This window comes from Canis aureus, chromosome 34, assembly GCF_053574225.1.
Source record: "Canis aureus isolate CA01 chromosome 34, VMU_Caureus_v.1.0, whole genome shotgun sequence".
Lineage (NCBI taxonomy): Eukaryota > Metazoa > Chordata > Mammalia > Carnivora > Canidae > Canis > Canis aureus.
Window position 1 is genome coordinate 25209887 of NC_135644.1, and position 1102029 is coordinate 26311915.

General features: G+C 39.0%; 7 protein-coding genes, 13 long non-coding RNA genes and 8 pseudogenes across 66 annotated transcripts; 12 read left to right on the forward strand and 16 right to left on the reverse strand.

Moving 5' to 3' along the window:
- The first annotated feature begins 9012 nt into the window (after nt 1-9012).
- On the forward strand, nt 9013-9444 carry LOC144304836 (small ribosomal subunit protein uS12 pseudogene; annotated as a pseudogene).
- Nucleotides 9445-25302: 15858 nt separating this feature from the next.
- Nucleotides 25303-148300, forward strand: LY75 (lymphocyte antigen 75). 2 transcript variants are annotated; one of them, XM_077883374.1, is made up of 39 exons: nt 25303-25460; nt 31288-31659; nt 37608-37778; nt 40786-40950; nt 48394-48504; nt 49572-49715; nt 52325-52516; nt 53573-53730; nt 55475-55585; nt 56133-56221; nt 56370-56539; nt 58626-58825; nt 60752-60894; nt 71439-71520; nt 72485-72553; nt 74978-75092; nt 77733-77768; nt 78136-78311; nt 79194-79261; nt 79541-79620; nt 80200-80339; nt 81846-81951; nt 82176-82336; nt 86832-86961; nt 88075-88301; nt 90866-91031; nt 92498-92665; nt 94640-94756; nt 99121-99315; nt 102114-102340; nt 103843-104011; nt 106879-107028; nt 109732-109854; nt 111392-111559; nt 134236-134346; nt 140579-140695; nt 141659-141832; nt 143441-143467; nt 147800-148300. In XM_077883374.1, the coding sequence occupies exons 1-39, from the start codon at nt 25367-25369 to the stop codon at nt 148000-148002; spliced, it is 5625 nt and encodes a 1874-aa protein (XP_077739500.1). In that variant the 5' UTR covers nt 25303-25366; the 3' UTR covers nt 148003-148300. The 2 variants fall into 2 exon arrangements, with proteins under 2 accessions (XP_077739500.1, XP_077739499.1); XM_077883373.1 differs by lacking the exons at nt 134236-134346; nt 140579-140695; nt 141659-141832; nt 143441-143467; nt 147800-148300 and adding an exon at nt 113194-115233.
- On the reverse strand, nt 115105-132738 carry LOC144304802 (uncharacterized). 2 transcript variants are annotated; one of them, XR_013371770.1, is made up of 4 exons: nt 131774-132738; nt 131459-131557; nt 116639-116711; nt 115105-115422 (listed from the first exon to the last, which is right to left on the reverse strand). It is a non-coding gene; the product is annotated as an uncharacterized LOC144304802 (long non-coding RNA). The 2 variants fall into 2 exon arrangements; XR_013371769.1 differs by lacking the exons at nt 115105-115422; nt 116639-116711 and adding an exon at nt 128039-128945 and having other exon boundaries at nt 131774-132721.
- A 2419-nt stretch (nt 148301-150719) lies between the features above and the next one.
- MARCHF7 (membrane associated ring-CH-type finger 7) lies at nt 150720-202398 on the reverse strand. 11 transcript variants are annotated; one of them, XM_077883379.1, is made up of 10 exons: nt 202214-202398; nt 184551-184715; nt 171803-171998; nt 169989-170156; nt 167018-168125; nt 164471-164640; nt 158914-159023; nt 156113-156226; nt 154486-154534; nt 150720-152093 (listed from the first exon to the last, which is right to left on the reverse strand). In XM_077883379.1, exons 2-10 carry the CDS (start codon nt 184701-184703, stop codon nt 152035-152037), a joined length of 2127 nt encoding a protein of 708 aa, XP_077739505.1. In that variant the 5' UTR covers nt 184704-184715; nt 202214-202398; the 3' UTR covers nt 150720-152034. The 11 variants fall into 11 exon arrangements, 9 of the variants coding, with proteins under 9 accessions (XP_077739505.1, XP_077739506.1, XP_077739507.1 ...); XM_077883380.1 differs by lacking the exon at nt 202214-202398 and adding an exon at nt 201693-201936; XM_077883381.1 differs by lacking the exon at nt 202214-202398 and adding an exon at nt 197919-197938.
- A 36-nt stretch (nt 202399-202434) lies between these two features.
- On the forward strand, nt 202435-255480 carry LOC144304795 (uncharacterized). The gene is made up of 4 exons (XR_013371761.1): nt 202435-202584; nt 204058-204236; nt 254273-254420; nt 254502-255480. It is a non-coding gene; the product is annotated as an uncharacterized LOC144304795 (long non-coding RNA).
- Nucleotides 255481-255581: 101 nt separating this feature from the next.
- On the reverse strand, nt 255582-304045 carry LOC144304794 (uncharacterized). 2 transcript variants are annotated; one of them, XR_013371760.1, is made up of 4 exons: nt 303026-303729; nt 299222-299325; nt 261974-262137; nt 255582-261606 (listed from the first exon to the last, which is right to left on the reverse strand). It is a non-coding gene; the product is annotated as an uncharacterized LOC144304794 (long non-coding RNA). The 2 variants fall into 2 exon arrangements; XR_013371759.1 differs by lacking the exons at nt 255582-261606; nt 261974-262137 and having other exon boundaries at nt 299063-299325; nt 303026-304045.
- Nucleotides 303748-597925, forward strand: BAZ2B (bromodomain adjacent to zinc finger domain 2B). 23 transcript variants are annotated; one of them, XM_077883356.1, is made up of 38 exons: nt 303748-303946; nt 375315-375357; nt 466505-466648; nt 484187-484375; nt 488761-488928; nt 489868-490061; nt 500374-500577; nt 500867-501262; nt 503909-504515; nt 506190-506483; nt 507668-507728; nt 508537-508645; nt 508910-509011; nt 520113-520323; nt 525982-526074; nt 526190-526251; nt 530616-530681; nt 532353-532418; nt 533827-533871; nt 534114-534146; nt 535374-535439; nt 547096-547236; nt 549772-550026; nt 550979-551193; nt 552038-552112; nt 553301-553544; nt 558734-558796; nt 559772-559916; nt 575515-576167; nt 576460-576733; nt 576916-577071; nt 577593-577753; nt 580850-581160; nt 581546-581681; nt 585258-585404; nt 592367-592632; nt 592890-593033; nt 596449-597925. In XM_077883356.1, the coding sequence occupies exons 3-38, from the start codon at nt 466507-466509 to the stop codon at nt 596600-596602; spliced, it is 6648 nt and encodes a 2215-aa protein (XP_077739482.1). In that variant the 5' UTR covers nt 303748-303946; nt 375315-375357; nt 466505-466506; the 3' UTR covers nt 596603-597925. The 23 variants fall into 23 exon arrangements, with proteins under 23 accessions (XP_077739482.1, XP_077739483.1, XP_077739485.1 ...); XM_077883357.1 differs by lacking the exon at nt 303748-303946 and adding an exon at nt 373546-373566; XM_077883359.1 differs by lacking the exons at nt 303748-303946; nt 375315-375357 and adding an exon at nt 400267-400355.
- LOC144304993 (5S ribosomal RNA) lies at nt 318624-318739 on the reverse strand (annotated as a pseudogene).
- LOC144304628 (uncharacterized) lies at nt 322717-326378 on the reverse strand. Its single transcript, XR_013371553.1, has 3 exons — nt 326315-326378; nt 325507-325669; nt 322717-322925 (listed from the first exon to the last, which is right to left on the reverse strand). It is a non-coding gene; the product is annotated as an uncharacterized LOC144304628 (long non-coding RNA).
- On the forward strand, nt 330584-331832 carry LOC144304874 (complement component 1 Q subcomponent-binding protein, mitochondrial pseudogene; annotated as a pseudogene).
- LOC144304749 (small ribosomal subunit protein eS1 pseudogene) lies at nt 345512-353528 on the reverse strand (annotated as a pseudogene).
- LOC144304750 (small ribosomal subunit protein eS1 pseudogene) lies at nt 382800-431478 on the reverse strand (annotated as a pseudogene).
- On the reverse strand, nt 489566-501234 carry LOC144304799 (uncharacterized). Its single transcript, XR_013371766.1, has 3 exons — nt 501164-501234; nt 500955-501068; nt 489566-490041 (listed from the first exon to the last, which is right to left on the reverse strand). It is a non-coding gene; the product is annotated as an uncharacterized LOC144304799 (long non-coding RNA).
- LOC144304797 (uncharacterized) lies at nt 559779-569485 on the reverse strand. The gene is made up of 4 exons (XR_013371764.1): nt 569277-569485; nt 567640-568004; nt 564547-564743; nt 559779-559931 (listed from the first exon to the last, which is right to left on the reverse strand). It is a non-coding gene; the product is annotated as an uncharacterized LOC144304797 (long non-coding RNA).
- Nucleotides 597926-599908: 1983 nt separating the features above from the next.
- LOC144304800 (uncharacterized) lies at nt 599909-610099 on the reverse strand. 2 transcript variants are annotated; one of them, XR_013371768.1, is made up of 5 exons: nt 609934-610099; nt 608930-609031; nt 605407-605963; nt 604827-605017; nt 599909-602651 (listed from the first exon to the last, which is right to left on the reverse strand). It is a non-coding gene; the product is annotated as an uncharacterized LOC144304800 (long non-coding RNA). The 2 variants fall into 2 exon arrangements; XR_013371767.1 differs by having other exon boundaries at nt 609725-610099.
- WDSUB1 (WD repeat, sterile alpha motif and U-box domain containing 1) lies at nt 609640-664223 on the forward strand. Of its 6 annotated transcripts, none has more exons than XM_077883387.1 (12): nt 609640-609765; nt 611559-611980; nt 614205-614389; nt 616231-616362; nt 616525-616617; nt 620381-620474; nt 630971-631004; nt 632336-632376; nt 632457-632563; nt 633433-633612; nt 644656-644796; nt 663827-664223. In XM_077883387.1, exons 2-12 carry the CDS (start codon nt 611583-611585, stop codon nt 663982-663984), a joined length of 1563 nt encoding a protein of 520 aa, XP_077739513.1. In that variant the 5' UTR covers nt 609640-609765; nt 611559-611582; the 3' UTR covers nt 663985-664223. The 6 variants fall into 6 exon arrangements, with proteins under 6 accessions (XP_077739513.1, XP_077739511.1, XP_077739514.1 ...); XM_077883385.1 differs by lacking the exon at nt 609640-609765 and adding an exon at nt 610087-610239; XM_077883386.1 differs by lacking the exon at nt 609640-609765 and adding an exon at nt 610601-610840.
- Nucleotides 644810-652854, forward strand: LOC144304790 (exostosin-like 2 pseudogene; annotated as a pseudogene).
- A 2052-nt stretch (nt 664224-666275) lies between the features above and the next one.
- On the reverse strand, nt 666276-668549 carry LOC144304791 (protein TANC1-like). Its single transcript, XM_077883391.1, has one exon. It carries the CDS (start codon nt 668454-668456, stop codon nt 667944-667946), a length of 513 nt encoding a protein of 170 aa, XP_077739517.1. The 5' UTR covers nt 668457-668549; the 3' UTR covers nt 666276-667943.
- Nucleotides 668550-669617: 1068 nt separating this feature from the next.
- Nucleotides 669618-893228, reverse strand: TANC1 (tetratricopeptide repeat, ankyrin repeat and coiled-coil containing 1). The gene is made up of 26 exons (XM_077883375.1): nt 893136-893228; nt 838798-838908; nt 814672-814751; nt 789243-789443; nt 753770-753874; nt 742756-742883; nt 741452-741638; nt 727655-727918; nt 722300-722401; nt 721223-721504; nt 719918-720075; nt 716990-717221; nt 715670-715836; nt 713087-713694; nt 706119-706227; nt 705167-705289; nt 699035-699271; nt 696475-696660; nt 693920-693998; nt 679502-679635; nt 677390-677513; nt 676897-677072; nt 673690-673822; nt 672431-672522; nt 670260-670406; nt 669618-669722 (listed from the first exon to the last, which is right to left on the reverse strand). The coding sequence occupies exons 3-26, from the start codon at nt 814730-814732 to the stop codon at nt 669618-669620; spliced, it is 4140 nt and encodes a 1379-aa protein (XP_077739501.1). The 5' UTR covers nt 814733-814751; nt 838798-838908; nt 893136-893228.
- Nucleotides 682505-685166, reverse strand: LOC144304793 (chromobox protein homolog 3 pseudogene; annotated as a pseudogene).
- Nucleotides 753841-764723, forward strand: LOC144304798 (uncharacterized). The gene is made up of 3 exons (XR_013371765.1): nt 753841-754165; nt 757450-757576; nt 764475-764723. It is a non-coding gene; the product is annotated as an uncharacterized LOC144304798 (long non-coding RNA).
- LOC144304796 (uncharacterized) lies at nt 779232-780439 on the forward strand. The gene is made up of 2 exons (XR_013371763.1): nt 779232-779465; nt 779824-780439. It is a non-coding gene; the product is annotated as an uncharacterized LOC144304796 (long non-coding RNA).
- Nucleotides 893229-910086: 16858 nt separating the features above from the next.
- Nucleotides 910087-957406, reverse strand: LOC144304977 (uncharacterized). 3 transcript variants are annotated; one of them, XR_013371980.1, is made up of 6 exons: nt 957165-957406; nt 947537-947708; nt 936731-936850; nt 917415-917619; nt 912631-912886; nt 910087-910219 (listed from the first exon to the last, which is right to left on the reverse strand). It is a non-coding gene; the product is annotated as an uncharacterized LOC144304977 (long non-coding RNA). The 3 variants fall into 3 exon arrangements; XR_013371981.1 differs by lacking the exon at nt 917415-917619 and having other exon boundaries at nt 957165-957402; XR_013371979.1 differs by lacking the exons at nt 910087-910219; nt 912631-912886; nt 917415-917619 and adding an exon at nt 927549-928958 and having other exon boundaries at nt 957165-957392.
- LOC144304549 (tetraspanin-17 pseudogene) lies at nt 916248-916946 on the reverse strand (annotated as a pseudogene).
- LOC144304979 (uncharacterized) lies at nt 929571-937040 on the forward strand. Its single transcript, XR_013371985.1, has 4 exons — nt 929571-929673; nt 934795-934883; nt 936317-936503; nt 936774-937040. It is a non-coding gene; the product is annotated as an uncharacterized LOC144304979 (long non-coding RNA).
- LOC144304978 (uncharacterized) lies at nt 938437-950021 on the forward strand. Of its 3 annotated transcripts, none has more exons than XR_013371984.1 (5): nt 938437-939848; nt 940870-941155; nt 941862-942018; nt 946070-946122; nt 949582-950021. It is a non-coding gene; the product is annotated as an uncharacterized LOC144304978 (long non-coding RNA). The 3 variants fall into 3 exon arrangements; XR_013371983.1 differs by lacking the exon at nt 949582-950021 and adding an exon at nt 947586-947672; XR_013371982.1 differs by lacking the exon at nt 946070-946122 and having other exon boundaries at nt 949582-950018.
- A 32109-nt stretch (nt 957407-989515) lies between the features above and the next one.
- Nucleotides 989516-1009703, reverse strand: DAPL1 (death associated protein like 1). Its single transcript, XM_077883461.1, has 4 exons — nt 1009550-1009703; nt 1000607-1000694; nt 998185-998245; nt 989516-989801 (listed from the first exon to the last, which is right to left on the reverse strand). The coding sequence occupies exons 1-4, from the start codon at nt 1009605-1009607 to the stop codon at nt 989685-989687; spliced, it is 324 nt and encodes a 107-aa protein (XP_077739587.1). The 5' UTR covers nt 1009608-1009703; the 3' UTR covers nt 989516-989684.
- A 47703-nt stretch (nt 1009704-1057406) lies between these two features.
- Nucleotides 1057407-1062283, forward strand: LOC144304461 (uncharacterized). 2 transcript variants are annotated; one of them, XR_013371370.1, is made up of 3 exons: nt 1057407-1057552; nt 1059673-1059792; nt 1059994-1062283. It is a non-coding gene; the product is annotated as an uncharacterized LOC144304461 (long non-coding RNA). The 2 variants fall into 2 exon arrangements; XR_013371371.1 differs by lacking the exon at nt 1057407-1057552 and adding an exon at nt 1059187-1059417.
- Nucleotides 1062284-1102029: the final 39746 nt, after the last annotated feature.

The window sequence follows — 1102029 nt, forward strand, 5'->3', positions numbered from 1 at the left end:
ATACCAACATTATGCTGAAGCAGAAGTATTAATTCACAGAGTGAAGCTTCCAAAACCTCTTCAATTCTCCTTCATCCTTCCACGCCCCCACCAAAAAAGGTCATATCATATCAGGGGGCTTGGGGACAAATAAGAGATGGACGTTTTGTGAATGTTTGTTATATACAAAACCACTCTAGAACCCGAGGGAAAAACAATCACTAAAATACACTTTTCTGAAAATGCCAATCATACTCTAAGAAAGAGGAAAGTAACTGTTGCCGGGAAACAAGATGGTGACACAGTTATTATTTTCATCTCAGAATGAGAAACGGAGTACCAGAAAGGGTCAAGAATTTGCCCCAAACTTCCCACTAGTGTTTGGGGCATCTGGGATCACTGTCAATCAGATCCTAACACTATATTCCCTCCCCGAATAAAATCTCTGTTAACAAAGAAATAGGAAACCTCACAGGTTAAAGAAATTACTTTTCCCCCACAGCTTTAATTTCTTTCATCACTTTGATTCTGGGCCTTCCAAAAGAAAGTTTTCATTATACTTCCAGATTCACAAAATACACTCAGGGGAACAAATTGAATTTTAAGTGTGTCTTAGAAACCTGCAGCAAACTGTCAACAATAAAAGCAATGTTCTCAGAAGATTATTTACACAGAAGAGCCCAAGATGTATTTACATTGACATCTATGAAGCTGCTATAAACACTAATCTTAACAACTTCTAATGGTTCTCTCCTCTTCTTATATACAAATACACCCCAAAATGTGGAATTATTGTTCCTGACACAGTAATTTGGATACTGTGCAATGTATAAGATGCCTGGCATCATCATAACACTATTAAGGCATGGCACATCCTAATAATTTATTGGATTTTTTTTGACGGAATGATAAGGAAAATAAGAGTTGGCACCATTATTTCTAACAGGCATACAGGTAAGCTGGAGAGATTAAATGCTGACATGGAGGTACATACATGCACTGGGGAAAAGGAGGGAGGAACAAGAAGGACCTTTTAGGTTGTTTGCAAACAAATTTCAGGGAGTTGAAGAAACAGAAGTTGTCTACTTTTTATTGCCTGGGTCCTTATTGCCATAAATCTACTGGAAAATGCTCGGCATCGCACAAGTGATATACATCAGAATCAATAAAAAATGGAATTTACCATGATATTATAACCAAATATCATTCTTTTTTTTTTCAAATATCATTCTTAATAAAATATTGGATCTAATAGAATTGTCCATTTTGGGGTTCCAGGGCAGATTTTTCCTATGATCAAAAGAAGAACACAGCGCCAAAACCATACCTGGTATTTTGTTTTGCCATCCCCCTCCCCCAATCAAAGAAAATGGTTTTCTAAATTGATTATTTTCCTTGTCAACAGATGCAAGGCTTGAAATTTGGTGCCCAGAACATTCAGCAATGAGTAGCTTCTCTTAGCTTAAAGATTAGCTCATTTTTATGAAGCCTTAGAGACTAGTTTAGTTGATAGTTGACATATATTTTGGCCATCTTTGAATACCTTTTCTGACAGACTCACTCCCTAGCCTCTCTTGCAGCTCAGGAGCAGGCATGTGACCTAGACACCACCAACGAGATGCACATGAGTGACACTTCAAGTCAGAAGCAAACACCATTGTGGTAGGCTGAATTATGACCCCCAAAGATATCAGGTCCTGGTTCCTGAAACGTGTAAATGCTGCTGTACATGGTAAAGACCTTGCAGATGTAATTAAATTAAAGGTACTGAGATGGGGAGATTAACCTGCATTATCCAAAAGGGCCACACATGAGTCATATGTATGCTTGTAAGAGGATGACAGAGGAATTTGACATACACAAAGAGGAGAAGACGATGTGACGACAGAGCAGAGAGGGATTTGAAGATGCTAGTCTTGAAGACTGGAATTTTGCAGCCACAAGCCAAGGAAAGCCAGCAGTCATCACAACTTGCAAGAGACAGGGAATGAATTCTCCCTTAGAGCCTCTGGCAGAGCACCACCCTGCCAGCACCTTCCCTGGTTTCTCCCAGTGGTGTTAATTCAGACTTCTGGCTCCAGAATTGTGAGAGAATAAATTTCTTCTGTTGTAAGCTCCTCAGTTTGTGGTAATTTGTTACACACCAGGAACTAATACAAATATGAAGAAACAGGTTCTGCATGGTGCCCACTGTGGAGAGACTGGCTGAAGCACAGCTTTCAGAAGAAGTGGTTTCTGAGGTTCCAGGACTACCTTCAAGAATGTAGGAAACTACCAAATGCGATGCCCAAAAGGTGTGGCTGAGGAATCCTTTGGTACGATTTATGCACTGTCTTGGCTGTGTAGTCTGACTCTCTCAACAATTCTGTGAGCTATTTATGCTTTCATACATTACTTTTCTGCTTGAGCTAGAGTAGATTCAGTTGTCCGCATTTAAGATATGGATCTACACCAACAATTAAATTGGCATTATCTTAAACATGCTGGATTATCCTTACCTATGGCAGGTCACATATAGGGCATTCACTTCTTCCCATATACCTATGTAAAGTCCAATTAAACTAAGAAGTGAGGATAACTATGAAGTAGAAAAGAAAAGGAGATGATACAAGGAGCACATTTAATTCAGTTAGAATAAATTGATTGAGTCACTGTATTTAATCAAAATAATGATGGGTCAAGCCTTGTCTTTGAGGAGGCAAAATGCGTACTTTAAAGATAACGATATTGTAAGTGAATAATATATAGTTCTTGCCCTGGTATCATGTCCTACGGTTTAGTGAAAGAACATGCTTCTCTCCAGGGCCTTGTTACTCCAAGAGTGGCCTAGGAGCTTCTCGCATCAAAGAGGAACTTGTTAGAAACATCAAATCCCAGACCTCAACCTTAACCAGGCTTAATGAATCAGAATCTGCATTCTAACAAGATGCCCAGGAGATTCACATGCATATTAAAGGTTGAGAAGCACCTCATATGGGTACCAGGAGGAGGACTTCCTGGAGGAGATGGCATTTGATTTGGCACGTAAGTTGGTGCTTGGGTTGAGCTATAGAGAAAGACATTTCATGTAAAGAAAACACAAGGCTTCAAGGTGGGAAAATATGGAACATGATGACAGGTCATTAAATGTTTTTTTAAAAATCCCACATAGAGCATAAATAAAGGGGAAATAGGGGGACGCCTAGGTGGCTCAGTGGTTGAGTGCCTTTGGCTCAGGTCATGACCCCGGGATCCTGGGATCAAGTCCCACATCAGGCTTCCCACAGGGAGTCTGCTTCTCCCTCTCCTATGTCTCTGCCCGCCGCCCCCCCACCCCCCGTCTCTTATGAATAAATAAATAGAGTCTTTAAAGGGGGTGGGACGATGTAGGTTAGGATCAGATTGTGAGTAGGTTAAGAGTCAGGTTCTGGAGTTTTCACTTTAGCTTGGAAGCAACAAAGGTGCATGAAGGGGCAGGAGAGAGGGCAATATAACCAGAACTGTGTTTTAGGTAATTTAATCTGACAACACGTGTCAAGTTGATTCAGGAGAACAACTAGAGGATCTTAGTAGGGAACATATGTCAATTGTTCAGGAAACACCAAAGTAAAGAGTATCAAGGAAAAGAAGAATATAAAGTACTGGTCCTGAAAAAATAAAAAGAGCTTGGTACTGTTTGTTTGGGGATGTGAGGGATAGCATAGATAGAAAAATCCAAAGTTCGGGTGTTCAGCAAAAAAAGAGAGAAATTTGGAGGATAATGGATTTAGTAACAATGTAAAAGTTGATGAGCCTGTTCATTTTAATGCATCTTCAGGACATGCATTACATTTGGAAGCATGAGTTTAGAACAAAGCTCAGGAGAGAAGTGGAATCTGGAAAGAGATTTAGTAGAAATTGGCATAAAGGTGATAACTGACACCCAGGCAGTATATGAGCTTGCCAGCTTGACATAAAGTGTGGATGATAAAAAAAAAAAAAAAAAAAAAAAAGACAGACATGGAAAGAGCCAGGAGGAAAAACTTCACTTATGGGGTGGGAGGAGGAAGAAAGGAAAATGTACTAGCCAGGGATCTTGAGAGCAAACCATAGAAACCAACTAACTTTCACACAAGCAGGAAAGGAGTTTACTAATGCATATGGGTTTGCTCTCAGAAAGCAAGAAAGGGGAACCATGCCCAGAAAATAAGAAGGAACCAAATGAGGCCAGCAGTTGTTAGCCAGGACAAGCTCACACAGGCCAGGAGAGTAATTGGTGAGAATATCAACGCAGTGCTGCCTGCAGGACATGTTCAGCAGTGCTGAGGCTGCACCACTTCTCTGGGTAGGAGACATTTAGTGCTACTTCCACTTGCATAAATGATTTCTGACTGTTCCAGGCAGGAGTCTCTGATTGGCAGGGCACAGGCCATGAGCCAGCATGCTAGCAGCTGGAGCGAGGGAGGGAGGAAGGGGAAAGGAGAGAGTTAGAGCTTCCACAGACTGGCTGCTTCTGCCTGCCTCTACACCCCTGCCCCAGCGATTACCCCAAACACACAGAGGTCAGGATGCCAAGCAGCCAAAAACTGGCAAATATTAACTAGAGCAACCAGGAAGGAAAGTCAGCAGAGGAATCAGGAGTATAATGTCATAGGACAAGAAAGAGCAGTGGTCATGTGGTCACCAGTGGCAAACAATCAGGGATGCCAAAGAGGATGCGGGCAAACAGTTCCCGGATCAGGCTACTGAAGTCATCTTTAAGAGAAAACAAGCCAGACTTTAAGAAAAAGGAGAGAGAGACAAGGGTGAAGTGACTACATGAAGGCTACATATAAACTATTCTTTTTTTGTCGTTTAAACGTGGAGATGGAAGGAAAGATAACCAAGAAAGGTTGTTGTAGAATGGGGGATATATGAGCATATTTCAGGCCACTGGGCAAAAACCTGTAAAGAGGGTGACTGAAAATTCTAGAGAAATTAAAGAAGTGAAAGAAGATCCTAGAGGATGTGGGAGGGGTTGGGGTCAAAGATAAGCAGGTGGTGGCAGCAGGAGACAGAAGAGAGAATAGAAATGGGGACAAGCAAATCTTGGTGTGGTTCCTTTACTTTAAGTCACATTTATGATGTGCCTACCCTAAGCAAGTATTGTGCTGGGTGGACACACAATATTGATAAGGTAAGCAATGATCCTCAAGGAGCTGATGAGTTAGTCACATTAAATGACGTCTCATGTTCATTCAACCTTAAATATGCTATAACTTTAATATTTTTTAAGATTTTATTTATTTATTCACGAGGGACACACAGAGAAAGCCAGAGACAGGCAGAGGGAGAAGCAGGCTTCCTGCGGGGAGCCTGATACAGGACTCGATCCCAGGACCCCGGGACCACGACCTGAGCCAAAGGCAGACACTCACCCACTGAGCCACCCACGTGTCCCTAACTTTAATATTAATTGCAAATATCAATAAAAACAAGTTAGAATTTAAAAAGGTCAAACAGGATACAAATTGCTATAGGAATTCTGGGCAAGAAACAGATATTTCCAACTGGGAAGGTTTCAAGGAGGAAACTGGCCCATAAAGGATAAATACACAGAGCAGGGACAATGAGTATTTTGAGGGTCTTCCAGACAAAACAAAAGAGTCTCAACTATAGCACACACAAAAATTTGGACATTAGAGAAGACATTTATCAATTTTGGGGCTTCCCAGCTTCTGAATCTTATTTGAGGTCCCTTCATCTTGTGAGGCGGAGCTGTCACTCTATTAGTTGGAAGTCCAGATCCTCATTTTCCCTGCCACCTTTATATCTGGAGCAGAGGGGCATGGGTTAATCAGGTAGGCAAACCTGCCTCTGAGTCCTGCAATGCCTGTCACTTCACTTGACTCTGTAGCATAATTTTATGATTCCCGTCCACTGTCTAGATTAATTCCCAGAGCCTGGTTCTCCCAACCTCCTAGCAATTTGAAATCTTTTCAATAAATTTGTTTTGTTTTAATTTAGCTATATAGTCTTTTTTTATGTTGCCTGCAGCTGAGAATCCCTACAAACAGGTATGATAATCCTGACCAATATTGATATGATCATAGAAAATCTCATAATCCAGTTTGAATGAAGAATTGCGGGGGACGCTACATACCAGCCAAGGTTGTGTCAGGAAAACAGAATGCTCTCTAGGCACAAGTAAAAGGGGATTTAAAAAAAAAAAAAAAAGGATTATAAAAAACTCTGAAGGTCCAGGGAAGCAAAGGAGAGAGAAGACGTTGCTAAAATTCATGAAATTTATAAATGGGTACATCGTAGAAACCACCACTGAGGATCTCAGCCCTCTGCAGCACCCAAGGAGGTGGTTCTCAGGAGGATGCTTGGAAATCCTGGCATGGCTGCCCGGATGTCTGCCATCTGCAGATGCTCGTGTACTTGTCTGGAGCTGCAGCTGGAGAAAAATGGCTTCTCTTCTTCTACTTTGCAAGTCTCAACCCAGGGCCTCTCATAGAAGGGTTCTGAACTGAAACTCCACAAGGAGTCTGAGAAATGTACTTTTCAAATTTCCAGTCCTGCCATAAAGGAGAGCATTCAGAAGGATGGTCATTGGAAGGATGGGAGAGAAGTGACCCTGCTGTGAAGGTTCAAATGCCAGGGTCCAGCTCTCTTCTAAAGCATCCTGCTACACCCCTCTATCTGCAGAGCGAATAACCTCGAGACTTCCAAGACTCTGATACCTTGATTTTCTCCAGTCTATCAGCAACCTCCACCTTTCTTGCAGTCTTTGTAAAATTGAAAAGTTCCAAAAACTATATGTAAAACTCCAAAACTATACCAACTCCCACTTCCAACAGCTAATGCTTAAGGCTTAATAATAGTCCTTTGAGGTCTACCTGTTTTCTTTCCACCCTCCACACACTCTAAGCAATGGCCTTGTCTCCTACTCCACCGAGCGAGAAAATAAATAATGTAAACTTGGAATTTCCCATGCTTCTTCTTCCTCCTTTCTATGCAAAACCTCCATACTTTTCTGTACCTGATTCCAGTTCTTACCACTTTTCGTAGAGGAGGAATTTCCTGATGCTCAAGCCTGGACTCCCCTCCTATGCTCTAGATCCTTAGGGATTTTGTTATCCTTATTATCTCTCTTGTCCAATTGCCTCAAATTCTCTTTCCTGCCTCATTTCCTGCACTGTATAAAAATGCTCAATTCTTGCCCTACACTTGGCTATTTATTTCCCTTTCTTTCTGCTCTTATCCAGAGGCAAGATATTTGGCTACCTGGAAGAGTAGCTGTCTGCATTCAGTCTCCACTAACTAACCTCATGCCAGAAGACATTATAGCATATTAGTTAGGAGCTTAGCTTTTAAAATGCTCAACATGGGTTCATATTTTGCTAGGACCACTTGTTTAACTGTGTGACCTAGTACAAGTCACTTAGATTCTGCAAGTCTGATTATTTTCTTAAATTGGAGATAATCACAACTTCTCAGGGCTGTGTGAGGAGTACTTAATTAGTTCAATGCCTGGCATATAGTGAGTGTGCATTAAATGTAACCTGTTGCTTACTCCTTTAACCTCTGTGGTCAGGCTGCCCCTCTTCCACTGTTGATACTACCCCCACCAAAGTCTCCAGTGACTTGTTAAAAGTGATGAAAATTTTTCCATTTTTTAAGATAATATTTGATCTGTTTAAAATGTTCCACATAATTGACCCCTCTCTCTTAATTTAAACCCAATCTCCAAACTAGGGTACATAGGATGATTCGCTAAAGTGATAGAAGAAAACATTGCAACTTCTATTGTTTATAAAATACATCATATTTCTTTCTATGCACTATATGCATGGAAAGAAAACTGCCAGTTAAATATGACACAGCTTTCTTGTCATTGACACGTTCAGTTAATATCTATTACATGAACACTTTTACATTTACTTAAATATTTATTTAAACTTACAAATAATGGCAACATGATTGGTTATGACTAAGTTCATGTATTTGTGGACAGTGATGTCATTTCAACTCTGATCAACAGACATTAAAATGGGGGAAAATATGTATTTTATGTGATATACATATACATATATATATTTACACATATATAATGGAGTATTATTCAGCCATAAAAACGAATGAAATCTTGCCATTTACAACAACATGGATGGAGCTAGAGAATATAATCTAAGCTAAATAAGTCAGTCAGAGAAAGATAAATACCATATGATTTCACTCACATGTGGAATTTAAGAAACTAAACAAATGAGCAAAGGGGGAAAAGAGAGAGAGAGAAATCATAAAAGAGACTCTTAATTATCAAAAACAAACTGATGGTTACCAGAGGGGGGTGGGTGGGGAGGATGGATTAAATAGGTGATGGGGATTAAGGAGTGTGTTTGTCATGATGAACACCAGATAATGTATGGAATTGTTGAATCACTGTATTGCACACCTAAAACTAATATAACACTGTATGTTAACTAATTAGAATTAAATAAAAACTTAAAAAGTCAAAAATAAAATAAAATGTCAATATTATGTTAATAATTGTAGAAATTAGATGATTTATATGTGAAGGTTCATTATCCTATTCTTTTGAGTATGTTCAAAATTTTCCATAATAAAAAGATTTTTAAGAATCAAAACTGGCTGGCTCAGTCAGTAGATCATGCAAACATTACATGGTCTCATTCATCTGGAGAATATAAAAAATAGTGAAAGGGAATAAAGGGGAAAGGAGAGAAAATTAGTGGGAAATATCAGAGAGGGAGACAGAACATGAGAGACTCCTAACTCTGGGAAACGAACAAGGGGTGGTGGAAAGGGAGGTGGGGGAGGGTGACGGGCACCGAGGGGGGCACTTGATGGGATGAGCCCTGGGTGTTGTGCTATATGTTGGCAAATTGAACTCCAATAAAAAAAAAATAAATAAATAAATAAATAAATAAGTAAAAAAGATCATGCAACTCTTGATTCAGGGGTTGTGAGTTTGAGCCCCACATTGAGTATAGAGATAAAAATTAATAGCTCTTTTTAAAAATTAATTAAAATTAATAGCTCTTTTCTTAGGCCAGTGGCACAGGCAGGATGGGCAAGTGTTGTAGTCTGTGTACTGCCAGGAAGCTCCACAGCCATGGATCAGATTAGAAGTAGCATGACGAATAGTACAAGAAAGCCCATTTGGGCACAGCTGTGAAGGTCAACCCTTTTGGAGGTGCTTCCCACTCAAAGGGAATTGTGCTGGAAAAAGTAGTAGTTGAAGCCAAACAGCCAAATTCTGCCATTAGGAAGGTGTCAGGGTCCAGCTGATCAAGAATGGCAAAAAGAATCACAGGCTTTCTACCCAATAATGGTTGTTTGAATTCTATTGAGGAAAATTATGAGATTCTGGTTGCTGTATTTGGTCACAAAGATCATGCTGTTGGTGACATTCCTGGAGTTCACTTTAAGATTGTCAAAGTAGCCAGTGTCTCTCTTTTGGCCTTGTACAAAGGCAGAAAGGAAAGATCAAGATCATAAGTTTTGATGGTGAAAACATGACAATAATAAATTTTCATATGCCCCAAAACCAATAATAATAATAATAATAAAACAAAAGGCGTCTTTTAAAAAGTCAAAAGAAAATATGTGTCTTTGAAATGCCTGGATAGCTCAGTTGGTTAAGGGTCCGACTCTTTGTTTCAGCTTTAGGTCATGATCTCAGGGTCTATTAATATATATTACATAGACTAAAATATTATATGTATACAATCCATAAGTAAATATACATGGGGATTGTTCAAAAAATTACTGACTGAATACATAATTTAAAAGGTTTGGAAACCACTGATTTAAACCATGTCTCGATAAGTAATATTCTTTCATTGTTTCCCTCTTCCACCTCTTCTTCTTGACAATCTTCATGCCTCCATCTCTCCTCTTCCCGTCCTTTACTTTCCATGTTAGTATCCGTAGAATTCTTCATTGTTCACCATTCCTATAACTTTACTCCCTGTACACTGATAACTCTCAAAAAACCTCTGTCACCTAAACAGTTTCCTCCTGAGCTCCAGACTAAAGGGATTAGTAAATTTCTCCACATCCATGCTATGGATATCTCAAATCCATCAAATCTAAAACAGAGTTTGTCTTCCCCTTAAACTTCCCCCTCCTCCTCTCTTCCTTATCACAGCAAATGGCACCATCATTTGCCAGTCACCCACTTCAGAACCCTGATTTATTCTTTCAACTCCTGCTTTCTACTTCCAAATAGCTCTAAAATATGTCACCTGCTCTCTTTCTCCAATTTAGGTGATGGCTGCAACAGAAAATATGTTACATTAAAAGCCAATAGTTCCATCTAACAATGTAAAATTAAAATGAAAAAAATAATTTGCATCATTAGTTTATCATGCTAGAGTTACTGAGATCATCAGAATGGCCCAAAACAAAGACATCTGCTGTTAGAGGGTATTTGCCAGGACTCAACACAATATTGTTTTAAGCCAACAATTATCTGGGATGTGAAACCTGATTTTTTTTATCCCATAATTTGGTATCTAGTGACTTAAGTATCTGGCTGTTAGAGAAAATCCCATTACCATTTGGCAAACAATCTCTGACTGGATTGATTAGCCATGAAATGAATGCAAGTGATTTGCACAGCTTAAATATGCACCTAATAGTTTAAATATGAGATGACATTGACAGCTTTCCAAATAGTACTAATATTCTATTAGAGCAATTCACTAATGTATATCAATATAATCCTTACATATTACCATTATTATTCCATTTTTTTTCTTTATACTTCCAGAATTTCCCATTTTTACCTTGACTATATCCCTAACTTCTTCATTCTGAGACTTTTCGGGGTTGAGGAGCTGCAGCAAACACAAGTTAAGCCATAATAATCATTGCCACTTTATTGCTGACCTTATTCTCCTCTTCTACTATTTACAATTTAAATGGAGACGAGTTTGGATGGAAACTACAAAACCCTATGCTGCGGTACATAATTTGAAGAGAAATGCAAAGAATCTGAATTGTACATGGATTGACAGACATTAAAATGAGAAGTTTCTTCAGAATAATTGGGAGGGCCTAACGGTGCCATAAATAACAGTGATATATCTAACCCTTTCAATAGCAGCTTATTATATTCTGTCTCCCTGTATGAGCTGCTTTAGCTCTTATCTTCGCTCTGTTCCCATCATTACTGTCCTCGTTAACACCCTCCTGTTTCTTGCTTGGACTTTCCTAACAGCTCGTCCAGTCTTACCAACTTGGCATTTGTCCACAGCTGCCAGATTCATCTTGTCATCTTTCCAAAATGTAAATCTGATTATATCTTTTTGATGTTTTTGTTTTGGATCAAACCCTTTCAGTCGTCTGCATTGTGGAGAGGATAAAATCCAAGTTCCTCAATGTTACGCCCAGAACCTTTTTTGCCATAGCTCTACCTTACCATCTAGTATCACCTTTGGCTGCTTCCTTTGGGGCAGACAGACCTTACCCCATTCCTGGGTATGCACTCCAGGTCCCAAACGTAATGTACTGTGTCTCTCCACTAGAAGGGCCTCCTACCCCACTCTCATTTGACAGCCTCTATCAGTGCCCAGTAGCAAATGTTACCCCATGGCCTCCTAACTCTGGAAAATCTTCATTACCTACTCATGCAAAATTAACTGCTCACTCTTTTAAGCTAGTATCCTGGCATTAACATGTCTCTGTCTTGCACTAAATCCTACCAAATCATAAATGCTTCTTTACATGTCTCATCTTTCCATTAGGCTTGGAGTTCCTTAAAGAGAAGGACCATATCTTATCCATGTTTTATATCTCCAATAGTGAATTTAGTACCTAACAATTTTAAATTTTTTTTTTATTTTTATTTATGATAGGCACACAGTGAGAGAGAGAGAGGCAGAGACACAGGCAGAGGGAGAAGCAGGCTCCATGCACTGGGAGCCCGACGTGGGTTTCGATCCCGGGTCTCCAGGATCACGCCCTGGGCCAAAGGCAGGCGCCAAACCGCTGCGCCACCCAGGGATCCCAGTACCTAACAATTTTAATAATAAATTTCAGTTATTGCACACTAGAACTATTCCAGGTGCTAATCTAAATGCTTCCCTCGTTTAATTCTCACTGTACCTTCATGAAGTAGGTACTATTACTGGCCCCATAAGAAAAGTAAGGCAAAGTAGGTGCTTAATAAATGTTAATTAATGAATATTATTGCTTTTTAAAAAAAATTAATGTAGTCATGTCATCATTACTCCTAATACTTTCCAGACATTGTTACAACTGCAAGATGATGCCTTGGTACAGGTAAAGTATATGCAATGGCATGAGTACAGCTATTTGGTTTGGGAAGACATAGATTACCTACCATTCTGATTTCCACTCGATGTATACAGACCTTCAAGATTAACTGCTTTGTTTTAGTTATTATTTTTGTTTTTACATGTTATACTGGCTTTTTAAATAATTTTCCCCTTCCTGATCTCATTTATACCTAATCATTATCTACAGAAAGAGTTAGTACTATTATTACTTACACGTTTCCTTAAACTGTCAGATACAGAAATTAAGTTGCCAAGCCGGAGGGGAAAATGCCCACCTCAATACCACTAAGTGGGTAGTTCTTGTGCTAATTTAATATTTATCTGGTTTAAGTTTTTTCTTCAGCAAGTCACATTAGTAAGACAGACTTAAGATTTATCCTAGATCGTGAGAGATAGTTGTTCTGTGGAACTACAGTTTTGCAATTCTTTAGCATATGAATGTAGATAGATTATTAAATGATATGGGTTTTTTCCAGAAAACATTTTTATTTTAACAACTTCAATATGCTGAGCTCAAATGTATAAGAAATGGGGGAATTTGGGACTCGGTGTAAGGTGAGAGGCAAAGGTATTTCTAGTCCAAGGACTGATGCCAAATCACAGTTTATAAAAACTACCTGTTGCCCACCATGATGCCAATGAGGTAGAGAAGTATTATAACCACATCTTCAATTTCTAGACTAATTCATCAGAGATATCCATAACTCATATTGAAAATCACAGAAGGATGAGTTCAATAATAATCTAGTTAATCGTCTCAAGTGGAATCCACACCTCACCCAACAAGGACAAGTGAGGAAAAGAGATAAAAGAGGAAGCAGAATAATAAGGTAGCTGAAACCAAGAATCTGGCCATCTGCTTCTTCAGAGGGAGTCATGTCTACCCTTATTTTATATTTAAGGTATTCCACCATTAAAAAAAAAGCAATGATAGAATAAGGAAACACCTACTTCCCCAGGGGAATGAGAGTACAGCTGAAGTAAACCAGAGGACAGGCCCACCCACAAAAAGTGTGATTTCTGTAAACTTTTGTTTCTATTCTTTTCAACTCTCCTGCTTCTTGCTCCTGGATCCTGCTGCCTGTTGAATTTTTGCTAACTCTGTATATCTCATATACAGATCTTTCAGAGAGAGGCTCTAATTAGCTCCACAAATCATAATAGTCCCTGTTGAGCAACCTCTCACACTAGGCCTGTAGGCCCATTGGCAGTGCTCTGTACAGATCCCATCTGATGGCTGTGCTATGTTAGTGTACTTCAGTCCTGGAGTGCTTTCAATCTCAACAACCAACGCTTCCCTCTCACTGTCAAAGGGCTGCCCTCAGGTTGCAGGAAAACAGTTTTTTCCACATGCATAGAGAGCAGACAGTGCCTGGAAATTCATAATCATAGGCTCAGTCCTTAATCAATGATTGATGAGTAAGGAAATATAAATACCCCACATCCCTCACCCCATAGACAAATACCCCAATCCCATAGACAATGGGATTGTCTATGATGTGACCACTTCTCTCCAATCTTCTCTGCAGAATTGTAACAGTTATCTTCTGTGGGATTTTGCTGGACATTCCATCCTTGTCTGTCTTTCTTCATACAAATCATCCCAGAACATGCTTCTGGAGAACTCAACTCAGAAAAGGCCATTTCATATCCTGCTAAGTCACTTAGAGATTGATTGTCTTTGAGGTAGGAGCTTATCTTTGATCTAATCGGCTATGATCAGAGTTACAGGATCATAACCTGTGCATACCCTTTAACAGGGGCTTTGGCCATGGGCCATGGCAGCCTCTCTGAGTGTGAGAAGTAGAAGCGCAGGCCAGAATACACTCACATTCATCTGGGTAATGTCTCCTGGGCATAAATATGGTAAGGCAATAACAAGTGAAGGCAACAATTACAAACTGTGTATGTCGAATTGAAGAACTTAAAGTGTTTTATATACCTAATGTGGAAATGATGATATGCCATTTGCAATCATAAAGCAGCATGTTAAAATACAAAAAGCAAAGATAAAAGAAACAAACCTGGGAATACAGTATGAATAGGGAAAATACACCTGCAGATATACATGCATGCACACAAACACACACACACACAGGCTCCAGAAATCAACTCTTTCCACTAAGAGCAATGTGGAGTTGAACCACATTTAAAAACCTTAACAGTACTTCCTTAGTTTTCTATTAACTCACAGGGAAGTCTGACCACCCATGGGGCAGAGACCAATTACAGTTATTTACAAGGTAGGAAGGATACACCTTTATTTATGGTTGTATCCTGTTTTTTAATTTTTGAATTGTTAGGTGTCTATCTTTCATTCTGTAAATTGCATACAGCAACCTGGTAGGTAATTTACACACTAAATTACTTTACTGTAAGAATAATAAAACACTAAAAATCCCTTTAACTCAATAACCACTTACACACAGGCATCACGATATAACAGTAGCACTATAAAACACCAATACAATGAATGAAGTCACAAAACATACAAAGCACCTTTGAAGACACTGGAAATAGAAATAGTCATAATTATCCTACCCAAACCTTTTTGTGGTGACGTAGCAAAACACAGTGGTCCATGCTCTACCCACAAAAGGGAGGAGGAAAACACCCAGTGTTTTTTACTAAACAAATGAAGGTTTTACTTTTTACTTTTTAGTTTTTTGAATTATCATCTATTGTTGCCTGACAAGATTATTTTCTTTGCATTGAAATTAATTGTACCAGAGAGTAGGGAATAAAAACCATTAAGACTTGGTGCCAACTCTAGTGGGGATGATGAGTATGCACATAGTTATAATACAAAGGAAAACCTATCAAGCATTCTCATTCTAGCTAATGGAATCAGGGTTGGCTTCAAGGAAAAGCCTATTTGAACTATATTTCAGAGAACAATAGGATTTCCAAAAGAAGAGGCAAGGAACAGGAAGCTCCAAAACCTTATTCCTATGATTACTGTTTTTTACTGTCACAGGTTAAAGTAACTCCTGCAAATCTCAGCTTCTTTCTCTTTCAGAGCCTCCCATTGATCTGCCTTTAGGAAGAGAAGCAGAAAACCCAACTGGGTCTTTTTCTTACCAAACAACTTTAGAAAATAGTACAGCATTATCTGTTAAAACCTGATATATGCATACCCTGTGACCAAGCAATTCTACTCCTTAGAATATACTCAAAACAAATGCATGCATTTGTACATCAGAATCTTTGTACAATGATCAAAGTGCCTTATTTGTATTTGTCAAAAATTGGAATTATCAAATGCATAAACAAATTGCAGTATGTTCATACTATGAGATATATACAGCAACGAAAATGAAAAAACACAGCTACACACAACAATATGAATAGAACTTACAAGTATAGTGTTGAGCAAAGAAATCAGATACAAAAGAATACACAGAGCATGAATCCACCTATATGTAGTTCAAAAACAGGCAACCCTAAGAGGTCTATTTGTAAAAGATCCAACCATAACATAAAGCAAAGACATAACCATAAAAGTGCAAATAGTGGCTGCCTCTAGAGAGGATGAAGGGATGTGTGACAAAAAAGGAACACAGACAATGCCTGTGGAAATGTTATATATTTTTTGCCTAGGTGGTAGTTTCATAGAAATTCACTTTATAATTTATTATACTACACATTTATGCTTTACACATTTTTCGTATATATTTCAAAATAAAAAAATAAAAGGGCATCTCTACCATCAACAATAAGTATTCCTAGAGGAAAGACATACATATGTGGGAATATTATTGAAACAATATAAAACATATGACCAAATCCCAAAGATAAGAACTACTACTATAGGAGGTCAAAAAGGATAGGCTTTGAAGAGTTAAAATTTGCACAGAAGAGAAAGATCTGTCCAGGTTGGCGGAAAAACCTGAACAAAACTTCCTTGTTTTGTTTTAACAAAACTTAATTTCTAGTGGTTGGTATGTAAAACTAATGGATGACAAGGTTGAACAGGTAACATTGGATCAGATTGAGACCCCTCTATGTGATAACATGCACACCCATGTTAATGAAAACATTAAATATTAATAACTACTGTCTATTGGTTGCTTATTTTGTGCTAGGGAATTTATGGCTTACAATAATCTTAAGACTCAGTGTTTTATCTCTTCTTTTTTCCTTTTTTTTTAAAGATCTTATTTATTTATTCATGAGAGAGAGAGAGAGAGGCAGAGACACAGGCAGAGGGAGAAGCAGACTCCCTGTGGGGACCCCGATGCAGGATTCAATCCTGGTACCCCAGAATCACGTTCTGAGCCAAAAGCCGATGAGCCCAACCGTTGAGCCATCCAGGCATCCCACTTATTCTTTTTTTCAATGAGTAAACTGAGGCTCAAATTAAGTGTCATGCCTACGAACCCAGCTAGCAAGTGGTGGGATGAAGACTCACGTCCACATGCCTGATTTCAAAACCCATGGTGGAAATGAGGACCAATCTATTAAGAAAGAGTAATTCTAGTATCAAGTTGTTGTAGTATCAAGTTTCCTACTAAAAGGAAGCAAACATCTTTGAGAAGTGGCTGACACCAGATCTGGGGCAGGAAAAGTACAGGCTGAAACTGAAACATCTTCTCATTCCAGATCAGGAGGAAACTATGAAAGAGTCTATGGCCATGTGGAGCATCAATAAATATAATAAATGAAAGGGATTGAAAAATATCAAATACGAATGAATGATAATTAAAAATTAAAATCTCATTGGTTGGTTGCCTTTAGAGGATGTTATGGACCTCCTCCTTATACTTTCAAAACTGATAAATAAAGGGAAGAATTAAGTTTCCTGTATGATCTGTAGGTCTGGGTAACCAATTAGTTGATAAGGGAAAATTTCTCTTTAAAGAACCATCCAACTAATAAATGAAGACAAAAATGATAGAATATCCCTATTTCTAATTCTTAATGATCACAGTAATGATCATCAATGGCTGACAACATCACCAAACAATGAGAAAAAAATCACATTACGGGCTTCCTGACAGGAAAGCATGGCACATATGAAATAGCACTGTCAAAAATAAATTGAATCTGAGTCTCATAAAGCTTTATACTGATGTATAAGAGTTATGAGGGATAATGGAACATGTTAACACAATAGTGATGCAGTAATCCAAATCCAGACTCTGAGAAATTCTACAAATGAGTCAGCTTTTTCTCACACAATACAAGAGAATAAGGAATGGAAAGACAGGGTTCCTAGAGATTTAAAGATACTTAAGAGATCTCTCAACCAGTGTCAATGTAAATACCTTATTTAGACTCCGGTTCAAAAAACAAATTGTAAAAAGAAAACAAAAATCATTTACAAGATAATAGGGGAAATGAGAACACTAATTAGATACTTAACCGTATTAAGGAAATCTTGTCATTGTTTTTTAGGTGAGATAATGTACTGTGGTTATGTCTTTACAAGATCTTATCTTTCAGAAATGCATACTGACATGTTTACAAATGAAATATGCTTCAAAATAATCTGAAAGGAGTAGAGAGTGGGTCAGAGTAGAGATGAAACAGGACTGATCATGTATTGATAAATGTTGAAGAAGGTGATGGGAACAGTAAATTCATTACACTATGTTCTCTACTCTGGGTGTAGTTTTTATATTCTATAGAAAAAATAAAAATAAAAAGTTTAAAACATGCTCAGAGTCTCTCTTCCTCTGATTCATGGAGAGGGAGAGACTAAAAAATACTAGAGAAGGGAAGAATATGGTTGGGAACACAGAAGTTAAAAAAAGGGATCTGGGTTTTCCTCCAAAGCTGGGATAAAGATGAGTTACAGACAGGAAAAATAGAGACCTGGTGAACTCACATTAGGTGGTCTCTAGCCTATGAGCAAAGTAAGAGGCATATTTTGCTCCATGGAGGAAGCCTACAAAGAGTTGGAACTGAGTCCTAGAATGGAAAAATTTGGATCATTTGCTTCGTGGAGATATTAATGGGTTGACAAAAGGTGAATAATGGTAAAATTGGTAAACACAGTAATGCCCCTCAGCACTAAATAGTGTCATACCTCTCAGTACTAAAATTTCTTAGGATTCTCAATTCTTAAGTGTTTCTAAAAGTCGGTTAGGCAGCATTAATACCTTAACTAAGGTAATCTTAACAAAGGTATCTTAACCTTACCCTTAACTAACAAGTTAGGTGGTCATGAGTTATGAATCAGCTTTGATTGGAGAGTCACATTACACTCTGATTTCTTCACTATCTTCTGCTAAAGTCAGAAGAATAATTGTTATCACGTATAAACCTGACCAGTTTCCCTGAGGAGCAAGGGCTCCTGGGCTTTGGTTATTTATCATTTGAACTGTTGTTTTCTTAGAACAGATTTTAGCAATGGGTTTGGTTATTCCGAGGAAAGAACTCCTAATTACATAAATAAAAAGCAAACCTATCACTCTAATTCTCTCCTCTTTGCCAAAACATAGTGAATGTATGTCAGTAGCAAAACTTAATCCTTCATCACATTTCCCACTTCCAGAAAAATCATCTGTACCATTAAAATTATTTTCTTATTTTCCAAAGAATGCACCTTTAACAAAAATGTTTCCTAGGGAATTCCCATCATGCTTGAGGTGTTGCAGTCCTACCAAAAAACATTACTGATCTTTACAACATACTCCCACCAACTATACAAGTCTTACCAATGCCGGTTTCCTCTTAACCTATGACCCACCCTTGCATCATTGCTTCGCACCTAAATTTCACCCCCGCCTTCTATTGGAGGCAGGTAACCAGCCCTAAGGTGTTCTCATTGGCATTTTGAGAATTTCCTATGAGTCTCAGGGTCCACATCTAACCTCTCTTGTGCTTCTTATAACCATAAAGGTCAGTGAACCCTCTGAGCTCTAGTTTCCTCGTCCATACAATGGGAAGGCACATGATGGACTCCAAAGTTCACTGTGAAGTCTGTAATTCCATAGTTCTTTGGTGTCTGTGCATGAGGTTAGGCTGAGTAGATGAATGAGTCAGCCACACTGGCTCCTTTCCAATTCCTCCTGTCAATATTCTGTAGACATACTGATGGAACATTTCCTCATCTGAGAATTCTACAGTTTAAAGTCTATGAGGTAAGTTCAGTTTATTTTGATAAGAAAAGTTGTTTAATTTTGTTTCTTGTTTTTTAAATGGATGAATTACAACCTTATATTTGCCCTTTGGGGTCTATGTTCATGATTGTAGTCCTCATGAGTTTAGTTATAACAGGAATAAATGCAGATCTTTATTATCATGGTGCTGTGGGAATTGTTTAAAATTTATTCTTAGACCAAGCTCTTGCTTGGGCCTCCTGGGTCCTCCTTACTACACCTGGGACCATCTGTGGGCATCATCAGAACTGCAGTTTAAATGTATCCCACACCAGCTTTCTTTACGCCACAACTCCTCATGCAGTTGAATATGCTCCATTTGTAGTTTCTCTTGTTCACATCTCACTCAGTTTTGGATGCTGTCCTCAGGTACAGTTCTTTCACATGTTGAATCGATATCATCCAGGTCCAGTAAGGAGAACAAAATCCATGCTAGGTAAATAGAAGAAATTTAAAATAGGGAAATAACTTGTTACAGAGATGTAGATGTTGAAAGACCTAAAAATAAGTGCCAGTGAGGTTATCTAAAAAGTACCAGTTACAAAAAGTTACTAGTACCCCCAATACCTGAGGAACAGAGAAGAACTAGTATTACCCAGGTAAGAGCCCAGGCTACCCTGTGGGAGCTAGAATCTTGGAGAAGGAACCACCCAAACTTGCTGGAAGCACTGCACCATTGCCTGGTAGGAATTGGACCACAAAAAGTGGGGCTTCCAGGCAGGAGCTGGAACCATAGAAGAGACACAGTCATAGCTCAGCATGCTCCCAAAGCATAGAGGAAAGAAACACCTTCGATTCTCCCCCTCCCAAACCTCCATTTCCTGCCAGTAACTCTCATTGGCTGAACCTAACCAGAAGGCAGTGCGACGAAAGGGAACCTGAGAATTCAGAGCAAGCCCTTAAGATTGAAAGCAGAGGAGGGCAGAAAGTGGATCTGAGAGAAAATGGGCAAACAACCTGAATACAAATTGGAAAAGGAAATACAAATAACTAATAAACATAGGAAAGTATATTCAACTACTTCAGAAACCAGAAAAATGCAACCTAAAACCATAATGAGATACCATATTGCTCCCCACAAAAATGTTAAGATGCCAAGTATTTTTTTTAAAGATTTTATTTATTTATTCATAAGAGACACAGAGAAAGCGAGGCAGAGACATAGGAAGAGGGAGAAGCAGACTCCATGCAGGAAGCTCGATGTGGAACTCGATCCTAGGACTCCAGGATCACGCCCCTAGCCAAAGGCAGATGCTCAACCGCTGAGCCACCCAGATGTCCCTGATGCCAAGTATGGAAGATGTTCAGCAGTGGGAAGGTTTGTACATACTGCTGGGAGTGCGAACTAGAAAGCACATTGGCATTGTCTAATAATGATGATGATGGTGAACATACCCTATGCTCTAGGAATTCCATTTCTAAGAACACACTCTCAGGAAAATCTAGCCACATACAGGAGACATGTACAATAACGTTCACAGAAGCATTGCTAAGTATAGCAAATTACCCAGCTGGAACCTACTCAAATGTCCACCAGCAAGAGAATGCATAAAGTGTGCTTTATTCTTATACTGGAACATTGCATAAAAATGAGCAAACTATAGCTACATACACAGATGAATACACAGATGAATGTCATAGGCATGATTTTGAGCAAAAAAGTACCCAAAAAAACTTGAAATGATTCCACTTATATAAAATTCAAAAACCTGCAACATTATATAGACTATTTAAGGAATGAATCATCTATGGGGAAACTATAAATGAAGGAATGATAAACAACTCTGAGGAGGGGTTACCTCTGTGTGCAAGTAAGGTGGACATGGTCAGGAGGAGGCCCAAAGCCTAGCTACTATTTTTTAGATATGATACATTTTATAATTAAAAACTTCACTTCGAAGATCTAAAAGCTCATGTTTCCTCTTCCTAATTGTGACTGGGAAGAAAATAATACACTCTCACACATTCATTCACATTCTATAGTTAGATTTCCATTTTGGTATCCTCATTTATGGCTATTAACCTTGGCCTAGTTATATCAATCTTGTCTATGTTGCCTCGGTTTCCACATCTGTAAAATAAGGATGATAATAGTTTCTTCATAGGATGATTATCAGATACAAAAGCACACCGGAGGGATCCCTGGGTGGCGCAGTGGTTTAGCGCGCCTGCCTTTGGCCCAGGGTGCGATCCTGGAGACCCGGGATCGAATCCCACGTCAGGCTCCCGGTGCATGGAGCCTGCTTCTCCCTCTGCCTATGTCTCTGCCTCTCTCTCTCTCTCTCTCTCTGTGTGACTATCATAAATAAATAAAAATTAAAAAATAAAAAAATGAAAAAAATGAAAAAAAAAAAACAAAAGCACACCGGAAATGCTCAACCCCATGGCCTGGCGCCCGGCCAGTGGCAGATGTCTGTTATTTTGCTCACATCATTGCTTCAGTCCATGTAGTGTCCTCCCCACCACCCCTATCTACTGACCATTACTCATCCAAGGACATTCAACATAGTGCCTGAAGACCCTCCCACCCATCCACCCCAGCTGACTTCTCCCTTTTTTAAATGCCTAAACTTCCTGTTGCCCGCACCGGACACTTACCATGTATTTATTTATTCATTCATCCTTTATGAGGCACTTACTGTGTATTTATTCACTCATTCATACAGCAAATCATGGGTCAGGTCCTGGGAACATAGAAGTGCCTAAACAGACACTGCCTTCATGGGTCCTGCAGCCTGGAAAGGGAGCCAGACATTCCACCAGTGAGGGAGTGCATAACTCTTTAATCCAGCTATGCTAGGTGCTATCAAGACAAAGTGTGAGATGCATTGAGAACCTATCACAGAGGAGGTTGACCTAGACTGTAGAGTCAAGAAAGATTTCTTTAAGGAAGTGACATTCAAGGTAAGACTTGAAGGATACACTGCTTTCTATTGTCACCATAGGCAATAAATATTTATTTTTTTAAAGATTTATCTATTTATTCATGATAGACTTGAGAGAGAGAGAGAGAGAGAGGCAGAGACACAGGAGGAGGGAGAAGCAGGCTCCATGCCAGAAGCCTGACGCGGGACTCAATCCCAGGACTCCAGGACCGCGCCCTGGGCCAAAGGCAGGCGCTAAACTGCTAAGCCACACAGGGATCCCCAGTAAATATTTATTTAAAACATATAACCTACATGGAGTATCAGTGCACATGTAACTACAGAAAAAATAGAGTAGTCCCTCCTTACCCATGGGAAATACATTCCAAGCCTCCAAGTGGATGCCTGAAACCATAGATGGGACCAACCCCTATATATACTATGTTTTTCCTATACATACATACATAACCATGATAAAGCTTGATTTATAAATTAGTTATGGTAAGAGATTATGACAATATACTGCAATAAAAGTCATGTGACTCTTTTCTTTCTCTCTCTTTCAAAATATTATACTATACTCATCCTCCTAGTGATGACGGGAAATTATAAGATGCCTACCTGATGAGCTGAATGATGTAGGGACAGAGTTTTAACTATTGACCTTCTGACCACATATCAGAAAAAGAATCATCTGCACTGTAGTTGACTGAGGGTAACTGAAACCACAGAGAGCAAAACTGCAAATAAGGGGTGATCACTCAAGCAGCAAGTGACTAGAATGTACAACATTATCCAGATGTTTAGAATCCCCAAGGGTCAGGGTTTTCTTTGAGAAATTTTATATAAAATGTGAGATTTGAGCAAAGCCTTAACTGGAAGGGTAGAACTAAGACAAGAGAGGGGGGAAAAGAGACATTTTAGATATATTATATATATATATATATATATATATATCCATTTATCCATATGGATATATGGGCAGAGATAGGAAAAGGCAAGACAGGTTCAGACAGGTGGCTTGAACCAAGGAGTGACATAGGAAGGTGACTAAAAGTAAAAGTTCAGATCATAGAAGGGCTTGGTTTATCCTAGATAGGTTTTCTTTCTGTATTATGGGTTTCTTTGAGACTCTCATAAAAACCTTGGACTTCTTCTCTTTCTCAAAAAAAAAAAGTTTTAAGTGTATTCATAATCTATATACAATTTCAGGGGTTCACAATCCCTCTGAATTCCCAGTTAGCACTGAAAGGATGTGAGCAGAAGAAAGGTGACATGTTCCAAACAGTGTTTAAGAGTGTTTCCTTTGCCTAAAAGGGAAATTACTGGTAGGAAGGTCAATTGAGAAACTATTTCAACATAATGCAAGCAGGAGCTCTTGTAGGTCCTATGCTAAGGGGGTGGCTCTAGGAGTTCATTAAGTAGGTAAACTAATGTTTATTGAAAGCTTACTCTGGTACTCAGTGTAAGAAGGTAAAAATGAGAAGATAAGAGCACTGCCCTGAACTAGCTCCAAGCTGGGCAGGATCACCAAGGCAAGCAGCCGTAAATGTGTAAATGCAGAGGGAGTCAGAGCAGTAGCAGATTGTCTTACTCAGAACTTTCCACTGGCAAGTTCTAGAGAATCAAATCAACGTCGCTGATATTATATTCAAGGCACATCACAAAACAGCCACAACTCACCTCTCTGTTGTCATTTCCACTTAAGCCTCTACCACGACTACTTCCAACACAGGCACACACAGGACTCAGCGGGCCGGGCATTACTGGACTGACCTATCCTGACACTACTTTTCCTGCAGGTCCGTCACTATTTTTCTCCAAGTAGCTTTGCACGGTCAAATTCTTATGCACCCCCCGAGGCCCAGTTGTTTTCCTTGAAGCTTTGTCCAGTCTCCCCGTTCATTCTGCTCCGAGTTAACTGTGTGCGGCCTCAGTAACACTGAGCAAGCAGGGATGTTGTCTTTCCATCTCACCCTGGGAGGTGCCCATCCCTGTGGTGGCAGGTGCTTAGTATCCACTGAGCTGAAAGGCCCCGGCAGGGAGAGGATGGAGCCAAGGCGCATTTGGGAGTCACCGTGAAGCCTTGGCGGCTGCAATCAGAAACGCAGCCTAGGGGATCCCTGGGTGGCGCAGCGGTTTGGCACCTGCCTTTGGCCCACGGCGCGATCCTGGAGACCCGGGATCGAATCCCACGTCGGGCTCCCGGTGCATGGAGCCTGCTTCTCCCTCTGCCTGTGTCTCTGCCTCTCTCTCTCTCTCTCTCTGTGTGACTATCATAAATAAATAAAAATTTAAAAAAAAAAGAAAGAAAGGCAGCCTAGATGTCCTCCCCTCGTGGTAGAAGCTGCTCAGGGGACAGCAATGCAGGCGACTCTGGGCACACATCATGTGCCTTTATGGGGTTTGAAAACATAGGACATCTACGACCAGGCAACTAGGGTCAGCCTAGCTACAGGGGCTGCAGACCCCACGGGGACAGGATAAGTGTCACTGTCACACCGCTGGTTTGTGATGCAGACCGCCACATTTCTACAGGATTGTTATTAAGAAAAGAGCTTACTTGCAAAAGTCAGGTGCTTATGTGGCTTAAATCTTTTGGAACTATTGATTGTAGGGTCCCTCGAGTGGCTCTTGCTTTTAATTCTTTAACAACTGCAGGTGAAACTGCAGCGTGCCATTACCTCGCCTTTGCGCTATCCAGATACACAGCCGCAATCGGGACACCTGGATCCCCTGGCTTGACCGCAGCAACAACGCTACGGGCGCAGGTTTCCGCCTTTGGGGCACGAGAGGATGTGGGTGCCCTTGCAGCGCAGTCATGCAGTGAAGACGTCCTCCCACGCGGAGGTGCGCTACGGAGGACCCAGCCCTGACTGCACCCACCCCGCCCACCAGGGCGTTGCCAGGTCCTGCGCGACACTCGGCCCTCTCGCTCCGCGCGCGCTTCCCGCCTCCAGGAGCGGAGCCTGACTCCCGGCTCGCGGGCGCCCGGCCCCGAGGCCCCGCCCCGAGGCCCCGCCCCGCCCCGCCTGATTGGCCGAAGGCGGAGGGGGCGGGGCCGGACCCGGGAGGCGGGCGGCAAAAGCGCCGGCGGAGCGCCGCGAGAGGGTGGGTGCCGCGTGCGCCTGGGGACCCGCTCGGGATGGGGACGCGCTGGGCGACCCTGCGTCGCGCGGCGGAGCTCCTGGTGCTCCTCCTCAGGTGCTTCCGGCCGGCCGAGCCCTCTGGCCGCACAGGTAACCGCGGGCGCGCCAGCCTGCCGGCCGCTAGGGCCCTCGACGTCGTCGGGTCCGCCGACTTTCCGCGGTTCGGGTTAGGGCTGCGCTTCGGGTCTCTTCCCCTCTGCTTTCCTCGGGAGGGGGCTGGAGCCCAGCGAGTGAGCCGAAGGGGAGGGCCGGGGAGAAGGCGCTCCGGGGCTCTCCGGTGCAGGGGGGCGGCGTGGAGGACGGGGGGGGCGCGTGGAGGGCAGGGGAGCGGGGAGGGGATGGGGGAGCGTGGAGGGCGGGGGCGGGGAGGGCAGGGGGCGTGGAGGGGCGATGTGGAGAGCAGGGGGGAGGTGGAGGGGGCGTGGAGGGCAGGGGGAGGACGTGGAGGGCAGGGGGCGTGGAGGGGGTACGTGGAGAGCAGGGGGGAGGCGGAGGGGGCGTGGAGGGGGGACATGGAGGGCGGGGGGCGTGGAGGGCAGGGGGAGCGTGGAGGGGGGCGGGGAAGCAGGAGGGGGCGTGGAGGACGGGGGGGCGTGGAGGGCAGGGCCTTTTTCGTGCTGAGGAAGAAGAGGCCACCGTAGAGAAGGCGCACAGCCCTTTCTGTGCCCGTCCCCCCCCTTCCTTGTCCTCTCGCCTCTAAAAGCTGGCTTCCCTGGAGTAAAGGGCTCCCCAGGACCCCCCAAACCCCATCCAGCCCGTCTCGCCCCTCCCTCGCCTCTTGGTCACCTGGGCCACTGCGTGTCTAGAGGAACTGTCTACCCACAGCGCCAAGGATGATTAATGATTCCCCGACTTTGCTCCGCGTTCGCCAAAGGTGCACGTCAGAAGGAAGTCAGGTTAAGCCATGTCTTCCAAAGTGACCATGATCGTAATTCCGTTATGATGCCCTCCCCGAAAGCCTTGAGCAGCGATCCTTTCTTCTAATTGGCTTATCAGCTCCCAGACCCCCCCACCCCACCCCCAGGAGGCCCAGGGCTGCAAGTTCGAGCGCAGGTCACTTGTCCGCAGACCTCCTTCCTGCCTCTGACTGCGGAAGCAGGACCAGGAATAGACTGCGCTGATGCTCTGGGTAGTGCCAGCCTCACCATCCCCCCCGCCCCCCGCAGCAACCGGGGTTTGCTTTTACTTTCTTTTTGCCTTGGCAGAAGGTGCCCCAGAGGACTCTTAGTCGCGCTGCATAGTGGGCAGTCAGTGAGCCATCACCACCTACCTCTTCTGTTAACTTTGCTGTATTGAGGAAGTAAAAGATGCACAAGGAAGTCTTTGAAAACGGCAGGCTCCTTGTGGCTCTTATTTTCTCCTGGCAGCTAAAGTGGCTTCCTGCCAGATTTACACTTTTCTCAGAGAGTGATAGGAAGAAGCTTCCCAGGTATGAGTGACATCACCCCATCTACATCGAGGGCGTTTTAGTGAATACTGTCCTGATTCACGCTGCTTGAGGGGTGCGAATCCCCAAAGCCCTTCACTGGCTGTGAGAATTCTCTTCCACCTGCCCCACAGTCCACGGAGAAAAACCTCACTGCCACGACTAACTACAGTCAAAGCACACTAACCTTTCAGTCACCAAAGTCTTGGTTTCCCTCTGCCTACTTCCGGTTTAGTCTTAGCTGTTTTGTCTCCCCTACAGAATTCAAGATTAAGGATTAATTTTTGCAATCTCTCCAATCCCTGGCCTTTCTCATCAACCCAAACCAAAGAGCACCAGCTTAACTCCATTATCCCTGCACAAGGTCCAGGCAGGTATTTGTTTTCCTGCATCCTTCCTTACCCTCAGCAGCTGCTCTGGTCAGCTTACATGTACTCTCAGACTAGACCTTGTGGTCCCATTAAGGGAAGCGCTGAAGTTTTGAAACCCCAGCCATTTGAGTAACTTGTTTGGCAGTGTGTCAGCTTCATCATACTGGTAATGGCATGTACTCGGTTACACGTATGCAGCTAGGTTTGTGCGGATAGTCTGGGTTGCTCAGTTGCTGAAGGAGCTCTTCTGTGTCTTTGGGGAAATGCCAATTGCTTAGTTTACTTTTTTGCTTCCTTGGGGAGCTAATAGCTTGAAGTAAACCAATCCTTCTGGGACTCCTGAGGTTCTTACCAGCCCATACCACCCAATCTGAACCCCAAAACTTTCTGACTCCTAGTAGACTATCATGGATCCAAGGTCACTTCCAGACCTGTTTTTGAACTGGCAAACCCAGACTTCTGACTCTTCTACTCCACTTGTACAGTCGGCGCACATGGTGGCAACTCCACAAAATACTTAACATTGGGAGCTGTAGAAGTTCCCCCCTAAAACTAAAAATGCTGCAATCTTCATCCTTTTGCCTTTATCTCCCTTTCCATTTGTCTGTGATTATAAAATGTTGATGTTCAACTTCTCTTTGGAATGTGCAAGGCTCTTTGGTTTAGGTAAGAAAAAGTTACCTAATGATTAGGCAATAAGAGATAGTTTTCCTCTGATGGGTATGGCATACTAAAAATTCATTTTCAGTATATGATAATGCTACTTAACTATTTCGTCTCAGACACAACTAGAATGTTTATGTAAAACGTAGCGTTTAAAACTTGCTACTAGGGATGCTTCTTTTTATCAACCTCTGCCTTTAAGATTTGCCCAAATATTGTATGTGGGAGTAAATATTAAAATTCCCATTTAGGGGAAGCCCTGGTGGCCCAGCGGTTTAGCACCACCTTCAGCCCAGGGCATGATCCTGGAGTCCTGGGATCGAGTCCCACGTTGGGCTCCCTGCATGGAGCCTGCTTCTTCCTCTGCCTGTCTCTCTGCCTTTCTCTCTGTGTGTGTCTCTCATGAATAAATAAATAAAATCTTTTAAAATAAAATAAAACTCCCATTTAGGACCAATATAAGGTAACATGAACAAGATGCAATCATGCTCTGTAATTACCTTTTCAAAATGTAATACATTCCTGAAATATTTTATATACCCTTATTTAACACATTTTCTTTAAAAAGGAATTGTTTTCAGTCCTTCCCACTCTTCAATCCACCATCCCAATAGGGTCACAAGACTCAGGCAGACTGAACAGCTTCTGCCAAGGGTAAGGAAAGATATGGGGAAACACCATGAGAAGACTTATGTATTATTTATGAATGCTTACACATACACTATGTATGAAGGCTAATAGCAAGTTTCCTTAAATCATATCAATAATTAATATTTGTGCTAAGTGACCACTATAGATGTCAAACATTGTACAGACTTGGTTAAAAGACAGATTTAGAATAAGGCAAGTATTTATGACCATAGATGTTTCAATTAGGTAAGAAGTTTGGCAACTCCTTTTTAACATAGCTTATGCATGCTATTCCACACCTTTCCTGTACACTTCCAGAGTTTCTACAAGCTTGTTAAGTCTATGGGTGTCCCAGAAGTAAAACACATAGTAAATGGGAAAGAGTTAATTTTCTTTCCCTTCCAAAGAGTATGAAGTGTCACTGTTCCTTAAGTCCACATGCCTGATACTAAAAGGATTAGAATGACCTAAAATGCTACTAGCATTAGCATGACATAATAAAGTTGTGGACATCTGTTCAAGAACAATATACAATGAACTTAGCAAAGACCAGTAAAACCTGCAAGGCTAGGAAAACTTGTCTTGTGGAAGGCTACAATGTTACTACTATATACTATCTAATATATATATATATTTTTTTCTTGCTTTTATCTTAGATTTGAAGATACAAAAACCCTGGGGATAGTAAGTGACTTCCCCAAGGTCTCCCAGCTAACTGGTAGCTGAGATAGGTCTTCAGTCTAGGACCCCTAAATCCTTATTCCACTGCTTCTACTATACTAAGAACTGTAGCTAATATATTGAATTCTGCAAAGGCTATTTGAAAAGTCTAAGAACTTCAAACCACAAAGGTAGCAAAGCTGCTGCTAGCCTAGTTCACCTATCTGGGTCCAAGGGGCATAGAGCAGAGTTTCCAGAAAAGAGAACAATGAGACCATAGGGCAAGGGAAGGGAAGGTTCCAGCAAGGGTGGTGGATGCCTGCTTTCCTGTGGAAGCTGACTTCTTTTTTTCTGCGTAATTCCTGATACTTTGGAACGCGAGATTTATTTTGGAGAAGTGAGAGAGAATAGTTTAGGAGAGAGAGAATACTTTGAGAGACCCTCATGGGTCTAAGTGGATGTTAAATGTGTGGGAGAAGGACATTGGAGAAACTGTGAGTGATAATCTTCTAAGATAATATGTTTTCCTTTTTTGTTATCTGTCCTCCCAAATTGTGTCCACAAAGTAGAGAGTGGCAGAGAAATGTCAAAGAAAGAAGAGTGAAGGATGGAAGCTGATATGACAAAGACACCTAGCTGCAGCCCTATGTGATATTTTAAAATACAGATTTGAAAGCAGAAGTAATTTAATGTTTTACGGGATTTTGTGGTTGTTCCTATTGTTTCTCTTGTTGCCGCTGCTGTTTAAAACAAAAAAAATTCTCTTTAATTTCAAGTTCAAGCTGAAACTTGACTTAATTTTATAGTTACTATTTATATGGTGAAATTTCCCCTCAAGTCTTTGGTATGAGAATTTTTAACTCTGAAAGCCTGTGAATTATTATTAGAAAAGATATTTAGCGTTAGTAAAATCAGTGCTTGTGAAGCTGGCATCAAAATGAAAGTGCCGTTTGGGAACTAAAGTTTTATAGGTCCTTCTGCTGAACCCTTTGGTTCATTGACAATGATTGTTTACATTTGTCGAAAATATTTCAGTTTTACTCTCACCAGCATGAACTTTTGTGCTATAACTTCAAAAAATTTTTCTTTCTAAAAGCACTGGCCAAATTGTTCAATTGTAATTTGTTGTAACACATGTGAATCTTGTTCCATAAGCTCAGGTGTGCAAGAAACAATGCATTGCTTTATTTTCATAAAACCAAATTAGATTTTATTCTGAAGTCCTATTCTACCAAGTTAACGGAACTTCAGTTTCTATCGTCACTGAAGTCTTCCCTAATTCATGGGAAGGTCTCTCCTTTAGCCTCTAGCTTATACTCGATGCTTCTGAGTTTTCCACTGTGCAAACCTTCTGGGTGTTGGATTCTGTATCTCAGGTGATTTCTGGAGCCTAGGCTCAGCCTCCCTTTATGATCCACACAGTCAGCAGCCCCCTGGGCCCCTCCTCACAGACTTCCCATCAAGTTCCTGAAAGTATGATGGTGGAGCTGACCATGAGTCCCTCCTACCCTCAGAATCCAGACCTTCATTTCCTCTCATCCCTTTACCCCACTATTCTACTTCTGCCCCCTCAGAAGTTTCCCCATCTCCTCTGAGACATGTTAATGCCATGTAATAAATTTACCCTGTCATAGTAGCTAAAGTATAAGCAAAGCTGAACTGCAGCCCTGAATAGGTTCTCGATATTTTTCATTGACCTTAGACCACCTGTCTAAGGCAGATGAAAACTAAAAAGCTTCTTTATATCATTAAATAAAGTATGTGTGGGAAGATATTTCATGGAATAACAATAACAAATATACATATTATTCTAAGTGCTTTACGTAAATGAGCTCATTTGGACCTCACATCTACCATATGAAGTACTATTTTACAAAAGAGAAAACTGAGGCATAGTGGTTAAATAACTTGCCCTGATTGACATGACTAATAAGTAGCAGAGGCAGACTATGAACCCTGGCAGACTGGCTCATGCTCTTAACCCATGCTATACTGTCTCCCTGGCTACCACTGTCCTCTGACCTTGTATAGTACACTACAGTTGATAGAGTGTGGAGGGTGGGAATAGTCCAATGGTGCTCAGACTCTCATCAGCAAGCAGGGGACAAGGCACACTGACCACACAGTTCAGAATCCTGAAATGTCTTCTTTGACTATCTTGACTCAGGCAATGATCCATTCACCATCGTCAGTGAAAACACGGGCAAGTGCGTCAAGCCACTGAATGACTGGATAGTAGCGATGGACTGTGATGGAAGTGGGGACATGTTGTGGAAGTGGGTGTCCCAGCATCGGCTCTTTCATTTGCAATCCCAGAAGTGCCTTGGGCTAGGTATTACCAAACCCACAATTTCCTTGAGAATGTTCAGCTGTAACTCCAATGCCTCACTGTGGTGGAAATGTGAGCACTACTCTCTGTATGGAGCTGCCCAGTACCGACTGGCTCTGAAGAATGGACATGCTATAGCAAGTACAAATTCATCTGATGTCTGGAAGAAAGGAGGCACAGAGGAAAACCTCTGTGACCAGCCTTATCGTGGTGAGTATTGGAGAGGGACTTTAAGTCATTTGCTGTTGTGTTTGGTAAATGTGACATTAAGCATGAACAATTGATTACAAATAAAGTCATGCATTGGTAAGGGAGCTAGCGTTCAATTCCGGGCACTGAGCATTAACATTGAGCTACCTGTGTGAGATCGGTGCTAGTTTTCCCCTTTTACAGGTAAGGCTAGAAGGGGTTAGGTGCCTTGTCAGAGATCACACAGTCACTCTGTAGTAAACCTGGGGTTTGAAATCTCTATGATACATGAGAATATGTATTTCCTATGATTACATTCTGAACTGCAAAAGAAAGGAAACATTAGAGTAACAGGAAATCCTTCATACAAGATGAAATTCAAATGACCTAAAGAAATCAAACCTATTCTAAGGTTAAAAAGAAAAAAAAGGGCAGCCCAGGTGGCTCAGCAGTTTGGTGCCACCTTTAGCCCAGGGCCTGATCCTGGGGACCTGGGATCGAGTCCCACATCTGGCTCCCCAAAGGGAGCCTGCTTCTCCCTCTGCCTCTGTCTCTGTCTCTGCCTCTCTCTCTCTCTCTCTCTCAGTCTCTCATGAATAAATAAATAAAATTTAAAAAAAAAAAAGGAAAAAAATAAAGGAAATGTATCTCTCCTTGCCTACAGATGTTTATGTAATGGAAAAACTTGAAGACCTCATGTGAGTTTATTTTTATTTTTGGCATGGCTGTCACACTTTGATGTTTGTGTTTATGATTTTAAGAGTGGACTTTGCTTTCAAAAATAAATACAGTTGCTTTCAATTGCTTTCAAAAAATAAATACAATTGGCCCTTGAACAATATGGAGGTTAGGGGTACTCACCCAAAAGTTAACTACTAATAGCCTACTGTTAACTACAAGGCTTACTGACAACGTAAACAGTTGGTTAACACGTATTTTGTATGCTGTATATATAACATACTGCATTCTTACAATAAGGTTAGCTAGAGAGAAGAGAATGATATTAAAATCATAAAGGAGAAGCGCCTGAGTGGTTCAGTCAGTTAAGCATTGTATTTTTGGTTTCGGCTCAGGTCATGATCTCTTGGTGGTGACATCAAAGCCTAAGTCTGGCTCTGCACTGAACATGGAACTTGCTTAAGATCCTCTTTCCCTCTCCTCTGCCCATCTTGTCCCCACTTGCACATGACATGTGTGTCTACATGTGTGTGCTCTCTCAAAAAAAAATACTATAAGAAATAGGAAATACATTTACAGTGCTGTAGTATATTTATATATAAAGAAAACACATATAAGTGGGCCCTTGCAGTTCAAACCCATGTTATTTGAGGGTCAACTGTATATGAACATTGCATATGAGAAAGCTGATCATAAACTTTGTTCTGGGTCTAGAAACTGGATTATAACAAATTTCCAAGTTTAAAAAGAATGAATTGATTGGGGTGTCTGGGTGGCTCAGTTGGTTAAGTGTCCGACTCTTGATCTCAGCTTAGGTCTTGATCTCAGGGTCATGAGTTTAAGCCCTATCTTGGGCTCCCGGAGTTGGGCTCCATGCTGGGCATTGGAGCCTACTTTAAAAAAAAAAAACAAATAATGAGTAGGTTTATTTTTTAAACCTCTAAATTTAATCAGGTATCACCCAAATAAATCTTTTTCATCATGTTGCTCTAAATTACATTAAATGTTGATATGTAAATATGTATTTCATCATCTTATTTAAGTCAACTATTATCTCACTTTTGCTCTTTGTAAATTTACCTAGCTTTACAGAGATTTTTCCTTTCTCTCAAAGGTCATTTAAGCTAAATTTAGCACCTTAGTCTTCCAGTTACCTGCACAAATTTCTCTCCTATAGTAACTATTTCTATTTCCTACTGAAAATGCATCTGATTTCTGAGATGTCAGGCTCTATTCTTAGGGGAAAATGTTAAGTTAGAGAATCAGAGACAGGGTTTTCCTTTTCTTTAATCCTCAATCCTTGAGTAGTTGAACAAGTCTGTTTTTGCTAGCCAGCTTCCTCCTATATATGCAGTGGAATATTACCCAGCCATCAGAAATGGAATCTTGCCACTTGCAATGACATGGATGGAGGTAGAATGTAATATGTTATGTATTATGTTAAGTGAAATAAGTCAGTTAGAGAAAGATTACCATATGATTTCACTCATATGTGGAATTTAAGAAACAAAACAGATGAACATAGGAGAAGGGAAGGAAAAAGAAGATCAAATACAGTGGGAGGCAAACCATAAGAGAGTAAGAACTGAGGATTGATGGGGGAGGTCGGTGGAGGGATGGGGTAAATGGGTGATGGGCATTAAAGAGGGCATTTGCTATCATGAGCACTGGGTGTTATATGTAAGTGATGAAACTAAATTCTACCTCTGAAACTAATGATACACTATATGTTAACTAATTTGAGTTTAAATAAAACCTAAAAAAAAAAAAAGAAGCAATTGCTTTCTGGATGCCACTTAATGGCAAGTTTAAATTTTGCACTTTGAAAGCCTTTCTCTAACTTGGTAGCTAAGAGAGAGCATGGAATGAAAGGGAAAATGCCTTTTGAACTGGATTTATTTCATTGTATTTGTTCCGTTCAAACACTAGAAAGGATAATTTTCTTGGTGGGGTCTGTCTCCTGCCCCAAATTCTTCTGAGGGATACAGTTGTAATTATAAATTCCTTTAGTCTCCAGAATTTCAATCTAAAATCTATTTTATGCATTTGTAATATTCTCCTGAGAAGGAGACTTGTGCATTTCACTCAGCTGCCAAAATGATCAGTAGCACAAAAAAAAGTTTAAGAACCCACCTAGGCTACCACCCCACAGAGAGCTAAACAGTGCTACCAGCAAGAGCCCACAGACAGAAGGTGTTTCTTGACTTTACCAAATCCAATATATGGAATACTGGATTTTCAAATAAGAAATTTAGAGATTTCTGAGAAAAGACCCACGTTCCAACTTATCGCCACCTATCTCAAGTTTTAATTTACACAGAAGCCATGGTCAAACCTGCCTCCTCTTCTCCATCCCTTTCCAGGTGATTGGTACCGTCCCAGTTGTGCATGTCAGAAATCTACGAGTCACCCTAGAATGTCCTGCTTTCCTCTCTCACCATTCCAATGTAATCACATATTAAGGCCTGGCAGTTTTACTCCTTTATATTTATGCATTCCTTTCCTGTTTTTAGATTAGAGACTACTGTCTTAAGTTAAGGACTTTATCTGGGACAGTTCATTCAGACTCCTTGTATTGGTTCCTGCCCTGCCTTTTTCCTAGCTGTATAGAGATAAGAAAGATAAGATACTTGAGTGCCAGTAGACTGAAGTCCAAGGTTATCCAGCTTGTTATAGCAAAGCTACCATTCAACCATGACTGAATTCCCCAAATATAGCTTTTTTATATCTACCTTGGTTTTTGCTATATAAGATTTTTTTTTTACTTCTAATATAAGAAAGATTATTTGTCATTGTGTCCTGGGTTGCCTTTCTCTCCAATCCCCGTCCTGTGAGTCGTGTTTATCTTAGAGAAAACTTTGGTTGTATAAATGTTACAAATGAACTGTGTTTGCCTAGCATCCAGGTAAGCATTTATATCATTAAGATATCTTGAGCTCACTCTGACTCTTCAAATTTTGACTTTTTGGCAAATTGAGAGGAAATTGAACTGTCTACATTTTGAACAACTCTTAGGAGCCTGCCAACCCCTTTAACCATAGAAGCTATTTTGCCTCATGAAGAAATTAATGTAGTTTTCCATGTAAGTGATTGAAATCACAAATTTGTACCTATTATAGAATATGCTGTTGTTTTAAGAGTGCTATTACCATAAATTCACACATTCAGACAAGATTCTTCTCAGAAAAAGCATGTCTCTCTAGGGAAACACATGGGATTTAAGAGGTGTAGTAGCAGTGAAGAATGTGTGAGAATGAAACTCTTCATTGAATAGTTAGCATAATTTAGCTGCTACTAATGTGGTTGTTGTTGTTATATGCCTATCATTCTTCAAAGGATATTGTGAATAGGAGAGCTTTTTAATTGAAGCCTAGCTTTGAGCTATGATACATAACTTGAAACCTGAGAAGGCAGCCAGTAAAGTCACAAGTTGTCCTTAATGTGTCAAGGACTCTATATTGAGAGAGCCAGTTCTCATCCCTGTCACTTACAGTTTACTGAATGTCTTACTCTACACTGCAAAAATGGGGATTTCACAAAAAAAGTGTAATACTTGCCCTACTACTCTCACAGGTTTATGGTAAAGAAGGAGTGAAATAAATGTATGTGAAAATACCTCATATAACTGAAACACAAGATTTTTTAGGAAGAAACTGTTGGTTCTACAAGTAATAGTTACTGTGCTCAGAGAATCCTTTTAAGTGCTGTTATATAAGAAGAGAAGTGGTCATGAGCTTTGGTATCCTTAAAAATGTAACATAAGTAATAAGCAGTTTCCCTATGAAATAAAAGGTCAAATCATTTTTTAACAAATATCCTGTCCAAAAGCATTTACATGTCAGAGGAAAACAAAATCAATATTCCTTAAAAGATTATTTGCAAATAAAAGCATCTAGATTATTCTCACTTTTTGCTGTACTGCTGCTTAATATATTCTAAACTGTTAAATTAAGTCTCATACTTCAGTTAAATGAATGTTTGAGAATGATAAAGAATGTGGAATCAAATACTCTCTTAAAGCACACTTTTAAGCGAATCTGTGAGACTTTTTAATGGATTCTAATAGCCTGATAAAGGGTAATAAGATCTGACTATTATGCTTTACCTAAAGCCATTATTTGATCTGATAATGACCTTGGTTTTAAACAAATTAAAGATATGGGAAAAAGTGACCAAAATAATTACACAGCTGTTGTATAAAAATGCCTTTCCAAGAGAACTGTTACCCACATAAGTATTGAGCACTTCCGCTAGTATTTGTAGGCATACTTGAGGTTGGAATAATTTTTCAGTTCCTCTCCATGTATCAGAGGAAATTATTAAAATGAAAAACTAGTTCTGCTACCTTGATGGCCACCAGCTATTCCAATCACTGCCTAGCTAAAGCTGGTTCTTTTATGTTCTGAATTGCCATGCTCTGCTCCTCTCCAAGAACCTTCTCAGAGATCCAGCTGTTCTTTCTCCCACTTCCTCGAAACCCACAACCCCAATTCCTTGTAGAACCACCAGTCTGTGAACAAGGGGGCTGTGTGTCCATCTGTCTAACTACGGTTGTTCCAAAGTCCACACACACACACACCTCCGCCAGTGATTCCAAGGTATTTTCTTGGCCATGCTCTTCCTAAGAAAAGAAAATAGAATATAAATTTAGTCTCATGGATCCCTGGGTGACGCAGCGGTTTAGCGCCTGCCTTTGGCCCAGGGCGCGATCCTGGAGACCCGGGATCGAATCCCACGTTGGGCTCCCGGTGCATGGAGCCTGCTTCTCCCTCTGCCTATGTCTCCGCCTCTCTCTCTGTGACTATCATAAATAAATAAAAATTAAAAAAAAATAAATAAATAAATTTAGTCTCAGGCAGGGCATCCCTTCTGATGAAGTACTCCGCCACCCATGGTATTCAGTTGATCAAGCTGGGATCATTAAGCTCTTCATCACACCATAACAAATGAAGCTTTATATAGATTATCTCATTGAATCTTCTTGAGCAAACCTGTGAGTTAGATACTAATATTCCTTATTTGCAAATATAGGAACTGAGGCTAGTAGAAGTTGGAAAGCTTGCCTATAGCTGCACAGCTGGTCAGTGGGGGAACCAGCATTCAAGTCCAGACCTAAGCAGTCTGCTCCATGCTCTAAATGTTCACACTGCAGCCTACTTAGATACCATATTCTCTTAAGTGAAAACAGCAATCTTTCCCTTACAGAAAATTTAGGAATTCATTAACTGAAAGTGACTGTTTTTAACAGCCACCAGTTTTTAACTTTCCTCTACTTCCTCCCCACACCACAGAGGTATATACCAGAGATGGGAACTCCTATGGAAGACCTTGTGAATTTCCATTCTTAGTTAATGGGACCTGGCATCATGAGTGCATTCTTGACGAAACTTACGGTGGGCCATGGTGTGCAACCACCTTAAATTATGAATATGATAAAATGTGGGGCATCTGCTTAAAACCAGGTATGTATGGACTAGCAGACTTTATATATGGAAAGAAAATGGATACCATTTATGTGATGCAAAAGGGAGAAGGAAGGGTCTAAGAGAACTCAAAAATGACTGCAACAAATATTATCCCAGAGAAAGAGTATATATTTAAGGAGAGAGAAGGAGAGAGAAATAATGTGTAGCTATGAATTTGCTTTCAGAAGCAGGCCAAAGCAAGAACCAAGACAGGATGGTGCCATTGAAGACAAAGGAGTAGGAAGAGGAAGTAGAAAAGGCATGAGCCGTTAGGAAATTACGAGTAACCTTTACTAGAGCAGTTTCAAAAGACCAGTGGTCGTGGAAGCCAGGTTATAGTGGACTAGAGTATGAACAGAAGGAGAGAAAACCTCTTAGGTTTTATGGATTGGAAATGGAGCAAAGGTGGTGTTTTGGGGGTAGATAGGTTGAAGAAAAACTGTTATGATGGTAGAGACTTAAGTATATTTGTGGCCTGAAGCAAAGAGTAAGGGACAACAGAGACCTATATCCCTGGGACAGCATTAGTGACACTGTTCGTCCTGCCATTTCGGTATATTAGGCAGAGCATTTTTTCTAATAGCTTCTTACTAGAAGGAAACTACGCAGGGCGTTCTAAAGAATTCACTGCTCTTTAGAAAGAGAGAGAGACCAAAGTAACATTTGCATCATGATCTGGTATATAACTGAGACATATCTTCTTACCAGCCATATGAGAGTTATATGAGGTCATAGTACCTGACATGTGGTAAGTGCTCCAGAAATATTTTTAAATAAGCAATTGGTTGGAAGAATGTATAATAAAGAGTAAGGGAAAAGCTCCAGACCTACATAATAGTAAATACTTATAGGGCCCTGCCAAGTGGCAGGTACTAGCCTAAGCACTCAAACTGTATTAATCCATTCAGTCTTCACACAACCCTGTAAGGTAGGTACCACTATTTATGCTCATTTTACAGATGAGCAAAGTGAGGCATGGGGGAAGTTACAACACTTGCCTAAGGTCACTTAGCTATACATTTTATATCTAGGATTCAAATCTAGGAAATCCAGTTTTGAAGTCCTTGCCTTAAACAACTATACTATCATACCTTTTCCAGTAGCCAAGCTGGTGATATTACTAATACTGATCCCTCTTTAAAGGAAGCTGAGTTCAAAATGAAGAGTTCTAAGCAACTAGAAGAGGTTATTTTGAGTTAGTGGTTCTACAGCAGAATCACTTGAAAAATTTATTAGAAGAAAAGAATTTTGGGGCCCACCTCCAGAAATTATAATTTGGTAGATTTGGAGTTTAGTGAGTTCCCAGATGATGCTGATGATGCTGGTCTGGGGACCACACTTTAAGAATCACTGTTCTGGGTAGACGCACAGGCTTAGATCCTAGAACCTACTGAAAGATAAAAGTATTTGCTTCGGCTACAATTGATACTAGGCAGTGTTTGGTCAACTAAGTGCTGATTTCATATAAACCTCGCTATAGTCTGGATCAGAAATTTTCAATGTGAAAGGGAGTTTAGAGGTTATCTAGTGTAAACCCTCATTTTTCAGGTGAGGGGCACCAGATGCAGATTGATAACATGGCCTATCAGGGTCAGACTGCATTTGTATGGAGCCTGGAGATTCCAGGATCCCTGACCTTCATTCCTCACTGTACTTATCCCACTTTACCATGCTTCCTTGACTATCATGAGTTTCAATGTCTTTAGCTTCCTTTGGGTGGTGAGGGTGAGAATGGTAGCATTCATATACCTCTCAGACTTATTTTTAGGAAAGAAGCAGGACTATGAATTTCTCAAAGCTGAGGATTGTTAAACCATGCAGATTGTATTTTATAGCAAACATACTGCCATCCCACTGGAAGCTCCTGGATTTACAGACATAAGGCCCCAGTGGTAATAAGGAAATTTTAGGCAATATACTTACAAATCCACCCATTTTGTTTTCACCAAATATCACATTCAACTCAGTTGCTATTTAGGACATTCAAATGTGTCTGAAGAAGCAGTGTGTGCTGTTCAGAAGATCAACAAGACCAGATTTAGACTAGTGTTCTGATTATAGCTCTGTCACAAACACTGCTAGATCTTTGTTTCCATCTGTGAAATGAGAGCATTAGACAAGATGATCTCAGAGGACCCTTCCAGCTTGAAAGACCATAAGTCTAGCATGTGATAGAAGACTGGTTATGGGAAGCCCTTTGGAAAACTCCCTGAGTGGAGCCTTGGGCACCCTTGACATTGTCTATATTGCATTTCTTTTTCTAGAGAGTATTTTTAAACCACTTGTGTCAAGACCTGTATAACTCATCTAAGAAATAATTTGAAAAGTCTGTCTGAAACTATACATGCTTTTTAGATATTTGTTAAAGAAAATAAGCACATTATACAATGAACATGTATGTCTGTATACATATGCACACATATCTACATATACATCTACAATATTATATAATATTAATTTGGGTCATATATTAAATAATCTGTTAAAACATTAAGAAGATGTTTAGACTGAGTTTTTAAAGTAAGGGAGTCACTTAGATTCTAAATCTTGGGGATTTAAGCAGCATGTCTGCACACACACATGTACATACACACAGTGTTTCACTGCAGGCTGTAGGCAAACCCCTCTGCAGTCTGCCACCATTTTCAAGTGATTTTGTTTTCCATCAGCCCAGGAATTTGACAATGTGAGCACATTCAAAGACTCCTACATTTAGGTAGAAGACCAGCATGGGCTAAAATATGGCATTGTAATTGACAGGGAATAAAAGGAGAGTAGAGGATAGGAAAATGGAAGCTTTAATCAGCCAAAGTCATTTGTTTCCCATGACTTCAATTTCTTTGTGTAACCAAAGAGTCAAAATATGGTCTAGCCAAACAATAAGCTTCAATTTTAGTGTATCCTTAGAGTATGGAAATTGAATTGCAGTATTGGTAAGCATTCTTAGTAATATAAAACACTATTCCCTTACTTTATGATCCCTAACATATCTTTTTATCAACAGAAAATGGCTGTGAAGATAATTGGGAAAAGAATGAGCAGATTGGAAGTTGCTACCAATTTAATACTCAAGCCACTCTTTCTTGGAAGGAAGCTTACATTTCATGTCAGAATCAAGGAGCTGACTTACTGAGCATCAGCAATGCTGCTGAATTAACTTATCTTAAAGGTAGGTTTGCATGTGGTAGAGCAAATTGCTGGGATTGTAACGATGGCGTCTGTCTACCTCTATTTTCATATCCAGGTGTGTTGTTTTCTGTATATATTTTTCTGTCTTCTCTTAATTGTCAACACTGAAGCCCATAGGCAGAAATGTATACATATAATCCTATTCTATCCTTTGAAAATGCATTTCATGTTGGAGACTGAAAAGAGGTTAATATTCAGAAAATGGCGGCAGGTAGCAAATTAAACTGCTACTCTAAGCCTAAGTGACAAGATTTTTTTTAAGGTGAACATTAGACTTTGAAAAGTAGAGAGGAAGGTGAAGAAGATGGCCAAGTCACACTAGATGGCATCAGTGACAGGTCCTTGTGTTGAGTAGAGGAGTGTCATCCTCAAAGGCAAGGCAATGTCTAAGAAATCTTAAAGTGGATTTAATGAATGGACACATAGAGTGAATAAGATTTTGTTTTGTTTGTGGGAATTCTTAAATTTTTAATTATGAAAACATATATATATATATATATACACAAAAAATAGAAAGTAACCTGAAAGAGACTTGTGTAACCACTACCCTGACTTACACACTCTATACACTAGACATTTCATTTTCATTATATTGCTTTACATGGATCGATTCCCTCCCTCCTTCCCTTTTTCCCTTATGTTAAAGAAATAAAATGTTAACAGAGTAAAAGCCCCATGTCCATCTCTCAAAATAACCATTCTTTGAGTACTTTTACTATATATATAAAGTATATATATATATATATATATATACTTTATATATATATATACTTTATATTTATATATATTTATATAATAATATATACTATATATACTATATACATACTTTATATATATACTATATACTATATACTATATATATACTTTATATATATATTTATATATATAATATATACTATATAAATTTTTATATATATATTTACTATATATATACCATTATGTTTTCATTATACTATTCTGTTTTTAAATGATATATTAAATATATATATATTAAATGATATAAATACTTATTTGCCCATTTATAGGTTTATCCATTGTCAACTGCTGCTGTAAAGTATTACATTGTATGAATAAACCACAATTTATCCATGCCCTATTGAGAAACAGGTTGTTTTCAGTTTTTCCTATTACAAACACCTCTGCAGGGAACATCCTCATTTGTGCCTCATGGGGCAGACATGTATGAGAATTTCTCTAGAGTTAGGAATTGCTGAGTTATGGGGACTCTTGATTTTATCTCAGGTCATAATCTCAGGGTCATGGGATAGAGAGCCCTGCATGGAACTCCACTCTGTGGGGAGTCTGCTTCTCTCCTTCTCTCTCTGCTCCTTCCCCACCCTTGCTTTCTCTCTCTCTAAAAAAAAATAATAATAATAATAATAATTAAATCTTGGGGTGTTGGGTGGCTCAGTTGGGTAAGCATCTGCATTCAGCTCAGGTCATGATCCTAGGGTCCTGGGATGGAGCCCCACATTGGGCTCCCTGTTCAGTGCAGAATCTGCTTCTTTCTCTCCCTCTCCCCCTGGCCTGTGCTCTCTTTCTCTCCCTCTCTCTCTCTCAAATAAATAAATAAAATCTTTGAAATAAAATAATCTTTTAAGAAATCAAGAAACCCAAGTTACTGAGTCTCTGATAATTTGAATGAAAAAATAAATTATATGACAGTAATGATGTTTCAGACTGAAACTGAGTACTAAATGCTTTTCATACATTATCTTATTTAATATCATATAACAATGCTATGAGGTATAGGTATTTCTATTATTATACTCACTTTGCTGATGAGGAATGTGAGAATCAGAGAGGAAGTGTAATTTGCTCAAGGTCACCTACAAGTAATTAGCAGAGCCAAAATTTGAACACAATCAATCTGACTTGAAATAAAGTGGTAGGGGATCCCTGGGTGGCTCAGCGGTTTGACGCCTGCCTTTGGCCCAGGGCTTGATCCTGGAGTTCTGGGATCAAGTCCTGAGTCGGGCTCCTGGCATGGAGCCTGCTTCTCCCTCCTCCTGTGTCTCTGGCTCTCTCTCTCTCTTTCTCTCTATCCTAAATAGATAAATCTTTAAAAAAAAAAAAAGAAATAAAGTTGTATCCATCATTCATCTATCTGCATTTACCTTTTACAAGACTAGTAAGTTTTTTGCAGGAAGAGTTGGGTCTCATGAGTTTTTCCCTTTTGCACAAAACTCTAAGCATTACTGCTACATATTGCTACATATATCTATTCCTAGATATAATTCAGAGAAATTCTATCACACTGTTTTATAATAAGTATAAATATTTGCTAAATTCAACCTATGAGTAAAACCCTAATATCTCCAGATAAATTACATAATTTAATCATCATCCAACCAGGGACGCCTGGGTGGCTCAGCATTTGAACATGTCTGCCTTTGGCTCAAGGCGTGATCCTGGTCCAGGGATCAAGTCCCACATCAGGCTCCCTGTGAGGAATCTGCTTCTCCCTCTATCTGTGTCTCTGCTTCTCTATGTGTCTCTCAGGAATAAATAAATAAAATCTTTAAAAAAATCATCATCCAACCTCATAAGACAAGTATTTTTATTCCCATTTACAGATAAGGAAATTGGCATTTAGAAATAACATACCCAAGATCACATGGCTGAGAAGTACCAGAATTGGGATTCAAATATCAACATATATGACTCCATAGCTCTTACTTTTTTTTACTATACTATTTGCTTTTCTTACGTATTTTTTTCTTTTCATCATTAATAGTCTAGTAGACTTTTGTCATGCTTTTTAGCTAATGCTTTGTTCAGCCCTCCTTTCTTACTTACAGCTTTACCCTTTTCCTATGTTGTTTGGTCCTTGAATAATCAGACCCTGATGGGCTAGTGGTTCAATGGAATTCTTTTCCAGACCTCACTGAACTTTACAAAGAATATTGTTGAAAGTAAAAAGTGCCAATAAATTTAAGACTCCTGGAATATTGACATTTGAAAACTAATGTTCTCAGTGAAGGACAAAGGTGTGACTATTAAAATCATAACAACTAATGATGCATTGGGAAGAATGAATGTTGCATGATTCCTTTATGCATCATTTCTCTTTAATAACTCATAAAAGTGAGATAATACACTAAGTGGTCCTCCTGTGCTCCAGGCCAGATACTCCCATTTTATGTATATCAATAATTTTAGAGATACACCCTTTCTAATCTTCCAACCTCCTCTTTCACTATGAATGCTGTTTAAGTGTATTGTAATTATTTTAACCTAATTATAATTGCTAGTTTCCCAAGACCCAAGCTGTATTTTTTTTAAAAAGATTTATTTATTTATTATAGACAGACAGAGAGAGAGAGAGCCAGAGACACAGGAGGAGGGAGAAGCAGGCTCCATGCCGGGAGCCTGACGTGGGACTCGATCCCGGGACTCCAGGATCGCGCCCTGGGCCAAAGGCAGGTGCCAAACTGCTGAGCCACCCAGAGATCCCCCCCAAGCTGTATTTTTAACATCTGAATCTCAGAGTATCCAATATTGAAAATTTATTGAAGTTTCTCTTTTTACTGAAAATTGCCATGGGTAAACATTGGGCTAGGGGAGTGAGGCCAACAAAAGTGAATCAGACAGTGATTTTGTGATCTAGATGCTTCATCTACTTGGGGAAATAAGAGCTGTACATATTCAGAGCATAATGGAGAATGTATTCTCAAATGACTTCTGATCTGATAGCTAGTGGTTGGATGGGACTAGAGAATCTACTGCCAGAAAAAAGGCAGAAACAGTCCCTTGAAAATAAGTCCCATGTAATCTAAAAGAAGTTTGTTTGTTTGTTTGTTTGTTTGTTTGTTTGTTTGTTTTCTGCCTGCCCTATACTTAGTTTTGTTTTACTAATACAGGGGCTTCTGGAGTGGATGATTTGGTTTCCTTACACTCACTAGATTTTGTTTGGAAGTTAGATTTCCCATGTCTCTGGCCTTCCTAGAGAACCTCTAACCACATACTCATCCCAGAGCTACAAAACAGGACCCAGTAGTCCCCAGAGCAGGAATAGCACATTTGCATTTTCCTCATTTTCCTCCACCCTGAAGTGTTATTCACTTTGAGTGGCCTCTGACAGGTTCTCCAAGGCTAGGACACTTCTAAGTCAGGGTCCTTGCTGGTGTTGCCTTTCAAATGCATTAGAAGTTCTTCTCTGGCTCATTCCAGGTGCATTACCATGATCAGGCCTGTAGTGTCCCTTGTGGAGAGAGGAATAGAAATAGAGGGTCAAGTCTGAACAGGTTTTAGGGACAGTGACAATTCTACTTCAGTGAACTCACCTATTTGATTTGATTAGGTATGAGGATTTATGCTAGCAGTCATCTGTTTCTTGATGGCAAAGATGGAGGTAAGCTAAGTTCCAAATTCGTCATCTTCTTGCTTGGATTGTATGTAGGAAAAAAGTCTAGCTTCAGATTGTCCAAGCCATAAATGAAATGTCTGCCTTTCATATTTGACAACCTGAATTTTTAGAATCCATTTCACACTCACATTCACCTGGCATAAAACACATAAAGAACATTCCTGTTTTCCAACACGGTCACAATTTTGAAATCCTATGATTCTACTGAAGAATAAGTCATCAGTATGGCTCACGAATAGGACAGTGTAATGAAGCAAATTAGGAACCTAACAGATTCCAAAGTTCATTTTGTTTCTTTATAAATGTGTCCTTACCATGTGCAGGTAAGTGATGGGATTATTCAGATGTCCTGCCGGGGATATCTGAAAAGTCTTCATGGAAGGGAAAGTATTGAGTTTGGATGGGCTAGAAGGATTGGTCTTCCATAGTACCCCAGTTAAAAATTAATAAAGGGAATTCTGAGTGTCCTGTATGATTGAGTCTGAAGTACCATATTTATGTCATAGTTTCCAGAACTTCTTTAGGAAGGCTGGGGAATCAACTGCTTTTATGAATGAGAAATTTACATTAGATTAAATCTTCAATTTGTATGCCAGTGCTTATGCTAACCAAGTGATAGAAAAAGATGAATCGGGATCCCTGGGTGGTGCAGCGGTTTGGTGCCTGCCTTTGGCCCAGGGCATGATCCTGGAGACCCGGGATCGAATCCCACATCGGGCTCCCGGTGCATGGAGCCTGATTCTCCCTCTGCCTGTGTCTCTGCCTCTCTCTCTCTCTCTGTATCTGTCATAAATAAATAAAATATTAAAAAAAAAAAAAGAAAAAAATGAATCCACAGTTCCCTTCAGCATTCTCCCAAGCCATCTACCCAAATACCCACCTTTTACTTCCTTATAGAGTATCCTTACCATCTATTTCCTTGAGAAAAGTGAAGCAAACCCTTAGATTTCCTTCCTCATACTTAGAAATTTATCTGTATCTGTCATCCCTCCAGTTTGCTCAAGGTTAACTCCCTCTCCAAAGCTCTTTGCATCCACACGAGCTGTTTCTTCCCTCTCTTAAATCTTCATTGACTCTCCTCACTCTGCTGACTCTTTCCCAACAGGCCATAAAGTTATTTAAACTTCTACCATTAAAATATAGATAGATAGATGTAGATATAGATGTGGATATATAGATACAGATGTAGATATAGATTCAGATGCAGATACAGTGTATCTTTGCAATTCACTCCCCTAACTTCATATCTGTTCCTCAGTGGAGTGGTAATTAGGCCTCTGCTCCTACCACCCTCTTTCACAAACCCCTGCCCATCCCTTTAATATTGATGTCTGGGTTATTGCTCTTGGCCCCTTTCATCTTTGCTGTTGCTATTTCTGCTCTATACGGGGGGGCTTTTCCACTCCCTTGGTGTCAGTTCTGTTTTAGGCATTTATGTTCTAAAGTCTGCAGTAAGGCAAAAATTGAATATAGTCAAAACTACCCTCAAAAAGCCCTTAGAAGTCTGGATATAGTTTTCTATATGCAAATTATACATATATCAGATATTTTTGTGTGATTTACATGTAGAAAATATCCAAATTTCAAGAACCATTTTTATGTATATAAGGTACACACAAATTATATAAAAGATAATTATATCAATATAAATTTAATTATTTTAAAATTTTATAAATTATATTTTATAGTTTATATAAAAGTTATCTTAAACATGAATATTTTATAAATATTATCATTATAAATATGATTATATTTTATATATAGAGAGATTATGTATATAATTTAATAATGTATCTACATAATTCCCAGAGGAACTAAGAAGCTGTTACTAAGTGTTTAAATGCTGAGAATATTTCAACAAATATATTCCAACCTGTCAGCTCTTCCTATTGTTAGCATCATCCTTATCTTCCGTAGATCATTTCATCAGGTGTTCTATCTCTTTTATATGGCCTTCAACATCTTCAGGTTCTTTTTTCATGATGTTGATAAAGTCTTACCAGGTTTTTGAATAATTTTGTTGACTATCTTGGTACTGGTGTGAAAATCCTTACAATCTTTTCAGTTTACCAATATACGTGGACACATATAAGCATGATTGCATCCATTGCTTGTGCACATATATGTATATTGACTGGCATATCTGCAACTAGCCTCACTATTTATTTTTATTTTTTTTAAAGATTTTATTTATTCATAGAGACACAGAGAGAGAGAAGCAGAGACACAGGCAGAGGGAGAAGCAGGCTCCACGCAGAGAGCCTGACGTGGGACTCGATCCAGGGTTTCCAGGATCACGCCCTGGGCTGCAGGTAGCGCTAAACCGCTGCGCCACCAGGGCTGCCCTAGCCTCACTATTTAAATTATCTCTGCTTCTCTATCTTTGTCTCTTTCTCGCTGATGGCTTCTGATAGTCAAGTAATGAATTTGAGTGATACATCTCCACTGTAGTCTCTGCGTGTATCTCTTGTTCTGTGGCTCCAACCTAAACATCTCCTTTGGACTCTAGGGTTGTATATTCCATTGCCTACCAAACAGTTCCAATACATATTTCTGAAGCAGTATGAGTAACACTTTACCTTTTGAGAGGTCTACATCTGGTTCTGTCCATAAATTGAAGTCCTCATGGGGACAGGGACTTTGTCTTTTGTTTTTTATATCCTTAGTACCAGTTAAATGATATGTGCTTAATGAACTTAAACTGTCAGTCTGGAATACAGTCAGTTCTTCAAAATCTAGATATACAATAGAAACTGTTTTCTTCTGTATCAGTACAAGAGGGTTAAAAATAGTGAAACAGCTATTTTGAGAAGTGAAACAGCTATTTTGAGAAGATTCTGTTCTTACCTTAGAAGAAAGGGACAGGCTAATGGAAAAGCAGAAATGAATTAACTTACTAGCCTTTAGCTGGCTTTGGTGGACAGATAGCCTCCTACGGAATTCTTGCCTTATAATCAAGACCTTGAGATTTTCGCTATCAGTAGAAACTTAAATCTGACTTAGATAATAATTTAGACAATTTTGTCACTTGTTAAAATTATGTGATCCTTACAGAAAAAGAAGGCATTCCAAGGATTTTCTGGATTGGCCTAAATCAGCTGTACTCTACTAGAGGCTGGGAATGGTCAGACCAGAAGCCATTAAACTTTCTCAACTGGGACCCAGGTAACTTCCCTGTCTTCCATCTACTATGCACAGAGCAAAAGCTTCAAAAAAGTAAATGAACAAAAGCAACCTATTCACTGACAGCTTATAAAATTTTCAAATCTTGACAAATGTTATTATGATTACCTCTCAGAAGAATTTTTCCCCCTAATTCCTTCTTTATTGTGATACCATTACAGCCACGTTGAACCATACCATGGATAACTGAGCATTTGTGTCTAACCTTTATGGCAACCGTACATTTTTAGGTAACAGCAGAATAAGCCCCATAACATGACATGTCTGTGACTAACTGTGTTGTCTCATCTGCAACTCAACTTCATACAGAAATATACTCTTACAATACTGCTCAAGTCCTGACAACATAATGGTTCTATTTTATGACATAAATAAATATCTTAAAGAAAACTTTATAGTTAATAAAACCAACAAAACCTTACTTAGCCAAAAGATTTTTCTCCCCAAAAGAAGTTTAGGTACCTTTTTAAAAAATAAAATCTTAGGCTTCTGACAAATATAGACTCTAAACGTTAACACTAGATTCAGTATTTTTTTAAAAAGTGTTCTGTATACATATAAGAAAAATGGGTTAAGTACAATAAAATACCAATAGGTAATGTAATGAAATTTCATTGAATTAATGAATTAATTCTCTATTCAGTTAATAAAATCTTCAAAGATAATTTAACTTTTAATTCAAGGTCTTAAAGAGCATTACAGAATCATAAATTAGTATTTATTGTATAGAGTAGCAGATTAAGAGCTACTATCTGCAGGATATGATATGGAAGTTGATTGGGGGCAGAGATTTGTTTTGGTTTTTGGTTTTGTTTTTTAAATTACCTATAGTGTATCAGAGTGTTTCACCCTGTATCCTGTATTTTAGAAGGAAGACATATTTAAGAACATGAATGTTTATTGAGGCATCTACATCTCAATTTAGTAGAAGGTTTTAACTATTTTGAGTTCCAATATAATCAGAAAATTAGAAATACAAATTATTTTTTCTAACCACCACTTGGCCCTAACCTTCTCTTTTTAATTTTTTTAATTTTCTACTGTTTAAGATATGCCGAGTGCACCAATGATCATAGGTGGATCAAGCTGTGCAAGAATGGATGCCATGTCTGGTTTATGGCAGAGTTTTTCCTGTGAAGTTCAATTGCCCTATGTCTGCAAGAAACCCTTAAATAACACGGTGGAGTTAACAGGTATCTTTCTCATTTCATTGTGCAAATAGGTCTTAAAATTATAGTTTTGTGAAGTCCAATAAAATCCATTTCAGACATCTATTTCCACCTTTCCTTCACCTGATACTACCAATGCCAAAAATTACTTTGTTTAGACCCTGTGGTTGGGTATTATCAACTATATATGCATAAAGCTTTGGTTTGGTATATCCCCATAAGAAGGCAGAGGTATTCTAGGTAAGAAATATGTTTCTATTCACAGAGGTGACTCTTTTTTCATTAGAGCAGTGGTTCTCAGCTTGTGGTTTCTAGACCAATAGTATCAGTGTCACCTGTACCTGTTTGAAATGCAAATCCTTAGGACCCACCTCAGATTTACCGAATCAAAAACTCTGTGGGCCCCAACAATCTGTGTTTTAAGAAGCTTTCCTGGAGATGCTGATGCACATTCACATCTTATGTATAACTTGCCTCTATGAGAAATCAAAAACGGTAGACGGTGGAACTCTCCTGGGATTTCCAGCTCCTGCCCCATGATGCCCATCCCTGTTCTGTCCTTCTTTGCCAGGCTGATTTTTTAGGTTGTTGTGTTGATAAATCAGGTAGAAAAGCAGAGGTGCAGAAGGACAAAATGTGTACAAGGAGGAGGGGTTTCAAGGGATTTCAGGGGTAAGAGAAACACAGAACAGTTGAAGTTTCTGAAGTACAGAGAAACTTCAGAAGCCTTTGAAAGAATAAGAGGAGTGCCCTTACTGTCTTGCACAAGGCCCAGCACATACCTGGTATTTGATTAAATCCTTCTGAACAGGGATCCCTGGGTGGCGCAGCGGTTTGGCGCCTGCCTTTGGCCCAGGGCACAATCCTGGGGACCCGGGATTGAATCCCACGTCGGGCTCCCGGTACATGGAGCCTGCTTCTCCCTCTGCCTGTGTCTCTGCCCCTCTCTCTTTCTCTCTCTCTGTGTGACTATCATAGATAAATAAAAATTTTTTAAAAAATCCTTCTGAACAAGAGAAGCTAATACTCAAACCTGGGAGGAAAAAAGGTTTTAAAATGTCTTGTTTAAAGAATGTTGGGGGAAGGAGATAAAATTTCTTGTCCATATAGGAGCATAAAGCTATTTTTTAAGACTAAAAAATAAAGATTGTCAGATGTTTTATTAAAATACTAGGGGAAAATTAACATTCATCTTCCAAGTTGATTCAAACCAAATTTAGTTCACACACAAAAAGCATAATAGAAAAGACAGCACAGATGAAAATAAACCAGGTGAATGATGATAGATCAAATAAATATCCTATAGTAGCAATTATTAAATAAATCATGATGTTTCCACATGATTGAATAATATGCATTTATTAAAATAACTGTGCCAGCAGGAAAATACAAGAGCAGAACAAAATGATATGCCTACTTATCATTTTAATCTTGTAAAAATATGTTTTCATAGAGACAAAGACTAGAATAGTAAAATGTTTGTTCTAAGTTCAATTATGGGTATTTTTTCCTCTGTTCCTTTATCATAATCATAAAATATAATAATAATTATAATAATAGCATGTTCTATTTCAGAAACTTAAAATTAATTGAGTTATCTTGCAAATGTGAGAAGCTAACTGGACCTGAATTTTATCTTTAAGTAAAGGGCAAACTGTTTATATTTTTAAGTTGCTGTATTTTCATTAAATGGACATTCCAAACAGCTATGAATCCATGAGGTCTGAGTAATTGACTTAATTTCTAATTCTATTAAGAAGGTTAAAAGTATTTTATATGGTTGTATACCTCAGTCTTTTTCTCCAATATTTCTTGACCATCATTTGAGTGAGTTTTAACATGATCTAAACAAAGAATCACTAATTACATGAGGATGTGAATCTAGTAAAGGAAAGGAAAGAAGAGATCCAGAGAGGTCTTGTGCCCTTTCCCTTTATCATTGTCCTCCCTTTCATGTGGAGTTTATAAATGTTTTACTCTATTCCTTAAATCTTTATCCTTTGTCCAACAGTAGGCATGAATGCACATCCCCTTACCAATCTTTTTTTTTAAGATTTTTTTAATTTATTCATGAGAGACAGAGAGAGAGAGAGGCAGAGACATAGGCAGAAGAAGAAGCAGGCTCCCTGCGAGGAACCTGATGCGGGACCCCGGAATCATGACCTGAGCCAATAGCAGATAGTCAACCACTGAGCCACCCAGGTGCCCCTCCTCTTGCTAATCTGACATACATGACCATACATGAATCTGGACTTCATAACCTCTCAAAGTCAGAGACTAGAGGGAAACCTAACAAATCCCATACCAAGGAAGAGATATGTCAGTGACTGACTTACCCCACACCATTCTTCTATCTATTGGGACTAAGGGAATTCCCTCCTCAAATAGTTGGAGCCCAATCATGTAGCACATTTGTATCACATTGCAGTTATATCATTATCTGTATCCCATCACTCTTGTGATGATGCCATGTAGAATGTGAGGCACCACATAAAGTCATGTCCTTATGCCCTTTGACATCACATTCCCTAGTTTTCCAGAATCCTGATGATTTACGAAGGAAGAATTTGGAATGTTTTTGATTCAAAATAGATGTATCTTTACTGGAATATAAATAGCTGCTTTTCTTGCAGATGTTTGGACATATTCAGATACACACTGTGATGCAGGCTGGCTGTCAAATAATGGGTTTTGCTATCTGCTGGTAAATGAAAGTGATTCCTGGGATAAGGCACAAACAAAATGCAAAGCCTTGAGCAGCGATCTCATCAGCATTCATTCTTTAGCAGATGTGGAGGTGGTTGTCACAAAACTCCATAATGGGGGTAAGTTTTTAAATTTTCCTATTTGAGAGGTTTAAAACATTCTAAGGTACCCCTATTTTTAGACTCTTAGTGGGAATGAAAGCCTACAATTTGATCCTTACAGATCAGTACTATCCAATAGAATTTTCTGTGATGATGGAGCTGTTCTATAATCTGTGCTGTCCAGTATAGCTGCCACCAGCCATTTGTGGCTTGTGAGCTTGTGGAACTGATTTTTACTTTTATTTAATTTTTGTTGTTTTACAAATAGGCATATGTAGCTAGAGCTACCAATTTGACAGTATAGCCAGTGATTGAATAATTTCCCTCCTCTCATAAGCTAAATGCTATTTAATTTGCTCCAGATGCTTAAGTGATGATAATTTCATGATTATTTCACTTTTGTAATTATTTAAAAGCTAAAGACTGAAGAACAAAAATAAGCTAGACAGGCAGTATTATATCCTCCTCCTAGGATTCACTAATAGTAATAACTAATAATAAACACCTCTTCTATGTCAGCATGGTGTTAATTGTTTCCCCTGGGAAGGCAGCAGCATCATCCAAGGGTAGGGATGGACGTCAATCCCATTCTGACTCGATTTGTAGAATTTCATTATAGGTTTCCCCTGCTATCCAAAAGTAGATTGTTCTTATGAAATCTTTCATAAACCAAAATGGCATAAAACTAAGAAGTAAACACCATTTAATAAAAGCTAAATCCTCTTCAGATTTCTTTCACTTAGTGAAAACAGGTACATATGTCTTTCGTAAAAGTGAAGTGGCAGAAAGAGCAGAGGAAACCTGTCTACCCCATAAAGCAAGGTTTATCTAAACTAGATAGGGAACACTTAACCTATAGATCATAGCATGGTTGTTCCACTATGTACTCTGCCTATATACGTACTCTGAAAAGCACTCAACCTCTGGACTGCCTAAATGAGCAATGTTTTCATAGATTAATTACAAATACCACTGAGACTCCTAAAACCCCATTATCAGAATGTAAAAATCAGTAACAATGTACATAATGAGGTATGTAATTGAGTAAAAGCAAATAAAATATTTTTCTTTTAGATGCCAAAGAAGAAATATGGATAGGTCTTAAGAACAAAAATGTACCAACTTTATTTCAGTGGTCTGATGGTACAGAAGTTACTCTAACATACTGGAATAAGAATGAGCCAAATGTTCCCTACAATAAGACTCCCAACTGCGTTTCCTATTTAGGAAAGGTAGGAAACCTCCTGTGGCTTATTTATATTCTTATTGTATACCAAATAATAATAGTAAGATGACTTTGGTTGAGATATTTGTGTTTGGGCTGGAAAAGAAAATAAAAGGTAAGAGCCCTATAGATTGTCTTTCCAGAAGCTACTGGAAAAAAAATAGGTAAATAACACAATGACTAAATGAGCAATCCACTTCCTGTCTGAGAGTATCTGGTCTGGTCTGAAACACATAAAAGGAAATCCTGTTAGAACTCAATTTTTATGCCAGATTGATTCTAATAAGCTGCTTTCTCTCTGGACTGTCAATATGATATTTAACATACAGCCACAACTTAAGGGAAAAATCCCATCTTCTTAATTCATGTTTAAATTTTTATATTACTTTGAGAAGTGAAAAACTATTTTTATTTAAAAATAAGGTCTCAAAAAAAAAAAAAAAAGGTCTAAGGGCAGCTGGCTGGCTCAGTCAGGGGAGCATGTGACTCGTGATCTCCAGTTTGTGAGTTCAAGCCCCACATTGAGGATAGAGACTACTTAGTAAATAAATTAATTAAAAATTAGGTCTAATGTTTTTTCAGAAAACATCTTTCTTCTGTAGAATACTTATTTATTAAACATGCTTTACTTAAGAGTCCAAAATAGGCTCTATTTGAGAGAAAAGACATGTGCATCTCTATATTTTGTTTGTACTGCTTTCCTGGGGACTCCTGGAGGCTTGTGTCACCCAAACTTCTAGAGAGAGGTAAATGGAAGTAATAAATGATATGTGTATTTAGGAGTGTTTCAAGATTAAAGAGGTATTTAGAAAGGTGTCAAAGATAAATTTAGAAGGGTGTCACATTTCGTGCTCTATTTAAAAAGATATTTAAGATGTCTTTGGTAGAGTGTCAAAGATAGAGATCCCATAGGCAAGAATAAACTGATAGCATACCTAGATAGCATTCCAGTGTTCAAAACTGACCCTTATCACAATTTACCTTTTGAAATTTAATTTGAAGAAAGCAGGGTGACTTAAGCAAAATTAATGCTAGTAGCATATTTGAAAGGGATTATTTTGAAGTCTAGGCTGAAGTAGAGTGGAAGGAACTTTTGATTTTGGAATTGATTTTGGGAGAGTAGCTGTTCTAACTACCATGATTTTTATATATATATAAATATATATATTTATATTTTTAAATTTATATTTTATATTATATATATTTATTTATATTTATTTAATTTATATTTTATATATATATATATATATATATATATATATATATATATATATATATAAAGAGATATATATAAAGAGACTAAGACAGCATGGTTGGTTGACATATCCAAAAGTTTTTAGCCAAAGGGCAAACTTAGGCCATGTCATATGAAAGAAGACTAGAACACTGGTGACTGTGTGTAGGCTGAGTTCTTCTTTCTTCAACTTCTGTACTAAAAGTCCTTGATGGTTTTACTGTTACTCTAACAAGAAAATAGAATCATTTCCACTATGATCTGGAGGTGGTGTTGAAATAACAAACTGAGCCACAACCTTGCAGGCCTACTGGGTGGCATTTTCTAGGAGTATGTCCCCAGATGTAGTCTTTCATTTATAGTCATTTTCTTTTTCCTTCTTCTTCTTCCTTGCCCTGCCCCTTGCTCACAGTTTTGTGAGAAGAAACCATCTTGATTTAAAATAAGTTAGAGTTCAACTCTAAATATATGGCAAATAATTTCTCTGTGGGAAATTTTTTTTTCTATTTTTAAAAAGCTAGGTCAGTGGAAAGTCCAGTCATGTGAAGAGAAACTTAAATATGTATGCAAGAAAAAGGGAGAAAAAATGAACGATACAACATCTGATAAAATGTGTCCTCCAGATGAGGTATGTAAAATCCCTGTATAAGTTTTCCTAAGCAGCGTTACACCTTCTTGATTGAAGGTGGTAGTTGAGACTGAAACAATTCAGACCTGGAAAGTAGAAGAAATGACTATACCTTCTGTTCACTTATGTTAGAGCAAATCAGAGGGCAGTGAATCATAACATATTGGCATTCTTACAATAAGAAAAAATTTTATAGGAAAAAGTTACCTATTCATGATTTTTATTAAAAAAGTATGATTGTAATCCTTAATGCTGATACCTTTACTTCCTCCAATTATTTTTTTCCTGTTCAAAAATAGTTCAACCAACAATATTATAGTCTTATGAGGAGCTAGGCCTTGGAGGTAAAGAGAAATAAGACACACCTTCCATCTGACACAGGCTCACAGTCCTGTAGGAGTTATCTATGAAGTTGTATCCCACCTTCATCATCTGTATGGATTTACTGGCTATGTCCTTAATTTCTCTAAGTGTGAAATGTTACCAGTGTAACAGAATCTTTCTTGTTAGAAGAGAGACATTAATTGATGTATCTCCTCTGATTTAGGGCTGGAAAAGACATGGAGAAACCTGTTACAAGATTTACAAAGATGAGGTCCCTTTTGGAACCAACTGCAACCTGACTATAACTAGCAGGTATGACCATTAGTAAACATGTGCTGGTGAACTTTTAAATCTGGGTTAGTTTTGCTAAATAAGCTTTCTAAGAAAAAAGGTACATCTTCAATTTATATAGTATTCCATCATTGTTAAAACACCTACTAACTTAACCCTTGTTTTGCAGATTTGAGCAAGAATACCTGAATGATATGATTAAAAAGTATACTAAATCTCCAGGAAAATACTTCTGGACTGGCCTGAGAGATATGGATTCACATGGAGAGTATAGTTGGACAGGTGTTGGTGGAGTAAAGCAAGCTGTAACTTTTTCCAACTGGAATTTTCTTGAGCCAGGTGAGTGCCTTAGTCTTGAAAGTAGTGGAATATGATGATTTGTGAAATGCAGTATACCTTCCAGATGTTGTCTTCACTTAGCTTTGAAATGTGAGGAAAATTATAATCTTCAGGATGAGAGTCTATCAATGGAACCATAGATAGAAGCAGTGACTATGTCTTCCTTATTAAATCCTTAGGAATAACCCCAAAAAGGGAGCTAAAAAACTCAGTTCTCAGAAACCACCTATAATGGCACAAAGCTAGAACCATCAGTGCAAGTTTTTTTTTTAAATCTTTTCTATGTAAGTCTCAAACAGAATCTAGAAGCTTCATTTTGAAGTGCTTTACATTTTCATCTCTTTGCTTCTTCTTTCTCCAAATTTCTCCAAAATCGAATGTGTTTATTTCTATTATTCCGAATGGATGAGAATTAAGGAGGCAATATTGTAGGTATTATTCATTCTGAAAGTTAGTTCATCCTTCTTTAACCAGCTCAAAGTATTGACCATATTTAGCCATAGAATCAGAACCATTTTGAACCAGAAAGGACCTCAGATATCCCTTCTGATTTCAGAGTTGAGAAGATAGTCTCAGAAGGTGATTTACTTAACAAATGTTACCTGGTTATTGGATTGCTAAAATTCAGATCCCTGATTCCTAATCCAGTGCTTTATAGAGGATTTTGGTTTTCTATAAGACTGGAGCTATAAAGCATTCAATTTTTGTTTCTTTGGATTATTTATATTTTCTTGTTTTTGTACGATGTGATCACAAAGACCACTTTTTAAAACCCAGTTACTGGAACATATGAGTGTATAATGAAACACAATACTTGAAATAGAGAATGCCCACAAAATTTGAAATAGATGGTCACCACCATAAATGTAAATGGTATTGATAACAAGGTCATCTTTTTACTTATAGAAGATGGAGGATACAGGTGCTTATCTTGGTGAAATCTCACTTTAGATTATAATGTTCTAATATATAAAACATGGGATTTCTTTTATAGACATTCAGATTTCTTACAGTCAATGTCATATTCTTCATAGATAACCTTCAGTGGTTGGAGAAGAGCTCAGGAAATAGCCACAATGGCTATTCTCTCAGTCCTATAGCCAGAAAGACTACTATTAATCTCTCTTTACTATAATTACTCCCAACTTCAGCCAGCTTGGTCCATCATGGACAAGACTTGGGTAGGGGGCAGAACAGGGGAAAAATAGGACACCCATCGAGGACAACACAGCATTTTTTCTCCCAGTCCCTTGTTCTAATTGCTGTCCAGGTATGAGACATGAGACAATGTTTGTTTGGTGAAATAGAAGTCGTCATTATTTTCCAACTTATGTTCTTCTTGTCTTCTACCCACTTCAAGCAGCGTGGTATAATATAAAAAGGAGCATGGCACTTTGTCAGACAAATCTGGGTTCAAGTGTTGACTCCACTACTCATTAGCTATTGCTGTCGCAAGTCACTTATTCTTCATCTGAGAAATGGATCTGATAATACAAACAATCTCTTAATGTTGTGAATAAATAAATTCTGGCTGCCATAAAATAGACGGAAAACAAATGTATGTTACCATATATCTCCTTCAATATTGTACCCCCTATTCCTTTGGATCTGAATCTGAAAGAGTCTTGTTTCGAGGGTTACTAAATTGCTGAAAAACTTTTCAAATTCATTAAGCTAGTATGAATCCCTTAGGGTATGCTGAGCAGCTTAGTGATTTAGGGTGCACCTCCATATGCAGACCACCTAGATTCTAGTTCTGGATCAACCACTTACTAACATGTGACCTTGAACAAGTCACTAATCCTCACTGTACCTTGATATGGCAATAGAATCCACTCCAGAGGTTTGTTGTAAGGACTGATTCATTTAATCCTGTTAGAATAGTACCAGGGGAGTAATAAACACTGATCTTTATTACCATCATTGTCATTATCATCATCATTATTATAACACATTCCTTTCTACCATTATCTTTTATATCCTTTCTCCAGACCTTGGCCCAAATAAAGGATAAGGACACTAGAAAAATGTTTGGACTTTAATGTTCAAATGTAATGTTTAATTAAACTTTCTGATTCAACCCCAGCTTCCCGAGGTGGATGTGTGGCTATGGCTACTGGAAATTCTCTTGGAAAGTGGGAGGTGAAAGACTGCAGGAAGTTCAGAGCACTTTCAATTTGCAAGAAAATAAGTGGGCCCGTTGAGCCTGAAGAAGTAGTCCCCAAGCCTGAAGACCCTTGTCCTGAAGGCTGGTATAGTTTCCCCTCAGGTCTTTCTTGTTATAAGGTAAAGTAACATTCTCATTCAATTCCTTAATGAGGTTATCTTTCTACTATCCTAGTCCACATACTTGTAGTAGAAATTATGCTCCTCCTCAGGCACATATGTAACCTACCAAGGTGTTTGGGAGCATCACTCATGCCTTTGTCATGAGACAGCTTATCCCCATCTGAATTCATGTCCTACCCAAAAAAGCAGGCCTACAGCCAGAACTGGCTCTTTCCTAGTGTTCTTTTGCCCTGAGACATTAAGTAAGCTACATGCCATGCTGACACTTTGCTTATGATTCTCATATCCTTCTAATCCTTGTCCAATGGAGAATTCTATCACTTCTTATAATTTAAAAAAATCATTTTAGGGCCTGTATCAGTCAGCTGTTCCCAAAAAGAAACCATTACGTAGTATCGTAAAATTCAGTGACTATAACAACAAACATTTAGTCTCATGTCCACAGATCTCTGGGTCAAATAGGGATTGTTTTAGTTCAGGCTTGAATGGTGAGCTCTGCTTTCAACAGTGGGTCAGCTGTGCTGGGCTCCAGGCTATGAGTTGGGATGTGCTACCTTGATCTGGGTCTCAGGCTGAAGGGGCAATAGTTTTTAGGGGCTTGTTCTTACAGTCAATTGTTAAAGCCTAAGAGGCAAGCCTAACCATTTAAGCACATTTCAGGTCTCTATTCACTTTACCTCCACAACATGCCATTGATTGCAGCCAGTCACATGGCCTGAGCCCAAATATAGGTATAGGGAAGTACACTTTACCCACCAGGAGGTCATGGCAAAAACGTAAAATTGTATCACAGGGAACTGAAGATTAATTCAATCTCCTTCTGTTCCTTTTTTGAAAAAAAATTAGTCATCACAAACCAAAGATGGCAAGTTTTGCTTTGTACCTTCTATTCATGTTAGCAGGGCAATCTGCCATTTCATTCATCCTCATCAGAAAACAGGCCTGTACTTGTATAGGTTTCATTGTGCTATGTTCATAATTATGTTTTTAGCATATTTCTCTGCAGAAGTCTACTCCCAAAGTATTCATATGTATCCTTTATAGCCTTACCTACTGGTCCTAGGAATGCAGGAGAATGTGGTGTCTTGTTGGAGCAGTTTCCCATCCTGACTAAGGAAGGTCATCCATCTGACAGCAGTAGCTGGCCTTTAGTTGACACTTCCAGCAGGTCTTGGTTGTATCCCAGTATATGTTTTTTTTAAATTTATATATATATATTTTAATTGAAGTTTGATTTGCCATATGCATATAGTATGACACCCCGTGCTCATCCTGTCAAGTGCCCCCGCTCAGTGCCCATCACCCAGTCACCCCATCCCCCCACCTGCCTCCCCTTCCAGTATCCGTTGTTCATTTCCCAGAGTGAGGAGTCTCTTGGTTTGTCACCCTCTAATTTTTCCCACTCATTTTCTCTCCTTTCCCCTATAATCCCTTTCACTATTTCTTATATTCCCTGTATGTGTGAAACCATATAATGATTGTCCTTCTCTGACTGACAGGTAAAAATAAGAACATTTTCCTGTTATTTTCACACCTATAAGAATCCATTTCAGAAGCCTACACATTTGAATCAAAGAAACAAAATAAATGAACAAGGGGAAAAAAAAGAGACAACCCAAAACCAGACTTTTAACTATAGAGAACAAACTGATGGTTACCAGAGGGGAGGTGGTAGGGGCACAGTGGGTGAAATAGGTGATGGAGATTAAGGAGTGCATTTGCGATAAGCACTGAGTGATGTACTGAACTGCTGACTCACTGTATTGTTCACCTGAAACTAGTAGAACACTGTGTGTTAATTCTATTTGAATTAAAATTCAAAAACTTAATTAAAAACCTACACTTTTTATACGTAATAGACTTGGAAATTATGACTATTTTATGATCATGCCAGAAAAGAGATTAACATTGTGTTTTGTTAAGCTGTTTAATATAGAAAGAATCGTAAGAAAAAGGAACTGGGAGGAAGCTGAGAGGTTCTGCCGAGCTCTTGGAGGACACCTTCCCAGCTTCACTCAGATGGAGGAAATAAAGGGATTTCTTCACTTCCTCATGGACCAGTTCAGGTAATACTTTGAGGATGAGATCTTCTGTGCTGAATCTGATGCTCTCCAGGTACTCAGAATTGACATGTTTATTTTCTAAAGGGTCATTCAGTGCTTGGCAGTCTGTCAATATCAAATATTTTTATGCGCAAGACACTATGAATAATTTGAAGATGAGGGAGATAGAATCACCCTCCTTTATGTAGCATAATAAACTCCAACAATGGGGATAAGAAAAAGTATGGTAAAAATCTAGAACAAAGGTAAGGAGGGACCATGGGAATTCTAAAGACAGATGAATACTTTGGAAGGTATAACTGGGAAAAATGTTATGAAGAAGGATGGTTCTTAGAAGGTAAGGTAGTATTTTGAAAGGTAAGACTAGGAGAAGGAGCCAGAGAAAACAGAAAATTAGCAAAGGTACTGAGACCAGAGTGTACAGATACAGTCAAGGAGAAATGAATCATTCCACTTACCTAGAAAATGAGATTTAGATATGAAATTGGAGCATCCTTATTTGCCAGGGAAGGAGTTTGATCTTAAGTCAATAAGCAAAAGAAAAAAACAAAACAAACAAAAAAATACCCAACAACAAGTGTGTGTGTGTGTGTATATATGGGGGGAGAGAGATGGTAGGTAGATGCAGGGCAAGTAATTAGAAAGTTATTACAGCCCTCTTGTGGAAAACTACTTTGAGAATGGGCAGGAAGAATGTGAAAATAGGAAAGTAATCAGAGACGCTACAAAGAATCAATTAGCCATTGTGATTTTGATGTTACGGTGGAAGGATTCTTGGATGATTTTCCTGATGTCCAATGTGGAGAAATGTGGACCAGGTGATGCTATCATAGGAGAAAAATTTCTCTGAAGCTTTGAGAGCAATCATGAGGGCCTTCAAGTCCACAAATTTCTTTTTTTCTTCCCCAATTTTTATGAATTGAAAAGAAGACCACCAAAATATGCAAATCAAGGATTCAGGGTATACCAGGCAAAATCATGGAAAAGAAATTACCATTTAGACATATCCTGGTGAATACTTTCCTTATCATTTTGACTCAAAAGCCTCAAAGAAAAACAGCAAAACAAACAAAAAAACAGGTACCAAAACACAAAACTCAACTGCTCTTCTTCTCTAGGACATTAAATATAAAAAGATGTTTAAAAACTGACATCTAAAGAGTTTTGAGGTGGAAAATGTTAACAATATATTAATTTTTTAAAACATTTTATTTATTTATTCATGAGCGACACAGAGAGAGAGACAGAGAGGCAGAGACACAGGCAGAGGGAGAAGCAGGCTCCATGCAGGGAGCCTGACGTGGGACTCGATCCTGGGTCTCCAGGATCAGCCCAGAGCTGAAGTGGCGCCAAACCTCTGAGCCTCCCGGGGCTGCCCACAATATATTAATTTTAGTTCTCAATTACATTGCTTTTCATTTGTGAAAATTATAATTGATGTAATCTTAGAACTCACTTGAAAAAAATTCAAAGACACGTTCCAGTTGAGAGATGAATTAAAAATCAAGAACACCTGAATAGGTAGTTTATTTTAAAAGAATTGGAAATAAGAATATATAATATAAAAACATCCCCAGTCTAAATAATGCAATATGTATATGTAACGATAAAAATAGAAAGAAGTTATCCTAAATCCTGAAAAAAGAAACATGAGAATATTTTAATAAGACCAGGTGTTAAACTCTGTTTATAAATTAAAACTGGGATATAAAGAGATGAAATGGTTTTCAGAAATGAAAGTAAAATAAATTCCTCATTTGCCTAGAAGTCATATTTAGAAACACAGATTATGTACATTTTAAAACAGTATGTTCATCTACTGAATATGTAATGGGTGAAGGAAAGGTTTATATAGTAAATTATGAAGAAATAAAATAAAAAACATGAAATCCAGTGTAAAGCAAGATGGCAGAAGACCAAATTTATCTATTTCCAGTTATGTTTAATTCTAAGTCTGCAAATTTCTTCAATAATGAAATTCAGCTATATGCTATTGAAAGACAAATCTTGCCAATTAGTGCCTGTCCAGCTCAAAGAGTATGACGTTCTTTTCCTAGAAGAAAGAAGCTATAAAGTGTTTCACAAGTTGAGAAATTTTGATAAGAACCCATATTTTTAACGCTTCTTTAAAAATTGAAACAAGAGGGCAGCCCGGGTGGCTCAGCGGTTTAGCACCGCCTTCAGCCCAGGGTGTGATCCTGGAGACCCCGGATCGAGTCCCACATCCGGCTCCTTGCATGGAGCCTGCTTCTCCCTCTGCCTGTGTCTCTGCCTCTCTCTCTGTGTCTCTCAGGAATAAAAAAAAAAAAAAAAAAAAAAGAATTGAAACAACAGGACACATTTTTCATCTTGTAGCAGTCCTGAGGAGACAGTGGCCCACCAAGATAGGGCATCATTCTCTAATTTGTGGTGGTCTCTAATTTATTACTCCTTTATCCACTTTACCTTTGTTTTTGTCCCATACTAACCTAAATAGTAATTGAGTTAATAATCACAAACAATACAGTAACTAAAATGAGAATATTAAAAGAATGAGCTAAATTATATTGTGTAAATGTGAACAAAAAGCTAGAATCACAATATTGATATTAGATAAAATACAATTGAAGTAAAAATTCACCAAATGGGGAAATGAGATCTATTTCATATTGAGTAAAGGTACAATCTACAATGAATTTATAATAGTCAAGAGCCATTACATATTTTAAAATAATAGCATCAAAATATATGAAGCAAAAATATTAATTATATTAGTGAAATATTTCAGTAAGTAACAATAGTGGGAACCTTTAACACTTGTCTTATCAGCAAGTAAAACAGACAAAAGAAAATAATGTAGAATATACGAATAGTATAATTAAGATGGTTTAACAATATTCTCCTTGTTCATACATTACAAAGTCTATATTTATTTTCTCTTCAAGTTCTTTGCCTGTGTCACTTACAGTAATTGATCTATTAGGCTAAAAATAAAATCTAAAATTCCAAAGTGGTGTTATTATACAGGTATATAAAAAGTGAAGTTAAACTTATAAATTCAATGTTTTTGAGTAACTGTTTTGGCAAATAAATCAAAACTGTAGAGATGGTAATAACAATACTCACTCTGAAATTCATGGGATCTAGCCAAAGCTATAGTTGGAGGTACATTAATAGCTTTAATAGCTTTAATTATTAAACAAAAATAATGACACAAATACAAGGAAACCATAAGAAAGAACCTAATAAAGATTTTTATATAAAGATACTTAAAATGAAGCCTTAGTGGGGCACCTGGGTGGCTCATTCGGTTAAGCATCTGCCTTTGGCTCAAGACATGATTCTAGAGTCCTGGAATCAAGTCCCACATCAGACTCCCTGCTCATCAGGGACTCTGCTTCTCCATCTCCCTCTGCCTCTCCCCGCAGCATGTGTTCTCTCTTGCTCACTCTCTCTATCAAACAAATAAATAAAATCTTTAAAAAATGAAGCCTTAGGAATTATAAAACCTATTTCATGAAGAAATTTTTTAATTGGTAAGAATACTATGCATAATTTCATGCTGTTACAAATGAAGTTGTTAAAATTAATACTTTTTAGGGAAATGTAAATTGGTATACAATTGATTTGATAAGTGGAAACCCAGTAATTTAATAGCCATGAAAGAAATGGAAAAAATTGACAAGGAATTTCTTCCAAAAAAGAGATAGGAAATATAACATGGTTATATATGTGACTTTCTTCACATTTTAAAGAAGAAATCATTACCTTGTATTTCAGTGATACAAGCAAGAGCTTGCATTCCATTACATAGAAACTGATATAGACATCTGGTTTATTTCACAAACTAGTCTAATCCTGATATCAAAGCCTATCAACAAAAGCACAAAGAATTACAGACCAACCTCTTGACTAGACCTGAAAAAGAAAATACTAATAAGTGATAGAATAACAAACACTGATACAGTCCTTATTATGTGCCAGATAATGTACTGAATGTTTTCTATTAGCTCATTTAATCCTTACAACAACCTATGAAGTAGTACTATTACAATCCCCAAATGCCAACTAGGTGCCCCAAATATCATTCTTTTTAAAATTCGTCCTTAGAACAGATCCAAATTCATCTCTTATGACTACCCAGATCCCAACACTCAATGATGAAAAAATGTTGGATAAGTATATGCTAACTTAGACACCAATGAGATATTAAGTAAAACAAAACAAACATGACAGATGTAATATTAGAAGTGACTTCAGGGGTCACTTGGGTGGCTCAGTCCATTAAGTGTTTCCCTTAGGTTCAGGTCATGGGATTGAACCCCATATTGGGCCCCCTGCTCGGTGGGGAGTCTTTTTCTGCTTCTGCCTCTCACCTGGTTCGTACTCTCGCCTCTCCCTCTCTCAAATAAATAAACTTTAAAAAAAAAGATTGACAATATGATATAGGGATATTTACCTTTTTCTGACTTTTACAAAAATGCTTTTAATGTTTAATCCTTAAATGTGATATGGCTATTGGTTGAACTACACTTTTATTTTTCCTTTAACAAGAATTTGTATTTTAATTAACTGAGCTGCCCAGGTGCCCCAATTATTGTTGATCTTTGTTTGGAATTTATAGCCTGTACATTAAGATTTTCTTTTTAAAAAAGAATATTATTCCATGCAAACAATTACAGTATATTTAGTGGGAGAAAAAGCAAATCATGAAAAAATAAAACATATACTATTTACATTTAAAAGTAGATTACAAAAATACATCAAAGAAAGATAATCATTGTTACCTCTGAAAGTTAAGATTTTGAGTAATTTTTGAAATGTTTAAACATTTTTCCACACTTTCCAGATTTCCATTAATATACCTACTATTGTGTTTTTCTCATTAAGGAAAGGGAAATTTCACTACAATGTGCTGGAAACCTGAGGCAAAATACAGTACATGTGTTCCATAAATATTCATTTATTAAGCATCTATTGTAGAAGTTCAGACATTCTGAACTTTATTTTCTAGCACTAGAAATTATTATACAAGATTTTTATTGCACACTAACCTGAATTAATTTGGATATACAAACTCTTAATTTCCTTTTGAGGTTAGTGTTTCTTAGATACTCCCCACAACCTTGGGAGGAGATTATAATGAATGCAAAACTCAGACCAAATCTTTCCACATGTACAAACATTTATTAAACAAACATTCATTGAAACAAGCACAAAACTTATTTCAGACAATCTGTTTCATAGGTTTCCAACATCCCAGCAGTCTGTCCTAGGTGTTCGAGCCACCATCTTGCAAGGAAGGGTCATTTGAGGTAGATTTGACAGTATTCCTGAGGCGGGATTCTGTTCCTATTATAGTTGGCATCAGGTAGTTCCAATCATCTGACCCAATGACTAGACATGGGTTGATTTAGAGATCAAGCCCCAGATCCATTTCTAATAGTACTGGGTACCAGTCTCACCAGAAAGTAATAACCTTTCATGAAAGGTGAGAGTGTCTCTAAATATTTTAGCTATTCCTCATATCTTAAGTAATTTCAATTTCACCATTGAGAGCCCATTTCTAATATCATGCTGATTAACACGCTTCTAATTTTGCTGATAAACACCTATTTCTGATATTCACTCTGCTAATAACCAAAACCTCAGGTATGGCTTTGGATAACAGACATCTTTGTGGTGGCTGCCTTTGGAACATACTCTAATACTCTGCTGATCCTCCTTGAAGTGAGAATTTTGAGCAGGGCAACTTACTGGTGCTTAGCTCTCAAGTTTGACACACACAATATCATACTGTCTAGACCAAAGTATTTTTAAGTAAAATACTGACATAAACAAAGTGGATTTTCTAACCAATAAGAGGTTAGAAACCTTTATTTTGAACAAGGAGGCATTGATAAGTACTAAGCAATGAGGTTGTAGATATTTGTAGGAATCAAATGATGGAAAATGAAATATCATAAGTGATATAAATGATCATTAAGAGCTTCCATATACAGAATAGATTACACTAAAAAATAAAACTGAAGTGTGAGAGGTAATTAAGGAATTTTTCTTGATTTGTTTCCTTGTTTCTGATCACATTTGCTGAGTTTCCTTTCAATTAAGAAATTAACACAAGTTCATTATGTAAGATTTGGGGAATATAAAGAGTGTTAATGGAAAAGTAAAAGTTGGGATGCCTGGGTGGCTCAGTGGTTGAGCATCTGCCTTTGGCTCAGGGCGTGATCCCAGAGTCCCAGGATCAAGTCCCGCATCGGGCTTCCTGCATGGAGCCTGCTTCTCCCTCTGCCTGTGTCTCTGCCTCTCTATGTCTCGCCTGAATAAATAAATAAAATCTTTAAAAAAATAAAAAATTAAAATTAAAATCACTTCCAATCCTGTATCTGTTATAAACATAGTTAGTGCTTAATGTAAATCTTTCCCATTTTCTTCCATTCCGTGTATATAGTTTATTTTCCAGAGAATGTACAACAATGTTTTTTTCCTGATCACAAAAGTAATATATATTTAATTTAAAAAGTAGAAAGCACAAAGGAAAAAACAAATCACCCTAATCCTTTCATTCATAGGAGCCATATTTCATTTGTACTCTTAACCCAGCAGGTGATACAGACTATGTTGTCTCCTTTAATCAAGAGATCGTTTGCCCACACCATACTTAGAAAGACAATGTATGCCTAAAACCAATATCATAACCATGGCTTGAAAGGGAGGAAGGAGGCAAAATCCATTTACATCAGAAAATGATTGTAAAGCTTACCCCTTGAAGGCTTTACTTACCTTTTTATTGCAGGAATTGACCTTTCTCAGATGTCCATTGCCCAAATTGTGTATTGCATGCCAAGTAGTTAAATCAGATTACTGCTGTACTTCTCACAATCTAAGTTCCCCATCTCTATTTGTATTTCAATGAAAGGATTCATGGTGCACAAAGTCATTACGGCTCTAAGATCTTTGCAACTCTTAATGGCAGCCCACCAGGGAAAGCCATTGTAGAACAAAAATAGTTTTAGGATTAAAGGAGAAAGCCTTGTTTGCAATGCTGTTGCTGCTGTGTGTACTACCTCCTGTGATGTAGCATGAATGGATTTCGATATAAATCTAAGGCTTTGCAGACTAAGCACCCTCATCAAATAGTATTTATCGGGGTTTGTAGCTGAGATACTGTTTTCCTTAGAAACCAGATGCAGCAGGAAATTTGATTGAGAGGAGGAATTTTAACACAGATACACATATTAACCTTTCGTGCAATGTCTTCTTAACCTAATACCCTAAAACCATATACTTAGTGCTTGTAGTAGAAAAATTTATATAGAGAGAAATTTTTCATTTGATTTAATTCTCCAGTTATGATCCATTTTTTCCCTCAAATTTTCTAAATCCACATTAGAGGTGTGCAATGATTAAAGTGATTTTCAATTTCTTCTTTATCTGCCTGTGGATAAACCAGGTCAAACCAGGAATAAGTTACAACTGAGGAAATATTTTCCGCCTCCTACCACACACAGAAAAAACACAAGTAGCTACTATTTTCTATATAACACACTAATGAATTTTGAATTGGAAGCGAAAAGCTATAAATGTCTGGGTTGAAATGAGGTTCAATCTCAGAAAGTAGTGAAGACTAAAAATTTTGGACAATGGGGCAAATTGTGTTTTCTAGGAAACTATTTTTTAGACATGCCACCAAGGAGGCAGAAGAAATGAGCTTGACAGCAGAGGTTTCTAATGAGCAGAGGTGGAGCTAAACGAGGACTGTGTGGAAAGGTTAGAGACAGATCTCTAAAGAGGCTTTCAGTGGGAGCTACTATAGAGCAAATGGAGGTGACAGATGACCTTTGACCATATTCCTGGTTGTACTGTTGATTGTAAAAAGAAGATAGACTATCTAAGCCTTACTTTAGGGAAACACAAAAATGTGCACAAATTCCTTAGGCTCAATTAAATTTGTGAAGATATTTGAAAGAAATCAAGTCACATCCAAGTAAGTAACGAGGAAGCAAATTTAACCTCCTCTGGATTTTACCCATCTGACTTTAATTATACTGTATATGGCAATTACCTAGACTTGTGGTTTAGAAATTCAGCAGTTGGGAAGTGTAATAAATTTTGGAAGCCTGTTAGAAAGCTCTGAATAGTTGAAGACACACTGCAAATTCCTCTTCTAGCTGCTAAATTCAAACTGGATTTAATTGCCTCCACTGGATTATCTGAAATTTACAAATTGGTAATCTTTCTCTAAAAAAAGAAAATAATATAACAATAAAGACTGAAACGGGATTATCCTCATATTCCATTGCAATTAGTTGAAAAGCTTAAAACTGAAAAGATGAAAAGTATTTAAAGTATGGGGGAATGTTCAGTAGAGGAAAGAGGTGAACAAAAGCAATTATTTTATTAAAACATAAGAAATTACTTTAAAATTAAGTTTACTCTAGCTTTGAGTCACCGGCAAATTTTTTGAAATGCAGATTTATATTTTTCAGCTATACATTACAGATATTCCATACATTCTCTTGAGTTTGAGAGTAAGAATTAATTTTAAATTTGGGTCCTATCCCTTTTCTACTATGTGCTATGTTTATAGGCATATAAAAATATATATCTATATATCTAGTTATGCCTATGTAATATACACTCATATGTACTGATCATACATACTACATGCAATCAAAAGGTTAAATTATAATTAATCAGTATTATAAAAAAAAGGTTACATGGATAATAGTCTACTTAAAAAGTATCTACTTAAAAAGCCTAAAAAGGGGGCACCTGGGTGGCTCAGTGGTTGAGCATCTGCCTTTGGCTCAGGGTGTGATCCCAGGGTCCTGGGATCGAGTCCCACATTGGGCTCCCTGCAGGGAGCCTGCTTCTCCCTCCGCCTATGTCTCTGACTCTCTCTCTTTGTGTCTCTCATGAATAAATCAATAAAATCTTTAAAATAAAAGAAACCTAAAGAGTGTAACACACTTTAGAGAAAATTTTCAAGTGGAGTTAGAGATGAAGAAAATGTTTTTATGGTTATAGCACTTCTATTTATATTAGCAATATCTCCTAGCTAAAGAATAAATTTAATTGAGGAAAAGGGATATTTATAATATATGTCCCTGCTTCTATATGTTATTGTATATATCCTTTCTTGGAATGTCTATCCTTCTCTTCTCGATCAATCTGAATATTGACACATGTTAAACACTCAGATTATGACTCAAAAGAAGTATTAGCCATCTTTGAAAGACTCTTTTGTCCTACTAACCTCACAAAACATTTCCTGACTTCCTACATCCACAATAAACTTCTTTCCTTGAATTTTTGTAATGCTCAAAATTTATACAAATTTTATATTACTTGATATCTTTCCAAAATGGTTATTTTCTTTGTTCATGTATATCTTGTTGCCCTGACTAGTTTTTATGCCATTTGAGGATAGGTAATACGTCTTGTACTTCTCTGTATTACCATGGCATCTAGCTCAATGCCTTGTGCATAGAAGTACAATAGTTATGAATGTTAAATATAATTACTTAAACGACTGTCTAATTATGTTGTTCTCATATAACCCATGGAGTTTGGCTTTTAGAAGATACTTATACTTAATCTTTAGGAAAAAGAGGGTGGGGCGCCTGGCTAGCTTAGATGGCAAAGTATGTAACTTTTGATCTCAGGGTTGTGAATTTGAGCCCCACATTGGGTGTAGAGATTACTTAAAAATAAAATCTTAAAAAAAATACTTGTTTACTTTTTACTTGTTACTTTTACTTTTTTTTTAGAGCATATTCTTTTTTCTCTTTCTCTTTTTTAGATTTTTTAAATTTAATTTCAATTTGTCAACATATAGTATAACACCCAGTGTTCATCCCATCAAGTGCCCTCCTCATTGCCCTCATCCTCCCCCCACCCAATCCTTTGTTTCCCAGAGTTAGGAGACTCTCATGGTTTATCTCTCTCTCTTTAATTTTTCACTCAGTTCCCCTCCTTTCCCTTATAATCTTTTTCACTATTTATTATATTCCATGTATGTGTGAAACCACATGGTGATTGTTCATCTTTGATTGACTTATTTTACTCAATATAATACCCTCTAGTTCCTTAATGGTCAGTGAGAATTAAATAATTTTTAAAAATTTTGATCCTGTTTAATAAAAATTTAGCCAGATGATTTGTCCTGCATTTTTGAAAAAAGATATTTGTGTTATAAACACTTTAGAAAATGTCATTGCTATCTTTGTATCAAAAACATTGTCTAATAGTGAAGCTCTCCAGTAAAAGTTTTGGAATAATCATGTCCTTTATTTCCCCTCAAGTGCAAAGTAGAATGTTTTACCTTTCATATGAAGAACATAACTGAAGACTTAGTTTTAAGAAATATGGTATTTTTTCCATAGCTTCCTCATATTTAGAGTTTGGTTTTGTTTTAGAAGGCATCTTTATAGAGCTTAAAATTGTACTTTTCAGTTAGTGACAAGACAAACTTATATCTTAAGCATTCTAGACATGTGAATGCTAAATATTTTTGCCAAATCTGTGCTCAAATTTTTTTTAAATAATTTCTTTTTACATAGTGACGAGCGTTGGCTGTGGATAGGTTTGAATAAAAGGAGCCCAGATTTACAGGGATCCTGGGAGTGGAGTGATCATACACCAGTAAGTTTAAACTTTCTTGTTTGGGATAATATAAAGGGATTATTTGTTTCCATATCAGGTAAATTGATTGTTAAATAATACATCCACATACCATGTAATCATTAAAATTATGAAGAAGTATCTTTATTGAAATGGAAATACATTCACATACATGAAGTGAGGGGAAAAGATACTAACCTTGTTTTTATTTTTAAAAAATAACCATACCTAAATAAATAAATAAATTTTTTAAAAATTGAAAAATAGCCATACATTCTCTCTATAGTCCTAAAAATATAAAAATATGGTTATATAGATACAGTGGTCATCTTTTTCATTTTCTTTGTGCTGTTTTTCATTTCCTTTTTCCACAATGAGAAAGCTTTTACTTTCATTCTAAAAACATAAGAGTTATGTAAAAAAGAATGTATCTTTATTAAAGGAAATAATTTGTTTGGGGAGACCTTAAAAAGACCTTAAATACTATTTCAAATGTTTACATTATCCTAAAGAGAGGTTTTAGGTAATACTTATAGGAGCAAATTATTATAAAATTTATTAAATATTTTCTCCGCAGTACCATTGTGTCAATTCATCATATATACTTTCCAAATGTAAAATTTCATTTGGACTTTCATTTTCAAATAGGAGCATATCTGAAATTAGTTAATTGAATAACTGGCATTTCAACACATGCCAAAAAAAGGTCTTTTGCAAGTTCCTTATTCTCTATAATTCCAGCTGCAAATTTAATGCACTATTAACCTCTACTTCTGAAACTGTAGCTTCCATTGTTTGGAAGTATGATATTTTCTAAGTCATCTCATGATTTAACATCTTGATATTAAAAAAGAGAGAGAAATGAAAAGGTTTTCCTACTGTGACATGTGAATGTGTTTGAGTTATTAAAGCTGCCTAAATTACATCTAAATTGCAAATATTTATACATCAGTCGTAAGTTCTCAAGCCTCTCTTGTTTTCTAAGGTGTCTACTATTCTCATGGAAAATGAGTTTCAGCAGGATTATGATATCAGAGACTGTGCTGCTGTCAAGGTCAGTACAATGGTGGAAAATCTGCATATTTAAAAATAAATTTGGCATTGTGTACAGTCAGGCAACAGATCCACAGAGTGCCTCTTTTAGGTATGGAGCATGATATTAGATGCGATCGGAGGGAAGAACACCCATGGCCCTGCTCTCTCAAGCTACCTAACTTAAACTTAATTTGAGAAAATAAAATCATATTCAAAAAAGGTTGCTCTTATAATTGTAAAGTTATAGTCTCCAATTTAGTTTCTAATGAAACTCAGAAGAGGAAGTGGTTCCTGTGGCCTGTTTCCAAAAGGGATAGGACTTGAACTGTGCTTTTGTACAGATGGGATAAGGTAAGCCTTTCTAATGGGGGAATGGCATGAGGAGGTGGCATAAAATAAAGGAAGAGTGGAAGGGAGAAACTAAGGCAGTGAGGAGAAAGGGATACAGATCAAGAAGTTTGCATCGGTGCCATGGTTGAAAACAAGGTTGGGAAATTAGATTGATGGTAGGCAACAGCATTATAAAAGTTTTTTTGACATGAACCAAGGAGAGTATGAAGAAGACTCATCTCAAGTCAGATTTCAAGATGTAGCAAGTAGGATAAGATGACATAAAAGTGCAATTAGTCATCTTCCTTTGCAAAATTCATTCATTTATTGATTCCATAAATAGTAGTCCAAGCAGTCTATAATGCTCTGGAGGATAAAACAATGACAAGATATAAAACAGTTGTTGTCACAGAACTTAAGTTTAGTAGGAGAGAAGTAAACAAGTAGTTATAGGAGCTATGACAGATGAGGTATACGTTTTATGCAAGAATGAGTATTATAAGGAGATGGTGATGGTGATGGACACTGGTAATCGTGATGATGGTGGCATCAGCTAATACTTGTTAACTTGTGAGCTAGGTACTTATTTCACTTAATACTTAGGTGATCTTGTGAGGTAGATGCTATTACATATTTATCTTTTAAGGAAGAAAGTTGAGTTCTGAGTAAGTGTACAGGGTTATAGAACTGAAATTTAAACCCACGTGCCTGGGTCCACCCTGCTATATGACTAGATGTTTATAGAAATAGAAAAAGGATGCCTGGGTAGCTCAGTGGTTGAGCATCTGCCTTTGGCTCAGGGTGTGGTCCTGGGGTCCCGGGATAGATTCCCACATTTGGTTCCCTATCGGGGTCTGCTTCTCCCTCTGCCTGTGTCTCTGCCTCTTTCTCTGTGTCTCTCATGAATAAATAAATATTTTTTTTAAAAAAGAGAGAAATAAATAGAAAGGATACTGGTTTATGGAGAAAATACTACATTTTAGTCTAGATATTTTGAATTCAAGCTAGTAGTAAGAAATATCCTTTTTCTTTTTTTTTTTTTTTCAGTAAGAAATATCCTATAGTTGAAATCAGAAGACCAGAGTCGAAGGAAGAAATGTGTATTTTTAAAAAAGTGTAAAGGGTCAAAAGTGGGTTTAGGAGAGCTGTCAATGCATAAAATATAAGATGGGGAAGTAGGAGACATATAGATTATACCTTTGCTATGTAAGCCAAGTAAGTGATTACCCAGAAGTGCTGCAGGTTGCTTGAGACAAAGAACTGAGAAGGGCCCTAGAAAGCCCTATTTTCAAAGCAATTGTTCTGGTAATAAACTGTGTGGTATCATGCCATTTTTATAGAATTATGTTTAACACATGAGAAGGTGAAAACTTCAGAGAAGCTTGTAATGCTTCCAGAACACTGATGCAATATACTATGTTCTATGTAAGTAGAGTTCTTATGTGTGAAGAGATTAGAAAATCTACCAAAAAAACACTGATGTGGCCTGTGTCAGGAACAAGGCCAGCCAGGCCAGTGTTCTAGGAGAATCTCCCCTCACTTGGCACAGTACCCACCAGAATCTTGGCCTTAAGAGAAAACTCCAAAAAGTGATGGAGATTCCTCCCAGGTCATCCCCTCCCCTTTCCTTTCTTGCCTGCTTACTGGCTGGAGTACAATTTGTAGAGACCTACTTGGATCATGCAGAGGAGGCTAACATCCTAGTGTAGAACAACATCAAAGCAGGAGCCTGGGTCCTTGGGGTCAGACTCTTATGTCACATTTTCACAGATCTGCTTTAATCATAGTCTGGTGTTTGGAAGCCACTGAAGTAAATTTTTTTTTCTAGCTTGATCTTTCTCAAATTTAAAGGTACAATCTATAATTTCATATCAGCAAAAACAGGAAAAAAACCAATAATTTACATTTTGGACATAAACATGACTTTATGACATATTTCCTCTATCAACCCTTGTGAAGGTTCTTGATTAGGCTGTTAACTATTTAAACACTGTGTTCATTCATTAAATAAATATCTTAGGTGCTAGGGCTAAAAGAGATTTAAGATTATACTTTAGTGTTTTATGAAGTTTCATCCATTTCAAAATATTCTGCAATCCTCTTTCTCCTTTAGGTCATTCAGAGGCCAGGGCGAAGAAGCTGGTATTTCTATGATGACAGAGAATTTATTTATTTAAGACCTTTTGCTTGTGATACAAAACTTGAATGGGTATGCCAGATTCCAAAAGGTAAGTGGTAGTTATTCCTTTTCACAGTCTTCTCATGTGAACATTGTAAATGCTGAGTCCAAAGTACCTAAGAGAGTGTTTTAGACTATAATTATAGTTTTAAAAAGCCCATGAAGATATAGTTAATATATTAAGCTCCATCCTGCCTGATTCCAACCACAAGTACAAGACTGGCTTATTGAGATTAGATGGTACCTTCCTCTTTGATCATGAAAGAATTTTTATAAAAGATAAAATTTAAGATAAATTTAGAGATTAGATTTTGGAATGAGAGATTATTTCAATGAAAAGAAGACACGTAATGTAGGGACACCTGAGTGGCTCAGTGGTTGAGCATCTGCCTTTGGCTCAGGTGTGATCCCAGGGTCCTGGGATCAAGTCCCTCATCAGGCTCCCTGCATAGAGCCTGCTTCTCCCTCTGCTTGTGTCTGTGCCTCTCTCCCTCTCTGTGTGTCTCTCATGAATAAATAAATAAAATATTTTTTAAAAAAGGCCACCACCATATTACCTTTAGAAGACATGATATCCTTGGGGCGCCTGGGTAGCTCAGTTGGTTAAGCATCTGCCTTCTGCTGAGGTCAGGATCCCAGGAGCCCCAGGTCGGGCTCCCTGCTTAGCAGGGAGCCTGTTTCTCCATCTCCTTCTGTCCCTCCTCTCTGCTTGGGTTCTCTCTTTCTCTCAAATCAATAAATAAAATCTGTTTTAAAAAATAAATAAAAGATAAGATATCCAGTATAGTAACTGTCAAGTTTCTTTCACAAAGGCAACTGGTAGGCCATTAATAAAAGAGGGAACTCTGTGTGTGTGTGTGTGTGTGTGTGTGTGTGTGTGTGTGTACTACATCTTCTTTATCCATTCATCTGTTGATGCGCATCTAGGCTCTTTTCATATTTACTGTGGACGTTACTACTATAAACATTGGAGTGCATGTGCTCCAATGTATCACTATTTTTATATACTTTGAATAAATACCTAATAGTGCAATTGCTGGGTCATAGGGTAGTTCTATTTTTAACTTTTTGAGAAGTTCCTATACTATTTTTCAGACTGGCTGCACTAGCTTGCATTCCCAACAGTGTATGAGGGTTCCTCTTCCTCCACATCCTCACCAACAGCTTTTGTTTCCTGAGTTGCTAATTTTAGCCATTCTGACCCATGTAGGATGGTATCTCATTGTGGTTTTGATTTGTTTTTCCCTGATGCCAAGTGATGTTGAGCTTTTTTTCATGTGTCTGAACAGAAGTTTTTTACAAGATTACAATAAACAACTATGCATATTTTTAACTAATTTGACCCATTGTTGATAGAAATTAACCAATATATAGAGAACTGACTTAGAGAGAGAAACCAAAGATGTTGAATATATAGGCAGTGCTCTGAGAAAAGTCTTCTCTACATTAGGCCCAGATACAACAGCAAAATGAAGAACAGCTATTTTACTCTGTAGTTTCTAATAGTCATCAAATTACATCTTTGCCTTGAAACAAGTGTGACCTACAACCAGAATGAAAAGGGAGAGGAAAGCAACTAGCAACCTGCAAGGAGCTGTTCTGCCCTGGAACTGTCTAGATGCTTCTGTAGGGGCAATCTTAAAGTGATTTTCACAGTCTTTGTGAGTTAAGTAGGAGTCTTGTTTCTGGTTTTGTTTGTTTGTTTGTTTGTTTGTTTGTTTTTTATAGAGTAGAGAGTTGAGTCTAAGCAGCAGATCCAAAGTCCCATAGCAGTGAAGGGTCTGAGGGCATTTGGACCCTGACTCACTCAATTTCAAGGCCCATAATGCATTAAAGTATCACATTTCCTCTGTTTCCAACTGGAAATTCTGGGTGATTTTTATTATTTTTCTCCAGTTTTGTCTCTCATCTTCTCAAAAGGTTCAGTACTGGATTATTGTACATTGTTTACAATAATACATTGGGGGTGGGATGCCTGGGTGGCTCAGCGGTTGAGTGTCTGCCTTTGGCTCATGGCGTGATCCCGAGTCCCGGGTAGAGTCCGACATTGGGCTTCCTGCGGGGAGCCTGCTTCTCTCTCTGCCAGTGTCTCTGCCTGTGTGTGTGTGTGTGTGTGTGTGTGTGTGTGTGTGTATGTGTGTATCATGAATAAATAAATAAAATTAAATTTAAAAAAAAGAATACCTTGGGAGAACAATGAATTCTACCAACCAAGGTTTATAGAACAATTACTCAAATTACATTAGATGGAGAAGTAGTTCCTGAATAACCTCATCCTGCAGTAATGATTATCTTTGTGCCTATTCCTTAGTGTTTCTGTGTAATATATACAATATACTCATTTACTTATGTATACTTTCTAATTATTTTTTTTTTTTTACTTTCTAATTATTAGCCATATTTTATCCATCTAGTCTTCCTTTGTGACTTCCGTGATGTAAGGTAGAGAACTACCAGGAATACTTTAATAGTTAACAGATCTACCTTTTTGATTGCCACTAAAACAGTGTTAGCATAGGCCCCACAAAATTCAAACCAAAGCAATCATAATATGAAAAGAAATAATCTGGCCAGAAATGGTCCAACTCAGAAAGTCCTCTTGAGTTAGATTAAAGGCACTTACTTATAATAGGACATCATCTGTAATTGGATACTAATCCTCAGCCTTTTGTTTTCTTTCTTGTACCAGGCCATACTCTAAAAACACCAGACTGGTATAATCCAGGTAAGTTAAGAAAACTGAAACTTAACCAAAGCTGCTTTTATCTTTTCTGTAATGTATTTAGTTAATTATCTAAGCCCATGCCCAAGTGCCAGCTTCTCTATCACATTTTCAAGGGAGATGAAATATCTCCAGGCAGGAAAGGTGATTGGCTGGTGTGCAATGAGGTTTTGAGGCTGGGTTTGTTCTCCTCTGTGAGTACAGGAGGGTGGCAAAGTCTCTCACTGGCTCAGCAATCCTTGGTGCTTTGCAGGTAGCACTGCCCTGGCCAGAGAGAGCAGATTACTATTCATAAATAGTTTTAAACATTAATTCATGCTTAGATGGTGTAGTTTGATCTGTGCATAACTCTGATATTCTTCTTCTTCAGAGCGTCCTGGAATTCATGGACCTCCAGTTGTAATTGAAGGGAGTGAATACTGGTTTGTTGCTGATCCTCACTTAAACTATGAAGAAGCGGTCCTGTATTGTGCTAGCAATCACAGCTCTCTGGCTACCTTGACATCTCTTGCAGGACTAAAAGCCATCAAAAACAAAATAGCAAATGTAATTTGAGAGAATATATTTTAAAATATTTTTCTTATTTTTCTATTTATTCCGTCAAAAATTATTTCAGAAGTCTTGCCAAAATCTACAGAAGTTAAATATTCCTTTCAAGTAAAATCTGCCTTTTTTAAAAACATCCAAATTCATCATTCATGTTAGCAAAGGGGGATAAAACTCCATGTTTTAAAAATATTCAAGATTAGTTATAAATGTCAACTTATAAAATCAACAGAGATAATATAAAATATTCTTTTTTAAAGTTATTAATTAATTAATTAATTAATTTATTTATTTATTTATTTATTTAGTTGACAGAGGGAGAGCACAAGTAGGGGGAGTGGCAGGCAGAGGGAGAGGGAGAAACAGGCTTCCCGCTGAGCAGGGAGCCCAACTCAGGGCTCAATCCCAGGATCCTGAGATCATGACCTGAGCTGAAGGCAGACACTTAACCCACTGAGCCACCCAAGTGCCCATAATATAAGATATTCTAATTCTTTATTATATTTTGTACTAAAAGTTAACTTCATAGTTAACTTGAGTTTCCATTTCTTCAAATAACTAACCTTGTAAGATAGGAAAATAATTTTATATTTTTAAATTTATAATTATTTACAATTGAACACTATATAATCGAATTAATGTATACCTATAATTACAATGACCATGTTTTATAATAGCACATAGTGTTAAGTGAAAAGTTTCCAGCTACTTCTTTTATGGAAGCACCTGGTTTACATAATTTAGAGACTGAAGTAATGGAATGTCTGGAAATGTTAGTGGTTGTGGTTATGGTGGGACAGGGTATTTTAAATAAAAGCTCTTTAGGAAACTCAGCACAAATAAGGATAGGTGATTTTGTCTGTTGGTTGGTTTGTTTTTCAGATATCTGGTGATGAACAGAAGTGGTGGGTGAGAACTACCGACCAGCCAGTAGATCGTCGTTTTATGTAGTATGTGACACCATTGATATTGCCTTTGTAAAGTCATTGGAAAGAAGCAGTCCCAAATTCTCCTTTAGAAAATGGATCGTTATTTATAATTTGTTTTGAACATTCATCAATAAACCGTGTGGACTACAGAAACCAAGTCCTGTAACATATTAGCATCAAGAAAAAAGTGGCATAAAATAATGGCATAACATTAAATTTAGAATTAAAATAACAGTTTAAAAAAAACAGAATAGAACATGTAATACATTATGAGCTGTGAACTCTCTCATTTTTTTTCAGCTCACGATATCCATGGCATCACTTTCCTATAACATTTCGGGAGGAATGCTTGTACATGTCTGCAAAGACTTGGTTTAATGGTAAATTCCAAATCTTTTAATGTTGATTATGTAATATGTGAACTTCAGGTTCGGTTACTAACTTAACCTTATTTTCCTGTTGATTATACGTTGGTTGCTTCATTTTATTTTGGCTTATTGCTAATGACCGTAGTTTAAATTCCAAATGCAAACAAAGTTGCTTTTCATTGTATTTTGACTTCCTTTACCCTATGGTGACTGCTTAGAAATAAACTTACCACTTTCATAACTGAAAAGTATATAAATAAATTTGCAAAGATAAACAGGTAGCAATTCTAAATATAGTTTAGTTCTCTTCCCCCTCATTAGCCTTCACTTTCAGCCTATTTGCCTACCATCAGGTCCTGTGGTGGTAACTGTGGTTCTTATACTAAATGTATGCATTTTTATAGGCAAAGCTGGTATGCTCTACCCTACTGATATAATAATAACAGAAGATAGAAATGGCTAGAGAAGAGGAATATATTTTAACTGTTTGGGAAAGAGCAATCGAAAGAGATTTTCTTTACTACTGGATTGTTTTTAAAATGTGCTGAATGGAAAATTCTCACCCCTGTAATTCTGCTTTTCATTTCTCAGACCTAAATAAGCCAGCAGACTGTAGTACCAAGTTGCCCTTCATCTGTGAAAAATATAATGTCTCTTCATTAGAAAAATATAGTCCAGATTCTGCAGCTAAAATACAGTGCTCTGGGGATTGGATTGCTTTTCAGAATAAGGTAAAAAGGGAATTGCTACATTGTACAAATGATGATTGCTTTCATGATGGTTGTATGGCCTGTAGCGGAATCGCAGCCCATCAAACAACTTCACTAAAGATAGCCTCTGCGTATTTCAGTAACTCACCTGATCCTCTACATTGCCAGAAACCAAGTTAACTCTCAAGCTAGTGATGCCTACAGGTCTTCAAAGTACTGTGTTCTTATCCAGTTGCTACTAAAATTAAATTGCTGATGTTGATTGCTCAATGAATTATAATACTTTAAATAATAAAACTGTCTCTATAGCATGAAGGAAACTGACAATTTCTGGCTGATGTATTTTCCACTTGAAAGAAAGCATCCAAGCAGCATCGACCAATTAAATTAGACCAGCATTTCCAAACTATGTTTTGGCTACATATATGCTAACAAAATGTTAATCATTGATCTTGCCTTCCAAGGGGTTTAATGATTACATAAGTTTGGGAAACGCTAGATTCTATATCTGCCTCTTTGAAATGATTATCTAGATTGGTATATGTATCTCTTTGGAAATGCATTTGGTTGCTAAGTAGAGAGATTGCTATACTATGTTAGAACATCTATTCTCTCACACAAAAGAAGTTTGAGGGTAAGTGGGCTGAAGTTGGTATGGAAGCTCCACAACATCTTCAAATCTAGGCTCCTGTTATCTTTTTGCTCTGCCATCCTTAACATACTGAAGCTTCCAAGCTCAAGTTCAGGGTGTTCTGTCTAGGGCCTTTTCTAGAAGCCACCCAGTGACATAGAGCTCACTGGCCACTCCAGTCTCCAGGGAGTCTGAAAAAAAATTCTGTTGGATGCTTCAAGGAACAGTATTTAAGTTGTACCACTTCACACTAACATGATCATAGTATCAAAAATAAAAAGGAAGATAGGAGTCTTACAACTGAAAACATCTGTACTGAAGCTAAAATAATAAGGATACATTTTGACTTTTTAAAATTAGAACAGTCTTCACACACACACACACCAAGGTACTGGGACTAAATTAATTTACATAATTGAGGTAAGTTTGAATTAAGATTTCCTGCCAAAAGAAAGGGGGATGACTTCTTTTAAAATGCATGTTTTTATATAAGGAGGTGATGATTATCAGTTCAGCCTTTGAAATCAGTTGGAATAAATCTAAACACTGATCATACCACTATCTGTCTACTTCACTTACAAGTAAAGTTACTTAACTGCCCCGTGCCTCAGTTTCCCTATTTGTTGTAGGAATTAAGTGAGATGGTATTATGCAAACTGTTTAGCACATGGGAAGCACTCAATAAGAGGGAGATTTTTTAAAAAAATAATTTGACTGATAGACCACTCTTTAGTTGTTTATATTGACAGTGTAGGTCTGCATATAGTACTACTTTGTAAATTTCCATATCTCACAGACCAAAAATTAGCAGCCCTCTAAAAGATGAGATATTTACTTCCTATGTGAGCTCTTCGGTGCTTGGAATCTTATGCTTCATTTATGTTTTTTGTTTGCAGTGTTTTCTAAAAATCAAACCGAAGTCTCTCACATTTTCCCAAGCAAGTGATACTTGTCACACTTATGGTGGCACCCTTCCTTCAGTGCTGAGCCAGATAGAACAAGGTAACAGAATTGTTTTGGAAACATGTTTTATTCTGATATGGGGGCCAAGTTAGTTCTGAGAGGCTTTGGGGAATTAGCATATTTAAAAATTCTTATTAAATTACTTTATTACAGAATAGGTAAAAGAGTATCGTTGTAGATAAGGAGGAAGTATTCGATGAGATTTTTTTGGTGTATCTATAATTTGAATAAGTCAATACTTTTAAAAAATCTCTTTCTGACAGATTTCATTACATCCTTATTTCCGGATATGGAGGCTACTTTATGGATTGGTTTGCGCTGGACTGCCTATGAAAAGATAAACAAATGGACAGATAACAGAGAACTGACATACAGTAACTTTCACCCGTTAGTAGTTGGTGGGAGGTTGAAAATACCAACAAATGTAAGTTTTTAAAATCAGAAATCTAAATTGCTCAGGATACCTGAGTGGCTCAGTCGGTTGACCATCAGACTTTATTTCAGCTCAGGTCATGATATCAGGGTATGAGATCAAGCCCCCACTCGGGCTCTGGCTGGGCATGGAGCCTGCTTAAGATTCTCTCTCCCTTTCCCTCTGCCCCCACCACCCACTTCTGCTGTGTGCATATATGTGTGCACACACTCTCTCTCTCTCTCTCTCTCTCTCACACACACACACACACACACAAACCTATATAGCTCTGTGAAATACCCAAGTCTTCTATAGATTATTGGATCAAGAATGAGGTTTCTATTGTATGAGTCCACTTATATGAGATATTCAGAGTAGGCACATCTTCAAAGATAAAATGTAGATTAGTGGTTGCCAGAGGCTAAGAAGGAAGAAGGATTGGGAGTGATGCCTAAAAGGTAATGGCATTTCTTTTTGGGGGTGGTAAAAATATTCTAAAAATTGATTGAGGGTGATGGTAGACACATTGATATTTTCTTTTTATTCTACTTTATCTAGTTTATTCTCTTTGTCCTATCTTATCTTAGTCCATTATCACATATGTGAGCCAACTAAATGAGTCTCAAACCATATTTGATCCCTAATCTAGTAAATTGCAGTAAGTATTTCAGCATTTTTTCTTCTAGGGCTTTTTCATATATTATTGTTCTGACATAGATAATATCATAATGTATATAAAATGGTATATATACCATTGTCTACTTTTCTCATTTAGTATTGTAAATAGTTTCTTATACCATTAAAAGATGTACTTGATAAGCATTTTAATAGTTGTGCAATATTTCTTAATGGTATGCCATTATTTTCCAACCAGTGCTGAGTATTTAGGTTGTTTCTATTTTTATATAATTATAAATAGCATTACAATGAACAGTTTTGTGCATAATCTTTGGTTATATTCAGATTACCTCCTTAAGATAGATTTTGGAAGTCAAAGCCAGATCAAAAGATAAAGTAGTTATAAAACTCTATTCACCAAATGCTTTCCAGAAAGGTTTATGAGTTTTTATATTTGTCAGTAATATATTATAATTGCCATTCTATCCATACCAACATATTAATAATTTCTAACATTTGTTGATCACTAATATGTGTCAGGCACTTTGCTAATGCATCATTTGCATTATTTCATTTAATCTGCACAACAGATGTGAAAAGGTCTGTTATTCTGCCTCTAAGAAATGTAGAAACTGGAGTCATGTAACTTGTCCCCAGTCATGCAGTCACTCATGCAGTCGTGACTAGGTCCATGAGACTGCAGAACCCGTGTTTTTAGCTTCTCTACTATGTTACCTCTAAGGGTCATTGTCTTTTAAAAATTCTTGCTAATTTGGTAATTTAAATATATCAATCATATTTTTCTTTATATTTCTCTGATATCTAATGAAAACAAACTTCTGTAAGTTCAGTAGTACTTTGAATTTCATCAAGTATGAATATTCTTATTCTTTTTCAATATTTTTCAAAGCCTTCATGTATTTTCTTTTGTCTTCATGTACTTCTTATTGATTTTACAATTATGTAAATATTAAACATGCTGACTCTTTGTTTCTTGTGTTTATGAAAAATATTCCTGTAGGTTTTTTTCTTAAGCGTAGAATACCAAAAATATTATAGAAGTAAGCTTTGATTTTTTGCATGTGTGTACATTCAAATATGTTTATTTCTCTTTTCTCCTCCATTTTTTTTAGGTTAGAAATTTCATCGTGTAGATGTTAGTTAAATATATGCCTATATTTTCTTTGCCTTTTTTTCCTGACTGCATGATACAGCCATGGTATATAGTGTATGTTGTCAATTGAATACTTCATGCTTTTCCCTAATCCTGTCAAACACCATTTATTGCATATACTTCAACTTGTTAAAAGCAATATAGGATGCCTCCTTTATCTTACATAAAGTGTGAGTGTATGAAATATACTCTTATGTAGCTATGACACTGATCTAAATACTATAATTTTGCATATTAAAAAATATGATAGGAATAATTATCCTGTATATATACCTTTAAAAAATGGTTTTAGCTATTCCTGTCCATTCTTCCAAACTATAATTGTTTGGCCAATCTCCAACCCAAACAATTAAACAAACTTCTGATGAGAATTTGACAACATTTTAGGGACAGTTAACATCTTTTTATTAATCTTTTAACTCAAGAATATGGTATATCCATTTATTCAAGTCTTCCTTTAGAGCCCACGTGAAATTTTTGTAGTTCTGTCTCATTGCCTTTGAGAATGACAGATTTTTTCTTGATTTTCTCACTGATATGTAAGAAGCTATTGTTTGGGTATTTTTATGTATTATTTCACAGGCACCCATCTTACTAAAACCTCTTATTACTTCTAGAGTTTTTCACTAGATTTTTGGGGTTTCTTACTTAGATAATCATAATCTTCAAATACTAGTTTATGCTTCACTACATGTGGTAGGACTTCTAGAACTGTGATAGTACCAGAAGAAATAACTACCATCCTAGACTTGATCTAGATTTTGTAGGATTGTCTGCAGTCTCTCATTGTTATTTATGATGCTCACTCTTTGGGCGTTTTTCAGGGTCTTTTTGGTTTTTTTTTTTTTTTTTTTTTTAAGTAGGCTCTATGCCTAGCATGGAGCTTGACATGGCGCTTGACCTAAGCTGAGCAGAAGAGTCCATGATTAACCAACTGAGCCACCCAGGCACTCCAATGCTGACTCTTTAAGTTATATCATTCTATAACTAGCTTATTTAGAACTTTTGTTCAGGAATAAGTACTGAATTTTCCAAAGCTTTTTTTCTAGCGTCTACTAAAATTGTCATATATTTATAATAAACGATCTTTATCTTATCATAGATTCTAGTTGCTCCAAATGGATTATTATTTTGCTATTATACTGAATTGGACTTCTTAGAATTATATTTGGGAATGTTTTCATCTCTGCTCATGGAATTAATTTTTTATGCTATATTGTCTGATTTTTTTTCCCGATTATGTCAGCTTCATAAGATGAACTGGCTAGCTTTCTGCCTTTGTGTTTTGAAATTATAATCCAGCCTGGAGAATTATTCAGCCTGAAAGTTTGAGGGAATTACCTACAAAATCATGTGATGTTATTTTCAGACATCATTCTCTAATAATAAAGGGATTTGGTGCAGTGGTCAAATGCCTAAATTCCAGAGTCACATTGTCTGGTTTTGAATTTCATTCAATCATTAGTATGGAAGTTCACTTAACTTTTCTTTCTTTCTTTTTTAAAGAGTTTATTTATTTATTCATGAGAGATACAGAGAGAGGCAGAGACACAGGCAGAGGGAGAAGCAGGCTCCCTGCAGGGAGCCCAACCGGGGGCTCCAAGATCACACCCTGGGCTGCAGGTGGCGCCAAACCGCTGAGCCACCCGGGGCCGCCGCCCCCCCCCCCCCCCCCCGCCCCCGTTACCTTTTCTTAATCCTCAATTTCTTGTCTGTAAATTCTGATTCTGTTGTTATATGTACAACACAACGTGAAAATTACATAAGATAATTCATTTAAAGCTTTTAGCTATCTCACATATAGTTTTGAAAATGAACTACTAGTATTAAATTTCAATTTCCAATGAAGTTACTGGTACATTTTGGTGTTTCTACTTCTCCTTATAACAATTATGCTAATTTGTTCTTTTCAAGATAAGTTGCCTATTTCATTTAGATTTTTTTAAAGTATATTTAAGTAAACTACACCCCATGTGGGGCTCAAACTCATGACCTCAAGATCAAGAGTTCCCTACTGTTCCGATTGAGCCAGCCGGGTGCCCCTCATTTAGATTTTCAAAGGTATTAGAATAAAATTGTGTATGCTATTATCTTTTCAAATCCTCACGCCTTATTTTGATTGTGTTTTTACTTTTTTTTTATTCAGATTTTTACAAAACTGGTATGTATTGGTTTTCTCCTCCCTCTTCTCCATCTTCTACTTCTATTGCTTGAGATACATTTACAAATATTACTACATTTTTCCATCCTAGTTTTTTGGAGATCTATTTTTGTTCATTTTCTAATCCACTGTATTCAATTCTTAGTTCATCTTTCCTTTAAAAAACACAATACATTTAATAATACATATTTGCATTATTCCACTATTGGAATATTTGCCCCAAGAAAACAAAAACACTAACGTCAAGAATGATAGCAGAGTGTTAAATATTACTATAATAGTGTTTTCATCTTACTTTTACCAGTTTTTCTTTTATCTGTTTGGAATTTATATTTAATGATATTGCCACTGTTTTTGTTTTATAATTTCTAAAGTTAATTGCCCCTTTTCCATGCTTCAGAAGTTTTTGAGGATTTTCTTGTGATTTCAGGGTCAACTCCTTAATGGAATTTTTTACAGGAGGAAAAATCCAATTTGGGATATAAAGTTCTCTTGCTAGGATCTTCAGACAGTTAGTTTCATGATTATTTGTACATGTTTGCTTTTTTGTTTAGATTTTTGAGGAAGAGTCCCGATACCAATGTGCTCTAATGCTCAACCTCCAAACATCACCTTATACTGGGACATGGAATTTTACTGCCTGCAATGAATACCACACTCTATCTCTCTGTCAGAAATATTCAGGTATAAATTATTATCTAGATATCTATGGTACTTTATGCTGTTGGATAAATACAGTATTTTTTCACAAAAATCTTATAAATGAATTAATATTAATTTATAAACAGCTTTCCTAAAATTTTGAGATAGCTAAATCCATATTGGTTCAGTTAGTCACATTATCTCAAATGGAATATGATTTTTTCAAGTGTCATTGCTTTACTTAATTAAATATCAAAATTAAGTATCAGATGGAATTTATTAATAGGAGTTGCCTAATTATAGTAAGTTATGGTTGAATTTTGTTCTTTTTTCCACTCTGGCATTTATTTTTCAGTTTTTACGTTCTATCTTGGAGAAAGAAGGAGAAAAAATATATTTAATTGACTCTGGTAAAGTTTATCACACACACACAAAAGGTGTGAAGTGTTATAAATGGGTCACTGTATATACCTTACTGTAGCCCAAATAAAAATAAAATGTGGGCTTAAAAATAAGAATCATCCATATTTTCAAAAAGATATTTTTAGAGGTATTACATTGTCTTCATTGATTACAATGTTTTTAACAAATAATTTTTTTTTAAAAAGCTTTGTCATGTAATGAGAACCTCAAGTAGATAATCCATGTACTTCTAAAGAACTTTTTATTAAACCAACCTATGCCTTATTTGTCTCATATTGTTTAGTAATTGCTTTACTCAGAGAAGTACTGTAAAGCAGTAGTTCAATACAACCTCTTGTGTGTTGTTTTGTACATTTTTCTCATCAGAGCTCTCCTTGATGAGATCTTTTGTAAGAGAACACATAACATTTTCTCCTGTTGAAGGAGTTCAAATAAAGGAGGTATTTGACACCAACCTGAAATGGTAATCTAATTGCCAGCTCCTTTTATTTATAGCTTTTTTCCTTCCTAAATCAGATCAACAAAAACAATTTTGTTCTAATTTTAGAAAACAAATGCTGTGGCTCACACATATTACATATTAAGATACACAGCAAGACATACATACCTAGTTCTCCTAACCAAAATCTAAAATAAATGGATAAGTAACATCTAAAGCACTCGTTGTGGAGAAATTTGAAGAAATGTCCTATGACTTGCAGAGTGGGTGTTTTTTTTTTCTTTTACACACAGAAATTGAAAACAGACAAACCTTGCAGAATACTTCAGATACTGTAAAGTATCTAAATAATCTGTACAAAATCATCATGAAGACTCTGACTTGGTTTGATGCTCTAAGAGAGTGTCAGAAAGAGAACATGCACCTGGTGAGCATCACAGACCCTTACCAGCAGGCGTTCCTAACTGTGCAGGCGGTTCTTCATAACTCTTCTTTATGGATTGGACTCTCCAGTCAAGATGTAAGTTTTCAGTCCCAACTGCCAGGACTGGGTGATGAAATGTGAAATTTTTGTTGCACACAGCATTTCTCATATCAGACAAAAAGAACCTGGAGATTGTAAAATCTTACTCCAGTGAGTAAATTTCATGAAGTGTGTAATTTTTAGTGACTGTCATCTTTCTACTGTTCAAAGATCTAGTGCTGTATTGTTTATATTAAGAAAAAGTTGTACTGAACATATGTAGCTGAGCACTTCTTTTTACTCTAGTAAAAGACTGAGTAGGAATCAGGAACTGCCACATCTCCCCAGCCAAAGAAAAGAGACAAAGAGAAGAATTAAAAAATCAGATAGGGTTGAGTGTTGGGATGGGGGGAGGTCCAGAGGGAGAGGAAGAGAGAGGATCCCAGCAGGCTCCACACCCAGTTGCAGAACCTGATATATAGGGCTCCATCTCACAACCCTGAGATCATGACCTAAGTGGAAATCAAGAGTCAGACACCTAACTGACTGAGTGACCCAGGTTCTCCTATAGTGAACTTTTTTTTAAAGAAAATTAAAATCACCTGTAATCCCAGCACTTTGTAATAAATAAGATTGAATAATTTGGTTTATATCCCTCAAGTTTTTCTCTATATACATATGTATATATTTTTTAAGATGTTTGGGATCATACCATTTTCTTTTTCTTCTCCACTTAAGGATTTTGGTCTTGTTTCCTACCCTATTTTAATCTTCACCTATGTTTCTCTTTTTCCTTTCACTCTTTAACATGTTTATTACATTTCTGCATAAACTGCCTTAAATCTTTGGAACATGACCAGATACAAATAAATAAAACTTTACATTGAAAGCAATGGAAGGGTATTGAAAGATTTTAAACATGGTAGTAACAACAGATTTTTACTTAGAAAGAATTGTACTGGCAGAGAGTGGATAAGGAAGTGAGTAATCTAGAGATTTCTTGTAGAAATTCATGCAGGAGCTCATGTTGGTCTGAACTAAGGCCCGTGGCAGTTCTGGGTTTAAAGTCCAGAGAGTGGCTGTGGCAGTGGGTCACTTAAGTATATAGAAGTGGAAGTACATAAACATAGAAGAAGTGAAGAAGGCTTGGGAATTGGGGAGTCATTCACATGAACATTAATGTCCGTAGGTCAATGTTAGGACCAGGAGGACAGAGCAAGACATGGGGCTTCTCCTTAGTGAATGTCAGGAGGAACAAGGAGGCCAAGTCCTAAGTGGATGTCAGAAAGAGGCAAGGAATCTGGTAGTTTGCATAAACCTCAAAGGGAATGACTGAAGGAGATCAGATTCAGCAAAGAGATAGGGGGTGCAGGGATTTATCTACAAGGAATAGAAGTTCCAAAGGCCCAGGTACCTGGGGTAGTTGTGAGTGCAAAGGTGAAGGAACCCAGAGTGATACCAAGTACAAGCAACATCACATGGTCAAAGGGCCACATTTGAGGCCACAGGGCTTTGGGATTAACTGGCCACAAAGTTACCCCTGGAACTCTCTGATGGAGAACAGTTTCAGAATGAAACAGTTGGTGGTGTTGAAACTTAAGCATGTTTGCTATTTATGGTTCACTAAGGATACTGTGTATGGCCTTTGCCCAATATTCCAAAGAAACCAGTGTTGCAAAATTACCTTGGCCTCAGAACAGCTTAGTTTGTTGGGTCAGTGCATAAGGCCTGGTGCTCTCATAGCACCAGGGGGGAGCGCAAACAGGTCTGTACCCTGCAGTCCATCCTCTAGACTGTACCTATTCTGTAAAGCCTCTTTCAAGATAGGTGGGTGGTCAGGCCCTTGTCAGGATGTAAGGATGGATGTTCACAGACTCTGAGTGCACAATAGAATATAATGAATGAGGAAGTTTCTCCATAAAGACAAGTGTAAAAACAGCAGTGTGAGATGAGATCCGCAAGGCCTGAGTCAGGGTTAGGAGGAAGGGAGCTAACATTTATGTAGCATTTCTTGTGTGCCAGCTGGCTATGATGTGTCTTACACATTACCCCACTAATTCTAGCCCTGAGGGGTTTAAGTGTCACATTCACGTAATAGATGACAAGTTGGAAACTCCACAAGGTAAACTCAAATCAAAAACTAATGAATGACTAAGCCAGAATTCCAAACTAAATATGCTTAGCTCCAGAGCCCATGTTCTTTCCACTACTACACGTTGTTTTACTACATGTGGTTTCTTCCAAAAACCAACAGTTCCAGATATGTTGTGTGGCAGCCCAGTATAATGGCTCAGACCGTGGACTCTAGCGTCTGAAGGCCTGGATTAGAGTCCCAGAACTGGGGTATATATTCTGTGGGACTTGGTCACATTAGATGCCTTCGGTTTTCTTATAGGTAAAATGGAAACAGTAGTTCCCATCTCATATCGTTTTCATGACATTGAGTAAGTTAATATTTGCAAAGCACTTAGGACAGTGCCCGGCACATGATAAGTGCTATGTAACTGTGTGTTAAATATAAGGTAAAATTAAGGGTCATTAGACGGACTATGAGGAACAAAATAATACAAAAGGGATAACATGAAGTATTGCCACTTGAAATGTATTTCTGCTGCTTACAGGATGGACTCAACTTTGGTTGGTTAGATGGGAAACATCTTCAGTTTAGTCGCTGGGCTAAAAATAATGAACCACTTGAAGACTGTGTAATATTAGACATTGATGGATTCTGGAAAACATCTGATTGTGATCATATGCAACCGGGTGCTATTTGCTACTATCCAGGAAGTATGCTATGTTTTAGTTCTTAAATTATTATCAGTCTCATGAATAGTGAAATTTGTGGGGAGTAGTTCTGTAAAATCTTGTTTTGAAATTATAATCATGTCCTTTCTTACAACAAAATTTGTGAAAATTCTTATCAGGTAGAATTATTATATATTAAGTACTTGGTCACTGATTTGTTATTTTAGACATTGTTATATATTTATTTTTGTCAGTTGATAATGATAATTGACCTTTGAGTTTTAAATCCCTATTAGCCTCATTTTGGATATATTTTGTTTATATTCTATAAGAACTTCTATCTGTGGGAATTTTTTTGGTAATTCTTATCAACAACTAATATTTCTTTTTAAGAGTCACTGTTAAGATTAATCTGTTTGCAAGTCACAGTAACCAGCTCAAGCTAGCTTCAGCCAAAAGGGAAATTTAGATAGTCAAAAATGAGAATATAGCTGAGCTTCATGAGAATGGGAATCAGAAACTGAATGGAATCAGGAACCCAGAGATACTATCTCCCACCTATCTCTTCTGTTTCTCTCTGTGGATCTGACTCTTTTTTTATATACTTTCTGCTTCTTTCTGCACATGGTAAAACAAGGCAGCTCTGTAGCCTTCAAATATAGCTGTAACTGGCAATGAATTGACTATCCTTGAATTCCACTTTCAAAATTCTTAGAAAGAATCTGATATACCCAACTGAGTAAGGTATGCAATCTCTAGCCTTAGTCAGAGGAAGGTGGTTTTACAACCACCAGGGGCCCACATTTGTGCATTTTCAGGAGAGAGAAGATACTACTTTCCAGACAAAGAAAGTTGTAAGCTGGGAGAGATTCTGAATGGTCTCTACTGCATATTAAATCGGTTTGACTGTCTTTGAGTAGAGCATAGCTATATTTGCATCTTCTTAAATGTATTGCTTTTTCTTAAAATTTTTTAAAGAACCAGATTTTCTAGATGTCAGATTTTCAACTATTTTCTGTTAGTTTTCATTAAAGCAACAACTTAGAAAATCATGTATTTCATTAAAATGTACCCTTAAAAATAAATAAAAAATAAAATATGACTCTAAAATTAGAGAAGATATCAGTAGCCAGAAACTTAAAGATGAGTTTCCAAAGTTATAGTTCAATGCCCATTATGAATATCTTTGTATAGTATCTGAGGTTGCCTCTTGTATTTGAGATTTGGTGGTACAGGAAGACAGAAACTACATTTAACCTAATAGCACCTCATGTTTTATATTCTCCCACTCACTCCACAGCAGGGGAAAGAAATTATGTTAAATAAATTTCTTCCTACAGAAACCCAGTTAAGAGGTCATATTATATTTGAATATAAACAGAGCAAGCATCATTAGGCTATTATTTATTGGCTTCCTGAATATTCCCTACAAATCAAGCCTAATTACCATGAACAGGATTCAACATTTATGTCTACAGTTAGAATTCTTACCACTGTTTTTTTCTTAGATGAGACTGACAGAGAGATCAAACCAGTTGGCAGTGTTCAGTGTCCATCTCCTGTTCTATCTACTCCGTGGATACCATTTCAGAACTCATGCTACAATTTTGTGATAGCAAAGACTAAATATACAGCAACAACACCAGATGAAGTTCATTCTGAATGCCAGAAACTGAGTAAGTCCCTTATGTGGCCATTAGATGTATGTTCATTAAAAAATAAGTCTCACCTGAGTGTGTTATAAATTTTTCTAATTAGCACTAGATCTCAAAAATATTTATCTCCTACTTTCTGCATTATCAATAAGAAAAGGTATTAACATTTGTGGCTAGTTAAAACGGAGAATATAAGAATTACTTCTTTACCCATCCATTAGAGAACTAGTCTGTCTTTACATGAATAAACAAATGAGTTCTACTTAAAAAGCAAAAGAAATGACACTAGCAAGCTGAGAACTGGATGTTAAACCAAGCTAGACTGTGGGCAAAGTAAAAATAGGTGAATTTCGGTGGTCGAAAGCTCATATAAGTAGTCAAAAGCAAAGAAGCAGCTCTGCTTAAAAGAAATGCATATTTCATACTTTCACACTTTCAACTCTTAGGACTCTTCAGATATTCCCTGTGAGATCCACTGAGGATCTGTGACTTCTGAACAGTGGACCTGTGAACTCTGGGAATTTCCTATGGCAAATATCAAAGTATTATTCCCAAAATGTGCTGTGTAGAAAGTAGTCTTAAAAGATATTCTACAAAAGGATCCTTAGAAAAAGAACAAGATTGAGAAATATTATACACCATTGCTTCCTGTTAGATATTATCAAATGTACATTAACATATACTTTAATATATGTTATAAATGAATTCATTAACTTTGTTTAACCAATAATGTGACACTTTTATCCATTTAGTCTTTTTCTGAGAAATTCCTGCTAATTTGCTGAGGAACACCTTTGGGAAATGTTAAACTTTTTTAACCCTAATATAAAGAGTGATCTCTAAAGAAAAGGAAGATCTATCATACAGTCCATCCAAAAGGTTTTATTTATTATGGTTTTGGGCAGTATATTATTAATATGGATAAATTTGTACCAATTCAAAATAAGCTTTAAATGGGAAAAAGTTAAGTGAATCAATGTTTTAAATTCTCTACTCAGCTGCTAATTTTTCACTATTCTATAAGATTAAATTTTTTTTCAAAGATTTTATTTATTTATTCATGAGAGACACAGATTAAGAGAGAGAGAAAGAAAGAGGCAGAGACACAGGCAGAGGGAGGAGCAGGCCCCATGCAGGGAGCCCGACATGGGACTCGATCCCGGGTCTCCAGGATCAGGCCCTGGGCTGAAGGTGGTGCTAAACTGCTGAGCCACCTGGGCTGCCCATATTCTATAAGATTAAATGTAATATGAAAATATTTGGAGTACCTGGATGGCTCAGTTGGTTAAACATCTCACTTTTGATTTCGGCTCAGGTCATGGTCTTAGGGTCATGAGATCAATCCCTGTGAAGAGCTGGGCATGGAGCCTGCTTAAGATTCTCTCTCTTCAGGAAGACAAACCAGGAGAGACTTCTAATTCAGGGAAACAAACAAAGAGTTGCAGAAGGGGAGGAAGGTGGGGGGATGGGGTGACTGGGTGACAGGCAGTAAGGAGAGTACTTGATGGGATGAGTACTGGGTGTTATACAGTATGTTGGCAAATTGAATTTAAATAAAATAATTTTCTTTTTCTTCACTAAAAAAAGCAAAAACAAAATATTTGAAAACTTAATCTATTTATTTTGGTACAGATTATTTTCTTAAAAGGATTTATTTATTCATTTGAGAGAGAGAACAGGAGTGGGGAGAGCGGCAGTGGAAGAGGACCAGGGAGAGAATCTCAAGCAGACTCCCCACTGAATTCAGCATCCTATGTAGGGCTGGATCTCATGACCCTAATATCATGACCTGAGCCGAAACCAGAGTCGGATGCTCAACTGATTGAACCACCCATGTGCCCCAGTACAATGAAATAGTTATATTTATATGTCTGTCTTATTTTTCATTATTGTTTTAGAGTTTATTAAACTGGGAAATAAATGTTTTAAACCTACCAAAATAAAGTGTTCTAGATAAGTAATTATTAAAATGATTGACTATTTTTTATGTAACAGATCCAAAATCACATGTTCTGAGTATTCGAGATGAAAAAGAGAATGACTTTGTTCTTGAGCAACTTCTGCACTTGAATAATATGGCTTCATGGATCACATTAGGTATAACTTATGAAAGTAAGTTGTAAATCTGCTGATTTTCTCGATTTAAATTCATATACCTCATTATGAACTATTTGTTTATTAAGCTACAAAAGTATAGTTCTTCAAAGTATATATTTGTTTGTTTTAAAGATTTTATTCATTTATTCATGAGAGACACAGAGAAAGAGGCAGAGACATAGGCAGAGGGAGAAGCAGGCTCCCCCTGGGGAGCCTAATGCAGGACTCGATCCCAGGACACCGGGATCAAGACCTGAGCCAAAGGCAGACGCTCAGCTACTAAGTGACCCAAGAGCCCCAAAGTATATGTTTATCAATATACAAAATGATAATTATACACTTAGCAGAACTTATATAAATACTAGACAGTTTTTGTATCTCAAATCTGCCATTAAAATGCCTTTACCACTAAGATTAGAGTTAAATGGTGGAAAATAATTTCTTTTCTCCACTATTTCTCCTAGCAATTCAAGACTAACTAAAAATGACCATGCTGCCAAAGAAATCTTCAATAATTACTTTATATCTCTACTATGTATATGGGATGAGTGGGAATGGAATTATACTTCTATTATCATTGCACCTTTGGGTTTACAACTTTGGCTTGGACTGTATGTTAGAAAAATGAGGAACAGTCTGGCAGTGAGATAGAATATTTGAAATTGGGACTAAATACCACAAGTCCAAGGTATAATTGCTATAAATTTTTTTAAAGATTCATTCATTTATTTTAGAGAGAAGAGAGAGAGGGTGCGGGCATGCTCATGAGGTGACAGGGGAGGGGCAGAAGGAGAGGGAGAGAAGCTCCAGCAGGCTCCTTGCTGAGCATGGGGTAGTGCCCATGACCCTGAGATCATGACCTGAGCCAAAATCAAGAGTCGGCCCATTCAACCAGCTGAGCTCCCCAGGTGCCACACTATGAAATTTTTTAAGACACAGACCCTAGTAATAGCAGAAATAAGACCTATTTAGAAAAATACTCAATTGGAGGTGTCCTGAAAATCATAAAAATCGAAATTAAGAAAAAAGTCACTCTGAAACATCACACATCAAAAGCATACATTTAGCCTCAAGGGAGGTAGGCCTTACTAAGGGGCATAGGACAATGACAGCCAAAGGCAGAAGCTAACTTACTCAAATATGAGCATGCCATATTAAATAGCTAAATTAATCAAATATGAGCATGCCATGTTTAAAAATAGCCTTCTCCTTGCAATTTAACCTTTCTTAGAGTTGGTAAGGTTTTTCTTAAATACTTATGATGTGCAGATGAGTTAATAAAAATTAAGCTATCAAGCAACAGGTAGGACTTAAGTTGCCAGTTGAAGATGAGTTCATCATAGTAGGACTTAAGTATCCAAATCCTATCTCCAATGACACTTGAATACCCTTAAAATTAGGAAGGGGAAAAAATGGAGAGAAACTAGGTGGCTAGGCTTTACTTGGAAATGATCAAGGAAACAGTGTTCCATAGGGATTGGGGGAGACCACACCCAGGACATAGAGATTTTAATTTTACCTTCTGATATACTTTTTTAGTTATATTATCAGAAACAACTAAAAATGTATTCTGTATTCTAAAAAGCATTTTCATATCCGTAGACTTCCTTTTAATCTAATCTTAACTTATTTTTATAAATTGTATGAGTAACAAAATTTCTACTAAAATACATAGACCTATGAGTGACATATAGAAAGATATTTCAAGCAAACAGCAAATTTGGTTTATTTTTTTATTTTTTTTTAAGATTTTATTTATTTATTCATGAGAGACACACACAGAGAGAGAGGCACAGACACAGGCAGAGGAAGAAGCAGGCTCCATGCAGGAAGCCTGACAGGGGACTCGATCCTGGGTCTCCAGGATCACACCCTGGGCTGAAGGCAGTGCTAAACCGCTGAGCCACCTGGGTTACCCAGCAAATTTGGTTTAAATCTAATTCTTAGTGGTTAAATTCATGTCCATAGATTAATTTAATTACTTCAGTATACTTAAATAATATTTAATTACAATACCACTGATAAAAAGGATTTTGTTTTTAAAGTTCTGACTTTTCAGAAGTAGGGCCATGAATAGAAATTACTGAGGGAAGCCACTTGTCAAGCCAAGTGAAAAAGTGACCCTTTTGTATAGCAACTTTAGGAATATACCATTGCCCATCATATTGGCCATAAAATTGTCAGTTTAACACTTGGGGAGAGGTTTCCAAAGAGGGCCTGAGACATGAGGTGATAGAGAGCAGCGAGCAAGAACCAGATCACATGTATAGTGTTTCTAGCTGCAGGCAGATGTTTAAGTATACTGCCTCAGAAGACAGTCATCAGTGAAAGGTACAAATAACCAGGACAACAATGGGTATGTGTACTTTATAATGACACCACTCTTTAGGCCGATTTGTAATTTTAATAGGCCTAGCAACTTATTTCTCCAGAAACTTTAATAAAATATATTCCCATACCATACAATTCAGCCATTTAAGGTATATAATTTAATGGCTTTTAATATAGTCACAGGGTTGTGCAGCTACACTACCCCAAAAAGAAATACTCCCTCCTCATTCCTTATCCCCTCTCCCAGCTCCCAGCAAACTACTTACCTGCTTTCTGTCTCTACAGATTACCTGTTCTAGACATTTCATATAAATGAGATCATACAGTATGTGATTTTTCTGTGTGACTAGCTTGTTCTACTTAGCTTAATGGCTTATGCATGTAGCACTGTAGCAGGTATCAACAATATTCTATTGTATGGATATGCTGTATTTTATTTATCAATTCATCACTTGATGGCCTTTTAGATTCTTTTTACTTTTTTGGTTATGAATAAAGCCTCTATGAATATTCACGTACAAGTTTCTATGTGGATGTATATTTTCATTTATCTGGGGTATATATCTAGGAGAGGAATTGCTGGGTCTTTTTTTAACCCTTTGAAGAACTAGCAGACTGTTTTCCTAAGCCACTATACCATTTTCTATACCTTCCAATTTTCCTGTATCTATGCCAACATTTTTTATCTCTTTTTGATTGTAGCCATCCCAATAGGTATGAAGTGGTATCTAATTGATAAAAATTATGTCATTTTTATTTCATTTCCCTGATGATTAATGATATTAAACATAATTTCATGTACTTAGTGGCTATCTGTATATCATCTTTGGAAAAAAGTTTATTCAGATTCTTTACCCATTTTTTAATTATTTATCTTTTTTATTATTGAGTTATATAAACATTTCTTCTATATTCTGGATATAAGTTCCTTGTTAAATAAACAATTTATAAATATTTTCTCCCATCATTTTCTTTATTTTTTTAAGTAAGCTCCATATCCAACATAGAGCTCAAACTCATGGCCTCAAGATCAAGAATATCAAGCTCTACTGACTGGGCCAGCCAGGCATTCCCCCACCACCACTTTCTTGATAGTAGAATTTATAGCAGAAATTTAAAAAAAAAGATTTTATTTATTTATTTGTGACAGCAAAAGCGGGAAGGGTTGGGAGAGAGGCAGATGGAGGGGGACAAGCGACTCCACCAAGCAGGGAGCCTGACTCAGGGCTCCATCTTAGGACCCTGGGATCATGACCTGAGCTGAGGGCAGACACTTAACTGACTGAGCCTCCCAAGTGCCCTGCACAAAAGTTTTTAATTTTAATGAAGTACAACTTACCTATTTTTTATCACTTATGCATATCTAGAAGGCATCGTCATGAAGAAATACTCGTATGATTCATTCTAAGAGTTTTATAGTTTCAGCTCTTATGTTTAGGACTATGATTTATTTTGAGTTAATTTTGTATATGGTAAAAGGAAAGGGTCTATATATATGTTTATATTTATTTATTAATATAAAATATATGTATATTTTTTGCATGTAGATATCCTGTTGTCCCAGGAACTATTCTTTTGCATTGAATTGTCTTGGCACCCTTGTCAAAAATCAGTTGACATAGATGTGCACAATTGTGTATGGTTTAGGTCCAGAGAAGAGATTTCTATCAATAGTTTTGTAATATGTTAATTTTTAAATAAAAGAATTATATTCATTTTCATTGCAATTTAACATATATACAGGAGAAATGAAAATTTGATTAAAAATGATAAAACATAAAGCTATGGCAGGATGGTGAAATCACTTTATAAAGTATAAAATTTATAAGCTATAAATTTTAACTTTTATGTTTATAATTTATGCTTTCCAAGTTAAAAATAAGCATGATTTACTACTATAGTCAGAAAATATTTTAAAGGACTATACTTAATCATACAACTTTTTAGAAAGTAAGTAAAGGAGAAAAAATCAGTTGAGTTTGTAATATCAACTATTATTCAAGCCTTCATTCAATCTCTAAGCATAGAAAAAAATGTTTCTTCCCTAGATAATTCTCTTCTGTGGTCTGATAAGACCATGCTGTCATACACAAATTGGAGAAGAGGAAGACCAGATATAAAAAATGACAAGTTTTTTGCTGGCTTGAGTACTGATGGTTTCTGGGATATTCAAGCCTTCAATGTTATTGAAGAAATATTTCACTATAACCAGAACAGCATTCTTGCTTGTAAAATTGAAATGGGTAAGTATGCTAATGTTGAATTTCCGCTCCAGAGAAAGAGAACATAAGGCCATTAGCTCCATGAATGGGAATCGTGCAACTGTCTTTTTTGAAAGTCTCGTCTATCTTCAGTTCTATGAGAGATACAGGAGTTACAGAGGAAGGAAAAGACACAGTCTGTGGTGTCAGGTTCTTGAACTCAGGGAGTTAAATGTATCTGGGAAGACAGCATTAAACTCCTCAGCATTATTTTATGTAAGTTAGTTTTAGGTTATTTGGTACTGGCTTAAGTTTGTTGGAAAGTCAAACAAATAAATAAATCTCAAAAGAGATCAATGAAAACAGGAGTAATGAAAACCATACTTTGAGGACAAGGTAAGACTTGGTTGGGTCTTGAAGACTGGATAAGATTTTTATAAATAATAAAGTGTGTTTGGGTAAAGTTATGACATTCTCACCTAAAAATAAATGTTTCTTAAATTTGCCTAATTACTCAAGTAAATCTATTTATAAGTGCGTATCAGTTTTAAACTTTCCACAGCTTAGAAACTGTTTTTTTTTTTTTTTAGATTTAATTTACTCATGAGAGAGAGAGAGGCAGAGACATAGGCAGATGGAGAAGCAGGCTCCTGTGAGGAGCCTGATGCAGAACTTGATCCCAGGACCCTGGGCCTGAGCCAAAGGCAGACGCTCAACCACTGAGCCACCCAGGCGTCCCTAGAAACTATTATTATGGCCTCTCTGCTTTAAGCCCTCTGCTAACATCCAGGCTGATCTTCTCCCTTCATAGTATGGCAGATTAACTTTCTGGAGCATCATTTTGATCAACAACACACATCCAGGGTTTCCCTATTACCAATTACCTTGAATTCATGTAAGCTTCTAAGGCATTTTAGAAACAGTCTATTCTAAAATTAAAGGCTTTCTTCCAGCCCCATTTCTTCCCCCATTCTTGGCTCAGTAAGCCTCTTACTGTGTCAGGCTGATCTCTTAATTGTCCCATGTACAGTGTGTGCTTATCCTCATTCGCACCTTTATTTATGTTTTTTATGGACTAGAAGTCTTTTTTTTCAAGATTTTATTTATTTATTCATGAGACACACACACACACACACACACACGGGGGGGGGGGGGGCAGAGTCACAGGCAGAGGGAGAAGCAGGCTCCATGCAGGGAGCCTGACGTGGGACTCGATCCCGGGACTCCAGGATCATGCCCTGAGCCACCCAGGCTGCCCGACAAGAAGTCTTCCACCTTTTTTTTTTTAACTTCTTTAACAAACTTTTTATTTTAGAATGATTTTATATATATAAATCTATATATAAATATAGAAATCTATATATATAAATATAAATATATATATATAAAAGATTTTATTTACTTATTCATGAAAGACACAGAGAGAGAGGCAGAGACATAGGCAGAATGAGGAGCAGGCTCCCCGTGGGGACCCTGGGACACCAGGATCACGACCTGAGCCAAAGGCAGACACTCAACCACTGAGCCACCCAGGTGCCCCGGAATGATTTTACATTTATAGAAAAGTTACAGAGACAATACAGAAAGTTCCCATATACACCATAACCGATTTCCACTATTGTTGACATCTTACGTAATTATGGTACATTTGTCACAACCAGTATGATAGATTACTATTCATCAAAAGTCCATACATTATTCAGATTTTTAAAATTTTTTATTTACTATGCCCTTTCTCTTCAGGATCCTATCCAGGATATAAGTTACGTATATTCATCATGTCTCCTTAGGTTTGTTTCTCTTGGCTATGAAAGTTTCTTAGACTTTTTTTGCTATCAATGACCCTGACAGTTTTGAAGAGGACTGACCATGTATTTTATGGAATGTGCCTCACTTCGGGTTGACTGATGTTTTTTTTTATTTTAACCTTGATCACTTGCCTCTAGATGATATTAGCTTTCTCCACTGCAGAGGTACTCTTTTCCCCATTTCCAATACCATACTCTTTGTAAGGAAGTCACTAATGATCAGCGCACACATACAGACTGAAGGGTTATTCCCCTTTCTGGGAAGGGCATATCTATGTAAATTATTTGGAATTCTACTGTACAAGAGATTTGTCTATTCCCTACCGTTTTTTAACTTATTCAGTCAGTTGTTTATATCAGTATGGACTCATGGTTATATATTTTATACTTTGGGTTATAATCCAGTATGCTACATTATCTAATATTTTATTCAAATTGTTCTAATTCTGGCCATTGGGAGCTCTTAGTTCCTGTGCCTCTCTTTGAAGTACCCTCATCATTGTGGTTTTGTTACTGTTATATTATTCTCCATTTGTTTTTAGCTTACTTTCTGGTTATCTTATTTCTTTCTAGTCCAAATTTAACCTAACATAAATTTTGCAAACATAATTTGTTAAGCAGGCTTTCTTTTCTTTCTTCTTCTTCTTCTTTTTTTTTTTTAAGCAGGCTTTCTGACTCTCTTAATTCAGATGAATCAATCTCTCCTTCTCTACTCAATCACATATATTATAGCAGTTAATTGTTTGATCTGCATTTTAGGTATCCTTTTCTATCTCCAATTCCTATGTGAGCTCTTTAAATGAAAGACAATGTTTATACCTTCTTTTAATCAACCAGAAAATTATAATATTTAAGAACCTATCACATGTGTTGTGGCAATAAGAAAAATGATGTATGTATTTTACCTCCTTTGTTAATAAGAAATCCAGGTTTATTTAACTTTAGAAATGATCACATGTCCAGTCTTACCCAAAATATGTATTTTAAGTAATTTAAACATAATCACTAATGCTTTTAATTTAAATATTATAGTTGACTACAAGGAAGAATATAATGCTACTCTGCCACAGTTTATTCCATATGAAGATGGTATTTATAACGTTATTCAAAAAAAGGTAACATGGTATGAAGCATTAAACATATGTTCTCAAAGTGGAGGTTATTTGGCAAGTGTTCATGACCAAAATGGCCAGCTCTTTCTGGAAGACATCGTAAAACGTGATGGATTTCCACTATGGGTTGGGCTCTCAAGTCACGATGTAAGTCTTGTCTTATTTCCCAGAAATTTTGCAAATGTGTTAGAAGGTTGGAAATTTGAGCATAAGATTTTTTTTAAAAGATTTTATTTATTTATTCATGAGAGACGCAGAGAGAGAGAGAGAGAGGCAGAGACATAGGCAGAGAGACAAGCAGGCTCCATGCAGGGGGCCCAATATGGGACTCAATCTCAAGACTCCAGGATCATGCCCTGGGCAGAAGGCAAGTCGCTCAACCACTGAGCCACCCAGGCGTCCCTGAGCATAAGATATTAGTTCAAAGTGTAACATCAGCTGAAGTCTTGGGACTCAATTTGCATAGCATAGCACTTTTTTATCTCTTTACAACACAAAGCAAATAGAAAACTATATTTGTAGAATGCTGTAGGGCAAATAGCCAGAACCATAACTGCCCTAGACACTGCCATCCCAAGGGTCCAGCAGATAAATATCTCAACAATACCTCTCAGTTGGAGCAGACCAACTGAAAGTGGTAAAAAAGGAATAGCACAGAATCAGAAAAACCTGAGTTCCAGTATTAGTGGTAGGTCTTCCATTTACATGTTCAGTGATCATGAGCAGGTTATTTGACCATTGTAAGCTTGTTTCTTCATCTGTAAAACTGGGATGATAATATTTTCCTTAACATGGGATTATAGTGAAGATTAACACAAAAATGTATATAAGATACCAAATAAAATTCTTAATGTTAGGACTAATAAATGTATTTTCTTCTCACTTTCTCCTTACAAATTGCACTATTTGGGAATAATGTTTTGGTAGTAAACACGTCTTTTGTGCCACTATTTGAATCCTGTTAATATAGTCAGTTACCTATAATAATATCCAATATGCCAAAAATAGGCATCTATTGAGAGTAGAATTGAAGGCATAATTTAAATAATCTTTAGAACAAAGTGAAAAGGATTTTTAAAAGGGTGACAAATCAGGATTATAGAATCAAGGAAAAATCAAAAGTAGCCTTCCCATATGAATTTCTTGAGAAATATTTTCTTCTTCTAGCTCCCTGCTGTTTGATGGCCTTTATAATATGAAAAAATGTAGCCAGAGACACAAACCACAGAACTATAAAACATAAAAAACAATATTCAGAATAATATGAAGGTTGGGATGATAAATCTGTAATTGTGCATGTCATTTAATTTCAAGTGTTATAAAAACTCATCCTTAAAAAAAATAAATCTAGAGACAGGGTATAGTAACTCTGTAAATTTAAAGTCCTACTTAAACTGCACAAGAGTAAATGTCTCAAATCAAAGTGTCAAAAGTAAATCCCTGATTTTGCAAATAGGTCCAGACCTATAACAATTGTAAGCACATAATTAACAATCCATTCCAATACTTCATAAAGTATATGTATTCTTCTTAATATTCTTTTTGAACATTCTTTCTTTCTGGATTCAGGTTATCTCTATCATTCTTTAAAAAATTCTTATGCTAAAAAAATGTTCTAAACCTTTTTATATCTATTATTCTTAAAACAGGGAAGTGAATCAAGTTTTGAATGGTCTGATGGCAGTACATTTGACTACATCCCATGGAAAGATAAACAATCTGCTGGAAATTGTGTTGTCTTGGATCCAAAAGGAATTTGGAGACATGAAAAATGCAAGTCTGTTAGGGATGGTGCTATTTGTTATAAACCTATAAAATGTAAGTCTTGATTTTGAAGAACTATATTGATTGAAATATGACATTTTGTGTTATGTACATGATCAAATAAAGGGATTTTTGTAGATTTTTAAGTAAGGTTTATTCACAAATCCTATAAAAATAATGTTGATACTTTGTGAAGAGAAACAAATATGATATATCCTTTCAAGATATGTTCCCAAAGACTTTTAGTTCCTCTATTACTAAGTATCTATTACTCTAGAATTTGTGAATTTTAATTTCTTAGCAATGTTTTACAAAGGCTGAAATGTTTCTTTTATTTTTTTTATTCTTTTTTTAATATTTATTTATTTATTTTATTTATTATTATTATTTTTTATGATAGACAGAGAGAGAGAGAGAGAGAGGCAGAGACACAGGAGGAGGGAGAAGCAGGCTCCACGCCGGGAGCCCGATGCGGGACTCGATCCCGGGACTCCAGGATTGCGCCCTGGGCCAAAGGCAGGCACTAAACTGCTGAGCCACCCAGGGATCCCTGAAATGTTTCTTTTAAAAAAGAGTTCAGCAGCATATTAATTTGGGAAATACCTCAGGTTTGATTTACCATATTGATGGCTCTGGGAGTTTCTATAGTAAATAAATCTGCTTAACTTTGTGTAACTAAGCACTTTCCAAACTTACATGATTCTTAAAATCTAAGGAAAAAGCCCCTTCCATCAGGGGCTGGACTTGGGGTCATCGTGACAGGCAGAGCCTTGAAGAAGAGCACAAGAACCAAGATCACCCAGGAGCTGCAGGAGCCTGCTGGACAAGCCAAGAGATGGTGGGGGTGGCATCTCTGAGGCCTCTGGTTCTCAGCACTTGTCATGCTTTCTGCTCCAAAGAATCCCTCAAAGAAGATTCAACATTTGTAATTAAACAGATTCAAGCAGAAGGAAATGTGAAAACCTTATCTAGAGAAACAAGTGAATACAAGAAAAGGAGAATGAGATCAAGAATGAGGAATGAATGGATAATCAAGAACTGACATCTCAGTTGTTAGGTACAGAAAGTTAATGTTTTAGAAAAACAATTGGAATACATGAGAAATGTGGTAAAGTATACAAAAGTGGAAAACACATCTGTGTTGGCTAAACAGACTTTATAGGATCAAGTAGAATGACAACATGAACAAACACAGATTCAGTGCTATACTGGCTTGAATAGTATCCCCCTAAACTCACCTCCACCCAGAACCTTAGAATGCAATCTTATTTAGAAATAGCCTTTGCAGATGTAATTAGTTAGATGAGGTAATGCTTGATTAGAATGGGCCCTAAATCCCATGACTGGTGTCCTTATAAAAGGAGAGAAACAGACACAGAGGGAGAAGGCCCTTTGACGACAGAAGCAGAAGTTGCAGTGATGCAGCTTCAAGCCAAGAATTGCCATCAACCACTGGAAGTGAGGAGGCCTGAAAGAGATTCTCCCTCAGAGCCTCCAGAAAGAAGCAGTCCTGCTGACACCTCATTTTTAGATTTGCCTCTGGAACTGTGAGAGAATTAATTTCTGTTGTTTTAAACCACCAGTTTTGTGATAATTTATTATGGCAGCTCTGGGAAACTTATACAAGAGCAAACTTTGAAAATTAAATCTTCAAGGGGCACCTGGATGGCTCAGTCAGTGTAGTGTCCAACTCGACTTCGGCTTAGGTCATGATCTCAGGACTGTGAGATCAAACCCCATGTTGGGCTCCACATAGGGCATGGAGCCTGCTTAAGAATCTCTCTCCCTCTCTTCCTGTCCCTTCCCTCAACCCATCTCTCTCTCTCTCTCTCAAACAAACAAAAACTTAAAAAAAAAAAAGAAGAAGAAAATAAATGTTGGTAAGGATGTGGAGAAATCGGAGCCCTTGTACATTGCTTGTGGGAATAAAAAGTGGTGTGTAATCACTGTGGAAAATGGTATGGTGGTTTCTCAAAACTTTTAACATAAAATTACCATAGGATCTAGTGCTTCCACTTCTGGGTATATATTCAAAAGGGATGGAAGCAGGAACTGGAACAGATATTTGTACAGCCGTATTCACAGCATCTTAATTCACAATGGCCAAAAGGTGAAAGCACCCCAAGCCGTCCACTAACAGATAAATGCATAAGCAAAAAATGGCATATACATACTATGGAATATTATTCAACATTAAAAAAGAAGGAAATTCTGACACATAATACAGAATACAACCTGCATGGTTGAATCTTGAGAACATTATTCTAGGTGAAATAACCCAGACACAAAAGGACAAATACCATATGATTTCAATTATGTGAGGTACCTAGAGCTGTTAAATTCATAGAAACAGAAAGTAGAATGGTGGTTTCTGGGGGCTGGCAGGAATGGGGAATTATTATTTAATGGGTACGGAAGCCCTAGCTCCTCTCTTTGTAGGAGACAGATTTTGCTATGCAAATATACTGCACTGTGTAAACAAATTACCAAATTTTCACTTGTGGATATGATTTTAAAAGTAATTTTTTATATGGCAAGGTAAAACTAAGTTTGTATCATCAAGATAAAAGGAATCCAAAGAAGGAAAGAATTTTAATTATTTCAAAGTACAGCCTGTCTTTGCTTCTTTTTTATTTTGTCTCTCCAATTGTTTTTAAATTAGGCTAATTCCATCTTAGAGGGCTAAATACTTTCTTCTGTTTTCTAAGTTTTAAAAATGTTATTCCAAAAAGCCAATTAGAATGTACACTTTTAGAGTATGAGCTGTAGCTTTCTCTGTTGTGTGTATTGAGTCTAATGCTTCTTATCCACAGGAACCATAGTTTCAGATAGGGCTTAGTGAGATTTTAAAAGTCAGTTGTTTTCTCTGCATTTTCACAATCATGTCTAACTTTTTTTTTTCATGTCTAACATTTTTATAGCTAAAGAAGTGTCCTCTCGTACATACTCACCAAGATGTCCAGCAGTAAAAGGGAATGAGTCCCAGTGGATCCAGTACAGGGAGCACTGTTACGCATTTGACCAGGCATTGCACAGTTTCTCAGAAGCTGAACAGTTCTGTTCAAAACTTGGTGAGTTAAAATTTATTGATTTTCTTGGACTCAATAATTTAATCATTGGATTTTTTTTCCCAAGGAAATTATTTGAAATAATGATTGTATTTTTGAAAATATTTTGGGAACATCTGGGTGACTCAGTCAATTAAGTGTCTGACTCTTGATTTCAGCTCAGGTTATGATCTCAGGGTTGTGGGATTGATCCCCACATTGGGCTCTGCTCAGCGGCAGTCTGCTTGAGAATCTCTCTCTTCCTCTTCCTCTGCCCCACCCACCAATGCATGCATTCTCTCTCTCTCAAATAAATAAATCTTCTTTAAAAACTTCTAAAACAGGGACGCCTGGGTGGCTCAGCAGTTGAGCACCTGCCTTTGGCCCAGGGTGTGATCCTGGAGTCCCAGGATTGAGTCCCACATCAGGCTCCCTGCATGAAGCCTGCTTCTCCCTCTGCCTGTGTCTCTGCCTCTCTCTCTCTCTCTCTCTCTGTGTCTCTCATGAATAAATAAATAAAATCTTTTTTAAAAAAATTTCTAAAACACTCCATATTTATAATAGCATTTTATAACCTATTTTCCCAGTGGTAGGGAAATGGTATTTTATGATATATGAGTTAAGTGGAATTTTGGAATAGCCATCATAAATGACCAATGTAAGAATAAGTATATGGAAAATAAAAGTAACTGGGAAGACGTAGAATAAAAAATTGCTAAGTGAACCATTATGTGAAAATGATAAAATGGTCTAAATATAGCAAGATATGTTTAGATGAAGGGATTAGGACAAATTTTTTTTGTAAAAGTTAAACATTAAATACAAAATTATAGGTTTTTCCACTACGTAGTTATGAATAAGTAAGCTTACTTATGATGAAGCGTGGGTTATTCATCCATTCTGCAACTGAAATTGCCCACATCCTCTGAACAGTATAAGGAACAGGACTTTTTTATCTTCAGATTTAACTATTTTAGAAAGGGCAACAATGATTGGATCTCTCCCATGAGAAATTTACCTTGTAGTCAAACTGTGAGATGACTTCTAGGGAGACTACTGAGAGTATTTCAAAGACCTGCATGCTTGAGTAACCACTTAGCAAGACTAAATGGCATTTATCTCATTTACCCTGCTAAACTGTTATGGGAGACATTTGGCTGATTTAGCAATCTCCTTGTTACTGCTTAACTATAGGATGGAAACTTTGGTGTGGGAGCTCTCATGTGTTATACATGTATACACACACAAACACACACACACACACAATGGGAACTATTGTGAGCTATACATGTTCTGAAAGTCAGAAGCATCTTGCTCCTACAGGAGAAAATAGAAAGTTTTACTGTCATTGTAGTGTAGGGGTTAAGCAGATAAGCCTGGGAGGCAGACAGGTCTAAGTTTTAAATCCCAACTCTTGCACTTACTATCTGAGTGCTATAGAAGTTACATTTTGCTTCTCTTTTCTCATCTAAACAGTGAGAATGAAAATAGTACTAATTTCAAAGGTTGGATTGTTATAGGAATGAATAAAATGAGATAATGTATGCAAATGTAGCACAGTGCCCTGCAAATAGTGAGCATTCAAATTATTCTTATTATTAGAAAAGATTGAGATTGGCTTTCTAATTTTATAACTGGCTAGCTGTGTAAACCTGACCAATTTATTTAATCTCCTTGAGCCTCTGTTTCCTCATTTGTAAAATAGCGATAATATCTTCCCCTACAGGATTATGTAATATTTAACAAGTACGTGCACACTGTAGTCTTCTATGAAGGAATAAAGGCTTGCCTTTGCCCTTCCAATGCTACAACCACAAAAGAAATGCTTTATATCAAGTGTGGATAGGCTTGTCACTGTTGAAAACTATTTGATTCCACTTAGGATTGATTTTCAAGTCTAGTTATTATTTTATTTCTATCCCTTGCCTGATGATGGCGATAATACTATTTTCTATGTGAGTTTAGGGCGATTTATCAAACTTCAAGAGTATTCAATTCCATACTATGTTTAGGAACTTATAATGGGCATAACCAAGTATGCCTATGTATAAAATAATATTAAAGGAGAGGCTAAGGCTCCCCAATATCCCAAAGCTTTTGTTTTCATTTTCTTTTTAATAAAAGCAAATTAAAAGCTGAGTTATTATACAGAAATGGTTGTTGAGAGCATGCTGAAATACATCTTTTTCTAATATTTATTTGTTTATGAGAGACACACACACACACAGAGAGAGAGAGGCAGAGACACAGGCAGAGGGAGAAGCAGGCTCCATGCAGGGAGCCCGACGTGGGACTTGATCCCAGGTCTCCAGGATCATGCCCTGGGATGAAGGCAGGACTAAGCTGCTGAGCCACCCGGGCTGCCCTGAAATACATCTTTCTATAATCACATACCCCACTTCTTATGGCTAGCTGTTCATACACAGTTGTCTCACTGGCAGGCAGTTCCAAGATCAAAATGTTTATCTGGTAAACATTTTGAAGAAACATAAAATTTTTCTATGTAAAGTTCTAATCTAGAAATATTTCTAAAATTTTGGAATCTATTAATGCTATACTTAAAAAAATCTGGCACAGATATCATATTTTCAAAATATTCTCTATGTAAAGCTTGAATTTCTCCATGATCTTGATCATGATAGATTTTTTTCAAATGGCTAGTTGAGAATAAGCCACTCCCCTAGTTTGCATAAACTAATTAGTTTAGGGTTTGTTTTCCTACAACAGATCATTCTGCAACCATTGTTACCATAGAGGATGAAGATGAGAATAAATTTGTGAGCAGACTGATGAGGGAAGATAATAATATTACCATGAGAGTTTGGCTTGGATTATCTCAACATTCTGCCGGTAAGTGGCACACACAGTGTACAAAGAGAGTTCCAGCTTGTCCTAAATACCAACTCAGCCTTTCTAAAGACTGTCAAGTGGTGGTTCTTATTGATAAATAAGTTATGTCTGCTGGCTGTTTTAGAGACTTATAAATTTCTAATGAATATGTGAGGGACTTATTAGTAATGATGGAAAACACTAATGAACTCAGGTTAACACTAATGAAATCAAGTTAAATCAACTAGGATGTTCTAGAAGCTTAAGATGCTTGGATCAACGACATATTTTTTTCTCCTAACCATGACTTACTTTCCTTAGAGTTGTAATGTCTATCACCAGTGTTTTTGTAGCTTATAACTGTTTTTCAAAAGGTTCTCTTCTTTGGTTCTCTTCCCTCTTGTAACATTTTTATCATAGAGAAAAATTAATTCTTAATGGTTATTTTGTTTTTCAAACAAGCTTAGTAAAATTGCAGAGAATTGGTTAAAAAAGATGTGTGGAAGAAATTTTCAAGGAACAATAATGGATTTATTTATTATTTAAATCCATTATTTTCAAGCAATAATGGATAAAAGATTTGAGTGAACTTGAAATTGATAAAGATTGAATTAAGAGTACACATTCAATAGAAAATAGGAAGTGTGTTTTACATTGTATAGCAAGTTGAATTCTAAATAATCGAGATAAATGTGAATTCCAAAATATTAAGTACTTGTCAAAAAGTGAATAGATTTAAAGTTGGTTGTCTAAATGAATTCTAAGTTGTGTTTACACTATTACCACAAGGCGGTGCTACCTCAGCTGGAAAATAAAAATGGAGTCATGGCGGGGAGACCCTCCTGGACCCTCTCCACCCTTCCTCCCCCAGCACGTCTCTAACGATAGGAGTTTTTAAATTCCGGGTAGGGGTGCTGATGGGGATTCAGGTCTTTAGAAATCTATCCCTCACACAATATGCACACACCCATGTGCAAGCATTCTGCACTTTAATCAAAACACCACATTTTATATCAGTGGTGTCTAATGGAACTTTCTGCAAAGATGGAAATGTTCTATTTCTGTGCCGTGTAACAGAGTAGTCACTAGCCACATATGGCTGTTGAGCACTTGAAATGTGACAAGTGTGGGGCAGCCCAGGTGGCTCAGCGGTTTAGCGCCACCTTCAGCCCAGGCCCTGATGCCACGTCAGGCTCCCTGCATGGAACCTGCTTTTCTCTCTGCCTCTGTCTCTGCCTCTTGCGCTCTCTCTCTCTCTGTGTCTTTCATGAATAAATAAATAAAATCTTTAAAAAGAAAAGAAATATGACAAGTGCAACTGAAGGACTGATTTTTTTTTATTTTTTCACTTTTAATAAGCTTCATTTTATTTTTTAAAATTTTTAATATTTTATTTAAATTCAAGTTGCCAACATATAAGACCCAGTGCTCATCCCATCAAGTGAATAGGCTTCATTTTAAATAATGACATAGCACAGTTCTAGGTTCTAAGTGGTATGAGCCACATGCCATTTTACCTTAGAAATTTATAGGCAATAAACTTAATTTCTTTCTTTAGATCAGTCTTGGAATTGGCTGGATGGATCAAAAGTGACATTTGTCAAATGGGCAAATAAAAGTAAGAGTGATGGTGGAAAATGTAGCATTTTGCTAGCTTCAAATGAAACTTGGATAAAAGTTGAATGTTCCCATGGCTATGGAAGAGTTGTCTGCAGAGTTCCTCTGGGTAAGTATGGAACTTTTCCTTAAGAAATATTTTTGCAGAACCGGTCAGGAAATAAATGTGCAACTCAATTATGTGCAAAGTTTTGTACTTTGTCCTAAAGTCCTTATTTATTCCTTTAAGTGTGTCCAAAAAACTTGATGAAGCCATACAGAATCTTTCTCAGAAAAATAGATTGCAAGAGATAGAAATGCCAAGATGTCTAAGACTCCCAGATAAAACTACTAGACAGCTTAAAGTTTGTATAATTCTTTCCTAAGAAAGATAGAAGCTGCCAGAGTACTGGGGAGCCCATTTCTTTGAATATATTCTTAAGATGTATTTGATTCTATCAGTCAAATATGTAAAAGCTCAAAGGTCTAATTCTGTAGTTAGTGTGCTTCCTTTCTCCTCATTCCCATAAAACTCATGATTAACTTAGCACCAATGCAAAACTCAATTTAATTACTTAAAATTTCCTGGAAGGAACATCTAAAGGAAGTTGTAAATTAAACTTAGATTTCATCATGAATTGATACATAAAATAATCATAAAAATCTTACCTTAATTTCATTTCTGGAGAAAGGAGCTCTGAATGTTTCACAGAAATATTTCTGTAGATTTAGCATAAAAATATCCCTTTGGTGTATAAATATTAAAGATAAAACCCCAATGCTAGATGACTGGTTTCTGTACCAATATATCTATTCAGAATATATTCAGGGACATGGCTACTTTAAATTAGGTTATCAGGGAAGACATCTAAGAACAGGAGACTCTGAAGCTGAGATCTGAAACGCCAGCTAAGCAAAGATCAGGGGAGGCACTATGGGGAGAGCTACCGGTTATAACAAAGAGCCTACAGCAGCATGAGCTTGATGAGTGCTCAAGGAAGAGCTGGAAGGTAGGCAGGCACCAGACACCTAAGACTTTGGAAGCAAGGGTCAAGAGGTCAGATTCTATGCTGAGTGAAATGGAAAACAACTGGAATATTATGGGGGAAGCTGGGAAACAGGGTTAGGATGGCATAAACCAAGAGTTCCGTTTTAGCATTTTGAGCTGTCTATATGAAGAAGAGATACTCATATGGAATGTCTAGCATGCAGCTGGACATATGAGAGAGAAGAGAGGTCAGCGTAGAGTTAGTATTTAAAGCAAGAGGACAAATGAATCCATCTGGGCAGCATGCAAAGAAGGGGTCTGAGACAGCATTTGAAATTGAATAGCTAGGTGCTAAATGAAGTCATCCTAAAGTCTTAAATTTTCTTTAAAGCAAATAACACTTTACTTGGGCCTAGGTAAGTCAAACACAAAAATTTACAACTTGTAGCAATTTGCTATCAAAATAAGGTAATATATTGGAAATAATGTTCTCGAAGGAAGGGAAAGTAAGAATAAAGATAATACTCTAAATTCTTTAGAGAAAATTGCTAAAGCAATGAATAGGATTTGAATGAAAAGGAAAAGAGTTAAATTTGAAAACACTTGAATGTTTGATGATGATTTTGAATTCTGTGTTAATGCGCTATAAAACAATCAGCTATTTATTGTGTCTAATTTGTACAGAGTTTACACATGTGACATGCAGCCTAATGTATAAATCAGTAATGATGGCTTTTATATTCTCTCCTCCAATGTCAAACCTTTCCTTATTCCAGGCCCTGATTACAGAGGAATAGCTATCACATTTGCTGTGCTCAGTGTCTTAGCTTTCATCTGTGCACTGATTTGGTTCCTCTTCCAAAGGAACCGGTTGCACTGGGCAGGCTTCTCCTCAGTTCGATATGAACAAGGAATGAATGAAGATGAGATTATGCTTCCCACTTTCCATGACTAAATTCTTCTAAACGTTTGCTAATTTGCACTAATGTGTTGGGAAAATGAGCCATTTCAGATTTTCCCAGCGTCAGTATTTACTCTATCCTAAAGTAGACATCGTAAGTACTTTTACAGTTGTTTAATTGCTGTGCTGGTATCTACTGTGAATTATCCACAGAATGCCATGTTTAAAACTTTACTTAATAGAATGGAGAAGAACCGAAGCCAGAACTAAGGTCCAAATTATTTGCAAGGTAATAAATTTAACATGCATTTTCTCTGTAAGAATGTAGTTAGTAACTAGGATATGTATATGTGAATGGCATTTTAACACAACTGCTTAGAGACTTAAAATTGGCATGGTACTAGGTCATAAATCTACCATTTAGCTTAGGGGTGCCTGGGTGGCTCAGTCAGTCAAGTGTCTAACTCTTCATCTCAGCTCAGGTCTTGATCTCAGGACTGTGAGTTCAAGCCCTGCATTGGGCGCAATGCTAGGTATGGAGCCTACTTTGAATGAATGAATGAATGAATGAATGAATGAATAAATAAATAAATAATAAATATCCAGCCTAATGCAAAATTTGTACCTCAAGGTGAAAATATAACTGTATATATTATCAAAATTATTATTTTAAAAAAAAAACAGAAAATGAAAAAAAAAAGTTTCCTCTCCTCAAATTGTCATGCGGAAAAAAAACAAAAAAAACCCAAAATAGTCATTTGTAGCATTCAGAAGAAATTATTAAACAATGAGATTTTACTTTTTTACACAACAAAATAGTGCTTTTGGCAAGATGCTTCTTATACTGTTCCAAAGATATTTCATACCAAAATTCTTTAAATGCAAATATTTTGTTTTGTCATAGTTATTTATAAAACAATGGCTTTAAAGGAGATTTAGTACTTAACGTTTTCCTAAAGTGTAGGAACATTGTTTTTAGATTGATTTAGATGTACTTGCAGCAGTGTGATTTTTGTCTTGTGTACAGTTTATAACCCTTTCTTCTTAAAGGGAATCAGCTAAGGATATGAGTTCTTGAAAATTTCACAATTTTTATGCTTTATATAACATGTCAAATTTTGACTATGAAATTTCTGTTACTTTGTTGCCTTTTTCTGTGAGCTAAAGAGAAAAGGAGTCTATGAAGGAAATTGTACATCTTGCATTTGTAAAAATGAAAATTTTATAGTGAAACTCTAAACACTGTGATTACTACTAAAATATTTTAGATGATGAATGATTAAGGAAATGCTGTTTTGTGATTATGACTTTAAATTTTACCATCTAAAAAATATTTTTAATAATAGTTTCCATTGAACATGCTATATTCAGTGTTTATATTTATACTTTAAAATATTTTTGTATAATATTCATAGATTTATTTTAAGGTTTAGAGTATTTATACTATGATAAATGCTTAAAAATAATTTTCTGAGACAGTTTTAGTATAGTCTAAAACTATAGTACAGTTGTCCTGAAATATTTTTATTGAATTTGTTAGACTGTTCCTCTTGCCCTCTGATCTGTACAATTTTAATTGTTAAAGATTTTCTTCAAAGAACTAAACCAACTTATTGTGAAAAGTACAACTATACAGGGTACCTACCTGGCTGGCTCAGTCGGAAGAGTATCCAACTCTTGATCTCAGGATTGTGAGTTCAAGCCCCACACTGAGTACAGAGATTACTTAAGAAAATAATAAAGTAGTAAAATCCTTTTTTTTTTAAAAAAGGACAGTTGTATATAATAGTGATGCTGTAATAAAGTTTTATTTTTTAAGTAAAAGTGTTGATCTTTGTTGAAAAAGTATCTCTATGTTGGGTTTTATTATGTTAGCATATAGTATAACAAAAAATAAAGTGTGCTGCTGTTGTAATTCAAGGTATCCTTTATTTAAAGAATAAATACAATTAGGGGTGCCTAAGTGGCTCAAGTGTCAAGTGTCGGTCAAGTGTCAGACTCTTGGTTTGGGCTCAGGTCATGATCTCAGGGTCATGAGATGGAGCTCTGTGTCAAGTTCCACTCTTAGCATGGAGTCTACTTGGGTTTCTCTCTGTCTCCTTCTCTGAAAATAAATAAATAAGTAAAATCATTTTTTAAAAAAAGAAATAATCATCCTATACTCTGAATGTTTGATTTAAGTCTCTTTTTCAGGTGCCTTTGACTCAGCAATTCTTAGCAAGTCTTTTAACTATTGGATCAGCAGAAATCCCATCTATGGCCCATTTACTTCTCATTCTTGGTGCTTCTTCAGGAGATCCTCTCCCCATGTCCCAACCCAAAGCATTCATCAGCCACTAGGTCACTTATTTAGTTCCAGGCTCATATCTCTAACTCCCACTGGAAAATCTACATCAAAGTCCTTCTCAGTATGATCAGAACTGCCTGTATTGTGCTCCTTTTTCCCATTTCGCCTGTTGCTGTTGTGTCAGAACAACCAAAAACAGCCTTTTCCGGTCTTCTCTATCTAATCCAACCCCCACATGTGGTCTGACAAAATTGATCTCTCAAAACCAGGTCCTAAAAAAGCAAGAAGATATATCTAATGATCAGGTCCAGAGGACAAATGTAGAATTGATACCAATGATCACCCTCTTTTTCCTCCCTTTGCCCCACACACAGCATGTTCTCCTCCCGAGGATCCTAGGGCAAGATGTCACCATTATCTGGGAGTTCCCCTCTGCAAATGATTGCAGTAGTTTGGTAACCCCCAATCCTCATACCACTGCTGAGTTTATGTTAGAGAAAGACATTCAGATTCCTTTATCTTTGGTTCATTTAATCCTAAAACCCTTTTGAAGAAATGAAGACTTAATTGTTATTAGTTCAATAATTTTGTCTTGTTTAAGAAGATGAATTTTGACCAGATCTTAAAGACCTTTTTTTAATAGACCTCATGATCTATATACAAAGTTACATCTAATTCCTTGCATATTCTAACTTAAAACATTCTTACAATATCTACATTTCACAAATTTAATATACGTGTATTTCTATTTTTTCTAAGCTAATCACAAGCAGAATTTTAGAAACTTTTTTTCCATTTCCTCCAACCAGTTCTACTTCTTATATTCTCTTTCAATCAATATGAAGACACCATACCCCTCTTCTCCCAAACTAGAAACTCAGAATTCATCCTCAGATCCTCTCTTTCTCATCTCTCTAATCCAACAATTCTGGCAGTTTTATCTCAGGCTTCTCAAAGAGTGGCTGTCTCCAATATCAACTGTCTTAATTCAGGCCTTTATCACTTTTTTTTTTTCTCCCTGGATTATTTGTACCAGTCTCTTCACTGGTCTTCCTCATCAGCCTTTCCTCTTCATCCCATTTTTCCCAGTCCTGGGTCTACAGGAGCTGAAATAAAACAGAAGAGGGCTCACTTTGTGTTTTGATCTAAAGTTACCTAGCCCTCCTCCTTATTTCAGGCCGAAAGGAATCTCAGCAACGATCAGCCCAGGGACCTTTCCCAGGAACTTTATGTAGGCTGACGATCAGTCCTGGGAAGCCCAAGGGTTTAGGCTCCCTGGCCAAATAACCTTTTAATGCAATGTGTAAGACCAAGTCAACATTGCTCCAATTGCTAAACAACAGAGAAGCAAAGTCAGATAAAACTGGAGTCTAGAAATTAGGAAAACACTGGTGATCTAAGCCAGTGGAAATGTAGCTAGTGAAGCCAGAATCCAGGCTGAGCTTCAAAGTGAAAGAGAAACTAGGAAATGGGGAATATGATATTCTGGAAAGTGTGGTGGAGAAGGAAAGGACAGGGATTGGGTCACAGTTAGAGGGAGAAGAAGGGTTGAAGAAGTTGTTTTTTTTTTTTTTTTTTTTCTTTTTCCAAAGAAGGGGGAGGGGGAGAGATTCACAGGTTTAGAAGCTGAAAGGAAAGAAAACAAAACAAATCAAAACACCCCAAAGGTGGACAGAGAAAAGTTAATGATGCAGGGGAGAGAGAGAGAGAGTCATGGAAGATCTTGGGGAAGATGGAGGAGAGGGAAGAGTCTAAGTCCACAGAAAGAGGAACAGGGTTTGGATGGGTTGGGGAAGCCTGCCTTCTTCTCTAAGGCCACACAAGGAAGACCTGCATGGAAGAGAAGGGGAGAGCAGGTAAGTATTTGAAGATTTTTGTCTATACCTGATGGCCCCCCGTCTCTGTTGAGTAGAAGGCAAGGTCTTCTGCTGAGAAACATGAGTAGTAAATTGGGTCTCATCTTGAAGTGAGTAATAAAAAATGTGAAATACTTGATCAGAGGAATAGGGGAAGACAATGACCAAGACAAATAAAAAGATCACAGAAAAGGCATCCAGGGCCCAGATGAAATTAAAGCCATATATTTATACTGACAACCACCAGGAAAATGGATTGGTTTCTTCTACCTGTCCTTAGTTACATCAGTAAAGTTGAACAACAGGAGTCTGTAAAGAAGAAGAGACCTCATCCTCAAAAAAATTAAACATGGAAGGCAGCCCCGGTGGCCCAGCGGTTTAGCGCCGCCTTTGGCCCAGGGCCTGATCTTGGAAACCTGGGATCGAGTCCCATGTCAGGCTCCCTGCATGGAGCCTGCTTCTCCCTCTGCCTGTGTCTCTGCCTCTCTCTCTCTGTCTCTCATGAATAAATAAATTTTTTAAAATCCTAAAAAAAAATTAAACGTGGAATTTACCAGCCAAGATACCAAAGCTGGTATCTTTTACCAGCTGGCTCAGTTGGTGCAGCATGCAACTCTTGATCTGGTGGTCATGGGTTCAAGCCCAATGTTAGGGCTCAAGAAACCATATGATCCAGCAATCCTGCCTCTGGGTGTATATTCAAAGGAAATGAGAACAAGATCTTGAAGGGATATCTGCACTCCCCTGTTCACTGCAGTGTTATTTACAATAGTCAAGACGTAGAAGCTTAAATATCTGTCGATGGATGAATGAGTAAACAAAACTTTATGTATATACATATATCTCACATACATACACAATGGAATATTATTTAGCCATGAGCAAGAAGGAACCTGCCATGTGTGACAATGTGGATGAACCTTGAGAGCATTATAGTAAGTGAAATAATATCACAAGAAAAAAACTATTTTTAAGTAAAAAATTTATGATTATAATGGCAATGGATGTTAACTAAACTTACGGTGATCATTTCATAATAAATACAAATATCGAATCTATATATTATACACCTGAAATTAATATAATGTTATTTGTCAATTTATATCTCAATACAAAAAAAAAGTAAGAGAAAGGCAAATGCTGTGTGATATCACTCATATATGAAGTAAAAAAACAGCTAGACTAAGGCACCTGGGTGGTTCAGTGGTTGAGCATTTGCCTTTGGCTCGGGTCATGATCCCAGGGTCCTGGGATCGAGTTCCACATTAGGCTCCCCGCAGGGAGCCTGCTTCTGTCTGTGTCTATGTCTCTACCTCTCTCTGTGTCTCTCATGAATAAATAAAATCTTAAAAAAAAAACGCAGCTGAACTCATAGAAAAAGAGAGTAAAGTTGTGTTTACTAAGGGCTTGGGGGTGGAGGAAATGGGGAGGTGTTGGACCAAGGGTACAAAGTTCCAGTTATAGGATGAATAAGTTCAAAGGATCTAACATGCAGCATAGTGATTATAGCTAATAATACTGTATTATGTTTTTAAGGTTCTTCCATGTTTTTAACAACCTGACAGTTCATTTTTTTTTAATGCCGAATTTCATTGTATGGATGTACCACAGTTTGTCCATCACCTTGTAGAGGACATCTTGGTTGCTTGCAGGTGTTAGCAACTGTGAATAAAGCTACTATAAACAAACGTATGCAATTTTTTGATATAAGTTATCAATTTGTTAAGGTAAATACCAAGAAGCACAATTGTTGAATTATATGGTAGGAAAATATTTAGTTTCGTAAGAAGCTGCCAAACTGTCTTCGGAAGTGCTTGTACCATTTTTGCATTTCCATCAGCACTGAATGAGAGAGTTCCTTTTGCTCCTCCTCTTCTTCAACATTTGGTGTTGTCAGTATTTTGGATTTTAGTCATTCTAATAGGTGTATAGTGATATCTTATTTTAGTTTTCAATTCTTTAGTAACATATAATGTGTGTTTCCATATGCTTTTTGCCATCTGTAGATCTTTAGCGAGGTATCTATTTAGATCATTTGTATGTTTTTTTTTAAATTGAGTTCCTGAGTTTTTGTTGAATTTAGACTCCATTTTAAAGTGCTCTTTCGGGATCCCTGGGTGGCGCAGCGGTTTGGCGCCTGCCTTTGGCCCAGGGCGCGATCCTGGAAACCCGGGATCGAATCCCACGTCGGGCTCCCGGTGCATGGAGCCTGCTTCTCCCTCTGCCTGTGTCTCTGCCTCTCTCTCTCTCTCACTGTGACTATCATAAATAAATAAAAATTAAAAAAATAAATAAAGTGCTCTTTCACTAACGATATGAGGTCTTACTTGACCCTGTTTTGTGTATTGTGTTGTCTGGTTCCAGATGCCCTCCTCAGTCAATTTACAGTCCTTTATACATATATATTATAACAAGCATAGTTATAGCAGAGCATAGTTTTGGGTTTTTTTCCCCCCTTAAACAACAGAGCCTTATTGTGTTACATTTCTGGAGGCCAGAAGTTCCAGATCATGGTATGGGCAGAATTGGTTCCTTCCAAGAACTGTGCAAGCATAGTTTAAAGACCCTTAATCCAGAAAGCTGGTAACAAAAGTTGTCTGAGGGGGGAACCTGGGTGGCTCAGCAGGTTAAGTGTCTGACTTCAGCTCAGGTCATGATTTCTGGGTCCTGGGATGGAGTCCCCAGGGGGTTCCATGCTCAGGGAGGAGTCTACTTGCCCGCAGCCCACTCGGGTTCTCTCCTTCTCTCGAATATAAATAAAATGAAATCTTAAAAAAAGGTGGAGGAGGGGGAATCTACTCCACTGGGAGGATTCTTTGACACGGAGATTTCTGACCATTAGATGCAAAGAAGGACCGACAGACACTGTAGCGAAGTGATCAAATGAGCGTCACCAATATGAGGCCAAGGGACATGGTGTCTGTCCTGGGCAGGGGGCGTCACTTCCGCGGTACTCTCGCCAAACAAACGTAGTGTGAATCCTGTTTTTTTGTTTGTTTGTTTTGTTTTTTTTTGTTTTATGACTGAGAGAGAGAGAGAGGCAGAGACACAGGCAGAGGGAGAAGCAGGCTCCATGCACCGGGAGCCTGACGTGGGATTCGATCCCGGGTCTCCAGCATCGCGCCCTGGGCCAAAGGCAGGCGCCAAACCGCTGCGCCACCCAGGGATCCCGTGAATCCTGTTCTTACACACACACGCACACGCACACGCTCACGCACACCCGGAGGAAATCTAAGACAAAGTAAAACTGAAGGACGGCGGTCTAGAAGTGATGGTCCGGCTCTCTGAAACGAGGTGGGACGAAGCCCCACACTCAGAGGCGCCGCCCGGGTCGGGCCCACCGGGAGGCTGGGAGGCTGGACGGCCACTGCAGCACTCGACGACGGCCCGGCTCCTGGAGCAGGGAAGCGCCCCTGCAGGGACGGTTGTCCAGGTGGCCCACTGCGCCGGTGCTCCGGTCGGGCTCCGACCGCTCACTGGGGTGATTTATACGCGGTGCCAGCCCCCAGGGAGCGGCTGCAGCGCTGCGGAAGCTCCTCGGACTCTCCGTCCCATCCTCCGGCGTCCGACAGCGGGGCCGCTCCCAGGCCGGGTCCCAAGGGCCGCGCGGCCGGGCTCGCGTCGGGTCAGGCCCCGCTGGCCCCCCCTCCCCTCCCCTCCCCTCCTCCCCTCCCCTCCCCTCCCCTCCCCTCCCCTCCCGTCCGCCCCCCTCTTCCCCCTCCCCTCCCCGCCCCCTGGGGCCGGCCGCGTGGGCGGGGTGGTGCGCGCCCGCACTTCCGAGGAGCGGGGAGCGGGGAGCCGGGAGCGGGGAGCGGGGAGCGGGGAGCGGGAGCCAGAGCGCCGCCCGGGGCGCCCGCACCCGCCGTCATGGCCCGGGCCGCGCTGCCCGCCGTCCTGCTGCCGCTGCTGGGCCTGGCCGCCGCCGCCGCCGCGGGTGAGCTGCCCCTGCCCCCCCGACCCCGACCCCGACCCCGACCCCCGCGGCCGCCCTCACCCCCGCGCAGCGGTGACCGTCCGGCCGCCGATGGCTTCGCCACCCCCCCCCCGTCCGCGCCCCCGGGGAAGGGCTCCCCGAGCGCCCGAGCGCGCCCCCGGCCCGCAGAGCTGCGAGAGCCCGGGCCCCGGTGCGGTCGGCGGCGTCGGGGCTGCGGGGGGCGGCTGCGGGGGGAGGGGGCCGCGGGGGGCCGTGCGCGCTGTGGAAGCTGGAGAGCGGTGCAGCCCCCCTCCCGCCCGGAGCCGGGGGGGGCAGGCGAGGCCGAGGCCGAGGCCGAGGCCGGCCCCCCCTCCCTCCCGCCCGCCCGCCCGCGTCCTGTGACCCGTGGGGGCGGCTGGGCGGTTGCGCAAGTGGCGTCGGAAAGATGGCACGTGATGGGCCTTGCCCGAAACAGATTCGGGGGCGCCTGCGCCGGCACCTCGCGGGCTGCGCCGGCTGCGCGTTTAACGGGTTTTCTGCAGGCGCGTCCGGGCGGCGGGGGAGCCCCGGCCCAACAGCGTGGCTGGAGCACGAACCGGGCCGCGTGCACGCTCGTGTGGGCTGCAGGGAGGTGCTTACTCGAGTGTTTTGGGTTTTTGAATTTCACTTTCAGTTTTTTAAGAGTTTATTTATTTATTCACGAGACACACGAGGGAGGCAGAGCCTGAGGCCGAGGAGAGGCAGGCGCCCCGCGGGGCCGACGGGGGCCTCGATCCGGGACCGGGACCGGGCACGCCCGGGGCGCAGACTGGGGCGCGGGAGGGGGGGGGAGGCAGCAGCGGGGAGGCCGCGCCCGGAGCTCCTGCCTGAGCACTCCCGTGGTCCTCCTGTGGCTCGGAGGGGTGGAGGCCACGTGAAGTGGAGGCCACCTCGGGCGGAGGCCACCTGGAGTGGAGGCCCACGAAGCAGAGGCCACACGGAGCGGAGGCCACACGAGGCGAGGCAGAGGCCACCTGGAGTGGAAGCCACCTGGATCGGAGGCCACCTGGAGCGGAGGCCACACGGGGCAGAAGCTACCTGGAGTGGAGGCCACACGGAGTGGAGGCCACACGGGACGGAGGCCACCTGGAGCGGAGGCCCACGAAGCAGAGGCCACACGGAGCGGAGGCCACACGGGGCGGAGGCCACACGGGGCAGAGGGCACGTGGAGTGGAGGCCACCTGGGGCAGAGGCCACCTGGAGTGGAGGCCCATGAAGCAGAGGCCACACGGAGCGGAGGCCACACGGGGCAGAGGCCACCTGGAGCGGAGGCCACACGGAGCGGAGGCCACACGGGGCAGAGGCCACCTGGAGTGGAGGCCACACGGGGCGGAGGCCACCTGGAGCGGAGGCCACCTGGAGTGGAGGCCACACGGGGCAGAAGCTACCTGGAGTGGAGGCCACACGGAGTGGAGGCCACACGGGGCAGAAGCTATCTGGAGCGGAGGCCACCTGGAGCGGAGGCCACACGGGGCGGAGGCCACCTGGATGGAGGCCACGCGGGGCAGAGGCCACCTGGAGCGGAGGCCACACGGGGCGGAGGCCACCTGGAGTGGAGGCCACGCGGGGCGGCCTTCACGGTTCACGCCGAGCACCGAGTTTTGTCTGGGACCGGCCTGGACGGTTCTGAGAGCCGCCGCCGCGCCCTCGGAGCGTGCGGTGACCTCGGGCTGCCGAGCCTTCGCCCAAGATGGACTTTGCTTGTCAGACTCCTTTTAAGGATCCGTTTCTGGGTGTTGGTATCCCTTTCAGGGACGCTGTTTCGAGCAGTAAACCAGGACGAGCTGTCTTTGGAAAATTTTGTTCTTTCCCTTGTATCAGTCCAGCGCGCTTAGGCGTTTCAGGGGCTCAGGAGGCGCACGTTGACCAAGGTGATGCTACTACTAAGGGGCTCCGAGGACTGATTTAGAAAGAGCACGAGCTCCCCGGCGAGGCACGACCGCAGGCCTCCATCAAGCTCCCTAACTCCTTGCGTGGGGGCGATCCCCCGTGGGGCCATCAGGAGCCTGAAGTGGGGCGGCGGCGGCCACCTGCTGGGCCTCCAGGTCCTGGGGCCCTTCCCTGTGTTCCCGTCTTACGAGATGCAGGGTCCGTGTTGGGACGAGAGAGGCTCGGGAGTGCCCTCCAGGCGGGCTGCTGAGCATCTGGGCCGTGGGATCTAGGGCTGACAACCCTGTGTTTGTCATCATAGTACCTCACAGTAGCTCATGCAGACAAGATCACCAACCATATTAGACCTACGACTACGTCAAGAAAGAACGTCTCCAGCTTATCACAAAATTAGCTTAATTAGCTGAGTGGCAAGATCTCAACGGAAAGGCTCCTGTGGTTCTTGCATGAAGTAGAAGTTTAAGGTTGAAATGGAAACCGTTGTTATCATTCTCTGTTGTTTCGGAGTTTATTACCATAAGTGATCTTATGTTCTTAACTATTATCTTGAAAATCACAATGAACAAAATATTTTTTAAATTCCCGAGTAAGTTTCCATGGGATCCCTTTTAAAAAGTTCTCCTGTAATGGTGCTTGTTCCCATCGTGGGTGATCGGTGTGCTTATTGGGTAGGTGATTTCCCCTGGGCCTGAGATGAGTGAATTTTTAAGCATATTCAGAGAAGTCCTGCTGTGGTCATCCTGTGGATCAGAATCTAGGTCACTCATTTTGAATCGCCACAGCCTACAGGCCCTGGAGGAGGGTGCCCCTGCCTTCCTGGCTCTCACCACTTTACCACTCTCCCTGCTGTTCACTGTTTATCCACACTGGGCCCCTGGGGACTCAGCCACCTGCTGGCCTGTCTGCCCAGACCATCCTCCCCTTCCCCTATCCTTGGCATGGCTGCCCCCACCCACGTCATTCAAAAATCTCTGTTCATGTGTCACTTTGTCGGGCCTTCCCTCAATGGCCCAGTTCTCTGTGGCATGCCCCTATTCTATCTTCTTCCGAGCACTTGACACTGAGTGCATCTTGTTTCTTCATCATCTGCTTGCTTGTCTTCCTCCTTGCCAGAAGAGAGATGTGTAATAGCGGAGACTGTACTATCTTACGAATTTTTGTTTTGAGTCTTTGCATTTTATTCTAATTTATAATAAAAGGACTAAGAATTTTAGATGCTTGATTTTATTTATTTATTTCATTTATTTATTTTTAGATGCTTGATTTTAAAAAGTAAGGGTGGATAATGGGATTTCAGTTTCTTTCAAATTTTTTTATTTCTGTCATGAACCGATCTCACAATTGAATTCAAAGCATTAAATCGTCTTAATTCATTGCTGTGGCTTTTTCTAATTCTTGTAGATGGCACAGTGGTATTTCAGGGGAAATGATCTCAGGTAGATTTTTGTAAATTTTGAGACAGTAATGTTTCTTCTAATGAAAAAGTGAAATTACAGTTAGGCGTTATCTCAGGGCTTCTTTCATTGTTGAGAAGTGTTTAAAAAGTGTGTTTCTGTGTTGCAAACTAGTTTTGCAGTAGGATTCTTGTCCACAATTTTTTTTTTTTTAATGATAGTCACAGAGAGAGAGAGAGAGAGAGAGAGAGAGAGGCAGAGACACAGGCTGAGGGAGAAGCAGGCTCCATGCACCGGGAGCCCGACGTGGGACTCGATCCCGGGTCTCCAGGATCACACCCTGGGCCAAAGGCAGGCGCTAAACCGCTGCGCCACCCAGGGATCCCTTGTCCACAATTTTTTATGATACATATCAAAATACTTATTTTGTTTGTGGGTTATTTTGGATTTTGAGGGCAGATCTTGAGACTGAACCTATAAGAAAATGGACCAGTGCTGCCCGATGAGAGCTGCAGAGGAACGCTGGCACCCCCATTCTATAAATAAATCTCATGGCAGCTCTTCTACAAAGTGACTGCAGGGGAGAAAGGTGGAGGTGGACCTCTTGGAAGGGGGGTTGGGGAGGGTGATGTGGAGAGGGAGTGGAGTGTCAGAGTGGCTGATTTCCTTGGGATTCAGGGAGATTTTGGAGCCCAGACTACAGCCACAGGTCCCCTAGGTTAGTCAGGGACTTGGAACCCCACTCCTGCCTCCATATGTTATAACAAACAGCTCCTCTTCTTTCTCGGTCTCTGCCACAGTTGCTACCGTGGAGGCCAAGTGACTATGACTCCTATCTCAACCGGAGAAAGGCGAAGGTTTTATTACTGACCAGGGGGAAAAATGCAGTCTTTGCCTTCACTTTGTTAACATTCAGAACAAGTATTTCCCAAGGATCACTTCCTCTTATGCTGTGCTGGTTGCTTAAAAGAAATTATAAGGGAACAGAGAGTTCTCTAGAACTGACTATAATGCCAAATATTCCTGGAGATATGCTGTTGTATTCTGTAGCACATGGTAATTTCAGGCAGAGGATCTGTATAGAGACTTTTGGAATCTTAAGTGCAAGCTTTTAAAATTTTTATCAGGCTCCTAAATTTCTATAAATATTGAGTCAATGGAATTATAAAGTTATAACATCCATAAAGAGGGCAGCCTGGGTGGCTCAGCAGTTTAGCGCCGCCTTCAGTCCAGGGTATGATCCTGGGGACCCAGGATCAAGTCCCACGTCGGGCTCCCTGCATGGAGCCTGCTTCTCCCTCTGCTCGTGTCTCTGCCTCTCTGTGTGTGTGTCTCTCATGCATAAATAAATAAAATCTTTAAAAAAAATCTATAAAGAGCCACTTAGGTGCATTATTAATGACCTATCTTTCAGGACAGCTGTGAAGAAGTAAGTGCTAGAAAAAAACTTTGCAGAGAACATTGTGTGCAGGCTGTGTGTGTGTGTGAAGTGTATTTGGCAAAATATATTTTTAAGGAAGATATTACAGAACCTGTAATTGAAAACTTATGGCAGTATTTTGGGAGGCAGGTTTTTAAGGATAACAGGATTATAGCATAACTATAGCTGATAACTTAGCATCGCACAAGGCTTAGCGTAGCTTTCTGCTCATGGAGTGCATGCACTTCAGCAGCTCTCCTCACAAGAGGCATCCAGCCTCTGCTTGAACACATTTCTTCTCAGAGTAAAATATATATGTCTTGAGTCCTTTTAAAGCTTGTTTCGGGGGCACACACTGACCGGTAGCATGAGAAGAAGGGATTGGGGCTGAATTAAGTGGGGTTACTGCTAGTGCTGAAATGAACCGAAGGGGAAGGCAGTTGAAAATTTTGAGGAAGTGAACAGTTTGTTTTGTATTTTTATGGCCATAGCTTCTCAACTTTTTTTTTTTGGTCTTGCTGTGTATTGCTTATTTAATTATTCAACAGTGGTCTTTGAGTTGCTGCAATCCTCTTTATCATCGTCATCATCCTCATTCCCATCTCAGGGGCCCACGTTTGCTATTCCCTGTCTGACCCAGACTTCCATGTGGCTTTTTCCCTTCAGCTCACTCAGACTTTTTACATGTTACCTTGATAATGAGATCTTTCTTAGACACCTTTTAGGGGTGCCTGGATGGCTCAGCGGTTGAGCGTCTGCCTTTGGCTTGGGTCGTGATCCTGGGGTCCCAGGATTGAGTCCCACATCGGGCTCCTCGCAGGGAGCCTGCTTCTCCCTCTGCCTGGGACTCTGCCTCTCTCTGTGTGTCTCTCATGAGTGAAAATTCTTAAAAAAAAAAAAAAAAAGACGCCTTTCTAAAACTGCAGCTCTAACCCCAGCTCTACATTCAGGATCTTGCTTCTCTGCAGGACCCCAATGTGGGACTCAATCCCAGACCTTGGGATCACGACCTGAGCCAAAGGCAGACATTCAACCGCTGAGCCACCCAGGCATCCCTTGCTTCTCTGTTTTAACTTTTCTCCTCAGTACTTATCACCATCTTTGCTTGCTCATCTCCAAGATGGCCCCAGTGATTCTTTCCTCCTGGTATTCATAGTTTTGTGTAGCGCACCCCAGCACTGAACAGGGGTGACCTCTGTACCCAATAGGATATTGCAGAAATAACAGAGTGTGACCCTCAAGGCTGGATTATAAAAGCTATTGCACTTCTCCCTTGTTCTCATTTGAATCATTTGCTCTGAGAGAAGTCACCTGTATGTCATGGGGACCCTCAGGCGACCCTGTGAAGTCCACATGGTGAGAACCTTGGCCACTTACCCACAGCCAGCACCAACCCACCAGCCATCTGAAGGAGCCTTCTTGGAGGCTTCTTTATCCTTCAACTAGCTCAGTCTTCAGATGGCTGCGGCCCTAGCAGAGAGCTTGGCTGCAACTTCATGAGAAACCCCAAGCCAGAATGACCCAGCTAGACAGCTGCTTCCAGATACCTGACGCAGAGGAACTGTAATAAAGGTTTTTAGTTGTTTTAAGTTGCTTATTTGCAACAGATTGCTAATACATCAGCTAAATATAAAATACCACCCATCATGTCTTGCCTGGCGTATCTGCCTCAACTAAACATAAGCTCCAGGACGGCAGGATTCTTTTTCCTTTTTGTCCGCTGTGGCATCTAGGAAGCACCTGGAACATCTTTCTCACAACAGCCGTCATAAGAATAAGTACTCTTGTTATCCTCGTTTTACAAATAAGGAAACTAGGGCGCAGTGAGGTTAAGTATCATATCCACGATGGAGTCAGAGCCAGGCTTCTCCACAGCTTAATGTGTCCCCTGCATGCTATCTCGTGTTAGGTACAAGATGCTAGGATAGTTATTAAGGAGGGGACACTGCAATTTAAGAAATGGTTTCTGTTGTCATGCAGCTAACAGTCCAATTGGGAAAACAGGGTAAATATCAGATAACTGGCACACAGAGCAGAATTTGATGAGTGCCGTATGAACGTGTGTTGGTCTCCAAAGGGTAACACAGCCCCTTTTCCAAGAATAATGGCTACCTGTGGTTCTTACGCATGGGTCCCCATGGCTTGTGTCATCTTATCCTCACTGCTCGAGCCACAACTAATCGAAACAGGGATAATTGCCTAAATCAAAGAATGACTGCTCTAGGCTAGGCAGCCGCTCAAGGGAGTTCCTAGTATAAAAACCCTACGAGGCCTATATACTGAGCTAAAGCCTTCAGAGTTCTTATTATCCCACGTATCCTTACAGCAAATCTCTATCACTGGTGTAACCTAGTCAGTTCTTAGTCTTTGTAGCCAGAAAGCATCTCATACATGCTGTTATTAGAAGTTCAGACGAGTCAGAGGTTACAAGAAGATGAGGGTTGGACACTTCTGACACACGAGCTGCCTCTGAAATAAGAGTATACTTTAACCAATAGACAGTATAGAAGAGTTATAAAGCTTTTATAAAACATAAGAACTACAAGTGTGCAAAGAAGTAATTTGTAAGTTAACATCATTTGGTGTTGATTATATTTTTGTGTATTTAATAGACTTGCTTTATTCCATATAAAAACCGAATTGCAAAATTTATTTTTTATATTCTTGAGTTATCAGTAGAAAATATTATGTGTAGCTTTGACTAGAAATAATATGACAACATTTGTCAGCCTGTGATTCAAGAACTTCCAGTGATATAGAAAGGTGTTTCAGGTGTCATCAACCATGGTAATGGAGTCTGTTTCCATTTAAGTGGTTATTTTTTAATCCTATAAAGATAAAGAGAAGGGAACAAAATGAATCAGAACAAAATAGGAAAAGAAAGAAAAAAGAAGAAAATAAAAATTTGCATTTGCCCTTGTGACTTTCTGTTTGAGTTTCATTCTGGAAGTGACTATTTGTTTTGTCTATCATGTCTTAACATATAAAACATTATCTGGTAGGAGGAAGGAGAGGAGGGAAGAGACCTGCCTACTTCACTCATTGAACATTTGACTCCTTTCTAGGTGCTTGTCATTGTGTTTTCTATGATACTCCCTCTGTTTTGGAATTTCTTTTTCTTTTTCCTTTTGTACATGACAAACTCCTTTATCCTGTAAGTTGTAGCTCAAATTATTTCCTTCTTTTTGAAGTATTTCCTGACTTTATAAGTTATTTACTCTTTCTTTTATTGTTTTATATAGCATTTTACCTATCATACCTCTGTAATATCTGTTATGTGCATGTATCAGACTGAGCACTTTACATGAAGGACTCATTCCTCTTTATATCCCTTTCTCTTTACTCCTTGGCACTGACCATTATACCTGACATATAGGAGTTGCTCAGTAAATGTTCGCTAGATGAGTGATGGGTAGATGGAAGAACAGTTGTTAATAACCTATTCAAAGGTGTGAGAAAGGGAACTCTGCTTTGGGCTATCACTGGGTGAGAAGAACGACTAGAAACTCTAGATGAAATTCCATTAAAACCATATTTGCAGGCACCAGAGAGCTGCTGAGGTGAGCCCAACATTGTGTGTATTAACTTTTCCCTTTATGAGAGTTGCCAAAATCTGCAGAGTTTTGGGCAGTCTCAGGGTGTTAAGGAGGCAAAATTTGAGTTTTAACTGGCCAAAGAAGAGAGGCTATGCTTAGTTCCCAGGCTTTTTATTGGGATTCATGGATATTGAGCTTCCCAAAGGCTACACCTCCCCAGGTCAACTCAATCCTTGACTGTATTAATGTAACTGTCAATACCCAAACTGCCTGCCAGAGTTCCCTCTGGGGGAGAGTAACATCATCTAGGGCCTCTACATTTTTTTTCCTGCACAGTGTCTTAATTGATTTAAAACAAACAAACAAAAACAAAAACCCATGTACCAAGCATTATAAGAAATAGGTCAAAGGAGAAAAGAAACAAAAATAGACCAAAAGGCAACCCAGAAATTAGAGTTATCAGAAATGGACTTTAAAATAACTATAGTAAGTTCAAGAATATAGATAATAAAATTGAGAATTTCACCAGAGGTCCAGAAACTATATAAATATAAATGAATTGAAATTCTATAACTGAAAAAAAAACTACTGACATTATGAACTCAATAGATGGGTATAACAGCAGATTCTTAAAACCTAAAGAGTAGATAATAAACCAGAAAGAACAAGATTATAGTATGGCGAACCAAGAGTATTAAAATATGGGAAAAAACAAAGGAAATATTTGGGACATGGTGAAAAGTCTAACATGAACATGTTGAGGGCAGCCCGGGTGGCTCAGCGGTTTAGCGCCGCCTTCAGCCCAGGTCGTGATCCTGGAGGCCCCGGATCCAGTCCCACACCGGGCTCCTTGTGTGGAGCCTGCTTCTCTCTCTGCCTGTGTCTCTGCCTCTCTCTCTCTCTCATGAATAAATATAATCTTAAAAAAAAAAGGCTTAAGAGACCATCAACTTAAAATAGACTGCTATATACATAGGATGCTTCTATAGGAACCTCATGGTAACCACAAACCAAAAACCTATAATAGGTACACAAAAAAAAGTAAAGAGAAAAGAATCCAAACATAAAGTTAAAAAAGTGTATCACAAGGGAAGGAGCAAGAGAAGAAAGGAACTGGGAAAACGATGAAAGCAACCATAAAGCAATGAAAGAACTGGTGCTAAGTACATAGCTATCAATAATTCTTTAAATGTAAATGATCAAAATGCTCCAATCAAAAGATATAGGGTGACTGAATAGATTAAAAAGAATAAAATAAAATAAAATTAAAATAAAATAAAAAGACTGGGGCACCTGCCCTGCTGGCTTAGTTGATAGAGCATGCAACTCTTGTTCTTGGGGCTGTGAGTTCAAGCCCCATACCAGACATAGAGCTTCCTTAAAAAAAAAAACAACCCAAACCAAAAAAACCCAAGACCCATTTATATGCTGCCTTCAAGACTCGATTCAGACCTAAAGACACATGTAGACCAAAAGTGAAAGAATGGAAAAAAATATTACCTGCAAATGGAAATGGAAAGAAAGCTGGGTAGTAATATTTATAATATCAGACAAAACAGACTTTAAAAGAGAGACTATAACAAGAGACAAAGAAGATAATGATAAAGAGATCAGCCCAGCAAGAGAATCTAGCAATTATGGATATCTGTACACCCAACATAGGAGCACCCAGATATATAAAGCAAATATTAACAGACCTAAGGGGAGAAACTGACAGTAATACAATAATAGGAGGGAGTTTTAACACCCCACGTTCATCAATGGACAGATCATCCAGACAGAAAATAAGGAAACAGTGGCCTTACCACATCAGACCAGATGGAATTAGTAGACACATAAAAAACAAAGCAGCAGAAGATCTATTCTTTCCAGGTTCACGTGGAACTTTCTCCAGGATAGATCACCTGTTAGGCCACAAAACAAGTGTCAGTAAATTTAAAAAGCTTGAGATCGGATCAAGTGTCTCTTCCAATAACATATCTAGTATAAAACTAGATATGAAGTACAAGAAAAAAAAATGGGGGAAAAAACCCCAACCCTGCAAACATGTGGAGGCTAAACAACATGCTACTAAACAACCCATAGTCAAAGAAGAAATCAAAGAGGAAATTTAAAACTACCTTGAGAATAACAGGTGTTGATGAGAATGTGGAAAAAAAGGAGCTCTCATGCACTGTTGGTGGGAATGCAAATTGGTGCAACCTCTGTGGAAAACAGTTTGTGGAGGTTCCTCAAAAAATTAAAAATAGAATTACCATATGATCTAGTAATTCCACTATTGGGTATTTACCCCCCAAAACAAAAGATAATTAGAAAAGATATATGCATCCCTATGTTTACTGTAGCGTTATTTACAGTAGTTGGGATACAGCAGCAACCCGTGTCCATCCACAGATGAATAAAGATCTATACATCACCAGTGGGATATCACTCAGCCATAAAGTAATGAAATCTTGCCATTTGTGACAACATGGATGGACCAAGGGGATATTTTGCTAAGTGAACTAAGTCAGACAGAGAAAGGCAAATACCATAAGATTTCACTTATATGTTAAATCTAAAAGAGTTCCTCTGAGTAAGGACCAGACTTTCAAAGAGGGCAGCAGCAGTATATAGTGAAAGTAGGATGGCTGAGTACTGTTTCTCAGTCAGAGGATCTAAGGGCCTAGCTGTTTCACTTACAGACCTTCAACTGTGCACCCTGTTTTCAGGCCCTCCCTAAGCCCTGCCCCTATAGGTGTGTCTGGCTTCTCCAATTCCTAAACATTTCTGGACTTCTTGCTTTTTAACTCCTGGGATCATACTGCACATATAATTTTACAGCCAGGTTTTTTTTTTTTTTCTAACTCCATGTTTCATTAAGTAAATTTTGCTAAAATACCCCTACCAACTACCTTTAAGCCACCACAATGAGAAAGTTCTAGATTACTACCAGAATTCAAGCCAAGGTAGTCACATGTGTAATGCCCAGTACTTATAGGACAGCAGGAAGGAAAAAAAAAAAACCTGTATACAAAATAAATTGTATCTTGAGACACCTACTCTCGTGCTAGTACATCTTGAATGATTTTTGATTTTTTTAAAGATTTTAAAAAATCAAAGGGGAAGTATGATCCAGGGAGCATACTCCCTTTTAAATTTTTATTTATGATAGTCACAGAGAGAGAGAGGCAGAGACACAGGCAGAGGGAGAAGCAGGCTCCATGCACCGGGAGCCCGATGTGGGATTCGATCCTGGGTCTCCAGGATCGCGCCCTGGGCCAAAGGCAGGCGCCAAACCGCTGCGCCACCCAGGGATCCCAGCATACTCCCTTTTAAAGGCAGTTCTGCACCTTTCACTTCAGCGCAGAGCTCATTATCCAGCAGTTACTGGAAGATAGGAAAATAGCTTGGTGGACATGTATTCTGTGCTGTATAAGAAGCCGACGTAAAAAAAGAACCCACAAAAAAAAAAAAATAATAATAAATGCACCAGGAAAAAAAAGAAGTGCCGTGTTCAAGTAGGAGACAAGTAATGGTCTCCACCATATTCTGAGTTTAGTAAAGTCAAGCTTGTTGAGTTTGTTTATTTATTTATTTATTTATTTATTTATTTATTTATTTATTATTTATTTATTGTTTTTAAGCTTATTGAGTTTAGATGGACATGGGTGATGGTTAAGTTCTCATCTTTTTAGTAAGGCATTCTTTTACTTGTTTACATTAATGTTACAACACATATAGAACTTAAAATAAAACTAGGTAAAAAAACATCATGGTAATTTTCCCTACATAGACCTAAGAGAATAGGGAAGATCAATGCTTTTTTTATTCACCGAAATTCAGTAAAATCCTCCTTTTCTCCATTCTTGCCAGTGAAATCAAGCTCTTAAAGGCTTACTTTTGAAAATAAATTCATGCTAACGAAACTCCAGAGCCAAGGCTTAAAAATATGCACATTTATAATGAACAACAACAAAAAAACCCAGATCAAGATAGAGGCGAAGGAGGTGCCATTCCACTCTACAGCAACAGAGGAGGAGATACGGTTCTGTTTCATAGAACTAGTTCAAGGAATCTGCTTTGATGAGGTGTTGAACTAAGAACATTCATAAGAACATCAATCTTGTTTTCCTGTGTAACATGAAAACTTGTCTGAATATTCATAATCTAGCAACTTGTCTCTGCTCTTGGAAGTATAATTTTTTAAAAAGATCTTGTAAAACTCTTGAGACTTTTGAAATTGTTTCTATATACTGCAAAGATAACCTTCAAAAACCTTGTAATTCTGATTGGTTGTCCTTCTTGATAGTCAGTTGCCTTGGTAATAATGCTGTAATTTACAAGTCTGAGTTCCTAAACACCCTAAAGACTTGTAACTTTGCTCTGTCAAATCAGAAGAGAATCACTGGCACATCGCCCTTTTCCCATATGTAGAATGGAGAAAAATAAATTACTATCACACTAGTCAATGTCTTATTTTAACAGAGAGCTTTGTGGCTAAATTCTTTTTTTTTTCTATGAAAATGTAATATTCTTGATCTTTCGGAATTCATGGAATTCTTCCCAAGTTGTTTAATAATGTTTCTCTTTTCCCATACAGACTGTCCTTCATCTACCTGGGTTAGGTTCCAAGACAGTTGTTACATTTTTCTTAAAGAAGCCGTCAACCTAGAAAGCATAGAGGACGTCAGAAGTCAATGTACTGACCATGGTAAGGAACTTTTTTTTTTTTTTCCACAGTCATAAATGGTGTTCACTAATTTCTTTAAAAAAATGGTTATGTCATATTTCACTTTCACCTGGGTCCTTGTAATAAGTGAACAGTCTGTATAACACCCAAGCTGCACACTGGACTTGGGTATATATTTAACCTCTGAGTTGGAAGACTGCTGTTCGGGCCCCCCTGTCCAGAGCTGTCTGCCAGGAACTTAGCCACAGCAGGACCTTTGTCATGTGCACATCTGTGCGGAGCACTGTGCAGGCACTTCGGATCCTTTGCCCGGGTATAGCTCTCCTAACATACCCAGCAGGTAGTTTCTCATTAGCTTCCTTTTATCAAGGGGAGAAATTAAGTTCAGTTATTTGTTCAAGGTCATGCCGGTAATAACTGGCAGAGCCAGGATTCAAACATGGTTGGATCAGATTTTAGGACCATAGTTTGTGATCACTGTTCTGCCCTGAAGGAGCCCTTTCGGGTACTCGGTGTGGGCACAAGTCAGATGGGACCGTGAAATGAACCTGTGGTAGAGATGTTAGGGAAGAAGGCTCTTTGCCAGCAGATACGCTCAATGTTTTCTGGAAAATACCACTTCACATTGTGAAATATTTCAAATAAAAATGTCATTTTTAAAAAGGTGTGCCTGGGTGCTCTTTTCATATTTGGCTGTTGGGCCCCAAGTACATCCTTGTTGTGAAGCCTCTAATCGTGATTCTCCTAAGTTCAAACTGAAACTAGGAGGTTAAATAGCATCTTTTTTTTTTTTTTAAGATTTTATTTATTCATGAGAGACACAGAGGGGCAAAGACACAGGCAGAGGGAAAAGCAGGCTCCCTGCGGGGAGCCCAATGTGGGACTCGATCCCAGGACCCCGGGATCACACCCTGAGCCAAAGGCAGATGCTCAACCCTGAGCCACCCAGGCGCCCCTAAATAGCATCTTTTTTCAACCGAGATAGCTATGATATGGTGATATAAGAGTCCTTGATTCTTTAGAAATGCCTTTTACTACTCCATGAGATCTAAAATCTCTTGATCATTTCATTAAATTTGATCTTAGGTTTATTAATAACTCCAGCATTTAGAAATGCCCTTTACCTACAAAACCCCACAATTTTCTGACAACCAACCAATATGACATTTTGGTAGAATATCAAATCATACTCATTTATTATAGAAGTAATGAATGTAGGTATAGACATTTTTAATCCTATGAAGTGCCATATAGTACTCAATACATATTGTTCCCTTTGAGAAACTCATATACCTGCCAAATGGTGTTGAACATTAGCTCTTTGAGAACCAGACAAAATTTCCAACCTACCAGTATGGTTTCATTTTACAGAAACTGAATAAAAGGAATTTTTGTTTTGAAGATTTTATTTTTAAGTAACTTCTACCCCTAACATGGAGCTCGAACTCACAACCCGGAGATCAAGAGTCACATGATCCACTGCTGTGAATAATAGGAATTTTTTGAAAGAGGTTTTCCCATAACAATTTTCCATCTCTTTTTGAAGAAATCACTTATGTTAGGTATACTTAGATATAAATTTCAATAACAGAAATTATATTGGAGGTTGAGAACTAAGGATAGACATGTTCCTGAACCACAGGTCGGAGTTCACTGTCCAGCTTTAATATTTATCTTTAGCAGTTAAGCAACTGCTTCCAATACAGACGCATAATTAATACTTGTTGACTGACTGACTTCTACAATTCATGTGTAGTGAGAGTTTTTGGTTTTGTCTTTGTATTTGCCATTTTCCTTTAGCAAACAAAACAAAATTGAAAACACCTAGCAACATTGTGACTTTACCTTGATCGCTTGTTTCAGAGTCCATTAACTCTGCTTGTTCAAGCAGGGTAGCCATTTAGAATTTTAAAATGTTATGTAGAAATTTGCTTCTAAAATTTATCTTGTGTCTAAAAATATATATATCTTTTCCCCAGTTAAAAATTTATCAATTCAGTTTGTTTTAATGTTTACATTTTTTAAGCTTTCTCATACATTTCTGTTAACCTTACCATTTATTTGATACTCCTCCATATTTGTTTCTACTCTGGAAATATTCAGTTTATTGATGAATCAGAAAATTAGCTAAAATTAATGCTGGTATTTATTTTTGACTAGAGTAGTAGTATTTTGGCTTAGAATAGTAGATGGACATGAATTCAAGGTTTGCTATGTATGAAGAAGAAAAAGCAGAAGGAATACTAGAATATACATTTGGATTTGTAAAATCTTCCCAGCTGTATAAAACCCTGTCTTAAGCATATCATTAAGGGTTTAGAAAACAAGTGCTTGTTACCTTTTGGGCTGCAGAGAGCTATATTTAGAAATATTTCCAGGGATTTGTGCTAATTTACTTGATACCGCTCGCTCTCTTTTTATTATTCATAATAAGGAAAATAATTGTTAGAGGCTAAAATTTTTATTTTGCAACATTTACCTTTAATTTATGTTATCATTTTAATAGAAAAAATAAATATTTTCAGTCTTTCCTTTTTGTGATTTGTGAACTCTGTCACTAGCTATAAAAAGAATTAAACACCCAAATTACATCTCAGCAGGTACTGTCACTAGTAATGCATTGTAAAAAAAATTTTCTTGAGCACATGCATTCTTCAGGGACTTATGCTGTCATTTGTTAAAGAAAATGAAAGTGTGTCTTATTTGCCTGACACAGTAATTTAAGTTTATACAGTATTTAATTAAATTACAGTGTTAAGAATCGTTAAAGTTCCATTGGCTGCCACAAGGTCAAAGAAAAGGATGAAAAACTCATCTCTAAACACTTAAGCCTAAACTATAACCTAGTTAAATACTTCCCTTGCGAATTTTTCTAGAGTGGCATTTCGGTCACATTTCACAAGTAAGTACAACTAAGTATCAGGGTAAAACAGCTTAAAAAGTCTCTATGACATTTAACAGACAGGCAGCTGGAAATGATAAGAAAACCATCATAGAGTTTTTAAAAATTGATAAATGACTCTGGGAACCTCATTGAATCCTAACTTTGGATTAAAGTATTCAGTATTTTAAAGGTCAGCCTTTTTTTTTTTTTTTTCTTTTGAAGTTTTTGGTAATAGCATGATTTATGCAGATCACTATACAAAATGAGAAAAACATATGCAGATATTTTAAAAATAAAACAAAATCAGGGGTGCCCACTTGGCTCAGTTGTTGGGCATCCAGCTCTTGATTTTGGCTCAGGTTATGCTCTTGGGGTTGTGGGATCAAGCACCGCACATCAGGCTCCTCACTCAGCAGGGAGTCTGCTGGAGAGTCTCTCTCTTTCTGTTCCTCTGCCCCACCCCAATGTACTGTCTCTCTCCCTCTAAAATGAATGAATAAATCTTAAAAATAAAATAAAACAAAGTCACTCTAAATTGCACTGCCCTAAGGAAATGTAATGACTGTTAATATTTTGGTAAGTATCCTAGACTTCTCCCCCATCCCAGGCAAATTTATAATAATAAATGCTTTCTCTTTTTTTTTAATATGTAAGAAAAGGGATATTTGGGAAACTGCCCCGTAATCTGCATCTTCCTTTAAAAATGTCTATGGCAGTAAAAATACAATGTTTATTTTGTACTAACTACATTAATCTCATATATAGAAATCCCATATAATTGATTTAGTTAATCTTCTAATATTGGCTATTATTTTCAGTCTTTCACAGTCATACACGTGTGATGAACATTAATGGTTGAGCACAGAGCCTATGACTGTTTTAGCATAATTGTTAACGATTGGTGGGTCAAATAATGTGTTTTTAGGGCTTTTGACACATCTTGCCAAATACTTTCCAAAAAGGCTGTACTAATTTTTACTCCACCTAACCAACGTATGAGTTCCTACGTTGTTATACCTAACGCCAGACTGTTTAATCTGTAAGCCTGGAAGTCTGCTTATTTTTAATTTTCATTACTTTACTGGTGAGATTGCATTTTCACACATTTCTTGTGTTTATATTTGCTTCTGGGAGGGTAAATTGTCTTTTTTACAATCTTGAAACCAATTTTTTCTTCTATTAAGGTGTCTGCTGCTTTATTTAGAATGGAGCTTTAGTCTGCCCAGTTTGGGATTTTCTTCTTTAACAATACAGTATGGTTTGGGGGAGATTTTTTTGTCCCTAATTTTCTTTTTCCCTATAGTTAAAATTGTTTTCTGTAAGCCTCTTTTAGAAGATGTGGTAGTGATCACCTAATACAACTTTTCTTTTTTTACCATATCAGTACGTAATAGGAGCTCTTTTTTTTTTTTTAAGATTTTATTTATTCATTCATGAGAGACATACATAGAGAGAGAGGCAGAGACACAGGCAGAGGGAGAAGCAGGCTCCACGCAGGGAGCCCAACGTGGGACTCTATCCCAGGTCTCCAGGATCACACCTCGGGCTGAAGGCAGACGCTTAACTGCTGAGCCACCCGGGCTGCCCAGGAGCTCTGTCTTTCCCTTTAACTGTTAACTTATTATGAAACTACTATCAATTTTAGTCTGATGTCATAAATATAGTAGCCTGTGATGTAAGCCTCCTATAATTCTCAAAGTGTGGTCCCTGGAACAGCATAGTTTCACCTGGGAACCTGTTAGAAATATAAATTCTTAGGCCTCATCTCACTCTGGCTGAATCTGAAACTCTGGATGTGTCCTTCTATTGTTTTAGCAAGTCCTCCAGGTGCTTCTGATGCTTGCTCCAGGTGGAGAACCACTGAACTAAGACAATATTCTGACATTTTCAGGAGACTTTGTTAAGTCAAGCTGATTTTGGAGGGATGTAATTTAATAGGAGGCAAGACTTCCTCATTTCCATGTGTAGTTATATTAGTTGTAGTACAGAGAGTCTGCAAAGTTTAAAATATGTTTAAAAATACTCACTGGAAAATAGGAAAATTTGTTACTTTTAAATTACTGAGGCTGGAAAGTCACATGTTTCTTAGGAACTTTTTTTTTAAAGATTTTGAGAGCGAGAGCGAGAGAGAGAACGTGTGCAAGGGGGAGGGAGATAGAACAGAGAGAGAGGGATAAGCAGACCCTGTGCCAAGCGGAGAGTCTGACACACAGCTTGATGCAGGGCTCAGCCCCAGGACCCTGAGATCATGACCAGAGCTGAAATCAAGAGTCTGTTGCTCAATCGATTGAGTCACCCAGTACCCCCAAGGTTTTATGCTCTATTCCTTAATTACCTGAGTATGGCTGGAAGGCTGTTACATTACTTCTCTACGTTCCTCAGGATTAGGTGAACCCTCCCCACCAGATTTCTGGTTGCTAGGAGTACAAGCCTTGGTGTCATCATTTATTCAACTGTTTTCACTTGAAAAAAATAGAATATCATGAAAGAAGCTAACTCCACTAGCATTTTCTAAGTATTATTCAATTAAGACAGTGGAATGTTTTTTAATTTCAAGAGAATCTTTAGGCTAAGAAACAGGGTTAAATGTCTCTTGGAAAAGTAAAGTTACTCCTGTTATTTATAGGGTGCTGATGTGTACCTGTAGCTTACAGATTGTAAGGACAACAGCTAACGTATGTGAGACATAAAATATAGATGGCCGCTGCTCTTTACTCTTGAATTACGTGGAGGAGTCCCAGGAAAGATCAACTATCCAATGAGAATGAGGACCTCCTTAGCAGTCCATTTCCCAAAACCAGGGCTTTCTAAGGACCACGAAGAAAAGTATGGGAAGGCATAGGCTTCGGCAGCAGGCACATGAAGGCAGAGTCCACACTGCTTGCTGCTGGAACTGCACCAGGCCTTGGAGCTGCTCTGGTAGGTCGCCCTGGTACTCTTCAGTTCTCCGGGGTATGGTCAGAGCTTTTCCTCCCTACACCAGGGAGATGTGCCCAGGAGAAACCATGATTACTAGAGGAAGAGGTAGTGGGGAAAAGTAAAGTTGAAAGATGCAGAAAAATGTTTATTGATCAAGCCTCACATGGTTTTGTCCCCTTTTCTATAAATCACCAACTCTATGTGAATGAAATGAGTGTAAAATGCCCAATTTATCCCATCACTTTACTTTTCTCATGAATATATTTTCAGAAATGTGCATATTCTCAAGCTAAATTTTAAAAAGTTATAAATGAAAAAAAATAAAAAGTTATAAATGTGTGATGTTACTGTAAGTGTATTATAATAATGCATAATCTCTATATATACTTCATGTGATTTTTCACTGATTTTGGGAACATGTTAACTTTTTATACCTAAAAATAATTCCAGGAGCAGACATGGTAAGCATACACAATGAAGAAGAAAATACTTTTATACTGGATACTTTGAAAAAGCAATGGAAAGGCCCAGATGATATCCTCCTAGGCATGTTTTTTGACACAGATGGTAAGTGATATTTACCTTGTAGAAAATCACTTTAAAAAAATGGTAATAAAATTGATGACTTTGAGATTCTTCAGTTCTCTCATTCAAGTTGGTGTTCCTTGTGGTGTCTATCTGGGTGTTGTATTTTCAGTGTGCGCCCATGACCTGACAGTGGCTTTTCCCTGAGCAGCTCAGTGTGTTGCACACAGAAGAGTCAAAGTTGATTCTCTTTTCTGGATTAAAACAGGTTTTTAGGCTCATAATACCTACATAATAAAATGGAACTAAGTTCACTATTAATATTTTAATTCTCTTGGCTATTTCCCAGTGAAAATGTTACTATATTATTTTCCTCTTCGCTTTTTTGTTTTTGTTTTTGTTTTTAGAGAGGGGGGAGGGGAGGAGGAGAAGGAAGAAGGGGGGGGGAGAGAGAGAGAGAGAGAGAGAGAGAGAGAGAGAGAGAGAGAGAGAGAGAAAAGAGAGAAAGAAAATATTCCCAGCAGGTTCCAACCCCAGTGCAGAGCCCAAGGCAGGGCTTGATCTCACAACCCTGAGGTCATGACCTGAACGGAAATCAAGTCAGATACTTAACCAACTGAGCCACCCACGTGCCCCATTTATGGAACCTTCTTGAACCAATACCTTTTGTTTTTTTAAGGTTTTATTTATTTGTGAGAAAGAGATGGCAGGGGGCATTTGTGGGGTGGGGGTGGGAGAGTGACTCGATGCTGAGCAGGGAGCCTGATGCAGGGCTCAGTTCCAGGACCTTGGGATCATGACCTGAACTGAAGGCAGACACTTAACTGACCAAGTCACCGAGGTGCTCCTTGAACCAATACCTTTGATTTGCTTGTTCTAATTTAAATACTACAACCAAAAGTTTGACCAAACATACCTTAGTAATTTCCCTTTAACCCTAGACCCTTTTCTATGGCTGTAACAGTTTAAAACGGTCATAATGATGAAAATATTCTTAACTGACAGATGAAAGTTTCAAGTGGTTTGATAAGTCCAATATGACATTTGATAAGTGGACAGACCGAGAAGATGGTGAGGATTTGGTGGACACCTGTGCCTTTCTGCACACTAAGACAGGGGAATGGAAAAAAGGAAACTGTGAAATTTCTTCTGTGGAAGGAACCCTTTGTAAAGCAGCTAGTAAGTATAACTGAACAGACATTTTTCCATTCCTGGAGGGGTGCAGAAAGTAGAGCTGGTTTTAAGATTTTGTTTGAGACAAGTGTGCCTTAGTAAATTAGATGGAGTAAGACAGACTTCAGAACACAGTAGGATGGTTTGCTCCCAAGTCTCAGAGTCCAGTGTAATTCTCTTACATTTCAGAGGTAGGACCAGATCATGTGAACCAGGCATACTTTTATCCTGCTTATATTTAGAGCCTGAAAGAAGTTAAAATTTTCCGTTGTTTGAAGTATTTATCATAGCCTCTTTGCATATGGTTAAACAGAAATGGTGACGAATACTTATGTCCGACTCCAGAATTCTAAGATTTACAAAGAATTTGACCTTGTACGGGTACTAACATCCTTTGTTTAGGCAAATGAAGAAATGCATTGTATAGTTTATAAGTGATTCTGAATTAAAGTGTAATTTTTCTTCTGACCCATCAGAATGCTTTTTCTTCCCTTTCTCTCCCAAGGGGTCAGCCCTGAACCTGCCCCTGCCCCTCCATCAGCCCAGCACCCCTGGCTTCCAGCTGTCCCCTCTTCCCTATCAGAATGCTATTTTCTGATGGGATGAGCATGGGGTGTTATTCTACATGTTGGCAAACTGAACACCAATAAAAAATAAATTTATAAAAAAATGCTTTTTTCTAATGAAAATTATTGTGTCACACAATATTGGCTTTTTTTTTTTTTTTTAAAGATTATTCATGAGACACACACACACACACAGAGGCAGAGACACAGGCAGAGGGAGAAGCAGGCTCCATGCAGGGAGCCTGATGTGGGACTCAATCCCTGGATCCCGGGATCACAACCTGAGCCAAAGGCAGGAGCCCAACCACTGACCAACGCAGGGGTCCCATGTCCCACAATATTTTGATGTTCTTGTTAAACACCAAAATTTGTCCTAAGTTTTAGAAATAATGTTTTCCTCATTAAAAACACTTAAAATTTCAAAATGTGATTTTGGGATGCTTGATACATGATAGCCACTTCCTCATTTTGCCTCTCTAGTATTTCCCACCTACTTCTACTGTAAACCAATTAATATGTTTCCTTTTTACATTTTTTTTGCTTCAGCAGGGTTTTTAGCTACAGTTTATAGTAATTATATTAATTTTCTCATTGTTTTATTGTAATAGATTTCAATTTCCAATATTCATTGATTTTTTAAAAATTGGTTCTTTTCATATACTAAGTCTCAAGACACCATTATAGAAACCAAATTTTTAATTATAACTTTGAAACATCAGAAATAGTGAACAAATCCATTCTAATGAGGTCACAGGTGTATACTTTAATTTTACTAGGTTTGTTTTCTACAGACTCTACCAAAATACTTTTCCTCATCTTATCACTTTTTTGTTAATCCTTTTCCACCAACCAAGCTAATGCGGTTAGACCTCTACATCTTTAAAAAACAAAAAATTTGTTCAAGATGGAAAACAAAATTGACCAAGTAACAGAAATATGCGTTATATTAATTAAAGGGGTTCGTTTTTAACTATTTTGAAAGTGTTTAAAGGCAAACTTAGAATAAAGCGTACTTCAATTCTAATTTTTATTTTCTTTTGTATTTTAGTCCCATATGAAAAGAAGTATCTATCAGGTAAGCAATAGTCTTTAATTTTTTTTCCACAAGTAAAAACATATTAAGATTCTAATGTTGAAATATTACTAAAGACCCATGAAAATTAATTGTATAACATAAGGTAGAATAACTTTTTAAAGAATTTAGAAAGGGCTCAGTAATAAGACTTGACATTCTAAATATAACTGCAAGTTATGTATGAACTTTTTTAAACACCAAAAAATTTTTCCTACTGACTTTTTTGTAGGCAGTGATTCTATGGTCTTTTATTTAAAAAAAAAAAAAAATTGGCCTCATAGTTATATTTCATGAAGCACCTGTCATAAGGGTTTACTAAATGTACTTTTTTTTTTAAAGAACAGGTAATATATTAAATATATTAACATGGCTCAAAAAGCAAAATTATAAGGCAAACGCTGAAAAGTCTGTTTCCCATTTGCTCCCATCTACCCTATTCTATATCCTTACTGGGCACTAGTTCAGTTTCTTCTTTAAACGTCTTGTGTTTCTTTTGCCAAAATAAGCAAGCTGAGATATAGGACTTATTTTGCCCCATTTATTCACTAATATACTCTAGATATTGCTCCGTATCATTACCTGTAGATTGAACTTCGTTTTTTTACAACTGAATTACTCTTCCATTGTATGGATAGGCATAGCTATTTAAACAGCTCCAGACCCTTCTTAGCTTGTTTCAAAACATTTGCTATTGCAGTGCTGCAATGAGTGACTCTACCTTGCACAAATACATCTAAAGATTGGATTCTATAGATGGATTTAAAGTGGATACACAACTTTGATATACTAACAAGAATTGTACCATTTTGCATTCCCAGAAATGTTATAAAACTTACAGATTTTTGCCAATTGGTTGTATGTATAATTTTTGTTTTTTTCTTTAAAGAGAGTGCATGCACATACACACAAGGGAGGGGAGGGGCAAAGGGAAGGAGAAGGGTTGAGTCCTAAACAGGCTCCATGGTCAGCATGGAGCCAGACACGGGGCTTGATCTCAAAACCCTGAGATCATAACCTGAGCTGAAATCAAGAGTCAAGACACTTAACCAACTGAGCCACCCAGGTGTCCCATTTAATCTCTTTGAGGTACAAGATGTACAAACCTAAGTGTATAGTTTGATGGTTTCTTCTGTATACACCTGGCCAACTACCTCTCAAATTGATACAGAACATGTTACACCAAAAATTTCCCTCATGTCCTGTAGCCCTACCACCACCTATCCCAGAGTTAGCCACTATTGAATTTTATCACTATTGAATTCTATCACCATAGGTAAGAGTTGTTAGCAAAAATATAATTCTACTGGCTTCTTTTACTCAGGATTTTTAAAAAGATTTATCCATGTTCTGTAGGTATTCTACTGATTCTACTATTGCATAGTTTATAAATATATCACCATTTGCCCAATCTTTTGTTATGTATATTTGGGTCATGTCTAGTTTGGTACTAATATGGTAAGAGGTGCCTATGAACATTCTCATTTGGACCTATTTTGTCATTCTCCTAGAATATATTCCAAAAAGTAGAATTGCAAAGGTCATAGGGTAGCTAATATGTTTATCTTTAGTAGAACCATCACATTTTTCAGTGCTTGAATTAATTCCTACTGGCAGTATATGCAAGTTTCATTTGCTCTAGACATCCATCCCATAATAGTCAACCTGATTCTAACCATTCAGATGTTATGTCATTTTAATTTCCCTGATGAATAATGTTGAGCACTTCTACACACTTACCATTTCAATGTGTTCTTTTGTGATATGCCTCTTCAGGTTTTTTATTTCTAACTGGGTTGCCTTCCCACCTGATAGTTTTTTGTTATGAAAAATTCTGGATAGGAGTTGTCACATGTATCATGGATATTCTCTCAGTTCGGGGCTTGCTGTAACTATGATGGTAGAGGAGAAAAGGAGTGTTTGAGAGTTCATGTAGATATTGGAGAACCAAGTTCTCACTCTTCTAGAAAGTAATAAAGAAAAAAATAGCAAAGGGGCATGTGGCTGGCTGTGTATGTAGCTCTTGATCATTGGGATAGGGCGTTCCAGCACCACTTTAGGTGTAGTTTAAAAAACAAAACCACCAAAAAACCCCACCTCAATCAAAGAAGGCACCACCTCATTGCCATTTGGTTGGCTATCAAAAACATTCAAAACAAAACAGAAAACAAATGTTGACAAGGATATGGAGAAAATGGGACACGTGCATTATTGGTAGGAATGTAAAGCGGTACAGACCAACAGTATGGTAGGTTCTCAAAAAACTAAAAATATTAGTACTATGATCCAGCAACTCCGCATCTGGGTATAGACCCGAAGGAAGTGAAAAGAGGTTATCAGAGATTTGTGCACCCATGTTCAGAGCAGCATTATTCACAATACCACAAGGTGGAAGTTGCAACCCAGTGTCCATGAGGGGATGAATGGATAAGCAAGACATGGTGTACATATACACCATGGAACATTATTTAGCCTTAAAAAGGGAATAATGACACATCCTACAACATGCACAAACTTGGAAGACATTAGGTGCTAAGTGAAATAAGCTGGTCACAAAAAGACAAATACTAGGATTCCAATTATATGAGGTAACTGGAGTAGTCGACCTCATAGGATAGAATAGATGGTTGGGGATCAGTGGAGGGAGGAATGAATGGGGTGTTATTAATATATAGAGTCTCAGGGTTGAAAGATGAAAAATTCTATGGATAAATGGTGACACAGCACAACCTGAATGTACTTAATGCTACACTGTCAAAACTGGTTAAGATGCTACATTTTGTTGTATGTATTTTGCATTAAAAAACTGAACCAAGAAAAGCTGTGTAAGCATGTTATTTATAAGCATAGAAGCAAAAAAAAAAAAAAAAGTTAAGAGGAATCCGAATCCAGGGTGAGTAATAGACAGGAGCACAGTACTTGTTACAAATCTTGAACTATGAATTTTAAGCTCTGCACATGCGTGCTTGGGGGGGGGGGAAGGGAGGATTCATAAAGATTGAAACATGTAGGAAACAGTGGGTAAGCTATGATGGTTCTCAAAACCTTTATCAGGAATAGTTGGAAGATTTGGCAACACTTGATCTTTATAAATTCCAGAGTGGTCTCTAAATTCATTAAAAAATATTTCATAAATATATGTAACTACTATGTGCCTGGCTTTCTTAATACATACCATTTTTTTTTTCATTAAAGGTCTCCAATAAGAATACAACCCACACATTAACAAATTGTGACTACAAACTTTTATTTTAGGACCAAAAAGGAGAGGATTCAGCTATGGCCATTTACCTAATTCCTCCTATTATTTAAGAGACACAGGCAGAGGGAGAAGCAGGCTCCATGCAGGGAGCCCGACATGGGACTCGATCCCAGAGATCTGGGACCACACCAAGCTGAAGGCAGACGCTCAACCGCTGAGCCACCCAGGTGTCCCCTCCTATATTAATTTTTTTAAAGCAGCCTGTATTTTATCAGTGACTCTCCTTCACTTTAACAAGTTAACTTTTAGCCAGATTTTCCTTGCTGTGCTTTACATTTTATCATTTTTTAAAAGAGAAAATAATTTTGAGATTTTTCTCACATGCTTTTGGGTGCTAAATATAATACAAGTACTTTGCCCCCCGCCCCGCCCCCCCAACTGAGTTAATTTCCCTGGACTTACCGAAAGATAACAAAGGGTTTTGAATAGTCAAGAACTGCAAAGCTGAATGTATATAATTGCTTCAGGAATACACAGTTACTTGGATAAATTTTTAAAAATTAAAACAAGGTGCCTGGGTGGCTCAGTCAGTTAAGTGTCTGCCTTCGGCTCAGGTAATGAGCCCCGGGTCCTGGGATGGGAGCCCCATGTCCACATCCCTGTTCAGCAGAGAGCCTGCTTCTCCCTCTGCTGCTCCCCTGCTTGTGCTTGCTTGCTCTCTACCAAGAGAAATTTTTAAAGAAAAAAAAAAAAAAAAAAACCATAAGCCTAATATAAACAAATATCTAAAGACAACTAGTCTTGAACAGTATATATTGTCTTAGACCAGGAAGTAAAAACCAAAGGAGACAAACAGAACTGCAGTATATCCTAAGTGTGGGTAACTTCCATTTTAGGATCTTACAGTAGACTGAGTGGCAAATTGTAAAACTTAATTGAAATCTTAAATGACAGCTGTTCAAGCTAAGAAACATAAATCATAAGTGTGTAATCAATGTACAATCAATTTGCCTATTTCCCCAGATAGGCAAATGATAAAACTGTATTTGTATTCTAAGTGCCAAATGAGCAAGTGATTTCCATATAGATGTGTGTGTGTGTGTGTGTATATAATTTTGTCTTTTCCTTTTCAGATAACCACATTTTAATATCCGCTCTGGTGATTGCTAGCACAGTACTTTTGACAGTTTTGGGAGCAATCGTTTGGTTCCTGTACAAAAGAAATTTGGATTCTGATTTCACCACAGTTTTTTCAGCTGCACCTCAATCACCTTATAACGATGACTGTGTTTTGGTGGTTGCAGAAGAAAATGAGTATACTGTTCAATTTGACTAAGATTTTGGAAATCTCAGCTTCAGATGTCAAATACTTTGACAGTGTTCCTGTGCAGGATTTTAATGTAAAACTTGATAATGAAAATTATAGTTTTTATGTTTTTTTCCTTATTCCAGTAAAATTCATCATTCTCATGAGAATCACTGTAAGAAAAACCTATCTTTAGATTCATTGTAAGAACTTTAAAAAAAAGAAATGATCACAAATACAATTTAGTAGTTTTAGCCACCTCCCTAAATGCATTTTTCATTTGAAAAAGTTTACATACAGCTCGAAGTAAAACAGATAAAAATAAAAACCCAGTCTACTGCTCTTCCTTTCTATTTAGTTGAACCACCGTAGTTTAAAGGTGAATTAAAACGCTCTGTAGTTTTAGCAATCACCAGGTCTTTACCAGTTTCTAAGTCTTGCTCCTTTATTAATAAACAAGATATGGGAAGTAAAACTTTTAAATAGGTCCTGTACATTCAGATATCACAATGCTATTTACTGTTGCAGATAATTCCTCTTAATATTTTTATCCTCATTTTTGAGTAGATGTAGCACATTTTACAGACTTTAACAAGCCCATATTCCACATAATTATACAATTTCACTACTTTTAGAACATCACTTTGGACCAGAAATAGTATTTTGCACTGGTCATAAATGGTTAGAACTTCAATGAAATTTTATAAATTTTTTTGAAACAAGAAGATTACAGCCATACCAGGAAAGTGTGGAGGAGGCTGGCAATGAGGCTTAACACTTTTATCACGGAGTCCCTTCAAGGATTTTTCTCCTGCCACCAGATCTGTTCCTACATAAGGTATCGCATGCTCTCCAACCACTGATGAACTATCATTTAATGACATGAAAACTAAGCAAAAACTGTGGAAAAACACTACATACTGCAGTAGTGGTGATGCTCAAAGTTTTATGTAAATGTAATATACCTTTCAAGACAATGTTGAAAAGAATCATTTTGGGGGTAAATGAAAATGAAAGCTGAAGCAAGAGCGATTTCCCTCAGCATCCTTTACAACTTTAGAATATGAAAAGATAAATATAGAGTTCACATAAAATTATATTTATTGTATTTAGAAACTTGAAAGCTCAAGGAAGTAATGTCTCTCCCTAACCCACATGCTATCAATTATCTTGTGGGGAGATACACGGTCTCTCAGCCTTGACCAATGGCAACAAAGTACCAGCCTGTGCCATCTGTTTCCACTGGCACCATGAATAACATCCTTCATCACAATTGATGGCACTGTCCTTTATGGACACAGGAAAAACTACAAAGTGATGACAGGACTACAGTGTGTCTATGTGGTACCAGACGAGCAGATGTTACACCTGCTGTATTACACAAAACTGTGCTCTTAAGTTTTAAATTTCTGAGATCTTGGATATGATCTGTTTTATTATTCATAAGCTATTAACAGTGGTGCACATAGTGAACAATAGACTGGAATTCCTTCCTACTTTTTCTATTCAAATCCTACCAGTCCTTTAAGAACCTTCCTTAAAACTTTCTCTAATAGTCGAATTTCTAAAATGTCCATTATGGTAGGCCCAAGCTACATGTGGCTATTTAAATAAAATATAACAAAATTCGGTTCCTTAGGTGCACCAGGCACACTTCAAATGCTCAAAACACCTTTAGTTAGTAGCTACCTTATTGGGTAAAACAAATTTTAGACCCTTTGCATTATCACAAAGTTTTATTGGACAGTGGTCCTCTAGAATACCTCCTTCCACTTAACTCCCATACAACTAATTTTCTTCTGTTCATTTTGGTAACTTCTACCCAGTAGTAGCTCTTCCAAAATGGCTGCTTTAAACTGAGTTAATTTTCCATATTTGATTTCATTTTTCAAGTAAGTCCTTAAAGGTCCCCGGTAGTGAAGTGTTAAATCTTAATTTTCTTCATCTTTCAGAGTATCTGTAACAGGCCCTTGTATCTATTCAGTGGTCAACAGCTAACTGTATCATTCAAATATGTTATTTATTTTTAACATTAACAGTAACAGAAGCTTGCCTGTTTACATTCAAAATGCATAAATTGCTTTCCTGAACATCTTGGTTCTAGCTACTAAGGACAATATAAATTCTTATGTTTGGCAAGTATCTCGAGAGAACAGTATTAATTGTAACTGCATTTTCCTAGGAACTTGCATTCTTTGTAGTGAGCAGCATATGGCATATGGTCTCTGTTTAGAGCTTAAAAGTAACAATGAAAAGACTTTCCTTATTCCCTCTAATTCACATTTAAAGGATATCAGAAACTTATACAATACTGAAGTATGAAATAGTCATGCTAAGGAACTACAAGAATACTATAAAGCTCAAGCCACTGTGGATCTCTGTCATTAAGCATTAATATAACAAAACTATAAATTGTACACAAATGAAATGTTTTCTATTTAAATAAAAAGTTTTGGGGGTTAAGCAGAAGATACTTAATTTTCATGCTAAGTTCCATTAAAAGTATAAATGTTTCAAACTCAAAGCATCCCTAAAGATCCAGACAATAGATTCTGAAACTGGAATCCTTTAATTTTGTATTTTTTCTTTAAGGCAATGCAAAGGTAACTGGTAAGTTGAGAAAATATTTTAGAAACCATTATATTTTTATATGAAATGGGATTTTAGTTTTTAATAAAGTTCTTGGCTCTAAGGTTTGAGGTCTACTTTGAGTACCAACTTAAAAGGAAACATTTCAAACTATAAAGTAAATCAATCAGTGTGCACTTTATTTCCAGCCAAGGTTTTTACATTAAGACCAACAAACTATGTGAGCAAACTGTTGATTCACATTTGAGAAATTACATGGTTTCTATTTAGCTTCTGAAAATGTAGTTAGTTGCCATAACATAAGACTTTATTTAATGTGAAACCACCTGAAGGTGTTTAAAAGTGTATCCAAGGGTGTTGACAGAGGAAATATACAGTGTTATGAAAGTATACACAACTCATGACCACAGTGTAGATCTATTGCATGGTGAATAGGTAATGTTTATCTGTTCTCCAAAAATAAGTGAAAAATACTAAGTCATTAAATGAATGCTCAGAATTACCAAGGAACAATTAAAAACGACCAGGATCCAAACAGGTTATTTGTATCATATTTATCTAGAAAGAAGTGACAACACTAAAAAACATTGAAAACCAGTGTTTTAAACTTTAAATGCGGGATTTAAAAATATTCCGATAACTTGAGATTGCAGTAATTTTTTTTTTCCAAATAGCATTTGACGGGCATTTCTGATATTTTTTACAGCTGTGATATTCCTAAAAGGAATATCTACATACTATGGCCTATCAAATATAATCTGCATTTTGCAAATCAGTACAAAAATTTTTCCATCATTTATACATTTTATATTTATATACTTTTTAAAAATTAGATTTTATTGCTAAGTGAATTTAGAATTCATATTAAATTTGGAAACCTAATATAATGCTTTCATAACTTATTCCCCAATTGCTTTTTTAGAAACACTGGAAGCAAATGATTATGAAAATGAGACTGCAATGTAAGGCATTTTGAAAGGAAAAATAATTAGGTGCCATTTGCCATTTTATTTCAAAAGCATATTTTGTCCCACTTTTTTAACTAGCAAGAGACTAAAACATGAACCTTTTTCATAAATATGACTACAGTAATCAGAACACAAAAAAGTTGTCAGCATTGCTTAAGTATTTAAAACAAGAGTAACACTTTCCCACTCACCTAAAAGAAAAATACTTTTGATTACCAGTTTATAAACAATAGATTGACTGGCCATGTTAAAAGGTCCAGCAGAATTTTAATTCAGCAATACTTGAGAATGAATATATATATATACACACACACACATACACACATACATATAGGACATCTGTATGTGTGTGTGTGTATATATACACACACATATTTTACACACACACATATGTATATATATAGTCAATGTATTCAATAGGCATTCCCCCACAAAATTAATTCATACTTAATTGCCAGTTTTAATAAACACTTGTTCACAGATCATCCATTTGTCTTATATGGAGTTAGGCAATATCAAATGTTCTGTTATGGTCTCCATCTTCTTCGGAATCATCCTCTGAAGCTGTTGAAAGAAAACAGGATGATCAAGAATGATTTTAAGGGGGATGAGAATGGAAGTGTAAATATGAAGCCAGAATAGCAATGACTTGTAAAATAAAAATCCCAATTTAGTACACTGTTTGGTCAAAATGGTAAGTTATGACAAGGTTAGGGTGGCTTGACTGTGGGTGATGCCCATTCACAACGTTCCCACCCCCACACCTTTTCGTTAGTTTTTATAAAAATGAAAATGCTTAAAACTGTGCTTCCAGAAAAGTCTTCTAAAAAGCTTCTGAGATCAATCTGCGTTCACAGTAGCTAATGATATAGACACTAGAGAAAAAATGAACTTAAGGCAAGTGCTCTCACACACCTGAGTAGAATCTGGTTTATTACCGCTGCATGTTTGATGCATCCGATGAGAATGAAAAAAAATGTACACAGAATAGGTTATGGGTGTTCTTGCAATTTACATCAAAGCTATGTCTATACAATGCCAAGAAAAAGTTCTATTCAGTCAAAAAAGCTTTATATAGACACAGCCTAATTTAAAATAATTGGATTCAATAAAAACCTTTTGTTGAGATTATTCCTATGCCTCCACGCTGTCAGAAATCTCACTTGTGCAGTATTTCTGACATCAATTTATTTAAGTCATTAAAGTAGCTTAGAAGTTTCAAATTAACATCCAGGAATGTCTATAGGAAGGACGTAAGTAAAGAACATGTATTCTATAAGCTGTTCTGTGTTGAAGAAAATGGAAGTACGCCAAAATGAACACCCTGTCAGTATTTCCCCTTTTATCAAGGGCAGAAAGGTTAAATGTATACTCTTCTTGTATTAACACTGGACCCAGTATTTAAGAACCAACAAATTGAATTAACAAAAAATTTATGTTATATGTGTGGATGAAACTTAAGTTTCCATATTTCAGTCTATTTATTAGAAATCTCAAGTCCATTTTTAATAAATGGTATAAAGCATATACTTAGCTCATGAATGAGTAAATCATATGATTAAGTTTTATGCTTATCATGGAGAAATATCAAACTAAGAAAACAGCTTTTCAGGGAACTTCTCATGTTTTCTATTTGAGAAGAAAATTCAGTCAGAAACAACTTTCAGAACATATGAAAATTCTGATACTTATAGACAAACTTGCAGCACCCATATCTTTCACTCTCAGCTGACTTTGGGTATTATATCACCTCCGTGTTTCTCACATACTGGGAATAGACATTGCTATGTTTAGGAAACTAAATTCTAAACGAGAATCTTAGTTTAAAACAAAACAAGCAATCTGGGGAAAACATACACTGAAACAACTTACTATCATCACATCTGGCAAAGTATAAATTATAATTTATCAAAAAGATCTTTGTCTTAGGCAACATAAGGGATCTGAACTAAGAAGGTATAAAAGGTAATACAAGATTTACATCAAAAGAATTCCCATTTTATATACCCCTGACTCCTTTATATACCATTTCACACATACTAAAATGTGAAAATGCATTATCTGGTTGTACCTCTAATCCTTTCAAAACTTGCACACTACAGATAACACTCCAAGTGTTCTGAAGAGGAGTATAGCAGATACAAGTGGAGAATATATATTTTAAAACAAAGAGTGTGATGGAATCTGATCATGGGGCGCTGGTTGCTTTGAGTGAAAAAGTACAACAGGTAGGGTAATCTTGGATTCCCAGGAACTGTTTCGGAGCCACCAATATCTGTGCCCACCTGATATGAAGCACCCTGGAGGCTATAGGACTCTGAGGTTAAGCTTGCAGATGCCTGTAAAGATTTGGGCACTAAGTGCCTTCACATAGGAGCCCAGGCAGAAGTCCTAATGCTGGAATGTGATCTAAGAGATGGGAGCTGCTGGCAGAGCTGGCTGCCTATTAAAGGTCCATGAGGACCTAACAAGGAGCAAAAAAAACACTATGGCTTATGTTATAGACTCAGAATTAGGAATCTTTCATCCCTATTTTCCTGAACTATAAACAAACCCAGGGAAAACCTTTAATGATCTAACAAAGCTGAATAGCCAGTAAAATTTCAAACACACACAAATCTAACAGATTTAGAAGTATGGTTTGACCAGGAAATGTTTTTTTGATTAAAAGTTTTAAAACTAAGGGTTCAAAGGTAAAATTTTATTTAAAATAAAACACTAGTTAAAATACATCCTTCTATATGAAGCTTAAAATACACTATTTTTAAAAAAAAATACGCTTTAAAAAAAAACTGCCACTTGCCCAACCCATCTTTCCCAAATCAATTATTTTGATATTATTAAGCCTGTCAATGAAGTTCTAACTTGGTAGAAAGAGTATATAACAGATTTTGCTCTCTGGGTTTCAATTGCAAAAGTAAATTCAACAAGTCTGGGAAGGGGAAATTCCACCTACTTTCGAGATCTTCCATATGTGCCTGAAGAGTTCTTGCAAGGTTAATAAACTAGAAACAATGCAGAAAGAAATATAGTAGTTTAAATGTTGCAAATGGATCTAAAAAGAGAATCAGTATAGGAGATTCATTTCTACTTTAAAAAGTCAAACACCATTTTAAGCCTTTAAAAAGGGGTCGTTCTACCCCCACATCAAAAATTACAAGCTTAGGATATTATCTTTTAAATGTATATATATATATATATATATAAAATCATTATATAAATGGTCATGTAGAAACTGAAAACATACAATTAAATAATTTTATCTAATGGCATTCTGTCTTCTTGAATAAATACAACACTTCAAAAATTGTGGAGAAAAAAATTAAAACAATTACAACTCGGACACGAATTCACTTTTAGTGATCAATTAAAAAAAAACAAAACATGAATAATCAATATTTTCCTGCCTAAACTTCACAGCTCCAGAAGTAAATTCAGTAAAGACTTCCACTTTAAGAATTTGTACCTTTTACAAAGGCATGAATTAAACAAATCTTACTATATGCATTATATAAGGTTTATTCATTTTGAAAAGTCACCTTTTAAGAAATCAATTTATGGCATTTACTAAATTTAGATTCTACTCTATTCCTAAAGTACTTAGAAGTCAAGAGATCTTTGCTCAAAATTCTGAATCCTGGTGATAGCCTATTCTCTTCTCTCTCAATAATGATAGTCTGTCAAATGACTCACAGGAATAACGTTCACATGATAATTACAGAAAAAATTTTTTTTAACCAACTCAGCAGCAGTATATATGTTGGTTATTTGATAATTTTCAAAATAAAATGGGAATATTACACCTTATCAGAAACTTGGCTCTATTTTTATCAGAGTGAACATTTATTTAAAAAATAGTCTGAAGTATAAGTTTATGAACACGTTACAAGATATGAAGTGTTCACAACACTACCATACTGAGATGTAGACCCTAGCCCTTGCCACACAAAATGGGCAAGGGAGCAGAGTATAAATTTCCTATGGTACACTGAGGTAAGTAGTATCATTTTACTTATGAGCATCTTAAGATAGCTAGCTCAAAGGTTAAGAGTGGACACAGCAAACACACAATAGTCCATATCTTAAGTAGTTTGTAATATGAATGCTTAAAACCTAGTACACTGGTAATCTTTTGTAGGATAGTAACAAATGAAATTGAATTTCCCATACTCTTGGTTTTTGGAGTTCAGTTTCAATGTCAGGTTTCTAAGTTATAACAATGACTGGGATTTTCCCTCCCAAATTAAAATGAGCATTTCCCCTAGGTGTTTTCAATTCCATCCCTGTTTTTCACTGAAACACATTCCAGTTACCTTTAAGAGCTAGAATATTACTCTTTTAAAAATAGCTTTATGAAAGAATTAGGCTGTTTGATACAGAAGGAAGACAGCAATTTCTATTAAATCTACAATATCTTTATTTTTAAGATACATTTTATTTTTTTTTGTTTTTTGTTAAGATACATTTTAATATAAAACCTCCCCAAAGAAAACAGAATGTGAACATATAAAAAAATGTGCTTTCCAAAGCAAACACTTGCAGCATCGCACCCTCTCTCCATCCCCCACTCCAATATTACTTACTCGGACACGTGTGCTTGGTTCATTTGTATTTCCCATCATATCAGAAAAGCTTTGTTCGCACAAGTGCAATAACACAACTAGGTAGAGACCAGAGCTGATAAACTCATACTCAGCCTTCAACAGGGAAGCAATCGAAAAAAAGAAAAATATGGACAACGAAAAATTAGTACAATGAGATTGATACTCACAGTATATTGATAAACTAGAGGAAATGTATTTATATCCAGTTCCTAAGAAGAGATACAGTACTATCTATTAAAAAAGAAAAGTAACTTTGTGGTATCATCTGCATGGAAATTTGCAGTAGGTAAAGACAGTTCTTTGGTTCAAAGCTGTTCTGTTGTTTTAAAGCTAAGAATAGAAATCATGAATATAGTGGTACTAAAAATCTAATCTGTAACTGTTGCACAACAAACTATGTAAATTATATCATTCTTTGATAATTAACTTATCTCAAGATAAGAACTATATTGTATGTTCTTTTTTTTATATTGTATGTTCTTAATACCAAATTGAGCAAGTTATTGGTTACAGATTCTTCAGAAAACTCAACAAATTTTAAATTGATTAAAAGTTTCTTTAAATACTTCAATAACTGCTTATTTTTAACTTAAAAGGAAATCTTGTTTATAGAAGATTTAAAAAAGTTTAATGGTTATCACACTGAAAAAGATGAAGGCACTGGATAATGAAAAAATAAACTGTATTAAAACTAATCATTTAAAATAAGGGTAGTTGTCAGGCCAGTAGAATCCACGATTCACAAAGAACAAAGATACTACAGCCAGGAAGCTTAATCAAGAGTGTCACTTTTATAATGACTCTATCTAGTATTTCCTAACACCTCTAAATTATTTAAGAGGGTCATTAAAATCCTTGAAGAATAATAAAAACATTCGTAGGTATTGAAAAGCCAAAAACCACCTTCAAAAGTCATGGTGGAGCACCTACGAAGAAAGGGCAGGAGAAAACCATCCTTTGACATCTACTCTAATTTTGAGAAAACAAAAACAAAAATCTTTCCATTATTCCACCCCTCCATATTCTTTCTCCCTATTCTTTAAAATACCAACATCCAGCTGTCTAGAGAAACTCAGTAAGAATTTAAGACAATTCCTTACTGAAAGTGGTTTGGAGTACCTTTTGGCATACTCTTCCATTAAAGAATAAATCAGTAATTAGCATTAGGGTAGCATCTGTACTACAGCAACTGCCTAATGTTTCATTCAATGGATCAACTCTTAACTTGGATGTAATCAATCTGCTTCGAGAGATCTGGGAATCCATAAAATTATATACAGATTTTGTGTCTATGTGTATTCTGTAAGGAGTGTCCCTGGTCTTAATCAGATTTTTAAAGGATATCCACATTCCCATATTTAAAAAGTGAAGAGTGTCCACAAAAGATCATATACTGCATGTTTTCATTTATATGAAGTATATCCAGAATAGATAACCCATAGAGACAGAACACAAATTGGTAGTTGCCGAGAGAAGGGGGGAATAGGGAGCAACTGATTAATGGGTACAGGATTTTCTTTTAGAGATGAAAATGTCCTGGAATTAGATGGAGGTGACGGTTGCACAACACTGCAAATGTATTAGTACCAATAAGTTGTTCATCTTAAAATGGTTATGTTATGTAAGGGGGGGGGGCAGTTGTCCATTACTCCTTCATTTAAAAAGTGTTTTTAAAGCATTCATGTGGGCAGCCCCAGTGGCGTGCGGTTTAGCGCTGCCTGCAGCCTGGGGTGTGATCCTGGAGACCCGGGATCGAGTCCCACATCAGGCTTCCTGCATGGAGCCTGCTTCTCCCTCTGTCTGTGTCTCTGCCCCTCTGTCTGTGTGTCTCTATGAATAAACAAAATCTTAAAAAAAAAAAAATAAATAAAGCATTCATGCATTCTCTGACCATCATCTCTCTTTTTACCACAAATATGCTAACCACACTTGGATAGTATGGCCCTAGAATCATCCTTGTAATCTGTTTCAACGTATTCCCACTGCCCTAAATTTTCCTTTAAAGAGGAAAAAATACTGAACTGTAAGCTTTAAGAAAAATGAGTGATCAAATCAATGGGGGTGTGGGGTGGAGAGTAGTGATCAATACAAAAAATCTGAGAAACGAGAGGAAAATATGATATAAAATCTTAATATGATTAGAGAAATCCCAACATTATTCATTATATAAGTAACAGCACTACTGTAGGATACAGTACACTAAAGGAAAAGAAACAATGTGAACTTGGAATAAATTATTTCATGTAAGCTAACTCCTTCAAAATGAAGGTGGAAGCAGAATGGGGGGTAGTGGAGAGGACAGAGGGAAACAAACAGGAGGAAGAATGGGGGGTGGGGAGGGATGTCAGATAGGCATGTAAAAAATTATTCCTAGCATAAAAAATACAGAACTAGGATGCAGATCTGGGAACTGCTGTTTCAACTATTTTCCAGTACTAAGAGGCTTTCACGATCGAGACCGCTCTGGAGAGGAAGAATGGCAGGTCTACTTTAGGACCAACTTCCTAAACCATTATTGTTTCCAGGTTAATTTAGAAAGCATATATTTTACCTTAGAATCTGTGACTTGGTTATTTGCCTTTTGCTTTAAAAAGTTAGGGGTAAAATAATGAAAAAACTACAAAATCATACAATAACTAATGTAATAACAGAAAAATATATTAAAAACATTACTATTATTATTTCAATGCAGGTTTTCTGACCATGATTTAATCTTTTCTTCAAGAGTTGTCCTTTAAGCATAGAATAGACACTTACCAAATTAGGCAAAATATACTAACTTGTTCATTTGCATGAGCTCTATGTAGTTCATGAATATCAAAATCCTCCAGGTTAAGCTGCAACTTCTCTTTACAGAGTTCACAGGTGGTTACAGCCTCTAATGAAGAACCTGGTAAAATTAGAAGTAAAGCTTAGTTCTGCTAGGTCTCCACAAAACAGTTTTCGTTGTAAAGTTTAAGATTTCATTTATTTGAGAGAGACAGTGCACTTGAGCAGGGGGGCGGGAGGGAGGGGGAGGGAGAGGAAGAGGAGAAGCAGACTCCCCACTAAGCAGGAAGCCTGACCAGAGCTGGAGGCAAACAATTAACAGACTGAGCCACCCAGGGGCCCCTCCTTGTAAAGTTTTAAGCTTAGAACATAGAAAATCAAAAGGGAGAAAGGAAGATTGCCTTACTTCTATAAACCAGTAATGTCTCCTAAAATAGCAAATGGTAACACTAATGTGCTTGTTAAGTCCTAAGCAATGGTGTTTGGGCCTACACCCTAGGCCTACTATTTCAGGATTTTTTTTTTTTTTGCCTCCCAGATATGCACGTACATCCCCACATTCCTGATGGTGGGAAGCTGACAGTGGGACGTCATCTGTACTTCCTACTTCAAGTACCTTAGCAAGATGCTATGAAAACAATTTTGAATAATGTAGTATCCCAATGAGTTACCTATACCCAGGCCAGTTTCTTTGATACAACAATAAATACCTAAGACCTTCTGTGCTCTAAGAAATGTGCCTTCCCTGTAAGTGAGGAGGGGAAAAAAAGGAATCTACCTTTGTCTGGATAAAAACAGCCCCTTTCAGCCATAAAAGGAATAAAATGCTGATATATGCTACAACATGGATAAACCTTGAAAATATTATGTTAAGTAAAATAAAGCAGATACAAAAAGGACAAATAATATATGACTCTATTTATATGAAATATGTACAACAGGCAAATACAGAGAAATAGTAAATTACCAGGGATTGGGGAGAGATGGTGGTGGTGGTTGTCCTGCTTAATGGATAGTTTTGTTTCAGGTGATAATAAAATTTTCCAAGTGGATACAACTCAATAGCACTGCTTTGTATACTTAATAATGGTCAAAAGGAAAATTTCACATTATATATAGTTTATCACAATTAAAGGGGGGGGGGAAGCTCCTTCTAGCCTATATGCATTCTGTTATTGGTTACTTAAAATGACTTTCTGATTCAGAAGCAGGAAAAGCACAGTTACAAAATATGGACCTTGAAGATAGATCATTTAGTACAAATCCTTTCACATCTTAGGGATACATTTTTTCTCTTCTAGGAATTAAGTGACTTATAGAACAACCTCTAAAAAATGTCATACAGCTGTCATACAGCTGGGAAAAGTCCATTTATCCCCTACATTGTTTAGTCCAGGACTCTTTTCCATGTATACCCCATCTTGTACAGTAAGCCCTAACTGCATTTGCCTAAACTTGTAAGTCTATAGACTTGCTTTACTCATCTCTGCGAGTCTTGCAGATTTTAACAGTCCATACGTGGCAGCTGCTTAATAAATATTTAAATCAATCTCTACCAGAATGAATCTTCTACCAAATGGGTCTTTATATAAGTATGAGAAAGGCTTGTGAAAATTTATCAGCAAAGTTCAGTTCTTGAGATCTTTACATTCATTTGACTGTATCTTACAAAGTACTTATTAGTAAGATTGATAAGACCCATCGAATTGAATATTTACCAAACTACTTTAAAATGACTAAAATTAAACTTAGGCATCTATATCTTTAAAAATTCTAATGGGTAATGGTGATTAGCAGCCAAGGTTGAGAACCAACATTAAAAAAACTGGAGATCCTCCAGTTAAGTGTTAAGAGTTATTATTCCAATAGAGGTTCGTCTAATTCCAAAAAGCCAGTATTCTTAGCACACTATTCTCTCTGTTTTCCTACCTACACAATACTATCTGTTTATCAAATATTATCAGAAGACGAGTCACGATGTTTTTTATTTTGGTAATGGCTAACATTCCTGGGCCCTTACTAAATATCAAGAACCAGCTTCCATGCTGAACACTCATTTCATCTTAGTAATGCCCCAACGCAGTGACTCATAAAGCCAAGAGGCTGTCATAACACCATACGATTAAGAAAAAGCTGCTACAGATGAAATGGATCTGTCCTACAGCTTTGGGATCAGACTACCTTAAAACAAAACATAACCCCCCTAACCCAAGGAGGCTTTTGCTACCTAGCTACACACAAATTTTCGTAGGAGCCTCATAATGTCCAGCTTCAACAGGTTACCCAATTCTTCCAAAAGATTATTAAAATTATATTAATGCCATTATAAATCACAAATGATATTCCTATGTCACCAACTATTACCAGACCGTCAATCTCATACAATTGTGTACATTAATTAAACCAATCTAATTTCCCACCTTCTCACCCTACTAGTCACTTTCACTATGTCCTCTGGTACTCATGGTCTAACAATTACATTTCTCTCATAACCAGTCTCTTTTTTGATTCATCTCTTCAACTTCATGCCTAATTTATAGTGCCCCTCTAGACTGATACATACTTTTCTGTAGCCATTTTTTCTCACAACCCCTTGTACCTCAGGACCAAGAAGTAGAAATAAATAATGCCCATATCTATTGCTATTGAAACTGGTTAAGTCCCTTTTCTTTCATTAATAACTTTAGCACCTAGCTTTCTAACTTTACCAATTTACTTCTTGGCTATTTCAATATCTACACACATTTTTCATTCTGACTTCCTCTACATCCATGCTTCTAAGTATTACCCTTCCCCACCCCAGCCAACCACTATGGTCATATCCTTGACTTTGTTATCATAGTTTATTACACAACACCTAAGTCTATATTTTAGACATTTTCTCCATTGTACCTACAACTTCTCATCATTCCAGTTCATCTACTCTGGCAATTCTCTTAAGTATCAATGAGACTCAAAGACACTAACCCTGCCGCTTTCTTACTATCCAATTCCTGGATAATTAATTTCCACGGTCACCACAACTATGTCCTTATGAATATTCTTAACTCCTTTCATCATATTTGCCTGGCAAAGATCCCAAACCCAGCAAACTCAAATCCATGTCTATATCCAACCATCTGAAAATGGTTTCTAAAAATATATATACGTCTTACTTTTAAATCATCTTCATACCACAGATTTTTATGGACACTAGTACCTCCAAGAGGTACTAAAAACTTCTTTTAAGTATTATTTTCCCTACACATCAAAATCTCTTAACCTGTCCTAAACACCCTACCTCCTTTTATTAAGAAAACAAGCAATTATGCAGGAATTCAAGCAGGCATCTTCTCATCAAAGCAACAGACTAACCAACATCCATATCAACACCAGCTTTCTAAAGTAATTTTTTTCCTATTAAAAATAGGATAAAACTTGCGTTCTGGATTCCACCTTTCCCTTTCCTTTTCGTGTATCTTCTTCTTCCACTGTATCTCTTATTAAAATAAAAACAGGTCTTAAAAACAAAACATGTCCTAAAATCCCACTTTAAAACAAAAACATGTCCCATGACTCCATTTTAGTCCGCAATTTCTCCCCCTCATCACCAATCTCCTTAACAGTAAAGCTTATTGGAATGCATGGGTGGCTCAGTGGTTAAGTCGGCTTTTGGCTCAGGGGCTGATCCCAGGGTCCTGGGATCAAGTTCCATCCCTGCAAGAAGCCTGCTTCTCCCTCTGACTATAGCTCTGCCTCTCTGTGTCTCTCATGAATAAATAAAATCTTAAAACAAAACTGAAACTAAAACAAAACAAAACCCCAGTAAAGCTTATTGAAAGAAGGATCTATGTGGCTGTTTCCACTGTCTTACCTTGTTTTCTCTCAGTCCCATTAATTATGCTCGTGATTCCACCACTCCACAAAAACTGAAGGATAGGACATTCATGATACCAAATGCCATTTCTTTGTTCTTCTCTCTTTGCAGTACTTGACAGGGTTGACCATACCCTCTTTTTTTTTAAATTTTATTTATTTATTCATTAGAATACAGAGAGAGAGAGAGAGAGAGAGAGAGAAAGAGAGGCAGAGGGAGAAGTAGGCTCCATGCAGGGAGCCCGATGTGGGACTCGATCCTGTATCTCTAGGATCACATCCTGGGCTGAAGGTGGCGCTAAACCGCTGAGCCACCAGGGCTGCCCTGACCATACCCTCTTTAGAACACTTTCTTTTGGCTTACACAACACTGCATTTTCTTTTTTTCTTACTACCAGATTGAGGCTGATCCTCAAATATCCTCTGTTCCCACTAAATGCTGGGTGCCCCAGAGCAGCTCTGTCCTGGCCTCATACCTCTGATACCTATTCTTGCTCTAGGGACCTTATTTAATCCCACAGCTTAATGAAATTATTTATGTGCTCTAATTCCCCAAATGTAACTTTCAGCACCTCCTGAAACACCAGGCTTGTCTAAGTGCCTAGGTGACATTCTTAAAGGCTTCTTTAGTAAGCTGTTTATAGTATGTTTAAAACAGAATTATTTCCTGCCCCACACTCTTCTTTTGAGTAAATGATCTCACCATTTATTTAGTTGCTCAAAGTAAAAAATATGAACTCCTTTCATTATTCTTTCTACCTCCCAAACATAACAGAATCCATCCATTTTTACCACACCATCTCTTATAATACAGATTCCTGGATAGATTCCCTGCCTTTACTCTTGTCACCCTAAAACCCACTCTCCACAGAGCAGCCAAAATAAAATCATTTTACTCCCCTACCTTTCACTAGCTTCCCATCACACTTAGACAAGTAAGTTTAGACCTAAACTTTAGACATTAGTTTAAAAAGTCTTAAATAAGCTAACCTCTGCTAATCTCTCTCCTCTCTCATCTTAACTGTATCATCCTCTCCTTGCCCTAATTATACTCCTGTGACACTGCATTTCATTCAGTTCCTCAAACACACTTGTCATACCACCTTAAAGTTTTCACATTCGATGTTTCCTCAGTTGGAATGCTCTTGCTCTCATTTTAGAATAGTTAGCTCCTCTGTTCAGTTTAAATATCTTCACCTCAACAAGGCATTCCTTTAACACGCAACACCAGCACAAATGCAAGTGCCTTGTCTGTCTTGTTTACCACTCTAGCTTCCACATCTACAACTGTGAATGGCTCCCTAATGGGTACTCAATGAACAATTTATCCCTACAGTAACTTTATCATTACTGCACAACAGCATTAAAAACATTATTTCTCAAGGACACTGACATAGCTGGTAAATTGTAGGTATTATTTCTTCAATTCAAAAGGATCTTACATGATATAAGGATCAACTGTGATAATCAATTATAGTTATACACATATGAAAAAGTAGTTTGTTGGATTAATGAAATATAAAAAATACTCTGATAAATTAAATTTATGTAACACCAACGAATGTGCTTTAATGCTTTTGCTTCAAAAATCAACATACTTTTGATAAGTATAAATTGGACAATTTATAATCAGATTTGCTAACTAAAATGCATTTGTACATACATCTCTTGGAAAACCTGTGAAAACAAAATACATAAAAACGTAAATCTCACCGGAGTTAATTTTGGCCTGTAGCCACTTTTTCATACATTCTTGGTGGACATACTGCAAACTTCCTGTGCACTTGCATGGCTCTATCAGTAAATTAGATGACGATGCAGCGGCCATCTGACAAATCCTACATAAGTCACCTTCTTCTTCTTCAGAATCCTCTAAAAGGAGGCTAGAAAAAAGGAAGGAACATTTCATAAACAGAGCCATAATAATTCATCCTTGTTGGTCATTTCCAACCATACCTAATCTCAAACAACGTCTTTATTTCTAGTCATGTTCTGAGTAAAAAAAAAACAAAACCTTTAAAAATAGCAACCACCATAAAAAAAACTAGTTCAATGAGAATGAAAATTACAATGTTTTACAGGTAAATTAAATAGGCTATATCCTATTATTTACTTTCAAATGCTTTAAGTAATTTTGTCTTTGATATCACACTTAAAGCTCCTTACCTTTCATGATCACTTTATAAACATCCCTAAGAGATTTTTATTTCTACAGTATCATAGACTACTTCAATTCCAACAGTATAAAGGAATATACTTATATACTTAACACTTTTCTCCTCCACCTCCCAAAGAACTTTTAGGACAACATGAATAAATGAAGCAAATGACTTGTTTTTTTTTTTTTTCATTTATTACATATTATCAGAACTACATATATTAAAAACTGATAAAGCTTTTTGTATTAAACTACAGTAAAAATGAATAGATTTTTAAATTCTCCATTTCCTCTACCCCCAATAATGTTATTCAACCATCCTGATTTTTACAGGGCAGGCTTTTAAAGTGTAAAGCAGTTTCCATTAACCTATGTCCTCTATATTTAATAGGCCAACATGTACTGCTTAATTTAAATGCAGAATGGTAGCTATGGTGTGGATATATAATTTTTTGTTAAAATCCCTATTACCTAGTACACTGCTGACATTAAAGAGATAGTGAGTAAATTAAAACAACTGAATCCTAAACTGTTACTGAAATACAACCTGGATCATACAGGTTCCTAATGAATTTAGCAAAAGATGTGTGGAAAGAGGATTAGATGCACAACTATTAGGTGACTATCATGCTCTGGCTGAATTAGAGATACAACCTCAAGCACAAATATTTATGTTTTCCCTTTAGACTTAACCTTCTTTGGCTTATAGCTTCGTATTTTTTACTTGGGGGGCCTATTTTTTTTTTAGACTCATTAATTTACCTGTGGAGTGTCTTGAAATCCTCATGTATGAGCAAAATATATAATAAAGGAACACACACACAATCTTTATGACAAAATAACCAACAAATGCTGCTTTATAAGTGATCTGACCAGACAGGGTGGTACTGGCTTAATCGGTTTCTCTGTGGAAATTATTAAATGAATGCTTTGCTGCTGTTTATATACCACTGCACTGAAATTAACCTAACTTTGAACTCAAGAAATATAATAGTTAATAAATTTCTCAGCAGACAGCTTGTAATCAGAGGGAGTTGCTATACCGACATTAAAGCTAATACTACCAGGGCAGTGAATCTCTCTACAAGGAAGGAAAAATAACAAAATTCAAGTACAGGAAGAGAATACTCCCATGGTACAATCTGTCCTACATAAAGAAATAAAGGGAATATAGTACCCTTATGTCCAACATCTCAGTCTTCCTTTATCCTCAGAGAGTTAGATCTGAATTATTTCTTAAAAAAAACCCAAAAATCTAAAACAGTAACAACCATGCTTCCCAATAACTTCATTACATTAGGCCTTTAAGAAATAGAAAAAAAAAAAAAAACAAAAATGTAAAACATCCCACACTACAGCCTTTGCTTTACCTAGGTCTTTTCTTCCTACAAGTATATTTTACATGTACTATCTTAACCCATTTTATCAGGAATTTATTTTTCATAAAAAAAATTTTTTTTGGTCATAAAAATTATTTTAATAGAAAAACTAAGTACATTAACAAAATAATCAAGTTGGGACTGAAATCTCTGATCTTTCATCTTTTCCAGATTTTTAAGCAACTTTCAACTCTACAAAGATTACATTTGCATAAAAAAAGATTCTAAGCGCTGAATTTGAGCTAGTATTTCTATCAACTATTCACAACATATACTCAGTATATATCTGGACTTCAAAAACAAAACAATTTGTGTAAATGATTTTACTTCATTTTGAAGAGTCTGAGAAATACAAACAAATGGTAAATAAATCTTACTAAAGGCTAGGCAGATTATTTTGATAATCCATGGCCACTGAGGCCCCTTGCCCATTTAGTAATGGTCTACCAAGGGACAGGGCAAGATTTTTATCTTTTTGCTCATCTGTATCAAAAGCTGGTTAAAAATAATCTTTAGACTACTTGTTGATGCAATCTATACTCCCAGTGCCTACGTTCATTTTAATTCTCATCTACTTCCTCTGAGAAGCTAACATCTTAGTGGTATAAATTTTAAGGAAAAGAAATCTGAGATACCAGTGTTATGAAAAATCATTTTAGAAATAGATTTCTTTCTCTAATCTGCTCTTTGCTTTATGGACTCATGACAGGTGTTCAAATTTACCTCTCTTTTATTTTCTGCAGTCTTTCTGGATCTCTTGAAGGTGCACTTTTAGTTTTATCACTTTTTCCATCAGATGAACTCCACCCTGAAGGAATAATATCTACAGTAATCATGACATTGTCGGTCAGATTATTTCCAAGTGCTGGGGGGACTGCAAATCGAAATAAGGAACCAGGAAGGATTCCTGTTATTCCTGTATTTCTTCCACTGTGGGCTGAATCTGATGGGGAGCCACCTGTAGCAGCGTTACTTGATGATGCAGATGCTTGTGCTCTGTTGGCAGTAGCCCCAAGGGGATCACTCTGTGCTTCTAGGTGAACCACTTCATTTGATTCTCTTCTAAAAATATGATGAGATCTAGATGGTATATCAGAGGTAGGTATCCTTGAAGATTCATCTCGTCCCTCTCGTCTCCTTCTGGAGAACAAAGGTGTGCATCTATTTCTAAGTGAGGAAGATAACCACGGTCCTGTATTTCTACCTTCAGATTCTTGGTTAAAATTTTCTGAATCTGGCTCAGAGCTATGATTTTGGCTAAGAGATGACAAACCCCATCTTCGCCTAAGAAATCGAAATCCCTGAGAAGCTTCAGATGCTCTACTATCAGGAACATCGGAAGTTGATGCTGCATTGCTACGAGACTGTGAAGCGGTCAAGATTCTTGGAGACACGTAAGAATTTTCAGAACTCAGTGATCTTGTATTCAAGGAATCCTGGCTAGATCTTCGAGAAAAAAAGGTAGATGACATACTAGAAGCTATACGTGATAGCAATCTCCTAGTCGAACGTCTACTTTCATTGTCAGAAGATTCTTGAAATGATCTCTGAGATGAACCAACCCTATCTGAACTGCTTATGGTTGAGGTTTCATCTCTATTTGATATATAAGAAAATCCAGGCTGTGTACTGCTTTGTGGAGATTCCAATTCCCTTGGAGAAAAATTTGATCTTAGCGAATTTCTACTGTTGTCCCTAGAACATGGTATGGTATGATGTTCAGAAGGCATTTGGTGATTTGTGGATGATGTATTCAACTGTAAAGTGCTCACTGAGTTATCTTTTGGTCTTGCTCCCTGTGAATATGAAGAAGGAACTCTGTCTTGACCATCTATTTTTGAAAGAAAAGAAAGATTACCAACTACATGAAATAAAATGAGTATTATTAAATTTGTATTTAACTAATTACTGCAAAATGAATCATGGGATTCAAACCGAATACTGCTATACCATACACACACAGCAGCTTAATTATGGGAAAAAACATAAATGTATTTTTCTTTCTATACCTCTGATATAATCCAGTACTGTTACTAAGTCAACACTGCAAACTGAAAAGAAAGAAATGTGTCACAGCTTATGAGATAAAGACCTAGATCTACTAACTTGATGTAGGTGTAACAATCTAAATGTCAATCAGAAATTGATATAGTAAACTAATACCTAAATGGACAAGAATTTTAAATGGGCCAAATTATTCAAGACTCTCATGACAAATAAAGGCAAAATAATCCTAGGGAGACAGTGTTCTGGAGATTCTTCTTACTCTGCAATATGCATAAAAGATATTTCACACAAATATTATAATCCTTATAATTTTAGGGCAAACCTTGCTGACAGCTAAAACTTTCTCTAATCTTTTTTCTTTCAAATTAAGAGCAATGGTTGGTTCTCAGACATAACTCTTTTTTTTAACACTTTCTCGGAGCGATGAGTCAGAATAGGGACTTGGTATCTGCAATTTTGAAAAGTATACTACCAGTGGTTCAAATCTTAAAATAGGATGAGAAATATTGTAGCACTCCTTTATAAAGAGTAAGACTGCTACTGCAGTAACACATGGAGCCTCATGAAGGGATAAACTGTTAGTGGCTAAGTCTATTTCTGTCCTATACTTGTAGACCTCTAAGCATAGATGCTACTGATACTATATACTGTAACTCCTCTACCTGATGCCAAGCACACAGATGATTTTATTGATTTTTAAGAGACTTGCCCCAATAAGCTTATTTAAAATAACCTAAACCTTTAAGAACAAATATATTTTCTTCTACATAAATCAAACTCTACTTTTGCCTGCTAAATCTGTCAACTTCAATAAGCACATTTTGTTTTTGTACCATTTTTGTTTTATGGTATTTAATCTTGAAGAAACCTCAAGCTTAGTGTACACTGACAGAAATGGTGTGGATCTTTATTGCAATTGAATGAAAATAAAGGCACACTTTAATTCTAAATTATGCCTTAAAATGTTGATTTCAAGCTCTAATTAGGTCAGAATTTAAGTAGTAACTACACCCTACATTTAACCCCTGAACAACATGAGTTTGATTTGTACAGGTCCACTTACACACGGACTTTTTTTTTCAGTAAACATAGTAGTATTATATATGTACTGTCTCTTCCTTATGATTTTAACATTTTCTTTTCACCAGCTTATTCTAAGAATACATTACATAATACATGTCACCTACAAAATATGTGTTAGCTGTGTATGTTTCTGGTAATGCTTCCAGTCAGCAGTAGGATAGGAGCACTAAACTTTTGGGGGATTCAAAAATTATACATAGATTTTCAAATACACTGGAAGAATGGGGAGACGGGTCAATTCCCTCACTCCTGCATTGTTCAAGGTCAACGGTATAAGGCAAATGATACTGGAGCATACAAAATTACTTAGTATACTTTAGGACATACACATTCCTTTTTTTTTTTGGACATACGCATTCTTAAAAGGAAAAGCACAAGCAAGAAAATTATAGGCAGGGAGAACCTGGATACTAATGTACATCTATTTTAAGCCTTTTATTTTTAAAAAATGTAACAAATAAAGTACTAAAATACATTCTAAGCTGTTTTGAAATCTTCCTAAGATGCACTTTGTATATTCGTTTGTGCTGTGATTTTAACGATATAAAGAGGAAAATGTAACATGATTAGGTACGTTGTATGTAACAATACAATTTATACATACATGATGAAGTTGTGAAATCACCACTTCGGTGACTATAATCCATAAGATTACTAATGGAAGAATCTGCTCTTCTCTCTAAATCTCTTCTCTCTCTCATTAAGTCAGTTCCAAATGATCCAAGTACCATTGATGAAGATCTAGGAACTTGATTATGCCTCCAAGAAGAATCTTAAAATAATTGAAGACATTTTAACTCAGAGAAAGCTTTCAAGGTTTCTGATGACAAATCTTCAGTATAACATAAGGAGGTTATTGTGATTTATTATAGGAATCCTCAAGGTTACATCGTGGCAATCAGAAGCAAAATTCAGCAAAACATAAAATTACTAATGAAGTCACTTATTCACTAATGAATCACTTAAAAAATTTCCTACTCAAACACATTTTTCTTTAACACTAAAACCTACCACCCATCCGTGATGCCAATGTCTCACTTTTTAGAACATCTGACCATACAACGTAAGCATGGTAAAATAATTTACAGAACAAAAATGCAAAGCTTGCAAAAAATACAGAATTTCTTGAAAAATCAATGAAAGTGACGGTGGAAAGAACAGCCAAAATCAAAATCAAGCCATCCAAAATGGAAGATGTTTTACTAGACACTGAAGATATTTTATTAGAAATATTATCATTGACATCACACTTGGTTTACTCTTACTCTAAGAATTAATGTATTGTTGTAATCATAATCTAAATTTTAAATGAAATCATATTTGACAAAATAAATCTCAAAACTTTTCCCCCCTAACTATTTACCTTGAAATTTTGGTTCTTCCTTTCCTAGTCCCAATAGCCTTATTGATTCCTCCTCATTAAGGGAAATGGCCCAGGGTATTTAATGCTATGCCTTCACAGAGTAGAAGAGACAAAAAATATCTGTGCACAATGGTGTTTCTCTACAATGTTAAGGACAAGTCTGCTCTTACCCATCACACTACTCTTAATATTCTTCAGATGGGCAGTGTCTTTCCCAAGGCGGTCCTGCCTATCAAAATAGAAAGGAATCGCTTACACTAATTCAATTGATAATACATAAGCATTTCAAGAATTTTATCTTCCAAATGTGTTATCACAAATTCTGTCTCATCTTAAAACTACTTCAGGAATTCCCTAGTGTTTCATTTGAAGAGGAGTGAGGGTGTGAGGAGAGAGCCTCCAGCCCTCTCAAGGAAAAGAAACATCTTTTCAATTTGTGCAACAAATTTATGTCTGTGAGTACAAAATACCATGTATGGAGCTTTATGGATAAGTCATCTAAATCCCAGAATGGTTAAGTGACTTGTCCAAATGCCATACAGCTAGATGGCTAGAATACTTTCAGATTCCTTATAAAGAACTCCAACTAGAATACCAACTATTTTTGTTTAAAGAATTTGTTTCTGAAAAATAAGTATATACCACACATTTACAAAAGATATGCTTAGGTTAGGAAATATAAATATGTGTCCGTAAATTTGGCTTTCCTAGTATAACAATTAAAAAACTGACTTCCTGTATTAATCAGCAAAATACATGTCAGTCACTTTTAGTGTACATATCAGCAATTCTAATTATTCAAAATATTCTAGTCCTGTTTGTGTTAAGATATTTCTATCAAATTTAGAACAAACTCCAAAACAAAGAGTTAATTTCAGTGCAAACAATAATTTCAGTTGTAGCAGTAACTTAAGGTAGGATTTTGGAAACTCCACTACATTTCTGACCCACTATCTCATATATGTTCTACTTGCTTAATACAACTATGTCTTGGGGGAAAAAGGCTTTAGTTCAAAATGCATATATAGTAACTCTTACACAAACTTAAGTCTTACCTGGTACTGCATTTAAACCATGTCCAATATTTCTCCCGACTGAGGTAGATGTACAATTTGTACAGGAAAGTTTAGGTCTTTTTGAATCATGATCCCGTTGCTGGTTTTGTGATCTTGAGCGTGCTCCCTGAGTTATCTCAGATTCACTATACCATGTAGATTGAAATGGTGATGCAGATGCTGATGCTGATGTGGACTGTAAGTTTCAAAAAAGGGTTTTGATGGAACAACGAAACACTTGCTTTCAGTCTATTAAGTTTAATACCCAATTTTATTCATTCCTCATAAGTACAAATTTTTCTGCCACATAGTTTTTTCAGTCTTTGTTCCTTTCTACCCATGTTCACTTTACTTTATATTGTATTTTGCTGGGTAATCAATTTGATTTAGATTAAATCTTCTATGTAACTATATATAAAAAAACATGGTTAGGAAAAACTGAAGAGCAAAACAACAACAAAAAATCTTATTAACATTTTGTTTCCTTGATTCAATTACTTCAAACTCCTGAGAAATCAGTTTCTTGTTCTAAAGATGGACAGATCAAGAAAAGAATCAATATATAAACTTATGAAAACTACTCTAAAAACAAGACTTTTCAAATAAAAGACTTATCCTGCATCTAATGCCTATTCTAGGAATATAATCTTACAACACTATAAATGGTATTTTTTTTCAAAAAAATCTTATTATCTGAAATATTTTCAAGAGCGAAACAAGAACAGATAATATTAAACATAGTACTTATTAAAACTCTTAGCTCTGGGCAGCCTGGGTGGCTCAGCGGTTTAGCGCCACCTTCAGCCCAGGGTGTGATTCTGGAGATCTGGGATCGAGTCCCACATCAGGCTCCGTGCATGGAGTCTGCTTCTCCCTCTGCCTGTGTCTCTACCTCTCTCTCTCTCTCTCTCTCTCTCTCTCTCTCTCATGAAAAAATAAAATTAGGGATCCCTGGGTGGCGCAGCAGTTTGGCGCCTGCCTTTGGCCCAGGGCGCGATCCTGGAGACCCGGGATCGAATCCCCTATCAGGCTCCCGGTGCATGGAGCCTGCTTCTCCCTCTGCCTGTGTCTCTGCCTCTCTCTCTCTCTGTGACTATCATAAGTAAATAAAAAAAAAAAAAAAAAAAAATTTTAGAAAAAAAAAAAACCTCTTAGCTCAAGGTTTTAACACAATCCATAACATAAAAATCACTCAGAATGTACAAACTATTTTACTTCCCCCTAACTCTTTAATTGGTTATTCAACATAAAGCAGAAAAAGGAAAAGTATTAGTTCGTCCCCTTAAAAATGCAGGTTTAAATAAGAACATAATATTTCAATTATAACTGTTCAAAGTGTCCTCTTCCTTTATGCCTCAATTATAAAAAGCATACTGCACACATTCAGGCAACTGTATTAGTTCATGGTTAGCTCTACAGAATAAACCTTGCACACATGGAAAAGCAGAGGAGCAAAGCTAAATAAGGAGTCGGCCAGATCAGGATTTCATTCATCCCTTGCACAGGGCTGTTTTGCTAACTGAATGTGGCTTCAGCTTAGTACAAACTTGGTCTCACAAGCCTTCTCCACAAATCAATGAGTTGGAATAGCATAAGAGATGAAATTCATCAGATATTTCAAAACCATCTTATACACTGTTATTAGGATATTAGGGACCATATGCTATAGGCCAGTAATTCTAAGACCTTTAAATTTCAGAGACCAAAATTTAAAAAAAAAATTTTTTTAAGATTTTGTTTTATTTATTCATGAGAGACATAGAGAGGCAGAGACACAGGCAGAGAGAGAAGCAGGCTCCAGGTGCCCCCAAAATAATTTTTTTTAAAAGATTTATTCACAAGAGATACAGAGAGACAGAGACATAGGCAGAGAAAGAAGCAGGCTCCCCAAAAGGAGTCTGGTGTAGGACTTGATTCCAGGGCCCCAGGATCATGACCTGAGCCAAAGGCAGACAGACGTTCAACCACTGAGCCACCCAGGTGCCCCAAAAAAAAATTTATTTTTTTTAAAGATTTTATTTATTCATAAGAGACACACACAGAGAGGCAAAGACATAAGCAGATGAAGAAGCAGGCTCCTCACAGGGAGCCTGATGTGGGACTTGACCTCAGGACCCTGGGGATCACGACCTGAGCTGAAGAAGGCTGATGCTTAACCGCTGAGCCACCAAGGCGTCCCAATAAAAATGTTCTAATTCAAAATTTAGAAAGAACTGCCACTTTTGACAAGCAAGGAAATCTAAATTAACAAATACCATCTATTCCCATCCTCAGTTTTGAAAAAGGGCATTTTTTTGCTCCCAAAACATGATGGATTTAAGAGAATAAAACAGAAGACTTTTAAAGTGAATAAACTTTATTTGTAAAATCTCTTATTTTTGCTTTGCATAGACCTGACAAATTGTTATTGAATAGCACTTCTGCAAATATGACTTTGAGAGCTACTGAAATAGGAAATACTATCAGATCAACTACCTCTTAGATCCTTAAAGCACCGTGGAAAATAAAAAAAAGGAATCAAAAAGTAGGAAAATCAACTATGAAGTCACTGAAATAACACAAAATAAATCTTTGTAACAAGGGAACAGTAATTGTAAGATAAAAACTCATCAAATTCAGAGACACTGAGAAATGAACAAAAAAGTCTAAAATTAATCTAATTTTCAGGCACTGAATATTGGTGGGAAAAGACACATTCATTGTTCAGGAAACGATGTTCATGACTCACAATGCTAAAATGCAGGCCATGCAGCCTGTATGTCATCCCAGAGACAAAAAAATGGAAAGGAAAAATAAAGGTTCTGACCAGTATTTCTGCTGGCTTAAGTTCAAAATCAAAACCTTTTTTTTGGCTCCTACCAATTTTGTCCAATGTTCAAATACCGTTGGTCTGCATCATTTATATTCTACCATTCTAAAGTAACAACCTAAGGAATTCTTTTTTTTTTTTTTTTTTTTAAAGGAAGAGAGATTGCATTCCTACCTCACTCCCCAACCTCCAGGGAAGAGAAAGGGAGGGGACAAAGGATTAAATAGCCAATGGCCAATGATTAGTCAAGTCAATCTATGTAATGAAACCTTCCATTAAAAACCTAAAAGAGAAGCGGCTGAGTGGTTCAGTCAGTTGAGCATCTGACTCTTAGTTTCAGCTCAGATCATGATCTCATGGGTCAAATAATAAAAAATTGTTATTATCTACTACCAGGGTTATAAATGGTCTTCCCTTATGACTGAGAACTTAAAGATCTCTCTCACCACAAATACATAGCATGGCATTATTAACTATAATCACCATACTGTCCATTACATCCTAAGGAATATTTTGTAACTGAAGTTTATACCTTTTGACAACCTTCACCCATTTTGCCCAACCCTACCCCCCAGAATCTGGCAAACACCAATTTGTTCTTTGTATCTATAAATTTCTACCTTTATTTTTTTGGGGGGGGCGGGGGGGGGGAGCTTGCGCCCGCGCATGAGCAGGCAGAGGGGGAGAAAGAGAATCTCAAGCAGGTTCCATACTCAATGCAGAGTCCAACATGAGGGTCAATCTCAGGACCCTGAGTCATGACCTGAGCCAAAATCAAGAGTTGGATGGATGCTTAACCAACTGAGCCAGAGAGGCGTCCCCAGTTTTCTTTAGATTCCACATATAAGTGAGATCACTAAGGATTTGGGTTTTTTAAGATTTAAAAAAAAAAAAAAAGTATTTGGAAGAGAGCAAAAGCAGGGGGAACAGCAGAGGGAGAGGGGGAAGCAGGCTCTCCACTGAGCAGGGAGCCTGGCGTGGTGCTGGATCCCAGGATCATAACCTCAAGCAGATGCCTGAATGAGCCACCAGGTGCCGCAGGGATGTCTTTTTGCCTGACATGCTGTCACAATTGGTAGGTATCTTTCCCTTTTATGGCTAGATTATGTTCCATTGTATATACACATAACATTTTCTTTACCCATTCATCTATCAATGGACAAGTAAGTGGTTTCCATGTCTTGCTTGTTGTAAATAATGTTGCAATGAACATGCAGTTGTAGATATCTTTTTGAATTAGCATCTTTCCTTCTCAGACAGATACATGAAGTGGAAATGCTAGATCATATGGTGGGTATATTTTTAATCTTTTGAGGCATCCTCATAGTTTGTCATGGTGACTGACCGCACCAATTATATTTCCACCAACAGCACACAGGGTTCTCTCTTCTCCATACCCTAGACAACACTTGCTATTTCTTTCTTTTGACAGCAATTCTAACAGGTGTGAGGTCTTCCCTGATTAGTGACACTGAACACCTCTTGATATACCTATTAGCCGTTAATGTCTTCTCTGGAAAAATGTCCATTTAGATCCTCTGCCCATTTTATAAAGATATATATTACTTTTTAAAGATTTACTTATTTATGGGGGAGAGGAGGAGGGGAAAAACTCTCCAGCAGCCTCCCTGCTAAGCTTAGAACCCAACATAATGGCTTGACCTCATGACCTTGAGATCATGACCAGAGAGGAAATCAAGAGTCAGATGTTTAAGCCACCCAGGTACCACCTTCCTGCACATTAAAAAAAAAAAAAAAAAAATTTGTTTTTGCTACATAGTTGTATGAATATTTATTTGAGATTAACCCTTATCAGGTATATGATTTGCACATACTTTCTCCTTTTTTTTTTTTTCCACATACTTTCTCCCTATTTTGCAGGGTGCCTTATCATTTGTTTTGACAATTTCCTTTGCTATGCAGAAGCTTTTTAGTTTTGATGCAGTCCACTTGTTTACTATTGTTTTGACTGCCTTTGCTTTTGATGTGAAATCCAAAAAATTATTATGAAGACCCCTGTCAAGGATCTTACCATCTATATTTTTTTCTAGGAGTTTTACGGTTTTAAGTCTATATGTTCAAATCTTTAATCCTTTGAGTTGATTTTGTGTATTGTGTAAGACAGTGGCCCAGTTTCATTCTTTTACAAAATGGCTTTCCAGTTTTCCCAAGACGATTTACTGAAGAGTGACTCTCTGTTCCACACTGTACATTCTTGCCTCTACTGTGGTCAACTGACCACATATGTGTAGGTTATTTCTGGGCTCTTTTACTGTGCTCCACTGATCTGTGTATCTGCTTTTGTGCTAATATCATACTGTTTTGATAATATAGTTTGAAATCAGGGAGCATGATGCCTCCATCTTTGTTTTTCTTTCTCAAGATTGCTTTATCCATTGGGATCTTTTGAGATTCCAAATTTTAGGACTGTTTTGTTATATGTCTGTGAAAAATGCCATTGGAATATTGGTAGAAAATGCACCAAATCTGTAGAATATTTTGGGTAGAATGAACATTTTAACGACATTAATTCTTCCAAAGGCACAGAACAGCTTTCCATTTACCTGTGTCGTCAACTTTTTCCATTATCAAAGTCTCATATTTTTAAGTATACAACATTCACCTCCTTGGTTAATTAATATCCCATGAGTATTTTTTGGTGCAGTTGCAAATAGGATTGTTTTCTTAATTTCTAGTAATTACAGAAATGCAATTGATTTTTGTATATTGAATTTATATAGTACAGCTCTTCAGAATTTATTCAGTTCTAACAATTATCTGGTGGAATCTTTAGGGCTTTTATGAATATTATCATGTTATCTGGAAAAGAGAGGCGGTTTTTACATTTTCTCTTCTCATTTGAAAGCCTTTTATTTCTTTTTCTTACCTAACTACACTGGCTAGAGCTAGCAATGCTATGCTGAATAAAAGTGGTTAAGAATAGGCATCCTTGACTTTTGTTTAGTTTGATCTTAGAGGAATAGCTTTCAGTTTTTCACCACTGAGTATGATGTTCACTAAAGGCTTGTCCTGTACTGTCTTTACTATGTTGAGGTATGTTCCCTCTATACTTTTGCTGAGTTTTTACCATAAATAGATGTTGAATTTTGTCAAATGCTTTTTCTCCGTCTGTTGAGATGATCATGATTTTTATCCTTCATTGCTGAACCATCCTTGTATTCATCATGGTATATAATCCTATTATTGAAGTTGGTTTGCTAATATTTTGTTGAGGATTTTACATATTTGGGACTTGTACATATGTCATCAGGGAAACTGTCCTATAAATTTCTTTTCTTGTAGTGTCCACATCTGGTTTTGTTATCAGAGTAATGGTGGCCCCATAAAATGAATTGGGAGTGTTACCTCCTTTTGTTTTTTTTGAAAGTTTGAGAAGTTAGAATTTTTACAAGTGAAACGATCTGATCCTGGACTTTTGTTTGTTGGGAGATTTTGATTACTGATTCATTTAATCTTCTTACTCATTTCTGGCCTGCTCAGACTTTCTATTTCTTCATGATTCAGGCTTACTGGGTTGTGTGTTACCAGGAATTTACCTATTTCTATAAGTTGTCCAGTTTTAGGAGCATAATTGGTCATTGTAGTTCCTTATGTTCCTTCCTATTTTTTATGGTATCATTTATTTCACTTCTGATTTTGAATCCTCCTCTTCTCTTGGTGAACCCAGCTAAAGGTTAGTCTACTTTGTTTAGCTTTTGAAAAAACATCAGGTCTTAGTTTCACTTATCTTTTGTATTGTCTTTTTAGTCTCTACTTATATACTGATCTTTTTAATTTCCATACTTCCACTAACTTTGGGCTTACCTGATTCTTCTTTACTCCATTCCTAACACTGCACTGGAAGTCTAAGTAATGCAATAAGGCAAGAAAAGGAAATAAAATTTTCAGATTGGGCGTAAGACATAAAACTATATTTGCAGAGGACACCTTCTATGTGGAAAATCTCACAGGACCAACAAAATAGTCCCTCGTAGGGTTACAGTAAGGTTGCAGAACACAAGGTTAATATTAAAAAAGTCGGGGCAGTCCAGGTGGCTCAGCGGTTTAGTGCCGCCTTCAGTCCAGGGCCTGATCCTGGAGACCTGGGATCGAGTCCCACATCAGGCTCCTTATATGGAGCCTGCTTCTCCCTCTGCCTGTGTCTCTGCCTCTCTCTCTCTGTGTCTCTCATGAATAAATAATATTTTATTTATTTTTTTTTTAAATTTTTATTTATTTATGATAGTCACAGAGAGAGAGAGAGAGAGAGGCAGAGACACAGGCAGAGGGAGAAGCAGGCTCCATGCACCGGGAGCCTGACGTGGGATTCGATCCCGGGTCTCCAGGATCACGCCCTGGGCCAAAGGCAGGCGCCAAATCGCTGCGCCACCCAGGAATCCCTCTCATGAATAAATAATATTTTAAAAAAATATTTAAAAAGTCAAATGCTTTCCCATACACTAGTAACAAAATAGTGAAATTTAAAATGAATCGTTTGCAAGTCAGTGATAAAGCAACAAAGAGCCCAATTTAAAGATAAGCAAAAGATCTGAATAGACATTTCTTCATAATTAAAAAAGTAGCTGATTAGCACATGAAAAGATGTTCAACATCATGAGTCATCAAGGAAATCTAAATCAAAGCTGCAATGAGACATTTCACACCCATGATAGGATGGCTAGAATCAAAATGTATGAGACGTGTAGGCAAGGATGTGGCAAGATCAGAACACCTGTAATTGCTGGTAGGAATATGAACTGGTCCAGCTGGTTTGGAAAACAGTCTGGCAGCTCCTCAAAAAACTGAACACAGAGTTATACCAAATGACTGAAAAATCTTATGCTTAGGTATAAACCCAAGGAAACTGAAAACATAAGTTTGCATAAAAACTGCACGAGTATTTATAGCACCATTATTCATAAAAGCCAAAAGATAGAAACACAAATGTCTTATCAGCAGATGAATGGATAAACAAAAAGATATATCCACAGAACAGACTATTATTCAGGTATAAAAGGTATACCCAATTCAATGGAATATTGTTCATCTATAAAAAGGAATGAGGTACTGATATATGCTATTAACACAGATGAACCATGAAAGCATGCGAAGTGAAAAAAAGCTAATACAAAAGACCACAGTGTATGATTCTACTCACGTCAATGAAAAGTCCAACACAGAAAAACAAAGAGACAGAAAGTAGACTACTGGTTGCTTGGTGTTGAAATGGAGGCGCAGTACAGTGATAGCTTAAGAATCTGGGGATTTTTCTTGAGATGATAAAAAGGTTCTAAAATTCACTGCAGCAATGATTTGCGCAACTCTGTGAATATACTAAAAATAAACACCAAACGGTATGTTTTATTTTATTTTTTTAAAGAGTTTTTTTATTTGACAGAGAGTACATGCGTGTTGGCACACAGAAGTAGAGTAGCAGGGAGAGGGAGAAGCAGGATCCCCATTGAGCAGAGAGCCTAAAGTGGGGCTCAAACTCAAGACCTCAGGATCATGACCTGAGCCAAAGGCATGTTTACCAACTGAGCCACCCAGGTGCCCAACTGTATACTTTAAATGGGTGAGTCATATGGTTATGTGACTGATATCTCAATGAAGCTATTCTTAAAGAACCTTAACAATGACTGCAAATACAACCAATACTATCTACTGGACAATGCTTAATCATTTGGAAATCCTTTAATACACAGTAATAGAAACAAGTCCAGAATGTAATATTCTTCTTTGGCTCATTCCATGGATCAATGCCATGACTATGAGGACTGCTAATTCCTGCCTCGAAAATTTTCCAGACCAAAATTATCTTAGCCATAAGCAACAACACGGAACTCTGACCTCTTCTAAATATTCGTGTGCTACAGCATCCACCACCACATTAATCTGAAGTCTTATTTTCTAGTTTCTACTAGGAATATACTAATAATAGGAATACTACACTGAAGACCATGTCCAGTAGATCATTCACTATCCCCTTTCAGACCCAAATGGCAAGCAATGCTTTCTTTGAGGAATTGATTTCTTTTCCTTATGAACAAAACACCTTACAGAGCTGATTCGATTTCCCTGTGACATTCCTGATGCCCAAAACAAGAGTCTATGTTTAGCTCTAAAACAATGCATGGGGGCAGCCCCGGTGGCGCAGCGGTTTGGTGCCGCCTGCAGCCTGGGGTGTGATCCTGGAGACCCGGGATCGAGCCCTGCATCGGGCTTCCTGCGTGGGGCCTGCTTCTCCCTCTGCCTGTGTCTCTGCCTCTCTCTCTCTCTCTGAATGAATAAATCTTTAAAAAAAATAAAATAAAATAAAAAAAATAAAACAATGCATGGCTTATAAACGCCTATCAGTGTTACAACTTTGACCTACTCTCAATATTTTAACTTTATTTGTCCTGATTCCATTTTATTTACTTATTTTTCTGATTCCATTTAAAAACTATTCTCATTTTCTTGTCTACTTGTATTTATTTGTATGCATGCATGTTATTTAGTTCCTTGGCAGCTAACTTTGTATTAGTAGACAAACATGTATTGAAGTTCATTGGTTCTGGGACGCCTGGGTGGCTCAGTGGTTGAGCACCTGATGCCTTTGCCTCAGGTTGTGGTCCTGGGGTTGAGTCCTTCAACAGTCTCCCCGCAGGGAGAGCCTGCTTCTCCCTCTGCCTAGGTCTCTGTCCCTGTCTCCGTCTCTCTCATGAATAAATATTAAAAAAAAAAAATGACCACTGGTTCTTTTAATTCTTGAGATAACATAGTATGCAAATGGTAACTTACATAAATAAATAAATGAAACTTACATAAATACATATTTACAGAATGCTCTCAAATTTTCACTTGTAACAACATGAATTAAAGGAATTAAATTTTCTTTTAAAAATATTTAAAATTCTACTTACTGTTAACAAAGAGATAAGATGATCATGGTACATTTGAACCATTCAAATTGCAACAAAAACTTCAAGATGAAGCAACAGAAATATCAGCAAGGTTAATAATAGAGGCATCCCAGTTTACAAATGGCTGAGAACCAAAAGATCCTCAGAAAATCAATTGTTTGGAACTTAGAATCTATATTTTCCCAAAGAAACAATGCTATCCCTAAGTCTTGGATTCTTAGACCTTAGACCTTAGGTACACTATATATTCATCATGTGACTAGGGGAAACTACTTCCAGATTTCAGATCCTTATCTATGACACAAGTATTACCTATTTAAAATTAAAAGCAAAAAATGTTCTATAAAATGTTAAACACTATATAAATATATGGTATTTCCCTATTATTTAATCCTTAACTTAACTGAAATTGATTTATCACAAGCCTAGTCTTGACCCTTCTTTCTCAAGCTTTAGCTTTACTAAGTGAGATAAGGGGAGTGTTATGTTGCAAACAATTGTGAGAAAACATCAGCAATGTTAAAAAAAGGATTCCCTTTGATATTTAAAGGTCTTATTCATTAAATATATATTTGGTGAGTAGTAGTAATATTATAGAGAAAGACAATTATCATATGGTTTCACACATATGTGGAATATAAGAAATAGTGAAAGGGACCATAAGGGAAGGGGGTGAACTGAGTGGGGAAAAATTAGAGAGGAAGACAAACCATGAGAGTCTCCTAACTCTGGGAAACCATGGGTTGGCTGCAGATGGGGATGTAGGTGGGGGGACAGGGTGACGAGCATTAAGGAGGACACTCGATGAGATTAACACTGGGTGCTATATGTTGGCAAATTGAGTTTGAATAAAATTTGAAAATATTATATAAAATACATAATATGTTATTTAAATATCCTGATGACATATACTATATCTTAAAGGACATAATCTACTTAAACCAATATAAAGCCAGGAAATAATGGTAACAATAGCAATTACAATCCTCATCATTATAAATGGAAACATTTGAACTCCAAGTCCCAGGCACAGTCATTTTAAGTGCTTTAGTGTGTTATTTGTTTCAATTAATTTTAATAATAACCACGTTGAGAAGTTACTATTACCACCACTTTACAGAAGAAACACAGATATAAAATAATTTGTGCAAGAACACAGAAGTTTCAGTTTCTAAACCAAAACTAAAGAGCAGGGTAGTAGTAGTTAAGATTGGAAATATTCCTATAATCCATTAAAAAAAAATAAGATGCTATTTAAAGAAACTGAAAACATTAAGAAAAACTCCAACCCTGATTTATCTTAAGAATCAATAAAAGACACAAATCGTTTTTTATGCTTGCATTTGTTTAACTTCTACAATGAAAACAGACTTTCAGAGTAATCTATGACATTAATAAAATGATGGAATGAATATAGTCTTGAAAATACTTATATTTTCAAGTGAATGTCAGTAAATTTTTTATATATATAGCTAAGACTTTTAGGACCTAATATAATTAACTATAACAATGATAATAAAAACAAATGTAGCAGCTAACATGTATATAGTGTTTATCATGTTGCAGGCACTATTCTCATTCAGTGTAATAATTCATCTAACTTGACTGACTGATATGGAAAATAAGAAAGAAAAGTGTAAAGTAACATGCCCAGGTGCATACAGCTAGCAAGTAGTGGAAGAGGACTCCAATCTAGAAGTACAGTCTGGTTTCAGAGTCTGTTCCTCACTAGTAAGCTATACAAAAAAATTAGAAAAAGAACTGTAGACAAATTTTTTATGAATACAGAAAAAAAATCTGTGCTCTTAATAAGTCATACTCATTTAACTTAGAACTTCTCTACAGAATGCAAATATGTGATTCTGTACCTCAAGCAAGTGTTCTTTTTGTCTAGCAACAGAGTAAAAAAAATACATAATCAATATTTAAAATGAGATTCAGTAAGTAGTTCATAGAAAGTGAGGAAATATGCAATATATGCATTTTAGAGGATATTTTTAGTTTAGTCTTCCTCTGAATATTTTATAAAATGATTATGGTGTTGAAATAGTTTAAAATGAGATTCTGTCATATATCACATGATATATAAATTTATAAATACTTAAATGGAAATTTTCACTAAAGGATTCTCTTTGATTCAAGTTACTTGAACATCAGACTTTTGCACACCACATATGATTTCATTAGCTGTTCATATTATATATATATATTCATATTATTCATACAATAAACTGAAATTTGAAAGATTAGCAATATGAATTGCATTAAACCTAGAAATCATGCCTTCTGAGATTTATAATATTTTATACTACAATCATATTTAAAACACTAAGAAGCCATTTCAAAACAAGTGCTGTCAATCCAAAGGAAAATTAACTACATAAGAGTAGCTTATGTAGATTATGAATCTGCAAACTCATTAACCATGAGTAAAGCCCCAAAATTCATCTAAAACATTCTTAGTAATATATCTTCACAAAAGACAGTTTGTCAATTTAATAATCACCCACCAGTAAAAGCAAAATATTTAGAAGCCACACTAAAGAAAAACACTTAACAATCATTATTCCGCCGCTGCTTTATGTACATGCAGAGAAGTCAGATGAATACATATAATGTTCAAGAAAGGGTACAGGTTTTGATCTTCTGACCAAGTCATCCACATTGAGTCAAATTTATACTTAAACTAATACTTATATGTTTTTAAAATAAGTTTCCAGGTCTTTGAAGTACAGTATATAATGATTTTTCTTGGTTTTTTTTTTTTTTTTCCAGTATATAATGATTTTATATCAGACCACAACGCTGCCTTCATAATTTTGAAGTCCACAAAGACAGAAAATACTGAAGTTTTGTTTCTTGGTGTGAAGAGTCATTTTCCTGCAGATATACTCATGTGTTTTATTAAAGGAAGCCTCAGATCCAGCTGAGGGTCTTATTAACTACAGTTACTACTTTCCTAAAATCTAAAAATCAAGTGGCCCCAGGGATTTTCAAAAAGACTGTGTACATATATTCCAAATTAAGATGTTACCTGATATTCAGAATCCAGTCTAAATGAAGAATCTCTTGAGTGATAGGTATCATTTAAACTATTTCCTCTGCTTCCAGACATCATTCTAGCACTTACAGAGCTAGAAGGTTGAACAGAAATTCTTCTTGGAATCCTTGAAGGTTTAGACTCCATTCTTGAGATTTCCTGTGAAATGCAAATTTTGATTAATTGCCTTTGGGAAAACACACAAACCTTCCATTCTTAAGAATCCTCCTTAATCATTAGTTCAAATCAAGAATTAACCATGCAAATTAACTATATCAGGCATGGTGAATTATGAGACTATCAACAGCCCTCTAAGTTTAAAGGCCATCAAAGGCTTCCCACTGCCCATAAAATGAAGCAAACTCGTAAAAGTGGGATGATGAACTGAAGTTGTTTCCAAAGCCTGGGCTCTTTTCCTCCATGAATTTTGTCTCTCTATGGAATCCAACACTAATCTGTTTTTGTCTGCTATTCTTAGTTATTAAATACTCATTATCATGAACATTAACTATACTATACTATTTGCACACCCTCCCATCACAATATGTTTTCACGGGCCTTTTGTATGTACCTAGAAACTCCGTTTGTTCCCCCTTCAATTACTAGTAATGGTAGGGAACTAACCATTTTTCTTTGTGTGTTTCTGCTCTGTACAAACTTTTAAGACACGCTATCTTATGCTATAATTTGTTTTCCTATCTCCCTTTCTCCAAAGCGAGAATAATTTTTCATTACTAAACATTCTTCAACCTACACCAAGAGTCACAATAGTTTTATGTATTATGTAATCTTTTAAGTATACAGGTATCTCCCACTTTTCAAAAGTCCAGAAAAGACCTACATTAGTACCTGCTTTCACCAACAAAAAGAAATCCAAAGAGAACTTTTGCTTTTATAAAAAGGTGGTGAAAAGTGAAAAAACAGAATTCAGCATTTGTTTCATAGCAAGCCATCATACCAGGCAGTATGTACCCTGAGTAGCAAGTGACAACACCAATCTCCTTCCCCAGGACTACATTCATCATCTCAGCATCAAGCTGCCCAAACTCTAAACTGTGTCTATGAGTTTCTGTACTTTATCTCGATGTATATTGTGCATCCCTTAGCAGGATGTGGCATACAGTATCATAAAACTCTGAGAGAGGTTATTTTTTGGGTCTGGGAATGCTCCGAAGTTTTCCCATACAAACTAATGGTAATTGCTTCTTCACTAATTTCAGCTTACAAAGTTTCACAGAAGTGCTCTACTTTTGGACAGAGGTGGACATCCCTGTGTATATGAATGGAATCATACAACATATTCTCTTTTATGTCTAGTTTTATTTGCTCAATATTGTATTTGTGAGATTCATTTGTATTGTAGCATGTTGCTGTAGTAAGTTCACTCTAATTGGTTAAATGGAATTTCATTGTATCAATACGTGTAATTTATTTGCCCATTTTACTGTGGATGGATGTTGAACTGTTTCCAATTTTTTTTTTTTAAAGATTTTATTTATTTATTCATTCACGAGACACACACAGAGAGAGAGAGAGAGAGAGAGAGAGAGAGAGAGAGAGGAGGCACGGACACAGGCAGAGGGAGAAGCAGGCTCCATTTCATGCAGGGAGCCTGACGTGGGACTCGATCCCAGGTCTCCAGGACCACACCCTGGGCTGAAGGCGGCACTAAACAGCTGAGCCACCTGGGCTGCCCGAACTGTTTCCAATTTTAGGCTATTACAAATAATGCTGCTATAAAGACATTACTTTTATGTATCAAAAAACTTAAATCACAATAATCTCTTCAACTTCTCCCTACCTACTTTAAAGGTCAAAAGTTCCCTTCTTGTCCTGGTAGTGGACTGGCATTAAAGCAACTACAAACAGATGGACTTCACTTATTTGATATTCCAGTTGGGTAAGGTACACTTGCTTTGTTAAAACGTTCAAATTTAGGGGCACTTGGGTGGCTCTGTTAGACATCCAACTCTTGATTTCTGGTCAGGTCATGATCTCAGGATTGTGAGATGGTGCCCTGCCTTAGGCTCTGGGTTGGTCAAGGAATCCCCCTCTCTGTCTCTACCACCCCCCACATTCCACCCTTGTCCTTAAATGGGGGGGGGGGGGGAATAAAAAAATTCAAATGTTAACATTTAAGGTAAAAATACCTAATCTATTTTTGGCGCATAACCTTATTAACTTGCCAACTTGGATAAATCACAACTTTCTACCTTAAAAGTTACTACAAAAGAAATTTCTTTTGTTCATAATATTTACTTTAAATACATGGTATCAGGCAATAACAGTTAAGAGAATGAAGATAGGAAAAAACACCAACACATATGGTCTACATTGCAAGACTTACATAATAAACGTGAAAAAGATGTAACAGATGCATTATCAATTAAAATTCTTCCATTAAAAATATCCAACTTATGACAAACTAAAGTAAGTTATACTGAGATATGATTAAATCAAAGAAAGTTGATCAAAAGGTCAATTTTGAACTTCCAGTTAAAACATGACAGATGAGGCACCTGGGTGGCTCAGTGGTTGAGCACCTGCCTTTGGCTCAGGTCTTGATCAGGCTCCCCATAGGAAGCCTGCTTCTCCCTCTGCCTAGGTCTCTGCCTCTATCTCTCATGAATAAATAATAAAATTTTTAAAAAACTGACAGATTATCCTTAAAGCATCTATTTTGCCCCTCTTGCCAAAACCCTGATAATAAGACAGCGGTAAATGAATCTAAAGGGGGCCAAAGGAGGCAAGAGATTTCAATGTATATTTGGAAAATCCAAAGGAGGAGGAAAGGCACAATAATTAAGCAAAGAAAATAAAACCACACCCTAGGCCCTTAGGAAGAGGTCGAAACTAGAAGCAAAGCATTTGGCCTTAGGACACTAAAAAGAACCAAGACCTGAAGATAGAGGATACCTTAAAAAGAAAAGATGCATAGGGTTAAAAATGAGCAGTAAAAGGCCAAATTCTTCCCCTAGCTTCATTCTCCCAAAAGGAAGGTATTTATAGGATTTCATAGGTAAACCATACCACTCAAGTATACAATCATCTCTGCAGGGGTTAAGTTTAAAAAATAAAACAATATCTATAGGCTCACTGTTGAGACCTGAGATCTATTTCCTAGTCCTATTTCTACAATGTTGCCTTAAAATTAAGGGATTTTATTCTTGGATCACCAAATAAAACACCAGAAGATTTCTGGACATTTGGACTGCTCCCTATTACCAAGCTAGTTTGCCACATGAATATCCCACCCCACAGCAAAGTCTACTAGTCACCAAGACTTTCTAATCAGTTTTAGTGCTTCTTTCAGATAAACGTTAAGGATCATGGACTGTCCTCCAATATGAAAAGATCAGAAAAAAAACAACAAAAAAAGAACTTAAAGAACATTTGGGGAAAAGAACTACTACCCTCAAAGAGATCAAAAGACATCCATTCATGAAATAGGATGCTTAAGAAAGAAACTGGAGTAGGGGACCCCTGGGTGGCTCAGTGGTTGAGCGTCTGCCTTTGGCTCAGGGCATGATCCCAGAGTCCCAGGATTGAGTCTCACATCGGGCTCCCTGCATGGAGCCTGCTTCCCTCTCTGCCTGTGTCTCTGGCTCTTTCTGTCTCTCATGAATAAATAAAATCTTAAAACAAAAAAAAGAAAAAGAAACGAGTATAATAGAGAGCTTATGGACATTCAAAATGGGATACATTTTTAAGAAACTGTGATACAATGAAATAAATTCAACCTAAGCATAAGTAATAAATTGAGGAAACCTCCCAGGAGTAGAAAATACAGCTTTAAAGTAGGAGAATTAACCAGGGGAATTATCTGACTCCAGCCATGATTGATAAAGAAAGAAGAAAATTACCAAAGAAAAGAACTGAATGATACAAATCTCCACATTGAAAGGGATCCAGAATACCCAGCAGGATCAAAGAAAGAAAAAAAAAAAAAAAAGACCAACACTAAGCACAATTTCTCATCTTGAAATTTTATAACAAAAATGAAGAGAAGATCCTGTATTGGCTTCTTAATTACAACTTTAAGAACTCTCAAGACAATGAAGCAATGCCTGTAGTACTGAGAAAAATGTTTAGCCTTGAATTCCAATCTAGCAACTTAATGTGAGGTGAACAGGAGACATTTTCAGACATTCAAGATCTTTTATTTATTTATTTTTTCATTCAAGATCTTTTAAAAAGATCATAAATCAAGACAAAAATCATAGGAAGATAAATGAAGACAATGTCCTAGAAAAACAGGAGTGTAAAGAAAGAAACAGACATGGAACCCAGGAAACAGTTAAAAAAGGAAAAGTCTAGACATAGAACCCAGGAAATAGTTCCAAAAGTATGTAGAAAGCCTAGGGAACAACTACTAATCCAGATTGGACCAGGATTGCAGATAATGAAAGCAAAATTCTAAGGGGGAAGTCACATGAAAACTATTATGGCAAATGGCAGAGACCATAACACAACTGGGGAAAAAACTGCTAAGTACAAAGAACGAATGGCAATTACGTTTTCTTCATTAGGAAAAGTTATTGTACAAGAAACGGGGTGTTTGGGGTGAAACTTGGGTAAATATTTAGTTATAAGGGAAACATAAGGTATTGAATCAGTACTTTTGCTACAGGGACACCTGGGTGGCTCAGTGGCTGAGCATCTGCCTTTGACTCTGGGTGTGATCTCAGGGTGGTGGTGGTGGAAGGGACTGAATCTCACATCGGGCTTCCTGCGGGGAGCCTGCTTCCCCCTCTGCCTGTGTCTCTGCCTCCCTCTGTCTCTGTGTCTCTCATGAATAAATGGATAAAATCTCTAAAAAACATTTTTTTTTTTTTTTTGCTACAAACATGCTGTGGGATGGAAGTGACTGGGGCAATGAAGACAAGGGTGAATAACGAAAATGGATATGATACTTAAAAATCATGAAGTAGTATAAATATGTTCTTTAGAAATGTGAAGGTGAATCCCAGAACAGCTAAAAAGTTGAGGGTCAATGCCTTTGCAAAGGGATTGGGAATGAAGGGTGGGGCAAAGGATTACTCTTTTCCTTCTTAAATTAATATGATCATATCTCCTGGTTGCCCAGTATCTCCAGAAAAGTCCTAATTCGTGCTCATTACCCCAGGACAATTATTAATAGCCTTGGCTTGTTTCTTAAAAGTGGCCTAGTTTGGATAGTAAAGCATACAGTTGCCTAACATAAATCTTTTCCATCTTCTAGCCTTCTTTTTTTTTTAAAAGATTTATTTATTTTAGAGAAAGAGAGAAGTGGGTGGGGTCAGGAGCAGAAAGAAAGAGAACCCCAAAGCAGACTCCCTGCTGAGTGGAGAGCTGGACACAGGGCTCAATCCCATGACCTGACCCAAAGTCAAGAGTCAGCCACAAAACCAATGAGCCATCCAGATGCCCCTACCTTCAGCTTTTTATAAAACATTTAAACTATATTCATATAAAATATTCAATTAAAAAGAAATGATTATGAATAGGACATTTATGGAAAGCATACACAATTAGTGAGAAGAGCAATGGTTACTGATATGTAAAAACTCAAATGATTTAAGAAGCTGCAGATTTATCATTTTATTAAGACAACTATAAAAATTATAAACAAGGGGGAGTCTGGATGGTTTAGTTGGTTAAGTGTCTGCCTTTGGCTCAGGTCATGATCCTGGGTCCTTGGATCCAGCCCCAGGTCAGGATCCCTGCTCAGCAGGGCGTCTGCTTCTTCTCCCTGTTTGTTCTAATAATAATAATAATAATAATAATAATAATAATAATAATAAATATATATATATAAAACTAAACAAGAGACTGTATTTGTGATGAGGATATTAACAGAGAGACAAAATGTTTTTTTGAGATATAGGCCTATAGATGGTTCTACAATGATTATGTTTTTTTTTTTTTAATTTTATTTATTTATTCACGATAGACAGAGAGAGAGGCAGAGACACAGAGGGAGAAGCAGGCTCCATGCCGGGAGCCCGACATGGGACTCGATCCCGGGACTCCAGGATTGCGCCCTGGGCCAAAGGCAGGCGCCAAACTGCTGAGCCACCCAGGGATCCCCTGATTATGCTTCTTCATCATACCTTATAGTTTACTTTGTATTTATACTCAACTTTTATTTGCACTTAATTGCAGAATGAAACTAACCTAGTAGGAAATCTGCTCAAAACAAACCTCTTGGGAGAAGGCAAAGAGGCACAGTCCTCTGAGATACAGAATTTATACTCTATGAAACTATTTTTGGCAACTCCTCTATATAAATTGATTGAATTCTGACAATGTAGGTGTTAGCAGAAAACTTACATAATTTGGTTGCATAAGTTGTAGGTCAAAAGTACAAAAAACTGTAGAAAAAAATAAAATGCGCAGTCCTTGAAAAACTGCTTCCAGACCACTTGCATCGTACTATGGAGACATCAAGCTTATTAGATGCTTAGTGTGTGCAAGGTACATTAACTAATGCTAAACAAGGGGATGAGGTGAGAGGACAACATGGAATGCAAACACTGAGATAGTGACTATGAAGACGTTGTGGTCCGGTAGAGTAAAACAAAAAAAAAAAACAAAAAAAAACCCCACACAAATGACCATTAACTTAAATTGTTGTATGTGTTGTAAAAGAAAGGTATAAGCAAGAACTATCAGAAAAATGTATTTGAAGCTTAGTATTTTTAACCAAGACTTCATGAATACAGCACAAAAAGTTCATTAAGTGCAATCTTACCTCAATAGTCAGTAAAATAATCTTCGTTTTTCTAACACTGTATGTCTTTAAATCTGTATTTCTTTAGGTTTGATTCCTGAGTTAGACAGCTGTTTGGTAATTAGATAAACATTACCTCCAGGGCTGGCTTCATAGGCATGTGACATATACAGGACCCTGCACTTGACAGAAAGCTGTACTACTGACATCTTGAAATTCTTGATAATTCCATCCCGAACTTGTGTTTTTATTTTATTGGGGGGGGGGGGGGGAGGGAAGAATCTTAAGCAGCCTCCATGCCCAGCATGTGGGCCTGATGTAGGGCTGAATCTCATGACCTAAGACCAAGACCTGAGCCAAAATCAAGAGTTTGATGCTTAACCAACTGAGCAACCCAGAGGCCCCTGAACTTAGGTTTTATAATACTTGAAGTCACAGAGGACTGTGGAGCATGAGCTTGAACAGAAGGGATACATGACTATCTGCTAGTTGTACATAGTATGCATGATTGCTATGAAATTTTCACAGCACGCTTAATTCATACTCTCTTTAAGCCTCATGCAAGTCCTAGGCATCAGGAGTCCACCTGAATAGTGTGCTCATATTCCTTATCAACATATCTGAATAAGCTGAGGCACTGACAGCTGCAAAGGGCTGATTCTCCATTCTCCAGATTTGGCCTGAATGCAGAAAGAAGAAAATGAGCGATAAAAATCGTTTGATCCATACTTGAGGTTTTTACTTTATTGAACTTTTCAACTTTGGAAATGAGGGTTGCTTGGGTGAAGATTCTCTGGATCAGATAATTAACTGCTTGTTTACCTAATTAGTTGTGACTTTACTCTGGTTAAGTGTACCCTCCCTCACTTTAAAGCATTTTAATAATGACTGGCATAAAGCAACAGGAATGGAAAATAGATATTCCTACCAACATCACAATTTATGGGGTCTGTTACTCTCATAAACCTGTGACTTGTTAGTTACTAGGAAAATTAACATTTTAAAGATAATTTCATTCTGCTGGGCTTCCTCAGAAACTCTGAAGAGCTCTTTAAAACAAGTTCATGTTTTCCAGTGATCTGCTGAACATTATAAAGAATCTTTAGGGGAAAAAAGGTGTTTTCTACCTATAAACAACACAATTCAAATTTCTTCTGTGGAAATAATCTTGTCTTAAACCTTCTCTCAGTTCAGATAAAAAGCCCAAAGGAATTCATCACTGACTTGTAAAAATCTCTAATTTTGTGCCCAATGTTGCCTGCAAATTATCAAGATCTCATCATGACATGTTAAATAAAACTGAAAAAACTATCTCACAACTTATACTAGAATATAAACACATTAAAATTGAATTTTACAATGTTTTCAGCAAGACTCTACTTGGATACCAGGGCTACTCTGGGTAAACCAACAAAATTAAGTTTCTGATAATACCATGCTAGGCTGTCTAAAGTGAAATCATTAATGGACATATTTTTGTCTTTTGTATTTCATTCTACTTGTAATGGTTCCATTTCCAAACTTTTTTTTATAGGACCTTGCTAGAAAAGAAGTCTAAAATTCTTTGCCCCAGCACCCAGAATTCTAACCTGTTTCCACCTAATTTCCAATTGCCACCTTAAAAAAAACAAAACAAAACAACCTGGTTGCAGTTCAACTTTTAAAAGTTACTGAGTACTTTCAGTATACCAGGTAGGGTGCTAAATTTTAGAAATATTAATAATAAAATCTATTTCCTAAACTCGTATTTCAGAAGAGGGAGTGGAATAAAAATAAGTACATACACAACTTATGAAGGGAAATTAGGAATCCAAGAGATATGAAAATACAAAAGACCCTCCTGCCCTGGGAACATTTGTAATTTCCAGAAAATTTAAATTTTCACTTTACGAGTCCAGCAGAAGAAATCACAGCCCAGGACATGCATGGGGCATGGTTATGTGGATACTGATTTTACTAGTCTCCCAACTTTTCCCTGCTTCAATATTTTTAAGCAAAATAAGACAAATTGAACAAAATTGGGCTTCAATGTTCCCTCTCTGCTGAATGCATAGATAGAAAACAAGAGAACACCACTCCAACTAACATAGTAACAGCGAGCCAGGTAATCTATTAAATCACTTTTCTTGAGTACACCAGAGCTGAGACTACAAGGCAAACAGATGAAATGAACAACAGAATGATAAGCCCCTCAAAAGAAAAAATAAAAACAAAGGTGGCCACCAAAAAGGCTGGTAAGAAACAGCCAAAATTTATTAAATTTTTAAATATCTAAAGGTAAATATTTGCTAGTGTAATAAGACAGATTAGAAATTCTGGGGGCGCCTCAACACAAGGTGAGTCTTTTCCATAGGCCTCATACGAAAGACTGAGGACAGATAAGAGAGATGAAGTCTCATTCTCTGTAGTATGACCATGCAGGGCCTGTCTATGCTTAAGAAAAGAACTTGAAGGAGCTCATCCAGGCCCCAGATCCTGCAGGAGTACAAGGTGGGATTGGCTGTGACTAAGAAAGGAGGTATGAAACCCATTTCCAGCACAGACTCTATACAAGGCAAAGGTCTGTGGCCATTGCAGAAGGGCTATAAAACCTGCTGCCCAAGATCCTCCATCAATACAAGGCAGAAATCAGTTTTTTGTTTTGTTTTGTTTTTGCAGGGGGAGGGGGGGAGATGGCAAGGGTCTGCATGCACTCTGGACTCTAGGAGGCCGGGAGAAGAACAGAACTTTTGGGACCACCCCACCTCTGAGGACTTAGTTTTAGACAGCCTGCCTAAGACTAGAGAAAGATATACAGAACTAAGAACACTCCCTTTTACCATAAGCTTTGCTTTAAATAAGAAAAAAAGGCAGCCTACTGCTGAGAGAGCTACAACAGCCTGAGAGAAAGAGAGAGAGAGAGAGAGATAGATCTCTTTATGGTACAGATGTACAAGGCCTGTGGGAAGTTAAAGCTAGTAGAATACTACTAAAAGAAATCCTCCAGTACCCCAGGCTTCACATTACATAGTAGCAGTCTACCACTGAGGAACTCTGAAGTTAAAGTGATAATAAAGATCAAGCCTGGCTTGGGCGGTCCAGATGGCTCAGTGGTTTAGTGCCGCCTTCAGCCCAGGGCCTGATTCCGGAGACCCAGGATGGAGTCCCACGTTGGGCTCCCTCCACGGAGCCTACTTCTCCGTCTGCCTCTCTCTCTTCCTCTGTGTCTCTCATTAATTAAAAAAATAAAATAAAATAAAAATAAAATGCCTGGCTCAACTACAGACTAAACCAATTCCACTATCACACTAACAGTCTGACTGAAGTAGAATATGTCTAGATCCAAGCTTAAATATTATTTCAGTCACTACTTTTTTTTTTCTTACAATTTTGGCCATTTAACCAAAAATTACAAGACCTCTAAAAAACACAAGGAAAGGGCAGCCCTGGTGGCTCTGCGGTTTAGCGCTGTCTTTGGCCCAGGCTGTGATCCTGGAGACCCCGGATTGAGTCCTACGTCAGGCTCCCTGCATGGAGCCTGCTTCTCCCTCTGCCTGTGTCTCTGCCTCTATCTCTCTGTGTCTCTCGTGAATGAATAAAATCTTTAAAAAAAAAATTAACCCATTGCTATGAGAGTCAGGAAACCAAATGAGCATGGCCCCAATGTGAACAAAGTGGAAAACTGAGGCATTTAACAGTAAAGCAAGCAAAACTGAAGAACTAGGGAAAATAGGCTATAAGAAAATTGTCCAAAATGAAGCATGGAAAAACAGTTGACAGTAAGTATAGAATGGAGGGTTTAAGAGACACTGATAGAGAAGTAAAGAAGTCTACAAATGACCAGGGCAGAGAAAAAAATTGAGGAGATACTGGCTGAAATTCTTTCAACACTGACAAAGGATCAGAGTCAGGAAGCCCGACTGGAATAATTACCAGAGATTAACAATTAGGCCAACTTCTAGATTAAATACTCTCACCACTCCAAGAATTGCATTTAAAAACAATAAAGATCTGAAAATGCCATGAGAGCACTGACTGGGGAATAGCCAAAAGTTCCAAATAAGATTTCAAAGGAGGTAACATCTTAGTTGACCTTTGAAAAATAAAAAGAGACAAGAAGCCATAAAAATGCTAAAGCATGTTGAAGAACTACAAAATAGAAAATAATTTGAGTGTCAGAGTGAAGTTGAAGATCTGGAAGGGGAGAGAGGAACAAAGATCTCTGAAGGGAATAAATATATAAAAATAGATTAGCCCTATATGACAAAGGCAATCTTGTGTCCACTGCTCAGGAGTTTGTCCTTTAACCATAGTCAATGGTTTTGAAACTTTTCACCACCAGTAATTTGTATATTCTCCTACCTTAGGACCCCAGAAATTATGTTCCTGACAGAGCTTTCAAAGATAAAACAATTAGTAGTTCAACAAAACTTTATCCAGTTTTGCCTAATAATAATAGATGCACATACATCTTCCTGCATTTCTCTTAATGCTGAAAGTTAGTAATTAATTTTACTACCTTTGTGGAATAATAGGCAACAATCTAATGCTACAGGTTCAGAAACTACTAAAGATCTTGAAATACCATCAGCTAAAAACAAAACTCTCCCAATTTTGTCCTCAACTAAGGACAAGTTAAGGAAAAAACAAACCAGCTCCAAGGCAAATTAATGAGGGCCTAAAGAAATGGATAGAGAAGGCAGATTAAATACATCAAGTAGAAAAGAATTCTTTGGAGGGTGGGGGGAAATAATTCAGAATACCTATTAAAAACCTTTTTTTTTTTTTCTTGCAGGGAATTTAGAATAGAAGACAAAAAAGCCCAAGATGAGTTTTAAAGAAATTAGTCTGAAGTACACAGAAGAGGCTTAGAAGCATGGTGGAAATAGTTTTGAAAACACAGGAGAGCAGCCTAGGTGATAACAGATTTTCAACCACTTACACTGATCTATATACTTTTCCCCATACACGTATGTTACTTCCTGGCCTTCTGATTTCACTATACTTTCTATATGGTCAGCCTAAGTGCTGCTCCTCCACTGGTTATGCCTGATGAGTAGAATTTAGGGGCGCTATGGAAAAGAAAACTGTAAAGCTTCAGGCCATATAGGAAAACACTTAAGAAAAAAGGAATTCTACCCATTTCTCTAGCTAACAGTAAAACTTTCTTTGAGCATTACCATAAATTGTTTACCAAGTATGACTTGGATTTTTAGTTATCAAACTTGGAAAGCTCATTAGTTCCTAAGGTCAGAGAAATGATAGCGTGTTGAAGTTTTCACTGATTCTGCTTATAAAGAGATCAAATAACATGTATCCTTTCCCATCACTCTCTAGACCACTCTGTTCATTTAAAAAAATTTAAGGGAGAGAGAGTGAGAGAGCACGCACAATAGCAAGAGAGAGCTCAAGCAGGGAGGAGAGGGAGAAGCAGGCTCCCCATTGAGCAGGGAGCTCAATCCCAGGACCCTGGGATCATGACCCCAGCAGAAGGCAGATGCTTAACTGACTGCCCCTAGACTCTCACTCTGTTCCATTACTGTAACGGTCTTGTTCACAATCTGTCATGAATCTCCTAACAGTCATAAACCAAGTAACAAGACTAACAAGACCGCAGGCCCATCTATATTAACAAATAGTATGGCTCACCCCTAAGACTTTCCCTTTTATTAATTAATTTAAGTCAATAAAGATGAAAATAAATATGAAACTGAGGCCAGGCAAGATAAATTAAGCATTGCTCATTTTTTAGCACATGAGCCAATTTCTATTTACAGAAATGATAGTTAAGAACGCAAACTATGAAGTCCATCCTTTACTTGGGGTGATGCTAGACTTAGTTTCTCTAGTATTTAATTTCTTTGCCTACAAAATGGGGATAATATCAACTTCAAAGGTATACTGTGAACTTTGCTAGCATGTAGTATGTATTCAGCAAATACTTGCTCTTATTAAGCAATGCTATCACCATTAAAAGATTTCATGGTGATTTCTGAAGCTGATTTCAATGTCAGCTTAGCAGACATTCTCTTGGTTTTTTCATTACTTGAAATTTGTCTTGGGGTGCCTGGATGCCTCGGTTGGTTGAGCACTGATTTCAGCTGGGGTCATGATCTCGGGGTTGTGAGATTGAGCCTCATACTGGGCTCTGCATTTAGCATTAAGTCTGCTTGTCCCTCTCCCTCTGCTCCTCCCCCACTCTCTCCCTAAAATACATAAAATCTTTTTTAAAATTGCTTTTAACACATAGTAAAAAGAATTTTTAAAGTCATACAGATTTATTACAGGAGGATAATTACCATCTAAAAAGACATACCTTGCTTGTAGAAGCATATGTATAAATATTGGGGAAAAATAAACATTATTAACATTTTATTGTTTATGGTTGGGTTTTTTTCTGCCTTATATTCAGTTTTCCAAAAGTTCCTTAATGTACTTGCTCCTTTTATAATTAAGAGAAACATAATTTGCAAATGAAGAGACTTGTTTTTTTTTTTTTTTTTAAATACCTTAAATTCTATAAAGAACTCCTAGGAGTAATTCCCTAAATTGCAGTACTACTGGTCTACCCTCTTTAGTATCTACGTAACACAAAAGAAAGTAATAAATATTAAACAATAAAGTACAATTCTAGTAAATATTATGTAGAATATAAGGTTAAAATCACTCACAAAATGTTTAGACTACCAGAATATGCCTTAAAAAATTTACTATAAAAATTTCCAAACACGCAATAGAGACAGTAAACCTCCATGTACAGGTCAACAGTCTCCAACAATTATCAACATCTAACCTATCAGTCTATTCTAGCATCCTCTATTTTAAAACAAATCCCAATTATGACATTTTTAAGAATGTCTGTACTTAAACCCCTCCCAACCAAGTATGCGTATTTCTTTACATTGTGATGTTGCTAGAAGTAGAATCTTACTTTCCCCATTCTTTGGATATGGGCCAGTCTTGTGACACTGACTTTGACTATGAGAATGCAGGGTTAAGTGACATTATACGATCTACAATGCTGTAAGAAGTCTTACAACTTCCACTTTCACTCTCTTGGAATGCTGTCTTGAGAACCCCATGCCATTAGGCCATATAAAGCAAAGCCTAAATGTTAACCAAACCAACTATCAGACCTGTGAATGACACCATCTTGGATCTTCCAGTCTGAGAAATCCTACAGCTAAATGCTAGTACATGAGTGAACCCTGGCAAAACCAGCAGAACGACCCAACAGGTGCACAGAACTGTACTAGTAAACAATAATCTTAATCCACTAGGTTTTGAAGTGGTTTGCTATGCAGCAAGAGTGATGCTTCATAACTCATCCTATTTTAATTTTGCTACAATTATTATGTACCCAGTTTCTATGAAAAATCGATTGTTTTAGGGTCTAATTTAGAATTTGTCTTAAGTATCTAGGGGAGTTGAAGTTAGTGAATTACCAATAAATTCAGAGCATGAAGGCCAGAGTTATCACACAAAATACCTATGTATTTCAGTAGCCACTAGTCTTCCAGAATTGCAAATATACTTATAATTCCATCATTATATATAATATTCCATTCCATACCAAGTATTTAGCCTTTTCTATAAAAATCTGCTTCCGGGAGAAAAAAAAATATTTTTTTTTTTAAACGGGAAATGCTGCGATGCCTGGGTGGCTTAGCGGTTGAGCGTCTGCCTTTGGCTCCAGGCGTGATCCTGAAGTCCTGGGATCGAGTCCCACATCGGGCTTCCTGCATGGAGCCTGCTTCTCCCTTTGTCTATGTCTCTGCCTCTCTCTGTGTCTCTTATGAATAAATAAAATCTAAAAAAAGAATAATAAATGGGAAATGCTAGTATTTTATTAATCCTAGTGAAATAAGATCAATAGTGAGATGTGGAACCTATATGTGGTCACAAGAGAAAACACAAAACTCTTTAAAAGTTTTCTAAAAACTGCCTCTGAGTTTCAGCTGACAGATATTTAAGACACAAAGATCTACCCGTGCTTTAAAAAATAATTAGAAAAAGGCTCAACATCTTCACGAGAAAATATGCCTATTATGTTAAATTTACACTACTTCATAAATAATCTCTTCTCCTTTGAAGTAGTTTTGATCTGTAAATGTGAAGTTTCAATCTTCATTTAGAGTGGACACCATTTTAGAGAAAGTGAGAAACACAATACACTGCAGTGCAATGATCCTAATAAAAGGTGAGAACCTAGCTTTTAAGGTCCAAAATTTGGCCTCTTCTAAAGCTTTGACAAAACTGGGTGTAGAGCAGTAGGTGATTTCAAAACCAGGTGTTCAACTTACGTAGTCTAACTGGTAGAGCCACAGAGAAACATATTTGAGAGCAAGAAAAACCAGCTTTGATCACATGAGTTCAGACCAGAATAGAAAAGTTAAGATCAATGAAAATGAAACCTGAGCCAACTTTCAAATTAGAATTTTATACCCACCTTGGGTTCATCTTACTATTAGCAACTGTATTAAAGGTAGAGTTTCTATAAAATGATTTGTGAGAAGATAAATTATTTGACTATAACAGAATTTTGCTTTAGTGAATTCAAACAGATCTTACAAATAATTCAGAATCTTACTCTTTTGATATTATAATCCTAATGTGATCAGGTGTTAATTCTGCTATTTAAGAGTTAAAACGTTCACTAGTTAAGTTTAATTTGTTGGTTAAAAATAGTTTGATGCAAGCATTTCCCTCTGCATTCCACTTATGCATTTCCCATTGTTCTTTATTATTGGCACTTAATTATCAGCAGTAACAGAAGGATGCCGTCAGTAAAGATAACCTAAAAATCATTTTTATTGGGCTTAGGGGTACAATAGCTCTCCATTCCCAACAGCATAGAGCACTTTCTAAAACAGTAGAGGTCTTTCATGTCACCTTCCATTCAATTTGTTGCAGCTATGGGAACAAATTGTCCATTCCTGAAACAAAATACGATACCATGACTTTGCAGTTTCTTTATCAAACTCCTAGTCATCTTCACATCTCTGTTCAAGCAATAGTTCCTGTAAAAAAAACTTCCCCAAAGATTAAACACCCCTCTCCTTTGTGCTCCCACAGTAGTACTATGTTCTTAGACTGAGATAATAGCAGCAGTTGTTTATACATTAGTCTCATGACTAAACTGTGAGTTGTGGAGGGCGGGTGCTTGTCAAGCTCATTCTTGTAATATGAAGAAGCCCTAGTCTAGTAGCCAGAATACAACAAATTACAAATTATCAAAAAATGTTTTACATAAGTTGGTCATTTTACACTATTTTTCTAAAATATTAATAATGGGCAACTCTTGAACATACACCAGATGAAGAGTTGTATGAAATGGATATGGAGCTCGATAAAAATTGGCTGCACTGAGAGCCATGGATGATGTTCTCAGGTGATTATCTGACATCTTCATGTAGAACACATGCACATCTATATAAGGAAATCTTTGTGCTTTACTTTGGAAAATAAGCTCTCTTGCCAGTGTGGCAGAGAATAATCACCTGTATTTAAGTAGGCATTTTTAATCATTCTTATTCAAGACATCTGACCCTGCATGCAACTTTGGAAAAAAGCCAAGATTACACATACCCCACATGCCTACATCTGTGGCATAATACAGAGCAAGGGAAAAATTGTAAAAAGTTGTTACCTAAAAACATTTGCATATAAATGTTTATATACAAAACATACAAATAGAACTTATATAACAATTATTGGGGAGGAGGGGCTATTAAAGGCTGAGTACAATTTTCAGGTTATTCTGACCAGAATATAAACAATTGGACTTTAGGTATCAATTCCAATTGTATATATCCATTAAAAATTCAATCCAAGAGCATTATTGTCCCCTAGGTATTGACTACAGGCTCCCTCATCCAATTTAATCCTCACCTCAACTCTAGGAAAACTGCTATGATTCTAAGGAAATCTGAAGGGGTTAAAAATTATGCCAAAATTAAGAATCAAGCCCAGATCTTCTGAGTTTAAATGCCTCATACACCACAACACCGCTTTCACAGAGAGCTGTAGAGCTGTAAATGAAGTACTGACCCCACTTCTGAAACAAAATGTTTATTCTCATGGAAAAAAAAAATCTAATTACACCATGTGGTTTGCCTTGTTAACAAAAGTATGCTGTTTTTTAAATAAAAATTCGTTTTTTGACCTTACCTTAGCTCTAGACGGAAAGGAGAGAGTAAAGGGAGGTCTGAAAAAAATTTACAAAAAAATAACTAAAAAGTCCTACAAACCTTAAAAAATAAAAGAGATCTTACTAAACTCCATTTCATGTTAGCACCTTGACTCTCAGTAGTGCCGAGCGACACCAGTCGTGACGAATCCATTACCAGGACAGATTTTCCCCATTTAAGAATATCTACATGTGTACGTAGAAAAAATAATAATTGTAGTATTTTGTGTGGTACTTGTTTGTACATGATGTTCACCTTCACTACGCAGCTCCATTAAAACGAGGGGACACTCTCCGACGGTGCCCTCGAGCTCTTCAGCTCTTCCGCCACAGGCCGGTTTCACGCACACCCGAACGCACACACGCCGTCGACTGCTTCCAGTCGGCCTACACGCAGCTCCGCGCAGCACCGAACGACTCCCAAGGCAGCACGACGTTCACGGGACGGAGCGAGCAGTGAGCCCATCGCCGGCGCCGCCCCGGGGCAGGCAAGGCCCGGCCGCCCCGGAGGCCGCCCCCCGCGCGCCTGCCCTCAGGGCCCGCGTCCGCCTGACCGTCCGAGAGGAGGCCGGCCCCGGCCCCTCGCCCACCGCCCGTCCAGGAGGAGGACGTACCGGTCCGCCCCTCTCCCCGTCACAAACTCCGCCGCGAGACCGCAGGCCGCCGGCAGGGGCCCGGCTCGGGCCCGGGCAGCGGCCTCCGCGGCCTCCCCTCCCCCACGCGGCCTAGCCTAGAACCGACCCGACAGGGAGAAGCCCGAGCGCCGCAGCTGCTTACCCCTGCTCCCTCGCCGGCACGGAACGGGGCGCGTCCTGCCCGCCACGACCGCCCCGCCGCCTTCCTCCTCGGGGTTGTGGGCCTTGACCCGAGCCGAGCAGTCCGCAGAGAAGCACAATGGCGCCCGCCCCTCGCCCGGAGCCGGCGCACAGCGGGCCGCCGCCGTTGAAAGCCCCTCCCTTCTTCTCCTCCCGCCCCCGCCCCGCCCCGCCCCGCCCCCCAGTTCACGGGCTGCGCCGACTTCTCGCGAGAGGGGCGGCGCTGCGGGCCCCGAGAGCTGCGGGCGGGCTCGACGTACCCCGCCGCGGGGTGGTGCTCTGGCTGCGGCAACCGTTGGAGGGCTGCCCCGGGGAGGCAGCGAAGCGCCACCGGTAAGCAGCGGCGGCTGGTCGGCTGGCGGGCTGGCGGCGGGGCCGGCGAGGGTGCGGGCGCCGGCGCCGGGCGCGGGGCGTCGGAGGCCTGGCCCAGGTCGGCCGCGCTCGCCCGGCTGCCGAGAGCTCGGATGTAGCCCCGCCGCTCCCCGGCGCCCGAGTCCCGGCGCGGGTCTGCCCCCTCCCGCGAGCCTGCAGGACCCTCTGCTGGAAAAACCTCCTGCTCTTTTTTCTTTTTTTCTTTTCTTTCTTTCTTTTTTTTTTTTTTTTTTTTTTTTTTTTTTGCGCTTGGTAAGTGGCGCAGCGAATGCTCGTGGACTCGAGCGAAGCACCGGCTCCTGCGACCTCGCCTCCTGCCCTCCCCTCCCCGGGCGCGGGCCGGCTGCCCTGGGACCGACCCTCCTCGGGGGCCTCGGGCTCGGGGTGCCCCGCTTGTGCCGTCGTGTCTTTCAAAATCGTGGTACTGATCTTTGAGAGTGTAGCTGCAGATTTTGCAGTAAAAAAAAACAAAAAACAAAAAATTCACTTTTAGAGGGCAGAAAATTTTGAAATAAAGTGGTCTGGTGAAAATGAGGCGAAACTTTCAAGACCCTGTGAAGTGTGGAAAACTTACTATGTGAACGATTAGTAAAAAAAAAAAAAAAAAAAAAAAAAAGGGGAGTAAGAGAAGAAAGCCACAATTTAATGCGGATTTAGATAGTACGTGGATTCAGGTGATACTGTGCGTATTTTGAATAATTTATCAAACGTAGAAGTTCTTTACCTAAGGTAGAGGCGAGTTACGGGAACTTGTAGGCTTACTCATGGCACCTGGTTTTTTTAAGTCACCTGTTTTATTAGGTTTTAAGCAATGCATTGGATTCAAATAATTCCAATGAAGTATGAGATTTATACGTGATTTCTTTGTCATTTTATCCAAAGGCAATGTACTATCACTTATCCCTGTTTCAGTCTGGGAGACAGACTGTCCACGCTTCACTATTACAAGTTGTAAAATAGTATGAATTTTAAAGATTTAAAGTTTATCATTTAAAGTTGGCACATAAATGTCAATCTAGTTTTTTAGAATGTGAGTTAAAGATTAAGCATCTGGTATAGGGTAAAGTGAACACATTATATTTTAGAGGAAATTAATATCCCTTTTTAGGAAACATTTTTTTTCCCCAGCCTGTGTGAGTGTACCTGTAGCATCGTGGCTTTGGATGTACACACCTGAAGCGCCAGACTGCATGAGTACCAATCTGACTCTGATCTTACTGCTTTTGTTGTCTTGAGCAATTCCTTAACTTTGCAAACCTGTCTGTGTAAAATGGGGTTAATGACAATACCTGTACCGCACAGGGTTGTTGAAAGGACTAAATGAGATAATGCATCAGTTCCTGGAACATAATAAGCATTCCATAGCTGTTAGCTAATGCATTCCATGTTTAAACCACCACTAATAATATCTTTCTGGGGCTTAATGTTACATAGGTCCCTTAAGCATCTTCTCAAGTATATTCTACGCTAAGAGGAATGACTGCACCATTTTCCTGAACTATGGCAGTCAGACCTGGTAGCAGTACCTTCTCTACAGAACCCCCAAACCTGGCAAGAATGGTTCAGATTTTTTATGGCTTCATCCCCACCCAGAACTGATGCTATCAGCAGAGGTGAGTGTGGCACCAATTTTCTACGCTAAACATAACTTCCAGACTAATTTCTTACTGATGCTAGTAGTTGGGTAAAGATCACTGATAACTGTTTTTATTCCTTAACAATGGTCACTTACTGCTTGTAAAATACCTTCTCTGAGTTCCCATGTAACTATCATTATCAACAAATAATCATGGAGATTTTCCTATGTTAATGACAATTTGATAGGAATTGTGGATACAGGGGGCCGTTACAATGGTGACTATATCTTCTGAACTAAAAATCAGTACGAAATGATTTGACAGGCAAAATGTTTGAATTCAGAATTGTTTGACCAATTTAGACTCCATAATTGTCGTTTTTGCTCAAAATACCCCCAATTGATCTTCCTTTACTCAATCTGACATACTGTTTTATATCTAAATATCTTGGTTCACCACTTGCCTGCACCACTCATATTAGTTTCCGTTTTCTAAACTTGGCTTCTTCTCTAAATTAGGCTCTTATTTACAACTATTGATTTCCCCTTTCTACTTTATAAATTTGTCATTTGGTTATGGTCATAGCAGCCCTTTCCTCTAATGGCTAAACATTTCTTCAACTACCTAATAGCTTAGAGAATTCTCTTTCAGATATTAAATTTAAAAGTTCCAATTTTCCTTTTTTTTTTTTTGTCATTCCACAATCTAACCTTCTAAGAAGCTTCCCTATGTAAGGGCAATCTTATAGGTACTCTTCACTTTGAATAAACCGTGTGATCTTGAAAAAGTGTGGTCATGTTTGCTTTTTATAAATCAAATCATTTTTAAATGTAGATTATTTTTTAAGTTTTCAAGTAACAGAAGGTAATGCTTGGAATGAGAAAAGAGTGGTTATAGGGAGGTGTCCTTGAAGTGAAAAGAAAGGATGCCAATTTCTTCTTAAGTGGGAATTTTATTGATCCCTGGAAAAAGAAACCTTGTGGCGTCAACTAATTTGGGGATCTACTATTTAAAATTATAGGTAATAAAATAAAAGTTATAGGTAATTTTATTTTATTTTTTTAAGATTTTCTTTCTTTCTTTGAGAGAGAGCATGCAGGTGTATACATGTGGGGGTGGGGGGGGTGGGAGAGAATTCCAAGCAGACTCTGAGCTGAGTTGGAGTCCCACACAATGCTTGATCTCACTATTCTGAGATCATGACCTGAGCTGTAAACAAGAGTTAGGCACTAAATTGACTGAGCCACCTGGGTGCCCCAAGGTATAGATAATTTAAAATACATACTATTATTTAATAATGGATTGAGGACTCTTCTTCTTACTTAAAGATACTGTGCTTTAAATCTTTGATGTAAAAGAATTCCTTTCATTCCAAAAATGGTAAACCTCTGATTTAGAGATTTTGTGAATTTTAATTTTTCCTTTAATTAAAGAGAATTTTAGCAATTTGAGTCTAATAAAAAATACCACATTTAATAAACATTCAAGAAACTCTGTTAGTTGATTTCTGCTGCAATAATTTTCAATCCCCAAAGCTAGTAGTTGAAACAATATAAAAAAAAAAAACCTGAGAAACCTTTTTTTATACATAAGTTCATCAACATCTAGAACTCACTGGTTCTAGGAATAATCATTCTTGCTCATATAGCTACTCCAGAATATATATAAGCTGATCAGAAGCAATTCCCAATTAATGACGCACTTGGAACCCATATGTAAAATACATTTCAGACTGCCTGAAACATAGTTTTAAATAAAGGCAGTTCTTTTTTTTATTAATAATACTAGGGGTTGAGAAAATATGGTACACAGACCAAATCTGGTTCATTGCTATTACTGTAAAGAGTTTTATTGGAACACAGGCAGGCTGTGTTTATGTATTATCTATGTATTCGCGTTGGCCCAAGAAACAGAATAAATAATACATAATAGTACTACCTATTTATGTGTCTAGAGAATTGGCTAACATAGTTGTAGGGGTTATTGGAATTTGTAGGAAAGACCAGAAGGCTTCAACTCAGACAGGAGTGAATAATACAGACTTAAGGCAGAATTTCTTCTCCAGGAAAGCTGTTTTTGCTCCCAAGGCTGAATAGACGAGGCCCATCATATTATCAAGGATAATTTCCTTTACTTAAAGTCAACATATTGTAAATGTTAAGCACATTTGCAAAATATCTTCATAACAATGCCTAAATTAATATTTGATTAAATAACTTGATACTTTACGTTCACTAAGTTATCTCATAAAAATAACCATCACTTCCCATGACTGCTTTTACCCTACAGTGGCAGAATTGACTAGTTGTGTTTGAGACACTGTGGCTCAGAAAGCTTAGAATATTTACTGTTTGGTTTTTTACAGAACGTTTGCCGGCCCCTCTAGTAAACTGAAACCAGATTGAACTGACTCTGTTCCTTTAATAACAGTCAAGGTACACATACATACACATCAGAATGATAATAATTGGCTCTCATGGCTACGTCAGATTACATTTACAAAACTATATGGAGAAGAGGATCCAAATACTGATATAACTTCCTTGGGTATCCCCTCTGGCAAGTTTGGTCACTATCCCCTTCTTAATTTTTCTTCATGTGTATGATTTTATAAGAATGTAGGTAGGTGATTATGCATACTGCCTATTTTATTACAGGCATTTTCTCTTTCCCTTCATAATTTGGCTCTCGTCTCTAATTACTCCTTGATAAACATCCTTGCAAAATTAGTGAGTAATTTTTTTCTATATGATCATCCAGTCTTAAAAGTTCTAGGAGCACTTGGGTGGTTCAGTCAGTTAAGTGTCCAACTCTTGATTTCAGCTCAGGTCATGAACTCAGTGGTAAGATCAAGCCCAACAATGGGCTCTCTACTCTGGGCGTGGAGCCTGCTTGGGATTCTCTCTCTCCCTCTTCCTTTGCCCCTCCCCCTCCAAAGCACACGTCCACACTCTCTTTCAAAAATAAATAAATAAAAGAATAGTTCTGTAAAACGCAAGTGTGCTTTCTCTCTCCGCACATATAGAACTATCTACTCATAGTTTCTTTTACCATTTATTTTATAAAACAACCTCAAATTTCAATGTGCATGTTCATCTTGCTTTTTTCAACCAAAAGTACCTCTTATCCAAATCCCTGTTTATATTGTTTATCCTTTCTTTAATAGCTGTTACCATTCTGTCTTGTCTTCATGGTTTTTTCAGCTTTCTCATCTTTCTCTTGACTTGCTATTTAGTATCTTTTACAAAGATACATTCATATGGTAAAATATGTCTATGATTTCTTTTGTAACTTTTGCGTTTTTAGCTTAGTTTAAAAAGTCATACCTATTCCTAGATTGTATCATGTAGTATCCTAGATTTTCTGGACTGTGTTTAATTAAACTTAAATTAATTTTTGTATGTGGAATAATAAGATACAATTCTATGTTCAATGGATAGCCAGCTATGCTGGTAGTATTTCTTAAATACTTTTTTTGTTTGTGTATGACCTCTGTCACACACTGAATTCTCAAATTTATACTAGATTTATTTCTGGATTTCCTCTTGTGAAAATTAAACTATTCAGAACTGTAAACTATGCAGAGAACTATTATTTTGGTTCCTTTTGAGTCTACTTTACATTTTGTTACTATTCTGCGATTTGATCACCTACTTATTCAATAGTAAGAAATGGTAACTCTATTTCCTCTGGAATCACTTTGCATTATATATAGTGCATGTTATGCTACTAACCTACCTAGAAAACATCTTAATTTTTTTGCACTATTCATTTCCTCTTCTCACCAACTTGCTAAAGCCATTGAATATACTTCGTTATTTAAAAACACCTTATCAATATTTTTATATTTCAAAATAATTTTTTAAAAAACTATACACATACACATATATACTACTTAGATTCTTTATTTTTAAATATTTTATTGATTTATTCATGAGAGACATAGAGAAAGAGGCAGAGACACAGGCAGAGGGAAAAGCAGGCTCGTGCAGGGAGCCTGACATGGGACTTGATCCCAGGTCTCCAGGATCACGCCCTGGGCTGAAGGTGGCGCTAAACTGCTGAGCAACCCGGGCTGCCCAACTACTTTGATTCTTAACTCTGTTTCGTATCCCACAGTCCAGTCTCAGTTTTTCACCATGTAGCCTTGGCCATTCTTGACAGCAAGTTGTCCACTTGTATCATGGACAATACGGAAGAAATCTTAAATTTTTCTGTATTATATCATCATAAGTGTTATGATAATAGTAATATGTTAAAAATATTTCATTCCTAGTTAATGTTTATAATTCTTAGCTTTAGCATAGCAAACAAACAGGTTGGCAGTAGTTGTTGACTTTGTTGTGGCTTGAATATTATTCTCTTCAAAGCTGAGAACCCTCTACTTTAAAAAAATATTTTAATTCAGTTCTTAGAGATATTAATTCAGTACTTTTTGGTTTGCATGCAGTTAACTGTGCTTAAATTGTGGAAAGGCTTTTCTCAGGAAACTGATTATTTTACTGTTTTGAAGTCTATTAAGGTATTTTTTAATCTTCTGAACTTTATCTCAAATAGTTCTTGAATTAAAAGTTTTGAACAGGTGTTTTCATATTAGGGTCCTAATATGTGAATGAAAATACGAAATACAATTTTAATGAATATTTGGTTTCTCTTAATGGTTTTATAAATATATTGATGTGACTGTGTTGTGTTAGACATTATTTTCTTAGGTTAATAACCAAATGTTTTCTTGGTACATCAATTTTGCTATGAGTCATCATGTTACAAATTGCTACAGGACTTCTAAAATACAATTATTTTCATGAAGTTATATATCGGGTTTTAATAGACCTTATTAATAGCTTCTAATCTGAATAAATAAGAGTCAAATTACAGCATTAAGAGATTAATTGGATAGATGAAAACTTGTATCTAAAAAGTTTGAGTAAAGAGTTTAAAGTTATATTTCAGTAATTCTTCCTGATAATGTTCAGAAATAAAAACTGTTAAGTGTTTCGTCTTACCTATACTTGGAAGCAAGCCACATAGAAACTATTAGTATTTATTTTCTTCAATGAAAAAACATGTACAGAAAGATCTAAATATACTACTGCAAAAATTTGCTTCTAAACCAATTAAAGGGGGACGCCTGGGTGGCTCAGTGGTTGGGCATCTGCCTTTGGCCCAGTCCCACATCAGGCTCTCTGCCTGCTTCTCCCTCTGCCTATGTCTCTGCCTTTTTCTGTGTGTATCTCATGAATAAATAAATAAAATATTTTAAAAATAATAATTTAAAAAAGTAAACCAATTAAAGGGAAAGAAAAGCAACTTTTACATACAGAGTACAAGTTTTTACAACCCTATTTAGAAGATTTTTGCTTTCTTGCTAGCAGAACCATGTGTAGAATTTAACCTTTGTTCACAGCAAAATTGGCACAGGCTATCTTTGCAATATTTTTCACTTATTCAGGAAAATGTGGCAAAGAATGAAAATTATTAATATAAGTTAGATGAAAAATGCTTTTTAGAATAAAATGGAAATTTTAAAATATAGAATCAACTATTAAACATTACGTTGTTATTTTTAAAATAGTAAGGGAGCACTTCCCTTTTACCTGAATTGAAAAAATATATTTTTAATTTAATATTTCATCAGTTCATATAGATGAATGAATAAGTTACCATTATTTGTGAAAAAATAAATGACACAGGTTTTTAGTCCTTAAGAATAAAATCAGGGGCAGCCTGGGTGGCTCAGTGGTTTAGTTCCGCCTTCTGCCCAGGGCATGATCCTGGAGATCTGGGATCGAGTCCCACGTTGGGCTCCCTGCATGGAGCCTGCTTCTCCCTCTACCAGTGTCTCTGCCTCTCTCTCTCTCTCTCTCTCTCTGTGTCCCATGAATAAATAAATAAATAAATCTTTAAAAATAAAAAAGAATAAGATCATATATTCCCATTGAAAATTAAGGAAAAATGTTTCCAGTTTCGGTTATACATGTGAGGAGCTTGGAAATCCCACTCTATCCTAACAACAAGTAAAAAGCTCGTCAGACTGAAAAATCTCTTATGAATTCATAAGAGATTGAAACCACACACAAGAACAGGTGCCTGGGTAGGAAACCCTGCACTATAATTAATTGTTGGAGGCTCAATATGGACAATTCTGAGACTTAACAACTCCAGTGAGACCCAGTCATAGCGGGCCCATCACAGTATTGTGAGATTCACCTTTAGGGGTTAGAACAGATTCCCAGAATTAATATTGAAGAAAACTCTTCTTGGACTTCTGTCAAGGAGAAGTCCCTTTCTCCTGGCAAGTGGAAAAGGAACCATTTTGAAATACACCAGATCACTATGTTCTTAACACACCCTGCCCTCAGGGGAAACATTAAGGAAACCTAAACTGACTTATCAGTACCTAACTAATCTGAGTAAGAGAAACGCCCAACTATTGCCAGCTCTACCCATCCTGTCCTTCCTCCAGTAGAAAAAAACAAGAGCCAACTGAAAAGCTCTTGTGAAGTTCACAGTCCATAAGCATTGACTTTCTAAAAGACTAAGACCTAATCATGGAATTATACAATGTTCCCCTCCCCCCCCCACCACTACATTACTGAAGGTTTTATTTGTAGCAGTTCCTTTTACCCCAACATATTATGTCTGACTATCAAGAAAAAAAAATAAAGCAAACCAAAACCAAAAGACAAAACATGATTTGAAGAGATAGAGCAAGCATCAAAACGAGACATAGTGGAGATAGTGGAATTTTGTTATTGTTATTATATATTTATTTTTAACATAGCACCCCACTTTCATATCATGCACATTTTCCGAAGTTTGTGATTCTTACCCTGTTTTTCACAAAACAGGAATTTACAACAACTATGATTAATTAGTATGCTATAGGCTCTGATGGATAAGGTAGACAACACAAAAACAGCTGAGTAATGTAAACAGAGACATAGAAATAGTAAGAAAGAATAGCAACAAAAAAGTACTAGAGAAACACTATAACAGGAAAGAACATCTCTATGGGTTTATTAGTTGACATGGCTGAGGAAAGAATCTCTGAATTAGAGTTTATGACAATAGAACCCTTAATAACCAAAAATCAGAGAGAACAAAACTATAAAAAAAAACCAGCACAATATCCAAGGACTGTGGAAAAACTAGAAAAGGTGCAAACTAGGTATAATGGGACCATCTCAAAGAGAAGAAAGAAACAAACAGCAGGGAGCCTGTATCTCCCTCTCCCTCTGCGCTCTCCTCTCTCCCTCTCTTGTTCTCTCTCAAATAGATAAATCTGTAAAAAAAAAAAAAAAAAAAAAGTTGAAGAAACTTGTTGACAGTACACCTGCCTTAAAAAAAAATTAAAAGTAATTCATTACAGAGTAGGGGAAAGTATTCTAGTTCAGAAATTCAGATCTATGTGAAGAAAGGAAGAGCACCAGAGAAGGAAAAAATGAAGGTAAAATATGAACTTTTATTTTTTTAATCTAATATTATTTTGCTCAAAATAATACCAACAATATATTCAGTTATATATGCTCATGTGTAGGTCTATGTATGCATATGTAAGTGCTTCTGTATACTTATACATAAGCAGACTTCAAAGTGAAGAAAACTAGTAGGGATAAGGAGGATCAGTTTCCAAGAAGACATAACAATTTGTAATATGTATGCATCTAAGAACAGAGCATCAAACTACATGAGGCAAAAATAATAGAACTGCAAAAAGAAATAGATGAATTCATTATCCTTGTTGGAGACTTCCATACTCCTTTCTCAGAAATGGATTGATCCAGCAGATAGAAAATCACTAAGGACATAGCTGAACTCAGTCACATTTTAATCAACTGGATATAATTGACATATTTCAACTTCTTCATTCAAAACAGGGAAATTAACATTTTCTCAAGCTCACGCGGAACATTCACCAAGATAAGCTACATTCTAGGACATAAAACACACATTAACAAATTTTAAAATACAAATACAATGTCTGCCTGTCAGCCCATAATGTAATTAAACTAGGAATCAACCACAAAAAGACAGCTAGAAAATTTTAAAATACATGGGCATCAAGCAATAGACTTCTAGACATAGGAGTCAAAGAAGAAATCTCAGAAAAAATTTAAAATATTTAAAACTTAAAGAAAATACAATTTAAAATTTGTGGGAAGCCACAAGACAGTGCTTAGAGGGAAATTTGTATTATATAATTTGTACATTGGAATAGAAGGAAGGTCTAAATTCAGTAAGTTTCCAGGAAACTAGAAAAAGAAGAGGAAATTAAGTCCAAAGTGAGCAAAAGAAAAATAAGATATAATAATAGAACAGAAACCAAAAAAAAAAAAAAAAAAAAAAAAAAAAACCAATGATTTTGAAACTGGGAAATCAATACAAAAAAATCAACAAAACTAAAAGTCAGTTCTTTAAAAAGGTCAATAAAATCAGTAAGTCTCAGCTAAGGTTAACTAAGAAAAAAAGATAGAAATTAATAATGTCAGAGAGAACATCACTACAGATTCCATGGAAATTGAAAGGATTCCAGGAGCATCTCTAGGCCCACAAATTTGATAATCTAAATGAACCAATTCCTTTAAAGACACATGTCAAGATACACACAAGGAAATAGATTTGGGTACACCTGTATCAAAGAAATGGAATCAATAATTCATAACCTTCCAAAACAGCAAGCACCAAGCTCAACTGGGTTGACTGCTAAATTTAAGAGAGAAATTATATCAATTCTCTCCAAACTCAGAGGATAAAAGGAAAGGAAATAGTTCTTAACTTGCTCTGTGAAGCCAGACTTACTATATAACCAGAGTAATCAGAGCAGTGTGGTATTAGCAAAAGAATAAACATAGATCAATGGAACAGAATAGAGGCCAGAAATAGACCCTCATAAATATAGTCAACTGATCTTTGACAAAGTAGCAAAGGCAATACAATGAACAAAGAGAGTTGCCTCAAAAATGGTGCTGAACCAACTGAGTAAATTTCAAAAAAAAACACCCCAAAAACATAAAAAAGGAACTAGATACACACTTTACACCCATAACCAAAATTAATTTAAAATGAATCATAGGCCTAATATAAAATGCAAGACTATACAACTATAGAAGATAAAACCTTGGATATGGTTATGTCTTTTTTTTTTTTTAAGATTTTATTTTAAAGTAGTCTCTATACCCAATGTGGGGCACAACCTGGAGATTAAGAGTCACATGCTCTACAAGCTGAGCTAGCCAAGTTATGCCTTTCAAATAAAACACCAAAGACATGGTCCATGAGAGAAATAATTGATAAGTTGGACTTTATTAAAATTAAAAACTTTGGCTGTGTGAAAGACTATGTCAAGACAGAAGTGGGGTGGGGACACCTGGGTGGCTCAGCAGTTGAGTTTCTGTCTTTGGCTCAGGGTGTGATTCCAGATAACCTGGATCAAGTCCCATGTCGGGCTCCTTGCATGGAGCCTGCTTCTCCTCCCTCTGTCTGTGTCTCTCATGAATAAATAAATAAAATCTTAAAAAAAAAAAAAAGGCAGAAGTCAAGCCACAGAGTGGGAGAAAATATTTGCCAAAAACAGGCCTGATAAAAGATTGTTATCCAAGATAGACAAAGAATGCCTAAAACTTAGCAATAAGAAAACAACCCAATTTTAAAATGAACCCAGGACCTTAATAGAAACATCACCAAAGAAAGTATACAGATGGCAAATAAGCTTATGAAAAGATGCCCCACGTCATATGTCGTCAGGAAACTGAAAATTAATACAGTGAGATACTACTGTATACCTGTTAGAATAGCCCACTTTCGAAACATTGACAATATCAAATACTGACAAGCAAGTAGAGCCCCAGGAACTCTCATACGACTGATGGGAATGTAAAAAGGGACAGCTACATTGTAAGATAACTTCTCACAAAATGAAAATGATTTTTTTACAAAATGAAACTCTTACACACTACCCATCAATCACATTACTTGGTATATACCCAAAGGATTTGAAAATTTATGTCTATAGAAAAACTTGAATGGGCACCTGGGTGGCTCAGTGGTTGAGTGTCTGCCTTTGTCTCAGGTCATGATCCCAGGTCCTGGGATTGAGTCCTGCATTGGGCTCCCTCTGGGGAGCCTGCTTCTTCCTCTGCCTGGGTCTCTGCCTCTCTCTGTGTGTCTCTGATGAATGAATAAATAAAATCTTAAAAAAAAAAAAAAAAATGCCTGGGTGGCTTAGCAGTTAAGCGTCTGCCTTCAGCTCAGGGCGTGATCCTGGAATCCCAGGATTGAGTCCCATATCGCTCCTTGCAGGGAGCCTGCTTCTCCCTCTGCCTGTGTCTCTGTCTCTGTCTCTCTCTTTTTCTGTCTCTGATGAATAAATCTTATAAAATAAGAAAAACCTGCACATGAATGTTCATACCAGCTTTATTCATAAATGCTAAATCTTGGAAGTAACTAAGATGCCCTTTAGTAGGTGAATGGATAAATAAACTGTGGCATATCCAGGCAATTGATTATTATTCAGAGCTAGAAAGAAATGAACTTCAAGTGTTGAGAAGACATGAAGGAAACAAACGCATATTGCTAAGTGGAAGCCGCCATTCTGAAAAGGCCACGTATTATGAGACCAAGTATATGACATTTAGGAAAAGGAAACATACTGGAGACAATAAAAAGATTTGTGATTGCCAGAAATAGTATTAGGGAGAGATGAATAGGCATACTACGGAGGATTTTTTAGGGCAGTGGAAATACTCTGCGCAATGTTACAATGATGAATATATGCCACTGTACTTTTGTCCAAACATAGAGTGAACTCTAAGGTAAACGGGACTTTTTACATTTTTTTTTAATAAATTTTTAATGTGACTATCATAAATAAATAAAAAATTAAAAAAATTTTTTTAATTATTTATGATAGTCACAGAGAGAGAGAGAGAGAGAGGCAGAGACACAGGCAGAGGGAGAAGCAGGCTCCATGCACCGGGAGCCTGACGTGGAATTCGATCCTCGGTCTTCAGGATCGCGCCCTGGGCCAAAGGCAGGCGCCAAACCGCTGCGCCACCCAGGGATCCCTAAACAGGAGACTTTGAATGATAATGTGTAAATATAGGTTCATCCGTTTAAAGAAAAAAATGCCATTTTTATAAGTGATGTTGATAATGAAGGCTATGTGTGGTGGCAGGATGTATATGAGAAATGTTTGCACTTCTATTTCAATCCTACAACTGCTCTGAAAACATAAAGTCTTGGGGTACCTGGGTGGCTCAGAGGTCACCTGCCGACAGCTTAGGACGTGCTCCTGGGGTTGTGGGATCGAATCCCGCATCTGGCTCCCCATGGGGAGCCTGCTCCTCCCTCTGCCTATGTCTCTGCCTCTGTGTGTCTCATGAATAAATTAAAAAATCTTTTTAAAAAAACCCTAAAAATTCTTTTTTTAAAAAAAATCCAGAAATATGCTAAAATACTGTTCATCATTATTTAAAGAAAAAATTATCACTTAGAGAAAAAATTAAAAATCAACAGATTCGGACACCTGAGTGGCTCAGCAGTTGAGCATCTGCCTTTGGCTCAGGGCGTGATCCCTGGGTCAGGGATCGAGTCCTGCATTGGGCTCCCTACAGGGAGCCTGCTTCTCCCTCTGCTGGTGTCTCTGCCTCTCTCTGTGTCTCTCATGAATGAATAAATAAAAAATCTTTTAAAAAAATGTTTGTATCTATAACAATGCATTTTGGTATTAGCATTGTGAGATGTATATATAAGTTTTATTTATAATAAATTTGTCTTTTTTTTTTTTTTTTTTTGTCTTTTTCTTGGTGGCTGATGACTACGACATTAGTCACATTTAGATTTAATTTATAGAATACTTGGGCACCTGGGTGGCTCAGTGGTTGAGTATCTGCCTTTGGCTCAGGTCATGATCCTGGGTCCTGGGATTGAGTCGTGCTTTGGGCTCCCCAAAGGAGCCTGCTTCTCCCTCTGTCTATGTCTCTGCCTCTCCGTCTGTGTCTCTCATGAATAAATAAGTAAAATCTAAATAATAACAATAACTTATAGAATACTTTATAATACTTTGAATTGCCATTGATTAGAAATTTTTTAAATCCACAGTTTTTATTAAAAACCTAGCATTGTGGGCAGCCCCGGTGGCCCAGTGGTTTAGCACCACCTTCAGTCCAGGGTGTGATCCTGGATATCCGGGATCGAGTCCCACATTGGGCTCCCTGCATGGAGCCTGCTTCTCCCTCTGCCTGTGTCTCTGCCTCTCTCTCTCTCTCTCTCTGAGTCTCATGAATAAATAAAATCTTAAAAAAAAAAAAAAGCATTGGTGTATTCATATCAAAATGAAATTTTGTAGTATTTTTATTTTGTTTCTTATTATTTTTTTAAGATTTTATTTATTTATTTCACAGATAGAAAGTATGAGCGGGGGAGAGGAAGAGAGAAAATGTTAAGTCGACTCCACACTAAGCACAGAGCCTGATATGGGGCTTGATCTCACGACCCTGAGATCACAACCTGAGCTGAAGTCAAGAGTTGATCTCCCAACTAACAGAACCACCCAGGGGCTCCTGTAGTATTTTTCTTTAATCGAAATTTGTTTGCTAGTTAAATTTTCTCTAACATTTTTCATAATTATATCATGTTTGATTTAACCATGAAAGCTCTGTAACACCTGGAATATGTATACATAATATAAATTCTACTTGAACATCTTTTTTTTAAAAGAAAATTATACCACTTTATGAGATTGAGAAATTTTTCATCCTGTCCCATTAGTGTTATGAAGTGAAATTAACATGCTCCTGCCCCCAAATCATAAGTTGAAACCCTAATTCCCAATGTGATGGTATTAAGAGGTGGGAACTTTGGGAAATAAGTTTAGACCGTGTTATGATGGTGGGATCCTCTTAATGGGATTAGTGCCCTTAGAAGAAGAGGGAGAGAACCACGTGAATACATGATAAGGCAGCACTCTAAACCAGGAAGTGGAGCTTCAGTAGGCACTTCCTCTTGGACTTCCCAGCCTCCAGAACTGTGAGAAATATATGTTGTTTAAGCCACCCATAAAAAATATGGTATTTTTGTTATAGCAGCCCCAGCTAACTAAATAAAATAGTATAGAATAAGTAGTGATAAGTAATAGTAATAGAAAATAAAAAGTATGAAGAGATTCTAAGTGGAATTTCCAATTAGTAGAGTTTACTCTTACGTAACTATTTTGTGAATTGCCTGATATTAAGGATGCACGTAGAATTTTTGAGTTGCCAGACTATATTACTTATTTTTAAAATTTTAATTCCAGGATAGGTATCTTACAGTGTTATAGAAGTTTCAGATGTACAGTATAGTGATTCAACAATTCTATACATAACTCAGTGCTTATCAGATGAGTGTACTCTTAATCCCCTTCACCTCTTTCACCTACCCTTCCACCCACCTACCTTCTGGTAACCATCAGTTTGTTCTCTATAGTTAAGAATGTTTTTTGGGGCAGCCCGGGTGGCTCAGCGGTTGAGCACCTGCCTTCAGCCCAGGGTCTGATCCTGGAGACCCGGGATCGAGTCCCACATCGGGCTCCCTGCATGGAGTCTGCTTCTCCCTCTGCCTGTGTCTCTGCCTCTCTCTCTCTCTGTGTCTCTCATGAATAAATAAAATATTTAAAAAATAATATTAAAAAAAGAATTTTTTTGATTTGTCTCTTTTTTCCTCTGTTTCTTAAATTCCACATATGAGTGAAATCATATGGTATTTGTCTTTTTTCTGACTGACTTATTTTACTTAGCGTTATACTTTCTAATCCATCCATGTTGTTGCGAACAGATTACTATTTAAATAATAATTGTAAAAATTGCCTTTACAAATAAATTGTTGGGTTTAATAAATCATTATTCAAATATTTATATTCTACGTTTGAATACCAACTCATTGAGTTATAGTATCTTTCTGTAATTTAAAAGGAAGAAATTGACATTTAAAATTTTTTATAGGAACCTAATTTGAAAAAGATTTTTAAATAGTTAAATTGAGGGATGCCTGGGTGGCTCAGCTGTTAAAGGTCTGCCTTTGACTCAGGGCATGGTTCTAGAGTTCAAGGATTGAGTCCCACGTCGGGCTCCCTGCATGGATCCTGCTTCTCCCTCTGCCTATGTCTCTGCCTCTCTCTCTCTGTATCTCTTATGAATAAATAAAATCTTAAAAAAAAAAAAAAAAGGATAGTTGAATTGAAGATGTAGTTCATACTCTAAATTTCTTATAAAAAGCCATTATTGGGATTCCTGGGTGGCGCAGCGGTTTGGTGCCTGCTTTTGGCCCGGGGCGCGATCCTGGAGACCCGGGATCGAATCCCATGTCAGGCTCCCGGTGCATGGAGCCTGCTTCTCCCTCTGCCTGTGTCTTTGCCCCTCTCTCTCTCCCTGTGTGACTATGATAAATAAATAAAAATTAAAAAGCCATTATTATAGATTGATTTTTTTCAAAAGTACTTTTGCTTCTTTTCCTTTCTTCTTGTGAGAACTGTACAATATTTTTACATTATTTTCATTTGTATTACTGACATGTAGTTGACACAATATTACATTACTTTCAGATGTACAACATAATGTTTTGATAACTCTGTATTATGCTATGCTCACAAGTGGAGTGACTATCTGTCACTGTACAACGCTATTCCCTTTCATCCTCAATGACTTAATTCATTCCATAACTGGAAGCCTGTACTTCCCACTTCTTGTATTTAAATACAAAATGCAGATTTATCAAAATACATGAATAAAAATTTCTATATGTCAAATTATCATAGATGTTAAAGATATGAGATAGAAATACAGTATTAATACCAAATTCTCAAAGCTTTTTAAAAGAATGTTTATCCAAAAGGTGAACAACCACTTCTCTAGGATTACTTAGATTTATGACTTATATAAAATAAATTCATTATTTTGAGGCAATTGGTAAGACACAGAAATGGAAAACTTTATGCTCATATCCTGTGCTGTGTTGTGGTTTCACAGTTTCAGTATGCTTTTTATTAACCTTTTAAAAAATATCTTAAAATAGTTTCCTATTTTAAACACTTTAAGAATTTTAGTAGGGTAACAACTGATTTATACTAGCAATGAAAGGTAGTATTGACAGCTTATGTATTTCACACTTGAGAAAATTTGAAGATGGTTATATTTTCATTACTTCACATATTTAATTTTTAAACAATTTCTAAGCATTCATTCTTATATATTTGACTTTTTGTACCTGTGAGGAGTTTATATTGTAATGTCATATTAGTAAAGTCCCAGGACTCTGACCCTCATAGTTGAAATAATAGCTAAGATCAATACATACGTTTTAGGAATTTTGAATTGATAGGATGCATTACAATACAGGATTAATAAAATCCACTGTAGACTTTGTGGATGTGGTATTACAGCTGGACCAAGCAGTAGGGATATAATTCAAATAGAAGTGAGAAGCAGTTGTGGTGACTGATTAATCAAAGCACAAAGGCAAAATATTATACTTTTTCATTTATTTATTCTAAGCTCTATGAAGAATAGACTCTGAAAATCCAGGGTTTACTTCTAACCATGGCTTTAAAAGAAAAAAAAAAAAAGATTGATTTATTTGATAGAGAAAGTGAGAAAGAGAAAAGGAGCAGGGGGAGAGGGAGAAGGAAAAGCAGAATCCCTGTTGAGTAGGGAGCCTGGTGTGGGGCTTGATTCTATGACTCCAGGATCATGACCTAAACCAAAGGCAGATGCCTAACCCAGTGAGCCATGCAGGTACCCTAACTATGGCTTTTTAATAATATTGTTGATGTGCTTGGGCCAACTTAAATATTGATTTAATCTGCATGATCCAACAAGTCCATTGGAATGGCGTGGCGTGCTCAGTTTAATAAGAGATACTGGAGATTGTCCCTTGGTTGTGTGTCATTGTCCCGTCTGAGTAAACTGAGACTAACTCCATCCTATATTCTATATTCCTTGCTCTGCGACCACGTGCTATTTCTAATATCTGGGATAACCAGAGATAAACCTTGCAAACTGTGGACATTCGGAAAATGTTAAACAAATGAGCAAACAAGGAAGTTTAGGAACTTAATTTTTTGTAAGTTGCTTAAAATAGTAAGTGGTTATTATCTATTAGTAGTGCATATTCACTAAGTATGTTTTGGACAGATAGAGTAAATATTGTTGCTGAGAAATCTTTAATATACTATTTAATTGACAACTGAACAAACAGGGTTGCTGGAAGGGAGATGGGTGGGGGAATGGGGTAACTGGGTATTGTATGTAACTGATGAATCACTAAATTCTACCTTGGAAACTGATAATACAGCATAGGTTAATTGAATTTAAATAAAAAATGTTTAAAAGATACTAATTATGTAAGACATTATACTCATTAGAAATTTTAAAATTATTGTTAGTGTTTTTGGATACTATTATAAAATGAATAGACAAATTTTAACTCCAAGAACTATTAAGAAAGAAAGCATTGATTCAGGGCAGTGTTAAAAGTCACCTCACCAAATATGGTAGGAAGGGCTAAACATTTTTATTATATGAAATAGTAGTAGCTCCTATTAAAATATTTTTGTTAGGAAGTAAAAGGTTGTTTATAATAACTATATGATGCATAGTATTTGATAGAATTAAATAATATACATATATATATATGAGATACAGCTATACTTATTAGTAAAATGGTTTTATATTGAGTGTAATAGTAGGTTTTTGATAAGCTTAGTTTCATAAGATACCAAAATGAGTACTCTGGCAATGGTGGTTAGCAGAGTAACAGGCACTAGCCCAAATGATAATTATTGGTAATTTGCATTGAGGTTTTTCATTCAAATAGTTAAAAGTATTTTGGAAACACTAATTAAATCTTTCACAATCTCTTATAATAGGTATTATCAAATTAATTACATATTTCATATGAAAAAACAACAGCCGAGAGAGGCAAAGTTATTTACCTAAAATCACATATCATTTAACCGATAGAACCTGAATAGTACCAAATTCTTAATAGTTCTAACTCTATATAAAATAAAATTTTAAAAGTGCAGTAACTTAAGGAATATTGTTATAGTTCCAAGAATAAAAATACTAAGTCTCAGCATTTAAAAAAAATGTTTACTAAAGCAAAATATGTGTATGTGTGTGTATATATATGTGTGTGTGTATATATATATATATATATATATATATATATATATATACACATTTTAAGATTTTATTTATTGGGACACCTGGGTGGTTCTGTGATTGAGTGTCTGCCTTTGGCTTAAGGCTGATCCCAGGGTTCTGGGATCAAGTCCCATATTGGGCTCCTGGTAGGAAGCCTGCTTCTCTCTCTGCTTGTGTCTCTGCCTCTCTCTCTGTTTTTTTAAAGATTTTATTTATTTGTGAGAGAGTGCAGAGTGAAAGAAAGCACAAGCAGGGCAACGGGCAGAGGTAGAGAAAAGTAGGCTTCCCACTGAACAGGGAGCCCAGTGGGGCTCAATCCCAGGACTCTGGGATCATGACCTGAGCTGAAGGCAGATGCTTGACGAACTGAGCCACCCAGGTGTCCCCAAAATATATTTTACTAAAGCTAATTCCAGGTTGATTTCTATTATGTATAGGTAAGCATTCTTTAAGATATAAAGAAATAGTAATTTCATTTGCTATTTTAATTTTAATAGTATGGTCCTTAGGCTTCTCACATGGGTTGTGGTCTGGTAAGTAAAGCTCAAGAAAAGCCAAAAGTAGTGTGGGCTGTGAATAAAATACTCTCCTACAGATATTATGATAAACTACTAATTTATTACACTTGACTACTAAGGAAAATAATTTTCTTAGGGGAAAGAGAACCTTAAAAAAATATCTCCTTTTGTATGTAAGACTTTTGTATTATTTTGTATTTAGTTAATAATTTTTCTTCTACAGTAGTCTGATTACATATCACATGGTTTATGAATTATTTGAATGCCATGGTACAGTATCTGTAATAATTCACTTTATACTATACAGACTACTGAGTCAGTGAAGATTAGTCAGTTGCAGTAGTGCTCTCAAGCAATGTTATCATTGCAGTACTAGAATAAGCATGTCCCAACCATTAAGAGCCTGACAGTTCTTCATCCAGTAAAAACAAAATATTTATAAAAATATTAAAAACCGGTTAACTGGGGTAACAACAAAGGCATGAATCTGAATCTCCTCACATATCCTCAAATAAACAATAATGAAGAACAAATAAAATCACACATGACCCATGTTTTAACATAACTAGAACAGAGAGTGTTCAAACTACAGATTATCTGTAAATAGAAAAATGAATACCAAATCATAACAAGCCATCATTCACACCCCTGTGCAAACCATGGTGAGGAGCAAGGATGGTCTACATAAAATTGCACAGGACAAGAAGGGAGCTAGTGACAGGCTTAAGACTGATTAAAATCACTTTCAGGAAAAGAAATTCCTCCCTAAATACTTTAGTTCTGAAAAAAGCTTACTTACAGATCAGAGCACCCTGTAGGAAGGGACTGACCACTTTGTAAACGACCCACAGAAGCAATTTTGGAAAGGCAATTCTTTTGGGGGGAAGAGTGTAAAAAAGGAAGGGGAAAAATGCCCTTTGAAAACTAAACAGTTAAAAGGGGAAAAGAGCAGGAGAGCAAAATTTAGGATCCTGCAAGACAGAAGAATATATTGATTCATTTATTTATTAGAAAGAGTGTTAGTGGGTTAAGGGGCAGAGGGAGAGAATCTTAAGCAGACTTTCTGCTGAGCACAGAGCCTGACACAGGGCTCCATCTCCAGAACCATGGGGTCAGGATCTGAGCCAAAACTAAGAGTTGGATGCTTAACCAACTAAGCCACCCAGGTGTCCCAGACAGAAAAGTATTTTTAAAGACTGAAGAGTAATTCTCTTCACACTGCTCTGCCCTCCAAATCCAATCAGTAAAGAAATCATTCTTTACTAAAAGTAGAGAGCATTCTAGCCTATATAAGATATAGGAATCTTATAAACTGCTTCAGTCAGGCCTGTTAACAGCTATGCAGAGGTGACAGCAATGTAAACTACATAAAACTAATTTCAAAAGAAAAGAGAAAAAAAAAAGAAAAAGAAAAAACAAAACAAAACAAAAAAGAAAACGAGGATAAAAATTGTTTCAGTTGATGAAAATGTCTATTACCCCTCACCCTCCACCAAACAAACAAAACGCCAACCAGACATAAGGATACAAATCTATAGAATAGCATTGAAACTACAAAACTAGGGCAGCCTGGGTGGCTCAGCGGTTTGTGCTGCCTTCAGCCTAGGGCCAGATCCTGGAGATCTGGGATCAAGTCCCACGTCAGGCTCCCTGCATGGAGCCTGCTTCTCCCTTTGCCTGTGTCTCTGCCTCTATCTATCTCTGGTCTCTCATGAATAAATAAATAAATTCTTTTAAAAAAGTTTTAAAAAATTTAAGAAAAAAAAGAAACTAAAAATATAGGGGTTCCTGGGAGACTTGGTCATTTAAATGTCTGACTCCTGATTTTGGCTCAGGTCATGATCTCAGGGTTGTGAAATCAAGCCTGGGCTTGATATTGGCCTCTGTGCTAGGCGTGGAGCCTGCTTAAGATTCTCTCTCTCCTCTCCATCTGCCCCTCCTCCCCCAATTTATGCACATGCACAGGTGCTGCCTCTCCCTCTCTCTCTCTGTCTCTCTCTCTCTCAAAAAAAGTACAAAATAAACATCTTTACGGTCAGCTTATTTTCACAAAGGATGCCAAGACAATGCAATAAGGGAAGAAAAGTATTTTCAACAATGAGTGCTAGGATAAATCATGAGTGCTAGGATAAAACAATGAGTGCTAGGATATCAACATGTAAGGAGATAGAAAGTAGATTTAGTGGTTGCCAGGGACTGAGGAAAGCAGAAATTGGGAGTGACAGCTAACTGGTACAGCATTTCTATTTGGAGTGATAAAAAATGTTTTGTAATTTTACACAGTGGTGATGGATGCATAAACGTGTGAATATACCTAAAACCACTGAATTGTGTATTTTATATAATACTTTGCTAGGAGTGCCATTCCTAGCAAAGTGACTAGGAATGACTTAAAACAACAAAATTTTTTTCCCACACTTCTGGAGGCTAGAATTTTGAGATGAAGGTGTCAGCAGGATTGATTTTATTTTAAGGCTTGTCCTTGGCTTATAGATGGCTGTGTTCTCACCGTGTCATTACACGGTCATGTTTTCATTTGTGTGTTGTCTGTATTCTAATCACATCTTTGGATAAGGACTAGTAATACTGAATTAGAACTCATCCATATGTCATTTTACCTTATTACTTTTTTAAAAAGGCCCTCTCTCCAAATACATTTGAGATATGAGACAAATTCAGCATATGAATTTGGGGGGAGTGAAGAACACAGTTCAGCCCATAACAGTGTAGAAAGCTGAATTTTTATGATACGGGAATTACAGCTTGAATTAAAATATTGTAAGAATCTCCTTTCAAACCTCTCTTTAAATACAGTTGAAAACCTGAATGAAAAAGATAATTTCTAAGGTAAATACTGTTTATTTGAAATAGTCTTTTTTTTTTTTTTTTTTTTTTTTAAGAGAGGGAGAGGGTGAGAGTATGAGGGAGACAGGGAGACAAAGGAGTGACAGAGGGAGAGAATCTTAGGCGGGCTCCATGCCCAGCACAGATCCAAACAAAAGGCTTGATCTCACAACCCTGAAATCATGACCTTAGCCAAAAATCACAAGTTGGATGCTTAACCAAAGTCACCCAGGCACCCTGAGATAGTCTAATTTCTTTCAAAGACATAAAGAATAACAAAGACCTATTTTCTAAAAAAAAGCATCAGGCCCATTTGGTACCACAAGGATATTTTATGAAACATCTAAACACCAGATAGTTTCTTTTTTTAAAATATTTTATTTATTTATTCATGAGAGACACACAGAGAGAGGCAAAGACATAGGCAGAGGGGAGAAGCAGGCTTCATGCAGGGAGCCCGATGTGGACTCAATTCCGGGACTCCAGGATCACGCCCTGAGCCACTCAGGTGTCCCAACACCAGGTAGTTTGCTCTATAAATTGCTCCAGATTATTGAATGTGAATAATAACAATTTTTTAAAAAGATTTTATTTATTTATTCATGTTAGAGAGAGGCAGAGACACAGGCACAGGGAGAAGCAGGCTCCATGCAGGGAGCCCAACGTGGAACTCGATCCCAGGACTCCAGGATCATGCCCTGGGCCAAAGGCAGGTGCTAAACTGCTGGGCCACTCAGGGATCCCCATAACAATTCTTAAAAAAAACACAAAAAGAAATTATAGCCTAAAATCAATTATAAATACTGATACAAAGTACTAGATAAAATATTACCAAATTCCAATACCACATTAAGAAAATACACCATGACCATGTGGAATTTTTTTCTAGGAACAGGAAATTGGTTAAGTATTAGGAAACCCATTAATATAATATTACTGTATTAGATATAAGGAGACAAATCATGTATAGATGGTGAAATGACCTTCCAAAATCAATACCTAGTAAAAACACTCAACAAATAGGAATTGATGAATATTTTCCTTAACATCATTTTAATGGGAAACACTAAAGGTATTTTCACTACTATCATTAGGACAAGGCAAGGCTATCCAGTAACCCTACTACTATTCAACATTTTACTGGAGATATTAGGCAATGCAATTAAAAAAAGTTAAAGAGTAGAGGTATAACAATTAGAAAATAAGAAAACATTTTTTTTGTAGATAAGATAGTAAATCTGGAAAAAACCTAGAGCAAGGTTCAGTAAAATAGCCCAGTAGCCAAATCTGGTCAAATCATTTTGTTTGTGCATTTTCCTTCTACTATCACAATTGGATAGTTGTGGTAAAAGTGGTTTGGCCCAACAAAGCTGAGAATGTTCTAACATTTTATAAAAAAAGATTGTGGACTCCTGACCTAGAGAATCATTATATATTATAAAACTAACTCAAACAAGAAAATAATTCAGTAGCCAACAAGCTATAAAAATAGCACTCAATATATTTCAATAGAACCTAAAATCCTTTACATAGACAAACATTTACCAGTTAGAGGACATATTGATAGGGGAAACCCCAATTAAATACCAACAAAGAAGATAAAATACTTGGGAATAAATATATCAAGAAGTATACAAAAACTATTTGAAGAAAACTAAAACACTTCAGAAAGATACACAATTAGATTTGAAAAAATGAAAAGGCAGTTCTCCTTAATTTGTAATTTTAACATAATCTCAAAAAAATGCCAACATGCTATTTTACAGACCTAGACAAGTTGATAAAGAATTCATATAAAAATACAAATATGTGAAAATAGCCAGGAAATGTTTCAGGCAGGAATCATCAATGGATTCTAAAAACTAAAGCATAAAGAGTTGACAAATGAGGATATTTTTATAGTGTCAAGATACCTTCCCACAAAATAGCTTATTAATCACTAAAGGAAAAAGAAGGAACAACTTTACAGTTGAGGTTCCAACTTAAGTTGTCAAAGTTAACATTATGGAACAAATAGACATCATGCATCCTGATGGTGTGCACTGAGAAGAGCATAACATCACTTCTGTGGTATTCCTCCAAAAATATGTAACCTGATCTACAATTCTATGGTCAATCAATTGTTGACAGCAGAGGAAAGAATATGTAGGAAAAGACAGTCTTGTCAACAAATGGTGTTGGGAAAACTGGATAGCTACATGCCAAAGAATAAAACTGGACCACTTTTTTATACTATACACAGAAATAAACTCAAACTGAATTAAGAACCTAAATATGAGACTGGAAATCATAAAAATCCTAGAAAAGAACACAGGCAGTAATTTCTCTGAGATCATCTGTACTAACATATTTTAGATATTATCTACTAAGGCAAGGGAAATGAAAGCAAAATTGAACTATTGGGACTATACCAAAATAAAAAGCTTCTGTGTAGTGAAGGGAAAGATAAACAAAACTAAAAGACAACCTACAGAATGGGAAAAGATATTTGCAAATGATGTATCTGATAAAGGATTAGTATCCAAAATATATAAAGGACATATATAACTCAACACCAAAAAATAAGTATTCAGTTAAAACATGGACAGAAGACATGAAGAGACATTTCTTCAAAGAAGACATACAGATGACCAACAGATATATGAAAAGATGTTCAACGTCACTCACCATCAGGGAAATAGAAATCAAAACTACAATGAGATATCACCTTACACCTGTCAGAACGGCTAAAATTAACAGCCTAAGAAACAACAGGTGTTGGCAAGGATGTGGAGAAAGCAGAACCCTCTTACACTGTTGATGGGAATGCAAACTGGTGCAGGCCCTCTGATAAACAGTATGGAGGTTCCTTAAAAAGTTAAAAATAGAACTACCCTATGATCTGGCAATTGCACTTTTACCCAGAGAATTTACCTGGAGAATACGAAAATACTAATTTGAGGGGATAATGCACCCTGATGTATATAGTAGCATTATCTATAATAGCCAATTATGAAGAGAGCCCAGATGTCCATCAATGGATGAATGATAAAGAAGAGGTGGTACAGGGTGGCTGGGTGGCTCAGTAGGTTAAGCATCCAATTCTTGATTTTGTCTCACGTTATGATCTCAGTGTTGTGAGATGGAGTTCTTCATTGGGCTCATGTTCAGTGTAGAGTCTGTTTGAGATTTTCTCTCTCCCTCTGCCCCTGCCCCTCACCATGCACTTACTTTCTCAAATAAATATGTTTTAAAAAAAAGAAGTGGTGTGTATACATGTGTGTGTGTGTATATATATACACACACACATATACACATACGTACATATACATATATACAATTCTATTTTACATATATATATATATATAATGGAATATTTTTCAGCCATAAAAAAGAATGAAATCATGCCATTCATAATGACATGGAGAGAACTAGAGAGTATTATGCTAAGCAAAATAAGTCAGTCAGAGGAAAACAAATACCATATGATTTCACTCATATGTGGAATTTAAGAAACAAAACAAATGATAGGAGAAAAAAGAGAAAGACAAACCAAGAAACAGACTCTTAACTATAAAGAACAAACTGATGGTTACCAGAGGGGAGGTAGGTAGGGGATGGGTTAAATAAATCATGAAGATAAATGATGGGGATTAAGGAGGGCACTTGTAATGAGCAGTGGATGTTGTGTGTAAGTGTTGAATCACTAAATTGTAAACCTGAAACTAACATTAACTGTAGGTTAACTAATTGGAATTTAAATAAAAATTTTTTTTTTGGAAAAGGCATGAAGAGACATTTTTCCGAAAAAGAATTACAGATGGCCAACAGGCACATGAAAATGTGTTCAACATCACTCATCATCAGGGAAATGCAAATCAAAACTTAATGAGATATCACCTACCATCTATACAGAATGGCTAAAATCAAAAACAATGAACAACAAGTGTTATTGAGGTTATGGAGAAAAAGGAACCCTGTTCCTTGCCCTGTTGGTGGGAATGCCAACTGGTACAGCCACTGTGGAAAACAATTTGGAGGTTTTTGAAAAGTTAAAAATAGAACTATTCTACCATCCAGTAATCACACTACTGAATATTTACCCCAAATATACAAAAACGACAATTCAAAGGGATATATGCACCCCTATGTTTATTGCAGCATTATTTACAATAGACAAAATTTGGAAGTAGCCATTGATAGATGAATGGATAAAGAAGTGGTATGTACATGCAATGGAATATTGTCAGCCATAAAAGAAAAAATGGAATCTTGCCATTTGTAACTACATGGATGGAGCTAGAGCGTATAATGCTAAGTGAAATAATTTAGAGAAAGACAAATACCATACGACTTCACTCGTATGTGGAATTTAAGAAACAAAACAAACAGGCAAAGGAACAAGAAACAAACTCATAACTATGGAGAACAAACTGATGATTCCCCTGCAGGTGGTGGGTGGGGGAATGGGGAAACTAGACGATGGGGATTAAAGAGTACACTTATGACGAGCACTGAGTAATATATAGAATTGTTGAATCACTATATTGTACACTTGAAACTTCTGTAACACTGTATGTTAACTATACTGGTATAAAATAAAAACAAAGAGGGATCCCTGGGCGGCTCAGCAGTTTAGTGCCTGCCTTTGGCCCAGGGCATGATCCTGGAGACTTGGGATCGAGTCCCACATCAGGCTCCCTGCATGGAGCCTGCTTCACCTTCTGCTTGTGTCTCTGCCTTTCTCTCTCTCTCTGTCTCCCGTGAATAAATAAATAAAATCTTAAAAAAAAAAAAATAAAAACAAAAAAAGAAACTCTGGGCAGCTAGAAATGTGGAAGCCTTTACCATATTGTCATCTGATCAGACCAGCTCAGCATCAGAAACAAACACACATGGGCTCTACAGTGAACTACAAAGGAGGCTCTCCAGAGAGAAACCAAAACTGAATGACTCACCTGGAACACCTAGTGGTGAAACTTAACAAGCCAAACAAATGCAAAACCCTTCTCATTCAGACCTTGGAAGTGGAAAACCCTAGCCCATCCTATTAGTAGCACTGACTAGATGTCACTCTCATTTTCAGTGGATCTGCTTTTTTGTGTGTATATGTGTGTTTTATTTTTAAGGAGAATATAAAATGCAGACCAACTTATCACACACACACACACACACACACACAAATATGTAACCCGAATTTTAAAATTGAAGAAACATCAGCCAAACCAAAACTGAGTGACAATTCACCAAAAGATAATGGACTGCTCTCTTAAAAAATGTTAAGGTCAAGAAAAAGAATAAGGGACTTGTTTCAGATCAAAGACTAAAGAGATGTGACAATTTAATACAATGTATGACACTGGGCTGAGTCATTGGCCAAGACAGAAACGATTATTGTTTTATTTTTATTTTATTCTATTTTTGTCATAGAGGATGTTAATGGAACAACTGGAAAAATGTGAAGGTCTGTAAATTGGATAGTGCTAAGTTAATGGTAAATTCCTTATTTTGATAAATGTACTTTTTAAGTTACTACATTGAAATATTTATAAAGGGGAATGATATCTGCAGCTTGTTACCACATTCAGAAAAGTCTGTGGAAGGAGGAGAAAGAGACTGATAAAGCACATGTTTAGTTTAGGGAATCTGAGGAAATTGTATTTTTTTAAAAATAAATTTCTAAACTTTGGAATTATTTTGAGAGTTACAGAAAGGTTTAAAAGATAGTATACCCTTCACCCAATTTTAGTTTTCTTTGATGTTGTCATTTTAAATTACAGTGGCACGTTTTTGAAAACTAAACCAATATTGGCACATAATATTAACTAAACCCCAAATTTTATACAGATTTCACTTGTTTTCTATGAACTTTTAAATTTTAAACTTCAGACTTTAATAACATTTTATATATTTTTTAAATTTAATGTCCCTTTTCTACTCAAAGATTCAATCCAGCATACTACATTGCATTTATTTGTCATCACTCTCCAATCTCCTTTGGTTTGTGACAATTTATTAGTCTTTTCTTATTTTTCATGACTTTGACAGTTTTGAGGATACTGATGAATATTTCTAAGAATATCCCTCAGTTTTGGTTGTTATATATGTTTCTCATGATCAGACTGGGGTTATGGCTTTTTAGAAAGACTACTGCAGAAGTGAAATGCCCTTTTTATCCATGATATCAGATAGTAGATGCTATCAACAGGGTATCTCTGGTCATGTAAATCTTGATATCTTAGATGAAGTAGTGTATGCTGGGTTTCTCCTCTGTAAAGTTCCAATTTGTCCTACTCTGTTTGGGAGGAAGTCACTATGTCCAGCCCACTCTCAAAGGCAGGGGTAGGAGGGCAGGTTGAGTCTTATCTCCTGGATAGGATAGTTTCTACATGTTATTTGGATTCCTCTATAAAGAATATTTGATTCTTCTCTATTTTTTATATTTCTATGGACTAATGTTTATTTATTTTATTCTTTGGGTTAGCTGTAATATGTTATTTATTTTGTCACTGAAATATTCCAGCTTTAACCATTGGGAATCCTGGTAAACTCCTATGGTCTTTTGACATGTGCCCAGCATTTTGGTTTGAGAGCATTTCTTTGCTTTCTGTTACTATAAAATGCTTCTGTTTTATCTTGTATTTTCCCTGTCCCAGTCCTAAATGGGCTATTCCTCCAGAGGCTTAAACAAGTCTCTTTATTGAAGAATGATACCTAAAAACCAAAATCCTGGCACTGAGTGGTTTGAACTATTTGTAACTTTACTGTAAGTCTAAAATCCTTTCAAAATAAAAAGTAAATTTAAAAATGAGTTAAAAGTTATAAGGTACATAGCCTATTTGTTATTCTTAAGTGTAATACTTTAAATTATGATGTCAGTTACCAAATGTTACCTTTTAAAATTCATTGATGCTTATTCTCTTTTTCTTTTGATGCTTATTCTTTCTAAATAGAAATTATAGTTTAATTCGTACCTAGAGATTAATAATCTTATACAACCTCAGTAGAACATTTTTATACATTTTATTTGCATGTCTTAAAGTGGAGACACTTGGTCATATTTCCTACCTCTTATGAAAAGCATTGAGATCTGTGATTAAATTCATGAAACTATTTACATTACAAAACTAATAACCAAGCAGTCTAGTCTAACATGCATACATAAAAGGGCATAGCAGGGGCATAAAGGAAGGAGATCTTGACATTACTCATAACATTTTCAAGCAAAAATACTGCCAATGTCAATTCCATTTTAGTGAATAAGCATGATGTGGGCAGCTTGGCCTGTTTGACAGGAAATTCCATATAAAAATACGGCATTTCTTGTGGAAGTTTCAAGGTATACTTCTTTGATCTATGAGATATAAGAAGGTTACTTCTCTACCAGATGCTTCTATTCTATATCCTAGGAAGTCATTTTAATTATTAATTTTTTTAAGATTTTTTTTTAACTAATGTATATCCATTGTGGGGCTTGAACTCATGACCCTGAAATTAAGAGTTGTATGCTTTTTTTGACTGAGCCAGCCAGGTACCCCATTAGAAAGTCACTTTAGGAAGTAAGTTATTTCTTCCAGAGACACTTGGGCGGCTCAGTGGTTGAGTGTTTGCCTTTGGCTCAGGTCATGATCCTGAGGTCCTGGGATCGAGTCCCGCATCAGGCTTCCCATGGGGACCCTGCTTCTCCCTCTGCCTATGTCTCTGCCTTTCTCTGTGTCTCTCATGAATAAATAAATAAAATCTTTAAAAATAAATAAATAAATTCTTCCAGAATATAAGTATAATTAAGGAAGGTACAAATGAGGATATAGATATGCTTTAGGTCTTAGTGACACTAAGAGTACTCTAATAAATAATGTAAAAAGGAATCCAATACAGCTACAGTAATATGGATGGAGATAGAGAGTATTGTGCTAAAGTAAAATAAGTCATTCAGAGAAAGACAAATACCATATGATTTCACTTATATGTGGAATTTAAGAAATAAAACAAACGAGTGAAGAGAAGAGATAGAGGCAAACCTAGAACAGACTTACTATAGAGAACAAACTGATGGTTACCAGAGGGGAAGTGGGAGGAAAATGGGTTAAATAGGTGATGAGGATTAAGGAGGGCACTTTTTTTTTTTTTAAGATTTTATTTATTTATTCATGAGAGACACAGACACACACACACACACACACACACACACACACACACACACAGAGGCAGAGGGAGAAGCAGGCTCCATGCATGGAGCCCGATGTAGGTTTCAATCCTGGGACTCCAGGATCATGCCCTGGACCAAAGGCAAGCACTAAACCACTGAGCCACCCAGGCATCCCATGGAGGGCACTTATGATGAGCACCAGGTGTAGTATGTAAGTGTTGAATTACTATATTGTATACCTAAAACTGATATTATACTATATTATCTGAATGAATTTAAATAAAAACTTTAAAAAGACACCTACAATGTAGCAAAGATACATTTTGTATGGTCTTATCCTATTTTTTTAAAAGATATATTTATTTATTTTAGACAGAGATTGAGAGCATGAGCAGGAGGGCCAGAGGAAGAGGGAGAGAGAATCTTAATGCTAAGAATCCATGCCAAGTGTGGTGCCCCACATAGGGCTCGATCTCACAACTCTGAGATCATGACCTGAGCTAAAACCAAGAGTTGGATACTTAACCAACTGTACCACCCAGGCACCCCGTGGTTTTTACATGAATAGAAAATTTCTAGATCATTTTCAGTCGGCAGGTTGTTACCAAATGGTGTGTCATGAAGTCCGTTAAGTCATATTTATTCAAGTTAAATAAGATAACATAAAATGCCAGTGTTGGGACACCTGGGGGCTCAGCGGTTGAGCATCTGCCTTTGGCTCAGGGCATGATCCCAGGTTCTGGGGATTGAGTCCCACATCGGGCTCCCTGCAAGGAGCCTGCTTCTCCCTCTACCTGTGTCTCTGTCTCTCTCTCTGTGTCTCTCATGAATAAATAAATAAAATCTTAGAAAAAATGCCAGTGTTAGGCACATATTATTACTATTACAGAAACTTTTTTATAGTTCTTTATGAGCAAGTGATTTGTGGGTTGTGATATAAAATACATTTCTTATTTTGAATCTAGGTCAAAAAAAAGTATTTTAAAAACATGGTTTGGGATCCCTTGGTGGCTCAGCGGTTTATTGCCTGCCTTTGGCCCAGGGCTTGATCCTGGAGTTCCAGGATCAATTCCCATATCGGGCTCTCTCCATGGAGCCTGTTTCTCCCTCTGCCTGTGTCTCTGCCTCTCTCTCTGTCTCTCTCTCTGTGTGAGTGTGTGTGTGAGTGTGAGTGTGAGAAATAAAATCTAAAACAAACAAAAAAACCAAACATGGTTCTAGGATTGTAGACCAAAAACACTTAAGAGTGGACCTCTAGGGTGTAGGAGAGGAATTTTTGCAAAAGAGGTATTTGGGAAGAAAGGGTCTGGAAACTTTTTTTTTAATTTTATTTATTTATTCATGAGAGACAGAGAAAGGCAGAGACATAGGCAGAGAAAGAAGCAGGCTCCCTGGAAGGAGCCTGTTGTGGGACTCCATCCTGGGACTACAGGATCACGCCTTGGGCTGAAGGCAGGCCCTCAACTGCTGAGCCACTCTGGCATCCCTGTGGATTGATTTATTTTTTTAAAAGATTTTATTTATTTATATGAGACAGAGAAAGAGTGAGCAAGAGAAATAATACAACCTGGGGTGGGGGGGCACAAAAGGAGAAGGAGAAGCAGACTCTCCACTGAGCAGGGAGCCTTATGTGAGGCTCAATCCCAGGACCCAGGGTCCGAACCTGAGCTGAAGGCAGACCTTTAACCACCTGAGCCTTCCAGGCACCCCTCAATCCATAGATTTAAATATCTCCTCGATTCTGGAATTGAATTTTCAGCTATTATCTATTGTATATTGCTCCTCTATTATTCTCTTAAGTAATTTCTGGAATTACTCTTAGATATACACTGTGGCCTTTAGAACTGTCTATCCTGTCTTTAAATATGTTTTCCGATTGTTATTTCTTTTTCTATTGAGAATTCATTGTAGCACTTTGGTAACCAGTGTTGTCTAACTGAAAACTATTTCTTCCACTTTTTCTTCATGAACACCTTTTTTTGTTTATGCAATGGGTAATTATGTGCATTGGAAAAGATGAAAGGGGTAGAGGCAAATGGGAGTGCAGTTTGGCAGTTTCTTAGAAGGTTAAACAGGCTAACTATGCAACCTAGCAATCTTATTCCTAGGTATTCACCCAAAAGAATTAAAACTATTTCCCACAAAAAAACTGCACATCAAAGTTTATCAGTTTTATTCATATTTGTCAAAAACTGGAAACAACACAAATATCCTTCAACTTGTAAATGGATAAGCAAAGTGTGGAATGTCCATGCAATGGGATATTTCTCAGCAATGCAAGGGAATGAAACTGATTAATGCACTGACATGGATGAATTTCATATGCATTATGCTAAGATGAAGAAGCCAGACTCCAAAGGCTCCATACTATAGTAATTGCATTTATATGACATTCTGGAAATGCAAAACGATAGGGACAGAACTAATGGCAGTGGTTGCCAGTGGCTGGGTGACAGAAAAGTTGACAACTGCGTACTGACATCCTAATTTCTAGAACCTAAGAAATATTACCTTATATGGCAAAAGGGACTTGCAAATGTAATTCAGTTAAAGATGTTGAGATGGGCAATTATCCTGGGTTATCCTAAGGTTGTCTAGGTATAAAGATAATTACAAGAGTTTTTATAAGATGTTGGCAGGGGAAGGTAGCAATGTGACAACAAAGCAGAGATTAGAGTAATATGGACAGGCACAAAGGTATTCTGACGATTTTCAGAAGCTGGAAGAAGCAAGAAACAGATTCTTCCTTGAAGCCCCCAAAAGGAAATAGATCTGGCAACACCTTAATTTTAGTTCAATAAAACTCACTTCAGGGTGACTGGCTGGCTCAGTCAGTAGAACATTTAACTCTTGATCTCAGGGTTATAGGTTTGAGACCTATATTATGTATAGAGATAATTTAAAAATAAAATGTTTTAGGGGCGCATGGGTGGCCCAGTCAGTTAAGTGTCCAACTCTTGATTTTGCCTCATGTCATGATCTTAGGGTCATGAGATTGAGTCCTATGTTGGGCTCCACGCTGGATGTGGAACCTGCTTGAGATTCTCTCTCTCTCTCTCTCTCTCTCCTGCCCCCCCCCACCTTGCATGTTCTCTCTTTTCCTCTCAAAAAATAGAAATAAAACCCTGAAAAAATCCTCATTTCGAGCTTCTGACATGCAGAACTATAAATTTTGTTTTTAAAGCACCAAATTGCCATATATTAGCTATTGTAAATAATGCTATACTGAACATGGTGGTACAGATCATCTCTTTGAGATCCTGTTTTCATCTCCTTTAGATATATACCCAGAAATCAGATTGCTGGAACATATGGTGGTTCTATTTTTAATTTTTTAAGGAACTTACATACTGATTTCCATAGTAGTTGTACCAATTTACATTTCCACTAACGGTGCACAAACGTTTACTTTTCTCCACTTAGTGACTAAGTTTAGCTAAAGTTTTGTCACTTTTATTTATGTTTTCTAAAAAGCAGCTCCTAGTTTCATTGACTTTTTGTATTGTTTTTCTGGTCTGTATTTTATTTATTTCTGATCTGATATTTGTTATTTCCTTTCTTCTGCTAATTTGAGGCTTAGTTTATTTTTCTTTTTCTAGTTCCTTGAGGTGTAAAGTGAAGTTGTTTATTTTGGGATCTTTCTTGTTTCTTTTTTTTTTTTTCTTCTTAATGTAGCCATTTAACTCTCTAAAATTCCTTCTTGGGACGCTTGGGTGGCTCAGCGGTTGGGCATCTGCCTTTGGCTCAGGGCATGACCCTGGAGTCCCGGGATCGAGTCTCATGTCGGGCTCCTTGCATGGAGCTTCTCCCTCTGCCTCTCTCTGTGTCTCTCACGAATAAATAAATAAAGTCTTATAAATAAACAAACAAACAAGCTTCTTAGAAATGATTTTGCAGGATCCCATACATTTTTCGTTTTGTTTTGTTTTGTTTTTTAAAGATTTTGTTTATTTGACACAGAGAGAGAGAGAGTGTGCGGGCACAAGCAGGGGAAGCTGCAGGCAGAAGCAGAGGGAGAAGCAGACCCCCTGCTGAGTATGCAGAGATCAATTTCAGGATCCTGGGATCAATGACCTGAGCCTAAGGCAGATGCTTAACCAACTGAGCCGCCCAGGTGCCCCATGATCCCATAGTTTTTGATATATTGTGGTTCCATTTTTGTTTGTTTCAAGATAGTTCTTAATTTCTCTTCTGATTTAGTTTTTGACCCATTGGTTATTCAGGAGCATGTTGTTTAATCTCCCCATATTTAAGGATTTTCCAGCTTTCCTCCTATTATTGATTCTTATTTTTATACAATTATGATTTCAGTCTTAAATTTGCTAAGAATTCTTTTGTGACCTATCATATGATATATCTGGGAAATGTTTCTTGTGCACTTGAGAAGTTGTGTGCATTATTACTACCATTGATGAAGTTTTCTGTATACGTCTGTTCCATTTGGTCTAAAGTATGGTTCAAGTCCAAGTTTCTTTGTTGATTTTCTATCTGGATGATCTATCCATTGTTGAAAATGAGGTATTATAATATACTGTATATAGTATATTTTAGTATACTGCTGTGATAGTATTGCCTATTTCTCCCTTCAAACCTTAATATATTTAGTGCTTTAATGTTAAGTGCATATATATTTAAGATTCTTATATCTTCTTGATTAATGGATTCCTTCATCATTACAAAATGACTGCATCTTGTTATTACTTTTGACTATAAGTATTTTGTCTGATATAAGTACAGTTGATCCTTCAACAATGTGAGGTTTAGGGGCAGTGACCCTTGACAAACTTGAAAATCTACATATAACTTTTGACTCCTTAAAAAGTTAACTAATGACCTACTATTGACCAGAATCCTTTCCAATAAGGTAAACACTCAAGACATATTTTGTATGTTACATATATACTATATTCTTACGATAAACTAGAGAATCATAAAGAAGGGAAAACATTATCATACTGTGTTTATAAAAAAATCACATGTAAGTGGACCTGCACAGTTCAAACCTGTGTGGTTCAAGGGTCAGCTGTATAGCTACCCCTGATCTCTTTTGGTTTCCACTAATGTGGAATATTTTTTGCCATTCCTTTACTTTGTGCCTATATGTGACCTTAAAGCTGAAGTGAGCACCCTGTAAACACCATATAGTTCAGTGTTGTTTTTTTGTCTATCCAGCCACTCTATGCCCTTTGATTTGAGAATTAAATCTTTACATTTAGAGTTATTATTGATAGATAACAAACAACTTGCTAAGGCCATTTTACTGTTTTCTGACTGTTTTTTAGTTTCATTATTCCTTTTTTCCTTTTTCACTGTCTATTTTTGTAGACTAATGATTTTCATTGCTTTGATCTTTTTCTGTCTTTTTGTATATCAACTATAGATTTTTGCTTTGTGGTTACCATGAAGCCTATATAAAATATCATAATACAGTCTCTTTTATCCTGATAACAGTTTAACTTCAGCCACATATAAAAACTCTATCCTTTTACTCCTTCCCCTTTTTATGTTTTTGATGCCATGATTTACATCTTTTTGTATTACATATCTCTTAACAACTTGTTGAAACTATGCCTATCTTAAATGCTTTTGTCCTTTAACCTTTATACTAGAGTCAAGTAGTTAACACATCACTATATTATAATATTAGAGTATCTAACTTGGCTATATGCTTACCTTTACCAGTGTGTTGTATATGTTCCTTTGTTTCCTTTTTTTAAAGATTTTATTTATTTATTCATGAGAGACACAGAGAGGCAGAGACATAGGCAGAGGGAGAAGCAGGCTCCCTGTGGGGAGCCTGTTGTGGGACTCAATCCCAGGACCCCAGGGTCACAACCTGAGCCAAAAGCAGATGCCCAACCATTGAGCCACGTAGGTGCTCCCCTGTATTTTCTTAATATGAATTAGCATCCTTTTTCTTAAGGCTGAATAACTCCTTCCAGCACTTCTTGTAAGGCAGATTTATTGGTGATTGATTTGCTCAGTTGTTGTTTACTAGAGGAAGTATTTCACCTTCAATTCTGAGGGACAGGTTTGTGTGAACTTTCTTGGTTGTCTGTTTCTTTTTTTTTTTTTTTTTAACACTTTGACTATGCCATCGTGTGCTCTTTTGGTCTGCAAGGTCTCTGAAACGTCCATAGATAGCTTTATTGGGGTTCCCTTAGATGAGAGAATATTTTTTCTCTTACTGTTTCAAAATTTTCTCTTTTTCTTCAGTTTTTGATATCTTTATTATGATGTATCTTAGAGAAAACTGTTTTCTACTGAATTTTTTTTAAAGATTTTATTTATTCATTCATGAGAGACACACACAGAGAGAGGCAGAGACACAGGCAGAAGGAGAAGTAGACTCCATGGGGATCCCTGGGTGGCGCAGCGGTTTGGCGCCTGCCTTTGGCCCAGGGTGCGATCCTGGAGACCCGGGATCGGGTCCCACATCGGGCTCCCGGTGCATGGAGCCTGCTTCTCCCTCTGCCTGTGTCTCTGTGCCTCTCTCTGTGACTATCATAAAAAAAAAAAAAAAAAAAAAAAAAAAAAATTAAAAAAAAAAAAGGTAGACTCCATGCAGGGAGCCTGATGTGGGACTCGATCCGGGGTCTCCAGGATCACGCCCTGGCTGAAGGCGGCACTAAACTGCTGAGCAACCAGGGCTGCCCTCTATTGAAATTTTGAGGCAGCCTATTGGCATCACGAGCTTGGATGTGTAGATGTCACCCCAGATTTGGGAAGTTTTCAGCCGTTACCTTGATTCTAGTGGTACAGAGTGCCAGTTGTAGGGGTATGTGCCAGTACCAGGTCCAGCAAGAGCATAATGTCTTTTTGGTTCAGGCTCTTGAGGTACATTATATTGGCAACTCTGTGGTTCTTGGCAAGCAATTGCAGCAAGATCTGTTGGAGTCCTTAGCAAGCCCTTCCAGGTCCAGAACCCAGGGCAAATAGTGGTGAGGCCAGAATCAGTGGTGTGCCCACACTCAGCTATGGGAGTCAGCTGCAGACATACTCATAGTGATGGGGGCCAAGGCAGGCAGCAAGGGCCAGGGCTAATTATGGGCTTACTGGCAGGCACAGAGTCCATAGAAAGGTGTTCTCTCCTGTGGCTGTTCACTATTACTTCAAGAGTACACATTGTAGTGGGGTCGGTGACAAGGATCAGGCTGAGGGTATACAGGTGCACAGCTGGAAGAGTTAGCTACAAGTAAGCTACAAAGTGAGAGCCATGGTACCAGCTGTAATAACAGGAGGCCAGACTTGGTTTGGACCCACTGGCAGCTGCTGCAAGGCCTTGGTTGTCTGTGTGCTCACTTATGGGTGCACACCTACTACCACTGCCCCTTAACCCCACACCACCTGCCAAAGACATGTGCACTGTAGTGGAGGCTGTTAACAAGCATGGAGAGGGGAGCATCCCAGGTGGCTCAGCAGTTTAGTGCTGCCTTCGGCCCAGGGCCTGATCCTGGAGACCTAGGATCAAGTCCCACGTCGGGCTCCCTGCATGGAGCCTGCTTCTCCCTCTGCCTCTCTCTGCCTCTCTCTCTGTATCTCTCATGGATAAATAAAATCTTTTAAAAAATAAAAATTAAAAATTAAAAAAAAAAAAACAGGCATTGGGCCAGTGATGTGTAGGTGCACAGCTGAAAGGACTACCTCTGAATATGGCTGTGGGGGCCAGCCAGGGGGCCTAGGCTGGTGTCTTGCACTTGCAGAGTTGTACAAGTGCAAGCTACCAGACTCTGGCAGGGATGAGAAGGTGCTCAGTCAGGTAGCTTCTTATACTTGTGCAGCTGCAGCGGGCTGTTCTTAGTTAACACTAATTCCTGTGGGGCAAAATCTGGTGAAATTTGCCTAATGGTCCTTGAAGGCTCTACTAGCTGTTGACATGGTCAACACTGAAATCTGATGAATTTGTCTGCAGATCTCTGAACCTAAATCACTTCCCACTGTGTGTCTACTAATAGTAGCTTCTGCTTTTCTTTCTTATACCTAGCTATCTCCATATATGTCAGCTTTGTTAATCTGGGTGGGGTGAAACCAAAGCTGTAACTTCACACAGTATCCCTAAAGGCTGGAGAAGTGGGTTGCTCATCCTGTTCTTCCTTTCCTATCTGGGAAGTTCCTTCTTAATGCTCAACAATACCAGCTTGGAGGATGGAATGATACAGGCAAAATGAAGTTGTCTTCCTTCCCATTAAGAATGGGATTTTTTTTTGGTAAAGCTAATGTAAATTTATAAAGATTGTATTTTGTTGAAAATAATTTCTCCTAAACCAGAAATTGATCATTTGTTGCAACTGGAATCCCAACTCTGATTATGTAGTAGTGGCAGCTTAGAGCTGTGCATTGAGCATTCTGAGGCCACATCAAAGCTCAAAATCAAAGTGTGTCTTGACTGTTAATTGACATATGCAATGAGCAGAAGAAGAAGTAATAGTGGCCCAATTATTTACCATTTCCTTTCTAGATTTTTTAAAACTCCAGTATAGTTAACATACAGTGTTATATTGGTTTTAGGTGTACAATATTGTGTTTCAGTAGTTCTATGCGTACTTCAGTGCTCATCATGCTAAGTGTACTCTTAATCCCCTTGACCTATTTCACCCATCCCCCACCCACCTCTCCCCTGGTAACTATCAGTTTGCTCTCTATAGTCAGACTATTTTTTGTGTGTTTTTCTCTTTTTTCTTTGTTTCTTAAATTCCACATGAGTGAAAACATACAGTATTTGACTTTTTCTGACTGACTTATTTCACTTAGCATTATATTCTAGAGTTCCCTCCAAGTTTCTGGCACATGGCATGATTTCATTGTTATGGTTTAGTAAAATTCCATTGTATATTTATGCCACGTCTTTATCTACTCATCTATTGATGGATGCTTGAGTTGCTTCCATTGGGTTGGCTATTGTAAATAATGCTACAATAAATATAGGGGTATGTGTATCACTTTGGATTAGTGTTTATGTATGTTGATGGTAAATACCCAGCAATGCAATTACTGGATGGGAGGGTAGTTCTATTTTTAACTTTTTGAAAACCCTTCACATTGTTTTCCGTAGTGACTGCATCAGTTTGCATTCCCACCAATAGTGCACAAGAGTTCCTTTTTCTCCACATTGTCATCAACACTGTTGTTTCTTATGTTTTTGATTTCAGCTATTCTGACAGGTGGGAGGTGATAACTCATTGTGATTTTGATTTGCATTTTCCCCGATGATTAGAGATGTCGAGCATCTTTTCATATGTCTTTTGGCCATCTATCTGTCTTCCTTGGGGAAATGTCTCTTCATATCTTCTGTCCATTTATTAATTGGATTATTTGGCCTTTTTGGTGTTGGGATGTATCAGTTCTTTATATATTTTGGTTACTAACCCTTTACCAGACATGTCATTTACAAATATCTTCTCCCATTCCGTAGGTTGCCTTTTAGTTCTGTTGATTGTTTTCTTTACTGTGCAGAAACTTTTTATTTTGATGTAGTCCCAATAGTTTATTTTTGCTTTTGTCTCCTTGGCCCCAGGAGACATATCTAGAAAGATATTGCTATAGCCCGTATCAGAGAAGTTACTGCCTGTGATACCTTTTAGGGTTTTTATATTTCAGGCCTCACATTCAGATCCTTAATCCATTTTGAATTTATTTTCGTGTATGATGTGAGAAGGTGGTCCAGTTTCATTCTTTTGCACACAGCTGCCTAGGTTTCCCAACACCATTTGTTGAAGAGACTGTCTTCTTCCCATTGCATATTCTCACCTCCTTTGTCCGAGACCATATAATTGTGAGTTTATTTCTGGGCTCTCTATTCTGTTCTGTTGGTCTATGTGTCTCTTTCTGTGTAAGTACCATAGCATTTTGATTACTACAGGTTTGCAGTAGATCTTGATATCTGGGATTGTGGTACCTCCAGTGTTGTTCTGCCTTTTCCAAGATTGCTTTGGCTTTTCAAGGTCTCTTGTGGTTCCATACAAATTTTAAGATTATATGTTCCAGTTCTGTGAAAAATGTTGTGGTATTTTAATAGGGATTGCATTAAATCTGTAGATTGCTTTGGGAAGTATGGACATTTTAACAATGTTTGTTCTTCCAATCCACGAGCATGGAATATCTTTCCATTTGTTTGTGTTGTCTTCAGTTTCTTTCATCAGTGTTTTATGGTTTTTGGAATATAGGTCTTTCATCTCCTCGGTTAAGTTTATTCCTAGGCATTTTATTATTTTTGTTGCAATTGTAAATGGGACTGTTCTCTTAATTTCTTTTTCTGCTCTTTCATTATTAGTATATAGAAATGCAATGGATTTCTGTATATTGATTTTACTGAATCCATTAATCAGTTCTAGTAGTTTTTTGGTGGAGTCTTTAGGGTTTTCTATATATAGTATCCTGCTATCTGTAAATAATGAGAGGTTTGTTTTAAAGATTTTATTTATTTATTTGATGGAAAGTGTAGAGTGAGAGAGAGCATGAGCAGGGGGAGGGGCAGAGAGAGAAGAAGAAGCAGTCTCCGTGCTGAGCAGGGAGTCCTATGCAAGAGTTTGATCCCAGCACTCTGGGATCATGAGCTGAGCCAAAGGCAGATGCTTAACTGACTCAGTCCTCCAGACTTCCCAATAGTGAGGGTTTTACTTCTTCCTTACCAGTTTGGATGCCTTATATTTTTGTTTTTTGGTGTGTATAATTGCTGTGGCTAGGACCTCTAGTACCATGCTGAATAAAGGTAGTGAGGGTGGACGTTCTTGTCCTGTTCCTAATCTTAGAGGAAACACACTCAGTTTTTCACCATTGAGTACAATGTTAGCTGCAGGTTTTTCATATGTGGCCTTCATTATGTTGAGATATGTTCCCTGTAAACCTACTTTGTTTAGAGTTTTCATCATGAATGAATGTTGTACTTTGTTAGATGCTTTTTTTATATCTATTGAAATGATCATATAGTTTTTATCCTTTCTTTGGTTGATGTGACACACCACATTGATTAATTTGTGAGACTGAACCACCCTTGCATCTCAGGAACAAATCCCACTTAATCATGGTGGATGATTTTTTAATGTATTGTTGGGTTGGATTTGCTAACATTTTGTTGAACATTTTTGTATCTGTGTTCATCAGAGATCTTGGCTTGTAACTCTCTATCTCTTTTTTGGAGTGTCTATCTGGTTTTGGTATCAAGGTAATGCAGGCCTCATAGAATGAATTTAGAAGCTTTCCTTGTCTTTTTGTTTTTGGAATTTTGGAATACCTATTTTGAGAATAGGTATTAGCTTCCTTTAAATGTTTGGTAGAATTAACCTTAGTTAAGCTGGTTGGTCCTTGACATTCATTTCTTGGGAGTTTTTTGAATACTGATTCAATTTCATTGCTGGTAATCTGTTCAGATTTTTTATTTTTTATTTTTGGAGGGGGGCTCAGTTTCAGGAAGTTAGATGTTTCTAGGAATTTATATCTTTCTTCTAGATTGTCCAGTTTGTTGGCATATCAGTTTTATAATCTCTTACACAATCCTTTATATTTTTGTGATGTTGGTTATTTCTCATCATTCACTTCTGATTTTGTTTATGTGAGTCCCCTCTTTGTTCTTTGATGAGTCTGGCTAAAGGTTTATCAATTTTGTTGATCTTTCAAAGAACCAGTTCCTTGTTTCATTCACTGATTGATTGAGTTTCTATTTCATTTATTTCTGCTGTAATTTTTATTATTTCCTTCTACTGGATTTGGGTTTTGTTTGTTCTTTTTCTAACACCTTTAGGTGTAAGTTTAGGTTATTTATTTGAGATTTTTCTTGCTCCTTGAGGTAGGCCTATATTACTATAAACTTTCTTCTTAGAACAACTTTTGTTGCTCCCAAGGATTTTGGATCACTGTGTTTTAGTTTTCATTTTTCTCCATGTATTTTTTTATTTCCTCATTGATTTATTAGTTTACTCATTTATATTTAGTAGCATGTCACTTAACCTCTTTGTATTTATGTTCTTTCCAGATTTTTCTTTTTTTTTCTTTTTTTTTTTTTTTTAAGATTTTATATATTCATGAGAGACACAGAGAGAGACAGAGACACAGGCAGAGGGAGAAGTAGGCTCTCTGTAGGGAGCCTGATGTGGGTCTCAATCCCTGGATCCAGGATCACGCCCTGAGGCAAAGGCAGATGCTCAACCATTGAGCCACTGAGGCGTCCCTTTCCAGATTTTTTCTTGTTGATTTCTAGTTTCATAGAGTTACAGTCAGAAAAGATACAGGGCATGACTTCCACCTTTTGTTGTTGTTGAGACTTATTTTGTGACCTAACATATGATCTATTTTGGGGACTGTTCTGTATACACTTGAAAAGAGTATGTAATCTGTTGTGTTAGGATGGAATGTTTTGAACATATCGTTAAATCTATCTGGCTCAATGTGTCATTCAAAGCCACTGTTTCCTTGTTGGTTTTCTGTTTGGATTATCTGTCCATTAATATAAGTGGGGTGTTAAAGTCCCCTACTGTGACTGTATTATTATCAATTTCTTCCTTTATGCTTGTTATTATCTATCTGCTTTATATATTTTGGTGCTCCCATGTTGGGTGCATAGATAATTAAAATTGTTGTATCTTCTTTTTGGATCATTCCCTTTATGATTATATAGTATCCCCCTTTGTCTCTTGTTACAGTCTTTGTTTTGTTTTATTTTATTAAGATTTTATTTATTTATTCATGAGAGACAGAGAGAGAGGCAGAGACTCAGGCAGAGGGAGAAGCAGGATCCATGCAGGGAGCCTGATGTGGGACTCAGTCCTGGGACTCCAGGATCATGTCCTGAGCCGAAGGCAGACATGCTTAACTGCTGAGCCACCTAGGGGTCCCACAGTCTGTTTTAAAAAGTATTGCTACCCTGGCTTTTTTTTCACTTCTATTTGCATGATAAATGTTTTTATATACCTTTACTTTCAATCTACATGTATCCTTAGGTCTGGAATGAGCATCTTGTAGGCAGTATACAGATGGGTCTTGCTTTTTTTTATCTATTCTGTCACCTGTGTCTTTTGATTAGAGCATTTAGTCCATTTACATCCAAAGTAATTATTGATAAATATATACTTATTCTATTTTGTTACTTATTTTATGGGATTTTTTGTTGTTGTTGTTGTTCTTCTTTGTTCCTTTATTCTCCTACTCTCTCACGGTTTGCTGGCTTTCTATAGTGATATACTTGGATTATTTTCTCTTTGTTTTTTGCATATCTATTAAAGGCTTTTGATTTGTGGTTACCGTTAGGTTTATATATAACATCTTATGCATATAGCAGTCTATATTAAGGTAATGGTCACTTAAGTTTGAACTCATTCTTTATTCCTTTCTCCATCACGTTTTATGTATGTCCCTACTGTTGTGGCTAAGCCATGTTTTCCTTCAGGCTAGCCATATGCAATGGCTCTCTTTGCTTCTTGTGGGCAGTGTTTGGTCCCTATGTTGTTATTTGGCTAGTCTGGGCCCTTGTTTGTCTTCAGTTGAGTCAGACCAGCTGTTTGCCAGAGATACATAGCACTGAACTGTAGGGCATTTTACCTGTGTTGTCTTATGAGTGTTCATTGATGGGCAAGGCCTGTAGTAAGATCAGATGTCTGCCCCAGTGCATTTCTGGGGCTGCAGTTGTACTGTTGTGAGTTGTTATCTTCCCCTCTGTTTGAGTCAAGATTCACTTTGGAGTGGTCTTGGCCCCTGTGGATACTGATTGCACACTGCCAGGCTTGTGGTAGTACTTTGGGTGGGCACTGGACAAAAGCGTATTGGAGGGGGCAGGTCTACAGGAGAACAGGAGCAAGGAACCCAGTGCCAGCAATTTCCACACTAGTCCATTGTGGGAGTGGGGCTGTAGCTTCCCAAAACTCCTGCCCAGGACAGCAAGAGGGGGCAGATCCACAGAAGCATGTCGGCCTGGGGTGTGATGTTAGCAAGGTAGGTGGAGAGTGTGCTGGTTCCCACAGGAATCCATGTGTCTAGGCTAGAGTTGGGATAGGAAAATGGCACTTGTCAGCTCTTTTTTTTTCCTTAGTGAGGTCTTCCAAAGATCCCTCAGGCTCTGAGATTAGTAAGTAAATCTCCCACTAATATATACCAGGCATTTTTCAAACTGCTGGTTCTGTCTTCTACCTCAGCTGATCTGTTTGTTGTGCTGTCTCTTTAAGGACAGGGACTCTGCCCTCCTAATTCTCACAGAGTGGAACCCACTGATTTTTTAGTTCCAGATTTTAAGCGCCACTGATTGTTGGGATCCTCAGGTTTTCAAAGCCAAATATTATGAGGATTCGTCTTCCTCATGTGGGTTCCCCGTGCCTACCATGCCTGGTGTGAGGGTCTGTTTCTTTCTCCTCTTTGCACCCACTAAGTTTCTCTAGTGGACAGTCCCGTGGGTCATTTGGCTCCTGACCACATCTTTGCCCTCCTGTACTCTTCTACAGGGTCTCTTCTCTATATTTAACTGTAGAGGGTCTGTTCTGCCATTGTTCAGAACTTTCCTGGGTTATTGATACTGATGTGGGTGTTAACTAGTTGTATCCCTAGATCAAAGTGAGCTTAGGATCCTCCTATACCACCATTGTCCTTGAAAGTCTCACCTTTCTAGGTTTCTAAGTAAATTATGATATATGCTCATGTTTAAAGGAGGTTTGATTATTCAGTCTTTCTATATTACTTATCTCATGAATAAGTAGAAATAATTGTCTTCTTAATGCTAATTCCTGAGTAGTGATGAAGTAATTGAGGCATTGAAAATATTTATTTAAGGGCACGTGGGTTGCTCAGTGGTTGAGCATATACCTTTGGCTCAAGTTGTGATCCTGGAGTCCTGGAATCCCTCCCTGGAGAGAGCCTGCTTCTCCTTCTGCCTATGTCTCAGTGTCTCTCTGTGTGTCTATCATGAATAAATAAATACAAATCTAAGAACAGATAAATAATAAATAATCTTAAAAAAAAAAGAAAAGAAAATATTTATATAAGGGCACCTGGCTGCCTTAGTCAATAGTAGATTGTGTTACTCTTGATCTTGGGGTTGTGGATTCAAGCAGCACTTTGGGTGGAGATTGCTTAAAAATAAAATATTTAAAAACATATTTATTTAAATTCTTACTTTTATGAAAGTTACATTTTCATGTCATGTTCTTTATAAATATCTGATTTACAAAAGGCTTCTAATAGTAAATCACCTACATTTAAAAATTAGAAAAGGACCTAGAAAGAAATATTTATGAAGTCTATTCACAATCACTCCTAAGTGGAAACAATCCAAAAGTTCTTCAGCGGCTGAATGTATAAACAAACTATGGTACTTCTCGTTATCCCATACTACTATATTCCATCCTATATATTATATAGAATACTATACAACAAGAGAAGGGAGAGGAGACTGGGGAATCGGTTATATAGCTTATGAGGATTAATGAGCACATTTATCATGATGGAGCACCAGGGGAGGTATGGGAATGTTGAATCACTATATTGTACACATGAAACTAATGTAACACTGTATGTTAACTGGAATTAAAATAAAAATTTTAAAAATGAAAGAGGAATAAGAAATTGGTTTAAGAAACAATAGAAAGGGGATCCCTGGGTGGCGCAGCGGTTTGGCGCCTGCCTTTGGCCCAGGGCGCGATCCTGGAGACCCGGGATCAAATCCCACGTCGGGGTCCCTGCATGGAGCCTGCTTCTCCCTCTGCCTGTGTCTCTGCCTCTCTCTCTCTGTGTGACTATCATGAATAAATAAATAAAATCTTAAAAAAAAAAAAAAAGAAACAATAGAAAGGAATGAACTATTGATAAGTGAAAGAATTTCAAAGAATATCCAAGGGAACAGTGAAATAAAGAAACCCTTCTCAAGTGCTTACAACATGTGTACTTAACTTTATAAACTTCTTTTGCAAGGACAAATGTATATTGATAGAAAATAGATTACTGGTTGCCGAAGGCTAGAGATTGTGGAAGTGTGTGACTACAAAGGTATAGTAAAAGGGATTAAGGTGGAGGGTGATAGACATGTTCTATATCCTGATTATGCTGATAGTAATGTGAATCTGTACATGCACTAAAATTTATAGAACTATCTACTTCCAAAAACCAATTTAATATTAAAATTTTAAATAAATTTTAGAAAAGAATCTAGATGAGGACTTTGAGTTGGCTTCAAGTTGTATGTGTGCTATGAAATGAAAGGAAAATTCTGAGGATTAGAATAAAAGATCTCAGAAATTATATGTTAAAAAAAACCCACATTGTATAGCAAGTGGGCAGTTGGGGTTAGTATTTAGTGTCTTATGAACTTGATTCATATTCTGTAATGGAAAGAGTATAGATAAGCATTTTACTCCAGAATATGTGTTGGCCTTGTAGCATTAAGTAAAATAGATGTTCAAAGAAAATGCTCCATTTTTTTTCTTTTGGCTTCACATAGTTTCTGACATAGTATTAACATCCCCTAGTTGGAATAGCATGAAGTTGGATGATCTAATAATATCTCTCCTGACTGCAAAGTTTGGTTCATTTTAGTTTTTGCCAGATAACTTTTTTGAGTTTTCATGTTTTAAGTATTCATTTTTTTAATACTATGCCAAACAAAAATTTAAGACCACTAGGTGGGGATGTAAACAATACAGCTTTTGTTATTTCTCTTGTGCTAAGAAGTAACTTGATGGGTACAGCTATAAGCGTAATTCCCCAAAAAGAGGGAAGAAAACAAAACAAAACAAAAAACAAAACTGTAAAAGCACTTGATTTTATATTTCTAATTGTTACGGTAATCTGGATTGGGGAAAAATGAAGCTTCTGAAATAAGGATAAAATCATCTATGTTCAAATAGCATATTCTGAAACCATAATTTCTTGGGATGACTCCTCATTGTCACAGTATATAATATTAGTTGTCTTATGGGTTTGTTTTGTTCTAATACATTTTTAATGATAGATATGAAATGAAAAATTCAACAGGATAAATTGTAATTTTCTGTTTTTTATACAATTTATACAATTTTTATAATTTTCTGTTTTCTTGCTTTGATACTATAAAAAAGAATGATCATTTGCCTCTTTTAAAGATATGTTTAAAATCATGTTAGTTTCATGACTTATTACTGATTTTCAGTTTTCTACATGTAATTAGCAAAAACATAGTTATGTTAAGAACGTTAAGAATATCTTAGAGAATTTCTTCATAGTAAAATACCATTGTGCTATGTTGCAAACAGTCTTTTAAAGAGTACTTAGAAAAAAAGGGAATGGAAAGGGCTTTTTTTTTTTTTTCTTCTTTTTTTACCTCTAAAATGAGGACAGCTGTATATTTCAGGAGTTAAAATTATCTTTTTATTTTTTGAGAATTTTCTTCTCTCATACTGTATTTTTTATTACTTTTGGAGCAAATACACGTGATTATTGATAATTATGTGGGCTTTGGTATGAAAACATTGTATCACTGTTGAAGATTCCCTTTAACCACAATACAAGGCTTCTATTCAATAAGGGCTGACACTTGTTTCTTTCAGCAGTCTGTCTTAGATTTTTGGTTGCTTAGTGCTGGTCAGAAATGGAGGTCAGAGAATATGATATATTTAATATTTATTTCTTTAAGTAAATATAGCAATTTTTAAGGAACTAACGATTCTTATAAGTGAATTATCAATTTTTATGACTGCTTACTATATATAACAAAATTTATCATTCCAACCATTTTAGAAACTTGTAACATATAATATAAATTTTAACACTTTCTCTATTTTTAAGTGTACAATTCAGTGGTATTAATTACATTCATACTGTTGTGCAACCATCTGCTGTTTGCAAAACTGTTTTCATTACCACAAACAGAAACTCTGTAACCATTAAGCAATAACTCCCCATTCTCCCCAGCTACTGGTAACTTCTAATCTACTTTCTGTCCCATGAATTTGCCTTGAAAAACTTGATTTAAATATAATTTTATGTTTTTAATTTTTCCATTTGGATGAAAAATATTTTATATGCTGGAGATCTACTATTGTCATTTGGAAGAAGTAAAATATAACACTGAACAGTACTGTATTACACATATACAGACAAGTAGCTCTGAATTATAACAGAGAAACAAGTTACTCATGTCAGTAAGTTTACTAGGCATCTTATTTAATCTTAGGATTTACTTAGTATTTTCAGGAAGAAAAGAGCTTACCACTCTTGAATTCTTATGATGTGCTTTATATTAGGACAAAAATCAAGAATATACATACATACATACATACATACATAATTAAGGCCTTCATTTTAGTCACACTAAGGTGACAAATGTACAAAACAGTTGAACAGAAAATAAATAGAAGTATATGAATTAGAAGGAAAAATGACTAAAACATCTTTCATTTTAATTATTCCATTTGTTTATTTCAAGTCATACATGACACATTAGTTGGAAAATATCAACAGGAACAGCAAATAAATGGCATAAAAATATTTTTACTGATCTTTTAAGAAACTGCCTCTCAGCTAAAATTATTTTTAAAGGAAGGGCTTGCTTGCACTGTAAGATAATCCTTGGCCACTGGAGTTTTCTGAACAAGAGTAAAAACAGAATTTTAGTGACTGGTCAAATATTAACTGTCCACACCTACAGTTTTCTGAAGAAATTTAGACATGATTCATAATTTAATAAAGGGCTTCAGATTTTGTTTTTTCTCAATGGGAAGATACATAGTAAATAGATCAACAAATGAGTGAAATCTTTGTAGAAATTTCTGTACTAAATTTAATAGTTTGATTCATATTGTAATTGAGTATATTGAACAACATTGGTAGATGGAGATAATTGAAGCCTTTCATTTAAAAGAAGCTAAAATTTTGTTATATTCTATAGTAAGTTGATATGCTGGTAAATTTAAAAATATAGTGGATAATGATTAAATTAGTTGAGGAAATATGAAAAACCATCTTTCTGTACATTATTTCAGGTAAAATTGTACCTTAATTATCCCAGAAAAATGACTCAATTTATTTTTAATATATCTTGAGATGGCTTTCCTTGGATTTCATAATTCTATAACTAGGAGGGGTTTTCTTCATAATGTTTTACTTATGTTGCTATGACATTCTTTACCTTTAACTTATTACCTCATATCCTGAGTATAAATGGAGAATAGTTCACTACTGAACACAATTTTTTCCTATCCCTGAGTGAGAGATCCAGAGGAATTTTAGAGTTGTTTGGCTCATTCAGCTTCCATTAAATTACATTCTGTTATGCCTCCTTGTACTGAAGAGGCTGGGAAGCTAAAAATTGCATTTCCTGAATTCCTTGCTTTTGATGTTCTGGATGCATATCAAGTTCCTTCAATAATATGCACTCCTGCAAAACTTGGAAGGAAAAAAGTTAAGGGAAGGCTACTTTTCTGTTCCTCTTGGCTGTTGCTGCTGGGCAACAGGTTCAGGAAGATGTCAGATTTGGGGCACCTGGGTGGCTCAGTGGTTGAGCGTCTGCCTTTGGCTCAAGTCATGATCCCAGGGTCCTGGGATTGAGTCCCACATCTAGTTCCCCTCAGGGAGTCTCTTCCTTCTGCTTTTCCCTCTGCTTATGTCTCTGCCTCTCTCTATGTGTCTCTCAAGAATAAATAAATAAAATATTTTTTAAAAATTAAATTAAAAAATACATTCTTCTTTCTCCCACTCTTTTTTTTTTAAAGATTTTATTTATTTATTCATGAGAACACACAGAGAGGATTGAGAGAGAGAGGCAGAGACACAGGCAGAGGGAGAAGCAGGCTCCATGCAGGGAGCCCGACGTGGGACTCGATCCCGGGTCTCCAGGATCACGACCTGGGCTGAAGGCGGCGCTAAACCGCTGAGCCACCAGGGCTGCCCTCTCCCACTCTTGATGCTCTTGTTGAAAATCAATTTACCACAGGTGTAAAGGGTTTTTTTAAATTTAATTTCAGTTCCTTTCCATTGATATATATGTCTGTCCTTAGGCAGTACCACACTGTCTTGATTACTGTTGCTTTGTAGTAAGTTTCAAAATTGAGAAGTGTAGGTTCTCTAATCTTACTCTTTCTTTATAAGTTGGTTTTGGTTTTCTGAGTTCCTGTTTTCCTTAGGAAACCAGAATCAGGTTGTTGACTTCTACAGGGGGGTAGAGGAGGAAGCTTGGCTATGGATGGAGATTGTACTGAATCTCTTCATCAATTTGGGGACTATTGCCATTATAACAATGTTAAATATTTCATTCCATGAAATATTCTTTTTATTTTTAAATATTTTTCAAAATGTTTTGTAGGCTCAAGCATACATATCTTACCCTTCTTTTGTTAAATTTGTTTTTGGGTATCATTTTTTGAGCACTTCTTTTTGTTCTATTATAAGATATTCTTCATCTGTTTCATATACTTTTACCCTAGCTTTAGAATGAGCCATTTCTCCAAGAAGCCTTGGTTATTTTTAATGGGTAATTGTATTTAAGAAACATTATCTGGATGTTCAGTGTGTTCTAAAATACTTATTTTAGAAAGGAAACTAAGGCCCACTAAGTTCTAATATTCCATTTGTTGGCCTTCTAAAAATAGTATTGTACACTAAAATGAGTTAGAAATTCTTTGGGGGACTCTACTCTCATGTATGAAGTCTGAAAAAAGTAATACAAGTCTGAAATATGTTATTATTGTGAGAAAAAATATTTTCTAAGATGGCTGGAAATACTGACAAAGATGGCAGCTTCAAATAGCTTTTATTGGCTAAATTTTGATAATTCAAACATAGAAAAGAAGATCATTAACCACTTGAATCTGTAAAAAGCTTTAAGTCAATGATGATGCTCCAAAGGAACAAACAGTGTTCAGGAAATCATATATGTATTTGTATGGGGATCTGTGATTCCCAGTTACAAAATATACCTTATGATTACCAGCTAAGTGATAACTTACCAAGGATCAAGAAGTCGACTATGGAGTAATGGATTTGTGTCTGTGGTCCTTAGACCATGCTTAATATAAGAACTTCTCAAATACAAGTGTGGTTGTAGGTATATTGAGAGATCTTTCAAGGAATCTGGGGCCTGGTTCTAGATAAACTGTCAGGGAAGCTTAAAAAAATTGTCTGGGAAGCTTGAGATGTGGACTTGAGATTCTCCTGCCTCCCAGTAAACCCCCAGAAATATGTTAGATGTATGTTATATACATATATCAAGTTATCTGGCAAACACCCCAGATTTTCAAGTAATGCTAGGAGTTAGGAAGCTATAATACTCCCCTTCTTTTTGAAGAATAAAGTAAATGCTGCTTATTCCTGGAAGGACCTTCACTCTGTTTAGCAGTTGCATATTTCCATCAAGATTTTAGAAACTCAGAATGCTTTACTGGATGTAGTGTTGTGTAATTCTTACCTTTTAAAAATTTTAATGGATACTATGCAATTCTGTCTTTCTGTTTTCAGGTCACTCTGAAGTCTGACAACATGATTATATCTTTGGGCAGCTCCCAAGTGTCCAAATTTCATAAAGAAGTAAAACTGTACATTTTTTCTGATGATAAGATTGTTTCCTAAAAAACTAAGGAGTCTGCAAAGCAACTAGAGCAAACAAGTGAATTAATTAATTAATTAATTTATTTATTTATTTATTGCAGATAAATACATGTTTAATGATCCATTGTTCTTCACACAGATAACTACAGAGACTTTATGATCTCAGGATATATAACCATGCAACACAAACCAATCAACCAATTCTAAAATAAACTTGGCTTCTTACAACTATCCTGTAAACACTGCAGCCCTTGTTCCATCCAAAATGAGCCTCCTCTCACATGAAAAGTTATCACAGGGGAATGGGAAACCTAGCTTTGTGGCCAAAAGGAAAAACCAAAGGAAAAACAGTAACTGGGTGAACTGGTGAGAGCAGGATATGCAGTGCCCTTCACTGTGCTGCTTTGCTCTTCTTACTCTTGCTCTTTTTGTCCCTCTTCTTCAGTCCATCCATGTTAGCTCTCAATAGGTTTGAGTAAGCCATCTGAAACTTGTTTACTTCTTTGGAACTCACCACAGTGCTGATCTTCTTTTTCCCATCAGTAGCTCTTTAACAGACACTTGTTGTCTGAGGGCTCAAAGCCCTCTACAGAACCTTTCCTTGGAATGGGTTTAGTTTGACCATCATACTTCTTCAGGGTGATGAACATGCTGCCCGACAACTGGCACTTCTGGAAGAATCTGGTCAGCTCCCTCAGGAACTGCTCACTCCAGCAGCACCATCCCAGCGCCACTAGCTCCCAGGCGTCAGCATAAGGCTCTCCAAACAAGTGAATTTAATAGTGTAACAGGATACAGAGTTAAGATATAAAAATCAATGGTATTTTAATATTACTAGTAGCAAACAACTGGAATTTTTAAAATTCCATTTACAGTTATACCAAAAAAATAATTCTTAGGAATAAATAAAACAAAAGGCATTTACAGCTTCTACCCTAAAAACTACAAAACATTAATGAGAGAATTTAAAGATTAAATTAATGGAGAGCTATACTTTTCTCATGGATTAGAACATTTAAGATTAGTCATATGACTCTTCTAACCAAATTTATCAACATATCCATACAATTTCAATTAAAACTCCCAACTAAAAAAAAACAAAACAAACAAACAAAAACTCCCAACTATTTTGGCAGAACATGACAATCTGATTCTAAAATGTATATGGAAATGCAAGAAAAGAAAACATGAGTAGGCAAAGCAATTTTTAAAGTGGCAAACAAGTTAGGATGACAAACCTAAATGATTTCAAGACTTCAGATAAAGTTACTGTTATCAAGACCACTTCTGGGGCTCCTGGATGGCTCAGTTGGTTATGTGTCCAACTCCTGATTTCAACTGAAGTCATGATTTCAGGGTTGTGAGTTCATGTCCTGCATCAGGCTCCACCCCCAGCACCATGTCTCCCTCTGCTCTGCCCCCACACGCTCATGTGCACTCTCTCTCTCAAATAAATTAAATGTTTAAAAAACTAAAAAGACCACCTGCTGTTGGTGAAATGATCAGCCTGAGGATAGGTAGAAACAAAATTAATCTTAATGTAAACCTACACATACATAATTATCTACTTTTCATTAAGAGTACCAAGTTCCTTTTTTTTTTTTTTTAAGAGTACCAAGTTCAATAAGAGAATGAAGAATATTTTTAATCAATGATGTGGCTAACTGGCTATCCATATGACCATCCACATTTCCTACTGTATTTCATGAGGAGAAATTAACTCAAATTGACTCAAATTAACTCAAAATGAACTATAGACTTAAACTTAGCACTATAAATTTTGGGGTAAAAAAAAAAAAACAGGAGAAACAATTTTGCTACCTTGGGTTGGGAAAATGATTTTTAATTAGGACTCAAGAAGCATGAACCATAATAGAAAATATAAGTTCCTTTTTAAAATCAAAATTAAAATTTTTTCTCTTTGAAAACACCTTTAAGAAAAAGAAAAGTTGGGCACTTGGATGGCTCAGTCTGTTAAGCGTCTGCCTTGGGCTCAGGTAATGATCTCAGGGTTCTGGGATCAAGCTCTACATCCCACTCCCTGCTCAGTGGAGAGCCTGCTTCTTCTCCTTCTCCCTCTGTCACACCTCTCTGCTTGTGCTCTCTCTCTTAAATAAATAAAATAAAAATAAATAAATAAAATCTTTTAAAAAAGTAATTGCTAAAACTTTATTAAAAAAGGAAAAGAAAGTGAAAAGGCAATGCATATATGAAGGAAAGTATTTGCAAACATATTTTAAAGGACTTGCCTTCAGGATATAAAAACACAACCTATTAATAAAAAGAAAAAAAATGATCAAGTTTAAAAATGGGCAAAAGTTTTGCACAGTCACAGCACCAAAATAATACTTGAATTGATAAATAATCACAAGAAAATATGCTCAAATCATTAGTCAACAGAGAAATGTAAGTTTAAATAAATGAGACTCCTTTTATGCTCATTAACATTGTTAAAGTTTAAAAGGTATCAGTACTAAATGCTGGTTAGTATTGCAGTAATTAGAACTGTCAAATTCTGGTGGACATGTAGAATGGTTTAGCTTAGCCATATCTGAAAATGGTTTCCAGTTTCTTAAGTTACCAATAAAATAAAAATAGATAAATTGGACTTCATCTGTAATAAAAACTTTTGTCCTTCAAAGGACGCTATTAAGAATGTAGAAAGAAATGCACAGAATGGGAAAAATATTTTCAAATCAAATATTTGACAAAGGACTTGCATCTTAAATATGTGAAAACCTCTTACAACTCAATAATAAGACAAAAGCCCAATTAAAAAATGGGTGAGGGATCTGAATAGACATTTATCTGGGGTAGCAATGGCTAATGAGCACACAAAAAGATGTTCACTATCAGTAGTCATTAAAGAAATGCAAGTCGAAACCAAAGTGATATACCATTCACTCCCACTAGGTTGGCCACTAAACCTAAGAAAAAAGCCTAAATGAGAATGTAGAGGTGTTGGAACCTTTCGTATATATGTCACTGTTGACAATATAAAATAGTTCAGCAACTATGGAAAACAGTTTGGCAGTTTCTGAAAAAATTAAACAGAATTACCATATGACCCAGTAATATGGTAATATCCACTTGTAGGTATATGCCCTAAAGAACTTAAGACAGATACTTAAACAAGTACTTGTGTACAGGTGTTTATAGCAGCAATATTCATAATAGCCAAAATGTGGAAACAACCTAACTGTCCATCAGTGGATGAATGGATAAATCAGTTGGGGTACAGGCATGCAATGGAATATTATTCAGCCAATAAAAAGTAAAGAAGTAGTGTTACATGCCATAATGTAGATGAGCCTCAATAACATTATGCTAGGTGAAAGAAGCCAAACACAAAAGACTATATATTTATTCTCTAATTCCAATTATGTGGAATATCTAGAATGGATAAATCCAGAGACAGAAAGCAGATTGGTGGTCATGGCAGTTTGGAGAAGGAGGGAATATATAAAAACTACTTAGTATGGGATTTTATTTTGGGGTGATGTAAATAATATGATGGTTGCACAATATTCTTTTTTTTTTTCTGCAAAATAGGAAACCAGTTTAATCCAACTCTTTAAAGGTACAAATTAGAGGTTGCACAATATTCTAAATTTACTAAATGCCGCTGAATTATTCCCCTTAAAATAGTTAATTTCATGTTCTGTGAATTCCCATAGGAACACACACACATCAAGATACCTCTACACCTAATTAGGATGGATAAAATTTAAAAGCTTGACCATACTAAGTTTTGACATGGTTGTGGAGGAGTTGGAACACTCATTCACTGCTGATGAAAATATAAAATTATAAAACCACTTTGGAAAATAATTTGACAGTTTAATAAGTTAAACATACACCTGCTACAGTATTCAACCATTGCACTTTAGGAATATACCCAAGTAAAAAGAGTATATGTTCAGGGACACCCAGGTAGCTCAGTATTTGAGCATCTGCCTTTGGCTCAGCTTGTGATCCCCAAGTCCTGGGATCGAGGCACGTCGGTGATTCAGTGGTTGAGCATTTGCCTTCGGCTCAGGTAGTGATCTTGGGGTCCTGGGATCAAATCCTGCATGTGGCTCCCCACAGGGAGCCTGCTTCTCCCTCTACCTATGTCTCTGCCTCTCTCTCAGAGTCTTTCATGAATAAATAAATAATTTTTTAAAAAAAAGAGTTTATGTCCACATAAACTCTGGTACTGAGATGCTTCTACTAGCTTTATTTGTAATAGTTTCAAATTGGAAACATCTGAAATGTTAGTGGAAAACCAAATTGCGATGTATTTATAAAATGGAATACTCTTAAAGCAATAATATATAAGGATGAACTATCAACACACATGAGAGTATGAATGAATCTCAAAATCATTTTGCTAAGTTAGAAGCTGGGGGATGGAGGGGGAATACATATGATGTCATTTATGTAAAACTCTAAAAAATACAAACAAATCTTTGGTGACATTAAATAAATAGATGTCTGGGGCCAGAGCTGCAGGCATCAGGAGAGAGAAGGGTTTCAAAGGAGATGAGGAAACTTAATGGGGTGATGGATATATTCAATGTATTAATTGTGGTGATGGTTTCACAAATGTATTCGTATGTCAAGACTTATACCTCAATAATCCTGTTTTTAAAATAACAAATGTTGAGAAGAATATGGAGAAGTTGGAACCCTTCTACACTACTAGAGGGGATGAACAATGGTGTAACCACTTTAGAAAACAGTGTGGCAGTTTCCCAAAAGGTTAAACACAGATCAATTCTACAATAAAGTATATGTTCATTAGAAATGAAATCATAGACCCACAAAAGAAATTTCACAGAAATATTCATAGCAACATATGAATAATAGCCAAAAGCTGGAAACAGACCAATTCTATCACCTAATGAGTGGATAAACAAATGTGGTATGTTCATAGGATGGGATATTAATTGGCCACAAAAGTGAATGAGGTATAATACATACTTCAGCATGGTTAACCTTTGAAATATTACACTAGTTAAAATAAATTCAAACACAAAGAACCAGGATTTTATTATTCCTCTTATATAAGGAACCTACAATAGGCAAGTTCATATAGACAGCAATAAGAAGAATCAGTGAACTTGAAAATCATTTGAAAGTACCCTATGTAAGGAATAAAGAGACAATGATTGAAGAAAAATCAACATCTCAAAGAACTGTGGAACAGTGTGACGTATCCCTATATACATGTAATGGGTATCCTAGAAAAAGAGGACAAGTAAAGTAGGCAGGAAAAATTAAAGCAATAAATAATAAAAAGACCTCTCAATTTGATAAGAATATTAATCTACAGTTTGGAGAAGCTCAACAAATCCAAAGTGTGAAAAAAACAGAACCATACTTGAATGTAATGGAACTGTTTAAAGTCAAAGTCAAAAAGAACTCTAGAAAGAAGAGAAAAACAACCTATGAATAAGGGAGCAACAATACAATTCATAGCTAACTCTCTAATCAGAAACCCTGGTGGTAGGGGCACCTGGGTGCCTCAATGGTTGAGGATCTGCCTTTGGCTCACTAGGGTCCAGGGATTGAGTCCCACATCGGCTTTTCACAAGGAGCCTGCTTCTCCCTTTGCCTATGTGTCTGCCTGTCTGTCTCTCATGAATGAATAAATAAAATCTTGAAAAAAAAAAAAAAAGAAAGAAAAAGAAAACCTGGCAATGAGAAGACAATGTAATGACATATTCAGTCTTGGACTTGAGTTTGGGAAAGGCACTGACAACTGTAGAACTCTATATCACGTAAAATTATCTTTCAGAAATGAAAGTAAAAGCCATTCTTAAGAAAACAAAAAAACTAAGCTTTTGTTGCTAACAGGCACTACTAGCATTAATAAAGTTCTTCAGGCTAAAAGAAATAATAGTAATAATAGTTAATAGTAAGATCCACATGAAGGAATAAAGAGTACCAGAAATGGTGTATATATGTGGGTAAACAATAAAAGACTGATACTTTTGTTTTCTTAATTTCTTCAAAAACCACTAAAAAAGTAATTGAAAGCAGTAATTACAGTATTTTGTTGTTGAGTGTAGAACATACATAAAAGTAATATAATTTACATTACTAGTACTAACAATGATGGAAAAAAATGGAACATATAGGAGCAATTTTCTGTAGTAAAGTCAGTATCTGAAGTACATTTTCATAAATTAAAGATTCATTTTGTAACCCCTAAAGCAATGACTATAAAGAAACTTTATTTTTTTTTTAAATTTATTTATTTATTTATGATAGTCACACACACAGAGAGAGAGGCAGAGACACAGGCAGAGGGAGAAGCAGGCTCCATGCATCGGGAGCCCGACATGGGATTCGATCCCGGGTCTCCAGGATCGCGCCCTGGGCCAAAGGCAGGCGCCAAACCGCTGCGCCACCCAGGGATCCCAGTATAAAGAAACTTTAAACGAAATGTAATAACCTAATCAAAAGTGGAATTACATTGTTACAATGAAATTATATATATTTAACATATAAGACCTCAAAGGAGTAATAGAAGATCAAGAAGGACATTTTAAAAAACAAATATAATGATGAAAAATACAGCACTGTCAATAATTATAATAATTGTGAATGGACTTCAGTAGAAAGGCAGATACTTACATTTATTCCTTTTTTTTTTTTTTTTTTTTTTACATTTCTTTATTCCTATAGGACACTATTATGTCCTCCATTTGCCCTTCCAAATCCACTCTTAAGTCTACTTTGCTTTTGACCTTAGAAAACTGATTTTCTGGATTTTATGAGTAAAATAATCCTCTGGCACCTGGTCAATTTCTACTAATGAAGACAGCCCTTCAAATATATCAGAAAAATAGAGTATGTAGCCAAGGTATTTATCCCTGTGGTTCCCTCACTGTTAGGGCACCTTACGCTATCTATGTTTCTATACTGGAAACATTTTCTACACTATTCTTTTCTGATAGTACAGTAAATAACCCCCCTTTACTCAAACCTATGACCAAAAGGACAATAAGAGCTCTACTGGTATTAGCCCTGGGTTATTGTATTGTTCCTTGTGGTTTCTCTTCACCCTCACTTTTATGAATAGTGTCTTTGTATATTAACTTTCTTTGAATTATTCCAAATTGTGCCATCTGTGTGCTGAGAGAATTCTGACTGATATATATAGCTGTGATTGTTTAGGTAGGATGTTCGTTCTCTTTTCCATATTAGCCATCTTCTCTTCCAAGGATTTTTCTGTATTTATATTTTTCTTCATTCTAAAAAACATTAAAAACTCTTTCACGTCTTTATTCAGATTTAGTCTCCCAGGAATGCATATTTTAACTATTTTTGTTATTTTGCATTAGGTAATTCTTCATATGGACTAATTGCTTCTGTATTCATGCTGTCTTTTCTCCTCTGCCTCACTCATGTTGTCTATTTTCTGTCTCTCCTGTTGCATCTTTGAGGTAACCAAACAAATGAATACTAGATGTTTATATTTTGTTCAGAGGAAACTATTTTTAGAATGTATGCTATTTTGCACATCTTTTACTTTTGCTGCAGTGTTTTTTTCCTTTTCTTTTTTAAAGCTGTTATTTTTAAATAATCTCTACACCCAACATGGGATTTGAACTCACAAACCTGAAATCAAGAGTCATGTGCTGGGCAGCCCCGGTGGCGCAGCGGTTAGTGCCGCCTTCAGCCTGGGGTGTTTTCCTGGAGACCCAGGATTGAGTCCCGCGTCGTCGGGCTCCCTGCATGGAGCCTGCTTCTCTCTCTGCCTGTGTCTCTGCCTCTCTCTCGCTCTAAATAAATAAATAAATAATAATAAAAAAAAAGAGTCATGTGCTGAGCCAGCCAGGTGCACCCCTACCCCTACAGTGTTTGTTCAAAGCAATCTTTTCTTTTCTTCTTTTCTTTCTCCTCCCTCCCTCCCTCCCTCCCTCCCTCCCTCCCTCCCTTCCTTCCTTCCTTCCTTCCTTCCTTCCTTCCTTCCTTCCTTCCTCTGTCTCTCTGGCCTACATACTCATGTAAGTCTATCTGGCATTGTTTTCAAGGATAGTATTGAAGAAAGACCCCTAAAAATCCTAACTTTAAAACAACTGCTGGCAAGTAGCCCTTTAAGCATTGACTTTGAAGTCAAGCTTCTTCTTCAGTTTGTAATACCTATAGATGGATCAATTGGCCTGTGTTGTGATTTTTTACATTAATTATTTAACTTTTTATTTGTTTTATATTTTTTAAGTTTTTGTTCCAAGTTAGTTACCGTACAGTGCTATATTACTTTCAAATGCATAATATAGTGATTTAACAACTCCATACATCACACAGTGTTCATCACAAGTCCACTCCTTAAATTGTCATCACATATTTAAACCATCCCCCACTCACCTCCCCTCCGGTAATCATTTCTTTTTTTTTTTTTTAATTTTTATTTATTTATGATAGTCACAGAGAGAGAGAGAGAGAGAGAGGCAGAGACATAGGCAGAGGGAGAAGCAAGCTCCATGCACAGGGAGCCCGACGTGGGATTCGATCCCGGGTCTCCAGGATCGCGCCCTGAGCCAAAGGCAGGCGCTAAACCGCTGCGCCACCCAGGGATCCCAATCATTTCTTCTCTATAGTTAAAGAATCTGTTTCTTGGTTTGCCACACTCTCTCTCAATTTCTTTTTTTTCCATTTACTCATTTGTTTTGTTTCTTAAATTCCCAATATTACTGAAATCATATGATATTTGTCTTTCTGTGACAGACTTATTTCACTTAGCATTATACTGTCTAGCTCCATCCATGTTATTGCAAATAGAATGGCAAGATTTCTATTTTTTATGGCCAAATAAGATTCCAGTGTATGGTGTGTGTGTGTTTGTATGCGTGCATATGTGTACGTGCATGTGTGTGTACCACATCTTTATCCATTCATTAATCAGTGGACACTTGGCTATTGTAAACAATACTGCTTATAAACATAGAGGTGCATGTATCCCTTTGAATTAGTGCTTTTGTGGGACACATGATTGGCTTAGTCTGTAGAGCATGGGATTCTTTTTTTTTTTAATTTTTTTTTTAAGATTTTATTTATGTGTTCATAGAGACACAGAGAGAGAGAGAGGCAGAGACACAGGCAGAGGGAGAAGCAGGCTCCATGCAGATAGCCTGATGTGGGACTCGATCCAGGGTCTCCAGGATCACACCCTGGGCTGCAGGCGGCGCTAAACCGCTGCGCCACCGTGGCTGCCCGAGCATGGGATTCTTGATCTCCAAGTTGTGAGGTCAAGCCCCACATTGGGCATAGAATTTACTTAAAAAGTTATGAATTAGGGGTGCCTGGGTGGTCAGTCATTGGAGTGTCTGCCTTTAACTCAGGTCATGATCCCAGAGTTCTGGGATGGAGCCCTGCAGCTGCTCCCTGATCAGCAGGATCTGTTTCCCCTTTTCCTTCCAACCTCTTGTGCATACTCTCTCTTTCTCTCAAATAAATAAAATCTTTAAAAAATTATGAATTGGGATCCCTGGGTGGCGCAGTGGTTTAGCGCTGGAGACCCGGGATCAAATCCCACGTCGGGCTCTCGGAGCATGGAGCCTGTTTCTCCCTCTGCCTATGTCTCTGCCTCTCTCTCTCTCTCTCTCTCTTTTTCTCTCTGTGACTATCATAAATAAATAAAAATTTAAAAAAATTATGAATTAGTGTGTTTGTATTCTTTGTGTAAATACCCAGTAGTGCAATTGCTGAATCGTAGGATATTTCTGTTTTTAACTTTCTGAGGAGTCTGTATACTGTTTTCCAGTGGCTGCACTAGTTGGCATTGCTGCAACAGTACAAGGGGTTCCTTTTTTTCCACATCCTCACTAACATCTGTTGTTTCTTATGTTTTTGATTTTAGCCATCCTGGCTAGTGTGAGGTAATATCTCATTATGAAAAACGATGATGAGTATCTTTCATGTGTCTGTTAGCTATCTGTATATTTTCTTTGGAAAAAATGTCTGTTCATAACTTCTGCCTATTTTTTAATTTTTTTTTTTTAGGTGTTGAGTTGTATCAGTTCTTTGTATATTTTGGATATTAACCCTTTATCAGATATGTCATTTGCAAATATCTTCTTCCATTCTGTGGTTGCCTTTTAGTTTCGTTGATTGTTTCCTTCATTGTGCAGAAGCGTTTTATTTTGATATAGTCCCAAAGTTTATTTTTGCTGCATTTCCCCTGCCTCAAAGGACCTATCTAGAAAAATGTTGCTACAGCCAATGTCAGAGAAGTTACTGCCTGTGTTCTCTTCTAGGATTTTTATGGTTTCAGGTCCCACATTTAGGTCCTTAATCCATTTTTTAAAAGATTGATTGATTGATTGATTGATTGATTGATTGAGAGTGGTGGAGGGGCAGAGGGAGAGGGGCAGAGGGAATCTCAAGCAGACTCCTTGTTGAGTGTGGAGCCTGATGCAGCTTGAGCCCAGGACTCATTAGATCACAACCAGACCTAAAACCAAAAGTTATATTCTCAACTGACTGAGCCATTCCAGCTCCCTGTCTTTAATCCATTTTCATTTTTTTTTTGTGTGTGTATGGTGTTAGAAAGTGGTCCAATTTCATTATTTTGTAAATAGCTGTTAAGTTTTCACTACACCATTTATTCAAGAGACACATTAGCTATTCTTTCCTACTTTGTTGAAGATTATATAATTATTGTTTTATTTCAGGATTTTCTATTCCATTCTATTGATCTATGTGTTTATTTTTGTGCTAGTACTATATTGTTTTGATTACTACAGCTTTGTAATATAACTTGAATTCTGGAATTGTAATGCCTCCAGCTTTATTTTCCTTTTTTTAAAGGTTGCTTTAGCTATTTGGGATGTCCTGTGTTTTGTTTTGCTTTTGCTTTGTGTTGCATTTTCTGTCAAAACTAGTCTCAGACCTCATTTTACAATGCTTCAAATATATGTGCTGTATTCAAGTCTATCTTTCTACCCTTTTTCCACTCCCAGTATGCATAATTTCATATGTTCCCACCCTGTGCCTTACTTGTTTATATATTTTATTCTGGCAGTTATAGACTCTGAAGATATTACAGAAAAAAGAAGCTAAGGTGAAACCTTTGGCATGCTTCTGATTCTGGATGCCTTTGTACAACTGGGAAATATTATACATTATAACAGAATAGAAGTTGAGTCTTTACCTACCTATGTTAGTCTGTGCTATTCTTGTTCAAAGAATATATTTCTGATTCCATTCCATTGTTACAACAGTGAAAGATCCACCAAGGCTTTGGCTTTTTTTGTTTAAACTTCCTGTACTACTTTTTTTAGGTTAACTCCCAACTCCAGTTAATGTTATTGCTTTTTTTGTACTCCATTGACTCCCAAAGAATTTCAGATATGGAAGAATTTGTTAGAGATTATCTTTAGAATTTTCTGTTTGGTAACAATCTTTAGAATTTTCTGTTTGGTAACAATATGGTCCAGAAGTTAAAGTAAGATTCCCCTGTGAAAAACCAAATGTAATAAAATATATGCAGGTCTTCTGATTACCAGTCCATTGCCCTTGCCTTTATTTCATGCTACATCTTTTTTTTTTTTTTTTGTATTTTTTATTGGAGTTCGATTTGTCAACATATAACACCCAGTGCTCATCCTGTGAAGTGTCCCCCCTCAGTGTTCATCACCCAGTCACCCCATCCCCCTGCCCACCTCCCTTTCCACCACCCCTTGTTCGTTTCCCAGAGTCTCTCATGTTCTGTTACCCTCACTGATATTTCTCACTCATTTTTCTCTCCTTTCCCCTTTATTCCCTTTCAGTATTTTTTATATTCCCTAAATGAATGAGACCATACAATGTTTGTCCTCCAATTGACTTACTTCATTCAGCATAATACCCTCCAGTTCAATCCACATTGAAGCAAATGGTGGGTATTTGTCGTTTCTAATGGCTGAGTAATATTCCATTGTATATATAGACCACATCTTCTTTATAAAGGAGAACTCTCTTGCACTGTTGGTGGGAATGTGAACTGGTGCAGCCACTCTGGAAAACTGTGTGAAGGTTCCTCAAAGAGTTAAAAATAGAACTGCCCTACCACCCAGCAATTGCACTACTGGGGATTTACCCCAAAGATACAGATGCAGTGAAACAGCAGGACACCTGCACCCCAATATTTATAGCAGCAATGTCTACAATAGCCACACTGTGGAAGGAGCCTCAGTGTCCATTGAAACATCTTTTATTATTTGAGCTTATTTGTCAATGAACCCACATTAGAAGGAGTACTAGTATAATGGTCAGTATATCTAGATTTTAATAACAGATATATCACTAATTAGCTAAATGATTTTAGAAGTCACTGAACTTTATTTGTAATTACAACATACATCATATAAGCTGGCTGATCCAGGTTTTCTTTACATTTTAAATTTCAGTTCCAAATAAAATGGAAAAAAGTACTGATACATGGTACAATATGGGTGACCTTAAAAACATCATGCAATGTGGAAGAAGCCAGGCACAAAAGGCCACATTATTGTATGGTTCTTTTTCTATGTAGTGTCCAGGATACGCAAAGCCATAGGGAGAGAAAGTCAATTAGTGGTTTCCAGGAACTCTGGGGGAAGTGGGGAATTTGATAATGACTATTAATGGTTATGGGGTATCTTTTTTTTTTTTAAGATTATTTATTTATTCATGAGAGACACACAGAGAGAGATGTGGAGACATAGGCAGAGAGAGAAGCAGGCTGCATGCAGGAAGCCCGATGTGGGACTCAGTCCTGGGACTCCAGGATCACGCCCTGGGCCGAAGGCAGGCGCTAAACTGCTGAGCCACCCAGGGATTCCCTATGGGGTATCTTTTTAGGATAATGAAAATCTGAAATTAGACAGTGGTAGTGATTACACAAATTTGTGAATATACTCAAAAACACTAAATTGCACATTGTAAAAGAGTAAGTTTTAGGATTCCTGGGTGGCTAGGTCAGTTAAGTGTCTGACTCTTGATTTCATCTCAGGTCATGATCTCAGAGTTGTGAGATTGAGCCACCTGTCAGGTCCGTGCTGGGTGTGGATCCTGTTTGGGATTCAGAAAGCTATACAATCATTCCATTACTGTTTTCTGAGATGGCCATTATAATGCAGCAGCCATTTCCCATTTTTTTCTATATTCACAGAATAAATGGATTAAATTCTTGGATATATCATTCTCCACAGATATGAAGAAAGGTAGTATTACCTTGATAGCATTATGTGTGGGAATTTAGATTTCTATGGTTTTTAGCAGGAATCTTTTAACAGTTGAAAATTAATAGGGATTTCTGTTTCTGAACAAGATGGACTAATTGAACAAGGTTTACCCTCCTACCTGAAATAAATGGAAAAAAGAATGAATTTATGAAACAAATGGTTTTCAAGACATTGGACATGAGGTTAGCAAAGGACATTCTTTCCTGAAAGACAAGGTGAGCCCTATTGTCTCTTGCTGTGTTGAAAGACTATCTAGGCCCTGTCACAAGGTAGGTAAATGGATGCAGAGTTCAGAGAGTTGAGGAGATATTGCTGAGAATCTGTGACAACAGAGAGCCCTGGAATTCACAGGGTGAAGTACTGAAGTGGAGAGAATTACAACCAGAGATTTTCAGAGAACCCCCCTTAAGTTTTCAAGAGTATTGATCAGTATATGAATATGAAGATACTGCCTGAGGCTGGGGAAAGAACCATTGAAAAGGGTTAGAGGGAAGAGTGAAGTTCTGATGGATAGGAATAATGTTTGTTTCTATATTCCAGCCTAGAGAACCCCACAATTCATAAAGCATTGGGTACAGTGTTTTAAAAAATCTTGTCTTAGGAGTGTGCGATACTTAGCCTTAAACATGAATGCTGCTGGGTTCCTACTTTAAAAATCTTAATGTCGGGATCCCTGGGGGGGGGGGGGGGGAATCTTAATGTCAAAACCTGAAAAGATCAAACAGTTCCAAGTAACTTAACTGCATCCCAGGAAAAAAGCTCAAGAATATTTATGGGATTATGAAACTGTCCACCTAATAAAGTAAAATTCACAATTCCTGAAACATGGTAGAAATTTATTAGGCAAGGGGCATCTGGGTGGCTAAGTTGGTAGAGCATGCAACTCTTGATCCTGGGGTCATGAGTTCAAGCCCCATATTGAGGGCAGAGCTTACTTAATTTTTAAGAATGTTTGTTTTAAAGAAAATTACTAGCGTGCAAAGACACAAGAAACTATGATAAACAATAAGGAAATAAATAAATTGCAACTAATTCAGAATTAATACAGATGGTAGAAATAGTAAGGATCAAAAGTTATTATAAGTGTATGCATTTGTAAAAGCTAGAGAAAAGATTGATCATGAAAATGAGTATTTTTCCATAGAATAATGAAGATAGAAAAGACTCAAAATGAACTTCTAGTGCTGATAAATAATACCTAAGATGATAAATATACTAATGGAATTAACAGCTGATTTTATGTTGCAGAAGAAAGATTAATGGAGATGAAGACACAACATTAGAAACTACTAAAAATGAATCACAAAGCAAAATACGTTAAAAAAATTAATAAACATCACTGAGCTCTGGGACAACTTCAGGTAGTGTAGTATATTTGTAATTGGACTTCACAGAGACAAATGGCAGAAAAAATATTTGAAGAAATAAAGGCTGAAATTTTTCTGAATTAGGTGAAAGCTATAAACTTGAAGATTCAAGAAGCTCAATGAAGTCCCAAACCAAGAAACATGAAGAAAACTGCATCAGAGCAGGTCATCATTAAATTGTTCAAAAGAAGTGAAAAAGAGAAAATCTTGAAAGCAGTTTGAGGAAAAGAGACACATGACTTAGAGGGCAACAAACAGAAGAATTTTAGGAGATTTTCAGAAACAATATAATCAAGAAGACCATAGCCAATTTCTTTAAAATACTTAAAGAGGGGGTGCCTGGGTGGCTCATTCGATTAACTGTCTGACTCTTAGATTTGGCTCAGGTCTTGATGTCATGGCTCATGGAATCCAGCCCTGTGTTGTTCTCCACAGTCAGTGGGAGTCTGCTTGGATATTTTCTCCCTCTGTCCTTTCCCCTGCTCACATGCTCTCTTTCTCTCTCAAATAAATAAGTAAATTTAAAATAATACATAAAGGAAAAAAAAAAACCTTAATTCTATAGTTGTTATTATAGAATAGTATAGAATTTGGGATGCCTGGGTGGCTCAGTGGCTAAGCGTCTGCCTTCGGCTCAGGGTGTGATCCTGAGGAATCCCAGGATTGAGTCCTACATCAATGTAGGATGTCTGACTCTCTCTCTCTGTCTCTCATGAATAAATAAATAAAAGCTTGGGCAGGCTGGGTAGTTCAGCCAGTTTAGCGCTGCCTTCAGCCCAGGGTGTGATCCTGGAGATCTGGGATCGAGTCCCATGTCGGGCTCCCTGCATGGAGCCTGCTTCTCCCTCTGCCTGTGTCTCTGCCTCTCTCTGTCTCTGTGTTTCGCATGAATAAATAAATAAAATCTTTAAATAAATAAATAAAATATTTTTTAAAAAAGAATAGAATTCTATACCTAGCAAAAATCTTTCAAACATGGAAATGAAGTCTTTTTTAGACTTGCAGAAGCTGAAAGATAAGTGATTTTTTTATAAAGGTGCAAGGTCAATTTAATGGAGAAAGAATAGTCTTTTCAATAGGTAGAATTGGGAAAATTGGATATCTATGTGCCAGAAGTGTATTTTTATCTGTACTTTGCATGATACCTAAAAACTAATTCAAAATGGATTATAGGCCTATATATAAAAACTCAATTATAAAGATTCTAGAGGAAAACATGAGAGAAAGAGAAAATCATCATGATTTTCCATAAGGTTTTCCAAAAACGTCTGTATCTGTAAAAGTAAAAAGATAAATTGTTTTTTATCGGGAAGAAAAATTTTGCTCTTCAAATATACTCCTAAGGGAATGAAAAGACAGATGACAGTCTGGGATGATAACTTTACAAATCTGATAAAAAGACTTGTATCCAGAATGTATAAAGAGCTCTCATTACTCAGGAATTAGAAAATTTAAAACCCAGTTTTAAAAAGTATAAATGATTTGAACAGACACTTCATCAAAGAATATATAAGGATGGTAAATAAGCATATGAAATGTTAACCAACATTATTAGCTGTGGGGAAATTCAAATTAATACATAAATCAGATTATACCAGATACCTATTAGAGTGACCAGAATTAAAAAGACATACCACCCCTATGTTTTGGCTAGAATGTAAAAGATCTGGAGGATTCACTCATTGCTGGTGGGAATGTAGAATGATACAATCACTATGGAAAACAGTTTAGTGATTTCTTAAAAAATTAAATATATGTTTACTATATGATTCAGTCATTCCACTCCTTGGTATATATTCAAAAGAATTGGTTAAAAAAGTGGTAACATAGATCTGCGAGACACAGAGAGAGAAAGACGCATAGACATAGGCAAAGGGAGAAGCAGGCTTCTTGCAGGGAGCCTGTTGTGGGACTCAGTCCCAGGGCCCCGGGATCATGACCTGAGCCAAAGGCAGATGCTCAACTGCTGAGCCATCCAGGTGTCCCATGCATACAATTTTGTACATGAAATTTTATAGCAGCATTATTTGTAATAGCCTAAGGTGGCTATTGCAATAAAAATGTTAATCAACTGATGAATAGATAATAAAATCTGGTATCTATACAATGGAATACAACTTAACAACAAAATGGAATGAATAGTTAGTATATGGAACCAAACTGATGAATATCAAAAGAATTATGCTGAGTGGAAGAAGCCAGACAAAAAAAGAATACATACCATAGAATTTAATTTATGTAAAATTCTAGAATATGCAAACTGAGTCCATTGTGACTGAAAGCAAATCAGTGGTTGAGGGTCACCAGAGTTGGGTAATGTAGAAAAGTGGGAGGGAGATACTATAAAGGAGCAGGACCTAGTGCATACAGAGGCAGAATTTAAACCCCAGTAATCTAATAACTCTAGGGCATATGCTGTTATAATCAAAGGGAAACTGATAGCAAGCCTAAATTAAATTATGAAGTATTTTAAAAAGTGAAAGAACATGAGGAATCTTTTGAGGGTAACAGATATGTCCATAATGTTGAAAGCTATGTATGTGTGTGTGTGTGTGTGTGTGTGTGTGTATGTATAGATAGATGACAAAATGATCTAATTATAAGTTCTAAATATATACAATCTATTGTATGCACATTACATGAAGTCCTCACTTTGCATACCTCCAATATGCACAGGTTTTAGTGTATCTAATTAAACTATACCCACCCACCCCCCTAAAAACATGGTTCAAATTTAATCTACAACATAACATTCCTTTTAAGTAATTGCATGGATTACAAACTTTTCTCCTAACCATTCAGCTTACAAATCACTATTTAGAGATTCCTGGATGGCTCAGCAATTGGGAGTCTGCCTTCCACTCAGGGTGTGATCCCAGAGTCCTCAGATGGAGTCCCTCCCTCACGGGGCTCCCTGCATGGAACCTGCTTCTCCCTCTGCCTGTGCCTATGCCTCTCTCTCTGTGTGTCTCTCATGAATAAATAAATAAATAAATTCTTTAAAGAAAATCACTAAATAACAGATGCAGGTCATGATAGTGACCAGTCATAGTACTTTTTCCAAAGTTTGTTGATGATTTTTCACTGCATATATATTATTTCATGTACAAACAGCAAAGCATGTAGTTGTGTTGCCTCTTTGCCTCCTCAGTGATCTATCCACATTAACCTTTTGCCAAAATGAATAATCAAAAGAGGGAATTGGCTGACTGATAGAGTTAATTTTATGTGTCAATTTTACAGTGCCATTGGGTGCCCAGATATTTGGTCAAACATTATTCTGTGTGCTTCTGTGAGGGTGTTTTTGGATGAAATTAACATTTGAATCAGTAGACTGAATAAAACAGATTGCTTGACTAATGTGTGTGGCCTTCATCCAATCAATTGAAAGCCTAAATAAAACTAAATGGCTGACCTTTGAGTAAGAGGAAACTCCTCCTGCCTGGCTGATGCACTATGACATTAGTCTTTTCATGCCTTTGGCTCTTCTTGAGTCTTGATCCTGCCAGTTCTTGTATTGAAACTTACAATATAGATTCTCCTGATACTTAGGACTTTGGAATCAGTATGGAACTATATCATCAGCTCTTCTGGATCTCCAGCTTGTCTACTGCAGATCACAAGACTACTCAACCTCCAATATTGCATGAGCCAATTCCTTATAATAAATCTCTTTCTGTATATATACTATTAGTTGTATCTCTGGAAATTCCTGACCAAAATCAGGAAGAGGGATGCTGCTGTATCAAATACCTAAACACGTGGAAGTGGCTTTGGAACTGGGTAATGGGTAGAGAAGCTAGAAATGTTATAAAGTGCATGCTAGAGGATGAATGTTAAAGGCAATTCTGATGCAGCCTCAGAAAGAAAAGAGAGGAGCTGAAGAGAAAGCTTCCATTTTCTTAGAGAATATATAAATAATCATGAACACAACTTTGGTAGATAAATGGGTATTAAACCATTCTTGGTGAAGTCTGACAGAAATGAGGGACAGGATATTAAGAACTGGAGGAAAGGTAATCTTCATTTTAAAGTGGGAAAACTTGGGTAAATTTTGTTCTTGTGTGTTGTGAAAGAGAGCTTCTGAATGATGAAATTGAATATTTGGCAAAGCATATTTCTTTTTATTTTTTAAAAGATTCTATTTATTTATTTATGAGAGGCACAGAGAGAGAGATGCAGAGTCAGAGGCAAAGGGAGAAGCAGGCTCCCTGTGGGGAGCCTGATGGAGGACTTGATCCCAGGACCCCGGGTCACGACCTGAGCCAAAGGCAGATGCTCAACCACTGAGCCACCCAGGCACCCCTGGCAAAGAATATTTCTAGGCAAAGCATTAAATGTGTGATGTGAGTCTTTATTACTTATAGTAATATGTGAGAAGTGAGATAAATTGAAGACAGAATTGTTAAACAAAAAGCAACTAGAATTTGAAAATTTGGTAAATTTTCAGCCCATCCATATTGAAAAAACTGAAAAGCTTGTTCTAAAAAAAATGCTAAAGCTATGGCTGAACAACCATTTGATAAAGAGATCATGGATGCAATTCATGAATATAATTAACCATTTAAGCAGTACCCGGCACTAGAGATGGGATTATACCAGGAGAGACCCTATCAGTTTGAACCAAAGAGGACAGAGAAAGCAGGACAAAATGAAGGATGGTTGTAGGAATTTGTAGATTCCATAGACAACTATGGACCTATTCAGCTGGAAATGTGTGCTATTTTTTTTTTTTTTTAAGAGAGAGATGTCTGGGAGGGATAAAGAGAGAGAGAGAATCTTAAACAGGCTCCACACCCACCATGGATCCTATTGTAGGGCTTGATCTCACTACTCTGACATCATGACCTGAGCTGAAATCAAAGAGTAGGACGCTTATCCTACTGAGCCACCCAGGCAAACTATGAAGGCTATTCTTAAAAAAAATGAAGAATGACCCCAAAACAGATTCAGAGATCTTTAAGGCTGCCTCTTGCACTACAGGCCTGGGGAATAAGTCTGTTTTCAAAGGGCCCTTGAAGAGAGTCATGAGGTTAGGACTGCCCTGCAGAGTTATAGGAGTGAGTCTGCTATTTCAGTGGGCTTAAAAAATAGGGTATTGAGCCAAAGGTGGTGTTTCTCAAACCTGAAGCTCTAATGGAATTTGCCTTGCTAGATTTTGGACTTGCTTATAACCTGTCACCTTTCCTTTCTTTCCTGTTTCTTTCCTCTGCCTGTCCCACTATTGTATTTTGGAACTTGTCTGGTTTCACATGTTTACAGCTGAAGAATTTTCTTTAATGATGAATTGTACCTTGGATCTTACCCATGTCTAATTCAGATACCATTTAGATGAGACTTTGGACTTTATTTTATTTTTAAAAATATTTCATTTATTTATTCACAAGAGACACAGAGAGAGAGAGAGAGGCAGAGGGAGAAGCAGGCTCCATGCAGGGAGCCTGATGTGGGACTCGATCTCAGGTCTCCAGGATCATGCCCTGGGCCGAAGGCAGGTTTTAAACTGCTAAGCCACCCAGGGGTCCAAGACTTTGGACTTTAAAGTTGATGCTGGCATTAAGTAAGACTTTTGGGGGTTGTTGGGATAAAATTAATGTATTTTGCATATGGGAACAGTATCAATATTGGAGTGCCAAGGGTGGAATGTTATAAACTGGATGTTTGTGTCCAACCAAATTTCTTACGTTGAAACCTTAACCCCCAATGTAACTTTATATTTAGAGATGGGTCCTCTAAGTAATTAAGATTGAATGAGGTCATAAGAATGGGCCATGACCCAATGGGATTAATATCTGTTTAAAGAGAGACACCAGAGGGGTGCCTCTGTGGCTCAGTTGGGAGTCAGACTCTTGCTTTGGACTTAGGTCATGATCTCAGGGTTGTGGGATGGAGCCCTACATGGGCTCTGTGCTCAGCTTGGAGACTGCTTGGGATTTTCTCTCTCCCTTCACTCCCCCTCCCAATAAATAAGTCCTAAAGAAGAAGGAGGAAAAGGAGAGGAAGGAGAGGAAGAAGGAGAAGAAGAAAAAGAAGAAGGAGAGGGAGGGGGAGGAGGAGATACTAGAGGTGTGGAGGTGAGGGTGGAGGCCTTAAGGGGGAAAAAAAAAAGAGGGGTCTCCTAGCTGGCTCAGTCAGTAGAGAATCTGACTCTTGATCTCTGAGTGATGAGTTCAAGCCCCATGTAGAGGTTACTAAAAATAAATAAACTTTTAAGAAAAGGAAAATATATCAAAGGCTTATTTTCATTCTATCATATGAAACCATAAGCAGATAACAGCCACCAACAAGCCAAGAGAATTGAGAATGAAGCCTACCTCATCAGTACCTTCTTACAAAATTGAGAAACAAATTTTTGTTGTTTAAGCTATCCAGATGGTGATATTTTTTTATTGCTGAATAGGCTAACACTGACAAAGATGAGAGTGCGGCAAAAACAATAACAACAACAACAAAAAACTCTATGATAATTCTATTAGTGAAATTCAAATCTATCTTAAATAGAGTTAGTTACAGATGAAATACCTGACTGTGGGATTATTGATACTAATGTTATTCAAAAGATTCTAGATATTAAGACAGAGGAATTTAGTGAAAATGAAGTTATCAGCATAAATGAGGAATGTGGTTGTGACAAAAAGAATTAAGATGTCCCAGAAGAAGTCATCCAGTAAAATATTTCTGAAATAACTCTTAGGGATATTTCATGACCATGAAAGCACCAGGCTGAAATGTTGGAAGCTGATCCAGACTTAAAGTGCAGTATAAAAGGAGGTTTAGTTCCAAAATGGAAGAATAGGAGACCTTAGTTTTGTCTGGTCCCAGGAATTCAACTAGATATCTATCAAATTATTTTTAATACCTATGAACTCAACAAGAGATCTATGAAAAGAACTGCTGAAATTGTACATATAGAAAAGTGACCGATTTCTATGAGAATGACAAGATGGAAAACTCACCTCAAAAAAGAAAACAAGAGACATTACTGCCTGCCAGAGACCTAATCAGTATGGACATAAGTAAGATGTTAAGAATTAGGGTTCAGAATAACAGTTAGAAAGATACTAGCCCAACTTGGAAAAAAAACCATAAAAGACACCAGAGAATACCTTTCTGGAGAAATAAAAGAACTAATATCTGGGATCCCTGGGTGGCGCAGTGGTTTAGCGCCTCCCTTTGGCCCAGGGCACGATCCTGGAGACCCGGGATCGAGTCCCACGTCGGGCTCCCGGTGCATGGAGCCTGCTTCTCCCTCTGCCTATGTCTCTGCCTCTCTCTGTGTGACTATCATAAATAAATAAAAATTAAAAAAAATAAAATAAACAATTCTCATTCTTAATATTTGAAGCTTAACCTCTGGAGATTTCTCTGCACTTAAAAAAAAAAAAAAAAAGAACTAATATCTAATCAAGCCAAAATAAAAAAGGCTGTCAATGAGATGAAATAAAAAAATGGAGGCTCATAAGGCTAGGATAAGTGAGGCAGAAAAGAAGATTAGTGAGTTGGTGGGAATGCAAGCTGGTGCAGCCACTCTGGAAAACAGTGTGGAGGTTCCTCAAAAAAATTGAAAATAAAGATACAGTATGACCCAGCAATTACACTACTGGATATTTACCCCAAAGATACAAATGTAATGATGTGAAGGGGCACCTACATCCTAGTGTTTATAGCAGTAATATCCACTATACCAAACTATGGAAGGAGTTCAGATGACTATCGATAGATGAATGGATAAAGAAGATATGGTGTGTGTGTGTGTGTGTGTATATATATATATATATATATATATATATATATATATATATATGTAATATGTGTGTATATATATGTATCTGTACATAATATACATACAATGGAATACTACTCAGCCATCAAAAATGAAACCTTGCCATTTGCAATGATATGGGTGGAACTAGAGGATATTATGCTAAGTGAAATAAATCAATCAGAGAAACACAATAATATGATCTCACTCATATGTGAAATATAAGAAACAAAACATAGGATCATAGGGGAAGAGAGGGAAAAAGTAAAACAAGATGAAATCAGAGAGGGAGACAAACCATAAGAGACTCTTAATCATGGGAAACAAATTAAGGGTCACTAGAGGGGAGGAGGGTGGGGGAGTGGGGTAACTGGGTGATGAACATTAAGGAGGGCACGTGATGTTATGAGCACTGGGTATTCTATAAGATGGATGAATCTCTGAAACCAGTAATACATTACATGTTAATTACTTCAATTTAAATAAATTTTCTAAAAAAGAATGATATAGAGGAAATATGGTGGAGAAAAAAGAAGCTGAGAAAAAGAGATAAGCAACTACTGGATCATTAGGGGAAAATTCGAGAGAAAATAATACCATAAAGTGAAACAATATTAGAATAATTTGGATCCCAAAAGAAGATGAAAGAGAGGGGTGATAGAAATATATTGGAGCAAATTCTAGCTGAGAACCTTCCTAATCTGAGGAGAGAAACAGGCATTCAAGTCTAGGAGGCACAGAGAACGCCTCTCAATATCAGTAAAAATAGGTCAACAGCTTGACATTATAATAGTGAAGTTTGCAAATTTCAGAGACAAAGAGAAAACCATGAAAGCAGCTTGGGACAAGAGGTCCTTAATTTACAAGGATAAAAAACATTAGACTGGCAGCAGACCTACCCACAGAGACCCAGCAGGCCAGAAAGGACTGACATGATATTTAGGGTGCTAAATGAGAAGAATATGCACCCAAGAATACTTTATCAGCAAGGCTGTCATTCAAAATAAAAGGAAAGATAAAAACCTTCCAGGACAAACAGAACCTAAAAAAATTGTGATCACTAAACCAGCACTGCAAGAAATATTAAAGGAGATCCTTTAAGTGAAGAGAGAGCCCAAAAGTAATGTAGACCAGAAAGGAACAGAGACAATATATAAAGAGTGACTTTATAGGTAAGACAATGGCACTAAATTCATATCTTTACTCTGAATATAAATGGGCTAAATGTCACAACCAAAAGACCCAGGGTATCAGATTGGATAAAATAGCAAGACCTATTGATATGCTATCTGCAAGAGACTTATTTGAGACCCAAAGACACCTCCAGATTGAAAGTGAGGAGGTGGAAAACCATTGATCATGCTAATGGACATTAAAAGAAAGCTGGGGTAAGCAATCCTTATATAAGACAATTTAGATTTTAAACCAAAGACTGTAATAAGTGATGAGGAAGGACACTATATCATAATTAAAGGATCTAACTAACGAGATCTAACAATTGTAAATATTTATGCCCCTAACATGGGAGCAACCAAGTATATAAACCAATAAATAACAAAATTAAAGAAAAACATTGATAATAATACGATAATAATATTGTAACACCCTACTCACCCCAATGGACAGATCATCTATCTGTGTAGAAGATCAACAAGGAAATTAGGGCTTTGAATGACACACTGGACCAGGTGGACTTAACAGATATATTCAGAGCAGTCCATCCTAAAGCAACAGAATATAGGTTCCTCTCGAATGCACATGGAACATGCTATTCTCCAGAATAGCATATGGGGTCACAAATCAGGTCTCAATGGGTGCCAAAATACTGGAATCATTCCCTGTGTATTTTCAGACCTCAGTGCTTTGAAGCTTGAATTCAGTCACAATGAAAGAACTTTCGAGTGGAAAGAACTCGAATTCATAGAGGGTAATCAGCATTTTACTAAAGAATGAATGGGTCACTGAGGTCAAGGATTTTTTAAAATTCTTCTTTAATTTCCTGGTAACAAATGAAAACAAAAACACAACTGCTCAGAATCTTTGGGATGCAGCAAAAGCAGTCCTAAGAGGGAAGTATATAGCAATATAAGCCTTTCTTAAGGCACAAGAAGGTCTCAAATATACAACCTAACCTTACATCTAAAGGAGCTGGAGAAAGAACAGCAAATAAAGCCTAAACCCAGCAGGAGAGGAGAAATAATAAAGACTAGAGCAGAAATCAATGGAATGGAAACCAAAAGAACAGTAGAACATTGCAATAAAACAAAGAGCTGGTTCTCTGAAAAAATTAATAAAATTGATAAACTCCTGGTCAGACTTATCAAAAAGAAAAGAGAAAGAACCCAAATAAATAAAATCATGAATGAAAGAGGAGAAATCACAACCAACACCTAAGAAATAAACACAATTATAAGAACATATTATGAGCAAATATATGCCAACAAATTAAGCAATCTGGAAGAAATGGATGCATTCCTAGAGACATATAAGCTACCAAAACTGAAACAGGATGAAATACAAAACCTGAACAGACCCATAACCAGCAAGGAAATTGAAGCAGTTCTCAAAAATCTCCCCAACAAACAAGAGTCCAGGGCTGGAAGACTTCCCAGGGGAATTCTACCAAACATTTCTAGAAATAATACCTATTCTTTTTAAACTGTTTCAGAAAATAGAAAACTTCCAGACTCTTTCTATGAGGCCAACATTACTTTGATCCCAATACCAGACAAAGACCCCACCAAAAAGGAGAATTATGGACCAAGATCCCTTATTGAACATGGATGCAAAAATTCTCACCAAGATACTAACCAATAGGATCCAACAGTTTACTAACAGAATTATTCACCACAACCAAGTGGGATTTATTTCTGGGCTACAAGGGTGGTTCAACATCCACAAATTAATCAATGTGGATTAATTAATCAATCAATGTGATACACTACATTAATAAAAGAAAGGACAAGAACCATATGATCTTCTCAATAGATGCAGAAAAAGCATTTAACAAAATACAACAACTTTTCTTGATTAAAACTCTTGTAGGGATTGAGGGAACATACCTCAATATCATAAAAGCCATATATGAAAGCCCACAGCAGATATCATCCTAAATGAGGAAAAACTGAGACTTTTTTCCCCAAGGTCAGGAAATCCATCACATGGATTTCCACTCTCACCACTGTTGTTCAACATAGTACTAGAAGTCCTAGTCTCAGCAATCAGACAATAAAAATAAATAAAAAAGTCATCTGAATTGACAGAGAAGAAGTCAGACTCTCACTCTTCACAGATGACATGATACTCTATGTGGAAAACCCAAAAGACTCCACCCCAAAACTGCTAGAACTCATATAGGAATTCAGCAAAGTGGGGATCCCTGGGTGGCGCAGCGGTTTAGCGCCTGCCTTTGGCCCAGGGCGCAATCCTGGAGACCCAGGATCGAATCCCACGTCGGGCTCCCAGTGCATGGAGCCTGCTTCTCCCTCTGCCTGTGTCTCTGCCTCTCTCTCTCACTGTGTGCCTATCATAAATAAATAATTTTTAAAAAATTAAAAAAAAAAGGAATTCAGCAAAGTGGCAGGATATAAAATCAATGCACAGAAATCACTTGCATTTCTATACACTAACAATGAGACAGAAGGGAGAGAAATTAAGGAGTCAGTCCCAGTTGCAATTATACCCAAAACCACAAGATAATTAGGAATAAATCAAGGAGGCAAAGAATCTGTCCTCTGAAAACTATCAAACACTCATGAAAGAAATTGAGGAAGACACAAAGGAATGGAAAAACATTCCATCCTCAGGGACGGGAAGAAAATTATTGTTAAAATCTCTATGCTACCTAGACCAATCTATACATTCAATGCAAACCCAATCAAAATACCATCAACTTTTTTCACAGAGCTGGAACAAATAACCCTAAAATTTGGGTGGAACCAGAAAAGACCCCGAATAGCCAAAGGAATGTTGAAAAAGAAAAAGCTGGTGGCATCACAATTCCAGATGCCAAGCTATATTACAAAGTACCATCAAGACAGTGTGGTACTGGCACAAAAACAGACACATAGATCTACGGAACAGAATAGAGAACCCAGAAACGGATCCTCAATTCTATGATCAACTAATCTTCAACAAAGCAGGAAAGAATATCCAATGAAAAAAAGACGGTTTCTCCCAAAAATGGTGTTGGGATGGGGATCACTAGGTGGCTCAGCGGTTTGGCGCCTCCCTTTGGCTCAGGGCGTGATCCTGGAGTCCTGGGATAGAGCCGGCATCAAGCTCCCTGGAGGGAGCCTGCTTCTCCTTCTGCCTGTGTCTTTGCCCCTCTCTCTCTCTCTCTCTCTCTCTCTGCATCTCTCATGAATAAATAAATAAAATCTTTAAAAAAATGGTGTTGGGAAAATTGGACAGGCCATGCAGAAGAATGAAACTGAACTATTTTTTTATACCATACACAAGAATAGACTCAAAATGGATGAAAGACCTAAATGTGAGATGGGAATCCATGAAAATCCTAGTTGAAAACACAGGTAGCAACCTTTTTGATCTCAGCCATAGCAACTTCTTACTAGACATGTCTCCAAAAGCTAGGGAAACAGTGGCAAGAATGAACTATTGGGACTTTTCAAGATTAAAAAACTTTTGCACAACAAAAGAAACAGTCAAGAGGGATCCCTGGGTGGCTCAGTGGTTTAGCGCCTGCCTTTGGCCCAGGGCACGATCCTGGAGTCCCGGGATCGAGTCCCGCATCAGACTCCCTGCGTGGAGCCTGCTTCTCCCTCTGCCTGTGTCTCTCTCTCTCTCTGTGTCTCTCCTGAATAAAAAATAAATAAAATCTTAAAAAAAAAAAAAAAGAAACAGTCAAGAAAACCAATCGTCAACTTACAGAACGGAAAAAGATATTTGCAAATGTCTTATAGATAAAGGGCTAATATTCAAAATCTGTAAAGAACTATCAAACTCAACACTGAAAGAATAATCCAATCAAGAAATGGGCAGAAGACATAAACAAAATATTTCTCCAAAGAAGACATACAAGTGGCCTACAGACACATGAAAAAATGCCTGACCTCATTGGGGATCGGGAAAATACAAATCAAAACCACAATGAGGTACCACCTCACCCCAGTCAGAATGGCTAAAATTAACACTCAGGAAATGACAGATGTTGGTGAAGATACAGAGAAGGAGAATCCTCTTACACTGTTGGTGAGAATGCAAGCTAGTGAAGCCACCCTGGAAAACAGTGTGGAGGTTCCTTAAGATGTTGAAAATAGAGCTGCCCTACAACCTCGCAATTGCACTACTATGGATTTACCCCAAAATACAAATGTAGTGATCTGAAGGGGCATGTGAACCCCAATGTTTATAGCAGCAGTGTCCATAATAACCAAATTATGTAAAGAGCCCAGATGTCCATTGACATATTATGGATAAAGAAGATGTGGGGGACGCCTGGGTGGCTGGGATTCCTGGGTGGCTCAGCAGTTGAGCATCTGCCTTTGGCTCAGGGCATGATCCCAGGTCTTGGATTGAGTCCCACGTTAGGCTCCCTGCGAGGAGCCTGCTTCTGCCTCTGCCTTTGTCTCTTCCTCTCTGTGTGTGTCTCATAATAAATAAATCTTTAAAAAAAGATGTGATATATATATATATATATATATATATACGCACACACACACAATGTAATACTACTCAGCCATTTGCAACAATGTGGATGGAACTAGAGGAAATTATTCTAAGTGAAATAAGTCCATCAAAGAAAGACAGTTACCATGTGATCTCACTTACATGTGGAATTTAAGTAACAGAACAGAGGTTCATGGGGGAATAGAGGGAAAAATAAAACAAGACAAAATCAGAGAGGGAGACAAATCTAAGAGACTCTAATTTTTTTTAAAGATTTTATTTATTCAACAGAGAGAGAAAGAGAGAACATGAGGGGGATGGTGGTGTAGGGCAGGGCAGAGGGAGAAGCAAACTTCCCGCTGAGTAGGAAGCCAGATGTAGGGCTCCATCCCAGGACCATGGGATCATTATCTGAGCAGACACTTAACCGAGTCACTGAGGTGCTCCAAGAGACTCTTAATCATAGGAAACAAACTGAGGATTGCTGGAGGGGAAGGAGGTGGGGAGATAGGATAACTGGGTGATGGACATTAAGGGGGGCATGTTATCTAATGAGTACAAGATATTATGTAAGACTGATGAATCATTGAACTATACCTGTGAAACTAATAATACACTGTTAATTAATTGAATTTAAATTTTAAAAAATGCAGTATGAAATTCATTAAGGAATAGAAAAGCAGGTAACTCCCTACCATAACCTTAAGTTATGCAAGAAAGTGAAGGCAAGTACTGTTCAAACTACTTTTATTTTTATTTTTTTAAGAATTTGTTAGAGAGTGATCGATCATGTATGCACAAACTGGTTGGAAGGGAAGCACGGGGGAGGGAGAGAGATTCCTGAAGCAAACTCCCAGTGAGTGCAGAGCCTGATGTGTGGGACAATCCTAGGACCCTAGAACACCTGGGTGGTTCAGCGGTTAAGACGTCTGCCTTCAGCTTGGGGCGTGAACCTCGTGTCCCAGGATCCAGTCCTGCATTGGGCTTTCTGCAGGGAGCCTGCTTCTCCCTCTGCCTGTGTCTCTGCCTCTGTGTGTGTGTGCATGTGTGTGAGTGTGTTTCTCATGCATAAATAAATAAAATCTTAAAAATAAAAAATCCTAGGACCTGAGATCATGATCTGAACTGAAATCAAGAGTTGGCACCTTGGGATCCCTGGGTGGGCCAGCGGTTTGGCGCCTGCCTTTGGCCCAGGGCGCGATCCTGGAGACCCGGAATCGAATCCCACGTCAGGCTCTCGGTGCATGGAGCCTGCTTCTCCCTCTGCCTATGTCTCTGCCTCTCTCTCTCTCTGTGTGACTATCATAAAAAAAAAAAAAAAAAAAAAAGAGTTGACACCTCAACAGCCTGAGCCACCCAAGTTCCCCTGTTCATACTAGTCTTAATAGTTTCTTTTTTCGGGATCCCTGGGTGGCGCAGCGGTTTGGCGCCTGCCTTTGGCCCAGGGCGCGATCCTGGAGACCCGGGATCGAATCCCACGTCAGGCTCCTGGTGCATGGAGCCTGCTTCCCCCTCTGCCTATGTCTCTGCCTCTCTCTCTCTCTCTCTCTCTCTCTGTGACTATCATAAATAAATAAAACTTAAAAAAAATAGTTTCTTTTTTCAAAGAGGTAAGAAATCATTTTAATCTCATTAAAATATTAAATTTTAATGTACTAAATTAATACTGCTTTTAAAAAAGATTTTATTTAATTGTCTTAAAGATTCTATTTATTTATTCACGAGAGACACAGAGAAAGAGAGAGGCAGAGACACAGGCAGAGGGAGAAGCCAACTCCCGATATGGGACTCAATCCCAGTACTCCAGGATCATGCCCTGAGCCAAAGGCAGGCAGACACTCAACCGCTGAGCCACACAAGCGTCCCAGATTTTATTTATTTATTTGAGAGAGAGAGAGTCTCAGAGCTTAAGCAGGGGAAGGGCAGGGGAGATGGACCAACAGATTCCCTGCTGAGTGCAGGGCCTGACCTCAGGGCTCAATCCCAGGATTCTGACCCAGATCATGACTTGCATGGAATTCAGATGCTTAACCAATTGAGCCACCCAGGCAACCCCCCAAAAATACTGGTTTTAATATTTTTTCATTTCCTTGTAAATTTATAGCCCACAGTAAAAGTTTTCTTTTTTTGACAAAAATATGTAAAGGTTATGGAACAATCATAATTTTTTCCATTAATTATTTAAAATCTTTATATGTTTTGGATTGAGCAGTCATTTTTTTACTGTCCTGCCATCATTGTGCAAAGTGTAAATTACTTGTATATCTCAATTAAAACTGCTAAAAATTGGGGCACCTAGGTGGCTCAGCCTGTGGAGCTTCTGCCTTTGGCTCAGGTCATGATCCCAGGGTCCTGGAATCAAGCCCCATGTTGGGCTCCCTCCTCAGTGGGGAGTCTGCTTTTCCCTCTTCTTCTGCCTGCCCTTCCACTTGTGCACTCTGCCTCTCAAATAAATAAATAAAAATATTTAAAAACCCTGCTGAAAAGAAACTAGTAATAATTTAAAATTTTGATTTTAAATTTAATTGTATTCAGAAGCATCAGAAAGAAGAATATTAAGTATAAATCAAACAAAAATGTTTCATTCAGTTAAATTCAAAAGCTTTGAAAAAAAATTACAGCTACAAGTATAAAAACCATAGGATTATTTCAATATAAACAGAAAAAGCATCTGACAAAGTACAAATCCATTCATGATGAAAACCCTCAACAAAGTAGGTTTACAGGGAACATATCTCCACATAATAAAGTCCACATTTGTAAAACCTGCAGATAACATCACAGTCAATGGTGAAAAATTGTGAGCTTTTCTCTAAGATTGGGAACAAGACAAGGACATCCACTCTCATCACTTTTATCCAACTTAGTACTGGAAGTCCTAGCCACAAGATTATACACACAAAAGAACAAATAATGCATCCAAATTGATAAGGAAGAAGTAAAACTCACTATTTGAAGATGGCATGATACTATGTATAGAAAATCCTAAAGACTCCACCAAAAAACTACTAGAACTGATTAATGGATTCAGTAAAATCAATATACAGAAATCCATTGCATTTCTATATACTAATAATGAAAGAGCAGAAAAAGAAATTAAGAGAACAGTCCCATTTACAATTGCAACAAAAATAATAAAATGCCTAGGAATAAACTTAACCGAGGAGATGAAAGACCTATATTCCAAAAACCATAAAACACTGATGAAAGAAACTGAAGACAACACAAACAAATGGAAAGATATTCCATGCTCGTGGATTGGAAGAACAAACATTGTTAAAATGTCCATACTTCCCAAAGCAATCTACAGATTTAATGCAATCCCTATTAAAATACCACAACATTTTTCACAGAACTAGAACATATAATCTTAAAATTTGTATGGAACCACAAGAGACCTTGAAAAGCCAAAGCAATCTTGGAAAAGGCAGAACAACACTGGAGGTACCACAATCCCAGATATCAAGATCTACTGCAAACCTGTAGTAATCAAAATGCTATGGTACTTACACAGAAAGAGACACATAGACCAACAGAACAGAATAGAGAGCCCAGAAATAAACTCACAATTATATGGTCTCGGACAAAGGAGGTGAGAATATGCAATGGGAAGAAGACAGTCTCTTCAACAAATGGTGTTGGGAAACCTAGGCAGCTGTGTGCAAAGGAATGAAACTGGACCACCTTCTCACATCATGCACGAAAATAAATTCAAAATGGATTAAGGATCTGAATGTGAGGCCTGAAATATAAAAACCCTAAAAGGTATCACAGGCAGTAACTTCTCTGATATGGGCTATAGCAATATCTTTCTAGCTATGTCTCCTGAGGCCAGGGAGATAAAAGCAAAAATAAACTATTGGGACTACATCAAAATAATAAGTTTCTGCACAGCAAGGGAAACAACTAACAAAACTAAAAGACAATCTTTGGAATGGGAGAAGATATTTGCAAATAACATATTTTAGTATTCAAAATACATAAAGAACTTATACAACTTAATACCAAAAAAACCACAATAATTCAATTTTAAAAATGGACAGGAGACATGAGGAGATATTTTTCTAAAGAAGACATCCAGATATCAAGAGACACATGAAAAGATGTTCAACATCTCTAATCATCAGGGAAATGCAAATCAAAATCACAACGAGATGTCATGTCACACCATCAAAATGGCTAAAATGAAAAACACAAGAAATAACAGGTGTTGGTGAGAATGTAGAGAAAAAGAAACTCTTGTGCACTTTTGGTAGGAATGCAAACTGATGCAGCCACTGTGGGAAAACAGTATGGAGATTCCTCAAAAACTCAAAAATAAAAAAAAAAAAAACCCTCAAAAATAGAACTGCCATATATTCTAGTAATTTCACTCCTAGATATTTAACTCCAAAATAAGAAAATACTAATTCATATGGTATGAAGGTATATGCAACCCAAGTTTATTGTATCATCATTTACAGTAGCCAAATGTGGAAGCATTCCAAGTGTCCATCAGTAGTAGATAAATGGATAAAGTGGTGTGTGTGTGTGCGTGTGTGTGTATGTGTATGAATATTAGCCATAAAAAAGAATGAAATTTTGACATTGCAACAACATGGATGGATCTAGAGAATATAATGCTAAGCAAAATAAGTCAGAGAAAGACAATTACCATATGGTTTCATTCATGTGGAATTTAAGAAACAAAACAAAACCACAAAAAAAGAGAAACCAAATAATAGACTCTTAACTATAGAGAACAAAACTGGTGATTACGAGAGGAGGTGGTGGATGGGGGAGCGATGGTTGAAATAGGTGAAGGAGATTAAGAATATGCTTCTCTTGATGAGCACTGAATAATGTATAGAATTTCTGAATTACTGTATTGTTCACCTGAAACTAATAACACTGTAAGTTAACTATATTGGAATTAAAATTTCTAAAAATAAATTTAAAATATTAAAAATTAAAATAAAAACTTTGAAAAAAAAAGTAACAATTAGCACAAAGAATCCCAAATAAAAAATATGTTTAAGGGAGTGCCTAGGTGACTGGGTCAGTGCATCAGGGGACTCCTCATCTCGAGGTTGTAAGTTCAAGCCTAAAAATCGATGTAAAGATTACTTAAAAATGAAATCTTACAAAATTATATGCTAAAAAATTTAAATATGTTAGGAAAGTTTTTATATGACTACTGAGATTTTGTCTAAAGTTTCATTATATTTTTATATTTTTTATATGTTAAAGCCTTTAACTCTTGTTACTTGTGAATGAGTTTGATTTATTTAACAAATCAATCATTCAGTAAATAGAATGTTAGCTCTTAATAAATAGATTTGGTAAATTGGCCTGATCCCTAGTTGATTCCAACCACTTGGTTAAGTTCTATTTGATACTGGGAATTAAATGATAAGCTATACACACTCACAAACTCATATGTAAACAAATAGATATATATATTTCCTGCTATAAACTGAGAACCTGTATTTGACTTAGGTGTGCACAAGGAAGGTCTACAATAGCTTACGCCAAGCACCTTACATTAAGGTGAAAGAATAAAAAATAGTCATTAAACAATCTATGGAAAACATTACAGAAGAAGAGAAAATGAATGTTATCCCCCCAAATCAAAGAAAGAATATAACATTAAAAATAAGAAGAAAGTTTTATAAACATTTTTTATTTCTGCCTCAAGGTTAGAGAGTAATTATGATCTTGATAAAAGTTGAGCAGAAAACCTAAAGTACAAAAGAAAAACGTTAATATTGGATAAAAAAAATATCAAGTGGTATCAGGAAAGATTTCAAGGATAGTAAAATTCTGCTGATAGAATTTAAGTCTTTATTAGTGGCAGTATGTACCCACATGATCATAGAGACAAATCATTGATGTGATATTGAGTTTACGCTGTAAGCAGAGAAAAAGAAGAAAATATGCAAATGATAGTATTTTTTTTTAAACATACCTAACTTAGGTATGTTACAAAATAAGCAACTGGAAAATGAGCAAAAATCAAAAATATTTAATAATTTTTTTAAATCTAAGAATTCCAGTTAAATAAATCAGCCTAATCTAAGAATCAACAAAGAGAACCATTCTTAAATCTACCTAACAGTATTTTTTATTTTTAGATTTTATTTATTTATTCATGAAAAACACAGAGAGAGAGAGGCAGAGACACAGGCAGGGGGAGAAGCAGGCTCCCTGCAGGGAGCTCGATGCAGAATTTGATCACACCCTGGGCTGAAGGCAGGCTCCAAACTGCTGAGCTACCCAGGGATCCCTGTATTTCTGAATTATAATAAGAATAAAGACTCAGAAGAGTCATGTTTCCAATAAGGAAATAAAATATAATTTCCACTATTTTTTTTAATTTCCACTAATTATTAAGAAATCTTGGGACACTTAGCTGGTTCAGTCAGTAGAGCATGGGACTCTCAATCTCATGATCGTGAGTTTGAGCCTCAAGTTGGGTGTAGAGATTACTTAAAAATAAAATCTTTTTTTAAAAGATATTATTTATTTATTTGGCAGAGAGCACAGGTAGGGAGAGCTGCAGGCAGAGGGAGAGAGAGAAGCGGGCTCCCTGCTGAGCAGAATTGGAGGAAAGAGGACATAGGGCTCAATCCTAGATCCTAGGATCATGACCTGAGTGGAAAGTGAAACGCTTAACCACTCAGCCACCTAGGTGCCCCAAAAATGAAGTCTCAAGAAAAAAAAAATCTTTATGTGTTTCAAGCTTATTTGAATGAGCTCAGCTTTCTTGCTAACAGTAAATTCCATGAGAAATAGAAACATTTAGGGAAGGGACACCTGGGTGGCTCAGCGGTTTAGCGCCACCTTCCACCCAGGGCCTGATCCTGGAGACCCAGGATCGAGTCCCACGCTGGGCTCCCTGCATGGAGCCTGCTTCTCCCTCTGCCTGTGTCTCCGCCTCTCTCTCTCTCTGTCTCTCATGAATAAATAATATCTTAAAAAAAAAAAAAAAGAAACATTCAGGGAAAAGATTAAGACTTTTCTATTTAAATGATTTGACTTTCATTTCTGAAAGGAGTATAAAGAAATTCTCAGATTTCCAAGGGCTTAGAAAAAAATACTTCCAAACCTCTGTAGGAAAAAAAAAATCTTTATAAAGACATGACTCCTTAACTGAAAGATGATATATTTTTTTAAGATTTTATTTATTTATTCATGAGAGACCGAGAGAGAGAGAGAGAGAGAGAGAGAGAGACATGGGCAAAGGGAGAAACAGGCTCCTCTCAGGGAGCCTGATGTGGGACTTGATGCCAGGACCCCAGGATCACACCCTGAGGGGAAAGTAGATGCTCAACCACCGAGCTCCCCCAGGCATCCCTCAAAGATGATTTTTAAAAATCTTTGTAAATGTCTGTAATGTCTTTGTTGTAAACCCAATTGTCAATTTGTAATCTTTATTTTACTCAGTTTATTAATGGTATTTGAAACAATTCAGTACTGTGTCCTCCATGAATATTTTTATTTGATGTTTACAACATTACTCTTGGTTTTTCATTCATTTCATGCCCCACCCCCTTAATTTCCTTCCTTGGTTTTTCTTTCTGTATCCAACTTCTAAGTATTGCAGTACCACAGGGCTTTAGCCTGTGTCAGTTACTCTTTGGTGATCTCAACCATTTCATATTTTAAATACTATCAACATTCTGTCACTCATTCATTATTTATATATATTTAAAGTAGGCTCAGCTTGGGATTTGAACTCACGACCCTGAGATCAATAGTTATATGCTTTACCAACAAAACCAGCCAGGCATCCCTACTATCAACACTTTAAATACTATATATAAGGAAGTAACTTCCAAATCTCTATCTCCAGCCTTGGACCTTTTCCCTAAACTCCAAACTTATATAGGCATTTTTGTACTTAACATCTTTTTACCTGAGTGTTTACTTAGCATCTGCAACTTAACAAGTTCAAAATCAATCCATTGATTTATACCAGATCCCAGCCCCTTTACCCAAAGCAGATGCTAACTTCAGTCTTTTAGTTCCCAAGGACAAATATCTATGGAGTCCTTATTTATTCCTGTCTCTTAGAGCTCATATGCAATCCACCAACAAATGTTTTTGACTTACCTTCAAAATCTATTCAGAATCGGAACCACTTTCTCCTACTTCAGTCACTACTGTCAGTTTTAAGTTTAGTATCATCATCCCATGGTTGGATTTTTTAGTAACCTCCTATGTGGTCTCCTAACTTCTATTGTTGTTCTGCTATAGTCTCTTCCAACACTGAAGCAAGAGAGGTCTTTTCCAAAGGTAAGTCAGATTATGTTATTTCTTTGCTCAAAACCACTCTGGTTTTCTAGTTAGGGTAAAATTCCAGTCTTTATATCATGGCTTCAAAGCCCTACAAAATATGACCTTATCTCTTGGTGCTCTTCTTGACCACATTGGCCTATTTCCTGTTCTTGAACAAATTAAATATTTGCAAATCTTGTTCCCTCTGTCTGGGAAGCTCTTCCCCTATATATTTACATGCCTTACTTCTTTTTAGGTTTTTGCTCGAATATCTTAGTGAGGCCATTTTTCACTATTCCTAGAACTTCTTATACATCTCACCTGTACTATTGTTTTTGTCCATAATACTTGTCATAGCCATATATAACAGGAGTCTGCAAATTATGGCCAGTGAGTTAAATCTCACATACCACTTGTTTTTGTACATAAAGTTTTTTCAGAAGGCAGGTATGCCTGCTTCTGCTTCTGCTTCTGCTTCTTCTGCTGCTTCTTTTTTTTTTTTACATGTTGTCTGTGGCTGGGGTTTTTTTCCACTACTCTAGTAGAGTTGAGAGATTGCAACAGAGACACATGGCCCATAAAGCCTGAAACATTTGCTGTTTGCCCTTGATAGAAATTTGCTGACCTGGTATACACTGTGTATTTGCTTGTGTGTTTATAGACTGTCTCTCGCTACAAGGGAGAGGGCAGATTTACTTTTTTCACTGCTATATCCCTAGCACCTATACTAGTACCTGACATATAATAGGTGTTCAACAAATACTTCTGGAACAATTAAATGACTGAATGAAAGAAAAGACATGGCATGGTATAGTAGTTAAAGGATATATGACAAGATTTTAGTAGAAAGAAAATTAAAAAAAAAACGAAAGAAAAATTCTTCTAGATATAAGCTTTGTTATGTGTTATTACCATCTAAAAACAACATGCTTTCAGTTAAGTATATTCTCAATGAAAAGACATTTGTGTAAATACAGTAGAAAGAAAGGGCACCTGGGTGGCTCAGTTGGTTAAGCGTCTACCTTTGGCTTGGGTCATGATCCGGAGGTCCTGGGATTGAGCCCCACATTGGGCTCCCTGCTCAGCAAGGAGTCTACCTCTCCCTCTCCCTTTTTCTCTCGCTCTGGCTTGTGCTCTCTCTCACTCAGTCTCTCTCAAATAAATAATCTTTAAAATAAATTTTAAAAAGAGAAAGTAGAGAGAGCTATTACTCTTCTGATACTTAATGAGAAAACAAGAAGGAAACCCCCCCCCAAAAAAACCCAAAATGTTCACCAGCAGTAACCAGAAATGAGAAATAGGATAGAATCCTATAAAATACATTTTTTAAAAGATTTTATTTATTTATTCATGAGAGACAGAGAGAGAGAGAGAGAGAGAGAGGCAGAGACACAGACAGAGGGAGAAGCAGGCTCTCCACAGGGAACCTGATGCAGGACTCGATGCGGGACTCGATCCGGGGTCTCCAGGATCACGCCCTGGGCTGCCCCTATAAAATACATATCAGAAGAAAGATAGAAACAGAAGATTTGCTGAAGCATAGTATGGTGCCCAAAATCACACCTTTCCAAAAGCTTATCTTAATCTCAAGGTTAATGATGATCTTGAGATTCATCATTACTATACCTCTAATAGAGGATTAGATGAATAGTGTCTCCTTACATTTTTCCCTTTCTTGCAGAAATAGAAACAGCTCCTGGGAAGAAATGACTGCAAGGTGAAAAGTGAAGGATAGGGATGGTTTCTTCGCAGAAACAGAAGCTTCAAGAATCTGAATCCCAAAGGCTTTCTCCCTATGAGAATAAAGATAGGTTTCCTTCCCTAAATAGTTAAGGTGAACCTCAAAGAAAATCTCAATGAGCTCAACTTAATTCCTTCAACAAAAGTTGCACATAAAAGCTGCAACAAAAGCTCCAGCTGAGGGCATCTGGCTGGCTCAGTTAGTAGAGCATGTGACTCTTGATCTTGTGGTCATGAGTTTGAGCCCCCACATTAGGTGTGGAGATTACTTTAAAAAAGAAAAAAGAAAAAAGCTCCATCTGAATTGTCTCCTTCTCCTTATAGCTTAGCCATGCTAAGTAGCTCACAGTTTGTAAATTTCTTTTTTCCATTTTAAAAGATACAGCTTATATTACCTTGTTTCCAGATGATTTTTATCATTTGTTTTGCGTCGTGGAGGATAATTTTTCTCTTTTTGATTGCCTCTCTTTGGTGAAGATGGGAAAGATGGAGAAAGGTTATAAATATATAGGGGGAAAGTGTAAGGTTATAAAAAGTAATTGGAATTCATTCAGGCTAGGGATATTTTAATGTCATTGACTCTAAAAAAAAACTAATGACATTTTTGGTAAACAATTCTGGTAAAATAGTAAAAGCTTCCCAGAATAAACACAAAATTTGCTTTCCAGTATTTGTGTTTCTAAAAGTGGAAAAGACACTAATGCTAAGGAAGTATTAATTCAGCGTTGTACTTCTCAGAGCAAAAAGCAGTTCTAAACCATACAGTTGTCAAATTTATTAAGCCAGAGGCAAAATAATAAATATTATGCCTGGGAATAAGTCAGAATCAACTATTGGCAAAATTCCTTTAATGTGATACATTTGGACACTATAATATCAATGATATACAGTATGAAAACACAGTTACTATTAACATGTGCATGCTAATAGATACTGGACTTTATAGTTGGATGAAACCTTTAATGTGAAGAGTAAGAATGAACTTTTAACCTTTTGTGCCTTTTATGAAAATGAAGTGCTTGACAACTTTTTTTAATCATAGAAAAACCATGATAAAGGGGAAGAAATTTTTAAAATTTGGGTCATAATTATTTTGTGAGCCAAAAAATTTTCTGGAAAAAGTGTGTTGGAATCTATGTTGATGGAATAAAAGCTATTGGATAAGAAACAACATTACTAGTTAAAGAATTAATACCTGAATATTATTTATTATTTCTCATATTGCATTATTCCCAGGACTCAATTAATCTGTAAATAATATAGACTTATCTGATTCAGTTTTTATTTTTATTTGTTTTTTTTAAAGTAAGCTCCATTCGCAGCATGTGGCTTGAACTCACCACTCTGAGATCAAGAGTCACACACTACCAACCGAGCCAGCCAGGTGCCCCAAAATAATAATCTTCTAATATTTGAAAACTATTAACAAGTTAGCAAGAAGTTACTCATATCACTGATGAAAAAGTAAAGTTTCTTTTTTCATTTTCATCTAACTCATTTACTTAAAAGTATCAATGGCCATTTATGTCAGAACTACATTCTTAAACAATTTCAACTATAGGTAATCTACAGATAGGGTTACAGACACAAGAATTTGGTAAAATCAACTGAAGCATTCTGTGAGAATCAACTTGTTATATGGATTTTGCCATACAGTATTTTATATTTTATTATTATTTGAAATTTATTAAAAAAAAAATCCCAGATTTACTACCATACCTCTCTGTTAGGGAAGACCACAATTGCTAGGCCTCAAGGAATGCACCATCCCACTGAGAGATGTCAATACCCTAAAATATCTGGTACAATGTGATAAACACTCTAACAAAGGTATTCAAAGTAAAATGAGTATGCATTAGATTATTTTTTCTGGGTGGAGATGAGTGAATAAAGATATATATGACTCAGTCTCATAATGATTAAGCCTTCTTTGCATTATTATTTGTCTTGATATATTATTTTCAGTATTAAACTTTTTAATAATTTTGCCCTGGAGAGTTTCAAACTATTCAAGGTACTGACACATGCCATTTGGGCAAGCCCTCTGAAATCACAGAAGTGTGGGTCAGGAAGAAATACGTATTTTTTAAGATTTATGTATTTATTTTTAAGAGAGGGAGAGTATGGAGAGGAGCAGAGAGAGACAGGGACAAGCAGACCCTGTGCTAAGTGCAACACCCAATGTGGGGCTCGATCTCATGACTCTGAGGTCCTGACCTGAGCCAAAATCAAGAGTCAGATGCTTAACCAACTGAGCCACCCAGGTGCCCCAGGAAAAAATATTTTAATCTCATATCTGATTTAAAAAATTCATGTGGCTACTGTCCCATTTTATAGTCAACATGTTTCAAGTTGGAAAACAAGAGTTTTATATTCGCTACTCAATTATTTTCACAATATTTTGAAAAATACATACTCAGTGACCCAATTTAATTCCTAAGCACAATTTTCACTACTTCCTTTAAAAACTGGATCAAGGATTGCCTAGCTGGCTCAATTGGTAGAGCATATGACTCTTGATCTCTTAGTACAGGCCCATAATATTTTTAAATTTCCTTTGTAAAAAAATTAAATCTAATGTTGAAATTATTTAATACACACACAAAAACAGATATATATCAGTATATATTGCAACACAATTTCAAATTAGGTCTCTAAGTTACATTTGATATGTTGAGTAAATTACTAATTTGTTTCCTTTATTTATCAGTTTTCAAAATTATGTGTTAGTTTCCTAGCATCCTTCATGAAAAATGAGGTTTTTAAAAAAGTATCATTATAAATGTAATTTTTTAAAGATTTAGTTATTTCTTCATGAGAGACACAGAGAGAGAGAGAGAGGCAGAGACATAGGCAGAGGGAGAAGCAGGCTCTCCGCAGGACCCTGATGTAGGATTCGATCCCAGATCCCGGGATCATGACCTGAGCCAAAGGCAGCCACCCAATCACTGAGCCACCCAGGCATCACTCATTATAAATTTATATATTAAGCCATATTTATGTTTCAGGTGTCTGGGTGGTTTGGTTGGTGAAGCGTCTTACTCTTGATTTTAACTTGGGTCATGATCTCAGGGTTGTGAGAACAAGCCCCAAGTTGAGCTCTTTGCTGAGCAAGGAGCCTGCTTAAGATTCTCTTTCTCCCTCTCTCTCTCTGCCTCTCCCCATTTCCTCTCTGGAAGAAAAAAAGGGGGGTATATTTATGTTTCAATCCATTGTGGTTAGTCTTAACAATGTTCAGATTGTCCCATTTTTGACCAGTGGGAGTCACTTCAGGTTGTCCTCTTCCAATTTGTTCTCCAGCCCTTTAATGTGATGCTAGTAATCTTGAGTTTTGTGTGCGTTTGTGCTTTTATTTGTTTTGTTTTGTTTTAAGATTTTATTCTTTAATGAGAGACACAGAGAGAGGCAGACACAGGCAGAGGGAGAAGCAGGCTCCGTGCAGGGAGCCGGACGTGGAACTCAATCCCAGTCACACCCTGGGCTGAAGTTGATACTAAACCGCTGAGCCACCTGGGCTGCCCTTGGCTTTTCTTTGAGAACAAGAGAGAAGAGAGTAGTGGGAAGGGCAAAGGAAGAAGGGGCGAGAATCTTAAGCATACTCCACGCTGATTGTGGGAGCCCCTTTCAGGACTGGGCCTCACAACTCTGAGATCAGGACCTGAGCTGAAATCAAGAGTCAGGTGCTTATACAAATGAGCCACCCAGGCACCCAATAATCTTGATAGTTTTCATGCTTAATGGTATAATAGGGTATTCTAGGCTTCTCTTGGACATTTCCTATCCCAAACCTGGAGTCAGCACTGAGATCAAGGAATTCTTTTTAAGGGCAAATGGTGTTTAGAAATCATAATATGAATACATAGGTGTGTGCTTGTTGCTTACTGCAATGGTTCCTTTCTCTTAGACTTTTTTTTTTTTTTTTCTCTTAGACTTTTATAGTGGGCAGAGTGATGAGTTCATTCATACATCTAATTCAGGATCAGATCAGAGTTCAAATTTAGGATCAGAGAGTTTTTTATATAACTCATTCATTTTATATCTGTTTCTTTTTTGTTCCATAGCAAAAATTAATTTTTAAAAATACCATCTTTGGGGATCCCTGGGTGGCGCAGCGGTTTGGCGCCTGCCTTTGGCCCAGGGCGCGATCCTGGAGACCCGGGATCGAATCCCACGTCGGGCTCCTGGTGCATGGAGCCTGCTTCTCCCTCTGCCTATGTCTCTGCCTCTCTCTCTCTCTCTCTGTGTGACTATCATAAATAAATTAAAAAATTAAAAAAAAAATACCATCTTTGGGGCACCTGCATATCTCAGTCAGTTAAGTGTCTGCCTTTGCCTCAGGTCATGATCCTAGAGTCCTGATCCAAGGCTCCTGGGATCAAGCCCTGTGTTGGGCTCTCTGCTCAGCGGGGAGCCTGCTTCTCCCTCTGCCCCTCCCCCTGCTTGTGCTTTCTCTTTCTTTCAAATAAATAAAATCTTTAAAAAAATAAAAACACCAACTTTGCTCTTTGCTAAACATCCGTTTCCTTTTTTTCTTCCACCTTGTTTTTTGTTGGTTTTTTTTTTTTTTTTTAAGATTTATTTATTTATTCATGAGAAACACAGACAGAGAGAGGCAGAGGGAGAAGCAGGCCTCTTGCAGGGAGCCTGATGCAGGACTCAGTCCCGGATTCCGGGATCATGAACTGAGCCGAAGGCAGGCACCCAGCCGCTTAGCCACCCAGGTGTCCCAACCTTGCTTTTTTTTTTTTTTTCTGAACTTAATATATACTGTAGTTGTGAAATACTTCATAATATATACATTCCTCATTCATTTTTAAAAATTGCATAGTACTCCACTCTGTTCATGTACCCTACTTTATTCAACTATTTCCCTATGAACATTTGGGTTATTTCCAAACTTAAGCTGTAATAAAATGCTTCAGTGGGTGAGAAATAGTATCTCAATGATTCTTAATTCTCATTTCCCTTAGCAGGGTTGAGAATATTTCTGTTTCAGGGCCATTTGCCTTTATTTTTCTGTAAAATGTCTGTTCAGGGTGTTGGTCTTGCATTCAATTTTTTAAAAAGATTTTATTTATTCATGAGAGACACAGAGAGGCAGAAACACAGGCAGAGGGAGAAGCAGGCTCCCCACGGGGAGCCAGATGTGGGACTTGATCCCAGGACCCCAGGATCAAGACCTGAGCCAAAGGAAGATGCTCAACCACTGAGCCACTCAGGCATCCCTCTTATTCAATTTCAGATACTCTTTATATTTAGGGTCATGGGGGATCCCTAGGTGGCTCAGCGGTTTGGAGCCTGCCTTTTTTGGCCCAGGGTGTGATCCTGGAGTCCCAAGATCGAGTACTATGTCGGGCTCCCTTCGTGGAGCCTACTTTTTCCTCTGCCTGTATCTCTGCCTCTCTCTCTTTCTGTCTCTCATGAATAAATAAATCTTAAAAAAATATAGGGTCATGGAATTGTCTCATATAAGTTATATTTTTTGAGTCCCTCATTTGTCATTGTATTTTGCTTGTGGTATTTTTTTCTTTTTTTTTGCCACATAAAACCTTTTTTTTGAAGTGCCATGTAAAATGTTTTTAGTTTTATGTATTTGAATGCATTTTATGTATTGCCAGTATTTCATATTATTGCATCCAATTTTGACCATTGCTAGGAATGTTTTCCCTACTCTACAATTATAGAGGAATTTACCCGTAAATTCTCCTAGTACTTGTGTAGATCAAATTTTGACATTTAAATATCTGTTCTTTTTATTATTTATTTTAAAGATTTTATTTATTTATTTGACAAAGAGAGAGGGAAGAAGAGATTAAAAGCAGGGGAACAGCAGGGAGAGAGGCAGAAGCAGGGTCTCTGCTGAGCAGGGAGACTGATGTGGGACTTGGTCCCAGGACTCAAGGATCATGACCTGAGCCAAAGGCAGACGCTTAACAGACTGAGCCATTCAGATGCCCCAAATATCTGTTCTTTTTAAAATTTATCCTTACAGATCCAAATTCATCTCTTATGACTACCCCGATCTCCACACCACACCACTTATTAAAAAGTACATTTTTTCCTCACTGCTTTGAGATACAGCTTTTATCTATGTGAAATTTCCATATGTACTTGGGTCAGTTTCTCACATTTCTATTATATTTCATTGATCTTTTTCTCAGATACCAATGCCAACTATAAATTATAAGGGCTATATATATATATATATATATGTAGTGTATTTTAATATCTGATATGAAATCTCCCTACACATTTTTAAAAATTGTTTTTCATTTTTAAGATTTTATTTATTTTTGAGAAAATGCAAAAGAGAGCACAAGCAGAGGGAGCAGCAGAGGGAGAGAGAGAGAACCAGACTCCTCACTGAGCAGGGAGCCCGACGTGGAACTCGATCCTGGGACCCTGGGATCATGATCTGAGCCAAAGGCAGACGTTTAACTGCACCACCCAGGCACCCTCCCCACACACTTTTAATGCTCTTCCTTTTCAGGGCTTTTTTTTTTTTTAATTTCAAATGAATTTGTAATCAATTTTATGCTTATAACAGTTCTAAGGCAGGAGTGCTTATTTGAAATACTGCATTGAGTTTTTTAGAAAATGGAAAAGATACTTGGTTTTCACCCCAGACCTTCTGAATCTCTGAATATTGGGCCTGAGTATGTATATTTTTAGAAACCTTTCCAGTGGATTCTGACAATCCCATTAAAAATGACCTTATATTATAAAGGATAAATTTAAGTTCTAATTCATGATTATTTTATGATTTATTTTCTCTTACATATGCTGGATCTTACTTAATGACTCCAGCATTTATCCATTTTTTTAAGCCAGAAATCCCTCATCTTCCTTCAGTCCTTCTCTCCCTTAAGTCTGTTTTCTGTTGGTCACCAAATCCACATTTTACCTCAAAAACATCTGTCTTGAAATCTCCAATTCCATTCATGGAGTGTTAAGCATTCCGGTTGTACTACAGTCTGTCATTTGCTCCGCCTACACAGTTGTTGGTCCCTAAAAACAAAGTTGATTATGTCACTCCTAGCTGACCTTTGTTGGCTCTCAGGATAAATTCAGCCCCCTTACCATGGTACCTTTGGCTTTCACTGGGAGGTCCCACCGTCCTTATCCTTCCTCATCCCGGGTACCCCATACCATATTCCTGTTGCGGTGAACTTCTCACTAATGGATGGACACCAAACTTGGTAGCTCTTTGTATTTAAACTTAGTTTCTTTTACTTAGGATCTGCCCCTCCCATGCCTTGCTTTCAGTATTTGAGATGCAGTTCAAGTGATATTACTTTGATAAAGCTTTTTTTTTTTTTTTTTAACTCACAGTCAGATATAGTTGCCCCATCCTCTTTATTGTACAATACTTTTTGTATCTTTATAATGTGATTTATGTGAGTCTCTAATCTCCCAGGAATTTCACACTTTCAACATCAACCAGAATGTGAGCTTTTCATGTTTTTCCAGTCTCTAGCAAAGTGCATAGCATATAGGGAGCACTCAAATGTTTGTTCAATGAATGAAAACAAATAACTCTTCATTAGTTTGTACTGATTGAAACTGAAACAAGCTATGACAGTGGCCAGCTTGTTCTACTATTGAGATCTCTCATTCTTTAGGCTTTTTGAATCAGCCTTCTTAGACTTTGTTCTCTGTAAATGTCAATTCCTTACTTTTTGAAGATCCATGTATAATACCTATAGGAATAAATTAGATACTTAACCATCTTTATTTCTATATCTACCTATGTGAAAAGTTCTGTCTTGGTCTAAAAATAGATGCTGCTTTACAGAAGAAAGTGCAACAATTTACATATAGTAGTGGCATAATTAGCATGGATAGGTATTTATCATAAATAGAATTTCAGAAATAATTACCAGTAATATTAGAAAAGAGGTTTGATTGTTAAATTCTTTTGCAATTCTGAAGATGAAGTACTAATTCAGATGATGATCTTAGGTAGAGACCTAAGTGCTACTGGACCAAATTATTTTATAACTGAATATCCCCCTACCCTTCAACTCTATGACTGTGCTGTAATCTATGAAACAATCAAATGTGATAACATAAAAAAGGGATGGAATCATATTAAAAATAATTAAAGCACAACTTCATAGAGAGTATCAAATACTGGAATAATCCAGTTTTAAATTTCTAGTATACCATTTTTTAAAAAAAATAGTTTTAAAGGTATTAATTGGATAATTAATATATTTAAACTACAAAATAGCCCCAAATTATTTTAAACATATATTTAAATATACAAGTTGAAGCTTTTTATTGAAATTTAGAAATTCATCTTATGAATTTAGATATTAATCTGTTTTTCATTAATCAACTACTTTGTTAATTGATTTCTATTTAACTCCAAAAATATTTTCCAAATCATATAATAAATATATATAGTCTTGATAATAAAATATACTTTTAAAATATTTTAAAGACAGTAAAATCAAGTTCTTTATTATCACTACTCTTATCTTTTATTCCAACATTTTGACAACACTGAGTCTTATTTTGTATAAGCTACTTCATCGTTCAACCGAGGAAAAGATAACTGTGTTGTATGTGGCTGCAACTTGAAACTATACATACATACTCTTAAAAACATTTTTTGGATTATGGTTTTAAAATCAACCAGAGGAATGATAGGAATTTTTGATATGAGTTTTTATTTTTATGTAAGTTAATCTCTTTTATTACCAATGTACCAGTGTTTTCTGTTGATTAGGCATATATTCAAAATTTAATAAATGAATTTTTTGTTAAATTTTTTCCCCACAGGTTCCTTCTCTAAAAATAAGCAATATAAACTATGCATCCTTATGAGACCTAGTGTTTGGAAAAACAAAGTGCCATCTTCAACTCAGTATCATTTCAAAATACTATTGGAACCTAAAATTGAACTCTATTTTGCTGAACTCTATTTTGTTTGAAGTATTTAAGTATCCTTAGTTACCAAAATTACTCAAGGGTGCCTTTTAACTTTATTTCAAGAGAAAGCTTTAAGAGAATTCCGTATAAAAATTGAGGCAACTTGAATCTAGCCCTTTTAAAAATTTTTTTTTCAAAGTTGAATACTTTCTCAATAATGCCAGTTAGTAAACTGTCAGAAATGGATTGTTTGAAACATTAATATTATAATCCTTTATATATAGAAATATCAGTGAGTTGCCTTGTTTATTTCCAAATATATTAAAATATGTTTGAATAATGACCACTATTATTTAAAATTCATGAACTTTTTTGTTAATTGTTTTGGCTGGAATATCTAAATGCTGGCATTCACACTTATATTTTAATCTATATTTTTCTTCTGTAACATTATTGGTAAATTTTGAGATTGTGGAACTCTTGACCCAGTCATACATGTACAGAGCTTGGCCTCTGAGTTAATTAAATATGAGTTAATAATATATTATAAGGAAATTATTGTCCTTATTACAGTTATTAGGTAGTTACTCAAATTATAGCTTCAAAGGAATGCAGAGCATGGAAAACTCAGGATTAAATTATGCATTTGAACCTTAGGCCAGCTTTTACTGTAGAGACAGTTTTCTGCTAAGAGAGAAATTGTATGTCATTGAAATTAAATGCTTTTCTGGGGATGGAAGGTTCCAGTTTTTAATGAAATTACTGAGTGTGGTGTAGTGAAATGATTAAAATCTGTATTCCGGGAATGTGGCAGGGAAAAAAAATCAATAAGTGCTAGCGCAGCTTTGCTGCTCAATGTGAATCCTGAGAACGAAATAAACTACTACAAAAATAATAATTAAAAACATATCAGCACATTAATTTATTTAGCATCAGTCTCCTGAGACATCATCTTCACTAATTTTTAGCATACATTTTACTGTGTAATGAGCAGCCTTTTTTTCAAATATCCCTATTAGACAGGCAGTATTTCTGCCCTTCCCCCAGTGCTCCTGCATTGCAATCATTGTACTTGCACTTATTATGTTACAAATGACCGAGGTAAGGCTGACATTCTCAGTGCATGCAAAAAGACCTAGTCTGCCAAGCTTTTTTTTCCCCCCTAATGAAGCAGCTTTGTGAAATCTCCCCATGTGTTAATACTAATGAAGATCCTCCAGCACAATTAAAATCACAGCCAGTGGCTGAAGAGGAAACATAAAACAATAGCATCTTTTAAGATACATTTATCCACAAATGTATGTACAAAATATACATATATGGTCAAATTATTCTTCTGTAGCTTGCCTTTCACTTGCTCTTCATCCTGAAAATTAATTCCTGCAATTTTTAATTATATAAACTTGGAGACTTTAATGTGTTCGGGGGGGGGGGGGTAAAAAAAACACTACCTCAATGAAAAAAATTAAATTATATATATTCTTGTGTAATAAAGCATTAACCAAAGTTAAGATTTTTTTTTTTAAATCATTTTTAAGAAGCTATGGGGTGGTAATACCCAGGAAGGAATAGGGCGTACTTCACCTTTATTTTAACTTTATTGATTTCAGGATGTTGGTATGGGGGAGGGGGGCGAGGGAGAAATGTAAGGGTAAACAACAGAAAGTTGGGAGATTCTGGGGGTAGACAAAACGCATACCTCCTGTGCAGTTTAAGTATGAGGCAATGAAGTATCAGTCTTGATTTCTAAAAGTGTTCAATTCCTACAGTTGGCTACCCACCCCCCTTTTTTACTTCAAAAATTGGAGGGAAAAACTACAATTGAGATTACCTTTTACAGTTTTAGCTTGTAACTTTAAAACGATTTGCTGTCTTCACGTGTTTTATTTGAATTTTAATTCAGTGTATCAACACCACAGCTAGTTTAACTTGCCAGTGTTTGGTCAGTAGCGTTTTATCCCGGGACCATCTTGCGTCCTGATTTTTATTTTGAGTTCCAAACATCCACGAATTCTTGGCACGTTAATTTAGTTGGTTTACAGACTTAACCGAATTCTGGGTTCACGGACCAAAAGGTTTAAGTGGAAATGGTTAATGTCTGCTCCTTCATGTGCAGTTTACGGTTTTTAAAATTGGGTGTCCGATCCTATTTTCTGTCCTAGTTTGGGAAGAAGAAAAAAATTAAGTTTCTTAAGTTTTTCCTGGGACAAGGAACGGTTGCAAACTCAAAGCTGCAGTATTCTTGGGAGGAAGAAGCCGCCCCCCTCCCTCCCCGGCTCCTTTAGGAGCTGATAGGTCATTTATTATTGGAACTGAAATGGTATAAACAATTCTCTCTCTTTTTTCCCTTGTTAACAGCAACTTTCATTGTTAGAGAGAGGAGAGAGAGAGAAGCCTTGTTGGTTGACGTCACTTGGTTCATGAAGCCTTCGCCTAGAAGTGAAGCTGCTGAACAAACCTTGAGAAGAATCCTCTCCTGCTTCCATCTGCGGCCGGATAGGAGCTAAGCAGGGCGGCGGCGGCGGCGGCGGCGGCGGCGGGTCGGGCCGGGCCGGGCCGGGCCGGGCTGGGCCGGGCCGGGCTGCGCTGCCCGGGCGCGGACCTCGCCTCCGCGCCAACTCTTTCTACTTTGCTTGCAAGAATAACCACCGAGACCAGGAGGCGGCGGGGCCCCTGAACACCGAAGTCCCCACCTTCAGCCGCCTGGAAGGCGAAGACCTCGTCCGCCGCAACTCTCAGTTGGAAAGTAAAGGTGAGTTCGGCGTCTCGGGCCGAGCGGGGAGCGGGCGGGCGGGCGGGCGGCGGGGCGGGGGCGGTCCCGGTCCAGGTCCCGGTCCCGGTCCAGGTCCCGGCGCCCCCGCCCTGCCCGGCCCCGGCCCCAGCCCTGCGCCCCAGCCCTGCGCCCGCCGCCCTCCGCCCTGCGCCCTCCGCCCTGCGCCCGCCGCCCGCCGGCCGCCCCTTTGTTGTGCTGGCGGCGAGGCCGGGGCGGCGCTCGGGGTCCCGCGCGGAGTCGGGGCGCGAGGCGGGTGCGGGCTCGGCTCGGGGGACGGGAAACTTTACTCCGGGCTGCCGGGCGGGCGGCGGGCGGCGGGGCCTTTGTGCGGGCCGCCCTGCCCCTCCGCCCGCCCCGCGCCGCCCCGCGCCGCCCCGCGCCGCCCCGCGCCGCTCCGCCGCCCCGCCCGGCCCGGCCCGGCCCTGCCCTGCCCGCCGCCGGCCCCTCCGCCCGGCCCCTCGGCGGCCTCGCCTCCCCGCGCCCCGCCGGCCGCCGCTGCCATGGCCGCCCTCGCCGGGAAGCCCGGGCGCCCGCCGCTGCCGCCCTCCCTGCCTCCGCCCCCTGCTCCCCCCGGGGCCGAGGGCCTGAGCCTGCCCCGGCGCCCCCGCCCCCCCCCGCCCCCCGCGCCGCCCGCCTCGGCTGCCTCGGTGGGTCCGGGAGCCGCGGGGCTCACGGGGGGGGGGGGGGACGGGGCAGGTGGGGCCGGGCCGGGCTGCGGCGCGTCCTCGGGGCTGCGCGGGCGGAGAGGAGCTGCCCCCCGGCCCGGCCCCCCGGTCCCCCCGGGCCCCCGCACCCCGCGGAGCCCCCCGCCGGCCCCGCCGCCCCCGCCGCCCCCGCGCCCCGCACCCCCGCCGCCCGCCGCCCGCTCCTCTCCCCCGTGTTTCTCTTTTGTGTGTCGCGTCCTCATGAAGACGGAGGCAGCTGCAGCCCTTGGCCGAGTTGTTGAAATTTATCCCTTTGTGTATATTACAATATCCTCCATTTTTCCCTGCCCCCTAAACAACAGGCGTTTCGCCATCTTGGGCAATTTTTATTCCCAAGCCTCCTTTTTTTTTATTCTTGAGGAAGGGAAAGAAACCCCAGGAAGGCGGAGAGCGTGCCTGGATGAGACTCAAAGTTTAGGGAATGTTCAGGGGCCCAGTGACGTCATGTAAACTTTACCGAGAAATTCTCCCGAGAGCGAGAGTCCCACCTAGTGTCCCCGGCTGTCCCGCCCGGGGTCCCGCCCGCGAACGGGCCTCGGCGCAGCCCACGCAGTCTGGTTCCGGTAACAGGTGGAGGACGGCGCGGGACGCCGGTGCGGACGCCGGTGCGGACGCTGCTGCGGACGCCGGTGCGGACGCCGCTGCGGACTGTGCGGCGGCCCCGGCGCTCCCCGCCGTCGGCCCGCGGGTCGGTGCTCGGGTTCCCGCTGCCGTTTCCGATCAGCGGCGAGCGCGGTCCATTCCCGGTCGCCCCACTCCGCTGTGGGCTTTTCTCTGACCAGCCCGGTTACTGTTTTGCCCCAGATCCCCTTTTTGTAGTGAAAGAATCTATATGTGTTTTTTACATAGTTCCTGACATTTTAGAAAGATGCAACTACCGAGATACCCCGAGATACTGGGTACTTTTAAGATTCAGTAGCAGATACTAAAAGATTGGCAAAAATGGAGTTAGTATTTAAGAGGAGACCTTTATTTTAAAGTAGACTCTATGACTTCAAGCTGTAAGCTCCTTGTCAGCCATTAGGAAAAAATAAACAATAAAAACGAGTGTTGTTTTAATTTGCTTGTCTAAAATAGTTTTTCACCTCGCAGAAGTTCGGTTGGTCACATGACCAAACTTAATGGTACACCGAGTGGTATATGAATAAGAGGCACTGAATTGGATGGGAAAGTGGGATTCTGTCTCCCGTACTCATTTTCAGTCAGCGTATTTACTTCTCTTCTAACAAGGACATGAAACTGTCTGTATTTAATTTGCATTCTCTTTGTCTTCTGGGTTGGGGAAAAAACACGGACTACAATTAACGAAAAAAAAAAAAAAACTAATAGAAGCAATGCTGAATACATTGAAAAGATTTGTCTCCCATAAAAATTTACATTGTATGTAGTAGTATGTTTTGATCTCTGTAGCGGTCTTCCTCGGTGTTACTATTGGCTACGTTATTTATCTTGGAATTTGCTTTATGTAAAACGCTGTATAGAAAGCTTGACTGAATTGAACGTCTGCCATTTATGTGAATTGTAGTAGGTAGGTGAAAAATGTTTAAATAGTTAAAAGCACATAGAGCAGATGGTTTTAAATTATACATGCAACAAAGGACTAAAAGATTTGGCAGATTATAAATGGCAAGCAACAGAGGATAAGCAGTTTAAGAAAATGGTAGTTAAGTACATTTGATGTCTCACACCTATTGTAAACACTGTACATATTGTCACTATGCTGCATAATCAATAATTTAGCCAACAGGGAGTCATTGGTGAGTTTCAGATAGAAAAGAGTCAAATTTTACAAATGTTTGAAATGGGTGGCTGGATATAAAATTATTTTAAACCTATGGTAACAATGAAGAGTCTCTTAGGGGAGGTGATCAAATTGTATGCTGTAAAAAGAAAGTTATTTATCAGGGCTTAATATCGCTGTATTCATATAATGGTTTGGAGAGAAGTAAGAGTAGGTACATGGCTTTAAAAGCCAGAGAAGAGTATCTTTACTGTTCTTATATGTTAAACTATCGCTGAACTGTAGTAGCATTTATTCTTTCAGACACTACTTAAAATACTTTTAGCGTATTCAGTCTTGGAAACACATTTATTAGAATACTCTTGACATAATTCACTAGGTACTTACTAAATGAAGGAAGAATCTATTTTGTTATTTTTTGAGTTTTGTACATTATGATAATATTTTTTTTTGGTGAATGTAGTTTGCTCTCAATTTTTAAATGTAAAGATTTTTATGTAGTTTTTGCCTTTCTAGAAGGAACTGAGTAATTATAGTTAGCATTTTTCGAGATTTAAAATAACAAAGTATTCAGAAATTTGTTTTTATTTTTATGTCATTTATTTAAAATGCGTTTAAGACTGTAATGGAAACCTTGGAATTTTAATTCTGTTGCCCTTTCTCTCATTTCTTTGTTTGCATGTTTATTATAGAACTGCAGTGTAAAGGAGCAGATGTTTTGCCAAACATCCTGATGTGTTGCTTTTTCTTATGGGAGTGCATAACTGTTCCTTCTGATGCATCAACTTGACAGCTGGTTGATTTCATGGAGCTGCTAAGAAGCCATTAGTGGTGTCATTGAATTGAAACAGAACAGTCACTCCCAGCTTGAACTGCAATTGTTAATGTCTTTGTTGCTACTTTTGTGTTACTATACAAGATGTAGGATATAACAGTTGCATGAAAGTTCCTGTTTTCCGTCTTATCTCCTTGAATTAGTGAAACAATGTGTTAAACTTGATTACTTTTAGGTTTAAAGATTTCTGAAAGGAAAAGATTTTAAATTGTAGTTTCTGAGTTTCTGACCTAGTCTTAGCTAGGACTACCAAAACAAGTGATTCAACACAAACAAAATAATGTGTGATTTTGACCCCTAGTTGAAATTATATCATCTTAATGGTTTTTAATATACTTGATATCCTGAGGGATTAATTAAATTACCTAGTTAGGTATTCTAAGAAGTTTTTGATTATATAAAATTAAGTGTTTCATACCATAAGGTTTTAAAAAGTTGTGCTCTATTTAATAAATGTTGACTTGTTTGATTAAATATTTAACATTTTGTTACGGAAAGTGATCAGAGGAGAAAAGAAGTAGTGAGGAAATGGGCAGTTTTATGTTTAATTTTCTTTATAAGAGGATGAAGATATTAAGTAATTTAATAGTGCTCATTTAATGATTTTAAAAATTGAAATTATATTATTGTACTAGTAACTTTTTATGATACACCTTTCACAACTGGTACTAAGTGGTCTCAAATCGTCCCATTGATACCTAAGTGTTTTCTTTTTTTTTTACCTAAGTGTTTTCTATTTATTTATTTATATGGTGGGAGGGGACATAGAATGATCATTCTTTATTCTTCCTCTTTCCTAACACAGAAAACATAGTTTGTTTTTTTTTTTAAATGTATAAAAAAACCTTTAGGATAAGAAGTGTAAGGATATGTGATGTAGTTTATCACTGTGTCAGGAGATCTCTTCTAGTTCTAGTATTTACTCATTTTTCATTTTTAAAGCTTTAAGTACGATAAACATTTACACAGTTTTGCAAAAGGCATAAAATTTATGACATTTAAAATAGTTTGCCTTTAATAAAACTTAACATGTGAAGTTAGTGATTAGAATATATGATTTGCTGAGTTAAATACCATTAAAAGAACTTTTTATGCAATATAAACAAATTGTAAACACTTCTAATATACTGCTGAGTGATTCTCGAATTATGATTTCCTGAAATTATAAGTTTATAAAGATGTTTTCCTTTTAAATAGATCATACATTTCTAAGACTTCTTTCAAGTAATATGCTTTCTCGACTCTTTTTATATAATAGCCATATATAGTTCCTTAAAAAGAAAATCATTCTGCTACCTTAGCCTGTGATTCAATTTTTTTAAGAAATATACTTATTCTTAGCATTTGTGTCAAGGCAGATGTTCATATAAGCTAAGTTATGGTAAATTGTATATTAAATATAAACTTTCATTTTAAGGGAATCTCAATGCTTAGCCCTTTTTTTACAGGTAACATAGTCTTAATTGTAGTGTGGATCAGCATCCCGTTATTTAAGTAGGAATTGTTCCACATTGGGTGACTCTAAACAGAAGAGTCATAAAAAGTTTAAACTTTATAAGTTTTTCTGTTGGCCCTATTAACTTTGCAGTTATGGGCATAAGTATGATTAATTTATCATTACATATGGAATTATAAAGTTTTGGCAACATCTTTGCTGACAGAAAAACAAAAGGAATTTGCATGACTTTCCAGTCTATTTTGAATGTTATGTGAATTGTGACAGTTCATAATGAACAGTTTGAGATGAAAAATATTTAATAGTCTTGATATTATAGTTTAAACAGAGGTTTTAGAACGAATAGGCTTTTATAAGAGTATGAGGTGAAAATAAAATTTTTGTCACACTTATTTAAAAACTTACTGTATAATATAGGGTGTTTTCTATCTTTTTTTAAATTAATGCTTTTAAAATAGTTGTTTTTATAATTTATGAAATTTGATTTGTATTTTGGTTTTTGAATGCCTTTCATTAAAATAGTGTTAGAGATAATAATAATGAAGGTAATAAATAGATAAAGAACCTTTACTAATTTTGTGTGTGCAGATGTATGCATTTATATTTAAGGAAAATGAAGCATTTGGTTTAAAGATGATTATTGCATTGGTACTTCAGCTATGTGTAGGCATAATTGTGTGTTTTTCCTCTGTTTTCTCCTCTTAACACTTTTCCACAAGCATGCACTCATTAATCAAAGACGGTGCACTCCTGCTGAGGGCAGAGAGGTTCATCAAATTGGCAGTCAGTTTGGTGTAAAGAACGGTGTACTGAAGCTCTTAACTCACTGGGACATAAATAAATCTAAGGTCTTTGTATGCAAACCCTGGAGGTTAATACTGTATAATTCAATGTCCTGTCTTTGTTTTTATGATTGATGTTTTTAAATGTTTCAAGCTTGATGCAAGTCTTCTAGTAGGTCAGGTCTGACATTCTGATTGGCTGAAGTAAGAAAGCATTAGGTTGTCAGAAGGACTTTGAGTATGCTGCAGAGATTTTGATTTTTTTTTTTTCCCCTACGAGATCATTGTCATATTGCCTGAGCTGTTATAGGAATGTACCAATGATTGACATCCCCCACTGTGATAATGGACCCAGTGCATGAAATGCCAATAGTTTGGTCCTATTTGTTCGGAAGCTTACTGCTATTTGTATCCTTAACAGAGCTAACATGTAGAACAAGCAAAACTACTGGGATTTCTCTGTAGAAATAGTGCTGGGATTTGGCTTTAACATGAATTGGTTGCATATTCATAATTTAAGAACAGCTGGTTACAGCAAGCACATAGTCATTTGCAAGCTATTATAAACCATTCCACTCACACATGGAGCCTGTGCTTGGTGATTTTTTTTTTTTTTTTTTTTTTTTTTTTATTGATCTACCTGCATTTAAAATCTGGTCACTGCTGCTACAGAAGCTCTTCATTTTAGCTGTGTTTGCAACATAGAACAGCTTCAATTTTAAATATTTAATTTAAACTAAATGCAGAATAAAAAGAAGCAGCTTTGAAAGAACCAAGTGTAAAAGGTCAATAATGCATTACCCATCATATATCTCATCTTGGCCAAAAACAAACAAACCTAGATTACACAGCGTTTGTGATTTTGGGGAAATATGTTTTATAATTTTATCCATAGATAAGTAACTGAATTATCTTTGTTTTAAAAATGTTGTTAATTATATTTTGCTAGTTATCTATAGTTTTAGGTAACAACGCAAGGAAGGAGTAGACTGTGATTGTCATTGTTATAAAACAATTTCATGTAATATACAGAAACAAGACAGTACTCTTTAGTTTATGGGTGGTGTAAGATGAGATAGAAAAGAAGAGCAACAAGACATTATAATTTGATTAGGATAATGCTACTCCTAAAACCAGAAAGCTGCATTAATTTTTTTAGTAGAAATCTAATGAGGACTCTCTTCTTCTGCTTTTTGGGTCCCTTCTGGAATATTAAGCACAGCTATACTTTTACAGTATTTAAATGATATGTGTAAACTAGTCCACCTGTAATAGTTTCCTGCATGTTGTGCTGCCTAGCAGTGGCTGATGAAAGAGGAGAAAACCTCTATATCCCAAGCTTTCCGTGAGAAGAGTGGGAGGGGAAACATTAAATGTGATTTCAGATATCCTTGTAGGAATCTCGGGGAGCTCTGCCTTGATTTGTGTATGTTAAAATAAGCGGATACATGAGTGATTTACAAGGATAGTGATTATATTGAGCCTTCTACACAACACAGTATTATGTTCACATGTGCATGTATGTGTTTGTCCCCATGCTAGATGATGAAGTAGCTTTCAGCACTTCAAGGTTGAGTACCACTCCTAAGAGTGCATTTTACTCTTTCTTGGCTTCACAAATGGCTGGATGTGTTGGTAATATAATAGAATATATGGCCAAATTTAATCTAGCTGAAGTGGGCTGCACTTTTTTCTAAATAATAAATTCAAAGGTTATTAAAGGACGATGTGTTATGTTTTAGTTTTGAGTTGCATATAATAACTTTATTACACAGTTAATTTGCTATTATTTGAGGTTTCATTAATCATTTTGTGAACTATTGTGTGATTTTTTTCCTCTGCATTTTGAATGTTGTCCTTTCAGTTATTTTCCTGCTCTAAAGAATCTCATCACAGAATAAACTGAGGAAATAAAGGGAAGTAAAATTCAAATAAGTTTTGTTTCCCTTCATCTTCCACTTGATAGATCTGAAGGAGAGAAGTTGTCTACCTTTTTTTGGTTCTCATTACAACAGATAATTCTATTCAGATAAAAAGAAAGGTGAGGTAATGAACTCAATTTCTAAAATATTAGTAAACTGTGGGGGTGGTGGCTGGCTGGCTCAGTCGGGAGGAGCATGTGACTCTTGATCTTGGGCTCATAAGCTCAAGCCCCACATAGGATATAGATATTACTTAAGTAAAACTTTAAAAATAAATAAAATATTACTAACCCAACAAAACAGTAGGAAGTGTGGCCATTACTTGAAAGATGCGTTGACTCAGCAATGACACACACAGGAGATTCACTGGTATTTGATACACTTGTATTGTTTAGTACCAATAATAGGGGGAAATGTGGGACAGCTACTTTCATTCATCAAGTTTGTCCTGAATACAGTGTTCAGCATTTTCGGAGAGCTATGGTTGAAACTTTGTGAAAGCTCAGAATAGGGGCGAGGTGACTTCTGGTTGGAATCATTAGAAAAGGCTCTTTTGGCTTGGGTAGCATTAAATTAGATCAACAGGAATGAGTAAACTGGAATATTTAGAGATCAGGAAGAAAGGATCCAATAAAAGAAGGGAATTATGAGCCCCTCATAGAACAAATAAATAAATAAAGTGAGCTCTATTAGTTATCTGGAGTGGTTGAGTAGCCTTTTTGAGGTTATCCCAACCTACACCTTCCCTCTCAGAAGAGAAAGAAAATGTTATGGGATCCTTCTTTCCTCCATTGCTTTCAAGAATGCTTGGCTTTTTCTGGTGAAGGCAGGTTAATCAGTTTCAAATCATCTGTTTCAGTGATAGCCTTGTTGTTTGTGGAGGCCAGTTTAAAATTGACAGAACTGCCCTTACTGATCAGAGTTATTGAAATACTGTGTTCCTTTCTCCTTCATTCTTTTCCAATGCTTTGTAAATGTTTTTTTTTTCATTTATTTTTTTTTTATTGGTGTTCAATTTACTAACATACAGAATAACACCCAGTGCCCGTCACCCATTCACTCCCACCCCCCGCCCTCCTCCCCTTCTAGTAAATGTTTTTTGTTTTTGTTTCTGTTTTGAAACATAATGCATGGTCATACCTACTAAGAACATTGAGCAAGAGGACACCTGTGTTTCCCTTTTCTCAGTTTATTGGTGAAGAACTAGCTTTCAAAGGGAATTTGATGACTGACCCAATAAACACTTTTACTTCTTTTAGTTACTTTGGGTGAATAAAGAGGATAGACTGGCTAAACTGCCAATAATAGAAATATCCATAAAGACAAAAAGAAAATGTATAGCCGCTATTTATAATTACATTAGTACTGAATTTCACTAATAATAGAAATACCATTTAAAATATATGGGGGTGGGGCAGCCCGGGGAGCTCAGCGGTTTAGCACCACCTTCAGCCCAGGTCCTGATCCTGCAGCCACGGGATCCAGTCTCACGTAGGGCTCGATTTTATTTTAAATAAAATAAAATAATATGAGGCACGTGGGTGGCTCAGTCAGCTAAGCATCTGACTCTTTTTTTTTGTTTATTATTGTTTTTATTTATTTATTTATTCATGATAGCCACAGAGAGAGAGAGAGAGAGAGAGAGAGGCAGAGGGAGAAGCAGGCTCCATGCAGGGAGCCCGATGTGGGACTCAATCCCGGGACTCCAGAATCGCACCCTGGGCCAAAGGCAGGCGCTAAACCACTGCGCCACCCAGGGATCCCTAAGCATCTGACTCTTGATCTCAGTTCAGGTCTTGATCTCGGGCTCATGAGAACAAGCCCTATGCTGGGCGTGGAGCCTACTTAATAAAAGTATGAAAAGGAAAGATTAAAAAAAAAAAGTCATACACAAATGTATAAGGTCTTCATTTTCAGGAGTTAGACTTTTCCTAACTTCATTATTACTCCACTAAGATAATGAAATTCATTTCATTTTCCTTATTTACAATGTTGTGATGACCATTTACTTGCAAGAGATGTGCTAGAAGAAAACCTTTAAGACGTCCACATAATTCTTTCTTTTTTTAAAAAAAATTTATTTATTTATTTATTCATAAGTGACAGAGGAGAGAGAGAGAGAGAGAGAGAGAGAGAGAGGCAGAGACACAGGCAGAAGGAGAAGCAGGCTCCACACAAAGAGCCCAATGTGGGACTCAGTTCTGGGGCTGCAGGGTCATGCCCTGAGCTGAAGGCAGGCGCTCAACTGCTGAGCCATCCAGGGATCCCCCACACAATTATTTCTTGTATGATGATGTGGTATGATGATGTGTTTTGAGATAAATTAAAGGTGGAAATGAGTAGAAATAGAGGGCTATCCAGTGTCTGAGTTTAGAGAGGATCCATACTTTTTCTAGTTTCCATGATGACATGGTTATTGAAACATACTTTTGGACTTCCTTGGGGAAAGGATTACTGTTGACATGAACTATTGTGGCAACATATGAAAGAGCAAAGCCCATTTTGAGCATCTGAAGAATATTGGGGAGCAGCCTATAAGTCACAGGATGATGTGTTTCTTCTTTTATGGGTTAGTGTAGCATACTGGAAGAAATAGGGTATGGCCAGGTAACAGTAACAGGTAGAGTTGTGGGTCAAATCTCTTTAAAAGAGGGGTTACTGTAGAGCAAAAGGAAGTGTGTCTTTAGGGGGTGGATAGTAACAACATCAAAAAGAGGAGGCAGTTTTAAAGAAGGCTTTTAAATGAAGTTAAGAGAAATGGAGCACTGTGACACAATTTAGTCCTCAGTAAAGTCTCAAGATTTTCTCCATTGTGGCCTAAGTACCTTAGCATTAACTTCTTATGCATTGTCATTAATATTTTCAGCAGCTTATTGAGAAAATAATTCTTATCTATAATCATACCTTGGGGATTTGAAGTAGGAATTTGAAGGGTTAGGGAAGGGCTGTGTAAACAGCCGGTCCAGGAAGAGAACATGCAATACTTTGGCCAGTTAGGTGAAAGCTTTCTTTCCCTTCCCTTTCCAGAAAGACTATTCATAGGTGTACTGTCAGAATTCAAACAAGAATTGGTTTAAAGAATTTGTAAGTGCTTTTGTACCATGTGTGAAATGGGACGGTAGGCATAAGGTATGCCAGGGTCCTAGACAGAATAGGAACTTTCCAGTATTTGGGGTTTTTGGGTTGTTGCTTTTCATGGAGTATTCTGTTGACATAGTATCTTGAATTTGACCTTTCTCACTTTAATGCGAGACACTTTTTGTGAAATAGGTCAATTTTTTTTGCAGTTTATTGCAAATATTTTATTCTTAGTAGGTAGCATTTTATATGTTTCAGCTTAAGTCCAGAGGTACCAACTAAATTAATTACATCTACCTGGGTAAAAATGCATGCTGCTTTCTGTATTTGTTAATGTCAGGACTTCACAAGAGACCTGAAAGTAATCCTGTAGTTACCCATGGAAACGAGTAAAAATCACTTATTTTTTCATATTTCTTACTATTGTGATGTGCTCATAGTCACATATTAGGCAGTAGTGACTAGTTAAGTAAATTGGTCACTGAATTGAGAACCAGAATCGGGCTGACATCTATTTCTTAGTAACTAGAAACAATTTAAAGTGCTCAGAAATGAAATGCATAGCCCATAATATCCTCAAGGAGGCATAATTTACTTAGGGAGAAAGGATGTACATAAAGTGCTGTTTCATCTTTTGTGATTTTAGCCCACTGAAATTCAATTATTTACGTTGGAAAAATTGGAACTGGGAAAGGAAAAACAATTTCGGTAACCACCATTCATTCAGTGAAGTTACTTATAGGCAGGATACAGCAGTCAGATACTCTCTGTTCCTGGGTAGCTCTCATGGTGTGGCTCTTATGTCTTAATATAAATATTTTTTTGTATATCATAGTTCCTAAATGCAGGCCAGCTATGAGTATCTGGAACTCCATTACGTGAATGACATCTACTTTAGTGCTGGCAGTCAAACTGTCTGTGTTGGCCTTGTTGAGAGACCATTTATCTGTCTCAGTATGGTTCATGTCAAAGATAATATTTACTATATTTTGATATAACCTACTGACTAGAACCTACCCACATTCCCCTCACCCCCCAATTAGATGAACCTCTACTGGGAGTACATGAGTGGCTCAGTTGGTTAAGCATCTAACCTTTTTTTTTTTTTTTTTAATATTTTGTTTATTTATTCATGAGAGACACAGAGAGGTAGAGACATAGGTAGAGGGAGAAGCAGGCTACCCATGGGGAGCCTGATGGGGAACTCGATCCCAGAATCAGGCCCTAAGTGACCAGGTCCTGAGCTGAAGGCAGACACTCAGCCAGTGAGCCACCCAGGTATTCAACTCTTGATTTCAGCTCAGGTCTTGATCTCAGTGTCATGAGTTCAAGAACGTGAGTAGGCTTGGAGCCTACTTTATTTTATTTTATTATTTTTTAAAGATTTTACTTATTTATTTGAGAGAGAGAGAGAGAGAGAACACAAGTTGGTGGGAGGGGCAGACAGAGAGGGAGAAGCCAGCTCCCCATTGAGCTGAGAGTCTGATGCAACAGTAGGGGGTAAGGGGAGGCTCCATCCCAGGTGCTTAGGATCACAACCTAAGCTGAAGGCAGATGCTGACTGAGGCTCTTACTTGACTGAACCACCCAGGTGCCATAGGGCCTACTTTAAAAAAAAAAAAAAAAAAAATGAGTGTTTGCTGTTATATGAAGGTAGCATGGTCCAGGATAGTTCATATGCTTAAGTATTGCTATTGATACCCCAGAATGTAAAGAGAAGAAATTGGTTTGGAATTAAAAGTGTTCAAGGAGATGGTGAAACTTCAGTTGATTTTTGAAGGAAGTAGTAGGTTTTTTTTTTAATTTAATTTAATTTTATTGATTGATTGATTGATTGATTGATTGAAATAGATATTTTAGAACAGCAACCTGAACAAAGGAGAGGATGATGTAGGAAACTTACCTAACTAAATGTTTGTAATGGGAGATAAAGTTACAAAGGGGAGTTTAGGTTAGCTAATAGATTTTTAAGCAGAGATGTGATGTGATTAAAAATTTAGAAAGATAGATTTGGAAGAAATCTGTTAAATGTGTAGAAAGCAGGGACTATTAAAAGAAAGACCTGTGACTTCTGAAGAAATTCCAGTGATAGGTGGTAATGATTAGACTAATAACAATAGAATGGGTAGAAGGTTATACATGAGCTACATAATACTTTAAAGGAATAGAGTTGAGTAGTGTGGGGAGGTTGAAGATTATATTACCTTGCATGCAAATCTATTTCTTACGAATATAACAATAATTTGATGTAGCTGAACATTTATTTCCTCCTTTCCAGATACTGAAAGCAAGAGGAAGAAAGACTGGGGGTTGGGGGACGCTAGGTAGCTCATTCAGTTAAACATCTGATTTTGGACCAGGGCAGATCTCAGGGTACTGGGATTGAGCCCTGCATTGGGCTCCCCTCTCAGTGGGGAGTCAGCTTGACCCTCTGCCCCTCCCCTTGCTTGTGCTGTGTCTCTCTCCCAACAAACAAGAGAGATTGACTGTGGCTTACCACTTGCCAGTGTTAGATACTGTTTCTAATACATCATAACAGTCTCATGATGAGTTTAGCTTAAACTTTTTTAAAAACCCTTTTTCTTCACTCCCGGTATAACAAAGATGTATGAAGATGAGTACTCACATACAGTTAGCTTGATATTTTCCTTTTTTTTTTTGTATTTATTGCCCTGCATATGTTTAAACCATTGCTAAACATCACTTTCTGAAAACCAGTGGGAGATAGGAGGAAGCATGTTCTAAACATAAACATACCATACTTTTTATGGATCCCTGAGGATAGACTTTCATGAATCCATGCTTTTGCACATGATGTTCCCTGTATACAATTTTTATTCCCTCTCTTTCTGCTTGGTAAAATCTGCTTATTTTCTAAGACTTCTTAAGAGTTATTTTTAAAAAATTTTCCCAACCCTGTACCTCCTCACAGGATTATCTGATTCTTCCCTTGTGCTACACTGGAATGCTAATAGTGGAGCACATGGTTGTGCATACAGATAGATTGATTCCTTACTTCCGACCTTTATAGATATGCTTCAGTGCACATTTTTATGCATAGTACTTTTATTTGTTGCTGTTTGATATTATTTCATAGGATAAATCCCTAAAAATGCAATTATTAGGTTAAAGGCTGGGAATACTTTAAGGCTCTTAATATATGTATTGTGAACTTGGCCTTTGAAAGGATTATATGAGATTATAGTATTTCACTAGTAGTGTATAACCATACCTATTTCACTACACCTTCATTGGATTGGGTCATACTCATCATTTTTAGCCATTTGCCTAGTCCATTGTAAAACAAAAAAAAACTGTACCTTATTTAATCTGCGCTTCTGTGACTAATTAGAATGAACATCTTTTAGTAAATATGCTTCTCTTTTGTGATTTGTCTTTGACATTGCCTGTTGCTACACAGAGGTTTTAGTATGTTGATTATAAGCTATTTATAAATTCTAAGTATTAATGATATTATGCTTTTATTATATTTATTATAATTCTTTAGCTTTTTAGTAGTTTTTTATTTCCAGAAATGTGAAATGTCATTTCTTCATCTTCTAAAACATTCTTTCCATTTTTAAGCTTAAAAAATGTCCTTTTCCCAGGGTACCTGTGTGGCTCAGTGTGTTGAGTACCTGACTCTCGGTTTTGGCTCAGGTCGTGATCTTGGGGTCTTGGGATCAAGCCTTGCTTCAGGCTCTGTGTTCGGCATGGAGTCTGCTTGGGATTCTCTCTTTCTCCCGCCACCCTTAACACCCTCCTTGTGCGCTTTTGTACTGTGATTGCACACCCACCCTCTCTCTCAAATAAATAAATAAATAAATATCCTCCTCCCCAGAGTTTTTTTTTTTCCCAGAGTTTTCATAGACACATTTCATATATTTATTTTGTTTTTTGACATATAATTCTAACCGTTCCTTTTTTTCTTTTTTTTTTTTAATATAGAATCTATTTATTCATGAGAGACAGGGGGAGAGAGAGAGAGAGAGAGAGAGGCGCAGAGACACAGGCAGAGGGAGAAGCAGGCTCCATGCAGGGAGCCCGACCTGGGACTCGATCCCGGGACCCCAGGACCCCAGGATCATGCCCTGGGCCGAAGGCAGGCGCTAAACTGCTGAGCCACCCAGGCATTCCAAGCCTACAGCACCCAGTATTCCCAGGCGGTCTCCCATCCAAGTACTAACCAAGCCCTACCCTTCTTAGCTTCTGAGATCAGAGATTGGGCTCATTCAGGGTGGTATGGCTGTAGACACTTTTTTTAAAGTACGTTTTCTGCCCCAAGTGGTGCCCAAACTCCTGACCCTAAGACCAAGAGCTGTGTGCTCTTGCCAAAAGAGCCAGCCAGACACTCCATTTCCCATTCCTTTTTGCTAGTAGAACTACCCTTTAATGCCCATCTTAAGGCCCAACCTCCTGTTAACAGTATCTGTACCACTAAAAAAATGCTGTATACTCTAAAAAATCTCTATTACGAGGAATGTTGAACTAGATAACTAAAGGTCAACTTTTTGATTTGGTTCTACCTCTTGTAATAGAATTCTTTATAAAAATGTTAATTTTATTAGATAATACTGAGCATATTAAAAATAAATTTTCCTTGATAAGTTTGGGTCATCTTCCTGGTCAATAATTCTATTATACTTACTAGATGTCTGAATTATGACTATTAAAATATAACTTAGTGAGAGTTTATTTTTTAAAGGTTCAAGTTATATTTGTGCCATATTTGTTTATGACAAAAGTAAATTGTGGAAGCAACTCCGTAACTTGCCAGTTTTCCTTCTTAATCATATTCATTGTCCTTTGATTTTTTTCCTTTATATTCATTTTGTTTATTTTCTAGCATTTAAAAAATTGAGGTACAAATGGCATACATTGTCAGTTTCAGATGTACAAGACTTTTAAAAGTGTATTTTTGACTAAAAAATTTCTCAGAAGTTTTGAAAAATACAGAAAATATTAAAAGTCTCAAATGTCCAAAGTTCTTTTACTTCCATTTTTATTTTATACTGAAGTTTATTTAATGAAATGAAAATCTTCATAAATGAAAAGAACCCAGCAAGTTAGTTCCATAAACCTCTCCTCTAAGAAGAAAATGAGGGGCACTAGCATAGAGTGAAATGGTTTTTTGATACCAAGTAAAAACAAATTAAAAAAATCCTATTAAGCAAAAAAGGACATTGGTGACCTTGGCAATAATACTTTTAGTGGAGTGTTTTGGACTAAAGCTAAAGAAATAGGACTGTGGAGTTTGGATAGTTGTTATTTTTTAAGGGAAATGAAATCAGCAAGTTTCTAGGAAGGAAATGTGGGCTTGAAGATGACTTTCTTAATGATGAGAACGAAAATAGAGGTCTAGGGATAGAGTTCAGAAATACTTTGAGAAGAGGGAAGACGTGGGTTCCAAACCCATGTTAGACTGACATTATCTACAAGGAGGGGTACCTCTGTAATTAATGAATGAGAATGAGAAGATGTGGGTGTGTTTAGCAATGAGTTTGGAGCTTTGGTGGAAAGAAATTTCAGAGTTCAAGTTCCAAATATCAGAAATTCTTCAACTACAGGGGTGCCTGGGTGGATCAGTTGGTTAGGCATCTGACTTTTGATTTTGGCTCAAGTCATGATCTCACCGTCGTGAGATTTTTTTTTTTTTTAAGATTTTATTTATTTATTCATGAGAGACACAGAGAGAAAGAGAGGCAAGGGCAGAGGCACAGGCAGAGGGAGAAGCAGGCTCCATGCAGGGAGCCTGACATGGGACTCCATCCCGGAACTCCAGGATCATGCCCTGGGCTGAAGGCAGTGCTAAACTGCTGAGCCACCCAGGCTGCCCACCGTCATGAGATTGAGCCCCTGTCAGGCTCCATGCTCATTGAGGTGTCTGCTTGAGGTTCTCTCCTCCTCTTTCTGCTCCTCCTTCAACACATACACATTCTTCCTCTCAAATAAATAAATAAATCTTAAAAAAAAATTATTGGTGGTATCTGGGTGTCTCAGTTGGTTAAGCATCTGTCTTCAACTCAGATCATGATCCCAGGGTCCAGGAATTGAGCCCCACATTGTGCTCCCTGCTCAACAGGGAACCTTCTTCTCCCTCTCCTGCTACCCCTGCTTGTGCTCTCTCTGTCAAATAAATAAATAAAATCTTAAAAAAAAAACAAAAAATAAAAATAAATTCTTGAATTAGAAATGCCTCTTTGCTGTTTTTTCATAAAACAAAGTTTTAATTTCTTATTTTATCTGATTATATCAGGAGCATTTTCTCATGTCATTGAATATTTTAAACAGTATATATTAGTTTATTCAACTACCCATGTTTGAGGCATTTAAACTTTTTGATTAATGTATATTTCAATATATAATGAAATAATTTAACATCAAATGTCACTAAGTCTCTGTGCATATTGTAATTCATTTCATTAGGAAACATTCCTGGAGATTGAATCGCTGGGTCAAAGCATAATGAATGGTTTACATTTATACAGTGTCATCCTGGTAAATATTAACAACTAGTTTGTGTGTCTGGTGGGGGGAGTGTGATTTGTAATGTGTGTTCTTTTTCCTGGTGTAAATACTCCTGACATGGCCTATTTCATTCTAACAATTAATACCACTGAGCAGAGTTGGGATGTGCAGACACAGAATTATTATACAATATCTGTACCAAGCTGATACAATAGATGTAAATAACCTCCACAGCATAGAGAATAATAAAATGTGGTAAAATAATTAGAAGTGATAAGTTTTGAGTATTTATTACCTTATTTTTAATAACTTATTAAGTTGTAAGTTTATATAATTTAATTTTTTAAGATTTCTGTATTTTATCTATTTTTAATGATTTATTTATTTATTAATGAGAGACATAGAGAGGTAGAGGCACAAGCAGAGGGAGAAGCAGGCTCCATGATGGGAGCCCGATGTGGGAATCAATCCCAGGACCCCGGGATCACTCCCTGAGTCAAAGGCAGACACTCAACTACTCGACCCCTGAGCCACACAGGCATCCCTATGTTTTTATTTTGTTTTATTTTATTTTATTTTATTTTATTTTATTTTATTTTATTTTATTTTATTTTATTTTATTTTATTTATTTTATTTTATTTTATTTTATTTTATTTTATTTTTTTCCTATGTTTTTATTTTTTATTTATTTATTTTTTTCTATGTTTTTATTTTATTTTATTTTATTTATTTTATTTTTTTATGTTTTTATTTTAAAGAGAAAGAGTGAATGTGAGCAGGAGAGGGGCCAAGAGGGAGAGAGAGAATCCCAAGCAGACTCCCTGCTGAGCACAGAGCCTGACAGGGGCTCAGTTTCATGACTGAGACCATGGCCTGAGCCGAAACCAAAAGTCAGATGCTTAACTGACTGAGCCACCCAGTAGCCCCTATATAATTTAATTTTTAATAATGACTGTGTTTAACAACTGGGTTGCAAAATTCCCCAGAATTTTAACAGTTGACTCTTGTGAACTTCTATGAGCAAGCTCCAGAACTTACTCCTGAGTTATCATTTTTTTTTCTTTTCTCTTTTTCCCTTCCTTCTTCTTTTTTTCTTATACTTATTGTGGAGTTCCCTCCCCCCATATTGTTATTTTCAATATAGGAAGACTTAAATACTCAGAAGACCAATGTTGCATTCTTTTTGTGTATGGCTCTACAGTTTGTTTTGCTTTCACTTACCATATATGAAATCTATTTAAGTGAAAGAGATGAAGTGTGAATACCCAGCTTTATTTTTTTTTTTCCCCACAGACTGTTCAGTTTTCCCCAAAACACTGTGGAGTAATTCCTACTGGCCATTGATTGAATTACTCAACTTTCTTGGTTTTTTTCTAATATTTTTTCAATTGATTCTATAGGACTTTTCATATATATATATATCATATATTATGCAAATGAAGATAATTTTGCTGCCATATTTCTAATATTTATAACTTTATTCTGTGTAAAGAATAAAGTTGACTAGTATTAACATTGAGCATGCCTTAATTTTTTTTCTGATTTTGAAAATGCTTCAAATACTTCATCATTGTCTGTGATACTTGCTTTTGGTTTGTTAGATGGGTTTTTGAAAATCACGTTAGGCAAGTATTAATCTATTTCTATTAAGACTTTTTAAAAGCCAGTTAAAAATTAAATGCATGGGCAACTTGGTAATTCTTGATGGCTTTCTCTACCTTGGTGTTTTTTAAGTTTGTTTTTCATTTTAGAATTAGTGCTAGACAGAGGTTTAGATGATGGTTTTTAATATTTGGGATAAGCAACAAGATGAACTGGGCAACAGGAAATACAGTTTGATATGTTTTCTCCTAGAACTTTTTTTGCTGAATCTCAAGAGATCTGTGTTGTAGGTATACCTGTAATCCTATGTTTGAGGGTCAACATGATTGATTTTAGCAGTTCCCGTGCTTCTAGGAGAGCCTGGAATACCTGTGGATGGGAAGATACAATCAGGGGCAGAATGGCTACTCTCTGATACTGTGGAATATGAGTATGGTGAGTCGGTACTTGTGACTGCTTAATCAGATTTGATCATCACTTATAAAGCTGACTCCTTTTCAATCCTAATGACAGGTTGAGGAAAATTAAAACAATGAGGCCAAAAGGTAGCTCTTGATGTCTTTTGGCAGTGTGAATGTGAGTGCCAAGCTCTGTGACTCCCACTTCTCTTATAAGCCTTCCCTGTTCCTAAACTTTATTTTTTTTTAAATTTTTTTTAAATGTTTATTTATTTATGATAGTCACAGAGAGAGAAAGAGAGAGAGGCAGAGGGAGAAGCAGGCTCCATGCACCGGAAGCCCGATGTGGGATTCAATCCCGGGTCTCCAGGATGGCGCCCTGGGCCAAAGGCAGGCGCCAAACCCCTGCGCCACCCAGGGACCCCCCTAAACTTTAATTCTACAGGTTGTGGGTTGGGATATTTTAGAATATTCTTATTTCTTAAAGTCAGCCCTTTATACCATTGGGGCATATGTGTATAGACTCAGAGTCTTGTTATAGTTTTGGTATTTTCCCTGACTTCTTTGATGATGACATTCCTCATACTTATTTTGGTCCTTTTGGGTGGATTTTTGGAAGGGATTATGTGAATGAATGCTGTATTATTGAGATTTTAAAACTCTTTTCACATATTCATGAAATTATCCTCAAGAGACGTTATACTTTCTTACACGCCTTTGGACTTTGAGAATTTTTTTATTCTTAATGGGAATAATTTTATTTAAATATGTATACATAATTTTTTAAACCATTTTATTTATGAGTTAGAAAGCCAGGGTAAGGGCAGAGGGAGAAGCAGGCTCCCCCTGAGCAGGGATCCCAACTTGGAGCTTGATCCCAAGACTCCAGGGTTATGACCTGAGCCAAAGGCAGATGCTTAACGACTGAGGCACCTAGGTGCCCCTAATTTGTATATTCTTAATTGTTACAGATAATCATATGTTTCTGTTTACTGGGGAATTAATTATATTTGTATTTGAATTATTTAGAAGGAATGGCTTTGGTAAGATTTTTTGAGGAATATGATCATAATTTTAAGGATTTTTCTTGATTTCCCCCAAAAGGCTGTTCTTACTAGGAGGTGTGGCTGATTATTTTCATAGGAGCAAGCAAGAATGTTAACCAGCCTCCTTGAATTTGCTTTTGCATGCCTTAGTAAAGCCTATGCACTATTGTACAATTACTATGGCTACAAAATAAACTTAAAAAAAAAGATTTTATTTATTTATTTGAGAGCAAGAGAGAGAGAGAGAGAACATGAGTAGAGTGAGGGACAGAGGGAGAAGCCAACTCCCCATTGAGCAGAGAGCCTGATATGGGGCTTGATCCTGAGACTCCAGGATCATGATCTGAGCTGAAGGCATATGCTTAAATGACTGAGCAACCTAGGTACCCCCACAAAATAAAATTTTAAACTTTTATTCATTTATTTTAAAGATTTTATCTTTTTGAGAGAGAGAGAGAGAGCACACACAAGCAGGGGGAGGAGTAGAGAGAGAGGAAGAGGGAGAAGCAGACTCCCTGCTAAGCAAGGACTCTGTTATGCTCTGTAGATGCTTAACCACTGAGCCACCCAGGTACCCCAAACGTTTTAGCCTTTACGTGTCAGCTAGGACTTTTATTTATTTATTTTTCATTTTATTTTTTTAAGATTTATTTATTTTTAGAGAGAGATCATGAGGGGGGAGGGGCAGAGGTACAGAAAGGAGGAGGGAGAGAAGCAAACTCTTGCTGAGCATGGAGCCCAACTTGGGGCTGGATCTCATGACCCCGAGATCACCAACCAAGCTGAAATCAAGAGTTGGATGCTAAACTGAGCTAGTGAGGTGCCCCTCAGGAACTTTCTTATAAGAGGAGTAATATTTGGATGCATGGAACTAAACGGAGGTACATTCCAAATTGTCTGTAGATAAAGATGCAGAAATTTAGCCAAAGTTTATATGTTCACTATGGATAATGGTAGTCAAAATGTAGATTTTGTTTTCTGATGTTTATAGGTTAGCGTATCACATATTTTATAAATGAACATTAATTTTCTTTTTATTATTTTAGTTGTCACATAGAGGTAAGGGCTTAAACTTTTGTTTCTCTTAGCATTAAGAGCAAGCCCATTAGGTATGAATTTCGGCCAAACTGCATTACATCTTAATTCTTTACTTTGTCATTTACTTATTAAGTATTTTGCTCTAGGCAAGGAACTTTTCGAGTTAGGGTAGGAGAAAATAAAAAAATAAATAACATAACTTATTGATTATCTAATTTAGGAAAATACTAAAGTTTATCAACATGATTTAGCTTGTTTTAAAACCTTATATAGCTTTATACTGTATATCATTTTCCAACCTGCTTTTTCCACTCATCTTTGTATTTTTGTTTCTGTGAGTCAGTAAATTGGGATTGACCTAGGTGGTTTTAACTCAGGGTCTCTCTTGAGGTGGCTATCAAACTTCCACTTGGGATAGCAGTTATCTCAAAGCTCAACTGGGGCTGGAGGATCTAATGCCAAGCTCACATTGTTGTTGACAGTTCCTTGTTGGCTGTTGGTAGGAGGCCTCAGCTCTTTGTCACATGGTCATTTCCATAGAGCTCTTTCTGACATGGCAGCTTGCTTCCCCCAGAGTAATGAGAGACAAAGACAGAGGCAGCAACATAGACTCTTTTGGAGTGACAAAATGCTTTAAGAGAGGAAGAAGAAAATTTTGAGCATAAAGCAACTTGGAAAAAATTGAACAGTTCAAAAAATCTAACAAAGTCATGATTTTGGATACTCCCAAACTTAAGATGACCCCAGGAATAATTAGAAACTCTGCTGAATAAATTTGTAGGCCAGACACATATGTATTTCATTGGTATAAAAGAAATGTATTTATGAGAGGTTCATACCAGTATTAACAGGAGGTTTATTTTCATTCTTAAAGGTGGCTGCTTTGCTTGAAAATAAAAAGCCATATTAGAATCCACTATTTCAAAAAAAATCAAAGTCTAAAATGGAGTCCCAGTTAGGATCGCAAAATATGCTATCATATTTTAAAGCCTTAATTCTAGTACTATCCATTTTATGATGGAGGGTAAATCTGGACACTTGGTGACTTTAGAGTTTTGTTTAGTTTTGGGTTTTGGCCACCCATAGTGGGAATGGAATAAAAATTTTTAGAGGTTATAATGAAAATGTGAAGACTTTTTAATGAAAACAATCAAGGAGAAGATACTAGACTGGCAGACTCCTTCCTTTGAGTATCTTTAAAATTATGTAAATTGTGATTCCCTTCCTCCTTTTCATATTTTACCATTTAGTACTTGACTATCCCTATATAACTTACCTTAAAATATTTGCTTCTGCTTCCTGAGTCTACCTTTGTTACCATAGAAACAGAAGTGGACGAGGGAAATTGGCAAGACAACCAGCAACTGAAATTAATGAGGATTCTAACTCCTCACCTGTAGTTGTTGTGTTTCATTTACAACTCCTGTTTTAAAAATAAGCAATGTAAGGCCTGTTGAGTAGGAGAAAAAAACCCTGAAACTGAACTCTCATTTGCTTCAGACTTGTTCTCTTGCCTAGAAAGCTATTAGGAAAGAATCTTTCTAACAGCGTGGAAAAGAGTTTTCATTCTTGTGAATAGTTAGACTACTATCCATCCATTCTGTGATGTTATACCTTTAGGTGTTTATCAGATATTTTTCATTAATAGGTATTAAAATAACACATTTTCTAGGGAATGAGATGTGATATTATGTGATATAAGCCTCCTGTGGTCAATATGTTTTCGCACATACAATTTAAGTGAACCTGGAAAAATAGATATAGATCTTAAATCTGAAAAGGCATTAAAAACATTATTATGTATAATCAGTCTTTTATTTATCATGTCAAGAAATACTTTTTAAGTATTAAAAAGTATAAAGTTTTAAAATGTAAACTTTTAAAAAGTCTATTAGAAACTTTTAAAAAAGTACTTCTTTGCATTTAAAAAAATTACACAAGTGGGGATCCCTGGGTGGCGCAGCGGTTTGGCGCCTGCCTTTGGCCCAGGGCGCGATCCTGGAGACCCGGGATCGAATCCCATGTCGGGCTCCCGGTGCATGGAGCCTGCTTCTCCCTCTGCCTGTGTCTCTGCCTCTCTCTCTCTCTCTCTCTCTCTCTCATTGTGTGCCTATCATAAAATAAATAAAATAAAATAAAATAATTTTAAAAAATTACACAAGTGATCTCTAATGCCCAATGCAAGGTTTGAAATCACAACTCTGAGGTTAAGAGTTGTGCTCTATACACTGAGCCAGCCAGGTGGCCCTCTTCTTCTTCAACAACAACAACTCCTCCTCCTCCTCCTCCTCCTTCCTCTTCTTCTTCTTCTTTTTTTTTTTTTTTTAATTTTCTTCTTGAAATTTAGGTAAATGTGATGAAGTTCACATTGTGAAGAGATGAACTATTCAAGACCATTAGAAGTTTGCTTCCTTCAATGTTTTTTTCCCTTTTTTACAATTAAGAAATAGCACATTTTAAAGAATTTTTTTGCTTTAGAAACCTAAATTTAAGCTGCTTTCCTCTGGCTGCATCCTATAAAATTTTTAATTATATTAAATCTATAGGCATACCTCAGAGAAATTGTGGGTTCTGTTCAAGACCACAGCAATAAAGTGAATATTGCAATAAAGTGAGCTAAATGAATTCTTTGGTTTCTCAGTGTATATAAAGTTATATTTACACTATAGTGTAGTCTGTTTAGTGTGCAATAATACCATTATATCTAAAAATAATGTACATATCTTTTTTTTTTTAAGATTTATTTATTTATTTATTCATGATAGAGAGAGAGAGAGAGAGGCAGAGACACAGGCAGAGGGAGAAGCAGGCTCCATCCCAGAACTCCAGGATCACGCCCTGGGCCAAAGGCAGGCGCTGAGCTGCTGAGCCACCCAGGGATCCCCTGTACATATCTTTTTTAAATTACTTTTGACTACGTTGACATACAATATTACATTCTTTTCAGGTATACAACTTAGTGTTTGACAGGTTTATATATTATGCTATTACAGTATCATTCACTATGTTCCTTATGCTGTGCCTTTTATTCCCTTGACTTATGCATTCCACAATTGGAAACCTGTATCACCCACTCCCCCTCACCCAATTTGCTTAAGCCCCCTATCCTCTCCTGTATGGCAACCATCAGTTTGTTCTGTATTTGTAAGTCTGATTTTGTTGTTTATTCATTCATTCTTGTTTTTAGATTCTACTTCTGAGTGAAATCACATGGCATTTATCTTTCATAGTCTGACTTATTATAGTTAGCATAACACTCTTATCTATCCCTGTTGTCTCAAATTGCATCATCTCATCATTTTTTATGGTTGCATGGTATTCCTCAGTAGAACTGCTTTCAAAGCTGGAGTCCGTCCTATCAAAGCATACCAGTGCTTTATCATCTAAGTTTATGTAATAGTCTAAGTCTTTTGTTGTCATTTCAGTAGTCTTCACAGCATCTTCACCAGGAGAACATTCCATTTCAAGAAATTACTATCTTTGTGCAGCCATAAGAAGTAACTCCTCATCCGTTAAAGTTTTATCATGAGATTGCACCAATTTAGTAACATATTCAAGACTCTACTTCTAATTGTAGTTCTCCTGCTATTTCCACCACATCTTCAGTTTTCTTTCTCTTAAATCTTGAACCCTTCAGAGTTCATTCATGAGGGTTGGAATCCACTTCTTCTAAACTCCTATTAATGTTGATATTTTGGCCTCTTCCCATCAATCATGAATGTTCTTAATGGCATCTAGGATGGTGAATCATATCTAGAAGGTTTTCTATTTACTTGGCCCAGATCCATCTGAGGAATTACTATCTGGCAGTGATAACCTTGCAGATTTTATTTCTTATATAATAAGACCAGAAAATCAAAATTACTCCTTGATTCATGGTTTACAGAACGGATATTGAATTAGCAGATACGAAAACAACATTTATCTCGTGGGGCATCTCCATCAGAGCTCTTAAATGACCAGTTGCATTGTCAATGAGCAGTAATATTTTGTTTTTGTTTTTGTTTTTTTTTTAGCAGTAATATTTTGAAAGGAATCTTCTTTTACTGAGCCATATGTCTCAATAGTAGGCTTAAAATATTCAGTAAACCATGTTGTAAATAGATGTGCTGTCATCCAGGTTTTGTTGTTCCATTTGTGTTCCATTAGAACACAGAATAGATTTAGGATAATTCTTAAGGGCCTAGGATTTTTGGAATGGCAAATAAGCATTAGCTTCAACTTCAAGTCATCAGCTGCATTTGTCCTTAACAAGAGTCAACCTGTCCTTGGAAGTTTTGAAGCCAGACATTAACTTCTCTTCTCTAGCTATGAAAGTCCTAGATGACATCTTCTTCTAATAGAAGGCTATTTTGTCTACGTTGAAAATCTATTGTTTAGTGTAGCCACCTTCTTTAATTGCTCTAGCTAGATCTTCTGGATAATTTGCTGCAGTTTCTATATTAGCATTTGATGCTTCATGTTGCACTTTTATGTTATGGAGATAGAAGGCCTCTTTCCTTAAACCTCATGAAACAACCTCTGCTAGCATCCAACTTTTATTCTGCGGCTTCCTCTCCTCTCTCAGCCTTCATAGAATTGAAGAGAGTTAGTGCCTTGTTCTGGATTAGGTTTAGGCTTCAAGGAATTTTATGACTGGTGTGATCTTCTATCCAGACCACTAAAACTTTCTCTATAACAGCAGTAAAGCTGTTTCACTAAATTATCATTTATGTGTTCGTTGGAGTAGCATTTTTAATTTCCTTCAAGAATGTTTTGTTTGCATTCGCAATTTGCCTGTTTGGCACAAGAGCCCTAACTTTTGGCCTGTTTCAGCTTTCAACATGCCTTCCTCACTAAGCTTAATCATTTCTAGTTTTTGATTTAAAGAAAGAGATTGTGACTCTTCCTTTCCCTTAAACGCTTAGGGGCTATTGTAGGTTTTTTTTTTTTTTTTATTCATGAGAGACAGAGAGAGAAAGAAGGCAGAGACACATGCAGAGGGAGAAGCAGGCTCCATGCAGGGAGCCTGATGTGGGACTCGATCCTGGGTCTCTAGGATCACACCCTGGGCTGCAGGCGACGCTGAACTGATGCACCACTGGGGCTGCCCTGTAGGGTTATTAATCGGCCTAATTTTTGTATGGTTCTGTCTTGTGGAATAGGGAGGACCAATTTGGGGGGAGAGATCCATCAGTGGAGCAATCAGAACACATCAAACATTTATAAAACTTATCGTCTTACATGGGCATGGTTCATGGCCCCTCAAAGCAATTACAATAGTAACATCAAAGATCACTGATCACAGATAACCATTACAAATATAAAAATAATGATGGGGATCCCTGGGTGGCGCAGCGGTTTGGCGCCTGCCTTTGGCCCAGGGCGCGATCCTGGAGACCCGGGATCAAATCCCACGTCAGGCTCCCGGTGCATGGAGCCTGCTTCTCCCTCTGCCTGTGTCTCTGCCTCTCTCTCTCTCTCTCTCTCTCTCTCTCTCTGTATGACTATCATAAATAAATAATAATAAAAAATTAATAATAATGAAAAAGTTTGAAATAGAGGACTTCCAGTGGGGTACTGGCTAGGATCTTCTGCGTGGGTCAACCTTCATGCCTACACATGTCTGCATCCCCAGTGCAGCCCCCCAGCTTGGGACTCTGCAACCAGTCCAACCCTGCTGCCTCAGCCTCTGCTGCAGTCCGTGTGGGCTTTCCATGGAGCACTTGAGGCCTTTCATGGGGACTTTCATGGTGCACTCTGCCCCCAAATGGGCTGGATCTGCTTGAGCCTCCTGAACTCTTGAGCACCCTGGGGTTATAGCTGCAGCATGCTGCAAACCCAGGGGGACAGAGCTTTTATTGAATTACTGAGTGATGAAATTGAGGAAGAGAAGAGACAGAAGCAGAAGAAGTCTCTCTTCAAGATGTCTGGAGGTTGGAAGCTGGAAGTGAATGGGACAGAAGCCAAAGTAGCTGGGAAAGTTGCTAGAGATCATTTGTTGTCACTTTAAACATTAACAGTAGCATCCTGCCAACATTTGATGGGGAGGAGGAGCCCTCACAAGGGCAGAGGGTTGAAGAGCAGGAGCCTGAACGGACACCCATTCCCAATTTCAGGGTTAATGTTATAAAGAATGGTGGCAAGAAGGCTCTGTTGCTGGACTGTCACTATCTAGAAGATGAGCTTGGGCAAGAAGAGGAGGACAAAAGTGACATCTTCTCCCTCAGAAAAATGAGCTTTCGGTCCATTGGTGAGCCTGAGGGGAAGGACACCCAACACCAATCCCCTGGTTTGGGCTTTACTTGATCCCTTGATGGATTTCCTGGCAGGCTCAGGGGTAGATAACACATTTGCAAAAGAGTAGAGTTCAGCACAGCCCTGGAGCAATGGGAAAACATTCTTTTTCTCGAAGATCCCAAAAAGTTTTATCAAGGGCCATAGAGCAGACAAAACATTGAACATCTTAAATTTATGGCAGGTTTTGCCAGGGAACACACCTATTCTGAAGCCACTCACACACATATTTTGGGATGGTTTTCATTGTAATATCACGGAGAATAATTCAAATTTAAATTATTTCCATTGCCCTCTTATTTACCCATTTATTCTCTACAAATCTTATTCCTAGATTCTTGTATAACATAGTAATGGACAATAAAATTGGTTTATCTCCTTCCTCAAAAAAGAGAAAAACTGGGCAGCCTGGGTGGCTCAGCAGTTTAGCGCCGCCTTTAGCCCAGGGTGTGACCCTGGAGACCTGGGATCGATTCCCACGTCGGGCTCCCTGCATGGAGCCTGCTTCTCCCTCTGCCTGTGTCCCTGCCTCTCTCTCTCTCTGTCTCTCTCTCTCTCTGTCTCTCATGAATAGATAAATAAAATCTTAAAAAAAACAAATATTTCAAGAATTATCAAATTGTGACACAGAGACGCAAAGTTGTTGGAAAAATGGTGCCGATAGCTTGTTCGAGGCAAGGTTGCCACAAACCTTCAGTTTGTAAAAACACACGCTCTGTGAAGTACAACAGAGCACAAAACAAAGTATGCCTGTATTCCCAAAAGGGCAGTGTTTTTGTTTTTGAAGACATTTTTTTTCACATTGTATTTATTTATGAGAGAAAGAGAGTGAGTGATAGTGAGAGTGGGCCGGGGGCGGGGAGCAAAGAGAGAATCCTTAAGCAGACTCTACACTAGGTGTAGAGCCCAACTCGGGACTTGATCTCATGACCCTGAGATCACAACCTAAGCCCAATTAATGAGTTAGAGCCACCCAGGTGCCCCTGTTTTCAAAGAGCATTTACTTGTTTTAAGTGGGTGATTAGCAGTAGTTGCTTTTGCCTGGTTTCTTTTCTTTTAGAATTGTCTCGCTCTCTTTTTTTTTTTTTTTTAAGATTTTATTTTCAAGTAATCTCTACAACACCAAAATCAAGAGTTGCACTCTGTACCAACTGAGCTAGCCAGGCACCCCTTAGTATTGTCTTTAAATCAAGTTCACTTTAAAGGTTGAGAAATTTTTCTTAGACTACATGATTTTTAGGCTCCAGTCTTATATATTAATGGTCTTTGAACTGTTTTTCTGGTGTTTTGTATGTTTTTTTAGAGCTGTTTTGACTGTGCTTCTCTACCAGTAAAAATGTGTTAGGAGCATAGATCACCTATATATGTGCATGTGTGTGTGTGTATATTTTTTTGTCATTTTATTGTTTATGAATTATATATTTACTAATATTCTAGTATATTTATGTAGGATATGTGATATACTAAAAAATAAAATAAAAATAAGATGAGATAAAGATGATATAAAAATATCTTAAAATATTTTGCTAAAAGTGAAGGCTTTAAATTATGAGCCAGTTTCTCAAGGTATACTGAACACTTAGGATGATAGTTGTTAACAGTAATAGATATCTGGGATCCCTGGGTGGCGCAGCGGTTTGGCGCCTGCCTTTGGCCCGGGGCGCGATCCTGGAGACCCGGGATCGAGTCCCACATCGGGCTCCCGGTGCATGGAGCCTGCTTCTCCCTCTGCCTTTGTTTCTGGCTCTCTCTGTCTCTCAGTCTTTCATGAATAAATAAATAAATAAAATAAAATCTTTAAAAAAAAAAAAACAGTAATAGATATCCATATTATAAGAAGTTTATTGTTTTTTTTTTTTTTTTTTTTTTTTTTTTAAGAAGTTTATTGTTAAATTCTTTATTTTGGTGGAGATATCCCCCCCCCGCATAATATGGTTGATAACTAGGAGCAAAAGCATCAGCTTTGGTATTTTTGTGTCATTTCCTGTGATTCTGTTACTTTTCTACTCTTAGTCCTGTTTGGTCTGCTGTAACAGCATACCGTAGACTGGGTGGCTTATAGACAATAGAAATTTGTCTCACAATTTGGGAGGCAAGGAAGTCTAAGATCAAGATCCTAGCAGAATCCGAGTCTGGTGGGAGCCTGCTTTGTGGTCATAGAGTGTAGCCATCTTCTTACTATGTCATCAATGTTAGAGGGACCAAGAGAGCTAAGAGGCCCCAATTCCTTGCATGAGAGCTCTATCTCCAACTGAATCACCTCCCAAAGGCCCTCTCTTCTAATGTTAATACATTGGGAGTTTAGAATTTCAACATAAATTTGGGGGTTACACACACATTCAGACCATTAGCATAATCAACCCATGACTTTTTTGTAGGAATGTTTTTAAGCCCCTTTTACTTTGTGAAATTTGGTTGATGGCCAATTGGAAAGAGAAAAAAAAAATTGCCAATAAGATTTTTGCCTTTACAAGAACTTCTTTGTTCAATATGCTTAGTATTTATTACCCAACCCATCATCAAGTCAAATCATTTTTGAGAGCCATCTCAAGAGGATCTGCCCAGCGTTAGTTCTGAGGTCAACCCCAGTACACTCAGTTTTCTGCTCTCTCATACTCCAACCTGGGGTTTTATTAGATGGATATAATTCCTGTTGTTTTCCTATAGTTGCTTCGTCTTATTATCACATCTCCCTTTTGCATCATTATGTTTCCCTTTCTTGGATTATTACCACAACATACTCAGAAAAAAGGATCCTTCTTTTCATTTCCTTCATTATTGCCATAAATTCTCTGCTTTTTACTTAGCAGAATTTTATTTGCTACCTATAATACTTTCCTACAATTCTTTTTTTTTTTTTTTTTTAAGATTTATTTATTTGAGAGAGAGAGAGAGAGCGAGAGAGCACACATACAAAGTCAGAAGGGGCAGAGAGAATCCAGGCCAACTCTCTGAAGAGCGGGGAGCCTGATATGGGGGCTCCATCTTCGGACCTTGCGATTACTGCTCTGAGCTCACGATCTGAATTGAAACCAAGAGTTAGGCACTTAACTGACTGAACCACCCAGCCTCCCCTCTCCTCCTGTTCTTTCTTGATCTGACTTTAGTCATGCTTTTGCTTCACATCAACTCCACAAAAGTGTTCTTGTCAGTGACCCTGATGACTTCTGTGACTTCAGTCAGTTCTTAGTTCTCACATTCTTGACTAAACCTGTAGCATTTAACCAAGTTTATCACTCTATCCTCCTTTAAACTTTTTGTTTTCTTATGCCTTCCACAACTTCATATTTTGTTTTTCCGCCTAGTTTTCTATTTTCCCTTTCTTCGCTGTTTCTCTTCATGTCTCCATCCATGCCCCAGGCCTTACTCCTTGCACAACTACTGTTCCTTCACTATAATCACTCTCTTGGTGAAGTAATTCTACCCCCTGGATTTAGATAACATTGAAATGCCAAAGTTGCTTATTCCATTTTTTAAGGAGATATTTTTTCTGTTGAAGTATAAGTGATGTATAACATTATATTAGTTTAATGATATTCATATATGATGTGAAATAATCACCCCGTTAAGTCTGATTAACATCTATCACCACACATAGTTAACAAATTTTTTTTCTTGAAATGAAAACTTCTAAGATATATTCCCTTAGCAACTTTCAAATATGCAATATAATTTACTATCCATGTTACCATGCTATACCTTACATCTCATGACTTAATTTACTTTATAACTGGAAGTTTGTAACTTTTGACCTCTTAACCCATTTCACCTATTCCCCCACTCCTGCATCTGGTAACCATCGATCTGTCCTCAGTATGTATTATGAGTCTTTCTTTTCTTTTCTTTCTTTCTTTCTCTCTTTCTTTTTTAGATTCTACATATAAGTGAGATCATATGGTATTTTTCTTTCTTTAACTTATTTTAGTTAGCATTATGCCCTAAGTTCCATCCATTTTGTTACAAATAGCAGTATTTCGATTTTATGGTTGAGTAATACTTCATTGTAAAAATATACATTTTCCTTATCCATTCATCCATTAATGCATACTTTGGTTGCTTCTTGACTATTGTAAATAATTCTGCAGTGAACATATGTATCTGGGGGTGTATATATCTTTTTGAGTTAGTATTTTTAGTCTTCTTCAAGTACCCAGAATTAAAATTGCTAGATCATATATGGCAGTTCTACTTTTCATTTTTTGAGGAACTTCCATACTGTTTTCCATAGAGGGTTTCCTTTTCTGTATATCCTTGCTAGTACTTGTTATTTCTTATTTTTTATATAATAGCCATTCTAAGGCATGTGAGGTGATACCTCATTGTGGTTTTGATTTGCATAATCTTGATGATCATTGATGTTGATTGAGCACCTGTTGACCATCTGTGTCTCTTCTTGAAAAAATGTTTAGATCCTCTGCCATTTTTTAATCAGTTTTTTTTTTTTTTTGCTATTGAGTTGTAGGAGTTCTTTCTATATTTTAGATGTTAATTTCTTATCAGATATATGATCTGCAAATATTTTCTGCCACTCAGTAAGTTGCCTTTTCATTTTTTTTAATGATGGTTTCCTTTGCTATATGGAAGGTTTTTAGATTGATTTAGTACTACTTGTTTATTTTTACATTTGTTGCCTTTGATTTTGGTGTCAAATCCAAAAAATGATTGCTAAGACCAATGTCACCTATGTTTTCTTCTGGAGGTTTTGTGGTTTTAGGTCTTATGTTCAAGTCTTTAATCCATTTTGAGTTGATTTTTTGTATGATGTAAGGCAGTGATCCAGTTTCTTTCTTTTTCGTGTAACCATCCAGTTTTCCTAATACCAGTAATTACATAGATTATCCTTTCCCCATTGTTTATTCTTGCTTCCTTTGTCACAAATTAGTTGACAGTATATGCATGAATTTATTTTTGGGCTTTCTATTTTGTTCCTTTGATCTTTGTGTCTTGGTTTGTTTTAATGCCAATACCATACTGTTTTGATTACCATTGTTTTATAATGCAGTTTGAAATCAGGACGTGTGATCCCTCCAGCTTTGTTCTTTTTTCTCAAGATTGCTTTGGCTATTTGGAGTCTTTTGTAGTTCCATACAAATTTTAGGATTTATTTGGTCTATTTCTGTAAAAAAATGCTGTTGGAATTTCAGTAGGGATTGCATCGAATGTGTAGGCTGCTTTAAGCAGTATGGACATTTTAATAATATTAATTCCTCCAGCCCATAAGCATGGAATTTTTTTTCCATTTATTTATATCCTCTTCAGTGTCTTGCAGTTTTCAGTGTACAGGTTTTTCACCTCCTTGATTAAATTAATTCCTAGGATTTTTTTTTCTTTTATGTTGTAGTTAAAAATGGTTTGTTTTCTTAATTTCTCTTTGTGATAGTTATTTGTGTATCGAAATTAAATAGCTTTTTGTATATTGATTTTATATCCTACAACTTTACTGAATTCATTTGTTCTAGTAGTTTTTTGGTGGAGTCTTTAGGATTTTCTATTTTTAATATCTTGTCATCTGCAAACAGAGACAGTTTTACTTTTCCATTTCTGATTTGGATGCCTTTTATTTTTCTTTCTTGCCTAACTGGTCTGGCTAGAGCTTCCAATACTATGTGGAATAAAATAGGGAGAATTGCTATATGTATCTCTCTCTTGTTCCTGATCTTAGAGGGAAAATGTTCAGCTTTTCACAGTTGAGAACGATGTTTGCTGTGGGATTGTCATATATGGTCTTTATTATGTTGAAGAAAATTCATTTTATACCCATTTTGTTGAAAGTTTTTATCATAAATCGTTGAATTTGGTCATATGCTTTTTCCACATATATTGAGATAATTATATGACGCCTATTCTTCATTTTATTAATGTGGTATATTGCATGACTGATACGTGGATATTGAAGTATCCATGTACCCCAGGGATAAATTCCCCCTGATCATGATGTATGTTCCTTTTTAATATATTGATTTTGATTTGTTAATATGTTGTTGAGGATATTTGCATCTCTGTTTATCAGATAGGTTGGACTGTAATTTTCTTCCTTGTCTGATTTCATTATCATGGTAATGCTGGCCTCATAAAATGAATTTTGGATTGTTCCTTACTCCTTTTCTATTATTTATTTTTTTTTGGAAGGTTTGAGAAGGACCTTTTCTTTTTCCTAATGGAATAAATATATAAGCCTGGAGTTATTTCCCCTGAACTCCATCTTTCATACTAACTGCTTTTGGGGCACCTATACCTATAGTTTTTTAGTGATTTCAGATTTAATATTCTCAGTGTTAAAGTTGGAAGACTGACATTACCCAACTTTAAAATGTACAATAAGCCTACAGTAATCAAGACAGTGTGGTATTGGCACAAGAATAGACAAATAGATCAGTGGAACAGATTGGAAAACTCAGAAGTAGATCTACATCAATATAATCAATTTGATCTTTGACAAAGCAAAACAATAATAAAATGAGGTAAAGATAGTGCTTTCAGAAAATGGTGCTATAATAACTGGATATTCATGTGCAAAAATGAATTTAGATGAAGACTTTACATCCTTTATAAAAATTAACCTAAAATGAATCACAGACTGAAAAATGAAAAGGCAAAATTATAAAACTTCCAGAAGATAACATAGGATAACATCTAGATGACCTTGGGTATGGTCATGCCTTTTTCGATAAAACATTAAACCATGATTCATGAAAGAATTATTAAGTTCAATTTCATTAAAATTAAAAACTCGGTCTATGAAAGATAATTACAAGAGAATGAGAAGACAAGATCCAGAATAAGAGAATATATTTGCAAGAGACACTTTTTTTTTAATCTATTTATTTATTCATAGAGACAGAGACAGAGAGAGAGAGAGAGAGAGGCAGAGACACAGGCAGAGGGAGAAGCAGGCTCCATGTGGAGAGCCTGATGTGGGACTCGATCCAGGGTCTCCAGGATCACGCCCTGGGCTGCAAGCAGCGCTAAACCGCTGCGCCACCGGGGCTGCCCGCAAGAGACACTTTTGATAAAGACCATTATCCAAAGTATACAAAAAACTCTTAAAAATAATAAGAAAACAACCTAATTTTAAAAGGAGCCAAAGATCTTGACAGCTCACCAAATAAATACGTGAAAATGTGCTACATTTTATGTCATGAGAGAAATTCAAACTAAAACAATGAGATACTACTACACACTTGCTAGATTGTCCAAAATCTGAAACATTGACAACATCATATGCTGGAAAGGATGTGGAGCAACAGAAACTCATTCATTGCTAGTGGGAATGCAAAATGGTACAGCCACTTGGGAGTACAGTTTGGCAGTTTCTTACAAAATTAACCATATTCTTTCCATACATTTTAGCAATCATGCTCCTTGTCATTTACTCAGATTAGTTGAAAACTCATGTCCACAAAAAAGGATGAAATTTCATTCATGATTACCAAAACCTGGAAGCAACTCAGATCTCCTTTAGTGAATGGATAAATAATCCAGAAATGGACTGTTATTCAGCATTACAAAGAAATGAGTTATCAAGCTATGGAAAGACATGCAATCTTAAATGCCTATTATTGAGTGAAAGAAGCTAATCTGAAAAAGCTGCAGACTGTATGACTCCCAAGTATATGACATTCTGGAAAGGGCAAAACTGGGGATAGTAAGAAGATCAGTGTTTGCCAGAGGTTAGAAGGGTAGGAGGAATGAATTAGGTATAGCACAAAGGAATTTTAGGACAATTTTACTCTGTATGATGTTATATTGGTAGATGCATGTCATTATTATATATTTGTCCAAACCCATAGAATGTATTTCAAGAGTGTACCCTAATGTAAACTATGGACTTGGCATGATAGTGATGTGTTAGTGTAGGTTCATAAATTATAACAAATGTGCCACTTTGATGGAGCATTTTGATAACAGGTATGTATGTATGGGGCCAGAGAACTCTCTACCCTCCTATCAATTTTGCTGTGAACCTAAAATCTGTACAAGCGAGTAACCAGCCTGCCAACCTGTATGACTTAGAGTCTTACCAGTGGCCTACAAGGCCCCACATAACTTCCTTACGGCCCCTTCCCAGTTTCATGCCACTTCTTACTACATTTCCTGTAGTTTACTCTGGGCCAGCTACATTAGACTCCTTGGTGTTTCTTGTATACGTAACAGATGAACTCTTGCCTTAAAACATTGGCATTTCCCAGTCATTCAAATAACCCTATGGGTTGTTCTCAGCTCTTTCAAAGCATTTGGTCCAAAGTATTCTTCTGCATGACTTTAACACCCTAACTGAAATTGCAAACCTTCCTCCCTGTACTCCCTGCACTCCTTATCCTGTTCTGTGTTGTATTTCTTCCCTTGGCACTGATGGCCTTCAAATATTTCTATTATAGTTTTCTCTCCTAATGAAGGCAAAAATTATTATTTTTGTTTTGTTTTGTTTTTCTTCCTCCTGATGAATAGCATCTAGACAGCACTTGGTACATAGTAGACCCTGGATACGTTTTGTTTTTTTTTGTGGGTGGAATAAATGAATCTCGTACTATTAAAATTGATTTACTTGTCTTTACTCTTAAGAGGCAAGTGCTGTAACATGTGTCTCTTTCTTTTTTTCTCTTTTTTTGTATTTTTTAAATTGAAGTTCGATTTGCTAACATATAGTATAACACCCAGTGCTCATTCCATAGTGTCTGTTTCTTCAGTATTTCATACACATGGTTGTATGACACTTATTCTATTTATAAGACAATATACTTCTCACTTTATACAGGTATAATCATAACAGAATTACACATTGAATTACACATTAGATTTCTTCCCCTTATGTTCATAGGTACTTTTTTGTTGCTATGTATTCTACATAATTATACACATTATTTTGTTATCTTTCAAAATTCTTAGGAAATCATGTAGGCAATTCACAAAATAGAGAACACTGAAAAATTTTCTTGAGTTGATATTTTGCCATTTAACTATTGATTATTATGAGCATTTAAGTTTTTTTAACTTGTACTTTTAAAAAGCAAAATCTCAAGGGATCCCTGGATGGCTCAGCAGTTTAACGCCTGCCTTTGGTCTGGGGTGTGATCCTGGAGACCCAGGATCGAGTCCCACATCGGGCTCCCTGCATGGAGCCTGCTTCTCTCTCTGCCTGTGTCTCTGCCCCCTTCTCTCTCTCTGTGTCTCTCATGAATAAATAAATAAAATCTTTAAAAAAATAAAAAATAAAAAAAAAATAAAAAGGAAAGTCTCAGTGAATGTTCTTATAAATCTTTAATTCAGTAACCTGGAGATATATCATGTTATAAAAAAATGCATGAAGTTTAACATTTATAGAAGAGCCAATCAATATTTCTCTGTTATGAAAAGTTTCACTTTAAATAGTGTGAAACTTCCCTAGTGCATTTATATATGTTTTCTTCTTGGCTTCCTGTTTTTATTGCAGGAAGATATATTTTAAAGATTTATTTATTTTTGAGAGAGTGCATGCATAAGCAGGGGGAGGGGGAAGGGAGAGAGAATCCTTGAATAGACTCACCACTGAGAGCAGAGCCCAACTCAAGGCTTGATCCCAGGTTTCTGAGATGATGACCTGAGCTGAAATAGAGTCAGAGGTTTAACCGACTGAGCCACCTAGGCTGTGTATTCTTTTTAGACCTTTTTAAATGCATATGAATGACTACGTATACACAAAAACTAGTTAATATATGTATTATTGTGTAGTTTATCTTTCTTATCTTGTGTCCCAGAACTCTACTGTATCAGTATATAGGATGTCTTTGTAAAAATCATGCTATGAGGTAAAATCTTTTAATTATTCCTCTATTGATACACATTTCATTTGTCTAATTGTGAGAAATGGTGGGTTATACAAAGTTAGATATTTCTGTTCTACAGTGCATTATGATTCTTCAGAGAGGGTAAATGGTGTGTAGAATTTCCCGAACTTATTTCACCAATAGAACCTTTACTTTCATGAAGCATGTAATTCTTCCAAAGAGCATGTCATATCACTGATGCTCCATTAAATTTATTTGGAGCTCTAGTCAATCTTCTTATTTTACTTATAATGAAACGGAGACTGAGTAAATGGAAAATTAGAACTATACTCACAGTTTCTTTTTTTTTTTTTTTTATACTCACAGTTTCTTGACTGTTTTTCCATGTTGCTCCTGATGCTTTGAATTTAATCTTCACTTAATACTTTTTCCTGAATTCAAATAGGCAAGTGAAGCACAAAAATTTTTTATAAGGAAAAAACAGTTTTCGTGTATTGATACTAGGAAAAGTTAGTGTTTGTATGTTTTTAGGGTGTTTTTTTTATCAGCATGGAGTATCTTGACAGGTAATTAGTGACATGTGAAGACAATTTAGTTTTCAGTCAGGTTGATAGAGCTTTTCTATCTTTTTTTTTTTTTTAGATTTTATTTATTTAGAGAGAGAAAGAGTTGGGGAAGGGGCAGAGGGAGAAGAAGAGAGATTTGAATCTCAAGGAGACTCTGCATTGAGCATGGTGTCTGACGTAGGGCTTGATCTCACGACCATGAAAATCATGAACAAAATTGGAAATCAAGAGACAAGCAACTGAGCCATCCAGGCACCACTTGATACAGCTTTTCTTGATAAATGAACTAGTTCCTTTCTCATGTTTGAGTAATTCTTTCAGCTACTTTAAGAGTAAGAGTCACTTGAAAAGAGGTATTAAGTTTCATCGTGCCTAGTAAATTTCTTAGCTATTTATTTTACTTTTCTTTTTCTCATTAAGGTTAGTAGTTTTATTTCTTATAGTATTTTGGAGGACTCTAGTCATTTTAGATATGTTTTAAAATAGAGATACTGTTGAATCTTTTTTGCCATAATGGTCTTACTTTTGCCTTCCTTTGAGTTGTCAAGTCCTCTAATCTTAGGGTACAATTCAAAGTATGTTTTCTTTTGCTCATATAATGTTTGCTTAGATCAGTTATTTTGTGTAATGAAAACAATCATTGGGGGAGGAATTGATATTCCTCTTTTAGTTCTGTAATTGTTTTAAATTTTTTCTCTTTTTTGTAATAGTTTTTAAAATTTATTTAAAGAATGAAAATAGATTTTTTCTTTTTTTTTTTTTTGAAAATAGATTTTTTCTGATCATAAAGATAATGCATAGTCTTATAGAAAGTTTAAGTAATACATAAAGAATTTATGCAAGAAAGGTAAGGCACCTAAAATCCTTCTATCTGGAGGTAAGCCCTTTAACACTGTAGTTATATTGAACTTTCTTCTTGGTAAGTATACACGCATACATTTATAAATACAAGGTCATACTCTATTGACTTGTTATTTTCCCTTTTACTCAAGAAAGTATGTTGTAGAGCACTTCTTGTGAATATAGAGAATATAAATTACTTCTTAATGAGTACAAAGTCATTTTATGGATATATCCTAATTTAATTAATGCTCATTAATAGACATTTTGGATGGGTTCAAAGTTTTCCAAATTATGAATAGTTCCCACTTGAACATTTTTGTAGATTTGGCTTTATGCTCTTGTGATTATTTTTATAGTGTAATTCCTAAAAGAGAAATTGCTGGATCAGAATTCTGGTACTTGTTGCCAAACAGCTTTCCAAACAATGGTAACAATTTATAATCTCTCTAAAATTATATGAGAGTGTACTTGCTACCACATCTTACTCAATTCTGGATACTTTTTTTTTTAAACCTTTGATAATCTGTTTGGTACATAATGACTCAGAATTGTTCAAATTTGTATATCTTTGATTATTAGTCAGATGTAATATATTTTTAGGGAATGGCCACTTTTTTTTATAAGTGAACTCTACGCTCAACATGGGGCTCAAACTCACAACCTGGAGATCAAGCATCACCTGCTCCACTGTCTGAACCAGCCAGGTGCCCCATTTAATGACCACTTTTGTTTTTTTTGTTTTTTTGTTTTTTGTATAAATTTTCTGTTACAATGTTTTGCTTATACTGGTATTATGCTATTAGTGGCATATATTTATTTCATCCTCACAAGAATCCTTTGAGATAGACCCTACATCTGTTCCAGTCTATAGTTGAGGGAACTGTGATGTGTTTAAGTAACTTGCCCAAGATTACATAGCTAGTGTATGGTAAATCCAGGATTCAAATTCAGATTTTCTATACTCAGTAGGGTCAGCCAGATTTTCCTGAGCTTCTCAGTATATACCATTAGTATAATTCAATTTATGAATTGTTAATACTTTGAAGCTATTTGATTTTCAAGAATTTAGTAAGTTCTAGATTTTTTAAAGATTTTATTTATTTATTAGAGAGCACAGTTCAGCCTAGTATCTTCCTAACTTTAGTCTAAAAACAATTCCTATGAATGAAGGAAGATGTAGGGATTCTTTTCCTAGATGTGGATGTATTTTTGAAGATTTTGTATCCAAAATACATACTTACATATCCATATTACAATTTTATCTTTTGAAATTTTGATATTCTTAAGTACATACTGATATCACTATGAGGGTTTCATGATCACGTTTTTATACTTTTTGTAGATTTGGGCCTACTCTCCCAATTTCTAGTCTGTCAACATGGTTTTGACTCTTAGAATTTTAGGAGTGGAGCATCTGCAGTCTGAATTCCCCATTTTACAAATTAGGAACCTCAGACACAGAGAGATTAGTAAATTAATTAATGGCAAATGTTGTGGTTCAACCTTAACAGCAATTTTACTTATCTCATTTGGGGCATTTGAGTGTTTGCCTATTTTTGGCTGAAGACTTGTTAAGCATTTCCAAGTTAATGAATTCCTCAATCTATTTACCTTTATATTCTTTTTTTAAAAATATTTATTTATTCATGAGATACACAGAGAGAGAGAGAGAGAGAGAGAGAGGCAGAGACAGGCAGAGGGAGAAGCAGGTTTCATGCAGGGAGCCTGATGTGGGACTTGATCCCGGGTTTCCAGGATCACAGGCGCCAAACCGCTGAGCCACCCGGGCTGCCCTGCTTAGTCTTTTGAATTCACTTTCTGAACTTGTTCTTTAATTTTTGTTTTAGAAGTTCTGATTTATCATAGTGATTTTGAATCTTTGTAACTGAAATCAGAAATCAGAGTTGTAGGTACTTAGCTAGAGCCTGGGCTCTATGAAAGATGCTGTGCTTAAGAGTCTTGAGAAACCAACATGAATAACTCTATGCTTGATATCAAGCACCATATAATATGATGAATGTTGTAGAAATATAAGCAATACATTGTTTATATTTAGACACATAAATAACAACCATAAATATCTATAAATAGATGTCCTAAGTTTTGCAGGATGATAGAGAAAGGAGTGGTTAATTTTAACTGGAATAGATGCATAAGAAAGATGTGTAGACTTAAACTTTGTGGTCCTTGATTATAGCCCTGTTGAATTATGAAATCCTGTTGAAGTTTATAATAGTACGTTTGGAAGGGTCTGGGAATGGAGATGAAGGAAAACTTGAAAATGATTGTTACTATCCCACTCTACTGCAGTATATCTTTTACTGCCATCACTCCAGTGAAACAGTTCTTAAGAAAGATCAATAACAATTACTCGTTGCTAAATTCTGTGTGGGAATTTTTCAATTCTCATGTATGATTCTCTGTCGAAATTAACATGTTAACGTCTCATTATCTCTCTTTTTTTATTTTTATTTTTTAAAGATTTTTTATTTATTTATTCATAGAGACACACAGAGAGAGAGGCAGAGACACAGGCAGAGGGAGAAGCAGGCTCCATGCAGAGAGCCTGATGTGGGACTCCATCCAGGGTCTCCAGGATCAGGCCCTGGACTGCAGGCGGCGCTAAACCGCTGAGTCGCCGGGGCTGCCCTCTCTGTCTCTTTTTAAAGATTTATTTATTTTAGAGAGAGAACAAGCACAGGTGAGCAAGCAGGGGTGGGGGGGAGGATGGAATTCTATCCTCCAGCTAAAAAGAAGACTATGAACATTGAGTAGTCTCTGCACAGATGCCACATCTAGAAGGAGGTCATTCTCTGTGCTAAGGTGGTAAAAATATTCCTGCTAATATTTTTAAATGGTTTTTTAAGTCTGATTTGGAAATCTGGAATTGTGAGTTAGAGATCCAATTTAATTTTTCTCTCAAAATTTTAGCCGGTTTTCCCAACATTATTTATTGAATACTTCTTTCTTTCTTCACTAATTTGAAACACCACTTTAAAAATACATACTAATTAATTCACAGGACTGTTTTTGTATTCTTTGAATTGTTTCTTCCATATTCCTTTTTTTTTTTTAACATGACAAATAAGATTTCTTATTTGTCACCATTAAATGTCTGAATTTTAAACAGATTCTTGAACTGGTGGCTCATATCCATTAGCTCATTCCACTTGGGAAGTAGTCTCATTTCCAGTAGCTTTTCTAGAATTACTACCTTCAACATGAAGCTTTATGAGCTTTCCCATTTCAAACTTGGGCTTCTTCAGCATTTTTACATTTCAACAAAGACATCATGGAGTGGATAAATAGACCGGCAAGCCTTCTTTTTAAGTCTTTCCTGATAGTGTCTGGAATCCATTTATTGACCACTTCTTTCAGGTCATTTGTCTGCACCTCTTGGGTCATGATTTCCGTCACCTTTTTCCAAATTTGGCAGACCTGTTGGGACTGAGCATAGGAGGTCTTCTGAATCTGGTTTTTGCATTTTTTTTTAGTAAAACAGACAATAAAATAAATAAATAAAATAGCCATCAGTAATCTTGACGTCAACATGAGCTTCAATCATGCTCTGCCATTTTTTGACCATGGAGCACATCTTGTCACAGGTAGGAACTATGCCAAGGAAATTAGTCAGTTGTTGCCCTGAATGTCCTCAGTTCTAAATGCAACTTCATTCTGTAGATCAGGAAGGCTCACTTCAAAAACATGACCCTTGAGACGATCAGATATGGTTTGGTTCTTTGAGTACTTGTGGCTGGTGTTTTTCCAATATTTCTTAAATTGAACATAGCTGATGCTTTCACATTATACTAATCTTTCCTAGAAAATAAATCAACTACTTTCTTGGCTCCCTTTCAAAAGTAGCTTAGGTTCTTGCTGACTGCCTTGGCACTGCACAGGGAGCCAAGAGTTTCTTTCATATTCTTATTTCTTCCTCAGTACCTCAATTTTAATTGCTAACTTGTATAAGTTTTGATATTTCTTGGGACAGACCTTTTTTTTTTAAGATTTTATTCATGAGAGACACAGAGAGAGCGAGAGAGAGAGAAAAGCAGAGACACAGGCAGAGGGAGAAACAGGCTCCATGCAGGGAGCCCGATGTGGGACTCAATCCCTGGTCTCCAAGATTATGCCCTGAGCTGAAGGCAGCGCTAAACCACTGAGCCACCAGGGCTGCCCTAGGACAGGCCTTTCATCTTTGGTCCTGTATTTTTGTTTTTTCAGGTGTATTTTGACCATTTTGTCAAGTCCCAGAAAATAATCCTTTGAATTTTGACCGGGGTTGTACTTAAATTCACAATTTTTAATTTGTTCTATTTTTATTTCGTTTTATGACCTATACAGTGAAATTTTCCTGGGAGTAGAAAGTAGTCATTTATTCTTGTTTCTTGGTATATGTTTTCTTCATTAATCTCTCACATACTGGGTTTATTTCATGACTTTTAATGACAAAATTTTTATCCAGCTTTTTCTTCTGGTTAAGTCATCTTCTTATAAGGACAGATTCATAAAGACCTACTATTTGCTTAAGAATATACAGGTAGATTCTTCTTGACTTCTTTCCCTGTTTCCCTGGGTACTATTTTGTATCCTGAAGGTTTTGATAATATAGGTTTATTCAATCTCTTAGCTCTTTGTTCAACAGCACAAGAGGTTGGGGGGGAGTACTGGATCATTGTTTTTTTTTTTCTTTTAATTTTTATTTATTTATGGTAGTCACACACAGAGAGAGAGAGATAGAGAGATAGAGGCAGAGACACAGGCAGAGGGAGAAGCAGGCTCCATGCACCGGGAGCCCGACGCGGGATTTGATCCCGGGTCTCCAGGATCGCGCCCTGGGCCAAAGGCAGGCGCCAAACCTCTGCGCCACCCAGGGATCCCCTGGATCATTGTTTTTGACGATTGTTATTTTGTTTTCTTTATGACCATAGCATTCATATGTAGACTCATAACCTTTGGAAAAACTGCCTGCCCAGGCCCCAGTTCTGTTTTTACTCCCACTTGATTGATTGATTGATTGATTTTATTTTTAAGTAATCTCTGTGCCCAGTGTAGGACTCACAACCCCGAACTCCATGAGCCAGCCAGGTGCTCCTTTATTTCCACTGTAGAGTGCCTACTTGGTGAAAGAGAGTTTTGAAAATTTGCCCATTGCCTCTAAGAGCACTTTATCTGATAAGACTGTGTATCCATCCATCTACTCTCCCAACTCCTTATCACCTCTGCAAACAATTGCAGCCTCATTTGCTATTATTTTATACCTGTGAAAAAAACCTTAAGAAGATTGGTGTTTTTCTTTCCTATAGTGTTTCTTCTTTTATATTGCCAACTTGAAAGATCCTCCCTCCAACCACACCCCCAAATCAGAGCAAGCCCTAACCACTCTTTGGAATCTGGGTCACAGGTGAATGCTGAGGAGTGCCTATGTTCATTCTCTTTAGCTGTGCTTTTGCAAAAATGAATATTTTTCATCAGTGGCAGGAATAAGAATATCCCCATGCCATGGACCAGTCTTTTCCGTGGCTCTCTTCAGTCTTCGTTACTTGTTCCTAACACATTTGATCTTTACTTTATTGGTTCTAGATTATAGTTATAAGGATTCAGGCTAAAAAAACGTCTCAGTGAAGAGCTTATCTTGAAAGAGTCAGAACTGCTGTGTATAATAGTATTATTTACTATTTGCTCTCCTGTTCATTCTTTTATACCTCCCCCAAACAAAAAGCTTTTTATTTTTTGAAATTATTTATCTTTTTAAAATTTTAATACCAGAATAGTTAACATATAGTGTTATGTTAGCTTCAGTTGTAAAGTGTAGTGCCTCAACAATTCTATATATCACCAATACTCAATCAAGACAAGTACACTCCTTAATCCCCATCACCTATTTCTCCCATCTTCCCTCCCCACCTCCACTCTGGTAACCATCAGTTCAAAACAAAAATATTTTATTTACTTATTTTTTTAAAAGATTTTATGTATTTATTTATTCATGAGAGATACAGAGAGAAAGGCAGAGACATAGGCAGAGGGAAAAGCAGGCTTCATGCAGGACTCAATCCAGGGACTCCCGGATCATGCCCTGAGCCAAAGGCAGGCGCTCAACCACTGAGGCACCCAACTGTCCTAAAACAAAAAGCTTTTAAAGTCATGTCTGATTCAGTATTTTTGGTGTAGTAGAAATTTTGGAAGTAGAGCATGCTTGCTTATTGTCAGCAAACAAAATGAAGTGCCAAGGTGCCTATGGTCCTATTGCAGGAATTATAGAGATAATCTTAATTTTGATGTAGTAGTAAGGTCACACAGTGCTGCTTTAGGTTCTGCATTACAATTTTTAGTATTTCTTTTCACTTGCCCCTCTGACATGACCAAGAGAAGTCCTTCCCATTGTTTAGGTTTGGGACATGTTGGCATTTAAGTCCTCTGTAGTCTGCCACTTTGTTATCTATATAATTTTGGTAAATCATTTAATCATTCTTTAAGCTTCAATTTCCTTTTCTGTGATGATACTTGCTCTGTGTACTTCATTGATATGTTAAGAAGTAATATGAAAAAATATATAAATTATCTTTATAGATTATAAAATTTCATACGGGTAAACAAGATTTGTGCTAGGATACAATAAAACAATTACTGGAGACAGTGTTGGAGTTCTATCAGAAAATTATTTTTCTACCTGCATCAAGCCCTTCTATGAATATAAAGTCTAATTTACCTTCTTATAATATATATTATTTATAGAGCTTATTAATGATTAAATAAAGCAAAACAGGATAGTACGCAATATGAGAAAGCAACACTATTTCAGCAGTCTAAATATGATATCTTTGCAAGTACATAATATTGGGGAATGAGTTTTTGTCTGAATGTATAACTTCTAATATACTAAAGCTTAGATTTTGTTGAGATGTAATACAGAAATAGATGGAAAAAAGGATTCCAGTCCATGTGTTCAAAATTCGTATTAACCATATTACCATGCTTCCTTCTCATCATTATAAAGTGAGACTAATATAGTAATAATAATAAATAGATAAAAATTTCAACTAAAATGAAAATAAGATTAAAAACTAATGAGGGGCACTTGGGTGGTTCAGTTAGTTGACTGACCGACTCTTGACCTCAGCTCAGATCTTGATCTGAGAGTTGTGAATTCAAGCCCCTCCACTGGACTCTGTCCTGGGTGTGGAGCCATCTTTGGAAAAAAAAGAAGCAATAAACATAAAAAGACTACTGAAAAAAGCAATGAAACAGCAAGGAAGAAAGTAAATCAGAAGTAAGATAAAATAATTTTATTTTTAAAGATTTTATTTATTTATTTGACAGCACAAACAGGAGGAGCAACAGAGGGATTATGAATGATGGAGCCCCATTTTGAGCAGGGAGCCTGCTTCTCCCTCTGCCTGTGTCTCTGCCTCTCTCTCTCTCGCTATCATTAATAAATAAATAAATAATAAATAAATAAATAAATAAATCTTTAAAAAAAGAATGAGTACAGTTATTTAAATCTTCAGAAAAATTTAAAGTTAACAAAACTCTAATCTCCTGTGCATATTTTAATTTTTACTTTTTATGTTTTGTGTTTTTTCTTCCATTCAATACAGAAGCCAGTCCAGGATCAAGCTTTATAATTAATTGTCATTTTTCTTTGGTTTCCTTTAATCTATAACTTCTCAATAGTTTTTTTTTTATCATCTTTAACACTGATGTTTTTGAAGAAAATATCTCCCCCACTTCTTTTTAATCGAATGCCCCTAATTTGGGTTTGTCTGATATTTCCTCATGGTTAGATTCAGGTTATGCATTCCAGGCCAGAATACTACAGAATATTTGCATTGTAAGTGACCACCTTTATGTTCCATTCATTGAAATTAGCTCATTGAACTTTCTTTCTCCTTTGCTTTTTTACTCTTAAGTTGTACTGCACACAATCAGGATGTTAACAGTGTTTTTCAAAGAACATATGGTGTTATGGGGATGGATAGTGGTGATGGCTGCACAAAAATGTGAATGCACTTAGTACCACTGAACTGTACATTTAAAACTAAGATGGTATATTTTATATTTATTTTAATATAATTTAAAAATGGTAAAGAAAAGAATTATAGACCTAATTTTTATATTTCTTATGAACACTATTAGGGACAGTTGCCTGGAAAAAGCCGAATACAAATAATACATGCTTTAAAAATATTTAGTAATTGTTTCATAATTATTAACATCATTATTTTAGTAGTAGATAATGTAGTACAAGAATAGCTTTTATTCTATGTATGATTTGCTTTTCCTATGATATTGTTCTATTTTTTTTTTTTTTTTTTTTGCTTCTTAACTACCACCTTGCACCTTGCAATTTGTGGTTTTAGTCCTCAACATTCTTAAAATGTTTTGATACTTTCTCTTTAATCAGGATAAAATCAGCAAAAGAAAAGTTATTTGTTTAGTAAGTTGCTGTACTTTAAAAAAAGAAGTTATCCTGGGGCTCCTTGCTGGCTCAGCCAGTAGAGCATGTTACTCTTGATCTCAGGGTTGTAAGTTCAAAATCCGCATTGGGTGTAGAGGTTACCTAAAAATAAAATCTTAGGAAAGAAAAAGAAAAATTGTCCTGCTCTTTATGTTCCTGTCTTACCAAAATGCATATTTAATATAGTAAACAAATAGTTGATGACTTACCTTTTAGCGTAGCCTATATTATATGGATATGTGGAATTTTCTTTTCTATTATGATTGGTTCTTTATTGTGGTGTTAATCCTTAATAGAATCAGCCACATAATCCTAAATATAAGAAATCTAAACTAGATAATTATTATTATCACATTTATAAAAAGTAATTTGCTGTCTTGTCCTACTCTTTATTGAAATAATTCCTTTGTGCATCATGGTTATATTCTCCTTTTTAAATCCAGTGACCTTGTCTTAGTCTTTTTTTTTTTTTTTTTGACCTTGTCTTAGTCTTCATCATCATATTACCTAGAGTATTAGCAATGAATCTTAGCTTTTTTTTTTTTTTTTTTTTAATTTTTATTTATTTATGATAGTTACAGAGAGAGAGAGAGAGGCAGAGACACAGGCAGAGGGAGAAGCAGGCTCCATGCGCCGGGAGCCCGACGTGGGACTCGATCCCGGGTCTCCAGGATCGCACCCTGGGCCAAAGGCAGGCGCCAAACTGCTGCGCCACCCAGGGATCCCGAATCTTAGCTTTTTGAATCAAAATTAGTCTGTGACTTATGAAATTCCCATATATAAAAATATTTTCATAAAATTTAAAAGAACTGCCTTTTGGTCCTCTATCTTTAAGAGAATTTTAGATCCAAATGATTTGTTTACCTCTGAGGTATTAGGGGGTAGTATTAAAAGTAGAGCTCTTGGGGCACCTGGTGACTCAGTGTGTTAAGCAATCCTCATTTCAGCTCAGATCACGATTGCAGGGTCATGGTTAATTCCTGATTCTGGCTCTAAGCTCAACACAGAGTCTGCTTGTCCCTCTCCTCCTGCCTCTCCTTCTGTGTACTCCTGCTCACTCTCTCTCAAATAAGTAAATAAAATCCTAAAAAAAAAAAAAAAAAGTGTAACTCCTGAGGGTAACAAGGCCTCTAAATAGTTTCCAGAATCTTAAGCTGAAAGAACAATTGGATCTGATCCACAGTGGTTACTTTGGCTGTACAATCAGTTACAGAGATTTTGAGGCTGTGTCTGTGCTAGGGGCTAGATTCATTTCATTAATTAAACAAATAATTATTTATTGAACATCTATTATGGATTAAGCATTGGGAAAACAGTGATGCACAGTACACATTTCCTGCTCTCAAAAAATAGGGAATGATTACTGACTCTAATTACTCACTCGAAAGAGAAGATGATTATTGTAAAGCTTAGACTCTAAAAATCAGAGAGATCCAATAGAGCTTGTAGTTCTGTTGTTTAAGTGCAGGGCTATTACAAGAAGTGGATTTTTGTTTTCTTTTTTGTCTTTTAAGATTTTATTTATTTATTAGAGAGAGAGAGTGAGAGAGAGATCACAAGCAGGGGGGAGGGGTAGAGGGAAAAGCAGACTCCCCACCGAGCAGGAAATTCGATGCAGGACTCCATCCCAGCAACGTAGGATCATGACCTGAGTCAAAGGTAGATGCTTAATCAACTGAGTTACCCAGCTGCCCCTTGTTTTCTAATTAATTCTAACCATTTTCAGTAAAGCCTGGAGTTACACAGTAACTTTGACGTTTAGAGTTTGGAAGACATAAATGGGTTTTTATAGATCTCTTTAAATTGTGTCAGTTAATAAAATCAAAGCATTTTACATTCAAATATTGGTATTCAGAATCCTCTACATTCAGTTACTGTATCTTTGAAAAGAGATATGTCTTCTAGAATAGTCATAACTTTAAAAGTTGCTAGTAGAATAGTCTTTTGTATAAATTTATTATGGTTTCAGAAATTTGTTAAAGTTTTTTTAAAGATTTTATTTTTATTTATTTATTTTATTTATTTTATTTTTATTTTTTTAAAGATTTTATTTACTTATTTATGAGAGACACAGAGAGCAAGAGAGGCAGAGACACAGGCAGAGGGAGAAGCAGGCTCCAAGCAGGGAGCCTGACGTGGGACTCGATCCCAGGACTCCAGGATCATGCCCTGGGCCGAAAGCAGGTGCTAAACCCGCTGAGCTCAGAGATCCCAGATTTTATTTTTAAAGTGGGGATTGAACCCATAACCCCTGAGATCAGGAGTCACATGCTTCACTGACTGAGCCAGCCAGGCTCCCCCAGAGATTTGTTTTTTATTATTATATAATTGTCTAATTATTTTGTAGAGCAAAGAAATTGAAGTAGAATGTTTTGTAAATAGACATTATTAAATGTATTAAGGGAACATCTGTCTCAAATGGCACTGTTTTGAATCTTTCTATAAATTGCTTCCATGCATTACAATTACTGTATTTTTACTGACAATTGTATCACTCATTTCTAATAAACTGAATTTAGTACATTTTCTACAATCAGGATTCCAAATCTTTTCACTTTCTCAAACCTCCAAACTCTCCATGGTCCCTTGCAATCTTTTTTACAATTAAAAAAAAAAATGTTTAAAACATTCCAAACATACAGACTCTAAAATAGTACAATGAAAGTGTTTGTACTGTACCTACCACCTTGCTTTAATAAATGTTAACTTTTTGCCACATATGGTTCAACTTATTATACATAAATAAAAACAGATACACTTGAAACCTCATATATACCTACATAACCCCATTCTTTTTCTTTCTTCTCTCCATGGAAGAGATCTTTATGTTAGTCACTCCTAGGAAAGTATACCTTTTTTACTATACATGCATATGATATGCAGTATTGTTTGGCATGTTTTAAAACCTTATATAACATTATACTGTATGTATCATTTTCCAATCTGCTTTTATCACTAATCTGTTTTTCAGATTTATCTATATTTATTCATGTACTGTAAGTCATTCATCTTCATTACTGAAGAGTATTTTATTGTATGAATATAATATAGTTAATTTATCTGTTCTAATAATGGATATATAGGGTGTTTATAATTTTTCACTATGAATGTCAAAAGGAACATTCCTCTCCTTGTCTTCTTATGCATAGCTGTGGGAGTTATGAAGAGTGTATATCTAGAATTGGATTTGCACCTTGAAATGATTATCTAATGACAAATTGCTCCCTGCTGGTTGTATGTTAACATTCCACAGTCCATAGGCCTGTGTTGTGACTTGGGACAGCTCTGACCGCATGGCTGGCAGCAGACCACACCCACCTTTCCCTCAGTGTATTCCTTTCACTGCTCCCAAGGGCCCCCTGAGCCCCTGATGTCTCTACATCTGGATAGTCTACACCTACATCCGTCCTGCCGCGGGTCGTTGGCTTTTCTGGATAACATCATCATGTAGGGGGTAATTGCTATGACACAGTACATGCAAACTTCGTATCTTTTTGATCCTTAATGAATTCGATGTTATTAGACATAAAATTTTGCCAATCTGGTTATTAAGTGATTCCTGATCATTATTTTTATTTCTCCCATTGCCTGATTGAATATCTTTCATTCATTTACTAGTCATCTAAGATTCTTCTTTTGTGATTTGCCTGTTGATATTCTTGGCCCATTTTTCGAACTTAAGTTGTCTATTTGTTATTCTATAGTTATAGCAATTGGAGCTATCTTTTCTCAGTGGCTTGTCTTTTCACTTTGATTAAAATGTCTTTGTTGTATAGAAATTTAAAAATTGTTAGTTTTTTCTGTTACGATTATGCTTTTTTTTAATTTAAAAATCTTTTCCCATTATTCCAGTGAATAACTCAAAATTTAGTAACTTAATAACACTTATTATATTTTATGGTTTCTGTGTGTTAGGAATTCAGACAGGGTATAGCAGAGTTTCCTTTTTCTGCTCCATATGCCTCAGATGGAGTGACTGAAGTCTGGCAGCCGTAGGCTGGAATAATCTGGAGATTATTTTTAATAATCTTTACTCATGTCTTGTGTTTGATGCTGGTTGTTGGCTGGGGTCTCAGCATGGCTGCCAGCCAGAAATCCTATACACTTAACTTTTTTTGTTGATTAGAAACTAAAGGACAAAAACAAACAAAAAACTAAAGGACAATATTAAATAAAAATGATAACAACAAACATTTAGTTTTTTCTTGATCCTATTGGGAATACTTCTTTATTTTAGTTATTTGTTACTATCAATAATATGTTGTTGTGTTAAAAAAACTTTTCTATTGTTCAACTAAGTTGGATAAGAGTTTTTTTTTTTAAGATTTTATTTATTCATGAGAGACAGAGAGAGAGAGAGAGAGAGAGAGGCAGAGACACAGGAAGAGGGAGGAGAAGCAGGCTCCATGCAGGAGCCCCATGTGGGACTTGACCCCGGGACTCTGGGACCACACCCTGAGCAGAAGGCAGGAGCTCAACCACTGAGCCACCAGGCATCCCTGGATAAGAGTTTTAATCACAATTTATATTTGAATTTTACAGAATACATTTTTTTTTTTTGCATTCTTGAGAAGATACTGTAATTTTCTCCTTTTAATTCACTAATAGTGTGACTAACATTAATAGCTTTTCAGAAATAGACCTGTCTTTGTATTCTCTGAATAGAAACTGCTTAGAGACACTATGTGGCTCAGTCATTTAAGAATCTGACTCTTAATTACGGCTCAGGTGATGATCTCAGGGCCAGGGATCAAGCTCCACAACAGACTCCGCAGGAGGTGTGGAATCTGCTAAGATTTTCTCTCTCCTGATTCTCTCTCTCCCTTTCCCTCTGAGCACCCCGATGCACCTCCCCTTTCTGCAAGCTTGTGCACACTCTCTTTCTCAAATAAATAAATCTTTAGAAAAAGTGCTTAGTCATGATTTATTAATAGTATTTTAGTATTCTGCTAGATTTGATTTACTGGTTTATTTAAGATTTTGCAACTGAAATTGGTTCGGTTTTACTTTCAAAATTAATCTAGCTTCATAAAATGAGTCTTTTCCTCTTTATCTTCTCTCTTTTCCATAATAAATAAATAAATACTTAATCTAAAAGAAAACAGGTCGAGAGGGAAAAGAAAAAAATACTAATAAAAAAACAACATGATAGTAGATTTATACAGTGTTATTAATAATTATATTTAATGTACATAACCTAAATACTTCAATTAAGAGAAAGATTGTCAGATTGGACAAAAATGCAAGCGCCAACTATATGCTATTTAAAAGAAAAACCCCTTTTAAATATAAAGACATAGAATAAAGTAAAAGAATATAAAAGATATACTCTACAAATAAAAGAAAGTTGGATTAATTTCATTAATTTCAGACTAAGTAGATATCAAAGTAAGATATATTATCAAGACTACAGAAATTAATAACAAGGGGTTGCTTCCATCAAGAATTATGAAGACATAAAAATACTAAAATCACAGGCATCTAAAGAAAGTAACAAAATAAAATGAAAAACTTTATGTGAAATTTGAAATCTTATGTAAAATACATAATTTCCTAGATAAACATAAAGTATCAAAATTGCTTCTGGATTTTTATAAACCTTAGTAAATGAATAATCAAGAAAGAAACAGCATCTGCAATTAAAATTACCTTCCCCTAAGTAAGAAAAAAATAATCTTTAAGGAATGGTTATATTTTATATAGACTTTCTCAGTTTCAGTTTTGGAGCTATTACTTCATTGTGTTTTGGTTTCTTTTGTTGCTGAGCAATGGTCTGTCAGTATTCCTTATGAGATAACATGTCTTTCTCTCTTTGACATTTTTTGTGATTTCTTTTTATCCTACCCTAAAGTTCCACATCTAGGTGATGGGTATAGATATGAATATATTTTTATTTGTCCTTCTTTGGACACAAAATATACTTTGAATCTGAGAAATGAATTCTTTCCTTAATTCTAACAAACACTCACTTGTTGATTCTTCAAATATTGCTTCTTTATTATTTCCTCCACTTCTTTTAGGACCTATGTTGGGGCTTTGTAGTATCTCCTACCAGTCTCTTAACCGGTTTTTTTTTTTTTTTACTAAGTTTATTGATACATAATTCATCTATAAAATGTACCCTTTTAAAAGTAAATATATGATACAAATCAGTGACTTTTAATATATATTCACAGAATTGTATAACCATCACCACTATGTAATATTAGGACTTCATGAAGAAATCCCATATATAAACTAGAGGTCACTCTCTACTTCCCACTTCTCTGACCTCTAGAAACCAGTAATTTACAGGTTTCGTACTCTTATGGACCCTAGAAACTAGTAATTTACTATCCTGGAAATTTCATATAAATGGAACCTTACAATATGTGATAAAGTTGCTTCTTTCTGTCCTTCCCATTTTGTGATTGGTTCTTTCATGTAACATAATGTTTTCTTTTAGGTTCACTCATGTCGTAGCATGTATTAGTACTTCCTTTCGTGTTACTGCTGAATCATCTTTCATTGCAGGGGTATGCCACATTTTGTTTATCCATTTATCAGGGATGGATATTTGAATAATTATGAATATTAAATACTTAAGAAAAATGCTGCTATGGCCATTCATGTACAAAATACATGTCAATTTTTTTTTTTAAGATTTTATTTATTTATTCATGAGAGACACACACAGAGAGAGAGAGAGAGAGAGAGAGAGGCAGAGACACAGGCAGAGAGAGAAGCAGGGAGCAGGGAGCCCAATCTGGGAGCCCAATCTGGGAGCCCAATCTGGGAGCCCATGCAGGGAGCCCAATCTGGGACTCAATCCTGGGACTCCAGGATCATACCCTGGGCTGAAGGCAGGCGCTAAACAGCTGAGCCACCCAGGGATCCCCAACATGTCGATTTTTATGTGATATATGTTTTCAGTTCTCTTGGGTATATACTAGGAGAGGAATTGCTGGGTGACTAGGTAACTCAGTTTAACTTATTGCAGAACTGTTACATATTTTTCAAAGTGGCTGTAACATTATATAATGCAGTGTTCAAAGGCTCCAGTTTCTCGATATCTTCATCAACACTTGTTATTTTCTCTCTTTTTCACTTTAGCTATTTTACGGGGTCTGAAGTGTATCTTTTTTTTTTTTTTTTTTAAATTTTTTTTTTAACTTTTATTTACTTATGATAGTCACAGAGAGAGAGAGAGAGGCAGAGACACAGGCAGAGGGAGAAGCAGGCTCCATGCACTGGGAGCCCGACGTGGGATTCGATCCCGGGTCTCCAGGATCGTGCCCCGGGCCAAAGGCAGGCGCCAAACCGCTGCGCCACCCAGGGATCCCAGTCTGAAGTGTATCTTACTGTGTTTTGGATTCGCATTTTCCCAATGGCTGGTGTTGTTGAGCATCTTTTAATGTGTTTATCATTCATTTCTATATCTTCTTTAGATAAATTTTCATTAAAATCCTTTGCTCATTTAAAAATGTAACTGATTTTCAACAAATTGAGTTTTAAAGGCTTTTAATAAATATATTTTTATATAATTTCATTATTTATTTTAGAGTGAGAGAGTGGACGGTGGGGGATGGGAAGGACAGAAAGAGAGGGAGAGAGACTCTTAAGCAGATTCCACACTAAGTGTAGAGCCTGACACAGGGCTCCATTCACAAACCTGAGATTATGACCTGAGCTGAAACCGAGAGTTGGATGCTTAACTGCACCACTCAGGCGCCCAAGAGGTAGTAAATTCAAATTCTAGAACTTTTGGGGTCCCTGGGTGGCTCAGTCGGTTGAGTGTCTTACTGTCTGTTTTGGTTCAGGTTATGATCTCAGGGTGGTGGGATTGAGCCCTATATCTGGGCTTTGGGGCTGGGTGGAGAGTCTGTTTGGGATTCTCTCCACCTTCTCTCTGTGCCCCTCCCCCTGCTCTCTGTCTCTCTTTCTCAAATAAAATAAAATAACGAAAATCTTTAAATTTCAGAACTTTTTGGAGCTCTGTGTTAGGAACCAGGGATAAAGACTAAATACTTTTTTATTATATCACAAGCATCTGTTATATATGAGACATAATCATTGCTTTTATGAAAATTGGTATCTAGTAAAGGAAACAATAAAAAGATCTCAGTCATTTGAGATAAATTAATTAGTGAAAGAGATATGCACAGTATCTGATGGGGTATTAAGATCAGCACTTATCCAGGCTGTAAGGAGTGCTAAAAGTTGGCATTGGGGTTGGAGGGCAGATGCCAGAGGTTAGAAAAGGGTTTCTGATAGAAGTTGCTTTTCTCTAGACAAAAGAAGAGAAGGCAGAGAGAGAAGGGTAAAAAGTGTCCTGGGGCTAGAAATAACAGGAAAAGTTCATTCAAAATGAGATCACTTTCCCCTCAGGGTGATATATTAGAGAGCCTTTCAAATCAAGTATTACTCTACTTTTTTATCTCTTGCACTCAACTATACAGTGAAATCACATTTAAAACACTGGAATGGTATTGTCCATATTCTTTTTTTTTTTTTTTTTTTTTTTTTTATGATAGTCAGAGAGAGAGAGAGAGAGGCAGAGACACAGGCAGAGGGAGAAGCAGGCTCCATGCACCGGGAGCCCGATGTGGGATTCGATCCCGGGTCTCCAGGATCGCGCCCTAGGCCAAAGGCAGGCGCCAAACCACTGCGCCACCCAGGGATCCCTTCTTTTTTTTTTTTTTAAGATTTTATTTATTTATTCACGAGAGAGAGAGAGAGATGTGCAGACACATAGGGGGAGAAGCAGATTCCCTACTGAACAGGGAGCCTGATGCAGGACTCAATTCCAGGACCCTGGGATCATGACCTGAGTTGAATGTAGATGCTTAACCAACCGAGCCACCCAGGTGTCCCCAAAATATATTTTTTACCATGAGAAATTTTAAGGTTTTTTTTTTAACATGTTTTTGCTTTAAAAAATTCTCAATCTACCAACTTTAAAAAGGAAGCAAACATTTGCATCTTTTTATACTATTTCCTCTTAATATGAGAAAACTTGCTGATTAAATGGATAATTACATAAGTTCAGCACTAAATCTGTTTTTGTGTAGTAAACTTCTTTACTTGTTTTGTTTAGGTATATGATAAGAAAAGGAAGAACACAGCCTGCACATTTTGCTGTATGTTGGTTATTCTTGGGTTGCTGCAAAAACAATCATTATTTCATCCTGAATAGCTCGCTTCACAGTTTATTTAGAAACTAAAGGCAGCTATTCTCTTTGAAATGTTCCAGCTTTTATGCTTATTTAATTCACTAGCAGTTTGAGAATAAAAATCTTTTTTTTAAAAAAAATTATTTACTTATTCATGAGAGAGACAGAGAGGCAGAGACATAGGTACAGGGAGAAGCAGGTTCCCTGTGGGGAGCCCGATGTGGGATTCAATCCCAGGACCCTGGGAACATGACCTGAGCCGAAGACAGACACTCAAACACTGAACCATCCAGGTGCCCCCAAAATAAGAATCATCTTTAAATTTAAATCTTTATGCATTGTTTTGAGAACAGACTGGGTAGCATTAATATGTAATACTGTATATCACTGTGATAATATCACAAATATCGATTGAAATTTAAATCAAGGCATGATTTGTTCTGGAGTAGATGGCATACATTAATTGTTACTTGATAAATGCTGCCTGTGCATCACTAGGTAGAGCAGAGATCATGCCAAATAATGTTAGAGGGTAGGTCATAGAAAACCTAACACAAGGAAAAGAATAGTAAATGGTATGATAAAATTCATTCGCTATGGCAGTGGTGAACTAAAATTATATATAATAAAACTTATTCAAGTGATTAAACTTATTAACAACTCTTCATGATCTTGTCCTCTTCTCCCAGTAAATTCAGTTTTTTTTTTGTTTTGTTTTGTTTCAAATTCTCTTAAGGATCACATTCTTCAGAAACTCACAAATGTTCTTTTCACCATCTTTTTTAGCATGAATTTAAGCTGCTGAATATATCCGGTTAACTAGCTTGATGATCAGTATCTTATATTCCTAGAACTTTAAAGAAAAATGTTGCTTATTCAGACCAGAGTATTCCATATCTTTGCTATTGAAAGAGTCAAACTAGCATTGCCTTTAAAGCTTCAAATGAGACTTCTAAAGTTTTTTTTTAAAGCTTTTCAACCTGCATGAAGAAGTCAATGAGCATGCAGGTATTATATGCTTTACTTCCTCAAGCTGTAATCCATTTGTTAGTTTCTTTTGAAATGCTTCAAGCTGTTTTAATATCCACCTTTTTTTTCTGATTATTTGACAATTGCCAGTTTTTGTTGAAATGTTAAAACAATATGCCTCTTTATGGATACCAACTGTGCATTAAATAGGCAACACATTTGATAGTGAGGAGGAAGAAAATTCACGGGCAGTGCAAGAATTTGTATTGATATTGGTTAGCATTATACAATAGATCCATACAACATGGAGATGTGTTTTCTGCCTCAAAATAGTTTTGATCTTACATCATTTACACAAATTATAATTTATTTTGTCACTCCTAATCAGAACTCATAATAGATGAGAATCTTTAAAAATTCATTGTGAACTAAACTTTACAACAAAATGATAAGTAACTCAAAGAAGGGGCAGAGGATTTAAACATTTCTCCAAAGAAGATATACAAATGGCAATAAGCACATGACAAAGTGCTCAATATCATTAGCCATCAGGAAATGCAGAGCAAAACCATAATGAGATAATACTTCAGACCCACTGGGATGAGTATTAAAAAAATGGAAAATAACAATTGTTGGCAAAGGTATGAAAACTTGGGTATCTCATATACTACTTGTGGGAATGTAAAGTGCTACACCCATGTTGGAAAACAGTTTGGCAGTTACTCAATAAGTTAAATATAGAATTACCATATGACTCAAAATTCCTGTTCTTAGGTATATATATCTAAGAGAACTGAAACTTTACGTCCACACAAAAATTTGTATATGAATGTTTATAGTGTTATTCATAAGGACCAAAAGGTGGAAACAACTAAATGTCTATTAACCAATGGTTGGATAAGATGTGCATATAATTGAATATTATTCATCTGTTTAAAAGAGAATGAAATACTAATATATGCTATAGTATGGATGAGCCTTGAAAACAGTATACTAAGTGAAGGAAGCCACACAGAAAACGTCACATATTATGATTCCATATATGTGAAAGTGTCCAGAATAGGCAAATTCACGGAGACGGAAAATAAATTAGGGATTGCTAGGGGCGGGGAGGGAGAGTCTGGAGGAGAATGGGAAATGACTACTTAATTGGCATGATTTTTCTCTTTGGATGATGAAAGTGTTCTGGAATTAAACAGTTTCTCAACATTGTGAATATACTAAAACCACTGAATTGTACACTTTAAAATTGTGAATTTTATGTAATCGTGTATTTATCTCAATTTTAAAATCCATTTTGATTTCTAACATATTTTGGGGAGGAATGCCTGAAGTAGGTAGAATACTTCTCTGGAATGTTCCACATCTTTTCCTAGAAGTAAAGTTATATGTGACATTCTTGAACTCTATTTAGCTGCTGAAATGCTCTTAAGTATTATGCCATTGGCCGGTCTCTGAGGAATGTTAAAGAAATAGCTGTTCAAAACTGATTACTTTATTTATTGCTAGAATCTTTTTGACAACTCCATAGAAAGACTTTCCTCAGGTCTCAGCAAGCTTTCTTCCTTCAAAAAAATGATTTAACTTTATGAGTACTGTGAATAACCTAAATCAACAAAAGCTGCATATGGCAGTCACTTCTTCGCATTGATTATCAGGAAACCTATCTTGGGTCGCCCCTGTTACAAGGGTTACAGGGCTTTGTGGCATGCATTTTCTTTTAAAGATTTTATTTATTTATTTATTTGTGAGAGACACGCAGAGAGAGAAAAAGAGGCAGAGACATAGGCAGAGAGAGAAGCAGGCTCCATGCAGGGAGCGGGACTTTATCCATGCATGCGGGACTTGATCCTGAGACTCCAGAATCATGTCTTGAGCCAAAAGCAGATGCTCAACTGCTGAGCCACCCAGGCATCCCATGGCATGCATTTTGAAACTAACTTTATTCTTGGCCTAATGTTATTTTTTTTGCTCTCAATTTCTAATTTTAATTTGTGTATTATGTACCTAAATGTATTACTTCATATCTTATTTTAGAACAGGACAGAGTATAAAAATACACAAGGAATTGAGGCACCTGGGTGGAATAGTTGGTTGAGCGCCTGACTCTTGGTTTTGGCTCAGGTTGTAACCTCTGGGTTGTGAGATCGAGCTCTGAGCTGGGCTTCGAGCTCAGCATGGAGTCTGCCTGGGAACTCTCTCTGGCCCTTCCTACTGCATGCAAGTATAAGCATGCACACACACATGCTCTCTCACTCAAATAAATAAATCTAAAAAAATATACAAGAAATAAAGAGTCTTAGAGGGAAAAAAGCTTAAAATGCAAATGTGTTTGAGTAACATAACTAAATTAATTTACACTAATATGTAATCACTTGTCTTTATAGTGTTCAGATTTTTATATAACTATTTAATTCTTGTGGCATTTTTATTTAAATTCCAATTAGTTAACATACAGTGTAATATTAGTTTCAAGTGTACAATATAGTGATTCAACACTCCTGTACAACACCCGATGTTGATCACAAGTGTATTCCTTAATCCCCATCACCTGTTAATAACTGTATAATTCTTAACTTTGTTTAGGAGGCAGGGAAACATTGTAGAAAGTAATTAATAAGCAGAGAGAAGGGAACTCTGGAAATGATGAAGGTTTGTGTAAATAATTGATATGTCAATTGCTTTCTGTTTTGAGTAAAGTGATGAGTGGAGAAGAGATGGTGCTGGAAATCCAAAAGTGGAAATGGGTCAATACAGTGGAGGGAAAAAGGAAAATACAGTGGAGATGCTTTTAAAAATTGCTAGCTTTACTCTTTTATCTAATGTTGATCCTATTTAAGCCCTAGTGTGCATAATCAAATAAAAGCTGTGTATGGCATTATTTTTACACTGTGCAGCTGCATGTGTATAGCTTAGAAGGACATTGCTGTCACATCATAAAATACATCAACATTGCTTTGCAAAATCTTTTTAACATGACAGCCTTTATTATAAAGTAATACTCTTTCTAAGGGATTTTTAACCTAATTATATATATATAATATTTTTCCCCTATGATTTTCAATATAGTTTCCTTATAACCCTTAAATTAATTACATGTCTTATATTTATTATCTTTGCATTTCTAGCAGCAAGGACAGATTTATGCATTTATTAGATGCTTAGTAATCATTGATTTTGCTTCTGTAATTTTCTCCATCATCATCCTTTTTTTTTCTCTACATCATCTCATCATATATACATGCTGTTCTGTTCCCTCATTTTAATACAAAAATATTTCAAGACTCTACATCCCCTTTTAGCTGTAGTACCATTTCTGTACAGTCCTTTAGAGTGAAACCCGAAACTCCTTCAAAGAGTTGTCCATATATGCCACCTCTACGGCCTCATCACACTTTCTTTGCTTTACTTATCCTATTCATGCCTTTGTCTTCAGCATTCCACTGAGAACAATCTTGTCATGGGCACCAGTGAATTTACCTCACTAAATCCAATGGCCATTTCTTAGCCCTCAGGTTAAGTATTGTCCAGCAACATTTTGCCACAGTTGACCATGTCCTCTCTCCTGAAACATTTTATTTGGATACTTAACTTTGCCAAAGCCAAATTATTTTTTTTTTAAGATTTTATTTATTTATTCATGAGAGAGAGAGAGAGAGAGAGAGAGAGGCAGAGACCCAGGCAGAGGGAGAAGCAGGCTCCATGCGGGTAGCCCGATGTGGGACTCAAGCCCAGGTCTCCAGGATCAGGCCCTGGGCTGAAGACAGCACTAAACCGCTGAGCCACCCGGGCTACCCTAAAGCCAAATTCTTAATACTGTCATCACAACCACCACCAAACCTATTTCTACCCATTGTCCTCTATCTCAGTGTGTGACAGCTTATTCACCCAATTGATCCGATGAAAACCTTGAAGTCATTTTGGACTCTGATGCTTTTTTCTCTTAATCCACCAGCAAGCAAATATCTAACCACTTCTACCATTGACATGGCTACCATGACAGTCCCCTCATTTCCGCCTGAATTACTACAGTTCTCTAAACTGGTCTCACTGTTTGATTAATCTCTTCCTTTCCTATTCCCAGGATTATTCTGTATACAGTAACAAGGGTGTTTGTTTGTTTTTTTTTTTAATCAGATCACATCACTCCTTTATGAAATCATCCCTTATGGCTTTCAGCACAGCTGGAATGATATCCATCTATTACTGTTGCTTTCCAAGTCCTCTGTGCTCTGTGCCTAGTTCTTCTACCACTGACTTCTAACTTATTGTGCACCAATACTGTACCTTCTCGTCATTTTTTCAAAACACCTAAGCCTTTCCACCTCGGGACATTGGCACTTGATATTCTTTCTACCTGAAACATTCATTCTTGCTTCATTCTGATCTCTGGGCAGTAATCTTCTCAGATGGGCCTTTCTTGCTATCACTGCATCTCCTTACCCTTCATTGTAGTACTTTTCACTATGAGAAAGGCTATAATTTTTGTACTTTTTGGTTGTTTGTAGGCCTGCACAATTTCTGTATAGGTTCTGTGAAGACAGAGACTTTGTCTTCACTGCCATATTTCATTTTTCACTGCCGTATTTCCAGGTCTAGCACAATGCCTGCCACATAGAAAACTCTTGATTAATAGTTAATAAATGAACAAATGAATCCCTTGATTTGATTAATGTTTTAATGTGTGTATTAGTGAAAGAAAAATTTAAGGTTGGTTTGTGATTTATATAAGATTTTCACTTGTTAATTTTTTTATTATTGTGGTGAAATATATATAACATTAAATTTCATATTTTAGCCACGTTTAGAATATGGTTCAGTGGGGACGCCTCAGTGGCTCAGCTGTTGAGCATCTGCCTTTGGCCCAGGGCATGATCCTGGAGTCCAGGGATCGAGTCCCACATTGGGCTCCCTGCATGGAGCCTCCTTCTACCTCTGCCTGTGTCTGTGCCCCTCTCTCTTTCTGTGTTTCTCATGAGTGAATAAATAAAATCTTAAAAATATATATATATAGTTCAGTGGTATTGAGTATATTTACACTGTTGTACAGCCATCACCACCATCCATCTTCTGAACTTCTGCATCTTCCATAATTGAAACTCTGTACCCATTAAACAAGAACTTCCCGTTCTCCCCTCCTCCAGCCCCTGGCAAATCACCATTTTACTTACTGTTTTATGAATTTGACTATTCATGTACCTCTCATAATAAGTGCCTTACATCACAATATGTTAAGAATCATACTGAGTTTGTCCTGTTGTGACTGGCTGGCTTAGTCCTGTTTGGACAAAATACCATAGACTGGGTGGCTTATAAACAATAGAAATTTGTTTCTCACAGTTTGGGAAGTTGGGACATCCAAGATAAAGGTGTGGACAGATTTGGTGTGTGGTTAGGGCCTGCTTCCTGGTTCATAGACGGCTGTCTTTTTGCTATAACTTCACATGGTGGAAGGGACAAGGAAGTTCTTTGGGGTCTCTTATTTTATAAGGGCACTAATTCCATTCAGGAGTGTTCTGTTCTCATGACCCAATCACCCTCAAATCCCACTTTCAAGTGTCATCACATTAGGGATTAGATTTCAACATATGAATTATGGCAGGGTGGGAGAGGACACAACCATTCAGTCTGTAGCACCAGTTTATTTCATTTAGTATAATGTTTTTAGGATTCATCTAGATTCTTGCTGTTAAATGTTTTTAAGTTGAAATTTTTTTCACTAAGTACATAGCAATTAATTATATCAATGCCTTATACTTCTCTTTCATCTGTGTACCTCTAAAAACTTTATAAGCATAATTAACTAAACTTCACAACCTCAGTGTAAAGTAGATAATTATGGTATCGCAAACTGAAGTTCTAAGAGATTGCCTAAGGTCTATAATAAGTATATGCCAAAATTCTTTTTTTTTTTTAAAGATTTATTTATTTATCATGATAGACACACAGAGAGAGAGAGAGAGAGAGGGGCAGAGACACAGGAGGAGGGAGAAGCAGGCTCCATGCTGGGAGCCCATCATGGGACTCGATCCTGGGACTCCAGGATTGCGCCCTGGGCCAAAGGCAGGCGCTAAACCGCTGAGCCACCCGAGGATCCCCATTATCTGCCAAATTTCTGAATGAGGACCAGGGTTATGTAATTTATTATTGAAAGCTTTAGACCAGATTTCTTGTTTATGATGAAATCATTCAAGGGTTCTAAGAAAAAATAGTGATAATAATTATTTAATATTCATGACAACATTCTTTTATTTTTTTTTTAAGATTTTATTTATTTATGAGAGACACAGAGAGAGATAGAGAGGCAGAGACACAGGTAGAGGGAGAAGCAGGCTCCACGCAGGGAGCCCAATGCAAGACTCGATCCCAGGACCGAAGGATCATGCCCTGGGCCAAAGGCAGGCACTAAACCGCTGAGCCAACCCAGCATCCCCACAAAGTTCTTTTAATAGAAAAGGAAACAATATATATTATCTGAAACCTAGTTTTTTTATTAGTAATGGCAAATTTAGTTATTGGATCTAACAATTTTTTTGCCTTTATCTTGTTACATTGTTTAATTGCCTCATGAATCTTAATAGCCATAGTGTAAATTGGATATTTGAAGTTGGATTAGAATAGTTTCATTTCAATCTTGTTTTTTAAAGATTTATTTATTTATTCATTCATTCATTCATTCATGAGACACACAGAGAGAGAGAGACAGGCAGAGACACAGGCAGAGGGAGAAGCAGGCTCCATGCAGGGAGCCCAACGTGGGAATTGATCCCTGGACCCCGGGACCACACCCTGAGCCAAAGGCAGACACTCAACCACTGAGCCACCTAGTTGCCCCCGCCCCCCCCCCCTTTTTAAGGCAATCTTGTAAGTGGCAAATATTGATTGGTAGGACTAAGACTCTGATTTTGATAAATACTAAAATTTCCCTGTAATTATATTCAGATAATGTGCTTAACTTAGTTAATAGTAATTCCTGTCGGCTTTACCTCTTTGTGTTGCTACAATTTGATTTGAATTTCCTAAAGAACATAGAGAAATAAAAGTACAGTCAAAACAGCATATAAGTTTTCTCAAATGAAACTCTTCATTATGTTACTTCACCCAAGTGATTAGTTCATTTTTGGATATTGTGTATATATTAACCCCAGGAATGTTTCAACACTGATTAGCAGTACAACCCACTTTCTTCCTCTACTGGATGACCATTTATGGCATTAAGGCAGAAACCTATGAACTAGTAAGTAAAGATTTTGAGAAGTGCTAATTAGTTTTGAAAGAATAGGGTGGTAAAGTTGAGGAAACCATGCAACTTATATATACTCAAATTTTTTGAGGATAGTTCACCAAGTCTAATAGCTGGTTGTACTTTGTTTGCATGGTTTCTATTATCAGCAAAATTTTATGAAGTTACCATTGAGCTCTAGCTAAATTTCATGTAATAAGACTTATGTTAGTTGTTGAAAAATTTGGTGAGTTAACCTTTGGGGATTATGGCTTTTCTAGAGACGTTTCAATCATACGTAATAATAAGGATGAGCATTCCATATGAGGAAAATGATTCATTTGAAATCATTGACCATACAAGAAGTGCTTTTAAATTATCTTTGTTTATATTTGGTCTTACCTGATCTAGTAGTACAGACAATGAGTTGTTTAGTTGAAGAGAGTAGTAAGCTTGGAGAGGGTGATAAAAAGTTAAAATCCTGGTAATTCATTTCTTTAAGGCTTTAAAGAGATTATATATACTTTTTTGCTTTTGCTTTTGTTTAGCACTTAAGGAAGCTCTCCTAAGGGAGATCTCACTTTGTTCTAGGTTGTAATATGACAGAAGTTTTATTTTAGTATTATTTTTTGAAGATTTACTTATAGAGAGAGGAAAAAAGCAGGAGGGGGGGACAAAGGGAGAGGGAGAGAGAGAATCTCAAGCAGACTCCCAACTGAATATGGAGTCTGACCTGGGGCTTGATCTGAGGACTCTGAGATCATGACCTGAGCTGAAATAAAGAGTTGGATGCTGGGCAGCCCTGGTGGCGCAGCGGTTTAGCGCCGCCTGCAGCCTGGGGTGTGATCCTGGGGACCCTGGATCGAGTCCCACATCGGGCTCCCTACATGGAGCCTGCTTCTCCCTCTGCCTGTTCCTCTGCCCCCCTCTCTCTCTGTGTGTCTCTATGAATAAATAAATAAAATTAAAAAAAAAAAAGAGTTGGTTGCTTAACTGAGTGAGCCATCCAGGCGCCCCAAGTTAGAAGTTTTAAAATGAAAACCTGTAATTTGCCTTATTCTTACACTTCTGTTGGGAGGCTATAGAGTCATCTCTTTCTAACTTTCTGAGTTTGGGCTTCTGATTATTTCTAAAGGCAGGTGTTGAATTAATCAACAGCAGGTTTTGAACTAAAGGCCTACTTACCCTACCAGAAAGCCTGATGAGGTCTTCAAAGCAAATAGTGCCAACAGTATAGAACCTAGGTATGATGATGCTTTTTGATAAAAAAAATTATAAATGGTCAAAATAAAAATTGAAGGCTTTGAATTGGTGAATCTGTAGGACTCCTTATTTCTTTTAGTTCTATAAGTTATATGAACACTTCATTTTCAAGTCGGTCAGCTGTCAGTTTTAAGGGTAGGATGTTCCATCCTTTTTATTAATTTCAGTGTATTTTAGCATGATTTAATGTGCTATTGCATGAGTAATTGGATGTACTGCCTTCATATTCTCTGTGAACATTAAGGAAAGAAGCACATCAGATATTTTACTATATACCCTGCTTAGACACAGTTGAAATTGAGGACAGGAGGCATTCAGTGAGTATGATATACCAAAAATACGGCTTGGAATTGGAACCCATAGCTATTAACAATGTCTATTTTACTTTCTTTTTCGGCTTTGGATGTCCTCCCCCATGAAAGCAGTAAAACAACTTTTAGCCTGGATGCCAGTGTTTGTACAGATCAGGAGATGATTCTTATTTCTTTATTTGCATGTAAGATTGATGTCTATCCAGCTTGAGAAAGCTGCTTAACAAAGTTTATGTTTTATTGTTTATAATGTCTTTTTTTAAATTTATTTATTTATTCTTAAGAGACACAGAGAGAGAGGCAGAGACATAGGCAGAAGGAGAAGCAGGCTCCCTGCAGAGAGCCTGATGTGGGACTCGATCTCAGATCCTGGGATCAGGACCAGAGCCAAAGGCAGGGGCCCAACCGCTGAGCCATCCAGGCATTCCTATAATGTCTTCTATTTCTATATTCACTTTAGGCTGAGATAGCAGGTTTTTTTTCATATATACCATATTACATAATTAGTTAAAACTTTTGTCTTGCTATTAAAGTTTGCTCATCTGTTTTTCTTAAAACATTATAAGAAAGGGAAAACAGTTAATAGCAAAAGAGGCTCTTAAGAGAGATATGGGCTATCAAAGTTAATAAAATAAATTACTTTTTTTTCTATGTTCTATTGAGGCTTTAGTCTTTTTTTTTTTAATTTTTATTTATTTATGATAGTCATACAGAGAGAGAGAGAGAGAGAGAGAGAGGCAGAGACACAGGCAGAGGGAGAAGCAGGCTCCGTGCACCGGGAGCCCGATGTGGGATTCGATCTCCGGTCTCCAGGATCGCGCCCTGGGCCAAAGGCAGGCGCTAAACCGCTGCGCCACCCAGGGATCCCTTTTTTTTTTTTTTTTAATTTTTATTTATAGGCTTTAGTCTTAATGATAGATGTCTACCCAGCAGAACAAATTAAAGCAAATTGAAACTTTTATTTTTCTTTTAAGATGTATTTATTTATTTGAGAGAGAGAGAGCACGTGAGTGGAGAGGGGGACAGAGGCAAGAGAATCAGACTCCCACTGAGCTCAAAGCCTGATGCAGGGCTCTATCTCATGACCCATGAGATCTTTTTTTTTTTTTTTTAATTATTATTTATTTATGATAGTCACACACACACACACACAGAATGGGAGAGAGAGAGAGAGAGGCAGAGACACAGGCAGAGGGAGAAGCAGGCTCCATGCACCGGGAGCCCGACGTGGGATTCGATCCCGGGTCTCCAGGATCGCCCTGGGCCAAAGGCAGGCGCTAAACCGTTGCGCCACCCAGGGATCCCATGACCCATGAGATCTTGATCTGAGCCAAAACCAAGAGTCCAACTCTCAACCAACTGAGTCACTCAGGTGTCCCTAAGGCAAATTGAAACTTTTTAATAGGCAATATAAATGCAATCTGAAAAGGCTTATAATTCAATTCTCAAAAACCCAAGACTTTTCCCATGTATCTTAGGATACATTAAGGATGATACAATAAATCTTTTTTTTTTCCCCACCAGACATAAACTTGAAAGTTATTCAAAGATAAAATAATTCCTTTCTAAATTTGGAGCGATTTTTCTAAAATGAACATACCATACCCAACACAGTTGAGGGTTTTTTTCCCCACTTCTAAAAAAAATAGAGAAAAACATTTTTGATATTTAGGAGAATCATTTACAGTTCGATCCTGGTGTGCTGTCAGAATTGTTTAATTCTAATATGGTAGTCACTCTCTACCAGTGGCTATTTAAATCTAAATTAAAAATAATTAAAATTAATTAACGTTTAAAAGTCAGTTGCTTAATCATAGTAACCATATTAAAATTGCTTAATAGCAACATTTGGCTGTGAGTTGGATAGTGGACGGCTGATACTGAGCATTTCAATCATTGCAGAAAGTTACATTGCCTGACACTGGATAAAGTATTCCATTGGTGGTAGATTATGTTTTTACCAGTTTCCTCAGTAGTTTTCTAATATTTACAAGTATATTCTTCTTCCCTCCTAAAAAAAAATATTGCTGATTAGGGCCTGTGATTTTTTCTTTTTTTTTTTCTTTTTTTTTGTTTTTTTTATTTATTTTTTTATTTTTTTATTTTTTTTAACTTTTATTTATTTATGATAGTCACAGAGAGAGAGAGAGAGAGAGAGAGGCAGAGACACAGGCAGAGGGAGAAGCAGGCTCCATGCACCGGGAGCCCGATGTGGGATTCGATCCTGGGTCTCCAGGATCGCGCCCTGGGCCAAAGGCAGGCGCCAAACCGCTGCGCCACCCAGGGATCCCTTTTTTTTTTTTTTTTTAAGATTGGCAGAGACACACAAGGAGCGAGACACACAAGGATCCCAAGACCTTGGGATCACACCCTGAGCCAAAGGTAGACACTCAACCACTGAGCTACTCAAGCCTCCTGATTTTTTTTTTCTATTGAATAATTTACCTAATTAAAAATATTAATGGTCAGGATTTGAAATAGCTAGATGAGGGTAGAAGCATGTTTAGAATTTTAAGAAGTCTTTATTAAACCTTAAAAATGTATACCAAAATATATGTAGTTGTGAATCTTTAAAAAGAGAGTGGTAGAAACAGGCTTCCTATGTCTGCAGTCCAAGACTGCCAACACTGAAACGGCCTAGAAGTAGCATGTGATTTGTAAGATTATTTTTTCTTTTCTTTTCTTTTTTTTTAAGATTTATGTATTTATTTTAGACTGAGAGAGTGAGCATGGGGGGAAGCCACAGAGGGAGAGGGAGAGAGAAATTTCAGTAGACTTTACTCCTGTCACAGGGCTCAATCCCATCATACTGAGACCACAATTTGAGCTGAAACCAAGAGTTAGATATTCAACCCACAGCAGGTGTTTCTGTGAGATTATTTTTCATGTGTAATAGAAATAGATTTATTAAATAATAAAAATATTTTTATTGTATAGCCACACTTCGAAAAGAACAAACACAGCAAAAACATTAAACTGATACATAAATGAATGATTAAATATTTAATGACTATTATTTTAATACATTTTTTTATTTTTTTATTTTTTATTTTTTTAAAGATTTTTTTTATTTATTCATGAGAGACACAGAGAGAGAGAGAGAGGGAGGCAGAGACACAGGCAGAGGGAGAAGCAGGCTCCATGCAGGGAGCCTGATGTGGGACTCGATCCCGGGTCTCCAGAATCGTGTCCTGGACTGAAGGCGGCGCTAAACCGCTGAGCCACCGGGACTGCCCTAAATACATTTTAGAGGTAAACAGCATATACTTCTATATTCAGATTGAGGTGAGAAAAATTAGATATTCTGTTCATTTATTCTTCTGAATCTTTTCAATAAACTGGGTAGGGATAGATAACCTTTCTCTGCGTGTGTTGAGACTTCTGTGGTGTCGTCAGGTGAGGGTTAAGACTTGAGTATGTTAAAATCAATTACATAAAGATTTTTGGGGTGCCTGGGTGGCTTAGTCAGTTAAGGATTTGCTTTCTGCTCAGGTCATGATCCCAGAGTCATGGGATCTAGCCCTGCGTCAGGCTCCCTCCCTGCTTTGCAGAGAGAGCCTGCCTCTCCTTCCCCCTTTGCTACTCCCTCTGCTTGTGCTCTCAATCTCTCTCTGTCAAGTATATAAATCAAATCTTTTTTTTTTTTTTTTTAAAGCCTAGCTTTCTGTTTTGGGGCAGAAGAAGAGGAAAAATAAAGATAGGTAAATGTTAATTACTGAAAGATTTCTTATATAATTGTATATCTTGACCTATCCCACAATTTAACACTGGTAGGTGTTCTCTAAGTATAAATATGGTGGAGATTTTCCCTGTGCATATTTACTGAAATGGTGACTTGTAGAGAAATAGCACATAACCAATATATTAGTTGAATTGTGTTTTCATAAAATGTGATATTGCTTTTTATATATGTAATTTGAATACGTTTCCTAGTTTCAAGATGATTTTAAAGAATTACCTTTCCTTGTAAAAGCCACTTAGGATTTTTATGCGAAGCTTTAAGATTTATCTGGCTTTATCTAGTGTCATTTGAATTTTATATATATTTTTTTCTTGCATTTGCAAGTACCCAGTGAACCATGTGTAAAAATTGTTACATGATGAAGGAATGCCTTTGCTACTTTTATGCTATTAGCTTTAGAGCTTTAAATATAGTATGCAGTTTTAACTATATAGTCTTAATTACCTTGTATTTTTTCCAAAAAATAAATAAAAAATAAAACATTTTTTATTCAGTCACAAGTATTGTTTGAATGTAACTATCTTAATAACTTTTAGAACTCTGAATTACAGAGTTTTATACAATGTATGATTGCTTCTTTCATAAGGCTTTTTTGTATTGACATTTTATCATCATGAGATTGTGTGTGTGTTTGTTTGTTTAAAGTAGGGTCCACACCCAATGTGGGGCTTGGACTCACAACCATGAAATTAAGAGTCATATGCTCTACTAACTGAGCCAGTCTGGTGCCCCACAAGACTGTTGATTGCCTTAAGTTGAGAGCATAATGCTCTTGAAGGCAGGTCTTTGGATACAGAGGGTAATATGTTGGCAGAATGGAATGGATGGAAGGTGTGAGATAAGAAAGGAATCAGGGAAAACTCAGGTCTCTGTCCTCGGACAAGTCATGCATCTCTCTAGCATCTATTTTCCATGAGTGTATAATAAGAAATATCTCTTTCCCGCTACTTTGAAAGAATTGTTGATGAAATAATATACAAAGGCCCTTTATGAATATTAAAACATCATAACATTGTGTTTTTTTTAACACGAAACATTTAAAAATTTACCTTAAATCATGCCTCATTAATTGAGAAATATCAAAAAGCTTAGATTTTACAGGGTTAAGAACTCTAAGCTCTCTATAGTTCAGGAAATAGTTTAACTTAAATAACTTCCCTTAGGTTTATAGTGTATACCTCCTTCCAAATGACATTTTCCTTCTGTATAGTTTTGTCACTTCTCATAAGTATGAGCATGAGGCCATTTCTCCTATTAATTGATAATAAATTGATAATATAGTCATAGGACGAACTGCTAATCTGATCGTAGAGAAAAAGTTATCTATAAATAGTACCTGTCTCTCTTGTATATAGTGTATTTAAGATACTGTGATTCTCTTCTTAGTATTTGAAAGCAAATACTTGAAAACAAATAAAAAGCAACACAAATGTCCTATGGTTTATTTACTAATATGTTAACCCTGGGGTGTTACTGATTATAAACAAAACATAATCTATCATGCTATAATAAATAATGACCTATAAACAAACTGCAAGTGTTATATATTTGTATCATACCAATTGTACTTTTCCTGACATATTTAGATTCATTTAAATATGACTTATGGCATTAAGAAAGACAAAAATGCTAAACAAACGCTTTAGCTTCTAAATGACTTACTCAAATATGATTCAGCTGAATGCTATTTCTGTTTTCCTATTGCAGATTTCTCAACAGTGATGTCACAAGATTGACCACATTGATCACAGTAAGACCAAAATAATTAATCTTTTAAGGATGTTTTATTTTTCTCCAGAAAGAGAATTGTATTGGGAAATATTTATAATTTTAAATTATTATTTCAACAGTCAATTGAATATTTACACTTTCAATGAACACTTCACACTTCTAGTTATTTAAATACTAAAAATATTGCTTTAAATGATTTAAAAACATTTAAAATGAAAATTACTTTTAAGGGGCACCAGGGTGGCTCAGTGGTTGTGCATTTGCCTTTGGCTCAGGTCGTGATCCCAGAGTCCCAGGATCTAGTTCCGCATCGGGCTGCCCGCAGAGAGCCTAGCCTACTTCTCTCTCTGCCTATGTCTCTGATTCTCTCTCTGTCTCTCATGAATAAATAAATGAAATCTTTTAAAAAATTACTTTTAATAACTGAAATTATATGCTTAATTATACTAATATATTTCAATATGAATCATAATCTGAACATCATGTTTCTGAAGTTTTTGTTTTTACTAAAAAATGATAGAACATTTAAGGTGACTCCATATTAGGTAAAAATTGACAAAAATAAAATTACTTGAGAGACTGTAATCACTTAATAAGGAAAGACTGTGAAAACAGCCTTGAAAGGACTCTTAAGCTTGCTTAAATTTTTCATTGATATTTAAATTATTTATAGAGAGTCTTCCAAATATGGAGAGTTGCTGAAAAGAGAATTCTAAAAAGTAACTAATACTTTTCCTCTTTAATTTTAAAGTGTTCATACTACTATATATAAGGAAATACATTTTTTTTGCTTGTTTTAAAGATTTTATTTATTTATTAATGAGAGAGAGAGAGAGAGAGAGAGGCAGAGAGAGACCTGCCTTTGGCTCAGAGTGTGATCTGGCAAACTCTGAGGGAGAAGAGGCAAAGGGAGAAGCAGGCTCCATGCAGGGAGCCTGACATGGGACTCCATTCCGGGACTTCAGGATCACGCTCTGGACTGAAGGCAGGCCCTAAACTGCTGAGCCACCCAGGCATCCCATGAAATACATTTCTTAAAGAAAAACCTTTATCCAAGGCCAGTAATAATCAGAAATGTAAACTCACATGTAGATAATCTTTGTATTTATGTTTTAACATTTTTTGGGAAAACTGGTTTATTTTTTTAAGTTGTAACATTTTTCAGAGTCCAGAGAGTACTTCTATTGTATTTTTAAAAGCTTTGTCATCATTGAGTATACAGATGTGAAGATGTTTATGGCATATTCATTCATTTTCCTAAGGGATCACTTTCGCTGTCTCTAATATGCAGCTCTTTGCTTGTTTGTTTTTTTCTTAATCAGAACTTTATTACCCTAACTGAATAGTTTACAACAAAATATTAACATTTCTGTAGTAATCTTCTGTTTAGCATCAGGTGTTTTACAATTAAGGAGATTAACATTAGCATTGGATGAAAAAGATTTTTAATTTGAAAATGCTAACTCTCACTGTACATGTTTAGGGTAATATTAAGAGAATATGTAATTGCAATTGTTCTCAATTTAAGAATTTCAGGAAGAGAGGTAGTGACCAATATTATCTGACATTAAATAAGTTAAAGAATAAGAAGTATTCATTTGAGATGTTTCTAAGTGACTGATAATAGACCATTACTTTGTAAAATATTGGGCTGTGAGGACTTCTCCAGCCCCTTGAGTTAAGAAAAGAGGGTAGACATCAACACTGATTCTGGTTGAGGGAACTGTGCAGAGAATATTTCAAGTGTTGACCATAGGGCAGAAATGAAATGAGGCCAGGGAAGGCTGATATGTTCAGAGAAAATGGAGAGGTTAAGAGACTAATCAGAAGTAGATAAGCTGATGAAATGAGATTATAAAGTAATAGATAAAAGAGTAGAATATTGTGGCTGGGTGAGAGGGGGATATTATAGATTATTTCAGAGCCAAAGTTGTAATGAGTTTTTGTATATTATATAATATACATCTTATTTTTTTCCCCCAGAAATTTTTAGAACACAGGAGAAATTCAATTTTTCCCATGTTATAATCCACAGAAATGTTCTGATCTTCTAATTGATCTCTCATCATCCTGGTCATCATTAATTCCCTTAAAGTCTGTATGTTCTCAGTTTAATCTTATTAAAGCATTGCTCTCTTTCACTTCTCTACTTGAAGATGTTTAGTGATGTACCATTTCCACCAAGGTCAAATCTAGATATTCTAACTTGGTATTCAAGCTCCCTCCTCAATTTGGCTATAAAACATTTCCCAGACAAATATTCTATCATTCAAGAAGAATCCTACACTTTACCCTATGTGGACTATATACTCTATGTTAAATATTCATTTTGGCTCTATGTTGAATACTCATTTTGGCTCCATACTTATCTTCATGTCATTCCCTTTCCCTAGACAATTCTTTTTTTAAAAAAATATTTTATTTATTTATTCATGAGAGACAGAGAGAGGCAGAGACACAGGCAGAGGAAGAAGCAGGGTCCATGCAGGGAGCCGGATGTGGGACTCGATCCCCGGTCTCCAGGATCACAGTCTGAGCCAAAGGCAGGCGCTACACTGCTGAGCCACCTGGGCTGCCGTCTCTTTTTTTTTTTTTTTTTTTTAAGATTTTATTTTTAATCAGTCTCTGTGACCAACATGGGACTTGAACTCACAACCTTGAGATGAAGAGTTAAATGCTCTACGAGCTAAACCAGCCAGATGCCCCTCTCTAAAATATCCTTTTTCCATTTCAGGCTTTTAGTTTTTTCTGATGAACTCAGACTTCTCTAATACCTTGTCTACAGATAATCATTTCTTTGAGACCTTCCTAGTCATCCTAATTGAAAGTAATTCTCAGGACACCTGGGTGGCTGAGTGGTTGAACACCTGCCTTCAGCCTGGGGCATGATCCTGGAGTCCCGGGATCGAGTCCCACATCGGGCTCCCTGCATGGAGCCTGCTTCTCCCTCTGCCTGTGTCTCTGCCTCTCTCTCTCTCTCTCTTTCTCTCTCTGTGTCTCTCATGAATAAATAAATAAAATCCAGAAAAAATAATAAAAAAAAAGAAAGTAATTCTCCCTAGTAATTTGGTAATGCTTAATTTTTTATTATTACTGTGTTACTGATAATATATATTCTCTTTTATATATTTTAATACATATTTTCCAACTGTGCTCAGCAAATGAGTATTCAGCCAGTGTTTGCTGGTAATCGTAAATACTCCAGAAGGAGCTAAATTAGTTAGCATCTTTAGTTTTCCTACATTAAAATTGAAATAAGGATATTAATGCACGAATATCCAGAATTGAACATAGGAAGCAGGGAAGATGGGAAAGAATGTAGGTTTTAGAACCAGAGAGGGTTTGGGGCACCTGGGTAGCTCAGTCAGCCATCTGACTCTTGATTTTGGTTCAGGTCATGATCTCAGGGTCATGAGATCCGGCCTGGCATCAGGCTCCATGCTCAGTGAGGAGTCTGCTTCAGATTCCTTTTCTCTCTCTCTCTCTCCCCCTCTCCTCCTCACTCTCTCTAAAATAAATAAAAATCAATCAATCAATCAATCTTAAAAAAAAAAGAAAAACTAGAGAGAGTTCAAGTATTGATGCCACTAAGTATGTGACCTTCCACAAGTCACCCTCTTTGTGCCTCAGTATCTTCACCTGTAAAATGATGTATTACATACGCTTCAAAGGATTGCTATGCAAGATTTACAAATAATGTTTATTAATTTCTTCCCTCTTACTTAACTTTACATATGGCTCCTTTACACATACATGAAGGGTCATGAAATCAGCTGTAAAGACTTAACATCCAAATTTACCTTACATATTGTGGCCCTTTTGTTTGTAAGTTTCAATAAATGAATTTATATTCTCTATGATACATTTATTTATGATAACTTAATTGACATATGAATTCCAGCAAGTAGACGTGATTAGATCTTTTGATATGATATGCTTTTATTTAGGGAAAGAGTCAGGCCTTACTAGAACATTAACATCTTAAAAGGCCAGAATGAACTTTTGAATGGTTCAGGTTGTGCTACATTCCCCCTTATACAACAGATGAGAAAACCATGGTCAAGAGAGTTTGAAGGGAGGTAATAATGCGTAATGGCTAAGAACATGAACTGAGGTCAGAAAAACAGTTGTTTAAGTTTGTGCTCTGGTACTTATATAGCTCTTGTGATCTTGAGTCAATCACATAGTCTAAGATCCATTTTTTTCCTCTCTAAAGCAGAGATAATATATGTCTAGGAGTGTTGTGAATATTAAGTGATATCATGCTTATAAAGCATAGCCCAGAGGCTGATACATATTAAATTCTTTTGACCCCTAGTCGTATCATCACCTGTAAAGTTACTTTTCTGAAGTCATGTAGTGTGAGATCTTGGCCTAACCCTGATTTTGTTTTATTCTACCAGATTTTATTTTATTTATTTATTTTTTTAATTTTTTATTTATTTATGATAGTCACACAGAGAGAGAGAGAGAGAGGCAGAGACACAGGCAGAAGGAGAAGCAGGCTCCATGCACTGGGAGCCCGACATGGGATTCGATCCCGGGTCTCCAGGATCGCTCCCTGGGCCAAAGGCAGGTGCCAAACCGCTGCGCCACCCAGGGTTCCCCTCTACCAGATTTTAATATTGTTTTGTGATCACATTTACTTTTTTAAAAAAATATTTTATGTATGTATTTGAAAAACAAAGCTCACACACAAAATGGGGAGGCAGAGGCAGAGGGGGAAGCAGATTCTTGACCTTGGGATCATGACCTGAGCTGTAGGCAGACACTTAACCGACTGAGCCACCAAGGCACCCCTGATCACATCTACTTGACTAAAAATCTCTAAACAGCATTTATAGGAGGTATAATAAAATAACTCATAGATTTTTTTCCTTCTCAAATCTTTCCAGATTCTCTTCTTTGAGAGTATTCATGCAATTTCACTTACATGCAGTTTTGTTAATATGTAATTTCATTAATATATTAGCTATATTTTTAAATATTCTGATTTAACCTTTTACTACATATTTTAATAATCTGTGACAAAGTAAATTAAATGGCCTTTTCTGGTTTTGTTTTGTTTTAGTTTTGTTTTTTGTTTTTAACGAGAGAGAAAGAGCACTCACACCTGTGTGTGAGCAGGGTAGGCGGGCAGAGGGAGATGGAAAGAGAGTCTTAAGCAGACTCTGCACCCCAGTATGGAGCCTGATATGGGCCCATCTTATGACACTGAGATCAGGACTTGAACTGAAATCAAGAATTGGATGCTTAACCAACTGAGCCACCCAGGTGCCCTAAGCCTTTTCCATTTTTTATTAATATTCCTTTTTTCCCTTTGTAATTTTATTATAAGTATTACTTAAATTTTGTAGAGACTAATCTCCACCAACAGAAATATTTCACTTAAAAATTTAAATTTGGAAGGAACTATTATACAGTTTTACAATGTACACACTACTAGAAATATTGGTGTAGATAGCAAAAATGTCAGTTACCTACTACAGATAAGATATAACCAAGTGTCATAGTGACTGGTAGTTGTTCCCTAATGTTGGTTGTCCCCCTCTACTCATCTTTTCCCAGCATTTCAATACCTGGAATGAGAATATTTCCCAGCTTCCCTTGCATCTAGATGTGGTCATAGGACTAAGGTTTGGCCAAAGATAAATAAGCAAAAGTACTCTGTACAACTTGTAGAAAGTAGTCTTAAAGGAAGGGTTGCATTCCCTCTTTTTTCTCCCTTCCTACTTGATGATTGAAATATGGACATGGTAATTGGAAATAAGTGGAAATCCCAAACCAGGAATGGACAATGCAAAAAGAGAGAAAGTCTCTAACATCTTCAGATGTTACCCTGTCCATGTCTATACTGGTGTCTCCATCTGAACTTCCTTGACATGACAGGGATAGACTTATTTTTTGTAAGCCACTGGTTTCAGGTTTTCTGTCACTCATGGCTAAAACTAATCCTGACACACTAAAATAACTTGACAAAGAAAGTTTATTACATTGTTAAAATGTCTTTGGTTTGTTTATATTTCATTTATTTTTATTGAACTCTGCTGTCACTTTTTATAGCTTAGATTTTAGGAGAAAAATAGAAAAGGGACTAATTCACTGTGTTTAGGGGAGGAGACTAAGGAAAGCTTTACAGAGAAGGATGACATCTGGGCTAGATTTTTTTTAAAGATTTTATTTTTTTTTTTTTAAGATTTTATGTATTTATTCATGAGAGACACAGAGAGAGAGGCAGAGACATAGACAGCGGGAGAAGCAGGCTCCCTGCAGGGACCCTGGGATCATGACTGAGCCAAAGGCAGATGCTCAACCACCAAGCCACCCAAGTTGGGCTAGATTTCTGAGGTATGAAATAGAAGAAAACACTAATACTGAAAGATATATGCACTCCTTTGTGTGAAATATATATGCAGCATTATTTACAATAGCCAAAATATGGAAGCAACCTAAGCATCCATCAATAGATGAATGGTAGGGAAACTGTGGTAAATATATGTGTATGTATGTACACACACACACACACACACACACAGGAATATTATGTACCCATAAAAATAATGAGGTAATACCATTTGTGACAATATGGATGGAACTAGAGTGTAATGCTAAGTTGAAATAAGTCAGGCTGCGAAAGATAAATACCATATGATTTCACTCATGTGTAAAACACTCCTGTCAAAAAATAAAACATGAATAAACAAAGAAAAAGCAGAATCAAACCTATAAATACAGAGAACAAACTGACGGTTGCCAGAGGGGAGGAAGGTGGAGGAATAGGCAAAATGTGTGAAGAGAGTGGGAAATACACACTTCCAGTTATGGAATGAATAAGTCACAGGAATAAAAGGCACAGCATAAGGAATGTAGCCAAATGATGTTATGATAGTGTTGTATGGTGACAGACGGTAGCTATACTTGTGGTGAGCATAACATAATGTATAAACTTGTTGAATCACTATGTTGTACACCTGAAACTAATGTAATATTTTGTGTCAGCTATGCTCAAATAACATTTTTTTTTAAAGGAAGAGAATCCAGAAAGAGGAAATGGGTTTTATGGATTTGGAAAAAATGTATGTGAGGGACATGCAAATATTTTGATCTAATACTGTTGAAATATAAAAGTTGAGAAAGTAAATGAACCTAAAGTTTAGATTTTGTAGGAGTTTACATATCAAGAATTTGGTAAGTGCTAAATACCTAGCAAAGAGTTCTTTTAATATTTTATTTTTTTCTTCATTTTTACTTTTATTTTTTCAAGGTTTTTCTATTAAATGTTGAGAAAGGAAGAACAAAACTAACATTTATTTATTCACTGTTTTTTAAGATGATAGGTGTTTTCTATTTGAGCCTTTATTATTACAGTTACAGATGACTAAACAGACTCAGAAAGATCAAGTGTCTTTCCCAGTGTTTTTTTTTTTTAAGTTTCCTTTTATTAACCATCTATAACACTTCCATCCAGATCACTACAGCTTAAAATAGATCACTACCCTTTTGCAGCTATTTAGTAGCCAAGAGCAACGGATAAGATCCATACAACAGTTCTGAAAAGTTCTCACTGTCAATTCAGAACATCTGCTTCACTGAGTCTGATAATTTAAAAAGAATGATAAGAAATTAAACATCACAAATATGTTTTTATTTGTCACCATTAAATGTCTGAATTTTAAACAGATTCTTGGACTGGTGGTTCATATCCATCAGCTCGTTCAACTTTAGAACCGGTCTCATCCCCCGTAGCTTTTCCAGAACTACTACCTTCACCATGAAGCTCCATGAGTTTTTCCAATTCAGACTTGGACTTCTTCAGCATTTTTACTTTTCTAACAAAAACATCATGGAGTGGATAAATAGACTGACAAGCTTTTTCTATATCTTTTCTGATGCTGTCTGGAATCAATTTATTTGACCACTTCTTTCAAGTCATTTGTCTGCACCTCTCGGGTCATGATTTCCATCATCTTTTTCCGAATTTGGTGGACCTGTTGGTGCTGAGCATAAGAGGTCTTCCGAATCTGATTATTGCGTTTTTTAGTAAAACCAACACAAAATAGACGAAGCAAATAACCATCAGTAGTCTTTACATCAACATGAGCTTCAATCATGGTCTGCCATTTTTTGATCATGGAGCACATTTTGTCACGGGTAAGATCCATGCCATGGAAATTAGGCAGGCAGTTTTTGCCCTGCACATCCTCAGTGATTAGCTTGAATTTCCTAAAGGCAACTTCATCATTCTGCAGATCAGCAAGGCTAACTTCAAAAACGCAACCCTTGAGACCATCAGACGCAATTTTGGTTCCTTGAGTTCCTGTGACTAGTGTTTTTCCAACATTTCTTATATTGAACATAGCTGGCGCTTTCACATCATACCAATCTTTCTTAGAAAATGGATCAACCACTTTCTTCTTGGCTCTCTTTTTCCGCCTTTCGTAAGGCGCTTGTTCTTGCCGACCGCCAAGGCGCTGCTCTGGGAGCCCTTTCCCAGTGTTTTCTATTGATAGTTAAATGATTATTTGTAAAGTGCAGAAATCAGCCATTTCCAGAAGTCTGCTACATATTAACTGACCTTTATTTTTCTGCCTTTTGTTAATACCAAAAGCATGGGACACCTGGGTGGCTCAGTTGGTTAAGCATCTGCCTTTGGCGCAGGTCATGATGATCCCAGAGTCCTGGGATCTTCCTGCTTCTCCCTCTCCCTCTGCCTGCTGTTCCCCCAGCTTGTGCACTTGTATGCTCTCTCTGTCAAATAAAGAAAATCTTAAAAAAAAAAATAGCCAAAGCAGATGTGTATATTTGGATAAAAGATCCTTCTCTGCTTAGTGCATCTCCAGCAAAAGTTACATCATTATACCATTAATGGAGCTAAAAGCAAGCATGGTGTTTTCCATGTGACTGCAGATATAAATGGTATTGTGCTGCAGAGACCCAACTAAACTTCCTTGAACAAATGGAAGTGTACGATGTTACACATTTAGTTTAAAACTTAATTCTTACTTGAAAATTTTAAATGAGCTGTTTAATAAATTTGCCTGAAAAAAAGCAAAAGACAATAACTTTTTTTAAAGATTTTATTTATTTATTCATGACAGACATAGAAAGAGAGAGAGAGAGAGAGAGAGAGATCGGCAGAGACACAAGCAGAGGGAGAAGCAGGCTTCATGCAGGGAGCCCGACATGGGACTCGATCCCAGGTCTCCAGGATCATGCCCTGGGCCGAAGGCAGTGTTAAACTGCTGGGCCACTGGGGCTGCCTGCAAAAGACACTAACTTAACATAGTCTAGAAATAATTATAGAAGCATGAGAGAATATAAAAGAAAAAAGTTTTCTACTTTGGTTTGGTGTTTTTTTGCTGTAATCAGTAGTGAGTCTAGCACCTAGACTAGATAAATGTTTTCTGAATTAAAGTGACTTGAAATTTTATTTTGTTAGTACATCATTCTCTTCTCTCACAATTTCTAGAACACCAGTGCAGACTTGTAAATGTTGTAGTCAAGGAAAATATAAAATACAAATATAATCTGCAAAAACTGGTTCAGAGGTAAGAATAAAGTTGTTATAGGCTGAGTTATATAGAATAATGAAATTTGATTCTTATTATTATTTTATAAATATACAAAGGAAAAACTAAAGAAAGAATGATTTTGATAAAAATGGAAAATTCTTATTATATAGCATCAAAAGGACACCTCAGTTAGCATGTCATAGATGTTAGGGCTGCCTGACTGGCTCATTCAGTTAAGAGTCTGACTCTTTGTTTTGGCTTGGGTCATGATCTCGAGTTGTGGGACTGAGCCCTCCGTCAGTCTCCAGGGTCAGCACAGAGTCTGCTTCGAATTTTTCCCTCTCTCTCTCTGTCTCTCCTCACATGCTCTGTTTCTCTCTCAAACAAATAAAATCTTTTTTTAAAAAAAAGTTTAATACAAATATTCCTGATGCTGTCCTTATGTGAATGCATTTTCCAAATGCATTTTAAAAACATTACATCAATAGGTATATTTCCATAATATAAGATAGTGCAAGTAAACTTTTCCACATGCAACATATGCCATCTATTTTGTGAATAGCACATCTAATGCTTGCAATTTTATTCTCCAATTTACTTTTATCTCAGGAAAAAATGCTTAACTTTTATTCATAAAAATTCATAGTTTTTGTCTCTTTATTACCCCTATTACTGAATATTTCTGGGTGTCCTTTTTTTTTTTTCACTCTAGATCTTTCATAGTTTTAGTGTCAAACTTACAGAAATGAAATTTTAGAAAACTTACACATTTGGCAATAAACTCAAATGTCACAGTTCCCCTCAAATATTACCTTCTCCTCCTTGAAGTTAGAACTAATATCCTCATCGTTTCTGCCTTTTTAGTATTATATCTGTCATAGCAGTGTTCTTCAATACTACCTTGGATCTGAGTATAGATATATTCTCTGTGGAAAGAGGGTTTCCTATAATAATTTACAAATGTTAATATAAAAGAAATTAATATAAGTATATTCTTTTATCTCTTGGGATCCTTACCTTATACTCAATTACTACCATGTACTTGCAGGACTGTGATTGTGTTTAATTATGTCAGTCTAATAAGAAAAGAACAGAAATAGATTTGACATATATGGCTCATTTGTATCAAGTGAAGGCCAGATGACATCAAGAATGAACTAAATTAAAGCTTTGTAATAGTTTGAGTAGAAAGAAATGGTGGCAATATTAAATGTTTAGGAGACACTAGATTAGAAGATAGGCATGCCAAACTCAAATGTATTTGGAAAATAATGGGGAAGTACAATTAGTACCATATTCCATCATATTGAGTACAATGATTTCATTTTAGCAAAAACATCATATGATAACAACTTGAAATCTGCTAGTTTTGTGGCTTTTTTTTTAGAGAGAGAGAGAGAGAGATGGAAAAAGCACACACAAGTGATAAGAAGGCAGGCAAAAGGAGAGGGAGAGAGAATCTTAAGCAGGCTGTATGCCTATTGTGGATCTCATGACCCGGACAGAGATCATGACCTGAGCTAAAATCAAGAGTTGAATGATTAACTAACTGGACCGCCCACCCACCCATAGTTTTGTAGCTTTTATGTGCATACTTTGTGAATTTGTTTTGGTAGTATATTGAATTAGATTTAATAGCAAGAAGAGTTTATCCTTATCAATAGTTACTTTTCTATGTATTTCAGTAATATAATAATTTAATTAATTTCAATCTATCCTTGTGTTTATAAGACATTTTTTCTCCATTTGTAAGGATCTATATATATCTTAAGTTTTAGAAACATTCTTATAAAGCTCTTATCTGCTTTATGAGATGAGTTGTATGTTTGGTTATTTCACCTGTTAGCCTTTAAAGTCCTTACTATCTAGTAAAGGCATATTATGTTTTATTCATTCTTTTAGTTCCCTTAGAGTCTGTTAGAATGCTTTGTATCCAATAGTGGCACAGCAGAAATTTATTCAATAAACTGTCCTGTGCTGGTGTGTCTCTTAGTATGATAATGTCAGGATGAACCAGAATGGGTAAGTACATAGAAAACATACGGAGAATATACACTTTAACAATTTGAAATTCATACAAGTTAGTAAATTCTTTTTTAAATTAAATATCTCCTAGGGTTTTGATCACTTATCAAGTTGTATGAATTACTTGAAATTGAAAAAGGATCTATAAGATGGTAGGGGGAAAATGAAATATTAAATGGCAGGCTAGAACTGATTGTGGAGATGTAACTAGAATGCTTCAGGGAGCAAGACAGGGCATCGTTGCAAAAATGCAGTTTTATTTTTATATAGTTAGGGCAGCTTGAGCATTGGTTTCCCAAGGAAAAGGAGAAAACAAGAGAGTGGGATGGAAAGGGATATGGGAAGGCACTAAATATGCCATCTTCTTCTACTTCTGGGAAGCCTGAAGCCATGTCCCTACGCAGTGTTCTCTTTAGCTTAGGTGGAATTAAAAGTGGCATAAATTTTCAATCCTCTAGAGTAGTATAGTAAGTATATCTTCTACTTTCTAATTCTGTTATGTTAGATTTTTGCATGATGTTGCCACAGCATAGAGTTTAATTATCTTACTAACTTCTTAAATATCTTATCATTTTCTATTTAAATTGAATTACCTATTCCTAAATTTCAAAGCCATTCAAAGTTCTCTTTGCCGTATCTATGTAACTTTACAACATGAAAAGTTTTTCTAGTCATAACATTCTTTTTTTTTTTTTTTTTTAAGATTCACTTATTTATTTTAGTGAGAGAGGTGAGAGTGCAGTGGGGAGGGGCAGAGGGAAATGGAGAGAGAGAATCTCAAGCAGATTCCACACTGAGCACAGAGCCCGACTCAGGGCCTGATCCTATGACCTTGAGATCATGACCAGGCTGAAATCAAGAGTTGGATGCTCAACCAACTAAGCCACCCAAGTGCCCCTAGTCAGAATATTCTTATGACTAGAACATATAGTGAAGATTGTGTCTGTATCTTTTTTTCCATACATCATTTCCTTTCCTTGAAGTTTTTTTTACCTCTCTTTATCCAATGCCAATTCATTCTAAGAGTGAACTTATAGTCTTCTTATGATAATTGTGACCTTGACGGAGTTCCCTTTCCTCTCAACATTTTATCTTTATTTTCTATCCACAGACGTTTCTTTTACGTTTTAGAATCCTTGTTTCCAGTTTTGTATGTGACAGACATTGGTACCTTGCTATCCTATAGCACTAAACTCAGCATGTCTAAACTTGAACACATTTTCTTCCAATTTCCAGAAACCTTTTCCTCTTTATATATTTCCTGTATTTGTCAATGATACCAATATCCAATTAGCCACCTAAGCCAGAAATATTAGTTATCTTTAACTACTTCCTCAAAAGTTCCCATCAGGTCTGTTATCAAATCACTGCATGCATGCAGTGCAATAATAAGAGTCAGTGTTTATGAGTGCCCACTGTGTCCCAGGTACTAATCTAAGAATTTGATTTTTAGTAACTCATTTAATCTTCCTAACATTATCATTCCTGCTTTATGTAAGAAAGACATGTCTTTGCTAACAGAAGTACACACAACCACTCTGAAGCTGTCCATCCAAATGAAAACAACAGAAAAATTATTGATTATGATCAAGACTAACTTACAAGAAATAGTAAGAATAGAGGGACATAATAAATGACACAAGGGGATAAAATTAGGAAAGTCCATACTGGGAAACTCTAAAAGACAGAAGATCTGTTTTCTTTAACTAAAAGTATTAATGGCATGAGGCTGTGGTAGAAACAGTTACAGATGAAAAGAGACTTCAGGGATATGTCAGCCTATTCTAATCTATATATTATATTTGAGTCCAAATTCAGTTTAAAAATATTATAAGACAAACGTGTACACTGATTCAATATTTAATGTTAAGAAATTATTGTTAGAAATCATTGTAGCTATGATAGTAGTGTTGGACTGTTTAAGTAAAAAGTCTAAGCCTATACCTAAAGGTTTAAGCATCTATGTCAGCAACTTGAGAAAAAAACTACTTTCACCAATCACTTTTTTTACTTGGTCTCTGATTAAAGGCATGACAAAACATTTAGTTCAATCTACTTATTAGACTTAAAATATAATTTGTGATTTTACTAATGCACAATTCTACAGAAACTCAGTATTGTGTCATTTTCTCAGTATTCAGTGTTTGTTTTACAGAAATATGGGTAGTTGAAAGAAATAAAAGCTAATATTCTAGAATTTCTGTAAAAATGATGATGATGATGATAGTCAGCAGTTGAGTGCTTAATTACATGCCAAGTACCCTTTTATGAATTTATTGTTTTAATTTATTTCACCATCCGAACTTCATGAGAGAGGTACTGTTATTATCCTCATTTTATAAAAGGGAAATGAGCTATAGAGAGGTTAAACAGTTCACCCAGAGTTACGTTGTTATTAATCAGTGATGTTCAGGGTTAGAGCCCATTCAGTTTGACATGGTTCTTGTGTCTTCACTATACTACACTGCTCCTCTTTTTGTCATGATGCTGTTAATATTTATCTCATTTACTTCATTTATTTGAGAATGTCTTAATTTCTCCTTCATTTTCAAAGAATAATTTTGCCAGATATAGAATCCTTTGTCAGTAATTGTTTTTCTTTTAGAACTTTAAATATGTCATCTCCCTACCTCTGAGCTCCATACTTTGTGATGAGAAATTGGCTGTTAATTTTATTGAGGATTCCTAGTAAGTGATGTGTTGCTTCTCTCCTGCTGCTTTCAAGATTCTATTTTTGTCTTTCAAAATCTTGACTATGTGTCTCAATGTGCTTCTCCCTGTGTTTATCCTTCCGGAGTGCACTGATCTCTTTGAATGTGTGGATTCATGTTTCTTTCCTTAAATTTGGGAAGTTTTCAGCCATTACTTCTTCAGATATTTTTTTCTGCCCCCTTTTCTCTTCTCCTTTTGAGATACCTATAACATATCTGTTGACTTCTCCATACTTTTTTCTTTCTGTTCCTCAGACTAGATAATCTAAATTGACCCATCTTCAAGTCTGTTGGCTCTTTCTTAAAGTCTGTTCAGTTTGCTTTGAACATCCCCCTCTCCAGTGGTTTTTTCATTTCACCTATTATTCTTTTTAGCTCCAGCATTTTTATTTAGTTTCTCTTCATAATTTCTATGTCCTTACTGATACTCTCATTTTGTTCATATATTTTTTTCCTGGTTTCCTTTTGTTCTTTGTCTTTGGTTTTCATTAGCTCTTTGAGCATACTTAAGCCTGGAAATTTGTTGCTAATAGAACCGCCCTACAAGAAATGATAAAAGGAGTTCTTCAGGCTGAAATGAAAGGACATAGATAATAACTAAGGGCCAAATGAAGAAATTAAAAAATAAAACAACCTCTAATAAGGGTACATATATGGGTGAATAGATAGGGTACATAGTGCTTTGAAGGAAATAAATAGAAGGTCAATGTAACTAGAGTACAGAGAAAAAGGATTATGGTTTGAGATTAACAACCAGAAGATAAAGGGCATTGTAGAATAAGTTAAGGGTTCCCCCCCCCTTTACCTTAAGAGTACTGAGAAATGTTTGAAGTGTAAATTGAAGTTTGCATTGTCAACAACCCAACTTTAATTGAGGCTTAACTTGAGCAACTCACCTAAGATAATACAGTGATCAAGAGGTAGAATAAGGATTATAAACCAGGAATGTCTTTTAAAAAAAAATCTATTTATTTATTCATGAGAAACACAGAGGCAGAGAGAGAGGCTGAGACACAGGCAGAGGGAGAAGCAGGCCCCACACAGGGAGCCCAATGCATCTCCAGGATCTTGCCCTGGGCTGGAGGTGGCGCTAAACCGCTGAGCCACCTGGGCTGCCCAAAACCAGGAATGTCTTGATCTAATATCTTGACTACTGCATTTCTTATAAATACAAATTTAAGTATTCAAGAAATTATAAGCTTAAAATTTCTGTGACCTGAAATTGTTCATTATTATTTTAGCAGATGATATTAAAGTGCCAACTATGTTTGAGGGATGTGATTTTACTTGTTCCAAATGCAGACATGGTCATATTTTTTTTTTTTTTTAGCTCTGCTTGGTGACCTGTTGCTTCCCAATAAACGGGTGAACCCATGATGCTCAATAGTGACCATTAGAGCAAACACATATTTGATCTGTTCCTATGATTTCTTCCACTTTCAACTCCTGTCCTCTAAGAGAGAGTTAAGAATAAAGGCTAACTGTGTGCCAGACAGTTTCCAAGTATCATTTTATCTTGACTTACTGATAGTAAGTAATTGTTCCAAGTTGACATAATTAGTAATTGGTATAACTGGGATTCAGATTCATACTTCATTAAAGTTGGTAATGTACTCAAAGATTCTATCTACCTGAGAAAATATTCCCTAGAAAGGAATTGTGACCCATTTATTCATCCAATCAGTACATGATGTGGTTCACATTCAGTCACTCATTTATTCATTTATTTAACAAACAGTTATGCAGCACTGACTTATATGCTAATACTCTCTAGCTATGTAGTCAATTAGACAAAGTGCCTTCTGTTTACTTTTATTAAGTTTACTTTCTAGTAAGAGAAAAGTAATAAATACATGAAATATTTTTAATAATTGATAAGATCTCCTAACCAAGGAAAATATGATAGCATATATATGGGGGCAGGGTAGAATTAAGGGCAGTATGCATATAAAAGTTGAAGAATGCCTCTGTGAGGAGGCGACACTCATTGAAAAACCATCATCAGAAGGAGCCAGCTGTGTAAGCATTTTAGGAAATAGGAATCACAATGCTAATGAGGTTAGGGTATTATAAACTGGGGAGTAGAGGTAGGCAGATGTCATCAAAACAGAACTTTTTTCCAATGTGAAGAGAAGCCACTGGAAGTCTTTATGGTTGGTGGTTGGTTTTATTTTCCTTCATCTCATGTTTAAATTGAAAATGTTCCACATTCTGCTTTTCTCCTATTGGAGGCTTTTAAGCCATGTCTCGTATGTAGGTGGCTTTAAAGCAATATTATAAATTCTTTATGATTTATATTTTCGGAGGTACTTTGTTTTCTTTTTCTTGAATTATATATACTATTGCTATCAGAGTTAAGAAGTTTCCATCATCTTAAAGAGAAATTCATGGATATGCATTACTCCTCGACTCTAAACATTACATTGTGCCTTTTGAATTACTTCGTAAATTTCTAAAGATGGACGATATGGTGTTTCTATTGTTTTATCTAGGAGTTTAGGTACTAGTGAGGAAACAGACACACAAACCAGTCATTATAAATGTGGTAGATACCATCATAGACATATATGTACGTGTTTTTGGAATATGAAAGGAATAGTGTGATCCCTGAGGATGGGAAAGTCCTCATCAAAAATTTTCATTCTAGGGCAGCCCGGTGGCTCAGAGGTTTAGTGCCACCTTCGGCCCAGGGTGTGATCCTGGAGACCCAGGATCGAGTCCCACATTGGGCTCCCTGCTTCTCCCACTGCCTGTGTCTCTGCCTCTCTCTCTCTCTGTGTCTCTCATGAATAAATAAAATCTTTAAATAAAAAAAATTTCTTTTCATTCTACAGAGATTTTCCATTATGCTGTTTGAATCCTAGTAGGGCTAGGTATCACTATTTGAACAGCAATGTTAGTGCTGCAAAAAATCTTTAGAAAGAGTTTATAATTTCCAGCTATATAGCAAAATAAATAAGTGGTACCTGACTTAGGATATATGAGAAAGTCAAATTTCTTTTCCCAGTGGAGGGTAAAAAGCTCTTTCTTACTGCTGCCCTTTTTCCCTTTTGTTTTCTCCCACCTTTTATCCTCCATTTTTAGAAGCATATACATGTGGTGGAAAGAAGATTAAATATTACAAGTTTTGAAGGAAGGTCTCATAGCAAATTTGAGGGGTGGTTTTGAGGGAGGAAGTATGATTATAAAAAAGGGAATTTATTTATTTTTGAGCTGGTGATAGCCTCTCTGATGGTCCTCAGCTGGGAGTTTAGATCTTACCCCTCCTCAGAATCCCAGCTATTTAATGTTTTCTGTCATAATATTAAGCAGGCACTCTCAGGAAAACATGCAAGAGTGTTAGGAGATTAACGACATACAACTGTAGTGAGCAAATGACACCAGTGAAGAAAACTATGTGCTTTGTGAGTCTGTTGGTCAAGAATCAGAGGAAGGGGGGGTACCTGGATGGCTCAGTTGGTTAAGTGTCTGCCTTCAGCACAGGTCATGATCCCAGAGTCCTGGGATCAAGCCCTGCATTGGGCTTCTTGCTCAGCAGGGAGCCTGTTTATCTCTCTCTCTCTCAGCCTGCCTCTCCTCCTGCTTCTGCTCTCTTGCTCTGTCAAATAAATCATTAAATAAAATCTTAAAAAAAAAAATCAGAGGAAGAATTCTTAGAAGATAAAATTGTATGAAACCTAGACAAATGCCTAAAGGGATAGTACAAACTGACTAACAAATAGAGTACTTGCATGCCAGGATATGAAGAGGAATGAAACCAGCACAATGTAATTTAGAACATTAGTATGCTGAGAGAACTAAAGGAACTGAAGGAGGGGGTGTTATTTCCTCCTTAGCAGTAAAGTATTCAGTCAAAAAAGAGTGTAGTGTTGGGATGCCTGGGTGTCTTAGCGGTGGGTGTCTGCCTTCACCCAGGGCGTAATCCTGGAGACCCAGGATCGAGTCCCACATCGGACTCCCTGAATGGAGCCTGCCTCTCCCTCTGCCTGTGTCTCTGCCTCTCTCTCTCTCTCTCTCTCTGTGTGTGTCTCTCATGAATTAATAAAATCTTAAAAAAATTAAAAAAGAGTATGGTGTTGTACAGAGTGAATATAAAAAGGTAGAAGAAAAATACAGCAGAATTTCAAGAAAGGGTAGCCAGCCTTTATATAATAAAAAATGACCTTTAAAGTTAACTGCACTGGGGAACCTGGGTGGCTCAGTGGCTGAGCTTTTGCCTTTGGCTCAAGTCCTGATTCCAGGGTCCTGGGATTGAGTCCCATGTCGGGCTCCCTGCATGGAGCCTGCTTCTCCCTCTGCCTGTGTCTCTGCCTCTCTCTCTCTGTGTCTCTTCTGAATAAATAAGTGAAATCTGTTTTAAAAAATGAAAAATAGGGATCCCTGGGTGGTGCAGCGGTTTGGCGCCTGCCTTTGGCCCAGGGCGCGATCCTGGAGACCTGGGATCGAATCCCACGTCGGGCTTCTGGTGCATGGAGCCTGCTTCTCCCTCTGCCTGTGTCTCTGCCTCTCTCTCTCTCTCTCTCTGTGTGTGACTATCATAAATAAATAAAAATTAAAAAAATAAAAATAAAAATAAAAAATAAAAAATGAAAAATAAAAATAAAATCATAAGGTTAATTGCACCAGAGTAACTACCCCTGAAATCAGCATCTTCCAATAGAAGATGATTTTTAATGTAGAAAATACTTCATGAGACTAAGAGAAGAGGGTAGCTTGAACATATATATTTAGTTTGGCTAATTGCGGAAGGCCCACTAATTTGATAGAAAAAATGCATTTTAAGAAAACATAAGCAAAGAAATAGAAGAGGGATGAGTAGCAACAAAATTCTGGAAGCTGGAGAGTGGACAGATGAGTAGTAACCAATTTAGAAGGGTTAGAGAACTGAATAATTAGCTGACAATGAGGTGAGCTACAAAGAAATGCAGTTTATACATTTGAAACCCTTGAGTACTCAGGAATGATCAATTCCTGGTATCTCCGGAAGGGAGGCAACAGTGGTGGGGGACATTTTATTTTATTTTATTTTATTTTATTTTATTATTTTTTTTTTTTTGGTGGGGGACATTTTAGAAGTACAGGTCAATCTTTAGAGACAAAGACTGTATGAAAACAATAAAATGTTTATTAAACATTCATTAAACATAGAAAGTCCATTTAACCAGTTATAGTCCTCAGATCTCCTGTACTTAACACAGTTGGATGCCTCCTTCACTCAATAGAAGCCTGGAGGCTTATCTTCTGGAGTGGATCTAACTGAGGTCTTTGGACTTTAGGTAAATGAAACACCTTTGTGGGCAAGGGCATTAAAGGAAGAGGGGGTTTGAGTGAATGCTTATCATATACTGAATATTGTGATCTCCCAGTCACATTTGCTAAGTTGGCTCTAAAAGAAAAACTTAAGGATAAAAACATCAAAGGAATTCCCAAGTGAAATGACTTAGCCAAGTGAAATCCACAGTTGATAAGCCTCATAAAGTTGACAAAATTTCCAATTAAGTTTTTAATGTTCCTTCTAGAATATGAGTGGATACACAAGTGTCATCAGATATTCGAGGAAACCCTGTATTAGAAATAACAAAGACCTAAACAGATAAATAGGAAAAAAAAAAAAGTAGAGGAAACAAAGACTCTTAAACTTTAAGTTTAAGAAAACTTAAATAATAATAATTATTAATAATATTTTTAGAGAAATAAGAGAAAACGATATGTCCATGTCACAAGAGTTTGCTATAAGAAAATGAGTGGGCAAAAACCAGAAAGCACTTAGAAATTAAAATATGAATGATGAAAATGAAAAACTTACTTAGAAGGATTAGAAGATAACATTGAGGCCACCTCATAAAAAATAGATAAGAGGAAGCAGAAAAAGGGAGAGAAATCATTATAGGACCAAGAAAGAAGGTATAATCTAAATTATAGGAGAGGAATATATATTTCTCTAGTGTTTATACATAATATATATTATTTATATTTGGGGGAAGGAGGAAGAGATGCGGGAAGGGAGTAAGAGAAGAAAAAAGTTGCAGAAGGATATCTGTAATAAGTAATTACAATTTTTTTCCTCATACAAAAGATGTTTTGCATATTTTAAATGTTGTTAACCCTGGTGAACTTCTCTCTTTTCTCATTGGAAAAGAAGTTGATCAAGTCCTATTTGCTGCCTTTTCTCTAAGCTTTCTTTTTATTGAGGTGAAATGCATATGACATAAAATTTACCATTTAAAAGTGAACAGTTTAGTTCTTTCATAATGTTGTATACCATCTCTATGAATTTACCTATTTTGAAGATTTAATATTGATGGAATAGTACATATATGAAGCTTTTTGTTTCTGGCTTTATTCACTTGTTTTGGAAGTCCATCTACCTTGTAGCAGGTATCACTTTTTTCATTCTTATTTATATCTGAATAATATCTCACTGTATGTGTATACTACAATTTGTTTATCTGTTCAACCACTGATGGACATTTGAGTTGTCCCACATTTTGATTACTGTGAGTCGTGCTTCTATGAACATGTGTGTACTTGTACTTGTTTGAGTATCTGTTTATTTTTTATTTTTTTTAAGATTTTATTTATTTATTTATTTATTTATTTATTTATTTATTTGAGAAGAGAGAACACAGGCAGAGAGCAGGGGAGGGGCAGAGGGAGAAGGAGAAGCAGGCTCAACATGGGGCATGATCTCAGCAGAAAGAAGGCAGATGCTTAACCAGCTGAGCAACCCAGGTGCCCCTGAGTACCTGTTTTTAGTTCTTTCGAGTATCTAGGAATGGAATCGCTGGATTAGATGTCAATTTTATGTTTAACTGTTAAAGAAACCACCAAACTGTTTTTCCTAGCAACTGAACCATTTCCCTGACCACAGCAATGTATGAGACTTCCAATTTCTTCATTTCCTTGTCAAGATTTGTTATTTGTATTCGTTTGGTTTTTAGTATTAATAGCTATACTAGTGGGTGTGAAGTGGTTACCTCATTGTGGTTTTGATTTGCATTTCACATATTGCTAATGACTTTGAGTGCCTTTTCAAGTGGTTATTGGCCATTTATATATCTCCTTTGGATATATATTCAAATCATTTGCCCTTTTTAAAATTGGATTGTTGTCTTTGTGTTGTTGAATTGTAAGACTTCTTTATATATTTTGGATATTAGACCTTTACCAGGTATATGATTTACAAATATTTTCTCCTATTCTGTAGGTTGTCTTTTTACATTCTTTTTTTTTTTTTTTTTTTAATTTTTTTTTTTGTTTTATTTATTTATGATAGTCACAGAGAGAGAGAGAGAGAGGCAGAGACACAGGCAGAGGGAGAAGCAGGCTCCATGCACTGGGAGCCTGATGTGGGATTCGATCCCGGGTCTCCAGGATCACGCCCTGGGCCAAAGGCAGGCGCCAAACCGCTGCGCCACCCAGGGATCCCTACATTCTTTTTTTTTTCTTTTTTTTTTTTTTAATTTAATTTTATATTTATGATAGGCACACAGGGAGTGAGAGAGAGGCAGAGACATAGGCAGAGGGAGAAGCAGACTCCATTCACTGGGAGCCCGACGTGGGATTCGATCCCCGGTCTCCAGAATCAAGCCCTGGGCCAAAGGCAGACGCTAAACCGCTGCGCCACCCAGGGATCCCGGATCCCTACATTCTTAATAATACTTTTGATTCTCCCAAATTTTAATCCTTTGAAATCCAGTTGATCTATTTTTTTCTTTGTTGCTTGTGCTTTTGGTATCATATTTAAGAATCCATTGCCAAATCCAAGGTCATGAAGATTTAGCACTATATTTCTTCTAAGAGTTCTATTAATTCATTTATGTTTAGATTTTGATACATTTTTTCAAGATTTTATTTTTGAGGAATCTCTACACCCAGCACGGGGCTCAAACTCACAACTCTGAGATCAAGAGTCTCATGCTCTATCGACTGAGCCGGCCAGGTGCCCCAATGCATTTTTTTTTTTTAAAGATTTTGTTTATTTATTCATAGAGACACAGAGAGAGAGAGAGAGAGAGGCAGAGACACAGGCAGAGACACAGGCAGAGGGAGAAGCAGGCCCCCTACAGGAAGCCCGCCGTGGGACTCGAACCCGGGTCTCCAGGATCACACCCCAGGCTGCAGTCAGCGCTAAATCGCTGCGACACCGGGGCTGCCTACCCCGATGCATTTTGAATTAATTTTCAGATACATTACAAGGTAGGGGTCCAACTTAATTCCAATTTCCCCAGAACCATTTGTTGAAGAAACTCTTCTTTCTCCCACTGAATGAATGGTGTTGGTGTTCTTGTCAAAACTCAGTTGGCCATGGATGTGTATGTTTAATTTCTGTGCTATTAATTCTGGGCCGGTGGGTCTGTATGTTTGCTCTCACACCAGTGCCACACAGTCTTGATTGCTGTAGCTTTGTAGTAAGTTTTGAAATTGGGAAGCCTGAGTCCTCTAACTGTGTTCTTCTTTTTAAATATTATTTTGTTTATTCGGGGCCACTGGTAATTCCACATAAATTTGAGGATTTTCTATTTCTGTAAAAAAAAAGCTGTTGGAATTTTTTTTTAAGATTTTATTTATATATTCATGAGAGACACAGAGAGAGAGAGAAAGAGAGAGAGAAGCAGAGACATAGGCAGAGGGAGAAGAACGTTGCATGCAGGAAGCCTGATGTGGGACTCGATCCTGGGACTCCGGGATCACACTCTGAGCCAAAAGATGCTCAACCGCTGAGGCACCTAGGCGTCCCAAGGTGTTGGAATTTTGAGTGAATCTGTACACCACTTTGGGTAGTGTTACCATCTTAAAACTACTAAGTCTTAAAATTCAAGAGCGTTGGATGTTGTAACATTTATTGAGGTCATATTTAATGTTTTTTAGCAGTGCTTTGTAGTTTTCAGTGTATAGGTCTTTCACCTCCTTGGTTTAGTTTATTCATTGGTATTTTGTTCTCTTAGATGCTATTGTAAGTGAAATTGTTTTCTTAGTTTCCTTTTTTTGGATTGTTCATTGTTGGTGTATAGAACACAGCTGATTTTGTGTGTGTGTGTGCATGTATGTTCATCTTGTACTCTGCAGCTTTGCTGAATTTGTTTATTAGTGCTAGTCAGGGCTTTTTTTTTTTTTCCTTTCTTTTTTTTCTTTTTGATCTTTGGAATTTTCTATCTTTTGGATCATGTCATCTGCAAATGGAGATAGTTTTACTTTCCAATTTGGATGTCCCTTCCTTCCTTTCTTCGTCTTTCCCTCCTCCTCCCTCACTCTCCCTTCCTCCCTGTGTCCCTCTCTTTTTCTTTCTCTTTCATTTTCTTTTTTCTCTCTCTCTCTCCACCTCTTTTTCTCCTTTTCTTTTCTTTTTTTTCCTTTCCTTACCTAATTTCTCTGGCTAGAACTACCAGTGGTGAAAGCAGTTCTTCTTGTCTTCTTCCTGCACTTAGGAGGAAAGTTTTTAGTCTTTCACCATTTAGTTTGATGTTGGCTGTGGGTTTTTCAGAATTCCACTTTCATGTTGAGGAAGTTCCCCTATATTTTTAGTTTTCTGAATTTTTTTTATTATGAAAGAGTGGTGGATTTGGTCAAATATTACTTCTGTGTCAGTTGAGATACTAATGTGATTCCCCCCCTTCATTCTACTAATGTAATATATCAGTTGACTTTCTTATGTTAAACTATCTATTTATTCTTAAAATTTAATTGCCTTCTCCAGTAAGCTTTTTCTTACATTCCCAAATTGAGTAAAACATCAGTTCTTTCACTGTGCTAACTTTAAAATGTTACATTTCTTTTTTTTTTTTTTTAAGATTTTATTTATTTATTCATGAGAGACATTGAGAGAGAGAGAGAGAGGCAGAGACACAGGCAGAGGGAGAAGCAGGCTCCATGCAGGGAGCTCGACGTGGGACTCGATCCTGGGTCTCCAGGATCACGCCCTAGGCTGAAGGCGGCGCTAAACCCCTGAGCCACCTGGGCTGCCCTTATTACACTTTATATTGTTGCATCTAGTTGTTGTTTGTAATTTGTTTGCTTATATATTTTTTTAAATCCTAAACCTTTTTTCTAGTAATGTATAATCTTTTTTCTAGTAATGTATAATCATATGGAGCTCTTTAGGAAATATAATCTCTAACCAATTTTTGTATAACATTTAGTAAGTTAATTTTCAGTAAAAATTTTATATATTTGATTGGTACGTTAAAAAATATAATATCCTCCTTTAAATAATCTTTGATAATTTTTTAATATATAAAGAGATGCTTTTTTTCTATTTTGCAAGGGACACAATTTTATTATAGTTTTAATTACGTAAAACATACTTTTTTAAAAAAAGATTTTATTTATTTATTTGAGAGAGTGCACATACAAGAGAGCACAAACTGGCAGAGGGGCAGAGGGAGAGGGAAAACAGATTCCCTGCTGAGCAGGGAGCTTAATCCCAGGACCCTGGGATCCCATTATAAGCCTAAGGCAGCCACTTAACCAAATGAACCACCCAGTCACCCAAGACATAGTTTATCAACTTCCAAGGCCAGGCATCTCTGCATAAGCACCTAAAGGCATTTTTTTAAACGTGGAATTTGCCATGCTAACATTTCTAATTGTACAGTTCAGTAATGTTAAATATATTCACATTGTGCAACCAGTTTCCAGAACTTTTTCATTTTGCAGAACTGAAACTCTATACCCATTAAACAAGTTTCCATTTCCCTTCTTCCTCCATTCCTTGGCTACCACCATTCTGCTTGCTGTTTTTGTGAATTTGACTACTCCAAATACCTAATGTAAGTGGGGTTATATGATATTTTTTTTTGCTAAATTATCACTTTATGTCCTCATTGGCTCATTTCCCTACTAATACACTTCATGCTTCTGTTCTTTAACAAAAGAAGGTTAAAAAAAAAAAAAAAGCATCAGAACCGTCATAGCAACTATATCAGTGTTCAGCTGGGTAATATAGGGATTGCATATCATAAGCACTCATCTGATTGTCACTTACTACCACACATGATATACATATGAGTTTTTCAGCCTATTCGTTTTTGCTTACTACATTATGTTATTTTATTATTATTTTATGTTGTCATATTACTTATTGTATTTATTCTATTGTTAATTGATTTTTGTTATTTTATTTTTATTATAAAAAGATATTTAAACATGCTATCACCTCATTTAAAAATACAAACAATTTGAAACAATTTCTGAAACTCCTTGAGAGGTTTCAACTTATTGTATTCAGTTAAGTTGTAAGCTCTTTGTGGGCAAAACTGCTTTATTCACATATGTCTGTTCACAGTGTTAGAACTTAAACCCTCAGACTCGTTTATAGTAAGTACTTGTTGGATCCAGTATATTTTTTTTTGGATCCAGTATATTTTTAATGTGTATGTGTAGTTATTTGTTCATGTGGTCAACAAATCTATATGATTTTGCCTACACTGTGAGCCAGTTACTTTATATTAGTTGTTCTTTTCTACAGTGCTATTTAATATATGAAGCTTGGGGCCAAAGCATTGTCAAATCACTATAGCAGCAGTAACTCATTTATACCTTTGCTACAAAGGTATGATCAGCCTTTACTAAAGAATCTATTGGACAATTGCAATAATTCTTGGCTGCTTCTTACTATGAGTTTTACTTGGAGAGGTGGAAAAAGAATTGATTTATTTTAGTTAAATGTTAATAATGAAAACAGTGTTCATATCTTTGAAGAGAACTAGGTTCATTATTATCTGAAGTTATACTTGCATTTTTATAGGAATCACTCTATTCTTAACCCAGTTTTCTTTGTCTTATTTTAAGCATTGTATGGTGGTCATTTTTGCATACCAAATATTGGACTTATTAGGCAAATTAAAAGAAAGTTTATTTTTAGTCTCCATACTCTTCAAGTAAAATAAAGGTGTATTTTTAGAGAAGTCATTTTGGAAATCAAAGTCTGTGAGAACAAGGAAGTATTTTCCCAAAGAATAAAAATTTATCATATTCTAATATGTGCAGTACCTGCCAATTATATCTTCAGTTGACTATAATAGTAAGTTTTGAGAATTAAGAGTAATAAGCTCTGGGGTGCCGTGTCCAGCTCAATTGGAGGAGCATGGGACTCTGGATCCTGAGGTTGTGATTTCGAGTCCTACGTTGGGTGTAGAGATTACTTGAATAAATGAAACTTTAAGGAATAATAAGCTTTAATAATGAGGTTTAGTTATTTACTTAATGGAAGAAATGAGTCAAGTTACTAAAAGTTAACTTCCCTCTTTTGTATATTTGTTAGATTTAACTGCTTTCCTGAAAAAATTAAAATTGTTAATTTTAAAATTAGTTTAGGCATTTTAGAATATGACTTAGATTGTAATTTAATGTTTAAAGAAAAACTTGTCTTCTTTTTTTTGTTTGACATGTCCTTTTAGGAACACACTTTGTAAATCCTCCATATATTTTGAATCATGACATCATAATAAATATAAAGTTTTTCTTAAAATTAAAAATAATCATTTGCAAAAATAACTATGAAATATGAATAAAATTTTTAATTGATTATGGCCTCTCTTGTTAAAGGAAACACTCTAAAAATATTTTCTCCTTTAACCAAATTTCAAATCCATTACATTTTCAGTTTATGCTTCAGTGTATTATCAAACATGAATTGATGTTAAGGAATGAATTTTTTGATATGTGGATTAGTCTACATCAAAAGGCAATTTTTTATTATTTCATGTATGTTCATTTTATCTCACTAATAAAGTTATTGTATGTTTAAACATGGAAACCGTATCTTCTTTTGCCTTTCCCTTAGTTCCTAATAATAGGTATTTAATGAATTAGCTAATGATTAATGCAGGATCAGAAATGGAGGGTTAATTCTGAAATTGCTTCTTCTGCCTTTAGTTTTGCAGCGGTTGTGTTTGAGATTGTACTTGTTAGGTAAAAATAACCATACGTATTATTTTTGGATGCAGTACTTTGTATTTCTTAACTTTCATATGTACAAAAATATTAAATCTTCTATCAGTCAGGATTAAGATTATTTCAAAAGATTGCTTGCCTCTACAAGTTCCAGTTCAGAAATTAAGATGCATGCTATGTATATAAAACTAAAAAGAATCTCAAAATCATGTTAAGTCTAGTACTTTCATTTTCCAAAACCAAACCTTAGAGCTACTGACTCTATGTTATACAGCCACTTCATGGCAGAGTCCAGCATTGGTGTTGAATTCCCAGTTCAGTGTTCTTTTTCTTTAAATTAGATGGCTTTATTTCTTTTTAATGTATTCTATTTTTTTCATGTTATTTTAGAAAGAGGATCACATTTCAAGCCTCTTTCTGTTAATAGTATCACCATTTCCCACATCAGTATATGAATCCTGGTATCATGTTGGGTCGCTCTCCTTCCTCTGGCTCTAGATCAAAACTTAAAAGTGTCTGTACTCTGGCTTCATTATCTTTTGCATCCTTTGCATCCTTTTGCCTTCTTTGTTTTCCTTTCATTCCCACCATCAACCTAGTAGATCACGTTTAGATGTTTCTCTAGTTTCTCGGTCTCTAGTATCATGTCTCCTCTTCTCACACATTGTGGACAACATTGCCACAGTAATTTATGAAGTCACGATTTCTTTTTCCACGCCTTTATTTATGCTATTCCTTTTGGGGGGAAGATTCTTTTTCTACCTCTGCGTATATATTCAAATGTTGAACTACCTTTAAGACCAAACCCAAAACTTGTTTCCTTTTTAATACAGGCCATATCTACCTGAATGAGGTGGCACTTAAAATCTAGGGTCAGTTAGTTTCTGTAATCATCAGACATCTAGACTCATGGTATCGTGTAATAAAGTGATACAGCAAGAAGAGACTTTAGATGTCACCTATTCTAGTCACCTCCCTTTATAGTTGAGTAAAAAATTTTCCTAGAGTTAAATTTAAATGGCTAACATAAGCATTTGGAGGGTTCAGAGTAGATATAATTAGACTTCAGTCTCCTAACCTGTAATCCAGAATTCCTTCCTGTGTAACAGTCTTCCTGCAACTATAAAGTGCCTTGTCTTTTTAGGTACTTTTTCATGAGTTCATGTGTAATTTTCTCTACTTGAGGCCAAGAATCTTGTTTTAAACCTTTTTGTAGTCCCCTTAATGTTTTGCATATAATAGGCCGTAACTGAATCTTTATTTTATGGAGAATTACTTTCAGATAAAATTAATATTTTAAATAAGGTTATTATTTCCATTTTTATGAATATTAATGACCAAGGATTATATTGCTTTTATTTAAAAATGGAAGTAGAGTTTTTCATAGTACTTGGAAGTTTGCATCTATTTCTGATATGTTTAACAAACAAAAAATTGTAGGAAAAAAACAAGATATAATTGAAAAATTCTCTGCCTCTCTTTTATTGCTAGGTAGATGGGTTTCACTTGTTATAATATTAAGAACATTGATTTAAGTACAAAACTAGAAATTTTATCAACATTTCTTCATTGCTTTAATGCTTCCAATTTCTAAGAAACTGTTTTATACGAAGTAATTTTCTAGCAAATTGTATTAAGGGTAATAAATATGTTGTTTTGTTGTCTTAGTTACTGAGCCATTACTGAACACTACGTAGTACAGTCTTTTCAGTTTTAAAGTTTTATGAATATATTTGATTTAATGCATGTAAGTAAAGCAACAAGAATTACAGCAGATATATATACTTTAAAATTCTTTTCAACTCAGCATAAATAAAATGGTACATTAGTGGGAAGCTTAAATACCTATCATGTGAATAAAGCATGGGCTTCATGCTTATAGTTGGGGATATATGTATCATTTGCTTTAGATGGCTTACAGAGGTGATATCAAGGTGAAAGCAGGCTTGCAGAATGGTTGGAAATCATTGATATTCTGACTTGGAGGCTGTAAATGGCTCAGTGGCAGATGGAGTCTTTGTCAAGGAAGAAAAATGGCAGCTTTGGAGCATCATAGATGTTTTGCTAGCAGCTCAGCACACAGGCTGTGACCTTCTAGTATTCGGGAGTCTTTCTTATGCTCTAATAAATTGTCCTCAGCTTTTATTCACCCAAAGTAGATAAACAGTACTTATCATATTTCAGTACAAATTGCGGTGTTTAATTATAGAGAGACATAAATATGTTTTATTATCTGGTTTTTAAAGAAGTAAGCTTTTAAGGAAACATGGATTTCTTGTATCAAAAATATTTCTCAGTTATTTTACAAGAGTGAAAACAATAGAGTTTAACTGGGAAAAATTAATTTTATAGAATCAGAGAATACTAAAGCTAGGAAGTATATTAGAAATCCTAGGCAAACTCTCATTTTACAGATTAAGCAACCGAGTCTCAGAGACTGTGATTTTAACCAAGGTAAATAAATTAGTTCCTGAAAAACACTAGGTAACTGTTAGATTATTTCTTGTTACACATATAAAATACATTTAGTTATAAAGGTAAAGGAAACTATTCTCTTTGAATAAAACTTAGAACACCACAACACATACCTACTTATAACAGCTGCATAAGGGTAGATAATTTTAGAGACTTTTATTTAATATTCAGTTGCACATATTTTTATTGAAAAGAATTCAAGTTATTTTAGTCTGTTACCATTAGATTACAGTTTAGAAAAATTTTTGTTGAATGGAGAGTTTATGCCTGAGTTATAAAGTTATATATGCATGAACTTTCTTCTTAGTCCTTAATAAAAACATATTTAAATAATATTTTGTTTAAATCAGAACCAATTTAAGTATATATTTTGTGTTGACTTATTTGAGTATTTTTAAAAGTCTATTTATTTAGAAATGTTGCATTTCATATTAGAATATATTATATTAAATATTCAACTATTTGAAGGGTTTTATAGTGAGATATTTTGAAAAATTGTTGCATGTGTCTGTGAGAATTTCTTCTCGTTTTTAGTGGAATATGTCTCCATCATGAGAGTATATTTTCACATAGAGTATGTTCGGTTGACCAGCTGACTTCTGTTAAATAAGGTGTAACATGATTCAAATTGGAAGTGGAAGCATTACACACCTAAACCTACTAATGCATTTGACAATTGCTAAGGTTACAGGAAGGAATCCCTGTACATCACAGAAGAAAAGGATCCTTTGCTTTAGAGGGTCAAGGTTACTACATTCAGCGCTTCTAGTTGTAGTCTTTTTGTAAGCCAGTATCTAAAGAAACATAGTTCAAGAGAAATTTAACAGTAATTCCTGTGCATTTTCTAAAGATAAAATTATACAGCAATTTTACAATTTTATCAATTTTATTGATTAGGAGAAAAATTTGAAAGGTTAGTGCTGAAACCTTCCAGAATCTTGGAGTAAGTTTTTGATTTTGTTTGTTTGTAAGTTTTATTTGGATAAAACTGGTCAGACCTTAATAGATAGAATATGGGCATGATAAATATTAATTGTTAACATCATAAAGGAGAATACTATTCCTTTAATGGTTATGTTGATATGTAGCTATTTCATCAATTACCTACTTTATTATTTTATTTATTACTATTTTTAAAATATTTTATTTATTCAAGAAAGAGAGCAAGCAAGAGCAGTGGAGGGCGGCTGAGGGAGAAGGAGAAGCAGACTCCCCACTGAGTGCGAGGCCTGAGGTGGGGCTGGATCCCAGGAGCCTGAGATCATGACCAGAGCTGAAGGCAGACACTTAACCCACTGAGCCACCCAGGTGCCCCTACTATTACAATTTTTTAAAAATAACATGGGGCTTGAACTCACAACCTTGATATCGAGTCACATGCTCTACTGACTGAGCCAGGCAGGTGCCCCCCTTTATTTACCTGAATATGAAGTAAATAACATCAGATAGAAGTGATGGTTATTAAATTATTGAACAACTAATTGAGCTTAGTATATACAAGTTTTGTTCACTAACAAAACAGACTTTGCACTCATGGGGCTTACAGCCTGTGAGCAAAAGGGAGAATACTTAATAAATTGATATTTAATATGTTAGATGGCGGGACACCTGGATGGCTCAGTGTTTGCCTGCCTTTGGCTCAGGGCATGATCCTGGAATCCCAGAAGTCCCACATCAGGCTCCCTGCATGGAGCCTGCTTCTCCCTCTGCCTGTGTCTCTGCCTCTCTCTCTGTGTATTTCTCATGAAGAAATAAATAAAATCTTAATATGTTAGATGGCAATGAACACTGAAGAGAAATAAAGCAAATTAAGGGTTATGAGTGCAAGGGTTGTGGAATTAGTATTTGTTACAGAGTGGTCAGTGAAGGTCTGTTTAATAAAATGACATTTTAACAGAGAACTTAAGAAAATGGGAAGAGCAAGTCTTGTGTATATCTGAGTGAGGACTATCCCAAGGAAGGCAGTAAATGCAAAGACATTGAGGAAGACTATGCTTGGCATATTTGAAGAAAAATAAGGAAACCATGATGACTGAAGTGGTATGAGCAATGGAGAGTCGTAGTAAATGAAGTTGTAGAAATTCACATAAACTTACATTTAAGACTTAGTTCTTTTCTTTTAAGACAAGATTTAAAAAAAAAAAAATTATGTTCTAAGCTTAACCAAAGCCCACATTGTTGCTAAACTGGTAGTCCCCAAAGTAGTCTCATTAGAGCATTGGTTGCATGGAGTGAGTATTGCATGAAAAAAAAAAAATCCCATGGTCAGATAAGTTTAGGAAATATAGGGTTAATGTTAAACAAAATGACAAAATTTGTTTAACAACAACTGTTGTGTGTATCTTTTAATGTGCTAATTAAGTTTTGTGAATCTCTAACTTGCTCGACTCTTCCTTCAAAGAGCCTCTTATGGGACTAGTGTTTTTCTTTACTGTGGTAAATACTGTGTTATCCAATACTATAGGTTAACTAAAGATTAATAAAAGGATTTTCTTCAAGTGCTATTTCATAGCTTCTCTATTCACTTTAAGCCAACACCTTTCCCTGCCTGCTTTTTCAGTTAAGACTACATGTCTTTTTTTTTTCTTTAAATATTTCTCAAATCCATCCTTTCTTTTCTATTCATAATGCCTAAATCTTTATGTAGGTTTGCATCATGCCTTACTTGGGCTGTCACTGTAGCCTCCCAACTGGTGGCTCTGCCCCTAGTCTTGCTGTGTCCAAATTCATCATCCTCTCAGTGACAATTTAATTGACATCACAAATCTAACTAGATTATTCACCTACTTAAAATAATTTACTAGCTTCCCATCACAGAATAATTTTTTTTCACACAGAAGAAAATTTAATTTCATTTGCATGGCATGTGAAATGTTCCATAATCTGTCTCTTGCCTACACCCAAAATTTGTCCTAAATCTCCCCACACTTAGGACTTTCTAACTATAAGGCCATGTATATTTCCTTAAGCACACAGTAAGTATATATTCTTTTGCCTTTTTGTTCAGTCTATTATCTCTTCCTGGCACAACCTCCCTTCTGTGAGTAGCCTAATTTTTCTACTTTTAAAGGTTTAGAACAGATGTTATTTTCCCCAAGAATACTCTTTTTCCTCCTTCCACCTAATAATACTCTTAAGTTCTTCCTGGCTAAATCAGGTGCACTGATGTATAATTCTGTCCAAGCACTTAAAAGAATAAAATAAAAATCTGTGTTTTATCCACTCTCTCGATTCTATGCCTTGTATCTATCTTAGGTGCTTATACTTTAAGTGGATACCAAATAAATATTGAAATTAACTCTACTAAATAGTTGAAGACCTTCTGATAAATAGATTTATCAATTTCTCCTTTCTCTAGCTTAAAATTGGTTTGGATTGTAAAATTAAATATATAAAACTTTTAGAAGGAAACATAAGGGAAAATCTGTGGGACCAAACTTGAAAGAGTTCTTATACATGGCACAAAAAGCATAATCCGTGAAAGAAAATATCAGTGCAGATCAGTAAATTGGGCTTTATAAAAATTAAAACCTTTCATTTTGCAAAAGACTCCATGAAGATGATGAAAATACAAGCTACCTAGTAGGAGAATATATTTGAAAACCTTATATCTGACAAAGCACTTATATCTCGGGTAAAAAAAACTCTCAAACTAAAAAAATGCCAACAGTCCAATTAGAAAATGGGCAAGAGAGATGAAAGAACATTTCACCAAAGAGAATATATAGGGATGCCTGGGTGTCTCAGTGGTTGAGTATCTGCCTTCTGCTCAGGTTGTGATCATGGGGTCCTGAGATCGAGTCCCATCAGGCTCACCACGGGGAGCCTATTTTTCCTTCTGCATATGTCTCTGCCTCTCTCTGTATCTCTCATGAATAAATAAATAAAATCTTTTAAAGAGAGAGAATGTTTAAATATCAGTTGAGTATATGTAAAGATGTTCCATGTCACTAGCCATCAGGGAAATGCAAAAATGAGCTATTGCTACTCATGCATCAGAATACCCAAAATAAAAGATAATGACATATATCAAATGCTGGCAAGTATGTGGAGAAATGGGACTTTTATACTTTTCTTTTGGGAATATAAAATGGTACAACTACTCTGGGAAAGAGTTTGGCAGTTTCTCAAAAAAAACACCCAAACTAAACATACCCTTTCTATATGACCAAACCCCACACTCCTGAGCATCCATCCTAGCAAAATGTACATATTTGTCCATAGCAGCTTTATTTGTAACAGCCAAATTTGGAAATAACCAAAATGTCTTGTAGTGGGTGAATGGCTAAATACAGGATGGTGTGAACTTTTTGTGCAATGCTACTCAGCAATAAAAAGGTTTCAGTTATTGATATATGTAACAGTTGGATAGATCTCAAGGGCATTAGGTTGAGGGAAAAAAGCCAATCTCAAAATTCACTATGATTTCATTTATTTAAAGACAAAAGTAGGGGATCCCTGGGTGGCTCAGTGGTTTAGTGCCTGCCTTTGGCCCAGGGCATGATCCTGGAGTCCCGGGATCAAGTCCCACATGGGGCTCCCAGCATGGAGCCTGCTTCTCCCTCTGCCTGTGTCTCTGCCTCTCTCTCTCTCTCTCTCTCTGTGTGTGTCTCTCTCATGAGCAAATAAATAAAATGATCTTAAAAAAAAAAAAGACAAAATTATAGAGATCAAGAACAGATTAGTTGTTACCAGGTTTTAGGGATGGGGGAGGATAGGAGTTTGGGTGTGACTGTAAAGGAGTGGCATGAGAGAGATCTTTGTGGTGATAGAATAGCTCTGTATCTTGACTGCAGTGTTGCTTACATGAATCTACGCATATAAGATGATGGAACTGTATATATACATTGTAGTTAGTTTCCTGGTTTTGATACTTCACTACAGTTACATAAATTATAACCATTGGTAGAGACTGGGTAAGGAATAAATGAGACCTCACTGTACTGTTTTTGCAACCTTATATAATATATAGTTATTTCAAAATTAAAAGTTAAAAATATTCTGTTTCTTCTTTTACTTTTCCACCCATCTCTGAGAAAGCTTTACCTCACAACCTCATGTTCATTGCAGCAGCATTTACAATAGCCAAGACATGGAAATAACCCAACTGTCCATTAATTGATGAATGGGTAAAGAAAATACAGTATTTATATAAAATGGAATATTATCCAGACATAAAAAGAAGGCTAGCCTGCCATTTGTAACAACAGAGATAGACCCTGAGTGCATTGTGTTAAGTGAAATAAGTGAGACAGAAAAACCCATATCATATGATCTCATTTATATATGGAATCTAAAACAAAAGACAAGTAACAAAACCTCAACACACACACACACACACACACACACACACAAATTGAATTTATAGATACAAAGCAAATTGGTATTTGCCAGAGGTAGGGGTGGGCAAAATGGGTGAAGGTGGTCAAAAGGTACAAACTTCCAGTTATAAAATAAATGTCCTAGTAAAAACAAAAATCTTTTTCACCTCCACATTAAACCTAAGAGTTTATTCATGTTTTTTTTTTTCACTTTTTTCCTTTTCTTTGTCCTCTAAAGACTTGTTTCATTGATATTCATAAGACGTATCCATCTTCTCCTTTCTTAACCGGTTTATTTAGGATTGTCTTGTTGTAAATAAAATTATAAATAGAAGTAAATAAACAAAACCTTTCCTTCCCTCAAGTTGTTGTGTTTATATATTAAAGATCTATATCTGTGTTAATATGTGTAGCTTTAGGTCATTTAACTACTGTGTGCTATTTTATTATGTAAACATTCCACAATCTTTTAATTTATTCATTTTCCAATGTTTCATTATAAAAATAGCAATGCAACTTACATTTTTGTATATGTCTCCTTACCCATATATATGAGAATTTTTCTGGGTTATATATGTAGAAGTGGAACTGCTGTGTTATAGATTATATACAGCTCTGATTTACTGTGTATTGCTTAATTTTTTCTATAGGATCATACCAGTTTATACCAGCAGTGCAAAAGAGATTTCCTACTCTACATTTTTGCCAGCCTTTGGGATTTCCTTAACTTTTGCCTTCCCACTCCCGCTATATAGAACTTGCTATAAAGTCCAAAAGATTTTACTTCTATAATATATTTCTTGCTCTACTTTGACCACCTAAAGTAAAGTAAAAAAAAAAAAAAAAAAAGATTCTTCTGATCTTTCATATTCATCTTTGTATTTGATTCTACTGCCACAGCTTTATTAGTCACTTATGTCTTGGACTAAACTATTGCAACAGACTGAATTGAATATTGTAGTATCCCTATTGGAACTCTTTTCTGCTCCAGTCCATCCTACGAGGCCAATATTTCTTTCTTTTCTTTTCTTTTAAAGATTTTTATTTAGTAATGTCTATGCCCAGTGTGGTGCTTGAACTCACAACCTTGAGATCATGAGTCACATGCTCCACCAACTGAGCCAGCCAGGTACCCTGTTAGATCAGTATTTCTAATGCAGGTAGTTTACCATCATTCACAGTGTTATATTTGAATACTTAATATGGTATTTATTGTTGTCTTCAATATGGTCCTAAATACCTTTTCAGCCATATCTTCTACTATTTTCTTCTTCTTTTTTTTTAAGATTTTATTTATCTCTTCATGAGAGACACACACAGAGAGAGAGGCAGAGATATAGAGGGAGAAGCAGCCTCCCTGAAGGGAACCTGATGTGGGACTTGATCCTGGGACTCTGGGATCACTCCCTGAGCCAAACGCAGATGCTCAACTCCTGAGCCACCCAGGCATCCCTATCTTCCGCTATCTTCTACATATGCTTTTTATACTAGCCACACTAGATTACATTCATTTATTTATTGATTCATTCATTCAAAAAGGTATTTAATGTTCTTACAATGTTGTACATGTGTGTTTACACTTCGGTTCTGTAGGTTGTACTGCTGTAAAATGAACAACTCATGATTTTTGTTATAGAGCTTGCAAGTTGCCTCAAGCTATTCTTCAAATATACGCAGTGCTCTTCATCTTCTGCTTTTCAGTATATGTCTGCCCTCCACTTACGATGCCATTTTCTCCAGTTCCTCCACTTCACCATCTTTGTCTTTCAAAATACTACACACTTTCAAAGTCTGCTTTAGATGTCACCCTTCATGAAGCCTTTTCTAAAGTCCTCAGTTAATTATGCTTCCATAGGGATGCCTGGGTGGCTCAGTGGTTGAACATCTGTGGTCCCAGAGTGCTGAGATTGAGTCCCACATCAGGCTCCCGTGAAGAGCCTGCTTCTCCTTCTGCCCATGCCTCTGCGTCTCTCTGTGTCTCTCATGAATAAATAAATAAAATCTTTAAAAATAGTATTTATTACTATTCTGCTTCCATAGCTATAGTGCTTTTATGGCACTTATTATATTCCATATCTGTCTTCGCCCTCCTGGGGTGATAAGTAGAATGGTTTGTCCATTCATCTATTAATGCCCTTGTGGAACTTACCATTATGTCTTGTGTATGGTAGGCATACTATTAACTAAAAAAATTAAAGATCACCTGTGAATTAAATGTAGCTTCAGGGCAGCCCAGGTTTAGCTCAGTGGTTTAGCGCTGCCTTCAGCCCAGGCCCTGATCCGGGAGACCTGGAATCGAGTCCCACGTCAGGCTCTCTGCATGGAGCCTGCTTCTCCCTCTGCCTGTGTCTCTGCCTCTCTCTGTGTGTGTCTCTCATGAATGAATGAATGAATGAATGAATCAATCAATCAATCAATCTTTAAAAAAAAATATAGCTTCATGGGGATCCCTGGGTGGCCCAGCAGTGTAGCACTGCCTTCCGCCCAGGGTGTTATCTTGGAGACCTGGGATCAAGTCCCATGTCAGGCTCCTACATGGAGTCTGCTTCTCCCTCTGCCTGTGTGTGTGTCTCTCTCTCTCTCTCTCTTTCTCTGTCTCTCATGGATGAATAAATAAAATCTTTAAAAATAATTTAAAAATAAATGTAGCTTCACCAATTAGAACAATTTGGAGAAAGATCAATTTTAGTGAGAAAAAAATGCTTAATTTATGTAATTTTATTAATTTAAAACACCAGAGAATAAATTAAACAGTAGGTCTCTATATAGTGATCCTTAGACTGACTTTGATGAATGGCAAACTTTATATATTCAGTTTGTTTTTAGACTCTTACATACTTTCCTTAAATCAGAGTTTTTCAAACTATATTCTGAGGTAGTTCTGTTGAGATGCCTTGGCTACTGCTGGGTGCCTCCTCTGCCACAAAGAGCTGGCCTTCATTTATTTTTTACTATACTGGGCTTCCTAACAAGATTCTATTTAAGAAAGAATCCTTGGGCTTAAAAACTTAAAATAATTTCTAGGAAGTGTAAATACTTCCATTTTATCCATTTATTTAATACTTTCCAGATCTCACAAAAAAGATTATTCCTACACCCTTATTCTTTTATCACCACAATTTTAAATCAGGAGTCTATGTGAATATGAGACTTCAAGTAATTAAGCAAATGGTTTTTGAGTATGACAAGTAAATTGTTGATTCTTTGAATATTCTGCATTTTAATTGTTAGAATATCAGAAGTCACTGGAATTGGTACACAAATTTTTAGGTAGGCTGAAGAATTTTCTAGAATGATCTAGACCTTTTTAAATTTTTATGATACAAAAGATTCTGATTCAGTAGGTTTGGGCTGGAGCTTGAGAGTCTTTATTTTTAAGAAGCAACTGCAATGTTGGTGGTCTGTGGACCACACCTGAGTTGCAAGGAGCTAGATGACCTTCCAAAGCCCATCACTGCATTTTTAAATTACATCCTTTGCCTAATGAAAGTAGGTTTTCAGTATTGCCATAGACATTTGCTTAAACTGGCTTTTTTTCTCTACAATCTGATTTATATTTTGACACTTTAATAGAAATTTCTTGGCTTTTTAGGGAAATACCTTGTATATGAATTAATTATTGTTCTGCAATCAGGTGATTCTTTGCTTAAAATTGTCCTTCACAGTTTTTAAAATAGTCTGGAAAACTATTTGACTGTCAGTGGCAACTTTCAGAGAGTTTTTAAATAAGAAGCATTTAGGGACACCTGGGTGGCTCAGCAGTTGAGCGTCCACCTTTGGCTCAGGGCGTGATCTGGAGTCCCAGATCAGGCTCCTTGCGTGGAGCCTGCTTCTCCCTCTGCCTATGTCTCTGCCTCTCTCTCTCTCTCTCTCTCTCTCTGTGTCTCTCATGAATAAATAAATAAAATATTTAAAAAATAATAATAAGGAACATTTGGCTTATGTTTTTAATATAACTGAAATACTTATTGACTTTTATTTTGCAGGATATTGTTTGAGGTTGCATATTAAGGTATTATAAAAATAGAAACCTTAATTTCATTTGACTAAGGCTGTTTTAGTGTGTATAAGTATTGCTATTTTTAAAAGTTGTTATTATCATGAATTAGTAGCAATTATATACCACAGCAGGTTAGGCTGTTAATTTTATCTGTACCACACATGAATTGAAAACCTAATTGTGTAAACAGTCAACCAATAGGATGGATAGTCATTTAGTTAAATAGCTTATACTCAAAGAGATATAAATCAGTCTTGAAGTACATTAATGCTTTTTTTTAAAGGTATATAATATCAAGTACTTTCATAGTCTTTTGGGCTTTTATAGAAAATTATAATAATTAAATCATAAATTAAAATTAATAAATTTTAAAGAAAATTGTCAGAATTATTCACTTTTGATAAGTGGAAATAGGTGATTAATTTTTTAGACCAGGATAGCAGAACATTTTGGGGGGAAAATTATGATTTTAATCTAAAAGCATTATAATAATTTGCAAGTTGATAATTATATCAGCCTTACATTATTTCACTTAATAACTGTCCGTAGTAGAAATTGCTGGAGGATTTATATTATCACAAAAGTGACTTTAAGATATATTATTTTTAAGTTTCTTATTAAGTAAGCAAGCACTATTAACAAAAATGACCTTAAAATATATAAATTTTAAAAATTTCTTAAGTAAGCACTAATATTGCTATAAAAGTTGTCGTCTAGAATTTATGTCAAATGTTGATAAAAGTTTTTGTAGACCTGATCCAACTATTTCGTATGGAAATAAGCCTCCTTTGTTTCTTCTGGTAGCATCCATTGATTTTGTTTTTCCAGAGGTACATTAATAGTGCTGATAGAAGCAGAACAATTGGAATTTACATTAAAAATAAATGTGATAAAAAAAAAAGCATTACAGTATAATATTATAGTCTTGATTTTGCTTTACCAAAGTTCCGAAACCTAAAGGACAAAAATACTGACAAGGTCAAGAAAAAAATGAAAGAAAGAACAAACGATGCAAAAAGAAAATGACACTGAGGTCTTGGTTTAATACATATGTATTCCAGGTTGATGGTTGATTTCATTAGCAAATCTCATTGTTATGCAATGTCTGTTCTTCTGCAGCAAAATGAATATTGTATTCTCACAGGCACTGTGTGTATCTATTCTGTTGCAATAAATGAAAATATATATATTTGTAGCTTCCTTTGGTTTACTCTTTCCAGTTTGCTTTTTAGAAAAAGAAAGAAAATTGAATTACATTCTTTCTTTTGTTGTTAAATTTGTTCTAAAGCTTTTCAATTTATGTGATAGATATGTTTCCTACTTTTGTTCTTTAAGGTAAACAATTATAAGGTGGTTAATAATGTAACCATTTTAATTATCCTATAACTTTTAAAATGACTAGAATATAATCTTGATTGATTTAAGGTGCTAATTAACATGAGTTTCTTAAGCATATGCTTTCTCACCTTTTTAAATTTTGGGAGTGCTTTTTCTTATTGCAAGAAAAATGTTAAGCAAGTGTACATATTATGACAAATGTAAATACTGCTACCATTTGCAATAGCAAAAATTGTACATTGAGATTACTTAGATTGAGTTTTCTTAAAATAGGAAATTCAGAAATAACAAATTTTGGTGGCTACACATTGGAAAAATTCATTTAACAAGGGATTAGGCTTCATGACTGTTTGGGTGATATATATAAATTCAAATATGGATCAAACTATATTGGACATAGCTGATATAATTTTGGTCATTTTGAGGTCTGACAATTCTATAAAATCTGTTTGGTTTTTGGTAGTGTTCTCAAATGTTGTTCTTACAATTAAATTCTTTTGACCATCTTGAAAGTAGAAAAGCCTAAGGTTTGATTTAATATGGGTTGATTCCATACACCATTTAGAAATTACCTATATGCGGGGCGCCTGTGTGACTCAGTCAGTTAGGCATCCAGCTCTGGATTTCAGCTCAGGTCATGATCTCAGGGTTGAGATTGAGCCCCACATTGAGCCCTGTGCTGGGCATGGAACCTGCTTAAGATTTTCTCTCTCCCTCTCCCTCTGCCCCTCTGCAACCTCCCCTCCATCCCTACCCCCAACCCGATCCTGCCAAAAAAATTACCTATATAGTAAAAATTGGCAACTGGCTCACTTGATGCAATCCTACTAAATATCCTGATCATGGTAAACAAACATGAGCTGTAATAAATATGTACAGTTTATTAATGAATAAATTAATGTGTACTTATGGTGTTTGCATTTTATGATTCATAGTGAGTGATATAAAATCAGGTATTTCAAAATCTAGTAAGGTGGATCCCTAAAATAATTAGAGAATAATATAGAGCTAAATCAGGTGGAGAAAGGTTTTATGGCCCCAAATAGGCTCTGAGAAAGGACCATGCTGAATAAGATCTAAACTGATAATGACATGGAGAAGCAATGGGAAACAGAACATAAACCTGACATCTTTGGGAGACAGAGAAGTGACCAACCCAGCTATAATGGATGATGTGATTCGCACCATACGTAAAAATTTGCCGTACATGAAAATTGGGTTGTAGCATTGTTAAATTTTAGCAGTAGTATTCAGGCCACATATATATGGTATCTAGAGATGCTACCATTGCTAGCCTTATTTTTCTTGTAAAATGAGAGGAGAGGTATTCTGTTTATATTTATTTTACAACTGTCTTTTCCCCTTACCAATAATATAGAAAGCAAATGCTGTAAAAGCATGCAAAGATTCATGCTCTAAAATGAATGAATGCTCTAGAAACCCTAAGTCAGATTTCTTTACCATAGTTAGAAATACCAAACTGAAGAGGAATAAAAGTCATCATAGATTGGGTTTTCAGGCTGTTGGATCGAGCAGGGTTATAGAAAGTCACTAACAAAGAGAGGAACTGTTTTAAGTAAAAAAGAGAAGTTCCCTTTTAAATGTCTAGACTTACCTAACTACCAGTGTCTTCTCTTTCATCTGATGTGGAACCACAGTTATAGTTTGCATGCCCATTTTTACGTACTCATCCAGCAGAAAAACCAATATTTAGAAAATGAAGTATGAATTTGCAGTATGAAAGTGGACTGTGAATCTAACAAAAAATCCTGGGGATTGTTAGTATTTGTTTAAAAACCCAGATTAGATAAATTATCGAAGCTTTCTTAGCAAGATGGCTTATTTTCTGGGTAAATTTCCTTTAGTTATGACCTCAGCTTCCACTGAGGAAATGTTAAAAGAAACTTTCATGTAAAATTCGTTATTTAATTTCTGCAAAGAAGCTGTTGAAAAAAATTATTGTATTGTCCAGTGATACATTATTTGAAAAATATAAAAGAAATATCTCTCAATTCTGAGTATTAGGAAAAGCTCTGGTGCTGGTTTGTAAGATGTCTTATGGAGAATTAAAAATTTTGTAATTTGGTCGTTTCCCACTTGACTTTTATTGCTGGGAAGTTCAGAGCTGAACCCCCTACATATTAGAATCATCTTGTGGAAGGCCTTATTATAGGTGTTTCTGTTTCTTGCTTCCTCTTTATTTTCTCTTTATGCATATTAATTTATATTTTGAAAGCATGTGTTCTACTATTCATATTTCTCTAAGTCACATTGAATTATTTTGGAATAAAAAGGCTATAAATAACCATGTAAAGCTTACTTATTGCTAGCAGAAGACAAGCAATAAAAGCAGGAACCTTCCTTCCTCCTTGTGTCCCCTCCCCTGCCCCCTCTCTTCTTTTTGTATGAATTTCTTAAGTCATGGATGACTAATCTCTGTGGTTTCTTAGACTTGCCAGGGAGTGGGGGAGTCCTTTCTGAAGCTTTTTGCCCATTTGCTCGTATAGTTACTTTATTGTGCTAGGTGTGCCCTACACACGAGTGCCTGACTTAAGAGAATAAGTAGGGCTGAAATACATCCTAGAGGAGGAAAACGTGCCTTTTTCACATATGTCAGCTCAGAGGGGGTCTTTTTCTAACTCACAGGGTATCATATATATTTCCTTGGTTTTTGTCCCAGCCCTTTCAGCTGAATTATAAACTCTTAATACCAAACCTTGCTGATTGTTGAAAAAGCCACCATGAATGAAACAGAATTTCAGATTTATTTTATCATTATCCTCTAACTCTGATATGTTATAGGAAACTAAGATAGTCTTGAATCTTTGAAATAACAAATAATAATTTTCTAATTTAAAATTTAGTTTTGTTTTGGTATATGAATTACAGTCAAAGCTACATATTTAGCAGGAATTATATCTTAAATTTTCTATAAAAGAAATATTAGGGCTTTGTTTTGCATTACAGACAACTGTAGAATATTTTAATTATTTCATTTGACCAAGAAATGCAGCTGGAACTGAACTGGACCTGGAACTATAACTCTGTAGTCATAGTTTTTTTAAAATTTGTTATTTCATGTCATTGTAGTAAAGGTGGTGATTAGTGAGTTGTGTTAATATTTAATATTGAATACACACTCCTTTCAAACGACACATATTGTTTGTAATGAGACATTTTCTGAGATTCTTTTCTCTTGTCACTAGAGTTTTCTCTACTTGGGTGTTCTTTTTGTTATTAATTTTATTGTCACTTTGTTGTGTTTTCTCTTTTAGTACAATAGAATTTTATTTCACAGAGTAAATAAGATTTAAGTAATGTAACATAACGCCTTGATTATGTTGTAAAAAGGCCATTAAAAGTTCTTTGCGTTAAAATTAAAGCATTCTGTGTTTCTAATAAGACATAGATACATGGCCTTAGTATATATAGAATTAAGATAAATGCAGTTTTGTAGATTAAGATTTAAAAATCTTAAATATTTTTAAAGTAGTGAATTAGTTTATCATTTTGACAGAGTATATGTGTTTGCTTTATACCCTTGTTTTATACCCTTAACTTAAACACTCATTCATTTATACTAGAACTTTCAGAGAAGGAAAAAAACCCAGCAATTTGGGGGAAAAAAAAAAAAACTAAGGACAAGAAAACTTAGTCTTCAAACTAACAATATATTTTTAAAGATGCTCACAAGTAAATATTGTTCAGTTTTGTTTTCTTTTGAAATATGAATTTTAAAGGATCCTGGGAAGAGCTTCAAGTTTTATAAACTTTTTGATTCATATAATTGAGGTTTTTTTTTTCAAACACTGCCACATAAATTATAAAGCAGTATTTTTGCAGGAGCTTGCCCTGATAAAAATAGGCTTATGCTTTGAATAAAATTTAATTTTGGCTTTTAATTATAACTCAGAAACTTCTTTTATCTACTTTCATGAAGCAGTTGAAATTTAAACACTTTTCCTTATATTTAGCAGATTTTTTGAACAGTTATTCTTAGTTTAGTTTTTTTTTTATACCTTATTAGCATTGCCTCGTTTCTTTACAATTTACTTGCCAGAAGTAATTTTTAAAACCTACTTAAACAGATTCGTTTTTCAAGCATTCCTTATTATAAACTGTGTGCCTATGCCTGTCAGGAATAAACCCTCCTTAAAAAAGGGAAGAAAGACTGAACTCTTTATTGTCTGTTTTGACGGTAATAAAATGAAGAAAAGAACGATTACTTAGACATCAACCTCACCTGGCTTAGTTTTGTCACGTGAGCATTCACGTTTACTGGTGATCTAAGTGCTCCACCTGCCTTTCAGTTTGTTTACCAGGAAATCAAGATGTGTAAACTGCAGGAAGTACTATTTGACCCTCTCCGACAGTATCTCATTACAATAATTGCTAATCTCTGAATAAGACAGCCATGTTTTGTGAGTAACTGAGAGAGAGAGGTTGTGTTAGGTAGATTTTAGGTGTTTCAACAAACAGAGCATTGTAAATGCTTACTTGGATTATGTTTTCATGATAGCTTTTGATAAAAGACATGTGGTGACCTTTGGGGTCAGCAAAGCTAGGACACAATAGTAGGTATTCTTTCATTCCTTTTAACTGAAAAATATCACGGCTTGTTGTTTTGGAGTGCTGTCACTGCTCTGAATCGAAAGGATAATGGCTACTTCCTGATTAAACCCACTCTCCACAGTAAGCTGTTAATGTTATACTGTGTGTGTTTTTCTCTTGTAAATGCAATAGTATTTGATGTTTTCTTTACTTTTTATCTTTGTCTTTTCATAGATATATCTATATAAATATATCCTGAAGTTTAAGTTTACAATTAGAGTAGAAACTACTGGTTTAAGTTTGGAAAATTTCTTTTAATGAAAAGTATTTCTTTTGGTAGCAACCATCTCATATACTCATTGTAGATTTTTGGTTGAAGAAATTGGCTTTTAAAAAAGACATTGAAATGATAAATTATATTGAACTGTCACTTTCTTGGCTAAGGAAAATGTTTAAAATAACATGTGGTAAATCAGATTAATGTTTTCAGGGAATATTTGACTAAAGTAATTTTATTTTTGTTTCGTAAATTTCACAAATCTATTTACGTTTATCATACTTATTGTTGATAATTGTTTTAATTATTAAATTAAGTTATTGTTCTTAAATTAGTTAAGAAATCCTTGTGATGTAAAAACAGTATTAAGTACTTGGAATATAAGAAGAGAATAATGAGCTGCTTAGTTTTAATCCTAAAGCTGGCAGTCACTCCATCTGTGGTCTTGGGACAATCATTTAAACTGCTTACCTCAGTTTTCTTGTCTGCTGTCCATGTGAGTGTTAAGTAAAATGTGTATGTTTGTTTATTTCTTTATATTAGTACAAACTGTAAAGAAAATTAGTTTTTACAAGTATTTTATAAAATGGAGAACTGACTCCAGAGATAGAGTAGGAAAACATTTAGGAGTCACAGTAGGCAGGGAAATAATATTTTTCTGTTATAAAACAATAGAAAAATTATTTTTATTATAAAACAAGAGAAAATAGGGTTTAAAATAAACATCATACAATTGGCCTTTTAATTTGGACAGAATTGTTAGTTTTGCTCAGTTGAAAATATAACATTACCAAAATATTATTGTTGGATACATGACTGAAATGAAAAGTGAAAAGCTTGGAGGTGATTAGTAAAGTGTCATAAATGTACTTAAATCTTTTTCTCAAAAGTCTTACTTCTGGAAATGAAATTATTCAGAGCAGAGAGAAGAATGTGTGTATATTTTAAAGGCCTATAAGTGTAGTTCATCTAAATAGTAAGATACTTGATTTTTAAACTCTAGAATTAGGTACCCTGGCCATATAAAAGAAAATATATTATTAAATTATTAAACATAGAAAGCAATTGCCAAAGATAGTTATAGAACCTAACATCCAGAAATATTTTAAAATATTCTGAAATAATAAAAATATAATACTTTTATTGAGAGAATTAAGAAACTGTTTTGCAAAATGCTTCACAAAGTTATTTTAGATAAATAATTTTTAATATAAATCATTGGTGCTTTTTAGGATATTCTAAAGATTATGTTTAGTGAATATTTTAGTTTAGTCAAGTTATTGAAGTAGGACTTAAAGTAGTAGTTCTATTTAATTTGTAATAAGAAGTAATAGATGTCAGTTATTGACTGCATAATATATATATCAATCACTGGGCTGATTTTCTTGTAGGAGATACAGACTTTTACCTTTACCCTTTTAGAGTTCCTTGTGGCTGGGCCTGAAAATTAAATAGACTTTTAAGGTAGATCAACATGAGAAAAGCATACAGATTTACTTAATAAAAGTTTTGCGTGACATGGAAGTCTGCATAAGGAATGAAGATCCAAAGAAATGGCAAAACCTATTTGTTTTATATTAAGTTGAATAAAGAGAGACAGTTATGGAAAAGTGACAAATTATGTACAGAGGCTAAAGGGAGAGAATTATTTTTAACAGTCTGTGTAGAATTATCACAGTTTCAATTTTTGTCCTTGATGATAAGAATGTTACTTTCCTTCTGGTATAGAAGGACATCTTTCATAGAGGAATTACATTTTTTGCTTTTAAGAAAAAGAAGGAAGATCAGAATGTTTTTTCCTTATATTTGCTATTTTTCAAAGGCCTTTAACTCAAAATAGTCAATATGCTAGAGTGGCACGTTCTGAATTTTTTCACTATTACCTGCTTTTTATATTCATGGGAATCATATGAGATTGAGATATCATCACTACTCCACTTTTTACTAATAAGGAAATAGTTGTAGGAAATTTAAATAATTTCAACAGTGTTTTATAAGTGCCAGACCCAGACCAAAAACACAGTATCCAGAACTCAGTCTTCAGTGTTATGCCTTTAAGCATTGTGTTTATATTTTGGAGATAATAAAGGTGCTTACATCTTGATTTAGATAGGTTTATTTTTTTCATCAATAAATTAAATAATGCAGAGTACTTACTAAGTGTCAGGCACTCTAAGGAAGTGCCAGCACTACTAATAGAAAGTAAAATAAAACTCCTGTGTTTCAAGAAATTTAAAGTAGTTTAGTTGAAAAGACAGAAAATTTTTCTAACAGCTATTACAGTACCCTGTGATACTGATATAATAGTGGCCAGAGCAGGATGCTAAAGGCAACACAGGAAGTGCCTAATGTATTCTTTGATTCACATATTTTATTTGCATTTTTTGGTGCTATTCTAGGTGCATGAGATGTATCAGTAAATAAAACTTCCAAAGTTCTCTGCTTTTGTGGAATGTATAATGGGGGTGGAGATAAACAATAAACATGATAAATGAAGTACATAGCACATTTGAAGTTGTCAAGTTTAATGGAGGATAGAAAAAGTAGAGCAGAATAGGAAGGCTGTGGTGATGATGGGTTGCAGAGGTTGAAGAAGGATTTATAAAGATGGTGATAATTGAGCAAGGACCAAGGAATTGGTTAGCTCTGTGGAAATCTTTGGGAAGAGCCTTCCGAACAAAGGGCTTGAGGCAGTAACATGCCTGGTATGTTCAAAGTAATGAACAGAGAGACCAGTGTGATTGGAGCAGAGTGAGGGAGGAGAGTAAAGGAAGTATTGACAGAGGTAATGGGTGGAAGGGTTAGATCATACAAGGCTTTACAGACCCTAGAATGACTTCAAGGAGCCATTGCAGGGCTATCAGTAAATCTGGCTTATACTTTTGAAGGATCATTCCAGTTGCTGTGTTGAGATTAGACTATATAGGGAGGCACTGTCCACTAGTTAAAAATCTCATAGCGTAATCTAAGTGACTGAAGTTTGATAGAAGTCAAATTCTGGATTTTTTTTTTTTTTAATTCTGGATGTTTTTAAGGTACAACCAAAAAGGCTTTTGATGGATTGTATCTGGGATATGAGAAAAAGAGAAGACAAAACGACTCTAAGATTTGGCTGAGAAACTGGGAAAGATGGTTTTGCCATCAGCTCTGAGATGGGAAAGGTATTTAGATGGAGCAACTTTGGGACAGAGATGAGCAATCAGGACTTTCGTTTTGGATGTGGTAGATTTTTAAGTGTCTAGTAGATGTACAAGTAGAGATTAAAGAAGGCTTTCCAGAGGAGATGCCATCTAAATTGAGGCTAAAGAATGAATTGGTCAAACAGGTGCCTTATAATGAGATTAAAAAACATCCTTTATACACTTACATGAATCTTGGCATTTTCTACTTTACATATTTACAAACTACAGAGTAACAGCTAAACATCTAAAAAGTCATAACATTTTTAAAAGAAGTAAAATTATTTCAAAGGACAATTTATTCTAGATAGTTAAATTTTCAGAGCATTTCATTAGCTACTATATTAATGAGTTGTACTGGGTGCTATTACAAACGTTGATTCTCACCATAGTGCCATAAAAAATTATTTTTCCCATTTTACACTTGGAGAAACTGAGTCTGAGGGAAATTAAAATTGCCTGAGGTCACTGATATATTAAGTGATGGGTCTGCATTCAAATATAAATGTTTAGTTTCTATTGTCTATGATCATCATTTTAAAAAATATATATTAAGCTTTGTAAAACTTTAAACTTTTGTTTAAGATCTCAGGGAGTTTTCTTTTTTTTTTTTTTTTTCTTTTTTGTTATCTTTATTGTAACTTTATAGTGATACTCTTGGGACATAAGGCTTATAGAATCTCCATCATAGAGTTAAGCCGTTTGTTGGGGAGGTTTTTTTTTTTTTTTTCAATATCTGCACAACTTTCAATACAGTTACCTATTACAGACAGTTCCTCCACTCTTAGCTCTACCCCCATGCGTCGCCCTTAATACATGTTTAGAAAATTACAGCTACTATTATCATCATCTTTATCCCTCTTTCTAATATGCTGTGACCTTGAGAATCACAATCCAAGCTTGTTGGAGTCTTTTGTACATTATAAAACCTCAGAGATTAAGGGCAGGAGGACATTTTAATTAATAAAGAATGAGTTTAACTCCTGTATTTATCTGATGGAAACCCATTTTTGTTTCTTTTCCTTTAATGGCTGCTTTCTGGGGAAGTGAATTTGATAAATAGCTGTGTTTCTGACTGGAAAAGCAATCTTCTCTGAGATGTCAGTGGATATTTTCACTGGAAAAGTGAATATAAGTCATTCTATTTCAGTAGGAAATAGAAACATAGTTGTTCATTGTAACAGATTTACTTTTAGGTAATGATGCTATACTTTAAGAACTTAAACATTTGCCTTTAGATCAAAATATAATTTATGTAATTTATGATATGTTTTCAAAAACACATTCAAGAGAAGGCCATTCACACATTCTGCAGGAAATAAATATTTTAGGGATCCCTGGGTGGCGCAGCGGTTTGGCGCCTGCCTTTGGCCCAGGGCGCGATCCTGGAAACCCCGGATCGAATCCCACATCGGGCTCCCGGTGCATGGAGCCTGCTTCTCCCTCTGCTTGTGTCTCTGCCTCTCTCTCTCTCTCTCTCTATGTGACTATCATAAATAAATAAAATTTAAAAAAAAAAAAAAAAAAAAAAAAAGGAAATAAATATTTTAACAAAAGCATTTTGCACATTTTGAAAAGCATCAATGAAAAAAAACAAAACAAAACTCCACTGTGGATTAAAATAGCCTATAAGCCTAACAGGTTATTTTAAGCATATACTAAGGACATAAGTAGGAAATTTACCTAGTCTTTATATTTCTTTTATGTAACTATATGGCTTTGTTCCAAGTGCACTGTTTTATACATTTCTCAAAATTTTATACTATTTTTTCACAGGAACAAAAATATTTATCCTTCCTATTTCTTTTTCTAAAGTCTTCCTTCTCCTTCATTTTATACCCCAAATACTTATGTATGATATATTTTAAGACTATTGTGATTATTAAATGAGATTTTGCATAAATAAAAATTATGGTTGGCTCTTGTAACTATATTATTTGAATAATCTCATATTTTAGTTAATTCTGTTTAGGATTAGATGTATAAATCCTAAATGTATCTACTTAGGCATAAAAAATACTAGTATATGTGTTAAATGTTTGTATATTCCTCATCTATTTTGTTTTATTTTTTATTTGGACTGTGTCTTTAATTCATTTGGGGAAAAAGAAACACAGTCAGTCAGAACTTTTTCTGGTAAAAGTATTCTATTGCCTATTTTTAATAATTATACTGAACTAAATCTATTACATCCTTGATTAATTGAAGAGTGCCCAGGGAATGAGTATTCTGATTATTTTTTTGAAACAGCTTTCTCTTAACATTTGTTACTGAAATTTTTACTATATATATATTTGTGCAAATGTAACATTACATTATTTTTTAGAGATTTGAAGATGGGAGAGAGCTACTGGGTCTTCATTTGACAATTTGAGCTACTGCTAATCTTGTTTGGTAAACAAAGTATAAACAAATATGGGTCTTGATTTGCTAATATGAACAACTAATCTTGTTTTATAAACAAAGTATAATCAAATATTAAATGTGTAACAGTAATTAAAAAATACCAGTGATGCCAAAAAGAAGAGAGGATTAATTGCTAAGTAATTAAAAAGATAAAATATTATGATTCGGGAATAAGAGAGAAGGGTCACTAGAATGACCAGGGAAGGCTGGAAAAAGAAAAAGGGACCTGATCTTCAAGCATTGAAGAAAAATTTCAAGTGTTAATTTTTTATAACATCTTTACTGAGATATTTCATACACTACAATTTATAATTTACCTACTAAAAGTATATAATCCAATGTATTCCACATTACTAAATTTTTCAAGTTGTGGAAAAATAGATAACATAAAAGTTACCATTTTAACTATTTTTAAAAAAACATTTATTTGAGAGAGAGCATGTGAGCTCATGGGGGGGGGGGGCGGGAGAGGGAGAGAAAGAATCTCAAGCCGACTCCCTCCTGAGCTCAAAGCCCTGTGGTGGGACTCAATCTCACAACCCTGAGGTCATGACCAGAGCCAAAATCAAGAGTTGGTCACTTAACTGTCTGAGCCATCCCAGTGCCCCTTCATTTTAACCATTTTTAAGTGTATAATTCATTGGCATTAATCACATTTACAATGTTGTGCAACAGTCACCACTCTCTTTTTCCAAAACTTTTCATCACCTCAAACAGAAATTCTCTAGCCATTAAGCACTAATTCTATATTACCCTCCTTTTCCCCAATCCCTGGTAAACTTGAATCTACTTTCTTTTTTTTCTAAGATTTTATTTATTTATTCATGAGAGACAGAGAGAGAGGCAGAGACACAGGCAGAGGGAGAAGCAGGCTCCATGCAGGGAAGCCCATGAAGGACTCGATCCTGGAACCCCAGGATCATGCCTTGAGCCAAAGATAGATGCTTAACCTCTGAGCCACCCAGGCATCCCTTGGATGTACTTTCTATCCCTATCAGTTTGTCTATTCTAGATATTTCCTGTAAGCAAAATCATATAATATTTGTCCTTTCATGTCAGGTTCATTTCACTTACTATAATGTTTTCAAGTTTCATCTATGTTATAGCACCTGTTGGAACTTCGTTGCTCTTTAGGGCTCAGTAATATCCTATTATTTATCTATCTTTCTATCACAGATATGACACATATATATGTATGTATATATCACATGTATCTATTTATCTCTTGATGGATTTTTTAAATCTTTATTTATTTATTTTAAAGATTTTGTTTATTTGAGAGAGAGGGAAAGAGCGCAAGCACAAGTGGGTGGAGGGGCAGAAGGAAAAGTAGACTCCCTGCTGAGCAGGGAGCCCGACACAGGGCCCAAACCCTGGACCCTGGGATCATGACCTGAGCCAAAGGCAAATTCCTAACTGACTGAGCCACCTCTTGATTGGTTTTTAAATGTACAGATATCTGTTCAAGATTGTGCTTTCAGTTCTTTTCAAGCATGTATGTGCCTTGGTGTGAAATTGGTAGGTCATGTGGCAATTTTATGTTTAGCTTTTTGAGAAACTGCTGTTTTTTACAGTGACTGCATCAAGCGTTAACTTTTATTCTGTTATACCATAGAGTATGTAAAAGATTAACTGAATCACTACTAGCTTCAGCACATAACTTATACTTTTCTTAAAAGGAAAAGAGAAAAAGGAAACATGTATGTGTAAAAAGCCACCTCTTAAAGTGAATTTTAATAAAATAAGCCTTCTGGTTGCCTGTAATTCCAATTTTGCTGTAATATTTATAAACATGGTCATCAAATCTCTGTTTCTCAGTTCCTAAGAATCTGTTGTGAAACGATAAGTATGGCCATTTCTACAAGTAATTAGTGTAACTTTAGTGTGATTCTGCCCAATGTTATTTTTTAGTTGCCTTTTTTGCATTATAAAGTAAAATCACTTATGTCTAGTTGGAAAATACTCCCAATACACCCTTCTTAGTCATTTTTTATTAATCTTATTTCATTTATGTTAACATTTTATAAGTCTTGAGAGAGAAGACTACTGGCATTTCAGTAGACATTTTTGAGATGACTCTTAAAAGTATAAATTCTGTAATTCCATGTGAGTTAGTAGAACAATGTTTACCTGTCTTTTTTAGATCAGTGAGGAGCCACTAAGCCAAAAGACAGGCTTATTTCACTAGCTGGATAAGGTCTTATAACCCAGGAAATGGGAAACCATATTGGAATAGGGAAACTTTTTTGACTTAATTACAAACATCCCTAGGAAGGATATATAATGTAATAAGCACATAAACAATAATGAGATCACTTGTGGATTCAATATGGGAATAGTAATAATGGATATAATTGGTTACCTTAATAAGAATATTGTTTAGGACATCAGAGAAGTAATTTCAGGAATAAAAGGAAGACTAATTAGAAGCTTCCTTAAAATTTCTCATCAAAAGTGGAGGGAGGCCCCCTGGGTGGCTCAATCGGTTAAGCATCCAGCTCTTGACTTTGGCTCAGGTCATGATCTCAGGGTCATGAGATCAAGCCTCATGGCAGGCTCTGGGCAAAACAGGGAGTCTGCTTGAGATTCTCTCTCTCTCTCTCTCTCTTTTTCTCTCCCCCTCTCTCTCCTTCTCCCTCCCCCTCTCCCTCTCCCCTTACCCCCAACTTGCCTTAATGGTGATTTCAGCTTACTGAGTCTTTCCACACTTATATAAGAACTGAGGAAAAAAAAAAAAAAGAACTGAGAAGGAGGGATCCCTGGATGGCTCAGTGGTTTAGCGCCTGCCTTTGGCCCGGGGCGCGATCCTGGAGTCCCAGGATCGAGTCCCACGTCTGGCTCCCAGCATGGAGCCTGCTTCTCCCTCCTTCTGTGTCTCTGCCTCTCTCTCTCTCTCTATGTCTATCATGAATAAGTAAATAAATAAATCTTAAAAAAAGAAAAACTGAGAAGGAGATTATAAGGTCTCTATGTCATCAACAAGATTAAACTTAGAAAAAAACTTTTGGGAAAACAGTTTCCAGTTGTTAAAAATAAAAAAAAACACAATACGTAATTGACCATAGAATTGTGGTTGACTCAAATATTTGAATAAGCTGCTGAAAATTAAATAATTAAATAAAATATTTTAAATGTTTTTATTGTGGCATTGCTGAATTGGTAAGAAACTAAAGAATTTAAAAGGATCAAAAGCTAAGTGAGGTATAAAATTTAAAGAGGAGATTAGAAGGCAATATTGTTAAAATATCCACAGTGTTAAAAGTGGTCTATAGATTCAGTGCAATCACTATCAAAATCTCAATGGCACTTTTTACAGACATAGAAAAACCAATTCTAAAATTCATATGGAACCCTAGAAGATCACAAACAGCCAAATCAATCTATAGAAAAAAAGAACAAAGCTGGAGGCATCACACTTCCTGATTTCAAAATATATTACAGAGCCACAGTAATCAAAACAGTTAGTACTAGAATTCAGACATATAGACCAATGAAGCAGAATAGAGAGCCCAGAAGTAAATCCATGCATATATAGTCAACTCATCTTGGAAGAGTGCCAAGAGTACACAATAAGAAAAGGCTAGTCTGTTCAGTAAGTGGTGATGGGAAAACTGCCTATCATCTGTATGCAAAAGAGTGAAATTGGACCCTTATTTTATGCTATACACAAAAAATCAACCAATATGGATTAAAGACTTAAATGTAAGACCTGAGGCTGTAAAATTCCCAGAATAAAACTTAGGGGCAAAGCTTCATGACATTGGTCTTGGCAATGATATGTGTCACCAAAAGCATAGGCAACAAAAATAAGAGAGTGAGACTACATCAAACTAAGAATCTTCTGCACAGCAAAGGAAATAGCAGAGTGAAAAGACAATGTATGGAGTAGGAGAAAATACTTGCAAACCACATATCTGATAACAAGTTAATCTTTAAAATATATAGCTGACCCTTGAACAACACAGGTTTGAAGTGTGTGGGTCCATTTACACGTGGAATTTTTTTTCAATAAATACAGTACAGCATTGTAAGTGTGTGTTTTCTTCCTAATGATTTTCTACATTCTATTTTATTTTCTCCTACTTTAAGACTACAGGATATAATATATATAATATACAAGATGTTTGTAAATCAACTATATTATTGGTAAGGCTTCTGGTCAACAGTAGGCAATTAGTAGTTAAGGTTTTGGGGAGTCAAAAGTTATATGCAGATTTTTGACTGCTCAAGGGATTGTGCCCCTAACTCTCGTGTTGTTCAAATGTCAACTGTGTAAGGAACTTTAACAATTCAATAGTACAAAAAACTGGTAAACTGATTTAAAGATGGACTAAAGACTTGAACAGACATTACTCCAAATAAGACATGAGAGCAGCTAACGTGTATATGAAAAGATGTTCATCATCACTAGTCACCGGAGAAACGCAAATCAAATCCACAAGAAGATAGCACTCCACACCTTTTCAGGGTGGCTATTATCAGAAAACAAAATACAAGTGTTCACTAAGATGTGAGGAGTTTGGAACCCTTGCACACTATGTAGAAATGTAAAATAATGCAGCCACTATGGAAAATAGTATAGAGGTTTCTTAAGAAATTAAAAATAGAATTACCATATGCTCTAGCAATCCCACTTCTTGGTGTTTATCCTGAAGAATTCAGTCAGGGTCTTCCAGACATATTACTGCTCCTGTGGTTCATTAGAACTATTCACGGTAGCCAAGAGGTGGAAACATCCTAAATGTACATCAACAGATGCGTGGATAAAGAAAATAGTTACATGAATTTGATGGAATATGGTTCAGCCTCAGAAGGAGGGAATTTGCCACTTTTGGCAGCAGCCACTTGTGCGTTTAGTATAATTATAATTAATTGTTGTCCTTTGTCCCTTCTCACTTTTCTTCTTTTAATTATTTTAGTCAGTTTAGAAGATTACTTACCACGTGGTAGGAAGCATAAGTGAGTCCTACATGTAATTTTGTCCCAGTATCTTAGTATCCCGATGACTGAATGGTACGGTGTTTGAGGTGTGCTTGTGCCAACACCATACCACCAGATGTGGGTGAACTCGACAGCTGGGGGGCATCTGTCTGCCTGCTGTTCTTCCCAGGTCTTCCTTTTTATCTTTCTTCTAAGATTGTCCAGAATTTCTGTTACCTCTTTATTGTAGTGATTTGAAGCCTGAATTTCTTTACTGAGTGAGCTGTTGATCAGTTGCCTAGTAAAATTTTTCTAGTTTTCATAGCAGATTTCTCCAGGTTTTAGATTTCTTCAGTCTATCAGGATACATTTTGGAAGCAAACCTCTTTTTTGTTTTTGTCCTTGAACATCAAGATCTCCTTTGCTGCCATTCAGATTTTCTTTGATGGCCATCAGCCAGCTTTCAGAAGGTCTTCTTATTATTCCAAACTCTATTTCAGGGACACATGAATCTTTAATGTTTATTACCATAGTTTAGTTACCTTATGGGCACCACCACTTCTCTGCTGGCTTATCCTGTAAGTTATTATACTTGATATGGAGCAGGTGGCTTATGTGTGAATGATGGATTATTTATCATTCCTACTAATAGTGCCAATTGTTGGACTCTTAGCTCTTTGGATATTTTGTGTTGTTAGATTCTTTCACTTACCTCATTATTTTCCTTTTGCTTATCCTCCTTATACCCTAGTACACAACTTACTAAGGGTGGAAATGGACTCAGTACTTTCAATTATTTATCTTTGACCCTAAAAGGAAAATACTCAGGATGTCAAAAATTGGGAAAAGGAGAGTAAGACATTGGTGGTAATGATGTTTTCCTTGCTGGCCCTATATTATAATAGATCTACAGGTTCTGAAAGGCAGGCCCTCTTTCCTAGGCTGCAGCCTAAGTATTAAAAGTATTCCTCAAGGTTTTGGGTGTTTCTTCAACCAGGCCTACTTGTTTTATTTTTCCTTGTGGTATTATTGCCCAAGTACCAGGAGATTTTCTTCATTTAATAATAGCTAATAGAAATCTACATCATTTCTCCCTGAAAGTTTTTCTAAAGTCTTTATTTCCTAAGTAGGATTAGTTTGTTCTAATACGTTTATTTTATTAATCATTCCTTAGACATGATATTAAAGCTGAACTTTGTGGATATTCAATTATCCAATGTGGCATATTACAATTCAGATATCCTGAATAGCTGGGACGATCTGTTCTAATACTAAGTCCACTTCTGCTCTCATCATGCTGCCTCCCTCCTTTTGGGGTCAAAGATAAATAACTGAGAGTACTGAGTCCATTTCCACCCTCAGTAACATAGAGCCTCAAGAAGTGATAGATATGTAAGGGTTACCAGGTAAGAGATTCATGGTTGGCTGGGGGGTCTTACCCAGGTAGTCACATGTCCTCGTAGAAACTTTTTTGGAGGTGTGGCAGTCTTATTTTCCCTCCTTCCTTTCAGTGTGCCTACTGTATATATAAACCTTGCCTTAGACAATGTATTTACAGCTGCCTTTATAAGAGTGCTTTGGGAAGAGGCAGAGGACTCTTGGAAAGTAGAGATCTTTGTTTCAGATTTCTCTGACTTGTGACAGAAGGATGACTGAGAGTTCTCATACCTGCCCCTGTTACCAGCCACCTTGAATGCTCACTTGGACACACGATAGACAATCTGTAATACACAGTTAGCTTTTGCATGTGTAACCTATTCAGATCCTTCATTAACACTTGTTTTTCAAGTTGTTGGTTGTTAGTTCTAGTGTATAGAAGCTCTCTTTACATTTATCTGCTATTACCTGCATGAATTTGTCTCTGTGTTTTAATTTTCCCACCTAGCTTTGGGACCTTAAAATTAATTATATTTTCTTGCCTTTCCCTCATGAGATCTTTTCATCTAGGCTGTCTATATATTTTCTTACACTTCTTGTACTCATTTTAATCCCTACCACCTCATTCTAGCAGATCTTTTTATTTTTCTTTTTATTTTAGTCTTCTAGCATTCTAATATTATATCCCAGGCCGGTAGGGCATGAGCACTAGCTGATCATTATTTCCATTTGAACCTCAAAATTGATGGAATTTAACAATGTTGAACTGAAGCTTTTTAAAACACCATGGCAATGGACTTAGAGCTTTCTAAAACTCTTAATGCATAGCTCCCATCCCCAAAGACTCTGATATAACCAGCCTGAAGTTGGACCTTGGCATAAATATAAATATTTTCTAAGATCCCCAGTTTCTAATATACAGCCAGGGTTGAGAATCATTGCGTTGAAGGAAGTCTAGGGTAAAACTCTTATGCAGCAAAGAATTTCTTTAATAGTAAATATTTGAAAACCTAGTAAATAAAGGCACTGTGCTGGAATTCTCTTCTACGAAATAAATCATACACTTGTTTGTTTTACAAGATTCTAAGTTAATATTTTTATTGGTCAAATTTTCCCAACGTGAATGAGTACTTCCAATTGTAGTGGGCTTACTACTTTTATCTGAGGATATTATGTAAGTCATTTTCATAATGTTACTTCTGTCCATCAATATTCAAAATAAATTGATTGTGATTATATAATAAACATGTAGCTTTGTAAATCAACTTCTATTTACTGAGACAGATTTTGAAACATAATTGCTCTCTGCATCTTTGTTTAAAATATATGTTACATAATCAGACTGAATAGCAAAATCAAATTAATTCATGTGAAACTTTGTTAGAGGAATGTTCTGGACCAGCACTTTTATGCATTTGTAGATAATATTTCATACTTATATAAAAATATTTGCCATTTAAGCAGAGTGGAATCTTGTTTATCTGTCTTCAAGTCTTCAATAGGATTCTAATATATGTCTTAAGACAGAGATGTTTAATATGAGACTCATAAACCAAGTGTGACTGAACTGACCTCTCAGGGTCTTGGTATATTTTAAGTAAAATAAAATTAGCTAATGCAAGGGAAGTAGTAACCCTAACATCTTTACTGTAATGAATTTGAGAAGTTTGATATAAATATTGGAAAAGAGTTGATTGGCATAAATAGATCACTTGAATGGCAAGTTAAATTTTTAGGTTTCAACAGTTTATTAAAATTAAAAGAAGGGGCCTAAGTACCAACTGAGAATTTGTACTTTGAACTTTATAAATTAGGTTTTTTGAATGATAGGATAAATTTACTAATAATGAGAAATAATGCTTTTGCTTTATCAAGATTATAGTATATTTAGAAGAAGTTAAAGTTTAAAACATTGGTCTTTTTATTCAATTTACTTATTTGAAGAGATTTTCTGATTTACTTTTTTCCCCAAAGAATTTATTTATTTATTCATGACATGGAGAGACAAAGGCAGAGATACAGGCAGAGGCAGCTCCATGCAGGGAGCCTGATGTGGGACTCAATCCTGGAACTCCAGGATCATACCCTGAGCCGAAGGCAGCCGCTCAACCACGGAGCCACCCAGGAGTCCCCTGATTTACTTTCTTAGGCTCTTGACTTCTTGGAATTAAATAGGTCCCAAATTTGTCAGTCATCTTGGATATCTGTTCATTTATTGATTCAACAAATATTCAATGAACATATTCTATATACTAGGGCTGTTCTAGGCCTCTGAAGATACCAATCTATACCCATATGTAGCTTATATAACTAAGTCTTGTGGAGGGAGTTAGACAATAAGTAGAAAAATGAAATATATAGTAGATGGTATATTTTAGGTGATATATTTTAGATGGATAAAATATATTTTGGATTGTAATAAGTACTCAGGAGAAGTGGTATTGGTGATGTGGTAATTTTTAAAGTGGTCAGGAAAGGCCTCAGGAAGAAAGCAATGTTAGAACATTTGACCATTCTGAACTAAACTTGTAGGAGGAGGTTTTTGTTTTTGTTTTTAAAGCAAGCATTACTAATGTATTTTCAAAAGTCGAGTCCCAAGCATATGGGTAAACTATAGTTAGAGATGTTAAATTAAATCACCCAGTGTCAGATGCTGTTAATTAGTACCTTAGCTGGACGTGGAATCCAGGCCTCTTTATTCCAAGTACTCTTTCTTGTTATTTTGCTCCTTTATTTGGGGATGTGAAGATGAGATGTGGTTGGTTATTATATATGTTATTGTTACACCTTTCTGCTACTTATTGAGAAGATCTGTAATCAGGTAAAATAATAATTTTTAGATGGATAAGAAAGCATAAGCAATCATAAAATTTTTGCTTCTAAGTACAGGATTATAAAAGACCAAGAAGGATCATATAGAATAAGTTGATATTCATACTTAAAACAGAATGGAGACTGCTTCTATGTAAGGTTGAAGTAACTTTTTTCTACTATAATGGTAGTGGGATTGGGTTAACTGATCAAAGACTTGGAATGCAGGATAAAGAATATTTTGTACTAACTTTAACAAGGATATGGGGACTGTCCAACAGAGCAGCCAGAAACATTGGAGTTAGTCTAGAGCATTAAATAGTTATCAGAGGAATCCAAGGTCTTACACAAACAATAAATGGAACCATCAAATCAAAAAAAAAATGAGGAAAAATGAAAAGTTGATAGAAGTGACAGAACCAGAATAGAATCAAGTAAAAACAGGAGAGTAGGTTCAAAATTAGGATCATGATTGACAAGTAGATGTCTAACTGTCCCTCTTATAGGTCCTTAATATTTGTTACTGAGTTTGGAGTGATAAATTGAAGGAAATGTGTGGGCCTTGCTGGCTAACTAACATTTTTCCACTTCAGAAATTGAAAAAGGATAAGCAGTTTGTTTAGTCATTGACAAGCATATTTATGAAGACTTGAAATTATTTCTACAATAAAAATTTGTAAAAAATAGAGGGTTGTTTTCCCTATATCTTAAGTTTCTTTTTCATTTTTTTAAACTGACAATTGGTATAAATATTACCATACATATAATGCAGAGATATTGAAAGAATTTTAAGTAGGAAGTGGCAGGATCAGCTTTTTGTGTTAAAACAAGTATGATTTTTCTTAATAGGATTATTGTGGCTGTGTGGAGGAGGATTGGGGAAGAGAGAAACAGACCTCTTAGAGAAGGTTGTTACAGTATTTTCAGTAAGAATTGATTTAGGATTGTACTTAAGATGATAGTGGGAATAGAGAGAAGATATTGAAGAAGCAGAATCAGCTTAAGAGAGTGAACAGTTTATGTGGTTTAGAATCTCAGGCTTATTTTTCTTTGTTAAATCTGTCTATTATAAAAATCCAGCTAGTCACATGACCATTGGAATGAAGTTGTAGAACAAGTCTGGTAAGTTCTTAGGAACTTATAATGTTGGATAAACCTGTTCAGTTCCCAAACTAAATTAATATAGCGTTAGCAAGTTTATATAAATGTGTACACACACACATACACACCCAGAGAAGCCAAATTAACTACATGGGTGAGTTCTTGAGAGGCTTTGATAACATGAAAGGTCATTCTAGGAACATTCTACATTCGGTCTTGGAAATAGAGGCTGAAACTGAGAATACCGACTAAAATTTCAGTAGAGAATGCATTAAGTCAAACAGCATCTTGTCAACATGAGATCCAAAGTCTTTTTTTTTTAATACCAGCTTTATGGACATATAATTCACATACCATACAATTCACCCGTTTAAAGTATACAATTCAGTATTTAGTATATTCACAAGTTATACGATCATTATCACAATCAACTCAAACATTTTATCATCCCCAAAAGAAACTCAGTACTCAATAGCAGCAATTCTCCATTCTTCCCACAGCCTAAGGCAACTGTTAATCTACTTTCTGTCTCTACAGATTTGCCTTTTCTGGACATTTCGTATATACAGAATCATGCAATATATTGTCATTTGTGACTGGCTTCTTTTACTTAGAATAGTATTTTCAAGGTTCTTCCATGTTGCAGCATCTATCAATATTTCATTCCTTTCCATTGCCAATTTATATTTCATTGTGTGGATATACTACCTTTTATTTATCATTTGACAGTCATTTGGGTTATATCCACATTCATACATGAGTTTTTATGTGGATATATGTTTTCATTTCATTTTGGTATATACTTAAGAGTTCCTGGGTCATATGGTAGCTCTGTGTTTAGCCTTTTGAGGGACCCAAGTATTCTTTTTTTAAATATTTTATTTATTTATTAGAGAAAGAGAGAGAGAGAGAGAGAGAGAGAGAGAGCAGGCAGAGGGAGAAGCAGGCTCCATGCAGAGAGCCGGATGTGGGACTCGATCCCAGGTATCCAGGATCATGCCTTGGGCTGAAGGCGGCGCTAAACTGCTAAGCCACCGGGGCTGCCCAGTATTATTTTTTTTTAATTTAAATTTTAGTTAGTATATAATGCAATATTGGTTTCTGGAGTAGAATTCAGTGATTCATCACTTACATACCACACCAAGTATTCATCACAAATGCCCCCTTAATACCCATCACCCCACCCACCTCCCTCCATCCACCCGCAGTTTGTTCTCTGTAGTTAAGAGTCTCTATTGATTTGTTTCCCTTTCTCCTTTTTCTTTCCTTTTCCCTATCCCCATATGTTCATCTGTTTTCTTCCTTAAATTCCACAGATGAGTGAGATCATATGGTATTTGTCTTTCTCTGACTTATTTCACTTAACATAATATACTCTTGCTCCATTCACAGTGTTCCAAATGGCAAGATTTCTTTTTTTAATGGCTGAGTAATATTCTATTGTATATATATGTTATATCGTTTTTATCCATTCATCAGTCAGTGGACATTTGGGCTCTCTCTATAGGTTAGCTGTTATCGATAATGCTGCTATAAAGGTCAGGGTGCATATACCCCTTCAAATCTGTAATTTTGTATCCTTTGGGTAAATACCTAGTAGTGCTAGATTGCTAGATTATAGGGTAGTTCTGCTTTTAAATTCGAGGAACCTCCATACTGTTCTCTAAAGTAGCTACACTAGTTTGCATTTCCATCAGCAATGTAAGAAGATTCCCCTTTCTCTGCACCCTCACTAACATCTGTTGTTTCTTCTGTTGTTACTTTTAGCCATTCTGACAGGTATGAGGTGGTATCTCATCATGGTTTTGATTTGTTTCCCTAATGATAAGTGATGTTGAGTATCTTTTCACTTGTCTGTTAGCCATCTGAATGTCTTTTTTGGAAAAGTGTCTATTCATGTCTTCTGTGCATTTCTTAACTGGATTATTTGTTTTTGGGTGAGTTTGAGAAATTCTTTATAGATTTTGGATACTAAAACTCTTTATCAAATATGTCATTTGCATATATCTTCTTCCATTCCATAGGCTTTTAGTTTTGTTGATTGCTTCCCTTGCTGTGCAGAAGCTTTTTATCTTGATGAAGCCCCAATATTTTTGCTTATGCTTCCCTTGCCTCTGGTGATGTGTCTAGTAGGAAGTTGATATGAAGGTCAAAGAGGTTTCTGTTTGTGCTCTCCTCTTGGATTTTGATGATTTCCTGTCTCATATTTAGGTCTTTCATCCATTTCGAATTTGTTTATGTGTATGGTATAAGAAAGTGGTCCAGTTTCATTCTTCTGCATGTTGTTGTTCAGTTTTCCCAGTACAATTTGTTGAAGAAACCATCTTTTTTCCATTGGATATTCTTTCCTGCTTTGTTGAAGATTGGTTGACCTTATAGTTGCACATCTATATCTGGGTTCTCTGTTCTGTTCCATTGATCTATGTGTCTGTTTTTGTCCCAATTCCATACTGTATTGATGGCTATACCTTTGTAATATAGCTTGAAATCCTGAATCAGGATGCCTCCAGTTTTTCTTTTTCAGAGTTGCTTTGACTATTTGGGGTCTTATGTGGAAACCTAAGTATTCTTAACTTTTAAACATTTGAAGTAGAATATTAGATAGCTGCTTAAAGCATACTTTTGTAGTCCAAATAAGTATTTATGGTTCTATCATTAGACTGTATTTATTTTAGTGACCAGTAAGCTATTTCGGGATGCCTGGGTGGCTCAGCACTTAAGCACGTCTGCCTTTGGCTCAGGATGTGATCCTGGAGTCCTGGAATCAAGTCCCACATTGGGCTCCCTGCCCCTGCCCTGGAGTCTGCTTCTCCCTCTGCCTGTGTCTCTGCCTCTCTCTGTGTCTCTCATGAATAAATAAATAAAATCTTAAAAAAATAATAAAAAGTAAGATATTTCAAAAGGATACTTAATTTTATCATTTAAATCCTCATTTTTAGAATGATTTTGTAATTGAGCTGACACTTTGTTTTACCCTGTAAGAAATACTCAAAAATACTGGCTCCTGGGTTCTGTTAATTATATTACTGTATGTAACTGTTAAATATTTTCATGTATTTAGTGCAGGTCCTATTGAGACATGTTTGGGATATATACTTAGGGTCTTCTATCATGAAAGTAGGCAGTTAAATTCTCATTGATCAGTGTTTTGGAGGGCCTTGATTCTTCCAAATATAAACTAGGGAGTACTATATTAATATTTGGGCCTGTTGGTACAGTAGAAATAGACAAATGCAATTCAGAAAATAATAAAATTAAGTGGAAAACTATTTGAAAGGATGTAAGTACATAATTTGACTAAATTTTATAGTGAAGAGAATGGTGAAAGGAATTATAACTACTTGTGAATCTATGGAGATGATCAATGTCATAAAGGAGAAGACTTGATCCCTAAATTACTGAGAAAGGGAGTTATAGTCTGAAGAGAATAGATTTTTTTTTGAGTAATGAAAGTTATAAAGTTACGTATTCTCAGGAAAAAGCAGTTTTATTTTGGTTATCTAAAAACTAAACTGAGGGACACCTGGCTGGCTCAGTCGGTAGAGCTCGCAATTCTTGATCCTCGGGGTTGTGGGTTTTTGAGCCCCCTTAGGTGTAGGGACTCCTTAAAAAGAAATCTTTAAAGAGCAAACTAAGCTGAAAATGTCACTGTTACCTAAAAACAAAACCTTAAATTATACTCTTATCCATAGCCAAAGTAATGATAACACTGTTATCATTATCATGGGACATGTTGACAGGGGATAGCCTAATATATTTCAACATCTGTTCATGTTTACCTGTGAAAGAAATCTGCTTAGCAGTGAAAATGCTCTTGACATTTGTCACTTGTTTTTGTTCACATTTAATTTATGAAAGAAATAGTATTAAGTTTTAATGAGCTGTTTTCCCACTCTTGTATATTTAGCTTGAAGAAAATAACGATATTTTCTTCTGAATTTTGGCCATACACATAAGGACAGCAGACCTAGCAGTAGGTGTGCTAGGTAGGCACTCTCTTTACAATAGCTCTTTGAAGTAGGTGTAATTAATCCCATTTTACTGATTCACAAACTAAGACTCAACAGACATACTGGCTATGTTTTGAATGATACAGTGAATTTATAAGATAAATGCAGAGCAGTAATAAGTCAATATAATTAGCAGCTTCCTGGATAGAAACTAAAGTGCTCTATAGTTCAAAGATGGGAAATTGTGGCCTAAGGTTAGTCAGAGACAGCTTGATGGGTAAAGTGACTCTTGGGCCTGTATTTGAAGGCAGATTTGGACTGTTGGAGGGAAAAAACAGAATATGTCTCAGTGGTATAAATAGCATGAGCATGGATGAGAAAAGACAAGACTAACATGACATTTGTTAGAAAGGTTTCTACCAGAGTCTTTTGGTTACAAGTAATAGTAACCTACTAAAATTTATTAGAAGAATGGGTTTTTGGCAGGCTAGAGAGAAGTTTTAGGGAATATAGGAAAATCAAAAAGGCAGGTCTCAGGAAAAGAACCTGAGATTGGTAATATTTTCATTTTCTCTCTGTCAGGACCACTCAGCTTCTCTGTACTTCTGCTCTTCCATTTTTTCCAACCCACTTTTCTTTAGGTTGTATGTTGAGGTAGACTACTTAATTGACTTATTCATTATATCCCAAACACCTAGCATGCTTCATGGCTTAATAAATATTTCTAAGACTCTTGGGTGGTGCAGTTGGTTAAGCATCTGACTCTTGATTTTAGCTCAGGATTATGAGTTCAAGCCCTGTGTTGGACTCTGCACTCAGCGTGGAGTCTCTCTCCCTCGCCCTCCGCCCTTTCCCCCTGCTCTCTCTCTCTCTCTCTCTCTCAAATAAATAAATCAAATGGAAAATCTTTTTAAAAATTAAAAAAATAAATGCCTTCTGTAGGGGTGAACATGTTTCCATACATGGTTAAACTTTGTATAATTACTGTCCTTATAGCATCTGAGTGAAAGAACTTTGATCTATCTTTAATTAGCTGAGTATGCAAAGTAGAAGACTGGCATTTGGGCACCATCCTAGGTGCCCAGCTAATATAATGTCCCATATTTCTTTGTCATAAACTGGAAAGTTATGAGAATAGGTCCCTGAGTCTTAGCAGAAATCTAAGGATTTTGTATAACCACTCTTACGTTAATGGACTATGTATAAAAAGCATGTATTCTAAAAAAAAAAAAAAAAAAAAAAAACCATGGATTCGGCTCAGCATTTTGTGTGTGTGTGTGTAGTAGTAGTAGTAGTAGTAGTAGTAATAGTCATAGTAATCATTCCAGTATAGCAGGTAGTATGATTAGGGATTATAAAATCCTTCTGTGCTTCACCATAAAAGACATACATTACTGGGAAACCAAATAAAGCAGTTTTTCTCAAGCTTCCTTTACAGTGACCCAGAATATTTCCTGTTTTCCCAAAATCATACAAAGACCCCACTAAAAAAGGAGAATCATAGGCCAATATCTCTGATGAACATGAATGCAAAAATTCTCAGAATATTTCATTTTTTATAACATTGATATGTGGATTTCATGACCTTCTAATAAGTGGGTCACAGTTTTGAAAATTTTTCTGCAACTGGGACTAAAGAATTCAATACCATGGCCTAGAATGTAGGGTTCAAAGCCAGTGTTTTCTGTATATTATTTATCTTTGATTCTCTCACTGGAGTATTGGGTTCTTCTGGAATTTTGATGTAAGTTCTAGTATAAATGGGAACTGGGGGCACCTGGGTGGCTCAGCGGTTGAGTGTCTGCCTTCAGCTCGGGGTTGTGATACCGGAGTCCCAGGATCGAGTTCCTCATCAGGCTCCCCACAGGGATCCTGCTTCTCCCTCTGCCTGTATCTCTGTCTCTCTCTGTATATCTGCCATGAATAAGTAAATAAAATATTTTTTAAGGGAATTGAGACACCAAGGTGTTAGCTTCTTTTTCAATTCTTGAAAGTTGTTGACAGGCTTGCCTGGGTGGCTCAGTGGTTGAGCATCTGTCTTTGTCTCAGGGTGTGATCCTGGGTCTTAGAATCAAGTCCTGCATCGGTATCACCTCGAGCATCCCGCTTCTTCCTCAGTCTATGTCTCTGCCTCTCTCTCTCTCTCTCTCTCTCTGTCTCTGTGTGTGTGTGTGTCTCTCATGAATAAATAAATAAAATCTTTAAAAAAACAAAAGTTGTTGACAACTCTACCTGTGCAGAGAGAGTTGTCAGCATCTGTAGAGAGGCAAGGGGAAACCTTTGCAAAGAAATACTGAACAGGAGAATACTCCTGTTCTGTGAAGCCACCTTTTTTTCCCCGCTAAATTCTGTCTCCCTAACTAAGTGCCTTGAGAATATATAGCAGCTCCTCTTCTGACAATAGTAACTGAACCTACTATATTGCAAATAAAACAAAACTTTTGATTTGTACTAGGAATATTTTGTTGGAAATGTTAAGAAGAAATGCAAGTTATAACAATAGAGTTATTTGAGATTAATTACCTCCTAAGTGGATGGTGCAGCTTTTAAGTGAATAGTTTCCAAATGGCTAAACCATCTTAATCTGCAAGTGATTTCAGTGAGATCTTGAGTATTTTGGTAATGGCAAATATACTCTGTGAAGCAATCATGATAGTATGATGATAGTTTCCATTTCCTCCTGAAGGTAACTGCTGTCCCAGATAACTTCTTACATGTCAGCCTTCCTCTAAAAGCTTTGATAGGGTAGTATCTGCCCTGAAGCTGCCAACTCATGCTTTAACAGTTTTAACAGCTCAAGTTACTCAATATGAAGCTGGCTCCCTTGCTAAGCCAGAAAATTTCAATGTCTGAGGGAAAACTATTATTTAGACCAGTGCTATACAGTAGTAATTTGTGTAATGGTAATATGGTAATGTGATAGCTGTTGACCACTTGAAACATGGCTAGTGTGACTTTTAAATTTTATTTAGTTTTAATTAATTTAAATTTAATTATCTACATGTTGTTGGATAATGGATACTCTATCAGACTGTGCAGATTTAGACATTGCTTTTGATACATTGGTCTTGGGTTCATCAAAATTGCTTGCTGTCTAGTTGGATGCTAAATTTTAAGGATCCAATTCCTTAAAAATGGAAATGTAATGAAAAGACTGATTTTTTTTTTTTTTTTTTTTTGTCTAGTTGAAGGCGTAACCACACGGAGAAGAATAATTTAAAGAGATTTTTTAAATATTATAAAATGACTGTATATCCTTAGTGGACTACATGCTAACTACCAAAAGAATTGTGTTTTCAGTAACCATATTCTTGTGTTGGTATTGGTATTATTATTCTGAGACTATTGGTTGTGTACTATGTCATAAATCAAATGAGTAATTATGTGTTGCCTATTAAGTGTCAAGAACTGATATTTGGTACAAGAACTGAGATTTTTTGGCGAGTGAAAAACAAGAACTGCAGATGTAAAAATTGATAATGGTACAATAAAGTCCTATAGTCCTAAATTTAAGTCATAAGCATTGACATGACCTTTGTCCTCAAAGAATGATATAATAATTTTTAAAGATTTTACTTTTTCTATATTTCAGGGGCCTGTAACCTAACTTCATACACTTAGAACTACATGAGGCTTCATGAGGCTACACTCTCTATTCTCACTCTCAGTTATGACTATATTCTTGACCCCTTGTTATGTTTGACTCCCTCTCCTTTTCTTTAACCTTTTGACCTCCTTCACCCATTTTTTCCCACGCTCTACCTTCTACCTCTGGCAACCACCAGCTGTTCTAGGAGCTTGTTTCTTTTTTCTTTCTAATCTTTTTAGATTTCACATATAATAAAGCTCACACAGTATCTATCTTTTTCTTTCTGACTTACTGCACTTAGCATAAGCCCTTAGGGTCAATTCATGTCACTGCAAATGGCAAGATTTTATTGTTTTAAATGTATACCACAATTTTCTTTATCCATTCATCAACAATGGACACTTAAGTTGTTTGCATATCTTGGCTATTGTAAATAATGCTGCATTGAACAAGGTGATGCACGTACCCTTTTGAGTTACTGTTTTGGTCTCCTTTGGATAAACACCCAGAAGTGGAATTGATGGATCATATGGTAGTTCCATTCTAAAAGTTATCAAAAAAATTTCCTACTGTGTCATACCAATTTATATCCCCACCAGTAGTGCAGAAAGGGTTCCCTTTTCTCCACATCTTCATCAACACTTGTTATTTCTTGTCTTTTGATGATAGATAACTATTCTAACAGGCATGAAGATATATGTCATCGTAGTTTTGATTTTCATTAATCTGATGATGAATGATACTGAGTATCTTTCCATGTACCCATTGGCCACCTGTATGTTTTCTTTGGGAAAATATCTATTCAGATCTTCTGCCAGTTTTTAATTGGATTGTTTTGGGTGGGTTTTGTTTTTGTTTTGCTGTTGAATCATATGAATTCTTTATATATTTTGGATATTAGCCCTTTATCAGATATATGATTTGTGGATATTTTCTTCCATTAGGTAGTTTGCCTTTTTATTTTATTGATAGTTTCCTTTGCTGTTTGGAAGTTTTTTAGTTTACTGTAGTCCCACTTGTTTACTTTGTTGTTGTTGTTGCTTTTTCTATTGACATCAGATTCAAAACATTGCCAAGACCTATGTCAAGGAGCTTATCTGTGTTTTCTTCTAGGAGTTTTATGGACTTAGGTCTTAATTTCAAGTTTTAATCCATTCTGAGTTAATTTTTTGTATGTAATTTTATGTATGGTAGGTTAGTGGTCCAGTGTCACTCTTTTCATTGTGGCTCTTGTTTTCTAACACCATTTATTGAAGAGACTATCCTTTCTCCATTGTATACTCTTGCCTCCTCTGTCATAGATTAATAATGTATGCCTGAATTTGTTTCTGGGCTTTTCTATTCTATTCTGCTGATCTATATGTCTGTTTTTATGACAATACCATCCTGTTTTAGTTATTTTGGCTTTGTAATAGAGTTTGAAGCCTTTATGTTGAAGTACATTGCCTCTATACTTGCCTTGTTAGTTTTTATCATAAATGGATTTTGGATTTTTGTAAAATGCTTTTTCCATATTTGTTGACATGATCATATGATTTTTATCTTTCATTTTGTTAGTATGTTATATTGCATTTACTGATTTGTAGATATTGAACCAGCCTCTGAAATAAATCCTATTTGATCATGGTGTATGATCTTTTTACTGTATTGTTGGATTTGGTTTGCTAATATTTGGTTGAGGATTTTTGCATCCATGCTTATCAGGGATAGCAGCCTGTGATTTTCTTTCCTTGTGATATCTTTGGTTCTGTATCAAGTTAATGCTGGCCTCCTAAAATGAGTTTGGAAGAGTTCCCTCTTCTTCTCCTTCGGAAGAATTTCTTTGGGAAATTGCAAAGAACTTGACATTAGTTCTTTGAATGTTTGGTAGAATTCACTAGTGAATGTATCTGTCCCTGAACTTATGTGTGTTAAACAGTTTTATTTAATATGGATTCAGTTTCCTTACTAGTAATTGGTCTGTTCAGATTTTCTGTTTCATAATGATTCAGTCCTGGCAGCTTGTAAATTTCTAGAAAAGAGTCCATTTCTTCTAGGTTGTCCAATTTGTTGGCATATAATTTTTCATAGTAGGTTCTTATGATCCTTTGTATTTCTGTGTTATAAGTTGCAGCATCTCTTTCAATTCTGATTTTATTTATTTGGTATTTCCCCCTTTTTTCCTGGTGAGTCCAGCTGAAGTTTGTTAGTCTTGTTTATCTTTTTAAAGAACCAGCTCTTACTTTCATTGATCTTTTCTATTGTGTTTTTAGTCTCTTTTTCTGCTTTAATTTTTCTTACTCACTTCTACTAACTTTGGTCTTTATTCTTGTTTTTCTGGTTACTTCAGGTGTAAAGTTACATTGTTTATTTGAGACTTCTTGTTTCTTGAGGGTAGGCATTTATCACTATGAAATTCCCTCTTAGAACTGCTTTTGCTGCATCCCAAATTTTGATATGTTGTATTTTCCATTTTCATTTGTCTTAAGGGATTTTTTGTTTTTGTTTTGTCTTGTTTTTTGACCCATTGGTTGTTTAATAACATATTGTTTAATCTCCACATATTTGTGAATTTTACAGTTTTCTTTATATAATTGATTCCTAGTTTTATATCATTGTAGTTAGAAAAGATGCTTGGTATGATTTCAGTCCTCTTAAATACATTGAGACTTGTTTGTGGCCTAGCTTATGAATTCTGGAGATTGTTCCATGTGCACTTGAGAAAAATACATTCTATTGCTTTTTGTAGCAATATTTCATGTAAATCTGATAAGTCCATCTGATTTAATTGTTATTTAAGTTTCAGTGTTTCCTTATTGATTTTCTGCCCCGAATGTTCTATCTTTTGATATAAGTGGGGTATTAGAATCCTTCACAATTCTTATATTGCTGTCTATTTATCCCTTTAGGTCTATTAATATTTGCTAATATATTTAGGCCCTCCTAAGTTGGGTACACAATGTAAGCATGATATCCTGTAGTAGATAGACCTCTTTATCATTATTAATGCCCTTCTTTGTCTCTTTTAAATTTTTTTTTTTTTTATGATAGTCACAGAGAGAGAAAGAGGCAGAGACACAGGCAGAGGGAGAAGCAGGCTCCATGCACCAGGAGCCTGACGTGGGATTCAATCCCGGGTCTCCAGGATCGAGCCCTGGGCCAAAGGCAGGCGCCAAACCGCTGCGCCACCCAGGGATCCCCCCTTTGTCTCTTTTAAAGTCAATTTTGACTGATATTGTTATCTTAGCTTTCGTTTGGTTTCCAGCTGTGTGGAATATCTTTTTCCATCTCCTTACTTTCAGTTCATATGTTTCCTTACATCTAAAATGAATCTCTTGTAGGCATTATACAAATAGGGTCTTGCCTCATTTATGCATTTAGCCACTATAGTGAAACACAAGTATTTTTAACGAATTATTTTCTTTGAATTGTAAAATCTAAAATGTGACTGCCTACTATTTTTTTTGGGGGGGGGGTAACATTGTGATAAGATAGAATTAATAATGTTTAACTGGATTATCTTCACCCTCTAAACAAGTTACCCTTAGGTTAATAAAGAAACATTCTTACAAAGTGAATGATCTTTTTTCTTTGTTTATAATATTAGAAATATTGAGATATTTTAGTACCATTTAAACTCAAATCTTTCCTGGTGTTTCCAGGACTACCTACGATTTCTGTGTTGAAGTGTTTTTGTTTTGTTTTTTTTTAAAGATTGTATTTATTTATTCATGAAAGACACACACAGAGAGAGAGGCAGAGACCCAGGCAGAAGGAGAAGCAGGCTCCATGGAGGGAGCCTGACGTGGGACTCAGTCCCGGGACTCCAGGATCATGCCCTGAGCCTAAGGCAGCCACCCAGGGATTCCCACAGTGTTGGAGTTTTAAAATACTATTTTAATATTCCTGGTGATCAGTTTGAAACAAGTTTTATAGAATACTGTCTCTAATATCAGGATTTTACAATTTAATAGTTATAACATTGGTATTTTTCTTGCTGTATTTTTGTTTTCTTTTTGAATATGACCCATTAACTTAAGGCACATAAATAATGAATACACATTTTCATTTATTCAACAAATATTTAATAAGCAAATGTTTGGACAAGGTACCCTACTAAGACTCTATGGGAACTGTAAGATATTATAAACCTGATTTCTGCTTCCATAATCTTAGAGATTTTGGTCCCATTAACTTACAAATTGCAAGTTCATAATTATAATATAGGATAAAATATAAGTTCAATAAAATAGGCAGTAATAAGATGCTTTTTTAAAGACTATAAATTTCAGAGCTTTGACTTCTTAAAATTGTCAGTAGCTACAGTACTAAGGATTTGGGATCTATGGTTTCCAGCTTGGGTAATCAGGTAAACCTCCATGGAGTGTCATTTTCACCTGGGACTTGAAGAACAGGAAAAAATTGATATGTGGGTATTGAGCAAGGGGTGAAAAACATGTAGAGAGGAAAATACAACTTGAACTAAAATAAAGATTTGGGAAAGTGTGGTGCAAGAATCAGGTGATAATAACATTTGAGTTTGGGTAATATAGAGAGGGAGATTTTGAGAAATGAAAAAGTTTATAAGATAAGCCTGGTAGTTTGGTTCAATTTTTTTTTGTTGTTAATATAGGGAAAGGATGGACAGTGTGTATGTCGTGTGATGTGCCATCACAGTGCTTTCTTTTTCCCCCAGAAGATTATTTTGTAGAGAGAGAAAAGCCACTTAGATGACAGTTCAGGGAAGAGGAAAAATGATAAAAAGAATTAGGATGGTGATAGTGGCTATCTCTAGCATCAGATGGCTATAATATTAGATAATGGAGATTTTTAAATTCTATTATAGTGTGTGAGGAGTTTTAAAGTAATATGGTTGCTGAAAATTTAAATATAATTTCAGTGGGGCACCTGGGTGGCTCAGTTGGTTAAGCATCCAACTCTTGGTAACAGCTCAGGTCTTGATCTCAGGGTCGGGACATTGAGCCCCACTTTGGAGCTACTTTAAAAGTAATAATAAATTTTAAAAATAATAATAAATATAATTTTGAAGCTCTAAAATGCTATAAATTTTTAACAGAATATATTCAGTAGTCACCAACTATGGAGTTAATTGTCTCCTGGTCAAGTATACAAGTGACCCTTGAACAACACAGTTTGGAACTGCATAGATGCATTTATGTTCAGTTTTTTTCAGTAAATTTTTTGAGATTTGCAGCAATTTGAAAAACTCACAGACGAACTCTGTAGTTTAGAAATATCAAAGAAATTAAGAAAAATGTATGTCATGATTGCATAAAATTTAAAGATACTAATCTATTTCATCACTATCACAAAATATAAATCTATTATAAAAAGTTAAAATCTATCATAATGTATACACAGACTATTCATGACACCATTCACAGCTAAGAGAAATGTGAACAAACATAAAGATGTAGTACAGAATTATAAATGTATAAAAATAACTGTGGTACATATTGTACTACTGTAATGATTCTATACCCATCTCCTACTGCTGTCATAGTGAGTTCAAGTTTTGCAAGTATCTACGTAAAACACTGAGTGATGCTAATCATCTCCGCATGAGCAGTTCATCTCTCTAGTAAATTGCATATTGCAGTAAAAAGTGATCTCTCCTGGTTCTTGCATACTTTCATATTGTTTAATGCGATACCGTAAATCTTAAATAACACCTTGGGATCCCTACAAAGTGCCTCTAGTGGATGCTGGAAGTGCTCCCAAGAAGCAGAGAAAAGTCATAAGAAAACAAATTGAATTGCTGATAGGTGTACCATAGGTTGAGGTCTGTAGCAATGGTTGATCACAATTTCAAGATAAATGAATCTAACATAAGGACCATTGTGGAAAAAAAAAAAAAAAAGAAAAATTCAGGAAGTGGTCACTGCAGCTACACCTGCAGGCATGAAAACCTTGCACTTTTTGTGACATATCTTTTTATCTTGTACTGAAAATGCAGCTTTTATGTAGGTGCAGGATTGCTATAAGAAAGGCTTACCTATATACTTAGAGACTTCAGTATAACTTGAGAAAAAAAACAAAATCATTATATATGACAACTTAAAGTAAAAGGAGGGTGAAGAATCTAAAGCTAGAAAATTTAATGCCAGCAAAGGATGGTTTGGTAATTTTAGAAAGAGGCTTGGCTTTAAAAATGTCAGGATAGCAGGAGAAGTAGCTTCTGTCAACCCAAAGGCCCTAGACAAGTTCCCAGGCATCACTAAGAAAATTATTGAGAAGGAAAGATTTCTGCCTGAACAAGTTTTTAATGCAAATTAAAGTGTCCTACTGTGGGGCAAGGGAATGCCACAAAGGACATTTGGTAGTTAAGACAAGCAAGCACCAGAATCAAAGGTAGGGAGGACTGCATTCTGTGCAAATGCAGCCAGGTTTTAAGATCAGGACTGCCCTTATCTGTAAAGCTGCTAACCCTTGATTAAAGGAAAAAGATAAATACCAGATGCCAGTCTTTTGTTTGTACAAGGTAAAGCCCTGGACAACAAGAACCCTTTTCTGGGTTGTTTGCATTGATGCTTTGTCCCTGAAGTCAGGAAGTCCTCTGCCAGTAAGGGGCAATTTAGAAATTGCCTTTTAAAATCTTTTGATATTGGCTACTCAGAGCCCCATGAGTTCAATGCTAAAGATATTGAAGTGATCTTTTTGTCCCCCTGAACACAACGTGTGTAATTCAGTTTCTAAATCAGGAGGTCATGAGAATCTTTAGGGCTAGTTACACATGGTACTCTACGGAAAGGTTTGTCAATGCAATAAAGAGAACCTTGGTAGAGAAAACATCATGAAAGTCTGAAGGATTGTACTATTGAAGCTGACATCATTGTTATAGAAAATGCTGTGAAAGCCATAAATCTGCAACAAATTCCTGCTGGAGAAAACTGTGTCCAGATGTGTTTTGCATGACTTCACAGGATTTGTAACATAACCAATAAGGGAAATCATGAGATTGTGGTTATAGCAAAAGAGGTGTGCAGTGTACGTAAAAGGGTTTCAAGTGGATCTTGGAGAAATTCAAGAGCTAAACGACACCACACCAGAGGAATTAACAGAAGATGACTTGATGAAAATGAGTGCTTCCAAACCAGTGCCAGTGATGAGGAAGAAAGACCTGGAAGAAGCAGTGCTAAACCGACATTAGATAATCTGGTGTTAGTGTTCTAATTACTTAAGACTGCTTTTTACTTCTTTTACAACATGGACCCTTCTATAATATGGGCACTAAAACTAAAGCAAATGGTGAAAGGGTTAATACTGTACAGGAATGTTTCTAGAGAAATTAAAAGCAAAAAGCTCAGAAATTGTAATGTACAGTATTTCTATAAAGTTATACCAAGTGCACCTGCCTCTCCTGCCTCCCCTTCCACCTCCTCTGCCTCTTCCACCTTTGCCACCCATAAGACAGCAAGACCAACCCTTCCCCTTCCTTCTCCCTCTCAGCAATGTGAAGACAAGGATGAAGATCTTTATGGTGATCCACTTCCACTTAATGAATAGTGAATAATCATCAAGCTGTACATTTAATAAAATTATGTTATGTGTATCTTCATGTGAAAATCTAATAACTGTATAATAAGAACTGAATAAGATGTTTTTGTGTCATCACAAAATGTCATCATCATCATCACCCCCTAAGTTTTCACCATGTAGAGCATTGTGTGTAAGACTTGTATGGAAGGGGATAGCCTGTACTTAACATAGGCATAAGGTGAGTGATATTTAATATAAAATCAGTGCATTAGTTTTCTGTTTCATAACTTTGCTTTCAAAGAATTACATTACTGTATGGTATGTCTCTCTCTCATAATCAGAGAAATCATGCATCAGCCTATAACAATTTATTCATTAGTGTATAGGCTTGGTTACTGTGAAGCAATTGTATCCATTATATTAGGCTATCATAAAGCAATCATATTGCTACATTTTCATTATCAATGCATGAGTACCTATAAATAAACATGAATTTCTTTTTCTACATTACCTTTACATTTTTGATGTCTAATGTTTGTTAATGATATATATAATATCTACATTCTTTTTTATCATACATGATTTTTAGAACATTCTCTTTTCTCTAGTTTACTTTATTGTAAGAATACAGTATGTAAAATATAAAATGGGTGTTAATTATATGTTATCAGTAAGACTTTCAATTAACAGTAGGCTTTTAGTTAAGTTTTTCAGGAATCAAAAGTTAAACAGATTTTTGACTGCACTAGGTGGGGGGTGTAGTTAGTGAGTCCCCCAACCCTTGCATTGTTCAAGAATCAGCTATACTTATATACTTGCTTTCTAGAAGATTGGGACGTGTTCAAGTTTTAGAAAGCATTAAACATCAGAAATGCACATGGTTGCTTGCATTTGGGATGTTTGAAATCACCTTTTAAGCCTTTCTATAAATAGGTTCTGTAAGCAATTTGGTTAGATCTATATATTTTAAGCCTAGTTATTGATATCAGTACTCAACTAAAGGAGAGGAAGATATAGTATTAGTGAGTGTTGGTAAGACTAAATTTTTGTGAGCTTGTTTTTTGAATTATTTTTAAGGTTAATATGATCTTGAGATATATTATACAGATACAAGTTGTATAAACTTAATAGTAGCCATAAATAAACTCCTGCAAACTTGTGGGGTTTTTTTATAGATCATTATAACAAGTTGTGGAAAAGCTATTTTTTTGAGAACTCATGCATTCTGAGGAAGGGCAATATAGGTACCTTTTTCTCCCCTCAATTGTACCTTCATTTACAATAAACCTCTAATAAAGTAGAATCTGATCCGGCACGCATATCAGAGCTCTAGAGGTTAGCCCTGGGCTAGCCAAAGTCCTCGTTAATGTGGTAAATGAGAAATGCTTCATCTGTCTTTTATAGCCTCTGTGACAAGGATTGTCAATATTAACTTAAAATTCCTAAAGGTAGATTTCTGACTTATCAGTCTTGCAGGAATTACCCTGAAATAAGACAATAATACTAAGATTTGGTTTAAGTTAGATGAGTTACACCAATACTAGTAAATTCCCAAGAGGTTGGGCAGATTCTGTAGCTATTTCGGACTCATGTAGTATAAACTTTTGTATACAATAAGTGTCATTCTCTAAGTCTTGGATTGAAAAGTGTAACAAGGGGAGATCTGATTAAGTTACATGTTTTATGTATGTATTTTATGTGTAATTTGATCCAGATTTTTTTCAGGTAAAGATTCTTAATTGTAAGTAAATTTAGTATTCACACAAAAACTTCAAAGCATGGGTTTTGCTTAATATTGGACCCTTACATTAATAAAATTTTGTCATAAATTTAGAATAATTAACAATATAGTGTAATATAGTCAGAAGCAAGGTATATCTTTCCAAGAAGTCAAAGTTTTTGACATAGACTGAGAAGAAGGAATAGAAAAGGAACAATACAATATAATTACAAATTTCAGGTTTCTGGAAAAATGTTTTTCTGGTACTTTACAATAGGAAATTCTTAAAGCTTGGATTTATTTGGTAGAAGTGGTATACTTAATTGAAATATGCCCATTTTTATCTAGAACTTAATATTTCTTTAAGTTTATCTAGTTTGGAGTTTGTTCAGTTTCTTAAATCTAAAGAGTTATGTCTTTCGTCAAAAATGGGAAGTTTTCAGGGTGCCTGGGTGGCTCAGTCAGTTAAGCATCTGCCTCTGACTTAGGTCATGATCTTAGGGTCCTGGGATCCAACCTCTAGTCAGGCTCCATGCTCAGTGGGGAGTCTGCTGCTCCCTCTTCCCCTCCCCCCAGCTGGAGTGTTCTTGCTCTCAAATAAATAGATAAAATCTTTTTTTCTTTTTGAGGGTTAGTAAAGTACTTCTGCCAAGTAATTTTTCAGAACAACATCTCACCTCTCCTTTCATGCCTCCAGTGACACAACTATTAGACCTTTTGTTGCTGTCCCACATGTCCCTGAGGTTTCATTATTTGTTTTAATGGTTATTCTCTCTGTTGTTCAGATTGGATAATTTCTATTGATCTATCTTGAATTTCATTAATTCTTTTCTGTATCACCTGCATTCTGCTGTATCTATCCAGTGAGTTTTTAACTTCTGTTATTCCATTTTTTTTAATTTTAAAATTTCCATTGGTTCTTGGTCTACTCTGTCATTGTTGAGTCTTTCTATTTTTCCATTTGTTTCAAGAATGTTTAAAATAACTTGTTCAATAATCAATTTATTTACACTATATAATAGGCATTTAGAAGTAAGAATTTTTCTATGGTTAATTAAACTATTAGTGAATACTATAGCTGAGAGGAAATTGGTTTTCTGACTTGGTCTAGAATCTCATATTTGAGTTAGTGAACAATTAGCTAGTCTAAGCCAATAACATTAATACAGCAGCCTTCAAAATACATATGGTTCTTTATGGAATAATTTTTTAAACATCCTTTGTAATCTGGGGTTCTTGGTTAATTGTTAATGATAATTGGAAATGTAGAGTTTGTGATTGGTTTGAAAGGGTTGTAAGTCCTCTTCCTAAACTATCCTCAAGGACAAGTTTTACATCTGTAAAATCAATTATTATGTTCTTGATCAAGAATTTTTTTCTATACCAGAAGAAATTTTAAGATCATACTTGACACTTGAAATATGTGAGACTTAAGAGTACCAACCTCCTGTGCAGTTGAAAATCTGTGTACAAGTTTTGATTCTCTAGAAACTTAGCCTACTATTGACTAGAAGCCTTACCAAGAACATAGTCAATTAACACATATCTTGTGTATGTATTATATATTGTATCCTTACAGTAAAATGATAGAAAAGAAAATGTTACAAAGAAAATCATAAGGATATCCATTTGCTTTGATGTGGATGGAATTGAAGGGTATTATGCTGAGTGAAATAAGTCAGTCAGAGAAGGACAATCATCATATGGTTTCACTCACATGCAGAATAGAAGAAATAGTGAAAGGGACCATAAGGAAAAGGAGGGAAACTGAGCGGGTAAAAATTAGAGAGGAAGACAAACCAAGAAAGACCCCTAACTCTGGAAAACAAACAAAGGGTTGCGGAAGGGGAGGAAGGTTGAGGGATGGCGTGACTGGGTGACGGGCACTAAGAAGGGCACTTGATGGGACAAGCACTGGGTGTTATATGTTGGCAAATTGAATTTAAATTAAAAGAAAAAATAAATCAATATGTTGTACACCTTAAACTTTGAAAAAATCATAAGGAAGAGAAAATGCATTTAAAGTACTACTGTACTATATCCAGGGGTGCCTGAGTGGCTTAGTCGTTAAGCATCTGACTCTTGATTTTGGCTCAGGGCATGATCTTGCAGTTGTGGGATCGTGCCCTCGTTCGGCTCCACACTCAGTGCGGAGTCTACTTCAGATTCTTTCTCCCTCCCACATGCCCACCGATGAAGGGTTCCATCTTACCCTGAGATTGTGACCTGAGCCGAAATCAAGAGTCAGATACTAAACCAACTGAACCACCCAGGCACCCCTCTATTTTTTTTAAACAACATTAGATCAAACTTTAGATTTGTTGCCTTTTTCATTTCTTATACCATGAATATTTTCTTGTGTTAAGTAGTATTAGAAAATAATATTTTTAATGGTTATTTTAGTGGTTTTAATGGTATCCACTTTAATAAATATTTCAGTTTAATTTGTTGGAACAGAAATTCTTCCCAGATTTTGATGGATCATCAGCCTTCTTAATTTTTCTGTTATTACATTTTCTTTTTCTGGGCTCTTAAAGATATTTTTTTTCTTATAGATATTTTAGAGAGAAAAAGAAAAAGGCTGAATCAGAGACTATTTTTAGATATTTTTAAAAATTTTTATTTTTAAGTTTTTTAAAGTATATTTTCTTTTGTAATCGCTACACCCAACATGAGACTTGAACTCATGACCCTGAGATCACAAGTCACAGGCTTTGCTGAGTGACTCAATCACAGGCTTTTCTCATTCTCTGGTCTTCCTATTTTTGGCCTAAAATTTTGGTGTTTTTTTTTTATTTTTTTTAAAATTTTTAAATAAAACATTTTTTGTTACATTTTAATTGTTCACAATGCTTTATCTATTTCTTCTCTCATTTTTTCAAGTGTTAAAAATATAATGTCTACATTTATTCCTTAGTAATTCAGATTATAATAAAATTTCTTAAATACCAAGAGACTTTTATCCCTGACACTTAACACTTTTGTTATAAGTTACTTAATATTTCTATGTCTGTTTTCTCATCTGAAAATTATTATTATTAATGATGACAATAATATATCTGGAGTTCACTTGCTATAATTAAAATAATATAGGGAAAATACTTATCAGAGTGCCTGATATAAATACTAGGCTCTCAATAAGTAATAAGGTGATGGATGGAGTTACAATAGGGTTGTAAGTGGTGATGATGCTGTCAGTAATAGTAGACATGTATTTGATACATTGTCTCAGTTTTGTCCACATTGTTCAGTTTTAAGTTAATTTACTTGTTATATAATCTGACTACTCATTTTTTTTAACTCTATTTCTTTTCAGTGTTTTTCCCAGTCCTTTATTCAACTTTGAACCTTGGTCCTTTATTCAACTTTGAACCTATTCCTTTTGAACTCTGTGTTTTCCAATATATCTATTATCAATTATATTTTCACTACCATAGATTAAACAATTTCACTAAAATTGTTGCACTGAAAATTGGTGAATGTATTTTTAATTTCTTTCAGATTATTAATTATATAAATAGAAATTCAAAAGAGTAAATAATAGGATCAGCATTTAAATATCCTCATCTTATTTTTTCAAATCAGTTTTTTCACTTTTCTTTAGAGTTTAATGATAAGAATTTCAAAGGAAAACAGTTACGACTATAAAAAATGACTCTATAATTTCCTGTTTTATATTTAGCTCATTCAGCCAAAAAATATTGAGGAGGAACTTTGTAGAGCCTATCAATGATTTTGTAGTCTATCTTAAATATAACTAATGTTTATTGAAAAGCTTAAACAAGGAAGTGCCATTTCTTTTTTTTTTTTTTTAATTTTTTTTTTTTATTTATTTATGATAGTCAGAGAGAGAGAGGAGGAGACACAGGCAGAGGGAGAAGCAGGCTCCATGCACCAGGAGCCCGATGTGGGATTCGATCCCGGGTCTCCAGGATCGTGCCCTGGGCCAAAGGCAGGCGCCAAACTGCTGCGCCACCCAGGGATCCAGTGCCATTTCTAATATATATTTTTAACAAAGTTTCCTCTGTGAAGAATGAATGTTAGCAAGAGGGATTGGGGTACTGGGACATGTTTTGTTTCTAGAGGAAAACTGTTAATGACATGGATCACGGTGGTACTATGGAGATGGAAAACTGTAGATCAATTTCAAATTATGGTAGAAGTAAAGTCAAGAAGACTTGGCAATTGGCTGGGATTAGGCGGTCAGGAGGATAGACATGTACATGCTCATCCCCCTTTATGGGATGTGAATTCTGTGGTTTGCATACAGGGTTTGTCTCATGATTTGCCTCCTCCATTAAAGATACTATTGTGTAAATTTTTCCATCTGATTTGTTTGCATTCTTCCAGTCAGAATGCTGCCAACTTTTATTTTAAAATTCTCTTTGTCTCCTGGTTAAGTTCTGTATTCTTTTTTATAATCTTTCTTTCTCGTGAGCTGTAGACTCACCTGATTAGACTTTGCTTAACTTTCATGCATTGTTTTAGCAGTGGGATCCCAGCACTAAAGTCATACTAATGATGGGTCAGAGTGGAGTGAGTGAAGTTATGAAGGGTAGGTTAAAAAAAAAAAAAAAAAAGGAAACCACAAAAGTAGACAATTTCATTTTAATAATGTTGAAAATGAGTAGAAAATATGAGGTGGCAAAATAGAGATGAGTGGTCAAAGGAGAGTTTTTGTTGTTTTTAAAGATGGAAGAAAACTGAGAAGAATCCAGTTGAATAAGAGATACAGAAAAGGGAAAGAATGATCAGTGGAGTAAAGATTCTGACAAGCTGCGAAAAGGTGATAATTAGTTCAACAGAATGAAGGAAGTCCACCTCCTCCATTTTAACAGATGGGAAGGAAAGGATGAGTCATTAGCTTTTAAATTTTCTAAGAGGAAGAAATTGTTTTGCTATAATGTTGTAAATCCATCACTTAGTTCTTCCCAACCTCCCAACTGGCAGTTACTAATTAAGGTCGATAGAGCCAAGCATTCTATTCAACAATTATCTTAATTTTGTTTATATTTGCTTTTTTGTACTTTTTGCTTTCCTCTCTAAAACAAATGAAGATAGAAAAGAGAGAACTGAGTATCCATGGGGATATTGAAAAGGAGATAATAGATGATAAGATGCGTCACTTACAACTTCCCCAAGTAAGTGATTAACTCAGCCTACCAGGGTCAGGGTATTTGGGGTGCAGAATTAGGAGAATGTTCCTCATAGGAGAATGAGATCTAATTTGAGAACACATTGTGCAATGGCTTGAAATTAGGATTTAAAGACCAAGGAAGAGTGAAAATGTCTACTTCCAGTTGGGGACTCAGATTTTGAAGTCACAACAGATAAGATTGGCCAGATGGCCATGTTAGTAATAAGTGATATGAGACAGAGATCCTTTAGTGGCTTGCAGACTTTTTTTAGGGCAATGGGACCCTTTTTTTTCCAAACAAAATCTCACATGGAATCTCAATATACAAAACAGATAAAAGAGGACCTTTGATGGAATCTAATAGCATATGAGCTAGAATCATACTCTCGACTTTTACCGCTCCTTGCCTTCTTCCAAGGCACTTAAAAATACCTAAGACTCTGCAGAACATTTTTTAATTCAAAAGAAGACAAAAACAGTGCCCCCTTCTCTTTCTGCTCTCCACACTCCAACCTCTGGCAACCACCAGTCTGTTATCTGTATCTATGTGCTTGTTTTTTTTTCTTAATAAAATTTTTATTTTTAGATTTTTAAAGATTTACACACATAAGAGAGATCATATGGTGTTTGTTTTTCTCTGAATTACTTTGCAGAGGTCCATTCATGTTGTCACAAATAGCCAAGATTTCATTCTTTTTTATGACTGAGTAATATTCCATTATATGTATATATCACGATTTATTAATCTATTCATTCACTGATGGATAGTGGAGTTATTTCCATGCTGGCTATTGTAAATAATGCTGCTGTGAACATGGGGGTGCCTATTATCTTTTTGAGTTAGTGTTTTCATCTTGATAAATAACCAGAAATGGAATTATTGCATCATGTGGTCATTATATTTTTAATTTTCTGAGGAACCTCCATACTGTTTTCCTTAGTAGCTGTACCAATTTACATTCCCACAAGCTATGCACAAGGATTCCCTTTTCTCCATACCCTTGCTAATACTCATTATTTCTTGTCTTTTGGATAATAGCCATTCTTAGAGATGTGAGATGCCATCTCCTTGTGGTTTTAATTTGCATTACCCTGATGATTAATGATATTGAACATCTTTTCATGTATCATCAGAGCCAGATGATGAAGAGCTGTTCCTGGGTGATAGCTACAAAAACCAGGGCAGCAGACATAAAAACTAGGATACCATATGTGTATAAAACTCCTCTCTAGGAGACACTAGGACTCCAGAGTGTGACCAATTGTGAGCTCCAAGATAGTACGCACCCTCAAAATTTCTGGAAAAGATTACAGTCAGCCCTTCAATGTATGATTAATTAGAAGCTTGCGCCTTGGGTTGAATTCGTGATTGGCTAATAAACCTCCCTCATAGAAAGATCAAGCTGTGCATCTGTTGCCTCTTCTTGCTGGAGATAGTAGCTGTTTAAGAACCCTTTCTCCACTTATTGCATCCCTCTGGATCCATGAGGGTAAGCCCCTCTGCCCACCAGAGCCAGGTGATGTAGAGGTATCCCCTACATAAAGTAGTCATAAAAATCGGTGTACTAAAAAAAAAAAAAAAATCGGTGTACTAGATAGGGGTGTGATTATTACAGTGTGTGAAATGAGGTAAACAGTCTCCCCTTCCTTCTAAAACTAGGCAATCAAGAGGTGTTCTCTAGGAAGCAGCCTTTAAAAATGGGGCACTAGTTGAATGTAAAGGCTTCCTTCTGGAAGATACTGGTGCTCTGGAGCACAGCAAAGAGGAAAGTGTGAAGATGACATCTGCCAATCTCCATCCCTGTAGAGGGTTCCAGCAGGTTCTTGGATGTGTGTGTTAAATTAGATGCTGCTCCCCTATGCCGATGCTTTAACATAAGCAGGTGAGCCTTCTTCACTTGAGGTCTGGGCACAATTCACTGCCTCCTAGCTGGGTCCTGGGGCAGGTGAATTGTGAGCGTGAGTCCTTTAGGAGCAGTTTCTCAGGTCACTACAGTCTTGTAGGTTTGGGGATGCAAGCCTTGTTGGTTCTCAAAGTTAGTTGTTTTGGGGACTCATCTCAAGTGTGTGTCATAAAAGTTAGGGTGCCCAATGTGGGGCTCAAACCTTTTGCTCCTCAGGGGAAGGAAAACCCTTTGCTCCTCTGGATTTTAAGTTCCTTCCTGGTTGTGGGTCTCCATACCAGGAGTGAGATTTTATAGCAAGATTATATGTCAGCCTCTTAACCTGCTTTGATGTGGCTTTTTTGTTTGCCTAATATCTAGATAGAACTAGACCAATGAAAGAGAGAATAAGGAAAAAGTAGAATTAACTTGTTAAATATTTCCTGTTAGGTTAGCTCTGCTTCTCCCCATTGAAAGGGAGTTTTTTTATTCTAGTTCATCAGACATTTAATACTTGGAATCTTGTTTCTTCAACTTCTGATATGTGGATATCTTGCATAAACTAACAGGACTTCTGTTTGTTACCCTGCTTTATTTTTTCTCAACCTCTTACTCATCAGCCTCAGTTACTCTCTAGAAATATCTTATAAATTCCAGTTAATTTTAGTTGTATTTCCTAGTTAAGCAAAGCTTTATGTCTTTTTGCTTGTGTTTTGGGACCCCTTGCATGTGTAGATGAAAGGAACAATTAACTGGACATTGTCTCTCTTTTTATTCTTTTGACTTTTGTATCCTTGTTAGAAATTTCTAATCCTAGTCAATATTTAAATTCATATACTCTGTCCACAATTGAGCTGATCTATACATGTTAAATTTTGCTCAAATCTTCTATAACATTCTTTTATATCTTAGGATAACCTCTTTCTCAAATGTCTCATTGCAAAGTAATATTTAATCCTTTGGATGGAAAATAATACTCTGAATAGATATTTACTGAACAGTGTGAAAATCACTGCTTTACTCTTGGATAATTTTCTTTCTTTTTTTGGGGGGGGGGGATAATTTTCTTATCAAGTTTCTTGAGGTATAAATAAGATGAATATATCTTGAAAATATTTAGCAGAAATTTATAATTTAGCATTTGGAGATAGAACCAGGCCAGTGAAAGGGAGGATAAGCAAAGAGTGGAATTAAGATGTTTAATATTTTAAATTTTATTTATTTATTTTAGAGAGTCGTGGAGTTGGGCAGAGGGAGAGCAGTAGAGAGAATCTCAAGCAGACTCCCTGTTGAGTACCAGGGCTCAATCTCATGACCCTAAGATTATGACCTGAGCTGAAATCAGGAGTTGGACTCTTAACTAACTTAACCACTCAGGCACCCCAAATTATTAAATATTTTAATGCAATGTGAAGGTTTTGTTTCAGTTTTTACCATCAAGTTGATTAACTCTGATAGTGACTTGAGGGTTAGTTTTGTTCAAACCTATCATCTTTCAGATAAGGAAACTAGTATTTAGTATGTCTGAGACGCTCCAGATCACAGGCTGCAACACAGAGCACCTGACTGCCAGCCCACTTGTGTTTGGGTATGTAATTGTTACTCTTTACAGTGGTGTTAAAATATGTGAAGCAGCAAAGGAAATGGATTCATTTTATATATTTATATTTATATTTAAATTGCATATACTAAATGACTCAAAGTAACCATTTTTTTTTTTTTTTAAGTTTTTTTTTTTTTTTTTTTATTTTATTTTATTTTATTTTATTTTTTTATTGGTGTTCAATTTACTAACATACAGAATAACACCCAGTGCCCGTCACCCATTCACTCCCACCCCCCGCCCTCCTCCCCTTCTACCACCCCTAGTTCGTTTCCCAGAGTTAGCAGTCTTTATGTTCTGTCTCCCTTTCTGATATTTCCCACACATTTCTTCTCCCTTCCCTTATTTTCCCTTTCACTATTATTTATATTCCCCAAATGAATGAGAACATATAATGTTTGTCCTTCTCCGACTGACTTACTTCACTCAGCATAATACCCTCCAGTTCCATCCACGTTGAAGCAAATGGTGGGTATTTGTCATTTCTAATAGCTGAGTAATATTCCATTGTATACATAAACCACATCTTCTTTATCCATTCATCTTTCGTTGGACACCGAGGCTCCTTCCACAGTTTGGCTATCGTGGCCATTGCTGCTAGAAACATCGGGGTGCAGGTGTCCCAGCGAAAGTAACCATTTTTGAAAATGTAGGTAAATAAAAGTTTTGTAAATAGAATGATTGTCCTTCAAACATATTCTATAATTTTGTTTAATGTCTAGTAAGGTGTTTCTCCCTTACCTCCTATGTCATGAAATCCCTTACCAGAAAAGCGTTTGTCTTCTTGGCTTTTGTTTTTGTTTTGCTACTTAAAATCTTGAAATATTATTTGTCTGAGGGTTCAGCTGCCTGGGAGTTATCTAAAGAAATAGTTATATAAAAGCCTTTTTCAGAATTTTTAGAACATAGTGGACTTGTAAATCTACTGTTAGTAGTACTACTAAACCAAAAGGAGCAGCATAGTGACTACCTCCTGATATTGTCCTTGATTATTGTTATTCATTTGAGTTTACATTGGAAGGAGAAGTAAAATTTCACCAAATCTACTTTTGTGCTTTAAATTCCCACAGAGAACTTTTGGTATTGTTGGCAAAGATAAAGACAAGACACCTTCTAGGAGAAATATCTAACTCTGTTTTTATGTTTACTTTCTGAATATTCAATTTATTCTGTAGCTGTGCTTTCAGCACTAAAGAATCATGCAACTAAAACAAAGGGCAGCTGATCACGTTTGTATTTGTTAGCCAACGTGTCTTGCCCTTCCCTAATAGCACCTGTTCAGGTTTACACCTAGCAACTGTCAGTGTTCATAAACTCTGTGATCAAACAAAAGGGCACTTTGATATGCCTGAATTTGAATGGTATGATCATTAAATATTTTTTGGATGGAGTATGGAAAATCATCATGCAGAAAGAAGTTGTTTGTGGTAATTCCAATTTTTGTCTAGTCTCAAATTGTTATTGGTAAATATCATCTTAATAAAATATAGTCAATTCATGCTATCCAGTCTGAGTAAATGTTGATATGTATTAATGACATATCATATATTATCGGTTTCACACAATTAGGACAAAATGTAAAATAATGGAGTTTGACACAAATGATAGGTTGAATATAATGATAATGTTATCATTTATCACAATGTCAATAAATCAGTTTGAATCATCTTATAACAATTATATAGAATTACTACTTAATAGAAAGTTTTAATTAATTGAATTCCAAGTAATAACAATTTTTGATACTTTAGATCAGGATTTCTCAACCTTAGCACTACTAACGTTTTGGGCCAGGTAATTCTCTGCGGGGAATGTTCTGTGCGTTGGAGAAGTTTAGCAGCATTCCTGGACCTATCTCTGCATTGCTAAGATCAAATTAGTTAAAATAAAATAATACATGAATAATATATATAATAGAACTTCTATAGAAAATGGCTGCATAGGCATATTTTTAAAAAAAGAAAGTTACGCCCTTTTCCATTTAAATGAACAAAAGGAACCAAGAATAAAAGACAGAATCCCACTTTTACTGAAACAAAAAAAGGCTTCTAACTTATACTACTAGCTATAGTTCCACTCTTCCTTATTGTTAGGTTTAAATTTTATTTTTAAGCAATGTTATAATAAAGAACCTACTTTTATTTCTGCAGACTAGATTTCAAAAGTAGATTGTAAGATCCAAGTATATGTATGTATATTTTTCATTTTAATGACTATTCCCTGGAAAAGATCTTCAATAAGTGATATGTAGAGACTGCTCATTTTGCTTTCTGGGTTTCACTTGCTTTAGTCCTGAATCAAGTTATAACGACAGAAAGAAATATACATAGGGTTCATAATTTATTATCCCAAAAAGAGTAATGACTATTATTTATTGAATATTTTTATGCCAGGTACTCAGCTAAAGTGCTTATCTATGTTATATCACCAAATTATTTTTGCTGTGGAGTACAAAAGCAAATTAAAAAAAAAAAAACCTTTCCGAGACACCTGGATGGCTCTTTAGCGCTGCCTTTGCTTTGTACCAGGGCGTGATCCAGGGGTCCCAGGATCTAACCCTACATCCAACTTCCTGCATGGAGCCTGCTTCTCCTTCTGCCTGTGTCTCTGCCTCTCTCTGTCTGTGTCTCTCATGAATAAATAAAAATAAAATCTTAAAAAAAACCTTTTTATTATTTTTTAAAATACTACACTTAATTAGTACATTTTAAAATTCTTTAAGATGGTGAGGTTACCAGCTATAAATTTTTTAGAATAACCTTTTTCTGTAAACTCTACCTAGGTAAAGGATGCATATTTTTTGTATATAGTGAAATGAGACTTGTTGGTGAAAACAATTAATGGAGAAAATGTCAGTATGGGCCTTGCCAACAGACCAGCCACACGTCTCCAAGCTCATTGGTGACTGTTTGATGACCCAAAACCTGCCCTTTAAGCATTAGTTTCATGTAACCATCAGGATCAACTACACTTTTCCAAGATGAATGCTGATGAAGAAAAAGAAAAGTTCTTTAAGAATATGGACATGCTCATTTTAGCAGTATCATCATCTGTAGAGATGATCGACACTGGTGCCAGAATATGAAGAGAAGTTTTTGAATTTATATATGATTGGGGGGGATCCCTGGGTGGCTCAGTGGTTTAGTGCCTGCCTTCGGCACGGGGTGTGATCCTGGAGACCTGGGATCGGGTCCCACATCAGGCTCCCTGCATGGAGCCTGCTTCTCCCTCTGCCTGTATCTCTGCCTCTCTCTCTCTCTCTCTCTCTCTCTCTCTCTCTCTCTCTCTGTCTCATGAATAAATAAATAAAATCTTAAGAAAAAAAAACAGTTCTATATATGATTGGGAAACTTACTTAAATGGTTACCAATGATGCTATGTGTCAATCTGAGATAACCTTTTATTATATGTATCGATCTTATGAGAAAAATCATCTAGATACTATATGGATTAAATCAATATTTATATATTAACCCAGCATTATTTTAATTGGCCAGTATTTTTATTTTTATTTTTATTTATTTATTTTTTTTAATTGGCCAGTATTTTTAAATCAAACTATTTTTCTTAGAAAATATAAAGTAATTATGTGATTTGCTTGTAGAATTCCATACAGAAACCTTTTTTATGGTTAGATTTCATGGTGAAAGTTTACTTGTGGTTGATCGTAAGTTCAGTTGTAAATGAGCAGTATCTTTTTTTGTTTCTTCCTGTAAATTGTGTACTTATTAAAGCAGTTGTTAACTTCGTGATTTTCTTGCCTACCTGTAGGATCAGTGTATGCAAAGTATTAAAATAAGCATAACCTATTCTAGATTTTAAAAATTTATTGGGATAACATTCGAAATTAGTTTCACTGGTAGAGTATATGGATATTACAAAATGATCATCACAGTAAGCCTACTTAACATCCATCATCACACAGTTACAAATTTTTTTCTAGTGATGAGGACTTTTAAGATCTACTTTCTTAGCAGCTTTCAAGTAAACACTCTAGTATTACTAAGAACAGTCACCATGCTGTACATTATATCCCATGACTTATTTTATTTTATTTTTTTTTAAGATTTTATTTATTTATTCATGAGAGACACACAGAGAGATGCAGAGACATGGACAGAGGGAGAAACAGGCTTCTCACAGGGAACCCAGTGCGGGACTCGATCCCTGGATCCAGGATCACACCCTGAGCTCAACCACTGAGAGCCACGCAGGTGCCCCTCCCATGACTTACATATTTTAAAACTGGAAGTTTGCACCTTTTGATCGCCTTCACCTATTTCTACTGTAGATTTTTAATGACAATATAAACTTGCAATAAGGCCATTGTAAAATTGTACCTAAAATAGCTAAGCAGATAAATAAAGATACATGTAAGTGGCTCAGTCATTATAATGGGTCATACTAAAGCCATTTTAACTATAGTTCAAACTTGATGTTACTAACAACTCTAAAATGTATTTATCTTTTTGGTGAGGGAGAAGTGCTTGCTGTGATAGAGATTACCAGGTCAGATTCTTGGATGCTTAAGACTTACCAGACTTGGAATTAGGAGATGCAAATGTGGTGTTGTTTTCTTGATTTGTTAAGATAATATGGGTATTATGTTGTAAGTGAATAGATGATGAGGTGATTTAGGAAGAATAAGAAGCTAATATGTTATATGCAAGTCTATTAAAATAAGGTTTGGTATACTTAAGATTAATCTCATTTCATAAATTTGTGATTTAAATTATACTTGTTTTTATTCCATATTTTATCTTTCTGAAGAACACGTTTTGAAATTATTTCATATTTTATAAAAGTATGCTTAAATGTTTGACTTATTTTAATAATAAGATATATTTAATTCTTTGAATAATTCCACTATCTAATACTGAGAATTAACATTTTTCTCCCTCTCATAGACATGGAGTCTGGAGAACGGTTACCATCCTCAACAGCCTCCTCTACTACACCTTCATCTTCTCTACCTTCTGTGGCTTCATCAGTTTCAAAAGGCGGCCTTTCCACGGGAGCTGCTTCACTTAGCTCTACAATCAACCCATGTGGTGAATACCCTTTATTAACTCAGTTTTAGAATGCCTTCCATTTACTAATTTACATTCATAGTGTTTTATTGAACTCTAAATAAAATGTTTTCATTATCTCTGTTGACCTGTTGAATAATAACTAGGTTAAACATCCAGTTTGTGCTTTTTCTGGATTTTACCAGAACACTGAGGTTGCACTTTTCATGCTTATTAGAGTTCTCTTTGAGAGTTTCATTGTAACATCTTATTTGACCATTTCAATTAATAAATGAGCACACACAAAATGTTTAAAACAATAGGCCCATGAGGGAGTGAAGAAATACAAAGGAGTCCTTGGTGGTAAGATTAGGTACCAATGCTATGGACCTTTTATTCTAAATGTGCTTCTGGTATTTGAAATATCCTTCTCCAAACTGCAACTACCCCAGTTCATAGATGTTTACTAAAGGAGATCATTTACTCAATGGAAAATATTTTAAAAATTAATAGCCTGACAAGTTTCTTTTCAACATGAACAAAGTTTAGATTGCTAAAAAGACAATAATAAGAGTTTTATTTCAGAAGTGAAAATATCATAAATTTTATTATGTAGAAGGTATTTTTAATTACTGCCCAAAATCACTCTTTGCCCAAACACAGGTTTGATAGAATACATCCTTTTTTATTTTTATTTTTTTGAAAAAAGAAAACACGTTAAGTGTGATTAACTTATTCCTTTATCAGTAGGAAGCTTTCTAACCTTAAATATTTTTGTCTTATAGATTATTTCATGTTTATAAGCAGTAGAACTAAATGATATCTCACTTTTTTAAAATTAGATTTAAAATTTTGGATAAATGAAATGCATATATATGGAATGTTTGTTGACAAAATACCTTAGTAAATTATCAAACATATATATGTTCAGTTATTCTTTTTAATCAGTGGAATGACAAGAAGAATGTCATTTTGTCATTGATTTATCAGAATAATTTTCTCTAAAATCGGTGATTATAAAATAACTAGGAAAAAATCTTTTATTAAAATAAAATAAAATAAATAAAATAAAATAAAATAAAATTAAAATAAAATAAAATAAAATAAATAAAATCCCTGTTCTCCTGCACTCTGTGCAGTCTTGGTTGAATCCTTGTACAACTTCATGCACACTTCCCTTATATATGAAATGATGAATACCTTTGATGATATGCTGTGTTCAAAAATAGTGATGCTATTTTATCTTAAGTTTGTCTAAATGATTGCACACAATTGTACCTTTGTAATTATTTTCCCCTGCTTTTTATAATTCTTCTTCTCTTTGTTGACAATTCATTTCAGTGGATCTTCCAATCTGCTATGTAACTTTGTATTTACTTCTGAGTTAGTCTTTATATAATGTTTCTAGAGAATTTTTTTTTTAATATTGAAGATTTCAGTAGCATTCTTGAGTTTTCTGGATACTTTGCTGTTACCAATTTCTCATTTTTCTAAATTAGTGACACATGAATTGCTTACAACTTTGATTAGTCACATATTAGGCACTATTTTTTGTTAGTAGTAGTTGGAAGTTGCAAAAGGGGTGGAGTATGCCGAGTTGCTGAGTGGCATCAGAAATTTCCTTGTCTAGAAAGGAATTCATTTTTGTCATTTATTTACCAACTGAAAAAATTCTAGACTTTTTATGTTAAGAATGGAAGCATATTTTATTTCTGTGTTTATTCAGGAGTATATCAGTTATTAACACATTATACTTTCAGTATATATAGCATGAGTTTTTTAAACTTCCTAAGAAAATGCTTTGTTTTTGTTTTTAACTTTCACAGTGTTATGATTTATGCTTAAATTTTATATTAGCTTCCAATTGATAAGTTGCTTAAGAGAATACTCAGTTGTCCCACAAAGCTCTATGTATCATATTTTCCCGTCTTCTCTTATTTGACTCATTCTTTTTGGCACATTCATTCTGATAATTCTCTTCCTTTACAAAAAAGATCGCAAAGTGTTAATGGACCTGAACTCTTTGTCTTAATAAACAAGTTAAATCTCCTCAATTTGTTTGATGTAAGAGACAACAAGAACAGTTTTCATCTTTAAAATGTCAAAACCTCAACAGTTCTTTAGTGGCTCCTTTGAGGACATTCTGTTGTCTTAAACAGTTATTTTAATTGGCCTTTCTCTGTCATCTTCATTAATGGTATGTCTATAGGAATTCTGAGTTACAAAGGATGTAATTCAAACCTGCTTTCAAACTTTGAATGATCAACTAATTTTTTTAAGAGAATACTATGTCAGGGCTTGGGATTAAGCCTACCTACAAGTTAGTCTGTCACTATTATGGATGCTGGCAGAAGACATGAAACTCCTGGGTCAGAAGTTTTATTACTCACCGTCATAGCAAATAACACAAATATCATGTTGGCATTGGCTCCCCACACCTCCCAAGTCCCACAGAGGCAACACAGTGCCCCAGTTGAATTTTATAAATGCAGTGGATTTGTGTCACAGCTGAAGAATACTGAACTTGGGGAATCCATTGCTTTCATAAAAATAGAAGCATACCCACTCTTCATCTTTAAGATGTTGCTTCATCCTTTAGGGTTGCTCCTTACAAATGCATTCCTGAGAAACAGCCTCCTTATAGGGTGGTCTCGGCTTTGCGTTCTTAGCCTACCCAGCAATAACATGCAGAGACCTGGGAGAATTGCATTTTACACACCTTTAATTTTATTATGGTAACTAGGATAGAAAACAACATTTCAGTAATGATTGATTGATCTAAGGCTATCTGCATATGGGTTTTGTTGTTTTTATCAGAAGAGTAATATTTCTTCCCCCTTTAAGTTATGATTTTTACAAAATAACTTGCCTACTTCTAAAAAAATAATTCGGGATAGCTTTCAGTAAATGTATTGGTACAATAAACAAAAAGTAACTAAAATATCAAAATGTAGGTTTTAAAAAGTGAAGAGGTGTTAGCTAAAGAAAGCCAATGTTATTGAACAAAAAAAAACTTACCAAATTAGCCACTAAGAATAAAAGAAAACAATGGTTTGTATGACTCACACACCACTGCTAGTAAGCATATCAGTTCCTCAGAAGAAAACGAAACTTTTTTTCTGGCCCTGAATAGTATAGGAAATGTCACCAGAACCTTTGTATAAAAAGCCAAATAATGGACAGTATCCCATATGCCAGTTTCACAGATATTTACAGTATTCCACATATTGGTTCTGAATGAAAGTTAAAAGAATAATAGTTCCACAATTAAACCTTATCAAATTTGTTTGAAATTTGTGGTCATTGACCTAATACAAAGAGAGAACTTTGAGAAATTTCAGTGATAGTTAAATTGTGTCATAGACTACTAGTTTTCTTTTTCTTTTTTTTTTTTTGTTTTCATTTTTTAAAAAATGGTTTTATTTATTTATTCGTGAGAGACACAGAGAGAGAGGCAGAGACACAGGCAGAGGGAGGAGCAGACTCCATGCAGGGAGCCCGACGTGGGACTCGATCCCAGGACTCCAGGATCACGCCCTGAACTGAAGGCAGACGCTTAACCGCTGAGCCACCCAGGCATCCCAGACCACTGGTTTTCAACCCATTTTTGAGGGCAGAACCTTCAAACAAAGGCTTATAAAAATGCTGAATATATAAAACATAGAGGCTGTTTAAAACTTCTCTGGCTAAAGCCTGAGTATGCCGACTTTTCTTAGAAAAATTAAAGAGGCCGATTTACACATGCATCTTAATTACAGGCCACCTCCCTCTACAGATGCCAAATCATAGTATATTGAGGAAATTGCAAGTTAACCAGTAAAGCCCTCAATTTAGGGTATGTGTTAGTTCTGACAATGCTTAACTATGAATAGGAAAACATGGCAATTAAACACATAAGCTAATAGAAAGGCAGTTTTGGAGTGGGTAATGCCATCATAGACCTGGGCTCCTAATTTTATATTCTGTCTTCTAGATTATGGGACTTTCATGCTCACATGTGTATCCGGTGACTGTAAGAGAGCTGATCCACATACAGCACTATTTTCCAGGAAGGAAGAAGGTGGGGTGGGGGTGGAGCAAAAGTTGCATGCCAGCTTACTTTGACCCCTATTAAGGAGCTTTCCCAGAAACCCCATCCAGAGATTTCCACTTACATCTCTTTTGTCGGAATGATAATCTCGGCTTCAAGGAAGTTCAGGAAAACTAGTTTTTTGCTGAACAGATTGCCATCCTGAAGAAAATAGAGTTATTAAGGAAGAAGAGCATGGATAGGCAATATCTACTATGGCTAAGTGGAACCAGAGGGATGGGAGGTCAAGCTGGAGAATAGGCATTAGCCTATGTCAGATTATTTAGAACTTCATGTGTGATGCTTAGGAATTTAGGCAAAATAAACTATTGATTAAAGATTTTGCAACTGAAATATCTTGAAATTGAATCTTGGTTTATCTGCGTATTAACAATGTGAATTTTGATAAATTTCTTAATCCTCTCTGAGCTTTAGTTGCCTCATCTATAAAATGGATATAATTCTACCCATTTTTCAGCACTATAAGGATAAACAAAATAATGCCTGACATATTAGTAAGGACTTAGTAAATTATAACCATTATTTTTATTTACACTTCATCCAAGTGGAAGGGTTTTATATGATCGCACAGCTTTGAAAATGAAAGCTTGAGCATCGTGTCAAACATCAGTTTACAATGGGAATGAGACTAGAGACAAATACTTTTATTTATCTGGGTGGGAAATTATATGGACCAAAATTAAGGAGTTACTGGAGATGGAGAAAGAAGTTGCAGAGATATTTAGGGAGTAGAATCTTATGGGATATAATGACTACTCAAATTTGGCAAGGCAATGGTTAGAGAGAGAGAGCAGCCCTGACATGACTTGAATAACTGGGTCAGGAGTGATGTAATGAGAAATGTGGAGGAGGAAGTTTTAAAGGCTAAAAGGCTCAGTTATCTTTTTGCATGCTGTATTTAATGGAATATACATCCATTTATGTATCCACACTGGTGTTGGTGGATATTTGAGTTGTTTTTGCCATTGTTATGACCATTAAACATGGATTCCAGTGCACATAAGCACACATTTTTGAAAATGTCTTCAACTTTACAAGTAGTACTAATTTATTTTTCCACCAGCTGTGTATTAAAATTCCTGATGCTTGTCATCCATGCTAACTAACACTTCTCATTGGCCAGCCTTTTTGATTTTTGTCAATGCTATATATAAAGTAATGTCTCATTAAGGTTCCTTTTAATTTTTTTTAGCCTTTTGGATTTCTTCTTTTTTTAAGTGATTATCTAAGGCTTTGGGACATGTTTCTATTGGTTGGTATATCTTTTTCTTATAGATTCATGAGTATTTTATATTTTGGATGCTGGTCCTTTTGTCAGTTATATTTGTGGGAGATATCTTTTCCCAGTCTGTAGTGTGTCTTTTATTCTAAATTGTCTTTTGGTTAACAGAACTTCCAATTTTAATGTAGTCAGATTTATCAGTATTTTTATTTATGCTTATCCTTTTTGTCTTAAGAACTCTTTTACCTTCAAGGTCATACATCTATGTTTTTAAGGATTTTACTTTCCTTTAGTATTACTTTGAAAAGTTTATGGTTATCAGATATCAGGCCGGTTGTGATAGACTGAATTGGCTTTTTGATTTTGGACCTGTGACCAGTGGGGTTGTTGGTTGATTTGTCAGTTCAGCTCATGATAACATGGACCACTAAAGCAATTTAAGCCCAAAGAGATTTAATACTGGGAACAGAGGTGCTTATGAAATTATTGAGGAGCCGGTCCCTCATCCCCGCAAATGATTTCAAGGCATTAACTATTGAATTGGCCTGCTTAAGGAACACTCTGGTTCAGTCAGGACACCACTGTTCCAACTGATGACTCCATGGGTCATACCACATTAGCTGCAATCCAGTAGTCAGGAACCACTATCATAACAGCCTCCAAGATTGGTCTGTGTTGCCTGCTAGAGCTGCACCAGCAAAAAAGCATACCTCATGTGCTACTAATCTGCCAACTTAACTCAGTTTTTAATTCTTTCCAAATACCTCTGATTGTCAGAATCTAAATTATATCCAGAATCCTGGCTGTACAAGAGACTGATAAATGTAGTTTTTAGCTGCCCAGCTTCTGCATCGCAGGAAAGTACACTGAAAGGAGGTTAGAACAAATGCTAAATGAGCCAATTACTTATCCACTTGAACTTACCTAGTGATAGGTCCTCTGCCTATCTCCCAACCAGTGAAGTGTAATAAACTCCTGATACATATAGATGAGCTTTGTTACAGTTTCAGCAGTATTTTTCTTCAGAACATTTAATAGCTCATGTATACTTAGTACAAATCTCTTTTGAAGGGTGCCTAGGTGGCTCAGTTGGTTAGGCATCTGACTTCAGCTCAGGTCATTATCTCAGGGTCCTGGGATCCAGCCCCTAGTCAGGCTCAGTGCTCAGTAGGGAGTCTGCTTTTCCCTTTCCCTCTCTCTCCCTCTGCATCTCTCCAACTTGTGCTTGTGCTTGCTCTCTCTCTCAAATAAATAAATAAAATCTTGAAGAAACAAAACAAATCTCTTTTGAGATTTGTCAGAAATGACATAGTTGACCTCTTTCTCCTTCTTGAAAACCTGTTTTGGGGAAAAGTCTGTATCAACCTGGTATTATTTCTTCCTTTAATTTTTGATAGAATCCACCAGTGAAGTCATCTAGGTTTCTAAGGTTTGGGTGGTGTTGTTTTAACTGTTGTTGGAAGATACTGAAACATGAGTTCAACTTTTTAAATATCAATGTAAAACTGATCAGGTTATCTTTTTCTTCTTTAGTGAGCCTTGGAATTTGTGTTTCAAGGAATTTATCCATTCCATCTAAATCATTGAATTTATGAGCACATTATTGGTCCAAATAATTTGTACCCCATGGGATGCGTGGGTGGCTCAGTGGTTGAGCGTCTGCCTTTGGCTCAGGGCGTGATCCTGGAGTTCTGAAATGGAGTCCCACATGGGGCTTCCTGCAAGGAGCCTGCTTCTCCCTCTATGTCTCTGCCTCTCTCTCTCTTTATCTCTCTATGTGTCTCTCATGAATAAATAAATAAAATCTTTTTAAAAAATAATTTGTGCCCTTTTTTCTTTGTGACTAGAAGTTTATCAATATATTTGAGGTTTATTAATATTAATCCTTTTGAGTAGCTTTTTCATTGATTTTTCTCAGTTTTCTGTTTTCTTGATTTCTATCCTTTATTATCTCCCTGTTTTTCTAGGAGTGTGATTTTTTTTTTGTGTGTGTGATTTATTGAAGGGAAAACTTAGATAATTTATATAAGACCTTTTTCTTATAAATATATGCATTTACTGGTATAAATTTTCCTGTTAAGTACTTTAATAGCTCTATCCCACAAACTTTGATTTGTTTTCATTATCATTCTAGTGAAAATAATTTTTTTTAAGATTTTATTTATTTATTCATGAGAGACATAGAGGGGGAGAAACAGGCTCCCTGCGAGGAGCCTGTTAAAGGACTCGATCCCAGGACCCCGGGATCATGACCCGAGCCAAAGGCGGATGCTCAGCCACTAAGCCACACAAGAATCCCACCTAGTGAAAATAATTTCTATTTTCCTTTGTGAATTTTTTGACCTATGGGTTATTTAGAAGTCAATAAATTGACATTTTTATTTTTTAAAATTGATGTCCATTTTAGTGTCATTGTAATAAAAAAACATACCGACGATGATCTGTTCCCTGTTTTTTTGGCTTTCCACTGTTGAATTTTTAGACTGTTGCCCTGTGTGTCTCCTCCGTGCCTGTGAAAATTGTCAGGTCAGCCAAGTACTTCGGCCAGATGAGTCTTATTCTCTCTGGTTTCCTTGTTCCTAAGATTACCCTCTACTTTCCAGCTGCTCCGCCAGCTTTGGACTCTGTACTCTGACATTTCAGGCTTTCTGCTGTCCAAGCTAATCATAGTGAAGGAATGTACTCAATTAAGAAATATATAAAACTCAACTGATATGCCGTGCGTACCTCTGGCTTTCAAGAATAGATTTTTCTATGTTCTCTACTAGCTGTTCTGCGGGGCCCCTGGGGTCCTTCCCCATACATGCACAGTGTACTTGTAGCTAGGCATTTAGATAGTTTAAGATCTGAATTTGAGCCTCATTCTTTCTATGGTTTGCTCACTGCCAGAATTTCCCCCTTTAAATTTCCTGATGTCGTTTTATATCCAGTTTTTATAATTATTTTCTATGGATAGTTAATATGACCTCTACACTACTACTACAATATTACCTGAAGTTGTCCCCCACAAACAAATCACTTTAAAAAAATTTTCACTTAAGACCCCAGGAGTGGTATATGACTCAGTCTAGACAATCCAAATATCTTATTTCCTAGGCAGTAGTGATTGGGCACATGATGTAAGTCAGACTAATCAAAGACAAAGAAATTATATTCTGGGATTTTTATTGGTGAGAAAGGTTAGCCTTTTGTCCCACAAACCTAGGAGAAAGGACTCATTTGAGGACATGGAGCCAAGAGAAGAAAAAGAAATTAAGTACTGGTAGACTTTGAATCAGTCTTCCTTATCTAAAGTGAGCCTTTCCAAAAGTTTTTAAGTTATATGAATTAATACATTCATCTTTTCACTTAGCCATTTTGAATTGGGTGTTTGGTACCTTTTGACCTGATGCACCCTCCATGATCTAATCTTGGCCTACTTAAGATTTATCTGGTACTGTTCTAATTCTGGTCCCATTATTGTTCAGACTCCCTGGCCTTTCACTTCTTCAGATATAAAACATTCTTTCCCAAATCAGGATCTCAAACATGCCCTCCCTCTGTCTGGAAGATCTTCATGTGGCTGAATTTTTCTTTTTTTTTTTTTTTTTAAAGATTTTATTTATTTATTCATAGAGACACACAAACAGAGAGAGAAGCAGAGACACAGGCAGAGGGAGAAGCAGGCTCCATGCAGGAAGCCTAACATGGGACTCGATCCCGGGTCTCCAGGATCACATCCCAGGCTGCAGGCGGAGCTAAACCACCGCGCCACGGGGGCTGCCCTGATTTTTTTTCTTAAGCTTGTTCTCAGGTTAAATGTCCTGAGACGTTGATTGGAGAATTCTCTTCTTTCTGTAGTGTCTAGGTAATTGTTCTACTATTGTATATTTTTGTCCCTAATAATTTCCTCCATCATACTCTTCACAATATATAATTATACATTTGGTGTTATTTTGGTTATTTGTCCCTTTTTCTACATATAAAGGATGGGAGCTATATCTGCTTTCTTTTATAAGCATATATCCAGTCAGTACCTGGCACAAAATATATGCCCAAGAAGTAATTTTTGAAGAAAGGAAGGAGATGAACTTGTAGGACTTGGATTTGAAAATTAGATAAAATAAAGTATCTTTAATAAGTTTTCTAGGCCATGCTATATTTTGTTCCGGTAGTACCAAATGACTATGCAGATTTTAGTGAGGAATGGGCATTGGTAAGCCTATGGTAAGGAATCTTAAAGGATCAATCGACCTCACTGAAAAGGGAATGAATAAATAAAACCCTGCAAGTCCAAAATTATTATTTTATTAGAACTTCTTATTTAAAAGCTAACCACTGCTTAAATTTACAACCACTAGAGAATCATCAAGAAAATGAGACAGGTCTATGATTATGGGTTTAAGAATAAAGCCAAGGTTTCATTCCAGTTTCCTTTAGTATTTATGTTATAGTATGAGTAACTATTACATTTTAGTTGATTTGTCTATAGTGTAGATATCTATAAATTTCAAATGTTCAGCTGTATATAGCCTTCCTCCCACTCAGGGGGTTTATTTTTGAAATATTTTACTTTGACTTTTATGAGTAGAACTTTATAATTTTAATGTAGAATTTTAACTGTAAATTACTACAGAAAAGTAATGCCTTCAAATCAGTTTAAGTACTCATAAAAATAAACCCAATATTATAGATTAAATTTTATTTTCTTCCAAAAAAAGATATACTGGAGTCCTAACTCCCAGTATCTCTGAATGTGACCTATTTGGATATAGAGTCCTTACAGAGGATCAAGTTATGATGAATTATTAGGGTGAGTTTTAAACCAGTATTACTGGTTTCCTTATAAAAGCAGAAACTTGGACACAGAGACATGCACAGAGAAGCCCATGGTGAGGACATAGGAAGAACACCTGAGGTTACCAAAAGCTAAGAGAGAAGCATGGAACAACAGATCCTTTCTTAGTACCTTCAGAGGGAGCATGGCCCTGTCAACTCTTTGATTTCAGACTTTGAACCTCTGGAATTGTGAGATAATACATTGTGTTCTAAGCCAATCAGTGTGATACTTCATTATGGCATCCCCAGCAAATTAATATACCCCGTATGTTTTTCAAGGTAATTTTTAATAATTTTTACTTATTGTAATAATTTTTATTTATTGAAACAGGTAAGAATTTAGAATTTGATTATTTTTTTAGTTATCTTTTTTCTATTTCATTATTAAAGTAAAGCTGCATTTGAAGATAAAAAAAATATATAAAATATTATATATTTTTACCATTTTTATCCATGAACTCTAAATCCTTTCACTGGTCTAACAAAAATGCTTATTACGAAAGAGGCACTGCTCCTATCTTTACCAAGAGTCATTTGCTAAACTGAATTAAAAGCTGTTTCCATGCCCAGTGTTAGAGAGTAGCACTTTTCATTCCCAAGGTTACTTAGGCTTTTAATGACTTGTTTTCTAATAACAACAAACAACAACAACAAAAACCCTGTTTGAAGGGAAAATAGTAACTTTACATAGACCCTAAGCAGATTACAACTTAATCAAATGTTTGAAGTTAGTATCACCAGTACACATAGCAACATCTTGGACCCCAGGTATGTTGCACCGAGAAAGGTGTCTTGCTTCTTCTATGATGCATAACCTTCTCTAATCATGAGAAAGCATCAGACAAACCCCATATTGAGAGATATTCTATAAAATATTGGACCAATATTCTTCAGTGTATCAAGATCATGAGAGGTAAGACTGAGGAACTGTCACAAAGAAGAGAAAATTAAGGAGATACAGCAACTAAAACTGATAAGATCTGAATAAGTTTTAAGTTTTAGCTAATTAATCAAGATTAATTTCCTGGTTTGAAAATTATTTTTTGTCATGTAAGATGTTAACATAGGGGAGGTTCGGATTCTACTAATTTTGTAACACATGAGAATCCTAAAATCTCAAAATACATGCTTAAAAATAAAAATAAAGACATTATTTCCACGACGTGCATCTTTTTAAAATATTAAAATGTAGGGGTTAACTGAGAAAGTTTTGAGACTGCAGGAATGAAATGAAAATTATTTGCAGGAAATATTTTGTCACCAATAACTATAGAATTATTTGTTCTCTAATCAAAGTTCAAGTTTATAGTTTATATATTTTGAGTTCCAGAATATTTGAAGATGAATATATTTAAGAATTTTAATATGTGAGCCAGTAATCTGAGCATCTCTTTAATTTACAGTAATTTTGGTGATGTTCAATTTTGTTTTTACATTCATTCATTACTAGCATTAAAATACACACATAACCCTTATTTGAATGTGCTGCCATTTTTGATGATTAGCATACCTTACAGGTTGTATTACTAGGGGCTGATTTTGCAATGCTGTAAAATTATGCTTATGATTTTAAAGAACTAGAGACAAGAGTTTGAAGACATGTTGCAACAAGTTTGGGAAGCAATGGAAGATTAAAGACCTTTTTCTTTCCAGTGCACAAAAAGCAACATTCGTGGAGTTCTATCCTAGTAATCAGTCTCCTTGATTTTAAAAAGATTAGATGCTTCAGCATACTTCTTATAATTATTTTCTTTAATTGGCTATCTGGACTTTTTCTGACTGTGAGTAGATCTTGTTCACTGGTAGTTCAGGTTCAAGGCATTATTATAGTATTTATACTATTTTGTTCTTGTGGGAGAAAAACCCTTATTGTGTTGTATCATGAAGTTCACTAACATTAATAAAGATACTTGCAGTTACCACGCCTTATTACTGAGACATGGACATATAACTACTTTAAATCATTTATACATAGATTGGCCAGCAGAATTTGAAAAGCTGTGCTAAACGGTGTTCAGCTTATTAAGTCAGAATTTAGGTATTACAGATGTGTATTAATTTTTATTATGGAAAATTTGCACATTGTTACCTGCCTGTTAAAACAGAAACTAAAAGTTGGATTTATAATATTGAAACTATATTTGAATTTTTTTAAAAGATTTTTATTTATTTATTTGTTCATGAGAGACACCCAGAGAGAGAGAGGCAAAGACATAGGCAGAGAGAGAAACAGGCTCCAGGAAGGAAGCCCGATGTAGGACTCAGTCCTGGGACTGCAGGATCACACCCTGGGCTGAAGGCAGACGCTAACTGCTGAACCACCCAGGCATCCCTATGTTTTAATGTTAATATCTGTTAAAAAAAAATAAGTGTAGTCTTCTAAAAGTATTATTTTATGATATAATTTATTAGGTTGCAAATGTTTTCTCAGAGCAAAATTTAAGTTTTAATCATAACACATTATTTGGGAGCATCTTCTGATATTAGATATATTAATATAGAAAAAATTACTTCTACAAAAATAGAACATTCTAATATCCAAATAATGTTATTTTGTAGTTGTAAGATTAATAGAGCCTGACTCCTGTTGTATTTTGTTTCATGTAAGACAATATCATTCTGCTTTTTTTATTAATACAGAATATGTTTTGTCTTAAATGCAGTTGTAGCATTCACTGAGCCACCACAAGTTCATGAGCAAAAATCACCTTGGCAACAGTAACTTAAAATTTCAAGACAACTAAAGGCTAAGGATATTGTTCTGGCGATGGAACCCAGGGTATAATCTAAACAGCACCCCCTGCTGTATAAGAAGATTAAAGCACAATGTAGATGTCACTAAATCAGCTTCTAATTTTCCAAAGAGCTTTGAGTACCATTATGAATTTTTTTTATAATTGGTGCAGAGAAAAAATTATGAGATATACAGTTGACCCTTGAACAACATAGGTTTGAACTATGTGGTCCCCTTATGGACACATTTTTTTTCAATAAATACAGTATTGTACTATAAATGTACTTTCTCTTATGATTTTCTTAACATTTTTTCTAGCTTATTTTATTGTAAGAATGTGGTATAGGATATAGACAACATACAAAATATGTGTTAATTGACTGTTGATGTTGTCACTAAGGCTTCCAGTCAGCAGTAGGCTATTAGTAAAGTTTTGGGAGGAGTGGAAAGTTATAGGTGGATTTTCAACTGCAGGGCGTGGAGGAACAGTTGGCACCCCTTACCTCTACCTTGTGCAAGGATCAGCTGTATTTTTAACCATTTAAAGAATAATTCCTGGGGTGCCTGGGTGGCTCAGTTGGTTAAGCATCTGCTTTTGGCTCAGGTCATGATCCCAGGGTCCTGGAATGGAGCCCTGCTTTGGGCTCCCTGCTCAGTGGAGAGTCAGCTGCTCCCTTTCTCTCTGCTTCTCTCTCCCGCCACACCTCCCTGCTCATGCTTTATCTCACTTGTGCTCTCTCTCTCTCAAATGGGTAAATAAAATCTTTAAAAAAAATAAAGAGTAATTCCTGGTTGTTCTAGCCTTTTAAAAGAAGAAACAAAACTATCATTTGTCTGTGGCAGGTATTAGGAAAGGTTGCCCTTGCAACTGATAACAGTATGTTTTATGCAGTGTTTTGTAGAGAATAAAAATGATTAAGAGATGGCCTTTTCCTTTATAACTTTATACTCTAGTAATGGTATGATAAAAGATAGCAAGTAATCATGAAAGTTCAAAGAAACCTCAAAACATGTCTGGGAAATTCAAGGATACTTCTTAGGCAATATGCTTTTGAGATGGTTAGGATAGATAGGATTATATGAGGCAAAAGAAGTCAAAAAGCATATTACATAGGCGGGGGTGGGGAGTGAGGTGTGAAGTGGAGAAATAATGTGACCAAAAATACAACAGTGGGAAACATTTGTTAAGTACTAATACCTCACACTTTGCAGGTATTGGGGATACTGAGACAAATGAGATTCAGTTTTTGTTATCAAAATGCTAAAATCCTAGCTTACCATTTATTTGCATAGAAGTGATAGTTAAAACAGTATTTCTACGAAATACTGAGAAAGAAAGCATACAGAAAAAAATTAAGATAGCTGGACAAAATCCTTAAAAATGCTTACTTTTTAGAAAAGAAAATCCGATAAAGCAGACCAGAAATATTATTAAGAGATATAGTTAAGAAGAAGATCAAGACAGTTCCATGACCTGGAGCTAAAGGGTGAACATGGGTTTTGTGTTGTTGTTGTTTCAGTCCCTCACCCTCCCTCCCTTCCCTGAATGTGGGTTTTAATAAGGCAGAGGCACTCAGCAATGCCAGATTTATAGAGAAGTTAAAAATGAGACAAGAAGGCAGCCTGGGTGGCTCAGGTTTAGCACTGCCTTTGGCCCAGGGCGTGATCCTGGAGACCCTGGATGAGTCCTGTGTCAGGCTCTCTGCTTGGAGCCTGCTCCTCCCTCTGTCTCTCTCTGTCTCTCTGTCTCTCTCTGTCTCTCATGAATAAATAAATAAAATCTTTTAAAAAAAGATTTAAAAAATGAGACAAGATTAGTGGGACCTGGTTAATTAGGGAAACTTTAGTAACTTGGGGCTTAAGGTTTGACACAAATATTAAAGATTCTGAGAAGTGGTGAGGGAGTAGACATACAGGTAAGACTTTTCTCTCAAGTCTAATGCAGGAGAGATGGTGATGAGATTAAGAAGGAAGAATAGATAGGGTTGGGGATTGGTAGCAGCCTGGGGGAGGCTGGAGGTCATGCTAAGAAATAAGGAAATGAAAACAGGGAAATTGTGGTTAGAGTGCAACTTCAGAGTTTAAGAGCTTGAAGGTGATAGAATTTTGAGTGATCAAATCTAGAAATCTAGTATGTGACTTGACTTAAATGGAATCAAGGAGGAATAAAGGCCAAGTGGTAATAAAAAAAAAAAAAAAAAAAAAAAGTCAGGACCAGGGGTTGGTGACATAAGACAAGAGGAAGCTAGGAAGTATACTTGTAAATTTAAACGAAGATTCAAGACAACTTTCTGTTCTAATTTAAGTTCTTTGGATCAGTCCCATGGATGTGCCCCTTCTGTTCTTAATGAGTAGTGAATTAATTTGTTAAACAGATATTTATTATATATCTACTTTATATGAGACCACCACTCTAGGTATTTGGGATCTATTATTGACTCTTACATATGACAGTAACCATTTAAATAATACTGAGATATTAACTAACTCGTTTTTTATACATTGTGGTTTAAAAATATAGTTCAGTACTATTAAATTATGTTCAACCATGAGTTTCTTGAGGTCAAGGATAGTCTCATTTCATCCTTGTATGGCAGGTACTAAACATAGCATCTGATACTTAATAGGTATATTCATGAAATGCCTGAATTACAGAAACTTTTGAATAAAGAACAGAGTAATTCTGCAAGATTTTTTACGTGGAATTCATATCTGTGTTTTTTTAAAAGATGATAGAAAAACAATACTAAAATCATATGTAGTGTTGAGACTTTTTTTTTTTAAAGATTTATTTATTTATTCATTCAGAGAGAGCAAGAGAGAGGCAGAGACACAGGCAGAGGGAGAAGCAGGCTCCACCCAGGAAGCCCTATGTGGGACTCGATCCCGGGTCTCCAGGATCACGCTCTGGGCTGCAGGCGGCGCCAAACCGCTGCGCCACCGGGGCTGCCCCTGTTGAGACTTTTTTAATATAAAAGCTATATTTTTAAAGATTTTATGTATTTATTCATGAGAGACACAGAGAGAGGCAGAGACACAGGCAGAAGGAGAAGCAGGCTTCCTGCAGGGAGCCTAATGCAGGACTTGATCCCCCCAGGCCCCAGGAACATGACCTGAGCCAAAGGCAGGCACTCAACCACTGGAGCCACCCAGGTGTCCCGAAAGCTGTATTTTTTTATCTCATTGACTTTGAGATTCTTGCTATAAAGGCAAAATATAGTGATAACCACAAAAGTACCAAATTCACAAATTTTCTGTTTAGGCTGTAATGAACAGAAACAAAGATCGGCTGGCTTAGAAAAGATACCCAAGTCTGTCATTCCCTTGTCCTTCCTTACGGTTCCTTTATGGGCCTTCTTTGCAAAGACACTTTGAGGATCTTCCCTGTGAGATCCAGTTATTATGTTGTTATACCGGAACCTTAACCCTCAATCAGTAGTTTTTACTTTATAAGCTGACATATGATATAACAGATGTAATGTATTTAAATCTTAATACCTTAGTAAAAATAATGTAATGTTATTTCAGCAACTTATATATGTTTTATGTTAGTCTCTGAGGGTAGACTCTAACCTTTTTGATGATTCCTCTTGGTTTTCAGGGAATATAAAAGCAGAGGAGAGATTTCCTTCATAACTAATTGATTAAAAAAGTATTGTTAGTTTTAGCTTTTATTTTTACATTTCTCAATGTATTATATTAAAAGTAATTAAATTGCAATGCACAGTTAGGTATAATATAAACAGAAGATAATATAACACAGAGCATAATACCTTTACCATAGTAAATTCTTAAACTAGCCTGGAGTGTGGGGTTTGATACTCTATTTCCATACTACTAGGCCAGGGAAACTTAATTATTTCCTAGAAGTAAAAGGAGAATTTCCAAGTTTTAACAAATTTTCTGTCAAATCTCTTCCAAAGTATGAAAAACAAGTTGTATTTTTGATTGTATAACATTTCAACCTGGAGCTATGACACTTAGAACTAGATTCCCTTTAGAGTGGAGATTGAAAAGTCACACATTTGAATTGAATGTGATCCTTCCATCACAAAGTTAAAAATTACTTTTATATTGATAACCACCCTACGATGCATTTAGAAATATCTTAGTAAGTTTATTCATTAAATCTTGATGCTGTCTTTTGTATTGCTTTATTAGGGTAGAATATGATCTCTTTTTGGTATCAATTCTCCTCACCTGAGAGGCATTGGACAGAGACCATAGTTTTCTTCTGGCACATGGAACTGGGAATGCTTTGCCCAGAGTGGGTGATAATTTGAGTAATGGCTTGGTGACAAATTCTGGACTTATTTCATTGGTTTTCAACTTTATGTTAATAGAACGCTTTTATTTTCCTTCTTTTGAGTAAAAAAAAAAAAAATCTGATAATACTGTACCTGTATTAACAGAAAGTTCACTTCAGCAGGTCAAACTGTTATAATTAGTGACAATTGTGTACCTAAAACATTATTTTTCAAATCTCAAATTCAACGTAAATAAGGTTATACCACTCATTTTAATTATATTTTGAGTCCTTTCATATTTCTAGAAATATTCTATAGGGTTTGAAGAACAGAAATAGAAAAAGAAAAAATGTAAAATAAAAATTTAATCAATAAGAAATTATTATAAATTTTAACTATGAACGCTGAAATCAGATAAATCTCATCTGTTTTTATAGTACAACTTTAAGTGTGTTTTTTTCCCTCCCAGGACATTTATTCAGAGCAGCTGGGGATCAACCGTTTAACCTGTCCACAGTGTCGAGTGCCTTCCCAATGGTCAGCCACCCAGTCTTTGGTCTACATTCAGCCAGCTCAGGGCATTCAGAATTTGGTGGTTTGGGGACACTTGGTACACCCACAGCCTTAGCCGCACATCCCCAACTAGCATCTTTTCCAGGTAAACATCTGTTACAAACAGTGTTCAAGGAAAGGAGAAAAGCTTGAAAATGTTCAAGCAGTAATTTGTTTATTAAATTGACTAAAAAGAATAGTCTAATGCCTGGTCTATTAAAATTCTTGTACAAGAATTGATTCAATCATATTTATCATGTGCAAAAAAACCCCACACTATGTGTGCTAGATGGCATTGCAATTATAGATGTTCAAGTGTTTAGCTAGAGAAAGGCGCATCTGCTACAAAAGTGAATAATTAGGCCAAGTTTTTCTCATGCTTATTATTGAAATATAACATGCAGGAAAGTGTACATACTGTGAGTGTGGAGCTTAATGGATTTTTCAGCTTTATTTGATTTTTAAAAAATTATTTAACTTATGGTGGAAAGTAAACTCCAGTTCTTATAATGAATATCTCTATACTTTTGAGTTTCACTTCTCTGCACTTTCTAAGGAAGTTGAATTTGGCTCTTAGATTTCTATATTTTTACATATTTGATCAGAACAACTTTAGATTTGCACTAAACAACTTTAGATTTGCATTGTCACTTATATGACAGCAAGACCAGAACTATCCCCAATTTACAGATTATGAGAATTTGAGAGCTCAGTAAGACACCATTCAAAGCTTAAATTGGACAAACATGCTATAATCTGTCTTGTTATATTATTTTGAAAGTCTAAACTTTCATGTGTTTCCAGTGATTGATTTTACTTTAATAAATTTTGTAAGCAATGTATGGTTTGGTGTTATATAAAATAGTTTAAGAATTAGAGCATAATTCTAGAGACAAATAGACCTGAGTTAAAATCTGGCTATGTGACATTTTAACTGTGTGACCATGAACAAGTAATCTGACCACTCTGCCTCAGTTTTCTCATCTGAAAAATGAGGATAGATAATGGTACCTGCCTCTTATGGTTCTTGTGAAGATTGAAGAAAATAAGCCAACTGATTGCAATGTTTAGTATACGTAACTAGTAATTATCATTATTATTTCCTCTTGCCCACTTTAATGGGTAACATATTATCAAGTGCTTCTTCAAAAGGAAATAAGTATCTCATTTTAACTATATACAGAATGGAAAGATGATTAGATGTATATTTCAAGTACTGTTTCTTGAGTCATATTATTCCTTTAATTCAGCTGTCTGGCATAGAGGAGCTGATGGGGAGGGGTAATGTGACTAGAGAGTTAAAGTCTTTTTTATTTTTTTATTTTTTGGAAAGTTAAAGTCTTAAACTAAGTCGTAACGTTTGTTTTAAAAATACTAATAGGAAAAAAAAATAAAATAAAAATAAAAATACTAATAGGAAATTATTTTGGCCAGTTTCTAGCATGGTCGCTTAGCAAGATAATCAATTCAATAGATATTTCCTGAAATATAGGATCTCTGAATAAAAGTCAAAATATATAGTAGTAATGTAGGTAGCTATTGGTGTCTTAAATTTTTTTTTATCATTTTGTTATAGTTTATTATATCATTGCTTTTGAGTGTTTCTAAACTGCAATGTAATTGCTATATTATTAAAATCAAGTACTATCTCTACTGAAATAATAGCTAACAGGTGTAAAGAGTTACTTATCTGGACTTCAATAATACTGATACTTCCACCGAATGAAAAGAAAGTTAATAACTTCTCTAAGCCTATCTGAATTATTCACTCATTCATTTATTGTACAAAGTTCTTTGAGGATCTACCATGTTCTGTGCACTGAGGAATACACTAACATAGTACATGTTGTTTACGGTTTTTAGAAGATGAATAAACAGACAATTATAATACAGTCTAGTGGTGAAAGTATGTCTGTATAAGCATACTTTTTTTTGCCAGAGACTACACCTAGACCTAGAAGATTCATTTGTTCAAGTTGTAGATTTGGCAAAATTTAAATTTAAATTCTCTATAACTGCCTTTATTCAAAAGGGTAATCTAAATGCCAAATTTTTGAAATAACCTAAAAAATAAATGAAGAAGGAAGAAAATATTAGAAATCCTAATTAAAAATAAGTTATTTTAAAATTTTATATACTTATTCTGCATTTCAGATGATCAAATCAATAGATAGAAAATTATGTTATGGACATTAGTATAATATTATTTCCATTTTATATTGAAATAGTATTTCACAGTAATTTCTTTTAAAATATTTATAGTTTTTGGTCATATTTTTATATTACTGTGAATTTCTGTGAAGCATCTGGCTCTATCAAGTATGAAAGATTTTAAAATGCTTCTATATCTTCTAGGCTCTCTATCATCTGAAATATCAGACTCTTTCAGTTGAATATTATTAATGTTGCCAATATGCTGTTACCTCCTTTGAATACATTCAGAAACTCATCATGTACTGGCTTATGTAATCCTTATTTTGTATATTTTGTTTTATCAACAAGTTAGTAAGTGACTAAATTTGTTTTTTGTTTTCTTAAACTTGGAAGATAAATAAGCTTGTCATTTAACAAAAATTACATTATCTCATGAAATATTAGACATTTGTAAAGTTTGTAGTCAGAAGCTCTACCATTTTCATATTTTTATTTGATTGATTTTATTTACTTCTTGTTGTTTAACCTGTGGTGTCAGTTTGTTTATAACATACACATTTTCCAACTTTTTTTTTTCCTAATCCCCATTGTGTACTTATTTATAGCGCTGTTCTAACATACAGTATTATGGTTATGTTTTTTTCTGAGGTTATATCTAAAATATTTGAATCTTATTATACTTTGATTACCTTAACTGATTTGTTGGTTGTTTATGAAGTATATACATTCAGCTGTAACACTTTAATTATAGACTCTATATTAAATAATATAAATATCTTTAGGAAACCTCAGTCCCTTTTTATTAGCTATTTGGAACCTAGGTTTCAAACCTATAAATAATAATAGATTCCAACTGTGCTGATACAAGCCCAAAATACACAGTTTTTCTTCCCACCTAAATACACTTCTTTCATCTAAACAGTGGATAAATGATTAATGCTTTTGTATAGTTATTCTTGGTTCAGTTCCCATCATTCAGGCACTGCTAAATATGCATTGGTGTCATTTCACTAGCAATGCCTTCCTGCAGTGCAGAAGAATAGCTTTTGCAGTTTTCTGCTAATACTGTTTTTAGACCTTTTAGAATAGCAGCTACCATGAACATTTCACTTTTTAAAGAAAACAGATTTTGCCATTAGATAATGAGGGTACACATTGCATTACATTCTATTTTTAATGAAGAGATATTCCTAGAAAAGATTTAAAGTTCATACAATACAATACACTGACAATATTGAATTTTTCCCATACTATATTATTGGGTTTCTTTTCTCTAATTTCCTTTTGGTGGTTACAATCAATGAAAAACATAGCATATCTCTTGGAAGATTAACCTGAAAGGTCATAACTGATTTGGTAATCTGGCCGGTTAGCCAAGTGGAAAAGATTATTTCTGAGATTTTTAAATGGGACAATAAAAGACTTTCTTTTGGATTATTTTCAAAACTCTTCTTTATCTTTACCCTTTTTGAAAAATGTATTCTATAAAATTTGGCTTTTTTCCTATTCTAAAAGTTTTAACTAAGTTTAACTGTTTGAACATCTAAATTGCATTTGATGATTTTCTACCACTGATTCATTTTACATTGATAAAACTGTCATTGTTATCTGTAATTTATGAGAGAAATAGAAACAAAATCCAAGCTTTCTTTATTAACTATATGGTGAGGAATTTTATAAACCTTTTATATTTTAATATGACTTATTTTGGAAATCTTTGAATATTTTTCATTTCTTAGACAAAATAACCTAACACTTTTGCTATCTTTATTTTTGTTTGAGAATAGAATATCTTCCTTTATAAATGTTCTTGAAGTATACTGATTTACAGCAGCAGTCTTTGTATTATTATTTATGATTTATCAGACCCAGATTTAAATTGAGGAAATTCTTGACATAGGTTGTAGATGGTACTTTAAGAATTTAAAGTATTTAATATGTTTAAAATATATTAGTATATTCTTAAATATTGTTTCTATACTAATTTAGAAAAATTATGGTATAAGTTATCAAAAAGTCCAGCAGTTCTTTAATATTCCAATTTTTCCATTTTATTTTTAAGACCATAGACTACCTTTTTTTTTTCATAAACTTAGTCTCAAGGAAGCTGCCAAGTGAAGATCCTTGAATACTAACTTAATGAGGAGAGTAATGAGTGTATAACATCTAATCAGCTGTCTTACAGTTAGATGATCAGACTGTGTATAATTCAGCAATTTTGTTTCAAGATGAAATTTAATATTTTTTTCCAGGAATAAAATATAAAAAGCATTGTTACATTAACTAGAAAATTAATTCAAGTATTTTTTGCTTCTTTGTTTGGTGTTTGGTTTTGAGGTGCAGAATGGTGGCGAACAACAGATGTTCATACTCGTACAGGGGCAACCTTCTTTCCACCGTTACTGGGAATTCCACCACTGTTTGCTCCTCCGGCCCAGAATCATGATTCTTCTTCATTCCATTCAAGGACTTCAGGAAAAAGTAATAGAAATGGTCCTGAAAAAGGTATTCCTGTTAACTTAAGTAATGTTTTATAAATTTTCCATTCCAATACCTCTTTTCAGTAGAGTTTAGGTTTGATAACATTTCTATAACAGTGTACTAGACACTTTCCCACAATGCCTTGCTTACTCCTTACAATAACTGGGAAATTGGGAGTATCCTCATTTCACATCCAAGGGTAAATAAGTGATTCGAGGACTGCTTACATGTCATTGTGGCATAGGCAGGATTTGAACCTAGACCTTTTAACTCCTAGTGCTACTGCTTTTTCCTATCTCATTACCTCCTTTGTGTAACCCAGTATAAGATTTACTTTTTCTGTAATTAAGCATTAAATTTGTCAAAATGAATATCCAACTGCTCCTTTTTAAAAAAAGTGATCATTAATATTTCTGCAGTTGATAACTGTTGTTAGAATAGCATTTACAAATTCTAATAGCATTTTGGATGGTTTATTTTTATCTTTTTTCATTTGGGTAAGAGTTTTTGGTGAGTTTGCTCTGAAAAGGGAAATGTCTGCATTTAATTATATTTCTAAACATTTGTTTAATTGAAGTTAAATTCAGATAAATATCAAATTACCTTTTTAAAGTGAACAATCAGTGGCATTTAATGCATTCATGGTGTTGAACACCCACCATCTGTGTAGTTTCAAAACATCTCATCACTCTAAAAGAAAACTCCATACCCCTTAAGCAGTTTTTCTCCATTCTTCTTTTCCTCATTCTCTGGCAATCACTAGCTTGTGCACCATCCCTACAGATTTACTGTGACTATTTCATATATATGGAATCATACAGTATGTGACTTCTTGTCTGACTTTTTTTCACTTAGTGTGATATTTCAGAGAGTCCTTCATGTTATAGCATACATCATTACTTCATTCCTTTTTATGACTGAAGAATATTCTCTTGGATAAACATGTTTGTTTTTATTTTCAAGGTGTAAATGGGTCAATAAATGGAAACAGTACATCATCTGTATCTGGTATCAACACACCTGTATTATCCACTACTGCTTCAAGTTCTGTGGGACAAACTAAAAGTATAAGCTCAGGCGGAGGAAATCGAAAATGTAATCAGGAACAAAACAAAAATCAGCCTTTGGATGCTCGAGCTGACAAAATAAAAGATAAGGTGAGTTATTCCTTCAAGGACAAATATATAGCACATCTTTAAGCATTCTAAATTTCAAACCACATGAATCTATGGAATAACTTCTTAGGAATTACCAACTCCTACTTTACAGATGTTTATTTTTATGGTTTGATACTAGTGTTATGGCTCAAAAATTCTAACTATCAGCACCAGTATAAATAATACAAATAGTAGTAATAGCTAAGATTTATGGAGAACTTAACACATAACAGCTCTTCTCTAATTGTTTTGCATATAATACCTATTTTAATCTTCTGTATACCCATAATTAGCTAGGTATTGTTATTACAAATGGAGAAACAGAGCCTCAAAATAGTTGGCCAGTAAGTGGCCAGGATTTGAAGTCAAGTGGGCTGACCTCAGAGCCTATATTTTTAGGAAAACAAAAATAAGAAAACATTTTATTATGGGAAACTTCAAATATAGAGAATAGACAGCATAGTGTAATAATTCTGTATACCCATTATTCATTTTCAAATATATCACCTCATGGCCCGTGTTATTTCATTATATCCCCAACTGTGCAGGTTATCAGTTTATGCCTCTCCACTCTAAATTCACCCTTTTCTCCTTTCCTAGTTGGCACAGTGTTAGACCTTGTCAGCAGAGGGTCTTGGAGAAACTCTGGAAGTGGACAGGGCTTCTGTTTCTGGTTCCAGTGTTTTCTTCTTGCCTTATGCCATGGCTGTCCGTGGGTAGCTTTCTCACCAGCTGGCAGCTTCTCTGTGGGCTCTGTTTAGGAGAACTAGTAGTACACACTGTCTAGGGAGTCTCATGGGCATCCCAGCAGGCATCTTAGTAGTAAGTGTTTCTGGGACGCCAGTGGGTGACTTTCTAGCTAATTTTACTGGCACCCCAGCAAGAAGGTTTCCAGCAACTTTTCCTGGCACTCCAGCAGGCATGTTTCCTGTTTGCCAAACTTGAAAGTGGCAACAGCCACTTTCTCTTCAACAAAGTTTGAAGTTCAGCCTTGGGTGAATGAGGTTGGTAGATAGAGGCCCTCTTCCAAGTTTACCTTTATTTTAATACTCTTCCTCCACTCTACAGGAAGTGGCTACTCTCTACATCTGCTATTACAATATTCTTTAGAGTTCTCTTTATCTTTCTTAGTAGTTCATATTCTGCTACTAGTTAATACTTCTATATGATAAAATTCCCCTGTTCAAGTTTTTGCTGTGGTTGCTGCCTTCTGACTAGACCTTGTCTGCCACAGAAAAGATATTATCAGGAGTAGGGTGGATATGCAGATTGCATAATGATAAATTCACTCTAATATTCTGGTTACCCTGAGCCTTTAGATTTCCTCTTCCACATCATGCCAGGGAAGCTGTGACATTTCCACTTTATTAAATGTAGGCTACGACTGAGTCCAGATTTCTTGCATCCAAGCAAGTAACCTGAGATACGTCCAGGTACACGAACTAACACATTATATCCAGAATTTCTAGTAAGTGCACCCATATTAGTGAATTTGGTCTGCTCTCATTTGTAATTTCTTCTTGAGCTGAGTGGTCTTGATTTATTTTGAAATAAAGTCTTAGCATCAACTGCAAACATTTTGGAAACAAAGATAATAACTAGGGGAGTGTCTTCTCATCTCTAAATTCTATAAAAACCGTGTTGAAGCCCTGGTGTTCTGGGGAAATAGAGTCAGCAGTTTGTGATGGTGCACATATCACTTTCTTCACCATCTCAGCTATAATACCAAGGGGACTTTTGACAACACAGCAAGAAGAGCAAGATATGGATGGCCACTGACTGTAAATAGCAGTGATCCAACCTTACATCATCAGATTTCAACAAGCCTCCCGGGTTCTGATTTCAATCTTGAAGAACTATTTTATCAAATTTTCTTTTGCCCTTTTTCAAGACAGCATCAAGCCCCTTAGGTTTTCCAGGATCAACTGAACAAATCAAGATTTCTTTCTTTTTGCCCAGAGTATTTCACAAAAACACTTCCTCTAGATCTTTCAGTTCCTTTTTCAACAGAAGATAAATGTTTTCCATGACACTGTAAGACATATGAAAGTCTAGGAAAAGGTCATGTAGTGAAGCCAAGAAGCTTAATGGTATCCATCACAAAAACTCAACAGGACTGTGCTTGGGCCCAAACAAACATTTTCTTTCCTTTTCAATCCACCCCACTGAGCACTTCAAATCACTCATTGAGCAAACGTGATGAAAGACTCTTGGTTGTTTCCAGGGCTCCAGGGTGGCTCAGTTTGCTAGGTGTTCAACTCTTGATTCCTGCTCAGGTCATGATCTCAGGGTCATGAGATTGAGCCCCATGTCATGCTCAATGCTCAGTGGCGAGTCTGCTTGAGATTCTCTCTCCCTCTGCCCCTCCCCCCACTCATTTGTGTACTCCCTCCCTGTCTCAAATAAATAAATCTTAAAAAAAAAAAAAAGCTTCTTTGTTGTTTCCTTCCAGGGACACAGGTCCAGGGTCATATTCTCCACCTGTTGTTCTTTAACTGTCCTTATTCTTCTTCCTTATGATTTATTTCACTGGCATTCCCATTAGTATGAGCTCTACAAGGCTATGTCAGCACTGCTTCCGGCTTCCCCACAGCCAGACACTGACTAAAACACTACCCATTCCTTATTCCCATAGTAATTTTTGTTAACTTTTATAAAATTAGTATTTTTAACTGGAAAATATATAGTAAATCTCTTTTCACTTTATTTTTTTTTTAAGAAGTGCTTTTGAGGCCTCTGGGTGGCTCAGTTGATTTAAGCATCTCCCTTCAGCTCGGCTCATGATTCCAGGGACCTCAGCAGGGAGCCTGTTCCTCCCTCCTCCCCTCCCCCCTGCCCTTGTATTCTCTGTCTCTCACTCTGCTCTCTCTCTTTCAAATATATAAATAAAACCTTTAAAAAAAAAAGGAGTGTTCTTTTTCTCTTTTATTCAAGTATATTGAACATACAGTGTTATATTAGTTTCAGATGTACAATGTAACAGTTCAGCAATTCAGTACATTACTCAGTGCTCATCAGGATGAAGGTACTCTTGATCCCCTTTATCTATTTCACCTGTTCCCCACTCACCTACCCTGTGGCAGCCACCAGTTTGTTCTCTGTATTTAAGAGCCAGTTTTCTTATTGTTCATTTGTTTTGTTTCTCAAATTCTACATATGATTGAAATCATATGGTATTTGTCTGTCTCTGACTAATTTCACTTAGTGTGATACCCTCTAGTCCACTCATGTTGTTGCAAGTGGCAAAATCTCTTTTTTATGTCACATCTTCTTTATCCATTCATCTATTGTTGAGCACATGAGTTGCTTCCATATCTTGGTTATTATAAATAATGTTGCAGTAAACAGAAGGTGTATATACCTCGTTGAATTCATGTTTTCATTTTCTTTGGATAAATGCCCACTAGTACAATTATTGAATCATATGGTAATTCTATTTTAATTTTTTGAGGAATCTTCATACTTTTTTCCAGAGTAGCTGTACCAATTTGTATTCCCACCAATAGTGCATAAGGGTTTTTTTCTACATAGCCTTGTTAGCACATGTTATTTCTTTTGTTTTTGGTTTTGACCATTTTAACCAATGTATGGTGATAATTCATTGTGGATTTGATTTTCATTTCCCTGATGATGAATGATGTTGAGTATCTCTTCATGTGACTATCGGCCATCTGTAGGTCTTCCTTGGAAAAATGTCTACTCAGGTCTTCTACTCATTTTTTAATCAAATTATTTTTAGTATTGAGTTGTATAAGTTCTTTAAATATTTTGGATATTAACCCTTTATTGGATATACCATTAGCAAATATCTTCTCCCATTTAGCAGGTTGGTTTTTTTGTTTTGTGGATAGTTTCTTTAACAGTGCAAAAGCTTTTTATTCTGGTAATGTCCTAATAGTTTAATTTTGCTTGTGTTTCCCTTGCCTGAGGAGACATAGCTAGAAAAGTGTTTCTATGGCTGATGTCAAAGAAATTACTGGCTATTTTTCCTTGTAGGAATTTTAAGCTTTCAGATCTCATATTTAGGTCTTTAATTTATCCTGAGTTATTTTTGTGCATGGTGTACATTCTTCTGCATGTAGATGTCCTGTTTTCCCAGTACCATTTGTTGAGGAGACTTTTCCTCATTGTCTTTTCTTGCCTTCTTTGCTTTAGAGCAATTGACCCTAGAAGTGTGAGTTTATTATTCTTTTCTCTTGATCTTTGCGTCTATTTTTATGCCAGTACCACACTATTTTGATTACTACAGCTTTGTAGTATATCTTGAAATCTGGGATTATGACACCTCCAGCTTTGTTCTTTCTCAGGATTGGGTTTGACTCTTCAGAATCTCTTGTGGTTCCATAGAAATTTTAGTATTATTTGTTCTAGTTCTATCAAAAAATATTGATATTTTGATAGAGATTGAACTACATTTGTAGATTGCTTTGGGTAGTATGGACATTTTAATAGTATCAGTTCTTTGAATACATGAGCATGGAATATCTTTCCATTTGTGTCATCTTCAATTTCTTTCATTAGTGTTTTGTACATGTCTTTTACCTCCTTAAGAGCTATTCCTAGGTTATTATTATTATTGGTGCAATTGTAAATGGTATTGTTTTCTTAATTTCTCTTTCTGCTACTTCATTATTGATATATAGAAATGCAACAGATTTCTGTAAATTAGTTTTATATCCTGCAACTTTGCTGAATTCATTAATTCTAGTAGTTTTTTGGTGGAGTCCTTTGGGTTTTCTATATATAGTATCATGTCATCTGAAAATAATCAAAGTTTTACTTCTTCCTTACCAATTTGGATGCCTTTTAAGTATTTTTTCTTGTGTAATTATTGTGGCTAGGACTTCCAGTATGATGTTAAATGAAAGTGGTGAGAGTAGACATCCTTGTCTTGTTCTTAATCTTAGAGGAAAAGCTCTCACTTTCTCACCATTTAGTATGATGTTAGCTGTAGTTTTTCATATATGGCCTTTAATACATTGATATATGTTCCCTATAAACCTACTTTGTTGAGGGTTTTTATCATGAATGGATGTTGTACTTTGTCAAATGCTTTTATGAATCTACTGAGATAATCATATGTTTTTTATCCTTTCTCTTATTAATGTGATATATCACATTGATTGATTTCTAGGTTGTCCAGTTTGTTGGTATATAATTTTTCATTCTATTCTCTTATAATCCTTTGTATGTCTATGGTGCCAGTTGTTATTTCTCATTCTTCATTTCTGATTTTATTTGTTTGAGTCCTCTCATTTTCTTGATGAGTTTGGCTCAAAGTTTTAGCAATTTTATTTATCTTTTCAAAGAACCAGCTCCTGGTTTCATTGATCTATTATTCTTTTAGTTGCTCTACTCTTTATTATTTTTATTCTTTTACTGGCTTTGAGCTTCGTTGGTTCTTCTTTTTCTAGTTCCTTTTGGTGTAAGGTTAAGTTGTTTATTTGAGATTTTTCTTCTTTCTTTAGGTATACCTGTATTGCTATAAACATTCCACTTGAATAGCTTTTGCTACATCTCAAAGATTTGAGATTGTTGTATTTTCATTTATCTCTATGTATTCTTTCATTTCCTCTGTGATTTCTTAGTTGATCCATTCATTGTTTAATGATGCATTATTTAGTTTCCATGTAATTGTGTGCTTTCTCATTTTTTTCTTGTCTTTGATTTCTAGTTCCATACTGTTGTGGTTGGAAAAGATGCATGATATAATTTCAGTCTTTCTGAATTTATTGAGACTTATTCTGTGGCCTAATGTGATCTATTCTGGAGAATGTTCCATGTATACTTGAAAGAATGTGTATTCCATTGTTTGGGGATGAATGTACCTCTTAGAAGTGGTGCTAAAATCTAGTAAGATCTGAAATCCCCAGTGCCTCTACAATGTACAATGCATTGATTGAGCAAGACTTAGAGCATGCATATGAAATAGACCCTGTTCTTAGTTATGATAAGGAGTCTACATTGACATTTCTGAACAAAAATCAGTGGTATTAAAGCAAAAATATTTCATGAAGCAGGTACTAAAAAACTTACATAGGCACCTCTTTAATGATGTGAAGAGATGGATTCTATACACACATATGTTGAAATTACACTAGAGAGAGACTGCCTATCAAAGTAAGGGATATTAGAAATTAAAATTTCAGAAAAAAGAGCACCTTTGTTTTTTTTTTGTTTTTTTTTTTGTTTTTTTTTCTGGAAAAAGAGCACCTTTGAATAATACATTGTTTGGCATGAATTTGTAGTCATAGGTTGTCAAGTAAAATGGAGATGAAGGACAATTGGAACTAAGGAAGAAAATCTTATACTTTTCTTTTTTACCCAGTATTTTTCAGTTTTAAAAGCTTTTTATTTTTATTATTTTATTTTTTAAAAGATTCACTTATTTATTTTAGAGAGAGACAGAGAGCATGCAAGTGGAGGGAAGAGCAGAGAGAGAGAGAATCTCAAGCAGACTCCCTACTGAGCATGGAGCCTGACGGGGGGCTTGATCCCACGACCCACGAGATCACAACCTGAGCTGAAATCACAAGTCAGATGCTTAACTGACCAAGCTACCCAAGCATCCCCTAAGAGCTTTTTATTTTTTTTTTATTTTTTTTTTTAAATTTTTATTTATTTATGATAGTCACAGAGAGAGAGAGAGAGAGAGAGAGAGAGGCAGAGACATAGGCAGAAGGAGAAGCAGGCTCCATGCACCGGGAGCCCGACGTGGGATTCGATCCCGGGTCTCCAGGATCGCGCCCTGGGCCAAAGGCAGGCGCCAAACCGCTGCGCCACCCAGGGATCCCCCCCTAAGAGCTTTTTAAACATTGCTTAGGTAACCCTTTTCACGTGCAGTTTGAAAAAATGTTCTTCAGCTAATTTTGATAATCCCTCCTGGGTATTGCTATCTTAGTAGTAGGCATTGAAAATAATAGATTAAGTCTAATTCCCTTTTATACAATGCATGTATATTTAGAATAAATGTAGATATTTTAAATTAAACAATATACATTACAGACTAAAATACACATATAGCCTGTTGAGAAAAGAAAATAAAACCGTTCAAGTTGAGTAAGTTCCACTCCTGCAGTTATAAACCAGTAACAAGTTACTGTTACCACAACAGCCAAACAATCTTTTAAAAACATAAGTGAGTTTTTATGGTTTTAAAATATCCTATGTTATCATTCCCTCCCATAGTTTCCTAACCCACTCAGCCTACAAGACCCTGTATGATCTGACCTCTGCTAGTCCATCCAGCCTTATTTCCTGTGTGTGTGTCTCCCTCTCTCTCTGGTTCCGTGTGCTGTAGCTGATTTAGCTGACCTATCCATTTTTTGAACATGCCAAACTTATTTCACTGCTTTTGCCTTTGGTCTGTCTTTAGTCTGGAAGGCTCTACTGGTTTATCTCATATGAGTGTCTTTCAGTCTCCATTTAAGTCTCAGCTCAGAAAGATCGTACCTAATAAGTGCATCTAAATCTTCACCCCCAGCACACACTGTCTGTCCAACTATCCTGTTTTAGTCAGAGTATGTATCTAAAAACACTTATTTATATTGTTTGTTGATTCTCTTCTCCTTGTTACCACTAGGGCAGAGTTGCTGTCATTCCTTTGTATCCTGAGAGGCGAGTGACTGACTGTGCCTGGTACATAATAGCCTTGACTTTGTATTTATTTTGTTATTGAAAGAAATAAGTGTACAGTGAGATGAAAGTTCAAGGAGAGGGTTCTGAAAAGCTTTCCCAGATTGGAATGGGGTTGGGGGGGTGGTGATAACCTAAGAAGAGACAGGAAAGAGACCTACTACTGAGTTGAGTATGAATACAAAGAACTACACACATACATACAGCTAATAGAGACTAAGGAGACAAAATTCGTAATACTGAATCTGATTTTTTTTGTTTTTCTATAATTAATACCTGGACGTATCTATTCACTTCTACTTTTTTCTAAAATGGGGACTAAATTTATTAACTTAATAAAGCCAAAGACTCTGTAAACTGTCAGTGTATGGTCTGCGAAGACTATCTGCACCAGAATCACATTTAGTTCTTGTTAATGTAGATCCCTGTGTCCTATTTTGAATTGAAACTCAGGAATCTGCTGGTTGTGGCAAGTTTAGCAAGTAAATATTTTACACTCTGAAACTTTAGAATCCACACTTCCAGACCTACTCTTGAGGCATGTAGACTCCATTTCTCATGCCACCCTTAAATTAAAAACTGCACAAATTACTTGGGCATTAAAATAGGGGTTTATTTTTCTCTGGTAAATTACTATATCTCCTTTAGGTTTTTCCTTTCTTAGTCTCTATTAAAACCCAAAGTGGTAACTTCTACTTAGATAATTTTATGATTTTCATAATCTTGCGATACATGCTTAGAAACTCACAATAGATTTTGGTTACAATGAAGGAGCTTTTTCTCTGCCAAATAAATGGTAGGCTTAGTGTTATTATATTACTGTTGTTTCCCTTTAATCTCTACTTTGGTCTGTTTCATCCTGTGATACCCACACTATTCCAAGTCAGTTTCTCATCACTCTTCTTTACTGTGAGGGAGACATAATTCCAGAAATGATGATTACTGTTAGTTGACTTACTGAAGCATGTGTCTCTGGAGGAGGCATTACGTTTGCTAGTTTGGAACAGTTAACACAGGGTACCATTGTAAGGAGAGTATAACAACAGGAATGACTGTCTTCACTCATATGCATTTTATTTCATTTAAATCAAATTTCAGAAAGCACAAAGGAAAGAGTACTAATTTGCAATCTAGAACTCTCACTTCAACTTGGCTTCTTTTTGTAGAAGTGTATTATTGTCTTTCATGCCCCAAACTCATACAGACAGGCTGTATTTCTATTAAGACCATAATTTTGGGGGCACCTGGTGTCTCAGTGGTTGAGCATCTGCCTTTGGCTCAGGTCGTGATCCCTGGGTCCTGGAATTGAGTCCTGCATCAGGCTCCCTACAGGGAGCCTGTTTCTCCCTCTGCCTATGTCTCTGCCTCTCTCTCTGTGTCTCTTATTAATAAATAAATAAAATCTCTTTTTTTAAAAAGGCCATGACTTTTGTAATTCATTGCTTTTGTAGTTTATTGCTGCTATTTTGTTCTTTATCTATCAACAAATCCTATTGAAATGTTCTTATGTAATTTTGGATTGTATTCAATCTTATTGCTTTATCATGTCAGTATTTCTCCTTTTCAGTTTTCCTATTGGCAGAGTTTTAACTTTCCCATTGTTTATATAGCTGTTTAGTCATAAATCCTCTCATAATTTTTCCTTCTTTTTATCCACTACTGTTGTCTGTTCTGGAGTTTGTTTGTTTGTTTGTTTTTTAAGATTTATTTATTTGAGTGGGGAGGGGAAGAGGGAGAAAGAACCTCAAGCAGACTTCCCACTGAGTGCGGAGCCCCACTCGAGGCTCAATCTCGTGACCTTGAGATCGTGACATGAGCTGAAATCAAGAGTCTGAGCCTTAACCAACTGAGCCACCCAGGCACCCCTATTACTGTCTGTTCTTTAAACACAAAACTTGTTTTTTAATGTGATGTAATATCACTTTGTACCAATTTTAGATTTTCTTTTTCCTATATAGCCTTAAATGCTCCAGAAATTAATATCTCTCTTTATTATATTATCTGTCTTTTCTGGAGTGAAATATAAAAAATTAAATTCCTTGCTAAATCAGCCCCTAAGTCTTTTGCTACTTATTTTCTCTTCTCTCTGGTACTTGTGTTAGTTTTTTTTTTTTTTTCCAGTACTTGTTACATATGGAATTACTTGCTTCATATTAGTCATTTGACTACTCTACCAACACTAGAGTTTAAGTCCCTTGAAGGCAAGGACTCTGTCTTAGATACCATTGTTGTCAACACCTAGAAAGGTGTGTTTGGCATGTTATATGTAAATATTTGGTTAAAATAAGAAAGAAGACTAAAGCTAAATATTGAACTTCAATGTCTGTATCCCTTATCATAATTGGAATTGTTTTGTAAATTGCTCTTTTTAATCTGTCATATATTTTGAAGCATGGCAATCATGAAAAGATCATATGAAAAGATATATACTATATCAGTGTTTCTAATGTTCTGTACATGACAAAGCCTGTACTTTTTATTGGAGAATTCCTTTCAGATAAGTTAATTGGATCTGTTTGTTGAATAATTGCCCTTACAACATATGCCTTTTCTTCCCTTTTTTCTAAAATGACATATTTAGATGGAAATATCACTTGAATATTAAAAGAGCATACCTCTTACTGAAGTTTGAATTTTCCCAAAAATAAAGTCTTGCTAAAAACTTGTCTTTACCCAGAAACCAAGGAAGAAAGCTATGGAAAGTTCTAGCAACAGTGATAGTGATTCGGGTACATCATCAGACACCTCAAGTGAAGGCATTAGTAGTAGTGATTCAGATGATCTAGAGGAAGATGAAGAAGAAGAAGATCAAAGTATTGAAGAAAGTGAAGATGATGATTCTGATTCAGAGAGTGAAGCACAACATAAAAGTAACAACCAGGTATAAGTAGTTTCATTGGCAGTATCCACACATTCTTCCTACTTAGGAATTAACTGGTTTATCTTGACTCTCAAAATCTATAAAGTTTAAAGGTAATCATATCTTTAGATCTTAACATTTGCACAAGAAAGGAGATGGAGAAACATTTTTAAAGGGACATTTGGTATATTTTTAGTGAGCTTTATGTAACTGTCATTAGCACTTTTTAAAGTACCCTTTTCTCTCCAACTGCTTGACGTTCTTTGTTTTAATAGATATTAAGAAGTCACCTTGTTATTTTTCTCTACAGGTGCTATTACATGGTATGTCAGACCCAAAAGCAGATGGACAGAAAGCAACTGAAAAAGCCCAGGAAAAAAGAATACACCAGCCATTACCTCTTGTGTCTGAATCCCAGACTCACTCATCATTCCAGTCCCAGCAGAAGCAGCCTCAGGTTTTGTCACAGCAGCTTCCATTTATTTTCCAAAGCTCTCAGGCAAAGGAGGAATCTGTGAACAAACATACAAGTGTAATACAGTCTACGGGATTGGTGTCCAATGTGAAACCTTTATCTTTGGTAAATCAAGCCAAAAAGGAAACTTACATGAAACTCATAGTTCCTTCTCCTGATGTACTTAAAGCAGGGAATAAAAATACCTCTGAAGAATCTAGTCCTTTGACCAGTGAAATGCGATCCAAACGGGTAAGTTAAAAATTATTTAGGGTCAGCCCAGGTGGCTCAGCGGTTTAGCGCCGCCTTCGGCCCAGAGCCTGATCCTGGAGACCTGGGATCGAGTCCCACATCAAGCTCCTTGCACGGAGCCTGCTTCTCCTTCTGCCTGTGTCTCTGCCTCTCTCTCTCTCTCTCTCTCTCTCTGATGAATAAATAAATAAAATCTTTAAAAAAATTATTTATAGAAGAATTTTATTAGAAAAAGAGCTTTTATATAGTCTTAAAATACACAAGTTTAAATTAAATTCTGCTCTTATTTTCATACCTTATTAGTTACCAAGAATAGAATATACACATCAGAAAACTAGATTTCTCTGATTTTTATATTTACATATACATCTGCTTAATATATTCTTGGCAACACGATCATGTCATTTTTTTCCTGAAGTATAATGCTTTAGCAGTAAGGGGAGAAATACATTTGAATAAGATATACTCCACAATTACTTTTGTTTAAGATCAATGTCCTTTTTCCCCCTGATATCAATATATTCTTTTTTAAAGAAATAAAAGAGTAATTTACCTCTGTAGTCATATAATATAACAATTACAAGCATAAAAATCCTGCATGAAGAATCATTTTCCTTTGCTATTTTTATTATTTTTTAAGAATTTTTTCAAAGATTTACTTATTTATTTTAGGAGAGGAAGTGCACATGCTTGAATGTGGTGGGGGAGAGGCAGAGGCGAATCTCAGACTCCCCGATTGGAGCCTGACTCGCTCATCTCACAACCCAAGAGAACTAAGTGGGAACTAAGAGTCTGTCGCTTAACTGCTGAGTCACCCAGGCAGAATACTCATTTTTTAAAAGAATTTTTTTAAGATTTATTTATTTATTAGAAAGAGAGTTCCTTTGCCATTTTTAACAAACTATATGAAATACAAAATATTTTTAATAACTTTTATTAATGCAAATGCCAGAACCACTAATCAGAGAATCTTTTTCATCTTTATTGTCTTGGTATTGATTTTGTATTGCTATATAATCTACATTCATATGTCTAGTAGAATTCCAGTAATTAAACGATCAGTGCCTTTTATTCTAGAACCAATCCAGAGTAGAGAAAAAAATATTATGTTTGAACATAGTATCCTATCTTTTGATTACAAAAATTATCATTAGGCCTCCTCATCATTAGATAACACTTGTACAACTCCTGCAGTTTGCCAGCTATTCCTTTAAGTACTGAACATGCATTTACTCATTGGACACTAGCAACTGTAAGTGTTACTAATAGACAATCAAATTGAGGTTCAAAAAACTTAAATAACTCCCCCAGGATCACACTGCTAGTTAGTGATAAAGTTGGAGTTCACATCTGGGCAGTGTAGCACTAGAATCCTCATTCTTAAACACTGTGATATGCTGCCTTTCTTTCTTAAAAAAGTTGGTATTCTTGTCCATTAACCCTTATTTTACTGTAAAGAATTTAAGAACAAAGTCAGAGTAAAAAACTGGAATAAATCAGGCTGTTTTGAGAATTAAGTGAGTAATTCTCAAGCTTAAGTATATATTAGAATTACTTGGACAATTTTTAAAAAAGAACACCTCAGGACAGCTAAATCAGGATCTGTTGTGTTGAGACTAAGGTATTGCATATATCAAAATCTTCCAAATGTATAGCCAGATTTGGAATCCCTGATCTAAATGGAATGACCAATGGCATAATACCATGCATATGATAACTTGTAATGTACTGCTCAGTCATAAGGACGTATTGTTATTGGCATCACATTATTGACTCTCCATGTGTAAATTAGGCAAACTAAAAGTTACATTGTTTGGGTTATTTTAATTTTTCATTAATGTATATTCCACTTAGAGATAAATTATAGAGCACATCAGGAGTTATTTGCATTTTGAAAGGTTTCTTAATTTTTCAAAGAGTTTCTTAAATGTTTCTTATTTAAAGAATTTTATATGACTGCCTATTAGAAAGTCACTTATTAAACAATTGCTTAGTAATTGTAACCAATCTAGACTTCCTACACATATGATCTTATGTAATTTTCGCAAAATTGTGTGAGGTAAAGAAACTAAAGCTTAAAGAGACTAAGTCACTTGTTAATATCATAGAACAAGTAAAGAGCAGATGGATTTTTAAACCAAGGTCATTTCTTTTTGAAAAGCAGGAGACACTAAGGATTTTGCCCAGGAAACTAACATAGCAAAGGCTTAAATTAAGATGAAATTGGCATCAGCATATAGCATATATTGGGAGAAATGATGGTATATGGCTTAAGTTTGAGCAATATCTTGATGAAAGAATCCAAAAGACATAGAGATATGGCTGACTTGGAAGAAAGAAAAGTAAAAGATGTTTTTAGCGTTTCAAATTTAGATTACTGAGACACTAGGAACAAAAATAACGAAAGGAGGGAGTGAAGAAACCTGTATTTTGAGGGGAGAAAGACTAATGGAATTTTAAATATATTATGTCTAGCCAAGATTCAGCAACCAGCTTGTAGTCATCACTACCACTAATTTTAAGCACTTGTATATCATGATTTAAATTTGTATCTGAGCAGCCATTGTCAGATATGGAAGGCAAATAAAAGTAATCTTTGTTTTTATGGTACATTGTTGTTTTGTATTTTAACTTATATTTCAACAGGAACAATATAAACAGACATTCCCAGCGCAGTTAAAGAAGCAAGAGTCATCCAAGAGCTTGAAGAAGGTTATTGCAGCTTTGTCAAATCCAAAAACAACCTCTAGTTCACCAGCACATCCAAAACAAACAGTAGAAAACAACCACCCTAATCCATTCTTGACAAATGCACTTTTAGGTAATCATCAACCAAACGGAGTTATTCAAAGTGTCATTCAAGAAGCCCCTCTAGCACTTACTACCAAAACTAAAATGCAGAGTAAGATTAACGAAAACATTGCTACTGCAAGTAGCACTCCTTTTTCCTCACCTGTAAATCTGAGTACAAGTGGGAGAAGAACCCCTGGCAATCAGACAACTGTGATACCCTCTGCCTCTCCCATACTGCATACTCAAGGGAAGGAAAAAGTGGTTAGCAATAATGTAAACACAGTAAAAACACAGCACCACCCGCACCCTGCAAAATCTTTAGTGGAACAGTTTAGGGGAACAGACTCAGACATTCCCAGTAGTAAGGATTCTGAAGATTCAAATGAGGATGAAGAAGAAGATGACGAGGAAGAAGATGAGGAAGATGATGAAGATGATGAATCTGATGACAGCCAATCAGGTTATTTTTTATTTTTAAATTTAAAGTATTTATCTAAAAGCTATGTGAACCAAAACATTTTAAGGATACTCTTAGTTCACAGACTTAGTCATTGTCATTCACTGTGTTCCACACAGCTATGTGCTTTCCATAGTGAGCTGGTAAAGTATTAGAGTGATTGAGATTGGAAATCCTAAGTTAAACTCTCAGCTTTGTTATTCATTTAATATTAAACAAATAAAAACTTGAAATGAATATAAATGATGCATGAATGAAGAAATAACCTCACAAATTTGCTTAATTTTCATTTAATTCATTACCACTCATTTATCCTTTCTTTTTCATCTCTTCTGCTTATTGAAATATGTCAGTAGATATTTTGAATGAAGAAGGTAAAATTATAGTCAGTCATTTAGAAAGTACCAAAAACCTAAATCCCTGTGACTATCTATTAGCAACACAGAATTTATTTAATAACGATTACTCTTTGAGTTTATTTTTATTTGCTTTCTAGTTTTGCTTGTTTTTTTTGAAAAAAACTTCTTTCCATTTTTCTTCCCCTTTAACTCTCCTCATTGTTCCACAGAAGATTGAAAGCATAAAATATAAGATAGCATAAATTTTATATACAAAGGTGAAATACAGTGCTCATTTCGGCAGCACATATACAAAGGTGAAATACATATTATAAAAATATTTGAATTTGTTACTGATCAGCCATAAGTCCAATGGTAAATTTTCTGGCTACCAATGTGAATAAGCAAATACAGTCAGTTATACAACTTAAAGTGTCTAAGATAGAAACAATGCTTAGGGTAAGAACAACTTGTTCTGTTAATATTTTTCCTGGGATTCCCATAAACAATTTTGCATGATTGAGCTTGAATATCGTTATTAATAACTTTCAAAGACAATTTTTATAACAAATTGCAACATAGGCAGATGGTACTACACAAAACACAATTCCACAAAAGCTGTTATTCTGAGAACCTTTAAGGTACATTCCAAGTATTAGGTCTGTGTTTATCAGGTTTAATCCAGGAATAGATATTACCTGTCTATAGAAAGAGATGGATTTATAGTACTACATTTCTAGACCAAAACTTAACTTATTAAACCATTAAATAATCCCACATAAATCTGTACCCTGGTCTTTTATGAAGCCTAAGAAGCCTGATGAAGTCTTGTACCTAAATAGAATAAACTGCAGTCAGAAAAGCCAAGAATTTCTCAGAAAATGGTTTTCTTTTACCTCAAAGCCTAGATGAAAAAATGATGGTAGTTCCAGACTTCTTTTCCTCATACTTAACCTAATATACTTCTTAAGCTATTGGAATCTATTAATTTAATCAACTATATTCCCTCTGTACCTTAGTTCTCTATTAAATTAAAAGTGATTTTGAAACCATTCAGCAGAACTCAGCATGTGAATAGTGTCATGTGAGAAGAACTGTTTTATGATTAAAGTGTTGAGTAAAACAGATACTTTTTTTTTTTTAAGAATTTTGAGAATTTGTAGTCTGCATACATTGTACTCAGCTCGTAAGATAGTAATTTTTACATGAACTCTTCAGGAATGTTGATCAGTTGAGTTCAATCACAGATGCTGATTCCTAAACTATTCCATTTAGATACAAACTGCAAATGTTGGTGATTATCTAGTTATAATATACAAATGCTTCTTTTACTTCCCAGAATCAGATAGTAATTCAGAATCAGATACAGAAGGATCAGAAGAAGATGATGATGATGATAAAGACCAAGATGAATCAGATAGTGATACTGAAGGAGAGAAAACTTCAATGAAACTGAATAAAACAACTTCCTCTGTCAAAAGCCCTTCCATGAGTCTCACAGCTCACTCAACACCTCGTAACCTCCACATAGCAAAAGCCCCAGGCTCTGCTCCTGCTGCCTTATGTTCTGAATCCCAGTCACCTGCTTTTCTTGGCACACCTTCTTCCACACTTACTTCAAGTCCACACTCTGGTACCTACACTTTATTTTATTATTGTAAAGTACAAGTCAAACCATAGCAAGAATTCTTATTTATACAGTGTTCTGGGGATGATCTCATTGGAATCAGGTGTTACAGCCAGATTAGAGGTTGGCTGAGAAAGGTCAGCATGGATTTTCAAAGGATCTGACCCATTGCCATTTTTTATTCTGTGCTTCCAATTTAAGAACCTGATTGATGACAGCTCTTGATTTTGATTATTTTCCTGCTTTTGTGTTCAGTTTATGCTTCTAGAATTTAGAATCTAACAGTTGGACTTTTTTGTACTTTATACAAATCTCACTTGGTTACTTGAGATACAATTGCATATTTGCCCAACACTTTGCCAAAGGTCATTTGTGTTAGTGAGAAGCATTATTATTTCATTAATGTGCCACATCTTTTTTTTTCTATTTGACCTTTTATAAACTTCTAGAGGTCTTCATTAAAAGTTTTTACATTAATATTCCAAAAGGACTTTTTATTTCTGTTGCAAGAGCTAAGGAAATCTAGAGGTGTATAGTAAAATATCATGTTGCTCTACTTATTTCACTCTTTTCTTAGAAATGTCTAGTTTTGCATTCAATTGCCACAGACCCGTATAATATTCTACTAATTTAAGATATACATATTTGCATTTGTGAAACTTGGCCATTGACTATGAAGAATTTTATGTACAATCATAATCCTATTCCTTTGTACTTTAGGTTAAAAGATGTAGTAATAGTTTTGGCTATGGATTTATATGAACAGAGGAGTTAAATTATTTTTAAGTGTATGAGCCAGCTGTTGAAATTTTTCAGCATCTTAAAACTCATATTCTCAAAGAAAACAGCTGTACCTGGTTTTCTGAAACCTCTATCTACAATTTTCCTCCTACTTCTTTAGCTATTTCTTTACATACAAAATGAGAGGAAAGCTATGTATTTTTACCTCCCATTGTATTTTATTTACAAAGGCTAGTTATTCTGTAATGCAGACTGAAGAAGACGGAAAAAGATCCTCTGTACAGTGTGTTTTGTTGCAAACCATCTAAAAGTAACCTACAAGTTGTAGAAACACCTTAAGTAAATCAAGTCATTAAGATATATTCTTTAAAGGAAAGTCTGAAAACTATCAAAAAATTATCCTCTATATAAACTAATCCTTTATGTTAACGGGCTGAATTTTCTTGAAGGCACTTCCAAAAGAAGAAGAGTAACAGATGAGCGTGAGCTACGTATTCCTTTGGAATATGGGTATGCAAAATAAGACTTCTCTTTTTGCTTTTCCTCTGCATATTTATGCATGTTTGATTTCTCACTCTTAGCTATTCATAAAAGAATTGAATATACTGCGTAGTATTTATTAGAGCAGAAGAGCTAGAGCAAAGGGCAAAGAAGTTGATCTATCAGCAAACTGAAATTAAGGCTAACGGCAGAGTTTAGGTGTGGCAGAGCTGGGATGGAGTCACGTAGGCCAGTGGGACTGTGATTGGGAAAAAATGCAAGAGAAAATCCTTTGACAGAGGCCAGGGCAGAGACACAATTAGGAAGGAGTAAGAGAGGTTTTTGGGAATATGGAATGAAAGGACAGTAATAGCCACTGTAGGCAAAACTGGGGGACTTGAGCAGAGTTTGGCTAAAATGGCTTCATTGGAAATGATAAGTTTTATGCTCCAAGTACATGATCCTAAAGGAGCAGAGAGCCGGGTTTATGGTACTCTTTTCACTTAGCTTCTCAGATGTAAAAAATTCATACACATTGACACATGTTACTGAATTTGTCCAAATACCCAAAGTAATACTAGTTTTGATTTCTAAGAAATTTAACAGAGTTTGATATTTGTAGCTTGAGTCTGATTAATTTTTAGTGGAATTACTTAGCTAAAAAATCTTACTAATTTTAGTGATAAATGTACCTAAGTTGTATGATTAGGGATTTATATTTATTTATTTATATTTTTCATGTTATCTAAAAAGCATATGTTCTTAAGTTTTTTTTTTAAAAGATAAAGAGCTTTCCTAAAACTAAATATGTTATAACCCTCATTTCTGTTATGTGTAGCTGGCAAAGAGAGACAAGAATAAGAAACTTTGGAGGGCGCCTTCAAGGAGAAGTAGCATATTATGCTCCATGTGGAAAGAAACTTAGGCAATACCCTGAAGTAATAAAGGTACATACTTTTCACCAAATAATATACATTTGGTGCCTGTTAAGCATGTTTATGGAAAAAAGGTGCTCTCCTTTCTCAGATAAAGTTCCTTGATACAAAATATTGTCTTGTATGGGACTAATGTACTTAACCTAAATTGATCTTCTCTAAATCTATAGCCCCTTGATAGAATATGCAAATCATTAGTGTCCTGAAGAAAGCTCTACATCAAAGCTGGGTTGTAATTATTAAAACCTGAAGTGGAAAAATATGTGATTTTTTCAGTATCTCAGCAGAAATGGAATAATGGATATCTCAAGGGACAATTTCAGCTTCAGTGCAAAAATAAGAGTGGGTGACTTCTATGAAGCCAGAGATGGACCGCAGGTATCCATTTTTTAAAAAGTATAGTCTTTAAACCAGAAAGTAGTACCATAACCTAAATGAAGTAAATTTCACTGCACTCCAGAGCATTGCCTTTTGTTAGTTAATTCATACAGCTATACATATAATTTTGTGGTTAACACTCACCAAAGCCTCAATTTACAATATTCCAGTAACAAGGAGCTTTGAACTAATAGCTGTCTTTTTCAATTTTTTTAAGTCAACATTTTCCTGTTTATTAATTTTGTCAACAATTTTACAGTTTATACAGGTATAAAGTATCTGCATGTTCACGTGAAATATAAGAAAATATTAGTTCCCTGAAAGGTAAACTAATTTAAAGGTAAATTAATTTGAATAGGAAAAAATATGTTGTTAGAAGTCAGTCCAAAAAGGAATAAATATGCCATAGTTTTTTGGAAGGATCTTGTCCATCTGATTATGCCATGCTACGTGATCCATTTTCACAAGTGAGGTAATTTGGGGTGGGGGGAAGGTCCCTTAATATTAGGTGAGTGGAATTTCTCCTTTTTACAGAGACTTAATTTTTCAGTTAATTATATACATATCAGAAAATATTACCACAACTTCCTTTTTGCCTGTGGGTTAAGTATACAACCTTACCAATCAGCACAAAGAATCCATCAGAGACATTTCATTTCCTATATGTTTTCTTTATGGTTTTGCTTTTGTTTCTTACTTGGATTCAGCTGCGTATGCTTATTATTCCTGTTATCAGCCCCACTGAAAGAGGTCCTAGTTAAGGAGTGAGGAGACCTAGATTCTTGTTAACCTATGAAGTAGTTTTGTGATTTGAAACATCAAAATAATGCCACATTTTTCCTCAATTTCCTTGCCTGCAAAATAAAGAAAGACAATAATAATTTTACTTCTGCCTCATAGGATTATGATGAGGTTAAAATGAGACCATTTGCATGAAAATGTTTCAAAAGGTTAAATTGCTCAGCCAACTGAAGTTGATATTTTCTTTCTTGATTGAATCTTTCTCCCTTATGGCCCATTCTAATGCACAGAAATAAATTTTTTCCAGTAATATTTCTAGTGTGAATAGGCAGGTTTTTCCATCCTGTCTTTCCCTCTAATTTTATAATTCTAGAAATAAAAAAAAAAAAAAGGCCTTCCTAATTCTACGGGTTTCTTTTGAGACCTCAAAAGTAAGGGAATTTTCTAAGAATACAGTTTCAACCAAGCAGAGACATAACTAGAACTCAAGGTTTCTAACAGTGTTCTTTTACATTCATCATATAACCTATTTTCATTATTGGCTATGACTTTTTAAGGAAGAAGTTATGTCCAGGTCTGCTTGTTTCTTTCCTGGTAATTCAGAATACCAAAATTTATTTCTCTGAGGCTTAGCTTCTTTACTGAAATATATTCTAGGACTTTTCTCTTTTTTTTACACTTAAAAAAATGTTTAAACTTAGACTAAATCTGCTGCCAAACAGATTTTCAGAATTCTATTGTTATTTTACCCACTTCCATATATACTAGATCAGTCTCTTATCACGAAAAATATTAGAAGACAATAATAATTTTCCTTAAAAATTCTAACCATTTTTTAATTGTTTGGCTCATAGTATCAAATCCTTATTTATGCCAAAGATATCCTTGTATTTTTAAGCTGAGTAGATTTTTGTTCTGAGAGGAAAGTTAATTGCTGTTCAATACATAAAGGATTTTTAGTTTTGTATCAGTGATAATTAGACTTAATCTATAAAGTCTCATTAGGCAAAGTAAAATGTTCTTTGACATCCATTCACTTTTTATTAAACATAATCAGTGTTTTCCAAATGTGTATTGCTTTGTTGAGAGATCAATTCATCAAGGAAATATGATGAATTAATAAATCCAGAATATGTTAAGCGGCCAACATTTCAGCAGACTGCTGAGGGAAAATATTAGCAATTTTGAGAGTACTTCTGTCAGTTAAAAAAATTAGTAAGTTGGATTCGTTTCAGGATATTTTGAGAGAACAACAATTAAAGGTAAGTAATCCCAAAAAAGTTAACTCATTAGAAATCCATATAGTACATATAATTGTAGATCCATATATATTTCCATATGTAGCATGATGAATATGTATAAGCATCTAGTTAATTAGAAATGTGTATAATTATGTAATAATTTTATATGAAAATGAACAAAGTTTATATATTTTTGTTAGGGTAACTATGATTTGTGATCATTTGATTGGCCCTAAATTTTGTAGAAGATGTAAAATATAGTTTGGCCTAGCCACTGTCACTATGCAGAAATTACCTGTATGTGTTTATAATATGTCTGCCTTTATACAAATTATGGAAAAGGAATGATGGCTATATAGATACTGAAAAACAAAACTGCATATTGAAGGATTGGGAAGAAACGCATCAAAATTTTAATGATAGATGTAATGGTTGGTGGGTACAATGGATCATTTTTTTCTTTCTACTTGCAAGTTTCACATTGTCTATAATTTGCTTGTATTACATACAATGCAAAAAACAATTTCCTATTAAAAAATAAATTTTTTACCTCTTCTAATAAAGCTAAGCATTCAGTTTTCCAAATGTATGGAGGTTGTACATAATGATTTCAAATATTACTGCTACAGTTTTCCAAGCGTCATTTATCTATTCTGGGTGATTGATAGCAAATGAAATGCTGTATTTGCAGATTCATTACTATTTTTAGTCACTTTCCTAATGAAGCATTTGCATTGGAAAATATATTTTCTCCATCACATTTTTCCTTTATCTCTTAAAATTCTCAAGAATAACCAATATTAGTTCTGTAAGTTCTAATTTTGTTCAAGGTATTTCAAAACTTTCAACAGTGGTATTGCAAAGGTCTGTATTTTACAAATTTAGGAAATGGTAATTTCTACAAGAACTAATTCTAGTCTGCAGTAGAGAACCATGGTTGGGCATCCCTGGGTGGCTCAGCGGTTTAGCGCCTGCCTTTGGCCCAGGGCATGATCCTGGAGTACCGGGATCGAGTCCCACATCGGGCTCCTTGCATGGAGCCTGCTTTTCCCTTTGCCTGTGTCTCTGCCTCTCTCTCTCTCTGAATAAATAAAAAAATCTTTTTTTTTTTTTTTAAAGAGAGAGAACCATGGTTATTTTTATGTTATTTTTCAATCAAGATATTTCTGAGCTGAAGATAGATCATATATATATATTTATTAACAGCAAACATTTGAAAATATTGACTAACTTTGCGTATAATATAGCAAGATGAGAGGTATGAGAGCTTATATTTATTTGAAATTTAAGTAAATCATCACTAAAGGACAACAATCTAATTTCTTTTGAAAAATAAGAAAGAGGGATCCCTCAGTGGCTCAGCGGTTTGGTGCCTGCCTTTGGCCAGGGCATGATCCTGGAGTCCCGGGATCGAGTCCCACGTCAGCTTCCTTGCATGGAGCCTGTTTCTCCCTCTGCCTGTGTCTCTGCCTCTCTTTCTTTCTGTCTCTCATGAATAAACAAATAAAATCTTAAAAAAAAATAAGAAAGAAAAGCTCTTAATTCAGGTAAATAGAGTTGACATAAGAAATAGTTCTTATGTCTGTATTCATTTTTTTCATTTTCAGTGATTATTTCAGTCTATTCATTTTCAGTGTTTATTTATTTCAGTCTACAAATGTGGTAAAGGATTTGTAGAATCAGCTGCTTCTCAGTATCTTCTGATACTTACATGCCAATCACTTCCTATGGGCTTCTGTAAAAATTGTGATTTTAGGGACAATAGACTTCATGGAACAAAATGAACCTTCTTATAAGGCCATGCTTTACTGGCTGGCTATATCTTGTAATGAAATTCTGTTAACTATTTTAGTCAGTGAAACCCCTTTGAAAAGAATATAAAGTAAATAGGTTTCTTACAAACTTATGCTTCATCACATTAAAAAGAATTTGTGGAACTGTTTTCATTTTATTTTGGTTTTGGGTGTTAGAATATTAGTAAGGATGAGCTCAACATAGTTTAGTAAGTATAAAAGTTATATCTATTTTACTTAAATATGATATTTAGGTAAAACGGTATTCACACTTTTCGGAATGTATGATGGGTTCAAGATAAATTGTTAATGACAAAGATTATTTTGAAACATGATAATCTACTTTGAAAAGTATTTTTTGTGAATTATAGAGAAGAAAACATTTAAGCATAAATATAAGTTTATTTTTTCAACCACTAAATTCACAGTCATAGACTAATGAATGTTTACTGTATTCAGGATAGAAAAGGAAAGAAAAAGGAAAGATGCAAAGAAGGAACAAATTAAAAGTGACTTAGAAAATGCTGCCTTTTCTATTTGAGATGTATATTTTTTAGAAAGTTTTTTTTTTCTTTTTAATGGCATAAGGCCATGAGAAAAAAAAATTTATAGTTCTTACTGAAAAAAGCCCTTTTTCTTAGTCATTTAATCAATGAATACTTGTGGCAAATACTTAATGTGCCAGGCATTTTTTTCCCCAGATAAATTTTCCCTGAAGGTGTTTTCCATAAAAACTGTGAACACATTTCTCTACAGAAATGAACTTGAAAGCCTGGCTTTGAAAAAAAAATACTAGTGTTTGTAAGAAACTGGAGAGTACAAAAGACATAAAAGTTATGATCACTGTCTCAGAGAAGATAAAACACTGAGCACAATGCTATCCAGCAAAAATCAGGGTTTTGTTAGTAAGGAATATAGGGAGACTTCACAATAAAGCAGACAACACACAGTCTCTGGCAAGATTGTAATGCTGCTAATTATTTCATATAAGAACAAAAGATTGGGAGTCCGCAACCAGGGTTCTAATTCAACTCTGCTGTTAACTGTCATACCTAATGCAACATAGCTGTGGGCATATATGGACACTGAGAATATGAAAGATCAATACCAGAAATCTATAATACTGAAAATTTATGTCACTAATGTACCAGGTAGGATTTTTGACGGCTAGGCAAGGGGCCTCTACTAGGGGGCCAACTGTATGAATCCAAATGTGGTGCTAAGGAGGTATTTGAAGGTCATGACTCTAAGAAGGTAACCTACTGTGAATACTAGGAAGCATAGCCAGCATTGTGGAATGATTGTATCAAACCACATCTTTCTCAATGTTTTTTTTTTTTTTTTTTTTAAGATTTTATTCATTTATTCGTGAGAGACACACAGAGAGAGGCAGAGGGAGAAGCAGGCTTCATGCAAGGAGCCCGATGTGGGACTCGATCCCAGGACCCCAGGATCACGCTCTGGGCCCAAGGCAAGCGCTAAACCGCTGAGCCATCCAGGCGTCCCCTCAATGTTTTGTGTTTTTTTTTGTTGTTGTTGTTGTTGTTTTTAAAAAACCTCAGTGGTTTTTAATAGGGGACCCATCTTCCAGCATAGGCAATCTTACTCTTTCACATCTTTGAAATGCTATTCACTATATGATATTAATAAACTGTATGATTACAGTAGATTAAGAACCCCTAATTCTGTAAAGTTCATAGTACATAAAGCTCTCACTACCTATCCTTGGCATCATAAAGTAGCTAAAAATAATCACAATGCTAAATTATGCAAGGCATAATTCAAGAAAATTTTGATTTTTCTTATGATACTAACTTTAGTGTATTTCTTAAAGTGGGAAGTTCTATCAAAAATATTTGATGCCTTCACTTTGCTTGTGCCCTAAGATTTTTCTTAGACTCCTGGAAGGCTAATTCAGCATCCTATGTTACTTTGAAAAAACTGAGGCCTACTTTTCTAGGCCTTCATTTCCTCGTATGTAATGTGAAGGATATTTATCCTAGGAGGTCTTTAAGATCAATTCCGTTTTAGGTATGACATTCTAAAAGCTTTTTAATATTCGAATTTTTAGGAAGTAAAGGATTCTGTAAGTATACTTTTTTAAAAAATTTTATCAGAGAGAGAAAGCATGAGCAGGGGGAGGGGCAAAGGGAGAGGGAGAGGGCCCCTCACTGAGTAGGGAGCCCCATACAGGACTAAATCCCAGGACCCTGGGATCATGACCTTAGCTAAAGGCAGAGCCTTAACCAACTGAGCCACCTTGGCATCCCTGAAAGTATATTAACAAAGAAAATGTAATGAAAAAGACCAGTTTTGTTTACTTGAGCTGTGGTTACATTTACTGAGAATTATTTAGCCAGAAATCATTTGGGTAAATGATTGATTCACCAAATGACTTACAGACCTAAAATTGTCAGATCAAATACCTTTATCTGGATTTAAAGTATTCACCTCAGCTATTTTACTACCAGAGGCAAGGACTGGGTTAGAGAAACCGCTCCCGTTCCAGAAAAAATATGAGTAAAGTTCCTCCATTCACTTATATAACATTGAGCATTGGAAAAGTATTAGACATCTCAAATATTAATGTGGGATATTGATACTTAGTGGCGAAGGCCTGCAAATCCATGCTGAAATTGCTGCGGCGAAGTCTTGATGATACTAAACTTAAAAATTCAGTAACTTGGCAAATAGATTACTCTGTGAATTGACTTTTGGTGGACTGATATACTTCTTTTACTTATGTACTCTTTACCCCCAAAAGAAATCAGCCTGGAGGTATATAAAATTAAAGAAAATGGAAGCAACAAAGAAAAATAAAGATAAGCCATGATATCAAATTGAAGTAGGAATGAGACTTAAGAATACATTTCATTAAAACCTGAACATGTTGCTGGCAAACCACAGATTGAGCTGTTAGTGAAATATAGTTTCACTATATTTCTATATGAAATAGAATATTTCTATGTCCTAGTTAATTAGACAATTCAGTGGCTATAAGATAAAGTGAAAACAGGCCAATTGCTCATAAGATGTTCAACTATACTTTAGAGTGTCGTTTGTGAAGAATAATAGAAATGTTGAAATACAAAGTTGTATTTAAATTAAATTTCGTATAATTTTTGGTTTTCTGAATATAGAAAATATTTTTTAATTATTCATTTGAAGTAAATGCTTTTTTTAAAGTTCTATTTAGTATAAGGTATAAAATACCTGAGAGTTAAAAATTTATTTGCAGGTTTTCTCAAGTATTTTTCCATCCTGTATCTTCACTATATTCAGGAAGAAAACCTTATTACCATTTTCCTTTTCCATGTTACCTAGAGACCACTTCAAACTTTAATCACCTTTCTGGTCTCCATTCACACTTCTCTCCTTCACATGCAGGTAGTTCTTCCTCCTTAAAAAAACAATGTTTTTACCTTCCTTTCCAGCTCTAATTCTTTTTTGTTTTTTTAAGATTTTATTTATTCATGAGAGACAGAGAGAGAGAGAGAGAGAGAGAGAGAGAGAGGGAGAGGGAGAGAGAGATTGGCAGAGACCCAGGCAGAGTTGGAGAAGCAGGCTCCATGCAGGGAGCCTGACGTGGGACTCCCATCCGGCGTCTCCAGGATCAGGCCCTGGGCTGACGGCGGCGCTAAACCGCTGAGCCACCTGGGCTGCCCTCCAGCTCTAATTCTAAGCCCTAATTCAGACCATCATTATTTTTTAAAGTGAACAATTCAGACAACTTCTTGTCCCAAACTCTAAACTCTTTTTCAAATTTATTATATACTTGGCATGTGGTCCTTGAATTACCTGCATTAGAATAGCATGAGGTCTGAGTTAAAAGTGCTGGTCCTTTTGGGGAGAAGATTCTCAATTACCTTTAGAGACTGCTATGCCTTGTACAAAGTAGATATCTCAACAAATGTTTAAGTAGTAGAAACTCTTTATAATACATGGCAGTCTTATATTGTACTTTTATAGTGCACTGCGGTGTATGTTATATGGTGTACTTATTAATTATTTTGTTCAGTCTTCTGGAGTAAAACATAAATCTTTTTTCCCCTCTCTCTTTGTAGTATGTATAGAAATGAAGGTCTTATTGCTAAAGATTGAAATTAGTAACTCTTGAAAGCAGTATTACAATGGTAAAATAGACCTGATCTTTCACCATGCCCATCATGTTGAACATCTACATTCTTTTTGTCCACGTCTTTCAAATCTTAGTTAAGAAAGATTATTTTCAGGAACCGTTTACTGTCTTAGTCTTAGAAATTAAGAAAAAGGGACGCGTGGGTGGCTCATTGGTTGAGCACCTGCCTTGGCTCAGAGCATGATCCTGGAGCCCTGGGATTGAGTCCTGCGTCAGGTTCCCCACAGGGAGCCTGCTTCTCCCTCGGCCTGTGTCTCTGCCTCTCTCGCTCTCTGTGTCTTTCATGAATAAATCAATAACATCTTTAAAAAAAAAAAAAGAAACTAAGAAAAAATAATCAGTAATTTTGATACATAATTTCTGATTGACCAAAAGCTTATGGCATACGAATCAGGTAATATAAGTTGTATTTGCTTTTTCTGAGGAAAAGCTTATTGAGAAAACTACCTTTTTTTCCCTTTACAATAATTTTGACTACTCAGTGAATTAAAGCTCTAATTTAAGCTTTAGATTTTCCTAACAGTCCATTTCTCATTTTCTAAAATCCAGGAGTCAGAAGACTGTATATGTAGCACAATATATGCAGTTTTCTTAGCAAGTGTTTATAAATGCCAAGGGCAAAAATGTAAATGATAATGTCAGCATATTTGTCTGGTAAATTTTGGGCACCAACATAATCTATCCTTTTTTTGACACAGGTATATTTTCCTAGCTGAATAAAACATAACTATGTAAAAATTATAACTGGATAAAAAGATAAATTGATAAACCCTTTAAATCTTGGCTAAAGTTGACTTTATTATTAATAAGATACCTTAAAAACTAAATGCAGATTTCTTTACAGACTTCTATTATTAGTCTCTCTTCTACTCCAAGTGTCACAAATGTCACTTTTATATTTTTCAATTTATGTGATGCATGCTGCCTTAGTGCCTAGGAGCATAATAGAAAAATGAAAACCTAAACTAATCAAAAGCTTCCCATACTGGTGAACATAAAATTGTTTTGATGGCTTCCTTCTTAGTGGTTTGTGGCATAAAAATGCAGTTAGTACAATTATTGTTCCTATTGACCTCATTTGAAATATCAGCAAAAAATTTTTACTTTCTACAAAATTTAAAATTATTTTTCACATGAGAAATACTGAAGTGAATTAGTATAGATATTATTTTAAACATATAAATATGGACTATATGCATTACATTTTTTGACAACAATCCTGCTGTGACATAAGTTGCTTTCATAGTTGCATGAATGCAACAACATAATTGAATGTGCTTTCATGGTTGAACATTGTGATAAGTCATTTACCAAGTATAAAAAAAAATCTTAGTAACATCAATTAAGTACATGTAGTGGTTAAGAGCACGGGTTTTAGAGTGAGACAGTCCTGGGTTCAAAATACAGTTCTGGGGATCCCTGGGTGGCTCAGCGGTTTGGCGCCTGCCTTTGGCCCAGAGCATGATCCTGGAGTCCCAGGATCGAGTCCTGCGTTGGACTCCCGGCATGGAGTCTGCTTCTCCCTCCGCCTGTGTCTCTGCCTCTCTCTCTCTGTCTATCATGAATAATAAATAAATAACTAAATCTTAAAAAGAAACAAAATACAGTTCTGTTCCTTGTTGCCTCTGTACCTCAGGAAATTATTTAACCTTACTGGCTCAGAATTTCCTCAGTTGAAATGTAGGAACAATAAAACCCAGATAGAGCTGTTATGAAGATTAAAGTATATAATATGTTGAAAATGTCTGAAACAAAGCACAGTGCTTGAAATGTGGGATATAACTATCATCCATTATGGTAGCAAAAGTAGTATTTGTATTTTATTTTTTGAATGAGATACTCATTCAAAAAATGAATGAGATACTAAGGCCGAGAAATAAGGTAAATATAATAGTATATTTTGATCAACATGTGAGGAATAATAAAAACAAAAGTCAAATTGTATCTATATACTCAGCAGGATTATTCCTATAATGCAGTAGCATTATGCTGGTGTATGTGTTCCTGCTGGGGGTCACACTTGGAAATCTCAAATGTATAATATATACCATGTCCCCTATCATCAGCTTTAGAAATTATCATATGGCCAATTGTTTTATGCCCCCATCTACTTCTACTCTTCCATAATTTGCTGAAGCAAATCTTACACATCTTACTTCATCTGTAAATTTTTCAGTGTGTATGTATCTCTAGAAGATGAGGACTCTTATTTCTACAAGAATATCATTATCACACTTTAAAATGATCATTTCTGGATATCATCAAGTGTTAGGCATTGTTCACAGTTTCAGATGTTCCTTAATTGTCATAATGATCTGGTTTATCTTTTAAATCAATAAATAAAATGTATTTGATACATCTCTTAAGGCTCCTCTAATCTTCGTACAGTTGTTTGTTTTTTTTTTAAGTTCTTGAAATATATTTGTTGAACTGAATACTTTGTAGAATTTCATAAAGACTGGGTTTCACCGTGTGGTTTAACATACACTAGTTATCTTACTTCTTCTATAAAGTTATAGTAAATAGGTCCAGACTTAATCAAATCTAGGCTTGATTTATTTGGTGGGGGGCAAGATTAATTTATAGATAATGGAGTGAACCTCCATCAGGAGGTTGATGTCTGTCCAGTTGTCTCTATTTCTGATGATTGCCAGCCACTCAAGTTCAGTGCTTAGCTCCATGAATTCATCAGGTATTACACAATGTTGATATTCTGACTCTTATATTCCTTCTTGATTTATTAGCTATAATATTTCTATAAAGAGAAACTTCCTTCCATTATTTAGATAGCTTCATGATAGGTTGAACTGGTAACATATGAAAACAATCTATAGGGATGTCATCACACAACTACTATTTCCAAATATCTGTCAACTTTATCATCATTATAGTTCAGAAATGGTGATTGATATATCTCTATGTGTTTATAGATACATATGTTTATAAATATATGTTAATAGACATAGATCTCTCTATATGTTTAAACTTGATCATTAAAGTAAGGATACCAAAGATATGCCAAAGGCAATGAACAATTATAAATTTAATTAAAAAATAAAATTCCTAAGGTTTATACTAGCTTTTATAAACTTCAAGATATCTAAATTGACCTAGAATTTTCTGACATGTTGATCACTTTTGTTCACTTTGATTTTAATATATTATTTCTATAAAATGTTAATTAAAAGGGAATGCAGTGGTGTCTTTTGAAAGAAGAGGATGTCATTCCCCGTATCAGGGCAATGGAAGGCCGTAGAGGAAGACCACCAAATCCAGATAGACAGCGAGCAAGAGAAGAATCCAGGATGAGACGTCGGAAGGGTCGACCTCCAAATGTGGGAAGTGCTGAGTTTCTAGATAACACAGATGCCAAATTGCTAAGAAAATTGCAAGCTCAAGGTAAGAAATATATAATATACTGTAATAATCATACTAAAAAAGTCTGTCTCTTAACGTTTTTGACTTATGAATGATACAGTTCTCACTTTCTAAGAAATAGATATTTGTGTTAGAACTAAAGTAATAAAATAAGGAATCCCACTGGTAACTGGAGTTCTTTGATTAGGTAAGCTCCTTTCAAGAGCCATACTCATAAACACATCATACCCTGTGTGTTTGGAACTACAAATGTGGGGGATAAGCTTTTAAGGCTTGCACAGAAAGGGAATCAACCAGCACTTGGCACATGCCTTAAGGTTGTGCCAACCTTCTGGAAATTCTCATTTTAACAGCTCCAGATTCCTTGAGGTGGTACAAGGGAATAACTCCAAAATATGTGGATCTGTGGAGTAAATTTTCAGTCAGAGAACTCCAATTACTGGTAAGTAACCCCAGTCTTTTTAGTTTGGGTTCTTCTGTAGTCTGGATATATCACATATATTTTCAAAATGGCCAAGTAATAGATTTAAATCAAAAAGTATTTTAAGATCTCTAGAAAGTGTTATGTATCAAGCATAAAGTGCTCATAATAATCTCAAATGTATTATAACTGAAAACTACAATGTAAATTATCAACATGAAGTTCCCATGCCATGTCTGACTCAGAGAAAACTGACTAAAATATTTCTGTTATGAGTTATTAATTACAAATGTGAATCCTCTTAAGGCTATCTAAATATACATCAATACCTGTGTTGGTATATAAACATATATTTCAATATAAAGGTTTAATAATAAAAACTGACTTAAAAAGCTAGGATTTTTACTTCTCATGGTTTTTTTCTGGAGGAAAAGTTTGGCTTATTTCCCTTTATTGTAAATACCATCATAATTCTTTGTTGCTGCTTTGTTTTTATTATAAAACAGACACCCACACAAAAGCTTATAAAACAGAATGCTTTACAATAAAGAGACACTCATTCTCACTCACTATAAAACAAAAGATTCTCATGAGTGGCATCATTATTAACAATATTTTTTGTAAATCTGTTGAGAAACGTGTACGAACACTCCTATATATACACAATATATATATGCACACACATTTTTTTCATTTCAAAAATAAACGTACTTATAGTGTACATCCTGTTCAGCTTACTTTTTTCCATTTAATTTGTGTTGAACATCTTCCTGTATCTGCACTTAAAAATCAACTTTACACATTTAATAGCTGAATAGTAAGTAATGCACTGTGTATAGTTCCACCATATTTCATTTAGTCAGTCTTTTTTGATGACTATTTGAGCTGTTTCCCGGTCTTTGCTATTACAGACAGCCCTGTAGTAAACAGATATTATGCATTTATTCATATCCTTCTATGGGTATGTCTATAGTATAAAATTGCAGAGATAGAATCTTTGAATCAAAGCATATGTGCAAAAAAAATAAAATATTTTAAAAAGCGTATGTGCATTTTCAGTTTTGGTAGCTAGCAGGCAAATATGTCTCCAAAAAAGCTTGCACTAGTTCATACTTCAATTAATAGCAGGTAAATTAACTGCCTGGCATATAACTTAATGTCCTATAATTTTTTCTCTGCCTTAGTATGGTAGTGAAATTTTTTTTAGTTCATTTATTCATTTATTTGTTTAAGTGATCTCTATACCCAACATGGGGCTCAGATAAAGACTTTCATGCTCTTCCAACTGAGCCAGCCAGGCACCTTATTTGGGAAATTTATGTTATTTTATTTAGTTTCTGTTAAGACTTTCATCTCCCTTGAATAGTTACTAGTGAAGGTTGAAAAAAAGTTAATGTATTAACAGATATAGCCATAAATGATAAGTTTTTAAATTAATATTGTTGGTAATCCACTCACTCTTTTGATGAATGTATAATAGTGACGAGTATGCATTGTTTACCTAAGATAAGAAATTAACTGATACCCAGAGCATGAGTTTTTCATGTATATCTTGTGTATCTAATAAAATACTATTAATGCCTAATATCTAAAATAGCAACTTTATATTTGTAAAATTAACTGAATTTTATTTTAACATTATAGGGGCTAATTATTTAACTTTACCCCAATTTTTTTCTCCCTCTAGATTTCAGATTGGTTTGTTTTCTGTTACATTAGCCTCCCTTTTTACGTTGAGTTTGCAAGTTCTGGTATCTTTGACCTGATTATGTATATACGTTTTTCCTCAACAAGTATATAAATATTAAATATTTAACAGAAAATAAATAATACTTACAAACATATATGGTAAAATATGCATGTTTTTCTTGGGAAGAAAGGAATGTGTCACTTTTATCACCCCTTTAACTCCTAAAGGGCTTCTATATTAACAGTTTGGGGGGATTATCTGAAGGGATCCTACAAGTTTCTATTATATTATTATTATCATACTCGGCCTCAATTAAACTAAAAAACTGAACTAAATTTAAAGAAAAATTCAGAACAGAAAAATAAATGCAAACTTTATATATCCAAACATTATGAAATGAGAGCTCTCTAATTTCTCAAGAGAATAAAGATAAGAATCTAAGAAGGTTTCAATATGAAAAAGACTTTAACCTAATAAATAAACTCACCAATACAATTAATACCTTAAATTTTCTAAGATATCAAATAGTACCTCTCCATTTCATATATCATAGAATCTGAGATGCCACAGTCATTTCAATGCACCACTATTTAAAGATGCACTACTAAGAAAGAAAAGTACTGCCAATTTTCAGGCACATTCTGATTTTAGATTATGTTTTAAAATGCATCTCAGAATCAAAGAAATGTGGTATATGTAAAATATCCCTAAACCTGTGTGTAAACTACTTCAAAAATAAAATTTTATCTTTGAAACTTAAATAGGTAATTTCATAATCCATAAATATTTTTCAAATGGATATTTCAAAGATTTTAATTTACTTATTCACGAGAGACAGAGAGAGAGAGAGAGGCAGAGACACAGGCAGAGGGAGAAGCAGGCTCCATGCGGGGAGCCCGATGTGGGACTCGATCCTGGGACTCCAGGATCAGGCTCTGGGCCAAAGGCAGGCGCTAAACCACTGAGCCACCCAGGGATTCCCTCAAATTGATATTCCAAAAGTTGTAACAGATAATCTATTCAGCAACCATAAGCTAAATAAATGAGAAGCTATTGGAAGCATTTTATTTCTCAGAGCCTGAGTGAATTCTCTAGATCTTCTAACTCATTCTCCTTCCTCCATAGTGCTTCTAACTTTTAAAAACACTTTCCAACTACTCATAAAATTTAAGCTATTTGAATATTTTTAAAGATTTAGAGAGAGAGTGAGCGAGAGAGAGCACATAAGTAGGGCAGAGGGAAAGGGAGAAGCAGACTCCTCTGCTGAGCCGGGATCCCAATGTAGGGCTCAATCCCAGGACCCTGGGATCATGTCCTGAGCCAAATGCAGACGCTTAACAGACTGAGCCACCCAGGCATCCTGCTATGTGAATTTTTAATGATAAGAATTTTATCTTCCTTGCTAAAGTAAAAAGATACGGGTTGAACTTTTAAATGATTTTCTGTCCTAAGGGTTTAAAAATGAAAAATACTGTGTAGTTGTGTGGGGCTTGAAGTTGGCCAATACATTCATACACATATACAAACCTAAATATAGCATTTATTTATTGTAAGCCAGACTTCTATTTGAGAGCATCAGTTTTGCTTGGAACAAAAGATCATACCTACGCCACATTTAGAGGAAAATATTCTTTTTAACACTTGACACATCTTTACATTTTAAGGTAGACTTAGGTCTTTATAGCAGAGTTCAGTGAAAGCTTTCAGTTCTTAAATGTTAGAAAAATAGTCATCTGGTACTATCATAGGTGAGAACAGTATTCTTCAGGTAGATTATTATTGGAGTTTGTTGATTCTGCAGCCTACTTTATAGATTTTTATTTCCCAGGGTATTTAGTGAACAAAAGAAGATCTTTTTTATGTGGTTCAGAAATTTTTGATGATGCTTATAATTTAGTATTGAAAATTATTGGACGATTAAAGATATATTTCAGCATTATCTTCCATTTTATCTTTCATCAACAATTCCAGTTTACTAGATCAAATTAGATTTTTTACATCCCATCTCCTTTTTTAAAATACTTGTTGGTAGAAAATCAGCCATAGTAACCAAGGTCACTTCAGCTGTTACAAAGACACAGGTCTAGATTCTTGTCTAAAATCTCAAGGCATTCAATTTTTCTTAGAAGTTCTTAGGACCATACAAACTGTGAAGTCAGAAGGACCTGGGTTTGTATCTTGGCTTTACTATTTAACCTTTGTGAGCCTTAGTTATTTCATCTGTAAATTGGGGATAATGTTGCCTATTTCATAAGATTGTTAGGAAGATTAAACAAGTTCTTATGATTCAATAAATGATGGAAATTATTAGTAAAGCTCAAGTAACTCAGGTGTCAGCCAATCATATTCATTATTGAATATAATATAAAGATTTCTTGAAACTCATCTACAAAGTTTAATGTCTAATGTAAGATGGTATTTTATGAAAAAATATTATGATATACTACTTTTATAGTTAAAAGTATTCTGACCAAGTTTGCCAGTAGAAGAAAGCATGACATTACATGCTTTCTCTATCAGTTACCCACTGCCACAGTAATGCTGGGAAACAGCCAACCACAAAACTTCAGTGATGTACAACACCAAGCATTAATTGTTGTACAGATGGAAGCAGCTGGAGGGAAATTAGGCAGCTCTGCTGATCTTGGCTGGGCTTGTTCACATATGTGAAGTCAACTGATTCCACATGTCCCGACCTTCAGCTGCCTAGCCCAAACATGTCGTTATAGTAAATGGCAAGGTACAAGAGTAAAAATTGAGTACAAGTATATATTTTAAAACTTCTATGTGCATCACAACATCCAGTGCTAACATCCTACTGGCCAAGAAAGATCACATGGCTGAACTCAGCGTCAAGGAACAAGAAAAAGTCTTTCACCTCTTCATAAGAGGAATTGCAAAGTCACACTGCAAATGATATGGATGGAGGGAAGAATGAATAGTTGGAACCATTTTAATTATGTCAGCCTATCACAGTTTCATATATTTGTCTTTAAACATTATGAAGACTAGGTTGTCTTTGAAATTCACTGACATTCTGTACTCTTTTTTTTTTTTTTTTTTTTTTTGGAGATTTAGGCCCTCCTTTATAAATGAAAATGTCACTGGATTCAGAAATTTTACCATTTATATAGCTGATTGAGATACAGTTTTAGAGGCTTTGTATTTGTACTATTTGGGGTTCTTTCTCCTTTTTATATATTCTGTTATCTTTTAAGACTGAAGCTAAATCACTACTTTTGCATAGTAAGAGCTATTTTCCTACAATGTGGGAATTACATGAAATGTGAAAAAAAATATATATACTTAGATTGGCCTCTATGAAGAGGATTAAAAGTATCATTTCTGTGTAGTTCTGTATATGGGATCATACTTGGTGAAATAATTTGGCAGATTCTAGGGGAAATTAACATGAAGTTTCCTGAGACACCATTCTCCCAGTTGGTATCTAACCTTAGGCAATTTTCTTAAAAATTATGTCCTTCATGATACCAGTTTCACAGTTATTGTTTTTAGGTTAGCAATCATGTAAAGTTGTTAATATTCCTTGAAATTTTATGTTTTTCAGAAATAGCCAGGCAAGCAGCACAAATAAAGCTTTTGAGAAAACTTCAAAAGCAGGAACAGGCTCGGGTTGCCAAAGAAGCTAAAAAACAACAAGGTGGGTGACTTAAATGAAAACATACACAGGAAGAGTAAGTATTGGGGAATTCATAAGAAGCTTCTCCTCTTCATTCCCTTGCTGATGATATCTGTACTTTGGTTTTTCACCATAGCAATAATGGCTGCTGAAGAGAAGAGAAAGCAAAAAGAACAAATAAAGATTATGAAACAACAGGTACGTTTATGTGTTGGAACTGATTTTTATAACACAAATGTTATGTTGGGGGTTCTATTAGTATATGTATATATATATACATTTTCTTTTTATTTTTTTTATATTTTCATTTTGATTTCTGTTGTGTATCTTAGAAAGTTGTCCTCTTGCATTAGTTAAAATTCACTTCATCTTTTTTTAAAGATTTTATTCATTTGAGAGAGCAAGTTTGCGTGTACATGCATGAGCGGTGGGGGTTAGGGTAGGGAGCAAGCTCGATCCCATGATCCTGGGATCATCAATGATGTTAGCTGAAGGCAGATGCTTAACTGACTGAGCCACCCAGGTGCCCTAAAATTCACCTCATTTTTTAACCAAGTCTTCTACTTCCAAGTTTTTAGAGATTACCACAAAGTAAATCTCAGTATTTTTCATATTCTGATACTTTGAATATAAGTTGACATCGTGAACAGCTTTCCAATTTTTCAAAGTAGAGTATCAGTAAATGAAGGCTATTGCTTAAATGTTCATATTTTAGTAAGAAAAGCATGTTGTTGTAAAACAATAAAATATGAATAAAAAGTTAAACTCATGTTATACACAATAAGATTTGTCCCCACTGCTTCTGAATGCTTAAGAATTACTACTGCCAAAAAAAAAAAAAAAAAACCCCACAAAAAAACAAGAGAGCACTATTTCGGCATATCTAGTATTCTATCTTATGTCTACTATATCTCTTATCTATGTAGTTTTCAAAATTAAGTATAGATAAATGAAATGATTTTAAAATTTTTACAGGTAAAGCATTACATGACAAGATATTTAGGTTTATTTAAGATCAGAATGTGTGAACTACTCTGTCATCTCCATATATTCACATAACCATTAAAGCAGAAAGGAAATGAAACTACCACTTGTTTAAATATTTCAGCAGCAAGTAGTTATTCTTGAGTATGAAACAAATTAAATTGTGTTGTTATATAAATAACTGCTATATAAATGGGTTGGGCTGGATGTGATGTGTGTATCTCCAAGGTTCCTCCTGTATTGGCTAAGGCAGTGGGATGATGGAGAGTGGATGTGGAATGGGGAGCCAGAACTTAGTCTGTAGTCAGTGAGCCAAGGGTTGATTATGGGCTCTGCTGCTTAATATTTTTGTGACCTTAGATGAGCTGTTTTCTCTTTCTCTTTCTTTTATTTTCATCTCTATTTTCTCCTTGGTAAAAGAAAATAACTGCATCAGTTAATGGTTAAATTGATTAAAATGTCTACCACAATGCCTGGCACAAAAGAAAAGCTCACTTTTTAAAAGATAGAAAACAACAAAGAAGGGGCACCTGGGTGGGTCGGTCAGTTAAGCGCTCAGGTCACTATCCCAGGGTCCTGGGATGGAGTCCTTCTGTGGGGCTCTCTGCTCAGCAGGGAGCCTGCTTCTCCCTCTCCCTCTGCCTGCTGCTCTGCCTGCTTGTGCTCTCTCTGTCTCAAATAAATAAATAAAATCTAAAAATAATTAATTAAAATTTAAAAATAAAACACCAAACTGTACGATATATTCCTTTACTGTAATTCAATGTAGTTGATTGTAAACTTGAACTCTTTCCTTATTTTGTTGATTGTGACTGCTAAAGACGCTATAAGATTGACTTAAAAATATGTAGTCTCATGAATACATTTTTTAAAATACTATATTTACTGCATATTACATATATATGTTAAAATAGTTTCTATTTCATTTAAGTGAAATACTGTTTTTTTTTTTATAGCCTATCCTATTTCCTGATGGCTAGAGACCCATCAAATCCCATCAGCACTCTAACTTTAGCTTTGTGATCCTAAACTCTTGAAGTGGCTACACCCTAAGCCTAGGGTGTAGGCTTATTTTACCCTGCCTACCAAAAAAACATTGGGGTCTCAAGATTCTAGCAACATTAATACAAATGAACTGATATTTAGATATTCATCAGGATATTTGTCTGAGGCTAGTCTCATAATGACTTCTTCCTTGTTGCCAACAAAGAGAATCAAAGTCTAGCATAGGTTTACTCACACAGTTATACAATGCCTATTTTAAAGTCAGCATTAGATCTGGGATAGAATAGTAGCATGTGCTTCTCATCCTCTGGATTATTTTTTCCATCTAGTAGCCCAAAATATCACTGTATAGTCCTCTAATCAATTTTCTGGAGACCTGCAGAAGCATTATTATGAAGGAAAAGGAACAGAAGCAATGGAATCTGACCAGGTCTTCTCTGTATTTAGTATTTGACCTTAGGCAAAATATTTACCCTCTAGGAACTTCAATTTTCTTTTAGGTTAAAAAAAAAAAAAAAAAGATAACTTCAACTCCTATGTTGTTTTTTATCTAATGATCAATAAGATATTTTATGTAAAGTGCCCAGTTCAGTGCTTGGGTACTCAATATTCTAAGGTGACCCAGTATTATAATTTATAAATAAGGCTTATCTCTATTAATACTGATGACAGCACTATCAGATATATGTACACATATATGAATCGCTTGGACATCTAATATAAAGTTCTGACTGAGTATACATAAGCCTAAGATCCCATACCTATCTCTGTCCTGAAGAGAATAATGAATGACTTTTACTGACTTGAGAACATACCACCAACCTTATGATTAACAAAAGCAGAAAAATTAATTCACAAGTATGCTTCACATAGGTCTCAAGTTCTAATCTAAATAAATATATCAAGGTAGAGCCTTCTCTAAGATTTGGAAATGAAATAAAAAATATGTTGAGTTTTGATGTTTGGCAAGCTATAATTAATAATAAGTACCAAGTAGGATCACCAAAATCAAAATTATAGAATGTGATCAATCTTCTAGAATGAGAACAGTAATTTCAGAAATCTCATTTTCCTGCAGTAGAGCCCTGCAGGGAATCAATAACATTAATCTGGGGGGAAGAAAGGAGTAAGTTTAAAAACATTAAACCGTAGCTTCAAAAGGTACACTAACATCTGGACATTGGAGTAGGTATTATAATAGAAAGCAGTATAAATGTGTTGGTTTTAGAAATCCTAGGACCAATACAATTTGCAAGTAGAACAATTTAGGTAGGTTTTTTTTTTAAATATATGTTCTTATTAGTGCCAATTTGGGAATTTCAGAGGGATTTATGAACATGAAATTGTTAACAATACGCTTATAGTATGTTGCATAATTAAAAAAATTATATATAAAGTTCTTATCAATGTTTACATGATCAGTAAATTCTGAAACCATAACTAGTATATTAAATTTAGACAATATGAATACCTAGTATGTCATGTGAATCATTCCCTACAGTGTTAAATTGTTAATTAATCCATTTATTTATGTATTTATTTGTTTATTTGAGAGAAAGAGAGTAAGAGAGAGCACAGAGCACACACGAGCAGAGGGGAGGGGAGGGGAGGAGTAGAGGCAGGAGAAACAGACTCTCTGCTCAGCGGGGAGCCCATCTTCCAGGCTAGATCTCAGGACCCTAGGATCATGACCTGAGCCCAAGGCAGACACTTAACCAACTGAGCCACCACAATAATTAATCCATTTTACATTAATGTTAAGATTACTTCTGAATTTGGCTTATTGTAGTAATTAAAATTAATGTCATGTTATTCACCATGTGAAATAAATTATGGCATGGAAATTGTTGTTAATAATAATCTATTAGAATTGTATGACACTATATACTTTTAAAGGATTTTAATTTCATCATGACATAGTGAGTAAAGGGCAAGCACCTCTCCCTGTTTTATACAAGAGTAGTTATTTGTTCAAGGTCATGCAGTGAATGACAGTAACTCAGGACTAACCTTAAGTTTTCTGACTCCTGAGGTACTATTTTTTCCCTATTATTCTGACCTATATTTACCTCAAATTAAGTTTACTTTTACTTGCATACAGGCTAATGGAGTTTAATTACCTTGGTTTACCTGGTATCTATATACTTATTTAGCATTTGTATTTTATAAATTGTTTTGAGAAACTTTATGAACTCATATTAATTTAAGACATGAATATAGGGATCCCTGGGTGGCCCAGCGGTTTAGCGCCTGCCTTTGGCCCTGGGCGCGGTCCTGGAGACCCGGGATCGAATCCCACATCGGGCTCCCGGTGCATGGAGCCTGCTTCTCCCTCTGCCTATGTCTCTAGCTCTCTCTCTCTCTTTCTGTGTGACTATCATAAAATAATAAAATAAAAAAAAAATAAGGCATTAATATATATATGATGTTAAGCTAAATCATGAACTTTTATATCCAGCATGGGCAATCTTTGATGAATATGCACTTATATCTTAAATCACTTGATTCAACTTAAATACTTTTCACCTATATATTTAGTTTATTGTCATAAATTATCATTATTTTTTCTACAGGAAAAAATTAAAAGAATACAACAAATCAGAATGGAAAAAGAACTTCGAGCCCAGCAAATTCTAGAGGTAGAACTCTTAAATATAATATATTTAAAGTAATATATATTTTAAACTCTACAAAAATAAAAATTTTATGCACGAGTTCTCTCACTCAACAAATTAATATGTTCATCAGAAATTCTCTTTACACGTAACACATAGAGTAAGACCTTATCTGAACCTTATTTAGCAGGCTAATGTAATCCTAACAATAAAAACACAGAAAATCAGACAAGACAGCAAAAAGAAGAAATCTCTGAGCAGCCAATATAGTTGTCAGAAGGTTCATGTGCTAAAACCGTTAGGACTTATAGTCAGATATTTATTTTCAATTTAGAAATAAAATGTTATAAAAGTAAAAGTAAATTTTAAATGTAGAAATAATTTAGCTTATTTTTCTGGTTTCTAATATATCTCTCTTCCCCTGAAGCTCCTGGAGTAGGGCTAGAGGACATAATAATGGCAACAGCAAAAGTAATAGCTGAAAGACAGCAAGAAAAAATGCAGAAAAACTCCAACCCACATATATAGGAATTCAAAATCCTAGCAAGAGTATGTAATTTTATAGTTGAATAGCAAGCAATTTTCAACACCATAATGGCCAAAATACATTACTCTATCGAACTGTGCAGTAAAATAACTGATGTTCAGAACAATGGCCCTGAGTCATCAAGAAAAAGCCAAATTGTGTTAAGTGTACTCTTTCTAAATAGGCATATGTCTCAAAATTGTTTTCATCCAAAATTGTGAAAATAAACTTTTGATGTTTAAAATTATTATAACTTATCAGCTATTCAGGAAACCATTGCCATATAAAACAATTCCCTGACGACTCCAGATAGCTGAGGTTTTCTGTTACAGTTTTATTCTGTCTAGAAATAATAGACATACTTCCTTACCCACTTCAAATTAATTTTAAAATCCCTCAAATAGAAAATATGCCTATCCTAAAGTAAACTGATAATAACTATTGGGTAGTTATAAAACTACTAGATAGTTAAAGACTATAAGATTGTGAATCTCAAATTTGATAGCATGATTTTAATATTCAAAATGTACTTCATGAAATAGGTTTACTTAAAAAAAAGCCTTTATTTAACCACATTGTACAGCTAGAGAAAATGAGATTTAATGATTCATTTAAATCATCTGAGTAATGGATTTCTTTATCTCAAATTTCAAATGTTGAAAAGAAATTTCAAATAAAGTGGACATGTGCATTTTTACTGATTTATTCATAGTTTTTATTTATCTGTTAAAATCCACCCCATTTTCTAAATTTTCTACAGTGATCATGTTTTATTTTTAAAAACAGAAAAAAAAAAAAGACAATACATGCCACAAAATGTTTTGTGATTAAGTTTTAAGTTAAAATGATATCAACACTCAGATATTTCAGACTATTAACGGATTGAAGAATGAAAGTCGACATACTCTTATGCATTTAAGAATTTTTTGCACATACTAATGCTAATCTGTAAATTAAAAATGAAATTAGTATGTTAAATATAATTTTAACTGAAAAATGAAATTAGTTATGTTAAATATAATTTTACCTGGGGGGAACTATGTGTCTACATATATGTTACATATTGTTTTGTACCTTGTGAGACATGTAGCTCCATTTTCAAGTCTGAGATTATTTTTAAGTTGTAGTAGTGCTGTTGCATGACTTTGAGACCTGTTTTGCATGCACAGGCTAAAAAGAAAAAGAAGGAAGAAGCAGCAAATGCCAAATTATTGGAGGCCGAGAAACGAATAAAGGTTAGTTTAGATGAGAACCAGAGTTTTTATTTTTCAGAAATAAAAACTATATGATGTTACACCAGTATCAATTATATGAAAAAGTAGCTCTCCTCAAAATGATTATCTTAAAAAAATGTTTAGCACAGATATAACATGTGTATAATGTGTGCTTTTTTGTATGTATATTGTATGTACATGTTTTTCTGAATTTCATTATACAGGTTTTATGTGATGCTTTGAACTCTTTGAGTAGCAAACATCAAGTCAGAAATGTAAACTATCGCATAATACCTGTATATGCATTTGCTGAACCAGAATAATCTTTCCAGAGCTATTTTGTGTTGTTGATGTTTATGTTTCAAACTGTGTCCCAAATCTGATTCTCTCCTTCAATTATAACCTTATCTTGGTTAATGTCTAGCAACTATTTTAACTATTAAAAAGTGAAGAGCCTACAGAAACAAAAACCTAATTGAGCAACTTTATTTGCCGATAATAAAATTAGCCATTGTTAATTAGTGTAATGTCTCGGTTTTGATTTTCTGTCACGAAGCATTAGAGAGTTGGACCCCCTAACCACACGCACACACACGCACACTCACGCGCGCGCGCGCACACATACGCACATTCTACCCCTCACCTTCGACGCTTTCTCATAATTAATTTCTGAAGGAGAGGGCATCTAGTGAGCCTACTGGTTTTGGAAACAGACACAATTATATCCTATAAAGCCAGGAAACTGTTAGTTATCTTTTGTACATTGATTTTCCTACTTGTTTCTTTAGATTTCTACCTCCTTTTAATTGTTTCCCTTAATATCATCTAGATTTTTATCTTTATAAGAAAATTTAAATTGATGTCATTTGTAGGATTGTTAGCATCAAGTCCAACCCCCTTGGGGGTAGTGCCCTGAATTATAGCTGATCATGAAAGTCTTAAGCTGATCTTAGTCTGTTATTACTTTCATTCATAGATAGTTTACAGAAATGATACCCTTGCTATTTAGGTACAATATAGTATATTTGGGGATTTATGTTCAGAGTTCTCATCAGCTGGATTTGGGGGCTGCTCTATATAATGTATTAAAATAATTTTAAGGATACATGTACCAATTGTATCTGATATGCTCTGACCATTTAGCTAGTCAGTTCAGTGAATGTGCTGTTGAAATATGCTATGAGGTTATTGAATTTTAAGGTGAAATGGCTACTGAATAAGATCCTTGCCATTATCATATTATCTTTCTGTATTAAGTAGAACCATATGAAATTGCCACTATATAAGTAAAAAATGATCAAATATTTGCAATTCCACATGGTTCAACCTAATGCAAGACTATACAATTTCAGAAAAGGAATTGTTAATACTTATGCTATGTTCTAAATCTTCCTTAAAAATTATATATTAAAAGTTTCTTATTTTTAAGGAAAAAGAAATGAGAAGACAACAAGCTGTTCTTCTGAAGCACCAGGTCTGTATGCCGATAGTTATACAATTGTTGAAATGTACATTTTATAATTTTTCTTAAATCTATTTTGGGGAAAATCTTCAAAATGTTTTCTTAAAAGTTTCCTATTTAATTCCTGCTTAAGTTTTCCTTCATCTTATGGTTTATTGCCTTGCTTTGGTATTGGTTTCTTTTGGGGGGTTAAAAATTGGTTTCATGACTCTGTGATTTCTGTTTCATAATGTTGTGCCAACTCTTTCTACCAGGAGTTGGAGAGGCATAGACTAGATATGGTATGGGTATGTTTATTTTTGTACATCTAACACCGCATTGTGATTTGGTTGTGATATGGTTGTCATAGCAATGCATAAAGTGTAGCACTGGCTGCTGTCATATTACATACTGCTGCATGGCTTTACAGCACAGTGCATTGCATACATCTGCTTGTCTGTCTATAAAGAAGATCATCTCCAAGATTTTTACTTGAATTGTGCAAGCCTTATATAGGCTGCTGTCTTAAAATTTACGTTACTGATGTCATGATGAAAGTTGGATCACCATACAATTAGATATGATAATGACCCATATTCTCCCATCATTCTAGATGCAAAACTGCCATTGAATACAATGGGAATTTTGAGTTAGTTTGATGAGAGAATATGAAATCTATTCTGGTTTTATACACAAATTTTAGAAATGATTTTAGAAATATCCCTTTGGGGGGATCAAATACATTTAAACAAAAAGAATTCATTAGCTATAACTGTGATTTTTTTATTTTAAAATAAAATGAGATTATCAAAACTAGTGCTTATCTTATTTTCATTCTGTGCCTTTCAGATTCCATTTATTAGCCCATGGTGCAGCTTTTATGGTCTTACGTAGCGAGCGCATCAAGTGGCAGACATCAGTAAATAGGAATATCCCATTTCATTGGTGTCGGTATATGAACCACGACTAGTTTAACTAAATTGGTATAAAAGCTTTAAAAAATCTTTCTAATTTGTCGGTGGCTTATTGAATTTACAAAATGATAGTGTGCTTGAAATAAAAATAACTTAATTCCAAAACCATGAAGTGAAAGTGATTATAAATCAATTTCTGCCTGACCTAAAAATTCAAGAACTATACGACCTTTAGTTTAATTGGCCCACAGTACATATTTGTGGTTTTTCTAATAGCAGATGTAAGGTAACTGACCTGTTCCAGCCAACCATTATGCTTTTTGTTCTGCCAGCTTTTGAAGGAGCATCACAACTGACCATGAGTAAATCTTGTATGCTTCTGTTTACACTGTCTCCATGTTCATTGCTTTACCTTTTTGCTTTTGATTGTTCTTGTATTTGCTTTCTAAACCTGAACTAAAACATGCACAGACTGGCCATTCTTGTCTTATATTTAGTATTTACTGTGACTTGTCTATAAATGCTAAACATGCTATACTGAGTTTTGTTTTGTTTTGTTTTTCCATTTCAAGATCAAACTGTTAATTTTAGTTATTATCCTAATTTTATCTGGCCTAATAGGAACGAGAGAGAAGGAGACAACATATGATGCTTATGAAAGCTATGGAAGCTCGCAAAAAAGCAGAAGTAAGTGTATGTTTCTGGAAACATGTTAGTATTTTTTCCTAAAGCACTGGTTTTTCTAAATACAGATTTTTCAGAGTATAGGTTTGTCATGGTTTATTGACTTCCATAAGCAAGCCAAATGTTAAAGATAATGACTGTTAGAACATAAAAGAATGTAGGAAGGATTCCAATCTATGTGTTAATTTTCTTGGCTGAGATTTTAATTATCTTTTTCTAATGTAGTAAATGGCATTCGTTTGGCTAAAAGTAGTTATTTATTACTGTAACCAGAGTTTTACAAAATTAATATTACAGCATGCCTAAGCAAGTCCTATGTGTCTTAACTGAATTACTAGTCAATCCAACCACGGACTTCTGCCTTTAGAATCATTCTTTACTGTTCTATGTGTAAAATTGGGTCTGAGTACTTTCCTTAAAATAGACTTTGTACAGATAATTCAGAATAAGGAAATTATTGGAATAAGTCAAAATGAGATTATTTGGGATATAATAGAAATCAATTAAAGGTTAAAATATATATTACAAAGGAATGCATTGTGTATAAAAACAACTGAATGGAGGTATGGCCGCTATATCCAGGCCTTCAGAGTGTGAAAGACTCAGAATTCCCATGCTGACTCTGAACCAACTTGCTTTAACCCTTCAGGCTCACTTGCTTACTCTTTATTTCTTTCTTTCCTTCCTTCCTTCTTTTCTTTTTTTTTCAAATTTTTATTTAAATTCTAGTTAGTTAAAGGTTATTTCTTCTTTTAAATTGAGATAATGATAGGGATCCCTGAGTGGCCCAGCAGTTAAGCGTCTGCCTTTAGCCCAGGGTGTGATCCTGGAGTCCCAGGATCGAGTCCCAGGATCAAGTTCCACATCAGGCTCCCTGCATGGAGCCTGCTTCTCCCTTTGCCTGTGTCTCTGCCTCTCTCTGTCTCTCATGAATAAAAATAAAATCTGTAAAAAAAATTTGAGATAGTGATACCTCCTAGGATTATAAAGTTATCGATTATAAAGTTATCAATTGAGATAAGCATTTAATAAATGAAAATTAATAAAAATGACAGTTTGATCTGGAAGTTTGAGAGGCCTGTATTTCAGTCTTTTGGCCTCAGCTCTGGCTTAAATTATCATTATAGATTTCTAATAAATAGAGACAATAAAGTGTGTTGTTTAGGAAACTGGACATTGTAACCAAATTTCCTGGATTTGAATTCTAGTTTCAGTGCTTTCCAGCTACATGACCTTAGGGAAGTTATTTCACCTGTCTGTGATTCAAATTTTTTGTCTAGAAGATAGAGATGATACCAGTTCCTATTTCATTTTGTAGTAATGATTAAATGGGTATGTATCTGTATGAGCGTAGGTGTAAAGTTTTTGGAACAAAGCCTAGCACTATACAGTGCTTACAATTCCTGATCATTATCTATGTGTTTGCTGTGTAGAATGGGCCTAGCAAGATGTATAGCCAGGTTGGGAACTACTAACATGGATCACCTCCAAGTCTCTTTAAGCAATCACTTTTTGTGACTCTCCTAAACTTCATGTATGTTTTGCCTTAACATTTTTCTACCTGTCTTCTCTTCTAAACCTGTTCATTATCCAGGCCCATTGACAGCCTCTACACCTAACACAGAGGTGGAGCCTATGAGTGAATTTCTAACCATAATCTCTGGAAAATGACAAGCAGAGAAAGAGAAAGGCAACAGATTGTGGAAATTGGTGTGGCAGCTATCTCTGTTCCCTTCTAAAAGCAGTATATGGCGGTGGGAAGAGTAGGGAAGGGGATTAATTAAAATTCTCAAAGCTCAACCTAATTTCCTCCAATCTGGAGAGATTGAAACTGAATGAACAACTCATGAAAAAGACCTAGAATATCCCTCAAGAGACAAGTTCCTCTCCACTAAGTATACTTCTTTCTAGTGGACTGAAATGAATGAGGGCATGTCATTCTGATTTTTCCTGATTGAGAGAAAAGCTAAAGAAAGGCAGAATAATGACAATAACCCACAACATTATTTCCAGATACACCTTAGTAGAAGGGAAACACCCAAGAGAATACTAGAGTAAGATCATTAAAGGGAGTGAACACTCAGGTTCAGAGATACCAAAAAGGCATGACTTGCTCCATTTCCTATTTTTTCTTATTTCCTATTGATTGGGAGGAGAGTGGGAAAAGCTGATGAAAAGAGATGGGTAAGATCTGGTTTGAGTGAAAGATAGCAGCCACAGGATAAATGAAGACAATTAAAATTAAATCTTCCAAGAATCCATGAAAGACCAAGAGCACCTTTCATGGGATAAGATTTACCTTTGACTGGATAAAGCAAATCAGGTACATTGCTTCCAATAAAACATGGAAAGGAATATGAGAAGCCAAGTACAGCTCTCCCTCTCCTAGCTCATTCATCCTCAGAAAAAAGAAACATGAGTAAGATACACATTATTTACCCTTTTATCTGAAGTACTTAAAAAAATAAAAACAAGTATCAGATAAAGTGAGAAGGAACTAAAAACGAAAGCCACCTATATTGGAAAAATACACAATCTTGACTGGGGCCCGCATCAAGCATAAGTAATTAGAAAAGGAATGTCGGGATACCTGGGTGGCTCAGCGGTTGAGTGGCTGCCTTTGGCTCAGGGTGTGATCCCAATCTGGGAATCAGATCCCACATGGAGCTCCCTGCATGGAGCCTGTTTCTCCCTCTGCCTACATCTCTGCCTTCTCTCTGTCTCTCATGAATAAATAAATAAAATCTTAAAAAAAAAAATAGAAAAGGAATGTCAAGGCGAACATGTCAAAGTACTAAACCAAAAAATGTGCATATGTAAAATAATAATGTTAAGCATAATAATTTAAGGAACCTGCCTTCCCTTATTTTCATGCTTGTTTTCCTCAGCCCTTGCTATGCATTCTTCACAGAGCAGCACAGTGATCTTTCCAGAAAGTGAACCATATTACATCTTAACACTATCCAGTGGATTCTCATTGCAATTGTAATGAATTCCAAATTGCTCACCACGACAAAGCAGTCACACATGCTCTGACCTCCGCCTGTCACTCCAACTTGACCTCATACAATTCGCCTCTTAAGTACTATATTCCAGTCATTTTTGTTTATTTATTATCCTAAACAAAGGGTCTTTACCATTGCTGTTCCTCCACCATATATTTTAGTGGTTCTTATTTGTTGTTTAGTTGTAGATCAAATGTTAACTTGTCCAAGAGACCTTCCCAGAACACCTAACTTTGTATTTTTTTATACCCCACTTCTGGAACTCCATTCCATCATCTTATTTATTTTTTTTTTCATCTTTTCATCTTATTTATTTTAAAGTTGTTTATGATCTGCTTCCTCCCTGGTTGTAAGATCTGTGAGGAAAAGAATCTTATCTGTCTTGTCTACCACTATAGAGCCAGGTACAAAGGTGGAGCTTAGAAAATTGTAGTGGAAGGAAGGAAGGAAGGAAGAAAGGAAGGAAGGAGTTAAAATGAAAGGGGCAGTTAAATTAGCGATAAAAATATCATTAAAGAAATAGTACCTTATTATGTTTTCTAGCTATAAAATTCTCTATATAATAATAAAATCTTTTATTTTACTCTAGGTGGTTTTCTTAAAGTCATACATTCAAGAAACTATTATTTAAAATAACATGTGTTATAAATAATCCCTTACTGGAATGTTTAAGAAAACCCCATAGGTAAAACTGAGCTCTTAAAATGTTGCTATCCTTTGGTAACTATAGACTTAGGAACAAGACTAGATAATTTTGCCAGTTATTCTGATTGTAAATTGTGTTCCTTTACTGAATGGTACCTATAGATCTGTGATCAACTAAGTACTCATTTAACTTCTTTTTCTTTTTAATGAATTTATTTATTTGAGCGAGAGAGAGCAAGCAAGCACACAGAGGGAAAGGGAAAGATAAAAGGAGACTCTGCTGATCAGGGAGCCAGAATCAGGGCTCCATCCCAGGACCCTGAGATCATGACCTGAGCCAAAGGCAGATAGATGCTCAACCCACTGAGCCACCAAGGCCCCACGCCTTTTTTTTTTAACTTCTTAAACTACTATTCTGTGCACAGCATTAGGTTAGATACTATAGGAAAACAAAAAATTGAAAAGTATTAATGATTTTTTTTATCATATCAGAGAGATAAAAATTTATAGTATGGATAGTTAGGCAGTAACTAGGCATATGTTTTTACTAGCAATTCAAACTTTCACCAGATCTTTACATCACTGTGCCACCTCAGTGAATATTAACAAAATATTCCTATGTACTTGTTCATTTTCTTATTATTACTTGACATGAAAAAGATGTAACTAGTGTAATGCCAATAATGGGCATATCTTGACTTCATATTCTATTACCTATAAATTTGTTATTAACTATAAAGAAAAACTTAATTGTAAAATTAAAGCCATATGATACATAGGCAGGGTCAGCTAAAAATTCTGAACTAGCCTATATGTAACCTTTGATTCTTTTAATACCTTCAACATTTAATTATTAGATTGTAAAGAAAGAAAAACAGAGAGGATAAACAAAACTGCTGTGAATAATATTTAAAGAACTAGTGAGGTTAAAAAATAAATTGCTTTTACCTTGTTAATTAAAAATCTATAACATCTGAAGTTATTTCAAGAACTTCCCCATATTCATCAAAGTAAGACAGTAATACAAACATTACTTTTATGTTATTTTATGTATACTACACTGATCTTACTTTTTGATTTAGTGTTACATCAATAAATTTTTACTAAAGTAATCTAATTTACCTAGTTTTTCCTTTGTATAAATCTATAATTAGTGGGGCTCCTGGGTTGCTCTTTTGATTAAACATCTGCCTTTAGCTCAGGTCATGACCCTGGGGCTGGGACCAAGGCCCCATATCAGGTTCCCTGCTCAGCTGGGAGTTTGCTCTTTGTCTCCCTCTGCTCCTCCTCCCTGCTTATGCTCTCCCTGCCCAAATAAATAAAAATCTTTTTAAGAAATCTGTAATTAGTAAGAATATTCAGATTTATATAAATTACCTTACTTGTTATTACTCTCATTAATTTTAAAGGGTCATTACTATATCAATCATAGTTCATAAATATTTTTATAGGAAAATGTAAGAAAGAATAGTCTAGGGGATCCCTGGGTGGCGCAGTGGTTTGGCGCCTGCCTTTGGCCTAGGGCGTGATCCTGGAGACCCGGGATCGAATCCCACGTCGGGCTCCCGGTGCATGGAGCCTGCTTCTCCCTCTGCCTGTGTCTCTGCCTCTCTCTCTCTGTGAGACTATCATAAATAAATAAATAAATAAATAAATAAATAAATAAATAAATAAATAAATAAATAAATAAATAAATAAGAAAGAAAGAAAGAATAGTCTAGTGAATAAAAAAAGGCTTATTTCCCAGTATAATTCAAATATAATATGAGACAAATCTGCTTTCATTATTACTAAGCACTAGAAACAGTTAAACACTAGTTAAAGCAATGTGACAAAGTAGCTCAAAATCTCCTCTTTCATTTATAAAAAACTTTAAGCTATTCTAGTCACAAATTTATAGTTACTTTACTCATATTAACTGAATAATCAACTCTAGTAATCGTCAGAGTCTTTTATATGTCTCTCTCCAAGGATTAATAAACTATAAGACGTTGTTAAATACACAGCTATCACAGAATGACTGTGTCAGCACTTTAGGAGACAAAACCATAAAATAGAAGAGAGTAGTTCAGGTTTCAGAAGTCATCTAGTAAGCAATTTGAAAGCAGAAAAAATATATAACCCCTCCCCACCCATGATTCAAGTTATGACTGTTTTATAAGCCTATATTTATATTAATTATTAGTGAAAAAGGAAAATAAGCAGAATTACACATATAGATGGTTTTATTTAAGCAAACCCCTTATTCAGTTGAAGACATTGTAAATACACTTATGTGGCCTACTTGTATATTATATTTATATAATGTACTTATAATGTAATTTTAAAATTAAATGATCTAAAAACAAATATAAAATTATTTTCTATTAACTATCCAATAAAATGTTAAATGTCATAAACAAAGTCAATTTTTGAAAGATTATTATCAACTTAATTTAGGTATATTAAAATCTTCAATTATCTGACTCAAGATTTATTAACAATTAAAAAAAAGAATTATTAACAATTTTAATTTAAGAGACATATAACAGTAACTATTCTACATAGTATTTAGATACAGAATTATACAGACCTATGTAACACTTTGGAAGATTTTAAGAAAATACAATAACTGGGAGGTTTTTTTTTTTATACATTATACCTATTAAACTTTTTATTAAAATATAAAATGTAAAAAAATAAAATAAAAAATATAAAATGTAAGGATCTCTCTTCAGTCATGTGGTTCATAATTTTTTGTTTGCTTAAACTTAGTTTTCATATTTTGAATGTAAAGGTAGTCCCTTTAAAAAAAATTACCTTGATTGTTCTACTCATATTTAGGGTTACCATAAAACACTATTACTTTTAATCTTTATATCTGTCTTCTATAAATACTTATATTATTAATCTTATTTATACTTGTATTCTTCCTACATCCTGAGGTAAACCTGTGTCTCTTAAATTATATTTATGTCTTTGAAATTTAATAAGTACAAGTTGCTGTCAAAAGAAATGTATTCTCCTAATAATGCACAGAACAAACACCTAAGAGACCCAGTAGTCATAAAAAGCAAAAAAAGAGTAGGCATCTTTGCACCATGGTCTCTTAAAAATGTCTTGTTTTGCAGTCTGATAAGTTGTAAAAGTTTACAGTAACAGGTCATTTTACCACATTCATTGTTTGGTTTTTAAACTTCTGAGATTCTAAAATAGAATAAATTTATTTCATACATTTATTATTATGCTGTAGATTTCTGGAAATACTGTCATTTATGCCTTGAGAGTCCCTAAAGCAATCTTTTTATGTGAGTAAAAACTAGTTTTGAAATTTTCACCCTATGTATTTTTCACTGTTTAGGATAATCTAAATTTAATGCCTTTGCTATCAAAAGGTATTTCAACTTTGAAATGAAATGTAAATGACTTAACTAAAATATTAGTAATATTTTGATATAGAAAATTCCATTGCTATAATTACAATGATTAAAAAATATTTTATTATAAATGACATATTCTGAGAATTCATTTGCTTCAAGAATTTCTACATCTAGAAAACTGGAGGGGATGGAGGGATGAAAGCAAAAAAAATTAAGAGAAAGCACGCTAATTGCTTGTCATTATTGATAGTCAACCTAGAATATAGTCAAGAGCTATATTTTATTCATTTGTAGGCAATTTAAGTTATTACCCTGAAATTTAACCAATGTTAATATTGTAAAATATATTTTAACATTCCTTCCATATCATGATAGGTTTCATAATTCTTCTCTGGTATATCAGAAGTTTCTTGTGAATTGACCTTGCAAAACCAAAAAGTTCCATTGTAAAATCCTAATATTTGACATAGTAACAAACCATAATATAATAGAGGTGCTTGGATTGCTCAGTAGATTGGGCTTCCAACTCTTGGTTTCAGCTTCGGTCATGATCTCGGAGTCATGAGATTGAGCTCAGCATCGGCTCCACACTCAGCCCAGAGCCTATTCTCTCTCTCTTCTTCTGTCCCTCCCCTGCTCATGCATGTGAGCACATACTCTCTCTCCATCTTTCTTATTAAAAACATAATATTATAGAAATTAAGCATAGGGTCAAGCACGGTAACTTAATTGGTCAAGAAAAGGCTTAGGTAAAAGATGGTAAATACTGCTCTTTCAAACTGTATACCAAGTCTAAAAGAGTTAGAATACTACACAAGTTTAAACATCGTCAAATTTGGCCTAAAAGAGCACTGCCACTTTAAACTTTAGTTTCTGGAAAAAATTATCAGATAATAAGTCTATTTAATTTTGATATGGGGGGACGCCTCGGTGGCTCAGTGGTTGAATATCTGCCTTCGGCTCAGGGCGTGATCTGAGAGTCCTGGGATCAAGTCCCATGTCAGGCTCCATGCAGGGAACCTGCTTCTCCCTCCACCTGTTCTCTGCCTCTCTCTCTCTATGTCTCTCATGAATAAATAAAATTTTTTAAAAATAATAATAATTTTGATATGGGGAAGGTATTTTCAGGCACATCAAATCATAATATTTGCAATTAAAATGATTAAGAAATTAATAATGTTGGAGTAGATGTGAGAAATATGGCTTGGATATTTTTAAATTCCCAAATATAACTTGCATATTATTAATAAATGTATTAAATTCTGCTTTTGGCTACAAGGTTTGAGTGTAATTGAAAAGAGAAGACATCAGTTACATTTGTCCACAGAATGAAATATAATAAGTGAGAAAAAAATCGGCTATCGAATATGTTTAATGACTAGTTTACAAGTGTTAACCTATCGATATTTATATGGAATATCGATATTTATATGGAATATTTATGTGGAATTAGTCAGCAAATTAATAAATGCTTAAATAATTTTTATATGCTACCCCAAATATTTCTGTTAAAGACATATGACAGCTGTTACAGTTGGTAATAAGAACAACATTGAGACCAGTGGAAGAGGAAAGTTGAACTGATATAAGTTGATAGGAAGAAAGATAAAATCGTTTAAAACTTCCTTGAATAGAACGCCTGGGTGGCTCAGCGGTTTAGTGCCTGCCTTTAGCCCAGGATGTGGTCCTAGAGTCCCGGGATCAAGTCCCACATCGGGCTCCCTGCATGAAGCTTGCTTCTCCCTCTGCCTGGGTCTCTGCCTCTTTCTCTCTATCTCTGTGTGTCTCATGAATAAATAAATAAAATCTTAAAAAAAAAAAATAAAACTTCCTTGAAGTGTTTGGCAAATTGTATTGCTGGGAATTGAATAGGTCCATAAAGAAACAGGTGAATATGTGTATTCCTCTGACCTTTAGAAGCTTACACTAAAGTGGAAGAGATCAACTTTAGACAAATAATTGTCCCATAGTACAATAAATAAGTAATTAATAAATATTTTTTAAAATTGGTTTTGTTGCTTTTCTCCTTGTCTTTCTCCTCCTCTTTCTCCCCATCCTCATCTTTGTCCTTTTTCATCATCTTCATCATCCAAGCAATGACTCAAACTGATCACACTGTCTTCTCAACACAGGTGTATCACACAATGTGATTAGAACATGGGAAATGAACTGAGAATCATGAGATATGGGCCCAAAACTTGTGTAGGGCTAGATTGTGACTGTCTTTATATACCATTTTAAATATTAGTTGATTGTTGAGGGGACCCAGAAGCTCTAGTTCTTTCAGAGTTGTCTTATATAATTCATTGAAGTTCATTTAATCAATAACGAATAAATTCAGCAAATTTACTACATTTAGAGATTTCATGTTTCCTTTTACATATCTCTAATGGAAGTATGCCTTGAAGTCATAAAGTTCCTATAAATTTCTAAAATTTCTTGGAAATCTCCATTTTGTCCTAAAAAGTGATGTCATTTTACTTTCCATGCCATACCAGAGCCATGCTTTTAACTGGAAAACATATTGCCTATCACTAACTGAAAATGATATACAAGAATATATGCCATATTTACCTCATGACATAAATGCAGTCTAACTCATTGTCTGCATATCACTGCAGTGTTATGTACCCCCACATTGCCATCAATGTAAAGTTGGCACAGTGAAGAGAGCATTAGTGTCACACATGCCCTCTCTTTTTGGAAAAGAAATGGTAACCATTTTCAACCGTTTCTAGTGAATTTATTTTTGCAATTATTATTATGAACATTGTTAAGAATTCTGGGTTAGGCCTATATGGTAGAAAAATTTATACCAGCTACTTTGAAACCTATAGAAGACATTGGTCTTTTCTGTTGGGGATTGTAACTCATTATTCTGATCAGTGACCAAAATGTTTTCTCTTTGGAAAAATTCTTAGAGCAATAGCCATGTGTTTATAAATTAATAATCCAATTCTGGAAAAAAAACATGTTCTACCAATGATAATTTGAATTAAAAATCTATAATGCATTGTGCGAGTGTTGCATGTTAATTTTGTATATTTTATGTCATCAGACCCTCAGAAACTGTTTTTAGTTTATAACCAATAAGATTAATTATAGTACTTTTTTGTTGTCAGTAATCTTACAAGATAGCTTCTGAATCATTTTCCTCCCAAATGTCTGTATGAATCAATAACCCCAAAATTTAGAGACAGTATAAATATGAATAATGACTTGAGCATATCATCTAAAAAGGCTTTCATGACCTGGCCTCTGGCTCTTTCATAATATCAGCAATATTCAACCAGCAGCCTACACTCTACTCTTGAAACTACTAGCAATTTTTCAAATACATTGCACTTTCTCTACTCTGCCTGGAATATCCTCTCCCACTCTTGTGTCCCATGCCTTGGGACATGGCATGTCTTCCCACAGCATGCCTTCCCACAGCAGTCAATGTGTTTAGCCATGGTAATTGAAACAGAGATAGCTAGAATATGGGCAAAAATGCTAATATAGTACAGGAAGCAATAAATGCAATGCTAAAATTATAGATTAGAGCTATGAGAATTAAGAGAAATTGGTACTAGGGTGGAGATGGTAGTGTTTATAGAGGATTAAAATCCACTAGATGGGAGTAATGATCTTCCTGATTAGAGTGCACCAATGTAAGGAGGTTAGAAAGCATGATGATCATCAGAAATTGCAAATAATTTGACTAAATCTACATAGAATACAAAAATGGAAGATAAGATTGAAGCAAAAAAGAAAGTTTAGAATTCAGAAGAAGTTATTTTATTTTAATAAAAATAAAGAAAATTGAAAGATTTTTTAATCAAGGAAGAGATATGACTAGCCTTACAAAAGTAAACCCATCATTAATGTGTCAAATGTGTGATGTAATAGACTAGAACTGCCTGCCTAATGATTCCACTGTTATTTCTCATCTAAGAATCGTATTTGAAATATGGCAATAAAGTAATGACACTAATATTATCGTAGAGAATCTCTTGACTTCTTCCAACAGAATGTTGTCCCCTACAACAGGGAGACAGGACGATTATTTCCATGTTGCTGCCACTGAAAATATTTTTTTAATGCTTTTGGAATTGCCTTCAGAATCCATTTTACGTTCTCTTAGATGTTGTTTGTAGTGCTAAATATTTTGATTTTGTCACAGTTGCTATCTTAGAACTGCTTTTGCAAATTCAAGCGTGTTGTTTCTACTTTCATACTGTAAATCCTCCCTTGCTTCAGGGAGCTACACAAAAATTTGTGTTAATACTAGCTAACTGTATTTTATAAATATTTAATTACCATATGCATTTTATATATCTGCTTTTATTAGTAAGTATTTTATTCTCATGCTGTAACCTGGGGAAGGTTACAATATGAATAAAATTTGAATAATGGAATAATCTCAATTGAATCTAATATTGACAATGCAAACACACACATACACATAGTAATAAAATTATTTTGAAACTCGCAGGGTGAAAATAAGTCATTGTTTCTACGTAGTTCCAAATCTATTCCTAAATCTCCTGAGAAAATTCTGTTCATGGAAATAATAACCCTCTGATAACTTTTTAAATTTTTAACCAGAGGTTTTTTCAAACACATACAATTATTAAAGAAACTGTTGGACATGGTTTTCTTTTTAAGGAAAAAGAACGGTTGAAGCAAGAAAAACGTGATGAGAAAAGATTAAATAAAGAACGTAAACTAGAGCAACGAAGATTAGAATTAGAAATGGCAAAGGAACTAAAGAAGCCTAATGAAGATATGTGCTTAGCAGACCAAAAGGTAATTTATCATGAGAAACATTTCATTAATAAGTGTAATTTTTCCTGTATCTCACCTGATTCCTTTGCCAGAGTTGCCACTATGAAAGCCTTTTATTTTTAACTAGAGCAGTGGGTTTCCAAGTCAAGGTCAATCTGCCTTTCCTGACTAGCCACCAGTAAACCTCTCTAGAGCTCCTATGCCAATAATGGCACTTCCTAATATGTAAGTAGAGCATTCCAAACCTTTTTTTTTTTAAAGATTTTATTTACTTATTTATTTAAGAGAGAGAGAGCATGCACGCAAGCAGGGAGATTCTGAGGGGCAGAGAGAAGCAGACTCCTCATTGGGCAGGGATCCCAATACAGGGCTCGATCCCAGGACCCCGGGATCACGACCTGAGCCTAAGGCAGACATTTAACCAACTGAGCCACCCAGGTGCCCCATGTAAACATTTTTAAATTGAAGTAGAAATACTGAAGAAATCTACAAAGATGAATTAGAGAAGTGGATAGGATTTCTAAATGTTAACCCATTTAGGTATAGAAAGCTCTAACTCCTCACCACATGCCCATAGATAATTTAAATAAGTGAAGATTTATAATCTATAACCTCCTTCAATGCTTTGTAATTGTAGCTAACTTTTATTAAATATTTTTACTACATACCAGGCACTATGTCAAGTGCCCCAGATGAATTCTCTCATTTAATCCTCATCACAGTCTTGTGGAACTGGTATTTATGCCCATTTACAGATGGGGAAAACTGAGACACAAAGAGGTTAAGTAACTTGCCCAAGATTGCACTGCTAATAAGTGGCAACTTGGATTCAGTCTCTAGTTTGTTAAATTCCAGAGTCCACACTGTTTATCATCTTGAAGCCAAGAAGTATATCCAATGAAAGTACCTAATATGTGTTTTCTATTCCATCAGGCTTCACAGACATGTAATGTGGCTAAAATATATAAAAGAAATTTGGAAGACCAATTACTATTGATGTCTGGCATGATTTCATATACTTATGAGTAAAAATCTGTTATTATGTTTGACTCTACCTAAGAAGATGGCATTCCTAAAAAATTATATCAATACTGCATATTATCTCTATAATACTGTCTCAGTAATACATTATTATACTTGATTAGCAGCATCTATATTTACTGATAAGTCATATTCATCTAATATACAAATAATGATTTTCTCTTAATCTGTGTAAGCTCTCTTCTGAAGTACTTAAAGCAAACTTTTAATACTCCAGTGAGGATTTAACTATATTAATATTCTATTTATTTACTTAGCATAAATGCTTTAAAAAAGAAAGTATGCATACTAGTTTTAGTCAATTAGATGTTTAAAATTTCCTAAGCCCAGAATGGGTATATATGTTTGTTACTAACACATTTAATAAGTTTTATAGTGAATAAATATTTTTAATCCTAAATGAGCATTATCTCCTTGCATCCTTTATTTGTATTTAAATCTATATGCATTTTATCAAATGTGTGTTCATTTTGTTAGCTTTGTTATATGCATTTCTAGAATGGACATGTATGTGTATGATAGGGTTCAGGAAAAGTCTCTGAATTAAATTAAAACCATTTAATTGGTTGTCAAATGGAACGTAAAAGATTTGTATGGTGTCCGCTATTATCCATATTTCTGTGTTTCCATTCAATATTAGTAGAAATATTTGATTCATTATTTCAGTAAATGAAGGGTAGGGGACCATTTTTGAACAAGACAAATTCAGAGAAATAGAAGTATTGACGTCATATTTTTTCCACTCAAAAGTTAAGATACACTTATTGAATATCATTCATATACAAAAATGTTTTGAATTTAGATTACCTATTTAATTTTTTAAATGTTTATGACAACTAGTACTATAGTCATTAAAATGTTAAAATGTAAACATATTGGAGAAGGAGCAAAGGAGGTAGCTTTTCACTTTTAATATTGAAATTCAGTGTTAATGTTTCACTACATTTAGGAACCCTAGACTGTCACAGTATAACTGAGTTCTTGATAGGGTCATGGGTTCTGATTATGTGGACCACTTATTTATTCATATTCATTAGCCAAAAAGGCTACCACGCCCAACCATACAGCCCACAGATACAAACTGTTAGTTTCTGAGCTCCCAAAGTAGTGTGAAATGTAATAGAAAATCAGTCTCCACCAGTACAAGAAATCAGTACTCTACTAAGTATGTTCACCGGAAGATACTTTTGAAATGTTTCTTATGTTACCTAATTTTTGCTCCAGGTGTATAAACCAATGTTTATCAATATGTTAGTTAAAATTAGTGGGGTTTTTTTGCAAAAAATCTAAGTTCAAGTTGGGTTCAACCAAAATGTATTGTTGGTTACTTGCACTCAAGAGCCTGTCTGTACTTAATATCAAGGGATTGTAGAAATGCCCTCAGGAAATTTATACTCCAGAGAGAAAATCACTGGTATGATGCACAAAAAAAGAAAGATAGCAACTTATTTTACTTCAGAAGATATGAAATCATGGCTTTAAATTTATTTATTTATTATTTTAATTTATTTTTAGCCTTTGCCAGAGTTGCCTCGTATTCCAGGACTTGTTCTCTCTGGAAGTACATTTTCAGACTGTCTCATGGTGGTGCAGTTCTTACGAAACTTTGGTAAAGTTTTGGGCTTTGATGTGAATATTGATGTTCCAAACCTGAGTGTTCTTCAAGAGGGATTGCTAAATATAGGGGACAGCATGGGTGAAGTACAAGACTTGCTTGTGAGGCTCCTCTCAGCTGCTGTATGTGATCCAGGTCTAATTACAGGATACAAGGTAAAAAATATATATATATATATGTAATTTTTTTTAATTTCTACTATCAGTGCATTGTTAGCTGGTTTTAGCGTATTAGCAGAAGACTGCATAGACTGATCCATTTTTTTTCTACGCGTCTCACAAAGTTAAATGTAGATTTGCTTCAGGGTAAATTGATACATACCTAGAAAAACCTGGTTCATAAAGCCTAAGGAATATAGATCATTCCCAAATTGCTCCTTTTTTATCTGTCAGCAAAAACCAAGTTGAGTTAAGGAAATACACATGTGATATTAGACAAAACAATTCATAATTCATAAAGCAATTAGAACTCACATGTGCCTTCTGAAATTATACTGCGTTGTCTCTAAATCACTATGAATAACTGAGGCTAATCAAAGAACTTATAGACCAGCACATTAAGACTCTGTACTGTTCAGTGGATACCCAATAAGTTCAAATTTATCTTAATTTCAACTAAGATACACATTTTGGTCAGCTTTGCTGTAGGCAATATTGTAGAGTGAGAGGCTTCCAGATGCATTTGTTACTTTCTCTTCCATCTCCCTATTCATTCAGTGTATCAGGCAGTAGAACCCATGACACCAGAGAGCCAGAACACAATAGTGAGAGCCTAAATACCACTATTGATAGAACATCTAGATAAAGCCTGGAAAAGCTTAGGATGGTTCCTATAGTCAAAGAAGGTGTGAAAGACTATTTATACCCATGAGTTTACATACTATTCTCCCTCTCTACCTTTTAACCAAGGGTTTAGAGAAGGATTAGAAGGATTACAAGTACTTAAATACTTGGCTATTATCTGTTGTATATTTTTCATCTCCGCTCCATCAAAAAATGTGAATTAAGTCCTTGTTAGTAATATCTAGGTCATATGTAATATCCATATTTTAAAATCTTATTGTGAACGGTTATAATCAACACTGGTAAAAATGTCAAACTTTTATAGGCCAAAACAGCTCTTGGAGAACATTTGCTGAATGTTGGTGTGAATCGAGACAATGTTTCCGAGATTTTGCAGATTTTTATGGAAGCCCATTGCGGACAAACCGAGCTTACTGAAAGCCTGAAAACCAAAGCTTTTCAGGCTCATACTCCAGCCCAGAAAGCTTCAGTCTTGGCTTTCCTGATCAATGAACTAGCATGCAGTAAGAGTGTGGTGAGGTAAGCATATACCAGACTCCTCTGGTGACTGTTTTCTGTTTTAAATTTGTCTAATCACAAAATAATACAAATTTGTGATAGAAAATTTTGGAGTAACAGACTAACACAAAAAAAAATCTATTTGATCTCACCATTCAGAGGTGACTACTGCTAATATTTTTGTGTATTTCTTTGCAGTCTATTGAAACAAAAATTTGGATCATACAATATAGTCTTTGTAACTTGTTTTGTTTATACAATAATTTTGTTATTTATACACTGACTGTAAAAATGCTGTTTTTTTTTGCTCTAGTGCCACAAATGAAAGAATCCAGAACTTTTCTTTATTTGACATCTTTCAATGACATGACTACCTGATTTTCCTTAGTAGCCATTCCTAGAGTTATCCAGCTATTTTTTATTTTATTATGTGCTAATGCAACCTAAATATTTTTAGTTAATTTAATTTATTAATTTGTACTTTCTCAAAAGTACTCAATCTCATTTAAGAGTCAAAGTAAGTTTTCCAATTTAGTATTTCAAGATTTGGTGAGCAAATCCACATTCATCTTATTCTTCCTATTTATTATTTTACAGATTTTAAATACGTTACTTTTAGTCCTTTACCTTTGTAGGAAAAGGATCAATCCAAATATTTTGGATCTGAGCATTTCTGCCATTACTGGATATTTTAAGTTTTCTATATATCTATAAGGATACGATAATATATTAAAATAATCTTCAATTGTTTTTGCTATTCATAGGCAATCATTATTTTTACTTACCAGAAACTGTATCAGTTTATTACCAAATTAATGTATTTCATAATGGATTAACTTATGTCTTTTCATTTTTGCATTGACAGTGAAATTGATAAGAACATTGATTATATGTCAAACTTGAGGAGAGATAAATGGGTAGTAGAAGGTAAACTTCGCAAGTAAGTCCTGTTTTATTAGAATTAGTTTACTATTTTTCCTTTGTACAAGTTCCCCTGTAAAACATACAAATTGCAAAGATAGAATTTCAACTTTATTTTGTCTTAGAATTAGAAAAGGTAAATCTTAATAAAGATGAGATATGAAATTAATGAAACTCAGGGTCAGAATTTGCAGTGGACAAAAGATATAATGAGATTCATTGAGCTCATATTCTTAAAACTTAGAAGACGGTCCATTTGTCTTCTTTATTTCAAAGAAGTCAATCACATTTTCTAAGATTGTTGTTGCTATCAGGTTACTTTTGTCACAAACAGGATCTGTTTGGAACTACCACTTTTTTTAATTGCTTTCTAATTAAAGTTTGCTTTACAGAAGGTCTAACATATCCAAATGTATTCAGCATTAAAACTTAATTAGCTTCCTGCCAGGAAATACAATGCTGAAATTATTCAACTTCTATGTTAAGAGGATAGCTTCTTTATGGTAATTTGAATTGAAATTTATTCAGTCTGATAGCATGAGATCAGGAAGTATCACTTGGCCATTGCTAGAGTTGTCTTTACAGCCTTCTAAGTTTTATTTTTTTTAATGTGTTCTAATTCCAAAGAGATATCCTGAATAATTCTTAAAAGTTAATATATTCTGTAATTTCTGGAAACATGTTTGTTAAATTTCCTTAATTCTAATTTTTATTGACATTGATTTATTCCTTACTAACAAAAATATGGTAAGGTATTTTTGCTTAAAACTCATGTTGTGGTCTTTGGGAAGCCTGGGTGGCTCAGTCAGTTAAGCATCCAGCTCTTGATTTCAGATCAGGTCATGATCTGAGGGTCATGAAATCAAGACCCAGGTTGGCCTATGTGCTGGGAATGGAGCCTGCTTGAGATTTTCTCTTTCTCTCTCTCCCTCTGCCCACCTCCCCCCTATCATGCGCACACTCTTGATCTCTCTGTCTCTTAAAAAAAAAACAAAACAAGGGGTACCTGGATGGCTCAGGTGGTTAAGCATCTGCCTTCAGCTCAGGTCATGATTCCAGGGACTTGGGATCGAGTTCCCCCTACCCCTTGGCTCATTCTCATTCTCTCACTCTCTCTCTCAAATAAAATCTTTTTAAAAACTGTTACACTCTTTAAAAAGTACAGAGGGAAGACTTTACCATATCATCATTTTTTTCATATTTAAAGACTCAGAATCATTCATGCTAAGAAAACAGGCAAAAGAGACACTTCAGGTGGCATTGATCTGGGAGAGGAACAGCATCCACTGGGCACACCTACACCAGGACGCAAACGAAGAAGGAAGGGAGGAGACAGTGATTTTGATGATGATGATGATGATGATAGTGATGACCAAGCTGATGAAGATGATGAGGATGAAGAAGATAAAGAAGACAAAAAAGGAAAGAAGACTGATATTTGTGAAGATGAGGTAATCAAATTTAGGTTGATTTTAAACTTAGCTAAGACTGCATAACATATTGAAAAATCACAAAATCTGGAGTCAAATGGATTTGTGTTTAAATTCCATTTTGACAGTGATTTGCCTCAGTTTCTTCATATGAGAACTCATTGTCATAATATTCACCTCATAAAGTTTTTGTGATAATTAGGTAGATATTGAAATTGAATACAGTGCCTACACATGGAAGTGCTTGTATTGAGTAAAAAAGTGAAGGTTTTACATAATGATTTGAGCATTCTCCAGAGAACTATTCAGATTCTTAATTTCAGGTATTCTCTTTTATTCTAGTAACATAATATCTTACATTTGTACAATCCTTCGTGCCTTAAAAGGTTTAGTGAGATTGGTATATTTCTTAAATAGCAATTTATTATGTGCCTAGCTTTGGGCACTTTTGATAAAAAATAAATAAGACACTGAAAGTCTCTTCTCAATTTACACTCTCACTGAGGAATATTTGCAATAAGTATTTAAGAGCTCACAAGGTTTTTTGCTGAAAAAGAAATAGTCAAGGAGGTAGGAGATTTCTATAGTTGTCAGGGATCCCCAAAATCCCCTCCAGAGCCAGTGACTTAGTAGGAGACTTACAGAACTCATAATCTAATCATACTGTGCCTATGAATTTTTAGAGCAAAAGGAAACAAAGCACAACCAGAAAATGCCTATGGGCCGAAAACCAGAGGAAACCAGGCTCAACATTCTAAAGAGTCTTTTCCTAGGGAAGTGAAACAGAATGGGTTTATTTCTTCCAGCAATAAATTGTGACATGTGTAAAATGTAAAATTAGATACTTAGTGCCCAGAGTTTTTACTGGGGGCTGGTCACATGAGCACCTCCTACATACCATGTGCCAAAATTTCAGACTCCCAGAAGAAAAGTATGAACCACATTGTTAGCACAGTTTAGTGAGCCACTCTTACAAGAATGAAGGAAACCCTTCGAAATCCAAGTTCCCAGACACCAAGGGCCAACGTTGTGAGCAGGCCTTTCAAAGTATAGCAGTCAGACCTTCAGTGTTAACTCTTTTCTACTCATGTAGTAATCAAAATCAAGAAGATCAAACCTTTCAAAAAGGAGACAGTGATAAACAGTATTAAGGCAGCAGGAATCTAAAGTGATAAAGACGGAAAGTGTTCACTGAATTTGGCAACATAGACTCATTCATTGGTAACCAGTGCCAACACAGTTTCATTAGGGGGTTGGGAGTGGAATCCAGGCTATGGATGAGAAAAACAGAAAGTGAGAAAGTGAAAATGACTGCTTTAAGCATTGTGCCTCAGAAGAAAGGATATAGTTCCTCGAGGTTGGCAAAAACCAAGAACTTTTCAGATGTGAAAGACATGAGATGATTTTTGGTTGAAAGGACTAAATAAAATAAGAGAGAGGGTTGAAGATTAAAGAGATGAAAAGAATAATTAATGGTATTAGGTCCATAAAGATTTTGGAGGGGATTCAATCAAAGTAGAAGGGCCAGCTTTGAAGAGTAGGCTACAGGGAAGAAGGCAAGGTCATTGAGGGGTGTATGGGGTGTGTGTGTGCATGTGTGCGTGTGTGTATATGTGTGTATTTAAGGGAAGCTACCATAAACCACAGAAATAGACATATATAAAAGGGAGATAAAGGTTGAAGTTCACTTTTTTACCAGAAAAGAACGCTAGATGTACTGATTAGCCTGCAGAATGGTACTCAAAACACAATATACTGTCAATCATTCCTTCTGCCTTCCATGCTAATGAAATGTAGAATTCTTTTCCTTTCCTGCATCAACTAAGTACTGCTGGAGAAATAAGGATAGAAGACTTCAAGGGATGAATTTATTGATGGAATGTATGAAAATAATATCTAATCAAGACCAATGATGAATTACTGAATCAAAATTTTGACTGAATCTGGATAATGTAGAGGAACTTCTAAGATCATTTGCTATACAATTCTCTTAAGTGAAATTAGCATACATGCAAAATGTTTTCATAAATTCTCCCCCATGTTATATTTTAAACCAAAATTATAAAAATCACCAGAAGGAAGGAAAAAAAAAAAAAATCACCAGAAGGAGCTTTACTTCTTTTGAGTACCAATCTGAAAAAGAGACATTGAGGTTCCTTACAGGAATTAATTATTTCATAATGTACTGTTGAAACCAACTGATCATATGTTTTCATGCTGCAATAAATAGTGAGAAGGGTATATATATTTTGGATATCAGAATTGTAACTCCTCAAACAAAAGATACCATTTAAAACCAATCTGCTTCATTTGGAAAGTGGAGCTATCTCCATAGCAGGAATTAAACCTTTCTGACCAATATTAATCACCTTTTCATAGAATTAGCATCACTCTTCAGCACTTAATGTTATAATTTGTTTTGAAGTGTTAACTCTCATAAATTTTAAAACTCTGTATTAGGTTTTCAGTATATTCTACTGGGACTTACCCCACTAAATTAGTTTATTTACAGAAATTATTTGTTTCACCTGACTTGTTTTTTCACTTGGAATATTAACAAACTATACATTTTTTTCTTTTAAGGGAGATTAAAAATCATTATTAATTATTTAAAAATCATGATTAATGTTTCTTAGACCAGATGTATTATTTAAAGTGGTACTTTATTTTTTTATGAGTGTTGAACTATAGAGTTAATTAGATTGTAGAGTTCATTGATCAAAATCCTGGCAAATGTATAGCTTGTTATTAGTGTGAGAAAACAGTTTAAAAGCTTTCAAAAATAATAAATATTTTAGGACCTAGAAGGCAAATTAGCATTTCCTTTAAATGATTTGAGAGCTATTCTTCACAATGAAGAACTGACAGCTACTTCTCAATTTCCTATTAAATAAAATTTTAACTATTTAATGAATCTGACTGGTAAGATAGGCACATTATTCCTCCAAAAATAGATTTGGTCTCTTGATTCAAGGATAGGTCATGTATGTAGTTACACTCCTTAAAGAATTAATTGCAGAGACCCACATGATCTCTTTCAGTTAGGAAATACTGCCCTTGACTAAGTCATAGCCCTTTGTCCCAAACATGGTCTCCTCTTCTCATTTTTCAATCCCTGAACACATGGAGTCTAATAGTTAGATTTGTTTTGAAACTTTTGTGAGCTTTAACCTCACAATTCAGCATGTAAAGTTATGTGGACAATTACACTCTAGCATATAGAGACATATAATGGCCCTCTCTTTTCGATGAGAAACTATGGAGAATCATGGCAGGGATTCTGTGTTCTTAATTTTGTTGTTTTCTCTCTGGTCTTTTGGGTTCCTTCATATCTCTTAAAATTATAAGGACTATTAGCCAAAGCTCCTTTAAATAAAACTTTGACATTTTACTTCTTTTCCATCATAGGAAAAGTCTTCGAAATGGCAGTTGATTTGGCTGATACATAGCTATTTCAATATCTTATTTCAAATATTTGTTGATTAAATTGCATTTTACATAAGCAAATTATCAAAGATTTATCCTTTGGTCAAAAGATCAGTTTAGAATCCTATCGATACATAAATATCTATTTGAGAATCAAGATTTAGATTGTAGGTTTCTTTTAATCCCAAATAGAAATCATATTACTATTAACGCAAATAATATGCCTAAATGCTTTTGTAATTTGGTTCACTAAATTAGAATAAGGCGTGGATAAAAGAGATATTCCTTTCACTTCCTTTTATTGGGGTGATAACCATACCAGTGTAGAAATATCTATTCATGAGTGTTTGGTTGCAATGTACTTTGTAGAAATGCTTATAGAAAGTGAACATCAAAAATAAGTTTCTGGTTTTTTTAATCCTAAGCTGTACCTTCATCTTCTCATTAAAGTACAATTTTCAGAAAGAAGGAAACTAATCTTATTTGTGTATTAAATGCCAGGAAATATTCTAGTTGCTTTCAGATCTGTTCTTACTTAGTTCTCACAAAAATCCCATGTTACAGATAATGTTATCACCAATTTACAGATAACAAAACAGTCTTAGAAGAGTTAAGTGATTTGCCTATGTGAAAGTCGTGCAGCTGAGATTCAAAGAAGCACATATACCTTCTATTACTTCATGCTTTCTCTCTCAAACATGTAATTCGGGGCTGGTTTTCATATATTTTCTAGAATGAAAAAATTCATATAGTCCTATATGTACTTTCCATTTTTGAAATTAGTACTGTATATAGTAGAGATTATTTTTCTTCTAAAAACTCAATGTGTTCAAAATGTAATTTAACCTTCTTTGCTCTAAAAATGACTCTTTTAAAAAAAATAAATAAATAAATAAATAAATAAAAATGACTCTTTTGATTAATGGTACCAATACTTTTGCAGTTCTCAGATTTAAAGCCTTAACATCATAATTTACTCTTTTCTTCACTCCCTCACCCTTTCCTGTCTCAGATCCTGGACTTGTCAGGACTTAGCAGTTCTAATTATGTAATATCTCTTTATATCCACTTGCTTTTCTTATATCTATTTCTTTGACACCAATGAGGCCCACATTCTCCTTCCCTCTTGAATCATTGCAGGAATCTACTAACAAGATTTACTAATTCTAGTCCTTTCCCTGCTCCAGAACATCTTACAACTGTTATCAGATTAATCTTTGTAATGCATAGTTATGATGTTTAACCTCCCTCAAAGGATATTATTTATTGTCCATTACAATTTAGCCCTAAACTCCTTATCTCATCTCCTACTTTATCTCTTGATGTACCTACCTTTCAGGTCATTGTACGGCAAACTCTTTCTGAAATGCCCTGCCCTCTTTTCTCTGATTGATCAATTCCTAACCATTCTTCGATAGTTGATTAAAACACAACTTCTTAAAACAAAAACAACAACAGCAACAAAAACACAACTTCTTCCATATAGCCTTTATAGATTCCCACCAGAATAAATCTCACCTTCCCCCAAACTCCATGACTCTTAATCTCTATCTTGAGATTCTTATAGCTTCCTACTATTTGTTGGTTTTTATTTTTTAGTATTAATGTTTTGTCTCCCTACCAGATTATTTTATTTATAAAGAGCAACAACTGAGTCTTACTTATTTCCATAGTACCGATCCTAGTACTTTACATATAGGAGACTTTCATTAAATATTTGCTGATTGATTAAAAAAATAAATCTTAAAAACAGGTTAAATGATACTGTATTTTATTATGTATAGGATGAAGGTGACCAAGCAGCAAGTGTTGAAGAGCTAGAAAAACAGATTGAAAAACTGAGTAAAGTAAGCACTTTTCAGATTACAGTTAACATCTTTTTTGCAGTGTTTTAAAGATCCACCTTATATGGAATTAGTTCTTCTGGCTGCTAAATAAAAACAAGCTTTTTTATAAGTAATTAAAATGAGGAGCTCTAGAAACATTCTCACATTATACCTTAAAAGTTTAATGCCAAGGTTAAAAGCCTGAACTTAAACTGAAACTCTATTCTTCAGCTCTTCATTTAAATACAGAATATTGGTGAATGCATGGTTTTATTTCTTGGAAGTAATTACTTTTAAAAATCTAATCAAATATCATGGTAATAGTTTCAGCATCTTATGTTTTATTTTACATTACTATATTAATGTATTTTATTTGCATTGGATTTATAAACTATGTATTTGTGTACTTCTCATTTAAAATACTCAATTTAGAATTGAATTTCAGTAGCGTTAGTGAAGTTTTAAATGAACATTTATAAAAAAGATGAATTTTTGTATTATGAGATTAATATTATGAGATACCTATATATTGTAAAATTCATCCCAAATTTATCCCAAAATTTAGCCATATGTTGCCTAGGTTTACAGAATGAGTATAAAAATGAGCAAATACAGAAATGGTCAATTATATATATGTGAGTATTATTTGTCATAAATCCATAGAATTGAGCCAGTTTGTTCTGGCCAGTAAAATACTTGATCACATTGTTTATGATCAAGCATAAGATGAGCTTTACTATAAGATAACTGATAAAACAGAACAGCTTTTTAATCCATGGTAACAAAAATATTCTAATTACTTTCAAAATAATTTCTAACTTTATAAGTGTTACTAAAATTGAAGTCAGGCATGTAATATTTATCTCCTTTGCTATCTGTTCCCAGTAGTGAAATCTATCTGCTTACTAAAGGCATAATAAGTGTGAAGTCACTTATATATTAATTTTTAAAGCACTTGACACCCATAGCTTAATTATATGCATCATTTTTTAACAGCAACAGAGTCAGTACAGAAGGAAGCTCTTTGACGCTTCTCACTCTTTGCGTTCGATGATGTTTGGCCAGGATCGTTACAGACGCCGGTACTGGATTCTTCCCCAATGTGGGGGGATTTTTGTAGAAGGCATGGAGAGTGGTGAAGGTAGGAACTATTAATCTGTTACAAAATAATATAAGAAACCACATTTTTAAAAAGCCTGTTGCTCCTTCAAAATATTTTGTGCTTCCAGTATCAAATTTGCTTTATGAGTAAACATTGTAAAACCTTGCTTCCCATTTCTTTTGAACTCATAATGCCTCTTTCACTGATAAATATTCCTTCCCTGTTCATGATTTCTCTTCTGCCGCTCTTTCTGACATCAAACATAAACTATTCTTCCCCTATTTAGTGGACTAGGATCTTCACCTGCAGTATTATCCTCTTAGGGTTGCTTCTCCATTTTTTTCTCCCTTCCCATTGTCAAATTTTTAACATGTGGTTTATTCTTTAATCTTTGCAACAACCATCTATCCTAACAGTGTCCCTGGAGATCACTTGCTTGAACTAAGATCCTTTTCATAATCCTCATTCACCTTAAAATCTTGTTCATGTTTGAAATTTATGATCACTTTCCTTCTCTATTAAACTTTGTTCTTTTTTGAGTTTTGTGTTACCACACAGTCCTTGATGTTTTACCTTTATACTATTCTCTTGCTGCCTCCACTTGTGTTACATTAACTAACTCAGTACACAGTGCATTTATGTGCTGGATAAACCTTGAATTGAGCTTCTTAGAACCATATATTTGGATGTTTCCAAATGTTTAAAATCTGATGGGACTAAGAGTATTATATCAGTGCTTATAAGTTTAAGGATGTAGATATAGCTCCATGGTAATGCATGTAGGCAAAAACTTCTCTCAACACATTTTTTTGAATACCCACTTTATGCCAGGCATTTTTAGGCACTACAAGAAGTTCAGAGATACATAAAATATAATCCGTGCCTAGTAGTAGTTTAACAGTCCAATGGAAAGAGGAGATTGATTGATCACATAGATGTCCAGACCCAAATTTTTATCAAGTAGTTGTTTTTAGCAATGGAACCACCCTTTTTTAAAATAAAAATATTTGCAGGAGGGCAGTTAATAATGCATGTAAAGTACTTAGAGTAGTGTTTGGCATGTAAGCATTGTTGGCATATAGTAAACAGTGTTTTACATAATAATATATTTCCTATGACTTCAAATTAGGTGAAGTAAGAGTATAAAATCATGTATTGGAATGATACATGAAAGTCATGCTCTGCCTTTCCAGGGCAAGGTTGCTAATGGAGCCAGAGACAGTACATGGAAGCTTCAGCTGCATTTTATTTCTTTTCAAAAATTGATGTTGATGGGCCTGTATGTTGATTGAACAGAATAGTATGGTGGGTTCCTTTTTTAACTGTTTGCTTAAAATATTTTTACTTTAAAATATTTTATTTTAACATGGAAAAATATTAATAAGTGGGACTACATTAGTCTAAAAAGTTTTTGCACAGCAGAGGAAACCATCAGCAAAATGAAAAAGCAATCTACTGAGTGGGAGAAAATATTTATAAATCTTATATTTGATAAGGGACTAATAACCAAAATACGTAGAGAACTCATGTGACTCAAAGCAGAAAAACGATCTGATTAAAAAATGGGCAGATCTGAATGGACATCTTTTCAAAGAAAACATACACATGGCCAACAGGCACATGAAAAGGTACTCAACATCACTAATCATCAGAAAAATGCAAATCAAAACCACAATGAGATCTCACCTCACACCTGTTAGAATGGCTAGGATCAAGAAGACAAGAAACAACAAATGTTGGTGACAATATGAAGAAAAGGGAACCCTTGTACACTGTTGGTAGAGATGTAAATTGGTGTAGCCTGTGGAAAAAGAGTATGAGGGCTCCTCAAAAAATTAAAAATAGAACTACCATATGATCCGGCAGTTCTGCTTCTGGAAATACTCCTGTGTTCACTGCATCATTATTCACAAGAGCCAAGATACGGAAACAACTTATATGTCCATCAGTGAATGAATGGATGAAGATAATGTGGTCTGTGTGCGCACACACACGCACCATAGGGAATGTTACTCAGCCATAAAAAGAATGAAATCTTGCTGTTTGCCACAACATGGATGGCCCGCGAGAATAATATGCTAAGTGAAGTCAGGTAGAAAAAGACAAATACCATATGATCTCTCTTATATATGTAATCTAAAAAAATAAGAAGAAGAAAAGAAAACCAAGCTCATAGATATAAAAAATTGGTGGTTGCCAGGGTGCATGTGTGAGTGGAGGGGGGTCATAGAAGAAATGGGTTAAATGGGTTAACTGGTTTTTTTGGTTTTTAGTTTAAATAAATTGTTTAAATTTTTTAAATCTTATGCAGAACCCCAGTAACTAACAAAAACAGAATTATTCTGGATGGTGTATTTGGGGAACTCCTAGACTTTCCAAATAGACCTATATCCTAATATATTTGCTTTCCAATAATCCAGGGGTAGTCCCAAAGGCAACTCTAGGAAAAGTTAGAACTTTGCAAATCAGAATGAGGCCAGAGGTAATCAAAGGTATAAAAACAAAGTCCCTATAACAGAGAAATGTTATATAGCCTACTTTAATATTTTATCATAATTTTTGGCATATATGGGCATCTCTACCACTAGACTATGAGCTCTTGAAGGCAGAGACTAATATAGGTTGGGGAACTACACTGAAATAATCTGGGAGTAAGTACACATTGGACTGGGAAAATAAGAAGGGGATGGGGAAATTAATTGTGGGCTCATTCTAGTAGCCTAGATAAAAAGTAGTAGGAAGGCCCTAAGCTCAGGTGCAAACAAGGAACATGGAAGGACTGCGATATATTAAAGGTAGAATTCTTAGGAGAAATTATTGAATATGATATAAGTGGAATCAGAGAGAAATTTGATGAATTAATCCTCAGTGGAAAATTGTGATTTCTTAAAAGCTCTATCAGAGAGGCCAAGAGGAAGAACTTGTTTAGAATGATGGTTTTAGTATAGAAATCTATATTGTATTTAAGTATAATTCACATAGTGTTATTAGTTTCAGGTGTACAATATAATGATTCAATAATTCTATACTCAGGGCTCATCAAGATAAGTGTACTCTTTTTCTTTAATATTATTTATTTATTTGAGAGAAAGAGAACACGAACAGGGGGAGGGGCAGAGGGAGAAGCAGACTCCCTGCTAAGCATGGGGCTCGACCTGGGGCTCATTCTCAGGATCCTGAGATCATGACCTGAGCTGAAATCAGGCACTTAACCAACTAAGGTACCCAAGTGCCCCAAGATAAGTATACTGATAATCCTCTTTTTTCATTCATACCCCAACCCACCTCCACTCTGCTACCACCAGTTTGTTTTCTGTATTTAAGAGTCTGGGAGATTTTTTTGTCTCTTTTTGTCTTTGTTCATTTGTTTAGATTCTTAAATTCCACACGAGTGAAATCCTATGGTATTTGTCTTTTTTTCACTGACTTATTTCACCTAGCATTATACCTTCTAGGTGTATCTACATTGTTACAAATGGCAGGATTTCTTTTTTATGGCTGAGCAATATTCCAGCATGTGTGTTACACCATACACGAAAATAAATTCAAAATGAATTAAGGACCTAAATGTAAGACTCTCCTAGAGGAGAGTACCTCTTTGACATCAGCCATCGCAGCTTCTTACTAGATATGTCTCCTGAAGCAAGAGAAACAAAAGCAAAAATAAACTATAGGACTTTATCAAAATAAAAAGCTTCTGCACAACAAAGGAAACAATCAACAAAACTAAAAGTCAACCTATGGAATTAGAGAAGATATTTACAAATGACATACCTGATAAAAGATTAGTATCCAAAATACATAAAGAACTTATAAAATTCAATACTCAAAAAAACATAATCCAGTTTTTAAAATGGGCAGAAGACATAAATGGATATTTTTTCAAAAAGGCTATAGAGATGGCAAACAGACACATGAAAAGATACTCAGCATCACTCAGCATCAGAAAAATACTGCCATGAAATATCACCTCACACCTGTCAGAATGGGTAAAATTAGCAACACAAGAAATAGTACGTGTTGGCAAGGATGTGGAGAAAGGGGAACCCTCTTACACTGTTGGTGGGAATGCAAACTGGTGCAGCCATGTAGAAAACAGTATGGCATTTCCTCAGAAAATAGAACTGCCCACTAGTCCAGCAAGTACACTACAGGTATTTACCCAGAGAACACAGAAATACAGACTCAAAGGGGTACATGCATCCCAGTGTTTATAGCAGGGTTATTTACAATACCCAAATTATGGAAAGAGCCTAAATGTCCATCAACTGGTGAATGGATAAAGAAGTAATGTGTACACACACACACACACACACACAGTGGAATATTACTCAGCCATTAAAAGGAATAGAGTGTTGCCATTTGCAGTGACATGGATAGAGCTAGAGAGTAGTCTGAAGTTAATCTCTTTTCAACACTGCTGAAATCAGTTCTTTATTAATACGTACATAGATTACTACTGCTGTCCCCAACTCTCTATATACTTCCTTCCTTCCATCATGTCATGTCTCTACTCCAAAACCTTGAATGACTCCCTTTTGCTAATAAGATGATGTAGTAAGCCTGTATACAACCTAGCATTTAAACATTCAAAACCTTCTATAATACTGACTTCAAAATATCTTTGCACTGTTCTCTAATATGAATTAACATAGACCAGTCTACTCACATTGCTTAACACATGTGCATTTCTCCATCTTTACATACTTTGCATACTTTGTTTTGCCACATTCCGTTCAATATAATACTATCTTGCCTTTCCTTCATCTAAATTTCACCTTTCTTGATCCAGCTCAATTTCTAGTCCTTTTATAAATTCTTCTGTAGCTTCTGTAAGTGGAAATAATTTTTAGTCTTGGTGAACTCCTAGAAAACCAAATAATTATACCATTATCTTAACAATTGATATTCATACTGCTTATATTATTTAAGTTTTATAATTGTCATATGTACTTTTGATGCTTCCTACTGTTAAACATAGTACTTTATATATCACAGACACATTAAAAATAAGAAAGTAATTAGGGACGCCTGGGTGGCTTAGCGGTTGACCGTCGGTCTTCAGCTCAGGGCATGATCCCAGGATCCAAGATTGAGTCCCACATCGGGCTCCCTGTAAGGAGCCTGCTTCTCCGTCTACCTATGCCTCTGCCTCTGTGTGTGTGTGTGTGTGTGTGTGTCTCATGAATAAATAAAATAGTACTTAAATGTCTTTATAAGGTTTATAAGAATAACTTATGGGAAACATTTTAATTTTAGACCTCTCAGATTAAATCACATTTATTGAATTTTTATTTATTGGACCTCAGTTTCTGTTCAGGCCCTACCACTTACCCTCTCTGGACCTTGATTTCTCTTTCTACGAAAGAATTTAAATAGGCTCTGTAAAATTCTTTAATTGTTATCATGTCAAATAATGGATTTAAGAGAGCTATAAAATGATACATAAATATTAATGGTACTTTTTACTATATTATTTGTGGTCATTGCATGGTACAGGGGAAAAGTTGGAATAAATTTTCACTTAAAGGTTATTTTCTCATATGATTTTTATTCATTCACTGATGATTGTGAATCAGCTATCAGCACTTTCATACGTACTATGAAAGTTATAAAATAAATAACATGTACATTCCTTCTCCTTATCTGGCAGCTAATTAAAATAGAATAAAACCTTTATGATATTAATCATCAAGTGTTTAATGTGCACTTATATTGTGCCTTGTACTAAGTAGTATGGAGATATAAAAGAATCAATTAACCTGTCTCTATCCAGAAAGAACTCACAATCTAATTGGAAAGATATACCATACATGAGGACAAAGAACAAGAGCATATTAGTGTGCACCATAGGCAAGTAGTATATCTGAGAGGCAAGGCTGATAAGGATGAATAAGTACTAACTGGTAGAAACTACTATAAAATAAGTAGTTATTAAAAGTTAATACAATATTTACAATATGCAGTACTCTATTCCTTGCATTTATCACTTTTTAAGTTATCTAAAAGCACAATATGTTCTTAATGAAGTTTAGATTTAACAACATTCATCCATTTAAAAGTTTACATCCACAAGTTTAAAAAAAATAAGTGCCCAAGTATTTTTTAAAATCCCTATAATAGCTTTATCCAAAGATATCAGATCTTGGATTACCTCCAAAGAAAACTATTAATTAAATTCATGTTGTATAAGATCCAAGATAACTCACACCACAAGTGAAACACACAGTGCACATAACAACAACGTTTATCAGTATGTTAACTCTAGCGTAGAGACATAACAAAGCATATAGGATCTGCTAAAGCCCCCATATTGGTTCCATAGGAGTGTTCAGTTCTAGACTAGACAAGCAACAAGGTCACCTCAAGAGAAAGATGCCTTCCTTCATATTTTGTATTTTTAGATTAGTCCAAGAGGAGATAGAAAACCCTTTGTTTCTCTAAGCAGCAATATATATATCAAAGGACCTCTGCACCTAGAAACAGCAGTAAGAGGTACAAATAAAGGGCAGATCCCACATACTGAGAGCCTTGGGAACAGTGCCAAACATCAGCTAAAGGCCCTGCTGTCCCTCTGCAAACTAGCTCAGTGACTAATCTGGCTTGCTGATGGAGCTCAGGGAAGAGAAGAAGAGCACCTATAGCCAGTTAGCTAAAACTGAGGGTTTATTCCCCTTTAGTCCACCCCCTGACCTTTGGCGTAGCTCACTAGATGTATGCCTTCCCATCTAGAACAGTTATTAATTGGGTTTTAAATGGAGCCTTCTGAAGGAGACATCAGATAAAATTCCAGAAAAAACAATATTCCACACCATTAGTAGATTTAGAGTTCCCCTTAGCCATTTGTCCATAGTACATTCAACAAAGGGTCCAAAACGATGCATTTATAATATTACTCAGGTCAAGGAACCAATGCTAATGTGTTCACTGAATAGAGCCCAAGCCTTCTCGATGGCAGTGTCCCCCAGGGTAGCTGATTTGGGGTCATACCCTCAGCTTCATGGGTGCCGATTCAAGGAAAGAGCCCTGGTGCAAAATAATGAAAGCTCGTATCCCTGTATACCTGTCAACTTAGAGGTAGGTTCTGCTGCTGACATTAGAGATCATAGCTGGGAAAGTCTCCAGTGCCTTTTAGATCTTGAGTCACTATTAGCACCATACTCTAACCAGCTAGGCTAACCAGCCAGTTTGAGTCATGATCAAAGGTCTCATAGTTATTTACAAAGTGTCCAGACAATGTTATGTCCGGGTAGTAGGCAGGAAGGCCCTGTTTTTCACATAAGAAAACAAGTTCCATTGGATCACAGTGCCAGCCAGTCTGGTTCAAGGCTGCATTTTGTATCCACATGGCATTTACGCTCCCCTGGGATTAGCACACTGCCAGTGTGCTGTAGGTCCAAAGTAGATGCCCCTGATGTGGGAAATGGATCACTGGGAGCTCAAATGCCAGGATATGAGTGTCCTTCTGTTTCAAAGAAGATAAAGAGAGTTTTACACAGTATAATTAGTAAGGACAGAATTATGGATAACCCAAGCAAATGAAGACTCTGGAGTAATGAGTAATTCCTGTGGTATTGTCTGGGAGTGGAATACCCAGAAGGTCCTCCATAATTAAATAGGTTGAGGATGACAAATACAACATCCTGATAGCTTTGGAATAAGTGTCATTGCGTGGGATAGCAGTAGAGGGTTATTCAGTACAGTTTGTTACTATCTGCAAAAGGCAACAAGATAATTATTCACGCTACATCCACCCTCTCACCTTCTGTGGTCAGGCATGTTTATGCCCATGCCACGTCCATCATTATCTTTAGTGGTGATTTATACAGTCTGTCCTTCTTTTCCGGAACAGTAAGTTCCTCTTGAAACCAGGAGGTGCCATTTTCCCACCAAAGATGTCCTCTAGACAGAATATACTGTGTGAATATAAGGACTGCAGAAAATCTCCTGCTTGTAGAGTGAGTGCACAACAAAAACTCTTGTATTTAGAACTGTTTTGGAGTACCAAGAGAGAATCAAAATTGCCCCTCCTACTGGTGTTGCTTGTGTCATCTGGAAAGCAAGAGAATATCGACATTTGTATCCATCCACTCATCTGTAATATGAACAACAGGAACCTTCCAGCCCCTGTTGAAAGATACCAAAAAAGGAGAGGTCACAACAAATATGTCCAACTGATAGGTGGACATGCTTGTGCAGGACTTAAAATACTCTAGTATTTCCATGCCAGTTATGCAGTCTGATAAAGGAACAATTGGAGTTCACACAAAAGATCCAAGAGCCTTTTGCAGTGATGGTGATTCTGGGCTTTGAGCCATAGGTAACAACCAGCTCCTAGCCCCAATAAAGGAATTTGGTTGTAGAGGCTCTTTTGCATTCTGAAACAGTAATACTTGGTCCCTCATTTCTAGCAAGCTCCTAAATGTTTGAGGCTCTTCTCCTTTCCAGCAGAGTGAACTGAGGAGTGTGGTTAGCAATCCCTTGGAAGGAGACCCAGAGACAGAGCCCAGCCCTAGTCCTTCTTAGAGCCCAGATCAGGAACAAAGAAAGCCTAGCTTCTGAAGTTGACTCAAACTCATAAGGTGGAGCTACTGACTTAATATTCCCACCCGTAACCCCATTTCAAGAGTTGAAATGATACAGGGTATTCCCTTAGGTTCAACGTGTTCCAAGTCCTTTCCTCAAGAGTCTAGAGACTGTGAGACCGTACCAGATGGTCAGTAGGGGTGAGCCTCAACAGCTGTAGTCTCTGAAATACAGTCCTTCCCAGGCACCTACTTCACCTAATCTTCGGGCGAATACCCCTGTCTGAACAATTCTTCAAGTCTGTGGCCATTGGATCTTTTGTGTCTCATCTCACAGGTCTCTTTATTGACTATCTCACTAGGTCTTTTAGGCTTTTGAAGCGGATAACACTTCCACACTCTAGAATTACACAACCCATCAACTCTGTCTTACCAATCCTTCTCTTTATGAGCAATACTACATTTATTGCTGTGAGGGAGTCTCTGCCAGAAGTCTAGCCTATTTTCTCCTTCCTTTGTTCCTTTTTTCTTTTTATTTTGTCTAGAAACCTGTGCCAGTTTAGGCTGTCTCTTTCCATTTTCTCCCCTAAAATGGGACTTGTATGACCTGAAAGAACTATTTCTTTTCTAACATTGTCTCTCGATGAAGGAGTAAAGTCAAAGCCATTGTCCACTTAGGTGGATCTTTTCTGATTCTGTCATTTAACATTCTTGGCACCAAGAGTATATTGTCTGGCCTTCCCCCTCTCAAGCCCTGGATTTTCTTATAATCATGCTGTATCCTATAAGGATCTAGTCCACATCACATCAAAGAGTCTCAGGCATCTATTTTACCAAAGCTACCAAGCATCCAGTTTGAAAAGGGTCGCAATACCTGTCCCAGCACTACTAGTCAACCCAGACTGCTCATTCTGTAACAAGGGCATGTGTTTCCCCCTCCTCCACTTGTTTAAATCTCACTGTTGTTCCTTCGTCATGCAAACAAGCAAACGAAGCTTCTAAGGATCCTTCCAAGTGCTGCTTATGGTGGCGGACCTGTTGAAAACCTAACTTTTCTTTACTGCTTGTTGCTGGATTTCCTCCTGCTGGTATTCCCACTCAGGCTCCTGTAGAGCATACCTCACAATAATTGGCTTCATGTCACAAGGGCTAGTTGCTTCATCATATCACAACAGAGGAATTGTGGGCGCTTGCCCCACTTTACCTTCTAAAGGGGCTGCCATCACCCTTTCTGGTTCATACTCTACTTTAGGACTCATGCAAATCTCTAAGCTAATAAGGAAGGAGGGATAGAACTGAATTTGAAGCCACCTTATTGCCACTAGACTCCCGGTTTAGTGTACATTTTAAAGCTACTGCCATCCTTGGCACAGCTACTAAGACCATCCTAACTCCAAGTGAATTAAATGCTGACCCCAAGAAGAAAATCTTCCACCCCTGCGTACTCCCCTTCCAGAAATCCATGACAGTAGGACTTTGTTGGACACCAACTGTTATACAGAATGCATGGTTACAAAAACCACTAATGACACACATGGCGCTAACTGTAGCAAAGTTTATTAGTAAAGGCAATTTATAGGCAGAGAAATAATAGTACAAAGGATCTTCAGGTCCCATAGTGGTTCCATAGGACTTGGACATGTGACAAGAACACTCCGAGAGATTAAACACTATACCCTACATCTTGTTCTGCATTGATGGGTTATTAGGAGAAAGGATAGAAAGCAAGCACTTAGTTTCTCTAGCAGTAAACCTCTTAAGGGATCTTCGGGTTTAGGAACAGTCACTAAATGGTATGCATACCAAGAAGCAACGTGTAGATACCTAGTTCCCTGAGAATAGTGTTGACATTAGCTAGCTAAAGGCTCTACAGTCCTTTTGATGGCCCTTAGAAAAGTGGGAAGGAAGTAAGCCCCATGGCCAACTCAGCTAAAACCAAGGATTTGTTTCTATTAATTCACTATATATATTTAACCATTGGGGTAAGTTAGATTGTAGATCATTTATTTGGTATTGGAAGGAAAATGAAACAAGTTTGTTGTTAAATTTACACACACATACATGCACACACTCTGTGATGTGAATGTTGCTCTTCCATTTGGTATTAAGATCTGGTTACAGGGACACCCAGGTGGCTCAGCGGTTGAGCATTTGCCTTTGGCTCAGGGCGTGATCCCGGAGTCCTGGGATTGAGTCCCACATCAGGCTCCTTGCATGGAGTCTACTTCTCGCTCTGCCTGTGTCTCTGCCTCTCTCTCTGTGTATCTCATGAATGAATAAATAAAATCTTTAAAAAAAAAAAAAAAGATGTGGTTACAACATTAGGTCTAGAAGTATAAAACATAATAATTCCTGTTACGGATATGTGGGGGACTCTTACCTGAAGGGAGAGGGTATTATGGTATCAAACATCTTTTTTTAAATTCCTGAATCTAAATTCATTCATTCATTCATTCATTTCTGAATCAGACTGGGAAGGAACAATCCTAGAGAGATAAAATGATGAGAATCTGCTTCCTTTAGTCTTCTCCACAGTAATAGCAAGAAATCTCCTAGGAGCTGGGTCATGGTAGCACTCTCGACCTGAAGACTGTTAACAAGCAGTGCAAGTATTCCTGAGGTTATGCTATACTGAAGAGGAAAGTGCCTTTGAGTCCAGTGAGGAAGCCATTGCATAGAGACCCATATTCCATGCCAGGGTTTTTGCATTCCTTATGTTCTTTATCTGTGTTTTACTTATAGTGAAATAAAATTTATTTGAAGGTTATATAGCTTGCTTCAGCCCAACTAAAGAGAGCCAAAGGAAAAATTTTCACTTGAACTTAGAGTGGTAGACCCCTAGTGTCCAGTGACAACTGTTAGATGAACTGAGAGGGTTCAAAGTGATTCTGATAAAACCCAAGAAGACATAGTCCCTTTCCAGTAGAAAACATGATATTATTTTTAGGATTTGTTTTAATTGAGAAATGGTATTTTGTTTGTCATTATGCACTTACATTTACTACCAGGGAAATGAATCAAGCAAACAGTAGTCCCTATTTCATCTCTTGTCTTTCTCTTCTTCATTCTGTCTTGAAGATGTTTTATTAATACTCATTGGCACATGTCGAGAAGGACTGGAAGGAACCAGGGGGTTGTATGAAATGAAGATAGAAAATTATTTAGAATCAAAGATTTTCTTTAAACTAAACATCCTGTATATGCTTTCCAATTTTTAAAATAATTTTATATTTTAATTAGAGGTTTATCCATTTATAATTAAGCAATTTGAATGTAAAAACTAAAGACAACTGTAATTAGGGTGTTAAAATATATCATCAGCTCAACATACTTTATTAGATATAAATGGGAAGTCATCTACTAATCTCAAACCAGTAAAAATTGGTTGGTTGGTTGGTTGCTTAATCCATTTGTTTTTGGATGTGTAACAGAGGTTTTTTGTTTTTTGTTTTTTGTTTTTTTTTAAGATACTAGTTCTCAGAATAAATCAAGAACAGTATTAGTACTTAGCAACCAAAACTTGTATAAAGCACAGGTGTATGAAGAGAATATTTGTGACTCTTTTCACATTTGCCTAATTAGAGGTGATGAAGTAGTGTTTCCTTCTCAGGACAAATGTGTAGAAGTACATAGAGATTATATGAAGCATAAGATTTTTTGCAAGCTGCCTTTAAGATTTTCTATATCACTGGTTTTAAGCAATTTGATTATATGTCTTGGTGTAGTTATCTTCAAGTTTCTTGGAGTTTGTTGAGTTTCTTAGGTCTGTGGTTTATAGTTTTCCCCAAATTTGGAATTTTTTCGACCATTATTTTCTCAAACTTAATGTCCTTGCCTGCTAATTCTACTATCTTGTTAGTATGTGTCATGTTTTCCTGTGTCTTTGCAGGCCTAATTTTGATTGGATGCCTGACGTTGTGAATTTTACCTTCTTGGTAAAATTACCTTCAGCAATATTTTTTGAATTCTCACAAACATTTTTGAGCTTTGTTTAACTGAAACACAGTTAAGGTACATGGAAAAAGTTTGATCCTTTCAGGTCTTGCTTTTAAAATTTGCTAGGCAGGACTAGGACTGTGCTCAGCCTGGGGCTAATTATTCCCTAACTACTGATGGGAGATCCTTGAGTACTCTACTTGACGCCTGTGAATTTTGAGGTTTCCCAAGCTGGTTGATAGGAACAGATACTATTTCTAGCCTGTGGGAGCACCAGCAGTGTCAACTCTAATCCCTTTCAAGTGGTTCTTTCCCTGGTCTGAAGTGGGTTCCTGACACATCAGCACTGATGCGTATTCACTAAACACTCAAGGGGCCCATCCACAGATCTATGGAGTTCCTCTCTAGGCAGCTCTCTCCTCTCCAGCTCTCCCTGCTGAGCTCTCTAGCCAGTTGGATCTCCCTTGAACTCTCAGTTCCAACTTATCTCAGGAATCCACCAGCTATGCTTAGATTTCTCCCTGTGGTGGAGCCTGGAAACCATCCCAAGGCAGTAAGCTGGAGCAATCATAGAGCTTACTGCATTTGTTTTCTCTCATGGTTATCTCATGTCCAGTTTCCTACAAACGGTTGTGTCACGTATTTTGTCTGGTTTTTTTGGTCATTTCATGCAAGGAGATAAATCTAGTCCCTGTGACTCCCAATTGGCCAGAAGCATAAGTCTGAGGAAGACGCTTTTAATTTGGGGTAGAAACTAATTTCAAGAGAAGGATGTAAGAACTATTTCAAACATTAAGAGAAGACTGGTTAAATGAATCATGATATATCTGTATAATAGAGTATTACACAGCTGATGAAGTAATTAGTTCTATGTTTGCCATTGGAAGCTGTTGAAAGTGTATAGTGAAAAATATTAAATACATTCTTTTATTTAATCATTTAAAAATATTTATTGAGTCCTGATTTTATAGCAATCGCCATGTTAGGCATTTGAGACCCAATAATAAGCAAGGTAGACATTGCTCTAAGTAAAGCTTGTTGATTTAAATTCTAGTGTGTGGGAGGGGGAATGGTATAGAAAATAAACAGATTATTGTGTCTAATGGCAAATTCTGCCAAGTAAATATACAGAATGATATTCTAAGGTGAGTGGAATAGGGACCCTACTTTATTTTTTTTATTTATTTATTTTTTTAAGATTTTATTTATTTTCCATGACAGTCACACAGAGAGAGAGAGAGGCAGAGACATAGGCAGAGGGAGGAGCAGGCTCCATGCAGGGAGCCCGACGTGGGATTCGATCCCGGGTCTCCAGGATCGCGCCCTGGGCCAAAGGCAGGCGCCAAACCGCTGCGCCACCCAGGGATCCCGGGACCCTACTTTAGATAAGGTGATCAGAGAAAAAACATCTGTGATGAAATAACAATCAGAAACATGACGATAAAGAGCCAGTCAATAAAATAGTATTCTAGGGTAGGGAAGAGCAGTGCAAAGGACCCAAGAAAGAAAAGAACTTACATGTTTGGGAAGCTGAAAAAAGGCAGAAAGGAAGAACAAAGGACAGAAGTGGCCAGAGATTGTGGAGGTTTTCAGGAACTAGATTATACAATGTTGTAGGCTTCATGTAGGGGTTTGGATTTTATTCTAAGTCTCAGAAAAGCAAAGAGTAGTATTCCCTTTGTGTAATAGTGTAAAATAATAGAATGCATATAAGATTTCCAGAAGAGTCTACAGGCATGATTGGTTAACCATGGTTACCTCTGAAGAGTAGAAATAGGGATTGATGGAATAAGACAGAAAGGGTTTTTACCTTATATGTCTCATTACTGAATAATTTTACCTTGAACATCTATTACTTTTCAAATCAAGTAGATTTATATTTTTAAGAGTTTTTATGAATTCTTTTTTCTTTTAAGATTTTATTTATTTATTCATGAGAAACACATAGACATAGGCAGAGGGAGAAGTAGGCTCTCCACAGGGAGCCTGATGGGGGACTAAGTCCCAGGACCCCAGGATCACAACCTGGGCCAAAAGCAGATGCTCAACCCCTGAGGCATCCAGGTGCCCCTGAATTCTTTTATAAAAACATTGTCATAAATATGAGTCAGATGTTCACAAAGGAGAAATACCAATAAGCCTATGAAAAGATAATCAGCCTTACTAGTGATCAGAAAAAAATACAATTTAGATTTTCACCTCCCAGATATTGAAAAAGACAAAAAATATCAATGGTATTCAGTTTCACTGAGGGATAGGGAAATAGATGATTTTGTGTACTTTTGGCATTAATGCATATTGATTTAGACTTTCTAGAGAGCAGTTGACAATTTATATTGCAAAAACTCTGAAAAGTACCTAACCTAACATTCAGTGAGGTTTTTTTCTCTAGAAATTTATCCTGAAATCAGAAAAGGTGTTTGTTTGTTTGTTTGTTTGTTTGTTTGTTTGTTTTATTCATGAGAGACACAGGAGAGAGAGGCAGAGGGAGAAGGAGGCTCCCCATGAGGAGCCTGATGTGGGACTCCATCCCAGGACTCCAGAATCATGACACCTGAGCCAAAGGCAGACACTCAACCCCTGAGCCACCCAGGTGCTCCCAGAAAAGAAGTTTTAAAGTCCAACAATACAGATACAAGATCATTCATCATTTACAGCACTGTTATAATAGTGAATAATTAATTAGGACCTATTAATAGTCATCAGCAGAAGACTGATTTTAAATTATGATATATTCCGTTGAATACTGCCATTAAAATGTATGGTGCAGTTATATATTTATTGATACATCAGGATGTTTACAGAGCATTACTCAGTAAAACATGTAGGTTAGAATATTATAATAGGATTTCCTTTCTTTTACTTTATAGGCTTATGTATATATGTGTATGCATAGAGAACTAGAAGAATTTATACAAAAATGTTAATAATTTTTGTTGTGTGTTAAGGCTTTTAATGTTTTAAAATTTTGTAATGATTAATTATAAAATTACATTAATTTTCCAAAGAGCAAACAAATCTAGCCTATAAAAAAGAAAAACATGGAGAATATTAATAATCTAGAAAAGTTTATTTATATATTTATGCATATAATTTGATAAATAGTAATAAAATACAATTAAAGTATAGGTTGGATCTGAGATAACTGATCTTCTTAATATTTTTCACTTTTGTAGGACTAGAAGAAATTGCAAAAGAAAGAGAAAAACTAAAAAAGGCAGAATGTATCCAGATCAAAGAAGAAATATTCGAGACTTCTGAAGATACTTTAAATTGTTCAAATCCAGATCATTGTGAGCAAAAGGAAGATCCTAAAGAAAAAGATAACACAAATCTGTTTCTTCAGAAACCTGGCTCTTTTTCAAAATTAAGCAAGCTTTTAGAAGTAGCTAAGATGCCTCCTGAGTCAGATGTGATGGCCCCCAAACCAAATAATAGTGCAAATGGATGTACATTGTCTTATCAAAACAGTGGAAAACATTCATTGGGCAGCATTCAATCAACAGCAACACAAAGCAACATGGAAAAGACAGATTCTAATAATCTGTTTAGTACTAGTTCAGGTAGTCCAGGGAAGTTCTACAGTCCTCTACCCAATGACCAGTTGTTAAAAACACTGACGGAAAAGAATAGACAGTGGTTCAGCCTTTTGCCAAGAACCCCTTGTGATGACACTTCACTTACCCATGCTGATGTATCTTCTGCTTCTGTAGTGACTCCTCAGTCTCAGCCACCATCCACGTCACCCTCGCCTGGCCCTGCTCCCCTTCTGGGATCATCTGCTCAGAATCCTGTTGGCCTCAATCCATTTGCTGTATCACCTCTTCAGGTTTGTACTGCTGATTGTAACTCATTCCTGTGTTGCTTTATTTAATCTTTGACCCCATGAAAATTCTCACTCCAGGGAATCAATCGGGTATTTGTATTATCCCTGCCACAGTTTGAAAACTGAAGAGTCACAATTGCTACTACCAAGCTTCATTACAACTATGAATTTCTAGTCTAAGGCAGAGGCTTCTTGAATTACCTTTTTTTGTTTTCAGAACTTAAAAAATAATTGTAAATGTTAAATGTTTTTCCCAACTTTTTAGATTGTTACGTTTTAAAATGTTTTTTTGTAGATGAAAAGTGGAGTATCTATGATGGGACTCCAGTTTTGTGGATGGCCCACAGGCGTGCTTACTTCTAATATTCCATTTACATCACCTTTACCTGGTCTGGGATCAGGGTTGGGATTATCTGAAGGAAATGGTAATTCATTTTTGACTCCCAACGTTGCTTCAAGTAAAAGTGAATCTCCAGTGCCACAGAATGAAAAAGTCTCTTCAACTCAACCTGCACCTGTTGAAGTAGCAAAACCAGTAGATTTTCCTAGTCCAAAACCTATTCCAGAAGGTAGGTACATTGAGATAGTTTTCAGCCACTTACTTTATTTCATTGTTAATAGAGTCCTATATTATAACTGAATCTCCGATAGTTATATACATAATTATAATTATAAATCTTTTGATTTGCATTGTGCCATTAATTCATATTCAGGATATTTGTAAGAGATGTACATATTTATCTTGACTTAGAAATGCAGTTTGGTTGGTGGAGAATCATTGATCCAGAGGACCTAAAAGCTTTGCTCAAAGTGCTACATCTCAGAGGAATCAGAGAAAAGGCATTACAGAAACAAATTCAGAAGCACTTGGATTATATTACTCAAGCCTGCATCAAGAATAAGGATGGTAGGTACCTAAAAGAGATTTCTGCTCTCTTGCTTATTTATGAAAATTAATTGTTTTCCATTAAAATGTATTTTAGTATGTCTTAATTTATTACTAACAGGCATTTTTTCTATTTTTCTCAAAAAATAGTAATTATTTACATTTCTCAAATTGGCATTACTTTCTTATAATTTTTTACAACTTTCAGACCTATTGTGTTGTTTCTTAAATAAGAATATTCCTACTTTTAAAACCCTGCATGATATAATGAACACTGGGTATTATATAAGACTGATGAATCACTGACCTCTACCTCTGAAACCAATAGTACATTGTATGTTAACTAATTGAATTTAAATTTTAAAAAAGAAAGGAATAAACCTTTTAGAACCCTGAAAAAAATTTTTTTAAAAAGTAAGCTTCCTACATATGCACAAGTGCATTTATATATATTAAGTTACATGCATGTTTTACCTCTGGAATTTTATTTACTTTCTGAAAGAAATCATTGGGGAATAAATTGGATTTCTTTTCAAATGTAGTTGCCATTATTGAATTAAATGAAAATGAAGAAAACCAGGTAACTCGAGATATTGTGGAGAACTGGTCAGTAGAAGAACAAGCAATGGAAATGGATTTGAGTATTCTTCAACAGGTGGAAGATCTAGAAAGGAGAGTTGCATCAGCAAGTTTACAAGTGAAGGTAAAATTAACTTGGAATAAAATCTGTTTTTAGGATAATGGAAGGTAACTAATATTTATTATCTGCCTGACATATGCCAGTTACTGTGTTAAATATTTTCATTTTATCTCATTTAATTCTCAAAATGATCCTGAATTAATTTTCCCCATCTTACAGGTAAGGAACAAGGCTCAAAGTAAGTAACCTGCCAGTGGTCTTACAATAAGTGGCTAAATGTGGGTTCAAACCAAGACTGTGTAACTCCAGAACCCATGTCTTTTTACTAAATGTTGCTGCCTCCTTAATGACAATCCAAACTATCATTTCTGGTATGCAGTTCTTTACCTCAAGCAGAATTTCAGTTTTACCCATGATGATAAAATGCTCTATTAAACTCCTACAACAGTGTTTCATGTAGGACCAAGAAGCACCTCTACACAAGCCATGTTGTATATCAGACTTTCACTCTGTATAACTTTAATTTAATTTGAATAATGTAAAATTGGAGAATAGAGACGTATATGAATATGTGGCATATTATGGTACACACACACTCGCACATAACATAACATTCTACATATCTATGTAAAGTTTTAATTTAGGTATTTATCTACTGGGCATTACCATTGTCACTATTAGCCTGGCTTCCAAGGGAAAGGCAAAAGAAAGGAAAGCTTTACCTTTGTGCAGGATTTTTTGGTTTTGTAAAGAGGAGTATGAAGGTCTTCTCAATTGACAATAAGGTGATATCTCTGAGAATAAATGGATTGATGGTGCATGAGACAGACACCTGAAAAGCTTTAAAAAATGTTGTTTCCATGTAATTTTATTTGATATTTCACATTTTATCCAGAATGAGAAACTTTTGCTATAATACTATCCTATCTAATAATTAAAATATTTCTTCAAAATTACTGTTATGCTAGCTTTTGGAAACTTTCAGAGATCTCCAAAAAATAACATTTTCCAGAGCTAATAAAATATCCCTTTCTTGCCACAAACGTAATTACCAACTTTAGGAAGTTTATCATTTGGTGAAACTATTGTGCCAGCCAACTATACAAATATTTTTCCTGGTACTCTAATACAATATAAAAATGCCTCATTTATCTGACATTCTCAACAAATGAACTCTTCTACACAAGTTAATTTTCTGGAGAAATGATAATTATTCAATTTAGTGCTAAAATTTTTTTAACATGTTTGTTGGATCGCTTATGTATTACACTGCCTTCTTAAATTGAGAATAAGGAGTTTGATTTAAATTATCTCGGTGACGTGCTATCTTTAGTATGAAGACCAATGATTAGATAATGATTCCCTCGGGAAATGTGAAGAAGTTTTGCTTCTATATTAAATGATCCTAGTGTGCTTTGCTTTTTAACCTATGTATGATATTGGCTTTCTATAGTCTGTTTTCTTTCATGGTCAGTTGTTACTACTTGCTGGTTTAAATTTGATTAGTTCTACTAGCCCTATTTCCCTCCATCTCCCCTCCCCCCCAATCTAATTTGCCAGTTCTGATTGGCTATGTTTTGGAAAAGCTCATCATCACATTTTTTCTAAGTTATATATAAAGTACTTTATATATGTGTGAAGCATTTTCCTGGAGGTATACTCAAATTTTGGTGCAATGACCTTATCACATTATTGGCTCTTAGATATTTTTAGCTGTGTTCTCAGTTAAGTGGAATTTTTTTAAGTGGTGTGTAGCATCTCTTTCAAACTGTAAGAATGAAGCCATTCAACCTGCATCTATGCATACTATTTATAATTTCCTACTTTCTAAATATAAATATTCTACTGAGTTAATGAGAAAGAATTGATCCCAATATACAAGACAAAATAATTATCACTAAAGAGATTTAATAAAAAGCATAATGTTCATTTTGTTTATTTACTCAGTGCCTATTCCATGTCAGGCAGTGCACATCACAAAATTGGATACAAGGTGGTTTCTGTCCTCAGAAAGCTTGTCAAATAATAGGGAGATAAGACATGTATACATTTCCGTAGAATCTACTGACTGATCACAGACAAGTACAGAGTCCTGCGTGAATTTTGAAAAATAATATATGTCTTCTGGTGGGGAGATATGAGAAAGATCAGGGAAGATTTCATGGAGAAGTCGAGAGGGAATTTGAGAAGATGACAAAGCTTCCAATGGTCAGAGAACAGGGAATACCATACTAGGAAAAGCAAACAGCATGAGTGGAGCACCAGGACCAGGAGGCTCAGAACGTATATGTGGAGTGGCAAGTCATGGAATGTGACTCCAGTGAAGGGTACATAAATGGGGAACATGTGAGAAAGAGTTAGATTGATGTACTCAAATGTTATGGTAAAAATACAGACTTTGTTAAATAGTAGGGAATCTTTGAAGGATTTAGGCCAGAGGATTGATATAAGCAAGCTAAGTTGTAAGATCATTTATTTATTCAATCAACATATATATATATATCGAGTGCCATCTGTTTGCCTTTACTCTGCTGGAGATAAAATGACTAACAGCAGACATGGCCCCTGCCCTCATGGAATTTAGAGGTAAAAAATGTTAATCAAATAATCATAGTACTATAAAATTGTGACTACCACAAGGCTATGGAGTACTATGTAGTTCTATGAAAGCCTGTAACAGGGAGACTTAACCTCCTAATAGGAGGTCAGGGAAGGATTCCTTGACATACAGACAAATAAAACAGTTTAGGCAAAACTCCTGTGGCTGAAGGAAAAATGGTAAGTACAGAAGAGTGATGGAAGAAGTGAGAATGAAAAAGAAGAGCAAAGTTCAAAGACTACCAAGAGTTTTCCATTTAAGTGGTCCCATGAAATTAATAAGTTTTTATTCTCAAGTCCTTCAGAATATTTTACTGATATTTCATTACACCTTTCATGAGATCAAAAGCTATTCAATTTTCTTCTTCAAACTTTTCTTACAACTGTTTCTTGTAATTTTCTGTTCTTGTCTCTACCTAGCATTAGGAAACACAAGATAAAAACTTTCAGTAAAGATCCTTGAGATCTGCTGGTGTCTGCTGCTGTATTTTAAGTACAGGTCATTCACACATCAGGAATCTTAAGAGGAAACCATAATAACATTATTCTCTTGATATATAGGGTTGGATGTGTCCAGAGCCTGCATCAGAAAGGGAGGACTTGGTATATTTTGAACATAAGTCATTTTCTAAATTGTGCAAGGAGCATGATGGAGAATTTACTGGCGAAGAAGAAAGCAGTGCACATGCTCTAGAACGGAAGAGTGACAACCCCCTAGATATAGCTGTAACCAGGCTGGCTGATTTGGAGCGGAACATAGAGAGAAGGTATCTGAAGAGCCCCTTAAGTACCACCATTCAGATCAAACTGGATAATGTGGGCACAGTTACTGTCCCTGCTCCTGCACCATCCATTAGTGGTGATGGTGACGGGTAGGTTATTGAGATTAACTTGAAAAATTATTGTGCTTCTTTGCTAATTGGAGCCTATTTTCTATTGCCTGTTATCTATGTATCTTCTTGTATGTCTGTGATCCATATGGATCATGCTATTTGCATGGTGCTTTGTAAAAACATTTTTTTTTGTTATGTGCGTTGATAATCCTGCAAAGTGATCTTACATTTACCTGGTTGTGACTAAGCTTTGAGGCACGTAGCCACAGTCTGTGCACTACATCAAATTTAGTTGCTTAAACCTTATTCTTATTGGCTGTTACGTGTTTTTGTCATTGCTTGGCTTTCAGTGTGATGATTGTTTCACATTCAGTAACCATAAATGTGGATATGACCTACTTAATTTTTCTATATTTCAATGCAGAATTGAAGAGGATATTGCTCCAGGGCTCAGGGTATGGAGAAGGGCATTATCAGAAGCTCGCAGTGCTGCACAGGTAGCTCTGTGCATTCAGCAGTTACAGAAATCAATAGCATGGGAAAAATCAATTATGAAAGTTGTAAGTGTTTTCATTTAAGAAATACTATAACTAATTTACTTTGTCCTGTTTTTCCCAACCTCTAAATCTTTCTTAATTGTACTTATTGTCAAAATAATGTATGCTTTACTTGACAGTTTAAGTCTTAAATACTGTATTAGTTTGATAATTTTCTCCTTATTTTGAGCTTTTTGAAGGAACCTACCAAATATGTTCTCTCTTATTTTTAAAAATCTTGATTCTCATTCCGTTGAATATTGTTTATAATTCTTACTGAAGTTGTTTTCTATTCTGTTCACATGATAGTTGTTAATCTAAATATTTTGAAGACCCTTTCAACTCTTGTAAACATTCCAGTTGCTAACATTATCTGCTACATTCACTGCATTCTTAAAATGTCTTATATTTCTACCAATTCTTTTTTTTTTTGTAATTCTAAGAAATACTAAGATAACTAAATGCAAAATAAGTAGGGAGCTTAGTTCGTGCACTTTCTATCATATATATGACAACGGATGTAGCTGACATGAAGAGTTAGTTCTTTTACTTTATCCTCTAACAATAAAAACTGGTTTTTCACCTTCTTTGCTCAAGCCCAAATAGTTAGCATCATGTAGTGGCCTCTACTTTGTACCAGGCACCAAATACCATATATTCAAAATAATAGCTATATTCCATATATCTTTCAGAGATACTCATTTTAAATCATGTTCATGTCCCTCTTGACTTATATATCAGATATATCCCATATTTATTATATGTGAACTTTTACGAATTACTTTGACATTTGCTTTTGAATTACAGATTAGCTGTAAAACCCAAACATTTGAGATTTGTTTTTATGAATGACTAAGAGAAAAATTCCTTTACTTAAAATAGTTACTCCCCAAAGAAAAGAAGTGATCCTTAAATAATTTAGCATTCTTTGCTCTATTTTAACCTCTAAGTTTAGACTACTCAAGGCCCTACTCATTCTTACAAACAAATTTGGTTGATATAAAATATCCATGGAATAATGAATCTACAGTTTTCACAAAATTCACCCTAAGTTTTAGAGCATGTTCCATTCATCTGGTAGCATTTTTACCAGGTAAAAAGAATTTTTCTTCTAAAACTTATTATTAAAACCAGATTTATTTATTTATTTATTTATTTATTTATTTATTTATTTATGAGAAACACAGAGAGAGAGAGAGAGAGAGAGAGAAAGAGGCAGAGACACAGGCAGAGTGAGAAGCAGGCTCCACGCAGGGAGCCCAGTGTGGGACTCCATCCCAGGTCTCCAGGATCAGGTCCTGGACTGAAGGCGGCGCTAAACTGCTGAGCCACCCAGGCTGCCCTAAAACCAGTTATAAAATCATCTTGGAGAAATATATTTGGTGAAACCTAGGGGTAATGATCAAAAGAGATTGAATTCTACATCGAAATAAAATTGGAGCAGTACTTTTTTCTCATGTACGCCAAAGTGTAGTCATCATGATGTGGTCAGTTTTGTTATGGCCGGTATATAGAAACCCAAAATTTGTACCAAAATCTGCCTTTTGTTTGCTGAAAGTATACTTACTTTCAGCAAACGAAAACTTTATTTCATTTTTGGCAAATTCATAAGCCTTTTTCATGCTATTAATATAGACTTACCTTTATTTAACTCCATCTCTTATGATCTTCATTTATTAATATTTAATAGTATATTATTTGCTATGAAACTATCTTGAAAAGAAGGCATAGTTTCATATTCAAAGATTTATGAGCAATTTTTAACCTTTAACTAGAAATGAATAGTCCTTAGAATAATTCTCATAACAAGTCCTAACAAAATGTTAAAGTATTCAGTACCTTTAGAAATACCCTCTTTGCTAGAGACAAGGCTTACCATCAAAAGAAGGAGCTGTCATAATTTGTGTCCAGGTAATTTCTCTGCCCACAGTATGCTTTATATTGTGGCTAACGTTAAGCATAGGCAACATCTATTTTATGCTGTACATTTCCTCTAACATACTATGAGCTGTTGCTGTGATTTTTCAAAAGTGTTATGAGCTTGATACCTGTCACCCTTTTTTAACAAGTATCAGAAATAATTTTATTTTTAAGTCATAAATGTGAGATGTCAGAGAGACTTTATAGTATTTTTAGTTATCTATTATAATAAATAGAATTTACTTAATATTCATGAATCTGATTTTTTACTTTGCTATAGGGATTTAATTATAGCCTTCCAAACGTTATTTCTCAATATTTTTACAATAGAAGTTGTAAAGATGTAATTTAAATGTGGAGGAGTTAAGGTATTTAGTGATGTGGTATTAGAAAAGGTCATAAAATAAATGCTTACTGTTGGAATGTTAAACTCTGCTGCTTTTGCTCTTAGTACACATGCCAATTTTAGTATTATGTATATTATATATACTTGATAGATACTTAAGCTGAATAGTGTGTATCTGCCATTTCGATAAGATTTTTAAGCTGTCATTGGTGTATATATTGAGTTATGTAAGACAATTTTAGTTTAGACTTCCCTAGATTAAGATTTAATGTTGTATTGAAAGTTTTAAAAAATTAAGTTTGAACAGTTAAGCCATTGTTTTTAAGAATATAAATATATAGCTTTAAATTAGCATAAATGATTTATAGTTTAAATGTTTTTATTTTTGAAATGATTACAAGACATTCTCTACTGTGACTAAGAGTATAAACTAATTGTCAAAACACAGTGTTAGTATTTACTATTTTTTAAAGTCGTCTTGACAGTTTTTCTTTTCTAACTTTGCTTCTTTCCCTTTGTGAAACTTATTATACAGACTATGTATGCATGGTGGGGGGATCTCCTTACAGATTTTGAAGTTCTTAATGATACTAGAAACTTTTTCACAGAGAAGAAATACTTTTGTTTTTAGTTCTACAAAATAAATCATGATCAATTAAATTCTTTGATTTAATTTGTTACCAATTTTTTTTTCTCCTTAGAAATCATTTTGTAGGATTCATTTTCTGCACTTGTGACACATGTTTGATTTGGGTTGAATTCCAAAGTTTCCTGGTTTGGACACATTTTTTAATCAATCACAAAAAGTAGATGGATAATTTAGCCAAAATATAAGGTCATCTTTTTATTATTATATATAATTTTGATACTAATACAAGTTTCCTGATTTTGATCTTAAAAATTTACTCTAACTCTTACTTATTTCTTTCTCAGGATATCATGAGGATGCTAAGATAAGCAAAAGATGAAATACATTAAAAAATTAAAACACCATGTATTAAAGCTATTCATTGCTTTATGTGCTCTAATGTCACGTTAATTATTTCATATGTTAATGTGTACATGCTTCTGAAGTGTGTGCAGGCATTCAACCTCTAGCTTTGTTCTCTGCAGTGTACTTGAAATGTGCATTTACCCCAACTGAACTGCTCACCCCGTCATGTGGTCCATATCTGTGTAATGAGAGATACATAGATTTGTATGGCTACTGTATATTTGTTAGCAAGCGGAATGTTTGTTACTAATAAAAATCAGGACTTACGGTGTGTTTACTATCCGAATAACGATTCTTCATGGCAGAGAGCTAATTTTAAATGATTTCTCATGTATTATAGTACTGCCAGATCTGTCGAAAGGGGGATAATGAAGAACTGCTTCTCCTTTGTGATGGCTGTGACAAAGGCTGTCACACATACTGCCATAGACCCAAGATTACCACTATACCAGATGGGGACTGGTTTTGTCCAGCTTGCATTGCTAAGGTGAGACTGATCTAACACTAAATGTTTTAATTGCCCAGTGAAAATGCAGAGTTGTGTGGGGATTTTTTCAAGATACAATTCATAGGCCATAAAAATCACCTTTTTAAAGTGTACAACTCAGTGGTTGCACAGTAGTCACAAAGCTGTACAACTATCACCACCATTTAATTCTATAGCACTTTTCATGACCCCAACAAAGAGTCTCTGTGCCCAATATAAGCCACTCCCTGTTCCCCCTGTCTCCCCTTGCCTTTGGCAACCATTAGTCTACTTTCTATCTCCATGGATTTGCCTATTCTGGCCATTACATACAAATGGAATCATACACTATACTGCCTTTTGTACCTGACTTCTTTCACTTAGCACAATGTTTTCAGGTTCATTCACATTCCAGCATGTATTAGTACTTCCTTTTTATAGTCCAGTGATATTCCATTATTTGGATGTACCACATTTTGTTTATCCATTCTTCAGTTGATAGACATTTGGGTTGTTTCCATATTTTGGCTATTATGAATAATATGAATACTTCTGTGAAACATTCATACACAAGTTTTTATATGAATAGGTGTCTCTACTTCTTTTGGGTATATACCTAGGACTTAAATTGCTCGGAGAGATGGCAATAGGATATATGTATTTTAGGTCACTTTCTGGTCACACTTAAATTAGAAACCTGTGGACACTCATATTGATTGATTAAAGAGAAGCAATATGATAATAGAAAGTAAGGAGTAGGAAGTGTGAAAGTGTCAGTAGGTATTGAGGGCCAGAGTCTGTTAGGTGTTCCCTAACTCAGTCACTCCCTTCCATGCTTAATGTCTTGGCCAATAATTACCATTAATCATTACCAGTAACTGCCACGTCTCCACAAACTAAATTCCAAACATCCATCTATTTACTGCCTCCTTTCTTTTCAGTCTAGCCTCTTTCACGCTCTAACTCCAATTCTCTGACCTCTAATCCATTTATCTGAACACCTTCTCACTGTCCCTCTACCCCTTCATGTCCTTTCTTTCTTTTCTCCTAACCTCACTTGTAATGTGTCAGCATTTCATTATCATAATCATGCATCCACCTTTATCCCTTATCCTCTGTTCTTGACTTCTCAACACCTATACTTTTATATCTAACTGTGGTTGGAGAAAACACCCAGCCCTTTAAATTTGAGGTATTAAGAGGACCTTTAATGGTGCCTGATGATTTATCTCCAACTCTGTCTCCTCCATCCTTATTCTCAGCTGATGACCTTACTCCCATTTCCCTGTGAAAATAGAAGCCACCAGAAGAAAATATTACAAGAATTTGCCACCACATCCACTATCCTTCCTGTGTCTGTGCTCACATACTCTACCTTCTCTCCTGTTGGCATGAATTGCTAGTGGCTCTGACAAACTCAGTTTCCCCTACTTGTGACTCACAACCCACCCCCTCTTACCTTTTTAGGAGTCTGATTCCAACAGTTCTTCTTCTCCTGCACCATCAGTGTCTCCTCCTCCCCTGAGTCCTTCTTGTCAACCCACTAACATGCTACTATTCCTTCCATCTTGAGAGAACTAAACAAAAACCATCTTCTGGGCTCACTTCTTTCTTGATTCACTTCCCCTATTTCTCCCCTTCCCGTTACAGAAGAACTCATGGAAAGTTTTCTGTTTTGGTTCTCTGATTTTTCTCTTCCAAATCACTCTTGAATTTACTCCAGTCAGATTTTCACCTCCATAGCTTCTCCAAAATTGCTCTTATCATAATCACAAATGACTTCCACATTGCTTAATTCAGTGATCTGTGCGTAGGCCTCATCTAACCTAGTAGGTATATTTGATACAGTGGAGCATTCTGTCTCCTTGAAATCCTGTTTCAGAACACCTGGGTAGCTCAGTCATTGAGCATCTGCCTTTGGCTCTGGTCGTGATCCTGGGGTCCTGGGATCAAGTTCCGCATCGGGCTCCCCCAAGGGAGCCTGCTTCTCCCTCTGCCTGTGTCTCTGCCTTGTTCTGTGTGTCTCTCATGAATAAATAAAATCTTAAAAAAAGAAAGAAAGAAACTGTTTCTACTTGACTTCCAGGATACCATACTTACCTGGCTGGCCTTCTGCCTTTGCTCTTTTTCAGTCTTTTTGCTGGTTATTCTTACCTCCCCAATCTCTAACATTGGAGCACTTTCTTAGCTTCAGAGTTATCTGTAAGATGGGATAGTATCTAATTTGTAGAGAGGTTTTTTTTAAGATTTTATTTATTTATTTATTTGAGAGAGAGAAGGAGAGAGGACACGGGCGCACATGCATGCAGGCGTAGGGACCAAAGGAGAGGGAAAGCAGGCTCCTGGCTGAGCACAGAGCCCAGCACATTGCTCGATCCCAGGACCCCGAGATCATGACCTCAGCTGAAATCAAAACTCAAAAGCTCAACTGACTGAGCCACCCAGGTACCCCTAATTTGTAAAGATTTTTAAAGATCAAATATGGTCAGGTATATGAGAGTTTTTATGACTTTAGAGTTCTGTGATATGTATATTAATGCTTTATTATATATGTGATTTTTATTATTTACATTCTATTTTTATAATATATTTATTTTTTTTTTTTTTTAATTTTTATTTATTTATGATAGTCACAGAGAGAGAGAGAGGTGCAGAGACAGGCAGAGGGAGAAGCAGGTTCCATGCACCGGGAGCCCGACATGGGATTCGATCCCGGGTCTCCAGGATCGCGCCCTGGGCCAAAGGCAGGCGCCAAACCGCTGCGCCACCCAGGGATCCCTTATAATATATTTATATTTACAAGATAGCAGAGGGTCCCACATGGCATTATATTCACTAATAATTTTTAATTTTTCATTACTTATTTTGTCATATCTAGTTAAGTATAATTCAGTAGTAATTTTCACTTATTGTACATAAATTATCTTTTAGCTTAACTGTCAAGTTATAGAAATTTCCTCCAATGCTTTATGAATTAGTAACAAATTGGTATGTTGATTCTTGAATTATCATCTGGTAGACTATAGCAGGTTTTGTTTTCAGTAAATTTGCTCAAGTTAAGATTCTGCCTATCAGTCATTCAAGGAGTGGACCAGAAGATGTAAGATCTCTGATCTAATCCAAGTGCTTCTATGTGATGCAGATTTCTAAGCCTCTGCCCTCTTTGTTTTTTAAATGTAGTGAATTAGATGTAGCATTTCTTATAACAATAAGAAATATTAAACGTTTGATTTTGGTATATAAAGATTTTTAAAGTTGATGTTTTTAAACTATCTTTCCAGTTAAATCAGTTTTTATAATATCTTGTTCTCAAATGGTTATTTATGCATATAGCATTGTGATTAAGTATTTTTACTCTGTGTATATGTATGTGCATGCCAATATATATATACATATACTTTATTATATTTATATATATTTATTAAATTTATAGATTTATTTGTTTTATATATATCTCACAGGATCATAAACTCAAAAGGACATGTATGTATGCGTGTGCATATATATATATGCATATATATATGCACACGCATACATATTTATACATACTCTCACACACACACACACACACACTTGAGGTTTCAAACTCCAATACCTACAAAAGCCAGGCAAATGACACAAAAAGAGTTGAGACTGTAGCAAAATGGAAAGTCATGCCCCAATCTAAATACAGCATCATTACTCAGCTCTAGTCAGTTGTTGTCATGTAGACATGTGGGCCCAATGTTCCAGGATCTACCAGTATTTCAGGATTATAGATTTTTATGGGTATCTGCCCAAATGTTTAATGTTGGCAACAAACTTAGAATTTTTACAAGCATTATATGAGCCAAACAGCAACATGTTCTGTGGGCTGTTTACCCCTGTGAGCCACCAGGTCACATACTTCTGATATGTAAATATACAAACAACAGAAATGTGCATCTGTATGTGTAATCTGATAGGTTCTGCTTTAGATGTACTGAAGTTCCTCTTTGAATTTGGGTTCTGACAAGATGGAGAAAAAGGGTAGGGAGTGGGGCATCTCTGTCCCAGAACAAAGTAATTCAGGTAACAGAGTAACTGTATAAAAGCTTGCTTTTAAAAGAATGTGTATGTGGGGGCATCTAGCTGGCTCAGTCAGTGGAGCATGTGACTCTTGATCTCGAGGTTGTGAGTTCAAGTGCCACAACGGGTGTAGAGATTTCCTAAAAAATAAAAGTCTCTAAAAATAAGTATGGGTATGTGTACATGTAATGAGGCAAGCTGATAAACATTAGTTAGTAAATATATAAACGTCATCATCTTTTTGAAACACGAAATTCTTTTGATTCTGAAAAATTTCATGTTCTTATGAGTTTGTTAGAAAATGATCCCAAGTAACAATTTAGTTCACATAAGGAACTAGAAGTTTTGGCCCCTTATTCATGAAATTTTGTTCTTTTTAAGTAACATAATTCTTCAGTCTAACCTAATCTTCATAAATGGGCTTTTTCTTAATTAAGCATTCTCTTTCTCTTATGACTTGAGCTAGAAGCTTAGTATAATACGAAAACTCAGAATATCAGATATTAGTGAATAAAAATAAACTAAATGGAAAAGAAACTTAGTAAGACATTTTAATTATTTTTTTAAAAGATCTTATTTATTCATGAGAGACACAGAGAGAGAGAGAGAGACAGAGGCAAAGACACAGGCAGAGGGAGAAGCAGGCTCCATGCAAGGAACCCGATGTGGGACTTGATCCTGGGTCTCCAGGATCACACCCTGAGCTGCAGGTGGCACCAAACCGCTGCGCCACCCGGGCTGCCCCATTTTAATTATTTTAATTAGTGACAAGAGATAGTGGTTCTTTGATATGATATGAGGAAGGCATCACATTTATAGTGTGACTTATTTCGGGCAATTAAAATATCTCCTCAACTATACTTGTAACATCCCAATAAAGAGCCAAATAATTTTAATTGCTTATAGGCAATTATTTAAAAGTATTACTAGAAAAGTTTATGAAATCCTCAAAGAAATTAATATGAAATACTCCAAAGAAACGTTTTTAGCCAAATCTATTTCAAGAATATAGCCAACTTTAGATTGTATCTGGACCAAATATCTGACTCTGTGATCTAAGATTTTTTAACAGTGTGCTTAAGAGAAGAGATAATTTTTTTTTGAAAGATGTATTTATTTACTTTAGAGAGAGAGCATGAGCCCATGTGCACATGGGAGGAGGGGCAGAGAGAGTCCTAAGCAGACTCCACATTGAGGGCACAGCCTGACATGGACCCCAAAGCAGGGCTGGATCTCAAGGACCCTGAGACCATGACCACAGCTGAAACCAAGAGTCAGGAGCTCAACCAACTGCACCCCAAGAAGAAATTGTTTTTTATTCTTATTTTTTGTTTTTAAAGATTTTATTTATTTTTTCATGAGAGACACAGAGAGAGAGAGGCAGAGACATAGGCAGAGGGAGAAGCAGGCTCCACATAGGGAACCCAATGTGGGACTTGATCCCCGGACTCCAGGATCATGCCCTGAGCCGAAGGCAGATGCTCAACCACTGAGCCACCCAGGTGTCCCAAGAAATGGTTTTAAAAGAGGGTTAGCACTATTCTGGAAAATCAAAACTAAAACTTTCATTACCAGTGACTGCATATCTCTCCTCCCTGATCTATTGTATTTAACATTTAACTCTCAAAATACGGACTTATTTCCCTATTTCTAAATGGGGGTGGGGGAGCTCATTGTGATATCAGTGTGCTGTCTGCAAGTTCTACGTACATTGGGTAAGGCTACACTGAGATTTTTTTTTTTTTTTATGTACCTTTAGAGTTAGAATGACCTTACCAGTTGTGTGGCTTATCTTTCTTATTTTACAGATGAGAAAACAAGGCCTCATGGGTATTTTTTGGTATAAATTCCATAGCTGGTTACTGACAGAGCCATGGCTAGAATTCATATCCTTAACTATGATCTCTCTTATACTGTGTCTTTATTGTTTTTCTCAAAAGCAGACATCTATTTTTCTCTCTCTGATTTTTCACCATTGCTTTGTTCACACCTGGGAACCACAATTTAGAACTCTCTTTTTATAGCAAATGCTTTTTCTCTTAACAAAAACAAACAAATAAATTTCCAGTAGATTTAATCACTTATAAAGGACTTCTTTATTTGATGACTTTTATATTTTGTGAGCTAGTACATGTTTTCATGTTTTGGCCTAGCTTTTTATTTTTAAAAAGATTTTATTTATTCATGAAAGGCACAGAAAGAGAGGCAGAGACATAGGCAGAGGGAGAAGCAGGCTACCTGCAGGGAGCCCAATGTGGAACTTGATCCCAGGACCCTGGGATCATGACCCAAACCAAAGGCAGATGCTCAACCACTGGGCCACCCAGATGCCCCTGGCCTAGCTTTTCACTTACCTTTTCAACTATCTTATTAATAAGCTCTCTGTTTTAACTTTCACTTTTCTTAATTGTGTTCTAAAAGATAGTTCTTTTTACCTTTAAACTCATTTGGTTAGTGACCTAGATTAAAGGAATACTGCAAAATTCTGTAGTGCCAAAGGTAAATTAGCATGAGATCAGTAGCTTCAAGTTTTAGGAGTTCTTTTTTTTTTTTAAGATTTTATTTTTTTATCCATGAGAGATACAGAAAGAGAGGCAGAGATACAGGCAGAGGGAGAAGCAGGCTCCATGCAGGGATCCCCATGTGGGACTCAATCCCAGGAATCTGGGATCATATAGAACAAAAGGCAGATGCTCAACTGCTAAGTCACCCAGGCGTCCCAAGTTTTAGGAGTTCTTAAGATAGATTTTTCATGCTGTATTAGATTTTAACCTATGTTATGGGAGAACAAATTCATAGATATCTCTTAAAAATAAAACAACCTGTAAATCAGAGATAATATTCTTTGTCCTGTCAGACTTTCATAATTTAAAATAAATGAAGGTCTGTAGACGGTTATTTTCTTATAAAACTCATTTACTTTTTTTTTAATTAAGGCAAGTGGTCAAACTTTAAAAATCAAAAAACTTCAAGTCAAAGGAAAAAAGACCAATGAGTCAAAGAAAGGCAAGAAAGTAACTTTAACAGGGGATACTGAAGATGAGGACTCTGCATCTACAAATAGCTCACTAAAAAGAGGAAACAAAGACCTGAAAAAAAGAAAAATGGAAGAAAACACTTCTGTTAACTTGTCAAAACAGGAAAGTTTTACTTCTGTTAAGAAACCTAAAAGAGATGACTCCAAAGACCTCGCTCTTTGCAGGTATTATTTCAGTTTACACATACAATATACTTACAACATTTCATTTGTTTAGAAACTTTCTACACTATTAAACGTTACTTTTTGACAATTTACATAAATAGGAAAATGTAAACTCTATGGTATAAATAAATGTATTTCATCCTTTTAAATTAATTTGTATTGTTTCTACTTACAAAGAGATTATAAAAACTACGTTTTTAATAAAAATGGATAATTCTAAAACACAGATACTGATTTCAAACATTATTTTTTTTTAGTATGATCCTTACTGAAATGGAAACTCATGAGGATGCATGGCCTTTTCTACTTCCTGTAAACTTGAAACTTGTTCCTGGTTATAAGAAAGTTATTAAGAAGCCTATGGATTTTTCCACAATTAGAGAGAAATTAAGTAGTGGACAGTAAGTAAATCATTTCAGTTCAGTACTTATTGAATGCTTAATATGTTTTGGGTACTCTTCTAGTGACCCAAAAATATATTAATTAAAGGGCCTGCCTTTGGAGAGGCTGTGTGTGTGTGTGTGTGTGTGTGTGTTTACGGTAGTATGGTATGGAAGACAAGTCCACTAAAATTGTTTAGATAATTAAAAAGCAGTGTGATAAAGCTGCTTTTGACATTGGAAGGCCACCAAACCCAGCCTGAGAGGTAAAGAAAAGTAACAGGGAAGCGCCCCAAAGTAAGTAAATAACAAGTTGGAGGTTGTATTGTACATCAATGGAATATTGATAATATCTCATGTGGATTTAACAAAGATTGACTAATATTTCCAGATCATCACAATGTAGAGATAAAAGTTCATTGGAAATTTTAAATATTAAACGTTGTATTATATGTTGTTGGAGAATATGAAAAATGTATTTATTAAATGTGGAAGAAAACTCTTTGTGATCCTACCTGAAGAGTAAAGTGACTTCCTGGCCACAGTTAATATTTGTTAGATCACCTCAAGCTCCCCAGAGTAGCAGTTCTTAATGGAATTTGTTTGGTTCTGAACATTGGCGCATTTTGGAGCCCGAAAAATAAGGCTGTTCACTTGCAAAATAAGCCCACACAAAAGCATTCCTCATTTGAATGGCGGGGAGCTGAGCTGTATATGTTCCCTTCTCCATTCTCTGCTCCCCTTATTCCTTGTGGTTTAGCTTAAAGTACCCTGTGACCGTAATTTTTTGTGACCGGCAAAGACACAAAAAATATGGAGAAAGAAGGAGTTTTACATTGAAAGAATAACTATGAAATAAATTCTAGTTACATTATTATTGTTGCTATTATGATTACCATTATAATTCAGTATGTTATTTAGCTCCTCCTGGGTGTTCTTTTGGTGAAAATCACTGTGCTCCATAATTTACATTCAGTTTGTAAGAGTTAAATAGAATTTAACTCATAATGATCACTGTTCTTCTCACATCATATCAAAGATTTGAGAAACTGGGCAGCCCCGGTGGCTTAGCGGTTTAGCACTGCCTTCAGCCCAGGGCGTGATCCTAGAGACCCAGGATCAAGTCCCCACGCAGGGAGCCCTACGTGGGACCTGCTTCTCCTTCTGCCTCTCTCTCTCTCTCTCTCTCTCTGTCTCTCTCTGTCTCTGTCTCTAATAAATAAATAAATAATCTTTAAAAAAATTAAAAAAAAAAAGATTTGAGAAACTGACCAAATGACCTATTTCTTTCTTTGGAGCCTGAAATATCAGTTTTTCAAAAGATTATGTCTGTTTTGTTTTGCTTTTTTTTTTTTTTTTTTTTTAATTATAGAAGGGACCTACCCAAACTCAGAAAACATTTAGAACCATTAAAAGTACTGGTTCTAATGTGAACCAAAAAGCAATAGCTGCTGTCTAGATATGAACTAGTTCTTTTGCTTTTGCTTTTTTTTTCTATCAAAACAAACATGTTTAAGTGGGTAGCATAATGCTTTATTATCAACATGGCCTGGACAAAGACTTACACAGAAAGGCTTTACTTGTTCCTGGATGGGATATGAACCTAACCTCAGAATCCCCAAGATAAACACTAACACAGAGCTTAGACGTTACCAAACATTGGCATTCCCTTTTGAGAATGAGTCCCAGTGAATGGTGGAAGTCACAGCGAAGCAGCAGAGAGAGGGAAGCAGTTCTATATGATCTTGTTTGTGGTGCCAATTCTGTGGGAAGCAAAACTTAGTCGATTCGAGCTCATCGCACTTCAAGTTGTTTGATTAAACCCAAACTAATAAGTTGGAACCAAAACTCATAAACAATATTTCAAATGTTTAAACTAGAAATTTATAGAATAGAGGGGAGGAAGTACTTACTTTAATGAATCTTTCTGGGTCCCATCAACTGTGGGAATAGTATTTGTTTCACCTGGAATTCTGTCCTGGATTCTAGTCTCCCCAGCATTAGTCATTAACCTTTTCTTATAAGAAGGAACAGTCTAAAAAGAAATATTTCTCAAAGTAACTTTTAAATATTTTATAAAAATTATTCCCACACATGTTATATGATTCCATTTATATTAAACTTTCAGAATAGGCAAATCCATAGAGAATGATAGATGGATTGGTGGTTGCCAGGGATGGAACAAGGAAGAATGGGGAGCAACAGCTTAATGGATACAGGGTTTCCTTTTGGGGCAATGGCAGTGTTTTGCCAAGTAGACAGAGGTTGGTAATAGTAAATACTATGAAAGCACTAAATGCCACTGAATTGTCTACCTTAAAATGGGTAACTTTATGTTATATGAATTCCCCTCTTTAAAAAATAATTCCCAGAACAGGGAAGTGAGGTTATATAAGATCTGAATTAATTTTGTGAGCTCATTACAGATAGAGAAATGTTATTTTATTATTGCACCTAGTAGAGGGAAGTGGGGAGGAGTAGAAGACTATACAGGGTATCCCATCAAAGAAATGATTCCACTTTTACCAGATCTCAGAGCTTCAGTGTGTACCTCAAGGATATTTCTAATACATAAATTACTTACTATTTAGCTTACCATAAGTTATAATTAATTTAAATTTCTAAAAGACCTCTTTTAAACTATATTGGTTTGTCTTGAGTTGGCTTGAAACAAACCATTCCTTTTATCAGTGAGTTTAGGCAGATTCATTCATCTTTCTGTTCTCCACGTTTTTACAGAGAAAAAGGTTTGGGCTTATTACACCAAAAAAGCACTGAAGCCACAGTGTTTCTTATGGAAAGACAGGTCTCCATAATGTTATCTCTGATAAAGGGATAGCACTTATAGCACTTTTTTTTTTTTTGCTTGTTTTGGATTATGATACTCCAGTATGATACTTTTGCTCGAGCAAAAGTGCACATTTGAAGAGAAAAGAACAGAAATGGGAAATGGAGATTTAACACAGAGCAGTTTATCCTGGGAAGTAAAAGCTAGAGGGCAAGTGTAATGTTTATAGTGCATAGGAAGCATTTGTGTTATTTCTACTGTGACTAAATATTTTTGAATGTGGATGATAGGGTACCACAACTGATCAGAGGAACTAATAAACCAGGCAAGTGGGATGAGTCCCGGGACAGAGAATTATGTACGGTCAAAGGAAATTGGATGTGAAGAAAATGCTAGTTAGTTGAAATATATCTTGATCTTCAGAGAAATGTATTTTTTCCATTTAATCTTTTTAAATCCTACATGGGTCAGAACACATGCAATTTTTTAAATGTTTGTGTTTAAGAGAGTATATGTTTTATGTCAATTTAAATGTAGTTATCTTTTTTTTTTCAGTTTTACTTTTCATTTTACCTTTTAATTACCTCTTTGTTTATAAAGCAAAGCCATTGTATAAAAACAACCTCTAAATCATGTGTTTTCTTTCAGATATCCAAACCTTGAAACCTTTGCTGTAGATGTCAGGCTTGTTTTTGACAACTGTGAAACATTTAATGAAGATGATTCTGATATAGGCAGAGCTGGCCACAGTATGAGGAAGTATTTTGAAAAAAAGTGGACAGATATTTTCAAAGTGAGCTGAAGTTATAATAATCTCTCTCTTTTTTTCCTTTTAAACAAGGACAAATGAGACCAGCAATGTGAACTGTATTTACATAAATGTGCAAGGCACATACATAATGACTTTTTTTTCCTTAAAATAAGTATCACAAAAAAAAAAGAAGTATCAGAAGAATGATACCATTTTTAAAGGCTTCACTCCTACAACAACCAAGGCCCTTGGTTATTGGTTTGTGTGATTTATCAGCTAATTTAGGTAGAACAGGGAAGCACACCCAAAGAATTTTCAAAGGAAAGGGTGTTATAGTGCAATAGCAATTAAAATATATCAAATCGCACTGAATATTCAACACCAGAGCTCTAATGTGGGAAATGGTTCTCCTTTCCCTCTCAATAAATATCTATTTTTCATTTTTTTACTTTGTAGTTTATTTTTTAGTGAATGTATTTAATTTTATGAATTATTTATGATTAAACCACATCCAGAATCTTCGTTTTCTGTGAAAAGGAAGAACTAGAAAATTGCTTTAAATCTTGAAAATACAACAAGGAATGTTTTAAAATATAAAACAAAGCCAAGTTAAACTGTTTACACTGATGTGCTATAAAAGCACCAAAAATAAACTTTACTGTAGAGTTACAAGTACATTTATATATATGTGTGTATATATATATATGTTGCTGCATCACTTGTGTAGTTAAATTGTATTTCAAGACAGTGAAGAAAAATTGACATGTATATACTGTTCATTATTGTTTATATTAAGTCTTGTTTTAAATATGTATTATGTGTATATATTGTTTGGAGACATTATTGTTTATGCCTTAGAAGAACTGTAGCATTTTATTTTAGTCTGAAGGTAATTATAGCTATACAGCTTGTACAGTAATTATCCTCTACCAACACTGTGGCGTCTCCTTGATCTTGGTAGTGCCTGCCTTTGAAACAGGGTGTAGGGGATATTAGTTTTCCATTTTTCTATTTTGTTATATAATTTTAAGCCACCAGGGCCTAAATTAAAGTATAATCATTTGTATCCATGTGGAATAAAATTGTGACAATTTCCTACACACACAGTATTTTTTCATAGAAACATTTCCTTCCCATTTGCCTTGCCTCAGAAATAAATTTAAAAGACATTTGTAACCACTGTGTTTTATCTACTGTGTGTTGTGGTGGCCTGTTGGAGGCAAATAGATCAGATTTTTTTTTGTACGTATGTAAGAGTACTTGAAATTTTATTTAAAATAAAATGTTGTGGAAAAGGTAGCATTCTTTTTTTTAGGAGTGTTATTTTTCACTACTATGTGTGGCACGGATACAATAAAAGACTTTTACAAACTAGTTTTTTAGTTTTTCTTAATGAACCTGAATATGTATTCTTTTCAAAAAGATAGTTAATTTAAATTTGATTTTTACAAAATCCTAAAGGTGGAGAGGCAGACGGTAGTTCAATGAACATTGAGCGGGATGGAAGAGGGTGGTTTTAAGTCAAGTGTTGTGCCTTTCATTAGTACCTGAGCCTCTCTGGACCACATTTTGTTGTTGTTGTTGTTGTTGTTGTTTACATTTTCAATATGAAAATATTAGAATACATTTTAAAAGTCTTGTTCTGATATGAGAAATGTCTCTATTGGTAGACATGTAACCAATTGTAAGTTGTTGTCAATAAGAAATACTGATCATATAGATTAATAAGTCATGAGCTACAAATTCAAGCTTTCATGAAATATGATTTGATCCCTTGCTGGGCTCTCAGGAATCATTGCTGAACAAGACAGGGAGAGGCCCTTCATGGAGCTTCCAGCCTAGTGGAGAAGAGGTCCTGAGACAATATCCTTAGAAAATGGCTTTTAATAGTGAAGGGAAAATAGAAACGTTTTGAAGAAAATATTCCTAACTTTAAAATGCTCTGAGGCCACCTGAATATTTTCTAAAATTTCTAGATTGTTTGTGGAGACTTATATGAAAATGAGCTGTTATTATGTAAATATGTCAGTTTCTGTTTACCAAATATTGCACTTATGCCTCTAGGGGCTCGTGCTTAATCAAAAAGACCATGTGGTGAAAAGAACAAGGTGGTGCTGTGAATAAAGTGTCTGGTTTTTGTGTTTATGAACTACCAGATACTCCATGGGGAGTCTTCTTCATGGGGTGTTGTGCCTTAGAGATGATACATGCTTACATTAATTTATATTAGATGCTATATAAGAAGCTTGATAAAAATATGTCCGGTGTCTGAGGAGTTCATAAATGAGAAATAAAATACTTAAACACACAAAGCACAATTTTTCAAGAGTGATAATTTTCTTTTAAAAATAAGTAAGTTATCCCTAAAAAAAGGAAAGCTTAGTAAATATTGGCTCCTTCATTGTTCCTCAAGAGGGGTAGCTGTTCGAGAAGTGGGCATGATCAGAAACAATTGTTAACTATACATTTATGGATCATTTTTTATGTGAATGAATCTTGCACTCACAGTGCCCTGGGTCGGGTAAACCAGTATCATTGTTCCCTTCAGATATAAAACGTTTTCCTAACCCTCTGCTATCACATAATTGCAAGTATATAAAACATACTTCAATTAAGATAAACTACGCTTTAACCTGAACCTTCTCCATTTTAGTTTGGTCGCTCTGTAAATTATAAAACACTGGCTTGCTCTTGTGATTAGATTTAGATCATTACTCAAGTAGTAATCAATTAAGAATAACCAAACAGTACACTACGATTAAACCCAGAAAAATAATCATCTTTTTGAAACAATACATAGAGAGTAATTTAATATTTAGTTAGTTGATAACCATACTGAAAATTAAACAAGTGAAAACTCATCCATGGGTATACCTTAAACTCATAAGAAGTAATTTACTATCAATGCAAGGTGATCGCTTTTTCTTGTTTCAACCCCAAAATGAAATCTGTTCAAAGCACTCATTTAAATCAAAATTATGAAGGATCTCATATGTACCCCCTCTGTGCTCCTTCTCTTTTCCATCACCTCCATCCTTATCACCTTTGAAAAAATTTAAAATCCTGTTCATTTAGCTCAGGGAAATCTGGTATCAATCATTTACTCCTTCTGTAAACTTTATTGGTGGGCTACCTCTCTCAAGGTCATTTATATCTTAAATATCTCCCTTTGAGTAATGAAAGAAGCTTGTGTTCTGTTAAAAGAATTTCATTGCAACAAGGAGACAAAGGAGGTTTTTTAAAAGAATCAAAGTTTCCCTTCCACAGGAATATGATTCATCAAAAAAAAAAAAAAAAAAAAAAAACCAACAACACTGGGAAACTAGTAGAATCTTATCTACTAGGAATTTTGTTTCAATAAAATCTCTTAAATCTCCTGGGCTACATCACAACCTTAAAGAAAAAAAATTTTTTAAGCTTCAACTATATAAAATTGAGGTGACTCTTCATGTCACATTCTTCACAGGATTCTTGTAAAGCCCTTCTTTTATTCTTTTACTTCTTCATTCAGCAACTCTTCAACTTCCTTCCTGTCAAATACAAGTACTTTTAATATGTCTTTCCAGCTAACCTTTTATATATTCATTTAGCAATACATTTATCTTTACAAATAAATGGTGTGGAAAGTAGTGTTTTTTGAAATTTTTATCGGTCGTAGTACACCATATATTTTTCTATTTCTTTTGAGTCGGAAAAAATAATATGGAAATCTAGTTCATTACTCTTGATTGCTGCAAGGTATTCCATCACAGGCATATACCACATTTCACTTTCGAATTTCTATTAAGAATGAAAACCTAAGGGGCACCTGGGTGACTCAATCGGTTAAGCATTTGACTTTTGGGTTTGGCTTAGGTCATGATCTCAGGGTCCTGGGATCAGGCCAGGCCCCCAGTCAGGCTCCGCACTTAGCAGAGAGTCTCCTTGAGGATTCTCTCTCCCTCTCCCTCTGCCCCTCCCTCTGCTCACAAGTGCTCTCTCTTTCTCAAATAAATAAATAAATCTTTAAAAAGAAAACCTAAGTTTCTTGTAATTTCTTGTCACTGCATAAATGTCTTATTGAAGAGATTTCCAAATGATCTTCACTTTCTGGTATTCATGCCCTTGTATAATCTGATTCCACATTGTATCAGGGTTAGAACCATAGCCTGCGAATTCCCAGTCTAGGTCATAAAGTACATTTCTGCTTCCACCTTGTTTTCTTGGATCATTTGCTCTATGTAAACTCAACTATTGTGTTATGAGGACACTCTAGCAGCCATATGACTGCAGCATCTTAGAAGTGGATCCTACAACCCAAGTTAAACATTTGGATGATTAGAGCCCCAGCCATCTGGACTACAATTTCATGAAAGACCCTGAGCCAAACTACCCAGCTAAGCCACTCCTGAGCTGTTTGGTTTGTTGGGTTTTTTGTTGTTGTTGTTGTTGTTGTTGTTTGTTTTTTGATTGAAGGAGAGTTGATATATTAGTGTCAAGTGTACTTCATAGTGATTTGATATTTTTATACAGTATGAAATGATTCCCTCAATAAATTGTAGTTACTATCTGCCACCATACAGTTATTTTAATATTATTTATTATATTACCTATGCTGTATATTATATCCTCGTGACTTTAGAAGTTTGTACCTCTCGATCCCTTTCATCTATTTCAGTCCCCACAACCCCTCCCTCTTCTGATGACAGTATGGTTCCTGTACCTATGAGTCTGTTTCTATTTTGTTTTTCCACATAGAAGTGAAATCATATGGCATTTGTCTTTCTCTGTCTAACCTAATACCCTCTAGGTCCATCTATGTTGTCATACACGTCAAGATTTTCATTCTTTTTTATGCCTAAGTAATATTCAGTTGTGTGTGTGTATACACATCTTTATCCATTCATCTGTTGACATTTAAGTTGCTTCCATATCTTGGCTATTGTTACAATGAACATAGGGGTGCATATATCTCTTCAAATTGGTGTTCTTGTTTTCGTCAGAGAAGTATCCACACATGGAATCGCTGGATCTTTTGGTGGGTTTTAATTTTTTGAGAAACCTCCATGCCATTTTCCAGAGTGGCTGCACCAATTTATATTCCCAGTAGTGTACAAGGCTTCCCTTTTCTCCACCTCCTAGCCAATACTTGTTATTTTGTCTTTTTGATAATAACCCAGGCTAACCAGTGTCAGGTACTAATTGATTTGCATTTCCCTGGCAATTAGTGATGTTGAGCACCTTTTCATGTGGCTGTTAGCCATCTGTATGTCTTGTTTGGGAAAATGTCTATTCAAATCATCTGCCTTTTTTTTTTTTTTAAGATTTTATTTATTTATTCATGAGAGATACAGAGAGACAGAGAGACACAGGCAGAGGGAGAAGCAGGCCCCATGCAGAAGCAGCCTGATGTGGGACTTGATCCCGGGACTCAAGGGTCACGCCCTGAGCCGAAGGCAGATCCCCAACCACTGAGCCACCCAGGCATCCCAATCTGCCCATTTTTAATTGGATTTTTTAAATATTATGTTGTGTGAATTCTTTATATACTTTGGATATTAACCCCTTATTGATGTATGACTTGCAAATATCTTCTCCCGTGCAGTAGGTTGCCTTTTTTGTTTTGTTAGTGGTTTCCTTCACTGTGCAAAAGCTTTTTAATTTGATGGAATCCCATTTGTTTATTTTAGTTGTTGCCCTTGCCTGAAGAGACTGGTCCAATAAAATATTAAGATTGATGTCAAAGAGCTTACTGGCTTTGTTTTCTTCCAGGAGTTTTATGGTTTCAGATCTTACATTCATGTCTTTAATCCATTTGAATTTATTTTTGTATATGGCATAAGATAATGGTCCACTTTCATTCTTTTGCATATAGTTGTCTAATTTTCCCAACACCATGTATTGAAGAGACTTGTCTTTTCCCCATTGTGTATTCTTTCCTCCTTGGTCATAGATTAATTGACCATATATGCCAGTACCATACTATTTTGATTAGCATAACTTTGGATTATACTTTGAAATCCAGAAGTGTGATGCCTTCAGAGTTGTTCTTCTTTCTCAAGATTGCTTTGGCTATTCCAGGTCTTTGTGGTTCCATACAAATTTTAAGATTGTTCTATTTCTGTGAAAAAAAAACATTGGAATTTTGATGAGCACTGACAATCTATAGATTGCTTTGGATACTATGGACATTTTAACTATTAATTCTTCCAGCCCATGATCATGGAATATCTTTCCATTTATGTCTTTCATCAATGTTTATAGTACTTGGTTTTCAAGTCTTGCACTTTTGTCAAATTTATTCCTAGGTATTTTATTCTTTTTGATGCAATTATAAATAGGATTATTTTCTTAATTTTTGATATCTCATTATTAGTGTATAGCAATGGAACTGATTTCTATATGTTACTGATTATTGACTCACAGAAACTATGAGATAATAAATATTGTTTTAAGTCACTCCGTTTTGGGTAATTTGTTACATAGCAATAGAAAACTAACAGACTGTGTGTGATAAGAGTTTCTCTAGGATGTACACAGGTTAGGTAATATGAACACTTTCCATGCTATGGCCCTACTGCTCTCCAAATGATTATACCAGTTTACATACCTACCAGTAGTGAAAGAGGATTCTTTTTCCCTACATTCCAATCAGTGTTCAATATTTATTTGTATTATTTTCACTAGCAATTTATTACAGATTTTGAATTTGAATACCATGTTTTGAAAAGTATCAAGCAATCTAACCATATTAGCTGCTTCAAGTCTGATGTGCATGTTCATAGTTTTGTTTTTAACGTAAATGTCATATCTAACCCTATCTGCTTTCTAGGGTCTGTAAAAACTGCACCAAATTTTATTTTCAGCTGGTGATATTCAGATGAAACATTTGCTCTAGTTAGCTGAGAAAGCTGATCTTGCTAAAGAAAAGCCTGAATAGAAAAGGTGAATAGAAAATATTGAGAGTTCTTAGGTATTGCTAGGACTTGTATAGATTCATGAGTTACTATAGCAAAAGTAGTGCTTGGAAGTATGGTGGGTAAGGAGTTGGCTAAATGCAGAGTTAGAGGAAAAGGTAATTTGGATCCTCTGGACCTTCATTGGAAGAGCATTTTGCACCTTAGCATTTACATCAAGGGGGTAGAGAGGGGCAACTGGGTGGCTCAGTCGGTCGGTTAGTGGCCGACTCTTGATTTCAGCTCAGATTAAGAGCACAGGGTCGTGAGACTGAGCCCTGAGTCAGGCTCTGCACTCAGTGGAGAGTCTCCCTGAGATTCTCTCTCTCCCTCTGCCCGCCCCAATGCACACACACACACACACACACACACTCTCTCTCTCTCTCTAATGGATAAATCTTAAAAAAAAAAAAAAAAAAAAAAAAAGAGGCAGTAGCAAAATTAATATCTGAGATCGTTTGTATTTTACCTTGACCATACACTTGAAAATCATTTGAGTTGTTCTCATTGGATAACTAAAAGTGTTGTGGAGTATACTAGAAGTTGTAGATCACTCATTCTTTAACTTTTAAAAAAATATATATTTATTTATTTGAGAGAGTGCCCGAGGGAGCAGGGGGAGGGGCAGAGGGAGAGAGAACCCTTAAGCAGACTCCCTGCTGGGCAAGGAGCCTGACAGGGCTCAATCCCAGGACCCTGAGATCATGATCTGAACTGAAATCAAGGGTCAGCATCTTAACTGACTGAGCCACCCAGGTGCCCTCATTCTTGAATTTTTTTTAAAAAATTATTTTTTTAAGTAAAAAAAAATTAAATTAAGTATCAAGTTCGATACCTAAGGGTATTCTTATTCTCCCTGAACAGACTCCTTACCATGTCTTTAATAAAAAAAAAACAGCCCTAATAATCATGGTCGTAGATATCAAAGAATATGGTGAATCTTGAGGGAGAACCCAGTAGTGAATGACAAAGGCTTAAGGCTTAGAGCCAATTGGGAATCTATCTTGGGCTCTGAAGTGAAAGGAAAGCTCAGTAAGTCCCTAGATCACCAAAGGATCATGAGATATTTACACAACAGAGGCTTGTATGGAGATAGCATAATGCCTGGAGAGGCTATATACTTATTCTAGTGATTCTTTCAATTCTCAAAATACATTTACAATTCCTTTTTAATACTGCTTTCAACATTTGTGATACACGTTTCTGAGTTCATTAGAGCAAATCTCAATTACTTATTACTTCTATTATATAGAAGTGACTTTTTAAAAAGTCAGATTCTAAAAAAAAGTTAAAAGTAAATAAAAAGATTCTATTCATTAAAAACTATAATGTGGGTGCACCTGGGTGGCTCAGTAGGTTAAGTGTCCAACTCTTGATATCCTTTCAGGTCATGATCTTGGGCACCTGAGGTCAACCCCACTGGGGCTCCGCAGTCAGCAGGGAGTCTGCTCTCCCTCTCTCTCTCTCTCTCTGGCGTCGTCCACTTGCACACATGTGCATTGTTCCTTTCTCCTCAAATAAATGGATAAATCTTTAAAAAAAAAAAAAACCTATCATGTAGATCTTTATTAATATTTGTAAATTAAGTGAAAGAAGGGGGTTATACTATAGAATTATAGTAATTCTGTTAGAATATATTGAATACACTTAGTATGGGGAGAATTCTAAAGGGATGTATAAAAATGTTCACAGTAGTTTCTTCTCTGGTTGGTAGAATCTGGGAAGACTTTAACATCTTTGTCATCTTCCTTATCCATATATCATACCTTTGCAACAAATGTGCATTATTCTTATTTTAACATTTAAAAAGACCCAACCAAGTAAGGTAAATTTAGCTGGTAAAAATAACTGGTGAATACACTGAATGATGCCATTTAAGGATTAAAGATTGAGGCATAACATAGTTGAGGTGTGACTTACTTTCACATCTGTTTGCAAGTTAAATAGTTTTCTGTTGTATAGATATTTTCCAAGTGGAAGATACTTTATTTAGTAGCTGCCTTGTATCCTTATTTCCTTCCATCCATTCTTGTAGATGTTAGTTGACCATACGCTTCAGGGGAAAGTGGGCCCTTTTTTCAGCTCCAAGAGTGTAATTAATGACAATTCTTTTCCTTCTTGAAAGTATTACTTTTTTTTTTTTTTTTAAAGATTTTATTTATTTATTCATGAGAGATAGAGAGAAGTAGAGACACAGGCAGAGGGAGAAGCAGGCTCCATGCAGGGAGCATAAGGTGGGACTCAATCCCGGGTCTCCAGGATCACGCCCTGGCTGAAGGCGGCACTAAACTGCTGAGCCACCCAGGCTGCCCTTGAAAGTGATTACTTAACAAATGGGCATGGAATACAATTCTGGGCAAGGACACATGAGAGAAAGGCTGCTGGAGGACTTCTGAAGAATTGTCCAGAGGAGAACTATTCAAAATGGGCATCAATGTTTGTCATACTTTCTTCTTATGTAATAAAAAACCATGAATCTGAAACCAAAAATTCGGGTTTGTTATTTTTCAGAAATGCATTTAACATTTAACATCTTGAATTCTCTTAAAGAGTTTTAATAATAATAAAGAATTTTAGAAAATGAGAGAAATAAGAAAGAAATTTAAGTTAAATTATGAGTAGTCAGGATTTAAGAATCCATAAACAAGAAAAATACTTCTGGTACCAAAGAGGAAGAAAAGGCCAAAGCATACACCCCCAACACATCCCTGAGTATTTCCCAAGCTTATCCCTTGGCTGGCCCAAGTTTCAAGCCTATTTAGAAGTCATTCCTAGGCCTCCTGTTCTAATCACTCCAGTGCCTATCATCTCTCTTTTGATCTCTTGTCTATTCTCAGTCATATATTTTAGTAATCAATGACTGACTGATTCACGCCCATTCTGTTCCCATTGCAATTGTATTTTGAGAGCATGTATTGCTAACTATGTAATTGAAAAGCTATTCTTTTTTTTTTTTATGATAGTCACAGAGAGAGAGAGAGAGAGGCAGAGACACAGGCAGAGGGAGAAGCAGGCTCCATGCACCGGGAGCCTGACGTGGGACTCGATCCCGGGTCTCCAGGATTGCGCCCTGGGCCAAAGGCAGGCGCTAAACCACTGCACCACCCAGGGATCCCCTTGAAAAGCTATTCTTGGGCAGCCCAGGTGGCTCAGCAGTTTGTTGCCTTGAGCCCAGGGTGTGATCCTGGGGTCCCAGGATCGAGTTCCACATCGGGCTCCCCACAGATAGCCTGCTTCTCCCTCTGCCTGTCTCTGCCTCTCTCTCTCTCTCTCTGTGTCTCTCATGAATAAATAAATAAAACCTTTTAAAAAAACTGTTCTTTATATCATTTTAAATGGCTTTATATTCCGTAAGTGGCACTATTACAAAAAAATGATTGGAAATTAAAGATAAAATAGGATTAATTATTGACCACAGTTACATAATTAAAGCAAAGAATGCATAAAATACAAATCTTTAAGATTCTAAGTTAAAGTTCCAACTATTTGACACTCTGTGAAATGAGATAACCAGTTCACTAAGGTGACCAAAGATTTCTACAAATTCTTACAATGTTTCTTTAGTATATTGGCAAGATATTTTAATTAACATCTCCTAAATCACAAATCCATAGACTAGAGACAAGTTTACAAAAAGACTTTCCTCTCTGAACTTGCCTTTCTCTGAAACTAACCATACTGGTCTCAAGATCTCTGTGCTAAACAACTGGCATGTGTAGGCAGGGAGTTGCTTTTACATAATTTACTTAAAGAATATTGTAACCGATTTGCCCATCAAATTGGTGAAGATTAAATATTACTCAAGTCTGTCAAGAAGGTGGAGAGACAGGCACAACCATATGTTGCTGAGTACAAACCATACAACCCCTCTGAAAAGCAACATGACAATATTTATTAGGAATCTTTATACCCTTATGCCCAGTAATTCCATTTCTGTTTGACAATTTCCTTAGTAAGTGTTCATGACTGTGGATACAGATTTATATACAAAGTCATCTGATCCAGTATTATTTACAATAAGCACCAAAAATACTGAAACAACCGTTCAGCAACAGGGGAAATATTAAATAAATTGTGGTATGTATTGTGGACTCTTAGGCAGAAAAATAATGAAGCTACTAGGGAAATTTTAGATATGGGAAATAGGATATACGTTTGAGTTTTAAAGGCAGTTTCCAGGACTTTCTGTAAAATTACTGATATTTTTATGAGTAAAAGACTGAAAGAAAATATTACTTCTGAATGGGCTTTTTCTTTTTTTGAAGTATAGTTGACATACACGTTAGTTCCAGGTGTACACACAGTGATTCAACATTTATATATATCTTGAAGTGATCATCATGATAAATCTAGTTGCCATCTATCATGTCCAAATTTGTCACATATTTTAACTATATTCTCTATGCTGTACATTGTCTCCTCTGTCTTACTTACTTTAATATCTGTCCCCTATTTTGCCCATCCCTCACCTTTGGTGACCCCCAGCTTGTTTTCTGTACTTATTAGTTGGTTTATGTTTTGTTTTTTAGATTCCACAGGTAAGTGAAATCATACAGTATTTGTCTTTCTCTGACTTCTTTCACTTAACATAATAACCTCTGAGGGGGTTATCTTTGAGTGATGCAATTATTAGGTATCTCTTTTATGTGTATCTTCTATATTTCCAACAAAGAGCTCTATTATTTATACAGCCACAAAATTTTTTCTAGAAAAACATTGTTTTGGCAATATTTGGCATGTTATTAGGTGTTCCAAATCTCAATCATGATATACTCCTTAACTTAAAAATCACAGTAGCATCTCAAATCATGAATTTTGATCTCCCCTTTCGTCTTTTTCATTACAAATAATTTCCAGTGATCTCAATTTCATCTTTAAATGTGAGCATTGTAGGTCATTACTCTTCAAATATATGACTTTGGTTTTCTTTTTTTTTTTCTAATGTTTCCTCATTAAATTCTAAAGTTGCATGGATTAAAAAGCTATCGCCTGATGGCTGATTTTATAAAACAATTCTTAAAGGAAAAGACTGGATTATAGAATACTACCCTTATCATATAACTGCAAACTGGATATGCCCTTAACTTATTTTTAAAGATCTTATTTATTTATTCATGAGACACACACAGAGAGAGGCAGAGACACAGGCAGAAGGAGAAGCAGGAGAGGCAGAGACACAGGCAGAGGGAGAAGCAGGCTCCCTGCAGGGAGCCCGACGTGGGACTTGATTCCGCCACCCCAGGATCAGGCCCTGGGCTGAAGGCGGCGCTAAACCGCAGAGCCACCCCGGCCTGCTCTGCTCCTAATTTAAAAATAAAGTCTGGTCAACAGAAAGCAAAATGATTCCCTTAAAAGCGACATTTGGTGCTATTACTTCAATGACTCCCCGGAAGAAAAGCACCAGTTAGGTTCCAACAGGGTCTTATAACTCTTCAGTACTTACTGATCTTCTTAAGGAGCAGAGTCTCCGTACTACGCAATAGCAATAGCTACTGTGGGCTCCGCGGAGGACTGGAGAAGGACGGTTCGGGAGGCAGCATGTGTTCTGAAACAAGAAGGGGTCTTGTGCATGCTGCTTAGTTGTAGTTTGAAACCGATCTAAGCTCAGGACTGTAGTAGTGTATTTACAATCTGCCCACAGGGTCACTGCAGGAAATTATTTTTGTTTTGACTGATGTTACTATAAATAAGTCCTAATACATAGCAAAATCCTTTTTTAAATGAAATCCTTTTTACTTGACCAAACTATATCGACTTTTTAAAAATCAAGTTTTTATTTTATTTATGATAGTCACACAGAGAGAGAGAGAGGCAGAGACACAGGCAAAGGGAGAAGCAGGCTCCATGCACCGGGAGCCCGACGTGGGATTCGATCCCGGGTCTCCAGGATCGCGCCCTGGGCCAAAGGCAGGCGCCAAACCGCTGCGCCACCCAGGGATCCCTAAGTCAAGTTTTTAGATTTGCCAATAAATATAACAACTAGGAAAATCATCGGCAGCTTTCAAAGTTTCAACAGCTGACTGTATTCCTTAAATATTAAGTAGTCTTAGAATGTTCACAAAATTTTTAAATAAGAGCCACCTGTATCTTTGATTTCCATCTGAACGTAGCCCTACGGCGTCATGCACTTCCCCTGCGCGTGCGCTCAGTTCACAAGTGTTAGCAATGCTTACGAACTTTTTGCTGCACGTGTTTTTAATCTCAAAAGGGACCGGAGGATGACTTTGTGGCCACTTACGGCACCAAGGTCTACCCGCGAGCCTGGAGACACACCGGAAGGTGGGAGGACACGCGCAGTAGGTTCGGGCGCTACCGGCGTCCGCAGGGACCCAGGACGCGCAGGGCCGGGGCTCCGGGCGGGCGGGCGGCCGCAAGCCTGCGCGCCGAGGCACCGGCCGCTGCGGAGCAACCACGGAGGGCGGGGACAGGAACACGGGGGCGCAATACCGGAGCAGGGGACTCAAACACCCGGAGCTGCAAGCCCCGCACAGCCGCCACCACGCCACCTTTGAGCTTCGGGACTCCAGCTCCCCCACCCGGGATCCCGCCAACACAGGCCCCTCCCGAAGCTCAGCTCGCGGGCCGCACGCATGCGCCGTGGCGCGGCGCGCGCTCGGGGCGGGGCCTGGCCCCTCCCTTCCGGTTTCCCCGGCAGCGGCCCGGCCCCGCACCTGCGCGTCACGTGACCCCGCGCGCCCGGCGTCTTCCAGGGGGACCGGGTGCGGCCGGCGGCCCGCGGGGCGGCGGCGGCAGGTGGGTGAGCGCCGCGGGGTCGGCGAGGAGCCTCCGCGCCCGGGCTGTCTGAGCCTGTGCCGCTTGCTCGCTGCCGGCTTCCAAGCGCGCGACGGGGGCCGGCGAGGCCCGGGGGAGCGGGACGCGGCGGGGCGACGGGGGCGGGAGCCCGGGCGAGGGGCCGGGCGGGGGGCGAGGCGGGCCCGGCGGGGGCCTGCAGGGGGCCGGAACGGGGCGGGGGGCGGGGCCTGCGGGGCCGGGTCGGAGGCCGGCGTCCCGGGAAGGCGGGGCTCGGGTCGGCTGGTCGTCCAGTCGGCTGCCCCTTTGGACCCTACGTATGGGGCGTCATCGCGGGGCTTCATTTGGGGGAGACTTGGGGCACACTCGGGCCGGCCGGGCGTCGGGCGGGGCGCGCGTGGGCGCTGCGGGGAGCCCCGCACTGCCTGGTCCCGGTGCAGCGGCACAGCTGACCCCGCCCCAAGGACGTTCCGCGGTTTCTGTTTTGTGTTGTTGTTGTTGACGTTATTGGACTTGATGTTTTGGGGGAAAAAGAGGCTAAAGATTTGGGATACAACAAATATTGGAAAAGAGCTGCCCCATCTGTGTAGCGTTCTGCAGAGATGTAAGCTGTAACGAAGGGTTTGGATTTTAATCTGAATTTGTAAATTTGTTCTCAAGTGCAGTCTGGCTACATTCATTTTTTTTGCCACTCTGTCTCTTTGGTTTCCTTGATCTATTAAGTTGCTTCTTCACCTCAAATCTTTTATATCATTTTATTCTTTTTTTAAACAAGGTGGCAGACCACGGCAGAGCTTCCAGCACCGCCGCTGAAATTTTGAATGAAACCGTTTCTTAGACTTTCTGAGGGAACCACGCAGCCCATGCACCTTAGAGGCGGAGCCGAATGTGGCCCTGGCTCCGTCCGTAGAAGGAACGGCTGAGCCAGTTTGTTGAGAGTGGAAAATCTTTTTGAGTTGAGATGAGCAGATCTGGAATGAGGCATTTTTGAGAAGTGATTAGTTAAGAGAGAGGCTTCAGAGGTGAAATAAATACCCGATGTTTTGGATGTTCAGCGTCAAATCAGTTGGAAGTTACTTGACAAGATTCTTAGGAACTAATGGAACGTGATTGGCGTGTCACTTGTGACTGTGATCGTTATTAGAGTTTATAGTCTTATCGGTGTTTTCGCTCCAAAATTTCTTATCTTGGGAGCAATAGTTCTCTAGGAATGTAGGAGCTTCACTGAGCAAATTCTTAAGTTGATTTTGACTCTTTCGTATGGATTTGAGTTGCATTTATTTGATTCTAAGGATGAAGTAACCTTTATTTAAAAATTGCAGGACATTTTGCCTCAAATAAAGAACATGGTGAAACTAATTCACACATTGGCGGATCACGGAGATGATGTCAACTGCTGTGCGTTCTCCTCTTCCCTCTTGGCTACTTGCTCTTTGGACAAAACAATTCGCCTGTACTCCCTAAGTGACTTCACTGAGCTGCCCCACTCGCCACTGAAGTTTCACACCTATGCTGTCCACTGCTGCTGTTTCTCCCCCTCGGGACACGTTCTGGCTTCCTGTTCAACAGATGGTACCACTGTCCTATGGAATACTCAGAATGGAGAGACGTTGGCAGTGATGGAACAGCCCACTGGTAGCCCCGTGAGGGTTTGCCAGTTCTCCCCAGACTCCACTTGTTTGGTATCAGGGGCAGCTGATGGCACAGTTGTTTTATGGAACGCTCAGTCCTACAAGTTATATAGGTATGGATATTTACACCCTTTCTGTTCTTAATCCTATTAAGAAGTGTGCAAAAATAAAAATAGAATACTTTGATGACATTAAGAAGCAGATAATTTTCACACATCACAGGGAAAGACATTTGACCTGTCTTCTGAAAAATCATAAAAACAGATGTTTTAAATGGTTCTTACAGTAGATTTGCTTGGCTCTGAGAGTTTTAAATTTCCAGTCTTTCTCTTGTAAAATAAGGGTTAATCTTGTTAGACTTTTATGGATTTTTTTACTTTAAGAGCGAGACAAAGAAAACAATCTTTTGAAAAAGATCCAGTAATTTTAGACTTTGTTTTTGTCACTCATGACTCAAGTGTTCTCAGTAACAGAGTAATGGTAAGTAAGTCTCACCTAAGAAACACAACTGTTTCCTGATGAGGATTCTTGCTGGGTGAATGATCAACCCCAGAAGAAAGACCCTTGTGATTAGTGTGGTGTTGTGTTTTCATGTAAAAAGAACAAAAACCAGGGGCACCTGGGTAGCTCAGTGATTGAACATCTGCCTTTGGCCCAGGCTATGATCCCGGGATCCTGGGTTCGAGTCCCAAGTCGGGCTCCCTGCACGAAGCCTGCTTCCCCCTCGGCCTCCGTCTCTGCCTCTCTGTGTTTCTCATGAATAAATAAATAAAATCTTAAAAAATAAACTAATTTAAAAAATCTGAAAAACTCCTTTTAGATGAAAATACATCAATTGATTTTTATTGGTAATGTTCTCTTGGAACTTGCCAACATGAAAGTTATGTACTTTTATGTATATTGTAGTGAACTATGTATCGCATAAAGTTTACCATTTTTAAGTTACAGTCTGGTGACCTTAAGTAACTAAGAGCCATAAACTTTTAAATGTGACCAAGTAAAAAAGCCTAATATACTTTCTCCTGTCCCTGCATCATTCAGAGCACATGCCAGCTGGTAAACAACTGTGCTTATTAGATTTAGGTCTGTGGCTTGAAGGAGGCAGTGTGTTTTAAGTGGCATTATTGAACAGTTTAAAGAGCTCAGAAGGAATGAGGTATCTTTCAAGTTTTTTTTTTTATATGAATGAAATATATCTGTCAACTAAGAAATATTCTTTTTCACTTACCAGGTGATGAATTCTCTCTCTACCATTACTTCCCTAATGTATGCTGTAAAAAGTTGCCACTGCAGTAGATTTAAGTACTGGATGGGACACTGCAGTGATTGCTAGACTTTTAGCAGTTTCTTTTTCCTAGTTGAGAGAATTAAAATCAATATTGTCAGCACATTGCTTCCTTATCTTCCCAAGATAATTTAAAAAACTTGTTCACAGCATTTTCTTTTCATAAGAATTTATATTTATTTATGTTTAATATTTGAAGATTATGCTTCTAGGTAATTTTATTTATGTTTTTAAGATTTTATTATTTGACCGATATAGAGAGAACACAAGCAGGGGGAGTGGGGAGGGAGGAGCAGGCTTCCAACTGAGCAGGGAGCCCAACGCAGGACTTAATCCCAGACCCAGGATCATGACCTGAGTCGAAGGGAGATGTTTAACCAACTGAGCTACCCTACCGACTCAACTTTTGGGTTATTTTATTTTATTTTATTTTATTTTTTAAAGATTTTATTTATTTATCCATGAGAGACACGGAGAGAGAGAGAGGCAGAGACACAGGCAGAGGGAGAAGCAGGCTCCATGCAGGGAGCCCGATGTGGGACTCAATCCCATGACCCCCGGGATCACGACCTGGGCATGAAGGCAGGCCCTAAACCGCCGAGCCACCCAGGCTGCCCTGGGTCATTTTAATACAGAAGTTGAAAGTACTTTTGACCCCAATAATATGTTTTCCGTAAAAATGGTTTTTAAAAAATGTGGGACCACAGTTAATATTTTGGTTGGCAGAGCTTTTTTGTTAAGTTTTATAGATTTTAATACGTTCATACAGAATTGCCATATGGAAAAACGTGAAGATACCTGGACTTTGGTTTGGATTTGTATAGTTTAGGCTTGAATAGGTCACTTAAAATAATGTTTAAATCCTATTTTTGGAAAAGCATATCTAAGTTTATAGCATATAATATTTTATTTCTACTGACCTTTCTAGTTCTCTGATAGCCATTTGCCTTGTTTTTACTATAGCAAGGTTCTGTTAAAAATTGTAATATAAGGTAAAATATACTCTGAAATGAAATGAAGCCCCTCCCCCCACCTTTTTGCTTTTATTTCAGATGTGGTAGTGTTAAAGATGGCTCATTGGTGGCCTGTGCGTTTTCTCCGAATGGAAATTTCTTTGTCACTGGTTCCTCGTGTGGAGATATAACAGTGTGGGATGATAAAATGAGGTGTCTACACAGTGAAAAAGCACATGATCTTGGGATTACCTGCTGTGATTTTTCTTCACAGCCAGTTTCTGGTTGGTTATTTTACTCTTTTAAGCACTAGTAGTCCCTATTTGTAATTTGTGTATGACTTTTAACTCTTTTATTCGTTTTCTTTAGTAAAATGAGAAGGCCTTTTAATTCATTTCTTTTAAGGAAGCATTCTTTTATCTTGATTAAAATGAAATCATGAAGAAATGTCACTAGGGAAAATCAGGCTCTTTAATATATGTTGGGGATGACTCAATTTTGTACAGTAGATCTGGATTCCTTGAATATGGTAATTTAGAGGACTTAACCCTGTTGAGTATGCTGTGGGTTTTAAAATACAGCATATGGCTCTCCAAAGACAAATGTGAAATTAAAAGAATTGGAAACAGAAGCTAAACTTTCAGTTTACCAATTTAATCTTCCAAAAGCTAAATTTATAAAATAAGATGTTTGACAACACAATTAGCTTTTAGAAAAAGAAATACAAACTCCTGAATATAGACAGACTCATGGTTTTAAATAGATAACAGTGAATTGGGGAGCTTTCCTCTATTTCAGGATGTTAGGATGGAAGTTGCTTTTGCTGCTTCCATTGTTGCACCATCAGTGCTGTCCTATTAGCAATGTAATGTGAACTACATTTGTAAATTTAAGACTTCCTAGTAGTAGGTGAAATTAATTTTAATGATATAGTTTACCCAATATACATGTAAAATATTTCAATAATTAAGATATTTTGCTAATTTTTTTTTGGTACTAGGTTTTTGAAATCTGGTATGTATATTATGTCACATTTAAATTTGTTCTAGCCACGTTTTAAGTGTCCAGTAGCCACGTGTGGCTAGTGCCTACCTTATTGGACAGCTCAGGTCCAGAAGGTGGGCAGAATGGTTTTGGCACTCCCCTATTTCATCCATCAGTGACTGATTAAGGTAAGGTATAAAATACCAAATCCAAAACACAAAAGTTCCTAAGTATTGGACACATTCTGTGTCCCTGCCTCCTCAAAGCTCACTTGGCCTCAGACATTCTCTTGCCACTCTGGTCTCCTTTTGTTCCTTGAATGTTTCTAAGATTTTTCCAAGGGTTTTACATATGGATTCTTCACCTGGTTCACTCTTAGTTATCCTTTAGATTTCAAGTAAAAATCACTTCAGATGAGCCTCCCCTGTGCTTACCCATATAATTGTATCCTGGTGCGCGTCAGTGCGAAAACTTCCTTTGAGGAAGCTGCATCTGTGATGTTTAGGTGGAACTCATATAAAATTGAGTTGATGATATCAATATTGGCATTAACCACAAATATTTAGGAACTTATCTAGTGTGTATATAATTATACACTGAAATTATCTCAGCATTAAAAGCTAGTGGAATATTTGTGACACCAAATATACTGATTTCCTTCCCTGATTTAATTTCTACCAAATAAAACAGATTTATGTAATTTTGGATTTATGTAATCCCAGCCTTTGCCTTGATTAAATCAATGGGGAGGGAGGAATCTCATTATTACTCTTTGTGAATTATAGACTAAGTTTTTAAGAAGTGGGTATATCCTTTAAAAAAAAAAGAAAGTTGAGAATAATTAAACATTTAATACTCATACCTTTTCTTCCTAATCTTTTACTATCAAGTGCTAGCTAGCCTCACAGACTCTAAAATTGGGTTGGAGGATGCCCCGGGCTTACTGGCTCAATATTGGCCCATGGACCCTTGATTTAGGTCCTTAGTGGAAGGTAAATGAAAAGGTATTTGGTTGTAGTAACATCAGTGGCCAGAGTTACAATCCTGTGATGTGCCTTGTTTAAAATGAATTCTTTAACCAGAATTTCATTCTGTGGTATAAGTTTAGTTAATATTACTTTTGTCTTTTTTTTTTTTTAAGATTTTATTTATTTATTCATGAGAGAGAGAGAGATGCAGAGACACAGGCAGAGGGAGAAGCAGGCTCCATGCAGGGAGCCCGATGTGGGACTCGATCCCGGGACTCCAGGATCACACCCCAGGCCGAAGGCAGGTGCTAAACCGCTGAGCCACCCAGGGATCCCCTTAATATTACTTTTGAATATGGTTTAAATGAATAGAATTAATAGATCTCAGTATAAAAAGTTGAACATTTTTTGGTTTAGATGTTTTACCAATTCTTGTGTATTTATTTTTAACAAATTTACATTTTTAGATGGAGAGCAAGGTCTTCAGTTTTTTCGATTGGCATCATGTGGTCAGGATTGCCAGATCAAAATTTGGGTTGTTTCTTTTACCCATATCTTAGGTATGTATTCAACAGGTAGTTCTCTAAAATCATTTGTGATCCAGATAAAATTTCTGTTTTAATTAATCTTTTTACTTAAGGAACTCTGGATATCTGAAAATGATTATAGAAATCTGTATTAATAAATGTTAATCAGTAATTACATACATATACATGATTTAAAAATTGGATGCTTACCGCTGATTATGACCTCAACACCATCACCACACACATTCCTGCTGACCAGAGGCAACCACTTTGCACTTCATCTGTTTGCAACTCTTGGTGGTTCTCAGTTTGCATAAATATTGTTTTACCACCATATTTTAAATTTATTCACTGCAGTGACTGGTTTTTGTTTTTGGTTTTTTTTTTTGACAATGCCTGGGAGCTCTTTCCTACATGTATTGCACTGTTCCTTCAGGCATCCTTCAGGCAAGAAATTTAGATTCAGAAAATAGTATTCCTTTAGGATTATTTCTTTAACAATTTCCTCCCATGTCCTCTTTGTAATAATTCTCATGAACTGAGTGTTGGACCTCCTGATTTCTTTCCCTGTGTTGCCTCCCACCCACCTCCCACCACATTTAATCTCTTTATCTTTTTTTTTCTACTGTATGAGAACACTTCTTAACTTTATCTTTTAACCTTTTGAATTTTTTATTCCATCATATTTTCAATTTCTGTAAGTTGATGTTCTCTATTTTTCTCAGTGTCCCCCTTTTATTTGATGAATGTGAAGATTATCTCAAAACTCAGAATATCAGAGGCTTTTTTTATTTTGTTGTTCCCTTCTGTTTCCTGATTATCTTTGTTTGCTTTTGAGTCTTTTTTTGTTTAGTCTGATCTTTCTCTTTCATAGGGTTACCTTCTTTGTCTGGAGATCCTTGTATTCCATTTAATATCTTATTAAATGTATTTTGATCCTTGTATTCCATTTAATCCAATGATCCTTGTATTCCATTTAACATCTTATTCCAATAATAAGATGTTCAGAAGTTCTGTGCATGTAGTGGTTTGTTGTTGCTGACTTCCCTGTAGGACGAGGAAGTGGCTTGTTGGCCCTTACCGAAGAGGTAATAGGGGCTTAGAGAACTGCATAGGCACTGCCAAGGAACTCCCCAGAAAGCCATTAGAAATGTTCTGCTTAGAGAGAAGCATCTGACTTTTGTGAAGCATGCTATGGGTGGGATGAGGGAGGGATTGGAGGTAAACACCAAGTGTTTCATAAACAGACTTTTTTGCTAACTTCTGTATTTTCAGGTTAATATCTGTGTTCCCCAACTATTGATAGTACTAAGTCTTTTTGAGGTATTCTAGGGCAGAATAACTTTCTTCTTGGCCGCAGGCCCTCCCTTTGCACTCTGGGCTGTTACTTCCCTGTAGCACCTCATCAGTTAATTTGCTTTCTGCCTTCTCAAAATTGGCTTTAGTTTCTGGATTGCTGATGCCTCTCTTTCCATTCTCTTCATTGTTGTGCTTTTATATATATTTTTTCGCTTTTATATTTTTATTAATTCTTTCACTATCATTTTAATGGGAATTCTGAAATTATATATGGTCAGTTGGCCATCTTCAGATGCCTAAAAATATAATTTGTTACCTAATAAGCTTCAGTTAAATTACAAACCACATTTTGTTGTTTATAATTGTTGTCAAAGATTAAACAAAGCTGGACACTAAAATGATAAGGATAGATTTTTAACCAGTAATACACTATTGCAATAGGGAGAAGAGTCCAACATAAACCATACTCAACATCAGTTTATACAGAGGTGACTGGGCAATTTGAAGGGAGAATGAGGGAATAAGGAGAGAGGTATGTGGGACTTTGTAGAGTCAGGGAAGTGAAAACTTACAAAGAACAGAAAGGAGGGGGGCCATGTGAAGCTCATCTGGGTTTGCTAACTGGCACTTAGTAGGGAGATTAGGCTCCTGCCCTCCTACAGGTGGGAGACAGGGGTCCTGTCTTCAGATGTTGGCTGGGACGAACAAAAGTTCTATTGGCAGCCTTGTATTTTCCCAGGCTGGTCCTTTAAGGGGCCCAGGGTCATCCTAGGCATGCAGCTGTGGGCTGTCAAAAACTATGTTAGTGTAAGTCTTTATAGGCCCCAGTCAGTGCCTTAGTTCAGAAGAGGGCTCAGAAGAGTCTGGCTAGAGTTTGATAAAAGAGAAAATCTTTGTCATTATACCAGTGTCTAGAGAAGGGCCCATTATCAGGAAATAATTTCTTTTTTGTGGAAATTCAGTTAGTTTATTGCCTACTAGGTTATATTTAGTCATTCTTTTAGTATGTTCAGTGACATACTGGTGAGGATCAGCATTCACTGGTCTGTCCTCTCTTTTTGCTCCTGCCAAAGTAAAATTCTTGTGAGAACCCATGAATATAGTCATATATGGGATGTTCTAAATATGTCTTCAATAACCTTTCAAAAGTAAAGCGTTCCATGCATTGTCTGGAAAATGTGTTTTTATACTGACTCTTTGAAAAACCTACTTAACAGTTTATAAACATGCAGCTAAAGCCTTTTTTATAAAGTGCTTCACATCACTCTCATCTGATTATTTTAATTGCTTATTTGTTAGGGAGGAATAGACAGACTTACAGATCTTATACTTGAGAATATAACCTGTGATGATATTGCAAGTTTTATTGGTTTTCATTTGATTTACGACTTAACATTTTTGCTGTGTTTGATTGATTGTGCCAGTTCCTAATCTGTATATTCCGTAGTGCCTTCAGTGACCACATCTCCTCTCCCAGACAAAAAATACATGTTTTTTTTTTCTATTTGTTGAAACTTTTACCTGCTCTAATGCCCTTTTTGTTTAATTAAATGCTGTTATCTTAAGAGCCATTAACACTTCAAAAAAGTTTTTATTGGGTCTGAGAAAATGAATCCATTTTATTTATTTCCTTCTCTCCTCAGATGAACTTCTTAATAGTAATTTTTATAGTAATTCTTAGTTTGTGACTAAGATACGTTGAATTCCATCAGTTTACCTTTAAAATAGTTCTTGTATTTCCAGTATTTACCGAAAGCATAAAATGGATTTTAGTGTTACCATACTTTGTAGGAGTATTATAAGATATCATTGGAATTATAAGATGTATAAATTATCATTGATTATTTTTTATTTATGGAAGAAAATATTTTCTTGATATCACATTTTAAAAATCGATCTTTGTTGAGGTATTTAGGCAATTTGATTCTTTTAAAGCATTTAGGTAATTGGTATATGAGTGTGTATATATCTGTGTGTATATAAAAATATACATTATATATATATATATACACATAAAAATAATAAAATGTTTTTAAAACTTTCTTTTTAAATAGGCTCCATGCCCATTGTGGAACTTAAACTTATGACCCTGAGATTAAGAGTCACATGCTCCACTGACTGAGCCAGCCAGGAGCCCTAAAATATATTTTATATTTTAAAAAATGAGATGCCAAGGTTGTCTTAATGGCTTAAAATTTTAGATGAGTCTAAAATTTTATATTTTTATGTATTTTATAGTTTAAAATTTTTTATTTTAAAAGTACTTGATCATTATAATCCCCCATCTCTGCTGAGTGCACCATTTTCTTTACCCATTACTGAATTTTTGAAACCACTTCATCACACTGCATTCCAATACCTGACTTGTGTGAAGATTTCTTTCATTTTTGTATTCTTTAGTCATTTAAAGATTATTAAATGAGTGAAGTAGTTTTGACTTGAAAATAAATTCTAAGCACAGTCAGCTTGCTAATTTTTCTTGCCTTGTTATTTGCAGGTTTTGAATTAAAATATAAAAGTACACTGAGTGGGCACTGTGCTCCTGTTCTGGCTTGTGCTTTTTCTCATAATGGGCAGATGCTAGTCTCGGGGTAAGCTATTTAGTTTAATTTCCTTAAACCATTTTGATATGAAATAGAACAGATATACAGAAAAATACATAAAACATAAGAGAATAGTTTGATAAATTGATGCAAACCTATGTAACCACTACTCAGGTCAAGAAATACAGTATCACTGGTTCTGCTTCAGAGGGCTTCACCTTCCAGATGCCCCTTTAGGGTGACAACACTTCTGGTCATATACTGTATCGCTTTTTTCTTTTTACTGATTTAAAACAAATCATATAATGTGTATTATTTTGTGTCTGGCTGCCCTTGGTCAACATGATGTTTGTGGCATTCATTCATATTAATGCATGTAACCGTGGCTTATTGATTTTCATTGCTATGCAATATTCCATTGAGTGTGTATACTATTAATCATTTTAATGTTGATGAATATATGGATTATTTTCGGCTTATTGATTTTCATTGCTATGCAATATTCCATTGAGTGTGTATACTATTAATCATTTTAATGTTGATGAATATATGGATTATTTTCATTTTGGGAGCATTACAATAATAATTTTTTTTTTTAAGATTTTATTTATTTATTCATAGAGACACAGCTAGAGACAGAGAGGCAGAGACACAGTTAGAGGGAGAAGCAGGCTCCATGCAGGGAGCCTGACGTGGGACTCGATCCCAGGTCTCCAGGATCATGCCCTGGGCTGCAGGCAGTGCTAAACCGCTGCACCACCGGGGCTGCCCTACAATAATAATTTTGTAAATCCATCTGTGTTTTCTAGTGTACCTGTTCATGCATCTTTGTAGGAAAAATACATAGGAATAGAATTTATGAGCCACAGAATAATTGTATTTTCAACTTTGGCAGGTAACATCAGATTGTTTTCCAAGTAGCCAAACATCCCTAGAGCTGTGTTATTTCACATCCTAGCTTATACTTGATACTGATATTTTTTATCTTTTTAATTATAGCCCTTCTTATGGATGTAAAGTGTTACCTTACTGCTTTTTAAATTTGCGTTTCCCTAAAACAATGAGATTAGAATCTTTTCAGAAGTTTTTTGGCCACAGGTATTTCTCCTTTAATGAAGTACCTGTTCATGTCTCTTGCTCATTTTCCTTCTGGATTATCTTTTTCTTATTGATCTATTGTTGAGATTATATATATTGTGTCTGTATTTCAATATATGAGCCACTTATTGGTTATATGTGTTGTAAATATCTTTTCCCTTCTGTGGATTTGTCTTTTCACAGCTTAATTTTAATATGGTCTTTTTTTTTTAAATTCTATTTATTCATTCATGAGAGACATGGAAAGAGAAAGAAGCAGAGACACAGGCAGAGTGAAAAGCAGGCAGAGAGAGAAGCAGGCTCCATGCAGGGAGCCCATTGCTTCCAGGTCTCCAGGATCACACCCTGGGCTGAAGGCTGCGCTAAACCGCTGAGCCATCCGGGCTGCCCTTCACAGCTTAATTTTAGTGTAATCAGTTTCTTTATGTTCTGAGTCATGAGAATATTTTCCCATATTATCTTCTAAAACCTTCATTGTTTTTTCTTTCTCAAATTTGATTTGTGTGTATCATGTACAGGAGTCCAGTTTTATTTCTTTCCATGTGGATATCCAGTTGTCCCAGTAATATACATGAAAAGATCATTTTTTTCTCCATGTTCTATCTTATCAGAAATCACTGACTATATATGTGTGGATCTGTTTCTCAGCCTATTTATTTCATTCTATTTTTCTCTTTATCCTTGCTCTAAAACCATTCTAAGCTATTCCTGGATTTTGATATTTCCATATAAATTTTAGAGTTAGCTTGTCAGATTGCTTCCAGCTATCCCCTGTACATATATAGACCCATTGGATTTTGATTGGGGTTATATTGAGTCTGATAATTTGGGGGATAATTGGCATCTTTATGATGTTGAGTCTTTTAATCCAGGAATATGGCATATTTCTCTGTTTATATTTGTTTTGATTTCTCTCAATAATTGTCTTCTCTGTAGAAGTCCTCCTCCTCTTTTATTAGATTTATTTCTAGGCACTTAATTTTTTTGTTGCTATTATAAAAGTCATGGGTAACATAGAGAAGTATATACAGAAAGACAAAATTAAGATCTGTAAGAATTTATGCATTTTTATGTACGAAATCATATCACATAATCATTTTTGTTTCTTCCTTTCTAATCATTGTACCTTTAACATCATCCTATGCCTTATTGAACTAGCTGTCAGTACAAAGGTAATGGAATTAGTGATAACAGCCAACATCTGATTCCTTTTTTGCAAAGGAAAGCTTTCATTATTAAGTGTGATCACTGTAGGTTTGGAGAGATAAACTTTTTTTAGCTCTTCTGTTCCTTCTAGTTTGTAAGAGGTTTTGTTTTGTTTTTATCATGAAGAAGTGCTATGATTTTACCTGATTCTTTTGAAATAATCATATGATTTTTCTCTTTTATTCTATTAGGGTGATAAATTATATTGATTTCTCAAATGTTAAACCAACCTTGCTTTGTTGGAATAAACATAATTTGGTCAAGACTTAACTATTTTTGTATATATCACTATAGAGAAGCCTGATTCTAACTAACTAGTATTTTTTCCACTGGCTGCTTACAGAACTTTCTCTTTGTGATTTTTTTTATACTTGATTTGTATTGAGATTTGGATTTCTTTTTATTTAGTTTGCTTTGGGATCCACTGAGCTTGTTAAATATGTGGAATGATAATTCACCAGTTAAGGGGAAATTCTTATTCATTATCTCTTCAAATATTGCCTCTGTCCTTTCTCTGCTCTAAATCTGGAACTCCAATTAGATGCAAAATATACCTTCATATTATAAACTTTATATCTCTTATTTTCTCTTCTGTATTTTTTAATTGTCCTGTTCTTGTGCTTTATTCCAAATGGTTTTCCTTTTGCTGATGCTCTTCTTAGCTTTATCCAGATATGTTATATTAAACTGGTCTATTGATGAATCCTTAATTTGGATTATTTTGTTTTTTTGGTTCTGGAATTTGTATTTGGCTATTTTTTCAGGTCCACTATATCACTTTTTATGATTTCTAGTTCTCTGTTAAAATTTTTAATCTTGGCTTTTGTTTTTCAAAACTTTGTTCTATAAATCAATTAGTTTGGTACACAGTAGCATGAGTCAGTTACTTTATATTCTATTTATATACTTTGGTATATTTTCTCCTTGCTGCTCTTGGATTTTCTCACTCTTGCCTGTCTGGCGTCAGACATTGAAATCCACATTCATGCTCTTCATGGCAGCTTTTGCTCCATCCAAGATATTTGGGCTGTTGACATTTACTTAAAATACTTTGGACTTAAGCCTGATAGTTCTTTTCCCATATGTTCTCATCCTTGCCAAATAATAAACCAAAAAATTAGATATGTTGCCTTTATTTTAGATGTGACCCTTCTATCCCAAAAGAAAATAGTGCATCATCAAAAAGCATGTATAGTAATTCTTTTTTCACCTAGAATTGAAGTCAGTGATAGTTTAAACAAATTTGGATTATCTTCTTTTGTTTTGGGGGATGTATTGTGCATTTCACTCTTGAGAGGTCAATTGACAAAATGATGAAATGAAATTCAGCAAGTATTTATGACTATCTCATGTGCACAGGTCTCTGACAGTTGCGATACAGCATATAAAAGGAAGTATAAGACAGTGTGCCCTTCAAGATATTTTAATTCTCTATCCTGATGGTCATGTTGATAACTTAATAACATTGTATGATCTAATACGCCTTTGCCTTCTGAATCATAAAAGAAGTATTAAGTGATAGTATAACTTGTGTGTTTAAAACCTATTTGTTATAAAAATGCTATTTTATAGCATTATAATTCCTCATTACCGGGATCCCTGGGTGGCGCAGCAGTTTAGCGCCTGCCTTTGGCCCAGGGCGCAATCCTGGAGACCAGGGATCGAATCCCACGTCGGGCTCCCGGTGCATGGAGCCTGCTTCTCCCTCTGCCTGTGTCTCTGCCTCTCTCTCTCTCTCACTGTGTGCCTATCATAAATAAAATAAAATAAAAATTAAAAAAAAAAATTCCTCATTACCTTGTATATATGTCAATCTTAATATGTTAACTAAGATGTACCCTTTTTAGTCATTGTTGATAAATGTATTTTACATTATTAAATATTTTTTGGGATATGGTATCGCTCTAGGTCACATTCAGATATTTTTTCTGAATATTCTTAATTCATTTGGATAAATATATGGGAAAGTTAGTGAGTTGGAAATGTAAGATAGTGAAATATAAACGTTTAGTTTTTTAGGGAAATTGGAATATATGTTTCAACCATACTTCATGAGTAGATAAAGAACTAGTTCATTCGTCAGTGATATATTCCCTTTGTGACTAAAAGTTATTGGTTAGATGAAATAGATACATATTCTAAAGAGACAGTGGGGGAAAATGAGTAAGGTATCTGAATACAGGTGGCTACACAGGAAAAATGAATTGAGAGAATGGGATTATAGGTCAAGTATGCTAATGAGGTTGTATAGGGCATAGATATAGGGTGACCATGTCAAAGGCATCATGGAATTTATGCAGATATGGGAGGATTGGGAAACAGAAAGGGAATTCCAAAAGGCAGGAAATTCTTGAGTGGATTAAAATGTATGGTGCATATAAAAAGCAGTAAGAGGAATTGAGGCTGGAAAAATAGATTGTAGAGATGATACTAGGATGTTGTTTTAACTTTGTATAGATTTAGGAAAATGATTGAAACTTTTAAGGCAATTCTAATATGCATTGCCTAGCTATAGGAGATGCGTACTAAAGGTGAAGTAAAGAAATTGAACCATGATTTAGGTCAATAGTTCTCATATGTTTTGGCCTTAGCATTCTCTGATATTCTTACAAATTATTGAGGAGGAGCTTAAGGAGCTTTTGCTTGTATGGGTTACATATATCACTATTTACTGAAAATAAAACAAAATTCTAAAATATTTTTAGTTCATTAAAAAAACTCATTGTATATTAACATAACATTTTTTGTTAAGAAAAGTAAAATAGAAGAATGAATTGTTTTCTTTTTAAAAATCGCTTCAGTATCTGGACTAGCAAAAGATACGCGGGTTCTCCTATCTGCTTCACACGTTTCATTAGCTCTCAGAGCTGTGATGGCATCACACATGATGGAGCAAAATATGTAGGAACTTCTTCACTCATCTTTCTCTACACCTCCCCTCTAATAATTTTCCTCTAGCCCCTTGGCAGAATTTGTCTTTTGTTCCACCGTACTTCACTTGATCAACCAGATAAAACGAACATTATATATTTTAGCTTCTATTCAGGCAGGAAAGATCAGTCTTCAAAATTCAAATAGGCCTGCCTCTTTCCATAAATTCTCAGTTCTAGTTGTTAGGATTCTTTGAAAACTAGTTTTAAAATGCTGATCATTGTTAGAGTTTCAGGAGTTCAGTAAATAACATCCTCTTTTCTTCTTCTTGAGTCAAAAACCAGTGAGAGAGAAATACAAAACAGATTAGACATGACTGTAGATCTGCATCTGACTTGCCCACCTGTTCTTGGGCACCATTGGCCCACTGCAGACTTAGTACCCTGTGGGGACAGATAAAAGAGAAAATCCAGAAGGGGCTGGGCCATGTGACCTAGCATCTTTCCCTAAACTTTCCAGTCATCTGTCACTCTTTTTCTGTTAAGTAGGAGAGGGAGAAGGCAGGCCAGGAACCTTATTCCAGAAACGATGGGAAGTTCCAATTAGAAGTTTGTTTTTATCTGTTTTGTACTTGTGGAGGGTAGAATTTTCATGAATTTGGAGTGGCTTTACAAGGCTTCTCTTGCTCAGTGATGACTGGCATAAGAAGGTATAAGAAGGCTTAAGGTCACTTTTCCAAAACTCAGATCATCTCCCTGCCCCCGCCACCCCCCTCCCCCATCTCTTTATAACATTGTTCATAATCCTATAGAACAGGTCAGTTCATTTAATAGCCTAAAAGTACATGATGCAGTTTATCACAGAGGGTTATTAGATATTGCATTGCTTGAAACTGGATGACTCGTGAAAGCTTTAGTGAAATTTGAATAACTATGCCATCTGCTTCATACATTTTTAGGTTAAAACGGACAGGGCATGTCCCCATTATGAATCAATTTTAATACATTTATGGGGGATGATGTTCTAGGAACTATAAAATCCAAAAACTTGGGTTTTAAGTTCACATAGTTTTCATCACTTACTAGCTGTGTGACCTTGAGCAAGTTCTAATTCCGTACCTTTATCTCAGCTTCAGTTCTCTGAATTACAAAATGGGGAAAATAATAACACATTTCTCATAAGATTGTTACAAACCTTAAATGAGAAAATGCAAGCAAAGCATTTATTGCTTATTTGGGGGGGCATGATAATTGTTCACTACATGATTAAATATTATTTTTACGTAATCTGAAACACTGGATATTTTCTGATTTCTGCTTTTTCTGAGTTTTAGACATTGACCTACCTAAGAGGCATTATAAAACAGTTGTTTGAAATTTTACCATGTTTGTTCAGGAAGAGTTGTTGAGGACGTTGTGTCATAGCATCCCCTCTATAAAGACCTTGGGGGAAATAGTTCTTTCAAGTCTCAGTCTGAGGAATTGAAGTCTCTTTTCCAAACTTTGGGCGTGTGTTTTTATCTTAAATTGTGTTAACAGATCATGTTTTCTTTCTTGAATTGCTGTTGAAGAAGCTCAGAACCAAACTTGCAGCCCTCCTGTAGCAGGGTAGACTGGATTTTATGATGTATATTTTGGACACTAAATTTTTTTAAAGATTTTATTTATTTATTTGAGAGAGGACAAGCAAGTAGTGGGGGGGAGAGGGGGAGGGACAGAAGGAAAAGGAGAAGCAGACTCTGCACTTAGTGCAGAGCCCAACATGGGGGCTCCATCCAACGACCCATGAGACCATGATCTGAGCCAAAGTCAGGAGTCCAGCGCTCAACCAACTAAGCTACCCAGGCAGCTCTTGAACACTACAACTTAACCTTCATTTCTCTTGCCTACTCATCGTTGTAGTCTCTTCTTCTCCAGTTTTCTCACTGTAATTTTTCCCTTGTTTTTGCTACATCTTGTAAGAGACTGCAAATACTTTCTGAATGAGAAGAAACATAGATAAATGCATTTAAAATAAAAACATTTGACTGCAAAATAAATCTTTAAACCTGAGGAACACACTTGACCTAAAGAAATGTTGGTGATTTCATTTGATGAGCTTTTTGGCATTGTATAAAGCTAGTTTAGATTAAAATGCTCTAGGTGATTTCTGATATGAGTGGCTGTACAGTATCACTAGAATGTCATGGATCTCCCATGAGTCTATGATTATATGCTCTTCTATACCAACCACATAACTATACATGTTGCTGCTCTCACCCACTATGCCAGATATAATTGACATACGTGTCCTATAGTCTTGAATGAGCAGAGTTGAGGTTTTAGAGTGCCACAAAACTGAAGAAATGGAGTATCAAAAGGCTTGAATACTAATGCCTCCTTTATAAGGAAACACGGGGTTAGAGTGAAAGGCAGATTGTGCTGGAATGTGGATACTGAAGAGTTGGGGTAAGATTTACATAAAGCAGGAAATGTATAATCAGGGGCACCAAACAGTTGGGACTTCTTGTGTGGTGTTGGTTCAGGTTCAATTTAGGGAATATTTTGAGGTTTTATATTATTTGAGTAGTTTCAAAGTATTTTATTTCAAATCTCAAATATTGAAAACTATTATTTTTTCCCTAATTCTGATTTCCTTCCCCCAAATCTAATCAGTTATCAAATCCCATTATATCTTTCTTTGAATCCTATGACCAAATTAGAGGCTACAGGAAGTGAGTTGACAGTCTTTTTAATCTCCCAAAGTTTACAGGTCTCTGTTTATAATTGCCATTCTTGCTTGGAATCCTTAGACTCTTAAGAGCTCCTCCTTGGTCTTTTGTTTCTCAAATTATGTTTATACCTCAGTAGATAGGGAACCTATTCCTTTGCCTTCATGGCTAGCAATCTGTTGCCTACAGGATAGTTTAAATTTCTTGGGTGCTTTGTTTTTTTGTTCTAATTTATATTTTGGGCCATATTGCTTGCTATTCCCGTAGTGGACTCTTGTTGTCCTAATTCCTGTCTTCCCAATATACAACGCACATAAAAAATTACTAATGATCTTCAAGTGATATATTATTAGAACAAGTTAGGTTTTTGTGATTTTTTTTTTTTAAAGATTTATTTGGGAGAGAGTGAGTGAGAGCAGGGGGATGGGCAGAGGGAGAGAGTCTTTCAAGCAGACTCTGCACACTGAGTGCAGAGTCTGATGTTGGGCTAGATTCCATGACCCATCAGATTATGACTTGAGCCAAAACCAAGTGGATACTCGACTGACTGATCCAAGTGCCCCAGGATGAGTTCATTTTAATTGCACTAGTTATGGTCTCAGAAGGTGGAATCTCCTTCTAATTTGCTTTTTTGCGATGCTCCGAAGTAATAGTTTTCCCTAAAAATTTTATATATTCTAGTAATCATACCTTGTACCTTGAGGAATTTAGGACTAAATAAGAGTATCCACAAATTAATTATGTTTACCATATACATAGTCAAACAACATTAGCTGCTAATATTATTTCTCAATGTTTTTTGGCTGGAATTTAGCATTTAATGCTATAACTATTTTTTGACATTCAGAATGCATTCATTCATATGCTTCCTGTTTTCTTGTATTTTATTTTACATTTGAACATTTATTTTTATTTTTTTAAGATTTTATTTATTTATTCATAACAGACACACACAGAGAGGCAGAGACACAGGCAGAGGGAGAAGCAGGCTCCGTGCAGGGAGCCTGACACGGGACTCGATCCCGGGTCTCCAGGATCATACCCCGGGCTGAAGGCAGCGCCAAACTGCTGGGCCATGGGGGCTGCTCACATTTGAACATTTAAAGTGTAATTCCTGTTTTGGAAAAATTCTGCAGTCAAAATCCATCATCTACACTGGATAACCTACAAAACAAGGAATTTTAAGTCCTTCAGAAGCTATGACTTCTGTGGTTGGACTCTTATCAGCTACCTTTTAAAGGAAAAAAAAATTTATTTATTCATGAGAGACACAGAGGCAAAGACAGGCAGAGGGAGAAGCAGGCTTGCTGTGTGGAGCTGGATGTGGAACTTGATCCCACAGGATCATGACGTGAGCCAAAGGCAGATGCTCAACCACTGAGCCATTCAGGTGCCCCTTAGCTACTTTTTAATAAGTACAAATATTAAAGTTGTACACATGGTAGTAACACTTGTATTGTTGTGTTTTCTCACAACATGTATCATGGTGGCATAAAGATTATTTTTAAAGCGGGAAAATATTATAAAGAAATATTTATCTGTTAATTAATGTACTTTGTCATAGTATTGCATTTTTCTCTGATGATCTTTTTCATCAGAATAATCCCAGGGGGCTGTTTTTTAATTTTTATACCACTAAAAGTAATCACGTAGAGTTCATATTAAGTTAAGAATCGTAATTTTCAAAAATGAGTCCCAGTCAAGAGATATGTGTGTGTGTGTGTGTGTGTGTGTGTGTGTGTGTGTGTGTAGAGATTAGTGATTAAGGCATGGCCATATCATTGATAAAGAACAATACTATCTGAAACAAAAACCAAGGAAACAGTACTTTTGACCCTTGAACAACATAGGTTTGAGCTGCATGGGCTTACTTCTATGTAGATTTTTTTTTTATATATAATACAGTATTTTCTCATAGGATTTTCAGATTTTCTCTAGCTTTATTACAAGTATACATTATAGAATACATATAATACTCAAAAATTTGTGTTAATCAACTTCTTGTTATTGGTAAGGCTTCCAGTTAACAGGAACCTTAGTAGTATTAAGTTTTGGGGGGAGTCAAAAGTTATAGATGGATTTTCAACTGCATGGGGTGGAGCTTAATGCTCCTAATCCCTGCATATTGTTCAAGGGTCAACTGTAATAGCATTCTCTTGGACTATTTTTTCCCTTTGAGTTATTAACTGGATATAAGATTGTGTCTTATTTATACATCTTAAATGCTTTCTGTTTATGGCTAGGTAGTATAAATAGCATATACCATTGCTTACTAAAGTTTATAATTTTCTGATAAATTTCACATATAACATTTGATTTTTTGAATAAAAGTTCATACATGGGAACAAAAAGGCTGCATTCTAAATGTTTGCATATCAGGGGCTCCTGGGTGGCTTAGTCAGTTAAGCGTCTGCCTTTGGCTCAGGTCATGATCTCAGGGTCCTGGGATTGAGCCCCGCCTGACACTGGGCTCCCTGTTCAGCAGGCAGTCTGCTGCTCCCTCTGCCCTCTCTCACTCAAATAAATAAATAAAATATTTTTTAAATAAGTAAATGTTTGTATATCCAAAAAGTTATTTAAATGACTTAATACTAATTAATAAATGCTGTACTTTGTTTTTATAGAACTACTCACTCATAATTTCCTTTTTGTTTTAAAGATCTGTGGATAAGTCTGTCATAGTATATGATACTGTAAGTATTTCAAAACCTTCTGTGTGTGATTTGTGTAAATTCTATTAGGCTACTGAGCTTCAAGTTAGTTAGGCAAGATGAAAAAAAATATACTTTTTCTTGTTAGAGTGCCTAAGGGTATACATTTTCAGAAATGCTAAGATAGTTATGCAGGTTAAGGTACAGGTCCTGGGACAAGCCCTTAAATATTTCAGTAGTGATTTTAAGATGGACAGATGTCTAAGATGGACAGGTCTGATCAAAGAAAATACAACGAGGACCAATATCCAAAAAAAAACAAAAAAAAATCACTTCAAATTAATTACTCTTAAACTCTTATACCAAGTTTCCATAGTTTCTATAACAGCAAAGGATGAATGTTTACCCCAGGGTTGGGGAAGGGTTTAGCTGAGAGTCACCTACCAATGGTAGCGTTTGGGCTGGGTTTAAAGTATAAGGAAGAGAAGGTTTTAATGGACTTGGGAAAATGGGAGTCTTGGGTAGATCCATATAAATAAAGAGCAGAGTTGCATAACTATGAAGAAAAATGAACATTTTACATAGAGCGAAGATGAAGTTGATGAAAATATTCTCCAAGAGAGAATGGAGAATGTTGAATGGAGCCTTATAATGATGAGTTCAGGCTGCAGCAGCTTTGCCAGCAAATGAAATAGAGATGTAAATCATCAAAGTTTAGAGGGTCAAGCAAGGAATCTAAACCAGTTCTCCACATGAGAGTTCAAATCACTGAGTACTCTGGCAGGGGATAGGAAAGAATACTCAAACTGAGTAAAGTGGATCCTGAAAGTTTCTCAAGAAATTTTCATGAGATTTTACAAGAATAGCTATAATGTTAAATTTTCTCCATAAATTATGTATGTAAGTCTCAGTTAAATACAACCAATTGTATAGCTGAAACTATAATAATACTGTATATTATTTATACTTCACTTTCAAAAAATTAATAAAATAAATGTGTCTAGATACTAGATGGCCAACTAAGTATATTGAAAATCTAAGTGACTAATTTCTACTCACTGGTCTTGCAATGGATAGAAGTCAAATGCCATAGCAAAAATACAAATCATTTCATGTAACAGATGTTTAGGTTACTATTAGTAAATTCAAATAAATTGGCAAAAGCCAAGGGTCTTTTATACTAAAAATTTCTAGGAAAATGGTCAGCAAACAACAGTGCTAATTATTGAGAAAGTGAAATAAGTTTCAACTTACATTAGTGACTAATAATAATACTAAAACACAGCATTTAAACCGTTTATGTTAGATGAGTCCTTATTAGTAACTTTATTTCCTACTTGAGTAAATATAAAACTGTTTTTATTGTTTTTCAGAATACTGAGACTATACTTCACACGTTGACTCAGCATACCAGGTCTGAACCTAACCTCATTTTGCATTAATATAATTAAGAAAGTAGTCTGAAGATACATAATAGTTGTTTTTATTAACTAGGTATGTCACAAGTTGTGCCTTTGCACCCAATATCCTCTTACTTGCTACTGGTTCAATGGACAAAACAGTGAACATCTGGCAATTTGATCTGGAAACACCTTGCCAAGGTTAGTAAGGGCATCATATTTCAGCCAGTTCAACCCATTCACCATTAAAATTTTAAACTCCATAATTTTTTGAAAAATCACTCAGCTTGCTTTTTCTGAATATAAAGTATGCATCCAAATTTAATAGGATTTAAAAATAATTTTAGAGAAAACAGTGTTTAAAGTAGTTGGTCTATGTTAAAACTGCTGGTAAATGCTTTAGGGTGCATGTTCATGGATATCATACCTCCCATAGTTTTGTGAGCTGTTTATTTGTACTGCAGACTATTCTTTCAGATAAATGTAGCCTGAGAACAAAATAGAAATCGTAGTTTTATTGATTCATTTTAGTTTCGGCCTCATCAGTGTTGACACATAATTTAGGAGTTTTATTTTTATCACTGTCAGAATTAGCCAAATAGTGGTGGTGATATGCAGGTGGTAGAGCAAATAGAGTACTTTTGCTGATATGAGGTTTTTGGTTTTATTTGTTTTATTTAAAGTAGGCTCCATGCCCAGCATGGAGCCCAGTTCAAGGCTTGAATTCATGACCCTGAGGTTGGGACCTGAGTGAAGATCAAGAATTAACTGCTTAACTGACTGAGCCATCCAGGCCCCCCAATATGAGTTTTATATAATAAAAAATTTGGTTTTCTAGAGTGGAAAGAAAAAGTTCCAAAAGAGTAGTATTTAACATATTAAATAATACTGTAGTTATACATAGCATTACTTGATTTTTTGAAATTTCTTCAAAGAATGTTAAAGTGGCAAAACACAGATTTAAGGAAATTTCATTTACTTTTGAATTCTGAGTGATAATATTTATAAAGGAAGTACTTTTCTTCATTGTTATTTTATCTGCCTTTCTGTTTTTTGGTTTGTTTTTAAAGCAAGGAGCACAGACGATCAAGTGAAGCAGTTTATTGAAGATTGGTCAGAGGATGATGTCTCGATGTGGCTTTGTGCACAAGGTTTAAATGACCTTGTTGATATTTTCAAAATTAATAACATTGATGGAAGAGAACTGTTTAATCTCACCAAAGAAAGTCTGGTCGATGACTTGAAAATAGGTAAGATTAGTGGAAGATTGGCAGTATTAAAAGTGACTTTTAATAATTTACTCTGAGGCAAGATGGCGGAGGAGTAGGGTCTCCAAATCACCTGTCTCCACCAAACTACCTAGAAAACCTTCAAATTATCCTGAAAATCTATGAATTCGGCCTGAGATTCAAAGAGAGACCAGCTGGAATGCAACAGTGAGAAGAGTTCGCGCATCTATCAAGGTAGGAAGACGGGGAAAAAGAAGTAAAGAAACAAAGGCCTCCAAGGGGGAGGGGCCCCGCGAGGAGCCGGGCTGAGGCCGGGGCGAGTGTCCCCAGGACAGGAGAGCCCCGTCCCGGAGGAGCAGGAGCTGCACCGACCTTCCCGGGGGAAAGGGGCTCGTGGGGAGTTGGAGCAGGACCAGGAGGGCGAGGAGGCCCTCGGGCTCCCGGGGACAGTAACAGCAACTGCGCGCCCAGGAGAGTGCGCCGAGCTCCCTAAGGGCTGCAGCGCGCACGGCGGGACCCGGCGGGACCCGGAGCAGCTGAAGGGGCTCGGGGGCGGCTCCACGGAGGGGGCTGCGGGGCCCCGGGAGCAGCTCGGAGGGGCTCGGGCAGAAGAAGAGGCTCCGTGCGGAGGGGGCTGCGCGGTTCCAGGAGCAGCTCGGAGGGGCTCGGGCGGCAGCTCCGCGGAGGGGGTTGTGCGGCCCGGGAGCGCGAATCCACCAGCGCAGGCTCCGAGCACAGGGCGCCGGGACACAGCCCAGGATCCGGTCTCCCCCGGGACAGGCAGAGGCCGGGAGGGCCCAGGACAGCAAGGACGCTCCTGCCCCAGCTGAGCACATCAGCGGCCCCGCCCCGGAGCCTCCAGGCTCTGCAGACGGAGTTCCTGCCGGAGCTGAATCCAGGTTTCCAGAGCTGCCCCGCCACTGGGGCTGTTCCTCCTGCGGCCTCACGGGGTAAACAACCCCCACCGAGCCCTGCACCAGGCAGGGGCACAGCAGCTCCCCCAACTGCTAACACCTGAAAATCAGCACAACAGGCCCCTCCCCCAGAACACCAGCTAGACGGACAACTTCCAGGGGAAGCCAAGGGACTTAAAGTACACAGAATCAGAAGATACTCCCCGGTGGTTCTTTTTTTGTTTGTTTGTTTTTGTTTTTGTTTTTGTTTTGTTTTGCTTTTTGATTTGTTTCCTTCCCCCACCCCCTTTTTTTCTCCTTTCTTTTTCTTTCCCTTTTTCTTCTTCTTCTTTTTTTTTTTTTTTTCTCTTTCGTTTTTTTTTCTTTTTCTTCCCTTTTTTTTTCTCTTTCTCTTTTCTTTCCTTCTTTCTCTCCTCTCTTTTTCTCTTTTTCCCAATACAACTTGCTTTTGGCCACTCTGCACTGAGCAAAATGACTAGAAGGAAAACCTCACCTCAAAAGAAAGAATCAGAAACAGTCCTCTCTCCCACAGAGTTACAAAATCTGGATTACAATTCAATGTCAGAAAGCCAATTCAGAAGCACTATTATACAGCTACTGGTGGCTCTAGAAAAAAGTATAAAGGACTCAAGAGACTTCATGACTGCAGAATTTAGAGCTAATCAGGCAGAAATTAAAAACCAATTGAATGAGATGCAATCCAAACTAGAAGTCCTAACGACGAGGGTTAACGAGGTGGAAGAACGAGTGAGTGACCTAGAAGACAAGTTGACAGCAAAGAGGGAAACTGAGGAAAAAAGAGACAAACAATTAAAAGACCATGAAGATAGATTAAGGGAAATAAACGACAGCCTGAGGAAGAAAAACCTACGTTTAATTGGGGTTCCCGAGGGCGCCGAAAGGGACAGAGGGCCAGAATATGTATTTGAACAAATTCTAGCTGAAAACTTTCCGAATCTGGGAAGGGAAACAGGCATTCAGATCCAGGAAATAGAGAGATCCCCCCCTAAAATCAATAAAAACCGTTCAACACCTCGACATTTAATTGTGAAGCTTGCAAATTCCAAAGATAAGGAGAAGATCCTTAAAGCAGCAAGAGACAAGAAATCCCTGACTTTTATGGGGAGGAGTATTAGGGTAACAGCAGACCTCTCCACAGAGACCTGGCAGGCCAGAAAGGGCTGGCAGGATATATTCAGGGTCCTAAATGAAAAGAACATGCAACCAAGAATACTTTATCCAGCAAGGCTCTCATTCAAAATGGAAGGAGAGATAAAGAGCTTCCAAGACAGGCAGCAACTAAAAGAATATGTGACCTCCAAACCAGCTCTGCAAGAAATTTTAAGGGGGCCTCTTAAAATTCCCCTTTAAGAAGAAGTTCAGTGGAACAGTCCACAAAAACAAAGACTGAATAGATATCATGATGACACTAAACTCATATCTCTCAATAGTAACTCTGAATGTGAACGGGCTTAATGACCCCATCAAAAGGCGCAGGGTTTCAGACTGGATAAAAAAGCAGGACCCATCTATTTGCTGTCTACAAGAGACTCATTTTAGACAGAAGGACACCTACAGCCTGAAAATAAAAGGTTGGAGAACCATTTACCATTCGAATGGTCCTCAAAAGAAAGCAGGGGTAGCCATCCTTATATCAGATAAACTAAAATTTACCCCAAAGACTGTAGTGAGAGATGAAGAGGGACACTATATCATACTTAAAGGATCTATTCAACAAGAGGACTTAACAATCCTCAATATATATGCTCCAAATGTGGGAGCTGCCAAATATATCAATCAATTATTAACCAAAGTGAAGAAATACTTAGATAATAATACACTTATACTTGGTGACTTCAATCTAGCTCTTTCTATACTCGATAGGTCTTCTAAGCAAAACATCTCCAAAGAAACGAGAGCTTTAAATGATACACTGGACCAGATGGATTTCACAGATATCTACAGAACTTTACATCCAAACTCAACTGAATACACATTCTTCTCAAGCGCACATGGAACTTTCTCCAGAATAGACCACATATTGGGTCACAAATCGGGTCTGAACCGATACCAAAAGATTGGGATTGTCCCCTGCATATTCTCGGACCATAATGCCTTGAAATTAGAACTAAATCACAACAAGAAGTTTGGAAGGACCTCAAACACATGGAGGTTAAGGACCATCCTGCTAAAAGATAAAAGGGTCAACCAGGAAATTAAGGAAGAATTAAAAAGATTCATGGAAACTAATGAGAATGAAGATACAACCGTTCAAAATCTTTGGGATGCAGCAAAAGCAGTCCTAAGGGGGAAATACATCGCAATACAAGCATCCATTCAAAAACTGGAAAGAACTCAAATACAAAAGCTAACCTTACACATAAAGGAGCTAGAGAAAAAACAGCAAATAGATCCTACACCCAAGAGAAGAAGGGAGCTACTAAAGATTCGAGCAGAACTCAACGAAATCGAGACCAGAAGAACTGTGGAACAGATCAACAGAACCAGGAGTTGGTTCTTTGAAAGAATTAATAAGATAGATAAACCATTAGCCAGCCTTATTAAAAAGAAGAGAGAGAAGACTCAAATTAATAAAATCATGAATGAGAAAGGAGAGATCACTACCAACACCAAGGAAATACAAACGATTTTAAAAACATATTATGAACAGCTATACGCCAATAAATTAGGCAATCTAGAAGAAATGGACGCATTCCTGGAAAGCCACAAACTACCAAAACTGGAACAGGAAGAAATAGAAAACCTGAACAGGCCAATAACCAGGGAGGAAATTGAAGCAGTCATCAAAAACCTCCCAAGACACAAGAGTCCAGGGCCAGATGGCTTCCCAGGAGAATTTTATCAAACGTTTAAAGAAGAAATCATACCTATTCTCCTAAAGCTGTTTGGAAAGATAGAAAGAGATGGAGTACTTCCAAATTCGTTCTATGAAGCCAGCATCACCTTAATTCCAAAGCCAGACAAAGACCCCGCCAAAAAGGAGAATTACAGACCAATATCCCTGATGAACATGGATGCAAAAATTCTCAACAAGATACTGGCCAATAGGATCCAACAGTACATTAAGAAAATTATTCACCATGACCAAGTAGGATTTATCCCTGGGACACAAGGCTGGTTCAACACCCGTAAAACAATCAATGTGATTCATCATATCAGCAAGAGAAAAACCAAGAACCATATGATCCTCTCATTGGATGCAGAGAAAGCATTTGACAAAATACAGCATCCATTCCTGATCAAAACTCTTCAGAGTGTAGGGATAGAGGGAACATTCCTCGACATCTTAAAAGCCATCTATGAAAAGCCCACAGCAAATATCATTCTCAATGGGGAAGCACTGGGAGCCTTTCCCCTAAGATCAGGAACAAGACAGGGATGTCCACTCTCACCACTGCTATTCAACATAGTACTGGAAGTCCTAGCCTCAGCAATCAGACAACAAAAAGACATTAAAGGCATTCAAATTGGCAAAGAAGAAGTCAAACTCTCCCTCTTCGCCGATGACATGATACTCTACATAGAAAACCCAAAAGTCTCCACCCCAAGATTGCTAGAACTCATACAGCAATTCGGTAGCGTGGCAGGATACAAAATCAATGCCCAGAAGTCAGTGGCATTTCTATACACTAACAATGAGACTGAAGAAAGAGAAATTAAGGAGTCAATCCCATTTACAATTGCACCCAAAAGCATAAGATACCTAGGAATAAACCTCACCAAAGATGTAAAGGATCTATACCCTCAAAACTATAGAACACTTCTGAAAGAAATTGAGGAAGACACAAAGAGATGGAAAAATATTCCATGCTCATGGATTGGCAGAATTAATATTGTGAAAATGTCAATGTTACCCAGGGCAATATACACGTTTAATGCAATCCCTATCAAAATACCATGGACTTTCTTCAGAGAGTTAGAACAAATTATTTTAAGATTTGTGTGGAATCAGAAAAGACCCCGAATAGCCAGGGGAATTTTAAAAAAGAAAACCATATCTGGGGGCATCACAATGCCAGATTTCAGGTTGTACTACAAAGCTGTGGTCATCAAGACAGTGTGGTACTGGCACAAAAACAGACACATAGATCAGTGGAACAGAGTAGAGAATCCAGAAGTGGACCCTGAACTTTATGGGCAACTAATATTCGATAAAGGAGGAAAGACTACCCATTGGAAGAAAGACAGTCTCTTCAATAAATGGTGCTGGGAAAATTGGACATCCACATGCAGAAGAATGAAACTAGACCACTCTCTTTCACCATACACAAAGATAAACTCAAAATGGATGAAAGATCTAAATGTGAGACAAGATTCCATCAAAATCCTAGAGAAGAACACAGGCAACACCCTTTTTGAACTCGGCCATAGTAACTTCTTGCAAGACACATCCACGAAGGCAAAAGAAACAAAAGCAAAAATGAACTATTGGGACTTCATCAAGATAAGAAGCTTTTGCACAGCAAAGGATACAGTCAACAAAACTCAAAGACAACCTACAGAATGGGAGAAGATATTTGCAAATGACATATCAGATAAAGGGCTAGTTTCCAAGATCTATAAAGAACTTATTAAACTCAACACCAAAGAAACAAACAATCCAATCATGAAATGGGCAAAAGACATGAACAGAAATCTCACAGAAGAAGACATAGACATGGCCAACATACACATGAGAAAATGCTCTGCATCACTTGCCATCAGGGAAATACAAATCAAAACCACAATGAGATACCACCTCACACCAGTGAGAATGGGAAAAATTAACAAGGCAGGAAACAACAAATGTTGGAGAGGATGTGGAGAAAAGGGAACCCTCTTACACTGTTGGTGGGAATGTGAACTGGTGCAGCCACTGTGGAAAACTGTGTGGAGGTTCCTCAAACAGTTAAAAATATACCTGCCCTACGACCCAGCAATTGCACTGTTGGGGATTTACCCCAAAGATACAAATGCAATGAAACGCTGGGACACCTGCACCCCGATGTTTCTAGCAGCAATGGCCACGATAGCCAAACTGTGGAAGGAGCCTCGGTGTCCAACGAAAGATGAATGGATAAAGAAGATGTGGTTTATGTATACAATGGAATATTACTCAGCTATTAGAAATGACAAATACCCACCATTTGCTTCAACGTGGATGGAACTGGAGGGTATTATGCTGAGTGAAGTAAGTCAGTCGGAGAAGGACAAACATTATATGTTCTCATTCATTTGGGGAATATAAATAATAGTGAAAGGGAAAATAAGGGAAGGGAGAAGAAATGTGTGGGAAATATCAGAAAGGGAGACAGAACATAAAGACTGCTAACTCTGGGAAACGAACTAGGGGTGGTAGAAGGGGAGGAGGGCGGGGGGTGGGAGTGAATGGGTGACGGGCACTGGGTGTTATTCTGTATGTTAGTAAATTGAACACCAATAAAAAAAAAAAAAATAATAATAATAATTTACTCTGAGATTTGTTTTAGTTGTATTAATAGTTTCCTCTTAATATCCTGGCATAGTAGAGAAGGATAGTACATTTTTATTGGAGTATGGAAAAGAAGTGTTCCATAGTATTTCTTTAACTAAAGCCACCATGTAACTAATTTTAAAAATGTATATATTCTTTAAATTGGGACATAATTCACATAAGATAAAACTCACCCTTTTATAAATGTACAGTGCAGTGGGTTTTCTTAGTATATCCACAAAGTTGTCCAGCCATCACCCCTGTCTAGTTTCACAACATTTTCATACCTTCAGAAAGAAACCCCATGCCCACAAGTTGTCGCTCCTCTTTCCTTTTCTCTCTAGCCACTGGCAACCACTAATCTGCATTCCATCTGTAAGGATTTGCCTCTTGACATCTCATAAAAGTGGAATCATACGATATGTGGCCTTGTCTAGCCTCTTGCTTAGCCATGTCTTCACAGTTCATCCCATGCTGTTGCATATATTCGTACTTCATTCCTTTTTATGGCTGAATAATATATTTTTTCACTTTATCACTTTTTGCTTATCCATTTATCAGTTGATTGAATTTGGATTGTTTCTACTTTAGCTATTATGAATAATGCTGCTCTGAACATTTGTGTACAAGTTTTTGTGTGGTAATGTTTCCAGTTTTCTTGGGTACATAATCAGAAATGGAATTGGTGGGTCATACAGTAACTCCGTACTTAACATTTGAGGAACTGCTGGACTATTTTCAAAGCAGCTGTGCTATTTTACTATTCTCACCAGCTATATATGAAGATTTCATTTTCTCCATATCCTCATCAGTACTTTTTTTCTTTTTTTAAATTATAGCCATCCTAGTGGTCTCTCCTGGTTTCAATATATATTTCCTGGTGACTGGTGATGTTGAATATCTTTCCATGTGCTTGTTAGCCATTTGTAGATCTTTCTTGTAGAAATGTCTATTTAATATCCTTTGGTCATTTAAAAAACGGAGTTGTCTTTTTATTCATATAAATTTGGATATGAGACTTACTGGATATATGATTTATAAAATTTTCCTCTCTTTGTGTGGGTTAGCTTTACACTTTATTGATAGTGTCCTTTGAAGCACAAATTTTTTTTTTAATTTTTATGAAGTCCAGTGTATCTGTTTTTCCTGTTGTTGCTTTGCTGTAGGTGTCATAGCTAAGAAACTATTGCCTAATTCCTAGTCTCGAAGATTTACACCTTGTTTCTCTTCTATGAATTTTATGTCTAGTTGTTATCTTTGTGTGTGATCAAGTTTGACTTAATTTTTGAATATAGTGTGAGGGTCAGGGTCTAACATCATTCTTTCAGATGTGGATATCTAGTTGCTGCCCCAGTTCTATTTATTGAAAAGATTATTCATGTGCTTTGGAATTGTCCTGGCACCCTTGTTGAAAATCAGTTGACTACAAATGTGAGGATTTATTTCTGGACTCTGAATTCTATTTCATTGATCTATTAGTCTATTGTCATACTGGTACCACACTGTCTTTTTTTTTTTAAGATTTTCTTTATTTTATTTGAGAGAGAAAGAGAGTGATTGGAAGGAGGAGCAGAAGCAGAGGGAAAAGGAGAGGGAGAGGATCTCAAGCAGACTCTGTGCTGAGATGCAGTGCCTGAATCAGGGCTCTATCTCATGACCCTGAGATCATGACTTGAACCAAAACCAAGAGTTGGACACTTAACTGACTGAGCCACCCAGGCACCACCACACACTCTCTTAATTATTGTAGCTTTGTAGTATGTTTTCAATTTGAAAAATGTGTGTCCTCCATATTTTTTTTTATCTCTCCAAGATTGGTTTTGCTACTCTGGGTCCCTTGCATTTCCATATGAATTTTAGAATCAACTTGTCAGTTTGTCTCAAAAGAAAAAAAACTGTTTTTTTTTTTTTTATCAGCATACACTGTAATATTAGTTTCAGGTGTACAATATAGTCATTCACATCCATACAATACTCGGTGCTCATCACAAGGCACTCGTTAAAAAGCCACCTATTTTGATGTGGATTATATTGAATCTGTGAACTAATTTGGGGATTATTGTCATCTTAATATTAATAAGTCTTCTAATCCATAAGCACAGGACATATTTTGGTATATTCAGGTTGTCTTAATTTTTTGCAACAATGGTTTGTCATTTCCAATAAGCAAGTCATTTTTCCTTAAGTAATATAGTTCAGTGGTTTTTAGAATATCCATAGAGTTATATAACACTGTTTAATTTCAGAATATTCTTATCCTCTCAAAGAACCCATTCTTTCTACCTAGCTCCTGGCAACCACTGATCTACTTCTGTCTTTATGGATTTGCCTATTTTGGACATTTCTTATAAGTGGAACCATACAGCAGGTGCCATTTGTATCTGGTTTCTCTTATGTAACATAAGGTTTTCAAAGTTCATCTGTGTTTTGTATGTGTAAGTACTTCAGTGTGTGAGGTTTCCAATTAATTTGTTCACCTTTTTCTCAACACTTGTTATTTATTGCCTGTCATCTTAATGATAGCCACCCTTATAGATGTGAAGTGGTGTTAGATTGTGGTTTGGATTTGTATTTACCTAAAGATATATGTAGAATCTTTTTAAGTGCTTATTGGCCACTTATGTATCTTCTTTGAAGAAATACCTGTTTAGATGCTTTGTTCTTTTAAAATTGGTTTATTTGTCTTTTTATTTTGAATTGTAAGAGTTGTTGATACATTCTGGATACTAGATCCTTTTCAAAAACTGTCTTAGTGTCATACTCTAATATAATACCAGATACTATTATTAACATACTATAATAAAATCTTAATGGGAAAGCTTAGGAAATAGGATCTCCATAGTGAGATTTATTGTTAATGAAGAGTCAAATAACAACAAAAAAGTTAAAACCATTTAGAGTATAGTGTTATGCTTTCTTAAAATGGTAAATATAGCATGTGAACGTATTTAAATTATCTTGGAATCTTATGGCCTTGTAAGAAGTTAACAGAATGATGGTTTGTGAAAATACTTAGGGTCAGATAGTTTTGTTCTCAGGCCATACTGTGAAAGCTATTTTTGTATCTCTAATAACTTATTTCCTTTATAATTTACTCTTTCATCCTAGAAGTAGGTAATAGAGTGTAGGGGTTTTCTTTTTAAGTTCTGCTGAATTTAGCATCTTTATTAGTTGATTTCTCATTACTCTCTCACAATAAATCTTTACCTTATCACACAGAAGCACTTGACAATGTAAAACAATAATTTCAGATTTCAACAAAGGGTGTTTGAAAACATAAAAGAAGCATAGTAGAAACAATTAATAGGAATAGAATTCTATTTCGATAAAGAATAATAAATTCTTGGATTTAATTAATGGTTTGAAATAGTTTCTGACGGATGAGTCTCAGGGTTAGTAGTTAGAATCATTTTAAACTTCAGTAAAATAAGTTTCAGAACTATCAGGCCAAAGCATAAAATTGAAATGTAATTTAACTTCTGTAGTGGGCTAATAGCAGAATTAGGAAAATCTTTATTATGAATGGAGACAAAAATGTTAACATTCTCTAGTAAATAAATCTGTTTTGTGTTTAAGATTTGGAAAGTTAGCAGATTGAACAAATTAAACAGTAATATTATTTTATTTTATTATAAACAATTTATTATAAACAATAAATTATTAAATAGACAAGGGCATTGATTTTTTTTCACATCATTCTGAAGTATTTTATTTTATTTTATTATTATTATTATTTTTTTAATTTACGATAGTCACACAGGGAGAGAGAGAGAGAGACATAGGCAGAGGGAGAAGCAGGCTCCATGCACCGGGAGCCCGACGTGGGATTCGATCCTGGGTCTCCAGGATCGCGCCCTGGGCCAAAGGCAGGCGCCAAACCACTGTGCCACCCAGGGATCCCTCTGAAGTATTTTAAAGTTCTGGGGTGTCTGGGTGGCTTAGTTAAGCATCTGGCTCTTTATTTCATCTCAGGTTATGATCCTCAGGGTCATGAGATCAAGCCCCATGTTAGGTTCCATTGTGGGTATGCAGCCTGCTTAAGATTCTCCTTCTCCCTCTTCCTCTGCCCCTCCCCCCGATGTTCTTGCACTCTCTCTCTCTCAAAATAAATAAATCTTTAAATAAAAATGTAAACATCTAATAACACTAAACCTCCTAAAATTATACTAAACTTCCTGAAATCAAAAATTAAAATAATTTTTAAAACTTGATAAAAGTAAAAATACAAATGAGTGAAACTTGTGTGTATAGTCTTACACAAACAGGTGAGTTTTATTTATAATCGTGTTTCATGTGAGAATCAGCAGATATGTCCAGTTTCAAACATTTTTTAAATATAAAATGGAATTTTTAATCATTAAACTGAAGATCTTTAAAAATCGTTAGGAAATTTTTTGGTTAAACACAATAACCAGTAGTAACAAGTCTTTTCAGGAGTCTGAAATTCTTCAACTTTCAGAATAAAGTTTTTTAGAATAAATTCTTCATTTGTTGCTGGTTTAACTACATAGTATTCTATACTATAAAGATTAGGGAATTTATAAAGAAAACAGTTTTGTGTGGTAAAACAGTATATCTGAAGATTTTTGGTTGTAATAGATAAAATCTCTATTTGCTGAAGACTTGCATAGAGGCTACCAGTGGTTCTCTCACCCTAACAGAATAATTTCTTTTCAGAATCTCTAGGGCTGCGGAGTAAAGTTCTGAGGAAAATTGAAGAACTCAGGACCAAGGTGAAAGCCCTTTCTTCTGGAATTCCTGATGAATTTCTATGTCCAATAACTAGGGAGCTTATGAAAGATCCTGTCATTGCATCAGGTATGTGTGATGCTTTTCTAAGTTTTAGGGCATTAATTATGTGCTAAATGAAAAAATAATGTAGATATTTCATAGAAGTTTGTGTAAACATGAGAAATTTTTACAGCCTCTGTTTTATAGCTCGAGTAGTTTTTTTTAACTCGTTTAATCTGAGGTAAACTATTGAACATTATATATTTCTTAAAATTGGATGGAGTAGGTTTGGATAAGATTAGAGACAAAAGGGTTCAGTTTAATAAGCTTTACTTGAACTTGTGAAATGTGTTTTTGGTTACAAGAATGCAAGGTAAAATGTTTTTGAGATAGACTGTTGTGATCTCTTATGTTTACTTTATCATGAATGTAAACAACCTTACAGAAATAAGATTTAAAGATTATAAAATTGCATCATTCCACATTAATTTCTAATCTGTCAATAGACACAGATGTATGTAATTTACATAGTTGTAATCAGTGAATCCTTATTTTTTTAATTTTTGTGTAAGACTTTATACATTTCTAAATAGTGACTTATTCTATGTAATTTTCAGTTTTAAATACTTTATTCCAGTGTGGCTCTGTGCTACATTTTGATTCATATACCAAATAGTGGAAATCTTTAAATTGTAAACAGCATTGCACTGATACCTTGGTACTTCCTTTTTTCTGTTATCCATTACTTAGGGTTATTTTTATGGCATGTGTTCCCCCATCACAATGTTTTTTGACCATGAAAAAGAATGGTTTTGATAGATTTTGTTAGAATGTTCTTTTTTTTTTTTTTTTTTTAAAGATTGTATTTATTTATTCATGAGAGAGAGAGAGAGAGGCAGAGACACAAGCAGAGGGAGAAGCAGGCTCCCTACAGGGAGCTCGATGCAAGACTCAATCCCAGGGCCCAGGGATCATGACCTGAGCTGAAGGCAGGTGCTAAACCACTGAGCCACCCACGGATCCCCTTGTTGGAATATTCAATGGACATTTGAAAAGTGTGGTCTTTCCCCATTGTGTAGGATTGGCACTCCTGTTGAAAATTATTTCACTACATATGTGAGGGGATTTATTTCTGGTTTATTTTGTCCCATTGGTCTATATGTTTGTGCTTTGGCCAGTACAATACTTTTTTGATTACTATGGCTTTGTAATATGTTCTGAAATCAGGAAGTATGAGGCCTCCAGTCTTGTTCTTTCTCAGTATTGTTCTAGCTCTTTAGGATACTTTGGGATTCCATATAAATTTTAGTATGGGTTTTCCTGTTCCTATAAAAAGTGCCACTGGGATTTTGATGGAGATTATATTGAAGGTGTAGATGACTTTGGGTAGTATGGACATTTTAATATTAACTCTTCCAATCCATGAATACAGGATGTCTTTCCATTTATTTGTATTCTTTTACTTCTTTCCACAATGTTTTGTAGTTTTCAGTGTAAAAGCTTGCCAGAAATATATTGGAATGGTGCTTAATCTATTGATTCATTCAGAACTGATAGCTCCAACTCATGCATATCATCACACAGCTCTCCATTTTATTTAGGTCTTCTTTACATTCTCTTAGTGCTTTGTATTTCAATATATAGGTTTTACACTTACTTTGCTAAAACTGTCCTTAGGTATTTAGTATTTTTATAACACTATAAATACTAGCTTTTAAAATTTCAGTTCCCAATTCTTCATTGCTCAATATTTTACAATTGATTTGTAGATTGACTTTGTATTCTGTGACTTTGCTTTAGTATATTAGGTGTAATATCTCTTTTTTGGATCCTTTTACCTGATTTTCTGCATACATGATCATATCATCTGCAAGTAGACATTTGTATTGCTAATCTGTATGCCTCTCCTGCCCCTACCACTTTTCCTGTTTCTTGTTACACTGTCCAGGATTTGTAGTACAATGTTGAAAAGAAGTGTTAAGAGTGCCTTAACATGCTCTTGGGGGGAAGCATTCAATTCAGTTCAATCTTTCACCATTAAGTATGATGTAAACTGCCTTCTATCAAGTTTAAAAAGTTCTTTTCTATGTCCAGTTGCTGAGAATATTTAAAATGCTTATCCTGAAATAAGATGGTTTTTCTCTTTTTTCCTGTATTATTAGAGATTACTGTATTAGTTTCTTATTGCTGTCCTAACAAATCACCACAAAATTAGTGGCTTAGCACATTTTTGTATGTCAGAGGTCCAGTACATTCTCATAGATAAAAGTCAGGGTATTGGCATGTCCTGTTCCTTGTTGGAGGCTCTAGGGAAGAATCCATTTCTTGCTCATGTAGATTGTTGGTAGAATTCAGTGTCTTGTGATTTTAGGACTAAGGTCCCTATTTTTTTTGCTAGCTGTAACCTGAGGGCTATTCCCAACTGTGGTAGGCAGAATGGTGGCTCCCCAAGCATGTCCATGTCCTAAAGCCCTAGAGCCTATGAATGTTACATGGCCAAAACGGCTTTGCAGATGTGAAATTAAGGGTCTTGAGATGAGTCTCCTGTAGTATCCAGTAGACCCAGTGTAATCACACGGATCTTTTATAAGTGAAAGAAGGAAGCAGAAGAGTCAAAGGAGAGGTGACAACAGAATAGAGTTTGAAGCTAAGGAATTCAGGCAGCTTCTAGAAGTAAATAAAAACAAGGAAACTGATTCTCCCTTAGAGCCTTCAGAAAGAATGCCACCTTGCTGACACCTTGGTTTTAACCCAGTGAAACTGATTTCATATTTCTGATCTGCAGAACTATAAGATAATAAATTGTGTTACACCACTAAGTTTGTAATAATCTGTTACAGAGGCATAGGAGACTAACACACTGGCTCCTAGAGGCTGTTACATTTCTCAGCATGGGGCCTTTTTCTAGCTTTAAACCTAGTATCTTCCTGTATCACACTGCATCTCTTTGACCCACTTTCCTATATTCCTTTTCTGTTTTTAAGAACTCCTGTGAAAATTTCCTGTCTTAAAATCAGCTGATAAGTGACCTTAATCCTTGGCAAGCTTAATTCTCTTTTGCCATGTTAACATAACATTGTCACAGCTTCCAGGATTAGGATGTAGACATATTTGTGGGTCATTATTCTGCCTAATACATTATATTCATTAATTTTTTTATTGTGGTGATATACAAATATATAAAATCATTTTAATAGTTTTTGAGTATATAGTTGAGTGATATTTGATTCTTCTGGATACCTCATATAACTAGAATTGTGCAATATTTGCCCTTTTGTGTTGACTGACTTAGCATTATGTCTTCAGGGTTCATCCACATTGTAGCATATGTCACAATTACTTTCCTTTTTAAGGCGGAAAAATATTCCATTGTATGTTTATACCATATTTGGTATGTACATCCAACCATGGACATGAAGGTCTTTTCTACCTTTTGGCCATTGTGAATAATGCCACCGTCGACGTAAGTGTACAAATATCTGTTCAAGTCCTTGCTTTCAGTTCTTTGGGGTATATATCCAGAAGACTTGCTCAGTCATACAGTAATTCTGTATTTAATTTTTTGAGGAACCACTATACCATCTTCACAGTGCCTGTACCATCTTACATTCCCACCAGCAGTGCACAAGGGTACCAATTTTTCTTGCCTGTACTTATTATTATTTTGTTTATGATAGCCATCCTGATGAGTGTGAGGTGGTATCTCGTTTCAATTTTGATTTTTGCGTTCCCCTAATGACTAGGATGTTGAATGTCTTAGGTACTTACTGGTCATTTTATATATATATATTTTCATTTTATATATTTTCTTTGGAGAAATATCTAGTCCTCTACCATTTTTCAATTTTTTTTTGTTGTTGTTGAGTTATAGGAGTTCTTTATATATTCTGGATATCCTGTATCATACGATTTACAAGTATGTCTCCCATCCTATGGGTTGTCTTTTCACTCTGTTTTAAGGCCCTTTGATGCACAGTTAATTTTGATGAAGTCCATCCAGTCTTTTTCTTTCATTGCATATGGTTTTGGGGTCATATTCATAGGAAATCATTACCAAATCCAGTATCATGAAGTATTCCCCCTATATTTTCTTCTGAGTGTTTTATTTAGTTTATACATTTAGTTTTTTGTTCCATTTTGAGTTCATTTTTTTATATGGTATACATATTCTTTTGTATGCAGGTATCTACTTTCCCAGCACCATTTTTTAAAGAGATTGTTCTTTCCTCCATTGGAATGGTCTTGGCACCCTTGCTGAAAACACTAGGCTATGTATGCTTGGGTTTCTTTCTGTATTCTGTTGGTCTACATAGCTGCCTTTATGCCAGTACCACACTGTTTTGGTTACTATAGCTTTGTATATAGTAGCTTTTGAAATCAGGAAATGTGAATCTTCCAGCTTCTTTGAGATTGTTTTGGCTCTTCAGGATCTCTTGCAATTCTATATGTATTTTAGGATGGATTTTTCTATTTCTGCCAAAAAATGTTTTTGGGATTTTGAGAGGGAGAATTTGAGAGGTATTATGATGGGAATTGCATGGACTCTTTAATTGCTTTGGATAGTATGGGAATTTTAACCATTGTCTTCCAATCCATGAACAACAGGATATCTTTCCTCTGTGTCTTTAATTTCTTACAGCGATGTTCTGTAGTTTTCAGTATGCAAGTCTTTTACCTCCTTGCTTAAGTTTGTGACTAAGTATTTAATTCTTTTTGATGTTTGTTTTGAATGGAATTTTCTTAATTTCCTTTTTGGATTCTTTATTGTCAGTGTATAGAACCACAGCTGATTTTTGTATGTTGATTTTGTATCTTTTAACTTTTGTATCTTGCTGAATTGAATTTAAAACTTTTTTGTGGAATCTTTAGGGTTTGAATTCACTTATTGCTGGATTTGATATGCTAATATTTTCAGTATTTTTAAATCTGTGTTCGAAAGAGATATTTGAGTTTTCTTTGTAGGAGATTTGATTTATGAAAGCTTCAAATATAGCTTTTATAATAGGTTACTTCGTCAAATTAGATTTCTGAGTATTCTTTCTTGGAGGTTTACATTTTCTATTACCTTTACAATATTCTTGTTGGCATAATTTTAATGTATTTTGTGTTGAATTGTATCATTTGTTTTAATCTTGATTCTCTTTTTGTTTATAATTGCATGGTATTTTTCTTTCAATCTACTTTTAAAACCGTGTACATCTTGAATTTTCATATAATAATCTTTCACCAAAGGTTACCCATTTTCTAAATTTTAACATTATAGATTAATAAAAATGTTCTGATTAAAGTTTATCTAAATCGAACCATCAACTACATCTTTTGGGGGTCTAGATTCTTGCCTTAAGCTTGGTTTGTGTGATTTATCCATGTTGTTATAAAAATTAACAAATTACTGCTTTGTATATGTGAATATACTACAAATTATCCATTCTGTCATTATTAGCTGCCATGAACCTTGGTGAACACACATATGCATTGCTATTGGATATATTCCAGAGAATAGATATGTACAAGCTGTTACCCAGAGTGGTTGAAATAGCTGATACCCCCTCCAGCAATGTATAAGAATTCTAGTTGCTCCCTAGCCTTCCTTATATTTAGTATTATCTGTGTCTTTCATGTTACCCTTTATTATTTTTATTGAAGCAATTGAAGAGTCACACGCAGTTGTAAAAAATAACAGATCCTATACACTTTGCCTGGTTGTTCTATGCCAGCAATATGATAGAATATCACAACTAGAATATAGACATTGATGCAGTCTATCAAGCATAGATTTCCCCAGTACCATGCATGTGCATTAAGTTCTACAAGCTTGTCCCTTTTGGAGATTTGAGCATCAACCACCAATCAACACAGTTCCAAACTTCTAAACCTTCCTTTGCCTTTTTATAGTTTATCTGTCACCTGCTTGCTCTCTTCAGACCTCATCTGTCCTCCATTTGTAAAATATTATATGAATGGAATCATACAGTAAATAACATCTTGGGATTAGTTTTTTTCACTTAGTATAATCCAGGGAGAATTGCCATTCATTTATTTTTAGTCTTCCTGCATTACTTTTAGAGGTGTTCCCTGTGGAAAACATACATATAGTTGAAGTTAAAGTAATTTTTAAAATATCTGTCCTCAGAACGCCTGGCTCAATCAATAGAGCATGTGATTCTTGATCTTGGGGTTGTGAGTTCAAGCCCCATGTTGGGTGTTAGGGATTAAATAAGTAAAAATGAAGGATTTTTTTTTTAAACAATGTAGTAGATTTCTGTATATTGTGATCCATCTATCTACTCATTCCTTCCAGCGTGTTTCCACTTGATTTTGGTTTCTTCTAGCTCTGTTTTATCCTTTCCTCAATTTTTCTGAATTGATTATATGTCCCTTTTGGCTGTTATCCCCCAGTGTTTCTTCTGTGTGTTAAACTGACTGCCTTAGAAGCATTCTTACATAGTATATTTATTATATCTGTCCTTTTAAAAAAAAAGCCACCTATGCTTAATAAACAAGCAATAGAGAAATAGGTTTTGAAAATGTAGAGGCTTTTCTTACTTTGATCTATCCTTCCAGATCTTTTTTTATTTATAATTTTATTCTATGACAAAGGGATATGATAAAAACTTTAAAAATTGTATTTACTTAACAGACCAAATAGTATTCATTAGTATATTTAGAACTACTTCATTCTCAACTACAGGACAGTATTTCATGGTATGAATGTGCCGTAAATTAACTCATACTCTGTTGAACAGCTTTTTCCAAGTAATTCTGTAGAAGAAACTCCTCATATACTGTATACACAGGTACACTTATTTAAATATTCCAACTGGATAAAATCTTAATACTGTTAGATACTGCCCTATTTTAAATTCTTAGTTTGATTTATGCTTCATCTTCTTTTTTAAAATTGGCTTGCCCGTTTCCTGGGTTATCACTCCGCGAATGAGGCAGGATGGGTGCACGCTTCTGGGTTTAGGGGGAAAAAAAACCCACCAAACCAAAAGCACCCACACACCATAAACACAAAAAATGAGCAAGCAAGACGCCCCTTCCGTTTTGTGAGATCCAAGCTGCAAGTGAATAAATCAGCGGGCCCCACTGCAATCTTCTGCACTCGAGCACCAAGAGATTCTGTTCCTATCAATTAAAGAAAATTTTTAAAAAGTTAAAACTTTACCGTAATGAAGTATTACCACATCTGCAAACTTCCCGGACGAGTGATGGGCATTGGAGTCCTTCGTTTCTCTCTGGTGGTCATCCTCGTGCTGCTGCTCATTTGACCACTTTACTTCCAAATATCAAGGAAGACAAGATGCTTACTTTGCGTAGGGAAATAAAATCCCAGGGCAAGTCCACTCTGTATTCCTTTACTCTAATAATGCAGACATACAACAGAACAGATCTCTTACTGAGACTCTTAAATCATTATCAGGCTGTGCCATATCTGCATAAAGTGATTGTAATGTGGAACAATGTTGGGGAGAAGGGACCAGACGAGTTATGGAATTCTCTAGGGCCGCATCCTGTCCCTGTGATCTTCAAACTACAGACAACAAACAGGATAAGAAATCGACTCCAGGTCTTTCCTGAACTAGAAACCAATGCAGTGTTATGGTAGACGATGACACGCTAATTAGCACCCAAGACCTTGTTTTTGCTTTCTCAGTTTGGCAGCAATTTCCTGATCAAATTGTAGGATTTGTTCCTAGAAAGCATGTCTCTACTTCATCAGGCATCTACAGTTATGGAGGTTTTGAACTGCAAACCCCGGGGTTTGGAAATGGTGACCGGTACTCTATGGTGCTGATTGGAGCCTCGTTCTTCAATAGCAAATACCTTGACCTGTTTCAGAGGCAGCCTGCTGCTCTCCATGCTTTGATAGATGAAATCCAAAACTGTGATGATATTGCCATGAATTTTATCATTGCCAAGCACACCGGGAAGACTTCAGGGGTATTTGTGGAACCTGTAAACATGGGCAATTTAGAAAAAGAATCCAGTGGTGGCTATCCTGGAATGTGGCATCGAGCTGAGCACTTTAAACTTGTTAATATCTACGATAGCATGCCCTTAAAATACTCCAACATTATGATTTCTCAGTTTGGTTTTCCCTATGCCAACCACAAAAGAAAAATATGAAACTGAAACAAACCTCAGAACTGCTTAGTATTTGAGTAGCTTCTCTTTGCTAGGGTTGGTGTTTGGTTTGGTTTGGTTTTTTTTTTAAGCAACATCATGAACTTTTTTTTATCCACTATGGAAGTCTCTACAAAGGAAACCATGTACAGTGCTTCTAGGACATAAAATTCACACGAACTTCAAAAACCAAGAAGCTGGTACTCTCTAGATAGGTGTTTTTGTGAGGAGTTTTCATCCACTGATAGAACTCCTTGGTCAGCGATTTTATTGTTTACATTCCGAGACAGTTCTACAATTTCTTTGACTCCTGGCATTTGCCTTAAGGACTTATAACAAGTTGTCTCCAGGATCAGAAACTCCAGAAAAGCATTTCTCAGATTTTTCATTAAAGGATGATTGTTTTCATTTGAAGCCTGAAATGCCTTGTTTGCAAAAGCCTGTGGTGTAGAGAAAATCCATGTGAAGGGAGAATAATCTTCAATCCCTTATAAAAACAAGTGGACAAAAATAAATAAATAAAATTAAAATAAAATTGGCTTTCCCAATTCCAGATAAGTTATAGGATCATCTTGTTATGCTACAAAAGAAAATCTAATTGACATTTTGATTAGAACTACAGAAAACCTAAAAAGGGGGTAGAAATGAAAACTTTGTTAGTCAGGTGTTCCATCTATTTTATTGCTTTCAAGTCTGTTCTGAACATTTAATTCATTTAGGTAGCTTTGTTAAAAAAAACAAAATCAGTGTTCACATTGAAATTCATCATTTCAAGGCTGGAAAAAAAGCTAATAAACCCTATCTGACCATTCTGCTTTTTCTCTAAAGCTTTTACAGTGTTTTATCTCAATTATATAGAGGGAACATACTCTGGTGTCTGTTGTAACTGTGCAAGTATAATGTCAGTTTAATTCTGATTTTGTTTGTTTCAAACAGTTTGAAAGTATTTTTAATTCTCATTCAGAGTGCATAGCCTGTCTTGAATTCTGTGCCTTTTATCTTTTTTGGAAAACTTTCAGCCATTCTCATTCTATATACCTTATCTCTTCAGCCTTAATGTAGAACTACCTTAATCTCTGACATTGCTTCGTAATTTTAATGTCAGTAGTTTTTCATTTCTGGAAATCTGATTTAGCATGTAGTTTAAAGGCACGGATTCTAGAACCAGCCTGCTTGGGTTTAAATCCCAGCTCTGTCACTCCAAGGTCATATAACTAAGGAGTTATTCAAGCATCAGTTTCTTCATGAGATTGTTGTGCAGATTAAATAAGTTAACATAGGTAACAGTGCTTTGGAACAGTAATCATAAATTCATTCTTATTTTAGAAATATTCAGAAGCTGTATTTATTTCCTGAGGTTTGTGCTATCCTAAGCCTGCTCTTTGTTGTCTATGAGTTTTCACCTTCAGTCAAGTATTACCTGTGGAATTTCGGTGCAGGAAGAGGACGTATAGTTCCAGAACGGCATTGGGCTTGCTTTGTCCATTTCCCAGAGCAACAGGGACTGAGCAAGCTTTTTTCTTGGACAAAGGTAATATAAATTCAGAGCCCAAGCCAGTGAGCTCATAAAGGTGAAGCCATTTGAACCTTGAAGTCAGCTGTACATGTAAAAAGACATTTTAGTCACATTTTTTTTTTAAGATTTTATTTATTTATTCATAGACACAGAGAAAGAGAGGCAGAGACACAGGCAGAGGGAGAAACAGGCTCCATGCAGGGAGCCCACGGTGGGACGCGATCCTGGGTCTCCAGGATCACATCCCGGGCTGCCCTTAGTCACATTTCTAAGTATAATACAGAAACTTGGGAGTTTACTTAACCTGGTTTATTACCAGAAATGGAAGTCTAAGAAACAAATCTTATAGTAGGCACCATTTCTTTGCTATTTTACCAATACCTGGTCATCTGAGTATATTAAATCATTAAATATTGTTTACTTCCTCGAACTAGCTGGTACAGTTCTTAATTTGAACAAAAATTTTTAAAAAGTAGGAAAAACAAGCAAACATATTAGTTAATACTGAATGTGTACTATATATTCTTTTAAAAATTGTCATTTTTCCCCACCAGCAACACGTTTGATTTCAACTAAGCTAACTCTAGTAGTAAACTTCACGCATGAATTTTTCAAAGAAACCAGGAGTATAATTTTTAGGTATAAAAATGCTTCAGTGCCTTTTCATTTTTACACGAAAGTCTGTATGTATCTGGAGATAAGGAAGTGGTCTTTGCTTGGTAGCTCTTTACTACTCTGGAATGAACTTTAGTAGAATAGTGTGATACCTTATATATCATTAGCAATGCTAGATCTGATCCAAATTCTTTTCCTGTTAATCAAATAAGACAATACCATGAAAAGCTGCTATTGAACTTTACGTAAAACTGTGGCCAGCGTAACTCACTTTGTTATAGTAGGAAACCTGTACCACCATAGACTGAATGATTTGACATTTTCCTCACTGCCACCACCCAAGAAATTAACAATCCACAAGCAGGCAAGGAAAAAATCATTTATGGGAATTCCATTAAAAGTGACAAAATATTATACGGTAATGTGCTCTAATAGCACAGATAAAATTAAAAATGGAGGCTCAGGTCGTGATCCCAGTGGGCTCCCTGCTCAGCAAGGGAGTGTGCGTCTCCCTCGGCGGGTGCTCCCACTCTATCAAATAAATAAAATATTTTTTAAAAAAATAGAGTAGAGAATATGAAAAATTGAAGATGCTCACTGATTAAGGAGAGACCAAGAAAATACTCAAAAGTTCAGATAGGCTTTTCATCAGTTAATAATCAGCAGATCAAAAATGCCTCCCATAAGCATTAAAATTTATGAAACCAGTTTCTATAGTGAAAATTTATGTGATATATAATAATGAATGATAAATATTATCAATTTATTGTTCCATAATTCTACTGTTTGATTTTAACTCATCCCAAAAGAGAAAAAACGATTTTAGATTAACAAAGCACAATCCAACCTAAAGGATTCAGAAAGGCTAGAAATAAAAGGATCGGCAAAAATGACACAATTGCAAGTAAAAAGAAGGAGTAATTACATGCCTGCAAAAATGGAATTCAGACCAAGAAAAATTTAAGACACAGGGTATTTTCTTGTAATACTGAAGACAATTCTCAATGAAGATAATGACTATTACTAGATAAGCAGTTTCAAACACAACAACTTTTGTAAAGCAGAAACAATTAAGGAAAGAAGCACAGTAACAGACTTGACCATACCTGTCAATCCAGAATAGACCTATCTACCAAATCCTGAACATTCAAAATAGAAAGTACACTTTTTTAAACAGAGACATCCATAAATATTAACCATATTTAAACACCAGATACTACTACTACCACAACTAACACAAACAGCTTTATCTCACCACAATGGAATATAACTAGGAAATTATTAACAAAAGTGGGCCCCTTTCACCTGGAAGGTCAAAAACAGTGTATTATATTTATCTAGCCTGGTGGCAAATGAATTAGCTGTTATTGAACTCAAATATTCCATATAGATGTGCATGTTAATATTATTACTATCAGTAATAGGCCAGTGTGATGGTACTATATAAGATTAAGGTTTTCATTATACTCAACTTTAAGATTTTACTTATTTGACACGGAGAGAGAATGCACAAACTGGGGGAATAGCAGAGGGAGGGAGAAGTAGGCTCTCTGCTGCGCAGGGAGTCTGTTGTAAGGCCTGGTCCCAGAGCCCTGGAATCATGACCCAAGGTGAAGATAGACACTTTAACTGACTGAAGCACCCAGGCCCCTATACTCAACTTTTTAAAAATAAAAATTGAGGGATGGGATGCCTGGGTGGCCCAGCCATTGATTGTCTGCCTTCGGCTCAGGGTGTGATCCCAGTCCAGGGATCAAGTCCCACATCTGGCTCCCTGCGAGGAGCCTGCTTCTCCCTCTGCCTGTGTCTCTACCTCACTCACTCTCATGAATAAATAAATTAAATATTTAAAAATAAATACAGTAAAAATTGAGTATATTTACCTACTCAAACTATTCTTAAAATTCAATAGTAAGACAAATTATCCAATTAAAAATAGGCAAAGGATTTGAATAGACCTTTCTCCATAAGAGATACACAAATGACCAATAAGCACCAGAAAAGATGTCCACTGTCATGATGGAAATGAAAGTCAAAAGCACATTGAGATGCCACTTGGTTACCTGCTAGTAAGACAAACATGTGGTAGAAGGATTTGCAGAAATATTGCTGGTGGAAATGTAAAATGGTATAGCTGCTGTTGAAAATAGCTTGGCAGATCCTCAAAAAGCTAAACATAGCTACCCATGTGATGTAGCAATTGTACTAGATACACACCCAAGAGAATTGAAAACATTCATATAAAAAGTTATACACGAATGCTCACAGTAGTTTAAACTGATAAGAGCCAGAAAGTGGAAAGAATCATTACTGAATGAATAAAATGTGTTATATCCATACAATGGAATATTAATCAGCTATAAGAGGAACAAATACTTATAAACGTGCTACATGGATGAACCTTGGAAACTTTATGCTAAGTGAAAGAAGCCAGACACCAAAGGCCACATTCTGTATGATTCTGTTTATAGGAAGTGTCCAGAATAGGCAAATCTGTAGAGAAAGATTTGTGGTTGCTAGGAGAGGGGAGAGTGAATGCTAAGGGGTACAGGGTTTCTTTATGGAGTGATGAAAACGTCTTGAAATTAGTATAATTCAGAGTTATATAACCATCACCACCAAGAATCACTGAATTGCATACTAAAAAGGGTGGATTTTATGTGAAGTGTACCTCAAAAGAAAACGGCAATAACAGAATCTGGCAGAAAGATCTACCATCCCTCAGACTCTAGAGAACAAAAGGAAGTTGAGGTTATCAGAACCTCACATAGGTCTCCCAGAACCAGAATACAGGCCTTTAAGAAGGGGTAGATACCCAGCTGGTGCCTCTAAAAGGAGAAGGATAAGACCTATTTGGGCAGTACCTACAATGATGCAAGCAAAATATCTGGAGAGTATAACCAACTACCACTGCTGCCAGATGAAGGGCCATGGCCAGGTACTTCACTCTGTTGTCTTCCTATAGAGGTTCCAATTGCAAAATCTGACAAGGAGCCGACTGGCAAAGCAGAAATGTGGTTTGAATTATACTGGCTTCAGCATGCAGAGTCCTCCCTCTCATGCATGAGTTTGGAGCTGAGAGACAACAGCTTAATAAGTCTCATTAGCATTTAGTAAGTCAGATTAAAGAGGAATCAATAGCCTTTATGTGTGTATAAGTATACATGTAAACAAAAGCAATTAAAAGGTATAACATTACCACAACATGGGACCGAGAGAGTATTATGCTAAATGAAGTCAGAGAAGGACAAATACCATATGATTGACTTATATGTGGAATTAAGAACAACAGAAACAGACCCATAAATACAGCTGATGATTGTCAGAAGGGAAGGTGGTAGGGGAATGGGCAAAATAGGTGAAGGGGAGCAGTAGATAGTCATCCACTTATAGAATAAGTCAGGGGATAAAAGATACAGCATAAGGAATACAGTCAAGGATACTGTAATAGCACTGTATATTATGCTATTGTGTGAGCACAGCAGTATACAGACTTACCAAACCATATGAAACAGCATATGCCAACTTCAGTTTAAAAAAGAATGTACAACAGAGGACTTAATATATCAGATAGTCCTGATGAAAATTATAAAACTTCCCTGCAAAGTAAACTTGGAACAAATGGAAAGCATACCATGATGATAGGAAGCTACATGCCATCAGGGTGTCACTATTGGATTTTTTCCCTAGTGATACAGAAGATGATGAATAGGTTCCATTGGAAAGACCACACAACAAGTAACCTAGAAAATAAAGAGGAGTGTCAATAGTCCTATCAGATATCAGAGCATGTTTTAAGCATTTAAAAATAACACAGAATGGGATTGGCACATGCATAGACAGAACACTGGAAAATATGTATCTTTCTAAATCTAGAAATTGAACCACGTGCACTTGAAAATTTAGTGAGTGATAAAAACGGCATATGTTAAGTCCGTGGTAACAATAAATTATTTTAATAAGTAGTGTTCTCACGACTAGCCATACGGAAAGGGATAAGACTGGCTTTATCTTAAACTGCACATCTAAATTTCAAATGAATTAGAGATATAAACATAAAAAAAGTCCCAGAAGAAAATGTAAATAAATTCCTTGATAATCTGGAAATAAGGACACTTCCTAACCTAGATTCAAAATCCAAGAGAAATATGTGAAAAACTGATGAAGTGTTTTTTTTTCCAAAGATATAAAAAATATTCAAGAACTAGCCAATCCTCAAACTTACAGAAAGAGGAGAACTTCCAAACTCATTTTACAAGGGCAGCATCACCCTGATAATAAAAGTTTTTTGATGTAACACAGACAAGGACACTACAAGAAAATTATGGACCAATATCCCTAATGAACATAGATGTAAAATTCCTCAATTTTAGCAAATCAAATTCAGTATATTAAAAGGATTACACACAGTGATCAAGTGGGGCTTATTCCAGGGATGCAAGGATGGCTCAACTTCTGTAAATCAATGTGATACACATTAACAAAATGAAAAATAATAATCCTATCTCAATTGATGTACAAAAAGCCTTTGACAAAATTCAACATCTGTTTATGATAAAAGCTCTCAACAAAACGGGTATAGAGGTAATATACCTCAACATAGCAGTGAAAGGCTGCTATCTTTTCCGCTAAGATCAGGAACAAGATAAGAGAGCCCACTCTACCACTTTTACTCAACATAGTATTGGATGTCCTAGCCAGAGAAGTTAGGGAAAAAAAAAAAAGTAAAAGGCATCCAAGTTGGAAAAGAAGAAGTAAAACTATCTCTATTTGCAGATGACGTGTTTTTATATATGGAAAACTATAGACTCCACAAGAAAACTGTTAAAACTAGTCAACAAATTCAGTAAAGTTGCAGGATACAAAATATATACACAGAAATTTATTGCCTTCTGTATACTAGAAACAAGCTCTCAGAGAAATTATTGAGAACTGCATCAAAAAGAAAATATATAGGAATAAATTTAACCAAGGAGGTAAAAAAAAAAAATCCTGTACATTGAAAACTAGAAAACATTAAGAAACTAAAGAATACACAAAGAAGTGGAAAGACATGGATTGAAAGCATACTGTTAAAATATGCATACTACCAGAAGCGATCTCTGGATTCAGTGCAATATCTGTCAAAATCTCAATGGCATTTTTCACAAAAAATAGAGCAAACAGTGGTAAAATTTGTATGGAATCACAGAAGACCCTGAATAGCCAGAGCAATCTTAAGAAAAAAAGCTGGAGGCATCACAATTCCTGATTTCAAACTGTATTACAAAGGTATAGTTTCAAAACAGTATCGTTTTGGCATAAAAACAGGTAACATAGACAAACAGAACATAGAGCCCAGAAATAAACCCACACATAGAATATGATCAATTAATCTACAACAAGGGAACCAGGAATATACAATGGGGAGAGGACAGCCTCTTCAGTAAATGGTGCTTGGAATACAACAGCCAATATGCAAAAACATGAAATGGGACCACTATTTCACACCATATACAAAAATTAACTCAGAACAGGTTACAGACATGTAAAGACATGAAACCAAAAAACTCCCAGAAGAAAACATAGGTGATAAGCCCCTTGACATCTGTCTTGATAATGAGTTTTTTGATATAACAGTAAAAGCAAAACAATAAAAGCAAAAATAAGTGGGACTACATCAAACTAAAAAGCTTCTGCATGGCAAAAGAAACCATCAGCAAATTGAAAAGGCAGCCTATGAAATGGGAGAGAATATTTGCAAATCACATATCTGATAAGGGTTAATGTTCCAAATATATAAAGAACTATTATTTAGGGAAAAAAAGGATGGAGAAGATCTGAATGTACATTTTTCCACAGATGACATACAGATGGCACAAGTACGCGAAAAGATGATCAACATTACTAATCATCAGGGGACCATAAAACCACAATGAGAGATCACCTCATAACTTAGAAATGGTTAGCAAAAAGCAAATAAATGTTGGTTGACAATATGGAGAAAAAGGAACCTTTACGCACTGTTTTGTAGGAATGTAAAATGGTGCAACCACTATGGAAAATATGGAGATTCCTCCAAAAAATTAAAAATAGAACTACCTTGTGATCCAGCAATTCCATTTCTGGATGGGTATTCAAAGGAAGCAAAATCACTAACAACTTGAAAAGATACCTGTACCCCCACATTCATTGCCAGTATTTATAATAGCCAAGACATATAAATAACCCAAGTGTCCATCAATGGATGAACGTATAAAGAAAATGTGTATGTGCACAACGGAATAGAATTCAGCCATAAAAACGGAAATCCAAGGACGCCTGGGTGGCTCAGCCCTTGAGCATCTGCCTTTGGCTCAGGGTGTGATCCTGGGATCCGTAGTCGAGTCCCCTATAAGGCTCCCCATGGGGGGAGCCTGCTTCTCCCTTTGCCTCTCTCATGAATAAATTAAAAAAAAAAAAAAAACGGGAATCCTGCCATTCGTGCCACCGTGGATAGACCCTGAGGGCATTGTGCTAGGTAAAATAAGTCAGAGAAAGATACATACCCCTATGATCTCACTTACACATGGAAGCTAAGACCATACACTCAACTCATGGATACAGAGAACAGACTGCTGGTTGCCAGAGGCAGGGGGTGGGGAATGGGCCCAAGTGTGAAGGTAGTTAATAGATAAAAACTTCCAGTTCTACAGTTAGTCCTAGAGATGTAGTGTACAGCACGGTGACTGCTTCTCCCTCTGCCTGTGTCTCTGCCTCTGCCTCTGTCTCTCTTGAATAAATAAAATCTATTTAAAAATTTAAAAATTTGAGGGGATCCCTGGGTGGCTCAGCAGTTGAGCGCCTGCCTTCAGCCCAGGGTGAAGTCCCACATCGGACTCCCTGCATGGAGCCTGCTTCTCCCTCTGCCTGTATAAATAAAATCTTTTTAAAAAAAAATTTTTTTTTAATTTGAAATCTAGTTGACACAGTAAGTTTGAAGCACACAACACAGTGACTCAACAAAATGCAGCTGCCCTGTGTCCAGGTAGCGCTGTTAGAGTACCAGTGACTATTCCCTGTGCTGTCCCTTTCCTCCTGTGACTGACTTACTCATTCCTGAACCGGAAGCCTGTACCTCCCTGTCCACTCTGCTCCTAACAGAATTCTTACAAGTCTCCCATCAGAACAAAAAGGAAAAATCCGTAATTATGTGTGAAGATGGAACTTTCTGAGACCTATTGTGATCATTTCACAATATAGTGAAGAATTATGTTATACATTTGAAATGAGCATGTCAATTATATTTCAATGTCTTAAAAGGATGGAACCTTCCTAAAATTAAAAGGGGCCAAAAACATTAACAGTTCACAGGAAAAAGAAAAGCAAATGGCTCTTAAACATACAAAAAGAAAAAATAAAGTTACCTGACATAGCACTGTTCATGAGAGACTGGTGAAAAATCCCGTTTAACGTGTTCTCTTGAAGCTCTTGAGGGGAAAAAAAAAAACCACTCCTCCACAGAGCTAAACAGGAGTTAAAATGGTAGGATTCCTACGGAAGTATTGGCTTATCTAGCAACATTATGTACTCTTCAACGCAGCAGTCCTACTTCTGGAATCCCCCCCCCCCCCCAAAATAAGAGCAACACTATTTGTAAGAGGCGAAGTCTGGAAGCCACCGAGGTAGCCGTCTATACAGCCAAGCATTGGACTTGGGCGGTGGGGGCGGGAGTGGGGCTGGGAGGGGCGGAATAAAAAGGTAAGGGATCTAGTTAAAGCAGGTACAAAACTGTACAGGATGCGAGTTCTATGTACGTGCACAGTGTGTACACACCTACGGGCTTGTATTTTCAAGAAGACAGAAGGACAAACAAAACTCTGCACGGTTACCTGTATGGGATGGGGGGGAACAGGTGTTGGAGATAGAAGGGACTCCTCCAAATGTACCTTGTTTTACATTTTTTTACTTTGAAATCACTTTAATGTTTTACAGAGTTAAATCATGCAAAACCAATCTAAAAATTGAGAGGATAAAGGGAAGCAAATGAAAACAATTTTATGTCAAATTGGTGACCTAACCAAATGGAAGAATTTTCCCCCCACAAGTGATTTTCAAACACAGTATTTCAGTTAGAAAATCCTAGTGTATCTATTCTTGGTGACACAAAGAGCCAGAAAGAAATCGTCTATTTCTTTGATGGTCCTGTGTTAGTGATATAAGGACATTGTTAGTTTGAAACTGTTGTGTGCATTGTAAGTTAAAGCAAATAAATGTGTAAATATAATCAGGAACTAAGATTTTCAGTTTAAAGAGAACGAGCTAAGAGTAAAACGAGCTAAGAGTAAAAAAAAGTAGTGAAGCACAAACTCCAATCTTTATATGTGCAAAGGCAAAGAATTTTGCACAAACATATATTAACAGCCCAGAGAATTTTTTAAATCATAAATCCCTTTACTATCAAGTCCGTCATGGGATGAGCTCTCTAATCTCTTGGTATCCGTTTCCCTGGGTTTTCAGTAGGTCAGGGAGTTTTGCTAAGGCCCTTTTATCTTTAGCCATATGCTGTCCACACGTAGCTAACAGCTCTAATAAGGCAGTTTATCTCACGACCACTCTCCTCTCTAGCTGGCTCTTTTCCTGTTTTCCTTTCTGCTACATCTGAATTTGGAGCACAGTAAAACACGGACACTGTTCCGGGTAATTTGTGCAGTCTCTATGGATCTTAGAGGGCAGAACAGAGGATGTGATGGCAGCAGTATTTTAGGAGTAGGGATACAGCACCACCACTGAAACCACAATACAGGCCTTGGCAGTGGAGTTGGTATACTCCACTCATTTTAGTAATCCCAGCCTCCCTATCCTACACTGCAAATAATTTGTGTGGTTTTCTTTTAGATGGCTATTCATATGAAAAGGAAGCAATGGAAAACTGGATCAGCAAAAAGAAACGTACAAGTCCCATGACGAATCTCATTCTTCCCTCAATGGTACTTACACCAAACAGGACTCTAAAAATGGCCATCAGCCGCTGGCTAGAGACACATCAAAAATAAACTGTTTATATTGTTTATATTCTTCAGTGAGCTCCTTTGAATGATTTAAAGGTAAATGGTAATCAGACATTAAAAGCAAGACAGGAGAAACATGAATTTAGTTACCTATTAAAAACTTTCTTCAAATCATATGGACCAAATAACATACCTGACTTTTCTGGTTTTACTACAATAGCCTTTTTGTATTAGTGAAAGAAATTTTAACCTGTAGAGAAATAAAGTTTCACTTTGACATAAAATTGCAATGCTCAAATTTATTCTTGCTAGATATAGGTCATATTTTCATTACAACTAAAGATTAATCTGAACATAACATTGAAATCCTAGTTAATGGTCATTAATTTGGTAACTCTTTGGAATTCTTTCAAAGGGAATTTGTAACCGAATAGCTGTAGTATTGTTTAGGACTAAATTGAAAAAATCATTTTGAAATGTTTAATGAGCAGTTTCGTTGGATTCTCAATTTGCAAGGTGGTAATGATTTTTCCCCAAAGTCCAAACCTGCGTACAAAGTTAGATGGAATAAATTATGTCAAGTTGACTTTGTTGAAATAAGGTAGCAAACCAGCCTCCTTTTAGAGTTCAGAAGTTATCATACAACAGTCTAAGCTAGGGTAACTATACGTTTGTACACAATAGGCTGGCTTTTAATACAACACCCTGATAAGCATTCCCTTGCAGAAAACTTCAAGGTCACAATGTTGAGGTGGCATTGACTTTACGTACCTGCCCTAACCTGTGTCCCAGAATGGAAGGCATGAGTAGGAAGGCATGTTAGATGGAACTCAACTGTAAGAGCAGTCAGGGCTCAAAAGCCTCATCTAAGCTGTTCAAAAATTCAGAAATGAGAGGGAAAAAGTAATGTGATTATGTATAATTTGGTCTGTTTCTATATTTTACAGATTTATAATTAATTTGCTCTGTCACAGAATTGTGGAAAGCCAACTACCACAAAAATCTCAAAATGGCTTTTCTTTACAGTTGCTTTGTAAAATTTCCATCATCCTAATGGATTACTGAATTTTATTTCCTTTGTGTCCTAGTTGGGATTTACGATCCTGTGATTTTTCTACAAGAGGATTTTTTTTTTCATACCACCCAAGCTTCTTACATTCAAGTGAAGACAAAAAGAAGGCTAGGAACAGGTCCTAGGTGTTTTTCTATTGTGTTCTACAGAGAAAGTATGTTAACATAATCTTAACAAAATATATATTTTTTTGACAGACTTTTCCAAAGGAGGTGGATTGGTTTTTTACATCAAAATTACTAAAAATCATTGACATCACTGATAGAAAACACAATAAAAGATTGGTTATCTTTTAAACGTGTAAAAGGCGGCGACTTTTTCATTTCACCATAGTTTCTTGTTAAGATGGCTGAAAACTAAGACGCCAATAGTTTACTCAAGTGAAATGCTTCCGTTTATGAATGCAAATCCAAAACCAGACAACTCCTCCTCCCCAGACATACAAGCAAACAAACCAAATCCAAAACCGCCCACAGGAAGGGGCCCCACAAGGCCTCTGTACTGCACCCCCGAGGCCGAGCCATTCACTGAGGACTACATGGGAGCAGTGCTCACCTGCCCACAGCCCCATCCTCAGGACTGACTGACCAGTAGCTTCCCAAGAAGACTTCACTTCTTTCTGGGGCAGTGACCAAACATCTTTAACACTTTTCCCTCCCACCTGTTTTTGTGTTTTTAACCCCCAAGTTTAATATATGGCTTTAAAGGAGGACTGCAGATACTTTAGTCAGCCTTACAGCCATCCCCAGACAGGAACCTGCAGGAGTCTTAGGGGATATCCTGACTCAAGATTCCACATCAGGGTTTTATCACAGTACAGCCCAGTTTGATGTTCACTCGCATTCCCACTACTCTGAGACGGATATGTGGGTATGATGTATGCACCCTTTTAACTGAAAGACTACAAATGTGAAGAACGTTTATAATCAACACAGTGCTCGGTGAATTGCCAAAGTGTTTTTAAAGAGTTATACTACTGAAGGTACCTGTTTCCAGGAAAAACAGACCCCAAGATTTCTGGAACAGGAATTCTGTTTCAGGCACAAAGGACTAATGCTAACCATTGAATGTTCTGGGGTATCTCGAAGCTTCACACTTTTTCTGAAATTATCAAATGAGGTTAAACATGTGTCTGATATTATTACTATAAAAATAGACTTTTCACTATTTTCTTTAGGGTAACAAGATCACCCAGGAGTAAGCGAAGGCAGATCGCTGTCATCAGGACAGTCTCTATCCATTGTTTCATTTAATACAAAACAAATTCTATTAATATTCTTTATTCCATATGGAAAAGTACAGTAGTTGTGCAGAAACAAAACTACATAACAAAAGAGTAAGACTTTCACAAATATTAAAGAAAACAATGAACAATAAATAAGCCATAGTACTTATAGCAAAACTCACAGAAAGCCTAAAAAAAAAAAAAGATAAAGCTGTACAAAGTACGCTGTACACACTCAGAAACAAAGGTTGAAGAATGACACCAGATTTCCTATTTGTACAAAACCATGATGATGCTTACAAGAACTTCATGACAACTATTCGTTTTTAAAACATTCTGTAAATATAGAACTTCCTTCTCCCCAATTCTAGAAAATAAATTTCACATCCCAACATATAAAACAACTATACTCCCACCTCTCTCAATTTAGCATTTTAACATCCTCCAATAGCGCACCATTTTCATATAAAAATACCTTTAAACCAAGGTTCATTCCTGTACCTTATCTTTACAGATGAATAATACATCAGTTTGGACTTAAGTAGCACCTCAAAGGTGTTCATATAAACGAGATAAAGTGCTGTTACTGGTATACTGTTAACATGCCCTAATAATACATCGTTCAGTGCAATAACCAGCATGAATGAAGCTTACAAAGAACATGCAAATACATGAGCTTTTTTTTATGATTAAGTATTTGAAAGAGTTATATTTACAAAGTCTGAATACAAGTTGGCTATTTAATATGTACAACACGTGACTACAAAGTAATGATTGTGTAATGAAACAAAAGCAACAACCAACCATACCTTAACTATCCAAATCAAATACTGTCCTTAAAGGACCTTGGAACGCTTGTTCCAGGAGTGCGACACCACTGGTAAAAGCAGTTTGGGAACCAGTTGAGAGCTTATTTACATATCCGAAAGAATGCGGCGTTCTTAGGGTTTTAGCCTAAATCCAACCTGACCATCAATCATGATTCCAAATGGCTTACACTGTTTCCTAACATTAAAAACACCATGAAGTGGGAATATAGTTCCAAAAAAGGCGCTATAAAAATATTTTTGAGGAGAACCATAACATGGAACTAAACGTTTAATCCTCTAGGGAAACTACTACAAAGGGAACAATATTTGGATGTCCTCGTCTTTTGCTAAAACAAAAAGAAACGAAAAAATATCACCTATATAACTTTACAGTCACACATTCAGCTAGAAACTTTTATATGTTTATATATAAAAGTTGGGATTTGACTCAATGGAACGGAGACTTGGAAGTTCCATCTACTCCAAGGTCCGTCATCCGGAGGCCGCGCCAGGGGTCAGGCCCAGGCCCGTCCTCTAGGGAGTATCACGCTCCGACCTCACGGCAAAGGCTAAAGGCGGGTGCGGGCGGGGGGGGGGGGGGGGGGGCAGCTCGGAAGGGAGAAGCGGGAGTTCGTGTCTTTGGGGCGGTCTTAAACGTTTAGCTCCACAGGCATGACTGAGGACAGCTTTTAATTCTGGTCGGCATTATTCACGGTGACTATTTGTCAAAAAAATTTTATTCCACATTTTAAATACATCCAGGACATCTGATCCACCACCACCCCACCCCCAGGGAAAAAGGGAAAAAAAAAAAAAAAAAAAAAAAACACCCCATGGCTGAGGTCGTTTCTCTCCTGAAAACCTTTGGGCCGCCACAGGGAGGCCGCGCGGCGCCGGCTCACACGTTGGACTCTATGAACGACCGCTTTGGCTTCGCCGAGGGGAGGTGGCTCCTGCGGGCCTCGCTGCCGACGCAGGCGCCTTCCTGGCACGGGGCGGGGGCCGCCTTGGGGGCCCGGATGTCCGCGCGGCGCGCCGGGCCCGGCCGGGGCTGCTCCTCCGGCTCCCGCTCCCGCTCCCGGCCCTGCGCCAAGCCGCGGACGCCGCCGCCCGGGGGGCCGGCGCTCAGGGCCTGCAGGCCAGCGGCGGAGGCCGCGAGGGCCAGGAGCCCGTCGGGCAGGGGCAGGGCCCGGGCGCGCGGCGCGGGGTGGCCCTGGGGCTGCGACCTCGCCGTCTTGTCCGTGACGCCCATGAAGGGCGTGCTGCGCGGCCGGGGCTCGGCGGGGGCGGGGGCGGGCGCGGGGGCGGGCGCGGGGGGCGGGGCGCCGGCCGCGGGCTCTCGGACCCGGGCCTCGGGGCCATCGGGGAGGCCGCCGCCGCCGGAGGCCAAGCTGCTGGTGGAGCCGCACATCTTGACGCTGCCGGACGGGGAGCCGGAGGAGCCCGAGCTGGCGACCGAGGCCGCGTGGCTCCCCGGGGCGGCGGGCGCGGGCGGCAGGAGCCGCTCGGCAGCCCCCGCGGGGCCGTGGCCCGGGCCGCTGCCGGCGGGAGCGTGCTGTGCGCCCCCCTGCGCCCTGGCGCCCGCGTGCGGCCCGGTCCTGACGATCTGCGCCTGGCGGGCGGCCGGCGGCACCAGCCCCGGCCCCAGCCCCGGCCCCAGCCCCGGCCCCAGCCCCGGCCCCGGCGGCGCCACGGCCTCCCGCGGGGCCCGCCCGCCTCCCTGCCGGCCGCGCGGGGACGCGGGCCTGACCCGGCGCTGCAGCCCCTCCTGCAGGTTCCGGATGTAGGGCGACGGGCCGCGCGGCGGCGCCTGGGGCCTGGGCGCCAAGGGCGGGGCCGCCCCCGGGGCCCACGCGGCCTCCGCGTCCTCCAGGGCCAGGGCCAGGGCCGCGGGCCCGCCGGCCGCCTCGTCCTCGTCCTCGGCCTCGTCCTCGTCCGACCCGGGGGCAGCGGCGGGCGCGCCCTGCGGCCTGTGCGGCGGGCCCCGGTGCAGCTGCCGACACTCCTCCTCCACGCGCGCCAGCAGCCGCCGCACCTCCTGGTTGGCGGGGCACAGCCTCCCGGCCTCGCGCAGGTCCGCCAGCGCCGCCGCGAACTGCCTTCGGGCAGAGGAGAAGCCGTCACTCGCCGCCCCGGTGGGCGCGCTTCCCGCCCGGAGCAGCGGGGCCGGCACCCTCGCGGCCCCCCGCCGCCCTGCCCCCCGCGGGCACGGATGGACCCCGGAGCGCGGGGCGGGCGCCGATCCCGGGACGTCGCGGCCGAAGCCAGCGCAGCCGTTGCTGACGACGTCCAGGCCCGGCCCGCGGAAGCTCCGATTCAGTATCAAGGGGGTGGGAGGCCCGGGAGGCGCTGGAGGCCGCTGGGGAGCCCGCGAGCCCCGCGGCCAACCCGGGGTCAACCCGAAGCCAACCCGGGGTCAACCCGCGGCCAACCCGGGGTCAACCCGAGGTCAACCGGAATCCAACCCGAATCCAACCCGAGGTCAACCGGAAACCAACCCGCGGCCGACCCGACCCGACCCGACCGGACGCCGCACAGGGCAGAGGCCTCGCGGGCGCCGCCCACAGCCGCCCTACCTGCTGTTTCTCTTGGCCCTCGCCCTGGCGTAGAAGGCTTCGTAGGACTGCGGCTTCAACTCGAGGGCCTTGGAAGCAAATTCTTCGGCCATGCCGAAGTCCTAGCGTGGACAACAAACACGGGTCAGGGCCCGCACGGAGGGGCACCCTCAGACCTCGTTCCCCGGTCAGGAGGCAGCCAAACCTTAACAGTATCTTGAGGAGAATCCAGCAGAGAAACGGAAACGGACGGCTCGGGGCGGGGGCGGGGGGGGGGCGGGGGCGGGCGGGGGCCGCAGAGGGAGGAGGTACTGAATCGAGTCGACTAGTTACGAGTTACCGCGCTCGTCACCGATTACCCGGTTGCGGTTGCGGGCACCGCCTCTGAGCAAACACACCCCACGCCAGGCGGACGGGAAGGCGCGTGCTCAGCCTGGGCGCCCTGGCCTTCTGCTGGGACCGGCCCCCCCAGCGCATCTCCCAGCGCCTCGGGAGGCGCGTCGTGGCAGCGGCCGCCCGCCCGCGCCCGAGAGGAGCGGCTCCCCGCAGGCGGTGTCCAGAGGATGTGCCCACAGATGCCCCGGGAGCCCCGGGAGCGCGGGGCGGGCTGGCCTAGGCCACCGGCAAACACTCCAGGCACAGGCCGGGGCTCAGCTTACGTTTGTTTTTCTCCGGCAGCGAGACAAGTTGAGATAGAGGGACACTCTGAGTTCATTGAAGGGTCGCATGTCCTCTCCGAATCCTTCTCGAGGAAACTTCCTTAAGGCGTACTGGTACCTCTGGGCCGCCTCTTTCATCTTCCCTTTCTAGGAACCAGAAAGCAAAGAAATTGAGCCTTTTCCTGATGTTCCAGGAGGTACAGGCTCCCCCGGGGCCACCACGGCCACCAGGGCACGCGGGTCCCCGGCTGCCCGGCACCGGCTCACTGTCCCCGCGGCTTCTGGCCTCGGGCTTCGGGAAGGAACACAGGTTTTCTAGGAAGCAGCCCATACGTTGCCAAACTGATAACTATTAATACAACAGATTATCCTGTACATATATATTTTTTATTTTTTTATTTTTATTTTTTTGAGAGAGAGAAAGAGTGCACAGGACCAGTGGGGATGAGGAGAAAGGGAGAATTTTAAGCAGACTCCACGCCCAGCACGGAGCCCAACTCCAGCCCATCTCCAGACCCTGAGATCATGACCTGAGCCAAAATCAAGAGTCGGTGGCTGATCTGAGTCACACAGTGTCCCCTGTTATATATTTTTGAAAACCATTTCCGAAATGATCCGTCTCCTACAGATGCTTTAATGCTAAGTGTACTAGAAATCAGATGAAGAAATGATACGGTTCTCAAGGCAAGTACGGTCTTGTGGAGAAACCTAGAGCTCGCTGTAGAATCATAATTTTTCTTTGAAGAGGAACTAAAGTACAGGCTTTAAAAAATCGAACAGCACTGCACGTCATTTTCAAGGCTAAAGAAATCCATTTGCTCAGTCAGTTCCATGGCACAGCAGGTATGAAGTCTGTTGAAAATGGCCTGATATTTCTAACATAATTGCCTACCAAAATTCATATTAAAACCACTTCAAAGACACAACAACACACACTCTGAACTCAATTTCAAAAGGATTCTGAGCCAGAAACCCTGCTGGGTTGTGCTGGATGCCTACTTATTTGTTATTATTTAAAAAAGAAAAGGAAAAAAACTAAATGTAGCCCATGCAACAGCCTCTTGTGAAAGGATTAATTAAAGGGGTCATAATGCAGGTTTTGTGTTTTGTTTTCAAAACACTTGATCATCTCATCACAGACCTGGAAAGAACAGTGATTCACACATAAATGGCCTGAGCATCTCCCTAAACCAGGAGTGAGCAAACTACAGCTTCCCGCCAACCCCGGCCTGCCACCCATTTGTACAATGCAGTCTGACGGACACGGCCACATCCGTTCGTTCATGTGTCACCTGTGGCTACTTTCATGCCCCCGCAGCAAAGCGAGGGAGCTGTGACAGAGACCACATGGCAAAGCCTAACATGTCTGCTGTCCGGCCTTTTACAGGAAAGGTCTGCTGACCTCTGAGCTATAAGGTCTTATTTTGGAAATTTCACTTTAAACTTTAAAAATTTTTACTTTCAAGTTAATTTATTAGTCCTTAAATTTATTTCCATTTCTTCTTTTTTTTTTTTTTAAGATTTTATTTATCTGAGAGAGTGAGAGAAAGAGAGAGTGAAACCACAAGCAGGGGGAGCAGCAGAGGGAGAGGGAGAGGCAGGCTTGCCACTGAGAAGGGAGCCCAACGTGGGGTCGATCCCAGGACCTGGGGATCATGACCTGAGCTGAAGGCAGACGCTTAACCGACGGAGCCACCCAGGCACCCACATATTTCCATTTCTAAGAGAAAACGGTGAAAAAAAGTCAGTCTCCCGAGTGAGTATTTATATATTCCTTGGTCATCTTAAGTAAAGAAAGCTCTGGAAACTGTTCCAAATTGCAGACGCTAAAGGATGTTAAAACTAAGTTAATAGTCGTAGGAGACTTAACGATTCTTTTCTCCTGAAACGTCTCCTGAGCGTCCCTTTCCTGTGTGTCTACGACCCGGTGCACGAAGGCTCTCACGCCTGAGGCCGCTCTGCCTCCCACCAGGGCTGCCGCCTCAGTCACAGCCGCAGAAGTAGTGGCCCCCACGGAGCGCGGCCGCCACCTCCAGGCCCGCCGCGGGGACCCGGGAGCCCGGCCAGGCCGCTGAGCGCCTCCCCGAGCCCAGGGACGGTTGGTCCGGCCCCCGCCAGGCCGAGGGGCTGCTCATGGGCTGCTTGTTGGGGGGCGGGGGGGAACCACTTACTTTGTACATCATGTTTCCTTCCTCCATCAATTTCTGTAAAAGTATAATCAGAATGTCAGGCTTGGAAGTAGCCATCGCCCAGGCGGCATTTCCTGCAAAACAAAGACGCATTCAGGGGCGCAGCGGCGCTCCGGCCGGAAGGAGGTCGAGGCTTCTGAGCCCGAGCGCAGGGACGGTCAACGACGGCGGCACAGTGTGTCCTGCAGCCTCCAGACAACAGTGAAGTGGAGGGGACGGAGTGGCCCCCGGGGAGCTGGTCTCCCTTCAAATCTGCCTCACGCTGAACCAAGCGCCTGGGAGGGAGGCTGGACCGGACACACCTGCGACTCCGGGGCGACGCGCTGGGGACCGAGGCATCGGAGCAGCCATGCCCACCCCCTCCTCAGTTAAACCCAGCTTCCCGGTAATCTCCTCGGCTTCCTGCGGGAACCCTGGGGCTGGGGAGTGGAGGGTGCCGCGCACCAGGCCCGCGTCCCTACGGCTCACAGCCCGCTCCTAAGCGTGGCGGGGATGCTGCTTCAAAAGAGCAGCGTCGGGAGCCACCTGCTCCTCCTCAAACACGGACTCTGCCGAGCCTTAGCACCCTCAGGAAACTATCCACCCCAGTTGTGCCTTGGTTTCCCCCTGTGTAACATGCCGGGGTGATCACTACCTGCCGAGAGCCCTCTTCCGGTTGCTCTGTACCCACACATTCTGAGTGGGGGGTCACTTCCGACCAAACACACAGAAGGGGCTCCCCCCCACACAACAGTCCCTCCTGCCCCATCACGGTCCTCAACTGACCCCCATCCTGTTTCCAGTAAATCCCGTGGCCTTTCCTCCACAGAACTGCTGGGGCTGCCAGTGCCCTACCCGCCCGGCTGGGACGACTCCGGGACAGTGGTTCCCACACTCAGCTGCTCAGCAGAGCCACCCACATTCTTAACCATGATACCTGCCCCCCCGACCCCCCCAAGAGATGAACGGCACGGCTCCCTGCCCTGCTCCTGGGCACTCCTAATGCCCTACAATTCTAGACTGTCCTTCAACACTGGCTGCTGCTTTCTACCCACACTGCAGTGATAATGTTATGAACCACTTAAGTATTTTGGACAACTGTGATCAAATGAGCTTTACAGAGGAGGGAAAAAACACAATCTCTAAGCACCTGACATCTTACTTCTTAATCTGGGAGCAGGTAAGTCTCTAATGGTCCCCGACATACTTTAGAATCTGAGGGTAACCCCCCGTCCTGCTGCCAAAACGGGGTATTTACTGACCTAATTTGGCTCCTTTTCTCAGTAGTGTAACCACTACAGATGTGTTTCGACAACCAATGGCTCTGTCCAAGGGGCGCATGCCGCTGTGGTCCACGTGCTCGATCACGGCTCCCTTCTCAACCAGATACAGGACCTATGGTGGGAGAGACAGAGCCCTGAAGGGTCGCTGCAAGAGTGCTACACACCCACCCACCTCTGCCTCTTGGGGAGGTGCTGGCAGTCTTAGCTTTACTGAGATCCTCTACACCTCTGGCCATTAAGGATCCTAATGTGAAATAAAGCTGACAAGAAACAGAGGAGCTGGGATCCCTGGGTGGCGCAGCGGTTTAGCGCCTGCCTTTGGCCCAGGGCGCGATCCTGGAGACCCGGGATCGAATCCCACGTCAGGCTCCCGGTGCATGGAGCCTGCTTCTCCCTCTGCCTGTGTCTCTGCCTCTCTCTCTCTCTCTCTCTCTCTCTCTCTCTGTGTGTGTGTGTGTGTGTGTGTGTGACTATCATAAATAAATTTAAAAAATAAAAATAAAAATAAAAAAAACAATTAAAAAAAAAAAAAAGAAACAGAGGAGCTGTAATCTCGCTAAAACCCACTCTATTAGCATGAGGAAGGCGGGTGAACACTCCCAAGGAGGGACATGTTAGGTACATGCATCCATATACCACAGATGAGTACATGCACATCCACTTCCCGGGCCACAGAGATGCCACAATCATCTTTTCGTCTCCAATTACTTAGGAAGCAGACTTCTGCAAAGCTCCAATGAGCTGGCAGGCTACAGCAATGGGCACTTCAGAAACACTCAGATCCACACTGCCTGGGTACAGCAAGCTGGAGAAGCTTGCAGCTTGAGATCAGATAAACCCAATTATAACTCACTTTAAGGCTTAGGAAAGACCCTCAATTATTGGGTATGTAAAGAGGCAAGATTCGAGACCATGGTACATAGACTGATTTGATGTAGTATGAAAGCAGTCACTTGGACATACAGAACACAGAAAAAAAACAAAACACTTTGGCTACTCAAATTGTTCTATTCACTAGAAAAGAAGTCTCTAGCCAGCTTAGATTTTCATGTGAATCTGTTAGTCCACCAGGGGTTCAAAATGCCACTAGAGGGATTAATATCCATAATATATAAAGAGTTTCTACAACTCAATAAAAAACCCAAATAGCTCAATTTTAAAGCAGGCAAAGGATGTGAAGACATTTCTCAAAAGATGACACAAATGGCCAACAAACATATGAGAAGATGTCCAACATCACTAATCATCAGGGAAATGCAAATGAAACCTATAAGATATTAGGTTTAAGATGGCTGTTATCAAAAGGAAGGAAGGAAAAAAAAGAAAGAAAAAGAAAGGAAAAAGGAAGGAAGAAAGAGAGAGAGAAAGAGAGGAAGGAAGGAAGGAAGGAAGGAAGGAAGGAAGGAAGGAAGGAAGGAGGGAGGGAGGGAGGGAGGGAGGGAGGGAGGGAGGGAAGGAAGGAGGAAAGGAAGGAAAGGAAGGAAAGGAAGGAAAGGAAGGAAAGGAAGGAAAGGAAGGAAAGGAAGGAAAGGAAGGAAAGGAAGGAAAGGAAGGAAAGGAAGGAAAGGAAGGAAGGAAGGAAGGAAGGAGAAAGATAGATTAAGTGTTGGAGAGGATGTGAAGGAACAGGAACCCTTGTACATTGTTGATGGGAATGTAAAATGGTGTGACCACTCTAGACACAATATGTAGGTTCCTCAAAAAATTAAAAACAGAACTATCGTTTGATCCAGCCATCCCACTTATGGGTACATATCCAAAACAATACAAATAGATTCTGAAGAATTTTCAGGATCTTGAAGATATCTGTGTGCCCATCTTCGTAAGTGCACTATTCATAACAGAGCTGGGAGCAACCCAAATGTTCGCTGACAGATGAAATGATTAACACAATGTGACATACCTACAATGGAATATTCTTCAGCCTCAAAAAGAAAGGAAATCCCAGACCATGCTACAACAGGGATGAACTTTGTGGACATTATGCTAAGTGAAATAAACCAGTTACTAAAGGACAAATACTCTAGGACTCCACCTATATGGTGGCTCCCAGGGACTGGAGGAGGAGAGAAATGAGGCCTTCTTTAATGGGTACAGAGTTTCAGTTTTACAGGACAAAGTGTGGACATTGAAGTATACTAACACTATTGAACTCTTAGAAATGGTTAAGATGGTAAATTTTATGTTGTGTTTATTAACCACAATTTTAAAAAAAAATTACACTAGAATGCTAAGCTCCTTCCCTGTTCCCTAATGCAGATACACTAGGACCTGGTAAGGTAATATATGCTGAAAAATAAAAGTATAGATATGTGAGGTTTAGTTACACAGCTGTTTTTGAAAATCGACATTAAGTAAGTACAATTAACACCGTCCAGGAAATTGAGACCATTTAAACCCAACATCACTGCCTTCTAAAAGCATCAAGGCTCAGATGTGCAGGGTGAGGACAACTTCTGCTCCAAGTTCCCTGGCTTCCAGCAATGCAGGATCTGTCTTCCCTGGCTAATCTGCACATGAAACATATTTAATTCTTCAAAAATGGTAACTCTCAAGGAGTCGAACATTCCTTTAACACCTGCTTGGAGCCTGGGACATGGAACCCGACAAAAGCATGGTTTCTGCACGGAAAGACATTTTGTGGTTCTTAGCTTATTCACGTTTTGCCCCTTCTTATCTCAGACTCGGGCATGTGGCAAAGAGATAAACATAGCGTTCTGGGCATTTTATATTATTTCTAGACAATGCCACATCCATTTAAAAACAAGCCAGATAATTATTTCACTAGTAATTTCCTATATACATGGAAAAAGCGATTTTTAAATGCTCTGTACAGGAATCCTATTTAAATGGGTTCCTAGAAGAAAATAAAACTACATATGCATGTGTGTATACATAGTCAATTATGCATCTGCTGTAGACATAGTCTGTAATCGTGTATCTTGAAGGTTTTGAGAGTCTATTAAAATTTTATACTAACTAACTAACTTTATACTAAAGTTCTAGAACAGACTGCATGCCACACAATAAGAGAAAAAAATGAAAGCTACAACACAGCACGCTCATACACACTGACCACACTCAGACACGGCCTCACACACCCCCGGGAATGGTTGGACCCCCGACTTTCTCCGTGGCACAGGCCCGGCGCGCAGGTGGACAGCGCGACCACCCGCGGGTACCTACGGTCTCTGCGTCACCGTAGAAGGCGGCCAGGTCCAAGGGTGTGCGGCCATTCTTGTCCGTCTGGTCTATCTCGGCTCCCTCCTCAACCAGAAACCGGACCACCGCTCTGTGACCTTTCAGACAAGCCCAGCTTAAGGCCGAAAGACCTTCTTTGTCCAGAGAAGAAAGGGCAGCACCTGAAAAAACAGCCGGTTCACAGAACATGAAGTCGGTGCGACAAAGCCCAGAAGCAAACGGATTCACATCCACCAATCCCTGTGCGGACCCACGGCAAGCAAGCCTAGGAACTCGGGCTGGCAAAGCGATCACCACTGTTGACGCTGAGTAATGGGTATGTACACTCACTACCTATTCTGGTACTTGCCTGTAAATCAGAAAATGACCAACAAAGGGACTTTTCAAACTCGAATCAAAAAGTACGGTCATGGGTCTGGCAAAGCTCTTGGCTTTGTCCATCTGAAAGAAACCTCTGCAGGGGCTCCCATGCTGCTACCTTTGGAAAGGAGGAATTCCACGGTGCTCAAGTGTCCTTCACAAGCGGCCACCATGAGGGGCGTCCGGCCCTGCTTGTCACTTAGGCTCACATCACAGCCACGGTCCAAAAGCAATCTAACGATCTGAAAGAAACACTTGGAATTACAATCTCTCCGCTCCATTTCAGATCTCGTGCTCTCTACCAAGGGCAGATTTTTCTACACCTAAAAGTAGCAAAGGATTCTCTTCTTCAAATGCCTGAGTTGTGGGATTTGTAGGACTTGTGAAATCTTTCCATTGTATTCCTTTGAACAGAATCTTCTTGCAAATATATATTCTTTTTCTGACCTGCCCAATTCATTACTACTTACCTATAAAACACACACACACAAGGCATAACCGGGCACGGAAAGGGGAGATCCTAAGCACAATCAGGCAGTGACCAGACAGCCGCAACGGGGCATATGGGATAAGTGAGCAGAAGGCAAGGAGGGGACAGAGGTCACGGCCCCGTGGTGGTGTAGCAGCTACACCCGGTAGGAGGCACAGGCTGCAGGAAAGCATTCACCCACCCCACACCCCCAAGCAATCTGCTTTTCTAAGCTTCAGGGCTTAGTGGATGGCTTGACCTTCACAGCAGGCAGTTTTTAGCAAAGCTTCCTGGAAGAGATTCCCAGCCTCAGAACTGCGCCTTCAACCAGTGCACGGTGAAAAGGCTGGCGAACAAAAACCAAAGAGCCAGAGAGGTGCCTCATACGACTACCTTCCCAGTGTGAGGGGCTTTATGTAGGGGGTGGGCCACAGTCTCCAGCCCTCTGGCGTGGTGTTTGGTACATGGCCTCAACAACTAAAGGTGGCATATTTCCATTGCTTTCTTATTCTTGATACACTGACAAAAGCTTTCCAAACCTCGCCATGACTTAGGAATATTAAGACCAGGAGAGAGGACTAGCGAGGGCATCATATGGTGTGAGGGTCACAGGGAGCAGATGGCAGAAACCAAGCTCATGGAAATGGAACTGAAAAGCCAAAATCTTCATGGTGAGCGCTTGTAGCTCCTAACAATGGGACTAGCAAGAGGGAGTCACATGATTCCGTGATGTAAAATTGGGTCTAGAAAATTCTTCCTATGATAGATGTGTGGTAAGATCCATTTTTTGTTTGTAGCTTGTGTGGAACCTGATGCCAGGCATGGCGTAGAGTCCATGGCCACTGTTCACAAAATGAATGAATGCCTGAAGTCTCAAGGATCCCCTGCTCCCTTGAATTAAGGCAACAACAGGTAACTCCCTAGTAAAAGAAACCAGCCGGATGGGGTGCCTGGGTGGCTCAGTCGGTTAAGCATCCGACTCTTGGTTTTGGCTCAGGTTGTGATCTCAGGGTCCTGGGATCGAGCCACACATTGGGCTCTGCACGCAGCAGGGAGTCTGCTTGAGAGTCTCTGTCCCCCTCTGCCCCTTATGCTGCGCTCTAATAAATAGGTCTAGAAGGGGAGAAAGAAACAAACAAACCAGCTTGAATCACAGGGTTGGAGAAGAGAGAAAATGTTTTTTCTTTTTAAGATTTATTTGAGGGAGGAGGAGTGTCATGTACACATGAGGGCAGTGGGGGAGGGGCAGAGGGTGGGGGTGAGAGTCTCAAGCACAGAACCCAACATGAGGCTCAAATCCCATGACCTTGAGATCATGACCTAAGCTGAAACCCACTGGACACCTAAGCAATTGTACCACCAAGGTGTCCCCAAGGTTTCCTTTTCTAGAGAGCACAACAGACACCTCCTTCCTCCCAGTACGCTGGACAAATGGGTCACACAATCACGACAACAGGTGTGTCACAGCAAGTCTGTTACCATGACAGGGCCCGCCTGCTCCACTTCCCTCGCTGGGTACAAGGAAGCAGGTCTCGGCCTCCGCCGGCCCCCAGCCTTGCTCCCAGTTACCAGCCTACAACGGCGGGCTGTGCTTGCCTGTCAGACGTTTGTGGTTATGGAGCAGAACTGATGGCACAAGCAGAAGCCAAGTACAAGGAAAAGCCAGGGCTCAGAGGAGCCGCACTGGCCCCAGGGCAGATGGGCAATAGTGAACTCTATCCCACCCATCGTTTCCGAGGCCTTCCGGGGCCCACCCAGTACCTGCCAATGCCCCTGGCGTGCTGCACAGAACAGAGGTGGGACCCCTCTCCTGTTGGTCCGGGACACAGCAGCTCCGTGCTCCAGCAGCAGCTCGCACACCTCCAGCTTGCCTCTTCCGGCAGCAGCCGTCAGGGCTGGGGGAAGACCACAGGGAGGGGAGTCCATTAGTGTGGGGTGGCTAACAGTGGCCACAAATTCTCACATGATCCTCCCACAGACAGGGAGGTGGCTGTGCATCCTCTCCCACCTCTCTGAATCCGCCTAGGCTTTGTGACGGCTTTGACCAATAGAACACACAAGAAATGACGACATGCCAGCGTCTGGGCCAAGTCCTGAGACAGGCAACTTGTGCTTCTCCCCGGAACATTCATGCTTGGAACCCAGGCGCCACGGCGGGAGGCAGCCCAAGCAGCCCTGCGGTGATACACTCACGGGGAGGAGAACCTAGGCCCGGGTGTGGTTCGCAGTCCAGGTGAGCGCTGCGCAGCCAGCCAGCAGCCATCCGGCAAGCAGGTGTGCGCACCACCCTGGTAACGGATCCCCACACAGTCTGGCTACACCAGGTAAAGCAGGTGAGCAGACGTGAGCCATGCCTGCCAAGCCCAGTAGATTCAGGAGCCACTATATTTTTGTTTTATTGTTTTATTTTGTTTTTTTGGTTGTTTTCTCCCCATGGTAAGAGAACCAGAATATAGCTCAACACACATGCATCGATCAGAATTATGATCCAATCCAGCCTCTTCCCTTAAAGGCATAAATTTCAATCAACAAGATCTAGCAATTGCTGACGGAGTCAAGGGCATATCAAATCATTCCTGTCCTTATGGAGTTTGGAATCTCTGTAACCAGTCAAGATTCTGAATTAAGAATGTCAAGAAAGCAAGAAAAGTGGATCAGATTGTAGGGGGTCTTGAGTGCTCAGGGGAACAGCCCAGTGAGACTCTGAGCAGTGAGTGGCCCGCTGGTAGCAGCAGGTTCTGGGGAAGTCAGCCGAGGATAAAACAAAAACAGCATGGAAGGAAAGAGAATACTCGAACAGGTTCTCACGAGGCCCTCACATCAATGACTGTGCCTCCCCACTCCCCAGGTCGTGATGCTTGATGGGGCTGGTGGAAAGAGGGGTTGAGTTACAAGCGGGTCCTCTGCTATATGCTACTTGTGTCATCATCTAGGGGAAAGGACAGCCATACATTTTGGGGACAATCCCAGGCCAGGATGACAAGCTTCAGTGGAGAAAAGGACAGGAAGGGGCTCTGGTGGGATGGTGACACCATAGGAAGGAGCATGTACGATACTGATGAGGAGGGAGGGAGCAAGAGCGATGCTGTAGCTCTGTTCCTGCTGCCCGCCTGGAACAATTCGGTTTTTGTTTTTTAAAGATTGTATTGATTTATTCATGAGAGACACAGGGAGAGGGCAGAGGCCCAGGCAGAGGAGAAGCAGGCTCCCTGCAGGGAGCCCGACACGGGACTCGATCCCGGGAGCAGGACCTGAGCCGGAGGCAGACACTCGGCCGCTGAGCCACCAGGTGTCCCCAACCTCAGGGGCCCGCAGCGACTGGAGGACAAACAAAGGAGGGGACCCGCACACACAGGGCAGCCAGGCACACGACCAGCCGCCACGCAGGACGCCCTGCGAGGGACAGACCAGCACCCGGGCGGCTGATGGGTCCGACGCGGACACTCCACGAGTGTCCGCGTCTGGCAAACAAGCTCCACGGTGTCGGTGCAGCTCAGCGGATCTCGGCAGCGCAGCACATCGGAAAGGACAGCCTGGCACTAAACCAGGCGCCCGGGAAGGCCGCAGCCGGAGCAGCTGGGCAGCAGAGGAGAGCGCCGCCGGGCGGGCCTGGCGTCGGGCTGGGTTCCCGGCTCTCCCCACTCCCCGAGCCTCCGTGAGCCACTTCCCTCTGAGAGGAGAGCGCACCCAGAAGCAGCTGCGAGAGGGCCACACGCAGTCCACCCGGGCCCGAGCCGCCCCTCCTGCACACCAAGGCCTAGCGAGGCGCTCCCGCCTCCCAGGGCCGCAGACCCACAGCACCTGGGTCCCTTCTTCTACCCAGAGGGGGGATTTTTGCCCTCCTAGCTCAAAACCCGAGGCCAGAGGGCACCTCAGGCTCCAGCAGCCGCAGACCTGAGGACACCGCATTCAGAAACAAGCACGACTGTTCCACAGTCAGCTACACACTTGATCATCGGGCAAGACACGGCGCAGGAATGCCAGCTCTTCTGCTGGCAAGGCTGACCTCCGAGCTGACCCCAGACTAGCAAGGCTCGCTAGGAGAAAAGGGGCGGAAGGGAGGAGGCAGGGGCAGTGGGCGCCCTGGCAGGGAGGCAATGCCTGTCCTCTGCCCAATGGAATCTGGAGATGAAGGCAAAAAAAGACCTGGCATGAGACGGAGACTCTAAAATCAATGTGAACACATGGCACTTTCTAGGACTCAAATTGGGGACAATTTCGTTCACTCGCAAATTCCTTAACAAGATGGCATTTTTCTAATTAAATTCCCTCGAAAGCATCGATCATCTGACGATCCTGAATAAATGTACTCGGCAAAACTGTCCTGTTCTCAGAGCAGGAGATTTGTCACAGCAGATGTTCATTTTAAGAGAACCCAACTGACTCTCAATGATAGGAACTTATTGAAAACATCAGATACGGTTCTTTGTAAAATGGATCATTTGCAGGCATCTTTGACATATTCACGTTCTGTGGGCAAAGGTCTCATTTATAAAAACTGTCAACTTGCCAGAACACAGTCATTCGGTAAACAGGGCTGTCTGTAACATTTTATGGCAGACCGGGCACAGGATGACCGGCCTGAGGGTTTGAACAATGGATGGTTACTGCCCTCCCCCCACCTCCGCCCACAAAGCTTTAGTCCCTAAATTTAGAGACTTTGAGAGAAGGGTGACAGGTCAGTGCACACAGAGGTTCCCACTTCCAGAAAGCAACCTTTTTTTTGTTTTCACTTAAAGGAATATAAAACTATTTATTGACCACTGTTTACCAGTATTTACAATAAAGTAAACAATATACAGTTGGATAACATCCTGACTACAAAGTTATTGTTTTTCCTGGTTTTTGCTTAACCAGTAATTCAAATACTGAGAAGATTGAGCCTATGTGTTAGGAATGAGTTGGGGTGAAGAAAAAACATGCAGGTCAAGAATTTGGGTTATAGAAGTCTGTCCACCCATTTATTCCAGCAGGTGCTAAATTGCCAACATTTCTAACCACCTGGTTATGATTAGGTTTCCATGAACGAAGTCTTAAGACACTCCACAAATCACAACCTTTTAGTCAATACAGCACAAGGATTTTTCAACTTCTTGAAAAGAAATAGTTCACTAGAAGGAACCTTTAAATGTCCATTTAACTAAGTTTTGCTTACCTAATTAAAGTACACCAAAACTTGTCTAGTTTTGCCCTTTGGGTGGGGAGGTTGATGGTAGTGATTAAAATTTTCCTTTCAGGGATCTTGCAAATAAACTTGCATTTATATGACTGTAACTAGAGATATGGATTCTGATATGGCTGCTTTTAAATTGTCCAATTTAAACTCTTTACATTATATTTAAATTGTCCAATTAATTACAAAACTTGAAAGGTTAAAGCTTCAGGAAAAATTTCAATGTAACTTTAAGTGATTTATCTCTTAAGTTGCTGAAAATGATAGCATCCCAGAAACATGGGCTTATCCATGGTTATAAAATGCTGCTTTTGTTTTGGTGAATGTTTCAAAAATAACGAAAAGAAAACCATTTATGTATGTACTTTTAAAAGTATACACACAAAAAGGCCCTAAATAAACAAAAAGCCCAGAATGGTCCTTAGGCATATAGGAGTGAAACACAAATTCTGACTGAGTAACAACTATGAAGATTTCCCCCAACATTTAGAAAAGGTGTTCTCTAATGCAGGGGGATAATATGCCATGGTCTCATATATTCTTTTCTGATAAAGGAAACGACTACAGAAAGCTTTTATTTGTTCAAAGTGACCAGTGCTATAGATGCAAAAAACCCCAACAACTCCCTCAATTCTACTTCAAACATATCAAACTTTTCATTAGAATGTTATTTCTTCACACTGATAAATAAAGACCCAGATTTTATTTATAAATATATAAATATGTATATATTTATACATATATAATATATATATATTCCATATATATATACATACATACACACACACACACACACGAAGCAACGCAAACAATTACTGAGCCTCATCTTCTGGACAAGAATGCCAAGTTAGTCTCTCTTCATAAAACGCAATTACAATTTGAGGACACTTCCTATTTGCCTCTTTTGCCAGCCCCAAGTCTGCCTCATCTGAATCTTTCCATTTCATGAGAAACATGAATTCTCCAGTGCCGTCTGTGGCACCAATTATTTATTCAGGATCAAGACTTCTGGCAAAGCCTCTTGGTTGATCAGCAGCATCTCTTTTCTTCTTTGATTTGCTATCATCAGATTTGCTGTCAGATAAAGATTTTCTTTTTGTACCATCTTTTTCTTTACTAGCTTTTTGAGAATTAAGAAGTGCAATTTAATTTTCTTCCCAAGTATTGTCAGCACCTGTAAACCCCTTCCACTTGAGGAAATACTCCACCTTCCCATTCACTACACGGCGGTCCAGTACTTTTGCCACCACAAATTGTTCAGGCTCCGCCTCTTCTACTCTCTCCATCCTGTTTCTTTCTCATTTTTTGCATTTTTTGCAATGTAGTTTTTTTGGAGGCCATTTTTTTTATTGCAGATTTGAAAAGCTACCATTCACCGCCTCAGAGCTGCTCGGGATCCTGGGTCTGCGGCGTCTCCACAACCTTCTCGTACATTCGTTACCCACGGGGTGCTCACGGGATGCCCATGCCGCCCCCCGGGCCAGAGCACGAGAGCACAGTGGGCTGTACCTGCAGAGGGGCAGTGCTGCCGCCAAGCCGGCTGAGAGCAGATGTGGACCAAGTGGCTGGTACACTTACGTTTATTGGTGCACTTGATTTACTGATATATTGGCTTTTCTACCTTTTATAGAAATGGGGCTAAGAGTAAAAAGATGAAAAGTGCCAACATTAGTTAAGAGACAGCAAGATTCTCATAAATGCCCTCTAGTTGCAACCAAGATGGAAACCATGGGATGCGCCAGAGGCAGCCTGACCCTCAACTGGAGGCTCACTGGACAAGCCCCACTCAACTGTAAAGGAGGAGAAAGCAAGTAGAGCGCGCACGGGAAATGCTGGAAAACGCTCAGCTATTTTATCTGAAAGATAAACTGTGATTAGGAACTTTAGGATTCCTTAAAAACTTTTTGAGAATGGCAGCCCCTTTCCCTTGTTTCCCAACAACTGACCGGTTATGATATTATGAGGGGGCCTGCCCCGCGTCCCCCCACCCCCTGCATTTGGCCTCGCTGTCCTCGGAGTCTGGGCTGTGGACAGGCTGGCCCCACGTCCTCTGCCTGCATGAAAGCGGCACTGCCTCAAACAAGAGCTGGGCAATGCCCCTTCCTCCACTTTCTAGGAATGCAGCTAAGATTTATGAAAGTCAAATCTCCCGGCCCTGCTTTTTGTCAGGCATTTGCTTCCATCATTGAGGAGGAGGGAGGGCTTCTGTTCAGAGAACAACTCCCCGGAAGCTATAAATTCTTCATCTCCACAGAGACCAGGTGGTTATTTGATCTAATCCTCAACAAGGTAAAGGGTAAAATGAAACACGATAAAGATTACTCTTACTGAAAAATATCACTGCATTGGGAGACGAAGCCCTGCCAAGCTTCTGGCACCCCCAGTCTTGAACAAAGCCCTGCCGGGTGGGCTCGGCAGCCAGCACTGGCCAAACGCTCCAGCGGCCTCGTAAGTCGTTGCTGGGAACACCATCCTGGTCCTGCCCCTGCCCTAGTGTTCTCTGCCTGCCAGAAGTCCCCCCGGAGGGCCTGTGGCAGCTGGGGTGGAGGGGAGGGCATCTGTGTTACCAGGCAACAGGTGGCAACTGAGCATCACACATACCACTGCCGCCCCAGCACATGGTCCCGGCTCGCAGTGAGCTACCTATGGAGGTTAAAACAAGGCAGAAAGCAAATCTGAGGAGCCGAGATGCTCTTGACATGTCACAAGTTCTGTATAAACACACTGCTGGTCCCCATGCGAGGACTATCAGGAACCTCAAGTGCCAAGGAATTCAATTAAGGAAACAAAATGTACAATCACCATGAAACAGGACTTCACATGTAACCGAAATCCATTTCCATCCCTCATACCTGCAAAATAATTGCAAAGTAACTAAGATTCTATCACTTAAACATTCATTTCAATAATCTATCAAGACCCAAAGTACAACTAAGTGACATTAAATATTAACAATCAATTTCTCACAACCTTGGTGGCATATTGCATCTCTGAACACTTATAACTGCCGAGCTCTGGCTAAAATACTGTGGGTGAGAGTTTTTATTTCATCTTGACAATAATCCTTTGAATTAGAGGACTGTTAGGTCCATTTTATTAAGGTGAAGGAACCAGAGCCAATCAGTATTGGTCAGGAATTAAGCCCAAACAGTTGAATGAACCTGGGTCCACACTTTCAAACTAGGAAGACGCTGACATATTTTAATTTCATACAATGACGCCTATAAAATGCTTCCTACACTGACACTTCATGGCCCTTCTAAATTCATAAATTCATTTAATACACAACATAATTTTTTAAATTTTATTTATTCATGAGAGACAGAGAGAGAAGCAGAGACACAGGCAGAGGGAGAAGCAAGCTCCATGCAGGAAGCCCGACGTGGGACTCGATTCCAGGTCTCCAGGACCAGGCCCTGGGCTGAAGGCGGCGCTAAACCGCTGAGCCACCCAGGCTGCCCTATACAATATAATTTTACGGAGTATCACTCATCCTAATTTTACAGAGAAGGAAAATAAGGCTCAGAGAAGTTCAACAGCTTGCCGAGGTCACACAGCCAGTGGGAGGCTAACCGCTAACTCCAATGCTGCTGCCTCCAGGAAGTCTCCTTTAAAAATATCCAATTAATCAAACAGACCATGAATGCTATGAATGTTGTTGTAGAGCAAGAGTGCCAGAAAGCACTTTTCTTCTCAGGAAGAATTGTTAAGCTTTCTCCCACAGACAATAAGAATAATCTACAATGACTGTGTTCCTTCCAAACTCTGGTCACATGGCATCCTAAGGCCAAAACAGCTCGATCTAGTAAACATTCAGGAATCCCGTGCTGTTCCCCTTGTCCTATTCCTGACTTTAGTTTTTTCTATTCTTTCATGTATTATTTCAAATAAGCCTCTTCAAATCCTTTGAGGAATAATGGGGACTATAAATAACAAATTCAATTTAAGAACAATTTCCTAAAACATGGACAACATAAATCACATTTCATACAGACTTTGTTCTAAAAAATCTATCAGACGAACACAGCTTTTAACAGCTGTCACTTCTAAAGTATGCAGAGAATGCTCACATTTTGTGATAGATCCTCTTACACACCAAATTATTTCAGGCATGTATAATGTGTGGTTCTTCTCTCCTTAACGGGCTGGGAATGCAGGGAGGACAGTTATGTGCAGGACTCCATGCAGGGAGTCAGGGTTAAAGGGGGCATTTCCACAGAATCTTTTTTTTTTTTCTCCTAAAGATTTTATTAAAAAAAAAAAAAAGATTGTATTTTTTATTTGAGACAGAGAGTGACAGAAAGCATGAGCTAGGGGAGGAGCAGAGGGAGACGGAGAAGCAGGCCCCTTGCTGAGCAGGGAGTCCTACTGGGGGCTCCATCCTAGGGCCCTGGGATCAGGACCTGAGCCGAAATCAAGAGCTGGACACTTAAACCGACAACCACCCAGGCGCCCCTCCACAGAAACATTCTATACAAGTTCACGTTCAGCCTAGAAGGAAAGAAGGAAGGAAGGATTCAAGTATTCCAGTAAGAATTTGAAAGAAACAGGGGCGCCTGGGTGGCTCAGCAGTTGAGCATCTGCCTTCAGCTCAGGGCATGATCCCTGGTCCTGGGATCAAGTCCCATATCGGGCTCCCTGTATGGAGCCTGCTTCTCCCTCTATCTCTCTATCTCTCTCTCTCCCTCTCCCTCTGTCTCTCATGAATAAATAAATAAAATCTTATAAAAAAAAAGAATTTGAAAGAAACAACTATGATTTTTCTGTGGAAGTGCACATGAACCAAGGATAGTCCTTCTAGGAGTGAAAGAACAAGCAACAGTGTAGGTGAAGATGCTGTAAGCTACCTGAATGCAGATGAGTACAAGTTTTAATGCTGAAAGCAGGATTTTTTGTTTTTATAGAACAGTTTGGAACTACTCACAAGAAGGGTGGACTCCACACCCAGCAAAAGCAACATTTTGCAAGTGGTGAACAGAATTCCGGCAAGTGGTCAAGCTACCAGTTCATTTGCACCTGAGATACACTCTGTGGGCTTTCATCATGGCCCAGGCCTTCCCCCCACCTGCGGGCACACCCAGGTCAGCTGATTTCTGTGTCCTGTCAGTAGAGAGGAATGGCTCTCCACAGCACGCTCATGCCAGGGGAAACCTTCTGCTAGAGCCAGAAGATGACAGGGTAGAGACAAACTCGCCCCCTTAGTTCTTACCCTAAATCTCTCTCTACTTTAGGGTGACCTTCATGTCCACTTCCTTCCTGCCAGAGCCTGGGCTGGCCTCTCCTCCAGTGTCCTACATTACCCTGCTTTGTCCTTCCCCTTACAGGATCCTAGGTCATCCCACCCACCTCCTCGCCTATACCATCCAGGATCCTGGATTACCACCCTCATCCTGGGCTATCCCCTCCCCGCACCCACTAGGGTCCTGGGTTACCCCTCTGTCATGCTTTTAGGCCAAAAACAATCAAGAATTTCTATCTTTGTTTGGACTGACAAAATCTGAATTTCCACTAATCTTATGCACTTCCTTAAACACTAGGAGAAAGGAATGCCTTGACAAGGATTTTCCCAGCAACAGCCCTGGTAGGAGTCTCAGGATCTCCAAAAATGGACTCTTGTAGGCGTACAACAGCAAGTCACTTCACTTTTCTCGACAGGATACATTTAGAAAAAGTCCTTGACACTAATTCTCCACATGCCCCAATAAGCAATGGACAAACGCTTTTCCTTCCAGTCTCTCAGCTGAAAACCTGCTCTGAGATGTCCATACATATGCAAATGCCAAAATCAACCAAGTTTAAATTTACTCTAAATTGGTACCAAGTAATAAGCCCTCCTCTCCCTAAAAAAAATGTCAAGTAAAATTTGAATGAACAAAAGGTAATTTTTTAAACCAACAATAAGGCATCCTGTTCCCTGGGGTGTATGCACCTTATTTGGGGGCAGCCTTGAGTATAAGCTCAGCTGTCCATGGCCTGGGGCCACCGGTGATTCAGAGCTCAAGGTCACCCCACCTCCGGGAGGGTGGGCAGAGCCACAGAGCGGGAAATTAAAGCAGTTCCAGGGAGACAAGAGGGAAACTTGGAAAACATTGATGATGCAGTACAACTCATTACCCAGCTTCATGGTCCAGTAAGGGAAACAGGTGTGAGTAGCCCCTCCCCCTAAGCACACACCTCCTCCCCAGCCCCCGCAGCTGACAGGGCTAGACTTGTGATTCAGGGTCCAGAGGCAGCCAGGCCCTACCCAGAATTCTGTCCAGAATTAAGAGAATAGGGAGCTGTGATTAGTACACATCCTGAACTGAACTGCCCCAACCTGCCAGGATAAAGGAGGGCCATGGAGCTGAATAATCTACTCCACGTACAGTGGAGGAGAGTCACGTCTTAGAAAGAAAGGCAAATAAGGGGTTTTTAACAGTTTTGGCATTAAAAAGCCATAGTGTTTATAATGACTAAACTTCTTTAGAAAGTATTTACCAACTAAAGTATTTCACCAACTGAAACAGCAAGAGCAACAACACTTAAGGTTTTATTTGAGAGAGGGATTAAATGAGAGAGAGAGAGATGAGGATGTGTGCAAGAGAGACAATGCAAGAGGGAGCACAAGCAAGGGAAGGGCAGAGGGAGAAGCAGAGCAGGGAGCCTGATGTAAGACTCCACCCCAGGACTCCAGGATCATGACCTGAGCCGAAGGTAGATCCTTAACCCAGTGAACCGCCCAGGTGCCCCGAGACAGCACTTTACAGGAAGGATTTCAGCCAGACTTCTTACTTCGCATGACAGGGCATCCCCTTGAAGAAATTAGGGGAGGGGAGCCCGAGGAGCAGTCAGCTGACAGGCACAACAGCATCCTTTCTGGGCATGAAGCCCAAGGCCTCAGCGAGAAAGCTGTAGGAAGGATTTCTGAGGGAACACCGATGAGAGCACCCAGCACCCTGGGTGAGCAGTCAAGCTGGCGGTACAAGGAGGAAGTCGCCACAGACACCATGGTGGGCTGGCGTGGGCCATTCTGTGTCTCAGCTATGCCCACACCATGTCTGGTAGCTAACAGCTGTGCTCCCAAAGATGCAAGCCAGCACCCAACTATGACCTCAGCACACGTGCAGCACGGTGACTGGGACCAGAGCTTCTAAGCCAGCCTGGAATCCAGCAGGACATGACCTGTGCGATGAGAGCCACAAAGAAACTGCAATATCAGGGCCTTATGAGCAATAGATTCCTTACCTCTCCCACCCCAACAACAAAATTTCTCCCAAGTTATTCTGCAAGGTTATTGTCCCCTACCCTAAAAACTCTTTGCTTTTGCTTTCCTTAAACTCACTTGTTCACTCAGCTGACACCCAAGTGACAAGCACCAGACTAGACTGGTGGCTAGTGGCTCCCAGGCTGGGGAGCAGAGTATATTTCCAACATCACAGAAAGTTCTGTTGGGCGACACTGGAATAAATAGTCGCCGTTCACATAGGTGAGCACAAGAGACAGGGAAATGTCTGCCCTCTTAAAGCCCACAACTGGGACGCCTGGGTGGCTCAGTGGTGGAGTGTCTGCCTTTGGCTCAGGTCTCGATCCCGGAGTCCTGGGATCAAGTCCCACATCGGGCTCCCTGCATGCAGCCTGCTTCTCTTTCTGCCTGTGTCTCTGCCTCTCTCTGTGTCTCCCATGAATAAAGATCTTAAAAAAAAAAAAAAACAAAAAAGACCCACAATTTGGGGCAAACAACGTTTGATGTTGATAAACAACATCAACAATCAAATTTATAAATAACTGCAAAGTGAACCAAAGGAATCAAGGGTGGAGATGGCTCTGCTTCCAAGACAGGCACATTTGCACATAAAATGACAAAGGCTGAAATAGAAGGGCCTCTGTTTCCCTACAAAGAACATGAAATTCTGACCCAAAACCCAGACAGCAGGCTCATGGGCTTGAAAGTTGCCTGCAAACTTGGAAACACAGCTCCTCTGACAATTCGCAATAGTATGAGGTCACCAGTGAGGCATCTCTGATCACTTGAGTGGGCTAATTCACAACAAACACAGATACGGAAACCGTAATTCAGTTAGGTTGGGACTTCGTGGGAGCCAGCAATTACTTGTCTTGGCTGAGGAATCCCTGAAACAGAGAGAACACAAGCATCTGATGGGCTCGTATCACGTTCCAGGCTGCCCAGGAAGCTCGGGCCTGAGGTTGTCTGGCCACGTTCGTGGACATCACGGAGCGGAGGCTGGGCAGGGCTGTGGGTGGAGGGCGCACCCCAGAGGCTCCCTCAGGGGCTCCGTGTTTTCTGACGGGTCCCCACCACCTCTCCACCTGAGGCAGGCGCTAAAGAGCCACCAGACTCAGAGCAGGTTTTCAAGGGCCGGACGCTAAACATCAACCAGATGCTGGTGAAAGGGAAACGTACGTAAATTCAGCCTTCTGTTCTTAAATCCAGGAGACCTACCCTGTAGGTTTTCTAAAAGCTTCAAGTTTGCTGCAATAAACCCCCAAATTAAACACTGTCACTATTTTAGATGAACATCTTTAAAATCTATTATACTTTCTTGTCTCTCTCAACCTAAGATAGGAACCGTCCCCTTTTGTGGTAACATTTGATGATGCCAGGTCATCAGCAGGGAGACACTCAGGCACAGAAGGCACGTGACTGTCCCTACTCCCACCTGCCCCGCGAGGACCGGCCTGAGTGACCAGGGACCTCCACAGGTCTACTGGTCCCTGGCTTCCTCCTCTCCGGCTGTCAGCTGTCATCACCTCCCATGGATGACCTGTGGCTTCTAATCAGCAACAGGCATGGAAACGACCCTTGTGCAAAACAAAGGAGATATGCAGGGCCTCTCCTGCCAGAAAAGTGGAGGAGGATTTTGTGCACAGATTTAGCTCCCCCACTTCTGGAATGCAGCTGAGAGATGAGAAGGGCAGGTAGCTGCCATCTGGAAGCAGGGCGGCATCTTTGCAGGGAGACAGGAGGGGAAGGTGAACCAAACACAGACCAAGGAGACCCTGCCTGGTTGTCCCAGCAGCGGGTATTTTAAAGCCAAGCAGTTCATAGCTAAATGTCTACTGAACAGACCTGTATTAACTTCTACAAAGGTTCAAAAAGAAATACCAAACTGTGTTACTCTTTTTGAACCTTTGCCCTCTTCCCACCCCCCCCAACAGGATCACTGAGGGGATCCTACCCTGAAGCTGTGTCTGGAGACAGACAAGAGCCATTCTAGACTGCTTTAGATGCAAAGCACCATTGACAATGCTCAGGAATGAGGACCAGACAAAACCAGGAAACAAAGCTATTGCTTTTACTTCCAAGAGTCCTCAGCAAACAGAAACAGTGCCCGCAGTGGGGCAGTCCACACGGGGACCCAGACCTCCTGGCTCAGCACGAAGTAGAGCCATGCACTCACCTGGCATGTGCCACACTGCATGCCGTCCACAACACAGTATGGAAGTGGATGGACACTTTTGCAAAACTATGGAGCAACCTGGGCTATTTAAACGAGTGGAGGAAAGGCTCCATGGAATCAAGGGCTCTACTTAAATCCATACGCATTTCACCCAAGAATAATCAGATACCACTTGGGGTCCTGCCCTCTTCCCAGAATCAGAGCCCAAACCACCTCTCCCCCAGGTACCACAAACTAGCTTTGAAGCCACACAGGCGGTAGCAGCCCCAGAGCATCAGGAGGCTCTGAAGAGCAGGCCTGTACTCCCTGCTGGGAAACCAAGGTTTTTCCCAAGTGTGACTTAGCTGATCAACTCTACACGTTATCATCTGGCTTGTTAATAATTGAGAGGCATTTTGAAATACTTCTGCACAGGTAAGAAACTGAAGTCATACCCAAGTATACCCTGTTTTACTGTACTTGCTTGTGCACTTCACAGATACTGTGTTTTTTACAAATTGAAAGTTTGTGGCAACTTTGCTCGGAGACTATTGTTGTCCAATAGCCGTTGCTTACTTTGTGTCTTTGTGTAACATTTTGGTAATTCTTGAAATATTTAAATTTTTTATTATTATATTTGTTATGGTGATCTGTGATCAGTGATTGTGACTCACTGAAAGCTTAGCTGATAGTTTCTTTTGTTTGCAAAATGTATTTTTTAATTGAGGTATATATATATTTTAAAGACATAATGCTACTACCCACTTAGTAGGTTACAGTAGAGTGTGAAACATTTATAAATAGCCTGGGAAACCCAAAACTTCATTTTGACTCACTTTAGTGTATTATTTGCCTTATTGTGGTGGTCTGGAGCTGAAGCCACAACCTCTCTGAGGTATACCTGTACACTATGGAGACACACAGGACACATCCTGGAAATGCCTTTTAACACTCTTGGTTATACCTATGAAACAACAACTCGTAACCTGAAGTCTTCTATTTTGAATCCTAATTCAGTCATATGGAAAATTTCAAAGCAGTATTGTCTGTATTAAGCTGACAAGTAACCAACTCAGATCTTCATTCCAATGTACTCACCTCAGGCTTCCCTCCCACACCACAGTTAAGCACCCACGCAGCACACCAGTGAAAAGGGATTTGGCAGCTTGTATTCAGGGTCTTCAGTGGGCCCCATATGCTTGGGGTCCCACTCTCACTCTCCAAGGCCAGCTGAAGCCTCCCATGCCCAACACCTTTGTTTCATGTGAATACGAGGCTGGGAGTTCCCGCCCTGCTCAGACTGCGTTATTCATAGAAGACCAGGCCGGTTAGGATATGGAAGAGTCCACAAAGCAGAAACTACCGTCTTATTTAGGTATTTCTCGCTGAGATTTCGTCAGATGTTTCAGGAACTGCTGGTGTAATTCAAAAATGATTTTATGTGCTTTGAGGAAAGTTTTTACTACTCATCTGGGAAGTTTTAAAAGCTGTAAACTTCAAACGCCTTTTGATAAAATAACAATCGGACTACATGCACCCCAAGTCATTTTTTAAGACAATTTAGGCCAAAATGGAGGCTAAAACATCAAGAAAGCTGGCCCACACTATAAGCAGGGGAATCATAATTACCTGTTTCTCCCCACAGCGCGTCAGTGCCATTGACATCTATTTCGTGTTCCTTCTCCAGCCCCAGCAAGCACTGGACCACCTGTCAGGAGTGGCAAGGTGACTTAATGAGTTCTCAGAGCCATATGTGCTTATTATATCCCACGTACCAAAGGAGAAAGGGTGTTGTTTTTGTAACCATGATTATCTCACACCGCACAAGGAGACAAAATATAATGAAAACTGTTTTCAAGCATAATTCATATGCTATTCACATTTTCACTTTGAGAAGAATTAAAAAAAAAAAAAAAACCCTCCGTGAATTTCAGCAACATTGTTCGGGATTACTAGGTACTCGGAATTCTAATGAATTCCACCATGACCCAAATATGCCAGCCTAATCAACAAAGGACGCGGGAGATCATACAAAGAGCAATTTCTGCATAAAGCACAAGATGGTGAATCCATTTTTTTCACAAAGAAAACAAAGCAATAATACAGCTTTTCAATAAAATAAAATAAATGTTGCCCAGATGATTTTTCTACTGACAACATTCTTCTCTTCCCTAGTTCTTTCTTTCTCCCTCGTCAGAAAGAGCTTCAGGTCACAGTATGGAGGCAGGAGTGTGGGCTCATGGGGAAAGGGCATCACAGGAGCCTCGGGCCAGTGCGCACCCTGTGCCACAGCACCAAAGGAGAGCACTGTCGTGTTCCATGCCCTTTGTGGTAGGCTGCATAACGGCCCCAAATATGTCCACACCCTCATCCTGGATCTGTGACGCTTACCTTATAGGACAAGAGGGAATCTGCAGATGTGATTATGAATCTTGAGAGGCTTCTCCTGAATCTCCTATACATCTGACAAAAATCACACTCCTCAAGAGAGCCCAGGAGGAACCAAGGTCAGAGGAAGGAGATGGGATGACGGAGGTATAGGTTAAAGGGACATACATTAAATGCAGAAGAAGGGGCCACTAGCTAAGGAATACAAGGCTTCTAGAAGCGCTAAAGAAGCAAGGAAAGTTCTCCTCTAGATCCTCCAGAAGGAACACTGGCTTCCTGACACCTGAATTTCAGCCTTCTGACCTCAGAACTGTAAGAGAATGGGTGTGCATTATTTGAAGCCACTGGGGTTTGTGGTCACTTGTTACCACCGCATGAGCGCACAAATACACCCTCCAAGTCTTCTGGAGAACAAGCCCTGCCCTCTTCCAGGAGATGGTTACTGGCCCCACGGAGGCTGCTTCTACACAGCCTTTCTCCCAGCTGGCTTTGGAACAAGCTGAATATAACACGAGTGGAGACAAATGTCACATCTATATGTGGCATTTGCTGTCCTCCCGATGAGGGTTTTTCATACTCTGTGTTCCCACACAGATTTAGGGAGCACTTTAAAAAAGAAAAAACATTTTCAATTGCTGATTTGGGTATTTAACATGCTGTCTGTGCATCTACGTATATGGGTATTTAAAAAACACATTTATAGCTTTATTTTAAAGGAATAATAATAAACCCATTACCTAGCAACATTTAAACTATTGCTATGAAATATGCATTTTTTAAATGAAGTTACTACTTTTTCCAAAACTAAGATATGTAGGTAAGCTGGCTGGCATTGTTTCATATTTTTGTAAATCTCTTTTACATCAGCCTTTATTTCTGCACTTGTTGCAATATATAGTGTTGGCTTAAATACTGTATATGTGTACCTTTAATGTTTTAAATGCCAAAATAAAGCCAGCTTTCAATGCGTCCGTGTGCATGCACAGGTGTGCACATGGGTGTGTGCGCGCCCACATCCGTGTGTCTGCCCTTGTGTCTTAAGTGCCAGTCAGCCAGCTAGCTAGCTGGTTTTGCACCCAAATTCGCGATAAATCATTGTGGGTAGAACCTTAATACTGGCAACTCTAATTGCTTGAGCATAATCCAGAATGAGAAACAGGTGGAAGAGAACAGGTAAAATGTTATTAGATCCCCAGACACAGGGGTCAGGAGATGACAATTAAATCCTCAAAACTCAGAAGTTCCAGCACCTACCAAAAATAAGTGTTCTGTTTAACTACTACATGAGGCTTTCCTTCGGTGCGGGAACTGTGAATGACAAGCATTCTTACATGCTACCAGAACTTTGAAGTCCTATTTTTAAAAATGCTTCAAATACTCAAGAACAATTTTAGAACTAGTATTCCATGTGATTATTTTTTAAAGATCACAAGGACAAAAGAATGAATCAAACAGAAAAAAGTGGAAGACAGCCACACTGGAGGGTAAATGTAGGACAGAAGAGGAACTGGGATCCTGGCAAGAGCAGGCAAAGAACATTAGGAGGCCCCCCCCACCCTCATGTGTGAGCGTGCACACGCACCGAGGCCCTGGCATCCGAGCTCCCTCCGGGAAGGGTGGCACACCAACAGAAGGTCTCGACACACAGTCACACTAACTGTTTTTCCTGAAATCCTCATTTTCTTTCATTCCTTATGTGCATCACAGGCTGGCAACTAAGGTGACCGGAAGCAATGCCAGACCCACCGAGCTATGGCTTTCAATTCCACCAGGAGGGACCTCGTGGCGCGACTCACCGAGCTGTGGCCCATGCTGGCGGCCGCCGTCAGTGCCTGCTGCAGGGCCTGGCTCTTCCTCAGCGCACCCGGCTGCGGAGGGCCTGCCGACCACTCACAGGTCAGCAGGTACCGGAGGATGTCGACGTGCCCCCTCAGTGCGCTGTGCACCAGCGCACACTGGCCTTTCTTATCCAAGTGGTCCACCTGGCAGGCAGGTAAAGGTCAGGGTTTAGTATCACCCCTCCATGGAGAACCCGGGTGCACCCCAAATGAAATGCACAAACCCCAGCCCACTGCAGATGCTTGTGGGGTTCTCCTTCTGATGCAACTTGCTCTAGAGCACTGAATCTCCATTTGAATGACTTCCTTGTAGTAAATGGACCCCAGGCCACCGGGACCCTGTGTAGATCTACTGTCACAGGGCACCCTCAATTCTTGTCTCTCCAGCAAATGACTTAGAGCTCCAAGTTCTCCGGAAGACATGGGCGAGGACACAGATCAAAATCTCAGCCAAAAACCTCTGCTTCCCAACGTTGGCTGCATGAGCAAGCAGTCTCTAATTAAATCTGCTGTGGCAAGCTAGGATTTGGGGGAATAAAGCAGTTCCCACTGAACCGGGGGAACCAGCAGTTCCCACTGAATCGGGGGAACCAGCAAAGGCAGGGATCTGGAAACTCTAGCTATGAACAAGGAAGAGCAGGGAGGGACCCTAAGGGCTATCTAATTGGGGAGGGAGGCCACACACAGGCAGATGACCTGGGATATGTTAGCACAAGACTTGGGGCCTCAAAGCCAGGAAGGCCAGCTAGCCACAGTTAGTGTCTAAGTGCTGCTTACCTCCTACGGGTCCAAGAGGCAGCAGAGGCTGTGTCATTCCCTGTCTAATCCCAGGAATACTGGACTGGAAGAGGAACCCAGAGTCCATCCTCACCCACTTGCAAATTCTGGAGATGCTCTGCACCCCCACCCAAAAGTTTTGCAGGAGCCACCTACATGACACCCAGCTTCCTCCCACAGAGCTTTCAGCTGCAATGGGAGAGGGCCTGCCAGCCTTGAATAAAGCTCAGCCATAAAGGGATTATAAGGGAAAGGAGGGAAACTGAGTGGGGAAAAATTAGGAAGACAAACCGAGAGACTCCTAACTGGGAAACAAAGGGCTGCGGAAGGTGAGGTGGGTAGGGGGTTGGGGTAACTGCGCATTAAGGAGGGCTTTTAAGGGCGCCTGGGTGGCTCAGTGGTTGAGCATCTGCCTTTGGCTCAGGTCATGATCCCAGGTCTTAGGAGTCCCGCATCGGGTTCCCTACATGGAGCCTGCATCTCCCTCTGCCTGTGTCTGCCTCTCTCTCTGTGTCTCTCTCAAATAAATAAAGGAAATCTTAAAACAAAAAAAATTTTTTTAAAAAAGGGCACTTGATGGGACGAGCATTGTGTTATATACTATATGTTGGCAAACTGAATTTAAATAGAAAACATTTTTAAAATCTTAAAAAAAAAAAAAGCTAAGCCACAATTTAGATGGGAGTAATGAGGGCACGAATGCACTCACTGGGAAGGCTTAATTGCAACACTCTCCTTCTGTGAGCTAAAGTTCATTCGTCCCAAATGTTGTGTTTTTGAGGGAAAAGCAAAAAGGCTCCCATAGTTGCAATTCTAATTAATGTCTTTTTGTTGAAATATCCTAAATTAATGAAAAAGACATAGGATAAAGGATAAGACATAGGATAAAGATAAATATCGTAATTAATGATAAAGACAAACACCAGCAATTTATTTCTATTGTTTTTCAAAAGCACATCCCCTCTCTTCCAATGAAATGCTTATAGCAAACCTGAAGAGTTTACCACGAGCTGGGTACTGTTCTCATTTAATCTCTTAACCTTACTGGTCCTACAGGAACTTGTTTAATGACACAGTTAGATTTATTTAGCGCTCGGTCACACAGCTGCCCTGTGCTAGAGACCGTCGTCCTGCTCATTTTACAGAGGAGGAGCCTGAGGCACACAGGCTCCGAGCTGCGCCTACACCCTGGGGCAGGGAGAAGGGAGGACTCTGGGCTGTCCAGCTCCCGCAGGCCGGAGCTCCAGCACGCCCAAGCACACGGCTTCTGAGAGCCACAGAGTTCACTGTATTAAGAGACATGAAATGAAATGGAATAGGCTGAAGAGAGGAAAGAACATGAAACACCTAAAATCTTTTCAACCAATCCAGCGCCGTGTTAAAATCTGTGGCTGAGCTCTAGGTCACCCTTTCCAGGCTTTTGAAAGGATGACCCCCACTCCCACCGCCTGTGGCCAGGGGTGTCCTTGGTGGTCTGCTTCCCCTTGGGCAGTACAAGCAGAGTTAAGAGCTTATGAGCAAAACACATGACCCCCTCTCGCCCCAAGGCTGCACCGAGCACCAACATCAGGCAATGGCTGGCACACGCAGCTCACCCTTTCTGCTGATGTGGCAATTTCTACTTGTTGCAATTTGACAAAGTAGAGAGGCTGGCCCCCTGATGGATAATTCTGGCAAGGCCAAGACGATCTCCCCCCACCCACCCCCGTTCCCCACTCACTAGGGAATGCCACTGGCTTACCCTGGCCCCCTTCTTGGCCAGCAGACACACTAGCTTCATATGGCCAGCTGCTGCAGCATAGCAGAGGGCGGTCATGCCATTCTCGGACATTCCCTCCAGGCAGGCGCCGAATTCCAGGAGCAGAGTGACCACTTCCTCATGGCCGAGGTGAGACTGGACGCACAGGATCGGGGCATTATTTAACACTTCCGTCCTGTAGTTCACGTTGGCCCCTCCCAAAATCAGGAGACGGCTCACCTGTTGGATGATGTCCCCCCAACAAGATTAATTTCTCACGTCAACATCAGTCACAACAGCATTTGTGGAGAGAGAGAGACGGCATCCTTACTTTAGACCAGGGGTTCTCAAACTAGAGTGTGCAACAGTACGGCCTGGGAAGGTACTGATGACGCACATTCCTGGTGGTGGAAATCTAAAATGGTAGCTGCTGGCGGAGCTTCCTCAAGATCTAGCAATCCTGTCTCTGGGAATATATATCCAATGGAAACGAAATCAGGATCTCAAAGAGATCTCTACACCCTCATGTTCATGGCAGCACTATTCACAACAGCCAAGAGGTGGAAGCCAACTAACATGTCCGTGGACTCGTGAATGGAGGAACAGAAGGGGTGCGTCCATGCAATGGAATATCATCCAGCCCTTATGAGGAAGGCACTCCCGTCCTGTGCTGCACCTTGGATAAACCTTGAGGCCGTGACGCTAAGTAAAAACATCCAGTCACAAAAAGACAAACACTGTCGGACACTCCTTACACGGGGGTACCTAGAGAAGTCAAATTTAGAGAGAGAAAAGTAGAATGGGGGTTTACCAGGGGATGAAGGGAAAGAAGTGAGTTGTTTAAGGAGGGCAGTGTTTTAGTTTTATGTGATGAAAAAGTTCTGGAGATCTATTGCACAATAATATGAGTATATGTAACACTACCGAATTCTGCTCTTAAAAACAGTTAGGATGGTAAATTTTATGGGGTTTTTTGACCAAGATTAAAAATAAAAAACCCCACAAAAACCTTTTCTTTAAAAAAGACACTTAAAATGCACATCCTCAGGCCCCACTCCTAGAGATTTCAGATTCAGTAGGCCTGGAGTAGGGCCTGAGACTAGGCAATTTAATGAGTTCCCAGATGATATGGATGCTGTTGGTGAGCAGTCCACACTCTGAAAACTCACTGTTTAAATAAAAATAGAAAATTCATTTTTCTGGCAATTAATCAATCATCATAGAATTAAAAATTTTTTAAATTTAAATCAAATAAAAATTAAATTTAAAAATAAAAATTAAATAATTTAACAGTAATGCCCAAAGTAAACGCAAATACTCTTCTTTACAAGGAAGAGTTCCTGAAAGAAAAATAGAACATGTTAAAATGTTCATTGGACTGTCAGCAGCACAAGACTCCCAGAAAAATAACCTGCTTTTTCTGATCACTACATCCACCACCCAATGAGCCTGCTGCGTTTTTCCAAAAACTACACAATCTCTCTGTGCTTCAGTTGCTTCCTAAGGAAACAACAGTGTGCCATCCCATTCCACCTAAAAGGTACTCTGCTAATAATGTTGGAAGGTGCACTTTTAGTATTTGCTTGCTGAATTCCTCACAAGACTTTCCCTGGAAGGTCTGTGCTTAGAGGCAGAGCTTTCCAAAAGATAACTGTCGTCAACTCATACTTCATCTGCTTCTTGGGAAAAATATTTCCTTTGTTGGTGTAATGTTGCTGGTATTTTTGTCACTTAACCCCCGTCGGTTGATGGCTCTTCCCCTGGCCCACAGTTCTTAACCCTGCTGCACACTGAAACCACCTGGGAGCTTCAAAGTTTCCAATGCTGGTGGCCCACCCTTGGAGATTCTGACTTGGCCATGGTGCCAAAGGCTCCCAAGGGATTCCCGTTGGCAGCCACGGCTGTAAACACATCAGATGATAAATGCAGCTGCAAAGCTGAGGCTTGCTCTGAGCCTGGCACCCTTCCGCTGTGTGACTTGGGGCACACTGCCAACTGCCTCCAGCCTCAGTGTCTTCATCTGAAAAACGGACCAAAGTATTTCACTTCTTGGAGTTGCTGTGAAAATTTAAAAAAGAACATGCCTGGGCAGCCCTGGTGGCTCTGCAGTTTAGCGCTGCCTTCAGCCCAGGGCCTGATCCTGGAGACCCAGGATCGAGTCCCACATCAGGCTCCCTGCACGGAGCCTGCTTCTCCCTCTGCCTGTGTCTCTGTCTCTCTCTCTCTCTCTCTCTCTCTCTGTGTGTGTGTGTTTGTCTCTCATGAATAAATAAAATCTTAAAAAAAAAACAAAACAAAAACATGCCTCACACAGCTATAGCCCTTAGCACAGCCCTCAGCATCCTGTAAGTGCTAAAAAAATATTAATTGCTATTGTCGGTCACCTTTCACAGACTCTGTAGGAGCTACAAAACCCTTGGTCCCTGATCCCTGGAAGGCATAGAAGGGAGCTCTATCCCAGGCGCCTGGCAACCCAGAGGTACCTCTTGCGGTCACTAGCCCAGAGCAGCAGGGAAATCTCCTGCTTATTTGAGGGGAGATGTAGGCAGCTTCTGTTAACAGCTACCAAAGGCACATCCAGAAGTTCTCAGGTGCCTACAGTAGAGTCTCAGTTCCCTGAAAGTAGGCAAAACCTAATAAAAACTCACTTGACCATTGTTAAGAAGAAAACCACGTCAAAGTGGTGTACCTTGGCCAAGCCACATCCCAAACCGGGGCTTTCAAACCTAACATGGTTGCAGTTTCAACCTCCTCCACAAATGTCTTAACCTGTATATATGAAATTTTCCGATGAGTACCACTGAGGTAATCTTCCCATGGGCCTTCTCTATCCGCCAGAGGAAGAGGAGGAAACCTGCAGAGGGCCCCTGCCCTTTCTCCTAAGGGAAGGTGACCTTGCCTGGAACAGTCTCGTCTTTACTTTGGCTGTAACTTTCTTCCCCCACTCTCCTTCCTATGAACACCTTGCATTGTGTACAAGATGCCCCTCTCCCTCTACATGCAGGTGGGATGCTGCCCGAGTCATGAATCCCTTAATAAAGCCAATTACATCTTCAAATGTACTCGGTTGAATTTTGTTTTTTAATATCATGCAATAGATGCCAAATGTTCTTCCACAAGTGGTAACATCTTGATGAGGTTTCTGATCACTGTGAGACAGGCTCTTCTGGTGCCTGCAGTCTGACAGGTGGGAAAACAGAGACTCAGAGGGGTAAGGCACAGGTCAGCTCTGCGCACAAGCTAATTAAGGTCCAGTGGCTCCAGCAGCTCCAGCTAAGGTTACTCTGCATTCAAGGAAGGGGTTTAATGGTTCATCCTACACATTTATTCCTTACCACACAGAAATTTCCTGATCATCACCACATAAGCTCTCCCTGGATAACATCTGGAAATGGCAATATTGCCTATAAACTTCTGGTTTAACAAATGCAAGAAAATAAAAAAGGGGGTTGGGAGAGACAGGCAAAGCCAATGAGATCATGGAAAATAGAAATGGCATCGGAGCCTCAGTTTTTCAAGTACCCCACAAGCTCACAACAACACAACTGTTTTACACCTGTCTTGCCTAATTGTCATGCAGAATATGACTGGATCCTTTCCTTCAAGGAAAGTCAGACCTAAGTCCCTGCCTCATTCCTGTTTCCTCTTCCCCACCTCTGCCTTGGCTGGAACAATCACAGCCTGAATTTTCCCAGTCCACAGCCTTGGGAAGCCCTTGGCTGGCTGCCACTCATATGTGACCGTGTGAGAAAACCACCCGCTGGGTGAGAGCCTAGAGGCACAGGTGGCCTGGACCTCAGTGGGCTGGCATGACCCTGGCCTGGTGAGGGGAGACTATATTGCTAGAAATCACTGGCATGCCAGTAAAATTAAAATTCATCTACTAAGTAATCATTCTGGTGCAAGTCACTTTAATTTACCAAAGTGGCAAACTGCAATTATTGCACAAAATGACATTCATTCCTGTATGACAACATTTAATAGTCTCTAAAAAAAAGTTCCTTAATTGCATGCATAATTTTAAATTACTGTAATTTGTTCAAGATTCTGTGAAAACCCTTTTCTTTTTCCTTGAAAGATAAAAGAAACGGAAGGATAATGGAAAGCCTTAAAATTCTATAACCAAGTTATAAATTTGGGCATCGTGTGGATGTAGGTGACACTGGAGTTGTATAAAACAAAGATAAATAACTCTTAAATTTGTGAGTATGTTGAAAAGGAAAGTCTACTATCTCAGGAGGGTCAAGCTCATTACATTCTTACGCTGTACCTTTCAGTTTACTGCCTTAAAAACTCATACTCAACAGGGTATGACACTTCCCACTGACTTCTCTCCACGTTAAGAGTAACTTCTTCTGTGCCTGTAATTCATTCAGGTAGTGAAACCAGATGTTGCCATTTTTACTATTTTTCTTCCTCATCATTACAGAATTTTACCAATTACGGAGAAGCCAAAAGATATACTTTTAGCTGAAATGAAAGATGAAACAATGTTATCACAGTAACCTCAACTCTCGTTTCTATAAAATTGAAGTAAAACAAAAATTCTTAATATGACTTCTTCACCGCGTGAAATCTAAATTCAGGCACGTTCTCCACCTTTCCTTGCTTCCGGAAGGAAGACTCCCTGTGATCAGTAAGAGCTAGCTCTCCTGAACTACAGGAACCAGCGTCCCTATCCAACGACCTGGCAAACCATTCACGTCAGTTCCGTCGGCCAGTCTGGGAAGTGAGGGAGCGGGGCAGGGCACCCGGTGCCCGTGAGCGGCTCTCCAGGGTGCTTCTCTGTCAGGTCCCCAGCCAAGAGGGGAGTCAGGCGGAAATCCAAGGTGCCCTCTGCTCATCAAGCCTGGAGCCCTAACGGGGCTGAGTCTGCCTGCACCAGGCACTGCTTCTATCTTGGCAAAGCCCCAGCGTGTGTCCATCTGGGCACGGCAGCCTTTCTCTGACCAACACCGAGCTGCTGCACAGGGCATCCGGGCTCCAGCAGAGCAATGCCACATCCTGCACCTGGGCTCCTCAGTCTGCTCATTCTACCCTCTCCGGGCACCAGGAAGGCAGACGAGGGAGAAAGAGGGCACAACTCTATCTACCCACGAAGCATTCTGCAAGATCCACACTCCTAGATGCACAGCTGGGGTGCTGGGGGCGGGATGTGCAGACAGTAGGGGTGGGGGAGTCCCCCAGAAGCGTCCCTGGGACACTCTTCACATGCCCTCCCCCACCGACTTACTATACTCACCCTTCATGCTACTGAGGGGGGAAAAGGAATGACTGTGTTCTCGGAGATGTTTGAAGGGGAGGACCTGGCTCCCTGGGAAAGCACTTCGGAGATTCTGTGTGCAGCACGGCATGTCAGGGCCTGGGGCTGAACGGCCAGGAGCCTGGCTGCCACGTCGAGTGGGAGACATTCGTGATCTTTCTACTTTGTATTAGAGAAGATGGCTCTAAGCTGCTGTAATGCACACCAGTCATCCCCACACTGGTTTTGGGAATTAGCCCTTCCTTGTTGCTCAGACACTTGGCCTTCACGTGTTTTAGGTTCTTAGATATGGTTAAAGGAGGAAGGAAATCTACTCTACAAAGCACAGCAGAGTAGTGTGACAGTCAGCTACTGATCAAGAGTGAGGACGCTCTTGCCCAACAGCGGGCGGACTGCTGCTACATGCTGCGTGGTCACAAATACACATCTACACGTGACTCTTAGCAATAATGTTTTCTCTGTGTACCTATTGCTTCACTGTCGCTCATCAAGCTTAATTTCCTATGAACCATAAAGAGACAATCCAGATTAGAAACCCAGGACGCTTAAAAAAAATCTATTTTCCCTGGAAATCTCCCTTTGACCTTTGGTTTCCTTTGTGCATTGCTTCCTTATCACATCCGCTCTGAAAGAGTCATCACATGCTCACACGGCGGCCCACATTTTCCTGCCCAAGCAAAAGCTAAACTTCTAGAAGAGAACCAGTAATGGGGCACTCAAAGCCCGTGAGATTTAGACCAGGGAAAAAGCAGCATTTGGAGCTCTACCAGCCCCTCGGGCCACCACCCGGGGAGGGCAGGGGGAGGCAGGACTGCTGGAGGGATGTGGGCGGGGGTGGAGGGCTCTGGCTCTCCGTGCAGAGGCTCGCTCACCTTCACGTTGGGAGTGTAGAGGTTCCTGAGAGAGGCGAGGGCAGCAGACAGCCCCTCGGTGCTGTACCCGATCCACAGGGCTTGGAGGTGGCTCGAAGAGATTCCCGTCTTCTTACTGAGGCCCTGGAAGCAATACGAGATAAATGGGCGTCATCATCTCCTTTCTAGGGTGCATCAGGCTGCAAGGGGTCCCCCTGGGAGGGTGCAGCCAGGCACTAATGGAGGGCAAATGCTGTGGCCCAAAGACACCGGACCTAGGAGCCTGACTTCCCTCCGTAAAACCAACAGTCAAGAAATGAGCCCACCTTTGCTACATACACTACATCTGAGGAAAGATATGGCAATGAGGAGAACGTTTCTTGTATAGAAGTTCCACAATCAAATAAAGGAAGAACAAACATTGGAATATCACCATCCTACAACCTTCCATGAAGAGTCCAGTAGTTACTGGTAAAAAGTCGCTAAGAGAAGTAAGCACAAATTTATACCTCCTGATGCAAGAAACCCCCTACAGACTTAGAGTTTAAACTCTAAAGTAATTGTGACACTCTGCCCACAGAAAAAAAAAGAGAGCGCGCGCATGCGCAACAATCAATTCTGAACCTGATTAAGCCTCTGGATATAACTACTACCTGATAGGAAATCCAGAGCAAAGAGAAACATGTTAAACTAGTCCATGAGAAATAAGGACACGATGAGAAAATCCAGGGTGTGCTATACTCCACAGGTGATACAGCTCAGGCTCCTCACCAACCAAATGACCAAGAAACAAAGGGGAATGAATGAAATGGAATCTTGACATGAAAATGAACTTTTTAAAAGAGATTCAAAGGAGGAAAAACAAATGGGGCTCCTGGAAAGCTCTGGGAGGGCTGAGAGAGCTGTTGAAAATCTCCAAAACCAAAAACCTTCAAAATGATGATGAAAGCCTTCCTCGCATGGTGTGCCTCACCTTGAAGATGTGCGCCTTCAGGATGTGATGGCCAAGCTCCATGGTCTGCTGGCGGTTCAGCTTGCCCTCTTGTCGAGAGAACATGAATGCCAGGAGAGCGTGCCCATTCCTAGAAGAAAAAAACATAAAGGCTGGCAACAGAAGACCCCATTCCATGAATGTAGGCTCTCAGGTGTGTTAGGTGTGAACATCTCCACATGGTTCTGAACTGTTCTCCTGGGGCTTCAGCATCACCGCACAAAATAGGAGAAAAGTTGCCTCTTGACAAAAGACGGCCAATGCTGTTTACTCTTCACGTTATTTTAGGCCTTTCTCTGGATTCCCCTCGCTCTGTGGAGTGACCTCTATGTCTATAAACTCTAGCACAGGGCAGGTCTTTATCTTTGGAACCACCCACTCTCTGTCCCTCATCCATCACTCATCACCTTGTTTATTTACATCCCTCACAAAAATGTAAATTCCACAAGATTAAGGGTCTTGCCTAAGGCACATCGATAGTCACAATCCTGAGCAAATGCCCGCCCCTTAGCAACCATTCATACATGTATTTCTTGGATGGAAGGATGTACAGATGGAGTAGAACCATCACTGGACCCGGAATTCAAGCTCCCCTCAGCATAATTACCACTGGGAGTAGATCTGGCCAAAGGAGAAGACCAGAAAATGGGAAGGAAAGAAAAAATCAAGCCATGCAAAGTAACAGCTCACAATGAGAAACACCTAGAATTCTAGGCTTGGATGGAATACAGTTCCTGTCACGGGAAGAAAGCTACGATGTGCAAGTGGGCTTGCTATGTCTGAGCACGCGGTGGACATTCAACTGACACTACCAACTAATCCCCCACTAACCCTTTCATGAAGGAGCCATCCTACCCAGTACGGCTCCCCACACCTACAAGATTCATTCTACCTCCTGTGGGCTGTATGCCTCTGTGTGAGCCAATCTGGGAAAGATGCTAAGAGTTGCTTACTCCAACAGCAGTAACTTCTATACAATGTGAATTATTCTCATTTCTATTCAACCTGACAATTCTGAGATGCTGTTTGGGGTTGGGGGAAGCAAGTAGTTGTAGAGAAAAGGATAAAGATCACGAAAAAAATGCACTGTCTCAAATGTTTTCTGGTAGGTGCTAATCCAGATGATTAAAAGCATGCATCACTTAATACTGTTTAGCTATCCAGTTGCATGCCTATTTTTCAAATAGGTTATAAACCATGTTAGAGGTGAGGAAATCAAGGCAAGTGGAGACCAAGAGATTGCTGACAGTGTTCTGTACGATGTCTTCTAAGGGACCGGAGCTCTTCCATGAGCACACATCCTGTGCTGCTCTGCACACACTCCACCTCCCAGACTTCAATCTTGGGTTTTCCTTCTCAGATGAGATCCTCCCATGTTCCCAGCCCTCCTGCTGTCTGCCACCTGCCAGCGCTCCAAGACCCCATGCCCTCCCTAGTCCCTACCAGGGGCAGGTCCCAGAGTTCACCCCGGCCCACATCTCCCAGCTATAAGCTAAGTGATCTTCAGTCCCCCAGTCTGCCGAGCTCGGTGACCAGGCCAACCGTGTCCACCACATAGACATGCGTGGCTGAGTACCACGGCTGCCTCTTATGGGGGGATGACCATGCACCCTTCAGTGGCTGGAACAAAGGCTTCTACTACTCATCTCAGCTAAGCATGTGGCTTCCTGCATCTCTGAGGAGACAATTCACCATGTAATCACTCAATACCTGCATTCCTCTATATCCCATTTACCTTTTCTTCCCGCCATCCTGGTCTCAGGATCACGTGCCCCCTGTAAGTCTACCTGCACTCATAAGTCTGTTCATTTTCCAAAGCTGCTATATGTCAAGCTTTCACTATATACGAGATGCAAAAACTTAACTGAATTATTTCATTAATCCCCACAACCCTGTGAACCACTAAGTATAATAATTCCCAGTTTGTTTACACGAGGAAATAGAGCCCTGGACAAGTTAAATGATTTGCCCAAAAGATCAAATAGCTGGTAAACAACATGGTGGCAATTTGAACCACAGTCTCTCCAGTGCAAGAGCATACTCTTGATCAGCTCACCATGATTTCTCATTCATTAACATTCATCTCGTAACCTGCACGGTGCTTGATACTGAGGATTCCCTGGGGAACAATGGGAGGCACTTCCCTGGAGGAGCTCTCAGCAACCAGAGGAGATGCGCTGTAAACAAGATTCGGGAGAATGGCGCCGTGAAAGGCCTCAATGGGAATACAGAGGCGGCAAGCTGCCTGCACTCCCTGCCCCCATCCCCTTGCATTTCCAACATCTCCTTCTTGGGAACCCTGGGTGGCGCAGCGGTTTAGCGCCTGCCTTTGGCCCGGGGCGCGATCCTGGAGACCCAGGATCGAATCCCACATCGGGCTCCCGGTGCATGGAGCCTGCTTCTCCCTCTGCCTGTGTCTCTGCCTCTCTCTCTCTCTCTCTGTGTGACTTCATAAATAAATAAAAATTTAAAAAAAAAAAAAAAATCTCCTTCTTCACAAGTTATGCTGCCCCACATTATCTCAACACCATCTCCATCTCCTGTGTTAAAAACAAAACCTCTCCCCTCCACAAACAGTCCTCAGCAATCACGATCATCAGTGGCTTTGAGAGGCATCAAGACATTGTGTGCTTGCTGATCCTCTCCACCCTTCTACCTCCCATCCCAGGAAGTTGGCTCTCTCCTCTTCTACCTCTCACTGCCTGATGGAAGGAATGTGTAAGGATGGAGGACCTCCTCCCTCACTAGGAAGCCATGGGCTCCCTCTTAGTCTTCATCTCTCTTCAGTTCTCAGCAGCTCCTACAACCCGACCTCCTTCCTGGAATCCTGCTCCATGCCCCAGACATCAGGAGCTTCCTTTCGGATAACTACTCTTCTTCAACTGGCCCCCTCACCACTTCTCTCGTCCATAATCCTGCATCTTCAACTTCCCCAGCCTTCAGACCCCCCTGCTCACCCCACCATTGGAACCTGTCCACTGTGGTTCTGCTGACCCCACAAGCTCAAATTCTGTTAAGCAAAAGCCAGCTCCTGCCCTACAAAACCTGTTCCACACTTCTGGTTTTCTTACTCTGCCTAAGACCAGTGCCACTCTTGGTTTCTGAGGCTTAACACCTCAACATCCTCTATAGCACCTCCTTCTCCTTGACTCTGCTCATAAGGCCACACTGTGCCCACCTGTCTCCCGTCAGCAGGGCCAGCCTCTACCCCTCTGCACCCCCAAGCCAGGTCCACCAAGTCTCCGGCGGCCTGTTACACAGATCCCTATGCTCCACACGCCACACTCCCGGGCCATGTAGACAACTGGCATTCTAAACCTGCTCAACTACAGTTCTCCACAGATGACTGATTAAAGTCCACTCTCCCTAGCACATCCTTCTGTTAACTCCTCCATTCCTTGACAAAAGCTCTGGCCAAATTAGACTTGTTGCCAGAATAAAACTTGCTCACTCTGACATGATGCTTTGGACAACTCCTCCTGTCTGCAATAGCATCATTCCACCTATTGAAATCCTATCCATTCATTCCTCAAGTCCGTGACATGTAAAAAAGAGAACAGATGGTCAAATTTTAAAACCCCTTGTGCAACCCTAACGAACTGACGGATCTGAGAAATGATCATCAGTGGCTCAGAGACATTAAGACATTGTGGGCATGCTGACGGAAGCAGACCTACCACTTATTAAATATCCTTGCAAAAAATATTTTAAGATAAAATCTGATCAAGTCTCTAGATTTAACTACCAATTTCAGGAAATAGAGGTGATAAACACATTAAATACCATGAAAATGCAACCAGCAAAATTCAGATTATAGGAAAACATCCAGGACAAATTACTCTGTCATGCTTTTTCTTTAAGATAGAGAGTGCAAGGAGGGGTTGGAGACAGAGGGAGAGGGAGAGAGGGAATCTTAAGTAGGCTCCATCCCCAGTGCAGAGCCTGACAAAGGGCTTAAGGCTAGATCTCACAATCCTGAGACCATGACCCGAGCTGAAATCAAGAGGCGCTTCACCAAATGCATCCCCCAGGTGCCCCTTTGTCATTCTTTTAAAGAAATGCAAGGACAAAGCAAAAAGAGGAGGAGGAGGAAATCTATAGATTAAAAGACACCATAAAACACATTTCATAGATCTTATCTGAATCCTGATTCAAACATACCAGAAAAATATGAAGGAAGTAGAGAAATTTGACCACAGCTAAATCTGTGATAATACTGATGAATTAGTATTAATATTTTAGGTGTGGCAATGGTGCTGTGGTTAAGTATGAATAGGTCTTTTTGAGGTCCATAGTCTGCTACTTAGGGATAAAATGGTACTTACAACTTATTATCAGGAAAAAAAAAAATAACAGATGTAATGAAATGTGAATGATGTTTAAGTTTAGGTGATGTGTTGGGACACCTGGTGGCTCAGAGGTTAAGCATCTGCCTTCGGCCTAGGGTGTGATCCTGGGGTCCTGGAATCAAGTCCCACATTGGACTCCCTGCATGGAGCCTGCTTCTCCCTCTGCCTATGTCTCTGCCTCTCTCTGTGTCTCTCATGAATAAATAAAATCTTTAAAAAAAAAAAAATAGTCTAGGTGATGTGAATGAAGACTAATCAACTTATTCCTTTATCTTTTAAATTCTGCTCCTGTAATTCTAACTCAAGGAATAATCAGACCTGGGAGGAAAATTCTATTGCTTTCCTGCAAAGCACCAAGATATTCGCAATAGGTTTCTTCATTTATAAGTAAATCCAGAAACTGCCAGTCCCCACAGTAAGGGTACCATAAAGCACATTATCATTCACCTATTACAAGGTTTGCACAACTCTGAAAAATGATCCTTTACTAAGATGCTCGCTAAGCGACCGAACTGCTGGCTAAGGGTCCATGATGTGTTAAGGAAAAAACAAAAAAGCAGTTTGGGGATTTTAATATAGAAAATTTCATTTGGCGAATGTTTGAAATGAATGGAAAGAGGCAGAAATAAAAAGTGAAATGTCATTTGTCTGGGTGTTGGGTTCTTCTTTGCTGCTTCTCCATAATTGGGGCAAAATTACAACTAACTGGGGTGGGAAGAGAAATGCGACCCATCTTTCAAGGTCCAACCCAAATGTCCTCATGTATGTGAAACATTTTCCAAAAATGGTCTTCCCTGGCTGGAAGCTTCTCCCTCCTGAAATTCATGTGTGGAGTGTTTTCCTCCCACATGGTCACCGCTATACCTCCCCCTCCTGCATGGGAAGCCCTTGAGAGCCAGGCCCTTGTCCCAGGAATCTCTGTATTTGCCACAGTACTCTATACATGGTGGGTCTGCAAAAACTTTTGCTGAAATGCATCCAGTAGCATCCTTCCACCATCTCTATCTGCTAAATGAAGTTTAAGAGCTACAGGGGTCTTGGGTAAATGCTGATGCGTACAATCCCAAGAAGGAGCAACTGCTTACACTTTGCACCCTACACATCTCTCCTGCCCTGGTCCAGTCCTGGTCCCACCCTGGCTAAGTCCCCATGCCTGCGTATTGGAATGCATCAGCACTCAGAAGCCTGTCATTTCGAGTACACATCTGCCAAGCACGGGTGGTCAGCTGTGCCCTAAGCTGCATAATATCAGTGCCACCTACCACCCAAACCACAGCGATGCTTTACAGTGAATCCAGTCCAACTACCTCTGCCTCTAACCCCAGTAACAAATCTATATGCCCTGCTGAAATCTTTCAATTTGTTTCTATGTTTCTACACACTCAACTACAACCTATCTTCCTAGAAAATGATCTTACTCGGCTAAGTAAGCCAAATATAAAATGGCACACATTTCATCTAGTTATTATAGTCTGGCTAAATAACCCAGAAGTTACAGTTCTTTACCACAAACCAGACCCAAAAGAACAAAACTTTAACCCAATGTTACCTAAGAAAACAACACTACCCACAAAATGAAACAGCCAGACCTGTTAGGTCAATGTTAAGTCAGTCCTCGTGGGAGAAAGGTGGTGTGCGGCTCACAAATGCTTATTTACCATCTCATTTCTGGTCAAATGCTCGGTTCAGCTCATAGGGGACAGTCCAGTGGCTTGCTGGCCCTGTTACAGGGGCAATTCCAACTCACGGGCAGCAGAAGCTATCAATACAGCAGTGACGCAGGCCAGGGCCAGGCAGAGTGGTGGGACAGGAACCTACCCTTACACAGAGATGAAAGCATCTGCACCCTCACCCTCCCTGACATCGCACTCTGACTAGCACAAGGCTCCACAGGGGGCAGGCTTAGCCGCTCCCCTCCCCTGGGCAGTGAGGAGAACTGCATCCTGGGCACCCGCGAATCCTCAGGGGAACCTTGCGCTAGGTCCTAGATGCAGCTGCCCCAGCATCATCTTGTAAACAGGTCATCTGACATCTGAACCTGAGTCCTGCTGAGCCCGAATCCCAATCTGTTACACCATGCTGAACCACAAATGCAAAATAAGGCAGCCAGATGTGATCTCTGTGCTCCTCTCTGGGCCCGTGGACATATCTGGTCCCTGGGACAAGATGCTGCATGCATGCCCAAGAGGTGGCAAGGGAGCAGCGGTGCTGAAGGTCAGACTGCAGGTGAAGAAACTGAGCTGAGAGCAGCCTCTGGAGAAGCCCACTGTTCCCCGGAGCCAGCACCACACTCTCCCATGATTCCCATAAAGGACCCAAGGTCTAGAAGAGAATGGATGGCAAAGAAAGGTCACCAGGTGTTGCCTAGCTTCTCTCTCATCAAATATACTGAGAAATCCCAAAATTCTAGCAATGGAAGGAAGGAAGCTTTTTTTTAGTATGCAGGATATTCCACTGCCCTACTGAATTATTCACTGGGTGCTGCCTATTAAAAAAGGTGAACTGTTGGAGGGAAAGGGGGAGAAAAAGGTGAATTGTGTTTGAAGTCCCTTCCGCAGTTGTGTTAGGCTCCCTGCAGAGCGGACAGCAAGGGCCGCCTACCTGGGCTCACACAGGAAGGCTGTGCTTTCACCGTCTGCTCTCCACACAAGCCACTCCCTGAAGGACGGGTGGCAAAACATGCGGGTTTTGTCTCGCCTCTTAATGAGGAAGCAGGAGAGAGCCTCCATCCTCTGCTGGAAGTCCTCCCATCCCTGCTCCCCTTGGATGTGGCCCGCATTAATAGCCTGGAAGATCTGCTCGTCCGTCATGGGGTGGAGGGAAGCCAGGGCCACGTTTAGAATCGGCAGTGCTCTTTCGAAGGCAGACTGGGTCATGAACTTCATGTTGCACTGCAGCAGATAGAGCTCGGACAAAGACACAGGCACCACCTTGTAGCTGGCACTTTTGATGACCAAGTGTCCCCTTTGGAAGAGGTCCAGGGTGAGTTTGAGGTACAGGTAGGAGCCGAGGCTCCGCAGCACCAGGTGACTGCTCACTTTCCCGATCAGGGCAGCGTCGGCCTTGCCGTTCAGGGAGATGTTGCTGAGGATGTCCTGGCTGCTGTGAACCCTGTGCTGGACGTAGGCATGCAGGTCACTGTGAATGTCTTTGTTGTCAGGGAAGTCATCTAAGGAAAGCTTGACGAAAGGCAGCGTGCTTACAATTTCCTGCAGAAGGGGGAAAAAAAAAAAAAAAAAAAACCCAAAAACCCACAGTGTCACTCCGCAGAGATTTCTTTTTTTATGTTTGCTGCATTTCAAACCAGATTCACTAGTTTTCTTTCAAGGAGGATTTTCATGGATTACAGGGACTCATTGTTTTGTATTAAAACATGTAATAGGATAAGTTGAAGATAAAAAGCTTATGTGAAAGAAATCCTGATGCAAGATCGAATCAATAATGGCTTTCTCGAAGCCCTCATCCGAAGACTCAGAGCCAAGGGAGACGTAAGGAGCCCAGAGCAGACAGTGGCGAGCTGGCCACACCAGCAAAGCGGCAGGGAGACCCTGAGGTGACCTGATACCCATAATCCTTATATTGTGCAGAGGTTATACAACAAGGAAAGACACAAACCAGCACTGTGTATCTAAGAACACGGCCAGACATTGAGATAAGAGACATCCATCATCGTGCATCAGATACTGGGACTGCAGGACTGAGCCAGGAAACCCGAAACTGCCCCGGCCCAGCCTGCCCTGACAAAGCTGCCTACCTTCAGTATAGCCTACCATCTATTTTTTTTTTAAACTGCTGTTCTTCCAAAGTAAACTTTTAAACAGAAGTATAACATACAAACCATCATTGCATGGGGTCATTAATTTTCACAAAGTCAAACATATCTGTGTAACCAGCAGCTAGAAACTGCACATCATCAGCTCCCCGGAAGCCCCATGTCCCCTCCTACCCCGCGCTCCCCTCACCCTAAAGATGAGCACTCTCCTGATACCTCATAGCGGAGAAGAGTTTTTGGGGTTTGTTTCCTTAAGCTTCCCACTATCATTTCTGAAGAATTTAACTCCATGTCCCCATTGAATGTAATAATTACGGGGGGCAGGCTGAGTTAATTGCTCCCATTTGACACAGATGCTAACAAACCTGTGAGAATTTACACAGTTAGTACAGAAAATATAGGACTCCTGCTCCTTTGCTCTGTCGATTGCCAAATTCTGCTTCCTGTGTGATAAATGACTGCAAAGGGTAGGAATCAAATGGCCATAAAAACAAAACATCAAGCTTGGCTGAGGCCTAATGCCACTTTTAATGAGAAAAGAAAGAACTCAAATGCTATTTTTAAATAGACATCATCATAAAAGGGCAAAAATCAAAATCTAAGAGTAATGTCTTTACTAAAAAAGGATAGGGGTAGAGGGAAGGAGTCAAAGGTTGTTAAGATAGGATTTAGGGTTCAAACGAGGGGAAAGATGAGGAAGAGAATTTAAAAAAAAAAAAAAACTCTTCATCTGGCTGCAAGTGGTTTAAGTTTTATGAGGAAAATAAAATGGATCTTCTTTAAGGCCTTAAAAATCTTTCCTTTGGGGGGAAAAAGTCTTTCCTTTGTCTCTTCATTAAAAAAAACAAAAACAAAAACAAAAACAAAAAAACACAAAGTCGCACTGCAACCCCATACAAATACCTACCAGTATAAATAAATTTTTAAAAAAAAATTTTTTTAAGATTTTACTTATTTATTCATGAGAGACACACGGAGACACGTGGAGACACAGGCAGAGGGAGAAGCAGACTCGCTGAGAGGAGCCTGATGTGGGACTCGATCCCGGGACCCAGGATCACAACCTGAGCCAGGCAGATGCTGAACCTGGATGCACCCAGGCACTCCAGTAGGAATAACTTTAAACTCTAGTAGACAAACTGAATTACATCCAGGGCTGGACACCTGCATTATGGAAGTGCAGGGACAGTGCAATGCTAAGAGCAGACTTTCCTGACACCTTGATTCATGTGCCTCGGAAGGTAAAAAGGTGCTTGGTTTCACCCATTTGGGGCTTTGTGGACTAAATATTTCAAAGTCCTAATATAGTTTTCAATTCAGCAGCTAAATGCTTTATAACCATTTATGTTATTAATCACACCGTAAAATTTGGGTACGGGGTCTTGCAAAGAGATTGGAGAATTCTTTCTTACCTGAAAATTTGCTCTTACAGTCACAATCAACTTCAGCCAGGCAGGAAATTTAGAAATAATTTTGGTAATAAATGAGGAAAGCGTATCTCCATAGTCAGGCTTATGAAACTCAGCTTCGTTTAAGCCATCTATCAAAATAATGTATTCTTCTTCAGGAATTTTCTGCTCTAAAGGATAAAATAATTTTTTAATTAAGAAATTATACATTTCTATAAAATGGCACCGCCCAGTGTATTTTAATGTACACTATAAAGCATTAAGGAAAACTAAAAAGGTTTACATGTATTGCAGAAGAAATGATTTTCACAGAAGCATATTTTCTATTAAATTTATAATGAAAACCAAAGCACACATCCAAGAGAAAAACAAATCTTATAAAACAGTTTTCAGAAACATATTGCATTATACACATTAACAGGATTTCACCCAGGTATATAGATACAGTTAGCTCTTCATAAACTCCCGTCACTGGGGTGAGCTACAGCTAAGATAACTAGCACATACAGAGATTAACTCTGGAGAAGACTCTGGATCCTCCCCCATAGAACTCTGTCAATGGATGCCAGGAATAAAAACTGACCCTCAAAGGAGAAGCATCTGGCCCAAGGCACACAACCAGCCAGTGGAGAGAACTTCTCTTTTATAGATGTCTAAAATAGGAAGCCTCAATTGGTTTTCCACTTATTAACACCAATTTTCTGCCCAAGAAAATGAGGAAAAATGATGATTTATCTGTTTCAATCCCCTTTTCTCTAGGGAAGTGCTATATAGGCAGGTAAACTAAGCTCAAAAGGTGAGGAACCAGGAGGAGAAAGGGTAAGAAATACAACCTGTAAAAGCATTAAGATCCCTTACCTGGTCAGTTATTTCAAGGGCAAAAAAAGAGAGAAAGAAATCAAATAGACACTTCTAGAAAAGCCTTTAGGTTCAACTCAACTGAGCAGAGGCCCTGAAAAAAACCTATGCTGGCAAGTTCCCCCCTCAACCAGTGTACTCCCCCACTAGGTAGGAATGGATATAAAATATGCAAGCAACAGTTTCTAGGGCATAAGTCATCTAAATAACCTCCGGTTACAAATTAGCTCCTTTGGAAATATTCAACTGTAGAGTTAATTCTTTATTAGAGAGGTTTCCTTTAAAACTACATCACTCAAGAAGCATGGAAGAGCTTCAGGGAGATGGTTCTGGGAAAGAGCACACAGATTCACCCACACCCTCCCGGGTACCCGCCCTCACTCCCACCCAAGTCCCTTGAAGGACCTTCCTGGGGACTCTAGGCTCCTAACAAGAGAGAGGGTGTGGGTGGCTGCTCAGAAGTACCATTTCTTAGGCTGGTGAGTGGTTCCAGCACGCCCCTCCTGAAGGCAGCCACCGGGTCCTGCACACAGGACCTGAGGCTCAGCATGCTCTGTAGCTGGGGTTCCTTTATCAGTAGGTCCCTGTAGGCAGCCAGCTGGTGGGACCGGCAGAGCAGAGCTGCAATGCTGTGCACAAACTCGGGCACCAGGCACGTGTATGTGTTATCGGCTTGGCAGTAGTGGTAGGCCACGACCTATGCAAGAAGCAGAGCCATCAGCATTGCCTTCCCCTCCTTCACAAGCTCCCCCCACAATCCCAAACAGATGCGACGTTCCCATCTGCCACAACAGTGAAATATGTTGCTTCTATTCACCAACACGGAGTCATTATTTTGCTTAATTGATTCAGTTATTCTCTTATTCACACGGTTTGCCAAGATTTGGGCAGACTTTTAATTGCAGCCACAAATCCATCGTGATTAGCACTGAGATCAACACCAGTTACTCTGTATTGAAAATAAATGAATAAAACTCATTCATAAAACCTAAAGCCTACCCTGGCTTACAGTAATTCCTAATAATCCCAAAGTACTCAATATCCAGAAGTGCCATATTCACTTCATTTCTGCTTTCAAAAACAGCAGCATTTCCTTGGGAAACTTATCTGCTTCCCCCAAACCAGGTTAAGCTGGCAGCTAGGAAAGTCGTGCTGAAAGTCACAACTGCCTTCTTTCCCAGGCAGGAGGGCCGGGCGGCCTGGTTCAAAACCTCAGCCCCCACCCCACACCTGGCACTGTGGAGAAATTCAACAGCTACACAGTTTGTAGGACCAAAATCAGAAATTACCAAATGCCTGCCAATCACGTGAAGGGACACATAGGAGGAGAGGGGTTCCTGCCCAAGCACTTGAGGGATGAGTTGCCACCTCTGTTGGGATGGATTTGAAGTGGCAGCAGGCCACTCATTAGAGAGCCCAAGGAAAAGTGCCAGATGCAGAACTGTCTTGGAAGAAAACTGCTGTAGATACATGAAAACTCATACCCTTCCACATGTGAATAAAGGCAAGAAGAGTGAAAAAGGTAAAAATGTATTTGTACTTCCTGTTCTTCAGAAGGGGGTGAGTGCCTGCTGTTTCCCTGAGCGCTACACAACCCATGAGGTCTGGTTCACAGCTGACGGCGGCACCAGGTTAAATGCCTTGCCAGGGTGACAGAGGCAGTCAAGGGACATTCTGGGATTATATCCCAGGTCTGCAGACCCTTAAAAAAAAGTGGCAAAAGTAGATGTGGCCAAGTCGGAAATGTCACGTGACTTCAGTTCTAGCTTAGATGTATCAACACTCCGAGGACAGCCGACTGCTCTCCCACCTTCCCCTGGACTGACCGCGGGAACACGGAGGAGCCTCGGGCTTGTACAGACCACCACTGAGACAGTGGGCACCACGGTCTGCCCAGCACGGGGTCTGACAAAAGAAGCCTGCCGACCCCACAGTGAGCCATCAAATCAATCTGGAGCCACGGCAGCTTGTTTCCATTTCATAAACTGAATTTTACAGGCTGTGAGAATGAGTAAAGCCCTAAAACACCTTTGCTTCAGTTTGTGTGATTATGGCATGTGCCAGGTCTTCCGTGTCACGTGCGTCACTTACTGTGGGTCACAAAGTGGTTTGAAAAATCACTGTGGCAGGGTGGCTTTGAAGTCTATACTCCATCCCTCAAATCACTCATTTTGTGTGTGGTGGTTTTTTCTTTTTTTCTAATAGATTTTATTTTATTTATTTTTTATTATTTATTTATTTATTTTTAAGATTTTTAAAGAAAATTTCTATTTATTCATGAGGGACAGAGAGAGAGAGAGAGAGAGAGAGGCAGAGACACACAGGCAGAGGGAGAAGTAGGCTCCATGCAGGGAGCCCGATGTGGGACTCGATCCCGGGACTCCAGGATCATGCCCTGAGCTGAAGGCAGGTGCTAAACCGCTGAGCCACCCAGGTATCCCTAGATTTTATTGATTTATTCATGAGAGACACACAGAGAGACGCAGAGCCACAGGCAGAGGGAGAAGCAGGTGCCCTGCGGGGACCCTGATGTGGGACATGATTCCAGGGTCCTGAGATCACGCCCTGAGCCAAAGGCAGACGCTCAACCACTGAGCCACCCAGGTGTCCCCAAGATCACCCATTTTTAATCAGATGACTGCCCCAAATCAGTGGCCAGGGCTACTAATGCCAGTGAGGAGCGGCTCTCACCTGAGAAGTCTGCCCCAAAGTCAGCCCCAGGGGGTACCGTCACTCGATGCTCCTCACACTAGCCACCTCAGGTTCCTCAGCTTTGCAAACTCACACCGCTGCTGCCCAGGGAGCCCAAGCAGGTAAGCAAGAGCGAGTGATGCCATTGCTCTAATGCAGAGGGTGGTTTATGAATGTGTGACAGATGCTGAGCAGATGGAAGATTTCAGAAGGACCCTGGTGACTACGAATCCACAAAGGGAAAGTCAGCCGAGTCTTCCTTATACCATCACAGAAACCTCTGACAGAAGGACGCAGGGAATCAAAGTCCCCAGGCAAGGGAGCACAGGCGTGGGGGCCCAGGTCACATTCAAAGCTCCCCGTTTCCTGCTCTGGGCACCAAGGGAACACCAGCACATGCTTAGAAGGATGGATTTGTGGCACCGGAGATACGACCTGCTGCTTTGAGGAATTCTTTCAATCCATTGTTTAAGATGAATAAAAAGCCCACTGCCAGTGTCTGTAGATATGTATTTTCATTAATACCTTTTACTTGGAGTACTCTATCACTATTTAACAAGAGCTACGTTTTTGCATTAAGCAATTGTGTCTGTTTTAAGATCTCTAAATTCCTTTCTCAGAAGCCAAACAAATCTCTCTCTCTCTCTCTCTCTCTCTCTCTCTCTCTCTCTAGAAGGCTCCCCTAGAACAGGAGCAGATTACCTTAGAAGCAAGGTATTTCACTGCATCCTCTCTCGGCCTCTGGTTCTCAGGACTATCAGACCCAGATCCAGGGGGTGTTTTGGCCGTGTTGGTAACACCTGCAGAAGAACTCGGTGAAAGTAATGGGGTGAAAGGAAGATCCTGGGAGGAATCTGAAGCTGCAGAGAAAGAGGCCAATTTCATTATTACAATATCAGAACAGTGGTACAGACTGAACATATTTCTTGATTAGACCCAGGGAGTATTTTAATAGGTAATGAGTGAACATGGTCCCAAATGTCAAAGTCTAAGGGGAACACAAGTGTCCCTCCCAGGCCTGTCTCCCATCCACCCAGATACTCTCCTGGCAGAACTGCTGTTTCTAGTTCCTTTTGTAAAATTTTTTTTGCTTAAAAAAATATCTTTCATAGCTCACTTGTTCCTGTTCACCATGTAAGAGACACTTTCTTTTAATGAGTTTATTAATAAACAAAATAAGACATGACTAGTCAAATATTTAGTTACTACATCCCATTTTAAGTTAGTTTTTATACTTTGATAAATCCAGCATAGAAGACAAAGGCTGTGGAGAACAGGGTACAAAAGAATTGTGTACAGACTCCTCCTGGCTGCTTCCACCAGGAGCCTAACCCCCTTGGTTTTAGGACCCAAACTGCACTGGGCACCGGATCCAGCCTCAAAGCCCATACACAGAGGGAGACAGGCCTTACAGCTGGGAGAGAACCAGGGAAGAAGGCTGGCCTTGCCCCAGAAGATGGCTCCCTGGGTGCCAGGAAAAATGGGAGGGTTTAAACAGTTCACCCACATGTGCTGGCAGATCTGAAACAGCAGCTGGAAAACCTTGAGGAAAACCGAGAATGGGTTGTCTGTCCATACTTCCACTTGGCAAGTCCAGCTCTTTCCTCAGGGCTAGGTGCTGCTGGGTACCCCTCTCCCCAAGGGGCAACCTCAGGGCTGTTTATAGCAATGACCTGCCATCAGCTTTCCCAGGAGGAGTCAGACTCCAGGAGCACACAGAGGAGTGGGGGTACTGCTGTCCCTAGGAACCCGCTCCTGGTGCCTCCCCACTCCCAAGGCCTGTCCCCGAGAATTCACCTCCCTGGTGAATAGGTCATGGCCACGCACTGGGATTGATTCTACAGATAGGAAGTGTAAACCTGGCTTTCCTCATAATGATTTCCCGTAAGCAGAGCCTGAAGCCACGTGGTCAATACATGAGGAAATAAACACATTTTTTAAAACAAAAACAAAATTATGTCCTTACATTATATCATAAAGCAGACAAGTAGTTAAACATGCACATACTTTTAGGTGGTGAACTGGGGCTGCTGGAAGCAATCTGCCTCATGCGGCTTCCGTGGCAGCTAAGTGCCACCAATTTAGAAATGATTGCTGTCTTCCCAAAGCCCACGTTCCCAACAACCACGGCTCCTCTGTTTTCGGTCAGTTCTCTGTTCCTCAAGTTTTCTTCTATCTGGTGAAAGAGCCAATCCCTTCCCACAAACACAGAGTCTGTTGTTATGCTTGGTACTTCAAACAGCAGGGGTTTCAACAAAATGTCCTGTGGCTTGTAGGGAGCAAATCGTGCTTAGAGGGGGGAAAAAAATTATTTTAGAAGAATGTCATAATTTCACACACTGAAAAACTCAATTTAATATTGCTCGTATATTATACTTAGTATCTGCCTTTAGTTTTATGCCTCAAGAGGATCTGTAAGTATTTCCAATCTAGCTCTATTACTACTTCTGTAATACCTCACTTATAATGCCTGTTGGTTTTACAAAGGGTCCTATTAAAAGGACTTGCTAGTTCTTTCACATCAGGACTCAGGGCAGACATGCAGAGGATTAGAGAAAAGAGATGCAAGTGGCCAAACCAGGGCTCACTGGTTTGTCTAAGAGTTTCTAAGATAGGCTTCTTCCCATTACTGTAGGGAAAGGTGTGTTCCTCAAGGGAGGACCCCAGCTCTCATGTCAGTGTGATGATGTGTGGCCCTGTCAGGTGTGAGGTCTGAAGACCACCCAAATGTGCTTTACAAGGAGGTAGCCAATAGCCCAAAGAAGTGAAAACAAGGCTGATTCTTTGTTGGTATAAAATTAAATTACCCTTCACTTCAAAGCACTGCAGAATTATTTTTCAACTCCAGAAATGAGTTGATCACATGTTTTAAGGAAGAAGCCATTAGTAGATCAACCTTTAGTGTGCTCACATATGCGCACACACACGTGCATGCACACATACATACACACATACGTGTCATGCTTTTAAATGAGCTGGCTTAAGCGCTGGTTATCCAGATCCTCAATGTTGAGTGAATGCATTCATTATATCCTTTATCACAGCAGATGCAAAGATAAGTACCTTTAACTTCCTGTGCCCTACCTCCGGCTGTATTGTGCCACGGCAATCTAATTGATGTTCGAAGAGGGGCATTTCTCTGCCCGTCTAAATAACTCAGATCTTCCAATTTGGTTGAGCTTGTCGCTGTAATATTAAACTCAAGTTTAGTCTTTTCAAAGTTGATTTTAATATCATACCCAAACTACTATAAATTAGAAATCACTAAAGCAATTTCGTTCAGGCTTTCAACAAAATTTACTTCAAGGGAATTTTGGTTTTGCTTGCCCACCCTAGCTTATTTCTCCGGCAGGGAGGTTAACTGAAAAATTGTAAAAACCAAATGTTCCTCATTCTTAAAGTTGTGGTGGTGTGGCTGCCGGAATTCTCCATTATTCTTGGAAGAGATGGACTTCACCAAAAATTTTTATGAAGAAATGTGACCAGCAAGTGTCACTCTGTAAAGCTGCAAAACTTACAGCAAACACACAACATGGTACTAGAGTCTTCACTGCAGCTCTGGAGAGCCTTCTGTGGTTGCTGGAATTCCAACCTTGTTAATTAAGTGAACAGATTCTGCAGGACAATCACCACTGCTTAAACACTAAAAGTCAGCTCCTGACTGTAAAAGTAGCTATGCAGATTTCATCAGAAATAAATGTATTCCTAAACTTTAAATTTTTATGTCTATATTATTTACTATATTATATGTATTTTTTTAATTCTGAAAGGAAGTAACATTTACTTATGTTCAAATCAGTAAGACTCAAAGCACATAGGTACCAGTTAAGATGCAATAAGTCTATTCAAGTATATATACCAGTTGGATTATAAAAACCAATACAAAATAATGTTGCTAATTCTTAGCAAATCTTAACAATACACACACAGTACATTTTTGCCCTAGAAGAAAAAAAAAGAACTTCCTCTTATTTACATATACATCCTAGGTCACGATGAGAGAATTTTAAATAAAATTAACCTGATTTGTTTGTGGGTTAAGTGACCCAACATGCAGTACTGTTGATCCTAGACATACAATTCTCTTCCAGGATAATAAAATATAGGCATCATTTGAGGGTAAATGAGTGAGAGGGAAGAGCTGAATTCCAAGGGCTAAGGCTTCTAAGGACTGGTGAAATCATTAGTGGGACCAAGTTTCAAGGGAAAGAAGTCAAGTTGGGCCATCCGTCTGCTGAAAACCTTCTGGCTGCATAGCAGCCAGCCACTGACCAGTATCATCTGCTCAATCTGGGTCTTCCTTATTTCCCCTCCTGAGGCTTTCATTCTTTTCTTCCTCACTGTTGGCAACCCCCCATCCCCACCCCATTAATCCTTCATTCAATAAGCACCTGGGCAGCTCCAGGGCTGGCTCTGTGGTGGCATGTCCCTTCTTGCCGGTTCCCCAAAGGGCAATCCACCCCATGCCCTTCCCACTTCCCCAGTCCCAGGAGAGACATCTGACACCTTGACTTCACAACAGCATACACTTATGCTCCTGTATCTTTTTGGTGACTATCCACACCCTATTTACACATCGTGTGCATACTTATGTCAATACTCTACACAAATCTTTCCCATTAGAAAGACTCAGGTAACTCCCTATGTAGGAATTCCAAGTGAGCCTAACTTATGGGAATCCAATGGCAACCTCTAGCTTCTCTCTGGATCATTCACTACTAAGGTATGTGATACTTTCTGGAGGGCCACTGGGACCAAACTCATTACCCTGGGTCCCTACAATTCCACCTCCTAGAACATACATTTCTAGGTTCCTGCCTTGGATCTGGGACTCTCCCTGGCCTCTGCAAATGCCCCTCTCCTCAACACACCTTACCATGAACACACCCACATGTTGGAGACTGAGGGACAAGTAGCAGCCACAGCTGTAACCTGTAAACCAAGTTCAGTTCAGAGCTGGAACAGCCACAAATATCTGACCTGTTGCTTCAGCCCTAGGGAATTCAAAGACATCTGGAGCTTCCAAAGGGCTTCCTATTTCCCTTCTTCACCTGACCTTGTAGAACATGACATTCAGTTTATAATTCTGTGACAACTGCAAGGATTAAGAGCACAAGACTATACAAAGGGCATTCCAAAGAGAGGATTGCAAAAAAGCAGCCCAGCTTGACACAGATGCAGGAGATGGTGAGGCTTCAAACACCTCTGTTTTCAGATTTCCAGTCACCACAGCTCTGGCTCTGAAGCACGTAACAAAGTGGCTTCACCCACTCTGCAGCTCTGATTCTTTCAAACAAGATTCAGATGCGGTGAAATGGACCCTGGCTCAGTGGGGCTGAAAGCCAGGAGCTGCCCACTCCCTCTGCTTTCTAAGCTGTTGTCAAGGCCACCGAGAGAGGCTCAGGTTGGGATGGCGAAGCTTCAGCTGCCTGCTTGGCACCCTGGGACTCCTCACCTGGCAGAGCAAGCTCCTTGGGACCACATGCTGCTTTCTTGCACACGCGCACAGTAGAGTCTCAGACGTTACCAGCATGACAATTACACTCACTCTGGCATTCAACAATAAATGTTTCCAAAATCCTCAGCACGACTCAGGGTCAAGAAAAATCAGAGGTAAAGCAATAATTTTATTTGCTGCGATAAACCTACTGCTGGTATCCCTGTAGGTAAATTCTATACTTCTTGCACACACACACACGGTGTCTAACATCTGAGTGAGAAGGGTATTTTAAGATGCTATAGGAAAAGAGTTTTTTGAGAAGTGGGGTCGGGTGGAGGGAGAAGAACAAGAAAACTCTAAACTGAGAAAAAGGAAACACCTGTTGAAACACCACGGACCAACATATCAAAGGTAAATGCCATAAAGTCTAGGCAATAACCAGTTAGAATTTCAAGAAAACTGGCTGGCCATTCCATTTGCTGGTTTCTTGGAAAACTGAATACAGTGTCTGTGATCTACTTAGAAAGCATTTCAAAAGGAAAAAGAAGTTAGTCAAAAAGAGTAGAACCGAGTCACCCAACTTCTAGATTATCTAAGATATCATTTTAAAGGCTTCTCATTCTGTTTTCTAACAAAGGAATGAGGTGTCCTGCCACACATTTGATGTGGTATAAAGAACCTGACTGCAGCATGTGAAACCAATTCCACTCCAACAAATACCTTTACAAAGAAAATCTCTGTATGCTAAAACAATCTCCAAACCTAGTCAACTTATTTTTATAGTCTTTGACATAATAATTTTACTAAATTTACTGTACTAGACACAACAGTAAAGAAACAGCCACAGTTCTTTGTAACAGGCTCACTGACAGTAAAGGCTGGCAACTTCAGGCACTTGTTTCCACACTCTCAACCACCACCACCCAGGGGAGAGGGGGGCCAGATCCCCTGGGGCAGCTGTGAACAGAGGCCTGGCATCATCTTTCCTTCACCTGCCAGGCCTCAACTCTGCCCTCCTAGGCCAAATTTAATTGTCTGATGTTTGCCAAATGGCAATTTGTGTTTATGTGGATCTTCACATGCAAATACTTCCAAGGGACTGCAATAAATGATCCCTGACATATTTTAATCCTTCTAACATTGAGGGTTGGGTACTACCCTGTTTGTGGCAGCTGGCCTTCTAATCAGTAGACGAGGTGCTACACACAGTCTATACAACCTGAATCTTTTATTCTTTTCAATGATAATTGGAAAAATCTTGCCATGACTTCTTAACTGAGTTCAGCTTCAGGGATACAGAAGGTGGGTAATGAAGACTCTCCTGGACTCCAAGCTTGTTAACAGATACCATGAGGTAAGGAACTTGCTTATTTCCAAAATAAGCTTTTAGTTTATAAAATTTGCAACACAGAAGAAACCAGCAAGCCCATTAGGCCAGGCAGCCACTGCTCAAAGCCAGAGGTAAAAACCCTCCCACCATTCCACAGGAGGTCTAGCTCAAGTGTGTACATAGACCCTAATGAATGAGCACAGCTGAAATCAGAAAGCCTTGCTCCATAATCACTGCAGTCTCCTGGAAAAGCTCAGCTCATATCCACTGTCACTCCATGTGGCAGGAGACCACACGAAAGAGACATCAGGCAGAAAACATAACCCCAAATTGGGGGGGGGGGGGGGGGGGGGAGCTTTCAACACTATTCATGTATTAATGTGTGTCCTAATTTTTAAATAGCTTGATTAAATTGAATACAAGTTTGCTATTTTGTTGTAGTCAATAAAACTATCAAGTTCTGGGATCATACAAACGAGCCATTCATCATACCTAGGTAGACGCGACCTAAAACGCCTCTGGTGCAACACTCTATGCGGTCGTCGGTAATGGGAGAGCAGTGGGAAGGCCTAAAAGCTTCTGGAAGAACCATCACTCAGTACGCCTAACGTTCCTCAGAACTGCTCTCTAGTAGACACGCCAAATCCCTCTTCTGGAACAAGGCCATTTACTTCCTTTGAAAGTGAATTAGAGCTACCTCTCAGAATTTCTCCATTAGGGCCACTTATGTATCAGCTGCTTCAGAGTTCCATTGAAAAAAAAAAAAAACGCCCAGAACCACCAGGCTGGCCTGCCACATCCCCAAGGAGCAGTTTAGAAAAATCCTTTGATGTAGGGAGCGAGGAGAACCTAGGTCTTTGTGTTAGGAGAGGAGAAACTTTAAGTGCTATGTTGGTAACAAAGAAAGACTGAAACACTGAAACAAGTCATCTTCTAAATTCAACCCAAGAGCAGAGTTTAAAAACTCGGAACCGTAAAAGCAGACAGGACAGCTCAGAACCAGAGTTCCTTCCTTCCTTCATCCCACTGCTCTCCTTGCTTGACCATCACCCACTGTCAACTAGCAACAGTCACTCCTTGTGTGTCCTGGCCTTGCTCCAACTGCCCCATCCTGCTGAGGAGCATCCGCCTTACCTGCTTGCACTCCCTGGATTGAGAGGCCTCACCTCCACTGCATGTGTTTTAAGCTGTGAGCTCCCTTATAACTGAAGGATACAGAAAGTGGACCTCCCATCTGTATGATGGGCCTCAACTATAAAAAAATAAGTTTGTAAGTTGGATCAGAAATTCCTTGAGTGATAGTAACAAACTCATTCTAAAGAAGAATTCCTATTTACCAAGATGTAATAAAATGTGATAAATTTACTCAGGCTTAAAATATCAAAAACGAAGACAAGTTTTTGGCACTTTTTTCCTTCATACACAAAAGAGCCATATAGTCTAAATATTAGTTTTACAGAATTCCAGAGTGGAAGGATCACTTAATAGACCATTAAGGACAGCCTTATCATGTTTACAGATGAGTAAACTGAGGCCTAAACAACGTAAGTGCTCGACCCACAATTGCAAAGCTGGCTTGTGTCTGGATCAGATTCCCAAGTGGAGAGAGTGAACATGGGGCACTTTGGACCCACTGACATAATCCTTCTGGAGAGAGGCATGGCCTTACCTGCAACTGAGTTGGGCCGTGGCATTACTAGCGAGTTGGAGCTCTGAGAATAAGGGACCGGACCATCTCCAACTGAGGCTTCAGTTTTGGGCAGCACGCTCTCCGCTGACCCAGGGGGCTCCTCTTCTGCCACTGGGGAGCAATTATCTGCCCTGCGATCATGAAGCACTCCTTTCTGTACCCCTAACCTTAGGCTTCCGTCCTTATTCCATTCCAAACTGGAGCCACTCCGGTCATCATTTTCGGATGAACTTGTAATTGTGGCTGAAATGAGAGACCAAAATACTTTGAAGGAGGCCAGGCATAGCTGGGACTGTTGAGAGTTAACACAAGCACACTGCCCTCCCCGTGATCAATGGAAACTTTTCCAGTCCATGCAGATTTTTATCAAAGTATGTTTCATACAATATTTTGGTAAATTAGAAGAATGTTTACTTATCAAGGAAAATAAACTAAGTCATTCTACAAGGGAGGGGAAAAAAAAGCTGGTAAGATAATGAAAAAGCTATCTAAAAGTATCTGATTAATAGTAAATCTATGTAATTTAGAGATGATGTAGCATCTCTCTTTAACAAAGATAAATTGCTCACAAAAGAATTCATGTCTCGTTAAATTCCTTTGAACCTATATATATTTTTTCCCAAATTAATAGTTGTATACGGGGGGAGGGGACAAGGCGATACAACGGTTAATGCAGAAAAGATGCAGGAGAAAATTTATGAAAACAAAAATATAACTATAAAGTCAAGCAGAGAATTTGATCCTTAGAATTAAACTTAGTAAGGTCTGTTCAAAAAGAACCAGAGAGAGTGACTTGACTTTATTCCTTTGGCAGCACAGAATAGAAAACCTCCCAGCACACAGAAAACACAAGCATGGGAAGGGATGCTGGACTACAGAGTTATAATTTAGCTTCTAAGAAAGAAAACCAGCATGGATAACCACCTCGGCAAAAGAGGAGGAATATGACACAAGAAAACAGCAATATTCACCCTACATGGCTTCTACAGCCACTTCCAATGTAAACACCGGAGCCCCTGCAAGCACAGGTTGCCGTGGACCCAACACTGGCTTGTGTCCAAGAGCCACGTCTTCTGACCCTTTGTGGTCCCTGTTTGCATCCCCACAGCCCAGGCCTTTACCGGAGAGAGCCAATGGGGTGTGGCAGATCGGAGCGTATGGAGACCAGCACCTGGATTGACCTACCCGCTATCAGCAGGCTGGTGAATTAGCTCCAACAGCCTGTTATCTAGAATCAAGGGTCTGAGTTTTGTTTTGCTTATTTTTAAGATGCTCTTTAAAGGTTTAGAAGTAAAGACAAAACAATTTCCTTGCTATTGACCGCAGGATACTCTGTCACGATTCTAAAATGGTCTTTACTCCTGTTGCTCCAGTCTGGACTCATTATCCACGGTTTGTCTCCCTATTTAAAAATCCTTCCCGGGCAGCCCGGTGGCTCAGCGGTTTAGCACCTGCCTTCGCCCAGGTCCTGGTCCTGGAGACCCAAGATCGAGTCCCCCATAGGGCTCCCTGCATGGAGCCTGCTTCTCCCTCTGCCTGTGTCTCCGCCTCTCTCTCTGTGACTCTCATGAACAAATAAATAAAATCTTAGAAAAAAAAAAAAAATCCGTCCTGCATGCTGAAGCCTCAGACTATCTCGATCTGGTGTCTTCTTTCTGAGCAGCACAGCACCTGGCACATACTAAGTGCTCAACAAATATTTGCTTATTCAATGAAAAAGAAAATGAACAAACTTCTCTTCCAACTGTGGTCAGAGACACTACACTTAATCTCATTGTTATTGATTCAGGACTTGATATCCTGTCTCTATCCACAATCTAATCTGGGACAGGCCCATCACTGGGTGTCCGCCCTTACTCCCAGCATTTATTTCCAAGTATTCTATCAACAGTATTAAAACTGATTTCTCCATCTATTTGGAATCCATCACAGTCTTGTGTTTTATCAAAGGGACCATTCATATGAACATAAGTATATCAAGTATGACTCTTTCCACCCTGAAAATGCTGGTGGTCGTGGTGGTAATGGCAGCCACTAACATTTAACTTAAGGTTACTATATGTCAGGGACTATGCTAATGCTTTATAGGAATATTATAATTTATTAATGAGATCACTACTTAATAATTATGGATGGAAACCTTATTAATAAGTTGTGATTGTGATTGTTACAGGCCTTCATTTGTAAGTCTAGTGTTCCAGACTCAGAATGCTTTTCCCACAGACATCATTAGGCTCCCTCAACATCTAAGTTACAGGAAAAGTGCCAGCGTGGGAGTGATTTGTTTGGTTTTATTTTGTGGCTGTTTTACTTTGAGGCACATGCTCTTAAGGTGCCCCAAATGTACTCATTTGGGTACTCAGACAATCAAATGGATGTTTCTCCTCATTTGCTTTCCCTAAGTGCCATGCACTTCAGAGTCACACCCCAAGGATCTCCTAGGCCAGACCTCAAGCAGTGGACAGAGGAACTGGGACTTCCCTACCTCCTGTTTCAGGCACAGCACCAGAAGCAGCATTATGGAACAGGGGTGGCCTGGTCAGAGGTCCTAGATGGCGGGCACAGGCCGAAGGTCCTGTTCTTACCGTACAGCCATGAATGCTGGGCTCCTGATAAGGAAAGTTGGGGGGGGGGGCACTCAGCTGCAGGAATGGTAGGGAACAGAAGTCTAAGACAGGGCTGCCGTTTCAAAAGGAGGGTAAGTTAATATTGTGTATCTAAAAAAGAGACTCCCAACTGCCCTCATGATGTTCAGCTAAGACACATTCCACTGTCCAGGTAGGTGACAGGCTCTCAAGCCCAGTGCCCTCCCACTAAGATCGCCCCACTCCACAGGCCACTGCGAGCCAGTGCCAGATGCAGCCTCCACGGCTCGAAGCCCCTCAGTGTGCCTCTATCTTAGTTCAGGCACAGTGAAGCCCTGATGCAGATTCAACGGGGCAGATGGAAGGCCCAACATGCGCAGTTTCCTTGTATGACCCAAGAGACACACAGAACAGGGCAGCTCCACGGTGGCCAAGAAAAAGAAGCTGGTTCCTAAAACTAATGACAGGCTACTCAAAAATACTTATTTTTCTTCCAGGTGAACAAATTCAAACTCCTAATTAAGTTAGCCACTCGTCTTCACGTTAACACACACACACACACACACACACACACACACACACAAAACTACAGCAATATCTTCACTGTGAAGACTTACAAAAAAACGACCCTCAGAAAACTAAGTGATGTTTGACATTTTCTGGAGACTTGGATAATCTTTCAAGTTCCCTCACAACTCAAAATTCTAACACTTTATTCCATCAACGAGTACAGATACCAGCTCTGCCAATTAAGACTTGCCATCATCATTTAGACAGGGTCTCAGCCACTCTTCCAACACACAGTCTTCTGTTAAATGAGTGATTTATCAGGCCTCGAGTTTTATTGAGCTAGGAGGCTAGGCTCCACGCTTCTCACTATTTAGAATTACTTTAGGTTTGGTCCTGCTCATTGATTCACACGTGCTACTTCAGACTCTCCGTATCATTTGAAAACTCCCTTTAACCAGAGACAGCACATTCTCTTCCTCTGGAGTAAATGGCACGTTTAACTAGACCTACTAGTGCACACGGCTTCACTACTTCCAGAGCACGTTCAAGACATATTTGGACATACGCATGATCACCACAACCCTGGACAAGAGGTGGACAGGCTGAGAACCATCAACCCCACTTTATAAATACAGAACAGACTTGGGAGAAACTAATCTCTTTCCCTATATCTTTCTTCTCCCCTACCCCGCTCCCCCCAACACACACAGTTACTGGTACGTCTAACACCAGCCCTTTTGACGGCCCACACACCATGTATTAAAACTTCCTTTGCCTTACATAGCTCTCAACCAGAAGTGTCTATGACTAAAAATATTCTGCAGTTCCTTAAAAACAGTAGCCCCCCAGGCAGGGGCTAGTGGAGGGAAGCCAGTCCTGGGCAGACAGTAGCCAGGATGAAGTTCCCGGCTGACTAGGAGGTGGGAGAGACAGACTACTCAGTCATTAGATGCTTTACTATATAAAGTACTGCAATAAAACTACATGCCTTCCTCCTTCCCGGCTTTCCTGCACCCCCTTCTTTGCCCATTGAAGGTTCTTTCATATATTGAAAGCATAGTTAAAATGTTTTAAAAACAGTGTTAAGTTCAGGACCCAGTAAGCAGTTTGGTGGGATTTAAATCAAGTAATAGGTTTAAAGGAACATTAAGAAGAAAATTAAAACAACTACACTGTCAGTCCATAATTGTTAAGGAACTAAGGGCCACTGACATCAATACTGTACAGAGGCGCCTGGGTGGCTCAGCTGGTTAAGTATCTGCCTCCATCCTAGGTCATGATCCCAGGTCCTGGGATGGAGCCCCATGTCAGGCCCCCTGCTCATCGGGAAGCTGCTTCTCCCTCTCCCTACTGCTCGTGCTCTTTCTTACTTACTCAGTCTCTCTCAAATAAATCTAAAACAAAAAAAATAAATAAATAAATAAATCTAAAACAAAACAAAACAAAAGGATACCATACAGATAGAGCAGAATTCATCGGCCTTTGAGATGAAGAGGTAAAAAGTGCAAAGAGCTTGGGTTTGAACCTTGGTTTCTCCTCAAGAACCCACAAGGGGTTAAGTCTCTCTAGGCCAAGTACTAGGAATGGGTACATTTTTGTCTTTAACTTACAAACATTATCATCTTGTGTGTTTGAGTTTCTCTTTATACTGGCTACTAAGATTCATCAAACTTTAAACCCACTGATAAGCAAAATGAATAAAGTCTTACCAACCTGACTCCCAACTTCATCTTTTCTCTAGTATTTTTATTTTTTTTTATTGAAGTATAAACGAATGTTACATTAGCTTCAGGTGTACAATATAGCGATTCAACAATTCTATACATTGTGCTGTGCTCACTGCAAGGGTAGCCACCCTCTGTCTCCATACAACGCTACCACAAGACCACTGACTACATTCCCAATGCTGTGCCTTTCATCTCCAGGACTGACTCATTCCTGAACTGGACACCTATACCTCCCCACACCCCATCCCCCTACCTCCCTCCCCCCTTTCACTTCCTCCTACTTCCTTTTTTTTTTTATTTTTTTTTTTTAAGATTTTATTTATTTATTCATGAGAATACACAGAGAGGAGAGAGAGAAGCAGAGACACAGGCAGAGGGAGAAGCAGGCTCCATGCAGGGAGCCTGACGTGGGACTTGATCCCAGGTCTCCAGGATCACACCCTGGGCTGCAGGCAGCACTAAACCTCTGAGCCACTGGGGCTGCCCTTCCTCCTACTTCCTTTTCCCAAAATCTTATCTCCGTGGGGGGGCAAGGGGGGAGGGTACTTATTTTACCAAATGTCTATTTGTAAGCATTCCAAATCCACTGGGGAGGGATTAAGTATAAAGTAGCCTTAGGAAATAACAGCAGTGGCTGCCATAAATATAATAGTGTTTACTATGTATGGGCTCTGTTCTAAGCCCTTATTGTATCTCAACTCACTGAATACTCCTACCAGCCCCACAGGCAGGAAAGTTCCATAAGGCCTGAAGCCTTGTCGCAGTGGTCTACACTGTTCTGATCACATCACGCTATCAGAAAAATCTGAGCATACATCCCAAATACTTGTATTTACAAGTTATGTAGATACAGTACCCTAATTTATAATACACAGAAAAAAAATTGGAAAAGACTTTAAAAAAAAAAAAACAGAAATGGACATTTTCTTCAAGCGCTCCATAGATGGTCTGTATTCTCCATTTTCAAAGCCAGGGGTCTCTGAAGAGAGAGTCCTTTGTCCTTCCCCAGACTGTGGAGAAAATCAGATACAAGTGCACGTATGTGAAGTGCCTCGTATCTCATGAGTACCCAAGAATGTTTTCTACCCCATATAACTGAAAATAGAGTAGCACTGAAAAAACAAACATTTTTAAACTTATGTATTCAGTTTAATGATTGACCTAGAGTTTAAAAGTTAAAACACTGGACCAATGAATTAAAGATCAAACAAGAAAAGGACATAATGGTTGCTTAAAAAGTGGGAGAAGGGAATGAAAAACGGAAATCAGCTAGTGTGGAGAGTAAAGATTTGACCTGACAGAGTAAAGATCACGAACAACTCTGGAAGGAGAGACCGGAATCTAAATGCGACTGGGCAAAGAGGAGAGAGACAAGTTAGGGAAGCACCGTGCCCAATACCCTGGTCTTCCCGGCCAGACAGGATTCGCTTCTTCCCTCCCCCACCCCCCACAGCCCCCAACATCTTCCATGGTTCCGGCTGCCATGACGAATTTTGGGTTTCCCCAAGTGGCAAAGGGCAGGCCTGCCGGAGATGAAACCAGCCTGCCTGAAACCTTCAGAGAGAAACGTGAGACTGGGCTTCTCCGTCTGCCCCACCTGCAAACCAACCAACCACACAGGAACACAGTCGGCTCACCTGGAGGCACTGCTTTTACCTCCCTCAGCCCACCAAGGAGAGGACCCCGGGGAAGACCCCCCCCCCCCCCCCCCCCCGGAAGGCCACAGGGAAGGTGGCCTGAGTCACCTGTGGCTTCTCTTTGCACAACTTCCGGCAGAGAGCAGTCGGCCTGTGGCCTTGCCCAGGGGTGCTGTGCTTCGGCTCGCGGCAGACAGATCTCTGTACCACATCTCTGGCTCGGGGTTGCCAGCCTTGCGCAAGGCACGCTCTGCTAGGACATGCAGCGAGGCCAGGGACCCGAGCCACAGCTCACAGTGGCATCTGTCAGTCCCTTGGACTGTGGAAACACCTCAAGGACCGACAGGGAACTGGAGGAGGGGAAGACAGGCCACACTGCCCAACCCAGTCAGACACAGCAAGTAACAGCCTCCAGAGAAAAGCCTGTGGACTTACACAACAAGCAGTTTTCTAGCCATAACACCCAATGCCTTGTTTCCATAAAGCTTCACCTACCCTGTATACTGGAGGCATAGACACTGGAGCTTCGGACACAGTCGAATGACTCCACAGAGTTCTGCACTCTTCCAGTAAAGAGCACAAGGCACCATCAGTGGTTGGTATTATGCACCTACAGCATACATCCCTCCATCAAGAAGTGACAATCACTGCCATGTTTTAAACCTTTTCAGTAATTGATAACTTGTCCAGGTCTCCAAGGGCAGAAGACCACTCTTTGGTTCCACAGGTGGACAAGTTTTGAAACAGATACTGAACCTGAAATTTATTGTACCAGTACTGAACAAACTTGCTCCTGGTACATAGTAGGTGCCAATAAATGCTTGCTGCACCAACAGAACGGCCACCTGAAGAATCCAACCACAGTGTGAATACAAGTACAGCAGGCATTCTACTGTCTCAAATCATGGCTAAGGATTTCTTTCCATTAAGTGTATTACCAAATTACATATGTAAAGACAAATTTTCCTCCCTCACCCAAGAGATAAAAAAAAAGCTTCTATAATTAAGGATGATTTTTTAAATTGCAGGCAATGCAGCAAAATGAATATTAACACAGATCTGAAACACTCTAAATAGTTATTACCAAATCAATTTCAAAGCATTTCAATTTAGTAGCAAGCAGGGCAATACAGGTGGCAACAAAGCAGTATTAGCATAAAATCAAAAGGGCAGGATTTACAACAAGTTAAAAATGAAAATAAAATACAATTAATTCCTCTTTGTATGCGTCTCTCTCTGCATCTGATCATCTCCCCTGGCACACAAAGTCCAGGAAATACAAGGAACAAAAGGTCTCTAGCTACCTCAGGAATCAATTTCATTTACAAGCCCAGAAGGGAGTAGAGTTGAGTCACGGAAGATCAAAGTCAGACCACGATAAACTTTTTTTTAATATCCCAAGCAACTGGCCAGAAAAACAAATATTATCAAACTAGAGTTTCCCTCAGTTGGTTAAGTGCCAGCAGGATGTTCATCAAGTATCCAGTATTTCCTGCAAGCCACTTTTACAGGAGAAATGTTCCTGTGAAGGTATTCCTCTGCCTAAACTTACACCTGCCTTCCAGCTTCAAAGGGAGAAAGAGCAAAAACACAAGCTGCACCCCATCTCCCCACCAGAGAAAAGGGAAAGGCAGCAGGAAGAGCCTAAATTCTTTACCCTCTTCATATTCTCAGTACTTAATCTCCTGAAAGCTATTGGGCCTGTTGGAATGTGGTGGCTCAGGTATTGGGAAGCTGGGCAGGTGAACAACACACCTGCTTTGTGTGGGAGACATGCCCCAGTGGGGGAGATGTGGACACCACCCACTCGGAAAACCCCTCCTCCTTCATAGAGCTGTCCTAACACCAACTCTCAAAAAGAAACAGATCTGGAATACTACAAAAGTAATTTGGAGATTATAAATGTCAGCAGGTACAAGCAGATAGTAGAGAAGGGCCTGGAAGGGACAAATGACTAACTTTTAATGGCCTCTTACTCAGCCAGAATTTTTCTAATTGCTACCTGTAAGTCCTTCTCCTGGGCACATCTATTATTAATGTATAGGAAGGATTTTTTTTTTTTTATCTTGATAGGGAGGCTGGGTTTTGTTTCTCCTCATCCAATATCCATTCCCTTTCTTCCTAAATAGATCAATAATCCTTTTTTTTTTTTTTTAAGATTTTATTTTTTTTACTCATGAGAGACACAGAGAAAGAGGCATAGACACAGGCAGAGGGAGAAGCAGGCTCCATTGCAGGGAGCCTGATGTGGGACTCAATCTTGGATTCCAGAATCATGACCTGACCCAAAGGCAGCTGCTCAACCACTGAGCCACCCAGACGTCTCTAATCCTTTTATTTTTTTAAACACACACACACACGCACACGCACACGCACACGGGGCAGCCCTGGTGGCTCAGCGGTTTAGCACCACCTTCGGCTCAGGGCCTGATCCTGGAGACCCAGGATCGAGTCCCACGTCTGGCTCCCTGCATGGAGCCTGCTTCTCCGTCTGCCTGTGTCTCTGCCTCTCTCTCTCTCTCATGGGTAAATAAATTAAATCTTTAAAAAAATAAATAAATAAAAATACACACACACAAATATTGATCATGATATGGACACAGACAAAAACTAAACAATATGTTTAAATCAAAAAGTGCTTGATAAAACCCACTGATTTCAGTGATGCTTTTTAAAAAATCAGATTGGGGAATACCTGGGTGCCTCAGTTGATGAAGCATCCAACTCTTGGTTTTAGCTCAGGTCATGATATTATTAGGGTCCTGGGATCAAACCCTGCATCAGGCTCCACGCTCAGCAGGGAGGCTGCTTGAGGATTCTCTCTCCCTTTCCCTCTGCCCCTCCCACCACTCACACACTCTCTGGTCTCTAAAATCAATCAATCAATCTTTAAGATAGATAAATAATCGATCAGATTGGCTTTCATACACATTCTAGTGAGTATAACCTAATTTTTTTCTGAACTGAGATTAATACAGTTTACAATTTCCACTTGTTAACAGCTAGAAGCAAGTTTATTCAAAGAAGTGTCACTAAGAAAAACGTATTCTTGGGCATGGAGGAAACATCTATAAAAGCTACTTCTTTACCAAATTTTCCTTTTAGAGCAAGTTATTAAAAAGCTACCTTATGCTGACTGGGTATGGTTTCACATTTAGAAGGTTCTCACCTTGCAAATTTGAAAAATCAGACAATTTCTAGGTAATGCCAATTATTTTAACATGTCAAGAGTAGGACATTTTATATATATATATATATATATATATGAACATGAAACATATCATTTAACTTTAATGACAAGACACAGCTTAAAATACAAATGACATAATATATACGTATGTGTGTATATATGTGTGTATATATACACACACACTTGCACACATACTTGTACTTACTTTAAAATATATACATATATTTATAAAATATATGTATATATATATATAAAATATATACATATCTATTTGTAGGGAATTCAGTTATGCCCATCCAGCTGAGACAGTATTTGTACTGTCTCATGACAGAATTATTATACTTCTAAAGAACATTTTAAGAACTTGGACCTCCTCAAACAGGACGAGGTAGGACTGTCCTCTGCATAACATCATAAAGTTGGAACAGAGGGCACGGAGGTTCTGCTAAGCCCTGACCTCTGCACAAAAAAACCAGAAGGAGTCCAATAAATTCTTCTAATGGTCATTATTCTGCCCTTTCTCCTACTAAGCCATTCCTAAAAAGGGAATTCTCTTCACCTGCGATACATCAAAACCAGCAGAAACAGAGCTGGGGGGGGGGGGGCGCCCTGTGGCAGCCCCATCAGAAGGCCAGCTAATAAGCATGGGGAATGCAACCTCTCCATGGCATCTGTTGGGCAAAAATATATAGGTTAAATATAATCACCATGATGGAAATAAGCCTACATATTAAGAAGAGGGCTAGGAATGTTTAAGGATGGGCTAACACTATTTGAAATTTCCCCTAAGTGCCCTAAATAAACAGTGCTAATAACTGTACATGCAGCTCTGAGCCCATGCGGGCACCTGCAGCTCCCCAAAGATCGAAGTGCCACCCCAACTGTGTGGACTTGTTACCAGCCCACCCGATACTTCTGCCGCTCCAACCCAAGCTCTAGGGATAAACAAATCTTAAACAACTTGAAATGGAAAATTAAATGGAAACTTCTTCCCCATCTCTCCAGAGCCTGTGGAATTCAGAACACGGATCCTAATTAGCTTATTAGAAGCAGCCGCCAGGCCTTCCAAAGCAGGAAGCCAAGGTATCTTCACCTTCATCTTTGCCCACTAAGATCACTGTGTTCTTGAATATTTTATTCGGTTAAACATTTAAGATGCCTAAAGGCTGCCATTCCCAGGCTACACCTTATAAAAACAGTCCTGTTCCTCAGGTAGAAAAACCACACGCCCCACCTCCAGCAATCACAGAACCACAACTGAGTCACAGATCCCTACTCGGTGAAGAGGCCATGAAACCTGCATACCCTGTATTGATTGAGGACAAAGGAAGCTCTCTCCCTCCTCTGCCTCACCACTCCTGCCTCTTCAAAGACCTGTGGCCATAGTCTGCCTGAAGAGGAAATACTTGCTTTTTCTCCTTCTCCTACCAACCACATCTCCCATGTGTCCCCCCTGGCAACAGAATCTAGTTCTGCAGGTCATGGAAGGAGAGCAAACAGAGGAACACGGTCACCAGCACAGCACTTCCCTCTCAGCCATCTATGGTCCTTACTCCCGGCAGGAGATCAGCTAAGGAGAAAGGAGCACCATCCCCAGCGCTGGGGACCTTCCATACAAGAGGGACTTAGATTTGCCCATTACTCCACTTCATCTCAACCGTCACCGTCTTTATGTGAAGCTGAGTTAAGGGAACATGTCTGACTTCAGCCAAGGAATGATGGACGGCCCCAACAACATGAAACCTGTCATTTAACTTTAACGACAAGACACAGCTTAAAATACAAATGACATTAACAGATGTGACAACGCCAACTTGGAATGGGAATCTTGCATAGCTCCTTCAGTAGCTCTCAACTCTTGACTTGAGTAGTACTCAACTCTTCTCTACTAGAAGGCCAGTAGAGAGCCAGAATAATATGAGATCCCCTCCCCCTCCATAGGGAAACAAAAATAATTTAAAAAAATATCAAGTAAATTGAAGGAAAATATTGAGGTGCTATGGAGAGTATATAATAGGGAAAATAACCACTCTGAGATTGGATGGATGTATTAAATCAAATACTAATTAAGAGTGCTGGTATTCCTGCAGCTCGATCTTTCCTTGACAAGGCAGGAAACCAAACTGGCAACTGTTCCTTTTCCGTCTTTAGAATACTTTTTAAGTCGCAGCACTGTATCTCACTGAAAGAGAGAGAAACAGAGAGGGAGGAAAGAGTGAATGCATGAGGGTCCTCTTCAGTCATTGAAAAAGTTCCTATCACAACAAGAAACTGGCTTGGCTATAATCAGAGGCGGGTAATGCCCATGCCAGATCATAGAATGAAAAAAGAACAGGCTATCCAAAATACCATGGAGCACTGAACTCCTTGAACAAGATAAACTCTTGGGAGGAGAGGACATTTCAGGAGAGTGAAGGATGCTGTCAAAGGAGTCAGCTGGCTACTGCAGAATATACCACGGACTCGGCTGTGGTGACAGCTCAGAGAGGGCATGAGCACAGAGCTAACACTGGGAAAAACGAGTTGGACCAAATGGCAGGTGGGGAAGCAGAGTGAGGTGGGAACAGGAAACCAGCAGAGTAAGTGAAAGAATTTAAATTCGCTATGACAACCTCAAACCACCACTTGAACACGATGTCCAGAACCAGGTAGTCTATGGAGACAGACACTGAACAAGTCTGGGGGTGTCTGTAGAATGGAACGTGACTTCTAATGGCTACGGGGTTCTTTTTGGGGTGAAAGGTACTGAAATCAGATTGTGGCAGTGGTTGCACAACTCTGAACAGACCAAATACCATTCAGTGGTTTCAGTGAGTGAATATTATGGTATGTGACTGCATCCCAATAAGATAATCAAAACCAAATGAAACAGAAACCTACCGGGAGGGCCTGATCCACATGAAAACTGAGGGCAGAGGCAGCCACCCTTATGCTAAGGGCCTCTCCGAAAGCTACGGTGAGTTCTACAGCCAGGGAGCCCACAACCCAACCCCAGTGATCTCACAGATCTTCTGAGGCAACCCCCAAAATACACAGTGCATGGACCTGCAACTTGTTTTGAAATAGCAGATAAGACTAGAGATAATTAGGGTTCAAATGTCATTCCCTTCGACTACATACATACTCATGTGGAAGTAAGTGGGGTTCAGTCCACACTAGAATGTAAAGTATCCCTCAAAGACATGTGCGTTAAGTCAGAAAAACAAAAGGAGCTGCATGTTCAGCGCAGCATTGTAATGTGCACCTGAGACCAAAAACTACTGAACTAATCAGAATTCTTTAACAGAGAAGGAAAGAAGAGTGCAAAGAACTCAAATGTTAAGCAAGTGTTTACCGAGCTAAGCACCCTAGGAGTCAGGACTAGAATCTGTGTCTCCTGATCCACAATTCAGGACAACCAGACTTGTGTCGGTGTGCAGGGGCAAAGGATGGAGTCTGAGAAAATTCTGGCCTTAAAAAGAGTGGTCAGGGATCCCTGGGTGGTGCAGCGGTTTGGCGCCTGCCTTTGGCCCAGGGCGCGATCCTGGAGACCCGGGATCAAATCCCATGTCGGGCTCCCGGTGCTTGGAGCCTGCTTCTCCCTCTGCCTGTGTCTCTGCCTCTCTCTCTCTCTCTCTCTCTCTCTCTCTCTCTCTCTGTGACTATCATAAATAAATACAAATTAAAAAAAAAAAAAAAAAAAAAAGAGTGGTCAGATCCCATGAAAGGAAATTCAAGAACAAATACCTGGAAATAAGTGAGGAAATAAAAGGACCTTGAGATTGGGTTGGGAAGACACCTCAAAATGCAGGTTTATTGCCCCGTTCTACGTCCTAGTGGGACCATATCCCCAACAGATGGACTTAATCGATGAGGAGGTCAGATTTTTTAACGTCACAGGCCAGATCCGATCTGGAGATTTTTTAACCAAATGAGCCCAGTGTTATAAAAATAGACACCAAGGAATGTAAAAGCTGATGCTTCATCCTCTCGGCTGTCCACGGAGCCAGTGCCATCTGCAGAGAGCAGGGCGGGCCCTGGCACACCGACCTTCACAGACCATGCTCAAATCCTCTTAAGAAGTGCCTGCTGAATGCTCTGGCTGACGTGCGCTGAGCCGTTACGTTACCGAGCCGTGTGCTTCTTACCTATAATTCCACTGTCCTTGCTTTCCAGGGTGGAACTAGGGCTGCTAATGGTCTCACAGGGACTTTTGTTGGCTGCCGTCTTGCTGACACAGCTATTCAAGGTTGAGCAGGGGCTATCGGTGCTAGGAGATGCGGTGCTGCTTGTTAGTGTGGAGCAAGGACTGATGCCTTGGCTCAGAGCTGTGCACTGCAAGACGAATGGAAGGAGGAGTTAGCACGGCTTCACACAGGATGCTTCTACACAGTCTTTTGTTTCTGACGCCCAAACAGAAAAACTAAAAACAGGAACATGGAAAACAGTTTTGTATTTTTTTTTTTTTTTAAATAGAAGGGGCTTCATATAGATGTGCTCTTTCAAATTTTATAAGAGAAATATCTTTGTCCTGTCCCCCACCCTGTGATGATGATGATGATGATGATGATGATTTTAAAAGGGCAGTCTTAGAAATAATTTAGTGGGAACGCACATTCATAAAATAGAAATAGCAAACAGGCAGACTTCCTTTCATTTAAAGCCTGCAGAAGACAAATGGGTTCTTTGACCTCTGTACGGAAAACCTGGGAACTCTGGTTTTTGTAATGTTTCACGAGCACTGCAGCCCAATTCAACTCCTGAAGATTTATGGGCTCTGCGATCAGGGCAAGGAGGCTGGTGGCCACCGCCATCTCAATCAGTGCGTGACACCCTCCCAGGGACCCTCCCTGGGGGGGTGGGGGTGGGGGCTCTGGCCCCTCATTGCCATGCAAACAGACACATCTCGATTCAGAAGCAGCAGGCTCCTGGTTCCCTAGGATGCCAAGCACTCTCCCGTGCACAAGCCATTTGATTCCATCTTATTTTGTCTCTGCCTCATCTCCTACAATTCCTCATCCCGCTGACCCTCCAAAATCTCAACTGCTTAAACACACACACACACACACACACACACACACACACACACACGAAAGCATATCCCAGAGCAGCCGGCTGAGAAGAACAGCATTAGGAAGATAAAAGTAGCATCATGACTATGGGATTCTCTCGGCCACTTAAATTCATTGAGCTGCTCTTCCCGGGGTGGTAACTTGAAGGTTAATGTGGACACATCCCGAAGTTCTGCACCCTTCTGCCTCTCCACACCACCACCCCCCCCCCCCCCCCCCCGAAGCAGAAACCACAACTGTTGAAGGAAATTTCAATACACGACAGCCCAGACTCCTTTGCCTGAACAGTGACTGCCCCCCTCGGGGAGGCGGAGAAGATGGCTATGCCTTCACGCATCCTCTGAGCAGGTATGATATGCGGTGTCTTCCTCGGGCATTACCATGGTCTCATTGTTTTCTTCAATGGTTATGTGTGTGGCACTTGGGATCCCTTCTCCCAGTAAAAATCCCAGCCTTGTCAACAGTTCTTGAGCTGCCGGAGAACAGCTCGGTTCATTATCGGCCTTTGCTTCTGGAACAAAGAAAGAAAACAATGAAGATGCCCCTCTGGGGAATTTCAGTTTTGCATCTGGAGGAGCTGGCACTACAGCTGCTTGTCTGGTGCTTTTGTGTATTTTTTATAAAATGCACAAAGTTTGACAATGCTGCCGGTCCTCTAGCAATACATTCTAATTAAGAGGCTGTGACAGGTTAAGAAAACAGTAAAAGAGAAAAAACGCCAAGTGCAAAGAGTGAAATATTTGACCTGAATCAGAATGCAGTGTGATTATATGATAGCAATTCCTATTTCCACGGCATGTGAAAAACGAGTACACTACAGGCTACCAAAGGGGCCTGCTTTTCTTCTTAACTCTTTTAAGAGCACAGGGTGGCCAATGCCCACAGGAGCCTAAAATAAAGTTCAACCCAAGTGCCATGCTGGCAGAGACTCAGGCTGCTCAGAGGCTGGGGTAAAACTGGAATCCAAGCTCTGGTTCACCAAAGCACGGGCAGAACTACTTTGGTGGAAACGTGCTGTGCATACCCCACAGCAGTAAAAGTCAGAACCGGGACCTGAACTCAAGGGTCAATCATCAGGAATCCTCTCTCAAAGATTTCAAATCCCAGCGAAATGTGTCCCAAGAGACAAGGCCCAGTAATACACTCTGCTGTTCACATGGAGATAGAGAGCAATCAGGCTGTGTTCTCTGCACACTCCACAGTGATGCATGGAAGCAAGGTTAACCTGAAGGTCACGGGGCGTGCTTGCAACCTTTCCCTTCTCTTCCCCCCTGCCCCCACCCAAGGAGCTGGCCATCTTGCCTTTTGCACTAAGAAGAACTGTATTGTTCGGTTTAAATGTTGAGCTATAGGTTAACCTTGTATCCAAAAGCCTGAGGGAACTTAAATACCGGTGATGAAATGATATTCATGTCATTCTAACACCTCTCCTATATTTTTAAAATCAGCATCCATCAAGGAATGAAATAACGTATAAAGCAAACTCTGCTTACAGAAGTTCAAACTTAAGAACAATATGCAACCTGTTATATACTCACTCATCTTAATGTTTTGTTCCTTTTTGTTAATCGTCTAGAGATGCAAACCCATATGTTCATGAACCAGTTTTTCCTACATATGGAAATCTGCAGATAGCAAGTCTTAGAAATATAACATGAGGAAAGTATAAAATAGCAGTGTTACCTATGAGCTATGATGTCACCACCGAAGTTCAATGCTAACGTCGCCTTTTGTAAGGAACCTCAAAATCAAAACAAGTAGAGCTGAGTAGATTGTCTGTATTAGTCTCACTCGCATATCATTTTTACTCAGTCATGCTCCCAGGGCAGCAACTACAAGGGATCAGGCTGGCTGTACCTTCAAGGAAGGAAAAGCATCCCACCCATTGGTTACCCTCAAGAGCTCCCAATGTTTGTGGCAAGAATTGGGGTTTGCCAGTTTGGATGTTTCTTTAGTTGCTCTTGAAAACTGCAGGGGTAAAATAACCAAGGCTTGGTTGTTCTGGGTTAAGAGAGCCCACATGTTTTTAGATCATTTGTGTTAAACTCACAACAGGAAGGGCAGTGGCCCTAAGCCAAAGGGGGTAAGAGAGCGCCCCAGGGCAGGTCAACCATACCCAACCACACCCAGAAGGCCACTCGACAAAAGGTCCCTTCCCACCAGAGATTTCCAACCATATTTTGATTCCCAAGGTACTTGGGCATTTGGGAGAAGCAGGCAGGAACCAAACCAAATCAGCGAAACTCAGGCACACCCAAGGGCTGAACCACTTCAGAACAGGATCAGTCCCACCCTCCCTTGCCCCAAGGCTCAGGCAGGGCAGCTCTTTTATCTCAGGTGGCAGCTGGACCAGAGGGAGAGAAGAGGATGCAGATGGAAAGGGGAAGAAGTGGGTAAGGGGACAGACACAGCAGTTTCTCTACTCTACACCCCCCTTTCCTTTGAAATTATGTCTAGCCTGCTCTCTGTGAAAGTGCCCCTGAATGTCTAGCTTCTGGTTCAACCTGAAACTCCAGGGAAAGTGCCAGAAACTACTCCCAGTTGGCAGCTGCTGTGGAGACACACAGAACAGCTGCATAGGCTTGGCTGCCACAAAATTTACCCTGACGACAAATGAGGCCATAGCCTATTGCTCACATGGGACTCACTCTAAGATCCTGCAATCCACATAAGTCCCTGGGAGATAGGGTGCCCCCTAAGGAGTCACTGCTTGCCTCCACACTGTGTCCGTAGACACCCCAAATTGCCATGGTTTTCATTAAAACATATATATTTATGCAAAGACAACGGACTCCTCACTCAAGCCTTTCCTCTTCAGACAAGTTGGGAGCTGTGGCAACAGGTTTAATGTCTGAATTGACAGGACACCCGCAAGTTCATTATCAATTTGTTCTCTTAATTATTCAGCCTGGACGTGGATGCCACCAAAGTTCCAAAACCTTCCCTGGGTCCCGGATGAATGAACAGACATCTTTTATTTCAGGCTTAGCAACCAGTAGGTCACTGCAATTTCATTTTGTCCAAAAGCTTTCCAATGGTCTTTTCATATTACTCTCTTTTCTCCAATGTCATTCTAGTGACCTTCCCCTCAGAAGCCCCCTTCAGTTTGAATTCCTTAATCCATGTCAAGCCATCCACATTCTCCCCTCCCTTAACACAGAGCTTTCGCTCTCTGAACTTTTCATTCTGGCAGAAGGACCCTTGGGTGAAGAGTGGCAGTGCCATTTTGGGAGAGATGAGTTGCCTACAAACTCACACTGATAGGCTGCGCTGTGAAATTAAAATGCATTTCTACTTCCACAGTCCACCACCAAATACTGAGATTTGAACAGTCGGGTAAGATTTTCTTAGAGCTCATTCTTACTCCAAAACGACCCCTAAACCAAAATCAATTGGGACATTCTAAATGGAAAGTATTTTATTCGTGTAGTCAATATTAAATCACTCATCAATAATAGGTGTACCTGACCCAAAACCAGTGGGATAAGAACTGGAGAGAAAGACATTATTTCTTACCAACACTTTACATCTCACGAATTTAAATATCCAAAGAATTTATGACTGCTGTATTTGGAGTTGAAAGAATAATTGGCCTCCCACTTCCTGGGAATGCATTAGACAAGTGAAGAGTGATATTGCTTCCCAATAATGTTTTCATGGAATCTTCAATGACACCATAATGGAGTATTCAAGTGGAGAAAGGCAAAGAGAATTTCTTGGGTCATTTCCTGTCTCTTTTTACCTAATCACACTTCTTAGATTTGCAGCACCAACACTCAGGTACAGTCCATAAACTGACCAGCTCCCAGTTACTGCCATCGTAACTTCTAATCCATTTGTGCCCCTTATAACTACCCCCTCATCCTTCCCTATAGTCCAAGAAAGGACTTCTCCCTGCCAAAGCTACTCTGGACTAACAGTGTGAACTTCTCTAACACTCAATTTCCCCATAAGGGAAGTGGCCATAACTACCTGTAGGTTGTGAACTTAAAAAAGTGAGAAAGTACCTTATATACCAAGCATCTTTGAGATATTATATCAAAGTTGGGTTATTATTTCTACCAACCTTTTTTTTTTTTTTAAGATTTTATTTATTTATTCGTAGAGATGCAGAGAGAGAGAGAGAGAGAGAGAGAGAGGCAGAGACACAGGCAGAGGGAGAAGCAGGCTCCACACAGAGAGCCTGACGCGGGCCTCGATCCAGGGTCTCCAGATCACGCCCCGGGCTGCAGGCGGTACTAAACCGCTGCGCCACCGGGGCTGCCCTATTTCTACCAACTTTAACGCCAAGAGCCCACTTTCTCACTATTATTTCTTTTTCTGGTTTCGCACACTTCTCTCTATATTCAATTGTGTCTATATTTCTCTTACCTAACAAAAAGTAGTTTTTGTGCATGACTTTTCTGCCTTACATAACTTTTTCTGAACTTACTATTCCTTCAAAACAACAAATTTCCTACTTTTTAAAAAATTATCAAACTGTTCCCACTCGGCCTATACTTACTGCTTTCATTTCCCATCTCCTCATTCTCTATTCTCAAAGTCCAACTCTGTTAGAACCATGGGGGTCCCTGGGGATGACCAAAGATCATTCTATCAAGAGAAGCTTTATCTGCTCTCATCCTCCTCAAACTCTATGGGCTTGGGCACTGTTGACAATGCTCAGCCACTTACACCATGTAACCTTGAGCAACTGATTAAATATCAGTTTCTAAGATGCGTACCTTCTGAATCAAGTCTGTTAAATGAGACACAGTCCCTTCCTCTACTTCTAAATATCCATGACCTGTTTCTTGCTAAACATCTTGCCCCCCTTGCCTTCTGTTTAGAAGCATTTTCCTGTTTCTTCCTGACTGCTCCTTCTCTTAAGCCACCTTCCCCACTCCTTGAATTTCCAAAATAGTATTTATAGAGGAGCATCTACCCATGAACATGAGCTGACTGTCAATAACTGGTTTCTAACCCTCAATACAAAAACATAGTTATCACACAAGTTAAAGTTCTTCATCCCATTTACCCCATATTGAAACTGTCACCAAATCTTAAACATTTCTCTTTCAAATTGTCTCCTGAACCAGCCTTTTTCTTTCCAGTCATACTGCCACTTATCAAGTCCTCATCCCCTCAAGTCTAGATAACTATCAGACTCTGGGTCAATTTTCTCATCTCTTTTTATTTTCTCCCCATCTTCTTTTCCTTCCTCAAAGCCATTGGGTTCTCAAATTTTTTGTCTCACGGTTCACTCCTAAGAATTGAGGATTTCAGAGAACTTTGGGATATGTGGGTTGACATTTATCATATTAGAAATTAAAACTAAGAATTTTTAAAAATCTATGGTAATTCATTTTAAGTTTGTAAAACTTACATGTTAAACATTTTTAATAAAAAGAATTTTTTTTCAAAGGTTTTATTTTTAAGTAACCTTTACAACCAGTATGGGACTTAAACTAAACAACCCCAAGATCAAGAGTCACATGCTCTAACAATCTGGCCAGCCAGGCATCCCCAAAATATTTTCAATTTAAAAAGTTAAGAATGACACTGTTTTATACTTCTACAAATTCTTTTTAATGTCTGGTTTAATAGAAGACAGCTAGATTCTCATGTCTGCTTCTGCATTCAATCTGTTGTAATATATTTGGTTAAAGCACGTGAAGAACTATGGCCTCAAAGAGATAGGTAGCTGGGAAAGGGAGGAGCCTTCTCAATTAATTACAGATATTTTTCTTTGATACCTCACCAAACTTGACAAGCAGCAATTCTTAAAGGTTAGTTGTAGAGTTGACTTTGAATCCAAATCAATACACTTTTTAAACTCTGTTACAGTAAAAAGTCAATGGTCTATTATAAGCTTCAAATATTTTTACCCATGCATGATTTTTTAACATGCACTGATGATTTGGAAAATATTGGTTTTGCAGATCTTGCAAGTGCTGACACGTTTTATTATATGATACCAAAATATCACATTAATATAATCACCACATCTCAAATGAAAAGTCCTGGGAAGCCATCAAGCTCAATGTGACAGATACAAATTCCCAAAAACCTAATTTTTTCACTTAAAAGGTCACATTTTATCATTAGGAAGTAATCCCTGTCAGTTTTGTTTTTTAATTGAAATGACACACTCATTTATAGCTTCTTTTTGAGAAAATGTGGGTCTAATACCCAATTCTGAATAACCATGGCTTGTCAGTCATTCTTTCAGGCAAAAATGGTGTCCCATTAAAAAAAACTGGCTAGGTCAGCTTGTAATTCAAACAATCACAGAACTGGTTTTCCTTGAGACCACCATCACACTTCAGCATGCAGTAGCAGTGCTTTATGGGGACTTCCCATTTCATCACACAGGCTATTACAAAGATCAGTCAAGGGTCAAGATTTAATAACCTTATTATCAGTGTTTTGTTATTTTTAATGCTAATGCACGGTGGTGAAAAATATTACGCCTAGCTCTAGTACAGCAGGTGCCTCTACTTTGATGTGCACTAAGGCATGAGAAGAGTTACCAACAATTGCTTTTGTACCCTCAGTACAAATGTCAATGCAAGAGAAATGGAAGCATCTTCCTAACAACATTACCTCACAGACCCCAGTGAGGGCCTTGGGTATGCCCAGAAGTCTATAGTCCACACTCTGAGAAGCTCTGTTTTAAGTCTTTAATTGTACTAAATTCTCTCTTTTCTTTAAAATCAATAAAAATCATTGTTGCATACACTTCTCAACCTATTAACTGATCTCTCATCTTCCCTTATCTACTCAAAGCCTTGGGGTAAAAAGGCAATGGTCTATCCCCACCAATTCCATTTCCCTTTCACCTACCCACAACTCAAATTCATTCACGTTCACTAGCCTCCTGAAATAGCCCTGCTAGGCACAGTAATATTTACTTTTTAAAAGGCCGATCTCCCCTTTTGATTTCCCTGTAATTTCTGACCTTGCAAATAATCTGTCCTCCAAGGAGGAAAGTGGCAATTTTCACACACTCAGAGAGGAAATCCATAGTTTCCAGGATTATTGTACGGTCTTGTGGGTTCTTCTATGCTTTTGCTGGCATTTTTCCCACCTAATTCACAGCTCATGAATCCTCACTTCTCTTCTCCTAACGACCTCTTCCCTAGTCTAAGGCACCTCTCATTTCACAACATTCCCTCCAAACAAAAGGGTCCCCAGCTCAGACCCAGAATTCTTGAGATGCAGCTTGATTTTTCAACTGTTCACTGGGCACTTGTGCCTACATGTTCCACTAGCACCTCAAACTCGATGTGCTAGAAACTGATCTCAAACCAAAACAGATGGTTCCCTCTCTTTCAGTGTCCTCCTAACGTCATCTCAAAGCCTTCCGGCTTCTAGGGCCATGTAATTTCTCAAGAATCTGCCTATTCATCACCTCTTCCTTCCTGATCCTGTTCTAACTGGAGACCTTACTCTGTCTTATCTAACTACTGAAATCTCTTCCTAACCCTAGGAAGAAATCTAGGGTTCTAAAATCTCCCTGACCCTAGTCTCCTGCCCCACTGCTTCCTATACTTTGTTGTCAGGTAAATCTTAAGGTAATCAAGTCCTTCCCAGCTCAGCTCCTCCAAGCTGGATTAGCCCAACACTACTCCCACTTATATGATAATTGCTCTGCGTATACAGGTGGTTAATCCCCGCCTGGACTCTAAGGCTCCGTGACGAGAAAACCTATGCCTGATAACCCATCTAAAATAGCATCCAACACAGTGTTTTTCATAGCATCAGAATTAATATTTAAGGAAATGCAGAATGAATGGATATTCTACCCTTAGCCTATCTCCCACAACACACACACACCAGGTACATCCCTCTTCTTTGCGTTCATTTAACCAAAGCCTTACTCAACTATTAGTCAAGCAGCTTATCACCATTCTAAGAAGCTGAACATCTGAAATAATAAAAAAATCCAAGGTGTCAGTATTTGCTTAAACATATCTTAAAAAAGAAACTCCTCCCAAGACAGGGTTGCATGTAATTATTCTGTTTCATGTGTGTTGGTTTTACTTGCTAACTTGACTGCCAGAAAAAAAGTTTCATCATATTCTGAGATTGATCTTCACCAACCAATGACTCATTAGACTAAAACTTTCTCACCCCTCCCCATCGAAGCTTGCTCAAGTAGCTAATGACAGATGGAAGCAAATCTGAACGGATTACGGTTGCCCCTAATTCAAAGAAATATAGCTGCAAATCCTATTATAATTTAGTAATCCTCTCTAATTTATCTATTGTTTTTAAAAATTTTTCCCTTAAGGCAGACGTACTTTCTTGGGGTGAATGACATTCTCCTCCTAAATAATACGTTGGTTTAACAACAGGAAGCTTATTTGGGAAAAACATATTCTATATGACACACAGGTTATTAGAACTATTTGACAGGAAAAAGGGGATTGTATTTTCTTTGAAGAGCTCATTAAGTCCTTTTCCCCCCAAAGTAGAAAACGCTGTTTTTCCTAAATATTTTAGAATATTGAATAAAGTAGAATATGTTTCTCTAAAGATGTTTCCAGGTGAATGTAAACTTCAACAGAGTTTTTGTATATAATAAAAATATTTATCTGCCCATATCATACAACCCACTTTCCAGATGGCTAAAATACGTAAATTCACATAATTACTTATAAATTAACGAAAGTGCTCATTGGTTTTGTTTTACTTTGATTTAAAGTTCAAATAGCTAAGAATCATAAATTTATGGGGCTAAACCACAAAATGAGGCAGCTTAGTCTGGGAAGGGTATTTCAAATATCTAGGAGTAACTCGATATTTCATGAGCCTATGGGAAATTTCTAAAGCATTTCACAAAGAGCTGTTTTCAATACTCTGTCTGGTGAATTCTGAAATGCTGTCATTGACAGCATCCAGAAAAGCATCTTAGAGATTTAAAAAAATGCCCAAAGAAAATATGAAAAGCATAAGACCAAATTTTAAGTTAAAACTTTAGTGAAGATGCTTGATAATCAACCTAGGAAGCAGGGTTTGTCTACCGTACATTAGTACGTGGTTGGGTTAATACTCAAACTCAATTAGTTTTAGTTTGCTCCAGCCTCTCCTTTTAGGTTCATTGACCTGGACATAAAATTTACACTTTAATATGGCAGATTTAATTAACCCTATTGAAATGTAAAAGATTCCATGGGGATTACAAAACACACCATCCTTTACTAATTGTCAAGTGGAACTGTGAAGTGACCACTTTCTCATGAACCAACAGATAATTGTGAGGGCTTCCACCAACACCATGCCTAGCCACACAAGACCATATGCTTACAAACATGAACCATATCTATTTCCCTTCTCTTGAACTTGAACACTTAAAAAAGGGAAAATGTACTGTATGTCTTTAATTCTAGACCAAACTTCTGGAAACTTCTGATCTGTATTCACAGCCCAGGTATGTCATAATTTTAGTCCCCTTGCAGAAAGACAATCTTGAATCTGAGTACACGTGCAAATTGCAGGCTATTCCAGCAACATCAATCTTTACACTTGAATTAGTTCACTTGGCAGCCAATGAAGAGAAGGTCTCCCTCAAGAAAGATAGCCTTCTGCCCTGGGCAAGAGGAGAAAAGTTCACAGTAGGAATTCTTTTTAACCTCTTTTCTTTGCCCAACACAAATCCTAAATTTCTCCCCCATTCTTACCCAGAGGAAGTCCTAAATTCTACACAGCACCTCAGTGATATTCCCCACAAGGGAGAAAGATTACACCAAGGAGTCCAGGCCAGCCAAAACACGAAGGGCATAAATAACCAGACTTCAAAGGTTTTGGAGGGTGCAGATGGAAGTAAAGGGTGGTTTATTCTGAAATGGGTGAACACTTTGGTAGATCTGATTATTGACATTCACTTCAGAGGACCAGGTTTTTATTTTCCTTTCAAAAGCTAGAATAGAAATGAGAGAACAGATCAGAAAATGGACACCCTACCCTGCACACATGAATTCACAACCAAGAGCGTCTTCATGTTTGTAGAATGGCCATCCTAACCAGACACCACTGGAGACTCTCTGCTCTTCACCACCACTCATACCTGGTGCCCTGCCCCTCCTCAGTGCAAATCCTAGTGTGAACCTCATATTCAAACCAAACAGCTAGGTGCCTGCACAGAAGGGAAAGGATACAATTTCTCACACTAAGACACAGGCAACAGCACCCCTTCCCTGCCCAGAACACCCAGCTCCTGGCACCATCTCTTCTCCCACCCATTCCAAACTCCTCTTACTGATGTTTATCTTCTGCCAATTGCTCTTCTTAGCTCATTTTCAGGTTTTTTTCGCCACGACCCTACTCCATTTTCCTAACATGTCCTACTTTGTATCACTCCACACTACATATCAGCAGAAATACAAACTGCAGACACAGAGGTTAGAACATAAAGGAGCTGTACACCTGTGACTATCCACAATTAGGGAGAGGAGGATGCCAGGTATTCCAAAGGGGAAATACAGATGAGTTTTCTCTTTCGGTATTACTACATATACTTGTAACATCGCTTCTCGGCCCTTTGGCTAAGATCAAGTGCATAAACTTGTAACTACATTGAAGGTAAAATGGGCTTTACTACATAGGCCAGGATTCCTAACCACATGTTTCTGCAGGAAAATGGGATATAAGTTCAAAACTTACAAACTAGAGACTATGGAGTTGTGTGTTGAGGACTCCCTGCCACCCAAGAAAGGAACAAATGGTAAATTCCCAAACTTATTTAAAAAATGAACAACTATTAATACATCTGTGAAATACTATAGTTCATAATGTCTGTTACACTTAGTCCCAGATAGAGAAAAAAATATATATATATATATACACACAATATCCTTACTAAAAGATTTCAATTCATTTAGACTTTTGTTGTTGTTGTTAATTCAACATTCTAAAGAAAAATTTTAGATGTTGAAAAAAACAAGAAAAATTTTGGATGTTAAAAAACAAAAAAGCTATCAAAAGCTAACAAATGCTTTTAAGAAAGTTATCAGGAGCTTGTACGGTTAAAGTGTCAGCTTTTCAATCAAAGCCTGCTGTATAGTCCAAAACGAGGGAGTACCGAAAAGCAAAACAGAAAGAGTGCTGGAACCGTCTACTGGCTGGTTTTCCTTATCTCCCCATGCCGGAGAGGTCAAAATTGAGAGGAAATAAGACTCAACCCTTAAACAATGCATATGCACCCACTCAACTAGTCCTCCACGGTGTATATAATTCCAAGAATCTACATTAGCTAATCAGATCTCGGTAAGTGGCCGAGGGGGAGAAAAACCTCCCAAATACATTCAGTTTGGCAAAGCATTCCTACAAGAGGCACTCAAGTTTCACTCAGAAATGGAATGTCATTATGTAAAATCTTGCGGGGGGGAATCATTGAAAACATATTCTTACCATTCTCATTGGGCTCTGCTGCCTTGGACACTTCTCTGAACGGGATTATAACTCCGTCTCCAGGCACTCTGGGGCTTTCCACATACTTGGGCTTCCTGACGGGACCTGCAGTGGAAAAGATCCGAGTGTGGCTAATTTTTTCCAGACGCAAACAAAGCTTCGGAATGTACAGCGTGTGTCCTTCCCCAGGACCCAAATATGCCTAAAGGAGGAGCCGGCCCCTTCTCCTCCCTTGAGCACACGCACGCTCATTTCAGTACAGACGCGGGAACGTCCGGCCTGGGGCTGCCAAAGGAGAAGGGGCAGTAAGCTCCGTTGCGAGAATGTAGGCTCGGACCCAAACCAAAGCGGCTCCTTTGCTGTGCGGTCTCTACGGCTGCCTTTGGTATCCGTCAAGTAAGTGATCCTGACATGTTCAAACCTGGGCAGCTTTTGGCAAAGGTTTTTTTTTTTTAATTTGGAATTGGTCTCTAACTGGGACAAAGACGATCAGGGGTTGCTGGGTATCTCCAGAGTCAGGAGGCAAGGATCACAAACAGCCAGGGTCACAAACACACTCGGAGCGCCACAGAGCGCCGGCACGTTATCACACTGTGACGCACGGCAATTGTGTGGGGCGCAGAGGCGGTGGCTTCCTTGGCACCCGACCGGGCCGCCTTCAGGGAGGCCTGCAGTCAGGCCAGCACGCGAACCAGGGATACAGGAGAGGCCGTCAGTCCCATTTCTCACCTTCCCCTCAGCCTCAACTAAGAAAATCTGGAATTCTTAGCTTAGGAAGACAGAACAGACTCCTCACGGTGCTGGTGGCCACGCACAGGTGCAGCCACCGTGGAAAAGAGCTTGGCTGTTCCTCAAAACGTTAAACACACAGTACGTGGCCCAGCGGTTCCACTTGTGTACTCACGCATGCTCACACAGAGGTCCGTACACCCGTGCTCATGGGAGCACCATCAATAGCCCCACGTCCATCAATTGAAGACAATAAAATGTGACGAATCCACACAGTGCAAGAGTACTGGGCAATAAGAAGGAATGGGGTACCGATTTATGCTACAATAGGATGAAACCTGAAAACACCACTAAGTGAAGGAAGCCAGTGCCCCCAGACCACATATCACAGGAGTCCATACACACGGGATATCCAGACTAGGCAAATTTATAGAAACAAAGAACGAATGGTTGCCAGGGGCTGAGGGATATGCGGGCTAAGGAGGTGACAGCTCAAAGGGGTATGAGACTTCCTTCTGGAGTGATTAAAATGTTCTGAAATTAGTGGTGATGGCTGCACAACCTTGGGAATATACTAGAAACTGCTCTAGTGTATACTTTAAACGAGTGGATTGTAGGATATGTGAATTATATCTAAATGAAGCTGCTTAAAAAAAAAAAAAAAAAAGACCGCTTATTTTGTCTGTTCCTTTCAAACATCACATTACATTTGGCCCAGAATCACCCACGTGACTTTCATTTTCCTTGGTTGCCTTATACTTAGGAGTGTGTTTTTAACAAGGCCACAGAGACAGGCAACAGTTGACACCAGTGAGGGAGAAGCTGGTGGACAGAGTGGTGGACAGAGGTCCACACCCCTCTCCTGTCCAGCCCTGACCCTCTGGGCCCCATCACCACCCTGAAGTGCTTAGTCAGGTGGATCCTGAGCGTTCTTCTGCATCAAACATCCTATGGTCTAAGGAGTGCCGTTCAGAATGTGGTTTGTGGGGACAGATGCTGCCATCTAAAGGCTTACTGCAAAAGCATCTACATTAGTATAAAATTATCCAATTCCCAGCTGCCTACAATGTACTACACATTAAAACAGATGCATTATCAAGGAAGTATACAGTACTTGACAAATAGGGATATTATTTCAGACTTTAGAAATCGTGATTTTCAAATAGCTAACAGTATGTAATCACATAGCTGCCTCCATAATTTATTTAGCTCTGTCAGAAAGGGGATTTTTTTTCAAAAGTTAAACTGGAATGGTTATAGGGGAAGAGGGAGGACACGTTCACAATATGAACGGAAGACGTAGGCTACAGAGAAGAATACAAAGCATTATCCAGATTTTATCTAAAACATACACATATCCCTATATAAATAAGCATGGAAAGACAATTGGGGGAGAAGGGGAAATGGGAAACTAACATATTTGCTATGGAGGAGCCAGAAACTAGGAAGAAGAGCTCTAACAGGGCAGGAAACAGGACCAAGTATGAGAACCTTTCCATACTTTTAGTTCCTGACCTATTCTCTACAGTGAACGAGATCACAGGCATCTTTTCCCCCTACCATCTGCTCTCTTCCATTTAAAGGACTCAGGGGACGTGAAGCCCTGTGTTATTACTGTCTCATGATTCAAACTGCCCCAACCAGCAATGATGCCACCGCTCTAGAGACACCTGTGAGTCTCTGCTCACCTTAACTCTTCAGTGTATAGTAACAGCAAATCTAAGCAGCAGATCTATTTACAGGCTTCAATCCACCTACCGCATATATCCTTCAAAAATTTTCTCCAAAAGTAAGTACTTTCTTAAAATGGATGTACAATGGTTTTTATGAATGTTTGCAACATTGAACCCCAATGTCACCCAGAGCCTTCAAAAAGCACCTATGCCCATCCATGTAATGGTCTTAGGACTGTGTTCTGTTCAGAGGCCAACTGCTAACCATAAGAAATACTCACCTCTGCAGAGTATTAGGAGCAGAGCCTCTGGAATCAGTCAGACCTACCTAGGTTCAAATATGGTCCCCAGCCTCCCCAACTCGGGCCTCAGTAATATCCCACAGTTAAATGATGAACAAGTAAGCCTCTTGTTCCAAGGGGAACATCCATGAAAGCAGAGACCAGATGGATCTGGTTCCCAGGATCAGCACAGTGCCTGGCACAGTAAACACTGATGCAGTTTGAAACACTGCAAGAATTACCAAAATGTGACACAAAGACACGAAGTGAGCAAATGCAGCTGAAAAAATGGTACCAGCACACTTGCTGGACACCGGGTTGCCACAAATCTTCAACTTGCAAAAGTGCAACATCTGTAAAGTGCAATACAGCGAAGTGCAATAAAACAAGGTATGCCTGTATAAACAACTGCTCTCCAACATGATCCTTTTATTTAAATTGCTTTCCACAAACAGCTGAACCTCAAATGCTATAAAACAAGAAAAATTTACAACTATAGAGGTTTTGTTCCTTCCTCCTCTCAATTGCTCATTAGAGAATCTTTGCACACTTTCCATTAAACATAGCAGATGAACACTCGTTTGCCTTTACTCCTTTTCAAAACATCATTAAAGTTGCAGTAAAGGGATTTGAGAGAGACTGATGGGGAAAGAAGACCACCACAGGCAAGAAACCAAACTTCTGAAAGAGAAACAGCTTGCCAAGGAGCAGTGAACTGAGAGGGCTGAAAAAGGTTAGCACTGGGGTCGAGGATGGGAGATGGCTCAGCCTCAGAGATAGGAGGCACCTTGAAGGCAGGGGCATGGATGGGGCCACACAGGATCAGTCAGGGCTTGAGAATCTATTTAAGGGAGAGTCAGACCCTCGGAACCAGGAAGCATTCCCTCTCTCATCCTGGAGGCTGCATCTTTCTCTGGAAGGTCTAAATGCCAATAGAGACCATAGAGACTCAAGAGCTAAACTAAAAAACCGGGATTAACAAAAATTCCACATGCAGATTGGCAGGCCCCAGATGCACCTCCATCCTGAGCTGTGAGATCAGGGGCAGCGAGCTCACACACCACGGCAGAAACGCATTGGAGGAGTCCTCTCTGGGGAAAGTCACCAGGAGAAAAGAACTGTAAGTAACCAGTTGGGGACATGCCCTGAAAGAAACGGCAGGTCCCTGACCAGTCATGGTACTGCAGAGCCCATCCCCAACATGCACCTAGGACTGTCCATCAGCTTCTTTGCTCTTCAGATACAAACTAGGATCAGACAGTCGAGCCAGACCCTCCCCTGAACCTTAGCAACTGAAACAAGAACGGAACTCTGAGGAGCCAGAGAAAACAGGAGGCACACGCTCCAGAATGAGAAGCGTTATTGCTTCTACTACCCAAGGGGCTACCATGACAAGGGCCCCGGGGGTCCACACACTGGGCAGGCTAACTGAAGGAGGGGGGAGACCAGACGCCTCGTCAGCAGGAGCCCTGTGACCACCAGGCACCCATCTTACGCCTGAACTGCTGGTGAACCACAGTGACACGGATTTCTACACCACTGAAACAACTTGCCTAAAATGAAGCGCCCACCTAGTCAACAGAGACATGAACTGCAAATTCCATCTCCCCGCCACCCTCTTACTCAGGGGATACTACTGCCCAGCATCTTTCTGTACACAGCTTTTCATTTAAAATAAAATGCTCAAAAAAAAAAAATAAAATAAAATGCTCAACATTCCCAAGCACGAGCTACCTTATAGTAAAATAATCTCACCCCTTCGCTATCAGGTTAATCCCCACAAAACAAAAATATAATCCTACATAATAATTATGTAGAAAGCATGTATGTCGGTTACTATGTTGCTGTTGTTGTTGTTGTTGTTATTGTTGTTGAGGGGAAGGTACAGAGGGAGGGAGAGAATCTTAAGCAGGGTCCATGCCCAACGTGATCTCATAACTCTGAGACTATGACCGGAGCCAAAATCAGGAATTAGACCCTCAAGGGACTAAGTCACCGAGGTGCCCCCATCGGCTACTGTGTTTTAAGAAAAGGGTTCCTTAGAAACAATAGGTATTAGCATGAAAGACTGCCAGGTATTAGCATGAAAATCGGCAAGGGTAACCTGGCTGGCTCAGACAGTAGAGCATACTGAGTCTTGATCTCAGGGTTCTGAGTTCAAGCCCCACAGCAGGTATAGAAATTACTTCAAAAAAAACAAAAAACAAAAAACAAAAAACAGTGGGAAAATCAGCTTATGTAGAGGCCAACATGTTTCCCCGTCGCAGAGACCTTACCTTCCAGCCACTCCTGGGCAGCTCACCCACAGCACTGGTATGAAGCACTCTTCAAGCATCTACTATATAGAGATCACCTGCGGGGGTGATGTCTTGTTAAAATAAAAATCCTGATGTCCTAAGTATGGCTAGAACCATACTTAGCACCAAGGAATCAAGTAGGAGAGCAAGGCCATAAAAATAAAATACTGATGTCCTAACTAAGTATGGCTAGGCCATACTTCAGCACCAAGGTATCAAGTAGGAGAGCAAGGCCACCACGGGCGGGGCCCCCAAGGAGACCCACCTTTCTACTGTCGGGCCTCAACAGGGTCTAGGGTTGTGTGGTTGGGGCACCAACTTGCTCAGTCTATGAGGCTTTAGATAAATGGGGATTTGTTCTCAGTCATAAATGGGAATCATTCTCGATCATAAGCAACTCTGGATTCTTTACCTCATCCAAGTTCTCCCATTGCCCACCCCCACACTCTACTATGTGATATAGGGGAAAGGTCCTCAACTTTATTATTATTTTTTTAAGATTTTATTTATTCATGAAAGACACCGGGAGAGGCAGAGACACAGGCAGAGAGAGAGGCAGGCTCCCTCTGGGGAGCCTGATGCAGGACTTGATCCCTGGACCCGAGGATCACGCCCTGAGCCAAAGGCAGACGCTCAACCACTGAGCCCCCCAGGTGCCCTGGGGTCCTCAACATTAAAGGGCTCTTAAGATAAAGAGACACAGAACATGCCCCAAAGAGGGCACACAGGGACCCAGCAGGCAGCTTGCCCCAGGAGAGCTCCTGCCAGCTCTTCTCATTATACAGCTCTCCCACATTATACCGTGTGGGTCCGGGAGGGGATCCACTGCAACCTCCCCTCAATCACCAGTCCCTACCCCAGGCAGGCGCTCTCCCCAGTCAGTCCTCTGCCTTTATGTAAATCTCCAAGTGTACTGTTCCCAGCCGCCAGTTTTCCTACTCTTTCGGACATTTTAATCATGCAGCTGACTATTCTGCTGCTTAGAAACTGCCATATAAGGAATATTTTTTAAAAGAGATGCAGAAATAAACCAAACTGGGCTTTATCTCCAGGCAGTGAAAGACAGAAGGGCAGGGGTGACTTTTCATTTCTGAGCACTTCAGTTAAAAATAATTATATATATGTGAAAGCAATATTTGGGAAGCAAGCACCTGAGGCTACTTACTGCATTTAAAGCAGTCTTACATTTTTCACAACATCTGGACACTATGAAAAGTGACACTTTGTATTATCAATCATTTTAGAGGTTTTTTTTTTTTTTTTTTTTTTTTTTTTTAAAAGCATCCTGAATTTTCAAAGAAAAGGTTCCTGTCAATTTTATCTGGTCTGGGGTTTTCATTTTACGCTAGGAAATGTTTACAACAAGAGGGGAACAATATAAAGGATAAGTAAGAGAATCTCCTCTGGGGGAGGGAAGCTTTATCCCTAAAGCACATGTCACTAAGTCAATTCCCAAATGGTGAGCTGTGACACACTATCACATCACAGTTGGGATTTTAAAGGGCACAGTACTGAGAGCTCCCAAAGTCTGACCCCTCCCCCTCCTGTATCCTAAAAGACAAGGGTTGGGGGGAGGAAGAGACATACACTTGGGACTGAGAAAGGGGGAAATCTGGCCTGAGGGCATGAAGGGAACACCATACCTGGGACTGGGCTGCCCTCAGTGAGAGTTTCTTGGAAGGATGTGCTTTGAGGGGAAAAAGGAGCCAGATAATGAACCGACCCAGTCAGGAAGCCTGACCCAAAGGGAAGATAATCTCAAGCACAGTGTGTTGTCTGTTACTTGGATTTCCCCCAAAGAAGAAGAGACGAGACTACAAATAAAAGCCTTAAATGCTGCTTGAGAGGGCTCTACTCCACGGATGGACAAAGGCAGCACAAGGTTCCCCAACCCCACGTGCCTGGGTACTGTGAGGTGATGAGAGGCAAGGCAGCAGAAGCTTCTCTGGTCTGCCCTGAGGGCTGCCAGAAACTTCTAGAAACACTTTTACAACTGCCTGGGGACCTTGTGTAGGGAGAGAAGGGTGATAAATCAGTGCAATCTCAGTTGTTACTGCTGTGTGTAACCTCCTCCATATCCAAAGACAGCTAAGGTCTGAGGAAATTCAGACTAATTCTAGGGAAGGAAAGAAAAAAAGAATGTGAGAGGAAAACAATGAGTCACCTGCAAAGGGTGACTGAAATACGAGAGTTACCTGACATCACTCTCAATAAGCCTCCTTTTTCCTATTCTGAATACCTTATTTTTTAAGAGTGTACTGAGAAGGGCAGACAGCCTTGATTCCCTCACGCAAAGCACAAGGCGCTGTGTGATATAAATGTGCATTGCCATTCAGGCACTTAAATCAAGCAGCAAAAATGGTTTCAAAATGAAGCCACGTTCCTTTCAATAAATCAGCTTTAAAATAAATATTGACAATGATTTTCTAGTCTCAGTTTGTAGTGTGCCTGTTTACAGCACTAGGAGTACAATAAACCCCTAACTCTACAAAATACCCTGAGTAATGTTTCCACTTTCTGCCAATGCAGTTTGATCGGTTGGTCGTGCTATTCCTACACTGTACCTGTTTTTATATAACCAAAGCAGGGAAATACACTCATCCACCTTACTTACTCAACAAGTATCCACTGGCATCCACTGCATGCCAGACATAGTGTGGGAACAAGATATCAACATGCTCTCCTCAAGTTCTCAGCGAGGGGACAAAACTATCATATTGCCTAAAATTGATTTCCAAACACTTCAACATAAATAAGTGGTATAAATGTGTATCAGGTGCCTTTCATCTACTGCCTAAAAGCAATTAGTTGTCTTGCTCTGGAATATAGACTCCAGAGATTAACTAGCCTTTTTTTTTTTTTTTTTAAGATTTTATTTATTTATTTGAGAGGGAGAGTGAGAGCACAAGCATGCATGCACTCACTCGGAGTGAGGAAGGCAGAGAGAGAGAATCTCAAGCAGACTCTGAGCTGAGTGTGGAGGCTGACAGGGGGTCTCGATCTCATGACCTTGGGATCTAGACTCAACTAAAAGCAAGAGCTGAGTGCTTAACCAACAGAGCCACCCAAGCACCCCAAGGTTAACTAGCTTTTAAAAGAAAGACCAGGGGGCACCTGGGTCGGTTAAGTGACTGATTCTTGATTTCAGCTCAGGTCATGATGGCAGGGTGGTGAGATCAGCCCTGTGTGGGGCTCCCCGCTCAGCAAGGAGTCACTTGAGATTCCCACTCTCCCTCGGCCCCTCCCCCTACTTGCTCACAGATGAGTTAAGAGGATTAACCAGAAACATCCAGGAAACACTGTGGCCTAACCCAGGTATGAAAATCTAGCAGACCCTCAGAAACGTGGCCTAGGCTTACTAAATAAAGGATCCAGGTCCAGCTGCCAATTCCAGGAAATTTCCTGATCCCAATGCAAAAAACCAGGAAATTATCTGGCACCCACCCTATGTCTGGTTATAAGCTAAAATTCTGTCTGCGGTAGGCAGAACACCTTGAAAGATGCCACTCCAAGATTCCTGTTCCCTGGTTACCAAATGAAACACAATGTGGATATGGCTGTGAAGTCCTGCAGATGGAATTTAGAATTAAGGTTACTAACCAGGTGACCTTAAACTAGAGAGATTGTCCTGAACTATTGGGTAGACCCAGTGTAACCACATGAGCCCTTAAAAGCCAAAGAGAAGACTGAAGAGTCAGTCTTCATTTCAGGTGCACAGGTGACATGTCCCTGGGGGGCTTCCAGAAAGTCTTACAAGAGCCTTGTATAAGGAGTAGCAAGTCAGTGTCATCTGAGTTATTACTCATGTAACACTGTTCATACCGAAAGAGTATGAGATGAAAAAAGGCAGAAGTTGGGGGAGGCGATTGGAGAGACTCAAAGCAGAAGGATTCAACCTTTCTGTACTTGCCACATTGCTAGCTTTGAAGATGGAAGAAGGGAGAAACAAGCAAAGGAATGCAGCAGCCCCTAGAAGTTGAGAACAGCCCCCAGCCCTAGGGACCTCAATCCTATAGCCATATGGCATAGAATTCGGCCATTGTAAACAGGCGTGGGAGTGTCTCATCCTCTCAACCTCCAGAAAAGCATGCAGCCCGGCCAAAATCTTCAGTGGGCCTTGTGAAATCAGAGTAGAGAACCAGTTATGCCTGGACTTCTAACCTACAGAACTGTGAAATAATAGATTTGTTTTAAGTGTACGTATTTCCACTAATTTCTTAGGGCAACAATGAAAAATTAATATATTGTCTATGAGATAGAGGTAATCTGTATTTGCTGCAGTAATCATGAATGCAAGGTGCTGTCAGGGCCCTGACCCCCTAAAAGAACCAATCTGGAACTTCTAGTCATGTAAAACCATTATATGACTGCAGTGAGCCAGTCTGCTAATGAATCTACATGCGGACAGAACCCTGTCTGAGCCTTGTTTTCTTTCACATCTGAGTTTATAGGGGAGAACTCTCTAGCCCTCACCTCCTCTACCTACTGGTAGCAATTATAATTCACCATAAAGATCTAATGCCTGAAGTTGGTTTTTTCCTGCTGGTAAGCATCATTAACCAAGCCATCCCAAATACATGGTTAACCACAAATCCTGGATTTAAGATGTCCCTAGGAAAAAAATCTGACTCCTTCCAGGAATGGTAATTTTAGAGTTTACCTAAGGAACTAGGGAAGAAAGCCCATAAGAGAAAGGGTCCTCCTGTTACTCCCACAAGCAGGAAAGGAGCCCTGTGGTGTGTGGTAAAGTGGCAACACCAAAAGAGGGAGGCAGCATCCCTGAGAACTTTCTTTCCCTGAAGGTTCAGACCAATCATGGTCAAAAGAATGGTCCCTAGACCAGGAACAAGGGCATGACCAGGGATCATGTTAGAAATGCAAACCCTCAGACCCACTGCAGACCAGAGGGATTCTGATGTGCACTCAGGTTTGAACCCCACTGGGTTAGCCTGTCCTGGGTAGCCATACAACACTGCCCAGGGATATTGTTACAACCTGACTAGGTTGCATAGAGGACCATTAAAAGGGCCCCACTCTGAAAAGGAGTTACCATGACACATCTTAGCAGAATGGTAAAATTTAAAAACAAAAAACTGAAGAATAAAAATTGATGGTGAGGAGACAAACCAATGAGAACTCTCCTCCACTGTTGGCAGGGATGCAAAATGGTATAATCACTTTAGTAAAGAGTTGCCATTTTTATATAAAATTAAGCACACCATGTGACCAAGCAATGTGACCAAGCAATTCCACAATGACGTACTGACCCAAGAGAAATGAAAATGTATGTTAGCCCAAAAACCTGCATGTACATGTTTATGACAATTTTACTGACAATCAACCACCATTAGAAGCTACCCAAATGTCCTTCAACTAGTGAATGGATAAACTATAGTATTTCCACACAATGGAATGATACTCAGCAGTAAAAAGAAAAGCGGTATTGATACCCACCACAACAGAAATGAAGCTCAAGTGTACTATACTCAGTAAAAGAACCCAGACTCAAAAGGCTGTGTACTGTATCATTCCATTTATAGGACATTCTGGACAAGGCAAGCTATAGATTTAGACAACAGATCCCAGAGAGTAGAAGTTGACTACAGAGGAACAGCATGAGGGAAAATTTGGGGGTAAGGGAGCTGTTCTGTACTTGACTCTTGTGGTGCTGATAATACAACCCTATGCATTTTCTCTTTTTTTTTTTCTTATTTATTTACGATAGTCACAGAGAGAGAGAGAGAGAGAGGCGCAGAGACACAGGCAGAGGGAGAAGCAGGCTCCATGCACCGGGAGCCCAACGTGGGACTCGATCCTGGGTCTCCAGGATCGCGCCCTGGGCCAAAGGCAGGCGCCAAACTGCTGTGCCACCCAGGGATCCCAACCCTATGCAATTCTTAAAACCCACGGAACTGTTCAACAAAAAGTAAACTTCATTATATACAAATAAAAATGAAAATTTTTTAAAAAGGGAGGTCTGACTTAGGGTGTCCATCTCTACAGGGAAAAATCACTAACTTGTAGGATGCCTCCATTCTTGGCAAGTATCTCTGACCTACTGAGAGGCAGAAACATTGGGAGGCCAGTTCCAGCATCTACTATCCACTTCTATCTTGGTAAGAAAGCCATAATTTTTAACCGGTCACTGTTTTAAGAAGTACCCAATATTTAGAGAGGCAAAGAGATTACAGAGCGTCTGCTGAGTTGGGTGTTAGGGGTTGTTTACATGAAGCAGATTCTCCAAGACTATCTCATTCTATATTCTTGACTGACTTTCTAGCAACTGGACTATTTTACAGCTCTGCACATTGCCAAAAACTTAATAGCAATGTAAATGATTCCTGTCCATAGCAATGTAAACAAATTTTGTGTGGCAGAGCATATAAATCTCTGTAATCCAAATTCTCATTTAAACTAGCCTTAACATCTTACTCATTCCCTCTTTAATTAATGAGCTAAATAAAATTGTTGACATATGACCTTTGTATTTGCATGTCCTATTTTTGCCTTCTTGAAAATTATACTTCAGCAGCACAGGGAATTAAATAAATCAGAGAGTGCATTTCCCAGCCCGCTTGGCAGCTAGGTAAATGCAATCACTGAGAGGAAATGGAGTGTTGGGTGGGATTTCGAGGAAGAGTGTTTAAAACGAGCCAACCCAGCTGACAGGGGCCCCTTAGGACTCCTCTCACTTTCTTCCATCTGGCAGGAAATGTCGACATGCTAGCTGGTATGCTAACAATCGTACGGGAGCATGAGGTGACCTTGTGGTAGGAGGGTACAGCAGGCTGATAATGGCGCCCAAAAATATGTGCATGACCTAATCTCTGAAACCTGTAAATGTTCTTTATTTGGAAGAGTGGTTTGTGATTAAGGATTCTGAGGTGAAGAAATCTTCCTGGATTATCCAGGTGGGCCCCAAGTGCCATCATGAGTATCCTTACAAGAGATGCAAAGGGAGACCACACAGAGAAAGCCACGTGAGGACAGAGACAGAATGGAAGGAAGTAGCCATAAAAAACGATCACCTGGAGCCCCCAGAAAGTAGGAGAGCAAGAACAGATTTTCCCCAAAACCTCTGGAGGGAGTACAATCGTACTAAACCCTTGATTTCTGAATTCTGGTCTTCAGAACTGTGAGAGAATGAATTTCCGTTGTAAGCCATCCAGTAGGTGGTACTTGGTTACGGCAGTCCCACGCAACTAATGCAGAGGGTAGGCACAAGACAGGGGCCTGGTTCCCTGACCATGGACACCTTAAAGTCACCTTGGCCCTGCATCATCTAACCCAGACTATTAACGAGAGAAACAAATTTTTATTTTGTTTAAGCCATTATGCATTTGATTGTTTTTACTTGAAGCCCAACTTAATCCTTATATAGTTAACACACTGTGATCATCAATCATTGGTCCCAACTCACTGGTCCCAACCTCGACCTGCCTGATCAGCTGATCGATCATACTGGTCATCCCGCAACCTCAGCAAGGTTGTGAATTAAATGAAGAGCTGAAGAAGTCGAACTCAAAGGACTGAAAAGGACTGTGTTACCTTTAAGTTTGCCATTGCAGGGCATAATCAGGGAACATCTAGGAGAAAAATTTTAATGCTTTTAAAATATGGACTATCAGAGTATCTGACTGATTAGCTTTGTGATTCCTATTCAAAATATGTAATTTTTAGCTTTAGCTGAAATTCATTTTAAACGCTTGACTTTAGATTATAAACAAAAAATTTGTAAATGGAGTTTAAAGGTTGTAGAAAGCTACGTTTAAAATTATAACGACAATAGCTTGAAGAGTAATTTGGAACTCTTAACATCATCTGCTATACAGACAAAATGCTGCTCTAAGACATCAAAAGACTCATTTTCACAATGGTCTCTCCACAGTATAAAGTCAGTTTCTCACTTTCAAAATGCTCACTGGAAGGAGTTCAAGATGGAAGGAAGGAGAGCGGGTAAAAGGAAAAATGGACTCCCCCAAATTCCTTCAACTCCAAGTTTATCACAGTCCACAGTGCATGTGGACTCTCACAGCCCTTAGCCAGCCCACAATGCTAGCCATCATTTATTTCTAGTCCTTCAGCTGAATTCTAGAACCTTCCATGTGCCACCACAGTCCCCATGGGCATCATGCTATTCTTCTCAGCATCCCCCAGATAACTCATTTCTCCATGTTTCTATTGTCTGAACAGAGAAGGTACGCTGCTCAGAGCCACTCTCTCTAAGGTCAGGAGCAGCCCATGGTCTTGCTGTACATGGTCAGAGGCTGGTGTGTCAGGCCACACACACGTGGCCTCTAACAATCCAGAGAGTCCCATGAAAGGCTCATCGGAGACTGAAAGCAAGAGCAGAGCTGGGCTTGTGAGCCTGAGGCAAATGTTCTTCTGTGACCTCTGGTGAGAAGCTCACACTTGGAAGCATGTGATGGCCGTTATCTGAAATACCTCTTGGAAACATCAGGAACCTCAGAGAGCAGCAGCAGAGCCGTATCTGGAGGCTTAGCTGTTATCTCTTTCGAGTTTGAACAGGACAAATTGCACTCACAGATGACATAGGTAACCCATGACATCACTGACAAGGAGCCAGCTGAAGAGCTCCTGGCAGAGGACACCTCCTTACAGGCAGGCAGCCTCTAGAGTGACGGAGCCAGTCACAACCTCCTCCAGCAACGTCTTTCTCTCTGTGCTCTGACCCCAGGGACACATGGTCTGTATACGGAGTTACAGTATGGTTCTTTAGAATTTTTTTTAAAGATTTTATTTATTTATTTATGAGAGAGAGAGAGAGAGGCAGGCAGAGACACAGGCAGAGGGAGAAGCAGACTCCACGCAGGGAGCCTGATGTGGGACTTGATCCCCAGACCCCAGGATCACGCCCTGGGCTAAAGGCAGCACTAAACCGCTGAGCCACTGGGCTGCCCTAGAATTTTTTTTTTTTTAATCCATCAAAGCAACTACAATTTCATCTCACTTGCAGAAGCTGATCAAGATTAACATTCAATTCAGAATTCCTGATTCCACACTGACTTACTGCTTCTTGGTTTTTTTTTGTTTTTTTTGTTGTTTTTTTTTTTTCTTTAAACCAATTCCAATAGGCTATCACACTGACCTCCAGCTTAGCACTTGCTAACGGTCAGGTCAACCACAAAGCCCTATGGATTATCCCACCAATTCCCACACCTCTCCCGTGCCCGTGCCCAGAGACTCCTCCTGTGGATGTAAACACTTCCAGGAGCCAGAGTTCCAGTAATCCCATCCCAGCCCCACATCCCCACGGCAGGCATTAGCAGGACCCCTGCCTGCTTTCCACACAGATGCAAACATCTTAAAACCTTTCAGTGAAGAAAAATGACACTATTAAAATAAGTCCCCAACCTGCCTAATCCAAAGAAAAACAGCTCCAGAAGTTCAGGGTTTCAACCTGCTGTACTTTTATGCCTCAGCTGTTAAACAATTTTAAATAATCAGAAAGAAAGCTTACCTTAAGATACCCAGACACCCTTTGGTCTGGGTGATCAAAGTTAGCAGTTACTATGCCAAAAGAAAGAGCTATTAAGAACCTTAACCTTCAAATGTTTACTTTTTTAATCTACACCTGGTGATGCACAAAGCCAAAGTCATAAGGTAGCCTCTTTTAAGAACATGGGTCAGGAGAGTCCCAGAAACAGGCCAAAATTATTCCTGGAAGACACTCATCCTTCAGCAACTACCACACGGTGGCGCTGCTTCAATGCGGATTTCAGACAAAATCCACAAGTGCATTTCTTCACTATCAGGACAATGCTTGCACCCATGAGGAGTTAGGAGAACAAAACCCAGAAATGCTCCTTTTTGATGGTTTCAACTCTGTGGTTAACAGTCTATATGGAGGAATTAAACTGTGGAGGCAGCAGCCCTCTGCCCAGGTTTTAGGCTGGATCTAACAGAATTCTGACACTTTTGGCCTCTGCAGAGCTCCCGTTCACCTAGAGCCCACAAGGCAACACGTGAGGCAGAAGGGCCAAGTGCCCCTGAGGTAGCGATCTCACAGTGAAACCTGAAATGTCACCTACCTGTGAATCTACACTGATATAAGTAACTGAATGGGGAAGAAGAAATGAATCTCCATGCAGAAAATCCCAAATTTATGTAGATACCTCACTATTGAGGAGAGGGAGGAGAATACCCCACTCTTCACATGTGGGCTGCTCACAGCACCTTTCCTCCAGAGAGCAGGATATGGAGACAGCCATAAGAAGACAGAGCAACTTTACTATGGAGAAATGTGGAAACTACTACCGAGGCTGGGTGACCAAGTTTAACATAAACTGTGATAAGTCACGTTGCTAGTATCCACCATCAAAACGATGTGGTAAGAAGGGCACTTTACCTCTGTAGTCTTCGTCTCCAAAACCCCCTAACTACAGTCTAATTAAGAGAGAAGCATCAGACAAATCCCAACAGAGGGGCCTCCTACAAAATTCCAATCAGTATGCATCTGGCAAAGTCATCAAAACCAAGGAAGGTCTGAGAAACTAAGAGGAATCTAAGCAGACATGACAAATAAATATAATGTGGTATCCTGAATAAGATCCTGGATATTAGTTATAAACCAAAGAAATATGAATGAAGCATAGACTTTAGTTGATAATAACGTATCAATATTAGTTTATTGTGACAATAATCATTAATGTACTATGTTAGTAATAAGAAAAACTGGGTATGTGTTAGATGGGAACTCTGAACTACATTTGCAATTTTTCTCTAAATCTAAAACTATTTTAAAATAAAAAGGTTTAGGGACACCTGGGTGGCTCAGTTGGTTAAGCATCTGACTCCTGATTTCAGCTCAGGCCATGATCTCAAGGTCATGAGAGGGAGCCCTATGTCTGGCTCCATGCTCAGTGTGGAGTCTGCTTGAGATTCTCTCTCCCCTTCTCCCTCTGCCCCTCCCCACCGACTCAGTCTTGCTCGCTCGCTCTCTCTCTCTCCCTCTCAAATAAATAAAATCTTTAAAATAAAATAAAAGTTTATGTTTTAGAAAATCAATTCAAAGCTCACATGGTAACTAAGAGATACTTTCACATACAGGACAATGCCTTTATCTTCTGTATTAGGCATTCAGGTTGTGTTCCTGACAGTCCCCTGACACCCACCATAGAAGAGGATTGTTACAGGCTGAATGGTGCTCCCCAAATTTCATAGGCTGAAGTATTATAACTCCTAGTGTCTCCGAATGGGACTGTATTTGGAAAGCAGGCTTTTAAAGAGGTAATTAAGTTAAAAAGAGGCCACTGCCATGGGCCCTTAATCCAATCTGAATGATGTCCTTATAGGAGGAAATCTGGACACACAGACACACACCAGGGATGCACAGGCACAGAGGAAAGACCCATGTGAGGGCTCGATGAATAGGAGGTTATCTGGAAACCAAGGAGAGGGGCCATAGGATGAAAAAAAGCCGCAAGCACTCTCATCCTGGACTCCCAGCCTCCAGAATTGTGAGAAAATACATTTTTGTTGCTTAAGCCACCCATTCTGTGGTACTTTGTTATAGTAGCACCAGCAAACTAATACAAGGGTGAGGAAAAAACAACCACCACCACCACATGGCATCACTGAAGGTCATGGGAATGAAGAGCTTGATGGCTTCCGTGCCATCTGTACCTACCGGAAGGGATCTGACCTAATGTCGCTGTTCTAAGCAGCAATAAGGTGAAACGGAAACGTCTAGGGCTTTGGAGTAGGGCTGACGGAAATCCCAGCCAGTCAGGAACTAGCTGTGTAAACTATAGGCAAATTATCTACTTCTGGGTCTCTCCATCAACTGTGAATGAGGTTAGTACCTACACCTCAGGATCGAATATATAAGTGTCTGGTACATGGTTAAGTCCTACATAAATACTAAGTTTCATCCCCCCCCCTTCCTTTAAGCTGGGAAACTATAAACTATGGTCTCGGGGTCAAATCGGACCCATTGCATGTTTTCATAGATGTTAGTACACCATACCCACGACCACGCATTTATGTCTATGGCTGACCTGTGCTACACTGTGCTACAATGAGAAGGCTGAGTAGTTACAACACAGACCCTATGGTCCTCAAAGCCTGGAATATTTACCATCTGGCCTTTGACAGAAGAAACTTGTCAATTCTATTCTGTCATCAGTTACCCTATTGCCAAAAACGAACACTTTTTATTCCTTACTGTACCTGAACTTCCTAACCACTACCGCAGATGCCATGTCTTAAGAAAAAGGGCGGGGGGAAGGATTTTAAGATTTTATTTATTCACAAGAGACACAGAGAGGCAGAGACACAGGCAGAGGGAGAAGCAGGCTCCCTGTGGGGAGCTCGATGAAGGACTCAATCCTGGGACCCTGGGATCATGACCCGAGCCAGAGGCAGATGCTCAACCACTGAGCCCCCAGGCATCCCTCTTTCCTCCAGCCTTGAGGCCAGCACTCAGCTCAGGCTCCGCACTTCCAACTCCCCAACACTCTTCATGAGCGAAGCTCTGTGGAACATCTAAGGTTCAAGATATTCAAAGTCAAACTCTCCAGCCTGCCCAACCAACCTGTTTCTGTATTCTACACTGTAGTTAATTACATAGCACCTACGCCTATGGCAGGACAGAAACAGCTTGACTTGAAATCCCAGGACCAGCGTTAAAATTCCAACTGTCAGAGCCTTACCTAAATTACAAGAATAATGATCACCTTGGAGACACTTCCTAATAATTACATAGCAGAGAAAGGTAGAGCCACCAGTGCAACAACAATGTTTTGAATCTGGACTCACCTAGAAAACCAAGCTAGATCCCTCAGCAAGATTCCCAGCTGATTTGCAAAGAATTGGTAAAGCGTGTGCAGAAATGTGGACTCCTCAGCTGCTGGGCAGTGTGGGGCAGGACCTCAAGGGACAGCCCATTTACCCCAAATGCTGAACAAATATCTCTCGTGTGCTATGGTATGAAAAGAGGTCTGGCCCAGAGTTGTTCTGCATTTGTCTTCTGTCCCTCATTCTCATGTACAAAAGGTCACCACAACCTATAGATTCTTTTCCCTACAACTTTCTCAAACAAACTTCCACTTCCCTCCATTACCCTGTCAATGCAGAGCTTTTGGTTCCTATACTTCATTTGAATCATTACAAAAGAGTCCCAACCATTTGCCCCAACTCCAAAATGGCCTGTATAAAATAGTTATTGTCCTCCAGCCCCTGTTTATTCCTTCCCTCTACTTAAAAAGTGATCAAAGGACACCACTGCCAAAAGACTAAAGTCTTTCCTGGCTCCCATCGAAGTTCCATGCTCTCCTCTGACATTACTGGCCGCCCCCCTTATGCCTTGTGAGCTACGGCCAGTGCAGCCATCACTCACATTCCTGCATGCTCTCTAGACCTCAAGTGGGGCTGTTCCTTCCCTAAAGAACATTCTTCCTGCCCACCCAACGCCTGTTAGCTATGTAACCCCTAATTTACACGCTAACAGCACCCCCTAATGTCACATGCCCTTGGCACCTTACCAACTGCCCCCAAAGATTCTCACTCTTTTCCATGACATCAGGACTCTGTAGACAGCTCAAAGTCTTACAGGTCATCACTTCTCTCACTCATCTGGGAGGTCCTCAAAGCTTAGGGCAAGGTGTTTGTTCACCTTTCTATCAACTTTACCTCTACCCCACAGCCTAACATAGAGCTAATGCTCAATAAGCCTGTATAAGACAAATGTTTATGGAACCTCACAAAATCACCAAGTGAAAGAATTTTTCCTGTGTCTCTGAGGACATTCAGGAAAAATAAAGGTCACCACCACAAAAAAGTCACATCCACCTACACAGTGTCCTCTTGTGATGAAAGGGATCCTGGAAAAGTCTCTTGCCAACTCAGCTACCAGCAAGTCCAGAAGAACCAGGGGAAGCAAGAGCTCATGAGAGCAGCAGTGTGTAAAGAAGGACTATTTTTAAAGGCCAAACTAAGAATTTCCAGTTTGAAAGGAAGCAGGAAAACTGAACCACAAAAATAATAAGAGTATCCAAATGCAAATTAAAAAGGATTCTCTTAAGCAGTCTGCTAGAAGGTTTCTTTCTCATTTCAGGGAAAATATACTGGACTCAGTAAGTTTTATTTTTTCTTTCCACTGTATCATTATGAAATCTACAAGCAACAGTGAAAAAAAATCAAGGGGACTCACACGTATGAAACTAGTAAGATTTTTCCTGCCTTAAAAGGACCTGTTATTCCCCAAGCAATTGCTTATTAAAACACCACCAACTTAAAAAAAAAAAAAAAATGCAGTAAGACCTAATGTTGAATAAATATTAAGTCTTCAGAAACTGTTTAATGTGTGCTTCCTTGACCTAGCCTGTTGACATCATTTCTTCCTGAGAGTCTTACAGGCCCCAGGTGGCCATTCTGAAGGATCTTTCATAGGTGGGCAGAATCAAGACGGCACAGAGGTGCTAGGTGGTTTCCCTGCCCTCACCCCAAACTCTGGTTATCAGCCTGCTTCCTTGTGAACTGCTTCTCACACTCCAAATCTTGGTTACTTGCATTCTTACTGTTTGATCTTTACCACTTTTTTTTTTTAAGACTTTATTTATTCATGAAAGATGGGGAGGGGGAGGGTAGGCAGAGACACAGGCAGAGGGAGAAGCAGGCTCCATGCAGGGAGCCTGATGTAGGACTCGATCCCGGGACTCCAGGGTCACGCCCTGAGCCACCCAGGTGTCCCTCTTTACCACTTTCAATAAGAACTACAACAGGACCAAGAATAAATAAACAAGGCAGTTGGCTGGGAGCAACACCTACTACAGGAAATGAAAAGCAACGAAAGATCTCATGAGACCTTTCACACGAACTGTGGACAGGTCACCTCCTCTGCAAAGCCACACCCAGAACTTACAGACCCAAATCCAGGTATCAACAGAAAGGTTTTAGAAGTCCCTGCACTGAGAAAGGAGTGCCTTTCCCACTGTCCAGGTCAGTCAAACTTGAGTCATAAGAGGAGGCAGTAGGAGAAGCCAACAAATGGAAAAAGGAGCAAATTACCTGATCTCAGAAGTCAGGAGCTACAGCACTTCTGAGCGTGTATTAGGAGCCAGGCACTTTACCAACATCCCCCTCTACCCTTTCTAAGAACTATGAGGAAACCCAGAATCAGAGAGCTTGTCAAGTCACCTCCAAGGACACAGAGCTACTAAGAACAGGAACTTTGGATTTGAACCCCGGGTCTATCCATCTTTTAAGGGCCAGAAACTTCTCACTACACTACAAACATAGCTTAGATAGAATTTCCCCATTAAGAAGGCAGCAAGGAAAAAGACATGTATAGAAGTTCATCTTATGTAATGCAGAGGATATCTGCTTAAATCTCAACACCGCTTCTAAAAATGATAAAAAACAAAACCATGCTTCCTGAGAATCCTTTTTACGCATATAAATTTTAATGTATGTATGAATGCATATATACATTCATTTAAATTTTAGAGAACACACACCTGACTCTAATAAGAACTCCAGAACTGAGAAAAAAATGTTCTAAATTATTTTGTAAAAGTAAACTACTTTTAATAAAGAAAACCTCCATTAAATTTTTGCTGAAGATCTCAAAGTCCACAATCATTTTTTGATTAACAAAATAGGGAATCTCTAGCCTGTAAGCCTCACTTCAAGACCTCAAATTCCTGGGGGCAGCCTGGGTGGCTCAGTGGTTTAGTGTCTGCCTTCAGCTTAGGGCGTGATCCTGGAGTCCCAGGATCGAGTCCCACACATCGGGCTCCCTGCATGGAGTCTGCTTTTCCCTCTGCCTGTGTCTCTGCCTCTCTCTCTCTCTCTCCCTGTGTCTCAAATAAAGAAATAAATAAACAGGGCAGCCCAGGTGGCGCAGCGGTTTAGCGCCGTCTGCAGCTCAGGGTGTGATCCTGGAGACCTGGGATCGAGTCCCATGTCAGGTTCCCTGCATGGAGCCTGCTTCTCTGCCTCTCTCTCATGAATAAATAAATAAAATCTTAAAAAAATAAAATAAAAATAAAAATAAACAAATAAAATCCTTAAAAAAAAGACCTCTAATTCCTGCATCAAATATTAACAGTAGACTCTAAGATGTGTACAGCAGGCACATATTTTCTTTTGAGTACTAAAGACAAAGACCCTCACATCCAGAGTCCTTGTGAAATCTCGAAATGCCCAAGGCAGAAGTGTCCATAATACTTCCTATATTCTCAGATGACAATTCTCTCCAGTGTTACAAAGGAGTTATGACCTGAGCACAAACTACTTCAACTGCATTCAACTACATGTGCTCCACAAGGTGGGGGAAAGGTTCTAGAGGATGAGACACGCATCTCCTGTTCCCTTAGCACTCTCCAGCTTCTACATACCATCACATAATGGGATACTGTGTATAAGGTACATATTTCTGGCATAACAAGCTACCTACTTCATCTGGCACATCCAAATAAACAATCATCTGTGTTGAATGGCAGAAGAAAAATGACTCATCAAGAGAGAGTATGTCTGCATATACATTTATAAGCAATTTCAGGGATGTTCAAGAGTAACCAGATACAAAGATTTCTGCCTTAAGTGCCACATTTATCATTTACCTACTAAGGAGCAACTCTAACTGTGCTTTGGACATCTAAGTGTTCTCTCAGCTTCCATTGCAGTTTTGCTCCCACTGCCTGGTAAGCAAGTGTGGACCACTCTAGAGCACTTACTCTCCACCAGCTTCAGGAATCACTTGCTCTTGTTTTCATACGAAGCTCACAGGAGCTTCACAGATCACTGAGGCAAGGCGCCATCACACATTCTACCTTTGCTCAGATTTCTTTCCTGCTCAGAAGTGCTTTCTTAAACCTTTACACTTACATCACAGCTCTAAGAGCTGGCTTCCTTTACAGGGCAGTTTTACAGGCATAATCTTAATCACTTTGAACAAATCTCATGCAAAACAAGAGATGAATAATACAAGTAGTTGGTGGTAAAGCTGGAATTGGAACCCAGTCAGTGGGTCAGTCACTGCCTTATACTGCTTTCATGTCCTCTTCACAGAGAATAAAGCCTGCTGCCCATCAAGAGGACACATGCTTGCCAGAAAAACAGATATTGGAAGATGAAATCCCTTGGGGATCGGGGAGACACACCTGGCTGAGGATGGAGAATTGAGAGAACTGATACTGTGGGAATCCATTCTTGGCCACTAAGTCAGACAATGAAAAATGAAGATGGGCTCAAAGGCAGATGACTACCTTGAAACAACCACCACCACGGAACAGCTTGTGTATCAGGCCCTACAATTCACAGTCTACATTTCATTTAAATTTCAGTTACCCTATAAAGAGAAGCACTATTATTACCCCCATCTCCCAGATACGGAAATACCTATAACCTATGCAAGCACACCAAATAAGAGGTGAATCCACTTCCAAACTGCCCAAGATTGGGGTGGACGGAGACTTCTGCACCTATTAGGATCATTAATATTTTAGTTAGCTAAAACCAGAGTCTCACAAGTGTCTCACTGATGGCAGATAATACATTAAGTTTTTCAAAAAGTGAGCTCAATCTGAATAGGCCTATGGCTATTAAAGAAACTGAATTGACAAATAACCTTCCAAATTAGAAAAGCACCAGGCCCTGATGGGTTCATTGGTGAATTCTACTGAAATTTAAGGAAGAGATCACACTGGTCCTCTACAATCTCTTTCAGAAGATAGAAGTAAAAGGAATATTTCCTAACTCATTCTGATTCTATAAAGCCAGCATCACTCTAACACCAAAACCAGACAAAGACTGTACAAGAAGACTATGGATCCATAGCTCTCATAAATACAGATGCAAAAATCCTCAAAATATTAGCAAATCAAATCCAAGAATGTATAAAAATATTTACAGGGGTGCCTGGGTGGTGTAATCAGTTGAGCATCTGACTCTTGGTTTCGGCTCAGGTCATGAGATCAGGTCCCACATCAGGCTCTGCACTGAGCACAGGGTCTAGAATTTAGGTTCTCTCTCCCTCTGCTCCTCCTGCTGTGTGTGTGCACTCACATCTCTCATTCTCTTGCTTTGTCTCTCTAAAATAAATAAATCTTAAAATAAATTAAAATAATTATTTATCACAGGCAAGTGGGATTGATCCCAGGTGTGCAAGGCTGGTTCAACATCAGAAAGTTAATCCATCATATCACTAGGCTAAAGAAGCAAAATCACATGATCATATCAATTGATGGAGAAAATTCATGGTAAAATCCAACACCCATTCATGATTAAAAAAAAAAAAAAAAAACTCTCAGTCAACTAGGAATAGAGGGCAACTTCTTCAACTTGATAAAGAATATCTACAAAAACTCTAATATTATACTTAATGGTGGAAACAAGAAGCTTTCCAACCAAGATCAGGAACATGGCAAGGATATCCTCTCTCATCAGTCCTTTTCAACATTGCCCTCAAAGTCCTAGCTCATGCAATAAGACAAGAAAAGATAAGGCATATAGATTGGCAAAGAAGAAATAAAACTTTTTCTACAGTTGGCATGATCATCTATGTAGAAAATCCAAAATAACGGACCAAAAAATTCGTGAAACAGGGATTATAGCAAGCTTGTAGGATACAGAATATACAAAAACCAATTACCAGTAATGAACAAGTGGAATTTGAAGCTAAAAACAATACTATTTGCATTTGCACCTCAAAAAGTGAAATCCTTCAGTATAAACAAAATATGTAAAAGATCCACATGAAGAAAACTAAGCAATGCTAATAAAAGGAATCAAAGAACAAACCAAGTGGATATTCCATATTCATGGAAGGGAGGACTCTACATTGTCAAGATGCCAATTTTTCCCAACATTATCTATAGGTTCAATCTATTTTAAGATTTTATTTATTCATGAGAGACACAGAGAGAGATAGGCAGAGACACAGGCATAGGGAGAAGCAGGCTCCACACAGGGAGCCCAACATGGGACTCAATCCCAGGTCTCCAGGATCACACCCTGGGCTGAGGGTGACACTAAACCGCTGAGCCACCCGGATGCCCTGGTTCAATGTATTCTTAGTCAAAATCCCAGCAAGTTATTTTGTAGATATTAACCAACTGATTCTAAGCTTATGTGGAAAGGCAAAAGATCTGAAATAGCCAATACAACTTTGAAGGAGAAGAACCAAGTTGGGAGTACTGACACAATCCGACTTCAACATTTACTATAAAGTTAAAGGAATCAAGACCATGTGGTATTGGCATAAAAACAGACAAATACCTAGGGGCACCTGGGTGGTGCAGCTGGTTAAGCATCCAACTGGATTTTAGCTCATTTCATGATCTTAGGGTTGTGAGACTGAGCCCTATGCCAGATTCCTGCTCAGCACAGAGTCTGCTTAAAACTCTCTTTCCCTCTGTCTGCCCCTTCCCTCCCTTCCTGCTTGTGCTCTAAAAATAATTCTTTAAAAAAGGAATAGACATATAGCTCAATGAAACAGAACCACATAAATATAGTCAACTTATCTTTAACAAAGGAGTAAGGGCAATATAATGGAGCAAAGTCTCCTCAATAAATGGTGCTGGAGTGTCTGGACATTCATATGCAGGAAATTAAATCCAGACACTGACGTTACACCCTTCACAAAAATTAACTCAAAATGGATCACAGACCTAATGTAAAAGGCTAAACTATAAAATTCCTATAATATAACATAAAAGAAATCCTAGTGACCTTGACTATGTCAATGATTGTTTAGATACAATCCCAATTCATAAAAGAAATAACTGATGAGCTGAAATTCATTAAAACTAAGTACTTTTCTGCAAAAGACAATGTCAAAAAAATAAGAGTACAAGCCACAAACTAGGAGAAAATATTTGCAAAAGACATATCTGATAAAGGACTATAATCCAAAATATACAAAGAACTCTTAAAACTCGAGAAAACAAACAACTTGATTTTTTAAATGTGCCAAACCTTAACAGATAGATCACCAAAAAGATACACAGGTGGAAAATATGCTATGAAAAGCTGCTCCACAATATATGTCACTAGGAAACTACAAATTAAAACAATAAAAGGGGCACCTGGGTGGCTCAGTGGTTGAGCATCTGCCTTAGGCTCAGGTCGTGATCCCAGGGTCCTGGAATCAAATCCCTCATCGGGCTACCCACAGGGAGCCTGATTCTCCCTCTGCCTATGTCTCTGCCTCTCTGTGTTTCTCATGAATAAATAATTTTTTTTTTTTTTAAATAAGAGACCACCTTATTTTTACACCTATTAGAATGGCCAAAATCCAAAAAACTGACAACACCAAATGCAAGCGAGGATGTAAAAAGCAGGCATTTTTATTCATTGACTGTGGGAATACAAAATGGTATAGCCACTTTGAAAGGAGGTTTATCAATTTTTTATAAAACTAAACATACTTTTACCATATGATCCATCAATCATGCTTCTTGGTACTCACCCAGAAGTACTAAAAACTGATTTCCACACAACTACTGGCACACTGCTGTTTATAGAAGTTCTATTACTAACTGCCAAACCTGAAAACAACCAAGAGGTTCTTCAGGATGTGAAGGGATAACTAAACTGTGGTGCATTCAGACAGTAGAGTATTATTCACCACTAAAAAGATGTAGAGAAACCTTAAATGCATAATTACTAAGTGAAAAAGCCAGTATACTATATGATGCCAACTCTATGACCTTCCAGCAAAGGGAAAACTATGGAGACTGTAATTACAAAGGTGAGGTGCATGGATGGAAAGGAGGGAACACAAAGGATTTTTAGGGCAGTGAAAATACCCTATATGATACCATAATGATGGATACATGTCATTATATGTTTGTCCAAACCCACAGAATGCCTAACATAAGAAAGTAAACTTTGGATTTTGGGTGATGATGGCATGCCACTGTAGGTTCACTGATTGTGACAAACACCGCACTGGGATGGGGGATGTCGATAATGGGGAGGCTATGGCGTTGGGGTGGTGGTAGGGCAGGGGTATGAGAAATCTCCAAACATTTCACTTAATTTTACTATGAACTGCTCTTTAAAAAATTCTATTAATAGTAAGCCTAAGTTCATTAACTATCACTTAGGACCTTTGACCAATAAAGGAGGACTTGGTTGGTGATGGAAGAGACAAGAAAGTTACACCTCCTCAGAGGAAGTTTCCTGAATTTTATTTCTCAGAACGCTTGTACAAACAAAGGGTTCCACGTGTAACTGTTGGCTAGCCACTCTCCATAAGCCACCAGAGGCAAAGCTTACTTAGGTTTAACACTCCAGGCCCGGATGGTGAAGACTTTCCCTATGGTCCTGGTTTTCCCTTTGTAAAGCACTCTGGTCTTTACTGAGCGCCCCTCTAGAGATCACCACTCTGTGTTCTCTTCAGCTCCCCGACGCCAGACTCCGCACACCCTTGCCCCTCCACCTGGAACACAGCCAGCCCATTCCTGCCGACACACACACACACAGATTTGTTTCACAACAAGCTGGAGGATTCAAGCTGGAACATCAATCTTTCCTTCCTGTCTATTTCTACTTTACGGTAACGTTCATCAGTGTTAGATACGGGTACGATGGCTTCTGCGGGCTTCTGTGACGTCTCTGCCTCTCTGAGAATCAGAAATTATCAAAAAGAAGACATTGCCACCCACCACTGCTATCCCTGCCCCCATCTGTTTTCTTGAGGTAAAGAGGCTCATTTCTGAGCATGGCACTGGGTTTGTTGTAGCCGCCATCTGACACCACCACAGGGAGCAGTTGATACTGCTGTAAAGTGTGACTGGATAAAGCCTCCAGTCAGCATTAACCACAGGCGGTGGGAAACATGCAGCAAAGATGCCAAGAGCCTGAGAAAATGGGAGAGTGACAGAAGCATAGAAAAGTAGGATTGAGGGGCACCTGGGTGGCTCCATCGGTTACCGGTTTCCATCTGCCTTAGGCTCAGGTCATGATCTCAGGGTCCTAGGATCGTGCCCCAAATCAGAAGCCTGCTTCTCCTTCTCCCCCCAACTCATGCTCTCTCTCCCATTCTCTTGAATAAACGGAAGGAAGGAGGGAAGGAGGGAGGGAGGGAGGGAGGGAAGGAGGGAAGGAGGGAAGGAAGGAAGGAAGGAAGGAAGGAAGGAAGGAAGGAAGGAAAAAAGAAAGAAAGAAAAAAGAGAAAAGACAAGAAAAGAGAAAAGACAAGACAAGACAAGAAAAGAAAAGCAGAGTTGAGAAGTCCCCTGACCAACCCAGCTGAAAACATACTCCCCTTTGCTCACTGTCTAACAATAGCAAAGCCCTGAGAGAGACATAGGCCCTTAATTAAAGAATCAGTTCTCTTTAGATATGGAGGAGGAAGCTGTTTCTAGCTTTATAAAGTAAATGTAAGATATGGTTACATTGAAATTGTTTATGTGTCCATTAGTATTATTCAACCAATCACATGGGGCCAATGATTGCCAATTACTAAACTCCTATCCATTTTAACAGGTATATACCTATGCCCCCTTACCTATGCCCCCTTTCAGTTGAAAGAAGTGATTAGATCCTATTTTCAAGGCTCCTGTGGGGAAACAAAGACAAGAACCAAAGACAAGGAGCTCTCAGAACGTCAGGGCAGAGACCTGCAATGAATGACTATGCAGAGGGAGGAGAAAGCACAGTGCTACAGGTGTTTGGAAGAAGTTATTTCTCATACAGGGAAAAGGAGAGACACAGGAAGGCTGGACAAAGCAAAAGATGTAAGCCACACATGAGGTCAACTCTGACAGAAGTTCTGACATCAGGCACCGGGAGGGGAATAAGCAAAGGAAGAAATGGAATCTAGGGCTGGTTTAGAGCATAGCAGTATACTTGGTCAAAGGCCATTCAATGGGGAAAAGATGGTCTCTTGAGTAAATGGCGCCAGGACAATTGGATAAACCACATGTAAGAGAATGAAGTTGGCCCCTACCTCACAACATGCATGAAAAAATTAGCTCAAAGGGGAATCTAGGATCTAGGATCCCTTTCCTCTCTTTTAAGAAAACATAGGCATAAGTCTTTGTGACTCTGGATTAGGCAATAGTGCAATAGTGGCATCAAAAGGACAGCACCAAAATAAACCAGACTACATCAAAGTTAAAAACTTCTGCTTGAGGGACACTTGGGTGGCTCAGCGGTTGAGCATCTACCTTCAGCTCAGGGTGTGATCCCTGGTCTGGGGATCCAGTCCTGCACTGAGATCCCTGTGAGGAGCCTGCTTCTCCCTCTATGTCTCTGCCCTTCTCTCTGTGTCTCTCATAAATAAGTAAATAAAATCTTGGAAAAAAAAAAAAAAACTCCTGCTTGTAACAATCAGGAAAGTGAAAAAGACAACCCACACAATACAAGTAAATTTGAATATTGCATAACTTGTAATTAGAATATGAAAAGAATTCTTACAACTTAGTAATAAAACTACAGGGAGATGCCAGTTCACACATAGTAGGATGACAGTAAAAAGAATGACAAAGACAAGCGTTGACAAGAATGTGGAGAAACTGGAAATCTTGTACTCTGCTGGTGGTGGGAGAACAAAATGATGCAGCCACTTTGAACACGTTGGCAGTGCTTCAAAATGTTAAGTATACAGTTATCATATGATCCAGCAATTCTATTCCTAGGTATACACACCCAAGAAATGAAAAGATATATACACACCAACATGCACACAATGTTAACAGCATTATTCATAATAACCAAAAAGTAGAAACCCAAATGTTCATATACTGAAGAAAGGATTTTTAAAGGTGATATATACATTCAATAAAATATTAAGTAATAAAATGGAATGAAGTTCTGATACCTACTTCAATGTGGATGAATCTAGAAAACACTATTATATGAAAGAAGTCGGTCACAGGGGCCCACGTGTTACAGGATTCCATTTATATGAAATGCCTGGAATAAGCGAGTCACAGAGACAGAAAGTAGATTACTGTTTGCTTAGGGCTGCGGGATGGTGGATTAGGGAGAGGGGGAGGGAGGTAGGGAGGAATGTGGAGTAATTGCTAATGTGAATGGGTTTTTTTTTTTTTTGTTTTTTGTTTTAAGGGAGATAAAAAGGTTCTAAAATTAGATTGTGGCCATGGTTGCAGAACTCTGAAAATGCTAAAAACGCTGAACTGTAAACTTTAAATGGGTGAATTATATGGTATGTGATATATCACAATAAAGCTGTTTTTTAAAAATGCAATGGGATAAATCACAATGCAAAAGGATGCAAATTTGAACTGAGAACAAAAAACTTTTGTGGGACATAAAACACTTATAAACCTAATTAAATGGAAAATGATGATCTGGAAAAACGTTTTAGTGACATACATAAGTGATAGCTTTCAAACAAACAACAGGAAAGCTGTGATGATTTGGTAAGAAATGCATACTGCTCAAGCAGAAAAGACAAATACCACAAAAAAATTCACCAAAGAAAAAAAGTACAAATGACCAGTAAGTATATCACAATCCATCCCCAATGTTAGTTTCCACCCAGTAATCCCACTTGCATAGTCTATCCTATGAAAATATTAGAGATACTAAGCTTTAAATTAAATACTAATATACAAGAATGTTCTCCCACTGTTCTTTATTTGGTGGAAAACTGGGAACCTCTTACATGACCAGTGCTCAGGCAAATGGACAAATCCATCACCTATGTGCTACAAAACAGAGCAGGAAAGACATTTAACTAAGTGTTACCTAATAAACCAAGTGTCTTTCTGGGGGTACAAGAAAACCAAGATTTACTCTATCTATATTTAGTACATTTTTATAATGTGTTTTCCTCAAGTATTATTTCCAAGATTTAAAAAATAAACATAATATCGGTGTATTTACCTTCATTAAAAAAGAATATGTGATTATCATATAAATCCTTATGGGTGGTTCTCAAACTTTGCTACATATTAGAATCACCTGGGAACCTTTTTTTTTTTTTCTTTCCAATCCCAATGCCCAGGCCATACTTCCTGTGCATTCAGTCAGAATCTCTGAAGGTAGAACTCAAGCATCAGTACTCTTTAAGCTCTAGGGTAAGGGATCCCTGGGTGGCGCAACAGTTTAGCGCCTGCCTTTGGCCCAGGGCACGATCCTGGAGACCCGGGATCGAATCCCACGTCGGGCTCCCGATGCATGGAGCCTGCTTCTCCCTCTGCCTATGTCTTTGCCTCTCTCTCTCTCTCTGTGACTATCATAAATAAATTTAAAAAATTAAAAAAAATAAAGCTCTAGGGTGAGTCCAAGGCACAGACAAATTGTATACAGCTGAACCTGAACCACAGATGGGGAAGTCAGTGGCACCCAGAAAGGTCCTCAGGTTCACAGTGGAGCAAAGGCATGCACATGGGTTCTATATGTGAGCATAGAACAACAGAAAGTGTGTGTCCACGTCACAGCTGGCCATGGCAGTGAGGTCCAGGCAGCTGCCTACTCCTTGGAGGAGCATAACAGGTCTCCAGGAGGAAACAAAGAATGTTTTCCTATTCACCACAGCAGCACGAGGAACTGTCATTGCTGAAAGAGCCCTAATTGTGGCCCTGACCACTTAGGTGAAAGCAAAGCCTAAAACTGGCCAATGCTATAAGCAGGTTTGTGCTGGGGACTGTGCATTTCCTGGGTTACTCTCCTCCCAGCCCCAAAAATGCCTCACTCAATGCACGTGGGCACATTATGCCCATGGCCGCCCTGTGGGCATGCAACCAGAACACAAACCCACATCATTACAGCTCATGTGTCCACAGTGTACAAGCAGTAAGTACAACACAGACTGGCATCAGAGACATGCTGGGGACCTGGGCTCAGGACAAGGCTTTACCAGTAACTTATACACTGGGGGAAGTTCCATCCCTCCCATATCTGCAAAGAGGCCAGCACGGATGGCCTGACCTGGTCTGGAGGCTTCACTAACTCTAAAGTGTCTATGATTCTGGGCACCTACCTGGCTGGCTCAGCTAGTGGAGTGTGCGACTCTTGATCTTGGGGTTGGGAATTTTGAGCCCCATCTTGAGTGTAGAGATTACTTAAAAATAAAATTTTTTAAAAAAGAAAAAATAAAATGTCTATGACCTTCCCCACATAACAGAGTGTGGTTGTAGCTAAAACTGGAAGCCAGCTGAGTGTTTTTCTGACCATGAACTTGATCTGACTCAGCTGTAATAATTCCCCTGACACAGTAACATGGAAAGAAAGAAAATGGGAATGGTCTGAGAAGTGCAGACAGAAGGGAAGTTCAAAAGAGGAAGGTGACAGGAGGACTTCTCTCAGCCCCTTCTTACTAATTCGGACAAAGCATCTCAGTAGCACTATCCATCTAAGACCGTTCCCAGAAGACGGTTAACTTCAAAAAGAAGCCTCTCAAAGAATGCAGGAGGGAATGTGAAATCAATACAGCTTTTCTGGAAAGTGACTGGGCAGTATGCATCAAGAATCTTTAAAAATGCAACCCATTTAGTTCAATAATTCCACTTCTGGGAACTTGCCACTCTTACGATATCAGATGTGGGTAAAAATTGCTGGACAAAACCATTCACATCAGGAACTCTGGAGACTGGTTGCACAACAATGTGAATGTACTTTACACTACTGGACTGTCCATTTAAAAATAGTTAAGATGGCAAATTTTGTTACTTGTATTTTACCACAATAAAAAATTTTGAGTTCATAGGCATTTAATCACAAAACAAAGCAAAATATCTTGCCTCATGCTACAATTTTAAGAAACCTGAAAAATAACAAATATCTAACAAATGGAAATTGGTTAAAAATCAATCATGGAACATTGGAACAAAAGACATTAAATTTCAAGTTCTTCAAGCAAACTGGAAACTGTTCATGATATAATATTAAATGAAAAGAGGCAGTACATATGGTCTCAGGTCTAGATGGAGTAGGTTTTAAGAATCTTTTTAAATAAAAACGCTAATTTTAAGAAATACTTCTGTGGGGCGAGAGCGAGAGAGGGCCTTGACAGACAATTAACTTATGGTCCAAGAATCAAAGGGCAGAATGACTTCCACTTTACAGCCTGTCATTTTTGAGGTTTCTGCCTTAAACAGACAGCCAGAGAGGTTTTCAAAACTACATCAGGAATCGGAACTGGAAGCGGCAGAGGTTCAACTAGCCAGCACTATCCAGTCTCTCCACAAGTGAGGATGAAAAGAGCAGATCACCCCACTTTCCACCATCTACTGCTATGCCCCATCATAGTATTCTAAAAGCTTGCTTCCTGTTCATGCCCCACCTTTTGAGTGTTTCATAATGGGCCCAAAGTGATTTGAGAAATATAATCCAAATATAAAATAACTAATGATATGACTAATAAATAAATCACAGGAAATGGGCTTTGCTCTTCTCTGGAAGACAAAGGATACATTGCAAATATTAATGAATTCTTAATCCAAAAATGCTTGCAATCACCACTTAACTCTAATGGAGACTGGTCCTTTTGTTTTCTTTACCAGCAAATGTAGTTTACATTCAAGAAAAAAAAAAAAAAAAAAACTTGAAACAATACTCAAAAACTATCTTTAGACTAACAAGTGAAAAAATATATATATGGAGCAAGATAGTAGGAGAGTAAATTATATTAACTAGTGATCTAAGTGGAATGTAAGAAACTCAACCATGAAAAATGCAGGGTCACATTATTGCAAGGTTAATGAAATTGTCTCTGACCCAGAGTTCCCATGGCCCAAGAGCTAATCACCTATTGTATTAAAATACAAACTTCCATTAAAACAAGCTACGGGAATGCCTGTTACACGGGTTTATAGTATTTGACCTTTGCTAGAATAGTTTCAGTTCCTTGACAGTTTCTTGATTAGCATCAATTAGTGAAAAGTTTCTATCCAAACAAGTAAAACAGGTTTAGATTTTTTTCTTTTATAATGCACCTTCTTAAAAGAGAAAGGGGTCTTATCTTAGAAATGAGAACAGAAGTCATCAAGGAAATTCAGAGCTGGGTCTGAGAGATGACAAGATCTGGTGTAAGGGGAGTGCAGGGGAAGGCTCAGCACCTCGGGGCACAGCACCACACCTTATTTACCGTTATCATTAGTAACAACGGTGTGAGGTTTTTAAATAGATGGCTATTTTTAAATCCAATGCACGTTCACAACCATATGCCAACCAATTTTACAGGCAGGTAGAACAGTAGGTCTCTGGAAACTTTTCTAACAATATGGCTTAAACAGAAACCTGTGTGCGTTAGACACTGGAAAAACATTGTTTATTGTCTGATGTATTCTGAGTCACTGCCATTTTTAAGCAAGCATCTCTGCCCTTAGCTTTCCTTTTGAATTAAAATTGCCAAGATAATGAAGCCAAATCACCACTGTGAGACATTAATTTGCTGCACAAATTTGGGCAATGCACAAGCCTGGCTCTGCTGAGTGTATTTCATTTGGACCCAAAGCATCAAATATGGAGAATATTCTCTTCAGTCCATTAAGAGGTTGAATGTTGCACCCCTGCTCCCTTCTATTCATAAGGCCTTGTAAAGAATTTAACAGAACTAAATTTTATTCCTATGGAGAAAAACTATAGAATATTTTCTCAAAACTAAAAATATCAAATTTGGTCAGGACACAGGAAACCAGGCCTCATCATGGATTTCTGAACAGTAAGAGCCTGTGGCCTCAAGACCTTCCCGGATAGCAATACTTCCCATGCCATTCATTGCTATCTAACATCCCACGAAAACCCCACAAAATAAACCCACTGTAACTATGAGGTGATGGATGTGTTAATTAACCTTACTGTCATCATTTTGCAATTTATACATGCATATAAAAAAATCACTATGCTGTACACCTTAAACTTACATGATGTAACACATCAAGTGTATCTCAACAGAGCTGGAAAAATCAAATTTTAAAAAATTTAAAAAAAGATTCAAGTCCCACTAAAACAAACTTCCACTAATAATAAAATTCTATCTGAAATGCATATTCCCTAGACTCTTAGGTATTCACCAGGCCTAAGGCCCAAGCAGCATCAATTCATTTGCAGCAGCACAGGCTTTAGGAGGAAAAATTCTACCAAAGGTCATATCTCTGCACTTAGCCTTGCATTACCCTCAACCGCCCTTAAGAATCCAGACAGGTTCAGAATTCTATTATCTGTTTTATATAGATGAGGTATACTCAAAGAAGACATCGTGCCTAGCCGTGCCCATCAGACACAAAGGTGCACATAAATACACTGATTCAAGGAAAAAGGACAAATGACATGGCTGATAAAGGAAAAAGTAAAATGCTATACACAATCTGTAATTAGAAGAGTAATTCTAGTGGGCTAACCATCAAGAAAGGCAGTGTGGGAACCATGATTTGAAAGAAGGGAAGAAATCCAACAAAGAGATATAGGGGTAGGGAAATGCAAAGAGAAGGAAGGACATTCCAGGAATTTCCCCAAATACTGATAAACAGGTCAAATTCCTTGGCACAGGAAATTGCTTCATACCAAAAAGGTTTCCAAGTTCCAGCTAATGACTGGATTGTAAACAATGTTGTCCAAAATAAGAAAGCTCTAGAACAATAAAAGGTTTTGGACACTCACCAATTCATAGCACCATTTCTAATATTCAAAGCCTCAAGATCTGCCGTCTTAATTTTGACACCACATGAACTGCAGATGTCCACTAAATGATTCAGAAATAATGCCTGTCATATCCCAAGTAATACAAGTACTTACGAAACCAGAAAAACAGATACCAATTCTATAACCCCAAGGCACATTTTAGACCAATTCTGAACTCATTTCTGTATAAATGAGAAGAATCCTTACACTTACTATCAATAAAGGCCCCCAAACTCTCCTGCCCTCAGTAAACAAATGCTCAGCAAAGCTAAAAGAGCAAAGTCTTATGATTGCAGGTATCAGCGTTTTGGAAAGGCTTTCTTCACATCTGAATCATAACTGCTCAAGTTAAGTAACATTTGTGTTTTCACTGGTAATGTTAAGTACAAAAACTTGGTAATGATGAGGGAAGCCAAACTACTTTAAACAAATAATCCATAAGACCTGCCCCCCACGCCTTTACAAGTGTGAATTTTCACAAATTTTATAGTTCAAATGCTGGGTGATGTAATCAAAGAAAGTATATTGGTATATATAACACTTGGCAATAATAAATGGACTGCTGTCAGATTACCTTTGCCAAAATACAAAACTTAAACACACCACAATGAGTTTAGATTATGGCATTTCCTAATTTATGACCAAGAAAACCAGACCAATGATTAACATTAATACTGATAACAAGATCTTGTATCTTTGTAAAAGTCTAGCCTGAGCAATCAAAATATTTTGTATACAGGTTGAGCTAAAGAGAGAAGTCTATTCAAATCATAACTTTCTGTTTTAAAGATCTTCTTCCAGAAATCACTGTGACAAAGAAAAATACCTCCCAGAAAATTTCTTATAAGCACTGGTTTTGCTTACTTTCAATACATGCATTACAGATATAACCAAAATAGCTAGTTTGGGTGTTTTGTTGCTTATTTACCTGGAGATTTTTTATTTGATCTTGATTGCACTGAATGAGACTGTCGAGGCAGCAGAGGTGATGAAGGCAAAGACATGGAGACCCCTTTGGCCAAGCTCACCCTGTAGGTGTCCTCTGCTACAGGAAGGCTACTCACAGAAAAGTCGCCACCATGGCCAGAGGGTAGGACTTGAGGGGAAGTCTCTGGACCAAAGTCACCTCCTGGAATGAAGAGAGAAAATCTTAACTTAGATCATCCATTACAGGTAGATTAATTCCTAAGAACTACATCCTTAGAATAGAATTCCCATATATCTTATGTGCATGTTGTTTTTTAAGTTTTTTTTTTTTTTTCTTTACCACTTGTGACTTTTTACAGTGTGAGAGAAAATTCAAGTTTAACCACTCAAGTATCAGTGAACTCATACCCCTTTCTGGACCCTATCAACTGGCCCAGTTTCCCTCCTACCAATGGGTCCAGAAAGCCACCAATCTGAGATTTTTTTTTTTTTTTTTTTTTTAAGATTCATTAATTTATTTGAGAGAGAGAACAGGAGCAGAGGGGTGGGGGGGGGAGGGGGGGGGGTAGTGGTGAGGGAGAGAGAATCCTCAAGTGGACTCCCTGCTGAGCATGGAGCCCAATGCAGGGCTCAACCTCAGGACCCTAAGATTATGAAGTGAACTGAAATCAAGAGTCAGACATTTAAACCAACAGAGCCACGCAGGTGCCCCCTGAGATTAGATTAAAACCAAGTATGAATGATCCATAAGAATCTATGATTTCAGCTCAAGTAAAGGAGAGGGGTCTTACATAGGGATCATAGAACAGATTCAAATACCAAAGTTCTTTCCAGAACTCCCTGGCTGCCCACCACTTCTCTCCAGTAAGAGAACCCAAGGAAGGGTAACACTACTTCAACATTCCCCCCTAGCACCATATATCTCTTCTCTCATCAGCTCCACTCCACATGGCAGAGGGTCCACCTTCCTACAACTCAACCAGCTCAACCCATAGTCATGGGACTGGAAACATGACTCACTGATGAAGCTGGTTCTCCTTGGTATTCAGCCCCTAAATGAACTTAAGGACAAACAAGCTTACTATCATGAAATTAGATATTCTAGGGTAAGCAGATCCAATGACAAAATACAGAGGACGCAATTACAGTATAGAGAGTACAAAGAAAGGGCGTATGTTGGCTAAAATCAGTTCTGAAAAAGATACAGCTGGTTCTCAAGCATTCAGATAATAAACTGTCCTCTATTACTCCTTCCCCACCCATCACTTCCTCCCCTCCAGGGTGTACTAAGAAGCAACTGAGGATGGGTGAGAAGGGAGGGTAAGTCATTACCCTTTTTTTTTCCCCCATTACCCTGACTATTAAAACCTCTACATGCTCTAATATATAGACAGCAGAACTGGAAAGATATAGAAAGTTTTCCATAAGCAAACTAGTCTCTCTGATAAGTTAACACCCAATTGGTCCTTACCAAGCCTTCCTGACTCTGAAACATCAAGGCTTGGATTTGAGTCAGAAGCTTAATTTTTATAGATCTTTGTGTGTAAGACTCAAAAGGGATGTGACCCAAACCATCAAGTTCAAAGCACATCGCTGTGCTTGTTTTTCATGTTAGGAGGCATGGTGAAAAAGGTAGTCACTCCCTGCACAGACTGGGGTAAGGGTGCAAGGTTAAAACAGGTAGACAGGCTCATGCTTGACTTTCAAAGGCAACTCAAAACCAGCAAAGCTGTGAATGGAAAAGCTGTGGGTCCCACAATGAATAAGTTGGCAACATTAGAAAGGTCATTTGAGTCTCCCCAGGGCCAGCTATACTTGAAGGGATTTTAACAGACTTGGGAAAATAAAGATTTATCAGTAAATGTCCAAGTTATTGGTATTTGAAGAAAAACACAAAATTATCAGGAAACTCTCACTAGAACTTCCAAAACAAAAACATTCACACAAGCATTCTGTCCCTGAGGGAAGGAAGCAGGAATTCTTAGATCCTAGGATCTATGTGAACAGCAACATCACCCACTCTGGTCCTCCTATGACCCTCGCTGCTCACCCTACTTCCTGATCGTCACTGTAGGATCCCATCACCACCAATTCCCAAGACTCAGGAGCTACTCTTCCACCACTGGAGATAAGCCAGAAATCTTTTTGAAACCACCTCCGTGAGGTCTTGAACCAGGACATCAAGTTTCCCAGCTGCCTCTCCTTTGACTATCTGTCAAAAGAAGGAACCCAAAGGCAGAGCTAGGGGTACACCATAATGCCAACGCCTGCTGGGGCTGAGTATCCTCCATATATTGAGGAGACTTGAAGTAGAGGGAAGGAGAGCAGTTTTCTCTAGTCCAGTATCTGGCACACAACCAGTCCCCATTGCCACATTGGGCTCATCTGGGGGATGCAAGCAGGTGCTATGCCTATAAGAATGGTGGCTGGTCACCTAATTCCTGGATATTTGGCAAGGAATTTTAGGAGACAGAAGAACCTGGGAGTTGCTGAGGCCATAGCCCCAAGGGGAACACAAATTGGAAGTGGGGGAGGGCTGAAGAGGTTGTCCATGTGGTTTGCAAAGAGCTATACTGCCCTTATGCCATCGAAATCACAAACCTGGTAGTCAAAACGCTGATAGATAGGAGCAGGGCTGTGACTAGGTAGGGTCTTCTCTACTCATATGCCAGTATTTCTTACCTGTACAAAAAAACCCAAACCAGACTTCGAGCCCCTTAATTTGGATGGGGACACACAAAATTAGGGAGAAATGCCTCTACTGTGACAACACCAGAAAAAAAAAAAAAAAAAAACAGTAAAGCTCATTACTGAGAAAGGGTTTATTTTCTTATTTCTTAAATCCTTAGTATTCTCTAATGCGACATAAACAAAAAAACTGGGGAGTGAAGGGTAAAAAATAAAAAAATTAAAGAGTTTCCTAATTATAAATTCTGCCCATAAACTTTGTTTATATCATGCAAAGCAAATATTTTCATTAACTCCAAGTATGGTGAGTTTCCAAAGCAGGCTGTAACCATGAGGACCTTCAGAACAGCTGCACTCTGATTTGATGTGGTCTGCAATAAAATGAGACTTGGAGATGGGACTCAGGAAGGAAAGGTTTCCATTTCAAGTTTACTTTGACATCTCATCATCATGTCCATCCAAACATGCTGTCCCATTAGTTTGTTTTAAAGACACAGTTGCAGGTGTCTAACCTCCAGCTCCCTTTTATTAAAAAGGCACAAAGCAGGGAGAGAAGTTTTATATATGAAACAAGTGGGGTGATCCAGCAGCCTAGAAGCTGCAGGCAGCATTCTGGAGCCTGGTACTTTAACTCCATGAGAGCAAAGGGGTTCAGGTCAAAGTAAACCCAAGAGCATCACAAGGACACAGGCAATGTCAGTGAAAGAAAGTGAAAATCTCTTAGGGGCCACCACGAGAATCATACAATATTGGTTCTGGGCAACATGACATCAGAAATTCCCTGGCTGATTTAACATTCCTCAGCAGATGCTTAAAGAGGTTTCTAGAGGAATTAAAACCTTTTTCACTGAAATAACCAGCACTGTGGGCACATTTCCCTTTAGCTCCGAATAGTTGGTGTTCTTTGAACTGTGACCTATTTTATTCCTACCTCAATTAAATGATGAGACATGCTTCAATCACCCTATCCATTGCTGTAGCAGAAATGCCAGCCCAGGTAGGATGAGGTATCCTCTCCAGAGCAGGAAAACCATGTTATCAACCACCAGCGATCTGCCAGGCCGCCTCCTGTTCCACTGGCAGGTGCTTCCCATGGAACGTTTATATACCACAGACATGCACATCCACCCCAACATGCTTTTAATCTCAGAGAACGTCGAGTCCAATCAAATTGTTTCAGAGACAAGAAGCTGGGACATGGAGGTGAACAATGAGGAGCAGAAGCCACACACCTAGAACGACCTCCTCTCCCAATTCCCACAACTGGCCAGCTCCCTGCCCCATACATTTAAGAACTTTATTTTGAAAAAAAAAAAAAAAATGGAGGTTCCCCCAAACAGACACGTTTTTAAGTTAGGAGATCTATAAAGGGTCAGCACGTTTTTGCTTTTAAGGTTTAGGCTTTGCCTGTCACACACAGCCTCCATCATAAACCCTCCCCGCCCCTAACACACACACTTTTCTTATTTTAAAATCACCACTTCTTTGATTTCCAAAAATGAAAGACCATAAAGGGAATAGGGGCATAAGGTTCTTCCTCTTTGTAATAAATATAACTAAATACATACATATGCTACATACATACAACACAAAAGAACTATAAATCCAAGTCATAGTTTACAAAGATAATGGAGTTATCAAAGGAGATAAAGCCATCCAATCAGGCATTTTAAATTGGCAGAAATGGCTTTTGATAATGGTTTTTTTATTTTTTTATTTTTTTTTATTTTTTTTTACATTTTTATTTATTTATGATAGTCACAGAGAGAGAGAGAGAGAGGCAGAGACAGAGGCAGAGGGAGAAGCAGGCTCCATGCACCGGGAGCCTGACGTGGGATTCGATCCTGGATCTCCAGGATCACGCCCTGGGCCAAAGGCAGGCGCCAAACCGCTGCGCCACCCAGGGATCCCTGGTTTTTTTATTTAAAAAATTTTTTCCACTGTTACAGACTGTAAAAAGGGATTTAAGTTCATAATGGAAGAAAATGCAAATCTGGGAGATGATGAATGTTTAAAGGTGTCTATGCGGAATGGCAATGTTCAACATTACAGATTCAAGTATATGGAGTGCAGGATTAGAGAAGGCTTTAAAAAAAAAAAAAAAAAAAAAACCAAGAGGGCAAAGAAGCCAGGGAGATGAAAGCAAAATCGCATTTCAGAAAGAACAGACTTGAGAAAAGGAAGGGAGAGCTTAGACATCCAGGTAAATAGATCTACAGATGCAGGAAATAAGATTTCCATTTATTGCACCACTGAAGTGACTAGGTGGAGAGGGGAGGGGGATGGGAGCTCAGAATAGAAAGAAAAGATGTTCTGTTTATCCAGTTCCAGAAAACGGGGCTTGTGCAATACATTTAACTAGGGCATTAAATGTGCTAGGGCATCTTTTGTGCAGTCCCTGCCTGGGAACATATTAATGTTTCTTAAACATATTTTCCATCATAAGGTTTTATAACCACATAATTCATATATATTTACAAAAACCTAGAAAATTGGAAAAGATTTCCTCCCACAAGATCCAAATATCATTTTGGGAGCCTTTGGAAGGCTCTCTCCACAACTGAGAGCACTTTAAACTGTTTTATATCTTACAGGGTCTCCCCAAATAACCAGCCAGAGCTACTGATTGTTAACGTACATTTCAAAAAGAGAGTTATAAGATAAATGTATCCAAGAAAGCAATTTTCCAGAACATTATTCAGAGTCATGACTAACACTCAATACTGCCAAGAGGCAACAAAGCAGCTCATTCCCACCCCACGCCACCCCCCAGTAAAGAAAAACCTGGTCAACAGGACAAGTTTATCCTTTTGTCTTCAAAAATCCACCAAGGGGATTCTAAATGGAGATCAGTAAATGCGATCCTCAGTTTTTATTCTCAATACTCAGTAGTTATAGAACCAAATGTACCTTACCCTGACACAGGCCATGAGGAAAGAGACTGGCATTTCCTCTCTTATTGTCAAAATTCTCCTTTAAGGCAGATCACCAGGCAAGAGTTTCTAAGCTTAAAAAAAAACACAAGATCTCCAAAAAATTCCCACCCCGAGCCCTATTACAACACAATAAATGCTTTCCTTGGCATACTATGTGTTAGGACAGGGTTCAAGGCACTTTATACTCATTATCTCATATCCTCACAAAGACCTTGTGAAGTGGGTGTTGTTTTTATGCTCCTCTGCCAATAAGACCCACCATATGGAAAGCAGGGGGTATCTCGCATGCGGACACTGGCCAGTGGCAAGAGTGGAGTCTGAACCCAGACCGTCCAATCCAGAATCCCTTCTGCCACCCTGAGAAAAGCCTACTGAGCTATGCCTTTCAACATTACATCATTCTGAATAGTTAATAAGGAATGCCAAAAATAGTATATACAGGTCTATATGCAGCACCAGGCCACCGTGAGAAGAAACCTGTTCCCTCATCTATTTTCACTTTTCGTGCTGGCTGGTTAATTAGCTCCACAGCACTCCTGGATCCTTCCATTTGGGAGGCACCCAGGCCCAGATCATTAATTTTCTTTCCGTCAGCCACACCTTATGCTGTCACCATACAAGCGAAGTGGATGGGAGATAGATGTTTAGTCATCAAGCACCTTAAATAGTTTCCTTTCATCTTCTTCTGTGCGGTAAACCCAATTAAACTCTTGCAGCCTTTGGGCCTGCTCTCTGTGCCCAGGGCGGATGCACAGAGTGCCAGTCACACCCCGTTGAACCAAGAATCTGGACCAGCCCAGAGAAAGAAGAAAGTAGCGGGCCACTTGTGGTCAAAGCAACCCAGCAGGGTTCATCTTCAATCTTCAGTCTGCATGGGATCCATTATTCTAGTTGCCTTGTCAGGTATAGTTGGCAGGCCCGTGGAACACACCCCACTCACTCTGCAGATTTGCTAGGCCTGCCGCTCCCACGCACAACTGACGCTGCGATTCCCAATCCCTGCACACAGGGAAGCCAGCGCCCTGCCCAGGGAGGCAGTCAGAGCTGCTCTGGGGTATGGCTCAGGCACTGGTGGCTCTCCCCCGCGCGCTTCTCAGGTGCAGCCTGAGACTGAGAACCACCAAGGCAGGAAGGTGGTCGAATGTGTATGCTCCCGTTCCAAGACAGAGGTGGGAGAGATGAAAAGAAAAGAAACTGGAGGGAATACTCAATCACACAGATGATTAGGATGCGGTATACATTCCTTGAGTGTGTGTCTATATATACCTCCGTGTGCCTGTCTGTATACATACATATATATACACTGTATACTCATATATATAAACAAACATACACAATTGTACACGTGCAGAGGCTTTCTAGGAGGACACACAGGAACCAGGCCCAGTGGTTGCTGCCTCTGGAAAAGGAACGGAGCACGGATGGGAGGTATACACTTTAACATGGTTTACATTTTATGTGCATGTTTCCTGTAAATATTTTAAATTTGTATTCCCTAGGACTGAACCACCTATAGATACCAAGATCTAAAAGGGCCACCCACCATGGCCTGACTTGGCAAATGGATAAAATGAAGATCTATTCCACAAAGACTGCTAGACGTTATGGTGTGTGGGGCTGACTGCTAGGAGGTGAGTTTATTTTCCATTGGCTGAAGAGGACACAGTTCAGGACCCTATTCTGAAGGCGGTCAGATTCTCAGTTCATCGAGCACACTTGCTCCCATCGATAGGCTTTGTGTAGGTACATGTTTCATTCCTTCTCTGCCCACCCTGCACTCTGGCTCTCTTCCAGGTCCAGGGCATCTCTGTTGCTGGCGGTGGGGTGTGGCTGTGCATACCTGTGGTTGTAGCACACACAGGATAATCCAGAGTTTGCCAGGGAGAGGGCAGGAAGAGGAAAGATAGGCTAGAGGAGTGAAGAGGGTGGCGGGGGAGCAGAGGCTGAAAGGGCTAGGAATGAGGCACGACAGGACCAAGGAATACAGAGGTGCAAGGGAGAGGGGGGGCAGCCAGGAGTGCCAAGGGTGGGGTGGTGGGAGGCTAAAGGTGATAGAAGCATGAATTCCCGTTTCCTTTAAAACTGCTAGCAAACGTCTCCCAAAACCCCAATAAGTTGGTTGTAACTTCAAAGTAAAAGACAAACTCATAAATGCAAAAAGCATATGGAAAGATAAGGGAGTGCTAGAAAAGGAAAGAATTCCCAATAATGTTAAGGATAACGATAGGGCAGCTTCGTCGTCATTGCAACAGCTGAGGACCTAAGCACGCAGAGCCCACTGGGTCAAGGAGCTATCAGGGCCCTTACCCCGGCGCCCACTCCTGTCTTCGCCCCATGCCAACTGGCAGGAACCAAGAGATCCATGTAGGGAAAACAGAGCTGACAAGACCTTTCCTCTTCGATGAAAAGCCTCCCCCCCCCCACAAACACCCCCCAAAAAAATAAATGGTGTGAGAATGAGGAAACCTAGAACTTCTGAGAGAGAGGAAAGGGAATATCTTCCTGAAGACTCAAAAGAAAAAAAGGAAAAAAAAAAAAATCAGTGAACTGCATAGCACCCTTGATAGGACAGGATAACACGGCCTCTATATCCTTCATATGCCGTGTTTCTTATTTTCTCTATACACTGGACTCAGATTAAAAATAAGGGAAGAAAGTAAGGAATTTAACAAGCAGGAGCCGGATTATGATCCACATTTCAGGCATAAAGAGTAGAATTAACCCTAGTAGAAAATCCACTCGGTGATAAGAGAACAAGCTTGAGGAAGTCTCCACAGGCACAGAGAGGGATAAAACTTTAATGATGTGAGAAAAGATTATAGATACGAAAAACAAAAGATGTTTTTTCTGGGAAGAAACAAGGACATGATAATTTTAAAAACTAAAAACAAATCATTTTTTTTTTAAGTAATGCATTTCAATTAAAAAGGACCCACCATACCATGTCCTAGGCTGTGTCCCTAAAGGGAACACACCTTGATTCATCCTGGAAAAACTAAATTGGTAGCTTTTTAAAAGATTGTTTTTATTTATTTAAGAGAGAGAGAGCAAGAGAGAGAGAGTGCACAAATAGGAGGAGGGGAAGAGGGAAAGGAAGAAGCAGACTCCCTGCTGAGCAGGGGACCCCCCCCCCCCCATGTGGGGCTCAATCCCAGGACTGTGGGATCAGGACCTGAGCCAAAGGCAGATACTTAACTGACTGAGCCACCCAGGCACCCCGAGAATTTTTTCTTACCATAAACATCCAGGTAAGTATATATTAACAAAAAGAAAAAAGAAAAAATTTTTTTAACTTAAAGGGCTACAAAACCTCAAAAACTTTCAAAGGAACCAGAATTCAACTGCCCTGAGACTATTTATCTTAGGTCCTCAGGCTGCTGTTAACAGCATAGCACAAACGGGGTAGCTTAAACAGAAATTTATTCTATCCCGTATCTGGAGCCTTTAGGTCCACAATTAAGGTGTCCGGCAGGACCAGGCTCTCTCTGAAGGCTCCAAGGGAGAATCTAGTCCATGCCTTTCTTGGTTTCCGGTGTTGCCTGTTATCTTTCGCTGATAGACACATCAATCTCTGCCTCTGTCATCACGTGGCATCCTGTGTCTGTGCTTTTCTTCTAAATGCATAAATTAGGGTCCACACTAATCCAGTATGACCTCGCTTTACCTCAATTACATCGATGAAGACCCTACTTCCAAAGGTCACCTTCACAGGTATCGAGAGTTAGAACTTCAACACCTTTGGGCAGGACACAATTCAACCCACAACACTTCTTTCCAGTAACCAAAAACCAGAAGTCAAAAGCAACATCTACGAAACTGGAGGGGAGGGAGTGCAAGACCAAACCTTATAAAACCACACCAAGTTTTCTATTAAACACAATATCGACCAAAAAACATTCTCAGATATTCAAAGGCTTAGAAAATGCACAGCCCATTTCTTCTTCTTAGGGAAAATAAAAATAAGTGACTTAAGAACCAAAATTAACTATTCAACATTGAAGATACTATCATTAAGGGAAAAAAGGGGGGAGGGGCTATAAACTATTGCCCAAGCCCAACCTTCAAACACTTCACTCAACCATCCCTCTTCTGCTTCTACTCCCTTCTCATTCAGGAAATGTGATTTTTGAACCATATCCTTCACTCCATAGTACAGAAATAATCTCTTACCTTATCTAGCAACCTCTTAAGACAATAGTGCCCTGTGCCAAAACTTACAAACAATGGCTAACATTTTTTGCATGGCTGTGACACTGGGTAGAAAAAGCTCTCTCACACCGCCCCCCCGCCTCCACTGTCTCCTAAACAAGCAGAACACGGGACACCACAACAACCGTCTTCACGGCCAAAGAACTGAAATCATGAAAAAGAAAAATTTGAGTCTACCATATGATCAACATTTTAAAAAACATATGGGAAAAACATTCAAACCAGTATATACAATTTTTGTATATGCTATATGATGACAATAGGAAAATAATATGCACAACCAAAAGCTAGGAGGAGGTTTGAGAAAATGTTGATGGTTATTCTTAAGGGGGCAGAAGTAGCAACAGTTGTTCCCTTTTACATTTTTGGTTTGACATATGTTCTAACGTTTTTATAATGAGATTATTTTATACAGAAACATATTTTATTTTCCATTAAACATTTCTTCGAAACATGAATTTGAACCCATCTCTTTCCATCTCGGGGAGGTTTCCCAGGAAACCCCTGCTGGACACCTGTTAAGTTGTTGCTCTCAAGAAGCCCCTTCCCCAGGAAGGAGGGCTCACTTTTCCTTTATCTAGGCACCTCCAACTACGCCTACTCATCCACCTGGATCAGACTTGCCCTTGTAGCTCACACTGTCCATGGTCATCTTTTTCCCCAGGTCTTACAGACATTGAATGGTCTTCCTTATTGATTGCTCTCACAGTGAAGGCCTGGACTGACTTCTCCCTACACTCACTATGTGGCTCAAGATGCAGTTCCTTACTCTACATACTTCAAAGGAACCACACTGCCCCAGCTCTGTCTACACTCTGACTTCTCTGCATACAACTTCCCATCTCCAACCAATCAATCCTTCTCTTAATATTAAACCTTCTCAAAAACGACACCCTGAATGTAACTTCGTATAACATAGAAAACTCCTTTTTCTGCAGATCTTGGGGATGATGTGAAGAATGATGAGGGTAGGACCACCACACTGCACGTCTCACATCTAGGTGAATGGCGCCCTCCACCTGCAAGGAGGCAGCCCTGTGGACTGCAACCACCCACTGAATATCCAACTCCTAAAGCCATTCTCCACCTCAATTACACACTTAGCCTCGCTATGACTGCTGGAGCTCACTCACCCTTGAATTTCACATTATAGCAAGCACTCAAGCAACACATCAGGATTTATATAGAATTCTCTAACTATATATGTATGCTTATCAAATGTATCTGTCCTCATCATAATGATGGTGATTAAGTTAGCAGTAAAAGCCGTACTTTCTGTACTAGACACTGTACTAAGCATGTCACATACATTAGTTTATTTATTCACCCTATTCCATTTGCGGTCACTGTCCCTGGGCTATGGTTGAGAGAACTAATGTTTATGCAGGCTACTAAGTAAGCTGCCTAAGACCCCACAGCCCACAGTGGTAGGTCTGGATTTGAACCCAGGTAGCCTGACCCGCTGTCATTAGTCTTCATCATGGCTTTACACTAGCCTGCCTCCGTACACTGTGGATTCTCTAACCAAGGTGCGTACCAAGCACTGAACACTGTTTAGTGCTTAAGAAATTCTGACTGTCATCCACAGATAATTTAGCAAGTCATGTTTCCCTGAATGATAATCATAGGGAACATTCTGTCATATTGGACACGATGACATTTTGGGGGTGGAAAAATACGTGGAGGGAAAAAGACTTTTAGAACAATACCATAACCAGCATACCACCCCCTCACTAACTACTCAAATCCAAACTCTGGCAGTCCTATCAGCAATTCTGCTGCCAACAGGCCTCATTACAAGAGAAAGGAAGGATAAGAGGGAGCTGCTACCATTTATCTTATTTCAATTCCTTACAAGGAAAATGGGAACTATAAACATTTGGGGGAAAATACCTCCAAGTTTCTAGGCAGCACTGAAAGTTTCTTTCCCCACAAAAACATGTTAAAAATGCTATATAGCCAATTCAGCACACATTCTAGAAAAAAGCAGACTAAGTCAATTGTGTACATGTGGCTGTTTAACAAGATCCTTTTCAGGCCTCTATGGAGGGGGAGGGGTACAGGGAGTGGAGAGAGAGAATGAGAAGACTACATTTTCTGCATCCGTTATTTTATGTGCTATATTCCTGCTACACCAGCACCGCCAATGGCGGGGGTGGGGGGTGGGGGAAGCATCGCTCAGTTTTGAAAACAGCAGTCTCAATGACATGTCTAGTACAATATCTTAGCAACAATGTCAATATTGTCTCACCACAGCTAACCATATTAACATTCCACTCTAATCATGATTTCTCAAATATAAAATGGAATGCAAGTTACTCCATTCATTCTCTGAGCATCGCTTTGAGAAATACAGCCCTCTAACAATTCCTATAAAGTTGTGCATAAATTAAACATCAAAATCATATTCAATAGCTATTAGTTCTCATGTATCTAACTTGGAAGCAAAAGAATATGCAAATATTGATGAGAAATCGACATAAACACAAGAACCAAATAAAATATACTGACAAATTACTTTGATGAAATCCTGTCCCTGCTTATTTCTGGAATGGAACCCTTGTCACTCATCTCGTTGTAGAGCTGTATTTCAAATTCACCTTTAGAGGGCTGCCAACAACAGGGTTGACTAGATACTAAGGGAGCTCCCTCTCCCAAGAGTTTTCAAAGTCACATACATGTACTTCTGCTACAGCTGGCTGGAGCTGGCCCTGCATAGTCTTAGGAACAAACAGCATCCCGGTGGCTCTCAAACCTAGCTAACCATTCAAACACAGATGCTTGGGCCCTACCACTGGGAATTTGACTCACAAATGCTTCCAGGGAAGCAGCCAGGTTTAGGAATCAATGCACTACTAAACAACTACCCTAGAGCCCATTCTTATAAAGACAAAGTGAATACCAAATCACACAGGCACCACAACTTTGAGTGCACTCACATCTTCTTGGCAGATCCTTGTGTTAGGGGCTTAAATTCTTTCTCCCTTCCCTATCCTGGCCAGCACATGCCATCCCAGACTATTTACAGCAACTGCCCCCACAGTACTCTGCTAAAGCCAGACCATCACCACAGCTCTCCTCCATCTGCACCAGATAAAATGGCCAGGACTATGTCTGCCACAAAGGCAAGGAAACAAAAATATCCAAGACGCTGCCATTCACTAAAGGCTAAAGGGGTCAAGGAGTCGGGGGGAAAAGTGAGTCAAAATGACACAAGTCTACTAAGAGCAAACATAAAATGCTTATTATGGTCCAGGCACTTTCTAAGCCCTGTAACTCACTGAATCATCAGGAAAACCAACAACCCTAGGAAAGAGCTATTGTTATTATCCCTATTCTTCCAAAAATGGAACTGAACTTATACAACCTGGCTACTATACTACAGAGGACACTGGCTTTGGAGACAAACAAAATGGGTTCAAATCTGTGCAGTTACTAGGTGGCAGAGCAAAATCTTAAACTAGTTCTTTAATCTCTACCAATAAGCTATTGATTATGTGGGATAACCATTTATAAACATTTAGCGATACATAATAAATATTCAAAGAGCAACTTTTGTCAGCATTGCCCTATTTTCTCCCAGAGAATTCACTTCTTAGTTTCTCTATTATTTATGAAGAAGTAAAATAGAGATCTCACCCTCCCTCACAACATTTGGGTATCAAAAACTCTCGATATAAATTTAAACATTTATAGGTGTATTTTATTTCCCCACTTTGCAGGAATTTCCCCAAACCAAGAATACCATGTGGTAAAAATGAAACAAACTCCCCAGATCATCAATATTATCAGGCCTGAAGTTAAAAAAAAAAAATTTCATTTCATTTGACCTTTATAATTACTATATGACAGATTATTACCTTCATTTTATAGGCAAGAAAACAGAAGTTCAGAAAAATGAAACACTCGTTCAAAAAGAGCCAGTAGCTACAGTAAACTGGAACTCCAAGTTTCCTGAAGCAAGCCAGCAGAGTGCTCATTCATCTTTGAGATGCTGCTTCCACGAATCAGAAGGGATTTGAAATACTGTTTGGGGAGTGAAACAGCCATGGAAACCATTTAATGGACGGAGGAGCGGGCGGGGGAAAGCTCCAGAATCTCTAATCTTCATAATCTTAGAGCTAAGGATGTAGCTTTAAGAGGTTTAATCAGATTAGCAGCATCAAAACTCTCATACAAAGCAGGAAAAGAAAGAGCGCTGACCTCCCAGAAATAACGATGTGTAACCTCTCAGCTTTCAACACTGAACTTGCAGAATTAAAACAAAATCCTTCACTTAATCCTACCAAAAATGAAGGATGAAATATACATGAATCTTTTTAGATTTTTTAATTCAAAATTAAACCTGACATGTATGGCTTGCTTAGAACTCTAGTTGGTAAACAATTAATGGTTAACCACTTACCAAAATATTAAAACAGATACTGAACTCAACAACAGGTAAGCATACAGGCAGTTTAGAGAAAAAAATTTAAATCTCTAGGACAAAGACTTATATAACATATACTATGTGCCAAGCATGGATTTAAGCACCTTATACATATTAACTCATTTAATCCTCATAAGTGACCCATGAGGCACAGAAAGTTTAAGTAATTTGCTCATTGTTCACAGAGCTGATAAACTATGGAGCCAGGATGCAAATCCAGGCAGTAGGATTTCCGATAGCCCATAAACATAAAAATGTGTTTGAATTCATTCTGAAGAACTGCATAATTAAAACAAGAAGATACAATTTTTGCCTATCATACTGCAAAGATGAAATAATTTGATTACAGCCCATGTTGGTAAGTGTAAATAGGCATTCTCATAGACTGAAAGTGGAACTGTAAATTTAATACCACCTTTTTGAAGGGCAATTTGACAAAAATCTAGGAAATTATAAATCAACAAACTTGTTAACCAATTATTATTCTTATAAAAGCACAAGCAGAAATGTACAAGGCGACTCAGCCTGTAATTTATTTCGTTATTCCCCTATTGATGGTTGTATCCCTTTTGTCATCATTACAATCGGTATTAGACTGTCTAATGTAATGTTAAGCAACCTTTTAAAAACCTATGTATTAGTGAAAAATTTGTAAAAATTCAATCAACGAATTTACAAATAAAACACTGTAAAGTCTGTGTAAGTTTTCTTAAGGATATGTACATATGCACATATATACACAGAAAATATCTGGAAAGATGAAAGAAGAAACCATTAACATTAATTGTCTTTAGAGAGCAAAAGGAAAGCAGAGAAGAAATAAGGATGTGTCTTTATTCTAATACTTCTGTATAGCTTTCTTTTTAATAATTGTATATTTAGCTATTTACATTTATGGTGTTTAAATGGCTTTACAAAAACAAAATATTTGTAACAGTCTCAAAGACACCAAGCAGAAATGGTCCTTAAGATATAGAAAAAGAAGAGGTACTACTCACAGTTACTGAGTCTAGATAAAGACCATATAAGAAACTCAGAAATAATCCTTTGAGGTTGGGGCAGGGTAGAAATCAAAATTCCTGGAGAGAGAAATTATAGATATAAAAGAAATCTACTATCTTCTATCTCAGAGATAGCTTTTCCTTTATATTTATTCAGTGCTAAAAATAAAAATAATAGAGCTAGCCAGAGACATAGTAAAAACCGAACTAATCTGGAGTCAGAAAATATACTTCAATCTCATGTTTGTTTTAACTAGCTATATAACATTGGGCAGTTGTTCAATGCCTCATTTCCAAATATTCCTCAAAAAATGAAGACACTGGAGCGCCTGGGTGGTTCAGTCGGTTAAACGTCCAACTGCTGGTTTCGGCGCAGGTCCTGATCTCAGGGTCCTGGGATCAGGAGACTCATCAGGCCCCACGCTCAGCCTGCTTCCCCCTCTCCCTCTACCACTCCCCACCCCTCCACCCCCACCCATGCTCCGTCTCTGTCTCTAAGATAAATAAAATCTTGAAGAAAAAAAAAGAAACTGAACTCAATTTCTAAGACTCTTCTGGATCTAAAAACTTTAATTCCATTACTTTACCCTAGTTTGAAAAAGAATCCCTACATCTAACAATCTAAGATTATGAACCATGAATTAAAAATTTTATACCTACTAAGGAGATGCTTAACTATCTGGGAACAATCTCTGCCTGCTGGTAGCAACTTGCCAAGAACCAGGCTGTGCATCCAGGTATCAGGAGGTAAGTAGACTTTTTGACTGTGCACAGAGGCAGAATGTTATCAAGTACAGTGGAAAACCTGATGACTAATTCTGAGTTGGTTTTTGCCTTTATTTTGGTTTCTCTATAAATTTCTTAAATAGAAGCCAATCAGATGAGCAAAGTCTCTACCTCAATACACACCTGGAATTTTAAAATACCAGAGACACTTCTACTCATGGAACGCAGACAGGTTTCAGTAACTTCAATAAAAATTCCCCTGTGAGTGATTTTATAAGGAAATCCCACTACTACACACCAGGGGCCATACTAGGAAAAGGGAAGAACCAGACTGAAGAGCCTCTCACATTCCCAACAGAAAAAAAACATACAGTTGACTCTTGAACAACACGGGTTTGAACTACACGGATCCATTTAGACGCAGATCTTTTTCAGTAAATGCAGTATAGTATTGTAAATGTATTTTCTCTTATTTTCTTAACATTTTCTTTAGCTTAATTATTCTTTTGTAAGAATACAGCTTATGATAAGTATACAAAATGTGTCAATTGCCTATTTATGCTATTAGGAAGGTTTCTGGTCGACAACAAGCTATTAAGTTTTGGGAAAGTCAAAAGTTATACTTGAATTTTTGAGCATGGGTGGAGAGGAATGGGGGGGGGTTGGTGCCTCTAATTCCCATATTGTTTAAGGGTCGACTGTACAAGGTCATAAAGAGACAACGAGGAGAAAATATAAAAGGGCACTGAAGATTTAAAAGGTCTATCAATCTCAAAGAAATGCTAATTAAAGACAAATACATGTTTTAACTTATAAAATCAGCAAATATTATTAAAATCTACAAATACCCAACCCTAGTAAAAATCATGCAAGCAAGCACACTCACATATAGCTTATACAGGTGGCAATCAATACAATCCATCTGGAAAACAATTTGGCAAGAGGTATGAAAAGCTTCTGAAAAGGATGTTTCCTTTCATTATTAATTCCTTGCCTAGAAACATTCTACTAAAATAATCAGGTTTGTACACAGATATCTATTTTCCAGAGGCTTGTGTGTTTTAAGATTTTTTTATTTATTCATTCATAAGAGACACAAAGAGAAAGGCAGACATAAGCAGAGGGAGAAGCAGGCTCCCTGTAAGGAGCCTGATGCAGAACTCGATCCCAGGACCCCAGGATCACGACCTGAGCCAAAGACAGACACTCAACCACTAAGCCATCCAGGTGTCCTGAACCCTGGATTTTATCTGAAAGCTTTCCATTAAAATCTCCTTTTGAGATCATGAAAGTATCAAATTTGCAGAATGGGGATTTTCAGCTTGGAAGAAAGCCCTGGAGAAAATAGTACAGGACTCAAAAAGCACTTAATTGTCAATGCTCTTAATGGCAGAGAAGATAATATAGTGTAGAGAAAAATGGATATTGACAACGAGGTTTTAAAAAGACTTAAAAGAATTAGGCTCTAAATATAAATTAGAAAGGCCTTAACCAACCTGTTTATATTTCCCTTCAGTTGTGTTTTTTTTTTTTTAAGACTTATTTACTTATTTGAGAGAGAGTGAGTGTGTGTGATTGCATAAGCAGGAGAGGCAGAGAGAGAGGGACAGAGAATCCCAAGCAGACCCCCTGCCAAGTGTGGACCCTGACTCAGGGCTCAATCCCAAACCCTGAGATCATGATTGGAGCGAAACCAAGAGATGCCCACCCAAGCTACTGAGCCACCCAGGCACCCCTATTTTGAAAAAGATTGAGATACATAAAAATAACTCTCTAAAGAAAGGAAATCTTCAGTAGGTCAAGCATTTTAGGTAATAAAGTATGATATCAGTTAATTGACAGTAGTTCTTTCTTCCTTGGAGGTACCTGAAATATGGTATGTTTTATAATGAAATATAGTATTAAATTTATAATCAGAATAGAGACAAGTGCTATGAGCTGAATGTGTCTCCTAAAAATTCATATACTGAAGCCCTAAACCCCCACATGGTGGTATTTAGAGATAAGGCCCTTGGGAGATAATTAGTTTTAATGTACATCACAAGGGAAGTACCCTCATGATGGGACTGATGTCCTTATAAGAATAGGTCCCAGAGAGCTTGCTGTCTCTCTTGCCATTTGAGGACACAGGAAGAAGGCCAGAAAGAGTCTTCGCCAGAAGATGGAGAGATGTAGATTCTACTTTCCAACTCCATGTTTTCAGCTGTAAATAAAGGTTTCTCAATTTGAAGCTCTATGCCAAGACTAACATTATCCAACAGGTTAGCCCTAGTGGCCATCCATCAGCTGCAGGACATCTGCAAGGTCAAAGCCTCATCCTCTTTAAGAGGAATAGTAAGCTTACAACATCCTTCACAGAAGAAAAAGTCCATCTATGTCATATCTTTTAGCCTATCTCCCCACTCAGAAACTACATTTGCCAAAAGATTATATGAAATCAAGTTTTTTATATTTCTGTAGAATAGAAATAAAACCTTGGAATTCTCTTCCTAGAAAATGCAAATTGGAGACACTCCAGTGGCTTAATTGGTTAAGTCCAACTCTTGATTTCAGCTCAGATCATGCATGATCTCAGGGTCGTGAAATCAAGCCCCTCGCCCAGCTCTGTGCTGTGGAGCCTGCTTAAGATTCTCTCTCCTTCTCCCTCACTTGCTCTCAATCTCTAAAAAAAAAAAAAAACTGTAAAAAAAATCCAAATGGTCACATTAAAATTAAGATATAGAAATTTTTTAAAAAATTTTTAAAGATATTTATTTATTCATGAGAGACCTAGAGAGAGAGGCAGACACACAGACAGAGGAAGAAGCAGGCTTCATGCAGGAAGCCCGACGTGGGACTTGATCCTGGGTCTCCAGGATCCCACCCTGGGCTGAAGGCAGCGCTAAACTGCTGAGCCACTGGGGCTGCCCCAGATATAGAATTTTTATGGGAATTCAGAAACTACACATGACAAAGCTCTTTAAAAATTAGGTATACAGAAAATAAGACCATTGTTTTTGGGTAATTTTACAGAAAAGCAGCTTTAATTTTTTAAGAAGTATTTATAAAATTAGATTTGATGCAAAAAATCAGACTCTGAATTGTAACATTTAATATTTCTCTATTTAGTTTCCTACTGCATTTACACATACAGTTGACCCTTGAACAAAACGGGTTTGAACTACATGGGCCCACTTATATGTAGCTTTTGTTTTTTCCACATTAAAACAGTACTCTAAATATATTTTCTCATCAGATTTTCTTAGCAAATTTTTTTCTAACTTATTTTAAGAATATAGTATATAATACATATAACATACAAAATAGGTGTTAATAGATTATTTTATCAGCAAGGCTTCCAGTCCAATAGGTTATTAAGTAGTTACGTTCTAGGGAGTCAAAAGTTACACGTAGATTTTCAACTGTGTGAGGGTTAGAATCCCTAACCCCTGCACTGTTCATGGGTCATCTACACATACAAAGAGACCCAAGCAAGTAAGTGTTGTTGAGAATTCCACTACAAACTTTATGATGATTCAGATAGGTTGTGACTTGCTGGGGGTCTTATTGGCTGGAAAACACAGAAGATCCAGGAGGTGTCTTAATTTCACCTTCTCTGTCCAGAGCTTTCTCTAATTATGCCCTTCACAAGAAACAGGCTGTTCAGGATGAACCAGCTTGGTCCATGACGTGTAGGCGCCTGACACGTGATAAATGTTAAGTATCTGTTCTCTTCCTTCTCTTTCATCCTTTCTATTTCCCAAAAACATATGGGAAAACTACAAAGAGGATGGAGGGCAGAGCCTCCTACATAGGAAGACCTTCATTAATTAAGAATGTGTTGAAATGAAACATCTCAGAAACTATAAACTATTCTTAAAGCCGCTTACTGACCCCCAAAATCTCTTCAGCAAGGGAGAAAGTCTTCTAGTTTAATTTCATAAAGAAAAAAATAAAATGCCAGTACTTGATACAGGCTGAAAGGTTAAATAAATGATTTCCCAAGTATCAACCACCATACAAGAGACAAGTGACTCCGTTTTCTCAGTTTTGTTAGGAGGGAAAGGGTAAAGATGGCACAAAAGACTTCAGTATGCCAAGACGAAGGCAGAATCTGCATTTGGAGACGGGTAGTCATGGAAAGAAGCTTCCAGAACATCGTTCCTCTGCCTGAGAGTGGGAAAGAATAAAAAGTCTTGGTTTTGTTTGTTCAAGGTAGCACACAGTTTTCTCAGGAAAGCAAAGCTCTGCAGCACATGTAGCAGAAGCCAGGTGTCAAGTGAGACACTTCTGCAAAAAGGTTCTCTCATTTTGCCCTGAAAACATCTCTGTAAGGTAACTTAGTCAAGTTAAGGAATTTGCCCAAATTCATGTAAATTGGGAGGTAATCAATCAAGCTGGGATTTGAATCTGTGACTTCTAATTCCCAAGTTTGCTTTTTCTAGATTTTGAGACATGCAGAAGAGACAACAAAGAGAAACTGGTGAAGGAACCAATCAAACCAGAGGGAACTGCATTCCTGATTCTACCAAAAACCAGCTTGGCCTCTAGCCTGTGTTTATATCATGTCCCAATACTTTACAGAATTTACTTAAGTACCCTGGTAAAGAGAAATACAGTACCTTTAGACTGAATTATTTCTGCCTGTTTTGTTGCTTGGGAAACATTTTTGGAGTCTGTTAACAACAAGATACCAAATATCCATAGCTCAGCAAGACAGTCACTGCACTAAATTCCTAAATAATAGTCCACAACCACAGAAAATGGGCAATGCAGCACAGAATAATCAAAAGCAGCTTCATATTTTCCGGATAAAACAAAGCATCGTTTGTATTGAGGCATTTTTAGAAGGTACCACTGAAAACCAGACTGCAGCCTGGAATGGCTTAAAATACCACATTTAACAATCACATCAATGGCTTTTAAACTTTAGAGGCAAACAGCTTCCTTTTACTACAAATTCAAAGTGAAGGATTAGATGCAAAGCTAACAGATTAATTCAGTACACACTCAAGTTTAGAGACTATCCAATGTCTTAATTAACACCATTATAAGTGCACTTAGCCGACCAGCTGCGTTTTAACGATGAAAAGGTGAGGGTCAAATTTTTTTTAAATAAATTGCTTCAAACTAAGCCCCCCTACTGAAAAGAAAAAAAAAAAAACACAAATAATTAAACTGAAAGGAAAACACTAATAAACAATTATTTTGGCATATTAACCTACCCTTCCTTCATTAGTCTCTTTTTTAATTGAGGCAGTACCACAATTACAAGTTCACCAAACTTTGTTCTTCTGCCTCAACTTGGAGCTACTTCCACACCAAAACAGAGCAACTAGAAAAGGATAGGGTAAAAGGCTAAGGTTTCAAGATTGGCAGAGGGCAGGAGAAGGGATGCATAGAGACAGAGAGAGACCAAAAAAACCAAAATGGTTATCAACTGTGAGCTACAATTATATCAAATAGAATTAAGATTCATTTCTTGGAGAATAGGAAAAAAAAGAGTCCAAAAAACTAGCCAAATCATTTACTATGTGAAGCAGTGGTTATTCTATATGAAATATTTGTGCTTGGCCTTTAAAGTAGAAGGGACCTTCTACTTTATTGTTGATGTTGTGTTGATGACAGAAGTGGGAGGTGAAGCCCACTTTACCCTACAGAAGCTAAGAAGTCAAAATACACGTTTGTCTCTCCTGCAGCTAGAAGCCAGGCATGGGAACCAGGCTCAGCCATTTGGATACACACTTGACCCACACTTTCCATTTTTCCTCGGCTATTCTTAAGCATTTTTTCTTCCAGATGAGTTTTTAAATCAACTGGTTATGTTGTGTTAAAAAAAAAAAAAACTATTCTGAGCAGTGAAAATATTCTGTATGATACTGTAACAACAGATACAGATCATTACACATTTGCCCAAACCCGTAGAATGCACCACACCAAGATTGAACCCTAATGTAAACTATGGGATCTGGATGATCATAATGTGTCAAGTGTAGGTTCATCAGCTGTAACCAACGTACTGCTCTGGTAGGGGGTGTTGATCATGGGTAAGGCTATGAATGAGTAGGGACAGAGAATACAGAGGAAATCTCTGTACCTTCTGCTCAGTTTTGCTATGAACCTAAAACTGCTCTGAAAGAACAATGTCTTTAAAAATAAAATGGTTGGGATTTCATCAGGGATTAAATGGAATCTATAGGTTATTCTATAAGAGACTGTCAAGTTAAGATACTGCATCTGTCCATCTGGGAACAATGTATTTCTTTCCATTTATTCAGGTCTTCCTTTAAGTGCTTCAGCAAAGTTTCATTCTTTTCCTCAATGTAAGGCTTGCAAATTTCTTCGTAGGTTGAATTCTAAAGTTTTTGTTTCTATTACAAAATGGGACTTTTTCCCATGCATTATCTAAATAGTGTTATTGCACTATTTAGAAAAGATATTCATTCTCTACATTGCTCTTTATATCAACTCTAAACTTTTTGGTCCAGATTTGTATCAGAACATTCTCAATATACTTATAGTACAGTGATTATTTCATCTTTAAATTTAAGTAGGTTTAAGAATAGTAACATGAAAGTTTTTTGATAGGAAAGGTCACTTAAGATAAAAAAAAAATGTGGTCTCTTCTCTCTGGAGAGCTTCAAAATAAACATTTGCCTTAGATCAGAGTCCTAACATAAGACAAAGGAAAGGAAAAAATATATACATATGCCCTTACCTAGCTCTCCCCACATTGTGGTTTAATATTGATTTTTACTCCCTCAGGCCTAACTCAAGGTCAAGAGAAACACAGTGCTCATTTGCACTGATGGAATAGTGGGGACAACGCAAATGTACTTTCCCCAAAACATTAAGTTTTTAATATTGTATTCTCTGACACAATTCTACAGCCTCCAGAAAACACTTCTGTTTAGCTATAAGCATTTCCTGGGTTTGTTTGTTTTTTTAAAAAGGTTTTCTATATTTAGAGTTCACTCAATGTTTAGTTTAATACTGTACATATTTCAAATACTTTTAATATACATGTAACTTAAATTTCAATACCTACTAAAATCTTATCAGTAATTTAAAGTAGATATAGGTGACATTTTCTTTTAGAGATAAGAACTGAAAATGTAACAACTTTTCAATATTTCTGAAAAATATCTGTATTCTTTTAAAGAATACTGAATTTAACTCCGTGATTATGCTTTCTAAATTCTCAAAGCTGATTCAATTTAAAAAAAAAAAAAGTGTGGTTCAAGATTGTAAAAACAATCTACAAAGGATATATAAAATGCTGAGCTCAGTATTTTAGACCTAAATATTTCCTAAATTTCTGTAATTGTGAGTTCAAGTACATAGAAATGAATTTTCCTTTGTCTTTGTAACAAAGATTGGTTTTAATTGCAAACAGTAGAGCAATATTTTTCCATATTGCAGGAGATATTATTGCTCAAGTTTCAGGGCAGTCTCCGTAGATCAGTCAGCTTTAATTTACAGAGAAACTTAGCTATGATCTACTTATATAATGAGAGCTGGCACAGAGCTCAACATATGAATGGTCAAATTCCAAGTATTTTCCCCAATCATCTTGTGACATAACTTCATCAAGATTTAAGATTCCATCTGCTTTGTTCCAACTAACACAACCAGGTTCTAGTTAACAGAAAAAAGGCACATACCATACAGATGTTTTATGAGAAATAGTCCCATTGCTTTTTCAAGTTGGTTTGCATTAGTGAAAAGCCATAGTGTGGGAATTATTATGAAGAAATGATTCAGAAAAAAACAGTAGTTGCTCTTAAAGACCAGAGGGGGAAATAAACCCAAAACTCACATGCTTTAAAACTGGAAAAGTTACAAATGCAAACTATGTTCACTGTCTGGCCATTCTGAAAGGCAGGGTGCCCCAAATCATTACTGTACTGTTATTTCACTGGCACTGGTCAAAGAGGATGGTGGGTCTGTTGTGAAAGACTCCCATGACTAAATAGGGAGTTTTGGCTTGGAGACCCGGGCCACTGGTTGGGCATCCCCAGCCAGACAGCTTAGGACCTAACTTTATGCTGGAAATTACAAAGGCATCTAAAGAAGCAAATAATGAAGTCCCTAGGATGAATGTCAGATGAGCCAAAACTGGGGGGAAAATTTTTTTTAAACTGCTTTCAGAGAAATAAAGAGAAAGATATTTTGGCCTTGACCCAGCAGAGGGTGAATGTCCTCCTGGATGGAAATATGTGAACTGAAAATTCTCCATAGTAACAATTCTAATTAATTATTCAAGGTAGGGGGGTGGTTTCTTAAGGTTAAAAGCTGACTATGGTCTCGTTTCTATCATTAAAAACTGATTTTTTTCTTTGTATCCGCTTATGCAGGCATTAACGAGAAGCTTCTAGTGGAATTTTAACAGTAACTTTACAATAAAGATTCTCCTTTTAAAGGAAGTTTGCTGTTTTGCAGACTTTTTGGTTTATGGGATAACAGCAAATTTACTTAAGTTCCATATAACTAAAAAGTTTAAGCCCACTTATTCTATTACCTATGTACAGAAACAACAGACATTAACACTGTCATAACATTACAAACATTATGTAATTATATACATATATTACATAATATGTAATAAAAGGTACTGCAAGATCTTTTCAATTGAAAAGTTAACTGTAAAATTCAGCGATGTTATGGTAATAAGTGTATTTATACTGTAATAGAAATTAAAACTGAAATGTTATTCAATATACAATAATTCAGAAAAGCAACCACTCTCCACTGTGGATTATCGTTAAGTTTGCAGAGTAAAATAGTACATTCCAAGAAAATCAATCCAGACTAACAGATTTTTATTGTACAATAGTAAATAATATGTAATTTTTGTAGAAAAACAGACCACTAAGTGGTCACCTAAATAACCTTAAAAGAGTTTATCACATGGAAGGCAATGAAGAATCACAATGACCACATAAGCACCAGAACAGAACTCTATAAACAGGAATGAAATCCAAGCCAAATTAAGTAGCTCTCATCATAATGAAAACTAGCAGTCTGGCACTGAGTGAGGCTACACCTGTTAGGTGGAAAATCTGATACTCAAAAGGCGAGGACCAGTCAGCCAGCAGTTGGTCAAACATATAAAATGCAATTGCATGTGGGAAAAGGGAAAGAGCTTTCTAGAAACCAAATTCCTGGACACACCTGCTATCCCTCCAGGTCTGTAACTCTGACTGCCTCTGGATCTGAATGTTCTGTTAAAATTATGAACTTTACAAGTCTTCTGGGGAAGGATTTGGTTCGTAAGGCAAACTCAATTTTCAAAGTCACTTCCCATAAGAAAGCTCAGAAATCTATTTCGTTTCTCATAGCTTCCAGTGTTATGTGCGTTCCAACCCAGAACACTCTTTGGACCCATTCCCAATGCAATGGCATCCTCCCAGCCTAGAGTGAGCAGGAGCTGCTGCCCCACAGCCACCTGCTTGTACATACCTGTTTCCTTCCTGCTCCCCTTTCCTCCCTCTCGGCTCTTCTTCAGCACAGCTTTTAACATTTTCAACACTCTTTTGCTTCTAAAAAAAAAAAAAAAAAGGGAGGGGAGGGAAGAGGAATTAAGGGTTGTGAGTTGGAATATAATGTACATACTGACACAAAAGGTAACTTAGGCTCTAACAGATTGTTCAGGAGAATCTAAACATACCTTGAGTTTTACGTTTATTTTCTATGAAGAAACTAAGATGGGGAACTAAATGTTAAAGACCCAAGGAGTGTTTTATAACTTTTAATGAAGTGATCAGAAGTTCACTGGCTTGTTATAAAAGTTTAAAAAAAAAAAACAGCATTCTCAGCATTCCACATCTAATTAAGGTTATGAGGCTAAATCTGGGCACGTTACTGTAAGATGTCTGGCACAGGAATTCAGATCTCCTAACCCCAGTTCATCAAAAGAAAACATTAGAACAGAGAATCAACAAGATAATGGTTAAGAAGAAAGCTACATGGTTAAAGGCATGTTTTGCAGATGCTACTGATTATATAACCACAAGGAAAACATTTTGGAAGTTTATCAGATTAAAACATACCTTATAAGCATTTGCAAAATAAATACAAGGGAAACATTTTAAGCTGATGTCAGGGGACCCAATCAAACAGCACACACTGCAGTGGGTTTTTACTACATACATCGAGGACTTTGGGGGGGATGGGGACGAAAGAAGAACGGTGGCACTACAGCTGAATCCTTTAAATGATAAGCTGCATTTTTAAACAGCGTTGTACTGAGCATGTAAAAACAACACAATGGCCCAGGCCTAAGATGAAACCTAAAACCATCCCTAGAGCAAGAGACAGACAAAAGGACCATTATTTCATCACTGAGTCTCCTGCAGCTCTCTTTTTCCTCCAGTAACTCGGAGGAGATGGCTGGACAACTCCCAGCAGTAACAAATCCAAATGGGTTGTGTTACCCATCACACCCCTGCTAGTGCACCAAGGACAAGAAGGTGGAAGGCAAGCAGGTTGCTCCTGGAAGAAAGAAGCAGCAGAGCGGGGCCAAAAGGGAGAAACTCCAGTGGAGAAGACGCCCAGTCCCACCTGCCCAGGGAGCCCGAATGCTGGAACCAGCGTCCGTGTATACGCGGCACCGGCTGCTGGGGCCAGAGTGGAGCAGGGCCTCCGCGGGGAGCACAGACCGAGGCAAGAGGCCCCGAGCGCTGCCATTCAGTCGCACAACATAAGCACACAACACGGTGACCTTCTTCTCATTTGGTCCAGGCCTGTATTTACTTTTCCAAGTCCTCTGTTTCCCTGACGAAGAAACAGAGACCCTGGAAGACTGACTGCCCAGGGGTCACACAGCGAATGAACAGCAGCGCCAGAACCCAAACCTGCAGGCTCCCAGCAAGGGTCCCCCTCCTTCCATGCTCCGCCTCCCCACTCAGAAGATGAAAGCTTTGGGCAACGGCAATCAAACAAATGAACAGACAAAAATCAACAACCAACCAATCCACCCTGGAGATAACCAGGAAGACAGCATCTTTAAGCAGAATTTGGAGAAGGCGATGGTAAAGTGCGACAGGGTTAAATCACCTGACAAACAAGTCTCTACACACAAAAGGGGCAGGGTTTACAGCCTAATTCTTTTTTAAACTGCTACTTCAGGGAACCCTGGTGCAAAGACTGGAGTTTCACCTGAAGGGCAAGCATGGAAACACAAATTTCTCTCGGTGATCATGCTGAAATATTGTAGGAGAGATGGTGGACAAAATTCAGGGACAGAGGCCTGCTAAGCACAGATATTTTCTTTTCCAAGTAAATCAATCAACCTTCAGGGTTTGTCATTTTGCAAAGACTACATGCTTTAAAAATAAAACAAAGAAAAGTAAAACGCACCAGCCTGCAGAGCTTGGCCGAGGTCCCTGAGTGAGCTCTCCGGGAGCCCTGCACAGGCCTTGATCATGGAGCTCAAGCTCCACCGCAGCACCCAGGGTGACCCCATCATCACCCTGGTCGTCCCCGACCCGCGGCAGATCTGCTGTGCCACTGGGGAGACACGTCCCACAGAAGGACTGGGAGACACTGCCTTCGGCATCACGTGCCAAACACCCGGACTGCCCACTCCGGGGAGCCCAGCTGCTCTCAGGATTGTCGCATCTTCCACATCGGTGGTCCTGAGTTAACTGAAAAGGCGATCAGATGGCCACTGTAATTTTTTCTTTCCAGTTTCTGCTTTCCTCCATAAATAGCAAGTCAAGGGGGAAACGCTTAAATTTATATTCTAAGACCTATTCAAACTGTGACCTGGAGAAACTTCAAATGAGTATACCGGAGTACAAAAGGAACTTTAGCTGCCATTTCTTTAATTTATATACTTTTTGGGGAAGAGAGGAAAGACCAGCCTCTGAAATTCTCTAGTGGGAGAAAACTTCCCAGAATTTTCATTTAAAGAAAATAAAATGTGAGTATATAACATTGACCTCAGACCCATGACCTGAAGGCACCTAGATTTTCTTATTTTTCTACTGTTATTCAACATTCTAAGTCTCCCAAATACCATAGGTTCTTCCTTTTAAAACACCCCGAGGTAACAAAAACTGCCAAGCTTCCTTTCACTGTTTGGATTTCTCATTTAATACACGGAGTCTTTGAGAATAGGCCCAGTATCTCCATGTTTTGTGTTAGAATTCTGCACAGTAAAAAAAAAAAAAAGAATTCTGCACAGTGATTACAGTGATAGATAAGATATAACAAAGATTATCCTAGGTAAAACAGAAAGGATTTCGAAGCAAGACAGAAGCTATTTTGGCTTGCAATCACAATAGCAGCATCGTAACCATGACCACCTTGTCTGAAATCACAGAACACCAGTAGTATTAAAATTTTCCTCTTCTGGAGTGTCATACTGCCTGTTTATACAGTTTCAAGTCAAATCTGTGAGCTAAGGGCAGGGACTATGTTTACTTTTTAATACAAACAGAAGCCAAAACGCAGGCTTCGCACCCACTCTGTCCTCAGTATTTGTTGACAGATTTAACCAGGCTGCAATGAACACAGATGAGCGACTTCCTCCAAATCAAGCAATTAGCCAACATTTATAGCAGTTTATAAGTTACAAGGAACATTCCTATATATTTTCATTTGCAAGGAATGCCAAAAAACACAGTTAAATCCATGTGACATCAGGCAATGAGAGACTGGGGAGGAAAATGCTGCATTTCATAATACCCTTTCATGTCCACACCTTAATTAAAATCTCATGATCACAAAATCTTATTATCCAGTTATCCTGAATGTGTGCACGCTCCGTTGGAAGGAGCTTCTCCCATAAAACAGTTTATCTGACCTCAAAGCAAAGCTGTTTCGAAAGGTGCCTACCTACTTTTATCAACATCAAGCAAACCAGAACAGCAATATTTACAAGTGAAACACTGAAAACTAAGTTGTATATAATTAAGAACTTTCCCCCCAGAAAAGGGAGACAGCAAAAACATCCTCAACTTTAAGGGCTTGAAAAGATTTTTCTAACATACCAAGATTTGACTCATCTACATAATAGCCACGTCTTCTGTATGGCTACCTTTAGAGCTTACTTTCCTTTATTTGGCAACCTTTAATGCTTATTAAAAGAAAGGAAATGTGAGGGGCAGTGTGGGGTCTGAAGCACCTTTCAAGATAAATTATATAGAATAGAACAAATCAAGAAAACAAAGCAGAATAGAGACCACAAAAAGAAACAAAGAGGCCTGCTAGATGGGGCACTGGCTGTTGGCTGGAAATTCATGGAAAACTGCATTATAGAAGCTTCCTGAAAGCAAGAGCCATATCTCAACATTCTTTTAGAGCTCCCACGAGGCTGGGAAAAAACAACTCTTGATGAATACTTGAAATTCCAGTAGGTCTCTCTCCCCACTCCCCAACCTCACTTTTTTTTTTCCTATAATAGAAAAAGCCCAGGAATCAAGGGACTAATCTCAGCCCTGGTCGTCGTGTTGTGACTGGAAACCAGTCACTGAAGTTCTCTAGGATTCAGATGATTTGTTCAGAAAAGCTCGGGAAGAGAAGAGTGACTACAGATCAAGCAACCAGAAAGCAACTGTATGACGTTACTGCCCTATTTCCACTGCTAGTATGGTAACACTGGGCTATAATTTATCCCCAAGGCACGAAGGCTCAGCCGTTCATTCTTCTTTATTCAAAGCCATTCTACAAACCATGCCCCTAATTCTACTGCTCTTTATGGTTAGGCTTGTCATAGGCAAGAAGACGTCAGATCTGAGTATGACTTATTAAAAGCGTAATAAATTTACAGCCCCAAGTAATCTGAATTTAAAAGATTTCTGGGCATGAAGTCTCAATTCAGATGTTTTAAGGTCTGATGCACAAATTAAGTGGAAACTATTAGATTGAAATCACTTTCAGCTCATATTTTAAATATTCTATGGGAAGATATTCTATGGGAAATATTGCTTTGGGAAAAGTTTCTTTAGAAAAAAAAAAATGCTTCTTCTGGGGCACCTGGCTGGTTCATTGGTAAAGCATGGGACTCTTGATCTTGGGGTTGTGATGTCAAGCCACACGGTGGGTGCAGAGATTACTTTAAAAATTTAAAAACCTGGGACACCTGAGTGGCTCAGAAGTTTAGTGCCTGCCTTCGGCCCAGGGCCTGATCCTGGAGTCCCAAGGTTAACTCCCACATCGGGCTCCCTGAGTGGAGCCTGCTTCACTCTCTGCCTGTGTCTCTGCCTCTCTCTCTCTCTCTCTCTGCCTCTCTCTCTCTCTCTCTCTCATAAAAAAAAATTTAAAAAAAAAAAGAAAGAAAAGAAAGAAAATTTAAAAACCTGACTCTCCAAAGCTGGTATTTCAAGTTACTAGAAAATTACTGTATGCAAGTTTGTACATTTTCTCATTTTGTGAACTACTTGGCAGAAAGGAAATTTTATTTTAGGAGGAAAATATGAACAAGTACTTCCTTCTGGCTCCAAGAGACTTTTTTTATTTTGTGAAGAGATTTGTTGAGCCCAACTGTTAACACTACTTCCTCCATAAAGCCTTAGCAGGCCATGGCAGCCAACTCGACGAATCCCTCCCGGCACCCAGCAATGTACCTTATACACAACCAACTCAAAAATACATTTTTTAAATGAATGAATAGCAGGTTGTTATGGAAGGGAATTCAAAACCAATGGTAATTCTCTCCCACAAGGGGTTTGGGCAAACAATTTTAAGAACTATTTTTTGGTACCAACCACTAGTTTCCAAGTTATCTGGTCTATCCACGATGAACAACTCATTTCTACAGCAGGATCTGTTCTCTTAACAGGTCCTTCAGAAAGCTGCAGGGAGGTTTTATTTTGGTATTTCAAATACATGTACAGAAAGCACAAGTACAATGACAGAAAAGCCAAAACCTGAGATCAATACATTCTCCTTCAAACCAGGAAAAGCTCAAATAGGGGATAACCAGGGCAGCACTCCTGGCAATAAGCCTTATGACTCCCAGGCCAATGGCTGGTGTACAAGACTGAGCACCAGTCTCCCAGGATCTCTCTTCAGGTTGGATGCTCCCCAACCAAGCACCTACCTCCCCTCCACCCAACAGCAAGATGCTCCAAACTAGAAGACAAAAGAACTGCAATATTTTTACCACCACCATCCAGACGTTCATAAATATTTAGATTTAAGAAAGCAAAGGCATTTCACAGGTACCCTTCAAAAGCTACCTCAGGACGCCTGGGTGACTCAGTTAAGTGGCTGACTCTTGGTTTCAGCTCAGGTCACAATCTCGTGGATCCTGGGATGGAGTCCCACGTTGGGCTCCATTCTCATTGGGAAGTTGGCTTGAAAAATTCTCTCCCTCTGCCCCTCCCCTCCACTCGCACAAAGCTCCTTCTCTCTCTCTTTCTAGTAAATAAACAAACAAAAAGCCACCTCAAAACTCCTGGAGGACTTCCTACCCACCTGCTTCCTCCACTAGGCTATGAGCCACTGATAGCCACACCCTGCCCCACTCCCCAGCCCAGTATTCGTTGCTTTACTACCAGTAGATACACTGAGGAAGAACATAGTTTTAATCCATCTATAATTCTTAAAGGGAATGGTTCTATCTCAAAATAGACAGCCATCCTTTAATAAACTTTAACAATTTATTTACATTTTAAACAAATTTAAAATATAATAGCCTCATTTAAAATGCAAGGCCCTGAGCATTGGAGGAACTTATCCTGACTCTCCTGGATCAGCAAACAGCAGAGAGAGACAGGGTTATGACCTGATTTTCCAATTAAGGAATGAGCACTGGGCTAGAGATTGTAGTTGTTCGTTGTACACAAATTTCTAAGTATTCATACCCAGCAAAGAGGGACACGAAGTCAAGCATAATATGATAGGGAAGAAAAAGCCAACAAACATAGGCAGGAAGCTATGCCTCCATTTTCTCTATCAAGCAAAAATAAGGTATGAGAGAAACAGGGTGAAGAACAACCTTTGCAGAAGAGAAGGAGGCAAACACAAGATTAAAAGGACTACTGAGGGCAGCCCCGGTGGCTTAGCGGTTTAGCGCCCCCTGCAGCTCAGGGCGTGATCCTGGAGACTCGGGATCGAGTCCCACGTCAGGCTCCCTGCATGGAGCTTGATTTTTCCCTCTGCCTGTGTCTCTGCCTCTCTCTCTGTCTCTCATGAATAAATAAATAAAATCTTTTTTTAAAAAAAAATCAAAATAAATAAAGGACAGCTGAACAGGGACACCTGGGTTGAGCATCTGCCTCCGGCCCAAGGCATGATCCCGGGATCCAGGATCAAGTCCTACATCGAGCTCCTTGCATGGAGCCTGCTTCTCCCTCTGCCTCTGTGTCTCTCATGAATAAATAAATAACATCTTTAAAAAATTGGGATCCCTGGGTGGCACAGCGGTTTGGCGCCTGCCTTTGGCCCAGGGCGCGATCCTGGAGACCCGGGATCGAATCCCACGTCGGGCTCCCGGTGCATGGAGCCTGCTTCTCCCTCTGCCTGTGTCTCTGCCTCTCTCTCTCTCTCTCTCTGTGACTATCATAAATAAATAAAAATTAAATAATAAATTAAATAAATAAATAAACAAACAAACAAACAGACAGCTGAACAGCTCAGACTGCCCAATCTGGGTTGCAGACCACGCCATGGCACCAAATAATGAAACTATGCAACTGCATCCTCTGATGCTCAGCCCCAAGAACTACCCAGAGGACGAGAGGACTGATCAGCGGCTGGCTGTCTGCAGGACTTGTCAAGACTGAGAAGGGTGCTTATGTCACATGCTTGGAGTGCTGTGCCACAGAGGCAGGACTGGACAAGAAGGGAGTGAGACCCAGAGAGGACAGGAATGGGGTCTCAAGGAGATCAGAGAACAAACACAGTCAGACTAAGTGAATGAGGAAGTTGAAAAGAGTCTAGTCTTTTTAAATGAACTTGTAAATTTTGGAGATGGAACCATGCCAGACAATGATAAAGGTCACACGATGGCCAAAAGCTTGGTTTGCTAAAGTGCAAGCCCTCCAAGTGAGGGTTACTGGAAGCTATTTGATTCTTGGTGTGGGGAAGAGCCATTCAGATGCTCACTGCAGAAACAGAGGTAGCACTTGGTATAGCCATTATCCTCATAGCTAGTATTTAATCAGGGTTTACTATATGTCAGGTAAGGAGTGTTACACACATATATAATCTCTTTTTATCCTTACCGGAAAAAAAAAAAAAAAAAGAAGGAAAAAATAACCCTATGAGATAGTTTCCGGATTCTTTTTTTTTTTTTTTTTTTTTTTTTTTTTTTTACAATCAAGGCAACAGAGAGGCTTAGAAAGATGAACCAGTTCTCCAAAGTTACACAGTGTGCAAAGGTAGACCTGGAACTTCTGAAGGCTCAGGCACTGAGTGGCTGCTTCCAATGTCCTCAAGGAACTCAGGAGCAGGGGGCAAGGAAGATGACCAGGAGGGTGCCTAATAGAAGCCTCAAAGACACGGTGGCTTTTGCAGGAGGGTGAACATGTAATTGTTGTGGATCCAGCTAAGGAGAGCTGGGAGAAAGCCAACATCAACTCTGAGCCCCCATGACCAGGAGGTCAAAGCCCATGGAGGACCACCTAGGGTTTGAACATGAACCACAGTCTACAATCAGGTGCCCATCCTCTCACATAGCCCTGTAGAGGCCGTGACTAGGGTCACAGGATATTCCCCTGTAAGGTTTATAGCAACGAGAGACCCAAGCCCCGATCCCCAATGTGGCAGTTATCGCCATAACAGCCATTCGGATTACATTTTCTTCTCTTTCCCCTTCTTTCTATGAAGTTTTCCACTTGTACCATACAACAGAGTTATGAACTCCCAGCTTCCACTGACCAACTTCTTGATGTATAGCAGTGACAACTCCCTGAATAAAGACAGACGGTATTACATAAACAAAATGACTTCAGGCAAGTTATTTTCCGTTTTACGGACTCATCTGTCTAACAGGGATACTATTCCCTTTCCTGCTTGACTGGACAATCAGGCCTCTTCCACCTTGCAGGTGCTATAATTTTACGGGGAAAACTTTATTTCTGGTTCGTAAGATCACTGTAATCACAGTAGCTGATAAACCATCACCACAGATGAAAAAAGGGCCCCTGGCTGGGGTCTAGGGCATGGATGATAAGTCTTTACAGGAAAAGGAGAAGAGACCTTGAAGACATGTCAGAAAGTCCATTTTTCAAAAACTGTTAAAAGGTACTCAATCAATCAATGCCAGCTGAATGAAGTCTGGTATTATAAATCTAAAGAAATTAAATTTTTTAAATTGCACTGCATCTGGCCTCAAAGTGAAAAAGGTCAGACAACTTCAAAGATGCCCTGTGAAAGGCAGCTATTCATTACACAAAGATCTCTTGCTTATGTAGCTGACAGATGGATCTTTCACTTAAAGCCCTGGAACAGAAGACCTCAAAACCCCTCCTCCACTCTGTCAGTGACTTGCTAGGATGCTCTGAACAAGGTTATAACCCACACCCCCTCCAGCTCCTAATTTCATTAGGATGGGCGTTCCCAATACCCGGTGCAGTTTTTCAAACCTCTCCCAGGTGATTGTAATGTGCAGCCAGCAACACCTATTTAACACTAACTCTATACCAGACCCTGCTCTAAGCACTTAGTCCATGCATATTTAATCCCCACAACCACCCTCTGCAGAAGGTACTGTAAATATCTCTATTCTACAAAGACACAGAGAGCCCAGAGATTTGCCTAGAGTCACATACATAGCTCATGGGAGCAGAGCCAGGTTGCCCATCCAGGTGGTCTTGCTCCAGAGCCTAACTATACAGTCCCTTTTTTATGCCTCCTTTTTTGGATAAACATGAGACAGATTAGCTCCCAGGGGCCTGGTGAGGTAGTCAAACAGACAAAACTGCCTAATAGGAGAGAAAAAAAATCATATTTGGCCACACACACACACACACACACGTCCACCACAGAGCAGCATCCCATGTCTCAAATCTATCCTGAAAAACAGAATCTGCCTCTGTTGAGATACCTACTGTGTACTCAAGTTCTGCTAGGTATCTAGGAGTTATTTCAAACACCAGTGTTGTCAATATTTGTGACCTGGAGGTGTCATGCTACAAAATGCAAGCAAGCTCTTTAATTTGTGAGCTCACAGAAGAACAACACTGGAAGTTGGGCCATATTACCAACAGGGAAGAGTACTTGGGACAGAGACCTCAGTGTCACATGGGCAATGCTTCCCCTATTCCTAACACCCAGAGGTTAGGAACAGTGTTATTCAAGAGGAGTTCCAAAACCCCACTGCATAGCTCACTGAATGAATTGCATACAGCTGTTAAAAGGTGATAGGATGGGACAAGGAATGGCCTGGTGTCCAAGCTTTCCTTCTCTGGGCAGTTTTATATAGTTCAAATAGATATAAGGTTTTAATCTTGGATATCAAGTTCTAAAATAAACCTAGGATATGCTTGCCATAGTAACACAATGAAGAGCTAAATGAAATTCATAAAAGTCACACAGCATCATCTCTTCCATAGCTAAAGCAAATAATGTCAACACACAGAGCACTATATACTCTTACCCGAAATTTGGGTTTTTTTTTTTGTTTTTTTAAGACTATTTATTCCTAAGAGACACAGAGAGGCAGTGACATAGGCAGAGGGAGAAGCAGGCTCCCTAGGGGGAGCCTTTTCTGGAATTCAATCCCAGAACCCCAGGATCACACCCTGAGCCAGAGGCAGACCCTCAACCACTGAGCCACCCAGGTGCCCCTCTTACCTAAAATTTGTAAGGGAAGCCATTCTCGGCCATAAACACTTGGTTGCAGTAAGCAGTCTTAAAGGGGACTTTACAGGGGCTCATAAGAAAGGTCACTCAGAAATGAGGAATGGTCATATTTTTAAATTCATTCCAAGAGCCCCAAAATGGGGGAAGGTCAGAGCTCCAGATGATAAAAATCAAAGACAATTTGGGACACCCGCATCAGGTTCCCCGCCGGGAGCCAGCTTCTCCCTCTGCCTATGTCTCTGCCTCTCTGTCTCTCATGAATGAATAAATAAATAAGATCTTAAAAAAAAAAAAAAATCAAAAGCAATTCATGCTATGAAGCAAAAACCAAATATGACTTTTTTTTTTTTTTTTTTAACATTAACTAATCTGGTCTCAATGAGATGAGAGCACTACAAGGGTGCCATCCAAGACAGGAGCTTGTGACCTTTTAAGTGTCATGGATTGCTTCATCAATCCAGATGCTCCCATCAGAATGTTTCTGAATGATTCTGATGAAGACAATACTCTTCAAAAAAAAATAAAAAATCAATTATATTGAAACACAGATATAAAAATATTTAAACAGGAAAACTGAGATAAAAGTAATGTGTACTTCTTAACATACAAGACACAGCAGCAGGTCTAATAAGCTACTGCAGTTTTCTAAGCAATGGTGAACATAAATGATGGTTCGAACTATCTCCCACAAAGTGGTACAAAAATCTGATTTCTACTTGCCAAAGCCAAAGGTGCTGCTGACAGTATGTGACGCTGCCCACTCTCATCACTGAGGGAAAAGCCACATTTTGGTTAGAGATGGTAAAAATAAAGATGTAAATTTTCTTTCCACCCACCCACATTCACAGATCCCCTGAAGTGCATCCAATGACCCCAAGGATTAGAGACCATGACCCAAACAATCAGTCAGACTCAAAGGGACAATTACTCAGACTTGCTAAGTGCTCTGCTAATAGCCCAGGACCTTCTAGAGAAACACAGTAGTGCAGTTTTATCCCACTCGCAGAACCACTGAAATTCAGAAAATTAAACAGTAATTTACTGACTGGCACACGTTAGCAAGATTGGGTATTCCACATATGCACCACCCCTAGCAATTAAATGCCAAGTCCCACGATTAGTTTTCATAGTAATCTATAAAAGTTCTATTTACAAGAAAGCCCACCACCACCAAATTACTAACCCACCCACAAAAACCAGCCCAGTTCCAAGAGAAAGACCTGTGGGAATTTACACTGTGAGACAACAGACGAAAACAGGAAAGCCAGGTTGAGTATTTTATTATGGTTTTGTTGTTTTCTTGGGCACTCTCCTTATCCTTTTTACAAGTGTTGAAGGTCCAGGAGGTATAGTCTTCCAATTATCTGGATCAGGCCTCCTAGTTAAGGGTGGTACACCCAAGGCTTGTCCTCGCCCACCCTCACTACCCCATATAGTCAGGCCATTCCCCAGCTGCATGCCCTAAATCAGGGGATGCCCATATGAAGATAAATATAATTTAGAGTCCAAAATACATGGACTTGCTTTGGGCCACTGCCAATTTCTCATGGATCCTGGGTAACTGAGACGGTTTTTGTTTTCATGGTCAGGACCTACAACAACAGCTGCAGGAGCGTAATACTTTTTCTAGACTAATAAAATTACCTAAGTCTGGCTCACAGTTTTAGCCATGGCAGCAGCTCAACTTCCCAGAAAGATGCAAGCCTCATGCAGCCGCAGCGGAGCTGGGAGGGTAGTGCTGAACTAAATTGGTGGCATTCAGACCCGACCCACTGCAAACAACACTTTGGTGAAATTGTGAATTACAGAATAATTCCCATGCATGAGGATTACAAATGTTATTTTTGGGAGTCCCATGAAAGTTTAATCAAACCTGTGAAGTTCAAGCTTTGCATTTGAAGTTATGTGACATGCCACATACAAACATCAAGACTTTTTCTCTCTAAAACCCAGTGAAAGGTTCAATTAAAGCCCTTAGTAATTCCGCAGTGAAACCTTTGATCACGGAGTCTGTCACCACTTCTCCTAACACATACAAACAGTATGAAACATAGCTCAGGAACCTAGGAACAAAATTGGCATTGTGAAGTGGCAGGGAAACCACACACACACACACACACACACACACACACACACACATCACTTTTCTTTCAAGTTGGGGAAGGCAGGGTGGGTGGGTGACTTTCAGATGCTACAGTCTCCAAAGCTAGAGGGTTCCTTGTACTTGGAGCACAGTTACAAAGATATTTCCTAAATATAAGTGTGTGGTCCCTTTAAGGAAAAACATCCCAATTAGAACCCAGTGAAAAACAGGAACACATGTTTCTTGAATGACTGAATTAGAAACAGTGGATGTGAAATTGTTCTAGATATAATGAAGATGCTGCACAGATGTACTAAGTTTTCATGATCTCAGTGAAACATCTTTCTGCTACAGTAAAATACGGGAGTCTTCAACAGAGCTGGATATAAATTTAAGTATCTGTTCCTTGTTTTTATGCAAACTTCCCAAGCCAACTCCCTCTGCCTTCTCACAAACCTAATAAAACACATATTTCAATGTACTGATAACTCACTGAAAACCACAAAGCCATCCATCTCCAAGTCAGACTGATGGCTCCTTACAATCATCTCTTATCAATACTGTAAATCTGTTACAAATAGAGACCCTTACTCCACAAATTCAACAAAACACCATGAAAACCGCAGCACAGGTGGAGACAAAAGCATCACTCGGTTGATACCGTCAAGTTTTTCCACTGTCCTCACATGAAGGAGGCAGACTGTGGGGCGCCTGGGTGGCTCAGTGGTTGAGCATCTCCTTTGGCTCGGTCATGATACCGGAATCCTGGGATCAAGCCCCGCATGGGGCTCTGCTTCTCCCTCTGCCTTTGTTTCGCCTCCATCTGTCTCTCACGAATAAATAAAATCTTAAAAAAAAAAAAAAAAAAAAAAAAGAAGGGGGGCGGGGAGGAAGGAGAGGCAGACTCTAATTGTCCTCTTTGACAGATAAAGAAGTTGAGACAGCAACTCAGCAGCCTGCCCCAGGCCACCTTCACTCTCAACACTGACTCCACTTCCTCTCTCTCAAAGGCAAGAACACTAGAACTTTGCCTCTGGCACCCTGAGCCTTGGATCCCAAGATCAGATGATGTACAAGACCAGCCTCTAACACACAGAGTGGGGCCTCTAAAGATTGCATTATGACAAAACCTCAATGTACTTGTGATAATCTGATTTTATTTGTAACTATTATCACAAAGTATTTCTAAACATTTATACTTACACTTCTGAAAGAGAAGCAATGTGATTCCAAATTCCAAACCAGTCAATCTCCATTCTTTTCTCTGCACCTTTTCCTTGGGAAAACGATGTGAATACCCACTTCAACTGCCACCTCCACGCAGGCACCTCACAAAGAGATTTCCCCATTGCTTTACCTGTGCTGCAATCTGAGCACTGGATTTCTAACCTGCTGACATCGACTATGGCAACGCAAATTCAACATGTCCAAAACTAAAGTCACCCTCCTCCTCCTCTTCCCCCAACCTCCAACACCCACTCACCAGCGTGGGTTCTGGGTGCCTGCTGACGACACCACCACCACCACCCCCAACCTTCCCCTTTAGTCCACCAGACTCAAGGCCTCTACATCCCCATGGCTTTCTTTCTGGTCGGACAGCCAATCAAATTACTAAGTCTCACCAGTTCCAGCTCCTCTCTACTCCCTCCCATCATTCTGGGGAGGTAATCACCATCCCCCCCACCCCCCCACCAGACCACACGAAGGGCCCGCAGCCTGATTTCTCTAACCTTAGGCCAGTTAAAGGTAATCAAAATCACCCCTAGGGCTTGTTAAACCAGACTGCTGAGCCCCACACCCAGTCTGATGTTTAGGTCTAGTTTGAAGCTGAGACTTTTTAATAAATCCCAGCTGGTGATGACACCACTCTTCAGGATCCAACACCAAAGAACCACTGCTTTAGACTCTCCTCACTCCCTTTCCATCTCACATCAATTCTTCCTGAATTTTTTCTTCATGGACTAGCAAAAGCCTTCTTAAATCTGAAAATATAGGCGTCCGGCAGGCACCTGGGTGGTTCAGTCCATTGAACGTTGAGAGTCTGACTCGATTTCAGCTCAGGTCATGACCTCAGGGTCATGGGATGAGCCCTGCAAGGGGCTCCCTGCTCAGCAGGGAGTCCACTTGAGAGTCTTTCCCTCTGCCCCTCCCCCCACTCACATGCATGTGCAGGCTCTCAAATGAATAAATAAATTTTAGGAAGGGATGCCTGGGTGGCTCAGTGGTTGAGCACCTGCCTTTGGCTCGGGTTGTGATCCTGGGGTCCTGGGATTGAGTCCTGCATTGGGCTCCCCCCAGGGAGCCTGCTTTTCCCTCTGTCCATGTCTCTGCCTCTGTGTCTTTAGTGATAAATTAATTCTAACAAAACACAAAATAATAAATGTTAGGGGAAAAAAGGAAACTGTTGTAGGCCTCTGATAACTGTGGACAAGAAGACCTACTCTTCACTGTGGACTTACTGTGCTTTAGGTTATCTCTGTCACAATTAAAACAACCCTGCAAAATATAGCATTGCCTCCAAATTTATAGGGCAACTTTGAAAAAAACCCTGAGACTTTGAAAGGTTAAGCAATTTCTAAATTCCACAATGACAAATTGGTTTTATGTATTCATTAAAGGGGACTCCTCCTTAAACAAACTCTTGTTACCAAAATCTGATGCAAAAAGGAGAATGGTGATAGAAAACAAAGAGAATGTTCTTCCCAGAACAAAGGTGAGACCTAGGAGGATACAAAGTATAGAACCACCTGTCCAGTATTTAGTTGGTTTTGGTATAGACTCTTCAATTTACCTGCCTCTACCTACATATGGACTCTGCTTTTTTGCAGATCATATCCTTCTCTGTTCTAGCAGTTAAGCTCAAGCTAATAACTAGTTCTATGCTATTCTTATTAACAAAGTCTTCAGGGACACCCAGGTGGCTCAGGGGTTTAGTACCTGCCTTCGACCCAAGGTGTGATCCTGGAGACTCAGGATAGAGTCCCATGTCAGACTCCCTGCATGGAGCCTCCTTCTCTCTCTGCCTGTGTCTCTGCCTCTCTCTCTCTGTGTCTCTCATGAAAAAATAAATAAAATCTTTAAAAAAAAAAGTCTTCATTTGAAAGGGGCTTTTCTGCCTTTGTTATGACCAGCACATGAATGATTCAAGCAGCAAGGATGAGCAGAGATTCAGAAGAGTCTACATTTTCACATGCTGTCATTTAAAAACAAAAAAAGAAAGACTCTACAATAGACTCATTTCAGACCTAAAAGACACCTGCAGATTCAAAGTGAGGGGAGAGAGAAACATTTATCTTGCAAATGAATGTCAAAAGAAAGCCAGACTAACAATATTTATACTGAACAAAATAGACTTTAAAACAAAGACTGTAACCAGAGACAAGAACACTATATAATAAAGAGGACAACCCAACAAGAAGATGTTAACAATTATATTTATTCACCCCACACGAGAGCACCCAAATACATAAAACAGTTAATAACAAAGGAACTAATGGATAATATTATAAAATTAGGGGACTGTAACACCCCACTCACATCAATGGACAGATCATCTAAATGGAAAAAAATCAAGGAAACAATGGCTATAAATGACACACTGGACCAGATGGACTTAACAGATATATTCAGAACATTCCATACTACAACAGCAGAATACATATTTTCAAGGGCACACGGAACACTTTCCAGAATAGATCACATAACAAACCTCTACAAACTCAAGATCAAAATCATACCGTGCATATCTTTTGACCACAACGCTATGAAACTGGAAGTTAACCACAAGATAAAAAAGTCTCTAAAGACCACAAACACATGGAGGTTAAATGATATCCTTACTAAAGAATGATCAATCAGGAAATAATTTAAAAGGTACACAGAAACCAATAACAATGAAAATACAACAGTCCAAAAATCTCTGGGATGCAGGAAAAGCAGTTCTAAAAGGGAAGTTTATAGCACTACAGATCTACCTCAAGATGAAAAATGTCAAATAGTTACTCTAACTTTACACATGAAGAAGCTAGAAAAAAAGAACAAGACCTAAAGCCAGCAGAAGAAAGGAAATAAAGATTAGAGCAGAAATAAATGATACAAGAACTAAAAAACAAAACCAAAAAATAGAACAGATCAATGAAACCAGGAAATGGTTCTTTGAGGGAAAAAAAATTGATCAACATCTAGGAAGACTTAAGAGAAAGGACTCAGCCAATACCACAGAAATACAAATAATAAAATAAATAGAAGTTATGAAAACCTATATATGCCAACAAATTGGGACAACCTAGAAGAAACAGATAAATTCCTAGAAAGATATAAGCCACTAAAACTGAAACAGAAAAAAAAAACGGAAAACTTGGGACAGATAACCAGCAAAGAAATTGAACCCATAATCAAACTCCCAAACAGCTTCACAGGCAAATTCTACCAAACATTTAAAGAAGTGTTAATGCCTATTCTTCTCAAACTATTCCAAAATATAGACAAGAGAAAAAAACTTCCAAATTCATTCTACGAAGACAGCATTATTCTGATACCAGAACCAGATAAAGACTCCACTAAAGGGACATCTGAGTGGCTCAGTCACTTAAGCATCTGACTCTTGATTTCAGGCCAGGTCATGATCTCTCAGGGTTGTGAGACTGAGCCCCACTGGGGGTGGAGCCTACTTAAAATTCTCTCTCTCGCTCTCGCTCTTTCTCTCTCTCACACACGCACACGGCAAGTGTACTTACATACTCTAAAAAAAATTTAAAATGGTCCCACTAAAAAAGAACTACAGGCAGTATCCCTGATGGACATATATGCAAAAATTCTCAACAGAATACTACCAAATTAAAGAGTACATTAAAACTAAATAAATCAAATGGGATTTATTCCTGGGTTGCAAAGATGGTTCAATATTCTCAAGTCAATATGATACATCACATTAATAAAATAAAGGATAAGAACCATGTGATCATTTCAACAGATGCAGAAAAAGCATTGGACAAAATACAACATCAATTTACGGTTAAAAAAAAACCCCTCAACCAAGTAGGTTCAGAAGTAACATACCTCAACATAATAAAAGTCATATATGAAAAACCCACAGCTAAAATCATCCTTAAGAAAAACTGACAGCTTTTCCCCTAAAGTCAGGAACAAGATAGGAATGTCCACTCTTACCACTTTCATTCAACATAATAGTGGAAGCCCTAGGCCATAGCAATCAGACAACAAAAATAAAAGGGGTCCAAATAAGTAAGGAAGAAATAAAACTTTATTTGCAGATGACATGATACTCTAAATAGAAAACCCAAAAGACTCCACAAAAAAACTTCTAGAACTTATAAACAAATTCAGTGAAATCTCAGAATTAAAAAAAAAAAAAAAATCAATGTACAGAAACCTGCTGCATTTCTATATATTAATAATGAAGCAGCAGAAAGAAACTACGAAATCAATCTCATTTACAATTGCACCAAAAGCAATAAGATACCTAGGAATAAACCTAAACACAAGAGGTGAAAGACCTGTACTCTGAAAACTATAAAACAGTGATGAAAAAACTGAAGATGACAAGGAAATGGAAAGACATTCCATGCTTATGGGCTGGAAGAACAAATATTGTGAAAATGTCTATAGTACCCAAAGCAATCTTAAAATTAAATGGGTACTTAAAATTAAAGTGCCCATTTAATACAATCCCTATCAAAGGTCTCACATTTAGATCTTTAGATCTTTAATCCATTTTTCACAGAACTAGAACAACAATCCTAAAATTTGTATGGAACCACAAAAGACCTCAACTAGCCAAAGAAACCTTGAAAGAAAAGCAAAGGAGGCATCACAATTCCAGAATTCATATTACAAGCCTGCAGTAATTAAAGCACCTGGCTGGCTCAGTAGGTAAAGCATAAGACACTTGATCTGGAGGTTATAAATTCAAGCCCCACACTGGGCACAGAGGTTACTTAAAATCTTAACAACTCAAATCTGTAGTAATCAAAACAGTATGGTACTGGCACAAAAACAGACACACAGACCAATAGAACAGAACAGAAAATCCAGAAATAAATCTACAATTGTATGGTCAATTGATCTTTGACAAAGCAAGAAAGAACATTCAATGGGATGAAGAATGTCTCTTCAATAAATGGTGTTAGAAACCTGGACAGCAACATGCAAAAGAATGAAACTGGACCACTTTCTTACACCATACACAAAAATTCAAAATGGATTAAAGATCTAAATGTGAGACCTGCAACCTAGAAGGGAATACAGGCAGTAACTTCTTTGATATTGGCCATAGCAATTTCTTTCTAGATAGGTCTCCGGAGATGAAAGAAAAACTAAACTACTGGAACTACAGCAAAATAAAAATCTTCTGCACAGGGAAAGAAACAAAACAAAAAGGGAAAGTACAGAATGGGAGAAGATATTTGCAAATGAGATGCCTGATAAAGGGTTAGTAACCAAAATATATAGAGAACTTATACAACTCAACACCCAAAAAGCAAATAATACAATTTAAAAAAGGGCAGAAGACATGAATAGACATTTCTCCAAAGACATCCAGATGGCCAACAGACACATGAAAGAGTGCCCATCATCACTCATCATCACTCATCATCAGAGGAAATGCAAATCAAAACTACAATGAGCTGTCACCTCACACCTGTTAGAATGGCTAAAATCAACAACCCAAGAAATGACAAGTATTGGCAAGGATGTGGAAATAAAGGAACCCTTGTACACGGTTGGTGGTAATGCAAGCTGCTGCAGCCACTGTATAAAACAGTATGAAGTTTCCTCAAAAAGTGAAAAATAGAACTACCTTATGATCCAGCAATTACACTACTGGGTATTTACCCAAAGAACCCTACAAAAACCCTAATTCAGAGGGATACATGCACCATTATGCTTATAGAAGCACTACCTACACTAGCCAAATCATGGAAGCAGCCCAAGTGTCTCTTGACTGATGAATGGATAAAGCAGATGAGGCCTACACACACACACACACACACACACGTATATATGTGTGTGTGTATATATATACATATATATACACATACATGTGCATATATAATTCACAAACATATATAAATATGGAATATTACTCCACCACAAAAATGAGTGAAATCTTGCCATTTGCAAACAACACGGATAGAGGTAGACAGTAAAATGCCAAGCGAAATAAGTCAGAGAAAGTATTTGTCTTTTACATTCACTCTTATGTGTAATTTAAAACAAAACAAATGAGCAAAGGAAAAATATAAGACACAAATCAAGAAAAAGACTCTTAGAGAAGACACTGATGGTTGCCAGAGGGGAGGTGGGTTGATGAATGGGTGAAACAGGTGATGGGAGCCCACTTGTGATGAGCACCTGGTGTTGTATGGAAGTGTTGCATCACTATATTGTACACCTGAAACTAATACAATACTGTATGTTAACTAAACGGAATTAAATTTAAAACTTTAAAAGTAGAGGTTTGAGGTGCCTGGGTGGCTCAGTCCGTTAAGCACCTAACTATGGCTCAGGTCATGATCCCAGGATTGTGAGATGGGGCCCCATTTTCAGCCTCTGCTCCTCCCCACTGATTCCATGATTACATGCTCTTGTGCTAATAAATAAAATCTAAGAAAAAAAAAAAAAAAAAAATCTTGTTTTTAGTACCTATTAAGAAAAAATATAGGACACATAATTTTGAATAACACCCAGTTCCTGCCCTCAACAAAGTCAGCCTACCAACCAGAAGTCTCAAGTAGCAGTGGCATTATGGGAACACACAAGAAAGAGTGACATGGTATCAAAGGTTCTGGAGTTGGCAGATCAATCCACAGGTTTAAAATCCCCCAATCCCAACCCCACCTGCTTTACTTGCTCTGTGATCTTCAGATTAAGTTACTGAACTTAATCTCTCTGAGCCTTAAGATCCTGAACTTATGGGGCACCTGGATGCCTCAGTTGGTTAAGCATCTGACTCTTGGTTTTGGTTCAGGTCATGATCTGAGGATTGTGAGATGGAGCCCCTGTTGAGTTTGAAGCTCAGCGTGGAGTCTGCTTAAGATTCTCTCTCCCTCTGCCCCTTCCCCTACCCCCTGCACACTCTCGCTCTAAAATAAATCTTTAGGGGATCCCTGGGTATTTCAGCAGTTTAGCGCCACTTTCAGCCCAGGGCATGATACTGGAGACCTGGGATCAAGTCCCACGTCGGGCTCCCTGCATGGAGCCTGCTTCTTTCTCCCTCTGCCTATGTCCCCGCCTCTCTCCCCCTGTGTCTCTCATGAATAAATAAATAAAATCTTTTAAAAAAATAAATGGTCATAACTGTCTCAGGTTATTGTGTCTGCTTATATAACCCCAACTACCACTTTTGATGACTAGAATCATTAAATGTCAGTGGAATGGCCTTTTCCTTTTTTATTTAGGTTAGTAATATGATAGAAATTGCAAATCAAATCAAGAGATGGGGCTGACTGAGGGAGGATGAAGGATGAGTCACACATTTCTGGCTTGAAGAGTGCCAATGACCAAAGTGGGAAGAGCAGACAGGGAATGAGGGAATGGGGGGCGGGGGGAGTGGGGAATGGACAGGAACAGGCAACAACTGGGAAGGAAAAGAGTTCAGTTTGGATATTCCTACTTAACAGTAAATATGAGTCATCCAAGTAGAAACGTCCACTAGATTGTTTGAGACAAGAAGATGAACTCACAGAAGGACCTGAGGGTCGTTAGCATGTGGGTGGTGGCTGAAACCACAGAAGTATTGAAGTCCCCCAAAGAGGCTCAGCAGACTAAAAGAAAACCACCAAGGATCAAAGCTCAAGGAATATGAACATTTAAGGGCAGATACAGTAGGAGGTAGGAAGAAATTAAAGAAGAAGAAATGTAGTCAGAAATGATGCAAAGGAACCCAGAGGAGAAAGTTTCAAATGAGGAGTGGTCAATACTACCACGTGCTGCAGAAAAGCCAGGTCAGAGCTCTATCAGAGGCCACGTGTAACCTTAACAAGAGAAGTTTCCATGAAGTCGAGGCAATGAAAAGCAGGTAACCGGTCATCTGTAAGGCCCCTCTCTAAACGGGATTCTTTGATCTCAAAATAGCAACTTATTCTCCATCAAATTATAACAAGTTGCAAGGTTTTCTTTCAGAGAAAGGGAATTTGCAAATGAGACAGAGTTATGGGGCGCCTGGGTGGCTCAGTTGGTTAAACATTTGCCTTCTGCTCAGGTCTTGATCCCAGGGTCCTGTGCCCCAAGTCCAGCTCTCTGCTCCGTGGGAAGCCTGCTTCTCCTTCCCCCTCTCCCTTTACCCGTGTGTGTGTGTGTGTGTGTGTGTGTGTACGCGCGCGCGCGCGCACTCTCTCTCAAAAATTTTTTTTAAAAAGAGAGAGAAAGAGTTAAAACATTTAACATGATCTTTGCTATTAAGCTATCGACTTCCTGAAGTTGGTCCCAGGGAAGGAATAAAGAAAAACTAGCTAATTCACTACCACCCAAAAACCTCCTAGAAGAGGAAGAAAAATGTATACCTTACTAAATAAATTTCCTGTCTCATAAATCTGAGGGCAATACCTTTAAATTTAAATTTCATTATTACTTTGAAAAATATGTTACCATAGGTCAAAAAGCTTTGATTTCAATATGCAAATCTCTGCGTACTTGGGGTGAAATTCCATTTAAGCAGTTTTCCACTTGGATTTCTAAATAAGCCATAACTCTTATTAAACTTAGAAAATTGAAAAAAAAGATAAACTTAGAACATTTATCTTCAGTGTCATTTTTCTCATTCCTTGTATACTCACAACAATAGAGAGTGTTGTCCCAGACAATTTTAACTTAAAGTTATAAAATGGTTCTACCATGCAAATTATGGCACAAGAGAATGTTTGGCTTGGCTGTATGAACTGGTTAAACTAGTTAGTAGAGTTCAAAAATAATTCCCCCAAACATCTGCTCAGGCTAAGAAAGAGTCTCTTTGTTTTTAAGTCTGGTCCACATACAAATATTTTTCAAGAAGTTATATACTATCTCCTTTTGAGTTTTAAAAAACAAACATATAGAGCAAGGACTCCCTCCTCATCCCCGAAATTCTACTTCAGCACACCTGGGGGGGTGCCAGTATTCTAATTTTTAAAGTTTCACCTTAGGTTCTGCTGGGTACTCCCCAGCCACACTCCTGCTGAGCAACTTTACCTTTTGGCAAGATCGCCCAAAATTTTAGGGGCACTGTGACCACTGCATTCTTTATGACAAACAAGCAAAGCGTGGCAGGAGGGGGTAGTGCAGAATGGGACATCCTGCCAGCAAGCCACACGTGACAGCTGGCAGAGTGCACCTGCATCTTACATGGACGTTTCAAGAACTCAGAGATTTGGAAGCAGCTATAACCTTGATCCCCGTCTCCTATGGGGCCTCCTTCCAACGCCCACAGAGAAGGAATACAGGGCAGTCTTCAGAGGCCTCAACCATTCTATCCAGAGCTCCTGGGAATTTCTGCTCCGCAGCCTCAATTGTGAGCAGCTGAGCATAAATAACAATCCTCCAAGCTGTGCTCACTTAAGATGGGACTGAAGACCCAGTTCTCAGCCAATGCTCTTCTTTATTTATTTATTTTATTTTATTTTTTTAATGATAGTCACAGAGAAAGAAAGAGGCAGAGACACAGGCAGAGGGAGAAGCAGGCTCCATGCACCGGGAGCCCGATGTGGGATTCGATCCCGGGTCTCCAGGATCGCGCCCTGGGCCAAAGGCAGGCGCCAAACCGCTGCGCCACCCAGGGATCCCCCCAATGCTCTTCTTTAAAGCAAAGGGAATATTTAAGCCCTACTAACTGCCACACATTAGAGATAGAGAATGCAACTCACAATGTGAACAGAACAAAAGTTTTGCCCATCAGAGGAGCCTCCAGCCTCACCAAAACCCTTAAAGTAGGTATTTTTGTTCAAAAATTTACATATAAAACTGCAGTACAGGAAAATCGCAGTACAGAAGAGTAGCAGCTTTCCTAAAGTTTCTAAAGCCATACAACTAAAAAAAATCCTCCTTGAGGGACACCTGGTGGCTCAGCAGTTGAGCGCCTGCCTTCAGCTCAGGTCATGATCCCAGCGTCCTGGGATCAAGTTCTGCATCAGGTTCCCTGCAGGGAGCCTGCTTCTCCCTCTGTGTCTCTCCCTCTCTGTGTGTCTCTCATCAATAAATAAAATCTTAAAAAAAAAAAAAAGGAAGAAAGAAAAGAAAAAAGAAAAGAAAAGAAAAGAAAAGAAAAGAAAAGAAAAGAAAAGAAAAGAAAAGAAAAGAAAAGAAAAGAAAAGAAAAGAAAAGAAAAGAAAAGAAAAGAAAAGAAAAGAAAGAAAAGAAAGAAAAGAAAAAATAAACCCAGGGAAGGGCAAAGACACAAGTCAGAATAAGTTAACAGGACTTCTGTTTTGTGAACTGTCAATATTAACAAGCTATTCACACAACGCATACTAAATATTTTCAGTACTGGGCTAGGAACCATAGAGAGATCCCAAATCTTGAAAGGACAATAAAATTAGAAGAGTTCTGAAAAAAAGAAACAAAAATGTACTGAAGCATCCCTATTAATAAGCATGCTTTAACACAGTAACTAAGACACCAGATTTTTAAAAAATTCTTAAATCTCTTTGAGTAAAAACCCAATTTACTTTCAAAAGCCTCAAAATCTTCAGAGAATAATTCATCTTTGAAAACAGGATCTGTCAGTGGACAGATTCTCTATGCGCCCCACTCACCTTGTCTCACCCCAGACTCCACGTGCTTGCAAAACAGAGAGGCGGTCTCACTCGGGAGGGAACCCAGAAAGCTCCTCTGGACAAGCTGACCACAGAAACCTAGAAAGAGACCTGGAGAAAAGAAAACCTGTGAGCACACTCGCCCTAGGAGACAAGCAGCAGAGAGTTTATAAACCAGCTACAGCTGGGGCGCCTGCGTGGCTCGGTCAATTAATTAAGCGGCTGCCTTCGACTCCGGTCATAATATCTCAGGGTCCTGAGATCGAGTCCCGCATTGGGCTCTCTGTTCGGAGAGGCATCTGCTTCTCCCTCTCCCTCTGCTCCTCCCCTGCTTATGCTGTCAAATAAAATCTAAAAAATAATAATAATAATTTTAAACCAGCTACAACCTCCATGAAACTCCCGACAAAGCCATGATGGAGAGAAAAGAGTCGTCAGCACACGCATCGTCTTAACAGAGGGGAAAGCAAGGTGGTGACCAGTTGGCAAAAGCAAGAAAATTCATTCTTCCGACGCCCTCTATCGAGTTGACAGGGCAGGGGTTATATTTACCAACGCCCTCATCTGGAGCCAGGTACTCGAGTATTTCTTTACTTCTCTCTCTTGGGTTTTCTCTTTAAGTGATACTAATAGGTTTGCAGCCCAGGACACAAAGAAACGTTTCAAAGGTTCAAGACAAGGAGCCAAGAACCTCCCTAGGGCTCCCCGGTCTCCTGCCAGGCTCCTCACAGGCCCCAGCTCCCGCCAGCCCCCCTGAACACACGGCCCGCCTCACACCTCTGCTCCCCCGCCGCTCCTCCCGAGGCGCCCCTCTCCCCCGCTGGAAACGAAGTCATCGTAGCACAGCTCAGGGGCGCCCTGCACGCCCGGCCCACCCGTGGGGCCCTCCCAGGCCTTCCTCTGGCTCAGGAAGCCTGTCCGGGACCTGAGCCGGGACCTGAGCGCCAGCATCCACTTCCTTCCTGTCCTCCCCTCCAACCAGTTTCCCCAGGGCTGGTCTCACCTGCCCCCCCCCCCCCCCCCACTGCTCTGTCACAAGAGGCGGCAGGAGCTTGTTGAGGGAAGGACTCCAGGAAGAGGGCCCCGGTGACCGGTGACCGACTCGGCCTATTTCCCCGGGACGTGTCCCTCTGCCAGGTGATACCCACGCTCCCCCTCGTGGGCCTTCGGGCTCGGTCCAAGTCACTGCCCTCAGGGCACTGCTGCCCCCAGGGACACGATCCCCGCAGTCAGGCCTCGGCCGGCGAAGCCCCGGGCAGGCGGGGCAGCGGCGCCCACGAGCCTTTCTCTGGGAGGCAGCCAGGGACGGCCGCGGGGCGTAGGCTCAAGCCTCCCCCCACTTCAGAAGCCCCAGGAATCTCGCTGAAGGACCCGGAGAGACCTGCACGGACCAGGTGCTCACTTGGGGTCAAACGTTCCCTCCAGAAAGGGCCTCCTCTGGCGTTCAGCGACAGCCCGCAGATGAGCCAGGCCTCGGGGCCCCCGGGGTTGCCGCAGGACCGCACCAGCTGGTGAACAGCAGCTCCCTGGGTGTCTCCGGGCGTCCTGTTATTCGCCCATAAAAGGGATCCCCCGCCTCTTCACAGAGGGTTCTGGCAGCAAGGGAGGGAATCCATCTCCAGCCAACGTCCTTTCTTAGAGCACACCTCAGGAAGAGGCAGGCCTCGCATTCGTCCCAACCACACCTACAAGTATTAAGGGAATGCCCATCACGGCCCACGGCGTGCCGCCTGAGCGCAGGCCCTGTGCCCCAACGATCCACAGATGTGTGGGCGCCCTTAACGTGACATCTGTAACAGGTGCGCACACGCCTGCTTTCCCTCTGGCCCCTTCTCCACCTAGAGCCACCCATCTGTTACACTCCTCCTGTAAGGATGGGGGGGGGGGTTCCTCTCTGAGTTCAAGACTACAAAGGCACCGCTATAAATTACAGACTTACAGAGGTCCCAAGGGGAGGCGGCTTCCTGCAAGGAGAAGGACTGTCCCTACAGCCTGTTTTTGTGGTGATGAGATCACAGAGTTTAGATTCTGTATTTGGTCCTACATGGGTTTTAAGGGCCATATTCAGTAATTACAGAAGGGAAAAAAGGAGGTCAACGTAGACCAGAGGAACTCTGAGTGGTGTTTGAGAAGTTACTTATAACTGCAGTGAGATCACTCACCTCCCCAAACTCAGAACAGAAACTATACTTCGAGTTTTCACCTTTTGTCCTTCAGAATCAATGTTACATTAGATTTTTTAAAAAGGGCAACTTTCTACTTTTTACTTGTTTTTGTTTCGGTATTCCTCCATTCGAAGGGCTCCACTCACTTTCAATGCATAATCCAAAATTTAGGCCCAAGAAAGTTTTAAAAAACAAGCATTATGCCACAAAATATTTTCATGTAAAATTCAAAGACAACAAAGCACATTTACTGGAAGAATTTTTTGGAATCTAACACATGGGAATTTAGAGACCAGATGAATGAAAACCCTCAACTGCCAATCACTAGGTCTTAATTTGCAGATCTAATTTCTAATTGGCTCCTAAAAAAAATAAAAGAAAAAAAAAAAACACCTTAAAATGCTTTTGAGAATTTACTTACTGGTTTACTTTCTGGTCATCACTCTTTTTCTGGTCATCACTCTTACCTTTTTTTTTTCTTTTTTCAAAAATGAGAAAGAGCCTCCCAAGTTGTTTATTCATCAAAAAAAAAAAAAAAAGTTATTATCTCTCAGCTATCTCCCTAAACCCTAGCAGTGGGCCTCCTCACACCACAAAACAAAGACTACTGTGTGTGTTCATGGACCAAAGCGTGTGACCACTGGTTCCGTGTGACAGTCCACATCCTCTGGTTGTACAGGGCTCTGTGGCACCGCAACCGCTCCACCAGAACATGAGGCCCAGACAGGTGAGGAAGGTCACAGCCTGCTGCGTCCGGAGAGTTCACGGGGGCACAGGTCACAGTCAACTGCACAGAGTGGAAAAACAATGCCACCAAAATGCTAAAGCGAGGAGAAGAATGTTCTCGTTTTTGTTTTGTTTCATTTTGAATGCCAGTGCTTAATAGAAAGCAGGCTTAAATAAAGGAAGAAGATAGGGAGAAGGAGAAGCCTAGGGACTTTGCATGCATTTGGGGCAGGAGCAGCAAAAGGCATGATTTTAAAATACCTATTTTCATTTCAAATCCTGCAGATTCCATTTTCCTTGAGACACAGGTACTGCTAGTATCATTCCACCTCACTTACACCGAGGTGGCTTTCAATCCTAACCACCGGGTCAGAATTTCCCAGTGAGCTTTAAAAGTTCTGATGCGCAGAGAAATGAGAACAGAATCTCTGGGGATGAGGCTCAAATGCTGATACTTTATAAAGCTGACCAGCTGATCTTCAGGTATAGCCAGGATTATGAACCACTGCCCCTGCCCTATCCCCAGAGTGTTTTTTTTTTTTTTGATGGTGTGGGGGCAGCAGGAAATATTTATGCTTAAAAAGGGGGGTGGAAGGTCAAACACATGGACCAGGGATAGAGTTGGAGGAAGCTGAAGTGAATAGTAACTTGCAGGTGGTGATCTCTGGAGTGGGTGCAAGGTGTGGCCTGCAGAGCACACTCCCTCAAGGAGAAGCAGGAGTGGGACAGCCTGGGTCGTTCCCCACGTAAATCCTGCACAGCTCTGCCTTCAGGCAAGAAAGAGGTAGCAATTCAAAGCTCATCTGTAAAGACCATTCCCAGGTCAGGTGTCTGCTATGCAAGACGTGATTATAATACGATGGTTTTCCAACGTGAAGAATCTACTGAAGTGTATTTACCCCCATGATTTCCCCTGGTTCTTCTAATAACACTATTTAACAGGTTTGTTTTGTTTTGTTTTTATCTGATGATCTGTATTTCCTCGCTCACCAAATCTAACAAAGCACACACTCATTACAGGATCACTTCCTGGAGTTATATCGCCCCAAAAACAGAGCTTTCCTAGGCTTAAAACCAGCTGGCTCACACAAGGGCTGAACCCAGACATGATTTTAAATTAGCATCGTTATGTTCCTCGAGGTGACAGTGAGTGGGTAAGAGGGAGAACACGGGTATCTGGGTGAAGGATGAGGACTGCAGCAATACCGTCTCCAGTTGAGGAGTTAATTCTATCCTCCCTTCCGTGACCTGCTCTCGACCCGTCCTTCTGAAACAGTGACAAAAATCAGGCAGCCCAACCTGGATGCCTCCTTCCTAATTTGTCTCTCGTGGAAAGAATTAATCAGCTTTGCCTAATCCATCCTTTACCAGTATTTCCCCAAGCACGTCCTGCAGGCCACTGTACCAGAAGGACCTGGGCATCCCTGGACACCAAGCCAGACCACATAAGAAGGGGATCGTACTATCTGGAGTAGAGCCCAAGAGTCTGCATTTTAATCAGCCCCACAGACACAACAGTCAGTGAACCAGTCATCCATTCCTCCTTTGAAACGGGTTCACCAGATGTGCTGCTAAGTCTCTCCATAACGTCTGCCGCTTCCTCATGGGGGTCACAGTCTCCCATGGTAGCTGCTTTCTCCAAAGTCACTGCGTGACCACTTTCAACTACTGCTTGCACCCAGCACAGCTGGCTCAAGGTTCCTGACTCAAGTCACTCTTCGCTGCACCCACCCCCAGAGCAAAACTTCTCTAGCACTTTCGCCTTAGGATTTCGGGTCTGTTAGTTCTCTCTCCCAACCACATGCTAAGCTTCTCGAAGGCAGGTCCACGTCATCCTTCTGTATCCTCCACAGGGCTGGGTACATCTTGGGTTTTGAGAATAGTGCTTGACTGATCAAACCCTTGCCTCAGCCCCGGGTTTTCCTCCTTTCACCTTCTTCTCATTGTCCCAGAGAAAACATTCATTCTCTCCTTTCCACAGCAAAATCGCTTCAGGCGTGGGTAGGAGAAAAGAGTGACACTCTAGTGGGGACATGAAGGGGAGGGGACAGGAGTCATGAGCTAGCAACCTCAGCTACCCAGCAAGCAGCTAGAAACCAAACTTAGTCCTTGCAGCTGCCAAAACCTGCAAAACTTCAGACAGCTCAAATCACAAACACACAGCTCAGAACTCCCCAGCCTCGCCCCACTTCGATCCGACACCTCTTTCGCAGGCCCTCCCCGAGAGCTATTTTACTAGATAAGATTCTTACGGGAGGGAAATATTTGGTTTCCCAGGTCACCGTGAATTAAGAGGGTGATGGGTAAACTGCTAGATCAAGGCACAATGACAGCCCTGAAATGACTGACAGGGACAGTTTATAAGATCCCAAACAGTACATTACAGGTTGTTATAGTATAAATAGACTTTCAATCCCCAAAGTATCCAAGGACACCAAAAAAGGGGGGGGGGGGGGCATTTCAAAACAGCATGATCAGTGGCCCTGAAAGATGATTTGGGGCACTAAGAAAAGGTTATTTCATTTTCAGTGGGTCTCCAAGCCACTCTACCAGGAGAGAAGATGCCCACGTGGCCAAGCTCAGTCTCTAAGATCCACATGTTCTCAAAAGTAAGAACAGACACTGTATCCAACTATCCAATTGCGATGTGCTGCTTCTAGGAGGTCTCCAAAACTACCGAATACCGAGACAGACTTCCCAAGGCAGGGACATAACCCTCAGCATTGCCATGCTGACGGGGAACCTTCTGTCTGCCTACTCCCACCCTTGCCACACACTTGCACTGCTCCTTTCCTTGGGTATTTGTAAGTTAAGCTCCTTACCAGATTTAAACTTCCTGGAGCAGAGGCATACCATGTATGGACACCATGTCCCCCCCGCTCTGCCTCTCACAGCTGATGCCTGCTGACCCTGTGCCAGTTCCCTCTGCCTAGAAGCCCAGATCATCTTAAGGAAGGGGAGATTTAAATAAGTGTGTCTTAAAATACCCCAAGCATTTCATTTTTTTTTATTTTAATTCCAGTACAGTTATAACATAAGCCCAAGCAATTCTACAGTCTTTAAAGATGTTGATTTTCCTGCTTTCTTAAGAAGTTAAAAATACCTAAGTTTAAACATTAGGATTCTATGATCAATGGGGCAAGCCTCGGTTTATCTTAGAATCTAATCTATATGAGACATAGAGCCAAGGAATAAATTCTGCATCACTGCATGTACGTATCTGAACCACACAGGTCAGGATGAGTTTTTCCTTCATCTAAAAGCTACCTAACCTCAAATGGCTTCAATCATTTATCTGTTCAGAACTGATTATTGCACAGCTTCATATTTTTGTCTTGATAAGTAATAGCATTTGCTTTGGGATTAGTAAAGAAAGTACTTTAATGAATGTAACTGGTAGTTCCATAATAAAAGGTTATGGTTTATACTTGGTTCGAGTAATTTTATTTTATCTAAATGGAGTTAAAAACTAAATTTATTTCCAGATTCACAAAAGCAATTCTCAGTTTTGTTTCAAGCTCATTGTTGAATGTGTCCCTTACACTCAGACCCATTCATTTTACAAACAGGCTACAATGACCTACCCAGGGTACTGAGAACCTCTCTATTTTAAGAGGGTGGAGGTCAAGGTTGTCAGGACATCCTGGCCTGGTCTGCTGTTTCCAGCTTCTATAGCCCTTCCCCGCCACAGCTGAGGCCTCCTGACCCTCACCCCACCCTCTTCTTTGGCTCAATCCAGGGGGAATTTCTAGAATAGAGGTTTGTTTGTTTTTTAAGATTTTATTTATTTATTCATGAGCGAGAAGCTGAGACATAGGCAGAGGGAGAAACAGGCTCCCTGAGGGGAGCCTAATGCGGGACTCAATCCCAGGACCCCGAATCCTGGGGCCTTGAGCCAAAGGCATAGGTTCAACCACTGAACCACCCTCAGGGGCCCCTACAATAGAGATTTAAACAGTTTGAGCCAAGCTGCTTTTGCTACTTAACCAGCCCTGATCTTGTGTCCAGTCTCGACTTCTTTCTCCTGCATTCCCCCAGGCCTAACTCACCCTCTAGCTCAGTTCTGATAACCTGCAAGTCTCTGGGGGCTGAGATGCTTCCTTCCCCTCGGCAATCCTCCAAGGGACCAGAAGAGGTTTTCTTCATGTCGGGCTACTCTGATGTGCTGGGCCACTCCAGACCACCCATCTGCCAGGCCACTAGCACTCAAGACCCCTGTTCTTTCCTCCTGGCATACAAGACTTCCTCCCAGCTGCAAACAGTAGGCCTGTTGCCCCACTACATGTCTTCCACCCCTGGGTGGGGAGTTCCAGGCCCAAACTGGGCCTCAGTAGGAAATGACTCAGATCACAAAAAGCTGAGGGTCCCTGGGCCAGAACACAAGTCACAAGATCTGGATCTGAACTTATCAGAAATTAAAATGCCAGCAACAAAACATCAACAAAGCAAGAGAAAACAGGACACATCTCCTCTGAGAAAAATGTGCCCATGCTGAACATGGTGGGTATGCAGAAACCACAGCAGCTTCATTCACTAGTTCTAAGGTGAAACCTGAGGAAAATTAGAGAAATGGCCACTATTGTGTCTTCCCCGGGTGGAGGGGAGCCAAAAGGCTTCTTACAAGCAACCCCAAAGCTAACATTTATGGCTACTAAAATTACAAATATGAAAATAACCAGGTAGGTCTTCTCTCCAAAGAAATTAAGTCGTGTTCTAAAACCCTTTAACAAAGCTAAATTTATATGCATATTTTTATCAACAAATTAAAACAAAAACAGACAACATTAAAAACTCTAGCTGGCTAAACTATATCCCAATTCAAAATGACATGAAAAACTGCAACCTTCATTTTCTGGTCAAAGCTTATTTTTGCAATACCTATCATTTTCTACAGAATTCTAGCATTTTCTGCCTTCCACCACTATTTTATAGAAAGACATTTCCCCCTTGGTTTCGTATCTTTGCTTTTTGATCTTGTTAACAATCCTGAAAATTCCAACCTTGCAATTTTTTCAGTCCTGGGAAGGAATAACACACAGTCATTTAAAAGCCAAAAGCAGTGTCAACACTTCCTCAATGACACAGCTGCTGTGAGTGACCAGTGAATCAAAGCTTGTGGTTTTTTTTCTTTTTGGAAAATGATGACTCTGCCTCAAAATAATTCTCAAAGTTACTAAACTCATAGTCAAAAACAGTAAGGCATCAGTAAAACAAGAAGTACTGGGGTACCTGGGTGGCTCAGTGGTTGAGAATCTGCCTTTGGCTCAGGTCATGATCCCAGGGTCCTGGGATCTAGTCCCACATTGGGCTCCCCGCAGGGAGCCTGCTTTTCCCTTTGCCTGTGTCTCTGCCTCTCTGTGTCTCCTATGAATAAATAAACAAAACCTTAAAAAAAAAAAAAAAAAAAAAAAGGAAGTACTAACTAACTACCTGTGATAAAGTATAGTGAAATACATGAACAAGAGGGTCTTGTCCAATGACTCTGGACAGGAGAGGACCCACTGTATGCTGTGGAACACAAGTTCTGTATTACAAACCTATATGTTTTTTAAGATTTTATTTATTTATTCATGAGAGACACACAGAGAGAGGCACAGACACAGGAAGAGGGAGGAAAAGTAGCCTCCATGCAGAGAGCCCGATGTGGGACTTGATCCTGGGACGCCGGGATCACGCCCTGAGCTGAAGGCAGACGCTCAACCGCTGAGCCACCCAGGTGTCCCTACAAACGTATATTTATACAAACATACACGATCCAGCAACCCCACTTCTGGGTTTTTATCTAAAGAACTAAAATCAGGATCCCAAAGAGAGATTTGCAGATTCCATGTTCATTGCAGCATTATTGATAATAGCCAAGATTGTAGAAGGAGCCTCAACCAGTTCAATGGATAAAGAAATTCTGGTATATACACACATTGAATACTATTAAACCTTAAAAAAGGAAATAAATCATGTCACATGCTAAGACATGGATGAACCTTGAGGATTGTGCTGAGTGAAACAAGCCAGTCACAGAAGGTCAAATAGTGTATGATTCCAACTCGTATGAGGTATCTAAAGTAGTCAAATTCATAAAGGCAAAAAGTAGAATGGCTGGTTACCAGGGGTTGAGGGGAGGGAGAAATAGGGAAATGTTCATTGGGTGTAAAGTGTCAGTCATGCAGGATGAAAAAGTCCTAGATATCTGCTGTACAAGATTGTGCCGACAGTTAAAAATACTCTACTGTACACTTAAAAATTTGTTAAGAGGGTAGATCTCGTGTTATGTACATGTGTGTGTGTTTTACCACCACGATTTAAAAAAAAAAGAAGAAGAAGAAGAAACAGGCTCTGGAATTTATATTATGCTGGCTTCAAAGTTCCCAACCCTTTGACTGCTTCATATTGCCTACATCAAGAGAAGTATATATGACATAGATTAGCATATAATAAAAGGCTAGAGTATAGGATAGGAAGAATACAAAGGGGTCAGGGAACCAAAGAAGGCTGAAGTAGTTGAGGAAAGCATCAAAATGGAGGTAACTCAACCCAACCTCTGAAGGATTATGCTGAGCCTGTGGAGTCTGCAACAAGCCTGGCAGGTAAGTATGGACACTGAGCTGGTCCAAGTCAAGAAGCCATGCTAGGGGATCCCTGGGTGGCGCAGCGGTTTGGCGCTTGCCCTTGGCCCAGGGCGCGATCCTGGAGACCCGGGATCGAATCCCACATCGGGCTCCCGGTGCATGGAGCCTGCTTCTCCCTCTGCCTGTGTCTCTGCCTCTCTCTCTCTGTGTGACTATCATAAATAAATAAATAAATAAATAAATAAATAAATAATAAATAAATAAATAAATAAATAAATAAATAAATAAATAAATAAATAAAAAAAAGAAGCCATGCTAGGAAAGAGCTTTCAAAGGCTTGGAGAGTAATATTATATGTAGAATGAACTCTATACTTCCAACCTATAAATTAATCACTGACAGCTAGAAACTGAAGCAAAACCATTTATAATCTAGTCCTCAGAGTTTCAAATGTTTTCCAAATCCTGGAATAGACCTTGCTATGTGACAAATAAGTAATATAAAAAGTTATAAGGCACAGCTCTCCATCAGGGCCAGTCTGAGTTAAAACAATCAGAAGTTAGACCAAATAAAGTGTATAACATTTCTAAAGAAACGAATAAAAATATGGTATGGGAGTAACGTCCCATTTATCTAACATCCCTGAAAAATTAGGTATGCTAAAAAAATGAATCTTTTAGATAATGAAACTGTTCCCTTTAAGTAATAAAATCTGTGTTAAGGGGCTCCAGAGTGGCTCAGTACATTAAGCATCTGCCTTTGGCTCAGGTGGTGGTCTCAGGGTCCTGGGATTGAGCAGGTCCCTGCTCAGCAGACAGCCTGCTTCTTCCTCTCCCTCTGCCCCTCACCTTCACCCGTGCTCTCGCTCTCTCAAATTAATAAATAAAATCTTTAAAAAATAAAAAAAACCTGTATTAATAGGGGACATCTGCATATAGACTAGTGTTGGACAGATATTACGGAATTAACTATATTATGTGATAACAGCATGGGGGGGGGGGATCTTTCTTATATTTAGAACACATACCGAACTCTTTACAATTACAATTACATAGTGTCCAGTATTTGCTTTAAAATGCTCTAATCAATCCAAATAAATAAATAAATAAATAAATAAATAAATAAATAAATAAATAAAATGCTCTAATCAGGCAGCCCAGGTGGCTCAGCGATTTAGCGCCGCCTTCAGCCCAGGGCCTGATCCTGGGGTCCCACATCGGGCTCCCTGCATGGAGCCTGCATCTCCCTCTGCCTGTGTCTCTGCCTCTTCTCTCTCTGTGTCTCTCACAAATAAATAAATAAAATCTCTTTTTAAAAAATGCTCTAACCACATAAAAACCAGTGAAGGATTAGTAAAACAAGGTTGGCTACATGTTAGTATTTGTGAAGCTAGGTGATCAGTGTATATATATATATATACACACACACACATATATATATAGTTATATATATATATATCAGTTCATTGTATTCTTCATTATATATATATCAGTTCATTATATTCTTACTACTTGTATGTTTTTGGCAATTTCTATAACTTTTAAAGCCCCAGGTTGCCTATTTGGAATAAAACTGTCTCTAACATTTATAACCCAGATTCTAACTACCTTATTAGAGACCTTATCAGGTCTCTCTCAACCCAGAATACCTTTTTACTCTGCCTAGACAACTCCTATTCACCCCCTCAAGACTGTACCACCTTATGTTCACTCCAGATCAGAGGTCTCAATTTTCCCTGTGCTCTCACTATACCCCATTCATCTCTACTCTATACCCCTTATTATACTGTCTTGTATTTAGGTATGAAACCATTTGCATTCTTATACTATAAAAAGAGACCCTAAAGGTGCCTTGTGCACCTGGTTGGTTAAGCATCTGCCTTGGCTTGGGTTGTGATCCTGGGGTTCCGGAACCGAGCCCCGAGCTGGACTCACTCCTCAGTGGGGAACCTGCTCCGCCCTCTCTCAGCTCATGCTCGCTCTCTCAAATAAAGAAAATCTTAAAAAAAATTTTTTTTTAAAGTCCCTAATTCGTTTATCATCATATGCCCAGAGCCTAGCACACAATACACACCAAATAAATATTTGGAAATCTAACAAGACCTAACCTGGAGTCATCACAAAAACCCAGTTACTATCCTGCCAAGGGATCTTAGAAAGGCGTGTCAGGCTGCACAGCATATGCTCTTCCCAAGCTGATGTCCTTATACAGTCAAGCAGGCCTCCAATTTCCAAACTGTCATTTCTATGGATGGAAACCCTGAACACACATCAGTGTTCACAACTCAAATGGCCTCCAGATAAAAGAGCCCTGGGCACACATTTAGGAGACAGGTGCATATAAACACCCATGAACTATCCATTCAGGACTGCTCGGAGGGCTTTTCTGCTTAATTCCACAAGTGCAACTGTCTTCAGGATAACAAGATTGCCAAGTGACACATAACTATCCCTGTACAAAACCTACATCTGCCTGAGTAGCAGATCAGATCACTAAGTGCCAGCTGAGAGGGTGGCATTCTGGTCACTCCCCTGACAAGCCTTGTCACTTCCAGGGAGTTTTACTCCCTACCTCCCCCCAACCAGTAGACTTCAAGTCTTAATGATCCAAGAAAGAACACCTCCAAAGGCTGTTATGAGCAAGTAAAATCATGTATAGCCAGGGTTTCCAAACCTATTTTTATGTAGCAGAACTCTTTTCTTGTACAATGCCAAAAAAGACATTGATTTCTGTTGGAAAAGTTTTCAGGTTAAGTTTTTAAGTTTTTTAAGTGGGAATTGTTAAGTCCCCTTTCCAGTCCTCAAACTTTGACTTAAGGCCTGTATCACACGCTCTAGCCCTTAATTATATGCCACTCCATATTGTTTATCCTTCTCGCCCATGTGGACAATACGGTAAAGTAGAAAAGAAAAGAATTCTAAAGTTATAGTAATTGAAATTCCTGTGCTGGCCTGTCAATATTTTTCATATACTGTTTTTCTTTAACTTTAGAGCAATATTCTTTGAAGTGTGTGTGGGAAACATCAAATTTGAAAATAACATTTAAGTTCAGCAATTCCTTCTGTTTTAATTTCAGTTGTGTTTTATTCCATTTAAATAAAATTAAATTTACTGTCTTATTTTAAATGTGTGCAGTAAAGCTCTGAATGGTAAAATTACTTTTCTGCATTATTTTTTAATTGGTGCCAGAAGCATAGATTACTTCTGTTATTGGGAAAATAACTTTAAAAAAAGAAAAAGCCTTAATAATTTCCAGTTGAGTGAGAAAAGCATCCACACCCTACCCTCCAGCTTCAAATGCAGACTTAAAAACCATGGACACCTACGAAGTGGGGGCAGAGGATCAAATATTAGATGAATGTGACAATCACTGTATCATCCATATGTAAATTACCCATTTTAAGTTAACCATTCTCTTTATATTCTCATTTATAGTATTACCTGTAAGATGATCAGATATTTTATTTTATTTTTTTTTTAATTTTTTTTTTTAATTTATTTTATGATAGTCACAGAGACAGAGAGAGAGGCAGAGACACAGGCAGAGGGAGAAGCAGGCTCCATGCACCGGGAGCCCGACGTGGGATTCGATCCCAGGTCTCCAGGATCGTGCCCTGGGCCAAAGGCAGGTGCCAAACCGCTGCGCCACACAGGGATCCCGATGATCAGATATTTTAGTTTAGGGTCCTGTGCTAATAAGGTAAGGACTTGGGTATCTTAGCCTAATGTAACTCCTGACTCCAGGCATCTCCCAAAGGCACAATATGCTCCAAAATCATTTCAAATACTAGCAAACCATTAGAAATATCCTACTAATGATCCACAGCTCAGAAGATGTTTATATTGAGTGGTAACACATTATTATACTTTAACTTAACAAGCCCTGTTTCCCCACAGATTAACGGAAAGATCCAAGTAGCAGCACTATGGTGCCTAGAAAAAGACCCTGGGACCAGACAGAGGTCAGGAAAAAGGAGACGCTGGCTACCCACTCAACAGTTGTGGGTGTACCACACAATAAATACATGACCTTGAACTAGGTTCTTAAATTCGTCGGCCCTGATCAGCTTATATGCAGTCAGTGAATCAGATTAGGTGTGTTCAAGCCCTTCCAATTTTAAAATTCAATCTAAACCCAAATTCTTTTTTCTTTTTTTCAGATTTTATTTATTTATTCATGAGAAACACACAGAGAGGCAGAGACCTAGGCAGAGGGAGAAACAGGCTCCTCACAGGAAGCCTGATGCGGGACTCGATCCAGGACCCCAGGATCACAACCTGAGCCAAAGACAGATTCTCAACCACTGAGCCACTCAAGCGCCCTCCAAATCCAAATTCTTAATTGACTGAATGAAAAGACATGGGCGTGTACAATCCTTAACATATTGGCTCACATGCAGTAAGCATGTTATAAATGCCAGCAACTGTTATTGAAATAAGGAGGTTTGGTTTTTTATGTGTTCATAATGGCATATATTTGAATTTCTTTAGTGGGATTTTCTAGAGAAAAAAAAAAAAAAAACACTTTGAAGTCCTATTTTAATCAGCATTGTTAAGTCAAAAAAGCCCTTCATGAATTATGAAGCTCTACATGAAAGGACATGAACCTCTCAAAATCGACTTTGTTGTTTCTAAATGAGACTTTCCGTGAACTCCTGCAGCACATAGGAAGAAATCATGAGTGCTGTAAAGACTCACTCAGCACACAAGTACTGAATAGTGCTATATGCAAGCTGCAGCTGGGGAAGCAAAGATCAGCAACTTGCCTCTGGGTCCAAACAATGGCAAGTGACAAGTGTGCCAGGGATCCAACCTGTTGAGGGACCTGAAGAAGTAAAAGGTGATCTGGAAACCTCCAGAGCAGGTCTCAGACTGCAGAACTTCTGTCTGGCCCACATGCTTTGTTTTTGTTTTTAACTGAGTTAAGTGGCCAAGACTTAAAAATAGTGAAGTCAGGGACGCGTGGGTGGCTCAGCAGATTGAGCACCTGCCTTTGGCTCGGGTCATGATCCCGGGGTCCTGGGATCGAGTCCCGCATCGGGCTCCCCCAAGGGAGCCTGCTTCTTCCTCTGCCTGTGTCTCTGCCTCTCTCTGTATCTCTCATGAATAAATTAATAAAATCTTTAAAAAAAATTTTTTTTTAACGCTGGGGCTGAGGATCAGATGCCATGTAGGGTCTGCTCACTCAGTCGCTGGCTCAGGATTCTGTTTCCCTTTGTCCACATCACGTGCATACAACCAAGGGGCCTCTTAGGAATCCAGGCTCTTGTGCAGAGACTACTGGGCTGGCATCTCCGCTCTGCCACGCACTGGCCATGTTATTATCTTAGACAAATTATCTATTTACCTCATGGGGCCGTGAGGCGAGATGTGTTGTTACCTGCAAAGTGCTGGGAGCTGTACCTGGTACACAGCAACTGCTTTATAAATATTAGATGTTACTACTGTCTGGCCCCTGAAGGCATATGAGTTTTGAACTTCTGTCCTAGAGCTTTAATATCCTACCGTTATCTACTACGTGCTTTTATGATCAAAAAGAAAATGGCATATGGTGAAAGCTAGTCAGAGAGAGCTGGAGAATTACCAGGCCTCCCAGCCACAAAGGACAAATATTGTATGACTGCGCTTCCCCGAGTTACCCAGAATAAGCAAAGTCCTAGGGAGAAAGCCGAATCTCTGTTAGAGGGGCACCGGGGAGGTAGGACAGGGGATTGACTGGCTCAGGTAAAGGACAGTAGTGTTAGAGTTTCTCTTGGGGATGAGGAAAAAGTTCTGGAGATGAAGTGGGGTAAGGATTGTGCAAATGATGTGAATGTTCTTGATGTCACTGAAGTATACAGTTAAAAATGGTGAAAATGTATGGGGCCCCTGGGTGGCTCAGGGGTTGAGCACCTGCCTTCCACTCAGGTCGTGATCCTGGGGTCCTGGGATCGAGTCCCACATGGGGCTCCCCGCAGGGAGCCTGCTTCTCCCTCTGCCTGTGTCTCTGCCTCTCACTCTGGTGCTCTCATGAATAAATAAATACAATCTTTTTTTAAAATGGTGAAAATGTGAATTATGCTATATAGATTTTAGCACGTATATTTTTTAAAATTAATTATTAGAGGGAAACCTGGCCAGCTAAGTCGGTGGAACACGTGACTCTTGATCTTGGGGTTGTGAGTTCGAGCCCCACAGTGGGTGTAGAGATTACTTAAAAATAAAATCTTACAAAAAATGAATTATTAGAGGCTACATAATTCAGTCTGCTGCTTTTCACTAGGATTCAATCGTTGATGATCTCAAGCACCCCAAATGCACTATAAGTTCATGTTCTCAAAAGCCACATACTGTATTTCCCATAATAGTTTAGGAAGAACAGTATTAACTATTTTAACAGCTGTGCTGTACAAGAGTGGGCTTTTTCTCAATTTGGCGGCCTCATGGGAATGTACTAACAGCAAATACAGGATGAGGCCGGTGGGACAGACTTTTAATACCTGCCTACAGCAGTCGGGCTGTTCTTCCTTTATTATAAAATGCTCCACACAGATGCCTCTGTCTCTCCTTTCTCTCAACAAATATACAGAATGGGAGGCTTCCTGCCAAGCACTATGTAACTGGCTGCCTTTGAACTATGGGATGCTGGGCAACAGTGACAAGAGGTTTTGATCTCCGTGCCTGTTCTATTAACAGCATTCCACACACACACACACACACACACACACACACACGACTCCTGCCAGGGTATAAATCAACATGCACACGAGAATGTCCTAAACCATTTCAATCAGGGTCTCATTTTTAAATTTCAGCATGTTGACATCTGTCCTTCATTTAAAAAAAAAAAAGGATGTAAAATATAAGCAAACTGAAAACTCCTTTGAAAATTGTATTTAACCTGCGTGCACACACAGTACATTCAGTATGTATTTGTAGTCTTCCAACTCAGAACCACTGCAAATAGTTATTTCCTGACATTTACAGAGCCATTTCCTATGAATTTACAATCTTGAGTCAAACTGGACCTAGTTCTAAGAAGAAACTGCACTACACTTGGAAATTTCTTAAATAAACTGATACCTTTTGGCACAAAGATTGTTTGGAAGGAAAGATCCCTTTAAACATTACTGAAAATTCAAACTCATAGGATATATTTTATGTTTTAGGTATTATATTCTGAGTACCAGCCCAAACTTGGGATGCGAGCTACCTGGTACCTTGATTTTTACTGACACCTGGTTAGTTAAGAGACCAACGACCCAGGTGGCTGCAGGTCCTGCATATAAACCCTCGAATACTGACAATCATTTTTCCCTGATAAGACAAAAAAAGTAATTCAAAATAAAAGGATTATTGGCAAAGTGCACATATATTGGTTTATATCTCTTAAATCAATGTGTACATCAAATCACAAGAATTTTTATATTCCAGAGATCATAGGGGGAAATATAAATGTTTTTATAACAGTTTTAAAAAAAACAGCCTCAGGCAAAACTGTTGTGCTTTAAGAAATGACTTCTATCTATAAACCAGCATGTCAGGGCACCATTAGGAGAGAAACTGGCATATCTGTGAGTAAAAAGTTTGACTTTTCCTGTTCAGGCTGCATAGAAACCAAACAACATATATTTATTAAACAAGGGTGAGAAAGTTGCTGAATTCGAAGACGAAAGGAGAATGTGACCCCAGATGTGCTGCTGTTACGACCTGAAGTCTGTCCTTCCAAAACCCACTATAGTCCTAACTCCCAACACCTCAAAAAGTGACTTCATTTGGACACAGGGTCTTTATACAGAGGTAATCAAGTTCAAATGAAATAAATCACTAAGGTGGGTCCTACAATATGACTGGGGTCCTTTAAAAAAGGTGAAAGTTGGACACAGAGACCTCCATGCACAGAGGAAAAATGATACGAAGGCACAGAGAGAAGACAGTCGTCGGTAAGCCAAGGAGGGAGCCCAGAACAGAAACTTCTTGCACAGGCTCGGAAGGGGCCAACCCCACTGATCCCTTGATCCTGGATCTCCAGCCTCCAGAACTGAGAGACAACACATTTCTGTTGTGTAAGCCTCCTGGTATGTGTTATGACAGCTTTAACGAAATAATATAGCTAATACAGACTAATAGAGCTACCAACCGTGTGGCCTCAGACTCAACAGAACCCAGTCTTCAGGAGCCTCCTCCATCAAGTGGACACAAGACAACACCGTGCAAGTATCCTGAAAATCTGCAAATGGCTATGTAGCTAGTCAGCACTGTGTCAGACAGCGTGGGTCACAGAAAAAACAAAAACTCTCTCTACCTTCTGCTGCAAAGATCTTACCACCTAACTGGCACAAGGGAATGTATAATGCACTGCAAATTGACCATACTGCTATAAATCAAGGCCAAGAATGTATTTTTTTTTTTAAATCAAATTCTTTACTTATCAGCCAACAACCAAAAAAGCAGAGCCAATTTTTAAGACAGGATTTTTTCCCAGGACAAATGAAAAGTATGTTATAAAAACTCCCAGGTCCTGTGAAGTTTGGGTACATCAGGATGTGTTAATCTCTGTGCCTCACCCCCTTGGGACACAATCTTTACTGCAGGAATATGACGTAACTGCCCTCTTTGTGCACCAAAGAGAATACAATATGCCTTCAATATGTCAGCCTGTTTCATCCTCCCTAAATGCATAATTGATTTTCAACATTTTATGCTCCAGTTACTGCCCAAAAGCAGATTGGGACAAGTTCACATGTCAATTGCTCCTTCCTTTAAAGTACAAAGGAGCGATCGGAACAATTAACGAACAATCTTTCATTTTTCTGGGAGGAGTCATTTGTTTATCACCCTCTCACTCACATATATACCCCTCTCATGTATCAGAAAGGATACAGAACTTATACAACCTGGCTAAGAACAGAGCCATATATACCATGAGAAACGACCAAAAAAAAAAAAAAAAAAAGAGAGAGAGAGAGAGAGAGAGAAAGGAATGTTCTTTATTTAGAACATTGAAAGAGCAGCTACTTACATTCCCAATAGAAACAGAATTAGGACCAATGTCAAACAAAAATTAAAAGCTTAAACTTCCCTTAAAAAAAAAAAAAAGTAGAACTATATATTTAGGTCATTTTATTTTTAACCACAGCCTTCTAAATGACCTGAATATCCCAGCATCCACTCTAAATGACAAGTTTTAGAATTTGTATGAATAATTTAGTTGGGCAAATTTGTTTTACTTGTTGAATAAAAATGTTACTTTAGAAAATGACAATCCAAGTGTCCACAATAATTTTCAGTCTACCTTCCATTATTCTTAGGAAAAAATAGTGTGTGAGGGGAGAGAACAAACTTTAAAACTGGGTCTCCTGCAAAAATAAGTAATAAATAAAAATAATAAACTTGGGTCTCTTACACACTAGAAGATTTCAACAACCATATGGATAAGGGCAAGTTCTGTTTACCTGAAGTTTTCAATCTGTTCATCATCTCCCAAAAAGACTAGAAGCACCAACAAATTTTAAAGCTGCAAGACCATGTATTTGAATTCAGCTTCTGAAAGACACTGCTATTAGCACACTTACTGAGACTTTCTTACAGCATGGAGTGAACAATATACGACATAATAGTTAACTATGACTCCTACTAAGATAAAAAAAAAAAACAGAGCAGCTGACCTCAGCAACAACACAGGTAGGGCTTGTTTTGTTTTGTTTTGTTTTGAAATCCAATTTCACTTTCACAAAAGCCAGTATCTCAAGTAGAAGAGAACAATTTATCCAGAATGTTGTTGACTTTGGGAAACAGAACAGCATTTATTGGGGGTGGTGGGGAGGGTGGATACCTGGTTCCTGTTTCCTTTCCCGTGGAGTGCAGGCTCCAGCTACCATCTGGGCCTCCCCACTGGCGCCTCACTCACCCCTTCCTAAATGCCCTGGAGACTTATCTAATCCTTTAGGTTTGGAAACAGAAACTAGGGATTGGGACCCACCCTCTGCCCACTTCTGCTCTTTAGGTGCCAAGCTACTTCCTGGAAGCACACAATTAAGTCTTCTTTACATTCTGGCTATATGGGAGCAGGGCTCCATGTCGGGGAGCCTCAGTGGTCCAGTGTGGCCTATGAGCCACAGTAAGCCTGGCTGCTGTGGGATTCAGTGTTAGGAAGCCCACTGCTGACACATATTTATGTCTTATTCTCCAATCTCAGTTCCATCAGTAAAAAAAAGGTGCAGTCTAAATTCCCAATGTCTTCTTTCCCCTTGTCTCTGTCAGAACCGGTTCAGACAGGAAAAACTGGGGTGTTGCTTATGGCCCTTTCCCCAAATCCTGATAATCCAAAAAATGAGTTTTTTCCTCTTCAAGGGGTAGAATCTGAGATCTTGCTATCTTAAAAGGTCTGTTTTACTTCCAAGTAACCTATGAGAAAACAGAAGAATCCCAAATACCGACTTTTTTTTTCCATTTCATTCAAAACTTAGGATGAATCACTGTTACTATTATTATCACCATTTCTCTCTGTATTCCAGCTCAGCCACTCATTAGTAGTAGCCGAGTGACCTTGTCCACGTGACTCACGCCCATTTGTAAAATGGGCATAGTGATGTCACTACCTTATGGGTAGGATTTAGAGTAAAGATGAGGATTAAAGAAACTTTTGTACCTAACGCACAGGAACGTATGCAGTACGTAGTGGCAAGTAAATGTCACCTCTTACTCTCATCTACTCAAAATGGACACACAGTTATCTCTTCTATTTGAGATAGTCTCTCTGTATGAGACTATCCCAATAAACCTCTTTTTTATTTTTAGAGGAGGAAATTGAGACCTAATGTGAACAAGTGATGTACTAAAGGTCACTCACAGAAAAATTTTTTAAGTTTTTCATTCATTTCCACAAACAGTTCTGAATGCTATCCCCTTCCCACAACCTTCAAACAGGGTTTGGCAGATTATAATCAGTACACTACAGCCGTTCAAACAATGGGTTTATGGGCACCCCTGCGGTAGGACAGGCCCTCCCAGAAGCTCCCAGGGCTTCTCATTCAGAGAGGAAGGGCTCGGCTGCATTCCCATCATGAGTAATGTTTCTGGAATTGACATAACTTTTCCTTGATTCACTCCTGTAGTGAGGTCACTTTTCTCAAGGACTCCCAGCAACCCCAAATCCTTATTTTATCGGTCTCCAATTCTATTCCTGGCACTGGTAAGTATCTGCCAACTATTACAGTTTCTCAAATTCCCCATTAAGCCACAAACACATCAACTAATAATTTATGAGTGACTAAGCCTCTTTTATGTGACATTCAGGACAGGACAGTATTCCTATACTTACCAGTCATGTTCTAAGAATGATATTTTAATTATCATTTTTAAAAACTTCCCCAGAGCCAAATGCTGCCAAAGACCAGGTCCATCTATCTATCCTATCTTTCAAAGAAGCTCTGAAGGGAATAGAAGGTACCTGGCAATGGCCCATATCTGCTTTTCCCTCTGGTTCTGTAATATCTGGCCCACCTCTTTCCAGAAGAGGCTTTTTTCTCTCTTGTTGTGGAATGCCTCTCCAAAAAGTATTACCTTAGTATCCAAGTATTTTATTTGTGGATAATAAATAAAATGCATCACTGCTGAAATGCTGTCACATTGTACTTTCCATTCGGTACTAAGTACACAGTTTTGTGCCTTCTCAAATGAAAATGAAGCTCTGAGCAATCTTTCATTTATTTCTCCAATCTGCTTATAGTTCTTCAAGAAACCATTTGAATTTTCTGTCTGTAATTCCCACTTATCACAGTAGCTCAACCTAGTCCCAGGGACCAACAGAAAACTAGGTGATCAGTCCGCCCCAACCATCTTCCCAAATAAATTCATATTCATCACCACTTGTTGGTGTGAGGCACTTACCAAGGTTGCCAGGCTGAAGACTTCTACGATGGAATGCAAGCTACCACAGGACTCTCCCCAGAGAAGCAAACAACAGTTTGTTCGCTAACTTGATAGTCTTCCCTCCTTGTGATCTTTTAAATCCAGAAACAGGTAAGGTATTTGACAATCTTAGAAAATGTTAATTTGTGCAGAACCTAAGACTATTTTACCAGCAGATATTCCATAATGACAACAGTAAGTGGCCCACTCCAGGCTCTACTCCTGCCTTTCCAGATACCTCAGTGGCCTCCACTGGGGTCTCCCCTGAGGCCACAATCAGCACCTTCTCACCCCCTTTATCCACCCAGCCTCTTGCCAAGTTCAGGTCCAGTGATTTCATCTTACTTCCACTTTCTCGCTTCCAAACTTAACTTCCTTACTACTTCATTCAGGTCTAATGCCTTTCAAATTTAAAGGCGATTTTTAAAAACCTTAGTGTAGGAACTGTATTTTTTTTTTCCCTCTAACTCAGCGAGTCTAGCATAATCAGTCATGAAGAAGTGATGGGACCATTCTAATGGGGACATTTTAATCCTCAGGAGTTTGGTTTATGACTATTTCACCAACATTTCAAGCAGATAGCCAGGCACAGATTTCTGGTTCACTCCACCAAACATCCTACACTCAATCTGCCTGACAGTTTACGTCTCTATCAATTTCTCATCCACATACCATTCCATCTAGCAGACTTCCCTTCAAAAAATGCTATGTGCTTTCTCTTCTGGATTACTTTGAGTCTTTCTAAACCAGGTCAAAAGTGGAGGGACACCTGGGTGGCTCTGCGGTTGAGTGTCTGCCTTCTGCCCAGGGCGTAAGCCTGGGGGCCCAGGATCGAGTCCCACATCGGGCTCCCTGCATGGAGCCTGCTTCTCCCTTTGCCTGTGTCTCTGCCTCTCTCTTTGTGTCTCTCATGAATAAATACATAAAATCTTAAAAAAAAAAAAAAAAAGTGGAAGGTACAGGGTGATCTTCCGGATATAGAAAGGAAACCTCAGAAACATGTCTAATCATGTTTGTCTCATTCTTTTATTTCTGTGTATTTTATAACGACTATAATTCAAAACTATATAAAATACTCAAAATGCTGCAGGTATGAACAAAAGTATTTTACTATGAGATTCCATGTCAAAAATGTTTAGACTACTAGGCTAAATGATGACACTTTTAATACACCTTTCTTGGTGCTCTAGGGACTATTCTTACTAAAATACTGTATTCTAGCTGTTTGGCTAAGAAAATATTTTGTATTCATGCAGTATAACATAATACTATTATTACTAAAATCAGACCTCACTCTTAACTTTCCTATGATATCTCTGAATTATATTTCCTCACACAACTCTACTTTTTTTTTTTTAATAGGCTCCAGCCCAAAGTGGAGCTTGAACTCATGACCCTGAGATCAGGAGCCATATGCTCTACTGACTGAGCCAGCCAGGTGCCCCTCACTCAGTTCTACTTTTATTTTTTTTTTTTTCAGTTCTACTTTTAAAGACATCTCCATAGTAAAAAAAAAAAAAAATGTTTTACTTCAAAATTAAAACCAAGTGAGCAATCAAACATCCTTTAAAAGAGGGACACCTGGGTTTAGCTTCTGCGTTTGGTACAGGGCATGATCCCACACCCTCGGGATCGAGTCCCACATCGGGCTCTCTGCATGAAGCCTGCTTCTCCTCCCTCTGCCTGTGTCTCTGCCTCTGTGTGTGTGTGTCTCTCGTGAATACATAAATAAAATCTTTAAATTAAAAAAAAATATCCTTTAAAAGATAAATGATACCTAAGGCAAGATTTTCAAAGACATAAAGCGCTTAACAAAGTATAGGCGGTGTTCCAAGTTCTTTCTCATTTAATCTTCATAACATTATTACAATTCTGAAACTATATCACATAATTATATTTATTTTCAATAAATTATAAAAATTATTTTTTAATAGATGGAGGAATGAACTTTTATAAAACTCAAGACGTCTCTGTAACCACAGTGAATGATATTTTCAATCAAGAGGTTCTGAAGACAAACTTTTTATTCTCTGTGCCTTCCACTTTATCTACCTCTCATCCAGGAATCCCGGTTACTAAGGGTGAGGCCTTGGGCAGGCAATTTAACCTCCCCGTGCCTCAGAGTCCTTATCTGTGCTAAACTCATCCACTGGAGCGCCTCCTCTGTGCCAGGCACAGTTTCTGGCCAGGGGACAGAGCTGTGAACAAAAGACACGATCCTGTTCTCAGGAGGCTTTCAGAGAACCCCCGTAAGGCACTGGCCCGAAGGGTAACCCCTCATTATAATGCTAGCCATTACTATTTCCCAAACTGCCTTCGTTATTGTTATTTTTGTCCTATTTTCATCCTAAGGTAAATCCCACTTGCCTTATTCTACGTGACACCCAAGTGTTTCTTAGCCAGAGAAGAAAAAGGGCAGAAAAGGGGACAGTTAACTGATTCATCAGAATTTGGCACTGGGGCAGCCCGGGTGGCCCAGCGGTTTAGTGCCTGCCTTCAGCCCAGGGTGTGATCCTGGAGGCCCGGGATCGAGTCCCACGTTGCGCTCCCTGCAAGGAGCCTGCTTCTTCTCCCTCTGCCTGTGTCTCTGCCTCTCTCTGTGTGTGTCTCTGTGTCTCTCATGAATAAATAAATAAATCTTACAAAATAAAATAAAATAAAATGTATCAAAAAAAAAAAAAAGAGAGAGAGAGAGAGAGAACTTGGTACCAGCAAGTGCATGAACTACGTTCCTGTGGAAAGGGCTGTTGCAGAGCTATCTGGGTGCGGCCGGCCCTCGGGGCTAAGACATCCCGCTGGACGAGGTCCCACCACCGACTTCGGGGACAGCGGCCGCCTAGCCGAGCTCCGATCCTCCCGGGGCCCTCCTCGATGCCGAGGCAGGTCAGTTCACACCTGGAGGTTACAGCCGACCTGCCGCCCCACAGCTCTGACAGCTGCAAAATTTGACTGCAGTGCAACCTAATCCCTCAGGACGCCGGCTTCCAGGCTGCCCTTGCAGGGCCCGTCCTGAGAACATCTCTGCATTTATTCGAAATCATTACGTAATCACGGGCCGCGCTCTCCAAAGTCACTACTGTTACACGGAAAGCATCGCTCAAGGAGCCCGCCTCCCGGCACAGACTCTAAATCACCAGCAGCCGAAGAAAGAATCCGCGAATCCAACGTAAGCTCGAGAAGTGAAATAAGAACAGGAACTCTCCGCGGAGCACCTCCTTATAAACAGCTGAGATCGCCTCCCCAGCACCTCGCTAAATCCAAATATCTGAGATAGGCCCCCGTGTCCAGCCCCGGGTCACAATGCCAGCGACCGCCACGGAAGACAGGATACGCCTTGGGAGTTTCAGGTCACGGCCACAAAAACTTCCAGAAGAGCCAGATAAATCTAGAACTTTCTCCTGATGTACCTATTTCATACGATTGTGTTAAAATGAAAGAAAACCCGCAGCAAGACATTTGGCGTGTGCTGATCGGCCACAAAGGCAGAGTTGGCCTCAGTTTGACCTCATCCTTGGTATTTGCTCCGTCAGCACTGGAAGTACAGCCAAGCCTCCTCACCGCTGCCACCATCTCAGCTCCTCCCGAATCCATGCCCCTAAATTCAACATCAGGCTGCTCGCTTCAGATTCTACCTGCAGTAGGAAGGAAGTTCAGGAGGAAGATGAGAAAGGGGGTGACAGGCCTTGCCCGGTCTCTGCCCTCTCCACACCTCCGGCCTCTGCTACCACAGGTCTAAGAAGAAGCTTCCATCAACAAACCTACAGATGGCAGATACCTCCCCCTCCACTCTGCCCTCGGGGGGCTCTCGGCAGCCGCACGCCCTCCGGAGACCGGGTCCCGGTCACGTCAGCTGGCCTTCCCACCAGCTCCGCCGGAGCTCATGTCCAATCTGGACACAGGAGGCCACGGTCCTGCTGCTCCCCTCTTCACCCAACCTCATCACGTCACCCAGCGTTTTCCGTGTCCCAGTCGTCCCTCCTCCAACAACCCTGCCCTCACCCTCTCCCCCACCACTGCCTCTGGAATCTTCTTTCCATTGTTCAACTCCCTAGGGGTTAATGGCAAAGGCTCTGGAGCCAGGGGGATGTGGTGTTGCCCGGCTTGCCATTTTCTGCATATATGACCTTGAGCAAGTTGCCTAATCACTTCAAATTTCAGATTCCTCCTCTGCACAACAGAATTTACATCGTGTCTGAAACTGGAGATTAAATAAAAATACATGTAAAGCACTTCGCGAAATCCTCAGCATATATTCAAGTATGGGCAATAAGTGCCCATTTTATGCCGGGAAAATCATAAATGTTCTCAATTATTATTCCTCCCTTCACCATCTTTTTGTTTTTGATGGTGGTAAAACACACTACAACATAAAATTTACCATTTTGGCCAATTTTGAGTGTACACTTCAGTGGTATTAAGTGTATTCACACTGTTGTACAACCATCACCATCATTCATTCTAGAACTTTCTCAGCTTCCTCAACTGAAATTCTCCGTCCATTAAACCCCCCATCCGTCTCCCCAACTTTAATGAGGCCAAATGAGGCCTTTCTCCACTGGGAGACACTGGCCGAACCCATTTATCTTATAAACTCATGTAAAAAAAAATTCACCCTTCATTGAGTTTGTCACTATCCAGTGAGGCTCACTATCCAGCGGTACCACCCTCCACTCCAATTCACAGCTATCACCTCTTTTTTGATAACTTCTCCTTATACTCTGGAAAAAGGAAGGAGAGACTTAATTTACAATTTTCTCTTCCGCCAAGGGTTAAGACTCCTAAAGGAACAAGAACAAGAGCAAGAGTGTAGGGGCTTAGGGGTGGGGGGATGAACACCCTGGATTAGAATCCCATCATTTATTAACTGTCTGACCTTGACCAATTACTTATCCTTCCTGGGACCTCAGTTTCCTATGAAAAGAAATAATAATTTGCCCATTCACAGAGCTGCTGTTGAATTAACAGTTCAAAAAAAAAAAAAAAAAAAACAGTTCAAAGCACACACAGCAGTTCCTAACACACAGCACTTAGTCATTGACCTGAGTTACCATCACTTTTACTGCACTTGGGCTTCTAACCCTTGGCTCCAGATTCTGGTCAGCCATTCCCAGGACCACACTTCAGAGTCAGAGGGCACAATTCAATGCTCTGGCATGCAGACCAAACCTCCTACCATTCCAGTTCTCACAATCCCTCACTCCCAGGGTACTTGTTCTTTGATGCCCTGGAGCGTATCCCCTTCTTCATTCCTTAACAGCAGGGACCCCACCGGTTATCAAAGGACTCACTCCCATGGCCACCACCCTCCACTCTCTGCAACACTCTCCTTTTGCTACACCTTGGGAATCAATACCACAACTCACTTTCCCCATACCTAAATGCTGAGCCAGAAATCCCCAAAGAGAAATCACTCTACTCCTGGAAAGATACCACTGCAATTGAATGTGTTGGACCCAGAAAGATTCTCATTGGCTTTTTCTAAAAGTCCCCTCCCAACCCCCTCAACAGCTATCTCAAACTTAGCATTCTCCTCAACCCTGCTCTAGCAAATGCCCTTTCCTCCCACTTCACCCAGAAAACCGAACCCAGCAGGCTGGACAGGTTAACGCCCCAATTTCCTGCCCCCAACCTCACCCCTCACCCACCAGCATCCGTATGCACCTCCCCTAGGTTTTCCCCTGCACTCCTTTTCCAAAGCAACCATTACCTGGGCCTCTCCTGAACTTCCCACTGCACTCCATGTTCCCTCCACCCTGTTTCCACAGAAGGTTCACCTTCTAAGTCTCAGCTCCATCCTCTCAACCCACACCTCAGCTGGCTACTCCCCTGAGCTGTGGCTTAAGAATTACCTCCTCCAGGAAGTCTCCCTTCATCCACCCCCACCCCACCCCCAACTCCTTCAATGCCCTACGCACATCTCTGCAAACTTCACTTTGCCATTTCCACTGTGAATCCTCAGTGCCTGCACACAACTTTGAATAAATCAGAGGATGGGTACAGGAGTCTCTGCCTTCTGCTCTGAAGTGTTTCATTAAATGTTTTATTAAAATGTTTTCTTAAAAACATCACCAATTAAGATTCATCATCAGCCACTTACATACGGGCCCGTACATTTTCTTCCTCTGATCTGGACTGGGAAACATCCCCTCCCCCTGCTTTCCCAGAACAAATATTCCTTTGATGAAAGAAAAAACCAGAAACAAAAACACTACTTCCTCCTCAACCAAAACAGAAAACCCAAAATAGCAAGCCAGTTTATGAAAACTATCCAGCTGACATGGGCTTAGGTGGGGATAAGTGCAGTTGTCCGCACTTAAGAGGAGAAAGGGAAGTTTACTTTGGATGGCTACTGGGGGAGGCAATCATACTCAAGTACTAAATAGGAAAGTGGACCAAAGTCAGTCTCGGGTCTATTTATAAGGCAGAGGAGGAAGAGGAAGTGGGTAACTCCAGGGGAAATTTCCTTCCTTTGTCCACTTTTACTTCAGGTATGTCTTCCATTCTAAGCTCTCAATACTAACTTAGGATGATTTAATTTATAGGAAGCGATTTTGAAGGGCCCCAGGGAACTGCAGATGGTACCTCGGGGCCCCATCTGTTTAAGGATGAAGGCTTGGCACGCACCATTACATCACCCTGACCTTCCTCAGCAACTTCCTATCCAACAAAATCTAGATGTTTGCTCTGTCAACAAGATATTTGTGTTTGTCCCTCCTGCCTCCGGCTTTGGTTCCTGATTAGTTTAAAAATCATTATGCACCCAAGCTGAATAGGGCTACTGTTAGCAGCTGTAAGGTCCTCTTCTGGGCAAATCCCCAAGTCTGTGGCCTTCAGGGAGTGATTTCTGTCCTTTCCACATAATTACATACTCTCCTGATTGATGAGCTGATCAGTCCTCCTACCCCTGTTCAGAGCTAAAGCCTCTCTCTTCCCGCTCTATTTATGTTCCCAGGGGACCAGAGAGGAGGGGAGAATGGCCTGGGCAGGGGGGCCTCAGGCTCGCCCCAAAGAAATGCTCAGGCCCCATACAGGTACCTGGGCGTCCCACACTGTCCCCACCCAGACCTGCTGTCCCGTCCCCTCCCGCCCACCGTGTAAGCACAGGCCCACTCCAGTCCCGCATGGCCTGGCAATCGCAGCGGAAGTGGCCACCTCTGGAAGGCACCTCCCTAAACGACCTCCTCCCTAACCGACCTCCTCCCTAACCTGTCGTCCTCCTCTATGCTCGAGAGGGTACAACCAGAGACATAATGTCAACTGTGAGTGCCCGGTAGGTGCTGGACAAGAGCCTTGGCAGAAAGTACACTCTAAGCAGGTTTTGGGATCTTCTTTTGGTGGAGCGGGGGTGGGGGATGGGGGGTGAGGGGTGTCACGTGTACTGATGTTTGGAACTTACTTTGAAATGCTTTTAAAAATAAGATGCATTTCCAGTTGCAATGTGGATAGACTAGAGCATATTATGCGAAGTGAAATAAGTCAATCAGAGAAAAACAACTATCATATGACCTCACTCATATATGGAATTTAAGAAACAAAAGAGGATCGCAGGGGAAGGGAGGAAAAAAGAAAACAAGATGAAACCAGAAAGGGAGATAAAACACAGGACTCTTAATCATAGGAAACAAACCGAGGGGTGTTGGGGGGGGGGGGGGGGTGAGAGGATGGGGTGACTGGGTGATGGACATTAAGGAGGGCATGGGATGTGATGAGCACTGGGTGTTATATAAGACTCATGAATCACTGACCTCTACCTCTGAAACCATAATACATTTTATGTTAAGTAATTGAATTCAAATTTTAAAAAATTTTTTAAGGATTAAAAAAAATAAGGTGGATTGATGCGTAGGCATACAATAAAGCAAAGACCACAAAATCTTAATTGTTGAATCTAGGTGGTGGGTATGTTCACTGTATATTTCTTTCACCTTTTCTTTACATTTGAATATTTTCATAATTAAATGTTGGGGGAAAAAATGTTAGTGTCTTTTGAAAAAATTAATCAAATTCCAGACCTCATTTGGATTTTTCTAGTTTTTCCACTAATGTTCTTTTTCTACTCCAGGATCCTACTTTGTAATTACTCATCATATCTACTTAACTCCTCTCTGTTCTGTCACAGTTTCTCAGTCTTTCCTTGTTTTTCAAGGCTTTGACAGTTTTGAGGAATACTGATCAAATACTGTGGACTAAATCCCTCAGCTGAGATTTCCTGATGTTTTTGTCACAGGTAGACTGTGGTTAGGAAGGGAAACCAGAGAGGTAAAGTGCCCTTCTCATCACATAATATAGGCACATGCTAAGAGCATGACCACTGGTGAAGTCAACCTTGATTATTCAGTTCAGCTAGTGTTTGTCAGTTTTCTTCACTGTAAATTTACCTTTCACCTTTCTGCACTGTATCCTCTGGAAGTGAGTCACCAAAGTCAGCCCACACTCATGGGAATGAAGGAAATTAAGCCCCAGCTCCTAAAGGGATAAGTGTCTACATAAACTACTTGGAACTCTTCTAGGAGGAGGATGTCTCTTTTCCCTGAAACCATATATATTTATTTTATACTTTGGGTTATAACGCAGTACCACACAACTCTGTTGCTCAAATTATTCCAGCTTTGGCTACTAGTAGCTGAGTTTGACTTGTATGTCCTTTAAATATACCTCACCCTTTGTTTTCTGAGTATTTATAATTTTCTAAGACTCTCTAGGCCTACAATTACCCATTTTTCCAAGGACCCCAGGTTATTTTTATTAAAGAATGGTATTTTAAAAACAAAATTTGGGTATGTTGCTGCAACTAGGGTGTCGCTGCTTCCAAGCCCTCTCTGTGGTCAGATCGTATGTCTAATAATCTGCACATGCACACACATCTCTAATGATTTCTGTGTCTACATTCAGCTAAACCTAAGTTCATACAGGTGTCTCCAACTCTAATCCAGTACCACATGGTTCACTGTAGCCTTGTGCCCTTGCTGGTGGATAACTTCTCTCTCCAACAGTAAGAAATCTGGCTCCCAGCATCCACCATCCATTTATTCATTGGTTCAACCCTTGCATACATATAAAGCAGTTTCAGTACTGTTAACCTGCACTCAGTAAGAAACAACCCTACCTACTACAATGCAGCATCTACTCAAAACACCATTTTCCAAAGTTGTCAGGCTCATGCTTTTTGTCCCTCATTCCTTTCAGTGAGGTTTTGTCCTACCACTGTAATATGGGTAGATTCTTTCATCAAAATCTGCATTCATCCTAGGACATACCTGCCCCCACCCACACACCCTTCTTCAGTTTTTTGTTTTTAATTAGTACATAGTTCTTACATTAAATTTTCTTTTCCAGCTGTACTGATGTCTAACTGACAAATAAACCTGTAAGATATTTATTGTACACAAAGTGATGTTTTGATATACACACATTATGAAAGGATTACCCTCGAGTGAATGAATGTATCCATCATCCCACATATTTATCTTTTTTTTTGTTGAGAACTTTAAGATTTACTTTCTTAGCAAATTTATTTCAATTACATGTAATACAGTGTCATCAGCTATAGTCACCATGTTGTACACCAGATCCTCAGACTTTACTCTTAACTTAAAGTTCATACTATTTTGCCAAACTCTATTTCCCCCATCTCCCATTAACTACTTTTCTACTTTGTTTATAGGACTTTTCTTTTTTTCTTAAGAAATGATTTCACATATAAATGATACCCCGTGTTATGTCTTCTTCTGTCTGGCTTATTTCACTTAGCATGATGCCTTCTAATTTCTTACATGTTGTCACATAGGACACAATTTCCTCCTTCTGGGGGGCTTAATATTATTCCAGTGTGTGTATGTGTGTGTGTTTGTGTATTTTTCTTTATGGACACTTAGGTTACTTCCATAAGTTCTTTAGTATCTATTTCATATAGTCTATTTAAATATCTGACTGTATGAAATTGATTTTAACACAACGAAGCTATTGGAGGTCTTTCAATAAAACTATGGAAGGAGAGGGGTGCCTGGCTTGTTCAGCTGGTAGAGAATGTGACTCCTGATCTCACAGTTATATGAGTTCAAGCCCCACACTGGGCATGGAGCCTATTTACAAGAAAATTAATTTTAAAAAAAGGAACATCTAGGTGGCTTAGTCAGGTGCCCAACTCTTGATTTTGGCTCAGGTCATAATCTCAGGGTTGTGAGACTGAACCCTACATCAGGTGCCAACTGGGCAGAAAGCCTGCTGAAGATTCTCTCTCTCCCTCCCTCTGCCCCTCCCCTCCCGAGAAATAAACTTATTAATTAAAATTTTAAAACTGTGAAAGGAGAATGTTCACTGCAGTGTTATTTAAAATTCAGTGATAAGTAGTTTTAAAAATTATGTTATACCTATAGGCTAGAAAATGACTAATACACAATCATTACAAATCATTTGTAAAATACATATTAACGAGACATTATATATCATGTGTATGTAAAACAGCAAACAATAAAAAGTACACGTTATTTAACATATCATGTGTATGTATGCCACTGAAGGAAGGAACACACACCCAAAAAATTGTTTTTTAAGTCCCCCCCCCCTTTTTTTTAGTTAAAAGTAAATAAGAGAAGACTGTTTGTGGTGTGGGAAACTTTAAAGAGGATTCTTCTAAGACACAAGGTGTTGGACCAGACAAAGAGGAAGAAACAAAATCAGTAGCTGTGTCCCAAAGGTCCACATTGCATCCAGGTAGGAAATGTAAAGAAAAGCAAGCAAAAGGCACGGCTGGCGGGTGCCCCCAGGGTCAGCCATAATCAAAGATGAGAACAGTGGTGCCTATGCTAATATGTTTACTACAGACAGAGGTACAGACTAGAAGTGAGCACTGTCTGGGAAGCATCCTGAGAAATGTGGGGCCAGGACAGTGCCTTAAAGGATAGGAAAGATTTAAGTGGGGAGAAGAAGGGGGAGGCAGTGTGAACACAGACAGGTGTGTTAATAAGACCACCTATCTACCTGGAAGTTCTCTCATTATCCCATTCTATAAAAACCCAAAGAAGATCCTACACAATGACGGCCATTTTGGGAGCTTCAGTGTCAAGTGTCCAACCCTCCGGCTATCTGCCCTCTGGCCCAGTGCTTGTAGGTGGGTGGGGAAGATTACCCAATAGGATCTGGTTAGCCTGCAGCTGATTTGATAACATTCAAGTGGCTGATAACAGGAGCCTAGTTCTGGATTTTCAAAGATTAACATTTTTACATTGGAATTTGCACTCCATCCCTACAAATCTCTCTTAAAAAAAAAAAAAGATTTTATTTATTTGAGAGAGAAAGAGAGGGACACCTGGGTGGCTCAGGGGTTGAGCATCTGCCTTTGGCTCAGGGCATGATCGCAGATCTGGGGATCGAATCCCACATCAGGCTTCCTGCATGGAGCCTGCTTCTCCCTCTGCCTGTGTCTGTGCTCTCGCTGTCTCTCATGAATAAATAAATAAAATCTTTAAAAAGAGAGAGAGAAAAAAAGAGAAAGAGAGCCCAAGGGGGGTTGGCAGAGGGAGAAGTAGACTCCCTGTAGAGCAGGAAGCCCAATGCAGGGGCTCGATTCCAGGACCCCAGGACCATGACCTGAGCAAACACTCAACCAAATGAGCCACCCAGGCACCTCTGAAATCTTGCTTTTTAAGAGAAAGTAACACAAACACCGGTAACCATCCATCATCTTGAAAAGGTCAATGGCAATAATGATGGAATTCCAGCTTATCCTAACTTCTCAGTGCACAACACTGTGCCCACCAGCTAGCTGGCCAGTTCCAGGCCCATGTCACACAGGTGTAAACACAGAGAATCTTCATCCCAACGGTAAGAACGCAGCAGGAACTCGTATGTGCTGAACATTTAACTGAGACAAAGATCAGATGTTTCCTGCATTGTCTCTGTCCTCACAACCAGCAAGGCATGGATTGGTCTTGGAAATGGTCTCTCAGTGTGAAAACGGCAGAACCTCAATTCACACTCAGCTCTGTCCAGCTCTAAGCCTGTCGTCTTTCTACTTAGACTGGTGTCATTTGTCCCAACAATCTCAAAGCAGACTTAAACACACCTTTAGTATCACTCCTTTAAAAAAAAAAAAAAAAAAAAAAAAGCATAGGATCCTTTTTTTTCTCAAAATAATAGTTCTTTTATGAGGTAATTCATACATAATGCCAAGGATTCTATTTAAAATCTAAAGTATAATCTCAAAACCCAATACATTAAAGTTGACCAGATATGAATTAGCAAGTCAACTTGGTTACAAGTTGTTTTTTTAAATGATTGCAAATCTAAAACATTAAAAACTCAACATTTTTCAATATGAAGATCTTGAACTGAAATATAAACATTAAGACTCATTTTTTTTCATTCTCACTGAGAACTAATGTAGTCTGTATTCTAAAATAGATTACCCTATTCCTCTCTATTCATTCCCCTCCCCTTCTACGCTCCCCTCCCCACAAAAAGAGATCCTGCCTCTAGAGTGAATCCACTCTGTGATCTATAAACCGTGAATTTAAAAAGGTTGGGACCCATTGATAGTTTAATCTCTATTGTCCTGAAGCAGAAATTCCCCTTGAAAGTTTAAACTAAGTATGTCAAGAACACTAGAATTACTTTGTCCAAACCACCTGAAAAGTTTTTCATATTCAAATTATTTAATTTCTTCAGCACCCTTTAAATGATTAAGAGTGATAATGTCAAACACACACTTGCAGATATTTGGAACATCACTGCCAAACCTTAGCACATTCATTAACACAGGGGACATCAAATGCTATTTGTTAGGTTGTAAACAGGACAAAAGACAATGTCTTCTCCCTACACAAATCAAAGGAGAACTTTAGTAACTTTTTAAAAATTTCACAAGTTTAATTTGGAGAACCTGGGTGTGTCTCAGTCGGTTAAGCATCCAACTCTTGATTTTGACTCAGGTCATCATTCCAGGGTCGTGAGATCAAGCCCCACAATGGGCTCCATACTGAGCATGCAGTTGGCTTCAGACTCTCTCTCTCCTTCTCCCTCTGCCCCTCCCTACTCCCACTCCCACTCATGTGCTCTCTCACTCCCTCTCAAAAAACATAATAAATGAAAATAAACATGCAGAATACATGTAAAGGGTTGAAACATGTAAATGGTTCCTGTATTAGGAAAAAATAGTATAGAATAATTTTTTTAAGTAGGGAAAACTGTTCAATCCTACCACCCAAAGATCCTCCAGACTTTTTTCTACATACACAACCCATTTCAAGGGGGCTACAACCTGTGCATAGACCCTCAAATGTGTCCAACAGTTACATAATGCATACTTTGAAGAAAAAAAGCATTAAGGTGATTATGGCACTCATACTACTCTGTAGCCTGTTTTTCAACTTAACTATAGAGCGAAGACATCATCTCACGTGACCCAACTCAGTTCCCTGTCGCCCTATACAAAAGTTGCTTATTATTCCACTGTATGCGTGACCAAGTTTATCACCAAGCTCCTTTTGAGGCAAATATTTGGTTACCCAACTTTCTTGCTAGTAACCAATACTGCAGTGGATATCCATGTAACATAACTTTATGTATTTACACGGTTATTTTCATAGCATAAATTTCTCGAGCTAGAATTTCTCGTTCAAAGAGCTGGCATGTTTTAAATTAACACACTGAAAGGTTGCCCTCCAGAAGAGTTGTCCCCATTTATTCTCCCAATACTGTATGAGACTATGCATTTCCCCATCACCCATACCAACACTGGTATTATTCTTTTTCACCAAACCATGAGGGAAAAAAGTTATATTAGCATCAAATAAGCCCTGACCAAGCCAGGAGCCATCCTAAAAGCGTTATATGTACTCCGAGAGCCCTGTAGAGCTAGGCACCCACATATACTTTATATCTACGTAACCGATGGTAAACTGGGGAACAGAGATGTTGACTAACTTGCCCAAGGTCGTACGACTTGTCAGAAAAGGCTGCTGGAGTTCGAACCCAGTTCGCCCACTGCCGGAACACACACTAGAGCAATTAAATTTTTCAAAAAGGTCAAAATCCTCTTCATTCTAGATGGAATCCAGCCATCTCTTTCCCAGAAAAAACTACTGAAAATTCTGATTTCAAGAACAGTGGAGAGATGGCTGGGCTCGGGAGCAGTGAATTCAAGGTTGAGTTCGGCCACTACAGGCTGCTGCCACGGGGGCCTGAGAAGACGGCCCGCCCCGAATCTCTCCCTTTGGCTGAAAACTGCACATACCCACCGTGTCTACCTGAAGATGCTGCTGTAACGCCCAAAAGGAACATCCATGCCTTCAAATCTACTTGCTGAGCCCCTTCCCTGTGCCTGCAGTTTGGTGACAAAGGGGCCATCGTAGCTCTGAGGGTCTAGGAAGGGACAAACATCAGCCCAGAAAACCAGCACACCTGTGACAGGGGCCACAGGGAAAGGAACAGCATCCGCCAAAACATAGCAGCTATTCCAAAAGATAAGCAGAACAATTACGCGACACCCGGGAAACCACATGAAATCATATAAACAGAAAAGCCCACTGAGTGAATGTACGTTTGGGCTGTATTTTTCACAAAGGCATATTCAAAGAATGGAAGGGAATAAAATCATGGATGTTGCATGAAACAACAAAAAAAAAAAAAATGTTATTTTCTCTCCTTTTCCAAACTTTACAGAGCATCATTTAACATTTATAGTTCTTAAACCATTTTAATTGCTATGAAAGCACAGATAAATGTGGTTAATTCTGACTGAAATGATGTATGTGGAAGTGGGAAACTCTAAAACACCCCATGAATGGTATTATTGTCAGAGCATGAAATAATCTAGCATTCTGCATAATAGCATTACCGTGCAGTAGCCCAAGTTATTTTTACACTGCTGCTTGGTTTCCACCTCACCTGATAATGTACAACGTTAGTCACTGCTTTACAACATTTGCCTTTTTTAAAGAAATGCGTGCATGTGAAAAAATGGCCAAACTGTACAGAAGGGTCTGCAGTAAAATATAAGACCGTACTCTATCCCAGATCCTGGCATGCCTCTCAGAGGCAATCATTGCTTACATATACTGATATGTACTTACAAAGATACTCTATGCATGTGTGTGTGTGTGTATACACATACATATATATCTTTTTCATTTAATAATATTCTTGGAAGTTTTTCCTTAAGAGCACATATAAACTGACCTCATTCTTTTAACACCTACAGATCACTCTCTTACATGGATGTACCATAATCTATTTAATTCAGACTATCTGCTATAAAAATGCCTGACAATGCTATCAAACACTATTTACGTAACACTTCTTCCTTACATTTTGATTTTCCATGCTAGCAAATTTTATATATTCTAAGTTTTTCAGCAAGGTACATGAGGCCCACCAGCACCTTCACAGACACAGGCTCTCTGGGCTGCACTCCCAGTACCTCCTGCTCCTAGCCAAACCCAGGTGGCATATAGTTCTCCTAAATACTCCATGCATTGCTCATGCTGTTGTTCTAGCTGCAACCCATCCTACCTTCCTTTGCTTGGTTAATTCTTACTCAGTCCTTCAAGAGAGGGCTTAGGTATAACCTCCCTCCAGGAAGAAAAGATTCCCCAACCCGCCGGGCAGGGGAACCTGAACAAATTCAGGATGAATTTGTACAAGTCAGCCATAGCTACTAGAGTTTAAATTTCTCCAGGAAAGAAAACACTGTACTAATCTTTGCACCTGCCAGAGTTTAGTACAATATCTGGCACACTAAATATATTTAATACCACTGAATTAAGCTAGAATGAAAAGGGAAGTTCTTGAACACCTCTTGGGTGCCAAGCCCTACAAACATCACTTCTCACTGAACACAGTGATACCCAGTTTACAGATGAGGAAACTAAGGCCCAGAAGTTAAGAAATCTGTCCAAAGGCATAAAGGGAGAGCTAAAACTTGAAACCAAGTCTACTTTATTCCAGAACCACTGATCTTTCCATTCTGCTTTTGGTCACACATTCTGATGCTGAAAGTTTGGTTGAGAAGCTCAAATATGCAATCCTGGAGGGCAGGACAACCCCATAACTGTTGTGGGTAATCCATGGGCACTACAGTCCCCCAAAAAAGTCAGCCAAAAGCAATCTAGAATGCAGCACTAAAATGGCAGAAAACAAAAAGGAGGTTATGAACAAGCGAATCTTGTCCACAGCATCCACAATGTGCACCTTTCACACTCGGGCAGCGTCTTTCGGGAGCCATTCAAAATAAAGAGGACAAGCCGACTTAAGCAGCCGCGCAGCCCAACATCCCTGCTTAATCCCACAGCTAGCTCTCCCGGTGAGCAGTTTCTCTCCCCACCCCCAGCTCCACAGCATCCACAGTCCCATACCACCAGCTACAGCTGACCTTTTGGGTCTGCACCCATAAAAGATTTAAAAGCTGACCAATTCTGCACAGACAGAGCCGCCCTGGAAAGGCCCACAAGCGGGTGAGGGGCAGGACACAGGCCAGCACTGCAGGAGCAGCACCAGCGTCCTGTGAACCTGCTAGAAGACCCACGGCCGGCTCTAAACCCTCATCTGCAAGCTGAGCAAAGAATGCCTGCCCCTAAGGCCTTTAAGGGTATGAAATCAGACCATCTAAGAATAACCGCTTAGCACAGAGCCTATTCAGTGAATGAACAAACCGATCAGAGGACAAGCAGCCCCTCTCCTATCTTCTCCACCAGGACAGGGATAAGAAAGGGCAGTGGGGAAAGTCCTATAACTAATATAGGAAGTCAAAATGACATTTAGCAAAGGTGGTAACACATGAGGAAGCCACTCCTCTCTCCCACACAAGAAAAGAATGACCCATTCAGCAGCAGTTAATGAACCCAGGCCTCACTCACTAGGAGTGACAAAGCAGCAAAAATTATCCCAATGGTAACCAGACACCAACACAAAAGACACACAGGCTGAAAACAAAACAAAAAAATCATTTCTCTCCTATTATCAGCTACAACCAAACAAGAATGTCTAACTCTTTAGGAAAGGTAGACTATGGTAGGAAATGGTTAAAAGGAAATGCACGACACAGTCAGCCCTGGATACACTGCCGAATGAAAGAAGCAGGCACTGGAGGTGTGTTGAATGAAGCCCATTCCCAGGTCTCACACTCCCTCTCCAGATTAAGGGAGTAGAGCTGGGATTAGGTCTAGGTGTTTTGACTGTACATCACTCAATTCCCCAACCTTCAGAAGTACCCCCATTCCAAAGTCTCAGAAAACAACCTCGGGGAAAGCGGGTAACATTCCAGTGGCCCTGAGACTAAGTCACACTTAGGCCATACTGAGCTTGGGCCTGAACCTAGCTGGTCTGGCTTCAAAGCCTTCACTCACCAAAAACAGGGACACAAAATGGATGAAGGTGGCCAAAGGGCAGAAACTTCCAGTTATAAAATAAGTAAATCCCAGGGATGTAATGTACAGCAGCAATGGTGACTATAGTTAACAATACCGTATTGCATACTTGAAAGTTGCTAAGAGAATTGATCTTAAAAGTTCTCATCACAAGGAAAAATACTGTAACTGTGTGACGGATGTTAACTAACTAGACTTATTATGGTAATGATTTCACCATATATACAAATACTGAATCATTATGTTGTACACTTGAAACTAATATTACATATTAATTATAAGCCAATAGAAAGAAAAAAGACACAAAACAGACAGAGAGGAAAGGGGAGAAGGGGCTAGTCTGGAGTCATGAGTAATACCAAAGCTTTATTCCTCCTCACTCTCCACCTGCCAGGTTCCCTTTTCCAACCTCTTTTTCATAAGCAAGGAAAATACTCATAATCTAATTGTCCTAGAATTTCCTGCCAAAAGTCCACTTAAAAGGCAAAACAAACCTAATGGGGGAGGGGGAAGGAAAACAAACCTAATGGGGGAGGGGGAACTTCCTACTTTTGAGTATTTAATCCAAATAACTCAAAACAGCCTTGGCAAAATTAAATATGAATGTATGTACATTCCTAAAAAATAATTTTCCAAGGTGTCGGTTCTTACCAGAGCTCAACATCATACTGTTTAAGGAGCTATTGAAAGCCCCCCTCAAAGAAGTGAAGTTAAAAAGACAGCCTAGGCCACACAGAGCCAAACATTCTCAACAGTACGATCCTGTTGCGACCTACCTGGCTCAATCTGGGATCCCAGGATCTTTACAGAAATGCAGACCGCCAACCCTCACTGCAGACCAGTGGAAACACTAGCAAGCAAGGCCGTGGAAAGAATCCTTCGGAGTTAAATGCCATACAACACCGTTTAGGCCTGGGGGCTGTGGGATGAAGGGCTCATTACCCATCTCCTCCTACAGAAGTTCTAGTCCAATCCTACCAAAAGGACTTCAAGGAGCTCCTACACGGAGGCTAGGAAGTGCTTCAAGAACCAAAGTTCCAACTGGCTATTGGGGATTTCCAAATGGGTATCCCCAAGGGGCCCCCAACCCTGCTCCTCCCCTCCTGAGAGATGCCTCTGCTATGGGCATTGTGGGTACCTTGCTGCCCACCTGGAAACAGCCTTGCCCTCTACCTTGAGCCAGCTGCTAAGCAGTCCTGGTTTGTCCTGGAAGACGCTTCCACGCTGCTGCAAAAATCATCTCCCATGCTCACTCTCGTCTGTGTGTTCTCATTCCCTCTGTTGTAAAAGCATGGTGGCACAGGACTGTCGACCTGAGTGCAAATCTTGGCTGAGCCCCTCTCCTTTTCTGCAAAATGAAGGTGAGGATCACAGCACTCTATAAAAAGTGCTCTGCAGTGAGGACCTGAACTATTGCACCCTAAATGCACAATAAAAGGTATTGAACTGACAACGGTTCTCTTCCTCCCACGAACATCATCTCTCACCTGACCTACTTCAAAGCCTCATAACAGAGAGCCCTGCCGCCCATCTGTCCCTGCGCCAGTCTCTCCTCCACACCACCGCCGCCTGAGCTTTCCTCCGACACACAGCTCTGATTACATCATCTCCCTGCTCTCAAACCTTTTGACAGCTATCACTTGCTTTACAGGATCAAGTCCATACTTCTTAGCCTAGCATGCAAGGCCTTTTGCAATCTGGCTCCTCTCCCTCCTTGCCACTGTACCCAAATGCCAAGTGCCATCTGTTCTAGTAACCGTACCCCAAACATGACTTGTATTTTCACACCTTCCTGCCTCTGCTGGTCCTGCTCTCTTCACAGAAAGCCCCTCACCCTCTTCCCCACCGGCAAAGTACAACTTTCACCTCCTCCCTGAAGTCTTCCCCAGCCACCAACTCCTCCTCCTCCCCTGCCTACTCTTCTTCCTCTGCTCCTTCTCCCCCTGCCCTCCCTCCTCAACTCTCCTGCTGCACACTTGCCTTCTAACTATGCATGCACATGCACTTGTCTCCTCAGCTTGAGGCACAGAGCTGGGACTCGCCTCAGACGGGCATAATGACAGCCCTCAAGGTATTTGTTGGAAGAATGACTACAAGGCTTCCACCAAATGAAAACAGTTTCTAATTTGTCAAACAGTTAACACCTTCATGGTAACTTTTTACTTCTAAAACTTGTAAGGATATTGTATTCCTTGAGCTAAGATTGCTCTTAATAAAGCAAAAAAGGCCCATGAAGGTGAGATGTCTTTATAAATTCTGTCTGCTTAGAACTCAATCACTATCCCTCTGGAAATGACATCTCCTCCCTTTTTCTATGATGGGTGAGGGAAATCACGCTCTCTGATTCTTCCTGGCTTGACTTTCGGGATGTGGAGCTAGACAACTTAAGGAGTCCCTCTTCTGCTTAAAAGAAAAAAAAAATTTTTTCGAAAGGAAGGGATAAACAAAACTCTTACTTAATGGTAGTGAAAAAAGTGTAACAAGCTCAAGTGTGCTGGACTTGAGTACCCTTAGGGAGTCAGGTTCATTCTCAGAGAACAGGTCTGCCTGGGCAGAGAGTAGTGTGAGTCCTTGTCTTCCTGGGACCTGTTCTTGTATAAGCCATTAACAAAGCCACATGTCCCAAGACTCAGAAACAGCTGGTTGGAAGAGAACATTTAACTGGTTTACCCAAAATGCCAAGGAGTCAAGGCCCATAAATGTCCATTTAAATGGCCTCCAAAACTTCTCCCATTCGAAACTTCGGATTTATTAACTCTCCCTTTACATGAGTCTTTAACAGGGAATAAGCGAGGAAGGAGAATCTTCCCTCCTCCCCACTGTGAAGCTCTGAGGCCCTTCAGGGAAGCACTGAGCCCTGTCCTCTGCAGGAAGGCTGCTCTCCTGGTTGGCAATAGGCCTGTTCATAAACATAGACATACTACTTGAATATGGTGCTACAGGCTTACTTCATCTAAGCAAAATAAAGTGTATTATTCTAAACCACACTCAAGTGAAACTCTGAAGTTTGCAGAGCTTCTCATGTTCTCACAGTCCTTAGTAAATAAATGGATTTTTAAAATACTGATTTTCATTAAAACCAGACAGTTTGTTAGCAATATCCTCATGCCAATAATAAAATATCCTTTTTTCTCTGGTTCCTACTCCTTTATAAATTACTACCTAAAAATGTCCCACTTGTTTGTTCAAAATATTTCATATAAACATCTAATTGTTTTAATGTAAGCAACCAAATAACTATACAGATTATCTTGAAATCAAGGTCTTATCGGTAGCTTAAAATTAGCAATTTTAAAAACACTCAGAACAAAAAAAATAGATAAAATTTTAAAAATAAAAACAAGGGACACCTGGGTGGCTCAACCATTGAGCACAATTTATTTATTGAGCCTTGGGGCCCAGGGTGTGATCCTGGGATCCGGGATCAAGTCTCGCATCGGGTTCCTCTAGGGGACCCTGCTTCTCCCTCTTCCTGTGTCTCTGCCTCTCTCTCTCTCTCTCTCTCTCTCTCTCTCTCGTGTGTCTCTCATGAATAAATAAATAAATAAAACCTTTAAAAAATAATAAAATAAAAACAAACAAAAACTTCCATTCAATTACTGATCCAGAAAGGTGAGCTTAAAATATGGTTAAGAAGAGAAGGAAGAAAGGAGAGGACATTGTGGCACTTATGAGCCAAGTACTGTGCAACATATTTGTTTGGTTTGGTTTATTTTTAAGTTTTTAATTCCAGTTAACAGAATATATTATATTAGTTTCAGGTGTACAACACAGTGATTCAGCACTCCCATACATCACTTGGTGCTCATCACAAGTAGTGCTAAGCATTTTACATGGGTTCTCACCTTCAGTCTTGGCACAAAGCCTATGAAACAGGATTACTAACCCATTTTATGGGTTAAAAAGACAGAGGTCAAGTAAACTGCCCAGAGTCACACGCTAAACCAGAGTTCATCTGGCTTCAAAGATCATGCTTTTATTCACTAAAACCTATATATTTGTATTTTTAAAAGAGGAGAAGAAAAAAAAAAGTACTGTGTATTTTTAGTGTGCTACTATAGTTCCAAACTGCTTACTGTCCAAAGTGCCTTATTATTCACAAGTAAATTTTAATACATAGAACAATATTCCCAACCGCTAAGGGATTAAATACAAGAATGTGCTGGGAACTATCTATGATAGCTACCATTCATCACACAAAGCTACTTTATATATACCATGCTATTTTTCATTAAGACACACAAAATTTCTTTGAGTTTAATTTTTCCCAGACATAGAAGTACTTGGAAGACTATCAAGGGAAAAAAAACTTAAATATCAAATTAAGTTAACAAAGTCAGCTACAATAGGAACTTTTATTTACATGTCTGAGTTTCCAAGATAATGTACATATAAAATTATGACCCTGAGAGTGTACTTAGATTTATAGCTGTACTTCAAATTAGCATAAGCATTTATCAGAAAAATATTCTGTTAAAATTTATCCAACAGAGGTAAAATGCATATTGCTAAATTAATGTGCTCAAAATAAATCTTCATAGAATATGTTTTACACTTACAACTCAGATACTGTCATTCTGAATAAAATTCAACCACCAAAAATGTTTAATGCTCAAATCACTTCACCAAAACATGGTTTATAATCTTAAGATATACTGAAAACTTATAACCATTTAACCAGGCCAACTATTCAGAATAACACAATGTTTCCAACCACAACTGGAATAAAATTAAATTTGTACCCCTTTGCTATACTAATAAAATTAATTTCCAAATGAACTCGAAGGCATTACATATATATATATACACACACATATATGTAATACATATCGCATGAGTATGTTATATATTACATATATACAAATGTATATGTAGATTACATACTAATTATACATATATGACAGATGCATAGTATGTGTAATACATGTGTGTATTACGTGTATTAATGTAGTATGTGATACCTATATGTATTAGATGTATTATTACGTATGTCTACATATATTATATATACACCTATATAAATATGAATTGCTAAATTAAAATGCCTGTTCCCAAATCACAGAAGAAAAGCATAGTCCACGACCTATTCTTGCCCAAAATATTTAACCTGAATTTAAACCAGGCCTTGAGATCTAACCTCTAATTTCTAGGAAATACAGTGCACAAAGGACAAGGTAAACAATTTTACCTTGTAAAGGTAACAACTTTAGGAAACAAGGAAACTATAGATATGGAATATCCTACAAGGTCTCTTCTACAAGTCAGAAGGGAGGAGGAAGGAGTGGTGAGATAGCATTTTTCTACATTTAAAAAGACTAAAGAGACAAAATCAGCAAAAATTCAGTGCTAATATGTAAACCTTGACTGAATCCCAGATCCAAGAAAACAAAAATGGTGACAATTGCCATCTGGGGGACAATTAGATGACATTAAGAAATCACTGTTAATTTTGTGAAAAGTGACAATGAGGTGGTGGGGTTTAAGTCCTTAGTTAGAAATGCATACTAAAGTTTGTCAGGATGGGGATCCCTGGGTGGCGCAGCGGTTTGGCGCCTGCCTTTGGCCCAGGGCGTGATCCTGGAGACCCGGGATTGAATCCCACATCGGGCTCCCGGTGCATGGAGCCTGCTTCTCCCTCTGCCTGTGTCTCTGCCTCTCTCTCTCTCTCTCTGTGACTATCATAAATAAATTTAAAAAATTAAAAAAATAATAATAAAGTTTGTCAGGATGTCTGGGCTTTGCTTTAAAATATTTCAGCAAATTAGGGGCACCTGGCTGGCTCAGTCAATGGAGCACTGGGACTCTTGATCTCAGGGTTGTAGGTTCAAGCCCCACATTGGGTGTAGAGAATACTTAAAAGTCTTTTTAAATCTTTAAAAAAAAGAAAATATGTCAGCAAATTAAACAACAACCCAACACTGTTTCCGGACAAAGATGCTTTGCAAAAAAAAAGTTTCCACAATTCAATTTATTTGGAAAATGCTTAAAACTTTGTTTCCCTCCAAGGGAATTCACAATGAAGATTAGAAATAATGGTACTCAGAAGTCCTACAGTTAAAAAAAAAAAACTACCTACTGTGGTTTGGTAAGCCCAGATCTTACCACTTATTTGAACACAGAGCTTTTTTCACTGCATAACATCTACTAATTTCATGAGAATCAGTTTCCATGGAACCCCCTTTGGGAACTGCTGCTTTACCTAGCTAAATCACTCTCAAGTAAGGCTCTCTTAAGTCCCACGTATGCTCCAAGAACTCTGAATAATAAAAAATTCACAACTGCATCTATTTGCAACTTAGAAGCCTGTCACTTTTTCTGTCTTTGCATCTATCATAAGTATATGTTGACTCTAACATGTTTTAATTTCTAAATCAAATCTTTGTATAAAACAAAATTGCCACTGCAAAAGTTCCCTCCGTGGAGTTAAATTTTGCTATTCAAATCTACTTCCTTTGAAATCCGCAATGAAATAAATCTCAAATTCATAAGTTGTCAAACCACGACACATTTACACTTTCAAAACTTCCCCGAGATAGTTCAAAGGCTCCTCAAACGCTCTCAAATGACTTCTCAAAGTTAAGTTACTGGCTTCATGGTAACAAAACACAAAACAAAACCTGAAATCAAAACTCTCTGACAGTCTTTCAAGGTAGTACTTAAGGACTTCTAACAATTTACCTCCAAGTCCTTTGGAGAACTCATCTTTATGCACCAGAAGTGGTCCTGTTCTTATAAATGGGTCTTTTGGGTACTTGAACAATTGGATTCCAAGACAGACTGACCATATCACAAATTCTATCTACTCCATGGCTAAAAGTATAAAAGCAAGCTTTCAACTAATATCTGCAGTTCATTTGAGTGAAAAATGTGTCCTATTCCATTTAAAAGCCTCAGTACTTAAAAACTTTGGGAATACACTTAAAAGACATAAATGGCTAACAAAGAAATCTGAGCTAGAAGTCACTGCTATAAGGAAACAATAAAATTTGATGTCTCCCTTGCATCTAGGAGGCAATTTACAACATTCAAAACCCTTTCATAGACATTCTGTCATTTGACCCTCAAAACCCTAGAGAGATGTCTGTTTTCCATCATGGTAGCATATATCTAACATGACTCAACTTGAAAGCCAACAACTTGTCAACCCTCAATTATCCTTCCCATGGAGAGAATAACGGCATATGTAATTTGATTCAGCTGAGCCATGAAGCGTCCATCACCTCCTGTCTCCCAGTGGGGACACTCAGGCCAGACCCTTACCACAGGAGTTCCCCCATGAAGGGCTTGGAGCTACTTGCCAACAGCTAACTGTCCACGGGCATTTAGAGCTTCATACAACCCAACCACCAGGCCTTGTCTGTACTCCACAGGGGAGGAGACTCTCCTCTCAACTGACTGCACCTGCCTAGGATTGTCTGATGATGTTTCTGCAGCATCAGTCTTCAGAGCTTCCTGTTTGTACCCATGACACTGTACCCACATGGAAGGAGAACAATGTCTAACTGTGGGCAACACATGTGAGGGCAGACAAAAAAACTTTGGAATAAAAATGCCCTGGGTTTGGATCCTGGATCCTCCTGTCTTGGCCATGTGCATTCCTTGGTCTCAGATTCCTTATACGAACCTGCAGCACTCTACCTCCTAAGGTTATTGAGGGCTGGAGGAGAGAGAACCTCCTACCGCCCCCCACCCCTACTGGCACAGAGCTGAATTTAACAGCTGTGGGTTCTCTGCCTGACTCCTTTTTCTTCCAGGAAAGGGAAACAAGCAATTTAAAAAACTAAGGCAAGACAGGACCCCAACCATCAAGAAGCCCAGGCATCAAAGCCAGGGTGCCTGGCTGGCTCATTTGGTAGAGTATGCAATGCAACTCTTGATCTCAGGGTAGTGAGTTCAAGCTCCATGCTGGGCATGGAGCCTACTTAAAAGCCTATAACCCGGAGGCAAAGTAAGCAGGCCAACAACTTAATAATAAAAGGCAATAAGGAAAAAAAAATTATAATTGTACAAGTAATGTGCTGGGGGATTAAACAGAAAGAATCATGTAAATGCAGAAGGGGAAGATGTAAAAAAATGTTAATGACAAAGCAAAATTTGAGCTAGGCCTTGAAGGACAATGAAAATGTAGTGGGGGGGGTCACCTGCGTGGCTCAGTCAGTTAAGCCTCTGCCTTCCACTTGGGTCATGATCTTGGGATTCTGGGATCGGGCCCTTCCCCTCCCTGCTCAGAGGGGAGTCTGCTCCTCCCTCTGCCTCTCCCCTCCCCCCACCCTCCCCCACTCATGTGTGTGCGCTCTCAACTAAATAAATAAAATCTTGAAAAAGGGGCAGCCCCGGTGGCCCAGCGGTTTAGCGCCGCCTTCAGGCCAGGGTCTGATCCTGGAGACCTAGGATCGAGTCCCACATCGGGCTTCCTGCATGGAGCCTGCTTCTCCCTCTGCCTGTGTCTCTGCCTCTCTCTCTCTCTCTCTCTCTCTCTCTGTCTGTCATGAATGGATAAATAAAATCTTAAAAAAGAAAAGAAAATGTAGTGGGGGATGGGGAAAACAGCCTCCCCTGAGGCAAACTGATACAAAGTATGGGACAGTTATGGAACGGGGATGAGCTGAGTGGCATTTGCAAAGACATGCGTCTGGAAAAGAAAGTCATGAACCAGACCATGGAGAATCTTGAAGGCTATGAATACAAGGAGAACAGCCATGGCTCTTACCTGTCCCCAAATCAGCTGTGCTTTCAGCTACAAGTAACAAAAACTACATAACTACCAAGTGACAGGAAAATATGGTCTCAACTTTTTGGTCATGGAGCCCTAAAAGTAAAAAAATTAAACACGTATCCCCAATATGTTACAAATTGCATATAATTTATATATAATTAAAACACTAGAGTTATGAATTACATGTGTATACTAATGTATGTACATTATAAAACATCCATTAAAAGCTTTTCAATGGATGAGAATGATTCAAACATTATTCTTACCTTTATTTTTATTAATACAAATCCATACACAATTTTTGTGCCAATTTACTAATCTGAGTTAAAAGTCATTTCCTCAGGGCACCTGGGTGACTCAGTCAGTTAAGCTTCCAACCCTTGGTTTCAGCTCAGGTCATGATCTCAGGGTCCTGAGATGGAGCCCCAGGATATGCTTTGTGGGGGAGTCTGCTGGAGATTCTCTCCCTCCCCCGCTCTGCCCCTCCCCTCAGCTCATGCTGTCTCTCTAAAATCTTTTTAAAATATCTAAAAAAATAAAAGTCATTTCCTCATCTCTATAATAAGACACTTTCTTATCCTATAAACTTATATCATTATCCTTAAACTTTCTTTGCAAGAGAGCCACTTGCCCATTTTGTGGGAGTCTGTTTACTCAAAAATAGATAACATAATTCATAAATCCTTCTACACAGAGTTCACCAAAGGCAAGAATAAGAATGAGAGTACCACTGGCACTTCCACCAGGTTATAAAATCATCTCTCATATAGCCTAAGTAACAGGAGACTTTTCAGATATACCAACCAGTATTAACCATCTATTAAATAGGAAAGCAAAAAATAAATAAATAAAAATAAAGCTTTTTTTTTTTTCCTAGATAAGGTTCTAATATTTCCTTCCTTTTCAGACTAGATGGTTTAGTGCACTCCATTTGGAGATAACTGCCTCAAACAATAATAAAAAAAATTTGTCACACAAGTTCTGAGTCACAGTGGTTTCAGGGTTAGTTAATTGAGCAGCTGGAAAATGCCACCATGTTCATAGGCACATCCATCTTTGTACTCTGTGATCCTCTGAGTATTAACCTGTTCTATTTTGCTGACAACTTTCAGTTCCCAGTACAGCGGTACTCCATAGGTATCACATAAATATTCATTAACCAGTCACTAGCAAGAGGTATGGTATTACTAAAGTTGACTGAACTTGATCAAGATTCATCCCTTAGGGCAGAGGACACACCCAACTTACCTTGAATGCCCGGCCAATAGAGAACCAATCAAAAGCAAGATCATGATACCAAGTCATGTGGAAATTATTACAGCACTGGCCTTCCTACAGAATCATGTAACCAACAGAGTGTGAGTAAGCCTAGATCCCAGCAGAAAAACCAGCCAGCTGAGCCCAGCTCCAATTTCTGAATTGCAATCAACTAAACACAGTAGTTGGTTTAAAACACAAGAAGCAAAGGAGACCAGGATAGGGAATGCTGTGGTTTGGGCAACCAAACCATCCCTGGTATAACACTCCATGTACACAGGACAACAGTGAAGAAAAAACTATACTGTTTCATTTCCATGGTTGTTGGGTTTTTTGTTGTTGTTGTTTTATTTAAACATCTAGTTCAGGGTAAGCAAGCACTCAATAAACATAAATAATTGATGTTACTGACCCCAAGTAATTTAGAATAAAGCATGGGGCAAAGAGAGGGGAGTATAACGGGATACGTGAAAATAATGACCAATTTTCGACTTTTCTGCAGTAATTCAATACCCATTATACAAGTGCCTGTATATGCAGCAATTCAAATCCCCAAAGAATGTGGAAAAGTCTCAAGAGTGTGGGGTATACATCACAGGAGCATTAAAAATGTTCTTACCCTCTGGTACATTGGTATGTTGTTATGACCAGCAATACCACTTTTGGAAACATATCCTGCATGAAACAGCTAGCTAGCTCTTTTTGTTTAGACAGCTTCCTCCCTCTTCCATTAACAATAACCCCCTTCTTTGTGGGACACTTTGTCTCCCCACAGTCCCATCTTGTGGGTCTAATGGAGACTGCCAACCTTAACTCTCCTTTGGTTGGCATTAGGCCAATCTGGGTTCTCTCCAGGATTTTCCCAAATTGGAACTAAGAGCAAAGAATCAGTTTCTTGATGATGTGAGGTTTTGAAGCTACCAGCAGCCAGGTGCCCCTGTGTGGGGCAGTGTGCTGGGCCCTCATTCAAAGGGTTCTCATAGCCTAAGAGATCTTTCTTCTCAACACACCTAAATGTCCAAATAGACTGGTTAAATAAATTATGGTAATGTATGTAATGGATTTACCAAAGAGTCACTAAAACAGTACCAAAGAAGAATATACTGATATGACAAGAGGGGAAAAAAGCACATTATATAAGTATATACTATATTCTAAACTGTGCAAATATATGTCAAACCTTTCTCACATTTCTTCAAAAGCACATGTATAAAGGATCCTGTTTTTGCACGAGTATATATGCATGAAAAAAAGCATAACCAGGTGTTAGAGACAGCCCCACCCACGACCCGGACTCACAGAGGTAATAAGCCACTGTCATGATAGGCAAGTAACCCTAGGTGTGCTGGGTGGAGCAGGGAAGGTGGTGAGTCACTGTGGCTCTGGGCTATCTGACTGAACGTACTAGGTTCACATCTACATACAACTGTGGCTGGAAGATTTTTACTAACAAATTCCTTCATGGTAGTGGCAAAAACCTGTGCTAAAATCCAGGGACTGTGCCATCCCTCTGCATTAATTTTCTTGTCCTTGACATTCTTGTCCATGGGACTCTTCCTCCCAGAATATTCTTCTTGATCATACATACCTGCAAGAACCCTTAAAGACAATATCTACTGTAGAGGGGCAAGTGCCATCAATACCACAGCCAAACAAACCAGAAGTCCTTTCACTCACTCTCCACAAGATAATTTTTCCCGAGAGCCTTCTTTATCAAAAGTCTTCCTCTATTATTTCAAATCCAGACTCCCGGGCAGCCCGGGTGGCTCAGCGGTTTAGCACCACCTCCAGCCAAGGGCGTGATCCTGGAGACCCAGGATCGAGTCCCACCCATGTCAGGCTCCCTGCATGGAGCCTGCTTCTCTCTCTGCCTCTCTCTCTCTCTCTCTCTGATGAATAAATAAATTAAAAATCTTTAAAAAAATAAAATAAAATAAAATCCAGTCTCCCGATAATAAAAAACCAGAAGCTCTTCTTCTGTTTTGCTGCTCTTGTTCCCTTCTGGTATGTTGATAGTCTCCCAACTTCACAAGCAAATACTGCTTCATCATGCTCTCTCCACTCACACGCGTGTGAGTGAGCCTTTACAGTCAATCGGTACTTATGGGTACATACTCTCTTTTGAGGTTTAAACCCGACTGCTTAATATTCTAAAGAGACAGTCTTCTGAGAATAAGTTTAAAAAGCTAAAGATGGACAGGCTGCTCAGACATAAAAGAGCCTATAGCTTAGCACATAATTTTATTTTAGAACCTTTTAAAGAAAATCCATACCAGCTTCCAGATGAGTGTCAAGTTGCGCTCAGTGCTCTTAAATAGGCAAGCAGGACACAGTACAAACATTTAGAGTCACAGTGAAAATGGGTCACCTGCAGCCTACTACTTACGTCTTTACCGTTAAACCAACAGCATGAGGGAAGAATTTATGTAGCACAGAAAGTGCTGCAGAATTAGACTTCTCCAAACATCAGCAGAAAGAGCCCAAGAATGATGACACCAAAAAAGGGACGTTTGTCCAAGCTTTGTAATTCCGCTAAGAGGTACCACGATGAAAGGCAAATGATATCTTCATTTCTTATTTTTAAAAAAGACATATGGATCTGAGAAGTGATTTCCTTAAGAATGCTGTCTGGGTTACTAGTCTGGATTATAAATCACACTAGACCCTGAAGCCTACTTAATAAAAAAGAAGTTGAAAATAAACAAATGATTAGTTTGAGGTATGTGAATTTCTGAAGCTCTCTCGGGAAGAAAATTTTATTACCATTGTTACTGATCTGTTTTTAATCTCTGACATCAAAGCATAGATGTTAACCCTGGGGTTCTGAAACCAGAAGAACCCATAAATGAAATACTATAAGAAACTGCCACATATTAGCATTAGTCTGTTTGTCAAGTCTTAGCCAATCCTCAGGTGACTCCATAAATAAAGGGAGAGGGGATAAGGAGAATGAGCAGATCCAGGTACAAGTCCAACTCCACCACTTATAGATGAAACCCAGCAAACTGATCTAAATGGCTCAGCCTCAGTTTACTAACCTGAGAATTAAGGGTTAAAATACATAGGTAAAGCCCTTTGTAAACCCCAAAGCACTGTGCTAATAGTAGGCATTCTGCAACCTGTGCTTAAGCACATTTCTCCAAGTCTTAGAGAAGTTTAGTGTTGAAAGATAATCCCATTTTAGAGATGATGATGATGAAAAAAACAGAAAGGTGTTAGAGCCTTGTATACAAAACACTTTGTAAACTGGTTGGGGGGAGGTTCTAATTTCCCACCACTGAAATACACATTTAAAAGACAGTCAGGGATCCCTGGGTGGCTCAGCGGTTTAGAGCCTGCCTTCGGCCCAGGGCCTGATCCTGGAGTCCCAGGATCGAGTCCCACATCAGGCTCCCTGCATAGAGCCTGCTTCTCCCTCTGCCTGTGTCTCTGCCTCTCTCTCTCTGTGTCTCTCATGAATAAAGAAATAAAATATTTAAAAAATAAAATAAAATAAAAAATAAAAGACAAAGTTATCCTAGAGACTAAAATCCCTCTCCACCAACACACACACACACACACATCCTCTGCTTCATTTTGAATTTGTAAATTTTACTCCTGTAACTAAACTAAACTTTTCATCAGAAAAATTAAAATAAAGCCGCTTCTCTGACCGTGAGGTTCACAGCCTACCCTCAATCCAACCTAGGCAAAACCTTCAGGATCCGGTTGGAAATGTCTAAAGGAAACATTGACATAACATTAACCTCCAGCTGTGCTGGCAGGCGTCATTATAACGTGGATTATAGTTATATCAGCCCAGGGATACTGGTTTGATAAAGAATTAATCAGCAACTCTGAGGGGGAATGTTGCCTAAAAACGGACAATTTAATCAAGACAATTTCATTGTCTTCAAAATTGTGCCCTCAATCATCCAGCATCAAAAACCCAGTATGGCACCAAATAAATGGTGTGTGGTGAAAGAGACAAAATGTTCTTTTTTCTACAGGCTCTTATGGGAAGCAGAAAAGGGCTGACTATGAATCAGTCATGCTTTAGTTCCACGATGGACATAAATTATGATAATTTGGACATTCTGGTGGTTAAACCAGGAAAGCAGAAAAACACTGCTTCCAAGTCCCAGCAAAAGTTAAAAGTTTGTGGCATCACAGCTAAAGAGACAGGGTCATGAAAAAGTAACCTTACATTTATTTCTGGACTTTCCTGCCTCCACTAAAATGGATGACACGATTTCCCATCCCTTATTGTCAGATCACAACAGTCCGGAAGCCTGGACCAAGTTCACTTGGCAGGTAAGAGGAGCAGCGCCAGGAGGAAGTCCTGAAGGATGTCAGATACCGCATTTCCTTTACTCCTGCACACTTTTCATCTCAATTCCACCAGGATCCGTGCACCGGGAGTCCTGACACCCGCCCTGCGCCGTGGCTGACAAACCGCAGAAACCGGCATCCTCTCGGGAAGGTCCCCCGTGAACCTCTAAGTACATTAGACGAGCGAGCGGAACACCCAGGCGGGCTCCGCATCCACCGTCTCTCCGTCGCTCATACACTCCCCGGTTTCAGCATCCAAGAAGCAGCTGTTAAAATCCAGCACTCTTCGCGGTAGCAGATCTGAACCGCCTCGGAGGGCCGGAGAGCTCCCCCCCCCCCCCAGGAGTGCCAGCCTGGCGGGAATAACCGTGACGGGGGGGGGCGGCTGGAGAGATGCAGACTCCCCTCATTTCCACTACAGAGGAATGCCAACTCTCAAAAAAGAAAAGAAAAAAAATCCCACCAACTCTGAGCCCAGCTCCCGGGTTGCTCCTTCGCTCTCAGCCCCTCCGCCTCCTCACTCGAGCGCACTCGCAGCCCCAGGCCCGAGGTCGAGGCCGAGGTCGAGGTCGAGGTCGAGGCCCGCGGCTGGGTCCGACGGGCCCCGACCTGGGGACCCGCCGACGGCGCTGCTCTGGGGTCAAGTTCAGGAGGAGGGCGGCGCCCTCGCTCCCCGGCTGAGCCCCGCGGGACCGCGCTTCCGACGCGCCCCGAGGCCCCGCGGCGCCCACCCGGGCCGCCCCCGCCGCCGCCCCCGCCCCCGCCGCGCGCCCTCCCGTCGCCGCGCCGAGCCGAGGAAGTTCGCGGCGGCTGCGACCCGGAGCCACACAATGCCTGGGGCTTCCTCCGCGGCCGGGCGTCCGGAAGGCGGCCGCGCCCGGAGGGCCCCAGCCGCGCGCCCCGCGCCCCCGCCCCAAGCCTCCCCGGACGCGCGAGCGGCCCCCGAGCGCCCCGAGGGCCCCTGCGCCCAGTGCGGGGACCCGGGAGCCGCGGCCCCCCGGCGAGCCTCGCCCCTCCCGCGCCCCTCCCCGACATCGCGGGGCCCCGGAAGCCCCGGCGCCCCCACCCCGCGGGCCACGCGCCCCCGCCCGCCTCCCGGGGCCCCTCCACCCGCGGGGCCGAGGCCGGGCGCCCGACGTGCCCAAGCCCGTCCCCGACGGCTCCCGGGAGCGCCGGCGCGGAGGAGGGCGGCCGGGCGGGCTCCAGAAACTTTCGCACTTGCCTCGCCGCCGGCCGCGTCGCCCTCTCCTCCCGCGCGGACCCCTCGCCCCGGGGCGCGGCTGCAGCGGGCCCCGCCCGGACCCAGCGAAGCCGGCGGCGGCGCCAGGGCGGCGGGAGTTACCTGCCGGGAAAGTTTCCAGCCCCGCGGCGCGGCTCCCGCCAGCGCCCGGCCTCGGTGCGCCGCCGCCTCTCGGCTCCCGGCGCCCCGCCCCGCCGCCCCCGGGCCCGCCCCCGGGCCTCATTGGCAGCGCCAGGCCCCGCCCCGCGCGTGTTCCCGAGGCACCTTCCCCGCGCGCCCGCCCCGCCCCCGGGGCCCGACCTGCCGAGCGGTCCGGCGGCCCCGCGGCCCCGCAGCCCCGCGGCCCCGCAGCCCCCCGCGCTCCGCAGACGGCCGGGGAGGGCGGGCGGGAGCGAGCCGCGGAGCGCAGTCTGTGCGGCCCCCCGGCTTCCCTCCGCCCGCCCCACGCGCCCGCGCGGCCGCCCACTCTCGGGGGCTCGGGCGAGCTCAGGGAGCCGCGCGGCGCAGGGGGCATCTCCCCGCGCCTCTCCGGTGCCCGGGCGGGGCGGGGTGGGGCGGGGGGGGGCGCGCCCCCTGGCGCTGGGGCTGCCCGGCCGTCCGGCTGCTCCGCGGGGCCCGCCGCGCGCTCCTGTCGGCGGGAGGAGGGAGCCCGGGAGGGGGAGAAACAAAGATGTTATTATTGCTTCGGTCGGGAGCAGTAAACTAAATGCCCAAGTTCCCAAAATGTCTTATTTCCCAGCAGAGCAAAAGCCAGGACGGGGCTCACCGGCACCCCGCAGGCTCCCAGGCGGTGCATTCAAGCCCGGGGGGGGGGGGGGGTCGGCCCCCTCCACACCGGAGGCTGCGGGACCAGCCTCGGTCACCCAGAGAGCAGGCAGGACTGACTGCTGCTGCCGTGTGTGGCCTTCGGAAACTGTACGGGTCACCCCGGTGGTGTGTCTGGAGCTGGGAATACAGAAGTTGCTATAAATGGATTTATTGGCAACCCCTAACCTTGCTATAGCAAGCCCGCCTTTAACTGTGTTTTAAACAAGTTCCCCATAAAAATTTCAACCTCATGCAGAGCTTCCCAATATAAAGATACCCCCGGAGGGGAGTGTCTCTAGTTAGAGCTCTTTACGAAAAGGGACAGAAAGCAAAATGCCACACATCCTTTCTACTAAAGGAAAGACAACTGAAATTCGCTGGATTTTCACCCATAGTTTCAAAGGCCTGATTATTATTGTGCTGATATTTGAGCAGTAAACATAGCAGCCGCCTTGAAGTCTTCCTCAAACTAGAATAGGAATATTTATAAAATATAAACTTATTAAACTGAAAAGTATTGACCTATTTCTTCACTCTGAAACGTCTCATTGCTGAAAAATATGGTGGTATGTTTTAATTTTTCTTGAAATGAAATGCATAAGTTACCAATCTTTCAACAACAGATGAAAAGGCAGACAGCAACCTTAAAAATAAAAGAATGACACAAACAAAAAAAATTCCACAATAGTCTAATCTGAAATATTAAGATATAAATAATCCCAGGGAAACACTGGTACAATTCCCTGCCTCAGACTCCTTGATAATAGGCAAAATGTATAGTGGATGAAATTTATAATTTATATCACCTTCTTTGGTCTTTGGCTCCTTTAAGCTATATGTCCAAGTTTTTTATGAAATTGCTTAAACTGGGCTTTGAAGACAAAAATTCATTTTCCCCCTTCTATCCTCAAAGCTCCCAAAAGTAGGGCAGCCTGGCTAGCTCAGAGGTTTAGCGCTGCCTTCAGCCCAGGGCGTGATCCTGGAGACCCAGGATCGAGTCCTGCGTCAGGCTCCCTGCATGGAGCCTGCTTCTCCCTCTGCCCCTGTCTCTGCCTCTCCCCCGCCCACCCCGTGTCTCTCATGAATAAGTAAATAAAATCTTTATTAAAAAAAAAAACTCCCAGAGTAGTAAATAGAAAATCACATAAAGCAAATATGTTAATTATCAACATTATCTTTAAATTATTTTTGGTTGAGGGGATCCCTGGGTGGCGCAGCGGTTTGGCCCTGCCTTTGGCCCGGGGTGTGATCCTAGAGACCCGGGATCGAGTCCCACGTCGCTCCCGGTGCGTGGAGCCTGCTTCACTCTCTGCCTCTCTCTCTCTGTGACTACCATAAATTTTTTAAAAAATTATTTTTGGTTGAAACATTTTTGTCATTATAGTTCCAGAAGTCACAGTCACTAAAGAAATAACTTCATCACTGCCTAGTTAGGAGTATTTAACATTCTAAACAGGCATACAGCGAGCAATGTGAAATTTGTACACAGAAGGGCCCTGTCTCCCCCTTCTTCCTGTAGTGTTTATATAATCCAAACTACATATGTTATTATGCACAGTCTGATCTCCAGCTTTAAACAGCTAACATTACATACAGTATGTCATACTAAGGACACCAAAGCTGTCTTAAGCTGTGAGTGAAAATGGTGCATTTTATAGAAGACAAGGCCCAAAACACAGAGTAATCGGAATTCATGGGTGAGGGGGAAAGGGGAGGAGATCCATTAAGATTAAGTCTGTAAGAGAAAAATTTGAATATTTTCCAAGAATCTAAAAATAAAAAGTATTAGCTGAGCACAATTTCAAATAACAAATTTCAATGCTTTTTAAATATCTGCTTTTCCCTTTGAAAAAAACATATCTTTAAATAGTTGTTAGGTGATTGTTTTCATTCAGGGGGAGAGGTGAGCAAGAATCACTTCTTGCTTTTCTTATGGCATTTCTGATCAACCCATTGAATTTTTTAAAAACTCGGTACATTTCTGTTGATTCCAGCTGAAAAAAAAATAATTGAAAGACAAATATAAATCACATTCGTGTTATATGTTGAACACATTCGGCAAACATACCTGCAATACATTGGATTTCATTTTAAGATTTTCTGTTGGTTTGCCAGCAATGGTAGCTTTTCTCAGCAGAATGAAAGAAAACAGCAAATAATAAACTGGTTATTTTACTGTATAATTTACTGCCCAGGGCAATAGGCTGAGGAAGGAGTGAGAAAAGAATGTGTCTCATGAGTGTTAGTATGCTTTTTTCCCTTTGCTCAGATTCTTAAGTACTTCTATTTTAAATCGAGCCTAAGTTAGGATCAAAGCCAGTGTTTATTATGGTATGTGTAGTATAGAATACATAGTGAGAAGTGAAATGTTTAAAACAGTGTAGGAATTAAATACAAAAACTGAGAGGGAACTGAAGAAAAATTAAGGCAAGGTAGGAAACCCAGACTCAGTTTGTGATTCAGCCCACAAACACTTTTCGCCTATTTTGGAGCATCTTTTAAAGTTTACATAATTCATTCTCCTTTGGTCCATTCATTCTTCCTTTCCTTTTTAACATTTTAGGGAAGAAAGGCATCTTTAGAGACATGGGGAATACTAAAATAAATTAGGTGGTAGTTAGAAATCCGTTGGGAAAAGCAATGAAATTGCATACCCTACAACAGTCCTTGAGTATGTTACAATTCATGGTCATGTACACATGTGTGTCAGCATCATGGGCAGGGGGCGGCTAACGGCAGACATTCATCCTGGGATATGGAAAGTCTTATTTGTATACAGTTAGCCACACAGTCAAATTAAGAGTCATCTAATGGGACATATAAACCCCTCTGCAGGTCTAGCACATGGCCCCCCACTACACCAGAAACTCATCCAATAGGGCTAGCATTATTTAAACCAATAAGGAATCCCTGAGGGAAGAAAATAGGGAAATAGATTCAAGGGTTCACATTTCCTTATAAGAATATAGGAGTAACTAAAATCCCAGGAGAATTTTGTTTAAGACGGCATGCCATCCGATTAACATTTTAAACATAGATTTAGTTCAATCTTCTGACGGTGAAATGGTCTATAGGGAAAAATAGAAATTTCCTATGTTTAGGAAGGGTGAGGTAATGCAATCAGGTAGTAATCTCTCCAATAAATGTTGTTGAGTCTGGTTAAGATGGCTTAAAAAGAAATGTGCTATTAACTTTGAGTATAACAAATGCATTTTAATATTCTCCACCTTGGGAGTGGTGCTTTCCCTCTTCTCAGCAAGCTGTATGAAAGGCACGGACACTTGAGTCATAAAATCTAGATCCCAGTTCTGACTGTGGCACTTACTGTTTGTGATTCCTGGCAATTTGTTTAGTCTTTTCAAGTCTCTGGCCTCTATCTATGAAACAAGGAGGAGAGCACAGAATCACTCACTGCTTCACGGGTTTGTTCGGAAGATTAAACGAAATACAGTTAGCAGCACCGCATAAATTAGAAAGTGCTCTACAAAAGCAAACTTTCATTTAGTTGACAGTAAGCTATGCTTTTCCCTCCCCATTACCTGGGGCCTCTTTAGTTGGAATAATGACCTAAAGTCTTGATCAGAGGAGTCCAGAATGCCTACATTTGACAAATGTGAAAGCAAACTTGCCTTAAAGATGATTTAGTAGTAGATAATAACTCCAATTAAGCTCTCAGAGACTCATCTGGGGGTAAATTGTCAGTTCTTCTCTCAAACAGAAGCAGTCAGGAGCCATTTACAGAGTTACATTTTTCTCCTGGGTTAAAGAGGAAAAATTGCAGTATATATACAATATAAGTGTACCTCACGTTATGCAAATGAACATATGGCAATACTTAATTACACAATGTATTGATTTAAAGGAACCGTTTCCTTTAAAAGATTCTTGCTCGGATTCTTTGCAAGTGTCGCTACAATCTTATTTACATTATTAATCACTAACCATCCTTTCAATTCTGTGAAATAGTACTGATCAACACTAGTGAGATTATGGGCTTGAACCCATATAAATATTTTCTGTAAGACCAAGCACTAGTCAAACCTCCTTTGCAGTTGCATATTTATTTGAGGAAGTATAAATCAGGAAATAGCATCTAGCAAAAGATTTGCTTTAAGCCAGAGGGTGGGAGTGGGGAGCATAAATATGGAGAGCCTAGCCAAAATGGAAATGTTGGTTTTGTTTAAAAATCAGTTAGGCCTTGTCCCTTTGATGATCAGACAATGTAATCCAGAAACAGATGAGGAATATTGATGATGATAATGATCAATTTCCTAGAACTGAGAGGTTTCTTCCCCAAGAGGGGATGCAAAATAGACAGATGTACCTTCCAAGACACAGTGTACATAAAACAGGATTCCTGTATTTAGGAAACTATTTTTTAAACTAGTCTTGGGATTTTAATATAATAATTAGAAGCTCTATCTAAAACAGTCTATTAAGGATCTGAACATTTTAAATTTGGGGCAGAAATGTTTAAATATAAACTTTTGCTCTACCTTCTGTGTGTGCCATGTCTAAATGTTTCAGTAGCTTTTAGTCATGTCTGCCTAAGAGAAAAATAGGGCACAATGTAATTATCACAAGAAATTAAACCACTGGGCTTCATTAGAGAAGTCACCTCTTACCTAGAGCATTTGCTCTAAAAACCAGCTACTTAGTAAAGATTGATTTGACTACCTAGTGAGCTGTAGCTAAAGCCCTGCTACCTTTCAGTGGATTCAAAGCTCTTCCTAAGCCTCTTTTTGCTTTTACAGCTTCTCTATTGCCTCTCTTCAAGGTTTTCAGTGCCTTTGAAAAGACCTCCTGAAGGGAAAGAGATTACTGATACAATTACAATAGAAACAGGTTAAAACAAGACATCAGGAACCCAAAATAAGACAGCAGTCACTGGGGTTAAAATTAGATGGTGTCCTCATCCGTCTTCATCTTCTTTCTAATTCTTCATGCCCTCATCCTACCCCTAAGAGCCAGTCAGAATGTTAGAGGCCTAAAGCTTCTTGACAAAGAATTGGTACCTGCAAAGGGGGGAGAAAAATGTCCTAATATTTATCTGGGAAGCTATATTTAACTTACCATTCAAAATCAGGTGGCATGTGGAGAAAACTGAATCACTCATCCATTGCCGATGGAAATATAAAATAAAATGGCACTCTTGAAAACTGTTGGGCAATTTCTTTAGAAAAAGCTAAACATGCAACCACCATATGACCCAACAATCGCACTCTGATTTATTCCAGATAAATGAAGACTTGTGTTTACATCAAAATCTATACTCAAGTGTTCATAGCAGCTTTCTTTGTAAGAGCCAAAAATGGAAATAACCCAGAGGTTCCTTCCACAGACGGACGGTCAGACAAACTGTCTGTAGACCATGGAACATCCATGGACTACTAGTCAGCAATAAAAACAGAATGAACACTGATGCCCACAACCTGGATGAATTTCCAGGGGATCATACTGAATGAGAGAAGCCAATTCTAAAAGGTTACATAATGAAAGGTCCATTTACATAACATTCTTGAAATGACAAAATTATAGAAATGGAGGACAGGTTGGTGGTTGCCAGGAGTCAGGGATTGTGTGAAGGGGAGGGAGCTATCTGTGAAAGGACATCAGAAGAGATCCTTGTAGTGATGGGAATTTTCTGTTTCTGTGACTATGCCAACATCAATATCTCTGTGGCAGTACTTTATAGCTTGCAAGATACTACTGTTTGGGATAAACTAGGTAAAGGGTACAGGAGAGCTTTCTATTATGTCTTATAACTGCCTATGTTATTAACAATGATCTCAAAACAAAAGGCTGAATTTTTAAAAAATCAGATGGTAAAAAATGCTCAAGAAGTTGAAAACCAAAATAACAGCCATTAAATAGCCATTAAAATAGCCATTAAAAAAAAGGATCCTGTGTATCATCACTTAGAACGACGAATGTATCAAAAAACAAAGACTGGCTCCAGATGTTGATTGAAACCTAACTTCCAGAGTCCCCTGACAGAGCAATCTGCACAATCAATAATGCCCATAACCAAATGACAGAGTGGCTTAAAAGCTGACAGCTTTTTCTGCTAGATTGTGAGCTCCATGAGGACAAGGAATATGTTGCATGCTTGAGTGAATATAAATTCTGCATTTTTCCAAGTCATCTATTACTGTGTGAAGAATCACTCCAAACTCAGTATCTTTATATAATAATGATCCACCATCTGACTGGGCTCAGCCAGGCAGTTCTCACTCAGGATGCACCATGTGTTGCAGTCAGAATAAAGCTCAGTGGAGTCTGGCACCCGGACTGGAAAGACCCAGAAGAGCTAGGGCCTCTTAGGCATCTCTGCCTGGCTGTAGGTTTTCTCTGTGTGGTGGCCCTAGCAGAATCAGACCTCTTTCATGGCAGCTGAAGGCTTACAGAGTAAGTTCCCAAGACCAAGAGCAGAAACTGCATGGCCTTTTCCAACCTGGACTCAGAAGTCACCCAACCCTTAATGTTCTCTGTAAGAGTTGTCACGGCATAATGAAAAGGCCTTAGACTTTAGAGACAGGCAGACCTGCATTCACAGCCCAGTTCTGCCCCTTTTAGCTCTGAGCCGTTGGAAAAGTGATTTAACTTCATTGCAACCCAAGGTGGAAATGTTATCTTAATAACTGGCATCAGAATTCCCCTTTAGAAGATCTTTACTGGAAAAACATTTATTAGGTCAGGAAGTGAGACCTTTGGTCCCATGTATGAGTTAAGTAGCAAAATATCACAGACACAGGCCAGACTGCTCTGAGTGTGACAAGGAGAGGAATTGTGTTTGCTTCTAAGGAGAGGATGTCAGAGGAAACTGTAAGATAACAAAAGGTATGAAGCAATGTGTATGAGGGATCCCCCCCTACCCTCCACCCCCCTGCACCAAGAAGCTTCCTGCAATGAATGCACCAAGGAACATCTTTTAAATTGTATTTTAGGGATACCTGGTGGCTCAGCCAGTTAAGCATCTGCCTTCAGCTCAGGTCATGATCCCAGGGTCCTTGGATTGAGCCCTGTGTCAGGCTCCCTGCTCAGTTAGGAGTCTGCTTCTCCCTCCCCCTTTCCCCCTCCCACTCGTGTTCTCTCTCTCCGCTGTTCTTCCTCTGCTCTTACTCTCTTCTCAAATAACTTTTTTTAATCTTTAAAAAAATTGTATCTTTTTTTTTTTTTTAATTGTATCTTTTAATATAATCTCTAACCGCAGTGTGGGGCTTGAACTCATGATCTCAAGATCCAGATCCAGCCAGGCATCCCTCAAGAAACATTTTAAGAATGAGAGAGTGTTGATTATTAAGGTTAAAGGTAGGGTGCCTGGGTGGCTCCGTCGGTCAAGCCTCCAACTCTTGATTTTGGCTCAGGTCATGATCTCAGTGTCCTGGGATTGAGCCCTGTGTCAGGCTCCACTCTCAGTGGGGAGTCACGTGTGGATTCTCTCGTGGGAGTCTCTCCCTCTCCCTCTGCTCCTCTTCCCACTGGCGCATGTTCTCTTTCTCTCTCTTAAATTAGTAAATCTTAAAAAATAAAATAAAGTTGTGGTAATGCATTGCTTCTGTGTGTCCCTCTATGCCTTCTGCCCCTCTCTGCAGCCGACTTTGAATTATACTTTTAATGACCATTACTGTAACTGTTTTTGTTGTTGTTATTTTAATTCCAATTAGTTAACATACAGCATAATATTAGTTTCAGGTATACAGTATAGTGATTCACACTTCCACGCAACACCCAGTGCTCATCACAAGTGCCCTCCTTACTCCCCATCACCTATAATCACCTATCCCCCCACCCCCACCTTCTCTCTGGGAACCATCAGTGTGTTCTCTATGGTTAAGAGCCTGTTTCTTGGTGTATGCCTCTCTCTCTTTTCTTCCCCTCTTTGCTCATTTGTTTTGTTTTGATTTTTAAAAGATTTTTATTTATTTATTTGACAGGAAGAGAGAGACTGAGAGCCAGAGAGCACAAGTGCTGAAGGGAGAAGCAGACACCCCACTGAGAAGGGAATTCGATGCTGGGACCCCAGGCTCATGACCTGCTCAGGAAGCAGACACTTAACTGACTGAGCCACCTAGGTGCCCCCATTTGTTTTATTTCTTAAATTCCACATATGAATGAAATCATATGGCATTTGTCTTTCTCTGATTTTTTTCACTTAGCGTATACTCTATAGCTCTATCCATGCAAATGGCAAGATTTCACTCTTTTTTATGGCTGAATAGTAGTAACTACTTTTCAATGTAATGGCGCACAGCAGATAATAGATGGTAACAGGTGTTATGTCTGTGGATAAAAGATTCAAATTTACATGTTTCATAAAAATAATTATTTTTTTGAAATACCAGTTAAGGCCAGAATCAGGAAAAGCTCAGCTTAAAAGGACTTAACCAGGCATGCCTGGGTGGCTTAGTGGTTGAGCGTCTGCCTTTGGCTCAGGGTGTGATCCTGGAGTCCCGGGATCGAGTCTTGCATTGGGCTCCCTGCATGGGGCCTGCTTCTCCCTCTGCCTGTGTCTCTGCCTCTCTCTCAGTGTCTTTTACGAATAAATAAATAAAATCATAAATAAATAAAAAATAAGCAAAAAAAAAAAATAGGCATGTGTGTTTTACCCCAATTTTCTTGAAGATTTTTTTAAAGGTTTTATTTATTTATTTATTCATGAGAGACATACAGAGAGGCAGAGACATAGGCAGAGGGGAAGCAGGCTCCCTGTGGGGAGCCTGATGTGGGATTCAATCCCAGGACCCAGGATCATGACCTGAGCCAAAGGCAGACACTCAACCACTGGGCCACCCAGGTGGCCTGAACTTTTTATTTATTTATTTATTTTAGAAAGAGAGAGGACAAGAGAGGAGCAGAGGGAGAGGGGCAAGCTGACTCCGAACTGAGTGAGGAGCGCAAAGCCTCCTGCCAAGGGGCCCAATTCCATGAGTCTGAGATCTGACCAAAAGCAAGAGTCAGAGGCCTAGCCGACTGAGCTATCCAGGCTACCCTTACCATAAAAACAAAAAACATGAAACACAAAAACCAGGATGGGATCAAGTGTATAAGAAGAACCAAAAGAAAGAGAACAGGATAATAGATGGATTGAAAATGAAAATAAAGTAAAAGGATTGAAAGGAAAATCCATACAAATGGTCCCTGACAGATGGTTTATTTAGGACTTTTCAACCTTACGATGGTAGGAAAGTGAAAACATTCCATAGAGACTGTACTTTATATTTTGATCTTTTCCCAGGTGAGCAATATGTGATGTGATCCTGTCTGATGGCACTGGGCAGTGGTAGTGAGCCACAACTAGCTCCCAGTCCGCCTCAGGATCACAGGGGTAAACAACCAATACAGTTACCACCATTCTGTACCCAGACAACCATTCTGTTTCACGTCCCGTACCATATTCAATACATTACGTGAGCTTTTCCACACTCTTTTTTAAAAAATGGATTTGTGTTTGATGATTTTGCCCAACTATAAGCTAATGGAAGTGTCCTGAGCATGTTTAAGGTAGGCTAGGCTAAGTTATGCTGTTTGGTAGGTTAGTTGTATTAAATGCATTTTTGACTTACGATATTTTCAATTTATAACTGGTTTATTGGGATGTAGCCCCCTGTAAGTCAAGGAATATCGACAAAGACAAATTATTTGTAATAGTCTTGGCTCAAAAAAAAGCTATTAGTTTTTTTTTTTTCCCTTGAACATGAATGACACAGAGGCCTAATTATCAGGTTTATTTGAGTCATCAGCAAAATGGAACAGAAAAGAACAGAACAACCTGTAATAAATCTCACCTAAAAAAGGTGGGAACAAATACAAAATAAGAGATGGATACAAGTAAAGAAGCATCTGAAACCCAGTTCTTTAATGGCAATAATTATGTGCTCTTTTTCCCTTTTAATGTGTAAATAGTTTGATTAGTGAAATACAAATGGAATAAAGAAAAATCGTTTTTAACAACAGATATTAACATGATGTAATATTTGTATGAGTTTCCTGTGGCTGCTGCAGCAAATCACCACAAACTCAGGGGCTTAAAGCAACAGGGATTTCCTTTCTCACAATTCTGGAGGCCAGAAGAATAAGGGTGTCAGCGGGCAGGCTTCTCTCTTCCATCCAGAGGCTGTGGGGAAAATCCTTCCTTACTTCTTCCAGAGTCTGAGGCTGGAAGCATTTCTTGGCATGGCCACATAACTCCAGTTTCTTTCTTTTCTTTTCTTTTTTAAGATTTTATTTATTCATTTGACACAGAGAGAGACAGAGAGAGCACAAGCAGATGGAGAGGGAGAAGCAGGCTCCCTGCTGATCAGGGAGCCTGACACAGGTCTTGATGATCCCAGGACCCCGGGATCACGACCTGAGCCAAAGGCAGAAGTTTAACTGCCTGAGCCACCCAGGAGCCCGGTAATTCCAGTTTCTGGCTCCAATTGCACACGGCCTTCTCCTCCTCTGTGTCTGTGCCTTCTCCTCTTCTGTCTGGCTCAACTCTCTCACTGCCTTTCTTTCATAAGGATACTTGTAATTGGATTTTGGGCACCTACCTGGATAATCCCGGATGATCTAATCCCCAAATCCTTAATGCAATTGAATCGACAGACCTTTTTCCCAAATAAGGGGAACATTCATATGTTCGAGGTATTTGGACACACATATTTTTTGGGGACCCACCACTCAACCCACTATAGTATTTATTAAAACAGAAGAATAAGCTAACATAATTGAATAAAGATTCTAAGACTAGATTTCAATCTACAATTTAATTTGCTAATGAGATGTGGACAGTTTTATTTTTATTTTTTCAGTTAAATGCAAGTAGCTTATTGTATTTAAATAACGCACATATGTGGAGTCATCTAGTGATTTTTATCATAGTAGAGACACACAGAACAATTAGGTAGATGACAAATGGGTCAAATGTTTACAGGTTTAAGAAAATCCATTTCCACTAGCAATTTTTACAAATGAAAAATAAGGCTTTGGGTAGCCATCAAACACATATTACCTTAATAAAACATATATTAGAATTATAAGCCCAGCTTACAAATCAGGGTCTCTTTGGGAAACTAGAAACCAAACTAGGCATTTCAAAGAGACAGCATTTACTCTAGGAAATGACATTGTTGGGAGAACTGAAAGTCAAAAAGGGAAAAGTAGCTAACCCTGAGATTAGTCAGGACAGAAAGACAGACAGCAACTGAGGGATGACAAAGGAGGTAGCCCTATTATAGAATAGGATTGCGCTTCATACTATGTCACTGGGAGTGCTAAACAGGATGCTGGCAACACCAGGGAGAGGGCATCCAGCAATGACGTCACTTCTAGAGATAGTGCCAGAAACAGGAAGAAAGAGAACTATGACTTCTCCCCTCTTTCCTTCGAATGCCTTCTAATTTTCTCCTGGAACCTTCTATTGGCAGAACCTAACAGAAAGTCAGCTAGACATGAAGCCTGGGAAATGAGGTTTGCAGGCTCCTAGCCCCAACATTCCGAAGCAGATTGTGTGGAAGGATAGATGGGGAGCTAAGAGACACCAGGCAAATAAGCAGCACATCCAGCGATGTGGAAGAGCAGGTGGGTTTCCACATTGCTGATGACACGTAAGTCAGAGCACCGAGACAAATAACTCTTCATATCTATTGACCAAAATAATACCACTTTGGGGAACATAACTGAAAGGAATAAAGAAAGAACCTCAAGGAAAAAAAGAAATAAAGAATTTACACAGAGATGTTGGAAGAGGCATCATTTATAATAGCAAAACCATGAAAACAGCCTATATGCCCAACAATAGGGAGATGATTAAGCAAACCATGACAGATCTATGTAATAAAATAAAACTTTTAAAAAGAGAAATACATGTTTCAAATAAGTATGAAAATGTTCATATAAAATAAACTTAAGTGGAAAAAGTAGAACCTAGAATTGTATTTTTACTATCACAATTATAATTGTGTAAAACTCTGTGAAAGTATCTGAACAAAGATCAAGAAAGAACTGGAATGATATAACCGGTTCATAGTTAACGTTTCTTAGGCTTCTTTTCTCCTATAAAGTTGCTTAAGTTGTTAATTTAAAAAGAAAGTAAATAAGTCTTTATTTTTAGATCCAAACCAACTAAAAATGATGTGTTTCATGTTAAGCAGCTTTAAAGAAAAAAAAAACCAACACACACACACTACAACCTGGCTAACCATTCCCACCATAGCACTTTTTACAACTCTGGCATTAATCACTGCCATGGCCCAAGGCCAGTGTCCGATTGGTCTAGAGATTTTATTTTACAACCTGAGAACACTGGCTGGCTCCCAGTGCCTCTGCTCTCCTGCCCTGAGCTGAGCCTTTTTTCTTGTTGCTATACTTCATGTATTTTACTACAGGCCAGGAGCTGTTAAAGTTAACTAAAGCAATGAATAAAGATAACAGGGCAGTGTGAACAGCTCCCCCACCCCAGCATTTTAATGACTATTTAAATTTTTGTCAATATTTGTAGCTTCAAAATGAGGTTTTCTCTCCCTGAGCTCCAAATGCCTATACCATTCCTAAAACAAAACTCCCTAAACCCAGAGGGCAGGAGGCCACACCTTTGAATACCCCTGCCCCCAATACATCCTGTTTCCCAGAATCGTGATGTGCCAAGAAGTTTTTTGCACTCATGAACTCTGCCTCATTAGCAGGCTCATACTGATGCTTGTCACAGCTGCCTCAAGACTATTTGGAGTCTGAGGGTATGTGGTTACATCAGGGAAAGTATGACAGCATAACTGCCTCCCATAGGGACCTGCTGGCAAATTGCCCGAGAGACCTTGGCTGTGCCCGGAGCTGGCTCTCTGTGTGATTGATTAAGCAGTGAGAGGACTCACAGGAGAACCATGCTCCAAACTTGATCAGCTTGCCATTTTGCCTTTTGTGGGTACTTGAGGATCATCTTCCATAGGGTGCCTAGCTTTGGAGTCCAGCTTTGCCCCCCCACCATCCGTGCAACCCTTGGTAAGTGACTTCAGCCCTCCGTGCCTCTATTTCCTAGTGTATAAAATGGGGAACTAATAGTAGTTGCTTCATAGTTCTGTTGAAAAATCTGGGATAATGCCCGTGAGGCTTAATAGAGGATATTGCTAGTTGTTTATCCAAGATCCATTCTACCTTTCTTTCTTTATTAACAAGAAACACAATTTTGTTTGGGCAGCAACAGGCCCAGCTAAAATACTCCCTCCCCAGGCTCCCTTACAGCTAAGGTGACAATATGTCTCTGTTCTATGGGGAAGGAAGGGTTTCCAGAAATACAATAGTTTCTGATTTTAAAAAAGGGTGGGGTGGAGGGACAGAGCCAGCCAGGCTGTGTATTTTGCTTTTTGCTCTTTTTTTTTTTTTTTTCATTCTGTATAAAATGAGAACACCTCGAAGTAAAGCAGCCATCTTGCAACCAAGAGAACAAAAGCTAAGGATAGTACATCAAGGGAACCAAGGAGGGACCTGGGTCCTTGAAGATTTTCTCAAGCAGCTGTGCCAGAAGCGAACTACCTACTTCCAAACTTCTTGAAAAAATGAATTCCATTTGGCTAAACCAGTGTGGTTGGAGTTCTTTCATATGAAGCTGAACGCAATCCTGGTCAAAACACTCAGCATACTGCCTGCCAACAGTAATATTTTACTAAAGATTACCTTTTCTTTTTCTTTTTTTCTTTTTTTTACCTTTTATTTTTCTATAAAGTATCATGATTATGAATCAGCTGTCATTACATTGAGCACTAAGAGAGGGTCACCACTATTATTCTGGAATTCAGTTAGCGATAAATAATAAATAAAATCCTCCATTATCAACTAGGGCTGGTAAACATTCTCATTATTCAGAGACACTGGCTATAATAACGTTTGTTAAAATAAAATTTGCCATTCTCTTGCATTTTTTTTCTTATTGCTACTAGGTTATATTCAATTAGCCCTCTGAGGAGATGATTTTATTGATAAATCTAGTAATTGAATGAAGGGCAGGGAATAGGACATTTAAATATTTTGACTAACATCTATTTTTTTAAATTAAATTTTATTTGGTGAAAAGAAATGTTCCTTTCCAAGAGATACCATCTTTATTTTTATTGATGAATATAATAGATTTGTTTCTTTCGAATGCAACAATTTTTAATGCTTTCTAAGTAAGATTGCTAGTCAGGGTAGGGAGAGGACAATGTTGTTGATTTACCCAAGGGTAAATCTGATGTATATGAAAGCCCTAGGAGATTTCTCAAGATTTCCCTAAGTCTCAGTTATGACACGGTAAAAAGCTTGCCCTTATATCTCTGCTTCCTGAAGCTTCTCTACTTGGGCTGAAACATGGATCCACCTCTAACACCAGAAGAGTTGTTTCTAGATTCAGTCTGAAAATACAACTTTACCATAATACCAGGGAGAAATCAGACAACCTGTCAGATATCTCCACAATCCACTAATTAAATGGTGTTCTTCTTAGTTGTTTTCTTTTTCTTCTCTGTTTTTATACTTTGTTGTTCAAATAGAGGAAAGCAACAGGATAGTCTGGGTTATGCTATAATATTAACACCAAAACCTCAGTGGCTGAAAATGCCAAAATTTGTTTTTCGTTTATTCTATTTCCCCTTGATGGGTCAGCAGGGACACTCTCCTCATGATAGCCATTGAGCCCAAGCTGAGAGAACAGCTACCACCTTGAATGTCGCCTACTACCATGTCAAAAGGAAAGGGCCTTAACTAGCAGTTTCGAGTATGTGTCACTTTGGCTCACAATTCATTAGCTAAAACTAATTTCATGGCCCCACACAACCAAAAGTGAGCCATGAAGTTCAACTCTAACATGTGCTGGAAGGGGGGACCCTGGTTAACAGTAGAGAGTTAGCATTACGGAGGAAACCATTTACCCTCAGCTGCACGTCGTATCACTCACATTATCTAACTCTCATAACAAACTTTGATATTTAACTTTAATTTCCAGATGAGAAATCTGAGGCTTAGACAGCTTGAGTAATTTGACCGAGAATCCCATCTAACATGTACACTTGATTTCAGTTTCATCTGATTCCAAAATCAGAGCTTTTTCCATTATTTCCCTAAACTTCCCAATATCTCCTCTTCAACTGCTCACAACCTCCCAGGCTTGGGGCAGGGGGAGGGAGGGTCAGGTGGGATGGGGGAACAGTGACTGAAGAAAAGGCTTATTGTTAAGAGATAATTCTCTCCACAAAGCCAAATGGTGCACCTTCTGGGGCCTCATTAGTACGATGAAATGACCAACTGAACTAACCTAACCCCAAGGATCTGAAACTGAACCCCAGAAGACCAGAAGCAAAAATGACTAAAATGAGATCGTGGAGAAGGAGATATTAGGGATGCCAAGTGGATCATACAGACATTGCCATAAAAATTGACAAGCAGCATTATGCTATTTCTGTTCCTCAAAAACCTTCAAGTGATCACTCCAGGATGCCTATTACCCAGGGTGATGCCCAATTGCTTTCAAGAGCTCTATTTGCTATTGCATAAATCTCACCTTTAATCCCCAGAGAGTGTAGGTAATTTTGTTAAGTTCGTTGAAAGCATCATAGACACATTTTTGTTACTGCTCTGAATATACTAATTTTGGGAGGGACTCACTTTTTTTTTTTTTTTTTTTTAAGGAACTCACGTTTTGAAGTCAAGCATGCACTCAAGCATGCCAGGGAGGCTGATCTAACCTAGAAGTCTGAGGCAGAGCATGGTTGCATACCATTGACCCGCTTCTTTGAGGGATGTAATTTTCAGCAAAGAGAGGATGATCCTTTAAGCTTTTAAAATAGTTTTTACATTGTGTCTCATTTCTACTACACAGCTAACTGTAAGACCTTAAGTATTCAACTTATGATATAATATAGCTAGATTTTTTTTTAATTTTTATTTATTTATGATAGTTACAGAGAGAGAGAGAGGCAGAGACACAGGCAGAGGGAGAAGCAGGCTCCATGCACCGGGAGCCTGATGTGGGATTTGATCCTGGGTCTCCAGGATCGCGCCCTGGGCCAAAGGCAGGCACCAAACCGCTGCGCCACCCAGGGATCCCTAATATAGCTAGATTTTGACTTTTCTAAGTACACTCTAAAAAAATTATAAACCTGAAGGAATAAATTCTTCTGTACTTGAAAAATGCCTGTGATAAAATGTTAAATGTAAAAGGCAGTCTGTACACTTTTACAGCACGCTGGTTCCAGGACTGTTAAGCACCCAGTATGTACCAGTTTCAATATACCAACCTGGGTGTGCTCGGCTGGGTCAATGCCCCGAATCACCCCTGGTGAAGTCTATTTTAGCAGCATTTGTATTTGAGTCATAGATTGCAGATGATTTTTCCCTCTGCTTTCCAGTTTGTCTTTAGTGTTACTTGTCTGATAAAAAAAAAAAAAAAAAAAAAAATTTTTTTAGCTTAAATAGCTTTAGCATTTACAATATAAGTTTGAATACTTCACATGACGCACTCCCATATTCCTAATAGATTTTTTAAAATGGAAAACACTATGAAGATAGAGTATCAAACACTCAAACAGTACTCTTAAAATAATCAGTAAGGCATGAGAGTTAAAACTCAATTTTAAGAAGAATGTCCTAGAGTTGAGGGTCAACCCCTCCTTATAACAGCCAAAATTTAAGTCACCTGAATAAATAGAGAGACGAGAAGGAAAGGGCACTCTGAACTCTGCAACCTCTCATATTTAAAAGAAGAAACAGAAGAGGTAATTCCAATTGACCCTTTGTGCTTTATGGGTTTTACATCTCTGGGAAGGTTAAGATGACAGCCCATTCTAAACACATGTCCATTTACATTAGCAGCCTTTTCTATGGGTGACTTAAGTGCATATTTGAAACATTCCAACAGAGAAACAAAAAAAGACATCAAAGGGCCAAATAAATCCACACAAGTGTGGGGATTTGAGAGGCAGTTTATTTGGACTTTATCTCATTCTTATTTACCCACCACAATCCAAATGAGACCATAAAGCAGTCAGGACCCAAAAGACCTGCTTTCCATAGTCAAAACAGTATAGATCTCCACTCTTTCAGGAATGTTACAGTGGATGCTTTGACTATGCTACCAAGGGGACTAGGGGAGGATGTTGGGACGATTATTTTCCTATCGTATTTTAAGTGAGTCAAATAGGTGTCAAGTTCCTGTCTGAACTCTAATTAAGCCTGGATACTAAAAATGAACAGAAACAGGTTGAGAGCAGTTTTTATACTACTTGGGTGGTTGGTTAGCTGGAATAGCCGTGACTGGAATGCCCTGAGCACCCCAACTTGGGTTGATGATGTAATTCAAGTTGAACAATTTAACTTTTCAGACAGTTGAGCTAGGTCTAGATTCATAGCCAGCCTACATTCTCTCTTTAATGACTTTTCCCCCTTCTTCTCTTATACTCCTTTCTCCCTTGATGGTATCACTACATATGGAAAACTGCAGATATTTAGTTTATACAACAGGAAAGATTAATATTCACTTTTTAAAAACTCTGGTACATGAATAAAATCCATGTAACAGTACATGCAATACTCACATAAAGAACTCTGGGGCCCTTAACTTTAGTAAGAGCTAAAGAATGTTTTTAAGTGGAAAGAAAGAAATGATGGGAATATTTGCTACAGGATGCAGACATCATTCCCTGGTGCCATTAGCTCAACAGGAATTAAATGTAACTATGAACAGGGGAAGTCATTAAGTCAATGGCTTTTTGGTTGTTGTTGTTTTTTTTTTTTTAGGAAGCTCTTGCTTTGCAACCTGGCTGGACTGATTTGTTAGGTTTGGGCAGGGAGTACAGAGATAAAATAATTGGGTAGAAGAGAAGAAATAATGTGAGCAAAAGACAAATACTGAAGTTCAAATGGGTACAACCCAAAGGAAGGCTATGGAGTGATAAGAAAGAGGCAAATGTTAAATACTTAACTTCTTTAGCTGCTATCTTAACTAGGGCATCGCCATTAATCAAAACTGCAAGTTTAAGTACTGGTTCTTGAAGGAAAAAAATCAGAAAGGGGCTCTTTGTCCTTTGTTAACACAAACACAAACATTTGTACAACAGAGAGAAATGCCTTTCTGTGGCTTTCTCTTTTGCAAGTCAGGGATGACTGGGTAATATTCAGGCAGGAAAACATAATAATGATTGATGCCTGGCAAAGTCTTATATCACTAGGAGCAGATATTTTATATATTTTTGGCCTGTTTCTCTATATACCCAGTCACTTCTGCTAGTCATTGAAAGAGTTTCTTACATGTTTTTTGAAACATATATGATTCTTTCTAGCTTCAGAAAATGATGAGCTACCACTGTTTGCCCTTTTTAACTTAAAATTTTTTTAACTTAAAAATTACAAAAAAAAAAAAAAAAGAAAAGAAAAGAAAAGAAAAGAAAAGAAAAGAAAAGAAAAGAAAAGAAAAGAAAAGAAAAAAATTACAAATGTTGGGCAGCCCAGGTGGCTCAGAGGTTTAGCGCCGCCTCAGTCCAGGAAGTGATCCTGCAGACCCGGGATCGAGGCTCCCTGCATAGAGCCTGCTTCTCCATCTGCCTATGTCCCTGCCTCTCTCTCTCTCATAAATAAATAAATAAAATCTTTTTTAAAAATCACAAATGTTAATTATAAAAATGTAAACAATAAAGAGGAATATAAAAAAAATTTAAAGTGGTGCTCTCCCCTACCCTTCTCTTCATACTCATTTTAGTTATCTATTATTGCATAACGAATTGCACTCCCTCCCCACCTCCCCGCCAAACTTAAAAGCCTAAAGCAATACATATCATTATCTTACCATTTTCTTTGGATCAGAGAGATCCAGAATGGCTTAGCTGGATGGTTCTTGGCTCAGACTTTCTCACAAATTGCTGTGAGGATGCCAGTAGGGATTGTAGTCATCTGAAGGCTTGACTGGGGTTGAAGGATCCACTACCAAGGTAGGATCTACTCATGTACCTGGCCTGTTAGTGCTGGTTGTTGGCAGGCCTCACTTCTTCAACACATGGACCTCACCTTAGAGCTACTAAGTGTCTTCACAAGGTAAGAGCTAGCTGTATCAAGGGTGAATGATCCAAAAGACAGAGTAAGGAGACATCCAAATATCTTTTATAACCTTGTCTCTAGAATCACACACACACACACACACACACACACACACAATCCAGCCACACTTAAGGGGATAGAAATTGGGCCCCACCTTTGCAAAAGGAATACTGAAGTACTTGTGGATATAGTTTAAAACTACCACAGTACTTTCTTTTAGTTTCTTTAAGGTTTTATTTATTTATTCATGAGAGACACAGAGAGAGAGGCAGAGACACAGGCAGAGGGAGATACAGACTCCATGCAGGAAGCCCGATGTGGGACTCGATCCCAGGACCCCTGGATCATGCCCCGAGCCAAAGGCAGACACTCAACTGCTAAGCCACCCAGACATCCCCTACCACAGTACTTTTTAAAGTAAATAGTAATCACTATTAATAATATATTGGTATATAATTTTCTAGACCATTTTTATGTACATATAAATATGTATAATGTAAATATGGATTTATATATTAGATGGTAATTATAATGTATACTAGATTATATATTTATAGTTGTTTTATAAAACCCAGAAAATGCTATGAAATTATTTGCAAATTTTTGTTCATTAGTTTATCAAGGACATCACTTCTCCTCATGCCACAGAGCTTCTTCTAAATAGCTGTGTAGCATTTCATTGGATACTATAACATAATTTATTTAAGCATTTCCCTAAAGATGTACCTTTGGGTTGCCTTCAGTTTTTTGGTACTGTGAATAATGTTGCAGTGGACATCCTGGTACATTAAACCTTATCTGCTTATTTAAGTATTCCTGTATTATATATTCTTATAAATAAAATTGCTATATTGAAATATTTCTGCTTTTACTATTTTGATACATACTATCAAATCACCCTCTAAAAGTGTAACATTTGTTTGGTCATTAAATTGGTTAAGGTAGGCTAAATAGAGCTAAAAATTGCCCATGTATTAAAGACAATAAGTTTCTTTCTCTCTTCTGCAATAATTCAAAACAGATTTTCCAGTCAGTAGCAATGGGACTAGAGGGATAGGTAGGAGGTGTTTGCCCACATAGCTCTTATCTACATAGCTCTTCAGGGATCCAGGATCACAGTATCTCTGCCATTTTTATGATATTCTAAGGTGACTCTTGTTGTCACCAGCATCATTTTAAGCAATGAGGAGGGAGGTAAGAGCATAATGGGATAAGCCTAGAAATTTTTATTGGGCAGGCCTAGAAACGGCATTTGTTGTTTCTGCTCTCATTTCATTGAAGAGAACTACAGAGAATACTGGGAAATATAGTAAAGTTGGGCAACTATATGGCATTCTCTGCCATAGGGATTTTCAAATATTTAAAATTGGCATGTCACAGATGTCAAGTAATTAAAATGGCTGCTAATTAGAAACAACCAGGAGAACCAAGCAGTACATATCTGCTAAACATTAACGGCCATGAAAAATTTTAAATAAAAATCCAAATAATATTTTTCATGGTCTCAAAAGTGTATTTTGTTCTGCAATTTAAATGTTTAGCTTACCCAAATAGAGCAAATTTTGAAAAGGAAAAATAATGAGGATGTTTTTATGTCACTAGATATAAAGACATAATATGAATACAGTAATTAAAATAATGAAGTATGTAGGAATAGATCGATGAGAATTTATAAAACTATAAATTCTGCCAAACTCTCAAGTGTGTTAATCATAATTTTCCTGGAAACCACCCTCTCCAAGTCTGCCATCATCCTGCTTCAGTGTGTCTCCAGGTGTTCTGCACTGCCTGGGGATTCATTTTGTGGCTTTTTAAAAATATGTATTATATTTATTTATTTTTGAGAGACACAAAGGGAGAGGCACAGACATAGGCAGAGGGAGAAGCAGGCTCCCTGGGGAGCCTGATGTGGGACTTGATCCCAGGACCCTGGGATCATGACTTGAGCCAAAGGCAGATGCTCAACCACTGAGCCACCCAGGCACCCCTTTTGTTTCCTTTGTTCCATGCTATCTTTGTTCTTGATTTACAAACTCATTTTGCTGGACCCCAACCATTAATGGCTTCCTGAGATAGGGCACCTAGAAGGTATATCTTTCAAGGCCTTGTATGACTAAAGATACTTTTATTCTTCTTTCAGGCTTGATTGACAGTTTAGCTGGGTATTAATTGATAAGTATTTCCCCCTCAGAATTGTCCCTGGCATCTAAAGTTGCTGTTAAGATATCTAGTGTTACTTTCTATCTATTCCTTTATGTGTCACCCATTTTCTTTCTTAAAGCTTTTGGACTCTACTCTTTTTCCTTGGTGTTCTTGGCAAGTAGATTTGCCTTGCCTGTTTGTCTCACTTATTTCAGTAAGTACTCAATGGAACCTTAGCCTCTGAAGATTCACATCATCTACTTGGGGGGATGTTTCTTCCATCATTTCTTTGATAATTTCCTCCACTCCATTTTTTTTTTAAATTTTTTATTTATTTATGATAGTCACACACACAGAGAGAGAGGCAGAGCCATAGGCAGAGGGAGAAGCAGGTTCCATGCACCGGGAGCCTGACATGGGATTCGATCCCGGTCTCCAGGATCGCGCCCTGGGCCAAAGGCAGGCGCCAAACCGCTGCGCCACCCAGGGATCCCCTCCACTCCATTTTTTATTGCTCATTCTTTTTTTTTAATCCCTCTTTCCTATTAATCAGATGGTAGATTCCTAGATTGATTCTCTAACTTTCTTATTTTCTCTCTGTTCCTTTTCCATCAGTACTTTGGAAAAAAGGCTTAACTTTTGTCAGCCAATAAGATAATAGTAACTACCTTTTAGCTCAGGCTTCCTTGATCATTGTCCTCATAGCTTGGTTATCTGCCTCAAACTTTGTTGTTGGTGTTTTGTTTTGTTTTCAGGGGTTTTGTTTTGTTTTGTTTTAGTAGTTTGTAGCCATCACTGAGAGGCAAGTTAGGGAGAGAAAATTCTTGGATCCATTTTAAAATCTGAGACATTGAGGGCAAAGTGGGTTCATGGCAGGGTCAAAGTCACAGCTAGTAGAGAACACAGCTCTGAAGCTGCCTGAAGCTGTGTCCCAGGCAACAGCAGGCCCCAACCCTACCTCACAGAGCCTTGCATAGAGAAGTGTGTCTTAGCCTAGGTGGGGACATGGTAGACTGCTCCCACCCACCTGGCTACACCCTCTTTGCTGTGCTCTTCCCAGGCCCCTGGAGAGCCTGCCACTCAACAACAGCTGAGATGGTGGCTCCTTGTGCACACTCACGTAGGCATACCCACCCTCCATGCACACAGCTCTAAGCCAGGCAAAGAGACATAGCTTTCTCCATGGGCACGCAGCACATCCATACTCAACCTGTATAGAGCTCAGGTTCAAGCAGAAACACCTGTGTCCTTGCCCATCATGGGCACAGTGGCAGAGGATGTGTATGTGTGTGTGGGGTGGTCCCTAGGTGGGCCAGGCAGGTGGCCACGGCCACTGTGGTAGTCTTGTCGGTCAGCCTTCAATGTCTTGATGTTATCCACAAGGTTCTAGGCTAGAGAGATACCAAAGATCTGGAGGAGGGTGATGCCCACGAGGACCCCAGCCATAACAATCAGGTTTTCCTGCAGCCACTTCTCAAACTGGCCGACGCCGCAGCCTTTGGTGTGGATGGAGCCCTGCTGCTCCAGCTCCAGTCCAGCCGACAGCCTAGCACACTAGGTGTTAAGGACACCTACGGCAGGGTCCCTGTCGCATCAGGAAGAGCACACTGCAGCGCTCCTGACTGGGGCTCAACTCAGCGCAGCTGAAATAAATACCGAGGCTCCAGTCATTAGGTCCTCGGGCTCAGCAGCAAGACGGATATTCCTGAGCGAGGTCAGTGAGGTTCTGGAGGTCAGTGCTGGCCCGGTAGGCCTTGACGTTGTTGCTCATGAGGAAGAAAATGAGCTGCTTTCAAATCCAGCCCTTGACTACGAATGCCAGGACCCCTGCTGCCCGCTCCAGGAAGAGATGGGGAGCCCTGAGAACGACTGGAGCAGGAAGGTCATCTCCCCAAGTGCCTGCAGCACCAACAGCACACCTCCCATCACTCCCAACAGCCACCCGGGCTGCAGGCCTCCCCGATGTGTCACCGGCCGGGGACACCACCTGGCCCCCAGGCCCACGGCCTCCCGACCCACCCCCCCACCCAAACTTTTCTAAGATTTTCTTTCTTTATTTGAGAGAGAGCGCAAGCAAGGAGAGCGGGAGAGGGAGAAGCAGACTCCCCGCTGAGCAGGGACCCTGGCGTGGGTCTCTATCTGGGCACCAGATCCTGACCCCAGCTGACCTCGCTTAACCCGCGGAGCCACCCCGGCCCCCCCCAAGGTGGAGCAGGAGTCGGACAGAGTGGCAGCCAGGCCGCACCCTGACCCCTGGGACGTGCGCCCGGAGGGGCTGCTGCAGGGCCACGCAAGTAACTCGCCTCTGCTGGTAGCAATAGGTATTTTCCGTTCACAGCCAACCTTCCTTCCTCCCCCTCCTCCCCGTTACCTCCTCCTCCACCCCCAGCGCACCTGTGCACAGCTCCCCATCTCCGAGGGCTTTAGCTTTTCCTCTTCTAACAACGGCTTCCTTGTGTTCTTCACAAAACGCCTCTCAGATGCTCCAACTCGCCACCCAACCGCCATCACCCCCTTGCTCCGGGCGCCCTACGGCTTGGCTGCCCTGGCGTCAGGCAACCTCTTCTGGCACAATCGACCGTGACCCGAGTGGGGCTGGCTGGGGAGATAACATCGAGAGGCTTGGGGGCCGGCAAGCGATCAGAGGTACGGCCCGCTGACTGGAGAAGGTTCTCCAGCCTCAGGAGGCTCAATGGGCTCTTTGAAAAGTGGAAATAATTAGAGCCCGCCCATCGATTTCAAAGGATCATCATGAAGATGACGTGGACCAGTCTTATCAGGGGGTGGGGGGGCGCCTTGCAGGCCCCGGGGACGGGGGCCTGCTGCCCGCCTGTCAGAGAGCCAGCAGGTCTGCCTCCCTCCTGCCCAGAGGTCTGGGAGGGAGAAGGGGGAGCTCTCCATTGGGGTGGGGGCGAGGTCTTGGGGGAACTGCAGAGTTCTTGAGGAGGGTCTATTCCGTGATCCTGCCCACCTGGGAAGAGGAGCAAAGGCGCTCTCTTAAAGCACAAGTGGGAAGCCTCCCGAGTGTGTGAGCCCATATGTGTGCATGTGTGTGCGACCGAGTGTGTGAGCCTGTGTGCATTCATGTGTGTGCGACCTAGTGTGTGTGCATGTGTGTGTGACCAAGTGTGTGAGCCTGTGTGCGTGCATGTGTGCACGACCGAGTGTGTGAGCCTGTGTGCGTGCATGTGTGTGCATGTGTGTGCGACCCAGTGTGTGAGCCTGTGTGCATGCACGTGTGCAACCATACATCCACTCCTGCTGCACTGATCAGAGACATGTGAGAGTCTCCAGTGTGAAGCTGCGAGCCCCCGAACTCGCAGAGAGCCTACTGACACGCTGGCGGAGAAAGGAGTGAGAGAGGGATGATGGAGCTGAGAACGAACAGATGGTCTTTAAAAAAAAAAGTTTCCCCTAAAGCTAAAATTTTTAATTAAAAAGACTAATCTTTTTCCTTTTTAAAACCCTTTTTATGATAAAATATACTACACAGTGAAAACATAAAATGTGCAGCTTAATGAGTTATCAAGGTAATATCTGTGAAACCATCACTAAGGTCAACAAATTACACATGGCTAGCACCTCAACAGTCTCCACCTGTCTCTCCAAAATCCGAAAAACCCTCCCTCTGCACAAAGGTAACCATAATGTGATGTTTATAACAATCACACTCTATTTTTTTCACTTTTTTCATCTAAGTATGCACCCTAAAGCACTGTACTTTTTTTTCTTTTAGATTTTATTTATTTATTCATCAGAGAGACAGAGAGAGAGAGAGAGGCAGAGACACAGGCAGAGGGAGAAGCAGGCTCCATGCAGGGAGCCCGATGCGGGACTTGATGCTTGGACCCGGGATCACACCCTGAGCTGCAGGCAGACGCTCAACCGCTGCGCCCCCCAGGCTCCCAGTGTACAGTTGGGAGTGGTATTGTGGGATGAGAGAGTATGTGAATCCCCTACTTGACTACAGAGTGTTTTCGAAGTGGATTCTCAATGTACATTTGTGGAGCAATTCTCCTTGCTCCACATCAAAACTGGTAATTCTTCACTCTGAGATAATGTACTTCTCTAGAAAAAAGACTTAAAAAAATGAAAAAATAATTGTGGTAGAATTAACAGGTTACTCTTTTTGAGTGACTTTACATGGCAAAATAAAGATCTAGTAGTTACCCTTAGGCCTATTTTCCCCCCTGAAATTCTACTGGACCATGACATCTCAAATGCTAGACACCATGATCCCACACAGCATGCAATTGGTTGTTCCTATTTATCTTTTTTATCTTTTTTGACCTCAAAAACCACTTGATACATATAGTATCCAGCTTCCAAGGTGATCCCCCAATGAACTTCCACTCTTGATATTTATGTCTTTGTGTAGACTTCCCATACTGGATAAGAGCTGGTTTTGTGCCCAATTAAAGTGTCGGCATATGGGGCACCTGGGTGGCTCAGTGGTTGAGTGTCTGCCTTCAGCTTAGGACATGATCCCGGGGTCCTGGGATGGAATCCCACATTGGGCTCCCAGCAGGGAATCTGCTTCTCCCTCTGCCTATGGCTCTGCCTCTGTGTCTCTGATGAATAAATAAAATCTTTTTTAAAAATTTAAAAAATAAAGTGTCAGCATATGAATTCACAAGCTAGGTAATAAAAGACATTGCTGCTTCAATACTGTCCTTTTGGATCAATCACTGTAGGGAAAGTCAACTACCATATTGTAAGGATGCTCAAGCAGCACTATGGACAGGACCACTTAGAAAAAGAACCCACTTGGGACGCCTGGGTGGCTCATCTGCCACCGGCACATCTGCCTTTGGCTCAGGTCGTGATCCCGGGGTCCTGGGATCAAGTCCCACATTGGGCTCCCTGCAAGGAGCCTGCTTCTCCCTCTGCCTATGGCTCTGCCTCTCTCTGTGTCTCTCATGAATAAATAAGTGAACTCTAAAAAAAAAAAGGAAAAAGAAAAAGAACCCATTTACTAACACCACCTTGCTAACCAAGTGAGTGAACCAGCTTGAAGAAGGAATCTTCAGCCTCAGTCAGGTCTTTGGTGATTTCAGTCCAGCCTGAGTTTTTCACCTTGACCTCAGAAATCATAAGGCAGACAAGCTATCCCCTTGTGCCCTGTTTGAATCCCTGATCCACAGAATCCATAAGATAATACATGATGATTGTTGTTTTAAGACACCAAGTTTGGGGATGATTTGTTACACAGCAAGAGGTAACTAACAGCACACATGACCACCTAGGAAGTGTCCTTGCCCAGAATTTGAGCCTGAATCTGAATATGCCTATATATTTAAGTACAGATTTAGAAAAAACAGAAGGACAAAGGAATGTGTTAAGCAAGTGCATCACAGGGCTGCAATCAGCAAAATCCAGAATATAGGAAATTTTATAGCACAAATGACCCAATTTCTTCAGCTAGTAAATTAAGGGGGAAAAAGATGAGGAGAGAAATCTAACATTAAGAGGGACTTAGGGGGATCCCTGAGTGGTTCAGTGGTTTAGCACCGCCTGCAGCCTAGGGCGTGATCCAGGAGACCCGGGATCGAGTCCCACATCGGGCTCCCTGCATGGAGCCTGCTTCTCCCTCTGCCTGTGTCTCTGCCTCTTTCTCTGTGTCTCTCATGAATATATAAATAAAATCTTTAAAAATAAAATAAAGGGGACTTAGAAGGTAGGATAGATTGCACTATTCCCCATATACATGGCCCTCTTTTTTGGGGAGAATTATGCTTCCCTTTTCCCCACTGACCTCAGTTTTGGCCATGTGATTTCCTTTGATCAATGAAATGTGAGCAGATGTGATATTTTCTACTTCTGAGTAGAAGTTTTAAAAGTCATTGTGTTTATGGGCAGCCCGGTGGCTCAGTGGTTTAGCGCTGCCTTCAGCCCAGGGCGTGATCCTGGAGTCCCAGGATCGAGTCCCACATCGGGCTCCCTGCATGGAGCCTGCTTCTCTCTCTCTCTCTCTCTCTCTCTCTCTTTGTGTCTCTCATAAATAAATAAAATCTTAAAAAAAAAAAAAAGTCATTGTGTTTTAACCATTTCTCATTCCATCTGCCAGGACATGTGTGTATCCCAAACGAAGACTGTTTCTTCAGCCCATGGCTAGGAGTAAGGAGTATGTGAAGCTGATTCACAGGGGAAATTCACGTGAGCAGGAAATAAACCTGTTTCCACAGCATAATCTAGTGTAATCTGACTCTTCCAAGAAATGTTTCAATCAAATAAAACAGATAAGCCATATTAGGATCTCAATTTATGAGACCATTGTAGAAATTTGATTACTATGATTTGGAAATTTCCCATAATAAAAAGTTTAAAGAAATAGCCTATTCACTTGAGCTCCAGAGTTATCCATTGACTCCCAAAGAGGTACAGAAAATAAGGGAGCTGGGAGGAGGGGCACCTAGGTGGCTCAGTGGTTGGGCCTCTGCCTTGGGTTCAGGTCACGATCCTGGGGTCCTGGGATGGAGTCCAGCATTGGGCTCCCCCCAGGGAGCCTGCTTCTCCCTCTGCCTGCGTCTCTGCCTCTCTCTCTGTATCTCTCATGAATAAATAAATAAAATCTTAAAAAAAAAAAAAAAAAAGGAAGGGGGCTGGAAGGACAGAGCTGAACAATTAAGTCTAGCAAGTTAGTCCACAAAGGAGGGGTTTGAATCTGGCCTCAGGATGAAGACAACAAAACTAATCATTTCCAGTGAGAAAGATTTTTCTTCAGGAGCATTTCAACAATCCAGAGCAATATTAGGGCAAGATTCAGAGCCCTGGAGAGGTGTGGGGGGCTCTGAAGTTGGTAGCTTTGACCTCAGGTGTGAAAGGGAAAGGCGTGGCCTAAGTAGAACCGTGATCTCTTCTCTGCCCGTTGGCCAAAATCACACGCAGTATCTGTCTTCACCAATTAAAACGTCTGATGTGTTCTCTGAGTCCTGGGCATTAAGTTACTGCTTGGAGCTTGGAGATGGGCTGGGAGCTGCTCGATCTGCTCGCGGGGCCTGGAGTTCCATTACTCCGAGGAATGATGCATTCCTTTGACTTACTGACAGATGGTTTTCTATCTTTCCCCTCGTCTCCCATAAAGTGCTCTAATTCACTCCTCACGAGGCTCCAGACTGCACTGCTACCATTTGCACTGCAAGGATAGAATTTCCTGTAAGTGGAGGAGACAAAGTAAGGGAGCGAGGGCCACCTCCCAGCACCACATCCCAGACAGTGGTGTCCAGCGGGGCCGCTTGGGTAGGGGAGGCTGGGCCGAGAGAAAGGAAAGGGGCTGACTTTGAGCCAGATCCCAACTCCAGAGCCCATGTGGCTGCCACGTGGCCCCATGGAGGGTGAAGATGGGCAGCTATGGTGGGGAAGAAAATCTCTTCGTATGAGAGAGGCAGCCGTGGCCTTGGTCACCTCCTGCCCGCCTGCCTAAAGCAGTCAAGTGAGCAGATCCTGCCTCTCATTCCATCCCCAAAACCTAGGGTGCTCCTCTCTAGGAAAGAAGAAGAAAATGGATGGGTACGTGAGGGCAGACACATCTCCCACCCCCACCCCCACAAGACTGACATTGAAGTTTTGTGTTGTTTTGTTCTTCTTTTTTTTAAGATTTATTTATTTATTCATGAGAGACACACACAGAGAAAGAGAGAGAGAGAGAGAGACAGAGACAGAGACAGAGACACAGGCGGAGGGAGGAGTAGGCTCCCCGCAGGGAGCCTGATCCCAGGATCCCGGCCTGAGCCAAAAGCAGCTGCTCAACTGCTGAGCCACCCAAGCATCCCTGTGTTGTTTTGTTCTTGACATTGAAGTTGACAAATGAGTAGGACTGAGCATTAGAAACAGGACTGGGAAGTTATGGAATTGGATGGGAACAGCAGTCAGATATAAAGGGAGCCCGCTGCCCAGGGATTCCTCCAGAGGCGGCTGGGAGCAGTTAATAGCTTCATGCTTATACCCCAGTGAATTGTTATGCCTCCATAATCGTAGGGTTCCTTCATTTCCCCTAATAACACAATAATGAAAAACAAAAAATTTTAGTTTGGGTTTTTAGTGATACACCATCCACTTTAGATTTTATTTTATTTTTTTAAGTAATCTCTACACCCAACATGGGGCTTGAACTCACAACCCCAAGATCCAAAGTTGCATGCTCTCTAGACTGAGCCAGCCAGGCGCCCCTAAGACAACCCCTGTCCTTGGCAATTGCCCTTCTTAATCTTTCCTGCCTTCTGCCTTCTTTCTCTTATCCTGCAGAAAAGCTGTGCCCCCTGCTGCCCTCTGTGCAATTAACTAGAGCCAAACTTATGTACCATCAAGGACACTAAAAATAAATATCTATATTTTCTTTTAATATTTTGCCTACTGTGACCTACTTTTAGCTCAGTTTCAAAAGCAAAGGGGTGAGGTGTGTCCTAAATAAACATGGCATTGAACTCTGTTCTACCGTTTTGGCTGCATGGCTTTTTACCATAAACCGAGGTTGTTTTCTACAGACTGTAAAAGTTTAAAAGATCTTCTGTGTCAATATATTGATACTTAAGCATCATCTAAAATCTGTTTCTTTGAAGACCTTTTCGCACTGATAATCCTGGTATTAAAGAGCTCTAGTTAGTGTCACCTCTGAAGTGCCTGAGTCACATGTACAATCATTTAACATCCCACCCACGTGTCTGAAAACACATTTTTCAACGATTCTAAAATCAAGAGCTGTGAAGATTTCTTTCAAAGAGTGTTTCATCAACTGATGTTATTTTAATTATTCATCTTTAATGAGGGATCTATGAATGTCTTCAAAAAATCAGACCTAATAGGTAGACTGTCACCTAAAAAAAAAAAAAAATCAAGGTATAGTCTGAGGGCTTCACAGGCATTGGGTAATTATTCTCATAATTTCAATACTTCAGTTTCGACAGCAAGATATATGTGAGTACTTTCAAAGTTAGTGTTAATATTCACCCTAGGAGTTATTAATGAACACTTTAAAGTGCTCTAATGGGGAATGCAAACTCCAGGGGGCAGTTGGTGAGCCCTGAAGCGCTCTAATCAGAACTTGGAATCTGTGGCTACTATGGCTCCTTGAACGATTCATTTCTGAATCGACACTAGAGGATTTATTCTTTAGCATAAGGGATGCCAGAAATAGCTTTTTTTTTTTTGTTTTAAGTGAAATGCATGTTTTTGAAGTATGTATATTGAACAGGAAATCTCCCCTTTGAAAGAATGGGGCTTAGGTTTTGCATGCATCCAGAGGCTCGGGTGTCTATCTGGCCTGGCCCTGTGCCTGCCGCCTCGTGCAGGACCCTGTCACCGAAGCCAGTGAGGAGTGTGGCTGGATCCTGCTTTCGACAATGTGATACCTGGTCGGGGCAAACATTCATGCAAGCTTCTGGTGGGGAGCCTTGAGCTCAGGGAGCATATAAGGACCCTTGGGCTCATTTGCTAATCAGTGTTTGTACATGGAACTTGGTCAGACACTGACCTTCACAGACCTCACCAAGCCGCGGCCCCGGGGAGGGCAGGGAGACCCAGGCTCTATGGACGAAAACTGGCAAGACGCTGGCAGTCGTGTACCACCAAACTGGCTTCAGACTGTGAACCAACATTTGGTCCACAAATCGTTACCATGAGATGTGTTTAATGGTGGCGGGGGGAGGGGGGGAAGAGGGCCAAATAGAAAAAAATGTAATTACAATGACAAAGATTCAAGGAGGATTCATAGAGAAAAATGTAGTTTTATCTGGATAACAATAATAATGTAAACAAATTACACAGGCTCACTGCATGTTCTAAACCCTCTAAGCATAAACGCATACATGTATGCATTTAATAACTGCCCCAACTCTGTGAAGAAATACTATTATCGGGACACCCGGGTGGCTCAGCAGTTAAGCGTCTGCCTTGGCCCAGGGCATGATCCTGGAAACCTGGAATTGAGTCCCGCATCGGGGTCCCTGTGTGGAGCCTGCTTCTCCCTCTGCCTGTGTCTCTGCCTCTCTCTTTGTCTCTCATGAATAAATAAATAAAATCTTAAAAAATACTATTATCATATTCTTTTTTTTTTTTTTAAGATGTGTTTATTTGAGAGACAGAGAGAACACAAGGGTGGGGGGAGAGGCAGAGGGAGAGGGAGAAGCAGACTCTCTGCTGAGCACGGAGCCTGATAAGGGGCTTGATCCCAGGACTCTGGCATCAGGACCTGAGCTGAAACCACGGAGATAGTGGCTAAACGGACTGCACCACCCAGGGCCCCCCACTATCATATTCCTAACTGCATTTTACTGACCAGGACACAGGGGCACAAAGTAGGACTTGTACTAAATCCTGCAGAGCGAGTAAGTAGACAAGCTGTGATTTGAACCCAGGCAGTCTGACTCCAGAATCCAGGCTCTCATTGATCTAGAAACCAGAGTTTGGGGGATCCCGGGTCGCTCAGTGGTTGGGCCTCTGCCTTTGGTTTAGGGTGGGATCCTGGGGTCCTGGGATGGAGTCCAGTACCAGGGTCCCCCCAGGGAGCCTGCTTCTCCCTCTGCCTGTGTCTCTGCCTCTCTCTCTCTCTCTCTCTCTCTCCCTCTGTATCTCTCATGAATAAGTAAATAAAAAATCTTCAAAATAAATAAATAAACCAGAAATTTTTTTTGGAATTTTTTTGAAAACTAGCCGTCAGTATGTGCTCAGGACCCACAGGAGTTGAATGAGCTAAAGAAAACTGGACTGGCTCGAAGCGCCCACCGGGAGGAGGGGTTCCGCGGGCTCCCTTGGCTTGGGAACAGGCCCCTGCCAGCAGGAGGTCTGGGGGGCCATGGGGGCAGCAGGCCTTCTGCGGGGAATTAAAAGTGAGGGCCCGTCCCTGGCGGACGCTGGCGGCTCCCCGAGACGCGACACTGAGGGGACGCGGGCGGCGGACTGTCTCCCTCCCGAGCACCTGTCACCTGCCCCCCCCCCCCCCCCCCCCCCCCCCGTCCCGCCGCCCCTCGAGCCTCAGCAGGTGCTCCCCGCGGCGTCCGCGACCCTGGCCCGGTCTGCGGGGCAGAGGCCCCCGCGCATCCTGACGCCCGCGACGCGGCTGGCGGGCCCTCCCGGCCCCGGTGCGTGCGGTCCACCCGCGCCGCCTCTCCCCGCCCCGGAGGGAGCACCGGGCGCATCTGCCCACTTCTGGGTGGGCACGAGCTCCGCGCCCCGGGACCAGCCACGAGCCCCGCAGGCTGCCGCGGGGGCTGGTGCGATGCAAGGTCCTAGGGCCTGTAGGGCTCTTCTGGCCGTCGCTTGCTGCTAGGTTGCAAATTCTTTTTGACAAATCCCCAATATTTGCATGTATCAGATTGATTTTATATAAAAGCCTAATACTTAATTTATTCATCAGATTGGAAATGAGACCAGGAATTGAACCAGACGCTGGAAATTCAAGAGAAAGAAGATACAGACCCTTCCGATTTGCTGGGAGTCGTTTTGCTCGTGGGTAGTAGGAACCCAACTGAAAGTAGCTTAAACAAACAAACAAACAAAAATGTGCTGACTCGTGTACCTGAAAGTCTGAGCATACATTTCAGGCATGGATGGACCAAGGTGCTCCAATTATTTCATCGGGGCTCCTTCTCCTCTTTCCATCCTGCTCATCTTTCGCTCTGTGCACTGGCCCCACTTGCCCTTACTAAACACGCAGCCTCCTCCGACATAACCTGAACCGATGGCTGCAAGAAGCTTCAGCTTACGTCATTCTTTTTTTTTTTTTAAGATTTTATTTATTCATTCATGATAGACACAGAGAGAGAGCGGCAGAGACACAGGCAGAGGGAGAAGCAGGGTCCCTGCAGGGAGCCCAATGTGGGACTCGATCCCAGGTCTCCAGGATCACACTCTGAGCCAAAGGCAGACGCTCAACTGATGAGCCACCCAGGGATCCCCAGATTACATCATTCTTAGAGATCAAAATAGCAGAGGACTAGAGACCCTCTCTCCCTCGGAATCCACCGATCAAAATTTAAAGATTTTGATTGGCTGCAGTTGATGACATTTGATTGGCCACTCTGGCCAGGAGATTATTCAAATTGGCCATGTTTTGGTTACCTGCTTCCCCCTCAGATGACAGAGGTTGGACTCCAGCTGTACAACATGAAATGCATTCCCCACACAGAGAAAGGGGTGAGGATAGAGAAAAACAACAGACATGCACTGTGGTAGCCGGCCTCGAGGAGGACCCCAGGTGAATATTTACATCCTTGCGTCATCTTCCAGGCTATACCACAGCTAGCCTGTGAGACCAATAGAATCCGCACAAACGATGGTTTGTGACCTTCAAGACTAAGTCATAAAAGAATAGTGTGGTTGTAGTTAACGCAGTGGTTCGTCAGAATCACATAGAGGCTGGGCAGCCCGGTTGCTCAGCGCTTTAGCACCGCCTTCAGCCCAGGGCCTGGTCCTGGAGACCCGGGATCGAGTCCCACATCGGGCTCCCTGCGTGGAGCTGCTTCTCCCTCTGCCTGTGTCTCTGCCTCTCTCTCTCTGTGTCTATCATGAATAAATAAATATAATCTTAAAAAAAAAAGGAATCACACGGAGGACTTAAAAAATATACAGATACTCAAATCCTAGCCCTAAAGAATGCAATGACTAGGAATCTCTGGTTTGGGTTTGCGAGGTTGTTTTTGGTTTTTGGTTGCTTGATTAGCTGGTTGCCATCAAGACATGTGTCTGCTGCAGTGTCTTTTGGTATGGTCTTTGGACCACATGCTGCAGAAAGCAGAAAACATAGGCTCTTGGGGCCAAATCAATCCTAATGAAATAGGATATGAATGAGCAGATAGAGTGGAGTCCAAGGATCTGCATTTTAACAAACTCTTTAGGAAACCTTATGCACATTAGTGTATTAATGTGTAAACTTGAGAGATGGGTGACTTGTGGAAAACCCAGGAAAGAATTGTTTTGTGGAAATAAGGAGGTTTAAGGAAGTGGTAAATTCAAAATTGTATATGTATTTTTGCCATACTGATGCAAAAATATGCTTGAATGAAAAGACTAGCAGGAAATACTCCAAAATGGCCATGTTTGTATTATGGTGGTGGCAACTGTAGATACTAGGATTCTGTTTTTGTTTTTGTGTTCTGTAGTGTAAATACATTACCACTATGACTCAGACAATGCTTTTCAGACAGTTTAAGGAGCTGTGTTAATGATGTGGAGAAGTCAAGTTGGACAAGGGTTGAAAAGAGGTCATTGGCCTTAGCAAGTGGGAGGCCATTGGAGACCTTTAGATGAGGGGGTGGAAGCCAGATTACAATGGTTGGATTCAGTGGATGGGGAGGAAGTAGAGGGAGCCAGTATAGACCATTAGTTCAAGAACTTTGGCAGCAAAGGCAAAATTTAAAATAAAATTGTTTTTTTTTTTTTTTTTACAAAAAAAAAGGACTATAAAATACTTGTTTATTATATAAAATTGGGTAATTCAGAATATTAAGAACAGAATAATAGTCACCCACAATCCCACCACCAATGCCAAACCATGTTAACAGTTTGGCATATTTGTTGAACATTTCTCTTTCACAACAATGCTTTGAGGCAGAGAGAACAGCTCAAAATCATCCACATCATTTTCAGTTGAGGAAACCAAGGCTCAGAAAGAGATATTTTCCTGAGGCACTAACACAGTCCGTGATGAAGTGTTTAGTTTCCATAGTGCCTTGGGTTTCCCCAGTGCTCTGACTTCATTTCCTGGTAGCTCTGCCCCCACCCTACAGCAGAATTGGCCAGGCTAGCTCTTTCCTTGTGCCCTATGGTAGCCTGAACAGATGTTTGAGCTGCAGAGCCCCCGACATTCCACTGCACCCATGGATTTACATTCTCAAATCACCCATTAGGTCAGTTCTCTCTGAGAGTAGGACCCAGCTCTCATTCATCCTGGTATTCCTAGATCCTGGCATAGCGTTCGACACAGAATCATTGCACAAGCCGTTTCTGGAATGACAGATAAAAGGTGGTGTTTGGTACAGTAACTGATGCCGTTTTCATTTTCGGTTTTTCCTGTTCCTCCATAAAAGTCCCCCATTCTGGCAGTGGCTGGGGTGTTCTGTACACAGACTGCCTCCGGGTAAGAAGAACCCAGTAGGATCAGAGTCCAATGATTGGCTTTTGATTTTCAAAAGCTCAGGTGGGGTATAAACTACAGATTTAGAAGACTGACTAGGGGGATCCCTAGGTGGCTCAGCGGTTTACTGCCTGCCTTTGGCCCAGGGTGTGATCCAGGAGTCCCGGGATCAAGTCCCATGTCCGGCTCCCTGCATGGAGCCTGCTTCTCCCTCTGCCTGTGTCTCTGCTTCTCTTTCTCTCTGTATCTCTCATGAATAAATAAATAAAATCTTTAAAAAAGAAGAAGAAGAAGACTGGCTAGAAGGCTGTATTACCCTTGACTAAATACTGTCTAACTGGAAAAAGAAAAGAAAGGAAAAGGAAACAAGTGAGATACTGGTGTGAGTTCCCTCCCAGGAAAGGGGCCTGGTGAATTACTGGTGAATCCCACCCTGCTGAATTCCATTCCAGAATAGAGCTTGCCGAGTTAATAAAACACCAGAACACTCCCTGCTTTGGTGTGGTGTTAGAAGAGTAGGGAAGAAATGGCCACGTGGAGAGTCTAGGCCAGCACACTGTCCAACAGAAATATAATTTGAGCCATGTATGTAATTTTCACTGTTCTAGTTAGTACCTACATTAAACCAAGTAAAAAGAAACTGGTGAAATTGATTTTAATAAAGTATTTTTATTTAACCCAGCATATTCAAATATTATTGTTCCAATATGTGATCAATATAGAAATCATTAATGAGATATTTTGTATTCTTTGCACAAAGTGTTTGAAATCTAGTACATGTTCTATAGCCCTAGCACATCCCAATTTGGAGTAGCTATATTTCCGTTATGTATTCAGCAGCCACCTGGAGGTGGAGGAGGCCACATTACATAGCAGGAGTCTGGACAATCAGATGTAAAATGGCCCCATGGAATGCCTAATCTCCCTGCTAAAAATTGGAGCCATAGAATATTTCTGATGTGCTCAGGAATACACTGACAAGGCCCAAAGAGCCAGGGGCCTAAGGACATCATGTTCCAGGCTGATGGGAGATCTAGCACTGATCTGCATGAGCTGAGTGGACAGAGGGCCATCTGGATGTCTCAGTGGATGCCATGGAGTGATAGCAATCCAGGGACCCAAGACCTACCACTCCACATGTGTCTACACTCTGTAAACCTTCAGGAACATGGACACCACCCTGGGGAAAGGTGGAAAGCCCATCCTAACCGTGATTAAGTTTCCACTGTTTAGTGGGATAGGCGCTTCTTCTTTCAAAAGAAGTTCTGTATAGAAAATGAGGTGACACTTATTTTGTGGACTGAGATTCAAACTCACTTCAAAATAATGAATGAGTATAACTAGAAAAAAAAAACAACACCCAAATATCCATCAACTGATGAATGAATACAGTATACCTAAACAATGGGATATTAGCCATAAAGTATTAACTCATGTCACAACATGGATAAGCCTTGAAAATATTATGTTAAATGAAAGCAGCCAGTAACAAAAGGCCATATGTTATGATTCCACTTATTTGAAATGTCTAGGACAGGCAAATATATAACAGAGACAGAAAGTAGATTAGTAGTTGACTAGGGCTGGGGATGTGGAGGGAAGTGGGGTTAACGGCTAGAGGATTTAAAGTTTCTTTTTAGGCAATGACAATGTTTTCAAAGATTGTGGTCATGGTTGGACATATCTGCAAATAGACTAAAACACATTAAATTGTGCTCTTTAAATGGGTGAACTGTATGCTATGTGAGCTATACCTCAATAAAGTTGTTTTAAAAAAAAAAAAGAAAAGAAGGGAAAAGAGTCATGCTCTCTAATTTTGTTTAAAACAAGGAGCAGGGAGCAGGGACGCCTGGGTGGCTCAGGCCTTGAGCACCGCCTTCAGCCCAGGGCGTGATCCTGGAGTCCCCGGGATCAAGTCCCACATCAGGCTCCCTGCGAGGAGCCTGCTTCTCCTTCTGCCTGTGGCTCTGCTTCTCTCTCTGTGTCTCTCATGAATAAATAAATACAACCTTTAAAAATAAATAAATAAAACAAGGAACAAATATCGCGGGGTTCACATCATTAAATCTAGGCCCTGGATATATGGGGGTTCATTAAGCTATATTCCCTTTACCTCTCTGTATATTTGAAAATTTTTTTAACGAAGAAAGGAGGGTAGTGGTTCCAGTTTAACATCCATGCCCTTGGGCATAAATTTGAGAAGGCATTCCCTTGCCTTTACTAATTGCACAATAAAATGGAGGAAGACAGCTTCTTCCTCTCTTTTGTGGGCGCCTGCAATGCAGGGGATTGCCTGAGGGATAGTAAATATTATTTCATTTCCTCTACTCCTGATAAACTTTCTGGGGAGCAGTCAGGTGTTATCTGGAGAAGTTAGCTAATAGAAATGACCCCTCACACTTCCAGGCCACCACAGATGTGAAGGGAGCCCTGCCCTGGCAGAGAGCAGGATCACGGAAGAGATATGCAAAGAAGGGAGCCAGAGGGAGGAAGGAGCAGTGTAGTTGTGGCTTGCTGTGAGAAACTGTCACTTATAACAAGAAAATCCCAGAAAACTAAGAGAGTAGAAGATAATTATTTGCTTTATAGAGATATTTCTAGTATTTTATAAAAACATAAAGTTAGGGGCACCTGGGTGGCTCAGTGTTTGAGTGTCTGCCTTTGGCTCAGGTCATGATCCTGGGGTCTCGGGATCAAGTCCCACATCAGGCTTCCTGCATGGAGCCTGCTTCTCCCTCTGTCTGTGTCTCTGCCCCCCCCCTCTGTATCTCTCATGAATAAATAAGTAAATAAAATCTTTTTTAAAAACCCATAAAATTGATTTTTTCAATAATACATGCAAATACACGTAATGATAAAAGCCAATAGTTGTATAGTGCTATATCCATTGTTCCACTTTCCATATAATTAACTCGTTCAAGCCTCATTATAATCCTCATTTTACAGCTGAGACCCTTGCAGGCTGAAAACCCACACAACTAAAGGACACACCAAGGCTTCCAGTACCATGCTCCTAACTGCTACACTTGACCGTCCCCCTCAATAAGATACGGAAGGGCTGCTCCCCTCCCCAGAAGCCACCACTGCTACCAGCTTCCTGGGGATCCTTCCAGAAGACAGATAATTCAAGGAAACTTTTCTTTTGAAGGCTCATTCAAGCCCCCTTTTCAATCCACAGTTTGGAAAATGGATTCACATGCTCCTTTGCATCACACAGTTAGTTCTGACCCATAAACGGTGAAGTCCCGCAGGCCCCGCAGAGAGGCACAGCCTGTTACACAGCCACCTGTAAGCCTACAGACCCACAAACAAGGGGCCTCTGATTTACTAGGCTTCTCCCCGCTGGTCCGCAGAGCAGTTAATCTTCTGCCCGGGGGCAGCGTTTGACAGCTCCCAAAGGTCCCGTGAAGTACTCTTTTCAAAGTAAAATTCTCAATCAAATAAACTTGAAACAGACTTGGTCTGGATCCAGGTACAGACCTGGCCCCCGCTCTGCCCCCAGGCAGCAGTTGGCTACACTTCACTTCCTGGGTTTTTTGAATCCTCTGGTGCAGACTACGGTTTTCCTTCAATAAAACAGTGATTTAAAACCTTCATTCTTCCTGTTTTAAAACTGTGCCAAGGCATAATCATTCTGTCTTCACCAAGGAGTACACAAAAATCAACCAGGGCTTTACAGTCACTCCCATGGGGGACTGTCAGCTAAATACTCTCTTAAACCCACCCATCTGCTTTTTGAAAAATCTCTTACTTTTATCCAATTAGAACTATTTTTTTCATTCCTCCCCCCCTCCCCCGGAAATTTTATTTTAATTCGAAGCATTCAGTTTCCTTTTAGACATTCAGATTATTCCTGCTCTTATGTGGGTGCCTACAGGTTCTCCCTACCTCTACCAGGGATTTCAGTGGTTTTGATGGTGACATAAAAAGGAAAGTTTTCTTTTCTCTCTGTAAACTCTGACTAAAATAAAACAATGCAAAGGATGAGTTCTTGTGGTGTAGTGGCAGGGGAAGTATTTGTGAGAGGCAAAGGTGTACAGTAAATTTCTAATACCTCCACGATTTAGATTAATGATATTCAGACAAAGTTTGGAACAACCATAAATAAGTAATGAAGAGCATTGTGGATCTTCATCTCAGCCCACAAGTGCAAAGTTAAAGGCTGTCTTTCCATCTGATTGAGCAATCTCAGATGAAATACCAATTCTATTAATTCACTTAGCAAATAGTTACTAAGAACCTCCTCTGTTCAAAGCATTATTTTTTTAAAAGATTTTATTTATTTATTCATGAGAGACACAGAGAGGGAGAGAAAGGCAGAGACACAGGCAGAGGGAGAAGCAGGCTCCATGCAGGGAGCCCAATCCCAGGACCCCAGGATCACACCCTGAGCCAAAGGCAGATGCTCAACCGCTGAGCTACCCAAGTGTCCCTGTTCAAAGCATTATTAATAAGGGTAATAGAAACTTTCTTTGGTTATCAGAACAATTTATTTATAAGACACTACAATTCCAGATAATTAAGAATAGCTCAAATGCCTTAGTATATAAGATGCTGTGGAGAGTGATTTTATTACACTTTTGCATTGTCTTTCAGCGTTTTCTAGCTATAAAATTGTTAAAATATAGATTTCTAAAAATGGCAAAACCATGACTCTCAAGCAAATATAAGATGAACCCATGTTAAAGATTTTACTTAATTTATTATTTAGTGGAGAGATTGGAAATAAAGTATAACTAGTTGAAAAGAAAAGTCAAAAGAACCACCATTTTATTTATTTATTTATTTATTTATTTAAAGATTTTATTTATTTATTCATGATAGTCACACAGAGAGACAGAGAGGCAGAGACACAGGCAGAGGGAGAAGCAGGCTCCACGCAGGGAGCCCGACGCGGGACTCGATCCGGAGTCTCCAGGATCGCGCCCCGGGCCAAAGGCAGGCGCCAAACCTCTGCGCCACCCAGGGATCCCAGAACCACCATTTTAGAGCAAAGAAATGTTAAAATGAATTTACAAAGGGACACAAAACTGGCATTTTTCACTGGGGTGAAGGGGTGTGGGGGAAGTCAATTTAAACTCCCATACCATAATTCTACTATAGAATTTATTTGCATGACAATAAATAATTATTTTGCATTGCTATCACATATCTACAAATTGAGTTATAAAATAGCTCAGTGAAAAATCTGGAATCAGATAAAGCAGTACAGTATAGAAGTATAATTGACATATAGTATCCTGTTAATTTCAGGTGTACAAAATTCGACATTTTCATGTATTATGAAATGATCTCCATGATAAGATACCATCTGTCACCATACAAAGTAATTATAATATTATTTGACTATATTCCTTATGCTGTACATTTTTTAAAAATTTTTTTAAAATTTATTTATTCATGATAGTCACACAGAGAGAGAGAGAGAGAGGCAGAGACGCAGGCAGAGGGAGAAGCAGGCTCCATGCACCAGGAGCCCGATGTGGGATTCGATCCCGGGTCTCCAGGATCGTGCCCTGGGCCAAAGGCAGGCGCCAAACCGCTGCGCCACCCAGGGATCCATGCTGTACATTATATCCTGGTGACTTATTTATTTCATAACTGGAAGTTTGTACCTCAATCCCCTTCAACTCCAACTCATCCTCCTTCTGGTAACCAATTCCTGAATCTGCTATGAGTCTGTTTCTGTTTTGCTTTGTTTTTTAGGTTCCTCACATAAATGAGAGCAATATTCCAGTATAGAAGTGAAAGTGCCTGATTCCAAAGCTTTCAACAGTTTTCAAAAAATATTTAAGGTAACATTTTAAAAAATTAATACGTAGTAAAATTGACATTTTTGTTGATATGCAGTTCTACGAATTTTAACACATGTATAGATTCGTGTAACCACAACCAGAGTCAAGATACAGGACTGTTCTATCACCCCTCAAATCTCCCAGTGCTATTCCTCTGTAGTCCTATCCTTTCCCTACCCCTGGCAACCCCTGTCTGTTCTCTGTGACCATACTTTTGTCTTTTTGAGAATATCAAAATAATGGAATCACAGAGTACGTAACCTTTGAAAGAATTTTTGAAATTAACACAAAAAGTTGTAAAAAATAGTGCATAGAGATCCTGATACTCTTCACACAGTTCTCCCAATGTTGGAATCTTAACCTAACGACAGTGCAATATCAAACCCAGGAAACTGACCTTGGTGCGATCCATGGCCCTCATTCCCTGTTCATCAGTTTTGCATGCATTCATTTGTGGGTGCATATACAGTTCTATACAACTTTATGACGTGTGGATTTGTGTAACCACCACCACAATTGAGACACAGAATTATTCCATCACTGCCAAATTCCTTGTCTTATCCCCTTATAGTCACAATTTTTGGAAACCTTTCTTTATATATCCTCCCTCACACACACACACTTTAAAAAAAGACCTAGTATAATATAATTAAGCAGAACAATCCAACTCTTTTTTTGTAATGTTTATTTTGCTTTTTACTGACATGATTACTTTTAGAAATAGAGAATATGAGAGTTGTCTGGGTGCCTCAGCCAGTTAAGCATCTGCCTTTGGCTCAGGTCATGATCTTGATTGAGCCCCGGGTTGGGTTCCCTGCTCTCTCTCCTGACCGCTCTCTTAATCTCTTAAATAAATGAATAAAATCTTTTCTTAAAAAAAGAAATAGATAATAAGATAATAAATAATATAATAAAAATGTCACTTTGAGGATTTTTTGCTATTATTTTTATTTTGTAACTAGTACTGAAAATAATTTGGTCACATAGAAAGGATATGTTAAAAAGTGGTCTATCCCAGGTAGATCACTACGTGATGTGGGTCATTATTTGGAAACCAGGAACTTGGACTTTCCCAGGCATCAAGATATGCAGTAGTTTATCACTAAAAATGAGTTCAAGCTCTCTTACAGCTGTTGAGTCAAATGGCAGAAACTTAAAATGATTTTTCCTCCTCAGTACTTTTTATTTTAAAAAATTGTAATAAAAAGTATAACATGTTAAACCTATAAAAATGTCATATTTTGGCAGCAAATAGATGAACTATGGAAATGGAATAAGTCAAATCTGTCTTTAAGTTTGAAAAGACTTTTTAAGGGAAAAAAAAAATAGTTTCCAAACCTATAAAAACTTAGTGGTCCCTCTGGGCTCTTTTTCTCCCCCCATCTAATCATATTTATTAGTTTTTTTTTAAAGATTTACTTATTTACTTTTAGAGAGAGCGAGAGCGCACAGTGGAGAGGAGTAGAGGGAGAGGGGGTCCCAAGCAGACTATAGACTGAGCATGGAGCCCAAGGTGGGGCTCGATCCCATGACCCTGAGATCACAACATGAGCTGAAACCAAGAGTCAGATGCCCAAACAACTGTGCAACCCAGGCACCCCTCAGATTTATTATTTTAAGGTAAGAATAACAGCAGACACTCTGACTCTATTTTTTTTCTATTTGCTTATAAATTAAAATCAATTTTACTCATAAATTAGATTGATGCTTAGGAATTACCATACTACTATTCAGTCCTAGTAATTTATGAGGGACTCTGCTTTCTTATTGGCCCCATCCATACTCTCCTTTGTATGTTGTTTCTGTCATGAATTAATATTTATTATAAATGTAAGGATTGTTCTCACCTTTTGCTCAAGTTATCCTTCTTGCATTCTCTGGTCTGTTTAGCCTCTATTTGCCATGACATTTTTTTCCTAACGCCTGGATGGAGACATTCCACTCAGCTACTGATGAAGACCCAGGGGCTGGAATAATAAAGAAACCAAATACTAATGAGAAGAGACAACAAGGGGATGTTTTTACTTTTTCATTTTTACTGACTCTTTTAATGAAAAGTTTGCTTTTTCATTTTTATTGACTCGTTTTATATGTAGTCTCTTTTCTCTATAATTGGAATTATAAGCCAAGATGTGTGCAACTTTCAGAGCTGACTTAATGAACTCATTATTATGATTGGATAAGTACATTGTCTGCGGTTCTTAGCGACCGACTTTGCCCCAAGGTCCATAGGCACGGCTACTAATGAGCGCAGTACAACACTGCTCCTTCAGGTAGGAGGAGTGTTCTCCATCTGCCTCTCCAGATTGACTCTCTACTCTTACCCACCTAGGGTTGCCAGATTTAGCAAAACTGCAGGATGATGAGTGAAATCAGATGTTTCCCCTCAGCTCCTCCTCCTCCTCTGGGTGCTGAAGGTCAGCTGGGTCCCTCCACAAAGCCACAGCTCCTGCAGATTGCCTGTCTTACAGCTAGACTTACTCTCTGAGCCCAGTAACTCTCTTGTTTCTTGACCCTCAGGCACAAGAGTGGCAAAGGCTCTCTCTGTTGTAGCCCCAAAGTCTTCGACCGTCCCATTCTGGTGTTCAAGGAAGGGTCCTTGCACCCTCGTACACCACTGAAAATGGTCCCCTGCTTAAATTCTCCTCTGTTCCCCACTGGAAAGTGCCATCTGTTTCCTGTCAGGACTCTGATTGACATAAAATCTGATTAGCAGAGAATACATTACCTGTTTTGTAAAAATATAAATTGTAAATTGAATCCTAGTTTTTCATTTACATAAATCTCTGTCTGTGGGCTTACAGAGTTTCAAGTCTGCTATAGCTTAATTTATAGTGTATCTTCAACTGAAGGAGAATCCTAATATCTCTGATTTTTGAGGCATTGCAGATGCTTCCATTCATTCACTATTAGATATAAGCCAACAGCAAAGATTTCTATGTATATGATATTGCCCTTCCTTTGATCCCTTCTTTGCATAAATATAATTTTATATTTATGCCATTTTAGTCACTTAATTTAGTTAACTTTTAAGGCTATATAAATGTGTACATATATAGATGTGTGTCTGTGTATGCATAAAATTTAAAAAGAGTGGGGAAATGGTTAAATAATGGTTGAATAAATCATGATAAATTCATACTGTTGAATACTATGTAGTCATTAAAAAGAACGAGATAGGCCTATAAATATGAATATGGATACAGCTCCAAGACATTTGGCTAAGTGAAAAAATCAAGACCAGAACAAAAAATACAGAATCAAATGTTCTGTGTATGTGTAATCGTGAGGAGTAGACTGGGGAGGCTGAGTGTACCAGCCTACAGCCAGCACCCTGGCAGAACAGAGAACCATACTTTTCATGCTTTGCTCTCTCTGCTTACATATGGCAAAGGACTCTTGTGTATCTCTTAGAACATGTGTTCTGTATTCATTTATGCTATCTCCTGAAACCTCACCAAAATGACAGTAAAGACATAAAGTGACAATACAGGGCAAGAAGAACAGAGACCACAATAGAGGATTAGAGACAATAAAATTCTAGAATGTTAAAAGTGGACAAGAGGTAGTCACTGAATTATTAGAGCAGTGAAAATTTAAGCTAACGTTTCTGCAGAGGTGCTTGCCAGTGAAAAGCAAACTGATTCGTGGCCCAGAACACCTGAAAGAGTCAGAAGTTAGAGACCTTCCAAGGAAGGGCAAGATGTGAGACAAACATAGGAAAATTAGTTGAGAGTTGGCACAAGGAGCAATTAAAGCCCACCCACTGAAGCCCAGTGATTACATCCCCAACTCAAGAAGGACATGAGAGGTTTGGTGATGGAGAAATTATGCCAAAGAGACCCTGGACTGAGGGCTGATGACAGGCACAGCTGAAGGTGGGGATGAGGCACTGGACAGAAGACAGTGAGATTGAGTGAAAGGCTGTCTACCACATGGGAACACCCAGGCCTTTTCCTCTCCTTAATCCCCAGGAAGCTGGCAGGGAAGCTTCTAGTTCTCTCCCAGCAGACTGGATAGTATTTCTTTCGAAAAGACCCAAGAAAAAGACCTAATGACTTTTAGGGTTGTCCAGGAAAACGTCCAAGCTCCACCTGATAACCCTACCATGAACCTCACCGTTCGACAAACCCTGTTTGTGGACTTAAAGCTTCCAGTCAGGCTTTTAGCACCTCAGGTTTTTTTTTTGTTGTTGTTGTTGTTGTTGTTTTTAAGATTTTATTTTTTATTTACTTGAGAGAGAGTGAAAGCAAGAGCGAGAGCGAGAGAGCGAGAGAGAGCATGCAGAGAGAGAAGGAGGAGCGGATTCCCTGCCAAGCAGGGAGCCCAATGCTGGGCTCAATCCCAGGACCCCGAGATCACATGATCTGAGCCGAAGGCAGACACTTAAACAGACTGAGCCACCCAGGTGCCCCGAGCACCTCAGTTTTAACACGAACTGGAAGACTTTTGAGGAAAATTTCTTATATTAAAAAAAAGTAATAAAACAACAGAAAAAAGGAAACTCAGGAGAATCAAAGCCTATGCCAGGAGCAGAAGAAACTATGGGACGTCCAGGTCGGGTGGAGGCTGGTGGCACAGGTTGTGAAAGAATTCACCCAAGGCAGAACAATGGAGATAGAAGTTTATGGAATACACTGCAGGGAAGCAGTGGTCAGAACAGCAGAGCAGAGACTGTGATAGGGTGGTGGTGAGGGGCTATAGTTACAGGGCCGAGTGAGGAAGTATGGAAATATGGAATTTCCTCCTTTTGTTGGTCATCTTAGGAATTGTACTTGGTTGTAAGTAGCTGATTGGTCAGTTAGGGTCTATGGCTGTTTTGAGAGGAGTTGTTTAATGAGCCTATTTGCATTCAATTTGGGGGTCATCATGGGCCCTATTACCTTGATCAAGTTTCCATTGCTCAAGCCTGTTGCCTGAAAGCAGCCTCTACAAAAATCTCAAACTATTAATATCCTCCCAAAGGTAAGTGATGCTACTGCTTTCTTGGGATTAAAACAGTGTGCTACGACAATGGAATGATTAAAGAACAAGAAAGTGCTTTAGAAATTAAAAAAATACATATTGATTTAAATTAAAAATTCAGTAGAGATGTTGAAAGAGAAAGTTGAAGAATCTCTCAAAAGTAGAACAAAAAATTAGGAAAGGGAAGAGAAGAAGGGCAATTCAAGAGGTTCAGTATCTGATTTCAAGAAGAGGACAAAAGAGAGGCAGAAATTGTCAGACACTGTTCAAGTCTGGGTTCTCCAGAAAAACAGAACCAAAAGTATAGATACATATAAATGTAATATATTTATTATAAAGGATCAGCTTACTTGAATATGGAGGCCAATCAGTCCCAAGATCTGCAATCAGCAAGCTAGAAACCCAGGAGAGCCAATGGTATAGCTCCAGTTCAAGTCTGAGTCCAAAGGTAGTAGGCAGTCAGGCAGAGAAAGTGAATTCTAATACAACATTTTCTTCTGTGCCTGGAGTTTCCATGAATTGAATGAAGCCTACCCACACTGCTGAGGGCAATCTGCTTTTACTCAGTCTACTGATTCAAATGTTAATCTCATCCAGAAATAGCCGTAGATGCACCCACAATAATGTTCAACCACGTATCTGGGCACATTGTGACCCAGCCAAGCTGACCCATAAAATGAACCATCATGGATAGATATATGAACACATCCCAGAATAGAGGATGGGATTGGGAAATGAAAATGACCCATACCAAGACACAGCACTGCAAATCCCCAGTAGGGATAAAAAGAATTTAAAAGCTTCCAGAAAGAAAAAGAAAGGTCATGAGGAAATAAAGTGGCATAGAACTCTCAACACCAGGCGCTAAACCTTCATAATTCTGAGGGAATATCTTTCCAATCCAATTCTTTGCTCAGCTAATCTATCAAATACGAAGTTAGAAGTTAGAAATTTAGAAAAAAAGATATTTTCAAACAGACAAATCTCAAAAACTTTGCCTTCTTTATATCTTTTTTTCCAGGAATCTTTCAGAACATGTATGCTACCAAAGATGAGGAATAAACCAAGAAAGAGGAAGATGTGAATAAGAATACAAGAATTCCAGCAAAGGAAAGAGGCAAATTGAATGTCTAGAGTCATGGTCAAAAAAATACGAGGCTGACAAAAATCTAGCAGTTCTAGAGATCAACCACTCCAGGTAGAAACAGAAGGATGGAAGGATCTAGGAGAGATGTCTCCATTAAAAGCAAAAGCAAAAGCAAAAACAAAACCTATAAGAAAACTTGAGGTGCTTGACAATGTTGCTGGTAAGAGAATTAGAGAAGTATAGAAAAATAATATGCACATGCACGCACAATCCCCACTCACTCATGCAAAAACAACAAAACAAATAAATAAGCAGTATTTAGCTCCTAGAAAAATGAAAGTATAAAAAAAGAAATGTATACAAAGCACTACTTACTTGTAAGCAATATTTGCATTATTCTATTGTAAAAACTGAATATTCATTTAATACACGATTATGATTCAAATACACGGTACAGTGGGAAGAGCATGAGTGTGTGGGTGTGTACGCAGGAGTGGTAAAAGGATATTAAATACTTATCTTCCATAGCAGAAAGTGAGTACATAATGTCTAAAATTATTTAATCAGTATTGTTATTTTAAAACTAAAGAGTAAAATATAAAAAGAAAAACAGCTATTAAATTAAAAGTTGCCTCTGCCTTTAGGGAATCTAATTCTGGGGCCACCTGTTGTTTTGTTTGTTGTTGCTGTTTGTTATTATAAATTTGGTGGCATTATTTGATCTTCCAAAACAGGTCTGGGTATCTTTTTGTTACCCAAAATATTTTTATAACCAAAAGAAATTGCATACAAGGTGATACAAAACATTTGTGTTAAAGGTTTTCTTAAGCTTTCTGGAATAGGTTGGGTCTAGACAAACAAGATATCTTGATACTAATTTTCTACTGGTTATTAATCACCATTTTCTTGGTTTTTTTTTTTTTAAGATTTTATTTATTTATTCATGAGAGACACAGAGAGAGGCAGAGACACAGGCAGAAGAAGAAGCAGGCTCCATGCGGGGAGCCTGATGTGGGACTCACTCCTGGACCCCGGGATCACGCCCCAGGCCGAAGGCAGACGCTCAACCACTGAGCCACCCAGGTGCCCCTATTAATCACCATTTTCATAATCAGATGGCTAAGACATTAGGGCATGTACTTTATTGTATTATTTAGAAGACATTTCTACCAAAGTAAAATTTTCTATTGTAGGGTAGGAAAAAATCTTTCTTCAACCCTTCTAGGTTCTTGATTGGGATACTATAACAAAAAACAGATTAGCCAGGGAAAGGCATACAAATTTATTTAATCTTAATCTTATGTAATGCAAGAGCCTTCATTAGGAAATGAAGATCCCAGGAAATGGTTAAACCTGAGTGGTTTTACCCTGGGTTTGTTTGGGGTTTTTTGTTTTTGTTTTGTTTTTTACCCCGGGTTTAAGGAAGAAGGGAAAGTCGTGGAAAAATGTGAGAGGACAAAAGTACACAAATTCAGAGTACTAAGCTAGGGGAAGCTTAGCAATGCCTGTTTGGACTCCTCTGTTTTTTTGTTTTTTTTTTTTTTTTTTTTCCGTTTTAGACAGGGGTAGGGACAGGAGGAGCAGGGGAGAGAGAATCCCAATCAGGCTCCACACCCAGCACAGAGCCCAAAGTGGGGCTTGATCCCACCACCCTGAGATCCTGACCTGAGTCAAAATCAAGAGTCAGAAACTTAACTGACTGGTTAAGTCAGGTGCCTCTTCCTCTGTTTTTGAAGGAAAGGATGCTCCTTTTCTCCGAGTATAGGGAGAGCGCTTCTCATCTGAGAGTCTTATGACCTGCTACAGGGCGGAAGGGAAGATCAGAGTCCTTCCTGCACCTGCCATTTCCCAAGTTCCTTTAGCTTGAAATATTCAATATGCCAAGGGGCCATATTTGGGGGTAGTGTGTTCTGAACCCTGTCACAGTCATGAATGAAATGTATTAACTTTCTTTGAAACATTGTTGTTAAGAATCTTTATATAGAATCAGATAATTCTGTAATTCTATTTTACTTTTACATTAATTTTTATCATGTTCTCTTAAAAACCATCAAAGGAAACAACCTTAGATTCATTCTTTAAAAATTAATGAATTATTTAGATATATCCTTAGAGATATTTAGATATATCCTCTCACTTAATTTCCTCCCTCTAATCAGTGTGGGAGTATTAATACCCAGGGTCAAAATCTTGGTTTGGATTTCTTTAAATTATCTTTGTATAAGTAATGCTCTTAAAATAAATGTAGTTGTGCAGAAAACAATCTAGAGGAATATATAACAAAAAGCTAACAGTGAATACTTGGTAATCGAAATTGGGGAGGGTTTTCTAAAATGTTTGATAGTCACAAAGTGTGTTATTTTTATAATCAGAATATATCTAGGGATACCTGGGTGGCTCAGTGGGTTAAGCATCTGTCTTTGGCTCAGATCATGATCTCAGGGTCCTGGGATCGAGCCCAATGTTGGGCTCCCACTCAGCAGGGAGTCTCTTTTTCCCTCTGCCCCTCCCCCTAGCTCATGCTCTATCTCTCAAATAAACAAAATCTTTAGTAGAAAGAAATCAGAATATATCTGTGAATAAGTATGTGTATATGTGTGTGTGTGTGTGTGTGTGCAAAATAAAAAGGGTTGGGCTCTATTATTGCTGTTCTTTCTGGTATTCACCTTTACCACAAAGGGTTTCATGAGCACAAACCTGAAAGGATTTCCTGTTGAACTTCACATGGCATTCTAAGATATGATTTAGCTATTTTGACCGAATGACTCTGAACTGAGGTGGCCAAAGGCAAATGCCCTGCTCTAGACGGTTAGATCCAAATTGGGGTTATGCACGTTAATGGAACGGCCAGGAACGTCTAAGCTAAGCTAATGGGCAATCACTTGTCAGTCCAGTCAGCCACGACAAATACATGTGCAAGCACAGGAAATGAACTTTACACATTAAAAAAACCCACAAATAAATCATAATGATTTATTAATAAACAAAATATATTTCAGTCCCATTTTTTTTCTCTTCTTGTCTAGTCAGGCCATTTTATGTTGACCAGAAAATAGAAATGACAGTTTCATCTTTTTGCTATCACTCTTCTGGAGGAAGAGCATCTTCTTTCACAGTAGCCTCCCATCCCTTTTTCTTTAAGTTTATTTATTTAAAGATTTTATTTATTTATTCATGAGAGACACAGAAAGGTGGAGACACAGGCAAAGGGAGAAGCAGGCTCCATGCAGGGAGCCCGATGTGGGACTCGATCTCAGGATCCCAGGATCACAACCTGAGCCAAAGACAGACACTCAACCACTGAGCCACCCAGGTGCCCCAAGTTTATTTTTAAAGTAATTTCTATACCCAATGTGGGGCTTGAATCTATGACCCTGAGATCAAAAGGTGAAGTTCTCCCATTGAGCCAGCCAGACACCCCCTTCCCTAGTGGCTCTTCTTACCTGAGAAGACATGGACTTGATTCTTTCCTCTTTAATTTCTAGGACAAACAGCTAAAGCATTCTTGGCCTCATGTTCTCAGTTTTTTATGTAATTTTTCCAGTCCTTAGCATACATTTTAGAGACTCTAACAGAGGTTCTGCAAATAATTCATGGTGGCATTGGGAATAGAACTATTTGATAGGGGCACCCGGGTGGCTCAGTAGTTGAGCATCTGCTTTTGGCTCAGGTCGTGGTCCTGAGGTCCTGGGATGGAGTCCCGCACTGGGCTCCCTGCGAGGAGCCCGCTTCTCCTTCTGCCTATGTCTCTGCCTGTCTCTCATGAATAAATAAATAAAACCTTAAAAAAAAAAAAAAAAAGAACCATTTGATAATTTTTGCTCTCTGCCTGCCTCATACGGCGTAGTGCTACAGATGGAATGTATGTATGTCTTCTAATTCATATGTTGAAACTAACCCCCAGTGTGGTGGCATTTGGAAGTGGGGCCTCTGGGAGATCATTAGGTCATGAGAGTGGAACTCCTTTGCCCTTCTACCCTGTGAAGACACAGTGAGGAGATGGCCATCTATGAACCAGGAAGCAAATCCTCACCAGACATTAAATCTTCCAGCACCTTGGTTTTGGACTTTTCAGCTTCTAGAAATGTGGGAAATGTGGGAAAAAAATATTTGTTGCTTAAGCCATCCAATCTTTTTTGGTATTTTTGTTACAGCAGCCTGAATGGATGACCAAGTACAACCTCTTATTTTATATATTTATATAAAATACACACACACACACACACACAGGAAATAAAATAATCTTTGGAGTCCCCGTTGACCACTCTTGGTCTCTGCTGACCTGAATCCAGTTTATTAGCAAGTATTCCCAACTGTCACTTCGGAAGTGCCTGCCTCTGTCCAGGCCCACCAATGTCTTAGTCCTGGTTCTCAGGGGGATTGTCCCACAGAACCACTGGAACAGCTGCATTTTACTCTTGCACACTCTATAGTGTTTTACTACACAGCAACCAGAGTGACCTTTCCAAAGGACAAGTTTGACCACATCTCCCTCCTCTTATTGACTATTAAATTTTAAAGCCAGGTTTGTTGAGGTATAATTTATAAACAGTAAAATTCACCCCTGTAATGTATACAATTTCATGAATTTTAACAAATGTACACCACATCCACAATACAGAACAATCCCATTGCCCCCCCTGAAAGTTCCCTAATCCCCTTTGTAGGCAAACCTTTCTCAACCTACAGTCCCTGGCCACTGATCTGTTTTCTGTCTTTGGAGTATTAGCTTTTCCACAATGTTACAAAAATGGAATCACACTACATGTAGCTTTTGAGTCTGGTTTCTTTCACTTAGCAGAAAGTATTTGAAATTCACTCATTAGTTGCATGTGTCAGTTCTTTCCTTTGTATGGCTAACTGGAATTCCAGCAATATAACTGGTTATCCATCATCAGTTGGTAGACATTTGGGTTGTTTCCAGTTTTTGCCCACTATAATTAAAGCAACCATAAACATTTGTGTTCAAGTTTGTTGGATTTTTTGGGGTGGAGACACTTAATGTATCCCTTTCTCTTGGTTTTAAACATGTAGGAGTGGGATTTCTGGGCAGTATGGTAAATGCATGTTAAATGTTGTAAGAAACTGGTACTCTGCTTTCCAAAGTGGCTAAACCATTTTTCATTCCCACCAGCAATGTATGAATTCCTGTGGCTGCCCATCCTCCTGAGCACTCAGTATTGGCAGGTTTGTTAATTTGAGCCATTCTGGTTTTAATCTGCATTTCTTTAATGACTAATAATGTCAAGCATCTTTTCACATGCTTAGTTACTACCCACATCTTTTCTTTGGTGACATGTCCGAATTTGTTGCTTAGCTAAAAAAAAAGGGGGGGCAGGGGGCTGTTTTGTTACCGAGTTATATTATTATTGAATTAAAAAAATCCTGAATAGATAATACATTCACATAGTCGAAAAACCAAAAATGTTTAAAAAAGTCATTCATGGGGAAGTGCCCAACTCTGTCCCCTTTTAACCTCTCACTATGCAGCCTCAGAAAATGTTCTCATTAATTTATGTTTCCTCCCAGAGTTCCTTTATGTAAATATAAATATATATTCCTATCTCCTCTCCATTCTTACACCAGAAATAGCATACTACGTACAACATTCAGCATCAGTATATCCTGGAAAGCATCCTCAGTGTGTTCTTATGATTACATATGATTCTACTGTGAGGATAAGGCCTATTTAGCCAGTCCCCAATTGATGGATGTTTGTTTCCAATTATTTCTTTACAAATAACACTACATACAATGAATAAACTTCTACACAGTTCTTTGGTATGCACGCAGTTCTGTAGCTGTAGGCTATATTCCAGAAGTAATTTTCAGATTACTATTTCTTCAAGCACGGCTATCTTGATGTCTATGTACATTTCCTCTGTTCATTTTGGCTCAGCTCAAGGGTCTTATGTAAACCTTATTGATAAAAAAAGAAAATTGGTGTGTGTGTGTGGGAATGGAGTGGGCGTAGGGAGATCATAGGTTGGGAGTTCCTCCTAATTCAGACTCTGCTTGCCAAGCAAGGTATAGGAAGAGGAAGGGCCAGGCCCCACAAAGTTCTTCTGTGATAGCGACATTCTTAATCCTGCTCTAAACCTGACTATGTCTGTGTTCTATTTATTTTATCGCAGATATCTCATGCCTATGTCTGCGTCTTTTGCTTCTGATCTCTATTGGACTAAAGATTTTTTGTTTCTGATGTGTATTTCAGTCTCACTAGCGATTTATGGAGTTTGCTCTTCATAAGTTTTTCTTTTGATCATCGTTCACCCTCAGTTAATTTGCTCAAGTAAAGAGCAAAATCTCAGGAGGAGATTAGCAAGAAGGAGAGCAGTTAGTTTTATCAAATGAAGTGTTTCTGAATTTGATCATTCACTCCTCACTCAAGGGGAAATTTAAGCTGTGGTAGTAGCCTCTTTGATATTTAACGATCTCATTGATGGTCTCAGTTATTTATGTCTTAAAGGGCCACACAGACTTTAAAATGCCAATTATTCTTTTAAACCCTATTCACACACTAAAAACAGAAGCTGAGGGCTAAACACAACCACTTACCAGACTGCCTTCTGGTTAGTCCTAAATTTAACTCGAATCTTACCTTTAGTATTAAAGAGACCTTTTAATTTTGATTTTCTTATGTACACCAGGTATTGTGGTCACTGTGAGCTGGTTGTTTATTAGAAGAGGCGACTGTCAAGTGATGTCAGAGGGCTTTGCTCACGTATGTGCTGATTCAGCTCTTCTGTCCAAGTTATTTTCAGAACAAAATGCTGCAAATAGACCATAATATTTTTCTTTCCACATTGTTTATTTCAAGAGACATGGGAACCATCATGAAGAAGATTCATAGGCTTAGAATGTAAACCCTGCAAGTCTGCTTTGAGTTTGTGAAGATGTGATTGTGGAGTCTCTTCTCTGGGTCTCACCTCTGCCCTGAGAAAATGGCAGGCCCTGAAATTTATGGGAATTCTGACCTATGAGGCCAGAAAGCGTCTGAGACCGGAGAAGGTGGGAAGCATAGAGACTGGCCCCTGATGGGGTGCATTTCTCAGAAGAGAAAATAATATTACCTGTAGCTCTAATTTCCACAGCACTGTTTTTAAACACTCAGAGATGTTATTCTTGAAATAACCCCCAGGCATATGGAAGACACTAGATTTAAGTAACTCCCCTTCACTTCCAAATCTTAAGGCTGGAAGCTTGTCATTTTATTTGGGGTGGGGGGGGGGGGTCCTTGAAGCAATTAGAGAATCCCTTGTCTTAAAATTTTACACACAAACTGCACATGCAGGTTCCGAACAAAGTTTTTGGGAAAAATGACTGCTTTTAGGTTGAAATTTACTGGGAACAATTTCATTTCAAAAGATCAATTTTTGCCATTTCCATTAAGCTAACAAGGACAAGGCTGAAAGAAGCCTTAGAGTAGGTCATGAAAGCTCCAGATTAAAAAATATTTTTTAAATGGTCTCATTGAGAAATTTTTCAAACGAGAGTCACACTTGAATGAATGAATGCTGTATCAAATTATCCGGAGACAAAGAAGAGAAGCCATTCTACCAGAACAAATGCAGCCTGCTTTGTTTAGAGGACAAATCATTCTTGCAACCAGTTTGGAAATGTCACTTTTAAGTCAATGAGAGTTGTGTTCAAATAAGAGGGGGAAGCAAGACCCCATTATATTCACTAGGATGTGATGTTTTGCTTCTGAATGGTTTCTACAGTGCATGAAAATTCCTTTTTTTGGAAGGGGGTGCGTCTTTTTAATGTCTTAAACTGTTTTCAGGTTTTACAAAGTGCTTTAGCTTTTAGATTGAAAGGGCAGACACAGTCACCCTGGAACATCAGTGGTCCAACTACAGAAGCTCTGGATTTTTTTGGATAAGACTTTTGAAGTCTTGGTAAAAACAGATTCATTGGCTCACATGAGGAAGTAGTCTTCTGGAAATGATCCAAGGCTTGCAGTCATCCGACCCACCCATTATCTTCATTTTTCTGTGATATCACTACTGGAGCCCTGGCCATAATGGGGTTGATTTGAGCGACAATGGTGTCCAGGGGAATAGGATGTTCAGAGGTGAGAATGAGCAAAACTGATGGGGAAGTCAATCTGTTGCCAGGCATCGACCAGACTGGCTAGCAGCTATGGGGTTTATTTATTTATTTATTAAATGACTTTTATTTATTTATTCATGAGAGACAGAGAGAGAGAGGCAGAGACACAGGCAGAGGGAGAAGCAGGCTCCATGCAGGCAGCCCGATGCGGGACTCCATCCCAGGACTCCAGGGGCACGCCCTGGGCCAAAGGCAGGAGCTCAACCGCTGAGCCACCCAGGTGTCCCCAGCCATGGGGTTTATAAGCAATTTGGCTCTTTTGGTTCATTTTGGAAAATTCTAGATCCCCCAATACTATCGGTTAGGTCATGAAATCAATTCATTTTTGTTACCAACATTCAAAACAATTTTGTTATTACTAAAAGAAACTACAATGCTAAGCAACAGACTAACACTGTCAAATGACTGTATCTTTTGGCAGATAAAATAAAACACTCAAAATGACTGATGATGTTTTTATATCATTTTAAAGTCTGATTTCTTTCTTTCTTTCTCTCTTTTTCTTTCTTTTTTTTTTTTTTTTGTTAAAAGACAAGCTTCTCCATGGAGATAGGAAGATGTAAGCTGGGCTGCAAAAGCTGTCATCCTTACTCAATGACAAGGAACACCGGGCTGACACTAGCTGAGGGAGAAAGCAGGCACTCACTGGAGTCTGTAAAGATCTATCGAGAAATAAACAAGGGATGACACTTGGTGCACTCTTACAGCAGAGACTCAAGTTTTTGAATGATCCAAATAAAAGATATCCTTCCAAAAAGAAAGCAAGTTTTAAAGGAGCACGAATTCTACACATTGTTGATAAAAAATCAAATTCTCCACTTAATTGCATGACTTTCCAATTTGATTTTCTGGTAGAAACAAAGCTTTAGAATAGCAGTGGACAGTCTGTGGACAGGGGACTGTTTAGCTTTGGGAAGAAGCAAGAAATGTTCTTCGTGTTGCTATTTCTTAAATGTGCCTTAAGGTAAGCAATAAATGGCACAAATACCAGTGGCAAGTTTTTCATTGCAAGTCTAATTAATATCATTAGTAATTATAAAAGGAATATTAAAAGTAATCCTAACCATAAACATACATAACATTTTATTACATGCCAGGCACTGTGTTAGGTGCTGATATACATTTAATCCTTAAGCAGTCATCATCGGGTTGGCATTAGTAGCCCCGTTTTACAGATGAGAACAGCAAGGTTAAGAAAAGTATGTCCATAGTTACTAAGCTATTTATTTAGCTTAGTAGAACCAGTATTTGAATCTAGGCAGTGTAACTGCAGAGCCTAAGTGCTTTAAGCTTTAATAAAATCTAGCACTTATGGAGCATGTGTGTACTGTTATTACTATCATTTTACAGATAAGGAAACAGGTAGAAAAACTTTCCCAAGGTCACACAGCTATTAAGGGCGGAGGTAAGATGTAAAGCCAGCCATTGTGACCTTAGACTCTGAATATTTAATGTCTAAGGCTGTATAACTAGTTACAATATACAGATTTCTTATGAGAGTTAGAAAAGGTATTTTCGTTTGGAGTTAAAGAAAAATGGGATCTGCGTGGTTTTGCCTAAGTTGGACATTCTGATGAAGTGGCTGTTTACCACCTTCTCAGGACTAGGCTGTGCTGACTGGATGGCTGGGCTTTTTGCTGGTTTATACTGTCCTCTAGTGGTTGGCAGGAAATTCTGATGCTACTCCTATTTGACAACAAAGGAATAGAATGTTGTTAAGAAGACTCCTTTTAAACATAAAAGTATGAACCTGTGTGGATAGTATTTGTACTTTCAGTCTTTTGACTGAGAAAAATATGTAAAGCCAAAGAGCTACTATGAATTTAATATCTCTTTAATGTGAATGCATTTTTATTCATCTCAATAGGATACATATAGATGAAAACAGGACATATACATATTGTTTTCTTTTTTAATATATTGCTTTCAATGTATATATATGTACATACACATACATATATATCTACATAGATAAACAGATGGGCAGCACGCGTGCACGGGTGTATGTCTGTGTGTGTCTGTGTGATTTATTTAGGTCTTAGCTCTAGACTATGCTGGGTGCACTGATGGATTTGAAAGCCCTCACAGCAGACTTTCCTTCAAGGATCTTTGGCTGTAACTTCAACAAATACCCATACCTAAGGCAATCACAGACAAGGGAACTTGAATGGACACAAAATCTTAATCAGCATATTCTCTTGAATTGAGCAGAGTCCCCATCCCTTGAGTGGGAGAGACCTAAAGAAAATTGATTTTCTGTTTACAAGGAAGAAGTCCTGCTATAAGATACATAGCAGTCTTACTGACATCTCTCTTGTCCCCCATTCTGCATCCCTGGCTGACAGCCTAGAGATGAGAAGGCAGTGGGAACAATCCCCAGGCAGGCAGTATGGAGTGCATTGTCTAAAGGGAATTTAAAAACAACAATAAAAGCAACTAAAAGTAGCCTACTTTTTACTATCACCATTAGCCTGCAATTCTAAAAACTGACAGTGATAAAATAACTCTCCCTGAAATTTTTTTCTGGTTTTAATTCTAAGTAACTACTGTGGTTTCTATTTGGGGTTTTTTATTTTGAAAGATTTTTATTGATTTATTCATGACAGATAGAGACAGAGAGGCAGAGACATAGGCAAAGGGAGAAGCAGGCTCCCCACAAGGAGCCTGATGTGGGACTTGAACCTAGGACCTTGGGACCATAACCCGAGCCAAAGGCAGATGCTCAACCACTGAGCCACCCAGGTGCCCCTGTTTTAAAGATTTTATTTATTTGAGAGAGACAGCACTGAGAGAAAACATGAGTGGGGGAGGGGCAGAGGCAGAAGCAGACTCCTAGCTGAGCAGGGACCCCAATGCTGGGCCAGATCCCAAGACCCCAGAATCATGACCTGAGCCAAGGGAGACACCTCACTGACTGAGCCACCCAGGTTCCAAAACGATAAGCTTTAAATTGTTCTTTAAAGACTTCCACGGAAAAACTGGAGAACACCACCAACTCTGAAAGAACAAAGCATAAGAAAATGGACATTTTTTTCTTAAGATTTTATTTATTCATGAGAGACACAGATAGAGGCAGAGCCATAGGCAGAGGGAGAAGCAGACTCCTCACAGGGAGCCCGATGTGGGACTTGATCCCAGGACCGGGATCACACCCTGAGCCAAAGGCAGACACTCCACCGCTGAGCCACCCAGGCATCCCAGAAATGGACATTTCAAAGAATGACAAGAATGTCTTGTGAACAAAAGATACTGGTCTTGCACATTGCCAGAGGAAATCAAAAGGACAATATCTGAATACTTTACTCATTTTCACCAAGAACTAGACCCTCCTTCTAAAGTAAAGGATCAGATACAATCAATGTTCACTATCAATTAGCCACTTTCTCTGACTTTTGCAAAAGAAAAATTTAGGAAATTCTAACCAGATACAATAGAAATTTATGATGAATATTTTTTTGTGAAGCTAATTTAGGGGATTTTTTTTTTGACTGCAGAGATATTTGAAAACTGCTATGATTCATCCCAAAGAAACACAGACATGGACAGTATTACAATCTCTGGGATTTATTAATGAGATTATTCTGAACCTGCCAATTTCATCAATTATGAAAGAGAGAGCATAAGTGCATGAAATTATGCAATTATGAAAGAGAGAGCATAAGTGCATGAAATTAACCAATTTCATCCTCTGGTTAAGTTTTTTCTTAACTATTTGTATATTTATTGCTTCATTTGAAATATTTTAAATATTAAAATAATTCAAAGTACCTTTGTTTAATATGAGTAGAGAGAGCTATGCTGTCTCAACATGTGAAAGTTGATTTTGGCAATAGTTGGCAAATCTGAAGAAGTGAAAGCTTGTGGTGCAGGAGTGCCTGGGTAGCTTAGTTGGTTAAGTCTCTGCCTTTGGCTCAAGTCATGATCTCTGGGTCCTGGGACAGAGCCCTGCATTGGTCTTCCGATGCTCAGTAGAGACTCTGCCCCTCTCCACTGCTCATTCTCTCAAATAATGAATAAAATCTTTAAAAAAAAATAATAAATTGTGATGTTATTCATTACTGCAACAGACCAGATGTAGGTATACGGTTTTGCCCTCTTTACAAAAATTATATATTTTAGGGGTGCCTGGCTGGCTCAGCCAGTAGAACATGCAACTGTTGATGTTGCCCCTATGTTGGGCCTAGAGTAAAAAAATTACATATTTTAATCGTAAAAATTAAAACAATGATTTTTAAAAAGTAGAAAACTTATTTTTGAAAAGCAATGTATCTATTATTTTTTTAAAGATTTGAAAGAGAGAGCATAAGTGCATGCAAACATGCATGGTGGGGAGGGGCAGAGAGGATTTCTTAAGTGGACTCCACACAGAATGTAGAGCCCAATGCAGGCTCGATCTCATGATCCTGAGATCATGACCTGAACCAAAACCAAAAGTCAGATGCTTAACCTACTGTGCCACCCAGGCTCCCCCAAAGTAATGTATTCTTAAAGCATTACACATTCCCATGGGATGTCTGGGTGGATCAGTGGTTGAGTGTGCCTTTGGCTTAGAGCGTGATCCCAGGATCTGGGATCGAGTCCCACAAGGGGCTCCCTCCACGGAGCCTGCTTCTCCCTCTGCCTCTGTGTCTCTCATGAATAAATAAAATCTTAAAAAAAAAAAAAAAAAAAGGCATTACACATTCCCATTTGTGACTTGTAATATTTATTTTGATTTTTTTTTATTAAGATGTTTTTACTAATGATTATACTCATGACTGCTAATGCCCTATGGAGATAACTGCCTTGACCAAGTCTCTGTAGTGTTTCTGAAGAGGGAGATCAGAGGTGGGATATTTATGAGGTTTCTGGGGTCTGGTTTAAGGTGGGTCTTTTGATGTTAGGCCTGATCAGGATGGACAAGGTTAATGAGGTAATGGTTTAGTATTGGTTAAGACAGTAAAGTTAGGATTTTTGAAGTGACCCTTTAAAAAGTAAACAATCATATGTTAAGTACAGTTGAACTAACTATTGCTTTGAGAAGGAGATATTTACCCAAAGTTGTGGACTCAATGTGTTTTCCTCAAATCCATGTTAGAGTCTTAATCCCCATTGTGATGGTATTTGAAGGTGGGGCTTTGAGACATAATTCTGTTTAACTGAGCTCATGACAGTAGGGCTGCCATAATGGGATTAGTATCTTTATAAGAAGAGACGCCAGAGTTCTCTTCATGCATGTGGACTGTGGGAAAGGACCTACAAGCACATCATGTACATGCCAGGAAGAGGGCCCTCATCAGAAAAGTGGTGGCACCTTTATCTTGAACTTCTCAGCCTCCAGAATTGAGAAATAAATGTCTGTTGTTTACACCATGCAGTATACAGTATTTTGTTTAAGCAGCCTGAACTTAGATACCCCACAAGAGCAAATTGGTAGACTACTGTTTGGATTAATCCATTTCTCAGGAAATTCAACATTACCTATCTCATCAAGAATTTTCTGGAAAAGGAAAGTCCTACTACTCCAGACAGTGAATTGTGTGACTGCAGAATGTTTCAGTTCTCAATGTATGCAATAAATAAGTTCAGTAAAATAAATAATACTGTCTGCATTTCCTTTTTGGCTATCATTATTACTCCTTTCATTTCATGATTACATCTGAAATTCAGTTGTTTAGGGGAAGGGTATTAAATACGATCTATGCTGGTTGCCAGTTATGCAAGGGAGGCCTGCTAGAGGGATTATCTAAAAAGAGCCAATAGTAGTGTGGCATGAAAGAATGGGGAAAACTTTTACACCGCTGGTGGGAATGCAAACTGGTGTAGCCACTGCAGAAAACAGTATGGAGGTTCCTCAAAAAGTTAAAAATAGAGCTACCCTATGACCCAGCAACTGCACTACTAGATATTTTTCCAAAAAATGCACACTTAGTGATCCAAAGGGGCACCTCCACTCTGATGATTATAGAAGCAATATCCACAATAGCCAAACTATGGAAAGAGCCCAGATGTCCATCAATGATGAATGGATAAAGATGTGTCACATATACACAATGGAATACTACTCAGCCATTCAAAAAAAGAAATCTTGCCATTTGCAACAACGTGGATGGAATTAGAGGGTATTATGCTAAGTGAAATAAATCAATTAGAGAAAGCCAATTATCATATGATCTCACTCATGTGGAATTTAAGAAACAAAACAGGAGCAAAGAGAAGAGAGGAAAAATAAGACAAAATCAGAAAAGGAAGCAAACCATAAGAGACTTTTTCTTTTTTTTTTTTTTAAAGATTTTATTTATTTATTCATGAGAGACACAGAGAGCGCGAGAGGCAGAGACACAGGCAGAAGGAGAAGCAGGCTCCATGCAGGGAGCCCGATGTGGGACCCAATTCCGGGTCCCCAGGATCACGCCCTGGGCCAAAGATGGTGCTAAACCGCTAGACCACCAGGGCTGCCCAAGAGACTTTTTTTTTTTTTTTAGACTCTTAATCATGGAAAACAAACTGAGGGTTGCTGGAGGGGTGGGTGGGTGGGTGGGGGAACAGGGTAACTGGGTGATGGGCATTAAGGAGGGCATGTGAGGTAATGAGCACTGGGTTAGTTATATAAGACTGATGAATCATTGACCTCTACCTCTGAAACTAATAATACACTATATATTAATTAATTGAATTTAAATTAAATGTAAAAAACACATTAATTTGTACACTCATGCTCATACCAGCATTATTCAGCATAGCCAAAAGGTAGACAAAACCAGGTCTGTGGACAGATGAAAGTTAAAACAAAATGTGACACACACATACAATGGAATATTATTCAGCCTTAAAAAGGAAGAAGTTCTGTCACTTGCTGCAACATACATGAACCCTGAGGACATGACAGTCACTGAAATAAGTCACAGAAAGACAAATACTATATGATTTCAGTTTCGTGGGGGACCTAGTCAGATACATAGGGATGGGAAGTAGAAGGTGATTGCCAGAGGCTGTGGGAGGGAGACATGGGGATTATTGTTTGATGGGTATTGCATTTCAGTTTTGCATGAAGAAGAGTTGTGGAGATTGGTTGCACAACAATGTGAATATATTTACATTACTGAATTCTACACTTAAAAATGGTAAAGATGGTAAATTCTATGTTATACATATTTTATTGCAACTAAACTAATTTGTTAAATGGAAACACGGACGATTTGCATAAGCTTATTTTGGCATAGCTTCCTTTTTTAAAAAAAGGGAGAGGGCACCACAGCAGCCAACCCTCAGAGCATTTCCTCAACTTGCTGCCATCTGCCAGAAAATTATTCTTTTTTTTTTTTTATGGTAGAAAATTATTCTAATGTGTGTATAATTCCACAGTGATCTCAGTATGAAGGGTGCCCCCTAGAGTTGTGCAACATACTGCCTGCACTGGTTAGAGTCCCTGCCATAGAGCTACTTAAAATGCGGGGGCCCAGAACTCTCCACCTCTGAGAGGCTCTGTGAATGGTCCAGGTGTGAGTAGAGGCTTTTGTAAAATTTAGGAGATGAGAACACACAAGAAATGTCTGATGGGAAGAGTTCGGATTGTTCAAGTTGTAGCAGTTGAAAATGCTGTTTTGTGTCAAAGTAAATAAGGCAAAGATGAAATTTCTCAGGGTGTTCAGCTGGCAAGTCAGGAAGTAGCTCTGAGTCAGAAGTGGTGGGAGGTGATGAGCCATGAAGAGAAGAAGCAATCACCAGGATTGGCCTTATTCACAGATAAAATGACATTACCGGGAATCCCTGAGTGGTACAGTGGTTTGGCACCTGCCTTTGGCCCGGGGCGCGATCCTGGAGACCCGGAATTGAATCCCACATCGGGCTCCTGGTGCATGAAGCCTGTTTCTCCCTCTACCTATGTCTCTGCCTCTCTCTCTTTCTCTCTCTGTGACTATCATAAATAAATAAAAATTTTTAAAAAAATGACATTACCTGGAACACCGAGAAGGCCCTCTGCACAGACATAATTTTACTACTATTTTGGAGTGCCTAAAATTCCAGCTGCTTCCCTTCTAACCAACGGAGGGTTAGAACAACAAACAACGTACACATCACGTGGTTCAAGTCTCTCATTTCTCAGATGCAGTCTAGAATGTTCTATGACTCACCTGTGCTTGCACACTAATTTTGGTGTTTGGCTTTGCTCTCCCTTTGGGCATCCGAGGACAAGAGGGCTCTCAAGGAGGAAGAGGGCATCAGAAAAGAACAGGTAGGGGTCGCCCGGGGGGGGCTCAGGGTGTGATCCCGGGGTCCTGGGAACGAATCCTGCCGGAGGCCTCCTTCTCCCTCTGTCTGGGTCTCTGCCGTTCTGTCTCTCATGAGTAAATAAATAGAATCTTAAAAAAAAAGGGGGGGGGGAGCATAATAGGTAGATGGAATATTCCAGAGACATGGTTACCCCACTTCACAGTTAACATAATTTCCCTTCTCCTCTAACCCCGAAGGCCCAGGAAGGGTAAATGCGGAGGGAAAAGGGGGAGCACAAGAATGTCCGCAGTCCGGGCAGCATAGTAGGGCTAAAGGGAAACGCTCAGCAGCGTGCATCAGACTTTTCATCGGCGTATTCACTGAGTGGAGCGAACACCAGCTTAGGGGAGGTTTCTGTGCTTGGGGATCCTACAGCCCGGGGGGGGGGGGGGGGGCGAATACGTGAATCGCCGCAAAACTGGAGCACGTGGTGCCGACGGATCCGGAGGAGGGAGCCGCGGTCCTCCCACGAGGCGTCGCAAAGCTTCCAGAGGAAGGGATATCGGAGCAGGTTCCTGAGGGCTGAAGAGGCGCCTGGCGGGGGCGGCGGGCGGGGCCACTGCAGCAGCCACGTGAGGGCCGCGCCCGGAGCTCCCCTGCGGCCAGCGAGGCGCCCCGGGCCGCGTGAGGGCGGGCGCTGCACCCCGAGGCCGCGAGTCAGCCCCGGCCGCCGGGCACGCGCGGCACAGGCCCCTCGTAGGACAGGGCGCCGGCTCCAGCGGCGGCGGCCGAGGCGAGGGGCGGCCCAGGTGAGGGGGCGCGGGCGCCGAGCGAGGGGACCCGGGGCGGCCCGTAAGGCCCCGGCCAGCGGCGTCGGCGGCGCAGCCTCCCCCCGGAGCAGCGCGTCCACAGAGCGTGGGTGTCGCCGCCGGCCGGGAGGCTCAGGGACTGGGGTGAGCGCCGGGGGCCTCCCAGCCGCGACCCGAGGGGCGCCTGGATGTGAGGCGACGCCGACGGCCTCCCGCCGGGCGCGCTCCGGGCGGTGAGGAGGGGGAGGGGCGTCCCGGGCCTTCAGGGGACGCCCGGCGGCGGGCGGAAGCGGGAGGAGCCGGACGTCCGGGAGCAGCCGGAAGGGGAAGGGCCGGGGGGAGGGGCCGGGGAGGGCGGGTGTCCCGGGGCGGGGCGCTTGGGGGCCCCGTACACCCGGATGGGAGTCCTTAATATTTTATTTTTATTTTGTTTAATACAAACCCTTGTGTTATTTTTATTATTTTTTAAAGATCGTCTATCCGGGAGGGAGCACAGGTGTCGCAGGGAGGGACAGAGGCGAGAAGGGGAATCTCAAGCGGACTCTCCGCTGAGCGGAAGCCTGACACGGGGCTCGACCTCCTGACCTTGAGACTGTGACCTCCTGACCTTGAGACCGTGACCTGAGCAGAAATCGAGAGTGGGACGCTGAGCCCACTGAGCCACCCGGGCGCCCTGGAAGTTCTCGATACTTTAAACAGCTGTGTCGGGGATCCCTGGATGGCCCAGCGCTTGAGCATCTGCCTTCCACCCAGGGCGGAGTCCCGGAGTCCGGGGATCGAGCCCCACGTCGGGCTCCCTGCATGGAGCCTGCTTCTCCCACTGCCTGTGTCTCTGCCTCTCTCTGTGTGTCTCTCATGAATAAATAAATAAAATATTTAAAAAAAAATAGCTGTGTCCAGCCAGGTGCCCCGGTTGCCGAGCGTGAGCCGGGGGCGGCAGAGGGCCCCGCAAGCCTCGCTCCCCGCAGGACAGACCAACGGGGAATGCAGGCTGGAGGGCCTGGAGGGCAGACGAAACGGTCATCAGAAACGTTTTTAAGCTCTTCACACTTATGTAACTCATTTAATCCTCACAACAATTCCACGAAGCAGACACATTTGTTATCCCTGTTTTATAAACGAGGACGTGGAGGAGTGCCCTGGATCACGGACTCAGGTACACTAGGAAAAGCATCCCACTGTCTCATAAGGATTTAAGAAACAATAGCCACCCTATCACAACCTGCTCTGATTGCCTGAGGCCTCCAACAGCTGTAACCTCGTTTTGTTATTGATGGATTTGAAGGCAGGAGATTAGAGTAGGATACAGGAGGATTTGCCTTAAAAATTTACAAGTGAATTAATGAGAACTGAAAAACAGAATTCTCTGTTCGTGTGTTAAGTAAAAATTAGTTAGTTGCCTGCTCCAGGACATTCCCATCCTTGGAAGATAAGAAGAGGAGCCACTAAGCAGCTTCCCAATCAAGAATAACAGTTTAAGCATCGGCAATACTCCTCAAGACTTGCCTCGGGTCGCCTGGGGGGCTCAGTGGTTGAGCATCTGGCTTCAGCTCAGGTTGAGATCCCAGGGTCCTGGGATCAAGTCCCACATCGGGCTCCCTGCATGGAGCCTGCTTCTCCCTCTGCCTGTGTCTCTGCCTCTCTCTCTCTTTCTGTGTGTCTCTCATGAATAAATAAATAAGATCTTAAAAAAAAAAAAAAGACCCATTGCCTCACTGAGCCCATGTATGTGAAGCCAGTGTGTCATAAACTCTGCCTAATTCCAACCATTCCTCACCCTGCAAGACCTGTCTAAAAAATCATTCAGCCCAGGTCCTGAAAACCTGAAAATATTTTGCCCTACAAGGTAATGTTTATCAATAGGCTTTTCTGGAATTAAGACTTGACACTAAGTATATATTTAACTACATAGCTGTGATTACATTGTGACTCTACCAGTAAGAGGACCCCAACTTAGAGCAGTCTTGTGGGTTTAAGACACATGCATGTGGAGCCTTCCTGCTGCAGTGATCTGTGCTCCAAAACTATAGCCCTAGTCTTACAAGCTGGGGATCCCAGGGGAACTGCTTCCCTGTGGTAGAACATGGTCATTACAATGTCTGGCTCAGGGACCTCCAAGTGCCCAACCATCCACAGCCCCATGAGTTCCTGCCTTGAGCCCAAGTTACCATGAAATATGTCATGAGACCCTGTCAACCTGGCCCTACAGATTGAACCTGAAATAGGGTTCTGACAAAGGCGATTCTATATGTCATGAGTAAAGAGAGCAGAGTTTCTGAGATAGCTGAATATGATAATTAGACCGATAAAGATGCCCAACTAGAACGCTAACTCACCCAGTCTTACTCCCCCTGGGGGTAAGAGAGGAAAGTACGAAAAAATTACAGTAGAAACCAAGAAAAGTAAAGAGAGAACAGCAGTGGAAATGATTGGATTGTTGAGAGGGAACCTGAGTCCTGAGAGTACAGGGATCCTAGGGAACACCAGCTGCTCCGTGCTGGTGGGACTGCAAAATGCCAGTCACAGAGCTGCTGTGTATGCCGGATATCTGCAAGTCATGGCCCCGTTCTCCACGAGGCCTGTGGTGTGGCTCATGAGATGTTCTGTTGTAATAATGATAACATAATAGTTTTCTTTTTTGCTGATAAACAGTTGAGCACAACAATATGCAGAGATCTTAAACGTTCACTTCTACGAACCCATGTTACCACCAACCAAACATGAGAGAACATTTTCATCACCCAGAACATTCTCTTGTGTTCCTGTCTAGTCAATCCATTTTATACCAGAAGTTCTATAGATCGATGTGCCTCTTCTTGTGCTTCATATGCAATGTCCTTTCTGTGTCTGCTGCTTTTGCTTAACATCAAAGGTTTTTTTTTTTTTAACATATGAGTTTGAAGAGTAATCCATTTGCCACAAATATCAAGTGTTGGTTTTTTTTAATGATGTATTCCATTAGAGGGATATACTATAATTTATCTTTTTTCATGTTGATGGGCATTTGGATTGTTTCCAGTTTGAGGCTATTAAGATTAAGGCTGCTATAAATATTCATGTCCAACTCTTTTTGAATATTTTATTGGATACGTACCAAGAAGTGAAATTTTGAGGTCACAGGGTTGATGCATGCTTACATTTATGAGAAGCTGCCAGACTGTTTTTGAAAATGATCGTACCATTTTGCACTCCTTCTGGCCACTTTACAAGAGTTCTAGTTGCTCCTCATCATTTCCAACCTTTAGTATCATCAGTCTTTTTTATTTTAGCTACTCTATTGGATGTAAAAGGGCATCTCATTGTAGCTTTAGTATGTATTTCTCAGGGCACCTGGCTGGCTCAGCTGGTAGAGCATGTGACTCTTGATCTTGAGGTCATGAGTTTGAGCCTCATGTTGGGTGTAGAGATTACTTAATTAAAACTTTAAAAATATGCATTTCTCTGAGGAGTAATGACATTGAGTATTTTTTCATGTGTTGATATCCATCTTTTGTGAAGTATCTAAGTTTTTTTGCCCATTTAAAAAATTGGGTTGCTCATCTATTCCTCATTGATTTGTAGTTCTTTATATATTCTGGATATGAACACTTTTTCAGATAAATATCCTGTACATATTTTTTTCCAGTCTGTGGCTTACCTATTAATTTTCTTATTTGCTTTTTTTTTAAAGATTTTATTTATTCATTCATGAGAGACACAGAGAGGGAGAGAGAGACAGAGAGAAGAAAGAGAGGCAGAGACACAGGCAGAGGGAGAAGCAGGCTCCATGCAGGGAGCCCGACGTGGGTCCCGATCCCGGGTCTCCCGGATCACACCCTGGGCTGAAGGCAGTGCTAAACCGCTGAGCCATCCGGGCTGCCCTATGTGCGTTTTTTGACAAAAGAACTGACATTGTTTTGAGTAGCAGCCACTATACTAAGTGCTTTACCAGTATTGTTTCACTTCGTCTTAAAAGTTTTGTAAGTTCGATGGTAACCTTCCCATTTTACAGATGGAAAAGTGAAGACTGAATGAGGGTAAGTAATTTCCACACACACACACACACACACACACACACACACAAAAGTAATTTCCACACAGCTTAGGGATGGGAGAGTCCCCATTCTAATTAGTAATCGAATCAGTCAGCCCAATTCCAAAGCCTGAAGTTTTAGCCACATACTAGGCTTTGGGTCTTTACCCTTTTGAATTCCTCATGAGCCGCCATCTTTGAAGGCAGTACACCTGAGCCTTTGCTCCTGACAAGTTGAACGAACTTCACCCAGGCAGCTGTGAACTGCATCCCTGGACAGTACAGACCTACTTTTGTAAACTCACAATCCCTGCTTTAACCATTTGCATGGTAAACAGACTCTGATGATGAGTTCTTACCATGATCTCAGGGTGCTTTCCTCCATCATCAATTATTCAAAAGACAAGAAGTTCATTGTGACCATAGTGACCAGCTACGGAATTATTGGCACCATAAAATTGCTTTGAAATGAGGTTACGGAGTCCATGGAAGAGAAGTTTCTTTCTGGGGAGTCATTCAGATTTGAGGCTTGCCTTGTCCCTTTCTTAATTCTCGCTTATTATTTACATGTATTATTTACATACAGCGACCACCTCTTAGCTTGCCCCTCACCCCCCAACCTTGCTGGACAGTCTCTCTGGGCGGTATTGTGTGGATAGCCTTGTCACCACTGCTAAATATTTATGTTCTTTGTTATTGTAAGAATCTCTGGTGTCCAGTAAAACATCATTATCTTGCATTACACAGTGCTTTGCCACAACTCAATGACTTAAAAAGGCTTGATCACAGTAATACTTGAATGTTCATAATGACAACCAGATATCCCATGCGCTTTGAGTGTAAAATGTCAGGGGACAAGGGGCTTGGGGAGGCCTGTGTCCTCTTGGCAGTTTGGAACTCCGCAACAAAGGGAGCCAACAGGGCTTTCCTAAAATGATAGGTAAAGAGTAAAACCAAGGGTGGAGGCTCTGCACAGTGGGAGGCCTATAAAGAAGTGGGAAGAAGCTATTCAATATGAAGCTTCCAAAGGGCAAAGGAGGTCCTGGAAATGCTGACAGGAGTGCTCCAGAGTATGACCTCCCCCCTCCCAACCCCCGCCAGTCTCCTGAGTTTTGTGCTCTGAGCTCCTCCAGAGCAATGTACAGACAGAATTGGGTTACTCTCACTTGAAATGATTTGTTGCTCATCTTGGCTTGATTGGTCTTGAAATAATCACTTTACAAAGATGTGCAATGCCTGGTACCACTATTTCCTTCAATTCGTGTTCCTTTTCACTCACTCTTAAATGCCCAGATTGGGAACCATAAAAGTCTCCTCTTTTTGGCTGTCTGGCTTTGTGCTGGCATTAAAATCCAATCAAATAAACCAGACAAAAACGCCCTTAAACCTTTTTTTCTACTATCTGTTGGATGCCAAAGCATTTGATGGGTAACTGAACAAGTTCGAGTTCAAGAGAGGAGACTAAATGTAGGGTACAGCCAAAAGGCATCCTCACTGTCTGTGAGACTTTGGGTAAATCACTTAATCTTTCTGAGTCTCAGTTTCTTGGGATGATAATAATACCTGCTGTATATATTTATTATGGGCATTAAATGAGGTGACAAATATATAAAAAGCCACTTGGCATATGATAGCATTTATTAAATGTTAGTTCTCCTTCCTCTTCTGTCTGGGCTTCACTTAGTTCATCTATAAAATAGGACTTGCCTCATAAGGATCAAAGGAGAAAATCGACACACAGACACTTTGTAAGCTGTGAAGAGCTCCACGTGGTAGTTATTGTGAAACAGGTCATTATGTTTTCACCATATTTGAGTCAGTTACTCCTTTGTCTTTCAGATATTCCTTAAAGTCAAAACAGAACATGCACAAGAGGTTATCTTTAGGTCCCCAAACCTCCATTTTTTGAAGGGACTAGAATATAAACTATGAGGGTTAAGAGCTTTAAGGGTTAGTAGAAAAGAAAAGAACAGCATGGGATCCCTGGGTGGCGCAGCGGTTTGGCGCCTGCCTTTGGCCCAGGGCGCGATCCCGGAGACCCGGGATCGAATCCCACGTCAGGCTCCCGGTGCATGGAGCCTGCTTCTCCCTCTGCCTGTGTCTCTGCCTCTCTCTCTCTCTCTCTCTCTCTCTGTGACTATCATAAATAAATAAAAATTAAAAAAAAACAAACAGCATTTTAATGGGAAGGGGAGAATGTCTCAACATCCTTCCAGACAAAAGGACATTTCGAGTACCATCTTCAAAATCTAGCTTGAAAAGGTATTGTATTATGAAGATGAACTGTCTGTACTTTACAATATTGTAGAATCTCAGAGATGAAGAGGCTCTTACTCTTTGAGGAATTGGCTTTAAGTTATTTGCTTTGAAATTATCCTCTTAATTCCTGATCAGAATAAAATGTTAGGTGGAAGTTTCACCTGGATACTAACATGCCATAGATATGGCACTCCAAAGGAGGCCCCATAACCATAAGTAGAATGAAGAAGCAGTTCGAAGACTCTTGATCCCTTACCCCAGAGGGAGGGCCCTAGGGACCCCTATGGAGCAGGGACTGAGGGGGTGTGGCCTTGAGAACAGAAAGCATTCAATATTTCCTGAGAGTTGTACAAGCATTCTTGGATGGGAATCACTGGAAAACCTACAAAAAACCCCAAAAGGAAAAGTCAGTTGTGATTAAGCCTTTTTTAAAAAAAAGATTTTATTTATTTATTCATGAGAGACGCAGAGAGAGAGAGGCAGAGAGAGAAGCAGGCTCCATGCAGGGAGCCCGACGTGGGACTTGATCTGGGGAACCCGGGATCATGCCCCCAGCCGAAGGCAGATCCTCAAGCCCTGAGCCACCCAGGCATCCTGTGATTAAGCCTTTGTCAAAGACTTGGAAACTTGCCCCCTCATGTTAGCAAGCTGGGGCCCTGAGTGCAGAAAGGGGAAGTTGACCACAGTCCCCTCCCCTGCTGTAGGTTTTCCCTGTTAGCAGCCCTAACTCTATCAGAGTTTCGGTTTTTACTTTGATCCGGCTTCCTAATTACTGAACAGAAACAGTGTATGTGACCCAAAGGGACCATAAAAAATTAGCCCCTGAAGATCTGAGCATGAATCGGAGGCCAGCAGCCTGCCTGAGTTTTTGGGCAGCTCCACCTCTTGAAGGATCATTAAGATGTGTTTGGGAGTGTGTTTTGATTGTCACAGTAATTAGTGAAGAGGGAGCGCTACCGGCATTTAGAGGGCTAGAGCCTGGGATGCTAAAAATCCTGAAAATTGTCTGGCTTGAAATACTGACAGTGTCCCCGCTGAGATAGTAGAAGACAGTAGAAGACAGTAGAAGACAAAAATAAAAGCATGTTTTGATTATATCATAATTCATAATTCGTGCTTATTCACCATATCCATTTCACTTGGGTTGAAATGGTTTTGTAGGCTCTTTACAGGACTGGAGAGCTCTTCTCCATGGCTGTTCAACTATGTCCTGGCTGCTTGGAATGCAGGCCATGGAGCGGGTGAAGGATCCAGCAGGAGGGCCCTGCAGTGGGGGTGTTGCAGAGCCCCAGCCCAGATTAGACCCGCTGTGGTACCTGAGGACGAGGCTCAGTCCCAGATGTGAGGAAACACAGGCCGCCCTGGTGTGGTAGGCTGAAGGAAGTCACCGTCCTAGTCCCGAGACCTGTGACCATGCTACCTCACAAGGTGAGGAGACTTTGCTGCGGCGATTAATGTGAGATCTTGAGACTCAAAGATTAACTCAGATTATCGGGTGCGGACAGTGTATTCACAAGGGTTCTTATAAAAAGGGAAGCAAGTGGATCAAAGTCAGAGAAAGATATGACAACAGAAGAAGAAGGAGGGTTGCAGGTGGCCTCTGGAAACTGGAAGAGACAAGGAAATGGCTTTTCCTCTAGAGCCTCCAGAAAGGAACACAGCCTTCACAACACCTTGATTTTGGTCCATGAGACCCATTTTGAATATCTGATCTCCAGGACTAAGATAGTCAAACTGTAGGGTTTTGGTTGTTGTTGTTTTAAAGGTTTATTTATTTATTTGAAAGAGAGAAAGAGAGCATGAGTGAAAGGGGCAGAGGGAGAGGGAGAGAGTCCTAAGCAGACTCCACACTGAGCGTGGAACTTGACACGTGGCTTGATCCCATAACCCCAAGATCACAACCTGAGGTGAAACCAAGAATTGGACGCTCAACCGACTGTGCCACCCAGGTGCCCCATGTTGTTGTTTTTTTAAAGCCACTAAATTTGTGGTAATTTGTTACAGCAGCAGTAGGAAAACCAATGCAGCTGGTTTATTTATTTATTTAATTTTTTTTGCAGCTGGTTTAAAGTGTAATAGCAACCTTCCTACTGAGGAGACCTGTAGATCTGAGTTTTTCCAGAAAAGCCTCCACCCCCTACAACACACCTCTCTCTACCATTTTCGAAGATTTCAAGGAGTTACAAAAGCCTGTCAGTATCTCCCGCCAGATCCTGTGGACATTTGTAGTCACGGCACATTGCCATGTGATAGAAATGTGTGTGCACTGGGACGAGCATTCAAAGTAAATAAAAAGGATTTATATATATATATATATATATTTAAAGATTTATTTATTTATGATAGACATAGAGAGAGAGAGAGGCAGAGACACAGGCAGAGGGAGAAGCAGGCTCCATGCAGGGAGCCCGATGCGGGACTCGATCCCAGGACCCCAGGATCGCGCCCTGGGCCAAAGGCAGGCGCGAAACCACTGAGCCACCCAGGGATCCCCAAGGATTTTTATATTATATGCAATTTTCCTCACTAAAATTTCTCCCTCTCCACATGGATAGTTGAAAATGTAGCCCAGGGGCCCTTGGGTGGCTCAGTCGGTTAAGCATCTGCCCTCAGCTCAGGCCATGATCCTGGGGTCCTGGGATCGAGACTGCTTCTCCATTTCCCTCTGCCCCTCCCCCTGCTCCTTCTCTCTCTCACTCTCTCAAATAAATAAGTAAAATCCTTTTCTTTAAAAAAAGAAAGAAAAGGCAGCCTGAGTGGCTCAGTGGTTAAGCACCGCCTTCAGCCCAGGGCGTGATCCTGGAGATGGGGAGTGAGTCCCACATCGGGCTCCCTGCATGGAGCCTGCTTCTCCCTCTGCCTGTGTCTCTGCCTCTCTCTCTGTGTGTCTCTCATGAATAAATAAAATCTTAAAAAAAAAAAAAAAAAGAAAGAAAATGTAGCCCATTGCATCAAGGATATCAAACTGCTGTGATTTTCACAAAGACTTCCCTCACCCTACCAGTTCCTAGACTGGATCCAGTGCAGCCTCAGGTCTTATGGAAGTCTCAATGAGCAGGGTGAAATAAGTATTAGAGAAAATTAGGGGCACCTGGGTGGTGGGGGTCCATTAAGTGTTGGACTCTTGATTTTGGCTCAGGGCATGATTTCAGGGTCGTGAGATTGAGCCCCGTGTGGGGGTCTGTGTTCAGCGCCAAGTCTGCTTAAGACTTTGTCTTCTTTTCCCCTTTGTCCCTTCCCCCCTTCTCTCTTAAATAAATAGATATTTAAAAAAGAGACAGAAAATTAGGTAAACGTTGCAAAAAGAACCTCCTTTACTCAGCGGAGCAGAACCTTTAAAATGGTAATTCTATCACCGTTTCCAACATTCTACTACAACCAACTAGACTTTCCCCCTCTTTCTTCAGACCATAGATGAGTATTTAGCTATAAGCTTGAAGATAGAATGAAGCTGGACTTTTGGTTTATTTGACAAGTAAAGCTTAGCATCAGATACTTGAATCATTAAGGAGAAAAGACTAGACTAATGCGTCGTAAAACTAAAGATTAACCAGGAGTCAACATAGATTGCCTTATAACCTGTTTCACTCATTTCGGTAGGAAAATGTTAATTTCCTCAGAACTGGATATCATGCACTGAGTATGGATTCCCTGAGAAGGTCTGTTTTCTCTCAGGAATACTTAGTCTGGCACTGGGAAAATGAAAACAAGTCTTAAAAAAAAATCTTTCCTGGGTAGTAATTTTCTCTGGAGACTTAAAAAAAAAAGAGGCATTTATGAAAAAGAAAACCTGTCTCTGCAATCTCACCGTGAATGTCAAATAAAAATGCACAGAATAGGCACCCCGGGTAGCTCAGGTCCACCTTTAACTCCCTGAAATCAGAAATTTTCAAATGATAATGTCTCCTTTTGTCAACTGAAAACTTGGGAGGGAGAAGTTTATATATGTGCTTAACAAATAAAAAAAGTAAGCAGTACAGTACAGATTGCACATATGGATCCTAATTTCGCTAAAGTCTGCAAACGTGAGAAAAATAATCAATGTTGTTAATCAATGTGTAATTATGTTAGTATTCTATGTGAACTTACTACTCAATATAATAGGCCCACGGGCTACATTAGACGAAGGTCCAGTTATGGCAGCAGGGGCATTTGGCATCTGTTATCCTTGGAGGTTCTCTGGCTCTCCCTGAAGACTGGCACCTCACTCCTCCATCCTACGGCCTCGGCCTCTTTATCCTGGTGACCTTGTCAGCAACCTGTCCCCTTCTCTAGCTCTACTGAGCCACCACCTTCATGGCCTGACGCCCAGGGCTCTGACCACCTCCTTACAGCCTCTCTCCCACCTCACCAGCTCTCTGACCTCGGGGAGACCTCTTTAACCCTGAGACCTCCTTGCTCTTCTCACTGTGGGCACCTTCCGTACTTAGCATTTCCAAATCAGACCACTCAAGAACTCACCTGAGAATCAGGGCTGTATTAGTGTCCTAGGCTGAAAAAGTATGGTACCCTCGTCCTAGGTGTAATGCGAAAGTAGAAGGAAGTCCAATTTCTGATTTGATTCTAATAGTGATTGTTTTAGTGTTTGTCTATTTGTTTTAGAGAAGGGGTAGGAAGAAGTGAGGGGAGTACATTCTTTTCTTTCTAAGATTTTATGTATTTATTTATTAGAGAGAACACGTTCATCAGTGGGGTGAGGGAGGGCAGAGGGAAAGGGAGAAGGAGAAAAAAGTCTCAAGAAGACTATGCTCAGCCTGGAGCCCGATACGGGGCTCGATCCCACAACCCTGAGATCATGACCTGAGCTAAATCCCAGGAGTCTGACACTCAAACAACTGAGCCATCCAGGTGCCCCAAGGGAAGAATATTCTTAGAAAAAAATTCTTTTTTCATTTCTGGGGGTCTCTGTATTGCCAGTACTTCAAGTATGATTTTAGTCTGTTCATTGGGTAATTGGAATCATTTTACAACTCTTCTCACCCCCTGTGCAAACTACTCCTCCACTATCCAGCCCGGCAGCACCCGGCACTAGCACCCTGTGCTCTCACGTCAGCATGCCTTGGAATCTCCTGAGGTGTTTGCTCTCGTTGCTTGCTGCTCACCTCAGCTCCCAATGGCTGTGCAGACCTGGAGGCCTGCTGTGACCCGGATGGCTCACTCCAGAGCCCTTAGCTTACAAGGCCAACTCATCCGTCACCACGGTGACTCTGGGGCTTGCAGGCCAACTGTCTCCACTCATTTCTCCAACTCCTCTGAGGCCTCAGTCCCTCTGTCTAGGCTTGTCCTACTGAAGTTGCTGCCTGAATACTGCTTCCCAATGCTGGCTTGGAAGACACTTCCTCCCAGGGTTCAAGAGGGAAACAGGACATGAGGGATCCCTGCCTGCCCCTCCCTCCCTCCCACTTCAGACCTATCTAGGGGTTTAGAACTCACTCTCCTGGGCGCCTGGGTGGCCCAGTCAGTTAAGCGTCTGACTCTTGGTTTCAGCTCAGGTCATGATCTGATGGTCCTGAGATCAAGCCCCACATTAGGCTCTACATTTGGTGGGGAGTCTACTTGTCCCTCTCCCTCTGCTCCTCCCCTTGCCCTCTCTCTCTCTAAAAAACAAAATTTTGGGTGGCTCAGCGGTTTAGCGCCTGCCTTTGGCCCAGGGCGTGATCCTGGGGTCCTGGGATTGAGTCCCACATCGGGCTCCCTGCAGGGAGCCTGCTTCTCCCTCTGTCTACGTCTCTGCCTCTCTCTCTCTCTCTCTCTCTCTGTGTCTCTCATGAATAAATAAACAAAATCTTAAAAAAACAAAGGACTCAGTCTCCTATCACTCTTCCTCTTCTCTCTGCTCCTGTCAATCAACTGATCAAACTCCTTCCTTGAGGGAAAACAGCTCCTACATCTCCTAGAATTCCTTTTCCTATGGGCTCTGTGAAAGCACTCTAGGTATCTAAGAGAAGCTTTTAAAATACAGAAACACTTTTCTCTCTCAAAAAGGTTTGGCTCTTGGCTCTGAAAGATTGAAATTCAAAACTATTGTTCCTGCCGGGTTCTTTTAAAAGGCATGTACTGAATATCACAACTGAGCAATGATTTTTTTGTTGTTCTGAACTCTATCTCACCTCCCTCTGAAACAAGCTTCAGCGAGTTAAAAGGTGTTAGGCTGTAAAGAACTAGGGGAATAAAAGAAAATACTTTGGGTGATATTAGGAAAAAATAAACCATGCACACAGACACCCCCTACTGCCATGGGCTGTTGAGAGTTTGTTTTGGCCTGGACAAAAACATCTAACTTAAAAAAGAAAAAAAAAAAAAAACCCATCTAACTACTTGTCAATATTTTCAGCTGGATGAGTTCCTCTAAAAGGCTGTATTTCTGTCTTCTCTTGGAGTCACAGCAACTCTGGGCTGTGGCAGTCACCAGGACTGGGCCGCCCCAGTTTGCTGAAGCCCCCACAGCCTTGCTCCCATGTTTGCCCCAGGACCCGACTCCAGAGGGCATTTGTAACCCTTGCCTTTAGCAGAGCTTTTCATTTAGCCTCAACCTTCCTGTCGAATCTCTTTAGTTATTCCAGACCTTTCCACCTTCCTTTAAACTCCTTACTCTCCTCCCACCGCGCCCCCCACACTCTCACCAGATGACCTACTGTATTGAGAAAACTGAGGCCAAAATTACTGACTTCTTCTATCTCCTGTCCAACCTTCAATTTCCCATGTCCATACGGTCTTGCCTCCACTCTCAGGATGGATAGTCCTCCTGTCACTCAAAGTGACCACTTCAGTTGTGCTATTTAAAAATCTTAATGTTGGTGGCGCCTGGGTGGCTCAGTTGGTTGAATGTCTGGCTCTTGATTTCTGCCAAGGTCATGATCTCAGGATCATAAGCTTGAGCCCTGAGCCTGGATCCACACACTGTGTGGTGTCTGCTTGAGATTCTCTCTCTCTCCCCCTGCCCCTCTCCCTGCTTGCACACACACACACACACACACACGCACACACACACACACACTCTCTCTCTCTCGAAATAAAATCTTTAAAAACTATAATGTTGGGGTGCCTGGCTGCCTCATTCGGTAGAACATGCAACTCTTAATCCTGGGGTTGTGAGTTCAAGACCCATGTTGGGAGTGGAGCCTGCTTAAAATTAAAAAAAGGAGAAAAAAAGAAAGATAAGAAAAGCAGGCAGGGCACCTGTGCAGCACAATGGTTTATGCACCTGACTCTTGGTTTTGGCTTAGGTCCTGATCTCTGGGCCCTGGGATGGAGCCCTGTGTTGGGCTCTGCACTCAGCAGGGAATCTGCTTGAGATTCTCTTTCCTTCTCTCTCTGTGCCTCTTGCTCATGCTCTCTCTCTCTCTTAAATAAACAAATAAATCTTAAAAAAAATAGCAGGCAAAGAAATAAATAAAAACCATAATGTTTTTATAATTATAGAAATGACATACCCTAGGGCAGCCCCAGTGGCCCAGCGGTTTAGCACCGCCTTCAGCCCAGGGCATGATCCTGGAGACCCAGGATCGAGTCCCACGTCGGGCTCCCTGCCTGGAGCCTGCTTCTCCCTCTGCCTGTGTCTCTGCCTCTCTCTCTCTCTCTGTCTCTCATGAATGAATAAAATATTAAAAAAAAAGAAATGACATACCCTAGTAACTATTCAACCAAAATTAAAAATAAAAGTAATCTCCTTCACAAACTCACAATGATACTATTCCCCAGAAGTAAATACTGTTAAATTACCGTTAAATAAATGGCAGATATCTTTCTGATTTGCACACACTCATATGCACACACAGAAATAATCAAATATAAACCTAAACATATATGTATGCACAAAATTCTATTGTATTTTTCCAACCCTGTGATTATGTAATGTCATATAATTTGTTTTTTTTCTACCTAACAGTGATTATGAATGCCTTTATGTGATAGAACACGTAAAACTACCTTCAGTAGCTGCATAATGTTCCCTTGTTTAAGCATGCCTTACTTATTAAAACCTTTTCAAAAATTACAGAAAGAGGGACGCCTGGGTGGCTCAGAGTGTCTGCCTTTGGCTCAGGGTGTGATCATGGAGTTCCAGGATTGAGTCCCACATCGGACTCCTGCATGGAGCCTGCTTCTCCCTTTGCCTGTGTCTCTGCCTCTCTTTCTCTCTCTCTGTGTCTCTCATGAATAAATAAATAACATCTTTTAAAAAAAAGTCAAAAAATTACAGAAACAGTGTATGCTTACTGAAAATAATCCAAATTTTGCAGAAGTGTAAAAAGTACGAGATTCTTTCTGCTTCATACTCCTCCACTCCCATTCTCCCAGAGTAATTATTATTAACTCTTCATGGGGAATCTTTATAAACTTTTTAAAAAGTCAGATGTATTGAAGTGTAATTCATATACAGTAACGTTTACCCTCTGTAATGTATAAATACATGCAGTTGTGGGACAAATACCACAATGGAGTCATGCAACATTTCCATCATGACAGAAACTTCTCTTGTGTCCCTGTATAGGCACCTCCTTCCTGACCTCCAGCCCGGACAACTACTGATCTGTTTTCTGTTCCTACAGTTTTGCTTTTTCAGGAAGGTCCTATACATGGAATTATACTGTGTGCAGTCTCTCGAGTGTGGCTTCTTTCACTTAGCATAATGCATCTGAGATTCGTCCATGCTGATGTGTTACTGAATCCTTATTTTGTCTAATACATGGAAATAGTTTTTGTTTCCAAAAATGAGGTCATGCTACACCTAGAACTTAGATCTCTCTATCTCTATCTAATGTGTATATATATTATTTATTTAAGTATTATAACCCAACTTCACCTAATTTGTTAAATCTAGATCTAGTTTTTTCTTTTTCATCGCTTCCCAGTATTCCATCATATCCTTCCTACATAATGTGTTTCATTGTTCTTTTAATGGACATTCAGGTCGTGTCCAATTTTTCACCATTTCAGGCAAGTATAAAAATATTAACTAGTAAAACATACTTATTCATAATTTCTTGCATATGTATAGAGGTATTTCTGTAAGACAGATTTTTATTTATTTATTTTTAAGCATCTCACTTAAATAACTATTTTTTATACCACTATTTAATCACAAGTTTTAGTAGCATTGCCACCTAGGTAAATTTCTCCCAGATCTATTCTTTTTTTTTTTTTTTTTTTACATTTTTAAAATTTAAATTCAATTAGCCAACATATAGTATAACACCCAGTGCTCATCTCGTCAAGTGCCCCCCTCAGTGCCGGTCACCTAGTCACCACAGCCCCCTGCCCACCTCCCCTTCTACTACCCCTTGTTGTCTCCCAGAGTTAGAAGTCTCTCATGGTTTGTCTTCCTCTCTAATTTTTCCCCACTCACTTTCCCTTCTTTCCCTTATAGTCCCTTTCACTGTTTCTTAGATTCCATGTATGAGTGAAACCATATGATAATTGTCCTTCTCTGATTGACTTACTTCACTCAGTATCATACCCTCCAGTTTCATCCACGTCTAAGCAAATGGTGGGTATTCGTCTCTTCTGATGGCTGAGTAATATTCTATTGTTATATATAGACCACATCTTCTCTATCCATTCATCTGTAAGACAGTTTTTTAAAAGTGGAATTGCTAAGTCAAAAGTCAGGTACATTTAAAATTTTAATAGATACTTCCAAATTGCTCTCTCAAACTATTGCATATATTTAAATTCCATCAATCCTGTTTGTGAATATCTTTTTTCTCCATAACCTCACCAACAACAGATAATAATCTTTCTAATTTTTGTTGATCATATTGGCAAAATGTTATTACTGTGTATCTTTCATCCTTAATGAGATAGATCATTAAATATACATTTATTAACTATTTGACTTTTGTCTCTATGAAATGCCAGTTTGTAACTTTTGTCCATTTCTCTATTAGGTTGTCATTTTTACCTTATTTATTTGTTTGTTAAAAAGATTTATTTAGTTATTTGAGAGAGAGAGAGAGGGAGAGAGAGAGCGTGCTCACAAGTGGGGTGAGGGAGAGCGGGAAAGGGAGAGAATCTCAAGCAGATTCCCCACCGAGCATGGAGGCCAACGAGGGGCTCCATCTCATGGCCCTGAGATCACGACCTGAGTGGAAACCAAGAGCCCAATGCTTAACCAAAAACAGGGTGCCTGGGTGGCTCAAAGTGTCTGACTCTTATGAATGGATAAAGAAGATGTGGTGTATATATACAACGGAATATTACTCACCCATTGGAAACGACGAATACTCACCATTTGCTTCGATGTAGATAGAAATGAGTGGGAGAAGAGAAAATGAGTGGGAAATATCAGAGAGGGAGACAGAACATGAGAGACTCCTAACTCTGGGAAATGAACAAGGGGTAGTGGAAGGGGGAGGTGAGCAGGGGGATGGGGTGACTGTGTGACAGGCATTGAGGGGGGCACTTGACAGGATGAGCACTGGGTGTCATACTATATGTTGGCAAATCGAACTCCAAGAAAAAAAAAATATATAAAAGTGTCTGACTCTTATTTTCAGCTCAGGTCATGATCTCAGGGTTGTGAGATTGAACCCAATGTAGGGCTCCATGCTGGGCAAGGTGCCTGTGTAGGATTCTCTATCTCTCTCTCCCTCTCTCCTTCCCCACCCATCCACCCACTGCTTGCAATTTTGCACGCACTCTCTCTCTTTAAAAAAAAAAAAAAGAATTTGAAGGAATTCTTAGGTAGACTTGAAATGTTTTTTTCAGTCTTTACTTGTTTATGGGGTCTATGGAAGCTGTTTGCTTTCTTATCGATTCTGTAACACCTTTCTTTATGATCCCTGGATCCTATCATATATAGGCAAATCTTTCCACTCCAGGATTTTAAAGCTATTATCAACTCCAGAGCTTACTAATTCTTTGCTGATACACATGTAAATTGTTTCAGATTTTCCCTATTATATGCAACACTGTCTTGAACACCCTTGTACATATCTCTTTGCCTTTGAAGAATCTTGTATAGTTTTTTCCTCCTTTGTGAGCATTTTAATAAGTTTTTTGGTAAGATTTCTTTTTGACAGATAAGTTCTAGAAGCTGGATCAAAGGATAGGCTTATTTCAAATTTTATTTATTAGTGCTCTTGGAATTCACATCCATCAGACTATTTTGGGACCTTGTTCTATGAGGTAGTCTCTCTCACATAAATCTTTAGCATCTCTCAATCTATGGGCTCTTTCCTTTCAGCCTATGAGTATGCTCTGGACTCAAATTTTCCTAGAAACAAAGCAAAATAAAACAAAATAACTTCTCTTGAGTCTGCACTTTTTCTAGTTGCCATCACATCTCTCTTCTTGTTGAAAGGATGGCCTACCCTTCCTCATTGTCCATTAGTACTGTCCACTGCCATCTGTTTTCTACCCCTTGTAGTCCTCTGATGCTGTCATGGAAAGGACACCCAGGGACCTCCAGGGGGTTTTCCCAACTTCATCTATTAGCCACTCCCTCCTCCTTGTTACTTCCCAAATTCTTCCTCCATGACACCGGCTCTTTCCTGGTACTCAACTTCCTGGTCAGACTTCTTTCTCCATCTCCTTTGGGTTCCTTCTACCAAGGCTCACTTCCTTAACTTTGGTGTTCCCACCATTCTGTTCTTAATCCAATGCTCTTCTTTCCATACATGTCCACCCCACTGATTGTATGTGTGTACTCTCATTAACTTAATGCCACAGGCAGGCTGAATAATGTTCCCTACCTACAGCCAGATCCTAATCTTTAGAACCTGTGAATGTTACCTTATTTGACAAAGGGGACTCTGCAGATGTGAAAAAGTTAAGTCTCTTAAGATAGGGAGATTGTAATCACAGGTGTCCTTCTAAAAGGGACAGAGAGAAACTTGACTACAGGAGAAGCAAGCAAGATTCTATAATGCTGGCTTTGAAGATGAACGAAGGGCTGCAAGCCAAGGAATATATTTGGCTTCTAGAAGCAGAAAAGTTAGGGAAAATTCTCCCCTAGAGCCTCCAGAAGGAAATAGCCGTGCTGACACCTTGACTTTTAGCCCCGTGAGATAGATTTTAGATCTCTGACCTTCAGAACTTTAAGAGAATGAATGTGTATTGTTTTAAGACATGAAGTTTGTGGTAATTTGTTACAGCAGCCTCAGGAAATGAACACAATGCCCAAATCTGGATCTGATACCAGAACTCTCCTCTGATCATCAGAGTCATAGCTGCATCTGCCTGTTATTCTCAAATTCAACGTGATCTAGACAGAACTTATCATCGCCCCCTCTTCCATCTAGAATGTTTGATTTAATGGAACCACTGTTCCCTGAGTCACACAAGTCAGAACCCAATGGTCTTCCTGACCTCCTCTTGCCCACAGCCATTAGTCTTCAAGGCCTGAAGTGTTTTATTTAAATATGCACCCTCTTCTCCAACCCTATGGATTGGACGGATCCCCTCCTCAAACCTATCCTCCATGTCAAAGCCAAGATGAGCCGTCTACGAGGCAAACCTGCCCAAGCTCCTTCCTTTAACAACTGCCTAGAGTCAAGGCCCAGCTCCAGAACAGATCACACAAGGCCCTCCCCTTTCTAGCCACATCTGTTAACACTTGTGAACTCGAGTGGCACTGAGCCATTTGCCATTTCTCCATCTGTACTGGGTAGTTTTGTGTCTTCATGAAGCTTCATGACCTGCCTGTCTGCTGCCCCATCCTTCTTTCTCTGGTTAGAGAGAACTTATAACTTAGCTCGTTTTCTCTAATGAGGCAGGGCTAAATGTCCTTCCTTTGTTCTCTGGTAGTATTTTGTGTGTGCCTGCTATAGCCAGCAGTTTCCACATGAAAGGGACACTATTTGTATGTACCTTGAAGCCAGGACCAATGTCTTACCCATCTTCTAAAGCAAAGTAGGTTTACAAGGCCTAGTAAATGTCTGTTGAACTGAACTGAAATGCACTGCAGGCAGAAAAAAAAAAAGTATTTCACTTGTTCATAATATTTCAAAAATTTAGAAAGTTTTCTTTTATAAACTTAATTTCCTCTGACAGTTCTGGGCTTCAGCCATGTAGTGCAAAAAGCAAAAGCACAAAACAAACATTGTCCGAAAATTCCCAGAGTGAGGCATTTAAAAAAAGGAACAATGAAAATATAAGTACATTCTGTAGTCAGCGCATCTCTTCAGTGTTCTTTCAAGAATAGTATTTGAAATTTTATTGTTCCTTGATGTTCAGAACTGGTCAGAATATTTTTTAAAATGTCTAGGTATTTTGGATTTGACCTTTAACAAACCTAGAAGTTGACTTTTCTAGTCAGCTGTGAAATGTAAATGCAAAGCCCATATAATTCAACCCACAGCCAAGTATTAGGGTTGGGCACACATTCTGTGTACATAAAGGAAGTAACTATTATAGCTACTTCTTTATAAACAAAGATAATGTCCTTTTTTATTTTTAAAGATTTTATTTATTTATTCATGAGAGACACAGAGACAGAGGCAGAGGGAGGAAAAGCAGGCTCCACGCAAGGAGCCTGATGCAGGACTCGATCCCAGGACCCCAGGATCATGACCTGAGCCGAAGGCAGATGCTCAACCACTGAGCCACCCAGGTGCCCTACAAAGATAATATCCTAAAGTGATAGAATGGAGAGATCTACATGATATATGCTAGGTGACAAAAGCAAAGCACAGAATGGTGTGTACAGCACAGCCCATTTCTGTAAGGAAGGGAGGAATAATATATACCCCTGTGTATAAAGAATCACTGGCTCTGGGAAACGAACTAGGGGTGTTGGAAGGGGAGGAGGGCGGGGGGTGGGAGTGAATGGGTGACGGGCACTGGGGGTTATTCTGTATGTTAGTAAATTGAACACCAATAAAAAATAAATAAATAAATAAATAAAATCTTAAAAAAAAAAAAAAGAATCACTGGAAAGATAAATCAGAAACTAATCAATGTAGTTATCTCCAGGTGTGAGGTAGCTAAGTGGATGGGGATGGGATAGAAGTGACATTTCTTAGTATCTACCTTCTAAGAGTGTTCAGATTTTTAAAAAGATTTTATTTATTTGAGAGAGAGAGAGAAAGAGAAAGAGAGAGCACAAATGGAGGGAAGGGGCAGAGGGAGAGGGAGAAGCAGGCTCCTTGCTGGTAGAGAACAGATGCGGGGCTCAAGACCACAACTTGAGCTAAAGGGAGATGCCCAATCGAATGAGCCACCCTGGTGCCCCAGTTCAAATTTTCCAATCATATTAAATGTATAATCTATTTAAAATAATTGTGGAGCATCTGGGTGGCTCAGTCAGTTGAGCCTCTGTCTTCGGCTTAGGTCGTGATCTCAGGGTCCTGGGATCGAGCCCTGCATTGGGCTTTCTGTTCAGTGGGAAGCCTGATTCTCCCTCTCCCTCATTCTTTCTTGCTCAAATAAATTAATAAAATCTTTAAAAACATAATTGTGAAAAAATAAAGTAGTATCAGATGTAGGCCAGTAGTATTCCCAAGGTGATATGTTACCAGTTGAGAAGCAATAGTGTATTCTTAGTTCTCTGGCCTAGAGTCCCCTTTTTTTTAATACTTGACTTAGAAGTAATTTCAAATTTTTAAAGAATTATAAAAACAAAAATAGCACAAAAAAGAACTGTGTGTCTTTTACCAGATTATTAGCATTTAATCCCATATGAGTGCCCTCTATCTATGATCCACTTCTAATTTTGTGTCTGAACCATCTGAAGTTCACAATCCTCTACCTCTAAATATTTTAGCACACATTTCTATAGAATACAACCACAGTGCAGTTCTCAGGTTCATGAATTAACAGTGATATGAGATGAACCAGAGAGTCTTCTTGTGGAAACAGATGTCTCCTAAACAGAAGTCCCATCTTAACTTGTATATTGTACAAAATGGACTTTGGGCAATCTACTGTCATAGGTCAGGGCAATTGAGTGTGTCACTGAGGAGCTCATCCATTACTTCAAATAGTGGCCATCAGTCAGTCACAGAAGATCTGTTTTTCCTCCTCTCTTTGGTATAAATCAAGCCATCCATTTCGAAAAGCCTGCAGCTTCCCCAAAGTTCCAAATAAAAAAAATTCTACGTGCTCCCATTATAGATCAGGAATGGGGTTGGAAAAAGATTCCTCAATTTTGCATTGTTTAAAAATAATTAAAAATTTTTAAAAGATACTGTTTATTTGACAAAGAGAGAGAGAGCACAGCAGGGGAAGCAGGAGAGGGAGAAGCAGGCACCCCGCTGAGCAGGGAGCCTGATGTGAGGCTTCATCCCAGGACCCCAGGATCATGCCCTGAGCTGAGCAGACAATTAAGCAACTGAGCCACTCAGGCGCCCCTAAAAGTAATTTTAAAAATATAAATATCACCTGTTTCAAATCTATTTGTGTGCTTCCATCTGCAACAGTGGTAGATGTGGTCAGGTTCTGGACTTGCCTTGTCTCTGACTTTGTTACTGGGCTTGCTTCTGTTGGAGAAAGGAGAAATATGGATGTGGAGGTAGGCCTGAGAGGTCTACAGAAGGAAGGGTGCTGGCCTTGCTCCCCAGGACTCAGCCAAAGACCTAGAGTCCATCCCAGCTCTTTCAGTCTACTTGGAGATAATATTTTGGAACCCAAGATCTAGGTTTGTTGTTGTTTTTAATTTCAGAAGCATTCCATAAACACATTCAGGTCAGATGTCATGTTCCAGGTAAGTGACATTGAAGAATGATTCTGTCCTTGATACAATCCTTGTGAAAACTTGGATAGCAGTAAGGAGGGGACCTAGACTGGGGTTTGTGACTAGGTTTTGGGGAGGGTTCTTCCCTCCTACTCCTCTATTCCGTTACCACCCCTGCACTCCTGAGCCGCCATCCACAAAACTCAACCTTCCTAGGCCACTGTGGCAGAGGGACACATTGTGCTGTAATTTAATCCTTTATGGATGGAAACATGGGTTTTTCCTAAAAACATTTATTTTGGCCTATTACTGTACAATACCTTGATGAAAATTGTTCTTTTGGTATATATCTCTGCTTGTGATGGTTTTTGTGGAGTCAATTTCTAAAAGTGGGGTTGCAGGATCAAAACGTGTGTCTCTATTTTTGACTTTTGATACCTCCTGCCAAATTGTCCTCCAGAAGTGTGCAACAATTTACAGTCCCACTAGCAGTGGATGAGAATGTGGTATCCTACTTTCAGGACCCACCTGGTCTCTGGAAGCTTGTGGTTAAAAGTCCTGGCTGAGACGTCAGTCTGTCTAGGCTCATACCCTAATTCTGCAACCCACTAGTTTTGCTCTTTATTTATTTTTTAAAGATTTTATTTATTTATTCATGACAGAGAGAGAGAGAGAGAGGCACGGACACAGGCAGAGGGAGAGGCAGGTTCCGTGCAGGGAGCCCAACATGGGACTCGATCCTGGGTCTCCTGGATCACACCCTGGGCTGAAGGCAGGAGCGAAACCGCCGAGCCACCCGGAGATTCCCAGCTTTGCTCTTTAGTAAATGATATAATCTTGCTAAATATTTCCTTTTCCCTCCAAAGGGAATGATAATTATACTCTTCTCACAGGGCTGTTGTAGAAATAAATGGAATACTGGCACCTGTTACTGCTTCAAGCTCCAGTCCAAGCCCCAAGAATAGCCTTGCAGCTGCCTTGTCTAGTCTGAGCCGTGGGGCGGAGCCAGGCACCAGTACTGTGAACAGTAGCCTGAGTGTGGGGCCTTGGATGGGAGCTAGACTATAAAAACAGCATCAACCTTTATTACCTTCTTTCTGTGTGTCATGACACATGACTGATATTTCACTTTTTTTAAAGATTTTATTTATTCATGAGAGACAGAGAGAGAGAGGCAGAGACACAGGCAGAGGGAGAAGCAGGCTCCCTGCAGGGAGCCCGATGTGGACTCGATCCCGGGTCTCCAGGATCACACCCTGAGCCAAAGGCAGACGCTCAACTGATGAGCCACCCAGGCATCCCAGGAATGATGTTTGAAAACTAAGTTTTCTGTTATTATTATTTTTTGGTAACGAGTTTTTTTTTAAGATTTATTTATTTATTTGAGAGAGAGAGTACAACAAGAGGGGCAGAGGGTGAGAGAGAAAGAATCTCAAGCGGACTCCATGCTGATCGTGGAGCCCTACTTGGGGCTCCATCCTATGACCCTGAGATCATGACCTGAGCCATGACTAAGAGTCAGATTAACTAACTGGCTGTGCCACCCAGGCACCCCAGTAACAGTTTTTTTTTGAGGTCATGTATATATCATATACTTCACCTACTTAAGTGTATAATTCAATGGTATTTAATATTTTCAGAGGTGTGCAACCGTAAGTGCAATCAATTTTAGAATATCTTCATCACATCAAACAGAAACCCTATAGCCTTTAGCTGCCATTACCAAACTTCTGCATCCTCCCTTCCCCCAGCCCCAGGCACCTCTAATCTGCTTTCTGTGTCTATAGATTTGCCTACTCTGGACATTTCACATAAATGGAATTATACAATATATGGTGCTTTGTGACTGGCTTCTTTCACTCAGCACAGTGTTTTCGGGATTCATCTGCGCTCTAGCATGTACCTATACTTCATTTCGCAGATGAATATCCCAGTGTATGGATATACTACATCTTGCTGACTCATCCATCAGTTGATGGAAATTTGGGTTGTTTTCCATTTTTTACTATAACAAATAATGCTGCTATGAACATTTGTATACAAATTTTTGCGTGGACATGTTTTTATTTCTTGGGTATATACCTAGAAGTGAAATTACTTGGATACTTGTTGCTTTTTAATATAAATAATGTTGTAATGAATATCTTGACAAAAAAGACTAGGAAAAAATATCCATGCCAAAGGAAAAGAATAAAGATCCAGGGGGTGTGTGGGGCTTACCTTCTCTGACCAACGCACTTGGGATCCGTAAAATGGGTTATTATAAATATTAGAGGTCAGCTATTAGAGAAGGTCCTTGGCACACAGTAAATTCTCAGGGACCGACAGCTACTGCTCCACGCTCGCCACACCTCAAAGCGAGAATCCACGGGCCTCGCCTCTTCATCAGTCCATCCTGTCAATATCATCCGATTTTCCTGGTTTTTAACTTTTACGACCTTGTATTTTGTTTCGTCAGTCCTGCCATGAGCCTTAGGCTGGTCCCGTCCGTGGGAACTAAAGCCAAGCCGGGCTGCGCCCAGAGTAAGCCGATCCTTCCACCCGCGGGGCCTCCGCGCAGGCTCCTGGCCGCCGACCCGGCTCCGCCCCGCTGCAGGCCTCGCTGCCGCGGGGACCCAGGCCCCGGGGTCACGGGGTGTCTGGACGCAAGGAGCCAACCGCAGCTCCGCAGGTCCGTGGCCTGGAATTGTCTGCACAGCGCACGACTGAAAACAATTGAACCGATGTGCCACAACCAGGGGATGTCACACAAAACGTCCTCAGATTGCTCTAGAAAGAAATCGGGTGTGCAGACATCGGCCGCATCCCTGCAGGGAAAAGACAGAGGCGCTGGGGCGCCGGGGGCTCAGCGGGGGAGCGCCCGCCTCGGGCCCAGGGCGTGACCCGGGTCCCAGGATCGAGTCCCGCGCTGGGCTCCCCCCCACCCACGCCGGTGTCTGGGCCCCTCCCCTCTGTGTCTCTCAGGAAGAAGCAAATCTTCAACGAAGCCAGGCAGACTGGCTCGCCTGCGCCGCTCCCCGGGGCGCTGCAGGGCTGCGGGCGGAGAGGGCGCGGGGGGCGCTGCAGGGCTGCGGGCGGAGGGGGCGCGGGGGGCGCTGCAGGGCTGCGGGCGGAGGGGGAGCAGGGGGGCGCTGCAGGGCTGCGGGCGGAGGGGGAGCAGGGGGGCGCTGCAGGGCTGCGGGCGGAGGGGGCGCGGGGGGCGCTGCAGGGCTGCGGGGGGGGGGTGGCGCAGCACGGCCGTCGGCCAGCGGCCCACGGGGCCAGGCGCCGTGTCTCCTGTCCCCCTCTTTCCTGCCGTGGCCCGTCCCTTCCCAGCCCCGCGCCCCGTGTGACCTCGCGCGTGTGTGTCCTCGCGCTGTGCTGAGCGGGCACCACGTGGCGCAGCCTCCCTGCCGAGGGTCCGGCGCCGCGCCGAGCCCGAGCCCGTCCCCGCCCCGTCCCCCCCACCCCCATCCCCCCCACCGCCCGGGGGGCCCGGTGCCCGCCGAGCCGCGCGTCTCCCCCGGGGCTTGGCCCGTCCGCTGCGGCGCCTCCGCCTGCTCCGGGCTCTTGGGGACCCACGCGGCATCTCCCCCGGAAAGGCCCTCGCTCTTCTAACCGGCCCTGAGTCTTGAACAGAGCGTCCTCGTTCTTACACGCCCGGGGCTGCTCTTCACCCGCCCCCCCCCCCCCGCCCCCGCCCCATCTGTTCGTGGATTTCCCTGTGCCTGATGTCTCCGCAATTTCCGCAGCTCCTGATGGTCTTGAAGTAATGCCCCCAGCCCCTGGCCTGGAGTCCCTTCTTCTCCAAGTGTTCCTGGATTTTGATCTCCTGTTTGATTATCAGCCGCCAGGCTCCTCACGCTACGTAGGAGGCCAGGAGGTCATTCAGGTCTTGCATGGTCTCCTTCTTAGCCTGGATGCCCCCTATGCCTGCCAGACCCCCAGCTCTCCTGTGGCCAGGCCCCCAGAAGCTGATGGAGCAGGATATGGAGAGATCTGGGAGCCTGAGCCCCTGGTGCCTGCATAGACGCCGACCAGACCGAGCTGGTGGCTGGGTGACTGCACAGAGCCCAGGGACCGATAGTTGGAGGAGGAGGTGGTGAAGCTCATGCTGTTTGGGGAGTAAGACAAGAGGCCAGGACTCGGGCTCAGGCCACCACTTTTGCAATTATTTCGCTTGATTTGGAAAGCCCTTGTAGAAAGCATTCCTGTCTCTGTTACTGCCTCTGGTAGGCTGATAAATACTTCACACCGAGGTCCCCTTTTGTTCATCCACTGCCCTAGCTCCTTTCCCATAACGCACATGGCATCTCCCCCAGCCTCAGGCCTGTGCTGTGCCCAGGGGAGGCATGCTGTGCATGTTTTCCTTTTTTGGCTTTCTTTTTTCTTTTGGGGATTCATATCTATAAATTATAGATTTTCTCTCAATCTAGTTCCATGATCTTTCAAATTTCCATATTGTGTCTTTTATTTTTAAAAAGATTTTATTTATTTGAGAGAGAGAGTGTGCACGAGAGAGTGAGCACAAGAGCGGGGGAGGGGCAGGGGGAGAAGGGACTTCCTCCCCAGCAGGGGCCCTAGTCAGGGCTTGATCCCAGGACCCCAAGATAACAGCCTGAGCTGAAAGGCAGACATTCACTGACTGAGCCACCCAGGCGCCCCTCCGTATCATATCTTTTAAACAAAAATCTGAAAATCTGAACTCAACTGGCTCTTCCCCTACTGAGGGACTTGATTAATCCTAAACCAGTCCTTTCACACAGATTTCTCTCTTCAAATGCAGCTCTATTTTTAAAGTCAAAATTACATCCAGACCCTCTCTGTTTGGAGACTGCTAAGCGTCAGCTCCAGCCTGTGTTCTCATGGGTCATGGAGACAGCTCTAGATTTGAGATGAAGAGATTCCCAGAGAAATTTCTCCACTTACATTATAAAACCTTGGAATTTCTTAATTTCTCTGAGGCTCATGTTTGTTGTCTACAAAGTGGAATAATGATAACTACCATCTTGTGATTCTTGTGAAGATTTCATGAAATACTATATGCAAAAGCGGGTTCAAAATTCTATCTGTATTCTATATTTTTAGTTGAAGCTCTGCTCACCCTAATTCCATGTGTTTTCCTTTCAGTCCTTCAATATTTCCTTTGGAAGTTCTCCACTTTTTCCTTTGGCTCGTTTTTCTTGGATCAAGTTCTCAGTCACTTCAGTCTAATTAATTAATCAATTACTTATCCATTCTATCATATTTGGATGAAAATGTTGACATCCTGACAGTCTGATATCAGACTTTCTGGGAACAGGGAGATTATTTGGGTGTACGATAAACTCCCTAAGGACCTGTTTTCCAGGAGTCAAGACAACGCAAGAAGTACTAATTGCTCAGATTAGTATTTCTAATACTAATACTTGCTGGTGTGGAACTGAACAGAAATCAGGAGGAAGGGAAGAGCAGGAAAGTAAGGAAAGTGGGTGGGAGAGGGGAAGCCGGCAGCAAAATGGCGGGAGGAACAGGGGCCTGCCAGGGGTACAATGAACAGTGAATAGAATCCTGGGTTGGGGGGAGGGGGAAGGAGTGGAAGGTCATACACATAAAATCTGATATCTAATATTCAATAGTAGGTTGTCTGGTTGCTGTGATATAAACTCTCTGCTAAATCTTTGGTACGCTTATCACCCTCTGGGGTAGGCTTTTGGGGAAATCATAGAAAAGGGTGAATCCCACGATGAGATCAGGATGGTGGGACTCAGGAAAAGCAAATTCACTGGAGATCAGAGGCGACCAGAATGACCCCCCTGGAGAGTCACAGAGATTGTGGAAAGGCTTTGAACATCCACTAGGGGTAGGATGGGGGCTTGAGCTCAGCTGATCTATTTGAAGGGGATGGTGACTCCAGTGCATACAGATATTCACTTGAAAACATAATATGTACCCAAAGCCAGCCATATCCTCCTCAGCCTTGGGTTCCATCTAAAGAAAGCCTATCACCCCGCTATTCCTCTGAGTAACCTCACAACTAGCTATTATCACATGTTCTCAATATTCTTTTCCTCATCGAGAACTAATTTTCCCTAGTGATTTCTTCCTGTACTCTTGTTTACTCCCACCAACTTTATGTTTACTTATTTCTTTCCTTCAGCCTGAAAACCATCTTCATTTCCTACCTCCCTTTCTGAAGTTCCACCTCTCACTGCCTTCTCAAATTTCATAGCAGTTGCTTCTGTGGGCACAACTGGCTCTGCTGTGTGTGCATGTGTGTGTGTGCGCGCGTATGTACTTGTTCGGTCTCTTGTGGCTCACAGAGCAATGCCAGTCATGCTTTTATCATGAAAGATTCTTGGATTGTTTATACAATACTCCCTTTTGCTCCACAATGTTTGTAAAGTTTAGTTTACACAGAGAGAGAGAACACATGAGTGTTTATCTATTGGAGATAACATGCTAAAGTATTTCTAGATGAAATTGTGCTTGGCATTTGCTCTAAAATAATCTAGAAGGAGAGAGGAAGAGGGAGAAGTTGGGGGCTGGATGCTATGGATTCAAGAAGTTGGCCATGTTGTTGAAGCTCTGTGATGAGTACCTGAGGGTTCAGTATAATATTCGTTCAACTTGTGCGTATGTTGGACAATTTGCATAATAAAAACCTTAACTAAAGACTTTTTTTTTTTTTATAAAGACTTTATTTATTCATGAGAGACAGAGAGAGGCAGAGACACAAGCAGAGGGAGAAGCAGTCCCAATGCAGAGAGACCGGTGTGGGACTCAATCCGGGGACTCCAGGACCACATCCTGGGCCACAGGCAGGCGCTAAACCGCTGAGCCACCCAGGGATCCATAAAGACTGTGTATTAAAGATCTGCACGCAGGTTATTCATCTCCATAGCAAACACATTTTTTTTTTACTGTGCCTAACCTCCTCCCTGGCATGCTCCCCATTCTCACCAAACCATCTCTAAACTCTCCTTTCATGTGGATGTGTTGGCTATTTCCCTTTGGTCTAGGGTCTCGTGGTAGGCAGGGGCAACTTCTTACTCACCTTTGTGTTCCCATGCCTAACACAGAGTGTGCTGAACTGAGCTGACCTGAGCTAAAGAATCCTCAGCCTTGCACCTCCTGACACAGCCCTCCATCGCGTCATGGTTTTTGCTGGGCCTGTGAACCTACCCCAGGGGAACCACAGCACATCCATGCAGGACTTACTCCTCAGCAGGGAGAGGGAATGGCCCCTTTGGCTTTTTACATGTGCAGCCATATCACCACAGAGCTCTTTTACTGGCCTGGTCCTTTTCCTCTAAACATTCTCTGAGATAATTCCAATTGCTTTTGGATCTGAAGTTCACAACCTTCTTACTTTCCATGATTTGGTGATTTGAGTGATTGCAATTGTAGGCCTAAATTCATGCTGGGCTCCTTACTGCAGAGCCTCCATTTGGGCAGCCTATCTTTCCTTGCAATCCATCTTCCAATCCAGAGGGAGAGGATGCCATGTATCCTTCTTCTTCCATTGGGGGGTTGGTCCTCCCATCATGCTCAGGAAAGGTAAAGCTCGCAGTGCTGCCATCTTAGCTTGTCATTTCCTTTATCACCCTCCCCGGGTTACTTCCCACTGCCGTCTGGGCCCAGTCTTCAGCTTTTCCTTTAATTCCTATTCTAGGCTCATTTTATACCATCTCTTATAGTTCTCCTGCTATTACAGTTCTGGCAGCTTCTAGGACAGTCATCCTGGTACTATCATGCTCTCACTACTCTTGAAATGGCTTATTACAAATCTCAGTGTCCCTTTGTCTTCTTCCTAGTGTGCCACTGGGAAGGTAAAACTGGAAATAGGTGGGTCAGGTATTATTATGCCCATTTGACAAGAATCAGAAAGGCTGGGTGGCTTGTTTAAGGTTTAAGAATTAGTAAAGGTCACTGGTACCCCGGTGGCTCAGTCAGTTAAGTGTCTGCCTTTGGCTCAGGTCATGATCTCAGGGTCCTGGGATGAAGCCCCATGTCTGGCTTCCTGCTCAACAGAGAGCCTGCTTCTCCTTCTCCCTCTACCCCTCCTCCTGACTTGTGCTTTCTCTCTCTCAAATAAATAAATGAAATCTTAAAAAAACAAAACAAAACAAAACAAAAAAACTAGTAAAGGGCAGAAGTAGAACCCTAGTCTTCTAATCTCAGTCCAGTTTTCCAGCTAATTTCCATCAACCTATTTATACTTTGCTACTGTCCTCTGGGGAGTCATGGCTGACCTTGAACTTCTGTGCATTTACAAGAACAAGTGAGCCTTGCAACACTTACCTTTCTGGAATATTTCTGACAATGGTCCAGAGGACTGGGAACTGAGCTAAGCCAAAGTGAGATGGTTAGGACTGTCTTATTGATTCATGCTGGCACTGTCTGAAGTCTCGATATTGCCTCAAACAATTTTCTTATTTCTGAAAAAGAGCCAAACAATGCAGGGGAAGGAGCAAGATGCATCAGCATGACTACTGGACTTTAGCCAAGTGCTTCTGGAGTTCCAGGAATTGGAGATAGGCATGGCACCAGGTCATACTCCAAGGGTTATCAACCTATAACATGATGGACTAGAGTACTGACCACTTTCCTGGGTCACGACAAGTGCTAATTGTTGGAGAGCATTATTAATGAGGGGTGTAGGTGGTGGAACTATAAGTGACAGCTAAGCTTTGTGGATAAAGAATGTGGTTGTGCCCTACCATCACCTGAAGATAGCCTTGGCTATTCACATGTGAGTAGATGAAGACCGTGTGTGTGTGTGTGTGTGTGTGTGTGTGTGTGTGTGTGGTGGAGGGTAGGACAGCTAGAGCATAGGGTCAGCTATGGCAACACTTTCCTTCCCCTGCCCATCTCCAATTAAAACCAATGTCTTTACCCTAACCACAGTGCCCTGTAGCATCATGACCCCCGTGGTTCTAGAGCATGAACTTTGTGAGAGACCCTGAACAAATCTCCTCCTGAAACTATAATTCTTTTTTTTTTTTTAAAGATTTTATTTATTCATTCATGAGAGACACACACACACACAGAGGCAGAGACACAGGCAGAGGGAGAAGCAGGCTTCATGCCGGGAGCCCGACGCGGGACTCTATCCCGGGTCTCCAGGATCATGCCCTGGGCCGAAGGCAGACGCTCAACCACTGAGCCACCGAGGTGTCCCTGACACTATAATTCTACCTCTCATCCTTGATTGTTCTACAGAGGAGAATATGTTTGTAACACATCTGAGTTTTTCATTTTCCCTCAGCAAACCTTCAAAACAAACTACGTATCAATGTGGGGACCTGGAAACAACATTTCATCTCTAGTGAAAGCTTGAGCATCTTAAGACAAACACACTGGGAAGAATCAGTCCTCATGTTTGCATAGACTATTGGCCTTTGCAGAGCTCGGAGCATTCCTTTCTGACCTCTGTCCTTCTGAGAGAACTCACTGTGGGTGGAACAGCTCGGGGTCAGCAACAAGGAGAAAGGAGCTTATCCTGGGAGGTGGAGTGGAATACTCAAGTACTCTGGACTCTCCACTTATCCAACAGAATTACATATGTAAGCATCAGCGGGATCCTGACCTGGACCAAAATGAGGCCTGAGAATGCACTGTATTTATAATTTTGGATGCTTTATTATCTAAAGTCAAAAAGAGAAGATACAAAAGCAGTTTTATTTACCAAGGGAGGGCACTAGGCCTATGGAAAGTTTTGGTCCTTTTTGCTAAGCTGTCAGATGTTGCAGGCAGTTGGCCAGACGGCTGTGTTTTACGTCCCGGCTTAACATTTTCGAGGCTGCTGAATAATGTAGATCCTTCTCAGTGGAGTGACCTTCTCCAGAGCAGGTCTGGGTTTTTGATGTGCCATGTGCACCACTGCTGGAAATTTATGGCTGAGCTAAAGGTGAGAAGGAAAGAAAAAAATAAGCGTATTGGATTTTTTTGGTCATGAAGTATTAGAGTAGCAGAGAGCGATGCAGTTGGTTCGAGGAGTTTCACAGTTTTGCTTCTTTCTTTCATACATCTTTTTCCCATACCACCTCCAGCTCTGGGCTCACACATGTATGCATTCACCTGGGTGTCTCTCGTTAGCTTGTTTCTGATTTTGAAAACTATAAACTATACTATATACAAAATAATAAAAAAAATACATGTGCATTTATATGTATGTTTTGAAGTGACTTTTTTTTTTTTTTGAGATTTCATTTATTCATGAAAGACACAGAAAGAGAGGCAGAGACACAGGCAGAGGGAGAAGCAGGCCCCACGCAGGGAGCCTGACACAGGACTCAATCCCAGGAATCCGGGATCATGTCCTGAGCCAAGGGCAGATGCCCAACCGCTGAGCCACCCAGGCTTCCCTGAAGTGACATGTTTAAAGGTAGAAATGCTTAATTATATCTCATTAGTCCTTTAACGAGTATTTGGCCCTAGCACACACATATATGGATCACTACATTCTGAGGAGGCTATGGGGACACCAGAGAAGGTCCTGCAGGGGAGGAACACCTTCATTGTCAATAGACTAGAAATAAGGAACCAATGAAAGAAGTTGAGAAGAGTTAGGGTCAGGTGGTATGTTGAAGTGTGTGAAATAGCTGTTTTTGTAGGTCAAGAATGGTCCAATATTGGCAATTTCACATGGTTCAGTCTCCAAAGCCTGGCACGAAGAAAGCTGAAGAGTGATTAATTAGTAGCTTCAGGTTACAAACTTCTTATTAGTCATCCCCTGGATGACATCTGTGAGGAAAAGTGGCTTTCAATGAACACGGACTGAAACTTTGGACATTAAGAGGAATTTCACATGGAACCAAGAGACTTTATGGAATTTCCACTAAGGAGAGCTTAAGATGGAAAGATGTCCAGTGCCGTAAGCAATTCGGATGTAGTCTTCCTAGGAGAATGTGGACCCAGTGACCTTTTGGGCCCATTCCAGTTCTTGGTTTCTAAGCCGAGCGATGCAACAGAAAGATACCTAAGGACACTTACCTTAGCCAGCAAGGGAGGGGTGCCTCAGCTCACCAGGAATTTAACTTGTCACTGCAGAACTTAGATGCCCTTGCCCTGACACTCAAGTTAAATAACCGGGGAGATAAACTGCGCGTGACCCCAGGCATCACATTGTTTATAGTTGTTCGGGCTCTTCTAAGCCAGGGAAAACATATGTGCCTTCTATCTCTTCTCAAATATCCCTGAGCTCTGGGCACACAGCATTCCCTTTCATGTGGAACTTGACTCCAGAAAGTCCTTTCTTCTTGGTCTTAAAAAATTAAACACAGTGGAAGGATATACCCTCAAGTGTTAATGATTATCTCTGAGGAATTACGGGCAATCTCCAGTCTTCTTTACTTTGCCTGTCAATATTTTTCTAAAAATTTTTCTTTTACAATGAGTATACAGAAGTAATATAATAATTAAACCCAGGGATGGTCTCTGCTGGAGTTCTAGCAGGAAGGAAAAAACATAATCGGGGTATGGGTCATAAATGTTGCTTTAGAGTAAAAAAAGAGCCAATGCCTTTTTTTGGTCAGGTCAATTATCATTGGGCCACATGACATGTTATAGTGGGGTAAGGGCAGTGTGTTTTGTTTTTCTTTTAACATTAGAACTAAAAGGAAACTTAAGAGGCCAGTGACTTCAGGGGTATCTCTAGTGTCAACTAAAACAGATGGATTATGTCAGGTTCGCTCTACACCACATAGAAGAGATTACAGGTGGGAGGAGCACCCTGCCAGGTTACTTCAAGTCCAACACAAGGTGAAGGGGGTGAGAAAGGAAATAGGTGATTCTGACATAACAGAAATGTGGGCAAGTAGCCAAGGGGAGATGGGGCAAGAGGACAAGTCGAGGCGGCGGAGACGAAGCCACAGAATTGCCTGTTGCTCTGAAGGCACAAAAGCCACCACGGCAGGGGTGAAACAGGAGGGGGAGGGTGGCACCCACTCATGACCTGACATCTTTAGGCTTATCTCTGCACTTCAGAGGCTGCAATTTTTTTTTTTTTACTACTTAAAATTTTTTTAAATCCACATGACAAAATTTCCCATTTCAACCATTTTTAAGCAAACAGTTTAGCTGCATTAAACACATTTACATTGTTGGGCAACCATCCGTACTATTCACCTCCAGAACTTTTTCATCACATCGAACTGAAGCTCTGTGTCCTTTAAATAGTAACTCCTCACTCCCTCCTCCCACCTTCCAGCCTCTGGCAACACCTTCTTTGTCTGTCTCTGACTTCTGACTTCCAGGTATCGCATATAAGTGGCCTCAGGCAAGATTTGTCCTTTCCTGTCTGGCCTCTTTCGTTTCTCTTAATGCCTTCAAGGCTTACTCATGTGGTAGTTAAGTGTCTGAATTCCCTTCCTTTTTAAGGCTGAATAATATCCCACTGACTGTGTAGATACCACATTTTGTAGGGATATGTAATGATGATAGGACGTTGGACGTTTGGGTCGTTTCTACCTTTTGACTATTGTGAATAAGGCTGCTATGAACACTGGTGTACAAACAGCTGGTCAAATCCCTGCTTTCAATTCTTTTGAGTATATACCCAGAAGTGGAATCGCTGGATCATATAATTCTATGTTTAATTTTTTGAGGAACTGCCATATTGTTTTTTACAGTGGCTGTACCATTTGATGTTCCCATCATAATGCACCAGGGTTAAGGGTTACATTTTCACTAAGACATTTAAGAGAGGTCCTGAAAGTTCTGCTCAACTGCCTTTCAGTAAGGGACTGCTGCAGATCGGAATGAACGGGAGGCTGTCCCTGGGGCCGGTCGGTTGGCCATCTGTGAACTGATCTGGGAACGTTTAGGGGGAAAAAAAAATCAACAGGATTGAGAAGGAAGTGGAAATAATTCTGGCAAAGATAACAGCCTTAGGGAAACTGCCTATAATTATTAAATTACAAATGCACAGGTTTTAGGGAGCTAGTAGCAGGGCTGTACAGCAACTCTTGAATATATAATAAGGCAGTCAAGTTCTCTTTCTCATATGCTCCAATCCCTCAATTAGGATCACCCTAATGTTGAAGGATTTGGGGGTTGTGGATGGAGAGTCTATAAAGTCTTCCACCAGAACTGATGAAGCTGTAAGTAAAACGGTCAACTTCTCAATGCCCTAATAAATTCTTTGCTGTAGATTTTGTATCAATGGTGATAAGAAGATTTTTCAAGCTGGAACTAGAAATAAGTAGGAATAGCTTTCCAGAGTACAACTTCCAACCAGCTGTGTTTCAAGCTGGCATCTGAAATTTCAGAAGCTTTGGATTTTTCATCATTAGTCTTTATAAAAGGACAGGGTTTGTAAAAAGAAAGGTGTTTCTTGTCTGATTCATTAGGATAAGAGAATCTAGGGTAACCCCGTAAGAGAAAGAATTCAAGGCTGGTGTATTTATAAGGATTTGTCTTGCTGTGACTCCATCACAGAAGGGGCAACATATTGAACTTGAAAAGCTGATCAGTAGAAATTCCCACGTGGAGAATCTACCTTCATCTTGGGTAACTTTGACCTCAGAACCTATAGTTTTAGTTTCAGAGAAAAAAAGCGAAAGAAGTATAATAAAAGTCTTTACGATTGGAGCTGTGAAAGAAATTCTAGATGCGAGGAAATCGGTGGCAGGTTTTGTTTAAGAGGCTGAAGCTAGGTAGTATTAGCAGACAGGCAGCTCTTCCATTCATCTTTCCAGAGTGTTAACTTCCAACTTGAATGTTGGCACTTAGATTTCTACACCCCGTTAAGCAAAAGGCTTAAAACAAAACATTCAGCTCGAGTCAATGAAATTCAAGGATCCTCCTACGGTGATGTTAATCTACAGAACAAGAGAAACCTTTTTAGATTTGCAGATGCCTCTGATAGTTTCCGCTCCCTCAGGATCCCATTTCACACACTTCTCACTAAGTGTGGTGGTGGTGACACATCTGGCAACTTGAAAAGTGGCCCCAACTTTAACTAGGCTTCAACCTCCCACCTCCTCCACACCATAACCCAACCTTGTTCCTAATGCTTCATTCAATTGGCCGCTTTCACATTCAGAGAAGCTTCACAATTATTGCCAAATATCACTTCCATCACTGTCTAAAGAATTATATTTGGCAGTATCATCCTCTCTCACTCTCTGCCTTAAAAAAAAAAAGAAAAGAAAAGATTAAATGAACGACCATAAATCTCAGAGGAGCTACACGACTTCTAAAAGGTCAAACAGCCTTGAAGGAGCTGGTGGAACTTGGTCCGAGACTGGTTCTCCCAGATTTTTAGCCCAGAGAGTTTTGGGGTTACATAACCCCTTTTCTGCAGGAATATCATGATATATGGCCTGTCACCAGGCAACATGAACCCTCTCATTATGTAGAGCTGAGAGAGGCAGGGAGGGCTGATTGGAGAGGGAAGGAGAGAAGGAGAAAAGTAGTGAGAGAGGTCTGCATGCAGGGAGGAGATGGGGGAAATACTAGGAGGGGAAAAATTCAGACTGCTTCCCACTTAGATTCATACAGTTCCAAGCTTTGGGGGATTGTTTTCCAATCTCCCAAATCTCAACCCCTAAGCTGATTTTAAAGTAGGGTATCCAGAGATGAATAACATGGATAGAAATTTCTTTATTTTTCTTGCCATGTTTCAGTGGTTGATGAGCTCTTATGAATAGGACCGTCCTCTTACTGCCTTACACTCTTTTTGAGAGAGAGACAGAGAGTGTGCACATGTGTGTGAGCGGGGGGCGGGGGGGCAGAGGGAGAGGGAGAGAGCTGATGGGGATCTCGATCTCACAACCCTGAGATCATGACCTGAGCTGAAATCAAGAGTCGGACGCTTAACACACTGAGCCACTCAGGCGCCCCCCTACCTTAGACTCTTAAGTTCTTACATTCATATGAGAATTAACATGAGTTCTTGGAACTAGACATAATCCTAGGGCAGTAATATTCATTCTGAGGGCAAGAATGAATATTACATATGCAGAGGATGTGACCCTCATTTCTGATACTGCATTTCTTCTGCATTCTTCTTCTTGTATATTGTTAGGTCTTCATGACAATATTGTGAGGGGAATGGTAATGCTGGTGAAAATCCATCAGCAGATATCTATATTTACATTTCTCTATCTTTTATATATCTTGATTTTTTTGTATGAGGCAGTATAGTTTATGCATTTTCTTCATTTAAAAATTAAAGTATAATTTATCTACAGTAAAATATACCCTTTTTAGTGTACATTTATATGACTTTTCACAAATACAAACATCTGTGACCAAAATCAGGAGATAGAACCCTCAATCCCCCAAATTCTATCCTGTCCCTTTCTGGTCAGCCTCTCCTCCCAGCTCCTGACAACCACTGATCTCAAGAGATCTGTTTTTTAAAAGGCATTGGTCTTTCTATCCCAAATTGATCTTTATTATAAAATCTTACTTAGGGGTACCTGGGTGGCTCAGTGGGTTAAGTGTCCAACACTTGATTTTGGCTCAGGTCATGATCTCCGGGGTCAAGTGATCAGCCCTAGCTTAGCACAGAGCCTGCTTAAGATTCTCTCTTTCCTTCTGCCCCTCCCTCCCCTACCACCTTGTGTGCTCTCTCTCTCTCTCTCTCCCAAAAAAATAAAAAATTAAAAAAAAAAAGTCTTATTATGCTTCAGGTTGAATTATAGGTTCAGGGGGCATTTTTCTTAGTGGTAAGAAAACAATTGATCCCATCAAGTACCATATTCAAGATAGTTATACATGGTGATCTTGGACTTGATTTTGTTGCGGGTTTCTTATACTTTGCCTGGGATTCCGAGTGATGTCCTGTAGGATACTGCCCTGGGAATAGAAGCTAACACTTACAAGGGCTAATTGCACCTGGCCCTGCTAAGTACTTTGCATATGTTCTATAATTTCATTTTATTCTCATAATATGTCTGTGAAATGGATACTTTAACCACATTCCCGTTTACAGATGAGGAAACAGAGGTATAGAAAAGGCAAGAAATGTCAATGACAGAGCCAGTGGGAAACACATCTGATGTCTGACGTCAGCCCTGTTCTAACCAGTAAACTATGCAGTCTTAGCCACAGTCCCACTGCAGTAAACATTGAATTCAGTGTTAAAGTTGTTTGTTTTGTTTTTTAGATTCTTAAAAATATTTATTTATTTGTCAGAGAGAGAGAGCAGAAACAGGGGGAATGGCAGGCAGAGGGAAAGGGAGAAGCAGACTCCCTGCTGAGCAGAACCCCCCACCCCCCAGGACCCTGGGATCATAACTTGAGCTGAAGGCAGACGCTTTAACAGACTGAGCCACCCAGGTGCCCCTGTTTGTTTTTTTAAATAGGTACAGTTGCTGTTAAAAATATTTGTAACAACACACCATCTCAATGTTTTCTTGTGGTTTACAAATACAACTTGTTATTATCGCTGTTGATTTTTCTTTTAATCTGTAAATAAGGAAGTGTTATTTTTAACTGAAAGGAAGAGAACTCCTCCATGTGAAGACATAAGCTATGTCTATAAAAAGCAATATAGACTCTGGCACTGTAACTAATACATGGCATAATCAACTTCGACTGACCACTCTCTTTAAACATTTTATTTTGGGTTCACATATATTCTAGAGGAACATGTCTAATCCCTCCAGTTCCACTTACAACTGTGAACAGTCTGTGGCCCCTGCGGAAGAGGCGTCTGGTGGGCAGGTGCAGGAGGATGTGGGATGCAGAAGCTGGCAGCCTGTGTTGCTCTGACAGGGCACCATTCATCCCTGCCCTACTTCTAAAGCCAGGAAGGCAAAGAGTTGTTTATGACCTCACCTCGAATCTATTTGTGGAAGAACCAAGCCCCCCACATTAGAAAGCTTTGTAGCGGTAGCCTATAATCGAGATCTTGCCTTGTACTGGGACACCTGGCTGGCTCAGTCAGTAAAACATTGGACTCTTGATCTTGAAGTTGTGAGCTTCAGCTGCATGTTGGGCATGGAGATGACTTAAAACAAAAACAAAAACAAAAAAACCTGCCTAGTACCATCTGCCTTGTTATATCCCATGAACTTCAGGCACAGCTGTTTATTTCGCTGCCACAGAACCAGTGCTACTCACCAGAACAGAGCACAAACAGGTTACTCTGTGCCAGGCACTGTTCTAAGAGCTTCACATGTACAAACTCACTTATTCCACATAAGTGAAATATATACTCTGGGAAATATATACTGGGAAATATATACTCTTCCTTATCTCCATTTTTTAAAAAAGTGGGTTCTGTACCCAGCACGTGGCCCAAAGTGGGGCTTGAACCTGAGATCAAGACCTAAGCTGAGACCAAGAGTTGGATGCTTAACCGACTGAGCCATCCAAGCGCCCTTCCTTGTCTCCGTTTTACCAAGGACTTATCTAAGGCACAGTATAATTTGCTCAAGGTCATAGCAATAGCAGGTGGAGGAGCTACTACTAGATGGAGGCCCCAGAGGTCCAGCTGCTCAGTTTCTGCTCCGACCTTTTCCAGGCCCCTGATTTTTGGCAGCAACAGCTAGTCTTCCTTCTATAAATTATGCACAGTCCTGTCCCTTCAATTAATGTGAGAGCAGCAGAAAGAGTGGTTATTTGTTGCTTTAAATGCAACTTATCTGCCCTGTAGGAGTAGAATAAGGACTCTTATTTAGTTTACCTACAAAACTTAAAAACAAACTAGTAAAACCAAAGCACTGTTGCTCTGGTAAGAGTTTTCTGAGTTTCTGGAGCTACTTAGAAGAAACACAAGATATAGAAATAAAAATAGCAATAGCCAACCACCTTCATAAACAGATGTTACTAGATAAACCCAGCCGGGGCCCAGCGTGCCTCCAGCCCTAAAACTGTGCAACCCTCCACCACCCACCTTCACCTCAAATCAGATATTTCCTTGTGGGTATGCAGTGGTGGGGAGGAAGGCCCCAAACTACTGACTTCCCAATACACAGGCTGCTTTTTTCTAGAAATAGGCCATGAGAAATGAGATGCCACTGAGAAATATTTGGGATGGCAGAGTAAAACGCTGCCAGCTTGGTGTCATGATTCTTGCGTTGTTTTCTATCTTATTTTTGAAATGCTTTATTAAATAGACACTAGGAATTTGGGAGAAACAGCTTTTCTCACCAAAACCTCTTTGCGGTCCTTGGACTGAGAGCAGATTCTTTCACAAGGATGGCAAATCTCTGAGCTGGATAAAAGCTCAGTGGTCAGTGTTCGTTCACCCAGGGAGCCCCATGTGATGGATAAATACTGATTGGGAGCATTCCATGGCGGGGGGTCTCACCTGCACCCCAAAGCCTCACCTTCTCCAGTGTGTCATTCAGAGTATCCATGGCCTGGAGTTTGGCAACACTTGCAATGGTACTGTAAAGAGGAAACAAAATGTCATATAGGACCTGAAAACCTTCCCACTAAGGAGGCTACATGGTTTATACAAGGACTATCTACTTGGCCTTTAAGTTTTTACTCTGTGTGGCAATATCTAGAAGAAAAAACAATTCTACTTCTGTGCGCCCATGTGCTACAAAAATCTTTGTAGGCCACGTTATTATTATGAGGCTATTTTTCTTTTCTCTTTCCATTGGAGTATATAGCTTGGTGACTATTCACAACTAGTTAAACCAGCCCGCCCTAAGGAAAACCACTACCTGACTTACAGCTCTGCAGTTTGGCTGTTTCTGTACTTCATAAAACGAGTCACACAGCATGTACTCTTTTGTGTCTGGCTTCTTTTTCTCAGGCCAGTTTATTTTGTAGGAGAGCGTCAATCAGGGCTGAGCCTTCCTTCTTGATGGAAAATTTGTACTTGGCTTTATCTATCTATCTATCTATCTATCTATCTATCTATCTATCTATCTATTTATTTTCTGGATGGTTGGTGTTGGTTAGTAGTAGTTATTAGGAAATGGACATAGATTGCTGATACTTAGAAATTTATTTCCTCTGATACATTTTGCAAAAGCCATTCTCCAACAAAATGTAAGGAGTGATGTCTGTCCATGAAAATGAGGCCCTCGTGTCTCCTGCATACACTCCCGAAGCAGAGGGAGTGCTTAACCAACCAACAGCAGGGGTGAATGAGGGTAGAGCTAATGAAGCTTCAGCTTCCGAGCCTCCTCCTGCACCTGTTCCTTCCCCAGCAGGCATGTTCCTAGCCCTTTCATATCTGTGATGTTTTACTATTTTTCTTTAAAGTGGCCCCCAAATCCTATATGCATCAGGCCCTACATACCTATATCTATTGCTGGTAAATAGGATGAGGAGGGGGGAGAGAGCGAGAGCAATTTCTTGCTGTTTATGTTGTACAGTGGTTCCATTCTCATCTTTTAATGACTATTAGACAACAATGGAGTTTTTAAAGACGGTTCCAATCACCACTTTATTACTCTCTGGTCACCTCTTCCCACATTGTTCAGCTGACGTTAGAATTCATAGTAAGTCCCCATTTCCTGAGGTGCAGAGAAATGAACGACTTGTCCACTGGCTGCCAGCTGGATGTCATTTCCAAGCCATGACTTTTTAGTTTCCGAGCCCCTGGGCCAGGCATGTTAATCAGGATGGCAATAAACAGGGTTTAGGCTTGAATCACGTTTTAGTAACAAAACCAGCTTGCAGTTCCATCACAATCTGGTGTCATTTCAAGTGCTTTCTGTATTCTAAGAACTGTCCTAGATGCTGGGTCAAAAGATAAATAATATGTGACCCCTACTGCTGAGGATTTACAGCCTTTGCCTTTCATTATGTGCTAGTTATATTCTGGTATCAGAAGAAACAAACATTTATTGGTAATGAGGAAGATGAGCATTTCATTTTAAAGTGGAACAAATCCTTAAAAAATTCCCATCCCAGATATTGGGAAAAAAACTTGAAAAGTGATTTAAATACATTTTTATATGAAAGAGCCAGAGAAATTCTGTAGTCTCTTTCCCTCTGCATTCCCTGAGACTATTATTAATTCTTAAGGATGCATCCTGAACATCCTCTAACTGACTCCATTAGAATCACTCTTCAACTCATCGGTGGAAACCATCTGGAAATTGTCTCTGAAGTGCCCCCCTTACCTCATTGGAGGAGCCAGTTTTGCACATTTCTTTCTTTTTGAACACAGTTATTTTCTTTAACCACAGTCCAATGATTGGACCATTCGTGCACTTGCCCAGCCCACAGCTCTCTGCTTAGCTCTGAGAATGGTGCCTTTTGTCAAGGTTACAGCCGAGGGAGCAAGGGAGAAACAACTTCAGTATCTATATGCCTTCAGGCTATGTCAAATAGAGTGGCCATTATTTTCTAAATAATTGAGTGATAGATTTAAAACAAACTAAGAAAAAAAAACATTTATTTTTAATTCATAAGATTTGCTGCAGCAGAAAGCATATTATGAAAACAGGGCAGGCTTACGGACACTATTTTAAAGGCTAATATGAAGATAAGCTAACAGAACAGGAGTCAGGTTGGGATGAAATTGGGACTGTGCTTTTTAAGTACAAAACAGCTGGGTTGGCTGCAGAGAGGAGGAGGATGTGGGTGGTGAGGGGGCCCAGAGAGAGTCTTCCAGAAGACAGCCCCGTCACCACTGCTTCTTAGCTGGCTGCCCCTAACCCTGTTCAGCAAAGGCCTAGGGAGCATTGGTCTGTCTCAAATTGCAGGGAGGCTTCTGACTTCTGGAAGCAGAGTTACTCAAAACAACTTGAGGTGATGAAGGAGAAGAAATTAAGTAATCCCTACCTTGTTTTCTCTAATCCTGTTTTTTTGGTATGTCTCTCCATGACACCAATTTCTTGTTTCTTGGGAATGCGCATTCCTCCAGCCTTTACTATAAACAAATAAGCAACACACAGGAGTTTTGGTTAGAATAGAAAGGGTAGGCTTGCTTTTGTTGTTTGAGGTATGAATTAGATTTGAAAAGAATTTTAGTACTTTCCGAGGATTGAAACTTTTATCTAAATCAACACAATGAAGCATTACCTTGAACTGAATAGAAGAAATAATATTGTGTCATGCAAACAAGGTAGGGAAGGGGAGAAGGGTTGAGGGCTGCTTGTTTATGTTCAGAGAGCAGGACCTGAGGCTAAACAAAGCAGCAGAGGTTTACACCTTTGGGTTGGGGAGGACAGGGGCCACGTACTCTCCTAGGCATTTCACTGAAAACCATTTTTTCTTGTTATCAAACCAATTACTCTCTTTAGGGTAGCAACAGACCATTACAATGTGACCCTCTTGTTTTCCCACAAGATTAAAGTTTGTGCAAGGCTTGCATTTTTTTTTCTTTTCAACTAAAGCATTCAAAAGCACAGATTCCGAGAGACAAGCCAAAAGTCAGGGCATGCGGTAGTAACAGGCGTTTAATTCAAGAGAGATGCTTCTGATCCCACTGGAACCCCACCTTCCCATCCCAGACCCCCAAACCTCTGGACTTTGGTCAAACTCAGATGTTCTAATGAGTAATTAAACTACATTAATAATCCTGCCATTCAGGAGATAAATTAGTGTTAATCAGGCTACAGATGACCTAACAGCAATTCAAGTGTTTAACAATGTCAGATGAAATCAATTTTTGAAAAAGAACAACCCATTTCAGATTGCAAGTCGAAGCAAATACTTCTTTCTGTTCCCAGGAAATTTGCTCATCTAAAATCTGACAAGCTCAAATGAGAAAAAGCTAAATGGACATTGATGTGTTTGAACCTGTTAATTCTTTTTATGGAAATGTCAAATTGGCCATTTCTAAAACTAGCTCCAATAAAGTGAAAAGTAAAGAAAATCTATTCTATTTCTCAATGTGCTTATCAATTTGACACTATCATGGTTCTTTAAGAATTATTACATATTCTGTTGATTTTTGTAAAACATGCATAAGGCACATAATTCAGAAAGCATGAAGGATCTGCAGTCTCCATCCCACCAATATTTCCAGCGTCTATTCATTTCCCTTGACGCTAATGTTACATGGGTCTGTGTGCACATCCAGATATTGTACAGGTTGTTCTTTTTCAAATGGCAGCATAAAATACACATTGTTCTGCATCTTGTTTGTTTATATTTTTCATACAATCATAAACTTTGGAGTAAATTCCCTATCTATCCAAATATAGAGAAATGTATTGTTCTTTTTAACATCTGCTTTAGAATTTCATTATGTGAACGTTCTGTGTTTACTTAGCCAATTCCCAAATGTTGGACATTTCAGATGTTTCTAATTCATTGATGTCACAAACAATGCTGCAATAAATATCCTTTTACATGCATAATTTTGCACAAGTGCAAGGATACCCATGGGATAAATTCCTACAAGAGATCTTGTTAGTTCTTAAGGGTTTGTACATTCTGAATTTTCCCAAGTCTTGCCAAATTGCCCTTCCCAGAGGTTGTACCAGTTTACAACCTCACTAACTATGATGACAGTGATTGTTTCCCCCTACTTCTGGCAACAATGGGAGCTAGAAAATGTTTGGTTTTGTCTACCAATAAGTTAAAAAAAAAAAAAAAACTTCTTTAATTTGCATTTCTTCCATTTCATTAAAGATTGAGCTTGTTTCTGTGTTTTAGAAGCCATTTCTATTTTCTTTTTATGAACTCAATTTTTTTGGTCCAATTTTTTCTATTTGATTCCTACTCTGATCTATTAATCTCTCTGTCCATTTATGTGCTGTTGCAACTCTATTTTAATGAATGTAGCAGCATATATGTATGTATGTGTATATATATATTTATTAAAGAATAGTTGACAGACAATGATTGCAGCATTGCATGGCAATATCTGATAGAGTTAGTCCTTCTTTGCTATGTTTCCTTTGCAGAATTTCACTAGCTATTCTGACCTATTTTTCCACATGAACTTTAAAATCAGTTTGTCAATTCCTTCCCCAAAAGTCCTGCTGATTATTTTTTAATGGTCTTGTTTTACATTTATAGACTTTTTATTTTATTTTGTATTTTATTTTTTATTTTTATTTTTTTTATAGTCAGTGGTATTTTTTTAAAAATTTATTTATTTATTAGAGATACAGAGAAAGAGAGAGAGGCAGAGACACAGGCAGAGGGAGAAGCAGGCTCCATGCAGGGAGCCCGACGTGGGACTCGATCCTAGGTCTCCAGGATCCCGCCCTGGACCAAAGGAAATTTATAGACTTTTTAAAAAAGGAAAACTCAAATGTTTATATTCCTGGTGACTCTCTATTCAAGAACATGGTATGCTGTTCCATCTTTTTTTGCGTCCCTCAGTAACTGGTTTGCATAAATCTTAACACATTTACTGTTAGGTTTATTTTCTAAGCATTTTATCTTGGTTGTTACCATTGCTATTATAAATGGAGTCAATTCTTCAATTATAACTCTGACAGATCATTGTTATTATATCATTGATTTTATACCCAGACCTTAATTGAATTCTTATTGTTTGTAATAGTTTTTTTGTTGATTCTCTTAGGTTTTTCAGGTAAAAAAAAAAAAAAATTACAACCTGTAAGGAATTATAGCACTACTTCCTGTAGAATAATGTTAAACAGTTGTGGTGATTAACATCTTTATTATCCTAATTTTTAAGGGATTGCTTTTAGTGTTTCCCCATTAAGTATGATGCATACTTAGGTGGATACACACACACAGCCACACGCACACAAATATATATATATGTGTGTGTGTGTACATATTTATGTATTTTTTCATATTAAGGAAATATTCTTCTATTAGTATTTCACTGGGCTTAAAAATTATAAATGCCTTTTTAGCATTCATGGATATGATCCATGGTTTTTGTCCTTCATGTGGTTACTTACAGTAACAGATTAATGGATATCTTACTATCAAACCATTCTTGCATTCATAAAATAAACTCTACTTGGCCATTTTGAATCACCAAGTTGTGTTTTCATTGATTATAAAAGCTTCTCATTAGAATTTTTGTAATATTAGATGAAGTCTAGGAAAAGCATGCTATTTTTACACATGGTCTGCTTTAAATTCATACACATAGACAGAGAAAGACACACATTATATGAGAAAAAGGCATACCAAATAATCAGTAACAGAAATCAAATGATGTGAAATCATCTTTGGGACAGCCATGGAACGTAGATGTGAGATAAACCAAAGTATAGCTTTTCCAGGAAGACTGAGGAGGGAGTGCCTCGTGTGAGGGGTGGTGGTGTTCACAGCACTGCTCACTGTCTCTTGAACTGAGAGGAGTCATACAGGAGGTCTAGAGCTTGGGCCTTCAGTACCTCTCCCAACTGTATTTTTCTTTCTCCTTGTGACAAATGCATTTGAAATATGGAGTGCTAGAACTATTTTCTTATTAATACTCCTTGTGTTTTCCCTGCTGCTATTGTTTCTACATAGTTTCATCTATATGGACTGATTATTATCACCAACTATAGGAATAAATGTGTTGGGCAGCCCGGGTGGCTCAGTGGTTTAGTGCCGCCTTCAGCTCAGGGCATGATCCTGGAGACCCGGGATTGAGTCCCGCATTGGGCTCCCTGCATGGAGCCTGCTTCTCCCTCTGCCTGTGTCTCTGCCTTTCTCTCTCTGTGTGTGTCTCTCATGAATAAGTAAATAAAATCTTAAAACAAAATAAAATAAAATAAAAATTAAAAAAAGGAATAAATGTGTTAATAGTTAAAATAAACAGTAGTTTAAAATGAGAAGCCCTTTGGAATGTTGAGTTCTATGCTATTGATTTGCAAAGACCTTGACAATCTAGAGAAGTCAAGAGGAGAGGGGCCAGATGAAGAAGGGAGCCATGTCACAGGAGGAACTAGGGTGTCTGGAAGGATCACCTCTGAAGAAGATAGACTCAAGGGAGTGTGTGCCATCTTCAAAGACCTGTGGGGCTATCACATGGAGGAAGAATGGCTTCCTGGTGAGGAAATCAGTCGTATTTATTTTATGTTGTTCCAGAGGACAGAATGCAAAGGATGAATGTTCCAGAAAGGTGGAGCCTGGCTACTAGCCTGGCTAATTGGTGTTATTCAAAATGAAGTCGGTTGCCTAGTACAATAGTAAGTCCCTTGGCTCTCAGTGTGTTAAAGAAAAGAAGTCCACCTGCCATGAATAACTCAGGGGGATTTGGGGGAGTTTGCTAGAAGTTGAACTAGATGACCTTCATCATCAAGTCTTTGCCTCCAAAATAAAATCACTCCTCCCTTTGAAAAGAATATAAGGCACTGAATAGAGAAGTAAATGCCAAAAGAATTTTTTTTAAGATTTTATTTATTTATTTATGAGAGACACAGACAGAGAGAGGCAGAGACATAGGCAGAGGGAGAAGCAGGCTCCCTGTAGGGAGCCTGACGTGGGACTCGATCCCGGGACCCCAGGATCATGACTTGGGCCAAAGGCAGGCGCTAAACTGCTGAGCCACCCGGGTGTCCCCCAAAAGAAATTTAAAAATTTATTATTAGGCATATTCCTAAGAATGATAAAACAGAGATATTTGAGGGGAAATTAAAAATCATCCTAGAAGATTCCTACTTTCGTGTAGGAGACTCTGATTCCTCTCTGTGATGGGGCTCTATGCTCTAACTCATTGATTTAGGAAGCATAAGTAAACCACACACACCTTGGATTTCCAGACACTGTTCTCATATCAAACTTGTTCTGGTAGGTAATTTGCTTGGTCAGCCATGTACAGTAGAAAGACACAGAAGATAATATCCCCATATTCTAGATGGATAGACTAAGAACAAATTAAGGCTCCCAGTACTTGGGGTGACTGAACCAGATGGAACCAGTTTGTGGGAGGGTCATCTTCAAAGCTCTGCTGGGAACACTAGTCACACTAGTCTCTGGAATCTAGATAAACCATTGTAAATAAATATTTACAATTCAACACAAACAGATACTTGCCCATGTTCCATATACCAGATAGGTTCAACTCACAAGAACTCTTCAAAGTTTCACTGTGTCTAATTTTGTTTTCTCAAAATTGCAATAATTTACACAATTCCGTATATGGAACTATATTCCCTTTGAACTTCTATAGACAGACCAATCAGAATTGGGCAAGGTAAAATATGAACTGATTTAACATTTTAACATTTTTTGGGGTATAAATACATAAGACTTTAAGCAAAATGAATTAGAGATAAAAATGTAAAAGAGAGAGATGCCTTTCTGTGGTTTCATTAGAAAGTCTAAATTTCTGTGAGGAAAATGAACCTTTGCTTTCCTGCCTCTGAATAAATGTTATACTCTTGTGGCTAGTTTTGTAGTTTATAACTTTGCAAAAACAGGCCCTTGAGTTTAGAATGCTGTATAATAATTTTCCAGTTAAGATTTTCCAGACAAAAATTTTTGGTAGAGGAGAGTCAAGATAAAGAAAGACACATCAGCCTGCAAAATAAGCTTTTTTTTCCTTCACTAATCAGTGGGAAATGGATGGGAAAAAGCTAAGTAACACAAAGGTTTGTGCACACTTTGCCTTGTGACTGAGCACTTATACTTGAAGATTTTAAGTAAAAGTTTAGATGTTTGCAAAACATTCACTTTGCACTTACAGTCAATTTTTCAGCCCATTTCAAGATGTCAATCAAGACCCAAAAAGTTAGGAAAAGATGGTAAAGTAAAGAGAGAGGGCTTTAGAATAGGAGAGCTTTGGCATGGGGCCCACTTTATTTTTCAGATCTCAGCCCCACGGACCCCACTATCTGTGTGGCTTTGGGCAAGTCCCTCAACCTTGCTGACTTTTAGTTTGCTCCTCTGTGAAACAAAGACCACGGCACATCCTGGTCTACAGGGCTGTTGCCATGTCTAGGAAAGCAGCTGGTCTTGCAGTCATCCAAATCCCTGACCCCGTGATGTTTAGGGGAGCCGGTCTCACAACCTCTCCTTGAGCCTTACAGATCAACAACCCCCATTAGTTGACTTGAGTAGATTGGAGTTGAGTGAATTGAGCCTTTGGTGTTTGTTTTAAGTGACACTGACCCTTGGGCATGTCTCCAGACTTTCTTCTCTCTTTAGTGAGCCAGAAAACTGATTCTCTTTGGGGGTTCCGTGGTGACCCCTCTGATGGCTTGATTCATTTGACTTAAACCAAATTACAAGGTGCAAGAAATCCAGAAAAACTTGGAAACTCCTGCTCTTTCTAGTTCCTTGCATACTTGGTTTCCTCCTATTACCTTCCATACACATTTTTGGCCATTCATGCAATAGGGTTCTTCTAAACCTGAGAGCGAGGCGAATCAAAAAAAAGCAGAAAATCCAAAGCTAAGCTGGCTAGTGCCTAGGCCACATCATGTTTCATGTAGTCTGTTTCACAGCACACATTGATAACCAGGGCTAACAGAAGCGCAATAGATTACTATACATGAAAGAAAAGCAGCCCAGCCCTCCACACGTAGATGGGAAAGAGTTACAGCCGGTTGACTTCTGAGAGGTTTCATTTTTAACCCTGACGAGGCAGGCCCATGTCCCTTGTCCATTCCCTTCTGCTCCCTTCTGCTCTGACTGCTGGTAGGGCCTCGTGCTGCCCTCCAACATCAAGAGGTCTTGCGATTGGGGAGGATCATTCCTTCTGACAGCCCGTGTTTCACTAGGCCTGCACTTTAAAGAGATTATCAGTCGTGGGCCAGGTGCTTTCCATAGGTGTTCTCCTTTAATCATCATAACCACCTTATAATATCGATGTAATTTATTAGCCCCTGCTTTAAAGATAAGGACGCCTGGGGCCAGAAGTGTGGGATGAAAGCAGAGGTTAAGCCGAAGGTCGGCCCAATCGCAAAGGCAGTGTCAGAAGTGTCAGACCCTTCCCTCCATATCACACCTGCTGCCCACTTTCAGTCATCTCTATATTGCTTATAAAAATCAGGTGAAGCTTCAGTGGAGTTTTGGCAATGGACGATTTTTGTTCCGTGAGTAAAATTTTGAGCCATGGCAAACTGGTTCAGACTTAAAATATGTAGCAAGACAAGCTGAAGGATGAGGTTTCTTTGTTCCCTTGCTCTCAGCGGGGAGGCAAAAGTCTGCCTTCATCTCCATTCTAATTATCCCAAACCTCTTATCTATAGTGTCACAGTTCATAATAATTAATTGTCATGCCAGAGGCATTGTGACATGCTTGATGGAGTCATGGTGTGCTATGTACACAGAGTAATTAGCAATCATTAGTGGTGGGGCAGAAAGTTCCTGGTGGTTTCATTCAAACTTCCATTTGGTTAAGTTTATCTCTGTGTTCTTTGTTCATAAATGTAATTTAGCAAATCAGATTTTAGCTTACCCATTTCATGAAGGATTGGGGTGGAAGTGGTGGGAAGAGAACGTGTTTTTCTTTTTCTTTTCTTTCTTTTTTTTTGGTCTCTCTGTAATGAATGTCTCTTGTAATAATTTGCATGTATAGTTCCTGACCATTAGTTTGCATCATTAACTTTGTTTTATTTTTTTCAGAGAGGGAGAGAGAAGTGAGTGGTTGGGGAGGGGCAGAGGGAGAGAGAGAATCTCAAGCAGACTTCACACCCAGCACGGAACTTCAGGTAGGGCTCAATCTTACAATTCTGAGCCAAAATCAGGAGTCTGACGCTCAACCAGTTGGGCCACCCAGGTGCCCCAGCATCATTAACTTTAAATATAGGTAATGTTAACTATGGCTAAATCCAATTACAAATATAAAATGTCAGGAGTCTGCCCCTGGAAACCAGGGCACGGTGTCTAGAATTTGAAGCTCAGAGTTAGTAGTAAAATTCGTACTCTTTTCAGGTGGGCAGCCCACCAGAAAGCTATTGAACCTCTGTGTCAGTGTTTGAAGCTTTCTTAAGGTTATTACCTGCCAGCATCCTCTGCAGCAAAGATGACTAAAATAACCTTGGCTTAGAAGTGCCAAAGCTTACGCCAATAAATAAGGTTCGTAAATGGAGAAAGGCAAGAACAAAGTAGTCAAGATTTTGAGATGTTTCTTGAGGAAAAAAAGAAGGAAGGCAGTTGAAAGAACATAAAACTGGCTAAAAATAGTCTTGCATGCCTCATCCAATCTATATGAGCGTATGGTTAAGTATAATAAAACTAATCTCCATATTTCACAGAGCAGAAGTCAAAAAAAAAAAAAGAATGAGAGAAAAGTGGGTATTTTACAAAACACCTTGATTGCTACCTTCCCTAGTCAGCCCCTCCTGTGCTTGGGTCCATATTAAAAAGTGCCCCTTAGCTTGGTGATGAGGCGAACTACATTATTGATAACACTGCCCAAACCCAAAGCCTGAGGAGAGAGAGAAAATAAAGTTGCTGTCCTCCGTGTGGAAGCTGCTTTGCCTGGGTACTGAGTCAGATGAGGTACAGTCATCCTGGGGTGATGGAGTCTTAGAGCTGGAACCTCTTGGGAGGAAGGTTGCCATGGCAGTAAATCAGCATCTTCCAGTGGATGTGTCTCTGCTCACCTCCAGCCAGGGAGGGAAGGTCCAACCTTAACTATCCCTTTTCACAGGCACCGAATCCCTTATGCCTTCATCTATAATTAGGTTTTAATTCAACCAGGACTTGACAAATCCTCAGGTGGTTTATAAGCAAGCCCAGAAAGTTCTAAGACATAGGAGGAAATCAGGTGGTGTGAAGTTAAAGCAACAACAGGGACATTGCGAACCTCTGCTCTGTGGGGAGGCTGAAGGCGTTGGTGGAAGGAGGAGCAGCAGCAGCAGTGAGACCAGTGCTATCTGCAGGACAGAGGGCAGGTGGGTAGCCTACCTGCAGGAGGATGCCCCCCTTTCAGCGGGGGGAGCAGGACTTGCACTTCACTTGCCATAGCGCGTGCCAGTGCCAGTGCCAAGGCCAGGACGGTGCTCTGGAGGTTGAGTGCCAACTGATGCTGCCCCACTGCAGCCTGGCTTTATACAGGCTGGGGGGCGGGGCCCCTTAAGGGCATTGCTGAGCAGCAACAGGGCTTGTCACCTAGCTTTCTGGGAACCTCCATCACCTTGGCAGGTTTCCTCTTAGAAGAAAACCTTTTTCTTGTTCCCTTTATCTCAGAAAGCAAGGTAGGTGGCTAAGGGAACTCCTATTTTCTTTTGCCAGGGAAGGGGAGAGGATGAATTTCAGTGCATACTTTTCTTTCTAACTCTTCGTCCATCAAGTATGTAAGGTGCATCTACAATGTGACAGGCTCTTTGTCATATGCTGGCACGACAAGGAGGTCAAGATTTTGGTTTCAAGATGTCTGTCGTCTTTCTGAAGGGACAGTTAGAAAACAAAGCACTATGTCTTTGCACCAGCCTTGGCAACTGTAAGCATTCATACTAAGAAAATAATCGGGGATGTGGACAGAGACTTCTGTACAAGAATGGCAATCATGTATTTCTTTTTCTTTTCTTCAGTTTTTAGAATTGATTGGTAGCAATATCAACATCCCCAAATAGGTAGGGACAGTAAGATACAGCCATGTGAATACTATGTTCACATTACATATCCTATTCTCAGATAATATTTAATGATGTGAAGCCTTTCATGATAAGATAGTGAAAAAGTAGGCTAGAATAGGATAGTAGGATAACAATTCTGTTAAAAAGAAAAAGTCCAAATTTAAGCTTTATTGTATCTCCAATGCTGATCAAAGTTGAGCATATGGTAGTTACTAAGAAATACTTCTTTGTTCTTCAACACAATTAAAAACTTCTGCTCTTCAAAAAAACAAAAAAACAAAAAACAAAACCTTCTGCTCCTCAGAAAGTATTGTTAAGGAAATGAAGACCAGCCACAAACTGAAGGGGGAAATAAAAAATGTGTAGAACACATTGCTGGTAAGCACTGGCTCTAGAATACATGAAGAAACAGCTCAGTAATAAGAAAACAAATAACCCAATTTTTAAAAATGGGCAAAAGATTAAAACAAAAACTTCACAAAGTAGAGATATTGACAACAAATAAGCACATAAAACGATGTTCAACATCATTAATCATTAGAAAAATGCAAATTAAAACCACAATGAAATATACTACATATGTATTAGGATGGCTCAACAACAACAACAACAACAACAAAGGAAAATACAGCATCCTGATGAAGATGTGGGCAACTGAAACTCTCATCCATGGCTGGTGGGAATGCAAATTGGTAGAGCCTCTTTGGAACTGGTATGACTGTTTCTTGTAAAATTTCTTATAACATTAATCACATACTTACTGTGTGACTAACAATCCAGTTTCTAGGAGTTTTCCCAAGAGAAATGAAAACACATGGTGCACAAAAATCTATGCATGACTGTTTTAACAGCTCTATTCATAATGAATAAATGTTAGAAACAATCCAAAAGCCCATCAAATGTAGAATAGATAAACAAATTCCGGCATATCCGTACAATAGAATATTACTTAGCAAGTGGTGCCTGCGTGGCTTAGTTAGTTAAACATCTGACTCTTGATTTCAGCTCAGGTCATGATCTCAGGGTCATTAGATCAAGCCCCATGTGGGGCTCCACACTGAGTGTGGAGCCTGCTTAAGAGTCTCTCCCCTTCCCTCTCTCTCTCTGCTCCTCCCCACCCCCTTGTGCTCTCTCTCTCAAAAAATAATTACTCAGTAACAATAATAAAAAACAGATATTTACATGCAACAACGCGGATGCATCTCAAAAGCATTATGCTAAATTAAAAAAGCAAGACTTAAAAGCCAGTTACAACTCCATTTGTAAGACATTCGTGAAAAGTCAAAACTACAGGAAAAGAAATTAGATTTGATTGCCAGAGGAGAGGGTGGGGAGACTGGTTTAACCACAGAAATTTCTGTGATGATAGAAATGTTCTATATCTGCTCAGACCAATATGGCAGCCACATACCACCCTTTGATTTGGGTGCTTGAAATGTGGCTCGTGCAATGGAGAAATCAAATTTTAAATTTGATGAAAATTAAGTAATTACATAATTTTAATTAAAAATTAAATATTAATATAAATAACTACATGTGGTTTGTGGCTATTTATTGGATGGCGCACAGGTCTGGAGCATAAAACCTAGATGTATGATTGGCTTCTATTTCTGCAAGGTCCAGGAGGCCAGGAAGGCATCAAAGGGCAGCCATCTCTTAGAAGAGGCTGCCCTGAGGGCTGCCTGATGGGACCAGAATATAATGCATGTCCAGGCAAGGAAGGCTTCTTCTGAGCAAATGTTTATTTTACCATGAAGTAATGTTGAGTAGAATTATTTCACCTCATTCATGAGCGAGGCCTTCAACAATGGATTTGTGTTGTGACCTTCTGGAGGGCAAGTTAATAGGCAACATTTTCATTATGAAAACCATTATTCTCACAGCTCTGAATAAAAAAACCTTTAGAATGTGTGCTCCTGAAATCCAAGTAGGACCCCTGTGATCCAAGATAAGAGGAGTGGTGGTGTCCAGGAGGTGACGGTGAAGGAGGGATAACCAAGGAAATGTGAGGGGTGTAAGTAATTAGAATCCTTAGTGCATCCCCTCTCTATTCTATCCTTCCCAACCCTATATATATATATCTTAAAGATTTTATTTATTTGAGAGAGAGAAAGAGAGCTCAGGCAGGGGGAGGGGGAGAGAGAGAAGGAGAGAGAATCTCAAGTAGATTCCCTGCTGAACACAGAGCCTGACTTGGGGCTCAATCCCACAACCGTGAGATCACGACCTGAGTCGAAATCAAGAGATGCTTAACTGACTGACTCACCCAGGTGGTCCCCAATCCTGCATATTTAACATGAGCCTCACCGATGAATAGGCAGTGTGCTAACTTTGGTTTCCTTCTACCCCCAAATAGAAAATATCCCCAAGTCATTAACAGCCCTGTAAATGGGGGTATGTAAAGGAGGCATAATCTACAGAGAGACAACCGACCTATTTTACTGTAGAAACATGAGAAGAAGAAGGGAAATGGGAAAATGAGGCCCACATGTTTTTCCTTCCAGGCCTCTTCCAGCATGTTCCTCCCCACTCTGACACCATCTCTGCTTCCACAGCAACAGGTCTGGAGTCCCAATTCTACTCACTTGGTGCAGGTGTACCACCATGGGGCAGCCCCTCAGGGTGGTGGGATCCCCCCTTGCTCTATCGTACAGAAGTCATTAAAATCCCTGGGCTGTTTTGCAGGCTGTGAGGTGAGGATAGCCTGGATTCTTTACTTTGAAGATTGACTAGAGCTTCCATCAGGATGAAAGCCTCATCCAAAAAAGGCAACGTGTTATTACCCTTTAAATAGGCTTATAAACCTCATTTTAAGAGGGATATTGGTCTAGTTAACTGTAATGGGAGAGTGGTTCTGCAAGGACCAAAGTATTTGAAATTGTGCTTAGTAATGCTAAAAGCCTAATAAAATGGCTTCTCATGACAGTGAAGTTGCCGGATAGCTTTTTGTCTTTTAAGTGAAAGGACAATATAACAGTAAAGACATTAATAATGTTTTAAAATCATACAACACTTTCATCATAGTACTTTCTTCTTTTAATTTGTTTGGGTAGCCATTATTAGCTTCTTCATACCATCACAGTTTCGCACTGTGCATTTCATTTTCATATTTTGCTTTTTTTCTCTTAACATTAATTATATACAGAATCTAACGTCCGGTTTTGAAAGTATGAGAAATACAGGTCAGTCTAGCGGCAAGAAAGCTAACCAGGAAGAGGATGACCCTTGTGTGCAGGGGTGGCTTAGAGGGAAGCCCCCTTCAAGGGGCCCTGTCCCCTGTTATATAAGATGCCTCTGAGCTTCCAGGGCCTGCCTGGGGTCACCAGCTTCCTCTATTTTCTTTTAAGATTTTATTTATTTATTCATGAGAGACATAGGCGGAGGGAGAAGCAGGCTCCTTGCAGGGAGCCCGATGTGGGACTCGATCCCAGGTGGGATCACGACCTGAGCTGAAGGCAGATGCTCAGCCACTGAGCCACCCAGGTGTCCCCGCTTCCTTTGTTTTAAAGATATAGTATGCTCTCCCCTCACACTGGAATTTTCCTTTCTTCCAGGGACTTTTTTTTTTTTTTAATTTTTATTTATTCATGATAGGTACACAGTGAGAGAGAGAGAGGCAGAGACACAGGCAGAGGGAGAAGCAGGCTCCATGCACCGGGAGCCTGACGTGGGATTTGATCCCGGATCTCCAGGATCGCGCCCTGGGCCAAAGGCAGGCGCCAAACCGCTGCGCCACCCAGGGATCCCTTTTTTTTTTTTTTTTTTTTTGAGAGAGAGAGAGAGAGAGAGAGAGAGAGAGAGAGAGAGAGAGAAAACACCCAGTGGGCAGAGGTAGGGTCAGAGGGAGAGAGACAACCTTAAGCCAGGGCTCAATCTCGTAACTCTCAGCAGAAATCAAGAGTTGGATGCCTAACTGACTGAGCCACTCAGGTGCTCCTAAATTCCTAATATTTAGCAGCAAACTTTTGCTGTCTTCTCTATTTGCCAGACCCAAAACAAAGAATCCAGTACTAATTCAGAGGTGTACGTAGGGAGCTTTCCCCTGAGTTATCATGCAGGCAGACACCTTTGCAGATAGGGGACTACCCAGCAATGAAAGAGTCTGGATTCTGTGTGCAGGATGGCATATAAGCATAGCTTGGATATTAGCCGATCTTGATAACAAGATAAACAGTGAAGAGGATACTTTCTCTGGCCTTGGCCTTTGGAGGCTTCGTGGTGGGTGTTAGAGCAAAGAGACAAATAATCTTCTTTAGAAGACAGTTAGAGTCACTTGTTCGTAGAAGTACACTGGAGATGATTAGCAAAAACACTAATTTCTGCAAACCCCTACCTTCCCCACCTCCTATAAAGTAAAAATGTACTTACCCTATTTTACAGGTGGGAAAAGGCCATAAAGGGAGATAAAGAGAGGCAAATGAGTTGTTACCTGTTGTAAAATGGCAGAGCAATGATTGGAAGTGGCTATTGACCCACTGTTGGCACAATCTTTATTATCATCCCAGAGCTTGACTCATGAAGCATCTGAGAAGTCACACTGGGAATCTGTGTAAGACATGGACAAGAAAACAGCCCGAGAGCAGCACACCCTGAGCAGCAGATGCTCATAATAAACCAGGTATGTCACAGGGATGAATACGTTTTCCGTGTGCTAGAAAGGTCCAGGTACCAACGATTCCGAAAGGAGTCCCAGCTGTAGCCAGACTGGCCTCGGGAAAGAGAGGCCTTGCAAGGTCATCAGCCACCAGGCTTTTACGGGTCAGTGTTTGACTGGATCCACTCTGGGGATGACTTCCCTCCTCTCCTGCCCAGGGCCCTGCCTGCCTTTCCAGTCGGAGGAAAAACTAGAGCTGGAAATTCATAGCAGACATTTTTGCTGTAATTTTTTCTTTAGTCTATATCAGTTTATTTTAGTGCTTTATTTTCCCCCTTTGATTTCATTCAGTATTTTCTCTGCTGTTTCCCCATTGCATGTGCTCTAGGTGGGGTATTGGGTATGTTATAGGGCGAGGACATATTTGCCTGTGGGAGGGCCTCCTTGCACTGCTGCACGGGGTAGCGGCCTGGATTTCTGAGCCTGAGGATCTCTTTATGTGGATCCTGAGTCCTGTAGTCATGTGATGGCCCCTCTTCCTCTGTAAGTCCCACCCTACTTTTGGGAAAACTCTCCCATTGAAGGACTTACTTTGGTATCTGTATCAGCAACACCCTGTCTTAAGTCTCCTACAATTAGTCAATTTAACATCTCTGAAGATTGTTACATTTTTAATTCATTCAACAGTTAATATATTCATGTAATTCAAAACTCAAAAGATGCAAAAAGGTATATAGTGAATCTATATGCCCTTCCTCCTCTGATTGCCTCCCCAGGAACCTCTAGGTCCCCTTTCCAGGGGAACTGAGATAATCAATTTCCAAGGTATTTTAGGCATTAAGAAGAAATTCATACATATATTTTTTTTCTTTTTATAACACACATGATAATATGTACATACATTATTATGTACCTAATGTTTTATGGTTATAGCATATCTTGAAGATAGTTTCCTAATCATACATAAATGCTTTACTGTTATTTAGTGATTTCCATTTTCTGGATGGATCAGAATTTATTTCACCAGTGCCTTTCTATAAAGACTTAAATTGTTTTGGGATGCCTGGATGGCTCAGCGGTTTAGTGCCTGCCTTCGGCCCAGGGTGTGATCCTGGGGTCCTGGGATGGAGTCCCACATCGGGCTCCTGCAGGGAGCCTGCTTCCCCCTCTGCCTGTGTCTCTGCCTCTCTCTCTCTCTCTGTGTCTCTCACGAATAAATAAATAAAATCTTAAAAAAAAGTCTCCTCTAGAAGAACTTTAGTTATTTTTAATGCTGTTACATATTCATTAGACAAAAACCTTTTAAAAAATTTAAGATTGATTTTATGTATGTATGTATGTATGTATGTATGTATGTATGTATTTATTTATTTATTTATTTATGAGCGAGCACACATGAGTGGGGCAAAGGGAGAAGGAGAAGCAGACTCCGCGCTAAGCACAGAGCCCTTTGTGGAGCTTCATCCCAGGATCCAGAGATCATGACCCGAGCTAAAGGCAGATACTTAACTGACTGAGCTACCCAGGCGCTCCAAACAAAAACCTTTCATTACTGATATTTTCTAACATACACAGAAATAGAGAGAACAGCATAACAAACTTCCACGCACTAATACCCAGCTCCAGCAATCGTCTGCACGTGGCCAATTTTATTTCATTTTCATCTATAACTTCCTCCTGCTACCCTCTACCCTCCCACAAAACTTCCCTTGCCTCTTAGACTGTTAAGATGCAAAATCCTTGGTGTTCTATAATTTTGCCATAATGGTTGTTACTGTTTTAAAATATTACTCTTACGTCTTCTAAGCGAAATCCACTGTCATTTTTTAATATCATCAAATATTTAGTCAGTATTCAAATTTGCCTGATTGTCTCCTAAGTTTTTTGTTACAAATGGTTTGTTCACACCAGAATCCAAACCCATGTACATTTTGCATTGGGTTGGTGCATCTCTTAAATCCTTTAAATCTATAGATTCCTCTCCCTTATTTTTTTCTTGCAATTGTTTAAGAAGGTGGGTCTGTAGTCCTGTAGAACTTGAGACACTCTAGATTTTGTTAGATTTGTCATATTGCTTTTTAACATGTTTTTCCTGTTCTCTTGTATTTCCTACAAATTGGTGCTCAGAACTAAAGGCTTGCTCTGTTTCAAGTTTGATTTTTTTTTAAATGTGGCAAGTATATTTCAGGGGTGTTATTGTGCACTTCTGTTGAATTATGTCAAGAGACACATAAAATCTGGTTGTCTGGGTATTGAGTTTGATCGGCAGTTTAGCTGACATTCTGCTTTTGAAGAAGGCTATTAGGTATAGAAAACAAAACTTGTCTCTATAGAAAATGAAGTGCCAGAGGAGAGACCCACAGCTTCCCTTTGGGAGGAGAGAATACGCAATGTGGGGAACTGGCTTTCATATTTAATACAGTAAAAGGCTTAGAACCACACTGTGTTCTTTTAGTTCAGGTTCCTTTTAGTCTTCTTCTTTTTTTTTTTTTTTTTTTAAAGATTTTATTTATTTGAGAGAGAGTGAGCAAAAGAGAGTGAGTGAGTGAGCGCCCGTGCATGGGGTGAGGGAGAGGGAGAAACAGAGTCCCTGTGGAGCCAGATCCAGGGCTGGATCCCAGGACCCGGGGATCATGACCTGAGCTGAAGGCCGACACTCAACCCACTGAGCCACCCGGGAACCCCCAGGCTCCCTTTTAGTCTTAATATCAGGTATTTGGAGGACTTGTATGTTGGCTTACTGTATCAACATGTATTTGTATTTCTGGCATTTTTCTACCTTATCTTTTTCATTTGACTTGAATAAGGATTTTTTCATCTTGCTTATTACATCTTACTTTTAGAAACACTTCTGTGGGGGGATGCCTGGGTGGCTCAGTGGTGGAGCCTCTGCCTTCAGCCCAGGGTGTGATTCTGGGGTCCTGGGATCGAGTCCTATGTTGGGCTCTCTGCATGGGGCCTGCTTCTCCCTCTGCCTGTGTCTCTGCCTCTCTCTCTCTGCGTCTCTCATGAATAAATAAATAGAATCTTAAAAAAAAAAAAAAAAAGATGCTTCTGCCAGCTAACTCTGAAAGGTCAGTGAAAGTCTAGAGCTTGGAACATCTCTCTCCAGGAGCTTCCTATACCTGACATCTCAGCTGTGACCATGCCGGCCCTCACTTTCTAAGTGTCTTCCTGTCTCTGAGCTTTCACGCCCCTCCGCTTTCTGTACCCCCCGCCCCCCCCCCGCTCTGGCTGATGCTCAGCCTTCCGTGACCCTGCTGCTCTGAGATGATCTGCTGTCACCCCCATTGTCCCGGTTCTAATGCTTTGCATGGTTGATGAATGAAGAAGCTTCATGGTACCCCGGATTTGGACCAACCCATGGGGTCCTCAAGGAGTAACTTGTTGAAAGAGAATCAAGTTTCTTTGCTTTGTGCTACATTAGAAACTATATTTCTTCAAAGACAAGTAGCCCCCATGATTTCTCAGTGGAAAACGACTTTCTCTAAAGCCATTCTACACTGGCAGCAATGTTTCTAGTGCTTACACATTTAGATGAAGTGAACTTCATGGTCATTTTAGGTAAGAGATCATTGTCTATTATTCACATAAGTAGAAATACAACTGTGAATAATCTTATTTTCTGAATGGTTTTAAAACTCTCTCAATCCTATTAGTTAATCCTACTTTAACCATAAAGAATGACTTGCCTAAACATAACTTACAATAATCCTGTTATGAAACATGAAGTGATAAACTGATGCAATTGCAAGCAAAGTCTCTTCTTTCAAAGGTTTCCACAGATGCCCCAACTCTGGGCCTCCTCTTCCCTGTGGGTATGAAAGAAATGACAATAATCTGCATTAAAAAAAAAAAAGATTTTATTTATTTATTCATGAGAGACACAGAGAGAGAGAGGCAGAGACACAGGCCTAGGGAGAAGCAGCCTCCACATGGGGAGCTTGATGCGGGACTCAATCCCAGGACCTGGGGATCAAGACCTGAGACAAAGGCAGATGCTCAACCACAGGAGCCCCAGTAATCTGTCTTTAAGTCGGAGATGTGTGCTGATGCGGGCTGGGGAGTGGACACACTTAGAAAGGAGGCACATGTGCTCTGTTCTCTGGACACTGTGCTGTGGGTGTGTGTGGTGATCGAGGTTCTTTAGAAATTGAAAAATTAATGAAAATCTGAAGATACTGACAGGCCTTGTAGAATTTTATTTCAACTGTGGTTGAAGAGAAGTAGTAAGAAAATGCCACTGTCCTAAAATAATATGCTCTTTAATAGCACTGGTTGGTAATTAAAAAAATAAGCCACACATACGTATGTTAACATTTTATACTATATTAATAAATGTTGTGGATTACATTACCCAGTCTGTTTCTGAATTAAAAAACCTTTTCAAGGTAGAGAATGATAAAACAATTCCTTTTTTCCTCTAAGACCACAACTAAATATAGATTTTTAAAAATAGTCCCTTCATTCTATTTGCTTTACTCGAATTACATGCTATTTGAAATTCTGTGTCTGCATGTGCGTATGGAAAAAGTCACAGATTTTAAGATGGAAGAAGTCAGGACAAGAACTTTGACTGGATTCTGGGTCTCTTCAGCCCCTGGATCGATTTTAACAGGCTAATTTGCAACATCTGCCTTTTTATCTTTGCATGCGCTGGTGGGGGCAGGGATTAGGAGAGTGGAATCTGCTTATTATTCAGATCACATGGCATGTGGTTGGCACAAAATAAATGCATGTTTTTGGTGCTGAGAATAATAGGAAGGACAATGGTGAGAAGTATTTTGATCTCAATTGTGTGGTATCAGAACAGTCACCCAGCAAGTTGGCTTCTCCAACTTCCAGAATTCCACCTCAAGAAGGGAGAGCCTTTCTACTTCAGGTCACCTAAGAGTCTTACTGAAGCACTTGGAAGACAAAATGCCAATCACTTGTGATAAACAATAATTTTATTTCTCCTCTATGACCAGTGTGTATTCTGTGAAGACAGAAATTACAAGAAAAGTATCTTAAGCTGTGAACTACGGAAAGGGTAAGAAAATAGCTACGGTAGCAGGCAGTGAATGGAAATGTTAAAGAGCAGGCAGGAAAGACAGAAGAAAGTAAGCAGGAAGATGCAAAGAACACCTGGTATAACATGAGAGTTGGTGGAGAAGTGGAGGAGTCAGGAGGGGGAGGGGAGCTGATTCCAAGAGCCACCTATCTAGATAACTGGGCCCTACTGAGATGCCAGCGGCCTGTGTTTTGAAGCCAGCAGGAAATGCTTCAGAAAAGCAGCAATATCCTTTGCTGCACCTCATTCAATTTTGAAGTAGAAATGTCAATAGGCTTGTGTGCCCGTGCTTCCCAAGCCAGGGTCATTTTCATGTTTTGTGTTGGGGTGTAGAACATGGGGCCCTCAAAAGAGTATTTCTTCTAAAAATAAGCTTACTGAAAATCAACTTTCATTAAATTTTCTTGCAAATTCCAAATGCACTCTGGGTCTTTTCCGAACATGCCAGGTCCCAACTCCTTTGAAGAGAAAAACAGCTCTATTCTAAACACCCCCTTCACTGTTTTCTGTCGCCCAGACTCCATGTTCAGAAAGATTTTTGTCTGTCAAACTGCATTCGATAAGCAAGTCAAATTTCTACTTTTCTTCACCAAACCTGTGGTTGGACATTTCTTGACTGCTGCTAAGGTCACCCCGCCTGGGAAGCGGGGTGGCAGTTTGGCCCCTTGACTGACCAGACTGGTGCAGAGTCTGTTTAGGCAGTTTGTTTAAATTGAATTTGAATATTTTTAGATGGGATGAGTCCTCTTTAGTCTGCCAAAATTGACACCATCCCTTATGGAATTTCTTCTACTTCATGCATTGGATGGTCTGGCTCTTGGAGGCCCCTGCTGGGAGAGTGGATGGTTTCACTGTACTTCTGGATCGTGAGTGCTCATCTTCATGGTCCCTGAGCAGCCTGAAGACCCCAGCATGGGGAGCATAACTGTTTCTACGACATAATCCATGTCGTTGGGGGGTGATGTGATCATGTCCTGAGGGTCTCTTAATTGCCAGCTACCTCTTTGAAGAATTTTTTTTTTAAATCAACTTTTTAGTATTTTGCTTAACTTTCGTACCCCCATTTGGCCATAATGTCCTTATGGCAAATGATCACTAAGGCAATATAGAAACTCTCTTATCTCAGGTTCTTTGTTCTCCATTTACTTATTTGGTTCTTCTTTTCATCTTTTCATCGTTCTTTGATCTTTAGCAGAGAGGAAAACCAGCCCTGTGCAGAAAAGAATTCAAAATAACCTTTTAAAATGTCCCATAATATCCTCCTCTGCTAGAGCCTTGAGTTAAACAAAAAAAAAAAAAAAAAAAGGAAACTTCATCTCAATATTAGAGAAAAAATATACTTTAAGCTTTGCCTAAAAAGTCCTACCTATTTGATGCTGTAGTTACCATTGTACAATTAATGAAGATTTGTTAAAAATCAATCAATAAATAAAAAGGTGAGGGGTGCCTGGTTGGCTCAGACAGTAGAGCATGCAACTCCTGATCTTGAGTTCATGAGTTCAAGGTCCACATTGGGCACAGAGATAACTTAAAAAAAAAAAAAAAAGGCAAGCTCCTCTGCTATAATCTTAGTTTTCTTTTTTATAATGTAATTTGTTTTTAAATTACACTGGTATCAAAATACATGCCCCAGCTTTGCTGCCGAAATTCTGCCTGGATTCAAAATGAGGCAGAAGAACATAACTTTGTGTAAGGCATTCATCACAAGAGGAAAGGAAATAGCAGGTGGTAATAATGTGGATGACAATCACAGATTCTCAGGGCAAGAAGAGCCTTTAGAAATCAGCTTAACAGACTCATTGTACTTTATTTTGGATTACAGTGTCATTTCTGCAACGCCTCCAAATTTCTATTCCATAAGTTCATTCAAGATGGAAAATACCATATGTTTTTTTAAACACGACTAAGAATTCAAAGCTTCAGCTAAGAGAAAAGCTCACTCTCTTTTGACCTTAACTCTGTAAATCTGAGAAGAATAATTTAAGAGGCAGGATAGCACACAGATTTCAACATCTGAAGAATCTGGATTTGAATACTATTCTCACCCCTTATCAGCTATGAAAGTTCGGAGATAACTGAGTCTCTCACATTTCTGCACTTGTGATAGCTTTCGTATCAGATAATCCTTTCAAGGGTGTCTATATAGTGAAAGGCCTTAGATGATCAAGTGTCTCCCTCCAGGGCACTGGGCACATTTGTTGTTACTCAAGATAATACAAATAATGTCTCTTTTGGGGGCAAAAAGTGGGCAAGCTTACTAACAACTATAAGATTGAGGGGTTCCTCAGCTTGGGGTTCCTTAGTTGTGAGTGTGTGAGCATCACACCTGGGCTGCTCCCTATTGCCTTTGTAGGATTTGGGGAGCATGGGAAACTGGAATGATCCATTATCCTGGCTTGCCTGGAACTCTCAATGCTGAAACTGAAAAAGTCCTGGGCAAACTGGGATGGATGGTCACTCTAACTAGGAAACTGATGTATACACAAAGCTCAGGGAGTCTGCTGTGCCAGGAAAATAATTTTTAAAAAAGGTTGATTGATTGATTTGAGACAGCGGGGGAGAGAGAGAATCTCAAGCAGACTCCCCTCTGAGCACAGAGCCGGTATGAGACTCTATCTCATGACCCTGAGATCATGACCTGAGCTGAAATCAAGAATTGCACACTTAATCAACTGAGCCACTCAGGTACCCCAAGAAAATTATTTTTTTGGTCTCTGATCCAAGAGTTTCATGTCTTCTGCACATGAAATTGGTAGACTAGTTCATTAATTTACAAGTAGGGTAAATCTCAGTTCTTCAGTTCTTCACAGTGAGATATTTGGCAAGCACCTCCCTAAACCTTAGTTTTCTTAACTATAAAATGGAGATAATAATATCTGCTTCAAAGAGTTGTGAGGATAAAGAAAATGGTGCATGTAAAGCCTGAGCACCACGCCCAGGATATAACAGGTCCTCAACAGACAGACAGTTGCTACTTAATTACTACAATTCTTGTTAGGTAGAATCGTTCTAATCCAATCATTTCTTCCATTGGGTTGTGTGTATCTTCCTCTCAGGGTCTTCACACAAGAGAACACAGCAGATTAGAAAATGTTCAATTAAGTATTTTTGAATATTTTTGTTGCCAAGATCAAACTGATTCATGATTGAGTCTAGTTACTAATTAAAATGTCCCCCAACCGGATGATTCCATGACCCTATTTAGTTATTGCACATTTTGTAAAGGGCTTTTTAACCTGGCAAAACAGTGTCTAGTGGTATTCAACAAATCAACTTTAACTTCCTCCCTTAAGGATCTCCAGGAGATAATAAGATTAAAGCCCCAGGTAACACTCTTCAGAGATTATTTGCTCAGCATCATGTGGAAACATTTTGCTTCTATCACATGAGATAAATGTCACAGATACACCTGTTAATCTTAGCTGCTATGGTGAACAAAGCTGAAAAAAAATAACATTTCCATCATTATTTGTATTTCCAAAGATTTTATAGATATTTTTTGTTGTGAACATATATTTATGGTCCTTTCTTGTAAGAGTCAGACGGTTTTCTTTAGAGGAAAGAAGATTTTTTTTTTCTTTTTTTCTGGAGGTTTCAGAATAACAAACATCTGGGCAGTCTTGTGCTCATTTGGAGATGTGGATAATGTTCATATTTTGTGTGGCAGAGGAATGTAACATTCCTTTCATGGGTTACAAGTAAAGCATATTTCAACTGAATGCGGTTATGAGATGATTTGAAACTGTCTAGGAAATGGATCCATTTGAGGCACTATGATTATACCTCAGTTAGCTAGTTCATTTTTGTGTGGGTAAGACAAGAATGACAAACAGAAATGAAAACCCAGTGCCTCCGTCTCTACTCGGATGTGATCAAGAGCGGATAGAGTTCATGCATTATTCTATTTTTGTTCTGAAACACTGATTTCCATTTCACTTGCAGGCTCAGTTCAGTTCTGGTTGTTTTGCAAATGTAACATGAGACTCAGTAAATTCACTCCTAGGCCATCAGACTTTATCTTTTCTGAACTGACAACTGCCTTGGTATTTTCCTTGGATCAAAAATGCGATTTATAGCTCGATGTTTATCTGTAAGAAATAGAATACATTCAGACGTCTTGCCTAAAGGAGCCAATTAAATTCTTAGTGTGATGTAATCATACAGACGTGGGGTATCCCTCTCTGGCCAGAGTTGAAAATCCTCCAATAGCCTCAAATGTTGTGTTGGTTTCTGTACATGATAAGGAAACTAGACCCACCAAGTAATGAGCATGAATATACATTTTTGTTTATCTCATTTACTTTTATGAATGTAAAACAGGATTGTGAACACAATCTTATTTTTGAAGAACTGTTTTTTCATGTTTTCCTTCAGTCCAGTTACTTTGATTTGAGTCAGGAGTACCTTTCTCTTTCTTTGGGTCAAGCCTGTTGGCTTTGAATGTGTTTTCCTTAACCCCAAAGCCTTTCCTTTAGACCTTGTCCCCTTTACTCTGCAGGCCCAAGGCCCTACACTTTGTCTTACTCTTGTGCTATTGGCAAGCTGTCTGCTGGCAGCTCCCTCCACAGGACTAGCGATGGTAGCCCTACGACTCTGATGAGGCTTCTCTGCACCTTCTGCCTTCCTCCAGAGCTGGCCTCCATCCCTCCCCCATAGGTTTGCAGCTTTTGGTACTTCCGAAGGCTCATTTTTGCTTCTGTTATATGGTTTCTACAGCACTGAGAGAGAAGTTTGGGTAAGTTGTGGCCTCTGAGAATCCTGACCTCCTGGTCCAGGTCATGCTCCCAGGCTTTGCATTCTGGTACAACCCTACTGTTTTCCTGTGTATTAGTTTGCTAGGGCTGCCATAACAAAGTGCCACAAACTTAGTAGGTTGAACAACAGAAATTTATTGTCTCACAATTCTGGTAGCCAGAAGTTCAAAGTCAATGCCAGTAGGGCATGCACTCTCTGAAGGTAAGAGAGAATGATTTGCTTCAGGCCTGCCTCCTAGCTTCTGATGGCCTCAGACATTCTTGGCTTGTAGATGATCATCTTTTCCCTGTGTTTTTACATTGACTTCTTTCTGTGTGTCTGTCTTCATGTCTAAATCCTGCCTTTTTGTGAGGATAGTCCTTTTGGATTAAGGCTCACCCTCATGATGACCTCATATTAATTTGATTTTTGGCGAAGACCTTTTTTTTTTTCAAGTAAGGTCACATTCACAGGTATGTATGGGGGTACTTCTTCATCTTTTAGAGGGACATAATTCAATTCATTATAGTTCCATCACTCTGCTTGTAGTGCAAGCATGGGATGAGCCAGGCACCTGGCTCAACAGAAGTGAGCACTGATGTCCAACCAGAACCCTCACCCTAGGTCATGCTTTCTTGTTTTGCCACAACACACAGCCATGTTCCCCATGGGTTCAGCCATCAAAATGGCCTGGATTTTTCTAACCTGCACACAAGTTTACTTACAAGTCAGCTAAAGTCTCATGAGGTCAGCTTCTGATTTATTCATGGACATTAGCTATACTAAACAGATTTCTCCTCAATTCATTTTGCACTTGCATTCATGTATAAACTATGTAGTCTGTTTTGCTTTTTAAAATGGGTTTAGCCTTTCTTTTAGCAAAAATAGCCTCACTGTCATCATCTTTATAATCAATGCAAAATTTATTTTCTGTAAAATTCCAAGGTTCAGAGGAAAGAAGCCCAACAAACCTATACCATGTATCAGATGAAATAAGATCCAGATCGGCAACTTTGCCTGGCTTCCTGCCTCCCCTTCCATTCTGGTTTCACAAACATCTCACAGGCTCAACATATGAAAGTCTGGAAGGAACAATTATTGCCACTATTTTTTCACAGCATCCAATTGTGCAATGAAAATTGAGATCTGGACTTGCTTATTATTTGCAAAATTTCAAATATAGTTCACTTGTGGTTTGTAATTAACAGAAAATTCCCTCTATCACAGTGAGAACCTTCTCTCCCAAGAACATGATCGAGTGCTGAACACATTTGAATCACCTTCAAATCTTGTCACTGTCCATTAAATTCATTGGACAACGGTAGTCCAGGCTTAGCTTTCTAATTCTGGAGTTTGGCAAGCATGGACAGTATCTCAGTTGCTCATTGGGGATGGGAATGCCAGCTTTGGGGAGACCAGCCTGAATAGCATCTGCCTCTCCATTTAATGCTGACTCTGGGCTGGGTCTTGCCATGGATTCATCTGCCTGGGCATCTCTGCCAAATCTGTAGGATAAATTTGAATGGGCCCAGAGACTGTTTCCCTGTCCATGATTTCTCCAGAGAGCTCAAAGGCACAGGACTCAGACAACAACCTGCTGATTTAGCAAGGTCAGTGGCTCACAGGTAAATCCCTGGTTGTGCATTGTTCTGAGGAGCTGGACAAGGTCTGTAAAAAACTGGTCAGTATAAGGCATAAGAAAGCCCAGGTATATTAGAGTCCACTATGAGGATATATTTAGGAGTAGATTAATGATTTTTTTTTTTTGTCAGCATGTATTGGTTTTTTAAATAAAGTCTGAACACATCCTTCTAAAGTTTTTAGATTAAACAGGAATTTTACACTGCCTTTTTCTTTTTTATCTATACTGATGGCTTAGTGCCTCACAGAAGAGCCTGTTTTGTGCTCATTAACTTGTATATTAATACAAATATTGGAACAGAGTATTCCTGCATAGTGAAATCAGGGACCTGGGAACTCCAACGTGGATGGTAGAAAAGGCTCCAGAGAAGTATTGTAAGAGTGAAAAATTGAAGAGATGTGAGAAAATGACCCAGTGAAGGGGAGCTCTACTCTAGAGATTTCCTCTCAGCCAGTGCTGGCCATCACAGGGTCAAGTCCTAGGGCCTGAGGGTGGCCATCTAGAGGCAGGGTTGGGGAGGTGCCGCAGCCCTCAAGAGCATGGTGGTAGCTTCCAACACCAGACCACTTCTGCAATGTGATTTTGGATAGTGTCCCCAAATGCCTCACCTCTGAGCACAGTTCTCCAGCCTTTCTGGCAATTTCTGGATGAACTACCCCAAACCCTCCCCATAAATTCCTTTTCTGCTTAATCAATGTCAGTTTCTGTCACTTATAGCTAAGGACCCTAATTTGGGCATTCTGGAGGGAAAACCAGAATTTGAATCCAGACTGTTGGACCAGAGAGTCCATATTCTTAAGCCCTACAGGCACCATCTCTAACTGCAGGTCAGTCGTTTTGTTAGCACCAGACTGTAAATGCCTCACCCAGGTGACCACATATATTATTGTCCAAAATGCGACATTTTTGTGAATGGAAAGAACTTCTATTTATAATTATGGTAGGACTGTCATGGACAAAGAAATGGTCTTCCTACTTACCTGACCTACTAAGAAATTATGTCTCTTTCCTTATGCTATAAAGGCTAATGGGATCGGCTGGAAATGGTAGGTGTAATTTAAGGTCTAGAGCTAAGGGTCAGACTCACTTGATTCTATTTTCAATTTTCCAAGATAAAGTCAGTAATGTCCATTCTGCTAAATGTCCATTTAGTTTCTTTACCAGCAAATATTAAAACCCAAGAGGAAATATTTTCCTAGAGGGTCAATGCCTCTCCTTAAGTATACACGCTGAAACATTCTAGATCATGCTCATCACAAGCACTAATTTTAAGAAAACAAAAAAGCAAAAGGATAAGCACTGCGTTCTTTTCAATGAACTTGTGAAATTAACAAACCCAGAAATGACTTTGTCATTGAAAATATACTTGAGATAAGGTTAGTGGTTACAGGGAAATTCATAAGGCAGAGAAGCAAACAGAGACATTTTATTCTCTTAGCTGCTAGTGGAGAAGAAAATTGTTGAGAAGAAAATTCTTTTGTTTGGCAGAAATACACAGAATAAACTGGGAGGGAAGGGTGAGGCCCTAAGAGGCAAGGTCAGGCAGCAAGAGAGAATGGGTACCTGTCTTCCAAAGAAGGTTTCTGTTAATTGCCACATCTTTGGTTGAGCGCCTTGGGGAATTTTGAGTCTGCAGAGATGGGCTTATGCAAAAATGGGCTCAAAGCTGAGCAAAGCTCAAAACTACTGCACAGAAAACGGTATAGGAAGTAGAGAGGGAGAATGAAGGAGGGAAGGCAGAGGAGCTGGGAGCCACCTGGGGACCAAAGAAAACTGCTCTTATAACAATGCTCCTGGGGGCAAGGCCAGAGAGGGCCTCTGGGAGAGAAGTATCTAACATGCTGCTCCATTCAATCTCTCTGAGTAACCCACAAACCATCAGGAAGGACCAGAGAAGCAGTGTCAGAGTGCTTGGAGTAATGGGGTTCCTGTGATCATCAGTGAGGCATCCACGTTCCACTTCTCCGTTGACGTGGCCTCAAGATGCAGTTAACGTGCTTGAAGAGAAGACGGGGTGTCCTCCTGATAAAATGTGCTTGTTTGAATCTTAGCAGAGAGCCAGGATTGGTGGGAGAAAGGAGACCTTCACTCTGGGAGAGCTGAAATTGATGAAGTGAGGATGAACAGAAGGGAAGACAAGAAGGGTCAGTATTCTAGAGAGGATGGGGGCAGGGAGCACTGTCCAGGTTCTAGCTCACGTGCAGACATGGAGTGACAATGGATGGCGAGCAAAGGGACAGGTAAGACAGATATCCTTGCATCACCAAATACTTGAAGAGCTCACGCCAGGAAGCCTAGAGAAGCGTGGTTAAGAGGCCCAGCTACGCAAACAACTTGGGACACCTGTGGGCAAATCTCAGCAGTACTGTTGATGCTGAGCTTTGGTGGAGCCATAGGCTATTTTTCTCCATCTGCTTTTATTGTTCTTTCTCCCATTATGACAACAGATAAACAAGGTGGGTATGTGAAGTGGAAAAAGGCACACTTGTGACATATTTTTTTACTCCTACTTTCCTCTATTCACTTCCAATTTCTGCAGAACTGTTTTTGCACCAGTATTTTTGAGACAATTTTATTTAAAATAAAAAATCTCCAGAAAAGCTGCAATAGCAGTTGTTTCAACTCATTAAAAAAAAAATACACATTGTCAAAATATTGCTCATGTAATAACCTTTCAATTGGATATTTATCTTACTAATTTTAATGGCATCTAAACTCAATTGAAACCACAGTAACATATATTTGTTAGGATTAGATCTAACTGAAAAACAGGCACTTAAACAACAGAGATATTTATTTTTCTATCACATAAAAGTCCAGTGTGGGGGTGCCTCAATCACCGGCAACCCAGGGAACCTTAACTTTCAACTTCACAGTCATTAGGATGTGACTCTTGACATCATGGCCCAACATAGGATTTTATAGCAGAAAAAGCAAAGGGCATGTGTTTCTGTTGTCTTGTAAGGAAATTTCTGGAGACTTCCATGTAATCTTGCCTCTTGTATCCTGCTGGTCAGAATTTAGTCACAGGGCTACAAGAAGACTGGGAAATGCAGTCTTTAATCCTGGCTGTCACATGCTCAGATACATTTGCCCATTGTTAATTATATGCAATTACAAGTGGGTATTGGGGTAATTAGTGCTTTTTACCTCAACAGATGTGTGTGATTTGCCCACAGCCACAGCAAGTGACTGCATAGCCAGGACTAGAGAAAGTTCAGTGCTCCTAGATTTCCTGTTGCTTGTTATCTGGTATCATTTTTATTCTAGCTCTTTATCTTGTCCACTGAACAGCATACGTATCTCTGGCATGGGCAGATGCCTCTCTGGTGACTTACCAGGTGACCTTAAATTGCCATTTTCCTTTGTGTGTGTGTGTATGATGTCTTGGTAATGTATGCAATGCTGCATGTGAGTCTTCTTGCCACAGCTAATACCACGCTGTAGAATGTTCTCCGGTTACAACAGATGAGGGATTTGGGGCTTAGGATTGTCTCCTGGGCACCTAAGAAAGTGCAGAGAAGGCAAGGAAGCAGACAAGAATTGCTTGTAGTTCATGGAGGAATTCACGAGATAATCAGGAGAAGCTGCATTTGGCAGAAACGGAGATGAGACCCTTGGGGTATGTAAAAGAGTGAAATATGTGAATAATAACGGAAGTCTTAGTGTTTGGGAGATCTCTTGTGTAACACACTTTCAGAAGGTGGAAAAATATTTATGATGATTATGTTGTTCCTGTGCATAGCTCAAGACTAAAGATGGGATTCCTACCATTTAAACAGGGTGTAATAACCGTGACCTCCAATTTCCTTTTTCTTTGTGTACTACCGAGAACTAGCAGGTAAAATTGGGGCATCAACATTTGCAGAAAACTGATACTCATCCTTTTTAACTACCTTTGAATTCCAAAAGGACATTTAAAAACTAGTAACTTCTGGAGGTGCCTGGGTGGTTGAGTCAATTAAGTGCCTTTGGCTCAGGTCACGATCCCAGGGTCCTCTGCTCTTCTTCCCACTTATGCTCTCTCTCAAATAAAAAAATTAAAAAAAACTTTAATAACTAATAACTTCTTAGCCCTTTTTACAATGCCAGGCTCTCATTTTAGAGCTCAAGAAAGGTTTACATAGACTATTGCCTGATATAGTTTATTTCTATTGAGAATTATTAATAGATTTTGAGTTTAGCATTGCACATCTTTCTGCAGAAATGAGGAGCATGAAGCCAACTCTAAAGTCTGGTGTGAAATCTCTTTGGCTGGTCGACTGCTTTCAACCTGGTGGGGCAAGGACAGAATTATAGAGGTAGGGACTTATACAATTGTGGGAGAGGCTGGGGAAGTAAGATCCTGAAAGGAGGGGTTGAAGGATCAGAGAAAAGTCACTAATCTGCTCCCTTGAAGGGTTGGCATGGTGGACAAATTGCAGGGGCACCTACACGGGAAGCCAGATATATGCAGTTGCCGGAGTAGGACCATGAAAGAGGTCAACTCTGTGTAATCATGGCTTCTGAAGGTCTGCAGCCAAGCTCCTGGTGGGCGCCCTGGGGTGCAGTTGCTCAGTAGTGTTGGCAGTTGGAAGAGCTGGACACAGCAGGATAGAGTGAAGATAGGCTGGAACCTGTCTGTTCCACTGTGTCTGTCTGTCACCTTCAGAGAATAATGGATACTGCTTTACTCCTGCCTTCCAAACCTTGCCCAAATGCCTCTTTTGGCCAACTTTATCTCAGACCATAAGGGGGTTCTGGGAAACACAGTTTCAGCTAAACCAAGTTGACACAGTACACATCTCCATAATAAAATAGCCAAAAAAGGGAGAAATCATAGTTTGTACATTTCAAGAAACATCTAACAAGTCCCAGTCTACCTGTTTCTTATATTTACAAGTATAAAAATGAGAAAATCATAGAAAATTAAACAGTTACAAAACATCATACAATATTTACATTTTATAGGTGTGGAACAGCTATAAAATTTTGCCCTTACAACTCCCGTTGTAGTTATGGTTTTGATTTCCAGTAGTTACAGGAGGAAAATGTCCAGGGAGTTGAAACACTGAATGCTTTCCTGGGCTTGATAGAGTATCAAGAACAGAGGGCTGTACTCTGTGGACCACAAAGTATTTCACCCCATTTAGAATGGCGATTTATCCCAATAACAATCCCACTAATAGTTTCACACTTAGTGCTTATTAATGCTCATTACAGATTATTTCCCTTAGCTCCATTAAGCTTTAATCTCCGCTGTTTTCTGGCACATTAACAATATGGCAGACCACCAAAGGAAGGCTGGTCACAGACTTAATGTTATGCACAAAATAATTTGGCCAGTGAATTGGTTGGATTGGAAAACTAGAGCAGGATCCCATTCTAGTCAAAAGATTCCAAAGGGCTGTGAAATCTCGAATGCGACAGCTTTATCCTCTTTACAGAGTAAAGGCCTACAAGAAGCATTAGGTTGAAAGCCTCCAAAGAAGAGGCCTCGGTAATTTTGGGAATTCACACAAAATGGAGAGCATTGTAGCATTTCAGTGTTGGCACTCTATTTGTCCTCTCCCAGGCAGGGGCTGGGTTGGGAAGCACCGGGAGGCGGTGTCCCTTTTTCCACAGGCTTCCATTAGCTATGCTCAGGGCTGGTTTGGGGCCAAACCATGGAGGAGGCCACTCCCTGTCTGGTACCTCTCCTTCCACTCTCTTTTGCTTTTTAAATCCCTCTCCCCTGATGGTCCGCATTAAACCTTTGGTTGCCCACGGTCACTCAAAATTGTTTGCTCCTTAGGCCAGCTTTCGTGCTTTCTGTGCTTTCAGCTTTCTCTGTACCATGTGCCATTTGGGTGTCCCTCTGAGACCTTCCCTCAGCTAATATACCAATACTGCTAATGGGTCCAGAAATACTCAGTCAACAGGATTCTCTTCAGTGGTAACAACTGGGTGTGTCTGGTTTCCCAGATTTCCCTGCAAGTTCCAAACTGGGCAGTCTGACAGAAAGATAACTTGGGTGAGCCTTTGGCAGTTTCCACTCCACCTACAAAGCAGACAGCCATCAATGTCTGCTTAGTTAATTATTAATGTGATTGTTGGTGACCGATCGCTCAAACTCAGGATCATGTTTTGCACGTACTTGGTGCTTAATGAATGCTTATTGGATAAAGTAGTCTTTGAATTATCTTCACCCAAGGATTTTCCTCTCTGAAATGTCAGGGACAGGTGGGGCAGTATGATTCCAGGAAAAAGTGAGAAAGAGCTCCAGAGAAAAAGGAGCAATCATGGATGGCAGGCTGGCCATGTGGCCCAGTGGGCAGACTCCAGAGCAAGGCTGTCTGTGGCTCTAGGCCAGGTTTGTCAGCACACTTGAGCTTGGGCAAGGTTGAGTCATTGCTGGGGTTCATCACAGAGAAGGACAGAGAAGGCCCACATGCGGCTGTGCCAGACAAGACAACAGACTGCGACCACTTCAGTCAGTGCCCAGGAGTGCAGACCACTCACAGGAGCTCATCTTTCCTAGAGGGTCCTGGTCTTTCAAACTCTTCTCTGCTCCTGACAGGATGTTAGTCCTACATTGTGTAGGTCTTGCCTGCTCATGTGCCAGGAGTCGTAGGACACTTGGTCTCCCGCAGTTACTGCCTATAGGGCAAATTTGGTGGTTGCCATTAGTCACTTCCGATTGAAACCATTCTTCTTTTCTCACGGAGCCATCTGTGGAGGGCAGAGACTAAGTTTTGGCACTCTAGTGTCAGCTCCAGGTCTTGCACATAGTAGAAAGCCAAAAATGGTGGCTACTTATGGTGTTTGACTAATTGCTTTGACCCACACAATGTAGTAGAGCAAGATATAGACGATATTTTGGAGTAAATCTTGGTTTTCTTCATCAATCACTTACAATTTTAGGTGACACACAACCTCTGGGGACCTCAATTTTCTCATTTATTACATAATGGCTTGATGAGCCTGCCTGCCTCCCAAGGTTCTTGGCAAGATCAAATCTGATCATGCTCATAAAAGTGCGTGGTCAACTCTAAAACTAAAATGTAGGAGGTATATATATATATTGGATCAAATTCTTTTATTTGCCAAAATACATTTAGAGTGAGTACTTGTTCAAAAAGAACTTTCTTGGGCAGTCCGGGTGGCTCAGTGGTTTAGCGCCGCCTTCATTCAGCCCAGGGCCTGATCCTGGAGACCTGGGATCGAGTCCCACATTGGGCTCCCTGCCAGGGAGACTGCTTCTCCTTCTGTCTGTCTCTGCCTCTTTTTCTCTCTCTGTGTCTCTCATGAATAAATAAATAAAATCTTAAAAAAAAATGAAAAGAACTTTCTGATAAGCTTTCTCGGGGAAGCAGTTGAAATTCTAGACTCTACTGTTTCAGAAAGGAATGAAAATACTCCACCTGACATGTTTCTTTTTGTTTTGTGTATGTTTAGAGGAAGGGAAGAAAGAGTGAAGAGAGATAGAAGAGATAGAAGAGATGACAAGAAATAATCATCTCTAGGCTATATGGGTCAGATTCCTTCCATTAGCAATCTTTTTTTTTTTTTTTTTTTGAGAGTGAGTGGGGGGAGGGGGAGGGAAAAAGAGAGAGAGAGAGAGAGTGAATCGGCACAGAGCCTGACATGGAGCTTGATCTCATGACCCTGAGATCACAATCCAAGCCGAAATCAAGAGTCAGGCGCCTAACCAACTGAGCCACCCAGGCACCCTTTCCACTAAGAATTTTTTTTTTAAGATTTTACTTATTCATGAGAGAGAGAGAGAGAGAGAGAGAGAGAGAGAGAGGCAGAGGGAGAAGCAGGCTCTATGCAGGGAGCCTGATGTGGGACTTGATCCCAGGACTCCAGGATCACTGTCTGGGCCGGAGGCAGGTGCTGAACTGCTGACCCACCCAGAAATCCCTCCACTAAAAATTTTTAAAAGCACAACTTGGGAATAAATCCTGCCTCCTTAAGCTCATTGTTCTTAGAATGCCATCTGTGAGGACACAGGAGATGTGCCTTTTACTTGTGCTGAACAGAGCACGTTGGCACACCAAAGATTTTGGATGATGATAGTGGTGGGAATTGGTAGAACTAGAAGTGAGGATCGACTGTAGGATTAAAATGTGGGAGGGACAAGGTCAGCCAAAGATGGCTATGCCTGGTCTAATTAAGCAGAGGCTGCCCCGGGTGCTGGTTGTGGCGGAGGGAGGCCAGGGAGGTGCCAGTTGCTGAGAGAAGGAGAGAAAATCATGAGCCAGATGATACTATCAGCTTGATGATACCAACAGCTTTTGATATCATAACCAGAAAAATCAACCAACTTCCAGAAGTAGAAAAGGATCCACCTGAACATGGATCAACATATACTGGACTTAATGCAGCTCTCTGTGGCTTAGTGACAGTCTTTAACAAATTATTATGGTAAAATATACATTACAGAATTTACCAAGTTAGCCATTTTAAATGTACATTAAGTGCTTTCTAACTGTATGATTGTCATCATCCTCCATCTCCAGCCCTTGTTCATCTTCTCAGATGAAAATCCTATACCCATTTAACACTAACTCCCCATTCCCTCTCCCCCTAAGCCTGATAACCACAATTCTACTTTCTGCTTGTGTGACTTTGACTATCTTAGGTACCTAAGTGGAATCGTACAATATCTGTCCTTTTGTGACTGGCTTGTTTCACTTAGTGTGTCTTCAGGGTTTGTCCCTATCATAGCATGGGTCAGAATTCTCTTCCTTTTTAAAGGTTGAATAATATCTATTTGTGTGTGTTATGTGTATTACATTTTTTTTTTCTCATTCAATCATTGATGGATAACTTAGGTTGTTTCCACCTTTTGGGCATTACGAATCATGCTGCTAGGAACTTGGGTGTACAAATATTTCAATACCTACATGACATGAGTTAGTATAGCCAGCCACTGGCTTACCATCGGCAGTGATCTTATTTTTGATGGCGCGTGTATCTTACAAAGATAAGATGCCAGTATGTTTTGTATGTTTATCTAAGTGCAGGTGATTTGAATTGTGGTATCTGTACCGTGGACATGGGGTGGATTGATTGGTCTTGTTTTTGGTAGTCTCTCTGCCTTTTCTCGGCAATAATCTGTGACTGGTAGCCTCAGGGCCAGATGTAACTCAGCCCTGCTCCCAGAGAAAGAAGCATCTCAATTCACTGGATTAGAATTTCTAAGCTCTCTTTAGGAAAATGTTATTTTCCACTTTGCTCCAGACTGTGTTTGCAGCAGACCTAGGGTCTAGACAACATAAACTACTTATAAAGCCCTTCTGTTACCTAAACCTGGTCTACAAATTTGCTGATTTTAAGCAAATATGTACACAAAAATAAGATAGTTTAAAAAAAAAAAGTGGAGGATGAAGACCCTGTAGGGCAGCAGTGGTGGGAGCAGCCAGACTTGTCTTTGATGGGGGTGGTGGAGGGTGGAGGGGATTGGGAAGTGGGTGGGCAGAAAGGAAGCGTGGCAGGTTTCCTCCTTACCAGTCTCCTCCTATCTAGGGCAGGTGGGGTGCCTGCAGAGGAGTTGTTGGCAATGACACAGGACGTTAGGGAACCACCTTTCCTGTTTGAGCTGCTGATCCCTGATGTTGGCATTTTCAATTTCCTGATACTTAAAGAGTGTCAAAAATGTAATAGAGGGTAGATCATTTTCCAAATTGATTTTAATCTTTAATTTTATTTAACTTCTTAATTAAATTCCCCAAATGGGAATTCTTTATCTCTGCCCTTATGAAATGTTTTCTGAGCCAGTTAATCCTGATTCTTCATGGTTTCTTCTAATTATTCTGAGGAGCATCTCTTGATTTATGCCCTTATGGCCTTTCCCTAGGATGGCAGGGAGGAGAACTTCAACCAGTCAGCAATCCAGCTCTTGCTGAGGGAAATAAGTTGGCTCAGAACATGCTTCCACCTGCCTTCAACCCCGGGACAAGTCAGCTTTAGACCTGACCATTGACCTCATATGAATTTCATGTTAACTTAGATTGAGTATGATAAACTTGGGTTAGTCTGGGCAAAGAGTCTCAAGTTCCTCATGAATTCATAGTATGTAATCCAGTGCCTGGTCTTGTTTCATGGTGTCTTTGTAGCCAGTGACTCCCCTATTTACCATTGTGGTAACTCCCTTCTACACACATTCCCCAGACAAGTTCTTACCTGACTTGAGGGATGAGAGGGAGGAGGAAGGGATTTTAGAGACAGGAGGCCACCTTCTTGTTCAGGCAGTCATCAGAAACTTGTACTGACTTGGTTAAGGGCATCTGCTTAAAGCCATGATATTCAGTGATGTATGTTCCTGCACAGACCTGGGAAATCTATTACACTTAGGTTGTCTTTCCGTGATTGATTAAAATGTTCACTGATTTTTTGTTGTTGTTGTTCACTGATTTTTTTAAAAAGATTTTATTTATTTATTCATGAGAGACATAGAGAGAGAGAGGCAGAGACAACAGGCAGAGAGAGAAGCAGGCTCCATGCAGGGAGCCCGATGCGGGATTCGATCCCAGGACCCCGGGATTACGACCTGAGCTAAAGTCAGATGCTCAACCACTGAGCCACCCAGACGTCCCATATTCACAGAATTTTTTTTTAAGATTTTATTTATTTATTCATGAGACACAGAGAGACTGAGGGGCAGGGGCAGAGACACAGGCAGAGGGAGAAGCAGGCTTCACTCAGGGACCCCGATGACTCGATCCTGGGTCTCCAGGACCACACCCTGGGCTGAAGGCAGCTAAACCGCTGAGCCACCCGGGCTGCCCTTGTTCACTGATTTTTGAAAAAAGTTTTATTTGAAAATGAACAAGGTTTTGTGTTTGTTTTTAAGCAAACTATACAGAAGAGTGAAAGTAAACACCTCCCCATTCCTCCTCCCTCATCCTAGCTTCCCAGTGTTGGGTGTGATCCTTTGGGGTATATTCTAAACACATGCACATGCACACACACGCACACACACACGTGCGTGCTTTAAAAAAACACTCAAAAGTTTATATTATTATACTGCTATGCAATGTGCTTTTTATAGCAGAAATATCTATGTTAATTCATTTTTCTTTCTTTCTTTTTCTTTCTCTCTTTTTTTCTTTCCAAAGAAAAAAGGTGTAATAAGAAAAGTAATCAGCTTTCTGATAGGTTCCGAAATCTCGGCTAAACCAGAGCAGTTAGCTGAGAATCACAGTCCAACAGGCCCTGGGCTGTTGGCTCCCTGGCCATGACTGCCTGCCCCCATCCACTCATGTGTGCCCACCACAAGGGCTCTGGCATCTTCTTAGGTGCCCATGGAGGGGCAGGCAGGGACTCCTGGCGAGGGAGAGTGAGCACATGGCCAGTTTGGCAGGAAAATGAAAAGACTGGAAGGACTCCTGGTTCTATGGTTATCCTGGGGTTGGCAATAGTACTTCAGATGCTGTCTGGTTCAGTGGATGCTGATGCCATTTCTCCTTATGAATCGTCCAACATCTGCTGCCAGGCAGAACCTCCAGAAGCTTATGGATTGCTAGTGGTCCAGACATGCCAAGGGAGTCAAATTGCTAGAGGCCTGGTTGTTTTATCCCTGCAGAGGCATTTGGGAGTGTGGGGAGCTTTGTTATTGCATGTGACAATTAGGAAGGAACTTGAGTGTGACACATCCCATCGGAGAGTCGTAACTTAAATGTTTTCTGGCATTTCCGAGGTTACTACTCTTCAACTAACACGGTCTCTTCTAAACTGCACCTCTGTGGGGATGACTTCCAGGTCCTTCTGTCCTTTGCTCTGACTTCTTTCTTGAGCTCCTAGTCTGTTAGGTCAACTTTCTTCTAGAAAGTTCACCCTGGATTCCCCAGACACTCACATCTAATATGTTAGAACTGAGGCTATTATCTTTACCTGAAAACCTGTACCTATTTCTCATTTCTACCTCTCTGCTCACCCAAGAGAGAAGCTACTAAATCATTTTTAATTCTTTCCTAATTATTTGATAAGTCCTATAGATGCTAGCTCAACGTCTCTCAAAATTGCTCCCTTTTTCCTAGTCCCATTGCTACTGCCTCCACTGAGACCGTCACTCTCTCCCAATTCAGTAAATACTATTAAATACTACCATGTGCCATGATGTTTCTGCCAGCCAGAGGTCCATAGTTGAATGATCTCACTTAACCTCCAGAGGAAACTTTCTAAGTTACAAATCTGCTCATAACTCTTCTGCCCCACATTAGCTTCGTGCTACCTACAGATTAAACCCAACTCCGTGGCTAGACAAGGTCTTTCTGCAACATCGAACCTATAGCCTCACCCCTTACCTTCCCCCCTTCAACCACACCCTTTGTGGGCCTGTCTCAGGCCAACCCCCCTCATCGTATATTCCACAGATCCTGGTTTCTGCACACTCTATTTCCTCAGCTTGGAACACCATTCCCCATACCAAACTCCTGAGAGATTCCCACTTTAAGATTCTGCTCAAATGCTAACTCCTTTGGCGAGCCTTCGCTTGCTTCCAGTCCTCTCAAGATTCTCCTTCCCTCCTATATCTTCCCATGAGACGTTGCTCATAGCTCTGTGACAGCACTTACCATTTTTATTGCATGATTTGCTCACATCTTTAACACTCCACTAGCCCCAGCTCCCAGCCTGTCAGCAACTTGAAGGCAGAGGCTACACCTTCTTCACGCTGGTGTCCCTGGCACTTGGCTTGATGCCTGGCACATAAAATACATAGGTACTAGATTGGTTAACCTTGGACTGAATATGGCCTTCTGGCAAACAAGGTTTGTGAGAAGTGTACTAACACCTGAACATATCGGTAGCATGTGACAGAAACCCATCTCTCTGTAAGCCTAAGTTCGCTTAGAGAACCGGGTAAGCCAAGGATACAGCTGGGTTTGGGGAGCCCACACAGTGCTGTCAGGACTCTCTCACCAACTCTCATTTCTGATTTCCTCTGCAGGTTGGTTTTATTTTTTTTCCTGCTAAAGCCTGGCAGCTTTATACCTATGTCCTTACAGTTTATGATCCAAAAGAAAGATACTTTCTCTCTCGCAGCATCTATACATCAAATCTGAAGGAAGTCTGCTTGGACCTGTGCTTTGATAAACCACAGCAGACAGGGAGATGAGGTACCATGATTGGCCAGGCCTGGGTCACATGTCCACTCCTGTGGACAGATAGATGGTTGATGGTGCACCATGAACGACTAGCACTGTGAGAACTACATGGGATAGCCAAGTTCTCCAACAGGAGGAGGAACTACACAGGTAAAGGCATCAGATAGATGTCCACTCCAGTTGCATGGTTTTGTCATTTAAAAAAAAAAAAAGTTTCATCTAATTTGTCTGTTAGCTCTTAGTATAGCTGAGGTTCATGAATGGCCCATTGTATCAAAAGCAGAATAGAAGGACCCCTGGGAGGCTCAGTGGTTAAGCCTCTGCCTTCGACTCAGGTTGCGATCCTGGGGTTCTGGGATCGGGTTCTGTATGGGGCTCTCGATGTGGAGAGCCTGCTTCTCCCTCTGCCTATGTCTCTCTCATGAATAAATAAATAAAATCTTAAAAAAAAAAGAATAGAGTTTTAAGACAGTAGGTATTCTAAGACAGTGCGTCTCAAATTGCAAAAATGTGAACATGAAAGAATCTTTTCAAAATCCAGGTTCTCATTCAGTAGGTCTGGGGTGGTACCTGGGATTCTGCATTTCTTACAAGCTCACATTAGTTGGCTTGGGCTGCCGTAAATACCGGAGACTGGGTGACATAAAGAGCAAAGATTTATTTTCTTACAGTTCTGGAACCTAGGAATCCAAGACCTAGGTTGCTCTCTGGTGAGGACTTCTTTCCTGGTTTGGAGACGGCCACCTTTTCTGTGTCCTCACAGGGCCTTTCCTCGGTGCTGCATGGAGAAAGCAAGAGCTCTGGTGTCTCTTCCCCCCACCCCCTTTTTTTTCTTAAACAAGGATACCAATCCTATTGGGTTAGAGCCCCACCCTTATAGCCTCATTAAACCTTAATTACCTTTTTAAAGGTTCTATCTCCAAATATAGTCACAGGTGGATTAGGGCTTCAACACATGAATGGGGGGGGGGGGGGGATGGATCTGACTCAGTCCAAACAAAATGTAGAGTTGAATCTGTCCTGCAGCATCAGCAGCATCTGCCTGGCCAGCAGCACTGAAGTTAGCCAGAGGTGAGCCAAGAGCTTCAAGGCAGCTCAGAGCACAGAAGTCATATTCTGGGGATATGCAAGGACCAAACACTGTGGTTGATTCTCTAAGATTCTTTGGGTATTGATCTCTGAAGAGGTCTCCAGTGAATATTAAGACAAAAATGCCTCTAATTTGGTGACTAGTAGTTGTTCAGTTATTTTGAAATTGATTTGAAACCTTTATTAGAGCCTTTCTTCCATTTTGAAAAAGTGTGACTATGGGATGTTTTCTAAGTACCCCCTTTATCTCCTGCCCTGATTGGGAGAAGTTTGCTAAGGAAGCTGCTACCCTAGAAAGAGGGCCTGCGCCCATGTGTGCTCAGTCTCAATTTGCTGGCCTTTGTATTCATTATGATATTTAAATGGCAGTATAGAAAGGAGGGGCAGCAGATGGGGTATAAACCCATTACATTGCCTCAGGGAACCATCTAGCCTGCACAACAAATTGCTCCAGACCTGTTATGGGCTGAACTGTGTCTCCCCTCAAAATGTGACTGTATTTGGAGGAATGATCTTTAAAATGTGATTAAGTTAAAATGAGGTTGTTAGGGTGGGGCCTAATCCAATAGTACTGGTGTCTTTCTAAGCTTGGATGGCTCAATCATTTAAGCGTTCAACTCTTGATTTTGATTTCAGCTCAGGTCATGGTTTTAGGATTGTTGAGATTGAGCTCTGTGCTGGGCTCCATGCTGGGTGTGGAGCCTGCTTAAGATTCTCTCCCCCTCTGTTTCTCTCTTTTCTTCTCATTCTCTCTCTCTATTTATAAAAAAAAAAAAAAAAAAAAAAAGGGAGGAGAAAGAGATATCAGGGTTATGCCTACACAAAGGAAAGGACATGTGACGACACAGGGAGAGGTGGCCATCTGGAAGCCAAGAAGAGAGGCCTCTGGAGAAGCCAAACTGGCTGACATCTTGATCTTGGACTCTTAGCCTCCAGAGCTGTGAGAAAAAAAGTTTCTGTCTGTTGAGTCTGTGACATTTTGTTACGGCAACCTGAAAAGACTGATCTAACACCTAAGCAGCTACATTCCATTGTACTTGGTGAGTATTAATTTGTCACTCAAATTTTAATTTACTCAGCAAATGTACACTGGCTCTCTCCTGGTGCTGAGGCCCTATGGATGGGAACAAGACACGGTCCCCATCCTCACCTGGTGATGGAGACAGACCCATAAGTGGCCAGAGTAGTGAAGGGTCTGGAGGTGAGGGAGGCTGGCATGTCAGGGGAACTGAGAAGTGGGTGGCCCAGTCCTGTTGGGTGTCAGGTGAGGGTGGCAGAAATGACTAATGAAGAGGCTGTGGGGGGAGGTCATCAGAGCCAGCTCATGGTGGGCCTTGGGGGCCATGTTAAGAGTGATGGCATTTTGGCACAGATCGTGGAAGGGTTAGAGGGCAGAACAAGACTGGGGGTGCACACACATTTAATGGCCATTCCATCCAAGTGCCCCTTATGGTCACTATAGGGGATGAGGCTTTTTAAAATAGGGGGTGGGTTTGCATTATGGTTGGCATTATTAAGAAGCATACTGCGCTGAGTTGGGTTTTCTCCTTGCTCTACGATGTGCTTGGTAAGAGCAATTTCTAAGGAGCTATTTTCTATATACGTGCCATCCCTAAACACACACACACACACACACACACACAGTTGCTTGAGCAAAAATGTCATTACTAACACTGCTTAGTTGGTGGTACACAAACCTTATTGAGCAGGACTTGCTTGACCAGTTCTACAGAGAGAACACAGCAGACACCATGTCATTCCCAGCCAGCAAAGCAGGTAGGAAACCTAAGTTCCACCTAGATGTCCCCCTCCTGCTGACTGTGCCCTTTAAAATCTCCCGGTCCCCAGGGCCCTGCCACTGCTCTCCTTCAGCCTCTCCCATCTCCCTTTGCCTGCTGTCTCCAACCCAGCTGAGAAGAGACCTAAGCCAATCTGGCCATGTCCAATTGTTCAATTCCTTTTGTTAACATGGTGACAACCAATCAGTTCGAGGAATGAGAGTTTTCACTTCTGCCTCCTACCTTATGGATTGTAATGTGGTGGTTCATAAGCTTTATTTTCATTAGCTTTTAACTGAAATTTAGTATTCTCTTCAATTGTGAGTAGAAGCAACAACCAGTGTTAGTGTAGTGACTCCTTCAACAGGAGCAATCATGGATATTTTTATATCACATTATACTTGTTGCAGATATCTCATAATAACCTCTATGCTTATCATGACAGTCTAATTATTAGACTCATCAGTAGATTATGTTCTCAATTTCTGTTAATGGAGAAGCACAGGGGGGTCCATGGCACACAAAAAGGTTAAAACCTTCTGCCTGAGAGGGTAACTTGGTGGTCTGAGAAAGAAGACTGTGGCATGGGGTACAAGTCCAGGGTGTCATTCACGTATTTGTTCAAGGGGTGGTTGGAGACAGACCTACAACTGAGACCTATAGACCTACAATCTTGGTCCTGGGCTCAGGTGAGGCCTGGTCTGCTCTGTTTAGTGTTGTGATGGCCCCCTGGTTGGCCCAGCTCCTACCTCACTTGGTAAGATGTCTAAGTATTTAGAATTATAACAGGACACTGTGACAGGACCCAGAGACTTAATGAAATATATCTGTGAACTATTTGCTGTTGAATTCTCTGTTCCTGGTGAAGCCCCCTTCAAGACCAACTCCCCCTGTGTCCCTCCATCCAGCACGTGGGGTGACTCCAGCAACTCTAGACACATGGCCCATAGCTGTCTGTTTTTTGCTTTCCTCTTATACATGATACTCCACTGTGGCTCAGATGCCCTCCTCCAGGCCACCTGTCAAGATTCTACTGTCCTCCTATTTCCAGTCACCTCTTGACTCAAGATTTACTTTTTAAAAACAAATTTATTGAGGTGAAATTTAGATGACATAAAACGAACCATTATAAATAATTTCATGGCACCTAGTACACTCATGGTGTTATGCAACTACCATCTCTGTCTAGCTCCAAAACATTTCTATTGTTCCAAAGTAAGACCTCATACTCATTAACCAGTTACTCCTCATTCAACACTCTCCCTAGCCTTGGACAACCACCCATCTGCAATCTGTCTGGAAGGGTTTGCATATCCTAGATATTTCGTGTAAATGGAATTATACAATATATGACCTTTGTGTCTAGCTTTTTGCTTAGCATAACATTCCCCAGGCACATCTAAGTTGTATTAGGTAGCAGTGCTTCAGTCCTTTTTATGGCTGAATAATATTTCACTATATGGGTATATACACACCACAATTTGTGTATTGATGCATCCACTGGGCCATTTCACCTTTTGGCTATTGTGAACAGTACTATGAACATGTGTGGGACAAGGATTTGAATACTTATTTTGAGTTTCTTTGGATACAAACCTAGGAGCAGATTTGCTGGGTCATAGGGTAATTCTATGCTAACTTTTTAAGGAATTGTCAGACTGTTTTCTACAATACCTGAACCATTTTACTTTCAAACCAGATATGCACAAGGGTTCCCACTCCTCGGGAAATATCAGAAAGGGAGACAGAACATGAGAGACTCCTAACTCTGGGAAATGAACTAGGGGTGGGGGAAGGGGAGGTGGGCAGGAGGTGGGGATGAATGGGTGATGGGTACTGAGGGGGACACTTGATGGGATGAGCACTGGGTGTTATTCTATATGTTGGCAAATTGAATACCAATAAAAAATAAATTTACAAAAAAAAAAGAAAATCAACAAAATAAAAAAAAAAACATTATTTAAAAAATTTTAAAAAAGGGGGTTCCCACTCCTCCACATCCTCGCTAACACTTGTTATTTCAAACTTTACTTTTTGTTGGGGGGGGATTTTTTTTCTATTTATTTTGTGATTATTAAGGGAAATGTAGCTTAGTCCTTTCAGCCAAATCTGTCAATCAAGCACAGAAAACATAGAAGGTACAGTCATTTTGGTGAATGGAAATTCCAATTTATTAATTTAACTAATTAAAAATAAATTAATACTGTCTTTTATTTCACTTCCAAGCTTTAATTCTTTAAACCCTTCAATGACTCTCTTCTGTGCCCATCCCAGACGCCCCACACCCATACCCCATCCAACCCCGCAGCCTTGTTCTTATCACACTCTATCGTAATTCTATATTGCAACTCTTGCCCTCCCTTGTCTCTCGGTTGTTTACCCTGGCAGGCTGGGATTGCTCGTGGGCGGAGATCTCCTGGTAGGGAGGCAATAGGTGGCTCCTGCAGGAATTGTTTGACTGGGGGGCTCATGGGCTCCCCCTTGTGGTGAGGCGAAGGAGCCTCCACACTGTCTCACCTGCCCTGGTCCTACCTAACACTAGCATCACACCCTCTGTTGATTTTCACGAGGATGAAACAAAGACAAGTGAGACACTAACAAGCATGCCGAGCTCTTGGAGAAGAGAGGCTGTGCAAACCCAAGTCTTTCTTTTATTGGGGCAACAAAGCAAATGACTCCAAACTGTCTTCACTTTATCCTGCCTGCACAAGTCAATCCAGGGGATGGAAGTTGCATTTGGAGGCATTTGAATGAATCATGATGCAATTAACAGAAGACTTTGGGGAAACTCACGGACTCTGGCGTGCAGTGCTCTACACTAATGATGAGGTGAATGTGTGCCCCAGCCTGACTTGGCCCTTTCTTTTCACTTGTTGTCTCCTACCAAAGAACTGGAGGAGCATACTTCTTCCTCTTGCTGCCCACATCTAAGCATTTGTCCACTTCCCATTTACCAAAAAGTGCTAGGCCCTGGGAAGCAAAGATAAATAAGATCTCATCCTGCCCTCAATGTGTCCACGTGTAAGAAGCCACACACCTGGATTATTTTGGAGGAAAGAAATCTCAATGGAAAGGAACCTAAAATTGTTTTCAGGCATACATGAAAGATTTCGGAAAGAGCCTATATGCGCTTTATTTTGGTTTTATGTGGTCAGTTGGGTCCCATCCTCAGATGAAGGGCTAAATATTTCTCATGTGTGTTGGCAGTTCTAGGGCTGTTATACTGATTTTTCTAGTACCAAAAGAGAGCAGTAGATTAGGTCAGAGAGAAGGATTTGACTATGAGGTTTTCTCAACTGAAGTTATTTCACCAGGGGATCCCTGGGTGGCTCAGTGGCTTAACGCCTGCCTTCAGCCCAGGGTGTGATCCTGGAGTCCTGGGATGGAGTCCTGCATCGGGCTCCCTGCATGGAGCCTGCTTCTCCCTCTGCCTATGTCTCTGCCTCCCCCCCCCCCCCCCCACACTGTGTCTCTCATGAATAAAGAAATATTAAAAAGAAAAGTTATTTCACCATTTAAAAAAATGAACTTTATATTTGGAAGAGACAAAATAGGATATAAGAAGAATGTGGGATTTCCAATTAAAGATTTGGGTTTGAGTCCTAGATCTGCTACTCATGTGTCATGGTCCAACAGGCAAGGTTCTGGGGGACCCTGAGTCGCTCACCTGGGTTTGTCTTCTTTGTCATCCCCTAGCCGCCTTGGCAAATTAAAAGAACAACAACAACAACAACAACAACAACAACAAAAAACTAGAGAAATTGCAGTGGCTTATATTGTTTTAAGATCACAGGCTACGTTCCTGAACACAAATGTTCCATATTTTATTTCTGAGTTGGCACGGACCACTACTATGATGTCTTACCATTGTCGTTATCATTATGTACATTTTGGCCTTGGGTCTGCAGTTGCGGCTGTTTGGTGGTTGTCTCTGAAAACCCAAGCTAAGCATCTACTTTAACCATGTTTCTGCTAGGGGTCCCCTCCCCTGCGCTTAGAGCTGGTTCAGTTGAGATAATTATGGTCCAGTCCCTTCCCCCCATGCCTGGGAATCCCTGGGGGTTACTTCTCTGTCCTTCTGTCCTTCTCTAGCCTCTACCTACCACCCCGCCACACCCGCCCCTTGCTCACCTGCTATTTTTCCTTTTGTACCCAGGTGGGACAATGATGTAGAGCCCGGCTACTCTCTGATTTGCCCCCAAAGCCCCTTGCACACTGGTGGGCAGCAGAGGCCCAGAAGGCTTGGCCCTTGACCGGGGCAGCTCACACACCCAGTGGTGGGCAGCCTGCCTTCACATCGGGCTTTCTGCCTTTTCTATTTGTCCTTTTCATCTGCTGCAGTCAAAAGCCAATCCTCAGGTCCCCCCAGAACCATTCTGTCCACACAGATCTCAGCTCCTTAGCAAATATTTCCCGCTAGAAACAGCCTTCCCTCCCCAGGAGGAGTTCTGGTGAGTGGATTTCTTCCAGCTGGGCTCCCTTGCTTTGGGAAGCCATCCAAGCCCCGGGGGCTCAGAGCTAGGAGGCCAAGGCCAGGGCAGCTTCAACCAAGCCTGCCAGGATTTGTGCACGCCCTGGATGTCCCACTTGAACACCCATGACCTGTATTGGGTACGTTCAGTAAAGTTCCAAAGCAAATGGCCCTCCACCATTTAAGTTTATTATCTAAGTGTTCCGAGGCACTCTTGTCTCCCCCACTCCCTGCTGCTTTTCCAAGGAGGGACCATCTGGCGGGGACTTCCTGCCGATGACCACCAGAGGGCACATGGTTTCCAGCTCACAGGGCCCTCTCCACAGCCAATTCCTGCGGCTTTGCTGCAGAAAGGACAGTTTTTGTTTGTTTGTTTGTGTGTTTGTTTTCCCTCAGAAACAGGAGGAAAGCACTTGAAATTCCCTGGATGCAGCTAAGGCATTTTCTACGGCATTCATCTGTGAAATGCTGGCTGCAAGAAGCACACATTCTGGTGGGTGGAGGAAAGCATGCATTCTCTGTTCCTGTCACTCATTCCCACCAAGGGCAGGAGAAGAGGGCTGCAGGCGGCTGAACGAATGAATTTTGCTGTTCCTAAGATTACTAGGAGAATATACATGTAGGCTACATGTCTCTATTCAGGCCTCACGGGATACTGAAAATAATGCATTTTGGAATTCGACGTATATGGCATTCATTTCCCACACCTGGGCTTCCTGCCAAGATGGCAAACTAGTGTGGGCTGCTGGCAACCCTGGAGAAACTCCAATACTAAGTTGATAGGAGGTAGGAGAGGAGTTAAGGAGACCAAGGGACATGGGAGTGTCCCTTGGGAAGCCCGTGGGGCCCATCTCTCAGAGGAGGGGTGATACGCCCTACTTGCTGGAAGGAGACAGATAGTGTGATGGGATTGAGAAGTTAGTAGGTGGAAGTAACATCATGAGTTTGGGTCCAAAGTTAGGAGTGGCCAGGATATGATCAAAACTTAGAATACTGGGCAGCCCCGGTGGTGCAGTGGTTTAGCGCCGCCTTCAGCCCAGGGTGTGATCCTGGAGACCTGGGATCGAGTCCCACGTCCGGCTCCCTGCATGGAGCCTGCTACTCTCTCTGCCCTCACCCCTCTCTGAATAAATAAATAAATAATCTTAAAAAGAAAGGTATTCTAAGCTTTTTTTAAAAAAACTTATTCATTATTATTTTTGAGAGCAAACGGGGGGGGGGGGGCGGGGCAGAAGGAGACAAAGAGAGAGAATAAATCTCAAAACTCCAGGCTGAGCAAGGAGCCCAATGGGGGGCTTGATCTCATGACCTTGATATTGTGACCTAAGCCAAAATCAAGAGTCTGTGCTTAACTGACTGAGCCACCCAGGTGCCCCTAGAATATTTAACTTCTAAACTGGCAGGCAAAAATTCAGTGGGAGTGGAAATGAAAAAAACAAAAAAAGAAAAAAAGAAAGGGAATTTTAAAAATCCTGTATTATAAATGAAAAGTCTCAAGTAAGATGCTGAACTAAGTCCTCATAAAACAGTAATTAATTCCCAGTGCTAGCACTTACTAATTCTATGACCTTGGGTAGGATACACATTTTTTCTCAGCTTCAGTGTCCTGTCTCTAACATGAGTAAGACAACTGTGGTTCCAGGTCCACCGTGAAGATTAAGGTACATATGTAAGAGCCCTCTCCTGCCTGCTCTCCTGGATGGGCGACTTTCTAGCTCTTTTCTCTCTTCTCCTTCCTTAGCACATTTAGCTTGTAACCGTTTACTCATTCCAGAATATTTCCTAAATACTTGTATCAGTCAGGTTGCTTTCAGCAGCAAGTGACAGAAAACCTCATCTAGAGACGTCTGGCTGGCTCAGCCTTTGGCTCAGGGTGTGATCCCAGGCCCCAGGATTGGATTGAGTCCTGCACTGGGCTCCCTACAAGGAGCCTGCTTCTCTCTGTGTGTCTATGTCTCTGCCTCTCTCTGTGTGTCTCTCATGAATAAATAAATAAAATCTTAAAAAAGAAAAAAAAAACACCTCATCTAAATGGCAGAAAAACAGTAAGGAAAAGGTATGATGTCCTTTCAAGAAGTCCAGAGATAGAACGGTTAATGCAGAGTCCTGGCAAGGTCACCAAGGACTCAGATAGATTCCATCCACCATTTGGCTTGCCATCCTGAGCGGTTTCACATTTGTCCTGTTTCCTCTCCCGTGATGGCTGCTGGACGGCTGCCACTCCACCCAGACACAGGCATGGGCTCCTTCCTCTCACACAGCTCTTCCGAATCTTCCTGGATCTGTTTCCCAAAGTCATCCCAACAGATCTTGTGGACCATGTCTCAGTGGAGGAGAACTGGGTCACTTTGCCTATTCCTAAATCAGTTCCTAGCAAAATGAATGGGTTTCCATCATTTGGACAGATCAGTCACGATTCATCTCAAGAGTTCCCTTAGTCTTCTGGAGTTGTTGATATTAGAAGAAAATAAGGTTTAGTTAAGTTAAAAAAAGGCGGGGGGGGGGGGGTAGGGTGGAGAAGTGACTATTGGTGGGCCACCAAGAGTGTTTTCTAGCCACTGTACTTAATGTTGAGCATATACTAGTCAACAAGTCAGATGCCATTCCTGGGGAGCTTGTTAGCTCAAGTAAACTGGCATTAACAATATAATGTGTAAGTGCTATGCAGGGAGAACTGTGAGGCAGGAGCCCTTAATTGGTGGTCAAGGCAGACTTCCTAGAGGAAATGCTCTTTGATTGAGACCAGAGAGAGAAAATAGGAGCTTTCTAGATGATCAGGGATAGGAATAGAATGAGAGCTTGCATGAAGCCCTGGGAGCAAGACTGGTTATAATATGCTCAGGTAAGTGAAAGGTCACCATGAGAAGGGACACTTGGATGGAGAGAGCTCAATGGTTAGCAGAGGCCAATCATGAAGGTCCTGGAAGCCATGTGTATAGGGGGGTGGGGGTGGGAGGGGGCAGTTGAAATTGTATTCTGACAGCAATGGATCAGATATATTTATAGCAATGATCTTCAAAATGTGGCTATGAAATCAATACAGTGGTTTACAATGAGCTTATAAAAATAAAATAATAATGGTAAATTCTTAAATGGTGATTATGACATTCAAGGCATTGTTCTGAGAGTATGTGTATTCACTATTATTAACTCAATGATCCTCAGAGGTTGGTACTGCTGTTATCCTCATTTGGCAGATGGGGAAACTGAAGTACTTGCCTAAGGTCTGTTTTAGGTTGAATTGTGTCCCTCCAAAAACAGATATGTTGAAGTGCTAACCCTCACTACCCCAGAATGTACTCTTATTTGGAAATAGGGTAGTTGTCGATGTCAATAGGTAAGATGAAGGTCATAGTGGAGTAGGGGACGAGTAGGGTGGTCCCCTACTCCCACATGGCTGGTGTCCTTATAAGAAGATGGCCATGTGGAGACAGAGAGCCAGGAAGAACACCATGGAAGATGGAGGCAGAGATCGGAGTGATCCACAAGCCCAGGAACACCAAGGACTGCCGGCTGTCATTGGAAGCTGGGTCAGAGGCATGGAACAGAGTCTTCCTCACAACTCGCAGAAGGAACCAACCCCAGCAACAACTTGATTCTAGACTTCTAGCCTTCAGAACCATAATGGAATACATTTCTGTTGTTGTCAGCCACTTCATTGGTAGTGCTGTTACGGTAGCCAGAGCAACCTAATATGGTCACACAGCTAGTAAGTGAGGAATTGAAATTGAAACCTAGAGCCTGGCTCCAGTCATACTCTCAACCACCGTACTTTCCTCAATAGAAAAGAGAAGGCAGTGTAAGCAGTTGAGGGGAAGATTTTAGTTATATGCCTGTGTGTATGTGGGCTGGGTCATAATGAAAGATGTAGTTCTCTAAATTTTGAAATTCCTTGCCTTAAAGGGGGTTTGAATGAAATAATAGGACCAGTTTACATTTTAGAAAAAACTATGAAACAGGTCAAGATTTCAGGACTAGAAGTCAAGAAGGTAAACTCTTTTACAGCTGACTTCAAAGGCTTTATTCTCTAGCAGGATGTGGTGGTAGGATATCTGCATTAGGTAGATGGTGGTGGGCAGGTGTATGACCTAAGGTTGTGCAAGTCCCGGGGGATCTATTGTAATCTAAGTGTATAGTGCTATAGTGCTCTAGAACATTGTGCAGTGCACAATCTGTACAACTATCTTTGGTGGTCCAAGGAATGTCTTAGAGATACAGCCATACCAGCCCCTCTTCTTGAACATGTTCTTCCAAAATGGTTCCTTTACAATAGATCCTTACAGGTAACACGCTGATATTCTGGGTATAAAGCCTATAATGGGGTAGCCCCGGTGGCTCAGTGGTTTAGCGCCGCCTTCAGCCCAGGGTGGGATCCTGGAGACCAGGGGTCGAGTCCCACGTCGGGCTCCCTGCAGGGAGGCTGTTTCTCCCTCTGCCTGTGTCTCTGCCTCCCTCTCTCTCTCTCTCTCTCTCTCTCTCATGAATAAATAAATAAAATCTTTAAAAATAAAATAAAATAAAGCCTATAATGACCAGGCAATAAAGGCAGCAAGACTGTGACACCCTGGTATTAGAGTGGAAACTCCTCCAGAAGGTTAGTTCCCTACTAGAATGTAACTCCACGAGGACACAGACTTTGTCCATGTACTACTGATGCTCAACGCCAAGAGTGTGTTCAGCAAGTGCTTCATGAATATTTGTGGAAGGAATAGTGAAGGTAACATAGTAAGGAATATGAATGAAACTAAGTCACACAGTGGTCTTTTTTTTTTCTTTTTCAGTGGTCATTTTTAATGTCCACACTCTCCCTGCCTGCCCACACTACCCACTGGGCACTACCTCCTTCCCCACAGGCCACTGGCCACACATCTCTTTCATGTCCCTTCCACCTCCGAAACTCTATAATCCCACGTCTGCCTCTCCTAATCATTATACAACCAGAGGAAATGGATGCTGGTGGCAAGTTGTGTGGCCTCTACTGAATCACATCCTCTCTGACAATAAGCCGAACACTATTAACAGCTCTGAGTCAGCTGCAGAGGCGCTTGTGACATTTGTGGATGCCCTGTTCCACGGCAAGGGATTATAGCAGTGTGCACGAATCCTTGTCTGCTAAGACCACAGTGGTGCCTCATAGTCACTGACAGAATTAAACGTGGTCTAGACTGACGGAAAGTCCAAGGGGGGATTTATGGCACAATATAAAGAAATGTAAATTTTGTTCTCAAACCATTCCTATGCGATCACTGATTTTTTTTTTCTCTAGGTGTCAGGATTAATTCATCTTTCTGCAATAGGAAGTTGACTCAATCCGAGGCAGCCCCTTGCCTAGCCAGGATCTGAGTGGCCAGACCTCTCTGTTGCTTGGTGTGCTCCCTGATGGGGGTTTGTGGCTCACAGATACATCATAATGTCTCAGCTATCACCTGAGCTTTGTTCTGAAGGAGATTGTCCCTGCATGATGTAATAATGCAAAGGCCGATTTAGGGTGACCAACTTTCCCAGTTTTAGCATCAAAATTCTTGTACATAAGGAAACCTCTTGGTCCTGGGCACACTGAGAGGTTGGTCACTAGAGCATGTCACACTCAGAAGGGAACAGGAGCTTGTGCCCACTTGTTGGCACAACCAAAGTGGCTCAAGCCAACTGGTAAAGGGCCTGCCAAGATGAGGACGGTCTTCCCTCTTTGGCAAGACCATATTTGATGAATGAAATGGAAATGCAAGATATCCAGAGATAGAGAGTAGCCATAATGGTTTTGACCCCTTCCTGCTGTCCCTAGTCAAATAGGTGGTGAGAAAAATCCAGAGTGCCTATATTTGAATTCTGACCTGAGCACTTATAACTACAAGGTCCTCAAGCCCTGTGCCTCAGTTTCCTCATCTGTGAAAAATGGGTAATGAAAGTACTAATACTTTCATGGGGTTGTTCTAAGGACTAGGAGAGAAAATATAACACTTTCTCAACTGTAACTAGTTGGAACAGGCACTCTGGAAATGTGTGTGATTATTACATTTCTCTGCAGAAGAAGGGTCGTTCCATTTTCTGGGGCTGGCAATGCTTCCCAAGCAATGGGGGGAGATAATCCCATAGTTATCTACAGATGAACATGGCTAGGAAACAGTTCCAGTGGGAAGGTGTGACCTGTCCTTCCTCTCCCATTTTAACCTTTAATGTTAAGTGTAACACAAATACAGAAAATCGCATAAAACAAATGTGTAGTCTCACAAAGTACTGTGTGGTGATAACTCATAAGGAGCACTTTCACTGGAAGGGAGAATGTTGTCAGTCATTCAAGAGCTCTCCACTACACTGTCCAAACTCTACCCCTTCCTCCTCTCTCCTGCTAGTTTCCTAATATTTATTACATCAAGAAATGACCCCCCCCCCCCACTTTTTTTTTCTTTCTTTCAATGATCCATTGGTTTTTTTCTTTGGGGCCAAAAAAAAAAAAAAAAAAAAAAAAGTGGCATTGTGGTGCTAGCCAATCAGGACTCTTATCTAGAAAACAGAAGGCCTAAGTCTCCTTTTCTTATCTGGAGGAAATAAAAAAGTAAAGCAGCATGATTTCTAAAGGAAAAGATTTAAGTAGGAATTTGTAAATGTTACCTTCCTTTTTGTGACTATGCATGCTATCTCCTGGAAGGGGCGCATAGATCTCGGTGCATGTTGCTTAAAGAAAATAGACAACGGTCACAGTTCATTAAAATCCCATCTGCTTCCCATAAAGTGGAAAAGTCATTACTGGCTGAGTCAGGGGGTCTCAGCTCATGTCGAAGAAGAGATCACCTACTGATTCTCTCCTTACAACCTTGCAGCTTGCAAAGGGCAGAGTCACCCCCTTCTTTTTCTACCAGGTCAGTACTTTTTACACCAAACCATGTTTCTCCCCAAATAGTTGTTATTATAGAACATTCCTAATACTATTTTCAGTGGTGCTGAAAAGAATACAAGGCCCAGATGTGTGATTACAGTATTAATTGCTAGATTTAGAAAGGGAGAGGCTGGGTGGATACAGAAAAGTCACCGGGACTTCGGACTAAAGTCAGACAGGGAGGGAACATGCTTCCCTGGGGAACGGGGTGTGGAAGGGAAACATGGCTTAATGGAGGAAATGGTTTATTGATGGGGCAGGAGTTAGAAATTAAGACAAGGAAGCACAATATGAAATACAGCTTTGTTGTATCTGTTAGGATTAGTTTCATCTCCAAAGAACAGAAAACCCAAATAAGAGTGGTTTAAATACAATAGAGGCTAATTTTTTATGCAGCTCAGAGTGGGTGTGTTAGTTCCATGATGGGTAGGAACTTCTGCCTTTCTGCCTTTTACCCTTAGCAAGTGATGTTCCCCTCCTTGGGAACCTTATGGTCCAAGACGGCTGCTGTAACTCACCCATCACTTCAAGTTTTAGGCAAGAGGAAGCATGCTGCAAAAGCAGAACAGGGCATGTCTTGCGTGTAGCCTTTTTTTTTTTTTTTTTAAGATTTTAAAAATTTATTTATGACAGACACAGAGAAATTGGCAGAGACACAGGCAGAGGGAGAAGAAGCAGGTTCCCTACATGGAGCTTGATGTGGGACTGGATCCCAGGAGCCTGGGATCGTGACCTGAGCTGAAGGCAGGTCTCTCAGATGCTCAACTGCCGAGCCATCCAGGTGGCCCGTGTGTAACCTTTAAAGTTGCCTTCCCAGAAGCTACACATGTAACTTCTGCTTACATCTCATTGAACGTACCAGACTAAAAGGGAGGCTGGGAAATAGAGTCTTAGCCTGGAATAAAGCAGATTCTTCCGGAAAGGTACACAGGGAGAATGAATAGGAAGGTGGAGCAACGAGCAATCTTATCTACACATCTGGGGAGGCAGTAAAAGTTTATGGTTAAGCACGGAGTCTCGAAGTTACTGGGTTAACATCTGGGCTCTCTAACCTACTGGCTGTATGGTCAACAAGATATTCAACTTTGCTAAGACATGGTTTCCTCACCTGTGGAATGAAGAAAGTAACCAAACCTCTCCTAGAGGATTTTTATGAGAGTCAGGCAAAAACTTTGATGTAGAATGAACATTCAGTGCCGTGTCCAACACACCAAAAGCACCTTAACTGGCAGATATGACTGATTTAATCAAAAGCAAAATTTCAACCACCTCTATGTTTACGCTCAATCAAAATTAAATTCCACACAAATACACGTCATCCAAAAAGCATGACTGAGGGGTTTCCTAGCCTATATTGACGGTTCCTTTTGAGCGCAGTACCTATAGGAGTGAATGTTATGAGGTGTCCCTGAATTCCCATGTGAAGGGGTGTGACCAGTGTGAGCAACTCTTCATGACCTTGAGGGGATGTGGGCTATTACCTTGTCCCAGTGCTGCCAACCTGGTGGGGATGGAAGGGTGGATGCTGCACGACCACACTCAGATGGGCCACACTGGCGTGGGAAGCCCTACAGATGTTCGGCCTTCACACCTGATCTGTACTCACTCCAGGAGTAAGCCCCGTCCTGTTCTTTTCCCCTTCTCTGGGCTTCAGCCTCCTTCAGCTCTCTGGGAAGCACTTCATTTCCACCTTTTGCTGGTCCTCATCTCACTTTGAGCCCAGGGATCCACCCTCTTTAGTCTGGATTTCCTAAATCGTATCCTAAGGAGCATTAGTCTCAAACTATGATAATTATTCCATTATCAAATTCACGTGAGATCCATTATGTACTCTAGCCCTCCTGTGGAAAGTCACAGTGCACATAATAAAGGCTCTGAAAAGTCCTGCAAAGAACTAAATTAATGTTATTTACCTCAACATTTCCCACTTACTGACTAAAAAACCTTGGCTTAGAGGTTAGCTTTAGGAGCCTGTGTCCTGCACATCTCAGAACTGCTAAAATTCCTAGTCAAAAATGTTTCTCTGATGTCCAGTTTTCTTATCCTTGAGGGGATCTCCTATTTAGTCTCTATTTTCAGCCAAGGAGATATCTTAGGTTTGAAGCCCATTTATAGATCTGAGATGATGACCATTTTCTTGAAACCAAGACATGAGGCATCCTTTCCTGGTGCCACTTATAAACTCTCCCTACCTTCTTATGTTCTTGAGATGAGAAATGAGATCATATCTGTGAAAAGTGCTTTAGAAGCCATTAAATGCAATATAAATGTTAGTTGTTACTATTATGATGATTCACTCCGGTGCTGCGATCCCCCTCTCCCTGGGAAGTGACATTTTTAGAATTACAGTTTCATAATATAAAAATAACTGAAACCTACACATACAGCAATAGCCATTTCTGTAAGAGGGCCACTCTATTCGTGCAATAAGATGACTATGAAGTACACAATCAGTGCTCTATAGAATGGAGTAAGGAGGAAGTATGGACGGCATCCCCTTGAATCCTCGGGTTATCCCTGGACACACTAACGCAGAAACCACCCCTCAAACATGTCCAGACACCCAGGGCTGCCTCTTGCCTGTCTGACCCAAACCTCCAGGGTCAGATCCTCTAGTTACCCACAGGCTCTGCAGGGGTAGCCTCTCTCATCAGACTGCAAGGTGACAGCCTGCTCATGATCCCTTTCAAACCAGGCCAGGAAATGCCAGCCAAGGCCTGATTCTTCTAAGCCCCCGAACAATGGACCCTTCCTTGTTTGTTTTGAGAGATCTGAGCCGTGGCTCCTCCTTTCCTCAATACCACAGCAATTTTCAGAGGCACACCCAGCCAGAGAGCACAGCCAGGGTTGGCAGTGGCTCAAGGGCAAGGTTTAAGTTCATTTTGCTGACTTCTTTCCCATCTCTACTCCAGAGAAAACAGAAAAGAAAGCCGGGCCTCTATAGCCCAAGTCAAACAGCCACAGCTAAAAATATTTGGCTAAGTAAGATACAAAAGGACAAAAATTATATGATTCCATTACCTAGAATAGGCAAATTATCATAGAGACAGAAAAGCAGAATAGAGGTTACCAGGGGCTGGAGGGAGGAATGGGAGTTATTGTTTACAAGGTAGGGAGCTTTTTTTTCTTTTTCTTTTCTTTTTTTCTTTTTTTTTGCTGGAAATGACAAAAAAGCTCTGGAAATAAACAGTGGTGATGGTTGCACAGCCTTGTGCATGTACTTTATGCACTGTACGTTTAAATATGGTTAAAATGGCAAATCTTGCACTATGCATATTTTACCACATAAGGCAAACAGCAATGGCACCAATGAAATATTTGGTATCGGTTCCCCTAACATGGGGCCCGTCCCTGCGGACGCACACGTGAGGCTGTGCGCCCCGATGCAGTCACGGGAGGAAGGGTGAGATGCGGGGGATCTCCAGTCCCGGCCCCTGGGCCCCCACAGAAGAACCCAGCCAGGCGGCAGCGCAAGAGCGCTTCTGGGGTTGGGGACACAGGCATGCGGTCTCCTCTGGTCTCGCTCAAGCATCTCCCTTAAGTCTTAAGACAACCCGAAAAGTTCTATGCCTTTGACAGAGGCTGAGTACTGGGAGGGTCAGGCTGTGCAGGCCGCTCTCAGGCCCGGAGCTCTGTGAGGGCGCGCGGGGTCACGGCAAGCCAGTCCTGAGGAGGGGGAGGCGGGCTGGGGCCTACTCCGCAAGGGCAGGTTTTCTGAGGCCTTTCGCTCCGCTCCGCTCGGCTCCGTGTGGAAAAATGAGAGAGAAAGGAGGAGAGCCAACAGGTTGGCGGCGGGAAGGGCGGCGGGATTTGAGGCCGTGGCCTCTAGGTGGCGCACGCACCGTGATAAAGGCTCTGAGAAGAGCTTTCGTGTGCAAACGAAGCTTCAAGGCTCACAGGACAAGGGGGGGCTTTTATAGCTAAGTCACCCCACCGCAGCTGAAAGATCACCCCCAAAGCTAAACGCTTGGGTCCAACGTAAAGACGAGAGAGCTCCGATCGTCTTGAGGACCGTAGAAGAAAGGTTCGGCATCAACGCGAGGGCCCCGGAGCCTCAGCTGTGGCTCTTCCCCCAGGAGAGAGAGGGGCACCCGTGGAAACGCCCCGGCCGGAGGGAAGGAAGGGCCTCGTTCGCCGGCCGGCCGGGAGAGTCAGCCTGGGGGTGTGGGGTCGCCGGGCACAGTGGGGTGGTTCTCTGAGCTGTCAAGCGAGACTCTATCCGGTCCCCTCGGTTTCTGGCGTGGGCTCCCCCCTTCTCAAGCCTGCTTGCTCTCAGCAGGTGCCCAAGTGGGCCGGAGACCTGGCAAGAAAGATGCAGAAGGAGGGCCAGGGGCCAGGAGGAGGAGGACGGTCAGCCTCCCACCCCTCCGGGGCATTCTTATTTACACCAACAGTTACCAGGCACACACGCAAACCCAGGCAGGGACAGGCTGGATAATGACCTGGATAATGAAGCAATCCACTGCTGCAGAGAATGGAGCGAGCCCCACTTCACTCTCAGTGCCCAGATTAATTCTATTTTTCTCCATTATACTGCACAGCAGTGAGGGGTCAGTTATGTCACCTCTGCTGAACGGGTCTATTCATGATTCTGTGCAAACTGGGATCGCTCAGTCAGTGGGTCAGGCTCATTTACGAAGGGCCTGCCAAAGGGCCCGCCAAAGGGCCCATGCTTGATTCTAGGCCGTGGCCGGATGAGGAGGAAGCAGAAACTCCTGTCTCAGCCTTTAGGAAGCTACGGCCTGGGGCTGCATTATCTATTATGGTAGGCACGAGCCACATGTGGCTAAATTAAAATTAGAAATAACTTAAAAGGAAAATTCAACTCTTAAGTCGTACTAGCCACATTTCAAGAGTTCAGTAGTCGCAGGTGACCAGTGGCTACTGTATTGGACAGCACAAAGAAACATTTCTATCATTGCAGGAAGTTCCACTGGACAGTACTGTGGCATCTGGGGCAGCTACAGGAACAGTATGAGGCCACTGACAAAGGTGGCAATTAACCAAGAGCAAATTAGTGGGAGGCAACGAAGGCTCAGATGTACTGCATCTCCCTGCCTGTGAGTGGCCTTCCAATTCCTACTCCAGGTTATAGGAGCATCCCGAGGGCACCTCCGTTTGAGATGGGGGTCTCAGAAATGCTGCCTTCCATTTTCCTCTTAGGTTTTCTTCCTCAGTAAATGCCAGTTCAGTTACGTGTTGCCCCCAAGGGCTAGTCCCCGTGGATTCATGGTTAAAGCCACAGAGTTATATAGACTATGGCTTTGTCCAGTCCAGTACCCAGTCTTCCTTGGAGTTCTGTCCCCAGGTTATAGATTCCTTGCTCAGATTCCTATTTCCATCTCAAGTCCTTGCTCTGGTTCCCAAAAAGTTTCTATTCTCCTACCTCCATTCTGTGGCACCCCATGGGCTAGGCTTCCCTCTTACCAGCTGCCCCATAGCCATCCAAGGGAGCAGCCTCTGCCCCCACTATCTTTGAACTCTGGTTCCCTGCTCTCTCTGCTTCTAGCTGTCTTTTGCTCCACCCACCAAGCCTTTGCTCTTTTGTTCCAGCAGAACCATTCAGCGTCTCCCACTCACCCTCTGGATAAGGCGGGGGGTGGGGGGTCCGGGTGGGGTGGGGGGGGTGGCTCCTAACAATGCATTCAGCTAATTCCCCTTACTACGGTCTGCAGGGGAGGGGTCTCACGGGCAGATACCCAGGCAGAGAAGGTAGGTGGCTTATCAATTGCAGTCAGACAATGCCAGCTAACAGCTATAAGAGGCAGGCTCTGTTTGGTTTCTCCTCTGTGGTTCTAATGCCTGGCTGAGGGAAGACGATGGAGGGAGCTATGGATCCTCTAGGACCACACAGCTGTCTTGGACAGGATCTGAAGCTAATGGACCAAGGTATGCTTTCTGGAGCTTGGTTCTGATTTTTCTTTCCTGATACTGGAACTGGTGTCTAGGGGAAAGCAGAAGCTAGAGTTCCTCTACACCCAGTCCTTTAGGAGTCTGTGGCTCCTTCTTTGCTTAAATAGCCACACCTGTCTGGACTCCGATGGTGTTTTGTGTCACCCAATCACTTATCTAGGACGTTAGTTACAACAACCATGACCCTGTTGTATAGCCTACAGACTACAACAACTCCAATCATCCTATTAGGCAGATGATGCCTTTGTCACCACTTCCCTCTGGATTGGATGGACCCCTGACTGTTGCACGGACAGAACTGTGGACCACCTGGTACCCATCTTCACATCCAAACTATGGACAACCCTGAAGGTCGGAACACCCGGGTTCACCTTCCAGCTCCCCCTCCCATTTCCCATGTGATCTCAGACAAGTTACTCAACCAATCTGTGCTTCAGTCATCCATAAAGTGGGGTAATTTTAGTACCCGCCTATCAGAGTCATAGTGGGGATTAATAAATTAATAACATGTTTATTAGAACAGTACTTATTGCCTGCTGTTCTTGTTGACAGTGGACACAGCATTATGGCAACGCGTGTCCCAGTACAGCTGCAGAGAAAGCTACCACAAACAGCCTGCTAGAGTGGAGATGGCCAACACTTGCTTGAAGACCAGCTAAGCCAAAAGTGAAATGTGATCTTCACCATGAATAAATGCACGCCTTGCTTCCTGCTGAACTATGGCCAGGATCTTCCCAAAGACACCCACTCTGCCCCTGTCCCCATCAGGACTAACAGAAGCATCCCTTTAGGAGAGTTGAGTCCCTCTGGCTTTGAGGTGGCTGCCACTTGCCAGGCTCCTGCTGAGGTCCTGGCCTGGGGCCAGATGCCTGGCTCTCTGGCCATGAGTTGTATCCACTGGATACCAGGTATTGCCTTTGTTCCTCAGATGGCAAGAACCTGATTGTCTAGAGACCAGTTATGAGGAGATTCGTGTCTAGTGATTCCTGATGTCTCGTGATGTGTCTCCAGTGAAGGAGAGAATAAAGAAGGTGGGAGAGATGCCAGTCCCTTGCTTCACTTGGCACTGAACATGTGACATCTGCTGATCTTTAGCTAAAACCCACTAGCTGATGGTTCACTGCCAGGTGAGATCACCTCTCAAGTCTCCTTCTATCTTTTCTTTAGGTCTATGAAATTTTAGGCTTTGGGGTGTAGAGGAGGGGAAACGTGTAATGATCCTGTCCCAGATGTATGGAACCTAAGTCTCTGAGGATAGAGCTCAATCCCCTCCCTGATTCCTGTGTACTTCTCTGCTGGAAAACTAAGGATTTATGGAAATCATGTGACCCTGAGGGGATGAAGCCAGATGGTCATTTAGTGTAAGCTTAGCAGGTTTTGTCCAAAGGCAGACAAAAACTGGCATTTCTCTGTCCTGATTCTAGTTTTCTGAGAACTGCCTGAGGAATAGTTGGGTCCAGATGAAAACAGTCTTATTTTACTAGCTAAATTTGGACTCCATGCTGCATAGTTTCCCAGCCTTCCTTCTGCAGGATCAAATCTCTCTGAAGGAGATGGGTGCCCCCACCTAGGTGGGGGTTCCTTGAATATCTGGGTTGAGGTGTGCCCAGGTCTGAGCAGCAGAGCAGACTGGCCATGAGAAGGAACACACTAGCCTCAGTGCGAGGGAAAGTGGGAGCCACAGTAGGTCATTAACACAGGCTGAAGAGAGGTTCCTGGTGGGCTGATGAACAGGCTGCCATCGATGAATGGAAACAACTCCCATGGGTCCCATCCCTCATTAAGAGCCTGGGGGTTTGGCAGGGGAGCCCAGGTACCATCTCCAGCACGCACCTCACTGGAAGCTGTTTGGCAGCCTGTGGCCTACGTGAAAACACATGGCTGAGCTCTTTCCCTGCAGGCTCCTTCCTGAGAACAGCCTTTCTGGCAGTCAGCAGGCAGCTGCTGGACAGACCTTAGGCCAATGAGGTAGGGGGACTTGGGATTCACATAGTGTGAGCCTCGCTCCGAGAAAGCTCTTCCTGGGGCAGGGCCAGCCAGGCATCTAAAACTGTGAGAACAATCCAGCAAAGCCCTCCTCAGTAGATTTCATGGGAGAGGAGCCTGCAAGGGCCGAGGGCCACACATTTGCTGCTCTTTAACATAAGGAATTTTGTTATCCCATATGCTGTTGGTGGGGCTGACAGATAATGAGGATTAAACATCTGTGAGGTGCTGTGTTACTCTACCAGACAAATCACAGAGGCCTGTGCTGTTAATCCTGTACCCTGTCAGCTGATAAGGGTGGGCACTCATTGGCTTCTAAGGCTGCAGAACATCTGTTGCCATTGTTTGACTTGTCTCCCCTAGACTTGCTGCAGAAGAGCTTTGAAATAGTTATTTGCAAAAGCAGGTGGAGTGCTTTGAAGAAAAGCCCTGTATAAACAGCATGAACACAACAGCAGCATGTTCCACTTTGAGGCTAATCCTACCCTATCCCTGCCTAGGCTCCGTCATGCCAGTAGGCCTGCTGCCTTCCTGAAAGGAAGGCCCTTTGAGGCAAAGGGGAGGAGAACACCTGACATGGCATTTGGTTAGAAGATGAGCCCCCATCTGACTGTGTGACCTTAGCTAAGTCACTCAAGTGTTTTCCTTATTTTGTCATCTGGGAAATGTGCTTGGTGCCTGGTGTTGTGTGAGGATTAACTACATGCTGCTTAAGAAATGTACTGGCTGGGGGCACCCAGGTGGTTCAGTGTTTGAGCACCTGCCTTTGGCCCAGGGCGTGATCCTGGGGTCCCAAGATTGAGTCCCACATTGAGCTCCCTGCATGGAGCCTGCTTCTCCCTTTGCCTGTGTCTCTGCCTCTCTCTCTGTGTGTCTCTCATGAATAAATAAAATCTTAAAAAAAAAAAAAAAAAAAGAAATATATTGGCCAATGGCTGAAAAGTCTATAGAATGTTCTGGTTTCAGACATAGCTTCCTTCAGGGCTCTAAGGATACTACTAGGTTTGCTCCTTGGTTTTTCTTCCCCTGGGTAGACCTTGTTCCTGGATACATCTGGCAGTTTTGGCCTTAGCCTCTCACCATGGCAACACTCAGGGCAGCAGAGAAAAATGTATGCTTACGGCTTGACACCCTGGCATTCACTCAGATTCAGTCTATCCAGACCAGGTTAAGTAGTCACCTGCCCATCCCTGAACCAACCAGTGTGACTGGGAAATTGAATGCACAGATCAACTTCACTCGCTTTCTCACCGACTCACCAAGCATTGATTGAGCACCTACTATGTGCCAGCACTATTGTATATTCTGGGACATAGTAGGGATAAGACGGATCAGACCCCTACCTTGTTAGGCCTTTCTTCCCAGTAAGAGACAGAAAACAAACAAGTAAATTGTATAAAATGATACAAAATTGGGAAATGAGGAAAGCTATTAAAAACAACAACTACCAAAGCAGATTAAGAGGATAGAGTGATGTGGAGGTGGAATGCTGCTTTAGATGAGATGGTCAGGGAATGTCTCTCTTAGGAGGTGACATTTGGATAGAGATCTGAATGAAATGAGAATGGAAGCTGAGTGAAGAAGATCTGGGTATAGAACGCTGGGCAGAGGGAACAAGCCAGGCTTATTAAGGAAGAGCCACAAAGGCTGGTATGGCCAGAGCAGCATGGACTGAGCAGGGCACAGTGGGAGAGGAGGGGAGAGCCATGCTATACTGGGCTCTACAGGCTGAGGAAGGAGGCAGATTTTTATTCTGACAATGATGGAGAGTCTAGTCTTTCCAAAAGGGAAGAGACACAACATGAGTTATGTTGGAAAAATAATGTCTACGTACAAATGGCCAGCAGGTATATGGAAAGGTGCTCAATATCACTAAGCATCAGAGAAATGCAAATCCAATCCAAAGTAAGGTATCACCTCACACCTGCCAGAATGACTATCATCAAAAAGAGATAATATCGTTGGCAAAGATGTGGAGAGAAGGGAACCCTTGCACACTGTTAGAATGTAAATTGTTGCAGCCATGATGGAAAACAGTCTGGAGGTTCTTCAGAAAGTTAAAAAATTGAACTACATATAATCCAGCAATCTCACTTCTGGGTATATGTCCAAAGGAATTAAAACTGTATCTTATCTGTATCTGTATCTCATGCATTCCCATGTTCACTGCAGCATTATTCACGATAGCCAAGACAGGGAAACAATCTGAGGGCCTGTCAACAGATGAAGGACTACAGAAAATGTGGCACGTATGCAACAGAATATTATTCAGCCATGAGAAAGTAGGAAATACCGCCATTTGCAATAACATGGATGGATCCTGAAGGCATTATTCTAAGCGAGATAAGTCAGACAGAGAAAGACATACTGTATGATCTCATATGTGAAATTTTTAAAGATCTGAACTTGTGAAGACAGACTAGAATGGTGACTACCAGGGACTGGGGAATGGGGGAATTAGAGAGATGTGTTTTAAGAGTCCAAATTTACAACTAGTGGGTAAATGAGTTCTGGAGATCTAATGTACACTATAGTGATTATAGTCAATGATACTGATTATTAACTTTAAACTTAATAAGAGACTAGATCCGAACTGCTCTCAACACTAAAAAGAGATGGTAAATGTGTGATATGATGAAGGTGTTTGCTAATGCAACTGTAGTTACACATCGCAATATGTAAATATCAAACCAGCATGTTGTAATTATAGCTCAACTTTAAAAAGGCACAATATAAAACAGGTAATAATAACAAAATGAGGTCTCTGCTGCTATGTGGAGAGGGCTGGGGGAAGCAGGGACAGATAACAGTGGCTGGGATGAGGAGGTTGTGTGGAACTGGTGAGAAGTGGGTTAAGGGTATTTTAGGTTATGGGTTCCATCCCTGGAAGCAGACCTTGTGAGTGTCCCACATGGAAATTAGAGGCTGTTGCCAGAAATAGGCTAGATGGTGGTGGACAAGAAGCGGGAGCTCTCCATGCTTTGACCACTTGTAGTTTCATGCAGTTTTGTCTTTTGGAGATGTATTCTCACTCACCATCATTAGCTTTTTCTGGGTTAGGGACTGTATCTCCAGTCTTGTTTTCTTCCTTCCTCCAAGGCCTAGAATCACTATGAAGGGTTTTAGAGAAGAAATGGTCCAATCCCAATCTCCTTACAGATGAGAATCCCGAGGCTTTGAATAATTCTGGGATGGTGCAAAGTCCCTTTGCTGACTAGAGCTGGAACTGGAATGTGGCCCTCCCAGTGCTGGTTTCATTCGTGAATACAGGCTCAATTAGGGGTGTTGCCATGGACTGGTGGGGATGATAGGAGAGGGTTTAACCCTCATGCAGGCTCCATCAGCATCTCCCAAACAACCAGTGTGTTCAATAAAAAGCTGCCCCCGCCCCCCCCGCCGACCACAATGCCACCCAAGGCCCCTCATACAGAAATCCTAGAGACACCCCTATGCTGTCACCAGCTTTTCATCAGCAACTCCAGTGTTAGTCAAGAGTCCAGGCCATAGAAGGCAGGCACACAGATGGGAAACACCAGGGTAGTGCCTTATTTGTACTACTATTATATATTTGTAGAGGAAACTTCATTTGAAGCATCGGCTTTCCATTCCTGCTGGGAGAACTGCCAGTGGACAGTTCATTGCTCCTGAGCCGGAGGGATACACATTAGCTTTTGAGCAGAGCTGCAGTTCTACAGTCTATAAAGCAAGATACATGGACAGCTTTGCAGCATGGAACAGCAGGGGAGGGACTGCCTAAAATTCTCCCCAGACACTCAGTGCTGGCCAGCCTTCTGTGGGAAAGGGAGCTGGGGATACCTGGCTTTCGCACCCAGGACCCAGCAGGGCACCTGATGCTAAGGAGGAATTGCTACATGCTTAGTGAGAGCAGGGCCAGAGTGGCTCTGCCCCAAGGTAAGCATACTTATTGGGTGGTAGCATGAGCCCTCTGGGCTGCCTCCAGGGTGACTGGGGGTGCTGGGGGCCATGAGAGCAGAGATGGACTGAGTAATCCGTGGTTTCCCCCAAGGGCATTGCAGCCAAGGGTTCACTCTCTCTTTCTCTTCTCACCACCCGCCCCATGGCTTTAATTTTCTTCTAAAAAAAATAATCCAGCTTCTCTCTAATCAGTAACCACTGTGGTCGGGAGAAGCCATCACAGAGGTCAGTAGGAGTGGTTAGCGGGCTTAATCATGAAAATGGCCAGGCTGTCCTCTCCAGGGAGGGCGGGAAGTGATGCTTTGGATGGTTGTCTTTCCTCACCCTCATTTCAGTGGGGAGCCAGCTGGTGGTGCAGGGCTGTCTCTCAGTGTCTGTGCGGTGCTGAGGGCATAGGCAGGAGGCATAAATATTCAGTAATGAGCTCTCTGAGAGTGCAGGAAGTCTTGATGGAAGATACAGGCAAGCGTGTCTGGTGGAGCAGTGTGTCTGGTGGGAAGCAGGGAAGTAGGGAGAGGAGCCCAAGGTACATGAGTGGGGAGGCCTGACCACAGGACACACTGCTCGCCTTGAGCGCTGCTCAGATCCTTACGGGCCAGTGGATGCCAGCCAGCAAAACAAAGAGGACTGTTCCCCTGGAGCGGGGGTGTGGCAGGGGAGAGGGGTGAGTAGAGACTAGCATCATGTGATTTGGTCCTTTAGTCCTGACTCCTTAGTTCTGACTTTAACGAGGAGGGAGTGGGGTACCACACACACAGTTTCCTGCTTCTGACCTTGAATAGGGGTGTGGGGGCTGCCCCTGTGCACTGGTGCAGGCAGTGAGCTTGGGGATAATGCTCTCTGTGTTGCTGGCAACCAGAAGAGTGCCCTTGCCAACACAGAGAGTGAGGCACTGGAAGTGCCCAGGGGCTTCGGCCAACGCAGCCTCCAAAGATGGCAACTGGGAAGGGGCGCAGGCCTGCTCTGACCTTTTTCTGTCATTCTGCCCAAAAGCCCAGCCCCCTAAGGCACTCAGCCCACTCCCCATATCCCTGCCCAGCAAGCGACAACCTGGCTCTGGGCCTTCTCATCTCAGCCCTCAGCCCAGTGCTGTGTGGAGCCTCTGCAGCTGGTGAGGACCCCTCCAGGGCTGCTTCTCGGTGTGTAGAAACAGACACATTTTCATTTCTAACATTTCCTTGCTTCTTCTCTAGGTGGCAAACACAACCAGGCAAGGGGCTTGCTCCCTTGTCCTGAGTCTTCCCCTCCCACAATACACCTCTTGCTCTTTGAGCCTGTATGTCCTAGAAGAGGCTGCCCATCTGTCCTTCTTACACATAAAATGCACACATATGCAGAGAACACTTTTTCTAGCCATGTTCCCAGTATGTGTGTGTGTATGTGTTGTCTGTGTATAGGGTGTGTGTTGTGTGTGTACATACACACGTTGGCCCATTTTTGCCCACCTTAAAAACAAATCACCTCTAATACCTCTGCTTGTATCACAGACGCCCAGCAGACACTGTAATAAAGTCATCCTAAAAGGTGGTAAATTCACCAAAGGCCCCCCCCCCTTTTTTTTTCCTGGAAAGCGCATGGAAATGTCTGGAGGAATTGGCACCCAGACCCAGAGCACAAAAACGGCCTCTCTCCTGAAGGAAAGCAGTTGCTATTATTTTGGTCCCACGTGAGTGACATAAAAATGCCAATTGTCTTTCTGGGCAACCACTCACATCAAAGGTGCCTCTGTGGCCCTTCTCTCACAGATCAATTTAATTACAGGCACGAATGCCCACTGAGTGTGGGGTATAAACTGGGAGCCTTGGATTTCAATAACATCCAAACTGCTTGGAAATCCAAATACAGCCAACCCTCAATTATCCACACTGAGGAAAGGGAGCGTGGATAATCCTGAACAGCAGATGATTAAAAAATCATTTCTTTCAGCTTTGGGGAGGTACCATATGCTATTTGCAACAGAGCAGCAAAATTTCCTCTCTCGTTACGTTTTGCTGAGATTAATATTGCAATGAGTTTGCATTTCTCCTCATGCACCAGCTGACAGCAGCGGGAGTAAGACAGAGGAGTCGGTGCAGGAGCAAGTTGAGTGGCAGGAGAAGCCAGCATGAATGGAAGGAGGAACCTGGCCTGAAGAACTGATGGAAAGAAAAAATCACGGCGCTGGGTCTCTTCTCTCTTCACTTGAAAAGAGAGTGGAATGAAGGAGAAGGAAGAAAAAGAAGAGTAAACAAATTTTAAAACTCGAATCGGAGAAACCAGCTTTAAGAAAGCAAGCTCTCCTGGGGCGCTGGCTTACTTCTGACAAGCTTTCTGAACATACATGATTCTCCTTAGAACATCCAGTCTAGCCTTTGTCTAGGAGCCTGACCCGAGCTCCCCTGCCTTCTTGCTTTTGCTCATGCACAACCACCTGCCTGTGATGCCCTCTTCCCTGTCCTGCCCAACGTTCATCCATCTTTCAAGACTCAGCATATTTCCTGCCTTTCCAGAAAAACTTTTCTCCTCGTATCCACTGGAAGCAACCTTCTTCCTCCTCTCCCACTCCCCTTCTAAATGCCCAGGGCACAGTGTTCTCTCTCCTCACCTATTTGGAGCATAAGCTCCAGGAGCACGGGGACAGATGCTGTGTCAGGCCACTTGGTGTTTCTCTTTTTGGTACACGGTAGTGCCCCCTACCTAGAGACTCAGAGACTAAATCCTGGAGCAAGGTGTGAAGACACTAAACCAATGGTTCTCAAGCTTGAGTGACGTTAAGCTCTCATGGGGGACTTGGTGACAGTTTCCCCAGGATCGGCCCCCTCCCCCACCGCGGATGCTGCTTCAGTAGGCTGGGGGGACTTAGGCATTTTTCAGCAAGTACTCAGGAGATGGAGCCCTGAGAAGTCAGCTATAAACATACATGTCACCAAGGCTCACACACTGAACTTCCATCCTGGCATTGCACTTCCACAGGTGAAGCCAAAATGTTAAGACCAGAGACACTGAGAAACACATTGGGGTTATTACTGTTCTGTCATACTTCCTAATGCTGAGGCCAGCATTCTCTTAAACGAAAAAAGTAGTGAAAATAGCAGAGATTTGCAACAGATTCTCCATATTTCCTTGAGCTGAAGGTGCATGTTTTTATACTTTTTAGCATCTCTGACATTGGGGTGCTCCTTACAACCCGCATTTGGGGCATAGCCCTGATTGCATGTACTAACTTGGTCCTAGCTCCTCACTCTGTCATCATGCACACCAATGAATTACAGGCATTCCTGGGGTTACAGGTGTTGAATTTAACTGTCATTTAAATAATTTTTAGGGATCTCTGGGTGGCGCAGCAGTTTGGCGCCTGCCTTTGGCCCAGGGCACGATCCTGGAGACCCGGGATCGAATCCCACATCGGGCTCCGGGTACATGGAGCCTGCTTCTCCCTCTGCCTGTGTCTCTGCCTCTCTCTCTCTCTCTGTGACTATCATAAATAAATAAATTTAAAAAAAATAATTTTTAAAAGATTATACTATAATTTGGTGTTGAAATGAAAAGTTGTGTACATAGAAGGGCATGAAAACAGAGCAGCAGGGCATAAATTTGACATTAGTGAAATAAACATCTACTGGAAGAATAACCATACCTCTACACTTTCTTCCAAAGAAGCAACCAATTGAACCGATTGTGTTATAGCTTTGTTACTGGCACTATAGGAGCAGCTGAGTGGCCTCACCTGGGAGTGTGTGAGAACTATAGAATCCCAGGCTCTAACACAGACCTATTTTATATCTCCTTTTAAAAAAGATCCTCAGGTGATTTGTATGAACATGAAAGTTTGAGAAGAATAGCTTTATAGGACTCAAGAAAGGAATATATCCACAGGTAGATAAAGCTGAGTTATGTTTACTTACTGAGATAAGTACAGAAGGATTGCCTATCACATGCTATGCAAAAAAAAAAAGCTTACAAAAAGAGATGTCAGTGACTTAGAAAAAAATATGGGCGATAATCAGGAAACATACCATCAATTCACTTGCAAGCCTGGAGGACATTATTGTAGGAAAAACTATGGCCATGATTGACTTAAAAGTGATTCAGAAAAGTTCAACTGAACATGAACAAATTTTGCAGAACAACTTAACCAATTTATTTCACTGTCTTCCTTTTAGATATGTATGAGAGTGATTCGTGGTAACAGATGTTTAAATTAATCTAAAAGAGCTTTTTCAATAAGAAAAAAAATTATGAGGAAAGAAAGTATCGTGTCACAGTTTAATTAGGAACATTCTTTGTTCTTAATGATACAGAAAGTGACAGGGAATCTTACAACCAAAGCCATCTCAGATTTAAAGAAATGCAAGTAGGGGGCCTGGGGGGGCTCAGTGGTTGAGCATCTGCCTTCTGCCCAGGGTGTGATCCCGGGGTCCCAGGATGGAGTCCAGCGTCCGGCTCCCCGCAGGGAGCCTGCTTCTCCCTCTGCCTGTCTCTCTCTCTCTCTGGGTCTCTCATGAATAAACAAATAAAAATCTAGAAAGAAAGAAAGGAAAGAAAGAAAGAAAGAACTGCAAGTAAAAGTCCCACACACTTCACTACCACCGCCTTGTTTTCTTAGGGTTTAAATTTCAATAATCATTGTTCAACTCTGATAAATTCCTAACATCAAGTTATTTTACATAAAAAATGAAATTTTGAAATTGACTCTGCTTTTCCAATTTTTACTTTTTTTGTAGGTCCACCAATTCTGTGCCATTAATCTCTCACCAAGAAAAAATCAGTTTGCTCCAGCCACCATATTTTAGAAGCTGGAGTTAGAGAAGAATGAAGAAAACACGGCATGAGAGACGGAAATGAAGCAGGACGCTGGTCCAGACCCGCCCTAACGTGTATTGCCGCCCCTCCTCCTCTTTCAAACGATGACAATCACAAAACATGCAAAAAACCTATCAGCTGCTTTCACAAGTGGAGAGAGTGCAGCCAGGAGAGGACGGGACCGGAAGGAGGCCTCACCGCAGCGCCTCTGACCCCCGCCCGGAAGTGCAGCTCCACCGGAAGTGCGGCCTGTGTGGTGGCCGCGCTGCCACCACCACCAGCCTCCGGCCGACGGTCGCCGCTTCCTTAGGGTTAGTGAGTAATGCGGCCCGGGTCTTCCGCGGCTCCGAGGGCCCGCAGCCGGCGGCTCTCGGCTGAACTGCACCAGCTCGGAACGCACAAGCCCCTGCCTCGGATGCGGTGGACGCCGCCACCTGTTCTCACCGCACCGACACCCCCGAGACCTCAGAGTTTCTTTCCGTGTAATATGCCCCCATTTCTTGCAGAGTTTCTTGGAACATTCCTTCAGATCACCTCATACCTGGCTGTCATTTGAGAACACACCGTGTGACTGACGCTGTGCCTGACCCTAGGGGCGCTCTCATTGCTAACCTTTGACCCTCCTTCATGGATCCACCACCTTCTCCGAGATTCTTGCTCCTTTCTAATTAATTCAAAATGCTACTCTGAAAATTGGTCTCTCTTGCTTCTCGTTAATTATGTCAGTGGTTCTCCATCTTTGCTGACATTAGAATCACCTGAAGAGCATGAAAAACTCTAGCGCTCAGGCCATACCTCTTGCCCATTTAACCAGAATCTCTGGAGGGATCCAGGATCAGTATTTTTTTTTTTTTTTAAACTTCGCCGGTGACTGCAATAGGCAACCAAGTTTGTGAGGCAGCGAATCACCTTACTTGTGTCTGTCAGCTGTCCACCAGCTCCTGCTGTTACCCTTCCAATTCAGTTCTTCACTGTCACTTGAAATCCCTCTAATAATCTTCCCTCACCTACATAGCCACTTTGCAAAAATACCTGTTGTTTTTATTCTGAAAAAGCCCCATATTTTTGTAAATCATTAGCCTTGCAGATAGAGCCAAGCAGAGGGAAGGAAAAACTAATCACCAGTCATCTCACTAGGAAGCAATAAGTACTGCTAGCGTGTTCGTGAAGATCCACCAGCATCTTTTCTTTCTATTTTGTGCACATGTGTTTTATTGTATATATGTTTTTGTAGCCCACTTTTCTCACCTAATCATCCTTTCACTTGAACTTCTTAACCTCTTCTTGCCTTTTCCTCCTCTGTTCCTACCTCCATAGCTTTCATAAGTCAGTCTTTGTTAGGCTTTTCAACCTGGCCTTCTGCTGTGAATTCTGAAGCCTCTTTTTATCCTAACGGGTGATTCAGTTCAGAAGCACTAAACATGCTCCTTCTGGAGCCACTGTCTTTCCAAATGGCTCTACCATCTGGCTGCCCAACTGCTCAAGCCAGACGTACCTGAGGTCATCCTAGATTCCCTGGCCATCTCACACTTCATTTCTAACCAATTATCAAAGCACATCCATTGTGCCTCTTAATGTTTTTTGAATCTGTACACATCTCTGTAGCTCCTGGCTGCAACTCCCTACCATCGAGACCACTATCATCTTTGCCACGGCCTCCTAAATGGTCTCCTTCCCTTGCTTCTTCCTAGTCCACTCCCCACACAATTTGAGTGATTTTATCACGTCATTACCTTTAAGGTAGAGTCTACTAAGGGTTTCAAAACCTATAGGATTAGCACCTGTTTAACTTCTGTCTCCCCCAACCTCCTCTCACAACCCCACACATTCCTGGTTCAGGAACACCGAACTGCATCCCTCTTTGTTCCACCTAAAACATACTTCCCATTCCTTCTTGTGGTGGATGCCTCCTCATCTTGGTCTCAGATGTCTTCTTCCCTGGAGGAGTCTTCTCTGACTCCCTAAATCTGGATTGGAGGCCTTCTATGCTCCCCTAATGTCCTATACCTCTGCTGCCAAAGTCCATAATCACACCGAGTTGCAATTATCTCTGTACTTGTCTTCATTCCCCTTCAGACTAGAATGAGGAGCCACATCTGTTTTTGCACATCACTCTGTCCCCAGCACCTAGTAACAAATACTTAAAACATTTGTTGCATGGACAATGAATGATTGCGTCCCTTCATATTATATTCTGTAATCAATCTTTAAGCACAGAAAGGAGTCTCTTCCGGGTTGTGATTGCAATTGCTACTTAGAACATTAGCAGAGGCTGGGTAATGTTTCCCTGTATGCTGGAAGGGAAACCCTGGCAAAGGGGATGGCTTTTTCCTATCCTGTTGACCAGTCTTCCAGGCTTTCTCTGCTTCATACCCTTTTGATTTTCTGTTTTCTCTTCTTCCTGGCTTCCTCCTGTTTTGCAACCTCAAACAACCTTTGCAAGTTCAATCAAATTAGCCAAGTTGAATTTTGTTAGCTTAGTTTTATTTTTCACAGTGGAAGCTCCTTACCTCATTAATAAGAGACACCATTGTAACCCAAAGCTCTGTAGCTTTTCAAATAAAATCATGAATATCTGATGTTAGCTTGTTGCTGATACCAGCATCTTCAACACTAGCAGTGGGGAAAAATAACAGGAGTTGGCAAAAGTAGAGAAAAGTAGAGATAAGATTGTATGATTTCTAATCTTTCAAGGAGTTTGGGCTCCTTCTTCAAAATGTTGTGAATCTTTAGTGCCTCTGAATTAGCTACCTGACACAATCTGGGGATGAGTGAGTTTTTTACAGAATATTAGGCATGTGTAATTTGTGGCCCCCTTTAAAAAAATAATACAAAATTATAAATATACTACAAGCCTTGAAAAGTGCATGTGCAGGTTGGAGGCCTTTGAAAATCATCCTTCAGTAGACAAGTCTGCTCTCTGTCTTCTATGTTAATTTTTATAATTGGAGAAACTGAGGCCCAGACTAATAGGTCCATCTGTGAGGTGGCTTGAGGACTGATGGATGACCTACCTGTCCCTACTGGAGGACCTCCTGCTCACTATGGAGCTAGATGGACCTTAAAAATTAGCTAAATCTTTAGTTCCTTATTCCATTCACACAGGCCATGCCAGAAGGATAAAAGTATAGACAGGTAAAAAATGTTTTTGTTTTTGTTTTCTCCCCAGTGATTTCAGGTTCTGCATGAGCAATAGGCTTCTTGGTCTGGTGGGAAGAGCTCCGGGCTGGGAGGTGGGAGGGGTGGTTCTGTGGGATCTTGTTCATACTAGTAAGCACCCACAAAAATTGACCTGCTTATGTTGATTCTGAAACTGATTAATCTTGATTCAGTTAATAAGCTTCTATTCCATGTTAACAGGAAAATACACAGATTCTGAACTTGGTAGAATTAAGCTATGTAGATAACCCAGCCAGTTTTATTAGAGCAGGGAAACAAAAGCTGTGGACCATGTGACCCTGCAGTTGCTGTGCTCTTGCAGGGGTGGAATGACTCCTCAGACTCCTGTCCTCCCAGCCTGGAAGCCATCCTGAGGTCAGGGTCAAGTGCCTGGATTCCCTCTGTCTGCCTCACTTCCTGAAAACACCTTCATCAGTCTGTGCCTGTTTGTGACTTCGGTTTTGCCACTCAACTCTATCATGGATCCCTCCTGCCCACTCAGGGCCCCTGAGTCTGTCCTGCAAGCTCCCCCTTGTCCAGGACTGTGGCTCAGGATCCTCATTTGGGGAGAGTAACGGTGGGACTCCAGTTTCCAACTGTGTCATCCGGTTGTCATCCTGCTGTTGGGCTGGCTGAGAGACAGGAGCACCCAAAATGGCGGACATCTCAAATTGGGTCAAAATGGCTGATCTTCCTGCCAAGGCAGCCGTCACCACCACATCATCTCCAGTAAATTGAAGCCTAGATGGGAAAATTGAAACTTTCCATCCAGGACTTTCCAGCCAGGGACCACCCCCCCATCGTCTGTACTATCCCCACCCCCAGCCAATCACCTAGGGACACGGTGTTCCCTTGACTAATTTGGCAAGGGACCCACCCGGATCCAGACCTGGCACCAATAAGGCTTAAAAACCCCCACACTCCCCAACCCGGGCCACCTCTGAGTCACGGAACCTCGCCCGGGAGTGCTCCCCATTAAAGCACTCTGGAACCTACTGCCTGGCTCTGCCGTTTTTTAATTTCTCCACTGTTCATTTTGGAAAAAAACTAACACCTGCAGTAGGAATAATAACGTATTAGGGAGTGAGGGGGGTGGTCACACAACTGAAAACTCCAGTCCCACCGTGTGCTGTGGAGGGCATACTCGCTTCAGGGACCTAGTTTATACAACTAAGGGCTGGATTTCGTCCTCTTGAAGTCTCCATAGTCTGCAGATGCTAAGTAAAGCTGTAATAAAAATGAAGGAGATTTGCTCCTTCACGTGTTAGGAGCACTTTTATTTTTTTAGTTAATGATGTCATAGGCAAGCACAGTCAGCCCATATGGGTCGTGCTGCTATACCCACAGCACTTTTTATTTTAAAGGATGAACTTTGAAACTTGTCAAATTTCAATGAAAAGAGAGAGGGCATGCTGCCATGAGGGCTGGGCCTGAGCCCTGGAGCCAGCATGCGCTGGCTGTTTACATTTGGGTAAGACTCATGACAAACAGGAATGTGCCTGGCAAGGAACAAGCAAGGTGCTGAGCAAGCTCTGTGGGGAGCGGATTTGTCACACCACCCTCTCTGAGAGGCTGGGGTACAGGCCAGTTCTGGGGATTCGGGGCAGGAACTAGAAATAGGTAGGTCTAGAGCTGAGGGCAGGAGGTTCATTTGGGAAAAACTCACTGAGGCCTTGGGGCAGAGCCATGGGTCATTTTTATAGAGCACCAGCCCCTCACCTAGGATGCGGAGGTCCAGGGTGGCATATGGTGGTGCTTACAAGAGGGCAAATTCCTTCCTTTCTGAGTGATTGTGAGGTATACCTAGAGCATGGCTCATGGGAGGCAGCTCCATCCTATTGCCCACCTACTGCCAGGCCTTGGGTGCCAGGGATCACTCAGGCCGTGCCATAGTCCTTCCCCTGTGGGCACCCCGGGCTTAGTGACCTCCAGAGTCAATGTTAGGCTATTGTTGGGCCAGTTGTGTTTGCTAAAGCTCTTTAAAACAATTTGTACAATCACAGGCCTGTTACACACTGTATTCGGGGCTCTGGAAAAGGGTTCTTGTGAAGGCAAACCTCCAGAAGACCCCAGGGCAGGGGATGGGGGCACTCCCTGCTTTTCCCCGTCTGGCTGCCAGCCCTGTGGCTGCAGCTGGCACTGGAGTGAGGCTTAGTCTGCTGAAGACCTTGAGCAAACTGAACAACACTGTCCTTGAAGCCCACGAAGGTCCACGTTGGCATTAGTAGTGGAGAACAAATGAGGAATTGTCCAGAGGCTTCCTTGTGCTCTGCTGAGGGTTAGTCATGGACTCCTCGGGGGGGCAGGAAGGCAAGAACGAAGCGGGCCCAGTGGCTGCAAACCCGGGTGCCCCTCTGTATAGAAAGCCCCTTCCTCAGTAGGCCAGCTCAGCAGGCTGCATGCCTGCCTCGGGCTCTCCAGCTGAGCAGGCGAGGGAGGATCCTGGGCTGGGCTCTGCTCTCTGCACCCGGGCACAGCTGGGAATATCAATATTGGTTATCTGGGCATGCTTGTGCCAAACGCCATGCCCAGCACCTTGCTTATGTTCACAGCAATTGGCCCCAGGAGACAGATGGTTCCTGCAGCAGTGCCCCCAAGGTTAGAGATGAGGGAGCAGGTGCAGACAGTCTGTATCCAAGGCTCCATGGCCAGTGAGCACAGGGCCAGGGCGAGAACCCTGGTGCGTCCAAGTTAACCTGGAGCTCTTCACCTTAGTGGGACTTAGCAGATAGACATGCTGGGTTTCGGTGAGCAAACTGCTTCTCTCTGAGCTGCAAGTGGCTCATCTGTGAAGAGGGCCTAATAGGCCCCCGTCCTGGGAATTAGACGAGTATGGACAGAGCCTAACTCTGGGCTTGGCATGCAGGAGGAGCTAAATTTTGCTCTTTATCCTTCCTTTAGACACGGGGTACTCTCATTGGAGTCCAGGATGGGCATGAGAGAGGTTGTGGCCACTCCCTGCTTCCCTTTCAGCCCCAGAGCATATAACAATGGGAGTGCCTGGATGCCTGTCAGGTCAGTCAAGGAGGATCTGTGAAGCTGCAAAGTGACCTTGGGCCCCGATGGCATCCTGGCCACTCTTCCCTGGCCATTGGATTCATCTTAAGCTGGTTGTTCCTGCTGGGTTGGAACAGTGCCCTGAACACTGGGGAGCTACAGTGCAGTGCTCTTACCTGCCCAAGATGCCCATCCTTTCCCTGGACTTGCTCCTCTATGGCCCAAATCTTGGCTCTTGACCCTCTTCTCTTCTCCTCTCCCCACCACTGGCCTCATTCTCCAGAACCCTGATAGATTGTGTAGCAGGCTAAAAAATGGTCCCCAAAAGATATCCACATCTAATCCTGGAACCTGTGAATGTTACCTTGTATGCAAAAAAGGACTCCACAGATATGATTATGTTAAGGATCTGGAGATGGGGAGATTATCTAAGTAGGTCTTAAATACAATCACAAGAGTCCTTGTGAGAGAGAGGCAGAGGGAGATTTCACACACAGAGGGAAGAGACGGCAGTATGAAGATGCAGGCAGAAATTGAAGCGATGTGGCCACAAGCCAACAATGCTGGCAGCAACTAGAAACTGGAAGAATTGAAGAACAGATTCTTCCCTTGAGCCTCTGGAGATAGTGTGGCCTTGCTGACACCCTAATTGAGACCCCGTGATACTGATTTTCAAATCTGGCCTCCAGATTTGTGAGAGAATATCTGGGTTTTATTTTTTTAGTTTCTTAAAATTCTGTTAAAATATACATAACCTAAAATTTATTATTTTAACCACTTTTAAGTATACAGTCTATGACATTAGGTACATTCACATTGTTTTGCAATCATGTTTATTCATCTCCAAACTATTTCATCATTCCAAATTAAAACTCCATACCAATTAAACAATAACTCCCCCTCCTCCTGTCCCACAGCCCCTGGCAAACAATCTTCTACTTTCTGCCTCTGTGAATCTGACTACTCTGACTACTTTGGGTACATCATATACAGGGAGTCACACAATAATTTTTTGTGTCTGCTTTATTTCACTAAGTTTAATGCCTTCAAGTTTCACCCATGTCATAGCATGTATCAGAATTTTCTCCCTTTCTAAGTCTGAATTATATTCAATTGTATGTATACACATTTTGTTTAACCATTTATTCATCAATGGACACTGGGTTATTTCTACCTTCTGACGATTATAAATAATGTTGCAAATTTCTGTTTTAAGCCACCAAGTCTGTAGTAATTTGTTACAGTAACCATAGGAAACTAATACTAATACATTGGTAATTGGATCCCTGGAATCCCCATTTTCCTCTCTATAGGTCAAACAGGAAAGCAGTGTTTCTTACCTGCTTAAGACAGTTAAGCAGTGGTCAGCTGATGCTTTGCATCAGAATCACCTGGAGGAAGGGTGGAGGCAAGACACTTCTTTTTAAACATACAGATTCCTAGGTTCTGCCTCATATCTTCAGAATCAGACTCTGACAGGATAGGACCAGGGAAGCTGTATTTTTAACCTGTGCATCAGACGTTTGTATTTATTTATTTATTTATTTATTTATTTATTTATTTATTTTATTTATTTATTTATTTATTTATTTTTACTTTTTTTAGAGAGAGAGACAGCATGTATGTGTGAGTGGGGGTTGGGTGGGAAGAGGCAGAGGGAGAGGGAGAGAGAAAATCCCAAGGAGGCTCCATGCCCAGAACAGAGCCAGATGCAGGGCTCAATCTCCCAACCCTGAGATTATGACCGGGCCAAAATCAAGAGTCAAACACTTAATTGACTGACCCACCCAGGCACCCCCAAAGATTTTAATATAATGTTTGAGCATTAGCTTAATGGGTCATTTCTTCCAAATACAATGTTTGATTATATGTGTCTTCTGGATATAATCCCTTAACCTGAGGGAATGACCTTTCCAGTGGGGGGTGTGAGGCATAAAGTTGAGATGCAGTTCTCTGAGGTGTCAAATCACAAGGCAGGTAGACTGGACAGATGACAGAAAACACCTGTTATGTCAGAAGTGGAATGCAATTTTTCTTTTTTTGGTCTAGGAGAAAGAGTTGTTCTTAGTGGGAGAACTGTGCTTTTGTTGTTTCTCACAACTACAGGAGCATCCCTAGTGCTAAGAGATGAGATCGCTGGGTCTGACCTGGATGGATAAGGATGAAACAAAAGAAGACTAAAAAGCTCTTGGAAATCAAGAAATGTTGAGGTTTTGCCAGCATCCAGGAGAGGGAAGAGATGAGAGGATAGAAGAACAGACTTGCAGGAGATGGCTCTCTCTAGAGAGAGCTCTTAGGAGAGTGTGGGGCACAGTGTCATGGGTGGGGCATATGAGAGACAGAATCAGAGAGGAAATCCCTACTGGTGAGCAGAAGCTCACCAAAATTAGGAAGAGTGATGTCTGTCTGAGAGTGAATTTACTTCCTATTTTGTGCTATAATTACCCTCTTTGGCCACAAAACCTTCAGTAAAATCTGTTGCATGAAACAGTGTACAAAGAACTTTACAAGAAAGGAGGACAAGAAATTTTGAGCCATGCCAAGACATGTTAAGAAAGGAGAGAGGTGGGCACAGCAGGAGTTGGGGGGGACAGTGAGGAAGCAGCTGGAGCAAGAAATGACCAGAAGAATGTGAGCCCCTGCCCCTGGAAATTCATACATAGTTTAGGGGATGCCAGACTTTCTGCAGTAGGTGGAATGAAGGCTTTCTAATCTATTTAATTTGGTATTGGTGGGTCTCTCTGATAGAAGGGGCGTGTGTGTGCGTGTGTGTGTGTGGTATGTAAAACAAGATTCATCAAATTATTGAAAGGCTGAAAAAAGATTCTGGAGATAGAGATTAATAAAAATACAAACTCCTCTTTTTGATATTTTTCCTTCGTTCTCCTAGGCCAAATGCATAAGTATGCAGAATTTAAATAATTGTTTTTAAGTTGAATCAATTTTGGAACAGAGAGAGTTAGAGGTTTATAGACTCCCTCAGTCGTCAGTGATTGCTGATTAATGATGCTGGAGTCTGTAATTATACTGCTGTCAGGAGGCTGAGTGTCCTCGATAAATCCAGGCTCATCTGCCTTCCCAAGACACTGGCAGAGGAGTGTCTTGATTTATCCCCCAATTGGCACATATTCTCTTTACTGTACCTTAGAGAATGCTCAACTACTTAATGGTTTGAGAGGTCAATTTTCATCTTGCTTGTATTGAGCAACCTAGAATTTAAGTGTCCTTGCCCATAACTATGAGAGCATAAATTGGTCTTTTCTTCCTATTGCCTTGTCGGTTCATTTTTTTCTCTAACTTACCCCTTTCATTCAAAAACTGGGTGTGGTAAACTGCAAGAATGGTAATAACTCACCACTCCTCTCTGAATTCATGCCCTTTAAAATGTGACTTTGCCACTCTTCCCATTAAGAGCTGGAATGATGGAGTCTATTTTGCTCCCCTTTGAATCTGAGCTGGCTTTGTGTTAAGAGAATACGGTAGAAGGGACAATATGCCTGTTTCAAGGCTGGACCTCAAGAGGTCTTTCACTCTTCTACTCTGAGAATGCTTCCAGCTGCCATGTGAATAGACTCAGGCTCAGCTGCTGCTTGATAAAAGACGCATGTCTGTCACCCTCTCCCACTGTCCCCTGTCCTCAGATCAGAGCCTGTATGACCTGCAGCTAGCCCCAGCCAATGCCAGAAAAACCACTCAATGGAGCCTAGTTTAATCAGCTTAATTGCTGAATCATGAACTAAATAATGATTGTTTTAAGTCTGGTTTGCTATGCAGCATTATTATGGCAATAAATAGCCAATACACTGGGTACCTAGCATACACTAGGAGTCTGGAGCCACACAGAATGAGAGAGAGATGAGTAAGTCAGAGTTCTTACACTTGAGGAGCTCACAGCCTAGTGGAGCAGATAGGCTGACACTTATTTGCAATAAGAAATGACAGGGGGACAAATTTTTACTGAGAACAAGCTATATGCTAGGCAGGATGCTAGGCATTTTAACACAGTCATCTCACTAGTTTTTGCTGCAAGCCTATGCAGCTGACAGTCTTATTGACCCATTTTAGAGATAAGAATACTGAGACAAGTTAAATCAGTTCCTGACTCCAAAGCCCATGCTTTTCTTGCCAGTTCCTGATCTCTCTCTACAACATGTTTAAATCTTAAAGAATTGGACCAAAGGATAGCCAGTACTTGGGGGAAAGAGGCAAAACCTCACTGAGACATGGCTATTGGAGGAGACTGGGAGCCTGAGGACAGAGGCCACTGAATCAGCCTAGGGGGCAGCTGTTGTAATGCTGACTTGGAGAAACCTGATAGCACATTCAGGCTGGGGGCCTGCTAGGGACCTGGAAATGTCTTCAGCTCATTTCTGCATGGAGGCTAAGAAGGCAGGACATAACCTGTGGGAGGCAGGGATGCATGGGGACAGGAGAAATTTTGTTTGCTCTCTCCATCAGAAAGTATTTCTGCATTCCTTTGCTGTAGACTATTCAATGCCAGACAATACCTGATTGGGAATTTCTGCATGGAAAGGATTTTTTAAAAACACATCACTATTAATAGGAAATTCAGTTTTTCCCTCTCTTGTCTTTTCTGCAATGCTATGTTTCAGATGCTTGTTTTTATTTTTATTTATTTATTTATTTATTTATTTTTTAAAGATTTTATTTATTTATTCATGATAGTCACACAGAGAGAGACAGAGAGGCAGAGACACAGGCAGAGGGAGAAGCAGGCTCCATGCACTGGGAGCCCGACGTGGGATTCGATCCCGGGTCTCCAGGATCGCGCCCTGGGCCAAAGGCAGGCGCCAAACCGCTGCGCCACCCAGGGATCCCAGATGCTTGTTTTTAAATGGATTGTCCAGCTTTCTTTTGAGGACATATTTGGCTGAAGGGATTGCCCACTGTCACTGTCCTGGGAGGCTCCTTATCTATTCTCGGCTCTAACTAGCATTTCCTTCTTTCTGTAAAATATCCACACAGAGGGGCATGGAACAGACACAAAGTGGGTCCTGACATTTGCCAGGGCTGACTCCTTGCAGGTAGCACCCAGGTCTGCTATATTAGCTGCCCTTACTGTACGTGGAAGTCTGCTGCAGTGAAAACACTAATGTATATTGAATACTATGTTCCAGACATTGTTGTGTTAATTCATGGTAACAAAAATACTATCATTGTCCTACTTTTACAGTAGAAGGGAAGAGCAGGGGAAAACAGCTGTTTTCAAGGCCCTGGAGCTGGGAAGCAGCAGGAAATGGATCTGAATCAGGCTATGTGGTTCTGAAGCCCATGGTCTTAAACTCCACTCCAATTGTGTAGAAATGAAATACCAGGGGTGGTGGTGGGTGGATCTTTCATTTTCTGCTTTGTACAGTTCTGTAATTGGTTGAGGTGACTATTTCATAAAAATGCAAATCTGAGGAAAAAGAATAGAAAATACCCCAAAATATTTTTGAAAAATCAGGCAATGTTAAAGCTGAAAGTGACCCTGGAGATGATGTGGCCCAAAGAGGGAATTGCCTTTTTTTTTTGTTTTGTTTTAAGATTTATTTATTTTAGAGAGAAAGGGCACATGTGTGGGGAGTCGGGGAGGGGCAGAGCAAGAGGGAGAAAGTCTGAAGCAGACTCCCTACCAAGGACCCTGAGATCATGACCTGAGCTGAAACCAAGAGTCTGACAGTTAACCAACTGCACCACAGAGGGAATTGTCTTGAAGGTGAAGCAATTGCCCCAGGCCAAACAGTTAAGTGCTGAAGGAGTACCTGGCTGTCATACTGTTTGTTTCTTCCTTTCAGCCCCACCTACAGGACGGTATTTATGCCAGGGCCCCCTGAGCGTGGAGCTGTGGTCTGAGGTGAACTTGCCCTATTTCACTTCACATTCCTCACTTAGCATAATATCCTCAAGGTCCATCCATGTCTTAGCAAATGGCAGGATTTCCTTCTTTCTCACGGCAGAGTGATGGTCCATTGTATACATATGCCACATCTTCTTTATCTATTCATGTTGATGAACCCCTGGGTTTTTGCCATGTTTTGGCTACTATGAATAATGCAGCAATGAACACGGAGGTACAGATATCCCTTTGATACTGTTTTTACCTCCTTTGGATATATACACAGAAGTAGGATTGCTGGATCACACAGTAGTTCTATTTTTAGATTTTTGAGGACCCTCCATATTGTTTTCCATTGCACCTGAACCAATTTACATTCCCACAACAGTGCACAAGTGTTCCCTTATCTCTGCATCCTTGCCAATACTCGTTATCTCTTATCTTCTCAATTATAGCCATTCTAACAAGTGTAAGTCAGAGAAAGACAAATACTGTATGATATCACCTATGTGTGGAATCTGAAAAAGCCACGCTTGTAAACACAGAGAAGAAAATGGTGGTTATCAGGGTCTGGGAGGTGGGAAATAGGAGAGAAGTTGTTTAAGTGTATAGACTTGCAATTAGTAGACAAATACATCCTGAGATCTAGTGCAGAGTAGAATGAATATAAATAATCATATATAAGAATCATCAAACTCACCAAGGCTCTAGGTATTAATTATTCTTACTACAAAAAAGAAGTAATTATGTGACGTGATAGAGGTGCTAATTATCGTTACAATGACAATATTATATAAATGTAGCAAATCAACATGTTGTACCCCCTAAATTCACATGGTGTTTTATATCAGATATATTTCAATAAATAAAATACTCTCACCATCTCCTCTGGGCCTGCCTCAAGTACTTGGGGCTCTCATGCTGGCTCCAGGCTGACCACAGTGGATTTTCTAGGCTATGTGTATGCTTACTGTTCGGACATACTCCATATTTTTCCAATGTCCCTCCCAATCAAAGCTGCCCTGTGTCCACATCTGCTTCCTTGAGCCTATCTGGAAAATGAGCCTAAGCTGGAAAAATTCAAGTTAAGGAGATAAGGACTGACACTATTTCCCCCTCACATTTTATAGCCGGATTTTAACAGCAGTCATCAATGATTTAAAATGAAGGGTTTTTATTGGCATTGCAGTCGCCAGGCCTAGTGAGTGAAGAAACTGTTTAAGAATGTAACGTCTAAAAAAAAAAAAAAAAAAAAAAAAAGAATGTAACGCCTGAGGATCCTGGGGGGCTCAGTGGTTTAGCACCTGCCTTCAGCTCAGGTTGTGATCCTGGAGTCTCAGGATCGAGTCCGCATCGGGCTCCCTGCATGGAGCCTGTTTTTCCCTCTGCCTGTGTCTCTGCCTCTCTCTCTCTGTGTCTCATAGATAAAATACATAAAATCTTAAAAAAAAAAAAAAAAATGCAATGCCTCAGTTAATGTCCCTAGCAGCAAGAAGAATTGTTAAGCAGAAAGGAAGAACTAATTGCAGGCAACAGTAAATTCCATTCTCTGGAAGGCCAATCAGAGACAAGCGATGTCAACCCCAAAGTCCCTTGTTCTTTCTCATCTCTTCCCCTCCTTGAAGAACTTGCTTTCCTTTCTGACCATTTGCCGAGAGAAAGGGGGCTGGGACGTCACCACAAATGTCAAGACTTTCAGACAGGAGCTCTTTTCTGGGACAAATGTTTAGTTTTTATAGCATCATCCAGTGTCTCACTGTATTTGATGATTTTGCCCTTGTGCTGAACCTTCTTCAAAATAAGAGAGTGGTCATTTCCTCCTCCTGATTCCCTGAAGGCAATGTGGCAGACAAATCACTATTGTGTTGTTCTGGGATCACGGGGCATGCTGCTTGGATGTTATGTTTACTGGGAACATTTCTTCTCGGTAAATGTCTTCTGAAGCCCGGGCAACTTCCTGTCTTGAGTCGCGCAGTAGGCTGTGGTGGCCAAAGAGGAAGTGAGGGTCAGGGAGCAATTTTGATATCCTCATCCTGTATTTAGGATTCTAGCTTCCCCTCTTCTCCCCAGAGATTTTGTTCTGGAAAACAGCAGTTGTTTTCCATGGAACAAAGGTTTCTGGAAAGCAGGAAGGCCATCCTGGCAGAGCCCTGTGTGGAGCAAGAGCAGGGAGCAAGGTTCTAGATGCTCCGTGGGTGTGCTTTTCTGCTTGGGGGCCTGCGGGAGGCCAAGCCAGGATTCAGTGTATAGGATACAAAAGGGCAGGCCCAGGAGGTCAGACTGCACCCATGTCTGGCAGGACAGGGCTCCAGTCAGGGATTGCAGGGACACAGTAATTATGAAGGACCTTTGTAATCCAAAGCCTACAGATCTAGATCTGGTTCTTCTAGGAACACACATTTCTTTGGGTCTCTGTCACCTAAGAAATGAGGATAGTACACTTTCCTCTCTTATCTTTCAGAGGTAGTATACAGATAAAAATGAATAGGTAAATACGGGGCACCTGGGTGGCTCAGGGTTGAGAGTCTGCTTTGGGCTCATGGCGTGATCCCGGGGTCCTAGGATTGAGTCCTGCATTGGGACTCCTTCCCTGCAAGGAGCCTGCTTTTCCTTCTGCCTATGTCTCTGCCTCTCTCTCTGTGTCTCTCATGAATAAATAAAATCTTTAAAAAAAATTAAAAAAATAGGTAAATAAAAGGGAGTAAAAGCAAAGGTTACTACTGTTGGGAAAATGCAAAGGATTACTCTGCTCCCTCTACCACTCTACTTGTACGCGTTCCATCAAGACAGAATGTCCACCCTTCCAGAGACAACTCGGGGATGCCAGGGAGGACAGCTCGTAAAGATGCCAGTCCCTCCCTTGTAGAGCCTGGGCCCTGAGAGAACTCCTGGGGTTATGTGTGGGGCTTAGTATTTTCAGAGTGGATGCTATTAGAAGATAACATTAGATATTCAGGGAAAACATGTTTTGTGCTCAAATTAATTTGGGTAACACTGGATTAAAAAATTAAGCATATTCATTACTGTAGATTTTCTCAGAGCCTTTACTATGCTAATTGCATTGAGAGTCCCAAAGGGAGGGACATAAAATGCAGACTTTCCCAGATGTTTTTGATCATAAAGGAATATTATTCTCATGGCACAACTATTAATGGGTCTCAGAACAGAGTGGTAAATGCTGATGTTCATTCTTATGCCTTTGGTTATACAAAATTTCTGTAGTCTTTATTGATTTTGACTAAGATTATGCTGTTCTTGGTATCAACTTCATTAAAAAAAATAACTAAAATTCATTCTCTCAAACTTCTACTTGGGGGCGGCGGCGGTGGACATACCTTTCCTTATTCCTTCTGTTAACTACAGCTGAAAAATCATGGACATTATATATATACCAAACATAAGAAGACTTTGAAAGGTGGAGAAAAGAAGGCGGACAGGTTAGAGAACTTGTGACTTGAGGAAAAACACAATAATGAGTTCTCTGAGTTTTCTTTTGCCTCAAACATCCAAGATTTGGGGCTGAATAAGTTGGAAGCAGCAACAAGCACAGGCAAAAAAGTTCCTGCGTAAGTCTGTTTTCTCTGGCCAAAGGACCATGAAAGGGACTTTCTAAGACAAAAATTTTATTTATTTTTAAAATATTTATTTATTAATTGTGGGGGGGGCGGCGAGGAAAGGGAGAGAGAGAGAATCCTTAAGTAGATTCCCAGCGAGTGCAGAGCCTGACAAGGGGCTTGATCCCTGAGCTGAAATCAAGAGTTGGACGCTAAACTGACTGAGCCACCCAGGCACCCCTAAGACAGAAAACTTTTGATAATAACAACTCTACTCCAGTCGGACACCACAGAAACAGATTGTGTTCCCTCTTCCACCTTTAGTAGTAAAAGCCAAGTGGGGAGCCTAGATTTCTAACCTTATGAGGCTATAATGAGGAGCCCCAACACTCCTACCAAAGTGATATTGGAGAAAACCAAGTAGGGAGCCAGGACTTTTATTCCTGCTGGCTGGTAATATTATACCCTCCTCTCCCATAGTGTTAGTGGAAACCACACAGGGCGCCTGGAGTTCCATGCTGACCCAAGAATAATAATACTTCTCCTGGGGGTGCTTGGATGGCTCATTTGGTTAAGTGTCTGCCTTTGGCTCCAGTGGTGATCTTGGGGGCCTGGGATGGAGCCCCATATGGGGCTCCCTGCTCAGCAGGATGCCTGCTTCTCCCTCTCCACCCCCAACCCGGCTTGTGCTCTCTCTCTTGCTATCTCTTTCTCAAATAAATTTTAAAAATCTCAACTTCTTGTTCCTCAAGTATCACAGGAGACATATTGGAGAGTTAGGATTTTCACCATAGTCCAGCGGCAAAGACTACCCCCAACAATGATGTCAGTGGAGACCATACTGGGAGCCAGAACCTCCATCCAGTGGTAATAAGGAGCCCCATCACTCGCAGATATCAAGAAAAGCTGAATGGGAAACCTAGAATTCTACCTTCACAGAGCAATAATGTGGCAGCATAAGACCCCCTTCCCCTGCTTGTGAAGCATCAAAGAAAATCAGCTAAAACAGAAAATATATAAAAATGTCCAAGTTTCAATTGGAAATTACTCATCATACCAAAAACCAAGAAGCTCTCACACTGCATACAAAAAGACAATTGATAAATGCCAACACCAAAATAACAGAGATGTTGGAATTATCTGATGATGATTTTATTTTATTTTTAAGTAATCTCTATACCCCACATGGGGCTCAAACTCACAATCCTGATATCAAGGGTCACATACTCTCTCAACTGAACCAACTAACTGCCCCAGATAATGATTTTAATGCAATCATGATTAAAATGCTTCACTAAGACATTGTGAACAGGCTTGAAATAAATAAAAACATAGAAAGCTCCAGCAAAGACACAGAAAATATCAGCAATGCAACATAAAAATAATATAATTAATTAATAATACAATATAAAGAAAAATCAAATGGAATTTTAGAACTGAAAAACACAATAACCAAATAAAAACCCTCAAAAGGGTTTTCTGCTCAACAGCAGAACAGAAGTGATAGAAGAAAGAGCAAGAGACATAAAACTACAGATTCTGGAAGCTGAGGGAAATGCAGATAAGATAAACTCAAATAAATCCACATTAAGACATATAATAATCAAATTCCTAAAAACCAAAGACAGATAAAAAATCTTGGAAGCAACCAGAGAAAAACAATATCACACCTATGGAAAACAACTTATTTGAATGACAGTGGATTGCTTATCAGAAAAAATGGAGGCCAGAAGGAATCAGCATAATTATTTTAAAGTTTTGAAAGAAAAGAATTAGCATTAAGGTTATCATTCTACAGCCAGTAAAAATAGTCTTCAGAAATGAAAGGGAGTTCAAAATATTCTAAGGTAAAGGGAAGCCAACAGAATTTGTTGCAAGCAGACATATCCTAAAAGAATGGCTAAAGGAAGTTCTCTAAATCGAAAGGAAATGAAAAAAGAAGGAATTTTGGAATATCAGAAAGGAAGAACATGGTAAGCAAAAATATAGGTAATTATAATAGTCCTTACATTTCCTCTTGAGTTTTCTAGGTGATTTATGTTGGTTGAAGCAAAAATTACAGTATGTCTAACACGGTTCTATATGTATATAGAGAAAATATTTAAGGCAGTTAATACTGTAAACAGAGGAAAGTAAGGGGGTATAAAAAGATGTAAAGTTTCTATATTTCCCTCAAACTGGTAAATGACAACATTAGTAGACTGTTATAAATTATGTATGTATAATGTAATGCCTAGAGCAACCACTAAAAAAACCACTGTACAAAGCAACACACTAAAAAACTATAGGTAAATCCAAATGGAATTCTACATAATGTTTAAGCAAGTCATTAGAAGTCAGAAAAAAGAAAAAGATATAATAAAGACAGAACAAACATAAGACAGAAATAAATGGCAGGCTTATGTCTTAACATATTAATAACTGCTTTAACTGTATAGAGTCTATAAAACATAAAAGACAGAGATCGGCAAAGTGGATCAAAGAAACATGACCCAATTATATGCTGTCTATAAGAAACTCACTTCAAATATGATGATAAAATCAGGTCAAAAGTAAAAGGCCAGTAGTATGGCTGTTAAAAAAAATAAAAACAGAAAAGAAGTGTTAGTGAGGGTATGGAGAAACTGGACTCTTGTGTGTTGCTGTTGCGAATGTGAACTGCTGCAGCCACTATGGAAAACGTTACGTGGTTCTTCAAAAAATTTTATCTATCATCTATCTATCTATCTATCTATCTATCTATCTATCTATCTATTTGCAAAAGACAGCGAGAGAAAGAGCATGAGCAGGGGGAGAGGGAGAAGCAGATTCCCTGCATAGGATCCAGGGCTGGATCCCAGGATCCTTAGATCACAACCTGACTGGGAGGCAAATACTTCACTGAGTCACCCAGGTGCCCTCAAAAAATTTAACATAGAATTACTATTTGGTGTTTTTTTTTTTTTTTTTAAGATTTTATTTTATTTATTCATGAGAGACACACACAGAGAGAGAGAGAGGCAGAGACACAGGCAGAGGCAGAAGTAGGCTCCATGCAGGGAGCCTGATGTGGGCCCTGGGCCGAAGGCAGCGCCAAGCCACTGAGCCACCCGGGCTGCCCTAGAATTACTATTTGATTCAGCAGTTCCACTTCTGGATATTCCACCTAAAAGAAATGAAAGTGAGGATTTGAACAGCTATTTGGACATCCATGTTTACAGCAGCACTATTTACAATAGCCATAAGGCAGAAGCAACCCAAGTGTCCATTGAAGGATGAGTGGATAAATAAAATGTGGTCTATTCATATCAGGGAATGTTATTCAGCTCTTGAAAAGGAAGGAAATTCTGTCACATGCTAACACATGGATGAACCCTGAGGACATTATACTAAGTGAAAGAGGCCAATCATGAAACGACATGTAAAGTAGGATCCCACTTACATGCGGTAGGTAGAGCAGTCAAATTCAAAGAGGCAGAAAGTATAATGTTGGTTTTTAGAGACTGGTGGAGAGAGGAAATGGGGAGCTGTGGTTTAATCAGTATGGTGTTTCAGTTTTGAAACATAAAAAGGTTCTGGATGTGGTGATAGGTGCACAATAAACAATTTGAATGCACTTAATGCCACTGACTTGTACACTTACAAATGTCTGAAATAGTGAAAAAAAAGTCAAAGCACAGAAAAGGATGTATCATGTAAACATTAATCAAAAGAAAGCAGGTGGGACATCTGGGTGGCTCAGCAGTTGGGCATCTGCCTTCCACTCAGAGTCCCGGGATTGAGTTCAGCATTGGGCTCCCTATGGGAGCCTGCTTCTCCCTCTGCCTGTGTCTCTGCCTCTCTCTCTGTGTTTCTCATGAATAAATAAATAAAATCTCAAAAAAAAAAAAAAAAAAGAAAGAAAGAGAGAAAGGAGTAGCTATATTAATATTAGATAAAATACATGTCAGAACAGAAAAATGACTAGAGACAGAGAGGGCCATTATATCATGATAAAAGGGACAATTCACCAAGAAAACAATTTAGCAATATCCAATATATACCCTCCAAACAAAGCTACAAAATATCTGAGGCACACAGACAAATCTATGATTATAGTAGGACACCTCACAACCTGTCTCAACACCTGACATAAACAACATCCCATGAACAACTCAGATATCTGAGTCTGATTTTGATACTTGCTCTGTCTCTTCAGATTGTATTTTCTGGCTTTTAGTATGCCTTGTAGTTTTTTGTTGAAAGCCAGACATGATGTACTGGGTAAAAGAACTGAGATAAATAGGCCATTAATGTAGTGGGGAGGTATGGAGGGAGAGAGGTGTTTTATAGTCTTATGATTAGAACTCAGTCTTGGGATCCCTGGGTGGCGCAGCGGTTTGGCGCCTGCCTTTGGCCCAGGGCGTGATCCTGGAGACCCGGGATCGAATCCCACATCAGGCTCCCAGTGCATGGAGCCTGCTTCTCCCTCTGCCTGTGTCTCTGCCTCTCTCTCTCTGTGACTATCATAAATAAATAAAAAAAAAAAATTAAAAAAAAAAATTTAAAGAACTCAGTCTTTTAGTGATCCTGTGCCCCTGGGCTGTGACCTTCACAAGTGCTTCTCAATTTCCCCCTAGTTTAGGTGGGACAGGAAGTCAAGGGGGGGTATGGAGTTAAGTATTTGTCTTCTCCCAGGCTGGTTAGGCTCTGTTAGGACCTTAATAGGTAAGGCTCTGGTAAAATAGTTTCCCTTGAGGGCAAGCATTGTTAAGAACAGAATATTCTTGTGTATTTTTAAATGATACACATCCCCTCTTCCTAGAAGCACACGGGGATCTTCATGTGGGCTCACAAAATGTGTCCTTCCCTCCTCCACTAAGGGCTCGCAAAATATGTAGAGGGCTCACAAAAAAGGGAGTCCTCCCCTCCTCTACTAAGCCTCCTTGGAGGTTTTTTTTTTTTTTTTTTTTTTTTAAATGATAGTCACAGAGAGAGAGAGAGAGAGAGAGGCAGAGACACAGGCAGAGGGAGAAGCAGGCTCCATGCACTGGGAGCCCGATGTGGGATTCGATCCCGGGTCTCCAGGATCACGCCCTGGGCCAAAGGCAGGCGCCAAACCGCTGCACCACCCAGGGATCCCCTCCTTGGAGTTTTTAACTGTTAGAATTGAGATTGATGAATTATTGAGCCTCCACCAGTTCATTACAGTTTAGGTTTTTCTACCCCAGTAATGGTTCCCACAGAAGTTTTGCTCTGAGGGCAGCAGTTTATCCTGTGACCTCTCTTTCTTGGTGGGTCTAAGAAGAGTTGTTGATTTTCATTTGTTCAGCTCTGTACTCATTGTTGATGTAAGGATGGAGTGATGACTTCCTTACGTGCTGGACTAGAAACTAGTAGTCTAAAGGGTTGTTTAAAAGAAATTAATATAGGGATCCCTGGGTGGCGCAGCGGTTTGGTACCTGCCTTTGGCCCGGGGCGCGATCCTGGAGACCCGGGATCGAGTCCCATATCGGGCTCCCGGTGCATGGAGCCTGCTTGTGTCTCTGCCTCTCTCTCTCTCTCTCTCTCTCTCTCTCTCTCTCTGTGACTATCATAAATAAATAAAAATTAAAAAAAAAAAAAGAAATTAATATAAAATTGTTTCTTTGACTTTGTATTTCACAAGTCACACATTAAACAAGCTACTTTTTTTAAAAAAAAGATTTATTTATTTATGATAGACATAGAGAGAGAGAGAGAGGCAGAGACACAGGAGGAGGAAGAAGCAGGCTCCATGCCAGGAGCCTGATGTGGGACTCAATCCCGGGACTCCAAGATCACGCCCTGGGCCAAAGGCAGGCGCCAAACCGCTGAGCCACCTAGGGATCTCCCAAACATGCTACTTTTATTTTCCTTTTGGACAAACTGATCTTAAGGGATCTGAAGAGAAACCCCAGAGCCTACACTTAGAAAACAGGACTCTGTTCTTTGCAAGGTCTCTTACTGTCAAGAAGAATATTTGCTGTGAGCTTAAAAGAAAACATCTACACAAGGGAGACAAATGAACATTGGTTGTGCTATCTTGGGGATAAGCATGCCCAGGGATGTTCTGATTTGATTCATCCTTCCTGAGATGCTACGACCCTTATAATGGTGCCCTAATTCAGTTTTCTCATGAGCACAAACTTTGAGAAAATTTAATTTACCTGAAGAGTGTGTAAGTAACCATTCCAGATAGGCTGTGCTTCAAGGCAAGGTGGTGTAGAGACTAAGGAGCAAGTGCCACAGATTTGGACTGGATTGGCTCCCAGGCCAGGCCTCCACTATCTGCACTGTTTAATTTTTCACCTACTCCATTAGACAAAGCAGACACAAGCTCACCCAGATTCAAGGGAAGGGGACTGCTATGGACCGAATGTTTGTGTTTGCCCCAAATTCATATGTTGAAACCTCATCCTCAATGTGAGGGTAGTTAGAGGTGGGCCCTTTGGGAGGTGATTAGGTTATGAGGGTGGGGCTATCACAAGTGGGATTAGTGCCCTCATAAAAAAGACCCCAGAGAGCTCCCTCACCTCTTCTGCCGTGTAAGCATACAGTGAAAAGATGGTCTTCTGTGAACTAGGAAGCAGAGCATCATCAGTCACCAAATTTGCTGATGACTTGATCATCAGCCTCCAGAACTGTGAGAAATAAATTTCTTTTGCTTATAAGGCATCCAGTCTACGGCATTTTTTATAGCAGCCCAAATGGACTAAGACAGGAACATAAGCTCCACCTTTCAATGGGAGGAGTGCCAGAGAATTTGTTACCATGGTTTATAACTGCCATTGATACCAAGACTCCATATAGGTCCTGATGTTCCTATGAAGTTCATTTTTCTATGCTATTATTCTTTGGGGGAGAAAAAAAGGCTTTGAGCAGGAGGAACACACAGAAGGGGACAGATTTATTTATTTATTTATTTAGGCAACTAACACTGGTAGTAGAGAGCAGGATGTTGCCAGATCTTTCTTCCTTCCTTCCTTCCTTCCTTCCTTCCTTCCTTCCTTCCTTCCTTCCTTCCTTCCTTCCTTCCTCCCTCCCTCCCTCCCTTTCTTTCTTTCTTTCTATTTTAAGAAGATTGTATTTATCTATTTGAGAGAGAGAGACAGAGAGCGAGAGAGTAGGGGTGGGTAGATGGAGTGAGAAAAGTAGGCTCCCCACTGAGTAGGGAGCCTGATATAAGGCTCTATCCCAGGACCCCGAGATCATGACTTAAGCCAAAGTCAGAAGCTAAACCAACTGAATCATCCATGGGCTTCATTACCTCCTTTATTTTTCATTCCCTGCAGCTGCAGTCTGAATACTTAAGAAGGTGGGCACCTATGGCTTTTTGTTTTCTAAATTAACCTCCACTACTCTCAGCTAAAAGGTCACTCCATTCTAGGGTATATTGAGTTGAATAGTATCTGCACCCACCCCAATTCATTTCTATATGGAACCTCAGAATGTCCTTTTATTTGTAAATTGCCTTTTGCAAATGTAATTATTAAGGATCTGGAATTATTAAGGTCCTTCTAAGAAGAGGAGAGAACAAAGAGAGACACTTGAAGAAGAAGGAGGCAGAGGATGAGTTGTGCTGGTACAAGCCAAGAACACCTGGGGTCATGAGACACTAGAAGAGGCATGGGAGTATCTTCTCCTAGAGCCTTTGGTGGGAGCATGACCCTGCTGACACTTTGACTTAGACTTCTGGCCTCTAAAACAATGAGAACAAATTTCTGTTGTTCTAAGCCACTCCATTTGTGGTACTCTGTGATGGTAGCCCTAGGAAATTAATATATATGGTAAATGAAGAAAACCCATTGACAGGAACTTTGGACTCAGAAAAATTAAAGCAAAGTTTATAACCTCAGCAGTACTGAAATTTTTGGATAGATAATTCTTTGTTGTTGGTGGTAGGGGGCTGACCTGTGCATTATGGGATGTTTAGCAGCATCCCAGCCTCTACCCAGTAGATGCCAATAGCATCCCCATTTCAGTTGTCACAACCAAAAATTTGTATAGTTTGCCAACTGTCCCCTGGAGGCAAAACAGCTCCCTGGTTGAGAATCACTGCATTAGAGAGAGAAGCATGTGACATGGAGACAACTGCTCTGAAGAATCAAGAACAAACGCTTAAGTTCTTACCTTTGGGTTGTCCTATAGGCTGGTAAAAGAGGTAATAAAATTGCTTTGATGATGCTCTTGGTTGTCTCTTCTGCTGATTTCTTTCTCTTTCTGCTGTGGCACATTCTATAGCTCATCTTCTCCAAAGGCTGTCTTGTCAGTGAGAGAGAGAGAAAGAGAGAGAGAGACTGGGTGATTGCAGAGCCCAACATGGCCTTACCAGGCCTTGGCTGGGGCCCTCCTAGGAGGCCATATTAGAAATTAGTTTCCCCTGGGGCCATAGCTTTTGTGGCTGGGAGGAGGAGTCACACATCTGAACCTAATTTGGCTTTTGGGGAATAGCTATGGGGGACAAGGGAGAGAAACGCTGTATGTAGGTATACCTCGATTTCTCAGAGGCTCAATTCTTCAGAAGACATCTGGTTAAGACCATACTTATACATCCATTGACTTTTTTCCTCCTTTAATCTTGACATTGTTCGTTTTCATTGCTAGAGTCAGCTCAGTAACTGTTAAGGTGTAGTTGACTTTTTTTTATTTGTATGACAGGAGTCCCTACTGTGTAGCTAGCGGGAACTACAGATGATCCCTGCCTTCACTGGAATCCCTCACTATGGCTTTAACATTTCAGGGGGTGGGACCGGCAGGGAGAGGAGATGGGCCCAAAGACAAACCACAAGGAAGGGAAGCAAGATACCTGGGCGATTCACAAGAATAACCTGAAAACAGCTATCTGTCTTGATTTCCTGATTTTTTTTTCTGCCTTGGTTCTTTGAGTGGGAAGGCCATGCATAAAAGTGAGTCAGCAGTTAGCACACCACCTGGTTCTGGGCAATATTTGGGGCACCTCTGCCCTTTCTCAGGGTTTTAGTGTCCAGGAGACAATAAGACATTGACCCATATTTGGTAGGAGAACTCACCAAGGCCCTTTGCGGCCCTGCCCTTAGACCTGGGCAAAAGGGATTTCTGTTCTAGACTCTGTACACTACATACACACCCCTCGGTCACGCACAACCTGTTTTGCTGGCAGAGTCTAGACTCAAACTCCTCAACAACTGCTCTCCAGATCAATACTGCTGAGGCACCATGGAGAAGCTTCTCCATACCTCTTGCACTATGAATTTAAAACTTAAAAGTGTTACAGAAGGCCAGGAAAGTATAGGTAGAACCATGGCCTGGGTCAGAGACAGATCTTGTTTCAGAGTGCAGGGAGAATTTCAATAGTGAGAATGCTCAAGAAAAAGAAAAGTCATAAAGTAGTGTGTCAGATCTTCATCCTCAGGTAGTGTGAGTGCAGTAGATTGTCCTATCACAAAGTCCCCACTTGTGAGAGGCACCCACTTATTGTTTCTCTTAAAGTTTTCTCCCCACCCCCTGTGGGTCTGCACTTTATTCTGAAATGATTATTAGAGTCTAGTACAAGTATGGTTCTGAAAAGTAGTAATGAATGGAAAACCTTTCAGGGGACAGAAGTTCAGTCTGCAAATCTGGTTGTACACATTTTGTAGGAGAGATGGCCTGAAATCTAGATCCAGTCTGCTATAGGCTGTTTGGGTTGCTATAACGAAATGCCAGCGACTGGCTGGCTTATAAACAAATTTATTTCTCACAGTTCTGAGGCTGGAAAGTTCAAGATGAAGGTGTTGGTAGGTTCAGTGACTGGTGAGGCCCATTTCCTGGTTCTTAGGTGACCATCTTTTTGCTATGTTTACATGGCAGAAGGGGTCAGGGTGTTCTCTGGTGTCTCTTTTATAATGGTTGTAGTTCCATCCATGAGGACTCAACACTCATGACCTAACTGCCTCCCAATTTCCCTTCCTGATACTCTCACATTGGGGATTAGGTTCCCACAATTTTGGGGGAAACACAAATATTCAGTCTATGGCACACCCTAGCTAGCTCAACTGTCTTCTGAATTATTGTCTAGTCTCTTGAACTATTCATATTTTTTCCTTTTTGTTTCTTTGTGCTGTATTTGGGTAATTTGTTTAGAACTGTCCAATTCAGTAATTCATACCTCAGCTCCAGTAAGCTATTTAACCTTGTGATTGACATTGTTTATTTAAATTATATTACTTTTAATTTCTAGGAAATATACTTGGGTCTTTAAAAGATATAAGTAGTCATTTTTGAAAGCATATTTCTCTGTGCATGTTTAAACATTTTATCTTTGATGATATTAAATGCTTATTTGGAATTTTTCTCTGATAATGTCAACATTTGATGCATTTTTTCACCTGTTTCTCGTTTATAGTTTCTGGTGACTCTTATTCAGGGTGGCTTATTTCCTTGTGCATTATGTAACTTAGTAATATTATATAATCCATTTTGAGTTAATTCTTGTGAAGAGTATAAAGCCTGTGTCTGGATTCTTTGTTTTGCATGTGGATGCTCTGACATTCCAGCACCATTTGTTCATTTGTTGAAAGACTATCTTTGTTGCTACATTGCATTGCCCTTGCTCCTTTGTCAAAGATCAGTTGACTGCATTTATGTGGGTTTATTTCTGGGAAAGCTCTCTATTCTGTTCCTTGAATCTATTTGTCCATTTCTTCTTGAATATCACACTGTCTTCATTATTGTAGATTCATAGTAGGTTTTGAAGTTGGGTAGTGTCAGTCTTCTGACTTTCATCTTCTCATTCAATATTAAGTTGGCTAGGGGGCCTGGGAGTTGGTTGAGCATCCAACTCTTGATTTCAGCTCAGGTCATGATCTCAGGGTCATGGGATTGAGCCCTGTGTTGGGTTCCATACTCTGCAGGGAGTCTGCTTGGGATTCTCACCCTCTCCTTTTGGTTCTCTTCACCCCCACTCTCCACAACACGCACCCTCTCTCTCAAATAAATCAATCTTAAAAAAATTAAGTTGGCTATTCTGCTTCTTTTACCTCTCCATATAAACTTTAGTTTAATGATATTGACAAAATGACTTGCTAAGATTTTGAATAGGATTGCATTGAATGTATAGATCAAGTTGGGGAAGATCTGGCATTTGACAATATTGAGTATTCCTAACCATGAACGTGGAATTTCCCTCCATTTATTTAGTTCTTCTCTCATGTCTTTTAAGAGTCTGTAGTTTTCCTCATACAGATATTTTTAATTATTTTCTTCAATTTATACTGAAAGTATTTCATTTTTTGAGGTCTAAATATAAATGGCAATGTGTTTTTAATTTCAAATTCCACTTGTTTATTGCTGGTATAAAGGAATGCAAATGCTTTCTGTATTAACTTTGTATCCTGCAACATTGCTATAATCATTTATAAGTTCCAAATTTTTTTGTCATTGTTAAGATTTTCTACATAGACAAAATGTCATCTTAAAGAGTTTTTATTTCCTTTTCTTGTCTTATTTCATTAGTTAGGACTTCCAGTATGATGTTAAAAGGCAGTGGTGAGTGGATATCCTTATCTTGTTCCGGACATTAGTGGGAAATCTTCAAGTTTCTCACTATTAAGTTATAGATTTTTTTTTGTAGGTGTTATTAATTTGAGGAAGTTCCTCTCTATTCGTAGTTTGCAGAGATAATTTAATTTTTTAAAGATTTATTTATTCATGAGAGACAGAGAGAGGCAGAGGGAGAAGTAGGCTCCCTACAGGGAGCTTGATGCAGGACTCAATCCCAGGACCCCGAGATCATGTCCTTGAGCTGAAGGCAGATGCTCAAACACTGAGCCACCCAGGTGTCCTGAGATATTTTTATTTTAAAATTCTCAGCATGCTTAAAAAATAAAAAAAATTAAAAAATTAAAATTCTCAGCATGTATCTCCTTGGCCAGATAAACAGTGCTTATTCCAAATATCAAAGGGACACTCGTTGATCATGAATATTTAGATGAAATTATACACACACATACCACACTTTCTTTACTGTGGCAAAAAAAAAAAAACAAACTTGAAATTTACTATCTTAACTATTTTTAAGTGTATGGTTCAATATATTAGCATGTTATTAATATATATATTAACATTATATATGTAGCTAACATCATTATAGTGTTAAGTATATTCACATTTTTGTGAAACTGATCTCCAGAATTTTTTCATCTTGTAAATCTGAAACTCTACACCTATTAAGCAACTTTTCCTTTCTCCTTCCCTCTAACCCAATACCACCATTGTACTTTCCATTTTTTTACATTTGACTACTTTATATACATCATATAAATTAATTTACACAGTATTTTTTGTGTGATTCATGTATTTCACTTAGCATAATGTCGTTGAGGTTCATCCATTTTGTAGCATATGATAGGATTTCTTTTTCAAAGTTTCAATGATATTCCATCATATATATAGCACATTTTGTTTACCAACTCACCCATCAATGGACATTTGGATTGTTTACATCTCTCGACTATTATATATAGTGCTGTTATAAATATAGTGTGCAAATATCTCTTCAAGAGCTTGCTTTCAATTTTCTTGGATATATACTCAGAAGCGCCATTGCTGGGTCATCTGGTAATTGTTTTTATTTTTGGGGGATCCTCCATACTGTTTTCCATAGGAGCTGCACTAATTTACAATCCCACAAATAGTGTACAAGGGTTCCAATTTCTCCACACCCTTGCCAACATTTATCTTTTAAAATTATTTTTTATGTTTTTAAGATTTTATTTATTTATTTATGAGAGACACAGAGAGAGAGGCAGAGACACAGGCTGAGGGAGAAGCAGGTTCCATATACAGAGCCCGATGTGGGACTTGATCCTGGGACTCCAGGATCCCGCCTTGGACCGAAGGTAGGCACTTAATCGCTGAGCCACCCAGGCATCCCGTTGATTTTAAGAAATCTCTATACCCAACACGGGGCTAGAATTCACAACTCTAAGATCATGTGACTCTAAAATCTAAGAGTAGATCATGAGTCACATGCTCTACTGACTGAGTCAGCCAGGCACCCCTTATTTTTTGATAGTAACCATCCTAAGGGTGTGAGCCAAAATCTCATTGTGGTTTTAATTTGCATTTCTTTGATTAGTGTTGTCGAGCATCTTCCATATGCTTGTTGGCAATTTGTATATCATCTTACGAAAAGTATGTATTCACGTCTTTTGCCCATTTTTTAATTGGGTTATTTGATTTGTTTTATTGTTGTTGTCATCTTTGTAAGTTCTGATATGTGGTTCTTTTTTTTTAATTTTTTTTTTTATTTTTTATTTATGATAGTCACAGAGAGAGAGAGAGAGAGAGAGAGGCAGAGACACAGGCAGAGGGAGAAGCAGGCTCCATGCAGGTGCTAAACCGCTGAGCCATCCAGGGACCCAATTTATGTTACCTTAAATTTGTACATATGATGGCATACAGTTAACATGCATGACATTAAGATGGTTATTTGGGGCACCTGGGTGGCTCAGCGGTTTAGCACCTGCCTTCAGCCCAGGGTGTGATCCTGGAGACCCAGGATCGAGTCCCACATCGGGCTTCTTGCTTAGCAGGGAGTCTGCTTTTCCCTTTCCCTTTGCCCCTCCTCCCTGCCTGTATATTCACTCTCTCAAATAATGAAAACCTTAAAAAAAATAAAACAAAGACTGTAACAAGAGACAAAGGATACTATATAATCATCAAGCAGACAATCCAACAAAAAAAAACATAACAATTGTAAATGTTTATGCCTCCAACATGGGAACACCCATAAACATAAAACTGTTAGTAACAAATATAAAGGAACTAATTGATGATAATACAATAACAATGGAGGACTTTACACCCCACTTACATCAATGGACAGGTAATCCAAATAGAAAAATCAACAGGGAAATAGTAGCTTTGAATGATTTACTGGAACAGAAGGGTTTAATAGACCTAGTCATAACATTCCAATCTGAAACAGCAGAATGCACATTCTTTTCAAGTGTATGCACATGGAATGCTTTCCAGAATAATCATATATTAGGCCATAAAACAAGTCCCAACAAATTTGGAAAGACTGAAGTTATACCATGCATCTTTTATTTTTGTAACCAGGTGGACATGCATCTAGAATTGTAAAGTTTAATTTTTATTGAAATGGGTAATAAGGTTTAATCAAGTTTGAAAGTAAAATTAATGTCAGCTTTATTTAAATTCTTAGGTTTAAAATATGGTATTAATTAGAATCTATATTTTGCCTTTTATAATTTTGATTAGAATATTTTGGAAACATGAAAAGTAATTTATATTTTTGATTTTTACATGCACTTTAGTTTAAATTTTGGTAAAAATATATTCCTACACTTTGAATATACATTTAAAGACAATTATTTTCTTATATAATTTTTAATATGAATAGAATACACTGTATGTAAAAATACTGATAACTACATCATTAATGATTTTGCCAAAATGAAAGCAAAAAAAGCATTATATGAAGAAATACTTACAATAATGAATTATGTTTGTGTTTATTATTCATCCAAATAATGCTAGCCTCCAGATATGTGCAGTAATTAAAATCAGTCATATCTGATATTTTATAAACTTTTGGTCATATAAAAACCATATCTTTAGGCATGGTTTAAAATTTTTGTTGTTATGAAGATTATCTCATTGAGATAAATATATGAAACATTTTATATAACAATATTACAAGACTTAGATCTTTTAAATGTCTATATATTTAAATGATATGTGGCCTTCGTTTGTATTTCCCTGTTCACTGCAAATGTTAAGGGTGGCCCTGCACTTTTTGTGCCTCTAATCATGTTAGAGGGCAAGCAAACTAATGGCAAGCATCAATTGAGTGCTTATTGTAGGCCAGGCACTATGTGAAGTGCTTACATGCACTATCTCAGCAAATCCTGCAATAACTCATTTTATACGTGATGAAACTAAGACTCAGTGGGCCATGTGCTTTGCCCAAGGTCACCCTATTTAGCGGATGAGCTCCGACAATGTCCTATCCACATCACTCCAAAATCAGAACTTCTAACTTGAGCCTCATAAATACAGGTTCTTATAGAGGAAGGAGGGGTAGTTGCTTCTGCCATGGTACATAGCCAGATCCTCAGGGTTTCATTTTCTCTCATTTTAGCCCAAGGCAGAAAAGTTGTTAGCTATGCCTGATGATTCATCTGGGGACTTTACAGAACAAGGACCCACTCGGGTCCTACTCATCTAAACCCATCTCTTGCTTGGTCTTAGGAGGTCGGCCCAAGGGAGCGTCTCTGGCACAGGTGCAGTATGTCACCTTTATGCTCAGATCTACCAGAGCTGGTGTCTGTCTTTCCCTCTGTTCTCTTTTGTGTCTGGGCTTCAAACCTCCCCTGGGCCAAGATAAAAGACTGTTTCATCCTCCTCCCACATGTGAAGAAAAATAAAAGATAGCTCTTCTTGGCTCATTCATATCATGGACCCACTCAAACCCTGCAGGAGAACAGGACATGGATTATAGATAAAGCTTAAATCCATTTTTGCAGGAATTATGCGGCTTACAAATGAAGGCAATATCTGTGTTTCCACAATGGCTACCTTGGGGCCTTTATGGCTTTAATGAAATTCTATACATCAAAGCTTTTTAAAAACTTCTGAGTCAAGAACATACAAACTGACCTCTACTTCCCTGGGCTCCAGGAACCACAGTGAGAAGTGCTAGGCAGTGGAGTGGAATGGGTATTGGCCAGGCCAGAGGACTGGGGCTCCCTGACAGGTGGAGCCTCCTGATGCTAGACATGTTACCCCCAGGGTCACGGAGTCGCGGTCAGCCCTCCGCCCCCTCAGGTATATGCAGAGTAAGAAGGAACCGGGCTGATCATCTGAAGTAGTTCTCCAAATTGTTACAGGAACCCCGGGGTCCGAAAGACCTTCTCAGGGGGAACACAAGGCCAAAATTATTCTCTTCATAATACTAATATGTCATTTTCCCTTTTCACTCTTATTCTCTCACTAGCATACAATGGCACATGAAGACATGATGTATGATGTCAGAACAGATTGAATCTAGAAGCAGGTATGAGACTAGCTATGTTCTATTAAGCCAGACATTAAAGAGATTTTCAAAAATGTAAAGCAATGCCATTCTTCTGATTCATTTTGTTTTGGAAATGATAGTTCTTTTCCCTAAAATGTGTAATTTACGTTAGCATGTAATGAGTTTGTTTTTAAATAAGTTATTAAATATGTAAAAGTTTTCAGAATTTAAAATTTCTAACATCATAAATTTCAATAGATATAACCCACATATACAAGAATACTCTGGGTTTCTCAATATGTTCTAAGAATGTAAAGTGATCCTCAGGGGTGCTTGGGTTGCTCAGTCAGTTG

What these genes read in the sequence shown, in the direction of transcription:
- TANC1 (XM_077883375.1), bottom strand. Translation starts at nt 814,732, where the DNA reads ATGTTAAAAGCTGTGCTGAAGAAGAGCCGAGAGGGAGGAAAGGGGAGC. An exon ending in CAAGGACAGTGGAATTATAG is followed by an intron (nt 727,919 to 741,451) that starts GTAAGAAGCACA and finishes CTCTCATTTCAG; the next exon opens with CCACAATTACAAGTTCATCC. An exon ending in ACGGCCCAACTCAGTTGCAG is followed by an intron (nt 722,402 to 727,654) that starts GTAAGGCCATGC and finishes TTAATATTACAG; the next exon opens with CGACAAGCTCAACCAAATTG.
- WDSUB1 (XM_077883387.1), top strand. Translation starts at nt 611,583, where the DNA reads ATGGTGAAACTAATTCACACATTGGCGGATCACGGAGATGATGTCAAC. An exon ending in TTCTTTTACCCATATCTTAG is followed by an intron (nt 616,618 to 620,380) that starts GTATGTATTCAA and finishes TGTTATTTGCAG; the next exon opens with GTTTTGAATTAAAATATAAA. An exon ending in GGTCGATGACTTGAAAATAG is followed by an intron (nt 633,613 to 644,655) that starts GTAAGATTAGTG and finishes ATTTCTTTTCAG; the next exon opens with AATCTCTAGGGCTGCGGAGT.
- BAZ2B (XM_077883356.1), top strand. Translation starts at nt 466,507, where the DNA reads ATGGAGTCTGGAGAACGGTTACCATCCTCAACAGCCTCCTCTACTACA. An exon ending in GTCCAGCTTGCATTGCTAAG is followed by an intron (nt 585,405 to 592,366) that starts GTGAGACTGATC and finishes TTTTTAATTAAG; the next exon opens with GCAAGTGGTCAAACTTTAAA. An exon ending in GAGAAATTAAGTAGTGGACA is followed by an intron (nt 593,034 to 596,448) that starts GTAAGTAAATCA and finishes GTTTTCTTTCAG; the next exon opens with ATATCCAAACCTTGAAACCT.
- DAPL1 (XM_077883461.1), bottom strand. Translation starts at nt 1,009,607, where the DNA reads ATGGCAAGTGAAGTGCAAGTCCTGCTCCCCCCGCTGAAAGGGGGGCAT. An exon ending in ACAGGATTAGAGAAAACAAG is followed by an intron (nt 998,246 to 1,000,606) that starts GTAGGGATTACT and finishes TCCTCTTTACAG; the next exon opens with TACCATTGCAAGTGTTGCCA. An exon ending in TGAATGACACACTGGAGAAG is followed by an intron (nt 989,802 to 998,184) that starts GTGAGGCTTTGG and finishes TCTCACCTTTAG; the next exon opens with CTCAGCCATAAATTTCCAGC.
- MARCHF7 (XM_077883379.1), bottom strand. Translation starts at nt 184,703, where the DNA reads ATGGAGTCTAAACCTTCAAGGATTCCAAGAAGAATTTCTGTTCAACCT. An exon ending in GAGCTCATGCAAATGAACAA is followed by an intron (nt 156,227 to 158,913) that starts GTTAGTATATTT and finishes TCCCTGTTGAAG; the next exon opens with GCTGAGTATGAGTTTATCAG. An exon ending in ACATATGGAAGATCTCGAAA is followed by an intron (nt 152,094 to 154,485) that starts GTAGGTGGAATT and finishes TTCTTTCAACAG; the next exon opens with CTTCAGAGGATGATTCCGAA.
- LY75 (XM_077883374.1), top strand. Translation starts at nt 25,367, where the DNA reads ATGGGGACGCGCTGGGCGACCCTGCGTCGCGCGGCGGAGCTCCTGGTG. An exon ending in TAACACGGTGGAGTTAACAG is followed by an intron (nt 49,716 to 52,324) that starts GTATCTTTCTCA and finishes CTTTTCTTGCAG; the next exon opens with ATGTTTGGACATATTCAGAT. An exon ending in GGTTGAAAATACCAACAAAT is followed by an intron (nt 82,337 to 86,831) that starts GTAAGTTTTTAA and finishes TTTTTTGTTTAG; the next exon opens with ATTTTTGAGGAAGAGTCCCG.
- LOC144304791 (XM_077883391.1), bottom strand. Translation starts at nt 668,456, where the DNA reads ATGTGCGGCTCCACCAGCAGCTTGGCCTCCGGCGGCGGCGGCCTCCCC.